Source organism: Equus przewalskii, chromosome 18 (assembly GCF_037783145.1).
Source record: "Equus przewalskii isolate Varuska chromosome 18, EquPr2, whole genome shotgun sequence".
NCBI lineage: Eukaryota > Metazoa > Chordata > Mammalia > Perissodactyla > Equidae > Equus > Equus przewalskii.
Window position 1 is genome coordinate 58,752,545 of NC_091848.1, and position 1,153,433 is coordinate 59,905,977.

Genomic DNA, 1,153,433 nt, shown 5'->3' on the forward strand with positions numbered 1-1,153,433 from the left:
CTCCGGCTCCCTGAGGAGAAGGAAGACCCGGAGGCCGCGCCCGGCCTGGCCCCGCGCTGCCCGGCTCCTCCCGCCGTCTTGCCCGCCCCCCCGAGCCCATCCCCTCCGCCCTACTCGGCTGTGCGGCTCCTCCTCCTGCCCCCACCGGCCCGCCCGCCCCGGAGGAGGAGCCGGAGGCCGCGGCCCCGCCCTCTCGTCGCCGCCGCCACGCCGGTCCCGGGCTTCCCGCCCAAAAGCGCTCGCGTCTACTGTGTCACAGACCTGCCCTCTGTCCCAGCCGAGACGCACAAAGTGTGCGGACTTTGGGGAGGTTTGTGAGCTGAAGCTGCGGAGGCACCTGCTCGCTGGCGCGCGGGGCCAGCAGGCCGGCCTCAGTTCCCGTCCAGGGCGCCCGCTGCTCAGGAACTTGCCTCACCCAGATGCACTAAACTTCTCACTCCATGTCACACACAGCTGCCAGCCCTCCTGCACGACACTGCCCAAAACAAGCAGGATTCTGTCAACTGAAATAGCGAATTTGCCTGTTTATCTCAAAACAAACTCATTCAGGAATGGCCAAAAGAACTGCAATTTAGGACGTGCACGCTACGGCAAACCTTAGGCAAATCCAGAAAACAAACCATGGGCGCTGCTTTTATAGAGAAAGGGGGAGAGGGCGGGGCTGTTCTAAAGGAAAGTCCACTAGGGGAGAGTGACAGTTCAGGGCCGCAATGGCTTCTCATTGGCTGAGCTGTGGTGTTTCTCATTGGCTGACATGTGGCCGTTTCTCATTGGCTGGGCTGTTGCCGGGTGGGAGAGAAATCTTCCTTCCTAGTAAAGCAGTTGTATTTCCCGTCCACGTGCAAGTGTCCACGTCTTCTTGTTCAGCGTAACTGACTTGTGTGATGGGGTGTGAGAGCACTTCTACAGGCCTTCTTGATCCAGGTTAGTTAGGGTTTTTTAAATTAATTGCCACCACGATTCAAACTTGTAAGTGCTGAAACATTTTGTAGTTAGACGTCACTGAAATGTGGAAATCCAGGGATCCTTAAGATTACTTTAAAACATGTCTAAATACAATAGTAGGGGTTGTTTTCGTTTTTAAAACAATTTTTTTACATACAAAAAGCCCCACATAGAGGCTGGCCCCAGCCCAGTAGCCAGTGGTGGTTCCATGCTCCGCTTGGATGACCCAGGGTTTCCCAGGTTGGATCCTGGGCACCGACAAGTCACTGCTCACCAGACCACGCTGATACCATGTCCCATATGCCACAACTAGAAGGACCCACAACTAAAATATACAACTATGTTGGCGGTGGCGGGGCACTTTGGGGAGAGAAAAGGAAAAATAAAATCTTTAAAAAAATAAAAAGCCCTACATAATTAATGTATACAATTTGATGAATCTGGAGGTAAATATACAACCATGAAACCATCATCACAATCTATAGATTCATCACCTCCAGAACTTTCCTCCTGAATTCTTACTGTTATTATATTTTGAGACAAGAACAGAACAGGAGACCTGTCCTCTCAGCAAATTTTGAAGTATAGAGTACAGTATTGTTACCTAGGGCACTAGGCTGCAGGCGGGTCTCTAGGACTTGTTTATCTCACAGAACCGAAACATCTTTTGATACCTCCCCATTTCCCACTCCCCCATTGCCTGGCAACCACCATTTGGCTCCCTGCTTCTGTAAATGACTATTTTAGTTTCATCATATAAGTGGTATCATGTAGTATTTGTTCTTCTCTGGCTTACTTCACTCACACAGCACTATGGATTTTCTTAGTGTTTTATACTCTAGTGGCTAGTAAAGAAAACTTAAGAGACCCATTCACCACAGGCCTTTTGTTTTTGTTTGTTTTAAAGCCAAACTGCCCCTGAGAGCTTGTAGAAATTAGGGAAGTGATATGGTATGCTTGTTCACTAAAAATTTTATACATACGAGTAAATGAAATAAAAACGAAACGTCCAATGCAGTTTTGACTTGGGGGAGGAAAAGGAAGGTACCTTGGGGTGGTGCCCCCTGGCTCTGGGGTGCTGGAGGAGGAGAAGGTTGCCTATGAGTAGACTAGACTTGTATAAGGCCTGGTCATTTCAGCACCAGCTGGAGACTGTTGAGCCTCCTGCCCGCCACAGCTGCCTGCTAGGAGCAAACCAGCCCCTACTCACTGCCCCAGAGCCCCAGGCACTCACCCTGATTTGTTCTGCCTCCATGTAACCCACCACAATAAAATCAGCCCAGTTTCCTCCAGCTGGGTTCATCCCAGACTGCCCCTCAGGATTGACCAGCACCTTCTCTTTTGGAAATCTTTCCTCCTTCTATGTGAGTCTGAGAAAATAGGAAAAAGCTAGAAAAATACACTTATAATAATATAAGAATAATATAATATGAGTGTATTATTATAATGCACTGATTAATAATTAATATTATAATAATATGACAAGAGAGTTCCCAGTTCTAGCTTTATCTTAGGGGAGAATCTCCATTAAAGCCCCACTTCTCAGAAAGCCCAGAGGATATGAAAGAGAGGATGAAGCAAACTATGCCCTCCAGCTGGAAGGCCTAGAAAACAATTTATCTCCCCAACGGAAGGTTAAATTACTACCAGATGTGTCCCCCACTTGGCCTGGGATCAAAGTAGGCCCTACACCCTAATGCCTACCCAGAGGGTGGATTGTTCAGGAAGTCTTCCTGGGGGTAAAAGTGGGTAGGAGCCAGTAAGATTTATTATTGAATTATGGTTTTAACTAATAATATTTCTCCGAGAATATCTCTAAAACATAATTTTCAAGGAAAATGCAGTGTCATATTTCTTCAATAGCCATTATCCTCGGTAAGTGAGAAGGCATGAGAATCATGATGTGTAAAGCCCTTCATAAAGAAATTTTCTACAGTGTTGGTGGGGATAGAGTAACAGTAGAAAAAATGCTAATATTCATCCAGCTAGAATCCCTTCTATTAATGGACAGCTTGCAAGTGTAGAAGGTATTGTAAATGTTATTAGAGGCCCCCAATGTGAACAGTTAGGCCAGTGCAGATCCATGCTATATTTTTTCCTCAAAAGCAACTACTTCCTGAAGGAAACGGTATCTAAGGACACTCTCATGTCCACACTGTGGTAGAACAAAGCACTTGAGTGAATTGTAGATACAAATGGTGCCCTGCCTCCATTAAGGCAAACTTTTTCTATGAAAAATTAGCTTAAAGCCATTAACAATGTCCTCTGGATTTTCATTTATTTATTTTTCTAATATTTATCAGTTCCTAGATGTCCTAAATCCTGGTATTCGGAACTTATGATAAATTTCTGAATACTAAGTTCTAAGATTGCATTAGGAATTCTGTAAAAATGTATTTTATTTTAGAGTTGTGAGGATTTGAGAGATGCTAATTTAGCACAGTTGTCATTCATTCATTCAGTTGTCCCGCAGACATTTAGTGAGTGCCTGCAGGGGAAGCATATTTGCTGCGAAGCTGGTGAAGCTGAAGCTTCAAGGTCCCTCACAGCATGCTCTGGCACTGGGATCACATGGTCATGTGTTTTTATGAAATTTACAGAAGTAAATGTTTTAACTGCAATTGATTAAGACCACAATCTCTTTCCACTTGGATTTCCCCCCCATCACACTTCTCCTAAGTCAGTTGGTATTGGAGTCATTGTGGGGCATTTGGGATCTGCTGGGGAATTTGACTTGGGAATACGTTTAGTTTGGATTTAGTGGGGTATATTTATGTGGTTGTCAGCCTCTCCAAAGTTTGGTTAGGTTATGCTTAAATTCCAATGTGTCCATTGTGCAGCTCACCAAGCATTACACCAAGATGCAGGACCGGAGGTCCTGTCAAGACATGGACGGTGAAGGCCCTGACACTGAAAATATGTCAGTAGTAGAGGTGAAACAAGATTTGAAAAGTACAATAGCAAAGGGGACTTGTGGAAAATTATTCCAGGCATCCCAAGACAAAATAGAAGAGGAAGAGTCACTTCTAATTAATGTAACTTCTCTCATAACAGGAGTAGGTTCAATAACACAGTGTATACAATTTTTATAACTGTAAATTCACCAAACGTTTTTTTTTTTTAGGAAGATTTGCCCTGAGCTAACATCTGTGCCCATCTTCCTCTGCTTTATATGTGGGACACCTACCACAGCATGGCTTGCCACGTGGTGCCACGTCTGCACCTGGGATGTGAACTGGCGAACCCCAGGCCACTGCAGCAGAACATGTGCACTTAACCACTGCGCCACCGGGCCAGCCCCACCAAACGTTTTTTGATGAAAATCATGTAAAATAGAACTTATCAGAATTGTTTGTAGGGCACAGACCTTTGTAGGGCAGTACTACAAACAGTGAGTGTATAAGTAGACAGTGCTGCACATTCACACAGCCCTGCTGTCAGTGATAAACACACTCGACCACACTTGAGGGCAGACTGAATTATTATTCCATTATATGTAGAGAAAATGATACTGGAACATCATCGTCACCTGAAAGGCTCTCAAAGGGTATACTACCAAAAATATGAGAAAAAAGTATTGTAGAGGTATTCCAGGCAGTTAATGGAAAAATATACGGTTATTCCAGACCTTGTGATCTTTGTAATATTAGTCAACCTTTTAAAATTGGCAATTTGCATGGTTTATTTTTTCATTCACTTTTGTATCTGATTTTTATTCTTAATTTTAAATCATTTTTCTTTAAAGAGGACCCCCAAAGTTGTAAAAATCTTCAGATACCTCAGAACCTGGATTTGTCCCTGAGCGCCAACTCTGTGTCAGATGCGTGCTCTTTCTTAGAGATACAATGATGCTTCAGACCAAGTACTTTTCCTCAGGGAAACAGATGAGCAAAGCGAGTATGACAGGGGAAATCTTTCTAGGGGCATATATACAAGATGGCCCCCCATTTTTGTCTAGAAGTTTCCAAGAAGGCTCATAGAGGAGATAACTGTCAGTTTGCTCTTCCTCTCCATCTCCTGTGACCACCGTGACTTCCACAAAAAGACTGTAATTCAGTAGCTTATTTGATATGTGAGAAAACCTGAAGTTCATCACACTGTAACTCCCAAAGCATAAGCACTATGCTCCTCAGAAGTATGAGAACAGACTCAAAGTGCTGATTCCCCAAGCATTTCAACAAGGATGCAAGTGTAGTTTAGAAAATGCTAAGCTTTTTGTTCTGAAAAGTCCACCAGAGGGATGAACTTCTGTATATATCCTAGAGCACCGTACTTACTATGTGGCAGGTGGCCCAGGAATATTAAGACAGCTGTCAACATCAAGGAAAGCATCAGCCCATGAAAAGCAAGCAGATGGATTGGGGCACTTCACTAGCTGCCTCCTAGAATAATAGCTGTGTGAGGCCAAATGAGGTATTGTCAGGCTGCCCAGGGCAGCAAAAAGCTATTACTGGATATAAGTGCTCAATTAGGAGAGGGGGTGGGGAATATCCTCCCCTTTCCTTTGTTTGTATAGTTCAAGTTTTCACTAAGAACCACAATGGTAAATAAGAAAGGGGGTAAAAATGATGTAAGCATTTCTCATTTTGTTACTTTCTGATTATCATAGTTTGTAACACGGGAAAATGCCTCAGTCTTGCTGCTTCAATGAGAGCAGATGGTGAAATTTTTAAGTAATTGGTTATTCAGACTTCTTCGGGATGCATGAAGTTTTATTGTATCATTTGTCTGGTTTTTATTTCCAGGACGTGTGGGGACTGAGATCTTTCAAACACACATCTTTTAATGCTTAAGGTAAGATGTGCTAGTTTGATCTAAATTACATTTACTCTTTTCTTCCCTTGATATGATGATGACACTTACAAAGAGAAATGAATTCTTCACCAAAATATAACAGTAACATTAACAATTCAATATTTACTTCTAAAACTGTGCCAAATTTGGTAATACTAAACCATTGTATTCTAAAAAGTGTATAAACAGAGGAAGGATTTCTTTGGCGAACATAGATTATAAAATGTATTCCAAAATAGTTATTCACATTTATTCAGTTTGTTGTATCTTTTGAGTCAAATGCTATCTAAAATAGTCATATATAGAATATGAACTTTTATTAATACAGCTTCATAAGCATGACACAGGCAATGACTCAGAATAATAATTTACTGTTGTATGAAAGACTGACTTCCTATATTCTGTTTCCCCAAAATGTTTCATCTGAGTGCATAAGCTGTGATCCATATTGTACATATCTGATATTCAATTTTAAATGGATCTCTTCTGTAAAGAACAATTATTTATAAGCTTCTGGGCTGCGCTATATCAGTGTTAATTGTAAATTTTGTGTATTTGGGTTTCGTGAAACAAAGTGTTAAAGTAAAAAGATAACTGTCTTGTGAATTGGCTTTCTTATTTTATTATTTTGAAGTTTTAGGACATACATGTCTCAGAAATATGACTTTTCTTACTATGGACACATTGTTCCCAGTTTGATTTGCTGCAAATGGTTTAAAAACAAGGCATAGAGGCAGCTGTTACTGTGAGCAAATGTTTTGATTAGAGAGAGAAAGCAGCTGGAAACCATACATGCTGTCATGGAAAATAAACCAGAGTTTTCACATGGGGACTTTACCTAATCTAAAATTGAGATTAGCATTATTTCCTTTACATAAGTTTTCTTTGTATAGAATGGAATAGAAGTCTATTCACTTTGCTTATAATTTGGGGTGATGAAGTATGGAATACAATGCTGAAGATAAACTTAACATACTTATTTATGAAATCTTACATACTCCACTATGAAATAATAGCATTAACAAACTTTCGTTAAAACTTTATTTAAAAATATGGCTAAATGTAGTAACAAAAAAATCCATATGGAGTTTATAAAACCAAGTGTTAATGTAGAGGATATAACTGATTTTTTAGAAATGTAGCAAGTACATTTATCAATGACTCCACTTTCATTTTGAAAGATTTGTAAAAATTCATCAAACTATAACTTAACTGGTTTTGCAAATAATGAACAAAAGCACCCTACATCAAATATTTCCCTCAGTCTATCCTAGCAACCAAATTCATTCCTCAGCTCTTCCAATCAACCTTTCTCTGGTAAAGAGAAAAAGGAGTTACCTATGAAAAGAGGTAAAACAGAAAACAAGAAGTCACAATAGGAATATTTTGACTCAAATATTGAAATAAAAAGATAACCTCATAATTGATTTCATGTTAACAATTATCCTTAAGTTTCATTCATTTCTGTATTCTATCTTCTATTTTCTTTTTCTTTCTTTCAGCTTCTCAAATAAGCACTTCTAGGCAGTCAGTTTCCATGATAGGTAGAAACTGGGTTACTTCTCATATAGGTAGATGTATTGGCATACTATTTTGAATTATCAAGTCTAGAAGACAATTAAATGAACAAATTGTTTTTATGAACCTCACAGTTGGTATTGTGGAAATTAATAAAGGAAACCTTAACTAAACTGGACTGGGAAGACCTGTAGGGGAAGCTGCCATACCTTGTCACACATCATCAATTACACCAAACAGAAAGAGCTGGACTCTGGCATCTGGACAGGAAGTGCAACTACCTTACTACTCAGGAAGATTTCTCTCCCACCCAGCAACAGCCCAGCCAATCAGAAATGCCACAGCCCAGCCAATCAGAAATGCTACAGCTCAGCCAATGAGAAACACCGCAGCTCAACCAATCAGAAACTCCACAGCTCAGCCAATGAGAAACACTGCAGCTCAGCCAATGAGAAGCTGTTGCCACCCTGAACTGGCACCTTCCCCCATTGGGCTTTCCTTTAGAACAGCCCCTCCCTCTCCCCCTTTCTCTATAAAAGCATCTGCCCTGGTTTGTTTTCTGGATTTGCCTAGGGTTTGCCATAGCACGCATATCCCAAATTGCAGTTCTTTTGACTTTTCCTGAATAAACTCGTTTTGAGATAAAGTATCAGGCAAATTTGCTTTTTAAGTTGACAGTATTAAATAACTCAAAAAAGCGATGATTCCACTTACATCTAGTTCAACATGAACTCCACTTCAAATGATCAGTCATTTACATTATCAAATGAAGTAGCTGACCACACCACAGTATACAATATGTCTCTAGGGGCCAGCCCAGTGGTGTAGTGGTTAAGTTTGCAGACCGTGCTTCAGTGGCCTGGGGTTCACCAGTTAGGATCCTGCGCGCGGACCTGCACACCCTTCATCAAGCCACGCTGAGGAGGAGTCCCACACAGAAGAACTAGAGACATACAACTAGGATATAGAACTATGTACTGGGGTTTTGCGGAGGAAAAAAAAAAACAGAGGAAGATTGGCAGCAGATGTTAGCTCAGGTCCAATCTTCCTTGCCAAAAACAAAACAAAATAAAAAACTTTGTATAGAATTTGTCTCTATAAAACTATCAATCACATGCAGCCTGAGAGGAATACTTATTCATTTTAAATTCTGTGATTTTCATTCTAGTTCTACCTATCACTTAAGGATATTCTGTAGATATGTTTGGTCTCTGTAGGTAAAATAAAACAAAATCTAGTTTAGAAAAAAATGTACCTTTAAATAAAATTTAACAAGTAGCTACTGGCAACACTGTTTCTTAGTAGGTCAGGAAAGTAGTCAGAGAACTTAAAAAAATTTACATATTTACTGAAAAGTCTATTAATCAGTCTACATTTCAGAAATACAAAACAAAAACCAAGAAAATGGAAAATCCTGAAATAAAGAGCTAGATAAAATCCAAAGATCATTGACCTAGTATTCATTCCTCCAGGAAATTAGGGAATTTGGTGGGAGGAATATATATTTTTTTTAAAAAAGAAAAACAAAAAACAACATCCCATCTATGAAATTATTTTATAGCCTTCCACCCATTCAATAAACAATCACTGAATACTTCCAGGCCCTGTGATTGGTGCTTGGAATACACATTGCGATCTACCCTCAAGAAGCTCAGTCTCAGAGGAGGAAACAGAACTAAACGACAGCTACAAATTTCAAGACAGTATGATAAATGTGAACAGTGGGAAGTTCGTATGGGAACAGGGTAAGAGGGAGAAGGAAGTGCCTAACTGCACCACTTGGGCAGGGATAGACTCACAAATCACAGCTCCAGAGGAGTGCATCAGAAAGTCCTGCAACCACAACCAGTTAAAACATCTATTGAAACAGACTTAGCACTATCACACTAGTGAAAAAGCAATATCAAGGCCCAATAGGATTGCACACAATACAGGGCCAACAATAGACATATAATTAACATCTGTTTGCTGTCTGGTTTGGTGAGGAAATATTGCAGTAAATGGGTGCTACTACACTGTGAATCATCAAATACTATGTGTAATATAAGGATATTCAAGGGCTTTGGTATGTTAATATGAAACTACCTTTAAGTGAACTCTTTGCTACATTCTTTAAAATAATTGCATAATTAAAAAGTAAACAACAATGATAAGGTATGAGCAATGTGCAGGTAGAGAAACTGCACTGATCCTAAGTGACCTACATAATCCGAGTTTACAGCTACCAGTTACTGCCCAAGACAAGTTAGACCAGTAAATCAGGCTGGAGAAGTCTCCTTACTAACCAAATATGTAACTTGGGACCAAAATCAGGTGTACACAAGAATCAGTTTGAAATCTGTTTGGCATTTTTATATAAATTGCCTTTCTCACAGCTATCATCTTGAGTTCACACTAAAAGTTGTCAGGTTGATGTTATTACTATTCTGAAATCCAGAATTTTGCCTGGTCCGTCTTTGTGATTAGTGGTTAAAGTGAGTTTCTTCCCCCCTAAAAATTGGCAGCAGTACTATATTTTCTAATATTATACCTTCAAATTTCAAGAATTCTGTAACTCTTATAATAAGTATATTCACATTTCCCATACTGTTTGCAATTATTACCATATGCAGGCAGTTGATTTTTATATGAATAACACAATTTCAGACTTTGTTTTTTGAAAGTAAATTACTCAGTTACTGTATTCTGTTCTGGTTCTTATATAAAATGCCATTTGCTCTATATTACTATTTCATATAAAATTATTTTTATCTAAAGATAATTCTTATTTTGAAATTATTTCATACTTAATGAAAAATTACAATAGTGCTAAGAACCTCATTTATTCTCTGAGTCATTTGAAAGTATGTTGCCAAAATGATGTTCCATCATCCCTAACACTTTGATGTGTAACTCTTAGAAACATGATCATTCTCCTAAAATCCTAAATAACAACGATACAACCCTCAAAATCAAGAAATTAATGTTAATATATCCCACTCTCTTATCCTCAGACACCATTCACGTTTTGCGAATTGTCTCATGAATGTGACAAGCAAAGTGATCCCATCCAGAATCATGTATCACATTTAGTTGTCAGGTCTCTTTAGTCTCCTTCATTCTGCAAAAGTCCTTCAGTCTATCCTTGACTTTCATGACTGACGCTTTTAAATGTTATAGGCCATTTGGGGGATGGGGGTTAGGATAGGGACATCTCTTCATTTGGGGACAATTAGTGTTTCCTTATGGTTACATTCAGGATATGCGTTTTTGGCAAAAATATCACAAAAGTAATGTTACGTTCGAGGCTGGCCCTGTGGCCAAGTGGTTAAATTCACACACTCTGCTTCGGTGGCCCAGGGTTTCGCCGGTTCAGATCCTGGGTGCAGACATGGCACCGCTCACCAGGCCATGTTGAGGTGGCATCCCACGTGCCACAACTAGAAGGACCCACAACTGGAATATACAACTATGTACTGGAGGGATTTGGGGAGAAAAAGCCAATCTTAAAAAAAACCCAAAAAATCCTGGCACAAGTAATGGTGTAATAAAGCTAAAAAAAAAAAAAAAGTAATGTTAACATTCTTCTTGTGGCTGGTGCTATATGATTTCAATTTTTCCCATTACAGATGATGTTTACTTGGATCACTCTATTTCTATTTTAATTGATTGGCTTTTTAACATACCTCTTTACATTTTTAAAATAGCTACTCTAGGGATTACAAAATACCTCCTTAATTTACTCTGTCTACTAGAATACTGTATCAATTCACATAAAATGTAGAAGTTTTGCAATTGTTTGGGTCCTCTGTGACCTCCCGTCACTTATATTGCAGTTGCATATGACATTTCCATTACATCTATATTTATTATAAACTTCATTAGAACATGCTATACTATTTGTTTTAAATATTCATATGTACTTTAAGGACATTAAAGAAAACAAGTCTTTCGTATTTACCCAAATATATACCATTTCATTGTGTTTCATTGTTTCCTGAAAGTTAGTTTCCCTTTGGTTTCATTTCCCTTCAACCTGGAGAACATTTCTTATAGGAGTGCACATTTGCTGGTGAGATTGTTCTTAGTATTCTGTCTTAGAATTCTACCTCAACTTTTTGTTTCTTTCAACACTTTAGAGCTATTGTAGTACTGTATTCTAGTACAGGTCATTTCTGATGAGAAACCCACAGTAGTTTGTGTCGCTGTTACTCTGTATATAAGGTTGATTCCCCCAACCCCAACAGATGTTTCTGAGATTTTCTTTGGTTTTCAACAATTTGTCATGCGATACCTAGGTTTTTCGTTTGTTTGTTTTGTATTAATGCTATTTGGGGTTTGCTGAGCTTTTTGAATCTATAAATTATGGCTTTCATTCAGTTTGGGAAATTTTCAGCCATTATTTCTTCAAAAATTTATTCTGCCCCTTCTGTCTTTCCTCTCCCTGTGGAACTCCAGTTACAATATATGAAAAAACTTCTGATATTATCCCACAAGATCCTGAGGCTCTGTTCATTTTTTTCAATAATTCTCTCTTTCTCTTCTCCAGATGGGAAAATTTCTGCTGATCTGTGTCTCCAAGTTCACTGCTATTTCCTCTGTCATTTTCATTCTACTATGTCTATGCAGTGATTTTTTTAATGCGATATATTTTTCATTTCTAAAGTTTCATTTAGTTTTTTCTATTTTCTATTTTTCTTCTGAAAAGTTCTATCTTTCATTTATTATAAGCATGTTTTCCTGTGCCTCACTGAGCTGAGTAATTATAGCTGCTTTAAAATCCTTATCTGATCCTTCCATTTGAGTCATCTCAGTGATGGCCTCCATTGTCTTTTCCTTTGAAAATGGGTCACCATTTTCTGGTTCTTCATATGTCAAGTAATTTTGGATTGTCTCTAGATATTTGGAATGCTATGCTGTGGAGACTATGGATTCTATTATATAATTCCAAAGAGTGTTGCCATTTTTGTTTTATAGGGACATTGAATTACTTAAACTCAAACTTCAAACTTGGCCTTGCTTGTTGTGGACATCAGATCAAATCTCAGTTAATTACTTCAGTCTTAGCTGAACGCTGCTTTGAGTCTGCCCTGTTTGTTCCCAGTCTGGGCCTCAGCCAGAGCCTCAGGAAGCTTATGCTTAGAATGTTAGACTCCCATTCTCTGGATCTCTCCTTACTGAATGCTCCTCCCCTCACACTGCAGTGATTTTAGTTGTCCCATGCACTGTCCTCTTTTCTTTGGGCCAAAAATATAGCAGGTTTTCTGCCAGTATTTTAGCCACCTGTGCTGTAACTGCAGCCTTCCTCAGGCCAAAATGTCCTCAAAATGAGGAACTCAGCCCGTGCTAGTGCCTTCTTCTAAGTTTCAGCTCCCCTCCAAAATATGCCTGCTTCTGTTCATTTTCAAGAACCCTCAGGTGGTTGGACTTTTTGATGTTGCCCACAGTTTATAGTTATCTGTAGGAGGGTTGGGCTATTAGGAATTTATCCCACCATCCCAGAGGCAGAATTCGGTCTACACTTATTCTTAAAACAATGAAAAGGAACACATACTACTACCTCATGGTTAGAAGCTTAAGAATGTCTTTAGGAATAGAAGTTGAATGAACACATAATAATAGTTAATTACTGAATAATTTAATATTTTATTTAGATTAACACAATCAAATATTAATCTTCACTAAAATTCCAATTTTATTTCTTTAATATGCCCCCAAAATCTGTGGACTGGGGCAAAAATTACATATAAGATTGGCTTACATATTCGTTCATTCATTCAACAAATATGGGCCTAATATGTACCACGCAATGTTCTAGGCACTTGGGATGCAGTGTGTGAATAAATTCCCTGCCCTCATAGGGTTTATATTCCAGTGTGAAAGAGCAACAATCAATACACAAATATACATAATATCAGGTTGTGATAAAATGCAGTAAGAAAAGTATAGCAGGAGAAGAGAACAGGGTAGGAGGGTGAGTTTGCTGGTTTGAATACGATAGTCAGAGATGATAACTCTGAGGAAATGACTTGAGTGAAATGAGGAAGTGAGACATGCAAAGATCCAGGGAAAGGCATTTTGGGTAGAGGAAAGAACAGATGCAATGGTCTTGGGATGAGCAAGGGCTTGGCTCATTTGCAGAATAGTAAGCTGGAGTGCAGTAAGTCAGGGCAATGGTGATGGGGAAGAAGGCTGCAGATGCAGCCAGAACATCTGAGGTAGTGCCTCTTGGAGGCCCTAGTAAAGTTTTGGATTTTATTCTATGTATGATGGGAAGCTAAATGAAAGTTAAGAATAGGACAGTGATATGTTTTATTTAAAAAAAAAAAAATGACACTGCTTGCTGTGTAAGGAGAACATTGCCGTTGGGGGAGAAGGGAGGCAGAGAGACTAACTAGACTAACGAGGAAGTGAGACTAGAGATCCAGACAGAAGTTTATTGTGCTTTCGACCAGAGAAATACTAGTGGAGTGGGTGTGAGGTCATACTCTGGAATTTCTTTTTTGAAATAGGATTTGCTGATGGATCGCAAGAGGGACATGAGAGAAGAAATTATATCTCCTCTTCTTATTTTGTTAGCAATTTGATTATTGATTTTTGGCCCATATGGTATCATTTTGATTATTTTACTTTGCTATCAATGAACCCATTTTTAATCAAATATCTCTTACTTTGATTGGCTAAATAAACTAATGCAAGTTGGTACATATAAAGACAGGATCTTCTTATTACATTTATTTGCAAAGTGAATGGAGTATTGACTATAATGGATAAGTTTCTTTTTTTTCAAAGATTTTATTTTTCCTTTTTCTCCCAAAGCCCCCCGGTACATAGTTGTGTATTTTTAGTTGTGGGTCCTTCTAGTTGTGGCATGTGGGATACCGCCTCAGCGTGGCTTGAAGAGCGATGCCATGTCTGGGCCCAGGATTCGAACCGGCGAAACCCTGGGCCGCCAAAGCAGAGCAGGCAAACTTAACCACTCGGCCACGGGCTGGCCCCAATGGATAAGTTCTTTTGATTTTGACATGCTTATATAACCATGAACAGTGTGATTACTCAATTCTCCCACTTTTCTTTACATGCTCTACTGTAAATATTAGGATGGGGTACAACATGATGCCTTTTGACGTTTATTTAACAGCAGGAAATGAAATTATCAGTAGTGTTGAAATATAGCCATCCCAGATTTCCAAAATGTACATCTGTGAAACAAAAAGCACAAAATTTTTAAAATTTTGGAGACCTGAATAACAGTTTATAACATATTATCTTGATATTTTCAGTGAGTGAATGTTCTATGGAATTTTAGGGTGCCACTCATAGTAAGTTATAATTTCTAAGTGGAAATCAAACATTTTTTAAAATTAATTTTGTAAAAGATCACCTATTTTTTCAGAGTCCTAAATTTGTCTTGATTCAAACACACATACATACATATGCATTTCCATAGGTATCTATACACACCAAGTTGTCAGAAACAGTAGGAGAATAAGAAATAATTCAATGCTGCTGTTTACTATCTAAATCCAGTTCTTAAGTCTAACTTCTAAATAGTTCATCTTACCATGGCCGGTCAAGGCCCTAGAATATCCCCCAATCTCCCAAATACTGATTGGATGCCTCACAAAGCTGGTTTTACAATACAGAGCGTCTTCTGTCTCCAGTAGTGATAATTATGTAATAAATCAGGATCAGGCGACAAGAGAATAAGTGAATCAGAGCAGGTCCATCCAAGGCCTAGAACCCCTTTCAAAGCTATAGCAGTTTTTCTTTTCCAAGGAACCAGCTTTTCCTTTCATTAATTTTCTCTCTTGTTTTCAATTTCATTGGTTTCTGCTCTCATCTTCATGATTCCTTTTCATCTGCTTGCTTTAGGTTTAATTTGCTCCTTTTTCTATTAACATAAAAGCATAATTGTTGACTTGAAACCTTCCTTATTTTTTGAATTTAATGTGATATATTTAATGCTATATATTTCCCTTTGAGTTGTTAGCTGCACCCCACAAGTTTTGATATGGTGTATTTCCATTTTTGTGTAATTACAAATATTTTCTAATTTCCCTTGATGCATCCTCTTTGACCTATGGATTATTTATTTTTTGAAGATCGGCCCTGAGCTAACATCTGTTGCCAATCTTTCTTTTTTTTTTTTTACCTCCCTGAAGCCCCAGTACATAGTTGTACACCCTAGTTGTAAGCTCTTCTGGTTCTTCTATATGGGGTGTCGCCGCAGCACGGCTCGATGAGCGGTGTGTAGGTCCACATGCAGGATCTGAACCAGAGGACCCTGGGCCACCAAAGTGGAGCACACAAACTTAACCACTGTGCCACCAGACTGGCCCCTGACCGATGGCTTACTTAGAAGAGGATTGTTTAATCCTAAGTGTTTGGAGAGTTTTTAATTGAGGTAACATTGGTTTATAACATTACATAAATTTCAGGTGTACATCATTATATTTTGATTTTGGTGTTATGTTAAAATTGTCTTCTTGGTGGTTTGTCTCTTTCATCTTTATGTGATGCCTATCTTTATTCCTGGTAATTTTCTTTGCTTTGAAATCTACTTGGTCTGATGTTAACATGGTCCCTCCAGCTTTCTTTTGATTAGTGTTTGCATAGTGAATCTTTTCCTACCTTTTTACTTACCTATATCATTACATTTGAAGTGAATTACTTGTAGTGAGCATATAGTTGGTAATGCTTTTATCCAATCAATTTCTTTCTTTTAATTGGTATGTTTAGGCCATTTATATTTAATAAATTATTGATATGTTTGGATGGGTCTACCATTTTGTTTTCTGTTTGTTCCCTCCAGTTTTTGTTACACTGCTTCCCCTTTTGTGCCTTCTTTTAGATCATTTGAAAATATTTCAGTATTCCATTTTAACCTATTTATTATGTTTTTGACCATATTTCTTTCTATAGTTTTTTAATTGCTTCTTTAGATATTACAAAAACACACTTTTCACAGTCTACGTAGAAAGAATATTTTTCCACTTTATGTAGAAGGCACCAAATTGGACCCTTTATTTTGTAGTTGTCTTACATATTACACCTGCATAGATTAAACCCCCATAACACAATGTCTCCAACTGTCAAACATGTTTTACAGAACACAAGATGTTCTTCAAGTTTCCTTCTGGTATCATTTCCCTTCTGTTTGAAGAACTTCCTTTAGCTTTTAAAGCAGGTTTGGTGGCAATAAATGCTCTTGCTTTTTGATTCCAAGAGTGTGTTTATTTCACCTTCATTCTTGAAGGATATTTCTGCTGGATATAGTATTTTGGGTTGACAGTTCTTTTAACGCACTTTAAAAATGGTGTACCACTTCCCTATGGCCTCAGTGATTACTGATGAGAAATCAGCAGTCATTTGAATCATTGTTTCCCTATATATACATGTTATTTTCTCTGGCTGCTTTCAAGCTGAGCTTCTGAAATCTGTATGCTATGTTCTTCACCAAATTTGGCAAGTTTCCAGCTATTATTACTTCAAATATCTGTCATGCTCCTTCCTCTCTCCTCTCCTTCTGGAACACTGATTACAGGAACGTGGACTTTCTGATATTATTCCACAGCTCCCTAAGGCTCTCTGCATCTTTCTTATTCATTCATTCTTTCTGTTATTCAGATTGGATGATTTCTATTCATCTACCTTCAAGTTCATGGAGTTTGCCCTCTGTCATTTTCATTCTTTAATTGAACCCATCCAGTGAGTTTTTATTCCAGTTATGGTATTTTTCAGTTTTACAGTGTTCATTTCTTTGTGGTACCTTCTAGTTCCATGCTGAGACTTTCTATCTCCCCATTTGTTTCAAGAGTACTCACCCTTACTTTGAGCATTTTTATAGTAGCTGTTTTAAAGTCTTCATTAAATAACTCCAATGTCTGTGTCATGTTGGCATTGTATCAGCAGCTTTTGCTTTTCCCATGTGAGTTTTTCCTGGGTTTTGTATACTTAGTAATTTTGGATTGTATCCTGGGCATTTTGAATATTATGTTATGAGAGTCTGAGTCTCATTTAAATTCTGTGAAGACTTGATAATTTTGTTTTAGCAAGCATTCAACCTGGTTGGGCTCAGGCCAAAAGTTCCAACCAGCCTTGTGGGAGTTGTAGTTTCGATGTTATTTCTGTTTTCAAAAACCTTTGCAGTTTTATTCAGATCTAGCTCATGTGTGAGCCACCATGGCCAGTCTTGGACTTGGGCCATACTCTGTCCTGTAGTTCAGTTCTCAAAGTCTGTGCACTATTTGTACTCTAACCCACCTTGAGGGTTAGGCTGAGAGTCTATAAAGAACCTTTGGGGTTGCTTTGCCAATCTCCTCCCTCTCCCAATCTCCCCCATACGTTCCAGTTCTCTGGGGCTCCGTTTTTGACCCTCCAGCTAGAAAGCTAGTGTTTTAAGTACCCTAGTCTGCCATACACTTCCTGTGACTCTGCCCCTGTCTGGGGCCAAGTGGTGGGAAGACACAGAGAACAAAATGAATGGGGGTTTACCACATCCTCTTGGGAGCACAAGTCCTCTGATTATAGAGAAAGTTTCCCTTTCCTCAGAATTTTAGCTGCTTGTAGGTTACCCACCGGTGATGCTGATGCCCTTGGATTGCTTGGGGCTGGTGCACAAACAAATATAGAAAAGAAAAATGGAGTATTTTCCTTAACTTTCACTGATCATTAGGAGACTCCTTTCTCACTCTTTGAGCCAGAATTAGAGGATTTCTCCTGGAGCCCTTTCTGCAGCGGTGCCTACTTCTGGGTTTTAAGCAACCTTAAGCCCAGGTAGAGGGGATACCAAAGGGGAAAAAATGGGCAAACTCACTGCTGGTCTGATGGCACATTCAGTTTTGGTTTTCTCCAATCTGCCTGCTACTATTTACTGCTCAGAGTCCTCCAGTAGCTGGTCCATGATTCAAACAGTCTATGCAGGTTTTAGTTGCCTTCAGTGGGGAGACAGGGTGGAACGTGCTTACATCAACTTCCCCAAAACCAGAACCCCCAAGGTAGCGTTTGATTGACTGATTATCACTATGCTTACTTGAGGTGACTTTTATGTGCTTCAAATCCCAGGGCACTGGGATGTGGATAGTGCGGGAGCCCACGTGTATGTGGGGGTAGGAGGACGTGGGAAATCTCTGTATCTTCTGCTCAATTTTGCTGTGAACTTAAATCTGCTCTAAAATCTATATTAAAAGTGAAAAAAAGGGGCCAGCCCAGTGGCACAGCAGTTAAGTTCGCACGTTCCACTTCAGCGACCTGGGGTTTGCCAGTTTGCATCCGGGGTGTGGACACTGCACTGCTCAGCAAGCCATGCTGTGGTAGGTGTCCCACATATAAAGTAGAGGAAGATGGGCATGGCCAGCAAAAAGAGGAAGATTGGCAGCAGATGTTAGCTCAGGGCTAATTTTCCTCAAAAAAAGAAAAGAATAGTGAAAAGAAAAAAATCCTAGGAGAGTGCTTCCCAAAATTTAGAGGATGTATTTTACCAGAGGTGATTCTGATAAAAATTTGAGAACAATGTTGGATACAGTTTGGGTTCCTCAGAAAGCACTGCCAAGGCAGAGGGATTGTGTGCTATTACTTTTTTAGGGAATAAAGTATAAAGCAGGTTAGAGAAAAGGCAACACAAAGAGGTGTCACTGAGCTGGCCGCTGTAAAGTATGACTAATTGATGAATTCAGAGGAATCATCCCAGAAGCTATATATAGGGAGTCTCAAGACTGTCCATGATTGATGGGAAACAGAGGGAAGAATTTATTCACTGGCTCCCGTCGCCCACTGGCCAATGGTTCCCCTGCTGAGGTGTGTGTGTTTTGGAATGGTAGTGGTGCGGGCCTGGGAACAGAAACAGGAAGCTCCAAAACAGGAAATGAGAGATGTGGGGCACTGTCAGATTGCACCTACACACAGTTGGCCAGAGCCCACAAGCAGCGGCAGCTGAAAGAAGAGAGGGTGAGACTGAGACTGAAGTGGCTCATAAAATGTGTCTGAAACAATAACTTAAAAGTTAAGAAATCTCTCAGATTTTTGGCTTAGTTTGAGGCATGGGACTATAAAGTATCGTGGCCAAATTTTTCACCACAGGTTCTTTTGGGGCCTGCTACCTAGGTATTCCCAATTAATTTCTTTGGCCCTTACTGAAGAATTAAGCCATTCATGTTTCCAGGTGATCTCAACTGAACCACATGAAAGAGCTATCATTCAGTCACTTTGGGCCCACAAAATGGCAATGTCATATGTCATATGTCAATGTAGTACATTATGTTACGACTTTCCAGAGGGAATCCTAGGAACTGATACCCCTATTTAGAAAACACTTAAAATAGAAATCAGCAGAGAATAGGATCCTGGACGATGAGTGGATATTCAAAACAAGAGTGACTAGGATGTGCAAAAAAGGAAGATGAAATACATCTGCTTCCTCCATAAAGGAGCATAGTAAAGACTCAAATGTTCAAAGTATAATTGTTGCCCCTGCAAAGCAAGCTCATGCACACCTCTCTAAAATAAATATGGAGTCCAAGTCTTGAATAATTTTGAGGAAAACAATACCATTTTTCTAAACATGATATAGCCTGGGAAGAGCTTTACATCAGTATGCAGAGCTATGTCACTCCCAATGTGTTCATTCTGGCTTCCGGCCTGTGCCCCGGGCCGACTGGAGTGAACGAAGGTACTACTAGAGCCGTCTACTCACTGACGGCTGCACAGACTTGGAAGCGACCCGGAATCGTGACTTTTCTGAAAGCTGGCCCAGATCAGAGTTTCGTCCAGGGCACCACTGCCCCCTCCCACTCCATACTGTTCTAAGAAGGAAGAGAAGGATTTGGGTTCCTTCTTTAAAATTAGAGTTTACACTTGTAGTTACACTACTGAATTATTTTTTTCTGATTGCAGTGGCTTAGAGGATTATCTTTAATGCATATACATTATTATTTTAGGCATTTTGAAGAACAATTTGAAGTAGGGTTAAAGAAAAAATGGTAAAAAAAATTTTAAAAAAAAAACCACAAGTTAACTGAATAGCCTCAGGGTTTCCTTGGAGTGAGACACTCCCAGCATTACGGCTTTTCGGCTTTTCGTTTTGTTACAAAGTGACCTTAGGATGCAGATACGCTTTCTCAGTTTGCTTCTGGGAAGTAGACAACATAAGACAGATACTTAGATAAATCTAATAAAAATAAGGATGTAATTAAGTTAAATACAGAGTACTGTATAATCTCTAAGCCTAAATAAGGTCTTCTTTGCACTGCTAGTAATTCTGCTGTTATATTAAAAAGAGATATAATTGTAGGCTTCCTAAACAGAGTTGCTGCTTGAATGTTATCCTACTGGAGGGCAAGCCCTATTCATGGAAAGACCAAGAAACTGCCAACTTAGTATGGAGTGGAAGCCTCAGGCTTGTCCTCATCTCTTTTGAGAAAGAACTGTAGTCCATTTCTTAAGTTTATACTCATTCCCACATAGACAAGTTCTGTGATGAGTATTGAATATCTCTGCTTATTCTATCTGAAGATCTAATTTAATTAACAGCAAAATACTGCCTCTTGCCTTTATAGAGACCAACACCCCCTTTTAATGAGCAAACCTATCATTAACATTTAAAAAACAGTCCTGTGTTAGATGTATCTCATATTAGAAAAACAAATTTTAACATTAACAAGATACTATATTGATATACGGTCTTGGAAATCTTTTTATTTATTCTTTTTTTATTTTTTGGGTTTTTCTTTTTTTTTTTGGTTTTTGAGGAAGATTAGCCCTGAGCTAATCTGCCACCAATCCTCCTCTTTTTGCTGAGAAAGACTGGCCCTGAGCTAACATCTGTGCCCATCTTCTACTTTATATGTGGGACACCTACCACAGCATGGCTTGCCAAGCGGTGCCATGTTGCCACCCGGGATCCGAACCAGGGAACCCCAGGCTGCTGAAGCAGAATGCGTGAACTTAACCACTGTGCCAGTGGGCCGGCCCCTATTGATTCTTAAAAAATCTTGTCCTATTATGCATAACTGAAATGAAATTATTCACAGTTTGGGGGTTTTACAACATTAAAAGGGATAAGTGATATTTTGTGAATCTACTAACTCACTGAATTAGTGGACAGTATTTAAAACATTACTAATCCAGCATCTAAAACAATGCCTTAAAAACTCTATCAAATAGATAATAAAGTTTCCAGAAATGGCAAGAGCTGATGTATCACATTTAAGAGTTACAAACAAAAACAAAATAAAAACCCCAAAACATGGTAAAATAACATATTTGCAAGGTATGTCTATAAATCTGCCCAAGAGAGCCCCGGGGAAGTTAGTGATCACTGAGTGAGCGCATCCTGACACACACACTCCACGGAGCCGACGAAGACAGGGTTTAACGTGAAGTTGGCTTCAACTCCAGGGTAATGATCTCATTTAACTGGAAGAAACATAAACCTATTTAGTGATCTTTTACTACAACACTATGGTATTTCGTAAAATTCTTGCAAGAATTTACACACTTGGCCAAGAGAGAATGAGAGAGAGGCTGATTTCTGGGCCTAGTCCTTTATGGAGGACATGCTATTCCACCAGTCAAATGGCACAAATTTAGAACACTGACACATAACCATGAAATGCGTGTAATTAAGAGAATGTTGTTAGTTATAGCTGTTACTTGTGGTCTCAACTGAAAATGCAGATCCACAAATTAAATGGTAAATATTTGCACATTTTACCACACACATTTCAAGACTATCAACACTAGTTATCATTACCTCCAAATATTGGTAAAAGTCCCCAGGAAATCGGGAAGTCCAAGCCAGGTGCTTGGGGACAGTATGTGTGTGTGGTCACACCTTAAAATATTCACATGTCTGATGTTTCAGAATCTGCCCCTCTGTTGCCACCCATTTAAAGAAAAGGAGGGAAGAAGACTTCAGAAGGCCAAGACATCAATCTCACTGGGGGAAAAAAAAGGATTTCAAAGAGCATTACTTTTCAGCCATTTGCATCTAACTTTTCATCTTTAATTATTTAAGAAATACGTAATTTCAAATTGTTCTATTCCACTTCAGAATAATCTTTAGTGTCTTGAGAAGCCTGGTAGTGGTTAAGAACACAGATTCTGGGGCCAGAGTGTCTAGACTTAAACTCGAGGGTCCTCTGCTTATTTATAATACGACCGTAGGCAAGTGATGTAACCTTTCTCTCTCCACGTCCATCGTCTACAACAGGGGTCAGCGAAGGTTTTACGTGAGGCCCTGACAGTAAATAATTTAATGCTTTGTGAGCCACATACAGTATCTGTTGCTCTTTTTCTTTTTTTTAAATAACCCTTTAAAAATGTAAAATCATTACTAGCTCAAGGGCCTTACCCAAACAGACTGGCAGTCTGCTGAGCCCTGATCTATACAATGGAGGTAAGAGCATCTTCCCCACGGCGTTGAGGAGGGCCGATGAGCTAACACAGTAAAGTGCTTAGGAGGCGGCTGCATGTGGAGAAAGCTCTAAGAATGTTTATTACTACTACTGTGTTTCTAACCAAACTTTATTTTCAAAATACCTACTATTCTTCTATGACTTCTAGCATTACTTGTGACTTGAAATTTGGAGAAGGATTTAATTTGTCCTTCCTGGTTTATTTTAAGCCACTAGAAAAAAGTTTAATACTACATGTTGGTGAAGCCTTCAGGTATGGCATCAAATTCGTGTGAGGAGAGGGAAGAGTCAGTAATGGTCCTGAGTCAGTCCTTGCAAACCCCAGCAGGAGCATCACTACGAAAACGTACTAAGTTACCTGAAACGTTCAATTAAGCACAACAACCATGTCTCAACCATTATAGTATTTCTCTCCAGCCAGAGAAATGGACAAACCTATTTTAACATTCATTTAAGTCAACTTTTAGTATCAATTTTATTTATTTTTTAAACTAAGAAGAGAAAATCATCAGAAAGCAGAAAATATGCACAAAATCAGTTAAAATACTACAGTATTTTAATGTACCAGTTACATGCAGGATGTATTTGCGTTAAGTACTCTCAAGAGTAATTGCATATATTTTTGGAAATTACAATGTAGTGTGCCAAAAATTCTAAAGGAAAAAAATAACTTAAGCAATCAGGACATAATTCATAATTTTTAGCAGACAACCTGTAAGTGAAAAATAAATATATACAACTCAGCCCTTTTGAGATTTACAAGGCACAGGCTGAATAGGACCACATGTAAATATTTAAATGCAAAACATACAACATTTTATCATGTGTTATAGTGAAAGGTAGAGCTTAATGAATTAAACTTTGTAACACAGTGATGTCTAAACATGAAAAAACACTTGCTTCAGCTTTAATGCAATAAATTCTAATTGCATAATATGTTAATTATGAATGCAATAACTTCAGCTTATACACACTTACACGGTATCATGGGACCACTATAGCCCAACTTGCTTCTACATAATCTTTATGTGAAAAGGTAGAATAGGAATGGATGTTTATAGACTGTAAACGAGACTTGGAATCATGGAAACAAAGGACAAAGTCAGTACTTTTCTCTCTTTTCTTTGCATAGGTATGAGGTACTGTGGTCAATTAGCAGAATACTAGTTAACTTAGTATCAACATAGCTGTAAGAATTATTGTTATCATAGTCATTTATGCCCAGAGTTTAAAGCTTGAAGTGTTAATAGACTTAAAAGAAGCCAAACGACACAAGCAGTAGCCCCGTCTCTGACCTCCTCCCGCCGCCGTCTGGTCGCCCACCAGCGAGAGCCTCTTCTGTCCTTTCAGCCACTCTTACGGCAGACAGCCCCGTGGTTCTACCTGTAATACTCTGGTCTCGTCAACCATCCGTTTTCAACAGGTCGTCTGATTCTGAATCCCAGCACCACGTTTTACTAGCTCTGTGACCTTCAGCAAATAACTTCTTTAGCCTCAGTTTCCTTGTCTATAAACACCAATAGTAGAACCTACCACATAGGGTTACCCTAAGGATTAAATGATGCAAAATCCCCTATGTGTAATAATATCCTGCTTAAAATACAGTGATCATAGATGACAGCTATTATTATTATGTTCCCAATGGTAGATGAGGATTTGAATTCTCTTAAAACACCCCTTTCTCCATCCTCCTAAAATACAGTATATCAGTTCTTTAAGTTACATTCAGTGCTTTCATCATCATGTTCTTTTTATATCTGAGGCAACTCTGGATTAATGGGCCTCACTTTGTATCCACATCAAAACAATGTATGAGAAGCTGGCAAACTAGCTAAAATGCTGCATCACTGGAATATTCTGGATAACTTTCAATTTGCTAAATTCTAGGGATTTCTGGACTAAGAGAAACTGGATTATATCGAACTTTTACTGTAGTTTTAAAATTATTTTATTCAAATCTCTGTGAAACATTCCACTACTGCAGTTACTATAACACATCTGTATTACTCACTTACCTTTTGCCTTCTGTTTTTATCATTTTCACAGCTAAGGATGTTTAAGATGTTACAGATTGTATATTCCAGGTTTTCTTCATATACAGTGTTTTTCAGCATTGACACCATTGCTCTATACACTGCTTCCCAGTGATTAATTTAAAATGAAAGCTTCTGCTTAGAGTTCACAATTAGAAGTGGTCTCTAAGTTGTGGGAAGTAAGATTTGTGTACCGTAAATGCCTGATACATGTCTAAAATTCTAACAGATATTTTTGGAGCAGTTTATGCTCAGGGAAAACACAATTTGGTGAGTCACAACCTATTTTAACAAAGCACTGGAGTTTAGCAAACTTTTGTTAACTTCCACTTAGCAAAACTGGAAATTTCAGTTTACTGGAGGCATTTTAAAGAAGAAAAAAGAAGTTGGTTATAATAATTATTGAAGAATCACACATTAATTCATTTTTATACTTCTTAATCTTAAAATGCGATGTTTTCATTCAGCCAATGAAATAAAATTAGATACTATGTATGAAAATGTTCTAAAATTCTCCCTCATTAACATTTAAGTTCTCTGAGGATGAGGAATATGTCTTATTTACCTTGTGTCACCACTGCCTAGGACAATGCCAGACTAGTACCAGTATAGAGATGTGCAAGAGTCACTGGGTAAATAAATACAGCTTAACTTGGTGTCAGATAATTTACAAATGCTGGACAGTAAAACACCAAATGCCATATTAACACAGCATTATTCTTTTCAGCATAAATAAAGCACACTAGTTGGTACATTACATTTTATGTTTCATTGATGGTGACACACAGTAAAAATTTAATATATATTAATTACCCATGGTCCCTTATAAATATTTAAGGTTCTTTTTCACAAGCACAATCATACTGCAAGGTCATACCATAAATTTTTAGAAGATAGACAATTTACAAAATAAAACGCATTAAAGATATCACAAGTCATGATGAGACTGAGGTGGCTTATAACTCTAACCTTTAAACATTCTAATTACAAACAAATGTAGACTTTTACCAAGAAGCTGATAATTCTGGGAGCCCTTCTGAGAAAAGATTTAGTCTTCATAAAATTAATGGCCACATTAGCATACCTGAAGTCCTATGTTCTTAAAAAAGCTCATTGAGTCCATAAATGCAAGAAGATGATTATACAGTATTCTTAGATGCACAGATATCTTTTAAAAAGTTTAAAGTATTTAGTTTGCCTTAAGATATATTCTTTGAATTGAAAATTGCTGAGGTTTCCAAATACTATCTTTTCATGTCTTCACAGCCTGGATCTGATCTGATAACAAAAAACAAACAAACAAAAAGTTATCAGTCTCTACACAGTAAAATCTACGTTCTAAAGTAATCCGAGACAAATCCTAAGAACATGGTAGAAACCTATGCATACACCTGTTTCTTTAAAAGCACAATTCATACTACAGTTTTTACTTTCATCAAGTTGTACATGCACAGTGTTGAGTCAACTAATTCTTGTATGAAAAACAGCAGTCCCTAGCCTCGTCTCCTCTTTCTCCTTTCAGAGGCAACTACTTCCAACTTCCTGTTGGGTGACTACCTCTTTATCTCTAAATAATATACTTTTATTATTACTTTTTTGTTTTTTTGAGGAAGATTAGTCCTGAGCTAACTACTGCCAATCCTCCTCTTTTTGCCAAGGAAGACTGGCCCCGAGCCAACATCCATGCCCATCTTCCTTTACTTTATACGTGGGACGCCCACCACAGCACGGCTTGCCAAGCGGTGCCACATCCGTACCTGGGATCCGAATCGGCAAACCGTGGGCTGTTGAAGCGGAATGTGCGAACTTAACCACTGGGCCCCCAGGCCGGCCCCCGATTATTACTTCTTGAAATAGCAGTTCCTTCACTGTAATAGGAGCCTCCAGCTCTCACACTCTCCGCTGCCCATCTGCACCCGCAGAGTGCTCCCACGCTCCCTTTGACAGTTGTCTAGTCATCTGCAACGTGATGGCTCGAGAGCTCTTCACAGCCGAGACAGGTGGGCCGCCCCAGCCACTCCTCCTTCCCTCTACCACATTCTGTTTTCCCTGGAGTTAATAATCGCTCCTCATCCTCAATGCTGCCTCTCTGCTTAGTTTTTTTAATGTACTTAACACTAATTCAACCCCACAACTCCCACATTGTTTAAACCTTTATTATTATGAAGCACATCACATAGTCTTATCAACTTCACTTTCTCCTTGGTCTTCCAAATCCGGACCAGTTGTTCTCTGTGCTTGCCCAGTTATTCATGTGAGAACTTCCACGATCATTCCAGGATCTCCATTATCATCCTGGGGATTTCTCCCCCCACTCTCTTGGGCTGGTTTTCGTGTTCCATGCTCCCCTATTTTTTCTTCTTGGTTTATTCTCTTGTTTTTGAGGAGTACGCCTCTCAGTGGCTACCTTAGTAAAAGGTATAGGAAGTAAATTCTTGAGACTTTACATGGTTGAAGGCGTCTTAATTCTGTAGTCACAATACACTGAAACTGCCTAAGAACATAATCCCATTATTTTCTCCTTAGACTTTTCCAGGCATTGCCCAATTATCTTACAGCTTCCAAGTGCTGCCCTTGAGAAGTTTGACACTATTCTGTTTCCTTATCCTCTGCATGAAACCTCTTATTTTCTTCTCAGGAAGCTTGTAGAATCTTCCATTGTCTTCTGTGGTGAATTGTAATAATGATGCCCCTTGGTGTGGCAATATTTTCATCCAATGCATTGGGCCCTCAAGAGGTCTTTCAGCTAAAAGCTCATCATGCAGCTCTGGAAAATACCGTTTGATGATTTATTTGATGATTTTCTCCCCTCTGTTTTCTCTTTCTGAAATTCCTATTCTTGGAAATTAAGCCTCCTAAACATGACCCTTTTCTTATTTTTTCTTTCCAATTTTCTATTCTTTGTGTTTTTGCTCCACTTTCTGAGAAACTGCATCTATTTTATCATCTTTCTATTGAGTTTTCTATTTCTACTATTCTCTTAATATTTTCCAAGAACTCATTTTTTTATTCTTTGATTGTTCCTTCTCAAGCAGTACCCTGGTCATACTCATGAAAGTAATGTCTTCTCTTATCTGTTTGAGGATTCTCCAATAGTTGTTTTGAAATGTTACCCTAAATAAATTCTACTTCCTCTAACCTGTTTTTGTTTATGTTCCATAATTCATAATGTTTTTGTCCTCAAACGGCTGGTGATCCTTTGCCATCTTCTCATATGTGGTCTTCATTCTAGAGTATCTAGTTAAGCCATTTCCTTGGGAATCTTGGATGTTAATACCTTTAGGTCTTTTCTTAGGTTGAGATCTTGTTCCTCAAAGACGCCTTTCTGTGTCCTGCCTACTGCCAGGGTCTTCTGGGAGAAGTAGAAGAAGGCAGAAGAGGTTACGATATTCAGCATGGAAACTTCCAGTTGTTCCTCATTTTCACTTCAGCACTACCACACACAGCGGTGCCTGGTGTTCTCCAGTCCAGAGAGCACACTGTTTGACTTTCTGCAGAGAAAGAACCTTGAGTCTTCTTTAGGGGCAAGGATGTGTATGTGTCTTCTCTTAAGCCCCACCTCATTTTTATGTCCAATTTCCATCCATATCTGAGGCTTTGAGAGCATCTGCAGTGTGAATGAGGATGATTACCAGCTTTCCACAGCACTAGCTTCGAATTCAGCTTTCTTGGGTCTGTTAAGTCATTTGACATTCATGAGATATCCAGCTTCCAAAATTTGGTTGCCATTTTTGTCACTCCCATTCTTTGCCTTCGTGGGTTAAGGTCTTTAAACAAAAGTCCCTTTAACGTTAGTGAGATTTGAGGAGAGGATGAAACTAAACCTGTGTTCAATTCTCTATCTTTCATTGGAACATCCATTTGTATAATTTATAAGTCTTATATTAAAACCTGGAAGCATTATTAACTTTTTCCATACAGATGAAGTGATGAAATGAATATTTCATTAGCCATGTGGGAGGATTTCTTTTTATAAATATCTCATTTGAAAGTTTCAGAGCTAGATGACAGCTTATACCTCTGTGACGGTTTCTGTATATTCTCTGGTGTTTTAAAGAATACTTCATAGTCTACTCAAGGGTTTTTTCTTGTCTTTGGGCTGTAATACATAGGTAATTGTTGGGAATCCTTCCAAAAGAGAATGGAATCATGGCACAAAATGTGACATTTAATATTTTACCCCAAATTTTTCAACCTTAAAATAATAAGATTAAATTGGTCCGAAAATTTATATAAATAAATAAATGTATTTAAATAAATATTTATATAAATAAAATTGATTTATAGGACTTGTCTCCTATATTTACTGCTACTTATTTTGCAAAATAGGTTTTTACCTCTTTTCAAATCCAGAGACACAGTTAGGAGCATCAAAATGTAAACTATTTACTATTACACAGGACATACAAAAAAAGGACTTCATATTCAAAACCAAATTGACACATTTTTTAATCTATGTACTAAGTTTTCTCCTTTGCCAAATAGAGCAGTTAGGTAAAAGGGTAAATTTAACATTTACTGAGTATTTTCTTATACTAGGCACTTTACCACATACAGTGTTTTATTTAATCTGTACAACAATTTTTGATATTTTATTTAATTAACAAATTAAGAAAATTATCTGCACAAGCTAAGAATAGATGTTGGTTAATGATTAATAAGTAGTGGAATAAATCTGCTGGACTCAAAAGCCCAAGTGCTTTAAACTACCATCCCGTGTTGCCTACATGAAATGGGGTAGTACCACTCACCCTGCAGAGAGCTGCCGTAAAGTTTATGTAAAACAATATGGTAACACAAGGACACAAAAATACTTCCAGTAATGTATCTCCTTACAAAGACTTGGGAAGTAAGATGCGAAGATAATAGATCAGAAAAGTCAGACACAAAAATTAGGTAACACCAGCGTGGGCAATGGCACTGAGATGCTGGATCATTCCTGACACCTAGTGGCCTCACTGTTACAGACAAAATATAGCCAGAAAAGAAAAAAGGGAAGAGCTACAATTTAAAATCTGGATTAGAAACCTACATCCATGCTGTATCTTCACTGTGAGCAATAACAGGCACTTGTAAAATAGAAAATCAAGGCTGAAAATATGCTTCTAGTGTCTTTCTGGAATGTTCCTTTGTAATCTGTTTTATGTGAAAACCAATCTCATAACTTTGACCACTTCTTCACCAGTCTAAGAAACTAAGTTGGTGTGTTCACACAAAAATCCCAGCACTAGAGGTTTTCAACTAAGTTTCATTTAATTGTAAAATATGACTAGAATGCTCTTTTCAGTTTAATGATAAATGTCATGATGACTACATAAATACACAGAGAAAGAAATACAATAGTCTGTGCAGTTAACTAAAATACCATATTTTACCAATAACACATACAAATATTTATCAGATGTACATTTAGTGCTTTGAGCCAAAGAAATACTATGTCTCTCTATGTGTGGGCAAGCAGGCTACTCTTAGATCCACTGTGACATGAGGAAGATAAAAAAATCACACATAACTCGCATTAAAAGGTTAGTGTAGGAGAAATTAAATTTATAGCCACAAGACTACAACTAGAATTTATAATATTTTGTTATTCACTCTTGTTCAGGGCAGGGAGATTCCTAATAGGAATAATTCTCAATTGTTCTGCTCACAAATGAAAATTTTTTGGCCTGACCATCAGGGTCCTCTAATAAGAAGGACCTGCGGAACTTGGGTTCATTCACATCTATTGCTCTTTGTGGGTCATTGTGCTTTAAGCTGTTCCTGTGGCTAGTAGACAATGCATTTAGAGAAAATGACATATCTTAATTTATTCCCTGATATACTAAGCCTGTACCAAGCTAGGATGGCTATTTTGATGAATAACAAAGAGAACTGCAATATACAAAACACCAACAGAATACCAGTATTGATCATACTAGGCTTGAGTGTTAAAAGTTGTGTGAGCATGCTATGTATAAATGGAGCTCGATATGAGTACGGCATGAGTCTTAAAAGAGACATGCCATGCAGACTTATTTTCAGTTATTGATAGTAAGGCCAAAAATTAGTGCAAACTTCAAATGTGCTTCTATTACTAGATCTGATAGAAATTTGTTGCCATAAATAAAAATTATTTTCTAGAGTTGTCATATATATTGATTGTAAAGATGCAAACACTTTATTTAAATAAATCCTTTAGAAAAATGTAATAGAAGTAAATGGAGCAAAGTATGGAATACTTACTGTATTGTTTTTTCTGACAGCAGAAATAAACGGAAACAAGAGGAAAAAAGGCAATGATATAACAAAAATAAAATGTTAAAGAGGAAAGGAAAATGTGAACGGAAAGCAAATCAAGGCTGCAGATGCACAGTATTTTGGGATGTACCTTGAAGCCAGTCTACACCTTCTTGCAATCCTTCTCCTTTTAGGGCATCACTAGCACTGAAATAAAATCCATAAGAAATACATCCATTTCATTACATTATAGAACTATAAGAATACATAATTACAATTTTGCCATATGGCAAATTAATATATTCTAGTAACATATCTGAGCAAAACTGGTTACGCACTGAAACTGAATATACACAGGAAATAAAAGTCTGAGTGCTCAGGAGCAAGACTTGAGAAAATTATTCACCGTTTGTATTGACGTTTGTATGGACATAATTTGTAGAACATTTGGAAAAGTCTATCACTAAAAAGTTATTGTTCTAGGAATATTACACAGACTGACATTAAGGAAACATATACTCTGAGTCATCTTCCCAGTGGGGACGTTTTATTGAGTCCACCACCCTACTTTGCCCAGCCCCAATGACTCAATAGCATTTATTTATTAGAAATGGTTGACTTAGGTTGTAATTTAGCCATAGGATGGAGTGACCTTATTTGAAATGGAATTTGATATCGATAGGGTATAAACTGTTAGAATAAAAAATCCCAGTAGATTTCAATTGTAATTTTATATTTATTGGCTTCAGGAACCTGGATAGGTTATTTACCTGTTTTGTCTCTACTTTTAGCAACTGTAAAATGGGGGAATAATACCATTGGTCTCATATGGTTATGTTGAGAATTAAATATTTGAGATATGTATATAAAACACCTAAAACAGGGTTTTTTCATTGTCTTTCCATTCTTAAGAGAGTAAACTTAACTCCTTATTTTATATTGGTGATATTATTTTATAAATAATCACAACTAAGTTATATAAACTAAAATAATAAAATGCAGAGGATTTCTAGAGTAGCAAATAATCTTTTTCAAAGGTGCAGACTAATAATTTCTTACATGTTACTGATCTAGTCATTTCCTTTCAAAATATACTCACATAATATCAATTAGTACACACACTTAGATTTTTCTGAATGATTAGGTTCCTTTTAGTGTGCTCACGCGTGATTTTAAAATGTAGGGAATTATCTAAAAGGGTTAATGTGATTCTAACCCAAACAGAAATTACTTCCAAGGAATTACTTATTAGACTAAGAATATGACTTACCACAGTAATTTAAAATAGTAAGACAGAAACAAACAGGATGAGATATACAATTATTCAAAGCAAACTATGGATTATCCTTATCAATAGCAAAACATCAGTAACTGAAATACTTAAATCAGGAAAGTTCAATGTATTGATTTGATCACACACCTATAATCCCAAGCAAGTACCACAATGAAGGAATCCTTGCCCTTTGGTGGAGGTGTCACTACCCTACTCAAAACCCTTTACCTTTTCCTAATAATTCCCAAGCGTTTGTGTCCTACCTTTCCTTTCATAAGACCTGTAACTAGAATAAAAGCCTATGTGATAATAGCCCCTGTTATTCCTCAGTGGCCTCCTCTCCTGCAATTTCCCCCTACGTGTCTCTGCTCCGGCCAGCCTGGACTGCTCGCTCTTCCTGGAACACAACCAGGCACTTGCTGGTCTGTCTATCCGGAAAGCTATCCCTCCAAACCTTAGCCTGAATGGCTCCCTGACTTCAGCCAGAGCTCAGAGAGGAAGCACCTCTCCTTATTCTTTCTCTTATTACCCTACTTTATTTTCTTCATCCTCCCAGTTGACATTTTATACATCTATTTACCTGTTTTATTATGTGTCTCCCTCACAAGACAGTAAATAAGCAATAAACAGATATACTTATCACGCCAGAGACTGAGTCAAAAAACACACAGGAGGAACAAGAACACAGACCCTGAAAATCAGAGTTGACTATATGTTTAGTACAATGGTCAAAGACAAACCACAAAAATTTTCCTTTAATTTTCCAGACTATACTTCTCTATGATCTTTTCCTTATTGCCCAGTAAATTTACTTGTACCTAAGGCAAGAGAGATGCAGTATTTTATCTCTGTATCACTGAGCACTACGTTTATCTCTAACACAGGAAAAGAAGGATAATGTATTTTCAATTTTATAGACGCTTTAAAGAACATTGTGAAAAATAAAGAACAAATGTAACAAATGAAACACTAACTGGAACTCAGTGAGATGTCCAGTTTGAATTAAGGAGAAGTCAAAATTACAGACAAATTTAAAACAAATACTTGGTGTTCTTCTATAAGTTACACAGAAAATACAGAAACTGGCAATATAATATTCCATATCCTCATATGTCACAACTGAATAAATAAAGCTGTTAAAATTCAATTGCTAATTATTTTAAGTGGAAAGACTTTTACATTTGCAAAATTAATTTCTACTACAAAATTAAAAGCAGGACTGCTTTTACTAATTAGACCCATGTTTTGAGTGTTGTATATCCTTAGTCACGATACTTAATACAGTGCAAAAATTAAAAATTATCCTACTTTAGACATCAATTTAGATATGATTTAGAGAAATACAAAAGCACTAACTTAAGATATTTCTCTACCCAAAATCCCTCCTATCTTTACCAACCAAATACAGAACCTCAAATTTCAACTCAAGAACCATTTAGTAAACACTGACTTTTCCTCTGATTCCAAAGTCAGGAGGGTTTTACTTGACATGTGCCGTGTTTCACTCCTGAGCAGAGGTGCTGCAGGCCTTGAGGACCGAGTTTCAGGGCTTCCTCAGGCGTGCTTCTATTACTCTTTCAGCACCAAGGGGAGCTCCTAAAGTTCTTTTCTGAGCCCTACTATTTCCTTCATTCTCTGTTTCTCCGTCCAGAGACACTGGATTTCTCTGCCTGTGTTGAGCCTTTCTCCACAGATACCTTCTTATAAAAAGGGGAAAACTGGCAGGAGAAGGACATCTTGCAGCAGGGGAGGTGGGTGGGTGGATAGAAGGGAGCTTAACATGAGGTAGTGGTAGGCACTGAAATAGTGCCTAATATATAACTTCTGGTTATCCTTGCTGGAACATTTTGGTAGAAAGGAATCCTGGAGTTAAGGATATTAGTAAGAAACTGCTTTTGGAATAAACAATGTGTAATAATTTCAGACAGTAATTATTTAAGAGTTCAACCTTATTAGTATGTTCAAATAAGATTAATATTTCAATTTCTATTTATTCATATGAACAAATATTTATTGTGTACCTACTGAGGACCAGGTACTATTACTATTCCAGGGGTACAGAGTGAACAAAACCACTAAAATCCCAGCTCTCATGGCGCTAATGCACTAGTCTAGGAAGACAGACTATAAAACAAAAAACAGAAAAAAGAAGAGGGCACATGGCAACAGAAAAATAAAGCAAAGTAAGGAAAAAACAAGAGACGGGGGTAAGATACAGCGATATTTTAGAGAGCTCTCAGGAAAGGTCTCTCTCCTAAAGGAAGAGCAAGAGGAAGCCAGTAGAATTATTTTGGAGAACAATTCGGATGAAGGGAGTCAGACATGCAAATGCCCTGCGAGGGATCATGGCTGGTGATGCGATCAACACGCAGAAGGAAATCAGCGAGGCTGGAGTGAGGTGAGTGTGTACACTAAGTTACTCTTTTAAAGAGTAGCTTTAAAACTAAACTACTAAACTACAAAACTAAACTAACTTAACTTTAAAATTACTTTTTAAACTTTTTGCCCAAAAAGATTTGAGAAGGTTTTATCAGTAATATATTCATGAATACCCATATTGCCGCAATTCTATAAAACAAAATCCTTAGCTTACATCCTGCCATGTTAGGTCACTTATAAAATGAGCTTGAAAAAGAAAAACTGAAGTTTGGAGATTTTTTCCAGAATGATAAAATGAAAAGTAAATATAAAACTTTACCAAATATGCCATGGTTTATCTTTGATGTTCTCTAAACACAGCAATTGAGACACTTTTACAGATGTCACTGCATCTCTAAGATCCATTTTGTTGGCAAAGAATAAGATTGGTATTCGGCGGTGCTTAATATCTAGAAGAGAAAATAAGACTATCATCACACTTCTAGCTTTTTGGGTCATTTTCCCTTAAATCCTTAAAATTGAAATTCACTGTTTTCCAATCATTTCTTTCTATGTCACGCATACATACACATTTAAAGACATACACTGTCAGGCATGTATTTGAGCCAGAAGAGAATTTAAAAAATCCCTCTTCCTAAGACTGTCCTTTGGCTGGAGCTTTAAAGTGAAGACGAGTGAGGTGGGAGGTCCTCAGGAAGTAGTTACTGAACGGCACCTATCAAAGGGTCAAATATTCTGTTTGTTTCGCTTTTCCTGTCAAAACGAAGGAGGCAAACTTCAAACAGAAGGAGAAGGAAGATAAACTGGATCCTGAATGTACATGTTAGTCGCAGTATTGTTAGTGACAAGCTAGAAATTTTAACGGGATATTTTTACCTTGTAACAATTTTGGAAACATTTTTCACTGTTTTGAATACATAATACATTTAAATAGTTCAAAATTCAGAAGACACAACATGGCATAGAATAAAAGAATCTCCCTCCCATCTTTGTCCCAGGCCATCCACTCGTCTTCCCTAGAAGCAGCAACCCATATCATCCATTTCTTAGCATCTTTTTAGAAGTATTTTACATATTTGCAAACAATTATTACATATTATTCTTTATATAAATAGTAGCAGACTATTCTCTCTATTTTATCTTTTGCTTTTTAATTTCATATCTTGGAGATTGTCTCATATCAGTAAATATAGAGCAGTTTCTTCATTATGTCAACAGTTCTGGAAGATTCTTTTAGTACTACGTACCGTAATTTAACCTGTACCCAACTGAGTTACAACTATAAACAGTGCTATAATGAATACACTTGTACATGGGCCAGTATATCTGTAGGATAAATTTGAGAAGTGGAATTGCTAGTCAAAAGTTACATAAATTGCTATTTTGATAGACAGTGATTACCAAACTGCCTTCCCTTAAAAATTGTATCAATTTAACTCAATAACAATGCAAAAGAATGAGTGTTTCCACTGCTCTTGCCAAAAGTGTCATCAAACTTTTTGATCTTTTCTGTACGATAGGCGATAAGTAAAAAGTACTATCAGAAAGTGTTTACTTACGTTGTTTTGAGAAAGGTCAAAAATCTTTCTGTATATTCAAAAGATGCTTATATTTCTTTTTTTTCTGAACTATCTGGTCATATCCTTTCCCCATGTCTCTATTAAGTTTTTATTTTTTTATTGACTTGTAGGAACACATTAAGTAGTAAGGAAATATGTCCAGTAGCTATGATATGAACTGCAAATATTTTGCTTTGCTCGTCACTTATCTTTGACTGCTCATGGTTCGTCTGCCATTCAAAAACTTCATGTAGTTACATTCATCAGTCTTTTCTTTTAGGAATCTGGGTTTTGTGTTATAGTTAGAAAGGCCTCCTCTTGCCCCAAGATTATTTTAAAATTTTTCCCATACTTTTTTCTATTGCTCTAATGGTGTAATTTTTATATTTAAATATTTAGTCCAGCTGGAATTTATCCTGGAGCAGAGAATGTCGAGTAGATAAAAAGGCAAAACATAACTACATGATGTTTACAAAAAACACACTTTGAACATAAGGACACAAACAAGCTGAAAGTAAAAGGATGGAAAAACCTATCGGTGCATACATCAAAGTGTAAGAAAGCTGCAGGGCTACACTAACATCAGACAAGGCGTACCCAAGATGAAAGGTAATCAAAGAAAAGAAAGGCATTTAAAAACTATAAAAGGGCCAATCAAGCAAGAAAACAAAACAATTTTAAGTGTGTATGTAGCTAAAAAATAAGCTTCCAAATACATGAACCAAAACTTGACAGTATTAAAGAGAAATACAAACAATTCCACATTCACAGGTGGATACTTCAACACCCCGCTCTCAGAAATTGATAGAACAAGAAGATAAAAAATCAGTAGTAATGTGGAAGATGTGGGCAACACTATCAACTGACATTTATAGAACTCTTCACCCAAAAACAGTAAAATACACATTCTATGTAATTGCTGATGGAATATTCACCAAGCTAGACCATATATGTTGGGCCATATATTTCTAAGGATGAAATCATACAGAATACGTTCTTTGATCACACGGAATTAAATCAGAAGTCAAGAACAAAAAGATACCTAGAAAATTCCCAAATATGTGGGAAATTAAATAACACACTACTAAATAATCCAAGGGTCAAAGAAGAATTGACAAAGTAAGTCAGAAAATGCTTTGAGCCAAATAATAAAGAAAACAAACAGATCAAAATTTGTGAGATATGCTAAATCCTTAGAGAATATGTATTGCTCTAAATGCTTATATAAGAAAAGGGAGATGCAAAATCAATGATTTCCACTTCTATCTGAAAAAGATAAGAGACAATGAAATACAGTATAAGTGCAGAAAGTTCACAATAAAAACAAGAGCAGAAATTAATGAAATTAACAAAAGACAAACCAATGGAGGAAATTAACAAAGCCAGAAGTTGGTTCTTGGAAAATTAATAAAACTAATAAACTCTTTAAAAGATTGATCAGGAAAAATGCAGGAAACATAAATTACCAATATCATGAATGAAAAAACATATACAGATCTTACAGACATTACAAGGATAATGAGAGGATGCTGAACAATTTTATGCCAATAAATTTGACAACTTAGATAAATCATTAAATTTGGTTATAAATTACCAAAAGTAGCCAATAAGAAATACAAAACTTCGGGGCCGGCTCCATGGCCGAGGGGTTAAGTTCGCGCGCTCTGCTGCGGCGGCCCAGGGTTCGGATCCCAGGCGCAGACATGGCACCGCTCGTCAGGCCACGTTGAGGTGGCGTCCCACATCCCACAACTAGAAGGACCTGCAACTAAGATATACAACTGTGTACCGGGGGCGGGGGGGGGGGGGAGGGGGGCAAGGTGGTGGGGGTTTGGGAAATAAAGCAGAAAAAAAAAAAAAGATTGGCAACAGTTGTTAGCTCAGGTGCCAATCCTTAAAAAAAAAAAAAGGAAGATTGGCAACAGTTGTTAGCCTAGGTGCCAAACTTTAAAAAAAAAAAAAAAAAAAGAAATACAAAACTTCAATAGCCTTATATCGTTTAAGGAAACTGAATTCATAATTCACCACCCCACCAACACACAAAATCCCAACCCAGATGGCTCCACAGGTATGTTCTATCTAATGTTTAAGTAAGAAATAATACCAATTCTACACAAATCCAAAAAATAAAAAGAGGAGAAATAAATATTCCCCAAGTCATTTTATGAGGCCTCTATAACCCTGATACAAAATCAGATAAGGACATTACAAAAAAGAAAATAATAAATTAAAAAGGCTCATGAACACAAAAATAGAAATCTTTAACAGAACTTTTCAGCAAATCCAATTCAATAATATATGAAAAAGGTGAACATTCTGTGGTCAAATGAGGCTTAACCCAGGAATGTAAGATTGGCTTAATATATGAGATCAATAATATAATTCATATGTGAATCATATTATCATTTTAATAGATGTAGAAAAAGCATTTGACAAAATATAACATTAGTTTATGATGAAAGCTTTTGGAAAATTAGAAATAAAAGGAAATTTCCCTGACCTAATAAAGATGTATAGGAAAACCCTACAGGTAACATCATACTTAATGGTAAAATGTTAAATGTAAAGAATGGGCACAAGACAAGACTTATCACTTCTCCTCAACAATGTACTGGAGGTCCTAGCCAGTACAACAAGACAAGAAAAAGAATAAAACACATAAAGACTGAAAAGGATGCAGTAGAATGTTTTTTTGTTGTTGTTGCAGAAAATATCACTTTATACACAGAAAATTCTAAAAATCTGCAGAAAAATTATTGGAAAAATATATTTAACAATGTCACAGAATACAAAGTCAATATTTTCACATACTAACAATGAATTATTAGAATATAAAATAAAACATATGATTTACAATAGCTTAAAAAATAGAGAAGGGGCCAGGCTGGTGGCATAGTGGTTAAGTTTGCACATTCTGCTTCAGTGGCCCAGGGTTCGCTGGTTTGGATCCTGGGTGCAGACCTATGCACTGCTTACCAAGCCATGCTGTGGCAGGTGTCCCGCATATAAAATAGAGGAAGATGGGCACGGATGTTGGCTGAGGGCCAGTCTTCCTCAGCAAAAAGAGGAGGATTGGTGGCAGATGTTAACTCTGGGCTAATCTTCCTCAAAACAAATAAACAAACAAACAAATAGAAAATGTAGGAATGAGCTGAATGAAAGATGTGCAGGACCTCTACACAGAAAATTGTGAAAGGTAACTTAGAGAAATTTAGAAAGGCATAAATAAATGATGTGACATACCATGTTCATGAGCTAGAATATTCAATATTAAGTCCAATGTTAAGATGTCAATTATCCTCAAACACAATCAAAATAAAATCTCAGCAGGTGTTTTTTAAAAAATTAACAAGCTGATTTAAAAAATTATTTAAAAATATGGAGGACTAGAACTACCAAAACAATCTCGAAAAAGTGATTCAGGGTTGGAGGATTTATCCTGTCTGACTTCAAGATTTATCATAAATCCGTAGTAATCAAGACAGCATGAAAGGACATGAAAGAGATCACTGGAACAGAACACAGAGTTCAAAATGGACCCACACATATACAGTCAAGTGCTAGTCCATACAGATGAAAATCAAATGATTTTTACAAGTCATTCAGTGGAAAAGAACATTTTTTCAACAAATGAATTCTGGGACAATTAGATATCTATATGAAAAAAAGCATAAAAATTAATTCAAGAAGTATCCCAGACCTAAACATAAAAGCTAAAGCTATAAAGCTAAAGAAAACACAGGAGAATATCTTAGCAATCTTAGGTTAAGTCAAGAATTCTTAGTACATAGAAAGCTTGTATATAAAAGAAAAAATTGACGTTAGACTTCAAAATTAGATACATCTGTTCATTAAAAGATACCATGAAGAAAATAAACAGGCAAGCCACAGACTGGTAAAAGAAATCTTCAAAACACATATATTTGACAAGGCCTTGTATATATCACATAAAAAGAAATCTTACATTTTCAGTAATAAGATGACAAACAAATCAGACAAATGGGCAAAAGATTTAAGAAGGCGTTTTACAAGAGAATGTATAAGATTGGCCAATAAAACATGAAAAAGTGTTCAACATTATTAGTCATTAGGAAAATACAAATTAAAAACATAATCAGATCCCACTACATACTCAGTAGAAAGGCTTAAATGAAAAAAGCTAAAACTTCGATTGTTGGAGAGGATGTGGAGCAACTAGAACTCTGATACACTGCTGCTAAGAATGTAAAAAAAAATAGTATAGCCACTTTGGAAACTGACTGGTAGTTTCTTAAAACATTACCCATACATCTATCCTATGAACCAGCAATATCATTCCTAGACATTTTTCCAAAGAAGACATACAGATGAAATGGTGCTCAACATCACTAATCATGCAAATCAAAACCACAATGCAAATCAAAACCACGAGACATCACACCCGTTAGAATGGCTATTATCAAAAAGACAAGAAATAATACACGTTGGTGAGGATGTAGAGAAAAGGGAACCCTTGTGCACTGTTGGTGGAAATGGAAACTGGTGCAGCAGCTATGGAAAACAGTATGGAGGTTCCTCAAAAAATTAAAAATAGAAATACCATATGACCCAGCAATTCCACTTCTGGGCATTTATCTGAAGGAAACAAAAACACTAACTTGAAAAGATATCTGCAGCCCCACTTTCACTGCAGCATTATCTACAACAGCCAAGACAGGGAAGCAACACAAGTGTCCATCAGCAGATGAATGAATAAAGAAATTGTGGTGTGCATACACAATGGAATATTATTCAGCCATAAAAAAGAAGAAATCTTGCCATTTGTGGCAACATAGATGGATCTTGAGGGCATTATACTAAGTGAAATAAGTCAGACAGAGAAAGACAAATACCATTTGATCTCACTTGTTTGTGGAATCTGAATAAAATAAAAAAATAACCAAATCCACAGATACAGAGAACAGATTGTGGTTGCCAGAGGTAGGGGGTGGGGATGGGGTTTGAGGGGGTCAAAATATACAAATTTCCAGTTATAAAATAATTAAGACATGACAGGGCTGGCCCCGTGGCCAAGTGGTTGAGTCCCTGCGCTCCGCTCAGAGGCCCAGGGTTTCGCCACTGTGGCTCCTGCGTGTGGACATGGCACCACTCGTCAGGCCACACTGAGGCGGTGTCCCACATGCCACAACTAAAGGTACTCACAACTAGAATATACAACTATGTACTGGGGGGCTTTGGAGAGAAGAAGGGAAAAAAAAGAAGATGACTGGCAACAGATGTTAGCGCAGGTGCCAATCTTTCAAAAAAAGAAAAGACCTGACATGTATAGCATGGTGACTATAGTTAATATTACTGTATTATGTATTTGAAAGTTGCTAAAAGAGTAGATCTTAAAAGTTCTCATCACACACGCAAAAAATTTGCAACTGTGTGGTGAGGGATGTTAACTAGTCTTACTGTGGTGATCATTTCACAATATATACAAATATCAGATCACTTTGTTGTACACCTGAAACTGATATAATGTCAGATCAATAATATCTCAATTAAAAAAAAGAATGTTCTTAGAAGCTTTATTCATAATTGCCCTAAACTAGAAATAGCCCAGATGTCAATCAGTGGGAGAGTGGATAAACAAACTGTGGTATATTCATGTAATAGAATATTACATAGCAATTAAAAGGAGTAAATAAGTGATACATACAACACCACGGGTGACTCTGCAAAACATTACACTGAATGAAAACACCTAGGCACAAAAATGTATGTACTTTCCCCCCTATTTATATGAAACTATAGAAGAGGCAAAATGAATCTAGTGATAGAAATCAGATTAGTATTCCTGGGCAATAAGTGTGCATGCTGATTGGGAAGGGGCGTGAGAGAACTTTCTGGGGTGATGAAAATGTCCTGTTTCTTGATAGGGAGTGTAGTTACATGAGTGCATGCATTTGTCAAAATTACTGAACGACATACTTAAGATTTGAGCATTTCATTGTATACAACTTATACTTCAGTCTTAAAAACAGTTCATATACACTGCAGCTGAGAAATCCCTCCTTTGGGAATCTATTCTACAAAATAAATGCATCAGTACATAAAGATACATGGACAAGGCTTCAGTTGAGGAAACCAAAGTTCTCACTGTGTATGAAACTGATTTGATAGGAACGGTTTCATCCTGTTGGTCAATATTACAACACTTTTTGGGGAGAAAGAGGAAAGATTAACATAAAGGGAATGAAGAATCAAAAATGTATTCTCGACTAAGATAAATGACCGATAACTTTTTAAAAGGGAAAAAGTCACATAAAACATACAGGCTGGATAATTTTCCCCCACGAATATTTGAATAAGCTTGATGTTGTCCGAGAAAAATACAAAAAACACTGTGGTTAAACAGCAAGAATTGTTAGAAAGCCCAATGCTATTCCTGTTCCATTTCTAACAAATTCATATTTCTCTTAAATCACCATCTTTTTCTCAAAGTCCTAGCACAAAGACCACCTAAAATCTTTTGGGGAGCAAAATGGTGGGGTGAGTTGACCCTCCAAAATACAACAAAGGATTAGAAAAACTGAATTTCAGAGAATAAATCTAATGCCAACACGTGAGAGACCTACAATACCAAGAAGGCGGAGAACACAGACCTTGCAGACGGCCTCGGAGGCGCTGGAACGGTAGGAGAGAACATCGCTCCCTCCCCTAGAGTCTGCGATCGCTGCGGCGCGGGTCGGGAGGGAGCGGGGGAGGGGCTGCGCGACCAGGGGATCATCCAGGACTCCTGCCGCTGGTTCAGTGGAAACCCACTGATGGGGGAAAGCTTCCGTCCGTGGGGACCCTATAAATCAAGGGCCTTGGGAGACCAGAGAACAGAACTGATCTGAACCCAGACCAGCGCGTGTGTGTAACAGCCCCTCCCCCATAACAAAGCCAGTGGGCGCAGCCATCTTGCCCCAAGGCGGAGAGCTAACATGCCACTCTCGACCCCCATCTAGTGGCGACAGGCTGTAACCGCAACTGAATTCTACCACCATGCGGAAAAACACGCTCCTCTACCATCCAGCAATTTATAAAAGCCCCAGACCAGAAGGAAAACAATAAAAACACAGAATTAAGTCCTGAGGACTTGGAATTAGGTAAACTAAGTGATAATGAATTCAGAGCAGCTATAATCAAAAAACTCAATGCAGGTAGAGAGAAAGATAGAGAAACAAGCCGAGTTCTGGAGTTACTTCACAAAAGAGATTGAAATCATAAAGAAGAATCAAACAGAATTACTTGAGATGAAAAACACAGTGGACCAGATAAAACAGAATACGGATTCCCTGAATGCCCGTGTAGACACCATAGAAGAGCAAATTAACATAATTGAAGATAGGCTGAATGGCTCCAGACAGAGGAAGAAAGAGAACTAAGAATTAAAAACAAAGAGGAAAATCTCCGAGAGATAGTGGATTCAATGAGGAGTAAGAACTTAAGGATCATAGGAATTCCTGAGAACGTGGAAAAGGAAAATGGAGCAGAAAGTGTGCTTAATGAAATTATAGAAAAGAACTTACCAAATCCAGGGATTGACGGAGAAATGTGTGTTGAGGAAGCTTTCAGATTTCCTAGATTTGTCAATGTAAAAAGACCTACTGCAAGGCACATAGTAGTACAAATGGCAAGAAGGAAAGATAAAGAAAGAATACTCAGGGAAGCAAGAAAAAAGAAGAGAATAAGCTACGAAGGAGCTCCTATCAGACTTTCAGCGGATTTCTCTACAGAAACCCTACACGCTAGGAGAGAATGGAGTGACATATTCAAAGCTTTAAAAGATAAAAATCTTCAGCCAAGAATACTCTATCCAGCAAGAATTTCCTTCAGATATGAGGGAGAAATTAAATCTTTTCCAGACAAACAGAAGTTAAGGGAATTTGTAACTAAAAGCCCTTCACTACAAGAAACCCTCAAGAAGGTTCTCATACCTGAAAAAAGAAAAAAGGGAGAAAGAGGTCACAAACCACAGACTAGGGAGACCGATGGATAGAACCAGAACAGGATAGCAAATATTCAACTATAGCATTAGGGTAAAGGTAAGGAAACTACCAAAGCGAGGACGATCTTATCACTCTAACTACAAATTCATAACATGAGTTGGAATAAGAAATGAAAATAATTATTTAGGAGGGGAAGAGCAAAGGGTCTAAATCAGTATAGGCCAAGTAAGTAAGAGACCACCAGAGAATAGACTATTATACACGAGATTCTAAATGCAAACTTCAGGGTAGCCACTAACCTAAAAAACAGAACAGAGTCACAAAACATAAATAAGCAAAAATCTAAGAAACCCAGCATAAGAAATTGCAGTATTAAATGGGTAGGCTAAAGCACAGAGGAAAAGAAACACAAGAAAACAAGATAATGAGCGACAGATTGAAGCATTAAGTCCACATGCATCAATAATCACTCTCAATGTAAACGGATTGAACTCTCCAATAAAAAGACACAGAGTGGCAAAATGGATTAAAGAACAAGATCCAACAATTTGTTGCCTCCAGGAAACACACCTCAGCCCCAAGGACAAAGACAGGCTCAGAGTGAAGGGGTGGAGGACCATACTTCAAGCTAATAGCAAGCAAAAAAGGGCAGGTGTTGCAATTCTTATATCAGACAAAGTGGATTTCAAAATAAGACAGGTAAAGAAAGACACAGGGGACAATATAATGATCAAAGGGACACTTCATCAAGAAGAAATAGCGCTTATAAATATCTATGCACCCAACACAGGAGCAGCAAGATTCATAAAGCAACTATTAACAGACCTAAAGGAAGATGTTAAAAACAACACAATAATAGTAGGGGACTTCAACACCCCACTCACATCAATTGACAAATCATGCAGACAGAAAATCAACAAGGAAATAGTGGAGCTAAATGAAAAACTAAAACAATTGGGCTTAATAGACACATATAGATCACTTCATCCAAAAACAGCTGAATACACATTCTTCTCAAGTGCACATGGAACATTCTCAAGGATAGACCATATGTTGGGAAACAAGGCAAGCCTCTACAAATTTAAAAAAAAATTGAAATAATAACAAGCATCTTCTCCGATCATAATGCTATAAGGCTAGAAATTAATTACAAGAAAAAATCTGAGAAAGGCACAAAGATGTGGAGACTAAACAACACACTACTGAACAAGCAATGGATCATTGAAGAAATTAAAGAAGAAATCAAAAAGTACCTGGAAACAAATGAAAATGATAACATGCCATACCAACTCATATCGGATACAGCAAAAGCTGTATTAAGAGGAAAATTCATCGCAATACAGGCACATCTTAACAAACAAGAAAAATCCCAAATAAGCAATCTTAAACTACACTTAACTGAACTAGAGAAAAAAGAACAAATAAAGCCCAAAGTCAGCAGAAGGTGAGAAATAATAAAAATCACAGCAGAAATAAATATTATTGAAACGAAAAAGGCAGTAGAAAGGATCAATGAAACAAAGAGCTGGTTTTTTGAGAAGACAAATAAAATTGACAAACCCCTAGCCAGACTTACAAAGAAAAAAAGGGAGAAAGCTCAAATAAACAAAATCAGAAATGAAAGAGGAGAAATAACAACAGACTCTGCAGAAATACAACGGATTATAAGAGAATACTACTAAAAACTATATGCCAACAGAATGGATAACCTAGAGGAAATGGATAAATTCTTGGACTCCTACAATCTCCCAACGCTCACTCAAGAAGAGGCAGACAATTTGAACAGACAAATCACAAGGAAAGAGATTGAAACAGCAATCAAAAACATACCAAAGAATAAAACCCCAGGACCAGATGGCTTTCCTGGGGAATTCTACCAAACTTTCAGAGAGGATTTAATACCTATCCTTTTCAAGCTATTCCAAAACATCAGGGAAGATGGAACACTTCCTAACACATTCTATGAGGCCAACATCATGCTGATACCAAAACCTGACAAGGACACCACGAAAAAAGACAACTACAGGCCAATATCACTGATGAACATAGATGCAAAAATTCTAAACAAAATTTTGGCAACCAGAATTCAGCAATTCATCAAAAGGATCATACATCATGATTAGGTGGGATTCATACCAGGGACACAGGGATGGTTCAACATCCGCAAATCAATCAACGTGATACACCACATCAACAAACTGAGGAATAAAAACCACATGATCATCTCAATAGATGCAGAGAAGGCATTTGACAAGATCCAACAGCCATTTATGATAAAAACTCTGAACAAAATGGGCATAGAAGGAAACTACCTCAACATAATAAAGGCCATATACGACAAACCCATAGCCAACATCATACTTAATGGGCCAAAACTGAACCCCATCCCCCTGAAAACAGGAACGAGATAAGGATGCCCTCTATCACCACTCTTATTTAACATAGTACTGGAGGTCCTGGCCAGAGCAATCAGGCAAGAAAAAGGAATAAAAGGAATCCAAATAGGGAGGGAAGAAGCGAAACTCTCGCTGTTTGCAGACGACATGATCTTATATATAGAAAACCCCAAAGAATCCATTGGAAAACTCTTAGAAGTATTCAACAACTACAGCAAAGTTGCAGGGTATAAAATCAATTTGCATAAATTAGTAGCATTTCTATATTCTAATAATGAACTAACAGAAAAAGAACTCAAGAACACAATACCATTCACAATCGCAACAAAAAGAATAAAATACCTTGGGGTAAATTTAACTAAGGAAGTGAAGGACCCATATAATGAAAATTACAAGGCCTTTCTGAGAGAATTGGATGACGACATAAGGAGATGGAAAGACATTCCATGTACATGGATTGGAAGAATAAACATAGTTAAAATGTGCCTTCTACCTAAAGCAATCTACAGATTCAACGCCATCCCAATCAGAATCTCAGTGACATTCTTTACAGAATTAGAACAAAGAATCCTAAAATTCACACGGGGCAACAAAAGACCCCGAATTGCTAAAGCAATCCTGAGAAAAAAGAACAAAACGGGAGGCATCACAATCCTTGACTTCAAAACATACTACAAAGCTACAGTAATCAAAACAGCATGGTACTGGTACAAAAACAGGTGCACAGATCAATGGAACAGAATTGAAAGCCCAGAAATAAAACCACACATCTATGGATAGCTTATCTTTGACAAAGGAGCTGAGGGCATACAATGGAGAAAAGAAAGTCTTTTCAACAAACGGTGCTGGGAAAACTGGAAAGCCACATGTCAAAGAATGAAAATTGACCATTCTTTTTCACCATTCACCAAAATAAACTCAAAATGGATCAAAGACCTAAAGGTGAGACCTGAAACCATAAGGTTCCTAAAAGAAAACGTAGGCAGTACACTCTTTGACATCAGTATTAAAAGGATCTTTTCGGACACCATGTCTTCCCAGAGAAGGGAAACAATAGAAAGAACAAAAAAATGGGACTTCATCAGACTAAAGAGCTTCTTCAAGGCAAATGAAAACAGGATTGAAACAAAAAAACAACCCACCAACTGGGAAGAAATATTTGCAAGTCATATATCTGACAAAGGCTTAATATCCATAATATATAAAGAACTCTCACAACTCAACAACAAAAAATCAAACAACCCAATCAAAAAATGGGCTGGAGACATGAACAGACATTTCTCCAAAGAAGATATATGGATGGCCAACAGGCACATGAAAAGATGCTCATCATTGCTGATCATCAGGGAAATGCAAATCAAAACTACACTAAGATATCACCTTACACCCATTAGAATGACAAAAATATCTAAAACTAATACTAACAAATGTTGGAGAGGTTGTGGAGAAAAAGGAACCCTCATACACTGCTGGTGGGAATGCAAACTGGTGCAGCCACTATGGAAAACAGTATGGAGATTCCTCAAAAAATTAAAAATAGAACTATCATACAATCCAGCCATCCCACTACTGGGTATTTATCCAAAGAGCTTGAAGTCAACAATCCCAAAAGTCCTATGTACCCCAATGTTCATTGCAGCATTATTTACAATAGCCAAGACATGGAAGCAACCTAAGTGCCCATCAACAGACGAATGGATAAAGAAGATGTGGTACATATATACAACGGCATACTACTCAGCTGCAAAACAGAACAAAATCATTCCATTTGCAATAACATGGATGGACCTTGAGGGAATTATGTTAAGTAAAATAAGCCAGCTAGAGAAGGATAATCTGTGTATGACTCCACTCATATGAGGAATTTAAAAATGTGGACTAAGAGAACAGTTTAGTGGATACCAGGGGAAAGGTGGGGTGGGGGGTGGGCATAAAGGGTGAAGTGGTGCACCTACAACACGAATGACAAACAGTAATGTACAACTGAATTCACACAGGATTGTAACCTATCATTAACTCAATTAAAAAAAAAATCTTTTGGCTTGAGTAAGGCCAGAAATGCAGAGTTCCACAATACTTACTGGAGCATTGTTTGTAGTGTGGAAAAATAAAAAGAGTATCTATCAGTAGGTGAATGATTGAATGAATGGTGATACACTCACAGTATGGCATATCAGGCACCATTAAAAAGAATAATTACATATATGCAGTCGGACTTAAAGGATTTCATGCAGTGTTATTTGAAGGTAGGAAGATGCAGAAGAGCATATAGAATATGATCCCATTATAGTCAATAACAGTGACAGTCCTCATAGCCCCCAACCCCATATATACCTTTAGTACCTGTATATGTATGTATGCAAGGATGCACATATGTATGTATATGTGTGTGTGTGTGTGCATATATATATGTGAATGCTATGGTATATATAAAGGTATGAGAGAAAAAAACACCAAACTGTTAATACTGGTATCTTGAAAGGGGTGGGGCTGACAGTTGGAATTTAAAAACAGAAAAGATTTGTTTTAAAAGAATTCCCACAATAAATCTGTAAGAAATACTGTGATTACACATACATACATGCACATGTAAAGATGGTAACCAAAAAAACCTAATGAGAGTTGAAAGACATGGCTTTTTACTTTTTTCCTTACTCGTTTTCTGTCTGCATTTTTTGCTATTGACACATAGTCTTTATGTAATCTTAAGAAAAAGGCATTTTTATTTTTGGAAAGCATTGCAAATAGCTTTGAAATTTAAAAGATACACAGTGCTATAGGTAAAAATATTATGAATTCTGCATTATGAATATGTTTTAAAGTTCAAAAATTTTAAATAAAAGATAATTACATTGTGTAAGCAACACTTTTTGCCAACACCCAAGAACAAAACATGCTATGTAAACAGACGCCAAAGCAACAGATCTCACAGACTGAAAGACACAACATACCTGGATGGTTGAGAAGGGTATCGAGTTCCTCCTTGGCCACAACCATTCTTAGTCTATCACTACTGTCAATGACAAAAATAATGGCTTGTCCTTCTCTGTATAATACAAAGAATGAGAAAAATTAAGATAAACCTACACATTTCTCCATGTTTGCTATTCATCTGCATTTCCTAACCTGTATATTATCTCCTCATATCTTATGTCCACTTATGATTACAGGCTTTGGTGCTGTTTCTTATTAGATTATATAAGTGATTAATATAGTAACTATTAGTGATATTTCATGTAACAATTTCTTTTTATTTGGATGATAATATGATAAATTTAATGATTTATTTCATAATTTTAAAAAATTACAAGAAAAACCATAACCATATTACACAGATACAATGATTAATATTTTCGTGTAAATCAATTTTTTTTTTTTTTAAAGATTTTATTTTTTCCTTTTTCTCCCCAAAGCCCCCCGGTACATAGTTGTATATTCTTCGTTGTGGGTTCCTCTAGTTGTGGCATGTGGGACGCTGCCTCAGCGTGGTCTGACGAGCAGTGCCATGTCCGCGCCCAGGATTCGAACCGACGAAACACTGGGCTGCCTGCAGCGGAGCGCGCGAACTTAACCACTCGGCCACGGGGCCAGCCCCTCGTGTAAATCAATTTTGACATTTCCTTTGTGTACATTGACATATGAATATCTACATCTGTATTTAAATGGGACCCTGCTTTTCCACACCCTGCCTTTCTAATATACATGTACATTTCCTTGATCTTTTTGTGCAGTATAGTTTGATCTACTTTCATATGAAACATTAAAGCTCTACACCAGTGTTTCCTGAATATTTTTACCATAACCACAGTAAGAAATACCTTTTACTTTAAGATGCAGTAGACACCTAAGTATACGTAAATATATTTGAAATAAGTCTCCTGAAACAATACTTAGAAACAGCTTTTACTTTATTCTATTTGATTTTTCTAAGCTGATCACCAGCCAGTGAACCGGCTTAAGAATTCAATTATAGGGCCGGCCCCATTGCCGAGTGGTTAAGTTTGTGCACTCCACTTTGGCGGCCCAGGGTTTGCTGGTTCAGATCCTGAGGGGCGTGGACTTATACACTGCTCATCAAGCTGTGCTGTGGCAGCATCCCACATAAAAGAACTAGAATGAGACACAATTACATATCAGGGCTTTGGAGAAGGAAAAAAAAAAAGAGGAAGATTGTCAACAGATGTTAGCTCAGGACCAATCTTCCTCACCAAAAAAAAAAGCATACTTAAAAAATAAAGAATTCACTTATAGATCCCACTGGCACTTCAAAAATCACTGATTCTCTCTGTGCCTTTCTTTTAATGGTGATGAGGTATGACATTGCATGGGTGTGTCATCAAATATTGTGCCAAACTTCTATTGTTTGACTTACAGGTTATTTCCAATTTTCATTATTATGAAAAATTTGGGGATAAACATCCTCCTAAACACATTTTTAAAATTTCTTGATACTTTAAGATTTGCGCTAAGGAATAAAATTTCTAGGAATACATACAAAATTTAAAGTTTCAGATAAACACTAACAAATTGTCCTCCAGAAACACTGTATCAATTCATACTACTACCAGTGCTTTTCCCACCCCCTTGCCAGCACAGCTATCATTCTTTTCCATTTTTGCCATTCTAATAGCACATTATCTTACTTGGTTTTCATTAATTGCTAGTGAAGTTCAATATATTTTCATATATTTATTGGACATTCATACCTTTTTGTGAATCACTTATTCCGGCCATAAATTAAGACTTTGAAGTTCAATGCCATTAGTAATCAATGAATATAAAAATCAAACAACTTTTTAATACTGTTTTCTCCCATCATTTAAAAAAATGCACATCATCACAGTCATACAGTACTAGGAGATACAGAAACTGATACAGCTGGAAATATCTATTAAGAGCTTTAAAAATGTTCAATCGCTTTGAGCCAGTAACTTTTATTTCTGGAATTTATTCTAAGGAAACATGAACTATGACAAAGATTTATGCAACAAGATGTTAAACGAAGGTTTGTTTATAATGTTCAAAAACTGAGAATAGCCTTTATGTCCCAAAATAGAGAAATGATTAAGCAAATTTTGGCACAGGCACATGAAAAAATATTGGGCAGCCGTTAGACTTGTATTCTTTGCCTGTTTTTCTTGATTTACTCTTACCATAGAATGTTAATTGGAAAAGCAGGATAAAAATCTATCTATGGTACATAATTTAGAGGGTTCCTTTCTCAATTACGTAAAGTACAAAACATATATTTCAAAAAAGAGGAAACATATCAAAGAGATTAACAATGGTAAATTTATTAATAGTGAGATTTATGGAAAACAATTTTTTATATTCTTTTCTATATTTTCCAAACATTACAAAACGCGCACTCCTTATATTTTATACTTTATTTCTTTTTTAATGGTAAGACTAATATGCAAAAGTTATATAACAATTAACATCACAGAATCATATAAATGCCAAAATAAACTTCCTTTATAATATTATCATTCCAAAAACAAATGCCATTAATGGTGTGGTGCACATTCCACTGATAAATTTTCTTCTCTCTATATATACTAAGCACATATTTTTATTAAGAATATTTTTCTTTATATAATTGAGATATTAAAAATGTCAGTACAAATAATGCTCAACACATATTCTTCTTTGTATCTTTGCCCACTAGTCCTAAAGATACCGTACTTTTCACAAAGCAAAAATGATGGCTGGGGCATGAACATTTTTCATTTTAACAGATACTGATAAATTACCCTGAAGAGGATGTTACATTTCCATTGTAAGAGTGGCCTGTTTTGCCAACAGTAGACTTAATCTTTTTAACCCCTTTCAGTCTAACAGATTAAAATGTACTTGTTCTTTCATAATTGTTAAAGTATAGAGATACAGGAAATAAGTTTACTATTATGGTAGACTTCTCAATAGTAACCATATTAACCAAGCTACAATCTATCTATAATATTCCTGAATTCATTAACTTCTTCCAAAAAGATTTTGAAGAAAAAGGAGTTAAAATCAGAAAAAGTTTCCTCTTGTTGAAGTACTATTTTCTATGTTTTTGTTCCCTGTAATTAAAATAAATGTTATGTTTAAAATAGTAGCTGAAGTAAATACATTTTTAAAAAAGGGAATCATTTACCAACTAATTAGAGGAGGAATAAAAACAATTCTATACTAAAAACTCAAGTTACCTGAAAAAACACCCCAAACAAAACAAAACCAAAAAAACAGTCACATTTCCCCAGGGAATTTAATGCAGGATACCACCAACATGCCTCTTTTCCTTGTTCAAATGGATCCTCAAATCTAAAGCACTCTTTTCTCTGTACTTCAGAGCTCCTCTGCATCTCCGTGATTTAAAGAGGCCTTCAATCTATTAGTACTCACTGAAAAGAATACCTGGAACACGTCTCCTCTGGTTCACATCCGAGGAATACACTGTCCTGTGTTCCCACGTTAAAGGAAAGAATCAATCACTCAAAATTAAAATCTGATCTGGCAGTCATCACATACCATTTCAAGGCAAGAGTTACAGACAGTGACAAGAGGGCATTTCCTCAAAGGCTGCTGTTTGTAAGTTTCAGACTCCAAGAGTGAGCCACATGCTGTCTACGGAAGGGAGGAGCCTGGCAGCACTGCAGGTTAACGAATTCACGTTAACACCACGGTGAACCTCAAGAGGGTACAACACACAGGGATTCCAGCACCTTGACAGCTGCTAATATGAAGTAATTAGTGAGAGCTTGATTTGCATATGCTGAGAAATATCTTGTTTAGAATGATTGTAGAACAAATAGGTCAACCACTAGACAGCACTGTTATTTCAACTAAATTTATTCTATAAATATTTACTACCCAGCATCATACTTGGCCTTGAAAAAATAATCTGAATTAGAAATAATCCCTGGCCTTGAGTTCACAATCCCATTAGGGAGGCAGCTGTGGTACACAATGATGACAGACACGTGAATGGAGAGAGTACTGTGTGGACATGGGGGGCACCATGACTGGGCAAAACAGTGAAACTTCTGTGGAAACTGATAAAGAAACCTTAGCCAAACTGGACAGGGAAGGCCTGTGGGGGGCTCTCACACCCCAGGCAGTTACCCCAAACAGGAAGACATGGACTCTGGCATCTGGACCAGAAGCACAGCTGCCTAACTACTGAAGGAAGGTTTCTCTCCCTCCTGGCAACAGCCCAGCCAATCAGAAACGCTTCAGCTCAGCCAATCAGAAACTCCACAGCTCAGCCAATGAGAAATGCTGCATGTCAGCCAATGAGAAACCACAGTTCAGCCAATGAGAAACTCCACGGCTCAGCCAATCAGAAACACCGCAGCTCAGCCAATGGGAAGCCGTTGCTGCCCTGAACTGTCACTCTCCCCCAATGGGCTTTCCTTTAGAGCAGCCCCTCCCTCTCTCCCTTTTCCTCTACAAAAGCAGCGCCCTTGGTTGTTTTCTGGATTTGCCTAGGGTTTGCCATAGCGTGCACGTCCCAAATTGCAGTTCTTTTGGCTATTCCTGAGTGAACTCATTTTGAGGGTAAAATAGATGAATTTCCTTTTAAGTTGACACTTTACAGAGGAGGTGAATTTTGAGCTAGTCTTTAAAGCATTAAGATATGAACCTTGAGCTGCAGAGAGATAGGGTAGAACAGTGTTAAAAACAGAAACAGTACCTGCAAAGGCCCAAGGTCATGAAGGATACGAAGCATTTGAGAAATAATGTCAAGTATGACTGCACTTTTTTTAAAATTAGGAAATGTGCTTAAATTATAGGAAAAAAAATAAACATTGCAACCCAGCCCATGTAATCTTTTAGATTTCTGATCATTTCTGTTATTAAAATACAACCATATAGTTAAGTAATATTCACAAATATACTTACTTATAATAGTGTTCCCAGAGATTTCTGTATCTTCCTTGACCTGACATATCAAACACTGTAAAAGACAAACTACAAAAAAAGAAAAACAAACAACAACAAAAACAGGACATTATAAGCTACTAACTTAAAATGTAACTTTTACTTAAAATTGTAAATTGTTTTTCAATCAAAGAAACCACCCTTGAATACACAATATTCAACTTGGGCCAATCTTCAAGTGCCATAAAATGAATTTATTGAATATAAATATGATTTTTCAATGGATAACATATAAAAAGAGATGTTTTCTTTGCTAGCGACATTATCAGAGTTTGTCTAAACTCTAAATTCTGAAAAAAAACCCAGAGGCAGTGGTACAAATATTTTAATGCCTACAGGCTTCTGAAACAACAAATTTCTTTTTCTAAACGTAGGAGGAATGAGTAGGTAGATCTAATATTATCATTTTTCACCCACAACTTCTTAGTCACAAGTATAATAAAGTGAATTACCTGGATGATTTAAATTTCTCTATGCTGAATCCTATCGTTGGAACTATATCTTGAGATTGAGCCTTTAAGAGAAAAAATAAGTTTAGAAATTTGCAATTGCCAAAGAAAAATTTTTCGTCAGGTTAAAAAAAAGCATCCAGATTTCCAATTCTAAAATCTGCCACTGAGGATTAAACAAAATTACAATTTTTGCAACGGGATAACTGTGTGAATTCTTTAAAGTTTAAGATTTACTAATAAGGAATCTGCATAACATGTGTGTCTTAATTCACGTTTTGTGGCTTGCTGAAGTTACCAAGGACTTCACGTGGTTTGGTGAGTCACCCTGAGTTCGTTCACACACAGGACTTTCTAATCTTCCATCACATACTTATTGAGTTTATACACGCTATGGAGGCCAGTCCTCATGTCTAGATGGTGCATATACACGGGCCCTGCTCTCATGGAGCTGAAGATGCAGAGGAGGTGAACAGCAATAAACAACTAGGTTACGAATGAACACAACTTCTGGCAGTGATGCGGGCAATGAAAGGTGACCGGGTGGGAGGCCACCGGGCAGAGGAGGTTGGCCTGGGGCATGGAGGAAGGGTGCCCAGGAAAAGCCTCTCTGAGGAGGCAACATCTGACCCAGGAGTGAATATCAAGACAGGGAAAAGCTACCACAAGATCCTGGCAAACAACATTCCAGTCAGAGGGATTAGCCAGCACAAATGACCCCAAGACACGGAGGAACATACCCCCCAGTAAGCCTGTCTGTCTCAGGTGCCCTGAGGAAGGGACAGGGCTGTCTGCAACCAAGCAGGAGAGGCAGGGCCCCGAGGCTGTGGTGGGGAACATGTGTGGAGAAAAGACTGCTGGGGCAAGGGAACAGCAGGAGACCTGCCGCCAAGTCCCGCAGTCAGTGACAAGCCTCACACTGACCACCTACCTCATCAAACGCCTCCTTCTGAACAAAACCCTAGGAGTCATTCTTGACTCCTCCCTTCCCACGCCCCCGACAGAACACCACCCCCTCAGCTCACTCACTATTCAGGCCTCCCCGTTTCCTGCTGTGAGCAGCTACAACAGTCTCCTAATGACTCCTACCCGCTCACGTGCTCCCTTAGACAAGTTATGCAACTTCTCTAAGCCTTAGTTTTCTCAAATGTGAAACACGTTATTATTACCCTTAACTCATAAAGTTATCACGAGAATTAAATGAGTTAACTGATGCCAAACACTCAACACAGTGTCTGGCCCACAGTACATACTCCACAAATATTTGCTGTTATTATAATTATACTCCCTGATTTCAGTCTCGTCCCCAATTTTCTCCACACTCCCACAAGTGTAACTTAAAAAATAACCCCTTGAGTTCACCTTGCTGCTTTCACGTGAAAACAGGAGGAGGAGAGGGGAAACTGCTGCCCCACAGCATATGTTCACTTTGGTAGTCTACTTCTGGAAACTCAAAACTCAGATGGAAAGGCAGAAGCTGAAAGCCCTGGCACTAGTCACCTCAGCAGCGATGTGCCGGGGAGAAGGCCTCTGCAGAGCGGCCCTGGGTCACCTTCTGACGTCTGTTTATTCCGCTTTCCTCCCATCCTACGAGCTGCCTAGTGTTCTTCTGTTTATGGTAGACAGAATTTACTCCCTGCAATTCAGATTCCTGCCTCGTACCTTAGGGTTCCTTCAATACACAACAAACTTTGGAATAAAGAGTTTCCTAATTTTTGTTGTCCCAAAATGTTCCACTGTTCTGATTTTAAGGGTTTTCATGTGCCAATCATGTGATAAAATTATCCGCTATTATTATTAGGAAAACATACGAAAAATAAAAAAGTGAGGAAGTCAAAAGTTTAAAGACAGCTCAGAAAGTATGCCTCAAGATAGCAGGCTTGTCTCCCCCATTGTAATGAGAACATTCTCCTAGCCCCTCCAACATCACCCGGCTGCTTCGCAAACTCTTTGTTTCCAGAGAATCTCCCTTTAACTTGCTGTTTTGCTTAAGAGGGATAAAATTAACCAACTTTCTTTTCTTCCCCTCACTTCTAAAGTTCTAATGTAAGATAATTAGAAAGTAGAAACTGCACAAATTAATCAGGATAGGACAAGATATGTGACCTGGGACTTCCAGATTCAAGTGGGATTCATTTTCTTCTAAGGAATTGCAAAAGATAGTCTCCAACATTCATCTGTCCCTGCTCTATCCAGGAATAAAACATTTAGTCATTCTCTAAATCAGACAGTGAATGGTGCAAAGCAAGCAAAAAGTGTAGGAATTACGACCTAAGTGGAGCAAACCATCTGAGACAGCCCAGGGATAGACAAACATCAACAAAAATAGAACAAGATTCCTGAGAGAGACCCTATTTGATTAGTGTCATTAAGTGCTGAAAATGACATCCTTGGTGCCATCAGTCATCATTCCCTGCCAAAAAATGAAAATAAAGAAATCACCCATCAGTCCATTCATCCAAAAATATACTTAAGTATCAAGCAATATTCTAGGTAATCAGGACGCAGTGTTGAATAACAAAAGATCTGTGCTCTTGTGGAATTTAAATTTACTATGAGGAAAAATTTAATAAACAAGTTACCAACTGAATATACAACATAATTTCAAATTGTTTCAAACGCTGAGAATGTATAATTGGATGATGTGACAGAATGAGAGCAGTTATGTCGGGGAATGGGGGGAAAATGGGAATTTTAACAGAAAGGTGTTCATAAAGTACATCTCTAAGAAAATGACAGCTAAGACCAGATTCTTGAAAAGAGTGAACAGGTTAAAATGTTCCCCCTCTCTCCCTATTCATCAGTTTAAAAGACACCAGCAACCTCAATATATTGACAATAAACAAACATTAAGATAGCTTAATATTAAAATCCAGTTTAGGTCCAGTAAGTATCTAATTATATAGAAAATGATATTAATCTCAAAAAAATAAGAGATTACTATAAATAAGATTTGCAATTTTTTTTATAAGACATTCCCTAAGAGCATTGTAGATTTCTATAATTCACTTAATTCATTAGGAATAATGTTTCTAATAGTAGATGTAAGCTCACCAGAGGCTCTTTTTAGGTTTGAAGGCAGGGAGGAAGCGAGTGTTACATATCTACCTGAGTGACAGAGGTTTTGGGGCCTAAGTCCCATTTCAAGCGGCCTCTTGTCTATTATCACCAAGTTAAAAAAAAAAAAACAAAGACACTTACTCTGCTCTCAGGATCTAGAGATGAATCGTTACGAGGAGACAGGATATTTGCCCAAAGATTAAGGCTCAGGAAGTGGTGTCAGCAATTAGGTGATCCCCTTAAAATAGCCCAGGAGCTGTTGAGGCTGGTTCCATAACTGACCAGATGTAACAGAGAGGCAGGGATGTTGGAAGGCAGTAGAAGATTAATTAAAAAGCCTCAGTTATTAGCTCTGTACCAGGGTTTTCCTGGGGCTCTCCCTGACCAATGTGGTAAGTGAGGCAGGGTCAATACGTCCTTCACAAGACCAGTCTGAAACAGGGGTATTAAAATATTTCAAGATGACAGACTGAGCACAGGCTGTCTCCTTCCCTTTCTGCCTCAATTCCCTAGAAATGACAGAAATTATGAAAAAAATTCCATAACTAAGTTAAAAAATAAGAGCAAGAGTCTTCAAAAGACCAACCCTGTTTAGGGGAAAAACTTGTTCCCATCCATAGCAAAGATTATTCCTATGGTAATAACCATGTCTGGGACAGAAGGTCACTACACTGCTGGGGACGACAAAAGAGGAGACTATAATTTCTATTTTGTTCTTTGAAAGTTATTTCTGACAGTGCGAGTATAGTAGGCACTGAGGGGCCGGTCTATTTTGGGGCTATTAACTGTGGCTCTGGCTTCAATAACTTTGTACTTATTTGAGACTACTTTTACCGCTCCCCCCCCCAAAAAGTTACTTTTGAGACTATTCTTTGATGTGGAGAAAATGGAAAGGCCTCCTGTAGAACAGGCCCTTACCTAAGGACACTCCCTTGTAATCTTGCGCACCTACGGCTCCTGTGCAGATAGAGCTCACCAGTCACTGCAGCCCAGGTGGATCTAGTGACAGCCAGTTCACAGCATGATTACGCACCCAGGCACAGGCGGGTAGGGTCCTACTTCGCCAGACATCCGTGGTTCTCTAAATTCATTTCTGGACCCCATCCAACTGGGTAGGATGGTATATCTTCCTCTTAAGGACTGATAAAGAAATTTCTTGTAATCACCTAGGTCAGGAGACAGACTCCAATGTATCTGGGCCTTTTTCCTTATTGAGGAAGAATGTCTTTTTCCCTGTCTACCTTTAATTACTATATCGAACAGCAACATTTCCCACTCTCCAAGAGTACTTAAGAGTACCAGCTTCTTGGGGCTGGCCGGGTGGCACAGTGGTTAAGTTCATACATTCTGCTTCAGCGGCCCGGGGTTCACCAGTTCGGATCCCAGGTGCGGACTTAGCACCGATGGTCAAGCCACACTGTGGCAGGCATCCCACATATCAAGGAGAGGAAGATGGGCAGGGATGTTAGCTCAGGGACAGTCTTCCTCAGCAAAAAGAGGAGGATTGGCAGTAGATGTTAGCTCAGGGCTAATCTTCCTCAAAAATTAAAAAAATATAAAAAAATAAACAAAAACAGTACCAGCTTCCTAATTTTTGCCCTATCTGTATGCAGTCTATATTATCTTTTATTCAACAATTGTCATTAATTGATTAATGGTTTTTACCTAAATAAATGTATTTATAACTGTAAATGCTAGTTTCCTACCCAATATTCATTCTTCCCGTCTTACTTACAGGACCCCTATTATTTCTGCTCTGAAAAAAAAAATTCCAGCCTCACGGAGAGATAGGGGTGGCCAGTGAGCTGTAAGTAAGAGTCATTAGTGGGGCTTCTGGGTCAGCTCTTTCAAGAGGGCTTATTTAGCAAGAAGGCCTATTCTGTTGCCCTCTTCTTTTCTCCTTCTTGAGACTTAAGACTATCGACATGATAGTTAACCAAGGTGACCATGTAGAGATCCTGAGGGTGGAGAAGGCACTAAGGATAGCAGAGTGGAAAGACAGAAGATGCCTGGATCTCTTGGGACCACATAGCTGCTATACCAGCCCTGGAATCCCTCCTCTGGCTTATTTAGATGATAGAGAAAGAAGCCTCTCTCTTATTTAGTCCAGTGTCATGTGGGTTTTCTTTACATGAGGCAGAACCTAACTTTAACTTCTGCATCATGTATAGAATGTACTAGCTTATACACTGTCCAGCTATTAAAACAATATGTTCACCTACTTATTACTTAAATGGCTTAAAGTCACCTTGCTCACTGCTGACGGGGAGCACATCACACTCTCAGGAACCTATAAAAATGAGTCACTTTCCCTTTGTTTTGCTCCTCTTGTGAGGAAGGAGCCAAAAAGAAGGCAATGCTACCTGAAAACAAACTCAGCAAATCTGTGAAGATATTTTGAGGAAAAAAGGCATTTGGAAAATATTCAAGTTTAAATAATCAAAATGTACCTGTATACCCACATAAAGGGTATACTGCAAACTACAGCTGACCGATACTTATCGCTTTAGGCTACTACAAGGATTTCATAATATGATTACATGAAGTTATAATGGCAAACAAACTATTCTTCACAGTAACTTTCTCTAGCAGAAAACAAGAAAAGCATCTAACAAAGATACTCACATTTGAAGGTTTCAGTTTGTTAATGATTGTTGTTTTGCCACTATTATCCAGCCCAAGGCACAAAACATGAACCTCCTTCTTCTTCAGGCCAAGCAACACTGAGAGTCTGTCTAGCAATCCCATAATGTGACTCCAACATTGACAAACCAGCTGCAAGTCAGGCAAAAGAAAGATATATTACCCACAGGCACCGTGAGTCTGGAAAATATGAGCATCCATATCAAAAATTTTAATCATTTAAAGACACAATGATGTTGTGAAAACTATGTCAATGTAGCTTTGCGTTAGTAAACCGAGTTTAAGCTGATTACTGGAAAGGAGCCTTAACTGAAATGCAGTTTGGCAGCTTATAACCCCTGGCAACACAGAATAATGCCCTTGAAATACCTGTACATTTCTCATTGTAATTTATAATATTTAAGAAGAAAATGTCATTAAACTCAGTATGATGTGGAGTCTGCCATTCATGATACTTGAAAATATCTGCTGCTTTTTCTGGAAATCTGGAACAATGTCTGGGCAACGGCGTTCATGGAGAGCCTGATGCTGAAGCTTAGAAAATAGAAGGCAGACCAGAAAAATAGAGAAAAATTAGATTTTGGCTACATTATTTGAGCCACTAGCTAAATCTTTTTCTGAAGCCAGCCCATTGCTATATTTTGCAATAATATGAAGTACTAAGTATTAAAGTCACTCTTTTTGTTCGTTTGCTTGATTACATCCAGCTCAGGCTGTGTTTCTATCAGTAGAAACAAAGAATCCTAACTGATATATTTACCTTAACTTTCCCTTAGTCCTTATATACATCTTTGTGAGTCACCACAAACCCATTTAGGAAGAAGGTTATGTATAAAATACACACAATTTAATCGAACCTTAATAAATATGTGTTTTGTTAAAACTTATCTGAAATATCCTGTTAAGTATTATTTTAAAAGAACTTTAAAAGGTATACTAATAAAGAATAAGAAAGTAAGTACTAATCTTAGCTTTTACTCTAGTTTTTTCAAATACTATAAAAGTTTCTTTGTTAACTTGTCCCAGAAGTGTTTATTTATTTGTGTATTAATTCTCTCTTTGGAAAACAAAAATCCTACCAATGCCAACTTAAAAAAAAAACTCCATCAGCAACCCAAACACAGAAGTACTCTGAAGTCAGACACAATTGCTGATGACACACTGGTGCTATATGGCAATTTTCTGGCTGTTCATATTTTTCTAAGGTGCTGTTAAATTTAGACTTCAGGTCTCCATATGGAACTCTCCATAGGGCTCCCTTTGGGCCCGTCACCTCCCAGAACACTACCATGCGGTGGGAGAAGAGAGACGCCCCTTTTGACAGCCCTCAGGTGCTACAGGGACAAGTACAGCAGCAACCACCATACACCTGTGTTCCAACTACTTCCTATTACTCTCTGGACCATCATTTCCAAAGTTCTCGGAATATTAATCTCATCTCATTTATTTATTCTCATCTCCATCTAAGCTTCTGGAAGCCTGCCATCTCACAGCTCCTTCAGAACTTTTTATCCCATATCATCCCAGGCCAGGCCATACCCTGAAGGATGTGAGGCTGCAGCAACTTAGACCATAAGTCTTTCAAGACAACTCCATCTGAAAGGAGGCTGCATCGTCGACTTGCTTGGGCCCCTTGGGAGATCATTATGGATGGAAATTTCAAAACTGAATTCCAATGACGCGCAGAAAAGAGCAGGTCAGTGCCCCATCCAAGCATGGGGCCTGAGACAGAGCCACACTGTCTTACCCAACGGATGAGTTTGATCTCAGGTCCTCCATTTGGGTCACTCGAATCAACTTTTCTCCTTGTGTTGGAGATTAAAATCTCACTCAACCCATTCCTTTAAATCTCAGCTTAAGGATAGGCATTTGCGGAATCTACTTTAAGTTAGCCTTCTGATATCATGAAACAGTTCACACAGACCATTTTAATTCAAAGTAAATTTGCTGTTACTCACTTTGTTATTTACTGTACTAAATATATTGTTATAAAAGCTTCTGTTTCCCATACAATTTTGAACAGATTTTTAAAAATATGACTACTTCTCATATAATCCCCCTGTGGGCATCTACTCTAAGGCATCAACTGTCAAAAGCTTGATACCTCAATATTCATTTTTCGTAGAACCTCGAATTGTGTCCGTTCCTTTTTCATAGTTTATCAAAGACCTAATGCTTATTACTGAAAAAGTTGGGGACATACAATTTAAAAGAGAAATCAGTTGTTCTAAAAGATGTAATTACATTTACTGATTATAAACAACTATCATACAGCCTCATACGTCCTTCTATTCCTTAGTAATTATACACTCTGTAAGTTTACTTTTTGCATGTGTGAAAGAAGGAAATAAAAGATAATTCAAGCCACTCAAGATTTATTTATCATGTCCTAGGTTTACAGTGGGAGATATAATTAAAGTTTCCTGTAGCTCTACTCCTACAGCCATGATTCTCAACCCTGGGTGCACACTGGAATCAACTCTTGGATTAGTACTTCTGAAGATGGGATCAGGGCATCTGTTTTTAAAAAGCTACACAGTGTGTCTGATGTACAGTCACTATCGAGAACTACCGGCTTCCAGAATGAAGTCCAAACCCTATGCGCATCTTTTAAGGTTGTTCACCGTCTGGCTCCCCTCTATCTTCCCAATTTCTTATCTGACCGCTTTCGTCTCTCTGCACACCAGCCAATCCCAATCTCCCGGCTGTTATCTGAGAAACTGTTTTCTAAAGGATTAACTGGTCGCCAGCAAAGTCCTCAAGACGCAGGATGCTATCCAGTTAAGAGCTTGGACCCTAAGCTGCAGAGAGCGGGTGGTCGGGCCGAGAAAGCCGCCTGCAGGGCGCTCGGGAAACTTGTAAACGTTTCTAGAGTGCATTATAGCACACCCTTCCCACCCCAAATACACATGTTGACTCGGCTTCCCGTTTTGATGGTGACATTTCAATGACACTTCCCACATACCAAACACAAACGCCCACACTGGGCAGCGTTAAAACCAACCAAGCACGCACCCACCCACCCTCGGCCCGCGCCGGCTCACCGCGCACGCCCGCTGCTCCTGCCCAACCCTCGGTCTTCGGGAACCACCGCCCGGCGGAAACGCGGCGACAGCCGGGGCGCGGCGCGGGAGGGACCGCTCGCTCGGCGCGCCTCGGGGCCGGAGTCTGGTGCGAGCGTCCCGGCCCTGCTCTCGGTGCTCCCACGGGACGGAGCCCGGGTCCGAGCACAGCAGCCCCACGAGCCCCAACCGGCGGCCGGAGCATCGGGGGCGGGCCGGGCGCGCGGCGCTGCCCTGGCAACCGGAGGGCCTTCCGGTCCGAGGCCACTCCCCCCGGGGCTCCGCGAGTCGGCGCGGAGCTCCGGCTGACTGACGAAGAGCTCCCGGAAACGCCCGAGGCTCGCCAAAGGGGACCGAAGGGCGTGCGAGCCGGGTGCGGGGGACTGCTGCCTCCCGCGAGAGGCCGAGGGCCCCGCGGGGGCGCACGGCCTGTCCGGAGTGCCGCCGCCGCCTCAGGACCCGACACCGGCAAGGGCGGGACGGTCGCTGAGTCGCCCGGGGTCCCACAGCCCCGGGCCCGGAGTCGGGAGAAGCCGAGCGGCGAACGTGGTGGGGAGGAAGGGCCCGGGCGTCCGTGGGGAAGGGGGCGTGCCGGGCCGCGAGGACAAGTCCCCGAGGTGGGGTCTCCGGGGACGGAGGACGGCCGCAGAATCCCCGGCGGGGTCGGGAGGGGGTCGATGGCCGGGGGCTTCGAGCATCCTCTCGCCCCGAGGGTGCTGCGATCGCGCCTCCGCGGAGCACACTGCGACCGCGCGTTTCTCCGCCTTTTGCCCCGACGCTTTCCAGCGGACGGACGCGGCCGGAGTTGTGAACGTCCAGGAACCTTGTCCACCTTCAGTCGGCCTCGCCCGTCAGCCCCGCCCGCGGAGAGTGGCGTGCGCGGCTCGGCCGTCTTCGCAGCGGGGTTTCGTCCCCTGTCCCCTCGCCCGGCGCGGGGACCCCCTCCGCTGCCCCCTCCTTGTCCTGCTGGTTGAGGCGGCCCGTTCGGGGTGAGGGAAGCGTGGAAGGCGTGCACGGCATGGTCAGGGGGTGCCGTTCCTGTTACTTCTCCAAGTCTCAGATATGGTTAACTTGGAAAGTTGATCTTGGAAACTTAATTTTGGAAAATTTTCCAGATTTTCAAATGTGGTTACATTAGTTTTACAATGGGGAAAAGTGTGATCTGAGCCAGTGAATCTGCCGAGAGGCAAAACCTAACAAAACCAAACCCCTACAGTGGCGTGTCCAAAAGAACTGGCTTACACGTGTGCCTGTGAAAGTGGAGTCTGGAACTAGGCTCTGCCTTAGTGTGTGGCCGCGGCCAGGTGACCCATCTCTGCGCTGCGGCTTTCTCCCACCTGGTGGTTTTGAGGACTAGCTAACGGAAGTGTACACTGTGCGTGTTTGCGCCCAGTGGGTGTTAGTGAGCACTTTCCTGTCTTCCTCTTCTGAACTCCTTATTACATGGGTAGGATGTTTAAGTGCTGTCCTTGCTCTGAACTCCTTATTACATGGGTAGGATGTTTAAGTGCTGTCCTTGCTCTGAACTCCTTATTACATGGGTAGGATGTTTAAGTGCTGTCCTTGCACTTCTGACTCGGAATGCATCTACAGGGAGGTCTTGATTAATTTCTGTGTGACTCACTTTGATAAGAGATGGAAGCTAATTTGCTTATAGTCAGAACTTGACACATTTTTTTTCTTTAAATAAGCAGAAATCTTGTGTTTCGGAAAACTTTAGCAGACAGACTTAATTTTTCCTGTTTGGAGTTGCTTTTTTCTGCCCCTAGGTTGAGTTCTATATTTGCTTAGTGCAAAACATTTGATGAAAATGGAAATGTAATGGGGAGATTGGGTATCCGACTTTTCAGGAAATTTAGGCGGATACATAATTGTTTTACAAAAAAAAATCAGCTAAGTAAATAGGTAAGTGTAGATGATGTCATGGCTTATTATTGTCAGAGATGAAATAGTGGTCACGAAACTTACTCTACTTATCTACTCAATAATGTAGAAAATGCCAGTTTTGAAAATATCAATCTTAAAAAACCACAAATATTTCATATGGTTGAATCTGCTATTTTGGTGCTTTGCCAACTGAAACAGCTCTCAGGAGTACACTCAGGCTCAGCATAAAAATTGTTCCACTTGATTTAAGAAGATAGTGTGGCTCTCTTCATTTTATTATGAGAATAAGAAGCTTTAGAAATGATAGGTGATTTTCTGAAGGCTTCTTAAGATACCTGTATAAGAGAAGAAAGTTTCAGATACTTTATTACTAGGTTTGATTTCATACTGGCTTTTAGAAATGTAGTAAAAGAATTATAAAAGAAATGAGAGATATCTATTCTGATTAATTCAGGATACTTTTATGTTTTTTAAAAGAATGTCGAAAATCCCTGATTTGTGATTTATGGGAAGTTTTTGGAATGAATATTGATAGTCTAAAGCTGTTTGAACAGTTGGACATTATGTGTATCTTTTGGTCATCTGCAATTTGTGTACAATATTATCTCTGCAATGAACGATTTAATTTCCTGGAGTCTCAGAAAGTATTTTGCTGATATAAAATCACTACAAAAATATGTGCCAACTATTTATAGTGATTTATGTGAATTTATGTCTTGACCTTAATGACATTATTTTGAAAAATTAGCTATGATTTTGTATCCAGAATTACTAATGTATCTAATGAACATCTAGATTCAATAGACTGAAAAATAAATTATATTAAATACGCATCAATACAACAATACAAAAAAGTCACAAATTCAACCACCAGAACTGTAACTTTTATTTGCTAATAGATATTTTAATAAACAGGCTTACTCCATCTGTAAGACCCTGATAATGCCTCTTAGGAAATCATAGAAAAATAAAATACAATAATTAGTAATTTGTACTTTGTACAAAAATCTTATTATGTTGCTCAGCAGGTAGTTTTGCTAAACACCATATTCTTTCAGCACGTCGATAGATGACATATGTAATGCAGTTCACGAACAATCCCTCACTGAGCGCGAGCATTCTATCACACTATTAACTTGTAGGCATGCCAGCACATGAAAATTTACATGGAACATCAGAATATTACAACAGATTTTTATAAGATGAAAACTATACCACCTTCAAGTGAGTCTGGATACTTCACTGTTAGAGTAAAGCAGATAATAGGTAGGATTGCAGTTTTATTGTTAACACCCTTTTACTGTGTTTCTCTCTCTATCCTATGGTGATACAACCAGAAAAGAGGACATAGCTGTGAGGAACCTGAGTGGAAGTCCTGTGCTGAAGCTCTAAATAGTGATGGAACGCCAGAGGAAAAAATACGGTGCCACACGTCCCTCTTCTCACAAACAGATCTTCCCCCTTTGGCAAGAGTTGATAGGTACAGTCCTAAATCCATAATTGATGGTAAGTAACCTTATGACAGGTTACAAAGAGATACATTTTAAAAATCATTCATACTTAGAGGAAGGGAAAATGTTTTCAGCTGCAGTTTTTCATGAGTCAGATACTGCTCTCTGAAGGATTAAGCGTCTCAACCTAGACACGTATTCTCTGGGTATTTTATATTAATGTACCATTTAGTATTAAATTAGTAAACTTTTTAGGATTTGTGCTACAAATTTTTTTTTTTTAAAGATTTTATTTTTCCTTTTTCTCTCAAAAGCCCCCTGGTACATAGTTGTATATTTTTAGTTTGGGTCCTTCTAGTTGTGGCATGTGGGATGCCGCCTCAGCATGGCTTGATGAGCGGTGCCATGTCCGCACAGGCAAAACCCTGGGCTGCCAAAGCAGAGAGTACGAACTTAACCGCTCGGGCACGGGCCAACCCCAAGATATTTATAACTATTATTTTGAATACGCTGCAACTGTTGCCATCTACCATTTAATATTTGACATGGTCATTTAAATATTGTGTTTAATCAAATAAATATTTATACGTACATATATATTTATGTTTTTGGCTGTGCTAAAACAGCAAAAAATGGAGAGCAATCTTATTCCGTTATTCACAATCTGATTGTACATCAAATCCAAGGAATAGGTATGCGCCTATAAATGCCAGCACGTTGAATTAGATACAGCCTACCCAGAAATAAAGCTCCCAGCACAACAACAAGATCACATCCTTCCTGCGGGACAAGGAGGGCACAGTGAACAAAACCAGCATGTTGCCTGTGTATTTCTCCTAAATGATAGATGGTACTAATGTTTTTTATATGAAAACAAAACAATATAAAAGTATTGTTTTACTAAACGATTAGAGCCTGTTTGTTTATTTTTTTAATTCAGATGGGGGCTCAAAACCCTCCAAAACAGTATTTTGAAGAAGCTGACAGCTTGAGTATACAGTACACATCTTTCAGGATTAAAGTAATTTTAATTTTCATAGGCTTTGAATTAGAATAGCTGCAAAATGTTTCTGCCTTTTACACTGTAATAGACAAAAATAAGTAACAAAACATGAGAAGTATCTATGATATTGAGATTTCCTCAATCCACGCCATGGAAAAGAGGATTCTGTTATCAGAGTCATTGGAAAGCAGAGAATTCAGTTGCAGTTCTTTCAAATAAGATGTCTCAAAAATATTTAGTAAAAATGGCTTTAAAATAATATATACAATAGGTCTTTTTCCTATGGTGTATTACATACACACAAATGCCCTTTGACTGCATGTAAGTATATATACATGTATTTGTATCTATGTTCTCTTTCCCAACTATTTACACCTCTCTCCTCCAACCTATACTCCTTTCCCACTCCCCATATTGATTTTCATCTCATCTTGGTAAAATAAAACTACTCACCTGTTAACATCCTACCACAGCTTTCTACCACAAATCTACCAGCCTACCTGCATGTTGCACACTCTGCCTTCCCTCCCGTGGCAGTTCTTTGTGTTTCCTCTCATCGAAACTAACCTCCCTACTTATACTATGAATCCTAACCGTTTACCTCGCAAGGCCTTTTCTATAATTATATTCTCTTTTGGATAATCAGTTTCCCCCTTTCTACCAGATCATTCTCATCAGCATATAAATATGCTCTAGCATCCTTTCTCTAGAAACACACACACACAAAACCAAAACCTCTCTTGACCCCACGTCTCCCTCCAGCTACTGCCCTATTTCTCTTGCTTCCTTTGCAGTAAAACTTCTTGAAAGAGTTGTTTATAGATACTGACTCCACCTTCTTTCCTAAAATATCTTCTTAATCCACTTCATTCAGGCTTTGACTTCACTACTTCATAGAGACTCCTCTTGTCGAGGTCATTAATAGCTTCCATGTTGCCAAACCCTATGGCCATTTCTTAGTTCTGATCTTGACTTCTTAAAAGCATTTAATCCAGATGACCAATTGTATTTCCTTTTTCTCTACCTTACCTTATACTCCTCAGTGTTCTCTGTTGGCTTCTAATTCTCTGCCTAACTTCTAAATATTGGAATGTCCTGGACCTCAATCCAGGCCTACTTCTCTATCTTGTAGCCTTTTCCTAGGTGATTTCAAAACTTTAAATACCACGTATATATTGATGACTTCCAAATCTTGATGCTTAGCCCTGATTGCTCCTTGGAACTCTCCTATACTGCTGTCTACTCGATACCTCCATTTGAATATCTAACAGGCATCTCAGGCATTGCATGGCTAAAACTAAACTCTTGACTTTTCCCTCCAAACCCGTTTCTTCACCACCATCAACTCAGTTTCTCATTCCCCAAATGTAGAATTTAGCTTTGATTTTTCTCTTCTTCATCCCTCATACCCAATCCATTAGCAAGCCCTGTCTTCAATCATACCTCAAATCCATCCGCTTGTCTCCATCATCACTACTTCCACTTGAACAAAAGTCACCATTTCTTTGCTTGAACTATTGCAGTAGCCTCATAAATGTCCTTTGACCGTGTCTCATCTTTGTCTCTCTCTGGCTCATCTGCTGTGTACCAAGCACACTGTTGTCTCCACCCTCGAACACTCCAAACTCGCACACATTAAGCCGTTCCCTCTGCCGCAATGTGCTTCCCCCAGATCTTCTCATGACCAGTGCCTTCATGCTTTTCAGTTATCAACTTAAATATCACATCCTCAGAGAAGATTTCCCTTACCACTTAATATAAAGAAGCCACAGTCCTGCTATGTGACATTATTAATGTAATTATCAGCATAACTCGCATCACTATTTCTTTATTGTGTCTTTACCACTAGAAGGTCAAATCCATGAGACGGGGGCTTTTGCTTTTCTTGGTCACCCGTATCCTCAGTTCTTAGAACAGGACATGGTACATGATAGTGTGCAATAAACGGTTAATGGAATGAATGCACTTCTGATAAATATGTTTAAATCATTCTATATGTATACACAGTAATTTAGGAATTATATAACTTAGGACCAGCAAACAGGCACGACTTCCTTTGATTTTTGTTTGTTTGCTTGTTATATCTGGTCCCCATAGTGTAAAGAGCTTTGACTGGACAAATGATGGTTTGTTGTTGTTCTTCATATTAAACTATAGATACCCAACTATTTCATTCATCAAAGTTGTAGGGTGGGAAAGGGGAATTCTTTGCTTCCTCAAAGAGATTTTTGGAAACTCTAAAGAAAATAAGCAGTTTAAAGAAAAATGGAATGACTTTTCACTTTTGTTTGAAGCATCCCTTTTGGTGAAATTTTAAAAACTGAATAAACAGTAAGCAGTGAAAAGTAACTAAAAATATATGCTCACTATTTTGAATACACAAAGTCCAATGGAGGATTTTTGTTGTATTTCCATTCATGAGAAAGTAGCAGTTTGCCTTCTCCAGCAGACTTTATGAGATATCTGGCCAATATTAAGTAAAAGAAGAGTAACTTCAAAAATAATAACTTCTAGCCACTATGTTATGGCATTTGGCTTCAACTTTGAGAATTGGAAAGTTACAAGCATTATGAGACTGACTGGAAATATAAAATATAAAGCAGCTCATTTGTTTAATACTTAAAACAACTGAAAAGAGAGACAATCTTGAAAGAATATAAACATTTAGAGATCATAAGATATAACAGAAATTAATATATAGGTACCATATGTTTTAAACATTTAGACTATGTGTTGGATTTATGTAACTGTATAAAAGCATAAATTGATTCTAAGACTACTCTTTCCACTCCATTCTTTTTATCTACAATTGATATTGACTGTTTTTACATTTAATAATAGAAGGAAAGACTCAATTACTAATGAGAGTGATTAATATGTATAAAGTGCTTTGACAGTCCAGTATTCGATGTATTTTTTTTTTTGGCAAATTCTTTGATTATATACATCTTAGAAATCAAAAGAACTAGTAGTATGGAATGTTAATAATTGTAATCATTTGGTCTATTAATACAATTTTTTAAAATAAATTTCTATTTTTGATATTTTGGTAAGAGTTCTTTGTAATTTTATATACCAATATATATTTTAACAAATATTAGTGAACTTGTTTATTTTAGAGATTCCCATCCTCAAAATGAATTTTAGTTTCAAAATTATCAGTAAGAGTAACATGACATAATTTTCTCTCATTCCTAATAGTTTTCTTTTATTGAGGTCATAGTTTTAACATAATCCCCTTTTTATATTACCTTTTTGTCTTTTCCTCAATTTTAATGGAACTTGGTCTGTTTCCATGTTCTGCATCCATGCTCTGCCTCTGATTTTTTAAAAATAAGCTTATTATAGGAGGTATAACATGACTAACATTTTAGGAAACATAGACTGTTAATTTACAATTATTCCTTCAAAATTCGAAATTAAGTTTTCAAAGTTTGCACTACATAGAAAATTAAGCCCAAGTATAGTTTGTGAAAAATGCCAAAGACATTTATATCCTGTAGTTATTCAAATTTTCAGTGACACAATCTAAGATGGAGTGTGAGTAACAAAATGATTAATGTATCAGAAATAAAGCACGTATGGTAATCTTTAAAATCAAGCTACACATATTCATATTTGTTAAGACTGCTCAGGTATTGTGCACTACACACAAAAAAATGCTCCCATTTCACATTTTGGGTTTTTTCCCTTGGAGACCTAAAAACCTAAAATTATATCAAAACTCCATACTTGTAAGAAGAAAATGAGATTTTTGCATAGTATAGATATATTAATACAATATTCTTTGAATACATGTATATGGCATGGGAAAAAACATCACATTAAACATTAAAGCATCACATTGAAAACTTCAATGACAAACATTTGTCCACATTAAACCTTATTTTCCAAGGAGTGCTGAAATTTAAAAAAGCCCCAGTCATTGTTTATCATATTTTCCATGAAATTCTGTTTTGTTTTAAAGACTTTTGAAGATATTGCACTAATGCCTGTGGATAACATACCAATGGATATTCAAACACGTTAAATTTAACAAGGCTCCCATCAATCACACCGACAGAGGAAACAGTTGGTTAGCAAATGAGTGGCCACTGATTTTGTCATAGAGTTCTAAAGACCATAGTTTGACACAGATTTATTTTAAAGGCAAAAATAATATGTGGCAATAAAGTATGTAAAGTCAAAGAAAAACTTCATTACCACCAATGGTATTACTGGGTAGATAATTCTAAAGAGAGTAAAAGTTATTACTTTGTATGAAAAATGAGCTAATAGAATTAATTATATCCTGGCTTCTCTCTAAGGATATGTGTAAATAAAAATTTAACAAAAGCAATTTCTATCTAAATGCATACTTTAATTCTACAAATTACTAAATGTAGAAAAGAGACTTTTAATTGGTTATAAAAGCAATAGAAGAGTACATTTTAAATTAGGTAAAAATCTTGAAAGTGTATTGTTTACTCATCTTTATGATTTAGCACTATTCACATCTATCCTGGTTTCAAAAAGTTAAACGATGTTTAGTCTTTACAGAACAGAGGCGAATTAAGACTGTTAAGAATGATGGTCTGCAAATGTGGAAAAACTTGTATAGAAGCATTCACATCAATATTGCTTGTCATCTAAGCCCCTATTTAACCCATGAAAACAAGGACATCTATCTTCAAAGTTAATAATGCCTAAATATAAAATTTGAATTACATATATGAAAAATGAAGGTTCTCATGTCCTTGGAGTCTTCTTGATATTACTGTATTATTGTGGAATAAAGATGGTTCTCCCTTCAGGGAGGGCTAATGAGATGGAGACTGAGGCTAAATAGGAATCCTGGAGCAGGGTTGGCCTCACTTTGTTATCTTGTAAAACACTTTAAAGCCACATCTCAGTTTTTCTGATTCATTATTTGAATTGATAACTTAACCAAAAGTGAGTTTATTATGACAAGCTGAAGACAGCCGGAGATTACAAATATTGGAGAAATATGGACGAGAACAGAGCTTTACTTGAGAAGATTTTCACTAACTCTGACACTTTTCTAATTTACAACTCCTGGGAAATTGTGTTGTTAATCTGTACTTTATTTTCTAATCAACAGTAGAAACCACATCCTTATATTACAGTTCAGAGCTATCTTTCATCCTCATCTGTCACGTAATTTTTCTTTAACATCTTTGTTATTCTTAAGGATGAATTAGGTGTATCTAGAGGTAGTGGAATTCTTTGAGATTTTTCCCTTTAAATGAAACAAATCGAAAGTTCTCTTAATGATAGAGATTCAGTACTCTAATTAACCAAATTCAAGCAAGAACCTTCCTTTGTTTTGTTTAGAAAGAAACTTTACTTTCAATGGCAAAGTGCAAAAATATAACAAAATGGAGGTGACTTGGTATCATTAGGAGATACACAAAACTTTGTATTTGCCAGATTCTTTTTTAAAAGATGAAGTTGATTCTTTTTTAATAGTGCTTTGCTACCTTTAGTAATTGAAAAGTTTTCTTTTAATTTTTTGTTTCATTTTAAAATACAGTAATTTTGAATCAACACTCATAAGCTAAAGGTAGACTTTCAAATCTATTCTAAAATCCTAGAAAAGTAAATGCCAATTGAACAAAAAACTCTTTCGAATTAAGAGCAAAGAACCCAAGTCTTTCAATTAGATGTAAATATCCTTTATTGTACATTTTATATAAGTCCATCATTAATTTGAAATTTGAACCTAATTATTAGTCAGAAGAAAGAGAATTAGTTAAAACCACATTTTGATGACCTGTATCGTCTGGATCTTGACCTTTTCCCAGAAGACATGTATATCATGTCACATCCCCTTATAATATAAAAAATATATTTTTATCCTGAAAAATCTTTGAAATACCTGCCTAATACTTGGCTTTTTAAGGGAACAGTAAGAGAAAGATGTGGTATTTACTTTTCTGCAATATAAGATTTTTCTTTTCCTTTGTTTCACCTAGTAATACATCAGATCTAGTAACAAGTAATTGTCCCCTTCCACTGTTAAATGTACCATGTTTGAAAGAATTTTATGCAGCCATTGCAGGTTCATACTGTTATTCCTTTTACTACGACCAGTGAATTGGCTCGGGCAAGAGATTACTCCAGAATTGTTTTTGAGAAATGGCTAATGTTTTCGAATTGGAGGCACCTTTGAGATAGTGAGCTTCACAGGAACTGAAAAGCTTGCCACCTGTGACTCCTGAGGCGTCAACTGTTAACAAGGGAGATTGTCTTAGAGAATCCAGCAATCATGCTCCCCACTGTCTGGAGGAAATGTGGACTGTTCTAGGAGATCTGAGGTCCAACATAATTTCTTTCCATAGGGATTGAAAATCCGATTCCCACTGGGCAAGGTTTTATTTATTTGTTTAGCGTATGTTTGTCCTATGGAAGGAGCTGACCCTTAGGGACATGGCAATCACAGCAGCCACAGCAAATAGGCTCTGACCACTGAGCTGTAAGCTCAAGAGTCACTTGAAGGTAAGAACAGTACAGCCAAACTCATTTTTGCCATAAAATTTTATGCGTGTAGGAGACATCTCATAGATATTTGTTAAACTGAACTAAATCAAGTTTACACTCCCTTTATTGAACATAATAAAGTTTGGAAATTTGTTGAAAATGTTGATCATAAAAACCAAAAGTTAGGTGACATGAGTGCCTGGCGTCCTAATGGAAGAACACCATCAGTTTGATGCAGCGTATGCCTCTCTCTTTTGGAATCTTCATATAGAAAGCAGTAAAATCTTTTTGGATTGAACATGAAGAAATATTGAGTCTCTTCTACTTAAATGAATTTGAGCTTGGAAAAGTTAAGGTGATCCTACTAAAAGAAGTGATACATCAGCTTCTTAACTCTTTGTTACATAAAGACATGGACACCAACTGTGAACTGATAATAAAAGTTTTTGATTCTTAGAATACTAATACCTTTAAAAATAATAATAAATTTCCTTATATAAAGATACAGAAAAGGATCATCACCAACCATTTTGAAATTATTTTCCAAAGCAATTAATTTCTAGCTGATGCAAAGCCAGGACTCGTACCCTCTGCGAGTGCAAATGCTCCCATTTATGTGGGCTGACCCAAAACACAGAAGGATGACTTGTGCAGCATTCCCTGTCCCTCCACCCTCAGCCTCCTCTGAAGAGATCTGGAAGTTCTTTTCAGATTTGCTGAGACAAGAAGAGAGGTGGGATGGGGGAATAAAGAGAGAAGAGAGCGGGCTGAGAAAGGAAGTTTTAGAAAATTTAATAAAGGAAAAGAAAAAAGATATCTGGTATTAGTGACAATTTTGAGATAAGAGATTTACTTACTGCTTTACAGAGCAGAAGTTTGGTAGGGAATGATATAAATATGGATATTTTAGGAAATGTGGTTGGGAGATAGTGTAATTCACTCTTCACCACCTCTTCAGAAGAATTTCTGTCAAGACTTTGATTCTCAAGCACTGGATTTGGATTTGTTTTCCATTCATGGGTGAGACCGCCCTTAAAGCTGTAGCTGGAGGGCTGTTTTATTCAGGTGATAGTCGGATAGATTTTAAAGAGTAATACAGAGGGGAAACACGATAAATCTTTTTTGACTATGGCATGCATAACTTATTTACCAAAAGTTATGTCAGTGTAAAAGTTCTGTAATTCTTGATTCTTGTTAAGCCAACAGCTCTGCAACTTCGGACTGCCTCTTCAGTTTAATGATTTGCAGACCTAATCTCTCTTCTTGATCATGCACTTTCACATTTTTCCCAGTATGCCTTATGCTATGAAACAATGAGCTGACCATAGACTGGAGATTGACCACTCAGAAGATAAAATGAAAATGGTTTCTTCAACTCTCTGATTTTCAAAATCCGCAAAGCCCCTCAGTAGTATAAATTAAGAAATTTAAAATAAAGCAGGTACATGAATGTATATGCATAGTTTTGTTATCAAAGATTATTCCTGAAGGCTTGTGACTTATGGAAGCAACTCATTTTCTTTCTATAATTAAGTTCTCTGCTTATGCATGTTAAACAGTTTTAATTACTCAATATGTGCATTAGTAAATCTCAAATATTTCAAGTAAAATTTCCAAATGAATTTGGCAATTTAACTGTTAGTATTCCTGAACATTATAACTCCCTTGGGATCATGGAGTACATGGTTTGTAGGCAGTAAAGAAATAGAGATCTTTTGATAAAATGTTTTTGTTTAATCTTGCACACACATTTCAACCTTGCTCTAGCCATGATGAGGCTGAAAATTACACTTGAGATTATCATGCTTACAGTTCTGAAAATATAAATGTAAACTTAAAGAAATTTTAAAGAAGATTTGGGGTAAGAGACAAAGTGTAAAGGTAGTTTTGTAATACTAGAAAAAGATGTTAGGCAAGAAAAAAAAAGTACAAGTTAACCACATATAGAATAAAATCACTGGACTTCTTTAAGAAAAAAATTTTTAACAGAGAACTTTAATCTTGCAAAGCACTGAATGCCCATCCCAAAGAAGTTTAAATACTTTATAGAATTTATTTCATCAAAGTATACAGATGTTGCTGACAGAGACCTATGGAAGACCATAATTATTCTATTCCTTATTTTTCTAAATACCTTTTTTGTTATAAAAATAAATATATATGATTAATAAATTTAATCTGTTTTATATCTGTTCTTATTTAATATATATTTGAAGACAGATAAATATGGAAATTTTATATTTCCTCTAAATGTATCCAGGTTTGTGTAAATGCATCAAGCAAACTGCAGAGTCTATGAGTGAGGCATGACCATGCAGGGGACGGCTGGAAAACGTTGCTAGCTATTTCTCACACACTTACTCAAACAGTGATGGATTTCCCACTTTTTTCATTTTTAGTATACTTTAAGGAATATTTTAAAGACAGTTCCTTGTAGCTCTATACACTTTGTTTTTGAAATGGGGAAAATTTAGCTGTGGTAGGCTAAAATCAGGAGATAAATCAGCAAAAGAAAATATGTGGAAGGGTCTAGTCTAATGGGATGATTGACAAGGCGTAAAATAAGGAAAAAAGAAAAAATGAGGCTCCTTTAATAGCAAGAAAGCTACTATCACCCAAAAATATAATTTAGGTAGGAATTTGAGAATGTGGGTAGAGCACCTTTATCTCTGAGATCAAATAAAAACCGATTTAGTAAATCAGTATCTTTAGACAACCTGCTCTCTTTTTCTCTAACATATGCTCCCCACTCTTCCGCCTAGCACACCAGTCATTTTTTTAGTTTCACAGGGAACAGCTGATTTTATAATTGAATTTGTTCGTAAGATAGCACTACTTTGAGAAGCTGACTCAGCTGAACTCACTGAAAAGTATATCTGTCTTTTTTGCAGCATCTGAGAAGGTTATGACAACACATCTTAGCTGTGTTCACGTTTTTATGTTACTGTAGTAGGGACCCAGGTTGACACACATTTTATATATGCTCTTGTGTCGGATCTGTTTATAGCCTCTTTGGAGTATGCAATGGCATACTCATCTCTTGGAAGGTTTGGAAAACAGCTCAGCATGTTCATGTAACTTATTTTGACGGAAAAAATATAAAGTTCTTAAACTTGCAAAATGCACCTAAATCAGACAGTCAGCTAGCTGTGTTTATTTTCTTGGACCTCCATATAGCTATCATAAAATTCTGCTTAAATTAATTAATCTTTTTATATTAAATCTAAGGGTATAATCTTAGATCTTTTATTCAACGTAATTCTACTGAGAGTAACTAATTTTCTCAGCGCTTTGATAATTACTTTTGCAAACTTGTGAAGATGAACAAGGGAACGGCCATGGTTTTACTCCATGCTTCACTCTACGGGAGCCTTTAGAGCACTGGACTCATTCTTGGTGTTTCAGGCGTGACCTCCACAAGGTCGTGGAGAAACATACCATAGTTAGCAAAAGGTTAGAGCAGAAACCTCTCAATTACCACCTACTATGAAAGATGTAGGACACCATAAAGCTAATTTAAAAAAAAACAAACTCAGCCTTGGAAGATTTAAAAGCCCAGGGTGTTTCTCCCTCCCCGATGACCCCATTCTCACCACAGTCACACCTGACAAGAATTCACTACATGAAATCGTCAGTCATTTCTGCAAATCTATCAACATCAGGCATCAACAGTTAAACTATTATAAAATAAACCAACAAAACGACCCATAGAGTTGAATATAATTATCTAAAAAATAAATTTCATGTCAATTTGGAAGCTACTTGATCACAAAACATGAAAGAAAGACCGACTCTCTCTTTTTCATCTACCATCAAACTCTGAACACACCCTGAAGGCAGCCGCATCCGGGCGGACTCCAGGGTGAGGCGTGGGCACGTCCCCAGCACTGCTGGACCGAGCTACACACCCGTGCCGAGCATTCACCATCGCGCAGCGCGGCTCTGCAGGGGCCGCGGTTTTATCTGCAGGTTGTTCAGCAAGGACCTGTGAAGCACGATTTTAAAAGCCGGGTTGGAAGCATAAACAAAAGGTGCGCTCGTAGTCTGAACAGGAGACTGCGGTTTGTGAAGCGATGTTCGGAGAATCAGCAGAGAGGGTATCTTTCGTTTTAGAAATGCTGAGGCACGAAACGCAGGTGCTTGCAGTAGTTTCATACGTGAAACCCCTTCTCCTGTATGTGCGTCATGTGTAAACGCAAAGTCTGTATGCTGCTGACTATTCGTCTCTGGTGTCCAATGAGGATGACTCCGATTCTTCTGACGTCCCTGAGAGACAGAGAGAATGTGGCGTTTAGATCCGGTAAGGATGAGAGAGGAGAAACGAACGTTTAGATGTGGTAAATAGGCACCATGTCAGATTTGCTCTAGGAATTTGCCAAAAATTGGATAGCTGGTAAAATGAGAGTTTAAGCAGAGACATAAATGAACGTCAAGAGTCTGTTACTTTTTTCTTCTTCCTGGTGCCAGAAAATACATCAAATTAACTTCGAATTTAAGGGTACAAGGAAAAATTTCAAATTCAGGTACCTATGTATGTTTAGACACTTCACAGACCTAAAGGTTATATAATTTAGGTGATTATATAAATTTTCAACAGTGTGGGCAAAACGGTCAGTATGTAGGGTAGAGCTATAATGTGGACTCCATTTGAGTTCTCATGGTCTTTCAATAATCTGAAAAAGAACGCCATTGTATTATGTTGAACCACATGCAATTGCCACTACCATTTTAAAACAATGGGAATTTCATATGGCTTAACCTACTAGTGTTATTCCCTAGTCTTTTAAGCACATCTTGAGCATTTTTATTGCAGGCAGCAAAGGAAAATCTTTGAGACAGTGAACAAATGCCCGACCATTATAACAGAGAGAGGGAGCTCTGAAATGAGAGGATTACCGTTACTGCATTGCTGAAGATAACAGGAATTGATTGTACAAGATAGTAAATGTGCATCATAAATAATATGCTCAGGTAAGACTATGTTGACGTAAAGTCCATGAGGTGAACAAGAGTGGGATGCATTTTGGAAAGCATGTTTTTTAAAAATAGCTATTTGAATTAAACATATTCCTTCAAAGAATAGAAGTTAAAAGTGTTATGTCCAATTTTCACTAGAACGATAGTCAGAAATGGTGAGGAAAGAGGTCGAAATGCCAAAGTAGCCTTAGGAAAAATAGTTTAACTACGGGATTCTTGACATAGTATTTGAATGTATAGTCTCCTGAGTGGAGCATCTAAAGACAGTAATAACCCTAGCACCACTTACTCGATGCTCATTCTTGAAATCAGGTCAAAAGTGGTAAAGCCTGCGGCCATGAAGTTATTCTTATATTGCCCCATTTTTATAGAATCCAGCCAGTCACCGACTGTGACAAACAAAGGATATTCGGGAACTTCACCAGGGGACTCTGGCATTCTGCAAGGAAAAAAACCATGGAGATCACTTAAAAGCTGGATAAAGCAAAAAATCCCCCACGTTCTTTTTTCCTTTTACAATATTCTTACATCTGATGTTTTCATCCTCCATTTAAAAAAATCTGTAATTTTCCATCATATTCAAATCAGCCACTTTTATCTGGTGAGTTTTACTTGTCGGTTTCTTTTGTCTTTTTCTGCTTTTTGTCACTACTGGATCTTATCCTTGATATGTCTTGACAAAGCCCGCTTCTTGCTGACTTCTCTTTACTCTTTTCTCTTGCGTAAAATTGTGTTTTCACACCTGAGGAAAAGCCCCCACCTTATGGCAGGCAGTTCACTCCAGCAGTTTCTCACCTGCAACCAAGCCAGCGCCCTTTTCCCGTTGTCACAGTCACATTCGCTATGCTAGTGCCTTCTCGTTTTTATGGAGAATTCATTGATCGAGACTCCGTTTATTTGTTCTCAAACATTCAACAAGAATTTATTATTTATTATGAAGGAATTTCTGCTGTCATAGAGCTCAAGTGCATGAATAAGATTTACACACATCCTAGCAGAGGGCAATACAGCCCGAAGCACAGACATTAATAAGGCACAAAACAAGGCCAAATCCACAAGAAGAAGGAGTCCAGCACCAACGAGTCTGAGAGCAAGTGATACGGAAATCTCTATTTGTGTTCCTAAGATCTGAGGCAAAGGACATTTCAGTTGGGGATATTTTTGTAGTTTTAATATAAAAATAATAAAAAGGTATTACTTTGGAAAGGCTAGTGGATGTGTGTGTATACATACATACCTATGTATACACAAAATAGTTTTATATAAGCTAAAGTCAGAGAGAATAAAAATGGAATTAACCTTAGAAATTATAGTAAAAACACCTCAGAATTGTGTATTTAAGCCTTTCTGGCAACTAATGATATTATTCTCCTTACAGGTAGACATGAAAATTAATGTTAATAATATTTTCTCTGGTTGTAAAAAGTACTTTGCAGTAAAAGTGCATCTCTAGTAACAAGCATGTCATTAGCCCTCTGGGATGATAAATATATCATTTGAAAAATTATTAGGTCTAGGGTTCATGTTAAATAGTAAAGCAGTAACTGTCTTTTTATATGTTTGATGTTTGAGCTAAATCAGTATTTTCTAGGTAATGAAAAGCTTCCCCATTAGACATGAACAACTGAATTATTTTTATTAGAATATTGAAGGTTAATCCAACTTTCATTTACTTTGTTTTTAATTTTTAAAGAGTTAAAGAATTCAAAGAGACTTAACTAGCCATAGATTTTAACATTCATATTTGGAATATTTCATCGTAATATTCTTACCATTCACATTTGAACCATTTCAGCTTTAACCAGAAACTGGTAGTATATGAGCACATCTGATTAAACCACGTGAAATAAGCATTTCTCCACCATGAAGCAGAGTGGGATATGCACGCTATATAACCCTGGTAATGTTCTGTTAAAAACACATGGGAGTGGGAGCTAGGTTGTAAGGTCAGTGCATAGGTAAAAATTGAAAACCTCTAACAATTGAAATTACCCTTAAAAATCCTTTAAGTTACACCTAATCACCAGGACCTGGGTCTTTAGGAGCACACAAGCCAGAGACGTTATGCATGGCCATACAGGCTGTACACTGTGCGGTCCCGCAGACTTTGAAAGATGCCCCTTGGAACAGTCCAGGGCAGAATCCCTGCTAATAGCCTAGAATTCATTTCTTAGGTTTTTCTTTGATTGCTGCCTTGACTTCCCTTTTTCTAAAGTGGGGTCCAGTTGAAGGTGGGGTTGGGGGTGTCGAGAGATGATGGGGAAACCCAGGGGTTTTTGCTCTTTACATATAATTGGAATTTGAATAAACTAAATGCTTGTATCTTGTGGCTCCACTGTTGTCCATACTGAGTCTGGTTACCCTTAACAGTGACAAGGGTCCCTTTACCACTTCTCAATTCTGTTCCCATCCTTCCTATTTGGAGGCTGTGAAGCCACATTCTCTCCTCCTGTGTTACAAATTGCAATGCTATTTGATTGTGGGCTGTTTCATTCTAATTGATATCAGAATAATTTATGATTTGACCCTAAACAAAGATTAGTCATATCATAGCATCTAACAATAAATACTTTAATTGTTGCTATATTTCTTTGTTTCCTAGAAGTGTTTATATTAATCAGTATTATCAAAAAAATAAAAATTCATATGTAAATACAAAATAATAAAGGTCTCCATGGCAAACAGAGTTAAACAGGGTTTTTAATTGTGGCATTTCTCAGAGTCTTCACAATTCTAATGGGCAGTGTGAGTATATAAGAGGATTGAGAATGGCCTCTACATCATCTTCCTAAATTATCTGCCCAGTTTCTATGGAGGGCACGTTAAGGAAAAGCTGCCGTAGGAAGTGCACTAAGTCTAAATATCAAAATGACCTGGGTACCCTTATTGCTTATCAACATAAATAAAACCATACATGTTAGAAAACTGAATGTCCTATTTTAAAACAGTGTGGCTTTTCTATCTTTTAGTTACTTGTAAAAGAAGTTTGTTGAAACTGAACAAAATTAAAAGAATGTACTTGGTAAGTTCCCTCCGTGCCCCTCTGCCACTCTTGAAGCAGACACAGTCAGGCCACTCCCACCTCTCTCTCCTGAGATAACGCTGGAATAACTCTGGAGCTTTCACAATTTCCTATAATTGGTGAGTGGAAATGTAATGTGCTAATTTTATGTCCTTAGTATAGAAAGGTCATGGAAGGGCATTCTGTATAGTAAATGACTTAAATGGCCGATTTCTCTGTTGAAAAGCATCCACTGTTTGCTCCCAGAATGTTTCAATACCGCAACTCCCTTTCCCTCCGCGCATCTTTAGTGACCTAGTTACTCTTTGGCCTTTCTACTGCTGCCCTGGCAGTTGATTTAGAAAGGTCAGGGTCCCCTCATTGTTCACAGCCACTGTGCAATAACTTTTCTTTCACCTCATCTTATAACGAAGCTGAAAAATGCTGCTATTCTCTGCCTGAGGGATGAGTACCGTCACCCTCACATGAATTCTCTGGAATATCATCTAATAAACAATAAATGCCCTTTCTTATCAACCATGTACAATGATAAATTCAGCCTGCTATTTGCTGAGCATGTAGAAATTTCTGCTATTTGGTGATGAGTGGGAGCTGCCCACGTGAGAAACGTCTTTGCAGCAAGACCTGCAGCTCACACGAGACAAAGCCCATATTGTAGAACGGAAGACTGTGGGTCAGCTGGTGTCCTCGGAACAATGTGGAGGGGACAGAACTGGGGCTCCAGTAGGAATCATGGTCAGTTGAGATCAGAGAAGGGCTGGAGTCTAGCCAGAAGACAAAATGATCCAGTCTCCAAGGCAATGAATGCACACATCCAAATACGAAAAAATGCACAGCACTGATGGGTTATTCTACCGAGCCTTTGGAGTTCACAGTAGAACTAGTTTTAATTTAGAAAGTTCTTAGATAGGTTGTCAACAGGGATCAAAACTGCCGTTAAAGAGCAAGAAGGTTTTTATCCTTAAAAGTTTTCCATGTTTAATATTTATCATGTAAATATACTAGTAATAGATCTATTAAAAATGATCAGAGAAAGGTTAGAATTTGAGAAACACTAGTGCAGGTAAGATCATGTTTTAATATGAACCCTGACATGTTTGAAGCTCTTCTCCTCTTACTATCTACTCATGCTTTTACCCCAGCTCTTACATTATATATGGTCAGCGGGACTGCACAGATAGTGTCCGTTCTATTTCATATTGCCCTTATTTTACATATTTATGAATATTTTCCACGTTTCAACAGTCTTCATAACTACTATTCAATTGAGTGTATAATATTCTATATCTTGATGCTTAATAACTTGTTAATCTCCTGAAGTTAGACTCTTAGATTGCTAATAACATTCTTTTATTGTAGAAGATTATGCAGTCTTACAGCATGTATCTTTTTGCTCCAGTTGAATTACTTCCTTGGGAAAAATCCATAAGACAGAATTTTCTTCTTTTAAAGAGTAAGTTAAAACTCCCTGATGGCAGGAACCATATCTCACATATCTTTCTATTTTCTGTACGCCTTAGCACAATGCTGAAAGCATTACAGGAACTCTTTAAATAAGTGATGATTTAGACGTGAATATTCTTTACAGAAAAGTCTAGTCTATGACCTAATGGCTGATTCATGATGAATAATCTATTTTCATTTAATTCCATTAAATGGAAGAGCAAGTGCCTGCTGATGTAATGGTCAATCAATCTATCAATGAATGTGCTGTTTACTTAACTTACTCCTTGTATTGTGAAAACGCCTTCTTCTCTCTGTCTTTAAAGGTTTCAGCATGGAGGAAGAGGCAGTTATGGAGGAGTGGGGGAGCATGGGGCTAGAGGACCCAGGAGCACGACAGCAGCACTCGCCTTAGTCACAGTCACTGCTTGTACAGGAGTTTCTCCTCACATGACCCAGGGACTCCACGTCACACTAGTTAAGCCATAAAATAATCTCCTAATACACACACTACCTATCTAAACTTTGAAGGAAGAATTTATTTAATCAGATAAAAAAGAAAACATTGCCCCTCCTACAATTAGGCCTAATGGTCAACTTGAACACAAATTTAATTAAAGTATTTTGATATTCTTTTAAAATTTTAAAGTGTAATTTTACTCAAAATGTTATAAAATCCAAAATGCATAGAACTATCCTATATATCTTGTGACCGTTTCATGCTTGTGGGCAGTAACAGTCTGACTCTCCACAGGGTTGAATAGGGAGCATAAATTATTTTTTGTCAGCCTTTTATTTTCAGTAAGTCTCCAGGTGCTTTATTGATATGATTATTTAATTCTCATAATAAGGCTGACAACTGGTAGGAAGTAGGCAGGCATAAAACTCAAAGCAAATTTTAGAATTATAGATGTGACAACATCAGGAGGGATAGAAGCAGAGGAGAAATAATCCTGTTTTAAAGTCTCCCACAATTGCGAGCCCCCAGCACAGGGTCCCTACAGCCAGACTAATGGATCAGCGAACCTCAAGGAGAGCCTGTTTTTGTGAGGAAATAATGCAGGGACAGAAATAGATTTCACATCACATGCCAACTACGATTCACTGGGAGTGGCTGTCACATGTCTTGAAAGGGAGACGGAGGCAGCAGTGGGCTCAGTGGGAGAGTGTGATGGTTAGTGACATCTGCCACAACAAGGAGAAGCAGCAGAGCACGTATTTGCCAACACTGGAAAAATCCAGTCTACAAAGATGCCTGAGGATGTGATTCTGGAAGGACGTTGCTGCCATATTTCCCCATATCTCCGTTTTGTTGTAGTTGCTACTTTCTTTTCCCAAGCACTGTTCTTCAAGGGGCGAGCACTGTAGTGGATGTTGGGCAGACGTACGGACTATGTGTTTGCTACTTACTCCCAGGGATGAGGACGCATCTCCACCTCCTTGTCTGTGCTTAGCGGAACATAAAATCACAGGCTGTGCCCCACTTCAAATTCTTTTTGGGATCTTAATATACCCCAGCTGTGAAGTCTGATTAGTCCAGAGAAAATCTATCTGGAAATGTAAACATGTACCGTCTTCTCCTATAATCATATTTCTGAAACAGTGCCGTACTGGGAAAATTCTTGCCCTTTGCGTGATTGTGTACTGTGTAGTGGAAAGAACAAGGGCTTTGCAGCCAGTGAACTTCGCTCCAATGCCTGGTCTTCTAATTACCTGCTGGGTGCCCAGGAGACATCAGCCTCTGTGATTCTCCATATCCCTGTCTGAGGGGTGGAGATAAAGGACCTCAAAGACAAATTTGCCTACTACAACAATGGGTACATGGTAGGCTCTGTACAAATGGCAGGAACAGTTCCTGTTGGTACTGTACACCAGAATTTGAGTCAGCATCAGTATTGGTATTAACATTAGCATTAGCATTATCTTGTACCAACAGTTCACATGAATTGAATTTAGATTTCCTAAAGGTAGAAGTTTCACACTTCCTGATTAATATTTAATATTCTGTCTTCCTTCCACAAAGCTTTGCTAATCTCTCAATTACAATGCTGGTTTTGGCCAGTCCGTTATTTCTCAGTCATGAAAAACATCATTAAGAGTGCTAGTTACAAAAATCAAACAAAACAATTTGACCGTGACTAGGTCTATGCAGACAAACAACTTAGCATATGCTGATTCTGTGCAGCTCAGGTAGTGGTAAGTAAGAGCTTTTCAAAATGAACGGGAGGATGTTTATCAAACTGTTGAAAGCCACTGCCCTCAGAAGACAGCATCCTAGCTGCTCTACTAACTGAGGAAGCGAGGTGGCACCATTTAGTCCTGTAATGTTCACTCAGTTCTCCAAAGCAGAGGTTCCTAATTACGGGACTGGTTTGAGCTTTTCCCTACCTTCCTGATTCTCCGGTTACTGGAAGCCAAGTGCTCGAAAGTTCAACAGTAGGTTTATATGGACTAAGGAACGTGGTGGCTCAGTTCCTAAGAGCTAAAGTATTACAAGATCTCCACCTATGGCACAGTGGGCAGCGAGAACACTCCTAAGAGCCTTGGCCTGAGCTGAATGTGATTTCCGAGGCAGAAGACTAGCGTGGACTGGTCCATCTGGTCAACTGCTGCCCATCCCCGGATGCCACCTTTTAGCTGATGTTGTCAAGAAGCCCATAATCTGTAAAACTCTTTGTCAGTGACATGCTGGGCACCTGGAGCAGGGACTGGAGGAGAGTGTTATTTTCCAGTACGCTGGAGCGCTGTCCCAAAGGGAACTGGCCAGCTGACTTCAACCTAGTGCACTTGGTCGGCCTCAGTGTCTGAGGAAACAGGGGTTGGGTTGAGGCAGCTGGAGAAGGAATATGTGGGACAGTGTAGGTGGGGTGGGGAAGGGAGGGCTGGGTGAAGGGACACCCATGCAGTCATCAGTCCGCTTTGTGCTGCTGAACTACCCGACCCCAGATGTCACCCTGCGCTCCACGGGAGAAGGCGTGACTTGGGGTTGAGAGTAGCCACAGGACTGATGTGAGGCTCAGGGACAGGGAGCGAGAGTGGCTGAAAGGCCACAGCCAGGCACTGCTCCTGACACGTTCTTCAGGCAGCTGGGGCCTCAGCAGGGCCTTCTCCCCAGGGCCTGTGCCCCAGGGGACAGCTACAGACAATTCTCTGAAAGGAGGCGATAAGGCGTCATTGCAGAACGAAGGAAATTGAAGGTAGTTGGAAACTCACATTTATGAAAGGATGACTGACTGTATTAATAGGTCCCTGTGCAAATTATTTTTTACAACCAATTGGATTTAAGTTGTACTTATAATATCATTTTATATAACAAAACTCATATATCCATCTACTTTCTTGAGGAAGAGAGAGAGCAAGAAGGTTGGGAGCTGCACAGAGCTCTGAGTCCTCCCCGGGAGCGTGTCAGGCACAAGAGGACTAGCCATCCAATAATGAAAGCCTTCTCTGGCCGACGTGTTTTCTGTTGGTGTTCTGTTTTGTGGAAGGAAAGATTACAGGTGTAAGGTTATGAAATTTCAATATGCTAGTATAAAAAGACTAAGCTCTGGGCTTCACTTCATCCTTCTTTGTAGCCTTAATTTCTTCCCCTCTTACTATGCCAAGAAAAAGGACGAAAGCTTCTCAAGTGAATTCTTGAGAAAAAGCCAATTACAGTGGAATAAAAACCACATGGTCGGGGCCAGCCTGGTGGCCCAGCAGTTAAGTTCACACGTTCTGCTTCAGCGGCCCAGGGTTTGCTGGTTCAGATCCCGGGTGCAGACATGGCACTGCTTGGCAGGCCATGCTGTGGCAGGCATCCCACATATAAAGTAGAGGAAGATGGGCACGGATGTTAGCTCAGGGACAGTCTTCCTCAGAAAAAAAACAAGGGGCACACATGGCCTAGTGGATGAGAGAGTTTCGTCAGTTCAGCCAGGTGAGGGAGCCTGCCGCTCTGGGGAGAGGAGAGTAAAGGGGAGTTAACAGGAGTTGCTGTGGGTTCTACCCTTGGACCCCTTGACCTGTGTGAGAGGTACCTGGAGGACGGACTGGAATTCTACACCGTGCGTGTTTCCTTCATTCAGCATCATGCTGGGATGGACAGCTGGGCTTTGGGACTTGGGGGTAGAGGGGCAGTGCCACAGTCTTACAAGCATACCACAAACCAGGCATTCTTCAGCTAACATTGCTGGCCTCAGTCTACCATGTCTCTTCTCCCTAAACAGTCTCGGCTCTCTGGGATCAAGGACAGGGTGGGTGGGTGGCACTGGGAGTCAAGGGTGGACAAGGGAACCCACTCAGGCTGCTGTGGAAACAAGAAAGCTGACAAACGTTCAGACACGATACCCTTAGAACCCTGCTTTCTTTTGTTCCTCAAACAAGTACATCAAGGGCAAAAGCAGCAGCACATGTCTTTATCAGAAACAGGGGAAGCTGGTCAGTCACAAAGAGTTCCACTTGGTCTCCAACGTTAGACTTTAGATGGAATCTCACTGCCGCTCCCTAAGAAACACGGCCGCCTGGGCTGCTGTGTGGCGGTGCTGTCACAGAGCCTACCGCTCCCTGGCCTGCCCACTGGACCAGTGCCCACCCATTAAACCCCGTGAAACCCCACTGAACCTTAAATCTCTGCCTCAGACACGAGCTCTCATCTTGACTTTACCTCTGGATCGTTCTCACTTTTTGGTATTTTCTCATCTTAGATCCTCCATCAGTGTTTTCCAAATATGACAAACATTCATAATCTTGAAAAAGCAGGGAAGAAATGGTTTTATCTGCTTTTCTTCAAAGAATAGGCTCTTACCTGCCTGCCTCTACACTCCTAGAAAGTTATAGAGCTCTGCAGACGGGCACTGGCCGAGGTCTGGTACCCCGCACCACAATACGAGGCCCAGATGAGGGGACCTCAGTTTAGAGATGCCAGGGTTCTCTTCCATTAATGCACACCCACTCCACAGTCCACTTCTACTAGCTCTTTCTCCTCACTGTTAGAGCATGCCCGTCTCTTCACCAAAACATATAAAAACAAAACCAAGAAACTTTTTCTCTAACTACTTCCCTTCCCCTTCAGAGACAGGTTTCTTGAAAAAACAAATTAGTGCTTTGTATTGCTCTTCTCTCTGACCTCAGATTCACTCTTCCTCCGTTTCAATCTGTCTTACACAACTTTACTGGAAATGCTCTTGCAATGGCCGCCCGTGAACACCTGAGCACCTGGTTGCTAAACACAGGGACACACTTCACTTCTTCTGCTGGAGCTTCGTGGAGCCTGGACATCACTCCGTGGAACTCTCTCCCTTGCTGGCTTCCGTGGTTCTGCTCCTGCCCCGCTGTCCCCATTGCCTGTCTGGCTCTTCCTTCTCAGTATCCTCGGGGTGTCTCCTTCTGTTCATTTTCAAATCTTGGTGTTCCAAAAGGTTGCATTCTTCATGTTCTCCATGGGTCATCTTACCTATGCTGAGAGCTTCAGCTACAACCTGTATGCTGTGGCTCTCCAAACCGACATCTGTAGCCCAGATCTTCTCACCTGAGGTTCAACCTGTCAATACAACTGCCTATTGCACCTCTCCACTTAGATGCCCCACATGTGTCTTCAACTGGCCTGCTCAAAATGGTCTCATTTCTATTCCAAAAACGTGTCCTTCTTCCTCTCTTCCTTAGTAGTAACACCATCAGCCAGCTTGTCTAAGAAACTTGACAAATACCCTTGATTCTTTTCTCTCCTCTTCCTTCCATAGTCAACAATGACCAAGACAAATTTTTCTCCTCAGCTAACAATAAATCCATCTCTTAACCCCTGACCCAAGCTTCTTCCCATTTCATAAGCCAGGCTCTGATCTTTGCTAGTTTGGACTGCTGCAAACATGACTGACTGTCTCCAGGCTTATTCCTGATTCGTACTCTCGATCTAAATCAGCCCTAGGGGGATTTTTCAGAAACGCAAATGTGATCACTCCATTCTCTTGCTTAAAACCCTTCGATGACTGCCCATGCTTTTATGATAAACCCCAAGTGCCTTCCCCTCCCCCTTCCTGCGTTAGGGAAGATGGGGAGAGTAACAGTTTAATCTCTGGCTATTTCATGCTTGGCTTCACTTTACTGAGGCTGCCAATTAGTGATTTAGAGGTGAACTCTTCTGTGCTCTGCTGAGAGCTGAGGCCTGGCCTGAGCAGTCCTTGAAGAGCCCTCAGCCTATTGTCATTAAAACCTGCCCTGACTTGAACCTGTGACCTCAGGTTGAGCATCTGTGTATCCTGTTGGCCATCTTGAGTCAGGAAAGGGATCTTTGGAAATGCTTTGGTTGTTTCTAAGTACAATTTGGCCTAAATAAGGAAATATATTTTCAACTTAGTAATATTTTAAATGTGATATTTTCAGACACAGACGAGAATGTTTTTTTTCTCCTCTCCCTCTTCTCATCACTGCCTTTCAGAGACAGGTGAGTAGATCTCCTCAACTCTCCTGACCTTGACGGAATGGCAGACGAGTGCCTTCATTTTCTTGTCTTGTCACCTTTTTCTGGTTTTAGGAGTGGAAAGTAACAACAGCTGCGTGTGATCATATCTGCAGGAAGCATCCTTGGTCCTGGCTGACTCACACACTGCCCCTGCCTGGCCTGCCAGTTCAAATACAGGGACCGAACATGGACTGGATGAGAACCTTACAGGGCTGCTGACACACAAACTCCAGTTATCAAGGTGGGGAAGGATCAGTAAATAAAGGAGGGATCTATAAATACCGAAGACCCACACGGGAAAAAACAGAAAGAAAGTGATCCAGAAAGATTCAGTGTGGAGAAAAGAAAAGGGGAACCTGTTTTCTTGTGAAAAAAACACGTTTTTTAAAAATGTTAATAAATCATTTTTTCAGCTGATAAAATACAGTTTATAAACAATATTCTAAAAGGTTAACAATTAGACGGTTATCAAGGCAAACCTTCTCCTCTCTACCTGTTAGTCTTGTCTACAGCCTGAAAGAAATCAGGGTTGTCAAGAGGGAAAATCAACATTCTGCATCTTACACCAGGACGTCCTCCACCAGGGTGTGAAGGGCACTGGGACTGCGGATCAGCTTGTCAAGGAAGCTGACGATGTCGGTAAATTTGGGTCTGTGATTTCTCTCCTTCTGCCAGCAATGGAGCATCAGCTGGTGCAGAGATGCCGGACAGCCCATAGGAGCCGGGAGTCTGTAACCTTCTTCAATGGACAGGATGACCTAAATGCAAACATACACAGGTTATTCCCTCACTTTTCGGGATAAGTAATACTCATGCTAAATTATAACTCCTTTGTATACAGGAAGTAGAAGCCAGAGTATGGGAAGCATGGAACTACCTGTGAGCATAAGTGTCCAAACAGGGATAAATACAAAGTTGAGAACAAGAATTGCAAGTATCTCTCTAGCATCTGCTGACCCCTCTGTGAGGAAAATACGTTTCTTAAACATGTGGTATACAGAAGGGAGATTAAGTTCCATCACTATGTCGAGAAACAGTTCTTGTGTGATTTATCTGAAATGTCTCAAAACCCAGCTAGGGCGTAAGACAGCCAGCCTGAGGTGGACGCATTCAGTGCAAACCACATGCGACAAACGCTTTCCGTAAAACTGTACTTGTGCCAAAGCACGGAATTACTGAATCAATTTTTATCCTTTACAATAATGTGAGTGTGCATTCTTTTTCCAGCCATCATCCCTTCTTCCTTCTTTATTGCCTATTTAATCCCTCTTACTTATTCAGGCTTTCCCTTAGTCTGACACTGACGTAACTGTGAAGTCCTCTCGTGACTTCCAGGGTCATTTAATCTTTGAAACGCTATCAGTGGCCAGCAGCAGGAGTGTTCAGCCTGAGCATCCTCCGGCCAGCGCTCTCCAAAACCCTCGGTGCTGACGAGATGTTTTCTGTCCAGCACGGAAGCAGGGGGTCACAGGTGGCTGTCGCGCACTTGAAATGTGGCTGGCAGGACTGAGAAACTGAATTTTTAGTTTTAGTTAATTTTAATTGATTGAAGTTAAATTTTAAACAGCCACATGCGGCAAGTGGCTACCCTGCGGGACGCTAGGGAAAGGAATCTCTATAAGGAGTCCAAGTTAAGAGTAACAAGATGACAGCAAGCACTTTTTTTTAGGCTCAGGACATCACATACAAGATAAGGCAGGATACTCATCTGTTTAATATATGACTCACCTGGGAATTTCCTGACAATGCGATAAAACTGACCCTGAGTTTATGGAGCTTATTTTTTTAATGAGGTATTCAGAGGTATTCATGTCAGCCTTTATTCTCACACCATCTCTGGGAGAAAGACAAAGGAAAGGGTTTATTTTCCCGGTTTTTGAGGTGGGAAAACTGAGGAAGAGACTAATATTTAATTACAGGTACAATTTGACCTAACCCCTGCCCTCCATCAACCACAGAAACATCAAAATGCAGGTGTTAATGTTGTTGACAGAAAAACTCTCTTTATTGTAGCATCGTCTGCATGCTTTCTGTAATTTAAAAAAATGCATCTTATTTTAATCTCTTTTTTAACTGACACTTCTTGACATGACTCTGAAATATCCATAATTCATGCAGAGGCACGGTGTGAAGGGAGCAGTAACGTGGCTTCCGGAAGCTCTTAGCCATCGCGTTAGCTCCATCAGAGGCAGCACTTTCTCACAGTCCGGTCGCTGGCTCTGCGACCAGAACACTTTAACCTGTCGAGACTCCAGCATTTTCCCCTCATTTTATATTCCATTACTGAACAGGAACTTTTCTCGTCTGTTTTCTGACTACTTTTGCTACCAACTAGGCTTGGATTTTAAGACATTTTGCAACACATTTTAGTCAATGTGTGTGAAAACGCTTGTAATGCACCGGAACTACTATAAGTAGTTTTCAAGAGCAACCGAGAAGGACTCTAACATCCCGTCCTAGGAGAGCTCACTAGTCAATCTGCCACAGTTACTAATTCTACATGCCCAGAATATAGATGACAAGCGAGGTTATTTTCTGAGAAAAAAATTAGCTGCCTTTGTGGAGTATCCCTCATGTGCTACGTGCTTTGCATATTTTTCTTCATTTACTGCTTAAAATAACCCAATGTGGTAGTTACTATTATGCTCATTCTTAAGTGAGAAAATCTAGACTCAGAGAGGTTATGAAACTTGCCTAAATTCACACAGCATAGGTGGCAGAGCCGGAATTTGAACTTAGTTTCTTTTAGCTTCCAAACTTTCCCTCTGGCCAGCCTCCAGAAATGCTTTTTGGATTTCATGATACAACACCTTCCTCTCCAATTTTATACCATTTACATAATTTTTGGAGTGATTACCATGTTATCTTTTGTCATAGAATCTGATAAATGGACTTCGATATGGTTTATTTTGCTTCAGGAAGATTAGCCCTGAGCTAACATCTGTGCCAATCTTCCTCCACTTTATAGGTGGGTCACTGCCACAGCACAGCTGAGGAATGGTGTAGGTCTGTGCCCAGGATCCGAATCCATGAACTCAGGCTGCTGAAGCAGAGTGCACCGAACTTAACCACTAGGCCACAGGGCCAGCCCCTTCAATGTTTTATTTGGATCCTATGTTTAATATTCTGGGTAAATCAAAAACATATTTACTTCCCAGTTTGCAAAATGTAACCTCTGATTAAATACAGTCATTTCTGAATGCCTCCGAGTCTTGGACACTCTTCTATTGCTGTATCTGTTACCTTGTATCGTAATTTTTTCATCGTCCTTTCCCCTAAGGCTATACATACTTGAAAGCAGAAGTTATTTCTCTAGATTTTGCATTCTCATCATTTAGTACAGCGCGTGACACATGAATAAACACTGATGACCTAAAGAAGAGCTATTAGAAGAAATTTTTGGATTTTCCTTGATAGAGGGGCAGATCCTTAGGATGCTTGGAGCCTGAAGGCACCCCACATGGATTCAAGGCACCACTGTGAACATCTGAAGTCCCCTCTGAAGGAAACACTAATAAAAACTTGGTGCAACAAGCAGCGCTGTCCAAAACGATCTCGTGACCTCACGCTGGTCGCCTGGCTGCAGGGACTTGCTCTTCTCTGAGACTGGACCAAACTCAGCTTCCTGTGGGACTAGTGGCTTCCTCCTCTTGTCCAAGGGGTTGCCGTTTCCTAGTGCCCGAGGTCCTTAGCTGCAGGGGAGCTGACTTTCCCAGTCAACTCCTGTAAACTTGATGCCCAAATCCACACTGCCTGGTGCCAGGCAGGCTGCTTATTTTCTTTTGACAAAGTTGCCCTCATGATCATCCTGTAAGAGGAGAGTGTGACAAGACAGCGTGGCCCCTCGCCTGCAACCTTTAACCACCATGTGTGGAGCAGTGTGTCTGGTCTCAGCAGGCCTTTCTGTGGGGACAGGAGAGGATGAGGGCTCTTGACTTTTCTTCTTGTGACCTTGGGCTTTTGAGTTCCCTCAGTTCTTTAACTTGTGACCTTGTGAAACGTGTCTTGAGCCGCCTGGTTCATGACAGGTGTCAAACATGAAGGGTCCTGCTTTATAGGCTAATAGTACTAACAAAAATAACAACAGTGACAATAATAATAACAGCTCACAATTCCTGAGAGCTCGTGGGTACTTCCAGGTGCCAGTTCTAAATGGGTTACATGCATCGTCTTTTTTTTTTTTTTTTCCTAGGAAGATTAGCCCTGAGCTAACATCTGCTGCCAATCCTCCTCTTTTTGCTGAGGAAGACTGGCCCTGAGCTAACATCCGTGCCCATCTTCCTCTATTTTATATGTGGGACGCCTACCACAGCATGGCCTGCCAAGCAGTGCCATGTCTGCACCCAGGATCCAAACAGGCAAACCCCGGGCCCCTGAAGCGGAACGTGCGAACTTAACTGTTGCACCACCGAACCAGCCCCCAGATCAACTCTTTTAATGCTCAGAATAACCCTACGAGGCAGGTGTTACTGTCATCTCCATTTTATAGACAAGAACTTAAACACAGAGAGGTTTAACTTGCCCAAGATCACACGTCTGAAAAGCCTGCTTCGAAGATAGCCAGAGAGAGATGTAAGCGATATGATTCACAAAAATGGTTAAAAGATGGAGCATCTTTCTAATGGATTTTTTATTTACTCATCCAAACAGATATATACTAAGCACTTTAAATGTACTTTTTTTTTTTTCCTTTTTCTCCCCCAAAGCCCTCCGGTACATAGTTGTATATTCTTCGTTGTGGGTCCTTCTAGTTGTGGCATGTGGGACGCCACCTCAGCGTGGTCTGATGAGCAGTGCCGTGTCCGCGCCCAGGATCCGAACCAACAAAACACTGGGCCGCCTGCAGTGGAGTGCACGAACCCAACCACTCGGCCATGGGGCCAGCCCCACTTTAAATGTACTCTTGAGCACACTATGTATAAGGAGAACATAATGAGTAGAAATACCTCTGTCTTTAGGGAATGCACAGGCTGGTGAAGGAGACTGAGGAGTATGAACGTGCTAAGTGCCACCTGGAACAGGGATCATGTGCAAGGAACACGTAACCCAGCCTGGAAGGCTTCTCAGAGGAGGTGAGCTGAATTGTGAAGGACGTGCAGAAGGCTGGGTTGAAGACGAGATATGACCTGATCAGGAAATGAAAGTAGATTCCTGCGGCTAGAATAGAGTCTTCAAAGAGAGGAATGGTGAGATTTGAGGCTGAAAGCTTAAGTAACAATTATATTCCTTGAGATCGTGAAGGAGTTTGCATGCTACGAACAGACTGTTTGCAAAGGGGACGAGGATTTTAGTAAGTGAACTGCTCCTCTGGCTGCGATGTGGAGAGCATCGGAGGGCGGGCAAGCCAGCAGGAGGCCCACGGTGACCCGGAGAGAGAGGAGGGCGGCCTCAGGGGAGGCAGTGGCCGTGGAGTACAGAAGGGGACGGGTGGGACAGGAATACAGGATGGGGTGAGATTAGATGTGGCAGCAGAGGGAGGAGACACGAAGACCTTCTGGGTTTTCGACTTAGTCAACTGGTAAAGAGAGAGGACCCAGGAGGAGAAGCAGTTTGGGGGCGGGAGTGATGGTGAGTTCAATTTTCTCTGAGCTTTCTGATTTCAGATTCAAGTAACAGGTACAACTTTGAGAGCGTATTAAACACCAAGTTCTGGGCTAGGTTTTTCACATAGCTTACTTTATTTAGGTCTCAAAATACCTTATGATGTGAGTATGGTTATACATATTTTATAGGTAAGAAAACTGAAGCTCAAACTGATGAAGAGATTGGGCCGACACCACACAGCTAGCAATTCCTTGAAGAATGGAGGACTATTATCCTCCTGGTAGCCTCTGAATCACGGCGGTGGACGGGAAAACCTGTCCCATCCCTGATGGTTCCCAGAGTTGGATCTTGAGGCCTCTGTCAATGCCCTCACACCCCCAGCTCTGCCGTGACCGCCGCTGCTGCAGCGCCAGCTCCGCTTCCTCTCAGATCTCTGGACCCATCACCTGGAGGACACTCCACTTCATCAGGGGTCCCACAGCGGCCTTGGGTTTATTTTGTTCAAAACTCACCCTGATCCTCCTGCGGGATTTCTGTCCTTTGCAAAGGGTACCACTCTTCTTCCAGTGACTCAAGTCAGAGATCAGGGAGTCTTTGGGGCCTCCACCTTCCCTGATGTTTAAAATTAAGTCACGTGGTTCTATCACCTTGCTCCTATTTTAAATCTGCTCCTTTTTTTTTTTTTTTTTGAGGAAGATTAGCCCTGAGCTAACATCTGCTGCCAATCCTCCTCTTTTTGCTGAGGAAGACTGGCCCTGAGCTAACATCCACGCCCATCTTCCTCTACTTTATATGCGGGACACCTACCACAGAACAGCTTGCCAAGTGGTGATCCAAACCGGTGAACCCTGGGCCACCGGAGAGGAACATGCGAACTTAACCGCTGCACCACCGGGCCAGCCCCTAAATCTGCTCCATTTTAATCCTCTCTTCAAATGATTATTTCTCATTTTGATCATGGCACCAGCCTCCTAACCAGACTCCTTATCTCCACTTCCCTGCTCCGATCCTCTCCCACACTGCACCCACAGCAATCCTGCCGATGTGGACCGGGCTCATGTTCCTCTCACGTCTGAAATTCCACCGTGGCCCACCAGAAGCCTGGCCTCAGTCCTCACTCCGGGCCACCGCCCATCTCACCCTTTGCACTGGCCTCTACAGGACACTTGCGGCCTCTCAGCTGGGCGACCTGAGCTCCCCAACAGCAGCAGCTGCTTCTTCTTTCCATGCGTCCCCAGCATCTAGCACAGCACCTTGTCGAGTCAAAGGATGGAGCTCAGCTGTCATACATGTGATCTACCAAAGCAGTATCTTAGGGGCAGCTTGAGAAAACCTTTATCTCCATAAACACATCTTCTGTGAGAAGTTTTGTTTTACTCCTTAGTTAAGGGCTGACAGGGAGCCAGGAGCACGTGGGGTGCTTTGTCTAAAAGACTAACTGAGGTTGTTATTTTAGGATGTGAAGTGGTGATAATTAACTGGAGAGAATTCTGTACCAGTTCAGCTTTATGACAGTTGTAGGCTGTCATCCTTTGGAGAAGAGTTATATAAGGTTGTACCCTTATTTAAAAAAGTAAGGAGAAAATTAAAATGAAGTGAAAAATATGAAAATGACTGCAGTGATGATTTCCATGCAGAGATGCAAGAAATTCGATTCTGTCAGAAATTATTCTCTATAACCTGTCCTGCTTCCTTGTCATTGAGCAGCCTAGAATCAACAGTGGGCTCAGCTGGGGCGCACGGCAGACTGTTCTGCTCTTGCTGAATCTGATGAGTTTCCACTTGTGTTGACAGTTCCAGGATCAAAGCAGGCCATGTGCACCTTTCATTAAAACAAGCAGACAAGGAACAGACAGTCCACACGAAGACGCCGAGACATCCCTGAATGGTACCTGAAACAAGGGCTGCTGGGCTGTGCGGGTAAGCACGTTTTACAAGCCTGCTAACTATCTCCAAAAAGGCAGCGCATTGAATTTGGTTATTCCTACTTTCTTTTAAAGGAACGTGTCTTAAAATTTTAGCAAGGACTGAAATGTACATTAATAAATGGAATGTGAAATAATTTTTTTAAATCTTCTCCCTACACATTCCTTATGACTTTGTGGAAAAGCTATAATTTCAGGGAGAAGGGGGCTGGGGAGGCAAAGGGTCCCAGTACACACTTACTTGCTGTGATAACGATTACTTCTACATATCAGGGTATTTGGATTCATGATACAATAATACTGAAAACACTGGTAATGTATTTTCCTGATAAGCAATGGAAAGGTTGTGTCTACATGGGGGAAAGGAAGGAAAGAAGTGGGATATAAGTTAGTAACATTTCTAATCCTATCCTTGTTTCCTTATTCAATATTTTCAACATCCAGGATTAAAAATTCAGTGAAAGGCAACCAAGACCCCAACGACATTCAGTGCACATTGAGAAAGAAGGGGACAGAACGGAGAAAGAATAAGAAACAGACAGAAAACACTTTTTCAGAGGCATATTTGTGATTTGTAAATCCTTAGGGCATGGACACCTATGATTTCCTTTTTAACTTTAAGATAAAGAATTTCTTAAAACTCTGCACTTACAACAGCTCTCAAACCTCATGTTTTGGAAGTCACGATAGAATGTCAAGAACCCATGAAAAATGGAGAGTGCTGGTCCTGGCAGGTCACCACCTTTCGGACTGTTGAGGGAGTGGACGGTACACGGAACAAAGGAAGTGTGGGACTGTCACGGGTCACAGATTGCTCTTGACACGATTCATCATTTGGGAAATCTTTACCCCTGACAGGAGGCACACCTCCCGAGACTGAGAAGACGAACACCTTCTACATAGCTGAGCTTCAGTGTAAGTTGTCGAGAGAGCCTTAGTGACAGAGCCCGGATTGCATCAAAGTCATAAGCTGTCACCAACAAGTTCTGGGTGGGCAAGTCTCTGTCTCCACATTAATAAAGGAAGAACAGGATTCAGTGCCAGCAGTAGGACCTTTCAGCTCAAAAAGCTGCATTTCTAGAGCTATTGAAATGGAAGGCTCACTCTGCAGGGCCTTTGCTAACATCCCCGGAGCTCAAGGCTCCACAACCTCCAGATCCAGATCTGGCCTCTGTTGAAAGGACTGTTTTCCACAGAGCTCTGCCAGCAGAGAGATGAGGATCCAGACGCGCCAGAGCGCAGCCCGGGAACCGCGACCGGCAGGAGGGGAACCCAGGTGCTCTTTCCTGTGCCAGTTCCCCTCTAACAAGCTGTGCTGGTTTGGAAATATAAACACAGACTCCAAATATACATTTTTGAAACTATTCTTTCCTTAAGAAGCCAATGTTCTTAAAACTCAGAGCCATTTTCCCAAGCACTCTTAGGGAAAAAACCAAATGTTTCTTCGCTGGTGCATCATTTTGATTTTAGAAAGATACTAGGCAACGTTCAATAATATATTTCCTGGGCCCACTAAAAGAATCTAAACGTTACGGGAAAACAGTTCATGGATACAAAAGAAAAGGGGATTTTAAAATGCCCTCTTTGTAAATGCTCCAAAGAGAACAAAAGATGGAATAAAAATTATAAGAGCTAAGGATTACAAACATATTTCTTCCAAACAGAACTTGAAGGTATGATTAATTTTTCATGAAAACGATGTTGGCATGTATACATTTTCTAGCTTTGTGGTCATTTAGTGAAAACACTTCCCTTGAAAATTATGCTGTGGTTAGCATATTGGTTCCTGGTTTCCTCTACTTGGAACTTCATGATCTGAATTATTTACAGTGGTGAGGGATTGCATCCCATAATACCCTCTATTACTCTTGCCTCTGTGCTGACATGCATCACACTAGTGTAATTAGTATGCATTTAATTAAAATGCTGCTATTGCTTATGTACCAACAGTAGGAATTACTGAAAAAATGAGAAAAGGAAGGCCATTTTGAAAATTACTTTGGTAGAATATATATTCAAATAGATGCAAAAATTCCCTCTGTAATATAGAAGGTTGAAATCATGGGAATGGGCCTTTAGCAATTTACTGTATCTTACACAGATCATTACGCAAGGACCATTACATAATAAAGTGGAGTTTGGAAAATCTAATCAGAGACAAAAATTGGAAATGACTGGACTCTCTGAGTCATAAAATCATACTGCATTTCTAGGTAAGTGGATTCTACACATCCACCATTCTTGGCTGAAGTACTGACCTATAATTGAGAAAGGTTATAGAATTATGAGGACAAACAAGCATATGGGAAAAAGTTATTTTTTTCCTTTTTAAATTTTGAAAAAAATCAATTCAGACCAGGTCAAAAGGTTGTTTCCAACCACGTCACCTATAAAAAGAAAATCTTAAATATAAAGTTTAATTTTTTTCCTTGGGTAAGCTTCAGAAAGCAATAAAAAGCAAAACCCATTATTATATAAAAGCTTTTGAAAAGTAAAGAGGAAAAAAATCCCCAAACCCTGAGGCAGCGCCCTGAGTGCGGCCCTGAAGGCCAGAAGGGATGTCCCCCAGTGCTGCTTCTCCAGGAAACCGGACCAGCTCTGCAGCTCGGGCCTAAATGAGACCATACCCGGAGGCCTCTGGCTTTCAAACTGCCTCAAGAAGAACAGATTTTGTTTTTCACTTTTCAAAAAGCCAGTATCATGTCAGGGAAAAACAAAACAGAACAGAACCTGAGACTCCAGCCTTGCGTTCGGGTCATTAGCTGGCGCCCCGTGCCCTCCCGCTCACGCCGCGCTCGGGTTTTCCCCACTCGGCTCTGTAACGTCGCCTCTGCTCCTGCTCCGCGCCCGTCTCCTCTGTCAGCACGCCTCGCCGAGCAAGCGCTGCAGGGCGGGCAGTGCCCCGCGTCATCGCCGGAGCCTGGGCCGCGCCCAGCATCACCATGTGCTCCCTTCAGCAATTATTTTGAACTTGTATGAAAATAACATAAAACATAATCCTGCAATACCTGGGAAAAAAAAATGCTGGAAAGCAACAAGGAGCTGACACCTTCAGTGTGCCTGTGGTGTGTTTCTGGTGATAGGCTAACAATTACAATTTGATTTTAAGCTACTGCCTTAAATACTTTTAATAAATACAATAAATATGGTACATTTTATAAATTTTTAATATCAAGACACAAAATACTGCAGAAAAGACTGATGGTTCCAAACAGCAGTGAGTGAGTCTACATTCTTTTGCTAACAGCCACCAATGGGAACACCTCTCTGTGACAGAGTGCCACATCATTAAGATGCTTTGATCTCGTTGTGTAGAGCTTTTGCGGTTTGGAGACCCCCTTTGAAAATCAGACTCATGGGGCTGGCCCCGTGGCCGAGTGGTTAAGTTCACGCGCTGTGCTGCAGGCGGCCCAGTGTTTCGTTAGTTCGAATCCTGGGCGCGGACATGGCACTGCTCGTCAGACCACGCTGAGGCAGCGTCCCACATGCCACAACTAGAGGAACCCACAACGAAGAATACACAACTATGTACCGGGAGGCTTTGGAGAGAAAAAGGAAAAAAATAATAAAAAAAAAAAAGAAAATCAGACTCATACAGTACGGCCGGGGGGTACAAGTGTGCACTTGGGAGGAGCAGGGGCCTTAAATGTCAGGTCCTCCCTTAACCAGCTAAGTAACCTTGGGAAAATTACCTAAACTTTCTAGGCCTCAGTTCTCTTACTTAGAAATGGGAGCAACAATAGTGTCTAACTTAGAGAATTATTTTGAAGATTAGATGAGCTAATAATCTAAAATACTTAGCTCATGAGCTCAAAGGGTGCAAACTATGATTGTTCGCATTAAGTAACTAAACCAAGTGCTTTACATACATCCTTTCTAATTCTTTCAAATCCTGCAGTTATTTTGAACCTCATTATAGACAGTTTCTCAGAAGCTTAACCCACTTGCCTGAGATTACATAGTCAGTGAGTTGCAGATTAGGGATTTGAACCCAGGTCTTTCTGTCTCTAAAGCAGTGGCTCTTAACTGGGCATGATTTTTTGTACCCCATCTCTGACTGGGCGATATCTGGGGACATTTTTGGTAGTCACAATGGGAGGGTGGTACTGGCATCTAGTGGGTAGAGGCCAAGGATGCTGCTACATATCCTACAACGCACAGGACAGCCCCACATAAAGAATCATTCAGCCCAACAGGTCAGTAGGTCACTAGTTCAGAGGTTAAGAAACCCTGCTCTAGAGCTCTCGTGATCTTTCCAATACGTCTGCCGCCACACTAGAATACAGGGATACACATGATAATACTTGGTGGTATTTGGTGTTGCAATAAATACAGCTGCTCTTGAGAACAATGTATGCCACAAAAGGACAATATAGTGTCTCTGGCAGCACGTCTGCCTTCCTTTGGGGTCTTCTTCCGCGCTCCATGTGATTACAGGGAAATTGCCAGGCACAGTGCTCCGCCCGCCTCTGAATGCACAGGCTGGCAGGTACTGCAATCAGCTGTGACAATCACAGTATCTGTTTCCTGGCATGGTTTTGGTCCAGGGTTGGGCAGGACCCTAACAGAGCCAGCCAGAGTCTTCTCTGGGATTGGTATATGAATTTTCAGAGAGAAGGTCTCATTCTGCTGAAGCTGCTAAGCTGGCATGCTGAGCCCTGCAGCCTAAAGAAAATAGCACAGAAGGCCTTTGCAGTAGGAAAAAATGAGGTCAGTGGACCTAGGGAAGCATTAAAGATCCTGCAAGAACCCTGGGATCCAGAATCACTAAACTACCTTCTTAGTCTCATGAACAAAAAAGTTGATTTTTACTTAAGTTAGTTTGGGTTGAGTTTCTGCCATTTATAATCAAAAGAACCCTGAACAATAGAGTATACACGTCTTTTTGGCATACATTTTAAAAAATAACTATTTTGCATTCACACCATGTTGTTTCAGTTAAAAAAAGATAGAAGCCAACACTTGAGGAGTGCACAGTCTATGCGTCCACGTCGGGGCAGGGAGCAGACTTCATCTCCTCCCCTGCACAGCGGGCTCTCTGAGAGTGACGACTGGGTTTTCCAGCTCTCCGTGCCCACCCGCATGCACACCTGGTCCAGCCACTGTGTCAGTAAGAACTGCGGGATGGCTGTTATCTTGTGAGGGCTTTCATGGTGTGTCCCACACACTCTGGCTTCTCTCATTTCCTTTCCCTAATGTACGAGACCATTGACTTTTGGGAAATTCATTATATTACTCACTAAAATAGATTCTGCAAACTCACAACTGTAATAAAAATATGCCACAGTCTGAAGAATGGAGGGGCTATTTAATAAAAACTATCTGAAATTTCCCAAACTCATTTAAAATATAAGACATGTTAACATGCCATATTTAGCAAGGCCCACAGCTTAGTTAAATTCACCAAAATGTAGTAAAAATAGAAAATATTGAAACAGAACATAGTTGAATTTTTATGGCCCAAAACATTCCTTTCCTTATTTAAATGCACTTGGGTTGCAGAAAGTCAAACCTAAGACTATACTCTGACCAAACAGATGAGAAATGCAGGACAAATGGGGACTAACCAGTGCTGGAGAGGGGCAGCTGAGAAAGCTTCGATTAAGCTATTTCTGCTTCCAAACAGAGGTTCTGGTTACAGGATCTGTCACAGATATGCTGACTTCCAATATGTTAAGCTAAACAGAATTCCAACTTTCTTTACTGCAGCAGCAAAAAAATATTCACAAGATACACAAAAGATTTTAGCTCCTACTACTTTCCCCTAGTCTCCTACTGATCGATGACCTCAAAGATCTGTTTTTTTTGTTTTTTCCCCACAGAACTTTTTATTTTCCTCTTATTTCAGATTCTCGCTTGAATATTGTTTGGTAACCACTCAAAGCCCATGGAAATCACCAGCTTGGCTCCCACCTGGCCCTCCAGGGCCATCCAAGCTCTCGGGGGAGGGAGCGTTCAGCCTGTGCTGTGGGCGCTGGCAATCCTGAGCGAATGAGAATGGGCTTAAGGCGGAGTCTACTCCTGGCCGCAGCAGCCCCTTCTGGTTCCAGATATAGCCTTCATGGCCAAATGAGGTTTAATAGACAGAATGGCTCTCTAAGTGGTCATCTTGGACACAGATCATCAATACACAGGGCCAAGATGGCTGGGCAAACTGCTGGACAAGATCCAGGAAGGGAGGGGTTGACAATAGGGCTTGGACCACTCCAGGCAACAGTTAGGAATGATTCACATGGTGGTCTACGCTGGAAACTACACATTTGGGCTTTTTCCCTTCGAGGCCGCGCTCCTGAAAAATCTGTCCTGTGCTCTGGTATCTCTGCTTGTCCCCTCTCTGCTCTGTGGAAGTCCCATCTATTCCCGCACCTCCATGGATTCAGTAATGTCCTAAACTTCAGAAAACAACATCTGCATCATTCCTTTGCTGAGACAAGGATGATAACCGTTCCTCCAGAGATTATAAAACCATAGCATGTTACTGTTAAAAGGGATATTAAAAATCACCTAAGCCATCCTTTTATTGTATTTATTGGTCACGAAACTGAGGTCTTAGTTAAGAGACTTTCATGGTTGAATTATAGTCTACATAACAGCAGCCAGAGCCACTAACTTGGTGGCATGATGTGACCCAGGCAGTAAAGTGCTATTCCAGGGGCAGCAAAAATGATGGAACTTCTCCGTGTTTATTTGTGTCATCCTATCATAAGACAGACTACACATGAATATCTAATAGGAATGACAAATTAGGACTTTTATGACCATAAACGTATGACTTTCATGAATGTGTTTGGCAGTGCATATGACATTTAAAATCAAACCTCTAGCACTTCTCATCTTCTTCTCTTGCTTTTTTCCCCTGAAGAAGCAGTGATTATCATGTTACAACCCATATCTTTTACTTATTTACTTTGTTTACTCTGCCTCCCTCTCGCTAGAATGTAGGCTCCATGAGGACAAGACACCACCGGCCCCAGGTGGGGGCTACTCGGGCTGTCAGCCAAACCAGCAGCCCCTCCCCCTTCCCTCCTGGCTCCCGTCAGCCTTACTTCCACCATCACTCACTACCGATTCTAGCGAGATCACGTCGCTTCCCCATGCCTCAGTTTCATGCCCAACTTGGACTGGGGGTGGACTAGACAACCTTTACGGTCCCTTCCAGGTGTAACATTTGTTTTCTGTTGCAGCTCTAGTTCCTGGCACAGAGAAGGGATCCAGTGAATATTTTTTTTTTTTTTAAAGATTTTATTTTTTCCTTTTTCTCCCCAAAGCCCCCCCGGTACATAGTTGTGTATTCTTCGTTGTGGGTTCTTCTAGTTGTGGCATGTGGGACGCTGCCTCAGCGTGGTCTGATGAGCAGTGCCATGTCCGCACCCAGGATTCGAACTAACGAAACACTGGGCCGCCTGCAGTGGAGCGCGCGAACTCAACCACTCGGCCACGGGGCCAGCCCCTCCAGTGAATATTTTTAAGTGAATAAACGACTATATTAGTACAGTAGTACTTGTACAGACGTGCAAGGAAATGCACTCGTCAGCTGTGAATGCTCAAGAACCTTCTGCTGGTAAGGCTATATTATTAGTAAAGTTTGGAGCCTTCTGAGTTGGGCAATTTTTAATTATAAATCTGAAAGGGAATTGGTTAAGACAAGGACTAAATGGTGCACCCATCGAGGAGGGTGCTTGACGGGAGGGCTCTTCCGTACCGTGAAGACTTGAAACCATCAGGAAGACAACTTTGTCTTCTGCAGATTTGCTTGAATGGCCCATTTTAGCCGTGTCGAAGAAGACAAGTAGGTAAGCGCTGTCCTAGGGTTGGACTAGAGCAGGAACTATGGTACGTGAATCCAAGGCTACTGTCATCTCAGATAACTGGTTAAAAAAATCAAGATGAGGGGCCAGCCTGGTGGTGTAGTGGTTAAGTTCATGTGCTCCACTTCAGTGGCCTGGGTTTCACAGGTTCAGATCCCGGGCATGGGCATAGCACCACTTGTCAAGCCAGGCTGTGACGGCATCCCACATAAAATAGAAGAAGATTGGCACAGATGTTAGCTCAGGGCCAATCTTCCACACACACACAAAAAAACAAAAAACAAAAAAAGAGATGAGTTTCTTCTAGGAGAGAGGGGACAAATTTCTGCTTCTGAGATTCAATTTTAAGAAGAGCTGGAGAGGCAGTCACAAGTTGCCCCAAACAAGGCCGGGTGGCAGGGAAGAGGCCCTTCAAATAAAATTGCCTGAAGAATAGTGGAACCCAGGCCTGCAGGCAGACGGCCTGGATCGAAGTCTCGGCGCCGGGAGTGGAGTGGAGGTTGCTGGCTACGCTTGCTCTGCACTGAAGGGCAGCTTCTTTGCGGGACCCAGCCCCGCTGGCTGTGCACTTGGCTGAGGTGCTTTGAGAGCGATGGCTGAGCATGTGCATGACTCAAACCTGCTGCACGTGGGTGTCTGGACCCCACATTCTCCACGGAGACAGCAGCACCCTCAGGACTGAGCAGCACCCAGCTTCGAAAGCCATGTCTTGTGGTAGGGAGGAACAAGAGCCATGGTGAGCTAACCCAAAGCCAGACTCTGTGCCTGGCAGTAGAAAAGGAGGACCTGCCTCTGTGACTGAACAAGTCCTTGCGATACGTGGACAACTTGAGGTCGGGATGGGGTAGAGAGGTGGGAGGCGTGGAGGTGCCGCTCAAGCAACTGACTGGAACAAAGGGAAAAGATGTGGCAATAGTTGCGTTCTGAGTGTGTTTGGGGATTTTCTATAGTGACGTGGTCTCTGTTTTCACCTGTGAACATTCAGAATTGCGTTGGAGGCAATTTCCCTTTGCCATTGTCTCAGAAACCGTGAGAGCCCTTGAGGGAGGCAAGTGAGTGGACAGAGTCTGAACTCTGCAGTGAAGAAGGGGGAAATTAAATATATTTTCCGTTCTGATGGTACACTTTGCATTGTCAGTGTGCTTGCATTTTCTGACTTCTGTCTATCACTTTGGACAGGTCATAGAGGTCAGAGGTGTGTTAACCATCCTGTTCCATAACATTAACCACCAGGTAATTTTTACAGAGAAAAGAGCAGATTGCATAGAGGATCACATATCTGAAAAGTAGATGACATATATTGATAGCACATTGCCTGAAAGCATTCGCTCTTTTTCTTCTAAGTGATGTCTAGTCTAAATTAATTTGCTCCCTACCGTGGTGCATTAAATTGCCCCAAGGAAGAAATGAAAGGCAAACAGTACTCTTTCTTTTTTGTTCCTTATAGGTGAAGGCTGCTGCAGAAGCACAGTCATGATGCATTAGAACAACATGTGGGAATCTCAGCTGTAAGATGCAGACCAGGTACTGATGTGGCCAGGCCAGTCCGCGGGCCCTTACAACACCAAACACAGCTCAAGCGAAAGGTTACTCAGCTTCTCAAACTCAGCCACAGACCCTGAGCAACTCTGGCGAAGATAAGGGTTAATCTGAGTGAGGGCAAAAGGCACATTTCCCCCTCAGCACTAATGTGTTTACACTCACAAAATGGCAGTGTAACTGTGGGAGGCACTTACATCTTGGTTAGACATTTCCCAGTAAGGTCTCTCTCCATAGGACATGACCTCCCACATGACAATCCCGTAGCTCCACGCGTCACTTGCCGAGGAGAATTTTCTGTAGGCAATTGCTTCTGGGGCTGTCCACCTTATGGGGATCTTCCCACCCTGCAAAACAAATTGGAGATTTCTCAGCTGGCTCACAAGTGTATTAAAAAACGAAGTGGTATTCCAATTAAATATCTTTTGTTAGAAGGATCTAAGTGCTGCATGATAGCATTGGCATTTTAAATAAAAAAAAAAAGTTAAAATGTCAGAAATATTTTCCTGTAATAGTTATTCAGTGAAAAGAGCTTTAATGGGAAATAAGTCACACTTCAGAAATATTTTATTTCATTCATTAGAGAAATTTATTTTCACTTGAGATCCACACAATTAAACCCACTATCATGCCACTTGAAGAAAGTTCCAGATTATAGGACATTAAAACTAAATATCATTCAACACTCATTAAACATTGTATTGCATGTATAAATAATAATGATAATAAGTTCTAACTTGATTCAAGACAAACGGTTAAATACAGAACTGAGACGTTCTCTCCCAAGTCAGTGTTTATCAGAACTGTATTTCCTTTCCCTCTGCTGTGATTACAGTTATTTTAAATAAAACGATCCTTGAACATTATGCAAGTGCACCTGAGAAGGCTAATGTTTCTTTAGAACACTTTAGGCTAGTTTATATTTTTTGTTCTTCAGCGTTGAAGTTATCGTTTGAACATATTACAGAGATTAAATTGCACGAATTTAATCTATACTGTTCAGGTATTAAAGTCTGCTATTGTGCTATACTTTTTATCAGCATTTATTACATTTTATCTCTTGAGACACTCTATAAATCCCTTTCTGCTGTAACGACAAGAATAAAACAATTCCTCCCTGTGACGTGCAGTTTCCGCTGAGCGGAGGAGGGCGCCGCCGCCGCTAGATGGCGGCAGAGAGCGGGAGCTGCGCCCTGAGCGCCCGCCCCGGCCGCCCGGTCCTCGCCGAGGGTGCTCGGCAGTCGGACCCGCGTGAAGGCCCTCTCGTGGGCACACACCTCTCACCGTCTGGTCTCCCGCCGGGCTCAGTGCGCTGAATCCAGCGCCCTGATTTTACAGGTGAGCAGACTGAGTCCAGGGGCCAGAGGTTTCGAGGTCCCGCCCGCATTCTGAAGCCCTTCGTATCTGCGACTGTTAGGGTATCATGTGGCCCTGATGCTCAGAAGTCAATACTGCAGCGGGGGGAGAGCTTGGCTAACGAACTTCAGTGTTTCAACCCTGAGCATCCACAACCAAACATAAGAGCTGCCTGATGCAGGAGGCCTGGAGTCGGGGGCTTTCAGCTTTGGGGCAGAAGTTAAAGGAAGCACCAATTAAGACCAGGAAGTTCAATTTACCCAGCTGGCGAGAGCAGTGTAAGAGGGTGGCCAGCTGGGGAAGGGAGATGCACGGGGAGGATTTATCCTTGAACCCAAAGTGGAGTTGCCAGGTAAAATATACGACCCACAGTTAAACTTGAATTTCAGAGAAATAAGAAATACTATTTTTAGTATGTTTCATGAAGGAATGTATTTTTTTGTATATGTCCCAAATATTGCATGAGACATATTTATACTGAAAACATATTCATTGTTTATCTGCAATTCAAATTTAACTGGGCATCCTATATTTTATTTACTAAATCTGGCAACCCTAACCCAGAGCATTAAAAGAATTCAGGAATGGGAACACTGTAAATGATCCAACAGAACAAAAAGCAGTGTTATGAAAAAACTAGTGTGGTCTGTCCTTGGGGAGGGGACAAGGACGCTCCGACTGTGCACCAGCACCACACCAGCCTGTGTTTCATCGAGTGTTTGTGCTGGAACGGCTCCGTCTTGGGCTCTGCACTTTGAAGCCACTTAAGTCACGCTCAGGCTTGTTTAAAACATGGAAGCCAAACTTCCAGAGAATAAAGACTAAATCTATAGGTCTGACCTCAGAACAGAAGCAAGAACCACAGTCTCATCTGGTATTTCTGATTCTGGATCTTTCTTTGCCTCTTCTGGCAAACAGTATGTGAAAGTATGAATTGCTAGTCTTTTGAGCTGTTCCTTTGCTAAATCTTTGAATTCTATTAAGACAGGCTAAAAAGCGGAGTTAAGGGTTATTTTATGTGCATGCACTGATAAATGATATCTCATAAATGGTTCACATATAAATTTATATTTCATATAACTTGATATCACGTTAAATGATACTTTTGTCACTTTCCTTCCTAAGATTTTATTTTTTTCCTCAAGAGGTCGATATTACAGAATGTTTGATTAATAGCATCGCTACCTGTTATGGACTGAATTCATATGTTGAACCCCAACTCCCAATGTGACTGTGTTTGGAGACAGGGCCTTTAAAGAGTTAATTAAGGTTAAATGAGGTCATAAGGGTGGGGCCTAATCCAATAGGACTGGTGTCCTTATGAGAAGATGAAGAGACACCAGAAGTTTGTATGCACAGAGGAAAGGCCACCTGCAAGCTGGGAAGAGAGCCTCAGGAGAAGCCAAACCTGCCGACACCTTGATTTCGGATGTTCAGCTTCCAGAACTGTGAAAAATACATTTTTGTTGTTTGAGCCATCTGGTCTGTGGTATTTTGCTATGGAAGCCTTAACAGACTAACAGACTACCCCTATAAAAAGTCAAAATATATTTTCCAAAGATGAGCAACATTGCAAAATGGACAGTACATCTTTATTTTAAATTCTGTTCCAAGTGTCATCTTGTAATGGAAAGTGTGAGGTAGAATAAATCTTAAAATAAAGTATGAAAAATTGGCACAGAAGTTTTAATATAGGAGATACAATTCTAATTAACAAAAGTACATGGTGACATGAACCTGAGAGTATGTACAAATGGGAATAATTCTGAGCGTATATGGGATGCAGATAAGGAAGCATTCAAATCGTTTATTCTAATAGGAGGATATATACTGGATACAGTTTATATATCAGTGCAAGATGAGACAGAAAGGAAGAACTCTTAGATCACCACAAGCAGGTCTCTGACTCTTCCCTACTCAAGAGGAAACACAGAAGCCTGGTCCTTTTTTTCCTTTTTTTAATTGAATGGACCAACAAACTTTTTTGGCTTAATCTCATCTACTCATTTTTGCCCATGATCTTGAGTCACAGACGGAGGAAACGCACTAAGGTATTTTTTCTGAGAGCATGAACCACCAGATGTTTGTTTCAGGTTTCAGGATTGAACAAATAGTACTTTAGATTTGAAATCACAATCATTGGAACATTACATGTTGCTTTACCATATGTTTATGAGAAAACAAAAGTAGCCAAACATGCTAATCAAAATGAGTGAATGTACCTCAAACGGCTTCTCGTTTACTAATCCTTGCCTTGTGCAGCAAGCTTAATCACTTAAGAGGACAAGAAGGAACAGGAAGGAAGCAATGGATCGCTACTGGAAAGACTGTCAGCAAATCTTTTTCCTGTTTTGCAAGTCATCCTCAGAGCTGGTTGTGTAGGAAGTAGGAAGTGGAGTTGTAGGAGAAAAAGTGCGGAAGAGGAGCCAGGAGCCCTGTATTTCTGTAAACCCTACGCCTCCCGAGTGGGGCTGTAGTACAGGTGTGTTTAACACACATCTGAGTTTTAGACTCGAATCCTCTCATTTTCAGCAGAGGGAACCATCCACTGAAATACTGTAAAGTTAGAGAGGCTTAATTCTGAAATCAAACAGAAAAATTCCATTGAGAAACAAGAACCCTTAAAAAAAAGTGTCCATTTCTCATTCACTGGATTTGATGGTTATCTTAAATGCATGTGGTTTGAATAGACAACAATCTATGTGCAGAATTTCCTTTTCATATTTCCTCAATCTATCTTTGTAGTGCCCAAACCTCAATGAATGTAAGAATTACAGTACAGAAAATGTAGATGCTTTGCTTACAGATTAACTTAAGGAATTTCTAATGGCAATTTTGACTAAACAGTATTTTTCTTTATGAGCTGAAAATTCTAAGTGAGATGCAACTCTACTCCAATCCATTGTGTGACCTTGGGCAAGTCTTAACTCTGAGTCTTACACTTCAGATCAGCAAAATGAGGGGATTTGAATTAATGATCATAAAATGGTAAGCTATAATGAGTTTCAATATTTGCCCACAGTTTCTCAGCTTCCACTACATTGTAAGGAGACAGACCATGTGAGCTGGTACCTAGAGTGTGTGACAGATGGTCTGATGATAGATAGTAAAGGAGACAAGCACACTCTGGTTTTACATCCCAGGCCAATAATTAATGGTCATGGTGATGAGCCTGAGTGGTAAGGAAGAGTTAAAATAACCCGAACACTCTTTGTTTAAGAAGGCAACAGCATGGATAACATATCTTAGAAAGATATGCAACCAGGACATTGACTTTTTTTTCCCTTTGGTTTTTTAATTCTTAATGCATAACCACTGTTTATTTGGAAAACTCATATGGTGACTTACTGATGCCAGACGAAAGAAGAATTAATGTGTTTACTGGAAGATCACTTTACATTATAATTTCTTATCAGTGGGACTGTCTGTGGCAGAGGTGGTCTGGTTTGGGGAGCATTGGTGGAGGAATCAGCATTCTGGGATCTTCTGCCTTAATTCACTATGGTGTCCTGGGAAGTCAAAACAAATCACAGAAAGATCTCTCACACTAATTATACAGACAACTACACTAGGGGGATTTTCTTCTTTCTCTTGAGAATTACTGATCTTGAGAAAAAAGTCTATCTCTGAGCATCTCTTTCTAGTTTGTAGAAATGTAGTATTATGTATTTAGTATTACCAAATTTAGTATTATGGTGCACAATTGTATTATAATGTAAGCCTTTTAAAACCACATCCCCCTATCCTGCTCTTAGAGGGGTGTGGACCACCCTTCTTCACTGAGCCTTATTGCTCTAGGGCAACTGTGTGAATTTTCATCCATTTCTTAAATAAAGGGATAATATCTGTCCTTCCTTGAAGACAGACTGAGAACTATGATAGAATGAATTCATTCGTGGATGCAAAGGAGAAAGCTTCTCATATTTTGCTTCTAGATAACATAATCATTACATGGATTAAATGAGATAGTACATACGAAGCTCCTCTTCGCTGCCAGCACATGGCAGACACTCAGTGAATGCTATCTGTTCTCTTAACTTATGTATTTAAAATTTGTCCTTTCTTTGGACCTGCCTGGCTTCCAGCCCAGACCAGCATCCCAGTTCCCTCATCTCTAGAGTCACTGAGCCCACCCTGTAGTGGCCAGGCTCAGGGTTAGCTCCTCCCACAAAGGCTTTCAGGAGCCAGAGGCACCAAGTCAGTTCTGCTGATGGACAAGGTCTGACTCAGTTCTGGTAACTTAGACCTGGTCTGGTCCAGTGTGAGGAGATCTGTGCATCTTGGTCCAGGGAGTTGGTCCCAAGCCTGCATTCCTGCCATCGCCCCTCCAGTGCCCTTCCAAGAATGAAGACATATCTCATTCAACTTATTCTTTCACAAGTAGGATTCTGTCCTCAAAGAGCATTATCTGTGGTTGAATGTTGGCAGCCAGATTTCTGCCTACAGTTAGACTTGCCAGATAATGACTGTCTCTGGATTTCTTGCCTTTTCCTGAGTGTTTCCCTTTTCTTTGTGGGGTTGTGACACACTGGATAAGTTACAAACCTTCATCCCTCAAAAATGCACATGTAGACTCACACACACACACACACACACCATTTTGCATCAGTATCATGGGATTCACAGTTGTCAGATTGAGACACTCTTACTGTAAGCAAAAGACCCTATTTTTGGCATAGTATTTTAACAATACAAGTCATTGGTTCTTAATAATCATTTTTTATAGGATAATAAGCACTGTAGAAATCTATGGTAAATAGCATTGTTTTAGGCCACAAACGTATGAAATAAACCATTTTTGTACTTTTACGTAAGACAGACTTCCTTACAGTTGCTCCCCAGGCTTTCACTGCCTGTGCCGGGACCTTTGGGTGGGTGTTCACTGAGGTCTCAGGGTCTTGGATTTCATGCATCCAGAGCCCACCAACTGTTTGCCTTGGGCTGAAACAGGCCTGCAGTTAGGTCTTTCACGGCTAAGTTTGTTTCTTTAGTGACTCTAAATGCCTTTAGATGGGCGGGGCCCCCCCAGAGCACCACCACTCCACTCTGCTCTCTCAGTCCTTCATCAGACACACGTGACCTGTTTCCGTTTTCCTCCCGGCTCCAGAAGGTATTGCTGTTCCCCCCTCACTGGAGCTTTAACCCAACTTCACTGCCTGATTACGAAACACTCATCTACTTTTGAAATTATTTAGGCCATTTTTTCCATAAAGAATAGGGACAGATAAGGAACGACTTCAAATAAACATGAACGGCTAACTTGCCAGCATTGTTCTCCATTCTCTGAAAAAAATTCTTACATGTGGAAAGACTGCCTCATTCTCCTCTCCTCACCCTATCTACCTGGAATGACACTACATTTTTATTCATTGTCTAAATGTACAAACGGCTCAGTGAATGATAATTTTTTGTTCCTGTAATAAAACTGTGCATATTGTGCTACCCAAAGCCTCAAGAATTAGAGTCTTTTTCACCTGCTTCCTCCTGAATTGCTCCTGCAAATAATTCATTTCCACCTGGTTCTCAGTACTCTCTTCTGATGAGAACAAAGGTGATGCATCATTAAGGGAATAACACGATTCTGGGGGACATCTGTTAAACTGGATTTTCTATGCCATCCTATAGGGTAGATAAAGCAGGACCCAATGTTACTGTAATGTGCGAGAATTAAACATACACGTTATTATGAGGATTGCCATTGTATCTGTGTGTAGTAACTTAAACACCACTGACAGGGTAGGCAGTTTTTCCAAAACCACCTGTCATTCATTATGGTTTTACAAATGGATTGTCTGGTGAGGACCCAATGGCAAGGCTGATCCCCACAGAGACAAACGCTCTTCCCCAATGGTAGCGCTCTTCCCTGTATCATCTCTCCCCAGTTACTCTCTCTCTCTCCTTTTTGTCTTTTTAATTCACTCTACAGAAGACTAGCTACCCTCTACTCCCTCCCCAGAGTATTTCAATGAAGTTTTCTCAGCTTCCTATCTATTTTTTTTAATGGCAAAGATCTATGAAAATTAGCACAGAAGTCATAGTTTTAAAAAATGCACATAAATCATAAAAGGGGAGTAAAGGACTAATGCTTTTGACCCATTAGTATTGGGACACTTGATACATTAAATGCTGATATATTATATAAAATGACGACATTATTCTTCATGTATACAAGGCTAGAGCGTTTAGGAAGCATTTTTATTTGAATGGCCTCACGTGGATGTACACCACCAAAGAGTGACTACTTCGCCTTCTTATCATGTTGCCCTGTGAGAATAACACTGACAATAAGCAGAGATTAACATGTACACCATCTACCTCCATCCATGGTTGGATGCTATTTACTTGGGAAAAGTTCAGATCCCGTCATTAGGAAGAGAGCTGGTACAATGAGGCTCATCCATATTTATATGAGGATTATCTGCAAGCTTTCTTGGAAAACAAATATTCAAAAAGGATGGAGAGAGTGTGTAGGACTCCGGGACATACACAGGTGATTCTCATAGACCCTGGGTGCTTACTCTGGAGGGATCGTGTGCAACACGGTGAGAGGAGCCCAGAGCCTGGCTCCTCATCCCTCTTTTCCCAGTACTCTGCTTTGTGGTCTTGGGCAAGTTACAGATGCTCTGTAAGTCGAGGGGGTTGGGCTGTGTGATCTTGTGGTTCATGTGAAGTTTTAATCTATGATTTGTAAATACACATAATACCCAGCAGTGAAAACAGAAGAAAAAACAGCCTCCTTTTCTGTGTGAGAACAGCTTCCTGGCACTGATGTGCCCTCGGGCACTGTGCACACTGAATGAGACTCTCCTGACAGCTCCACGGGGCTCCCACCGAGCACACCTGAGAAGGAGATCTTCTCTGGCGGCCGTCGCAGGCAGTGCTGTGAGACATCAGTTCAGAGTGGAGCTGTGGCCTCAAATTACCCACTGTCAGAAAGGCTGGCTCCGAGGGTAAGCGAGGAGAGACAAGACGGCACAGTTCCATCTCCAGGGACAGTCTACTTGGGTCCAGCTCTTTAGACTCATGAGCACTCAAGAGGGGAGGGTGCACGATCTTCTCAAAGACTGAGGAAGCCTCTCTCTATGGGGAGGACAGGACCCAGGGGCTCACATCCAAAGGTAGGCGAGAACTTGAGAAAAGTCTGGAAGGACCTGGAGCTGCAAATACCAAAAAAGGTTTAATACAAATAAATCTATTTTCAAGGTAGACTATGGCTGAGAGAATTATTAAAATGCTAGCATTCTGAGTAAGTTTTTAGTTGGGATAAACTGATTAAAATATGGAGGACAGTGTTCTGACATCCTCAGGGTCTTAGTTGAGAAAATTTACACAGTCAAACCTTTGTTCATCCATTATTGCAGCACGGCACGCTGTCCTGTCAGCTCTCCCTTCAGCTCCTATTCTGCTCATGATGTGACGTGCTCATCTGGCGCCTGCCTGTGACACCCGTTGTCCGCCTTGCTCATCTGGCACTCAGCGCCATGCACCTTCCGTGGATTAGTATTTGATTTTTTAAAATGTGGATGTACTGTCTTCCCAGAAAGGTTATAAAGATCTTGGAGGGTCTTTCATTCTTCTTTGTAATCTACCTTACAGTCTTCAGTATGGTGCTGTGATTATAATAGGAATTTAATGATTATTTGCTGAGGGGATGACTCGACGGCATGAATTAGGCAAGCGACATAAGAGGAGAGGCACAGCCTCAGAACCACACCACAGAAGTGGAGTTCACACTTCGCCATTTAGTTCCTTCTTAGTGATCACTGTGAGCTTGGTTCGTGATAAGCACAGGAGGAGAGGGAAATTTCTCCACGTGAATTTCCAGTTTATAAAGGGCATCCCCCAGAGAGGCACCAAAGGTCACTGGCGGCATTCATTCATTCATTCTCTTAATCTTTTTCTGATCAGACCTTTTTTTTTTTTTTTTTTAACACATCTCACGCCAGATGGTTGTCACAGAGACGTGCTCCTTGTCCTCAGGGAGATCACGTAGCAGGGAGGTTGATGCAAACCAACATTGGTGGTGCAGAGGGTAAAGGCTCCACAGAGGTCCGTACAAGGGTCATTTGCTGGCAGAAAGGGGCTCAGCTGCTGGGGATGGCTGTGGGTAGGCATAAAGGTGGCACAATAGAGGTAATGTTTCAGGTAGAGTTTAAAAGAAAAGGAGTTTGACTAGTAAGACAAAGAGGCCAGGCACCCCTTTCCAGAGAACAGCGAGCTCAAGGGCATAGAGGGGCGGAACAGCATAATGTGTCCAGGGAATTGCAAGCTGCCTAAAATTGCTGCGATTAGAGTCCGAAGAGGCAATCAGTGGCTGTGAAGTTGGAGACGCCAGCACTAGCCACGTCACCAAAGGCCCAGTTAGACATTTAGAGTGGTAGGCAATAGGGTTTCAGAGTGTCATCGAAACTTGAAACGTATTCCTAGAACATAGAATTTTATAATTGGGGATACATCTGTCACTATTTCTGTATGCAAAATTATACACAATTTGTTCTTATTTCTCTTGTTTGTTTGTTTGTTTTCACCCTAATTTTGCTGTGGCTTAAAGATCTGTATCATGTGGTAAAAAGTGGTGTGGATTAGTTCTTTTTATTTTTTAAGTATATGATGATGACAGGGATCCTAAACCTCTCTTTTGACCTTTTGCACTAAGTGTCCATTCAACAAAGTAAAATTACTTTTAATTTTGGCAGAACTCCTGCAGTAAGGGTGTGCAATCACACATCAGACCCAGCAGGCTGAAAGGTCTAATTTTACCTGTGTAACATATTCATTGTTTTATGGCAGATTTTCCCAGTGAATAAATTTTGGAAAAGCAATACTTCCAAAATAAGCTTCCAGCTTGTTTTGCTCAGGCTTAAGGATAGCATTGGGTGCTGAAGCCTTGCTCACTGCGGACAGCAGGTGGCTCTTGAGGACGTTGCTGGACTGCTGAGTGGCGTAACGTGACTGAACTTGGAGGTACCTGGCTGCAGGTAGAATGAAGCAAGGGATGATCTCTGTCACCTTCAAATGATATCACAAGCCAATGGTAAGGTTTTAAATAAAAGAAGGCCTATCCAGTGGTGTGGTGGAGTCTTTCAAGCGATCAGGCTGGATTTCTGTGAGCCCTGTCCATCTTTACCTTGAATGTCTCCGGCCCTTTCATATTTCACTCTGTGTGCTCTTCTCCACCTGTTCTCTCTCTGTTTTCTCCTGTCCTGTTTTCTTTCACTCTGTTCTTGCCAACAAATATTCCTCGTGTGCAGAATACAAGTTCCCTGGAGGAGGAGCTTTGTTTGCTTGGTTCTTTGCTGTTTTCTCAGTGCTTAGAAGTGAGTCTGAGCATAATAGGTACTCAGTTAATATTAGTTAAAGGAATGCTGGAGATGTAGCATAAGATCCTGATGCTGCTTATCATCTATGGGGCCTAATGACACACAATAGACAGCGCTATGAAATGTGATAGGTGCCACAACAGGGAGATGCAGGAAGACTTCCGAGAGAAAGTGATGTCTAGGCTCAGACTCTGTGGAAGACTGGGGTTAGATGAACAAAAGAGGTGTGGGAGAGGAGGGGACCAGGGATGGCGGGGAAGAATGGTCCAGGCGGGCACAAGAGTGAGAGCACCATAGATTCCGAGGTACTAAGAGAACCTGAGTGCAGCTGGAGAGCAGAGTATGGGATCGGGGGAGACAGAGGCAACAGAAGGAACAGAGTAGAGGCCTTGAAGGGCTTAAAAGATCACAAAGGGCTTCCTGAGGCATTTAAAAGATTTGGACCTTTTCTTGTGGCAACGGAAAGCCACTGAAAGGCTTCAAGCAACTTAAGGGTTTTGTTTTGTTATTTTTTAGCTTCCTTTGGCTGCACTGTGGACTGCTTGTGGAGAACAGGTGACAAATAGAGGGAAGAAGCAGCAGGCATTCTTGCCATGTCTAGGAAGTCAGTGACGTTATTCAATAATTCTGTAACAGTCACAAATGACACCAAATTTTTATACATTGGAGACATCTATTTCAATTCCTCTTATTAGATATTTACCGTATTCCAGAGAAGGCTGGGATGACATTTACTCTGCTTAACACATCTAAATGGAGAGTCCACATCAATCCTGTAAACAAAGCTGAGGGAGGAATATTCAAACACTAATCTTGGAAAATTCTCTTCTCAAGAACCATCATACACTAGAGAAGCATCACTTACATACACTTTAAATGTATGTGTTAGAGCAAATCCTCTAAGGATGTGCTAATTAGACTAGAAAGATTTCTTATAATACTCAAAATTAATAATGCCATGTTTGAAAAACAATCTACTTTTAACTTTTCCCGTTTAATTCATAATAATTTTTGTGCAATTTAGTTCATAGTAAATTCACAGTTTAAGCATTTTACCTGAAGGGGAAGAAGGACCAGTGTCCAACTTTTTGTCTTTTTTTGCTTTTTCACATATATAGTGGACTGGATAAAAGAAAGAAATAACTCAGCAAGGTTGTTTTTCAGTGTTTCATTTATGAAATTCTATAGGATCAATTTTTAGTTATTTTTCCCCCTCTGACAACAAATTTGCTCAAGGAAAAGAACTTCACATGGGCTCAATGTTATGCTCCTGAGAAACAAGCCCAAGGTCAAGTTTCTGAAGCAATTCAAGGCATCAAAAACAGCAGTTATGGTTACCCTAAGCTTCATCCATTATTTAAGTACAAAAGAAGATTATTTGACTATTTTCGACATGGTGGTTTTTATCTATACACCTCAATCTGATTTTTGTATTTTGTTTTGTTTTTTAAAATCATTGGTGATTTTAATGCAGGTGTTGGCTGGAAAGCTGGATGTGATGGGCCGGTTGCTATGTGTTCAGTTCTGCTTATCATACCATTGCCCTAAGTAAACATCTTTCACAGCATTAAACTTATTCTCATATCTTTATGGCAAACGAAACTGAACTTAAAGCAGAGCCCTGAGAATTTAGGAAGAAAAAAATGTCTGCTGGTAGAAAAATACCTGAGATGTTAAACCCAATATTCTATTTAAAAAATAACATCCTAATTTGCAGGAAAGCTCATTTCATTCGAGAATGGCTATGATCGTATTTTTCATTTGAAACATGAGCTTGGTCATCTCCAATTAGGCTTGGGTAGACAGTTGCTAGCAGTCCACAACCAGAACCATTTGGCCCAGTTTTAGATTATTGACAGGCTCTTCCCAAATGGCTTCTTTCTGGAATCCAGAGGAAGTTTCATGAAGCACTGTAGTGCATTAGCGTGGCTGTCAGCAAGCCTTCCCCAGGGCTGACTGCTTTCTGCCTGACTTCAGCCGCTGCTGTCAATCTTTCAGTTTCATGAGCCCTAAAATGATCCCACCCTCTCTCTTACAAGTATCTCTTAAAAAGGGAAGATTAACTTTTATAATTTAAGGAAAAAGAGACATCTTCCATTTAGTACAGTGAATGCTCACATTGTTGATGATAAAATGGGGATGGGAACCTAAATGTATTAAACTTGGATTTCTTTATTTAGAATTTTTTTATTTGAAGAGAAAGTCCAAGACATTTTAATAGTTCACACTGTTAAATGGTGGAGTTCAAGATCTAACCTGTAAAAAACGTGATTCAATCCCCCATGGGAATTGAAGCCAGAGTGACTTGTATGCTACCTCCTAAAAGTATAACCAGTGGGATGACAATGATACGGGAAACAGTGACGAGCTTGCTGTACACACTGTATGACAGACAAAGGCTAAAAATTCATCATCATTAGGCATTATAAGAACCATATTACATTTAAAATAAATGGAAAAATCTACTTCTAAGTTTCTGTCTTGCTTAGATTTATAAATCAGGGTTCTTGCGGTTTACATTTTTCTGAAACACACTGCAACTCTTCTTGGAAGCATGATGTTTCTAAGAAAATTCAAAACTCTACACTTTATCTCTTTCCTAAATGCTCATCTATTTTGAACAGATGCTTAGTTTCCAAAAGCATTATGGAATTTAAACATTGTATCCATCTTTTTATAAAACTTTCTCATTTTGTCCAATGGGAACTTTCAATAAGTAATAAAAATCCTCATTAGTATTTCCCTTGTACCAGATCACTTCAGCATTAAAGGAGAAAACGTTCTTCCTCTATTCTAATACACCGGTCTTCACAAAGGTTGAAAGATAATAAAATATCTGATAAAAATGCATAGCTTTGACCCTCAAAATCTGTGTAAGTGAAAGGGAAGTGAATATTTCTGAATGCTAAAATCTGTACTACAATCACATTTTCTTGGCAGGCTGATTTAAAGAGCTTTATATGACAGTCAAGTTATACCAGCCTTGACAGTGCAACTGGGTGAAAAAGACTCAAATCTGTTTTTATATTTAATTGGCGTGTGAGGCTCAGATTGTCGGAGCAGGATACTCCCGCAGGTTGTCAAGAAGGGCTGCCTTTGAGGCCACTGAATCAGGAATGCTGATACCCGACACATTTTTCAGCTTGGCACTCAATTTATAAATTTGGGGAAATGGCTAGGTATCTCTATACATTATTTCTATCACCTATGATTTGAGGAATTGACTGCATTACACTTGATGGGTGATGGAAAGGAAGAAGGAAGGGATTACAGGAGAATGGATGTCAAATAACTATAAATTATACTGTGCAAAGTCAAGAAGGTAGGAATCATTACTGGACAAATTCAAATAGTAACAATATTAAATTTTAGTATTTTAAATGAAATTATATATATATATATATTCCATGACCATGAGAAATATGTTAACGTAGATGATCAAAACACGCAACAGATTATAGAATTTTTGTATTTGTTGCTAGTTTGAAATATGTATTAAATATCAGATAGAAAAAAATGCTTTATAAAACTTTTGCTTCAAGAATATAGTAAACTGTCAATGTACTCTAATTCAGGTAAGTTAGTAATGAAATGACTTGTCTGGCCTTAACTCTGACTTCCTGCCCCCACAGCCCTCTGATCTCCCCAAGAAGGAATCTTCAGCCGGTGCCAGCATCCTAAGCAATTTGTTAGGCCCTGGGGCCACGACCACCCGGGATAGGGAGCCCCTAAGCTGTGTGACTGAGCATGGAATCAGCTTGCAGTGTCCTCCTGGCCCATTAACTCCTGTCTGGGCCTTGAGATCAATCCCTGTCTGGTTCTCATGCCTCCATTCCTGTTCTGCCCCATCTTGTGTGTAGATCTCATGAGAATAAAGTGATAGCGGAATCCTGGACCCTAAAATCCATAAACTATGCTTTGCACAGATTGTATGCCTTCCTGCTGCCAGATGCTCTGGGTGCTATGCTTCGCTCACCAACAGAGACACCCTCTTCTTCAGCCTCAGACACACAGGTCTACCTGCTGGCCAGTACCCTGTGGGAGGTGGCCTAACATTCCACTTCTTCCTTCCACTCTTCTCCCTGCTGTGTCAGGGCTGGCCCGCCCTGGCCTACCACTGATGGAATGCTGGCTCTGAAAACCCACATCTTCTCAGAATTATGTTTCTGAAAATTCATTGGTTGTGAATGGATTATAATATGCAGGACCAAATATTTTGAGATATTGAAGGAAATTGTATAAATATATATATAAAATATACATCCATGTACACATATATTATATATGTGTATTGTGTATGGGTATGTGTATATTTCTTTTTCCTCTATACCCCACAACCTAGATGTTGTCATACCTTAAAGGAAAGAGTTCTTTCTTAGTGGCCTTGACATTCAAAATTCTGTTCAGCTGAGCTGAAGAAGTTGATTTCCTAAAAGTTACACCAATATTAGGGAATGTGCCAGCTTCTCTCAGCATCATCTGCCCCTTGGAGGACGCTGCCACCCCAGGGGCTGACCGGGCACTTGCCTTGGGAATGCCAAGTCCACTTCCACTCTTTGAGGTCCGTCAGCTATAGGCTCAGAATTTGTGACTTCCACCGTTTCTGGACTTGAGTGATACACCGCACTGAAGAACGTGAAACCTGGCATCTCATGTGGTCATTGAAGGTGCTGTTCACTCCACACAGAATCCTGGGGGAATTAACTCAATATGGCCCACACTGGCCAATGGGAGACGGGAAGGAGTTGCACAGAGAAGCCCTTCCTTCCTCCTTCTTCCATGGATGATTTCAGAGCACGGTTTCTCCCTAGAGCCCATTTGGAGAAGTTCTGCACGGTGAGTGGACGCTTCTCTTAGCCGCTGTGTCTCTTTACTGTCCGTGTGAAGAAGCAGAGGTGCATACACCACGGTACTGCCTCCCATTCTTCCTCCCTCACTCCATTTTCCCTCAGTCTAGCTGTCCTGCTTCTGCACCTCCCAAATGGAGCCTCGCCATTCTAAGTTCTTTTCTGAGGCTCTGCTTTCTAGGGAACTAAGACAGTTGCCACAGAATCCATATTGTGCCATCTCTTGAAATTCAGGGTATTCTAGTTATATGCAACTTCAGAGAAAATGTATTTTGTTACATGTCTATCTGAACATGTGCTACAGCAAATCGTGGCTAAAGAAAAGGAGGTAATTTCGTCTGTTTTCTAGACATTTCTTGGTCTTTCTGTGAGGCCTAGTTTACTCTTCCAGGCCTTGTGTTCCTGCCGAGTTAGGAGTTAACTTCTGTGTTGGACAGGGAATTGTATGTCCGGTTCCTTTGTGTGTTTTATATTCTTTATTTACAACCCGGGAGCGAGGTGCAAAGAACTCAGGCCCTCAGGCCACACTGCTTAGATGTGCATTCTGCCTTGGCTACTTAGGGGCTTTTCGTGTTTTGGCAAATTTCCTTACTTCTCCATACCTCAATTTTCTCATCTCACTTCCTGGAAAGTGAAGATAATGAGAGTACCTTATAGGGTGGCTTTGTGGATTAAAGAAGAGAATGCATCTAAAATACTTGCAATAGTGCTTAGCTCATGGAAGAGCAATTACTAGTATTATTTCTTTTTTTTAATTTTTGCATATTTTTAAGCTTTGTTTTTTGCTTTTTGGTGAGGAAGATTGGCCCTGAGCTAACATTTATTGCCAATCTTCCTCTTTTTTTCTTTCCTCCGCAAAGCTCAAGTACATCGTTGTATATCCTAGTTGTACATCCTTCTAGTTCTTCTGTGTGGGATGCTGCCACAGCATGGCTTGATGAGCAGTGTGTAGGTCCATGCCCAGGATCCAAACAAGTGAACCCTGGGCTGCTGAACCGGAGTGCATGAACTTGACCAGTATGCCACCAGGTCAACCCCAGTATTCTTTCTTCTGTCAAAATCCAGTAAAGGTCTATGAATAAAATATTCCATAAACACAAAGAGCTTTACACATTAACTTTACTGTTGTTACCTTGAAATTTGTTTCACATTTTTAAGCACTAGAATTTCTTTTTTCAACTTTGAGAGGCAAAAGACGAGTTGAGGTAAATTTCTCATATGGAAGAGACATTTGTAGGTGACAAAACACAGTTTTACAAAAAACTTTTATGTTGAGTATTACGTTGTGAAGCAGCTTGCTCATCACTGTACTTTTTTCTTCTTAAGACAATGGCTATTTCTCTATTAGTAAATAGATGAATAAAACAAACATACTCTGGCTATTTTTAATGCTTTACTTTTATCTTAAAAATTCATTAATAATTTGCTTCGTTTAACATGCCAATAAAACTAAGGCCAGGCACAATGTGTGGAGGAGAACACCCCTTCAACCTGGTTTGGGAGGGTTCTTGGGGGGTTTTAAACGGAAGCAGTTTGGGGAGAGGCTGGCACGGGACACACTGACATAAAGGTTGTGAGGATGCGGAGCGCCCCACTTCCTGCTGGCTACGTTGAGGACTTTAGATGCTCTGGAAATTGATAACACACCTCCAAGCCAAATAGCTCACTGACAGGTTGATACCACCTTCATCATGATCTAACCGGCGGGTCCCTGGAAGCACTCTAGAACAGACGCCCTACCGAAATTGCACACATAAATCAGCTCAGTATAAACTCCTTTCAGGACCCTGAAACATTTCTTGAGGTCTGGAACACATTTATCTTTTAAGATTTTTATTACTGACGAAGAGACATACCCACTTGTTCCTAGAAGCCGTACACTCTCGTATCTTCAACTCTTAGGTTGCAGAAAATGGGCTTTATTTTTGTGAAGGGATGTTGAAATAGGCTCTTTTGTCTCAATTGTAGCTGAGGCCCAAAAAGGCCAAGCAGAAAAAAATAATACATAGTAAGGATCCTACATTATAAACCTGTCCTATGTTATCCGAAGGCTCAAGAGGGAGATTTAAAAACAAAAGAACAAAAATACTGGTTTTGTGACCTGCTGCTCAGTACCCAGATCACTGAGGTAGAAGAGGCTGAGATGGAAATAATTATTTTTGGAGAATGTAGTTGTAGGACACCTCATGTCAAATCTAAAGAGTGCCCTTGGTAGGAACACTGGGAGAATTTTTATTTGCCATTGGGATTTGGATAAATGATTTGCAAATATTTTCTCCCAGTTGCTGGGTTGACTTTTTGTTTTGTTCATGGTTTCCTTTGCTTTGCAGAAGCTTTTTAGTCTGATGTAGTCCCATTGGTTAACTTCTTCTTTATCATGCCTGAGTAGACATGATATTTGAAAAAAATGCTGTTAAGACCAATGTCAAAAAGTGTACTGCTTATATTTTCACCTAGGAGTTTTATGGTTTTAGGTCTTACATTCAAGTCTTTGGCCCATTTTGAGTTAATTTTTGTGCATGGTGTAAGATGATGGTCTCCCTTCATTCTTCTGCATGTGGCTGTCCAGTTCTCCCAACACCGTTTATTTATTGAAGAGACTTTCTTTTCTCCATTGTATGTTCTTGGCTCCTTTGTCAAAGATGAACTGTCCATAGACGTGTGATTTTATTTCTGGGCTTTCAATTCTGTTCCATTGATCCATGTGTCTGTTTTTGTACCAGTACCATGCTATTTTGATCACTACAGCTTTGTAGTATATTTTGAAATCAGGGATTGTGATGCCTCCAGCTTTGTTCTTTTTTCTTGGGATTGCTTTGACTATTCAGGGGGTTGTTCCACATAAATTTTAGGATTCTTTGTTCTATTTCTGTGAAGAATGTCATTGGGATTCTGATTGGGATTGCACTGAATCTGTAGATTGCTTTAGGTAGTTTGGACATTTTAACTTGGGGGAATACAAGGCGGTTGCTTGGAATCCATGCTCGGAAAAGCTTAAAAAATTCCTGAGACCCGCATTGGTTGGACCTGTTCTAATGAGAACACTGGTATGTGTTGTAAAACTGAATACAGTATGTAGTGCTCACACTAAACCCACAATTTGGTGTCGTAGTTAAGAGCATGCACAGTGAAGCTATTGACCACCAAGGCTCAAGTCTTGGCTTTTTCGTCTCTGGGTCTTGACATTGGGTGAATTAATCTATGCTTCAGTTTCTTCTCCTGTAAAATGAGGAGAATAATGCCACCCTTTTCTTTTTGGGGAAGTTTAATAAGTTGATACATGTAACAATGCCTGGACTATAGTATGCACTCAGTAAGTTATTGTAATTGTTATTACCTTAGTATCCAGCTGTGCTTTCACTGAAAACAGGGCAGAGGAGGATATTCCCTGTGGATCAGGTGTGGGCCTTGTGGGATGGGGCCAGCTTGGGTTTTTTTTCAAAGGGACTCTTTCCAAAAGTGTAAGATGCCAATAGAGAGGTAGATGACTGGAAAGTAGAGATTAATGAAATGATCATAAGCTCTAAAAAGCACAGAGACTGTGAGGAAATCTTCCAGAAAGAGATGTGCATTGATTGGAAGCAGGTCTCCAAAGAACCTATGGAAGGATTCCATGAGAGAGAAAGTTACTTCTAATTACCCAGCAAGCTCAGATCGTAAGTTCCTGATCAACACATTATCAATCAAGTAAGACCTGTCCTCTGCTGACCTATTCCTCTCTCTAGCCTCTCTGACTACGAACAGCTCAGAGAGTTTAGCTAGAAAGCCGTGAGGAATAAGAGGAAGTACTTGCTTCCTCGATCAGGAGAGAACAGCAGTGCCGGGAAAAATGCAGTGTTTTCTATTTGCAATCCATGGTGTCTGGCTCTTTTAAACTAACAGTTTGGTGTCAGCTGTGATTTTGTGGTTTTGAATATAGAAAGTTAATGAGAAAAAAATCATTAATTCACTTCAGCAAGTGTCTTTTGAGTGCCTGATGTGTGCAAGGTTCTGTGGAAAAGAAGATGCTGTGACAAGAATGATCAGCCTATGTCCTGAATAGACTAGTTGTCACTCAACAACAGTATTGTGATACATCTGATTGGGTCAGTGATTTGGGGCATAATGCATATATCATTACAAAATGTCACCTGCAGACTGTAGATATCTAGGATAGTCAGCGCTCTTGCAACAGACAGCTTCTTATAAGAAGTTCCCAGATTTCTTAAAGATAATTAAGTAGAACTAAATCTCTGTCAAATGTTTGAACAAAGGACAAAGGATGACTTTTGGTTTATACTTAACTCTCCACTCTGTCTACGGTAATAGTATTTAAATTGACAGTGCTTTTACAACCTCACCTCGTGGACTCATCTTTCTTTAACTTGTTTTCAGTTTTAAAGGACATTTTAATATACCACTATACATAAGTTCTGGCACTGGAATATCACCAACCCTATTAATCAACTGAATCTGCTGGTGGTTTTCCATGATGGTGTCATTTTTTGAGTAATATGGAATCAGATAATCTCTCACTGATGATGTATCTCCCTAAATCACTCTCTGAGTGCTGATAAGATAATGACAATGACATATTAGCATAATTCATCATCACATGTACCTTTGCTCTGGGATGTTTTATTGTAACGTATAACATACGGGCTGTCACTCTGATGATGTATTACAGCAAGACTTCCTCAGGAAAAAACGCCTTTTGATGGAATACTATTCATATCAAATGGTACTGCCCAGGGATAAACAGCTGAAAAAAGTGTGACTTCATTTGCTATAGAATTCACATGAAGGTCGCAGGCACTACAAATAGTAAAAGACAGTTTGAAGACAACAGGTATCCATCTGTCTGTGATGGAATAGTTTCTTTAAAAGTTCAATTTTTGGTTCCAAGTAGGTGAAGGCAGGTTTTTATCCCTAGTAAATATTTAATATCCACAGCCCTGGCATTGTGCAATGGACGTTTCTGCAGCCTGCAGTATGCTCAGCGAAATGACACTCTTAAACAAGATGTGGAGCTTGCCTGGGGCAGAAGTGAGGTGACTTCCAAGGGCAGCTTAAAAGTGAATGCAATATATTATAATATCTTTGCTGCAATTTTGCCCCTTGAACTACCCCACAGAATATTAGCTACGAAAGGGACTCATAGATATCATCTACTCTGTGGCCTAGAGAGAATAAGACTTACTCCAGGTCACACAAGAGCGAGAGGGAGAGTCACACTAGAAGCTAGGTTTTTTGATAACTGTTTCAGTGCTTGATACAAAATGATCAAAGTTAAATGTGAACCATTTGCAATTTAAATAGCTAAAAGAGGGTACAAGTATGGGGATAATATTCCGAGTACAAAGGAGGTCTTTATTTCTGCTACGTTTGATGAAGACCTTCATGCATATCAGTGTCTACTTGACTGAGCATAACCACAGCCATCTGCTAGAAGAAAACAACGATGACGACGATAATAATAATCACGATGAGAATGGCTAACAACTACTGAGTGCTTGCTGGATACTTTGATAGACATTTTGCAAATATTACTTTATTTTGCCTTTTCAATTTACCTAAACACTTGCTCTGAGACCCGGATTCTGGGAAACAACGGTCTTAAATCAGCACACACAATCTTACCAACATCATTTCCTCTTCCACACAAATCCTGTTCAACAGTGAAACACACAGGTTCATATGTCCTCAATGCAATCACTTTTGCTGGTAATTCCATCCATGAAATCATCCTGATATAGTCTTCAAAGAGTAGGAACAACTGTTCCTCAGAAGAAGACTAGACATGATTTTGTTTTATTTATTCCAGGTTTCTGATAATCAAACAGTTTTATTGAGACATATACTGGTGTTACTGATCCAGACATCTGAACTCCTCTGCTTGATTGATGGTGTTTGGCTGATGTTTTCAGCATTTTCCCTGGCTGACTCATTTAAATGACAAGGCCCCACTTGTGGGTCCTCTACATCTCCTCATGTTCTGTGCAGGGCAGAGCCTTCAAATGTGCTCAATCTTCTTTACAAACACCCATCTCACTAAACCAGACAGTATTTTCCTCATTTACCTTCTTTATTATTATCAGGCGATCATGAAGCCTTGACAAGGGCCACTTACCAACCACATGTGTCACTCTCTGAGTCACCTTCATAGTTGCAATGTAAACATCCCAGTGGACTCTAAGAAGCATTAATAATATTACAGCTTTTAATATCTCAGTAGATGCTCATAATGCTCCCCTCATTTCTAGAGGTCCAGTAACCACGGGCAATGGCAGGGTGCGCACAGGATAATGATCTACTGAGTGATGCTATTTAATGTGTGACTTTGTGAAGAGACTGCCCACATGTATTTTTTAATTTAAAAAACAACAGGGCAGAAAATTGAGGTCACTGATAACTGAGCCACAGTCATCTGAGTTTGAATGGGAAAACATAATGTTGCAGAGAAGTTTTCAGCAACTTTCCACTACTCTGAAAAGCTGTCACGGTAAATCAAAAGCAAACAAGTCACACGCAGAGATGCTTCAGTGCTTTCTACGAGGCACTGCAAATCACGTAAATTATTCAGAGAGTGGCAGTGAGGTCCAGCAGAACGCCTGAGCTGGCTGAGGATGCAGCACTGAGGGGTCAATCGGTTTAAGGCAAGAATGGCCTTTTTGAGATTTATGGCATTTCTGGAAACTCTACCATGAAAAGGCCTGAGTTGGAAAATCAACAACAAAACCTTGTTTTTGAAATGCCCTCCAAGCATCTCCTTTAAGAATTCTAATCAAATACTGATTATTTGCAAAAGGTTTACTACATATGCCAGAAGTACTTCTTAATAATCTATCATTGAAAAAGAGATATAAGGAATAAGACAGTCGACTATACTCAGCCAGAAAATTCTGCATAACTACTAAGAACAGGAAGAGGAAGGCGAGATGAAAACAACCTGTTTTAACACACTTCGCAGTACGATACAATCTAAATTTAAAAAGTCGCATGCAATAAAAAAGGTGGTGACAATGAAGTTCATGTTTTACAGTACAAATTCTCCACCCTTGAGAATGGAGAGGTGAGTCTATTGAAATCTTAGGCCATGCCCACTACGGAAGCCTCTCCATAATACCTTTGCCACTAAAGCAAATTCAGATTCGAGGAAAGACCACAGTTGTTGGGGAGAGCATGAAACCAGCAACAATTGTCCCAGTTCTACAAACCATTTCCCTGACTGCTCTTCTCTAGTTTTAAGAAATGGTCATTTTTCTTCACAAAATAGGTTTGTATAGTTAAAGGTTCAAAGTAAGCATATCGGAAGAAGCTAGAGTGATTTTTCTCTTTTGCTGCTCAGGATGTCATGTGGTTTTTGCCCTCCTAAACCTAATCACTTTCACGTCAGTGTTACTTTGCAACTATTGCTTCAGTGGATATTTTAGTGCAAGGAGATAAATAAGCTGCTGTATGAATTGAGTGTTAAGATTATTAGATTATGATATTCAAATATATCCTTTTCTTTAAGCAAGAACTTTATGATAATATCTAAAGCTTAGAGATGTTTTAGTATGTGAAAACATGTATATTCATAAAAGTCAACAAACCTTCCCTCAATCCACCCATATCATCCATTTTATGAGATAATTTACTAGGCTTACTATGTGTAATACAGGCAAAAAGCAAACAAACAAACAAAAAAAGAAAATGGGCTAAAAAGAGCTTTGTATTTTGACTTTAAAAGTCAAGCCGAATTGCAAGGGACCCAATAGCCATAACAATCTTGAAAAAGGACAAAGTTAGTGAACTCACACTACTGGATTTTAAAACTTACTACAAAGCTATAATAATAGAGACAATGTGGTACTGTCATTAAAATAGACATACAGGTCAATGGAATAGAACTGAGAATCCAAAAATAAATTGTCATAAATAAAAATTCATGGTCAACTGATTTTAGACAAAGGGGTTAAGACAATTCAATGGAGGAAAACAGTCTTTCAACAAATGGTGTAGGACAATCTACCTGACACTACACACAAAAATTAACTCAAAATGGGGGCCAGCCCTGTGGCTGAGTGATTAAGTTCGTGTGCCCTGCTGCAGGCGGCCCAGTGTTTCGTCGGTTCGAATCCTGGGCACGGACATGGCACCCCTCATTGAGCCATGCTGAGGCAGCATCCCACATGCCACAACTAGAAGGACCCACAACTAAGAATATACAACTGTGTACCAGGGGGCTTTGGGAAGAAAAAGGAAAAAAATAAAATCTTACCAAAAAAAATTAACTCAAAGTGGATCACAGATCTAAATGTAAGAGCCAAAATTATAAAAACCTTAGACGAAAACACAATAGTGAATCTTTGTGATCTTGGGTTAGGCAATGATTTCTTAAACATGTCACCAAAAGCACAAGTGATCAAAGAAAAAATAGCTGGATTTGACTTCATAATAATGAAAACTTTTGTGTTTCAAACGACACCATCAAGAAAGTGATAAGACAACCAATAGAATGTAAGATAATATTTGCAAATCATATATCTGATAAGGGAATTGTATCCAGAATATATAAAGAACTCTTACAACTCAATAATGAAGACAACTTCATTCTAAAAATGGTTAAAGGACCTGAGTAGACAGTGTTCTAAAGAAGATGTTTGAATGGCTAATAAGCACATGAAAAGATGTTCAACGTCATTAGTAGTTAGGGAAATGCAAGCCGAAGTCATGTCAGACACCACTTCACACCCATTAGAATGGCTATAATCAAAAGGACAGACAATAACAATGATGGTGAGGATGTATTGAAATTAGAACCCTCATTCACTGGTGGAATGGTAAAATGGTACAGCCACTTTGTCGGAAAACAATTTGGCAGCTCCTCAAAAAGTTAAACATAGAGTTACCATGTTTGAGTCTACCATGACCCAGTAACTTCGCTTCTAGGTCTGCGTCCAAGAGAGATGGAAGCAAATGTGCACAGAAGTCTACAGCAGCATTATCCATGATAGCCAAAAAGTGGAAACAACTCAAATGTCCATCACTGATGAATAGATAAACAAAATGTGGTATATCCATAAAATGGAATATTACAGTCAGCTCTCCTCTTCCTTGGACCAAAAGGCCTACGATGGTTGTGTCTGTACTAAACATGTAAACATTGTATTAGGTATTATAAAGTAATCTAGAGATGATTTAAAATATACGAGGGGATGTGTGTAGGTTATGTGCAAATACTACCGCCATGTTATGTAAGGAACTTGAGCATACGTGGATTTTGGTATCCGCGGGGGTCCTGATATGAATCCCTTGCTGATATCAAGGGCTGACTGTAATTGGCAATAAAAAGGAATGAAGTATTGATATGCGTTGCAACACAGAAGAACTTCGAAAACATTATGCTTAGTGAAAAAAGCCAGTCACAAAAGACCACATATTGCATGATTCCATTTGTATGAAATGTCCAGAACTGGCAAATACATAGAGATAGAAAGTAGATTGATGGCTGACGAGGGCTGTGGGAAAGTGGGAAGTGACTGCTAATGAGTAGGGGGCTTTCTTTTGGGGATGATGAAAATGTTCTAAAATTAAATTATGGTAATAGTTGCACAACTCTGTAAATACACGAAAAATCATTGAATTGTCCATTTTGAATAGTGGTATTTGTGGTATATAAATTACATCTCAATAAAGCTGTTAAAAATAAAACACAGAAAGACGACTGGCTCACTCAGCAACTTGAGCCAGGCTCCAAGATTCCAGCCGCTCAGTCGCAGCCCAGGGAGGGCTGCCAGGAGGGGCCACTGAGGTTTCACCTTCACTTGAAGTCATTAATGACGGAGACACCTGCCTACCCTCCTCACAGGTCCCATCTCTCAAATCTGGAAGGAAAGATCCAAACCAAAAAGAAAAACAAAAATCCCTAGCCTCTAGAAGAAAGTTAATTTTTGTATGCTTAACCAAAACCAGACAACATGTTTTTCAGCCTATCATTGACTTTAATGGAATTGGACATATGTCTTACCATGACACTGGAAGGAAAAACTGTCCTCTATGCCATTTCCTGGGACTTGCGAATAAGCAGAACACCACTGATGTTCAAATGAACACAAACCTTTTGGCCAAACTCTAATAAACATCGAAGCTTACTGTTTATTCTGTGAACTTTCATATGACTTTATAAGACCCCATTATCTGCAGATGTTACTCTGGTGTAAAATGCATTTACTTGAAGTCTTATCTGTTGTTATGAGTTTAATGTGTGCAAAACTCAATCAAAGATTTTTAAATCTCTTGATTGTTTCAAGTTATGAAATATTGCAGTAAATACAGGCCATGTCAAGATTCACAGAGAAGGAGAACTTTGAAGATATAAAGGTAAAACTATGTTGAACAATTAAAACACTGGTATAATCTACATATTTGTTTTACTGAATGAATAATAACAAATTTAAATATATAGAAAATATTTTGATGTCTTCATATGGGATAGAAGGCATGGCTCCATTATGGATAGAAAGAGCTTTACCCTTTTAATGAAATAATTATTTCTTTCTTAAATTTAGAAGTGGGCCAAAGCTAAGTTAGTTTTTGTTGTTGGTGTTGAGGAAGATTCCCCTGAGCTAACATCTGTTGCCAATCTTCTTTTTTTTCCGCTTGAGGAAGATTAGGCTTGAGCTAACATCTATGCCAATCTTCCTCTATTTTATATGTGGGTCGCCACCATGGCATCGCTGACGAGTGGTGCAGGTCCACACCTGGGAACTGAACCTGGGCCGCTGAAGCAGAGCATGCTGAACTTAATCACTGGGCCACAGGGTGGGCATTCCAGTTATTTTTTAAAAAAGTTATAATCTCCATTAGAAAATAAGTGGGTAGAAATACGTGTTACCTTAAAAAGGAAAGGTGATAATCTCATTTGGAAAAGAACCACTTTACTAGGTTCCTTTATATTAATCCTAATAAATTACGGTAAAAACATATATTATTCTGTGACCTAAACTGAAGGTATCAAAGACAAATAGAAGTAGAAAGCTGCATAACAATTAAGAGAAGAAATATACTTCGAGAAATAAAAGTGGCTGTTCTTAAAGTACACTGAAATATATTACTAGAGATTTCCACTGGCAATTACCATATCTGACATGGGAAGACAGAGAGTCATAATTGACACTTATGGTAGATTGTAGTATTTGGCCACAAGTCTTCCTTTCCTCCTGGCCCCGGCCATTAATCACTGTGAGGGAAGCATAATTCCTGCCTCCCTGGCTTTGGCTTGGCAGGAGACTTGCTGGGCCAATGTAATATAAGGTCACATATGTCCCTCCAGCCAGGGCTTTAATATGCCTGCATTGTTAGGCTTTCCCTCTGGCGCTCCTGCCCTACACCAGGAGAAGGGCATGCCCCAGAGAGCCGCTGCTCCTTCACCCTAGCTCCAGAGGAGAAATGCGGAGCAAGCCTGACCTTAAACGATGTTGTAAGCAAGGCTGCCGCAGCTGGTCTGCAAACTCAGGAGTGAGAAATAAAAGCAGCTGTATGCCATCAGGATTTTTTTTGGGGGGGTGGGGGCGTTCTTATCATGCAGCATTACTATGGAAATAGCTCTTTCTTTTTCTGTTTTGTTTTCTCAAACTTTCTGTAATGCTAAAAATGTTAATGGTTTCAACAAAATTATACAGCATCTGCTGTAAAAGAAGCTATGTGGCAAAGTGTACCTCACGTCCAGAAAGGAAAATAGTGGAAAATAACTTAATTCAGGATCCTCCCTCACAACTCCTCAGAGTCGCATTCTGGAATAGGGAGTGTGCTGATTACACTGCATTATGTTACAATCTCTGACAAGATGAAACAAAATACTTGCTTCCAGTTTGAACTTCTTGAAAACACCAGCATTTTTGAATACTTCATTATAGCCAGTTTGTCCAATAATATTTTAAGAAATGTACAACCACCTGTACTTCTCTACAGAAAATTGAAGACATAGATTGAGTTCTAACACTAGATAGTTGTAACATAGTCCATGTGTTATCTTTGTTCTTTACAGCGAAGGATGGATGGCAGACTAAAACACATAAAGCACTTGAAAAAGATGTAATTGGAAAAGAAAGCAGAGTAAGACCTCTGACATTAAGAATGGAGGCAGGTCATCATGCAGTAATTAAAGTTTGGAAAAGTAACTTTTATGAGCAGGAGAGATATTGCGGGGGAAAGGACTTTCATTTGTCCTCGTCACGCACCATGAGAGACAAAAAGCCTGACACGCAAATCATCGCAGGTGATGTACAAGTCAGACTTTTCGCCAGATGGTTGTAAACAACCCTCAGAACCCTGAGAGTCACACAGAATTTTCTCCACAAAATATGGGAGACAGTTTTTGCTGTGCCACAGGTGATCAGTGTATACCCTAAAGCCAGGGAACGTAGTGAGATATTTACTAACAGATGCCAAAGAACACAAAACCCAAGATCCAGGGCTCCCTGATGGTTATAAATGCATCTCTTTACTATAATTCTGAATTATTTCAGTGAAAACACTTGAAATCTTACCTAGGCATAAAGCTACAGCACCATGTGTCAGTATAAACAAATGAGGGTACAAAAGCCAGGAAAGATAGAGCATGTCAGCTATAAACGTATCAGTGAACGAAACCAAAAGGTCTTATGCATTAGAGAGGATGCTAACAAATTCACAGGCTGAGGGCTGTAATAAACGTATTCTGGCAAAGTGTAGCCTTGTCCTGCCCCTATAAGACCAGGCATATGTGTAGGGCTTGAATTTCAGAAGACTTTCGGCTTGTCTCACTGAATCTTATACTGCAATTATGCATCTCATTTGTGGCTGTGATTCTGAGTTCCTTGGGGACAGAGGATAGACCTTATTCCTGTTTATCTCTCCAATTCCTAACACCTGCCATCTACTGGGAATGCAATACATTTTTTGCAGAAGAGGAGATGGAAAGAAGTATGGGGAAAGGGGGAGAAAGAAGGAAGGGCAGGCTATCGATCATTGGCAATGCATCATCATAGCTGTTAGAATTCCAACAGACAGCCCTTTAACCTCCAGATAATTCCTCCTCCAGTCATTTAGGGGGTTTCCTCCTCTTACCTTTCCCATAAATGAATAACTACATTCATTATAACTTCTGAATGTGCTTTAGAAATGATTGTTGAATGAATATAATGATTGAGAGCTTAAGCTATCTTGCTCATTAAACTAGAGAATGTGTGGATCTTACTTGTATTACTTGTCATAATTTTTCTGCAAGAACATAATGCTTGGGGTAATGCCATTTGCTATTCCAGGGCTTACGGATTCAGCAGAGAATGTGCAGCTGGGGAGGCAGAAGCATAGCAGCTAAGCTTGTACACTCTGGAGGATGTATTTGAATCTTACCTTGCATTTTATTGTTTGTGTAATCTTTGGCTAGTCAATTTTCTCCATGATTCAGTTTTCCTAAATGTCAACTGGCGATAATAGTACCTGTGGTCATCGTTATTGCTTGTTTACAACTATCTGTTCTTCTCCTTCTGCGTAAATGGAGGGATTGCTTTTGCCCACTTCTTTGAAGTTAGGCATGGCCATGTGACTTGCTCTGGTCAACCAAATGTAAGTAGAAATGAGGGGTGTCACTTCCAGTCAAAGATTTTAAGAGTCAATGAGCTATTTGTCGTTCCTTTTCTCCTTGTTACAGTGGCTGGAGTTATTCCAGATGGTGGAGGTGCTGTCACACCAAGGCTCTGTGTGACAACCACATAGGGCACAATTTCTAGCTACAGGACATGAAGAGTGAGCAAGATATAAATCTTTATTGTATTAAGTCACTGAGGTTTGGGGGTTACTGCTGGATAGTAGTCCCCCTTATCTGCAGGGGATGTGTTCCAAGACCCCCAGTGGATGCCTGAAACTCCAGGTAGAACTGAGCCCTATATATACTATAGTTTTTCCTATACATACAGACCTATGATAAGTTTAATTTATAAATGAGGCACAGTAAGATTAACAATAACTAACAATAAAATAGAATAATAAAAAATAAGATGAAAAGATGTTCAACATCACTAATTATTAGGGAAATGCAAATCAAAACTATGAGACATCACCTCACACCCGTCAGAATGGGTACAATTAACAAGAGGAAAAGAGGTATGGTGCTTTAAAAATTGTATACACTGCATTATCAAATATATTTTTGACAGGGGAGGCCTTCCATTTCGATTGGACCTTGATAAGAACTGCATCCTCTACCCATAATTTTACATACCTGACAATTGAAAAAATTTTGAGCAGACTAGTTTGTGGCTCCCTCCCTTTCAATCCCTGTTTTTCCTTTGCTACACACTCTCTCAGGACCGGTACGGTAAGTCATGTCCAATCATGATGATGTTTCTGGCCCCGCATCCTTGTATCACCTTCAGTGGCTCAGCATGGCGGGCAGAGGGGCATTTCTGTAATGCATTCTTATACCAGGTGGCTAGCAATAACATTACTGTACGTGGAAATGATTGAGAAACACAGGACTATGTCCCACTGAACTAAAAATAAATGTGTCCCCAACTCAACTGTCTGATAACTGAATTCCCAAAATGCCTGCGGTGACTCCAACACTGGGAGAAATGTGACGGGGCTAAGTCAGGCAGAGTGGAGTCAGCGATTTTAACCAACTGCAGTTAAAATATCTTACTTTTGCAAATTTTATAATCCTAGATGATCATAGGAACACATTTCTATAGTTCTTAGGTTCTTACAAGGGACTTCTAAAACTTAAGTTTTGTTAACTTCACAGTAAATTTTTTCTATTCTTACGAATTAAATATTTGTTCTTAAATTCATCCATTCATTCACTGAGATTTACTGAACATAGGACATGCATTGAACATACAAATGTGCATATAAACCAGCGCCCCTTCTCAGGGAGCATGTTTTCATGGAGAGTTGGGCATACACATAACAGCAGTAAATCCAGGGAGCAGCAGGTGCTGTGTAATGGCCATCCAGCAAACTTTCACCCACCTATTACTTCTTCTCGAGCAGAACTATGATTGTGTTGGGTAACCCACCCTCTTCCACATGATCACCTTCAGGGAGCCACTGCTGGTTAATCCAGTTGTCTCTGCTGTGACTGATTTAGGAACACACACTGGCCAATGTCGTACGAGAGGACGTCAGCTAGGGGCTTCTGGGAACACTTAGCGAGCAATTCCTTTCCTTCTTCTGGAAATAAGTCTGGATGGGATGACCAGCACTGCAGCAGCTATCTTGCAACCAGAAACAGCTGGCTGAGCAGGGAGGGGCAGAGCAGTAATATGGAAAGACTACATAGGGCCTTTTGTTGTGGGGCTCGTGAGCGGCCGAAAGACTCAACCCTTGAGCTACCCTGCCCTTGACTGACAAGGCTTCAGGGAATTTAGAACTCCAAAAGGAAATTTTTAATAAGCTAGAAAACTTCACATTAAACTGTGACAAGCTATTTTTGCCAGCTACTCTCCTCTCTGTAAAATTGTAAAGTTTCATTTTTCATTACTTTGATTCTGGTCCAAATATGAAAAGAGACTGAACACCTCAGAGGGTGACCTGATTATCTTTTTTGTAGTTATTACAGCTGCACTGATGTATTGGGGGTTATTATGCTGTTTATTTTCTATAATTTTTCCCAATTAACACATTTCCGGGAGCTATCTTGGCTGAATGAATGTCGCTGCGCCATCAGAGGACCTGTGGTGACACAGGCAGAGAGCTACACGGAAGGCAGTGGTCAGGAACCAAAACACCACCTTAGTGCAATTAAAACTGTGCATAGCCACAAGAGCATGGTGTCAATAAGGGCTGAGTAATCTGACATTAGGAGAATTCAGTTTAATTAAAAATTATAATTTGAAAATATTCTAAGGCCTCATTTTTTCTTAAAGGTGAAACAATTTCTAAAGATTTCTGACTGAAAAATGCAGAAATATCCTATAGAAACGATCTGTGGAGAAGCACCACAAAAAGTTTCTATAAATCTTATAAAGATGCACTCAGAATGGAAGGGAGATCTTGTTGTTTGTTATTAAGATGTGGTCAGGTCACAGCCAGTTGCTGACATTTGTTACACTTCAGCTGTAATCAGGTGGGCAACCTCTGTGTTTATAAATTCTTACAGTCCAATGTGGGAGAGTGCATTTTGTTTTGAACCATTGAATAGTGACAGACAAGCTGTCCATGGAGGAAAATGAGCTCTCAGGTGGTTTTCCAGTGTCCTTCACTGGAGAAACAGCCGTGTGACGTGTGCGCTGTGCACAGTGGGCTGCTTCCGTGTTGGTGTTCGCACTGCTGGAAAATGTACTGCTTGAACTAAATGCACCCTCTATTGAGCACAAATGATTCAACCACAATTTATCAGGAAGATCATTACTTCTACAAAAGGGTTTTCAAGATGAGCAGTGAGGAATCATTGTCTGTGGAGGAAATTGAGACGTTGCTTGCTCAGCACCGTAAAATTGTGTGGTGGTATAGATAGACGCCGTCTGTCCTTTACATCAATTAGCAGAAGGGTCAATGAAGAAAAGGGCATGCTTCAGGTGGGATGTAAACACTGACACCTCCAGATAGCCTCATTAATCCCTGGGGATTATTGACTTCCCTTAAATCATCCTATTTGTAGCTTCCGAGGGTGCTCTGAAAGATGCACTATTGAGGGGTCAGAGTTGAGACATTTTACCACCGTCTCCACGCCTTTGACCTGTTTAAAGTCACGGCGGCTTTCACGACATCGTTCACCTTCCTTTGGTGAGCAGAGTCGTCTATGAGGGTTGGCTGCTGCCTCGTAACCCACCAGGGGACCTGAGAAGTAGTCTCAGTAAGAAGGAGAGGAAGAGACTTAATTTAAATCACTCGGTTAGAGGGGCTGACAGTGATTAAGGAACAATTTGGCTCTTTGCTCCTAGAGTCAGTGTGTGATGCTGTTCACATCTCTGTAATCAGTTATTATAAACTTTCAGCTGCCTGGCATGTATTAAGTGGGACGGGCTTTATCTGACGGCTGTAACAAACCTTAGGGTTACTAGAGGCCAAGTACGTTTTTAAAATTACATGTGTACTGCATTTTTGTACAAATGATTCAAATATACAGAACCATCTAGAGTAAAATGCGTTAGCTCCTCCTCATCCCTTTCCCAGGCAGTAACAAGTGTCCAGCTTGGTGAGCATCACACCAACTACGTTTCAGCATATTTTCCTTCTTCATTTATAAACAGCATTTAATTCGAAACAGATCAGTGCACCAGATATCGGAGTAGCTTAAAGAGCCTTTGCAAGTCACACAGTCATTCATTCAATAAACACACAAATTTATATAAATACTATTATGCTCAAATTTTAAATTTCCAATACGTTTTTAATTTTTTCATTTAACTTTACGTTTTGGAGATCTTTCTGAATGAGTCCATGAAACTCTGCTTCATTATTCTTAATGTCTGCATTAAAATAGTATGAATGTATAATTATTAATTTAAAATTCCTGTATTGGAGGATATTCAATTTGCTTTCAATTTTCCTCTGTCATAAACAATGCTGATATCAATATCCTGTGCATAAGTCTCTATTCTTATGTGAAATTATTTCTGTAGACGAGAGTCCTGGTCAGCTGAAAGTTGCAAGCTGAAATTTTGAGACACTGCCAAATGCTCTTCAAAACAGGTTTATCAATTTACACGCCCACCAACAGTGTATGAAAGTGCCTATTTCCATTTATCACTGCTGGTGCTGGATATTAGAAATCTTTTTAATTTCTGCCAGCCCGATGTTTGAAAATACCATCTTGTAGCTTCACTTTGCATTTTTCTGATTACTAGTGAGGTGGACACCTTTCCTGTTCACTGTCACTGGTATTTCATCCTTGGGGAACTGCTTTCTTTTCCCACGTTTTCTGTTAGCTATTTACTTTTTCCTTATTGATCCAGAAACCTAATGTCTTATCATTTGTGTCTTTACCTACTCACCTTTGCCTTTTATTAATCCTGACGCTGATTCTGTATATTTTCCTACATGTGTGTGTTACAGCAGTTATTAAAAAACGCTTAATGGATTTTCAGTACAAAAGTAAAAATACAAAGACTTTTTACTTCTTCACTTTTATAGGAAGTACTTTTAATTTCATGTCTCCTTTCATTTAAAACACTTCAGTGTGCCAAATATTTAGACATTGACATGTAAACAAACCATGACAATATAGTTAAAGTCACGTCTTGGCATTTTTAGGTTGAACGTCTCTATCTGAAGTTACTGAGAAGTTGGGGAACCCAACCATTTTTCACTTTTCATGTTTGTTGCATGACTCACTCATTCAGCAATGCTCAAGCACTTGTATTTTAAACAGTAGCAGTATAAAAATAGATACGTTATCAGATGGCTACCTTAAGGAATTGAGAGCCTAAGAGAGAGACAGACATGCCTGCCAGAAGTCTGTTTCCACAGGGAACTCTCCCAGGGAAAAGCACAGTGAGGGAAAAGGGAGTGGCCATTGCGAGCCTGACTGCTACCAATCCTTAGACATCAGAGACTGAAATGAGTCTGAGTCTACATGCTTGTGACTGTGATTTCTCGGTCCATTCCCACTATTGGATTATATTTGAGTGGTTTGCAGACCTGAGCAGGGAAGGAGAAAGGGGAAGCTGAAAGTCAAAACTGTCAGGTATTTCACTTAAACTGTAAAAGACATCAAAGATACAAGGAGCTCTGTGGGAGCTCTGTGACCAAGATAACTCTGAAGAAGTGAAAGTGACTCCTCTAACCATTTCTCAACAGTTCATCATGCAGCATCTCCTGGAATAAGTTTCATTAGAAGTAAATTGCCAATGGCAGGTAAGCAAAAGATCATCTGGTCAGATAACTTTGGGTTACAAAAGGTTTTAAAAGAGTCTTAATGTTGAGCCTCCTGAGAGCCTTTAGTCAGTTAATGTGCTCTGGTGAATCAGCAACAGAGATATACAGAACTAAAAATAACTTAAAAACACACCCTCTTTGGGTGTCCCAGGGAAGCGTTTCTCAAAGAAAAACGCTTTGGCATATTGGGGGGTCTGGTGGCTCTACGTACTTGCCACAGACTCCCCTCTATTCATGCTGAAGATGAGATGAGGTAAAGACCAAAGTCGCTGAGGTTATTTTCTCTTAGGTGTATTTAAAAGCAAATGATTGACTAGGGACTGAATTAAACATCTAATTATATTCCAGTTAATGATTCCTTCATTAAGCATGTATCATATTATAGTACATTAATCAGGCATGAGATACTTAGTGTTGCTTTTAAACAGCTTCCTGCAAGTTTGTTTACCATGCTCACCAGTACCGCAGAACGGATTTCACACAGTAGAAGCAGTGATTTATCGGTGTAGCACTTTGGGGAATCAATACGCTTTGTGTACTACTACACATGGAGTTCCATGATCATCCTGTAGTTCAGGGAAACTACCTAACTGTATGTCTGATGGAGCCCTCCACGGTCCAAATTCCCACTGAAATGAGGAAAGGGATTAAATACATCCCAGATTAATCGCTAAAACCCTGGAAGAGGTGGGACGAGAGAAGTAAAAGCTAGGCAAATTCCTGTCTGAGAGTTGGTAGGGACACAAAATATGCTTTAAAAGCAATTTAAAGGTAGCTACTGGTAGAAAACTTCTAAATCACTAATGAATAAGAAATAAGCAGAGTTATTTTGATTAATAGAGCAAAACTTGGAACGTAGAAAAAGATAACTTGGAAAACTAAGATGGCAGAAGTAACCCTAAGCACATCAGTTACCACAATAAATAGTGATGGCTTAAATTCTTTACTAAAAGATAGAGACTCTCAGATTGAGTCTCATGCAAACACATATGTACCCTCACCTACCTATATGTTATTTGCAAGGCATATACCCAAAACAAAATGACCTATTAAGGTTAAATATGAAAAAACGTGTAAAAATATTTCAATTCACCCAAAACAAAAGTGAAACCAGGGTTTGTACTATTCATATCAAAAAGAAGAAAATAATAGTTTAAAAAATTTTGTATATCAAATAGCCAATTTTAAAACATGTAAAGCAAAACTTTGAGAGTCCTGGGAGAAACGGACAAGAATATAACCATATGGAAGATTTTATTTCTCTCAGTTTGATTGCCAAGCTTTCAGGTCAAATGCTAGTAAAGGAACAATTAAATCACCTTCCTGGGATTCTTTACCTCCAGAGCAGGAGTGAAGGGAGGCTCCAGACAGTCCCAATAGTCACAGCATTGCCTCCACAATCTGCCTCGAGAACCACAGGGCCATCTCACTGGCACTTTAACCCCACTGAGTCATTCACCATAGGAAACACCAGTCTCCCTGATCAATCCTATCTCCTACGCTCTGGTCTTCAACTCTGAAAGCATTCCACTGCGCCCTCTGTGCCTCATGGCCCATCATCAATCTCTTCTCTGATGTTTCACCCATTTCTTGTTAATTAAAAACTGAATTTTCCTTGGGAACACATTACCTCTGTATGACTTTCATGTCATGGCTGGTTTTCTAGTCCTATATGCCGTACATCACTGGGCCAAAACAGGTACTTCCTTCCTCCTACCTCAAAACTTCCAACTTGGAACCTCAAGTCACCAGTCTTTCCACTTGTCTCCCACTTTGTTGTAGTAATCTATCAATACCCCAAATCATTCCCCCTCATTTCTTGAAGACTTTTGCTTCTAAATTCCAGTCCCTCTCTCCAGTACTATTCCTTTTTAAATTATTGTTGATTTTAATTATCCACTCAATTCCTGGCCTCTCAGTTCTTTTAATTTCCCTTCTTCTCCACCTTGTATCAGGCATTCACTCACTCCCATGATCATACCCTAGATCTTGTCGTCACCTAAACTGCACCACATACATAATCTCAATTTCAAGCAGCCTATTCTCTAACCACCCTGTCTTATCTTTCTAGTTCCTCTGGTACCTTGTCTCCAATAATTCATCAAACCCACCAAGTCCAGGAATCCATTGGTCCTACTATTTTTCATTTCTCTTAACCCTTTCATGTCCTCACTTCACCACTTAGCTTAAATTTCACAGTCAATCATTTTAATAATTTCCTTGAAATCACCTGCAACTCCTTTGACCCTTTTTTGCTTTGTTGTACTCAACAAAAGCCCAACCCTGCTTAAATCCAACTGTGTGCCTACTCCACGCCAAGACACATGTACCATTGACCACAGTTGGAGAAAATCATACAACCTTGATGACTGGTTTCACTTTAAATTCATGACCACTAACCTCAGGTGAGCCTTCAAGAATTCCCTACAACCATATTCCATTTTCCTCAGCCCATATTTTCCAATAGAAATACAATGTGAGCCATATGTGTAATTTATAACTTTTTAGCAGGCACATTAAAAATAGAACAAAAAGGTTAAATTAGCATAAATATATTTTACTTAGTGCAATATATTTAAATATTGTCATTTGAATATATAGTCAATGTAAAATAATGAGTTATTTTACTTGTTTTCATTCTATGAAATCTGGCGTGTATTTTGCACATACAGCACTTCTCAATTTGGATGCTAAACTTTCATCAAAAATGCTTGATCTATATTTAAATTTCATAAAATTTATGGTTGAAATAATAGTTATATAATCAAACTTTTTCAAACATTCTTCAAAGTTTTCAAAAGAATGGAATGAGCATAAATTTTTAAATCAAAATTAAAATTAAATATAATTAAAATTCAGTTTCTCAGTAATATAAGTCACATTTCAGTGTTCAACAGATACATGTGGCTAGTGGTTGCCACAGTGGGTGGCAAAACTCTAGACAGTTTATTTTCGTACTATCCTAGATGACTATTCCATCTTATTCCTTCTTCTTACACTGCTCACACCTCCTCCCTCATCCTCAATTTTAGTTGATTACATTTCCAACATGACTGAGAAAATAGCTATTTGAAGAGACCTTCAACAAACTGGCAAGACCACGTCCGGACCCAGGTACTCTGTTTTCTTTCCGGTACTAGAGATGAACAGTCAGTATTGCCATCTAAAGCCAATCATTCACCTCATGCACCACATTCTACTTCCTCTTATCCACTCAAGGACATAATTTCAGCAAAGCTACCCTTTCTCTCCCGCATCATCTATTCTTCCTTCCCATAAGCATACAAGCATCTTAAAAATGTTCTATTGACCTCACTTCTCCTTCCAGCCAATGCCCCATTTGTCTGCTTCCCTCTATAGCAAAACACCTTGTTTTTCTTTAAATCCATTCCAATCAAACCTTTGCCTCTATCACGTCACTGAAACTACTCTTTCAGAGACACCACTGACCTCCTTGTTACTAAATCAAGTGGCTAGTTTTTAATCCCCATCTTCCTCGATGACTCCTTCCTCCTTAAAACAATTTTTCCACTTGGATCTCGGGACACACTCATTCACTTTTCTTCTACCTTGATGATTATTTCCATTCAGAATCCTCCTTATCCTCTTCTCAGCCCCTCCACTCAGAGTGTACCAGGACTCTTCTCATTTCTTGACAATCCCATCCATTCTCATGGCTTTAAGTACCATTGATATGCCAGTGACTCCAAAACCTTTGTCTCCAGCCTGGACCTCTTCCCTGAACTCTAGCCTGATGCATACTTTCTACTCAACATCTTCTCTTGGATATCTAATTGGCACATCAAACTTAACATACACAAAATCAAGCAAATTTTTTTCCTCTGTAACTGTTCCTCCACGTAATTTTCCCTTCTAGGTTGTCAGGAAGCCTTGGAATTTTCCTTTACTCCTTTCTTTATTTTTTCTCACATCCAGTGCTGTAGGAGTGCTATTGGCTCTACCGTAAGAATACATCCAGAATCAGATCACTTTTAATCACCTCCAATCTTTTTTTTTACTCCTGCTTACATTTTAGAATTTGGAGAAGGCAGTCATTCCTTTTGCCTATCAAGTTAAAAGACTACAGGCTCACATCCACTGTGACAATAGTCTATTTTTGATGTAAGATTCAATTTATGTATGTAAGCATTCCTGAAGTTCAGTGAAAAGATCTGATGGAATAAATTAGTTTTTGTTATAAAGTATATAAATACGTATTCATAGATTATAGAGAACAAGTGTTTCAGACAAGTTAATCACCCTATGTATCATAAAAGGAATTCCAAAATTGTGCTGACGAAGTGAGGTTTTGGTCTGCTAGGGTCCAAAACAAGGGTTATGCTCTGGAGATTCTTTGGAAAGTCACTTTCTGTTGGTTCTTAGTTGCTTTTTAAACTTCTGACCCAAGGCCTGCAGGTTTTATCTAATCATAAAGCCAGATTTGAAGCAGGTGTCTGATTGCGTTCTCCTATTCTTGTTGTGAATTAAATGAATAACAGTGCACTGCTATTTCCCGTTTTGTCTCCTGCAAAGCACAGGCCCCAGAGATGTGATCTTCATCTAATTGGGAACAAACATCTCCATATGGCTGTGTATCTTGATATATTAGAGTCTTGCAAGGTTCCAATTGCTCATGTAACCTCCCTCCAAATTCCAATGCACACCCCACCTCCTGGCTGAGAATTTCTGATAAAGCAAGTAAAAAATGGGTTGTGCCAAACCCATCAAGTAGACTAGGATGGGAAAAGATGGAGAACCATTGGCTTCCAAGGTTGAGGTTTCAGAGATGTGCTTTAGAAGGCAGCAGTGAATCATGAACACAGTGCCTGCTTCAGCAAATGGTTTCTCTGTCTCCTTTTAATTGAATCAGTCAGTTATTAGACTCAAATAACCATTTCCTAAAGTGGTTGCAATAAGCAGAAGCCATTGCACTGTACTTTTCAAGGACTTGATTCAAACTCAGTAATTGAATTTTCCTGATTCCTCTAAGTCACAAGGGCTACAACACTAGCAGAAACCAGCAGAAGCTGGTCCTGTCTAGAGAAAATTTGTTTTCATCTTCTTTAGGTTGAAAATGGGTCTACTAATTAATAAAAGGAAAATTATTTTGTATAGCAAGAAGTACCCAAATATTCCTAAAAACTGCACGCTCAAATGGATAAAACTGAATTGCTGAAAAGAAGTACATTGCAACTGTGCTTGCCTAAGTGTGTTATGAAGCATTAGTAAGCGAGCTGGTGTGGATCAGTGTAGCCTTATGAAATCCTTAGGTGGGTAGTAGAATTGAGACAATGTATACACTCGGTTAGAAGGCAGTTCCAGGTACTTAGAAAGAAACACAATGTTGTTAATATGCTTTCATCACATAGACATTATTTCTTGGGCAATGAATCACTACCTAACCATCTAGGTTTTTCTTTTGCTCAGTACAATGTTGTGCTTAGCTTGCAGGTTTCTTTGTGTTTTTCTGCATTCACATCACTTAAGCGCAGCTCTTTCTTACAAAATGCCGCTTTTTCCTTTGGAATATTTTTAAAAGATTTTTCTGGAAAAGCTTTTACACCATACTACTAGGTAAGTTATATCATTAAATCAGGGTAAAATGTATTCTTGTTAATAGTAGACAAAGTAATTAAAAATGATTGCAGGAAGCAGGAGGCAATTTTTCTTACACGGGTCAGATATTCGTCAGGCTAGCACTGACTGAGGCGGCCTGGCTGCCATGCTGGGATGTGAGCCCTTTGCTCCTCAGTGCACTCAGAAATACAAGACCTAAGCAAACAGATTCTGAAACAGACAGACGTGGTGAACAGGCCCAGTTTATAGAGGCCCATGAACACAGTTCACTCTGTTTTGGGGGCCTTTTCTTAGGAAAGCTTGTTTCAAGGGCCTCAGATTATGGTAACCTGTCCTTACAATGACCTAACGTGGAGCTGGCAGCCTCAACCTGATCCTAACCCATCTTCCACCAGCTCAGGTCAGGCCACTGGACAACATCCCAACACTGGGATGGATAATCGCAGAGGACATTCATGTTCCAATAAGTACTAACTCAGCTCAAATTCCATCAGTGAAAAGCGGATGGGGATATTATCCATCCAAACTAATAGTTTAATCTCCTCTTCTCCCCATCCTGTGTCTGGAATTTGCTGGAATATTCATGCCACTCCCCTGCCTGGGTAACACCAGTTGTCTCTCCCTCTTCCTTCTCTTTCTTCCTCTTCCTGTCTCTATTTTTCTCTTCTTCCCTTAAGCTTTTTCACATCGAGGTTATTGTGATGTTATCTCGGAAATGGGTTTTTGCAAACCAAATACATGCAACTGTGACTTTAAAGAAAGGAAACAGAAACTAGTGATGGGGAAGTGGTGGGAGGATAATTAATCTTTAAAGAGGCCTCTTCACCTAAAGAGAGTTCTCCAGGGTTCTGCTAATAGCCTCTCTCCCTAGGGACTTTATTTACAGTCAGATGCACAGGCATTTGATGACGAGACTCAGCCCTGCGCACTTCTACTATGAGGTATGGGGACGTTCTAACTGGTGGACTTTCCACTTCCTTCCCTCTACCCAGATCATTTCCACTTTGGAAAGTGAACCATCAAAGCCGAGGTTTCAATATGAAAAATCTGTTTCAGCAAAATCAATTTTAAGGAAAAATATAAAGTTTAGTTTTTTAGAGTAAGGAATAAGTTTCTGCTCTCACATGACCTTGGGAGTAGCTGCTCGTGCAAAATGGTAACAGTAAAATCAATCTTAGCAGGATTTAAGGAAGACTCATTCCAACACATTCAAAGGTATTTTTTCCCCTCCCTTCCTTCCTCCCTCCTATAGAGGCTGCCTTCCCCTCCCCTTCCTCCTTCCTCCCTCTTTTTTTTTCTTTCCTTCTTTCTCCTTCCTTCCTTTTTGCCTTTCTTTTAAAACTGAAGAATGGCAGGCTAGGAACACAGCAGGATCCTTCCACTCTCCTCCATGCATTCAGCTCTTTGCCTCCCTGTGATCTGCACTGTTTTCACTGGTAACGCAACACTTCTTTTCTACCTAAATTTCCCCTAACTATCCCCGTACCCCGACTCACCATATGTAGGAAGAACGACAGTAAATAAACCTCTGATCTTGAAAGCCAAAAAATCCCACCTAATTTGCAGAAATAAATGTAGTTTTGTCATAGCACAACACTGTTCAGAGGAGACGCAAGGAGAAAAGCATGGGATTATCACTACAAAGGCCAGAAGAAGTATGTGGCAGAAAATAGCATGCTGTAGGCCTGTAAAAGCACTTTGGGTGATTTAATAGGTAAGAACCAGAACTTGAAACTGGAACTGAAAAAGACTTATTATATAATTTAGTCCCTTTGGCCGGGAAAGGAACAATATAATTTTGGATCTAAATTTAATTGGGATTTAACTAGATTCTTTGAAATTTTCCCATTTTTCATCTGAGAGGCACAGAGTACTCGTCCTTTCAGGAACAGTGATGGACTGCACAGTCCAGCAGTGCCCAGGGCACCCTAAATCAAGTTCTCAGCACCCACGCTGGGCCGGTCAAAGGTGTTCCGACCGAAATGAGAATCTCACAGTTTTGCAGTGTGTAGGGAAGGAGGTTAAACCTTCTGAACAGAAGATGATCAAAATCATAACGTCTATTCATACTTTTTTTTTCTTTTTGACATTGAAAATCTATGCTAGGATTTCATCTTTTGCCATCAGACTCCTGCAGCAGTTTCTTAACAATTCCTGCTTACATCGGGCGCTTTTTTTTTTTAAATAAAAAAAGTGTTAAATCATTTTGGCCAGAATCTATCTACCCGAAGTCAGAGGTATTTTAAAGTACTATCTCCCATGCAAACAATGCCAAGATTACAGCGAGGAGACTCGATATTAAAGAATAATAAGGGAATGTGTGAATTAAGCATATTACATTTGACTTCCATCAAGGACTATGCCACTGGCATAATCCAACTGAATATGCTCTCCTAAACCCATCCTTCCCAACACGGAGCTGCAATCCAGCAGCAACAGACCGAAGCAGGCTTTTTCAGAAAGCCTTACAGTGACTGGATAAGAATTTATCTCACCTGCTTCAGCCTTAAGAATGTATTAAAGAAGCCCACACACCCTCTGTCATTATTCCCACCCTAACTTGCCCAGCCTTCTGGACTGATAGAATTGAGAGAGAGGAGCAGGTGATGATTGAATAGAATGGCTGTTTGTGAACTTGTTCTTAAACTCCACGTCTCCTGGTTCTAGCCGAAGGTCTGTTCACAGGAAGCCATTTGCGAGAGAGACGGGCCAAGTTCAGAAGGCACCACATAAGCGGCATCACTTACACTTTTACAGATGGGAAACCAAGGCTGTGGGCGATTACCAAAAAATATATGGTCAGTGACTGCGTTAACACCACATAAGGGCCACTAAGGAGCCTGAAAGAAATGAACGCAGACTGTTTAGAAGATCCTCTATGATAATTTAAACTTAGGTGTCCTTAGAGTCCTCCGCCATCCCACAGCTCCTAGGTCTGATGAGTGAAATCCTCCTTTGTGGAAGGCCCAGGAATCCTGAGCAGATGGATCACAGCAGTCTAGTGAAAAAATTAGAGAAGCCTTCACAATATCTGTTTTGAACAAAGAAATAGGAGTGTGTGTTGTGGTGGTGGTGGTGATTTACAAAGGACCTCTGTGGATAGTGAATACACTGGAGTTGAGTGACTATGAGCATGCTAAAACTTCATTAAGATATGAGACATTGTTCACATCAAAAGGAGTTTTTTCTGTTTAAAGGCATTGTGAATCCAGGCCATGTATGCTGCATGAGCAGACAGTTGCAGATATACAAGAATCTACCATTGAGTAAGAAAGGTCCTAGAACTTGATACACCTGTAATCATATCACACAGCAATAACATCCCAGGAGACCTGAGAAAACCCTATGGAAAGAGAGATGGCATAAGAGACAGAAAGAGTGTGAAGTAGGTAGGTCTTTTTCACCCAGGTACTAGAGATGGCCAAATAGTCTGTTTTCTACCATATCTGTGTGGATGTATCTGAGAAGAAAGGGTTCCTTTGCCCTGTTTTGTCTAATTTCTTCTCATTTTGGCTAAGGACACCAGTAAATGGTATTTTCAAACCCTTGTGGGAAGCATTTTTTTATCCTGTGTTTAATTACCCAATAATCTAGCTGTATTTATGGTGTTTTATGTGGATATTTAGCAATATGTATTGTAACTTGGAAAGCTAATTATGAAATATTTTATTTCTGAACAAATGAGTATGGTCAGTCTTTTCTACCCTTGTTGGATTGGTAGATATTACAGCTAACTCTTCATTATCTGCAGAAGGGATGGTTCTTTGGGTAGGATATTTATTACACAGAAAATACCCCAACTACATTTCAATATGCCCAGAAACTGGGCCTTTCATCAAAACTTGCTAACAAAGTTGGAACAGATGAGTGATTTGTTCCCTAGAGAAATAGCCAAACGCATTAAGGAGAAAGCAGAAGAAGCAGAGAGCCTGGATAATCCATCAGCTAGTTAATTCACACCTGAATAATTGAGAGTTTGCTTTACAGTTATTGAATATTTATGAAGGTTCCACAATGTGCTGAAAAGTAGATGCACCAAGTAAAAATACCAGACAAAACCCACCTGCACACAGTTTATGTTTAATATGGATCTTACTACTTAACTGGAACATGCAAAACACAAAGTGTTTTCAAACTTCGGTGTGATAGGAATCATGAGGAGGGGTGTGGGTGCTAAAATTGCAGATTTCTAGATGAGCCTCAGAGGTGCTCCTCAGGAATCTGCATTTTGAACAATTTACCCCAGATGATTCTGAAGCAGGTGGTCTAGAGACTTCTCTGGGAAAAGATATCAGTGTAGGTAGTGACAGGAAAAGCTTATTTCCTAGGAGGCACAAGATAAGAAATCACTGACATATGTACTGAAGAAAGAGGAGAAGCCAAAGAGAATGCTTATTAGCATCAAGGAGAGTGTGGGCATAAAGAAAAGGAAAGGAGGAGAGATAATAGAATTATAGTATTACAAAGATCTCAGTATCTTAGAGATTGGCTCTCGTGCTATGATGTCTGTGAGTTACTTACAATTAGTGTAAGTTACACTTTCCAGGTGAGCAGTTATTGGGATCTCACAGCTCTATGATGACTCCCTAGCATTCTAAAAGGAAGTCCAGATTGCAGAGAGGGCTAATAGAATTGAGTCGGCTATTTACACTGGATCAATACCCAATACCCGGAGCTTTAATAATTAGCATAATGAACATCAGAAGAGGAATTCTATTGGTTAAATTGATGGGTTGTTAACCAGCATAATGGGTGTTAGAAGTGGGCCCTCATGGGTGGCATCGGTGGCATTCAAGATGTGTGGATCGGCTGAATTATTTTAGGGATAACTTCTTCCTGTTGCCTAATCCCGACAGGGGAATGCAGACAGGCCTACAGCTAACCTGCCACCTGAGGGATGGATTCTCATCTCTCAATAATCCCTGAATGGCTCAGACAGTGAGTCTGAAGATGTCTGACTGCCTGGCCTATATGGCTACAGATTCTTGGCCCTGGGATCCTGTTCAGGTTTTGTAGGGGATGAGAATTGGCCACCTCAAAATGTCTCTTGTTGGCTTGATTCTTTTTAAGAACAAAAGACTCTGAAAGAGACTTTGACCTTCCCCCTAACTGCCTAAAACAATTTAAGATAGAAGGCCTGTTCCAGGAAGGACCTAATACCATAAGACAACATTGTCCATAGCTGGCCCAGCAAACAATTGTTTAACAAACATATGCATTTTCATCTCCACGTGAATTGCCTTCCTCCTCTTTGATGTCCCAAACCACTACCTCCAACATCCTCCTTTGTCTTTAGCTGCAAATGGTATTTAAGGTGGTAGCTTCAGCCATTTTGGTGAGTTGCTCAGTTTTCCTGGGTTTCCTCCATGTACACATTTTATAAAGCTTTGTTTGATTTTTCTCCTGTTATTCTGTCTCATGTCAATTTAATTCTTAGACCAGCCAGAAGGACCTAGAGGGTAGAGAAATTATCTTCCTCCCCAACATCTTCTTTGAATGATTATTTTTTCAGACAAGATATTTAGAGAAACCCCATAAGAATGGAGACTTGGGACTTCATTGATCTTACAGAACAAAGTGTAAGAATGTTTTCTAAATGTTTGTTAATAAATGTCTCTATGATCAGTGTCAATACATGAGGCAGAATTGGTCTGATTTGCTCTAATTTTAATGTGAAGCAAGTTTGTGAGGGTGGCTGCTCACTCTCTGCCACCTCAAGCGTTTTGGTTGATACAGCTACCTACTAAAAAGACTATGATTGTCAGGACACAATTGTCACAGATCAGTTCTCAACATAAACGTAAAAAAAAATTCAATTGGGAAAGAAATATGGTGAGCCTTTCTTGGTGATCTCTCTTGTGAGAAAAACTGGTTAAGCAGCCCATAGCTTTAGTGCTGTCTCTGTAAGGCAAGTGGGGTCACTGTCCTGCTCTTTTGGTCCCAAAAAGATATGAAAGCATCAACAGAGGCTTGAAGAGAAGCAGCTTCCAAAGGCATACAGCTTCTATTGGGTCATTCGTGTCTCTAATTTGCTCAAAAAAAGAGCAAATATGAGAAATGGGGATAGAATTTTGACCTTTCAGACACTGGTGCACTGAGTTCTCCAGTGGGCTGAGATAATAATGTAATAATAAAGATCTCCATGTTATTTAAGATCTTGCCCAGGCTGTTCTCTACAAAAGAGACGTTTTTTCTTATTTCAACTGCTTCATTCCCTCCCTCTCTGAAAGTAACTGCTTGTTAAAAAAGAAAAGAATTAAAAGCTAATCAGAAAGCTCTAGCTGTAGGTTCCCCAGTTTTCCCTGCTTAAATCTTTTGAAGCAACCAGACGCTTTCAGCATATCTGCCTAGATGAGAAGTCATATCAGTTAATACCTTTCACATTTATTTATATATACACACTTAAATATGAAAATGCTCAAATGTGGGCACAATAATTCGTTCTTTTACAGTGTGAGTGAAATTGTAAATGGGAAAACTGAAATGTATCTATATCTATACATCTACAGCAACATCTTTTCTGAGATGATATTGTGTAAAATAAATTCAGAACACGTAATCCAACACCCATCCATGTTGGATGGTAAAAATATCTCTGAGGCCATTTCAAAATATTAGAGTCAAAGTATGGAGCAACAGATTAATTAAATCATAGACATTGTGAATGTTTAAGAATGTAACTCTAAAATGTCAAACTTTAAATAAAAGTAGGAGCTTTAGTCTGGGTATTCTGTCTCTTTTACAGTTATATGATTTATTAGACAATGTTAACATGCAGAGAGAAAGTGGGAGATATCTATAAATAACTGTATACGTTTTCCACAACTTGCCAGCTAATTATCATTTTGAGATATGATGTTTCTGATTAATAAATCAAAAAGGAAAGTCAATTATGAATGCATGCAATCAACTTCATGTGCAAGCCAAAATAAACTCAGCATTTGTAAGTCAGAAGAACCCATTAGAGAAACTAATATTGTAGTGTTCCCGACTACCCCATGTGGAAAATAATGTTCTCCATGTAGTGGAAAGAGGCAAGTGAGAGAATATTTAGAAGACAAACTCTTGGAATATTGCACATGACAACACGACACTGACTTAAGTAAAGGGTCAAGTCAAAAGAAAAGTGACAATGGCTTCATTTTTTTTCCGTTGAATTCAAGGAATATTTGGAATATTTAGTGGGTAACAAACCAGAGCCTCTTTTCCAGAGGGCTGTTTTTGGTTCAAGGAAAGACAACCTCTCGTTGCTTCTGATCTCAGACAGAGGGGACTGTTATGGATTGAATTGTGTCTCCCCAAATTCCTATGTTGTTGCCCTAACCCCCAGTACCTCAGAATATGAACTTTCTTGAAAATAAGGTTGTTGCAGATGTAATTAGTTAAGATGAGGTCATATTGGCTAGGACGGGCCCCTCAACCAACATGACTGATGTCCTTTATAAAAGGGGAATGTGCACACAAGGAGAACACGATATAAACATGAAGGCAGAGACAGGGACAATGCTTCTACAAGCCAAGGAGCATCAAAGACTGCCAGCAAACACCAGTAGCTAGGAGAAAGGCACGAAACGGATTCTCTCCCAGCCCTAGAAGGAACCAACCCTGCAGAGTCCTTGATCTCAGACTTCTAGCCTCCAGAACCGTGAGGCAGTAAATTCTGTTGTTTAAGGCGCTCACTTTGTGGTGTTTTATTATGGCAGCCCCAGCAAAGTGATACAGGGATAGAAAGAACAATGAAGACACAGCTCTGTCTCAAAGTGCCTACAAACAGCTGTTCCATTGTACCAGTTTGTAGGGAATCCTGTGGGCAGAGTTCTGTCACTTCAATAGAAACATTCAGGAGCCTGGAAACAGAAGTAGGTAAAAGGGAGCTTTGAGGAAGTTGAAGATGAAGGGAACAGACGACTCAAGGCATTAATGTGCATTCTTGAAATGGCCGACCATGAGATGGAGGCTGGGAAGACAAGCGAGGGAAACGACGTGGAAAAGCGTGCAGGATGAGCTACGTCAAGGACAGGAAAGGTGGGGTCAGTGGCAGAAGTGGAAGATTAGTGGTTATAGATTTTATTTTAAGGACTTCTACTCTTTTAGCTCTGGATTTGGGTAGATGTGCCCTATTTGAACAACAAATGTGAGGATGCTGGATCTTTTTAACATTTTTAATATGACAATGTATGTCTTAATTCTAATAAAAAGCATGTAGTCATTATCTTGTCAATCTTCCTAAAAATTCTTTTAAAATATTATAAAACATTTCAGAGACATAAAAGTCACATAAACACTGATGACCACCTGTATATTCAGCACCTGACGTTAGAAATACAGTGTTCCTAACACAGTTGAAGCCCCAGGAGCTCCTCTCCCAGATGTCTTTCCCCTCCCCGTGACTCCCACCCCGGTACCTCCTACTCTGAACTTGCTGTTTATCACCCTCACGCATTTCTTTTTGTATTTCTCCCCCAGAGTCATCCAGGTCAGAGGCAAGAGGGTGAAGTCTTTATACCCCTGCCTCTTCACGTTATTGGTCCAAGGCTGTCCCTGCAGGATATAAATTCCAAGTTGCTGCCCTGCTCTTTTTGCCTGCAGACTGAGAGGGTGACAGCAGAGCTGAGGGCAGCCTTCAAAAAGGCCCCAGGTGCTGACTGGTGGAGTAAATGCATCTTGGGAGCCTGTGTACATAAAAATGGATAAGGGAGATGAGAAATATGGGCAACACACTGTCAGTGTCTGCTGCCTGCCCCGTCACATGGATACACCACACTTGTTCTATTTTCTTGTTGGTGGGCATTTAAAGCAAGTGAGTATTTATTCCAGTTTTTAACAATAGATGCTAAAAGAATACCATAAAAAAATTAGGCAGCTTTAAGCGTTCCCTGAAGATTTAATTTATTTTATTTTGCAATTTAAGAAATAATACAAGTCCCTCATAAAATCCTTCTTTATGAGAAATCAGCTGAAGGGCGGAAGACTGTTTATTCTGACTGTCAGAGATAGAGGGAGCTGGCAGATGAGCTAGCCCCCTTCTTTCGGCAGCAGCTGGCTCTCATGCCTTCTGTCTGGATGCTGCAGAGGCCTCCTGGCTGCAGTGGGGGCGGGCCTGTGTCCTGGCCACCAAGGACGCCCTCAGGAAGCTTCTGTTTCCAAGGGCCTTTCAAACACTTTCTAACCTTCCAATTCATGCCTTGCTTAATCCTTGGTTATTTTCTTTAATGTTTTGAAACATATTTCATCTTTACTGCCTTTTTTTCTCACTTGATTAATTAATATTTATTTTTATAAAGCTTTTCCTTTCTTCTTTTAAGTGGAAAACAGGAGATGTTTGCAAAAAGGGACAGGCTGATTGCCCAAGCCCAAAGCCAAAGGGGTTTGATTCCAGTTCCTCCTTCCTCATCTCCCCTTCCCCGTTCCTTCAGCTCTTAGATTTTGAGATATTAAAAAGACCTGTCTCCTATCTGAGCTCCAGATGGTCTCCAGGACACAAAAGGAGCCCTGTGCAATAAGACAGCAGCCTAAGTCATACACAAACAAGGCTTCTCATGTCTCCACATAGACTGAGGGGGGATGTGTAGTTTTCCACCCAAAAAGCAAAGCCCTTTTCACAAGTTTGCCGAGGAGCAGTCTCAGAGCAGCACGGATCTGTCCAGGCAGCTGGCGCACTGTGGACACCAAGACCACAGGGCATCCATGAGAGGAACCCAACCATGCAAACCTCCCACTCGTGCGCACGTGTGAAGCCCAGGGAGAAATCCTGAGAGATGTGATGGGTAGTAGTGCTTAAGGAGGACCCTGGAAATGAAAGCAGCTCATTAGAACTTGAGTGTTAGGATTCTTTTACTCAAGTACAAGAATTTCTCTTTTAATAGCCTGGTTTAAGAATAACCAACCAACATCCAACAACCATCACAGAAAAAATGGATATTTCAAAGGAGCATTTCACACTTCTCCCAGTTTTCAGCTCTTAAGGAGTTGGTTAGTGTGATGGACTGAACGTCTGTGTCCAGCCAAAAATCATACTCTGAAGCCTTAACCCCATGATGTGATGGTGTTCAGAGGAGATTTGGGGATGGTGTTCAGAGGAGACTAGGTTTAGATGAGGTCATGAGGGTGGGCCCCACGATGGGATCAGGGTCCTTAGAGGCAGAAGAAGAAGAGGCCAGAGTTCTCTCCTTCCACTATGTGAGGTCAGTGCAAGGGCGGCTGTCTACAAGCCAGGGAACTGAGTGAGCTGGCATCGACAGTAGACTCCCAGCCTTCAGAACTGCGAGAAATAAATGGTGTTCAAGCCACCAGGTCTACAATGTCTTGCTATGGCAGCCCAAAGTGACTGAGAGGGTTAAGGTGAGAAAATTTCTAATAGGTATTTTAGTCTGGGTGTCTGCAAACTCGATTATACTACTTAAAAATTATAGAATTCACAGCTTGAAAACCAAAGTTTTATGAACTATAAAATGTCTCAGCAATAGTGTCCCACCCATCGTAAACTCCAGTGCTCTGCAAAGTTTCTTCAGCGCTGAAGCCAGTGGAGGCTCTTGAACCATGTGAATACCTTCCTTAAGAAGGACGTGGGCATTTAAAACAACTCTGCGCAAGCCGACCAACACTGGGGAGTCCAGGCTTAACTACAGTTCTTTTCACTCCGAGCTGCTTTAGATAATCTTATTTCAAAAAATATCTATTTATCAATATTTTCCCATTTATATGAAAAATTCAGTGCAGAGAATGAAGACTCAGAAAGAGACTGCCAGTGCCGTAGCACCACACAAAGAGATGTTATTTCTGGATTGACAGACAGTAGGGAACTAGTGTTTTCCACTTTATTATAGGAAGTAACTCACCTTAGAAACACAGTGAAAAAGACCACTCAAAATGAACTTTGAGCAAATGTATTGATAGAAATGACAAGATACAGAAAGGAGTCACTGAAAACTGGAAGAAGAATTCAGATTAGAGCAAAAGAGAACTTGTCTTGGACAATTTTTTACCAATTTTTACTAAGAAGAAATTGGGAATTAATATTAAGATGTTGTTTTCTTGGATGTGAGTAGACCTATGGTTAATTTAATATATGGTAAAACGTATTTTGTTTTATTTTCATACTATAGGTTCAGGCCATTTTCACTAATCCTTTTGTCATCCCAACCCATCCAGCATTGAAGAATTCTCTCCAGATATTGTCATCTGTGGATACCTTCACTGGCAGGCCCTCTCTGCCTGTGACAGCTAAGATTCTGGGCCAGTGCAGGCAAAGTGAGACAAGGAGTACACCTCACAGAGTGCTGTTTGAATGGGGCATATTTCTGCCACATTCATATTTCACTTTGTTTTTCTTGTTCTTGCTTGTCTATCTCTTGTACATTGTGGCCTACTTTACTCATCTTCTCTTCCATCCTGCATGGGCATGGAAGCTAAATTCAAGCTACGTACGTGAGGGACAAGGGACTCTACAGTCTGGTCCCAACACTTTTCAAATTATGAAGTTCGGACTCATCTGTACCGCATTTGCTGCAATTTAGAGAGTAGAGGGACATGAGGAGTTTTTAAAAACTTTTATTAGAAACCACACTGGTGGAAATATGACCTAGATTAACCTCAAAAATTCAAAGTTAGAAAATTAGTAAAAATGAGTCTATAGCATATTTTAAAAAATCAAGAGAACAGTGTAAAATACCAATGGGAGTATAATGAATGGTATTATAACTTAAGATTGTTATTATAATGCTCTCTCTTTCAATGTTTTATAAGTTTTCAAGAATAGGAATCTTTTAAAAAAAGAATATTTAGGCAGAAACAGAATTCAAAATATCACAGAAAATTTTCTGCTTTGTTCTCAAGACTTCCTTATGTTCCCTCATTTCGGAACAAGGAAAATGACCAATGATTTTTGCTTTGCTGTTAGTGCTGTGGAGTGGATTCCAACTCCTAGTGGCCCTGTGGACAGCAGAGTGGACCCCTGCCTCACCATTGTGCGCCATCCTAGCCCTTTCTGGCACTCTATCAGATACTCTACTGATGTTCATAGCATTTCATGACCAGTGTTTTCTTAAGTGGGTGGCCAGGTCCTTCTTCCTGGTCTGTCTGAGTCTGGAAGCTCCACTGAAATTTGTCCACCATGGGTGACTCTGCTGGTGTTTGAAATCCCAGTGGCATAGCTTTCAGCATCACAGCAACATGCGGCCTCTACAGTATGACCACCAACAGATGGGGGGTGTGGTTCCCTGACCAGGACACTAACGCTGGTGGGGCAGCAAGAGGGCCAGATCTTAACCACTGGACCACCAGGGCTGGCTTCGTATGATCTTAAGAGGTGCTAAAATTGCTTATATTTTTCTGGGCTATTGCCAATACTTGAATAAATTGTAATTATTTTGGCAGGATGGGGGAATTCTTACTGGAGCAAATGTAGTCTACAATCTGTGATTATTTAACCTAAGGTATAATCTGTGGTAATGCAGGAAAATAATTTAGAATTACTTTATTCAAAATTAATTTATGTATTACTATCCTCATCTCCACAGTAAATTTTGGAAAACATATCCATAAAATAAGTGCCATTTATTTTTCAAATAGTGCCTACAATTGCTATTATTATTTCTAGCAATTTTCCTGATACAACAGAAAATCCACTGGGATAGTTTATATTTTAATATTCTTTCCAGGTTTAACCCTTGACTCTCCCTCTCTTCATTAATGAGGGTTTAAGCAGGTTGTTGGGTTTTTATCCTCCACACTTTTCCCCTTGTCTCCCAGTCTGTAGGCTCTCTCCGTGCCCTGTGCCCTCTGAGACACCTTCACAGTCTGTTAAATGTTCTCAGAACTATGGGTTTCATTCATATGCAAGAAAGCTTAGCATTGGCATTTAAAAATGTCAATGAGGGGCGCTTCCAGGAGGAGGAGGCCCAGTGGTTAAATTTGCATGCTCTGCTTCCTGGCCCACGGTTTCCCTGGTTCAGATCCTGGGTGAGCATCTAGCACCACTCATCAAGCCATGCTGAGGTGGCGTCCACATAGCAGAGCCAGAAGGACCTACAACTAGAATACACAACTATGTCCTGGGGGCTTCTCAGATCCTTCCTTCCTTCTTATGGGCGAATAGTTCAGAGTTATTAAGCTTTAATAAACAACACATAAGTAAAATCCCTTTAGACCAGGGCTCATTAAAATGTATATCTTCTGTCTCAGACAATATTAAACTAAGAAAAACAAGGTTGCTCTTCCCTGATTTCCAGAAACCTTTTCAAATGTCCTGTGTCCCAGTCATTCACCACAAGAGGGCGTATCTGCACACACGCATCACGACCCTTGGGTGGCATCATTTGATGAGGTTTTCGTGAAGTGTTTGTTTTTCTTTATCTTGCTTTCACGTCTTTTTTTCTTTCTCAGCATGTGCAGTTTTTATAAAGCGATCCTAAGACTACTGCAGTTTCTAGTGTTGAGTGTGGAGAATGAGTCTCACTTTAGAACCAGAAGAGAGATTCTAGGTCAACACTAGAAACTGCAATTCCAGTGGTTTCTTCCTATTTCCTATACGGCATTCTGGAGTTCCAGCATACCTAATCATTTGCAAGGACCCTGAAACCCTGTCAACTTTAGAGACAGGAAACATTCACTGGCATAATTGGAACTATACATAATTGTTTTAAGACTCTGAGATAAAATTCAGCACCTTTGCTATCTGAGGAAAATTGTTTATGTTCTAGCCACAGGTTATAGTTATATCATAGTTTAAAGTATTTTCACAAAATTTTAGAGGTTTTCAGTAAGTGCCCAGAAAGAGGTATACATTTCTACATCAGTCAATATTGGAGAAAAATGATCATCACAGATATTTTAAACAGAAGAAACTGCAAGTAGTGACAAACAAATAGCAACCAATAGGATATATTGGAGTCTATGAGGAAGCCATTTGGTGTAAACCTAATTCAGCCTGACCTTGTTTTTCCAAAAGAGCCTGATGTGACCACTGAGCATGCATTGTCTATCTGCTTTAAGCATTCGCTGTGTCCCAACGGCAAGAACAAATGCCATTAAGACAAAGGTGCAACTTCCCTCACATTAGCATTTCCTTAAGGATAAGCATCTCTCCTTAGGCTAGGAATTGATTGCTGTGCTCACCTGTGACCACACAGCTCACGTGTGGCCATGCATCTCTAGACAACAGACCTCCCACCCTGCTGTGCCTACTGAGACAGCAGACCTACTGTCTGCTGTGTCCATTAATTGCTGTGCGGACAGAACAGTATCATGACTATTGGAAAAGAGACATTTCAATCTTATGTGAAACATGCTCTTTGAGGGTATATAACCACTCTGTACACCCCACTTGTTTGGTGCCTTTCCTTCCTTGGGGAAGGAAGGCCTCCGGCTCAGCTAGTCCTCAGATCTGGCTCAGAATAAAGTCACCCCAATTTTCATTTATAGATTGGTTATGGATTATTTTCATTGACAGTGGCAAAGTGAAGAATACGGAATCCATCAAAACAAGTTAACACCAGAAAAAAAATAACATAGGGACTAACAATTTCATTCTTTACTATTAAGCATGTTTTACCCTGAAAACTACCTTCTATGAGAAGCCAAAAACAAAATACTTGGGCTACATGGAGTACATATTTGAGAACAATGTCAAAGAAGCTATTAATTTTTATTGTTTGGTGTTCTTATTAGAGTAACCACAACTAACTCCCCATCGTCCACGCACTTCCCTCCCGTCGTCTCCCTCCCACTTCCCACTGTACGGACCAATCTGTCACCTGCTTGTGACTTCTGTCTTATTTATGATGTGTGAGGCTGGAAGAGGGCATAGCTGGATGTGTCTAGACTGTATTGGAGCAGTTAATCCAGATGGGCCCTCAGATAACAGACGTTTCACAGTTACTTGCCTGGTTGCTAAAACCCAGATTTGCAGATCAGACCTTGCTCCTCTTCCTCCAGACCTAGTGAGGAAAATTAACCCTCAGGGCTAGAAACTGGGAATCTGCATTTTAAGTAAGTGCCTTAGGATTCTTCTGTGTTCATCTCAAGAGTGGCTATGACCCATGCTGTAGCTTACTGATGATCTTGTTATTTGTCATAACATTTCTGTACAGAGTGGACAGTTTTATTAATTCTATTCAAGATGTGGAAATTGAGGCACAAGGATTTTAAAGATTTCATTTTTTTCCTTTTTCTCCCCAAAGCCCCCCAGTACATAGTTGTATATTCTTCGTTGTGGGTAATTCTATTTGTGGCATGTGGGACGCTGCCTCAGCGTGGCTTGATGAGCAGTGCCATGTCCGCGCCCAGGATTCGAACCAACGAAACCCTGGGCCGCCTGCAGCGGAGCGCGCGAACTTAACCACTCGGCCACGGGGCCAGCCCCGGCACAAGGATTTTAAATTAACGATCCGTGTTTGTCTATTGAATTAGGGCCAAACTGAAAGAGAAATCAGAGCTGCAAGTTTATAACTCACTGTTTTCTCTCTCATTTTATGTCTTGAGTGTTTTCTCCATTATTTAGTGATTCCATACACACGCTGGTCTATGAAATGCCCTGATTATGAAGTTCTACCAAGGGTGGGTGAAGATGAGGGTATGACAGCTTGCTCTTTGCCTTCCTTAGTTATTACTTTATTTAATAGTATGGCTTGGTTCTACTGAATTTATGCTTTTCTTTTAGCAGAAATTACTTTTAAGGGCAAATGTATTTGCGACTTAACTAGGAACAGCCAGAAAACTTTCCCGAAAAAAAAAAGAAATCTGAGCCTTTAGAAAAATATATGCTATAAACACTTAAATTAAAAATGTTGCCTTCCCTTGAAGAGATTTTACTTTTATAGCATATATGAAAAGCAAACTTTTGAGCCACTAAAAAGAACAAGGTAATGATTCAGTTTCTATAAAAAGAAGAGAATTAAGGATCAGAATGTGTTAGGACCTAAATTATGCAATATATACAGGCAGGAGTAATCTAGAAAACATTATCTACATGTATAATTCATTTAGCAGCTGCCTATTTGTGACACATTTTATACACTGATTAAGAGCATGGTTCAACAACTGAATAATGCACGTGCCTCATATAATAACACCCTGTTCTTACTGTGAATGTAAAGAAGTAAACTTGGGACACCGAAACCTTGTGTGTTTACCTTAATTTGAACAGGGCATGATCCGAATATACTGATGGGTCGTGCATGCATTCAGGGCTGTTCCTTGCAGAGAGAGGCCCTAGGGAGAGTTTGGGGAAAAGTCTTTGCTGCCACCTTTTCAGTGGCCCTTTGCTTTCCTGTAACGAACCATGTCCGCTCTATGAAAACCTGGTTGGTAAGTACCTAGCATAAACCAACCAAAGGATAGCCACCTGAAAAAACAGAGTAAATGGGGAAAAAAGTATTTATTTTTTAATAAGGATGCTGATACATTTTTATAATGTTTGAAATTCAGTTTTATGTCTTTCAAAAGCATACTTCAAGATTCTGTAGTGCTGTTTCTAGCTTTCGCTCTCCTAATGATTGCTGATAGGCTTGGAAAAGTTGATGATTGTGGGGCTTAATGGTGGGCCCTGTGGTGACAATGAGGGATATGTATTGAATTTGAAATTGTGTGGAAGAACCTGAGGTTTCTTGGAATATTGCCCAGAATTCCATTAAAAAAAAATCAGTAATGGTAATGTTCATTTCCTAATCTCCTTACCTTTCTTTAAAAATAAATGTTGCCCAGTAAAATGAACTCCAGTCATCTTTTGGATGAAAGTTGCATTAAAACAATCAAACAAACATGCTGTTTAGTCACTGACTAATACTAGGAAGAAGAAATTCTTGATACACTGGTCAGAAAGGCATCTTGGAACTCTGCCAGGAACTATTGCTCTCTCTGTTTTTATAACATATATTGTTTTCTTTCTCTTATCATAAAAAGAAAATATTCCTTGCAGAATAATTTAAAAAGTTCAACAAGCAAAAGACAAAGAAGCCTTTAGAGATTTGTTTGCATTTGTAATATATGCCACCAAAGACTAGGAAACAATTTTCCTTATTTCTCAGCCTTCAAGGCTTTCAACTACTGCTGTCCATGGCCTTCTGCAGGGGCGTCAGAGGTGAGAGATGGAGAGAGCTTGCCATGACGGAAGAGAATTTGCAGTGGGAAGTATTGAAAGAGGAGAGAAGGGACAGACACCTTCCCTTAACACTGTCATTGTTGCAACGGTTAATTGACATATTTCCAATGTAACAGCCATGTGACTTATGCATGTCGCTTTATTTCTTTGGGCATCAATTTCCTTATCTGTTAAAAAAAATACACACACACACATCTAGGTGGAGCTATTGACACAAAATATCCCGTCTCTCCTCCACTCTTCATTTTTTCTATTACCAGTTGACACCACCTTACCATCATTTCTGTCTAGGCTGGTGCAATGAATCTTTTTGCTATCTCTCTCTTTGACCCTCTACAATTCATTCTCAACATATCAGCCAGAGTGAGCTCTTAAAAACACAAATTGTGTTACATCATCATCTGCTTAAATCTTCCAAAGTTTCCCTTTGTAGTTAGATGAAATGTTTACTCCTTCCCATGACCTAGAGATTCGGCCCTTCTGTCCTCATTTCCCACACTCTCCTCTACCCCTCAATGTGCCACCTCCTTAAAGGAGTATTTCCTGGCCATGGCTTCCAAGGTAGCTACTTACTTTCATTTTTTTTTATTATATCCACTATTTGTTACTATCTGAGATTGAGATTCTTTTATTTTTTTTAACTTTTTCTGTTATCTTGATTCCCACCATACTCAAGACTGTAAGCCCATGACAAAGTTTGTTTACTGGAGCGTCACCAATGCCCAGAACAGTGTCTGGCACACAGTAGGCACTCAATACATGTGCTGTATACAATCTCAGACTGTAACTAAGCATTTAAAGGCATGATCATTTAATGTTTGTCTTTTCCCCAGATTCTAAGCACTTTTATCTCCATTGTCCAACTTGTTGCCTAATAATAGTAAGAAATACATATTAAATGAATAATTTATGATTATTGGATCTTCAAATTAACTGTATACTTATAGTCTGCTTAGATAACCTAGTCAGTTTGTATGACTGAGGTGATGTTTTACTTAAACTCTTCATTTTGTCATTTTTCTGCTCACATTATCTATTAATATGGAGGTTTTCTATGTGTTGATCTGTATCAGAATGTCTTCAGATGGAAGCCCGTAGGTCATGGAATGCCCAATTCTTAGGAGCTCAAGCAAATAAGACATTTAACTAAATTATAAACAAATAACTGGAGTAAGTGGTTTCTGGACTGGCGCAGGAGCTCAACAGTTTGACCAGAGAAGCAGCCTCTTTGATCTTCCTACTTGGCCATCCTCAGCAGAGGGTTTGTCACCTTAGGCCTGTTGCCTCATGACTGAAAGATGGCTGTCCCACTCCAAGCGTTATGTCTTTCCAAAAACTATACTCAAGCCACAAAAAATAGAAAAGGCCAGGACTAGACAGCTCTCCTTCAAGCCTATTTCTGTTAGACTTCAACCAGAAATCTTTCTGGAAGCCACCCGTCTCACTTCCTTTTACATTTAAGTGACCAAATTGTAAAATTTAAGTGTCAAAGGAGAATGGTATAAATATAACTGGCTTATATAAATCATAATATATTTCCTGGGCCTGAGCTCATTACCAACATCCAAGTTTAAAGACTTTATTAGTAAGGAAGAGATGATAAGAGGGGTTGGGTAAGCAGCTAATAGGGTCTGCCACAAACAGCAGAAATAACTGATAATCTTTTCCCATTTGTTTGCCATTGATGTAAAACTCTTTCCACTGGGAATAAGTAAGCTTTTCCATAGAGCTTTCATGTGATTTATTCTGCATTTATGTTTTTCTTTCTAGTATTTTTATTGTCAATGGAATAAAGCATTCTTTCAACATCAGAGATAAAACTCACAATTAAGTATTATTAACGACTTTATTTCTTCAGGTGGTATCTTTGAAACTCTAGGTCTAAAGTTAGCAGCTTGGTGTTCACTGTCGTACTTTGTCTTTTTTCTACACAAGCACGATGGGCCAATGAGCATTGTACTTTCTGCTTGCTGAACATCTGCTGATTGATCTTTCCCAGTAAATCAGTTTAGCCTGGGTTTGTGCTAAAATCACCGGGAGCAGGGAGAGGAACTCTGAGTTAGACAGTGTTGGCTGTTGCTAACACAAAACCCCAGCACTTGGTATTTCCGGCAGGTCCTGGGTAATCGTCAAGGTGTATGCCGAGTATCTTGACAACTGTGACTGGCATTTGATTATTGCCCACTGATTAGCATTTAGGTTAGAAGGACTGGATGCATTTCAGATGTTTGCGGGTGTTCAAATATTATATATTATGTAATTTTATGATCCATTTGTCTTGGATCTCATCCATGTTGTAGGCATCCTTTTGTGCTCAAAGCACTTGCTGGAATGTTTTCAGAGACTTTAAAGCAGAATTTTCCCCTCTGTGAACATCCTGACCCGTTGTTATAAGTGCTTCAATGTTTGTTACATTTGCTGCTTCTGATTGTAAATTTTTCATCTCTTACAATGCATTAAGAATTGTTTTAGGCTTACTCATTTGGTGGGTTATGATTAAATGATGATATCAGAGAAGAAATAAATGTAATTCTACTGAAAACAATGTCTTATAGTCTCAATCACTTTCTTTCTACCTTTTTCCTATTGTTTAATTATCAACAATTAGTTAAGTAGTCATTAAGTAGTTTATTATTCTAGGTGCTGGAAAACTTTCAAAAATGTAAAAGATAAGTCTCATGCTCTCCAGGGTTTTATACAAAACTAAAGGGATTCATTACTTTAGAGAAAAAAAAAGGCTTGTAAGTTACACACTAAACCCTGAGTGCTGAACAGAGAGCTTCTTAGTGGTTGCTCCTCGGTAATGCCTTCCCAGGTCCAAGGCCTTAGGGTCCTTTCTTTAAAGTGCATACTGGAAAGACACAGGGCTTACACCCACAAAGGGCTTGTTCTTGTACATGTTTTGCACAAATGACAAACAGAGGTGTTCCCGGAGCACAGATTCTCGCTAGAATGTATGACTGAGCTGCTTGGTCCTCTCTATCTTCAAGGTTTCCCATAAAGCCATCCACATATTCAGTCCTTTTCTTCTCTATGTATGATAATCTTCAAATCTTTTTCATTTGTTTTATTACAAAGAGCTCTGTAATGATCACAAAACATTGCTTCCTAAGCTTCAGAGATGATCTTTTCAGGAAATGATTCTTTAGATATTAATTTCCTTTGGTATTGTTGATTCCCATTTCCATCTTACACTCAAGATCTGCCATTGTAATTCTCCCAAGTAGTACATTTCAAGGAAGTTTTGTGCCTTCTGGTACCACCATCAGGCAACTACTATCAAGATTTGGGGTCTCTCAGCCTGTGATCCAAGCTGGTGTACCTGGCATTCACCTCTTGAACGGTCATTGAAAAAACTCTTGCTTTGCATTCAACACACTTCCTCTCTGCCTTTGTATAAAGCCGTGTTGCCCTTTCATCTCCATTGTTGTGGATTTGCTTGCTGGCATTTGGGTTCAAAGTGTGGAGACACTAACTTCTGAGAATATAGCTTTTATACATTAGATCATTATAATTTCCTTTACAAAAAGTTTATATTGACAAAGGTAAATAAAAACTGTCAGATTTTCTTCTCATGAATTAGCCCCTTAAACATTTGCTGGTTCAAGGGCACATTTTCCTTTGAAATTAAGAAACGTAATATTGGCACACTGACTCCTTCCTCTTGAGCTAATTATAACGGTCTATAGATTGGACTGATCTTGACTGACTGCTATCATCGTATCTGTCAACTGAGAACTGTTTTTTTTGTGAAGAATCATTTTGTTGTTTTCCCCAAATGGTATAGCTCCTTTCTTAGTGATAAATTGTTCATCCAGCTAGGATTTTATTGTTTTTCATTCTCCCAAGGTTTATTTCTTTGCCATCTTTTTATTGAAAAAGAAGTTATTTAAATCTTCACATTACAGCATTCTGATAACATTGCTATTTTCTCACCTTTTTTCTTTAGACTCCGGTGCTGAATTTACATTTGCCTGGAAGAAACTGTCATTTCCTTTACTGGAATTTTTCAGTGAATTCTGTGCAGGAGCCTGTCCTTAGACTTTATTGATGCTGCGACATGTAGCTTTTGGGGAGCTAGCAGGTTTCATGGTCCTCTTCCTGAGGGTCTGCCTTTGTGCCCCAAACTGTCGCATGCCTTCCATATATAGCTTGGCTAAACCTTGAGGAACAATCGAAGTAAAAGTCGTTCTACGGTTTGGCCCTGGTTCACCCAGGGTAGACTTAGTGTAAGATGCATTTTACCAAATATTGTATCTTAGCACAGTGTCACCTCCACCATCAATGACTTAATGGACAGAGAATCCTGTGGTAGGATTTCAAAGGATACAGTTTTATTTTTCAAAATCCAAGAAATTGGAGACATTTCTCAGTACAAGCCCTTTTATTCAGTGCAGTGGATATTATATGATTTTAAGCAAAAGCATTTTTTAAAAAAATTCTAACTGCATAACTTTTTATAGTAAGTCTTTTATTTAAAAGAGACACAAATGAGTGAAAATTCTGAGTATGTTTTAGTAGCAGGTTAAGCTTGGTTTCCAGGCAAATCTCAATTACGCATGTTAAATGAAAGTACTTAAAGGCAGAGAATAGTGAATGATCTAAAATAATTTTATCTCACTTTTATTAAAAATATTTACTCTTGGGCTGGCCCAGTGGTATAGTGGTTAAGTGCGCACGTTCCACTTTGGCGGCCCGGGGTTTGCCAGTTCAGATCCCGAGTACCGACATGGCACCTCTTGGCAAGCCATGCTGTTGTAGGCATCCCACATATAAAAAGTAGAGGAAGATGGGCACGGATGTTAGCTCAGGGCTAATCTTCCTCAAAGAAAAAAAATTTACTCAAAGTAGGGCATGTGTCAAGATTTAAAAATTCACATAAAAAGTCACGCCAATTTATGAACATTTGAATTAGGTAAAGGAAGAAGGCTGCTCAGATCTCCTCCAACTTCAGAATACACATGTGAATATATCCCTTCCTGCTGCTCCATAATTTGCCATAATTATCTCCTTGTTGGGTATGGACAATGCCTTCTTAGACTGATAGGAGATTTGATTTCTCTCCTATCTTATGTAAAATAGGGGACGTTAAGAGTTGGAGCTTGGAAAAGGTCTTACGAATGCAAAGTAAATAGAATTAAGATGTTAACAGAACTGTGATTATGCAGATCATGTATGTGTTGTCAATAATGAGGCTCTGTATTCAACGGAAAGAAACCACTTATATGCAATTGCTGCTAACTGTCAAAGAAAAAAGCAAAATTTGCCTTGGATAACATGGTTATCCATGGTTGAAAGTTAGAATCAAGGAACCTTAGAATTTTTAGCAGATGCTGTGATAAAATGATTCTCCCATTTTGTTTTGATCCTTAAAATATAAGAAAAGGAGTTACTCATAATTTTAAAAAATCTGAACAGTAACTGCCGTTATATTTTAAATAAAACTTATCTCTCAAAACAGATAAGTGTTAGCCATAATATATCTTTTAATGCTCTTTTTTAGGTAAAAGGACCTCATTTCCATAACTGAGAGCAAAGAGGCTTAACATTTTCAGTTTAAGCCTGGTTGCTTAGCAATATTCAAATGCGAGAGAGTCCCTCCTGTGGAACTGGATCTGCAACTGTCGTCCATGTGAAAGTGTGTCGGAAAAGGAAGAGATTTCTTAGCGCCAAAATTATAACCAGAGAGGGGACCATGTAACCAAATGAGAACAATCCAAGCTCAGTAAACTTCATGCAGATCGAGTCCACCACATGCCACTAATTGCACATGTGTCCTTCCATGTGGTTCATGAGCATTCACCCATCTCCCGCACGAAGCGCTGGGTAAGCTCTTCATCGAACTGCACCTACAGGCAGGGCCTCAGTCCTCGTCTAGGGCCTGTTTTGGTGCATTTTTCTCCTTCTATCTTTAGCTTACAAGGCACATTTCTTGGTTTTCATGCCATTAGCAGTTCTTAGGTTCCTTTGCAAAGGCTTGATGTATTTCAGGACAGGGCTTTCCAGGAAAACCTGCTACCATTGTTGCTGCCTCTCGCGCTGCACGGCCCACTCTTGGCGTCTGCACTTCTATTGCTTTTAGTATGTTTTACTGTGTTTGGGTACTCTTGGTCCTCCCTGTGTAGTCATTTACCTGTTCTCAAGAATCCTTTGATTTTGGTTATTGGCCCTCCAGGGAATAGGGCCTTAAACATGGTAGCTCCACAATAAAACTGTGTTGAGTACATGTTCAATGACTGGGCCTGGACCTGAACAGGGCGTGCAAGCTTTCTGAATTTGCAGGAAGAAATACTGAATTTCCACTGTTTAGGTATAAATCTCACCCTTTTATTTGCTTTAGTGTATTTTATAATGTAGATAATACATTCTTATATATTACACACATATGTCTTCTAAATAGGGTGCTAAAGGACTCACTAACTGTTGGCAGCATAATCTCTCTTGTCACATCTCTTTCTGGTCTGGCCACTCTGGCTCCGGTGGCTGTCCTGCTGGTCTGCCACACGCTGACCAGTCCAGTACCACAGCCAGTGCTGGAGTCAGACTGTTGCTCTATCTTTCCAGCCTGTCTTTTTACCAGTTCTTACTGCTCTTTGCTGTGATCTGTGGCTCTCTAAAGTGGCAAAGTCATTTTAATGGAAAATGCCTATTTAATCTGCCCCTATTTTGATTAGGAAGGGATAGTTTCCATGTACCATACTGTTCTAAGGATTATTTTCTTGAAGATTACAAAAAAAAGATCTTTATCCATGATGTCTTCCTGTTTTTAAAACTTTCCCCATCTTCTCTTTCCTCCAAACTCTTCCTGATGCAGATTATAAAAACATTTACAAGTAATGAGGAAATAGCAATTATACTTACACAAAAGGAAAAAAATCAAAATCATTTAAGGTAAAAGATATGTTCCAAGAAAGTTATATACAGATAAAACTTTAAAAAATCAAATCATACTTTTAAAAAACATATCAAGGGAGTTTGCTCTTTAAAGTTATTTTCATAAAACAGAGAATCCTTTCACATAAATGACAATTTGTCTTCTGCACTTTATTCTAAGGCTTTGCTCGAGTTGAGGTACGTCTTCATTAGGCAGTGAAGTTTTCTAACCATCTCGTCCCTTTTAACAGGAAATACAAAAAGTATTTGTGGTCTAAGTACATTTACGTAAAGTCCTAAAAATTTTACACAAAATTTGTGTAACAAATTGGCATAAAAAACAATGCCAAAGAATGTGGTATAGTCTTGATGATTTGGGACAGAGTCCCTGTGACCTTTTCTTAAAACTTTGCTTTGCAATCACTGCCCTCAGCCAGGCCATCTCTAACAGGGCTTCTCTGTCGAGATTAACAGCATCTCCATTCAACTAGTTGTTCGATCTAGAAATATTGGTGTCATCTTTGAGTTTTTCTTCTTCCTTATAATTCATACCTAATTAGTTACTGAGTCTTGCAAATTGTACAGTCATAATAATTTTCTTTTCTTTTTTTTTAAAGATTGGCACCTGAGCTAACATCTGTTGCCAATCTTTTTTTGTCTTCTTCTTCTCCTCAAAGCCCCCCTAGTACATAGTTGTATATTCTAATTGTAGGTCCTTCTGGTTGTGCTGTGTGGGACACCGCCTCAGCATGGCCTGATAAGCGCCATGTCCGCGCCAAGGATCCGAACCAGCGAAACCGTGGGCCCTGGAAGCGGAGCGCAAGAACTTAACCGCTCAGCCACAGGGCCGGCCCCTCATAATAATTTTCAATTCTCTCCCCTCTTATTCCAGCCACCACTGCCCTAATTAAAGTATGGCCTTTCTGGTCTACAGCAATAAAGCCCCACCTAGTCTCCCTGTGGCCAGTCCTCCTATTGTTCAATCCTCCTTCCTTCAGACTGTTGTCAACAACATCTTCTAAGACAGGCATGTATTTTGTTACATGCATGTAGCTGTTATTTAAATCAATCACTGTCTGTTTCTTAATTTCTATAGAAAAACTTTAGAATTTCTTGAAGTGCCACCTGACTGCCTTCACAATGATTCCCAAGACACCTGCCCCATCCCCTGGCCCTGGCCCCATTCTCAACGCCCACATTTCCATCAACATGCCCATTCACTTCCTCAAACTTCCATCACTTTTCTTCTTTCTGGTTCTTCTATCTGAACCTTTTTCCCAACTGTTTGCCTAATGAGATCTTTTACTATTTGGTTCAAATTTTACCTTTCTGTGAAGTCTTCTCTAGACCTCCTTGTTTTGGGGCTTCCATATTTCTTTTTCAGACCTTTATGACCACACTGAATAGCAAGGAAGGGTGAGTCAGTCTGCTCTGTCGGGGGGTGGGCTCTTCGAAGGCAAGAGCTCTGCTATTTTAAGCACTGAATGTCCTTGCTTATTGTAAGTCAAGCACTCAGCGTGCGATATTTTGTGATCCAGGATTCTCTGAGCAGTTAGGTATTTCTGAGATTTTTGAAAAAATATTTGATTACATTATTTGCCATTTAATTGATACCTCAAATTTAGGGACTTATTTTTAATTTCTTAATTTCTTAATTGAGACATAATCTATAGCTTTTAAGAGGCACACTTTGGAGTGTTAACACCTAATTCGATGTTTAATTCTGTAGTCAGATTTAAGTTTCAAACAGCACTGTTGTTGGCCTCTCCGTCTTTATAATCATGTGAGACAGAAGAACACTCCTGGAATCCTGATGTCAAATCTGACCCAACAAACCTATATTTGCTTCAAAATTTGGGTTACCCTGACAGTTTTACTAGTATCTTAAATTTAGTTGTGAGCTTCCCCTGTAGAAAAGCAGTCCAAACACTATTTATTAAGGGATCTCAAGCGTGTCTCTACAGGCACACAGTCAGACTCTAGTGGTATTTCCTATCTTATTTTATTATTTTAGTAGATTATATTTGCTGCAATTTTTATTATATTTTATAATATTTTTATAATAATTTTAAACACTATTTTCCAAGGTTGGGAATAATATATATAAGAGAATCTTATGCATTGTTTTATAACTTGAAAAGTTGCTTAAAGTTATGCATTTGTAAAAACAGAAGAAAATAAAGGCCTTGAAAAAAATGAAAATAATTATGACATTTTCCAATTAGAAAATGGAGTTGAAAATACTGCTTTTCTTAAAATGGACAATTTATTTTTGGACTTGATAGACTTTTATTTTTATGAAGTTTTTGGTCAAATTAAAAGATCAATAGATACTGCTACCTTATATATCAGGCTTTGAGGGATTATTTTCCTTAGAACTGTACTTCTTTGTTGCAGAAATTAGTGAAAATATCATTGATACATTAATACAGTGCATTTCTACAAAGCAAACATGGTAAGAGCATACCACGTTTCATTCATGATATTAAACTGCACGCATGCTGGAGTAAGTGAACACAGCGAAGTTTCAAAAAAATCTCACAGAAAATGAAATAAAACGGAACTAAATGGCAGATTTGCCTCTTTTAAAATAATGTATAAAGTTAGAAAAAGAGAAGAGAAGAAAAACATCTTGAATAGTTTTACTGACGTTTTTCATTGAAGTTGACTGTCAAATGAGTCAATGGTAAGGGTTTTGTTAAAAAAAATAACAGAATATAGTATAATTTTACAAAACTATAAGATAGCTGAAGAGAGACTTTGAGGCTGAGCTCCTTGAAACAAGAACCAAATAGATCAGTGGACTGAACTGGTTTTGGGGCATTCAGAAACGCTGAAACTATTCATGAGTTAAGTTGAGATCATATAATTTGCACGTGATGGTTTGGTCCTCAAGTCTTAGCCTTTTATTCCTGCTCACATTTTTCCCAAGTATCATTTAGAAAAAGGTTTATAGAGTACTTATATATCTGCAGAGAAACCTATATTGTTCATTTTTAAGTGTGATCAGATCATTCCATAACATTTGCTGTGAGAAAAACAACGTCATTTCATAACCCCTGGCTCTTCACCATCACTGACTCATAAAGTGGCTGCACCATTGGCCTGTACAGAACTCCACTCAAAGGAGATAGTTCCTGAAGCATCAAAAATGCCTCAGGCAGAGGCCGATTCCTGGGGAAGGTAGTCATGACGTGGACTGTGAGCATGATGTGAAGACAGAGCCGCAGTACAGCGGAAGGAAGACAGCAGTCCAGTTTAAGAATGTCTCTTTTTTTTTTTTTCACTAGGCGCTCAAATAAAGCGAATGCTTCTCAATTAAATAATGATGTAAAATTGGGAAAATGAGAATTGACAGCAGAAAATTAGGAAAACAAAAACAGAATTACTCTAATAACATTAAAAACAATAAGTACATAGGAAAGAGTATGCAAACTTACAGTTGTTGTATAAGCGGCTTCTGGATCGTCTTCCAGCACCCGGGAGAGACCAAAATCAGAGACTTTGCATACTAAGTTGCTGTTGACCAATATATTCCTAGCTGCCAGGTCGCGATGAACGTAACCCATATCAGAAAGGTACTTCATTCCTGACGCGATGCCTCGGAGCATACCGACCAACTGGATGACTGTGAAGTGGCCATCGTGTTTCTGAAAGAGAATCACAGTTGCTTACATTGATTTTCTTTAATGCACCGTGCATGTGTGCGTGTGTGCATGTGTGCGCGTGCATGTGTGCATGTGTGCGCGCGCATGCACACAGGTATAGTATTAAACAAAACTCTTGAATTTATTTTGTGGGGTCCAATGAATGTAAGTGTCAAGTTTGCTGGCCATTGACTATGTTCATAATGGAACGCAAGAATTTGTTTGACATTTAAAGAAAAGGGAAATATGGCTGGAAGTCATGAAGGAGAACAAACAAAGGATAGAAGGGAACCAACCAAATCAACTTCTAGAAAAAACGACTTCAAAACTTTAAGAAAGGGGGAACTTAAGTCAAATAAGGTAATAGCAATGACGACCAAGAAAACAGAATTCCCTTTCCAAAGCTGTGAGCCCTGGACCCGCCGTGCAGGTGGGCAGAAGGGCAGGGAACCCAGGACCTGAGGAAAGGTGTGGTCACTGGAGATGCGGCGGAAATGATGGCTCAGGAGAAAGGAAAACTTATTGCATAAAAGAGAAGCAAGTTTAGGAAAGCTACAGGGGAAAGAAAACTCACATGAAACAGAAAGTAACTAGATTTTCCCATTCCTTCATTGTACAGAGCAAACAGAAAGGCAGTTGTTGGAAATGACTGGAAACAGGACTATTTTAGCTCCCGGCTGGGAAGATTAAGTGAAGCTATGGGAATAAGAAGCCAGGCAGAGCACTGGTATGTAGTCATCAGCCCCTGGACTACTTAGTCCTCTCACCTGGATTGAAAAGTGTTTTTTTTTTTTAAGGTATCCTTTTTTTTTGGTGAAGAAGATTGGCCCTGAGCTAACATCTGTTGCCAATCTTCCTCTTTTTTTTACTCCCCAAAGCCCTAGTACATAGCTGTGTATCCTAGCTGCAGTACAAGTTCTTCTATTCTTCTACGTGGGATGCCACCACAGCATGGCTTGATGAGTGGTGTGTAGGTCCATGCCCGGGATCCAAACAAGCGAATCCTGGGCCACTGAAGTGGAGTGTGTGAACTTAACCACTACACAACCAGGCCGGCCCCTGTTTTTTTTTTAAAAAGGAAAAAAAATCCAATTGTCCTCCAGGCAAGATATGTGCACCAATAAGACTGGATAAAAATAGTACCCCAGAAATTAGAGAAAATGAAAATAAAAATATTTTCAGTTTGGAAAATAACAATATCGTTGTATTTAGTTATTTGGAAATTGCTGTCTTTAAAGGAGTTACAGAGAAAAGGGGAAGGTTCTCAAGTTGGTTGTACACATCAAGTAACATTTATTTACGATTGACATTAAAAATGAATATCTAGGACGAGACTACAGGCTGTATTATCTTATACAGTGTGGCAGAGGCATAAATAAGAGCATCTTAAAAATTTGCCAAGTTAAAGCAGTTTTCAGGGATATCTGATTTAGAACTAGAGAGTAGTTTAACACAGGGATGACCTGCCCATATCACGGTGACACAGTCTCCCATTTGATGATGATCCATTGGTCAGTTAAATGAAAAAGCTTATGCTACAAATGGAATAAACTTTGTCTTAGTCTATCAGCTTATCTCCATGATTGCTCTCTGATAATATCTCTCAACTCAGGTGCAGAGTAAGGAAAAGAATGCGCTCTTAAAATGAAACATCCCACAGCAGGAGCGTCCATTTAGGCAGGTTCTTCTGTATAATTAATGTATAAAAGCTAACCCAGCAAAGAAAATCTTTGGTGTTATTAGCTCTGTATGTTTCCAATCCATCTTCTTAGACAGTGCACTATTACGTGAAAGGTGGCTCTTCCATCATGTACGCTGCCAACCTCTCCTCTATCGGGAACCTGGAAACCTTTGAGTAGAACGGAAAGCACAGACTCTTTTGTCCTAGAAAACATTACACTAAATTTAAAGAGGTAGTTCTTTTACCCATTAGAAAATGAAGTTGCCTCGCGTCACAGTTCTTGTCAATGCAGAATTTCTGAATAGTAGGAAATGTTAATGGACCATCTGGAAACTAAGGAGTGCCTCAGTTTCCTTATCTGTACAATGAGGATAGAAAAATCTGACTCAGAGTTGTAGTGGGAGTCACACACCAAACAAACAGCACAGTTCCTGACTTATTATAATAATTCAGTTAAGAGACGCTTAGTGACGGGACATGTTCTGAGAAACGGGTTGTTAGGTGATTTTGTTGTCATGTAAACATCATAGAATGTACCCACACAAACCTAGATGGCATAGCCTTCTGTACACTGAGGCTACGTGGTACCAAATCTAATGAGACCACCGTCATACACATGGTCCATCGTTGACCGAAATGTTGTTATGTGGTACATGACTATAGTTATTATTTAATAAAACCTTGTTATTATAATTATATACAGTTTTTATAATTTTATCATGAATCAGAAAATTCTCTCACTTTCCTGAAAAATCAATTGGTAACATAAACTCCTACATCATAAAGAGAAACAGTTGCTTAACACCAAGTTGAAATTTAATTTCCTATCTATTCTGAGGGTGGCACGAAGCACCAAGTTATTTCTTTTTTAAAAAGAGAACTTTTTCTTCTTTAGAGTAGTTTTAGGTTCACAGCAAAATTAAGAGGAAGGTACAGGGATTTCCCATATAGCCTCTGCGCCTACCATGCATGGCCTCTCCCCTACTGTCAACAGCCCCCCAGAGTAGTACATTTGTTACCATCAATGAACCTACATGGACACATCATAATCACCCAAAGTCCACAGTTTACAGTAGGTTCACTGTTGGTGTTGTACATGCTGTGGGTTTAGACAAATGTATAAGGACACGTACCCACCATTATAGTGTCATACAGAGGATTTTCACTGCCCGAAAAATTCTCTGTGTTCCACCTATTCATCCCCCTCCCCAACCACTGATCTTTTTCCTGTCTCCATAGTTTTGTCTTTTGTAGAATGTCGTATAGTTGGAATCATACAGTATGTAGCCTTCAGATTGGCTTCTTTAACTTAATAATATGCATTTAAGCTTCTTCCATGATTTTTCGTGGCTTTATAGCTCATTTCTTTCTAGTGCTGAATCATATTCCATTGTCTGGCTGTACCACAGTTTATTTATCTATTCACCTAAAGGACATCTTGGTTGCGTCCATGTCTTGCAATTATAAATAAAGTTGCTATAAACATCTGTGCTTATAGCGTGTTTATAGGAGTTTACAGCTGTCGGCTTTTATGTGGACCTAAGTTTTCACCTCCTTTGGGTAAATAGCAAGGAAGGTGACAGCTGAATTTTATGGTAAAATTATCTTAAGCTTTGTGAGAAACTGCCAAACTATCTTTCAAAGTTGCTGTACCATTCTGCATTCTCACCAGCAATGAATGAGAGTTCCTGTTGCTCCACATCCTCGTCAGCGTTTGGTGTTGTCAATGTTACTACTTTCAGCCATTTTAATAGGTGCACAATGGTATCTCATTGTCTTAATTTATATTTCCCTGATGACATATGATGTGGAGCATCTTTTCATGTGCTTATTTTCCATCTTCTTTTGTGAAGTGTCTGTTAAGGTCTTTTTTTCTTTAGGAAGATTATCCCTGAGCTAACATCCACTGCCAATCCTCCTCTTTTTTTGCTGAGGAAGACTGGTCCTGAGCTAACATTTGTGCCCATCTTCCTCTACTTTATATGTAGGACGCCTGCCACAGCATGGCTTGATAAGCAGTGCATAGGTCTGCACCCAGGATCTGAATTGGCCAACCCCAGGCTGCCGAAGTGGAATGTGTGAACTCAACCACTGCACCTCAGGGCTGGCCCCTCTTTGGCCCATTTTTTAATTAATTAATTTTATTTTATTTTTTATTTTTTGAGGAAGATCAGCCCTGAGCTAACTACTGCCAATCCTCCTGTTTTTGCTGAGGAAGACTGGCCCTGAGCTAATATCCATGCCCATCTTCCTCTACTTTATACATGGGATGCCTACCACAGCATGGCTTTTTGCCAAGCAGTGCCATGTCCCCACCCGGGATCTGAACCTGTGAACCCTGGGCCGCCAAGAAGCAGAACGTGCAAACTTAACCACTGCACCACCAGGCCGGCCCCATGGCCCATTTTTTAAGTGGGTTGTTTTCTTATTGTTGAATTCTAAGAGTTCTTTGTATATTTTGGATAAGAGTGTTTTACCAGATGTGTCTTTTGCAAATATTTTCTCCTACTCTGTGGTTTGTCTTCTCATTCTCTTGACACTGTCTTTTGTAGAGCAGAAGTTTTTAGTTTTAATAAGTCCAGCTTATCAATTATTTCTCTCATGGATTGTGCCTTTGTTATTGTATCTAAAAAGTCATTGCTGTACAGTATTTGGTCTTTTGTGACTGTCTTCTTTCACTTAGTATAATGGTTTCAAGGTTCATTTGCGTTGTAGCACGTGTCAGTATTTTATTATTTTTACTGATGACTAATATTCTACTCATTTTGTTTATCCATCCTTCAGTTGACAGACATTACAGTTACTTCCACTTTTTGGCTATCATGCGTGATATTTTTTTTTGGTTATATATTTACCTTTTATTTGGAGAGAACATTTAAGTTCTACTCTCTTAACAAATTTCAACTATACAATACAGTGTTATCAACCATAGTCACCATGTTATACATTAGATACACAGAACTTATTCATCTTATAACTGAAAGTTTGTACCTTTTTACCAGCCTCTCCCTATCTCTCCCCTCCCTTGCAACTACTTTTCTACTCTGTTTCTATGACTTTGACTTTTCTTTTAGACTCCACATGTAACTGATACCGTGCAGTGTCTGTCCTCTGATTTATTTCACTTAGCATAATGCCCTCCAGGTTTATCCATGTTGTGGCAAATGGCAGGGTTTCCTTCTTTTTTAAGGATGAATAATATTCCATTATATATATGCTGCATTTTCTTAATCCATTCATGCACTGACAGACACTTAGGTTGTCCACTGTTGTAAACATGGGAGTAAAGATATCTCTTCTAGATAATGATTTAGTTTCCTCTGGCTATATACCCAGAAGTGGGACTGTTGGATCATATGGTAGTTCTATTTTTAATTTCCTGAGGAACCTACATAGTGTTTTCCATAGTGGCTGTATCAGTACACCCTCCCACCAACAGTGCGTAAGAGTTTCCTATTCTCCACATCCTTGCCAGCATTTTACTCACCTGTTTGAGAATAGCCATCCTTATTCATGTCAGGTGATATCTCACTGTGGTTTTGATTTTCATTTCTCTGACAACTAGTGGTGTCTAGTATCTTTTCATCTATCTGTTGGACATCTGTTGTGTCTTCAGGTGTTCTCCCCTTTTTGTTGTTGGCTGAGGAAGATTCACCATGAACTAACATTAGTTGCCAATGTTCCTCATTTTTGCTTAGGAAGATTAGCTGTGAGCTAACGTCAGTTGCCAATCTTCCTCTTTTTCTATGTGAGCTTCTGCCACAGCACGGCTGCTGACAGATGAGGGTGTAGGTCCATGCCCGGGAACCAAAGCTGGGCCACTGAAGCCTAGTGCGCTGAACTTAACCACCACCCCACTGGGACAGGCCGGGGAACCAAAGCCGGGCCACTGAAGCCTAGTGCGCTGAACTTAACCACTACCCAACTGGGACAGGCCCGGGAACCAAAGCCGGGCCACTGACGCCTAGTGCGCTGAACTTAACCACTACCCCACTGGGACAGGCCCGGGAACCAAAGCCGGGCCACTGAAGCCTAGTGCGCTGAACTTAACCACTACCCCACTGGGACAGGCCCCTTTGCCCATTTTTTAATTGGGTTATTTGTTTTTTTGGTATTGAGTTATATGAGTTCTTTGTATATTTTGGATATTAACCCTTTATCAAATATGTGGTTTGCAAGTGTTTTCTCCCAATCCATAGGTTGCCTCTTCATTTTGTTGATGGTTTACTTTGCTGTGCAGAAGCTTTTCAGTTTGACGTAGTCCCACTTGTTTATTTTTGCTTTTGTTGCCTTTGCTTTTAGTGTCAGACCCAAAAAATCACTGCCAGGACCAATGTCAAGGGGCTTATCCCCTATGTTTTCTCACAGGAATTTTAGAGTCAGGTCTTATGGTCAAGTTTTTAATACATTTTGGGTTAATTTTTGTGTATGGTGTAAGATAGGTGTCCAGGATCATTCTTTTGCATGTTACTGTCCAGTTTTCCTAGCATAATTTATTGAAGAGACTATCCTTTTCCCTTTGTATATTCTTGGCCTTTTTATAAATTGACTATATACGTGTGGGTTTATTTCTGTGTTCTTTATTCTGTTCCGTTCATCTATGTGTTTATTTTTATGCCAATACCGTACTGTTTTGATCACTATAGCTTTGCAATATACTGTGAAATCAGGAAGTGTGATGCCTGCAGCTTTGTTCTTTTCTCTCAAGATTGCTTTGGCTATTTGGGGCCTCTTGTGGTTCCATACAAATTTTAGGATTGCTTTTTCTATTCCTGTGAAAAATGCCTTTGGAATTTTGATAGGGATTGCATTGAATCTGTAGATTGCTTTGGGCAGTGTGGACATTTTAATGGCATTATTTCTTCCAATCCATGAGCACAGAAGATCTTTTCATTATTTGTATCCTCTTCAATTTTTTTCATCAATGTCTTCTAGTTTTCAGTGTACAGATCTTTCACTATCCTGGGTAAATTTGTTACTAAGTATTTTATTTTATTTTTTGATAAAATTACAAATGGTATTGCTGTCTTCGTTTCTTTTTCTGACAGTTCATTGTTAGGGTATAGAAATGCAACTGTTTTTGTATATTGATTTTGTATGCTGCAACTTTGCTGAATTCATGTATTAGTTCTAATAGTTTTTTGGTGGTGTCTTTAGGGTTTTCTACATATAATATCATGTTATCCAGAAATAGAGATAGTTTTACTTGTTCCTTTCTGCTTTGGATGCCTTTTATTTATTTTTCTTGCCTAATTCCCATGGCTAGAACTTCCAATACTATGCTGAATAAAAGTGACAAGAGTGGGAATTCTTTTCTTATTCTTAATCTTAGAGAAAAAATTTTCAGATTTTCACTGTTTAGTATGATGTTAGCTGTGGGCTTGTCATATATGGCCTTTATCATGTTGAGGTACATTTATTCTATACCCATTTTGTAGAGAGTTTTTATCATAAATGCATATTGAATTTTGTCAAATCCTTTTTCTGCATCTATTGAGATGATCATATGATTCTTACTCTGCATTTTATTAATGTGATGTATCACATTGATTGATTTGTGGATGTAGAACCGACCTCGCATTCCTGGAATAACTTCCACTTGATCATCTTGCATGATCCTTTTATTGTACTGTGGAATTTGGTTTGTTAATATTCTTGGAGGGACTTTTGCATCTATGCTTATCAGGGATATTGGTCTGTAGTTTTCTTTTCTTATAGTGTCCTTTTCTGGCTTTGTTATCAGGGTAATGCTGGCCTTGTAAAATGAGTTTGGGAGTGTTCCCTCCTCCTCTATTTCATACAAGTTATTTTTAAATGATTTTAACTTTTCTTGTTACCAACATTTGAAGAGATTTGAATTAATTCCTTCATATCAGCAACATAGCAATCCAGGTTCTAATAATGATAAGTGGCATCATTTAAAAATGAGATTTTGTTCTTTGAAAAGAATATAAACCACTTTCTCCATGTTCTTCATGGCACTACACAATGTAGTACACTTATTCTTATTCACATGGCGAAGGCCTTTTCAGGAGTCCTTGAGATCAAAGCTTTTTTTATAGGAGCCAGCCCTATGGCCAAGTGATTAAGTTCACTCACTCCACTTTGGCAGCCCAGCATTTGCTGGTTTGGATCCTGAGCATGGACCTACGCACCCCTCATTAAGCCATGCTGTGGTGGCATCCCATATAGAAGAGTCAGAATGACTTACAACTAGGATGTACAATTATATGCTGGGGCTTTAGGCAGAAAAAAATAGCAATAAGACATGCACTTGCCTTTTTCCATTATGTTGACATGTGGACTAATGGTTCAAAATTCCGCAGGGTGAAACTGCAGAAGCCTTAGTACAAATCAAGGTAATAGCATCAAAACAAACTGTACTAGTATTTTCACATTCTTCTCTGTGACATGAACTCAAAAAGAAAAAAGGATAGTTTCATGTAAGAATGTACGTGGTGAAGCAGTAAAATGTTAATTTCGTTAGATGTTAATCATTGACGAAACACTCTCAGGATCAACATCTGTGGGGGATAGAAAAAAGGATTGGCCAGCAGGAAAAATTAAAGTGTAGATTCACAACAAAGGCCTTCGCATATCCCACGGAATGTTCTGGATCTGAGATAACTCTTCAGAGTTGGTCCAAAGTGAGAAGGGGCCGGGTCCTTGAACTCCCACATCAGTCAATCATTGGATGCATGCTGCCCCTCTAAAGGTGTCATGGTCTTGCGTGAGATGGCTTACTCCAGCCAAGGACATTTCCCAGAGAGGGACTCAGCTAAGAAATACCAGCTTCCAAAACTCCAGAAGCCACAGGAGTAAGGGAGTTGATCCTGAGAATTCTCCCCAGTTAAGTCCCTTCACGCACATCTCTTTTCAAGAATCTGTTTCCCAGGGAGCCTAATCTGTGATAATCTCTATAACTATCTATCCATCAGCTACCTATCTGCTGTGTATAAAATGTGGGCTTGATGAAAAAGAAGTTCCAGAAATAGTTCTGTATTCTTTTGGGAACTCATACCTCAATTGTTGCCACATTATTCTAGGGGAAAAGATAACTAACATTCCTTAACCATTACAAACCAGTCACAAGTGGAAGCTCTTTACAGGTATCATCTCATTTAATCCTTGCAACTACTCTGTGACACAAGTGTGGTATTATCTCCATCTTATAGATGGTCAAACTGAAGGGCACAGATTTAACAACCCAGCAAATGGTGGAGGCAGGGTTGGGATCCAGGCTCTTTAACTCCAGAGGCTGTACTCTTACTAAGTGGAGCTGTCTGAAAAAGAGTTGGTTCAAATTTTGCCATAATGATCCAGTCTGGGCTAGTTCGGGCAGCGTAATTTGGCTTAATACAGCCAGGTACAGAAGAGCTCTGAGACCGTAAAACCAAAACCAAACAAACAAGAACCCTCCAGACAAACCAACAAATGAGGATCTATTTATCTATGTCTGGTTGAGAGGAACTGCCCTATTTATTCACACATGAGGTATGGCACAAATATATTTCTCTATAAATGATGCAACTCTCTCCTTCAAATAAAACCTACATCTCTTTTACTAGTCCTAGTCAACATAGCCTCCTCAATGTGGTTGAGGATATACTGGTTTTCTTAAAATGGTGGCCGGCTAATAAACAGTGACGATTAAATCACCTTTGACAGTATCTTGTAGTGCACTGGTTCCTATTGCTCTGTTACTCCTGTTTCTTGTATAATAAACACTGTTTTCTTTTCTTAGTAGCACACGGGTTTTCTCCTTTTCATGTAGCACCTCTATCGCGGCATCCGCGATCCTGCCATGCTTGTGTCAGCACTCGATAAATATTAACTCAAATTGAATTGTTTATGAGGGGAGGAGAAAAATGTGAGAGCACTGAGATTTAATATCTTTGGGCTTCCTACTAGAGATTAATCAAACAGAAACTACGAATTTTTTTTATGACATATGGTTTTTTCTCAGGAAGGCAGATTCAAATAAAAGAGAGCGAGTGTGGCATATTTACACACTGCATCTTAGAGCTTAGTAGCTAGAATTCAGTTTGTCTTCATTCTTCTTTTCTGTCTCAACCTGACTGCTGAGAAGCATGCAGCTTAGCCTCTCAATGACAGGGAGGGTGAGGTGACTGGAAGGAGGCTTCCGAAAGCTACACACAATGCTGTCTGCTCTGAGCGCCAACAGCCCCTCTCTCAGACCCCAGAGTACATCCACTGGATGGGCAGTCACTGGCCCGGCACGCTGTCTCCATGCTAACACACTCTCTTGACGATGGTTCTCAAGGCCCTGCCTTCTGGGTTGTACCCCACGGATGCTTTATGCCTCTTACTTTAAGCTGTCTGTTCGTCTGAGGTTGAGCTCAAGTACTGAGCCTGTGCTTAGGACAAATGTAGGATTTGAGTGCTAGGCTGTCCTGAACTCAGCACATTATTGTCTAACATTTTTTTTAAGTAAATACATTCAAATTCTATTAAAACACAAACATCACCCTGTTACTTATTTGCTTAAAGCCCTTCAATGACAGAATACACTGCAGTGTTCAACACAAAGCCGTGACCCTTGCTTCTACCTCTGTCTCACATCCTTATTCTGTTTCAATTTTTTGACGTTTAATTTATCACTACAACATGTTATTTTACATCTAATGTGCTTTGCTTATGCAGTTTCCTCTTCTAGGAATGCCCTTCTAGCTTTTTGTCACCTGAGTTTTTCATGAAAAGGATCATCTCTTCTAGGAGGTCCTCACTGAATCCCCAAGTTCATTCTTCCAAACAATACTCATTGAGCATCTACTATAGGCCAGTCATTGCTCTAATTGCTGGAGTCAAAGTGGGAAGCACAAGAGAAAGGTGCCTGCTCCAGTTGTACCTACATTTAATTAGAGACAGAGAGACAGAAAATAAACAGGTAAAAAATAAATGAGATACTTTTAAATAACAAGGAAGCATAACATAAATAAAATGGAGTGATGTGAAAGAGAGTGACGTGACAGAGCCTGTGAACAGTTTCCAGCATGTGCAAATGGCTTGAGTCAGGAATGAGTTTGGCACGCCTGAGGAATGAAAGCCAGAGAGGCTGTAGCTTGCTGAGTGAGAGGGAGACCGGAGAGGCAGGCAGAGGCAAAATCAGGTAGGGCCTTGTACACCATGGGGAAGAGTTTGAAATCCATTCTGAAAGTAATGAGAAGTTAGGGAAGTATTTTAACCGAGGAGTGATATTCTCTGACGTGTGCATAGAGAATGGAAGTGGAGAGACTGGGGGCTATTAGAGTAACACGGGAGAGAGAAACTGGTGGCTTGAGTCAGGTTTGAGATCTATTTTAGAGGCATAGCCAGCATGACCTGCAATAGATTGAGAGGAGGGGGGACCGACCGGGAAAGTGGAGGAATAAAGTTGGACCGAATTTCTCTCTTTCTTGCTTTAAAAGCATCCTGTCTACACTAACACTGGCTAAAACGATAGGTGAATGTGTCTTCTCTTCTGCTGGCTTGACCATGGTCTCACTAGGGCCATGAGCATACCTTACCTTGCTTATCTTTGCAATCTCAGGGCTTGGCACTGTGCCTGGCACACAGTAGATATTCAACAGATATTCGCTGGATTGAACTTAGCTGTGTTTATCTGTTTTCCTCTTAATGGAGTGAAGTGCTTCAAGCTTTTAGTCAGTAGTAGCATGTTTTCTTGAAGTAGTTTTCATGGAAAGTTAGATTTATGATAAGAGATTCCCCGAGAAAATCATGAGTAAATGAGAAGTATGAATGACATCATGCAAAAGTTAATTTATAATAAATGATTTAAATCTAGAACTCGATGTAGCCTATTTAAATGCCATCAGAAAAGAATGTCTCACCAGCAAAAGGAGTCTAGGGATCCCTTCTCCATACATCCCACCACAACCATTACTGGCCCACGATACAAACCAGTGTTCTCACATGTTCTTGTTGGAGAAGCTGCAGCCCTCCTTTGTGTGGAGTAAATAGTTATAGTGATGCGGCGCTCTGAGAATGTTGAACACGTGTGATAAACAATACCACAGCCGAAGACGATAAGCCGCTACTCTTGGGTAGAATTAATAAAAATTGCACATCATCGTTTAACAAACCTTTACAAAGAATCCAATTCACTATGCAGTTTCAGGTTTACCTAAAATAAATAATATCAACTTCCTTCCAAAGATTCTTCACAAATCTGGTGCAAGGAACACTATTGCATAAGGACAGTTTATGCTTCAAAATGAAGTAATGAGATTTTGGTTCGTATGTATGTCAAAAGACTTTTTTGGTTCACTAACCATGAGTCATAAGAAATGGCACCAGCCTTTCCAAACAGAATGACAAAAATAGAAGGGTTAGCTGAAGCCTTGTAAAATGATTGCTTCCGAAATGCTGACTTGGGCTATAAGATGGCGATGTAGGAAACGCAGCTTACTAAGCGGTTTACAGGAGATGGAGGTGTATGGCGGTGGAAACTTTGTAAGCCTCTTGTTCCCCTACTTCGGGGTTGCTGAAGGCCGTCCTGAGAAAGCTGGATGTGGTCAGAAATGCGATGGTTTCATAAGGGACGAAAGACGAGAATCTATGAAGAGTCACGACAACAGGGAAGAGCTGATCTCTGGGTTCCTGACTGTCCCTCGGTCCAAAAATATTCTCACCCATACTTTTGGCATGTTTTCACCTCTTTTTGTTTTGCTACCTGAAATTCCACTACTAAAATTCTATTTAGGCCAAATTCATAGAATCAAAGGGTGGAACGGTGGTTTCTAGGGGCTGGGGGAAGGGGATTTGGGGAGTTACTAATCCGCTTGTTTCAGTTAAGCAAGATGAACAAGCTCCAGAGATCTGCTGTGCAGCACTGTACCTACGTCAACAGTAACGTGTTGTACATTTAAAAATTTGTCAGGAGAGTAGATTTTAAGTTGTGTTATTACCACAATAAAATAAAAATTTAAAAATTCTATTTGGGTTTACAAATTCATATAAAAATGCAAAATCAACTGGAGGAATTAAAATAGTATTTGAGAATCACATACTAGCATGAATTAGCCTAAGCCCATATCCAGCTAGAGTCTGTGGCAATGAGAGAATGAGAGCTTAGACTATGGTGGGGTGAGGTCCAGGTTACAGGTGATTCTAGGAGGTGGAGAAAGGCCTAGCCTGGGGATAAGCGGGGCTGGGGAGGGTGTGCCATCACACGGGCCTTAAAACAGTAAAAGTGGAATGTTTGAGGGCCTGGGGAGAGAACATGAAGAAAGAAGTGGATGCTACAGAGAATGGCATTTAAAAAAATGTTGCCCGAAGCAAGTCATGTAGCAGGAGGAAAACACACTCTTCTTCTTTTGAAGGAAACTCCTGGCTCCCTTCCGTATTGGCAGTTACATCCGTTAGCTGTAGTCTGCGTTAAAGAGGCTTTTATGGATCTGCCTAGGGACTTAAGCAATATCTTTAAAAGAAATATTTATGGGAAAATGCATCCTGAGTTCCGAACAATTGATTTATAAGTGACTTTACAGAAAACAGTCCTTGGAGGATTACTTCTCCAAGTTTAGGTTAAAGTTAAAATTCAGTATTTATATGTTTCTAAATAGGAAAGTTGACCTAAGCTGTGACTTTTAACAATGGTCCTGAACTTGAAAAAGAAATGGCTAAGGTTATGTATAGATTTGAAAAGACCAAATCATTCTGTTTTAAAATAACCACCGAACAAATAGGAGTCAATATCTCCTTTTTACTGGTCTTGGTTCTTGTGGCCTCCCCAGTTGAAAATATTATTATAATATCCCATAGAATATTTACTAAATCCTTCAAGGCTTTTTCTTTTATAGTCATCATGGATTTGAACTTAAGCTAGGCAGTTATATTTTTAGTTACAGAAGGGAGAGGTCACCAAGAGAGGAATCAGAAATTTCAATCATAAGGAAACTAAAAATGTCATTGCTAATATACCTAAAAATCTAGGAAGAAAAGCAGATATGGATTTGTGAAACATGGCAGTTGGATTTCAGACTTAAGAACTTAAAATGAATCCGAGTATAATATATTTTTAGCTAACAAAGCTTACCACTTAATTTGATGTTTTTTTGCTTAGGTTTGTGTGAAGGTAACCTATACTTGCTCCCGTGTCTGCACTTCAATAAAGCCAAGAAAATTTAAACTGTTTTTGGTCATCTTCTGGGCTGGAGTGTCACAGGTGCCAATCCTTGATGAAGTATCGTTGGAGTGCATCAGAATTACCATATATATCTGCTCAGGTATGCAGGTGTATTTTGCAAAATCTCTCTAGGAAGGAGATTCTGATTTGCAGGTGTGGTTGAGAACCACAAGATTAGAGTCTAATATTTAGTTCTGTGAATCCAAAATCTCTTGCATCGTCCAAATGGGAGAGTAGGAATGACCACAGAGGAGTTCAGGAAAATGCATGGGATTTCTCTATATATCACTATAATTATAAATTACAAGCCATTTAAAAAATCAATATAAAGTCCTGTATGCAAAAGGAGAATTATTAAGGAAAATTATAAAATACTATCATGATACCAGGTACTACAAATGAAACTACACGTTTACAGTACTAAAATGTTTAAAGAGAGAAATTCAAGCTATTGGAAGCTGATTCTCTAATTCCTAATTTAAAGATACGAAGTTCAGTCTTCCATATGCTTGGCTGAAAGCACACTATGCTTTCATATACCTGGATGTTTACTGTCACATTACTTTTACAATAGTATTCGGCATTAAGCAGGCACAGGCATGATAAATAATAGCATTTGTCTACATGAAATTTCACATATTTTTTTCTGAAAAAATGTAATTAAGGGGATGTAATTCAACAATAACTTTCATGGCTTAAAAACAGGTATTGGTAGATAAATGCACCTTCAATTTTTTTCACTGCTGAATATAAAATGAATGTGGTGTAGATTAATTTCGCTCTTATACCCCAGCACAAATATAACTCCTCACAACACAATTTACAAGAAAAATGTGCTAATAAAATACAGCTCTCATTATTAATATATAACCGGCATAAGGTAAAATGCCATCTTTACTAGATTTATAATTTGAGTACATAAATATTTAAAAGAGCCCTTTAATTTTTTAAATTAATATTTGCTTTGCATTTGTTCAAGGAAACTCTTCAAATGACTCACATGGCTTCTGAAATGCTGATATGCACTTATATATATTATTTAAATACTCACATTCATGAGCTATAGCTAGATTTTTTTTAAATGGTGAAAATTAAAACTATTTTTAGCCTCTAGAAAAAACAGACTAGGAAGTAACAGAAAAACAACTTTAAACTCTTACTGACATCTTCTGAAATATATTACAATAATAATAAATAACATTATGGAAACCTTGATACGTACTGGATACTATTCTCGGAGTTTTAGGTCTGTTGGCCATTTAATACTATAACACCTGCAGTAACTGTAGGAAGTAGTTTTTGCCTATTATTGACCTTATTTGGTAGATGACAGTTGTCCTTGAATCTTCCCTTTCACTTAGACATTTTATCCAACTCACCAGCACATCCTATTGGCTCTACTTTCAAAATACAGCCCAGCATCTACCATTTTCCATCAACTCAACTTCAACTATCCTCATCTAAACCACCGTCATCTCCTCACCTGGATTATTGCAGAAGCCTCTGGAGTCCCTGCATCCATCTGTACTTCACTGTAGTCTCTCCTCAGTACAGCAACCAGAATGACCCTTTTAAAACATAGATTATGTCTTGCCTCTATTTCAAACCTGCAGTGGCTTCCCATTTCACATAGAGGAAGCTCAAAGTCATTACCATGGTCTCAAGGTCCCACTTCAGGGGTTTTACAACATGGGTGCATATTAGACTCAACTGGGGCACCGTGGACAAATACCGATGCTTGTGTTCCACCCAAGAGATTCTGATTTAATTTGTCTGGGGTGCAGCCTGGAATGTGGGATTGTTAAAAGCTCTCTAAATTAAGTGATTACCTTGTGCAGCTAAGGCTGAGAACAATTTCCCTCCAAGATCTGAGCCCCTTTCTGCCTCCATCAACTCAACTTCATCTTTTATTCCTCTCCACCTACCCTTCTCTAGCCATAATGATAGGGTAACTCTCGATGTTATTATCCTAACTGCAAAGGAAAAGCATCCCTACTAATAATTATGAAGAGACAACAGGCATGAATCAGCTCTGTCCTAGGAAAAACAGGCATAAAGACTTAATTTGCAGTTCCGCAGGTGTAAAATGCTCCCACCTCGGGATGCTGGCACTCGCTGTTCTTACTCTTGATTTTCACCTTGCGTATCCACCTGTTTGCTCCCTCACCTTCCTCCATCCTAACATGCCACTCTTCAGTGAGACCTTCCCTGTCCACTCCATTTAATACTGGAACCTGAGCTCACCCACCTCCACTTCTCCTGCTTGGTTTTGCTCCCCTATCTGATGTACCAGATATTTTGCTGAATCCCTTATTCCTCCTCCCATTAGATGTTTTAAATTTGTTTTGTTCACTTCTGTACTGCAAACTCCACAGCAGTACCTGGTCTACTATAGTCTGTCAACACATACTTGTGCAAAAACATGAAAGAATGAGTTATCAGCTGTTTGACATGGGGCAAATCACCTCATTTGCTTTGCCTCCGTTTCCTCATTGGTAAAATGGGGCTAATAGTAACACCTACTCACAACGTTGTGAGTACTAGGTGAGTTAATGCATGGGACTGGAACAATGCCTGACTCATAAAAGCACACATAAATGTTATCTGCATTAGTTAATTCAAGATACTCATCTTCATTTTTACTTTAGCCGCTGACTCCTGGGTCCACACCTGGAAACTGTCATCCCTAAAACAACCCCACTTCAGAAATCTTAAAGATCAATCTGCTGTGTTGGTAATCTGCTTCTCTGAAGGAAAACAAACGAGCCTTGATTTGTAGCACTTGCCAATTTCGGTGGTGTAAATACTCCCATTATGGCCATTTTCAAGGTATTAACAGTTTAACAATCGGCTAGCTCCCCAATTCCTGACTATTACTAACCCTCTCCTGCAAGCCGGAATGATCTGGCTCTGTCAAACCACTGCCAATCTCCTAGTTTCTGGCCACAGTCTTCTCCTCCAGCTCTCACCCTCACTCACAACTATGCTTCCTCTTTCACATAATGGAGACTCCCGGCCCATAGAATTTCTAGTTATTTCTAGCCTATCAGCCTCTGTTTCCTTCTTCATCCAGCCTGGAGTCACTGGCTGCTTACCTGGGAGTCTCCTCCACAGCCACCCAACTCCCCTTCAGAACCCCTGTTTTTCTGTCGTGCTTGCTCTACATACGATAGCCTCCATTTTCTCCATTCTCACATTTTGGGGGTCAAGCGTTCCTGCAGAAAATTGTGGAAGCTTGCACACCGCTGCCAAAACACATCACGTTCTCCACATCAGCTGGATGTCAGCATGACTAGTTAACTGCTTTACTTTCCCCAGGACCAAAGACAGGGTCTGGCAGGAGTGGAGGAAGAGTGCATGTAACTAATAAAAATTATTGGGCCAGCAGTCCAGAAGATTCTCCTCCTGGCCACTTAGGTTGCATATCATTAAAAACCTTGGGAAATATTTTTAGCTGGTTGCCCTTGCGGGCACCCAGACGAAACTGTTCCTGGAGTAGAAGCTGCTCCTGAGGGTCTTGCTGTTTTCTCTCATCAGCTTCTTGTCTTTTTAATTTGAGCGAGTATTCTAAACATTCATCTTAAATGAAGGTTTGTCCTCAAACTCCCACATAAACTCTCCTCCTACTTCACATAGAAATGCAACAACATCAGGTATCTTGTTCTTCAATTTAATGCATGTTCCACATGAATCTCTCTAGACCCAGGATGCACAGTCCTTCGGTCTTAGAAGATGTGGGGGCTTCTGCTGCTGAAAGTCCATCCTCCACCAAAGTCCTTGAATTTGTCCCTCCCCGTCTCCTGAGACAGCCTGCCTTACCGATTTAATTTTTTAAATTCCCTATCCCTCAGCGTATAAATTGTCTGAATCATACTCCTATCTTAAAAATTCCTTTCATTTTTCTTTTTGTCTACTAGCATCTGATTTATCTCTGGCCTTGCCATCTCACTCACTTCTCCCTAAAAAATAGTCCCCACCTAGATAATAGTTCCCGTCTATCTCTCATTCTCATTTTGCCCTCTGCATCTGGCTTCTACCTGGGATCAACCCATTGAAAGTGCTCCTGTTGAGATCATGGAACACTTCTTAAGTGCTAACTGCCATTGATGCTTTCCAGTCTGTCTTTCAGAATTTCTCCCCTGCACTTCATACAATTGCTTATCTGCTCCTGCCTGAAACGCTCTCTTCTTTTGGGTTAGGGAAGCCACGTTCGCCTCCCTGTCCTCGCTCCTCTTGGACCACTCATTCCTGGTTACCTTTGGAGACACCATCTGCGCTGCTTCCTCAGGTTGGGATGGCACAGAGCTACAACCTTGCTCAACTCCTCCTCTTTTTCTAGAACTTCTTCCTAGGAAATGTCATAGTTTGGGTTTAATTACCACCTTTATGCTAAGGACTCCAAGATCTTTAATTTAAGCCAAGATTTTTCTGCTGAGCTTCAGATTTATATTTTTAATTGCCATTTGGATATTTTCACTGCAGGTTCCATAGGTATGTACAATGTAACACGACCCAAATTAAACTCCTCATCTTCTCCCAACTACCAGCCATCCTGTTCCTCCTCTGTACCTTCATTTCAGTCTGAGGTACCCCCTTGCATACATTCTTTTTGCTCCCAACCATCCTTTCCTGAGCATGTTTTGGGCTATGGTTGCCTTACTCAATCCAATTTTGTTTGCTTTTTGTCTTTATTAATTTTTCCCATTTTTGTGTTATTTTGTTTATGGATGACACTCCTTTTTTCTTGCTCATGTGCTTTGTAAATAATGTACCTATATCTTTTCTCTTATGTCAAAGAATTTGAGGTGAGAACAGGAGGCTGCAGCATGAACACAGTGTACCATCTTGAACTGAAACCAATGGTATTATATTTTTGTATAACTGAATTTTGTGATACAATAAACAAATCCACATTAAAGAAATGTTATAAAATAAAGAAATAATCTTTTTTTGTGATTGACATGTGATATTTTGAAGTTTTAAAGTATTATTTAACTATTTTTATTTGGATTGCTAGTTAATATTGTTATAAAAATGGAGGTCCAAAAATTTATGGACAAGCAGTTGCCAGGTAACTGCTAAAAAAAAGTGTTTATAAAATCCATATCTGTAGTTGAAGAGAGACCATACAGCGATGGTGGTGAATATTATACTTAATTCACACTCATGAATTTCCTTGGACAAGTTAGGAAAGTTTGCACACGAGTGAGGTCATGCCTTCCAGACAGCCAGGCAGCTGCTCTCCTTGCTAAGTTAGAATGCATTTTATTTTAAAATTAAAGCACACATATAGTTAAAGACACACCTACACCCCTTTTCCATACACATGTGTACACACACATGTACACCCAAACATTCTCACTTAACCACACCACCCCCGCCAATATATATCTGGGGGAATGTCCACAGGGATCTCAAACAGAGGAGGATTTATGAATCTGGTGATCTCTCACAGCCAGCCAGCCACCACCACTGGCACTGGATTGTAATCTTGTACTTGGTTTGCTACCACTCCTTCATACAACAGTAAATAGTGATTTTCAAACAGTGTGGGAGACCAAAGGGAAACCTTTTCTGCCTCCCGTTGGCACAGAACGCTATTAATGGGCCGTGGAGGGTCCCCACTACGCAAGGCACTCAGCCACTTCCTCCTCTCTGTGCTCACAGACACTGAGATTATCAAATTCTAAAGGAGCAGTTTGAAAAATGACTTCACTTTTGAGAATTTGTGGGCTGTATATATTTATATGTTTTATTTCTGCTTGCCATGGGGAGTTGAGTGTCTGCTATTGACATAAAGTTTATAAAGCACTTTGAGCTTCTGGGATACACGAGATGTGATTACAAAGGAGGATAAGAATCTCAAAGAAGGGTAAAGAGGGAGTACTGGCCCTCTGTTTTTTTTCCCATTCCCATGATTTTTATTTTAATAGAAATTCCATGTGCAGAGGGGACATAAGACCATATGGGGAGATGGCAGTAGACTTCTAAGAAGTAATGAGTAATTTGATAAAAAGATAGAATTCCTAGTGTACGAGAACATGGCTTCTTCAGTCAGAGACTTGAGTGTGAATCCTTACTCTATCACTTACAATGTGTCAGGCTTTATCCTATAAGCTTTGCAATAATCAGCTCTATTAATACTTATAACAATTGTGTGAGGTAGATACTATTAATATTCACATTTTATAGATGAGTAAACAGAGGTACAGAGAAGTCAGTCACTTGCCCAAGTCACAAGGTCACACAGCTGGTCAGTGGCAGAGCCAAGTTGAGCTGGGATGACACGTATTAAGGCTCTCATGGGGGTGGTGGCTGGCAGAGGCCACTGTCACTGAACATCTATTCTTCCCCACACTCTATGGTGTCTCATCTACATGGTGCATAACAGCTGAAAAATATTAGTTTTCAAATTTTAAATCATGAAACATACCACTTATAAACATGTAGTAGGATGTTTATAAGTAAATTTTTTATTTATAACATATTATCTTTTCTTTATAACATATTTTAGTTAATTCATGATTCAGCAGGATAAAAAGTATATCCGAAGCTGACATTTCTCTCCTAGTTTGCTTGTGGCAGTCATTTGATCCAATTTTCAGCAGCAATTTAGATTATCTGTTCCATTATTTGCCATTATATTCAGCTCCAGGATATAGTTGATACAAAAAAACAAACCTATCCCAGGCATCGATATTAAGTCATTTTGATATGTATCTGATAAAAATGAACTTTTGAATAAACATAATTGAAGGGCATAAGTATATATGCATTTCAAGTACCATAGATGTTCCTGATAAATTTTTCTAAAGTAATTTAGCATACTTACAGGAGAAATGAACACAAGCTATAAAATAACATTCTGAGAACAGCTACAGAAAAGAAGAAATAGTTTGCGTCCCAAACACCTATGAATTTCATTTTGCCTTAAAGTGAGCGTACTTAGTTGAGAGCATGCATTGTGCGAGGAGTATTGCCCCATAATAGCTCGGCGATTTTGCTGAATCCAGCTCCTGGCATTGAATCTGGACATCAAGTCCAGCCACAGTGTAAATACATCATCACTGCTAATATTGAGAGCAGTTGGAGGAAGAGGGCAAGGAATCAAGAAAAATAAATGAAAATGAGATCAAGAGAAAAGGGTGAGGTGCACAGAACTTGTCCAAATAACGTGGAGCAACAAATGAAGCAAAGAAAGAACACTTGAGACTGCTTATTTGCATGAAAATGAAGAAGAAAAACAATAGAACACATTCCAAATAGTAAAAGTCCAGTCATTTTCTAAGTAAGAAAAATGGCTACGTCTCTGAATAGATAGACAATAAAGAATATGGTGACATGTAACTATGTGACCTCTGCTGGGGATGAAAAATACTTACTCCAGCGATTATTTTTTATATTTCTGTTTTTTTCACTATCAATGAATGTTTTTGTAGCATGGGATGGCTTTTTAAATGTTAAGATATTATAAGTGCATTTTGAGATAACTTCACGGTGCCTTCTCGGCTCTGCTTTCTATGTACCACTATATCAAACAAATGATGTTTGTATACACCACACTTTCAAGCATAAGTCACTTTCAAAAGAGTGCTTTAAAAAGTTTTGTTCCACAACAAATCGCTGCTAGAGTTTTATTCTTTCTCCTTTTGTTTTATGAATAGTCAGCCAAATTAACTAAAGAGGGACAAAGCTGATAAGTTTTCTGATATGAACTTGAGTTATTATTGGTAAATATACATCAATTTAAGAGGTTCAGCTTTATAGATAATGCACAAAATATCACACTAGATAGTTCAAATTGTTAAGACCAGGTGAATGGCTATGCAAAGCAACCGAGTTTCATTTAATCTTTCTTTATAACATCATTTGAAAAATATATATATATTAACATGGCAACTGAATTTACAGGAGAAATCAATTATATTATTATCTGTACATACTCCCCCCTTAGTAACACTGCAATGGGTCACAGTACTAGAGAAATGCTGCTATCCTTCATGGAAAAATCCATGAGTAACATTATGAAAAAATTAATTTATGATAAATGATTTAAATATAAAACTCAAAATAGCTCAACTAAGCACCATCAGAAAGGAACACCTCACCCGCAAAAAGGAGTCTAGGGAGCCATTCTCCATGTATTCCACCACGATCATTACTGGTCTGCCTGCAAAGAGAGCAAGAGAACACATAAGGATTACAGCAATTGCGGGAATATGTGCTGCAGCTGGAGATGTCCATCTGTGGCAGCTAAATTATCTGATTTTATTAATAGGAACTTCATTTTCCAACACGCTTCTATAAAAGTACTATTATATACACAGGCACCTCTCCATTTCTTAATAGTATTTTTTCTTTGAGTTCATAAAAAGAACATAAATTCCTATATGGATTACAAAGGAATTAAGCATTTCCTTTTCTAAAGCCCTGCAATCACTTGTGTACATTGTTTCTTTTGTCCCGAGCTTTTCCCTAAAAGACAGTCACCAGCTGAGGGCAGGGTGGAAGCAGTGACTGCGGCTGCTTTGGCAGCTCTGGGACAGCTTCTCCTAAGAGACGCAGTAATTATGGCTGAATTACATTAGACCAGACATTTCTGAAATATTCCTAAGGCAAAGCAGAAAGGAGAAATTCATAAATTCTCTTTAAGAAATTATAAGCCATCGGTCATAGTCTGCTTTTAAGGGCTTTTAAGTAGAAAAATGTCAGTAGATTGATGAACCCACAGAGTTGGTGGGATTTGTAATAGTTCTTGATCATCTCTTTATTGGACATAGATTAGATCAACAGAACAACGAGGGCATGGGTGACAAATAAGGAACTCTGATTTCGTAGTCTTGTAAAGAAGCTAAAATCAGAAACTGAGCATGATTTATTTCTTTTTTACCATATCTATTCGCAATTGCTACAGTTCCCAATAGACCTCTATTAGGTAGAATATTTGACATAAATAATTTTGATTTGTTTCAAAGAAAAGAATCTATTTGTTCTGCCCAGTTGCTCAAGTTTAAAAGATACTCTTCAGATGAAGGGAAAATGATATTTACTTCAAATAAACATGTATGACATACTTTTTACGTCTATATTTCTTGCTTCTCATTGGAATTTTTAGCGATTCAGTCTGCACTGTGCACAGATTTTCCCTCATGAGCACAAAGAAGATGTAGAAAGAAATTATGTGTACCAATGATGGAATATTAGATCTCGTATTATAATTCATGTTCCTTTTATGAATTCGAAGCCTTGTGGGTTAGAAAGGGTAACTGTAGCAAATTAGCACCATGGCTGCAAACGCTAGATTTTAGACTGGAATCTATATTTTAACAAAAGAAGTGCTAAAGGTTAAATGTAGTAATAAAGCTCTCAATTTATCATGCATAGAATTAGAACCCAAAGAAGTTTTCCATTTTGGTGGATTTCTCCAATGTTCCTCAGCCATTAACTTCACCAAAATATAGACGAAGAACTTAATCAGAAAATACTGAGGTCAAAAGAACTGTCAGCACTATTGTAGGCAGGGATCTAGAAGATGCAGGTCTTAAATCTGAAAGTTTGTCATGAAATCTTTTATTTGGCCACTGTTTTCAGAGAGCTTGGAGAAAGGAGCCTGGTGCAAACACTGGGTTAGCAAGGTACAGAAAATAAAAGGTCATTTTTATATTTACACATAAAAATTCTGAGACCAAGATTCCAGTTTGAATGATAACGGATTCTGGCTGTTAGGGGAAGCTGGCTGTTACAATGACTGCCCAAGCTCTTCCCCTGCTCGCGGTCTCACCCTCTCAATCTGTCTTGACCACGGCTGCCAGAGAAACATATTTAGTTTTTCAAAAATGTATTTTAAAAAACATTTACCCTTTCCCTAAGAATGCCAGTTGTATTAGTACAAAAACAGCTTACAAGCATTTTTACTTCTATTGATACACATAGCACTGTCCCTACTGCACAGGTGAGGAAAAGAGGGACGGACAACTAGCCTACCTGCCCAAAGTCAAACAGCTAGCAGGGGCAGTATCAGGCAGTTTGTCTCAGAGCTTCAGCTCTTCCCCTTCTGCCATCGGCGCCTCTCAGACTTGGTTCATAGATCAAAGCTGGAAGGCCCACCCGGGCCTCTCCAGCGATGGACCGCATCTCTCCCAACCAGCCTTATCTGCTGCTCCACCACTGTCATTGTCACCTGTGCTTGTTCCATCCTGTCTCCTGCCTTTCCCTTTTGGTATTTCCCTGCCAGGGTTATCTCCCAACTTGCTCCTCTCCTTCACAACACCCTACAGGTCCCCAGAGTTTACACACGGCACCTCCTTCTTGAAAGTCTCCCACAGTGATGCTTCCTACAGTTGCATTCCCATCACATCTACTGTATTGTACACCGTTGCACACAGAACATTTCGTGTTCTGTGCCACGAAATACTGTGCCTGGTTTTATATTAGGTTGTTTTCCTTTGTCATCTTCCCATAGATGCTTTGTATCCCCATTCACTGGGTTTCTCAAGGTCACCGCCCACAGAGCAGAGCAGAGTAGGTACCTCATCGAAACAAGCTGATTTTTCTCATCAATTTCACAATTCCTCAGAGAGCAACACTGAAGCATTCCAGCAAGATTCTGATCTATTTGAATACAAAGTACTTTGAAATTAGTTCTACCTATAACTCCTTGAGAGATACTGTATGCAATCTTAAAATTCATCAGTGACAAGTTTTATCTTCTCATTAAAGATAATAAAATGTCACGAGAAGGCTCCCGTGGTTTCCTGTGAATTGCCAGTTTCACACCTGAGCGCTGCATCTTTTGTATTTTGTGCAGTAGCTTCAAGTGAGAGCAGCTGTTCTTAAACTACGGCACTGTTTTTTCAGAACACTGCTGGCATCTAACCTGTAATTTGTTTCCTAGTGGTTTTCCGTAGGGAAGTTAGTTACTCTGTGAAGATTACAAGGAACTTTACAGTCCGTGATTAGAGGAACTTGATGGTCCATGATTACACTGTATAATCAAGGAACTAGATAAGCATAAGGGAAATTATACAAGTTAGGATGGTGAGGTGAGAGAAGTCTAGTGGAAACAGTACTTTTTCTGTCTTATTTTTAAATATGTAAAAATTATATAACGCTTTGTTGCTCTCGGAAAATATATTTGGAGGTGATTCTTTTTATATTTTCAAAAGATTTCAGCTTATTTCATTTTTTACAATTTTAGCCAGTTACTCCAAGTGTCTCATGTCACAGAATTACGTTAGTATTTGCATTGTACTGAAGTCAACAGACAAAATCCAGCATTCTTGAATGTTAGTCAAGTCTCGAAATTCTCAGCTCTGTTTTTTGGAGGAAGATTTACCCTGAGCTAACATCTGTTGCCAATCTTCCTCTTTTTGCTTGAGGAAGATTTGCCCAGAGCTAATATTTTTGTGCCAATCTTCCTCTATTTTGTTTGTGGGGCGAGCCACAGCATGGCCACCAATGAGTAGTGTAGGTCTGTGCCCAGGAACTGAACCTGGCTGCCAAAGAGGAGCAAGTGGAACTTAACCACTAGGCAATGGGGCCAGCTCCACCCAGAGGAGGATCTTTTTTAGAAGCCTCATCAGTTTGACTTAAGAGAGCTTCAAAAATACTTCTACAAGTCACATAAAGTGAATTTCTTTTGTTTTCCTTCATAAATAGCCCAGAAATAGTTATGGATATTTTAAACTGCATTGGAATCAAGATCCTGCAAGAAATCTCTTATTTATATTCTGAACATAAAGAATCATAAAATCCAATATCATCTTTTCGTAACAGAGAAGAACCATTATTTCCTTTAATTGGGACTTTTCTGGACTATTGACTAATGAATCTTTTTTCAAATTTGCAGCTTCCCAACATTTATGATGATTGTGATACAGGTGGTGTTGAGAAACCTTCTGACCATAAGATTCTACTTTTCTTGTGCTGTTAAAGAAAACAAAGGAAAGACATTGTTTAAATGTTCTCGGGAAATCTTGGGAAAAAATACTTGCGGGTGAAATAGTGGTTTTTTTTGGTCTCAGAGAAGTTTTTTGAAAGAAAGGAATTACAGAGATTTAACATTTTCGTAAAAGTAATGAGTTTGTGCTGGATGTAGTATTTTGTATCAGTTTGGCAATTTAATGTGCAGTCAGTAACATGAAGAATCTAAACAGATCTCAATAACTCTGAAACTCTATTACAGATTTAAATCAATTCTAGTTTATTTAACATTATATTGCATCTATATTTTGCCTACCAGGTAATAAAATTTGTGGCGATAACTTGGATTGACAGTTAGGTCGCTTGTATTTTTCCCCCAGTTACAATTCAGGACTTTTTGAGCCAATTATTTAATCTATTTCTACCTCCTCTGTTTCTGCTGTTGAGATAGTGAATTATAATTATAATCTCAAATGGAGTTGATAATAAAGGAAATAATTTTCTTATCCCTCTAAGGCATTCAAAAGATACAGATGATATAAAGTTGAGCAAAGTTATAATATATTAAATAATTATTTTTATTCACAAGATAAGAACTAAAATTGAGGAATTGTTTTCCTCTTACTCTGCTGCCTAGCAAGTATCAGATCATGTCCCACATGAGTCTTATCCTCAGTGAGTTTGAATGCAAACTTTAACATTTCCCCTGAATTTTCTTTTCCTCCTATATTCCCGTCTTGATTAAAACATCACCATCCATCTAGTTGCCTGGGTTTCAACCCGTTTCCATATGGGACTTCTCACCTTATCAAAGGCCTGTTAGTCCATTGGTTACTAAGTTGTGCTGCTTCTATAGAAAATCTATTATCACCGCCCACCTTCTGCTTGTATTTTCTCTTGCTTGAGGTACTACAGTAATTGTTTCCTGTTTTTCTTACTCCTATTGTTTTCCCCATCACAAGCCAACACTTGTACAACCATTAATTTTGAACACTGAGGGATCCATCAAATATACTTTTTAAATGCCTACTATGTATCAAGTGCTCTTCTGGTTTCTGGAGACACAGCCTCCATCACTACAAGCTACCACCTTCATGGGGTTTCCGGTGGAGAGCAGACTAAAAATCAGTGAATCACTACAAAGGGCTTAATGTCTGTCCCCGCCGTTTAAAGACTGCTTTACTCACTGTACTGTTTGCTTCAGGGCCACAGGCTCAATGCCTTGGCAATTCACTGCCTTCATCATCTCTCCTCTGCTTTGCTTCTAGTGCCATCTTTGACCTCCCTCTCTTCCCTTTGCTCCTGCTTCACATGCTCTAGGGGACTCACGATTCCCTAATATGCCTTGAGTTGTACCTTCCTCTCTTCTTTGGAAGGATGGCTTCTCACTGTCTCCACTTGGTAAAATCCCATACTTAAATAGAAAGCACAGCTTAAATCCAGGGTCCATTCTCCCACAGATCACTTCCTTCGTTAGGAAGATTTGATTGTTTACTTTCTCCTGCCTTGAGATCTTAACCAAATAACTACATCACACTTACGGTGTGCTATGACGTCAACACAGAGGCGTCTGCCTTTCACTCTAAAATGCCCACGAGGGCAGGACTTGCACTTGATTCTTCTCTGTAAGTCCACCGCCGTGCACAGAGCGAGGCACAGAGCAGGTGCTTTTATTTTTTTGAATGGAATGCCAGAAAGAACACACACATAAAGATGTTCTCTGAGAATAATTCTAGATCAAGATAAGAGTTACTGAAATAACCAAATAGCAAATCAAAACTTCTAAATTATTTGCATTGTAAAATATATGGTTTCGAAGAAAAACCAGAATTCAAATTTCAGCTCTGCTCCCTATTAGCTGCATAATCTTGGACAAGTTATAGTAGCTTTCTCAGCTTTTGGATCTATAAAATGGGGATAATATTACATACCATATAGGATTTTTCAAAGGATTAGATGAGAAAACATATCATCATCACAGTGCCTGGCAACAGCTGGCACTCACACATGCTGGCGTACCCTTCCTTTCTTTCCCTTTGTGCAGTTATCTTAAAAATGGATCATTTCTATATTGTATTGTAGTTTGGAACTGACAGGAAAGTTCTTTTATGTGCTATGGCAAAGTAAAAATGACTGCTAGTTACATGTTTTATATGACAAAGTAAATTCCAAGTTTAGTACTAAATTCTCGTGTCCAGGGCAAATTGGGATGGTTGGTCATCCTATGCCTTGTGTGCAGAGCACCTTGCAGTTAGAAGTTATGGGTTAGTGTCAGAGAGCACAAGGCTGAAGGCTTTTCCACTTTGGGCATGTGAGCTTTCACAACTCACTCACCACCATCTCTCACTGCCTTGGTCTCCTCATTTGTGTTCTATATATTCCTCATTTGTATATTTGCATATTTATATCACATAATAACAACACCTCCTCCATCACATGAGATGGATTAAATCTCATGAGATGTGAGAGTAAATGAGATAATGTGTTTAAAACACAGAGCATAGTACCTGATACTAAATATTGAGTCACTCAATAAGAGCTTAAAGAATGAATGGACAAATGCAAGTGTTATAGCTTACCTTACTGACTAGATGTTGAATCCTGAGCTAAGAAGTTGTTTTCAGAGTTAAGAATGAGTTAAATTGGTTAATGAAAATGACTAAGGTCAGTATAGTTAGGAGCTTTCTTGACAGTGTCAAAGGTCCTTTTAAATCCTATATACCTGAAAATGACAGCTTTAAAGCTGCTTAAAGAACAAGATAGCTTCTCCTAGAGTAAAACAATCAAAATGGGCATTTTCTTACTTTAAATAACACATTATAATATGTTGTTTCTTAGGAAGAGCTTCTGTAGGAAGTAGATTCTTGCTCCTAGCTAACAAGCTATGTTGTGTCTTCTGTACTCTATAGATTTGTACTGGTGACAAGATGTCTACGGTTAATCTGGAATTGATTTTAACTTTAGAGATATTGGAAACCCCTAAATCTATATAATAACTATGTTGATTTGGTTGCGTGCTTTCTCTTAATTTCTTTATTTTGCTTTTAAACTTAGAAGTTATTCAAATGCCCTTGGAGAAATGCTGAAGAATAAATTATTTTATCCTGTGATAAAACAGCTGAGCAGAAATTAGGAAGGGTGATCTGCATTTCTGAAAACAGTAGCATTTCTTAATCTAGATTTGTTTCAGAGTATATGAAAGGTGTGAGACTAGAGAAATTAAACATAATTTTCTTCCCACCAGTTCCAGAGAGCACTGGCGTACCATCCGCACCAATTAAGTTCACCGATCTTCTGCACTGTCCTTCTTTCTACTGGAAATTACCATGTGGGTAAAAGATTTCTCCTTAACTACAAGTGTCTGGTTGACACGAAAGTTACTGCCAAAGATGCCTAATGTTAGACTGTGTTTCCACTAGGAGACACTGACTAGATTGCAAAATTTTAATAAAAATATGAGTTTTTAAGAATGGCTTTCTTGATTTTGTATTACATCTATGTTTTAAAAGTAATATAATGATAATGATCAAATTAAAAGCACATTTTGAAATTATTTGATTTACGACTTTTTGCTTTCTAACTATTACAAAAGAAATAATCGATTACACAACAATCAATAGTTTAATTACCACTAGGTAGTCAAAGAACAAAACACAACAGAGAATTCTCATGACTTGAAATACTGTATAAAGTCTAAGTTCAAAACCAAATTAAACCGCAAGTCAAATAATTTTATGCTGCCTTTGTTCTTGGTCTATTTTTGTGAAAACCCGTTGTGTAGACAATTTTAAAATAGATACGACATCTAAATCAGCACATATGAAATGATAACTAACTTCTAAAAGTAAGTTCTTCAATGTGCCAAGCACTGTTCTAAGGGCGTTATGTGTGTTAACTCATCTAATCCTTGTACCAACCCCTGTGGTGAGTATAATTACTAGTTCCATTTAGCAGATAAGATTACTGGTGCATGAAAGTTTAAGCAGCTTGTCCAAGGATACACACTGAGCAACTGGCAGAGCCAGGGCTTGAAGCCAGGCCCTCTGGCCCTGAGTGTGAGTGCCTGACCACCTTATCACATCCCAAATGGCTCTTGGGTCTACATTAGTCATCTGGAGAACACAAAGCATCACCCTAAACCTCTGTGCCTCATCTTAGAAACACATCCTGGAAAGCCATTATGGACCAGTCACTGTGTTGCTTCCGAAGATGTTATGTCCTTGAGAAGTTCTAGGATTATAAAGCCCCATTAAGCCTTATAGGGTTCTATATAAACAGGAAATATGTGCTAAGGAAACTTTTGGGAAAACTTAGATTTTGCTTTCCCTGTCTCCCAAACATCAGTTTATGATAATGATTTTAAGCTTCCTTTACAACAGAATGTTTTAAGAAAGGGACCTGCAACTTTTGGGAGAAGGTCTCTTATTTTCCAGTAATGTTTCAAATGCTATGCTTCACTTCTGGTTTCAGAAGGGTCTTATGGTTATATAAGTGATGGAATATTCAGCTTTTTGGTCTTTCGTATCATTCACTAATCAAAAGAAAATCAACAGAAAATTTAAAAATAAAACAAATCACTAGACAGGATATATTTAATCCTAACTACGTAGGTTATTTATGGTGAAATCTTAATATAATGGAGAAAACATTTGTTAAATGAATCATACTTATGATATAAATTAAACTACTAACTACTTTCCTTTTTTTCCTCTTAGGAAAGTTACTATTTATTTTTGAATCTTTTCTGCAACTCTTACAAAAGGTTTAATTTTTTGTTAAAAAAGTTCAACTTTGCTAAATACACTTTCTGTAAGACTTTTGTGAACAGAACTAAGAAAAGCCAACACTATGCCACAGGCAACTTCCACGGTGCCGTGTCGCACAAGGGAAAGGACAAACACTGAGATGAGGCCTGTTTATAATGTCCCGACTCAAGCTCCCCAGGGGCCCACAGGACACATGCGCCCGGTGCAGGAGCAGGGGCACTGGAGCAGCTCAGTTTCCTACTAAATTTCCAATTAAGGTGAAAACACACTGACGTGGCCATCCCAACCAACACACAGATTAAACACTGATTCAAATGGAGACTCGGCTAATTTAGCAAGCTGTGTAAAGTTTTCCAAAATTTGATTTTGTAAGAAGAAAATGATTCTTGGATGAACTTTTTGAAAATGTTGATATTTCTTTGAAGAGAACCAAAATAGATGGCACAATAGATATTGTAATAATAAAATATGATACTCTCTAGAGGGTAGATATATGTTCTCAACTGAGAATTTAAAGTTATATATATAAGGTCTAGATTTTTGATTCAAACTTATTCAAATGATACTGAGATAAAAGAAGCATTTATCCTAATAAGAAGGCATAGCTAAGGTCAAAGGCTAAAACAATTTAAAGAATCTGAAAACAGAGAGGTAAAAAGAACTAGTAAAAAAATCTGGAGATTACTTAAAGGCTCTTTTAAGATGTTTCATGTCTTTCTTGCGGGGAAAAAAAGAAATTCTCTTTGTAAATGTTCGAGAGCTTGACATCAAACGCATCCTGCTGCTCTGGTTTTCTTCTTTTAACTATAGTCAGTCTTACATAAATATGGCGGTGCTCACTTATGTCAGTTAAACATAACTTTATATATAGAACATTGAGGTTTTCGGAACCTGGGATTCTTCATTTATGGGTTCTAGAGTGTCCAGAGACCTCCTGGAATTGTCTGCAAACATTCACATACACGAACCCACGTCCATTTTCTTGTGGAGGAGAGTCTACATTATTTTTGGCCAAGAAAGTATACTCCATAAGGAATCTGAGTCCACGACCTGTACCACTGTCCACAGGAGTCCTTAAACTCACAAACCCTGCAACAAAGTTTTCATAAACAATGTGATTTGAAGGTTTGAATTATACCTTCAATTTTGTATATGTTCCCATCCTGACTTTTCTTATTCCAAGTGATATCATCAACTTATCTTCCTCAAGTTTTAAGTCATATTCTAAGCTTTTGTATATTTCTCCTCAAGGAAGCCAAAGAACCGAAGGATGACGTCCGTGCCCTTTGGAACGCACTGACTGGAAGCAATAGAGGAAGCAGAGTGAGCTCAATGACATTATCCGGCCAGCCCTCTTGCACTGGTTTTAGAAGCTATCAATATATCCCAAAAGGTGTTTTAAAATAACCCTCTCACCTAGCAATAACAGTGTTGCAAATATTTTAAAGGGGTTGTTATTGGTGTATGACTAAAAATACATCACTCATGTCACCTTCCTGTGCTTTTGTTGGTTGGGTGTGCTCTCTTTGTCATTCACTCAGTGACCTCTCTTCGCTATGCCTCTCCTCAGTCCTGAAATAGAGCGATCTTGGTCTCCTGCCCGGTCCTGCCCCAGGGTCCCCATCCTAGATTTAAACAGTTGCAGTTCTGCATGGCTTCCTTCTGAAGTCTGCAGCGGCACAGGCTTCCCAGGAGGAGAGCTCTCTGGGGGGAACTGTGCAGATGGGCACGGAATAGGCCCATGGGGGCCTGAAGTCACACGAAGGACCAGGAATAGAGAAACCAGGAGGCAGGACTCCAGGTGAAGGCTTTCCTTTTTACCACAGTTTACATTTTGAATCACGTATTGAGGATTTTACTTTGCACAGTGAATCCAGTGTTCCTATTCCTTTATAATTGGCTTTTGGTTTAAGTAGGTACACATACTCACTCCCGCCTGCCCACATGCCTTGCTCAGGGCAACGGACAACATTCTCATACACAGAAATGTGTAAAATATACACCTTCAATTGGACAAGAGCTGTTCTTTTCCCTGCAGCCCTCTTACTTAAAAAGTAAACCACCGTCTCTTATCTTTTGTGTATATTTATTACAATAATATTTCATTAAAAGATAAAATAAGGCAAATTGTCATATATACTACTGAAAAATATAAAAAAGAATAATCATCCTCAGAAGAACTATAGCCAATAGAAATTGTTTTGTCGAAAGCGATTAACTTTGAAATATCAAATTGAGGATCTAAAACAAAGTTACTGACTTTTTCAGAATGCATCAAAACCCAGTAACATTACATTCACCAGATCTGCGAGCCTCTGCACTTTCAACCTTTTTATAATTCCTGGCTTATTCCTAAACATCTAAACTACATGCCTTCTGAATAAAGAAAAAAATTCTTTCGGCTGGATAATAGTGCATGCAATATTTGCCCTGACTCCATAAAAGATAGGATTGCACATAAAGTATGGAAGGGAGAATGTTGATACTCATTGTTAGTGGACCTTAAGGACATTTTATCTTGGCTCAGCACTGTGAGACCTTTGTTATGGGAATGATCTAGTTGGATCTGTTGTTGGCCTACAGAAGATGGGCTTGTGAATTCATCTCCTAATGTCACTAGTCAGGGGATGGCAATGAGGATATGAAGAGGTCTGGCTATCTGGGTATAAGGCTCCTTTGAGTCTCTTTCTAAAGTGTAAAAACATAGATAACATTCAACAGGATTATTAATTATATACTGTGTAATTGCAAATCTGGTTTTTGAGTCCTCGAGTGTTCATATTTCTCCTGATATTTGATTCAGAGTAAGCAGAGATGGAGTCCACGGGACTGACAAAGCAAGAAGGTGAAGACAGCTGCTCGTCCATCTTTGCCATTTCCTTTGGACCTGACACATGGCATTCAATGAAGAGAGGCTCAGATAAAAATGTCAAAAGAGGTGTTAGATACTCAGGATTGTATTTAAAGCTCAGGCAGACAAAGCGAGATGGTGTTTCAGAAGAGCATTCCCTCAGACAACCAGGGAGCTCCCAGGAACCACCACAAAGCAAGGACTGGGGAGACCTCCAACGTGGACCTTCTTTAGAATTTGTCTGTTTCTAAATCCCACAGGCTGCCTGTTTCCTGTTTTCTCTTTCACAGACTTGGCTTGTACTCAACAGAGCTTGTTAGTGTAAAGCATGCATGTGAGTTTGGTCTAGAATCTAATCTATTCATATGAGTTACTTCGTTAGTGAAAAATGTGATCAAGTCTCCCACAGCAACAGAAAACTGCCGGAAAAATGTAAGTGGGAATTTTATTGATCTAATCATACCCAACTTAAGATATCATTTTCTGAGTAATTGCCAGATAATGAATATACCTTTATATTTTATAAATAAGCCTAGTTTTTAAGACACATTGTAATGTTTGGATCTAAAGTAAGTTTAAGATTTCTCATGATATCAGAGAGCTGTTGCAGTGAAGCGACAGAGAAGACTGATTCAGTGAAACTTCCACGTATTACACCATCATTGCCATTGCATAATTTCACTTCTCAATGACTTTATTACTCTGCTTTTATTTGTATATGGTGAGCATATGAAACAACCAAAAATATAAAGGATTTGGGCAGAGGCAAAGTCTGTTGTAAGCTGAACCACCAGTCTAAGACCCTATGTATAATCAATACTGTATGGCATATAATATGTTCTATCTCACTTTCAAATACACTTGACTACAGAATTAAATCAAAGAAATAACTAGACAGAGCAAAGAGAACAAGCTTATTATCATTTTAGAATATACACTTGATAACATATTTTGAAGGGGGATATTAATCCTTTTCGAGGAGGCAGAATTTGATTTCAATAGGGAGGAATACAGTGGGGAAGACTGATTTAAAAAATACAACTTCAGTTATGTCATTCTAATTTCTCCTCTCTTCCCCATCCTCTTCTCTTTTCAGCTCCCCTCCCCTCTCTTCCCACCTTTTCTCTCTTCTCTCCTTTCTCCTGTCATTTTCTTACTCTATGGGGCATCTGCTATGTGAAAGGTCCTGCATTAAATATATGAATACACTTGGTATTCAGTGTTCAGCCAATTACTTCCTGGTGTTTTTCTGATTTGAAACTAAGAATAATAACCTGTTATTATGACCTTTCTAGAAATGAGAAAGGTCATAACAACAGTTGACAACTGTTACATAAATACTGATTTGAGGCTTGTCTGCTTTCTGGGTCTCATAATTCGACAATTCTCTTATTATTGCAGTTAGTGCAAAAATAAGTACTGTAAAAATATTGTTCCTTGATAGCACAGTGTGACGTGAATGCAAAGAAACTGTTTTATACAAGACATCATCATGTATCTCATTTGAATTTGATTAAGATAAGTAACTGGAAACTAAATTAGCACCATCATTAGAACAGGTTTTGTGATTCCTTGAAAGACACAGCAAATGTCTTAAGAGACCCTCAAAGTACTGTAACATTTAATCGATTGCTAGGAAGCAAATTAACTGCTGCCTGTGGGCATCAACCTGCAGCCAACTGTTGAAAGCGCCACGGCGCCGGGCGAGGCAGGAAGGCTCTCTGCGCTCAAACTGCCGTCCGAACCCTGAAGCGTCACCACTTCAGCTACTAGATGGCAAAGGAGGTTCACGGCTTTTTTAAAATCATGAAACAATAAAAACTTCTCATGACTGATGTTTCATTCCTCTTTACATAAAATTATAAGGGAAATTCTTGGGAAATAAGCTATGGTTGAATGGAAGAGGATAAGAATTACATTTGAAATAGTAGCCGTCATTACTGGAAAGAACCAGAGAGAGTGCCCAGGGACCACTTACCAACGTGAGAGAAGCTGGGAAAAGGGACCGAGTTAATTTCAGGGTGAGGGCACAGGAACACGTTGAGACCTATAAATTTTTTATGAAGCAATTTTGTTACACCTGATTTGTATGTAAGTCATGAAAACTGAACTGAGTTTTCTCTCCTATGAAAGCTGGAGGCAAATTTGGCTTGAAGCCTAGAAGAACAGAGTGCTAGAGCGTTCCTTCAGATCCCCCTCTGGAAAGTTGCTTCTGTAAGTGTTACAGAAACAGCATCTTGCTTCTATCACTCTCAGTGGCTAAATGACAAGGGTTATTTTTTTTTTCACCAGTGATGTTAAATAATTCAAGTCACTACCAAACTGTGTAATGTCATTTCTGCCAAACATACCTAAATCTACCAAGATTTCTCATTAAGAGTTAAAGATTAAGCCATTAAACTACAAATCATCCATTTATCTCCTCAATTCCAATCACTAGGATATTAATGATATATATGAAAGCTACATTTTTATATTTGCAGTCAACTCTGAGAGCTTAGCTTATACAGATTATTTCCAATCTTTTGCAACACCACCACGACGACAACCACCACCACCACCAACGACAACAAGATTCCTGCGCAATTGATATCATTTTTGTTTCTAGGGAGAAAAAATGTGGCATAACACTCATTAGAATTAAAATCACTAATTTTGAATTCACACAAGTTTGGTTTCTCCTCTGTCAGTTGGCATTGTTGGCCACAAAGCCACTGACCGCGTCAGTAATTATCCAACGATAAAACCAAACGACACTGGAACATATGTATGGTTTGTTACTTTTTTGTGTTTTAATTAAGGAGGCAAGGGTAATTGAAAGGAAAAGGAAAAATGTCAGTGCAATAATTTTAGGCTTTGATGGTATAATTTGATAAGAAGAGTAAGAAATGTGCATGATGGGATTTTGCTTTTATTGGATTTCCCAGGCTTTTCAAATGTTCTCATTTTATTGCTGGCTGCGTCAGCCCTCCTGAAAATATTGGTGTCATCAACATAATTTGCAGCATAATTACTAATTGTGATAAAACACAAGAATTATGATTTAAAAATTCCAAGAATCAGTATCCTAACTCCATTTTCCTAAGATACATATAAAATATAAAGTGGATTTGCATGCTTCAGGTCTAAGGGAGGAAGCCGGCTGAATATTCACAAAATGACAAGGAGAAAACAATTTGTGATTATAATAATGCCACGGATAATCCACACAGTGACTTACTAAATTGTGAAATTGTATTTTTAAATGCTCAATATCCAATATTTTGTTTCTCTCATAAAATATGGCTGTGATCAGATTGATATTTTTAGAGAAAACTGTATTAATTTTCTTTCTCACAAATTTCTTCCAAATTTGCTACTTTCTGGCTTTTCTTCAAATCATGTTTCTTTAGTGAAATGGAACTTTAATTAAATCTCTATAAACTCATCCAGATATGGAATTACTCTTTCTGTTAATAACCCTCAGTTTTTAATTCTCTTTTCTAGCACATTCTAAGTGGCAAAGTGGCTTTACTTCAACCTTGTTTTATCCTTGAGTTAAACTCTGGGGCCTGAAGTGCTAGTTGTATTTACATAAAATCTTTCCTGGAAGAGGCAGCACTGTGCTAACTGAGTGATCAGATTACAGATCCTTCTTCCACTTCCTTTAAACAATTTTCACAGCATTAGGCATCATAAATGTGGTTCCTGCATTTAAAAAAAGTCACTGGGATTTCTTTCCAACAACACACTTTAGAAATGTTTATTTTCACATTGTGGGTCCATCAACTGTGAGCACAGTCCTGTTGTACGTGGCGGCAGAAAACTTCACCTGAAATACCTACCAGCAGGAATCCTGGGGGGCAAAGATCCTCCCCCTGGCACTGGATGCGGGGCCTGGATGCTATTTAAAAACCCTGCCCTCAGGAAGCTGGGGCAAAACGCCTCCACCCCAATGGCTGGGAAGGATCCTTTTAAGAGATAAAAATTGACATTAATCATAAAATCTTCTTTGTGGAAAAATTGTTGATCATTTAATTGGAACAAAACATAATCAACAAAGACATCAACCCTTACAAGGAAGCTATGAAATTAAAAGGAATGGAACACATTTTTATTCATAAATTGAAAAAATCAACCTAGTTTTTTGGAAAGAAATCTACCCTTACCTAGCTACATTTAATAAAGAAGGTTCAGAAGCATCAGAATGTTAAGATAAAATTTCTAAACCTACATTTGACACAGGGGATATAATGGAAGTCACTGATGTTGTCTATTTGCAGAATTCCCTTCTACATAAGCTATAATGTGCGATGACAACATGATAGGATGTGAGATTTTGGCCACACTGGGAGGGCAGTGCTTCACCACAGGTGGATCACTATTCGTGCGGAAAATGAACACTTTTATACCATATGGAAATTACATGTTTTTGAAATAATAGTAGGCATATCAACATACACAATTCTTAATTTGTTTTACTTTTCTATTAGGGACAAGACATGAGAGTTTGCAAAGGTAGAACCACATGCTTTATCATTTTTAAAAAGGCTATTGTGAAGCAAAGATAAAAAACAGTAAACTACTCAGAAATTTATCCATAAAATTATATAATGAATCATAGAATAAAAGAATATCTGTGCTGGAAAGGACTTGAGAGATCATCCAGTCAAAACGTCCTCATTTTACAAGCCAGCAAACTGAGGCGTGGCGTGGGGAAGGGACACCACATAAATGGCAGACTCCCAGGACAAAATCTTCCTACTATAGGTTAAAAATAAATAATGAGCCACTTCCTGTTTGGGAGATTGCTATCCTCTGAATATAAATTAGAAACCCTGCACTTTGGACAAGCAGCATTACAATTTGGAGTCTCAATGACCTGAAAGACACTACAACCATTTGGAAGGAAATTCAATACACAGGCACGATCAGTGTGTGGGCAGCACAGGTAATTGATGTGGCATCTCTAAGTTTAAATCACAAGAACATCCTAAGAGCCAGGTACCCTGATGGTGTAAGGAACACATCTCACTCGGGCCCTCTGAAGCCGCCATCGGACCCAGCGTGTTTCGTGTGTACAGACCTGGGATCTCTCCTCCTACCCTCAGATTTAGCAAGTCCTGCAGTTTTGAAGAGACTTCACTCTGTTCCTTGACAAATTTTGCACCTAAAATAGGTTAAAATTTGAAGCTTCTTTGAATGTTGGCCAGGATTAAAGGGATCTGGTGCACCATACTCTCTATCTTGATTCTACGGAGAAAGTTGTTGATAAAGAAAAGCCAGCATTTCTAAGATCTTTGGAGGTGTCTTTATGACAGAATAAAGCTACAATGAATGTTTTAATGGGTGAGGCCCATACACCGTGCATTAGATTCAGGAAAGCACAGAAAGAAAATCATATACTGTGAACAGACTGGTTTTGTTGTTGATTTTACTGGGCTTAGGATGATTGTCCAGCAGAGCTGGAGTCCCTTAAACATTAAGAAGTCTGGCAAAAGTCCCAAGTGCTAGGCCAGAAAGTGCTCCGAGGTAACTTTCCAGGAATGGGGAAACTCATTTCTCCTTTGTTCCTGCACAGGAGATTTATCACTGAGCACAGGGTGGTGTGTGCCCACGGGCAACGTTTCCCACACACGCGTTTTCCACACTGCAATCTTTCCTCACTGTCGAGAAAATACTCATAACAAAGGAGCGTCAGCAAATACCAGGTGGGGATAATGATATCAAATATTTACAGGGCATTCTTATTTAAAGTCACAAAAGAAATGGCGATTTTACAACAGGGAAGGTAATCACAAGAATGTAAATTTTTTTATTTGCTATGAAAAACAAAAATAATCTGATTTTAGCAGATTATGGATTTACTGAAGCCAAATAATAGGAAGCCTGGTTCAAGAATACTAAATCATGAGGAAAAAGAATAACATAGACATGCATAGGAAAGAAAAAGGATATAAATGTAACTATCTTAAAGGAAATCTGAAGAAAACAAAAGCAGGTCGAGCAATGACTTTAAATAGCGTTAACATGCTTCACATTTAGAGATTTTTGTCTGAGTTTTGGCTATCTTTGCCAACATTATTCAAAACTTTAACTTAGAAGAGATGTCCATTATTTTAACTCCTTGAAAGAAACTAAATACAAGTATTATTTTATCGCTACGATTACAGTGATTACTATCTTTGTTGTTGTGACAGCCAGTCATATTTAATAGCAGCTTTCTTTTCCCCAAACTTGCTGCATCATTCATGATGGGTTTGTTATGTTTCTTCACCATGGATTAAAAGGTCTTTCATCTCTTGTGGCATCTCCTCGTTAAGGAAGTGTCATTTTTGAACCTGAAGCAAACAGAAAAGCTGGTGTACACGAATACCCATTCAGCTGAGATATCATGTTATGCTATAATTATGCCTCATCATCCTTCCCCTTAAGGTCAGTCACGTCCATGAGATTGCACAAAACACCACGGCTCTAAATTTTCACAATTCAATCAGGAAAACTGAAATTACTCCTGCTTATAATTCCCTTATCTCTTAATCCACAAGAAATTAAGTTCATGAACATTTTGAGATTTGATATTAAATAATTTTAGTCTGCTTTGCCCTATTGCTTAAGTTGCTGATTCTCTCTGACTTTTTTTTTTAAGTAATTGTGGAATTTATTAATTATATTGTAGCTGAAGAAGAAATAACGTCTAATATCTGTAGCAGGAGAAATACAAATTTCCGCAAGTATTTTGTTTTAGTTACATTCAGTAGACTAAGTATTTGTTAATAAAAATTAGATTTTTATGTGAGGAGAGCATCCCTCCAGCCATTACAAGCTTGAAATGTAAGATGTGTCACTTACACACTCTTCTAAATCTCAAATACCTGAGATTCCAGTTTATTAACGATCCTGAGTTGGTGAGTTAAAGAGAGACCAGAATGTGACTTTAGCATTATATTGCCTCCAATACTGAGTTGCCAGATCACTGGGCGTCCTGTATTTTTATTTGCTAAATCTGGCAACCCTACCCTAATATAATTTCAAACACTTATGGAAATCAAGCAGACGACAGACGCTCTTGACTGCTGGTCTAAGGTAAATTAACCTAAGTCACTGGCTGCAGAGTTGGAGATCCATCTGTCTTTCCTCAGCTCAGTGGTTCTAATGCCCTTAGGAGCATTCAAATTATGACTGGGGAAAGACTCTACTGGTGTTTAGTGGCAGGGGGTCGGAATGGACGCCAAAGGCATTGCAATAAGTGGTGTTCTCCCTGAACAAAGGAGAATTCTCTCTCCAGATGCTAGTAGCACCCACTGAGAAACACGGTACTAGAGGTAAGGAATCTTTAAAAAATGGTTGCTGGTCAAGGGGTCATATAATGAGACCACAATGTGAAAAAGCAGAAGTGGACATGCCTGCATTTTGACATCTGGTTTGATCAGTTGTTGGAGGGTTCTGATTACTCAGATTATCTGCAAGTAATCTGGTCTGTAGAGTAACCAGATTTTAAATAATTGTAATAAAATAGATTTAACACAAACTCTATGAAACAACTGAAATAACTCTATAATGATGTACCTGAAGGATAACTTTTTATGAGACTTGAAATAACTTTACATTGGAAATTAGGTATCATTAAGAATTTGTGTAAAAGATGACAAACTACGACTTTAAACTCTTTGTATCTGAATTTCCTCATCAATAAAATGAAAATAACAACCTGCCCTACCTCATGGGCTGTTTGTGAGGATTAAACAAAAATAAATGATCACAAATATAAGACAATATTATTAAACAGTCCTAATGCTTTAACAAAAGAAACATCTTTAGATGAGAAAGTGAAATAAAGATTGATTAAATTTTCTAACGCAGACCTAACCCCCACACACATACCCAAAACCCTAATAGAAGAAACCCCTTCTTTGAAGATTACATATCAGTCATTTAATTTTGCCCAAAAGGTTTACTAGGGGCATCATCCCCACAGTATGAACTTTTGAGACATGACTCATTCACACTGTTTCCGTTGGGGTGTATTTCTGCAGACATCCACTCTGATCTATGTGAGGACAAAGAATATACAGGCCTCAACAAACATACACAAGTTAGAACTGGAAACTTAAAATACATGCACACTCGTGTGTGTGTGTTAAATAAACTGTAAATAAAATATAATTTTCCCCGTGGAAGGTGCTCAAACATTTTTGTTGTTCGAGATGTGTGATCAGAGAATTTTGGAAATCAGTTGTTTAAACAATAAAACAGTGAGAAAAATGCTAAAGTATTCATGAAGTAAATAATTACTTCAAGAGCTTGAACAATTGGGGAAGGGCCTTGCTTTCACCTGGTCCAAGGCAATGATCCCAGAAGACCACTCTGCTCCTTACACGGAGATTCTCAGCCTCAGACGTAAAGTATGTAACAAGGCCCAAGTGAACACATAGAATATGGAAAATCCATGTCTTCCGCTCCTAAAATGAGTTCTTTGTCGATTACAATATGAATGCAAGGATGATCTAAGCTGATCTAAAAAGAGATGACAAAATCTCAGGGCAGAGTATTAAAAATATGGATTTACACTTGTATCATAGCAAATCTGGCCCTAAAAAATACACTGAACTTACAATCAGACATTAAATTGATAAATTTTGTGCTATTAATATATAAAATGAATATTCAAATTTGTTTTGTCTTGTTTTGTTTTTTGCTGTAGAAGATTCACCCTGAGCTAACATCTGTGTCAGTCTTCCTCTGTTTTGCATGTGGGTTGCTGCCACAACATGGCTGATGAGTGGTCTAGGTCTGCGCCTGGGATCTGAACCTGGGAACCCCAGCTGCCGAAGTGGAGCATGCTGAACTTAACCACTAGGCCATGGCGCCAGCCCCTATTTCAAAATATTTTAATTTCATTCCTTTTATTTTACATTTTGTGTGTTTTACAATAAATATAAAAACATAATACAGTAAAACAGGAGATATATATGATGTACATAAATTAGTATTCATATAGTAGAAAGTTTTGGCTCAAACACATTTACTGACAGGAATGTGACTAAAAATTTGGAGAGCTGAGGATTGAGTACGTATGCATTCAGAGCAGGGATCATTTCTTCATCCTTAAGGATCCAGCATCGGGTTCTGTAACTGGCACATGGTAGCCACTCCATAACTCTGTGGTTGTGATTAATGATGGCACCTCTGAACTACAGTATGAATAAATTCAAAGTTCAGTGACAACAGTCTGTTAAACCAAATGCTCTGCCAAGGGCTTTTTTCCCTGACAAATGCTCACTTCTGAACCTTCAAAGATCCTCTCCTTCACTATCTATTTATACATATGCCTATCTGTCTGTCTGTCTATCTATCTAATTTTACTTATCCTTTCTCTGTTGGACTGCGTGGGTTTCCCTCCACTCGTGTTTTCTCTCCTATGTGCCTCTCCCTCCTTTCTCTGTTATAGTAGTTTATAGTATTACACACGCTGTCCTCCACTGAGAGAAGTAAAATAAACCATAGGCCCATTATGTTTGTTTGAGCATACGCTGCCTAGTTTTCTGCGAAGGTAGATAAAGCCTCAGACTCTAACAGTTACATCACCATTGAAGGAAGACCAGCAACAATAAGAGGAGCTGCTCACATGTAAGGTATCGGAAGAATGCATCTTTTATCCCAGGGACCATTATTTTGGGTCTCTTTACATAATAACATGCAGTCTAGGAAAGACTAAGCCTCTCTGCCTCGTTCAGTAGAGAAAAGATTCCCGCCTCATTTTGATGCATGCGGTGGGCCAGCAGGGAGCCCAGCACGGTCTCGTCTCCTCTGACTTGATCAGAAAATGCATGGAGAAGGGTTTCAATAAATGCAAGTTGAGTAGGTGAATAAATAAATGATCAAATGAAAAGTGACAAATTGCTCCTTAGGCAAATATCTTGCTAGGATCTAAGGAAGTACTCTGCCTGCTCAATTGCTTCCTAGGCCAATAGCAGCTTTCTAATGGCTCTATGAGAGCTAATTTTCAATTAGGCCTACAATGTGAAAGAGAACTATTCCATTCATGAATAACTCATTCATTTATCCTTTCATACATTCATAAACGTATTCATTTATTCAGTAAGTATTTATTGAAGCACCTATTTTTTTTCCTGGCACTATGACACACATTCCTAGCACAGAAGTAGGAAATCAGATAATTTTTGATAGGACACTATTATTTTCAGCAAGTAATTCTAGCTAAGCCAAGCCAAAGACGCAATTACAGAATTTTGCCCATTTCCTAAATTCTTAAAAATGGAAATATGCCTACAATTAAATTAGTATTTTCCTCTTTAGCTACATGTACAGCTAATCTCCATGCAGATTCTTCAACACCAAATACAATTAAAGCTCACGCAACAATTACTGTTTTGTTTTCGACTTTTTTTTATCCTTCAGGTCACTGCAATATGAATTTTATGGATTTCTCATCTTTTCGTTGTTCAATAGGTCACAATAAAAGTAATGAAGCAAAAATGGCAGTTTCATGGCTAGATTTTTATGAGTTATTTCTTCAGTGCTTTTAAAAGGAAATTTTTAGCTTTCCCTGAGTTATTTTTAAACTTGTAGGATATATATGATAAAATTATGGTTGCTACAAATTATTTTTTAAAGCAAAGATAATTTAAATATTTTGCAAATATTTATCTCTTTAGCAAAGAGAATTTAAATATTTTGAAGCTGGTTAAGAAGATATTTATTGAAAAATAAATGTTAATTTGTATTTAAAATAGAAGTTCCTTGACTTTTGAAAGTTCCTTGACTTTCTTCATCTGTAAAATGATGGACTCGAACTTCCCTCCGTTGTCTTTAAGCTCTAAAAGTCTCTTTACGTAATTTTTTATTTCATTTGTCACATTAAATTAAGCTTATATTTTCCCCAAATGTGGGTTATATCCAGTGGTCTCACCTATGTTTATATTCGCTGGGACTTGGAATCTCAATTACCAAAAAAGTGTCCTGAACAATTCAGCCACTGCTCATGGGTCCATCGGCTTTAGTGGTGAAAACGCCCAGGCCCAAGGTCGGGCAGGACTGTGAATTCTGACTCTATCGTTTGCTAACTGGTGATTGTTGGATAAGTTATTTACCTTCTCTGATACTTAGTTTCTTCATTTGAAAAATGGAGCTAATAATAAACATGTCACTTATATTGGTTTATTGTGGATGACATGGGAAGTGCCTAGGAGTGGCTGACAGTATGTGTTCAATAAATGAGGGAGAAATATTTCTCCTCCTTGATTCCCTACCCTGGACCCACCTGTCCTATCTGCACACTTACATGACGTTTTCTCCACCTGGAAGGCCCTTCTTGCCTTCGGGCCTCTGTCAAAAGACGCCCGACACACCGGGGAGGAACTCCAGCCCCCGCTCCTCTGCGTCCCCGTAAAACCTCAGTTGCTATAATGAGGGCAGAACACTATCCGGGACAGTATTTACTTGTTTACTATTTCACGGTACCAAATTCACATGCCTTTAGGAGCCCGGGAGGTTCAATAAATAAGCATAGCAGCTTGGTGACAAAGGCATTGAGCCAAACTGAAGGGCCAAAGTTCTGGTTAAGGACAGGGAATTCAAATGTTTTAAAGAACACTGTCGAAATCAAATAAAACACTCCTCTTAGCTGAATTCAGCCTGTGGGTGCCACCTGGTGACTTCTGGCTTATGGGTGTGTCTCCCCCACCAGACGAGGCCCCTCAGAGCAGGGGTGAGCCAGGTGCAGTTTACTCTCCTTGCGTGCCCCATCCCAGAGCCTGCCCGTGGTAAGGGCTCCATGTGATATTTATCGAGTTGAATTAAAGTCATCTTCATATGAATAGTTCGAAGGTAATTTGACTTTATCTGCACAAATAATTTTTTCTCAATATCAGAGCTTTTAAAACCATGTACACTCTAATAATATCAATATCCTCAAAACTGTGCACAATTATAAAATTCAATGAGATTTATATTTTTCCACTTTAAATGCTTATGAAGTGTCAGTGTTTAGGAATCACAGACTAAAATTCTAAAAATTCTAAGATTCTAGAGTTCTTTTGTCTAAGAAGTGGGAAGGGGGCGCTGAACTTGAAAAGCATGCCCTCCTGACGGAGCACCACACGGGGTCTTGGTTGGCGGACCTCTGCCCAGCCTTTTCATTCTGGGGTCAGACTTTTAAACTATATGATCTTTAAAAAATGCTTTTACACCTCAGGTGCCAAGGAGTCAGCCAAGGAGTCAGCCAAGGAGCTGTTAAGCAGCACTTATCAATGTGTATGAGAGCTAGATCTACTTAGCTTCACAGCCGGTGTGCTGTGTATTGAATATTTATGAACTCTGGGTAGATCGGCCACATTATTAGAGGGAGGTTTGCACCTTTAGCACACTGGAGAAAGAGGTCATGAAGCAGGCTGCACCTGCCTCTTCGTAATTTTCTGAGGTTGCCTACAGACCAGACTGACCATTCATTGCTAGAATGTCCTGCTGTCAGGCACATCACACTGTTGCTGTCTCACAGACAACGTATGAAAGAAGATATTCTGGATTTAGTTTCACTTCCGGATATTGATGATAACAACCTTGGCAGTGCTATCTACAAACAAATGTGTTAATACATACCAAGCATTTCTCATTCGAGGATAAGATATTTAAATTTCTTTCAAAGTTTTGTTAGCTTTTTTCAGGTAAGAATGGTACCCATTTGGCATCTCTATGGTGTGGATTGGATGGCAGGATAGTTTGATTTAGTAATTATCATTTTGAAGTTTTGGTCTTGAAAATAATCAGGGAACACAATTAGTCTTGAAAATAATTGACAGCAGCCAACAGAGAACACAACTAGTCAAGACCCCAATGACTTTACACCAATTCTGGTACCATAAATGTCTGATGGGGTGGCACCGTAATGATAGTGGTGGTGGCAAAGACATGTCCACTTGTCCAGGTAGCCATCTTCTGCCTGAGGCAAGCATGTGGGGTTTGCTTCCATGCCCCTACTGCAACCAGGCATGGCACGCACACTTAGGTGGACACCTCCCTGAGTCCTTCCAGTTCAGATCACGTCACTCCTCAGTTAAAAGATTTCAGAATCTCCCTACTGATGAGCACAAACCCAAGACAGAATGGCTTCAAAATCCCTCACTTTTTGCTCTGAACACACTAGAACATTCATTGTCATTCGCATGTGTTGCTCATTCCTTCCAGCACAAAGTGAGATGTCTATCTCGGCCTGACCCACTCGAAATGCCCTGCTCAAGTACCACCTCTTCTAAGAGGCTTTCCATTTCGCCACTGCTGGAAGAATCCTGCCCTCATCTCTGCTCCGTCAGGAGGCAGCAAGTTGGTGCTGGAGTCAAAAGGATCCAGTTTCAGGACCTAGCTGTGCCATCACTTGCTGAATGACTGTTCACAAGTCACTTCAACTCCCTGAGGCTCAGTTCCCATTTTGGTGACATGTGGAAAATAGTGTGTTATGAGGACAGTTATACAGGAGTGTCTACAGATGCCCGGCATTCAAGTAGGTCCTCCCTACCACCTTTCTTGTCTCCTCCCCCCTCACGTGTAACACAGTTACCTTTTGCCTGGTAATGTAAATCTTTCTGCTCATAATGCACCTTACAAGTTCCTTGAAGAGTTTCTTTTTTATTTATTTAGAACAGAAATCAGCATGGTATGTTGCATATGGGGTCAATTGTGAAGGTAACTTTTCAAAACAGGAACTACAAAGCATATCCATGTCTTCTTGTTGGTGACAATGTTACTAATGGTTTGGACAGCGACTTCTAAGGGTGAAACGACAAAATCCATGCAACTTGTTTAGCAAGTTAGTCAAAATATCATTAGAGTCATATAAATGTTATGACATGTAAAGCCACTTTCCTTAGCTCATGTGTTCTCTCATTCCTAGACAGACAGACAGACACTGAATGGCACTAATGGCCAGACATGGGGCCTCCACACGTCTGCTTCTTCATTTCTTTCAGTTTGGCATCTGTGCCTCTCATTTACATATTTAAGGAACAAAGAGAGAGATCTTGAGGGCAGAGCAATCTGAACAGTTTAAGACCAAAACAAAAGTGAGCACAGAGCTGAGACGAAGTTCTGTGAGGGGAGAGACTGACTCAGCATTCCTTCTCTGTGGGCCTAACTCTCTTAAACATGAGCCAGCAAGTTCCATGTCAACTGTGGCCTGGAGCCAACTAATAACAGCTTGCTGGGTTCTAGTTTCAAAGACATTCATGAGTGTGAAATGGGTTTGAAAAGAGTCAGGCATTATCCAGTTTAATGTATGTTTTAATTTTTATTGAGGTAATTCCTTTTTTTAAGCTTGATGCCTTTGAGGACTATATTAATTGAACTCTCAGGTCTGATCTGAGGTAACACTCTTCCTGACAATAAGGGAGAAAATGGGAACAGAGTCACATAAGCCTGATTTTACTACTCTTAAGCCACAGAAACTAGGCGTGTCAAGATTGCCTGAAATAATGTCTCCATTGCAATCTTCCAGCCCCTTGCTCTGCCCCCACTTTCGCTACTGTTTACCACCAGGCTGTTCTTGGAAGGCCATTAGACCAAGTTCAAAATGAGGAACCAGGCACATTCTGTTCTGTGAGAACTGTTGAAGGAGATTCATAGATTTTATAAGGAGAAAAAGTGAGAAAAAGAGAGCTAGCAGGCGGTGTTCACTGTTGAAAATGTCCCTATTAATGTATTCTTCAGAGGTAGTTCCAAGACAATTTCAGACGCTTATGTCATTAGATCACTGGTTCACTTAACGTACATGCTTTTTATTACATTTTAAATACTGGCTTGGATGTAGATTTGGGTAGTGTGCTAAAATGTTCTGCTAGTAGTGGTGAATGATTATAGCTTCTTGGATATAGCGACAGTGAGAGAAACGGCAGCTCCTGACATGATCTATGTGGAGGGGAGAACATTTGGAAGCAGTGTGAGTGCATTTATTTCTGCGTGGGCTCTTTGGGCACCCAGCCACTTTCAAAGCATTATTTAACAAATTATGGCACCACAAAAAGGATTTTATGCTCTGGATCTTAGTTTTCAAAAGAGGAACCAATAAATGTCTGCAGTTAATATCTAAGAGAAGAACAGGACTGAGTTAAATTAAAAGGACGTTTATATTTGCCAGCTAAAAATAAAAACTTACTGCTTTCAAAGCATTACATTCAATTTTATTGCTATTTAAATTGAGTCATTTTGTGTACACATTGTTGCATTAATATGCAAAGAGAAAGATGCTTGTTTACTGATACTTTTAAGGGGCCACATCATCTTACTACACAGTGATGAGTTTATCGCCACATTTTACAGTTTCAGAGTTTAGGGAACAATCATGCACTTTCATTTATATTCAATTTATAAAAAAATCCCCACAAAACAGCCCTCTCATTTACCCTTTAAATACTGGCACAGGTGCTCTTAGATGAAACTAATGACTGTGCAGTCTTATCGTCTGAGGCTGTGGGTAAACACCGTGTCACATGAATCACCCTGAGCATCAATGAGGTTGGGCCAGTGGAGATCTGGGGTGATGAAACTACTCCCTGGAAGAAAGCTGTTTGCCCATGTGAGGCAAATTTAGTGCGTGGGACGAGGTAATTTACTAAACGGGACCCTGGAAGAATTGATTCACTTCAGCTGAGAGAGCAGTTGGCTCCGACTCCATCACTGAGAGCTGCTCATTCACACTCAAAGGCATATAAATCTCAAATGGAATGTTCTTTAATTGGGTGCATATAACTCTGGGGTAACTGGATACGGGGTGGGGAAGATAGAAACGAGTGAGGACTAATTAGGGAGCCCCATTTAAACTTCCTTTCCAAATCACATTTTCACAGCACTGAATGACCGTGACCTAAGGAGACGAAGTATTTTCAGGAAACAAAAAAACAAGTATCATTGCTTAACTGTAACCGCAAAGTCTGAGTGGAGAGCGTCCCCAAAAGTTTGTATTTAAGTGTAGATTTAACTATAATCTAGCAAAATGTATTTATAGGAAAGAATTGCTGGCAAAGATAAACACTGGATAGTGGAATAGGCTTGTCAAGAAATAACAATGAAGGGGAGATAGATTTTTGGGTAAATGAGACATATAGATCAAAGAAAAATGGTTGCGAAAAGATAAAGCTTTATGTTTGTGTGCATATATGTGAGTGTGTTTATAAAGTATTGATTTACCAAACTTTTAGCACAATCTCAAACAATGAACAAATGTATGACTTTTTCATTCTGTCTTAAATGAAAGAAAAAGTTTTCCTGAGATTTTTTCCTTTGATTTATAATGTGTATCTTATGAAAAAACTTAATAATCTCCACTATGTGAAAATACCCCATATTAAACAACTTTTAAAGACTATCATGCTTACAGCACAAGCTGGGTATCCCACAGAAGGAACCACCTCAGTTCACACTTGATGACAATGCAGGTCCTGCCTCTCTAGTCGTGATCTGACTTCATGGTGGCAGAGACTGACTGTGGCCCACCAGTAGCTACTTCCTTCTTCCTAGTTTCAGAACCCCTGATTTTGAGCTGGCACATGCTGGCCAGAATAAAAATGATATTTTACTAGCCTCTTACGTATCCGGATAAGGCTGTGTGACCAAGTTCTGACCAGGCAGTGTAGGGGGAAGTGACCCCAATGGAGGAAAGATGACCATGTTTACTCTTTCCTCCTTGAAGCATGGAGCTTAAGCAGCCATCCTGGGCAGTGCTCCGAAGATAGCCACTCAAGGAAGGAGCCTGGGTCTTCGAGAATCATGAAGGTATCCTACCAGGCATAGATAGCTTACCCCTGGATGTTGTTTTTTTGGGAGAAATCCATTGCTTTTTGGGCTTTTCTGTCACTTCCAATAGAATCTAACCATAAAGTGATAGTTTGATTTGTCCCTCTTAACATGCCTGGTCCCAGAATTAACTGCATCTATACCTTATGCTAACTTCATCTCACACTTTGAGTTTGAAATAGCATTCATAGTTATCATTTTGGCTATTCTAGACTGCTCTTCCATATCTCTACCATTAGATGTAATTTCTTTGAGGCCAATATCATGGGATCTTGTTCGCTGTTTCCCCAGCCCTTAAAAACTGATGAATGACGGAATGAATCTTTCTTAACAGATATTTTCTACCATTATTTCAAAATAAACCTTTTTCTTTTGACAAGGATGAATTCTGATTAACAAATGCAAATATCCCATGGGTCGTTTCTAACCTAATTTTAATTCTAAACCTAGTTTTATACATGAGTGATTTTTTATTTTCATCTTTCAACAGTAAAGCTAAGTATATAGATTAAAGATGGTATAATTTGAACTTAGAAAAACAAGTAGTCTGCATGAATTGAATTATTTTTCCACTTAAGTTCTATAACTTTGGGATAACTTGAGGGCAAAAAATACTATTGACCCGAAGAATCCAAGCTAGTCAAGATGTACATGTCATCTTGTACTTAGATGTACTCAGTCGCATAAGATGTACTTAGAGCATTCTGACAAAAGGCCAAAGTTCGGGATTCCACCTGAACATTAGCTGGTCAGGGTGGCTGGTGAGAGAGACGGAGGGAAGGTGGGAGGGCTACAACTCCTTAGTGGATGAGCTTGACAAACTTTCTCCCACATCGATAGCATACCTGCCACAGGTAGATGTGGCTGTTCCCTGGATTACTCAAGGGAAAAATCCACCGAACAACTTTTTGTGGAATCTAGAAATTTCTTGAAACTTTATAGAAACTTTACAGAAATTTCCTACCTACTTTTTCTGCTAATAACGTATCCTTTCCTCATCTTTTTAACCAAGTTAACTCCTAGTCATTCTTCAAGACTCTTGCAGGTTACGTCCTCTAGGAAACCTTCTTTTATCCTTATTGTTCTTTCGATAGTGCCAGTGTGCTTACTGTGAGTTTCATTCACTTATTTATCACATATTACTGCACTCAAGTATTAATCAGCTACTTCTTTGTCACTTCTACTAGACTTATATTTCTTGGAAGTAGAGACTGTGACTTGTATTAGTATCCTATTAGCTGCTCAATACATGCTTGTTGATTGAATGACTCTATAAGTTCAGTCTTTAGGATAGATATTAAAACCATTCCTCTAGGGGCTGGCCTGGTGGTGTAGTGGTTGGGTTTGCGCACTCTGCTTTGGTGGGCTGGGGTTCACGGGTTCAGACCCTGGGTGTGGACCTACACACGGCTCTTCAAGCCATGCTGTGGCAGCATTCCACATACAAAATGGAGGACGACTGGCACAGAGGTTAGCTCAGAGACAATATTTCTCACACACACACAAAAACAACCAAAAAACCACTCCTCTATTTGATGATAAAATTTGGATTTCTCCAAGAGGAACCTGCAATTCTTTGTCAAATTAATTAAACAAATACTTTCTTTTAAGCTGCTTAAAAAGAAAGAGAGTGGGGGCTGGCCTGGTGGCGTAGTGGTTAAGTTTGCATGCTCCACTTTGGCGGCTCGGGGTTTGCAGGTTCAGATCTCAGGTGTGGACCTATATACTACTCATCAACCCATGCTGTGGTACTGTCCACATATAAAACAGAGGACTATTGGCACAGATGTTAGCTCAGGGACAATATTCTTCACCAAAAAAAGAGAAAGAGGGTGAAGCGGTCTTGGTCCACATTACATGATAGGTTAATAAATAAAATGAAAGAAAAATATTATGGCTGTCATTCAGGCATGGGATCTTAGAACTGAAGAGAGCCTGTACATGCTGGACATTCTTTTACTATTCTACTTGCATCTCTGCGACTATGCTATGTGTCAGTCTGTTTCATTTTTGGGCTTTCCTAGTCAATAAAAAAATCAGTAAAAAACTTGTCTGCATGCAGCTTCCATACAATGGTCTTAAATAGTTGCATGTGACAACACAAATGGTATCTGGAGAGACAGATTATTTTCCCTTCCATTTTCTCCTTACATTTTTGAGTGCAGGATAAAAATATCTTGATCTATCAGACACATTTAAAAGTCTCACCATCCTGGTTACCCGACTGTTGGAAAAAATATGCTTTGCTATTGTTACTTTTAAAATGCGTCATCTGGAACTGGTCACAGTACACAAGACACAGACTATAAAAGGACTCTTTCATTCCTTAAATATGGTCCTTTTCTCATATCAATGGAACCTAAAATGGAGTCGGCTTTTATGTAATAGCCATGTCATGGTGCTATCTATTATTGAACTTGTGGCCAACCAAAATCCCTTGGTGTTTTTCAGTTGACCTGCATCAAAGCCTGACTCTATTTAATACAATCTAAAAGCACACTGCTTTATATTTATTCTTTTCAATTCCTCTTGCTTGTTTCGGCCCTTGTCAAGCATATTGAATTCCTTGTACACAAGTAAGAAAAAGATTAAGATCCTCATCAACACTCTCCATCCTTTAAGTAGTCCCACAATTTACAAACCAAGTCATTGGGAGGCACAGTTATTCAACAGAGACACCGATGCTACCGAAAAGCTACAGTAAGAGTTTGATATTATTCTTTACTCAGAAACTTGACTGTTTTCTTGCCTCATACTTAGCTCAGCAGTGTCACACACACAGCAGTGCAGTGTAATCTATCTGTATTTTGTTATGAAGATGTGGGAAGAAAGTAGATTTAACCTGACATAATTAAAGAGCATGAGCTTCGGGGTCAGACAGACATGGATTCACATCTTGACTTTGCTGCCTATACTGTGTGATAGACCTACAGTTATCACTGTGTGATAGTGAATAAGTTGCTTAACAACTCTGAATTGAACTCCATTGTGAAATGGGGAAAATAATAATAATTAGCTTTGTGGTGTTTGTGAGAATTAGTAAAGCTACACATGAAATTGTACAGCATTGTGTCTGGCACAGAGCAGGCCTACAACAGGCAAATAAGATCACATCAGGAAAGTTGGTCTCTCCTGAGCCAGCTATACAACAACATAGAGGAATCCTAAAATAAAAAATATTTCATACCTTTATACTTTCCTAAGTCTTAAAATCTGAGGACCAGAAGGCCAAGAACCACAGGGCTATCATTAACTGTGATTACACTCGACTGCGTGGTTAATGTCTTAGACTACCATGAGCGCCTTATAATCCAATAAGCATATACCAGCCTAAAACAAAATCAGAAAACAGGAAAAAGAGCAACTAAGGGATTAGAGTTTAAGCTGACACAGGCATTAATTAGAACCAGGTAGACTTTTGGTCCAAGAAAGCTTCTACTTTAGATAAATTGCCCAGATTAAAAGGAAAGCTTGCATATAATATGCATAAAATGCTGACTGAAGGAAAAAAGTAAAACTGGATCAAAATAACTTTATGATTTCATGGATAGAAAGTGGCCATAGAGGTGTCCTGAAGGGCTATAGGGCGCTCTCCATTGCAATGGTGGGTCTGCATCCAGAGCTCTTTTGCGAGCAAGTTTCATTGACCTTCCACATTTGACACTGACCTTGACGCTTATAAATGCTGCAGGGCTTGGCAATTAGTCCTTAGTGAACTGAGAATTCACTTCTTTGTAGGTTCTTAATGTTTCATCTCAATTAAAAACTATTTAACAGCAAATTTATGGTGAGTCAAAGTAACAGAAAAATTGGGGTCTAATGTGTGTCTGTTGTGTAGTGTAAAATAGAAGTAAGAGTTTTATTATAAGTTTCAAGATGTACTTTCTTTTGGTCTTAGGGAAATAAGATTTATGACTTACATGTAATTTTTGTCCTTTGAAGGTTACATCATAATGAAATAATAAGAAAAAATGGCATTTGAGATGATAATGCAATAGCCAGGTCACTGAGAGAGTGACTTTTCTAAAAGAATTTAGCTTGCAAGTCAGCTTCAGAATCCATTAATTAGCACTTAAGTTTTGGAGAAATTACCTGACATATGCAATTGCTTCAAAAGGCTTTTAACTTTAGAACCTTTTTAAAAAGGAGTGTTTTCCTCTTGAGGCTTCTTTGAGCCGACCCCTACAATCTCGTTTCTGCCATGTTACCCCGGGCCCTCACTTCTCTGAATTTTGACTCTGCAGTAGGAGGCTAATTGGTCCCTCTGCTCTCCTCCTTCCTATTAGGGTTTATTGAGTTCCTGGGCCACCCTGGCAGCAGTATTTTGTAACAAGCAAGATGGCTACCCCAAATGACATGTCCCTACTGTGACACATGTGAGATGTTTATATATGATGACATAATTTGACCTGGGTTCTGCCCACCACATGCCGATTTGGTCCATCCCAGACTCTACTCTTGAATTTAGACTTTTAGTTTCAAACTTTTTCCTGATTCTATATATGAACTATTTTCATTTGATCTTTCTCTTGCTGACCCTTCAGCTCTTAACAGAATCTGAAGATGACTTCTCTGCTGCCACATTCTGGCTTCTAGACTCTACAATTGCTGGTGGAAGGAGATTATTTCCTTGAAGTCTGGCCTGAATTTAAGCTCTAGTTTATTCTGGCAGTTTTGCACAATATCCCTTTCAGGAAGAATTGCCATCTTTCTGTTCTTCAAAACTTTCTAATCTTCAAAAGTTTTTCTAATCTTAACCACTTTCTATAACATTTTGGGTAGGGTTAAAACAGCACCGTTGAGCATTTAAGGCTCTCTATAGTGCGATCTAACACATCTTTCCAGTTTATATCCTGATTCCTCCCCACAGAAACCTAAGGCTTAAGGTAGACTGAGTGCACCCATCTCCAAAACACAGGTGTGCTCTGGTCCTGTCCCTCTGCCCACACTGCTCCCCACCTAGGATGCCTTCCATTCCACCTCCTTGCCTGTTCAAATCCCAGGTACCCTCTCACTCCCAAATCATGCCTCTTTTTCTCCGTAAAGTTTTCCTGACCACTCACTTCTACGAGCCCCTCACATTCGTATTTGTATCACAAATTTGTTTTAATTTATTTATTCTTCTACTTACTACAGACTTAAACCATCAAGTAGCTGGTGGCAGCTGAGGTAAAATGAAAATCCGCAGTGTGGCCCAGGAGCAGCGCCAGCGGATTCTGCACATTAAAGGAATCTCTTTTTTTCACGTAGGATTCGACCAGGTTTGATACAACAGGAGTCAGGGTGACTCCCACAATCCCTCTCGGGTCCTGCATCCCAGTGCAGTGCGGAGAAAAGCCATCAGGGAGTACAAACAGATTACAGCACACATTTGTCAACACTCACTGGGAGTGAAAGAACCCTGTCATAAACAGGTGTATTTTCACGTGTAGATCAGAAAGTATCAGGAGCTACAGAAATGCTGTTTATAATAATTTGCATTCAGGTTTTCAATATATGCAGACAGAAAGAATAAGAATTCTTTCCAATGAAAACAAAAGTCTTGCCTCTAATCTGTGTCACTGAAAGTATTGCTAACATCTGCTTCCAATCTTCCTCTTTTTGCTGAGGAAGACTGGGCCTGAGCTCACATCCGTGTCCATCTTCCTCTACTTTATATGTGGGACGCCAGCCACAGCATGGCTTGAATGGTGCCATGTCTGCACCTGGATCCGAACCAGCGAACCCCAGGCTACCCAAAGCAGAACATGCAAACTTAACTGATGCACCACCAGGCAGGCCCCAACACATTCTTAATCATATAAATATATATTCAGTTAATTTTCCTAACAACTCAATGAAGGAAGAATTATTCCATCCCAATTTTTGCAGAGAAATGTCTGCAAAATTCACCTTAAAGTCAAAATTCACCCCAAGTCGCCTAAATAAGTGACCAAGCAGGGGATCCAAGCTACTGGACTCCAGATTCTGCGCTTTCACCTACTGCTGATGTAGACGGAGTCCAGTGTGCATCTAGTCACAAGTGAAATGCTTCCCTAGGGGGCTGTTGGCTTGTTCAGCATTTATCTCACATTGTTCACCCATTTGTTTATTTTTTCATTTCTGTTCATTAATTTAGCAGACATTCACTGGGCACTTCTTATGTGCCATATGTGGAGACACATCATGGAGAATCCCGCCTTCATGAGGTGCTTGGGGAGAAAAACGAGTATAAAATAACAAGGGTGACACTGTGTTTTAGGTGCCCTGTTAGATATTTGAGTAGGAAAGAAAAGGAATTAAAAAAAATTAAAAAATCATAAAATAAATGTGAGTAGGGATAAAAAGGAAGTCACAATTCTATACAGAGGAGGAAAGTCTGGATTTGAATGTAAAGAGGAAAAGTGTTTGGCACTGGGACAGAGGACAGGGACACCATGGGCAGAAGGAGCTGCTTGGGGACGTGGTGCTCTCTGGGGCTCTGAGTGGTTAAATAGAGCTGGAGAACACACAGCAACTAGCAAAAATGGTCCTAGAGAGGAGGCAAGTGCCAGATCAATGCGGGCCTTGAATACTCTGCCCAAGAACCTGGATTCCATCCATCAGTCTGTGGGAAAACTTGAAGATTTTTAAGTAGGGAGTAATTTTATCTGTTTTGCCTTTTATAAAGATCACGCCTGCAGCAGTGGGTAGGAGGAACTGGGAGACAGCAAAAATGGAGGCAGGGATGCACATTATGTGATTCTCTATAATTCAGGAAAGAAATGATGAGAGATTTAACTAAGTTAGTAATGGAGATGAAAAGGAGGAGATAAACACGAGAGAGTAGAAGGGAGAAATTAACGTAGCTTGGCTCTGGATTAGATGTGAAAGATAAGGGAAAGGAACAATCTGTGATAACTCCTGAGTTTATGCTGGGGGAGAATCATACTTGGGAAAAAGATTATGACTTCTGTTTTGAACATACTCTGTTTAAGCTGTGCATTTGATATCTAGAAGGAGAAGAGCAACTGGCCAATGCATATTTGGAGCTCAGGAGAGTGATGTTGGCTGTAACTATGAATTTGGTAAACCATGAATAGTCATTGATGCCCACAGTAAAAGGAGAAGAGGGTTGATGTCTGAATATTGGACTCCACCAACACTGAAGGGAAGAGGAAAAGGAGGACACGATAAAGACAGAGAACAGTTAGAGGGATAGGAGGAGAGCTGGGAGAGAAGGGTATCGAGTCAGACAGGAGAGGCTTTCTAGAGTGGAATAGGAATTTCTAAAATGTCAACAGACTTAAAATATGTGAGTAATACTTCATTTAGAAAACATTAAAGCATTTTCAAATTTAACTAACCATGACTGACTCCAGTGTGGCTGTATTAGTTTCCTAGAGATGCTGTAACAAAGTACCACAAAATGGGTGGCTGAAACCACAGAAATTTATTCCCTCAGAGTTCTGGAGACTAGAAGCCTGAAATCGAGATGTTGCTAGTGTTAATTCCTCCTGAGAACTCCCAGGGAGAATCTGGCTCCACGCCTCTCAGCCTCTGGAGATGGCCAGCAATCCTTGGTGTTCCTTGGCTTGTAAATGCATCACTCCAATCTTGGCTTCCATCTTCACATGGTTGTCTTCTCCCTATGTGTCTCTGGGTCTTCACATGGCATTCTCCTCCCTTTGCGTCTCTCTCTCCTCTTCTTATAAGGAGACCAGTGATATTAGATTAAGGGTCTACCCTCCTCCAGTATGACCTCATCTTAACTAATTACACCTGCAACCACTCTATTTCCAAATGTCACATTCTGAGGTACTGGCAGAGAGGACACCAACATATCTTTTTTAGGGGCACAATTCAATCCACATTAGTGGCCAACACTATGCTGGATGCTTTCACATGTTATCATATTAAATCTTCATAGAGCTCTTTAAAGAAGGCATTGGCCCCATCTCATAGATAACATTGCTGGATTTCTTCTATTGTATTCTGTGTGAATGATGTCCTCTGAAGTTGTGTGATACAGCAGGCCTGGATTTATTTTTGGCACACAGCCTTTATTTACCAGGTTCTTTTTTCTTCATCAAATTATTCATGGAACTGTAACGATGAATGTACCTTTAAAATGATTTACATATGAAGAAAGTAGGCTAAGAAAGCCTTGGCAACTTACTCAAGGTCATACAATTAGCTCTTCCTGCCTCCATTCCCAATGTTCTTCCTACAATCCTACAATATTAAGCATACCAGGTGTGATATCATCTTAAGAATAAAAAATAAACCCAATTAAAAATAGTGGAGATCTCTTGCTTTTGCTCGCCTGCAATTCATGTTCCTTTGGTCTTGGGAGAGCACATTGATTTTCCTTAAAACCAACTTTTCCTTCTCTCATTTCATGCAGTTTCTATTTGGTAGTCGTGGGGTTTAAATCCATCCCTCTATCCCCTTTGAGCTCCAGGGGTGAGCCTACAGCATGTCAGGCCAACAAAGCTCAATTCCAGGACTTTGTCTCTACTGTTAGGGAATAAAGGCTATTACTCACTGGAGTTGAAGTAGGTAGGTGATAAATCTCAACTCACTGGAGTTGAAGTAGGTAGGTGATAAATCTCAAGATACAGTAGGCTGCCTTATAGCAACAGCTCACCCTGAGAGTGAGGCCACTACAGAATAAAGCATCGGCAAGAGACCAAAAGCAACTATTTTTGTTTATAAATACTAGATCCAGCCACACCTGCAGCTAACTGATCCTGGATCTAGTTACAACAGTCTTTGGATTAAAACAATGACTTGGATTTCTGTGACTTCTCACCAAACGGGCCCTGACAAATACATTTTGCAAATAAACCTGGACAATCAATATATAAAATTGACTTCAAGTCGTCATTGTCCAAAATTGGATTTCGAATCAGTGCTAGTTATATAATTCTCACTTTAGCAAAAATTAAGTACACAATTTTTAGCAGAGTGATTCTTTAGACTCTTAGGTTTCTCATTGAAATTGAGGGCGCTTGGTTAGATGGTTTTACTACTGACCTTCTCTTCCAGTGTTTACTTGGTAAATCCTATAAAGACTCTTCCTTTCTTTATGATTTCTTGCAGTGGCAAGAACTTGAAAATTTAAAGATCTTAATAAATATGTGGGAATATATATTTGTATTCATAATTTGTAAATTCTGATATTTTATTACATTATTATCTAATCTATTCAAGGTACATTCTGAGATTTAATTACTATCAGTGCTCAGTGATTATGACTTGTTGAAGTTAGAATTATTTAGAAAGCAGACTTTAAAAACTTTCTCTTCAGAATTTGAAAATCATACACAGATAGTCCACACAGATTCCTGTTTCTTTAAAACCTGTAATCGTAGGCCATAATAATCACCTGTAATAATAAGACTATTACTACAAATGTACAATTAGTTTATTTTTTTTTCTTTAAGCTCATTTTCCTTGAATATTTATTATGTGCTTTATAAATCATGGCATCTGGTTAACATAGGGGCTTCAAGGAGCTGTGCTTGACAGCTCAGATTCCTTTTGATATTTATTCAATTGATTTCTTTATGTGCTTGTGAAACAAAATTGTCTTTTTTTTTTTTCCTAAGAATTTTGGCAGAAGACTGCTTAGCTCGCTTCTGGTCTCCAGCGCGCTCTGTAAACCACTTCTCCCTTGGCGTGTGGATTGCATATCATGGATATCACCTCCATGCTGATGAAAGTCACCTCTATCCTTCATTTTCTACTCTCTTTTCTGACATTGGGAATAGTGCTTTTCAAGTTTTTTCTGCCTCTAAGGTGCTGTGTATGCCAGACATTTACTTGGAACATGTCTAAGCTTTCGTTCTCTATGACCTCTGATTATGCAGCAACTGGTCTTACAGGGTGTAAAAGCTGCTGACAACTTTTTCAAGCTCGACATTAGCATCAGAGATCTTTACGCATTTAATAGTAAATCTCTATACTGATCAAATACAACAAAATGTTACTATTCTTTTCTTCTGTTTTCTTCCTTGGACATGATCCATTACGTATGGCTAACTTATCTTTTGGGGAAAGAAAATGTTGCATGGGAATTTTTGTCATGACCTATGTATCAAGGATTTTTAATGCTCAGTATGACTTCCAATTTTTATCTATTTATTCTTTCTTTAAATTGCAACCATGCAAGTTTTGCCAATGTCCTTGGCCTGGAGCTGCTGAGAACAGTTTGAAAAATATGCCTTTATTGTACCTGAACCAGCTCTATGGCCCATTTTTGCGAATATATTGTTTTTGATGTTTGTTGTGGTTACTTAGAGTGAACAAAGTGCACATTAAAAAAAAAAAAGTGGACCATTCACTCAGCATCTAAAATGCGTAATTTTGCCAATCAGTTTTAAATTTTATTGTGAGAAAAAAATTGAGTACTATTTTGTAATACAGTATCAGTAATATAATATTTTTAAGTCCTATGTAATAGAATTATTGTTATTATTATAAAGCATGACAAGCAAATAGTTAAAAACACAAGTACTTCAAAATAGTATTAAACACCAAGAAAAAGTCTACTGGATCTTGTAAACCTTCTCAGAGGTAAGTATTTTTTATACATTTCTGATTTATTCTTCTAGGGATTATAATAATTATAAGTAATGTGTTTTTACTGGTATTACTTGATTGATCCGATTTAAACAGAATCAATTGAGTCCCTCTTAAAATATTGACTTCTTTCTGAGTTTTGTTAGTATTTTAGCTTTTATCCCTACTAAGTAACTCAATGCTTTTAAATAACATTTCAACTACTATTAATTGTTCCATCAACATTTCACTACGTGAGATGAAAAAATTTCATGTCCCTATATCAGCCTCCACTTTCTGAATTGTCAGTTACCTAATTATTTTTAAATTTGTATAACCTCATATCTGTAATTATTAATATGATTTTATTTCAGTCTTTGCTTGTAGATTGATTCTAAACATTTGATACTAATAAATAGGATTTATAATAGTTTGCTTAAATATTATTCTCTGCAAAACCCACTATTGCGATGAATTTGTAGAAAAGGAAGCACAATTCGCTCACTAAGCCTGTCCTTTGAAGGAGAATGTTTAAGGCCTCAAGGTTAAATGAAGGCTTAATTCCCACACTCCATTACGGATCATTCCACATGTCAGTTTGCTTCACATTTGAACCAGGAACTTTCTGGTAAATAATTTACTTTTTCTGAAGTTTTTAGATAAATTTTGCTTCTATGCTTGCAGTTTTATAATTAATTTGACACCCAAACAGCTAAAGTGATGGTTTTAAAATATAAATTTGATCATGTCACACACCCCCCCCCCCAACTCAAACATTTCCCATTCTCCCAGAAGAAAGCCCACTGCTGACTCTCGCCTGCGAGTTCCTGCGTGGTCTGCCTCCTGCTCTCTCCTCTGACTTTGCCTCCGGCCACATCCCTGCTTGTCTGCTCTTTTAGCCACAATGGCCTTCTTGCTGTTCTTTGTATGCTCAAAGTTTTTCATGCCAGGGTCATTTTACTTGGTTTTCTCTTTCCCTAGAACACGCTTCCTACAGACTTCCTGTGGCGGTTTACCTCACTTCCCTCAACCCTCACGTTCTCGGGGAAGCCTTTACTCACACCCAACTTCAGAAGGCCCTTCCTCTATCCCTTTACGCTGCTTTAGTTTTCCTTCTGGCCACTGTCAAGCCCTTCTATGATACGATGCATTATTTGTTTATTGTCTCTCTGCCTGGTGGGCTCTACAGACACAGGAGGACATGGCCTTTGCTAGCTTGTCATAGATGTTTTATTTTCAGCCTATTCTGTTCTTCAAAGAGAAGCCATTCGACAGGTGTTTGCTGAAGAATGAATGAAAGAAATATGCTCACCATATCAGTAAGATCAAAGCTGTTCAACAGAATTTTCAGCAATGATGAAAATGTTCTATATCTGTGCCATCCAATCTAGGGGCTGCCAGCCACATGTGGCTATGGAGCACTGGAAATTCAGTTAGTGTGACTAAGAAGACAGATTTTAAATTTCATTTAATCTTAATTAATATAAATTTATATGCAAATAGGCACATGTGACTAGTCGCTAGCCACTAGTGAGTGGATGCTCTAGCTCCACTCGCCGTTCCGTAATTTGAAGACATCCTTTGGGAGACCTAGCACGACTCTGATTTAGTCCACTTGCTCTCAGGGCATTTCGCGTAGCTATCCTCTTGGGATTTCTTTTCTTTGTGCTCATGTACCACTTGTTTTGGAATTCGAATCTTTTTATTTCATGGATTCTTTTATTTTTATTTCGATAAGGATTTCAGAAAGGAGTTGTTTCTCATTCTTTGGATATCTAAACAATTATTCTTTGTTTTTGATCCTTATTCTAGATAGTTTGGCTGGATTTTATTTTTTCAATGGCAGCTTGTTCTTATCTTATGGCTGCAATATCTTTTCTAGTGTGAGAAGATCAAATAGACTTTTTTTTTGGGAAAAAAAGGGTTTCCTTATGTTTCCTGAATAAGTTTTATGGTCATTAGCTGTGTATTTTACCTCTTGTTGCTTCTCTTTTGTGCCCTTGGTTTTCCTTAAAATCTGTTCACCTTGTTGTCTGTTCTCCATTCAACAGCTGCTTCCCTGGCAGAGAAAGCTGACTCACAGCTGTTGGCCGGCAGGTCTCCTTCCAGGATGCACGGATGGAGGATGAGCAGACAAGTCTCCCTACGCCTGGTCCCTTGCAGAGAGTAAGGAAGCTTCGCTCCGGGGTGGCAGCACCACGTTAGAGCTCTACTGCTCTGCAGGCAACTTCTTTGCTTCTTTAGAAAGTAAACAGCCCCTTTTAGCCTGGCTCTGAGCTAAGTCCAGTGGCTCTGAGACAAGGAAGTGGGGAAAGGGACTGAGCAGAGGGCAACAGTGGTGTGGTAGAAATTTATTTAAGGAGTCACCCTGATTTCTGAGTACCTTCCCACCTCCACTCTCTCTGCTGCTTTGGAACTTCTTTGTTCCTAAAAGAATGCTCCCAACAGTTTTTCTTGCAGATTTTCTGAGCTGTATGTCCCATCTTTGTGATTCATCTATCTATTCAAAACTATCTACCTTCCATTTGTACATATTCATCAACAACTCTAGAGGTCTCTCCCATTATTCTCAACACTAATTAAGATTTGTTCTGTTTTTGCATTGTTACTATCATTTCATTGGAATTTGGGGAGTTAATTCAAGTTTTCATCTTGCTCTTATTAACAGCTATGTGTATTGTGCAATACTGTTGATACTGGTTATGTGTACTGTGAAATACTGGTAATACTGGTAGTTTGTTTTTATTTTGCTTGTTCTGGAATAATCTCTTTAGTCAACCTTCTAAAGTGTTTACTCCAAAGTGTTCAAAGCTTACTATTCATCTTACGCATGCCATGCATCTATTATTTCCAATATTTTTGAGATTATAACATATATTTTGTCCCTAAACCAACTCTGAGAATGTCTCACACATATTGGTTAGTTTATTACCAATTTCTGCAAGTTATCAATAAATACTATAGTAAGTAACTCTGTAAAACAAATATTTTAATGTGCATAAATTATTGTATTTTGTCTCATTAGCATGTGTAGAAAGGGTTAAAGCTAACACAGATATTCATATTCTAACTTTTGCTATTCTTTGTAAGTCAAGGACAAAATGGATAAAAAAAGAAATATTTTTAATTAGCATGTATTAACACGGACGGTCCTTGAGGGTATTACACTGAGTGAAATAAGTCAGAGGGAGAAAGTTAAATACCATATGATCTCACTCATAAGTAGAAGATAAGAACAACAACATACAAACACATAGCAATGGAGATTGGATTGGTGGTTACCATAGGGGAAGGGTGGAGGGCAAAAGGGGTGATTAGGCTCACGTGTGAGGGGATGGACTATAATTAGTTTTTGGGTGGCGAACATGATGTAATCGACACAGAATTCGAAATATATTATGATGTACATCTGAAAGCTATATAATGTTATAATCCAATGTTACTGCAATTAAAAAGAAAGAAAGAAAGAAAGAAAGAAAGAAAGAAAATAACACAGGAATAAGAAAAAAAATTAGCATGTATCAAATATTACATGTATATTGCCCATGAGTATTAAAAACTTGTACTGCTTCTTAAAAGCATTCAAGATTAAAGGCTTAGACATATTTTATCAAAGCCTTTAAAGTATCATTTTACTCCCATTTTTGTTTTCTAAGATGCATTAATATTGCCTTATACATGGGTACGTTTGTAAATCCATACTTACACACGTAGAAGATGAATGTGCAGCAGAAAGCTCAGGAAAGGGGAGAGAGGACCTAAGACAAACAGCCATGCATTGGGAGAGGGAAGAAACAAAGAAACATGAGGGGAAATGTCTGAGATCCGCTTGCTGCTGGACGGAAGGCAGCCAGTGGCCCAGGGAAAGGCTCACCTTGCAGAACCCGAGGTGAAGGCCGACAATCCTGAAACTGTCTTTGGAGCCCAGTAGCTAAGTGGGTGCTCCCTTCCTCACTAGAGAGGAAGTCCTGCTGCAGCCAGCTGCCTGTGGCTACGGGAAAAGCTTGCCATTCCTGCCAGAGATGAATACGCCTTGGAACCGCTGGAAAAGGACCTCCCACCCCAGCTGCAGAGCCCAGGGAATCAAGGGCCGCTCTTCCTTCACCCACTCCTGGCTTCAGTAGAGAAGCCCTACACTGGGAAAGAAAATCTGATCAATCTCTTATTGATTGCCAAACCTACTATGACTCAACCTGCACCTTTGCTAATGGAACCAACCCTCTGACATGAATCGGTAAAGAAGAGTTAAGTGGAGTTGAGTGAAGGAGACCAGGCTGAAGCACCAGAGCAGATGGCCCCTCTAAAGCAGATACAGTTGATGAAACAGAAGAGTAACCAAAAACGTGTGCTGAAAATTCTTCTTGTGATACAATAAGATATTGTGAAGGAAAAAGGAAAATGTGCTGAAGAAATTTAAAAAAAGAAGGACATTACTGAACACTCAATGCTCATTTTGAAAAATATGGAAGAATTACCTTAAAATCACATGAGAATGGAAAATCTTGAATAAAGATATGAAATATAAAGGAGGATAGATTTGGGATATCAAGTGTGCATATTCTGAGTTCTAGCAGGAGTGAAAAAATTGAGGAGAAATAATTTTCAAAGAAACAACTGAAGAAAACCACCCTGAAGTGAAGAAAAAATGAGTTTTCAAGTGGACGCTGAGTAGTAGTCAGGCTTAATGTAAAGAAGACATATTCTTGGATGTATCTTGGGGTCACAGAAGATGAAGAGACTATCTTATACATTTCCAGACATAGACAGCAGGTTACTATTGATGTCCTTGGTTAATAATGAGTCGTATACTCCAGGATAATAAAGGGTTAGGGACATGAACAGGCAACTGTCACAGAAAGAAAGGAAAATGGCCAATAAAAATAAAAAATAACATTAAATTACACATATAGTCAAAGATATGCAAATTAAAACAATAATGAGGTGCTTTTACAACCAACTGGATTGGTAAAAAAAGATAAATAGCAGGTAGAATTAAGTATAATCAAAGGGGTCTCAATCTTTTAAGAGGATCCTAAACTGACATAATATTTTGGAAAGTAATTTGCAGTATTTATTTTTAAAAGACTATGACACACCCTTTGACATAACAATTACACTTCTAGGAATCTATCCTATGATAATAAAAGTATGATGTGGATGTAAATTACAGCATAGTTTATAACATGACAAAAGGGAAGCAATCTAAATGTCTACTGTTAAGTGAAAGCTTGAATAAAATATAATATATCCATGTAACATTGGGCAGACACGAAAGAGGATAACTGCATGTACTAATCTGGAGCATGACACTGTCCAGCATGGCCATCATCCCCCAATAGCCATTATTTCATTTTTCTACTGTAACAAAACCCATTGTTTTACTTTTCTATTGAGATACAATTCACATGCCATAAAATTCACCCTTTTAAAAGTCTTTAATTCTATGATTTTAGTACATTCAGAAAGTGATGTACAACCTTCACCACTATCAGGCAATGTGTGAAAATGTACCCAGGACTTGTTTTGATCAGGTATGGTAAGACACACAGCCTGGGAATGACGGTTATAAAGGAAGAAGTTTTATACTCAAAGATGCCTAGAAACAGGAGTCATGGTGCACCACAGGGCCACAGGGGGAAGTACCATAGTGGGTCAGGAGGAAGAGGGAGTGAGGGAAGATGTGGACAAGAGCCAATGTTGGGGTTTTAGCAGAAGGAATGAGTGAAGCAGTGTAAGCAGGCCAAGCAAGTCTAGGATTGGGCCGTTTAAATAATCTCAATGGACTTCAGGGTATAGGGGCTGCCCTCAGTCGTCTGATACATGGCTCTCAGGTGATTAGAACAGGGGGATAATAGCTGGGGAGTGATGTCCCAGTGAGGGAGGTGGCTGGGGAGTGAGGGTGATTAGGAGAGCGGGATAACAGCTGGGGAGTGAGGGCCCAGTGAAGGAGGTGGTTGGGGCGTGTGGGTGATTAGGACAGGGGGTGATAGCTGGGGAGTGAGGGCCCAGTGAAGCAGGTGGTTGGGGAGTGTGGGCTCTGGACTGGCTGCTGTGCACAGGAAAGGCCCATTGCAGCTGAGCTGTCTACTTCCTCTAGGAACTGGTTAGCCCAGGAGGGAAGTCTCCTCAGGATCAGCAAGGCCCAGATGTCAGAACATTAGAAAATACAGAACCTGGGAAGGCATGACAAATACAGATAACAGGACCCCAAGACAAGGACTAACCACCCCCCCCCCCCGCCCCCACCAGCCTCCCTTGCAGCAGCTCTCAGTGCAGCTTTCACGGAATGTTCTCAAGGTGACCAGGAAGCAGCCTTCTCCCTCCTGCAGGTACAGGGTGACAGGACAGGGGGAGCTCGGACAGCGTCTTGGATCCTAAGGTTGAGTCCTATGTTGACGAGAGCTGAAAGATGATATAGAAGGAACCTGGCTCCCTAATGATACTGGGGCCATCAAAAACTGTACTACCTATTTAGACTTTTAAGTGAGGAAGAAGTAAATTTCTATCTTATTTTAAGCCACCGCGATTCTAGTTGTTCAGTTACTCACAGTCAAACCTAATCCTAAATGATATAATTGCCAAATTTGAAAAAAAAAATTGCAACTAACTTGTATAGCATGATTCCAGTTCTGTTTATAAAACAGCACAGAGAGAGGTATAGATATAGATGCATTTATACAGGCTTACGGAAGATTTAGGGAGCCCATGCCCGGATTATTAACAGGGTCAACTCCAGGGGATGGGATTACACGGCAGAAGGATAACCACATTTTATATTTAACAATATTTTAGATGGTAGGTTTGTGATTTATTTTTACTCTTTAAATTTTCGGTTTTGTTCAAATATAAATTTAAAAAAGAAAAAAGTCCATCCATGTTTTCCTTAGCTCTTTTTATAAGCAGCTATTGAAAGAAAACATAAATTGTAGTTAATGAACAACTCAACCATGGCTGGGAGAAGTTGTTGGGTTTACGAATAGTATTTGTTTTCCTAAAATATTTGACTCTCTTCCCAGCCTGTTATTTCATGAATCACTCTCCCAATCTGATAGTGCATATTATTGTTATATATAGATTACATATGCAAACATAGAAAGAGTTATGCTTGTAACTAGCAAAACCAAACAAATTACTTTTATGGAGATTTTTTTAAAGCCCATACAGTGGACATCGATTACTTGTTTGTTGTCTTTCCTTTTGAGAAGTGCTCCTTATGGGTTCCAAGCTATTCCTGTCAATCACTTCTTCTGGAGGGGGAGGTATGTGACACAGTCTTGCCAGAGCATTCCATCCATCTAGACAAAATTATACCAAAGACGGGCGCGTGGCCCAACTAAGGACAACTTAGTCGCTGGATCCGCAGGGAGCCAAGCTTCCGAAAGAGTGGGAACAATCTGACTGAAAAGGAATCCAAAGGGAGCGTGCAGAGACAAGCAGAGGTCTTGTCTGTGTGCACGTGACCTCACTGTCATTTGAGCCCCTGCATCTAGCTCTTCTTGGATTTCTGTTGGACTTTTCAGTTAAGTGATCCAATAAATTACTTTTGTTTTTCCTTAAATTAGCATGAGCTGGATTTACGTGACTAACTAATTTACTATTTTATTTGGCAAGATGTTTCCCTCAATTGTTTCAAGGGTTCAGTTATAAAAAAATATTATGCGTACACATAACATTCCATTTATAAGTTGGCCAACTCACTTCCAAATTGAGTTTATTAGAAATGAAACCTAACCCTTAGGTGAAATCACATAAATTTCCTACATTCAACAATTTTTGACCTACAAAAGTGGCAATTTCATAAGGTTGTTCATTTAATATGAATAAATTTTTCATCTTAGCTTAGAAACAAAATACCAACACAGTATTTGTCTACTGTAGAAAACACAGGAATTTGCAAAAGTACAAAAACAGAAACAAAATTATTCCAAATCTGTAATCCAAAGATAAAGACTATTACAGTTTTGGTTTGTTCTCTCCTAAACAATAAACTTGGTTTAGAAAATAATTTTATTGAGCTAAAAAACTATTCAGTTAATGACGAGTTTGTTGTTTTCGGAATCCATTTAACCAGAAAAAGTTTACCTTGCTTTCCAATAAACATGGTTTGTAAAATTAACTTACTTTTTAAAAATATCCTGCTTTAAGCTTTTTTTAAGGCTCATTTTATTAACTAATTTGCAAACAGGCTAATCCACCTAAACTGAAAAGACTTCTCTAAATAATTCTCAACATACGCAGTGTTTGATAATTCCATTATTTACTACATAATTCCACTTTCAGAGTATTTGTGGTTTATAAACAATTATAAAAAGGTAAGAATCCTATCATATCCAATTTGATATACGATAAAAATATTTTACAGAAACATACATAGTTCTGCTCTGGTCTATATTTTATTTCAAATTTTAAACCGAATAATTTATTTGCCCTAAATAATCTGTATTTAGTAACGTGCCAAAATAAAGGCATGAGTAAAACTGGAAACTCCAGAAATGCTAGTATGACACCGTTTTAATGATGTCGCTGTTTAAAATGATTAATTCATTCATGATGCAACTCTCTGTTGTTTATAGATGCTAGAATCTCCCTTGGCCCAGAATATTCTGAGCATGTCTGAACGAAGCCTACATGGTTTCATAGAATTCTATGCACAAGGTGGGGAGACAGAGCAGGCATCCAGGACAGAGAGTCAGGCGAGGAGGAGCTCTACTCTAGACTTCAGTGGGTTCCAGGTTCTCAGGCGCCAGCCTTGCGGGCTGTTTAGGAGGGTTGGGGCAGGAGGTAAGGACACATGGGAGCCCTGGGGAGAGTGAGCTTGGGGTGCACAAGGCCCACCTCTGCCTGGAGCACAGGCGCCAGGAGAAGGATGCAGAAGACAACAGCTGAGAGGCAGCAGGGTCCAGCTCGTCAGAGGCCTTGGAGGCCAAAGCAGAGACTGGAGGGTTCTTTTCCTAAGTACAGTTGGCAAACGTTTTTCTACAAAGATCGGTCTGGCTGAGTGTGAAGAGTGGGCAAGGGCAGGAACGGAGGCAGGAGGAGCAGTTAGGAGAAAATTGCCTCAGTCCATGGAGATTTCTCTAATTGAAAGCACCAGAAGTCCCTAGCGTCCTCCTTTAACTGTCCCGAACCTGACAGTCCTGAGCAACGTTTTGTACAACAAGGTTCATTTCAGGAAAGAACAAGGGTTATGAGACATCAAAAACAAAAAACAAAGTTACAGATTTTTAAAATCAGAATATACAGTATTTATAACTAGATAATCATTGTTTTACTATTTTTGCATCAATGAAGAGGAGCTTTTCGGACAAAATTTAGAAACCACAAAACTAGCATTTACTGCAGTTCCTACCTCTCATATTACCCACTGAGGCTAATGGTGGAAATAGGTTTATTTTGTCTTCGATGACGGACTTATCAAGATTCTAAGTTGTAGTATGGCTTTTCTCATATGACTCTGAATAATGTCCTATTTTTTAAATGAGAGGTTTTACTTTCCTATTGTAAGGGAGACATCTTTAACACAAGCAAAAATATATCCCCCATTCCATTAAATTTACAACTAGCTTCTTCATAAGCCATTGAACGGACTCAAACTTGATTTAGAAAGGGGTTTTCTTCATTTTTACCAGCTTCTCTACCAGTCTTGTTTTCTTTCTGCTTTCCTGGCCAGTTCTCAATTTCTTCAGTGGTAGAAGAGCAGGCCTCTGTAATTAGACTGAATGGTGGGCCTCCTTAGCAGCCAAGACTTGCCCTGTTAAATCTTTGCAGCTAAAATCTGGGGAATACCGAAAGACTGGTAGCATTATTTTAGTTATAGGAACTCCTTCATTTGTTCCATCTTATGCAAAATAGTAATTTTAAGCTTTAAATGTTGTATAATTAGAACTTTCATCATTTGATCAATGTGGTCTTCCAAATTCTTTACATGGAGGTAGTTAGTGTGAAATATTCTCTGAGTCTATGACACTCAACCCCGTGACCCAGGATCGCAGTTTCATTCGGGAAGAAAAATGTGGAACAGGAGAGTTGACATAAGGGAAGCTTCGGTTTTTGTTTTAGTACATTTAGTAGCTACTGTGTAAGAAGCAATTATATTAATTATAAATCCTCTTTTAGGGAAATAACTAGCTGCGCTGTTTTCTGGAACAAACTAGGAAGCCCCTCGGCTCACCCATGCTTCTCCTCTCCGTAAGCAGCCCCTCTCTTTTTGGAGTTTCCCCAGCAGCCTCTCCTTCCCATCAAGACCTGTTTCCCCAAGGAATATTCTGGAACTCTTGCAGTGAGATATAACCTACATTAAAGAAACCATTACATCACAGAAGCCCCAGAGAAGGGAAGGCATTTTTGTGTACTTCCATCTCAGCGTAATGGATACTTCAGTGATTAGGACACGAGAAGGTGACAGTTACAGAGGTGCTACAGCGTTTTGTATTTATGGATTCCAGTACCAAATACAATAGCATGTCCCACACAATATATGGCTATGCCAAAATGAAAACTGAACTTATTTCAATAGAATCATGCCATTAATGTTTAGGGGAAAGGTCAGTGCATTATTTTCAGGGCTGAAACAGCCAGTGCATCTGAATGAAAGGGAGAAAAAAAATCACCGATGTTTTTGGTTGACATTTGTGATGAGTGAAAATGAATAAATTCTCTCACAGTGATTGATGTATCCTAATAAAAACATCAATCAACTCACATCATGCAGTTGCTGTATCTCAATCACGAGTGGACTAAGTTGTGCCTACTTTTATTTCTCTGGCCCAGGAAACACACCACTGTGTTCCTTTATCCATTTGGAAGCTGGGATTGAGTGCTATCCCGTGCAAAACACAGATCAGGTGATGTGGAGTATATAAAGGTGAATCAGTCGTGGTCCTACTTTCTAGCTGATTCTGGTCTACAGCAGAAAAGACATGTAGCTAAATAAGCATAATGTTGTAGCCAGTTAAGATTTCAGAGGAGAAAAACAGCTAAAATATGATTGCTCTTCAGACGAAGGAGAAATTTCAAAAGTACAGAGAGGCACAATTATGAGAAAAGCTGCCAATTTCATACAAATGTGACTGATGTTAGAGAGAATTCGAATTTAGAATCGGGCTTGAAGTCCTTGAAAATTAGTCTCCTTCTTTCTTTTCCTTTCTTCCCTCTTTCTGTTCTACCCCACACTTTCCTTCTTTTGCCTGGTTTCTTGCCACTCTCCTTCAAAGTACTCAGGGATAACTGCATGCTCACCACGAGGCTGGGCGCCACAGTAAACAAGATGAACACTGTCCTCAACAGAGCGTGGCCTCCCCAAACCCCCATTTGGACACACCACAGGCTTTCTCCGTCTCTTCAAAAGCAAGTGAGATAAATATATACCAGGGGTATATATTGGAGATCTGGGAGGAGGGAGGTTGAGGGAAGAGAGACGTGGAGCTAGAATAGAAAAGAAAATTAAGACCGAGCGGAGAAAATGGAGTGGCCGGGTTAGCCCTTTATTATCAGGAAATTAAGGGTCATCATAAAAACAAGCAACATTGTTCCAGAGGGATTGGCTTCTTAGAGTACAGGAGAGCAGCCTGTATCTAAATGTAAAATAGAGGCACCAAGTGGCCAGAGAAAGCCTATCTTCTTGCTTCACTCAGCACAAGACCCAGCAAAATTTGGGGGTTTTGGAGGCCATGGATAAATGCATAAACGGCAAGATAGTTTTGCTCTATGGATGGGCAGTGGCTGGACCGGTGGTGCCTCCACAAGGGCTGTGGAGGCAGTGTGCAGGTGAGACGGAGCCCATCAGTGGCAGGAGACGGTGTACCTGCTGCATGGCTGCAGCGACAAACTGGTGGGCTTGTCCCAGAAAAAACTCAGGGGCACTGGAAAAGAGTACTGAGGTCCTGACATTACAGGTAAGGACTAAGAAAACAATAGGCTTTTGGGTCGTGCATATAACATTCCACACCTAGGTAGTTGCCTAACATAAATATAATATATGTTTACATAAAAACCTATACCTGATATTCATAGAAGTTTTATTAATAATCAGCCAAATTGGCAGCAACCCAGATGTCCTTCAACTACTGAATGCATAAGCAAACCATGGGCCATCCATACTGAGGAACACTGCTCAAGAATACCAACGCCAAAGATGCAGCTCAGGTGATTCTGCTAAGAGAAAGGAGCCAGAGTCGAAAGGCTTCCTATTGTATAATTCCTTTTATAGAACACCCTAAAATATAGCTCTTCCTTAAAGAATATTCTGACTAATAAATATAGAAGGAAACAGAGAAATAGAATAATCACCATTAGAATATACAGTAATAATTGTTGCAGGCAAGATCTACTATGGATGATACAATTAGAGGGGAAAAGTTTGAGGAGAAACAGGAGATTTGCATAGTCTAAATTATCTCCCCCCAAATACATATTAATTTCAAAAGGGGAAAAGTAACTTTACAGTGAAGTAATCTAGAAGACTCAAGTGACCCATGTAACAAGGCATGTGGACATGATGTCCCCAGTACAATGTACTGAGCAAGGTACATAACTGCTGTGATATTCCTGCCAAAGACACATAGCCACAAACTGAATCATGAGAAAGCAAAAGACTTTCTTTCCAAGAGTCCCAAACTGAGGGACACCCTACAAAATAACTAGTACTCTTGCAAAGTGTCAACGTCATAAAACACCAAGAAAGACTGAGGAATTGTCATGGGTTGGAGGAGACTAAGGAGATGTGACAACTACATGCAAAGCGGGGTCCTGGATGGGATCCTGGAACAGAAAAACACACCAGAGGAGAAACTGATAAAATCGGGATGAAAGTCTGCGGTTGAGTAAATAGTACTGTACTGATGTTTATTTCTTGGCTTTGATAATAGTCCTCTGGTTATGTAAAATAGTAACATCAGAGAAACTGAGTGAAGTTTATATGGGAACTATGTTATTTTCACAACTTTTTCTATAAGTCTGGAATTACATTGAAATGAAAATTTAAGGAAAGTCATAGTAATATGTTCCAACAACAAAATAAGCATTAAAGTAATCACCATGGAATTAAATAAGGAGATTGCTGGACTTCCATTCATTAATTTTATGGATAATTTTTTTATTAGAAATGATATATACTGGGGGTCCATATCATTTTCAGTGAGTAAGACTTCTTCTGGTCTTTATCCAGCCCTGCATCAGACCGTCAGGAACCTGGCGAAAGTTCCTGAGTGAGGATTGATTATCTTACTTTGCAGCCTGGCAGGATGGTTCTCATTTCCCTGAGGTCAAGGATGCAAATTCATGTCTATAATATAGAACCTATCTATAGCCCTTCTCAAATTCAGAGCCATCAAACTCTTTACCAGAACAAACCACATCGTAAATGATTTGGAATGAATTTTTATTTTTTGAAAAGGAGTAAGATTTCACCCTCCAGGTGTCTCTATTCAATTCTATTTAGAAGTATTAAAAGGCAACATTATGTATGCATAAAGTTGTATTCATATTCCCTTTTCTCTCCGGGTTCTTACATTTACAATGTTATGTTCACACTGACCAACTTGTTACTAGACTTTTTAGCCTGTTACTTCTTATGACAGTCTCCCCAGTAATTAGCAGGCAGAAGGGAGAGACCAGGGGCAGACAGCGAGTGAGAGGAAGATCCAGTCAGGTGATTAGACCTTGAGAAAACCCAGACACTTAAACACTGACGGGACAGGAACAGATTCCTCCTGAATACAGAAGCAGCGTATTCTCTCTTGTAATGAGGGACGTACACTCGCGCTGTGATCCCAATTAGCTCCAGTTCCGCTTGAACAGAGTGAGAGACTGGGCCCCCAGACTACGTCATCTGGTTACTGTTTGTTACAGCCACACTTGGTTCATTTTCTATTTATCAATATGTATACGTTATAATTCCAAATGGCAAATCCTTTGCAGTAAATACCCTGAGAATCCATTGAGATTCCAGAAACTGCACTAGAGTTATTCATCACTATTTTCAGTAACAGCAAATAGTAAATTTTAAGGATGGCGGGAGGAGAGAGAAAATATAGAAAATCACTTCTTCTCTTGTGTTGCCTCTCACCCTTCCCTCACCGGATGCATGTTTTCCCACTGCTTGCTCTGCTCTCTCCCTCATTTATCCACAGCGCTCTGGGGGGCAGCAGCTTCGGTCATGATCTCCAGGTCCTCTTGTGTCCTCAGTGATGCGCACAACCCTTCTAATCTTTCCTGATCAGTTTTCTTTTCCAGTTTCCTCAGGAGCTACTTCAAAGACTCACCAACACCCCAAGCCTCTACCCACCACCTCAGCAAATGATCTAGCCTAGTATGTCACTGCAAAAAGGGAGGCTGTAACCGCAGAGGCAGCGGGACCTTCCAGGTCTCGACATTCCTTTCATATCATCATTATCTATGTACCCATTCAGGTTCAACCTGGTACATTTTATTCCAGTTCCTTGGGATTTAGGGAAAAGAAGACAGATGGGAGAAATGAGGGTCAGTTTTGAGATGCTTTTTTCATTTAGCCTGAATGCAATCTGGGATTCAAGAAGAATGGCGGAGAATGAAAGCAGGGGAGGTCACACCCAGGGCCCTGACCCAGAGGGCAGGCATGCTGGCCTTCTTATTCACTGCCCAGGACCTAATGCTTAGAGAAGTGCTTGCATTCAGTAGTTAGGCACATGGTAAATATTCCTAGAAGGAATGAATAACCTAAAGAATGCTATGCATTTGGAATTTAAGAAATCAACACAATCTGTTTTTTTTTAACCTATCAGTCTGATTGTGTGCGCACATGCCTCACTCACTCTACGGTCCACCGCAATCTGGCCTCCACCCTCACAGCATCTGTAATGGACGGCACCCTCCTTCCTGCTCCATCCAGCAGAGGCTTCTCAATCCTTATCTTCCTGGCTTCCCAGTTCATCTTATTCTGCTAACCTTGCCCTCATTCTTAGACATCTGTCCGTCCTCCTTCAGGTTGTTCCTTCTGCCTCTTTTATAAGCTTTCCTTCAACAGTCTGCCTGTTAAGACAAGCTCCTCTCTGCCTTCTGGGTAATCTCATCCTCCCTAAGCCTTCACCAGCCCGTCACCACCAGCCCGGCACTCACCGTCCGGCGAGCGTGCCTTCATGTGCCCTGCAGCCCAGACTCCACCTCAGCTCCAGAGGCTTCCTGGAAGTCTTCAACTGTCTCAGGCACTTCAAACTTATCATGTCGAAATCACAATTCATTATTTTCCCTCCAAATCTGTTATTTCTCCAGAATTCCTCTCCATCTCCCTACTATGTAAACCAGAAACCCGGAAGTCACCCAAAACTGTCTCCATTCCCTCATTCCTCACAAATAATCAGTCAGTCAAGTCTCTTAATTTAATCTTGGAAAGAGCTCTTGAATCGATCCCTTCTTCTTTTTTTTTTTTTTTTTTTTTTTAAAGATTTTATTTTTTCCTTTTTTCTCCCCAAAGCCCTCCGGTACATAGTTGTGTATTCTTCGTTGTGGGTCCTTCTAGTTGTGGCATGTGGGACGCTGCCTCAGCGTGGTTTGATGAGCAGTGCCATGTCCGCGCCCAGGATTCGAACTAACGAAACACTGGGCCGCCTGCAGCGGAGCGCGCGAACTTAACCACTCGGCCACAGGGCCAGCCCCCGATCCCTTCTTCTTATCTTTACTTAATCTGTGTTCTCATCATTTTTCACGTGGATTACTACACAGGCCTCTTCGCTGTTCTGCCTGCCTCCAGTCCGTTCTTTTCTCTCAATATGTAATCCCTCCTGTGGTTACTTTGCTCCAGTCATCTCTGATGCTCCCCTAGAACTTGCCAAATTCTCTCTGAGTACAGGGTTTAGAGCTGCTTCCTCTGCCTGGTAGCCTCCCTGCCAATCCCTGGCATGGCTTTCTCCTTCACTTCATTCAGCTTTTTTCTCTTCACCTAAAATTATATTCCTATGTTTACATTTCTTTCTGTTTCTTCCAGTAGGCAGAAGTTCTGCCTTTTTCACTATGATATCACCAGTGACTAGAAGAGTGGGCACGCCATAAATATTCACTAAACAAATGGATGAATGAGTAGCTGTATCCAAACCATCAGCCGGCACACCACACTGGGAAACCGCAGCCTCCATGTTTGCTGCTCCCAGTGGACTGGAGCCACAAAGGAGCTTCTCAAGAGCACTGAGCACTTCTTCTCTGGCTCTCGCTTTTGGTCAGCAACAGTGTCTGACACCTGGTGGTGCTCAGTAATTGTTTCTTGGAAAACAAAACAAAACAAAACTCTTAGCCTACTTAAGCTAGCAGAATAGCTGAATTCCAGAAAAAACAATCATCTAATTTTATTAGGCTCAGTTTTGCAGAATATTTCACACCTACCACAGGTAGTCCATGGACCCAAACCCTGATTGTGTTTGAGGACAATTTTAACTATCCTTTCCTACTTTACAGACTGTAAGATGAACTTTAGCAAAGGCATTTTTGTGTCTCCCCAAACCCACCTTCTTGGATCACCGATATGAACCTGAACTAAAAATAAAGTCAGAGGTGGGGTGCTAAGTTAGCACTGGCACACATTTTCCTCGCCACCATCTCATCACTGCTTTCTTTTGGCAAAACAATAAAATACAAAAATATTGGGATGAGATGTGACTTCACTGTTTTCTAGTCCAATCTGCACTTTTCAATCTGTTGTGCAGATGGAAAAACCAAGGCCTAAAGATGTTGAGTGACTTGCCCAAGACCCTGTGGCTGGTGGCAAGATACACAGCCAGGTGGAGAGGTGACGTCATACTCGTGGCAACAGTGATGGTGGCAATCTTGGGGAATGCATCACTGGACAAGTAGAAGGCTACTTAGGGGCAGAGAGGCAGTTCCTGTGCATTTACTGTATGACATATTTCACTGCCTTGAAGCTACTCTCCTCCAATTTAGATCCCACGTGGACCCATCAAAACCATCTGGAAGGAATCCACAATGTCCTGCAGTATTTAAAGAGGGTTTGAGAAGGCCGGGCACTTTCTTGTACAGCTTCTAGACTGTCCCACAGGGACTTTAGGAATGTCCTGTGAGGAAATGAAGTTATGTTTGGGGATTTGTTTGTTATCCTGATTGGCTCTGTTACTCCTTACTGGACTTAGGATTTACTTGAGATATGGTCAGTGTATCTAAATTCAGCTCTTACCTACTGAGCTGAGAGAGAGGCACCTCATTATTTCTCCTTTTGGTTCTTCCATCACCAGGCATTGAAACTGGAGTGTGGTTACTGCCCTGTATTTCCTCATTATTTAACCACAATTCTCATCTTTTTATAGAAGGGTAGCACTTTCTCTTTTGGTTACACAGCTAACGACACTGGGTGGATACATTACCTGTTACACATTGCTACTGCCCGAGCTACTAATGGATACCAGTTTGTCTTCTAAGTGATGGCTTCTGTTTGCTTCTTGGAGAAAAACTTTGTGCTAAGCATATGGTTGAGCTTTTTATATCAGTTGTATCTTAACAGGTTAATGAAATTGTGATGTGTACCAAATAAATTGGGTCAACTTTTATCAGACACACTTTTTACATAACACAGCTTTTAATCATTTAACTTTCAAGTTTAAAATAAAAGTAGTTATGTGCCCAAATATGAAAGAGCAAAAGTGTTCTCTCAGAGATAAAACCTATATAATAGATTAAAAAGGATGCATAATAAGAACTTATAAAAGGATCTGACGAAGATTTTGATCTATAGTCCTGCATTACCTTCAACAGAGAGTCTGTGCATTTATTTCTCAGAACCCAGGATGCTCTACTAACATGACCAGATAAACCCATACTGCATCTTCATCTTTGTCAGCATTATCTTTTATGCAATAGGGTAGTCCTTAGGGAGCATTAATTGCTGGCTATCTCTTAGCTACTTAAGGGCAATCTTGGAACAATTACCATGTATTTATGGGAATGAGGCATTCACTTATTTATTGCCTTTCTCCTAAAAATCCCATAGCACTTGAGCAAGAAGATAGCAGTGTAAATACGTCCACTTATCTTTGCGGGAATTATTCCTTTCTGCATCTCCATCACCCACACAGCAGCACCACGACAGCTGCTATGGGACTCTCTTCCAAGTTAACACTGTAACGGCTATTGCTACTCAAAAGCATATGGAATCTATCCTTTCTCTTCTTTTCTCCCCCCCCCCCCTTTTTCTTGAAATAGAACAAGGACCTTGACTTAGGGATCATACAAATTTGGCTACATAAAGGTCTCTGGTCTCATTTTTAGACAAGATTGCTAGAGATATTAAGGATTCACTGTGTTTGTTGGTTAAATGTTTATGTGAAATATGCTGAGTATTTCAAATAGGCAGACAAGTGCCACAGACTATCTTATTAAACCTATTCAATTGATTTAGGATAAAAAATCCCTATTACTTCATAGGGCTATAAGTTCTTTCCCTTTTCATATAATTTAATTTACATATATATAAATTTATATATATTTGATATATAGGTGATAGTATGTGAATAAAACACATAGGAATAAGTGAAAAACACACATAATGTGATTTATCAAAGGGAGAAAATAAAGATCTGATCCTTTTCAATCCTTGTATTTACTGTTGGACGCTTATTTCCATATGTTTCATGCATAAATACACATAAGAGGACTTACATACTTAAATTGTTATTTAAAATGCTTTGCAAAGATTCATAAGCCAACTTTAAAATTATCATTTTCCTTCCAGGGAGATATAGCACAGAAGGAATAACTTGAAATGTTCATGCTAAATTAGTGACAAGGAAGTCAGAAACTATGAAAGAAATAATTACCATGTTATTTCTTCTCTCTCTCTTTCAGATTATAATCTTTACTAGGTATTGTGGCATAGCTGGATCTTTCCAAATTTTATATTTTAGGGTATTTATTTCACTCTCCTAAATATTTTCCTTATTTTAAAAAGTAATATTATGTTATTGCAATCAGATTGCAGTTTATTTACTGTTATTTAATTCAGATAAAATAATTAAAGTGTAAACTAAACTATGATGTATTCACTGTGAAATAGCAAAGGCAAGCAAACCAACCAGCCATGGGTTTTAGAGTCAGACAGACTCAGTTTGAACATCAGTCATGCCACTTACTACGGGTTAGAGGACCCATGCAGGTGAATTAACCTGAGTGTCAGTGGACAATGATACTGGTAAGAGTTGCTGTGGAGTGAAATGGTAAACTGCCTGGCACACAGCACCAATGATGGCTACCACTTAATGGGACTTTCTATGAGCTACACACTGTGCTAAATGCTTTATACATTTAGAAATGTAATCCTAACTGAGTAGGAATTGTTTTGGCGCCATTTTACAGACATGGAAATAAAGGATAGAGATGTTAAACAATTTACCCAAAGCTGCACAAGTCTTAACCGGCAGGAGCAGAATTCTAACTGGGGTCCATCTTGTTTGTTTATCTACTGCTGTGTAATAAACTATCCCAAACTTAGTGACTTACACAACAACCGTTTCATACTACTCTTAGTATTTTATAAGTTGACAGGATGGAGCTGGACAGTTCCTTCACTCCACAAGACGTTGACTGCAGCTGCAGCCATCTGGTTGGGAGTTGGGTCCTAATGTCTGAGACGGTTCATCGCAAGGCTGGCATTCAAAGCTGATTGTCTACTGGGAGCTCAGATAGAGAGACGGACAGGAGAGCCTCAGTTCTCTTCTTCGCAGTGCTGCGTGTGGCCTCACCACATGGATTGGCTTCACTCAGCACCAGAGGCCAGGGACAGGAAGGAGTGTTGCAAGAGGACAAGCTCGAATGTGCAAACATGTAAGACGCCTCCACTCGCATCACACTTGCTAATGTCCCATTGGCCAAGGCTGGTCACATGGACAAGCCCAGAGTCAGCGAGGGAGAGAATAACAGGAGGGCATGAACGCTGGAGGCCCCATTAAGGCCACTAAAGCAACAGCTGTCATCAAAAACACTCTTTTGTGTCCTCCAAACTATATTGAGCATCAGTAATTTTCTGCTCCTCTTGGGCAGTATGTTGGCCCAGGCCTCGTGGGAAGGACTTAGGAATTTCCAGCATGTGTTTTGTAAGCTTTTATACTTTCCCGTTTCCAAATATGACATAAAATTTCAATTTCATTTAAATGGTTTTAAAAGAAATTTAAGTTTTATGAAAGAAAACTACTTCTCAAAGATTTACATTATTTTTTGAGGTTTTTAATGCCATTTTGAATTGGATTTTACACATTATAATTCATTAGAGAATAAAGTAAGGAGAAATACAGTTAAGCTTTATGCCCTATCATTATTCTAATAAAAGGGAATATATAGCAATCTACTTCTTAGAGTATAGGATTAATTTTGGACTTCTAAGAAACTTTTCAAAGAAATGGCTTTGATCTCACTATTTCTCTAAAAACAGGATTTTTATTTCAAAAACTGTAATTCTTTTCTTCATTTTATACAAATTAAAATAATTTAGTTCTAATGGCATTTATGTAGATGGGTTCCACACAGAACTTTTTGTTTACAAGTTTTACTTCAGATAAAGCATTCTATATTTGTATATGAAATTTAGTTCCAAACGGAAGTATTTTACTTTAACGATCCAAAATATTTAAATTATTTCTTCAATTAACATTGACATTTAGGAGTGAATAGCTAATGGAAATGAGAAAAAAATAGATAACCTTTACTCTTGATTCATTACTTCAAGTTAAATTAGCAAATGATTTACAGGCAATAAATACCATTTCAAAGCTGTTTGGTGACCAATGCAAACTCTGATAATGTCATAGCCTAATATCAGGACTCTGAGGGTGATATCAGAAGATGACATGGGACGAAGTTATCCCCAGGGTGGCTGTGCTATTGCTATTAAGCTTTTTTTCCAGGAACTGAGATAGATACGTAAAATAAGTACAGAAGAGAATCAGTGACTTACTTTTTGTGACAACACCCTCTAGGCGAATGATATTTGGGTGGTCAAACTGACCCATGATACTAGCTTCTCTTAGAAAATCTCTTCTTTGCCGGTCCATGTGGCCACCTTTCAAAGTTTTGATGGCAACTGGGATCTCTCTTTTCCCTGGTGTCTTCAGACGCCCACTGCAGACTTCTCCAAATTCACCTTAAAATATGAACAGAAGCAGTTATTTGTTTAAACAGAATACTTATATTCCTGAAGAACTGAATTGTCCCACAGTACTATCTTCTTGTTTTTTAACATAGTGACACTCAAGTGCGTCATCTCCACATGGAGATTTCTTTCTTAAAACTTAAATTTGGAATGACAATTTGCTCGATCAGCGTTATGTATAATGAATAACAGGAGGCATTTTCACACACTGTACCACAGGAACTACCATTGACAGATGTCCCTGATCTGCTGAGAAATTACAACCAGCAGCATGGGCGATGCTAATGGAGTTCTACAGAAAGGCACTCACTGCCCGTTTCCTGTTCCTGTTCTCAACGCTGACATATGGGCCGAGCGGCGGCTCCATTCAGGCAGCCATCAGGCACGTGTAGCTGATTGGATTCCAAAGGCCACAAGCCTGGGCTTTACCACCAATGGAAATCAGTGCTCAGGTCAACTGGTATATTAAAACATATTGAAAAGCCCACGCTAAACTCAACCATAGAAAGTGATTACACAGGCTAAATTACAAGCCACATGGTTGGAATATAAATACAGTAAGAAAATCTACGGTTCGGCAATGGCTCCACTGGCCAGATTAAATAATATCCAAATATTTATCATGAATTTACTACAAATACACCCAGTGCTAGAGGGCTACGAGTTTCAAGGAAGTAAAGACTTGGTTCTCAGGAGCTTGCTGTCTAGTAGGAGAATTCAGACATAAATGAAACACTTAAGAAGGTAAGAACCAATTCTTGCAAATGCTGTATTAGTTAAGCAAGAACAGTGGGAGCAGGGAGACTTCCTGGAGGAGAGGGAACTTTTGCTGGACCTTGAACGAAGCATAGGATTTGGATGTTCCAGAAAAACAAGGACATACCAAGCAGGGGTGCATGAAGGAGTGAGGGAAGTGAAGACAAAGATTCAAAGGTCAGAAACAGTGACGAGAATGACATGGACGTGGCGCACTAGGGAGATGAGGCTGACTGGGGGGTGATTGTGGACAGAAGGCTGGAGGCTTTCTCTGTGCAATGCAGTAAGGTTAGGACAGCTGGAACAGCAGACTTGAGTTTTCTAGGGCCAAGTACCTGCATTTACTTAAGAGCATGATGCTTGATCCCCAATTCATTCATCTATAGAGTGAAGATAATAATAAAATCTTCTATAAGCCAACAACATCCCTTCCCCACAAGGATACTGGGAAGATCAAAAGTGATAATATATGTGAAAGTGTTTATAAACTGTAAAGTGTTATTCATGTGCTTTAATTTATATAGATGTTTATAAAGGTGAAAAGAATGAAAATTCAAATATCTTTAGTTGGTGTATTGGCTGGCGGGTCTGGCCAATAGTTGGATGCAATGTAAGTTTAAGTATAGAGGATCAAATTCAATTTTTATAGTACCGTAGATTTCAGTTATCCATATTTTCTTTGGACCAGCTCATTACAGTTAACTAAACGTTGACTATACATGAATACTAACTGCCTTTTCGTGTAGATGCTAAGATTTTTTTTTTAAGTAAAAAAACCCAAAATGAAACTAGATAGGAAACAAGTCAAAACTTGCTTCCTAAATTATGCATAAACATGTCTGCTATAAAAAGAAGGCAGTCTAATAAGAGAGTTTGTTCTTTGTGCTACAGAAGCAAACAAAACACTGGCTACAGAACGTATTCTCTAAATTCAGTGCATATGATATTGGGGTTTTACTAATCTTGCATAAATCTGACATCAAAATAAGAACAATCTTTTTTTACTTATTGACACTCTCAACATTTTGGGGTTAAACGCTCTTATGCTCACAGGAAAAAGAAGCCACAGTTTTCAGTTTTGCTTGTAATAATGTTTTTGATTTTTTAAAGATTTCTCTTGGACAAAAAAAAATGGCAAGTGATAGAAATTTTCAACATTTTTCTATTGAGGTTCTGAACCTTGAGAGAAAAGGGATGCACTGTGTTTAAATTAATGTCTGATACATCCAGGCCTACTAACATACTTGAAATCCGTTCTCAGATCATTTTAGTTTGAGGTAATGAATATCCAGCACAAAACAAATATTTTTTTTCTTTTGTTTTGCCTCAATAAATCTGCCAGTAAATATAAAGATGTAGCAATATTTTAAAACCCCTCACCTACCATAAGCTCATAATCTAGTGATTTTCTGTTAACATTTCATAGTAATTCAAATAAACTTCTGAATATAGGGAAATGAATAGAGAATTCTGTGGGTACTTTATTAAGGCAGGCATGCTGGTAATTTTCTTTGCTTTTCTGTTGTCTGAAACTCATGTATCTTATTAACACCATGCAGGTGTTTTCTTCGTGTCAAGCTCTGCAGGATCAAGTTTATCACACTTATTTCAGTAACACTAAATACCGTCACCTCAATGAAAGATCTGAGGCTCCTACCACATTCTTCAGCTAAGTCCAAAAATTCAGTCATACAATGTATTAAAACCCTTACCCGCAGTATGCCTGGATGTATCAGACATACCCGGCAGAGAGGAAGAAATATTTTAAATTACACGCATGCTTTCAGATATTGCCAAAGACTGGTCCACTAGACGATGCCATGTAGCAAGTGCAGGGGCCCGCCTATAACCGTAAACAAGAGAAAGCTTTCCTCAGTAAGATCTGTGCATGTTTACATATATTGGGTAGTCCATTGTTAACTCATTGACTAGAAGAATATGGTGTTAACTACTGTTTTTTTCTTTTCTGATACATTGTTACCATCATTATTACAAAGGTAGCACTTACATAGTGCTTATCATGAGCCAGGTCTGAAAACTAAATATCTATTTTAATCTCGACAAACTTTCAAGGTGGGTACCACTATCATCCCCACTTTACAGATAAGGAAACTGAGGCACACACGCTACGTAACTTGTCCACGGTGACATAACTAGAAAGTGGTAGAGCTGTAATTTGGACCCAGGCAGTCTGGCTCCGGAGTCCATGCTTATAAGCATTGTTCTCTGCTGTCTGGGGTGTTTGTCATAGTAAATATTTTCTTGTGTTAGTATGCTAAATTACCAACTGGTGACAATGGTGTCTTCAAACCAACTAGCATTCAAATACAGCAACTGGATGCCCATAGGCGGATGGAATGATGAAACCATGTACTAGTTTTCCTGCACGACAAAATGGAAATGGGGACCTACCTCCAAGATGCCGCATGTTAGAGGGTCTGCAAAAAATCACTACAGTCTATCCAGCTTCAAGAGAGCAAAGAAAATTCCATCTAGGATAACGGATCTTCTGCCACCGAGAGGCCATTCACTGGCTAACAACCCCACCTACCTCCATGGATGGTGGTAAAACCTTTCTGGACAAGCAGTTGTGCCGTATAATACATAGGGCCATATTAAAATACCAATTAGTACTGGCCTTTCCACAAGAAGCCTATAAAATAGAACTAAACCTGTGAGAGGGCCGCGGAGGCATGAGGGACAATCCGTCCTGCAGGACTCTCACACCATGATCCCCTGGAGGCTTCCCAGGATTTTACTCCTTCTGTTTCGAGATTCCGGTCCTCCCCTTCCTCCAGACCCCGAGGGTCACTGCCACAAAGAGCCACACTCCTGATGGTTTTTAAACACAGCCCTCGGGTGTAATAAGGCGCTTCTTTCTTCACACTTGCTGTTTCCCTCTGACGGGACTCTGCACAAGCCGCCCCTCTTCCTCCCTTGTCCCCGTCCCCCTCAGTCCTTCTCTATGTGGATGGCTTCTTCGCAGTAGTAAAGGCCAAGAATTGAGGTCCCTCCTTCAGAAAACTTTTTCTCTGATCAACCCATCTATTTTAGTCTCCAACTACCATCAGTTCCTTCCAAACGAAAAAGAAAAAAAGAGCCATCAGAAGCTGACCTTGCGCTCAGAGTGGGTTATGTGATTCTCCTATCAGACATTATACCAGCCCTTTACAAGGTTACTTTTGTGACCATGATAAAATGAGAAAGAGCAAGGCCACTGCATAATTCTGCCTGAGCACAGACAAAGGCAAGGTCAGAGTGCAAAAATACTAAACATCCCCTCCTCTCTTGGCTAAAATGAGTGACGGCTACTTCTGTACCAGTTATAACCTTATCCTTGCTCTAATCTCCACTCCCTGTAGATAAGATTCGTTAAGATACTGTGGTGTAAGACCTGAAATTAGGGCCCAACAGTGTGTGCTGCTTTGATATCTGGGGGAAACGGGGAGGGCCTCAAATGGCCTTACCACGGTTCTCCTCCCCACTCTGCTCCCACAGATAAACACCCCTCCTTATCAAATGGATCAGATACAGCTCCTTGTCCCCGAGGAACAGGTTTCACTTTCCGGCTAGCCTGTGGCACGACTCAAAGAAACCCATCACATCTTCCTGAGGGAACCAGGGGGCAGGCACCCCACCCTCTTGGTACCTCAAAGCCTGTCTCCCACAGCCCCTGGGGGTTCACTCGGTTCCCAAGTGCCACCCCCCATGTGGCGTGTGATGTCCTCCTCCCCCCAGCTGTGAGCGTAATTAATGAATATCTGTCAATCTCATCTGTCCAATATAGGGCACTCAATCATCCCATAACCCTAGGGTGGGAATCTGTAGCTCACCGACAGGGCGAACAGGAGGCAATTAAAACAGACAGCCACAGAATCGCCGGTGCTTTCTGATCGCTTCTAATCTAGGGCGGACTCCTGCTTCCTTAGACCCTCTCCCAAATCACCCAACCAGGGCGCCAAACCTATAATTGGTTCTTCTTAAAACCCTCCTACTGACACACACTGCAGTCCCCATGCTGTGTGTTTTCTTTGCTGAAATGAGGAATAAACCCAACTTTCTGAACTATAGTGTGTTGCTGGGGTCTTTGACTTGAGAGCACTGACGTAACATATTTATTGTGTAGCACTTTCCACTATTTGAAATTATCTTTCAAACTCATTTTTAACTAGTTTACTCACTTAATAACTATTGCTCCATTTCAACTCCTCCCCTGATCCTGTCCTGTCCACTTAAACTCACGCAGGCGTGGGCCTTGACTGTCCCTATCTGCTGTTGTATCCACAGCGCCTGGAACAGAAGACACCTCTTTAATATTTGGTGCATGAATGAAATGAATGAATGAGGGGAAAAGATCACTCTAGACTCCAAGTTGGGATATCTTAGAGTAGAGCCAGAAGACAGAGAACTTTCTAGCATGCTAGTTTTTTTATTGGCCTAGTCTCTTCTGCTTTCCTTTCATTGTGTGCAGTCGAGAGATGCCTCAATATTTTCTGTAGTCAGCTTGTTTTTTTAACTTAACTGTACACAGTCCACTTTCCTTCCAGAGTATACAGACAACAGGAAGAATATTTTTAAGTGTCATATAAAGAGTTAAAAAAGAAGAGCCATAGACGAAAAACATAGAACAGATTTTTAATTCAGTTCTAGATGAATCTATTAGTCTCTTAAGGTCTTAAGGTAAATTCCATTATTATTAATGCTACAGGAGGGTCACTACCCAATTGCATTTCCTGTCTGTCATTCAAGGATGAAATATCAGAATCCCTATGACTAATTCTTTCTGGTTTCTTCCCAACACACAGCACACCTTCTACGTAGGAAAAAGAACAACCCTTTTTAGAAAATTTATAATCTCACACCAGTTGAGATCATATTTGAATACTTCTGATTCAACTTGACAGAAAGTTTTCTCATGTTTAACAAGGCTTGTCAAAAGGAGGAGTCGACGAAGACTTGGGAGAAGACGGGTTCTCAGAAGGCAGGGCTTCTATTTCTGGCTCCACCACTAACTTGTTTCCTGGCGTTAGAGGAAGTCATAGTACTTCTTCTGCCTCACTACCATTGTGGGTGGGTCGAATACCTACCACCTATCTACTTCTGGAGAGACAGTGATCAACATGTAAATATTTGCAAAGCTTTCCGAGTCTTAGAAAGGTTCCATGCAACTACTGAGTCTTTTGAAATTGTGCTGATACCACAGAGGAAACGCTAGACATGCTGCTCTAGCACCTTCATTGCTCAGTTCTTAAGGTCTAGGCCAGGAAGCAGGATTTCTTTCAGACCTGAAAGTGAGGTTTTTAACTTCCTTATCAAAAAATAGGTAGAGATTTCTTTAGTGAGTGAGTTAAGTAACAAATTTTCCATTTTTTCCCACGTAACCTTCCAGCCTCTTTGTCTTTTTGGGTAAGTTTTTATTACTTTCTGCTAAAACATCCTCCTGAATACAACACTGTCTTCAAGGAGATTACAATTTTCTCTACCTCTGGTATCCTGATGTCCAGATACTACCTATCGAGTACTCTTATTCAAGTCATTTTGACTTTTCAAACTTGCTGACACCTCTACCCCTAGAATAGCGTTTTAATCCAGTACATCAGCCGCCGCCAGATGGCCTCTCACATCACCTGCTACTCTTTAGAATAAAAAATACTTGCATTTCAAAACTCTGCTTGATGCTGTATCAAAATTAATTATCCATTCTGCCATCAGAAGAATCACGTTAGAAATAAAATCTAATTAAAAAATCTCCATGACTCAGAGAAAGTTACTCCACATTTTTGCGTCTCAGTTTCCTTATCAATAAGACGTGACTGTCTGTTGTGCAGAAGTGAAGGTACCCAGCCCTACCCCTGGCAGCTCCTAGTTTTGTTACCACACTTTTCCACTTGCCCTCCGGCCATGTCCTCCCTGCAAATGAAACCTAGGACCAATTCACCTACCTGCTGGGCTCTTCGCCCACAGTCAGGCTGCTGAGCCCTCTGCCTGGGACAGCAGCACCACTAGAAACCATGGCTCTTGCTCAGCTATGTTCCCTTCTCAGTGTACATCCCATCTCAGGGCAATGTCTCTCACCAGCACCAACTACTGCCTTTAGGCTGTTCAGATCCCAATGCACACTTGTAGCTCATATTTCTCTCTTGAACTCTAGACTCGTATAACCCCCCCAGGAGTCTCCTAGGGGCCATCTTATCATCTCTTGTATATTAGTCAGCATTGGCTCCTATAAGAAAATACCACAGACCGGGTGGCAGAAATAACAGAGGTTTATTTTCTCACAGTTCTGGAGGCTGAGAAGTCCAAGATCAAGGCACAGGCTGATTCAGTTCCTGGTGAGGGCTCTCTTCCTGGCTTGCAGATAGCTGCCTTCTCACCATGTCCTCACATGGCTTTCCCTTGCTGAGGCCATAAAGAAAGAAAGAGATCTCGCTCTCTTCCTCTTCTTATAAAGCCACCAATCCTATCAGATTAGGACCTCACCCTTATGACCTCCTTTAACCTTAATTAAAACCCAGAAGCACTATTTCCAAATATAGTCATATTAGGGGTTGGGGCTTTAACATAGGAATTTTGGAGGGGGGACACAATTCAGTCCACAGCATCTCTTAAAACCCACTTTACCATCTTCATCCCTTAGTTCATTTTGTAGCTGTGTGTGGTTTAATATTGGCTCTCTGAAGATATCCATGTTCTAATCCACAGAATCTGTGAATATGTTACCTTATGTAGAAAAAGGGACTTTACAGATGTAGTCAGTTAATGATCTTGAGACGTGAGTATCCTGGATGACCCAGGCGGGCCTAATGTAATCACAAGGGTTCTTATAAAAGGGAGGCGGGTGGGACCATCAGGGAAGGAGATGGAATGATGGAAGCAGAGGTAAGAGAGTCAGAAAGAGACTTGAGGATGCTATGCTGCTGGCTTTGAAGATGGAGAAAGGGACACAAGCCAAGGACTGCAGGAGACCTTGGGAAGCTGAGAAAGCCAAGGAGAGAGATCTCCCCTGAGTGCCCAGAATGAATCAGTACTGTCAATGCTCTGACTCTAACACACTGAGACTTTTGGCCTTCTGACTTTATCATTAATTTTTGTTTTTTTAAGCCGCTAATCTGTGATAATACACATATGGCTCAAGCACAGTCTTGGCAGGAAGTGAGTTCTCAAACATGAGTTTCCATTTTAGGCTGGATAATACCCCCCTTTTAAGCACAATTTCTGGCTGCTCTGCAATGTGCCCTTTTACGTTCTCCTGTTAACAGCGCTTCGCCCACAGGTGTAAGTTTCTGTTCCTTTGTCTCTCTCACTGTGCTGTGAAAGTTTGTTTTCATTGTCATCCCAGTGTCTATCACAGCGACTACCATGGGTAACTAATGAGTACTGAATACATGCTTGGCCAGACATCCTCAGGACAGACGCCTTCATCAGGATGTAAGTCTCTATGTGAACATTTTCAGGTGTTATCTGAGGCGGCAACCATGAGAGAATATCATTTGCTCGTGTGTGTGAATTCCTGCGCTAGCACAAATAAGACATTTTGGAATTCAGTCAGGCAATAAAAATTATCAGTATTCGTGGTGGAGGGCTTGTGTGTGGACAAGCATGACTAAGAGGAGCCAGTAGCCAGTCAGTTACAGTGGTCAAATGTTTTCAAAAACGGGAGAAAAAGCATCTTCCCCAAAATACATAGATAATTATTTTGATTTAAAAAGCCAATGAGTGTCTTGAATTACTATTAAAAATGATATTATCTGGGACTTTAATAGCAGTAAAGACTTTGCTTAGCTTTAATATACTAAAGGTTTATAAATAAAACTATAATATTAGATCATTTTATCTTAAACTAAAGAAAATATGCACAGATAAGCACTAATACCTCTGTAAATTAAACCATGATTCAGAATTGGAGACATTTTAATGAGATTTTATTTATTCTCAAGGGATAATAACAGGCAGATATTCTAATAAAATAATAAACATTAAAAAATTTGTTTTCATGTTAAGGCACTATTTTCACTAACGTAAACCTTATTATTTTAGGTAAAATCTTCTTCAGTCAGTTTTGTCTTTCAGAAGACATTCATTATATTTTATCTTTTTAAAAAGTTTATGCTTCATTACATTATTTATTCAAAAAATACTGTTTTTCACCAAGTCCTAGTCCTAGATTGCAATATATACCATTTATTAAATGTACCTCTAGGAAGAAAATACTTGCACCAGTTAAACTCTGAATGTTATCAATTGTAAGACACAACCTAAATTGAGTCATATTAAAATGTGAACATTTACTAGAGCAAAACTTGAAAGAAGAGAAGAAATCACCCATAGACCAAATAACTGGAATCAATCTCATTTTGGTGTATATCCTTCTAATCTATTTCCTAAGCATAAATTTTACGTTTTCTTTTCCTAAAGCTGTAACCATCCTGTATAGTATTCTTCTGTACGTACTTTATATTCACTTATGTTCCAGCATATGCAGTTTCCATGCTATTACACATAACATAACTAATTTTAACAAATCCCCTTTTAAAGAGTTTGACGTCGGTCTCAATTTTTTCCATTATTTTTTAAAAACCAGCGTTTACCATCAAATGTCATATGAGTTATTATTATAAGCATTATAGAGCAATATTTTTGCAATTTAAAATTTGTTGTAATTTAACTCCATTACATTAACGGAACAATAAGCACTTACAATATTCTTTTTGAAACAAAGCCAAAAGAAGTGATGAAACAATTTTCGTTTAGGGAGACACCCCAACCTAAGAAAAATGCCCAGCACCACGTCATTAATCCAAGATACAAGTCAAACAAGTGTTTTTCCAGCTCATACTTTTCTCTGGGGAGTAAAATGTTAACATTCTGTAAAAGAGTTTGTGTAAAATTGGATTTATCTGTTTTTTCTATTTATGTGTTGGGTAAAATTTGGCAAAAACCCTCAAAATTTGAATCTGAAATTTCCTTTGTGGAAAAAACACCTGTTAAATACTGATGGGGTTTATGTAACGGATACAGGAGAGTACAGGTTCCTATTCCTCCTGAGTTTTTGTAAAACACAGCTTTCTAGATACTTGTCTCCTTTATCCAGTTTTTACATTTATTGTCATAAAGTTGTTTATAATATTGATTTTTAAGTATTTGTTTTATGAGTAGTTATACATTTTTCTTTGTCCTCTGTAATATTGTTGACATGCATTATGCTTTTATTAGCCTATTTTGCCAGAGTTTTAGAATTTTATAATATTTCTAAGGAAATAACTTGATTTTGTTGCTATTTTGTTTTCTATTTTACTGTTTTTGATATTTCTTTCCTACTTTCCTATTTCTAATTTCTTTGCAATTATTCTATTTCTCTTTTTCTAAATTAAGTTGGACCCTTACCTAATTAATTTTTAGGAGTTTTTCATTTCTAAAATAAGTATTTTAAGGCTATACAGTCACCTCTAAAGTACAGGCATTCGTTGTGCCCATAGTTTTAAGATGCAGTTTTTCATTATCATTTACTTCCGGGGATATTCCAATTTATGTTAAAATAACCCATGAGTTGTTTAATTACATTAAAAATAATCAGCAAGTTCTTTGAAAATGTTTTAAACTTTCTAATTTTTTAAGTTACCTTTCTATTTATTAGCTTCTAACTTAATTGTAGTTTGGTTAGAAATGTATCCCGTAAAAATGTGATTTGTTGCAAACTTCTTTATGGCCTAGTACACGGTCAATTTCATAAATACTTCGTGTGCTTGAAGAGAATGTGATTCTGCTAATTTGGCTTTATTATCCTTTCTATAGAATTTGTTAACTGTATTGCTCACATCCTCCAGCCTCATTGATTTTTTTCCTCCTTGAGCTAGAAGTTAAAGGAAGTGTATCAAAAATTCCACCATATTGGCAGATTTATTAACTTCTGGCTGTACTACGACTGTTAAGTTTTGCTTTCCACTTTTGGGACACGTCTTTATCCATCTCATTGTTGAGAGACGTAGGAAGCTAAAGCCCAGAACTGTTGTTTCTAATACTGAATGCTGCCTCAGAAATTATGAAACTGTTGCTTACAAAGTGCTACAATAGGCCACCCTTTGAGCTTGAGCACGTCCATTTTAAAACTTGGAAAAACTGCTATTTCTTAATATACCTATACTCATTGCTTCCCACTGTATGAAATAATAAAAATAATAGTTAAGTAGGTAATAGGCATCATTTTAAATGCTTTATATAAATTAATTCATTTAAAATATATATTACTGAACTAACAGATTATGAAAATTTAAAAAATACTATGTCCTTCCAGCTTGTTTAAATGAGCCACGGATAATAATAGAATTAACTAATTTGGGACGTCCAGAGAGATCCACATACTTTGGAATCTCAAGGGGAGACAAACATACCCTTCTCCACGGTGTCTGCTAACATGCTCTCATTGCTGGAGCGCCTCACTGCTCTCATCCAGGGTGATAATCCTGTTGTCCTTAAGGATAGGAACAGTATGTGGAAGGAATTAAATTTTTAATGAACTAAAAATCTATACTTTTCGTATGGTAACTGCAACCTCAAATTTAAGCCTATATTGCTTTCAGTGTCCCCAAATTAGTCATGGAAAGCAGTAGCCACCCAAGACTAGATGGCACTGTTCATCACTTCTGAAAGGGGAATTAATGGGTTCAGTTCCACTCCTTGAGCTCTGCAGAAGGATCTGCTGCAATTACATGAACAACATCTAGTCCTATTGATTAGATTAAAATGCAAGAAATGGCCGACAGCTGCAACATTATCAGAAGTTTCAAGTCTGTTCTAAGTTTAGCCCTGTATTTTTAAATCAAAAGAGTTAAAGAAAAAAGTGTAGAATTTAAAAAACAATAGGCCAATGGAAGTAAAGAGACATGCATTTGTAATAATGTGAATATTTATCATAGAACTCATCGAAATTGAGATTAATAAACAGAATTTTCAGAAACTTTTGAAAAGCACTTTGTGCCGGCATATAAGACTGCAGCAGAGCAGAGAAAGATGCTAAACACTTGTTGTTTCTTTCTCTTTTGTACATATGGAAGGCCAGATAATTGCTTTGTATTTCACTGCACAGAAAATCTAGAATCAGGGAAAGTACGAGCATGTTCCTGTTCGTGTCAGTGGAATAAATGAAAGCTGTGTGCCACCTGTCATGGATGCTATGTTTCCTTTAGATTAGAAAAGAACAACTGTCAGAAAAAAAAAAACCCACAGCTAAAGAGTAAAATATATTCCATTTAGTCTGCATATATGGAGACATTTTTATTTGAGATACTATAAAACTGGTATTTCCACACACTAGTGCTATCTTGAGATAAAAATAGATCAGCCTATTTCTCCATCCATCACTTGCTTTTATGTTTTATTTAATCAAATAAATTTTGAGAGTCAGAGAGTCAGAAATCAATATATATTAGAAGACATTAGAAGAGTATATTTATTTTTGAGGTATGAGCATTGAAAACACAGTAGGCCTGGCTTCTGGTTAAAGATGTAGCATAAAGCATGCTTATTTCATCCCCTCTCTGATGCCCCTCTAGTAACAGAAAAAAGAAAACACCAGGTGTAGCCCTGTAGGACAGAGGACAAAGGATGAGACTCAGTGGATGAGAGCTCAGCAAGTTTTTGAAGACGGAGAGTGATCAGGGAGGACTAACGGGTATAGTGGGGAATACAAAGCAAGGCAACGGATTGCTTTTGTTGAAAGGAGAGAAATTCACGTGGCGGAACCACAGATGGACTCCTGGCTTAGATGCACCCACTACGGCCAAGGGCAGGAGAGAGGCGTGGGCCCCAAACGGGGCAAGAGTGTAGTCTGAAAGTTTTACAAGGAAGAGTTGACCACTAATTCCCACAAAATGGCAAAAGATTCCTTTCTAGAAAAAAATGAATATTCCCAGGGAAAATACAAACTGCATATTGGCATTCGAGTATCTCCAAGAAACAGCCCCCTAACCACTCAAGGTTAACATGCCTGCATTCTCACCCAGAGCCCCCAGCAGCACCTCAGTGAAACGATGGAAAGCCAGGATCACCCCACATGTGAGAAGAGTCCCTAACGTGAAAGAGAGGCAAAGACAATAAAACAGAAACAAGGACACCAGGAGGAACAGTGATGATGTGTGACAAGACAGTTCATCTGTCAAGAAAGACCTGTATGCTAAAAGAAAGAAAGAATAAGAAAGTTAGAGAGATACCTGGAACAAATCTACATTTACAAAGAACAAACCCAAACACCGAAAATTGAGTTTAATGATTAAGATGGTAAAAACTCAATCCAGGGGTTTCATAAATGACCAACAGGAATTCCACAGAGAATAAAGAGAACTCAAGTGACGAAAATCACATAGAAATAATACTGAAGATTTTCAAAGTGCTCACGTCCCACAGTGAAGGAGCCTCAGTGTGCGCAGCTCCTCAATACGGAACGCCAAGGCAGAGCCCCCAGGCCTGGAGGGGCCAGCAGCAGGGCTGCCCGCTACAAGACCGCGGAGCAATGACTTTAAAATTCAGAGGGAAAAGTGTCTTCAACTTACAAGTCTACGCCCTGACTAATTATTTATTGTATTTATTGAAAAAACATTTTCAGAGATAAAAGAACTCAGAAAATGTAATTGCTCTGCAAACTCTCCACTCTTAGTGAGGAAACCAATGGAGGATTTGTTCTGGCAAAATGAAGATGGTAAACAGAAAGACCACAGGATACAGGAAACAGAGGCTCCAACTTAGATAAGTGACCAGGAGAAAGGATGAGACCCATGCTTCAGTGCAAATGGAAGCAGAGAGCAGGCTTCGTGAAGGCAGTCGCTCACGTGGCAGAGTCTGGATACACTGAATGATGCTCTGGTCTGGAGTGGCCTGGAGCAGAGGGTGGCAAACTTTTCCTATCAAGGGCCAGATGATGACAGTTTTAGGCTTGCAGAAAATTCCAACTTTTTTGCAACTCGTTAATTCTGCAGTCGCAGGGAGGGCAGTTGTAGACAATAAGTAGACAGATGGGTGTGGCCGCGTCCCAGCAAAACAGGCAGTCTGGGCGGTGCACCATGGTTTGCTGAGCCCTGCTCTAGAGAAGCTCAGCCGTGAATGAATTTCAGGAGCAACCTCAAGAGGACGCAGAAGAGCAAGCCCACTCTGGAGAAGGTGGCCTCATCAGAAAGCACCTGTACAATTCAGCAGTCAAGTTCAGAGAGGCCACACCATTCTCGCCTCCCAGCTCAGCAGAAAACGACGTCTGACTACGCAGAGCTCCCACATCAGAAATCTTAGCAGAAAGGGCACAAACATTTTACAAACATTAGTACAGTACTTGGGAAACAACTTACATTTCCATTTTGATTATAGGTAAGAAACTACCATAAGTATTAAGAATAGTCCCTGTAGTTGTTCAAATAATATATAGAGACGAGTATGATATTTAATGTTGTAAACATAGCATCGATTACCAAGGTGGCAGCCATATTGAGAGGAGAGGTGGGTGTCGTAAGGAAGCTAAATCTATGGATGATGTCTGACCTTGAGGTGGACGTGGAAGCAACCATCCGAATGGAAACGCAGGGTCGGCTAAGAAGGACTGCCCGAGGAGCAGGACCAGGAGCTGGATGGGGCAGGGCAGGAGTGGTGGCTTGTGCTTTTCATTACAAGACCTTCTATTTTGTTTAATTCAAGTCACTTGGTTTTAAAAGTTAAAATTTTGACTATTGCTTTTGCAGAGAGTGCTGACACACTCCACAGAGTAAAGTACAAGGTGTCACTGTTCTCCAGCCCTGTGGACGTTTGTCCTATCAACCAACAAGCGGACCCTGAGAGGCTACACGTTGAATGTAAGACAACAACCACATTTATTGTTTTTTCAAATTTACTTTTTAACAAATGAAGTTTAACTCTCTTCCCTACCTCCTCGTTTTTCTATCCTTAGCCAGGTATTGGCCTCTGCAGTGACTGGGCCAGCCCCCAGCGTGGAGCTGGGGAGAGCCCTCTGAACTTTACTCACAGCTTCCTCCAGCAGGACACTCCCGCCCACTCTGGCAAGAATTCACTTTCCACTTCCCTCTCGCTGACCTGGTCCCGCGTGTTTAGAAAACAGGCACTGCGTTGTGTGGATTCGCTTCCCACCGGCCGGGCTCTGCACTGGAACTAATCTCTATAGCGTCTCAGGCATTTCCTTTCTGCACAGGAGTACAGGTGATGGGTAATGAAGTGTCATCTACTATATCAAGAGAATAGTGCTTTTCACCTTTTTGTAGAAGTCATTGTCATAACATCTAAACATAAAGTACATACTTAGAACTGAAAACTCGCTAAAATTGAGGATTCAGAATATAGTCACAAACAAAAACAACAACAAAATAGCCTAGACTCAGAAGCTACTGGATTCTTCCACATAGATCTCAACATGTCAAATCTTCTCCTGAAGATCCCTGTGTTCTTCCTCTCAGTCACTCTGGTCAGAAAACCAAGACTTGTTCTGTGTGTGCAGCTCTCACAAGTTCCTGAATTCTTGCTGGTTTCTCTGCTGCCAGCCACTGCTTATTGAAAGCTTCCTCCAGAAGACATTCGAGAGGTCATTTTAATTACAAATCTGACTGTGTAATTCTCCTAACATTCTTCACTGCTCTCCAGTATCTGCAGGATGAAGCCGTCTCTGGGCTGGCCTTCCCTCATCCCTCAATTTTACTCGCCTGCCTTGCCTCTGAGGGGCTGGTGCATCCTTATCCTGCCTCCCTGCCAACACTTACCCTGGGAATGTATAAGGAGAATTTCTACCTTGTTCCCCTCACCCAATCCTCCCCAAGGCTACAACCCTTTTGAGGATAAAAGTCATTTAATGGATGACTTTCATCATTTTTGTAAACTGCAAATTCTGTCCACTCATTAAAGTTTTGTAGCACCTACGACATGCCAAGTATTGTTGAAAGGGCTGAGGGTATAGCACTGAAGAAGAGACACAAAGAGGGAGACAGACAATTGAACAATGAAACAAAACAAATACAAGTCAGCTGGTGATAACTGAGCAGGGAAAATCCAGGTGTGGGGGAAGGAGCGTGGGGAGAAGGCTGCTTCTTCACAGGTGTCCTCACAGGTGTCTCTGAGGAGTCCCATGTCCCCTGAGGCTGGAGGAGTAGGGAGTGAGGCAGGAGCTGCGGCATTACCAGAGCTAAGAGCCTTGCAGTCAGATGGACATCAGGTACAAAGGTCTCGCGATGGGGGTGCGTGAGGCATGTTTGAAGACGAGCGAGGAATGCTCCTTCCCAGAGCTGAGCGAGTTAGCGGTGGTGGGCTGTGAAGCTGAAGAGGCAGCTAGGGAGGAGAGCAGCCTTTACTCTGAATGAGTCAAGAAGTGACTGGAGGATTTTGAGGCAAGAGAAACAGAACCTGGCTCACATTTCAACGGGTCTTCCATGCTATGTGTGGAGAACATACCACAGAGGGGAAGGTAGGAGAAGGAGCCGGGAGCGATGTTGGTGGGTAGGGCTAGGGCTGTAGCTGTGAAGAAGTAAAAAATGGTTAGATTCTGGGAGACGTTTTGAAGGCATAGATGACAGAGTTTGCTGATGTGGCTTATAAGAGCACGTGAACCATACCTCAAAAGAGGGAAATTTGTGATCTCGCCCTGAAGAATGACCTCATGACACAGTCAACATCCACATTAATGCTGGTCCTGCCAAGGCACTTGGTTTCTCAGTGGATCTGTACACGCACAGCTAGGAGGTGGTGGCAGTGGTGATCCACTCTACCCCTGCAAATCATGGAGCTGGGAAGTGACTGTTGACAGACAGACCGACACATGACTGGAATGAAAGCAAAGAACATAGCCAAATTCACCGAGGATAGGTCGAGATTGTGGTAATGAAGGATGGTTTAAGAAATAGCAATTGTACAAGTCCCAGAAGAAGATTGCTTCATGGAGGAAATTCCTTCATGGAACTGAGATTAGATTCACAAATATAAAAGGCTATGTGTGATAAAGTCGTGGTTAATAAGACTGTGGGCTCTGAACTCTGACTACTGTGGGGTTGAAGCTGGCTTTATTAATTATAAGCTGGTTCACTTTGACCAAGTACCTTAATCTCTCTAAGCCTTAGTTTCCTTGTCTGCAAAATATACATATATGACTCTCGTGATTCTTAGTGTTGTGAGGACTGAAGGAGATGATCATACGTGCAAAGCTTGCTTCAAACATGCAAACATCTAGTGACTCTTGCTGACTACTAATATCAAAGAGAGACTACCTTTCCTGATAGGATGAAGCAAGGCAGAGAAACATAGGAGAGATTCTGGCAGGAACAGAATATCAAAGGTTTCCACGTACACAAAGAGCCGAATTAGACAACATGGAAAGCCCACGTGCTCCAAGTCTAAGCAGTCCTCACGTGACACACTTTCCCATCCTGTGAGTTTATTTTCTCCCCTGTGAAAGCAATAAGGAAATACCTGCCTCGCTGCTGTTTCCATCTTTCAAAAAGTCAACAGGAACTGTTATCCGGACTTAGTTCTGAATAAAGACCCATGAAGTACAAGGCTTGGCAATTTGGGGAAAACTGACCATTTTCACTTTAAATACCTAACATTCCAGGAAAAAAGCCCTGGCCACATTGCAGATATTAAACTTTAGGGTGGGAGTTTAAAAAATGTACATGGATTGGGTACTATTTCATGATCAGAGATTCTATAACAAGTGAGAGATAGGTATCTATAAAATACAGAATTCCAACAATGCAAACACAGTTACCCCAGTGAAGAAGAAACTGGAGAGGGCAGGGAATGCTGAGCTCAGTTATGACAGACAGACACAGCCAGCCTACAAGGCAGAACAACTCACGGATGATACCGGAAATTGAACCGGCTGATCTAACTGAGCTGGAGAAGGACAGGAACAGTGTAGGAAAATTCACCTGTAGAACCATGAGGAAACTTAACAGGAATATTTACAAAGTGGGAATATGAAAAGGCACATATAAATTTGGATAGATAGAGAATATATGTGGTTTATATAGAGATATGGTATGGGTGTATAAATAGAATAGAGCCTTGCACTGAGCATCATAATGTCAGTCAGACAAGCACAGAAACAGGCCTGGCTTAATATCCACTCATCTGGGAAAGACCCCCAGGGACTGGCCAGTAGTGAGCTCTCCCTGTGCCAACAGTGTGTGGCAGCTGTTCGCAAAGGAAATGCAAACTCAGGCTGCAATAACCGAGGCACAGCAGGAAAGGGGCTGGCCCAGTGTTTTCTGCATTGATTCGAAACTATTTGGAACATTGGGTTCAAATCTGAAAAGACTGAGAAAAACTGTCATTCTCCAGAGGAAGGTTACCAGAATGATGAAGTATCCAGAAATCAGAGCAGATGGAAATGGTTGAAAGGTTTAGACATTTAGACTGGAAAAGAAAGATTAATGAGGTTCACACGTTGTCTTCAACTATTGGAAGGGTGATGGTCTATGGTCGAAGGATTAGGTTTACTCTGTATAAGATCAATTCTGCAGAACAAGTACCAGTGGGTAGTGCTATAAGATTACACACAGTGTTTGAGGAAGCACATTTTCACTCACAAAGATTCTCCATCTATTGGGACTTTTTGGAAGTGAATGGGCTGCTGGGTGAGGTAATGAACACTTTCTGATAAAGCTTGGATGGTCGGATAGAATCCACTTCACCTCATTTGCTTCTCACGACAATCGTGAAGTAGCAAAGGCATTTTATTTTTATTACTTGCCCAGTAAAAGAAAAAATCATTCTTCTTGTCTTTGATTATTTTAAACTTTATATGTCATTAAAAACTAAAAAGCCACTAAACTAAAAAGGCACTAACCATTACTAATAGCCAAGAAGCAGGGATAGAGTTACATTTGTGTCAAGAAAAGGGAAAAGCCTAGTCTTTGAAGAGAAATTAGGTACAATAAATAGCCAGTGTTGTCAAACTCTAAAACTCCTGAAATTGCCCAGAATTCCTCTTCACGCGTCTTATTCTACCACTTCCGTCTCTCTTCCTCTGTCCAAACTGCCCTTGCCTCATCTTGGCATTCCTTACCTGTAAGAATGTGTCCAAACGCCAGGTCCCCCTGTGATCTGATGGCTTAGTCTGCAGTGATCTCTACATTCTTTCGTTTTTAATGGTGATTTATATATATGATTTGTTCACTTATGACGCTTCTTCTTTCCACCTTGGCCTTTCTTCTTCTCTGCTCTACCTTATGTCTTACACTTTCCACAGCTTCCCTCCTGAGCCTGAGCTCCTTTATTTTTCATTGTTGCAAACCTCATAGTTCCTATCCCAGGCAGATAAATAAGTGGTCACTAAACAACGAAAACATGAACATCGTTCATTAGGAGCAAAAGCAAAAATGGCATAAGAGACAAAAATGGGAAATAAATTTGCAATCTGTTATCCATACCAGGCTTGAAAAATAACGATTCACTTTGTTTTTTTAAACTACCAGCTATGTGTTGTAAAACATGACCACAAATTCCTCCCGACTCTGTATGCACGCCCCAGTGCACTGTGGCTCTGCTGCTCCTCTCCTCAAGAGGCAGAACCTGTGTCTCACTCCACCTTGTTAAATCTGGCCTGGCCTTGTGACTTGCTTTGACCAACACGAAGTGTCAGAATTATGTTGTAGGAACTCAGAGCCAAGGCCCACAAGGCCTTACATCTGTCTCTCATGTGCTTAGAACAGTGCCTTGAGACTGTCGCATCTAGCCTGTTGCTGGCAGAGAAGCCACATGGAGCAGGGATGAGTCATTCCTGCTCAGATTCCCCAAGACCAACCACCTCACAGCAACCCCGTCCAGCTGAGCCACAGCTCAGGAGTGACCCCAGCTGAGATCGGAGGACAAAACCCCCAGCTCCAGCTGAGACCAGCCCAAAATCGCTGACCCACAGAATTATGAGCAAATGAAATCATTATTATTTGAAGACATTTAGTTTTGGGATGGTTTGTTACACAGCAATAGATAACGGGGATGGTCTACAAAGACAAAAGTCATTAGCTAAGACACACAGACAACTACATTGAGAACACAAGTGTCACTCTGGGAACAATCGACTAATTACCTGATGCTGGATGGACTTAGTATGACATAGACAAATCACACAAGCATACTCATGGCCTTAATTCACGTCTTACTGTTCACCCACGTGGAGCACACGTGGTCTCTCAGGCAGCGTTATGAGTGTGTGGTGGTGCTAAACAATAGCAGAGCATAAACAGCTTTTACTTTTTAACAGGAGAGAAATTCAGAACTGCATCCAATTTTTATCCAAACTCACTCCCTAGATTGTTTTCTGAATAAGAGCCCGCCATCTTTAACATATTCATATCCAACTTAAAACTCCAAGTGAGGTTTGAGTTTGGAAAATTGCTCTATGTGGTAGGCAGACTTCTAAGGTGACTTGCAATGACCCCTGCATCCGGGTATTCAAGACCTTGGGTGACCCCCAACTCCCTCAGTGTGGGCTGGACCTAGTATCATACCCAGAATCAACAGATTATGGCAAAGGTGATGTGGTGATGTCACTTCCATGAGCAGGTTGCAAAAGATTGCAACTTCTATCTTGCTGGCAGACCCTCTTGTTGGCTCTAAGGAAATAAGCTACCATGTTGGAGAGGCCCCGATGGCAGGAATCTGAGAGTGCTCTCCAGCCAAGAGGCAGTTCAGAATTAAGGCCCTCAGGGCAACAGCCCTCAAGGAAGTGTGTCCTGACGGCAGCCACACAAATGAGCTTGGGAGTGGATCCTGGCCCAGGGGGGCCCCAGGTGAGACCTGGACTGCGACCCTGTGAGCACACCTGCAGAGCCAAGCGGAGCCGGAATTCCTCACCCATAGGACCCGTGAGACAGCAAGTGTTCTTGTTTTAAGTTTTAGGGTAATTTGTTTTGTAGCAAGTGATAACTCACATGCTATAAGCAATACAGAGTAAAAATTGTCAATGTACGAGTCTTCTTTTCCGTCCTCTGCCTCTGCCTGAAGAGACTGTAGCATTATTTTTATTTTTTTCTTTCTATAAAAGATGTACCCAGTCTTCTCCTGTCTCCTTGGAGTACTTTTTGAAAATAGATATCAAGTTTCCTTTATTTCACCAAATATTTTAGCAATATACAAATTAGAAGAAAAAGACAAAGGACAAAAGTTTGAAAAATTAATAAGTTCTTTGTAAGTTATAAAAAAACTCATCAACATTACCTTGTCTGTTATACAAACTCAATAGAAAAATAAAATCTCAATGTAAGCTTTTCTGTAAGATTCTGTATTTTACTATATAAATAAGGTATATAATAAGTTCTATACTTTTAGTTTAATTTATCAAGCAAATTATTGATATAAAGTATTGCAATATAATTCACAATTGTCTTCTATAGATTTGCTCTTCTGTCATTTTTATTTTGTATAAATTATGCATTGGATTTCATATTCTTTTAATTGAGTTGTACTTTAACTTATACTCCACAGAAGATTTCTGTTGATAACCAGACAGTCATTTAAAATAATTACTTATAAATAATTCTATATGCTTTCAGTTATTCATTTATTTACTCATTTATTAAATAAGTATTTATCAAATAACTAAATGATGAGGCAGCTTGTAAGATTGAGAAATGCATACGTGAGATAATTTACAATAACTTTATATTAAGATATTGAAATGAATTTTCTAGTTTTAAATTGATTTCATCACACGGCTTGTTAAGTTTAAAGAAAAAATAAACACATATATAATAAATCAAACCTCATAAGACATAGGGGAAAGTAAGTTTTGACTTTGTTTAAAAATAAAAAAGAAAAGAATTTGTTGATATGGGTATAGCTCAATGTACTGACAAAAATGAAACAATTTTTAATTACTAACTTTGAACTAACTCTGAAAACCATAGATATCCCTAAGTTACTGAAGGCATTGACTTTTTAATTCTACATGGGCAGATATTCATGTCATAAAGTATTTTGAGGGCTGGACATGGAGAGTCATTCTTCTCAGCCATCTCAACTAAATATAAAAACTGTTTTTACTTTCAGCCTGACAGTCGCGTCCCCACCCTCTCACTGAATGCCTGTGGTATGGCAGACCCTCAGTATGCGTCATGTCTAATCCTTACAGTAATCTTGCAAGACAGTCAGCTGATAAAATCATCTGTAGGAGAGGAACCGAAATAATAAAGGGGGTGAGACAGTTTCTCTAAGACAACGAAAAGTAATGGATCCTGGAGTAGAGAGGAGAAGCTGGCTGGGGGATGGGGAAGTCAGGAGAGGAGCACAGAGTGAGCGTTTTTCCCTGCACAGCTTCGTGTGTAACCAGGAGCTAAACGACCTAAATGGGGGTGCAAGAATGGAGCCAAATAACCTGCATAAATTGCTAGTTTGACACGCACTTTTTATAACCTTTTTGTGGTCCTTCTGACGTTCTTCTACCTGCCGATGACTGCTGAGAAACCAACAGTTAAAACTTCCTGACTATTCTCTGAAGAGAAGAAATGCAGTGACACTAACCTAACAGAAGAGCAGGCTGACAGTGGAGGCAATAATGAGTTTTGTAAAGATAAAGGGATCGAATATAAGCGACGGGGAGACGCTGTGAATTTCCATGAGACTAGGGAAAGAGGGAAGGTCGGGCATAAGAAGGTGCCCTTGGATTTAGAGACACAAGAATGATTTTTTTCAATGGAATAATATTTCAAAATTATAGATACGCTGCTGGGCAAGTTTTTCTGATAACGGTTTCGGTTCAGCACCGCCCTGAAACAAGGGTAGTCTTTCAGTGACCTTTCCTAGCCCAGGATTAAAACGCAGTTTACCAGTTTGCTCATTATCTCTCAAGATACATGTGAAATAATGATTCTACCCTAATCTGACTTGGCTCTTTTCGCCTGAGAATTTCTTTTCCACAGTCCTCTGGCCATGGGATTTCATTTTATGATGCAAAAAGCCAAAGGAGATGGATGATCTTGATAGTCTCCTATGCAAGAGAGCTGCTCACTTCATTTAAATGGAAATGTGCATTTTCATGGAAATTCAGGCCTGTATTGATGAACAAAGATGAGCTGCCACTATTAAACAGAATAGGGATATACAAAAAAACGTGTCCTAGAAAACTCATTTAAAAAACAGTAAAATTTACAGTGAAAAATAGAGAATTTTAAGAGTATATATAAAATATACATTTTAAGAGATATATTAAATTTTCTAAGGATCTGTCATGTAATATTTGGATGGTTATAAAGTTGAAAATCCCAGGACAAAGGTTGTGGAAGACAGGTTGAATATGTATGTCTTTAATAAGCAGAGTGACTTAATACGAAAAAACGAAATAGCATGGTACCTTTCTATAAGTAGATAGCAGCCATGTAATAAACATTTTTCAGTGAATGTATTAAGAAATGTCCTGGGTTAGGCGTGATATCATTTTCTATGCTCTTTTCTTTCTTAAAATTTTAATGTGGCTATTTTGGGGTTCATTTTTTAATAACACATTTAAGAAATATTTACTGATTACATATTGTTTTTCCCAACTAGAAACCTGGAAGCCATTCTTAACTATTTCCTCACCAAAAATCATGCAGGTCTGTGGATTTTTCCTCAGCAATGAATTGAGAATTTAGGTACCCCTCTCTATCGTGACTCTCAACATCTTAATCAGACCTGACAAGGATTGAAGCCTCATATATTGTCTCTCTCTCCCATTGCCCCAACTCCACCCCACCTCTGTCCAGCATCTACACCGCCACTGGGCCAATTACTTTACACTTCACCTAATGTACACAGCTGATGAGGAAACGGAGTCTGAGAAGAAACAATCAAACAGGTGGGGAAAAAGTAAAGGATATGAGACAACCTAAGGAAAGTATTTACACTAACAAGTTGGGCAAGTAACCAGTTGTGCAAGGATGCCATAGATACTACACAACTCTATTAATTCTTTAGTTTGACTGAAAAATGCTTTCTCCACACTGCTGCTGTGGGAAATGTCCACACAGTCACCAGTTTTTTCCTACATGCAAACAGAATTTTAGGAACCTGACCTAATGGAGCTAACCAACTCAGCAGTACTGGCCAGGGCACAAGGAGGAAAGTTATATCACAATAGCTTTGTCTCATAAGCATTTCTATTTCTGTGATTTTTCTGAAAACAGACAGTAGAAGGACATTCAGCATATTTGAAAGTTGAAATAGTCAAAGAGAATAAATATAAAAAAAAAGACACTGAGGTACAGCTTGACTACATAGTTTAGATATTTTGTATTTGCCAAATGAGAGGAATCCCATTATGACTTGCTAGAATTTAGACAAAGCAGGAGGAATAGGATATTAAAATAGTCTCCTTAATAGCTATGGTTTGCTTTGGCAATATCTGTTATATATTTTTCAGGCAAAATTTATATTTTGGTTAAAAAAATACAAAAACTACAGAAAAATTGGATTTCTTTTTTTCTTTGTTTACATGTCAGATACTTGATTTTATCTCTCAACATTATGATTTCATATATTGGCATTTAATTTATGCACAAAGTGGTGAGACAGAAAATGCTTCTGTTGCATCTACGTGAGTATCGAGCACTGCAGTGTCAGAGGACGCCCGACCGTTTCTCACGGCCAGAGGAAGAAAGCCAAATACAGGGGCAATGGAATTATCCAGCCTCCTCTCTTCTCTATTCTTCTGCTGTCTTAACAAAACGAACCCCTAAACTAAATGGATATAACACCATCGCTCTTTCAGTCTGCCTTCACTGCTGTTGGTGTGCTTCCTGCTCAGCAGAGGAGGACGGAGAGTCTGGTTTCACCCTAGGTTCTTACTCTTTCTGATCAAACAGCTCTTCGGCCACGAGCATTAGGATCAGGCGTTCCGGACTCTTGCGTCAGCTTTCAGAGGGAGGCCTGGCCTGGCGGGAGCTGAAATGATCCGCTGGGGAGAGGGAATGAGGAGCTGGAAGGAAGGACTGTCTCCAGAGGTCCCTGGAATTCCTGAAATAGTGCTAGTTCTCTGTGTACCTGGGAGACAGAGTCAGCTTCCTGGGTGGCAGCTTCACACAGAACCTTGGGTTCAGACGGCCCTGCGTTTGTTTAACGCTCTGTGGTCACTGTCCTGAAATTCTCTATAATGTTTTAACAAGGGACTCTACATTTCTATTTTTGCACCGGTCCCTGCAAATTATGTACCTGGTCCTTCGGGCGAAGAAGGGCTTTGAAACGGACGAAGGAGAATCAGGTACTTTCTTTGGCCTTGGCAAAGACACACCACCTGGCTGGAACTGTCATGCTTTGCCGTGTTCTACTCTCTCCAAAGGATTACACAGGTATCCAGCGCCTAGAGGAGATCAATGCTCCTTCAGGCTGCAGTCTCCCTTCTCTGTTTACTAATACCTCCCTTCCCCTTGTCAGCTGCCTGCACAGCTGCCTGGTCAGAGATTATATTTCCAAACTCTCCTGCATTTAAGTGTGTCCACATGATTATATTTGGACCACTGAGGCGCAAATAGATATGTTTGTAATTTCCAGGTTAATTTTGACTTGAGATTGAACTCTTTCCTTCGTCTCACAGGCTGGAAGGTAGATGTGCTGGTGACCCAGCTTTGACCATCCTGAGGATGACACGCTAGGGGAAGGCAGAGCAAAGAGTCAAAGGAGCTCAGCTCCTTGCAAGGCCTCCTGAATGACAGCTACTCTGCCCGCGTGGACCATTCGCCTGGGGTCAAAGATGGGAAAGAGGAATCAACACTCAGGGGCCTCCTTGTTACATCCGCTTAGCCTCTGCTCTTAGTAATGCAGAATAAACTCTTGAGGGCTGATTCACAATAAATTTGAATTTACCCAGAATAGTTGAATAATATAATGTTCTGAGTGTTTAAACATTCTACATAGGGAAAATTATAATTTTCATTACAATTATATAAAGTCATATGGAAACTAACTTTATCCTCAATGATTCTCAGAACACTACTGAATCTGGCAGAGCCTCAATGTCATCAATACGAATACTAATTATAGTATATGTCTATAAATGCTGGTCTTGAGTAAATCTGTAATAATCAAGGACAGATTCCTGAAAGTGTATTTTCAAAATAATTTCCTAAATCTCTAGTTTCATTGTAATTTATCTTCATACCAAAAGAAGACTATAGGATGTTAAAAATAACTTTTGTGGCTTTTTGCCATTGTTTAGAAACTGAATATGGGTGCTTAGAACGCTTCCTAAAAAATAAAACATACATATGATAATTCTACTTCTCATTTCTTATATGTTTTCAACGACTAAAACCGGTAAGATTTAAAAACATCATGTCAATAAACCAGTTACAAAACCATTAAGGAATTATATCTTCAAAAGTGTAGGTTTTCCGTTACCTGCCCCAATGACTCTCTCAATGCGAATCCTTGAGGGATCAATCTCCTTGGCAAATTCATGGACTGCGAGGGATGGGTCTTCGTATGTATCTGGATCTATGTAAGTTTTAACTCCTGGGAAGCGTACTGCAACAACAGAAAAGGCTGAATTAGCTGGAGTATTTTAGTAATCACATGTCTTATGAATATTTAAAATGAGGAGTGATGATGTACTGAAGTAGTCATTCCTGGTAATTACTTAAATTCAATTCTCTCTTCTCTTCTTGTCCCATCCCCCTGCCCCTGCCCCATTAAAGATTTGAATACTTGGAATCAAAATTTTATTACCTAGCTTTTGATGTAAAATGAACTGGCAGTTTCCTAAAGAGTGAGCTGACAGGTTCCAGAACACACACTGTTATTATATTTCTGTAAAAAGTTTAATCAGCTCACTTAGCCACCACCACCCACGTATTCCATGTCTGATCTAGCTCAGGGAGTGGTCGGGGCGTGGTCAGGGCAGGGGGCAAACGAGCAGAAGCCTTTCCCCAGAACAAGCTCCTAGATTCCTTCCTGGATCCTTCAGACTCTAGGGCACTGGGTTTTCCTGAACCTCCGCCCCAGTCCTGTGGTCTCTCCCTTTCCAGAAACTCTGGCAGTAAAGGACAGTTGCCACACAATGACAGGGAGCAACACTAAGGATCATGGCCATTTCCTGTGTTCCTGTAGCTGCTTCCACTGCCAGTCTGCACCTGCTCCTGGAGAGGACCCCTTGTCTATCCTGAAGGGAAGGGTGGCATTCAAAGGCCCATATCTGTCCTTGGCTGTGTAGATGCTCCTCTTTCTTGGTTGGGGGTGGTGCTCACAGACCTCTGGCAGTTAGGATGAGGAACAGGGGCGGCTGAAAACCGGGAAGGTGTGGTTGCCTGTTCATTTGCACTTCCTCAGTTTCTGAAGAAGTCACCGACTGCCACGGCAGTCCCCTGTTCTACTCACCGGTTTCTGCTTTCCACCTTAGATTGCTAGCTCCTGGAGGACAGGAGACCATTTCTTATGCATCTTTGCATTTTTCCAAATACCTTAGCTATGGTTTTACAGGTAATAAGAACACAGCAAACCTTTATTGAATATAAATTAGCAGGAATTAAAAGATCAATGCAAATTTGTGGCAATATGGATGATACTTAGTTTGTTGCTTCCTAGATTTTGAAAGCCGTACAACATCCTGAGTTAAGTGTGGTCTAGATCTCTTAGAAACATGCTCTTGCAAGAAAATCTCAAAAGCAAGCAAACAAAAGATGGTAAGGCAAGTTTAGAGGAGGAGCTGAAAGGCCCATTATTAGCAGTTGCTTGCTTCGTGAGGACTCTGTCTGCCACCCTCTCTTATTACTGTTTGCCTGCTGCCTTCTAGGATGGGGTACTCACCCACGAGAAGATAGGACTTCTCAGAACAGCAGCAATAAAGCCTATTTCTAGGCAAACTTAGACCTGACAATGATTCTGAAATGCTCTGCTTTTCTTGACTTCCTTAAATTTAGACTGGAGGAAAGGAGAAGAGAGAATTGGTGCCTCTAGTTCATACTCTATATCATATTTTGTAACTTTGTAGGAATTGTGATTTCGGATTGAATAAGATAAACTCAAATCTAGTGATTAAGGCTAGGTGACTAGTGGTATCTAATAGGACATATGGTCACATTGACAACGTTCCTGTAGGCACAGATAACAGGTTTCATTTATTAAATCATACATGGTCTTAACAATTCAACCACTCAATCACTTAAGGTGATACACATTTCTGCAGAATAAATCAATCAGTTAATGTCACTTTCTTTTCCTCATAAACAAATATGTAGTAGGGGAAAAACAACTGAGACCTAGTTCCAGTCTTGAACACCTGGCTCCTTATTTAACTTATCCCTGCCTTCTTCAGCACTGGTTTGTTATCTTCTTCCACTTCCTTGGCTGCCTCCGGTTATTTTCATTGCTTCTTGCTGGGCCCATCTGGTTTAGTTTATGCTAAAGTGCTAGCTGGAAGACAGACAATAAATACCTCAGGAGCATCTTTTTCCTCTGCATTTCAGTACTAAACGCCCCATAGTGAATCTTAAGGTTGCCCAGCATAAGCCATCTGTCCAGCTGTCTGGATCCAGGTCTCTGCATCTGTTTACAGCTTTTCCAGGTCCTCCCATCCTGGTGCCGGCTGTCTCAGCTCTCCCTCTTCTGCCAGCACAGGGAGCCTCAGACTGACTGTGCAGCAACAGCCTGGGAGAGCTTGTGAAGAACGCCAAGTCCTGGCCTGCCTTCGACCTTCTGAGTCAGAACTCTGGTGAGCAAGGGCGCAACATTCTGATGCAGAGGGTCCTTGGACCATTCTTTGAGACATCATGTGAGCCTTAGAAACAGCCCTAAACCCTCCTTCTAGTTTATAATCTCCTCAGTTAAATTCTTTCCCTCCCCTGGAGGGTGCTATAGATCAAAAAGTCTCTTATTCCTTTCCTTAAGTTGAAGTGGAAGATGAGTTTAAACAGTTAAACACTTGCCTCACATATGATCTCCGTGCTTTGGTTAATCAGAGAACACCCCTTTCTTGTTAGTTCAGCGTCTCAGGACAGAGAAACTGTCTTGACAAAGTCATCTGCCATTTGGAGGTAGAGGTGGAGGTGGGCGTGGGGAGGAGAGGGTGGCAATTATCAAACCAACTATAGTGGTAATTATAGCTTGCTTGGGAAGAGATCCTTCAAACGAATATAACCTTGTAGTCAGCTCAAGGGTTTCATACATATTCTAAGAGTTAAAGAGCTGATTTTCTTTTTTAGTGTTAATGAATTGTAAATTGATTTGTTATATGTTTAAATGACAGTCCCCATGAGAAGGAATAAAGATTGCTTAATATTTCTATGGCTAATGCTCCACTAAATAAAACCAACTCACGTTTGGAGCCATTGTGAGAGGTAAATAACTAGACATGATCAGTCATCTTGTATTTTTAGCATATTCAGTCTGTCCTGTTTTCCAGCAAGTAGAATTAGGAAAAAGGTAATATCATTTAATGAGAAGCAGGTGCAATTTCCACCAACAAACCTGGAAACCAGATGAAAAGTCTTAATGCTGAAAGGTTGGAAGTGACTCTTTTGGAGTTTCTCAACTCAACGAATACAATTTTAAAATGAACTCCTGAAGTGCTGGAACAACATAAAACAAGGGAAGGGAGCCACCATCTTACTTACAATGCCCATTCTGTAAGTGGTTTCTTCTCTTCTCTTCTGACTTCATTTTGGCCTTTATGTACCATTGGCACCTTTTAAAAAGGAAAATAGAATCTTATTTTAAGAATGATGCTAGATAAGAACCAAAATCAATTAAAATACATAGACCCATGGGCAAAGTTTTTATCATGAAGACCACTTTTAAGAACACCTTTATAACATGTGAAAATACTCCATACAAGGTTTTTTTTTTTTTTCCTTTTTCTCCCCAAGGCCCCTCCGGTACATAGTTGTATATTCTTCGTTGTGGGTCCTTCTAGTTGTGGCATGTGGGACGCTGCCTCAGCGTGGTTTGATGAGCAGTGCCGTGTCCGTGCCCAGGATTTGAACCAATGGAACACTGGGCCGCCTGCAGCGGAGCGCGCGAACCACTCGGCCACGGGGCCAGCCCCATACAAGGTTTTTTGTACAATCAAAATTAGCCCCAGATAAAATACTCTCAAGTGGGTTATTTGATCCAAATGATAGGAATCTTAGAAAATATTTTATAATTTGCAATAACCATCATGGCTGGTTCCTTATATGGCTTCTAATAGCTAGAATTGGAGAAATGCATTAAAAGCCAAAAAGAAAAAATATTTTTGAGTCAGAATCTCAGAAATTTAGACAACTGTCTTTCAGTTGCAGTGCTAAGCAGCATGATTTTTTTAATATCAGAAATGCGGTAGCGGCATATTCTGTTCCCGGGATAATGGTGCTCTAAAGAACAGAGGCAGGTGCTTATCTCCCACGACTTCTTCAACATGAATAAATCCATCAACATCCATACGATTTGACAGTCCATCAAACTGCTAATTCCAAATAGTTAAATAGAGTACATCTGTGGTACTCAGTTCAATCTTCCAATGTGAATTTTGCCTCAAAACCTACGGCAAATTGAGTATTCATTCAGAAATCTCTTAGAGTTTTCATAGAATAATTTCCAAGAATGCTTCCCTACCAAAAAGCTTAAGAAATATTTCAGAATGAAAGTTTTGTTATCTTATGTAATTGAAATTGTTTTCTCTAGTGCGTAGGATGTTAAAGCAGTTTCTGCTGTTATATAAATTGGCAAACATGGAAATTGAAAGCTGAAAATAATTTAGTACAAATTTTTCTTCATCATTAAATTCTCTTTTTAAGTGATATTCAAAATCTGCTTCAGGAATTCCAAGTAAGGATAACATTTGAGCCCATCTCTCAAGTTTATTTGGCCAAACTTATTTAGCCTACAACGACTGTAATTCCTTCTTTTAAGTTTGCCATATTTATGTGCTGAGGCAATATTTTCTCTTTTAATGAAATGCTTTTCCCATGTGTATGTGCTCTGTGTTGCTCAATTTTGCTCTGTAGAGAAGAATCACTAAAATAAAATATCATTTAAGTCAATTTCTATTATGAAATTACAGGCATTTTTGAAAATTGGGGATAAATATGATACTGCTACTTAAATAAAATCATACTTAAGAAAGTACCCCAAACTTCTTCAAAGGAACTTTCATAGGAAAATAAGAACCTTTCTGAATCAAATTAGCCATCCTATCTAATTATCAAGGTCTACTTCACATGATACCATTTGCGTCTTTGGAGTTAAGATCAGCCTATAGGAGCCCATCACATTTGAATAACTGAATAATCTTCTGGGCTCCAAACTGATTGTCTTTAACTTGTGCACTCCATGATAAACAGAGTGTTATCCAGACGTCGGAGCCCCAAATGCACAATGCATGGGCAGCACTTACATTAGAAATGGCAATGAAAATATAGTGGAGATTATTCTTCTGCTCAACACTTTTCTAATAAGCATTGCTAAACATGTAGCAGCCCATGAAGTATGGCATTTTGACTTTAACTTAACCAAATTGTCAATGTGACTTTATTCCCTTCTTTCCTTCTTTTTTCCAGGCTTGTATGTTTAACCCTCCACTGAGATTTTCTTTTTCTCCCTTTCCTAGACATAATCGTCTTCCAATCCTTCTTCTCGCAAGAGAGTCCTAATAGGTTAAGAACTTTAACCTTTTTTTTTTTTTTTTTTTTTTTTAGCAAACAAGCTTACACCTCCAGCACATATGAGATTTTTTGTTCTTTTTTCATTAACCAGTTGTCCCTGCTAGTGATTAAGGACTTTGTAGGCCGTGTTTGGTATCTGTAGGCTATGGCATTGAATATTTTGTTTTCAGACTAATGGTTAGTTGGGTTGGAGTCTCCAGAATTTTTCTGTCTGCTATAAAAGATGGTTGTACCAAAGCTGTGAGGATGGCAAAGAGCTGTCCAAGGCTAGCTCGAGGCATACAGGGAGAGAGGAGAGTGCTGGGTGACCACATCTGATGGTGGTGCTGTGGTCTGCCCTGACTCCCACTTTTTATTAGGATGAATTTATCATTATTTTCTGCATTCTTTCGTATCTTTTTTTTTCCTTATTATTGTAGCTAGTTTCTTCTATTAGCTAATCAGCCTCCCCAGAGAGGAGACTCTGAGACACTCTATTAATTACAAGGGCAATACTATATCTGTTTACATACATGGAAATTTTAAGTAAACATGTGCCCCTTCTACAATTAGTTTCATGAAGAAGTCACCATTTCAACTTGACCATACTAGGATATTCACGTGTTTCTTTGATCCTTGATAAGTTCTGTAAAAGTGGGTTTGCTCCAATTAAATACGATACACACTTCATAGGGAGCTGTTACATTTTGTCAGGGACCCACACTTGATACGTGTCTTCCAATGAGTTGTCAATTTATTGATCTATACATTTGATCTGCTGTCAGAATTGTAGATAATTTTTCATAATGCATATCCTCTGTAATTCTATAATGAGTTTAAATAAAATATTAGTATGGAAGTAGAGTTTTAAAATAAATCAAACAAAGGATGTCCATAGTTCACTGAACCCCTGCCTCTGGCGGTGGCTGTTTGCTCCTGCTCCTTGTTGACTGTCAGCGTTCCCAGCAGAGGCGGCGCACTTCAGGAAGCGAGCATGGGTGTGCACTATTTGGCTGGCACTTTTACTACAGTTTAAATCACGACACTGGTATTTTACGGAATGTGTGTGTTTCAGATTATCAAGAAAACTCTCGATGTATTCTTTTGTGCCCCTATTAATAACCTAGAAGGAATATTTTTTCCTCTTGCAGGAATGAAAATATGATTTGAGGATATTCATGATTTCCCACCAAAGCCTGGGTCAAACATCAAGCTTTAAATAAGAAATACTCTTGGAAATAATTTCATACATATTATCTTCATTCACACCTTTCTATATTGTGAGTACCTGGCTCATGGTAACAATCCGATATATTTAAAAATCAATACATTATTTCAATGCATTGTCATACCAAACCCGTGTAAAAACTGCAGTCTAAGGTTTGGAGGGTGAAGCACTTTGACTAGCCGGTCAGGATCCAAGTCGAGGTCTTTTGCTACATTAAATTTATTGCTACTCTAAATTTTCATCCACATTACTCTAATGTAGAGAAATACTGGATTTATAAAACCAATTAATATAATTCTAATGTAGATGCCTTCAATATTTAATGAATAAAAATAACACATTTCTGTAACACTAAGTTTATAAAGAACTTTTATATAAATTGCTCAGTCTCTCTTGAATTATTTTTTTTCCAGGAAAAATCCCTTTCATGGTGTAACATGACGGTAGTAAAGGGAAAGCGCGGCAGGCACTTATTCAGTAGGAATGTATCATTCGCAGCTTTCCGAGTGTTTTATGGAGTGTTTGGTTGCCGCAGAGCAGCCACGCTCCGCGGCCCAGAGAGGCGGCCTGGAGTTTCTGGTGCCGCCTGAAGCTCACTGTCAGAGCGGAAGCCGCCCGGTGCTTCTCGCAGGTGTGCCTTGTGACACGTGAACGCGTTTGAACAGAGTGCATAAAAGAACAGCTATTCACAAGTCTCGGCAGCAAGCCGGGATGCTTCAGTTACCTCCCGGTGATCAAGAAGAACAAAGTGAGAATGACGAGCAGCGTGAATCCGCCGACCGCGGCCGTGGCTATCACGAGAATCTGCCCCTGCTCGGCCGCCAGGTCAGAAGCTGAAACAGACACAACGTGAAAACTCCCTGGGTGACGTGTCAGCACGACATTATCTTACAACGCAGCACCTGACTGAAAATATGGTAAAGGACACCAGAAGAACACACTGTACGTGCCCTTTATTCGGCACGTACGCAAACCCAAAATAAGGAGTTGAAGTCATAACCCATAGCATAACCCTTTCCTGTTTTTTACAAAAAATACTAATAAAGTAGATGGATTCTTAGTAACCCACATTTTAAGAATAAGTACGTCTTGCAAAATTAAATCAGCAGAAGGACTAAAGGAGGAATTTTGTTTACATAATTGCTAATTTACTTCCTTGAACACTTAGGCCCTCAGACCAGGTTCACATGCTGCTTTGGTGTCTATTTCCACAAAGTGGAAAGACTATTGTATAATTTATTTTAAGAATGACCTTCTTTATATTTCACAGAGCTTAATTAACACACGAAAGCTATACATTCCCATCTCCACAGCACAAGTGTGTACATAGTAGGTGCTTAGATGTCTGACTGACAGTAATTAAAAAATGATAGCTAAAACCTTCCTTTTTTGAAGAAAAGACTAGATAACGTATGGTAATAACATATTACGTCTCTCATTGACATAATCATTTTTTAAAACCACATTAGTTGCATGTTTTACCAACTGTTTAGGAATCTTTAAAAATACATTAGTTCAATTAATTCATTAGCACTTATTCTCTATATTAATGAGGTTTTTTTTTCACTTTTGCCGTATTCTATTTACTAGAAGTGAATACCTAGGTCCAGCCCACTCAAGAGGAGGGCATCATGCAAGGGCATCGATACCAGGGGTGGGCATCATCTGGGTATTAGAGGCTGCCTACCACAAAGGCACAGAACAACGTGGGCCAACTTTACAGTATAGAAGAATATGGCAGGTTTCCTCGGTTGAATAGTTCTTTTTAAATATTCTTTAATGATTTTTTTCTTTTCTTAAATGGCTAAAAGATTTTTTTCATTTTTTAAACATTTTTTTTATTTCAGTAACATTGAATTGAAGTTTTAATCAGATATAATTTTTATTGGGTGGGATATAAGCAATTGCTTAATAACAGAGGTAAGAAAACTGAAGCCCAGAGAAGTTAAACAACTTGCCCAAGCTCACACAGGACTATCACCAGAATTCAGGCGTCTAGATTTTTGTTTCATTTCTCCTTCCTATGCTATAACTCAGAGTAAATAATTACCAATATTCTAAAATATTAAATCAATCAGTCCCTTTAACATCCCTTAAGTTCAGTAAAGCTTGAGTGTTATTTTGATCACTATAAAAATAATATCTATTAATCTAATCAGTTGTAAGCAGCAAACTGAATCAAAGAAAGAATACACTGAAAAGCAAATCACTTACTTCTCTACCTTAATAATTTATTAAACTTGAGAATTTTAAGGCTTCCACAGAAGTAGATCTTTTTCTGGGAATCAAGTATGCAGTATACTATGTGCAAATTTATATCCAGAATAACAACTTCCTCATAAAAACGACATATCTACTGAGAATATCTGAACCCAAAATGCTGTTGTTGAGTCAGAAAGAAACCAGCCACAGCACTAAAGAGGCTTTTTAAGAAAACTAAATGTAGATAAAAACAAATAGTTATGATGTTCAGTTTTCAGTAAGAAATTTATTAAACTTTGGAGTTAGATTTTAGTCACTATGATTTAATCAAGATATTTTCAGGCAATCTATTTCAACATTGAGTTTTAGCTCATAATATGTGCAGAGATGAGTTAAATAGTAGCATCTTATCCAATGAATAATGTACCAAAGATTTTTCATTAGGTCCTCACCAAATTTCCTAATCTTCAAAATAGGACTGATATCATGGGAATTAATGTGTGCTCTAAAATGTCATATTTTCTCGTTGAAAATTATTCAATAACAAATTGTAAGGAATGGATGTTATAGAAAACATTAGCTTTTTGAAGATAAAGAAGACGGCATTTAAAAAGAAAACACTGTTTACTTAGCAACTGCTGTATTTGGAAAATATATAGTATAATTTTAAAACCAGAGCATATATTTTCCCAGTTGCCAGGTTGCAAGTAACTTATCAAGATCACGTATTCAAAGTCCAGATGGGGGAGATTAGGTAGTTGGGTGCTTTCTGAAAATCAGAAACCTTGTTATAGAAAACTGTGTTGTTGGACTTAAATAATTGCTTAGTAAACTGCCAGTTTAACTAATATATCTTTTTCACACTGTGATTATATATTTATGAATTTTGCCTGAATTAAAATCTTAATTGGATAGCAGAATATTAAATTGTGACACTTTGAAAAATGCATATTCCTGTGTAATTGTTTCTTAAACCCGTGTACTAGGAATCCTAAATAGTCCTCTGTGATATATAATAAATATCAATATATAAGTCATTTGAAAATAAGAGTGTATAATGTGATGCTCTATTGTACTGGGAGTGAAATGCTGTGAGTGATGGGCTGGGATGATTATGAACCTCCTCCTCATCATCACCAGTCACTATTTATTTAATAGGAAACTATCCTCCAGCAGTATGCTCAGTGCTACAAATTCATCACCAAGTTTATCTGCACAATAGCCTTAATAGGTCAGTACTGTTATTGTTCCTAGTTTAGGTGGTTGCACTACTTGCCTTAAGCCCACACATCGTGTACACAGTAGAACTGGCAATCCGGCCCCGACTTGTCAGGCTCCAGACCCACACTACTGCTAGTATTTCACACCACCACTGTCACTAACAGAACAACTGGCTAGACCCAGCTCTTCTGTGCAGCCTAGAACAATCACAGCCTTGCTTGACTACTTTGGTTTCATGTCTGTAAAAATGAGAATGATGAATTACATATCCTTATTACAATATTTCAGAGCAATTTTACTATGATATTGTGTTATCCATAAAGGCTACAATGAAATATTGGGAAGAACAAGATTTGCCATGTGGAAAAAAGAGGAACACTTAAGACCTATGCCCCAGGCCTTGGTCTGGACAGAGTAACTCCTGCCTTCTTATCATATTAGTGCCAGTCAATCACAGAGCTCTGACTTGATCTCAGGGTAAAGCCCAAAGCCAGTAATTTTGTCAACAAGAGGCTCTACAAATGGCTCCAGCATCCGTCTCCAGATCCATCTCTTACCAGTCTCTAACCACGCTGAGTTTCTTCAGTTCCTTCAATGCACCAAACTCTCTCTCATGGTCAAGTCCTATTCAATCCTCCTATGTAAACATCACATCATTTGGGAAGCTTTTTTCTGGATTTCTAGATTTGGTTAGGTCCACAGACATGTTTCCATAGATGCTTGTACTACCACTACTTACAAATTTCCAGCATGTTTTACTGAAGTTACTTTTTTCGCAATCTGTCTTTTGGTTAGACTGCAAATTCCATGAGGGCAGGGACTTTATTCACTACAGTTTTTACAGTGAATTAAATGATGACATCCCATCTACCTCCTCCCCTCACTCCCAAACAAAAAAAGAATTTGCAGATATAATTAAGTTAAGGATCTCACTCATCCTCGATTAACCAGGTGGGCCCAAATCCAATGACAAGCATCCTTATAAGAGACAGAAGAGAAGACAAAGAGGAGAAGGCCATGGGAAGACAGAGGCAGAGGCTGGAGTGATGCAGCCACAAGCCAGGGGATGCCTGGCCTGGAGCCACCAGAATCTGGAAGGGGCGAGGAAGGATTTTCCCAGAGCCTTAGGGGATGGTGTGCTTCTGGCCTCCATAACCGTGAGAGAACAAATTTCTGTTGTTTTAAGCACCTAGTGTATGATAATTTGTTATAGCAGCCTTAGGAAACTAACGTAGTAGTAGACCAATAAATACCCGTTTGACTGAATGGATTGAACGACTGTGTGCTTTGGATTATTCTGGTGAGAAAAGGTCAGAATAACCCAGAAGTAGTCTACATCCTCACCTTTACTAGATAAGTGAAGAAGATTTACCCTGAAGGTCACTGTACTATATGTGTGAAATCAGTTTGCCCAACACTGTTTTATCAGAAGAATCCAATTATTCTGTATTCTTGGAGATAACGCTTCCTGAAAGGCGGGGGCTCCAGGAAAGTGCAGACTTCTACATTTAACCAAGTTCAGTAAATTAAGCTTAGAAGTTTGAAGCTGCAGTTAAGAACTTACTGGTTCATTCAAAAAAGCATTTATTGAACATATATTACATGGCAGGCAAGTGACAGACACCGGGGATACAGTGGTGAACAGCAAAAACAGCTCCTGTCCTCCTGTATGTACAGAACAGTGAGGAAGATGGACATGGAGCAAATAATTACAAGTGGAGGAACTGTTACAAAAGGGAGACTGTTGGGCATCTGGAAGAGAAGAAACAGTTCCTGGCAGAGTCAGCTGAGTGGGAGTTTGGAAACATGGTGTGTTGGAAGGAGGAGGAGCTGTTCCTTGGTTAGAGGCCTCAAAGACTTGATTAACTGAAACAGACACTTAGACAAACAAATAAACCATAAAATCATCTACCAAACGGATTCCATAAAATACAGCTACAAATTCCTCTGTTATGAAAGCTTGTCTAGAGTACCATCTATTCACTTTTTCAATCCTGTGAAGAAGCTTATTTCTAGTTAGTTCTGTAGGAGAAAATGTATACATGTATATGATTTACTCACCTAAGTGACACCATGGAGAGCAAACCTGTCCTTAAAAAGAAACAATGAAATCCATGGTAAGAAACGAAGTTTACTTGTGACCACCTGATTGGAAATGTTCTTTTGCTTAATGGAATGAAGTTATAGTCTCAGAAAAAGATATATATATTAAAATGATAAATTTTCATTCTGTGGTTTGGCAAGAAGCGTACTTCCTTAAGAGGAGGCAATTATCCAAAAAGAGTTGCAAAATTGTTACCAAGGAAGGATTTAGCACCTAGCCAATGCTTGGCATAACTCCAGGGGACATTATTAAGTGAGGTTTGCTTTAGCTGTTTTTATTTAAAGAGAAAAAACTGAAGTTCTTTACTTGGAATCCAAATACTTTTAAAAACTAGATTGCAAAAAAAAATAGATTTCATGTTTTTAGGAAAGTATGAGAGAAAAGCAATTTGGCTATTTTTAACCAAAGAATTTTCTTCTATAGAGGCATATGATTTTGTCTCTCTGTAATCAAGATTATTCTAGTTTATATTTACATTTCAAAGTAAAATCTGTTATTTGTATTCTATGGTATTTACTGTGGAATAGCTTTTTAAAGTTAACTCTTCTCTGTTATGATCATCTTTTTAAAGTTATTGAAGACAGCAGTTACATGATTTTTTTGGGGGGGGATAAAATATTTCTCAAAATGCTGCTCAGTGAAATAAATGGTGGTATATACTTGTTTCATATCCAAGTTTTATTTATAACTCCCAATTCTTCATGAAATCTCAAATGATATTATCTCATCATTTCACCAAAATGATCTTTTTTTAAGCACAGCAGAAATCTCAACACTGTAATGGATTGATAGTACCCAGTAAATTAATCTGAAGGTTTATTGACAACCAATACAGGAAATCCTTGGGTTTTTTTTTTTTTTTTTCAGGAAAAAAAAAATTTCCCTCTCAGGTCCTATCTTGCAGGCAGGGTTGGTCTAACCTTATGAAATGAGGCACTTCTACAACGACCTAGCAGTGTACAACAGAGACCAGGCGCTGTAGAGTCTCAGCACTGCAGGGTCATGTGCAGGCGAGAGCTGAGACGTGAATGACAGCTGAGGAAATGCTTTCCCAGATGGACACAGTCTCGCAAGTTTGTAGATGACGTTGTTCTCTTGGCCACCTGGACTTAGCACATGAGGTCAGATTTATCTTTCCCCATAACACAGGTCCAGAGTCAAACCTTTATCATGTCTTAGATTATTTTGTCTTTATTACCACTGGCACAGCCTCATTTCTGGCTTCAGCCTCCCACGATTAGCTAATTTTATAGTTTTCTATTAGGTTGCCTTTCCACAGTGTCTCTTCCTGATCCATCCCACATCATGTAACCAGATAACTACTCTTCAAAATAATAATTAAACATACTCAGAGTCTCCCCCATGGCCTACAGGGTAAAATCAGCCCCTCCCAGTGGGTACAGCACCCCCAGAGACCCAGCCCAACCCTCTGAATCAGCCCTCACACCACGGTCTCCTTTGCTTTCCAGGTGCTCATCAACCTGTCATTCCCACATTTTAAGTATTTCTTAGATTCCTCCCCATTTTCTTCTTTCCCAACAGCTATTTTCTTAGTTCAGATAATCATCTTATCATATGTATTTGAATTTGGCGAGATGGCAACTTCAATTATGTGGAATGCAGTGGAGCAACGGCTAAAGGAGGAGAACAGAGCGTCAAGGAGACATCTGACAGAGGTTCCCGTCCTGAAGAAAGCACAGTTTACTCCATAGAACAGCTTCGAGGCCTTGCATTCTTACCTCAGACCTGTTTTTTGATTTCCACGTTCACAAAACAATATGTACAGCAGAAGTAAATTAAGCAAGTTAAGGCTAGGGGTGAGATCTCTAAACAGAGAGAGTTGACTGGAAGCACACACTGACAGAAGAACTGGGAAAACTAAGAATCTGACGTAAAATTCCAAAATGCACACTACTAGGAGCCAGGAATCTAGGATCAAACAGCCCTATGAAATTCAAGGAGCACCGAAGGACCCACCATGTTATAACTCAACACTGACATGATCGTCCAATGTAAATGAAAAAATGCTGCAATATGTCCAAGACATTTTACTTAAAAGGACAGGAGTTTGTAGATGCATAATTAGAAAATATTTCTCTTCAAAATATTTAAAAATTATAAAAATAATACTTATAAGGCAAAACCTCTGAATACTTCAACTATCAAAACTGATTCATTTTCGAGGATTTCAGTTTTTTGGCACATTTCAACTATGCTATAAGCTTCCTGAGGGCATAAGTAATAGCTTTCAACTTTCTCTATCACATGGCATTAGCACAGTGCATTCTACAGTATGGAGATGAATAACTGTATATTTTCACGAAGAAGAGAGAGAGAACACATTCTAGATATAAGCATTAAACGCCCCGGCTAAAGAAGAGTTCTCATGTATGAGTACGGCAATGATAATGCTTCAAAACGTTCTAGTTACATAAATGATCCCTTACACATTTGTATTTGGGTATTTAATATGTTCAGAGACAAATGAATAGAAAATAGTGTGAGTTAAACTTCTTTATTCAAATGTCTCTGCTGAGGCTTTGAATGGAGCAGACACCCACAGGTAGAAATGCTGGCATGGTATTGCGTTAACGTGTTTCTTTCACATTCATTCAATATTTCATGCCATCTATGAAGAGGAAAAATACCTCTTAAGATTGGAAAAAAACAAATGAGAGAAAGTCAAGAGACTGTGTTCCGCTCACTTAGGCAAATCACTGAGTTCTCAGTGGATGGAAACAAGCCCCATGGGTCACTTCTGCTGAAGTGGAGACCCTTAGCTGGAATTGCGCTTTTTCAGAAAGTGATTTCACAGCTGCCTCTCCTCCACTGCTCTGCCACTTCTCCGGAAAGAGAGCAACACAGTACATCAAACTGTGGCTACATTGGGACACAGAAGATTTCAAGATTCACTCTTCTTGATAACCTTAATTTACTTGTCAGATAAAAATGCCACATGACACAGGAATAATTGGAAAATGTGAGTTTGGTACAACTTGATGGAGAGGCAGAGCAGACACAGGTAGTGCGGCAGGATAAAACACCGTCTTCTTTTTTCCTTTAAGAGATTCTTGGGTGTGTTAATAACAGTCAGGATGCCTTGCTGCACGAAGGCTTCATGTGACAAATACCAAAGAACAAAGAAAAGAGAGTGAGCATTTAAACACCTGGAACTACTGTTTACATTCTAAATGTCAAAGATTTAATTTGTAATTGTCTATATTTCATATTGTTACTGGCAGTTGAGAAAGGTCTTTGATAATATTTTTTGCAATTGAAATACTTATGTTTTCATACATACATATTTCATCCTCTTTTTTTTCTTTCTGGATCTAGTGTAGAATAGAATTTCCTTACAAATTTCACAAATTCCCTAGATCACTCATCTGGAACCAATAGTGTTCTATTTCAAATACTATTCAACACGTACCATAATATTAATAGTGAGTATTTGCATATTGGGAAGTATGTATATGCACTTGAGGTTATAGCTTCTTAATATAACAATTAGTGTGGTTTGAGGTAAACAGCTTTATAATATATAGCCATTGGAGATCACAAATTTCATAGGCTTATAAACTCAAAGATGCATTTAGAATCTATTTTTCAGAGAAAAAAAATTGAAGAAAATAATTCTGATAAAAAAACACACATTGATTATTCAGAAAAAGTTGTGGAAAGTTTCTTGAGGAAATTCTCATTCTTTGATTCATTACAGTAGTCCCCTCATCTAGACCCCTGGTGGATGCCCAAAATCACGGATAGTATCGAATCCTATATATACTATGTTTTTTCCTGTACATATATATTTGAGTTGCAACAGCAAAACTAGCACAAATTTCTTTTTCCTTCTTCAAAATTTCATGGATAGAAGATTTGTTCTTATCATAGATCTTAGCAACCTCAGCATAAGATTTTTTTTCTTTCCCCATTAAGTCGAGAACTTATACCTTTTCACTTAAAGGAAGCACTTTACAGCTTCTCTTTGGCGTATCTGAATTGCCAGCATCACTATTCTTGCGCTTTGGGCCATTATGAAGTACAAGGATGACTTGAACACAAGCACTGCGATACCGCGAGAGCCGATCTGATAACCAAGAGGCTACCAAGTGACTAATGGGTGGGTGGCGTCTACAGCGTGGATCCGCTGGACAAGGGATGAGTCATGTCCCAAGCAGGATGGAGCAGGATGGTGTGAGATTTCATAATGCTACTCAGAACGGAGCACAACTTGAAACTCATGAATTGTTTATTTTTGGAATTTTACATTTAATATTTTCGGACTTCGGTTAACTGTGGGTAACTGAAACCATGGAAAGTGAAATGGTGGATAAGGGAGGACTCATGTATTCATTCAAAAACAACAAAAACATTAACCATTTAGAATGTGCTATACACTGTGATGTAGGGATTGGGGAGACAAAGCAAACTCCCGCTTGGTTTCCTGTCCTCCAGTAGATTCTCTTTAGTGAGGGCAGTAAGTAGTGAACCTTAATTGTAATAAAGTAAATTGTTGCTAAAGTGGAGGTATGTTCAGGGGTCAGGAGGGAAGAGGAGGAGAGTGATAACCTCTGAAGGCAGAAGTGGAGGACGTTTATAAAGGAGGTGATTCCTGAAGCTAAGTCTGGAATGGTTGGGAGTTCACAGGTCACTGAGGTGACCATTGGATATTGGGACATTCTAGTTTGAAGAAGCAACATGACAAATATGCACACATAAAACAGCTCAACATCTTCAGTCGTTTCTATGTACTTTGAGATGTCAGAGACACAGGTCAAGAGGCAGAACAGGAAGCTGGAGAGAGGTGAGGGATGGATTACGACAAATTAAGATGACATCAGTCAGGATGCTTGTGCTTTTCTCGAGTTACCATTCACACTCAGGTTTATGAGTAGAGGAGATGGAAATGTGATTTTGCACTGAATTACAATTTTTACTGAAGATATAAACTCTTTCAAATATGTGGGAAGAAACTGCCTGAAGATAAACCCAACAGAGAAGAAAGCAGAACTGAGACTGAGGCAGCATCGAGGACACCGCTGGAGAGCCTGGATTGGCCTGAATGCCACACCACTCCTTGACTTTTCAATAAAGGCAATAAAGCTTTTCATTACCCAGCTGGGTTTTTGTCACTTGATATTGAGAGTTCTATTTCATATAATGAACCAAAGAGGAAAGAATTTGACTATGTTTATCCATATGCATATCCTAATATGAGGGGAGGGGAGAGCAAGTGGGTTTTTATATTTCTAAATGCATAATTTCTCATTGTTTATTATGTTGCCTGAGCAGGATGTTTTCTATTACCATTTCGTATTTAAAAAAAAATGATATTGAACACAGCCTTCTGAGTCTGTCTGCCCCCACAATTGGATGGATAAGATTGGAAGAATAAGGTGAAAAGGGGTGGGGGGTTACTTTTATAAAATTGTGAGTAGAGATTCTTTTTTCTTTCTTCTTTTTGGTGGGGCGGGGGGTGAGGAAGATTTGCCCTGGGCCAACATCTGTTGCCAATCCTCCTCTTTTTACTTGAGGAAGATTCGCCCTGATCCAACATCCCTACCAATCCTCTGCCATCTGCATGTGGGACGCTGCCACAGCACTGCTCAATGAGAAGTATGTAGGTCAGCGCCAGGATCCGAACCTGCGAACTCTGGGCCGCCAAAGTAGAGTGCTCCAACCCAACCACCACGCCACTGGGCTAGCCCCTCCATTTGTTTTTCTTTAATAGACTGATATGTTAGGGGGAAATCAGGCCTGTCTATCCTATATTTAATGGCTCTCATATTGATTTAATAAAAACTGCATGGATGTAAAAGCAAACAAACAAACAAACCAAAAATAAAAACATGGACAGACATTTTTGGCTAGTTTAGCAAGACAACCTATTAAAATCAGATAGTAGAAGAATCTGCCCAATTTAAATCCATCTAATTATAAACTCATTACCACCAAATCTAGAGCTAAACAAATTCCCGTGGAAGACTGTTACTTAATTTTCTCAGTTAATAACAGAGCAGACTCGATGGCACAGGTGTCCCCCACATGGCTTCAGTACAAGTATTTACGGAAGCGTGGAATCCACCGATGTTGGGTGGGGGTGCAATTTCTCTTAGCTTCCTGGACCCAAGCACAGTAATTTAGACATTAGGCATCTGACAGGGACCTGCTACTCTTTATGCCAAAACTTAATTAATCATACTCTGGAGGTGAGTAAGTTGTAGGGGATGTTTTTGGATCACTGTTTGAAACTGTTTGAAGTCTGTTCTGAGTCACACCAAACTGTTTACCTCAGCCTCTAACCAATCACTACAATGGGTTCTGGAAAGATTCAGAGAGAGCCTACTCTATTTTCAAAAGGGCCAACCTTACAGTCTTACAAAACTATGGCTGGATCAACTTTCTCAGGGTCCCCTCAGATATTTATGTTATGCTTTCCCTTAAACCACGTGTGAGGTCTCCAAGTTAAATATTTTGTATCGGAAACAAGACGGCTTTAGACAAGATTACTCTACTATTTACTACTATTGTTTTCAAGAAAATAAGATTGTTTGCTTCGCCCATTGATCTTTCACTAAATTTTGACTTCATAACCTAGGGAATCAAGTTAACTAAAAACTGAGGCTCAGTATTACGATTCCGAAAACGTGGGAGCAAACACTACTCAAGGTGAACTAAGGGGGAAGTCTCCTGACACACCCATTCACTATTTCATGCAATATAAATCAGTACTGTACTCATTTATTCGTCTTTTGAACTGATGTCTTCACACCACGATCCTGACTATAGACAAGCTGGGTACGCTTCTCTGTGGCTGCTACAAAGAGAAGCTTCTTCCCACACGGCGGTGATATGGGCTTAACTCTCAACGACTGTAAGTGATTTCTGGACACGAGTAATTATGCCATCCTACTGCCGGAAAGAACTGCTGGTCGTCAACTTTATCAAAACTAAAAAATCAGACAAAGGGCAGACAAAAAGGCAGTTGATCAAAACCCTACCAACAAGATCACCCATTCCATCTTGCACAAGCACACTTTTTCCACAGCTCCTCCTGGAAAGCAGGTGGCAGAACCAGGCAGCTGAATATAGACCTTCTTCCCTGGGCGCACTGCTCCTCGGGTTTCTGTTTGATGACTTGGAACACCTGCCCTAAAAATTTTCCAGGCCAGAACCATCTTTTTTTCAGTCTCCTGTGGTGTGAAACTCTGGGCTTTCCACCTAGAAGAGGCTTACTTGTAGGAGCAAATTCAAACCTGCTTCCTAAGGACAATCTTTCCTTTGCCTGAAGCCCAGTTCAGCGCAAATGTGGGAGGTTTTATTTCGCATGGGCAAAAATGTTGGTTGGGCGCCTCAGCTTCAATAGCAGAAAGATTCCTGTATCTTTTCTCCTCATTTTTAAAGCATTTGCACCATCCCCTGATACAAAAATAGAGAATTCACATTCTAATCCCTCATTAAAGACTAACCTTAAAATTCTCAGGAAGCATCTTTGGGGTATCTCTTCAGCGCTGTCTCTGAAAACTGCCTCCATTCCTAGGGAGGGGCCTCGAAGATGTTCTCTCTGTCTCTAGCTCCCAGTCTCAGGAAACGGATGAGGGATGGAGATCTGGCTCTAACTGGGCCAGCCACATTCTCTCTTCCAGGAATTTGCAATTAGGATTCAGCGTAGTTTGGCGATTTTGATGCATGGTAGAAATGAAGGGGAAATGTGAATTTGCAAGCCATGGGGCAGATAGATAGCCTCTTCTAAATGAACGCAGATGCAGGTAGGACTCTTTGCAGAAACAGAGATGAGAGGCTGTGTGCACCAAGCAAAAGGCTGGCTGCCTTTCAATTCCAGAGCTTTCTGATTTTTTGGTTCAGTCCTTCTGAAGGCCAGGTTTACTCCCCATGTTTCCTCTGTGGTCCCGTCTGGGAGATTCTTCTCTCTCTTTGTGCTTAACCTAGCTCGTGGTATATTTGATACCTGCAATCCAAGGGTCTTGGGCTATTCTAATTTTCAGTTCCTCAAAGGACAAAGGACAAAAGATGAAATATTTAGAAAAGAAATTTGGAGGGCGATTCTTTTCCTTTGCTTCCTGAGACCACTTTCTCTTTGGAAGTCCGTATGCATGGAATGTATTAAGTAACTCTCCTGTCCCCCTTCTCTCCCTCCCACCATGGAAACATCACCTTCAATCAGTGACATTTTACCCTGGGTCTGCTTGTATCAAAGGCTGCGGTCAGAAAACACTGTACCAAACAAACAAACTTCTGCATTTGTTGGACAAACTCCGCTTGAGGCCGTTAACCTCACTGCCCTCTGTATCTCTCTCCTACAGTGCTTGTGCTTCCCGTCACGAGAGGGTGACCACTTCCCTGGTGTCCGGCTGCTGCCAGAAGTCTCCGGGGCAGACATGGCGCACACATGGTGCATCTCTACGAACAATGATCAAAAGGAGACTTTGCTCCCTCTTGTTTTTATGGATCTAATTTTCTACTTCTAGATCTAATTTATTAAACATTTCATATATACTTTTTCAACTGCCTCAAATGTTTTTAGGGAGAAGAGAAATGCAAGTAAAAAATCAACATTCCTCTGTTTAGTTAATCAAGTTTTCTGAGAAAGCATTCCTATAAAAATTAAGGGTAATTTAGATGTTAGCATATATGTGGGAAAAGTCATGCTACTTACTGCTTGAAGCATTCAGCTTTCTTCCTAGAACATGAAATATAACTATCCTTGTAATTTTCTCTCATCTCTATAATGACACTAATCACTTAGATTAGTTATATATATGTTTGGGCATTTTCTGTTAAACAAAATTCTTGATTAAATAGTTCTGGATGACTAGCAAAAAAGAGTATAGAGGTCACTTTTAAAACACACGAGAAGAATTTCTAAATTCTACATACTTATTGCTTGATTAATTCACGTGTTAAGTTCCTTCTTTTTCCCCAGTAATGGAAAATGGTGATATAGACAGTTTCAGATGCAGAAGATTTTTTGTTTTTAAAACTCATTACATTTCTCATATCTGCTTCTATTAATGATCTCAAGGGTAGGGTAGAGTCTGATCATGAATGATATACTTTTACAGTCCTTAAAAATATTGCGAAATTCAAAGAAATAGCAATTGTGAAGGTATGTAACTTAAAAAAAAATCCCCATGGGTGTTACTTGGGTGCCTGGACTGCAAGGTTTTGCTTAACATACGTTGAAATCTTTCATCCCAGCAGACCTTTAAGCAGGATGAGAGAGAGAAAATGACAAAAAGACAGCTAGGTAGTTATAAAAAGGTGCAGCTCCTAGGATGGATAAATACAAACACTGAGAAGTGGGTCTCCAATGGGCGGGAATTAGCTGTCGACGATTCAGAGGAATTCAAAAGGCATTTCGAGCTGTTACACAGGACATGACAGAAGAAAGGAGATGTTGCTAAAGGCAATTAGACGCCCAAGTCTCCGTGGGATGTCCCCGCTCACTCTGTCTGCCAGCAGCTTGGATTAATTTGGAAAAGAACGGAGCAGCCCTCTTCCCAGTCATGATGCAAGATAAAAATGTGGTTTTAGAAAGCTCAGATTTTCTCAAACCTGTATCTATTCCATAATTTGAAAAAGTAAAATCCTTCCTCAAACAAGATATTCTGTATTTCTTACTTACAGAAGCAACAGCATAACGAACACCTATTCTGAGACAAAACACAGTTCTCAATGTACAGCTAAGTTTGATCTTCTTTGGGTTGCTTACTCCTGTCCAAGGAAATCAGTCAGATACCCATTTATTTAATTTTTAAAAAATGTATAGTGGGGTGGGTGCCTATGGGTACATAAGTCTGATCATTTCTACTTGAAATCTGAAGAGGAGTCCATAAAGGGTACCCTAAGGGAGGTTTCCTGCCAGAATTACATTCTTTTTCTTCCTTTTTTTTTTTTTTCTTCTTCTTTATGGAGATGAGTGGCAGCTGACTCACAGCACAGGCTCATCAAAAAATCACATTGGCCCCATCGAAGGAGTCTCCGTCAGAAGAAGAGCAGTGAGTATTACCACAACACACGCTTTCAGAGAGCTGACACATGCCCTCCGCAATTCTGAATCCTCACGTGCAATCTTCACAACAGCCATAGGAGACAGTAGTATTATCAGCTCCACTTTACAGATGGAGAAACTGAGGCACAGAGCAGTTAATCAACTTGCCCATAGTCATGCAGAGAGAAGTGGCAGAACCTGAATTGAAGTACAGACGGTCTAGTTCCAGCCAGCCCTGGTGGTCTAGTGGTTAAGGTCTGGCACTCTCACTGCCGTGACCTGGGTTCATTTCCCAATCAGGGAACCACATAACCCATTTGTCGGTTGTCATACTCTGGTGGCTGCAATGGCTGCATGTGGCTGTGATGCTGAAAGCTATGTCACCAGGATTTCAAATACTAGCAGGGTCACCCATGGTAGACGGGTTTCAGTGGAGCTTCCAGACTCAGACAGATTAGGAAGAAGGACCTGGCCACCCACTTCCGAAAAAATCAGCCATGAAAACCCTGTGAACAGGAGCAGAGCATGTCTGATTCAGTGCCAGAGGGTGAGAGGATGGTGCAGAAAGACCGGGCAGGGCTCCATTCCACTGTCCACAGAGGTGCCAGGAGTCAGAATCTACTCGGCACTAACGACAAAGTCCAGTTCCAGAGTCTGAGCTTCTAACCACTATGCTCTATAGTCTCTTGGCACTGAGACCTTTTATGATTTAAGTAGTTAAAAGAAAAGTGGTCCTACCTGTAAATAATTTGATTACCATGGCCTCTGGAGGGAGGGGCAGTGGTTCTGGGGCCACAAGGCGATGTTGTTGAACGGGACTGACCCAGGCCCTGACTTGCCCGCTGCGCTGGCTAAGACCTGCTGTCTCCGAAGTTCCAGTGTGGAGGAGCTTCCTCACCTCAGTCTGCTTCCCTAGTGCCCACGCCCTGGGAGGGCAACACATCTTGGGGAATCACACTTATCTTTACACGTCACCTATAAAAATTAAATAAAAACTAACACCAAGACCAGCCAACTAATCTCAAGGCTCAGCTAATGGGCATGAAAAATAAATGTCAAATGGAAGAACCAGAGAATGACTTGATTGCTATAGTGGGGTGTCTGTATGTAAGAAGATAATACAGAATATGGTTTTGTTTTTTAAATACAAATTTGAGGTTGTTAGAATGGACTCTCAGGGTTGAAAATTAATACCAACAATATCAATATTAGTAATCACCTTTTATTGAGCTCTCGGCGCAGGAGGACTAGCTGACCTTCTAAGTACTTCACACGGAATCACTGCTACTCAGGAGAACAGTGGAAAGTGGCTGCTATTCATAGCCTCATTTTCCAGATGTGGAAACCGAGGCACAGAGAGATTAAGTGACCTGCTCCAACTCTGTATCTAGAAGTGATAGAGCCAAGATCCAAAGCCAGGGTTCAGTCCAAAGCTTGAGCTTTTAAGCAAAATTCTTCTGCACTAGTTCTCTTTAGCTATTTATCTGTGAAATACCTGCCAAAGTGAATTGCCTGAATCAGTTGCCAGCATGAAAAATTTCCTTGTCCTTCCTGATTATGTGCTTCCCTTTCTTCAGGCGAAGGTGAGGGCCCTCCTCCAGGCAGCTTTAGCCAGCAGCTAGCTCGGGGTAGTAATTAGGATTACAGCCATAGCTAACATTTAATGATCATGGCAGGAGGCAGGCACTCCCTCCCCTCCTCCTCGGGTTTACTCTTCTCCAGAGCACCTCTCATCTGACTCAGATAGGGTTTCCTGGGCACAGGTTCTGCAGTGGAGCTCCCCATGCGGCAGGCTTCCTGAGAAGCCACCTCAGCATGGACGCGTGCGGCACAGGGGGAAACGGAGCAGGCGCCCTGCGTGGCCTACAGACACCTAGCCACCTCAGGGAGTTCTGCAGCAGAGCTGGCCCTTCAGACCCGCCCTGAACACCAGCAGTGGGGGGAAGCTTTGTACCGCTCACTGACCAGTGTGGATCCTGCTCGCCCCGGGAGAGGGAACGACTCTGGGGGCGCAGCTTCTTTTGGACGGAGGCAACGTCTGGGGAGGAATTCCGTGAGGAGCCTCAGCAGGCAGCACCCCCGTGAGCTGAGGGAAAAGCGCTGCTCCTGATGGCGCGATCCGGGCAGCACCCACGCCCCGCGGCACCTGGCATCCCAAACATCTTACTTACTGCTTGTCTACCGTCTCTGTTCTGGGGAACATCAGCTCTAGGACACAAGGTCTCGTCTGTCTGCTGTGTCCGGGGCTGTGCAACGGCACTCGGCACAGAGTACAGAGCGCGCTCTCACAAGCCTCTGTGGAATGAATCGGTGGACAAACAGATGAACGCATTTCAGTTTTCCAAAGAGGAAATGAAAGCTTAAATGGGCTAAATTGCCTTCCTCACCTCCTAAGACCTAGGCAGTGGCAGAGCTTGGTCTGGCCCAAGTCCTTAATCACCTCACTAGGAAGTTTCCCATTTTTAGAGCAAGGGAAGATAATTTAGCCCATTCTCTTTATTTAATTGGGGAGGAATTAATGTCTAGAGTGGAGAACCCTCCTAGGCCAACATACCAAGTCCTACGGGCCTTAATTGAACGTATCATTTTGCCTGTACCATTTGGAACACAACCGAATAGCCTCGCCCGAGATGAGTCGGCGACCTCTTGGCGTCTAACTCTGCTTTGCGGCTGTACCACCTTTACTCTAACGTATCTAGATTCATGAAGTTTCCCAGATAACTTAATTTCCAGGACTTCCGCACCAACCAATTTTCGTGGAGGTCTGGTGTGGGATGGCTCTGTGCCAGCTTCGTCAGGACACCCTGGTGAGCAGTCGTAACTCACTGTGTTCTGAAAGTCCAGAGACCGAATAAGAGCTGTCAAGAAGAAATATGCAGGCTTACCGGCGGGCAGAGAGCAAGCAGTGTCAGAATTTAAACTGATAATTCCCCAGGTTCCAGCACCTTGGTAGGGGAATTCTTAAGGCTAAAATAGTGTCTTGGGAATTCGGAAGTTATGACAGCTATAGGTGTGACAATGAAAAAGATATTTGGAACGTTTTATTTTTAGTGTGAGAAAAATGAAGGTGAGGAAATAATGAGATGTCTTAGCAACGGTTCCAGAGAAGTCAGTTATGGGAAGCTCACTCTGACTGGCTTGCCTGTCTTCAAAACTACAGAAGACTGCAAGAAAAATAAAAAGGCTCCGGGAGGTTTTAGCCTCAGGGGCAAGATAAGGGACAGCACTGCACGCCCCCGCCTACGAGCCAGCCCCTCGCCTGGTATGTCCTGTACCAAGATCGTGGCCCCCATCATTCCTTACCCCCCGTTCTCTGATGAAGCTGCTGGGTCTGTCGCTGGAGTGGGCATCAGACCCAGTGGACAGCTTGTTGAAGCAGAATTTCTGATTACAGTAGCTCTAGGGTGGGTCTGAAAATGCGCATTTCTAACGTGCTCCCAGGTGTTGCTGGTGCTGCTGGTGCAGGGCCCACGTGTTGTGAGCCATGGTTCTAGCCACACTGAAATTCCTTCAGTTACTAGAAAGTTCCATGCTCTTTCATCTCTACACCTGCACACAGGAGAGAACAGAAACTCCGCAGCCCTGTCACCCTACCCTCCTCGAGCTCCACCCCCATCTTCATGGCCAGGTTTTACTGAACGCTAAAGTCTCCTCTCAGGTACCACTTCTTTCTGGAAGCTCTCCTTGATACAAGTTTTTTCGGGGTTTTCCTTGTGCTCCCAGAGCCCCACACATGGCCCTGTGCTGTGCTCCCGCCTGCTTTTCAGAATCTCTCACTGGCTTCTGTGAAGCACGGATCGAGTTTACTCTTTTCACCTTCGAACCCCCATGCCTACCTCTGTCCATTAATATTTTTGGATCTAGTGAATGAATAAATGAGACAATTAAATATTCTTCTGCTTGCTTCCTTTCAAGTACCCTTCACTTTCTCTCTCATTATGTCACATTTAAGAACAAACTTTATATCAAATTTAGAAATAAACTTTGACTTCAAGGGATAACGGTATATGCAACAATATTGAAAACATTGCCAATTTCATTCCTTCATTTCAGAATGAGACTAGGAAGTGTGTATAAATGCAGAATGCATGTATGTATATATGCACACATAGGTACACTAACGTCAGTAAGTAAGGGGCAGTTTATTGTTGACAGAAATGCTGAAACTGTTGAAAAAATTGTTTAGTCTGCTCTTTGGTTCTGTATCCAGCAAATATAAGATAGTTATTTAATTTGAAAATAACTTTAGTGTAAAGCATTTTTTAAAGGATACTCAGTTTTCCAAAAGCATAAGAGAATATGAAATTCAGTTTGCTGTGAATCAGCTGTTTTCTCTCTGGCAGTAGGAGGCTGCCAGACTCCGCTACTCTGCCCATTTCTACAGGACAGGAATGTGCTCACCCAGGTCATGCTCAGTTTGTGCACACACAGCTAAATCCTTTAAAGGGCTCCTGCTATTTTGCCAAGAATTCTTGTTACTCAGTATAAATTCACTGATCTACTGTTTCCCTTGAAAAGGTAAAGTGTAATGAAAATACTTAAGCTGCTTCTTAACTCTCCCCACAGGCCCAGGTGGAGTTGGCTGGTTCACTTTATAGATGTCTGTCCCCTCAGTACTGTGACTTCACACTGAGATACAGCAGAAACACACACCTTGCACTGGGTTAACACAAATTTAAAAGACATCACCTCAGATAATTTTTAGTTATTTTGATTGCCTACTGGTTCTGTGCAAATAAAAAAATTCAAACCATGTCTTTACATTTTGACACAGACAGATAATATTTAGTATTTATATATTTTATATAAACTACTTTTCACCTGACTTGGACATTTGGACAACTGTTTCATTCAACTCTCAAACTTTTCCAGCTGAAAATGATGGACAACCATGAGGACAGAATTCAGTCAGGAAATAGGAAATAAACCCATAAAAGGCGCCCAGGCCCTGTGCCATTCATCCTGGCAGCCCACGACTTCCCAACAGCAGCTCCGGCCCAGCACTGGGGGCTGCCACCTTGCTCCTGTAAGAAGCCCGCTTGTGTGTCCCCACTATGCACACTCCACGGTTAGTTGGAAGGCCCCTAGGGCGTCACAACACCCTTCCAGCTCTACACTCCGTCTTGGGCGGAGTACAGGCCCCTGCGCAGACGGGGCTGAGCGAGCAACCACAACTAAGAATGACAAAGGCAGTTCTGATTATCCGCTAACTCATCATCCCATCGCCACTGTCCCTGACGCCTCCTAACAACTGAAAGGTGACATTAAAAAAAGCCACTTCAAAACATAAGGCAATAAGGCTGATTTGTGTCATCTGAAGAGTGGCTCTAAATCTCCAAGCATTACACAGGGAATATATTTTTCACTAAATTTAGAGTAATTTGAAATGTCTGAGGAACATTTTTGCTCTCTAGAAGAATTCAAAGTTGTAAAGTCAAATAGCTTGACAGAAAAATTCAGGCAATTTATATGATGGCTGATGGGAAAAAAATCCATCTCATCTCAAATCAAGTCAAATTAAAATTAGAGTTTGGGAATGACATAAACAAGGAAGTCTGCTGGAAGAGTCTCTAGTGAGTTCAGTGGTGAGCTTCCTGAAGACAGAGAACATATATTATTTATCTTTATTTCTTTTTTATCCAGCTTTATTGAGGTGTAATTGACAAAAATTCTATATATTTATAGTGCACAACGTGGTGTTTTGATATAAGTATACTTTGTGAAATGATTACCACAATCAACCTAATTAACATATCCATTGTAGTTACCGTCTGTGTGTGTATGTGTGTGTGTGTGTGTGTGTATGTGTGTGTGTGTGTGTGTGGTGAAAAATTTAAGATCTACTCTCCAAGCTAATTTCCAATATACAATACGGTATTAACTACAGTCACCGTGCTGTACATTATGTCTCCAGAACTTACTCATCCTCCATATCTGAGACTTTTACCCTGTGGCCAGCATCCAGCATGCTGTCTGTTATTAACATATCTGACCAAAATAAACCAGCAAAAGTAAGATACTGAAAATATATGGGTAGAATAATAAAATACATGTAATCTGTTTGAAACAACAGATGTACACCCATTGAGTGTTTACTGGATAAGATCAATTCATTTGATTTTCATAGAATGCCTTCTGTCAGGTATATGCAGAGCAACATCGGAGGTATAAACGAGTGAGAAATGGTTCCTGATCTTCCAGTCAGTGGATGATGGCTTCTATCCCAAAGAAATCATATTTTTGTATATGTTGCTATAAGTTATTGACTTAAACTAATATTCTGCTTTAAGAAATAAATCCGCTGCTAATATAAACAAATACATGGACAAAGAAAACAGTTCAGTGGTTACCAGGGGAAGGGGGGTGGAGGGTGGGCACAGGGGGTGAAGGGGAGAACTTACGTTTTTTTTTTAAAGATTTTTTTTTTCCTTTTTCTCCCCAAAGCCCCCCGGTACATAGTTGTATATTCTTTGTTGTGGGTCCTTCTAGTTGTGGTATGTGGGACGCTGCCTCAGCGTGGTTTGATGAGCAGTGCCATGTCCGCGCCCAGGATTTGAACCAATGAAACACTGGGCCGCCTGCAGCGGAGTGCGCGAACTTAACCACTCGGCCACGGGGCCAGCCCTAGAGCACTTATGTTTTGACAGTCAAGAAACAATGTTACAACTGAAATCTCACATTGATGTAAACTATTATGAACTCAATAAAAACATAAAAATAAAAAAAATTAAAAAAAGAAAGAAATCCACTGCTGTTTGTTAGTTTCCTTTTAGATATGAGTCAAATTTTAACACTGCACGTGGATATGCACATTTTACAACTTCTAAGTACCTGTTAATAGTTAACAATTTTCTTTCCAGTCCATTTAGCAAAGTTGTGATCTTTAATATTTTTCATATTAAGACCTTCAATCTGTCTTACGGGACATAAGCCTGGTTCCCATTGTTTAAAATCTTTATTTGATCCAGGCAAAACTGAAGCAAAATATCTTTCTGTCAATGCAGTCTTCTTTAAAGTAAACTTCCATTTTCTATGCAAATAGTTACTCTTCATGAGGTCCTTGTCCACTCAAGGCAGTCCGACTGACTGCATTATTTTGCCCCTTTAGAGTCTTATACTTGGTCTATTGTGTGCGTATTAATCCAGAAATCTGTATTAAAACAGGCTTAGCTCTCTGAACTTGATGCACAGTCATTTATAACTAATTATAGTCTCCTGACAATCTGTGTTTATATTCAAACATGCATTATGCTAAGGAGGAAGATAACTATTTAAGGGACAGTGAAGAACTGGAGGTAAGAAGAAAAAATAATCATGTAGAAAATTAGAAGTAATGACTGAGCTGAACAAGGAAAGCAAAAATATTGAATAGGTAGAAAGGGAATTGAGTCTGGGTTCTGAGCACTAGGATGAAACGGCCTGATGCCGTAGCAGCCCATTTCAACACTTACCAGCTGCGGGAACCTAGTGAGTTGCTAAACTTCTTTGTGCTTCAGTTTTCTGATCCATACAATGGGCAAGATAATAGTACCCACTTCAAAGGTTGTAAGTGTCTTATGAGTCAGGAAGAACAGAGTGGTGCTAGCAGGGCCATTAGGACTCAATACATATTACCTGGTGTCATGGAATCTCAATGATGGAAGTTACATGAAACTTCTGTCACAACCTCCTAAAGGAAGCAGGGATTTCCTTCATGCATGCTGAGTAAGTATCCAGCTAGATTCAGCACAAATTCTCATTATGAGGGCCCTTCATTACCTCTTAAGGTAGGCCAATTTATATTCAACAACCTAACTGCTAAAAAACTCTTCTTTCCTACTGATGTTTGCATTTAGATAGCAATGGCTGCCAACAATGAAAGTGTGCTATTGATTGGAGATTATTTCAAATTAAAGTCTTATATACTGGAATTCGTCCTCCTCTGGGTAGACTCATAAATATGAAATCTGCCTCCTGCTTGATTAGTTAACTTTTTATTACTCCACCAGGGTCAGCTGGTCCTCCTTCTGCTTCATGCTTCACCATTAATAATCATCCCCAAATTCCTGGCTACTGTTTAATAATGATGAGCTAATTTCATCCTAAGTAATTGAAGCTGTACAGATTGTGTTTCAATCAATAGACTGGATCAAACATAATGAAGAGTTTTTAAAAAAGAGTTTAAGGAAGAAAATATTTTAAACAACAAAAATGTCATTTTACTCTACCTAAAATGCCCCTAAATTTTAGAATTAACAATTAATTTGTAATTAAAATTGCACATATCGTTTCCACATGACTCAAGCCAGTTACAGTTCGTTACCCAAAATAAGGCACGCAATATTGCTTATCTGTGACAAATGAAAATATCGGATCCTTTCTTTTCACACTGGTAGGCAGCATGCCATTCTTCCACATTTTATTTAGACTTTTGAAAATTGCTAATTCCAGTATATGTAATTTCAGTGTAGTTCTTCATTTATTTGATTAAATGTGTATTGGAAACTACGTGCAAGACATTTTATGAGACCAAAGATATATAGACTATAGTTCTTGATCTCAAAGAACTAACAACTTAGCAAAGAATGAAGCCCATGCACAATTAAGTGTTATAGAAAGTCCGAGGAAAGTGATGATTTCTCACTGGACTGATCAAGAACATTTCAGGAGGGGTAGCTTGTGAGCTGTACTGACTATTCGTAATGTGATAGGTTTCTGAATATTCTAGCTGGAAATCATAGAATAAGCTTAGAAACGACAATGATTCAGAAAACTTTATGTATGACGCATCCATCCATTTTCTCAGAGAAGATACTAACTAAGGCAGAGAGGACAGGAATGATGTCAATCTGGGTTAGATTGGAGGGGGACTTGAATACTTGTTGAGAAATTCATATTTTATTCAGTAGGAGATACCCAATGTTTTGGGGTTTTTAAGCATACAAAGTGGAGTAGAGAAAAATTAGTCAAATGAGGATATAAAGAATAGATTAGGGAAGAAGGAACTAGACACACAATCTTGCTCCTTAATTTCCAGGATTATTTCTTATCTATAAATTGTTAAAATTAATCAAATTGCTTAAATATGAAACCATACTAAAAACAGCTAAATCTTATGAATGTTTTCAAAATAATTAAGTGATTAAATTCATTCATTTGTATTTACACAAAACTTTTTGTATAAATGGTAAGATGTGACATAAGATTCTATTCTGAAATACCCAGTGTGATTCAATAATTTATAGTTTGGTTAGTTAAGCTTGATCCTGAAGACTTTTGTGTGGTTATTTTACATGACATAAATCTGCTTCATTGTTACTACTTTTGGTAAACAATACATTTACAAATGTCAACAGATGTGGCTTTTGTGCTACAAAAGTGCTTTCTATAGCCTGGAGGTGGAAAGCTAAATTCACGCATTGTTAAAATTTAAGGTTTAATTAATCTTTTCAGGGAAAAGGAACGCACTGCTTGTAAGCTGGCAATGTATTAATTCTCCCGGGTCATGTGAATAACCACTAAGGCACTGGAAAAGGTAAACTGCAAATTATGACGTGCGAAATTCCAGTTTTTGTTAAAAAGGCCTTCGAAGTATGAATTCTACTCCCTTTTGATAGCTTCACAGGATCTTTTCAAATATTTAAGGAAAATGTTCAAACTGGCTGCAATCTAGCCAGATTTATTTTGCTTTTAAAAATGCATACATAAAATTATTTTCTGTTACTCTAAAATACATTTGAATATTGGATAAAATTTTGGTGATGTTTTAAATAAAAATAAATGTTTGATTTCCTTATCTTTAAATTATTTTTATTTCTTTTTAAAAAACATAGGTGTAATTTTAATAGAGTATTGTGAAAATTGAATCAAATATGTTTTTTCAAGCAGTTTGTAAGGATATGGATAACATTATTGGATAAATAATAGAAAAGTAGATAACATTTTAATTTTAATTCTCATCTTTTTCTCCATTGAAAAGAAGCACATCTTCTCCAGAAAATTAACTGAGAAGTAATAACAAATATGAGGTGGTTGAAATTTCTTGTTGTTCAACCAAATAAGCCGAAAAGGCCTGTACTTAACGTGTGTGTGTGTGTGTGTGTGTGTGTGTGTGTGTTTGATACTTTGGGGCATAATATGAATTTTGTTTTAATTTTGAGAAAATTGTTATATTAGGCAGCTTCTACCTAATGCCTATGTATCTTCCTTCTATCTTTCAAGAAGATCCACATGGAATATTTATGTATTTTTATTTTCTTAACACTGACTCTGTAGTTTACTGTAATTTTGTTAAATCCATTCTAAAAAGGTGGGGGGATCAAGTACAGTGCCTAATGAAAAGGCTGGTACACAACAGGCACTCAGGAATGCCATTTGTGGACACAATATTTAGCTATATACGCAGTCCAGGGAGAGATCAGCGGACATACAAAATGTCAGCATTAGAACACAAAAGGAAAGTCTTCTGTGACTATACATGAGTGAGCATCCATCTACCTATTTATCTGCATATCTATCAATCAGTTATCTAGATCTACCAATCCATGTATCCATCCATCTGTCTATCTCTATCTCCATACACACATATGTAACTTGTTCTATGGACTTAGGGAGAGAGGCACCAGTAGCTCTAGTTAAAATCGGTTCTTTTACAGTGCTGGCAGTCATAACCAGCAAACTTTACGTTTGTTAGCCAGTTTCCACTAGCATATTCTGCCTCTGGAAAAAAACCAACCAGTGGCCTTCAGACGCCACCACGTTTGTAGAGCACAGTGGTTGGTTAAGAACATTATGATTCTGAAAAGGAATTAAGTCATATTTTATATTATTGTCTTATTGGTTGTTAGCAAACCAAAAGTTGAACAAAGAAAATAGGTATGGCTAAAGAGAATTAATTGTAAACCACCTCATTTCACTTACCTTAAAAAATGTCAACCAGACTATCAAATGAGTGTGTACATAATCCCCCCCGCGCACACCCATCTCTGTGTCCCTATTATAAAGTTAGTTAAACAGAATCCACAAGAGGTGACTTGATAACAAAGTTCACATTACAATAGTTCAGACACTGCTCGAGAAACAAAAGCTGTAAAAACTTAAAGATGAGCTAGGAGTGAATGAAGAGGAAAAGACGGAGGCTGTGGACTGAGATTCATACCATTATATTCCTAAATTTATAGCCAGCCTACCCATATCCTACTATGACATTATTCATAGAAATTCTCTTCTGGATATAAACAGCATGCTTTGAAAATGCAATTGAAAGCCAACCAGATAAAAAATGACCCTTTAAATGATTTCCCCTTAGGCTGTAAACTGACTTGAGAGGCAGTCTATGTACCCAAACTCCAGGTTTAGACAAAGAAATTTTTCAAATTCTTCTCAGACATTTTGTCTCCTCAAGAGTCTAATGAAAGTCACTGTCATGGGATTTACAAACTGTAATTCAGAACATGATTTTCGCTGCCTGCTGCTGCCATTGTCACAGGCTTCTAGGGTTCTAATCCCGCTCCTCCATTCAGTGGTTATCAGATTTGGGGGAAGCTACTTAAGCTTCTAAAAACAGATGTATAACCCTGGCAGAATTAAAAAGACGATCAGTGTAAACTGCTCAGCGTGGAGTCTTGCACACGTTACGGGTCACGCTACTCCCTAATTAAAATGCTCCCGTGGACCCTCAGCGTCTGCCTGCGCCCCAGTACCCCAACAGTCCAGAAGAGTGCTCCGCTGGGTCCCTGTGGGAGTCCCCGCCTGTGGCTCCCACCATTTTACCTTTCAAGTCTCTTCACTGTGGAAACAACAAACTATTTGCTCTTCTCTAAACTGTTCGCGCGTCTCAGGCCTCAGTGCCTTTGCTATTCCTTAACTCCTCCCCTTTCAAGAACTAGCCCCAGCCTCACCCTCCAGAAGCTTTCTGTGATCCATTCGTGTTGAATTAGGGCCTCTTCTCCACGCTCCCATGGCACCCTTGGCATGTCTTTATGCCAGGACATGTCATCCAATCTTATATTTTTTATTTAAATTTTCATTTTTTCCCATGAACGTAGACTATATATTTTGTGAAAGCAAAGGCTGTAGGTATTATTGTTACGTTTTCATTCCCAGAGCCTCACACGGGATACCGCATATATTAAGTGTCCTGTACTTTTTGTTGAATGAATAAACATTGCACTGGGTCATTGTGAGCATGGACCTTTCTGTTAAGGAATGTCAAAGAACTTATCTTCTATATAACATATGAAGAATTCTAGTCCTGAAAGCATAGTGAGTTGAACTTTAGAGTTAAAACCAAATCAGATTTTTAACATTTAGAGCAGAACTTGTTTTTAATTAAACCAGATCGCTTCGTCTATAGGTTCCAGGTGAGCACCTATGGCTCAGATTTAGCCCCATGGGTTTGTCTGAGGGCATTTCTAGACTTAATGCTGTAATACTCAAAAATGTCATACTTTTAAAAAATCTGGTGGATTTCTTCATCTGTGAAATCAAGAAAGAGACCTGAGACACAGGGATGCAACACACAGAGCCCGGAGGAGACAGCGACGTGACTCTTTCCTGGACCGCTCTCTAACTGCACTGCATCCTTCGGCTTTGCACCTGTGCTAAGGCTTGATGTGAGGGCGGGTGGAAATACAGTCAACAGGACACAGAAGGGACACTTGTTTGGATATTTTTATACTGTTTTTGATTATGGAATTATGTTTTGTGATAATCACAGTTTACTCTGAATAATTTCATCTCTAGCTTGAGAAGTCAACAGTCTCCACAGGGTTATAAATGACTATCACTGATTCTAACATCCAGGTTACGAGTGTTCTTTTTAGTTTACTCTCTCTCCCTAAGCTGTGTTCCTTCCTCATTAAATGTCAGTGCTCTTCCACTTTTTAGTTAGATATACTTTAACGGAGAAGTTCTTATGGATCGATATTGTTCATCAACGTCAAAATAACAACAAAACACCCCTTCTGTCACAGAATTTGAAGCCCGAGTAGTTTCAATTTGAGGGAGTGATAATGGAGGAGCTGTGGCCTAGTGAGTGGCCTCACTATCAGCATATTGTAATAATCCAAACGAAAGGAAGCGGCAGGACAGTGGAGCAGTTAAGGAGCACAGGCCCTGGAAGACGACAGCCCGCAGTTTCAAATCTTCGCTTACCTCCTTACCAGCTGCATGAATCTCGACAAACCGCTCAACTTCTCTAGGCTTCTGATTTCTCATAAGTAAAATTGGGAAAATAATACTTGTCTCATTGGATGTGGAAAGTTTTAAATACATGTAAAATACTTCCCATGATGTCTGGACTTATTAGAGGCTCATAAATGGTAGGTATTATTGTCATTATTCATAAAGAATTTTTATAATAAATTTGCTGTTCTTGAATTATTATATGAGTATAGGTATTTTAGCAATGATGGGAACAGATTTTTAGTATAATTAGATACTGGGGCATTTTTCCATAGAGGTATATACCAAAAGCCACGCATATTATTCTTACAAAGATAGTAGTAAGATGAATGTAAGAGCCAAAAAGAATTCAGCGGTATGGTTGGGTTTAGAACAAATAAGACATTTCAAAGCCTATGTTACATGATGTTGGAACACCTCACTCCCTTCATTTCCCATTTTGGTTTTTAATATATTGAGGCTAAAGAATAAATCTGAGTTTAAAATCAAGCCCATGCATCATATGTAAGCTTACAAGGTGTATTTCAGTGGAGTTTGTCTCCTGACCACTGCTTTAATGATCTAACTGAGATACCAAGCCAAAGCTGCACAGTTTTGAACTAATTGCTAAAATCATTTGCCCATGGCTTTATTCTCTTCCAAGTTTTCATTAGTATCATATTACGATGCCAAGACTGGTGAGCAGTTAGGCTAGCACTACCCACTGAGACTCTGTGCCACAGTGTAAGTGATGAATTCTGCATAATTCATTCAGAGATATATTTGGGCCACATTACACTTGTGGTAGTGGAAGGTATTTCATGGAAGTATTTAATGTTAACACCAAAACATTAACTGAAATGAGTGTATGGGTATTTACAGGAACAGAATCCTGTTTGATGAGACTACTGGAATTTTGGGACATGAGATTTTTAACCATCAGGTCAGACTGAAACAGCACTAAATTAACATCTTGCTTTATGTCCTGTGTGAAACTTACTTTCATCTCCAGTCTCAAACTCAAACTTCTGGCTGTAGCCACTGTATCCGGCAGCTGTCCTCACTCTGATGTGGAATACGTACTTGGTGGCCGGCTTGAGGCCTGTGATGATGACACTGGGGGCCTTGGACCTCGTGGAGGAGTAGGTGAGCTGCTCATGCTCCTGGGGACAGAAGAGAGGAGAAAGGAAATGAAGCAGCGTTATTCTACTTTTTCTAGAGACATTCCAAACTTAAGCTGAGGAAGTATGCTCTAAATATCAAAAGTATTGATTAAAAGGAAGTGTAAGCATGGTTTTCCATAATTTAGCACTTCATTATTTTTCATTATGATGTATATGATATGGTCTTGACTTGGAAATTTATTCAGAGAGATGATTAATCTTATATAAACTGCCTCGTATTTTTGGTGATTTGGATTTCTGACCCAGTTCTAAGGAATGGTGGTGGCGCGAGAGCGTGTCGACACAGAATGGCGGCTGCATCTTGAGCAGAATGGGCACATCAGATCAGACCACACCAGCCGAGTGCAAGGAGCAAGGTGGGAGGATTCAAGTACCCGCTACTCACTTCTACCCGCAGGTAGTGCCAAAATGCCGGCGCTATCCGGGGGTAGACCTGTGGGTGAAAGGAAAAATAAATTAATTGTTTTTTAAAGTTTGAAATCTTTTATCCCGAATCAATTGCTTTGTTCTGAAACTCAGTGATTTCCCAGTAGCAACAACGGAAACTGAGTCAACTTAAGACACAAAACGATGAAAATTTTCTCTTGAGGGAGAAGTGACTCCTCCCCCAGATACCACAGTTTATTTTTAAAGATGTACAAGTTACACAGTGATTGTGAAGTGGGTTTTAAAATAGTCTACCCAAGAAGGCGCATCAGAGACACAGAAAGGTATGAGAGACTCACCACACCTGGGGAACCCGAGGCAGGACTGGAGGCTTGGTTCCCAGTCACCTACTCTTAACGACCCAGCTACTCCCCACTAACCACCTCCCACTGACAGGACACGGACTTGCCTCAGATAACAGAATGACCCAGTCAGCCAGCGTCTTCTGAGAGGGCTCTCCTGCCCCCGCGCCAGAACAGCATTGTTCATTTTACCCGTGCATGTAAGACACATGCTGAGGTGGGGACAAATTAAACTTACACTGTATGTGTACAGCAGTACTGTCCACTAACTTTGTAATGGTATTTTAATAGAGTATCTGAAAAAAAACCCAACTGTATTTGTGTGAACAACTCTTTTAAATTCATAGGTCAAATGAGGTCACCAGGTCCTTAAGTTAATTCTTCACTATTCTCATTATAAATCTAAAGATAGAGATTCTCAGGGATGGAAGTGCCTTTCAAGGTCATTAACTGAATCACTCACTTAATGCTTAAATTCTATCTATAATATTCCCATCAATATTTCATCTAGCCTTTGCCTAAAATCTCTGTTGTTCAGGAGATCTTATTAACTAACAAATGAAGTTATAAAAATCTGCACATATGGAGAATGTGTCAAATGGCATTTATTCGCTGGTGATGCTTTAAGATTCAAGACTATGAAAATCATTTCCCTTAAGCTACTTTTGAGAAAGAAATATTTATCTTAAAGATCATTTTAAAACTCTATGGCCTTATTTGTCAGAACTTTATATGCTACATGGTTATTGTGTCTAGCTGAGGAATTGAGCTTGCCATCTATACCCCAAATAATGGAACTATTTATTAAACAGGAAGTAAAAAGAAAAAATGAGTTAATAACAGCAACATTTTAAATAAAAAAGACAAAACAGACAGACTGCAACTTATATTTTTCTCCAGGTAATTTCAAGATTAGAAAGTAAATATCCACCTAGCTAAAATCCAAGGAAATAAAGTATATAAAATCATTGGTGGTAGTAATCATCTGCCAAGGCCTAAAAGAAGGAGCTTTCTTAGATCAAGGCCTTTACAATCCGGGGACTTAACACTCATACTGTTGAGAGAGAGAAAAAAGACGTTTGTGTACTATAGAAGAAATGATATTATTTCCCGTAGAAATTTGCAAAGACATTTTGGCTTGTTCAATCTCACATACAAGAGGAGAATATTCTACCTTTCAGAGAATTTTTTGCAAATAAGAGTTATGGTATATTTTGAGTGGTGTTTCACAGCATGAAAAGATAACTGAAAGAATTTTAAAGCTCTGAAGAAAAGTATTTAGTCTTATCCTCAAGTGGAGAAGATACAGACTCAAAATTTACTCTTAGAAGGCCCCATAATAATTATATAGTATGTCTTTGTTTCTTCACCAAAACATAGCTAAATAGTAATTTCTTACTCAGTAAATTACAGGGAGTAAAGGATCCCCCATGTGAATAACAGCATTTCTGCTGTTACATACACAAGTGTATCTGTAGCACAGCCCTGGAATGAAAATCCTTGAGTAGGAAGTGAGCAGACATGGCTCCTCAGCCTCAATCCCAGCCCCGCGGAGGCCGCTGCCTTGTCTTACGTCCTCTTGCCACCTCTGAGCCTGCCCAGGAGGAGGGCTCAGAAAGCAGCAGCCAGGAGAGCTCCTCCTCCCAGCGTCCTGCTCCCTCTCTCCTCCTGGTGTTTCCAAGCTCTTGGAAACCACTGAGAGCTCACCCATGACAAGCGTTGGGCACTATTGTCCCAGAACTTTGGCTAAGTGCCTTTCTGCTGACACATCAACCCCAGGTAGAGACGTGCTTTGCTACAGAGCTATCCATGTCTTTAGTCATCCTGGCAGGCTCAACTCTGAACACACCTGGGTAGCGTGTGTATGAAAGTTTTTCTGGAGTTTGTACTACAATGGAATTGCTGGTCGTGTGACATGCACATCTTCCACTTCATCCCGTGGTTCATAAGACTCTCCTATATGTTTTTCTTCTTTGCTAAATCCACAGTAAAATCATCTTCTTTTTCTTAATATCGTTTATTTTTGCATTTTCTTTTTTTCTTGATCAAGCTTTCCAGAGGTCTGAACCAACATTTGGCTTTGTTCACCTCTCTATTGTTTCTTTGTTTTCTGTTATATTTAATATCTGCTCTTACTATAAATTATTTTATTTCCTCTTTGTGTTGTGCTGTCTTCTAACTTCTTACATTTCATGCTTAACTCATTAATTGTCAGAATAGCTTTTCAAATATAATTTGTCTACAGTTTCACTCTAAGTACTGTACTACTTATATTCCATAAGTTTTCCTACATTATCAGTTTACTAATTTCCAAAAACAGATGATGTTTTTATTCTTTGTGGGAGATCCAGGATTATTATTGTACTCTTTCATGGGTTGAGAACAGGTTGTCAGGCGGTAGATAAATGGCACGGAGTGAAGCTCCCAGGGCATCATGCCGTGGGCTGGGAGTGCACTGGACTGTGGAGAGTATAGCAATGCTTCCTGCGAGAGCCCTGCGTCTTCTGCACTAATGCTGGGTGAAGGTGACCCTGCTTGTTGTACGACCTCTCCTCGGATGAGTACGATGATGGCACCCATTGTGGGGAAACATCCAGTAACAATGTACTTTAATAGATCGTTACGTATATCATTTTCTAAAATAAAAATATACGTAATTTCTATTTTGTGTATTTGTATCCTCATGTATTAAAAAAAATAGTTTGGAACCAGGTAGTGTGAACACAGGGCACTGCCAAACAGAACATGCATGCTTTATCCTCTAGAGCTGCTGACCTTTATGGCTCTCTTCCCACGGGCAGACCCGGCAGCTTAGACCCAGACATCGCTCCTTCCCAGCTGCTGAACCTAACCTTATTGTCACGTCGAGCCTTTCATTTACCTAAAATACTGCGTCTAGCTTTATCTCTTCAAGTGACAACTCTTCATGGTAACTAAAAGGGATGTTCTGCCTAGAGCTGGACCCTGTTAGCATTCAATCTGGAAACTATAACTTAGTGAGAAGAAGTAGGCTCCGTTCCCATCCCTGTGGCTGCATCTTTGTACAATCAGAGCTAACCTGGCCGGATCCACAGAAGGCAGCACACAGGGAATTCTGGGTTGGAATTCTCCTGTCTTGTGCTTGACCTTGGTTCTACTTCTATTATGTGCCTCGATAAGTCACTTCCAAGACTTGGACTGACTCACGGAGAAATTCATGCATTCCACAGACTTCCACTGAACGCTCCTTATGTGCAAGGTTCTAGGACACTCCAACAGATTTAGCTCACAGAATCACCAAAGCTCTCCCTAAGCAATTAAATTCCACAATTATTTTTATGTCAGAAATACAAGTCCCCTCTCTTCTACTGTGACTCATTCTCATCACTCCTCACCTCCCTCTCGTGGGTTTAGTATTGCCACTGATGGAAGGAGAGTCACAAAGTGGTCATCTTTCAGCTGGTTTGCTTTCTCTTAAAGTCTTAGGGTCTAATGGGATTTCTATAAGATGTTACCTCTTTGTTTTATTTTTTAAGTTTTAAATTAACTGGATTATGTATGTGATTAAAAACTCTGCTGTAGACTTTTTTTCTTCAGACATACAGATGTAAAGATGTATCAGCAATCACAAGATAACAACCATGATTTATGCAATATTTTACAATTTTGAAGGTGTTTTCACACACATTCTTTATGTAATACTCAAAATAATTTTGTGAAGCAAGAACAACTGGTAATATTTTTATTCTCACTTAGCATGTGATGAAACTGCTCAGAAAGAATAAGAAACTTACCAAAGCCAGTCACATAACTAGTCAGTGGCTTCCATGCAAGTTCTGCTGTTTCACTATAGCCAATCTGGGCTGATATGTCCAGGCCAAATATGCTCATACATTAGACTCTGAGCCAAAGTCATTTCTTTCACACTTTATGTTCTTGATCATCTAATCACTAGAAGTAACTTTAAACGTAAGACAGCCTATGAACGAGACAGTAATGTCGTGATGGCGCTAGAAGACTTTCAAGGAAATAGTTCAAGGGCAGAAAACAATTCTCAACACCACAGATTTTAATAACTTATTTCAAAGATAAGATTATTTTCTACTAATGTTAACACATCTAATCATTCTGCCTTTATTTTTATTCAATTTTGATATTTTGTCATATAGACATATTCGAGGAAATACAGGGGGCTTGTAACTCACCCAGTTTTGAATGGAACATAAAATATTCTTGTTTAGGGAGGGAATAGAATTTGTTTGATAAAGGGGATTCTTCTAGAATTTTTGATGTGTGAAGGTACCCTGCATGGCTTCATTTACAGAACAGAACTAGAGGACAGATGAAAGGATGGCTGGATTTTCCTTTACCCTTTCAAGTCATATCAAGTTAAAATTATCAGGAAGAGGTGAAAGAGCTCTTAGAAATTAGCACTCTACTACTACCATGATTATTTTTTTTTTAGGAGTGTCCTAATTAAGCCAATGGTAAAGCTCTTGTTCTGCTGGCTAGGAGACTGAAGCTATAAATTCCTGAGAAAATGAAACAATATTAAAAGTGGATATAACTGTCTCTGACAGGAGACATCCAAGCCATTTTTTAATCCTGTCTCTCTCCGTTTCTGTGTCTGTCTTTCTCACTCTGCCTCTCTGTCACACACACAAACACACACCCTCATTCATCAAACAATAGATGACAGAAGACTGTGGAGATGTCTCCACAATAATCCTCTCAAAACCAAGCAAATTAAAACCACATTTAAAACATCATTCATCATCTGCAGTATATTTTTCCTGACAAATCAAGAATTGCGTGGCCCAGATACATCAAGTTTGAAGTTATCAAAGAATCTTGTTGCCTAAACAATCATATTAGCAAATCTGAAAATATTTTAGTTGAATGAAAGGAAGTTATTTCACATGACCCCAGGGAAATGAAAGCTTGAGTCAGGGTTTAACAATTGCTTCCCAAAGGAGAGCGACACCGAATCTGGATTTTATTTTATTGGTCACTACAAGAAGAAGCCCTGTCTGGAGGCAGGTACTGATCTTGCCCTGGCTGAAGGATTCCTTAGATTTTTCATATCTTTACTCTGACGCTAGAATCTTCCTAATGCTAATGTGGATTCCCAGGTGCTGTAGAAGCAGACATATGCAGATTTGTTCCTGCAAAGGATGGGCTTCTCTAAAGTTAACACATGGACATTCTGGTTGGTTCTCCAGTTTCTTTTCGGATTTAATTAGAATGGATCAGTCTCTGAGAGACTTAACTCCTGGAGCACTCCAGTTGCAGGGTTTGCAAAACAGTGCACCAGAATGAGCTGTGTGGGCCCATCAACTGAAGTTCCAGCAAGTCTATAAAACAGGCATAATCATAAAACAGCTTACAGCCCTAAACAGTGATCCATTTCCATTCTTGTATCAGTTGCCTTGATTCATCGCACTGAAGTGTGAATCTATTCCATTTTTAGAGCTCTTTAGAGAGACAGAATCTTATTCTACTTTAGCCAAACCATAAGGTATACAAAGAGGTTTGTCTTAAAGCTGACTTAATTATCTGCCATAGTTTTTTAAAAATATGTGGAAAATGTCTCTCCTAATGATTGAGCTGTAATAAACCATCATTTTCTCTCTGCTAATTATGATTGTCTCCCTAGAAATTCCTAGAGATTTAACAGAAAAGATTTAGAAGTAATAAGAGAAGTCAGTTAGACATAGCCAACATACAATGATCAGTAGTCTTCCTATACACTAGCAACGACCAGTTAAAATTATACTTTAAAATATTCCATTTACCACAGCAACAGAAATCATTTTAAGACTTCAGTATATGACAAAAAATATGCAACACCTCTAGGAGTACATCTATAACGTTTTACTGTAAAAACCAAAAAGAAAATCTCTTATTTTTCTTGTCTTACTGCAATGCAAAGATCTTTAATAGACTATTGTATAGTAGCAATAAAGGCAGGAATATTATTTTGCTTTGTTCTTTAATGGAATGGCTATTCATGTGTAACTGTTAAATATAATTATATCTGACAGGTTTTTGGGAGATAGCGAATTAAGAAGTTTTCTTCTTTTTCTTACAGTGTAACTTGGTTTGTGTTTCATTTTTCAAAATGTGAAATGGATTCTGAATGTTATAAAACAATTTATCTGTATTTGCCAAGTTAATTGCATATTTTTCCCCTTGATGTAGTATATGCTTATGAAGAACTACCGCTGCATTCCTAAGAGAAGCCCTACTGTTCATGACCTAGCATTATAACTCTTATTGCAATTTTGGATTAAATTTGATAATATTTCAACTAGAATCTTTAAACCTACGTTTATAAGTGATTTTGGCCTAGAGTTTTCCTGTTTTTTCCCTTTTTTATCATCAATCTCTGATTATGATATTTGCGTTAGGCTACATTTAGAAAAAGTATTGTGAAAGTTTCCATTTTTTAATGTTTTGGAATAACTGATATAACATGGGAATTATCTGTTTCTTGAAAGCTGAATTGAAATATCTCCCAGGGGTAGGTGTTTGAGCATCTTCTAAAATTATTTTACCCTATGTTTAGATCTTCTTCTTTTTCAGTTTTGGTAGTTAACAGAAAATTGTCCATTAAATTTATATTATATATTTATTTAAAATTGTTTTTAATTTTTATTTTTTGAGGAAGATCAGCCCTGAGCTAACATCTGCCGCCAATCCTCCTCTTTTTGCTGAGGAACATTGGCTCTGAGCTAACATCCATGCCCATCTTTCTCTACTTTATATGTGGGATGCCTGCCACAGAATGACCTTATAAGTGGTGGGTAGGTTTGCACCCGGGATCTGAACCAGTGAACCCCAGGCCACAGAAGCAGAGCACACAAAGTCAACCCCTACACCACCAGGCTGGCTCCTGTATTTTATATTTATTGATACAAATGTACATCTAGTCTTGCCCTATCATTGAAAATCTCATCCATAAATAACATTTTCCTTCTACGAGGTAAGCTTTGTTGCCTACTAGGCAAGTTGATTCTATCAGTCTTTTAAAAAACTCAATTTTAATTTTTTAAAATATACTTTTCTTGACTCAATTTCATTAATTTTGATTTTATATGTGTTCATTCCTTCTTTCTACCTCCCTTTTCTACATTGGTCATATTACATGGGTTTGGATGTGCGTGTATCTTGATGTCTTTCGTTTTTAAACAGTTAATTTTAGATATTATTTAAGATAATATTTAAAATTTTCATATTAACAGATTTTGCAGATCACATGGAGGAGTTTATTTTTTAAAAATTCTTTGATTTTGTTGCATGATTTTCAATGAACGATTCAAAGAATGATGGAATAATTTTAAACCATCTGGTCTCTTCATCTAGTTATTTCAATGTGTATCAATATATATCCCCAAGTAGACTGTAATTTCTCAAAAATGTGGTCTATATTTCCCTCAACAAACAACACAGAATAAAACAAAAAAGCAAAGGAGTGCTGGATGCATAGTTAGTGTTTACTCAAGGTTCAGTGCCTGATATCCGTAAAGGAACGCTGGACCATTTAACTCAGGGGATCTGGTGCGGCTTTGGCCCTGTATCTGGGGAACTGGACTGCTAAGACTGCTGCTCCAGTGGACAGGCACACAGTGGGATATCTTCCAGCTGTTCTGCAGTGACCAGATGTAAATTAATCCCACCATCAGGGGAAGACGAGGCTGATGTCTAACACAGCTGACTGCCCCAGGGATAAAAGCAAGCTGGAACGATTACAGACTTCTTCTCCCACGAGACTGACTCCACGATGAGGAGGCACGGAAGGAGAAACTGCGCCAAAGGCGAATAACCTCAGCTTTCCTGGTTGCTGCCTTCCGAGGCTGGAAGCTGCCGCTTGGCCTTGAAGTGTACATGTTGACATCCTTAAATAACCATCAGAGTGAGGTTCTAACCAAGAGCTGCTTTCTTTTCCCATACTCATTTAAGTAGACAAGATGAAGTTTCTAATTTGGGGAGAAGACAGGCTAAGACGCTAGTGGGTAGGGTGTTCTAAACTAGGGGTAGGGTGTTCTGAAAAATTTTTCTTAGGTAAAAATTGGCCACTGCTATGACAAAATTACAAATTACGCATAAGTAAGAAAAATATAGAAATAGATATACTAAGTACACGACTACTTTCTGACTGCACTTTTGGAGAAGTATCATTTAGTATGCCATGACTATAATTTACTACAATCAACTCTTGATTATCCCCTGTAATCCAAAGTAGGAGATAACCCTAAATCGCTTTGAAATGCATCAATGACTTTTTTCCTTATATTCCTTCCAAATATATCTGTGTATTTGTGTATCTTGTTTCACGTAAAATGAAAAATAAATACATTCCTTGAACATCAGATGTTGAGCAATAGTATGGATAGTGCCAAAATACACCTGATGGTAGAAGAATATTGATCTGGAAATAAAAATTCATACTTGATTTTCAGAAAACAGATACCTTATATGTAGATAATTAACTGCTTGAAATAGTGCTTAAATTTACTGTTAGGGAAAACGGGTGAATTATTATAGTGCGACCTTTAGAAAATACTGGCACAAGGATGAGACCAATGGAGTGATAGCTGTAGTCAGCTCATCTTTGAAAACAGAGGAGGCGATACCACCGCCAAGGGTCAGGCTTGTTGTAAGGAAAATGCAAAATAACGTGCAAAACCCTTTGACAGGCTCCAGCAGATGTTTCATCATTGCTTTCTTTCAGGAGCCATTATCAATAGGTGGTGCATTTAATCCAGGGCAATGATAAGCTTGTGCCTTAAGGTACTTCTGCAGATGCTGTGAGAGGTCTTTTCAAAAATTCTGTGTGTGTTCTGCTTGCCCGCCAACCTCTATAGTCCATTGCTTAATATGGTACCTAGCATGTTGCCGGCTCTCATGATATCTTAGCCAAATGATCGAATAAAGAAATTAATGAATTAATTGCTCTGTAAGTTTAGCTTTTAAATTCTATATATTGTTATAGCAATTTAAAATTAGTTTGCATAAATTAATGACAATTCAAATGAGAGATGGAAAAAACTGGTTTGCTGGCGTACAGTGCTTCTGTAATCAAAATGCAATAATGTGCCAGTAGAGCTGGCTGGTTTGCTTAGGAACGTTGTGGAGAACATCCAAGATTTTACTTGCCAAAAAATATTTTACAAAACAGTATCCTTTAAAAAAACTGAGATTTGTGCTGAAATATCTTTTAGTACATATTTCTTAGTATTTATTAACTTTTAACTTTCCCATCTGTTTTTGTATAACCTACTTTTGAATAGATGAGATATAGATTTTTCTTCTGAACTCTATTACTCCATAAATATTTATAATGGTGTTCCAGTAAAAATTAAATGTTTAAAGCTTGAGATGCCTGCCCCTGAACACTGTGCCTCCACCCCAAAATCCTTAAATGATTTTCCTAAAAGTATATCATAGACAAACAACAACTTTAAATTTGTCATTCATTCTTAAAGTTTTTGATGATTTTAAAACCACGTGTAAACTTGGTGATAAGAATAATAACATACAGATAGATAAAGGAAGAGAAGCACAGCAGAGAGTGAACCAGTTAGAGAATCCACACTTAGTGGAGTATTGAGGATGGATAAGATTACTTTACCTGAAGGGGGAAAGGAAAGGGAAAAATCTTAATCATAAGAGTATTTGAGGATTACACTTCACTTAAACTAAACATTTAAAAAAGCTAGAAGAAATAATATGTTTTTAAGAAACAAAAATATAGAGCAGTTAAATTTTTTCACAATGGTGCTAATTGAATTATATGATAGATAAGAAAAATAGAGGCTAGCAGAGAAAATCTTTGAAGAGGAAATAACTAGAAAGTAAATGCAGGTGACTGGCCTCCACCACTGTCTGCTGGGTGCTGGATTTTCCAACAGAATTGAAGTGAATAATAGGGAAGTTGAGGTGGGGAGGATTTCACTGGATGAGAATGCCAAGAGAATATGAGAAAAGGTTTTGTAGAAAAGTGTCCCCTGAAACACAGTATCAGTTGTGAATATCAGGTAAAGTCCTACATTGGTCCAAATCAGCCACAAAACATGGTGATGTAAGAGCTGTTTCTTGCATTGAAAAGGAAGCAGAAATTCACTTAGATATACAAGCATGAGAATGCCTAAGCATCATTTAGAACAGGAAGAAAACACTTTGTGAAGATTCATTTTCATTTTTATCTTTCCCACTTAAGTGTATTTTGTCACCATGGTGGAACTTAACTTTTTTTATATGTGTTTGTAGGTCGTAATTGTGATCTGAAGACAGATGTATTTGTTTTGTTCAAAACTGAAATAAAGATATCTGCTAAGATTGATCTACAAGGCTGCAAAACATAATTCAAGTTTCAAAGAATGCAGTCACACCTCCCCAAAGGAGAGACTTTAAACCTTCTTTGTACGTGACACTGTCTTGACTTGAACAGCGTCCTATTACATTCTAAATAACCCAATATTTCCGGTTAATGACCTAACACAGTCATTGATTTTGAATTTCCTCAGAGGACTGGTAATATTAAAACGTGCATCAAATGAATACCTCAAGATTTATAATAAAATACAGGTTTATCAAGATACTGTGACTGGAAACTGAGTAATATCTCATCACAGAGAGATATAATAGTAATAAACAGATTGTAGCAATTGAAAGCTTCCTGGAGGCCACACACACACGTACACACACAGTTCCTCTACCTCTAATGTGGGCGTCCGAATCCCAAGGAACTATTAAATGTGTAAATGACTACAGACAGCATTAAATGAAAGTAGAGGAATGCAAGGCAAAGCAAGCTCATTTTCCAGAAATATTATTTTTACCTGTATCATTATCAAACAGTTGCTATATATTATTTATTTACTCATATGTATATAAGCTAGTTTTGAAATCAAATTAAAAAGAGAGAAAATTACCTATGATGAAGTAGTAAGTTAAATTTAGGGTAAAAAGAAAGAAAATCCCGCCACTGTGAAGAGGTCTCTGCTCTTTGGCGTTGGTCACAAATGCTGCCCGTTTCAAATATCCATGCAGTTTGTGCTTGGGGGCTGGGGAGCTGGGAGTGGGTGGTTTTCCTTGGACATTCAGAAACCACCTCATTTTCAAGTCTGGGTAACTTGACCTGCATAATTTTATTTTATCTATAGTGAATACATTGGCATAAACCATTGTACAGTCCACATTCAAAGAACTGAAAAAACTTCTTTGAGGAAGTTTTCTTTTCCTTCTTTCTTTTTTTGCTTTATGTTTATAAATTAACTATTTTTTACCCTAGAATATTTCCAGATATAATTATCTAAATGGACTTTGAGATTTAGAATGTCATACATATTCAAAATTAATACATTTGCTTTGGCTCAGTACTGAAAAATATTTATTTTTAAAGTAGTACAAATTACAAGCAAAGCAGATAATGTAAAACTATGCAGGTGTAAGGCAAGTAGCGCAGCAAACTAAAGCTGGTTGCAAACTCTTTTACACTCCTCTCGTTGAAAAGTCACATATGCGCCCCTCCTGAGATGGATCTGACCAAAAAAGTAGAGCAGCCTGATGAGCTGCCAGCTACGGGCCCTGCCTCTAAGAAAACTGGCAGTTTCCACTTTCGTCTTGGAGCTCAGCCTTACAATCTAAGAAGTATCTAAGAAGTATGACTAGCCTGGGACTGTCAAGCTAGGTGGAAGCCCAAGATGGCCATGTGGCTGAGCCTCAGAGAGAGAGGTTGTGAGGTGGCGGAGGAGACGGGAAGGAGGAGGGACAGGGGGAGGTGATGAGATGAGGATGCACGGCCAGTCCCCAGGTGTTCCAGCCCCTAGCCGATTTTCCCTCATCCCAGAAACTGGGAGCTGAGAGGAGCTGCCCCTGCTCTGTCCGGTTCAAATATCTGACCTGTGGACTCATGAGATATAATACTTATAAATCATTATTTTTAAACCACCACCTTTTGGGGGCAGTTTGTTATGCAGTAATAGGTAACTGGAACAAGCAGATGGAACATTAATCTGCATTTCAAGTCCCCAGTCTAATGTGGAACAGTTAATTGATCCTATTTTTTGTCACCAGGTTGGTTGACGGAATTTTGAAGATTCTGTCTTAACACATAAAACTTAATCAACTTAAACATCCCAATTATCTGATTCTTTGGAAGGATTATGACTTTTTAGCCTGAAATGACAAGTTAGTCCAAACAAATCTACTGAAAGTATAAACAGGACATAATACAGTTAAAAATATTTTTTAATCTTAATACTTTGATAGTACTTAACTATGTTGCAGGCTCCGTAAGCACTCCCAATACCCAGAAATTCCTCAAAGCTACTCTGTGAAGTAGGTCTTACAGGTGTCAAAATTGAGGTACAGAGAGGCCATGTAGGCTGCCCAAGGTCACTAAATGGCAGTGGTAGAGCTGGGATTTGAGTACAGGGAGTCTAGGTCAGGATTCTGTGCTGCCATTTATTATACTACGTAGCTTCCAACAGCAAATATTGCGATACAGCCGTACATCACCAAGAACTTTATATATTAGGTATGTTAGATTTCATATTCCCCTTTTATTAATATATTGACAGAGGTGTAAAAAGAAGTTATAGAGATTCTATATATAATAAATAATCCACAATCCTAATCATAGTATAAGAATCTCTGAAATTCAAAGTACTTAGTCTAGCAAAGGTTTACATAGATTATATTTTGTTACTATTTCATGGGATTTTGAGTCCTCATCAAATACCACTGGTATCAAGAAACATATTCACCTCTTGTTTTTTCAATGTAAGGAAAGAGTCTCATTAGGAAGAATGAAATAGTTATTTTTTTTATTGTAACAATTAAATTATGTATCTAAGCTCTTCTATAAAGGCAAACCAGAAAGAATGAGCCAAGCCGATTTTCTTTACTTGCACTTTCATTTCTATTTTTCCATCATTATGAGTTTAGGAGGATGCTGCAGATCAAGACTAGCAGCTTTTCAAGACTTTCAACTGAGATTTCTAATTCTGTTACAGTTTTGACAGGATCTTCTGTATTTACTGATAAAATGAGTGACCTCACTAATTAAAGCACTGGACTGGAATTTGGAGAAACAAGGCTGTCTTTCTGTGACACACAAGACAGATGAATTTAGCACGTTCTAGCATCACTGAGCCACAGCATACTCAGATGAAAAATGAGCGTTGAAACCTCAGCATCACCCATACACCTCACAATATTGTTGTGATGGGTCAAATACAAATGCGTATGAAAGTGATTTCTAAACTGGAACATCCTCTTCAAATGTCAGACGAACGATTACTGTTGCTGTTGATGTGATTAAACAGACATCCATGCAGTTGCTGGAAATATCTCACTCACAGTAAGACACAGTATTTTAATAATAAACTATATTCTGAGTTAGTGGATGGGAATCGCATTGGTTATACAGTAAACTAATCACCCAGAACCACAGGAGCTTTCTTCCTGTAATTCCACGTCAAGAAAGTTCATGGACAAATCAGCCAAACGCCCAGGAGTCTGCTGCCTTAGTGATGAGGTGTGCTGCTGAGATCCATGCGTGAGCACCACACCAATGTCTAGAGATTGCTTCAGACGACAGGTCCTCCTTTAGAGTCACTTACTTGGGCCTCAGATCAGTTTCTTCTACCAGTGGGCATGACCAGTTGACTAGTTGTTAACACAGCCTTCACTGGTACAACATGACCATTCTGAGATTAAAAATAGTGATTTATAATAATCCTTGAATCCCATGTTTCAGGAGGTAAGAGGGACTGTTCTTCTGTCAGCTACCTCCATCATTTTAAATATGCTAAAATAAACTGTTATCATGCATAATTCACTAAATAGTGAGGAGAATTACCAGGAGTTGTCGATAACAGCAGTTGTAACAGCTATACACATTCGGGCACAACTAAATTAGATAAGAGAAAGATTTCATGCCTCCACCTGCTGTGATTTACCCACAAAAATCACAAGAATCCAGAGCCATATGGAAATAATAATTGCACTGACTGCCTTCTTTAAGTGCCCTTTTGTGAAATAGAAGGACCAAACACAGGTTCTGGGAGCAATTTGCCTTTGCCAACTGAAACCTAGCCAAAACCAATTAATTTATATTGCATTCGACCACAAAGAACTGCAGAATACTTCCTCCACTAAGATTTTACTTTTCTCAGAATGGACTTATGATTTTCTATTACTAAACATTTAAGGTGGATCTAAATTAATTCTAACATTTTTACTTTTTCAATCATTCTGTGGAAGTGTTGATAGTTCTAACAGTATTTGTCATCATTTCTAATTAAAATATACAGATATATATAGGAATATAAACCTATCTTTTTCAACATATATAAATTAAGACAAAATTTCAAAAACAGAAATCTAAACAAACACAAATAGTATAAGATATTACCCAGAAAGCTAAAACCATTAAAGAAGAAAATCTTTTGAAATATTAGAATCCTTGTAATAATCAAATTATTTTCTAATTTCTATTGATATACTCAAGTAAATAGACAGCTGTATATTCTTGTTTTTTTTTCCCCTAAAAAAATAAGACCAGTATGGATTCTTCAAGGTCACTGAAAACACTGATATTTAAACACAGCCAAATTCTGCAGCAACATAAATGTTTTTATGAGCAGCAGGTGTATTCGTTGAAAGACTATAAAGCTATTAACAGCTCAGGAAGGAGTACATAATAGTAGGCTGTTAAGTCAGCCCCCCTTGCAGGAGTACTGAGGAAGGACATTTTGAAACCATTAAGAATAATGCACTTCACAAAAGTATCCAATATGGATGCTTCATGAAGAGAGGTTCATTTAAACTTTACCTCATTAAAGTAATGAATTTAGTCTTCTTGATTTGAATATGCCCATCCAAAGGAATTATTTAATTACTCCGAATAAAAATCAAATCATAATTTTGAAACCAAATGTGTTCTAGTCATAAGCACCTGAAAATGAATTGTAAGTTAGATTATTTTTTGCAAGTTCTAGGATTTGAGGCTTGTTCCAACAAAAATCTACATTACCTAGAAGAGGTGTCTGCCATCTAAGAGTTTAATAAGCATATTTAAAGAATAATGAACAAATGAATGATTTCCTGAGATATTTTGTATATTGTTGACATTTTAGTTGCTCATCTTGGAAAAATTATTTGTGATTTGATTCCATGAGGTCACCTCTAGGTATATGATTCAAAGTCAGAGAGATTTTGGTTTTGCTAGTTTATTGGAACTATCTTCTTCCATAGTTGCCATGGTCATTAAATCATTTAAAATTTTCTTTAAATTTAAAATGAATGAGGCTGTTAAAATGTTTTTGGTTATAGGTTAATTGCATAGAATATGTTGTGATGCCCAATGAGCAACAACTACTTTGTCGATTTTTTCATCAGTTTGAATAAAAATGTTATATTGAATTATTTAATTTTATTTAAATATAAAATTAGTTCTATTTAAAAATTAATAAAATAGCTCAAAACATATTTACTTTTGCTTTTTCTTCCTTAGAGCTCTTGCTTCAAATTCTCACTTCAGTGAAATAAACCAAGTGGCAAACAGAACGGCAAAGTTCCTTAATAAAAGTACTGGAGTGATCTACCGTGGTGCTGAGGACGATTTTTCCAGAGCCCTCATTTTGACAGTGAAGAACAAAGGCTTCAGAGTAAAAAAGGACACATACATCATTAAAAAAAAATATTTTCCTACTATAAAAGTATGAATGAGCTAAAACAAATAGCTATACATTTGTATTTTTATAATTTCTTCACTTGGCAGCAGCAAGGTTTGGTTTAAAATAGCATATCCCAGAGTTTTCCACGGAACATTATTTCCAAGGAATATGTGTTGTTATGTTAACAAAAACCCAAAACCAAACAACTTATAATTGCGTAAATTTGGGTCTTCTGGGGAGCAGATTCCAAAACAATGTTGAAAGTGAAGATACTTATGGAGGGAAAGACCTGTGCAGGTAAGACAGGAAAGGATGAAGCAGGCAGGGAGAACCCTGGGACCACAACCCACGAGGCAGGTCAGATTCCTCTGAAGAAACAATGAAGGACAGAGGCGTGGAAAAGGCTCAGAGGGCAGAGCCACTCGGAGTTGCCCCAGGGAGGCTCTGATGCCTGAGGCCCAAGGACCAGCCCTGACCCAACGTGCGGGGTCCTAGGGGGCGGCAGCCAGAGCCCTTTTGCAGTGGGATCTCTCCTGAAGAAAGACCCCAGCAGTGTGCTCTCATGGCTACCACAAGGTCACGTACATTTGGAAAACACTAGGCTAAATAAAGCTAAGTTACTTTGCTGCAGGTTTTCTGTGAGCATTTAATATGCCCGGGTGATTCGTGAAACTCCAGAGACGGAAAACATATGCTGCATTTTCCAAATTGATTTGACCATGCAACCCGTGGTGATAAAAAACATCCACTGAGACTATCACTGCAGTCCATACTTTGGGAAACATTAGTTTAAGATACACTAAATTAACATCAATTCTGGGATCTCAGGAGCAATACTCTACAAATTGTCTTCTGTCTCAGTGGTTCCATTAACTTAGATGCAGCTCTATGTGCCTTCCTTCCCCAGTCTCCCACCTCTTTCAGAAAGGTAGTTACTATTCTGAATTTTGTGTTGATCGTATTCTTGCTGAAAACATCAGTGTTATCACGTTTGTATGAGTGCATAAATAATACAGTTATTAGTTCTGTGTGTCTTGGAGCTTTCTACAAATATTGTTATACTGTATGGAGTCTTGTGCGACTATATTGTTTCTAAGGTTTATCATATTGTGGCATTACGTTTGTTCACAATGTTCCTTCATTTTTGCTAACACACATTGCTCAGGTTTCAATATACCACAATTTATTTAGCTACTTTGCTCATGATGACAATTTGGATTTTTTTTTTGAATAATGCTTCCTTAAACATTCTAGGATATTGGCTTGATTCCTCACGTAAGATTTTTAAGGTATATACATAGCAGTGAAATTGCTGGCTCATTGGAGATGAAAATGTAGAAATTTATAAAATTATTTTCCAAAATGATTTATCAGTTTACGCCCATTCTCGCAATGTAAGAGTTCCTATTGCCCCACGTCATCTCCAACTCTTAGATGTCAGATTTAATTTGTGCCAATCTAGGATGTGTAAAATGTTACCCTATTGTGGTCTGAATTCACATTTTCCTTATTACTAATGAAATTGAGCATTTTTTCTTACATAGGTCAACATTTTCTATTGGATTATACTTTTTCATATTGTTTTACAGAGTTTCCTTAAGTATTTTGGATAATAATCCTTTGCTAGTTGTATACATAGCAAATACCTTCTCTCACTTTGTGGTTTGCCTTTTTACAATCTTAATAGGGTCTTTTGAAAGAAAGAGTTTTTAAATTAAATGTAATTAAAGTTATCAATTTTTCTTTTACGGTAAGGACTTGCATTTTATTTATTAAATCTTTACCTTACTCAAAGTGAGAAAGATATTCTTCCATATTTTTCTTCTAAAATTTTTTGTTTTTCCTGTCACATTTATGTCCTTAGAATATTTGGACTTAATTTTATAAATGGTTTGAAGCAGGGATCTGGTTTCTGTTTCTGTGTCTCCCAGACAGATCACCTGGCACCATGTCGTGAGTAAGCCATAATTTTCCTGACGATCTGCAGCATCCCCTGTCTTATGTTTACGGTGCGTGTACGTGTAGCTCCGTCTTATGTTTAAGGTGCGTATATGTGTAGCTCTGTCTTATGTTTAAGGTGCGTGTACGTGTAGCTCTGTCTTATGTTTACGGTGCGTGTACGTGTAGCTCTGTCTTATGTTTACGGTGCGTGTACGTGTAGCTCTGTCTTATGTTTAAGGTGCGTGTACGTGTAGCTCTGTCTTATGTTTAAGGTGCGTGTACGTGTAGCTCTGTCTTATGTTTAAGGTGCGTGTACGTGTAGCTCTGTCTTATGTTTAAGGTGCGTGTACGTGTAGCTCTGTCTTATGTTTAAGGTGCGTGTACGTGTAGCTCTGTCTTATGTTTAAGGTGCGTGTATGTGTAGCTCTGTCTTATGTTTAAGGTGCGTGTATGTGTAGCTCTGTCTTATGTTTAAGGTGCGTGTATGTGTAGCTCTGTTTCTGGGTTCTCTGTTGTGATACATTCATCAGTTTGTCTCTTTCTGTGACCTCCTATCACTTAGCCTTAATCACTATATTTTAGAGTAACACTTTGTATTTGTCAAGGCATGTAACTCTGACTTATTTTTGTCAGAAATATCTTTGTCTTTCATGACCACCCCTTCTCTTCCCTGCCATATCGATTTTAGAATGTTTGTCAATTTCTATAAAAAGACGTGCTGGAATTTTTGTTAGAATGCATTGAGTCTACTTATCATTAGGGGGAAAATGATCTCTTTATGATAGTCTCTCTTATCCATGAATGTGGACTCTCCATTTATTTGAGTGTTTCATGTTTTTTCCCAATTTTTTTTTTTTTTTTTTTTACTTTTCTTCTGCTTTATCTCCTCAAATCCCCCCTGGTACATAGTTGTATAGCTTAGTTGCAGGTCCTTCTAGTTGTGGCATATGGGATGCCGCCTCAACGTGGCCTGACCAGCGGTGCCATGTCCGCACCCAGGGCCACCGCAGCGGAGCGCGCGAACTTAACCACTCGGCCACGGGGCCGGCCCCCAGTTTGCGTGTTTCTAAATGTCTTTCTATAAAGTTTTATAATTGTTTTGCACATATTGAAATATATTTTAGATTTATTCCCAAATACTTTACGGATTATGTTGCTATTATAAATGCAATTTGTTTGAAAAATGTGTTTTCTTTTTGCTGCTGATGTGTAGAAACGCAATTGAATTTTTATAGCCAGCCATCCTGCTACAATCTACTTATTGAAACCACTTGTATGTAAATTTGGTGAGAATTTCTATGTATAGAGTCATATCGTCTGGGATAATGTTTGTTTTCTTTTTACAACTATTTCACAATTTTATTTTAAATCTAATTGAAATGGCTATGTCCTAAAATATTTAGTAGAAGAAATGGTAACAGGCATTTTCATGTACTTCCTGTTTTTAGGAGATTTGGTTTAATATTTCCTTGCTAAGTAGAATATTTGCTTGGTTTTATTTACCTGAAGCAAGTTATCTGATGTTCCTAGTTTTCTAAGAATTATACTCAAGGATAGGTGTTAGATATCAAATAGCTTTTCTGCATCTATTGGCAGGTTTCTTCTTTAATCTGCCAACATGGTAAATTACATTTAGAAATCATGTACTGTTAAAACCCCCATGCATTCCTGAAATAAACCTAATTTAGTCATTTTTCTTTCCTTTTTATAATTTGCTGGATCAGTTGGATAATATTTAGTTTAGGAATTTGTATCTGTGTTTCTGAGTTATTGTTTCTCCTGCTGTCCTATTTTAGTTAGGAGCTTATTCTGGTCAGATGGAATGCATTTTGAAGAATTCCCTCTTCTTTTCTGTTCTTAGCAAGAGTTTGTATATGTTTGGAAGGACATATTCCTTGAAAGTTTAACAAAATGACTCCTAAAGCCAATTAAGCCAGAGGCTCTTACTTTTAGAACAACTTTCATTCACTAATTCAAATTATTAGTTAACTATTAGTTAAACAAGTAGTTAAATAACTATTCAAGTTGTCTATTTGTTCCTCAGTCATATTTAGTAAATAATATTTTTATTTGTTTAGTTCATCCATGGTTTCACATTTATTTGCACAAAGTTGATCTGGGTAAGCTTATTATCTTTTCAGTCCCTACACTATTTGTTATTATACCTCCATTATTAGTCTCATTCATCATTAGCCTTTTCTTTCTTTTATTTTATTTGGTCTATCTGAAGTCTCGTATAACTGATTCATCTTTTACAACACGTGGTTTTGTCCATCTTCTGAAGCATATCTCTGTTTTCTATTTTTCTAGTTCTTCCCTTGTTGTAAGTATTTCCATCCTTCTACTTTTCCTGGATTTATTCTTTATTTTTTCCTTCTGTTAAATTAATAAGTAGGATATTTGGCTTATTAAGTTTTTGACTTTATCATTTTATAATATGAGAACGTATTATGCATTTCCATTTATGATCTGCTTAAACTGCATGGCATGCTTTTTGCTATGTAATTTTTTTCACTATCCTTCCATTAGAATACTTCAATTTCCTTTATGATTTCTCTTTGACCCACACATGCTATTTTTATACAGTGTTAGAGTTCTCTTCCTCAAATACAGTTATTCTACACAAGTAATATTTCTCCAGATTTACTTTATGTTTATTATTTGATTTGTCCATTTCCTGTTTCTTATATTATCCTTTTGGACTCGCTTTTCTTCTTACTGAAGCCCATCCTTTTGGAGTTCCTTTATGGTAGGTCTTTTGGTGACAAACTCTCTCTCTTCTTTTATCTCTAAATGTCTTTATTTACCGCTATTCATAGATTATTCTGGATTCACAAATGTTTTCTATCAAAAATTTGAAGGTAATATCCTTTGATTTTCTGCTTTCTGTTGTGCTAAGAAATCTGCTTTAATTCTAATTTCCATTCCTTTGTCAATGGTCTCTTCTATATGTCTAACTAATTTTAGAATTGTCCTCTTTGGAAATCCCATAAGGCTATCAGGTGACTTCTCAGCAGAAACTTTATAGGTTAGAATGGAGTGGAATGATATATTTAAAGTGCTGAAAGGGAAAAACCTACAAGCAAGAATACTCTATTAATACTCATCCAAAAACTGCAGAATGCAATAATAGTAGGGAACTTTAACACTCCACTTACACCAATGGATATCTCATTCAAACAGAAGATCAATGAGGAAACAATGGCCTTAAATTACACATTAGACCAGGTGGACAAATCAGCCTTATAAGAAATGCTAAAGGGACTTATTTAATTGTGAAAGAGAAGACCATAAATAGGAATAAGAAAATTATCAAAAAAAAAAAAGCAATAAAATCATTGGTAAAGGCAAATATAGAGTAAAGGTAGCAGATCAACCACCCATGAAGATAATATGAAGGTCAGAAGACCTTTCTCACTTAAGTAAGTCCCTTTAGCATTCAGAATGGAAGGAGAAAGGAACCCAAACATAATACTAAAGAAAGCCATCAAACCACAAGGGAAGAGAACAAGAGGAGAAGAAAGGAAGAGAGAAGAACTACTAAAACACCCAGAAAAAATCCCCCCAAAATGGCAATAAGTACATACTTATCAATAGCTACTTTAAATATCAATGGAGTAAATGCTCCAAGAAAAATGTATAGGGTGACTGATGGGATAAAAAAACCAAGACCCAGGGGCCGGCCAGGTGGCATAAGCAGTTACATTTGTGTCCTCTGCTTTAGCAGCCCAGGTTTCGCCAGTTTGGACCCTGGGAGCAGACCTATGCACTACTTATCAAACTATGCTGTGGCAGGCGTCCCACATATAAAATAGAGAAAGATGGGCACAGATGTTAGCTCAGAATCAATCTTCCTCAGCAAAAGGAGGAGGATTGGCAGCAGATGTTAGCTCAGGGCTAATCTGCCTCAAAAAACAAAACAAAACAAGACCCATATATATGCTACATACAAGAGACACACTTCAAACCTAAAGACACTCACAAACTGAAAGTGAAGGGTTGGAAAAAGATACTACATGCAAATGGCCATAAAAAGAAAGCTAGGGTAACAATACTTAGATCCGACAAAATAGATATTAAAACAAAAACTGTAACGAGATAAAGAAGGGTATTTCATAATCAAAAGTGAACAATCCAACAAGAGGATATAACATTTGTAAATATCTATGTACGTAACATAGGAGGACAAAAATATATAAAGAAATTATTAATAGATAAAAGAAGAAATAGACAGTAACACAGTAATAGTAGGAGATTTTAACACTCCACTTAAACCAATGGATAGATCATCCAAACAGAAGACCAATGAGGAAACAATGGCCTTAAATGACACATTAGACCAGGTGGACTTAGTAGATATATACAGAACATTCCATCCAAAAACTGCAGAATACAAATTTTTTTTAAATGCACATGGCACATCCCCCAGGACTGATCACATGTTAGGCCACAAAACAAGTCTCAATAAATTTAGGAAGACTGAAATAGTACCAAGCATCCTTTCTGATTACAAAGGTAAGAAACCAGAAATCAACTACAGGGAAAAAATGAGAAAAGTCACAAATATCTACTGAACAATGATTGGTTCAATGAAGAAATCAAGGAGAAATAAAAAAAAAAATACCTGGAGACAAACGAAAATATGACATGCTAAAATTTATGGTATCCAGCAAAAGCAGTTCTAAGAGGGAAGTTTATAGCAAGACAGGCCTACCTCAACAAACAAGAAAAATCAAACATCTAACAGTGCAACTAAAGGACTGGATGAAGAAGAACAAACAAAGCCCAAAATCAGTAGAAAGAACAAATAATAAAAATCAGAGCAGAGATAAATGAAATAGGGACTAAAGAAAAAATAGAAAAAAATCAATGAAACCAAGAGCTGGTTCTTTGAAAAGATAAACAAAACTGACAAAGCTTTAGCTAGATTCATGAAGGAAAAAGAGAGGGGGCTCAAATAAAGAAACTCAGAAATGAAAGAGAAAATACAATGGACACCTCAGAAATACAAAAGATTATAGGAGAATACTATGAAAAGTGATAGTCCAACAAATTGGATAATCTAGAAGAAATGGATAAATTCTTAGAATCCTGAAACCTTTCAAAACTGAATCAAAAAGAAACTGAGAATTTGAATAGACCAATCACCAGTAAGGAGACTGAAAAAGTAATTGAAAACCTCCCAAAAAATAACCCAGGACCAAAGGGCTTCCCTGGTGAATTCTACTAAACATTCAAAGAAGATTTAATACCTATCCTTCTCAACTCTTCCAAAAATTGAAGAAGAGGGAAAGCTTCCTAACACATTCCATTAAGCCAACATTATCCTGATACCAAAACCAGATGAGGACAACACAAAAAAAGAAAATTACAAGCCAATATCACTGATGAACATTGATGCAGAAATCCTCAACAAAATACTATCAAATCAAATACAACAATACATGAAAAAGATCATACACCATGATCAAGTGGGATTTATTCCAGAAATGCAGGGATGGTTCAACATCTGCAAATCAATCAAAATGATACACCTCATTAAGAAAATGAAGAACAAAAATCACACGATCATCTCAATAGATGCAGAGAAAGTATTTCACAAGATACAGCATCCATTTATGATAAAAACTCTGAATAAAATGGGTATAGAAAGAAAGTAACTCAACATAACACAGGCTATCTATGGCAAACCCACAGCCAATATCATTCTCAATGGAGAATAACTGAAAACTATCCCTCTAAGAACAGGAACCAGACAAGGATGCCCACATTCACCACTCTTATTTAACATAGTAGTGGGAGTCCTAACTAGAACAATTAGGCAAGAAAAAGAAATAAAAGGGATCCAAATTGGAAAGGAAGAAGTGAAACTGTCACTATTTGTAGATGACATGATTTGACATATAGAAAACCCTAAAGAATCAACCAAAAAACTTTTAGAAATAAGAAATGAATACAGTAAAGTTTCAGGATACAATATCAACATACAAAAATCAGTTGCATTTGTATACACTAACAATGAAGTAGCAGAAAGAGAATGAGAATACATCCCCATTTACAACCGCAACAAAAAGAGCAAAATACCTAGGAATAAACTTAACCAAAGAAGTGAAAGATCTGTACACTAAAAACTATAAAACATTGTTGAAAGAAATTGAAGAAGACACAAAGAAATGGAAAGATATTCCATGCTCTTGGACTGGAAGAACTAACATAGTTAAAATGTCCATACTTCCTAAAGCAATCTAAAAATTCAACGCAATCCCTATCAAACTTCCAAAAACATTTTTCACAAAAATAGAACTAAGAATCCTAAAATTTATATGGAACAACAAAAGATCCCCAAAAGCCAAACTCACTCTGAGAAAAAAGAACAAGAGGTATCACATTCCCCGATTTCAAAATACACCAGAAAGCCATAGTAACCAAAACAGCATGGTACTGGCACAAAAACAGACACACAGATCAACAGAACAGAATCAAGACCCCAGAAATAAACCCACACATCTCTGAACAGCTAATTTTTGACAAGGGAGCAAAGAGCAGACAATGGAGAAAGGAAAGTCTCTTCAATAAATGGTGCTGGGAAAACTGGACAGCCACATGCAAAAGAATGAAAGTAAACCATTATCTTACACCATGCACAAAAATCAACTCAAAGTGGATTAAAGGCTTGAATGTAAGACCTGAAGCCATGAAACTTCTCCCCTCTTCAACATTTGTCTTAGCAACATATTTTCAAGTACCTTATCTGATGGGGCCAGGGAAACAATAGAAAAAAGAAACAAGTGGGACTACATCAAACTAAAAAGCTTCTGCACAGCAAAGGAAACCATCAACAAAATGAAAAGAGAACCTAACAATTGGAAGAAGATATTTGCAAACTATATATCTGACAATGGGTCAATATCCAAAATAACATTAACACACATAAAATAACAACCCAATTAAAAAATGGGCAAAAGATTCCAACAGGCATTTATCCAAAGAAGATATACAGATTGCCAACAGGCAAGTGAAAAGATATTCAACATCACTAACTATCAGAGAAATGCAAACCAAAACTACAATGAGATATCACCTCACTCCTGTCACGATGGCTGTGATTAATAAGACAGGAAATAACACGTGTTGGAGAAGATGTGGAGAAAAGGGAACCATCATACACTGCTGGTGGGAGTGCAAACTAGTACAGCAACTATGCTAAACAGTATGGGAATTCTTCCAAAACTTAAGAATAGAACCACCTTTCAATCCAGCTATTCCACCGCTGGGTATTTGTCCAAAGAACAGAAAAACGCTGAAGTGTAAAGATATGCACCCCTATTCATTGCAGCATTATTCACAATAGCCAAGACTTGGAAGCAGCCTAGGTGCCCATCAAGGGACAAATGGATAAAGAAGACATGGTATATATACACAATGGAATACTACTTAGCTATAAAAAAATGATGAAATCTGGCCATTGGTGACAACATGGATGGATCTTGAGGGCATTTTACTAAGTGAAATAAGTCAGAGGGAGAGAGTCAAATACCATATGATCACTCATAAATAGAAGATAAAAACAACAATGAACCATCCCATAACCACAGAGAATGGATTGATGGTTAGCATGGGGGAAGTGGCGAGGGAGGCGGGTGAAAGGGGTAGGTACATGTTTGTGGTGATGGATTGTAATTAGTCTTTTGGTGGTGAACATGATGGAATCCACACAGAAATCAAAATATAATGATGCACACCTGAAACTTTATAATGTTATAAACCATTGTTACTTCAATTAAAAAAAGGAAAAAAACCCCACATGTATTAGTTAAAAAAAAAAAAGAATTGTCTCGTTTCTCTGCTGCTTTTATATTCTGCAATTCTTTAAATTTTCTAGACATGAATCCTTTTTACTTTTCCTGTTTTGGATATGTTATACTTTCTGGATTCATTGCTTCTAGAAATTCATAGCCATTATTCATGTATTACATCCTGTCTATTTCTTCTGTTTTTTTCTTTCTCAGAATCCAGCTCAGTGTACATTAATCTATTCTCTACACCTCTTTACTCCTCTATTATATTTTCTTTTTACCTGTCTCTTTGTGCTGAATTCTGGGCAATATTGTCACATACATCTTTAAGTTTATTAAATGCTTCTTTTATTATTATTTGTCATATATATAATGAAAGTATCTATCTCCTTATCTATCTATCTGTCTATGTACAGATATAAATACACAATGTATGACTCTAATCCATTGCTTAAGGGTTTTTTTGCAATAATTATATTTTTTCATTTTAGAAGTTTCATTTCCCCCCAATCTGCCTATTCTTTTTGTCTTTTTCTCACTTTTGTGACTGAATTTGTTATTTTTTTACTGTTCCGTATACAGCTGTTGTATGTATGCTTCTTTAACACACGCAGTCCTTGGGATTCTAAATCAGTTGCTGATTGTTTCTGCTGACTCATTCATGTCTTGCTTTTTCCTGTGCTTGGTGTTCTCTGATTGTGATATTATTGCCCGATCATAATCTGTGGGGTCTTTGGGTCCTGAATTTTGAAAGCTTTCTCCTGAGAGGACTTCTGCGTCTGTAAGAAGCTAGGGGTTGCTGCCGACATGGTACCGCTTCAGGGTTGCTTGAGTGTCTTGGGCCAGAACAGGAGCCGCAGGGTCAGGACCCCTGCTGGCTGGCAGCCAAACACTGATTCTGACAGTGGTGCATTCAAAGCACTGAGAAACCGACTCAGAGAAAGCCCACAGACCAGAATGACAGCTGTGTTTCTCCTTCACGCTCAGGTCTTTTTTTCCTTTTGCACAGGGAAAGGCATTGAAATTCTCCTTTCACTTTTGTGAGACCAAAATTAACAGCAAGAGTATGCCTTATTCATAGCTATTTATTTTGCAAAGGAAGAACCTTTCAGAATACCTACTTTGGCATCACTCTTAAAAGCCAATAAGCCACTTTCTACCAATACTAAGTGACACAGCACTTTTTTCAACTAAAAAAAAAATACAGGAGAGGGCCAGCCAGCCCCAGTGGCCTAGTGGTTAAGTCTGGCATGCTCTGCTTGGTGGCCTGGGCTTGGTTCCCAGGCATGGACCTACACCTGGTCGGTGGCCGCACTGTGGTGGCAACCCACATGCAAAATAAAGGAAGATTGGCACAGATGTTAGCTCAAGGCTATCTTCCTCAGCAAATAACCCCACAAAAAATAGAAACACAGGAGAAAAGACAGTGGAAGTTTAAGGGTAATAAATCATGCATTCTTATAGTCACTTATTTCTCAATTTTTATTGAATTATCTGTCCGGCAGTGCTAGTTGGAGGAGACCCAAAGACGCAGCAGCTGTGACCCCAAGGGAACTCACAGTCCAGCACTGGGGCACGGGCAGAGCCACAGAAAGACGCAGCAGCTGTGACCCCAGGGGAACTCACAGTCCAGCACTGGGGCACCGGCAGAGCCCCAGAAAGACGCAGCAGCTGTGGCCCCAGGGGAACTCACAGTCCAGCACTGGGGACGGGCAGAGCCCCAGAAAGACGCAGCAGCTGTGGCCCCAGGGGAACTCACAGTCCAGCACTGGGGCACGGGCAGAGCCACAGAAAGACGCAGCAGCTGTGACCCCAGGGGAACTCACAGTCCAGCACTGGGGCACGGGCAGAGCCACAGAAAGACGCAGCAGCTGTGACCCCAGGGGAACTCACAGTCCAGCACTGGGGCACGGGCAGAGCCACAGAAAGACGCAGCAGCTGTGACCCCAGGGGAACTCACAGTCCAGCACTGGGGACGGGCAGAGCCCCAGAAAGGGCTGCGGAAACCTGAAATTCCTTTTTGTCCCTGCAAAATTTTCTTTATTTAGTAAATGACATATATGTTTAGAATAAAATAAAGTTGCAATTAAAGACATGGAGATTATCATTGTTTTTAATAAACATTTGATCATGGATATAAATTTACTGAAATGTTTTCTATTTTGAAATATTGTAATATTTTGTTTTGGATTCATTCCAAACTAAATATTTTGGGAAATTAAACTTATGAATCAAATGTACTATTATGATTGCAAACATTTTAAAGAAAGACATTTATAAACACCTATCCTGATTTGTACATTTCTAAAGGAAAATAAGTGAATGGGAGGTATAAAATTGATTAGTTTCCTGAGTAATGGATTGGGTAAAAATAATTGAAAGTTAAAATAGTACTAATGAAAGATATGAAGATATTCTATAGTCAATGATAGGGAAAAAATTTTTAATGAGCGTTAATTTATCTTAAGAATATTTAACCAAATATAATAAAGCACTATTTAAAATTTTAAATATCATCCTTAACATGAATCTGCAGTGCTAAACAGCATACATGTTGATATTCAATAGATATTCCTTAACTGAGGGAAGGAAAGCAGGAAGGAAGGGTGGAAGGACGGAAGGAAGAATGAATACAGGAAGGAAAGAAGGATGGAAGGAAGGAAGGGTGGAAGGACGGGAGGAAGGAAAGGTGGATGGAAGGGTGGAGGGAAGGTGGATGCCTGGGAGGGAGGAAGTGTGTACTTGGCTTTCTTCTCCAGGCTCTTTCAGCCTCATCTCCTCTTCCTCCCCTACTGTACTCAAGCCAGAGTAAACCGTCCCTTCCTTGAGCTTCGTGTCTGTCTTGGGTTTTTGCGCAACTGTTCGCTTTGCTGGAACACTCCTGTCTTCCTGTTTTGCCACAACTGTTAATATTAAATATCTTCCCATTGTGGGTTAGTATCTAAGCCAAAAATGAAAATGTTTTATCTTTTTAATTATTTAAAGTGGTATACATAAAGGATTTTTACTACAGAAATTCATTTAACTAATTCTAATGTAACTTTAGATTATAAGTCTTGGATTTAATTTTCAGGGGACAACAAAGTATGAAGGAAAGAATTCTGGATTTGCTGTCAGACGGGTAGCAAAAATGCGTAGCTCAGGACTTGGCTCATAATAGATATTTAATAAATTTTAATTTCTTCCTTCTTTCCTTTCCTGTCTTTTCCTATATCTTCACTTTTTCCTTTTTTCCTTTTTTCTTTTTTCCTAATCTTCACTTTTTCCTATATTATAACAAAATATTAACTCATGTTAAAATGTTCATTTTTCAGAATAAAAAGAAGTATATATTTTAGATTTCTGTATTCCACAGATTATAGTACTTGGGTCAAAAATTGGGTTTAAAATTCCTAGCAATTAAGTGAAACTCAGAAACATATATTTTTTTACAACAAACTATATAATACTAAAGTTAGAAAATTAGATTTTTCCTCAAACAGCACTCAAGTAGGAAAATACAAGTGCTTCTTAAAATAAAGACTATGAATAAATCAGCAGACAGTAACTTCAACCGATGTTTTGAAGGCAGAGTACAGGCATGTTATTGGATTTCAATTGACTGAAGTAATCTTTTCTCAAGAGGCTTAGATAATGTGCCGCAGGCACTTTGCTTCTGATCATCTAATTTAACAAAGAGACAGAAATCAGAGAGTGTACATGAAAGTGTTTGAAATGTCCATTTTGTGGGCTGATACAAATAAATCCTTGAATACATTTCCTACAAGTCCCAGATCTCATTCAGTTCAAAGACCACTTCCTTAATAAGTTCCTCTAATAAAACCAAGAAAAATCCTTCAATCTATGAACTTGGTCAAAAATCTGGTAAGATCTTTTAATCAAAGGACATATATGATCAAGTTGAGGAACCTATGCAGGGCCAGTTTAAGTCTGCTTGGCCTTTCACAAGTTCACATCCCAACCTCAGAGGTGCTGTGCCCGCGATAGTTCATACCACTCTGTACGTTTGTCTTCATCTCAAATTTTCCCTTCAGCTGTATTTTCTTCCAGAAAATTTTCCGAGATTCAAGGTGTCAAAGGAATAGATAAGACAGAATTACAAACACCACTCACATCTGGAGACTAATTAATATTGGATGATCTTAATGGGACACTCATGGACTAATGTTAAGAGAAGTGGAATGTGACAAAACAAGGGTTGATAAACGCAGATGCTCAAACCAGGCTCGCCTCAGATACCGATAACTATTCCTAATGACTATCTTGACTCTTATTTTTTCCTGTAATTTTTCAGACGGCAATGCCATCATATATTGTTTGCTTCATTTTACGAGAATCAATGTCTGCATAACAAAAGGTGCTAATTGGAGAGGATCCTGAGTCACCTTTTCAGAGCAAAGCCACCTGGATTACTGTTTTCCTCAGACTGACCTTTCTGTTCTGCAGGAAAGACAATCAGGAAATGCTCTCCAGGCCATTTTAGTACGAAACACAAAAGCTTAGAAATCCCCTGTGAATAACTGAAGGCAACCATTAGGAGTACAGCCAACCAGTCTCTTAATGGAGAGGTCAGGAGGAGCAGTAGGCACAGAACCTCTCTGAGAGCCCAAGGAACATTGGTGGTTTATAATTGATTTTTCTGTGCAGATTTCCTTTTTTTCAAATTATAATTATATCAGTGTCATTAATAATGGCTGTTGCAAGGGGCCTTGCCTTACTCTCCAAGGCAAAAATTAAATCTGGTCAGAGGAGCCTCATAATTATTTCTACTTATTTGAAGCAGAACACAGACAGGTTTCTTCCCCCTCATCTGGGAGTCTAAGATACTTAAGTCTCCCCCTGAGCAGTCAGGATAATAATAGCAGAGCCGGGAAATGAAGCCCCTTACTACACATCGCCCACCAAGTGGGAATATGCGAAGAGAGTTCTGTTGTGATAGTTTAACTCAGAGCGCTTCTGTAGTAATTATTTTTTTTCTAAATTTTAAAGGTCTGATGCATTTCTTGAGGATGTTAACTATCTTTCTAAATTAAGAAAGTAATGCATTTTCTTAAAGAAATTTCTTTTTAAAGAGATGTGCTGATTAACAATTAGAAAAGCTGAGCCAAATAGCAGAGCTCGGAGGATTGGTGGAAGCCGGGAGATGCCTTGGTTCTAGCAAGGCCTTTGTTAAAACACTTACTTGAATATACTAGGTAATACAAATCCAGATACAGATTTCTTGGGAAATGGCCTTTCTTGATTTAATTTTCTACTTACACACACACACACACACATACACGTACATGTGCGTGCACGGATTCATACTACTACTTTGGCTAATCTTTTCATACTTTGAGTTGATCTATTAATCTTCCCACGACTTCTTATACAACCCTGCAGCAGGATACTTACTTGCTTTTTTTTTTCGTTTTTTTTGTTCTCTTTTTGGCAGGGAAGACTGGCGGCCCTGAGCTAACATCCATTGCCAATCTTCCTCTTTTTGCTTGAGGAAGATTGTCGCTGAGCTAACATCTGTGCCTGTATTCCTCTACTTTATATGTGGGACGCTGCCACAGCATGGCCTGAGGAGCAGTGTGTAGGTCCATGCCAGGGATATGAACCCATGAGCCAGGGCTGCTGAAGCTAAGGGCATGAACTTAACCATTACGCCCCTGGGCTGGCCCCAATACTTACATATTTTGATACTTCAATTAATATTGATTTGGGAAAAGTCCAAATATTTCATTTATTAATAACCTGAGAAGGCACTGTGTCAGTTCATATTATCAAGTTTAGAAATCTGTTTCATAAATTAAATTTTAATTACACAATATTAACTACTTTCCTATATTTCTTTACTAGCTAGGAGTGATCAGTTAGGGAGAGAAGACCTCTGTTGTTTCCGAGGTGGCTTTATCCTTTTGTAAAGCCAGGGAATTGTGCGCTCATGGGATCTGGTCTACTTTGTCAAAATTTGTTAAGGTCTTGCAAGAGTCAGAGCAACATAAATCCTTAGTTGTGGCTGAATATAAGGTCGAAGGTGTAAGTTTTTCTTTTTAATCTTCATAATGAGGAGTAAGCATGAGATTGCTTGGAAATGTAGTTAGGTTGTTTATTTTACTTTTATTTTAGAGACAGAAAAATAGCTACATGGGCTACTTAAATGACATGACTGAATTATTTGGAAAAAAAGAGATCCATTGTATGTATTAAGGTTTATATGTTGAACTTTGGACAGCATTATCCATTCTTCCAGGGAAATTCTAAAAATTGAAATGGCTTTATTACTGAGCTATTTTTTAAAAACCATGGGCATTTCAGAATAGGTACATAGCATTTCCTGACAGATCATTTTTCTGTTGAAGCCAAACTGAAACACCATAGATTCTTCCAAGAAGCCTGATATGGCAGCCAGTCCCAAGATTGACCCCAATGATCCCCACCTTCTAGTATTTACAGTTATGCAACGCCTCCCATAATTTACTAGGGTTGGTCTGTGTGTGATTAGGTGATAAAAGACACTGCCTCTTTGGTCTTGAATGTGCATTCCTTTTAGAGGCCATCAGGCCCATGTGACAAAACAGCCAAAGCTTTCCAGAGTCACATGGGTGAGGTTGAAGAAGATTCCACAGCCTCAGCTGAGCCTCCAGCTGACAGCTTGCGTGCAACCCCTGGGAGACCCTGAGTCACAGCCAGCCAGCTGAGCCACTCCTGCATTTCTGATTCTCAGACACCTTGAGAGATGACATACTTTCATTGTTTTAAGCTGCTAAGTTTTTGGGTAATTTGTTATGCAGCAATAGAAAACTATTGCTGCATCTGTAGATGAGCTTACTGTTTATCATCTTTTCATGTGAGGGTAGCCTATGAAACATCTCCTAATTGGTGGTGCTTTCTAAGAAGAGAACACGGAATATTAGAAGACGACTGGCTTTGCATTCAGCACATCTGTAATGTGGTCTTGGCCAATGTCACGCAAGCCACAGTTATTCTGGGTCTAGCTTTCTAAGATATATAAGACAGTTAGATTAAATTAACTCTAATGACCATTCATATTTTAAATTCTATAATTATGAGAGGGCTCTCACGCTCTCAGTTTTGGAATCTCTTTGTAAATGAAATCTTTATATATTTACCACAATATTGCCCACTTTTCAATATATCTCAACTTCCGTGAATGATCAATAATCAGGGAGGGAAGAGTGCTATTGCAAAGATGGTAAACAAGGGAAAGAGAACGTGGGCTGTCATAGAGCATCTGCATAATCTACTCTAGCCTTTAAGGATATGAAGGCATAGAAGAAATGAAAACTATGAGGGAAGAGATGAAAAAGCAGGCACAGCAAAGTAATTTACTCCAACTAGGGAGTAAGGAAATAATAAAATCTGCCAAAATAAGTAGAACACCATGCTTCATGAGCTGTTCTCATACAGTATAAAGAACATGTTTTAAATAGAAGGGTGAGAATCGTGTATCAAAGCAAAATATATCCTTGCTATCCTCTATATGTCTAATATGTACTTGGAAACTACAGTAATAATGATACATTTTCCATAATTAGGCCATACTACTGTCCATTTATATCTAAGTTATAAGAATAATTTTTCTGTCTTTATTTAAAGTCAAATGATTTATATTTCCTAAAAGATGTACATTTATATTTTAAAAAATAAATTTTGTAATTTCCAAATTAGAATATTATCACATGCTTATACTAAAACTTATTCAGAGACAATAAAATAATGTTATGGGATGGTATCAGTTGGTTAGTAATGATGCAGAAGTTAGTTTTTAAATGTAGGTCCTGGTTCTGCTCTGTACTTTACATATGAGCTACTGTATTTACATGTGTCTGACTTATTACCATATCATCTATAGAAGAGAATAAGCCTTTTGATGCTCATGCTTGCGGTTTGGGTAACAAAAATTTAAGTTTGGGTAACAAAAATTTAAAGGACCTTCTATGCAGGGACTGGACCACAGTAAAACCAGCACTGGTAGTGTACAGAAACTAACAGCAATTTTAGCAGGTTGTATGCATTGAGTACTTACTCTTTCCAAGCAGTAAGTGAAATGATTTACATTTAAAAGTCTCATTTAATTTATTATTCATAATTGCTTATGTGGTTGTTATCATTTCTCTCCTAACAGATGAGGAAATTAAGGCTTAGGGAAATACAACTAGTTGCCTGTGGTCCCATAGCTAATTAGCGTCAAAGCCTGAATTTCAACTCAGGTCTGTCAAAATCCATGACTAGACAGAGTACTACTTCCTTTGGTTCTTGAGGAGCTGAAAAAGAGCTGAAAATGTAATAAGGCCGTTGTCAATCTGGTTGACAGAAACTAAGCAAAGGGAAGTTTAACGGCTTGCGCAAGGTCCACAACTAGTCAGAGACAGAGGTGACAGCAGAACTACCCAGTTCACTTTCATTTCAATTGCTTTGTGATTTTAAATTATAGTACATTTTTGTTCTTAAGTGTCAAATACTTTATTTCATAAATATCAATGTGAATTAACTAAAGAGCCACCAAAAATTAAATAAGGGACAGAAGAAAAAAGAAATAAGCAATAGTCCAGTCACTTTTAATGTTCCATCAATACGTAAATATATTTTATTACAGTTTCTCATTAAGTTGCCAGTTGGAGGTTAAAATCTAAGTGGGAATCGTGAAGTAGCTAGGTGTCTCTCAATTAGCTAGTAGCTAATTAACTTATCTTAAAATGAGTTAACACAGGTAAAGGGCACTGAGTAAATGCTAGAATTGCTTTTGCTTTTTCATAATCCACCTTAGGTATTAATACCAAGATTTTGTTCTCTACCTTACTCAAGACTGGAAAAAGTAGTTTTTACGATTAGAATTGCAAGCATTTTAACTTCTGACTCATTTTAATTTTTCTAATTTATACAACAAAATCAAATTGTGGCCTTCAGTAAATAAGGGTTCCCTGCTCCAACAGGGCAGGTTTCCCAACTCTGGATACACTAGAAACCTTCCATGTCAGACCTCCCCTCTGGCAGTAAAAAATCTGCAGATAAAGTCAGGAAGCAGAGGCACAGAGATGCTCATATATTTATTAAGGAAAATTTGTATAAAAGGTTGGATTTTCTTTATAGTATTACAATGTTTTGAAGTCTATGGGGACTAATAAAACCCATGCTTAAAAATGCACGGTTTAAAAACACGTACACACCTTTCACAAAAGCATTTACTCGAGTGAACTATTTCCAGGGAGGAAACCACACCAAATTCCTGATTGGCTACCAAGAAAAGTTGCTCCTCTGCCAGGTGGTCCATATTCCCTCCATTAGCATTTCCTAATAAATCCCTGAAGGAAAACGGAGCCAAACAATGCACCTGTGAACAGTCACCTCATCTGTTTTAGAAAATCTCTCAAGGTAACTTCACAAGGTTTTTCATACAATTACAGGCTTCAAAATCCTTGGAAGAAATAAATGCATTTTTACTCAATTTATAAATTTTTTTATTGAGTGCCAGATGGAAGAGAGTGGCAGCAGAGTATCAGAAGAGAAAAGGTAAATTTATGGATTGGTAATTATGTTTGTACTTCTGGCCCCAAATGGTAATTGTTTAAGGAATAGGGAAAAATATCGCTGTAGTTTTCACTGCATTTGAAATGAGCAAAACTTGCATTTCTCCCCTGGGAGTATGTCTCAGTGGACATTTTAATAAGGCTGTGACCAGGGGAGACCTGTGAAGGCTTAGAGACATAATCTAATTGCAACTCTTAGTGTGAAATTTCTATTAGAAAATCTGGCAAGATTTACCCACAGGCATCATATAGTAGGATGCACTCTTTCATCTTTTTAGGATAGAAAGTTAGATGTCTGACTTGTATGTTTGGCTTTCAAAGGTAACAACATGATGTTTACGTTTTCTGTTAATGGAAGGGTAGTCCTTTGAAGGCTGACTGAAGGCAGCCTGAATTCAAGGCAATGTTACAGTCAAATAACACCTCTCTGTGGGACTCCTGTTCCTCTGATTTTCACCAAACCAGATCAGAAATTTAGAGGAAGTTTGAATTTGTGTCCTTGTTAGTCCCCAGAAGGAATTTTATGAAGGAATGAAAATATAATAGAAAAATACTAATTTTTCATATTCCATGGCTACACTGATTCTTGGTGGGCATCAGCCCAGACACTTCATCGAGGGTATTTTTTAAGAGGAGGTGGAAATTTATGTGAGTAATTAATCACTTAAAACTAGCCTTATATTTTTCTCTTTTCTTAGAAGGACAAAACTTGGTTGTGAAATATGTAGATTTCCAAATAGTAGAAGAAACTGAATTACTCTTTCATTCTTAAGGTTTTTATATACTTTTCTGTAATTTTTCCATATTTCATATTTTCATCGGAAACATAAAATCTCTCACTCCTACTTTACTCTTACTTGGTTATTTCTTATCACCTTGCACAGCAAAGCAAGACACATTAAAATAATAAGCTTATGCAATCATGGAGTTTCAGAATTGAAAAACAACTTAGTTTACTTTACCCCCATTAAGAAAGAGATAAAGACATGGAATTCAGGAAAGTGATGAAATAGCAATTTAAGAAAAGCATGACCAGGAATTTCAAAGCAACTGATTATGACTTTAGGATGTGAAATTGAAAGAAAATGTTGTGGAGTTTAGAGCCAAGTGAGATATAGCAAGTTGGCAGGAGTGGCAATTACTGTGCAGCCTTACCCGGTGTTAGTACTGTGCAGCCTTACCTGGTGTTACTACTGTGCAGCCTTACCTGGTGTTACTACTGTACAGCCTTACCTGGTGTTACCACTGCACTGCCCTACCTGGTGTTACTACTGTGCAGCCCTACCTGGTGTTACAAAAGAGCATCAGGGCCCAGGTTGCATTTCTGGAGACTATGTAAGAATCCTAGCCCTCTGAGCATGTGGAGAGAGTATTGTTTTATTCTTGGAAAGCAGATTATAGACTTATAATACTCATTACGTTTATAACCTTCATTTCAGTCTATAAATTTAGGTTTATTCTAAAGGTTTGAATGAAATATATTTAGAATACTTAGTTCTATCAACTTTATTTTCTCCTTTTCCAGATGTATCAAATCTTTGACATACTAAATCCAGCTTCTATAATTTTAAACAAACCCATCTTTCAAATCAAACAAAAGATAGTATAACTCTTATGAAATAGTAGACAATTTAACACTAGAGGAGTCAGTAGACACTTGTAATTTTCAAATGCGTGCAGACTCTATGCTGATGCAATGGTGTAAATATCTCATCTCTTCCTATTCCGACATGTTCAAACCATCCGGATGCTGCTGTTGGTGCAGCACTGGCACCGATCCCAGGCTTGCTACCACGAGAATCTCTGCTCCCGACACCAGGGACTCTCTGGGCTCACTAAACCAGACAGGCTTCTGCATTGTGTGGTGTCTGCTGCACAACGTGGAAACTGGCCACGAAATCTCCACAGAGAGTGTGTGTACCAGTGAATTCCCTTGCTGTCCATTTTCTCTCAGGTAATGTTGTTTTAATTAACTTTATTCACCATCTCAGGTGAACTGCATCTGAAACACTCAACTGCATCTGAAACGGACTTGGTCCTTTCTTTACCGCATTTTGCTTCCCTCGAATAGTTTAGGTTCTAAAATCATACAAACCACGTGACATCTACGAGGTCCTGCCAGTTATAAAGAGGTGTGGCACTTAAGGTCATGAGTATGTTTGGAGGGTTGTGATTATTTCCCCTCTGTCCACACTTGAGAAAGTGGGGTAATGAGAAAAGACCCTAGAGACTCGCAATTCAAAGCGTGGGCCTTGGAGTAGCAGTGCGAGCAACCCCCCGGGAGCTTGTTCCAATTACACATCCTCATCTCAACCCCCTTAACCCACCTCCAGTCAACAAGATCCTCAGGTGATCCAGGTGGCCCAGATGCCCTTTGCTCAATCACCCCTTTCTTAGTTCCTGTGTAATAACGCGTTTAGCTTTACATTTAGGTTACAAAATGCACAGGTTGGTTGGGCACGGGGGAAGGAGGACGCAGAGGATGAAGGAGAGATGTTCCTGTGCCTAGATGGTGGATGGAGGCAAGAGTAGCACTCGTGCAGGTGAAGAGAAATTCTCTTCTTCCCTTGAACAAATGTGTAAGTGGAGGAACTACAACAAAAAAATAAAGCTGCATGTTGACCATTCCACGAGGAAGGATTTTTTTCTGTCTTCAGTTGATTATTTCTATAATAATTGCTTCATAGATTTTTAATCAAATAAAAATGAAGGTTTACTGATTATGTATCTTTAGAAAAATGAGTGAAAGGTATTGAATTCTTATCTAGGGAAAAGCTATCTTGAGAAAGTAGAACAGGAGGGGAGCAGAGGAGCAAGGACATTGTGCAAAGCTTGATATTGAGAAGCATGTGACTTTCATAAATGACCCCAGCGAAGCTACCTTAAATCATCCGAGTGATGAAAATAGTTCCCATAATAAAAAGCTTCCCATAAATCTCCTCAGCTTTTTGTTAAACATTAGTCTCGTGACCTGAAATTATATATTTTTACATAAAGCTCATAGATATCTTACTCTATAATTGGTGGACAAGGCAAAACAATGGCAAGCTACTTTAATTCAGTATTTTATGTAGATAATTAGTTACCCTCTGGATATAAGTAATGTTTCCTTTCTTATGATGAGTTTTCTTGAACAAAATCTAAAAACTGCTGACTGTGGTAAAAATTAACAAGAGAACTTTAAGGAGAAGACTTTAGCAGTCAGTGTCTTAAAATGCTGGGTGTAAGAATAATGAACTGCTATGGGGGACTCATGTTTGCAAAATGAGCTGCCAGTTGGTAATTAGTGGAGCTGTACAGCGCCCTGGTGAGACAGGTATGTTTTATTGCTGCCATTTTACAGATGCAAGATGGGCATCAGAGAGTAATGAAGTATTTGGCTTCAGGGAGCCTAGAAAATCAGCATCAGCAGAAAGCACTGACGTTTCTGAGACATCCAGTTGTGATGCAAGTATCACAGCCAGCGTTCACAACCACTGACTGGCTGTGCAATTTTGGTGAAGTTTCTTAGTTTCCTCATCTGTAAAATGGGAAGAGTAATAGTATTTATCTGAAAGAGTTGTATTAGAATTGAATTATTGAATCCATGCAAAACACTTTAAAAAGTACCTGGCATAAAATTAGTCATCTATTATTGTGTAGGAATTATTAGCTATATGCCTTTCTGAGCACAGGGATCTTAAAGTGGACAAAAGAAATCCCTGCCCTCGTGATTTACATTCTAGTGATTAACAGAACATTCTCTCAGCTGATGGACATCTGTGTGTGCGTCTTTCTTAGAAAGAAACAGGAAGAAATAGGTAGAAATAGGACGTCTTGCAGGCTGTCTTTTTTTTAATTGCTATGTGTAATTTCACAGCGGCTAGGTGACCTTTTTCAACTTCCTGTATATGAGTCCTGAACAAAGAGAGGATTTTACTAATTTATGTAGAATTTGATTGAAAGCAAACACATTGGGGGTTGGGTGACAAAGACAAACAAGAAATGACCTCCTTTCTTCAGGGGCTTACAAACCAGTGAGGGAGTCAGATACACACACATGACTCTAATCAAGACTAACTCTAGTAAACATAATTTAAAAACACAGATGCAAGAGAAATAAGAGAAAAAGGAGAGAAAAAATTAAGAATGTGACTAGAAAGGATAAAGAGAGAAGGGAAGAGTATAGATAAGGGAAAGGTATGTTGATATTCAACAGGATTTTTGATATTTTGTGACTGCAAGACAGTTTGCACCATTTTGAAGGTGGAGACCGAGTGCTTAGGAGCAGATGATGTCTCGATTCTGTTGAAGTAACTTCCTAGGCCCCAGATGGAGCTGCTCCCGCCCAGGTGCCACATCAGCAAATGAAACTTAGGTCACTTTCGTGTCCCTGTAAGTGTTCCACTCTACCAGAAGCACAGTGCATCCAGTAGCCAGCCCCCAAATGCCAAGACGACTCTGGGCTCTACTTATTTCTGTGTTCCTTCTCATGCCAAACAAGGTGGACTATGTGGCCCCAACCAACTAGATATTTTCTGTTTTTCTTTCCATGTTCTTTATACTTTATCCCATAAACCCTTCCTGCCTTTGCCTCATTTTGCAGTTCTCTGAATGGAGACTATCCACTTCATAAAGTGTTAGAGAAAGTTTGTCTGTATCACCTAAATTGTCTTCATTTTTTTAAAACAGTTCCCTCATTATGAGTAGGGCTTGTTTTTGAAGAAAAGCACTGCTGGTGAGTAAATAAAAAATAGAAATTTTTTGGTGACTTATACTTGATGTTCTTCATTATTTTAAGTACCTTTTCATATTCAAACAGTATTCATTTGAGTTCAAAGAAAATGAAGGGCTTTTTGAGCATGAAAAGAGAAAAGTAACTAAGAATTGGGCAAGCATGATGAATTGAATAGGGACTCTCTAAGTAGTTTGCTTCCTCCTCCAGGCCTCTCTCCACGCGCAAGACAACAGAGCAGGGCCTTGATTACAGTGTGGAGAACACTGCTCCTTGTGGTGAAGCATTTTTTAAAATGTATGCACATATTTAACTTCAGTAGCTGTAAACAAAAAACTACAGCCTTTGGGGGTTCAGATAACGTATCTATTAACTGTGTAGGCACAAATGTAGCATTTGGACATAGCTAGAGCTGTAAGAGATTATCTTCCTAGACTCTTATTTTACAGATGAGGAAACAGGACAAAGAAAGCTGAGGTCTGAGTCAAACTCGAATCTTTGAACACCCAGCCCAGGGCCTATTTCTAATCTACCTCATTCTCTGAGCACAGGTCACTGGTAACAACAGCATGCTGTTTCACCTCAGACATGTGTAGACACTTCACATCCCAAGCAGCTTAACTTCTTTTGTGAGTTACAGAATAATGCTCCTAACGCAATGAGAACTTAATAAAACAGCATGAATTCCTCAGAGAATAGTGTAAATATTGATCGTTCGTGGATTTATTATGAGTTAGCGATACAGAGTAACTTTGATTAAAAGGAAAGGTAAGGTTTAAACGCTATAAATTAAAGACTGAGGAGAATGTGAATATTACAGCGAGCTGAGGATTGAAACGCTGTCCGCTCTCTGAGACAAGTGCCTCGGTTAACAGTGGGTGTGCCGCCTGCGATCACCCTCACCTGTTCCTACCCCCATCCCCCAGCTTCCGTGTTTTGCTTTTATAGGCTTGTACCCGCACCTTCTTTAGAGACGTAAACTTGGGCTACTGGAGCCGCTACAGAGCACCAGAGTGCCTATGACTCTTTTCTGCAAACTACATGTACATCTCCATTAAGGCTTGTAACCAATGACCCACTGGAGCCAGAATATGGAAGCTCAGCTTCTTTGTCTCCGTAGGATGAACTCAGAGATGTAGTTTAGGTTCCAGGGCTCGCCTTGGTCATTCTGAGTTTAGTTGGCATCTTCCTTCATAGTCCTGCTTACTTCATTCTCTTACCATTTCTCCTGGGAGCTTTCTTAATAATCATTTGCCCATGAATTCCTGTCTCAGGGTCTACTTTTGGGCAACTCGATCTAAGACAACTACCAAAGCTACTTAGGATCCATCCATCCATCCATATACCCAACCATATTTGTCTGTGCTTGCTACCTCCCTCTCTCTTCTTTGCCTCTTTCTATGTACCTCTGTCCCCCACCCCACTCCAACCCAATAGGAAACACTTGAAACAGCATGGGGTACACTGTATTCCAGTCTATATTTCTCTACACTTATATAATCGTACACAAATATACACATATTGGGGGGAATATTTGTGTTCCAAAAACAGGATCATTTGTACATCTAGTCCTTTGTATCTTACTTTTATTACTGTACAATATTTAGGTTCCTAATAAAGAAGGAAATTAGCACTTTCAACTAAATGTTCTGTTGTAAGTTGCCCTAGTTATAAATTTTATAAAAATAGTTGCTTGGAAGGAGAAACCATGTTATAGATGTAGATATGGAAAATGTACAGTTAGAATCTGAAGTCATAGTTGGGAAAAAGTTTTAATGCTGTCAATCATCTTATGCTCTCTCTGAAAGGTTTGATATTCTAATACCTTTGATTGGTCGACTATGCCTTGTGTATTTATGTACAAAAAGATAGTCATTTTTATTTAGTTTGTACGCTATTCCCATGCTATTGTGTTCTGATTGTATATTATATTATATTATATTATATGCCAAATATTTTCCTGTTGTTTTCTTAAATGATGTTTAATAGTGATTTAGTGTGCTTTTCATCTTTAGGTCTGTTTATAATTAATATTTACAACCCACTAGAAGGGTTGATATCTTTATTTCCATTTTGTAAATGTGAATCCGAGACATAGGGAGATTAATTGACTTTTTCCTGGCCACAAGCACAACGAGAGTCAGAGGCAGAACATGAATTAGGAATCCTTGGCTTCCAAGGCCAGTGTAATCTATTAGCTCTGGATCGTTGCCATTTTCTTACAAGATAAACTCCTGCATAACATCGTTTATCTTACCACTAAAACATGGATATTATGTCAATTACCATATTTCAGAACCTTATTGAATTCTAAAATCTTGATTGGATGAATGTGGTTCCCTTTTTAGGGAACGTATGATTTGTCCGTAATTGGAGATATTGCACTGAACTTCAGTTTATAAAATAAAACAGCAGATCTAAATGTAAATAAAATTTTTAATCAGCTATTTCCATTTATCCCTTAAATTATCCTTTCGAAATTATAGTGGGCTGTAACCTTAAACTCTTTGGCAAAGTATATGGCCTACACAAACTCACTGTAGGTTACATTAATTCCATTTTACCATTTCTTTCCAAGTAGATTTTGGAAACAATGTCAACTAAGCGTAACTAGTTGCAGGAGTTGCCACTTCTTACTATATTGTAAAACTCTCTAGAGTAAGTCATGACAGAGATGAACATCTGTATCTTCTACTCTAATCTGACATAAGACGAGACAAATTAATCAAGAAGTTATAAGCAGAAAAGTAAATTAGAGAGTATTCAAAGACACGGGAGGTATGAGGTTATGCCAAAGAAGAACAAGTTTTAAAGTAAAATAATATAGCATAACAACATGCTTAATATATACATATATATATATATATCTATATATGTATATGTAGTATTTTAGAAAGCTCCAAATAAGACCTACTTTCTCATAGTACTTGATCTCGTAGTCCAGTATGGCTCCATTGGAAAAAGCAGGTGCTTGCCATGATAGGGCAATGCTATTTTGGGATGCCCAGTCCTTCCTTACCATACCTATCAGGGAAGGTGCTGAAAGGAAAGAAAACAACTAAGAATTAATTGGCAGGAATCATTCTCCAGAATCCTTTCTTTAATATTTTGTCTTCCAAAGAAAATGTAATTCTTATTGAACAGGACATCAATTGTTGATGTCAGATTAAGAAGATAGACTTAAGATCTACTCATTCAATCCAAATAAAGTATTAAAACATATTTAGAAATACTACTAGGGAACATAGGAAAAACTCCATTAGTCCAGAAATAAGGGCCAGAGCTCATCATCTTCGGTTTTGTTAGAGGAGGACATTTTTCTTTAAACTGGCTTTGGTTTTGAGCTATGACATGAAGAACAATACACTTAGCTCCTATGTTTTATCAAACCTTAATCTGCTATAGAAAAATCCTCTGCAATTACAAGATATTCAAGACTAGGTTCTTTATAAAGTCTCAGTACTTTAAGGAAGTTTATATCACAAACTTCTTAACTACAGTAAATTATTGCTTATTAATGTGAGGATTCTTTCTTTTGCAAGCTTTCTGTGATATCTGCATAAAATTGAAATATATAACTTCTGAATTTTATTTTAAGAATCATGTCTTTTTTTCTATGTAACATTGTTTTAACAATCCAATCATAACCTAAAGTAATCTTGCGTTAAACTTCCAAAATTTACCCACAATGCATACAGTGTAGATTCTTTTCTCTAATAACATATTTCTCATCTTTAAGTATTCTCCTTTTTAAAAACAGTAATTTGTGTGTTTTTTTTTTTTTTGAGGAAGATTGGCCCTGAGCTAACATCCATGCCCATCTTCCTCTACTTTATATGTGGGACACCTGCCACAGCATGGCTTGATAAGCGGTGCATAGGTCCACACCTGGGATTTGAACCAGCAAACCCCAGGCCACAGAAGTGGAGCATGAGAACTTAACTACTACACCACTGGGCCAGCCCCTAACAACAGTAGTTTTTTATATAGAAGTTAAACGTCACTCATAAAAAGAGAAATACAAATTAAATCTATTGAGATACCTTTTCTCATCTATCAGATTGGCAAAAAATCCAAAAGTTGGACACTGGCTCTGTTGGATAGGCTGTGGGGGAAAAGCACTTTAATACATTGTTGGTGGGAATACCAAATGGAACAACTCTTAGGAAGGGAAATTCAACAATTTAAGGCCAATTATATGTTCACTTACACTTTGGCTTTTTGGAATCTATTCCAAAAAGACATTGCACAGATAGGAAGTGACATATTTACAAGACTACTCACTAAGATTTATTTGTAAAGATTGGAGACAATTTAAATGTCCATCCATAAAAGACTGGTTGAAAAAGCTATGCTACATCCACTGGTGAATTGTGAAGTTGTAAAAAGGAATTGTGACTATCTATAAATACCACCGTGGGATCACTTCAGGATGTGTTTTTAAGTGAAAAAGTAAGGTGGAAAAAATGTATAAAAAACTATACAGTAAGAATAAGGATAAACCTAAGAATAAAAAATAATAAAAATGCTCGCCTTTACGGGGTGAGAAGCAACAGGATGGACACTACAGTGTTAAAAGCTAGACATCTCAGAATATACTTTCCCTGAAGATTTACTTTGGAACCATGTAAATATCTTAAATGATTAGGAACAAATTAACATTTAAAAAAGCAAACTAAAAAAATTTTTTAAATAAACAAAAGAAAGAAACCTGTTTATTGAGTTGGAGGTATAGCCTCCAAGAGGAACTACTTAAAGTGACTTAAAACATGGTAACTTAGCATCCAGCCCAGTGGGGTATATTTTAAGGACTGGAAAAAAATGCAAAATTATTAAACTATTTTTAATAATGATATTGTTGGTGGTAGTACTGGTATTGTAATTCTGAATCTGTGTGTATATATTGAGGGATAAAGTGAATGAGTAATTATGTTGGTGCTACTGACAACTAGGATTTTTCTTTCCTGGGGAGAAACGAGATATGGATGTCAGATCAATGAAGATAAGCAATAACTCTATAGAAGTAAACTCATGATAATAAAAATTAGAAATGTAAATATCATTATGAACTCATGATATCTTTCCAATTCATTTTAAGAAATCTATTCAGGGGGCTGGCGTGGTGGCACAGTGGTTAAGTGTGCATGTTCCACTTTGGTGGCCCAGGGTTCACCGGTTCAGATCCCGGGTGCTGACATGGCACTGCTTGGCAAGCCATGCTGTGGTAGGCGCCCCACATATAAAGTAGAGGAAGATGGGCATGGATGTCAGCTCAGGGCCAGTCTTCCTCAGCAAAAAGAGGAGGATTGGCAGCAGATGTTAGCTCAGGGCTAATCTTCCTCAAAAAAAAAAAAAAAAAAGAAAGAAAGAAAAAAAAGAAATAAAAGAAATCTATTCAAACGTACGAATCACAGGTGAGAACAGGATTTGAAAAAATTGATTCTCTATGATTAAGATCAATATACTTTAAACTCCAAAGAAAGACAAGTATTAAGTTTGTATTTTACTTCTGAATGTTGCCTTTGTAGCTTAAGGATAAAATATTTTCTTAAATTTATGAGAATGACAAGTTTGTTTCTCCTAAGGAAATAAGTACTTTAGAAACTATATTTAAAACTCATTCCAGCTATTCGATGAAAGCATTATTGTGGGACTAAAATATATTCTTAAACATGAGTGATAATTACAGAAATTGCTAAGCAATAGAAGAGCTTTTGCTATAGTCTAAAAGAGAAATGGAGAATGTGGTAAATAAGAAAAAGTGCTCAGATAATTCATATTTAAATTGAGTCATATTCACTACTAATAAACTATTATTAATAAATTTATCCCTGTTGGAAACATTAATATTTCCGAATTATAGTGTATTAAATGGTGCCTTATGGAAAAACTATAACTTTAAAGTGAATCATACAAATTAGAAGTTGATTTAAATATATCAATTCATTACAATTTTTGAAAATGTCCTTTTCACGTACACAATTTTATGGTTAATTTTCAGTTTAATGTGCAATGTCATAGAACAGTGTTACCAGTGTATTACATTTTGCCTCATAATTATTTAGCACTCAAGGTCAAATGATAAAATCTTTGCGAAGCTTCGATTCAGTTTTGGCAGCAGCACCTCAGAACTAGTGACTGACCAGAGGCACGCCCTCTTCTATGTCCAAGCCTTCGACGGCTACCTCACTGTATGGGCGCATCATCTAAATTTTGTGAGTCCTCTCCCATACTTCTATAAAATAGAAACAAGGAAAATCTGTTCCCTGACTGCACAGATTCTTCACTTCGACATGGACTTCAGGTCTAAGAACTATGTGAACCCTAAAATCTCTCCACTTTTGCACATTCCTTTCATAGGTAAATATCTGAATTTTACATAGCTGTAAAACATACATAATTTTTTATAATTCTATTTTTAAATCATATGGTCTAATCCCCATTCTATTTTGATATAGTCTCCATAATTATTACTTGAATGGCTAAAATATTCAATTATAAAAGGAATGATATAATAGCCAGTAGAGGTGTGTGGTATAAATTACTGAAAACAGCAGCCTAAAGGCAAGCTTAACAGTGAGCACATTAAATCAGCCAGTCATAAGACTAATAAAGTAGGAATTAAACAGGCACAGATTATGCTGGAAAGACTTTAAAGATAATGCTTCAGGTCCTCCTCAGTGTAACCAAGTGCTGACACTGCTGTGTCATTTGGACTCATCAGTAATAAAGTGATTTTTCACTGTGGCCTCCACAGGTAGTGAGAGTTTTCTGTGTAAATATTTCCGCACATTTTTCACTAACGTCTTGTCAAGCTACCTGCCATATTGGCATGTCAGAAAGAAGTAGAAAGAGTGAGCAAGTTTTGTGTTACATGATGATATTTCCTTGGGAAAGACCCTTGAAATTCAAAGCTAAAGGCTTTAACAAAAATAGAACAACATTAACTCTGAGGACAAACTGGAAAAAAAATTAGTCCTATATTATCTATAACTTAAGGTGATATCATCAGAAACAGGAAAATCTCTCTCTTTTCTAATAACAAAGGCAGAGAATAGAGAAACCTGACAGATTGTGAATTAAATAGGGAAAATCTGTAGGACCATAGTGTCCAAAATATTTTTTAAGGAAACAGATTGAGTACTTTTTAAATGTAAAGAATATATAAAATAACAGGTAGTTAAATAGATGTCTTTTTATAACTGCTTTAGAAATCTATTCTTTAACACTTACCAATTTCCCTATGAACCACAAATATATCCAAAATTAAGGTCTTGAAAGAGAACTGAGTTGAACTGTTGTAAGTTTCCTATTGCTACTGTAACAAATTACCAAAAAATGAGTGTCTCAAAAACCACGCATATTTATTATTTTACAGTTCTGGATGTCAGAAGTCCAAAATGAGTCTTACAAGGTGTCAGGAGAGCTGGTTCCTTCTGGAAGCTCCAGGGAGAAGCCATTCCCACCCTCTTCCTGCTTCCACAGGCTGCCTGCATTCCTTGGCTCACAGCTTTTTCTTCTGTAGATGTCTCCTCCTACCTCCCTTTTATGGGGACACTTGTGATTACATTGGGCCGACCTGGATAATCCAGGATACTCTCCCCATCTCAAAATCCTTAACTTAATCAAAACTGCAAAGTCCCTTTTGCCATAGAGAACATCCACAGGATCTGGATTATGATATGAACATATCTGAGTGCCATTATTAGCCTATCACAGCTGTGACATGGCTTAACATACCACATTGTTATTCTCAGGTATAGAAAAGAGATAGAAAGCAGAAAGAAAGTAAAGCACCAATACTGCTGAATTTAAGTATCACATGTATATTTCAACTCATAACCAGGTCTCAACCACATGGGGAAAATAGATAACAACGTATATTACCACTAAACTCTTATTACGTTGGAAGAAAAGCACGTGAGGCAGATATTGTTATATTGTTCTTATAAATATTTAATAAAATATTTAATAAACATTTTCAAAACAAGATATAGATCAGAAATATTTCGAAGTATGCTCTCAGGTTTTAAAAATGTCAATTCACGTGATAAATACTGCATTTACAAAATTTCACAAGTAATATTATGGTATTGAGTGTAACGTGTCTCTTTCCTGAGCATACACTGGGAGAAACACTATCATGTGTTCGTGCTTTGCAATTATACTCACTGGTGCTTGAGCAAAAAAATGAGGAAAATCATATAGAATTAAAAGTCTGTTCTGAGTTGTGCTTTCTGGTCTATATTATTTATTATATTATTGTTCTTTATTTACATTTCATTGTGTCATCGATTGTATTTCCTTTAACACACACACACATCTTTCTGGGAAGAGACATGGGGAGGAAAAGGATAAAGAAACGAGACAGTGAAAAGCACTAAAAAAGGAAATGATGGAGGAGAAGAAGGAAGGAAGAGAAAGAAAAGGGAAGAAGAAGAGAGAAGAAAGAGGATGGCAGATGAGCAAAAGTGGAAAGTTAATTCTATTTTTGCCCAAGGTAAGAACTAAGACCGAGGGGGAGGGTTCAGGAAGAAGACAACGACTCCATATGAGAGCTTTCTAACAAGTCGAAATTTTCAGCAGAATGGACGGCCTGGTGAGGCAGTGTACTCTTAGCACAACTGCTGAGGCGAGAAGTGGGTAAGTAGTGAGCAGGGGTGTGGGGAGGGATTTTCTGCATTGCTGAAAAAATGTATTAAATGGCTTACAAGGGCCATCCTAACACTAAGATTCTATTACTTAATATTCACTGTTAAGATTTTCATTGTCACAAACACATGTGCGTAAAACTGTGCTCTTGCTGTCTCTCTCACCTAAACACACACACACGAACACTCTCACGCGTGCACGCACACACACACACACACATATCCCTAAATATAAACTTAATATGCTCAGTAGATGACTAAGAATTAGCAATAGTTGATAGAGTTTTAGAAAAATACATCGCTTCATGACATATCATTAATCTCAATTACATGCTCAAAATAAGAAATATTTGCAATAATCTGAAGCGTGATTTTGAATAGCAGTGATAATGTTTGATAGTTAAAAATTTCAAGAACTAATAGATTTGAAGGCAAGAAGGATATTGTGTCACTGTCTCCTTCCTTGCTTCCAGTTTTGAGCAGAGATTTTAATTTTGAACATATTACAATACTAAAGTAGGATTAATTTTAAGAGGAAATGCAGCAAAAATGTTAATTTTCCACTTCTTTCTTGACATTTTGAGATAACATCAAAATTCACCTTCACGTCTCATCATTAAACAATTGCTCACTCCTTTGAGCTTCAGCTTTGTCATCTTTAAAATGGAAACAGTCTCCACCCTGAGGATTTATGGGAATGAAATAAGATACACGGTATAAAGCAAATGTTTAAGAAAATTGATTCAATCTTAATTAGGAGCATGAGAAAACAACACTTTTCTAAATATGAATAAGATCTCTTTTGTTAACTAACTTCGCTGTGCACTTTTCAATTTTTGTTACATCGTTTTTGGTAAACTATTTGAGATTCAGAAAACGTAGTAATCAGACAGGTTTGTATTAAAACTATTTTCAAGAATGTGGTAATCTATTCAACAACCATTTATGTTGAAGGTCAAAGCTAAGATACTGTAGGCTTAAGAAGAAATGTAGATCAGAAACACAACTCTACTGAAAACTATTCTGAATGCATAATTCTGACGCAGGAAACATCGCCGAGTCTTCCACTCAGCTGCTGATCTGACAAACCCCACAACATCTTATTTCCTGCCTATTTCTTTCCTTCTCTGACTTTTCAGAATCAGAAGTAAAAATCAATAGCTGCCCTTTTGTGTCCTAAAATCAGTTTTTCTCACGTGGAGGAATAAATGTATTTTCTGCCTTATATTTGTTGGTAACTACAGTGTTGTCACAATATACCAAATTCAGATGTTATATAAATGTGGATTACTAAGAAAACAATTTATTAAATATATTCAAAACAAATGCCTGAATTGAAGCGTTATTTTAAAGTGAAATTCCATATGGTGTTGGCCTTCTCTGAAATAGAAAATGCAGCATTTAGGGTGTATATGGACCTCTATTGCTTCCTACAGCCTCTGCTTTAACTCATAACTGTTTAAAATGTGTGCCCTCTGTATGTTGATACAGCTCTTTACAAAAGCAGTACGTTAATACACAGTATGGTTCAGAAAATCCAAATTATATGAAGCAATTTTCTCTATAAAATTATTTAGCACAATGAAAAATTTGTGCATAAAATATGAGAACTCCAGTGGACGATATTGGAAACTTCAATATGTAGCATTAGAGGAATGACTACAGCGGCCCGGGGTTCGCTGGTTCAGATCCCAGGTGCCGACATGGCAACGCTTGGCATGCCATGCTGTGGTAGGCATCCCACATATAAAGTAGAAGAAGATGGGCATGGATGTTAGCTCAGGGCCAGTCTTCCTCAGTGAAAAGAGGAGGATCGGCAGTAGTTAGCTCAGGGCTAATCTTCCTCAAAAAAAGAGAAAAAAAAAAGAGGAATGACTTGACACCATACATCTCTACTGACTCTTACATTATTCCAGAGGTTTTTGAGAAACTTTTTATATGACAGATGCTATAAAATGAAGTTTCTTTTGAAATATAAGGGAAAAAAAATTATTCTCAAATTAGACCAGTTTGAGCTTCTGCTGACCTTATTATACCTGTCAAATTTCAGTAAAAATATAGATGTTGTACCAGTATTTTCTATGAATTTAGCATATGCCATTCACCAAAATTTCACGGAGTGGGCCTGGACACAGAGAGAAATTAAGAATTTGTCCCTTCTCATTTTAACTTCAAACAATTTCCTTATTCATAACATCCCATTATATTAAAATCAGAACATTGGTTTCTAATAATTCTTATAAGTAAAAGTACTATTATTTGAACTGTACAATTATAGAAATTACAATAGAAGATTATATAAATAGATTTAAAATATAATATCCTAGTTATATTTGAAGATAGTTTGTAACTTCTGGGCCTGAGTTGATTCACCAAAAAGTTTGCATCATGTTCCAGGTATAGGAAAAAATGAGCCAACTTAAATAACATCAAAATAGAGAGAAAATTCAATTAAAATGACTAGGAAAGTTCTTTATAAGTAAATGACTAAAATCATCTTAACTAATATTGCGGAAAGGAAGCAGCTATCTGATAAAGCTTGCAAAAACACACATCTTTAAGATAATATGATGAATGGATAAAGTTTACAGACAAATTTTACTGCTGCTTTAAACTTTTATTTAAAAAAAAGTTTAGACATTTAAAAGAATCCATACAACAGATTTCAATGAGGCTGTTTTAAAAATGATGTAGATACACAGGAATGCAAAAATAAGTGTAATACTTACAGTGACAAAAATAAGTTGCAAAACAGCATGCATACCATGATTCAAAATGCTTTTGTAAATAGCAAATACCCCCGAATTGTATAACTAAATTGCATAACTATTGTATGACAAAATTGCATGACTAACAAGACCATGTCGGAAGATTTGGGAATGGATGATGGAGATGATGGCCCACTTCCTCTACCGCATGTCAATTCAGTGATATTAACAAAGGTCAGTCGGTGGTGCTCCCACCACCAGCATGACCCTCCTCCCGAGGACAATGAGAACAAAGAAAGAGGAACAGATGATGTCCTCTTTGGGACTAAGAATTCCTGGAAGTTGACCAAGGAACACGTTTTGAACTTATTCTGGCTGCAAACTCCTTAGACACCAAAGATTTGCTTGGCGTTACATGCAAGACTGTTTCCAATACAGTTGAGCAGAAAACTCATGAGATTCGTGAGACTTTCAAAATCGAGAATGACTTTCCGAAGAAGAGGGAGCCGAGGTGCAAGGACAACGAGTGGTGTGAAGAGACGTGAGGTGCTGTCCTGACACTGCGGTGCCGTGCGGACTCTTCCAAACACGGGCCGCACGGCTGTGTATAACTGTTCACAGCAGACAGACAACGGCAGCAGATAATCCACAGCACAGGAGAATGTTGTCCTCATTGCCTGTAGTTTGAGTAGGTTCCAAACTCATGGCTGAGTTTCTTCTAGTGGGACCTAAACTTTCTTGTTTCTTTGCTCTGAATAAAACTGAAGAAGGTTTTCAGTTCTCTATTCTCTACCGGGTTCTCTATTAAAAAAGATATATATATATGTATGTATGAATGGAATGGCATCAAACCCTTACTAGTGGTCTACGATGCCAGCCTAGTAAAACCAGATGTAACGAGAGCAGAACACAAATCAATCTAACAATTGTCCAATAGTTAACAACTGTCTGATTTTAAAGTTACATTAACAAATTACAATATTGTCCATAATTTTTGAAACTGCTTTAAAAGGAACAGAATTTTATTTCAAAGAGCTTAATTAATCTTAATCTTAGCTCATGTGATATTCTGAAGATTTTTCAAAAATATAATTCAAAATGTTAATAAATTTCAAAAAGTTAAGCCTAAATATGAATATATTTATAAGCTGTGACCATAAAGTAATACATGCGGCTTATGGAGGAGTCATTTAAATTTTAGTCTTCCCCTGTATTTTTGTCATCCCTGAGTTTATATGATGATGCAAAATTGCACAGAAAGCTAGCCGAAAGACCATTGGCTTAAAAAGTGTTTTAAACCAAGAAGCTTGATGAAAATTAGTCTCATAAGTGTTATAGATTTGCTTATTGGACGTCTCAAAAGAAAAAAAGAATCTTTTTATGTGCTGTTGTATCCCTAAGGTGCATAAATAGACAAGAAAATTTCAGTCACATCTCAGGGCTGTGAAATAGCCCATGGATAACCCTAGGGATTTTAGAAGAGAGCTTCACATTTAAGGGCTTCCATTCAAACGATAAAATAAAATAGCAACAATTACCTTTCTTCCCTTAAGATAGTACCCCGGACTAGCTTAAAACTTCTTTGATCACTTCAGATGGAACTGATTTTGATGTCTGAACCCCTAAGACAGTTATTGTCTATTCCTTATGACATAGCAATTGACTGCCTTTATCTTAAGCTTCTGCTATTTCTTTTTATAGAATACATAATAATACATTGTACTTCACATTTCAACTTCCCATGGTCTTTCACACACATTAAATCACCTAATACACACTGTAACTTCGTAGGTTACAGTCCTTCTCATTTTAAAGATGAGGAAATAAGATCAGATTGGAAACAACTTATTCACAGTCACATAAGAGGAAAGAAAGGAGCAGACTCCAGACAGAGTCTAGCACTTAGGGACTGTATCCCAACGACTGCGGCACATGTCAAGATCTGAGTCCCCAGGGGACCTAGGCACAGTGCCACACGAGCACATTAGGTACCTTTCACGTGAATATCTTTTATTCAAAACTGCTTTAAAGCTTGTTTCAAGGCTTCTCAGACAACTGTCTTGCCCTCTGTGGTTTTGTTCTATAAATCCTCTACGGCACCATATGACTACTGTCCAACTGACAATATACTCCATGCATATGACCATCATTTTATGAGAGTAGAATTAACGCAAGAAAATAGTAATAATCTATAATAGTAATAATAATACTAGAAAATAAGGAAAGATTATTACAAAGCGATAAGAGTTTGAATATATGGTGTTGATGAAAAAGGACATTATGGTATAATTTAACTGTATAATATTAAAGTCCATCCTGGGTTAGTTTCTTGAATTTTCAATACTTTCCATTATTTAACTGTCTCACTTGAAAAAGTATTTGGACTCAGAAATAAAAGCAAAACCAAAAATATTCTGTTAGTTGAATATTGATTGAGAGTATTCCAAATATCAATTGCCTTTTCACTAATTCTAAACCCATTTTCATCGTCCCATACTAGCTCCACCTCACAAGCTGTGCTCTCACTTTCCCTAGCCACAGTTTGACACCTCTTGATGAGTAAAAATCTGCTGGATTCCATAGATTTTGTAGGATAGAATCCTAAGATTCTATATGTTTTCTATATAATCTAGCTGTAAAATATTTAAAAAGCTATGCTTTTGTCTCTATTACTTTTTGGGAATGAAAGCTATATTCACAATTTTATACAGGGATATATGTGTGTATATATGTGTGTGTGTGTGTGTGTGTGTGTGTATTTCCAGAAAATACAGAAAGGAAGCACTCGCTGCCGGCCACTCTAGGGAATGTTGAATGGTGCTGTCACACTGATTCAGAGGATGCAGAAGTGTTCCTGCTAATTCACCAGAAATGAGATGGTAAAACTGCTTTTGTTCTCTCATTAAAGAAATAATGCAATGCAACAGGAGATTCACTGGCACTGTTTCTGGTTCAAGGCGAGAGGAATACATCTTGATTCTTCCATGATGGAAGTAGTCTTCGTGTAGGACAAGTAGCCAGATGCTCCCACAGCTGCCATGAAACATTTGTGGCTTCCTGAGGATATGGGTGATTTTGTTCTCATCATTGATAAATAGCAGAGTAAATCACTGACATAAAATAATACCTCGCTGAGCCCTGTGTTTTTCCTCTCATTTTCTCTAGTTAGTAATTGTTGTTTACAAATCACTGCATGTGGAGAAAAAGCTTGAGTCTTCTCACACTGGCTGCTAGCTCATAATTCTACTTCGCGTTTTCACAGTAGCTTCAAAGGCATTCAGTGCATATGTTACACTTTTTCCCCTTGATTTTTGTGACTACTTTTTTAATAAGCCAAATGGTACTGCTCCATATTTACTGCAGAAGTTAACAAAATTACAAAGATTTTTAAAAATGAAAATGATCTAATTATTATTAATAATGAATAATGCAAATCTGCCACATTTTTACACTTCACTTAAAGTGCAATATGATGTGCTATATATTCTTGGTTTTTTTTCTAAATTATATTTCTAGGGGAAAAAGTATGTGGATAAAACTCAATTTAATTTTTTTAGTCTACACATTTGCAAGATGAGTTTATGCAACTAAGTAATACTCGTTTCCTTAGCATTAGGTTATAATAAATTAACTGTACAGTATACATGAAAAATACATAAAATGTAATATTAATTTCAAAAACTAAGTATTGGAATTCAGTAACATACAATTTCTGAATACTCAAACTACATTAGTCTGTACTAAGGTGATAGGAGGTGAGGAAATGGAAAGACCTGGCATTGCAATGGTGACACTCAGCTGGCACACACAATCCACACCATCGTGGCCGTACCACTGGTGTGCAGCCTGCACTCTTCTATCTGGCTAATGCCTACGCCATAGAATTTTAAGTATTTTCAATATCACCCCGAATGTATGTAGTACTGTCCTTAATAATTTTAGGATTATATCATTTACTGTAATTCTTATCATGGTCTTCTGCTTTGATTTACGAGGTCAATTTCAATTGATAGGCAGTTTTTTTACTACATATATTAATTTGTATATACTTGTCTTTGATTTGTATTTGTAGGATGTTTCCTTCCCTCACACTGCTTCAGAAAAACCTGGGAATAATTTGCTCAGATCGCTTTCCATACTTCACTCACCATCTTCCCACATTTCAAGTTGTTCTGCTGCCCTCTTCACTTTCTATATGTCATTGTCCATTTGAGTTTTGAAGGGAACCAGAATACACCACTGTGAAGACTTATGATTTTTTCCCCTAAACCCTACTTATCTGTCTAAAAGCAGGGCTTCCACAAATAATTCAACTTTCATAAATTCCCCCCCAATACACAGCCCAAGGAGTTTTGAAACCAGGGAGGACTGACTCACCATCAGAAAGAAGTCAGAATCAGGCTAAGAAACCAAGAACCCTCATTCCCCCACATTCCACTGTCAAGATGTTACCTAAGTCTCCAGTTCTAACCATCTCCTTGTATGTGAATGAAAATCTGTCTTTTCTCTTGGTAATCTGTCTTTTGTCAATTTAATTTGCATGCCTCCAGACAGTAAACATAAGAGGGCCGAGGAAAAGCCTTTCCTCCCAGACAGTTTCAGGGCAACAGCGCGGCTTCAATGTAGTGATGTGACTGTGGATGGTACTGTTGGCTCAGAAGCACTGTAAAGCGTCTCAAGCCCCTGAAGCAAGATTTCCTCTTCCCTGAGCATCCTAGTAGCCACTGGGAAGCTGAAGCTACAACTGAGGGGGATGAGAGAAGATCGGGGAGTCTCAGCACATGCTCTCATGGTGAGTGGCAGTGTGGCACTGGGTTTACGCACCAGGCCTCTGGAGCCAGGCTGTTTCGAGTTTGAATCTCAGCTCTGCTACTCACTGGCCACGTGACCGTGATCAATTTACTTAGCTTCTCTGTGTCCTCAAGCTTTTCTTCTAAAAAAATGGAAAACATCCACCACTCTGTGTTTTTGTGAGGATTAAGTTTACTATTTCATTTAAAGCACTTAAAATAATTCCTGAGACATTGCAAGCACTCAAGTGTTCACTACTATTACTGAGGTGGACAAAAGACAGCACTGAATAAACGTTGTGTGGCGATAAAAGAGCCATTTCATTAATAAATCCTATAGAAAATTGCGCAATAGTCAACATCACAAATCTAGGAAAACTTTCCATATTCCACATGCTAGAGAGCCTTGCAGGAAAAATTTGTTTCTTCACGTATGAGAGAGTTTGGGCAAATATTTCCCAAAGGATATTTATTAAATTTGAATATCTCTGGTAAGTGCTACCTTAGGAATCATTTTCCAGAAAATTAGATGTTTAGAATTTTAATGTGTTGCACAGGAAAAGGATTTTTTAGTTAAGTATACTTTGGGGAATACTAGATTGAAAAAAGTCAAACAATTTTCCTTACTGAAGGAGTTATCAGAGCTTTTAATGTCTTACTCTGCTTTGTCAGTGGTGGAGACGGCCATAGAGCACACACATTCCCTTAACTTAATTGACCTAGGAAGCACTTTTTTGAAAAGCATGTCACAGAACTAATCTTCTGTAGAAATACTTAGGGGACTGCTGATCTAGAGGCCAAGTCTAGAAAACTCAAACGTTTATTCCAATTAATATACTTTCTTGGATTTCTCCAGGTCACATTAATTGTATATCAGTGAACACACATAAATCTCATGTCATCCACAGGTACTTGATCACCTGAAGGACAGTAGGCTAGAACCAATGCCCATATGCTCGAATCTAATTTTCAGGGCAAGTGTTTTCAATGAACAATATCAATAATATGAACTTGGCATTTTACTTGTTTTAATTCTGCAAGCACTTGTTAACCAAATATGGGTCATGCCCTTCTTGCAATGTTTCTGGATGTGTCCAGTATATGTCAGAGTTTTGGCAGAAGATAGACATATTTCTCATAACAGGGCATAATTACTCCCTGCCCAGGGACATGTCATGTCAATTTCTTTATTAAAATCAAATTTTCACATGACTTTACAGAGAGAGATCATTATAAAAAATATTAACGAGTCCACACTCTATTCTCTACATCTACACACTGAGGTTCTAATTAATCTTTCAATACCATAGAATAAACTCTGACCTCTGGGTCAGGCCATTAAGTAAATTACTGACTAAATGCATCAATGGTGTCCTATTACCACAAAAACTAATGTGGCACTTTCCTTTGGACCAGAAAATACCTTATTTGCTAAAAGGGTGTGGTGGAAAAGATGGTTGTTTCAGCGAACTTTTAAATCTTCAGGACATGAGTAGATGACTTCTTGTTGACCTTAACTGCTATTGTTTCCTGAATACATCTCAGAAGAAAATAATGCTCTCTTTCCTCTCAAGGAACACAAACACTAAAGCAAGAAGCACAAACACTAAAATGGAACCTGGATTGAATCTATAGTACATCTAGTTGAAAATTTTCCAATTCATGTTTTCCTGCTTGTTTTGTTTTCCTGATATTTAAAAACTGTAGTACATTCAACTGATTTTATCCTCATAAAGTGTCTTTCGTACGTAACTGTCAGTGATCCATCTTTGTAGGAACCATCAGGTGGCTGACTGCATGACCAGCGCAGATCACTAAAGGTAGCAACGCTGTAGTTATTTGACAGAGCATGTCAGCTGAGCACGACTGCACTTGCTCAATCAGGGTGGATCCTAATTGCTTAGACAAATTTCCTGCTGGGAAATTGATCTTCAAAGCTTTCTTAATGCCTTTTTTTTTTAACCCATTTACTTCATTTCAAAACTTCAAAGTCTTCCTTTCTGTTAATTATCACATATGCTAGAAAACACAAAGAACAAGATGCTATGTTTTACCCATCTAAGCAGGGCATCTAAACCTAACTCACAGCAAAGATGGGAGCTCGTTAACACAAAGGTCATCCTCTGTCAAACAAGACCATGAGAGGCTTTTCTCTTAGTAGAGAACTCATGAATATTTTATCCGAACATTTCCATGAACTTGCTGTAAGAACCATGTTTCTTGGCATTTACTGAAATTGTCAGAATCAGTTACTGTAATTTCAGTCTTTTGTTAATATGCTTATCAGACTTTCATTTAGGACATACTCATCACCCATACAATAGTTCACCTAAATAGACATTTCAAAATAGTTAACATTATAGACATTTATATTATGTAAAATCAAATTCTGCTTTATTTGTAAACACATACTTTTTTTCCTAGTATAAATATGAAAATCTACTGGAAAAATAACAATAAAGCAATGACTGACTTAATTCTCTTTAAACACATGACAACAGAACGCCTTTATAAACGCCTCCAATGTTTAGGTTAAGTGCTGAGCAGTCTCTTGGGCCCCACCAAATGGTGAAGGGATCTTAAATTGACCAAACAAAAAATGACCACAGCTCACAACCTACTGAAGTTTCAATAATTAGGCATGATTATTTGATGTTCCAAAATACTTCTAACATTCCTAAGTCTTAACAAAATGTTGTATTTGCATACAATATACACACCAGGAAAATTTCTAAGCCTGCTAGCATTCTTACTCGCTGAAAACAAAAAACGTTTACACAAGATTGTACTCTGAAGACAACATGGGAATTGAGTGAAAGTGGGATGTTTGTCTCTCTCTCTCTTTTTTTTGTGAGGAAGATTGGCCCTGAGCTAACATCTGTTGCCAATCTTCCTCTTTTTTTTTTTTTTTTCTCTCCCCAAAGCCCCAGTACCTAGTTGTATACCCTGGTTGTAAGTCCTTCTAGTTCTACGTGGGACACCCCCACAGTATGGCTTGATGAGCAGTGTGTAGGTCATGCCCAGGATTCGAACTGCCCAACCTCAGCTGCCGAAGTAGAGCGCAGAAACTTAACCATTACACCACCAGCTGGCTCTTGTTTGTCTCTTCAACTTGACTTTTCCTAAGTGTGATGTGGCCTACTTAACATAGGTGTATAATGTAGGATTTTAAAAAGCCAAGTCTGGAGTTAGACTTCCTTGATTTTGAATTCTGGCTTAGCAGCTTAACTCTTGGCAATTCATTTATTTTCTCTGTACCTCATTTTCTCATCTATAAACTGGGGATACTAATAGCATCTGCTTAGTAAAGTTGTTGTGGGGAATTTAGGGCGAAAATCTGTACAAAGTAATAGCTTAGCACTTGGGATAAAACAGGCATCAGTAATAAGTAAACAGGCTATTCTCAATATTAAGCTAACTAATCTTTTCAGGAACTTTATATAGTAGCTATATTTCGAGAAAATTTTTTAATCCTATGTATTTCATTTACCTTAAATGCTTTCAGGTATTTTCCATTAGAAAATTTGCTCTGTTTTATTTGTTTATTTTGACTTGGCAGTTATAAGCTAACTAAAATATCTGTATTACAGGAGAATTGGGAAGAGTTGAAGCAACTCTTTCAAGCAAATGCAGTCTAAAATTAATAACAGAGGTCATGAAGAAAATGCCACAGTCTTGAAAGGACAATTGACTAGATTAAAGAGAAAAGGCATCTATAGGAAGGAGAGGTCTTTATAATCATGAATAAAATAAAACTACACTAAAGTAAACTAACACATCATAGGGAGTAATCTTTGAAATTGTGGTAAGTTCTGAAGGAGATGCTGCTTTAATGATGGGAGATTTCAGAAAGCATATTTAAAAAGGAAATTTAAAGATTTCCACTATTATAACATTATCAAGATAGAGTTGAAATGTGTCAGTAAGCACTTTTTTCCTGTAAGTATATGAGTGGCCATTGCATTTCTCAAATTCTTTTCATTCCCTTCACATAAGAAATGCAACTTGTCTGGGCATAAAATTTTGGTCGTGATGCTTGCCCTCCACACCTAGTGTACTTTGAGGGCTAAGCAGTTCCACGGGTGTGCTTTGGCAGACTGTGAGTTCCCTTAACTTGTGAGCTCAATTTTGTGCACCTCAGTACATGTGCATGTGTATTTCTCAAAGCAGTCAGTGACAGCAGAAGGTGAAGAAGTTCATATCTAGGGAGCACCTTCTAGGGTTTATTCTGAGTACAAGTCTGATGATCTTTTTGTTGATAACTTTCTTCTATTATGAAACCTGCAAGATACGTTTTTTAAAAATCCTTATGTTGAAAAAAATCTATAACAAAACATGTTTCCTGATGGTGTCTAGGCAATATAAATGCAGAAATTCTTTTTGGATGACTTCCAGATTTGCCTTCAATTACAGGTTCTTCTCTACTCTTCTGGATACTTCCTAAGGAGCACCGACATGCTGGAGTTGCTCTCTGTTCTCCCATGAACTTCTGTCTCACTGCTTTAATCACTTTCCTATTCCTAAAAAATGCTAAATGAGCTTTGTAAAGCTCTCTTCCACATTATTAATTTAGTCATTTCTACATTTTTTTCTGTCGTCAACTTTTATTATTCTTTATCATTTATTGTTTTTCTGATGTCTCTAGCAATCATATCTCTCACTTTGCAGTCAACTTCTTTTTCCACCTTATACTTTTTTTCCCCATGAGATCAAAGCACATCCTTTTGAAAATCATAAATACTTTTCTGTTTCTAGTTCCTACAGTAAAAAGTTTTTCAGAGGTCTGAACTTTCTCCTAATCATCTGTATTATGTTCTTTTCTTTGGTTCTGAAGTGTTTCTAACTGGTCACATGATGGCTTTTGTTGTTGTTAATCTTTCAAATGAAAGAAATCTCTCGATTTCCTTCTCTGAGCTTTGGCAACACAACACAGGAGCATCACCTCTGTTCCACTGCTGTCCGCGTGGGGCTGGTTTCATCTGCTTAGGTCTAGATCTGAACGACAGGTGGATGTAACTGCATTTTCAGATTCTAGGTGATTTCTATCAAATGAAGTTCTACTAAATGTTTTCTTCTTCCCATTATCTGAGTCTTTGGCAGCTTGAAAATATAGAATATGCATCACAAACCGTTACTTATATTCTTTTTGTTTCCTCCAACCCGCCTTTGATGTAATGCATCATTTCGTCACATTGTTCTCCTTATCTTACAGTGTTCTCATGAATATGAATCCCTCAACGGATGTGGAAAGTAATAGTGCCAGCAAGAAGTCTCACTTCTCAAAAGAGCAGCACCTACGGGTGCAGAAATGATTCTTCAACATTCTGGTTCAGATCTTGCATTTGTGAATCAACGTAAAGACAGTGGGCCTGGGTCTGCATGTAAGGACCTTGAAAGGCACCACTTCATGCTAACAACAAACAAAAATCTCAGCAAACTAAAAAATCAACAACTCTTCTTGGATCCATAAAAGAAGTGAGGTCACAGGGTGAACCTCTGTCCCCAAACTGGAGAGACACAGGTGAAGACAGGGAGCCATGGCTTCTTAGGCAGAGACTCAGGAGCAGAAACTGCACAGGAACCAGTGCCAGGTTAGGAAAAGCCGAACTGTAATTGACAAACTGTGGGAAGTTCGGTGTGGATGAGGCTGAGAGTTAAAAACACAGCTGGTTCTTTCAAAAGATAAACAAAATTGACAAATCCTTAGCTAGACTCATCGAGAAAAAAAGAGAGAAGACACAAATAAAATCAGAAATGAAAGAGGAGAAATTACAATGGACACTGCAGAAAAACAAAGGATTATAAGAGAATACTACAAGCTATATGCCAACAAATTGGATGATGTAGAAGAAATGAACAAATTCTTAGAATCATATAACCTTCCAAAGCTGAAAAAAGAAGAAATAGAGAATCTGAATAAACTGATGACTACTAGTAAGGAGATTGAAACAGTAATAAAAAAAACCTGCCAAAAAACAAAAGTCCAGGACCAGATGGCTTCTCCGGTGAATTCTGCCAAACATTCAAAGAAGATTTAATGCCTATCCTTCTCAAACTCTTCTGAAAAATTGAAGAGGAGAGGAAGCTTTGTAATTCATTCTATGAGGCCAACATTATCCTGATACCGGAATCAAACAAGGACAACAGAACAAGAAAATTTCAGGCCAATATCACAGATGAACACAGATGCAAAAATCCTCAACAAAATACTAGCAAATCAAATACAGTATATTAAAAGGATCATATACCATGATCAAGTGGGATTTATTTCATGGATGCAAGGAAGGTTCAACATCTGCAAATCAATCAATGTGATACATCACATTAACAGAATGAGGAATAAAAATCATGCTTGTCTCAACAGATGCAGAGAAAGCATTTGACAAGACACAGCATCCATTTATGATAAAAATTGAATAAAATGGGTATAGAAGGAAAGTACCTCAACATAATAAAAGCCATATATGACAAACCCACAGCCAACATCATACTCAATGCGAAAAAACTGAACACCATCCCTCTGAGAACAGGAACAAGACGAGGGTGCCCACTTCCATCACTGCTATTTGACATAGTATTGGAAGTCCTAACCAGAGCAATCAGGCAAGAAAAAGAAATAAAAGGGATCCAGATTGGAAAGGAAGAAGTGAAACTGTCACTATTTGCAGACGACATGATTTTATATATAGAAAACCCTAAAAAATCCACCCAAAAACTATTAGAAATAATAAGCAAATATAGCAATGTTGCAAGGTACAAAATCAACATTCAAAAATCAGTCACATTTCTATACAGTGAGAACAAAATAGCAGAAAGAGAAATCAAGAATACAATCCCATTTACAATCACAATAAAAAGAATAAAATACCTAGGAATAAATTTAACCAAAGAGGTGAAAGACCTGTATACTGAAAACTATAAAATATTGTTGAAAGAAATTGAAGAAGACACAAAGAAATGGAAAGATATTCTGTGCTCTTAGATTGGAAGAATTAACATAGTTAAAATGTCCATACATCCTAAAGCAATCTACAGATTCAATGCAATCCTTATTAAAGTCCCAATGACATTTTTCATGGAAATAGAACAAAGAATCCTAAAATTTATGTGGAATAACAGAAGACCCTGAATAGCCAAAGGAATCTGAGAAAAAAAAAAAAAGCTGGAGATATCACACTCCCTAATTTCAAAATATACTATAAAGTTGTAGTAATCAAAACAGCATGGTACTGGCACAAAAACAGACACACAGATCAATGGAACAGAATTGAGATCCCAGAAATAAACCCCTACATCTATGGACAGCTAATTTTTGACAAAGGAGCCAAGAAAATACAATCGAGAGCAGAAAGTCTCTAGAATAAATGATGTTGGGGGAAAAGATGACAGTAAACCAAAATCTTGCACCATACACAAAAATTAACTCAAAATGGCTTAAAGACTTGAATGTAGGGGCTGGCTCCATGGCTGAGTGGTTAAGTTCGAGTGCTCCACTTCAGCGGCCCAGGGTTTCACTGGTTTGCATCCTGGGCGTGGTCATGGCACTACTCATCAGGCCATGTTGGGGCAGCGTCCCACATGCCACAACTAGAAGGACCCACAACTAAAATATACAACTATGTACTGGAGAGATTTGGGGAGAAAAAAAAAAAGAAGATTGGCAACAGTTGTTAGCTCAGGTGCCAATCTTTAAAAAAAAAAAAAGACTTGAATGTAAGACCAGAAAGCATAAAACTACTAGAAGAAAACATAAGTAGAATGCTCTTCAACATTGGTTTAGCAGTATCTTTTTGAATACCATGTCTCCCCATAAAAAATAAAAAATAAATAAAAAGAGAAAAAATAAACAAATGGGACTACATCCAACTAAAAAGCTTCTGCACACAAAGGAAACCATCAACAAAACAAAAAGACAACCTAACAATTGGGAGAAGATTTTTGCAAATCATATATTTGATAAGAGGTCAAAATCCAAAATATATAAGCAACTCATACAACAAAGTGTTAATATCCAAAATATACAAAGAACTCATACAACTCAACAACAAAAACACAAACAACCCAATTAAAAAATGGGCAGTGATGTGAATAGACATTTTTCCAAAGAAGATGTACAGACTGCCAACAGGCACACGAAACACATGAAAAGATGTTCAACATCACTATCTGTTAGGGAAACGCAACTCAAAACTACAATGAGATATCACCTCATGCCCATTAGAATGGCTAGAATTAACAAGTCAAGAAATAACAAGTGTTGGAGAGCATGTGGAAAAAAAGGAACCCTCATACACTGCTGGTGGGAATGTAAATTGGTGCAGCCATTATGGAAAACAGTATGGAGATTAAGAATAAAACTACCATATGATCCAGCTATTCCACTTCTGGGTATTTACCCAAAGAACACAAAAACAGGAATCTGAAAAGATACATGTACTCCTATATTCATTACTGCATTATTCACAATATCCAAGACATGGAAACAACTTAAGCGCCCATCAATGGATATATACGGATAAAGAATATGTGGTATATATACATGATGGAATACCACTCAGCCATAAAAGAAGATAAAATTTTGCCATTTGAAACATCATAGATGGACCTTTAGGATATTATGCTAATTGAAATAAGTCAGCCGGAGAAAGCTAAACACTGTATGATTCACTCATATGTGGAAGATAACAACAACCACCAAATGCATAGACATAGAGATTAGATTGGTGGGTTATCAGAGGGGAAGGAGAGCGGGTGAAAGGAGAAAAAGGGCACATATGCATGGTAATGGATGGTAATTAGTCTTCCGGTGGTCAACATGATGTAGTCTACACAGAAATACAAATATAATGATGTACATCTGAGATTTATGTACTGCTATAAACCAATGTTAACTCAATAAAAAAATAAACTTTAAAAAATGAATAAATAAGTAAAAACTCTGGGGGGACCTAGTAATGGGAGGAAGGCAGGACAGTGAAGTGGTATAATATTATTTGAAAATAGATCTGGATCAGGCTTAAATGTATATTGCAAACTCTAATGCAACCATTAAAAACAGTATTAAAAAGTAGTGAAAAAAGAAGTATAACAAATATGCTAAGAAAGAAGAGAAAATGGAATTGTATAAAATGCTTAATTAAAATGGCAAAAGCCAGAAAAAGAGTGGAAGACAAAAATAGGAACAAAGAGCAAGATACATAAATAGAAAACACTAACAAATATGGTAGATATTAATGCAAATATATCAATAAGCACTTGGAATGGCGATTGGCTAAATGCATCAATTAAAAGAGATTGTCAGAGTGCAACAAAGACAGCAAGAAAGGCTGAAAGCGCTCTTTACCTTCAGAAAAGTAAACCAGTGATAAACTTATTCAGTCCAGTGCTTTCTGCCTTGACGATTTAGAGAATCTTTTCCGATTCTGCCAACACTGTTAGTCCTAATCAACTGCATTCCTATGAATATTTCTTTTTCACTTTGTTGTTATATGTGCTCTACAGACATTTTGAAGAGAAATTGGAACACACGATCAACCAGTTCTACTAGCCAGATGATCTTCCAATCAGACGCCTGCTTATTTAATTTTGAATACTTCCACATGTAGATCAATTTACCTTTTTAAAACAATTCTATGCTTTAGTTTTACTAAAATCAGTACCATTTCGGGAAAAAAATCTGGATTGTATTTATCTTGGTATTTCTCTCCATTATTATTATTATAGTGAATTATTAAAATTTAATATTTCCCCTTATTACTGAAATACACCTTATATATAATTAACTTTATATATTTAAATTGTACAATTTGATGAGTTTTGACATATGTATACACCTTGGAAACCATCAGCATAATCGAGCTACTGGATATTTTTATTACCAGCAAAAGATTCCCCTTGCATCATTTGCAATCCAGTCCTCCTCCCCCACTGTCCCCAGACAACAGCTGATCGGCCTTTTCTCACTACAGGTTACTTTTCATCTCCTATAATTTTACATAAATGAATCAAACAGCATTTAATCTTTTTTTTGTATGGGATCTTTCTTTCAGCATAATAAATTAGCATTCATCCATTTTGGTACATGTATTACCAGTTTGTTCTTTTCAGCTGCTGAGTAGTATTCCATTATTAATTTTTTAAAGCATTAATTTTATATCTGTAGTAAGAGTTCAAACATTCAAAAACAATTTTATTCATTAACATAATACGTTAATTACCTCAGGAAATTAAGCAGAAAAATATTACCTACGATATGCACTGATCATCTTTTTTTCATAAACTATGTCCTTAAATCTTTTTTTATTGAAGTATAATTGACATATAAAATTATATTAGTTTCAGGTGAACAACATAATAATTTGATATTTGTATTTACTGTGAAATGATCACTACAATAAGACTACTTAACATCTGTCACCATAAATCTCTTCTTTACAGTTAGAAAAAAACTGATTAATTTTCTTTGTGGCTTAAATAAATGAAAGAGAAGAAAATGTATATTCAATAAACTTTACTCAATAGCTTTTGCCACCTCAGTCTCTCCCTCCTTCTCAGCCTGTCCTAGGAGCCTATGGGACAAGAATGTGGTTAAACTGTCATTTAGCTACACAGTTTAACACGGTAATAATTTTGGAATTCACTCAATTTTTCTCCCTGGTATTTTCTCAGTGATGTGAAAGCAGTTAATCTTAAATCAAAAACAACAGAAGTGGGGGGAGGGGTAGTTGAACGAGTAAGACAACTCCCCCTTTTACTATGCAAGGAGAAAAACACAGGCATGTGTAACAGGATGACCAGTGTATGTAGAAATCGTAGTAAGTGTTTTCCTAACTTCATGAACTGTCAGGTTTTGTTAGTTGGGAAATGAGAGATACTCTTCACTTTGCGGAGAAACAGAAAAATAGACACTAAAGAAGGTGGTCCAGTAAGAATCACTTTTGCCCTGTTCACTGTTGTGTACCCTGTCCCTACATGGGCTTAAGACACAGTAGGTGCTCAATAAACATCTGTCCTATAAGAGCGTTAGGTCTCATGAGTGTTGACCAAGACTGCAGAAAGTCTCAAGAGCTAGAAAACAAGAAGCTGTAAATATCATTAGAGAGCAGGGTAAATATTTAAATCTGCAGTAAAAAGTGTGGAAAGAGTAGTGACGTGGATGGGCTGTCAAGATGAGCAGAGGATGGCATCCAGGAGAACATCAGAAGATGTTGCAGGAATCCCGGCTGCAGGCTCTAGGAGACTGGGAAAGAGCGGCAGTGAGAGATCCCAAACAGTTTGGTAACTGATCCTAGATTGGTCAGTGAGTGTGAGGATGTTAAAGGTGAAAGCGATGAAAGACAGGGAGAGTGAAGGTTCTGAGTCTGGTGATTGGAGAATTCTGACAGCACCTGTGAATGTGGGAAGCAGGAATTACAGTCACGCATTGCTAAACAATGGGGATGCATTCTGAGAAATGTGTCATAGGTGATTTCATAGTCGTGCGAACATCACAGTGTCCTTACACAAACCTGGGTGATACAGCCCGCTACACACTTAGGCTATATGGTCTAGCCTACTGCTCCTGGTCTACAAACTGCACAGCATTTACTGTACTGAATACTGCAGGCAACTGTGACACAATGGTATTTGTGTACCTAAATATAGAAAACGTATGGTAAAAATACAGTATGAAAGATAAAAAATGGTACACTTGTATAGGGCACCTACCATGAATGGACCTGCAGGACTGGACGCTGCTCTGGGTGAGCCCATGACTGAGTGGAGAGTGAGTGAAGTCCTAGGGCATCACCGTGCACTGCTGCAGACTTCGTAAACACTGCACACTTAGGCTACACTAAATTTATAAAAAAAAAATATTTTTCTTTCTTCAATAATACATTATCCTTAGCTTACTGCAACTTTTTTACTTTATAAACCTTTTTCTTTGCAGGGAAAGATTCGCCCTGAGCTAACACCTGTTGCCAATCTTACTCTTTCTTTTCCCCTCCCCAAAGCCCCAGTGCATGGTTGTATAAGCCGGTTGGAAGTGGTTCTAGTTCTTCTGCGTGAGCTGCCTCCACAGCATGGCCACTGACACACAGGTGGTTGGTTCTGCACCCAGGAAGTGAACCTGAGCTGCCAAAGTGGTGAGTGCCAAACTGTAAGCACTGCGCCATCAGGGCTGGCTCATACTTAACAAACTTTTAATTTTGTTTTTAACTTTTTGAGCTTTGTAATAACACTTAGCTTAAGACACACATTGTACAACTGTACAAAAATATTTTCTTTCTTCATATCCATATATAAGCTTTTTTCTATTTAAAAATATTTTATTTTATTTTACTTCTTAAACTTTTTGTTAAAAACTGAGACATAAACACACGCATTAGCCTAGGCCTACACAGGGTCAGCATCATCAATATCACTGTGTTCCACTCCACATCTTGTCTCACTGGGAGGTCTTCACTGGCAATAACACGCATGGAGCTGTCATCTCCTATGATAACAATGCCTTCTTCTGGAACACCTCCTGAAGGACCTGCCTGAGGCTCTTCTTGAGGAGGGGTCACTCTTCAGAAATATGCCCATGTGGTTTGCTTGGTTTGTTTCTTTTTTCACCACAGATTTGTCTGTAAGCAGATAACGCACCACAAACATTCCTCTCTACTAATGAAAACCTTTCGCTGCTGGGGTACATGTTTTCAGACTTTTTAAGGGGCTTGTGGAGGTCTGCCAAAGCTTCTGCTAAATCCTTCACTGTGAATTGTCCTGGGGGTTCTTCCTTTTCTTCTCCTGCAGTTTCCTTTTCTCTTGCCTCTTCTCCGGCTGTGTGTTCCTGTTCCAGGTCCAACAACTCCTCATGAGTCAGCTCCTCAGGAGCCGCCTCTAGGAGCCCCTCAGTGTCATCCTCATCCTCACCCAGGTTAGAGTTGTTTGCCATCTCAACTACAGCCTTGTTGATTTTTGCAACCTCCTCACCCTCAGCAAATCCTCTGAAGTCATGGACGAAACTCTTGAGTGTCTTCTTCCAGATGTCATTCACACACTCCTTGCCAACATCACCCCAAGCACAAGCAAGGTTCCTGATGCAGTCACAGACATTGTAATCCTTCCAGAGTTGCATCAGTATCTTCCTTATTTTCAGCAATAGCCTGGGCAAAGGTCCTCCTCAGGTAGTAGGCCTTAAAGCTGCTATAACTCCTTGATCCATTGGTTGAAACAAAGAGGTGGTGTGTGGAGGGAGAAACACTGCTTTGATATTGAGATGAAGATCACCAATAAAGGGAGGATGTCTGGGAGCGTTATCAACAATAAGCAAAATCTTGAATGGCATGTTATATTCTCCATTCTCCACAGTACTTCCCCATTTTGCTGGCATAGCAATTCAGGAGGGCATCTTGGAAGAGAAGTGGGGTCATCCATGACTTCTCATTGCTGTTGTACACTGGGTGTGTGTGCTCACTGATACACTTGAAGGCCCTGGGGCTCTCATGGTGCCAGATCACAAAGGGTTTCAGTTTGTAGCCTGCTGCATTGCCCCCAAGCAAGATTGCTATCCTGACCTTAAAAGCCTTGAAACCTGGCATTGACTTGGCCTCCTTGTGGACGAAAGTCCTTTCAGGCATCTGTTTCCAGAATAGGGAGATTTCATCCATATTGAATATTTGCTCTGGCAAGTCATTTTCCTCCACTATCAGCTTATCTAGAGTTTCCAAAAATTCTTCAACTGCTTTCACACCAGCACTCGCAGACTCACCTCTCACTTTCACAATATGTAATGAGTAATGATTCTTAAATCATTTAAACCACCCAGAGCTGGCAGTAAATTCAACTTTGTGGTTGGGCAGGCCTTCTCTTTCAACATCACAAACAAACTTTCTGCTTTGGCTATGATCATCATGGTGCTGTGAGGGATACGCTTCTGTGTCTGGTCTTCAATCCAGGCCATTAGAAGTTTCTCTATATGTGATATGGGCCCTTCTCCAATTTCTGTTAGTCTAGTTGCCTTCAATGAATCAGATCCTCTAACAGCTTCCATCATGTTGTTCTTCTTCTTCAAGATCTTAGCTATGGTAGAATGGGGCATGCCTGGCTGGTGGGCATAACCATCACTGATTTTCCACCTCTGTAGTCCCAAGTCACTTTTTATTTACAAGGTCAATCAGTCAAAATGGCTTCTTACTGGCAACATTAGCAACAGATTTTGTATGCTTAGAGGCCATGATGAATAACACAACACAAGATTAAATCAAGCACAAGAGAAAATGATGCAATCAAGAGATGTGGTAAACACGAGATATACGAGGCTGCTGCTGGTATAACACTGCATACTGTTTCACAGCGAAATTCTTTTTTTGTGAGGAAGATTTGCCCTGAGTTAACATCCCTTGTGAACCCTGCCTTTTTTTTTTGCTTGAGGACGATTATCCCTGAGCTAACATCTGTGCCAGTCTTCCTCCACTTTGTATGTGGGATGCCTCCACAGCATGGCTGATGAGTGGAGCAGGTCCAAGCCCAGGATCTGAACCTACGAACCTGGGCCTCCAAAGCGGAGTGCATGGAACTTTAACCACTTAGCCACAGGGCTGGCCCCTAAACGTTTTTTTTTCTTAGTAGAAAGAGTATACTTTAAAATAAAAACAAAAAGTATGGGATAGTAAACACATAAACCAGTAACACTGCCATTCATTATCAAGTATTATGTACTGTACATGGTTGTATGTGCTGTACTTTTATACAACTGGTAGTGCAGTAGGTTTATTTACACCAGCATCACCACAAACACGTGAGTGATGTGTTGTGCTACAATGTTACAACAGCTACAATTTCACTAGGCAAGAGGAATTTTTAAGCTCCATTATAATTTTATGGGACCACCATTGTATATGTAAATCTGTCATTGACCAAAACGTTGTTACGCGGCACAGGACTTTAAATTGGAAATGGGAATGGGAAATTATATGAGGTTTGGAACTGTGCCTTAACTTTTACTTTAGTCTTTTAAAATATATAATGAGCCTAGAATGTAAGAAGTATTGAAACAAAAGGAGTTCAAATAGCTATTATTTCCCCACGTAAAGAAAAATAAAATTGGAGAACATAGTTTGGCTTCTGAAAAAGCTCTGAAAAGTTTTGCCTCCAGTGAAAAACAAAAGCCATGGATCTAACAGAGAAACACCTTTTTTTAAAAAGAAAAAACAACAAAAATTTTTCTTCTGTTTTAAGAATTATATATCAAGTGCTTGATATAAATTATTTTTCAATAATTTTACATAGCAAACACAACTGATTTATTTTTTAAAAAACAGGTAAAATTTTTTGAAGAGAGGTAAAAGTTTTGTTATATAAGGATATAGAATGAGATTGCTATATGGCTTTTTAAATCGACTATAATATATGAAGTCTTACTGATATAAAGGAAAATAGTGATACAAGGTAAGTTCAAAATCAAATGCCATTTTCTTTTAAAAATGATCATCTTTATCTTTCAAATCACATTATGATATCTCAAAAGCACTATTTCTTATTATTGGTACTATTTCCTAAAAGGCTGAATAGCTACTAACTGTGGCTGATGAATTCAAATAACAGGTCATTCTTGGGTAAATTTTCTGACTTCAAAAGTAAATGACTTGTGAAATAACATTCTAATTTTACCTTATCTTTTAAAATGACTTACTTTCCTTATTAACAAAGAAATGGATGTGATCACAGTAGCTGGGAACTTACAAATTTTTCAACTACTTGACTCATCGGAAAAGAGGAATGTCACCAGCTGATTCCCACAGCCTGTGTTGTGATTGATATTTTATGACTAAGCTGCCATCAAAAGGTTGAATTTTAGAAATGGGAGATCACAGACATGGTGCATTTTTAAAATTGCAAAAAGGATGAAAAGCTATATTTCAACCAAAATGTTTGTTCTCAATTTTGTTATAGCCATTTAATATAAAAACATATATTTCAAAGAGGGATTAGAAACATACTTTTCATTGCAAAATTACATTCCATAAATAGGAATTACTAACAAAAAATGGAGAAACAAATCTCTTTTATAATGTAAATCACAAAAATGTTCTCAAGAAGAGAATTTCAAGTGCAAGCCTTCTGTTTACTATGAAATTTTATACACGCAAACAGAAAAGTGCAATAGTGTAATGGATATCCAGTTATCACCACCTAGTTTTAACAAACAGGAACATTTGAAGGATTTGGTTTCCATCTGCTTTTGTGTAATTAAAAAAAAAAACACTTTCCAGATAAATAAGAGTTCCTTTCATAACCTCCTTAATCAAATTCTCTTGTTTTTACCCCAAAAGTAACCATTAACCTAGAGTTGGTATGTATCTTTTTCGTCAATGTTTTCATCTGTTTACTATAAACATATATATAAATTTAAAAATGCATAACATGTTACAGGTGATATAAGAATATAATATATATTGTACTATATATTAAATAGAATAGTATGAAATGCAGTATCGGGCAATGTAGTATTGTTTGGAGTGTTTTTAAACTTTACTTAAAAGGAATTATTTTATGTGCATTATGCCTTTAATTCAATGTTTCATAGTCTATATTTCTAAATTTATCTATGTTAATGCATGGACATCTGGTTCATTCATTTTAACTGATGTATAATATTTCATTACATGACTATACCAAAAGTTATTTACTTATTCCTTCATGGATAAAAATGTATGTTGTTTTTCAAACTACTGCTATAAACCCAAGGCTGCATTGCACATCTCTGTACATCTCCTTGGGCACATGTGAGAATGTGTTTAAAACAGGGATCTGAAAGGAGAACTGCTGCCTTGCAGGAAGTACATGGACCTCTTCACACCATCCTGCTCTCCAAAGCGAAGGAATCAAGTGATGCGCTCCCCAGCAACGTATGAGTTCCCCTTTCCCTGTATTTGTCTACACGCTTACTTTTAAGAAGTGAATTTAAAAATTGACGTGAAGTTTGAACTTACTGTACCTTCAACATAAAACATATTAGCTAAAATGCTATGCTAAAATTGATATTTATAATGAAAAGGCTTTAGGACCCATGGATCCTTCTTGCATGGATTAAACATATTTAGCTACAGTAAAACTCAGCTCTAGACAGGACCAGGTTCTCCATCTCCCACTCTCCCTCATAATCCCAGAAATAGAAAGAATTAGAATTCTCCAGTACCTAAAGAAATAAATCAGATGGCTGCCTTACATCCCAGCTCCATCTCTCGTCAGCTACGTGATCTTGTGTAACTCGTTTAAACTCTCTGGACTTCAGACTCTTTTCTGAAAAATGTTGATTGTAATTGCAGCCATACAATATTGCTTCAAAGATGTGAATCAGATGTTTCTAATACTCAAAGCACAATGCTTAGCACAGAGCAAACGCTGGAAAATGTTCATTTGTCATCCTGTATGGCGTTAGGTAAACTGTCATGTTACAGCCAATAAGATAAAGTAAAATAAAATAAAATAAAGACTGTTTAACATACAACAGGCACCATGTATGTCCTCCTTTCCTTTAGCTTCCACGACATTTAAACTAATACCGTGATACTGGCGAGCACTTAACAAATATTGTATAACAAGAATCTTGAAGTTCACTTTTGTATAATCTTTGGCCTTACATGGTATGCAAATTACAAAGTACAGCTAATATGCTGGATACGTCCATAATACAGCGCACAACGGCGACGCTGTTTACAGGAGTGGCAGACAGACGTGGCAGGACAATACTTTTTCCCTGTTCTACAGTGAACTGTTTGGGATCAGGAACTTTCTCTTATTCATATTTATAGTCTTAAGATTGGCATATATTCAGCATTCTTATTGCTAGACGAATTAATGAATGAAGAAATGATTATTAATATTTCTTGTGCTAATTTTCAGGAAAATTGAGAGTTTCGAAATGAAAAGTACTCTTTGGCAGAATCAAGTCACTTTCCTCATAAATAGAAGCTTTAAAGTCTCTATTTGTGCACCAGTCAGTTATCGCAAGTAACTTATAAGTTCCAAACCTCTTTCATCTGAGTTTGCTGCCATCACAACTGCAGACACCATGCAGCCAGAGGTGGCGGGCGGTACCTGGGGAGGGTGAAGGGATCGCTCTAACGCTTTGCTTTCAACTTTAAATCAATAGTTACTTTTTTCTTATTATTAGGCAATGTGGGGACTAGAATGGTATATATGGTTTCTACTTTCATAAAACTACCATCTTTATGGAGAGAATAGAAGATTAAAAAATTTGATTTTTTTCTCTTAGTAGCTTCTTGTTATATATTAGCAGCCTGACAATAAAAGTAACATGCTCGAAATATGGTAAACAAGTGGACCTGTAACTGTAGATATGATTTACAACATACAAAATATAGGAAGGACACCCTGATTATCAGTATATAAATGTTATAAAGAAGACAGAGAAATTAAATTATATCCATGAAACGTGTCACTGAGTCAATCAGTAGGACTCATGGATCACATAAAACAAGGGAGTGAAAGGAGCCAAGAATGAAAGCCCAGAGGAGACCCACATCAGACCTAGGGCAAGAAGCTGAGGCCAGACTCCTAGGCCAGGCTGGTCACTACTGGATGATCCCTTGGTCTTGCCAATATCAGTCACTGGAATCAGCATTTAAATAGTTGGTAAAGCCAGAAACTTGGGGGTCAACCACGACTCCCCCATTTTCTTTGACACTACATATCCAAACCATAGTCAGCAAGTCCCGTCAGTTCTACTTTCAGAACATATGTTGACTCCATTCACTTCTCTTCGTCACCACTGCCACCACACCAGTCCAAGCCACCTTTATCTCTTGACGGAACTAATGAAAAAGTCTTCTAATTTCTTTCCTTTCACGCTTGACCCCATCCAATCCCCTCCCCAAAGGGCAGTCAGACTCACCTTTTAAAGAGGTAATTCAGTTAATGTCACTTGTTTGAAAACTTTCAATGTCTTCCAAGAAGAATAAATATAATCCACACTTCTTACCTGCATTCTCTGGCTCCTCGGACCCAAAATTCCATCATTATTCCATGATACTTCGCTCCCTCGTTTACTACAGTCCAGCTACAAATGTCCTCTGTCAAGATAGGAAAACTCTTTTCTCAGCTCAGGGCCATATGCCTTTTCTTGTTTCAGGAATGCCACTCACGTGGCTGGCTTATTCTCATCCTTCAGATATCAGTTCAAGTGTCAATTCTTTAAAGACACTTCCTTTGACCTCTGTATCCAAAATAGGTCAACATATCTTTCATAGCAACTAGGTTATTTCTCTCACAGTAGTAATCATAATGGTAAGTACTTTAATCATTTATTTACTTGTTTATCTGTGTTTTTACCACTCGAACATAGTGTTGATCAGTGTCCCAAGCACCTGGGACTGTGCCTGGCATATAATAAGCACCTGATACATGGATGTTCAAAGAATGAATGAATGAAAGCTTACCTGCACGCCTCTCTCGAGATTTTTAAAGAGGTTAACTGACAAGTGAAGTTGGAATTTGGAAAATGTGTTTTTTTCCAAATGCGTCTCTTTTATGTATCATTTCATTAATTCATTCATTCTGAAAACATAACACAACTGAAACAGGCTGAATTCTTCAATAAATAAAAATGTAGCAAATTTAAATCCAATAAATACATTTTATTAGCTTTGACTAGTATATGTGGTTTACAAGATAAAGAAAATCCATTAGTTACGCAATATAGTTCATGAAAATAAAAACGCTACTTATCTTTGCATAGGCATTTATATTTTCAAATTTAGTAAATTTATACATGATGAAATACTACTGACTTCTTTTGCTATCTTGATAAATATTTATATATATTATAGTAGAAGCATAAATGATATAGTCTCTCATTTTAATCTGTCAATGTATATTAGTCTGTTTTCCATTTTCAAATAAAATATAATCAAGACCATAGAAAAATTAAAATATGTCTTCAGGTTGAGATTAACTAACATTTGTCTCAGAAAAACAGTTTCTGGCACTTGGTTCTTTACAATATTATTAGGGAAAGGCTTAAAATATTCCAGATGGGTTCAGTGTTTATCAACATATGGCAATGTCGTCAAACAAAGAACATGTAAATTTTGAGCTTTGAAGTCAGCACGTTGAACTTGCGAACTTATGCATGAATTATTTAGGAAGTGTGAAAGTAATGCCACGTTATATAAGAAAGGAGGCAGAAAGAAACCACAGTCAGGATCTGGGTACCCGTGAGCATGCTCCAGAGCTCTTTCTGTATTTTAAATGTGCGCATTATTTAAGAGACTCTAGCTAGAGAGGAGACAGACTTTTCACTGGAATATTTTTATTTTTATTCTTCTTTAACGCAGATGTTTTAGTTAGTTGTATTAACCTGCCAATGTTACTTGAAACCCCCCAAAATGCCTCCTAAGAGCAAGTATTCCATACCAATGAGGTTACCAACAGGAAGCAGATGGTACATCCAAAGTGGGATAATTTAGGAAGAGTTTACAAAAGGGAATATGGGCCTGCATGACAGGTGTGAGCGGGATGTAGGGGAAGCACAGGGATAATGCAGAGCCGGAAACAGAATAAAAAAGAACGCAAAAAACAAACAACTCTTTACCGTCTCTGGGGCCAATGGAAGGAAGTCAGCAGGTAACCAGAAAACCAAAGGAAAGAGTCAGAAAAAGAAGGGGCCTGGAAGGGAGCAGTGACCTGCTATCCCGGGGCACAGCCAGCTGGAAATAACCCTGCAGGAAGGGAGCCAGAAGGGAAGTGCCAGGCCTCACTCCCCCCTGCTCCCCTTCAGTGTCTCAGTGGGCCAGGTCTGAGCACGGGACCTGGTTTTAGCTGATTTGGGGGTTAACTTACCCTCTGTTTACTTTAAAGAGGAGTTCACTAAGAACAGAAGAAGTGTTAACCATTCACACTTTAATAGTGGTATTACCATACTTCAGCGTATGAACACAATGGGCTACAAAGTTCTTCCATTTTTATTTTCTCACTGTAGCCTCATCAAAGCACTCGCAGGTTAAGAGCACGGTTCTGGAATAAGACTCACTGGGTTCACCTCTCAGTCCTCACTCACCAGCCGTGTGAGTCTGGACAAGCTTCTGATTTCCGAACTGTCATTTCTTCTGCTGTGCAAAGGGAAGAGTACTACTCTCTCCCCTGCGGAGTTGGGAGGACTCAGTGGATCAGCACATTTAAGGCCCTGAGCGTGGTTCTAGCACAGGGTAAGTGCTCAGTAAACGCCAGCTCTTCCTGTTTTCATTTCACAGGGAGTGGAATGAAGTTCAGTGAACTCAAGGGATTTAAGGCTATATATATATATATATATATATATATATATATATATATATATATTTTTTTTTTTGGTAAAGATTGGCACCTGAGCTAACAACTGTTGCCAATCTTCTTTTTTTTCTTGTTTTTCTCCCCAAAGCCTCCCAGTACATAGTTGTCTATTCTAGTTGTGGGTCCTTCTAGTTGTGGGATGTGGGACGCTGCCTCAGCTTGGCCTGATGAGCGGTGCCATGTCCACACCTAGGATCCGAACCAGTGAAACCCTGGGCCGCCAAAGAGGAGTGTGCAAATTTAACCACTGGGCCATGGGGCCAGCCCCTAAGGTGACATTTTTTAAACAGTGGTGAGAGGTGGCACATGACACAAGTCCTCTAACTTACAATACAATGCTTTTTATAAGTTACACAATCACATAATCACAGAATACTGTTTTCTTTACGTTAGTTTTCCAAACATAGACTGTTTGTTGGCTTGCTCACTATCATGTCCAGATACTGCTTACCCTTACTCTTTGTTTCCAGAGTAATGAGAAAACAGTAATGGCATGTTCCATGGTGGGGTGCTATTAATTCCAGTCTGAGATTAGTTACTCTACTGACAAAAAACCTGCACAGAAAGAGCATTTCCACGCACGCACATATGACCACAGTGCATCTCCATTAGTTATCTAAATGATGCCATCTAATTATTAATGAGTTTACAAGAGGACTCTACCACTTTAAACATCCCATAACTGGAAAATTTTAAGCTGTTGCTTACTGCATTTATTCAGTGCATTGATGTCAGCACCACAAATGCTGCCTGGTACACAGTAGATGGTGAATAAATATCTGCTGGATTAATTAACTAATTACTAAAAGTGTTCTACCTAACATATTGCTTCTATTAATATATGAGAGAACAAACTGCCTAGAACACTAAAGGCAAGGAAAGCAGTTTACACGGACATGCAGAAGATCAGTAAATCCCAGTGTGGAGTTTCTATAGTTAGAGAGGTCTTAAATCAATACGGCCTTTCAATACAATGCCATACCAAATTTTCTTAGGCCCATTTAGAGACAGCTTGCTGAATTTTCAGTGTTTTTCCACAACTAATGTGGGAGAGAAATGTTGACGGTGCAGCGGTAGGTTTTGAATCCAGATTGTAGTAATTAAGAGTTTTACTCCATTGAGTGAATGAGTCTTACTCCCCACAAAGAGTTTTGTTTTTTCCTTACAAAACATAGTTGTTGAAAAACAAAACAAAATAAAACTCCTCACCTAAGGATGATTAAAATAGAAGAGATCTTACTGGGGGGGGGGGAGGCAGTACTAAAACCAACAAACCCCAAACAACCTTTTATTCAAATTCAGCCATGGACTCTTCACATGAAAACCAGAGGAACATAGGAGGGAACCTGTGATCACTGCTAGAAATAGAGGAGTGAAAAATATAATCTATTGAAATGTCTTTGTAATTTTTCTGTCATAACATTTTATCTGTTTTGATGAATGGTGGCTAGGGCAATGTTTAGAAGAAATAAGGTAGAATATTATAGGACCCGAGGCTCACCTATTCCTGAGCCTTCAATCGTTTGGGAATATCTTTAGTTCAAATAAAGGAATGTCTTTAAAATGTCTCTAAGTAAACTCCATATCATATGGTAGCAGTTTAAATATATACTAAACAAATTTTGATTATATATATACAACTTAGCTTATGGTTTTTAAGCAAGAATCTCTTTTCTGTTCCTTTACTGTCTCCCTGGCTTATTAGTTTTTATAATAGCTGAGCCTGAATCATTTTTTTAAAGTTTACGCTTAGATTTCACCCTTTGGGAAAGTTTGTGGACCTCACTAGTCTGGATTAGGTCTCCCTTCTATCAGTTCCCACAGAGTCTCATGTTACCCCAAACACATCACTCTTGTTAACCACGCGCACCCTTCCGTGGCGTCTAAGACAGTGTCTCCTTATGCAGATCTGGACCCCTAGAATCAGCTAATTGCTTGATAAATAACAAGTGCTCAATGAATATTTGGTGACATAAAGTACTGACATTTTCTTTTATTATTTTTAACACAAAATGTTAAGAAATATTTTTAAATATTAAGAAATACTGAAAAGAAATAGTCATTTGCCTTTCAAATCACTATAAAATGAATATGTCTACATCTTTAATTTTCCACGAATGCATTCTATATATCAAGGTTTTAGTAAAGTGTATCTAGTTCTCAAGATATTGATGATCTCTTGTTTGTTAACCACAGTTTTCTTTTTTCCCTCATATTCAGTGGAGTCCTTTGAAACCCAAACACGTTAGCTTCACCTTCTGTTTAAAGTCTACGTCAATCTGAGAAACTGGATTCTCTTGGAATGGAAAGTTCATGATAGTTGACTTGAAGATGGATATATACCAAATTCAAGTCTTAACTTGTGCCCCATTGATCGTTTGAAGTGATTTCCGAGAAAATCAGGCCCATTTACTTTTCAAAGTAAACACTGAGCAAATTCCAAAATAAATTATACATTATTTGAAAGGGAAATTTTTTTTGAGGAATCAGTGCTTTTGACTCTGCTAAGGGCAAATAATGATCAGTTTCTGGTTTAAACTATTATTCATATAAATCCAAGGCACCAAGTTTGCATGAAAATAAATTATGTTTTTATAGGTAACTTTTGCATATTCTTTTAAGACATGATCTTAATCATGAAGATTAGGTTCTTTCTTTGAAATTTTGCTATTGGTGGCATAATTCAAGGCCCTCTTATCACATGGAAGTCGTCCTGCACCCTGCTCTTGCCCACATCTCTAATTCACCCTGCCTCCTCGATGCCTCCGCAAATACCTGTGACAGGTGGGGAGAGAACCACTGTGCAGGTTAATGTGAAAGAAAAAAGACTAAAACTTCAAAAAATTGGTTCAGGTAACACTAGCAGGGTCCATCAAAATACAACCCCTCCAGGGAATGATGCTGGATATTAGATCCCTTCATAATTGTCCTCGTAATTTTTCTCAAAATTTTCCTATTAATTCAGGACTTTTTTTATTGTGGTAAAATATATGTAACATACCATTTACTGTTTTAACCACTTTTAAATGTACAGTTCAGTGACATTAAGTACATTTATGTTGCTGTGCAAGCATTAGCACCATCCATCTCCAGAACACGTTCACCTGGAACCGAGTGTCCCCATTAAACAATAACTCCCCACTCTCCCCTCCCCCAGCCCCTAGAAGCCATCACTCCACTTTCTGTCTCTATGAATTTGACGAATCTAGGGGCCTCAGATAGGTGGAATCATGCAGTATCTGTCCTTTACTGACTGGCTTATTTCATTTAATGTAATGTCCTCAAGGTTCATCCATGTTGTCACATGTGTCAGAATTTCCTTCCTTTTTAAAGGCTGAGTAATATTCCACTGTATGCATAAACCACAGTTTGTTTATCTATTCATCCATTGATGGACAATTGGGTTACTTCCACCTTTTGGCTATTGTGAATAATGCTGTGATGAACACAGGTGTACAAATATCTTGATGCGTCTCTGCTTTCAATTTTTTTGGGTATAGGTCTAGAAGTAGAATTGCTGGATCATATGGGAATTCTATTTTTAATTTTTTGAAAACTGCCACACTGTTTACCAAAGATAATTCAGGTTTTTTTTTTTTTAAAAGTAAAATGTATAAAAATCAAAAAAAGAAAAAATAAGTTTATATGCCCACTGTAGACTGTAGAACTTCATGCTAAAAGAGCCTTGAGGTTAATTATTAACCTACCCCATCACTTTACAATGAAATACAAACCCTGGTACCCCAAAGCCAGGAAGTTTGTAAGATGTACAAAGTCTGGTGTCCTGGTTCCCAGGCCAATGGTTGTCTCACAAACCCACACTTCAATTTGGTGCTTAAAACTTATAATTTTAGAAAAAAATATGAGCTTAGATAACCTAGAGAAATAATTCATTTCTGTCAGCGTAGCCCCTGAGACTCTCCTGACTTCACTGCAGGGGCATTAGGGTATTTGAGTCCCCCGACATCTTCTCCTGAAATACCTGGCTCCAGTTTAAGGACTGATGATGTCTGCAGAGAATTCTTAATTTTAAGATCAACACCTTCAAATTACTTCCTAAACTCCATAAATTACACTCACAAAAAAAGTAAAATCTGCAAAGTATAACCACAGTGAATTTTCCTTGAATCCTATAAGTAATTAAATTACTTCCATTTCAAACATAGGATTTGTTCTTTTTTCAGAAGCATGACAGCAATTTTAATGAACTTCCACATATGCCTCTACCATAAGTACCTTCAGAATGGATGATCTGATTAAAATAAAAGAGAAATTGACACCTTGACTCTGTGGTTTGCATACTAGAATAGACTTTCCTTCAAGTTAGTTAATGTGTGAATGCTTGACTGTGGATTCAATTAACCCACAGGGTTCTTACTGACGTATTTTTCATAAAATAGAATGAAACAAGGTACACCAACATTTTCAAAATGCCCAGATACACAACTCCTTTAAATGAACTTAACACAATATATCATGGACAAAATTAAAGAAAGAATCAGAAATAGTAAAAATGAAATCTTATCTTATTAGCCCATAAACATAGCCCATAAACATAATATACAAATTACATTCTTAAATTACTATTTGGCCTAAAAATGTGTAAATAAATAATAAATATGAACTAATAATTAGATATTATGAAAACTTTCACTTTCTCATTTTCTGAATTTTAATTGTAAATTTTGCATGTGAAGGGTTTTCCCTGTAATAAGAAAGACTTTCGGCTATAAGGTACTGTGATTTTTATCATAGATATATGGTTTAAAGTAATTCTTTTAAAAATACATGTGGGCATGCTCAAAAATAGATATGCTGCTTGGCAATACTGCACAACAAAATTATACACATCAATCTCTATCAAACTCAATCATACTTTATTCAGAACCATTAATTCCTGTGAAAATGAGACATCTAAATCTCCAAGTTATCTACTCTTATTGCACATTGTATTCTACTGTATTACAGCTCCTATCAAACTGTAATCAAATGATGAATTTTGCATGTATTTGTTTCTCTCCTTTACCAAAATGTACACTCCATGCAAACAATGACCATGTCAGCCTCATTTACTGCTTTGTCTTCAGCACTTAGCACAGTCTGGCACACTGTAGATGTTTAAGAATATTTTCTGAATGAATGAAAACATATTTTTAGATCAACTGCCTCATTCCTTTAGTCCCACCATCTCATTTTGCTCAGACATGGTGTAACAACTTTAAAACAATCTGCTAGTGGATACCCATGCTAAACTGCATGACTCACATTAAATTTCTGCTGCTGTTCGTGGCAAGTGTTTCTGCACCTGGCATTCTGCACAGCACTGAAGTTTACCCCTTAGTGTTAAGAAGAATTGATCATTTGATCGCTTTTGCAAAAAACTCAAGCTGTTAGACCAAGATTACTTTGGGGAAGCTATTAGAGCCTAGCAGGTGAAAAAACAAAGCCATTTATTTAACACAGTTTCTTACTGATAGTTACAGCAACTCTAGGTGTGCACATTAATGAGGCAGACTGCCTAGTCTGTGCCAAAAATGATGCATACCAATGAAATTTTTGTGCTGTTCACACAAAAAAGAATGAGGTTCCTACCAGATGTATAACAACAAAGCAATGCTTGCTTCTCATTGGATGGAAGACTCAGCATGGGGCACCACAATCACAGTATTGGGAAAACACTCCAAAGGGCACATCTCGAGAGGGTGCTGAGTAACATCCCCACAGAGACACCTTCCTCAGGGAGCTTCAGTGAGCTCACAGGGCCAACAGAAGCCTATGGAGAAGCTTTCCGCGTGGACACCAGCTAAGCAATCCGAGCACGCCCAAGGGGAGACAGCAAAGACTGGCAAGCTAATTAACTGTTTGTTTGTTTACATATTTTTCTCCTCATACTATAAATTATATGATCTGAGATTATGTCCTATATAGCTGATTCTTCTGATCGCATTTAGAGTTACATACATTATTTTTAAAATAAATTTTATTTTCTCAGGTTACACTAACCAAATGCAGTTTGAGTTAAATAATGCAGAGCAAAATTCATGCCGTCATAATCTTATTAGATTCACAATGTGAAACGAAGACATATGACCTCATTCCTTCTTCCAAACATACACACGAAAGAATTTGTTCTGAAAATGTTGCAACATGTCTGATCAAGTTCATTGACAGTATTTGAAAAAAATTAATGTTTAAATTCTGTCATCAAATCTGTAAAAAGATATTTAAAAATTTATTAATATTTTCCAGTAGTATTGTTTAATGTGTGTAAATAAAGTTGATTAAAGATTTCACACAAATTTGTAAAGCACTTACATTTTAGAAAATTTTTTTCTCTCTTAAAAATTTTCCTACTTACAAACTATAAAATTGAAAGACAAGCCTAATACAACAACTAGCCAATATGGAAAATTTTACAAAACTAGCGTTAGCGCTCTGAAAATGGACTATCGTGGTCTGAAAAATCATCTCACTTTATTATTCAAACACCACAATGACTTATTTTTGAGAACTAGTTGCTGAATTCTATCAAGACCCCAATAATTCACAACCTCTATAACCGTCCTACCCCTAAGTGTGGCAGAACCTTGCCTCCTGTCACCGAACCATGGCAAACGGGATGGATGTCACTGCTGTGATTACATCGTGTTAGAGAAGGTTCCTTGGCTGACTGGAGCAGAGCCTTCCATCGGTTTGGAAGATGTAAGTGGCCAGGAGGTGACAGAGCCTATGAGAAGGCTAAGTGTCAAGGAGCTGCAGGGGCCCCTAGGACCAAAGAGCAGCCCCTCAAGGAAGTGAGTACGTTAGTCCTACAACCACAAGGAACTGAATTCTGCCAAAGACCATGTGAGTTTGGAAGAGGACTCTGAGCTCCAAAAAGGAACACAGCCCAGGCAACACCTTGACATAAGCCTTGGGGGCCCCAAAGCAGAGGACCCACTTAAGCTATGCCTGAGAAAATAAATATGCGTTGTTTTAAGCTGCTAAATAGGTGGTAATTTTTTATACAACTTAGAAAACTAAGAGAATTATAGAAAATAACATCTTATAGCCAGAAATAATTGCAGAACTTTGTAGAATTGGTCATTATATAGAATGAAGTACTACTTTCACAGCTTCTTAATAGTAAAATAAAATATTCTTTGGGTTTTTTTTTTTTGTTTTTGAGGAAGTTTTATTTCTGGTAGTTTTCCTTTTTTAACGCAATGAAATTCAGTCAAATCAGATCAGAGTCACATAATCAAGATTCTTATGTAACTGAAGGACAGTCACACACTTGGGGTGACAGGAACTCTCTACTTTCCGAGAGAGTTTTCCTCAAGACAGCTCCCTCTTTTCCGTTTATATCTCTAGATTCTACCAGCAAGAATTAAGTTAATTCTCTTGCATACAGAAAATAGCTAATAACGCTTTAGCTTTTCTCCTGCTCTCACCTTTGCTGCTGAGATTTTTTTCTTCTCTTTTCTGTGTTTTCTGCACCTGGTCATTTGAACATCTGTGTTGCCGTCCTTCTTTGACATCTGCACACCCAGTCCCCTGCTACCTGCCTGAGGTTTCATACATCACTTCTCTTCATCGATGCTGTGGAATGTTGTTGGCATAACGCTGCTCGCTGTTCGTAGTCTTCCCTTGTTATCTCTTTGTGCCTGCTGGATGAGTGAGCGGCACGCCTCCTCCATCCAGGACACTGGTAATCTGTGTCTCTCACTGGCTCTCCAGTGCGCTGTCTAGTTAGTGCTGTGTCCATTTTGTTGACCTTCTCAAAGACCCAGCTTTGGCGTTGTTAATTTTCTGTCTTGTGAGTGTGTCCTCTATTTCACTGATTTCTGCTCTCAACTTCATCGTTCCTTCTTTGTACTTGCATTGCCTTTATTTTGGTCATCTGTTTCCAGCTTCTCAACTTTAAGCTATTGATTTAGACATTTTGTCTTTTAGACTATAAGCATTTAAAACTGCACATTTCCCTGTAAGCACTCCTTTAGTTGCAACTCACAAATTTTGGTTTGATATGTTTCAATTATTCACTTCCAAACATTTTATAATTCCCTTGATATTTCTTCTGTGGATTATTAAACCATATGGCATAATTTCCACATAATTGGTTTTTTTCTGAGTATCTTACTGTTATTGATTTTTAATTTAGCCCATTTTAGTCAGAGAATATCTGCAACATTATTTGAATCCACTTAGATGTATTGACTGTTTAAAAGCCCAGAATATGAACTATTTCTACCCGTGGTTCCAAGATTTTCTTTTTGTTACATAGTTTGAGTGTAATGTGCCAGGGTTTGGCTCCTTGTATATATTCTGTTTGATATTTGTGGATCATTTTGAATCTACCTGTAACTTTATGTGTTTTTATCCAATTTGGGGAATTTTTTGCCTTTATTTTTTCACTATTTTTTGTCCCATTTTCTTTCTCTTCACTGCCCGAAATTCAAATATACTTTTGATATTGTCCCATGGGTCCTGAGGCACCAGTCTTTTTCTTTTTTAAAATCTTTTTTTTCCTTTTCTTCAGATTGTAATAACACCTACTCATCTATTTTTGAGTTCACTGACTCTTGTCATCTTCAATTGACAGGTAAGTTCATCCAGAGAATTTTTAAATTCATATATTTTAGTTTTCTGTCCTATAATTTCTACTGGGATATTTTTACAACCTTAGACGTGGTTATAATAATAGCTTTAAAATGCTTATCTGGGGCCAGCCTGATGACATAGTGGTTCAGTTCAGGGTGCTCCACTTCAGCAGCCCAGGTTCATGGGTTCGGATCCCAGGGGCAGACCTACACCACTCATTAAGTCATGCTGTGGCAGGCGTCCCACATATAAAATAGAGGAAGATGGGCATAGGTGTTAGCTCAGGGCCGCTCTTCCTCAGAAAAAGAGGAAGACTGGCAACATGTGTCAGGCTCGGGGCCAATCTTCCTCACCACCACCAACAAAAAAGCTTACCTCTTAATTTCAAAATCTGGGTCATTTGAGATGTCTCCATTAATTGTATTTCCTCTTAAGTTTGAGCTACACTGAGCTATTTCTTCTTATGTTCAAGTAATTTTGGATTGTTTCCTGGGCATTGTGAATGGTACTATTGTAAGGTTCTGTATTCTGTTATATTCCTCTAAATTTATTGATTTTTTTTTTCTTTTTGGAAGTAGATAACTTGTCTGAATTCAAACTACAAATGCTGTCCTTTGCGGTGGGTATCATCTGAAACCTGAGAAAGGTGCTTCTAGCCTTAGCATGGGTGTTTGGAATCTGCCCCACACATGTGCACTTCCAGGATCAGCCAGGACAAGGGTGGAGTTTTCACATAGAACTTAGGGCTCCCCTCGGTGGTTCCCTCTTTTCATGTATTTCTCTCCTCTCACTTTCCACTTGTACGGTCACTCCACACTCCGGCTTCTGGTCTGTGTACTGGCAGACTGAGGTTTTCTCTCCCAGTTTGGGTACGTACAGCATGGCATGGACTAGGGGATGATGTCAAGAAAGACTGTGAAACGGGGACTCGTCTTGTCGCTCCTCGTCCTCCAGGCGTCGGCGTTCGCTGTGCCCGTCTGGGCTTAGCAGATCCCCAGGGCCTTCAGGGAGTAGCCTTTCTAATTAATATTTTTTCCAGGGTTTATAGTTATCTGTAGAATGGTTCACCAAATAGAAGCTACTCAGCTTTTAAAGACAGGCAGAAGTTCTTGCTGCTAAATTAAAATTCACACTCTTGATGTGCATTTTTTCTCATTCATTCACTGATTTGTTCATTCATTTCTTTCTTCATAAACACAGAGTGTTTTTAAGGGAAATAACTATTCTAGTAAATGTGTGAAATATTGAATTAGACAGACACTATCTGTACAAACTTGTAGTGCATTAAAAATTTAGAGCAGTTAAATTGACCTGCTCAGTATCTTATCAGTGGACTCCTGATCATTTTCTTGATTAAGCGTAGCATAGAATTCTAGAACTTTGTATTGGTCTATGTGTTTTTTATCTTGTCAATCTTGTTTTCACGACCAATGCTACACACAGTTCCAGTAACTGGGGGTCATGTTTGTTACTAAATATTTCTTTCAAATGTGATAATCTGTTTTTAACTGTAATTATAAACCAATATAAGAGATAACAGTCATATTATATTAGTAATGGTTAATATTTCCTCCTATCTTCCATCCTCATAGCCCCACACACAGACATCTTGAAGGAAAAGACGGTTTCTTTCTCCTACTTACAGGCTAACATTCTTTTCAGTAAAAACTAAGCCAACTTGGATCATATATAATCATCTTCTAATGATTTTGAGTTATTTTCTAATCCCAAATAGCTTCTTCAATTACTTCAAGTTAAAGATCCACTTCTACTTTTAATTTTAAACTCATCAGAGTAAGTTGTAGCCCCTATTTGTCATTCAAAACGGAATCATTTCAGGAAGGGAAGAAATGGTTTTAACATATTTGTTTTTATTAATAATTCCCTTCAATGTACATCTTTCCAAAAATTTGAACATGATAAAACTTAAAACCTCAATTTTTTCCCAATTGACAAGAGTTAAAGTATATGATTGCTAATAATTTTCTAATGTAAAAGACAAAAGAAATCACAACAAAAACAATAGTCTCTTTCAGTTGAAAACCAAATGGACATCGCTCAGGATTTAGGATTTGTCTGATGATATGTTTAGTTGCTGTTTTGTGAGCATTAAATAACCTAATCCAGGTCACCTCTGCGTTGAAAGCTGGCCAAAGTCTATTTTTAAAATTTGAAATCATTGTATAAGAGCTCTGTTGGCATGCCAAATGAGTTTTTCCAGCCCATTCCCACTGTATCAACTAACATCTTTCAATCGACAAATTGCACTTTGGCACAAACAGAAGGATGGACTTCTGCCACTTTTTTGGTCCCTAGTAAAGTAGCAATGAACATATGCAGTGTGTTGTTCATTTTTAGAGCTTGAGAATGGCAGGTTTAATGGTACTAAAAGGACAATGAAGGGATGGTGAGTTGAAGACCAAATAAGCTTAGCAGGAGATGTACAAGGTCATTTAGCAAGGCCTCGATACGCCAGGTTGGACTTCTCTGACAACTCATATTTCAGTTTCACTCCACAGGTTACCACTGCCTTCCTATTGTTAACCTTGCCTAATTAGAACCTGTTAGCAAGAAAGAGAGATTAAATTTTTTCTATAGGACTTTAAGCATGGAACCAACGTACGGGAAACAATAGGGAGCCTGATTTGGAATGGACTGAGGCACATTTTCTAATGATGACAGCTGTCCAAAAATGGAATGGGACGCCTTGGAGGTTATTAAGTTCTACATCATGGATGTGTTCAGGCTGCAGCTGTACCATTTGAAGAGCCATTATAACAAAAAATGAAACAAATGATGAGGACTGGACTGCTGAGGTGTCCTCTAAGGCATCCTTTAAGGTATACTTGCTGTATACAAAAATACTATTTTCATAAAAACTTAAATAGTTTTAATTTACTTCCTTTTCATTGTGGCCTTTCTACAATATCTTTCTTGGGGTCACTATATTTGTAAAATAATATAAAAACAAAATTGTAAGAAAATATCCAATACAACAAATTTGTTAGATGGGGCTTTTCAACCATTCTGCACTGTGTTAATCCATAATTGATTACAGGGCTAATTAAGCCTTAAACAAAAACCTTTACACATCTTCCTAGTGTGTTTCAGCAGTTTGACGATGTCTTCAAGGGCCTAGGGCTTTTTATCATTTTGCCCCATCATTCTCAGTGTGACGACTTTTCATGGTCAGGCTTTTTGCTTCAGAGTAAGAGACCACTGCCACCATCCCACATAGTCCATCCTCTTCAATAGCATCCAAAACGGGAAGGGTGGAAGAATAAGGCAAAGCTCTTTCCCAGTGCTAATGTCTTTTGTCAGGATGTGAAAACTTGCCCAGAAGCAATTCATAAGAATCACCTGGACATAACATCAGTGAGCACCAGATCACACGGCTGCTCTTACACCAAAAACTAACAGAGGAGGACATGATTAATTTAGACTCTTGTTTCTCAACTAGGAGTGGAACTACTCCCTAAGGGGTATTTGAAAACCTTGAGAGCAATTTTGTTTGTTTTGTTTTTATTGTCACCTTGACTGGGACATAAAGCTGAACTTGAATCGTGGCGGCCACATACGGGAAACATGATGCCAACGGCAGAAAGTCATACTCAAATAAGACTTTCTGCCTCAAAAGGCTCATTGAAAGCACTGGTTTAGAAGAAAATGATACTTTCCCTTGGGGGTGGGCACATTACTGCCTGAACAAAATCGTCTTTATGATGGTAAGAAAAAAAGATGCTTTGTGGTAGGCAAGCAATTGTGTCTACCACAATGTTTATGCCTTCTCTCCATGACTCATTCCTTTAGTTTTACAAAGCTCTGGAACCACACAGGGAAGGCATATATAAAACTGAAAATATCTTGTGGAAGTTCTCATGTATCACTTTAACTTGCTATCGTTTTATACAGTGCTGTACACGTTTGCCTCAATACATACTGCTTGATGATGATGACAAACGCATGTGTGAGGGCCTGAAGATCAGCCTGAAGAGAAAGATAAGTACATCTGGTGATTATAATTGTCAAAGTATTACTCACATACTTGAAGTCAGCTTTACCCCAGAGATTTATCATGGGCCTGAACTTTGATTTCTTTCATTTCATGTAATACACCTTTGATGCTTTTAAAAACTAAAATCCTGATCAAAGATAAGTCTTAAGGTAATATTCCTCACTTTTATTAGAAATTTTTATAAGAGTAAAATGGAATTTTGATATAAAATAAATTGAAAGGGGAATTTAATAATGCAAGGAAACTTATACTAAGATCAGTTTTAAGGCCACATGAAGCAGTGATGGGATATATGCTTCAATATTCAGGTAAGTACTAAATAAATGTCAGGATATGTAAACTATTTTTATAGGCAGTATAAAGGCACAATAGTTAGGAAGGCACCACAAAAAGCTATTGAAATGTTTAACTCATTTGTTACATATTTGAATTATTTCTGATAGTTGTCCATTTGGTAAAATTCTACTACCATGGTAACCAAACCTGAAAAGGACTGCTGAGTTCACTCCATCACTTCCATAAATACTACTCCCTCATCCACCACAGAAGAGCACTATGAGGACTCATCTGAGTCCCATGGAAGTGCATATGCTCCCAGACTCTTCCGCTCCATGAACGAACTTACAATAAACCTCATGGATAGATCTGTGACCAGTGCATGGTGAAAAACCCCTTTGATGTTAATGTATTTAATATTTTATCTGAGCCTTTAGTTTCCTGTATTTACATAATTTCATGAATTACATTTATGTAACTGTCTGCGTGCTCACCTAGCCTAGTCAGGCACAGTTAGTTGCTTAAGAAATGCCTTTTGAGTCTGATCATGATAAATTACCTTTTCAAGTATGGTAACGATTCTCAAGTGACCTGAAAAAGTTACTACACAGTCAAAAAATTATCTACTCTACTTCACATGTGGAACAAGTCTGTTTTTAAATAACTTGGAAGAAAGTAAGGTTAAACCTAGAAAGATCTGCTGTTTATTTCTATCAAGTTTTAATACGCATGCACACTCACTTGGTCTTAAACTCTGAAGTTAAATAAGAAAAAATTCATAAAATCAAATAATTAGATGATAATCAATATTTAGATATCATAGTTAACTGAATTTGCAATACAATAACAGGATAATCTTTATTATCAGATTTATATTTTTCAAGGATAAATGTAGAATTTTAGAAAAAATGTTTGGTCTATGGCATTCCATTCTTTATAAGGAATCATGTACTATCCTACTCTACATTGTCATTTTCATACTATTTTACTTTTTAGTATTAGCACAGAAAGAATGTATATAAAATAATTTTCTCTCACATACAAACACAAAAATATGAGTGCTCAAAAATCAAGTTTGAAACGTTTATCCAGCATTAAACAAAGGACAGCAGTGTTGTTGGTACCACAAAATTTTAGAAAATCAGTTAAGTCTGTAGAGTGATTAACTGTAGATGTTTGTAACTTGATGCTTCTTTAATTAAAAATATCTCACCTCGGGGCCAGACCCATGGCCTAGTAGTTAAATTTGGTGTGCTCCACTTCAGCATCTGAGTTCAGTGACCAGGCATAGACCTATACCACTCATTGGCAGCCATGATGTGGTGGTGACACACACACAAAATAGAGGAAGACTGGCATAGATGTTAGCTCAGGGAAAATCTTCCTCAAGCAAACAAGAGACAGACTGGCAATGGATGTTAGCTCAGGGCGAATCTTCCTCAGGAAAAAAAAAAATCTTGATATATGGCTCTCAAAAAGATTCACTTTTGAAAAATTCAATTCTTAAATGTAAAAAATTTACTTGATACAGAAGCTCATTTCTGAAATACTGAAATTTATGGAAAGAGTCTTTTAAATTGATAAAATACTTCAAAAAAGCATGCAAAGTTTTAGCAAGGAAGCTGCCATACCACTGAAGCTTGCCAAAGGCAATAACTCATTACTGCACTTTCTGTAAGAAGTACTACTCTAGTATCTATAAACTTGACTCATTTAACCACAACCTTTTCCCCTCCAAATATTTGCTTCTGGAATGGGAGCTTAGTAGGCAGTCTCAAATTCATTTCCATTGGTACCTTTGAGTCAGTTTCATATACTGTATTAACCTTCTCAGAATTACTGTGTGAGTACATTGTTCTTTCCTGCACCCAAAGTAAAAAATCAAAATATTCTTTGAATGATTTTATTAAATTCATTTAGTAAATAGTGTTTGTACATTTACTCCATTATTGGCACTGGAGATGTAAAAATGAGCAAAACAAATACAGTTCTTACCTTAGGGAAGCTTATACACTTTATCTTATCTAAGACTCATTAGTACCAATTGATAACGAACGTACCCATATGCCCATGTCTCCTTACTTTCTCTCGTTTTTCTATTTGACTTCCCTGGAATAAACAATCCAGAATTTATATTCTTGCTCAGGCTTCAGACATTTACTCCAGACTTACCATTTGGCTGGCAAAACCCAATCCTTTTCCTTCCCTTACTCTCTCTTTCTCCCTCCCTCCTCTTCTCTCTCTCTTGCATGCTCTCTCTACTATATAATCCATGACGTTCTTTCCAAGCTAAAAAAGGCCTGCATAACATCATTAGCCATTAGGGAACGCAAATTAAAACCACACCACTATACACCTTCTAGAATAGTTAAAATTTAAAATGAAAACAATAACAAGTGCTGAGAATGATATGGAGAAAGTGGAACTTTCATAGACCACTGACGAGAATGCAAAATGATAAAGCCATTCTGTAAAGTAATTTGGCAGTTTCTTATAAAGTTAAACACACACTTATCATATGATCCAGCAATTCCACTTACAGGTATTTATCCAAGTGAATTGAGAACTTATGTACAAACACTGTATTTGAATGTTTTATTATTCATACTATTTTTTACAGTATGAATAATATTATTTAAAATAGCCCTGTATTAGGAAAAAAATCCAAATGCCCACTAACTGGAGAACAAATAACCAAACTGTAGGAAATCCCTTCAATGGAATACTACTCAGGAATAAAAGAAACAAACTACTGATACATGCAAAACACGGACAAATAGTGAAGGTGTTACAGCCAGACTTGAGAGGCTACAGACAATGTGACTCCATTTGTATGACATTCTGGAAAAGGCAAAACCACAGAGACAGAAATCAAGACTGGCTGCCAGGGCTGGGTGAGGATCGAAGGTTGACGGCAAAGGGAATGAGGGAATTGTCAGGTTGATAGCCGTGTTCTGTATCTCACTGTGGCAGTGGTTACACAGTTGTATACGTGTGTCAAGACTCGCTAAACTGTAAAACTAAAAGGATAAATTTTGCTGTATGTAAATTATACCTCAACTAAAAAAATCAGGATCAGAGAGAAGATTTATTAAAATAAAACACACATAAACTACATTTGCTCTGCGTTCTGATTCTGCAAACACAAAATTATATGGATTAGAAAGTAGAAGGAAACAAGCTGTCTCTGCTCTTCGCCTGAGACTGATCACAGGCAAATTTTTGGAAAGAACCACAGTTGCCTTTGTAGCCATTTTTCTTCTTTTCTTTCTCTCTCTCTCTATTCTGTTGCTCCCCTCTCTGAGAGCTTCTAAAACTCTCAGAACGTTTTAGCTCCAACATGCATCCTCTCTGTGTGTCTACATCTTCTGTCCGGCAAGCTTCACTCTTCTCAGTCGCCCGCTGTCTCACCCGTTCCTCAAATGGAAATCTCTACTGGTCAGTGCATTTTTTTCTCAGTAATGTTTCTGGGGAAATTTATTTTATTGAATTAATACAAATATATGAAGATGTGGAACACAGGAAGATACTTTGCAAAAGAGAATATATGTCTTTTAAAAATTAATTTTTAAGTGCTATATTTTCAAGGCAAGTCAAAGCAATTGAAATACATATACATATATATATATATTATTTTTTTTAAAGATTGGCACCTGAGCTAACAACTGTTGCCAATCTTCTTTTTTTTTTCTGCTTTATCTCCTCAAACCCCCCTGTACATAGTTGTATATCTTAGTTGCAGGTCCTTCTAGTTGTGGGAATTTTTTTTTTAAGATTGAAATACATATATATTTTTTAATGTTAAATAAATATACATTAAACTTAATATATATTAAAATCAGGCAGTGAGGGAGAAAATACTAGTATTTTTGGCTGAAAGCACACCACCACAGCGTGACAGAGGCCCCAGCTGTTGGGCCAGCTCTTCTAAGTTGTTCTCTTTTCTCTCAGGCTCTTCTTTCCCTTTAAATTTAAATGCACAGAACCTCTTAAAGTTCCGATTTGTTTTTATGACAGCCACTGTGCCCAGCGCTGGTGGTCGCCTCCAAGCTGGCATTTTCTCCTTCTCCCTTGCTAGCAAAGTCAGATTCCATTCACTCCGTGGGTGTTCAGGTGCTTAAGGGGAGGCTGGGCCCACTCTGGCTCTGTCCAGTAAACAGCCAGGTCATTTTGTTCCTCTCGACAGTGGGTGACTTAACTGAGAGGCTGAGTTGGAGCCTCTAGGAAAGACTTTTCTCATCCTTTAAAAGGGACATGAGTAAGATGTTATGGACTGAGGTGTAACCCCCTCAAACTCATATCTGTCCCCGACATGGCTGTACTTGGAGACAGGACCTATGAGGAGGTGATAAAGGTTAAGGGAAGTCATAAGGGTAGGGCCCTCACCCAACAGGCCCACTGTCCTCACAAGAAGGGGGAGAGACACCAGGTTCTCTCTCCACTCGAAAGCACAGGAAATGCCTTGTGAGAAGCAGCTGATGACAAGCTGGGGAGAGAGCTCTCTCGGGAAATTGAATTTGCCGGCACTTTGACCGTGGATTTCCAGCCTCCAGAACTGTGAGAAAGCAAATGTCTGCTGTTTAAGTTGCCCAGTCTGTGGTGTTTTGTTATGGGGGCCCAGCAGACTAACAGAGAAGGGAAACACCCACTTTCTCTTCCCAGGCTTTGGGCATGGCTGTGTGAAAGTGTGACACTGGAGCTTCTGCAGTTATCTTGACTTCACAAGGAAAAAGCCTGAGGGCAAAGCTGACAGGCTGAGGATATCAGCTGGAGAGAAAGAATTCAGGTCCTTGATGATTTCACTGAACTCCTGCATAAACCAAACCTGCCTCTCCCCACCCACCCAGCTTGTCATTTAGTTGGATTCCTACCTGCTCTTATCCCAATGGACAGGGCTCCAACAATGGTGACAGTGACACCTCCAACTGGGGTGGGGGTGGGAGTGCAAAAGCCACAGGGACCTTCTATATACATATACACACACAAAAGCCTTTGGTCAGAAACTGCCTGACTAACAATTTTTACCCTTGGAAAACTCAATATTTAACCCAAATCCTTCATGCTACCTTGTTTGGAACAAGTCTTATCTTTTGTAGCACTTGTCCTTAATAGACTATAAATGTCCATCTCATAAATTTTTTATCTCTTTAAAATTTCATTTGGAAAAAATATTTAGGTTATCGCTGTTTTGCACAGATCCCAGGCACTGTGACAAGCCAGCTGGCCCTGGCCCAGCATGTGACTTCTCTTGGCACAAATGGGGTTTAGTTTTCAAACAGCTCAATGGGAGCTAAGCTGCCAGAGCTCCATTCTGTTTCACGTCCTTCCGTGGCATCAGTGAAGGCCACTTGTCCACCTCATACCTGTCACTCTATTCAGGATGTGGGCTGCCTCTGCCAGGACAGGGTCATGAGCCACAGGATGCACAGGAGCTGGCTGTGGACTGCTATCTGCCTCTGCAATATGTGTGGTTTCTTCCTCTGTTTTGTGGCTTGCCTCATAGCATTGTAAGTTTGATTTTTGTCCCAGGTCCTGTGAAAGGCCCTTCTTATACCTTAATCTCAACAATTTCCTAAGGTTGGTACTGGCATCCCTGTTTCATGGAGATATGAGGTAACTTGTCTGAGGTCAAGAGGGTAAGTGGCAGAGTCAAGATATAGACTCAGATCAGCCTGACCCCAAGGCCTATGTTGTTAAACACTTCAATCAGCTGTCACTGTGAAATACACGATGGAGGAGATGCTCAGGTACTATTAATTCTCTTCTCTCCAGGATAAGTAGAAACAACTTTAAAGGAGGGAATAGGAAGGAGTAAAGAAGAGGTGGAGGTCTGGGGTGTCAGAGTGAGCATCAGGCTGAAGTCATCTTCGATGATCTAAGTGCTGGACCTTGTGGGGTCCAGTTGTGAAGCATGCTGGGACGTTGGAGAGGTATCTGCTGTTTGCATCTGCCCAGTACCCCTGTTCCCGTGCCTCCTATTATAGAGCCTCTGGCTTCCTCCACTCTCCATGTGATGCCGGTAGGAGTGCCCATCACATTATTCTTTGACTAAGTGAATGGTTTAGGAGTGGATGGGTTACCCAAGTCAGGCCAATCACACACTGTTAATTCACTGAAGAAAGTGAGAAGTCAGCCTTCTCCTTTCTCTGAGATTATTAAGCAGAGATGATTTCAGGCTGGATCAGTAGATAGCCATATTTCCAACTTCTTGGAAAGAGCCTGCATGCAGCAGTGGAGAATGGGTACAGAAGGAGAGGCAGAGACTGAGAGCTAACCATGGTGGTAGTTGAGCTCCTGGTCCCAGTCACCGAGGTCCCTAGGAAGACTTGTTTCCTATGGCAAGCCTTTTGATTATGTGAAATGCCCAGGGCCCTTCCATTACATCTCACCTGCCCTTTTTTGCATTTCTGTCACTTGCAGCCAAAATAAGACTGACTACAACAGACTTCAGGGGCTGAGTAACACAGTTAACACCCTGACCTCAAACCACGGTTTCCAAAGTTATGATACAGTTACAACCTGGATGACACAGTCTCAGGTATTTGCTATGATGTGTGTTTGCAAGGCTTCTAGAATTTCTTGGTTGTGGTGATACTTGGAGTCAGCTATAACAGAGTTGGCAGCATCTTGTTTTCTGAAATTCAGAGAATGATTCACTTGAGTTGAAATAGGAGACTAGTGTCCTTAGGACAAGGCCACAATACAAAAATAGACAAAAATTTAGCCATGTGATCTAGGTAGATATCCAGAGAGATGTCAGGGTGAAGATGCATTTCAGAGACCCCACAGACACCTAGGAGTTCATCTTAGGCACAAGAAATACCTGATTTGTGACAGGAAGGATAGGGTATATCGCCTAATTCTTCAAGCTTTAACTGCACACTTCCTGTGATCAGACATTGTGACTGTGACCCAGGATTGGTTCTGACTGGCATGAGATCCAGCCTGAGGTAAACAAGAAGAATAGTATACCATGGCAGGGCTATTGGGCAGAGGATCCTAGCCTATGAAACCTGTTTCGAAGGCTAACAGGTTTTACGTATCTGTGGGGAAAAAAATCACAACCAACTATTAACTGAGATCCGCTCCACTGAGCTCCAAACTCCCAAATCCTCTTCACCTGGAAAACTGAGAGTTATCTCAAATTTAGGATGGCTAAAATAAAGTCATTCCTCTGTTGGTGTTCCTTATCTCAGTGAATGGCTACAACATCCACCCACTGAGTTGCTCAAGTCAAATATCTGTGAGTCATCCTTGATTCCTCCTTTAGTCTGACCCCACATCCCTTATCCAATTCATCAAGTCGTCTTAGTTCTTAGATGGTTACGCTCTCCCAAGCAGAGGAGTACATGTATACACAAGAAACCAAGCCCTCCTCAAAGGTCCAAGAGGGTCTTGATAAATTCTCATGCTATAAACATGACTACTGTGATATACCTATTGGCTTGTTAACTAAACCTTTTCAATTTTATTTTAACAAAACTTACCTTTATGAACACTGTGCTTCTTGAGCTTATTAGAGTGAAACTGGTATGGCTTTCTGGGCTGATAGACTGATTTTCCTAATTATAGGTCAAGCGTAGTAGATATGTGGCATTCCTGAAAGTTAGCTTCACTCCTTTCTACCTTGCGTGTGAAAAGTTTATAGCACAAATGCTGAACAGATGCCAATAAAGTGTTTGCGGCAATAAATGTTTTGTCACATGTCCTTTTTTGTTGTGCTTCTTGAAAATATCTCCTGGATAAACCCTGGCATGGTAAAAGTAGAATTCACTTTATTTCTTTTTATTCTTTTAGCCAAGTGAAATGGGGAGAAAGAGAAAAAGTGAGAATATTAAGGAGAGAAATAGAATGACTTAGGAAATAGGCCAAGTCAGATAAAGTCTACCACTACTCAAAATAATGAGCATCTGGGACTAATGAAAATAACTTTTAAGGTCACTTAGGTCTTTAATGTGTAATTTACTATTTGAAAATCTTCCTTTGAAACGAGCGGTGACTTGGAAGAAGCTGTAAATTTGCTTCATAATAAGCCAGAGATCAGGTACGTCACCTCCAGGTGAAAGCAGAGTATTACAATTTGCCTATTTCGTCCTCAGCATTGCCAATAAAATCCATCAATTTGCAATTCAAAACCTATGCAGGATATGGGTCTCTCTTTATGTCTTACAAAAGTTTTTGAAATGTTGAGACATTCTGGTGTTTTTAAAGTATTACATGAGATGAGGAGAGAACACTGTATAAGGAGAAGTCTTGTTAGGTATCTATTTTTACTAATCTTATTCGTCCTATAGTCCTGTTGGCGTATTACAACACCTGTTCCACTTAGTTGCATCCTAGATAATCTGGGCAAAAAATGCACCACCTTATTTCCTAGACCCGAATTAAGCATGTGGGCCTTGCCTCTTGAACATGTGACATTGAGCAATGTGATTATTCTTCGTGTATTAATTTCTCTGCCTATAAATGGCTATTATTCCATGTAGGTCATGTGGTAAGAGACACCTGAGACGCTGAGCTCTCTTCGATGAGTTGTCATAAAAATTAAGAGAATATAATTTCTGCATCTCTTTTTCTCTAAAAATTAAAATAAAACTTTCTAAGCACTTCAGGAAGAATAGAAAGAAGAAATGAAAATAATCACCCAAACAGGGAATGTGCTGGTTGGTTTGCATCTGTTAGAATGAAAAAAAATATATTAGCATATAATTTTATATAATAGCAGGACTAAATCAAATACAGGAATAAAGTCCAACAGGGATAAGAAGTAAGACACAGTTCTTGGTTAGCTCTGCCATTTTCCTTCATAGAAACCAGTGATTAAAAACAAACATGGGAAACACACACTCCACCTAACAGCAGCAGACACTCTTTATTCCAGCACTCTGCTGTGGACGGCTTTGTGTTCCCCAAATTCATATGTTGAGAGCTTAACTCTCAATGTGATGGTATTTGGGGGTGGGGTCTTTGGAGGTAATTAGGTTTAGATGAGGTCATGGGGGTGAGGTCTCCACCATGTGATTAGTGCCCTTGATAAGAAGAGATCAGAGAGCTTGCTCTCTCTCTACCATGGGAAGACATACGAAGACGGCAGCCATCTTCAAACCAGGAAGGGGCCTCTCACCAAGAACTGAACCTGTTGGCACCTTGATCTTGGACTTCCCAACTTCCAGTACTGTGAGAAATAAATGTCGCTGTTTAAACCATCCAGTCTATGGTATTTTGTTATAGCAATCTGAGCTGACTAATACACACCCATAGACTGTTCATGAAGATAGACTATTACCACTGGCTATAAAACAGACCCCTACAAATATAAAGGTATTGAAATCATTTAGAGTGGGTTCTCTAACCATACTGGAATCACATGAGAAATCAATAAAAGAAAGACAATAAAAAATCTCAAAATACATGGAAATTAAACAATGACATCTAAATAAACTATCAGTCAAAGAGAAAGTCTAAAAGGAAATTAAAATACATGCAGACCTGAATGGAAACAAAAGCATGTCAAAATATGTGGGATACAGGTAAAGCAGTGATGAGAGAAAAATCTATAGCACTAAAATATTTTAGAAATGAGTAAAGTTTTCAATCAATAATGGAAGTATCAATCTCAGGAAACCAGAAAAGAAGAGCAAAATAAACACAAAGCAAGCAGAAGGAAATAAGAAAGATAAGAGCAGAAATCAATTAAATTGAAAGAAGGAAAATAATACAGAAAATCACTTAAGCAAAAATCTGGTTCTTTGAAGAAAGGCAATAAAATTATAAATGTGACAACTTAGAAGAAATAGACTGGAAATTGCCAAAACTCAACCAAGATGATACAGACAATCTGAATAGCCTTTTAACAATTAAAAGGGTTGAATTCATAATATAAAATCTTCCTAAAAGAATTGTTCAGGCCCAGATGGTTTCACTGAGGAATTCCACCAAAAATTTAAAAACTAACAACAATTTTACATGATATCTTTCAGAAGAGAAGAGAACACTTCCCAACTCATTTTATGTGGCCAATATTAGCCTAACACCAAAACCAGACAAATACAATACCAAAACAAAACCAAAACATGAAACAAAACTCAGTCTCTCTCACAAACTTAAATGCAAAAATCTTCACATAGTACTAGCGAAATGAATTTGACAATGTATAAAAAGAATTATACACCATGACCAAATGGGATTTATTCCATATATGTAAGACTGGTTCAACATTTGAAAATTAATCAATGCAATCCACTACATCAACAATCTAAAGAATAAAAATCATGTGATCAACAGTCACAAAAAGAGGATTTAACAAAATCCAATATCCACTCATGATAAAAACACTCAGCAAGATAGGAATTAAAGGAGAATTACCTCTACATGAGAAAGAGTACCTATAAAAACATACAGATAACATCATACTTAATGGCGAAAAACTGAATGTTTTCCTCCCAAAATCAGAAACAACGCAAGGATGTCTACTTTGACCACACTTATTTAACACAGCACTGGGAGTTCTAGTAACTGCAAAAAGGAACAAAAAGATATAAAAAACATACAGAATGGAAAAGAATAAATAATTTATCTCTGGTTGCAGATGACGTGATTGTCTACCTAGAAAATCGCAAAGAATATACAAAAACCCTCCCATAATTAATAAGTGAGCTCATCAAGATTGTAGGTTACAAGATCAACTCATAAAAATCAATTTCATATCTATATACTAACAATAAACAAGTGGAAAATGAGATTAAACAATCAATACCATTGATAATTGCTCCAAATAAAATGAAATACTAACATGTACACCTAATAATACATTTACAGGATTTGTATGTTGAACATTATAGAATGTTGAGAAAAGAATTCAAATAAGAGATAAATAAATGGAGACGTACACTTTGTTCATGGACAGGAAGACTCAACAAGGTAAAAATGTCAATTCTCCCCTAGTAGAACTATAGGATTAGTGCAGTTCCTATCAACATCTCAGCAAATTCTTTTGTAGACGCAGACAAGCTTATTCTTGAATTCATATGGACAGTTAATAACCCTAGAATAGATATAACGGCCTTGACAAAGCAGAATAGAGAGGAGGAAATTCTACCTGATCGTAAGGCTTACTTTCTAGCTATAGTAGTCAAGACAGTGTGGTACTGGAGAAAATATAGATATATAAATCAATGAAACAGAATAGGGATCCAGAAATAGACCCACACAAATGTGCTCAAGTGAATTTTGACAAAGATTCAAAAGCAATTCAGTGGATGAAGAATATAGCCTTTCCAACAAATTATTCTGGAACAAGTAGACAACTAAAGGCAAAAAAATGAACCTCAACCTAAACCTAATACCAACTCAAAGTGAATCACAGACAAGGGACATGTAAATTTACTTAAATGTAAAACATAAAACTTTTAGGGAAAAAGCATGGGAGAAAATATTTAGGATCTAGGGCTCAGCAATGATTCTCAGACTTGATACAAAAGCATGATTCAGAAAAGAAAAATTGATAAATTAGACCTGAACAAAATTAAAAACTTCTGCTCTGTGAAAGCCCATGGCATAGGGATGAAAAGACAAGCTACAGACTGGGAGAAAATATTTGCAAACTACACATCTGCCAAAGGAGTAGTATTTAGAATATATAAAGAACTCTCAAAAACAATAGTAAAAAAACCAAACAATACCATTAGAAAATGTGAAAAGAACATGAAAAGACATTTCACCACAGAGGATGTACAGATGGTAAATGAGCACATGAAACCATGCTCAACATCACCAGCCATTAGGAGAAAGCAAATTAAAACCTTAATGAGATACAGCTATATAGCTAATGTAATGGCTAAAATGAAAAATGGCGATGGCACCATATACAAGGATGTAGGGAAACTGGGCCACTCATATTTTCCTTGTGGTAGTGGGAGATGGTACAAGCACCCTGGAAATCAGCCTGGCAGTTTCTTATATACCTAAACACGCAATTACCACTGGGCCCCACAATTCCACTCTGGGCATTTATCCCTGACTTATGAAAACTTATGTTCACACAAAAACCTGTACAGGAATGTACACAGCAGTTTTACGTGCAACAGCTAAAAAAAGGAATCAACAAAGATGTTCTTCAACAGATAAATGATTAAACAAACTGGGGCACACACATACCATGGAACACTGCTCAGCAACAACAAGAAATATGGTACGGACACAACTTAGACGAGTCTCCAGGGGGAATTAGGCTGAGGGAAAAAGCCAGTCTCAAAAAGTGACATTCTGTATGATTCCATTTACATATTTTTAAATCATAAAATTTAAGAACCGAAAGAGAGATTAATGTTTGCTGGAATAAAGAGGACAGAGAGAGGTAAATGTGATTATGACAGGGCAACACAAGGGATCCTTGTGGGGCTAGTATATTCAGCATCTCAATACACACACCTACACAGGTGATGAAATTTTATACAACTTACAGACGCACGCACACACACACACACTCTCCACATGAGGAGAGTAAAAGAGGGGAAAGCTGAACGAAACTGCAGATGACATCAGTGCCAATATCCCGGTTGTGACATTATTCTATAGTTTTGTAGAATGCTTCCATTGAGCAGGAAACTGGACCACGTATGTAAGGAATACACAAGAATCTGTATCATTTCTTACAACTGCATGTGCGTCTACAATCATTTCAACAAAAATATCAATTAAAAATATAAACCAGAACTATTCTTCTCAGTAAATTTTTTTGCTTTAGAAAATGTAGTTATGTTTTTATAAAGATGTTATTTATGTCAGCAGGTAATTAGTTTACTGCTATTATTAAATGGACAAATTAATATTAAAAGATAAACTTGAAAATTCTTAGTCATCATTGACTTCCTTCTCTGTTTATATTATGGCATACTGCATGTAAACAGTAAAGTAATTCATATGTATTCTCATTTTCACTTCATGTTCACAAAAGGAAAATATCTTTTATTAAAAATGGAATCTTTACTTATGTGAATATGTGCAAAGTGAACCTGGAAATGCATTTCAAAGAAGGCATTTGCTGAATTAGTTTTCTAGGAAAGTATCACAGAATTGCACTTAAGGAAATTTAATATGCTAACTTACAGTTAGTCAATAAATAAAATAGAGGAGGGTTCGTTGCATTAAAAAGTATTTTTATATTTTATAATGTAAGTTACTGCTTACTACTTTTAACAGTGAACTTTCCTGGTTCATTCAAAATGTAGCTAAATTTAAAAGTGACAATAAGAAGTGTTCTAGGCTTAACTGTCCTCGTAAAACAAAGTCTGATAGTCTCCATGGCAAGAGTGTTATTCACAGGATTTGGAAGATTAAACTCTCCACTTGCCACTGAGAAGCCACTCTATACCAGGGAAATTATTGATGGGAGTTCTTGTTTGAATTCATAAAACTTCGATACACAACATTGTGCTAAGGAGCATCAGTGGATTGGTTAGGCAGTTTTAATGCAAATTAAGACATTTCTCACATCGAATTTCAGAGAATCTGCAATGAGGCAAATCATATTTCTTAGAAATCTCATCAGATTTCCAGTGCTTTCTTCTCAAATTGCAGCAGTTCAACATTTTGTGTAAAATTATTTTGTCCTTTGCTGTGGGAAAGGTTTTGCTGTTTCATGATGTGTGCTTCCAATTTCTACCAATACTGTTTGCTTGACTGAAGACCAAAAAAACTGGAAGCTTCTGTAAAGAGCACATATTTCTGCCTCAAGTTATAAAAGTTTAAGCTTCTTAAATTCTAAGTGGTTTCCAAGGGAGTATCCTTAATTCAGTTTTCCTCAAAAATGGGCTGTGGGCACTTACATCTCTGCAGATGGGGTCATTTTCACCTCCCGGTCAGATTATTTTCTTCATTAATTCTTGTTTCCCCTTGCTTGATCACTAGTAAGCTAGTTAGAACCATTTACTCAGAATAAAAATATGAGATATATGTTGTTTAATGTGATCTGCTGAAAGCAAGAAGAAAGAGTGGCTGGTGCACAGTGTCAAAGCCAGAGTTCTCTGGGGACTGGACAGGATCCCGCGGACGCCGCGAGCCGCAGCGCCTGCCCGTCTGCACAGTAGCTACAACCCAGTCGTTGCACAGTCACAACTGAAGGAAGCTCCATGGGAATATTTCTAGACTGCAGTATGTATATGACTTGGTGTTTTTCAGTTTTTGTGCCATCTGGAGTTCCCTAAGAGTGACAAATTATTCTGAATATAGTGACTGCCAGGGAAGATGACTTTCAGTATTTCACTGATAGCTCAGATCAGTAAGTCTTTGTCGTACAATAGTATAACGTGCATGCAATATATATGATATTTTATACACGTTCCTATCAAACTGCTCAAATTTCTTACATTTCAGTTAGTCCTATCTCTTGAATTATTCTGTGGTAATGGAAAATGCTTTGCAACTTAACACACAGTAAAGTTTTTAATAAGCAGAGTTGAGAAAATAGGAGATTCCTGGAAGCTTAAACTTTCAGTTAAATATGATGGGATAATGAAATATAGTTGTTAGCTTAGCAGAGAGCAAACAGTTTTTAAGGTAAACAGGCATAGAGAAGGTGGCCACGGGAATCCAAATTTGAAATTATTTTTAGATTATAAGACAAAGATACCAGAAAGATCAGAAGCCAGAGGGAACAAGGCTGACGAGAGAGAAAGAGCACACCACACCACCAAGCTCTAAGCACCATGCGCCAGAGACTGCTTCACAAGCTTTAGGTGGGCGCCACAGCCTGAATTGCGCCCCTTCATATGTTGAAGCCCTAAATTCCAACACCTCAGAACGTGACTGTATCCGGAAAAGGCCTTTGCAGAGGGGACGAGGTTAACATGAGGCCCTTAGGGTGGGCCTGACCCAATGTGACTGGTGGTCTTGTAAGAAGAGGAGATCTGGACACACTGAGAGGCACCTGGGCTGTGCACGCACAAAGGAATGCCCAGGGGAGAACACAGGGAGAGGGCGGCCTCTGCAAGCCAAGGACAGGCCTCGGAAGAAACCAACCGTGCCCACACCTTCATCCTGGACGCCCAGCCTCCAGACCACGTGAAATAAATTTCTGTTCGTAAAGCTAGCCAGTCTGTGGTGCTTTGTTATCACAGCACTAGCAAACTGACATAATGAACTAACCTATTTCCTCACACAGTTCCTGTATTATTATCCCCATTTTACAGGCAAAGAAATTGAAGCAGAGAGGTGTTAAGTGACTTGCCTCAAATCACACAGCAGTGAGTACGAAAGCCTGGAGTTACAGCCAGCCAGCCTCTAGAGCAACATGGTTGATCAGGATTACACCATTCGGAATGGGGTGGCTCAGATTAGAAACCAGTGGAAAATTAAAACTCATCTGTTCATATTTAATTTATTTATTAAGCATTTACTGAATGTGTATGTGCAAAAGACACATTTACAGAGCAGTGTAAATCCATACTATATTTTTCCTTCAAAAACTCAGAATCTGGCAGCATAGAAAAAAACAAGCATAAAGAAACAAGACAGAAGAAACAATGAAATATGTCCCTAAACTGTGAAGGACGACTATGGATACCTGGAGGAGGGGCCACCCTTTGCTCTGCGAGGTTCGGGGAAGTCTTGGAGATGGGGGAGGCATTTGAGTGGCCCCTCAACACACGGTAGCTGGAATCTGTAAAGGTGGGAGAGACGGCATCTGTCTGAGCAGAGAGGGAGGAAGGACAGAGGGAGCAGGAGCAGGGTCTGTGAGGGCCAGAGTGGAAAGCGAGGTTGGAACTGTGCGGGGACGAGATGGAACCTTCTTAGGGCTCCGGAGACCTTCTGCGGGCTACCGAGAACCACGGAACAGAAGGCGCACTTTCCTTTTCCATCTGAGGAGAGAAACTGCTTCAGTTCATAGACTGAGTACATGGAGAGCAACTTCAGGTTTACATTTCCAACAGTATCTTTCTCAATCCGATAATTTAAGAGGTAATTTTCCATTGCTACACTGTTTCTCAGTTTTAGTTCAGTTTTTTACATTTCCACTAAAATATTTCTATCTGTAATTTCTCTTGTGCTTCGAAACTGTAGTTCTTTCTCGTTGTGGTACTATTGGGAGAAAGATTTTATTTTCTTTCCAGTTTTATTCTGCTTAAAGGCAGTAGATACCATTTGCATTTCGCAATTTTATCTGACCTCCTCTTAAAGTATTTCTTATGTGGTGATTTGAATGTAGAATTAAATACATGCTTTGGAGGACAAATTTCTAGAGCTTTCTTTTCTACAGAGCATAAAAGATTTTAAATATTTCCTCAGTTTCATGGACACAGTATTTTTTTCTTAAGTCCCATTATTTAGGAACAGACCTGGGTACTGATTTATGTAAATATGACCATTTGACACACTAACTAAATCAATGAGTTCTTTCCTCTCAACATTCCTCCCTCATCCTGAAGTATATATACTTTATTCCAAACAATTCACATCGTTTGTTAATAAGTGTTTTTAGCTATATTTTATTTTTTCTTTCATATATGCATATACCTTTTTGTACCTTGTATTTCCTTCTTTTTTTAGAATAAAATTTTTCTCAACAAAATTAATGAACATAATAAAATATTTTCCTTATAATTTTATACTCAAAATTACATTTTACAAGTTTTTTTTTTTTTTAAAGATTTTATTTTTTCCTTTTTCTCCCCAAAGCCCCCCGGTACATAGTTGTATATTCTTCGTTGTGGGTTCCTCTAGTTGTGGCATGTGGGACGCTGCCTCAGCGTGGTCTGACGAACAGTGCCATGTCCGCGCCCAGGATTCGAACCGACGAAACACTGGGCCGCCTGCAGCGGAGCGCGCGAACTTAACCACTCAGCCACGGGGCCAGCCCCGCATTTTACAAGTTTTGTAGAATTTCTTTTTATAAACCCATTTTATTATTTGAACTCTTTTTATGAGGTGTATATCTTGTCAGAGACATTCTCTGTTGCATGATCAAATGCTTAGAAAATCTACAGTGGCATGTGGAGTAGAGTCCTTTGTTCAAATTAATATACACAGCTCTTGAGAGCCTTTTTTAAACTGCAAGGGAAGATGATACCCTGAGGGGTCTAATTTTCTTTCTCATCCACCTGAATAACTTCAATTAACATTAATACACATGCTAGCATAAGAGCATCTGCTTTCAATATGTATAAGAAAGCAATAAGTGCTGGGACTGAAGGAAAAATCTGATTAGTTAAATAATACACTGAGCAATGTCATTATGTAGGCCAGCTCTCATTAGGAGAATTGCTCTTCACTGAATCAAATACCATAATTAAAACATTAAAGATTAAAAAAAAAACTTAGTTTTTCCATTCAATTAAAAGAAAAAAAAATATGCCACTAATGTAATTGCATTTTAGTACAGTGACTTGGTTTTAAATCATTATAAACACTTAAGATTCAAGAATCATATGGAATAAATCTCCCAATGTATTTTATAGCATGATATTTCTTCCATTAATGTTGTTTTCTGGCCAGTAGAAAAATGTTTCATTAATAAATGAGATATGGTCAGATTGTAGTGCTTTCTTTCCTTTTAAATCAATTATTACTGCTTTGATAGCACATGACTGAGAACATGAACCCAGATAATAGTTTCTCACTTGCTGTGGAAAGCAGTGTCATTTTGAGAACACTGGCTAACTTCTAAAGGTCACCTTGTGTGAACTGCCCTTTTCATCAACAGTGCTCTTCTCTGCAGATCCGCTGACAGATGGAGAGATGCTTGAAGCTTCTGGATCTGCCTTCCATAAACAGGAAATGTTGGCATAAGAATGATTAAGTGGAATTTACTTGCATTTTATTTTTATTTTGTTTCTACTTTAGCTAGTAATACGAAATTAAAGACAAATCTCTAATTCAGAGACCTTAAGAAAACAAATAGTCAAGGATGTGATACATTATCATGTAAAAAAATTTTTAACTTTAGTTAGCTAATGGTATTTTAGTTAATCTGTATACGGATTACCTCAGTTTGAGGTAGCTTTCTTTAGGAAAGCAAACCATAGTGTAAGGAAGTCAAGTTCTTCACTAGCAAATGGAATTAGAACGTTATCTTTTCACAGAGAGGACCTGCAAACAGGGCAGCTTCAGGGGTCCGCACCCTGAGTGGCCACAGAGGGCTCAACGCCTGAAAAGGCCTTGCACTTAGTTTAATGTTTGTTATTGTTGTTGAAAGTCTTAATAGTTTTGAACAAAGGGCCCCACCTTTTCACTTTGCACTGAGCTTTGCAAATTATGTAGCTGGTTCTGCCTGGAAATATGATTTTTACATGCTGTTGGTTGGTTTGAAACTAGTCTATAGTAACACAAATAATTTGTTGACTTTTCTTCCAATTTTTATACTAATAAAAGTCAGTCTATTTACACATAAATTATTCATTGTTCATTTGAAGTCCTTGTTTTATTTTTTAACACACTGCCAAGGTGGTTTTAGAATAGCTAGCCAAGCAAAAGAGAGACATATATTTTCACATATTTTGGTCACAGACCTCATTCAAGATCTTTAAAACGTCATTTATTTCCCATGGGGGAGGGGAGGCAACATAAAGAATCTAGATTGAAAATTTGGGCAAGACAAACATTTATCTGATAAGACTGTGTTAAAATATTGATTTCTTCCTGTCGTGAGCATTGGCATTTGGGAACGTATTAGTGACCCCATCGACTTCCCAGCAGAAGCTGTAGTGAGCGAACAGCTGTGTCACTCACCCCTGGAAGTCCTCAAACTAAAAATATTCACGGGGTTAGTATTTCAAAGCCAGTTAAGAAATTACTGACATCTCAAACCCAGACAACCCAATTCAGCTCTCAGGAGGGAACAAGAGAGCAGTCTGGAAACCTCTGGAAAAGTAAGTGTGATAACTTAATGTTGATCCCTTTCCACGTTGATGCAGCCAGCCGACTGCCTCTAACAGATAAGCAGAAACCCGTTTCTAAGGTTGCTTTCCCCAAACTATAAACGCACACCCTCAACCTGACATTTCTACAGTGAGGAATCTTAGATGAAATCATATGAAATGTCAGAATAAAGACAGAAAAAAATCAATACTTGTACAGATGAAGTTATGTAAGGTCAATAGTTTCATAATGTTTGTGACAGGTCACCTAGGTTTTTTGTGTGACAATATTTTTTAATGTGTAATAACTCCAAAGCACCAAAAATTAATTTTTGAAATGGAATTACCGCTTGACAAGGATATAATTAAATTCATACTTTTTTCCCCCTGAGAACAGAGAATGATGTGGCAAATAAGCTGCCCCTTCAAGGTCAGAATTAGGTTAGGTTTTAAGCCCAGGAAAAGGGAAGCAGCCCTTGGGTCCAAAGGAGTGTCACCCCTCTCTCTCTTTCCCATCCTCAGCTACCCGTCAGCGGAGTCACAGACTGTGCTGGGTCCTCCCCCACACATGGCCTTGGGGGGCCCATGAGCTGAAGAGGAATATGAGCTTTGGGCGAGGAGACCTCTAGCTATCATTTTGCTCATTGTCTCTCTTAAGGAAAAGATTCAGCCAGCAGAAGATTAGTAATTCAGATGCCCCATTGTATTTCCCCATGATTTGCCTTCTAATTTGTAAAAATAAGTTAAGGTTTTATGACAGAGAAAGAAAAGAAAACTACAAGTATACCTCTTTTTTATTACTTAAAATGCATCTGTTTATATATCATAGCAGGATGTCAAGGAGGACAGTAATCATTAAAAATGCGTCATTCTTAGTTAAGATGGAGATTTGATTTACCAACAAAATGTATTTGTTTCACTAAATATTTCTGTGTTCTCTGGTCTGAAATATGATAGAATTTTATTTCCTGAAAGTGAGTGGTAAGATTACACACCCAGGCCAATTTTGAAACAACACATCGATGGCAGAGAAGAAGAAATGGAGAAGCAAAGGTGGTGTGGCACTAAGCAGATCTTTAGTTCTTGATTTTAGTGAAAGTTTTGAAAATGAGATTTTGTGAAAATGGATTGATGTCCCATAGTCATCAGAGGTTTTCAAGTAATTCATTGCTTGTGCGAATATCTCAACAACCCCTAAAATCATCACATAACTAGCAGAGTCACAATTCGTATTTTCTGTTTACAAGTTTTAATTGTCCCATTAATTTTACTTAATAAATGTCATTTGTTTTGAGACTGGTTCAGAATATACAAATACTTTAAATAATACTAAGAAAAAGTTTATAGCCTTTATATATACAATAAATTATTTTCCTCTTTTAAAAAAGTGAAATACATATACATTTTTTATTCCATATTTGAAAGAAAGTATCACAGAAATGCTGAGAGAGGCTAGATACTGAAGTGGTTAAATAATGAAAAAGCATGGCTGACAAGTGGTGTAGGTCCACACCCAGGATCCAAACCCAAGAACCTGGGCTGCCAAAGTGGAGCATGCAAACTTAACCAATACACCGTGGGGCTGGCACCTAGAAGTTATTTTTTAATTTTATAATATAAAGATTAAAATTTGATTTAAATTTAAGAGTGCCTTTTAACAGAAGTTCTACTGTGAAGAAAGTATTAAGAGCCATTCTTTTTCACAGAGGATGCAACTAGTTAATGATTTTAAATTGAAGCAAAAAGTTGGATAAGCTCTACATAAAAAAAGTCTCTGCAATGAGAACTGTGCACATGACACTGTAAGAGAGCTTCTCTATGAAGAACGCTAAGCATAAAAGGATAGACTACCATCAACCTTCATTTAGTTCCGTCAAGTTTGAAGTCACAGAACTTAGTTAAATCAGTTCCTTTTTCTGCTTGTTACTCTAGAAAGACAAGTTCTATTACTCGAAAATTGCTCAGTTTTTACATAAATAACTTACTTAAATAGAAAGAATCACTTAATATTTTGTTCACTTGAAAAAAAAAACCTTACCAAGCATGTAGTGATACATTATCAAATGATTACAGAAACTCAATTTTGTTGGATAACTTTAAGTAAAGTCATCCGTTGACTGTGGTATTTACCTAATACCATGGGCAGCTCATGCCCTGGTCATCAATCCACCTAAGAGTCACTGAGTGAGCTCAGGGAGTGAAGGAGAAGGCAAGAAGTCTGCACTCTGCTTTCCATCATTCCTATCAGGATGCTAAATCGTTTGTTATTTCATGCAGTATGGTGAAGTAAAACAGGAACTGAAAAATACCCGTTGAATTAGCAAACTAATGGTTATAGAAGAGTTTTTACCAATAAGAGTTTCAGTTGCCTGAGAACGGAAGGGGCCAGAATACAGTCAAGAAAAAGTAACAGTGACTAAAATCTATTTGTTCAAGAACACTGAAGGTGAAAACAAGCACAGAGATTGGATGGATGGGCACCAGAAGCTGAGTTCCAACTAGAACTGAGGTGTTAAGATAATATCTTATTTTCAATTGATTAAAGATGTGGGAAGTTTTAGTTATAGAGCTGGAATTCCACCTCTAAATTGCTACCTAATTTTAAGCAAGTCCTTCAAGCAGTCTAAGCCTAAATTTCCTTGTTACTGAAACGGAATAATAATGCCTTCCAGTTAGTTTGTTAGGATCCTTTCAATTTCATATCCCTGTCCTCTTACATTTGTCTTCTTTACATTCAGAGTTTTAAAACTATTCTGGACTTCAACATTATAATGCCCCATGATGGTGTTATTTTGCTTCAGTTGGAACCTATGATTCCCCTACACATTCACATATTTTCTCTGAACAGCCCTTAGCTCCTGGTGATTCTAAACTCCCAATTTTATCCATATACTGAGACCTAGAACTCTGGCTCTTGAGTCCTTTGTGTGCAAGAGGAGATAATTTTCAGAACTGCCTACAAGACTTGAATTTAAAAGCCAAACCAAACCAAATGTGCCCTTCTGGTCCCCTTTCCACTTGGGTTATAACCAATGGTTCTCTTCCAGCTTCTGCGTAATTGCTCCTTGTGGTCCCTTTGTTTTGTGCCCTATCACCACCCCGCCTGTGCACTGCAGGCCATCTCCATGCAGCTCTAGGCACCATCACAGAACCGGCACCTCCTATGCCTAATTACCTCGTCTCCCACAACCACCACTTGCTTCTGTTTGTCCTGAAGGATTCTGTGGATGAATGTCAGACACTGCACATTAGGAATAGATAGGATTATTAGAGAATTTAGTTTCATGGAAGGCATACATTATAAAAAAATAACTCATGTATAAGGATGAGTATAAAAAGGAGCCCAAAGGTATGAGTTTGTAAAATAATCTAGTATCAGTTCAAACCAAGGGGTGTATCTAAGAAAAGTAACTGGAAAGAAACTTTTAAACTTTAAGATAACTTTCGGGAAAATTTTGTTACTTTATTATCATGATTACTATAATTTTAGACGAGTGTCAAAATAGCTTTTGTCATGGAATTAAAAGTAAAAACATTTCTTTTTGTAGTACGGTAAAACATCTGTGTGGTTGGGTTACACAGAAGGGCAAAATAGAATGGGCTTGTAGTTCTGTAGTATTTCTTTTAACTGAACTTTCAGAAGAATTGGGTGACAGTGCTGTAAAACTGGTCGTCTCCAGGAGTTCCAACAAGCAGCATCAGGTCTTTTTTGGAGATAACCTCCCCCTTCAAAAAACCACCACAAGGGTGACAGTGCCACCATGGTCTGACTTTGATCACTGTTTCTTTTTGTCTGTCCTAAGAGGGCAACTCTAAGTACTGTTTGAATTGATGACATACATACACATTGTTGTTTTAGGTATTACAACTATGTATGATATGGAATTAATTAAAAATATATTAATGAGTCAAAAAGTTTGGATCTACAGGTGAAAACAGTGTTTTGAGAGTTTATCTAGTACAGCTCTTTCATTTTATAGATAAGAAAATTGAGGGCTGGAAAGTTTATTCCAGTTTTCCAGGATCACACAACTAAATAATAACAGCATCTGTGCTGTTATTTTGACATCCTTAAAGAATCTGCTTGTTTAGATTATAAACATTTTAAAATACATTGAAGCCTTCCTGAAAACCTCCCAAACATGTGTGGCGCTCCCAGTTCTCCTGTCTTTCTCCAGTTCTGAATAGACCACTACCTGTGAAACGGAACTAGAAACAAAGTTGACTCCATGGTAGAGTGGCATTTTAGCTGAAGAATGTGAATAATTCTAATGCGATTAAAGAAATATGAATCTAAAGATAAATGGCATAAATTCATGAGGCTATTCCGATATCTACATTCCTGAATCTGAATGATAAAATATATTTTATAGTGTCAAAGTTTGGATTATAACACCATGCTCTTACGGGGACCACCAGAACAAATAACACACGACACTTTAGAAAACACAGCAATCTCTGTCCAGATGCCTCACTGGTGAGTTTTTCCTTCTGCCTAGAACACCATGCATTACTTATTTCCTCTTGATTGGCGGTCCTGGGGCAGGGAGCCCAACGCAATGTATAGGGTGTTTTCATTTTAAGACTTTTTCAGTGTAGAAAATGAAACTTGTCAGCTGTCAATATTGATTTTTTAAAAAGTTCAGCAAGCCTATAATGACTTTGGCCCAATAATTATGGAACTCTTCATCTGTCTGTTTTGGTTTATGTCCAGCAGTTAGCTAGGAAGACAGCTGAATATTTTCCCACATCTGGAGGGAAATGCATTAAATGGAACTTAGTCAATCATTATAATACTAAATCATTTGTAAAGTAATTATAGCATATGACTCAATAATTTAAAATTCTAAAAGATGTTTGAAAATCATTAATTATATACAACCAATTAACTATTTATCTAAGCAACGAAATTTCCATAAGCATTCTTAATGTAGAGTCAGTTCTAATATGTCTGAGTTTGATGAAACATAGCTTCATGTACTAGCATTATGATTGTAGTTTGTTTTGTTTTGAAATTTTATACAGACTAACAGAAAGATACAAATAAAGGTGGAGAAACAAATGATGTGAAATAGGAAGGCTTGGGTCCAATACTGGCTCTGTCACTTTTCAGTATGTGAACCTCAGTTTTCTAACCTGTGAAATGGGAATAACAAACATCTTACAAGGTTGTTAAAGGACAAACGATATAACGTCTTCTAAATCCTTCTTATGCTCTAACCACTCTGTGCATAGGACTTTATACCAATAATAAAATCTCACTAATGGTACCCTCTTCTCCTCACTTTTAAGAAATATTACACACACATGAAGTTCACTGTCTGATTTCTATGCTACATAGCTCCTATGTTGTACCTTCTTTGATTCCATTTCTTCCCTTTCTCTATGACTCTTTCTCTCCATAGACAAGTTTTTGGACAGAGTGGACCATGCTTAACTGTTCATACTTCTTTTACAGAGACCAGTGAAGATATACAAATATATAAATATATAAGATACATATATATTCTTGCCCACTTTTGAGGGGAAAGAAATTTAGGTATGTAGTTGTTGCTTACATTATAATGCCATGACTGAATGCCAGGCAATTAATACATTCAATAGGCATATGGTTGTGCATTTTTATTCTGTTCCTTATTTTGCTTACATAAACTTTGCATCCTGTGGCCCCTACTTTGATGATCTGCAAAAAATGAAGTGGAAAGGGGATGGTGTGCTATATCTTGGTGTTAATTGCTTAGATGACAACATGTATTATTTTTTTAAAAACCTGAATTCATAGGTTTCATTCACAACATCTGTAGAAGATCATAGGAATTGTAGTTAATCCATTGTATCTGCCATCTCCTCCGGAGAGAACTTTTTCCTCCTCAGAAGAATAGAATCAGTTTGATCCACACTGGTTTATATATTTCTACCATGGTAGGTATGCAACCAGGAGTCACACATACTCTGGCTTTCAAAGTAATGATTCCAGTCATTATAGGATGGTTTGGATCCTATAATGCATCCAATGAAACAGCTCTTGATAAAGACATAGCTAGTGATAATGATGTAAAGAGTTTTTGTGTGTGTGATATTGATTACCAGTATATGCTAGAAAGTTTGAGTAGGGTTCCAAACTTGTCACATCAATTTTCATCACCTACTTTTGACCATCTTCCAAGTTAACTTCTGTTTTCCCTCCTACTTCCAGCGCCTACTTAATTTCTTTATTCTACTCAATTTCTTTTTATCCTCCAACATTTTAGAAACACTTTAGAATTTATTACTCTCTTACTTAAAAAAATAACTTATCTTTGTCTCATATCTGAGCTTGTGACTCAGCAAGAAGTTTTTCAGTGTGTGTGGGTGGTCTCAGCTATTCAGCTTCCGTATACTGCACCAAGCAGCCCAACCCAGCATGAATTAAAGATCCACTGCTGGAAGACATAAGTCATTAGCTGTAACCCCTACCATAGTTTCCAGTGAATCAAGATCCACTATTGAACTGTTCTTCTCAATTACTGAATTCTAACATTCTCCAACTTCTATGCACACTACTGGTTAGATAAAAGTAGAAATGATACTATGGAATAAAATCAGTCACTATATTTTTATTGTTCTTGTGCTGTTTAAGTGACTGAGTATTAGAAGAAACAAATTATTGGATATCAAAGAATGTTATCATACACAAATATACACTAAATTGGGAGCTTTCACTGTACACCACACAGGATATTTGGAATATCATAATGATGAATATTAAAAGTGTAAAGGAAGAGAAGTTCATGCAACTGTACGTGTGTACAGTTTTAGATATCCCTTTGTTTCAATTTGCATGTGGAAAATTCTAAAATAAACTATACCGTTCAGCAGGAGAGGAGAATGGTTAGCAAGGCATTACATTCAACTAGAAACCTGCAATTGGTTATTATAGGTATTGAAATAAAGGAAATTAAAATCACAATGAAGATAATGACTTGGAAAACAAAAAGGGGAATTCACGTAAAGTACAAAGCATCTTGAAAATAAAGAGAAACTATGACACTTCGAACCACATCAAATCATGCTTTTGAAAGCACATTACAGATCTCCCAATACCAGTTAGATATAGAAAGTCATAAAAGACCATCACTTTCACTGTAACAATGAGAAAACACAAGCTAAAAACATATTTTTAATATATGTATTTAAGGTCATTGAAATTTCACAGGGTACAAAGAAGTCCAAATAAACTAAATTCCAAAAGGAACCAAGCCCTTCCAAGGTGAGCAGGAACCAATGGCCATCTCCATCCTGAGAGTAACTTAGCCAGTTTGCATGGTCAAGAAACAAGCTGGCTACAGAGGGAGGAACTTTTTTTGACAATGGGGAAATTTTTTGTTTTCCAATGGACAAAACAGGCAAATTTCAACAGCCATCTATGAGCTGGCATGATTTAAACTGGAATTTGGGAGAGCCCTGTAAACCAAGCTAGACCTGCTTGCTTGTCAGCTCTCCCATGGGACTCTGTGCTGAGCAGGTGGCACTGTAAGTAAGAGCAGAGCTGGAAACAGAGGTTTCCTAACCTTCCGGCACTCAGAGGCCAAAATCCTGATGAGGGAGCACTCAATCCCTCTTCAAACTTATGAAGCCACAGATGCACTAAAATTAACTAAAAGTGAAACCCAGCCCCTAGAGTTTGAATATTAAAAAAATCAATGAATTAGTCCCTCACATTGGCTGCTAGACAGAGAAAAGAAATAGTCCATTCCAGAATAATAAATTTGAAACACAATATTTTGCCTACAACTAAAAAAAGACAAGATATGGAAAGCAGGAAAAAGTTACCCATAATAAAGAGAAAAAATAATCAATATAAGCAAACCACAGATGCTCCAGACATTCAAGTTTTCAGAAAAATGTTTAAAAAGAACTATTAGACATATGTAAAAAATTTAGGAAGAAAATGGAAAACAGGTAAAAAATATTTAGATGGAAATACTAAGAGAGAATGAGAGAGAGAACCAAATGGAAATTCTAGAGCTAAAAAGATGACATATGAAATGAAGATTTATTGGGTCTAAAAGTTGACTGGACACAGGAAAAGAAAGGATTGTGAAATTAAAGGCAGATCATGGAAATTATCAAAACCAAAACCACAACACAAAGTGAAGATGATGATCATATTCTGAACACAGCCTTTGAGATCTGTGGAACAGCAACATCTACTCCAACATAAGTGCAATTGAAGATCAGTAGGAGAAAAGAGAATTGAGTAAAAGAAATATCAGGGGTAACAGTAACACATTTTTCAAAACTTGTAAAGTCATAATCCTTACACAGGACAATACAAAGGACTCCCACATCTAAACATAATTTTAGTCAAATTGCTGAAAACCAGTGACAAAAGAAAATTCTGAGAACAGCTGACACATCGCCTACAGGGGAAACATCAACAATTTGATGGCTGACTTCACATCAGAAAATACTGAAGTTAGAAAACAACAAAATGGTATCTTTGAAGTATTGAAAGAAAACAGTTAACGTAGAACCATATTACTAGGAAATTATCTTTTCCAAATGAAGATGAAACAAAACATTTTGAGATTAAAAAAAGCTGAGTTTGTGAGCAACAGACATGCACTATGAGAACTGCTCAAGGAGACGCTCAAACTGAAGGGAAATAACCCAGATGGAATCCAGATCTAGATCCTCAGGGAGAAATCAAGGCTGTATCCAAAATAAATACATGGATAAATATAAAACCATTAAACATTCTTCTTCAAAATACTAATGGCTATTTAAAATAAAATATAACAATTCATTGTAGGGCCTATAAAACATATACAAGTAAAATACATACGGCAACAATACTACAATGGATAGTTAGTCCAATATGGCATGAAAAAGAAATAAAAGGCATAAAAATTACAAAGGAAGTGTAAACCTATCTTTATTTCCAAGTTGATATGATTGTGTACATGGCAGAAAAACGGGATCTTATGGGTCTTATAACTTTTAGAAATTATAAGCATATCTAGCAAAGTTGTGGGATACAAGGTCCGTGTACAAAAATCAATTGCATTTCTACATAATAGCAACAAAAAATTGGAAAATGAAATAAATAGGAATAAATTAGATAGGAATAAATTAGATATGAATAAATTAAATGAAAGATGTCTTTCATCTCAACATTGAATCAATAAAATATTGCTGAAATAAATTCAAGTCTAAACATATGGAGAGAGACCATAGTCACTGAAATTCTCATGTGATGGCTAATCATATGTATCAACTTAACCGGGCTAGAGGATGCTCAGAGAGTGGGTAAAATATTAATTCTGGGTGTGTCAGTGGGTGTGTTTCTGGAAGAGATTAGCATTTGAGTGACTAGACCAAGGAAAGAGATTGGCGCTCATCACTGTGGGCAGGCATCATCCAGTCCATCGAGGGCCCAAATAGGGCAAAAAGTTGAAAGAAGTTGGAATGCTCTCCCTCTTCTGAGCTGGGATGGCATCTGTCACCTTTTCCTCCCCTCACACACTGGAGCTCCTGGTTCTCAGGCCATCTGACTCTGGGACTTACACTAGTGGCCCCTGTGCTCAGGCCTTTCGCCTTGTCCTGACTTACACCACTGGCTCTCCTGGGTCTCCAGCTTGCACACAGCAGACTGTGGGACTGCTCAGCCCCCATAAGCAGGGGCCAAGTCCTACAATAAATCTCCTCTTCATGTCTCTCTATATCCTATTGGTTTCTGTTTCTCTGAAGAACCCTGACTGATATAAGTCAATATTATTAAAACATTAATTCTCCCCAAATTGATGTATACGCCCAATGCATTCCTATTCAAAACCTTACTGAGTTTTTTTGGTAAAAATTGATAAGCTTATTTTAAAACAGATACAAAAATGCAAAGGACCTCGACTAGGCAAGCCAATCTTGAAAAAGAATAAAGGCTGTAGAAATATTCCATCAGATTTCAAAACTTATAGTAAAGCTACAGCAATAAAGTCAGTGTGGTACTGGCACAAGAAGGACAAATCAATGAAACAGAGTCTGAATACAATCTAGCCGTTTGAATTTTTTAATTTCTTTGAAGTTGTCAATGCAATTCAAAAAGGAATGGAAGCTCTCTTCACTAAATGATGTTGGAGCAACTTGATATCTATATCGGAAAAAACCCAAAAAGAAGAAAACATCGACCCAAAATAGACAGCAGTTTTATTTGGTGAAAGCATCATCCAAACGAGAATTCAGAGTACAAGGGGCTGTGTATGGTCAGGTCTTCAGAGAAATCAGGGCAGCCAGAGACAATTCCTGGAGCTCGAGGAAGACGCACAAGGCTGGGGAGGGAAATTAGGATAATGAGAGCACTTCAGTTAGATTTAAAACTTTGCTTAGAATCATCCATTTTTAACTCCTTCATCCCAGAGAAAAGTGTTTTTGGCTGCTAGAGTTCCTATCTTCAAGAAATGGGGGCCGTGTGCTGTCAATACTTCCATGTTTCAGCATGGAGAATAGGACCAGAAGAAATCTTTTTCTAGTTTTGGTACTTCAGCATCCAGCCTTGCAAAGGCATCCACCTCCCCAGAGCTGGGGGGCCGCTGGTGGGCACCTGATAACACCTCTCTCTCCTCTAGATTGTTCATCGGGTTGATCGAGCTGTCTCCAGGGGCAAAAGGAGAGTGAGATGCGTACTCGCTGTGTATGTGTTTGTGAGAGAGAGAGAGAGGAAGTAGACACTTTACACAAAAAGTAACAGGGTTAGCTACACATACAACAAAAATTTTTGTAATGATTACAGGATTGTACATATGGATTTTAGAGAGAGAATGATGGAGTCACTACTTTGATATTTCAAGGAGAAACAAATCATCAATAAATATTTATGGAAGAATTTCTATGTTTGAAAAACTTCATGAACATTTTGGAAGCCCAAAAAGGAGCACAGTGAATTAAGTTATTATCTCGTTGGTAGAGAATAAATAAAAAACACTCCGCTGAGGACCAGCATTTCTTGAGGACTTACTGTTTAAGCTAGAAGGGCACCTTTGAGATACTGACTTCAAATTTACCAACACCAGCATTAACAACCAGGGCAGTGTGATCAGACACGTTTCCAACTGAGTATCAACTTTGCAACAATGATCATCAAACCTTACACACAGATTTCCACAGGAAGTAATCAGCCTCGCTCACACTAAGCCCAAGTTACCCTAGACTCGGGTGTATTTCATAAAGCTCATTTTCATCTCAGTGCCCTCTTTCTTGAACTTTTCAACGGTTCTCTTGTAAATCCTACCACATGTGAGATCAGGCTGTCAGCTGTGGCTTGCTTTTCCAGGCTGAGAGGGCTTGTCCTTTCCAAGTTGATGTGCATTTACCAACAACCTTTAGAACACCACTTTCTGCCAACAAACCCACTGTGAGAAAGTATTCTCTGTGCAGAACAAAATTCTGTGAGTTGGGTTTTCTGATATTTACAACATAAACACTTCCGATATAGTATTGAAAAGGAAGGAAGGAATAGATTTTACGGAGTCCTCAGAGTGGGGTGGGGTGGGGGTTAAGAAGTTTGGCTTTACCCTAAAAGAAAGAGCCACTGAAGTCTTTTGGCCAAAAAAGTTATGTGATTAACCTGCTTTCTGAAGATTTATACTAGCTCTTTGGAATAAATAATGGTTTTCAAAAATACATTGTGAAGTTATTATTTGATAGTTCAATGACTTATGGTGGTTACTGTAAACAGTTAAACCAATGACTTTTTAAAAATGCTCAACTTTTTATTTTGTTATATTGCTTCTAAATTACAAAGGTGGGTCCTAGAAGCATTTTCATTGTTCATCGTCTTTTTTTTTTTTTTTTTTTTTGCTGAGGAAGATTCACTCTGAGCCAACATCTGTTGCTAATCTTCCTTTTCTTTTCTTGAGGAAAATTCACCCTGAGTATCTTGCGTCAATCTTCTTCTATTTTGTATGTGGGTTGCTGCCATGGGATAGCTGCTGATGGGTGGTGTAGTTCTGTACCTGGGAACTGAACCCAGGCTGCTGAAGCAGAACACACAGAACTTAACGAATAGGCCACGGGGCTGACCCCCATCATAAGTTTTATTAGGTATTTCCTCCAAGGGTTTCATTGCATCAAAATGTGTTTGCTCATTCTACTTTTTCCAGGGTACATACATATACGATTATTTGAAATTACAGTAAAATTTGTCATCTAATTAGTGAAGTAGTTCTGGGAATAAGTAAATTAAAAAAGACAATTAAATACATAAGAAGTACCTGAATATGTTTCCAACAACACAGTAATTCTTAAATTAATTCAGTACTTATTTTTAGTGTATAGATAACAGACATTTGATCTTTGTTATAAAAAGTATTTTCTAAGTATAATAAGCAATTTTCATATTAGAGTTTTGTACTCATTTAGATTTAAACACAATACTTATTACTAAATATTTTGTATTTAGTTTTGCAGTTATTAAATTTTAGTGACTATTAATACATTTGAATCTTTAAAAAAATCTCCTGTACAATATTTAACCTCACAGATTTGGAAACTAATAGTGTCTTGATCAAAGTTTTGTGGACAAGTAAACAGCAATATTACTAAATTGTTCAGTATTATTTCCAATAAATTGTAATAGTGTTGGGTGAAAATAAATCTTTAAATATTATTTTTATGTCTATAGCACACAAAATAATCAGACTGTGGTGCTGGCCCTGTGGCCTAGTGGCTAAGGCAAGCTCCACTTCAGTAGCCTGAGTTCACAGGCCTGGATCCCAGGTGCAGACCTACACCACTTGTCAGCCATGCTGTGATGGCAACTCACATACAAAATAGCAGAAGACTGGCACAGATGTTAGCTCAGGGAGAATCTTCCTCACCAAAAAAAAAAAAAAAAAAAAAGACTGTGTTTTTGTTAGAAATAATATTAGGTGTATTTTTATAATACATTTTATACATTAACTCAAATTTTTACCTAGCTTCCTTCATAATTTCTGAACTGTCCAAAAATTTATATACAAAATAAAAATCACCCATAAACCAACCACTCAGGGACAATATTGCCTTTGTTATCATGTCGCAGTTCTGTTTTGAATTCTCCACACAAAATAACAAAGCAAATGTCAAAAGGATAAGTGAGAGAGATATCTGGCATACTGGTTTAAGCTCACACATATTGAAACACATCACAAAGTTAATTTCTGCTTCCATGGAACTTCTCTCTGACCTCAGGGGTCTGACACAGTGAAACTACGGGGCTTCAGAGCTCAGTTTAGATTAAGCCTCACCCACTGAGTGCACAGGATGGGCCACACTCTGGACAAGGTCATAGAGCTCAAATAACTAGTAACTGTAATTATAAATCGCTGATATTGTACGAGTGGGTCAGACACTCAAGCTAATAATTATACAATAGTGAAACAAGTTCTGCAGCCGAGGTTTGGGTATAACACAGCAGAGCGCACGGAGCAAGTGTTCGTTTTATTCTTCCGTGTGGATCAATGCAGATACCACAGAAGTCAAGCTCCAGAGGAGTTGTGGGAGATAAGTAGGAGTCAACTCAGAGATTAGATGATGGAGACAGGGATTCTGTGCGGAGGACAGATGTGTGAAGCAGCAAGGGCACAGAGTCTGAAGTAACACCGAGTTTACTCTGTGTCCCTGGTTTGTGAAGCACGCGGGATGGAAGCGCATAGGACTTGACTGGAGAGGTGGGCAGGTGGCAGGTGTCAAGTGCCCTGCCGCTGTGCCAAGAACTCGGATGTTTCCTCTAGAGGCGGGGGTTTCTACTGAGATCTGAAAGAACCGAGTCCAAGCGCTAGTTCACGTTGGCAGTTTGGGGAGGGATAAGTTTGAGGGGAACAAGAATGGAAAAAGGGATCATAGTTGACTATTATAATCAGACAGAAGAGAATTGAACTAAGGTAACGAGGGGCTCAAAAGAGAGAAGCCAGGGACGGATCTGAAGAGCGCAATTTGTAAAACCATCAAAATATTGGTAGCAAGAATAAATATAAGGAGCTATGTCATCTGACTGTTGCTTGTAAATGTGAACGCTATTCATTTCTGTACCTCAGCTTTGCACCTGGCCACCTTACTGAATGTTCTCATGGTTTGTGCCATATTAATGATCCTAATTCAGAATGAATGTTAAATTTCATCAAATGCCTTTTCGCCCTCTGAGGAGCCAGAAAGTCTTCTTCTGCTGAGATTTATGACTTGGAAGAACAACAGCAGAGGTCAGAACGGAAGCTCACAGAAGAGAGTTATTCCATAGGCCCGGCTTGTCAGGGTCCTCCACACCCTTGGAGAGGAGAGGCTCAAACGGGCGGCTGCAAAGAAACAGTTCACTTTTCAAGTTTAATCTTCAAGTACACACAGGCTTGCAGACTGCCGGCAGCAACAATTAAGCTCCCTTGGTTAAAGCTCTTAACTCTGATTCAGTAAGTGCCACGGCCCTTTCCCATACGCTGAGAGGGAGCTCTTTCAGTGTAAACTAATAGTCGTTTAATTAACAAATGTGTTTACATGAGCACACTGATGTTCCTATTTGCTCGTTAGGTGCTTGTGACCTTGGCTGAGCTGGACAGTCTGCTGCACTCTTCTATTGTTAGCTTCTTTGAGAAGCGTTGTTGGTTGACGTAGAGAGAGACAGCACAAAGTCACACTAACTGGTGAGGGCTGTCTGAGTGGCGGGCAGTGACAGGACTTCATGCCACTAAAACTGCAGGAGTGACCCGAAATCAATAAGATTGTTCCTAAGACTCTTTTATTAATAATGAGGTGGGGGACATCCTGGACCATGACATTTCCCCCCATGCTTCAATTATTTCTTTAGAGACAAGTTATTTAAAGTTGTTATCTAATAGGTATTATTGTTCAAAAAACTTGAACCCTGAATAGCTTTCAGTAAATAATACCAAATAATCTACCTGCCGATTTACACTAATTTTCGCTTTGATCAAGTATGCGCAAGAGTGGGTGTTCTGCCTGACGTTCGTCAACATTAGATGTGCACGGCTGTGTAAATATATATATTATGGATAAAAATACACCTTTATTTCCTAATTTGAAAGCTGCTAGGGATACTGTAGTCATTTTTATTTGCATATCTGATTATTCGTGGGAGTAAGTATATTTCCTTTTTTATGTTTTTCTTCCTCAAGGGCTGAGATTTAAAAATTAATTTTTAGAGTGCCATCAAGGGTTTTTTCTCAGTAAGTATTTATTTTTGTTTCAGTAACATTGGTACATAACATTCTATAAGTTTCTAGTGTACATCATTATATTTCTATTCCTGTGCAGATTACATCGTGTTCACCACCCAAAAACTAATTACCATCCATCACTGCGCACGTGTGCCTCATCATCCCTTTTGCCCTCCTCCCTCCCCGCTTCCCCTCTGGTGATCATTCATCCAATCTCCGTCACTATGTGATTGTTATTGTTTTTATCTTCTACTTATGAGTACATCATATGGCATTTGACTTTCTCTCTCTGTCTTATTTCACTGAGCGTAATGCCCTCAAGTTCCATTTATGCTGTCACAAATGGCCGGATTTCATCATTTCTTATGGCTGAGTAGTATCCATTGTGTATATATACCACATCTTCTTTATCCATTCATCCCTCTATGGGCACTTAGGTTGCTTCCAAGTCTTGGCTATGGTGAATAACGCTGCTATGAACAAGGGGTGCAAGCATCTTTACGCATTTGTGTTTTCATGTTATTTGGATAAATACCCAGCAGTGGAATAGCTGGATCGTATGGTAGTTCTATTCTTAATTTTTTCAAGGATCCCCATACTGTTTTCCATTGTTGCTGTACCAGTTTGCAATCCCACCAGCAGTGTATGAGAGTTTCTGTCTCTCCACATCCTCTCCAACACTTATTGTCTCCTGCTTTGTTAATTATAGCCATTTTGACATGAGTGAGGTCATATGTCATTGCAGTTTTGATTTGCATTTCCCTCATAGTTAGTGATGTTGAACATCTTTTCATATGCCTGTTGGCCATCTGTATATCTTCTTTGGAGACAAGTCTGTTGAGATCTTTTGCCCATTTTTTAATTGGGTTGTTAGTTTTGTTGTTGAGATGTATATTAACATCCAACATATTTTAGATATTAACCCCTTATCAGATATATGTTTTGCAAATATCTTCTGGCAATTGTTAGGTTGTCTTTTCATTTCGTTGATGGTTTCCTTTGCTGTACAGAAGCATTTTAGTCTGATGTAGTCCCATTTGTTAACTTTTTCCTTTATTTTCCTTGCCCAAGTAGACATGGTATTTGAAAAGATGCTGCTAAGACTGATGATAAAGAGCATATTGCCCACATTTTCTCCAGAAGTTTCATGGTTTCAGGTTTACCTTCAAGTTTTTAATCCATTTTGAGTTAATTTTTGTGTATTTTGTAAGCTAACGGTCTTTTGATTTTTTTGCATGTGGCTGTCCAGTTTCCCCAATACCATTTATTGAAGAGACTTCTCTTTCTCTATTGTATATTCTTCGCTCCCTTGTCGAAAATTAGCTATCCATAGATGTGTGGGTTTATTTCTGGGTTCTTGATCTGTTCCATTGATCAGTGTGTCTGTTTGTGTGCCAGTAGCACGCTATTTTGGTTATTACAGCTTTGTAGCATATTTTGAAATCAGGGAGTGTGATACCACCAATTTTGTTCTTTTTTCTCAGGGTTCCTTGGCTATTTGAGGTCTTTTGTTGTTCCATATAAATTTTAGAATTCTTTGTTCTATTTCTATGAAAAATGTTGCTGGATCTTTGATAAGGATTGCATTGAATCTGTAGATTGCTCTAGGAAACATGGACATTTTAACTATGTTAATTCTTCTAATCCAAGAGCATGGAATATCTTTCTATTTCTTTCCGTCTTCTTCAATTTCTTTCAACAATGTTTTATAGTTTTTGGTGTACAGATCTTTCACCTCTTTGGTTAAGTTTATTGCTAGGTATTTTATTCTTTTTGTTGCAATTGTAAATGTGATCGTATTCTTAATTTCTCTTTCTGCTACTTCGTTGTTAGTGTATAGAAACACAGCAATTTTAGTATGCTGATTTTGTATCTTGCAACTTGACTGTATTCATTTAGTTCTAAAAGTTTCCTGGTGGATTCTTTAGGATTTTCTATGTATTATATCATGTCACCTGCAAGTAGTAACAATTTCACTTCCTTTCCAGTTTGGATCCTTTTTATGTCTTTTTCTTGCCTGATTGCTCTTCTTAGGACTTCCACTACTATGTTAAAAAAGAGTGGTGAACGTGGGCATCCTTGTCTGGCTCCTGCTCTTGGAGGGATAGCTTTCAGTTCTCCTCTATTGAGAATATTAGCTGTGGGTTTGTCATATATGGCCTTTATTATGTTGAGGTATTTTCCTTCTATACCCATGTTATTTGGTTTTTATCATAAATGGATGCTGTATCTTGTCAAATGCTTTCTCTGCATCTGTTAAAATGATGATGTGATTTTCATTCTTCATTTTGATAATGAGGTGTATGACATTGATTGATTTTTCAGATGTTGAACCATCCCTGCATCCCTGGAATAAATCCCACTTGATCATGGTATATGATTTTTTAAATTTATTGCTATATTTGATTTGCTAGTATTCTGTTGAGGACTTTTGCATCAATGTTCATCAGCGATAGTGGCCTGTAATTTTCCTTTTTTTGTGTTGTCCTTGTCTGGTTTTGGTATCAGGATAATGTTGGCTTCATAGAATGAGTTAGGAAGACTTCCCTCCTCTTCAACTTTTTGGAAGAGCTGGAGAACGATAGGTATAAAGTCTTCCTTGAATGTTTGGTAGAATTCTCCAGGGAAGCCATCTGGCCCTGGACTTTTGTTTTTTGGGAGGTTTATGATTACTGTTTCGATCTCCTAACTGGTGATTGGTGTATTCAAATTGTTTATTTATTCTTGATTCAGTTTTGCAAAGTTGTAGGATTCTAAGAACTTAACCATTTCTTCTAGATTATCCAATTTGTTGGCGTATAGTTTTTCATAGTATTCTCTTATATCCTTTGTATTTCTGAAGCATCTGCAGTAATTTTCCTCTTTCATTTTTGATTTTATTTATTTGAGCCTTCTCTGTTTTTTTCTTGGTGAGTCTAGCTAAAGGTCTGTCAATTTTGTTTACCTTTTCAAAGAACCAGCTCTTGTTTCATTATTTTTTTCTATTGGTTTTTTAGTCTCTATTTTGTTTATTTATGCTCTGATTTTTATTATTTCCTTCCTTCTACTGATTTTGGACTTTGTTCTTCTTTTGCCATTCCTTTAGGTGCACTGTTAGATTGTTTATGAGAGATTTTTCTTGTTTGTGGAGGTAGGCCTGTATTGCTATAAACTTCCCTCTTAGAACTGCTTTTGCTGTGTTCCATAGATTTTGGCATATTGTCTTTTCATTTTCATTTGTCTCCAGGTATTTTTTGATTTCTCTTTTGATTTCTTCATGGACCCCATCATTGGTCAGTAGTATTTTGTTTAATCTACACATATTTTTGGCTTTTCTGATTTTCTTCCTGTGGTTGATTTCTAGTTTCATACCTTTGTGGTCATAAAAGATGCTTGGTATTAATTCAGTCTTCTTAAGTATATTGAGACTTGTTTTGTGGCCTAACATGTGATCAATTCTGGAGAATGTTCCATGCGCATTTGAAAAAAATGTTTATTCTGCCATTTTGGGATGGAATGTTCTGTATCTACTAAGTTCATTTGGTCTAATGTGTCCCTTAAGGTCACTGTTTCCTCATTGATCTTCTGTCTGGATGATCTCTCCATTGGTGTAAGTGGAGTGTTAAAGTTCCCTTCTATTATTGTTTTACTGTCTATTTCTCCTCTTATGTCTGATAATAATTGCTTAATACATTTAGGTGCTCCTATGTTGGGCACACAGACATTTGCAAGTGTTATATCCTCTTGTTGGATTGTTCCCTGTATCATTATGTAGTGCCCTTCTTTGTCTCCTGTTAAAGTTTTGAAGTCTGTTTTGTCTGATATAAGTATTGCTACCCCAGCTTTCTTTTTATTGCCATTAGCATGGAGTATCTTTTTCCATCCCCTTACTTTCAGTTTGTGAGTGTCTTTAGGTCTGGAGTGTGTCTCTTGTAAAGAGCATATATATGGGTCTTGTTTTTTATCCAATCTGCCACCCTTTCCCTTTTGATTAGAGCATTTAGTCCACTGACATTTAAAATAGCTACTGATAAGTATGTACTTAGTGCCATTTTGTTACTTTTTTTCTGGGTGTTTTAGTAGTTCTCCGTTCCTTTCTTCTTCTCTTGCTCACTTCCCTTGTGGTTTGATGGCTTTCCTTAGCATTATGTTTGTGTTCCTTTCTCTTAATTTTTGTGTATTTATTATAGGTTTCTGGTTTTTGATTACCATGAAGTTCATATATAATAACCTATGTATATGGCAATTTATCTTAAGTTGGTGGTCACTTTAGTTTGACTTATTCCTAAACCTCTGCTGTTTGACTCCCCTCCTCCTATGTTTTATGTTTCTGATATCATATCTATCCTCTTTCATGGTGCATGTGTATCCATTACTCTCTTATCACGGAAATAGATAATTTTAGTACTTTTGTCTTTTGACCTTCATATTATCTTCATAGGTGGTTGATCTGCTAACTTTACTGTATTTTTGCCTTTACCAGTGATTTTATTGCCTTTTTTAAAAATAATTTTCTCATTTCTATTTGTGTTCTTCTCTTTCTCACCTAAATAAGCACTTTATTATTTCTTGTAAAACTGGTGTTGTGGTGATAAATTCCTTTAATTTTTGCTTGTCTGGGAAAATCTCTTTCTTCTTCCATTCTGAATGATAACCTTGCCACGTAGAGCATTCTTGGCTGTAGGTTTTTTCCTTTCATCACTTTAAATATATCATGCCACTCCCTTCTAGCCTGTAAGTTTTCTGGTGAGAAGTCAGCTGAAGCCTTATAGGGTTTCCTGTGTATGTCACTTGTTGCCTTTCTCTTGCGGCTTTTAGGATTCTTTCTTTATCTTTAGTCCTTGACATTTTCATTATAATGTGTCTTGGTGTGGGCCTCTTTGGGTTTACCTTGTTTGCTGTTCTCTGTGCTTTCTGTACCTGGATGTCTGCTGCCTTCCTTAAGTTAGGAAAGGTTTCAGCTACTATTTCTTCAAATAGATTCTCTGCACCTTTGTCTCTTGTCTCCTTCGGTACACCTATAATACGAATGTTAGTGTGCTAGATGCTGTCCCAGAGTTCCCTTAGACTGCTCTTGTTCTTCTTAATTCTTTTTTTTTTTATCTGTTCAGCTTGGGTGATTTCCTCTAGTCTTTCGTCCAGCTCACTGATCCGTTCTTCTGTATCATCTACTCTGCTATTGAGTCCCTCTAGTGAATTTTTCATTTCCAGTATTGTATTCTTCATTTCTGATTGGTTCTTTTTCATATTTTCCAATTCTTTGTTGATGTTCTCACTGAGTTCATCCATTCTTCTCTCAAGATCAGTGAGCATCCTTATGAGTTTTTCTTTGAACTCTTTGTCAGGTAGATTGTTAATCTCTTTCATGTAGTTCTTTTTCTGGGGTTTGTGTTGTTCCCTTGTTTGGGACTATTCCTTTGCCTCCTCATTTTGCCTCCTCATTCTCTGTGCTTATACCTATGTATTAGGTGGCTCAGCTACATCTCCTGATCCTGGAGAAGTGGCCTTATGTAAGAGATGCTTCATGATGCCCAGCAGTGTGCTTCCCTCTAGTCACCAGTCCAAATTTCCAGGAGTGACCCCTATGTGGGTTACCTGTGTCCTTCTGCTGTGGCAGGGTTGCTCTTGCTGCAGGTGCCCAGGGAGGCAAGCTCTCTCCTTGGCCAGCTGGTTGTAATGCTCAGCTCTATGTGGCTGCTATGGACCCTTCAATCACTTTGTTGGGCATGGGAAGCCCAAACACAGTTTGCTGCAGTGTCTAAGAGCACATTCCTGTTGCAGTTTTTATCTTTAGTATGTAGGCTCCCAGCACCGCTGGCTGCCCTGCAAGGCTGTTGTCAGCTCTCTCAGGATGGCAGCTGATGGGGGGCTGACCCCAGGCATGGGTGCAGCCAACTGTTTCAGGCTTTGGAAGGTGGCACCAATGCCCTATGTGGCTGTTTGAGAAGCATACGTCTTCTGTAGCTGACAAGCCCCACCATCCACAGGGCAACACACAACATCAATACAGTCCTGACCCACGTGTGTGCCCTGACCCCCTGAAGCAGACCCAATCATCCCACTGCAGAGGCCCCACACACTCCACCCACTCCTCGTACACACCCTGGCCCACAGAGGTGGACCCACTCATCTGGCTGCAGAGGATCCAGGCCCACAAGTTGCCTAAAGGTTTGCTGTTGGGTGGGTCCAGTCCCTAAGGTGGGCTGCCTGCCTTGGCTGAGCTGGATTAAATCAGTGCCCTAGTGGGTGGGACAGACCCCTGTGCTAACAGCCCAGGGGAAGAACTACAATGGCATCTGCCAGCATCTGGATCAGCACATCTGTACTAGGTCACTATAATGGCTGCCGCCAATGTCTCAGTCCCTGGAGAGGTCTCACCAAGATGCTCCCAGAGCCTATCAGGGGAGTCTCTTTTCACCAAAGGACTATGCACCTTTCTTTCTGGTGATTTTAGGTTGCTTTCTGAAATCGGTGAATTTGTGTTTAAGAGGAGGCTTTTTTCCCCCTTTATGTCTGATAGAACTTCTAGGGGTATTAGCCATTGTAGTTAATATCCAGCAAAGACAGGTATTATGACACTTGTCTTTGTTGTGCTGAAAACAAAGGATCTTACGGTGGTAATGCCCCCCTACCCCATTCCCCCGCTCCTCCAGGGAAGGCTGCCTACCTTAGGATTGCACCTGGCTGGCCGTGAAACACCATGGCTCAGAAGGCAGCTTCCTTCTCTTCCACATCAGTCAGCACTATCCCTTGTTTCTGGGGTTCTTTTTATGCGGTTTTCAGTTCTCTCTCAGGGGTAATTGTTCCAAGAGTAGTTGTAAGTTTGTTGTGTCCACAGGGATAGGTGAGTTATAGTCCACCTACGCTGCCATCTTCCAAGATCTCCTCCCTTTTTGTTTTAAAGTTACATTTTTTCCCCAAGCTCCTTAAGGTAACTTATAACTGCCAAAAACAACTTAGTTCTTGAATATTTCTCCTCTTCCTCAACTTCTCTTCTCTCTCATCTCTCATCCTCACTTTTTATGCTCTAGCCATGCTGGTCTCCCTTTTCTTCTGTTTCTAAAACACATAAATGTTGCTCTAAACTGAAGAGTAGCTTACTTGTCCTTCTCTCTATTTGGAATTCTGTAGCCACACCCCTTTAGGCATGGCTGGTTCCTTCCAGGATTTGTGGTGTCAGCCTTCCTAACCAACCATTCTAGTTCTCACCCCCTCTTATCACAGATTCAAATGCAGATTCAGAATCCTTCAGATCACTTATTTGTAATCTGTACTATTCATTTGTCTGTTTTTTATTGCTTATCCCTCCACCCATGAATGCATGAGAATGTAAGTCAAATGAGAATAAAGACTTTGCCATCTTTATTCACCAGTGTTTCCCTACCGCCAAAAATAAGTGTTCAGTAAATGGTAAATAAATTAGTACATGGAAATTATCTTTGAAATTGTTGTCCCAAATGCAAGATTGCCCCCCTTTTTTTGTTGTTTCTGGTATTATTTTTTTTAAGTATTGAAATATAATTGACATATAACATTAGATTAGTTTCAGGTGCACAACATAATGATTTGATATTTGTGTATGGGGAAATGATCACCACAATAAGTCTAGTTAACATGCTTTACCATACATAGTTACACATTTTTTTGCCTTGTGATGAGAACTGTTAAGATCTACTCTCTTAGTAAGAGAAAATTACATTTTCTCTTTAATAACCTGTCAGCACATTTCTTCCATTTTTCAAATTTGGGTTATTTAGAAACTGTCTTATTAAATATTTGAGCTTTTATGATAAAATTACCAGAATCAATACATGACCCAAATAATTTTCTTTATTTTTACTTTAATATTTTACATACAGAAGGTTTAAATTTTTATGGTCACCCCTATCTATTTGTTTTTTTGGGAACCATAGACATTTCATCCACCTCGAGAAGTCTGACAAGTACTTAACTTTATTTTCTATAATTTAATATATATATGTAATTACTTTAGTCAGAGTTCTCCAGAGAAAGAGAAGCAATAGGATATATATTAGTTACATCTCCAATAGGAGAATGAGACTTATCTTAAGGAATTGTCTCACATGATTTTGGGGCTAGCAAGTATGAAACCGGCAGGGCAGGCTGGCAGGTGGGCAATCCAGGGGAGAGTTGATGCTGGTCTTGAGAAGTCCTCCTTCAGGATACTTCAGCCTCTGGTCTTATGGCCTTCTCCTGATTGGATCAGGCCCATCAACATTATGGAGGGAAATCTGCTTTATTTAAAGTCTACTGACTTAAATGCTTATCACATGTTAAAAATATCTTCACAGCACCATCTGGGGTGGTGTTTGACCAAACAGCTGACTACAACAGCCCCCCTAAATGGACACACAGAATTACCCATCACAGTTATACAGCTGTGTTTTATTTAGGGAAAATTATGATGTGATAATCTGACATGACTATTATTATCTTATAAATAACGAGGACTGTAGATTTTGTTTTCATTGATCAATATATTTTCTAATCACTTAACACCTTATATGAATTTCTCCATTTTGTGATATGTATCTTAGTATGTATCTGAAATAGTGAGATCTTCTGTATTTCCTTTCCTCTTAAACATTCTTTTACAGAGAAATTTCATAACTTTTTTTATATTTTAAATAATGTTCTCTTTGGATTTGTATTGAGATTGCATCAAAAGTCTAAATTAATTTAGAATTATTATCTTTATAATATTTAGCTTTCCAACATCAAAATCTTTTAATTATTTAATTATTTTTGATAAGTGCTTCAGTACAGAATGATTCTACTTCTTTAAAGATGTCGAACATCTTTTTTTCTTCCCCCTGAGGAAGAGTGGCCCTCAGCTAACATCTGTGCCAACCTTCCTCTACTGTGTACATGGGTCACCACAACAGCATGGCCGCCAATGAATTGTGTAGGTCCACACCTGAGAACCAAACCCAGGCCGCCAAAGTGGAACACGCTGAATGTAACCACTAGGCCATGGGGCTGGCCCTGAAAGATGTCTAACACCTTTTAATATTCTAGAGGAATTGTCTTTAATGTTCTATAGGTAATTTCATTAACAAGCGTCCATCTGTCTCTTTCTGTCTCTCTTCATTTCTTGGTTTTGTTATTTTGAGTGAAGAGTCCATTCACAGCAACATTAAGCTTTTTATTACACAAAAAAGCATAACATTTTTGCCATGTGTAATCATTTCCTAGAAAAGCTGACTATACAATACTGAGCACATAGCTAATGAAAAGACTCAGGCACAGAACTTGGTGAATGTTTACTTTGTCTGAGTCCACAATGTGGCTTAGGCCAAAATGAACAATATTTCCAATGAGTATAGAAAATTCTAAAATGTTATAAGGAAGCAACTTCCTCTCTTACATGAGAAAGATAACATATTCTCTGAAAAAAATTTAAAAGGCAATAGGATTTGCTGACTGAGTCTTTAATTTTGCAGGCAAAGATCAAACTATGTGTAGAGGTAAGTGATATAATATCATTCTTGACATTTCATTTTTAAAATGGTGCCTATAATTAATGTCATAAGCCACCAGATATGATGCTTTCCTATGAAAAGACAATATATATTACTTAAAGTTAGCTGTCATTTTGACAATTACTAAAAAGAATTGCCTGTGATTAAAAATATCATTACTTAAGAAAATTTCTATGAAAACATGAACGCTTAGAAAAATCTGTGGACAAAATGATTTACAGCAGTTTAGGAAAAAGTGTTACGTTTTATTTTTAATATTGTATTATGACAAGAGCTCTTCAGTTTTTTGTACTTTCTGACAGGTTTTGCAGAATAATACTGTGCATATGTATTACTAGCTATTTATTTCTACCACAAGGATTTGTTATAATGCCTGTGCTCTTTCTCTGCTAGGTGACATGATCCAAACAAACAGCCACGTTGCTCAGCATATAGGTGAGTGACCCATAAGCACTGCTGGACAAATATCAGGGTTATAGTATAATTATGAGTTAAACATTGATCAGCCTGTAGGGTGATTTTTTTGCCAGTGGTTTGAAGCATACTATTAGGTCATCTAAAGAAAGATACGCATATCACAGCATTCATTTGTTTAATGAATATTGATTGATCTTGTCAATATTACCAGGGAGAAAGATGTGAGCAAATCGTCAGAAGACAGTGTGATAAGATCACAGATAACAAGATTCCATCCAGATAACAGATCAAAATGACTGACGTGCAGACTCTGGAACCAGTGCTTGAGTTGAAACCTGGTTCCAATACTTACACTATCTGTTTGACCAAGACGGACAAGGTATTTATTCTTTCTCTGCCTCAGCTCCCTTAACTATAATATGAGAAAAATAATAAGTATTTCATAGTGCTGTTGTGAGAAATATATGCGCTTATATTTGAAAAGCAATTTGCACACTGACACACAGTGAGGGCTGTGTGTTTGTTAAACGAATTGATTAATATTAAATAATCAATATTCAAGGAGGTAATAGTTAAGTTGGGTTAGTCAGCATGCTGAATTCATGGTGATTCTTAAACTAAGTTCTAGAAGACAAGTAGGCATTTGACAAATAGCAGGGGAAAACATTCTGGATTGACGAATACGTAGGGGAAATAGAAAATACTTAAATTTAAAAGTTGCTTCCTACCTAGCACTTGTCATTCTCTTTTCTTAAACACCTTACCAAGACAAGATTATGTAAAGGTAGAGAGAGAAGATGGACAAGTGGTCACTGCCGGTGCTGGAAGCTCCTCCTAGGATGGCTATCTGGATCCACAGAAGCTGGAAGGTAGCATCTCAAGGGCTGGGCAGAGTAGTTTAACTTGAAGACAGTGATTCTGGATGCCTGAGGTCACACACAAGAAGCACTGTTTTCAGTGGGACTTGAGGAAAGTGAACACATGATTTCAGGGCTCTGACAGGATGAAATCTCACTGAAGCACATTCTAAATGCCAGGGTAAATTTGCAGAGATGGTACGTGTTTGTTTTTGCCCCTTTTGTCATGCCTTGAGCGCGCAAGGTCATGCTGCAAGCCTACTATCACGCAGCTCTCAATTCCAGCGAGTTTCAAGCATACTGCCCTCCTTGCCCTGAACCCTGTCCCTCTGGGAGGCCCCGCTAATCCAAATTCACTGCAGAGTGCGCCTCACAGAATAGTTCTGACTTTGGGAAGTCTCCTGGTATTCAGACTGCAAAATGAGGACTCAGAAGCTCTGGTCACATCCTACCACGTGCTTGACAGATCCTCACAAACACGGCCATGACTTACCAAGGCTGATCCGCTGCCTACTACATGTGTGTGCAAGTGTGATCATGTTTTGTGGGAGGAAAGTGAACATGATCATCTGGATAGTGGGTACACGTCACCCGAGGGCCTGGGGTGCGGTGTGAGCACCGTCTTACATGAAGGTCAAGAGTGATGTCTGACAATGTTACTGTATTTTATCCGGGTTACCCAGAAACTTTCAGTCTTCATTCAAGCTATTTCTGGAATCCACGTGGTTTTTACTCCAGGCAGATACAATGAAGCTTCGAGTACTGCATTAACTGTTTTTGTCTTGGTTGCGTTGGTGTTAAGCCAATCCAAGATTGAAGGAATTCTTGGTGTGATTTTTCTCCATTTATTTTAGATCTTTAGAATAAAAGGCTATTATGATAAATGGAATAATAAAGGAAAATGATAAATATGGAATTTATACCAATCTTCTTGAAAGTTATGAATGTTTGTTATCCTTAATTTCACTCTTGAGGTTTCACCTGATTTGAAACATTCCTCTGAATGTTCAGAATGCAAAATGTTGCATATGTAGTGATGGCATCCTAATTTTTCTCTTATACTGTAAGAATGAAACAGGTGGCTAATAAATTAACCAAGGGTATGCAATCTATTATTGAATAGGTTCAGCTCAACCTGCTGTTCCGTACAGGCTATGTGTTCCTCATGAAATATGCTGAATAAAAGACTTCTTTTCTAACCTAGGAACAACCTTAGAAAAGTCAAAGGATAATTGCTTCTCTGGATTTCAAGGAACCTATATGTGATTTGGCAATTTATTAAGAAGAGAAAAAATTCCACAAAATAAATTTCCCTTTTAAGTAGAAAGAATATAAAACCATATACATAGTTTTGTAACAAAATTATCAAATCCTACAAGTCTGTCCTTCATCATGGGCTCCGTCTCCTCTGATCGTCCTGTAATGTCTCTAATGCCGTTGGACGGTGCTCTTAAAACTTCTTTCAGATAAAAATAAACAACAACAACAAAAATACTCATGTATTCTTCTCAAAGGGCTGCTTTGGGGCTCCTAGGAAGCTTTGTAATATGAAAAGCTCCTTCCAACTTAAAGGTAAACAAAGTCTCTCTCATTTAGTTCTTCTTTGTGCTGGTTCCAGGTGAAACAATGCTTTTCACTCCTTGGGGCATCTGCCTCCACCTAAATCAGTTTGTGTTGCTGCTCTTTCATGAGTTTGGAAGGGACAGCTCACCTAAATAAGAAAAGGATGCGCTTGCATAGCCATAGATTCGTTAACCGGAAAACTATGGGGTCTCAGACACACACACACACACACACACACACACACACACAGACCAGCCGTGGAAAACTATCCAGTCAAAGGACAGTTAGGAGGATTTTAAGAGAAACTAAAGTTTGGTAGACTATACAATAAGTTTCTGTGTTAATAATAATAATAAAACCAAATTCTGTAAACTTTTGTTCCAAGAAATATTCTATTCTGCAAGCATTGAGAAAAATTTCATAAGATCATCAACTGGCAGTGTTTTAAAAATACATGTTAAATAAATGAATGTAACCACTTTGAAATCAGACAACTGGGTAGAACGAAATGCAATGAGTGATTTTCCCAAGTTAATCAGGAAGCCTGCAATAAAGTTTGAATTTAAATTTCAAATTCCTAATCTGATTTTATATATTTATTAGAAGTACACGCATGATTTTTTTTATCTTTCTTGACTTTCAGAAAAAAATTGTAATGGTTACATTTGTATTTACTGAGCTTTGGTGGAGAGTAGAATGGTTTAGAAGGAAATCAATCCAAAAATATTACAATGTATATGTGTGGACTATTGTAATTGGGTTACAATTATTACTAACAAATACTAACTAATCTTTATTTTATCTATAATTAACGGAAAATTTGCTTCTGTTTTATATTTTTGGTAACTAGGACTAAATCATGCCTTCCCACTACATTATAGGCAATTTAGATGTGTGTCAAGGTTAGGGGCCAGACCGGTGGTGCAGCGGTTAAGTGTGCACGTTCCACTTCGGTGGCCCAGGGTTTGGCGGCCCAGATTCCAGGTGCAGACGTGGCACCGCTTGGCAAGCCATGCTGTGGTAGGCATCCCACATATAAAGTAGAGGAAGATGGACATGGATGTTAGCTCAAGGCCAGTCTTCCTTAGCAAAATAAGGAGGATTAGCAGCAGTTAGCTCAGGGCTAATCTTCCTCAAAAAAAAAAAAAAAGAAAAAATGTGTGTCAAGGTTAAAAAAATTATTTAAAGAAAGACTCAAGAGTATAGTTCATTTTTAAAAGGAGTTGTCAAGTGAGGTAGTAGCCTTCACACTCTAATTAATTACTTACTGAGTTCTTCCCACTGCTTGGAAAGAAGCAAGGAGGAATGAGACAAAAAGAGCTGATACTATTTTGGCACCGAGATAACTGCTAATGAACGCTGTGCTCATGAGAAAGCAGTCACAGCCACCAGAAGACTGATCTGTGCACATCACAACCTCATCATTCCTTATAGGAATTAGCCATAAAACCTGATCAAAACCCATCTCTAGGTTTGAAATTCCCATTACTAGGGCAAATTCAGGAGACAATGACAGGAATGGAAATAAAATGCTTCGGTAAACTGAGCTATCAGATAAGGCAAATCTGGTACTATGTTTGATACATGATTGGTCAAGGGATTTGGAAAAGGAATGAAAACAAAATATAGCTGTCTTTAAAACTCCTTTAGAGTAATTACGTAAACCATTTATTAAGATGTCAAAAAGGATGCAAGAATGTTGAAATATAAATACGTTGTCAAGACGATGTTTTCATGGCGAGATACAGTATGCTGAGTATGCTGCTAACTTAGAGTTCATCCATCCAAGACAGGGACGTGCAAAGCGAACTGGACTGCCATTTGCTACATTCTCTCGGTGCCCTCACTTTGGTATTATGTGAACTGCTGCTTTTAAATTGCATTTATTTTATACAATTACAATAAGAAAAATGGTATTTTCATTTTTAAATCTAGAGCTAGACAAAACATTCACTTAAAAAATTGGCATCAAAAGTAAAAACCAACTTTAGTAGAAAGAAAAAGTAGTTGATGATACTAGTGCTGGTTAGAGAGTGATCACAAATATTAGCTAGAAAGGATGGATTTTTCAAGTATTTTTGTCAAAAATTTAGCATGTACATATTATTGAAATATATTTTGGAATATGTTTTATTCCATATAAATGTATATCTATATAAATATGAATATATTTTTGGAATATTTTTAGATATGTAACAATTGGAATATGTTGTTTAATGGTCATATTTTAGCAGACAAATGAAACAGGGTCATTTAAGTGAGTAATTTGTTGACCTATGAGAAAGAATCTGGTATTTTTATTTGGACAAGCTTATCTCATACTCTTGCAGATTTTTCCAAATAATTTTCTTAAATTTTATAATTTATTAATAAGATTTCTACTTTAAAAATAAAGTTACAACCTATCTCACGACTTACCATTATGTTAATTTATTGTATGTTAGGTCCTTCTTAAAGGCTACTCTCTAAGTGTTCGCTTTATTTTTTGGAATTATCATATCAAAATGTGCTGATTGTAGAAATCTAACCATATCTAATTTTCTACTTTCCCTGGTTTTGCAAATTAGTTAGATATTGTATAACTGTATAATGAACACTTAGAGAGTCACATTTATCATACTGCTCCTGTAAATAATGACAAAAAGAAGAAAAAAACCTGAAGACCCTGGACAAAATATCCTACATAGGCAATAGCCTACATTTATTTAATTACAGTCATGCTTTTGTGTAATTAAATAATATTTGGCAAAATAGAGATACTTAACCATCACTGACGTCTCTGAAGTTTACCTTTAAAAGATGAATAGCGGTTGTGTTTTACACTTGAACTGAGTGACCAGACCAATGACCACCAGCAGTGTTTACTGGATGGGAATATCCCATACATAGCTCAAACAAGCTTTGGACAGACACGTGGTCAAAAATTCCTCTAAACTACCACACCTAATACCATTTAAACACTAGGCATGTAACCATAAGCATGTTAAAATAAAAGAGGGCAATTATACAATTAATGTATACCTATCACTCTAATTATTGCATTGGTATGCAAATTAAGGATTTGATATATCTGTATTCTTTGGGACTGGAAAGAAATGCCCTTGGGGATTTGTTTCTTCCCAACTTAACAGCAAGTGCAATGAATCAGTTTTATAAAATAGGGTGAAATATGGGATAGTCCACTCTCTTTTTCACATCATATCATTCACTACTTTCACCCCATGGCGCTGAATTAGCACTTCAGAAATGAGTCCCCCCTCAGAGAATGGAATCAGCAGTCACATACTTGGAAAACGTTATTTTTAGAAAACCCGATTCAGCAGAGGAGTAGAGGTAAGAACTGAAGCATACAATTAAAATTTATAAACAAAAGAAATGGGAGAGGAAAGGCAAAATAAGACTCATGGGTAAAAAAGTAAAATAAGTAAGTGTAAAGATTTAAAGGGAGAAGATGTTCTCATAATAAGATTAAAGATTACAAGAGAAACAAGAGCTCTTAAACTAACAAGGCTGTTTCTCCCTGCAAAACACGGAAAAAATTTTAAAGTGAAACTTGCAGAGGCTTTTTTAAAGTAACAAAAGGGCACAGATTTTAAAAGCTTGTAAAACAATAAAGATTAAATATATATTCTGGAAAGAAGTATTGCTTCTAATTCTATGCAAAGTAGGTGTACAAGGTCACGAAGAGTGAACATTACATAGGTTTCTTAAAGAAATGCAGGGCTATATGATTTTGATACAGGGACTTAGTCAATCAAACATGCATGTCCATTAGATGCCATTCAGTGAGTTAAGCAACAGGGAACGCAGACGTGTAATGCAGAATTCTTGGAAGAACTTTTTTTTTAAGACTAGAAGAACAGGATTCTGAGGTCACAGAATTTACTACATTTCTACGTATAGATTACAGTTTGGAATATAACACTAAACTAGAGACAACTAAACTCGCTTTAGCTCGTGTCACCAGTTGACCACCTGGATTGAAACCTGAGACTCTGCCATTTTTAGAACTTAAGTTTCATAACATAAAACAAATTATTTATCACAAATAATGTGTCCAAATGTTATCACTTAATAGTAATTTTAATTATTATTACTATTATTAATTTTTAATTTAGGAAGATTAGCTCTGAGCTAACATCTGCCAATCCTCCTCGTTTTCAGCCCTGCTGGCATCCATGCTGCTCTTCCCCTGTTTTATACGTGGGGCGCCTGCCACGAGAGGGCTTGACAAGCAGTGCTAGGTTCACACCCGGGATCCGAACTGGCAAACCCCGGGCTGCCAAAGTAGAATGTGCAAACTTAACTGCTGTGCCACTGGGCTGGCCCCCATTAATTATTATTTTTTAATATATGAAGCTTAGATTGCTTAAGCATGCTGAACATAAGACAGGCTATTTGAGAAAACTACATCCTATCATTTTCTTTGCCAATTTAATCACAAATCAAAGTAAAAAGAAAAGTAGTGAATGTAAGATAAAGATTAGCATAATTATAGTATCAGTGAATATGTGTCATAATTTATGAGATATTTATTCCTATTTGCTTAATGTTCACAAAATAATATCCTATATTTCAAATATTAATTTATAAAATAAGACTAAAAAATTTCCAAAAATAATTTGTCATTTTTTTACATAATGTAGACGCATCTACAAGTATGCTTTTTTCTTTTTAATATTGTTGGTGATTAACCTGAAAATTCATATTCCAAGTCAAGAATAGGGAATAACAGAGAAAATATCTAACAAAGAATTTTGGTTGTGGTAGTATATCTTAGTCTATTTTTTACTAAAAGTTAATCTTCCAGTATCACCCTTTGTTTATATAATGGCTGACATTCAAGGTCTGAGTATTTGCTGAAACTGTCAGTCTTTCAATATAACTGTTAGGAAATGCCTGATAAGAAAACAAAACTATGTGGATACGGTAAATACTGTAAGAAATCTAATTTTAATGGGAAATGTGTTCAATTTTTGAACTGCTATGTGTATAAACACTCCTTGGCTATCACAGTGTAGAATCACATACTGTCCTGAAACTCCGAATCAGCCACACACAGCTCTTATTGTGTACGCCACATTATACAAAAGTTTGGTGACATTTTCTAAGTTTTTCTGCTTTATTCACAATATCTTTTAAATAGTTTTTGAAAGAGAATTAATCCACAAGCATTGCAAAAAATTCAAATCTAATTTAAAGATATAAAATTAAAAATGTTACCTCCTTTTACTTGACTGCTTGATTCACTAGAGCATTATGCTGTTTCTGGGGGGTTTTGCATATTAAATGTTGTAAATAATTTGCCAAAGAGTTTCCACTTCTGCTTTTTAAAGCCATTGAATTTTGTCTGCAGATTTGGAGGCATCCTTTAAAATGGTCATTTTTTGCTTCTTTATTCATAGATTAACATTGGATAATTTCACATTTCTGGGATGAAGCCAACATTTTATTTATGCTATCAGCACTGATAGTCATAAGAATAATTCGTCTAAATATTTCTTTTTATGCCATTTTTGTAAGGTTTTGTGTAATTCTGGCTTGTCTCAGGTAGTCTGGAAGATTTTCTTTCTTCCCTAGGCTCTACATAGGCTCTACAAATGACATAAATTATCTTTCTCTTAAACGTGAAAGGATCCAACTCTGACACTGCTCAGGCCTCTGATAAAACTTTGACTTTCATCCAAGTTTGCCTATTTTTAATTTCTCTCTCCTTTAAAAGGATATTTGATTTTCCTAGAAAATCATAAATTTCATCCAGGTTTTCAAATTTGATATATTAATTATTATGATGTACTTTGTTAATGATAATTTATAATAACTCTTTCTGTGCTTATTTCTTCAATTTTATTTTTAATTTTCAATTTTTAGTGTTCTCTTTTATTGAAGAGAATACTCACTTGCAAGTTACCGGTGTATTTTTTTTTTCAAAAATCAGTCATTGAGTTGATTTATACATGTCAGCATTTCTTCTGTTTTCAAATGTATTAATTGTTTTCTGTCCATATTGCTTCCTTCCTTACGTGTTTTTCTTGTTCTTTTCTTCCTAGCTTTTTGGTGTAATGTTCTCATCTTTTACTTGCTCACTCTCTCAGGATCTGCATCTCATTTATGCATGTTTGTTGGAGATAACGCACAAGTGATACTGAATTCTTACATGTGAGGCACATGATATCCATGTACCCCTGATGGTGACGACAATTGTGATCACTTTGTTGAGGTGGTGTCTGTTTTATCCATCTCATAGTTACAACTTTCCCTTTTTAATTAATGAGTAATTGGGCAATATTCTTTGAGAACATGTAAATATCCTGCTCCTTATCAAATCCCTCCCAGCCTCCAGATTTAGTATTCATTGATAATTCATGCCTGAACATACTTTTGCTATGATGATTGCAAAATGCTGGTTATCTAAGTCCTTCAGGTCTCCTATATTTATCAGAAAACATTCTACTGTAAGAAAGTTTCCCTTTCCCCTTATTTATTTTTTTAATTACTTATTTGCTTGTTTCTTTACTTTTATTGTCAGTATAAATTCATTGATTCTTATTTTATGCAATAGGTAATCATCTCTTACTGACCTTATCTATTTTGATGTTCAAATTGGTTCTGTAATTGGCCAGTGCAGTATGCACTTGTACCTTATTCTGTTCTTTGCTAGGAAAAGTATAATACAGTAGTTAAGAACTGTCAAAGTTGGAGATACAATTAACAAAGGCTATTTATTCATACACTTTCAGTAGGTGAACCTATTTGCTCTATTTCCATAAGCCTTCAGCGGTTAAAAGAGAAAGTGTCACAGAATAAAAGGAGGAAATCCTGAGACAGTATCTGATGGGCAAGCATTCTGTTAAGGTGAGATTTTTGGAAGTGGTCGTTGGTCTTTAGGTTCATTTGGTAGTCTTTGGCTGCAAGGGTACAAACAAGCAAGGCCGAGAAGGCTTCAAAAGAGGAAGCATTGCTCTATATTAGAGTGAAGGTTTCTGTGGCTGGCCATTTCCTAGAGCAGGTGGGAGCTGAGGGGATGCGTTCTTGTGAAAACTGTCACAAAGGTCCTTATGGGGGTGACTGCTAAGGCAGACAGCTTCTCCAAAGACAGACTTAATCCAGCTTCTGCACTCGCCAGCCGTGTGATCAGGTCAGGGAACTAAGACGTGCTGGTTAGGCTGATTTCCGCATACCCTCTCTTCCCCCAGAAAGCTGACCCCTATGAACTACAACACCTGAGCTACCTTGCCCTCTGGATGCCAGGTGGGTCTGACCCACGGGAGGATGGGTCCAGAGGAAGAGGAAGTCCAGTAAGGTATCTGTTCCCCTTTGCTCCCTTCTTGCCCCTCCAATGACTTCCAAGGGCTGCCTTTCTCCATGGCTCCCGCTCCCGTGTTGCAGCTTCGGGCCGCAGAGCAGAAGGCCTTCCCCTCTCTCCTTTGGACTCCTGAAGGCAGTGTTCCCTGCTATGCTAGAGCCTCAGACCTCTCCATCTCGGTCGGCTCGCTTCACCTTGCATATCCTTCTATAAACAGTTCCTTAGTTAAATTCCTTTTAGCTAACCCCCTTTGCGTGTGACCTGGTTCTTGCCAGAACCCTTACTGATTAAGAACTCCCTTGTGCCTCAATTTGTTCACCTGTGAAATTAGGTTAATAAACCGTTACTACACTTAGGCAGATGGTAAGGATTACATGTGTTAATATCTGGAAAGCCCTCAGAACAGGCCTGGCCCATTGGAAGCACTGGGTAAACCTCATTCATAATGATGATGATGTTGAGAATACTGTTCCCATTACAACCTCAGTTTATTTCATTTGCCTTATAATTTGAGTCCTCTCAGGCTTCTTTTTGGGGATTCCATGCAATGTCCTGTCATGTGGGTGAAGATGACTCGAGTCAGTGAGAGACTGATTGGGGCAGTACGGATACTGATGAAGGAGACTGAGAATTCACTCCCCTCAGCAGTATGCAAAAATGTCTCCATTTACTCAGAGAGAGAGAAATGCAAATAAAAGTTAAAATAAAATGACTGTAAATTAAAATACAAATTAAAATGGGATCCATCCTTCTCTTTGGCATATATGCTGCGTTTTCCCCAAGAGAAGTTATTGTATTTAAATGGATAATTCTAATAAAGCAGTGACCTTAAAACACACACTCACCCACAAACACACACACATTTTCTGAATTAATGACTACAATTTAGATCATAACTTTACAAACTGAAAAAACCTCTTCTCCTTTTTTTTTATGACACCTCCCTAGGGTTATGTGATAACACCTAACTTTTCTTGCCCATCTCTCATTTTTCCTCGGGAGACTTCTTTCTAGAAATGTCAGGGTCTTTATTTTGTTTATTTGAGCCCTGACAGTACTGACAAAGTACAAAAACAGTTGGAGCTTAGTCATCTCAACCTCAATGCTCTAAATACCTCGTTTCCTACATCCCAGACGCCTTAGTCCCTACCCTTTCCTAGATCTGTAGTTCAATTTGTCTTAATTTCTGTGAGATACCTATGTAGCTTAAGTTAAAGTCAATTTCTTTTGTTTACAAACAACTCAGATAAAAAAGTTTACTTAATTTTAAAATAGTGCAGCAATTACCAAGAGACTGAATTATGTAGACAAAAATATATCGATTAAAGACAAAATGTCCCTAGTAATCACAGAGTAATTCCAAGATCTGGACTATGCCATCTGTTGGGTTTACTGTTTGAGACAGAGAAGTGGAGTGAAATTGCTGTCATGTGGGACATGTTCTAATACACTCACAGTTACATATCAAAGGGCAACAGAGATTTAACACAAGACTAGCTTCAAGAGTGAATCCCAGAAATATTTTGTTATTGGAACTTGCCCTCATGTTTGTACAATGTATGAAATTCACAACCTTATGAAGAGACAAAGAAAATATAAATGCTAAAATGGTTTAAGAATGTGTATATCTGATAGACCTCAACTCTATAAAAATGTTAAGATTATTGACGCATGTCCTAAAAATCATAGACGTGCTAGAAGAGACCACTGAGATAATCTAATTCAATTTCTTGACTTTATAAAGAGTAAAAGCGCAGAAAAATGAAGTGCTTTAGAAAGGTCATCCAGAGGGCAGAATCAAGGCTGTGATCCAGATATTAGTGAGCCTTATCACATTATTGTTTTGCAACCTTTGTTTCCTTGCTGACCTTCTATCTATAGTCAAGATTCACATGGCTTGCTGAATAACAAAAATCATAATTTTATGTGAGCACTTACAACCTGCCAGGAACTGTTCTGAGAATTTCGTCTATATCACTACTTTTGATCTCCACAACAATCTTTCAAGGGGGACACAATTATCAACCCTTACTTTACAGATTAGGAAATCCAGCAGTTAAGCTACTTTCCCCATATTTAGACTAATGCTTCTACAATTTTATCTTTATTTCAAAATGCTTGGGAGCATAAAATTTATTCCCGGTTATTTCTACTCTTTAACAGGATTAACACCACCTGTGAATTGGATACTGTTTGATCTACTATCTCTGACCTTCCTTCTCGTTAAGAAAATTTGGAAGTGAAAATGTCACTGGTGTCTTCAGTAAAAATCAACGTTAAACACATACTTTTTGCTCTTTTCTTCCATCCTTGAATCCACCTTGATCATAAGCAGTTGTCATTGATTCTCTGCCTGGCTTCCTGTCCATGATGTATTGTGTAACTAGATTTGGAGTTTCTTGTAAAGTGCTTTCATTTCGTTCAAGCCTGACCTGATCTGAATTTACACTTCCCTCTTCCGACGTGCTTTGCTTTCTAGGTTTCCCTGTTCTTCTCATTTGAGCAATCTGAGGGAGCTCAAAAGATGCTGACGATGGCTGTCTGTTTTTTACTTAGTCACACTTGTTAGATGACATTTCCTCTTTATAAAATTGCACACTTTTGGTAGGGGAGTTCTAATAAGATGAGGTTTTTAAAATACATTTTCTAACATTCACAGTGAGAACACTGTTAATAAATTGTAAACAATATCAACAGATTAAAAATAACATGTTTATCTTTCCAAACAAATATTTTTAGAATATACTGATGATAACAACAAAACCAGGAATGGATGTTCTGGTCCTTTACGTACTCTATGATTTGTGTGTTCTCACTTTGTGACGTGAGTATTTAAGAAACATTCTAAAATGTCTGGAAAGACCCACTGAGAAGTTATGTAGATATAATATACATTATTATAGTGCTTTAAAACTCAACCTCTTTGGATTCATTCAAATTTCCCTATCAAAGAAAAAATGGCTTATTGGTAATATGTTTGTGGAGAATAAATAGCAAACTAGCAAACTGTGCTTACCTTAATATTTCTGTTCCCAAACTGTTTCATTAGTGATTGTAATCTTTTCTAGGGTTAGAATGAAACAAATTTAACCTGGTAGTGACTCCTATTTTCAACTTTTTAGGATACCTAATTAGCAACAGAAACAAGCATAGTTCAACTAATTGTCTGTCTCTGATTATTTGATGATGTCTAATTCCCACTTCCCATGGTTGTTGCTGGGACCAAGGAGTGGGTGGTCACCCAGGCAGAGGAGAGGGGTATTTTTAGGCCTGACTGCACAAGTTAGCAGCTGTTGATAATGCCTAGTAAAACATCATCCCCTTGGCCCCAAGCAAGCTGGAGATTCCCTCTTGCTTTTCCCAACTCTCCAATTTCGAATTTTCCCCATCAGGAGTCTCCAGTGCTCAGGAACTGGGAAATCTACAATTGCGAGACCTCTAGTGGGTCCCCTTTCCTCACTTCTTTGCCTTCCTTCCCCAACCACCCATCCTCATTCATTACTTGTAGACAGTGGCCGAGTGCCCTCCGTGCTTTTAGGCATGAAGTAAGACTACTCTGAAAATCATGTGGAGGCCCTTCTGGTGGGAGAAAGGATGTAGACCTCTCTCCACCCCTACCTCATGAACTTAGCGAGTGCTGGAACCCTCTATTTGAAGACTAGGATCTGGGCTGCCTGACTAGCCATTTGGCCATTCCACCCACCTGCTTGGATTTGACCGGGCTAGAGGAAACCATGTCTGCAGAAAAGCAGTTCGATATTTTATAACATATGTAGCTAGCAGGGAATCCCTTTATTAACTTTAAAGTTCAATTTATTAACTTTAAAGCAGATTTTCAGGCATCCTTTTTGTAAAAATTAAAGAACTGCCTGTATACACTAAATTATCAATTAAAGGGTCACCTTTTATCTTGGACACATCTTTATGTCTAATGTTGCAGCATGAAATTACTAGTCCTAAATTCAAAGTCATGTTATTCTTTCACACAGATAGAAATAATATTTAATAGGATAAAAGAAACTAGCAGCCACTAGGTCTAAACTCTGATTTTAATTTTCACTATATTTGCTTTAAAGAAACTTATGAGAAATCAAAATAAGAGAGGGAATGAAATGAATGCTTAATGAAGGTCCTTTAAGAAGAGGCCATTGATTTTGTTATTCTTGAAAATACATATGACATTAATAGGCTTAATTTAAACTGCACAAAAACCTAAATATTGTATAAATTATAAGAGAAACTCTGGATGACTTTTTTATCTTTAAAAACTTTTAAAGGAATTTAAAGACAGTAGGTACATCAAAGGCAGTAAAAATATTTAGTATGTAATAATATTTATTTATTTGAATAAAGTTAGGAGAGAATTTACAGATTTGGTGAGTAAGGTTGCACAATCAGAAATGTGTCACTCCAGAAGCTCATTCATTCCACCAGCGCATTAATCTGTTTATATCTAGAATTGCTGGGGACCATCCAGATAAATTCCTGGTGTGCCAGTATGATTATAAATAGCTTCTTCCTTCATTTCAGAAATGTCCCAGTTTGGATGTAAATTTTATTAGTCAATTTAGTCCTTGATTACCCATCATCTGGTCATTACTGTCTAATTAGCACAGGTGAGTGGGTTAATGAGTACCTGCATTCCCAAATATGAGACATGGTCTGGAAAGGCTTTATATACAACTTTTGAATTCTCAATGGCCCGCATACTTAGGCCCTGATAGGGTTTGGGAAAATTACACCATTAGCCACAGACTACTTTTTGGCTCTGGGAATTCAGGGACTGACCTGCAGGCTCTCTGTTGTGCAATAATACTAACTGTATATGTTCTTAATATTGCGCAGTTGTCTATGAGTGAAGAAGTTAAAATAAAGAAGAAAAGGCAGCCTGAGTGTGCACTGGAGACGCTCTTCATAGGTGCGACACTGGAGAGTATCGTGAAGACTCTCTAAACTTGGCAACACTGCTACTGAGTTTAAATGGTGAGGACGAGTGAGCAACAGCAGTCAAACGAGGCATTTCTGCCTTGTCTTGGTTGTAGCAAGATGACCTAATTCAGTTATGCCATGAAGCTTTGAATGCATATCTGTCAAAAAGGCAGAATGGTGTTGCTCAGAGAATCGTGTTGTCTAAGGCAAATCTGAATTGCTTAATACAAAAAAGCATATTCTCTTCTATCACGAAAAATTACAAATACAATAATATACCCTATAGAAAGCCAACATTACATCTATCATTAATTTTTGGCAAGACATGCTTTAAGGACAGAAAGAGGTCTTTGCAGGATAAAAGGATTTCTTAACCTGCAGGAAAAAAATGATGAAAGTATTCCCCTGAAGGAGATTCTTTACCAACATATTCTCTTTTATATTCTAGAATTACAGAAGTAGAAACCCTGGTGGCAGTATTTGTAGGAGAATCAATAGGAATAAAGATTTTTTCAAAACGTTTTCAAATTATTCTTTAGAATAGTTTTACTTTCTCTAATTGTGAAGTCAATCTAAATATTGACACCTTTTAATTATACCATTATTTTTAGGCTTTTCTGAAAATTACACTCCTATTGACAATGCCTAGGCAATCAAAACTCAAAGTATAAATGCATAAAGTATATGCTACGTGCATGCAATACTGGATTGTGAAATTAGCAATAACTACCAATAAATTTGAATATCTACAAATGTTAATACCCAAGTATCTTAATTAATAAAGACAATTACAGAAGTAATAAAAATCCAAAATTATATTATCATAAGAATAAACTGGTTGTCAGGTAAATCTGTGATTTAACACCCTTGGTTTATTTAGTTTCCTCTGTTATTTGAACCACATGAATAAATATCTGCCATTTCTTTCCTGTATATTTTGTTTTATTTATCCAAGGGATGTGTGAAGGATACAGTGATACAAAGTACATTGTTTCTACCTTTGGTAAGTTTAGTCTTTGGTGTAAAGGGGAGCAGAATATGTCACCCCAAAATATGCCAGTTTGGCATATTTACTATTTTGAATTAAAGGTACTTGAGAAACAGCCAGTTCAAGAAGGACACTCTGACCCTCGTTTGACCCCTGAAAGCAAAAGATAAATCTCCCATGGGAAAGGTACCCTCCCTGTACTAAGAGGGTAGAAGGCATCCTTATCAAGAGAGAGAGGGCATTTAGGGCTGAGAAGTCTGTATAAACAAACCTTGTTACTTCTTTACCAATATAATACCCCGTGCCCAAATCCCTTTGTCTTGTCAATTCTTCACACATTTCTTTCTTTGTCTAAAAGGTAGAAAACTCTCTGCTTTGGTCACTTGGAGTCTCATATTTTTATGGGGTTCCTGTATATACCAAATTAATTGTTTTCTCCTGTTAACCTGTTTCATGTCAATTTAATTAGTAGGCCAGTCAAAGAACCTAGAAGAGAAGAAGGGAAAATTTTTCTTCCCCTACATAACAATTTATTTTGAAAGTATTCATAATTTACTAAATCATTCTTCTTTTGTTAAATATTTGTTTTTAATCTACTTTTCTACCTTTTTGTGATTTTCTTATTAGTAGTAAAATTACTGAGTGAAAGGGTAAGACCATTTAAAGTGTCCTAATAGTGCTAACATGACAGTTCAAACACATTTAAACTCCCACCAACAGTATGTAAGAGTTTTATGTTGTAATGCCCTCACCAGTATCAAATATATGTATTTCTTAATCACTACTAACTTGATAGGTAAAAATTCCCATTTATAATGTTTGCATTCCTTTAGCTTACTAATGAAAACAATTACTTTAATAACTTATAAGTAACTTTTATTGATTCTTATTACAATTGTTTAATTATATTTTGACTTAAAATGATGCTTTTAGTGCTTTTCACATTGACTGATTTATATTTATAGTTATGAAAATTACAATAAAATTCTGCCTTATTTATCTGTTTTATTTTAGATATATTGAGAATTTAAATCTTTGTGTGTATGTGTGTGTATGCAACATCTGATCTTTGCTTTTGGTATTTTTCTACTGCTTTTTGGATTACTAAAACTTTACTAACTCTAGATCAGACAAAACTTTCCTACATGTTCTTCAAAATTACTTAATGGTGGGGTCGGCCCCATGGCCGAGTGGTTAAGTTTGCGCGCTCCACTTTGGCGGCCCAGGGTTTCGCTGGTTCAGATCCTGAGTGCGGACATGTCACTGCTCATCAGGCCATGCTGAGGCGGCATCCCACATACCATAATTAGAAGGACCCACCACTAAAAATATACAACTATGTACCGGAGGGCTTTGGGGAGAAAAAGGAAAAATAAAATCTTTAAAAAAAATTACTTAATGGTTTCATGTAAACATTTAAGTATGATACATACATACATATATATATATATGTATATACATGTATATATCATAGAGAGAGAGAGTTTTTAATCCCATGGACTCTAGCTTAAAACAAGATCATGAAGAGGAAATGGTTAGCCACAAGGCTAAAGTGCCATAAAAATAAGTATGATTGCCCAATGTGATGGAGACGTAAATTCCTGAATTTCTATCTAAAAATAAAGCAAATTCAAATACTTATGCCTTGCCTTTTGTGAATGTGAGAAAGTTTTCTTATCATCAGGCCCAACAATATAGGGATTTAACTCAACTGTGTATTGCAGATAAAAAAATGTAAAGCTCTCCCCCACCCGAGTACTACTTTTGAGGTTGGCCACCATGCCTTACCATTTTCATTCCTATACTATTTCATGGTAAGTAGTACTAATCACACAGTACGGTTTAACAAATCTCCAATATTTTATAAGGTATAACTATTTACTTAATGAACACTAACGTATAAATAACTTACTAATTTCTCTATTATCATTTTCCTAGAAAGTCTATTCTTCATTCTTTTAACAAAATAAAAGATGTTATGGTAAAGTATTTTTAAAATACTAATAGTAAAAACAAAAAGCTATCATTCCACATCCCAAAATAACCACCCCTAAGCTTTTAGGATTTAGCCTCCCAGCTGCTTTCTCGAATCCTACAAAGAGAATTATAATCTAAATACTGTTTATAACTCATTTAAGTATTCGTGTTGGTTAATTTTCTCAGACTCTTTCTTTTATGAGGTTCAATTAACAAACTTGCTAAAGGTTGTGGTGACAGACACTATAGGTTAGTCTGCTCAACATCCATTTTCAAGTGAGTTCTTTGATGTCCTTTTCCCCTATAGACTTTGAAATGCACCAGACTTGATTTTCCAGCCTGTGTGCAGTTAGGAATATCTAAGAGGCCGAGTTCTGACCAAGGAAATCTAAACAAGTTTACAGTTTGCTAAAGTTCCTTCTTTACCAACGAAAAGGGATAGATGGCTCTTGCTGCCATTCTGCTGTGCGTTCATCCTTTTTTCTGCCTGGAAAACAGAAATGCTTTCTGGACGGGCAGCCACCATCTTCGCAATGAGGAGGGAAGAAGCCAATACATTTTCTTTGATAGAACGGAAATACAGAAGCATCCTAAAGTCATGAATTATCATGAAATAGTTCAACCACCTCCAGCAAGATTCTAGCTCTGTTCTTGTGATAAGAGAAAAATAAATTCTTCTTAATTTAAGGAACACAATCAGATTTCCTGTTATTTGTAGCCAGATGCATTCCTAAATGGTGGAATTGTTTACTCATCTTTCTTCTCTCCACTTTCAGACATAATTTCCTGGGAAGCTCTCTATTGCTCAGAAAACAAAGTCACGTAGTGAATATTTGTCTTGGTTAGAAGAGCAAAGAGGAACCCTTATACAACTCCTTCTTGGGCCTATAATTCCCTCAAATTAGCCTTACCTCTTTGTGATCATATATCGGTGATTTTCAGATTTAAATGTGTATCTTTTTCCATTTGGATCAAGAGAGGAAAATAAAAACTAAACTTCCTAAACCAAAGTAAATAAACTTCAAATTTAAAATATGAAATGAAAAGATAGTAAATATTAAACACAAGGTTTTTTTATCATTTATTCATTCACTTATTTAGTCAGTCGACCAACATTTATTTGCAGGTCTATTACATGACAGGTACTGTATCTCAGGAAAGATGTGGTGAACAATATTTCTGTGTTATTTCCTTCCTTCCTGTCTATTGATCTTAAACTCCTATTCTAGTAGGGCTTGGACTCTGACAGGCATTATGAAAGCAGATCTAAATTGGATTACAGTTTTCTATTTAAGTGGGTGCAAGAAAGTGTCTTAGACCACAGAGGACCAACCATCTGTGTTCAGAAGAAACATTAAGTGATTTCCGACCAATACAGAGCCATAGAAAAATAATAAGAGGAAAAAGAGAGAGAATATTCTACATTTGTTTAAACTGAAGTCATTTGTTATTTACTTTTTCAAATCAATGGAATGTTCACTGGTAGAGGAATGCACATTCACGAGTTGAACAAGCAAACGAATCCAACAACAAAAAATGTAGTCAGCTAATTTTCACTAACAAGATGATTAAACTCATATTTCAACATTAAAATAAATTGCTGTGGTTACAAAACATTAACTACAGATCTTAATAGTTCTGCCTCCCGTTCTATTTCATGACGACACCTCTTTATTCCTATTTATTTTTAATGAAGAGTGGAGCACCAGCTGACCTGATATACAAATGACTTTATCTACATGAATCATATTCTGGAAAGCTCTGGTGAAAGATTTATGTACAGGCCCATCTTTAAAAAAAATAAAGCCAAATACCAAATTTAAAATTCTTACTCTTCTTCGTATAATATTCGTACCACATATTCAGCTCATTCTTACCAGTTTTCTAGGGGTTTGTGTGGTTCATCAAGGCAAGATTAAGACAAATGTTATGTTTCTGCCTTGACAGCTCAAATCAGCTCAGTGTTGCAGTCCTCTCATCTTGCACCAATCCACTCAGTCCTCTGCCCACAGCTCTTGTACTGGATTTACAAACTTCTTAAGCAACAAAGTGAAAGATAAACAGCTGGAATAAGTTTTATTCATTAGTGGTAGTGAAAGCCTCATAAAAGCCTCAAAAGCTTTAAAACATGGAACCTCTGTAAATAATACTCATGCAGAAATAATTCCTGTTAATTTGAAATAATTAGCATTTTACTTATCTCTATTAAATTTAGTTTTGTGTTGCTCATCCTCAAATGGAATTTGGAATTGGAAGAACTGGAGAAACATAAAATTTGACCATTCCTCATGCTGGTTGAGAGAATTTTGTTTAGGTAATACTAAAATTTCTTTAATATACATTATTTTAACTTATGTGTATGCATTTATATAAAAATAGATCATAATTTCATTTTCTCAGTTAAGATTAACAACGCCTCACACTATTTTATGAAGACTAAAAGCCTTAAATAAATATCTTTCTTCATGTCCCTTTAAAATTTTTAAAAATAAAATTACCAGCTATGTACATCAAAATGACTATTTCTAAATGAGAAAAACCATTCCAGGTCTTCAGAGAATCTTTCCTTTTCCTTTCTTCAGATTTCAAGTTACATGTATACGGCAAAAGCATCCAATTACTTTAAGAAAAAGATTAACCATCTAGGGCAGAGGGTGGCAAACTGTGGCCCGTGGGCCAAATCTAGCCCAGTGCCTGTTTTTGTAAATACAGTTTGATTAGCACAGAGACATGTTCTTTCATTCATGTATTGTCCAGGGCTGATTTCATGCTGCAAGGGCAGAGTTGAGCAGTCTGACAGAGAATATATGACCCACACAGTTGAAAATATTTACTATCTGGCCTTTTACAGAAAAAAAGCTAGATTGTAGGGGAATACATGAACAGATCTGGAACCTATCTACATAGAATCTTCACATTTTTTATTTGGAATAAATATTGGAAACTTTCCTGTTCATATCATGAAAAACCTCTGGTATAGAAAACTACAATGATGTTTCAAATTTCACCCAAATTTGTGCCCAGAATCAGAGTGAGAACCAGGAACGGTGGAGCCTCGGTCTCATGTCTGTCTACCACATAATTCTCTTCTCTTTAGCAACACACATCTCTTCATTTTTCTTCTCTCAATTCTGTGTGTCACAATTATGCTAAAAGATGGTATAACTTAGAAAATAGCTTTGATATAATCATCCAAAATTCTATAACGTAAAGATATTTTTATCCTACATCTTTTACAAACATATTAATAAATAAATTCAAATTGTTAAATTCCTTATGAAATTATTTCCAAAGTATAACAACATGTTTTATATCTTTATAGATTTTAGTACGTTATTATAAATGAAGAAAAGTAGTTGTACTGTGAATATGTCACATTGCAAACCTTATTTGCCTAGGTATACAAAGCAGAAGGCATGTAGTAAAGCATCATGAAAATTTATCATAAAAATGCATTCCTTTATTTAATCATGTCTTCCTTAATTCAGCAAATGTTTATGAATATCTCCTGGGTGCTAGGCACTTCACTAGGCCCTGAGGACACAGTAATGAATTCAATTTATTTCCAATTACAAAGCAGCAACCATTTAGACTGGCTATATAACAACACTTTTAAACATTTGTTCTTCTTTTTTTTTTTTTGCTTTTTCTCCCCAAATCCCCCCAGTACATAGTTGTATATATTTTTTTAGTTGTGGCATGTGGGACGCCACCTGAACATGGCCTGGTGAGCTGTGCCATGTCCGCGCCCAGGATCTGAACTGGCGAAACCCTGGGCCACCGAAGCAGAGTGCGCGAACTTAACCACTCGGCCACAGGGCCGACCCCTAAACATTTGTTCTTTAAAGTAATTTTGACACATCTATAAGCCATGCTCATAGTGTAGGTATGGTCATTAATAAATATAAATTGATTCTGCTCAGTAGCTAACATTGTCTTTTAAAACAAAATGCTGATTATAGAGAGTATTTTAATAACTGACTAGCATGAAAATGTCAAAAGAGATATTTGAACTGTAAATATTCACTAGTTTTGCTATGGAACTTTATATCAATTCTAATTTATAGATATATTTAGGTTAATTATAAAGTGGTTAATAAATTGTCATGAAATTGTAACTTTTAAAGATTCTTCATTTATTCTCTTATTCATCCATTCAATAAGCTCATGCTGGGTGCCCAATATGAGCCAGGTTCAATTCTAGGCACTGGGAATACAGCAAATAAACAGGACAGAAGTCTGTGCCTACACATAGCTCACAGTAAAGTTGCTGAGAGACAGAAAATAAACATTTGGGTAAAATGGGAATGGTGGTAAGTGTTCTGAAGAAAAGGCAGGCGGAGAATGGAGTTAGGAGTGGTGGACATGAAGAACCATAATTTTCAATAGTGGCCATGGAATGTTTCAGTGACAAAGCACCATTTGAGCAAAGACCTGAAGGAGGTGACAAAAAGCAGAGAGGCCATGAGGCAGGAATGTCGCTGGGTGTGAACCCAACAGCAAAAAGACTAGCATGGCTGGGCAGAGTGGGTGGAGTTTTATCAAATATGTTTCCTTTGGAATTGACTAATCACATGAATCTGTAGAGGTATACCAGAGAATACACGCATTTTAAATTTGAACTCTTCCTTTATTACATACATCTTTTAATTTTGTTTTTCTCTAAAATTTATCAATTGTGCCATACTATAAACATATGAATAAAATAAACAGCAAAAATACTTGTTTCAGGATCAAGATCGATTTCTGTTTAAGTGGAGAAGGATAATTTTGAATTTCAGTGTCCTCCTTTGACTCACAGTCTCCTTCAATTTAGGCAAGACACTGTGGTGACAGGCTAGGTTCACGCACTCCAAGGACGGCTCAAGAGCCACCAGAGTCTATACCTTCACTGCGATGGCTCACCATGCCTTCTATAGAGTACGATACGGAGCTATCTTCATTTTTGTGTTTAATCTTTATTTGTTGATGAAGATATGATTCTGACTTGCAATAGGGAGAGAAACAAGAAGGCTGGTGTGAATAAGTTGTAAGTAAATAGAGTTTTATAACTACCACATAAAAGGCAGTGTGTCCTGATGGTTAGGAGCTCAGACTTCCGAAGTCAGCCTGCCAGTTTACAAATTCTGGTTTGTCCCTGTCTTAGCTGGGTGATGGTGACATTTTACTTAATCTCTCTGTGTCAGTTCCCTCACCTGGATAACGCCCATAATAATACCTTATTGAGTTGGTTTATTTTATGATTTAATATAAGTGCTAGGAACAGTGTCTGACACAGTAAGCTATTTGTAACTTTATCACATTAAATGAAGGTTGAACTATATCTTTCCTAACGTCCATTTGGATTCCAAAGAACAGATTCTTACTTGAGACATTTCCTCAAACACTATTAAAAATCATTAAGTCAAAGAGGAAGTCACTTAAAGAAGCAGCGGTTGTCCAAGAAATGTCTAAAGACAATAAGGGCCATCAGAAAAATAAACACAGAGCTAGTTAGGAACTTTGCGATTTATAGCATCTCCAGGTTTTTAAGGTCACATTCATTTTAAGTTTGATTGTCCATTTAGCACTTCTGGCACGAGAGGGGTTGACAGGCCTTCCGATGTCTGGTCAGCTGTGGCAGAGATCAATGTTTGGGGCCTCCTCTCTCATCTGCCATGTAGGTACCAAGATGCTGATGCATCTGTGGATTCACTTCCTGTTTTTAGACAAGTAAAGCTGTTCTCAGAGGAGATCTCCTTCTCAGACACCTGGACTCATCTAACCAGATGTGTAATAACTGACACCACCACCCCATTTTTTTTTTACCTGAACTAATCATTATTTGTACATCTTTATTTTCTAGTATTTCCTCTGGCTATTCTGTTAAGGTAACGCACAGCTTTATGATGCCCTTTCCAATCAACATCAGACTATTTATTTCAAGATAGCAATTAACTTCCTGCTTAATTTGTCACATTTAATTTTAAATTAGGCATGCAAGGCTATTAGAAACTGTGGTTGTGGTGTTTGCATCTGGCTGAGACAGTAGCCACTGGCAGCCTTGATTTATCACTCTTCATTTAAATTCCCGTGCCAATGATTTTACTTCCTAAATGCTGTGACTGGCATTTATGGATTTCAAAATCAAAGTGAAAATAAGCTACAGTTAGGGACTCAACAGCTCAGATCAATGAAAACCTGTTTTATAACTGAATGCTCTGCAGTGAAATCCTAGGGGCTTGACCAGAAAGTGCTTAGTGGTCAGAGACATTGCTATGGGAAGGCTATGGGTATCTCACTCAAATGGCTGTTTATAAATCACTATCAAAACTGCATCTTGTAACAGGCCATGGAAATTTGATCCCAGATGGAAACTATTTTTGCTGAGCCTGCCTCCTTAAAAGAAAATCCTTCAATAGTAAGCTTCTCCCTCTGGCAAATCTCATCTTTGATACTCAAATCTTTTTATCCAGCATTGCTCATAGTTGAGGAAGCAGAATATAATATTGCTACTAAGACCTAGTCCATAACACCCTGTGCAATAGTGTTTCCTAAATTTAATGATCATGCTTCTATAACTTTCTTATCAAAGACTGATTGCGGTGTAAATCCTGACTCAGTGAAGGCTTCTTCAGATACACACATGAAGAATTAGGCTTTTCTACAACCCTGCCAGAAACAAATTGTGAAAATTTGTTCCTCCTGCATGGCTTCCTAATCTCAAGGCTCACCACCCCTTGTATGGCCCCTCCAAATACTATTCTTCCTTTAGGGCAAAGCTCCTCCAGAAAGTAATCCAGCTCAATTAAGCTTTCCTCTCCGAACTAAGGCATTCACAATCTGTATGTTATAACTTAAGCACTTAACTTAAAAAGTTTGCTTCCCTTAATTCTTTGAAAGCCTTTTTCAGTCTCCTAACCCTTAATTAGAGTAATTAGATGCCTCTCTTAATTAGAGTAGGGGAGACATTTGAGGAAGCCACATCGGCTTCTTCCTTTCTTACTTATACTATATGATGGACCAAAGTGCTGACCATGTATTATGACTTAATAAATGTTTGTTCATTCATTTATAAACAAATAGTTACTGCGCAGCTATTTTGCACCTAGTACTGTTCAAGGCTCTGGGGATAGAGTGAACCAACCAATAAAATACAGTGAAAAAGCCCAGCTCTCATGAAGATTAAATTCTATTGTTGGAAGACCAAATTATATTAGAAATCTATTACATAATGGAATTAAGAGATGGAATAAAGAACACACACAAATCACTTTGAAGAAAGTGACTTAGGTACAATCTTGGAAAATAAGAATACGATCAAAACAAGCAGTAAACCAAAAAGAAAGAAAGAAAAGAAAAAGGTAAAGTTGAAAGTGACAGACAGCAGTGTGAAAAAAAAAAGAAGAGGAGGAAGAGACATGCTTGTTATATTCAAACTGTGAAAATTGTTTCTACGTACATAGTCAGGTTTCTAATGCGACATATATTTTTATTTTCCAAAAGCTATAAGGATTTTTATTTCTTCTCACTGATAATAAAGTGATATGGACTTGAACGTGGGAGGAAATATTACTGAGACTCTCTTCCTTACCTTCTAAAAACAACTGCACAAGTTGAAGTCACCATGACAAACTTTCAAGAACTCTGTGAAATATTACAGTGTAAGACCCAGAGAAGGAGCCATGCGCATGGAAAGTTACAACACATTTTTAGGAGGAGGTGTCTTTTTAGGGATGGTGTCAAAAAGAGTTCTGCATATTTATTAACTATGGTATTTTCTTATTTTTATTATATCAAGTCTTTGGAATTATATAGAAAACTGATTTCAAATATAAAAATACTGTGTGCATAGAATGCTCATCATGCTATTCAATGCAATTACTGAATATTAGAACGCTCATCATGTGATATACTCATCTTGCAGATGAACTCTCTGAGGTCCAGAAAGATTAAATAACTTTCACGAATTTACACAGCTGGATAGTAGCAGTTCAGGGACTAGAACTCAGAGTTGATCAGATTCTGACCAGCTGTTTCCTGTCTCTATACATGACTAAACTACTGGACATTTCAAGAGAAAAAAAGAAGGATATTATGAGGTATAAATTCATGGGTATACAGACGGTAAATAGCAGACTATACTATGTACACAGGTCATGAAATTTCAGGCCCTAGAGATCCATAAAACCAAATGGAAAATAATCTCTCCTGTATATTTTCAGGGCATTCCTGCTTAGGTTTACACAATTGAACATTATGCCTTCTGTAGGTCTATTCCAGGACGATGGGTCTATGAATAGAATGCTTGATGTTGATGTCCTCAGTGAGCACTTTACCACTAAGGGTCAAAATTATCATGGTATTAAAGCTTTAAAAGTTTCACTTCTAGTATAGTTGAAAATCACATTTGCACGCACGTGTGTGTGTGTGTGGGTATGCATGGACTAATGTATGTATACATAACCACACACTTAATTTGCTAATTTATTTAGTAAATATTTAATGCACAGATTTTATGTGAAAGGTCCTCTGTTAGGCCTTGGGGATATAAAACGTTTGTTGACAATCCAATAGAAAAAATTGACATGTAATTGAAATGCAGAGCATGGTAAGTACTGTGACAGGGTAAATATAAGGAGCCATAAAAGTATAATCAGGGCCAGATCATGAAGGACTTTACAAATCACTTAAGAGAAATGATCAACTGTAATCCCACACACACAAAGTGCCCACATTAGACAATTTTGCCATTCATTTTCTTATGACTATACGTGTACAGCAATGGCTGACATGATTGGGTGATGATGTATATAGTGCTTCCAATCCTGTGACACTCACAATATTGCTAGCGTTGTTTTCTTCAATAAATTTAACATTCTGTCTTATAGAGATAATACATTTTACTTATTTATTCTTGTTCATTTAGGATATTTATACATTTTCTTATTATACATAATGCTTGTTAGTCCACATATATAGTTTGTCTACATGTCTTATCTTTCCTAGATACTAATATTTAGTAGTGGATTTAAAGAGGATAATAATTTTAAGGTGCTAGAAACCACTGCCATATAATTTTGTAGTTACTCCTGTAGTGGTATGACAGTTTTGACAAAATCACACCCTAGGCACACATAAGCATTATCATTTACCAAAGAAAACTTCACAAAATACAAAGAACAATTCCAATTTAATTATAAGAAAATTACCTATCACTGTCTTAATTTTCATTTCTTTGATTTTTAGCAAGAGTGGAGTCTTTTATTAATGCATATTAGGCAATTACATTTCTTCTGAGAATTGACAGCTCTTGTCCTTTGCCCATTTTTACCACAGTCTATTTATCACAGATATTTTACCCAGCTCATCATTTATTTTCATTTTTTTATAACGACTTTGATGTATAAAATTTACCAGTCTTTTGCTTTGTAATTAATTTTTTGTGTTGTTCTCCATTCACTACTTACTCATATACTTACCTGTATTTACTTTTTCAAAGATTTTATGTTTAACATTTATCTGTTTAATCATTTAGAACTTGTTTGAGGGTATTTTCTTAGTTAAGCATTAACTTTAAATATTTAAATAATAAATTTCCCTCAACACATTTTACTCAGTGATATATACTTTCCCCATTGATTTCAGATGTATTCTTTATCCTATATTAAATCCAACACATTTTACTCAGTGATATATACTTTCCCCATTGATTTCAGATGTATTCTTTATCCTATATTAAATCTTTTTGTAGATTAAGAATTTTTTTCAAGGCTCTCTCTTTTGTTCCTTTGATCAGAAACTGTTCTTTTCATCTCCTTAGAAAAACAAATTAATTCCTGAAATGTGAGCTAATTACTCACTATTGAATTTTGATTAAATTGATTGATCATTGACTTTTTGATTAAATATACTCTTCATGTTTTAAGAGGATATTCTTGGGCAAAAATCCATTAAAAACGCCATATCCAAATGGAGCAGGGATATATTTTGCATTTATTGAACACCTTCATTGTCCTAGCAATAGATGACATTTTCAATATACAAACACAATACACGGAATTTTTGGAAAATATAATGGAAACCTGCTGTATACTTTCTAAGACAACTTTTATAATTAAAATTAAGCAAAATTTCAGTGAAGAAATGGAATCATGAAAAAAATGATTAGTTCTTGAAAAGTAAGAATTTGAAAATAAAGAAAAGGCTTTTTATGCAAAATCCAGTACAGCAATACCACCTGTTTGCCATGTTTATGTGTTAAGTTTAGACAGCGAAGAATTGAGTTTTTGCTTGGTTGTTTTAAATCCCAAATATATTAACTCTTCTTAGCTATCTAAAGAATAGGCAACAGTGATTTTAGCATCTTTTGATTCTAAAATTATAGTTTCCCTACAAAATTAAGTCCATTTAGCTAAATTTATGTCAAAGAAAGGGTAACTCTTCCATCTTCTGTTTATGGTGCTGCTGACGACCGAAAAGCACACTGGGTTTAAAAGTCACATGAAGGCAGGTATATGACTTCATTCCCTCCTCTGAGACTGAGAGCCACCACAGGGGGAAAAATTATGAAAGTAGAAAATGAAATTAAAATTAATAAGAGAAATGAAAAAAGTGGGAACATTGTAGAAAACTGTCTAGAGAAACATATTCAGTTCTAGATCATAGTGCAAGAACGATGATTTCTGTCTTGAAAAATCATTAAAACTTTATCTGATTCTTCATGAGTGAAGAAGATGGACCAAGGATGTATCATAATAAAAGACCAGTCAGAAAGCTAATGCAATTTGGTGACTTTTTGCATTTCATCTATTATTATGGATACTTTTTATTGAGAAAATTGAGATAAAAATTACATATTATATTAACAATTTATTTCTAAAATTTTATTTCTAACAAATGAGTTATTTTTTCATAAGTTAGCTACATCTAATATTTATTTTTCAAATTATAAAATTATATGGCATGGCATTTATAAGAAACTATTCTTATAGTTTTATTAGATCAATAATTTAAGGCACTATTGTTTAAAGAGATTTGAATATAAACCTCTAAGACTTTTTCCCATTATATTTTGATTAAATTTGACATGAACAAGTAATTGATCTATTTTAATTTATGCTATATTTAAAATGCTTATTATTTGAATATTCAAAATGTGTTACATATTTTTAGTATGAGTGCATTAGATTCAGCTTAGTGATATCAAAGAATCCTCAGGCACCCTGAAATATTTTAACATGGAATTTCATTTTGTGGATTCCACAAAAACGAATTTTTAAAAACTGGATAATTTTTACAGAACACTTTCCTGTTTTAAGGATCTGAGTTGCAAAAGTTAAGAGTCTCCGCTATAAGAGTGAATTTAAATGCACTGTTTGGTCATCATGAGTTAAGTGCACACTATTTAGAGTAGGTTTCTGGTTTTTCCTTTGCTCAAATGTTCCTTGGAGACACCATGTGACCTGGTGACAACAGAAGCACATGGTGGAAGCATTGGGACTTTGAGCAGCCTTCTTGACTCTGGCTCTCATTCTCCTTTTGGAGAGGAGTCTCCTCCGGAGTGTAACACCGCCACGGCAGTCACTTCAGAGAACGACTGAGAGGCGCTCAGATTACCCTGACAATGCACCCAAGAGGCACCTCTTGAAGAATCCTCAGTCTAATACGTCACTCCTCCTGTGGCTCCTTTAAGTTTATAACCATTAATGCATAACACTTCTCCACAAGACCAGAAACACAGAACTGGAGAACAGGGGCAGAAGTTGGGCTGGCGATGACACACTAGTCAGCGTTAAATGAAGTAAGCAGGGATAACCTAACTGGAAAGTCCTGCTGAGGTTCTCCCTGCCCACATGGAGCGACGAAGCGGAGAGCAGACCTTTCAACTCCTGAGCACGATGTATCTTCATATTTCGTCTTAAATAGGCTAACAGGCAGAAGGAAGATTTTAGGCAAAATACGTGGAAGGCCACCCTAAAAGAGCCTGTTAAATGCTACAAGAGGAATGGAAATTTTTTTGAGAGACATTTGAAATGTGATTAAAAAACCCCATTTATTTGTAATATAAACATATTTACTTATATAACGTTACTTATGACATTTATATGTGCCTCCTGCCTGATGGCTTGGAGCTGAAGTTACATTCTCCTGAGACTCTTTAAGGCACGTGAAAATCATCACCTTACGATAAAATTATAAAACTAACATGAGGTGGCAGCAACTAGGTTAATAAAATTCAAATGTTGGAAAATAGTTTATTTTAGGAAATAATTTTGCATGTCAGTTATAGTTTAAATTTAAATATGTAATTAAGCAGCATTTCAAATAGAGTTTAATTTTTCTCTTATTACAAGTATCTCATGTTTTGTAAAATGGCTAAATAAAAACAGCAGTTGAACATTTTAAATATTCAAAACTGTTCTGCACATTAAACATTTATTCTCATAAAAATATAATGGGGAACCTATTCCCAATTTCTAGGAATCTGAATGTGCAATTCATATCAACAATTGACCAACACATTTAATTTTATGAAAATTAATTTAAAAACTTTAAAAATATAAAATTATGAGATAGGACATAATTATCAAATAAACTTACCAAAACATAATCTAAACTCATAGATAGAAAACAGTCAATCATTCACTATTTATACGAAAAAGCGCTGAAAAAGGAAGTCAAAAAGAGAGGACATCAATTTACGTGAGCCTTACAAAGTAAAAGGGAATACATATGTTAGACAGTTGGTGATTCAGCAGAAGAGTAAAGTAAGTTTTTAAAATACTAAATGAAATGGAAAGAAAAGTACATTTATAGCCACATATTATAGATATATTTATCTTCCTTAGAATATTATTTACTTGCTTTAATGAAAGTTTAATTAAGAAATATGTAAGCTGGGTACCAATTTAAAAGGAGGAATATAAATAATTCAATGAGTCATGTCAATTATATTCTGAGGAAAAACTCCTAGGGTACACCTTGCAAGTGACCTAGCAGAACAATACAGAGCAGGGCACAGGGGTCCATAGCTATGAAATCCACCCTTAGGCCCATTCGAATGTTAAAATAATTAGAATACCATTAGGCAAATTATGGAATTACTTTTCAATTTTTTTTTGTTTTTGTTTTTAATCTTTCTTTAGTAAAAGCTTTGCTCAGAATAACAGAATAAATGTGTGGCCAAAAAACTCGGCTCTCTTTCATAAAAACAGATAAGTGAAATGTCAACATTCACTGCCTGTCATTTCACTATTTCATCATTTATTACTTTATATATATTTTGTGGACTTGTGTATTAAGTCATATTTCAGGCACTCAGTTCTTGAAAATGTATATTGAATCAGATATCATATATTTAATTTAGTCTTTTTTACTCAGGCAAGCTCTCTCTTCCAAATCATAGAGAATGAAAGACTGACTGTTGACTGCTCCACAGTAGACACCACATCTCAAACACAAACACATGCATCTTTTTTCACTACACGGCACACAGCACAGTACTTGGCACAGCATAGTCACTGACTGTGTTTGTCTGCTGACTAACACATAGAGGTAAATGGGAAAAACAATGCATCACTACTTTGTAAAATGTTTCCAGGACCAGCCTCACGAGGGTGTGACTTAAGCAGTTGCACAGCTGCCGACACTGCTTAGGGTTTGATGCTCAGCTAATGCCATCCTGAAATTCCTAACAATTTTATCTTTAACTCATATTTTCTAAGTGATGTCTGATGGGACAATGGAGGATGTGTTGGAAACCTGAAGCCCCAGCTCTGGGCAAGGTCCAGCTTCTGATCAGGTGCCCACATACAGGTTCTGCCTCTGGCCACCTCCCCACAGCCAGGTCCTGCCTCTGGCCACCTCCCCTCATCCAGGTGCCTCTGGCCACCTCCCCACAGCCAGGTCCTGCCTCTGGCCACCTCCCCTCATCCAGGTCCTGCCTCTGGCCACCTTCCCACAGCCAGGTCCTGCCTCTGGCCACCTCCCCACAGCCAGGTCCTGCCTCTGGCCACGTGTCCCCACAGCCAGGTCCTGCCTCTGGCCACGTGTCCCCATCTCCAGGGATGTGTTTTCCCAGGCACACTCCCCTACTGTCTGCCATGCAGTCTTCCAAACCCTGCCCCCCTCTTGATTGCTGCCACCCTCCACCTGGGTTAAGAGACTGTGTTGACCTCTGAGCAGGGAGGACCGCATTCTTGGGTTGTCCTCTGTCTCCAGTGGGGGTCTGGACATGTACACAGGAAGGGTCTAGTTTGGGTCCGCTAGCCCTGGGAGAAGCCATGTCTTAGTCTGGGACAAATTTCTCTCCCACCCCACCCAGGTAGCTAACAGTTTCTGGGAGGAGGTTTAAAGACCTTGGGGTTCTCCTGTCCACTGTTGTGTTGGGAAGGCCCCAGGAACCTGGGGGTGTCTTCATTCTCCCTGCAAGTATCCCCCTGAAGAGGAGTGCTCTCTGGGACATCTCAAGGCTAGGGACACCCTCTCTTCCTCCTTCCAACCTTTCTGATTTTGGGTTGTATTTTTCTGTTCTGCTCTACTGGAGACACCCTGAGAACTGGGGATGTGGCGGGGGTGGGAGCAGGTGGGGACTACAGGAAAAGAATTGTGCGATTTTGATGATTGCCCTAGCAGTTAAATGCTCCTATATTTGCATTTAAAAGTGGTGTTGAGCAACATAAAGATGAATGGTAAAGTTTGTGCTAATAATTTGAAATTTTACTTTTTCTTACTTAGAAGGACATTAAATGACAATTAAAAAGCATCATGACAAGTTGAGAGAGAGAAATTGCAGAAGGAAAAAGCTTTATATTTTAGTACCTTTAAGGGCCCTTTCCCCCTGATTTTTGAACAAAAGGTCCTGAAGTTTCATTTTTCACTGGGCATCACAAATTATGTAGCTGGAACTGACTCTTTTAGAATCCAAACCAAAAAGAAAAGTGCTGAGGAATACATGGAAGAAAAGAAAGGATATTTAATCTAAAGATGCTATATGGAATTTCAGTCTGATTAAAAGGTCAGTAATTACTTTTCAATTTTTACAGTGAAGAGTATTTATTAAGTAGGAAGCCATTTCACATTTTAAATAATGATCAGAATAATCTATCAACCTTGAAAATATTTTAGTTTAATTCTTATACATTCATGTTTTTACAGAGCTTATTAATATTCACTTTAAAATGAAAAAGGTTTTTAGAAAATATTAGAAAATAAAACCCTAATGTTTAATAGTGACTGCATATGAATCAGTTATCCAAATCAATTTGTTCTGCAGATAGAAGTTAGTTAGTGAAACTAAATTAGCTTCCATTTTCAAAACAAAGAACTGCACTGAAAATGGGCAGACAATTTTCTGGACGTACGCCTAAACATAAAGTAGAGACTTATATCCTCTGATGGATACAGATTATGCAAACTATTCATAAGCATATCATAAGCACTTATCCTCACTGCTAACCAGGTTATTTTTACAGGATTTAAAATATTTTACTATACAACCTCTACCACTACTTTTCAATTTGTAGGGACAAATGCCATTAAAATTGTTAATGTAGTAGTAGGGGGCATCATAATAGCAATAAGATCTTATTATTTTAGACTAAAGAAAATACTTAGTCATCTTTCCTGCAAAATGTGCAAATCAGAATTCCTCAGAGACGATGACTCTAAAATCCACCTGCTTAAAATCAAGTTTAGGATTAAACACATTTCTCTAGCAATGTGTGATCACCAAGAAAAACCATGATTGCTATTGTTGAAAATTCTGTTAAATATAGCACCAGAAGATTTAGTGAGCATGAAATTTAGTATATGCTAAAGAATGTATATGCAACAATATTTTCTTATTACTTTCTAGACAAATTCCTACTTAAATTTAAGGCTTTGCCCTTTTTATTCCCACTGCTTGGAAGTCTCTATATTCACAAGGTTTTCTCTTCAGCTCATGATCTGCTCAAGTGTCATGTTATCAAGAAAGGTAGTTTTGTGCTCCCTCTGCAGGATGCCCCAACCCCATTACTTGCAAATCTCTTACTGGGCTCAGCTCTCCTTCGTGGGACGCATCATCACTACACTGCTGATACTGAAAGATAAGATCCATAAAGACAGGGACAGTGATAACTGTTTTCTTGTTTGTTTTTCTCCTTTATTTGATACATCTCTGGCACACAGAACAGTTCTTGGCAGGTAGTAAACATTCAATAAATATTTTTGATTAATAATTGGATAGATTAATGAATAAAAGATCATCAAATCATCTCCAATTCCTGTTAATGCAGCCAAAAGAGATTTACTAAGTTACAGACAATGTAGGTTGAGGATATTTTTAGTCTAATAACACAACATCTTTGCTCTCAAGAAGCTTACATATTCGTCAGGAAATCAAAATATTAAAAAATATGATTATGATCCAGTGAGACAGAAGTGTGTACTATTGTACATAACTGGGAGCAGTTCAATTTCTGCACTTGCTGACTGAGAGCTAAGCCACTGACCAAACGCAGTGAATTAATTGCTAAGTGCTAAGGGCCTTTTCTGTATCATTCACTTACTCAAAGATGCATGCCACAAAAAGACATGAGACTTGGAAGTAATATGATGTATCTCAGTTGTAAAAATAAAGTTTACAATCATCTAGATGTCATTATAATTTAATATTTGGCTGGACCATAAAGTTATTTATTTTTTTATTTTTTAAAAGATTTTACTTTTTCCTTTTTCTCCCAAAGTCCCTTGGTACATAGTTGTGTATTTTTAGTTGTGGGTCCTTCTACTTCTGGCATGTGGGATGTTGCCTCAGCATGGCTTGATGAGCGGTGCCATGTCCGTGCCCAGTATCCAAACCGGCGAAACCCTGGGCCGCTGAAGCAGAGCGCGTGAACTTAACCACTCGGCCACGGGGCCGGCCCCTGGACCATATAAGTTATTTAGTTATGATTAACTAGACTGACATTTCAATTATTTTCCATAAATAAAATATTCAGTGCACTTTTCAGAAGAGAAACACATTTCTTGAGGAGGTAGGAAAATTTTATCCTTCAATATAAGGTCTGTAGCTTTTCAATACGCAATTTTCTTATGTTTAAGAAATATAAAGATATAAATAGTACAGCATCTCTCACTTTAAGTTACAGTTATTGCCTTTTTTTTTAACTTACGCCACTGGCTTGTATTCAGTGTATTTTTAGTAAGCATTTAAAACTTTTATACTGATTTTTTTTTTTTACTTTGAACAGACTTGCACAGAATTTTAGCAAAAAGAATATTTGCTATCAAGAATTTTGAAAATACAGTCAGGACTGTGAGCAATATCCAGACATAAAACACATTAAAATATAGATGTAAAGGCAAAAGAATGTTCACGATGTCCCTAATTACCTACGCCAGCAATGTATGAAAGGTTGGCATTTGAAATAGACTGCATTTCCACAACGCAGTGAACTGGAAATCAAGTTTATAAATACATGGAGATTTCCTTTGATTTAAATCTATTTTCAGTGTCAGTTCAATTAATTATTGTTGCCTGAGCAAATATATGAAATCTGCAATCACAGTGTGAGCCTAAGGCGAGACCTATACAGAACAGTCACCCAATGGCAGAGACAGGCATGCTGAATGTATATCTTAAGAAGCCAACGAATTGGACAACCAGCTCCTGACAATATCGGCTTTAAAGACCCGTTAGCAGATATCAGAAGAATTGGTTTGTAATTTGGCACGTCTTTCACTTTGAACACGGTCCCTAAAGGCTTTTGCACATGTCAGGATACCTGCAAACACAATTTGTTTCAGGTCGACTATCCATGATTAACATTTTCCTCTACTGTCTGTGACCTGAATAATTACTTTTACTGAACTACACACTTAGTTTTTCTATCATGCACTGAGGATTAAAATCAAATATGTTCTAGGTGTTGCCTTTCTAGTTTTGCTCTCCAAATGAGACACCTTTAAAGACTATTTAAATAAACTGTGAAAATAGAAGGCTGCAAATATAGCTCTTAGGGATTATAGAAGTCAGTTAATTAAGGTTTATTGCAAAGATTCCTAATTATGAGAGTCATAGTCTTAAACCTATAATCTTATTTATCCAACTAGAATCAGAATCATCAAGGAATGTTTCTCTTAACTACAGCTAAGAGGTTCTAAGTGATTTGGAAAAAAAATTTTCTTTAACTTTTGTTTAATTGTAAACAGAGAGCAAACAATTAAGTCAGGGTTGTTTAATGTGGTTTCTTTAATATTTCTTGAATATGAGAAAAGACATATACATATAGTCGACTACATTAAAGAAAAAGCAATTCAATGCTAACTTCCTCTTTATCCTCATTTCCACACTTTTTGTACAGAGTAGTAAAAACACAATTAATATAATTGTCTATAGTTTTTGGTCTTTAATATTTTATTTCCTTACTCATTCAACTGTCACCCCATGTACAATATTATTATTCTGCTGATTTTCTTTTTTCCTTACTTGTGACCCTGATAACGCATCAGCATCTTCTGATAAATGGCTGACTCCCTAAGTTGTCTTGGTTGCTTTGCAGATACGCACTCATTTCTCCAAATTTTAGGTTAAACCTTTATTTCCTTCCTCAAATCCTGCTGTACCTCTGCAATATATCAGTCTCTTAGATGCTCTTGGTACGTTAGTCAGCAGCAGCTAATCCCTCAATTGCTTAACCTTTGCTTAGTTCCTTCTGCTCAGAATTCTTACCTTTCTCTAAGCCTCATTTTGCTTGGTCACGTTCTATTCATCTCTCAGAAAAGAGCTTAATTTAAATGCCAATTCCTGAGGAAGACCAGACCTCATCCTCCAGATCTGAGGAATATATGTGCTTAGCACCCTGGGCTTCCTCTGGGTGGGACTTATCACAGTACTAATGACATATTTGTCAAATGCTTTGTTTATTATCTGCCTCCCCACCAGAGTATAAGGTTCATAAGGGCTCACTCACCATTGTGTAAATGTTGAATAAATTAAAGATTTATGAATAGCACATATCATTTTTCCATTTTAGTATAAAAACAATGATATGTAACCTACAGATAATGAGTCAAATAATCTACTGTGGTCCCCTCAGTCCAAGAAAATTATAATGTGTTATCAGATAATTCTGTACAGTGCCTCTCAAGTTGCTTCAAAGAGAATTTCCAAAGATACCCAAGTGGAATGAAGGGAAATCTCTTCCTCTACTTGCAACAGTAAACTGTTATCTTCTGAAGGCTGCCACACAATGATGACAGCTGAAGTTTGGTTCTGGGACACTCTAGTTTGTATAAGATCCTTTTTTACCCAATACTATGATCTGACCCTTTCTGATATGAAGAGTAACTGATACCTCCACATATTGAATTATTTCATAATGTTACCCTTGTCTGGAGTATTTGCATTTTTAAAGATGTGATTTTCTAACATGAGAATTTCAGGCACAAGGAAGAGGACCTTCTTGGTGACTCTCAAAATTATGACGTGGAGACAGTGGCTCATAAAGTGTCAGGCTGCTCATAACATTTTATTATGTATATATGTGGCAATATTTTAGTTCAGTTTAGGCCTTTATGTACTTTTCAAATAAAATTTAAATATATTTTGATTTATCACTATTTATATCTAAAACAAAGTTGAATTAAAGTAACAATAATTGTTTTATAATATTCTTAAACAAAGATAAATTGGGGAAGATTGCTTAATAATATTACTCTTCAGGGGCTGGCCTGGTGGCACAACGTTTAAGTTCCCATGTTCGGATTCTCTGCGGCCCAGGGTTCGCAGGTTTGGATCCCAGGTGCGGACATGGCACCGCTTGGCAAAAGCCATGCTGTGGTAGGCGTCCCACGTATAAAGTAGAGGAAGATGGGTATGGATGCTAGCTCAGGGCCAGTCTTCCTCAGCAAAAAGAGGAGGATTGGCAGTAGTTAGCTCAGGGCTAATCTTCCTCAAAAAAAAAAAATATTATTATTTCAGAAAGTATAATCTCAATATATGGACACTATATTTGATTTTGTGCTTAATATATCTTCTGTCCTTATAGCAATACACTTTTCATGAATTCCTTCATTTTAAAAGTGAAAAACAATTCACAATCTATCCTTCTGATAAGCAGAAAACTAAATTAAATGAACTCTATTCTAATCCTAGAATGAAAGGCTGCTGTATTATATGAAATTATGTAAACATATTTGCATATCTATTTTATTTAAAGTGATATATTGTCTTTATCACCAAACACCAAACAATTGTTTATACCCTATAGGTAAGAATGATTGTACTGGATTGTTTTGTTTGTTTTTTGTGAGGAAGTTTGCCCTGAGCTAAAATGTGTGTCCATATTGCTCTATTTTGTATATGGGATGCCATCACAGCATGGCTTGATGAGCGGTGCACAGATCCATGCCTGGGATCCGAACCAGTGAACCCCAGGCCTCCAAAGTGGAGCACACGAACTTAACGACTACACCAGGTTGGCCCTGGATTGTATTTTTTACATTTTTATTTATTTTCTTATTTATTTTAGGAAGATTAGTCCTGAGCTAACATCTGCCACCAATCCTCCTCTTTTTGCTGAGGAAGACTGGCCCTGAGCTAACATCTGTGCTCATCTTCCTCTACTTTATATGTGGGACACCTGCCAGAGCATGGCTTGACACATGGTGTGTAGGTCCCCACCCAGGATCAAAATGGTAAACCCAGGGCCGCCGAAGCAGAACGTAAGAACTTAACCTCTGTGCCACTGGGCCAGCCCCTGGATTGTAATTTTTTATCAGGTGGCAGCAAAAAAGCCTTAGAAATAATCTGCTAATGCAGAGAGGAGCAGAAGATCCTGAAGATATATTTGACAAGATTTTGTTGACACTATGGGAAGGAAGAAAAAAAAAAGAGGAGACAGGAATTCCATTTTGAACAACTATAAAGCAAATTCTGTGATGTGGAGCTACCTGCTAAATGAAAGGGAAAGCTGCAAAGAAATATAAAGATGGTGATTGTACAGTACTATCTGGCTTTCCTTTATTTATTAGATGCATTTCTGAAGATTATCTGCAAAGTGAACTTATATGTAATATTTTGAATAAAATGGTCACATTCATTTCAACTACGTTTTCAGTAGAATATTAAACTTTCTGCACGTTTTACAGGTTCAGCAATTTTTTAAAACCTTTGTTTTGGAATAATTATTCCAAATTCCCAAAATTTTGAAAAATAATGTATAGTGAGGTCCCACACACCCTTTCCTGAGCCTCATCCAGTGGTAACTACTTGCATAACTGTAGTACAGTATCAAAACCAGGAAACTAACATTGGTAAAATCCACAAGGCTCGTGTGTGTGTGTACCTCTATGCAATTTATCACATATGTAGCTTCGTGTAACTGCCACCACAATCAAGAGGGATAATTGTATTATCACCACAAGGCTCCCTCCTGCTCCTCCTTCATAGCCACATCCTTCTCTCCCTAATCCCTACTCTGGCCACCGCTAATCTATTCTCCATATCTATAATTAGGTTATTTTAAGAATGTTCTATAAGCGAATCATAGAGCATGCATCCTTTGGAGACTGAAATTTAAGGGCACTATGCTGACTGGAAAAGCCATTCAAGTTGTGTGTATCAACAGTTTGCTCCTTGTTATTGCTGAGTAGTATTCCAAGACTTTCGACACACTTATATTTTAAATGTCACCGTATACTGCCTTAATGTATGGTACAGGCTGAACTGCATCTCCTCAAAATTCATATGTTGAAGTCCTAACTCAGTACCTCAGAACGTGACTGTATTTGGAGACAGGGCCTTTAAAGAGGTGATTCAGTAGAATGAGGTCATGCAGGTGGGCTTTAACCCAATGCCATGGTACCCTTCCAAGAAGAGATTAGGACAGTCATGCACAGAAAAAAGACCATGTGAAGACAAAGCGCAAAAATGGCTATCTACAAGCCAAGGAGAGAGGCTTCAGAATGAGACCAACCCTGCTGACATCCTAATCTTGGACTTCCAGCCTCCAGAACTGTGAGAAAATAAACTTTTATTGTTTAAGCCACCCAGTCTGTGGTGTCTGTCATAGCAGACCTCGTAAACAAATGCAGTGTATAAGAATAGTTTTATCTGTATAAATTTGTCTCACCTCTATGTGTTCACATACAACAATACTTCCTGCTATAAGACAATCACTTGTGTATCCACATAATTTATGAATGCTTCTCAAAGGGAGTTTTTAAAATCTCTGAAGGTTTTTCTGTATCATGCTCTACAATAAATTATGTTATCGGGGAATTAAAGAAAATATATACTTATAAAAATGATACGAGTATTCGTGCCTAACTACATTGCAGTAAAAATCTATAGTGTGATAAAGGGAACATTTAACTGAAAGCAAGTAGATATTTTAAGAAGACAGTTTAACTACTTTTTACAAACTGCACCTAAACAACAGAATTTGGGCACATTGCTGGATACTTTTTGCTGTTTTTTTTCAGAGTGGATCGTGGTTAAGCATGTTAGCTGCAAGGTTTTTACAACATAGAGAGGAATTATAATTAACATGAATTCTTACTATATGCTTTGAAATGGAAAAGGGATGGTAGCATAAGTGGGACAGCTCAATTTCAATTCATTTAGCAACATTTTATCTATGTCTGACATTTGCTGGCAAGTAATGTGGACTGGCTCATTAAGATACTGGTATAGGATTATACCAAAAACATAAGTGCATAGACATTAGAGAGAAGTATTGTATCTAATTAACCATACCACTAAGAAGTAATCCCAGAAGTATCTTTCTGCACCTGGGGAAACAATAAGAACAACCAGAAAGTCACCTCTGCAGTGTACAGAGTACACACCTGTACCTCTGCAGTGTATAGAGTACACACCTGTACCTCGGCAAGTGTACAGAGTACACACCTGTACCTCTGCAGTGTACAGAGTACACACCTGTACCTCGGCAAGTGTGGGTCCACCAGTGATATTACGCATCAAAAGGGAATGATGGGTCTGTGCTGAGAGAACAGCAGTGGAACTTACCGTCTTGATCCGTGGTCACTGTAATAGCTGTGAATGGCTTGGGAGAAAAACTCAACTCAGAAACTCCATTCATGGCTTCTATTTCAAAGGTGTAATTCACGTGAGACACAAAGTCAAGAACTATCACAGAATTGTTGATCAGGCCAGTATGTCTTGGGATGAAGCGGAGTCCTCCACCACAGTCCTCACACTGGCTGGTGTCTAAGCCACATTTCTTACAGATTACACTGTATGTGAGATCTTTTCTCCCTCCTGTGTCACTTGGTGGACTCCATTCCAAAATAAGGGCTGTTTCATTGATGTTAAAAATCACATTCCTAGGAGCTGAAGGTGGCCCTAGAGAAAAGCAATTAGAAAACAAATGTACATGTATAGGACAATGAATTTTGGTGTTAACTTGAAAACTTCATCAATAAACACTTGTTGGTCTTTTATATTAGTTCGAGGTCTTTCTTCTGATGAGATGTGATGGTTTTAATTACATGTTAATAATCATATCATAATTTTCAAAATTTGAAAAAAAATAGTAACATACTTATATAAAATGCATTGTATTCAGTCTTTCAGTCTTCATACTAAGCTTGATGTGTAACTAAACCTCCCTTTCATTACCTTTGACAATCTCTAAGTATCTGTTTCTCACAGACTGAGAATAAATGACCACAAATTTAGGGCTGACAGACAGTTTGGAAGAAGAGGGAGAGAAAGGACATTGGAGGCAGCACAAAGGCTGTCACTCGGGCTTTGCCAATTTCGTGGGCTAAAAGAACTCTGCAGAAAGGAGAGAACTGGGTGTATATAAGAAACGGTAACTCAATTTATCTAGGTTAATTTCACCCCACACAAAGAAGTGTGCTCCTAAAAGCTAATAAAGAGACCCGCATAATCCTCTAAATTTGTCATCAAGACTGCATAAACCAAGCTGCTCATGGGTGAGAGAGAAGCATCTTCCCTCAGCCTTCTTTCCCACTATCTTCCCCTACGAATCACAATGCACAAAGCACTTAATATCCTTGAACTACTCCAGCCTTTTCTTAAAATTGTGTCAACAATCTTTTACACTTAGATCTGGGTCCTTGAGGCTCGAGTTTCATGTCACTCACTGAACAGATGGTCTACAAGGTGCCAGGCAGTGCCCTATGTGCCGTACGTGAAATGTCACAGAACCCTTTCTGTAAGAGACTATGCTTATGACAGACATGTTGAAAAATAATTCATTGCATAAATAACTAATGAAATAACATTCCTGCTTAGTTTTAAGAAATCTATAGCTATTCTTTACATTTCTGCTATCAAAAAGATTTGCTTAGAAGATAGGCAGGAATTCTCTGTGACATTTTCTTCATAGAAAGAAATTCAAGCTCTGATATAGACTCCTCTGGGATTTCAAGATACAATCATTCATTCATTAAATAAAGATTTTTTTTTAGCAATTACTATGTGTGCCAGATACTCTGCTAGATTTTCGGCTTATAGCGTGAATGTGACAGACATTAGTCCTACTTTCCTGTTACTTACATTTTAGTTGCATGGCTAAACACACATACATATAAACAGAAGAACAGAATTCAAATGATAATAAGTGTGATTATGAAAATCAAAAGGAGAGGAGCTGAAATAAAAACTCTGAGAAGGACCAGTCTGAGAAACATTCTGAGGAAGCCTCATGGAGGTGCTGAAGAGGACGTGCAGAGAGGTAGGAAGAATATTAGGCAGGTGTGTAGTTATTTAGTCAAGAAAGATCTTAAAATAGTCATGGAACTGGCAGAAAGTCACTGTGGCTAGAATGCAAAAGGAGGAAGCAAGAAGTGAGTTATAAGGAAAAGGAAGGGGCTAGATGATGCAAGAATTCTGGCTCATTGGAACCAGTCTCCATATGTTTCTACGTAGAGCAGGAAGTAACCCACATTTTACGTATGGAAGTGAAGTGTTTTAAAGAGCTTTCTGACTGCAGAGTGGAATGATCCGAACGAGTCCAGGGACTTAGCAGTGAGATCTGTCACATGGTGCTAGAGTAGCAAAGCACTTCGTCGACCATCTAATGACTGTATTGGGAGTGAGATATTAAGAAGTGTTATTATATGTTTTCCTCTTTCTTTTTGCAGGATCCTGCTATCAGCAACCTGATGAGTAGGGACCTCAGCAACCTATATGTACACCACCTAAAGCGAGACCCAGAAATGGGACAGTTTTTCTAAAAGGGTTCTGCACACCTTGCTTTATGCCAATGGTTTATACCCTTTCAGGTTCTATAGAGTTACAGAAATGCCTGCGTTCGCTAAGGAAGACATGAAAGGAATTTATAAACGAGAGCAGAGGGACAAGTGTGGCTTTCTTCTTCCAACCTAGATGTATGCCTGGGAGATAAAGATTCATTATCGTTACCATGATAACATCTTCCTACAGAACGACACATTCATGTTGTTGCTCTTTTATTTATAATGGAAAATAGGATTATTCACTTATAGTTCCATGAACAGGAAAAATGTTATCAATTATGTCATGAGCATCTGCAGGTATACAACTGTCCACCTAGAGATACTTTAAAAAAACAAAAAAAGGCAGACACACTTCTCCCTCAAGGGCCCTCATACTAATTTGCATGACGATTAAATAGGTTTTTAATTGCTGCTAAATTATGCCGGCTAAACTGTGATTTCATGCAAATATTAAGCTGTAATGACATGCAGTGAATCATTTACTAAGATTTAGAACTTGGAACAAAGAGAGACAATTAATTGTAATCCTCAGATTCAACTAAATTATGTGTCACTGGGCTTTTATGAATGTAGCATGATTGCTTTGTTATCATTTATTAATTATACAAAGATTATGAGCCACACTTGGAAAAAATTGTGGCAGCAATAACTCTTTTGGACACCTCTGTATTGCGAACTCCAAGGGATTTCCTTACATTGATTTTTTTTCTTTTAAGGAAACAAGCAATTCACACAGAAGAAAAGCGATCTCCACACTTCACCCCCCCAGACTGGCTTCAGAAGAAAAGGGCAATTATTCTGATTTGCAGCTAGCTGTTTTTCAAGCCCATCAGATAATAAACCTTACATAAAAACTACAATTTTACTTCTACTAGTTTGTCTGGAAAACACATTTTTAATCTTCTTCCTTTTTTTTTTTTTTTGCTTCGATTTGGATTCGGCCTTTGCACTTTTAAAGAATAAAGAAACAGTGCTCTCACAGTGAGCTTACGGGAACCTTGTGGCAGTGCTGTCTCTTCCCCACCCGGGAAAGCACTGGGCCTGCAGCCCCTGTCTTCCTCTCCGAGTAGCAGAGGCCAGGTGGGCCTCTGTTTTGTTTTGTTTTTTTATGCTTGTTTTGTTTTAAGTTTTTTTTATGGAAAATGTTTTTAAGCAGAACTGTATTTCCCACAACACATCCGAGGCAGCTGCTCTAGCCCTACGAGATACCACATGGAGGATGAGTTCAGTGCCCACAGCAAGACTCCGCTGGCCGACTGACCCAAAACATTCTGCAGAACACCCTTAAAGAAAGGCTACACAGGAGGAGAAAACTGAGGGGTCATATTTCACTTACTGCACTGATTGCTGTAGGCTTCTATTTCATGTTTCTGATTAGAACTGTATTGACTCATAAACAAACAGGGGTCTTTTTCATATCGCCTGGAGAGTGACTATTCACCCAGAGACTCTATAGCTAATGGTGGCTTGCAGATGAATTTTTTAACATTAAGAACAATGAAACTTTTATCCAAATAATGGAGGATATCAAGTCATCAAAGGCTATTGATTACTACACTATATTTCACCAATTCTTAAGTTACCACCTGCCAATAATTTAAATGTTTGTTAATTTAATGGCAACCAAGACTGTAGTAGTACAGTTTCCTAATAAAAAGCAAATTCCTTCATATCTATGAGTTTAGAAATGAGAGAAAAATTTTTCTGTGTTAATATATGTCAAAGAGAACACTGAAAAATATACTGAACCATCTAGAGATGTTGAGCTATACACTTTTGTAAATGAGTAAATTGTAGAATTTGCTAAAGAAAAATAAATACATATAAACAAATGAAAAAGTATATCTGCAGATTTTAATAGTATACTAAAATTTTAAGTTGTCAGATTTGCATATACATAATTTAAAACTCTAAAAGTCATTTCATTCTTTGCATTATCACTATTAATTTTTATTTTTTAGAATTTTTTTTGAGGAAGATTAGCCCTGAGCTAACATCTGCCACTAATCCTCCTCTTTTCTGCTGAGGAAGACTGGCCCTGAGCTAACATCCGTGCCCATCTTCCTCTACTTTATATGTGGGATGGCTGTCACAGCATGGCTTGACAAGCGATGCATAGGTGTGCACCTGGGATCTGAACCGGGGAACACTGGGCCACCAAAGTGGAACATGCACACTTAACCGCTGAGCCACCAGGCCGGCCACTCTCACTATTAATTTTAACTTATATCCATATCTATATCGTTAATCTAATATCCTTCCTATATAATCTTTGAAAACTGTATTTAATAGGAGTAGCTGTAAACAAAATTTTGTATGCTTCTCTAAACAACTTTGTGCTTTATAAGTTTTGTTCCTAAAATGTGTGTATATTTGGAAATGGATGACGAGTGATCACAAACTGGGGCTTCAACCTCACCATAGCGCAGGTTCTAAACTGATTTATTCACACAAAGAAATGAGGCCCAGGAAAGCACTGTAATTATGTTGAGGTCACGCGGGGCAACAGAGGTAGGATGATACCTAGGTCTTTCATGTTTAGATTTTCTTTTTTTACTCTACCATACTGTAATCATCCTAGAGAGGGAAAAAGTCTGGTAAATCAATTTAAATATTAAAAGTATTTTACAGAGCTTTGCTTAAAGAGAATCATCAAACATAAATTTTCAAGACACACAAATCAGTGAGCAATTTGTTGCCTTCCTACAACAGATTCCTTTTAATAATGTTATCTTAGAGCATTTAAAAATAATTTTACATACAGAAGAGAAATTCAAAATTGGATTGTCAAGGTAAATATTGCTCAAAATACAGCACATGTGCACTTCAAATCCTTTTCATTCCACATCCTCTCATTTTCTTCAATATTATTGCATCTACTTGAGTAACTAAATTTATGTCTAAAATTAAGACTTGTCATCCATTAATGTTTTCAGAGTACTGTGAATGAGGACTTAGATAATTCTTTTTAGATTCTCCACAAATTCTTAGTCATCCTCATGTTCCAATTTAGGTGTTATTCCTTTGTGACACTTTCCTATTGTCCTCAGGCAGAACTGATCACTTTTTATACCTCATAGGAATATACTAAAAAAATATAGCCAACATTTTTGAATACTCATTTTGTTCTAAGGCATATACTTAATATTTCACACGATTTATTTCATTCTCTTATCACAATAAATCTATAAGGTAGTTATTGATATCTCCATTTTATAGAAGAGGTGGGTTGATGCTTACCAAATGTACATATTACACTGGAATATTTGTATTCATGTACACAAGTCTATCCTGGTCCAGCCTGATCCCAAGGTGATATGTGCTTTAACTAAGGGAATGAATAGAATGCATGGCTTTGTGCAGTCTTCCAAGAGTTATTTTTTCACACCGTGCAAATTTTGACAAATACTGGAGAGTAGAGAGTTCAAGGTTATAATCTTTGCAAGAGCCTGGTATTATTGATTAAGGAGAGATCCACATGATTTGAAAATCACTTGAGAAGTGGAAGAGGATGTTCATATTACGAAAATGAGATGAACTAATTAAGAACTATAGCAAAATGGGCAGCCACCCACGTCACACCCATTTAGAAGGAATAGAAGCTTCTCAAAATACAGTTCTGGGGACACTCTAAAACCTGTAAAGCAAACATTTGTGGCTAAAAATTTCTATGCTACAGAGCACGGACAAAATTTTACCTTGGGAAAATTCCAAAAAATAGTTAACTATCCTCATCAATCCAGAAAAAGAACTCATTATAATCTCACAGAATAACTAACTGTAACAATTGCAGAATTGTGTTATAGCTGTGTAGGCCAAGAGGTAAAGGGCAAAACCACAAGCAGGATAAAAGCACCCTAAAATACAAATGAAATGATGAGCAGTCTGGCCTTGGGTCTTTTGAGTCAAATATCATCCAGTTTCTCTAATACTATGAAAAAAAAAAATCACAGATACCTACATACCACACTTTCTGTGTTTGAGTTAATTATTTTTAATTAAACACTCATTAGAAATGAAAAGAGTAATATGAAGAGCCTAAGCACTATCATAATTTGGGAGAGAAAAGCAAAACAATAAATGAATATATTAAAGCGAATTAGTAAACCTTTCTCAAAATGCATCACATTGTAGGGTAATTATGAATGCTCTCTTTCCAAATATGGATGCTTCTTGGTAATTGGTCTGTCGTGTACAAGTAGATGATACTGAATGGGACGATTCCCTCTGAATTCCAACTGTGAAAGCCAGGAACAGCACTCTGGCAGCAAGCAGTAACTCAATTCTTCAGCATCAGCACAATGACACTTAATACCTCTTCCTATAGAGGAGCCTCTCCCAGGTGATTTGGTAAAAGAACCTTGGCTGAAATAAAAATTGAAGTATTTGTATTTAGCAAACTCTATGAAGCTCGAGTGACTTTTTACATCAGTGATTCATAGTGGGGAAACTGGGATTCATTACATACAGGTGACTATTCTGTAAAGGGCCGTTTTAATTTTAAAATATACCATTGCAATACACAGAATGAATATTTAGAGTTATTTTCTATGATAGGACAAGCCTGCTAGAAGTAATAAAATCCATCTTTGTAGTTTCTTCCTTTCTGGCCTCTGAAAAATCGTGGCTGCTACCGTGGGTTTACAATGCACCACCTAAGCAATTAGTTGCACTTTCCTATTTCAGTTGTGAGATGGAAAAGGAAGGAATCAGAATGGTTTTCTCCATGCAAAATGAGCCTAAAAAGACAAAGAGAAAAAGAACCACAGAAAGGGGGGAAAACAAAGGACAGAGAGCAAACAGAGCAGTGGACCTGGATGTGAGCATGATGTACCACCCAGAGCAGGGAAACCTGAGTGGGGCAGCTTAAATGAGGAACATCTCTCCTGCTGCATCTCAATGCACTGTTTGTTCTACTCAAAATAAGAGTGAGAGAGGAGTCACCCCCCGATGGCCTAGTGGTTAAAGTTCTGTGTGCTCTGCTTCAGTGGCCTGTGTTTGGTTCCCAGGAGCAAAATTACACCATTTGTCTGTCATTTGCCATGCTGTGGCGGCTCACTTAGAAGAACTCGGACCTACTACTAGAATATACAACTATGTACTGGGGCCTTGGGGAGCAGAAAAAAAAAAAGAGCGGAAGTTTGGCAACAGATGTTAGCTCAAGGCAAATCTTTCCCAGCAGGAAAAAAAAAATCTCAAGAAAAAAAAAATAAGTAAGAGTGAGAAGATAATGACTTTCTCAAGTGGTCCATTATTCCAGCAATGAAGAAGGCATGTTTTACAATGTTAGCCTTACAGCAAAAATAACTTCAACTTTTACACCTTCATCCCAATCACTGTCACTGTGCATCAAATACAAAGACACAGAGACATATTTGCCTGTGTGTTAAGAATGAAGTTGGAAGAGACTGTTTTACCCACAAGATACTTAATTACATATCTAGATGAAAAAAAAAAGTGAAATCCTTAATGATGTGCATTAGAATTACCCACATATGATTTACATTTTATGTTTTGAACTTTTCTAAGTAGATAAGACAAGTTTGCTGAATGTATTAATCTTCCAGCACCTGTTCAGTAGCTTAAAAAAAACAATCCTCCGATTGATTTAAACACATGAGAAACAGAGTAAAAATGCCATGGCCGCTGAGCTACATTTTGCCTGTCTTTTCACACATCCATATGTTAGACTCTCACTTCAATTCTCTCGCTCCTTTCATGTTCTCTGCCTTCTCTGCTTGACAAGTACTTTCTTAGTAACTCTATCTTCCTCTTTTGTCAACCTCGGTGATGTTTTTCTCCTCTGGCCTGGAAAAGCCTTAAACAGTTATGATGATAACAGATGTCCTGGCAGGCAGCAGGGTCTCCTGTGCTCTGAACTGCTCTCAGAGGCAGCCCGAACTGACCAAGACCTGACATTGTGGAGTGTCCCCCCAGCTCATCCTTTAAAGCATGGAACACACATTAATGAGTCATCTGAGAAATGAAATAAAGAGTTTATGAATTAGATTAAAATACTAGAGAAAACATTTCAGTGCTTCATTTTATATTTCTAACACCCAATTTTTTTAATAAATTTTGCAGTTTACGCAAAAGGATCAGAATCAATTTTAAAAAAATCAAGAAGGCCCAAACTTACAAGTATATTGCTGCCATAACTGGATATTAGAACTGCTCGAGAGACTCTAAAACAATTAAAATTGGAGAGGGAGATAAGGAAATGAGCCGAGGTGGATGAGGAGACTGGGGTAGAAAACAATAAAGTTGGCTTTTGCAGGTTGAGCTAAAATTATTAATTTATTCATTCATCCTATATTTACTTATTAACTAGTATCTGCCAGGTACTATTAATGTTGGAGATGATGGCAAAGAAAGAACACCTCTGATCCCATGGCTGTTGTAGTCTGGTGTGGCTAGAATGAAGTGCGTATACAAATAAGTCAGACATTTTCAAAGAGTGACACAGTCCATAAGAAATAAAATGTGTTATTAAAAAGAGTAACTGGGATGGATTATATTTTTGAATAAGTGGCTAGGAAATGCCTGTCCTAAAAGCTGACATTTGAGCCTGAATGGCAAAAAGAAATCAGCCATAAGAAGACATGGTGGAAGAGCATTTTAAGTAGAGGAAACCACTGGCACCAAGGACGAGGACAAGTTGAGCGTCTTGGAAGTCCATGAGTTTAACAACCAAGGAGAGCAAGATGTAAGGTCAGAGAGGTGCAGGTTTCCATAGGACACACAGGTTGTCAGATCCCAGAGTTAACTGGCTAGACTTAGGAGAGAAGCCAGAATATGAAGAAAAATATGGGCACCATCTATTTACAAATGATATTTGAAGCCATGAGAAAGAGAACCTATGAAAATACAAGAAGGAGAAGAAAGAAAGATGAGGAAAATTAATGTTTAATGGGTGAGCAAAAGAAGAGAAACCATCAGTGGTGACAAACACAATAGTCAGAAAATTAAGAAGGTGAAGGGGAGATTGCAATGTCTTAGAAAAAAGGGAACAGGTGTTTCAAGAAAAAGGGAGTGATCAACAGAGTTATGTATCATGAATAACAGGATAAAAATGTTTCTAACACAAAATGGCAAAGATCATTGGTGAGTTTTCCTTATACAGCTGATTTGAAGTGATGGAAGAAAAATCTGATTGCAGTAGAATGAAGAGCAAAAATCTGAACGCAGTAGAGTAAAAAGTAAAAGTGAAGAAGTAGCCACAACCAATGAAGACTGTTTTTCCAAGGCGTTTGTTTTGGAGGACTATACTCAAAGATTGTGAGAAAGGAGTTAGTGAAACAAAATGTCAGATAAGAAAATTAACAATTACAGCCAGGCGCAATAGAAGACTGAAGGATCACAGCACCCCCACAAGTAGCTTTGAATATGAGGCATCTTTTTTGTTTTTTAACTGTAGCCAATTGAAACACTTAAAAAAATTTATGTGGAGACGTCACTAAAGACGACATACAGATGGCAAAAAAGCATATGAAAAGATGCTCTACATCACATGTCATCAGGGAAAGGAAAATTAAAACATCAGTGAGATATCACTACACACATCAGAATGGCCAAAATCCAGAACACTGACAACAGCAAATGCTGGAAAGCACGTGGAGCAACAGGAACTCTCATTCATTGCTGGCGGGAATGCAAAATGGTAGTTTGGTGGTTTCTTACAAAATTAAACATACTCTTACTATGTGATCCAGGAATCTTAATCCTTTGTATTTACCCAAATAAGTGTGAAAACTTATGTCCACACAAAACCTGCACATACATGTTTACAGTAGCTTTATTCATCACTGCCAAAACTGGGAAGCAACCAAGATGTCCTTCAGTAGGTGAGTGGATAAATAAATTGTGTCATGTCCAGAGAATGGAATATTATTCAGCACTAAAAAGAAATGAGCTCTTCAGCTGTGAAAAGACGTGAAGAAATCTTAAATGCATATTACTCAGTGAAAGAGGCCAATCTGAAAGGCTGCATATTGTATGATTGCAACTATATGACATTCTGGAAACAGCAAAACTATGGAGACAGGAAAAAGATCAGTGGTCACCTGGGGCTGATGGAAGGAGGAAGGGATGAACAGGTGGACCACAAAGGACTTTTAGGGCAGTGAAAATCCTCTGTATGATACTATAATGGGAGGTACATGTGATTATACATTTGTCCAAACCACAGAAGGTATAACACCAAGAGTGAACCCAACTGTAAACCATGGACTTTGGGTGATTATGATGTGTCCATGTAGGTTCACAGACTAACAAATGTAGCACTCTGGGGGGGGGGAGATGTTGATAACAGGGAAGAAAGGTATATGGGAAATCTCTATACTTTCTCTTAATTTTGTTGTGAATCTAAAACAGCTCCAAAAGAATAAAATCTTAATAAAAAAATCTTTATGTGAATAAATCATATATTTCATATGTCTCAAGATTATGAAACTAAGAAAGACACCGGGCCAGCCTGGTTCACACATTCCACTTTGGCAGCCCGGGGTTCACAGATTCAGATCCTGGGTGCGGACATGGCACCACTTGACAAGCCATGCTGTGGCAGGCGTCCCACATATAAAGTAGAGGAAGATGGGCACGGATGTTAGCTCAGGGCCAGTCTTCCTCAGCAAAAAGAGGAGGATTGGCAGCAGATGTTAGCTCAGGGTTAATCTACCCCCTCCCCCCCCCCCAAAAGACACCTACCTCTACAGTGAAAACCCAAAGAAATTATAAAACTCTTAATGGTGCAATCACATTTTCAAGGGTTGTTGTTATTGTTTTGATGATGGTGCTAAGGAGCAGGGGCAGACTCTCTGAAGTCATTAAAATCATATCATTTATATGATCATGGACTACACTTATCTATGAAATCTTTCTCTACTAGGCAACCTACTGGCCAAATGCCTTGGTTTATCATTTCCAACATTTTAGTCCTTCATTTTCTTTTAAACTCATACTTTCAAAATCTCCCCGTCTCTGATACTAAGGGAAAAAAAGCCTCCTTTTAAATCCCCAGGAGATTCTCTAAAAGCATAGTTTGAAATTCTAAGACTGAAGAAACACCCAAAAGTGATGGGATTCATTGTTTACCTCACTCAAATCCTCAGTGTTAGATAATACACTACTGGAATAACGGTAATAAAGAATGGCTGATTCATAGATGCATAATCTAGAAGGTGAGGGAGTTGTATCTATCCAAATTTGGCTATTGTCAGCAGTTAATGTAAGACTAGAAAGATTGACTGCTTGCTTTTTGGCCTCAAAAGTTCAAATCTTGGTAAACTTACCCTGGGTCCTCTTAAGACTAATTGTTCAATGACCTCATACTTGTCATTTTTCTGATTTTTCTTCCCCAAAAATCTAACCTTCTCATTTTTAGGAGCCATGATACATTGGAGTTTAGTTTACAGCTCTTACTTTTTCTGCATATAATGTGATAACTGCTAGGGTCTCTCATCTATTTAGAGCGTAATTCAAAAAACTTTACTGATATCAGATAGGCATAGAGGTACAGGACAAAATATTTTGTGAAAAGTTCTTAAAAATTCAGTACATTATTTTTTTTTCAGTTTATATAAATGCAAATAATGGAAGCTGTGAGCCCAATATAAAAGTACCAACATAAAGTATTTAATAGTTTGAATACTAGCTTATCAGAAACTATTTCAAAATGAGTCATAAGAAAACAGCTTTACGTATTAAATAACCATTTACGTAGCACCTAGTATGTGCTAGGTATTGTTCTTAGCACTTTTCAAATATTAACTTATTTAATCATTGTAACAACAGAATGTGGTAGGTACTGTTATTACCTACCAGTGCAATGGAAGCTAAGGGAGGTTAAATAATTTTCCCAAAGTTAAACAGCTAGTAAGCACCAAAACCAAGATATACACTCAGATAATTAGGCTCTAAAAGATGGTGAACTTACCAGCACGCCATGCTGAGTCTTTGCCAAACCATGGCATAGCAGTCCTCAAGGAAGCAGAGAGAAGCCTTGAGTGGGGAGCCGCCTGAGGCTGCACTGGGAGACCTGACTGAAAATTTCACCTTTTTGGGGGGTTCTGTCTTTTAATCCCTGCTGGCCACACAGCATGCTGGTCCCTGTCTATAGCTCTGCCCACTTAGTGTAGCTGCTTCCACTTAGTGTAGCCACAGCAGGCTGCCATTTTACAAACATAATTTACCATACCAAGAGTAAGAATAAGAAAATTTTTTAAAAAAGAAAGAAAATCCAAGAAACATAAAACATTTAGCTGATAAATGCGCATATTTGATTCAACCATGACTGACTAGTTTACCAGGTTCATAGACCTTGTTCATCCCATATTTATTTCCTTAACTAGTCTCTCACTCCAAAGATCTGTATGCTTTTCCAACTATCTATTCTGCGACTTCACTGAAGGTTTATACTGATGGGAACCAGTTTATCCCTTCAGCTTGTTAATCATCTATTTACGCTCTCCTAACAAAATGAAAACAGGAGATTCTCTTCTGTCACTCAGCTCGGGAGCTCCACTCGGTTTCTGAGCCACGCTGTGAGGGGTACTGGCTTGGCAGGACTGCAACCATCTGAACCACCACCAGCTGCTCAAGCCGCAGCATGCTGTCCACAGTGTAACAGAATCATGTACAGCAAGCGTGCAGGGATTACAACATATAGTAAGAGCAAGCTTTTCCAACTCAAAACGATTTCCACAATACCTAAGAAATTACATTTAGAATTTTCTTTTTCCTATTTATAAATTTAAAATATGTTCCTAGAGAAAAAAATATCGAGGCAGTAATTTCCCAGGCTACAATTTTCTGAAGAAAGTAGTCACTCAGCATTTACAATCAGAAAGTAAAAGTTACATCTACTAATGAACGTGTTCCATTTCTACTAAACGTGTTCTATAAAAATATTTTATATCAAAGTCTGTAATAATATGAACTGCATCAGTTAAAAGAAATGGGACATCTCCATTGTCTTTAAGGAATATGTGGCATTTCACAATTCTCAACCTATTTTTGCCTCTATGGAATTACATAAGATAAGTTATATTTTGGCACCAATTCATCAAAAATAAGGGGAAATTTTCACTATATCATTTATGAATTTAACAAGACTTTATAACTATTGAGGTGACACTTTACTTTTTGCATTACTTAACAATATATTAATATATTCACTTTTATTTTAAAAACTGTACAGATATTTCACAATTGTTTAATAATAGAATACAAATAATTTAAAACTCTCAGTGCATGCATTAAAATGACCTTCACTAGATTTAATATTCTATTTGTTCCAACCCAAAAATTGGAGAGAAGGTGAGAAGTGAAATATGGACAAACTCAAAAATACTTTCCTTTAAAGACAAACTCAACCTTTTCTGCATAACAACAGCACAATGACTTTTAAAGCTCCCTCTGGAAGCCACCCACACAGTAAACTTGATGGGCCTAAACTGATGTGCCTTAAAATGGTCAAGGGATGAAGCAAAGAACAGAAGTTTTGCCTATAAATTCTCAGGTAGCCTTAAACTGCTGTAGCTTCCTAAGGACAGATCATGGCTAGGGAAAATGCACAGGGCCTCAAACCAGTGCTGGCACTTGCATGTCAAGGATCAATGTGAATTCTGAGGGATAAACACATTCTTCGCAAGCAGATGAAAAGCAACTATGCTGAGAACAAAGAGAAACTTTTTCCTTGACTGTTATCAAAGACAAATAGCACCAACAGTACAGGATTTTACATATCTATATTAAAAAAATTTAGGATGAAGAGACCAAAAGCGCTGGAAACAGGATTCCCAAATGCAAAATGTATCCACTTACTGGTACACGCCATGGAAGCTGGGTCTTTTTCAGCTCGGAAGTAACCCTTCTCACACTGACAGACAGAAGTTGCTTCCATGTACGTTAAACTGTGCGGAGGGCACTTAGAACACTTTGTGTTCCCGGCAAATGCTTTATAGAATCCTGGTCTGCAAGCTGTAAAAACAGGAGAAACAATTTTTTGTTATTACTGCTAGAGTTCTTTTATTTGTACATGTACGACATATTTTAATTTATACTCACTTTGGATCTCAGAGTTCAGTGTCACACACAGAAAAGTCAATAGTATATGTTAATATTAATTAATGAAATTAGTCATTCACAATTAGTAATACACTGTGACTTCACATGTTAGCTGAGGTTGTTAATTTTAAAAAGCACACCTGAAACACACACACAAAATTACAGTGCTTAGCAAAGTGTGGGGGTGCCCATACCTGGCAGTAAGAAGATGACTTTGTGTATTTCTGGGAGACGATATTAAATTACATCGAATCACACTGTTTAAAATGCATTTATGTTCCATTTCTCCCTCAGTTCTTCCGCATACCAAGGAGAAAGCCCCAGTGTGGTGCTGGTATATCTTTAACACCCTTCTTACTGGTGGAATTTTCTTTTAACAAAATGAGAGCTGACCTTAGGCTCAGAGACTTTCGCAAGGTCTAGCTATAGTTTGATCACATTGTTTTATTTTTATGGCTTTTTTTCTGTTTATTATATTGAAATAAATTAATTTAAAAATTTTGAATTAAGTAAAAAAGTGGGTAGATAAAATATTAAGTAAATAAGGTATGCATATATGCTATAAACATATGGCAAAAATCATGAAAATTGTATGCAAATGATTAAATTTTCACAAAAAATCATGAAAATGAAGTGTAAATGACTAACGTTACGTGATGGAATATTTTATTGAAACTCATTTTCTCTTTGATAAATCCATGTTGTCATTTTCACAGGAATGGAAGATTTAGAAAAAAGGCTCCTGTGTACATATGCATCCACGGTCCTGAACGGTGGGGCTTAGCTGCTCTCGTCTCAAAGAAAAACCACTGCTGGTCACTTTCTAAATTAATGCTGTTCTACAGCACAAAGGAAGAGCAATTTTCCAGTGACATATTATTTTAAAAAATGTTTTAACAAACTGTTATAACCCAACGTGTTTTTACAAAATGCTTTATTTAAAAACATACAAGAATCCTAATTCAACAATAACGAACCTATTGATAAGACTTCTTCTATATATCCAGGAAGAAAAGAGAAAAAAATGCCATTTAATTTTTTTGAGGTAAATTTAATTCCTACTTAAATGAGTCCCAATAAAATTCCTTTTAGACCTGAGAGGATGAACGTTGTGTAGATCTGAATGACGGCAGCTCCATTACCAGTGTGTGCCGTGCACCACTGACTCTCACCCTCCAGCAGGCACAAAGCATGAGAGGAGGGACACACAGGCACACGTCTGTATGCAATAACTGTATCATGTTTGATAGTTTGTGTTTGCTTTTATAACAATACTTTTTATAAATAATCAAACAATTCAAGAGAAGTAAAATGATCCATTCTGTACAGTCAAATTACTATTAAAAAGTTGGTTTCAATATAAATGAACTGATGAGCGGTAACACATAAATATCAAGAACACTCCCTTCTCTAATTTGCTGATAAATTAATTAATACTATATGGCTAATCAACAAAAACACTCTGTCATCAAAATATTTCTCTAAGCCTGTCAAAAATTCACAGTATGTAAATAATATATAATTAAACCCACTAATATTTTCAGAAAATATTCTTTAAAAAATATTTAATTTCTAAATTTAATCTTATGACATAGAGTTACAAGATACAAAATATATATAAGATGGCAATAAAGCCATCTTATATATATTTTGTCAATAAAATCATTATTTCCTACTTAATTATGCATTTTAAAAAAACTGAAAATATTCCCTAGAATACATTTGTAATACTTTGCCAAATAATTTTAAATGTTGAACCCAACTAGAAATTTAAATATCTTTATGTGATTTATTATAATATTTATAAATCTAATAAACCAATCAATCTACAGAGAATGTACAAATTTAAGTGGAGAGCTTGCATTCTGTGTATTCCAATGTTAATTTAAATACTATTATAAAGGGCTTTTAAGTCACCTTTTGAAATAAGACTATTTTGAAATTAACTAGGAATGTGTATACTATAGGACTACACTAAAAGTTTACTACACGTACCTATAGATACAAAATATAAAACCTATAGATATATACCTATAGATATAAGACACAAAACCTACAAGACACATAGACAAGACCCATAAATATTTTGCTTTCTTTCTGTTATCAGCCATTCAAATCTCAGCCATAAACATTGTTTAGCATATAAAGTACCCTGCTTATAATTTAATTTTGTGCAGCAAAACACTGTTACCTTTTATTTATTTTCTTTGGTAACCAGAAAACAATAATTTAAATAATTTCATATCTGAAGTGTTTTCAGCTAATTTGTCACCTTCCTTTAGAATCTTCTTAGAATGCCTATAAATCTCTTAAAATACTTTGAATAGCTTAGTGATATTCAAAGTGCTGCTAACTAGTCTCTCAACACCCATTCTTGCCCACTTTAATCTCTTCTGTAGACAGCATGTTCTTTTAAACCTGCTCTGCCCAACAGTGATATAAAGTGAGCCATACATACATAATTTTACATTTTGTAGGAGCCACATTAAAAAACTAAAAAGAAACAGATGAAATTAATTTTAATAACATATTTTATTTAACCCAATATGTTCAAAATATTATTTTTGGGCCAGCCCAGTGGCGTAGAGGTTAAGTTCACACGTCCCACTTTGGCTGCCCAGGGTTTGCCAGTTTGGATCCCGGGTGTGGACATGGCACCACTTGTCAAGCCATGCTGTGGCAGGCATCCCACATACAAAGTAGACTAAGATGGGCACGGATGTTAGCTCAGGGACAGTCTTCCTCAGCAAAAAGAGGATTGGTGGCAGATGTTAGCTCAGGGCTAATCTTCACACACACACACACACACACACACACACACACACAAACATAAAACAAGAAAAACTACAAAAAATATTATTTCAACACACAATCTAGCTATTGAAACATTTTTCATTTTTTGAGGTTTTTTTTTTTTGTACTAAGTATTTGAGATTTGATATGCGTTTTACACGTACAGCACATCTCAATTCAAACTAGCATTTCAAGTGCCCTCTCACCTCATGGGGCTAGTGGATAGTGCAGGTTTGAACACAGAAATCTGTTCATCATATCCCTTGTTTAAAAAACTGTAATGAGGGGCTGGCCCCATGGCCTAGTGGTTAAGTGTGGCATGCTCCACTTCGGTGGCCCAAGTCCATGGGTTTGGATCCCGGGCACGGACCTACACCACTTGAGAGCCATGACGTGGCAATGACCTACATACAAAATAGAGGAAGACTCGCACAGAGGTTAGCTCAGGGTGAATCTTCCAAAAACAACAACAAAAACACTGTGATGACTTCCACCATCTTTATGTTAAACTTTACAATATTTACCTTGGATTACAAGTTCACCACGGTTTGGTCCTCCCTACCACTGCAACCATATCAGATGAACTGACTCCCCTCTCACACACCCTTAACTTATTCTTAACCCGACAGGCAAAGGTCTCTCTGGAACACATGAGACCATGGCACCCGGGCTGGAGCTCCCAGCGGCCTTTCATTTCTGCTAGCAAAGCCTTTGCCCTATTGAGGGCTCACCAGGCACTGCATGATTTCACTCCCTATCTGCTCCCTGGGACCCAGATTTTCAAGTTCTCCGTTCACGTGAGGCAATCTCTCCAGCCACACCGGCTCCCTCGGAATTCTGGGCAGCTGAAGCTCCTGCCTTGACCTTTACCTCCCTCTCTTACCCAGCCATCTGCAGGGTCTGCTCCCTCCCTTGCATCAGGTCTTTGTTTAAATGTTACCCTGTAAAATGGTAACATTAACATGTAAAGGAAGACTTCCCAGATTCCCTCTGTAAAATTGCAGTTCCAGCTACCTAGCACTGCAGAATTCTATATCACCCTCCACTCTTTTCTCTGTATTACCCTCCACTCTTTTTTTCTGTCTCCAAAGAACAGAACATCTGACACATGGTACGTTTAATTTTTTAAGCCATTCCCCTCTAAAATGTGCGCCACATTAGGGCAGAGACTTTCGTCTGATTGTTTACTGAAGTGTCTCTCCGGGGTCTAGAACAGGGCCAGGTATTATCTGGCTTTCCATAAGCATCTGGCGAATGAATGAATGAACTGCTGAGGGAGCCCTTTAATTTCTAGGAGCTTACCATGCTCTTTCTTCTGCCTTGAGCCTTGTCCTCTGTTGGAAAATCTCTTCTCTCCATCTCCACCCCATGACCCACTCACCTTGCTAACTCCTAGTCATCTTTCAAGTCTCACTTCTTTAAGAAAGCCATTCCTGACTTCCTAGACTAGCTTAGTTTCTCCAGGCACCTGTGTCTTTTCCACACTAGTGTACCTGTTGTTCGCAAACCAGCCCTGTACACAGAGGGCAAGGAGAGATCAAAGAAAGAGGTAGACCACTCCAGACTGGTAGGCAACAAGTTTAATAAGTAATGGGGCATACGTACGAGGCTTGTCTTGGGAGGCCGCAAGATGAGTAGATCTCTGCACCTGCCCACCAGGATCTTAAACGTTTATACAGAGGCCTTCCGTGGGTTCAGTCACGTACACCATCCAGATGGTCTCAACACCACTTTACTGTTCTCAAGGCTGTGCCCTTGAAAATGGCTCCCACTCTGGGAACAGCAGGCACAACACACATTCCAAGGACGGGGGTGGGTGAGGAGGCTCTGATTGCCGGGGTCCTCCTGGGTCAACTAGTGGTCACATCCTCTTGATGACCTCCTGCAACATCACCTTGGCAGTTACACATTTAATGGCTCTAAGCTCCACAACGGCAGGTTGATACAGCTTGTCATATGGTAGCTGCTCAATACACACCTGTTTCATTGAACTGGACAGAGTGTAAGTGCCCTGCTATTTAATTCCTGCAGAAGATCATATTTATACTCAATGCATGTTATGGTCACAGCATAATTCGTCTTACTATAAATTTATGGGTATTTTTTTTTTTTTGCTGAATTACTATAAGGGATGAAACAGTAAATATTTTGAAAGTAATTCAATTGCAGCTCAAAAATGATTATCCTCATATTGCAAGGTGAGCTGGCTGTTAAAAAAATTTCCTGAGTGAAATTACTATCCATGTGAATTTGAACTTTTTGCCTACTGCAAAAAATACAAAAACAAATTGGATATTGGTACAGCAACTCAACCCTATCCTTGATTTCAAATGTTTGTGTAAATCAAAATAGCCTTTGAAAACCTTAAAATGTTGAACTTTTTATAAAATATATTTGGATTGTTAAAATATTACTGTATTTTAACGTTAAGGTTTAGTATAATATTTCATTTGAAAACACAGGATGATGCTGTTAAAAGTGACAGAAACCCTCTGCTCTAGGCAGTTGCAGTCTCCTTATGTAGTGCATGCTAACGGTATACAGCATACACCTCTCTTTTAGCTTGTATCCTATTACATTGTAACTACTTCATCACATCTATCACCTCAACTTCTTGTAACTGCCACAAGCCAGACCTGGGCATTACCATTCTCATATTCACAATGCTGAGCATACTTTGAGTACGTATTTAGTTTTTACAAATGCTTGAAAAATTTAATGAGTGAATGAATAAATAATTCAATAATGCCTAGTATGAGAGAACTAGGACTCTGTAAATGGAAAAAGCATTCTATGTATCTATTCAGTTAGTGATTTTACATTTTGTTTGTATTTCTGTTAACAATGGGATATCAGTACCTATGTCTTGAGACCTTTTTTTTGGTGAGGAAGATTGGCCCTGAGCTCACGTCTCTTGCCAATCTTCCTATTTTTTTCCTTTCTCCCCAAAGCCCCTGTACATATTTGTATATCCTAGTTGTAAGTCATTCTAGTTCTTCTATTTGGGATGTCGCCACAGCATGGTTTTATGAGCAGTGTGTAGGTCCTTACCTGGGATATGATCTGGTGAACCCTGAGTTGTAGAAGTGAAACACACGAACTTAACCACTTGGCCATGGGAGACCACTTGAGAACTTTTAAACTGTTTGCTTATACATCCCTTCTTGTTTCTCTACCACTTCCTTATTTGTCTAATTATAGGAAATGTAAACTTCATTTCCAGAAACCACTCAAGATAAGAATGTTTTCCAACATATGTCAATACTGCACAAACACTGTCAGGGAGTAAAAGATTATCTGATGCAGTCCTTTCTGATTTCTTCTTTTAGAGAATGCTGTTCAGATACAGATGTTCAGTTCACACTTTCACTTTCTACGATCCCTTTTTTTAAGAACCTCTTTATTTGAATATTCAAAGACATTTATGCTTATATAAACGAGATCATAACATGTACACTCTGTTTGTATCGGTATTTACTGTACAATGTCATTTAAAAATCTGTCTTATTCCACCCTTTTTTCTCCTTTCCTCTTCAAATATCACTTTCCTCAAGTGCCAACACATTGCTGGATACGTACGATCACTAGGATTGATTATTGTTAATTTTACAACATTGGGACAATATCGATATAATTTGGATTGTTTTTCTCAATTATCAACAATATTATGAAAATATCTCCAGGTCAAAAGTTATGGGTTAATTCTTTGTAATGTGTCTGCAGTATTTCTATCAACCGTCTCCAGTGGAGAGAAACACTATCTAAACTGCGCTGCAATCAACATCCTTGTGACTATGCTTTATTTCAGTTGCTAAGAGTGAGAGCTCTGGGTCAGGGTATGTTTATTTTTTGCCTTAACACACATTTCCATGTTTCCTTCTTAAACATTTCTAACAACTCACAATAATGTAAGAGAGCACCCTAAACTTGCACCCCTCTAATCCCTGTAATTAATGTTATTCATTCTTCCACTTTTTGTTGTTGTTGTTGTTGCTGAGGAAGATTCACCCTAAACTAACATCTGCTGCCAATCTTCCTCTTTCTGTATGTGGGCCACTGCCGCAGCATGGCTGACGAGCAGTGTAGGTCTGCACCTAGGATCCAAACCCACGAACCCGGGCAGCTGAAGTGGAGCTGGCAGAACTTAACCCCTAGGCCACCAGCGCTGGCCCTATTCTTTCATTCTTTGATAACAGGTGGAGTTAGATATCATTGTTACGTTAATTGAAGTTTCTTGACTGCCAGTCATGTTGTGCTCATTAGTTCACATTTTCAGTGGCTGTTTAGTTATGCTTGTCTATGCCTTTTACATCCTTTGATCCTTTTCTACTGGCTGCAAGTCTTTTCTATGAATACATAAGAGCTTTTTCTTAGAGATCTCGTCAAGATGGCAGTGTAGGTAGACTCTGAACTCACCTCCTCTCAGGAACACAACCAGGTTACAACTATTTTTGGAAAAATTACCATGGAGAGGGAACCGAAAACTGGATAAAAAGAACCCCTACGACAAGGTACAGTCCTAACTGAGGTGGAAGAGGCAGAAATTCCTTCTGGAGTGAAAAAAGCCACCTTTGTGAGCCGTGGAGTTTCACAGCCAGCTGGGTGGGAGCCACCCTAAGGTACGCAGCCCTCCCTGGATAAGTGGGGACCTTAGCGGGGGCACATTGCTGCTATAAGCATCTTTCAGACTTAGCACAACTGAGACAACTGTCCTACTATTTGGTTTCGCTGGCTATTAACTGCAGCAGGGATACCCCCAAAAAAGCTATCAGATGAAAGCTGAAAAAAATCTGGCTCTTAAGGGCCCATGCACAAATTCACCTGTCTCAAAGAGCAACCGAAAATCACCAAAAAGACAGATGCGCAGTCCTTTGGTGAAAAGAGACTCACCTGATAGGTTCTGGGTGCATCTCAGTGAGAGGTGAGATGTCTCCAGGGACTAAGACATTGGTGGAAGCCATTGCTGTGACCTAGTACAGGTGTGCTGACACAGACGCTGGCAGATGCCATTGAAGTTCTTCCCCTGGCTTGTTATCCCAGGGGTCCACCACACTCACTAAGCACAGATTTAATCCAGTTCACCCAGGGCAGGAAGCCTGTCCTAGCGACTGGCCCTACCCAACAGCAAGCCCTCAGGCTACTTATTGGCCTGCATAGACTGGGTGCCTAGATCCTCTACAGGCAGGTGAGTGTGCCCAGCTCTGTGGGGGAGGGCCTATGTGAGGACCAGGTGAACTGTGGGGGGTGGTGGTGGAGGTGGGGGCCTCTGCAGTGGGGTGACTGAGTACACTCCAGGGCTTTGGGAAGTGTGCACGGACCAGGGCTGTGTTGATGGTGTGTGTGGACCTGTGGGGGGTGGGGCTCATCAGTGGCAGAAGACCTATGCTTCACAAATGGCCATAAAAAGGATCAGCGCCACCTTCCAAAGCCTGAAACAACAGAGTGCTCCCATGCCTAGGGCCAGCCCCACTCAGCAGCACTCCTAAGAGAGCTGACAATAGCCTTGCAGGCCTGAGGCCTACAGCAACCCTAAGCCCCTGAGTCTAGCAACCAGCTACACTGGGTACCTACCCAATTCACAGGAAAACTGCAAAAGGAGTGTGCTATTAGACCTTCTAGCCAATGGTGCTGAGGCTCCCCAAACCCAATTTACAAACAGTCAGCCAGGGAGTGAAAGAATAGACTCCCTGGGTACCTGCAGTAAGATCAACCCTGCCACAGCAGAAGGACACAAGTAGTCCACAAAGGGGTCACTCCTGGATCATTTGGACTGGTAACCAGAGGGAAGCACACTGGTGAGCCTCAAAATGCATCTCTTACAGGAATTTAAAATTATGGACTAAGAGCAGTTTAGTGGATACCAGGGGAAAGGTGGGGTGGGGGGTGGGCACAAAGGGTGAAGTGGTGTACCTACAACATGACTGACAAACATTAATGTACAATTGAAATTTCACAAGATTGTAACCTATCAATAACTCAATAAAAAAAAAAAATGCATCTCTTACATAAGGCCACGTCTCCCAGCTCAGGAGACATAGCTGACTCACCTAATATTTAGATATAAGCTCAGAGAAAGAGGCATAAGGAGGAGGCAAAGGAATACATTCCAAGCAAGAGAAAAGGACAAAACCCAAGAAGAAGAACGAAATGAAACAGAAATAAGCAATTTACCTGACAAAGAGTTCAAACGAAAACTCATTAGGATGCTCACAGATATTGGGAGAAGACTGGATGAACACAATTAGAACGCCAACAAAGAATTGGAAAATATGAAAAAGAACCAATCAGAAATGCATAATACAATATTGGAAATGAAAAATTCATTAGAGGGACTCGATAGCAGAGTAGATGATACAGAAGAACGGATCAGTGAGCTGGAAGAAAGACTAGAAAAAATCATCCAAGTTGAACAGATAAAAGAAAAAAGAATTAGACAGAATGAGAACAGTCTAAGGTAACTCTGGGACAATACCAAGCACACTAACATTTGTATGATAGATGTCCCAAAAGGAGAAGAGAAAGACAAAGGGGCAGAGAATCTATCTGAAGACATAATAGCTGAGAAGTTTGCTATCATAAGGAAGGAAACAGACATCCAACTACAGGAAACACAGAGAGCACCAAACAAGAAGAACACCAAGAGGCCCACACCAAGACACATTATAATTAAAATGTCCAAAATTAAAGATAAAGAGAGAATCCTAAAAGTGGCAAGAGAAAGGCAACAAGTGACATACAAAGGAAAGTCCATAAGGCTATTGGCAGACTTCTCAGCCAAAACCCTACAGGCTAGAAGAGCACTGTGACATGACATAATTAAAGTGCTGAAAGGAAAAAACCTACAGCCAAGAATACTCTATCCAGCAAGGTTAACACTCAGAATGGAAGGAGAGATAAAGAGCTTCCCAGACAAGCAAAAATTAAAGGAGTTTATCACCAAGAAACCAGTTCTACAAGAAATGCTGAAGGGACTTATTTAAGCGGGAAAGAGAAGACCACAAATAGGGATAAGAAAATTATCATACACACACACACACAAACCAGGCAATAAAATCACCGGTAAAGGGAAAAAACCAGTAAAGATAGCAGATCAACCACCTATGAAGATGATATATAGGTTAAAAGACAAAAGTACTACAATTACCTATTACAATGATAAGAGGGTAATGGATAGACACAAACAAAACGAGACTAGATACAATTTCAAAAACAAAATGTGGAAGGAGGGGAGTAAAACAGTAGAGCTTTTAGAAAGAGGTCCAGCTAAAGAGAATATCAACTCAATATAGATCACTATATATGTAGAATATTATATAGAAACCTCATGGTAATCACAAACCAGAAACCTATAATAAGTAAACAAATAAGTAAGAGGAAATAAATCAAGCATATTACTAAAGAAAGCAATCAAACCACAGGGGAAGAGAGCAAGAGAACAAGAAAGGAACAGAGAACTAGTAAAACACCCAGAAAAAAAAAAAAGTAACAAAATGGCAATAAAAACGTTGTTATCAATAGCTACTTTGAATGTCAATGAACTAAATGCTACAATCAAAAGACGTAGGGTAGCCAACTGGATAAAAAAAAAACAAGACCCATAAATATGCTGCATACTAGAGACAAACTTCAGAACTAAAGATACTCACAACTAAAAGTGAAAGGATGGGAAAAGATACTCCATGCAAATGGCAAAGAAAAGAAAGTGAGGGTAGCAATACTTATGTTAGACAAAACAGACTTTAAAACACAAACTTTAACAAGAGATAAAGAATGGCACTACATAATGATAAAGGGAACAATCCAATAAGAGGATGTAACACTTGTAAATATCTATGCCCCCAACATAGGAGCACTTAAATATATAAAGCAACTACTGACAGACATAAAAGGAGAAATAGACAGTAACACAATAATAGTAGGGACTTTAACACTCCACTTACACCAAAGGATGGATCATCCAAACAGAAAATCAATAAGGAAACATTGGCCTTAAAAGACACATTAGATCAGATGGACTTAGTAGATATATATAGAACATTCCAACCAAAAACCGCAGAATATACATTCTTTTCAAATGCACATGGAACATTCTCCAGGATTGATCACATATTAGGACACAAAATAAGTCTCAATAAATTTAAGAAGATCTAAATAATGCCAAGCACCTTTTCTGACCAAAAAGGTATGAAACTAGAAACCAACTAGAGGAAGAAAATCAGAAAAGCCACAAAAACATGGAGATTAAACAAAATGCCACTGAACAATGATTGGGTCAATGAAGAAATCAAAGGAAAAATCAAAAAATACCTAGAGAGAAACGAAAATGAAAATATGACATGCCAAAATCTATGGGATACAGCAAAAGTGGTTCTAAGAGGGAAGTTTATAGCAATTCAGGCCTATCTCAGCAAACAAGAAAAATCCCAAATTAACAATCTAACAGCACACCTAACGGAACTGGAAAAAGAAGAACAAAGAAAGCCCCAAATCAGCAGATGGAAGGAAATAATAAAAATCAGAGGGGCCAGTCCCATGGCCTAGTTGTTAAGTTTGTGCACTCTGCTATGATGGCCCAGGGTGTCTCTGGTCCGGATCCTGGGCATGCACATGGCACCACTCATCAGGCCACACTGATGCAGAGTCCCACGTACTACAACTAGAGGGACCCACAACTAGAATATACAACTGTGTGCTGGGGGTATTTAGGGAGAAAAAACAGAAAGAAAAAAAGGATTGGCAACAGTTGTTAGTTCAGGTGCCAATCTTTAAAAATAAAAAATCAGAGCAGAAATAAATGAAATAGAGACTTAAAAAAATAGTAAAAATTAATGAAACCAAGAGCTGGTTCTTTGAAAAGATAAACAAAATTGACAAATCCTTAGCTAGACTCACCAAGAAAAAGAGAAGGCTCAAATAAATAAAATCAGAAATAAAAGAGGAGAAATTACAACAGACACCTCAGAAATACAAAAGATTATAAGGAAATACTATGAAAAGCTATACGCCAACAAATTGGATAATCTAGAAGCAATGGATAAATTTTTCAAATCATACAACCTTCCAAAACTAGATCAAGAAGAAGTAGAGAATTTGAATAGACCAACCACCAGTAAGGAGATTGAAACAGTAACCCAAAGCCTCCCAACAAATAAAACTCCAGAACCAGATAGCTTCCCTGGTGAATTCTACCAAACATTCAAAGAAGACTTAATACCTATCCTTCTTAAAGTCTTCCAAAAAATTGAAGAGGAGGGGAGGCTTCCTAACTCATTATATGGAGCAAAACATTATCCTGATACCAAAACCAGACAAGGACAACACAAAAAAAGAAAGTTACAGGCCAATATCACTGATGAACATCGATGCAAAAGTCCTCAACAAAATACCAGCAAATCGAATACAATAATACATTAAAAAGATCATACATCATGATCAAGTGGATTTTATTCCACGTATGCAGGGATGGTTCAACACCTGAAAATCTATCAATGTGATACACCACATTAACAAAATGAGGAATACAAATCACATGGTCATCTCAATAGATGCAGAGAAAGCATTTGACAAGATACAGCATCCATTTATGATAAAAACTCTAAATGAAATGGGTATAGAAGGAAAAATACCTCAACAAAATAAAGGCCATATATGACAAACCCACAGCTAATATCATTCTCAATGGAGAAAAACTGAAAGCTATCCCTCTAAGAACAGGAACCAGGCAAGGATGCCCACTTTCACCACTCTTATTTAAGATAGTATTGTAAGTCCTAGCCAGAGCAATCAGGCATGAAAAAGCAATAAAAGGGATCCAAATTGGAAAAGAAGACGTGAAACTGTCACTATTTGCAGATGACATGATTTTATATATAGAAAACCCTAATGAATCTAATGAAAAACTTTTAGAAATAATAAATGAATAGAGTCAAGTTGCAGGAAACAAAATCAACACACAAAAATCAGTTGTGTTTCTATACACTAACAACAAAGTAGCAGAAAGAGAAATTAAGACTACAATTCCATTTACAATTGCTACAAAAAGAATAAAACACCTAGGAATAAACTTAACCAAAGAGGTGAACAATCTGTACACTGAAAACTATAAAACATTCTTGAAAGAAATTGAAGAAGACACAAAGAAATGGAAAGATAGTCTGTGTTCTTGGATTGGAAGAATTAACATAATTAAAATGTCTGTACTTCCTAAAGCAATCTATAGATTCAATGCAATCCCTATCAAAGTTCCAACAACATTTTTCATAGAAATAGAACAAAGAATCCTAAAATTTATACGGAACAACAGAAGACCCCGAATAGCAAAAGGAATCCTGAGAAAAAAGAACAAAGCTGAAGTTATCAAACTCCCTGATTTCAAAATATACTACCAAGCTATAGTAACCAAAACAGCACAGTACCGGCACAAAAACAGACACACAGATCAATGGAACAGAATCAAGAGCCCAGAAATAAACCCGCATATCTATGGACAGCTGATTTTCAACAAGAGAACCAGGAGCATTCAATGGAGAAAGGAGAGTCTCTTCAATAAATGTTGCTGGGAAAACTGGACGGCCACATGTGAAACAATGAGAGTAGACCATCATCTTACACCATGCACAGTAATGAACTCGAAATGGATGAAAGACTTGAATGTAGGACCTGAAACCATGAAACTTCTAGAAGAAAACATAGGCATCATGCTCTTTGACATGAGTCTTAGCAGCATATTTTCAAGTACCATGTCTGACCGGGCAAGGGAAACAAAAGAAAAAAATAAACAAATAGGATTTTATCAGACTAAAGAGCTTCTGCAAGGCAAAGGAAACCAGGAACAAAATGAAAAGACAACACACCAACTGGGAGAAAACATTTGCAAATCATATATCCCACAAGGGGTTTATCTCCAAAATATATAAAGAACTCATATACCTCAACAACAACAAGAAAAACATCCTGAACAAAAAATGGGTAGAGGATATGAACAGACATTTTTCCAAAGAAGATACACAGATGGCCAATAGGCACATGAAAAGATGTTCAACATCACTAATTATTCTGGAAATGCAAATCAAAACTACAATGAGATATCACCTTACAGCCATTAGAATGGCTATAATTACCAAGACAAAAAACAACAAACGTTGGAGAGGATGTGGAGAGAAGGGGACCTTCCTACACTGCTGGTGGGAATGCAAACTAGTGTAGCCACTATGGAAAACAGTATGGAGATTTCTCAAAAAAGTAAAAATAGAAATACCATACAACCCAACTATCCCACTACTGGGTATTTAACCAAAGAACTTGAAATCAACAATTCAAAGAGGCTTACGCACCTGTATTTTCACTTCAGCATTATTTACAACAGCCAAGATATGGAAACAATCCAAGTGTTTGCCAACCGATGAATGGATAAAGCATATCAACAATGATTCTATTTTTTAGTTTCCATCCATCATACTACAGCCTTATTATGTAAAGCCATATTTCTTGGACTACTGTACTCATCTCAGATCTGCCTGCTCCTGCTTTCTCCTTGCTGAGATCTACTTTACAGGTACTGCCAGTTACATTTCTAAATGGGAGAGATGACCAAGCATCTCTCTATTGTCTGTAGTAGGAGTTGGCAAATTATTGCCCTTTGGCCAAATCTGGCTCAATACCTGGTTTTGTATTGCTTGTGAGCTAGAATAGTTTTTACATTTTTAAATGATTATATAGGTACCCGATATCCTCAACTTTGCCTCATCCTGCAAAGACTGAAATATATACTATCTGGCCCTTTAAAGAAATAGCTGCTAACACGTGGTCTCTAAACACAAAGTCCAAACTCAGTTGAGGATTTAAATTCCTTCACAGTTGAACTCACATCTATTTTTCCAAATTCACCTTCCATTGTTAAGAGAAATTTTAGACTTCTTACCACTCCCCACATATACCATACTATTTTTAACAGTTTTATCGAGAAGTAATTGGTATGCAAAAATGGCATGTAAAGTGCATAATTTAATAAGTTGTGACTCCACAATCAAGATACTGAACATACTCATCAACCCTGGAGTTTTCTTTGTGCCCCTTTATTTGCATCTATTTGTGTTTTTATATGTAAAGCATGTTTCCTGCAGGCAGCACCTACCTGGGTCTTGCTTTCTTTTAAAATCCAATCTGACCACCTCTGTCTTTTAACTGGGATGTTTAGACTATTTACATTTAATGTGGTTACTGATATGTTTGGGTTAAAGTCTATCTTGTTATTTGTTTTTCATTTGTTCTTTGTTCCATTTTCTTCTTTTTCTGCCTTTTTAAAGAATAATTGCATGCTTTTTATGATCTCATTTTGTTGGTTTATTTGCTTAAATACAGGTGAATACTTGGGGAGTTCTGCAGCTCTCTGGAGCTCTTTCAGGGAAGTGCTCTCCTCTTTCATACTCTCATGAATCTTGTGGAATCTGGCTCTCTTGGTCTATGGGACTCTCAGATCTGTCTTCTCAATCCACAGAGGGAATCTACTGGATTCTGTCAGGGTCCCTGTTCCCTGCACTATGGCCTGGAAACTCTCTCAAGACACTAATAAGTTGGGACAATTGCAGGGCCCTCCTCCTTTATTTACCATCTCTCCGGGGTCACTGTCCTTCACTATCTGATGTTTTATGTTTTAAAATTATTTTTCATATATATCATATGGATTTTCTAGGTTTATTTCAGGCAACAGATGTTACCACATCTTGGCTCCAAGTAAAAATCAGCCTGTTTTAACCACCTTGTGTTCTTATTTTTCTGTCTTCATATTTCACTCCCTTTTATAATGTCCTTCTCCTATCTACAATACCTAGTTTCTCAAAGACATACTTTAAAAACTTATTTCAAAGTACAATGCAATACTACTACCATCTACCAGAATGCCTATGGTGAAAAAGACACACAATACTAAGTGTTGGTGAGGATACAGGACAACATGAGCTCTCCAACATTGCTTGAGGAGTTTAAATTGTGCTGTCACTTTTGGGAACTGTTTGGTGGTAGTTAATACAGATGAATACAGATGTATCTTCTGACTTAAGAATTCCACTCCTTGGTATACACCCAACAGAACAGCACAAAGTGAAAGAAGCTTCTCTCCCTGTAGGCAGTCATAGCAAGTTCCACTGCTACGTGAGTTATCATTCCTCCATTCAATTTTCACTTTCTGCAATTTTGTTGACATGTTGACCGTTCTCACCTGATGTATTTTCTCCTCCCTTCACCCCTTGCTTTGTCCTTGTTAGTGTAAACCTTCTATATTCCTTTACTCATTTTGGTGAAGTGTCCTGGGGGAATTTGGGTAAATTGATATGTTCAATCAACTATCTTTAACAAAAGTTTCCACTTTACTAAATTTTTAATCATATAAATGGAGTACATTTAGTTGAAAACAATAAAATTACAATCAAACCATTATTTATGAAATATTTATGAAATGATTTCTTGATTTTTCTGTTGCCATGTACCTACTGATAACAGTAGCAAGAATCCTGGAAGAATAAGCATAATGTAATTTGGTAATGGTGGGTCTACCAAATATAAAATATAAAAATAGTCTTATAAAATGATATAAATAATCTAAAAATTTTCTACTTCAAAAATATGTTTATGATTTGAGGAACTTTAAATGATTTCCTAAAATAACAACAAAAGATGTGATTCATATTATAAAGGTCAAATTAATTTTTATAGAAAAGTCATGTATTAAAAGCACATTCACTATGATTATAGTTACTGAAATACTACTAAAACTAATGAATCCATACCTTGCAATACAATTTCCCTTATAATTTTTGAAATTTCATTGTCCTCAGAAAACTGAAGTCTCTGGGTATTGATCGATATACAGTGGAAAGTACTTTCACTCACACACACATGCACACACACACACACTTATGTCTCTGCTAAAACAAAATCAAGAAATGATTCTACACACACTTTATTTTAAAAATTGAATGGTTAGGCTATACATTGCTGGGAATGTTTTTTAGGTTTGTCTTTATTATCAGAGAACTCTGAGACAAAGGACCATGAGAAATTCTAGTTGGAATATCATGCTGTGCAGTTCTCACCATTTGATGAAACATGGAATTGTCTTGTGTGACAGGAACTGATATTAATATAATTGACTGCCTTTCCCTCATTGGTGTTCAATAGTCTGTAAGTTTAGACAAACCTGAATGACTTATCAGTAAAATATGTGATCTGCATCATTTCTCAAAACATTAGAATTCATGAAATTTAAAAAATTGGGATAGGCAGTATCTTTACTGTTTTCCTAGATGCTGTTCTGCAATTACAAAAATTAAATTTTGCTGTCATGTAAGAGAAGGCAGAGAAGATTAGGAAATTGAAAAATAAAAAGAAAAGAATAAGAACCCCTGAAACCTAAGGGTAAATAAGCATTAATATTCTTTTGTGTGTGTGTGTGAAGAAACTTGGCTCTGAGCTAACATCTGTTGCCCCCTTCCTCTTTTTGTATGAGGAAGATTGTCCCTGAGCCAACATCTGTGCCAATCTTCCTCTGTTTTGTACGTGGGTCACTGCCACAGCATAACTTGATGAGCAGTGGTGTGTAAGTCCACACTTGGGATCCAAACCTGCAAACCCCAGGCCACAGAAGTGGAGCACATGAACTTAACCACTATGCCACTGGCCAGCCCCAAGCATAAGTATTTTGTTTCTTCAGAATCAACTATTAATGACAACCCAAGGAAAATCTCAAGACCAAATACAAGTTTATTAATAATAAACTTGTGGATTGTGCTTCAAAATATTCAACTTCCTTGCAGGGGGTTTACTATAAAGTCAATCTGAGATAATGTACACAAGTGTCCTGTTACTAATTCTAATTTTTTGCTGCCACCAAAGAATGTTTAAAGTGGATTTTCTCTTGAATAAGCAAATAGGAAAGCATTAGATATACAAAAATATACTGTAAGTTACAAGATTTTCATCCTGAAGAATCAAGGGAAGGGGCTCTGGTTCTGGAAAGGGTGGAGGAAGCACACTGCATCCTCTTTCTCCTGCTTATCCATAAAATCGGAGCACACTATACTCAGCACATACTTCAAAACTCAGAAAAGTAAGTAGAGGCAGGTATACTGGAGAAGACCGAAATATGAAGTACTACCAGGCTGGTAAGGAGTTTACCATCCTTCTCTCCTTCCCACCTCCCGCCTCCTCCAATGCTTGGGCTGGAGCCTGGACTGAAGGGACTGGAAACCGGGAACTGGGTACCAGGACCCAGACAGAGCTCAAGGACAAGCCTGCTCATCTTGGCTCTGGAAGTGGGAAACGGACCTTCTAATGCTCCGGAGAGAATGCAGAAATGCCTTCCCTGTTTCCTTCTCTTTCTTGAATCTGTTCTCTCCTGCTCAGCCCTCAAGCAATGAGATGGTGGTGGAGGTGGGGCGGGTGGTGGTGATGGTGGTGGCCAGTAATGGGAGACCCCAGGAGGCAAGATTCTTAAGAAGAAGACTTCTTCTGCACTCACTGAAGCTGTGGTTCCGAGAGGGTACAACCCCAGTGCAATTCTCTTTTTCTCTGTCCTCCTCTCGCTTGGCCCTGGATGCAGATCTAGTTGAAGAAGTGGAGGAAATAAATCTCCAGTCAGCCTTCTAGCCAAGAGACCTTAAAGAGGAGCCACAGGGAACCAGAAAGTACTGGGAAGAACATGGCAAAGGAGGAGCTTGAGACATAAATTCTATACACTTGTTCATGAAGTCCTGGGCTTACTTCCAAGCTGCACATAAATGGATTTGATTCTACGTAACATACCAAAGACTTTGAGAACTGAAACAAAAGACCACCACCCAGGTCTCAGACTAGAAGTGAGGTTTTAAACTTTTGGTTAACTAAAGAAGAGGACACCAACCTAGAAACTATATATTATTATTTTTTAAAATATGTGACATAACAAAATAAACAGGGATTTATAATGGTAAACTCATGTAAGCTGTTAGTAACAAGCATAAAGTGGATATACTAGATCTTAGTTTTAACTTCCACCATACTTTCTCTTTCATAGATTCATAATTTATATGTTAAAGATGATTTGAAAAAGGCATATTCATTCAAGAGATGGACAACTGTGAAGAACAGGGCATTAATTGGAATCCAAAGTCAGAAATACTTTAGTAGTCTGAGGCTGGTGACATGCAAAGTCAAAATTCTAAAGCTACTTCTAGTGTGAGAGTAAGGCAGGTGGTTTTATTCTGGAAGCTAAAATAAGGTATGGAGACCAAAAGGTTTATCGTAGTAGTTTTTAGGATTAGACCCCATTTTTACTTTTATTACCATTTTATTTTTATTTTTTATTAATGTTATGATAGATTACAACCTTGTGAGATTTCAGTTGTACATTTTTGTTAGTCATGTTTTGGGTACACCACTTCCCCCTTTGTGCCCTCCCCCCACCCCCCCTTTTCCCTGGTAACCACCGATCAGATCTCCTTATCAATATACTAACTTCCACCTATGAGTGTAGTCATATAGAGTTCATCTTTCTCTGACTGGCTTATTTCGCTTAACATAATACCCTCGAGGTCCATCCACGTTGCTGTGAATGGGCCAATTTTGTCTTTTTTTACGGCTGAGTAGTATTCCATTGTGTATATATATACCACATCTTCTTTATCCAATCATCAGTTTCTGGGCATGTAGGTTGGTTCCACGTCTTGGCTATTGTAAATAATGCTGCGATGAACATAGGGGTGCAAGGGACTCTTGGGATTTCTGATTTCAGGTTCTTAGGATAGATACCCAGTAATGGGATGGCTGGGTCATAGGGTATTTCTATTTTTAACTTTTTGAGAAATCTCCATACTGTTTTCCATAGTGGCTGTACCAGTTTGCATTCCCACCAACAGTGTATGAGGGTTCCTTTTTCTCCACAACATCTCCAACATTTGTCGCTCTTGGTTTTGGATGTTTTTGCCAATCTAACGGGTGTAAGGTGATATCTTAGTGTAGTTTTGATTTGCATTTCCCTGATGATTAGCGATGATGAACATCTTTTCATGTGTCTATTGGCCATATTCATATCTTCTTTTGAGAAATGTCTGTTCATGTCCTCTGCCCATTTTTTGATCAGGTTGTTTGTTTTTTTGTTGTTAAGCTGTGTGAGTTCTTTGTATATTATGGAGATTAACCCTTTGTTGGATAAGTGGCTTGTAAATATTTTTTCCCAATTAGTGAGCTGTTTTTTTGTTTCAATCCTGTTTTCCCTTGCCTTACAGAAGCTCTTTAGTCTGATGAAGTCCCATTTGTTTATTCTTTCTATTGTTTCCCTCAACTGAGGAGTTATAGTGTCCGAAAAGATTATTTTGAAACTGATGTCAAAGAGTGTACTGCCTATATTCTCTTCCAGAAGACTTATTGTTTCAGGCCTAATCTTTAGGTCTTTGATCCATTTTGAGTTTATTTTGGTGTGTGGTGAAAAAGAATGGTCAATTTTCAATCTTTTGCATGTCGCTGTCCAGTTTTCCCAGCACCATTTGTTGAAGAGACTTTCTTTTCTCCATTGTAGGTCCTCTGCTCCTTTGTCGAAGATTAGCTGTCCATAGATGTGTGGTTTTATCTCTGGGCTTTCAATTCTGTTCCATTGATCTTTGGACCTGTTTTTGTACCAGTACCATGCTGTTTTGATCACTGTAGCTTTGTAGTATGTTTTGAAGTCGGGGATTGTGATTCCGCCAGCTTTGTTTTTCTTGCTCAGGATTGCTTTAGCAATTCGGGGTCTTTTGTTGCCCCATATGAATTTTAGGATTCTTTGTTCAATTTCTGTGAAGAATGTGCTTGGGATTCTGATTGGGATAGCATTGAATCTGTAGATTGCTTTAGGTAGTATGGACATTTTAACTATGTTTATTCTTCCAATCCATGTCCATGGAATGTCTTCCCATCTCTTTATGTCGTCGTCAATTTCTTTCAAGAAAGTCTTGTAATTTTCATTGTATAGATCCTTCACTTCCTTGGTTAAGTTTATCCCAAGGTATTTTATTCTTTTTGTTGCGATTGTGAATGGGATTGAGTTCTTGAGTTCTTTTTCTGTTAGTTCATTGTTAGTGTATAGAAATGCTACTGATTTATGCACGTTAATCTTATACCCTGCTACTTTGCTGTAGTTGTTGATTATTTCTAATAGTTTTTCTATGGATTCTTTGGGGTTTTCTATATATAAGATCATGTCGTCTGCAAACAGCAAGAGTTTTACTTCTTCATTACCTATTTGGATTCCTTTTATTTCTTTTTCCTGCCGAATTGCTCTGGCCAACACCTCCAGTACTATGTTGAATAAGAGTGGTGAAAGTGGGCACCCTTGTCTTGTTCCTGTCCTCAGAGGGATGGCTTTCAGTTTTTGTCCGTTGAGTATGATGTTGGCTGTGGGTCTGTCATATATGGCCTTTATTATGTCGAGGTACTTTCCTTCTATACCCATTTTATTGAGGGTTTTTATCATAAATGGGTGTTGGATCTTGTCGAATGCTTTCTCTGCATCTATTGAGATGATCATGTGGTTTTTGTTTTTCATTTTGTTGATGTAGTGTATCACGTTGATTGACTTGCGGATGTTGAACCATCCCTGTGTCCCTGGTATAAATCCCACTTGATCATGGTGTATAATCTTTTTGATGTATTGCTGTATTCGGTTTGCCAAAATTTTGTTGAGGATTTTTGCATCTATGTTCATCAGTGATATCGGCCTGTAGTTCTCCTTCTTTGTGTTGTCCTTGTCAGGTTTGGGGATCAGAGTGATGTTGGCTTCATAAAATGTGTTAGGGAGTACTCCATCTTTCTCAATTTTCTGGAACAGTTTGGGAAGAATAGGTATTAAGTCTTCTTTGAATGTTTGGTAGAATTCTCCAGAGAAGCCGTCTGGTCCTGGACTCTTATTTTTGGGGAGGTTTTTGATTACCGTTTCTATTTCCTTACTTGTGATTGGCCTATTCAGATTCTCCATTTCTTCCTGATTCAGTTTGGGGAGATTGTAGGAGTCTAGGAATTTGTCCATTTCTTCCAGGTTGTTCAATTTGTTGGCATATAGTTTTTCATAGCATTCTCTTATGATCTCTTGTATTTCATTGGTATCTGTCGTGATTTCTCCTCTCTCATTCCTAATTTTATTTATTTGCGATTTCTCTCTTCTTTTCTTGGTGAGTCTGGCTAAAGGTTTGTCGATTTTGTTAATTTTTTCGAAGAACCAACTCTTTGTTTCATTGATCCTTTCTATTGTCTTTTTTGTTTCAATATCATTTATTTCTGCTCTTATTTTTATTATTTCCCTCCTTCTACTGACTCTGGGCTTTGTTTGTTCTTCTTTTTCTGGTTCTGTTAGGTGTCGTTTGAGGTTGCTTATGTGAGCTTTTTCTTGTTTAGTGAGGTGAGCCTTATTGCGATGAATTTCTCTCTTAGGACTGCTTTTGCTGCATTCCAAATGATTTAGTATGTCGTGTTCTCATTTTCATTTGTCTCCAGATAATATTTGATTTCTTCTTTAATTTCTTCAATGATCCATTGTTTGTTCAGAAGCGTGTTGTTTAGTCTCCTTTCTCTGCTTTTTTCTTGTAGTTGATTTCTAGTTTCATAGCATTATGATCAGAAAAGATGCTTGATATTATTTCAACTCTCTTGTATTTATTGATGTTTGCTTTGTTTCCCAAAATATGGTCAATCCTTGAGAATGTTCCATGTGCACTTGAGAAGAATGTGTAACCTGCTGTTTTTGGATGAAGTGTTCTATATATATATCTATTAAGTCCATCTGGTCTAATTTTTCATTTAATTCTATCATTTCCTTGTTGATTTTCTGTCTGGATGTTCTGTCCGTTGGTGTTAATGGTGTGTTGAGGTCCCCTACTATTATTGTATTGTTGTTGATGTCTTCTTTTAGTTCTATTAAGAGTTGCTTTACAAATTTTGGTGCTCCTGTGTTGGGTGCGTATATTTTATAAGTGTTATGTCTTCTTGGTGGAGAGTCCCTTTTATCATTATGTATTGTCCCTCTTTGTCTTTCTTTATCTGTTTTGCTTTGAAATCTACCTTGTCTGATATTAGTATAGCGACACCTGCTTTCTTTTGTTCATTATTAGCTTGGAGTATTGTTCTCCATCACTTCACTCTGAGTCTGTGTTTGTCTTTGGGGCTGAGGTGTGTTTCCTGGAGGCAGCATATTGTTGGGTCTTGTTCTTTGATCCATCCTGCCACTCTGTCTTTTGATTGGGGAGTTCAATCCATTTACATTTAGAGTGATTATTGAGATGCGGGGGCCTACCACTACCATTTTGTGTCTTGTTTTCCGGTTTTCTTCAATTTCCTTTGTTTCTCGTCCCATGGTTTAATCTGTTCTGATGTAGAGCTGCTACTGTCTGTTGTTGTCCTTCTACTTATCTCCTCTGCTCATGGTTTTGTAGCCCCTTTCCTTTTTTGGATTTTTCAGGAATGAGGGTTTTCCTGAGGATTTCCTGAAGAGGAGGTTTTGTGGCAATGAATTCCCTTAATTTTTGTTTATCTGGGAAAGTTTTTATTTCTCCATCGTGTTTGAAGGATATTTTCGCTGGGTAGAGAATTCTCGGCTGTAGATTTTTGTCCTTCAGATTTTTGAATATATCATTCCACTCTCTTCTAGCCTGTAAAGTTTCTGCTGATAGCCTGATGGGGGTTCCTTTGTAGGTTAGTTTCTTTTGCCTGGCTGTCCTTAGTATTTTCTCCTTGTCGTTGACTTTTGCTAGCTTCACTACTATATGCCGTGGGGTTGGTCGTCTTGGATTGATAAAGTTTGGAGATCTATTGGCTTCTGTCACCTGAAGATCCATCTCTCTCACCAGATTTGGGAAGTTCTCAGCCATTATTTCTTTGAATAGGCTTTCTGCCCCTTTCTCCTTCTCTTCTCCCTCTGGTATACCTATAATCCTTACGTTGCATCTCCTAATTGTGTCTGATAATTCTCGGAGAGTTTCTTCATTTCTTTTTAGTCTTACTTCTCTCTCCTCCTCTGCCTGCAGCATTTCTATATTGCCATCTTCCAAATTGCTAATTCTTTCCTCCATATTATAGGCCCTACTGTTCAGTGCATCTAGATTTTTCTTAATCTCCTCTATTGTGTTGTTCATTTCCAATATTTCTGTTTGGTTCTTCTTTATCGTATCAAACTCTTTTGTGACATAGCTCCTGAACTCGTTGAGTTGTCGGTCAGAATTCTCTCTTAACTCATTGAGTATTTTAATGATGGCTGTTTTGAAGTCATCATCATTTAGGTTATGTATCTCATTTTCTTTGGGATTGTTTTCTGTGTATTTGTTATTTTCCTTCTGTTCTGGAGATTCAATGTATTTTTTCATATTGCTTGATGTTGTTGATTTGGCCTCCACATGGAGATAGAGATTAGTTGCTCCTTTCACTTGTTTCTGCTGCTGCGGTGGGGGTGCAGCTGTTTATACTGCACCAACCAGGAACCCTATCCGCAGTTGCTAACTGGGCCTGGGCCCCTCCTCTTAGTCACAGTGGTCCTTTGGATTCCCTCCTCTGCCGTGGGGGCCGTCACAGGGGGGCTTCAGGCTGCTGGTGCCTACTGTTGCAGCCCACCTAGACGTGCTCCCTCCTTGGGGTCTACAACGGTGTTATGGGCTTTTCCAGCGGCCAGGGGTAGGATCACTTATATTTGTCAGTCTGTCACTGTCAGCACCCACAAAATCTCACTTTTCCACTATGGGTCGCAGCAGAGCTATTGGCATCTTCTACAGTCTGTGGTTAGTTCACCTAGCTATGCTACTTTTGTCCCGGGGTCTTCCAGCCTTGTGGCTGCCGGATGGGTGCTTTCTACTGGTGCTGTGCAGAGGCTTTCCCTGAGGCTGCTGTGAGCCTGTAGGGTTTCCCCCTAGGCTACGGAGCTGGGTCGCTGGAACTCCACCCAGCCCCAGTCCTGTTCCCCAGGAACTCGGGGAGCCCTTTGCCCTGTTTCGGGGGATAGCCGGAGATCCTGATTTCAGTGGTAGCTGGTCAGCTGCTGCCCTGCCTGATATTCTCCTCTCCGGGACCCTCCCGGTGTTGTGGATGCTGGGCGTAGCCCCTCCGCTAATAGCAGACAGAGAGTTTTGTCTGCTGCCCAGGCAGACTCTGGAGCTTCCCCTCTGGGCCGCAGGGCCAGCCTCTGGAGCTCCCCCTAGCCCCAGTCCTCTCCGAGATCTCCAGCAATCCCTTACCCCACGGGGCGGGCAACGGCAGCTGGGGGTCACCTCGCCCTCTGGGGTTCTCTCCGGGACTTTCCTGGAGTTGTGAATGCTGGGCGTGGCCCCTCCGCTAATGGCAGACAGAGAGTTTTGTCTGCTGCCCGGGCGGAACTCTGGAGCTTCCCCTCCAGGGCATGGAGCCGGCCTCTGCAGCTTCACCCAGCCCCAGTCCTCTCCGAGATCTCCGGCAATCCCTAGCCCCACCGTGTACGCAGTGGCAGCCGGGGGACCTCCGTACCCTCAGTGATTCTCTCTGGGACCCTCCGGGCGCTGTGAACACTAGGCGGGATCTCCCCGCCAATGGCGGGGAGAGACTCTCCCCGGCGCTCAGGTGTGTAACTCTAGAGTTTCCCTCTGCGTTTAGGAGTAATTGCAGGGGGTTTAGGTAGGGTTCTGGTCACCTGTTTCCACCATCACTCCTCTGTTGTGTGCTCGCTCCTGCCCTAGATGTGTGTTGATCTTCTGGGGGCATCTGTTGGAAGAAAGCCGCTTGCAGGTACTAGGCTGTTCGGTCGGGGTCGGAGAGTTTTCACCTATTTCTGCATCCTCCCGGAGGAAAGTCCGTCCACTTTCCGATGCATAGTCGCGTGGGTCTCTCAGACGTCCTGAGTTGCTGTCTGGATATCCTTTGTTAAGCGATAAGTGTCCAAATAATTGTAGACTCGAAGGGGGAGAGACAAAGAGGACTACTCACGGTGCCATCTTGGATCCTCCTCATACTTTTATTACCATTTTGAATGCAATCTGGTAATAATACAGGCACAACATTAAAAGCTAACCATATTTTTCTGTGGATACGATCACCTTTTAAGTATTCCAACATTCATCTCCTGATGTGATTTTTATTTCCTTTGGTGCTCCCAGGTATAGTTTAGTCAGCCCTACTTAAGTCTGCATTAATCATACTTCCTTCGTATTTAGCAGTGCTTTTTAAAAGTGCACTTCTTGAATCTATCACCATATTCCAAAATACCTGAAATGAGATGCTATTTAACTTCTTATCCCCTAATCAGAGATTCTTATTCTTATCTCACTATTTTTTCTAGACATCTAGTAATGGCAGTTTCTAACTTTTTCTTTCAATATTCCTTTCTTGCATACTTCTTATGCCAGACTAAATTTACTTCTATAAGTAAAACCATTCCCAACGAGAAAACACCCGGTGATTCACTGAAAGATATATTAGTAATAATAGCTACAGCAAAACCATTTATAATTATTGAGCATTCAGCCTGAGGCAGACACTATGCAAAGCACCTGGTGTACAATTTTTTGGTATACAAATGCAACTTCCTAGGGTAGGTCATAAAAAGTGACAGAGCTTCTGCATGTTTCTTTTGGCATGCTTCCTTTTAGAAGCTAGCCCATGCCAACAGGAAGGCCAACCAGCCATGGAGAGGCCCATGAGAACTTAGTCCCTTGGCCCACAGCTCTAGCTGAGCTCCCAGCTGACAGCCAGCACTAACTTCCAGCCAGGTAAGTGAGCCACCTGGAATGTAGATCCTCCTGGCCCCAAGGCAGCCACCCCAGCTGAAGCTGCATGAAGAAGGGGTGAGCTGCCCTTGCTAAACATTGCCCAAATTACAGATTTATAAGCAAAATAAATGACCGTTGTTGCTTTAAGTCACTAAATTTTGCGGGTGTCTCCTTCTGCAGCACTGGGTAACTGGAACACTTGCTCAAGGTCATATGTTAGTAGGGCCAAATTTAAGTCATCGCTCCATTCTAATTCATAATCCGAGTTCTCATCATAGAGCACACTGGTTACCCATTATATTTGGAACAGCATTTCTACTGTCTCATCTACGGCAGTGAAGGAGTGAACCACAACTTTTAAAGGACAATTGATGATGGTATTTAGATTATAAACTGTAGTGATAAAAAACACTTTTCTGGGATTTGATTGACAGACATGGTTTAACCAGTAGTTTTATATTCTTTTAGACACTTCTTTTTGTTAGGAGCAAAACAAATACAGCTTTATTCAGACCATTAGAAATAAAAACATATTCAACAACTTTTATTTCATAAAAAATGCTTTATGTGACCACCTCATTTTATGGAAAAAGTAAGAAAGACATTTTACCTTTCAGCCTAGAACTGAAGAATATACTTATCATAAGATGGCTTCTATGCATGATTTGAACATTTTGACCAAACTGACTCATCACTGCTCAAAGTCTCATGTACTCTGACGCCTTGGGAAAGTTTGACAACCCTATCTTCTGCTGGCTTAGCAACAAACTTACAGTCCATTCTTCAATCTGACAATTGTGAATGTCCTGCTGTCATGTATTTGTGGCATGCATTTCGGTAGCTGAACAGTGCAGAAAATGCATGTGAAAATTATTGAATTACACACAAAAATTTTTACTGACAAGAAGAGCATATATTTTCTTTTTGTAGCATTAACAAGCATTTTTATAATTGATATCATAATCACAGCTTATTGTCCACTTTACAAATATTATTCTATTTAAGTCAAAAAAAAACAATGATGTAGGTGCTAATACTCACATTTCACACATGAGGAGACAAAGGCTTTAACAGGTGCTCATGGTCACAGAGATGACATATGAGCAAGCCAGTTCTCGCTGATTCTTTAGCCCAAACTTTGTTTGGGACAATACCTTATCATTGTATGAATACACATGTATATACATAAACATGCACACACACAAAATATGTATATAGGTACATATATATAAATATGTTAAATATATGAAGATATTCCAGGCAATCCTTATGCATAGTTCTCTCTTCCTTCATAACCTACTATTGCAATTATCATCTGCATCCCATATTTTGACATCTGCTCTTACTTCTTATAAAGAGGCGTGCCTGTTCAACTACATTGTAAATTACTTAAAAGTAAGTTTTTTGTATATGTCATTGCACTGGGACAATACTGCAGACATAGCAGAGACTCAGATATAAGCTGGATGGATTACCTGTATACACAGTTAACCAATATACATATTAGTCAAAATTAGTTAAAAATTAGTCCAAAAAACCCCCTATAGAATAAAACTTAGCAAAGCAGGTATTCAAAATAGTCACCATATGTTTTTCTTAAAAATTGCAAAGATACAACACTACAATATGACTTAAAATTTCTAAACTTTTTCATTGACTCCATCTTTCCCAAAGGAAGTATTCAGATATTATCCACTTCTATTTTCAATAGAAGCTTGAAATGGTTACTTATAGCTTTGGTTGAAATGCGAATGGATGTTTCCAATGTATTTCCACCATAAGCAGTTCTCTATTTCACAGTAAAACTGTTGTGCTTCAATTTCATAATGATACCTTGAGTTTTACTTTGCATTCAATAACACAATTAATGTTTGTATGTTGAATAAAAGCTAACAATGTTATTAGTTTATTTACCTATTAATATTTTAAAATAGCTTACCAAGATATTGGTTTACATTTGAATGGAATGTTCTGTAAATATTGAGTTGAAGAAAATGAGAACAGCATCTTCTATCCAATACAAGTAGAGTACTATACTGAGCCAGCATGGTTTGGATATGAGAGATGCTCATGGATCACAAGGCACATTCAAGGGTGAAATGCTGTATTTGGCAAGAACAGACACTCAAGATTCAGAAGTTCCAAAGCATTGCTTGCACTCGCTCTATAAGGCTGTGGGATCAGCAGAAATTAGGATATGCAGGTTTTACAGATGTGATGTGTTTGATCAGAATACGGTCTCTTGATTTGTCTCATATCTAGTTCCACACATGTAGAGCCATTCCATATATTGAATTTTTTGGCCTGAGCCTGAATTTCCCAATGATTGTTTTATACCCACGCAGATCAGCTGTAACCTGGTGCTTCGATAATCCAATTTTCATGGTAAGCAGGAGATCTTGCACAAAACCAGTTATAGCATTTCATGAACCCATAATAAGTGGAAAACCTGGAACCATAGAGGTAGTTTTCTATTATAGAGCTATAAATCCCATTAATCAGAAGCTCTCTCTATACAAAATTTTGCGTAAATCTTTTATATCCATGCATGTGTAAATATTCTTAAGAAGGAGCAATTCTTAGCAAACTTTTCTTTATGCAACTGAAAACTCTCTGATTAATTTATTTTATACATTTGCATATCAGATTTCCTTAAATTGGGACATACTCTAGATAGTTAAGGTAAAATTAGCTATTGGACCAAAACAATTGCATTATCAACACAGATCAATTTGTCTGTCTCTCCTCTCTGTTCCAAGTGCATATTGCATGTGCCTCCATAGCAGGTACTTGATTGTTTGCAGGGGTCTGATTCCATGACACCGTAACACCAGTGTGTGAACACTTGCAGGAAGTAACTCTTTGCATTAAAATTCTCATTCTCTAATACAGTGCTTACTACATATTAGGTGCTAAATAAATATTTGTTAAATGAATAACTAAATAAATTGGTGGTCTTTGATATTCTTTGATGTACAAAACCAAATTTTTTTATATTCAGTAAATATTACTAAATTATAAATATTCTGATACAGCTTCTTTAAGGGATCAGGAACACTTGCAAAAGACACCTGGAACTAATATAACATTTTACTGTATCCGTTACCAAAGAAATATCATATTCAAGCACTATTTAGAAAATTAACCCTAAATTGTAATACATGCTTTTACTCTGAAGCCTACAGTTTTAGAACTTTTGTCTCAAATTGCCATACTGATGAATATATTCAGCTCCCATGTTTTACTGCATATTTTAATTTGAATGCATATGTAATTTTCCTTTTTTGCACCTTTACAAATTGGAGAATTAATATAAAAAAACTGCTATTGCAAAAACTGTTTAGCTAATACCGCATTTTCAAGTACAGTAACTTTTTATTATTCTCAAGTGGAACAATTTTGGTAAATGGATACTTCACTGCAGTTACTATTCACTTAGCATGAAATAGAGAAGTTGGGGTACAGGTCACATAAGACTCAGTCCCTGAAGAGGTAAGGAACATATATCTCAAGCTATATGACAATATTAGATGTTATGTGATTACTTCACAAATTGTACAGACAATAAATGCTCGGAGTTTCAAGAAAAAATACATTAATATGGGGTGGAGCAGCTAAAATTGGCCTGGAGATGTGGCATTTTAACCAGACATTTTCTATGGAAAGGTAGAATGGGAAGAAGAATGAGGGAAAAAAAGAGGTGGAAATGAAAATGAGTTTCACAAGTTTCTGAATACCAGAGGAAACCAACTTGGATAAAAAGAGGAAAAGGTGGCACTGTGAAGAGAAACAATTTTAAAAATAAGTGTGGACAAAGAACAAGATATAGATTAAGAGCAGTTTAAACATAATTATTAAATATATTTAATATACTTGATGATGGTGACTGTTTCATTGTGGATGAGATTTGGGGCTTTTGACACAGAAATCTTAGATTCAAATCCCATAGGTCGAAATACGTTGCCCTAGGTAAGCTATTTAACCCCTGAAGTCTGAATTTACTCATCTGTAAAATGGAGATGAGAACAGACCCACCAGTTGGAGTGATCCATAATATAATTTATGTAATGTGTTTAGCTGGTGCCTAGCTTATTATAAGCAATGGATAAAAGCTGGGTCCATAAGTTTTAAGGTGAATCAGCCCATAGAAATTCATAATGCCAAGAAAGAACTCCCCCATGCTCAAAACAGTCAGGAAAACAGCTGTAATGGCTAAGAAAATATCCCAGTCATGTATATCATAAATAAATTGCCATTTTCCAATAAACAGAATTTAAGATACGTAGTATAATACCATAACTATACTTAATAGAATATATTCTATCTTATATAATCAAAAAATCACTTTAGGATTTAGCAAACTAATGTTAAAGTTTTGTGATGTCTGATTTTATCCAAATACTCATATCCAATATTAGTAACTTTTATATCCCCTCAAAGTAAATCAAAGCAAATGAAACCAAATAAAAAAACAATAGATTAAGTTTGCTTTATGGTAGAAAGGTAATCTGGGAGAAAGAAGTCTTTCCACATCTTCCAACTCAGTGGAATAAAAATTCTTGTTTGAGACAAGAGAATGTGATTTTGTGGTAATCTAATTTGTTGACTGAAATAAGTCCAAGATTTACAACAGAGTTACATACATACAACTGCCCAATTTTGACGTGAAGTTTTAAGAAACTTAAAGCCTTGTGGATAGCTCTACAACATGCCCGATGGGAATTTTCCCTCTCCTCTTATCCGTTAGGAAGAGCATGTCTTCTAAACCACTCTAATCCACTCACCCTGGAGATCAGCAGGGAAACTCCGCTGGGTGTAGAGAATCCACTTGAATCCTGTTCTAGTGTGGGTCCACTCACCAGCCACATACTGTGTGCTCATTGATTCAGTCAGCTCTGCTGAGTGCATGAAAAGTCTTTGCTTTGTAAATTCTTTTTATTTTTTCACAATTCCTTTCTACGGAATTTGAGTCTTTGATCTTTTCCTCATCATGAAGAAGGTAATTTATTACAGGAATCCAGGAACTGTGTTAAGTTCTCATAGAAAGAATACAGTCCTTCCTTTATCAACCTCAGATATAATGTGGCACTTAGAGCAAGAGACTCTAGATTGAAATCTTGGCCCACCCACTTATTAACCCTGTGACCTTAGGAAATTTACTTAATTTCTCTGTGTTTCATCTTCTCATCTATGAAGTAGGTGTAAAAACAGCACTTATCTTATACGGGTATCCTAAGAATTAACTGAGTTAATGTTTCTAAAGCACTTAAGTACCTCCTGGCACACAGTAAGTGCTATGTAATGATTCTCTTACTATGATTTTATCAAACCTTGTAAAGAATCTTTTTATTTTTGGAAACTAGTACATAAGAAATCAATTACTATTTGGAGAATGGATAGCTATGTCAATACATAAGGCAAATATTTCATAATTTCACTGTTCCTTAAATAGTACTGTCTTTCATATGGGTAAAACTTACTCTTTACAAAGTTAAAGACTGTTCCTCAAGTTAAAAATATTCTGTCAGTTAGTGGGAAAAAACTGTCTAGAACACATAACTGTATACACTTTTATCCTGCATCTCTCACCCATCATTTTTCCAAAGCAAAACACTAACAGGGCTTAGGAAATGTTTAAGCTATTAGTGATGACAGAAATCATCTTCTTCCACATCACTCCTCTTTTACAAAGGAGAAGGCCAAACTTTAGAAACGTAAAGCTCATTCCTCAAAATTATACCCTGGGATAGCAGCAGAGCTGGACTTAGAACTCAAGCCTCCTGACGCCATGGACTGGCTTTTTTTCATTTGGTTTTTGGGCTGGTTTTTTTGTTCTCCACACACATCATTCTACAGACTCTATTCCCTAAACATTGTATTAGCTTTTTCTGAACCTTTCCCTAATTTTTTTCCTTCTCCTTGAAGTATCTTAATCAGAGCTACCTGTAGTATGTCTAGAGCAGACACTATGGTTTTGTTCAAAATTGGGTACACTTCATTTTGCAGCAACTTCTTCACCCTTACAAACAACATGTATAAACATCAAAAAGTCTCATGTGGTCTCCTAACTTGGCCTCCAGCAGGCAAATCACTGTATCAGTTCCTGTGGCACTAACTCTAACATAGATGCTAAATCTGTCCCTTTATCTCCATCTCCACTGCCAATACCCAAGTCCACATCACCTTCATCTCTTGCCTGAAATATTCCAATGACTCTTCCCACTTTTGCCCTACCACCTTACAACAGAGTCTGATACACAGTCAGAAGGATCTTTAAAAATGTACATTAGCACTGAAGGACAGAATCTAGAGTAACTTATCTTTAACTTTACTTCTTAAATTCTCTAATGGCTACCCTCACATTGCGGATAAAATTCAAATTCCTTACACAGCCTAACAGACGGGTCCATAAGATCCAGCCCCTACTGACCTCTCCAATCCCTCTCTTCCACTTCCATTTTGTTCCAGTCATATTGGCCTTCTTAGTCCTTCTGGAAAACACCAAAGATATTTGTGCTTCAGGAGTGACCCCTTCACCAGCCTTTCTATATCAAATCATGTGTTCTTTTTTCTGCATAACATTACTACAATTTGAAATTCCTTTGATCATTTATTAGTTTACTTTTTATTGCTAGTCCTGCCAGCAAGAAATATCATTCTTGTTTATGACTCATCCCTTGTGCCTAGAACAGTATTTGGCAATAGGAGTTTGTTCAATAAGTATTTGCTGAATGAGTGAATATGACTGGTACAGTCAATATAGGTTCAACTATCTTTCAGTTCAATTATCAGTAAATTGTTATCACTGCTCACTGGAGAAGATATATTCCTTAATATCTTTTCTTCAAGATACCCTCAGGATGCCCCTACCAGAGCTTAAACCTCAAATTTCTTCAGAATGTTTTCAATCAATGTCAACAGTTCTCTCTTAGTTCTACAGTAAACATGATCTTCGCTCACAGAAAGAGCCTAATTTTGAGTATCATAAAGGAGTTTCTTACATGAAGAGTATATAAGAGTTCTATCTGAGGGGCAATATTCATTTATATCTCTAGCCTTTCAGTGGTTTTCCTTACTTCATAAAATGCAATTCTCTCTAATACTCTGTCATGTCCTTGAGCTTCCTCTTTTGCGTGTGCAGACCCCTCAGATGTAAAAGCAACATCGTCAGCATGTTTGGTTATATGTGTACCCATCAGAGAGCCTAGTTAGAGTACCTTGCCAACGATGAGCAATCAAAAATTATGAGCTAGTGATGAAAATTCTGGTCCTTATGTGCCTCTGTGCCAGTGTTAATTCAGGCAGTGAGGAATTTATGTCTTCACTGGGTACTGGGGATTGGGAAATGTAAAGCGTATGTGTTGCTGCATATAATGGCAATTTCTTAATTAAGACTGGAAGCCAGATTTAGCTTTACTCAATACATATTTCTGCCTTACAGATGAGAACACTGAGGCAGTGCAATGTGATGAGAGATGGAAGCAGTTTAATTAAAATATCTTAGTGTTATATCAAAAAGATATAATTCTGTTCCTTTAACTTGAGAAAAAGGTTATTAAATGACTGAAAAGAACTTAATATTTGCTTTCTGGCGGTTTTCCATTCAAGTGTATTTCCTGATTAAATAATACTATTTTTAGACATGTTTACTTTTCTTTAACAATGAATAATGCCCGAATGGTTGTATGTTTTATTTTCTCTAGGAGATAAGCTAACATGAATCAGGTGACTTTCATAAACTGTAGAGAGGATAAGAGCATCCCAATTATGAATTTAAGTTTTTGTAAAAACTATTCATAGATTTTAGGTTTCCAATATCTTTTAATTTTTCCATATTGACTGTAAGTATGAAAAAGAACCTAAACATTTAATAAAATATATAAGATTTAAGAAACCAGCAAAACCAATGCTAATGAAGAGACTTCTCGAGACAATTTTTCAGTGTTGTCATTTTTATAGACATGTTTAATGAGTAAACTACTTCAGTGATTTGAGTTAAGAGACTTTAGAGAAACTTACAAGGGTTACTGCTTGATAAGTTATTAGAGGAAATGAAATTTTCATTTACCAAACTCTATAAAATATATCTTGATATCTTGGACACACTCATGTTGAAATGCAGTATAACTGTCCAACTGATAAATTAGCTTTTTTTTGCTTGGTTATTGAAAAATAGATAAAATTCACAAACTGAGCAATTAGACATGTTTTCCTCTATTTCCTAAGATGCAATTTGATTATCATTCATGTGTAATTTCTGAATCAAAGTACCTTAGGCTTTTTGCCAAATGTTTCCAACATAAACCAGACATTATACTCAGGCCTAACTAAAAAGTAAACTACACAGAAGTATCGGATTTCCAGATGTGCCTTTTCTCTACCTCCAGCTGGCAATCAAAGCTATGCCCACACTGGCCTTGTATTAGATATTTACACACATGTCTACTTCAACCATTGGATTGCAGGCTCCTGGAGTGCAAAGAGTATGCCACATTCATCTTGCTATCCACTTACACCTAACATAGGGACTCCTATATGGTCTGCTGAACACTACTAAGCTTTCAGTAAATATCTATTGAATTAAAGTGGATGAGAGGACTAAGAAATTATACAAAGACTCCGGGTAATGGAGATTGTCAGTCAGTGTGTAACTAAGCAATACAAGTAAAAATGCTGAGTGTGCATGCTTGCATTGCTGGAGGCACCACAGGCACAGAGGCTGCCAGACTGAAAGCACCATCTAGGACAGAAATAAATAGTTTACTGAGCACTTAATATGGATCAGGTATGCAGTGAAACATCATACATGCACCATCTCATTCAATCAATCACAGCCAATTTATAAGGTAGGAAGGATGTATCTCACTACAATATATGAGAAGCCTGAGGCAATAAGGTGTGATGGTAGTCTATCAATGTAGTCACTTTAAACTACTTTTGTTCCCCAGACATGTTCTGTACTCTCCAGAGCCTTTACAAACGCTGCTCTTTAACCTAGAATACTCGTGTTTGAAGGTGAGATCAAATCATCATTTCCTCATGAGATTAAGATTTCTACTTAAAAGGCAATTGCTTGTTGCCATTGTTCTCCATGATTTATTTATAGCAATTCAGCTCTTTACTAAAGTTAACTTGTGGTCATCTCTAGACCCTCACACTAGCTAATGAATTCCCTGACATCAGAGACAATTATCAAATTAATATTTATATTTGTTAAAGATTTTTCTTTAATTTGAAATTAAGCATTAGTTGCTTAAAGAACTAAGGTACCTTCACAAAGGTTAGGACAGCCTAAAGTGGCAAAGCCAGGATTAGAACTCAAGTTGTCTTGCTCCAAATCCAGTTCTCTAGCAGGTGGTTCTCAATCCCAGGGTTCGATAAGAATCACCTAAGGAACTATGGAAACTGCTGATGCCCTTGTCATACCCCAGGCCAATTAAATCAGAATCTGAGAGGGCGTCCCCAATGTTCCCAAGGTTAGTCTAACATACTGCCAGTGTTGACAAGTGCCATGACATGATGTGTGTTTCCCATAAGCGCATTCCTACATTTATGGATGAAATTAAGAAAAATAAGACCCCAGATAATTGCCTTAATTTCACACCCCCGCCCCCGTCCATTCTATGAAAAGACAGACACAGCTTTCATCAAGGGTTTAACAATAATCAAAATAAAATTCATTGTTATGTTACTCATTTCAGAGGAGATGCCTGCAATCGCTAAGGTGGAAGGGGAGCTGGGAGAACGCTCCTTTAGCTCTGACTGTCTCCTTGTCTCGTCTATGCCTGCACCAACAATGCCACTGCCCCAGGGCTCTGGGGTTCTGCTTGGCCAGCGACCTCTGGTCAACTGCAATTAAGCCAATTCCTTCAGGAGACAGGAGCACTGGATTTGTTTGGTCAGCTGGGGACAGAGTGAGCAGTGAGAGCAGGTTGAATAAATGCAGACGCTTCTGAACCACAGCCATCATCCAAGTAGAAGGAAATTACATATATGTGAATATCAACTTTCAAGCCAGTGAAAACTACTTTGTTTCCCTGATTTAGATTTTATTCTTAGATAAAAAGTGGTCAGCCACTGGTACTTTTAATGTTAAGTCTGCTTTAAAAACTTTTCCTTTCAAGTGGCTTTGTTACTTCAAGAACATCATTGGACAAAGGAAAGAAATAACAGTAAGAGAATCTCCATTTTATTAACTTTGGTTTTTAACCCCATGTAAACTTTGGTTTGGGTTCCTTCAGCTAAATAAAATCTCAAGAATTAGAAGGGCCAAAGCAAAGTGCCCACAAGTTTCACCTTGTCCCTTTTGGTCCTCTTACATGCTGCTGAGCAATCCAGAGGGCTATTTATGTCATATCTTGTGCAGACTGGCAAAAGTGGAGCCAGGATAGGCGGTTCTGTAGTTACTGGGCTAGAATTCAGAAGTTGGAAGTTGCAATAGCAAGCAGATGAGACGTGGCAGCTAAAATAAATCCAGAATCTAAGGTAAGTCAGATAGAAATGACAATGCCAGGGGAATTTAAACAGTCACAGGCAGATTTTTGGGTAGGGTCCTTCAGCTCCAGCACTGTTTTCAGACACTAGGATACTTTAAATGTGCGTTTTAACTGAAGAGTTCTCCTGTTTCCTTTTGAACTGAAATCAAATCCTTTACAAACTCTTCTAAGAAACTGAGCTAGAATAAATAAGACAACAATGTTATCTTAGTTTGGGTTCTTTCTTATGACAACTCTGAAACAAGAATCCAGGATAAGCTGTTTATTTGGAAAGTGAAAGGGATAGGGTCTGGATGAAATAAGGAGGTGAAGGCAGCACATAAAGAAGATGTTTTCAAGCCATGTACCAGTATGGGTGATTGGAGTTTTAATCCATCTGGGGAAACCATGAGAGCAAGAGTAGAATGCATGCTTCAGGATGATTCCACCTATGGGGTGAGAGAATTGGGGCATTTATACTCCAATTCTCATGAGTCAGTCAGAGAGGACTGCTGCTGGGGCACATTAATTCCACACAAAGTGAAATCCAGCCTCAAGGGGCCAGAGTATTCTGAAGTGATAGGAGTGAAAGGGTGGGACCTGAGAGCATCTGCTACAAGTACAGATTAGGAGGTTGTATGCTGTTCCTTTCAGTGGTTACTATGTCTCACTGAGACCTCACGGACTTTGAGATTACCCAAACTCTCACAGGCAGTCTCTACTGACCCTGCTCACTGCCTCACCCAATCATCCGGGGTCAATTTATGAGAGATTCTGGGATTTCCACTCAAGTGTAATCCACGTCCTCATCCATCACAAGGCACTGTCGCAAATAGTTAAGGAAGCTCTGCTAAAATGCGAAATTGTGAACTCTTAGAAGAGCACATGAAATTTTCAGCAAATTCACATGCATTTTTCAAATGCTGATTTTTTTTTCTGGATTGCAAAAGTAGAAATGGTTTATCTGGTAGAAACTAAAGTTTCTGAACTAGGTAGAGGGCACACAATGACCTAAACTTGAAATGGAGAAAGTGGACCTAAAATAGTTGTAACCTCTTGGATCAAACCCAATGATTTCCCTTCTCCAAAACAGAGCGGGCATAAAAGGTAAAATTAAAGGACTCTGTGCTGAAAAGAGGGGGAGAACAACAGGACATTTCTGAGGCTACATTCATCTTTGTAAAGAGATATAACTAGAATTCTGTTCTACTTTACTTTACCAGTTTCTAGCCTAAATCATAACATGGAATTGTCCAAAACATTTTAAAAGCATTATAATTTTGTTTGGAGAAAATGACTTACAAAATTCCAGTAGGATTATTTTTAATCTCACTGATCGCTGTCTTACCTATGTAACAATAATATTATTTTAGGCAGTAACCCTCACCTGACCTAACTTTCCTAGGACCTGCATGATTCTGCATCCTGAAAGCATGCTTGTGTTTTCCAAGGCATATTTCTTAAACAATTTTAAACAAGTATTTAAAGAGTATTTTTGGATATGTTCTCAGGTGTACATGCAGGAAAATTTTATTGGAAAAATATGGAACTTCTGGATCATAGACTATATACTCTTCAGCTTTACTAGATGTTACCAAATTTTTCTCTAAAGTGATTAAAACAATTTACAGTTTCAAGAGCCATAAATGAGAATTCATACTTTCCCACATCTTCAAACATACTTGGCATAATCAATATTTTTGATTTTTGCTAATCAGATATGTGTGAAATGGTATCTCACTCTTATTTTAAGTTGCATTCTCCTGATTTCTAGGGAGAGTATAGAAGATTGTATATTTATTTATAATCATTTGCTGCCCTAACTATGAGAGGGCTGCACCTCCCCACCCTATCCACCCACTGACATTAGGCTTGATCCTGTGTCTTGCAAATATAATGGGGACAGAAACAATATGTGTCGTTTCTAAGCAGAAGCTTCAAGAGCCATCACATCATTCTACCATTTCTCTTTTTCCTCTGCCTCAGAACAACAAATGCCAGAAAAGAGCTGTGTTCCTTCAACCTGTATTACAGAATGAAGAAGAACCATCGGGCTAACACCCACAGTCAACAAATAGTGTAAACAAGAGGTAATACTTTGTTATTTTAAGCCACCACTGAGATTTTGGGTCATTTGTTATCACAGCATAACCGACTTAAGGTAAAAGACGTATTACATAAATCGGCTATAAAAATATGGTGTTGCTATAACAAACAAACAAAACCCTAAAATGTGCAGTACTGTCTCCTAGACCAGACCAGGGAAGAGTTCCTGAGCTAAAGAAGGTAACCCATATTATACAGTGGTGAAACATTTGGTCAGCTGATAACATACCAGCTTGCAGTTTTAGATGAAAAGATTGGGAAGTTGAACGTTACTAGTGTGTCTCAAGTGCTATTGGCTGTATTTGACAAAGTTACAAAAAAAAAATTAGCTTTCACACACACACACACACACAAAATGGCTGTCTTACAAAGAGCAATGGAAGTGAATAGAGAGATTTTCAAGATTCATGTCTTACACAGTTGAAGGAATCAACTGTTCCTCATCTCCACCCACTGAGAAATGTTTTGAGTGGCAAAGGCTGAATAAACTAACCCAAGGGCTAGGCTACCATACACTTCTATTAAAACCTTTGAATTGATTAATTTGGCACTCAGTAAATCCTTTCAGTTGGACAAAATGGCTCACGGAGAAGATACTAAAGGCCTGGCCCTCCTAAGAAACCTGATCCGGTCTAGGTACTGGCAGTTGAGAAACAGCCATTACCTCAACAAGATTTGTGAGTTAGACACATGGAACAGTGTCCAAAAGATAAAAAGACAAAGAAGTTGTTGAGAGTCGTGAGCTGTACTGCCATGAGAGCTACTAGTCTGGATTAGAAGAGTTAAAAACTTAAAAAGAACCATTGGGCCCAAATTCTATAAACAGGAAGCAGGTTGAGAGGTCTCCTTAGGTCCTGAGGAAACCATATTGTCAAACATCTACTTGCAGATATGGCCAAGGAACATCTTGGGAAAGGAAGGACCTCCCAAAGGGTAAAACCATGGGCCATGGAAACAGTAGACTGGGGAGTTATTTCCAGGGTGTAGAACCTAAGAGACAAGACCAATCCCCTATTTTTGAAAAACATACCACATTTTACTAATTGCCATTGCTTTAAAACAAACCTTGATAACCACTCCTTTTTCTTAGAAGGACACTCAATCTCAACATGTTAAAAAAACAAAAGCTATTATGGGTGGCTTGTAAAGTAAAATATCATGGCAAAGGCATACCTCTACTACTCCAAAACAATGATACAGAAATTATTTCACATATACATTTTTGTCTGTAAAACTATATCTCTATATGACATATATTTTTTAAAGATTTTATTTTTTTCCTTTTTCTCCTCAAAGCCCCCCAGTACATAGTTGTATATTCTTAGTTGTGGGTCCTTCTAGTTGTGGCATGTAGGACACCACCTCAACGTGGCTTGATGAGTGGTGCCATGTCCGCGCCCAGGATTCGAACTGATGAAACACTGGGCCACCTGCAGTGGAGTACAGGAACTTAACCACTCGGCCACGGGGCTGGCCCCTATATGACATATTTTTTTAATGATGATTTTAAAATCTTCAAACAGTGGGGCCATTATATTATTTTGAGAAAAACAGCTGATTCAATTTAAACTATAACATAGAGAATGAGCAAATCCACTGAACTGCTGCTGAAGGTACGTCAGCTGTTGTAGAATCCACTGATCACCTTAGACATCGATTGGTTAATTTAATGAAAAAAGGTTTGGAGTCTGAACAAATTTACAACATTGACGTGACAGGATCTTACCTGAAGTTATGGTCAGGAAAACACACACGTCCAGGAGTGTGCACACACACACAATCAACACTGCCAATAATCACTAGCATCTTTAATATTATAAAGTAAGGCCATCACTTTTAATTTAATTAAAGAAGATAAAAGATGTTACAAGGTAAAATCCTACCTAAAATTACCTACCTGTTTTTACATAAATTCATAAAGAATATGAATAATTTTTATGAGATACTCCTCTCCTTTAGCCTCAAAATATGCAGCTGAAAGGCTCTGAATTAGATTTATGACAATACTCCGTTTTAACTCATAAAATATAGCCAGAACATAAAATACAGCTGTACAATAGTATAATTCAGTGTAATCTCATTTTTTTCTAATCTGTGACAATGTAATAATTATAAATAAAGTCATACTAATTGCTGATGCTAAGACTTTTACTCCAGTTCTAGGTATTCAGAAATGCTCTGTATCATTAACTCATCACTCATAGCATTCAAAGGAAAACGGTAAATAAAAATGCCTATATTTAAACATAAGTGAAATATTAAAATAAATTTTATGGTTGTAATAACAAAGGAGATTCATGTTCACTGCAGATAAGCAAAATATTGTTCTCAATCAAACTAATAAAACATTTTCTACTAATATTATGATATATATCCTTGATATGTTTTGTTTCATACATAGAAAATGAATTTTATTTGTGAACATGTACCTGTGTGTGTGTGTATATGCACTCTATTACAAACCATTATTTTCATCTAATAAAATATGAACATCTTTCTGTATTCGTGTTTTTCTTTTTTTTGAGGAAGATTAGCCTGAGCTAACATCTGCTGCCAATCTTCCTCTTTTTGCTGAGGAAGACTGGCCCTGAGCTAACATCTGTGCTCATCTTCCTCCACTTTATATGTGGGATATCTACCACAGCATGGCTTGCCAAAGGGTGCCATGTCCTCACCCAGGATCTTATTACACATTAAGTGGTTTCTATTTTCTTATAGTTTTCACACACAAAATATAACGTTTTTGAAAAACAGCTAATTCTCATTCAGGATTATTCTTAGGATAAATTCCTAATGGGACTGTTGAGTAATAATAAACAATTACATATATTGTTTTTCAATACCTTGCTCAGTTGCTAGCAGAAAGGTGTTACTGATTCTAATAGTTTTATATAAAAGGAATGATTTTCCTCTCAATTACTATCCCTGAGTATTAACATCTTCATTTTACTTAATAATTTTTAATTTAAAATTGTCTATCATTGATTTAAATTGTATTTATTTGATTTCTTCTGATAACCAACATTCTTCCAAGGTTATGGAACTCTATTTAGTTCTAGGTAAGCCTGAGTCAGAGAGTGTCATATTTGTAAAATTACCCTGACTCTGTTTGGTTACACCTTCTCATCTGAAAAGCAGATATGTATGTGACAGCCCTGTATGGATTTCAACTGCAAAGTGTTACTAAAATGAAATTAAGCTAAACAAGCAAATGAGTTTCATGAACACTACCACTTTTGGTTGAGCTTTAAAATAAGCATTTTCAAATAATGTTGAAAACAATGTAAATCTTAAGTGAAGGAAAACAAAAGATTGAACATCCATGCATTCTTCCTCCATAAGAAACAAAGGGGAAAATTGTCCATGTTTAGACATTTTTATTATAAATTTTTGTCTTTAATTTCCCTAGTTATAGGGCCTCAGGCAGCCACCTTCTTTTCAGGAAAAAATGGTTATGGCCTTATGTTTATCATTCACATAATTCAAGCTATGAGGGAAGTCATAGGTTTTGGAAATATCAGTGAAAACAATGTCAACTCTCTTAAAGGAACTTTCCTGTGGAATAGACTTTCTGGACCACTTTCTTCTGCACAAAACCATCAGGGCTGGTTGAAACTAGGCTGATTTCTCGATGTTTCCAACAAGATGAAGCAGCAGTTACAAGAGCGTGTAAAGATGGCGGCACAGGGGGACTCTGAACTCACCCCCTCCCATGGACACGACGAATTTACATCTACTCTTGTAACAATTACCCCTGAGAGAGAACTGAAAACTGGATAAAAAGAGCCACGACAACCGGGGACAGTGCTGACTGAGGTGGAAGAGGCAGAAATTGCCTTCCGGAGATAAAAAAGCCACCTTGAAGCCACAAACCCTTCACAGCTGGCTGGGAGCAATCCATGGAGGAGTGAGGGACCTGAGGGGGGGAGCGTGACCACCGTAAGCAGCTTTTGGACTCAATACAACCAAGATGAGTGTCATAAATCTGGCTTTGCTGGCTATTAACTACAAGGGGGAACATCCCCAGGAAAGCTATTGGAAGTAAGGGGGAAAAAGCCTGTTCTTAAGGGCCCATGCACAAATTCACCCCTTTTGGGAAGCAACCTAAACTCACCAGAAAGAAAGGTGCACAGTCCTTTGGTGAGAAGAGACTCACTTGATAGCCTCTGGGAGCATCTTGGTGAGAGATGAGACCTCTCCAGGGACTGAGACATAGATGGCAGCCATTACTGTGATCTAATAGAGGCATGCTGACACAGACACTGGTAGAGGTCATTGGATTTCTTCCCCTGGCCTGTTAGCCAGGGGTCTGTCTCACCCACTAGAGTGCCAGTTTAATCCATCTCAGCCAGGGCATGCAGCCCGCCTTAGGGACTGGCCCCAGCCAACGGCAAGGCCTCAGGCAACTTGGGGGCCTGCAAAGGTGGGATGCCTGGTACCTGTGCAATGTGGCCAGTGGGTCCACTGTGTGGGGCAGAGCATGTATGAGGGGTGGGCGTGCATTGACAGGATGTGTGGGGGACCTTTGCAGTGGGGTAACTGAATCTGTTTCAGTGGGTTGGGGTGCATGCATGTGGCAGGACTGTGTTGACAGGTTGTTTGGCTCTGCAGGCACTAGGCCCTGTCAGTGGTAGCAGACTTGTGTTTCCAAAACAGTCACATAGGGGATTGGTTCCCCTTTGCAAAGCCTGAAACAATTGGGTGCACCAATGCCTGGGGTTAGCCCCATCAGCTGCTGTCCTGAGAGAGCTGACAACAGCCTTGCAGGCTGGAGGCCAACAGCAACTGTAAGCCCCTGAGCCTAGAAATGAGTCACGCTGGGGGCCTGCTCACTTAAGAGAAAAACTACAACAGGAATGTGTTATTAGACCTTGCAGCCAACTGTGATGGGGCTTCCTAAATCTGATAAAGTAACTGAAGAGTACATAGCAGCCACATGCAGCTGAGCATTATAACCTTCTGGCCAGGGGAGAGCCCAGCCTTGCTAGGCACCTGCAGCAAGAGCAACCCTGCCACAACACAAAGACACATGGAGACCAAACAGGGGACGCTCTTGGAACATTCTGAACTAGTGACAAGAAAGAAGCACCCTTCTGGGCATCATGAGGCATATCTTGCATAAGGCCCCTTCTCCAAAATTGGGAGATGTAGCTGACACACCTAATACACAGATATAATCACAGAGAAAGAGGCCAAATGAGGATACAAAGGAATACATTCCAAGTAAGGGAAGAGGACAAAACCCCAGAAAAAGGACAGAGATAAACAATCTACCTGACAAAGAGTTCAAACAAAGAGTCATAAGGATGCTCACTTATCTTGGGAGAAGAGTGGATGAACTCAGTGAAAACTTCAACAAAGAATTGGAAAATATGAAAAAGAACCAATCAGAAATGAAGAATACAATACTGGAAATGAAAAATTTACTAGAAGGACTCAATAGCAGAGTAGATGATACAGAAGAACAGATCAATGAACTGGATGAAAGATTAGAGGAAATCACCCAAGCTGAACAGATAAAAGAAAAAATAATTAAAAAGAACGAGAATAGTCTAAGGGACACCCAGGACAACATCTAGCACACTAACATTCGTATTATAGGTGTCCCAGAAGGAGAATAGAGAGACAAAAGGGCAGAGAATCTATCTGAAGAAATAATAACTGAAACCTTTCCTAACCTAAGGAAGGAAACAAACATCCAGGTACAGGAAGCACAGAGAGCACCAAACAAGATAAACTCAAAGAGGCCCACACCAGACACATTACAACTAAAATGTCAAGAATTAAAGAGAGAATCTAAAAGTAACAAGAGAAAGGCAACAAGTTACACACAAAGGAAACACCATAATGCTATCAGCTGACTTCTCAGCAGAAACCTTACAGGCTAGAAGGGAGTGGCATGATATATGTAAAGTGCTGAAAGGAAGAAACCTACAGCCAAGAATACTCTACTTGGCAAGTTTATCATTCAGAATGGAAGGAGAGATAAAGAGTTTCCCAGACAAGCAAAAATTAAAGGAGTTTATCACCAAGAAACCAGCTTTACAAGAAATGCTAAGGGGACTTATTTAAGTGGAAAAGAGAAGAACATAAATAGGAATAAGAAAATGATCAAAAAAAAAAAAAACCAATAAAGATGTAGTTAGCTTAACTTCATTAATTCTCCATAATGGTAAAATGCTGCTTATGTCCCAGTAGAGAAACCATGATATGCTAACAATAGAAAATGTATCGCTTCTGAATAGCTAATTGGTAAAAAACAATTCATAAAAAGTGTCAATCTGAAATTTACAGTTCTGTGTATTTCTTAAAATTATTTTCAATATTGCTTCCCTTTACATAAGAAAGTCAATAATGTGGAATTATAATGATACATCAGGAAAAAAAATATTCTGAGAGAAATTCACTGGGAACAGTTCTCTCAAGAAAATTTTAAATTGTTGTCTTAAGAGAATATATTAGAAAGATATCTTAATGTTATTTTAGCTGTAGGCAATATAAGCCAAACTAGCAAAATGGAAGAAATAAACATGGGGTGCAGTTTATCTAAAAACTCCTGTACACCCGATGCAGTCTCCAGAAGGGAAGGGGCCTGGCACCTCCTGGGACCCTGATGGCAGAGGCTTGTCGGCTTTTCTCTGGAGTTTGGTCACCAGCTTGGCTCACTTTCCAAACGCTGGGCTGTCACATTTGTCCACTCCAAGGGTCAATTTACAGTGGGGGGGGGGTTCTAATTTCTCCAGCTGTGCCTGCTGCTGGATGAATCACCATGTTCAGAGGTCAGAATCCAAAGCACAGCCACAGCCTCTGGGACAGCCACTGTGCACTGGAGCCATCCAAATCGAGCATACTCTCAGGAAAGAGAGCTTCAGGAGCTCAAATAGATGTCCGTGCCATACTCTAGCTTCCCTACTTGTTTATCTAGAAAGAGTCATCAATCACTGTGTGTCTGCTACAGATACTTCAAAATCAGTTTACCAGATATTCTAAGGATTATGAATAGGCTAATGATTTTAGATAAATTCAAATTTATTAAATAGAATTTAAAACAGCAATTATTGTGCATGGTACTTGCATGATTTATTTTCATACTGGAGAGTGTCCATGCACAAAGAAAAGTAAAAGGCTTGGAAAATACACATATTACATGCTTGCATTTGAATGCATCGTATGTGACTTTGGCAGGATAGTTAATACTTAGAAATCTACACATTTAATGAACTTATATTTTAACCTCCTCTTTGAACTACAGACTATATTTACTTGAATAAGAAGTAGACCAATCATTTCATAATGATAAATATAAGAGGAAACTTGCTGGGAATACTTGTAGAATTGAGATACTAGCCAATGTTCTGTTTCCTGATACAACAGTAATTCAATTTAATTTTCCAAAAATCTTCCCACTCTGATATCCTGGAATACTTGGGGACTAGAATCCAAATGTATGGTTATAAGTATAATCCTTTAATCACTACAATGCAGTGGACTCTTTATTTACTGTCCACAAAGGACTTACTAGATATGTGTTTCATAATATTTTTCCACATTTGTCTGAACCATGAGAAATTTTTTGAACGAACAGAAATTTCTACTAATACTTTAGCTCACTGTTATGGACTGAATTGAGTTTCCCCAAAATTCATATGCTGAAGGCCTAACCCACTGCACCTCAGAATGTAACTATATTTGGAGACAGGCCCTTTAAAGAGATGATTAAATTAAAATGAGGCTCTTAGGGTGGCCTAATCCAATCTGACTGACGTCTTTATACTTGATAAAGCAAAAGCATAAAGATACCTGCACCCTTATGTTCATTGCAGCATTACACACAATAGCCAAGACTTGGAAGCAACCTAGGTGCCCATCAAGGGACGAATGGATAAAGAAGACATGGTATATATACACAATGGAATACTACTCAGCCATAAGAAATGATGAAATCCGGCCATTTGTGACAACATGGATGGACCTTGAGGGTGTTATGCTGAGTGAAATAAGTCAGAGGGACAAAGTCAAATACTGTAGGATCTCACTCATAAGTAGAAGATAAAAACAACGACAAACAAACACATAGCAACAGAGAATGGATTGGTGGTTACCATGGGATGGGGGAAGGAAAAAGGGGTGATTAGGCTCACATGTGAGGGGATGGACTATAATTAGTTTTTGGGTGGCGAACATGATGTAATCTACACAGAATTTGGAATATATTATGATGTACATCCGAAAGCTATATAATGTTATAATCCAATGTTACTGCAATTAAAAAATAAGTAAATAAAGAAAGAAAGAAAGAAAGAAGAGATTAGGACACAGATAGACAGAGGTGGCACACAGAAGAAAGGTCATGTGAAGACGCGGGGAGGAGGTGGTTCCCACAAACCACGGAGAGAGGCCTCGGAAGAAATGAACCCTGCTGACACCTTGATCTTGGACTACTAGCCTCCAGAACCTGATCAAATCAACCTCTCTTATTTAAACCACTCAGTCTGTGGTACTTTGCTATGGCAGCCCTACCAAACGACTATGCTCATGTTTGTTTAAATATCTTGAGTATTTTAAAATATTTAATATAAATCGTATTTCCAGAATCTGCTAGCATGCCACTTTTGACATTTTGGTTTTAATATATTTCATAAGTATTTTATGGCATTTTACATTTATATTTATTACCACTAGTAAATTTTTTAACTTCTCAAAATTTAAGTCTAGGTCTACTCAAAATCTCTAAGACATTTGAAAACATCTCGATATGTTTATATAGTATATGGCATGAGAAGTAATAGAAAATGACAAAATCTAGCAAGTTAGACTAAAATATCAAATCATGTTTTATGGAACTCTGTAAGTTTATGAAATAGTTTTATTGTTGCTGACCATGAATCACTTTTCAGATCATCAGTTACCGAAGGTCAAGGCCATGAATAGCATGCTATTTGCTCAATAAAAATGTAGATAGATTATTCTTGATTCCCTGAAACTCCAACAGTTTGCTGGTGTTAAGGAACTGGCCATGTGGGTAACAGGGCAGTGGACTGACAATGCCACTGTCGGAGAAAGCCAGTTGGTCTATTGACAAATAGTACAACGGTAAGTACATCTCTAAGTTTCAGAGCAATTCCTTTAAGACAGGACACTTTTGGAATGCTATGATTAAAGCAGATGTACATAAACCTACAGTGACAAATATTCATGGGTCAGACGCAATACTTAAAAACGAAGTATTCATTCAGTCCAATAATAAAAAAAAAAAACTATTTGGCATTGTGTCTAACCATACGACTGATTTTTATTTGCTTAAAATTGTGTCTCAGAAATTCATGTTTCCTTGATGTATAAGTATTAGTCAGGGATTTTAAAATGAATAAGAATTGCAATGCAATTAGATAGTTCTGCTTTAGCTATCTATTCTGGAAATAGTTGCAAGGATGAGAGTGTCAGGATTATGGACAGGAAAGTAAACAGCATTCCAGTGGCTCTTATTGCTCATTTATTCTTTAATTCAACAATTATTAAGAGACTTCTCTGTGCCAAGAACTGTGCAAAGCTCCATAGGAAATAGAAAACAGCTAAGACAGTTGCACTCCTGCATATTTCACATTTCTTGAACCTTATATCCCATTTAGCTTGCTACACACTTCTTTAAATCAACCATTGTCTCACAGCCAACTTTCAAAAGGGCAATCTATCCATGCATGTTCATGCCAGCACCCACCACCTCCTTGGCCCACTATAACCTGGACTCCACTCCTACCATTTCACGAAAACCACACTCCTAAAGGTTGCCAGTAAACGAGATATCAAGTGCCTTTCTCAGTTCTCCAACTTAATATTGCACTGGGTGATACTGAATGTGCTTCCTTCTTGATATTTCTGCTCTGGCTTGTATGATAGTATGGACTTTTTGTTCTCTTGTAAACACTCCTTAATTTTAATCTATAGGCCTTAAAGTTTCTTTTTGTTACTATATTCTTTCTCCTCCAGGGTTGCTTCTTGGTGATTTCCATGGTTTTGACCTTTCACAGGTTACACAAACTTATTACAAATCATCTTCTGGTCATCTTTCTTGATGGGTATTTAAATTCATTATGTCCTGAACTGAATGGATCATTTTCCCTCTCTGCACTAACTACATCCCATCTAGCTAAATCTGCTCCTTCTCCAGTTTGCTGTAATTATGGTAATAGAGCTGCCATTCTCAGAGTCACTAACACTTGGATCTTGGAGTTAGCTATGGGTCCAAGTTCACCCAGACACGATATCAAACCAGTTCCAAGACCCTCTGGCTCTGCCTCTGTAATACCTGCTGCATGTGCGTCTCCCTCTCCACTTTTACTGTTTCCTTCTTCATTTCCTCTTCCTTTTTGGGAACATAGCTGACTGGATTCCTCGCCATCTTGTTCTCCCCAAGATTCTTCCCACTGATATCACACTTCTACACTTTAATCTTGCTACTTATTTCTTCCATGATTGAAAAAAATCCAACCTTTATCTACTTCTCTCACCTTTCATTCCTTAGATGGTAGATAATCTCTTTCTACGCCTTTGGAAGAAATGTTTGTACTTAGTTTTTTGACATTCACTCATTCCTCCACCCCACAAACATTGATTTAACATTTTTTGTCTCCACACCATGTGAAATCAATGTCTCCGTCTCTCATAAACCTGCAGCTGGTACTAACATCTTGTGTTCTAGTACTGATTTCTCTAGAGAAGACAGAATTCTTTCCTGGTTAGTTTCTACACCTAATAGTGAGTTTATAATTTAATCTGCATTATAATCAAGAAAAAAGAAAAGGATATTAGGCCCTCCAATCAGCAATATGTAGAGGGCCTAGGTATGATTCCTAGGAACTTATTTTTCTCACCTGCTCTCAGACCTGGTCCCATTTCTCCTACTCTTTCCAGCGCAAGCCTTTATGTTACAACTTTATCCATGATTATAGCTTCATTTAGAGCTCATTCATGGAGATTTATACCTAAGGTGTTAAGAGAAGCTTCATAAGAGTGGCCTGTCAGTGTACATAATGTGGATTTCTTGACTCCATTGTGCATATAAATGAACTTGCATTAATGGTAATGATTTTCACTTGCTCATTGCCTTCACCTATAAAATTGTTCCCCTCCCCAACCCCATCCCATACAAAGCTCTCACCTATTCTTGAAGTTGTTGAGAGAATTCAGTAAGTGGACACAAACAATATCTTCATTTTTATTCTACTTTGGCTCTTTTATGGCCTCCTTGTTCAAGTTCACATTCTGCATTGCACATGAAATCTACTGTAGGTAAATAAGGGTTAAAATCTCTATAAACTATTTTTAGTAGGGGAAAGTCAATTCATTTATTCTAATTGAAGGTCTAGGGTGAGGTTAAATGAGAGAAAAAGGGAAGATGAGAATTAATATACAAATGGCTTCACTGTATGAAGCACTAGTGTCTGAATGTATATCTGTGCACTTACATTAATTTGACAGTGATTCCACCTGCAAATGAAACAAGATGATGTGTCAGAGAATAAGTCTGTCAAAGAGAGGCCATAACAAGCATCTAAAGAGGTGTACAGTGGACTCATACTACACATACAAGATACTTGTGATATTTAAACTAGATGGGGAGAGGAAGAGGGTAGGGGATAGAGGGTTGGGGAAGAGAAGAATGCAGATTATTCAAACACTGAGGGTAATTCTACCAGCCGTTGCACTGAATGAATGTATATTCTAGATGGAACATGAAATAAGAGAAGAGAACCTGCTAGTGAATCCGTGTGTCTTATTAGCTAAGCTACCACGTGTCTCCTGTACTTCTAGCCTCAGACACGGAATTCCACACTGAATATGAATTGAGCGCTTGAAGATGTGCATGTTTCACCTCACGCTGGTCACTAAACACCAGCAAACAACTTCATCTGGAGCTCAAATGAAGAAACAACACTGTGTTTCAGTGCAAGAGGAAAACCTAGCTGTGTTGGACATTTTTAGAGAGTATAAAGAATTTGGCACTCAAATGTTGCTATCTATAACAAGCTGACACCAATGTAAGAAGCCACTTCATGTATACTTTACATGGAGTGCTTTAGAATAAAGAACAGCACAGTCAGAATCTTTGGTGAGAATGAAAAGGTAGATGTCAGAATTTACAAACAATATTTTGAGTCACAGTAAAGAGAATACAATTATTTTATAATGTTATATCAACTGATATTTCCAATTCTACCAGCAACACTGTAAACAGAACTATTTTAAGAGTATATGTCACCACATAAAATAGATGGAATAGTCTTTATTTACTTTAAAAGTGAAATCTAAAGTAGATTCTCATGACAAAAATCTATCTAAGATGGAATTCTATTATAACCTCCAACTATTATTTAAATATTCCTATTTTTGAAATCAAGGAGAGAAAGTCTAAAATCTTACTTTGTGTAGTAATGAAATAAGTAATTAAAGCTTAATAGAATTAAAATTGATGCTATGGAACTAATAATGAAAGTTGTGAGTTGTCTCTTTCCTTTTTAAAGAGCTTCTGGCCTCAATATATGGTAGATTTCAAAACATTATCCATTAGAATTCATTATTAATAAATAATACTGCTGATTTTAAAGAGATTATATATTAATATGACGGATAAATTAGGCTGTTCGTGAAAAGCATCTCAATGAACACTATTTGTTCTTTAAAGTCTGATAACATAAAAAAGAAAAAAGTAATAATTTATGATACCTTATACTTTAAAGCACAGAGAGGTATAGCTGGCTAGTTTCACCATTAATATTCAGGGTTTTGAACTTCAAATTTAATGACATGTATAAGTCAATTCTCTAGTTAATTTGGATACAGATTACTTTTAAATAAAATTTAAAAAATCTGAATATCCATACCTCAACAGATAGTTGAGTTTTTAAGAAATTAAACTAAAATGAAGGTACAGGGAGACTCCAAACATAAAAATTCAGAGTCTAAGTGAAATAAAAAACATAAAGGCCTCATAATTCATTCATAGGAGTGGTGCTTCTGGTAGATTATATTATTGTTCTCCAAAATTCCCTGCCCTTTCTTATGAGAGGACTATGCATCCATGCCTTGGTGAACTGTGGTTATTTGAATCACTCTGTCCAATAAAATATAAACTGAAGTTCCTCTACTATTCTGAGTGGAAGCTTAAGCTGCCTAGGTGCGCTTCACTATGCTTTCTTTCCCCCCTTTCATCATGATGAGAAATTCATAATAAAAGATATATCTCCAGCCTAGGACATGGCATGAAGGTGACACGCAGCAAAGGATCAGCAGTGATCATGTAACATGAGCAGGAATAAAAAAAACACTTCGTTATGATAATCCATTCTGATTTAGGGGCCATTTGTTACTGCAAAATTACAATAACCCATTCTAACGTATATGGGGCCCATAGAGTTACGCAGTCTGCAGCCTGAATAACTGTATATGGCAGCCCTGGCACTGCAATCTAATTCAACATTCTTCCAAAGATTCTTTAAAAACAATGATTCTAAAATATCTGCCAAATCTGAAAAAATATGGATTATTTTTAATCATGAGAGAACACTTTTAATTTCTATTCTAATTTGATTTTCCAACCTAATATGATAAACAATCTACTCAGGATACATAAAATCATAGGTAGAGTTTTTTCCACCTACAGAAACCAATATCCACAAGCTTGTTGCTTTGTTAAAAGGACGAAAGTACATGCCTTCCACTTTTCTACCCTAACGACAAACGGTGAAAACACAGATGTTTTGTTAATTTATTATCAGGCATCTTTTTTTAACTATAACCGTATCTTCTCAAGTAAAACTAAGTGTTTAGAATGTGTTAAGTATTCAGGACTAAGAGCCACATGTACTGTCCTTCATAGTAGCACTTAAATATTTGCACATAACAACAGATAGTATCACCAAATGCTTGTTCCATTAAATTTAAAACTTCCTTTAGGAGAGTAACTGCTTTCTACAATAAAACAATCACCCAAATTCAATATTAAAGAAACACAGAGGTCCCTTAGAAGGCAAGCCTGATCTAAACGGAAGAAATAATTTCTCATATTTTCACAGGTATGCAGAAATCTAGTCATATACTTGTTTTTTACATCGAAACTAAAGGTGTATTTGTCAGCCTTCATAGCTAACTTGCTTTGCATAGACACACTGCACTTTGTTTTGAATACTTAAAAATACACTTTCAAAGAAATCATTAATCACCAAAAGATAATACCATTTCAACTTCCAATATGAAGCTTTTTACCTACTACTTTCTAGATAATTTGTTACACACAATGGTTCTCATTGATGCTAGTGAAGCTTCACTCCCTCCTACAGAACACTTAACTGGCAGAGTCATAACGATCCCCGGCAATAACAATCACTTCTAGTCTTTCTCACTTCAGTCCACACACTCTGACTTTTCTCTGCTCGTTACCAACCTCAGACATTTTCTATTCCTCCTTAGAGCCAGACAATGTAAATTTATTTGCTCTGATTTCCATTGCCCCATGATCATTTTGCAACCTGCAATTCACCAAACGCCTGTATGAACGAACTAAATTTAAGAAATGCTTATTATATATCTTGTAAGTTTAAAGCAATATGTATACCCTGCAGAAGATTCACTATTGGGGACAATTTATAAAAAAATCATGTAATCTGATGTTGGAAATATAGCACAGTATCAACCCCTGAAGCGGACTTTAGGCAAACTCTTGTGAGATTTCAGAGAACAGGAAGGTTATGTTTCCTTGGGGAGTCAGGAAACAGTTAAGGAGATCTTGGTGTACCGATGGTGTCTCCAAGGAAGCGATTATAGCTCAGGAATAAGGAAGTAACAGCCAGTGATACCATCACAAACAAAGAGATGCAAATGCAAAAAGTCAGACATCGTTTATTTAGCAATAGAATGGCCAGTTTTGCTGTAGTTCTGGAGTTGGAGGAGAGCAGTAACAAGTGTGTTTGAGAAGGTAGGCTGAGGCCATAGTGTGGAGGATCTTACATGTTAAGCTGTGGATTTCACATTCAACTTAGCTGGCAGTAGTGAGAAATAAAGATTATTGTAACAGTTCTGCTCTTGTAACATTAAATTGGCCTCAAAGTGAATTGAAGGCAGAAGTGATTGAAGAAAGGGAGATTCATTAAATAAAAGTTCCAGAAAGAGTTAGTAGGGTCCTTTCCTTGAATAGAATGGTGGTAGTAGGAACGAGGATATGTAATGGCATCATGAAGGCAGAGCCAATGGGATCTGACAACTAATTAGGTGTGAGAGGAAAGAAAGTAAGCGTAAATTACGTAATCATGAAGAAAAGACTCCCAAATAGCATTTGACTGCTGGGAACCATATATGCCACATGAATCCAATATGTCCTTAACACTAAGTACTCAGTATTTCCAATTCTAAATTTTAAGTAATATTTAAACCAAGCCTGTATTTGTTTTGTAATTTTAAAGGAAACAGTAACACTAAAAAGTAACAGAGGAGAAAAAAATAAGGAACACAAGAAAAGTAGTTTAAACTTACGGAAATCCAACAGTCTGCATAAAACACATAAAAAAGAAAATCATCCAAAATAAAGGTCAACAATGATAATATTTATATAGGTTTTTTTAAGACAGTGTGCAAATCAGTGTGCAAAATGGCCTTAGTCACTGCTGTAAGAACATTTGGTTTATACAGGCAGGCTAGTAATTTAATTAAAAGAATATCGGGTAGCTCACAGAACCTTCGGGAGAGTGTGAGAACTGGATCAGAGGCTACATTCAAAACCAGGGCACAGAACCTCTTCCAAGCTTCCAGCTAGATCTGGATACCAGCTGCCACAGTGTGAACCACCAGCACCACCAACATGGGTCACCGCACACTGCCACTAGAACTGCTGCTCTGCTGTCTCTGGAAATCAGATCGATCTGCCACAGTTTCCATGACTTCTCAGCAGATAGAGTACTGATACTTCCCACTAGTGAGACTCATTTGCAGACCCTGCATCATGCCATGCCCTAGCTGAAAGGGAGCCTTGGGAAGCAGCAACCTGGCACTTTCAACTTCTATATGGAAGCAAGTTCTAACACCTAAGAAGAGACCTCTGTGCTGGTAGGCCCAAAAGGATGCTAGACAAAATACTGTTAATAGACACATTTCAATGTCTAAAAAGAAGTGTATGAAATTATATTATTCTTGTTGATGTTCTAAGTGGCAAAAATTCAGATCAAATGGCAAACATTTTAACTTGTGTAAATCTATTTGTTTATTAATATAAAAGTGACTATATGGGGATTTCAGTGATGTTTGGTCAAAAGAGATATTTCACTTGATTTGTTGTTTATCAGTGTCAGGTTAGAGCTGCCATGAAAATAAGGCATATCTAGGGAAATAAATTTTAACAGAAACATGTTTAATTCATAAATAGGATAGCTATCTATTATTGTGTTATATTCAAAGTTTGGATTAAACTGAATGATATACTGTTTATAGAGAAAAAAATAAAATGAAAAGGTTGGATTAATATACATAAAATGTATAGCTCCAGGAAGGAGACGTGCAAGAGGTACTAGTTATCTGAGCCACTAAATAACGCCTGAATTTATGTCTGAATGGCCATCTGTGGGTACATATAGGTACAAAAAATGATCTACCTAGATTTAAAGATGCTAATGACTCTACTTCCAGCAGTAGAGAGAGCACTGATTACCTACGGTATGATCTGACAATGAAAATATGCAAAATATCTCAACTGGATACTCTTAATCCACCACTTCTAAGAAGCAAAGATCCAAGAGACTGTGTATATGATACTTCAATATTGAGATTGCTGAAAATCAAATGCAGAATCTCCTCTTGTGACTGGCTGAATTACAATGCAAGTGGAACTCCTCATCTTGATGGGTGTCTACTCTTAAAGTGAGGGCACTAACTGGGAAGAAATGGAATACTATAAGTTTGAGTGGGATGTGTAGGAAGACCCTGATGAAGCTGAGGACATCAGCCCTCTAAATGCTGATGAATCTTCTTTGCCAGTAGAAGAGTTCTCCCCACCCCCACTGGGAGTATGCTCTGCACCCCTAACTGAGGGGTCTGACCCCACCCTGCCTGAGGAAAGAATAACAGCCTCCCCTGAGGCAGCTGCTGTGCAAGACAATGCTGAGTTTCCTCAGGACTCACCCTCACCACCCCTATTTGCTTCTAGACCTATAACTCTACTCAAGTCTCAGCAGGACACTAAAGGTGAGGTACAAGATGTGACCCATGAGGACATGTACTATACTCCTGAAGAACTACTTAAGTGTTCTAATTTATACAGACAGGTATCCGGGGAACATGAGTAAGAAGGAATATTAAGAATGTGGGATAGGAAGTGGTTCAAGATGGTGGTGTGAGAAAATACTAAACTCACCTCCTCCCATGGACACAATAAATATACAGCTACGTGTGGAACAAATCCCTCTGAAAAGAGCCTGAGAACTAGCTGAATGTCTCCTCCACAATAAAAGATAAAAGGGCCACATCAAAACTAATAGGAGAGGCAGAGACATGCTCTTGCCAAAACCCCACCTGTGGCACAACAATCCACAATCAGGAAGGATATCAAGAAAAAAAAGAAGGACTAGATAAATAAACAGAGCTTCTCCCTGAGGAGCAAGAGATTTGTACCCCATGCTAGGCAGCCCAACTCTTGGGCCATGAACCAAAGAGATGAGCCCCCAAAGCATCTAGCTTTGAAAACCAACAGGGCTTACATTTAGGAGAAACACCCGGCAGTAGGGAACAAACATTCTGCTCTTAAAGGGCTCATATGCAGACCCAATCACCCTGGTACCCAGTGCAAGGAGCATCAGTTAGAAAGAGCCTAGACCGTATGTGAAGGAGGTTCATTTGCTAATCTTAAAGTACCTGCCAGATGGGCAGAAGTCTGCTAGGACTCTCTCTGAGGAAGGAATGCTGGCAGACTCCATTTTCACAGGCTCCTTCTACCTTGCTGATGCTGGTACCAGTGGGTGCCAATTTTGTACTCTGACTCAAAACTGCTAACAGGAGTGGATGAACAGCTCTCTGCCCCGCTCATGGACAGCACTACTTGATGCAGTGGGGAATCAGCCTTGCCCACCAGCCCCATGCTCCATGTGGCCCTGATGCAGAGCAGCCCTATCTGCTGGCCCTGTGCTGCTCATGCAGATACCACCCACTAATGCAGCAGGCAAGCAGCCCTGCCCCCACATGCCACTCCTGCGACCCCATGAGAGCCAACAAGTACATGCAGCCCACACAAGGGACACCCTTTGACTGCCAGCACTGCTGGTCAGGGAGAATTGTGCTTCTGGGCCCCAAGTAACATCCATACAAGGCTGCTCCTTCAAGACTGCGAGAGGGAGTTGATTTCCCTAATACATAAAACAAATATGGAGAATCAGGCAAAATGAGGAGACAGAGGAGTATGTTCCAAATGAAAGAACAAGACAAAATATCAGAAAAAGACATTAATCAAATGGAGATAAATAATCTACCTGACAAAAAGCTCTAAGTAATAGTTATAGAGATACTTATGGAACTTGGGTTAAGAATGGATGAGCACAGTGAGATCTTCAACAAAGAGACAGAAAATGTAAGAAAGCTCCAAACAGAATTGCAGAGTTGAAAAATACAATAACTGAACTGAAAAGTACACTAGAGGGGTTCACCAGCAGACTGCATGAAGGACGAGACAGAACGAGTGAGTTGGAAGACAAAGCGACAGAACTCACCCAGACAGAGCAGCAAAAAGAAAAAAAGAATAAAAAAAAATGAAGATAACTTAAGGGACCTTTGGGACAATATCAAGTGGAATAACATTTGCATTATAAGCGTCCCAGAAGGAGGAGAGGGAGAGAAAGGGCCAGAAGACTTATTTGAAGACTTAAAAGCTTAAAACTTCCCTAATTGGGGGAAGAAAATATACATACAGGTCCAGAAAGCCCAGAGAATTCCAAATAAGATGAACCCAAGAGATCCACACCAAGACCCATTACAATTAAAATGGTAAAGTTAAAGACAAAGAGAGAATCTTAAAAGCAGCAAGAGAAAAACAACTTACCACATACAAGGAAAACCCCATAAGGCTTTTGGCAGATATCTCATTAGAAACTTTGCAAGCCAGAAGAGAGTGGCCTGGCATATTCAGAGTGCTAAAAGGAAAAAACTTCCAACCAAGAATTCTCCACCGGTAGGGTTATCATTTAGAATTGAAGGACAGATTAAGAGTATTCCAGACAAGCAAAAGCTGAAGGAGTTCATCACCATTATACCAGCCTTACAAGAACAGTTAAGCGGCTTTCTTTAAACTGAAAAGAGAGGGCACTAATTAGTCAAAAGAAAACATACGAAAATATAAATCTCACTGGAAAAGGTAAATATATAGTCAAGGTAGTAGATCACATATAAAGCAAGTATGAAGGTTAAAAAACAAAAATAGTAAAATTAATTAAAACTACAATAATTAGTTATGGGATGCACAAAATAAAAAGATGTATAATGTGACATTAAAAATATAGGGGACAGCCCAGTAGCGCAGCAGTTAAGTTCACATGTTCTGCCTCAGCAGCCTGGGGTTCACAGGTTTGGATCCCAGGTACAGACCTAGGCACTACTTGTCAAGCCATGCTGTGGCAGGCATCCCACATATAAAGTAGAGGAAGATGGGCACGGATGTTAGCTCAGGGCCAGGCTTCCTCAGTAAAAAGAGGAGGACTGGTGGCAGATGTTAGCTCAGGGTTAATCTTCCTCAAAAAATATATATATATATAAAATGTGAAGAGGAAGAAAAATGTCAAGTTTTGAAATGTGTTCAAATTTAAGTTGCCACTCATTTAAAACAGACTGATATATATACATAGGAAGTTATATATGAACTTCATGGTAACCACAAAGCAAAAGCTTACAGCAAATACACAAACAAAATGGAAAAAGGAATCTAAACACAACACTAAAGAAACCCATCAAACCACAAGGGAATAGATAAAGAGAAGAAGAAAGGAACAGAGAAGAACTAAAAAATCAGCCAGAAAACAATTAACAAAATGGCAATAAGTAATACCTATCAATAACTACTTTAAATGTAAATGGACTAAATTTGCAAATCAAAAGACATAGAGCAGCTAAATGAATGAAAAAACAAGATCCATCTAAACGCTGCCTACAAGAGACTCACTTCAGTGTGGACACACACAGACTGAAAGTGAAGGGATGGAGAAAGATAGTCTTTGTAAACAGAAACAAAGGAAGCTGGTGTAGCTATACTTAGAAAAATAGACTTTAAACAAAGTCTGTAATAAAAGACTGTAACAAAAGACAAAGAAGAGCATTACAGAATGATAAGGGGATCAATCCAGCAAGAAGACATAACATTTATAAATATATATGCACCCAACATAGGAGTACTAAGGTACATAAAGTAAATATTAATGGGCCTAAAGGGAGAAACTGACAGCAATCCAATAATAGTAGGGGACTTTAACACCCCACTTACATCAATGGATAGATCATCCATACATAAAATTAATAAGGAAAAAAATCAGGCTTAAACAATATATTAGATCAGATGAATTTAATAAACATATACAGGACATTCCATCCCAAAGCAACAGAATACACATTCTTCTCAAGTGCATATGGAACATTCTCCAGGACAGATCACATGTTAGGCCACAAAATAATCTCAATAAATTCAAGAAGATTGAAATCATATCAAGTGTCTTCTCCAACCACAATGGTATGAAACTAGAAATCAACAACAAGAAAAATACTGGAAAAAACACAAAAACGTGGAGATTAAACAGCATGTTAGTGAACAAGCAATGGATCACTGAAGAAATAAAGAAGAATTTTAAAAATACCTAGAGACAAATGAAAACAGAAATATGACATACCAAAATCTTTAGGATGCAGCAAAAGTGATTCTAAGATGGAGTTGATAGCAATACAGGCCATCTCAAAAAACAAGAAAAATCTCAAATAAACAATCTAACTTTAACCTTAAAGGAGCTAGAAAAAAAGAACAAATGAAGCCCAAAGTCAGTAAAGGAAAGAAATAATAAACAGAGACTAAAAAGACAGTCAAAGAGATCAATGAAACTAAAAGCTGGTTCTTTGAAAAGATAAACAAAGTTGACAAACATTAGGTAGATTAACCAAGAAAAAAAAGAGAGGGATAAAATACACAAAATTAAAACTGAAAGAGAAGTTACAACTGATACCACAAATACAGAAGATCACAAGAGATTACTATGAACAATTATATGCCGACAAATAGGAAAACCTAAAAGAAACAGATAAATTCCTAGAAACATACAATCTTCTAGGACTGAATTACAAAGAAACAGAAAATCTGAATAGACTGATTACTAGTCTATAAGTCTAGTAATGAGACTGAATCAATAATTAAAACCCACCCAAAAAACCGAAGTACAGGACCAGACAGCTTAACTAGTGATTTCTACCAAAAATTCAAAGATTTAATCCCTATCCTCAAACTCTTCAAAAAACATTGAAGGAATGCTTCCAAACTCATTTTCCAAGCCCAGCATTACCCTAGTACCAAAACCTGACAAGAACATCACAGGAAAAGAAAATTACAGGCCAATATTGTTGATAAACACAGATGTAAAAATTCTCAACAAAATATTAGCAAACCAAACTCAACAATACATTACAAGGAACATACACCATGATAAAGTGGGATTTATTCCAGGGATGCAAGGATGGTTTGACACCTACAAATCAATCAATGTGATATACCACATTAACAAAATGAAGAATAAAAATCACCATAATTTTGGGCTGGCCTGGTGGCATAGTGGTTAAGTTTCCACACTCCGCTTCAGCAGCCCGGTGTTTGGCGGTTTGGATCCAGGATGCAGATCTGCACACTGCTCATCAAGCCATGCTTTGGAGGTGTCACACATACGAAGTAGAAGAAGACTGCCACGGATGTTGACTCAGTGACAGTCCTCCTCAAGCGAAAAAGAGGAAGATTGGCAACAGATATCAGATTAGGGCCAATCTTTCTCACACATACAAAAACAATGACAACAACAACAAAAATATGATAACCTTAATCGATGCAGGAAAAGCATTTGAAAAAAGTCAACATCCACTTATGACAAAAACTCTCAACAAAGTAGGTACAGAGGGAACTCACTTAAACATAATAAAGGACATATATGACGAACCCATAGCTAACATCATATTCATGGTAAAAAGCTGAAAACTTTTCCCTTAAGATCAGGAACAAGACAAGGACACCCTCTCTTGCCACTTGTTTTCAATGCAGTATTAGAAGTCCTAGCTACAGTAATCAGGCAAGAAAAAGAAATAACAGGTATCCAAACTGGAAAGGAGGAAGTAAAACTGTCACTATTTGCAGATGACATGATGCTATATATAGAACACCCAAACCACCAAAAAAACTGTTAGAATAAATGAATTCAGTGAATTAGCAGGATACAAAATCAATATACAGAAATCTGTGGTGTTTCTACAGACAGATAATGAACCACCAGAAAGAGAAATTAAGAAAAGAATTACATTTACAATTGCATCAAAAAAATGAATAAAACACCTAAGAATAAATTTAACCAAGGAGGTGAAAGACCAGTACACTAAAACTATAAGACACCAATGAAAGAAACTGAACACATGAATAAATGAAAAGATATGCTCATGCTCATGGACTGGAAGAATTAATATTATTAAAATGTCCATACTACCCAAAGGGATCTACAGATTCAATGCAATCCCTATCAAAATTCCAATGGCATTTTTCACAGAACTAGAACAAATAATTCTAAAATTTATAAATTTTATAAAAAAGATCACAAAAAGCCAAAGCAATCTTGAGAAAGAAGAACCAAGCTGAAAGTATCATGCTCCCTGATTTGAAACTATACTACAAAGCTATAGGAACCAAAACTGTATTGTAGTGGCATAAAAACAGACACATAGATCAAAGGTACAGAATTGAAAGCCCAGAACTAAACCCACACACAAGACCTGAAATCATAAAATGCCTAGGAGAAAACATAGGCGGTAAGATCCTTGACATTGGTCCTAGCAATATCTTTGTGGATCTGACTCCAAAGACAAGGGAGACAAAAGCAAAATTAAACAAATGGTACTACATCAAGCTACAAAGCTTCTACATAGCTAAGGAAACCATCAGCAAAACAAAAAGGCAACCTACTCAATGGGAGAAGATATTCGCAGATCATATATCCAACAAGGGGTTAATATCTAAAATATATAAAGAACTTATACAACTTAGCAACAACAAAAAGAAATAACCCAATTAAATAATGGGCAGAGGACCTGAATAAACATTTTTCCAAAGAAGACTACAGATGGTCAACACACACATGAAAAGATGTTCAATATCACTAATTATTAGGGAAATGCACCTCAAAACCACAATGAGATATCACCTCACACCTCTTAGAATGGCTATTACTAAAAAGACAAAAAATAAGTGTTGGGGAGGATATGGATAAAAGGAAACCTTCGTACACTGTTGGTGGGAATGTAAATTGGTGCAGCCCCTATAGACAACAATATTTTTTTAAAATTAAGAATAGAAGTATGATACAATCCAGCTATTCCAGTTCTGAGTCGTTTTCCAAAGAATACAAAAACACTAATTCGAAAAGATATATGCGCCCTTATGTTCATTGCAGGATTATTTACAACTTTACAACAGCGAAGATATGGAAACAACCTAAGTGTCCACTGGTGGTTGAATAGATAAAGAAGATGTGGTGTATATATATAGAATGGAATACTATTCAGCCATAAAAATGAATGAAATCTTGATATTTGGGACACACAGATGGACCTTGAGGGTATCATGCTAAGTGAAATAAGTCAGACAGAGAAGGATAAATACCATATGATTTCATTCCTATGTGGAATCTAAAAAACAAACAAACAAAATAAATGAAGAAACAAAACAAAAACAAAAACAAACTCATAGATACAGAGAACAGATTGGTGGTTACCATAGAAGAAGGTTGGGGGGTGGGCAAAATGGGTGAGGGGAGTCAACTGTATAGTGGTGGACGGTAACTAGACTTTTGATGGTGATCACTTTGTTGTGTATACAGATGTCAAATTATAACACTGTACACCTGAAATTTACACAATGTCATGTACTAATTTTATCTCAATAAGAAAAAAAAGGAATGTGGTATAATGGTGGAACATAAAGCTAAATCAGGCTAACTTTCCTGATATGGCTTACTAAGCAGAAATTATAAATTTAATGTTATGGCTCAGGAAGTTTCAAAGGGCTCTAACATTTTAGTTGGTTGGTTGGTTGGTTGGTTGGTGGGCTGAAACATGGATCAACAGGTGGCCCACGGTGAGCAAATTGGAAAAGCCAGACCTGCCCTGGTTTAATGTAGAGGAAAGGATTCAAAGGCAGCGAGAGACTGAAACTTTAGAGTGGATTTGTCATTTAAGACCTACTCACCCACCCTGGGAGGGTCTGGAAAACACACTCTAACGATGACTATGAGAAAAAAATTTGTGAGAGGAGACCCCACGTTCTTTAGAATGCTTTATGATTACTCTGCTCTGTAAGCCAACCCTTACAGTGGGAACTCCAGTCACTGGATTGGGAAATGTACATGCAATGGGAGTAATTGGATCCTGGGGTGGCAAAGGCCAAGTGGCAGCACTCAACTGCCAAGGCAAGGTGGGTATCATTGCTGTGATGGACAGTAGTCAAGGCAGCAATTAGAACAGTCTGACCACACAGACCTATGTTGTTGTCTAGTTAATCACGGTGTTCCTAGAAGGCAAATAGATAGGAAGCATACTAAATTCTTGTTTGATCTCTATTAACAGAAAAGAAGCTTTTCCCTTCCATAAGACACCACACTGGTCCATCACACTGATGACACTATGCTGACTGGATTTAAAGAATAAGAAGTTTCAACTACTCTAGACTTATGAATAAGGCATTTGCATGTCACAAGGTGGGACGTAAATCTGACAAAAGTTCAGGGGGCTTCTACCTCAGGAAATTTCTAGAGGTCCAGTGGTGGTATGGGGCATGTTGAGATATTCCCTTCTAAGGTAAAGGGTAAGTTCTTGCATCTGGTCCCACTTATGACCTAAAAAGGGGCACAATGTCTAGTGGACTGCTTTCATTTCTGAAGGCAACACATACCTCATTTGCATGTGTTACTCCAGCCCATAAACTGAGTGACCCAAAAGCTGCTAGTTTTGAGTGGGGCCCCGACAAGAACAGGCTCTGCAACAGTTCCAGGCTGATGTGCAAGTTGCTCTGCCACTTGGGCCGTATGATCTAGCAGTTCCAACAGTGCTTGACGTGTCAGTGGAAGACAGGGATGCCGTTCGGAAGTAAAATGCAGTGCAGGCCCTTAGGATTTTGAAGCAAAGTCCTACCATCCTCTGTGGTCACATGTGACATCATGTTACCATGTGGTCTCAGCTGATCATCATGAAATGGGTGTTATATGACCTCCAAGTGATAAAGTTGGGCGTGCAAGGCAGTACTCCATGATCAAATGGAAGTGCTACATATGTAATTGGCCCTGAGCAGGCTGTGAAGGCACAAGTAAGTTATATGACGAAGTGGCCCAAATGCCCCTGGTTCCTGTTCATGCTGCACTGCCTTCTGTCTCCTAGCCTGCACCTCTGGCCCAGTGGAGAGTTCCCCACAATCAGTTGACAGAGGAACATTTGACAGAACTTTAAGCAGTGTGTCTGGTTTTTCACTGTGCTTGGAAGGAGAAATGGCCAGATATGTGATTCACAGGCTATGGCCAACTTTTTGGCTGGATGGTCACAGACTTGGAAGGTATATGACTAGAAAACTGGGGACAAGGAAATTTAGGGAACAGTTATGTGGATAGACCTCCCTGAATGGCTTGACAGAACATTGGAATGGCCTCTTGAAAACTCAGTTACAGCACGAGCTAGAGGGCAATACATTGCAAGGACAGGTAAGGCCCTCCAGAAGGGTGTTTATGCTCTGAATCAGCATCCGATACATGGTGCTGTTTCTCTTAGCCAGAATTCAAGAGCCTAGGAACCAAACGGTGGAAATGGAACTGACACCACTCATTATTACCCCTAGTACCCCAAAGCAAAACGTTTGTTTTCTGTTCCCACGACCTGATGTTCTGCTAGCCTGGAAGTCTTAGTTCCAAAGGAAAGAATGCTTCTACCAGGAGACACACAATGATTCCATTGAACGGGAAGTTAACACAATGGCCCAGACACTTTGGGCTCCTCATGCCTCTGCATCAACTGGAAAAAAGGGAGTGACTCTGCTGGCTGGGGTGATTGATGCTCACTACCAAGGGGAAATTGGACCAGTATTCTATAATGTAGATAAGGAAGAGTATGTTTGGAATACAGGAGATCCTTTAGGGTATCTATGCCCTGTAATGAAGGTCAATGGAAAACTACAACAACCCAATCCAGGCAGGACTACCAATGGCCCAGACCCTTCAGGAATGAAGGTTTGGGTCATCACAACAGGTAAAGAACCAAAACCAGTTGAAGTACTTGCTGGAGGCAAAGGGAATACAGAATCGGCAGTCGAAGAAGGTAGTTACACATACTAGCTATGACCATGTGAGTAGTTACAGAAATGAGGACTGTAATTGACCTGAGCATTTCCTCATTAATTAGTTATGAATATGTGTGTGTATAACAAATATCTTTGTTTTCTTCCAAAAAGTACATTTCAAATGTATGTGAGAATAGGGCTATATTTTAAAACACGGGAATGTCAACATGGAAACGGCCCTACTTAGTCCCTTCCTCACACAGAAAAGTATTAAATTGACATTAAAAACACGTAAGAGTTGGGGTAGGCTTCCGCAGCCTGGATTTGCGAGTTCAGATACCATGCACAGACCTATACTACTCCTCAAGCCACGCTGTGGTGGCATCCCACATACAAAACAGACAAAGACTGGCACAGCTGTTGGCTGAGGGACAATTTTACTCAAGCAAAAAGAGGAAGATTGGCAACAGATATTAGCTCAGGGCCAATTTTCCTCACCCCCCAAAAAAATAAAAAACAGGTAAGATTAAAACAGGCAATGTTCTTAAAATTATAAGAAGTGCAGATGACCTTCTCTCTATCATATAACTTAAAATATCAAGAATAAAGCATTTATGTTAATGACAGATAACTAAAAATTATATGGAGGCAAATTAGCCTGCATATAAGCGCATATATGTAGTTTCAGCTAGGATTTACATTTGCTAATAAATTTTCTTAATATTTTCATTTCACTATACCTGTGATATGCAGTTCTAACATCTTTGATCTCACATTAATCAAGGTTGTTTTAAATTGGGATCAATAGCTCTGTTAATCAAAGTAAATCACTGCAGACAATATATGCCATGTTCATATTCATCTGCTTAATTAATATGATTTATTAAATTACATTTTTGTGGAAATTTTTGTTAAGCATATCCATTTATATTTAAAATGTTAAGAATTAGTGTCTATTATGGAATCTGCTTCAGCTGTGGCCATTAACCCACAAAGCCCCCTTTCCTTCCAGCATTCTGATTGGGTGTTTATCAAACTTATGTCTGATTAAAAGATGTTTAGTCACTCCAGTCTTAACATTAATAGGTCCTTGACTTTGATGAGTATTATTTAAATTTATCAAGCTCATTTCCTATTCCCACTCACAGAGCTAATAAAATAACATCACATTTGTATTACAGTATGTGGTAGGCAGAAAAATAGCATCCAAAAGATGCTGATCCCCTGATCCTTGGAACCTGTGAATCTGTTGCCATGGTATAAGGAATGTTGCAAATATAATTAAGGTTACAGACCTTAAGATAAGAAGATTGTCCTGGATTATCCACCTATCCTGGTAGCCCTAATCTCATCAGATGAACCCTTCAAAGTAGAGCATTTTCTCTAGCTGGAAGCAGAAGAGAGATGGAGAGGCAAAAGCAGAGGAGAGAGATGGCAGAAGGGGCAGTAAAAGAGCTCCCAAGCATGAGAAGGACTTGACATGCTGTTGCTGGGTCTGAAAGGCAGGGAGCTACATGCAAGGACCTGAGAGTCCTCTGGGAACTAAGGGCAGCTGACAGCTGGCAGGTTAATGGGATCTCAGTCCTACCACCACAAGGAACTGGACTCTGCCAACAATCTGAATGAGCTTGGAAGCATTCCAGCTCTTCCTAAAGCTTTCCAGTAAGACCCAAGCCAGCCAATACCTTGCTTTCAGCCTTAGGAAACCCAGAACTGAGAAACCAGTTGAATCAATGTGGACTTCTGACATAAAAACACTATGGGATAAAAAAGTTTGTGTTGTTTTAAGCTGCTAAATTTGTGATAATTTGTTATGGCAGCAAGAGAAATAATACACAGTATTAAAGTATTTTTGTATTCAGTAATTTAAATATTTATTATGATGTTTATTTACAATCATCCAGATACTTGGGAAGGGCATTATTATGCTCCTTTTTCAATGAAAAAGATGGGTCTCAGAGAAATGAAATGACTTCTAGAATATTCTTTACAGCATACTACAGAGGAACAGAGCCCACCCAGGTCTTTTAGATTTCTTTTTAAGGTCTTCCACTATAACAACAAAAAAAACCTTGACAGTATTGTTAATGCAGAGCAACATCAGAAGCTGGAATTTTCTTTCGTTTCTCAATACTACTTTTGATATTTTAAAGGAATCTTTACTTATTCTATCTTTAAGGTAAGAAAAAATTTAATCTTCTAATTTTCCCTCAGGTATTATAAAAAGTTAACCATAATATTGAAGCCTCAAAGTGTTGAAATTCCCTAGAAAATATACAGAACAGTGCAATACAGTATAATCCTTATATCAATTACATCACATATAGAACCAGGGTGGTTTCCTTGTATAGCCACCTAATTTATATTTTCAAATGTCTAATAATGTGAGTAAATTATATATATTTTAGTTCCATCACCTGAACTAACTCAGATGGCTGTGGCATCTTTTGTCCCATGTGATATCAGGAATATGTCTCTTGAACTGCCAGTCGAGAGGGAACCCAATAGAGATTGATCTTTAAGGTGCAGAGAGCCTTTGCAAAAAAATAGAGTGAGTTAAATGTTCATAAAATTTGATCAAACAGGTACATAATAGTAGTCAATGTATTACTATAAATGTTATAGGTTTATTTTACTGGAGATAGGAAATTTTAAAGTGTACAAGGAAATATTCAACAGAAGAGAAAAATGAAGATAAAAACTTCATTTTACTATGTTTATGGAAAAAGACTAAACATATCCCAGTGTGTGATAATTTAGATGTATCAGTATCCTGATAAGTTTCCATTGAAGCCTGAATAATTTTTTCATATATTGGTATATTTCATTTTAACTGTAGCTTGATCAATTTAATGAAATAATAAATATTATAAACCAAAAAATACTTTGTTAAAAATGTATATTATTCTTCTAAAAACAAACAAACAACGCTTCTATAGGAGAATGCAGTCATTATATTTTTAATCTTTTCACAATAAAATATTCCAATTACATTTCATTCTTTTTCTGTGTTTGATAACTGAAGTAAATAAATTTAAATCATGGTTTATATAATTTTTCATTCTGTATTTAAGTTAGTTTTATAAGTTGTATTAGAAGAAAAAACAATTGTATAACTTTCTGAGATACCACATTAAAATTCACTAGGTTAATTTTGCAAACACTTTCAGGGACCATCAGTGTTCGCCAGACTTGACCATGCTGGAATTTCAGATGCGGCCTGAAGTAGAAATTGAATTCTGGTCACGTGCAGCATAGCTTCCAGGACCAGAGCTGTTGTCATGGTTGGAAGAGTCCACATAACCTGACAAAATTCTACATGGCACAATTAATCAAAATTCAGGTATAAATGACTACCACTAGCATTTTATTAGATATCAGTTCTTCCTAGCAATTTCAAGAAAAAAATTCCTTAGGCAACTGTTTTCTTTTCCCCTTTGAACTCTATTACTTAGATTTGTATTCAATAAACATTCATCAAATACCAACTATGCTTGGAAGTTGGGTCCCATTTAGGTTACTTATTTAAAATGTGCTTTTTAAATCTTTTTGAAAGTGATTCATATTGTGTTCAGAAAACTTTTCACTGGCACCACTTTGCTTTTAAATTAATAATAACCATTTTGAAAATACAAGGTTGAATGATGACAAGGAGTAATTTCATTACACTAAGTGAAATGGAAGGAATGGATCATCTTATTTTTGTGGTTAAACTATTCATGCAATCATAATTTGACTGTCTAGAGTTATATTTCTGATCTGTTATTTAAAACAAGTCAAGCACTTTGAAGAAAAACTATGTTGTATGAAAGCTACATGTTGATTCTGATCTTACCAGAAATTACATGCCTTGACTCTTTATGGTGAAAAGTGTACATAATGGATATTTAAAATAGCTATCAAATTGGCAAGGTTATACCTATACAATATATTAATTAAATTCAATCTTTCTCTTTGTATGCTAGAGTTCACTGGTTTAAAATTTTACTTGATATTTAACACAGGTGACGCTTTGATATCTGTGCCTATTTAGCACTCTGAGGATGATCGTTAGGTGAGAATGTACTCTTTTTACCAGTACAGTCTCTAAAAATCTTGATAGCATTATTTATGAAATACAAGGCAGGTGAAAGAATAATAGAAGAGAGTTCATAGGAGGCACTGAAGAAAGTGCTGCCCCAGCATGGCTTTGATCTCAATCCCAGTACGCCCACCTTGGTCTCACCTGAGGAGAAAAAGGCATTAAGTCAGTTTCCTTTCTTATTTTTCTTACTGGAGACAGAGCGACGGAAGTGGGCAATGAAGTAATTATACAGGTAGAAAAGAACTAATCATTAAAATCATTTTCTTCGTTAGCTTTAAGAAACCATTAGTTGTGAAGCCGAACTGAAGTAAAGGAGAAGTATTGAGCGAACGTTGACTCATGGTCAAGGCAATGTGAAAAGTCTAATTCTATATACTATTCAACACATATAGTCTTTCCTTAGTCAAACCAGAGACGACATCATCTACACTTTGCTCCTCTACACATGTTAATGTTAGTTCTGTAATATTTTTACTTTTTGTTCAAGTATTCAAAATTACTTATACAAAATATTTTATACACATTGTTCTTCAAGAATGAATGAATTAGTTTATGATTTGGGGAAATGGTTTTACTATAACCATTTTACAGAATTCATTTTTACTATAAAATACTAAAGAGAGAGCTGTTGCAGCAGTGAATTTCATCTCCACTTGCTACTACAAACTCTACTATTATTTTCCTTCCCTGATTTTAAAAACCTTGGGACAAACACTCCTAAACAGTCTGCTAGGATAACTTTTCTCTGCTTCTCTTGTCCAGGACCACACTGTAAAGTGAAACAACTTTCGTAAGGAGCATAAGCCTCAAACAAAGCTTGATGTTTGCTATCTTGTCTCTCAATTATTATGGCCATTAATGCTCAAGGTTACTTAAGTCCCAAGGCAAATTACTCAATCTTTCTAGACTTTAATTTCTCTTCCCACATTACATACAGAAATGATAATAGAATCTATCTGTTGGTAGGGGCTGGCCCGGTGGCTCAGTGGTTAAGTGCGCACGTTCCACTTTTCAGCGGCCCAAGTTTCTCCAGTTCGGATCCTGGGTGCGGACATGGCACGGCCCGTCAAGCCATGCTGTGGTAGGCGTCCCATATATAAAGTAGAGGAAGATGGGCATGGATGTTAGCTCAGGGTCAGTCTTCCTCAGCAAAAAGAGGAGGATTGGCAGGAGTTAGCTCAGGGCTAATCTTCCTCAAAAAAAAAAAAAGTATCTATTGGAGTTACTGTATGAAAAGCATTTAACATAATACTTACAGTAAGAATGCAATAAATTTTATTTATTATTATTAAAAATACTAAATACGATTATATAACAGTGTTATATAATTCTATTACGAAAAAAGTGTTGATTAATAACAAATTAATTATAGAATAGTATTAATATAGATTATAGTAATTTTAATAACGATGTCAGAGAGTTATGTTTATTTTATTCATTAAAATAGAACTAAATTACTTATTTCATTTGTAGCATGAAACTTTGCATGCAATGATTGTCAAGGATTTTTTTTCAGGTTATTTATTACTTACAAGGAGCTCTGAAGCTTCTAAGTAAGGTGCAAAATCTAATTATAATATTTATCTAGTTCTTAAAAATGAGGCTTATAAGGCCCAGACAGTGCTAAACTCAGACTAGCAGGCCTATGATTTGTGTGTGCTGGTGCTCAAACGGCAGCCAGATCAGAAGGAAGAAAGTCAGTCTAACAATTCCATCTGGCTGGTAGATGATGGTGATGAAAGAAAACTTTGGCTTGGCTTGTGAAGCTTATGGTGTTCCACATGTCTGTATTTAGTCTTTTATTCATTCCAATTTTATTGAGCACCTACCTAGTAAGGATAATGCACTAAGACATAAAAGGCACACAGGATATTTTAAATTTTATCAAGTAGCCATCATCTGGTACAAGGTAAAGAAATGGATTTAATGATTACAAGTGAGAGTCATATGAAAGGAGACGAATGAAAAGATCGATCACTTCTAAGTGGAGTTAAAACGGAAGAACTTATAAAGAAATTGTAGTTAAAAAGGGCTGTAGAGCATATAGTTTTGGGGGTTTTGTTGTTCTTGTCTTTTTTTGGTGAAGAAGATTGGTCCTGAGCTAACATCCATTGCCAATGTTCCTCTTTTTGCCCAAGGAAGATTGTCTCTAAGCTTACATGAGTGCCAATCTTCCTCTATTTTGTATGTGGGACACCACCACAGCATGGCTTGGTGAGCAATGTGTAGGTCCATGCCCAGGATCCGAACCTGAGAACCCCGGGATGCCAAAGTGGAACATGTGAACTTAACCACTATGCCACTGGGCCAGCCCTTAGAGTGGTTTTTAACAGGTGCAGATCCAGAAGCATGGCATTTTAGGTATAGGAATGAATAGAGGCAGATGTTAGACAATCATAGGACCTACTGTGGGACTCAATCTAGGTTGACAGATCATAGGTTCTCTGAAGAGAATAGTGTAAAATAAGACAAGGAAGGTACATTAAGCCAATGCTGGAGAGTTCCAGCTTAAAGCATTGCACTTGTCCTCCAGCTTATGAGGGCCAGTTGCATGACTAACTTGTCCATCATTTATCTCAGGTGCCTAAAAAGTAGGTAGTAAATGCCTTAAAATTTTTGATAAATGAATTAGTTAGTGAATTAATTAAAGTTTGCACTTTAATCAATAAGAAATGGGTAGCCATGAGATTTTGGTTAGAGGTGGACATTAGAATGAATGATCAGACAGTGGCTTATTATGATGAATTAGAAAGGTTGGAAATTAAAAGGAGAGACTAAAAGGAAACACTTTTTATGACTGAGGGAAGAGGAAGTGAGTGTCAAGAACTGTGAAAGGGCTGAGATTTATCCTACTTGCAAGCTTACATATTAATCTGCCACAATTTCATGGATCCTGGCACAGGACAAGACACTCCTGGATCAGAGACAAAAACTTTATTACTCACAGCTGCAGGGGTAACCAGATATCAGCATTTGTGTTGGTTCCCCAAGCCCCAATTCCCACAGAAATGGGTGACATATGCATACTCAGTGGGCTGCATTATAGGAGAGGAAACTGAATCTTTTATATAAAGCAGTAAGGCTGCCAAAATTTTGCCCCAGACTGAGACATTAACTTTATTACACTGGACAGCAAACAAACCTTTTGCTCCAGAGAGAGACAGTGTCTCTTTTGTCCAAGGGCATTAACTATATTTGAAAAGGTAGTCCAAAACAAAGGCAGCTTAAAAGATGCGCAGAAACACGAGAGACCCATAGAGAACTGTCTCGCAATAGTGAAGCCCTGAATTAGGAGGTGGTGGTGAAAATTTCATTCAAATTATCACTGTATTCATGAAGGTTTCTGTGCTTTTATTTAGTCTTAAGATTAACTTTTAACTAGAGAAGGAGACTGTTCCTTGTTCTATTGCTTTTACTCAAGACAAGTAGAAAAGATAATTACTTCACTGCTTCTAGACCAAAGTTAACCATAATCTACGAGGGAAATGTTGGCCTCTTACAAGAATACATTATAAGGCAAACTCTAAAACTTCTGATACTTTGAAGATGGGAGTTAAATTCACAAAACTCAGTAAGGCTAAGGAAACTTTCCACCACCTTGGCAAAATCTAGTTGATATACATATATATTGATATATGCATACATTCATATATATATATATATATGTACACACACACACACACACAAACAGAATCATGCATTGCTTAACAGCGATACGTTCTGAGAAATGAGCCGTTAGGTGATTTTGTCATTGTGCGAACATCGTAGAGTGTGCTTACACAAACCTATGCAGCCCATCATTGAGTGAAATGTAGTTATGTGGCTCATGACTATATGCACGTGTGTGCTTGTGTCTATGTGAGCGTATATATATATAAACTCCATGAGCTGGAATTAATTAAAAACATTTATGTCGTAAGGAAAAGGATGAATCAATTCTATGGATAAACCAGAATAACAGTGTCTATGTGCTGTGTTCTGAGCTGGGAATATAGCAGCGGCTTTAAAAAGTAAAGTGGAAGCAACATGGACACACACTTATTAGGTCCTATGGTAAAGAACTAAACCTTACCCAAAATGAGATCTGGCTCTTACCCTTGGCTTCTGAGAGGTAATCTCTAGCCCTTAGGATGTATCTTTGCTTGGGGCCCTTGGGCCAACCAGACAGTTACAAAGGGGCTCAGGGTGGGGGCTGTGAGTCACACCAACAATGTGATTTATGGTGGGCTCTGGGTCACCTGGTATCAGTTGAGATCTGGACAGGGTGGAGACTAAGATCAGTCAGATGAGGAAGCAATCATCCTACGTAATGGAGCCCCGAGGAAGAAAACTCTGGACATCAACACTTGGGTGGGCATTCTTGGTTGGCAATGCTCTGTGTGCACTGTACACAGTGACACTGGGAGGGTAACACTGTCTTGACTCCACAGAGAAAGGACAAGTAGAAGCTCCGTGTTTCGAATTCCGCTGGACTCTACTATGCCCTCCCTCTCTTGTCTGATTTTAATCTGTACCCTTTAGCTGAAAGAAACTGTGACCATGAACAGAGCAGGTTTCAGTGAATTCTGTTAATCCTTCCATTGAATTTTTGAATCTGAGTGGTTTTGGAAATCTCTGAATTTCCAACTGATGTCAGAACTGCAAGTGGTCTTGTGTGGACTGTGTTCTAAATTTGCACAGGTCCCAACTCTAAAAAAATATATTCAGGATACAATATTTCATCTTTTTGTGGAACATATTTCACATTTTGCAATTTCAAAATTTTTATTTGCATATTTTAATGTGTAAAGGACAACATTCCACTTTATTTTTTATAATATACATTTAAATATATATATGAATGTGTGTGAATGTAATTTCATGAAATTCTAGAATCTATTTTCTAAATACATTTTAAAGTTTTCTTAAGAAATTAACAAGGTTAACTACATTTAGTTAAAAGAAAGCAAATTTAATCTTAAATAAATATCATTCTTTAGACCAAACATTTAAAAAATTTGGCATATCTTATTTTTTTTAAAAAAGTATGTATTTAAAATGATAAATTTCACCACTTTATAACCATCAGAGGCTAATTCTTTCTCATTTCTATTCTAAGTGAATTTACTCTTATACCTTCTCAAGATTTATTGTAAACTTAAGAAATTTCACCTTTTGAAGTCTTTTCACAGGCAATTCTTGAGTTTCCCAATGGGAAATATTATTAGCTATTGCATAGCCTCAAGAATCCTCATTACTAGAAAGGCAATCCCTTGTTGGCTAACAAAGAGTTGGAGACACCTTTGCACAGAAAAATGGGGTCAAACCCACCATACTGATTTCATCATTTCTTTTTAAGAATACATTAGATACAGTAGAGACAGACAAACTGACTGATTATAGACTCTTGCTGGTACAATGGTGTGAAAAGCAAATTTGCATGCTATTATCACTAATAAATGATTCTTATATGACTACTGTGTGAAACCTGTACACAGATGACTGTCAAGCCTCTTTCCTAGTAATGTGGTTTTGGATCCAGCCACAGCAATTTTTAGCCTCAGAGTTTCAGATTGATGTGGGCGGGCCATGAGCATCAAAGTCCTGTAGGTAGCCTGCATGAGAAAATATGTTCTCATTACTTCCCCTTAGCACTGTAACCTGGTGACAGTTCTTCTTTTAGTCATGGGCCAGAGGAAGCAAGCCAAAAAACCCTGTCATCTTCTAAATTCACAGAATGAGGCTATAACATTTCTTTAAGGCTTCTCCTTTTATTTCTCTCTCCTACTGCCAGTCTGACTGTCAAAGTTACAGCAGGGGATAAAAATGAAAAGAATCATCAAAGAAATGCATGTGCAAAATTTCCCTACAGGAGCTTTCAACAAGAGGGGTAAAAAAATGAAAGTGGCTACATTGACATCTGCCCTCCAGCAAAACATTAATGAAAGGGAAAAACAAATGTATGCTTGCCCACCCCTCAAATATGTCCCCTGATATCAGAAAAAGGTATGCTTTATTTTTGTAATAGATGAAAAGACCAATTGCTAAAATGTATTTTGCTGTGAGAGATTTTAAAAACATAAAAATTGAAAATGATACATAATATTCAGGTAGATAAAAATCAGCGTAAAGTTCCATTGATTTCAAGGTCAGATTTTACACAAAAATTTTGACAGAAACATTTAAAAAATAACGTCTTCAAATTTTGATATGAAACAGATCATTAGCACTGTAGTGTGTGATCATGAAAGCATTTAGATTACCTCAATTTAAAATCAATCTTATAGCAAGTAGCATATAATAAAAAGAATATTTGCATTTTTAACAATTATAACTTTTCAGTGAATATTTGGAAAAGATATTCACTTTTAAAATTCAAAGTATGCTTTTATTGCAAGTGTTCTCTGAGTGCACATACTGATTGGAAAATCTGTATGTTGTACTATGTTAACGATTAAATCACTTGTTAAGTTACAATTGAGTTTTTGAAAATAAACCTTTTATTTTGGAATAATTTTAGATATACAGAAAAGTTGCAAAGTTAGTGCAGAGAGTTAGTTCCCACATAGCCCTCACTCAGTTCCCATATATTACCGTAGTACCTCTGTCAAAACTAAAATACTGACATTAGCACGCTGCTGTTACCTAAATTCCAGACTTTATCTGGATTCTACCAGGTTTCCAGTTTTTTTCCAGGATCCAATCTCAGCTGCCACATTGTATTTGTTTGTCACGTCACCCCTGGTCTGTGAAGGTTTCTCAGACCTTTCTTGATTTTCATGACCTTGACACAGTCTCAGGGAGTACTGGTCAGAGATCCTGTGGAATGCACTCAATCTAGGCCTGCACAATTGTTTTCTTTTTTTTTTTTTTTTGAGGAAGATTAGCCCTGAGCTAACATCTGCCACCAATCCTCCTCTTTTTGCTGAGGAAGACTGGCCCTGAGCTAACATCCGTGCCCACCTTCCTCTACTTTATATGTGGGATGGCTACCACAGCATGGCTTGATGAGCAGTGCCATGTCTGCACCCGGGATCTGAACCAGCAAACCCCGGGCCGCCAAAGTGGAACATGCGAATTTAACTGCTGCGCCACCAGGCTGGCCCCTGCACAACTGCTTTTTAATCCCATCAATTTGATGCATGTTTGTATAGTTTTGTCTATGTATAACTGTTATATAACTAATCAGTTAAATAAATGAATGAATGAATGAATAAATAAATAAAATATTTCATTTCATTACTACTAAGGAGGAAGTTGTACTTCCAGAAAGACTTGGTAGAACTTTTTCTACTAGTCAAAAAGCTTTATAACAAGAAAATGTAATCAGGATGAGATTAATTCATTAAATCTACAGGGAATTATTGAATGTCTACCTTGTGCCTGGCATTGTGTTCTGCAGAGGGGAGAAAGAAATAAAAGATGCAATTTCTTTTCACAAGGAAGATAAAGTCAGCAAACGGGAAAAGTCAAATAAGTATAAAATTATTCCAGAGAGCATGGGGGACTTGGTGGGAGTTAATATTAGAGACACCTAGACCATAACGCACACAAAGGCAGATATCCATGTCTGTAAAATAACTCTGTGTTCAAATATATCTCATTACCTTTATAAATATTATCTGCACTTCACTCTATCAGAAAGAGATGGAAAAAAATCTGCTCAGTCAGAAGAGGTAACATCCATGATAAGTTTTGTAGAATGAGTTGGGTTTCGCCAGGGAAGAAGTGGGCAAAATGAGATTTATGTACGGAAGCAAATGGTTTCGTGTGACTGGAGCCTACTATGCTACAGGCTTTGACAATGTCTTTTGTATTTTGTTGAAATGAGGGTGGGAAGTTAAGAGAAGATTATTTTCCCTATTGATTTTAAGTAAGAGCATGACAAATAAGATTTGCATTTTTAAATTTACTGAATTATTTTTATTAAAGGAGAAACTGACATCACTCCAACACATTGTAAATGTTTTTCTTTTCATTTCCTTTTTAAACTTCTTTGAATTTTATAAAGAATATTCTGGAAGTATTGTGGAGAGTGAACTAGAGGTGGAAGGAATCAGACGGAGGAAATAATCAGAAAACTGTTAGTATAGTCGAGACAAAATCATGAAGTTATGAACCAGGGATGGAGAAAAAGTTTTAAAGAGAGGTAGAATTTATGGGACATGCATAAAATTGAATATGGGAAATACAAGAATAAGAGGAGAGGAGGTATCATTTTTTAATTTCTCCTTAGTTGATAAGGTAACTACTCCTGTGAGTTGCCTAAGATAAGGAATATGAGGCAAGGAGTGAGGGAGTAGGGAAATATGGAAACATTTCAGTTTTGGACAGATTAGTTTAAGATGCCGGAGTTTGAGGATATAGCATAGAGATGCTCAACAGGCTGGTGATTATTGGAAATGGATCTAAGGGAAGAGATGGGCTGGGGAAACAGTTTGGGAGACATTACCATATAGATAGTATTGGAAATAATAAAACTAGATAACATCCTCCAGCAGCATACAGAATGAGAAGACAAGGCTGCTGCGGAACTCTCAGCAGCCACGGTTAATGCAAGGGTGAAAGGAGACCCCCAGCAAAGGATACTAACGAAGGACGGCAAGAACAGAGTTCAAGCTAGAAACGTTGTCACAGAAACCAGGACTGAGGTTCAACGTTCAAGGACAGAGATCCAAAAAGCAGAGATGGGTCAACAGTGCCAAAGCTACAGCTGGTCACTTAATATGGATACATTATTCTAAAATTCTTTTCAGAGGATATACTGGTCTATATTAGTTAATTTTAAAGGAGCAATCAAAGCATACACTAAACATTACATTTTAAACTAAACGTTTTGGGATGAATTTGCTAATATATGAGAATGAACCAATTTAAAAATCTTTAAGCAGCATAAAATTGTCAGGAAAAAAATTGAGACCTCAGCAGTTTAATACTATGTTTTATTCTGTACTCTATAACAATGCTTCAAATCACCAAAGTAAAGTATTTCCATTAAAAGTAGATCACAATGCTAGAAAATTCACCAAAGCACACTAGAAACCTTCCCCTCGGTCAAAGCAGATTACAAAGAATTTTTACATTCCGGAGAGAATTCTTTTGATGGCATTTTATCACAGATAATCAGGAGTGAGATGGAGATTTGGATATTTTTATGTTATTTTCTTTTAGGACATCCTTTCCAATATGACTTATCTTCTTGAAGAACACCATCACAAATTCCATTAGTGAATTAATACTGGTGAAGAAATACTGGTGTTAAAATCTGTATTTTTTTCATCTGAAAGCATCTTTATATAACCATCACACTTCAAAAATAGTTTTGCTGGATAATTAATACTGGACTGATGGTTATTTTTGTTTAGCACTTTGAATATACCATTCTATGTATGTCTGGCTTGCATTAAAGCTTTCAGAAGTTTTCTATCTGTCAATAGTCATTCTTTCATAGAAGGTATGTCCCATTTCTCTCAGGATCCTTTTAAGATCTTCTTTCTCTGGTGTGAAATTTCGTCTCAGTGTGTCTATATGTATACTTATTATACATGGGGCTTCCTGAATCTGTTGACGTGTAACTTCTATCAATTATGGAAAATATTTAGTCATTACGTCTTTAAGTACTTTTAATTACTTCATTCTCTACTTCTGGGACACTACATAGCTATATAGTGTAACTTCTCATTCCACGCCATATGTCTTTATATTTTTCACCTACTTATTTGTCTGTGTCGCATTTTGAGAAATTTATTCAAATTTATCTCCATTTCCCTCCTCTATTCACCTTTTTCTGCTATTTAACCTATCTACTGAGTTTTCATTTTAGTCATATTTTTTATTTTTAAAAGTTTTTTATATTGTCTCATTTTGATGGTTTCTTCCTCTTTCTATCATTTAGTTCTTTAGATGTTTTATATGGTGTCCAAGCCCTTATACATCGAGGTGTGCTTGAGTTTTGTTTCTGCTGATTCATAGGAGCTTGGCTCCATGAGCAGAGTTCCTTTAGTCCAGGAGCTGACATTTCATTGAATGTTGTGTGTGGGATCCTAAAGGCAAAATTGGGAATGCTCTTCTAGAAAGAAAATGCAAAGGACGACTCTTCAAGCAGTCTCTGAGTACCACCAAACAGGGATCACTTTAATCCCCTTCTGGGGTTCCTGATCTAGTATAGGAATCTCAGGTCCAGACTGGCTACCTTGCGAGGAGGCCAAGGCTCTGTTTATATGTGCAGCACTGACAGCAGTTTTGACCTCAGGACAACCCCATTTTATGCTTACCACTCAAGACTTCTGCCTATAGTTTCAGCTTGCTGGGGTGAGGTGTGTGTGTGTGTGTGTTTTGAGGCTTCTTTTACCCTCCAGCAAACCCAGAAATGCAATAAAACTTACTTTTTTTTTGTACTTAATCCAAGATCTAGTTTTATCCAAAGGTCCCCCAGAGTATCTACTTGTCCATACAGCCATAAGTGTGAGTCCTTTTATATCCTACTACTCAAGCTAATGTATAAGAATCAAGAGCACTGGCATCACCTGGGGGACAGATCGCACTGTAGAATCTCAGATGGCAGCTGAGACCTTCCGAATCAGAATCTGCATTTTTAACAAGATTCCTGGGTGACTTGAAGGCACTTTAAAATTTGAGAGACATGGCTCTAACAACCCTTAAAATACTTATTAAATATTTTAAGAATTAATGAATAAAATGTGTCAGCAAATTGTTTTGAAGTAGAAATGGTTTTTCAAGTTTCCAGTGGAGATGGTTCGAAGAGAAATGACTGGGGATGGATGCCAGGATCTAACCAACAAGGTTGAGGCTCTAGGATTAGAAAGTTCCAGGTTCTGAAATTTACAGGCTTGCACAGATTAAGTGATTTTTCCCAGCTTCATGCAGCTCCTCAGTGAAAAAGCCAAGTTTTGAATGCAAGTGTTCTTTTAAAGTCAACATTGTGCCACCACGTCATATCCTCCTGCATGTTGGGCACCAGCTCAATAACTCAAATATGTTTTCAAGTGTCATCTGGGTATTCCCTTCCTGCTTGCACTCTCTCCTGACTTTAGGGAAATAGGAGGAGTGCTTATTTTACACCTATTTTCTTATGAAATAAAAAAAAGTCAACACATTTTTTCCCATGTCTTTTCATTTTTTTGGTATATAGTTCAAAAATGTATTATTGGACAAACTAAACAATCCATATGAGATTAAAATGGAATGGTCATTTGTATTTTGTAAACATAAGTTAAAAGCTATAAAGACTGATGTGTTTTTATCTCAAACACGATGCTATCATGCTGAGCTCTGTGAAAAGTAAGTAAGCAATGCCATTCAAATTTTTTTCTTAAGCATTTAAAATTGACATTTTATAAAATAATAAATCTAAGTATTTAAAATTTTGATTCATGTGCTCAGTTATGTTGAAAACACTTTAAGATATATATTTATAAATTAAAATAAATGGGCCATAGTTATTTATTTGGTACTATTATTTGAAATTTCTTTCTTCTACTTGTTGAGTTTACTAATAATAGTCTACTTCTTGATTTCTTTTTCTTTAATTGAATATATGGAAAAATAAGTAAATTTGAAATTTTATTTTTTCATTATATTAATATATTTATCTTATAATGCAGTGACTTTCCCCTAACTTGAGATGTATTTATTGATTCTTCAGTTTTTAATCATAAAACATATGCATCAAAGTATTACTAGGGGGAATCATTTTAATAATCAATAATTTACTTGGTTAATTGCTTTGAAATCAAATCCAATATTAAAATCTTGGAAATATTTTCTCGTATTTCAGAACAGATGATACTTGATTTCTCTCAATTGTTCACAACTCTGTCAGCACTCAAGAATCACTGGGTATATCTGCAAACACATCAGTGTCCAAGACTCTCACAGAATCAACTACCTCAGAAGTTCTTGAGTGTGGGACGTAGATATCAGTATTTTTTAAAGGCTCCCTGTATGCTTCTAACATTTGTCTAGAGTTAGGAACCACTGATCTATCTTCCTCATTAAAGTTTCAAACAGCAATTCTGTCTGAAAAAAATATCAAAAATTTACTTATTTTTCCATATATTCAGTCTAAATATATAGCTTTAGAAATAATGTCCTGAAAGAGCTGCTGTTTCCTTATGTCAATAAAACATCTTATCCAGTGGGAGAACCCCATTTGGATAAGTAAGTATAATGCATACAAAATATGAACCTTATATCAAATAACTCCTCAATTGTTTGTAACTGATATTTGACTCTAGTCATTTTCTGCAATGTGTTATATGTATGTAGGTTTAAAAAAAATTTTTAATTTCATGAAGACAAACACAAAAGCAATTTTCTTTAGTTCAAATATAAGGTTACTTTTCTAAGGTCACCCTCTGAGCTGCTAATAGAATTTTACATACCATAATCAGTATCATTAATCCACTATACAATTAACAGCATGAGTTATGTTGATATGCTTAAAGGGATAAAATTTAGAATTCCCTCTTGGGAACAAATTAAACCCATTATTACAGAAGACACTTCTGACCTCTTTGAGCTCCTAAGGGGTATAGACATTCATATAGTATTCTCATCACTTCTACTCTTAAAATATCAATTAACATTAAAATTTTAATACAAGTTCCAAAAGGGAATACCATTATTCCATTTCAAGAATAGAAAACATTCAGAATATCATTTCTGATTTCCCATCTGTATATTCAGACATATTTTACAAAACATTATGATTTTATGTTTGCAAACTACCATTAGACATAGGAGTATTTCCTGATAATTGTAATTCTAGCTCCTAACACTTGAATGTAAACATTTATAGTCTTCAGAGTCAATGTGAATGTTTTTGTCAAGTGTAGATATTTTCTAACAAATATTTAATAAGGATTCTGATAAATTAATTTTTTCTGGGAAAATAGAAGACAGAGATATGAACAAATAACATTTGAAAAATCTGGTCATAACCACCTTACACCAATTTACTCATTCAATTTGAAAATGCTTTAAATGTCTGAAACAACTCACTTAAGATTTCAGCAACTTTGTTTGTCAAAAGTTGACCGCACCACACGTACACGGCTTAATCCAGTACTCCACGCCCACATAAGTCACTTTCCTACATTATCTGCCTTTATTTCAGTCCCAGTAGGCTGGCCACACACTTCCACTGGATGTCATGCCTCTACAGTCTAGGTTCACCATCTTTTAAGAGAAATCTCAACTCTTACCAATCCCTGGAAGCTTTTAACACCAGTTAATCTTCTATTCTTGATCCTATCACTATTTATGGACTCACTATTTAATATTCCATTTTAAAACTTTATATATATGCTGTTTTATATAATGCTATTATGCTGTAATAGGAGTGAGTAGAAGAGTGCAATATCCTCAAGGGCAGGTAATATTTTCTCCATTTTATTAGTTTGTATCTACTGAGTTTGGTAGCCAGCTTGGCCCTGGGAGAAGGCAGACTGATTATTCTCTGTACATTTACTTTGTGCACCTATCCATCTACCTCTCTACATGACAACGCTCCTCTCAGTCCCACACTCTGCAGGGGATGTTCCATATTCTATAACTGTCCCTTTGCTCAGCCTTGTATCCTCAATTGGCTAAGAGTAAAGTAATCTGATAAACTAACATCTTAGGGATTGTAGAATAAAACTGATAATAGATTAATGTGTTAAACCCTGCAAGATGTGCTGTGATTTAGAGGATATTTATTCATTATACTATCTGAGGCAGGGAAATAAGCAGGTGAAAATAGTTTTGAGCAAGAAAACATGTCAGTAACTCTTTAAATATCATCCTGAAATGGAACCATCTATGTTGCCAAATACAGGGGTAAAGTAAGATATTACTAAAGACAATAGGTTGAGTGAATAATGTAACAGGTTTTCACTTCCCATAATTTGGGATTTCTCCAAAATCAAGCAATCAAAATGTGAAAAGAACTTTAAAGATAACATTTGATAGCACTTTAACAAATCCTGAGTACCTCTCTTGGAAAGCACTGTCTCTCAAGACCCTGGAACAATCCCCGACATAAGGCAAGTGCTCATCAACTGTTTTATGAATTAATATATATATATGCATTGATTTCAAAATGGATACTAAATGCTCTGTAAAGCAAAGGCTCTGATTAGTTTGTGAACTTTATAACTAATTAAAATACATTTCCATATATCTTTTGTTTTCATTATCACCAAACTAATTTGAGGGCTAGCTTCTTTGTACAATGGATTTCACAGATTTTTGACACGTGTAATATGACACTGTTCTAGCACCATGTAACTTATGGGTTTATGGGTTTTACACACTTTAAATTTGCCTAATCTTTTTTTTTAATTTTTGGTGGAAGACATACCTGTTTGCTTTTAACATGGCAGATCATTTAGATTATGATTGAAACCCCCAGAGCTGATTTGCTGACACATTGCCTGTATACTAACGTAGAAGCAGACAGCCACACACTTTGAACAAAATATAATAATATTTGAACAAAAAATAATAAGCAAGCATCGCTCTTGCTTATTATTTACAGGAATGACAGTACAATAAGAGGAGACTGTTCATTACTCCACATACCTTGACTGAGATGAGAATATTTCTGAGCCATTACTTGTTTGCTGGCAGGTTGCCTCGATAATACCAGGCATCTGGTTGGGTCATTTTTAGCTTTCCAATTGCAAGTAAGGTCACGTGTACATGATTTTCCTCTCTTGGAGAAAGAAAGGAACTACATTTCTGTGACAAATATTGTGCAAAACAAAACTATTAAGAAAATTCACAGATTTTTCCTATATTTCATCTTTATTTGATTATCATTTTACCCAGACTCTGGCACCAAGAACTTAGTATTACAATTATTTTATATTTCCCTTGCTACAATTCAATTTAATCATTATTATGGCTAAGAAATATTCTAAGTAGGCTTGATGTATTTCTGTTTTTTCTACAGTTCTTTAGTGATATTGACAAGTGTTATCTACCTTCTCTTTTTCATCTATCTCTCCATCCATTTCAATATAAACCTACATATATATTACTGCTTTCATGTACAGTTTTAAAATTCCCACACGTACCAATATTATATTCATATAATAGAGACTTTTGTATATTTTACTTGATATATGTGCAAAAATTCAGCAAAGCACACATTTGGGAATTAACTTACATAATATCACTTTTCTAAATCCTGGTTCTCTTTCTCTTCTGCTATGGTAATTTTAATCTGCCACTACAGTATACGGTTTTCGCAGGTGTAAATCAACTGCCCTATTGATTTTCCCCCATGGGATGATGGAAGAATTAACTACTGAATGATTAAAGAGCACTTTGTATAACTTAAGTGGCATATAAATGGTTGCAATAAAATAATCATAGTAATAATAAACTGCAGCAACATATCCTCTCAGAAACAAATTTAGCCCTTCTCACTAGAAAAAAAGATAGTTTGGCTATAACCAAGGGCAAATGGCAGGGAGAATAACTAAAATATTCTTCACTTTTGACAGATCTAGGAAAGTACACATTGCCTAGAAAAGACATAGTTTTATTAGAAGCTTTATGTAGTCATAGCATTATTCATGTCTATATTCCTTAATGTTCCCCTCATGTCAGATGAATTAATGAGCATATTGTCATGAGAATAGCTAAAGAATTTGTCAAACTGGAATGATATATGAATACAAAAGGAAACTGGTAACTTAGCATATGTACGAGTGGAAATTCTGTAATTCACATTGTAAAGTCTGTTTAAATTAATGGGTATATTTTAACTGATATAGAAAGATGACAAAAATAGCATTTAAAATAAGAGTCAGAAAATCTGAGTCAATTAGAAATACCTGTATAATCAAATAGGGCATAGATGTTAACAACAAAAAAGTTAACAGGATTCTATAAAAATTATAGTACACCTGAATTATGGCAAACCAATTTACAACAAAAGCAAATTGGACATAATGATCCATACGTAGAAGAATTGTGAATCTGGTTTGACAGATGGCAACTAGGGAACAAATAAAGGAAACGAGAAAGAGCTTGAGATATCAGGGGAATGTAGGAGGGGAACACAGAATCCCACAGACACGCATACCCCAAGAGAGAAATAACAAAGGCTGGTTCAAGAAATCAGTGATCATCTCCAAACGCCACCACTCAGGAAAAAGCAAAACATCTCACTAACAAAATCCACTTTGACAGACACCAAATAGTATTTATTTTGATCAAACAACAAACTCTGAAGTTCCATTATAGTTTTACTGCACACAATTAACACATAAGTTACCATGGTACCTTTGCACACAATAGACACTCAGGAAATGATTTCTGAATGATTACAGCTGGGTGATTCCCAAGGGGATATAAAAATTCAGGTAGTAATAGAAAGGAAAATGTAAAAATATCTAAATAAAAATATACACTTTTCAGGGTCTGGGATTTACACTGTTTCTAATCCCAACAAGCTAATTACCAAGTAATATAATCCAACAGAAAGGCAGATGAAATTATAGAAGTCACATCCCTTTCATCAAGATCATTATGGAATGGTACTTCCCTATGACTATTTTATGCCTGTCATTGTCGTACTTGACTTATTCTTTCCTGTGCCTCCTCCTAATGGCCCATCCTCTTCTTTATGCTCTACCGATGTGATTTTCAGTAAACTAATTCCGATTATTTAAACATCAGCAGAACTGAATTTACAAACTAGTTTCAGTTCTGATGCATGTAATTTGATATCCTGTATTATTTCAAATACTTTTTTGACCCAGGTAAGGGCTCTGAATTTCCACTGTTCCTTAGTACAGAGTACAAGAAAACAGATGTAATATTGTCAAAACCTTGTACCAGTTATTTGAGTGTGATGTTACGTACTGCAGTCTACCATGTTTTGTGTGACAAATTGACAAAGATTCTCTATCTCACCGAAATCTGCTCAGGGTTCTCCGAATTCTCTCCACAACTTGGCCGTCACTTTTGGGGTTTTGTGGTCATCTCTGCACTGTCCCGCTTAAGCAAGAATCCAGCTAATTCAGTTTAATCAGAATCTCCCACCCACCATATCTGATCACCTTCAATATCTGATCATGCTCCTCATCCTCCACCATGCCCCAGGTGACATCTGATCACCTTGGCCTGTCTTTACTGGAGTCCTGTTAGGTCAGTTTAGCCAAAGTCCTCCCTGATGTTTCCTCTTGGCAATTTTCCACCCACTGAAACCAGGATCCTGCTTCTGGGCTTTCAATCCCCACTTTTCTTTGTAGTACTTGGAGTTGAGCCTGATTCTCTCCTGTTACAAATCCCCACTGTAGTAACCCTGGTACTCCCATCACAATAGTGTGCCTTGAATTAAGTCTGCTTTACCTTCTTGAACAACTGTCATATATAATTTTCTCTTTAGCAATATCTAAATTCCCAGGAGAAAGTTGTTCAGTAGTGATGTGTTAATAAATCATTTCTTACTTGCCTCTTTATGTAATTATTTGGAGTAGTTTTGTGAACTTTATTGTCATCTGTGCTAAATCTTGAATGAATTTTATATTTTTATTTTGCTTGTTTTTGGACTGAAACAGCTGTTCAGAAAAACAGGAAAATGACTGTTTTCTTCTGCACTCAGGGAATGCTGCCTAAAGCCTCACACCTCGAGTCAGTATTCCTGGGCTGCGCTCCAAGCTGCCAGAGTGTGTGGCGGATTCAGAGACAACAGAACTACAATCCCCTGGCTACCAGAATCAAGTGGGTGTAATAACTTGTTAACGTGGCCGCCAGGTCTAAATCAATAAATCTCAAGCCTGAGTCAAGGAAAGGAAGCACAGACCTCTTCAAAAGTTTGAGACCAGCAACACTGTGAAGGCTAAAAAAGTTGTCTTCTAAAGTAGTAGGAAATCCCATACCCGCACCAAGATAGGCTTTTGTCATATAATTACAGCCTTAGGACGCAAGCCTGCTTGCCATTTGATCTTGAATAAGTCTCATTTTGTAATCCATTCACTAAACCAAAGCACAGTGGGATGTGTGACTCTGATTGAAGCCACTTCTCAGTCTTCTACAAAGATGAATTACATCAATAGGCTATACTTATGTCCTTATTACAACTGAAATGAATACTCTAAAACAATCTGAAAGCTCTTTTAACTGGGTTTGAAAGAGGTGCATGTCAAAGAGTGAAAGAGGTGCGTGTGCACGTGTGTGTCTGTGTGACTATCTCCTGGGGTATCTGATCAGCAGCCTGTGATTCCAATAATAATTAAAACTTTACCACTTATGTGTTTAAGTAATACTGTCTAAAAATATTTATTTAACTTTCATCATTTGTTTATTCACATAATTATAAGGGCTTTATAGTCATTTTTCTATTCCTCTTGGGAGAAGGAGAGAATAATATGGTACCTATTTTAAATTTAGAGTAATTAAGACAGCAAAAAGTAACCTGCCTTAAATTTTTACTCACAATGCCAAAGACAAATTATACAGCTGTACGTTGCTTTCCAATGAATACCTACCCATACTCTTGCATTAATGGGGAAAAGTAACCCAAAATGTATACAGTGATAACAGATGTGATCTTAAATATTCTAGAAATGTTGTCATTTCAATCAATAGAAGCAATCAATAGAAGCATGTATCAATATATAGCCAAATTAAATATCTTCTCAGCTAAAGATTAACACTTGCCCTAAAATATCATTAGACATTAAGTCGAAAGAGGAAAATAATGGTCTCTTTTGGTGTCATTTTATAAATAAACACAAAACAAGCAGGACACTGGTTTCTTCTGTCTTTACATCTGATGGCCCAAAGGCATGTCCTTTTCCAAGAGTCTTTTATGACATCCTAGATTTCTCTAAGCAATACAGCTGGCCTTCTTCTAATGAGGTAAAATCCCTCCTTTGGCACTTGGGAGGTGGAGCTCCTCCCAATTAAGATCTGGAAAGCCTTAAAAAAGTCAGTCACTGTATTTTGGTAAAGATGCTTTTAGCAAGTCAAAAGATGGATCTGTAACTGTTCATGCTCCTTGCTGGCATTTGATATCTAACATTAAGATGTCTAAGGTCAATAAAGACATGACCTGCAGTGGTTACAGGGTTTTAGTAACTCTTAGGATGAAGTATATAATTTTGGATATGTCTTGCCAAGATCAATGGGATTGTCACAGCATCACTGAATTTTACACTTTATCTGTATCCAGAAGTTCAACTGGAGTGAGAAAGAACATGGAGAAGGGGGAGTGGTAACCTTCTCTCAAAATAATGTCGAAGAATGAGTCTTTTTAAGGTAATCTGTGACAAGATATTCATTAATCTTCCTGTAAAAGACATTAGAGGAAGCGGCATGAAAGCAATACTAGGAAAGATCCAGAAAGGTAATCCAGGTTAGCATCATTCTTTTTCTTTTTTCCGTTTTTTAATCAGGCTGAATTTCCAACCAATCAAATCTAACTTCTCCTTTTTCCTGTGATGGCAGAAATTGGCCACATGGCAGAAATTGGCCACAGCTCCATATTAAAAAAAAAACCCCACAGAATCCTTAATAAAATATTCAAATATCTTTTAAAACACTTCATTAATTCTCTTTCTTCCTCCCTCCCTAAATTTTCTCTTGGTGATGATCAGATTTGCACTAAAATGCATATGGAAAAATGTCTCCCCATGGTGCCAACATAGTTGCCATTCAGTGTTAGTTGGGACTGAATCTAAACTATATGGGGTCAATAAAGAAGCACAGAGACACAAACACGTGTACACGTCAGCATTTGATGTAAATATGATACATTACATCCTCAGTTCCTTATCTTCTACTTATATTGATTAGAATTGTGGCAATTAGTTCATTATTTGGGATGCTCCTTTTCTAAAGCTATCTTGGTCAAGATGTACTTTTCTTTGTGGCAACTAGGTAAAGTGAGCATAATATAAATGTGGGGTTTATTACAAGGCTATGAAAGCATTTCACAGAAATAAAGCAAGCATTTAGAGCTGGGAACTGGTAAGCTGTCAGTGATCTAGGGAACTACTGTCCTGTTCTCTCTCTGTCTCTCTGGCAGTGTATGCAGCTCTCAGGGACAGGACAGCTCTGATTTGGAATGTTTGCCAGGTTCCATGGTGGAAATACACCATCACGGCTGGCTGCTTTCAAACCAATTGTAGTCAACCTGCAAGCAAAAATTCCGCAAAATTCAGCAATTTGTTCCCGTGAAATGGACACGGTGACTTCAGTACATTATTGCCTATACCACAGTGGTCTATTGATGCTTTCTCTCTCTGCGTTCAGCCTAGCTTTCTGACGCTCCTTGAGACTGCTTTCTCCACTGACTTACCATTGTGCACATGTCTGAAAATGGGTGAACGCTTCAATGACACACATATCTTACCATAGTTTCTATGCTCCTAATTTCAATTTTTTGAGGGTTTGTCTGATTGGCTTAGCCTCTACTCACATATTGCTAAATTTAAGGAAAGGGGAGGTATTGACGGCAATAAACCTGAGCATTACATAGCCAAAACCTGAATGCTGCTTAAGGCCAACTGAACTTCTTTCCTGGAATACAATTATACAAGGAGGAAAAAAAAGATGATAAGCTAGGGTATCATATACATGAATAATTAACCATGGAAATATATTAAAGCAGCTCACGTGAATTTTTAAATACATTACTGGATTTTTTTTCTTTTTTGAGGAAGACTGGCCCTGAGCTAACATCCGTGCCCATCTTCCTTTACTTAACATGTGGGACGCCTGCTACAGCATGGCTTGACAAGCCGTACATAGATCCTCACCCGGGATCTGAACCGGCAAACCCCAGGCCGCTGAAGCGGAATGTGTGAACTTAACCACTGCTCAACCGGGCTGGCCCTCAATACTGAATTTTTAAAGAGAAGAACGCCTCCAATGCAACCCATAAGTGTTGGCACAATTAATGGTACTGGATATATGTGTTATTATTTTACATTTTTAAACTATTACAAATATTGTGAATTTGTACCTAATTTGTGATTTTCATCTTCCCTTGGATAAATGATGAAATGAAAATAAAAAACATTAGCATTCTTTTTGATATCAAACTTAAAAGCAGCATGGGTTATAGCTATTTCTAAAACAGATTCAACAGATTAATCTAAAACAGATTAAAGAAGAATATTCCAGGTAAAATCTACATATACATAAGAATAATGGTTTGTATACAAAGAGATATAAATAAGATAGTGTTATAAATACTTTCTCAAACATTACAACGTCAAATAACATTATCATCCCTTTTATTTTTACAAATATCAGGATTTGCTTTCTCAATATGTCATATATATATTTTATAGATATACACATTTATATTTTAACCATATGATTTTGTTACGGATTTTCCACCTTCACAGGCTAGTATATAAAGAACTTCATACAATTAACACTGTTAATAAATGGCTTTTAAGGCTACTAGTAACAAAACACATATCCTCTACCTGGATGATACAATCTCTTAGAAATAATCTTTCAGCTTTTTATCACTGCTGGTTGTCCACAATGAGATGTTGCATACAAACTAATAATAAATCACTCAATTTCTATGATGCCAGGAGATTTTTGTCACCCTAAAGATATTTTTACTGTTCTTTTTCTTCCCACTGAAATACATTTTGTTTTATAAAAGGATTAACCACTCAGTAGAAAATTGGAACACATAAAATCAATAGATTTCCATGCTTACCAAACCAACATGAGGTATTAACAGCAGGTAATTCTAAAATCCATTAAAAAAATCTGATTCTTAAAAACTATGTGTAAATTCAATTGAAGGTCATTGCCATTTTATTTTGTGACCAAGTGTCAGAGAGATGATATTGTCAAGTATAGAGACATGCAAAATTCAAGCTGATTCCTCCAGCAAGCACACAGCTCGGTGACATCAGAAGAAACTGAGACCAGCTCAAACAAGAGAGGACCAAAATGAAGTGTCTATTCATAGTTTTCCTATTTTCAACGAGACATATGACGTCACATGAATTTTATAAAAATTTCTAGACTATAACCTAAGTCTAGTCTTATCACCTATGCTAATTACTCTTCTTGTTATGGAAGACATATCTGTAAACAGGTTTAGTTCCTGGGACATAAGAAGTTCTCATTGAAAAACTAACTAATGAAGAAGTACATAGCAACATCTATAAGCATCGAGTGGTTACAAACTCCCTGGAAATGTATAGAAAATATTTAATGTATGTGCAGGCCAGACCAAAATACCTACGTAGGCCAGACAGTTTGAAAAGCAGAGTGGGCTGATGATTTGTTCTCCTTCAATATATTCTCAATATATCTGTTCAGCATTATTTTAGAGCTCGCGCAGATCACTCTGCTTAGGGGAAGTACAGAAATGGGCACTAGCAGCAACAGTCCTTTATCTTCTGTCCTGGAAGGGCAGCCCTATCCTAGCATAATCCTTTTAGTAAAAATTGAATCTTGCTGTTAACTGGACCCAACCTCTTGAGAAGGTAGCTATATAGCCTTCTTTTGCTCCCTGAGCCTCTGCCTTTGAGCAAGGTCCCTGTGATTGGTCACAGTGGCACCCAGCCAAGAGGACAAGTAGAGGAGGAAAACTAGTTTGTATTTGGATTCCTGAAGCTGTCCAGTGTATCCAACTGGACCCACCTGGAGGCAGGAATGTACACCAAAGTGCCATGTGGGCTAGAGGTGGGCCAAATCTTTAAGTTCACATCTCTCTCCTCAGGAGACTTGTGAAAATAAACCTTCCAGCTAAGAAGGTTTCTTGTAAAGCAATCTTCTTTACCTCAATATAGCACCTTGGATAACGATTCAGCAGGCCACTTCTTAAATCCAGCTCATGAATGTGCATTTGTGAATTTTTCTGGAGCAAAGGTACCTATAGTTTTTTATCATGTTCGCTGAGGTTTTAAGATCTCAAAATAAATGAAAATGACTTCCTTAGAGTATTGGGAGGTTGGGAGACATCATCAAACCTCACTCTTTAAAGTGGTAAGAGGGAAAGGGGTGTATCTTCCATCTGAAGTTGCTTATATTGAAAAGAATACGAACTTTGGTTTAATTCCCGTTTCTCTCAACAATTGTGTGATCTTGGCAGGACGTAACATTTCTGAATCTGTTTTGTCATTTGTAAAATTCCAAACTAATAAGCATTTAAGAAGAGGTATTTATCATCTCAATTTAGATTAATTCTGTCTTCTACATATTATATATTACTTAGAATCCAGTGTTTATTTTCATTTAACTATAAAATTATTTTGGGCCAACATAATATGAAATGTTTACACTTCCTTTTTAATGTACCATGGATGCTGAAAACTCTATTTGGTCCGTGACAGAAAACCCTAGTTAACTTTATTCAAATATCCCATAAGACCAGGGTTGTGGTTTTATGATCTAGAAAATAACATTCTTTTAAACACATTTGAATTTTTGAGGTCAGTTTAATGATAAGTTATGAGACAAAACTCAAGTAAGAGCCAGGAATTATTTTTAACAAAAACATGGCAATAAATAATACTCTTTTAGTAAACAACCATGGTTTTCAACCATGGGTTTTAAACCCATTCCTCACGTTAGCAGTTGCCTAGTAGCAGATTTGAGTCAGTTCATTATCATCTTACTGTTCTAATTTGCCAGGGCAGTTACTAATTTTTATGCTTCTCCACTTCCCTAATCATGCAAATTTGAGTGACTAAACTCAAAAACTGAGTTTATATCACACAAAGTTTTATAAAACTTTTTTACAAAAACATATAACATCTGCACACCAAGTTTTATAAAACTCATCTGTACCCAGTTTCTAAGAAGAATTATGATTTCTAGGAAAAGAAAAATTATGTACATTTAAAAAATATACACATTACAAACTAAAAATAGGATGTCTACTTCATCAAAGTACTAATTTTAATAAAATGCAAAAGAATAATTTTTGAAGCAAAAAGAAATATCAGATATGTTGACAAAAAAGGAATCTGAACTCCAGATGGCTTTGGGATCTCAAGCTGATATCTGCTCTAATTTAGCTCAAGTTTCCTTACACAGAATAATTGGATCCCTGTGTTACGAGGAGGCTTGCATTTGAGTTGACGACTTTACCAGTGACTTTAGCGGACAGTGAGACTGGGACAAGAAGGCTGCAACACTGGAAGTAAGGAAATGAGTCTCAGCTTCAAAAGAAAGACGGCGGTCCATTTACCAGACTGGTTTTATGTTGCTCTTGATTTAATTACACACAATAAATGGAATAGTTAAGAGCTTCTGCAGAGGAAGGTGGCAAAAAGGGAAATAATATGGTGGGCTTCCCAAAAACCGTTCCACAGATTGAAACACTCCTCTCCCCACCCCCGCTTAAAAGTAGAGTTAATAACTAAAATAACAAAATGGGAAACTATGTATATTGGTTCGTTCTGTTTCTGCCCTTTACATAAGTTCAGACAACTCCACTTGCACAGGCAAACCATAAACACTTCCTTTCCTCCATTCATAATCACTAGGAATTCTCCTGTTTTCTCTCCCAATCTTTTCCTATTCCATTTCATTTCTTTGCAGCTACTGGATTTCTCTTTGGATTTTAGCTCTGCTCTTACAGTTGGTACGGTTTCTGTGGCTTGATTTTTGATACCTCATAGACTCTGGTCTGGACTCAGCATTTCACTGAGCCTGTTCCTGGTCTTCTTGGAGACACTAGCCCCTAGTTGATGGCCCTGACTGACCTGTGCCCAGAGGGATGAACATGTATAATCATCCTACGTGTTTCAGCAAGGCATTTTCAGGTTTTCCCTCATGATAACTTTGTAGGCATCATGCAGCTAGAGAAATGTGTTAGATCCTGTACAGTAAGATGGACTGGAAGTGGGTGCAAGACTGAACAGTACAGAGTAATGGGTCAGTGCATAGTTTCCTAGTAGCCTGGCTTGGGTCTGCTCCCTTCCTAGTTGCAGTGTTTCATCACCGATTCAGAAGGAACAATTATCAAATTCACAAATGACAAATTTGGGTCAACACACTGGTTGACTGAATAAAGTTCAAAAGATTGCTTAACAAGCTAGAGCCAGAGGCAGATTCTAACATGAAGCATTATCCCATTGATAATGTAATAAAGAGAAAAAAAAGTATATGTATGTGGGTGATATAAAGGCCAGCAGCTCTTGTATAAAAATGACTTGAAATTTTCCTTGACAGTTCCTTGTGAGTAAACAGCACAATGAGACTGCCAAAAGGTAACGCAATCTTTGTATTACTAGTAGTATCTAGAATACTTGAGGTGATAGTATTGATCTACCAGTAACTACAGCAACTCAGAAAAGGAAATGAAAATGTGCTAAAACTACTAAGGTATTGTATGGGAATATTTCAGACACTTTTTAGTTTAATTCTCACCACAACCACTATGAAATATATGCTGCTAATACCATCTGACAGATAAGAAAATTGAACATTAGAGAAGTCAAATAATTTTGCCAAGATCAGAGGTACTAAAGTTTGGAAAAAGTACTTTAAGCCGTGTTTGTGTGAATCTAAAACATATGGGTTTTACACTGTACAAATGGATCCAGGTATTCAAATTCAAATGAATTTGGTAAGGAAACTAGAAGCCACTTCCCAAGAGAAACGGAAAAGGAACTATTGTGTTAAGACTAGGCAAGAGAAGATTTACGTTAGACAAGATCTTTATGTTGAGACGCTTCAAAAGATAGTGAATTACCAATCTTCAGGAGGTTTAGCAAAGGCTGAATGAACATTTGCCAAATGTACTGTACACAATAGGCAAGTTATTGGATTAGGTAGTTTTCAAGATGTTTTTCAACTAAAATAATCTCTGATTCTAGAATATTTATGATTGGAAGGATTCCAGAACTGAACTAGAAAGCTTAAGTATGAGAAAAGAATATTCCGGTGCATGTCTTAATAATATGCACACTGAACCTATATAACCTTCTGACTCAGAAGTTGACAGGTACTCTGAAATAGGTACAAAAGACCCAGAGGACTTTTAAATAATCCTCTGTATATAAAATTGCTCTGGACCAGTGATTTAAAATTTAATCTAAATCCAGTATAATCATTTAATGATTTTATTCAAATTAATAAATTTGAACTCTTGGCATCCCAATTATTTGATAAAGTATTTGAAGATTGAAATGAAGTTTAAAAATACATAATATTCCTTTCACTGGAAATTTTTAAATGGATATTCATTGTGTTCTAACATTGTGCCAAACATTAAAGAAGATGAACATAACATTAAATAATACATAGTTCTTTGTATACAAAGTAACTACCAAATGTAGGGACTACATTTTTGTGCCTTTTTTAAGAATAAAATAATTATACTGTAGCATTCATCTAATACTTTGTTTCTCCTTGTGACCAAATTAATCTCTAGCATAAGGAATCTTTTGAGATTCAGGTGCATAGTTGACTGCAAATGAACATAGCCAAGCCTCCAACCTTGACTAAAGAGCATGATAATCTAAAATAAAATATTTAAAATTAGCAAACGTTTTTAAATTGGATGCATGCAAATAATTTGCCTCCTAGTTTTTTTCCTTTCTCTCTTTGACTGCAGAGGAAAACCTTCTGTAGGAAAGGAAGTTAAGAAGAAAAGTTCGAGTGCTGACTCATCTTCTGTTCACCTTTGGGCCAAAACTCAAAAACTCTTTACATGATTGATCATCTTTTGAAACTAGACCATTAGGTACTGTGATTCTGTTTTAGGCAGTTAGGTAATGTAAGGATGATCCTGTTTAAAAGTCCCTTTTATATGCAGTTATTTGATATGTTTAGATAAAATGCAATGACAGTGCCCCTAAAATACATTTAACTACAGCATCCTAAAAGGTCTTTCATTCTAAAACAAAATGAGAAAGTACTTCAGGCACAATGTTAAATGAAAATATACAATGACTGCAGCTACACAAAGGATTTGTGCCCACAGAGAATATGATTTATGTTGTAGAATCACAGGGACATAGCTTAAAGTTTTATTTCCACACTTCAGTCCTCAACGGTGCTTCTCTCTCATTCTCTCCCTCCCTCTCTCTCCCCCTCCCAGCATTCTCTCAGCATGCTTATTCATTTCAGTAATTTCAGCTGCTGCATACACACTCCTGATGCTGAATTACAAATTTACAACTTCCTATGGAACAGACAGATCTGGTTGTGCCAAAATCACATGGAAGATGACAAGACATTCAAAGTGAATTACTATTTCCTGTCACTCTCAGTTCCTTTTCCCACATACCTTATATTAACTACTCTATCACCATTCACTCAGTCATTCAAGCTAAAACTCCGAGAATTCTCCACCCCCTCTCCTTCATTCATAGTTCAATAATTTCATCCCTGGATTATTTAAACTGCTTTCCGTTTAGGCTTCCACTGATAACCTGTGCTATATACACAACTAAAACTTCCTTTCTGAAACAAAGATATAATTAAGTCATTCTCTTTCTCAAAACAAAAAATCCTTAAATAGCTATCCATTAAATACAAAGTACAATAATTTAAGGCCCTTTAATATCCGACTTTAATTTTGGTTCTTGTCACGAACCACTACGACTCCCATGGCTTATTTTACAGCTATCCTGGAAGTATTTTTCATGCACACTCAAGATGCAGAACAGAAATGAGGCTTATCAGTCAAGGATCAGCTCCAATATGACCTCCTTCACTCACTTTATTTCTCAGTAAATTTTCTGTCAAGAATTAGTTCTGTTCTCAGTGTTCCTGATAGCATTGCTCACAGCACCAGAGAAAACTTATCCAATTGTATTAGATCAGCTTATACATAAGTATCTTTCACTACACTTGGGAGGATTTTGAGAGAAAAAAAAAATGCCTCTTATTCATCTTTGAATCCCCAAGTACAAAAAGGAGTTCCAAAATGGTTTTTGAATGAATGAGTGGATTCACAGCTAAAAAAGAGATTTTTTTTTCATATGATCTTAATCAAATGAAGGAAATTATGATAAGCTATAGAGTTATAAGCAAGAATATTATTAAATATATCTTAAATGGGAAGATATAGCAGTGTAGTGATTATCATTTATTTATATTTACTGAGAGAAGAGACAATTTGAAATAAAATTATAGCAAACCTACAACCATTACAGTAAAACTCTGAAATTGTGAAATAATAAAAGAGCACTGATGATAATCTAAGCAGATGCTTTTACATGTGATAAGATTTTGTTGTGGTGTAACAAGAGACATTTAAAATTAATCCAGTAGTTCTAATGTATACTGAACTCAGTTATATTTGCTGGTAAAATTAAAAATCTTTAAAATATAAGGAATTGTTCATATGAATTTACAAAATAGTCATCTGTTATTACTTGAAGATCTGTATCAGAATTTTCAGATTCCTTTTGATGTAACCTAAGGTTAATCATTATGAAAAGTTGCTGATGTGGCAAGCTCTCCTTCAGGTTTTATAAAAAGTCTGATTGGAGGCATAGAGAGGAAAGGGCCTTGTTCATCAAGGAGCTCCTCTGTGATAATATTGCTGTTACTACATCCAATTTTTGCTTTTATATTCTAAACGAAGATTACAACTGCAGCAGATGTTACGTTAGAGGTAGTAATCACCTCCTCATAGTGATCAGGAACTGGCCATCTGTCCCAAGATACCCCAAGCAAAACCAGCACTATTTCTGTAGTCTAATATGCTAGGGCAGAGAATGCCTAGACTTAATCTATAAATGAAATAAAAAATGATTCAATCTCCCATCATATCTCTCATGACTCTAGACATGCATAAAATATTTTCTTTTTTATTTTTCTTTATGGTGAATTATGAAGAAGTCTATAGGACACTTTTTCCATTAAATATTTTTAAAAAGATTAAATTCTGTGTGCATGACAGTAAGAAATATAATTAGAAAAACCTCTAGAACAAACTCCTTCAAATACCCACAGCTTGTAGTTATGAATCTAACTCACACACATTAGAAAAAGTAAAATAAAAGACAAAAAATGCCACAACAGAAAGACAAATGACATGCTATGAGAGTTAGGGGAGGGCAGGGGGAGATGGGGATACAGAAAGACATTGACACTGATTGGTATTACTTCTGGGTGGAAAAAGAAAAAAAGCTAGGGGAGATGTTTTTTGCACGTACTATGGTATGGCACTCAGATCCCCTTGTGTGGACTAAGGCTTCATTATGTCAATTGCAGTGTGTTGGCTGCTGAGGGAACACAAATCGGGCCTCCTTGGGACCTGCCCTGGACCAAAGGGCAAGCCACTCACACAAGGTGGGGCCTGCAGCTCACACTGATGAGTTGTCGATGAAGGGGACCACCGGGATATTCTCACTCAAACAGAGATATCACTGAATAGCCATTTAAGCTTCAGAGCAACCTTTGAGGTTGGGTAAAGCCCCTTTTCAACTGCATCTCAACTGAACTGATCCCACTGCCCATCGCACTACCCTCATCCCTCACAGGTATCATTCCCTAGAGGATGTCCCAGTAAATGCCCTGAACGCAAATGCTGCTTCACGGTCAGTTTCCAGGAAATCTGACCTAAAACAAGATAAATAAAAATCAAAACAATGGTTACAGGTAACTGTTAGAGTACAACAACTTAGAAATATAACATTCTGGACAATCATTGTCTATAGGACACTGCTGAGCCTGAGGGAAGCAGAGGTAGTTGAGACGAGGCTCTCACACATAGTAGAGATGCCAAGTGATAGCTGTTTTTGGAATATGTAACTAAAAGCATGTCAAGTATGTTAGAACATAAGGACAGTAGGCTAGAAAAACCAGGCTGTTGAACCCTGAGGTTCACAAACATGACTGGACAGAGAGAAAACAATGATTCTCACGTGAACCACTGAGGAAAGACGAAGGCTGTCCTGTCAATTATTGGTAATGATGACTGGGGGTAGACAGTGTTTAACTCTGTGGGAAAACTTCAAAAGGAGGAAAAAACTAAAGTGGCATGCATTAAGAAGCCCATATTAAGGGACACAGATCCATATTTGAATATTCTGAACAAAGATCTGTGAAATATTGCTTGGGCAAAAAAAGGTTCAAAATGTATACTAATGCATCAAGGGAGGTTCGAAGAAACTCCCCTATGCTGTATCATCTCAGCCAGAAGGTTAGACTATGTTGACTAAGCTTCATGGACAAAGTTAACTTCTTCATGCACTTAGGGGACAATAGAAGCTATCATCAACTTTGAACCAATAAAATCCTCAAATCCTAAATAAACTCTGGAGAAATAGGACTTAACTTTTCTCCCCCTTTCCGATGTCCCTAAATGTGATTAGTGTCCCCAGATGTGATTAGTCTGATAGGCTTAAATATTGCAGAAATGATCACCAGAGTTAACAGGCTTATTCTATAATACTGTTTTAATTGCAAATGACATCACTGGAGTCCACAGTGGAATCAAACTTAGTAATAGTATCAAAGAACTCATGCACAGTTGTGCTGTTTCAACAGGCGACAGCTTTCACAGAAGTTATTATCGCAGGCTAACCTTTTGGAAGTTTCAAAATGAAGACGTCAGCACATAAAATACCAAAATATCACTTATAAACTCAAGGAAATTGCACGTAGGGAAAAATAGAAGTTAAAATTTCCTCTTTGCTATCCATGCAAATCATCAAATGAACACCATATCTTTACAAACCACATAATATAAAATGAAACGCAGGTGAAGGAATTTTAAGCTTCAGGCAGCAACACTAAAACACAATTTGGAAATACATTTAAGGCACTCATGCCTTCTTGAAGATGGGCAAACATATTACAATTAGTGATAAAACATAAATTATATGGGGCTGGCCCCGTGGTCAAGGGGTTAAAGTTCCACTTGCTCCACTGTGGCGGCCCAGGTTCATGGGTTCAGGATCCTGGGCACAGACCTACTCCCCTCATCAGACACGCTGTGGAAGCATCCCACATACAAAGTAGAGGAAGACTGGCACAGATGTTAGCTCAGGGCTAATCTTCCTCAAGCGAAAAAAAAAAAGAAACAGATTGGCAATGGATGTTAGCTCTGGGCAAATCTTCCTCACACGTAGACAATAATAATAATAATAAGGAAAATATGAAATTATAAAATGGAAACAATAAACAAATAATTATTATTTATTATTTAACTTTGAAACTGAGTTAAAATATAGCACATGTAAAATACTGAGCCAGTATTTTCCTGTCACTTTCCTCAGTCAGGGTGAGACTAAGAACCTTCCTTAAGTGGCAGTTGACTTAGAGCTTCAGTTCCCTTGCTTGCCAATAACATGAATGTGGAAGACAAAGTCTCACAATGCCATGTACTGAGCAGTTCTGTCCTTCAGGGATAAATTTATGCAAATATCATGGAGCTTTACTAAGAAATAAGTGCATATTGCTCGAATGGAGAAGAGTAACAAAAACTAAAAGATCCAAAGATTCTTGGGAAAGTTGTAAATTGAGAGAAAATGTTACAATAATATAAATAAGGCCTTTCGGTGAGCATCTAACCAGAAAAGCAATTACACTTTTGTTTCTAGGGAAAATATAATTTTAACGATTCATTTAAATGATGGTGACCTGCCCACCCAGAGGCTGTTTTTCCTTCCTTCCAATTTATCTGTAGATGAAAATATGCATTACATATTGCCACACAGCTGTCGCTCTCTACTTGGCAGGAAAATTGAAGCTACGATAGCACATATTGCTTATTATGCTAAAAGCTGAAAACAAGTACTTAACTAGGTACATGTCAAATAAAATTTTAAAAAATTCACTCACAACAAATGAACAACACAATAACAGATCTTAAAAACTCAATTCAAAGGATATATTTTATAACATGGAAAGAAGAAATTCATGAATAACAATTAAACTTTTTCACATGACAATTCTGCATTTGTAAATGGATTATTGTTGCTGCTGAACATAATCTCGAAGCCTGTACTGATGAAAACCTCCAGGAATATCACTGAGCCATTAATCCCTGGCTCAGTGTGGGGGAGTCGTCACTAACAGTTGCAAAAGCTCAATAGGTGGTATCATTTTCACATTAAAGCTCTTGCCAGTTTTCTAAAGATCCCCAATAATAAAATTTACAGGAAAAACACTATCTTCTCACTAGCATGTCAATTATTTGTTTAAACATAAATATATGTAATAATATATTTTGCAGTACTTCCTGCAAATTATGAAAATTCTGATCTAATCTTAGTAAGATTCTGAGCTAGTCACCTTTTCTCTCTGAATTCCAGTTTCCTCTTCTGTGAAATGAAGGACTTACATTGGTGTTTAACATTTCTTGGTTTCAAAATTAAATCTACAACAACGATAATAAAGGAAATCAGGAACAATGTGGTTTAACATGGAAAATAATTTTTGAAAAGAAAGTGAATCAGATGCAACAATCAAACGGAGCTGAGTTTGATTTCTGGCTGCCATTTAGCTGTGTAACTGTGGGCAGTTACCAGAAGTTTCTCCTGAGAGAGATGTGTAAGTGGCAAATCCCCACCACTGCGGTGCTACCATGACCACGTCTAAGCAGTTTGTGCCCATCACCTACCCCCACCTGCAAATATTTTAGTCACTTTAATCCCTATGTATGAAGATAATTTCACCTTTTTCACAGGAGGGTGTTAACATAAAATGCAGTGAGTATGTAAAGTATCTATCCCTATAGATAAAGACTGAAATAAAAAGTTAGTTTACCCTTTTATTTCCCCAAGAAGAAATATAGTAAAGAATATTTCAATGTCCCTTAATATGTCCTAGAATTTCATTTCCTATTGATCTAAAATATGTTTCTCGACATGATGCCTCCTCTACACCAGCCCTTCTAGCGCAATGCTTATTATGGTTGAAATTGTTAGGCTAGTATATGATCACTTCCATACTTATCACAACTCTCATTAATGATTTGAATAACTGTAACCTTTTGTCTGTCCTCCACTAGGCCATAAGCTTCATAAGGTCAGAGCATCGTCCATCTAGTTTACTTCTGTCAGCATCTGTCACAGTGCCTTGTTCAATAAATATTCTGCAGTTAATGACTAAGTGAATGCTACACATCTTCTTGACATCCCCATCTCCAAGGTCTCTGCTTCTCATGATTTTGCTCCCAGCTTCCTTCTCCGAGCATTAAGAAACCTCTATACTTTATAAAAGCTGAAAAAGTAGCAGCTGTTAGCTTCTTCACTTTTTCACTACAAGTAATGGGGTTACTGAGAGCTATTTTTCTAAGTCTTTAAAATTTAACTTGAGAGTGGTCTTGAAGCTGCATATTTGAGGCCCTAACATCGCTCTCCCTCCTCTGTAGAGGTAGAAGTTTTATTCTGTTTTGCTCCACTGGGCTGAACTAGGCCCATGGGAGACAGTTTTGTTTTATACCAAAACTAACTTTGCAAAACTACCTTGGATTCTGCCTTCAGCCTAAACAGACTTCACCCTGAATTTGAGCCACGCATGTCTACAAGGAGCTAGACTGCAAGAGGTTCATTTATATGTTTGATCAGGCAGCCTTTCCTGAAAAAAGAACTCACCCAAAGAAAAGCGAAAAATGCATAATTTGGGTTGAGGACATAAGCTTAGAATTGCTCATTCATTCAACAAATATTTGTGATCTAAATCAATCATAGTTCTTATTCTCAATCATCCTATACTCTAATAGGAAAAACTTGACAATAAATCAATACTTCTTTGTAACTATTGTACCAAGTGCAATAGGACAAAGAGCTGGTTATGAGGATGCTCTGTCATCTGTCACTCTGGTTGCCCTATTCACAGTTCCAGGAATGTTTTACTTGCCACTGGAATGGCTCCTGTGTTTGGTGCCCAGCAGAGCCTTGGACATCAACACTGGAAGCCAGAGAAAGAAAGGAGAATGTTGACTGGAATATTGTATACACAATAAAGAGTCCTTAGAGCACATTCATATTAAGCCTTGGAAATTTCCAGAAATAACTAGGAGTATTTGGAGGAGAAGTCAAGGTCTTAAAGAGGGTGAGTGCAACACCAGAAATCCACTAGTTGTTAATGTTTACCTTGCCCACTCATTCCTGGGATAGCTTGGGGAATATAGACTGTGGAACAAAGCTATTCAAAAATGGGACAGGCTCCCTTATAAGATGGTAAATTCTCTGCCTGGAACCTCTCAAGCAGTGAATGTTGCCAGAAGTATGCAGAACGGGAAGGTAGGTTTATTGAAAAATACTCCTTTATCTCTTAGATCTCATGAGTCTACAATGTCGTATCAGTAGCATCACATATTGTATTTGAGCCAAGCATCCTGTTCTTTTCTTCTGTACTGTCATTCTTTCCTGGTACTGTGGACATATTTTGAAGAAACAGTCATATAGGGTCTAAAAATGCAATAAAAGTTGTGTGTTTCCTGAAGCCCCTTCAGTGTCATTTCCTGTCCAATCCGTTACCAGAGTTAGAATGAACAGGATCTGCAAATATCAATAGTTCATGCTGACTAAGCTATTTTGGCATGCATCGATTGATTCTAAATGGGAACACTTGCTATCCAGTTGGTTTTAACTATTGATAATAACCAGCATATTGTTTTCATGTGTTCCTTTTCCTACTGCGCTCTCCACTGACTTTCTACTAACACTCTTTTCCTACTACTTCCTGTGGTGGGTAACACCATGGCAGCTTTTACCTAGCATGCAATTTACCGAGGTTTGCACCACATGATAACGGGAAGTACCAGCTAGAATTATAAAGGCTTCAGAGACAAGAAAAGGTATCCTGCTATGTTTTGAATGAGGCCAAACTTAGAAAGGGAAACTTAGGTCTCTTATGTACAATAACACTTCTGACACTCAGAAAAATATCAAGTCATTTTATTTGAAAACCCTAGAATATAAGCTTTAAAATAAAGATGTTTAAAATACACAACACATAATTTCACTTGAAAAGGAATGACCTGCTAGCAACTAAAATGAGATCCCTAGACTGGAACAACTCACAATCTATTTGAGGAAATAAAACAGAGAAAGACAATGAGGAATACCAAAAGATAACATTCATTAAATAATAAATAATGTAGTACACACTTTATTTACTCTCTAGAGATTCAGCCTTCCTAATCTGTCAGAATGAAGGAAGTCCTTATGGAAGACATGGGCATGAAATGGACTCTGAATAAGATTGGAGATACACACTCCAGAACAGAAACAGCATGATCAAAAGCATGCAAACAAGGGTTGAAACAATTTGTATAGGGAACAGACATGAGGTTCAGCCAGTTACAAAGAACCATCCTTACACGAGCTGGAGAAAGAAAATAGGCCTAGTTTATAAAAGGGCTTTTAGGAAAAGTAGAGAAGTATAGACTTGATTCAGTAGGCAACAAGAAAACAATATATGGTCTTGAACAAAGGTGTCAAATGAAGAAAGTGGGGCAAAACAAATATATAAACAGACAGGTTGTCCAAGATGACTTGGTTATGGGAAGGAAGAGGAATGGAAGCAGGGACCCCAGGTAGAGAACCAGCTTAAGAAGGACAGATGAAACTGTAAGCAGCTCTTCTCATCACTGTTAACTTCGTAGATCTTCAGGCAGATTTTCCCCCCATATAAAATACATTTCAATGAAAATGTCATTTAATGAACTTATATGAAATGTAGTATTAATAAATACAGAATCCTGAAAAACAGTGTGGTATGCAACTAGTGCCTTCCGTCATTCATCCATTCATTGAACCTTGGAGTACCTAGGATGAGCAAGGCATTGACTAGATGTGAAGTTGCAAGGATGGTGAATTTTCTGTCCCCATTTTCTTTGGTAACCCCACCTTTATCCACCTAGTCAAACTGCAGTACTCACCCCTTTCCCTAGTCACACCTGTGGTGAGTTATCGAGTCTTGAAATATCTAAATCTAACTGCTGCATCCCTTTTGCATTATCCTGAGCAGATCCTTATCATTCCTCCTCAGTGCACAAAACAGTATCTTCCTCTGCGGTCTCCATACCTTTAACCTCACTTCTTTCCAATCTAGTATTCACACTGCCACAAAAAGACTTGTAAAACAAACACAGAATTCCTTCTCAAAATTACCCACGATTCCTTACTTCATACAAAATAAAGCTTTAATTCCTCAGCAAAGCACAGAAGGCCCTTCACAATCTGGCTCCCATTTGCCACTGTGGCCTCATCCACCACTTTTTCTGACTGTCATGCCTTTGTGACCTTGCCTTGAATTTCCTCACCATTGTTCAGTACCTGGAGACACTTTTCTGATATTTAAGGAAAGTTCAAATGTTATCTCCTTTTCTGAAGCCCTCCCCAGCTTCTCTAGGAAGTTTTACCTACTCTCTGCTTCCAAGTATCCTGTATGTTCCTTTACTACAGAACTTCTTACGTAGCTTTACATTATGTAGGTATCTGCTCTTCTCCCTATTTTGGGAATTACTTCTTTCAGGACAAAAGACCACATCTCAGTTATTGTGTATCCGAAAGGATTAACACAGTGCTTACAACAGAAGTCCTAAAATACTTTTTGAATGAACAAATGACTTTATCCTGTAAACAATGTGGAAGTTATACATCTATTTTTAATAGTTCTATTCAGATATAATTTACCTACCATAAAGTTCACACAATTAATTGTGTAATTTAATATTCAGTGGTTTTTAGTATATTTACAGAGTTGTGGAACCATCACCATAATCCAATTTTAGAACATTACCGTCATCCAAAATAGAAATCTCACATCCATTAGCAATCTCTCCTCATTCCCCTCTCCCTCCAGCCCTAAACAACCACTAATCTACTTTCTGTGTCTATTGATTTGACTATTCTGGACGTTTCCTATAAATGGTATCATACAATAAATAGTCTTTTATGATGGCCTTCTTTCACTAAGCTTATTGATTTTGAGGTTCATCCATGTTTTTTGTATATATTTGTTCTTCATTCCTTTTTTACCAAATAATATGCCATAGTATGGACATACCACATTTTGTTTATTTGTGCATCAGTGGCTGGGCATTTCATGTGTTTCCACTTTCTGGCTATTACAGATAATGTTGCTATAAACATTAGTGTACAAGTTTGTGTATGGATGTATGTTTTAATGTCTCTTGGGTAGATACCTAGGAGGGCAACTATTTTGGTAACCCTATTTTCACAAAATACCAAACTGTTTCTTACTTTATTTTTGGAATAAGAAATAAATTCATATCATTCAAAATTCAAAATGAATGAAAGGATCTATAATGAAAATGCCCCCTCTCATCCATGCTTGTTTTTCACCCAATTCCTACTCCATGAGCCAACCAATGTTAGCAAGTCCTTGTTGGATATTCTTTATCACTATAAAAGTATATACATATGTGAAAACTCTTTTAATATTTCTACAGAAACTGTAGAAGCCTATGTACTGTTACGCTTCTTACATTCCCTGTAAATAATATATCTTAGAGATTGCTTCATATCAGGGCACATCATCTTTCTCATTTTTATAGTCATGCTTTATTTATTGTATGGATACACTAATTTCTTATTGACGGAATTCTCATTTTATTTTGCAATATTTAGGTATTATAAGCAAAGCTGCAATTAATCTCGTCCATGTTTTATTTCATATCTTTATGAGAAAATATAAGGAATAATTTCCTGACAGTGAAATTGCTGTATGTAAAAATATTCATTTCTTATCTCAAAATATATTGCCAAATAGCCCTCATTGAAGCTATACCACTTTATACCTCCACTAACAATGTGGGATGGTACCAGTTTCTCTGCATTCTTACAAACTCAGTGTGTTGCCAAACATTTTGTTTTCTGCCAAAATAATAGGTAAAAATTATATTTGGATATAGATATTATGTATATATTTACCTGATTATGAATATCAATTTGTCTTTAATAGTCAATTGGATTTCATTTCCTATGAGTTATATGTTCATATTTCCTGCCTATTTTTCTATTGGATTTCTAATCCTTTCCTTATTGATTTACAGAAACTGTGTGCATTTGGGAAATTGGTCTTTTGTTTATGAAATGAGCTTCAGATATTTTCCCAGTTTTTTGCTTGTTTTTGCTTATAGTGGTCTTAGACTTGAAGATTTTTAAAAAATTTGCATGTCACTAAATTTATCTTTCATTTTGTAGATTCTGGGTGTTATATCAACGTCAGAAAGCCTTCCATAGGCTGAGATTACCGAAAAATAAAGTTTTCCTTTGATTTCTTTTACATCTTTTGAGATTTAATGTTTCACACATTTATTTTTATTTTACTGTTTATTCCATCTGGAATTTTCCCTAGTGTAAGGTGTGACATGCAAGCAAAATTTTATTTTAGGTGGCTAGCTAGTAGTTTCTAAACATTTACTTAAAAAATCACCTCTTCCTTACTTTATGAAATGCTATGCTTTTCATATACTAAAGTCAGGTGCACGTGTAAAGTTTTGAATAGAACAGTAATGTACTGTTTTAGCAAAATGAATCTGCTGACAGATTGCAAAGGAGATAAAAGACAGGCAAACGTGCATTTCTCTGGATATTTTACTTAGAGGAAACTTTTTAGGAGGTGGCATTTATATTTTGAAGCTGGCAAAATTACAGAGAGAATTATAAGTAATAATGTCTAAAATATATAGATATTTCAATCCAAACAGAAAAGTGAAAAATAGTAATACCTGACACGTTGCTTTGAGAATTTTAACAGTAATAAGTTATAATTTATTAAAATAAAGGTGAAATATTTGGAACCTGTGCCTTTGGTTATTTTAGTTGCCTTCTCTGGTTCCTTCTTACTTGCTCCATTCTCTCCCAGAGCAAGGGAACGATGTGCTGTCTCTGGAATAGGTTAGGCTTGGAGGTGAATCTCAGCCTTATCACTTAAGAGCTATGTGATCTGGGCAAGTTAACCAGCCTCTCTGACTTTGTTTCCCACCACTAAAGTCAGTTTGTGGGCATAAACAGGAAAATGTATAAATAGGAAATGCACGACAATGTAGACAACCTTGGCACCTGCGAAACACTTAAAGAATGATTATTGTCATTATTATTTCTCTTTGTCATTTGTCTGGGTGATAATGAGAAAGAAACCTGCAGTATCCCATAAAAAACTGATCTCTCTACTGTTCTATGTGTTCATCAAAATTGCATAGAGAATGTTAAGCTCTACTGTGTTACTGATTATATATACATAGTGTGCTTTGATCACTATATGACTGCCTGTTTGCATCTTTTATTCTATTATGACTGGAGATATAGGATTGAATTTTAAAGTAAAAGATGGCTTCTATTTAATAACTTTTTGTTTTGCCAGTTCTCACTATATCCATAGTACAGTTGCTTTGACCAATATGATAGTATCCCCGTAAACTATGGCATCCTCTAGTGAATTTTAATCTGTCGCCTACAAATATACGCATATACACTGTGGGGAGACTCCTTTGTTCTTAATTTTCTCCAACTTCCACTATTTTGCTAATCTCAGATACATTAGTCAAGACAGACCAACAGCTGCAATAAAGAACCCCCAAATTTCATTAGTTTAATACAGGTTTATTTCTCAGGCACTTCACAGTTCAAGTAGTCAGCAGAGGGACTCTGCTCTATATGATCACTCAAGGGTCTAGGCTTCTTCCATCTTACGCTTCTCCATACCCTAGGGGACTTGGAGTTCTCCAGTGGAATTTCATCATTAGGGTATGAGAAGAAAGATGGGAGAGAGTTTGGCAACTACATGAGAGGTCATTTAATGGCCCAGGCCTGGAAGTGGCATATATCACTTTAATCTACAATCTTGGTGGCCAAAACTAACTTATGTGACCTCACCCAGCTACAGCTACAAGGGATGCTCAGAAATTTCATCCAAATGGGTGACAAAGAGGAAAAAAAGGGGGATTAGATGCACAAATAGTATTGTTTCCGACATAATACACTATCTAAAAGAGATTCTTATTAAGAAATATCTAATACTTTAATAAATGAACATGCTTACTGAAAGAAATTGTGAAAATATCTATGAATACCAAAACACAAATTATATGCTATATTGAACAGATTTCTGACAAAAATCCATTCTTAATTTTAGAGACAAACAAGTGTTTAAGATTTTCAATGATCAAAAAAGCATTTCCTAGTTAGAAATTAGAAAGTTGACAGGAAAGGATGTTTAAATTTTATGGTCGGCAAAGCATGATGTGAAAGTCATGGATCAGTTTGCTGAAAATAGATATCCCAACTGTGATTAACAATATGGAAGCTTAAACTAAATTAATGAATATACATGTTGACTTTCAGCTTCAACTCACTGAAATAACTACTTCACATTAACATATCAACAACCCAGCATGCAACAGTCCAAAGTCTCAGGTCCCTGACTACTTCTACAAATATTTTAAAATTTTTATTATTATACAGCCGTCTGCAATATTTCTGTCCACATTGTTACATGCTTAATTGTACAGAATCTTATAAATTCTTGCTGAAAGTGTTTTCTTAATGTTAATTCTATCATGATGTTAATGAGAATATAATAGAACTGCACTCTGATAGTAAAGCTGACTGCAGAAGCCACCAATTTGTTAGCAATCATCAAACAGCAGCAAACACATTCATCAATGGTGGAAAGAACACACAGCAATTAGATCTCTATTCTTCTCATAGATATAGCAGATTGTACTGCTATAAATTATGATGTGGCCTCCAAAGTGTTCCAGATACCTCCTTTCTTTTGTAGATTTATAACAAAAAGTATTGTCTTTTCCCACCTTACTGACTTCTTTATCATAAGGTCCTAGAAATGGTCTTAGAGGCCCAACTACTTTTTCACCATAATTTAGGCTAAGATATTTCACATAATATACCATAACCACATGACATAACTGATTCACATTTAAAATGTACTCAGACCCCTCTGTTTAATTTATCATGTTATACTTTGCTCGGAATTGTTTTGTTTCTCCCATAAATTAGATCTGGGTAGGTGTTGCCTACCCAGATCTAATGCATAAGAAAGGTGATGTAAAAAAGCAGAAAGATTTAAATAATCCTACAAATCAACAGTTAAGCCAACAATTTATATTTGTTACTCCCAACAGTTCTAGAAATTGCATAATATCTAAATAATTTGAAATAATCAAATACAAAAAATAAAGTGAATTGCTTAGATGTTCTAGAGGTCTGGAATAAAAGGCCGCTTAGAGCATACACCCAGGAATCAGACTTGATTCAACCCTTGGCTCTACCACTTGCCAGTTATGTGACCTTGAGCTCCCTCTACCTCACTCAGTGGCCGTATCCACAAAATGAGGACAGTAAGGATGCCATCTCAAAAGGTTTTTGTGAGAAGTTCGTTAGCTTTCTCTATGACGCACTTAGAAAAGTTCTTAATATATTGTAAATATTATATATATGAGTGTTTTTATTGTCCCCTAATCTCATGACTTGAGTTGTCTACATTCAAATTCCTAAACTTAAGATTTATTTTACACTGTTATTGCAATATTTTAATTTGACAGGAGGGGAAATGCGACATTTTTAATGATATTGTGTTACTCACATCCACATCATTATTCACATCCACAAAAGTGATTTAATCACCGCTGCCTAATTTGAATTCTCCTTTTAGACATATTAGCTGCACGTATTCTTCTGATGTATCTTCTGTGTGATTAAAATACTGGGAAGTATTTCTTAGCACAAACTTAGATAATTCATCAATTACTAAAAAAACATTTATTTTACTATTATAGACACAGGATTGACATATGACACATGTGTCACAAAATATGGGACATATTTCAGTACTCAGGATCTTCCAATCTGGCAGTGAAGTTATAAATTTTAATCAAATAACCATTACATAAAGTAATGTATTAAAAGTGTCACATGATGATTTCATTATAAATAAGGAACCAATGTGAGTTTATTTTCATTGAGATGGTCATTCAGGTATAATTAACATTTTAACATTTTCTGTTTTTCAAATTCAATGCTTTTAATTTAAAAGTTTTTTCCTTTTTAAAGAGCTGGTATATCTCCTTCCGTCAGAAAAATGCAATGTTGATTACGTAACTGGTTATGACTTTGTTCTATACTTACATTTAAAAAATTCTTGTAGCTTCTTAAATTATATTTTGTCTTCATTCTCATAATGTCAAAATATAACTGTTCTAATGAGAAATGGAATTTTTCTGTTGGAATTTGAATTGCCATTTAAGCGATTATTTAAAATTGTATATTTTCTCAGGGAATTACAATGAAGAAAAACATTAAGAAATGTGGGAATTTAACCTTGTGTTACTTATGATTTAAAAAGTTGGTTAAGAGATGACAAAGGCTTTATTTGACTTGTGTATTTTTCTCAATACAGGTCTAAATATTAATACAAAAGCAAAAACTTATCCTGTAACTCTTATATAGAATTAAGTATTAACTTTCAGTTTTCCATTTTCAATTGAAATTGACACTTCCATCATTAAAACCACTCCTAATTATTCAAGCCTTAAAAAAAATACAAGAATGGAGTAAAAAATGCCAGAGTTTACCAATGATTTTAGCTTTCAGTAAAAAATACGTGAATTTTTTCATACATGTCTATTCTTACATGTCTCACTGATAATTTAAACGCCCTGATCAACACAACCCATGACAGGTTATAGATGCCTTTTGAGTTACCCTCAGTGGTTCAGAAAAATCGTAAGGCATGAGGCTGAAGGCCAAGCACTCTCAACACTTATGACCCTCAGCAAATCTCATTATTAATCATTACCCTTGAAAGTGTTTATGTACTGCTATGAAATGCTCATAGATTTAAAATATCTATATACAACACACTTTTAAACCACTCTAAATATAGCTTTGCTATAAAAACTCAATACTCAAGTATAGGATATATTTGTATCTACTTAGGTTAAGTAAGCACATACAAACACACATTTTACAAATATGACCTCCTCCATATAGTCAGATACATATAAAATCACTTTGTCAGACCAAAGTCAGAAATAGGAAGTAAAGCAAAACGCATTTTTCAGCTCAAAAATGTCTTCATCACTATACAATGAATTTCTTACTGGGTCAGTCCTCAATTTTGTTTTTTTTTTTTTGAGGAAGATTAGCCCTGAGCTAACATCTGCCACCAATCCTCCTCCTTTTGCTGAGGAAGACTGGTCCTGAGCTAATATCCATGCCCATCTTCTTCTACTTTATTTGTGGGACACCTACCACAGCATGGCTTGATAAGAGGTGTGTATGTCCGCGCCAGGATCTGCACGGGTGAACAGGGCCGCTGAAGCGGAGCGTGCAAATTTAACCACTACGCCACTGGGCCAGCACCTCCAGTCCTCAGTTTTTGATAGGATATTAGGCTTAAAATTTGCTGGTGTTTGGGTGAAAGGCTACCACAGACCACTGTCAGAACCGAGGGACAGAGGTGTCCGACAGGGAAGTAGGGAGAGTGCTGCTTCAATTCTAACACGCTTTATTTCTAGGAATGAGGTTTGGCTGACTTTGACAGAAAATACAAGTTAACAGGACTTACACAATTCAGAAGTTTATTTCTCTCTCACAGAAGAACATAGGTTGATGTAGGCAGTCCACAGCTGATGTAGTAGCTCTGCAGTATCCTGCGGGCAGGCTTCCAGCTTTCTCATCTACTGTCCTAGGATGGGACCCTCCAGTCTGTGGCTCCAGATGCAGCGCTACTCACCACATTCACGTGCTGAGCATTAGGCTGGACTAGAGGAAAAGGAGGCAGAAGTGCTCAAAGTGTAGCCTCGGAAGTGCAGCATCACTCTAAGAGCTTGTGAGAAATGCAGATCCTCTGCTCCCTCCAGCCCAGCTGAATTTGTGAACTCTAGCCTGGAACCAGCTCTGGTTTTTAACAAGCCCTTCAAGTGATGCTGACACACACTGACGTTTGAAGGCCACTGCTCTTAGCATGTATCCCAGAAGCTATGCACATCACTTTTTCCCACATGCTGTTGGCCAGAACTTAGTGCCATGGCCACACACAGCTGTAAAGGAGGTGAGGAAATGTAGTCATTATTTTAAGTAGCCAGAAGCCTAGCTAAAAATCAGGGATTTCATTAATCTAAGGAGGATTGCAATAATGGGAAACACTATCGCCTGTGCTATATAATTTTATAAAGGATGGTCAGGGAGACCCCAACTACAGAAAACAGGAACTTTTTTCCATTAAAAATTCTACTTTTCTGGGTATTTATTGGTTTCAATGGCAGCCCTTTGTCTTACTATACTCAGTTTTTAAATCATACACTAATCATAGGGAATGGGGATCATTTTTATCCTCATTTTAAAGATAAGAAAACTAAGACTTCCAAATTACAGATGTCTTACTCAAGAACTTACACACCCTGTACTAGGAAGAATCAGACCTAGAATCAAGTTCCTTTGCCCTGAGTCCTTTATTCTTTAATGATATCACATTTATTTAGTGAGGGCCACACTCTTTAGTCTTAACATTTCAATGTCTTAGCTTTCCACTTTTCTTTTCATGTCCCTCCAAATATTTTTTTCCTGCAAGTCTTCCCCATGGAAACACTGAAGCCTTTTAAAATGTACAGGCTAAAATAATAGTTTATGTAGCGAGACTAAAAGAACTTTACAATTATACTGCTAATCAGAATGCAACACACTTGACATTTTCCGCTATTTCTTATTTGTACTTCAATCACTGAAACATTAAAGAAGTAACCGGATTTTAATAACTGAGAAATATTAATAACTCAAGATAAATAGCTGCCTAGCACTACTATTTCTAAACTTTGAAGGTAAATGAATACGACAATGCAATCTTTAAGAGACTGGGGCAATTGATGTTAAATTGTTGCTCGCTTGTTCTTCCATTTAAAAAACAGAAAACAGTTGTTATGATAGGAACTATAATGAGAATGGAAAGTGATTAAAAGTTACTGTTTACTTTTGATATCATGATCAGAATATTCAATTCTATTCAGTCACAGACTCTTTTCTCTAACGTTTCAGAATTATTTATTGCCAGAGTTCTAATAACAGAAACTGTCTGATGATTTGCTCTAGTGTTTTAGAATTTCCATATGAAAATTTTAAGATGATATGTAGTTTACAAATATGAAGATAAAAACAACATAATCAATAGAGCACAGAGTTAAAAGTAAGCACATATTTTAGAACACAGAATAAAAGAAACTTTACTGAAAGGCCACATCAGTCTGATGCTACATAGCAGTCCTTATATTCGGATTGGCATAGGTTTTCTTTTCTTTCTTTTTTTTTTTTTTGAGGAAGATTAGCCCTGAGCTAACTACTGCCAATCTTAAATCTTCCTCTTTTTGCCGAGGAAGACTGGCCCTAAGCTAACATCCATACCCATCTTCCTCTACTTTATATGTGAGATGCCTACCACAGCATGGCTTTTACCAAGCAGTGCCATGTCCACACCCAAACTTAATCGCTGCGCCACTGGGCTGGCCCCTGGCATAGGTTTTCCAATGAAGCAAGTCAGCAGCTTGGGGGTGATCTGGCTGTGACTGCGGCAAGCCCAGAGGAAACTCCTTTGGTCATACCATATCCTGTCTGAAGCTGCATAGTTACTGACCAAAAAGAGCAATTTTCAATCCCAGAAAAGCAGTTGTATTTTCCTGACAGAGCTGTTAGCCATAAAAAGGAAGCATTTAGCATTACTAGTCCTGTAGGAAAGAATGCTCATAAAAGAAGGGCATAAACAAATAGTTGTAATTTTATAAATTTATGAGATTTACCCATCATTCACAATAAATGGGACAGAAATATTACATCACTCTACTAAAGAGAGGAGGAGTAAGTGATCACCGTATGTACATGGAGCACAGAGCATATATGAGGAAGATGATGATAGCATGCACCATATATTGAGAATTCATATTATGCCTGACTATACATCAAATTCTTTACGTACATTGTCTCATTTAATCTTCATTACCTATCTTCCAGATATATTATGCCTTTTTCAATAAGGAATCATAATTATGGAAATTTTTATTATTTGAAGGCACACAGCTTGGTAAGATGGCTCAATAGCCACTAGAAATTTGTATTCTCTTTTTCAAAATGTAGAGTTACAGCTGGTAAGTTGCTGCACAACCAGAGATTATATTTCTCAGCCCCCCTTTTTATGTAGGCACGGCTGTTGACTGATCCTTGCAAATGAGTAAAGATGACTGTGACACTTCCAGGTCAAGATATTTAATAAGCTTGTGGGCCTTCTCCATGTTCTCTTACCATGTACACAAACTGGATGAGGAAGAATTTGAGGTCCTACAAGGAGTGTAGAGCTATGAGCTGGCAGGGGCCTAGATCCCTGAATCACTTTGTGGAGGACAGCTCCATGACATTTCTATAGTGTTAGACCATAGACACTTGGGGAAGGGTCATAGCATAACTCTAACTAATGTAACTAGTTAGTGGTGAAACAGGAAAAGAACCTAAGTTTGTCTGACTCTAAGACCCATGTTGGCCCTTGCATGTCCTCTTGAAGTTCCTAGACAGGTCTGAAAAGAATTGCTCATATTATATATATGGTTTTTTCCATCAAGGAGTCACACTTCAAATTGAGCAGAGCACCAATCACGTTAGAAACCAGCTTTTTATATAAGCTGAGAAGAGAATGTTGGTAACTCATCAGTGTATAATAATGACGAGGATGACAACAATAATAATAGTAGACATACTGACTAAACTGTCTCAGACAACTCTGTAGACATACTTTTGTCTACCAAATTCAGCGAAAAAAACAGGCCCCCAAATCTGTATTCAAGGAGAGACTCAAGCACATCATTTTTCCCGAGGTCTAAACTTGGTCCTCGAAGACAATTTACAGAAGCCATGCCTTTGCAGGTTAGGGAATGCTATCCAGATATTGATGGAGCTGCATGTGGAACTTAAATATGGATATTTTGTCCATAACCTTATCTGCTGTCATCACTCCCATTCCAGCAATGGCATCCCCGTTGCTTAGCACAAGAATAAGATCTGGGTTTATACACACTTTGTTATATTAAAGAAAGAGTAAATGTGGCAAGGATTTGCAAAATCAAAGCTATGCCTTTCCAGGGAACAGGTTCTATTTGTTATTTATTTAGTTACATGTAGTGCTGATGATGTTTTAAAGTAAAAGAAAACAAGCAAACAAAACATTGTTAACCAAATAATACATTAAAAAGAAAAAACCTTTTTAACTGAGAATTCTCAACCCATCAGAATCAAGTAGGTCTTTTTTTTTCCACCAAGTGCACCACACCACTAAATGACATGCTACAGAGAAGAACCTGAGCATTTCTTTTTTTAAAGGTTTCACATTTCTTTTTCTCGAAGTACCACAAGTGATGCCAAGACAACCAGACTGAAAGCCATCTTGACAGAAACAGTAACATACGGCCCATACGACTAAAAGACGGATGTAATAATAAGTAGCTAACACTCAATGAGTGAGTAATGGGTCTACACTAAGCAAACCATGGCCATTACTTTTCCTTTAATCTTCACAATAGTTCTTTAACACAGATAATAGCCTGATCTTACAGAATTAAAAACTGAAGCTTAGAGAGACTATTTCCCAAGGCCACAGTCATTAAATGGTGGCTCCTACATTTGGCTTTTTTCTCTTGATTACAGAGCCTATGCTTTAAAGGTCTGCATGGACTCCCTATGCAACAGAATACAGAGTTGTGCCCTTGCTCTGCGTAATCTAGTTTGCTTTAGATTCTTATAGCAACATTGGCTCTGACTGGGCCCATCCTAAAAATATGATCCAGTGTGCACAGATTTCTATAGGTTTTTGTCTGTTTTTATGGTTACTGATACTCTGGATCCATAGTAGAAAAGGTCTTAACATTGTTGGTTTCCATTAGTTTGGGTAGCTCCTTTTGGAAACAGTGTACAGAGTGGAAAATGACAAAGACTTCTGAGACTATTTTCCACATTTTGTGGGGAACATCAAGGGGAAACCTACTTTGCAAATCATTCTACTGTCTGAAAACTGGCCAAGATAGGAAACTATATAGGTCAATTTTCTTGGGACAGTGTTGTTTACACGCATTGCCCCACTTAAATGAGAGAAGAGTAATATTTTAATCACAGGGCTGTTGTGAAGATTAACTATAATAATACACAAAGTTTTTGGCTAACGACTGCACCTGCTAAGGACACTACAAATGTTTGTTTATAAGAGATTATTATAATCTCTAGTGGCTATAGCCACCTGTTATAAACATCTAGTTCTTTTATTTTCTACAACATACAATTTTACATTTTTTTTGGTTCTTAAAGTACAATCTTTATAATTTCCTCAAGTTCTTTTCCCCATACTAAGAAAGCAACTTAAAAGTAAATCTCAAGTCCCTAAGTTTCTAGAAATTGTTTTGACTTGAGTAATTTTGTTTAGTCAATGAGTCTGTCATGAATGCCAACTTCAGGTACAGAATGTTTGAAATTGAGGTAGCGACTCCATTATTCAAGCTGAAACACAATATTTCAGCTTTATATGTACCATATCAAAGAGAACATGGTAAATAGGTGTTTCCCTTGTGAAATGTAAACAAATTAAATTTGGGTCATTTAAGGCAAGAAGTTAGAATTTGTTTTTTAGTTACTGTAGATTGCCTTTTTCCTTCCATTTCTTGAATTTTAAAATCTTCTATGTCCTGTAATTTATACACTTACTGAGTTGAATATATAGCCACACATTATAAATTGAGATTAAATAAAACATTTCATAAGGTCTACCAACCTCTTTCTTTATACTGTAACACCCAATACAAGAAAAAAGATGTGAATTTATACTGTCATCTACGAGTAAATATATACAATGTTCAAAACCATAACTCACATACAAAGAATTCACATTATTTCTTTTTTTTTTAATTTCAAAGAGTTTCATAGTATTTGTTATAAAATATTCTGGTCAAAATATCTAACCAAGAAGGCAAAAGAAGTAGTAACTTATTTCATTCTGAAATAAATGAAGTAGCAAACAGCTTATTTCAACTAAACTAAGCTAAATTCCCTATCTGTTTTCTAGCATGTGGGGAACATAAATTTTGTGAAAAAGGCCCTTGGTGTCTCTTTATTAGGACATAAGATCTGAATAGTAATTACAATAATTGAATATAATTACATTAAAATAATTAGTACTTAAACTATCAACTGCAGAGCTCTACTCAGCAATTAGACACACAGACAAAATTTCAATATATTTATATCGCTCTGGTCCTTACTCAGGAAGTGGTGAAAATAATCTTTCAATGCGTTTTTAATTAAAATAGCACTACATCAGTTTTACATCAGTTTTTGAAGCTGGATAGGTCATAAAACTTATGAACTGCTCAACTTTCTAAGTGTTGTAGTTTGATGGGTTTACCAAATGCTCTGGACAAGTCACTTTTCCACTTCTAGAGATTCCTAGGGTGGAAGCTGGCCATACTGTGGAGCCTGTGAACAGTCACAAAAGATTTTATTACTGTTTACATATCATAGGGTTCAAAGCTGCTGACACTCAGATACAAAGAATAGGTCCGGAGAGTTTTGATCACAATTTGTTTGGGTGGCTCCCTTTGAAAACAATGTAGAGACGTAGAAAATGAAAGACTTCTGAGATTCTAGAATTCTCCCCATTTTGTGGGGATCATCAAAGGGAAATCTATTTTGTATGAGTTTCAGATTGTGACATCCCATTATCAGAAACATCACTGGATAAAAACTATTAGAGAAAAATAATCCCATAGACTATTGACTCAGGTACTATTTTAATTTGTAAATAATTGTCATCAATAGTTAGAAAAGTGGGCTGTGAAAACATCATGTAATATTTAGCATCTCAATAATAGATTTGATAGTAATTATTTTTAATAATTTTAAAATTATTTGTTTTTCAGACATGTAAGAGTCAGAGCTTATTCAGCCAGTACTCACCAATACAACCTTTCACGTTGTTAAAGTATGAAATACTTCTCTACGAACTGATAAATGCCTGGTACCCAACTTCTTGAGTGAGCACTTGGCCACACTGGTTTTGACCCTGGTTTCCTTTGTCCTGTCCTCTTCAAGATCCGGTAAATAGCCCTGACAGAGAAGAAGGTGCTAAGACCTTCCTCTTGTCCTAGGCTAGCATCTATTCAGTGCCTTACTGGTTATCAAACATAACCAATACACCCTCAGAAAGAGGCTGTGCTAGGTCATCCGCATTTCTTTTCCCAAACGTCCTTAGCGTCAGGAGTGTTACACCTAGATGCTGCCTTTAGCTAGGACTCTTTCCATGAAGAATGCTGAGCAGACCATGCCTTGGTGGACTGGGCTTGTGTTTCATATCTGGAGGAAGCCAAGAACACAGACACTGGGAGGAGGTGTTAGGAACTGACAAAGCAAAAAGTGATGGAAAAGACCAGAGCCCTCCCAGGCAGGTATGGAGATCGCAGGTGGGGAATAATCCTGAAGACCAAGAGGGGCAAAGGAAGTTGGAGTGAAGTAGAAGCAGAAGGAACAAAAACATCAAACACACAGTGTGTTCCAGGAAATCTGTATCATCAGATGTTGGGAAACATGAGAAACGAGACTGACAGAGGTGAAGCAAGAAAGCCCATGCTACCCAGACAGCTGGAGTTCAGGCATCCTTCTCCAGAGACCTAACAGACCTGGTGGACATAAGAGCTCGAGGTATCAAAGATTAGAGATAGAGTGAGTCCCAGGGAAGGTCAACTGACCTCATGTGGATAATCCTAGCTCAGTACCTGCCAAAAAGCTGATAAGATCAATTGTCCCAAAATTTATAGTGACTGAAATTCCTGCATGAACTTTAGAGTCATATAACTTCAACTCCAATCCCAGGGCTTCCACTTACCAATTCCATGACCTTAACAGGTGACAACATCTCTGAACATGTTTCCTCAACTAAAAAATGTCTTAAGGGAAAATGAGGGTCAAAATATCTTTAAATTGTTTTGGACTGCTCAGCACTCAATAAATAAAAGCTGTGCTGATAATGATCGCATCGAACAGCAGGGAGACTTCAGCAGCCGAGTCCCTGATCAATTGCCAGGCAAAAAAACTCCTCTTTGGTCTGAGGAATGAACAGAGTGAGTGTCTACTCACTCCTATTATCTGAGATGAAGCTCTAATTGAGGAAGCAATTAACACATTCCACTTTAATAGGGAAACCCTTGCAATTGAGTATAAATCTGCTCCATATTACTCAAGTGAGAAATAACTCTAATCATTTAATTTTCCATTTTCTAAATCAATTAAATGTGGCTCTGAAACCACCTGCCTAGCTAGCAGGCCCTTTACCCTTTGTTGGCGTTATAAAGTGTCTCTGGCTTCTTACGGAGTGAAGAAATCTTGGGAGAAGAGGTAAGTTTTCAGATCAACTGAGATTCTCATCATCCAAGTCTTTGGTCTGATCATCATGGCCACTTTCCCATGCTAGATTTAGTTGGTGGGACTTTCGTTGGCATTCCCAAATTAATGAACTCGAAGCTCAGTCTTCAGAAATACACTGCCATCAGAAATATCTCCCTCAAGCTCCTCCAGGGCCTGCTGCAGCATGGGAACAGGGGGGAGACTCCAGGTACAGAAGCTGCTGCACCATTGTCTTCTCAGATTCCAAGAACCCACCTCACTGAGGATGAGCACAATTCTTGCTCTTTAAGCCATCTAGGTCTTTTCTTACCACAGGTCAGGCATTCCTAAAAAGAGCCACTTAACTTTTCTCTGGCAAGGGCAGTGCCTGGACAGACATCAAGGCTCCTCTATGATTTATCCATAGGAAAACAACACACAAATCTGTTTTTCTACTGGACTATATTCAACATATTTTACAGAGATCTCAAAAACCATGAGCCCTATTTCTCTACTAACAATTCCAAAGTATTTAATTGCTCTTAAAGTAATTTTAATAGTATGCAATTTGATATAGGCTAAAATTGAAACTTTTTAAAAAGCTATAAATTATACATTAGCATATTCTTTAGATATGAAAATTAATAATTCATTAAAATTTATTCATCAGAATAACAAAAAATCCTCCATGTACAAAATCTCTTGATTTTTCTTTATGATATAAATTTATTGGATGAATCTAATTGAAGTGGATATTTAAATCTTTAGGAAGTTTGAAATGTTAAATAGTAAAATAAAACAAATGAATGTTAAAAAATAACTGCCAATGTGTGTACAGATGTCTACGTGTACTGGCATACCTCATTTTATTTTGCTCACAGATAATGCATTTTTTACTAAGATCCTCCATCAGCAAAAAGATTACAACTTGCTGAAGGCTCAGATGATGGGAAGCAATTTTTTTAGCAATTAATTATTTTTTAATTAAGGTATGTAGATTTTTTTAGACAAAATGTTACTGCACACTTAAAAGACTACAGTAATAGGGCCAGCCCCAGTGGCCTAGTAGTTAAGTTTGGTGTGCTCTGCTTTGGCAGCCCAGGTTCAGTTCCCAGGCACAGACCTACACCACTATCTGTCAGAGGCCATGCTGTTGAGATGGCTCACATACAAAATAAAAAAGAGGAAGACTAGCAACAGATGTTAGCTCAGGGTGAATCTTCCTCAGCAAAAACAAAAATAGAAAAAAAGACTATAGTGCGAACATAGCTTTTATACACACTAGGAAACCAAAAAGTTAATGTGACTTGCTTTATTGTGATATTTGCTTTATTGCAATAGTCAGGAACTGAACCTGCAATATCTCCAAGGTACACCTGTATGTGTGTATATTTATATTTATATTTATCGGCAAGCACATGTAACTTAATACTTTTCCATTTTCTAAGTGTATCACTGAAGAGAATAGGACAATAATAACTTTAATATTGTAAAACTACATTAAGAACAATATACAATCAATAACAGTATTTCATAACTGTGTTCCTTTAAATTGAATATTTTTTAAAATCAATTAATTTTGAAATCGTTGTTTAGTAAGTACAATAAGGTGAAGCATAATTTGAGGAATGCCTGCTTGGCACATATCTAAATTATAACCGAATATAAATACTGGAGGAGATGAGGCCTTTGTTACATACAAAAGTTTAAACTTCAGCATGTAGAAGACAATATTATAGCTCAAGACTTTAAGATAGTTATTACATACTGATTTTGCATAATCCAATAACTTCCAGAGCATATTAAAATAATTTTAATTTATAATGTCATCATATAAATAAATAGATCTCAAGTGGGAACTTTAAATTTTATCTCATCAATTTCAAAGAAAGTACTTCCTGATTTATTTCATTGATATGAGAAATATACTCAGTCTGGCTAACTAAAAAGAGATGAAAAGTATTTTAAGAATAAAAATAAAATCAAAGCTCTCTTTTGTTCCTGAGGCCTGTTAATAAATAGTACAGTGTAAATGAAACAGAAACAACAAATCTAATCACACGGTAACATTTAGCTCAGACTATCACTCTATCTTAACTGAGTTGGCATTAAGTTATTTTTGATAACACTCTGATAACTGAAATGTAAACCTGTGAAATGTACGCTACTAGGCTATAAACAAGCTACTGTGGTGCCTGTCTCACAGAAAGCATGTGTCACCGAGCACTGGATACTCTTCGGGACCTTCAGAGGAACTGGCTTAAGGTCATATGCAGCCATTTTATCAGAGAATCACAGTGCATAAATATGCTGGCCATGTGCTATGACACTTTATGTTTACAGCAGCATTACTTCAAGTTTGACATAAATTTTATGACTCAATTTGACAAAGTTCTTAACTCCATCATTCAAACTATGATTTTCTGAGGGCAAAAGGGAGAGCTGACAAGTAAAGGCCACATATTTCCTAAGGTTGAGTTTATGGAATGATGTTTAAAAATAGAACTAAGTTTTTGTATGTTGACCATACATATAACTTGTGTAAACTGTTTTCTGGGGACAGAAACATTTCTTTATAAAATTTTAGTTTACTTGGTCATTTTATCCTAAGATCAGGAGCCAGCTATAAATTATTGGAAGTCATTTCATAGTAGAATATTTTGAAATGATCATGTATCTTGTGATCTTAAAATATTTTAACATTTGGGGCCCGCCCCACGGCCAAGTGGTTAGAGTTCCGTGTGCTCCACTTTGGTGGTCTGAGTTAGCAAGTTTGGATCCCAGATGCAGACCTACTCTACTCATCAGCCATGCTGTGGAGGCATCCCACATACAAAAAATATAGGAAGATTGGCACAGATGGTAGCTCAGGGTGAATCTTCCTCACACATACACACACAAAAATATTTTAATGGTAAATTGGTACTATTCATAGAACTTAGAAGTGCTGAAACTATTTCTATGTAATTACTCAAACCACAAAATATACTATTTTGCTAATGATTCTAGGATCTCTCTTTTTGTGTATGTGAGACAAAGTCTGCCCCTGAGCTAACATCTGTTGCCAATCTTCCTCTCCTTTTTTTTTTTTTGCTTGAGGAAGACTGCCCCTGAGATAACATCTGTGCCAATCTTCCTCAATTTTGTATGTGGGATGCACCCACAGCATGGCCCAATGATTAGTGTGGATAGGTCCATGCCCAGGATCCGAGCCAGCGAACCCGGGGCCACTGAAATGAAGCATGAAAACTCAACCACTACACCACCGGGCAGGCCCCCCTAGGATCTTTCTTAAATATTATCTTTAGACTTACAAGTGATCTTTGTAATATTTAAGGTTTTAAAATAATGAGTGCCAAGGAAGTGTGATATGTAAATTATTTTCACATTTATCATATCATTATCACATATTTATCCCACAACTACTGAGTACACAAAACTATGCCAGACACTATAGGGTTACCACGTTTATTTCACAAAGTCCATGACCCTAGAGCTTATTATGAACTAATGAAAGAAAAATTTTTTTAAACCCTGAAATCAACATTGTCTATAAATACAACAATTACATAAATACATTAAGAAATGAGCCTTTAAATTAGACTGAAAGAATTTACAATCCAAAAAGAAGACAGGACAAGATCACTTGGAAAACTAAATATAAAATACAACATTCTCAAAATACACATATACAAAGACAAAAAGAGTAGTGCAAATCACATAACTGGAACTAAGGGGTTAGTTGGGAAAGTTTTTTGAGTGGATGAGCACTGAGTTGGATTTACAAAAGGTAAATGACTGGGAAATAGAAATTGAGAGGAATTCCAGACACCAAGAATGGTAACTGCAAAGAATGTGGGACATCTGGATACATTTAAAGTCCTGCCTGTGGCTGCATTAGACTCAGTGAGCAAGGACTTTGCACAGCACACCAGAAGCAGAGAACGCTCCACAGAATAGCGTTTCTGGTATAATAATGAAAGTTGGAGGAGTCTGTGTTATTTTTGTGACCAGACTCAGCAAGGAAAGGGTGACTGAAAATCTGATCCATAACTGAACATAGTCTGTCAAATGTTTTCCACACAAGGAGGAAACTAAATGTCTTTTTGTGCTGCCAAAGCAGAGCGCGGGAACTTCACCACCGCAGCACTGGGCCGACCCCAAGAAACCCTATTCTTCACCCGCTTCAGACTTGGTTGTGTTTTTCGGCTCCACACTCACCAAGAGACGGACCCACTGAGTTCCGTTACAATTCCAGGGTAGTGGAAGTGAATATGTAAGTGAGTGAGTGAGTGTGTGTGTGCACATGCATGTGCGTTGTATAAGGACTACACAGGGAATGAAAGCCTGGAAAAAGTTAAGGATATTTGGCTCTATCTGTCATTTTTGTTGTGACTGATGCAAATAAATTTAGGAATTGATGTTTTGCAAAGGAAAGTAGGCTAAAATTGCTTCCATAGGGACACTGTAGATGAAATAAAAAGAAAGAGACCTTACTATAATCGATCATTTAATTTTTTTCTCAATACTATAAATATAATAGCATCTCTTCTATGTTAATGTACATACATTTTTAAAAATATATAGGAATATACATATATAAAGTATATATGTGTGTGTAAATATATATTTTTAAAACTCAGAAATGAAAAGCACTTCTATCTAAATCCCTGAAGAAGCATTTTAACAGTTTGGCATGCATCTGTCAAACATTTTTATATGCATTTATACCCACTCACAAACACATAACACATACATACAATTTCTATTTTAAATAAAGCTAGATTCATATTACTTATACTGTTATATTACTTGTTTTTTTCACTTTGCTCCATATCATGGCCAGCTTTCCACCTCTGATTTACCTTGTTCTTTTTACTGGCTGAATACAATTCGATGTGTGTATAGACAATAATCTAATTTACTCATTTTTGTATTGAGGAATACTTAGAATTTTTTCATCATTTAACTATCTCAAATAATGACTCAGTGATTATCTTTGTGCATTTATGTTTGCAAACTTTTGTGAACATGATTGTTGAATAAACTTCTATAAATAGAAATGCTGAAAATTTATATCTGTAAGAAAGACTTAAAGTGGTGGTAAACATTCATTTATGAGTAGTACTGAATATAAGTAGTATAGATTTTGGTTGAAAGAAGAGTTTAGGAAAAGAAAGATGACCTGGGAATTATGAACATGAACAGGGCTTGATAATAGCAGTACAGAGAAAGGTGGCAGGTAGAAACAGAAAGGGGAGAAGCTAAGGATGACTCTCATGCTGTATGTGAGAGCTCTGGAGAAGTGGTGTGAACACCGAGCATAACAAGATGTGATATGAAAACAGAGACAATTGTCCAGGAAACGAATTCCAAACAGAGTCAAAACTAACAACTGGTTGATAATCTTCCATTATTAAAAGTTAATAGTCTCTATTTTTTTAAAAAAAAAGGAATACTGAAATGAGTATAAGATCATTGTCACACTAAGGAATGGTTTTGTAAGACTCATGACGAAGATATAAATTAGGAATGGCCAGGCAGAGTCAGAGGAGTGAAATTAGAACCACGTTTCCAAAAAAGGATGGCAATGGCAGAGAAAGTGGCTGTGAGACAGCACCGTCTTCATAAAGGACACCTGCTCAAACAGACTGAAGCAGGTTGAGCACAAAACAACTGTTAATCCTTACAACAAATGAATTAGCTGGTGTTCAAATGGATAGCTCTCATGGGGTAGATCTGAGTTATAGAACGGAATATTAAATTAGAATGGACAGACTTAGGGATTCAAAGATATTTTACTATATATCATAAAGCCAAAGCGTTTTCTAACTCAAATATTTGTAACATGAGAAGGAAAGCGAGGCTATAAGAAGTACTGAGGGATGTTAAATTTCACCAGACTGCTCTCGACATACAGTTACAGGAGTCTATGAACATTAACAGTTATTACATTTTAAAACGTGTGAAAAAAAGTTGTCAGTCAATGCGGAATAAATTTAATCATATATAGCAGCAGTTCTGACAGAAGATAAAAGAAAAAATAAATATGCTTACTGCTTGTGCCATAGGCCAAAGATGAGAGTAAGTTTTCATAAGTATTTTTATCTTATAGGTGTTACATGCATGTAGCACTGGCAGATTCTGAACAAAATTAATAGCATAAATAGGAGAATTTTATACTAATGTGAAAAGCAGTAAATTCATGGCACTGAAATTGAATACAGGTTTTCTAAATATAAGTTTTAAAAGGATTGTATGCATGGCCAATATCCTAACAGTACACAATACTGATAAATGAAAGCAGGAAAAAAATTGAACATAGCTGACAAATTGATGCTGGAAATGGTATAAAAATGGTAAAGAAAAAAAAAGTAATTTACATTTAGTAAGTATCATTACTTTAGTACTAGATATTTTTGAAAAAGCATTATATGATTATACATAATACATAAATGATATTAAAAATCTAATGAAATAAACATTAGGTTATTTAATACATTTTTCTCCTTTGTACATGTGTGAATACCATATCTAATTCATGAATTTTTATAATACTGTTTTTGTATTTTTCAAATATTAAAAGTACTATGTGCTAATTTTTGAAAACTGGAAATAAGTAATGTATAAAATATGACATAAATCACATGACCTTCCAATGCACAAAGATAAACACCTAATATTTTTGATAGATTTTCTTTCAGAATTTTATAAATTATTTTATTGAGGTCATATTGGTTTATTATATTGTGTAAATTTCAGATGTACATTATTATCTTTCAGTTTCTGTATTTACTGCATCATGTTCACCATCAACAGGCTAGTTTTGGGGCTGGCCCTGTGGTGCAGCGATTAGGTGCACACGTTCCGCTTCGGTGGCCCGGGGTTCACCGTTTCTGATCCAGGTGAGGACATGGCACCACCTGGCAAGCCATGCTGTGGCAGGCGTCTCACATATAAAGTAGAGGAAGATGGGCACAGATGTTAGCTCAGGGCCAGTCTTATTCAGCAAAAAGAGGAGGACTGGCAGCAGATGTTAGCTCAGGGCTAATCTTCCACAAAAAAAAATAAATAAATAATAGGCTAGTTTTTATCTGGAAGAAATTTTGATGCAAAAATTTAAATACTGTTCTAAGTTGATATACAAATTTTGATGCTTAAAATTTTATTTTATCACGATGCAGTTGGCATTTTCTCAAGTTGTTTTTAAAACATGATGTTAATGGATGCATTAGAATTTCATTGTCATTATATCATAATGTTGATAAACAATCTCTTATATTTAGACATCTAAATAATTTTTCTCTTTTTAAATATTATAGTAAACATACGTTCTAATCTCTGCTGTGTATATCCTTAGAATAGAAGTGGAATGGCATGGTCAGAGTGTTTGAACTACTAAAAGTCTCTTGCTCTTTAGGCAAAGACAGGACTATACTGTCCTGAAATGGTTATTTTAATGTGTACTCACATCAGAAGTCCATTAGTATGTCAGTTTCAATCTACTCTGGCCAGAAAAAAAGTAGAATAATTTTTAAAATAAGCATTAGCTTGATAGGGCAAAATAAGTATCTCACTGAGTATTAATTTATATTTCATTACAATGAATTCAAACCTTGTTCTACATATTAGCTGTCTGTATTTTTTTATGTTTGTTTAAACTGCCTGTTTTTGTGCTTTGTCTGACTTTTGATTGGGAGAGTTTTAAAAATAATTTACAAAAGCTCTTTATAGGTTAACATCTTTAACCCTTGATCTGTAAAGTTATAATTTGTTTTATTTTTTCTTGTAAGTTTTGGAAGATATTTTCCAATATCTTTGGAAGAAAAAATTATCAGTTTGTGCCTTATTTCAATAGACACATTCATTCTCTATTAATATCTCTGTTTAACTCCTGAGTAGACCAAGAGTATTCTGAGTTCTGCTTCTTATGCCTTCTCCTTAGTCACAATTTGACATAAATATTTTCTTTCTATATATGATAGTGGCATTTTATTCAGGAAAAAAAAAACTACAGCAAAACACCTCCAGTTAAAAAAGAATAGGTCATCATTTTTTAAAGTCTGTTACTCATGTCATAGTGCAAATATAACTATGAAAGTATACAATGCATATGTGTATGTTTTTGTCACAAATGATCTAATTAAGCCTATAAATATGCACACGTATGCTTTGTATATAAGCACTGTATATTCTTAAATTGAAAGTTTGGAAGAATGTCCATTTCTCAGCATGAACTGCTTTTCTGTTGTTCAATTTGTGAAATGTCAAGAGGTCATCAATTGTATTTTTATAGACCCAGTATTTCTATACTTATTACTATTACACATTTTTACACAATCCTAAGTTTAGGTTCATCATATACCCTCATGGAATATTCTCTTCCAAAGGCCTCTTGCAAAAATAGCAAGGGAGGCAATTTTAGAGGTTCTCTGGCTTTAGATGAGGAAAACTACTTTCTGAGCTAAGTTTTGTTTGGAGAAATGAGTCACTGCAAAGAAAACACCAATATATGAAATGTCTTCCATATCCGGCCATTGATCTCCCCCCATTGCATACAGACTGAACTGCGGCAGCCGTAGCTACAAAGTTATCACTTCTGGCACCAGAGAGTTTTACAATCCATTTTATGACCTTGTCTCAGAACTACTGCAATGTTATCGTGCATATACATGGAAGACTGTATTATCTTTAAAATGTGGCAAATGATAAGCATTGGTAAATTAATTAATTTGCCCACTGTAATAAAAGTAAAAGGGGAGAAATACAATCTATCTCTACTATACACAATGTTATGTAAAGTATGTTTTTCATAATGATACATATTAAACTGAAAATCTTTGATATTCACTCAGGAATAGAAAAATACAAGCTAAAGTGCTAAAGATTTTCTAAAAGCTAAACATACCATTATTGCCATGAAAAGTGTGGCACAGTATCTAGAAACCCCATAAAAATTCAAATTATTGTGGTAGTAAAAATACGACCTACAAAAGTCAACGTTCAAATGAAAAATTGGAAAAACAATATTGTGAACATGTGACATCGAATTACCGAGTTTTCCAAACGTACATATCAACATGAATATATTTATTTTTAAATAAGCAAAAAATTCAAACCAGCAAAAACGACACAAATGTAAAACATCTTACATCATACTCCATATGCTAAAATTCTCTTCTGCTCTTTCTGATTATGTATAATTTAACTCCCTCAGAATTGCCTTCATTTCCCCATCTCTATACTAATATAATTCCCATGTTTTGCCTTGAATCTGAAGGCTGTCCTAATTGCTGGAGAAAAAAATACCAGAAAATTAAGGGAAAAAGTTCCTTTTTTTTGCTCCCTACAGCTGCTGAAAAGCAGACACTATTCTACACCAGAAACCACATTCTGATAACAGGGTATATGGAGAACATTCTCAAAGGCGTCAGTGGGACCCTCCAATCTATTACGGAGACGTGCAGGAGCACGCAGAGCCCTGTTCTGTGAGTGGATCATTAGACAGATCATTTTCCAGAAGAAAGCGGAAATATCTACCAAAATCTGAAATGCATGTTCCCATTGACATACCAATTACAATTTTATCAACATTCTACATACGTAATCAAATAATAGAGACACACACACACAAAGAAAAGGAAACAATCTAAATGCCCATCAAGAGGGAGACTGGCAAAATAAATGTTGGAACCTTCATAAAATGCAACATGTGATATATTGTACATATATGGAAAGGTATCCAAGTTTAAAATGTATGTATTTATGGTACTCTTCAATTTGCATAGAAACAGCATATATTTTTCACATATCAATAAGAAAATTTTAATCAGTAATAGGCAGATAAATGAAGGGCATGAACAGGAAACTCATAAAAGAAAAAATATAGAGCCAGCCCTGATGGCCTAGTGGTTAAAGTTCAGCACTCTCTCCACTTTGGCAGCCCAGGTTCGTTTCCCAGTAGCAGAACCACACCACCCATTTGTCAGTTGTCATGCTGTGGCAGCGGCTCACACAGAAGAACTGGAAGGACTTACAACTCGGATGTACAACTAAGCTTGGGGCTTTAGGGAGAAGGGAAAAAAAAGAGGAAAGATTGGCAACAGACGTTAGGTCAGGGCGAATCCTTCCCTGAAAAAAAAAAAAAGAAAAGAAAAGAAACAATATAAATGTTCAATAAACATGCTAAAAATGCACAATTTTAATGGGATTCAAATAAATGTAATTAACCCAATAGTGAGATACTGATTTTCGTTTTTTGAATCTGGCATACATTTTATTTTAAAACAATTTACACTTCCACCAAAGGAGAGGCAACTATGCTTAATAATAAATGGGTTATAAATAGCAATAATCTTTCATATATACACTTAGATGTGCAGAGACTATTTTCCAAAGAATGTTAAAGAAAATCTTAGCAATTTTTATCTCTGTGAGACACATTTAGGGTCATATGAAGATGGGAGAGAAACTTTTTGTTTTACAATATACTCTTCCTTCTGAATTGTTTGGATTTTGTTTTATAAAGAGGATGCATTACTAACATCTTAAAAAGTTGCTTTTAAAAAGTTTAACTGGGGCTGGTGCAGTAGAATAGTGGTTAAGTGGGTGCGCTCCACTTCAGCACCCCGGGGTGTGTGGGTTTGGATCCCAGGCTTGGACCTACAACACTACTCATCAAGCCATGCTGTGGCAGTGTCCCACATATAAAATAGAAGACGACTGGCGCAGATGTTAGCTCAGGTGCAATCTTCCTCATCTAAAAATTAAATTAAATTAAATTTAAATTTAAAAAAAAGTAAAAAGTTTAACTGATTGCATGATATAAACAGAAATCATTAGATGTATCTCCCCCTGTGCAAAGTAAAGCAGCACCTTCCCAACACAATAAGATCAGCTGTGTAAATGTTCTTAAAGCAAAATTCATGGTGGAGCAAAATCTCTGAAGTTTCTTTTCAGAATAAGAAGAGGATACTGTGTCTTTCTTGGTTGCCATGCTGTCTTAGTTCCAGCTGCTCTAACAGAACATTATAGACTAGTCAGCTGAAACAACAAATGTCTATTTCTCACAGTTCTGGAAGCTGGAGTCTGAGGTCAAGGTGTCAGCGTGGTCTGGTTGTGGTCAGGGCCCTCTTCTTGCTTTACCGACAGCCACCTTCTTGCTGTATCCTCACTTAATGGAGGGAGAGAGATCATCTCTCCCCTATCTCTTCTTATAATTATGGCACTAATCCCATTCATGAGGGATCCACCATCAGAAGCTAATTACTTCCCAAAGGCCCACCTCCAAAGACCATCACATCGGGGATTTAGGCTTCAACATATGAATTTTGAGGAAACTTTGGTGGCTTAAATAATTTAAACTGGGTGTCTTGAACAACAGACATATATTGTCTCACAGTAATGGAGAGTAGAAGTCCAAGATTACGCTGTCTACGGGATTGGTTCCTTCCAAGGGCTGGAGGGAGAACCTGTTCCATGCCTCCCTCCCAGCTCCTCAGCTTATATATGGTGTTCTTCCTGTGTCTTCACGTTGTCTTCTGTCTATGCATGTCTGTCGCCACGTCCAAATCTCTTTTGTATAAGTACACAGGGCATATTGGATGAGGGCCCACTCTAACAACCTCATCTTAGCTTGATCATTTGCAAAGACCCTACTTACACGTAAGGCCACATTCACAGGTACTGGGGATTAGGACTTCACCATCTTTATGGGGGCATAATTCAACTCTTAACAGTCTCTAAAGGCCAGAGGAAAAAGATAATCCCCTATAAATAACACTGTTTACTTCAATTATTTTTACGGTAGGAGTCAAGAACGGTAGCGAGGTGAAGAGGGAACAGTGATGTCTATGTGGAGTCTGGAAAGAATGACCTAGGCTATTACAAACCCAACACCCACGTAGGACAGTCTCCCCATCTTGCTGGAATCAGTGACAAATAGTGGATCTAATCCATTCTTTCTAGTAGGATATGCCTGAATTAATGATGGGATACTTTGGGGAAAATAATCACTGTAATCACCCTTTAAAAGTCTAGACTACCAAAGTTAATTCTATTGATTGATGGCAAACATCTCATAAAGTCTTCCCATAACAGTTAAATTATAACAACATCAATTTCCTTAATTAATTCTATTATTTGACAGACAATTTTGAGACCATCTTCAGTGTATCACTGATAAAGTTCTGTGGATACAAAGACACACTGATCATCTTCTCTCCCCTCAGGGAAATCAGGGCTGAGGTTAAGCAGCCTGCTCAGAATACCTGTTTTCCTACAAACAAAGATAACTTTGAGCAGGAGCTCTCAAACTATTTTCTACTTTGACACACACACAAGATACTCCTAGCAGGCACAAAACATTCTCAAGGACATATAAAAATTATTTTCCAATTGCTAAAAAAGTTTTAGGGTAAAAACACTATAGTAATTAAAAATGATCACCCTATTAACACGCCCTAAGAAACAGTCACTGACACTATATTGATTCTTTGTAATGTTTCTTCTTCTCCCACACAGGAATATGTGAATGACATTACAGAGCTAATGTTGTAAGCTCTACAATATTTCATAAGAAAATTACTCCTAAACCTCAATCACTTATTATCAGCACTATATTGTTTTTAATGTACCTCCCGACTGATGTGGGCAAACCAATGTATCAAGAGATTAAGGCTGAGTTCCTCCGGTTCAGAGAATGTAATCCTGTTGGTAGCCCCCATGGCCTCCCATCTCCAGTTTCCTCAATTCCAAGTTCTCTTCCCTGACACAGCAGTCCCATTTTACGGAAATGCTGTGTGTTATGAATGTGCTTAGTCAATGACATTGCCAAATATAAAAGACAGAATACACGTTATTTAATTTTCTCATCATTAATTAAGCAATATTTATTTAGTGCTATGTTCCAGGCACTCAGTATCTGCCCTCCTAGAATTACATGGTAATCAAGGGATACACACAATAAACAAACAGGCAAGCAAATGAACGACAAGATAATCTTGACCAATGATAAAGCTCCAAAGAAAACCCAGAGTCACAACAGACTGAGCAGCGGGTGGGAGGGAAGCTTTTAGATAGACAGTCAAGGGAGGTTTTGCTGACACGCAGTCTGAGACACGAACGACACAACCAGTCATGCTACATCCCTGGCAGAGCCTTCCAGGACGAAAAAAGAGCAAGAGCAGGATCACAATGCCTGAAAGAGCCAGCGACGCTGGAGAAACAGAGAGGTCGCACTCCTAAGAAACAGCATCATTCTTCTTATAGAGAGAAAATACATTATTACTACACATTGTCTTTTCTTTACTGGTCCTATTATTTAATTATATATTGAATTATAATATTTAATAACGATAAAGCACATCCTATGAGTAACTGCTTTAAAATGCTCAATCTCTAAAAATGAGCAATTAAAAAAGCATATTTTTTAAAACCCGGTTTTGATTTTTCTAACATATTTAATACAAAATAGATGTTTACTTTGCCAGAAACACTTTAATGTACTTACAGCTGTTACACACTCCATCATTAGACTACCAAATAGATACTATTTGGGGAAATCTTTAAATGTATTATCTTCTAATAAATGGTTAGAACTCCTTTCCCAAGCAAGGTAGCAAAGTTTATAGAAGTAAATTTCTCCTAACCCTAGTAAAGCGCTCACTTTTTCTGACTTTTAATGACATCAGAATAACTACATGGAAATATCTGCCTTAGAATTTTAGAAAAGAATGAGCCTGTTTGTTTGTCTGTCCGTCTCTCTCCCCCTCTCTAATACACATCAATAATATATTAATAATATACATTGCATATTATATATATTTAATTATATACGCATGTATATGTGCATATATATATATCTACATATATGCCTGTGTAAAAATATGTATATGTATATATAGTCACAGACATACACTCCTGAAAATTCTGATTCCTTTAGTCTCAGGCAAGGAATATTTCTTTTTACATGGCAACTGTTAATGGTGGGAATGCACACACCCATGTCGTTAGGTGCTTCTGGAAAAGGCATTTATTCATCTCTAGCTGGCTGACTATTCTCTTTCACAGCTGAAGTTCAGCTCCTTTCTGTTAAGTCTGTGTTTCATCGTCCTCCTCTCTGGCCCCAACAGATCTCCTTTAGTGCCCTGCCTTACCTCCAAAGTTACCCACAACACCATACCTTCAAAGTTTCCTCCTGTTTCAGAGGAAGAGGTGCTCAAGCTTCCTCTCACACTGAACACCTGTGCTTAGACTCTCGATCCTGTTCCAACCCTCTCCTGTAGCTTGTTCTGTCCTTTTCTTTTCAGGTTTTAAATGTCTCTTTTTCCATTGGCTTTTACCCATCACTCATAAAAATATTTGAGTAGAATTTTTCCACCATTAAGCAAACTTTCTTTTAACCGTGACTTCTTATTGAGCTAGCACCACTCTCTCTCTCACCACATTTCAGAAATCAGCCTTCTTGACTCTCCTAACCCGTTCCCCTTGCTGTAGAATGGGTGTCTCAAAGATGAATGTAATTGGCTGGAGTTGTCAATGGCTTATTCTCAGTCCTCAGGGTACCGTCTCTCTCACAGCAACTGAGAAGGTCAATCCTCTCTGCTTCTTGAAAACCTCTGCTCCTGTATGTCCCACTACACACTGCTCTCTCTTGATTTGCTTATGCCAATTGGCTTGGTTGTTCTTATATTCTTTCTTTGGCTCTCTTTCCTCTCCCACCATTGCTTCTCTTCTGTATGTATTTCCTGGACAATTTCAGTCGTCATCATTTCTTCAACAATCAGATGGATCTTACTGACTTCAAACTTTATTTAAAGACTTCTCTTTTTAGCATCAGATCCAAATGCCCAGCTATAGTTTATTAATTACAATCTTTATATTTCTTACTTTGAAATTAAAATGTACAAGATAGAAAACATTAGTGCCCTCCTCCTGAATTTGAAGCTTCTTAGTCCATGGATTGTGTCTTATTCATATTTGTATTCCTGACGCAACACAACCTAGTATACAGCAAACACTGAATAAATATTTGAACAAATTTAATACTCAAGAGATTACATGATGTAAATTTATGATGTCCAGTATGCCAATTAGATTTTTGCCTAAGTCAGATGGATACCGGTAAGCAGCATAAACTAAATAATAAACCCTTTTGAAGTTTACCATTACTTACTGAAAGTAACTGAGGAAAAAGAGAAAAATAATTCCAAAATTGAAGGTATACTATGAAGAACAAAAAACTCTTCAGTCTGGAGAAGTGCATAGTGTTAAATATCATTCTGAGAGGCTCTGAGACAAAAGATAAAGGCACACTTTCCCTCTTGGTCTATTAAACTGCTAAACTAATAAGTCTCTGCTCCATATCCTATCTGCCCTTTCAGATCAATTTGCATTATCTGGTGATGATTCTTTTCTTTTTAATCCCTGGATGAGTCCCACCTGCTATTGCACTGACTTGGGTATACTTCAGAACACATTTAGAGCTCAGACATGTAGAAATTTGGCTTTTGAATTAGCTTCATTAAAACAAAAAGTGCAAACACATACTTGTAAGTAATCTGTGTCCTTAATCACTACAGTCCCTAAATAGCTGACTGGATATTCGGAGTTCTGAGAAGGCCCCAGCAAGGCAGCTTACCACAAAATGTAGGAAAAGGTGGTAGCCATGGACATCTGTTTTGATAAGATAAACCTACCTACTTCTCTTGAATCTGATCAAGATAAACTCATCCCATTTGGAAGCTATCTTCTTAGAACTCGCCTGGAAATATTTTATGACAACTTTCTGTTCCCTAAGGTTCCTAAAACCCAGAAATCCCAGTACATATAGTCTGTTTTATAACTGAAGTCAACAGCATAAATGGCTTTTTGATATTTAAATATATAAAAAGTACAGCTAATTAATATGTTGAGCAATTCCTACATGTAGTTTTTATTATAAAATTTGCACCTTTGGGATTACTTTGTAAATGTTGTTTTTCTTCAGTCTTTCTTCTGTGTAGGTTATGTAAAGGAGATCCTGTTGGCAGAAGAGATGTCATAGATGTTCCTGGAAAATGAGGCACAGTCAAATACTACATTGGTAGTGGCAGGTGTAAAAACACTCTGAAACAAATTACAAAGAACTAAGTGGAAAAATAAATATACTAGATGTATGCCCTCTTTGATTCTATTTATTAAAACTACAAAGTTCTAAGAGAACATAGTATCGTTCATTAATCATTCATTCAACATATATTTATTGAACACCTACCATGAGAGTTTTGAGAGTTATCTCTCAATCATCAATCATTAGAGTATCATTTTATGATTGTGAACATCTGTGTTCCATATATATCATTATTTACATAATATTTTTTAAAAAACAAGTTACTTTACAGCCAACATCATACTCAATGGACAAAAACTGAAACCCATCCCTCTCAGAACAGGAACAAGACAAGGGTGCCCACTTTCACCACTCTTACTCAACATAGTACTGGAGGTTTTGGCCAGAGCAATTTGGCAGGAAAAAGAAAAAAAAAGGAATCCAAATAGGCAATGAAGAAGTAAAACTCTCGCTCTTTGCAGATGACATGATCTTATATATAGAAAACCCCAAAGAATCCATAGAAAAACTATTAGAAACAATCAACAACTACAGCAAAGTTGCAGGGTATAAAATCAACATACATAAATCAGTAGCATTTCTATATGCTAACAATGAACTAACAGAAAAAGATCTCAAGAACTCAATCCCATTCATGATCGCAACAAAAAGAATAAAATACCTTCGGATAAATTTAACCAAGGAAGTGAAAGATCTATACAACGAAAACTACAAGAGCTTCTTGAAAGAAATCGATGACGACATAAAGAGATGGAAAGACATTCCATTCACATGGATTGGAAGAATAAACATAGTTAAAATGTCCATACTACCTAAAGCAATCTACAGATTCAACACTATCCCAATCAGAATTCCAATGTCATTCTTTACAGAAATTGAACAAAGAATCCTAAAATTCATATGGGGCAACAAAAGACTCCGAATTGCTAAAGCAATCCTGAGAAAGAAGAACAAAGCTGGAGGCATCACAATCCCTGACTTCAAAACATACTACAAAGCTACAGTAATCAAAACAGCATGGTACTGGTACAAAAACAGGTGCACAGATCAATAGAACAGAATTGAAAGCCCAGAAATAAAACCACACATCTATGGACAGCTAATCTTTGAGGGCCTACAATGGAGGAAAGAAAGTCTCTTCAACAAATGGTGCTGGGAAAACTGGACAGCCACGTGTAAAAGAATGAAAATCAACCATTCTTTTTCACCATTTACTAAAATAAACTCAAAATGGATCAAAGACCTAAAGATTAGGCCTGAAACAATAAGTCTTGTAGAAGAGAATATCAGCAGTACACTCTTTGACATCAGCTTCAAAAGAATCTTTTTGGACACCATAACCCCTCACATGAGGGAAACAACAGAAAGAATAAACAAATGGGACTTCATCACACTAAAGAGCTTCTTCAAGGCAAGGGAAAACAGGATTGAAACAAAAAAAACAGCGCACTAATTGGGAAAAAATATTCACAAGTTATTTATCTGACAAAGGGTTAATCTCCATAATATACAAAGAACTCACACAACTCAACAATAAAAAAATCAAACAACCCAATTACAAAATGGGCAGGGGACATGAACAGACATTTCTCCAAAGAAGATATATGGATGGCCAATAGACACATGAAAAGATGCTCATCATCACTAATCATCAGGGAAATGGAAATCAAAACTACACTAAGATATCACCTTACACCTGTTAGAATGGCAAAAATATCCAAAACCAAGAATGACAAATGTTAGAGAGGCTGTGGAGAAAAGGGAACCCTCATACACTGTTGGTGGGAATGCAAACTGGTGCAGCCACTATGGAAAACAGTATGGGGATTCCTCAAAAAGTTAGGAATAGAAATACCTTATGACCCAGCCATCCCACAACTGGGTATCTATCCTAAGAACCTGAAATCAGCAATTCCAAAAGTTCCATGCACCCCTATGTTCATCGCATCATTATTCACAATAGCCAAGTCATGGAACCAACCTCAGTGCCCAGCAACTGATGATTGGATAAAGAAGATGTGGTATATATATACAATGGAATACTACTCAGCCATAAAAAAGAACAAAGTCGTCCCATTCACAACAACACGGATAGACCTTGAGGGTATTATGTTGAGTGAAATAAGCCAGACAGAGAAAGACGAACTCTGTGTGACTCCACTCATAGGTGGTAGTTAGTATATTGATAAGGAGATCTGATCGGTGGTTGCCAGGGGAAAGGGGGGTGGGGGGAGGGCACTAGGGGTGAAGTGGTGTACCTACAACATGACTAATAATGATATACAACTGTAATTTCAAAAGGATATTAACTTTCATAACCTTAATAAAAAAAAACTATTCTAAAAAAAAACAAGTTGCTTTAACAAAGTTAGATTTATTTAAAAAGTAAACTTTATATGGTTAGCAAAAAATAAACAATTAGTATCACATTCTCTGAATAGAGTAGAAGGAAGGCAGGCATACAAAATTAAGAATGAAATGAAATTATAAAATGTTCATACATGTACCACGTAAACTTATTTAACGTGACATCGAAGGTAACATAACACACTTTGAGAAATTTGGTCTTGGGAAATATTACTGATACGTAACACTGCCTTGAAATAGTGTACTTCCCCAATGTTAACCATCAGAGTCTGATTATTTTGAAATCAGAAACTGAGTTTTATGTTTTTAAATTCACTTCCTTGCAAACAATGGATACACAATAAGTAAACTATAGAATAAACACTGCATAAACCCCTTGAGTTCCAACCTAGAATTTTCTTTGAAGAGCAAGTGCATCTTACTCTTAAGGGATTTTATTTCTAAATAAAAGGGATCTAACATTTTATACAGATAAAAATCACGCATTTAGAAGAAAGTCCCTTCGCCTTGATTTGGTAACATGCACATTTCATGGGCTCTACTTTGAACATTTAACCAAGAGATCTTATATGATTATTTCAGTAACGATTCAATTTGAAATGTCAACTATGTTCAGAATTTAAAAATTAATAGGTAAATCCCTTTAGAGATCAGGGAAATTTTGTTCTGGCTTAGAATAATTTTATAGCTATATGAATCTCTTTGTGCATTGTTTGCATATTTTAAACTATTCTGAATTATGTACTTCCTGTAAAGGCCCATTAGTTCAAAGAATTTTGACAGTCACAGCTCAAGGTATTAATTTTCCTACCAGATATGTATTTTCAATTGGCAGTAAATTTTTAAACTCAAATATACTTTACCTAAATTGTGAGCATATATATTTTGCATAGATTTTAGCAGTAAATCACCATGAAAAAAATTGAGAACTTAATCAAGCCTTTTCTCTTTCCCATTTATTTGCTTTCTGGGAAGAGAACAATCATTAAAGGAGGAACCCTGAAGCAGCCGTCAGGGTGAAACAACTGTGGCTGGAGGACGGGAGCTGTGCAGCACTGAAGCTTCCCTGAGAGTAGAAATCACAGCAGCTCTGAGAATGAGAAGGGGAATAAGTGGGATATGTAATTGTAAAGACAACTGTAACTGTTCTTGACCAGCACCACTTGCTGGCATCAGAAGCACTCCAGACTTAAATGAGATTAATGAAGACATCATTGTCTCTGAATGGCACTGAAAATAGGAACTTATCTGTCCATCTTTTCAAGAACTTCCTAGCAAAATCTAAAATAATTTGTTTAGCAACATTTATTATTGATGTCCTCCTACATGCCAGGAATTATGCAAGATATCCAGAATAAAAATAGTCTCTGTTCTCTTGAAGCTTACAGTTTAGCAGGGAATACAGGTTTAATCAAATACTGTGCATTAATATATAATTATCCAGCCCTGGTCTAGTGGTTAAGATCCACCACCCTCACTACCATGGCCCAGGTTCATTGTTCGGTCAGGGAACCACACCACCTGTCCGTTGGTTGTCATACTGTGGCAGCTGTATGTTGCTGTGATGCTGAAAGCTATGTCATGGGGATTTCAAATACCAGCAGGATCACCCAGGGTGGGCAGGTTTCAGTGGAGCCTCCAGACTAAGACAGACCAGGAAGAAGGACCTGGCCACCCAATTCTGAAAAATTGGCCATGAAAACCCAATGAATAGCAGAGGAATACCGTCTGACATAGCGCAGGAAGGTGAGAGGATGGAGCAGAAAGACTGGGCAGGGTTCTGCTCTGTCCCACAGGGGTGCTAGGAATCAGAATCCACTTGATGGCACTAACAACGACAACACAGAATTACAAATTAAGATAAATGCTAGTAGGGAAAGGCAGTTGGCTCTTTGAGAAAATTTTGCAAGAAAGGAATCTGTTTAGGATTGTTGGGCAAGGGTGAGAGTCTCTGAAAATTTGGCAGGAGCAAATCTTTAATTATTGCTCATTTTATTTATATTTGGCTCAATCTGATATTCATATTACGCCACACATGGTTCTAAGAAACTGAGGCTTCTATATGAATTGACAGTTAATAAAAATAGAGCCAACTGTATGACAAATTTAGCCCACAAGTTTTCTTCCTTAGATTTCTCTCCACAGTCTCAAAGCATAAGCAGATATTTAGCACTTGGATACCTATAGTCCATAAGGTGCTGGATTCCGAGCCAAGATTCTTCCACACATTCTAGAAAGTGGACTACAGGATCCCCTAAGCCCTTACTCCTTTCACAATCATCTGACCTTGGCTTCCTGGTCCAACACCATTCACAATTACTCCAAGCACTCTGTAATCTATTGTGCCAACTACTAATTTATTGTCCCTCAGCTCCAAATTCATTCTTCACGGCTTGCTTTGCGAAAATGGAACTGGACCATTTAAATATTTTTTCCTTAACAGCTGTGACAATGCTAAACTTTGTCAGCAGAGGGCGATAGAGAGGCACTAGAGGAGGAAGTGGTTTTCATTGCTGGTTCTGGTGCGTGCACTCAACTGCTCCTGCAAGGTAAGTGGCTTGTCCAGCACCTGCTCCACCATTAGGCTCTTACAGTGTCGGCATCTTCCTTGTCCAGCACCAGGTTCCTAGGGCAAAGACAGTTTGTCCGGCACCTGGCTCCTGCAGTACACAGAGGTTAGGTTCCCGCAGCACGGAGAGCTTGTCCAGCACCATGGAGAACTTGTCCAGCACTTGGCTCCTGCAGTGTAGAGGCCAGGAGCAGCCAGTGGCTTCCCTCATGTTCCCCTGGGCAGTTTTGTAGCCTCTGGTCAGAAGTCTCTCTGAACATCTTTCTTCCACATCTTGGGGGGCCAATTTCTGGCAAGTTTCAGGGGGCAAATTTCTAGCAAGTTCTACCAGCTCAGCATCCCAGCAACTTGTGTGTCACACAGTGATTGAACCACACCCACACCTTCTCCAGCAAGGTATGGATCTTGGCCCTCGGGTTATGGGGTGCAGGTGGGGAGAGGGATCTTATTAGGAGCTCTATCTCAGCCTGGAGGAGGTCACTACTCTTGGTATCTGCTATTCCTTTGTTCTTTATAGTTTTCATTACTTCTTACTAGACACTGCCCCCTTACTCAAACCCTGTTATAGTCAATGATTCTCCATATTAAACTTTTCCTGTCCAATTTACTGTGTGGTTTCTGTCTCCTGATTGGACACTGCCTGATACATCAATGCCACATTTTGTTCTTAAACACAAGGCTACATCACAACTACAGAATGTTTAAGGTGTCACTCTGTTTTCCCGGAATACTCACGCTCCATTACATACCTGTGTAATTCCTATTCAACCGTCAAGACACAACCAAGAATAAATTCTCTGGGAATCTTCACCTCCTTTCTCCTCTTTGCTCCCAAGGACTAAGTCTGAACTAGTGTCCTTCCACTCTTTCATTCATCCGATGAATCCTTACTCACCTCTAGATAATTTCTGCTTCACTTCTCCATCTCCCCAACTAGACGTGGAGCCTCTTGAAGGTGTACAATATGCCTTCCCATGTCTGCATTTCCAGCACCCAGCACAGTACATAGTACACATTGTAGGCATTTGAAAGGTTGTTAAATGAATGAATGACCACTTTTTACTTTCCTATTTACTGACTAATCTCCACTCCTTCCCAGGAAGTATTAAGTGACTTCCAGAGATGGGATATCCAAAGCTCAGCCTTATTTCTTTTCACCTTCTCATCTCCCTGTACTTTCCCCATCTTCCCTTACTACAAACCTATAGTGGTATTATCATTTGATCATATATTGTTTTCTGGGCATGCATTCTAACTCCATCAGCATCCAGAAACACAGGACTGACGCTTCCTTGCAGCTTATCGGCTGCTCAGGCTTTCTTTGAGGTGAAGAACAAAAGGAAGTTGCCTCTGGGTCCAAGGTACAAAACTGCTTTTTGCACGCTGGGATACTACTATTTACTGTGGCAGTGTCACTTTCATTTGGCTCTCCCATTCAATGTTGTTCCTCTTCTCTACTCTGAATCTCTTTCTCAACTGCATTCTGATAGTCCTATTGCTGAAAAGGGAACTTACATAGTTCTCATTCCTGTCCAATTCCTGTTTCACATCTGTGATATTGTGATTTATCATAAGAAATATATATTTGGTCTTCAGCCCCGTTTCTAGCACAGGAGCACAGGGCTCCTAAAACCCTTGGAATTTCCTAAGAGATGAGAGCAATCAAAGAGTCTTTTGTTACGTTAATGAGGCAACTTTTGGAATGTCCCTAAAGGAGGACTGGCTGCCAGGAGAACCAACTGTATGATTAGAGGGTTGGAACTTCAGTCCCACCCTGACCCTGGGGACCCATGGGGGATGGAGATTGAGTTCAACCACATCCTGTAATGAAGCCTTGGTAAAAACCCAAAAGGATGGAGTTTGGAGAGCTTCCCGGTTGGTGAACACACTGAGATTTTAAGACTGGCGAGCTCAGAGGGCCTGGAAGCTCCTCGCCCTTTCCGTACACCCTGCCCTCTGCAGCTCTTCCATCTGGCTTCTCTTGAGTTAGATCCTTTGATAATAAACCAGTGATCTAGTAAGTAAAATGTTTCTCTGAGTTCTGTTCTAGATTTGCTCAAGCAAATTAACAGAATCCCCAAAGTGAGTTGTTTCTCCCATCTTTAGCATGTCTGTCAGAAGCACAGGTAACAACCCCGACTTGCGATTGGCGTCTGAAGGTGGGGGGAGGTCAGTCTTGTGGGACTGAGCCTGTAACCTGTGGAATCTGATGCTATCTCTAGGTAGAAGTGTCAGAATGGAAGTGAATTGTAGGACATCCAGGTTGGTGTCTGAGAAATGCCTGGCAGTGTGGAAACCACTGCACACACACACTGGAATATTAGGTACTAGAACCGTTTAACATCTAATTCCTGTCCATCTTCAGGTCCACCTCCACCTGTTCTGGAATCCACATTCCACATCCATTTCCTTGGTGTTTGTGTCTCAGGAGAAAACTTTTACAGACTTCTTCACCTAATTTTCTACTGTTTGTTACCAGGATTCTGCAAGTTTTCATTCCATTGGAATCTCTAATCCACCCAAGCCACTATTATCTGCTTCTCTATTCCAGGATTTCAGCTCTCGAGTTTGCTAGCTGGGTTCTTGGGCTGAGTGTTAACTGACTTTCTTTATAATGCAGGATATTAATTAAATCTTGAATACGTAATCCTTTGTTAAGAGAAAATTTGTGAACAAAAGAAGAAGTTCACTGAACTTTTTTCTCCTGATATCTGGGTCATCCAAATTATTCACAAGATAGCTTTACTTAATTCTAGAGGCCAGCACAATTGTTAATTAAATATAAGTTCTTATTACATGTGTATGCTCATTTGATGAAATTACTTTAAGTTCTGTATATATACCTTGTAATGCATTAGTTTCCCTAAATTATAAGGCACAGAGTATAATAAGGTGCCTCAGATCACTAATTTAGTTATTGATTCCATATTGGTTATTTAGTCTCAGTTTTCTTATCTATAATAAGAGGATAACATCTAATAGAGGATAAGGTGATATAATGAAAGTATATAATTTGATGTTTTGAACACAAGAAGTGTTCAATAAATAGTAGCTCTTTTATTTTATGTATATGCGTAACACATTTGTCTATTTTATGGTACTTGAGAAATGAATTTCAATAGTTATGAATATTTATTACAATCTAATTAGCCTAGTAATTATTTTTAGTTATGTTTATAATGAAGCTGGTGCTAAATTCTTGATCAGGAATAAAAACTCTAATCAGTCAAATTATTAGGGTGAAAATATGAGCCAATTTATGATGACCTAATTTGTTTCATAGTTTTCAGAAATGCATATAGGTGAAAAGTGAGATCTTCCTGTGACCCCACATAGCAACACTCTTGATGAGGAGATATCTGAAATAATTTGTTCATTTTAATAACTGAAAAGAGAAAACCCTATACTAGTCAAATTTCTTGCAGGAATTGCGATGTGTGTTACACTTATCAAACCCTAAAATGATTATCTTCCCCAAGAGACAGGATTGCCCTAAGCTACCAGAGGTTTGCTTTCAAATGAAAGTATTTGTAATGCAAGAGAAAGAAAGGTGCTTTCCTTCGAGACAGGTGGTTTTATTTTGCATAGGCTATTATTATAAAGTCATTTGAGAGGGAAAATTGGATTCTCGGATATTGGGTTCAATGACTCTGAAGATCAGATGCTCAGGGGTGTTGATGTGCTTGCCTCTCTTCTGGGATCCCTCTCTTTGCTCTTACGGCCATGAAAACACTAGTTTTCTTACATTCCTCTTGCTTTATTTTTGTATATTTTACTTAAGGCTTGTCTTATTCTTTATCTCCTATTCTTAGGGTTTGAACTAAAGATTTCACTGTTCAGGCAGAGAAACCCTCCCTACTCACCCCACACTCCCAAGTTTTAGAATGACAAATCCAACCTCTTAAGGTTAGATTTCAGTTGGGATTAGAAAGACATTTTCTCTCCAGCATTATTCTGAGGTTTTTGAGTTTTTGAGAAATCATTTCAAACATGAAAATATAAAAATAATCTTACTGACATAATTCACTAAGAAGATTTCCTCAAGCTACCTCTGTTAGTTTACCCTTTAAATCAGCGGAACTGATTCACAGATCTTTAAATATTTTTTAAAAGTCCAGTTGCAGGCTAAAAATGATTAAGGAGAAGTTCACTACATGATTTGTTTGGTCCTTTATATAAGAAAAGATAAGCTATTGATTTATTTAAGGACTTCAAAAATTATTTCTTGATCATTTGAATACTTATAGTAAAAAACAATGATAAAAGGACTTAGTAAAAATTCCCTACTCTTAATCAGATTATACTAAAGCTTTATGTTCCCAGTAAAAGGCATATATGAGTTTATATTCATATATACTATTTAGAGACATACCTACCTTTGTACATGTAGACATGTATGGTAATATTTTTAAGAACAAATGCAGATTATTGAATTTTAGAATGACTGTTAAAAGCATTACCAATTTTTCTGCTGCAGTGCATTTTAATACTATAAATTATTCTAATTTTCTTACAACTAAAAGATGTGGTAAAAATACTGTTTAAATTAAAATAGGAAATCCATAGGAAAATCAATATCATTATTTAGGAAAAATGAGAGTACAATATATAATAAGCATAAGAAGAGAAAAAACTAGACAATCGATCTTGTCTTTTCTACAGAGATAGAAATGTTTGTGCTTACCAATGTTAAAGGATCAGGGTATAAAGTAAGGCTACATTACAAGAGTGCTCAATTCTCCCTTCCAATCTGAGAAATAAGAAGTTCTTTCATCCCTGAAGTAGAAAAGATACTCACACCTAGCTCAGCTATAGCAGTGGCCAAAAGTATCCTAGTCCTGTGCATATTAGGGGTGTTTCCCTTCTATTAAAAAACAACCACCATGACTGATGGTTGAGATAAGCGCTTACGTTAAGGACTCTCAAAATACCAACTCCCCTGATCTTTCACAGCTTATAGTCTCCTCCACAATGACTCTGGGCTTGGTCATGTCATTTGCTTTGGCCCATGTGACATCATTAGACGTGACCCAAGCAGACGTTTAAAATGTCCTTTCACCTTGGGGCCTGTCCTTCTGGAGCACTGCATTGCCACACAAGGCCTTCTTGAGGAGGAAAGAGCACAGGAGGAGGAAGATGCGGCTCTCCCAGCCTCCTCTGCTGAGCCCAGTCCCCATGTGGCCTGCCAGCTGTACGCAGCTGGCTGAGTGAGCCCAGGTGAGGCCAGCACTATATGACTGCTACCTGGCACTACCCCTAATGCCTCCTCCATAGGGCAGGATGGGATAAGATGTAGTTATCGAAGTTTTCAATTTTAAATGTTGATATATATGTGGAAAGAAAAAGGCAGGAGGGCAGTTGAAAATAATTGTGATGAAGTATCCTGGGCATCCTGCTGACAGGTAGGGTGTTTAAACTCAAGTCATACTTAGGCTACTCTTCTTTTCCTTCTTACTGTTTCTGGCTCAGATCAGTATGTATTTGTTGACTGAATGCAAGAACGGGTTACATAACTGCCTGCAATTTCTTATCTCTGGACAAAGCAGCAGACAGGGATAGTAATCACATATAACTCTTCATCCTCCAAATACTTCCTCACATTTTCCTGTTAGAAGTCACTAATTTATCTAGAAGAGGCAAGAGTATTGGTAGTGGTGGCTGTGGTGGTGGTAGCAGCAGTCAAGATAACAGGCATTATGTGTAAAGCTCTGTGATAAATGTCTTATCTCAGCCACAGCTCCCAATAAATCTCTGAGGAAAGGAAGAAAGGACCTTCAATATCCCCAGTTTACAAAGACACTGATGCACAGAGAGGTTGAACGAGTAGTCCAACGTCACATGGCAAGTGAATGAGGATGCCGGGTTGCAAACCCAGGTCTGTTTAACTCCAGAGGCTAAGATTTCAAACACTGTGCTCAAACTCTTCCACTCTGTTCATATTCACCTGCACTGTTGGACAGGGCTCTGTAAAGGCTGAGTCCATATCCAAGCAATTCTCCTTTTACCAAAAGAGCAGCGGCACAGATCTATGTAGACATTCTTCCACTCCGGGAAGGTGCTATACAACACGAGCCAGGCACCAACAAGAAGTAATGAGACTTGTGAGCACAAACACCTCCAAGTTGAGGCAGCAGGTTAAACTGGAAGGCCCATTCCTCTCATCTCCCGTGGCAATGGTTCTGCTCCTATCATGGGATAGTGATCAGAGAAAACATCTGTGAAAACGCTTACACGGGAGAAGGGGCTCTCACCTATCACTACACAAGAAGGTTCAATTCAGGGCAGCACATACTTTGTTAATCTAACCAGGTTGACTGAGAGTGAAGGGGCACCACTGAGAAGCAGGCTGAGATAACAGGTGTAGACTATGACTCTTCCAGGCACACAGGATTATCAGTAGCTAAAATGGATTTAAGGTAGTTTCTGGATGTTGTACTGTCTACTCCAGTGATGATATCAGTCATCAAGAGATGAAGAGCATTTCCAAATATTTGTGTGAAGTATTGATTTTGATTTTTTCTAAATAACTGAGGTACTGGAAGGGTGATATTCTGGTTCCAGTAATATTAAACATATTTTATAGAAGAAAGTACTAATAATACTAGGAAAATCATACTGTAAGTATAGAATATGTTTTATGTTGCACAGGAAATTAAATAAATTTGCAAATTAAAATGCCATAATTTATTATGTCATATCAAAACTTTCCCAAGTTAAAGATGCAAAGCTGACTCTTCTAGGGTGATCTATTCTTAACCTTTGCTATATTTTTAAGTATTACACTTCTCATTATTGTCATCCCTTAGGAAATATATTGTTTTTATTTAAAAATAGAGAAATCCGGGGCCTGCCCGGTGGCACAGTGGTTAAGCGCACACGCTTCGCTTCTCGGCGGCCCCGGATTCGCTGGTTTGGATCCTGGGAGCGTTCATGGCACCGCTTGGCAAAGCCACGCTATGGTAGGCATCCCACATAAAAAAAGTAGAGGAAGATGGGCACGGATGTTAGCTCAGGGCCAGGCATCCTCAGCAAAAAGAGGAGGACTGGCAATAGTTAGCTCAGGGCTAATCTTCCTAAAAAAAAAATATATAGAAATCAAAGGAGTGCTAAAGAAAAAATAGGATAATGCTGTTTAATACAATAACAGTCTTGAAAAAAATGCATATATGATCTGTTATTAGAAAAAATCATTTTCAAATGCTTTACGAGGAAATAGATGCCTGGAGGACAGTTTTTCCCCATTACATTTTATCTAACAACTTACTCTGTTTTCTTAACTTCTCCTACCACACTCAAGCACTTAGCTGTTCATTTTAGTATCAGCTGGCGAACCCTTGTGTGTTTCCGATAAATCTAATTCCTGAAAGATGATAAACCTACCCAAAAATTAATGACCCAGGCAAAAGTCTTTCTATCAACAAACCATTTCTACTCATGAATCTTAATTAGAAGCGGTTTTTAAGCTAAGATTTCCCAAGTTTCCTCTATGGAGAAGAATATCCTTTTATTCTTAGCAACTACATCATAATACACTTGCAACACTCCTCGGACTTCAATAAAGGAGGCTATATATATAAGCCCATGTTCTCAAACCTTAATGTGAATACAAATCACTTGGGAAGTGTGTTAAAAATGCATATCCCCAGTCTCCATCCTCAGAGCTTCAGGTTCAGTGGGTTTTAGCCAGGACACAAGCACTTGCACTTTTAATAAGCAACCCAGGTCATTCTGATGAAGGTTGCCCTAGTGTGTAGCTCTGATTTGGTGCTTTGTAAGAGTCAGTCTGCAATACTTTGTAGGAAGAAAGTAAATTAAATGTGTTGGCCCAGTTCCCATTCAACTTCCTAAAATCATGTAAAGTATACACAATCTAGATTCAGTTTTTCAAAAATACAGCTAAGCAGAATCATCCTCATTATTTCCCCAAGAGGGAAATAAAAAAAAATAGTGAGAATGAAAAATGGCGGAGAGGGTGATGGGAGGCGGGGGTAAAAACACACACACACAGACATGTGAACAGATTCTTACGGAGAATGAAGTATTCTTCTTGAACAAATCACAAAGAAACTAAAATGAAGATGTGTCATATAAAATAGGCTAAATAAAATGATAAGTATTAGGTAAAAAGCAGAGAAGGATTTAATTTTTCTGAGAATAGTACCTTTTCGAAGTACCAATTAGAAGGAATAATTCTTTCTTATTGTTGATAATTGTTGTTACATTCTAGATGTTTTTCAAAATAAATGCACACGTCACTCTCATTTTGGTGCATAATGATGTAACTATTTGTAAAGTGACATTTATTCCTTTTTAAAGTAGTTACTTAAGTCAGTTTAGTGACTACTTTGTCATATTTTATACCATTCTGTAGTGATATACTTACTAAGTTGTTTAAAAGGGAAAATAAAAGAAAGTTGAATAGAAATACTGAGTTTTGTAAGCTAAACAGTCTTTTCTCTATAGTGATATTTATTTTCAGTAGCTTCACAAGGATGACGTATTTTGAATAACAGGGCATCTAGAGGCCCAGTTTTAGCCATTCATGTAACAAACCATTCTAAACGAATACTAAATTTGCAGGCCTTGGTGCAGTGTCTCTTTTTAGGGATTCAGGTAGTTCTCTTCACCTGCTTTCGGTTGTCAAAACGTCATGTCAGAAACTGCTGCTTTCCCTGTCTACATGCTTTCTTCCATCTGCTGGTTGCTTAGAATGTAGTCCATTCATCAGTAGGGTGAGCCCCATAGGAACTGGTTCCCACCTAGCCATGAAAGCTAGGAAAGGCAGCCAGCAGGCAGCAAGGTGCAATAGAAAGAGCTCTGGATCCAATGTTCCAGCCCTGACCAATTCCATCTGCGTTGGGTGAAACACAAGGGCAGATCAAGGTTTTATTGGTCCCGCAATTACATAATTTGAGGTTTCCTTTAAGACAAAGACACCGGGGCCTGGAGAGGGTCCCATGAAATTGAGGACCCTGAAGCTTAAGTTTTGTTAGCTACATGGTAAATCTGCCTCTGGAGTGCTACTCACGAGTCTCCTTTCTGATAAATGTAAAATGGAAGGCGTTACCAGATTAGCGTAAGGGGTCTCAATAAAACAACATGCGGAAGTGCACTGAGTGTCTTGCAAATGCACGTTGTGCAGGAAATAGTAGCTCAGTGTTCAGGCTGACTGCTGGGAGTACCCTGCAGCCAGCTGCCCAGCCCTTGCCCACTCTTTACAGCCTTTCCAGGGTCTCGGTTCCTTATTCTCCACGGTCTCCTTGGATTTCAAAGTTGCTCGACTGCCCTATCACTTCTAGTTTACTCAATTCAGTTATCCTTTATTAAGTGCCCTCTGTGCTCAAGAAACTAATGCTGATCCTTCTCCTTTCAGTCCAACTCTGGCTCATTCATTGGTTCTATATTAGGACTGGCACATGCTCCCATTCCACAGCACTCTCTTCTTCTTGGGCCCACAGCTCTGCTCCAGTTCAGCTTCCTAGTCCTTCTCCAGACCAGACTTAACTCATGTCTGCTCTATACAGAACCCCTGCCCTTTAACATACCACTCTTAACTCCTCTTGTGCCCTACACCCCTTGTCACTTATTCCCTGAGATGACATTAATTTTGACAGATTCAACTTATGAAAGCTACATGATAAAATGTCTTTATTACTTTATTCAGAGGCTATTGTAATACCCAAAGTAAGGCTCCTAATTGATCTCTGCCTTTAACTTTTCCAGTCTCATCAAACTTTTTCTGTAAAGGGACAGATAAAATTTTATGCTTTGTGGGCTGTTATGTGTCTCTGTTGCAACTTTCATCTCTGCTATTGTAGTGCAATTGAAAGGACCATAAACAATTGAACAATAATGGCTGTATCCCGCAACTAACCATATTTATGGTCACTTAAATTGGAATTTTGTATAATTTTCACGTCATGAAATATTCTTTAAAAATTTTTTTCCAACCATTTAAAAATGTAAAAAAAAATCATCCTTAGTTCTCCAGGTTGCCAACCATTGCTCTAGGCTATCTTGCACACGGCTGCCAGGTTCACCTTCAGAAAACACTCCTGTCACTATTCCCTGGAACTCTGAGTTCCTAACCCTCCAGGCTCTCCCCCTTACATTCACCCAGCATCAACTAGAAACAGAGCTTTCTCCTGGACAGCTGTCCTCGCTTCTGTTCTTCATTACTCTTATTTCTCTTGCAACATGTGCCTCCCTTCCCACCTGCTGCACGTCCAACTCCTACATTTGATGGCCTTACCTCACCCCTTGGATATGGGCTAGCACCACTCCTTTATCCTCACATTTTCCCCACTTCTACCTCCCACCCAACCCCCCCCCCCCCCCCCCACTGCCACAAGCCACTGTGTGTCTTTGGTTGGATGGAGGCAGGCCTCCCTGGACAGAGACACAATTGTATCCAGGATGATTTGAATGTTAAGACTTGTTTAAAGAGTTTCCCAGGTGGTCCCCCTGGGTGTACTTAAGTCCTCTTGGTGAAAACGATGTATCATGTGACTTCCTACTTAAAATCTTCAAGAATCCCCCACTATCTCCAAATGAAATCTAAACTCCACAGTCAGGAATTCAAGCAGCTTTATCTAGTTTCTGATATATTTTTGGTTTTTCCTCTTAATCAATTCAATTAACTTAATTCACTTAGGAGACCAAAATACACTTTTGCTTTCCCATACCTTCAGTGATACATTCCTCCATTTAATCATTCACTTAGTCAACAAGTACTGAATAGTTATTATATCCAGACATGGTTAAGGCAACTACATGTTTGTATACAGCACATTCTCTTCCTCATGGAGCTCACACACTAATGTGGACAGACCAATAAAACAAAAACAAAATTAAAAGACTTACAATTGCTACAAGAATTTTCATTCTCAGGGTAGGGAGGTAGGGAAAATGTCCTTCAGGAGGTGGCATTTGAGCTGTGCACTGAAAATGGTAAAATTTATCATATGAGAGGTTGGAGGAAGGTATTTCCAAGCAGTATAAACACTATGACACAGTCCAAGGACAGGAGAGAGGTCTGGGGCCACAGCACATGCGTGGGTGATGTAGTACTAAGAGCACACTCTAGGGCCAGACTGCTCGGGTTCAAAACCCAATTGTGTCATTTATTAGCTGTGTGGCTTTAGGCAAGTCACTTTAGCTGTTTCTCATCTATAAAATGAGAATAAGAACAGCATTTTACTTCAAGGGTTTTCACGAAGGTTAAACAAATTAATATTTGGCACATAATAATAACCAAATAAATGATGACTGTCACAATTGTTTTTATCATCATCATTCTGGAGTCCGAACGTAGTTCACTGTGGCTGGCGGATAGTGTATAAGATGTATGCTATCCAATGGCCATAACATTTGGAATATATCACCTGCTATGTTTGGCTATATAATCCCAGGGCCCAGGCTGCAAACTGGAACAGTATCAGAATCTCTGGGAGTGAGATCTAAGCATCAGTGAAGCTTCCCAACTAACTCCATTGTGAAGCCAAGATTGAGCACCACTAACTGGATTAGTGAACTTGACTGGATTGAGAATAACTGGAAGTGATCTTCGTCCAGGTAACAACTGCAGCACTTGCCGAATAATTTTGGGATACCATATCTAACATCCAGTGAGCTTTCAAAACACAGATTCCTAAGTCTCACCCCAGAGTTTTTGTTTTATGGCTTTAGATTGGGTAGGGCCAAGGGATCTCTATCCTCAAAAAGCATTCTCGTTATTCTGACGTAGGTGATTTCATATCAGACTTTGTATAACATTGCATGTCACTCATATGGCACACAGCATATAGTACCTTGCATTAAAATTATTATATACATTTTTGCCTCTTTTACAAAACAGCAATTCCTGGAGAGCAGAGGCCAGGCCTTAAGCAACAGAAACCCTGGGCCACACATAAACACATATATTGTAGTTCTTTAAAGAGGAGACTGAGTAAGTATTTCTTTGTTCAATTTATCAGACAACAAAGACAGCTCTGTAGTTACACTTTCCAAACTGTACACGTGCCAGTGATCGTTTTTCAGATATTCTGGGAGCAGAAATATATTCAGGCTCTTTAGTGATAAAGGAATGAGTGGCACATAGTTATTAATTGTCTCACAGAGTGCCTACAGTAGGGTATTGGTATCCCCAATTTCCCTAATTTTCTGAGGGTCCTGATAAGCCTGTCTGAAACAGTATCGTAGAACACATTTCCTGGATAAACTTATTCTTTCTGACAAGATCCATATTTTCAATCAATAGAAGCCTCACTTAAAAGGATTCTTCATACCAGGGCTAAGTAAATTCAAGTTCTTTATTACTATATAAATTTATTGAGTGAACTCCAAGGTTAGGCTGAGAATCGCATTTTTAAGTCTACTTTATTCCTAAAAAGTGAGGGTGAAATACAGAATGCTGATGCCTTCATGGTAAAGTTCTCTGCATGGGTAGTACCCAACAAATGAGCAGGTATCTTTCAGTTTCTCCTGTCTGAGGCTGCAAGAAGTTACAAATAAATAAAGGGAAAATCGTAAATAGCAGCAGCTATCATAGGCAATCTTTGTGCTCAAAACGATAAGTATCAGTCTCAAAGTCACATATTTTTAGAACTGGAGAAAAATACAGAGATCACTAGCACTATTTCCTCACATCTGCTAGAATTTCCACTTATAAAAATCTCTCTGACTTGGGGCCCTCCATTTTAGCTTAGCAGTAATTTTTAATGCTTCTCAAATCAACACACTCCATTTTGGGAAACATAGCCTTCAGTATGCAACTGAATCTTATAATAACCCACATATTTTGGCTTTTACACTCTCCTCTAGGATTACTACTGGCTGTGCCTTTTAAACTCTGACACACATCTCAGCCTAGTCACATACAGCCCAAGAGCAGATAAAAAGTCACTGAATCCACCCACTAATTGAGAGGTGAATTATTTCTGGTATGTCTGCTTTTCACCTTTGGCTTGAAAGCTTCACATTAATCAAGATCTCTTAGACACAATATCTGCTTTTGTAACCAGTCTCTTCCTAGTCTCATTTGGATTTAACACTTATTTGGAAGACTGTCATCCAAACCTCTCAGTGATGCCATGACCCGAACCTTACATAGGCTGAGTACGGTGCCCCAGATCAGTTGTCAAGGAGAGGGGGTTAGCAGAAGAAAATATCAGATTTGTCTTCTGTCTGGCAGTTTTCAAAAGACTTAAAGATAGTTATCCTTACTTACCCTAATGCTCCTCTTTTAAGTCCTTTGAAATTTCAATGCTTTTTTACTCAGCACATTTTCCAAGTAATTTCTATACTGACCATTAAGCTCTGGGTGCACACGGCTTCTAAATTTAGATTAATAAATCCACTTGAAAGCACTATCTACACTTAAAATTCAACCTGATTCCACACCAGCATGATTATCTTTACCAGAAATCTGGTATTCTTCCTAACTGCTCTGTTGGATTCACCCTTAACGGTCATACTTTCTCCAACTCAAATTGCTAGGACAATGTTTCACTGCTCTCAGATGTTTATTCTAGTAACCTAACTGGTCTTCCTGCTTCCAATTTGTTCCCTTCATTCTATTTTCAGCATAGTAGCCAGAGCGATCCTGTTAACATACAAGTCAGACCATGACCCTTCTCTGATCAAAGCTGTCCAGGAGCTCCTGTGTCCCACTGAGGAAAACCCAGCCCTTATGCTGGCCTTACACAGGAGGTGGCTCTCCAGTACCTCCCTGATCTTGTCTCCCATTCATTCAATCCTCCCAGGCCCACTGGCCCCTATGTTCTTCCCCTCCGACATCTGCCTCAGGGCATTTTTTCTTTCCGTTCCTTCTACCAGAAAAAGTTGTGCCCAAAATACCCCTAGGGCTGCTTCCCTCATCTCCTTCTTGTCTTCACTCAAACATCACCTACACAGTGAGGCCTTTTCTGATCACCTTATATAAAATTACACACTCACCTGTCCCCAGCACACTTCCTATTCCCTCTTTATGCCTTTGTGTCTCTCCATAGCATTTATTTTCTAAGTTATACATTATATGTGCAGTTTTTGTTCATTACCTGTCTCTCCCCACTAGAAATAAGCTCTTTGAGAGTATGGATTTTTGGCTGATTTTGTTCACTATTTTATCTTCACTACCTGCCAATCAATAAATATTTGTCAAATGAATGAGTTTCCTATATACAAATATTAGAGGTCTAATGACTTGACACTACAGTTTTTCTCCCATCAATCCCATCCATCACTGATGGCACAGCTCAGAATGACATCACATTTTACAGAATTGTCTTTTTCACAAGTCTCTTACTAATCCAATACATCCCACATCCTGCTGCAAGAATAATCTTTATGTTCAATCACCTTCAATGCCATCGTTTAACAAATAAAGACCCAACTCCATAACATGGCACTCAAGATTCTTTAACTGGATCCCTAGATGTCATAGTTGAGCCACGTGTGAACATGTCCCACGATTTCTCACCTCCACGCCTCTGCTGCTATGCAGACGCTTCCCCCTGCAACAACTCTCTCATCAGTCCCTGCTTCTGAAACCTGACCTGTCCATCAAGTCACTACTTAGTTACCACATTCTTAGTGTCTTATTCTCCCAGCCAAAGATAATTTTCTCCTTTCAATAGATTTGGCCATAGCACAACTAAATCATCATCTTAGCTTTCTTATTAATTTATAAGCTCTTTACCTAGAGTGCAAAATAAATCCTCATCTTAGGCAGTCATTATGTTTGTTTTATTGATTTGTTTATATGTTCCATATTTGCATTCTTTTTGGTGTTAACAAAAACACATTTTATATCTTTATCAACCATACTGATCAAGCTAAAACACTATATTTCTTTGAGTAGAGCTGCATAACATAACTCAAGAATTCTCTTAAAGTAGACATTGATCCATTAGTCAAGAGTCCTGGAGCTTGATTATTTCTTCATTTGTCTATAAGGCTACTGTGAGTGACTGTCAAATGTCTTGCTGAAATTGACATCAACCTCAGCATTTCTCCAGTTATTCCTTCAGAAGGAAAATTAAGTTATCTTGATAAGCTTTGTTTTTAGTGAACCTATATTCCCAACGATCTCTGCTTCTTTTCTTCCAACTTAAGTTATGCAAACCAATTATTTAATAACCCATCCTACATTTTACAAATAGCTAGATTCAAGCACACTGCACTGAAGATTTAATTTTTTTTAATAATCTGTACAAAGTTTTCCTATCTCTAGACTTCAGGCACATGATATGAACTACTAATCCCTTCAATCAGAATGTGGATAGTATTTTCACCTTTTTGATAGTTTCTTATATTCTTAGAGAATTTCGGATATTGATTAAATCAATAAGGTCAATATCCTTCTTTATAGTTTGTCTTGATAGGTCTTGTTTAAGAAATTCTATGTATCCTATCATCATACCATATGCAATTCAAAATCCAGATTGATAGAAACTTAAAATGGAAAGCAAATATGTCAAAACATTTAAAAGAATATATAGAGTATCTATGATGATAGAGTACATGTGGATTTCTTAAACAAGATCAAGCAAGACAAACTTTAAATAAAAAATTGAACTGAATTTCTCATTGAGACTAATTATATACCAGTTTGTCAACATTCATGATATCCATTTATATATTTTGAGTATCAAAGGTTCTCATCCATGAATATAGTTATATTTACCTACTTAAGTTTTTCTTTTTTCCTTCAACAGAGTTTTATAATTATTTTCTCAAGATTTTGCAGGATTTGTCTTATCTTTTCTAGGACCCCTATAGTTTTTGATCATAGCATAAATGGAATCTTCCTTTCAATTATAATTTCTAATTGTTTCTTATAGGTAGCTAGAAATACTACTGACTTCTGTAATTTGATTCTGTTCAGTGATACTGCTGACCTCTCTCATTGATTTGTATACATTATTGCCCTATTATCTTGGACTTTCTACATAGATAATAATATCTCTGTATAATAGCTATCTTATTTCCTCCTTTCTACTCTTAAATGTTTTCTATCCTTAGACTGAAGGCATCTATCAAAATGCTGAACAAAATAATGACAGTGGGTATCTTGACAAGTCCCCCACTTCATCTAGAGAGTCACAATAAAGTATGTTTTGATTAAAAAATGCTTTACTGTGTTAAGAACATTCCATTCTATTCCTTTTACATCAACAGTCTTTATCATGAAAAGGTGGTGAATCTTATCAAAGTATTTTCCCACTTCCTCTGAGATGATCATATTTCTCCTTTAATTTGCTAAGGCAATGAATTACATTAAAAGATATTATGTTAAAATAAATATCTATGATAAAACCAATTAGGTCCTGCTGTATTACTCTTTAAACATTGTTGCACTCAGTGTTCTGTTTTCTTTAGGATGGTGATGTCTTTGTTTAAATATGAAAATGGCTTGATTTCTCTTTTTTTACGTTAACTTTGTGTAGATTTGGTATTAAGGTTATACTAGATTCATAAGTTAGGAAGAACCTCTTTTTTTAAATCAATGGAGGAATTTGCATAAAATAGGAATTTTCTGTTTCTTGAAGAATTTAATGCTTCCCTAAAATCACACTATGCTTCCATAGTCCATTCACTTCCAGACTCCTGGATGTCTACTTCACACTCTGTTTTTAAATCTCCAACATCTCTGCATCCGATCACTCTCAGATAGGTACCTTGCTTCTTATTTTATTGTGAAAATGAAGTCAATAAAAAGAGATGGTCCACAAACTTCCACCATTACAAGTACCCACATATCTACATCTGTACCCAACTTGTTTCAAGAAAGGGAGTGGTTAATACTGCTGACAAACACCTAGCCATTCTACCATTACAATTATTCAAAAAATATATGGACAAAGCATATAGTCTTTGTGTAATGGGACTATGGGTAATTATTCTTTATTCAAAATATTTCTAAAAAGCTTATGTATTCCTTTTTAATCAGAAAACAATGAAATTGGGCATCTTAGAATTTCAGACTTAGATTTATCTATACTTTTCTGTTACTTATGATAATATTGAGTATTCTTTTTATTGAGAAGAAGAAAAATGAAAGAAAGCGAAGAAAATGAAATAGATAAAGGAGACAAGTGCTGAGATTGTGTCAGATAAATGGTGACTACATGATTTTTGCTCTGTCCTACTTATGGTAATTTATCATTTTGTGACATTCCAACCCTTCTTAATCATACTACAATTAGCTTTGCATGTAGCCATCTGCCAGGGAAATAATCTTGACTGAACTCTACACGGTATGAAATATCAGGATCAGATATTTCTTTAAAATGGTACATTTGAAAAAGAGAATCTACATTTTTTTAACTATACACTACTGAATTTCAACTTCACTACATGATGTTTTAGATATCACTTTAGATATCATATTAAATCTTAAAAATAGCATAACATTAAAATATTTGCATCCAAATTTAGCTATGAATAAATTAAATGTCATTCATATAATATTAGATATTGGAATATATCTATAACTACATATTTAAACTTCAACATATTCAAATTGGACAAATGCTTTACAATAAAGCTTTCTCCACAAGTGCATCCACATGCAAAAAGTTATTTTCTTAAGGATTTCTAAAGACTTACTCATTTTTATTTGAGTTAGACAAAGTTCTTGGTGTTTACCTTAATACATACACTATAACTTAAAAAAAGTTGGGGTCACCAAATTTTTGTAGTTTACTCGATTTTTTTCAGTAAATTTACTGTATCCATAAGCTCCAAGGTATACAGTCCAATACTTATTTGAAAGTCAAAGGCTGACTAAGTCTGTGTATCACATACAAGCCCAGAGATTTCTGTTTGGTAGTTTGCAGTTTGTTGGGTGTATTGATCACTTTCTTTCTCTTTTCCTTCTTTTATTTATTCTATCCTCCCTTTCCTCCTTTCTTTATTCATTAAGCATTTTAAAGGCACCTTCCTGCTAAGTTGGGTTTTAAAGAACTGTGCTGGTGAGAGGGACATTGCCAGTGGAGTCTGAGAACATCAAAAGAAATCCACTCTTTATTGTTTGCAGATATTTTAACTTAGGAAAACTGTAGAATGACTCTAAATATCTGTTTTCTCACGCGAAAACGGTTTTGAGACAACCAACCTTACAGAATTTAAGGGCTTAAATTCAGTGTTCTATATGAAAGCACGATGCAGCATACCCGGCATAAAGAAGTTGATTGACTGAAAGTTCATTTTCTTGCTCAGAGTTGTTGATTAATAAAGAAATAATTACATTCAATGTGAAAGATTTTAAGGTTGTGATACAAGCAAAATGCTAAAGAATACAGAAGGAATGATTAAATCTTTCTGCAAAAGATAGATTATAAATATTTGGCTGAATCCTAAAGGACAAGTAGGACTTTGCCAGATGAAGAAAAACTGGGCAGATATTACATGTGCAGAAAGCAACATCTGCAAATGTATGGAGCTTAAAACTATACTGAAAGTACAGAGACTGTGCGTGGCTGGAGGGTAGGATGCCTTGGAGAAGCAGGAAGAGATGATGTAGGGGAATAGTCTGTGAAAAAGCATGAATGTTAGGCTAACAAACTGAATGTTGTATGCAGACCAGGGATTTCAAGCCAGTGTAGATACTGACCCCTCCAGCCAGTGTGGATACTGAGCCACTCAACCATCAAGGCTTTTGGCCAGGCCTGGGGCAGCACTCGGGGTCAGTCACCTCTAGCAACAAACAGGCACGTTGACCCCAGTATGCTGAAGAGATATATTTTCTTCCTGTTCCAGGATGTTAAAAATGCTTGGAAACATCTATATAAACCTTATAATAAAGATATTGGGTTTTATACTTGCTAAATTTTAGATGTTTCTTATCTTGACTGGATGTTGGGAAAAGCAGTGGCCTTGAGGAGTCAGACAAGTGCAAGTCATAACGCAAGGGTGAGGGTAGAGGTGAAGTGTTCCAGCGGAAGAGCCTGCCTTGAAAAGGAGCGTTACCCTGGAGCCCCTGCAGGTGGGTACAGGTTCAGTCAGTGCTGTCTTAGTTTGTGCTGAAGACTATCAGCACGGAAAACGATTCTACTCTTTGAAAGGTCTTCCAGGGTTCCCAATACATGGCGTATACTTCAAAAGTGTCTATTACATTCCTGCTCAGAGGATTAGGGTATCCCTCTGGGACACGTGGCTAAACAAAGTTCCAAAAGGGGAATGCAAACGGCCCTGGTCTGGGCAGACACAGCTGACTGGCTGCCCCTGCCAAGGGAGAGCCGGCCTGTCTGTGGAGCTGCTGCTGAGACATTACGCCTCCCTCTGCTCAACATACCACGGAGGCCTGAGCGGTCTTGCCTCTGGCCCATGATTTCTAGAAGATAAGACTCTTGGGTCACTTACACATATTTAGGAATTTCAAAAACAAAGAATGAAAGTCCAGTCTGCTTTACGTACAAAACCTATGTTACAGGATTAGACAGAAAAGGATGACCTGCAAGATCAAAGCAGTACTCCTGTGAGTCAGTGGCTGCAGCAGGGAGGGGCTGAACTTTGCCTCTCTGCTACCAGAGCTGCCCTCCACTACCTACTGTCTGCAATGAGGGCTCACCTGCTGAGAGCGACTGGCAGGAAGCTACACCATAGGGCACGTCATCACACCCGGCCCTCCACTGCCTGTAGAGAGAACGTGAGCGGTAAGGGGTGCCACAATTTTAGTTTGATCTGATTGTACACAGGGCAGAACGTCTCATCTTACTGCTCGTATTTGGATGTACACAAGTTCACGCTTTTCTACTCAGAGCCTAGTCTGAGATTCAAAAAGTCCACAGTCCCTCCTGCCAAGTAACCTTGCCTGCTTGAAAGCCTGGGAGTTCTCTAATGGCTGGAACCAAGGATGGATCTACAGGGAAGCATACACCTAATGTTGAGTTTCTAGTCTAACAGAAAGTTCTGAGACGTGGAGAGACAGATAAAAATGTGCAGGTTTGGGAACAGGCAGTCATAAAAAAGGGCATCCCTTCCTAGGTGGTTTGTACCCAGGTTTTAAAATGTTGAATCCATGGGCATACATAAAATACAGGTAAGACTCAGAGAACAAATGGCTAATTTAATTTCCCTACTCCATAGTAAACAGCTGCATCACTTCTTTGGTGTTACTGATTATAAAATAAACTATCTCTGCCGGATTTGACATAGCCAAAGAATTAAATGATTTTATTTCAGGAATCATCTCCAGAGAGAATAAGAATCTTTGGATCGTTACAGCTTTGTTAAAATCAATTAGGATTGATTGGGGAAAGTGAGTCAAAATAATAATACAGAAAACACTCCAAGGATCTCAAGTTCCCATAACATGAAGGATTCATAATAAGCTTTTCTATCCTTAAGAGCAAAGGCCATGATAGACTGAAAATGGATTGCACACCTTAATCAAGATCTATTATCTTATGTTTCCTACTTTAACAACCTATTTGGTATAAAATCTCAGAGATCATAAAGTTGTTTTATGTTATGAAATAGGATCCATATTTAGGATATTAATTCAAAGTCCTTATGAGAATTCCCATCATATAATATTAGCTCATTTGTATGATACATATGTCTTTGTGTGTGTGTGTGTGTGTGTGAGGAAGACTGGCCCTGAGCTAATATGTGTTGCCAATCTCCCTCTTCTTGCTGAGGAAGATCAGCCCTGAGCTAACTTCTGTGCCCAACCTCCTCTATTTTTTGTATGTGGGATGCCGCCACAGCATAGCTTGATGAGTGCAGCTTAGGTCCATTCCCAGGATCCGAACCTGTGAACCCTGGGTTGTGGAAGCAGCATGCACAAACTTAACCACTGAACTACCGGGCCGGCCCCTATGATGAATATATCTTAATTCCAAGGTGATCTTAAATAGGACCACCTCACACATTTTGAGCCTTGAGACCCAAATTAATATTTGAAAATTATCTAAAATAAAGGCACTAAGAGTTGAGAATGCCTAAATCCACTATTTCCAAATGGACATCAGAATTTCATTCTGACAAATGTATATATTCGTAGTAATAGTATCATTAATATTTTTAGAATTACTCAATGTGGCTCTCATTTTAACGCTGTCCTAAGGCCCACTGGAATCTACAGTATGTCTCAAACAATAGGCTGATATACCAAGTTTTGGGTTGTTCTGTTGTCTTTCTCTTTTCTGAGTCTTGTTTCCTCTTCATTGTCTTCTGCAGTTTTATTGAACTCTGTAGTGTAAAGGTTACAAGGGCTCACTCTGAGGCTGTAATTTGCTCAATATCCAATTATACTACAAGGACTTACTGTCAAACAGCTTACTTCAAAATGTCCCCTGGCTGCAACAAAACAGCCAGGATCAAAAGCTGTAAACTGTAGCAAACAGCTGCCACTTTTTCTCTTAACTCTTGACTAACTGCTGCATGTAAGTTTTACATTAAATGTCCATTTTAAACCATTCTATTTCTACAGGCTATTTGAAACTAAAATCTAAAAATAAAACGCTCAAATTTGATAAGTTTCTGAAATCAAATGAAAATATACACACACACAATATTCTACTATCTCCCAGTTTAAAAAACAAAAGTTTCCACGACTCTCATAATCCATTTCAACTAATCATTTCTCTTCTTCTCCCTGATTTTTCTACTGATGGTAACTTTACTCTCTCAACTCCCATTCATTCTTTAATCTATTCCAACCTGCCCGAGTCTCTACCACTCCCCAAATTTTAAGGTCATCTGATTGAATCCTGTAAGTTTCAAGTTCCAATGGACCATTCATTCCCAAATTTCATTTTAATTGACCTTTTTGCAGCATTCAACACAGTTAAACATGTTTGAATTTTTCTCCCTTTACACTTCAGTGGTACCATCTCTATGGTTTTCTCTACTTCTTTCCTAACTCCTCCTTTCCAGTCTTCTTCCCAAGTCCTTCTAATTGCCAACTTAAGTACTGAGTCTCAGGCCACCTTATCTTTATATTCTCTCCCTAACTGGGCTCATCCATTTCAAAGCTTTAAAGATGTTGCTATGTCATTGACTATTAGATAAATATTTCCAGTGCATCTAGGCTGCTACATACAACTCAGTATCTCCCTTTTAATGCCTCATTTCAGTTTCACATTTAACACGCCCAAAATTGGGCTCTTTTTCCTCCTAAAATGTTTTTTCACCACCTTTTGGCATCATATCCTTGATTTCTCCCATTTTGTCTTCTTACCTAATATTCAATCCACCTGCCAACTCTCCTTTGCAGGCCCTGAACTACCACATTTACCAATCTGCAAATACGCTCTCAGAATACCTCCTCTCTTCTCTACTGCAGCCACCCTGTCCTATCCAATGTGATCTCGCATCCATCTAACTGGTCTCCCTGCTTCCTTTCTTGCCTCTTATAATCCACTATCCCATTACCAAATCATGTCACTCCCCACCTTCCACCATTTACAGTCCTTCAGTGGTTTCCCACCACGTACAGACAGAAGTCCAGACTCCCTGGCATGGCAGAAGAGTCTATGTGATCTCAGTCTTTCCCATCTGCTCAACTTTATCTCGTCACTCTCGCCATCACTCACTACACTCCTGACACATGGGTATCCTCTTGCAAAAGTCAAATCCACCCTGCCTAGAGGCCTCTTCACCTGATGATGTTCTCTCTGCAAACATACTCTGTTAGAAGCTCCTCATATTCTTCAGGTTTCAGAAAAACTACCATCTGCTCAAAGACATCTTCTCTGACTAACTTTACACTTCTAGTTCTTCTCTATTTCATGTTTTTGTACTTCATGGAAATTTTCAAGTGTTACTGTGGTTTTCAAGTAGGAGTGTGTGTGTGTGTGTGTGTGTGTGTGTGTAACTCCTCCGTGGTCCTTGAGGGTAGGGACTGTGTCTGTCTTATTTATCGTTTTGTTCTTAGTAACTAGCACAGATCTCGCAATACCAAGTTCTTTAATAAATCTGGTTAAGAAATCCACCATTCAGTTTGTTTAAATACAGTTTTTAATTCTATTGGAGTTTTAATTTTTTTAATGAAGAAACTTAAATGTTTTGCCTATTAAAGAAATCTTAGGGGCTGGCTTATGGCATAGCGGCTGAGCTCAGCACGCTCCAACTTGGTGGCCTGGGTCCACGGTTTCAGATCCTGGGCATGGACCTACACCACTCCTCAGCCACGCTGGGATGGCAACCCATATATAAAGTGGAGGAAGACTGGCACAAATGTTAGCTCAGGGCTAATCTTCCTTAAGCAAAAAAAGAGGAAGCTGGGCAACAGATGTTAGCTCAGGGCTAATCCACCTAAGGAAAAAGGAAAAAAAAAAAAAGGAATCTCAGTATTGAAGATATTCTTAAAAACCTTCTAATGGAGGTTATCTTTTATGATGGAGTTTGTTTATTGTGTTATCTTACAAAAAAACTGTTTACCATGGCATTATAGCAAAGTATTTCACATATATTTGGTTAGATCTGTTTTCCAGAAACAAAGCCTAAGACAAGGATTCAGACACAGGTAATGTATTGTGAATGTCTCTTCAAGGGAGTGAAAGAACCAGGACAGGACAGGGGAAGGAGATATGCGAGGAGGCGGTCTCAGAGCCTAGGTCTAGCTGAATCCCACAAGGAACTACAGAACATGGATTACACCATGCAGCTTTTCTTACACTAAAGGAAGGGGTCTGGCCTTTTGAAACTCCATGTCAATCCATCAATGGCTATGTGCTTCTCCAGGGGTTGGCAGGGGACATAACTTCTCTGGCCAGGCAGCTCCCAGCCAAAGGTAATTCCTGGAGAAGGGGGCAGCTGTGAGCAATTAGCAGCCAACAGTTGAGGGACGGGTGCATTTGCTCAGTAAACAAGACTTGGGTAGGGTATCTAGAGTGCCATTACATATACGTTTTCATTTAAACAATCAGCTAACAAGATTATTATTCCTATTTTATGATGATGAAATTAAATGTAAAAGATTAAAGAATTTATTCAAGAGAAAACTCCAGCATAGGGTACTGCCCAGAATGGAAACCAGGACTTTCACTCTAAAACCAAGCCTTTTCTCCATTGAATCCTGCTTTGTATATGTAAAGGGGATCCTATAGAAGTGAAAAATCTCCAAGTTGGGGGACAGAAACAATGACTTAGTTGCCAGTGACATTCTTTTAAGTTAGGGAAGAAAATCACAAGAAATTAAAATGTAAAAACAGTTATTACTCAGTTTTTAATGATTCTTTTCTTCTGGTCATGAAGAGAATCACTATATTAATAAAGGAGATAGTACTGACTAGCATCTGTTTCGTGTTTACTACAATGCCTATAATCATGCTGCAATCTTTGAAGGCATTGTTACATTTAATACTCAGACCTATTGTTATTCCTATGAAATAGAAGAAAAAGTTAAGCCACAGAATCTTTATCTTGCTCAACATCATAAATCAGGAAGCAGCATATTGGGACTTGAACCCAGGTCAGCTTGATACTAGATTCTGTGTTATTAATCAATGTCACTGGCAAAATTAATTGATATGTCTAATTCTGTACATAACAAAATTACTTTATTTCTAGGACAAAACTCTTATGAGAGAAATAGAGCAAAAATATCTCAGAAAGTGATAAAAACCTAAATGACATAATTCACACTTTTCAAATCACCCTAATTACTGAAAATACAATAAAGATTAATCACAGCACTATCATATATTTTGTCACATCACATGAAGAAAAATTCAGATACACAACAAGTGACTAAAGAGGAGAAGAAGAGATGTAACTCTAAAAGTAGAAATCTCTGACAACAAATGAAGAAACATCCATCTTTACAGAGAAGTTGAAAATATAAAGAAAATTATTTTGGAACACGGAATATGCTACAAAAATACTGTAATTTTGAAGGCCAAATGAAATCTTAAGAGCTGTTACCACAGATTTATAGATACATGAATCAAACACTAAATACCAAAGAATCAAGGAACAAGTAATACAGCCCTAGAAGAGTCTTCTCACTATTTCAAAATACACTTGGGGAGATATTAAATAGAGGATGCTAGAAGGACAACGTGGAGTAAGTCCTAGTGGCTGCAGAAGTTATGTGCCACTGGAAGTCACCTCTCAACTGTGTATTCTATACAAGAGAGAAATTTTATCTGAAAAGCATCCTGCTGAGGGACTTGAACTGCCGCAAAGGTAAGGTGCTTGCTCTAGCACAAGAAAAAAGAAGACGGCAGAAAGGTAGGGGAAAGCAGTTTGGGAGGGATAAGCCAAAATATCAGTGAAAAGCTTCTTAGAGGGAAAACGGGGGTGATTTTGACCTATAAGTATTATCCTATATAAAGAATTTCTTCTCGTTTCTAAACGGATTTTGTAGACACAAAATCTTAATTGAGAGCAAAACAAAGAACAGGGCATTAAAAAGAAAGAACAGGATTTACATTTACTCAAATTACTCTTGGAAGTCTTGCATTATATTCTGGAAATATAATTGCATGTGAAAATACGGCTATAGCTTTATTTCTTTCAAAAGAATTTTTAACACTCACACAGTACAACAACGGTCAAGGAAGTCTTCAAACTGCATTCTGAGGAACCTTCTTGATCTGAGGTCCTATACAAGTTCAAAGTGAAGTACAAGAGGACTTCTGCATCGAACTGTTTCATATATTGCAGTTCCATGAACAATTTGGTTTGGAACCTAAAATCAGTGCTTGTGTGTATGTGTGTGTGTATTATTTTTGGTAGACTGCTTATGCTATTTTGAAACAACTACTAGTGTAGGTAATCTACTGAAAATAATAGCTAATCCTGGAATATTTTAAGCAATCAGGTAAAGGAAAGGTCAAAAAAGCCACCTGCTCAGATACAACTGAATTCTAAGTGTTTTAAACCACAATTTATTGCTGGAGGTGACCTGAAGCAAGGAATAATGGCTTTAAAAGAATACATTTGCTGATGCAGAAATTAAAAGAGATTCTGATAGAAACCAAAACTTCTTTTAGAAAATTGAATGAACTATTCATATTACAGTAAATGGTGTTTTCATGGGCAACAAATAATTTTATATATTAAGTCTATAAAAAATGAAAATATTGAGGTTGTGACAATATACAGCCATGGCACTGATAACTCTATAGATTGTAAAGCTATCCCCAAGGAACAGAGCAGAGTTAGTCTGCTGTATCCGTTTTACATTAAAATTTCATTGGAGGTCAGGAAGTGCAAAACTCAGGACCAGGACCAGATCATTTTTTTGGACAAACATGAAATTATAATTCAGAAGTAGATTATATTTTCTTTTTTAACCGTTAGAGTAATCTGATTACGTCAGTTGAGAAAAGAATGCTCATTAAAACTTGTCAAGGAAGTGTTTTTCATTTTTCAAGTGCCAATGTAGAGGGATAAGACTACATGTAGACAGAATACTATCCTGTGTGAGATAAAGGGGCAAACTGTAGTCAATAATAAGTTTAAAGTGTATTAGACAACAACTAAGGTAAACCCCATGAAATCCAAGGTCAGAGGGTTTTTTTTTAGTTCACAATAATTTTTAGAAAATGTTGTTTGATTTGTAAAACCACAATATACACTTGTATATATATTTTTTTATCATCAAGATTTCATTACTTCAAAAAGTATGTATTATGATTTTGGAGGGTGACTAGGCACAATGGCATTGTTTTCGGACATTCTTGGAACTATGCAGCTGTGATGTGGGGCTCTTTTCTAGCACAGTCTTATCAAACCTCAATGCCATTTCCACGAAGAATGAACTTGGATTTTCCATCTGTCTGACTGGAAGGGGCTACTGAAGTAGTGAGGATATAAGCCCTGCCCAACAGCTCCACCTCTGGATGATGGCAAGATGTCAAAGGCGTGGCCATGCAGGGTGCCAAACAGGCTGGCTTCTAGGCAGAGGGTGCCTTGTTCTCTCCAAAGACGGCCTTGCACAGAGAGTGGCAGGAAAACAGGAGACTCCTGAATGGTACAGTCGGGATGCAGTCCAGTGCAGACCAACAGGAGATGATTTGAGGGGTGTCCCCAATTCACAGGTATTGAGTCAGGATCCAGCAACTTGGCACAATTGGGTGAAGTCAGGAATAACGACTCAGGTTGAATTCCTGTCTCTTCAGTAGAAAGGTGGATCAAGAATAGATTTAGATTGATTTCAGGAAAAGAGGAGATGTTTATTGTATGGCTGAATATTGGGACTAAGATTCAAAACTACTAAATAATCTACTCTGAAAAGAAGGTCTTTTTGCATGTCCCTTATCTTTCTGGATTACCCCAAGGACAATTTCACGGTAGTGGAATTGATGTGTCAAAGGGCAGGGACATTTTTTTCTTTTTTTTCTATTGCAGTAACATTGGATTATAACATTATATAGCTTTCAGATGTATATCGTAATAGATTTCGAATTCTGTGTAGATTATATCACGTTCACCACCCAGAAACTAATTATAATCCATCACCACACATGTGAGCCTAATCAGCCCTTTGGGCAGGGACATTTTTAGTGACCCTGGAAATGTATCACCAAACTGCTTATCCAAAAGTCTGACCAATTACTACTGCCACAGTCATCACACCCTCACTAGATTTAAATGATACCATTATAGTTGGTTTGGGGTTTATTATTTTTTTTAATCCATTGGTTAAGAAAAATAATGCCTTGATATTTTCTTAAATTTATTTACTTTAAAACTAGTGAAGTGAAACCACTGTCCTTGTTCTTTTTTTAAAAATCAACTTTTTTTTCATTTTTATTTATTTATTTATTTTTTGAGGAAGATCAGCCCTGAGCTAACATCTGCTGCCAATCCTCCTCTTTTTGCTGAGGAAGGCTGGCCCTGAGCTAAAATCCGTGCCCATCTTCCTCTACTTTATATGTGGGATGCCTATCACAGCATGGCTTGCCAAGCAGTGCCATGTCCTCACTAGGGACCTGAACAGGCGAACCCTGGGACTCGGAAGTGGAATGTGCGTACTTAAACACTGCGTCACCAGGCCAGCCCCTAAAATATCGACTTTAATGAGATTTTATTTCCGTAAAGTGAACTTCATCCAATTAAAGTGTACAATTTGATGCATTTTGATGAAACCACCACCATAACAGAATCACAAAATATTACCATCCCCCTGCCAGTTTCTGCCTCTTCGCAATTCATGCCTTCCAGCCCTAGTTAACACTGGTCTGCTTCTGTCAGAACAGAGTAGCTCACATTTTCTAAAAATTTATATGTCATTATGCATTCTTTTGCACTTCAGTATGTACTCTTCTCCAACTTCATTCAGCACGATTTCTGAGAATTCTGAGAATCAGTATTTCTCATGTATAAATTATTTTGAAACTTTTTCTCATCTTCAAATCAGTTTTAAAAGTGTCTTTATTAAAATAAATTATTATTAAAGATATCACATGGAATTTTAATTTTTTTTAAATAACAAGATATTTTTCCTCTTATAATAACTAAATCCTAAGTTAGAAGCCATATAAGAATGGAATTTGAAAACACTTTAATCAAATTCTCTATCATATTTATGTTAATTCCATATTTTAAAGTAAGTAAACACATACTCATTCTCCTGTCTGCACTCAATCAAAAAGTGAAGTAGGATGTTCCATGCATACTGGAGTTTTATCATTATTTTGCAAGAAGTGTAATGTACCTGCAATTGTGATATATATTTTCTAACCTTTCTTTTAGTTTTTACTTTATTTTAAATGTCTGGGTCTATAATACTTGGTAATTAAAGGGAAAAATAATACTGACAGAGGTTAATGCTTATACTTAAGGAAAAGGCCTTTATCAGTCCGACAATTCAACAAAATTATCAAATGACAAAGTTTACATTTAATTATGATTCATAAGAACATAAATATTTTACTAGTTGGTTGTTTTCAGCTATATGAGAAATCACATTTAATTGTTTTCAGTTGCACCATCTTTTTCAAGAAACTGAAATCAAATAATATCTGTAAACATATTAAAAATCATCACTTTATAAGCTTTTTTGGAAATAACATTTAATTGTGAAGAGCACTGTATCTGTTCCAGAAAAAAAATCATTTTTTTCTTTGAAAAGATAGAAATACAGTGATAGAATGAGTGAGGGGGAGAGAGAGACTACTCCACAGGTAACCACTGCAGCATGTTTGATAACCCTTCTGAACATTTCAGGTAATCACAACTATAAGGTCCCATTCTGATATTCATGGTGATCACACCATCTATAAAGAAGACAGAAAAAGGACATTTTTATTTAGCTCCTATTATTACTAGATACTATATTCAACATTTAATCTACACCATCTCATTTAATTCTTCCAACGGTCACAAGGCAGGAGTATTATTTTCATCTTGCAAATTAGGAATCTTTTTAAAAGTGGTTAAATAAGTTCCACAAATTCACCCAGGGACTAAAAGCTGCAACTTAGTTTTTCCCCCTATATACCTAGTTACTAAGTCAGTCTTCAGGTTTTTCCCCTCGATACAAAATAAACCAGTTCCTTCAATCATTCCTTAATGCACCAATCAAGCATTGTTAATCCTACCCTCCATATCCTCTCTAAATTCTTTTTTGCTTTTCATTTTTGGAATATTGAAATAAAACATCAAATTTCTGAAATGATGCCAAATATGTTTAAGAAACAAGATAGTAACAAAGAAAATTTGGCCACTGACAGTTTTGACCAGAATTTTAGACCTCCAACTCCACTTTGGGGACCAGGATATGGGAATTAGGAGTAAGAATGAAGGAAAGAAATTTGTGTCTGCATTGCATATCATTCTTGATTAAGAACTACTAGAAACAGAAACGAGTCATCAGCAACATATTTTACTCTAACCAGATAATAGTAGTTATGGACACAAAGGATGTCAATAAAAATAGACTTTCTGTAAAAACAGTACACCTCTGGGACAGAAGCTATTTCCTCAGTTTTAAGAAGAACTGATACCATTACAAAGTATTAGAAGGTTGGGTTTTGGTACATTAAACAAGCAACTGGATTCACTTAGATGCTTTCAGATGGAGGTTTCATTGACTGTTAATGTTTATTCATGCCAATTCTTAACAGACTAAAAATAGCTGAAATTCCACTGAGACCAGCATTCTTCAGGCAGCATCAACACCTTCACTTGTAAGGAGCAGATACAAAGTTACTCCGCCCAGGATCAAACCACTAATGTCAGAGCCTTTTTTTTTTTTTAATCAATGCTCTCTTTAGTCCCAACTCACTCACTTAGTATCTTTCTCTCTCTCCCTCCTCCCTAGTAGGATTCTGAATTATTTTTTATTAAAATTCTTTTTGAAATTCTGCATAACAATTACAGCTAACAGGATGAATGCTTATAAGGTCACAGGTGCTATGCTAAGTCCTCCATGTACATTATCTCATTTAATACTCACAAAACCTCATGACCCAGGTACTGCTTTCTCCAGTTTTGTATGGTTGAACAGCTTACTCTGTGAGTGGCAGAACTGAGCTCTGAACTCAGCCAGTCTGACTCCAGAGCCTGCATCGCTAAACTCATCGCTAAACTATACTGGCTCCTCTTAAAATTGCACCTATGAAGGCAACATTTCTGTTAAATCATAACCAACTTCGGGGCTGGCCCCGTGGCCGAGTGGTTAAGCTCGCGCGCTCCGCTGCAGGCGGCCCAGTGTTTCGTTAGTTCGAATCCTGGGCGCAGACATGGCACTGCTCATCAGACCACGCTGAGGCAGCGTCCCACATGCCACAACTAGAAGAACCCACAACGAAGAACAACGAAGAATACACAACTATGTACTGGGGGGGCTTTGGGGAGAAAAAGGAAAAAATAAAATCTTTAAAAAAAAAAATCATAACCAACTTCTTACAAAGGCTTATTGTTATACAAAAGATATTTCCATTTTTCAGCAACTTCAAAAACCAGAAAGCTTGTCATTAAGCAGTGGTTTGTTTGGGGGTTTTTTTTAGATAATTTTTCAAATAAATGAGACTCAAAGAGTCACTTAAGCTAACACTAAAACGGGAAGAAAAGAAAGGAAACAATTAGTGAGCAGCTTTGCAAATATTAACTCCTTGCTAGCAGAGCATGTGTTTATTCAATATAGTATCTTTGAATGCACTACTTGGCTCACAGAAGATGTGAGTTAAATGAATCATGTAAACAATTTCTTGAATTTTGAAAATTTGGACTAGATTTTCCTGTGAGTTTTATATTCTAAGTTTTAGATCTGAAAGAAAAAAACATTTCTGTGTTCATTTCATGTTTTGTTGAAGTTCTTCATGTTTGAGAATATAAAATGTTTATTTTTAGAATTTCTCCTAGATCAATTAGAAATAAAATGTGTCAGGATATGTGTGCTAACTCTAAAGCTTAAAAACTGATTTACTCATAATGCTTACAGTTTATAATCATAAAAATGACAATGTTCTTTATATGAAATCATAGCAAACAGCAATAGCAACCTGCTAATCACACCTTACCACCCCTTCTCATGATTGGGGCTAATACTTTATTTTGGCTTTAAGAGTTTCAAAGAAATAAAAATGTAAACATATGGAAAAGATTTGTGTATCTTGCCATTTCAAAGAAACCAGCCTATAGCTGAAAAATTAGACTGTCTTCTCCAATCTACCGCCTTTTTCCTACACTAGGTCTCAGTAGAATGAGAATACCAGATGGGACCATGATAGAGTATGTTTATTTGTATCAGGACTTTGATATGCAAATTTCTGTTCTAAAAGAATGAGAAATGAACTGACCACCAGATATCCTCATAAGAGAATTCCTCTAAGGAAAACACACATACATAGAGAGAGAGGGGGAGCAAGTGAGGGAGGGAGAGAGAGGTAGAGGGGAAGGAAGGGAGAGAGAGAGAGAGACTGAATTCTGAGAGGGAAAAGCTTTGCTATTTGACTTTCCTTTGTAATGTACTCAAATGCAAAATATTGCCTCTATTTAAATGCATAAAAAGTCAATTTCAGAGTATGACATGTAAATGTTGCCACAGAGTCATTCTGCTAATCTTACAGATGACTCCTTACTCAGGCTGATATTTGTCTTTATGAGTAATTGAATTTTATAACTCCTTGGCAAAAATGAGATTATTTCTCTATTTGAAGATTTTTCTCTAAATGCACATAAATAGAAAATAATTTAAAAGAAACACTATAAGAAATAGTTAAAAAAAATCTTAAGAACTTATTTCTAAGGTTATATAATACAAAATTTGAAAAATGCATTTTCCCTGAGACTATTTTTTCTTCTCATTCGCTTGTATAATACTTGAAGTTTTATGAGGTTAATATATATACATAGCAGTAAAATGACATGAAAAACAGCTTTTAGAAAGCAAATTATAAAAATAAGTACTATAAAAATAAAGTCCTTGAAATCTAAATAGGGTTCTGGTTGTGAGAAATCTCTTGTGGAGAAGAAATCAAAATTTTAAAAAATAAAGGGAAAACAAAATTATAGTGTAAACTAAAACACTTAAAATATTTAACATATGAATTAGAAATTTAAAAGTTCAGAAAAGTATGAAAATATTTTATATAGCCTAATCTTACAAAACTTGCGAGTATGAATGACTAACTACAAGTAAAATAAAAATAGGAAATGAGAAAAAGTAGAAAACGTTTTCATATAAAATCCTCATTTTAGGTAAGATACATTCTGTAAAGCATGTTATGCTGTAAAATCCTACTGTAACTGAATATTAACTGGGACTTTTCCCACAGCCAGAAATTTCAGTGAAGGCCCACATTGAATTTAATCACTGTTAGCAATCTACACCACACTCCTAATCCACAAATTGTTACAGCTGGAGCAGCTAACTCAAGGAAGGGTTCCTCAGGATTCACCAGTTTCAATGGCCAGTCGTCACAGCAATAACCAGTGATGAAAGGGAATGGTCTTTTGGGGAAATGTGAAGTGAGGCAGTCCAAAGAATCCCTCACAAATCTAAGGTTGCATAAAATGTCCCCTCAAATTTCTAAATCAGACCTATTCTCTCTTCTAAAAAGTTGGTGAGACATTGTATCCATAGATAGTTTCATGTTGCCGAGGCATGAAAATAAGGACCAAAATAGAGAGATGGAGGTGCTGAGATAAGAAGCTCTAGTGAGTAACCTGTCCTCCTGTTTTTTTTTGTGGGTTTTTTTGAGGAAGATTAGCCCTGAGCTAACATCCACTGCCAATCCTCCTCTTTTTTGCTGAGGAAGATTGGCCCTGAGCTAACATCCATGCCCACCTTCCTCCACTTTATACGTGGGATGCCTGCCACAGCATGGCTTGATAAGTGGTGTGTAGGTCCATGCCCAGGATCCAAACCTGCAAACCCCAAGCCGCCAAAGCAGAGGACACGAACTTAACCACTATGCCACCAGGCTGGTCCCTGTTCTTTGATGAGGCAAGGACAGGAACTTTCCTTGGGTGGGACGCATCTGAATAAGGCTCCTGGGCTTCAGCAGACCTGCTAACACTCTCTCAAGCAAGTCACCACAAGGAAAAGGCACCCTAACAAAGAGTCCTTTTTGGCTTTTAACGAAGAATAAAGAGATGGAAAGAAATGAAGCTGAATCTTGATTTGCCTCTTCAATGATCCAAGAAATGAAACAACAAGTAAATAATCTCAGAGCAAAGCACATGGATACTCTACAGGACAAGTACAAGCATTGGGAGGCCAGCTACAGAGAAGACAACTGGAGCGAGTGTCAACCTAAGAGGCAGGAACAACCAACAGCAAGAAGACTGCAGTCTCACTGAGTCCTGCAAGGAGACATACGTCTGCTCTTGCCACATCACAGATGGAGCAGGAATCTGGAAGTGGGAGAGAGAAGAGGTGTCTGGAAGCCCACCCACACCCACAACTCTTGAAGCACAAGAGCTGTCAGCACAGACCGTATGTGTAGAAAAGCTTCGAGTGGAATGTGAGATTGACATTTTAAAATGAATAACTAATAGAATAATAATAATAATAATAACCTAAGTGGCTGAAAAGTTAGTGCATGTGTGCAACAGAGTCAATGAAGATGGCCCCAAGTGAGAGAAAAGACAAGTTCCATTATAACATAGCTGGGGAAAATTATGGAAAAAATTAAAACAATACCTTATTTAAATAACAATGGGTTGTGACTCCTCAGAAAGCAGTTCCTCTATTCAGTGGTGTACTTCGAATAACGCTGTTGTGTTCTCTCTGAATAGTACCATGGATCGTGAACATCAGGATCATGAAGGTCTGAGAAACGGCACAATAAATGTACTGTTATAAAGTGTGTGTCCCATCCAGAAATAACTGTGCCCCATAACCAGAGCAGTGGAAGAATGCGCTCATTCAGCAAATGTTTTTTCAGTGCCTCATATGTGCCAAGCACAGTTCTAGGTACAGTGATCTTCGTAATGAGTCAACAGAGTCACACACATCCTTGGTCCTGCAGAGTTACAATAAACCAGGAATAATCTAAAGTCAAGGAGGAACTCTCCGAAGCAGTGATAGTGGAAATAAGACATGAATAATGAAAAGTCATCAGTCATGTGATGATCTAAGTGGGAGGGGAGGGAGAGAAGGTGTTGTAGACGAAATTGTGTCCCCAGAATTCATATATTAAACCCTTAACCTCCAATGCGACTATTCAGAGATAGGGCCTTTAAGGAGGTAACTAAGGTTAAATGAAATCATAAGGGCAGGGACCTAATACGATAATACTAGTATCCTTAAAAGAAGAAGAAGAGACACCAGAAGTGTGCATGCACAGAGGAAAGGCCATGTGAGAACACAGCAAGAAGATGGCCAGGGGCTGGCCCGATGGCACAGCAGTTAAGTGTGCATGTTCCACTTTGGTGGCCTAGGGTTCACTGGTTAGGATCCCAGGTGCGGATATGGTACCACTTCGCAAGCCATGCTGTGGTAGGCGTCCCACACATAAAAAGTTGAGGGAGATGGGCACGGATGTTAGCTCAGGGCCAGTCTTCCTCAGCAAAAAGAGGAGGATTGGCGGCAGATGTTAGCTCAGGGCTAATCTTCCTCAAAAAAAAAAAAAAAAGAAGATGACAGCCATCTGCAAGCAGGAAGAGAGGCCTCATCAGAAGCCAACTCTGCTGGCACCTTGATCTTGGACTTCTAGCTTCTAAAACTGTGAGAAAATAAATTTCTATTGTTTTCAGCCACCCAGTCTGTGCCATTTTGTGATGGCAGCCCTAGCAGCCTATTACAGAAGGAGAAATACTGAAGACAGAGGAAACAATTAATGCAAAGGCCCTCAAAAAGGAAGAAGCTTGGAGAGTTCTGAAAACTGAGTTATGGGAGGAGGAGCATAGTCACATGAAGTGTGGCAAATGTGGGAGATGAAGTTGCTGAGGCAGGCAAGGGCCAGACCACTGGGGCAGGGCAGCTGCTGGGTTATGACCAGGAGCTGGGATTTTATTTTAAATATAACATGAAGCCAATGGAAAATAAAAGACAAGACCAGCCGCTCCTAGCAGAATGGATTGTTGGAGTGCAAATGTGGAAGCGTTAGGCTCTTCCTGTGCAGGTCTGACTTATCATGCTAACAGTGATGAAAAGAAGGGAACAGATTTGGTGTAAACTTTGAAGATAGGGTCTACAGAACCTGCTGATGAATTAATGAGGAAAAAGTGCCATTTACCTGGCTTTGCTCACTCTTCATTCTTCAAGTCTCTTCATTCTAATAGTCACACAGGGACCACAAGATCCAGATATACACACTAAAGGTTTTTTATAACTGGTGATTCATCAAAATGAAGAAAAGCTTCGTTGACAATGATTTAAGCACAAACTTGTATGGAGAGTACATTCAAATTACAAAAAGATAATTAAAAAAAAATAAACCCTTAAGGTGGAGTCTTAACACTTTGGTCAGATCCGCTTCAGCGAGTAAGATCTCACTCACAGGTCTAGGAACAGTTACCGGACTGGAGCAGCGTCAACTCTTCTTGCGAAACCTCTCCTGTGGACTGAACAGAGCTTTTACTCCATGAGTCTAGATAACAGAATACGTACTTCTCACTTCATGACTGCTCTGGCCGATCATCATAATATAATTCCCAAGTTTCTATCCTTGTTAGCACTGATTGTTACAGCTTTGTCTCTCCAGCCTTCATTTTCTTGATCCTTGATCCATGTTCCAATAGACTTTGGGACTGTGCAGACTTATTTCAGGTTTTTGTAAACTGGGCTGCCCTAGAAATGATGTATTTTTCTAGTTTGATCAGGGTTCCATGATGTATTATCCCATCATTTTGATATAATGACCAGATCTGTTAGCATTTTGTATACATTATTCATATCTTATTATTGTCAGATGATTCAGCTGTCTCTATCTAAATACTCTCTATAGCATTTATTCTGGGGAGTTGCTTGGGTCAGCTGATCTAGCCTGGACTTGGCAGGGTGACTCTGCTTCAATCTCTGTGTCTGGATGGGCTTGCTTCCTTATTATAGTCTAAGCTCAGTCTGCTCCAGCAAATACCAGTAAAGCTCTTCTCATGGTATTGGCAGAAGTGAAAGAGAACAAACAAAAATCAAGACAGGCCTCCTGAGATGCCGGCTGAGAACTGGCAACATAACTTAGGTTCTTATTCTGTTGGCCAGAATACGTCATAAAGCTGAGGCCAAAGGCAACGAGTCTGGAAAAACACTTGCCCTTTAGTGGAAAGAACTGCAAAGTTATAAGGGAAAGAACTTGAACACAAGGAGGAGTGAAGAACGGGGGCCAATAATTCCATTTGCTACACCTATATTCAAATATCATACCTGTATTCATCCTCCTCTTATTACACAGATTAAAACACGTGCATAATTAATCCTGAGAGACACACATGTAGGAAAAATAAAAATGTAATAAATATGTATATATCTACATACATATGCATAATCTATATATACAATGTATATATTTTTATACATTACTGGGGAGGAGATGGATGACAGAAGAGAACACTCAGATCTGCAGAGGGGCTCCTTGGCATACTGAGTGAGGATCAGCACATACACGTGAAGAAACAATCCAACGCCCAGGCATAGACAGCTTCAATAGTGAACTCTACCAAACATTTAAAAGGTAAATAATACCTATTCTGAACAAAAACTTCCAAAATACTGAAAAGTAGGAAATACCACCCAATGCATTCTATGAGGTTGGTATTATATGATAACAAAACCAGAAAGAAGTATTACAAGAAAGGAGAATTACAGGTGAATAGCCCTCATGTACATAGATGGAAAAATTCCTTTAAAAATTTTAAGAAGTGAAATGTAAAATATTTATAAAGAATATTAAACCATGACAATGCGGGAGCTTATCCCAGGAATGCAACTAACATCATATTTAATGGTGAAAGATTGAATGCTTCCAGCCTAGGATCAGGAATAAGGCAAAAATGTCTCTTCTCACTATTTTTGTTCAACATTGTACTGGAAGATCTAGACAACAAAACAAGGAGATAAAAAGAAATACCTAGTTTGAAAAGAAAAAAAACTTTATGCATAGATGACATGAAAATATGAACAAAAAAGTCTATGACAAATATGAAAACATTCTAGAGTGAATGAGTTGAGGATGGTTGCAAGATACAAAATACAAATATACAAAGATTATTTGTATTTCTAAACATGAGCAAGAGTTGGAAATCAAAATTAGCAAAACTATATTTACAATGATATCAAAATATGAAATACTTAGACACAAATCTTCTAAAAGGTGTGGAAGACCAAGACGAAAAACTAAATATCGCTGAGAGAAGTTAAGAAGGTATGTGGAGAGATATAATACGTTCATGAGTCAGGAGACTTAGTATTGATAAGACGTCATTTTTCCCCAAAGTGACATACAGATTTAACTCAATCCCAATCAAAATCCAAGTAGTTTTATTTAGTAGGAATTGAAAATTTGATTCTAAAATTCATACAAAAAGTACAGAAGACCTAGAACAACAAAAACAATGTTGAAAAAGAAGAACAAAGTTGAACGAAGAACGAAGTTGAAGTTCCTGACTTCAAGATTGATTGCACATTTACATTAATCAATATTGTTGTATGGGTATAAAAATAGACAAACAGATCAATGGAATATAATAGTCTAAAACTAAACCCAAACATATATGTTAAATTTATTACCAACAAACGTGCAAAGATAAAAGAAAGCTTTCCAACCAACAGTGCTGAAACAATTGGATATCCATAATGAATAAAATGAACAAAAAATAAACTTCTATCAATACCTCCCACCATAGACGAAATTTTTACTCAAAATAAATCCTGGACCTAAATATAAAATCTAAAGTTATAAAACTTCCAGAATAAAGCATAGGGAAACAGCTTGTGATTTCTGGGATAAGCAAAACAAACAAACAAAAAACCTGTTCCATTAAAAAAAAGAACCAATAAATTGGACTTCATCAAAATTAGGAACTTCTGTTCTTTTAGAGACCCTGTTAAGAGAATGAAAAGGCAAGACACAGATGAGGGGGAAATTACGTTCAAGTCACATATTTGATAAAGGACTTGTTTTGAGAATGTCTAAAAAACTCTCAAGTCTCAATCATAGGTAACAAACAACCCAATTGAAAATGGGCACAAGATGTAAACAGACATTTCACCAAAGATGAGAAATAAGCACAGGAGATGATGCTCAACACTATTAATCACTAGGGAAATGAGAATTAAAACCACAATGAGATACCACTACACACCTTCGGAATGTCTAAAATTAAAAAGAATGACCACATCAAGTGTTGGCAAGGATGTGGAGCCACTGAAACTCTTATATAATGCTGCAGGGAACAACCCCTTTGGAAAACAGTTTGGCATTTTCTTTAAAATTTAAGTATGCATCCATTATATGACCTGGAAATTCTACTCATAGTGTTTACCTGAGGGAAATAAAAGTATACATCCAATTAAAGAACTGTACATAAATGTTCTTAGCAAATTTATCCATAACAGACAAAAACAGGAAATGATCAAAATGTCTATCAGCAAACAAATGGATAAACAATTTGCAATATATCCAAACAGTGTTCTACTACTCAGCAAAAAAAGTAATGAACTATTGATACACGCAAGTACATGGATAAATGTCAAAATAATTATGCTGAATTAAAGAAGCCAGGCAAAAGAGTGCATACTATATGATCCCCATGATAATTTTAAATTCTAGGAAATGTGAACAAAAGTATACAGACTAACATACAAAGCGACAGTGACTAGCTGCAGGAAAGACAAGGAGAGAGGAATTATAAACCAGGTTAATAAATAATTACTATAATAAGTAATATATACTAATAATTAATAAAGGTTATATTCATATTTTTAAATTTATATTTTGTATTATATTTAAATGAAATAATAAAATAATAATAATATAATGTTAATTATATATGTTTACTTTTTGACATTATAATTGTTCCACCTCGGACATGGGAACAGTTTTCATGATTTTTGTCCCTACAACACTTATACTTTTATTCTAAAAACATTTTATTGACATTTATGGTGGTCCAGGTAGATCCTGATAGTGCTCCTATATTAAAAAACGTAATCAGCTGTAATCCAAGCCCTCCTGGATCTTTTGGGAAAGAATACAGGTGTATATAACATTTCTGGGGAAAGGGTCCACTGCTGTTTCTAGGCCTGTTTAGTGACAGAGCTGGAAAAAGCATTAAGTTTTTATCTTTGCACTAGGTTTTCCAGGTTAACATAAGTTACTCTTGGTTTTCTCACAACATGAGTTTTCATCAACTAGTAAGCCTTTCTTCTACAATACTTTGGATGTATAATGTTACTTTCTTTGTTTAACTCCTAACTTTAACTCATAATTTTCTATGAAATGGAGTGAAAACGTACACCAACAAAACTCAGTGATTTGGAAATTATATTTTTCTCCACTGATAAAACTTTTGTCAATAATCTTCAGCTTAATTTACCTATCCTTGGAGGATTCATTAGACCCACTAATGAACTAGGAATCATTCTAATCAGAATTAACACTTTCATCCTGCTTATGAATTATATAAGACAACTTGGAAATGCTGGCCATCTGGGAGAAAAGTCAAGCTGTCATATCAAAATTAAGACATTTCTCATGAAATATCACTACTCCACCGCCACCAGACTGTAAATAAGCAAACATTCATTGTTATCACATTGAGGGAAATTCTCTCAAAAAAGCATTGCTATATCCTTTAGGAATTCTTACATACTTTGATCATCCCTTTGAAGTAATGTTCATTGAAAGATACTTTGTACATGCAATGCTAGTCTCCCTTAAAGTTTGATTAGTAGGCATAAGAACTGCACGATGTTTTCCATTTAGCAGTCAGACCATCAAATTGTGTAAGCATCACCAATATCTACGGTTCAAAGATCACAGTCCCTTCTTAAGGATGTCAGGTATACACACAGAAAAGAATCTTAATAAAAGAGATGTATTAAACAATTATTTCTCCATTTCCTCCAAACAAATTTTTGTGTATTTATTCCAGGACATCATTAAAAGGAGGGAGGGAGGGACAGGAAGAGGGAGGAAAGAACTCTTCTATCTGAAGAGCAAGACTCTCTTCAAACAGTGAACAGCATGAGGTAGACTGACAATTCCTTGGGAAGGAGATAACATTTGCTGTAAAAAAATTCTGAAAATACATCTTAACATCAAACATCAAATGATTTTTCCAAATCCTTAGTTGTGATGAATTATAATAAATGACTTGACTATCCAACTATACACATATTATAAGAATGCCATAATATGATCCATATTTTACAGGAAAGCTTAATCAGATACATAGTATAAGAAACTTCAACTATAAATGAACATAATGATAAAATATTCACCATGCAGCTTAAGTTGATTTCTTCAAAGGACATAAATAAGAGAGGTGGGGGGAGACAGCAAGAAACAAACATAAAAATAAATAAACGACAAAATATACTAACGATAAATTTGACAGGGGGCACTATAGAAGACATTTATTCCAAAAAACTCCTATGCATACAGAGAGCGTTACACAAAACATCCTTTATAATTTGCAACTATTATTTAAGCTAAAAATAAAGTTTCTTATACCTTAAACAGGCATAATATATTGCTTATTTTAGAAACATCTTCGTAAAAAGACACTTGTTCAAGATTTTATCAACAACTTGGGAAGAATTTTTTTAAATATTCATTCTAAATATATTTTATAGTATAACAAAGTACGTATATAAAATCGTGGGCTCCATGTGAATGCATGTCCCTTCATAAAAGCAACAGCACAATTATTTAAAGTGTATTGTGTGGCAAGGTCTGCATGTATTGTGCAGCAGGATTCATAGCAATTCACAGCTTTCCAGGATGTAATAGGTAGGCGATAAATGTTTGCTAAGCTTATGGCATACATTAATAAACACATAGCTAGCATTTCTGGAAGTTCAATATGACCTGAATGTAGGGAGAAAAAATCGGGAACCTACTGGAAATTGAGTCTTATGGTTCACATAAAATCTGGTTTCTTGTAATTTCTAAGTAGAAGACAATTGAAATTTTACTTAAGATTTGCTCCTGTGTACACAAAGAATATAAACTATTAACTAACCAATTTTTAACAAATAGTTTTTCAGTGTCCAGCAAGGCAACTAGCCCAGATGTGGCAGACGAGAGAACTACCAGGCTGGTACCAAGGAGAGTCATCAAGAAGGTCTCAGCAGCACACAGCCAGCACTGAACTAACGCTCCTCTAATGAAAACACACCCCCCAACATTTTCACTAACATGATCTTTTCTCTCAGATATGTCTGCATTTTAATAAAAATCTAACTCTGTTTCCCAAAATAGATCAATATGAAATCCTCTATCAAACGCTTTTGAAATTATATTCCTTAGCACAGATACTTTAATAAATGACTGGATAAAAAGACGGCTAACTTCTGAGGAAAACAGTTCCACTAGAGGTTTTATGCTATATTTATAATTCTAAACATGTGACACACTAACAACTGGCTCAAAAGAACAAGTTTGATAATTTTATTTCTATTTCCCAGATATACTTTAATTTGTCTATAAAGAAGAGGCCTGCAAGCACTGTCTGTAAAGGACAAGCTAGCAAATATTTTTGGTTTATGGGCCCTATAGCCTGTGAAGCAACAACTCAAATCTGTTACTGTAGCTTGAAAGCACTGACAGACAACACGTAAATGAATGGACTTGGCTGTGCTTCAAAACACTTTATCTACAAAAGAGGCTGCAATGGCAGGCAGGCTGCGGTTTGCCAACCCTGCTACAGGGCGTTAACATGATACTGACAAAGTCCCTCCTGGACCAAACTTTTGGTCAGGCTCCTCTGAGACCCCTGCTCAAAGAGGTCCACCATGGGATTTTGTCTCTGTTCCTGTAGGATCCAGTTGAGAGAGAATCCTCACCCTCAATATCTGATGAATTCTTCATCCTCCACCATGCCCCAGGTGATGTCTGATCACCTTGGTCGGCCTTCACCAAGAATCCTGTCAAGTTAGTTTACCCAGAAGCCCCCTGACCCCTGATACTTCCTCGGAGTAATTTTCCATCCACTGACCCCACCCTGCTCCTTAGCTGTAACTTCTCACCTTTCCTTGTATTCAGTTGAGCTCAATTTCTCGCCCCTACTGCAAAACTCCACTGTAGTAGTCCCCTCCAAATAAGCCTGCCCTACAGTTCTTTAACAAGGGTCAGAATAATTTTTTAACAGTATCAAAAATAATGTAGGGTTTTCCTTAGATTGACCAAAATCCATTTTTAATACCTAGATGATGCCTGCTTCATGAAACAAACACAAACCAAAAACATATTTGGCCAAAAGTTTCATCCTTTAATACTTTAGTAATGTTTCTCTTTCACCTTTTCTTTTATTATTCAAAAATTACTGTTCCATTATAGTTGTAAATTTCCATGAAAATCCTAATTTATATTCTACAAATCAGCATCTTTTTGTTATAACTCTGCCTTAGCCTTCATTTTATTGCAACAAGAAACTTCTCTGTGGGACTTTTCTTGCCCTAAATAGATCCCTAAACAAAGGCACCATGGAGGCTCATCACATGCCTTCTAAAGACAGAGGACTTCAGCAGCCAAGCTGACTCCTGGGGCCTTGGCAGAGTGCAGCGCTGGTCCCACACCTGAATCCTCACTGCTCCGCCCTCCCCACCTCACTCCCTGTGGAGTAAGAACCACTGTATTAAACAATCCATCTATTCTCCCCATTAATGAGTGATCTCTATTTTACCACAGATTAAATTATTTCATTTAATTTAGTCTATTTTTTCCCTTCCTACCTGGTACCACGGATAAATTATTTCTCTTTGGGAATTAATACTACAAGTTTTAAATATTTTCCCTTGAATATATTTTAATATTTGACAGGGATCTTGCTCTTCTTTATTGCTCTTTTGAAATAATCTGTATGTCATTCCATTTATTATTTCATATAAATTTATAATTTTTTTGCTGAGTTCAAGTTGGCAAAAACAATAGAAATTTTGAGCGTGATTTATTTACAATTCTAAATTAACATTTATATCTTGCAAATATTTAAACTTCTTATCCAAGAACATAGTGTGTATATATAATTATTTTATTCTTCTTTACATCACTCAAAACAAATATTATGAATAAATTTAACTTATTAATTTCTCTGTCTGCTATTTCGTTGTTAGCACATAAAAGCAACTGATTTTTGTATGTTGATTTTTCACCCTGCAACCTTACTGTATTCATTTAACATTTCTAATACTTTTTTGGTGGATTCTTTAGGGTTTTCCTTTTTTTTTTTTTGAGGAAGATTAGCCCTGAGCTAACTACTGCCAATCCTCCTCTTTTTGCTGAGGGAGACTGGCCCTGAGCTAACATCCATGCCCAGCTTCCTCTGCTTAATATGTGGGATGCCTGCCACAGAATGGCTTTTGCCAAGCGGTGCCATGTCCACACCCGGGACTTGAACCAATCACACAAAGAAGGGGAATGTGCAAACTTAACTGCAGTGCCACTGGGCTGGCCCCAGGGTTCTCTATATATAAAATCATGTCATCTGCAAAAAGTGACAGTTTGACTTCTTCCTTTTTACTTTGGATCCCATCTATTTCTTTTTCTTGCCTGATTGCTCTGGCTAGGACTTCCAAATACTATGGTAAATAAGATCAGGAAAAAGTGAGTACCCTTGTCTGGTTCCTGTTCTTAAAGGGATAGCTTTGAAATTCTCTCCATTGAGAATGATATTTGCTGTGGGTTTGTCATATATGGCCTTTATTATGTTGAAGTGCTTTCCTTCTAAACCCATTTTATTCAGAGTTTTTATCATAAACGGATGTTGCATCTTGTTGAATGCTTTCTCTGCATCTACTGAGATGATGTGATTATTCTTCATTTGTTAACGTGGTGTATCACATTGATTGGAAACATATTATTATAACACGTGTCATCAATAGGTATACAGAGAAATTTTATGGTAACCTAAATAGAAGCCAGAAAACTTTTGAAAAACTTTAGCAACCATCATGAATAAAAATATTTACCTTCGGGGCTGGTCCCATGGCCTAGTGGTTAAGTTCGCCGCTCGGCTGCCGGCGGCCCAGTGTTTCATTGGTTCAAATCCTGGGCGGGACATGGCACTGCTCATCAAACCACGCTGAGGCAGCGTGCCACATCTCACAACTAGAAGGACCCACAACAAAGAATATACAACTATGTACTGGGGGGCTTTGTTGGGGAGAAAAAGGAAAAAAATAAAATCTTTAAAAAAAAAAAAATTTACCTAACATATGCTATTTATTTTATAGAATAATTTTGAAAATTACATAATTAAGCATAGTATTTCATATGCATGGCAAATTACTTCACAATTAACAATCTGCAATTACATGTGAATATACTCACATACAAGTAGACTTTAAGAAGAAAATGCCCTTGGTCATAATGTAATTAGTAAATTATAGAGAATCTTTAGAAAAGCTCTCAAATAATCCATATTTATTGCCATTTTAAAGTTACACCAATTATAATTTTTATAGTTTAATTTTATTTAAAATACTGGTTATCACAGAGATAAAGAATATAACCTTTTTCAGTGTGGTAGGGTGAAAAATAACCCATCCTGAATAGTAGTTAACTTTAAAACAAGAATAGAAATAAAGCAAAGAAATGAAAATATTAGTCATTTTAAGAAAAAGACAAAAAAAAAATACAGTAACTCTGTTTAAAGAATTCTATCCAAGACAGTGTTTATCTCTGTCAAAGGAACAGAGTTTGCATCTTTCAAGGGGTTTTCATGACTTTTTATAGCAGTCAATTTTGAGGCTGTCAAATAATGGGAATAAATCATGCTCTTTCCTTGTCCTCTGTTGAAGACAAAGCAAAGCTATTTTGTGCTCCCAAAGTTCCCATCAATTTTGGTACTGCATCCTTCCTTTTCTATGGTGATAGTCCTTGTATAGAGCAATTGCCAACCGGAAATCTCTATCCCTTTAAATTTATCACCACTCTAGAGTTCCCTGTAAAACTAGGACTACCACTTTCCATAATACTGTATTCCTTATTTACTGGAACTCATTCTAAAAACAGGTGGTTTATCTTAGGCTCAGACCGAAAATAGTAACTGGCTATTAAAGTTTATTTTTCACAGAGAATCATGATGGGGAACTACTTATAATACTAAAATTGCTTGTTGTGTTGTATCGTGTATGCCAAAAGGAAGACATTCAGGCACAAAAAGGAGCTACTTCTTAAAAAGGCCACATGCATAATTGAGGACACCAGTGACTTCTTTAATTCTTATTATAAGTCATTATTTCAAAGGACTCAAAAGTATAAAGAATGTCTCCCAATATCATCATCATGAGTATCTGAGTTTAACACTACCTCCCAGGTAATCATACTAATTGTTAATATAAATGAAATCAAGAATGCTTTTTTCACAAAGGATAACAAGATATCTTAAACCTAAATAAACATTTTAAGTATATTTATATCAGATACCTATTCTTCAACTCTTCAACCCTGTCCCACCCACTCCTTTTTCCATATCAAGTTTTTCCTTTGGTGCCTCTTTTCCTTAGAACTATGTTTCTTTGAAACATACTTCCCTAGAGCTTAGATATGAGAATATTCTAAAAATGCAATTTATTACATTTTTGTTCATATGGAGGATACACAGTCAATCACACTTCTGTAGTTCCAATGCTAGTTCTGGATATATAATGAAAAAACTTATAACACGAAATTATCCCCAAATTTTAAGATATGTGATATTATAATTTTACTATTTATAGTTGTTCTGATGATTAGAATATGATTTAATCTGAATTACACAGAGATTTATTAAATACAGTATTTTATTATTATATTGTATTTCTATATAACAAAAATGAGATCTCTTTCTTCTCTGGTAAAATTTTGCCATTATATATTCAATATACTGCATAATATTCCAAAGGAAGGTTTATCGTGAATATTCTCTGTTGCTATTTGTGGATGCTACATGGAAATAATCACCCCTTCTGCAAAACAGTTGAATCTTATTTATTTCTATGCACAGAAGATAAGGTTTGAACTTATAGAAGTAACTTTTCTTTTACTTGTTTAATTTAGCATAATTAATTCAGTTTATACTTGGTTTGATGGAATAGTAATACATAGCTTACTGCTTGTAGATGAAAAGGAAAAATCCTGATTATTTTGTACTGGACATAGTTTAATATTATAGATTACACTAAGAAAACCTTGAATCTAGTGATTGTATAACTTTTACAAGTATGGCAATTGTGTGCAAAAGTCATATGTCACTTCTGTGCCAGCCTTTTAAGAAGAAGGTGTGTATTCTATATGCTCTCCTTCTTCTTCCACTAATTGGATACATATGACTATAAGTGGCATAGGTGACAATGGAGCTACAGATAGAAAATGTCTAATTCTCTTATTCTGTGTGCGAAGGAAAGCCCTCAACAAGTAGGAAAACCTTGGACTGTAATGGAAACGGAAAATGAACTTCTACCTGTTAAGGCCCTAGAATTTGGAATTTACTTATCTCAGCTTTCAAATATCACCCTAACTTAAACATATATATCTCTACACCCTTCAAGCGGGATATACCCAAAACAAAAGCCTAAAACATGTGGCATCAGCTTAGCGATCTGGGTGAAGGTGATGTGTAAAAGTGCAATAGGAGTCCACACTGATGGGAACATATTGTACAGTAGGAACATCTTTGGAAAATTTATCTGCAATAACTTGGAAGGCAGGTTAGGAATTGATTTCTTTGTGCTGACTGCTATTTGATGCATCTAAGAAGAGACTTCCGGGAAAATGAGCTCAGGTAAGAACTGGTTGGGTTGAAATTTGAAAGGAAAAGGAACACAAAAATATAGAACTTTAGTCCTTTTAGGAATGGAAAAAGTGATTTCTTCTCCATCAAACAGAGACAAAACGAAGAAAAACCATTTTCAGCATCAAAGATACATTAAGACAGCCTAGTTAAACAAAGAGACTCAGCCGTATGTCTGAGATCTACTCAACTCTATGATTTAAAATGATCTCAACTTAGTTGCCATTAAGTTGAGAGAGGCATGCGTATAAAGAGGTAAGCAGACAAATTAATAAATAAAACACACTGGAAAACTACGTCAAAGAAAGAACTTCGCATGTAGGCTTTTGCGTGTAGTTTCTGGAACATGGAGTTAACAAATACATTAACAGGATACTATGATTTTTAGGAAATCTTATTGCCAACAAATCATGAGTTGGGTCTACAAAAGCCCAAAGCTATAAAATGACCCTTAAGCCTCCAAAATAGATGAGCATGAAACAGGTATGAAAGCTGTTCAGTCACTAATGGCGACTTCAGAAATCATCAGGATGATAAAAGCAGCTCTCAGATAGTGGAGCCGAGGGCCACTGAGAACAGTGGTGTCACCAAGAACAGTGGATATGAATGTCCCACTGAATAGGTGTCCAGAGCTGTTGGGGTTCCTCACAGCGCCTGCCCATCATTGCGATGGAGCACTCACAGCTGTGTGGCTCCCACTGCTCTCCTTTCTTAATGGGAGTTTTCTATTCATTTCAATCACTGCTTATTTTGTGTTGTGGTCAATGGCTTGTCATTTAATTTGTGGGTCACCAGCTGACAAGAAGACATATTTGAACCTGATAGAGAAAACTTTGTATTATCAAATATATAAGGATGAGCACAAACACTGTATGGGTGAAGTGGAAGACTACTGCAGAGATGACCAAGTACCTACAAAAATTTGGACTTCCTCTTCCATGACAGAGAATTATTTCTGGGAAGTGACTAGTGAGCTGGAACAACATTTAACAACATCCCACCCCTATTTGCAGCTAACTGTGGCTGTTTAAGTAGTTCTCCCTGCTCCTATGTGAAAGGAAATGATGTGCCTCTTCAGATCTGAGTTGGCTGAAAAGCATATGTGCCTTCTCCAAATCTCCTTTTACAATCTCTGAGCTGGACACAGATAACTAGGAGGCTCTACAAGATGGCTGGTCCACTAAAGGCAAGAAGCCTGGATCCCTGAATCACTCGATGGAGTGGAACTCCTGTCAACCAGGAATACTAACATAAATTATTTAGCAAATCTTTAAGAGCTCTTTAATCTGTCTCCACATAAGACCTCAGGGAGCAGGATTAGTAAAACTACAAAATCTCCGAAAAAAAACAAAAAAAGGCACACACAAAGAAACAGAAAACAAGTTAGCCTATAAATTACAATTCCAAAGTACACAATCTGCATTAGAACTTAAAAATATAGCCAATGTATACCAAGATGTAGAGATTAACTTAGACCCAATTTCTCTCAAAATTAATTTGAATGTGACTTGGAAGTTCCACAAAGATAAAATAACATCCATACAAGAGAAAAAGAAATTATGAAACAAAGCAGGCAGAAATGAAACAATAACAAGCGAGAAATTTTAAAAAATGAATAATAAAAACTAGTAAAGCTAAAAACAACTCAATAGATGAGATAAACTCTTAACTAAGTGTAATCAAAATGAAAATTCAGGGGCAAGCCTGGTGGCTTAGTGGTTAAGTTCATGCATTCTGCTTCAGCAGCCTGGGGTTCGCAGCTTTGGATCCCGGGCACAGACCTACACACTGCTCATCAAGCCATGCTGTGGCAGCATCCCACATACAAAATAGAGGAAAACTGGCACAGATGTCAGCTCAGGAACAATCTTCCTCAAGCAAAAAGAGGAAGATTGGCAACAGATGTTGGCTCAGGGCCAATCTTCCTCACACCCCCCCCAAAAAAAAGAAGGAAAGAAAAGAAAATTCGTTATCTAGAAATTAGTGTGGAGGCTGAAATATTAAAAAAATATATCAGAGACAAAGACAACAATATTTAAAGTCTCCAACAAACATCTAACAGGCAATCTAGAAATAGAGAACAGAAGAAAGTAACACACGAACACACTTTCCTCAGAATGCGAAGGAAGAAAAAATAAGTTCATACCAGCTACATCTCAGAGTAACAGAAGACCAAAAATATGGAATCTACAGATAATCTCCCAAGTATTGACAATTAGACAGTCAGAAGAACATTAGCAACGACAGATTCTTATGGAGAGGGAAATAATAGTGTTGAGGAAAAATAACAGTCCACCTAGTATTCTAAACTCAAGTAATCACTAAAGAGGGAGGGCAAAATAAAGATATTTTTAGATATTCACAAAATAAAGAGCTTAAACATTTATAGAACCTTGACAAAAGATCTACCAAAGGATATACTTCAGCAAATAGAATATTGAACCCAGAAGAAAGGAGATAATAGAAAAAATAACATATACAAAAACTGTTAACATATCTTGGTGTATCTAAGTGTTGACTTTATAAACCTATTAATTCAGTTTCTTTAAAAGATAGAACTAAAATTCTAGAAAATATTCACGAGAAAGGTGGCAATTTCAGTGGGTGGCATGGTGCATCCTGTTTGGAAATAGAATAGAGATGCTGAATAATTTTATCCCCTCTTCGAAATATATGTGTTAAGAGAGGATTTTTTTTTAAATTAAGGATAGCCCCTATAGAAATACAATTTATAGCTTTCGAGTCAGCAGAGAGTAAAACAGGGACTAAAATTGAAGTTGAAATGATTTACTAAAAATTATCATTTCAACTCAGTTTATATTTTAACCTCTTTTTAAAATTGTGACAAAGAACAAACTACAATATAATTCTTTAATGTTACTCCATTTTGCTTGGAAATAATACCTTCTACTCTTAGACTCCTTTGAGCCTCTAGATTTCACCTTCTTCTCAAAGTGGACAAAAGTCTGGAATTGCTTCATGAAAAAGCAGCTTTATTTGGAATTGAAGGTTGTATTGTAAGAGTTTATATTTAGTTTGTGAGAACCTGTAGAAAGTGAAAACACTATTTGGGCCAAAAAGGCAGCCCTTTTTTCCTGATTGCAATCTCACCTATCAGCTTTTCCTCATATCCCCAAACACCCTTATTTAATGTCAGCAAATCCTGGTGTCTCAAAATTTCTTTACGCTCTCTGCTTCCACAATCACCTCTGATAACATGATTAGACAGAGATCATAAACACAGAGCATAAACGTTTCTGAACCGCAGTAGAGGACGGCCATGAAGCCTTGATAACAACACCCTTCAGGAGATCAAATCAATAGCTGTGTCACCAAAGGCCTGCACATCCCATTTGACTCTCTGAACAATAATGCAATGGTCCAAGAACTGCCACCAAACTCTCCTCCTGAAGTTTAAAGCAGCAGTACAGGAAAACTAAATAAAAGCATGTTTCTATAAAGAGAAAAAGTTTTAAAAACATTCTCAAAGTTTTAGAACTTTAACTTCCATAGCCAAATGTTATTTTGTTAAATTGTATCATGTGATGCTTAAAGAAGGTGTCGTTGCACAGCAATATATATATATATATATATATATATATATATGTATATATACAGACACATACACACACTGCCAGGATATATATGTGTATATTCCCAGGACGTCTAAAATATGAGACCCTACTAATATTGCAAAGTATAAGTGCCACTACCTTAATAAGATTTATTCTATATTCATATCCAAGAGGAGTTCATTAGGGATTCACATCACTTCAGACCTCACAATTGAACAAAAATTACATTCAATTTTGCATGTTAATTGTTTCCAATTATTTCTTCCATGGTGTTAAAATATTCCTAGATATATGAAGTGAAAGACCATTTGATGTAAATTTATGCTTTATGAATCAACATTATTTTTTAATTCAAACCTTTAGTGGAATAAATTAAGACAATTTAAAAAATGAAATTTGGGGCCCAGCCTGGTGGCATAGTGGTTAAGTTCACATGCTCCACTTCAGCGGCCCAGGGTTCACAGGTTCAGATCCTGTGTGTGGATCTAGCGCCACCTGTCAAACCACGCTGTGGCAGCATCCCAGATAAAACAGGAAGATTGGCACAGGTATTAGCTCAGTGACAATATATATTTTGTCATATATTCCTCAATATATTCCTCAAGCAAAAAGCAGAAGATCAGCAACAGGTGTTAGCTCAGGGCCAACCTTCCTCACACGCAAAAAAATTAAAAATTGAAATCTGTAACGTCAACATGCCCAAGGATGAGAGTTTTAATTATGAACCTATGAAATAAAATAAAAATAGTTGTGAAAAATACGTTGAGATTTGACCCAAGGATAAAAAACTGTATATTATGTGTAACAGGGTAACCTAAACTACTGTGTTTGCTTTTAACTTTAGCAGATCTGCTTAATATAACATTTATGTCTATTTAAACCTGACTGATAATAGCATAGTTATAACAGCCTCTCTCTTTTGTGTTTCTAGAATTTGGATCTAGATATACCTTAACAATATTATAGAGAAAGGAATCACAAGTTCAAATATTCAATAGTACAACTTTTAGGATAAAATATCATAATAAATTACTCAGATACAAATAAATATACATCACTCATTAGATATTCATAGCATGGATAGATACAGATTTATTCTAAAGTAGCTTGCTGTGTTTTTGTTATACAGCAGACCAAGAGTTTTCAAACCCTTTCATGTAAATTATGAAAATCCCTAAAGCCTCGTTGGAATTTTTTCTATTTATCATCTCTGACAGCAAAGTTCCAGATAAATCTATCTATTTTTCTATCATTCTCGGTAGCCTGAATTTCAGAAAGGAAGAATAGCTACTGTTCTAATAGTGCCCATATCAGACTTCAGAAAATAAACACAGGGCAAAAAGGGCCTAGTTAATGAGGAGGCACTTGCGCTTCTCTGCACTCTATCTGGCAGGCAAGAAATAACTATCCAGGTTAGGACTTGGATGCCTGGAGTGAGGAAAGGAAAGAGAAAGGAAAGGAAAGGGAGGAAGTAAGACAGGGGAGGAGGGAGTGAAACACACCAGGACCAGACTGAGAAATATCTCGGCTTTAGTTCTCAGTCTAGTATTAGTTATTGAGTGGCCCCAGGTAATAAATTCTGTTCTCCATAACTTAGCATCCTGATTCATAAAATGAATAAAAGCATTTTCCAAGTATTTCCAGATCTAAAATACTGCAACCTTCCTGAAGAAAATTCTGTTTCACAGAAACAAGAAGAAACAGAGCACTCCCTAGGTATACCGACAACTTCTACGTTTACTCAGTAGAGACCAGTGCTAGTGCCTGATGATCACTCACATCAAATTTCTTACTCTTCATTACACAGATGATTTTTTAAATAAAGCTTTTTTATCTGACAGCCCTGGTGAAACAGACACGTAAGTAAATGATTAATACAAATTACAGCACAGAGGATAGAGGGATTAACTTTGTGACCACCCAGATATATGACATTTGTGCTAGTCCTTGAAAGATGAATCAAATTCCATCACAGAAAAAGACAGAAGAAAGGGACACCAAGCAGCTAGATAAAATATGAAAAACAGCAAGAGATATGAAAAGTAAATGGATTGTTCAAAAGTAAAAAAAACAGAATGGGGGACAGAATTTGCAAAAGTTAGAACAGAATAGGCCAGAATAGACCAAATTGTGAAGTCACTTGAATATACAGTGAATAACTACTTTTAATGGATATAACAGAAAGAAAGAAAAAACCAGAATAATTTCCTAAAACGAAACACATCTAAATTGCCATCAGGATTTACACAGTCAGCCTCAAAAGTCCCAGCAGCAGCATCACACATATGAGTGAAGCCATCTTACATGTCCCACCTGTTAAACCGCCAAATGACGCAGCGCATGAGTGAGCCCAGAAAGGACCAGCGGAAGAACCTCTCTGCTGAGCCTGGTCCAGGTCTGCAGAGTGTAAGCAAATAATTTGCATAAGACAAGGGCTGCTGCTATAGCAAAGAGGCACACCCACAGCATTTGCTCCGGCACTGAACTCACTGTAGAGGTCTGCAGAGCCACAAGGCAGCTGCTGGTGGAGGCAATAAGAGGCCAGCCCAGGTTACACAATGGGACAACTGGTGAGAACGGCGTCCGTGATAACTCGGAAGACAGAAAAAGTACTTCAGAACATGCTGGTCAAACAAGAATGTTTCCCAGATGCTCACACTGGCAGCTGGCATATGGGATATCCTTCTAAATAAAGAGGATGACTCAGAGGGCATAGAAAGAGGTAATATGAAGCATCAAGCACATACAAATAAATGCTTTAAAATGGAGACTGCTGGTAGTGTAAGATACCTCTTCTCTAAAAATGAGGTCTCTACATCCACTCTGACTTTCCTTGTGTTTGTAAACAGTAATTTATTGTATTCAATTTGAACCAGGCATATATGCTTGTTTTTAATAGTTTTCCATATACTTCACCATTAGTTGATAATAACCACTACTTTATTTATGGATGAGGGAACTGTGATTTCAAAGTTAGTAAGCCAGGGATTTAGAATTCAAGCTTAATTCTTCCAATTTCTTTCACCCACTATAAGAAAGTGATGAATATTTGTACTGTACCCACTCTCTCATGCTTCTGCCATCAAATAAATTATAATAAAGACAACAAGCCACAAAAACAGATGAATCTAGCAGTACCTCCAGATAAGTTGATAAAATTACCAGTTGTCCAAAATCATCTTTGCCCAACAACTGAAAGATTTTAAGGCATACAAATAAGAATGAAATTTACGGAGTAAACATATTAAGTAAAAAAAGTCTACATCTAGCCATCAATGATTGTCACTGCCTCTAATTCTGTGGTCAATGCAATAAAAAATACAATATTTACTAATAGCTAATCACATAAATTCTTAGATAATTATTCTTTAAACATTTTTAAAACTTTAATTTACCAATTAATGCCCATCTTCATACTAATTTAAAATGTGATAAAACTACATGGTTAGTATATGTAATATGTTTTATTGTCAGCTATTATTGCCTTCTTAATCTTATTGAATAATTATTCATATGCATGAAATTTTCAATAGTGCATTTTCCAATGTAAACTATTTTATAGAGCCCCCTCAAAGCATCATTTATGACTTATTTTTGTTTCATTCTAAATCCTTGTTATAAATGAATTAAAATTTTCAATTCAATGTACAGTGACAAACTTCAATGAAACATATTTTAATAATTAAATGAAAGAAAGCTAGTTTATGTTTTATAAAAATATACCACAGACTTTTCATGCAAAGATTAATATTTTCCACTGATCAAACATATTCATCATTGGAGGTTTTCCTGAATTTCTCAACATTCAAGAACCCAAGTGTTTTATAAGTAGATAAAACCTTTAAAAATTCATTTATTACTCATGACCCTTATATGCATAAAAGTATGTTTTTTCTCATTTATTCTCCGTCCTTTTAGCAAAGGATAAATTAATCTCTGATATGGTCAGTATTCAATCACCAAACACATAATACCTGTATAAACTATCCTATATGTTTTTGCCAATACACGATTCATATGCATATATAAGAATTCCTCACTTATTTAAATATAATTTCAGCTTATCTGGGTACTATTCAATTATTACAATTCAACATCCAAGAAAGAATTATTTTCAAACTGTCTTTAAATGTCACATTCTCTATAAACCACCAAAACATGAGAGTCAGGAAAAAGCCCACTCTGAATCTCTTTTGCTCTTGGTTGCTGCTACTGATGCTGCTTTCCGTTATAAAAATTAGATGAAAACAGCAATTTATACGACTTAACTACTTTACTGAAGGCAATATGGAGAAGCACTTGTTACGGTGTATAATTTATTTTACATTTTCATACACCATCCCAGGAGGAAAAAAATCCAAAATTATCTTAGAGTTAATATGAGTGCATTTCCCCCACCATTAATTTTGCGAGTAATAAATAGCATTTGAAAATTTATTATTTGAAAATAAACATACAACAAATTTACCTTTAAAAATCATCATTTAAATGCATGATATATTATTTGAATGTTTGTTTCTTACCTTGGCAAGAACCCTCAATTTCTTCATATCCTGTACTGCAGATACACCTTCCAAGAGGAACCAGCCAATCGCCATCAGCTCCACAATACAGTTTCGGAGTGTCACGCTCTTCTGCACTCTTCACACAAGAGCCCCTTACTTCAACCAAAGAGGAAGAATCAACCCTCGGGATGGTGTCTGGAAACATGGCTAAGTTACGAACAGTGAAGGGGCACTTTTTGTAGAAAACACGTACGGAGACCAGGGCAATGCATGCCCCAATGTCTTGAAAAGCCAGATAAAATCCTTTTCTTTCTATAGGCCCCACCTCGCGAATTTCCGTGTTCAGTTTGAGAATGCGATCACCCAAATCCATCTGGGTAAAACTTTCATCAGCAGCAATTGTGTCGATCTTTGTATACTGGCTTGGCTTAAATTTAATTCCATGGGACTCATCTGATTCCACATAATACAGATTAAATGTTTCTTTGCAAGTCCCCAAGACCCATGGGATGCTGTTACAGTCCCTCAGGGTGAACTTCATTTCCACATAAATTTTCTGAGCTGCATCACGGGAGATCCAGTTTGTACGAAGCCAGTTGTTTTGGTTTGGCTCCATCACATTGCATACCTGGTATGTGTGAATGGGCCTGTTGTGTTCATCCATTTCAGTGATGGCATCCCACTGTAAAAAGAAAAGAAATTAAATGATTATAAAACCACAGTGGTTAAAGAGATATAACTTCCAAAATTTTCCATTTTAGCAAAAGAAAAAGGAATAAAAAGGATAAAAATGAAACTACACAAAGCAACAATACAGGAGGATTTTAATCACGAGCCTTTGGTTAAGAGTATGGGTTCTGGACATACCAGCTGTCCTGATATGAATCTTACCTTCCTACACATTAGCTGCATGAACTAGGGCTACTTAATTTAACCTATAGTTTCCTCAACTGTAAAATGGAGTGGATAATAGCCCCTGTGTCACAGGGCTGTTGGAGGCATAAATTAGTTAATATATGTAAAGCACCTCAAATACTTCCTGGTACACTATAAGAACAGAAAATATATCCATTATCTGATCAAATAATGAGATGGATGACAAATGTACTCTGGTTACCTATCTGTCCTCATATTCAATTATTAAATATTCATGTCTATTTTGATAGAAAACAGACATAGATAAATGCCTTAGGTTTATTTAAGAAATGTTTATCAGCCACTATTTAGGACACAGGGAATATAGCAGTGAACTAGCTGAACCCTGTCTTTTTGGAGCTTACTTAGAGTGAGGGGAGACACAAAAATCATAAATTAGTAAATTGAATAATATGGTAGTAACTACACTGGGAAAAAATAAGGTAGGGGGATGTAGAAGAGCATTACGATTTTAAATACAGTGGCCAGATAACGCCTTACTGAAGCAGTGACACTTCAACCATGTCACGGAGGTGAGAGAGTGAACCTCGTCAAGAGGAACAGTAAATACAAATACCCTGAGGCAGGAACGTACAGGTGTATTTTAGGAACAGCATGCGTGGACACTGGACAGAGAGCAGAGAAGGGGCAAAAAATAGCCTTTACAAGCATTTTAAGCACTCAGGCTTTTACTCTGAGCTAGATCCTTGCATTATCTTCACTCCTGCTTGTTTACATTACAAACATTCTGCCACTTATTTGAACAGAAAAGCCTTATTTATCCTTTTAAAAAAATTTAATTAAAATCTTTGAGTGCTTTGAAATTAATTGACATTATCAGTGTTTATACATCTAATATTGCATAATTCTATATTATAAATTTAGACTGTAATTGTATTTGATTTGTGTAGTTATAGTTATAATTATTTTCAATAAACAAAAAACATTCTGGTAACTTTATAGCCTTTTTGGGAAAACAGCTAGTCATCATAGTTTCTCATTCTATTAAAATATACTGGAAACGATAAACTGTTTTGTATAGTGAATAAGTGTTCTATTTCTTGATAGTATACTTCAGCGATTTATAACAAGATTATTTAATGCATCCTGTTTGCAGTTTCTCATCTTAATTGGCTGTAGAGAGTCACTTAATCAAGGCTGGCTGAATTTCAATTAGCATAGCCTCTAATAGAATGGCTACTTTCTTCAGCCTACAGGACTGTTATGACACTAAGTACTTTCAATTATCTACTGTAAATTTCCACAAATAAAGAATTTATATTATCCCTCAAGCAAACTTAAAAACAATCTGTATCTAAAAATTTCATTTGTAAGTTACTTACTTGAAATTCAGAGGGTATTTTCCAGAAGAAACAATGAGTTCCTTTAGAACTGTGGGTATAATTTTGCAAAACACACCCACTGTTTATCAGGGGTGATCCAATAATCTCATGGGGACACATGAAACTACTCATCTAAATGCTTTTTATCCTAGTGCATCATGAGTCTTCTGACTCCTACACTTAAAGGCAAATCAGCAATGTCATAGCTCATTTAAATGGCAAACTAACCATTCTGAACATAACTACAGAAATAAGATGCAAATAATAAAATCTGAGAACCGTAAAAATCAGTGCCCCAAATTCTAGCTTTTTATCCATTGGAGAGTCTCTAAGGTACTCAATCCAGTGATTACTCTTATTTCAGATAAATTTCTAAACAGAATTGCTTTTGTTTCTCAGAGAATACACATAATTATTATTGTCTACCCTGCATCTTCTACTCTCTCATATAGGAGTATACAGCTATACTCTCAATAAACTGTTTGAATAATTACATTTTAGCACCTTCAGATTATATCTGTTCAAATTAAAAGTATTAGCCATACCCCTCAACCAATCAAATCTCATAACATAAAATATGAGATTAATTTAAAATGTGAAAATTTGCCACTTGTGACAAAAAAACTCTAAAATCATTATATATCTATTTAAAAATATGTTGAGTTTGAGGGAAAAAATATTTAGATGGAAACAAAGGTCAGGAATGCGAAGAATATAATATGCAGTCACTGAATCAGGAATGATCTGAACCAAGGGATACGGAAATGACAAAATATGTGCAGATAATGAGAAATGTGGTTCTTCTCAAAGACATTGCATAAGGAGGCTTAACAGAATGGTGCATCATTTTCTGTGTTAAATTTGATGAACAAAAGTGTTTTTTCTCTCTCTAGGAACCAAAATTAGATTCAGGTACCAAAATAGTCAAAAAAGATCGACTACTAAATTTCATCTTATCCAAGAATACTGAAAGCCATTTAAATTAGATTTTTAAATTTGAATCTGATTAACTAAAACATGAATATAAACTCAAGATTGGTATAAGATCTAAAAGCCTATGAAATTTACTAAAAAATATTAACATCACTAGATGTAAAATGGTATCATATTTTAGGCATAATGTATCCTTTGGAAATATTTCATCTACATATAGTTATATTTGTATTCATGTAGTTACATAACCTTTTAGTTATAATTTTCAAGTATTAAAATAAATAAGGCCTTTACACATCATGGGCCTGAGGTAAGATTGGGAGTGTGAGGGCTCACATACCATATGTCTAAATACTGAAAATGATAAATCATTCTTTAAATAACATCAAACAAGAAGTATGTTTTATTTGCCTACTTTGCAAAGATACCTCCGTAACAACATGGAAGACCAGGTTCAAATTTAAAATACTTGGACTCCTCTGTATTCCATGCCAGCATGTATAGTCCACAGAAAGCCAGCTGTTAACTTTAGTCAATCTCACTTCTATTCCCTTCCCAGTGTCAAGTGCTACCCCATTATATGAAGTGCCTCACATATGCACATATATAAGCATCCCAGCCCTCATGTCCAATCTGTGCCCCTCTCCTGCTGGAAAAAGCTGCCAACTTTGGCCCTCCATTCAACCTAGGTTGAGCATACGAGTGGCACAGTACACCCAGTGGAGGATGGGCCCCAACAAGAAGGCGTTAAGTTCTTGAAAGAATACTTGAAGCTATTTGAGCAAAGAATTCTGGGGTCTTAGCTACAGTATGGTACAGAAGGAAAGCATGGCATATCTCCTTATCCTATCTAAGTGGCATATCTCCTTATCCTTCAAGATCATAGCTTTACAAAGAGGGGTACAGCCAGAGAAGGGAATGGGCAAGACCATCTGAAAATCAAGGAACAGAGCAGGGTCTTCCCTTCCCAAGTCGAAAGATGGTAATGATAAAAAAATGATTAAAAAAATCCAATTTGGAATATAAGATATTGTAATTACTCTTTAATATCAAAGAGAGTTAAATATAATATTCTAAAAACCTCTGTGTTCTACTTCATTATTAGGCAATCAGTGTAAACATTTAATTCAAAAATCTTTCACCTTATAAAGTAGTCTGTGAATCTTATAGAATATGTGTTAATAAGCAATCAACAATACTTAGCGAATTTATAGTATGTGTTAAGTTTCAAAAGGGCAATGAAGAAAGAAGAAAAGGCTAGCTCTTACTAGACTTTTTATGTTTAAGGTAATAAATTATGAAAACACAACTGATAGCATAGATTTGAGTGCAAGAAACAAACAGTATATTTAATAAATATGCTAAGTGTTCAAACGATAGCAACACTCATGAACTGGGGTGGTTTGGGAGGTTTGGTCAAGAAGGAGGGACTTGACTCGAACCTTAAAGAACTGTAAGATTCAATAAGGTAGAGGGAGAAGAGAGAATAGAAATTAATGTATAACACTATTATATATCCATATACTTTTTGACAACTTTAGTCCTGTTGCACGTGTATTCAGTGGGTAAAAGTTTTTGCCTCTATTTAAAACAAACACATAACCCATTCTCCAGCTGTGAACCATGTATATGTACATAAACCTGGTAACTGTAGAAATTACGGGATGAAAATATGTATTAAACCTGTCATTAATTCTGCTAAGTTGCTCAACTCTGTCAGCTGCTTTCTTTTGCACAATAGGCACTGAACCCAAAATACTCAAGACTCCTCAATTTCATGTTTTTCTAAAATATTTTTTTATGTAGGACTTAAAATAAAATATCAATATATAAAACAATTTACCAATATATAATATAGAAAAGAGCTCAGTAAAGTAAAAATGAAATCATACATACTTCTGCAGAGTAGAATATCTTACAAACTATATCTGCTCGTATGGGCTGAATGAGTAGAACAGAGAGCTTCTTCTGCCTCATGGTCATTTTATAAGCCCTCTCTTTGGATCAAGGAGTGGATAGATGAATTACAAAAGGATGAATGGAAAAGTCTTGTAACTTGGGGTATCCTGCTCACTGAGAGGTTTTGCTTAAGCAAGAATCAGTTATATACCAAAGAGTTCTTTCTTTCACAAACTTCAGGAGTACCTTGGATATAAGGACTCCTTAAGTCAACTATTTCTATACTGAATTTATCCTTGTCAAAGCATCTTCACAAATGTTAACTCATTTGTTCCTCATCAATCCAATAAAGCAAGACAGATATTTTCATTTTCACATTACTGACAAGGACTCTAATATCTAGGAATTAACGTAAATGCCCAGTGTTGCATGGAACAAGGACTGGAAGCAGGCCTTCTAACTTTATTTTCTGTATCTTATGATGTTTTGCTGGTGGACTTCCTGGCCTGGGAGAGACTGCCCTTCCCAGGGCTAGCCAGTTCTTAAGAGATAGCAAAGGGCTCTGGGCCTAGAGCATGTCTATCAAATGCAAATCAACCAAACCTGAGTCTGTAGCCCCAACCACTTCCTTACGTACCTCTCACACACCTAGCCAATCCAATATTTCCCCTGCCCTAAATCATCCAGAGTCAGGTATCAGGCAACTAGAAACCACCTCTTTAGCCTGCAGGAATTATTCAAACTAGCCAATCCTAAACTGTGCACTCTGCCTGCCTTTCCTTTGCCACAGAAACCCCAATAAGGGCTCTGGCTCAGGCTTTCCCCTCACTCCTATCTTCTGTCACTTGACCAAAACCCATCGCTTCCTCTGTGGCCCTACATGGCATGTGGTGACCCCCTCTCTGGGACCTGTGAGTACAATAAACTTCCTTTTTCCAAGTCTAGTTCTTGGTCCTCCTGTGGCCACACTGGCTTTACCATACCATACCCAACATTTACATTCTTAGAACAAATGTGTCATTAGACATTCTTCCTGGCAAGTCTGTGGAGGACAACCAATTCTTCTTAACCAAAAGCTTCACTAAGCAAGACACTCCAAGTGACAAAGTTTTTCTCTTTATCACAAGTAATTTATCTCTCCACTCCCTGACCCAAAGAAAAGGACTCATGAAATGACGACAGACAGAAGCAGCTCTCTGTTCTACTCATCTGGGCCATACAAGCAGATACAGTTTGCAAGATACTCTGTTCTGCAGAAGCATGTATTAAAGTAATTAAACAAACAGGCCATTAGACTGATGTGGCTCCAATGCCGTGGTGGCCTACAAAAGCAAAGGAAACCTAAGCTATAGTAAATTCTGTAAATGCCCCAAGGTTAGGAAAGCAAAACCTAAGGACAACCAATCACAAACAGCCAACTAGGTGTTTCCAAATAAAGCACCTGCTTAAGCTGTAGCCACTCAAATAGTTCCTCGCTTCGCTTCCACGTCTGATCCATAAAAGCCTTTCCCTGGGCTTGTGTTGGTGAGGTGACCCTAACCACTTTTGGTCTGATGCTGCCTGATTCAAATCAATGTTTGCTCAAATAAACTTAGAAATTTTAATATGCCTCATTTTATCCTTTAATACATGTATGACTTGAGTTTTGCTTTACAGAGCTCTGCTGTACATTATATATTGGTGAATTGTTTTACATATTATTGGTGCTTCAAATCTTATAAGAAAATATAAAAAATTAAACAACATGAGATGGAGGAGTTGGAATATTTTGGGTTATGTTCCTATTGTATAAAAGCAAGTAGCTGACAGAATTGACTAACTTAATAGCAGAAGTAATGACAGGTTTGATTATTTCATCATGCGATTTCTATAGTTATCAGGTGTATGACATCTAAATATTTCACACTGGAGAACATTACATGTGTGCTTATTTTAAACAGGGGCAGAAATTTTCACCCACTAGAAAACACTTGGTACAGGACTAAAGTTAAAAGTTTGTGCATACAGCTAGTGCTTTACAGCTCCTAGGAATATTTCTCCACTGCTGGATCTCTTGGGCAGATCATTTAAAGTGAATGTTTGTTAGAAGTGATAGGAAGTGTGAAGAGCTATGAACAGTACTCATTCCATTTACGCCTAAGGGTTCTCTAAAAGCCCATCCCCGCCCACACACAATGCATTTTTGTTTTCACAGCAAGCTAAATAAACTAGGCCAAAAAGCTAGATTCCTGTTGGGCATTGAAAGCTGGAACAAGGAAATTAATTCCTAAAGCAACTGGCAGGCATTATGGAATCAGACTGCTTTTTTTTCTCAGAGAACAAAATAAGGCAATCAAATCACCTTTCCAGGCAGGAATATTCAGATAGTTTGCTGGTAAATTGACCCAAACATCCAAAGTTCTAACCTAAATCTCTCAAATGCATATGTTTTCCTCTGAAAATCTTTAGAATTCAACAGGAATATAAATGTTTATTGAAAAAATAAACTTAGAAGTTTTAAAATAAAACAGGTATCTATTTCTCAGCATAGAAAACGCTGTGGAAAAGCTAATTATAATTTCAAATGTCGGGGGTAAGTCCTGACAGCTTCCTCAAAAGCTCTGGCTCAAGAAAACTTGTAGCTCAAGAAAAGAGAACTACCCTTAGACCAGCATGCTCACCTCTGCATCTCCAAACAGAGACGGGAGGGAAAATGCCACACCCCAACACCTCAGGACCAGAAACAGCTGCAGGGGTGGTCTGACTCCAGGAACAACAGAAAAATCAGAGAAAACCAGTAAATATGCTGCTAGGAGGGGCTAGCGAAGGAAGCACACTAAAGAATGAGCCAGCTATAGAACACTACTTTGGTTTTCACCCCTACCTGTGCTTCCTAAATGAGTAAGTACTTTTGTCTGTGTGTGTGGAATCACTTTCTTCTCTTCCCTTTCCTCTGCCTCCCTTTTAAAAAGTCACATGCAATACTACTAGACACTCTAATATTAAAATTAGTAAGACTTAAATTTATTTCCGCCTCCATTTGTAACAGATCCCAGCTATAAACTGAGAGGGAGATAAATATGCGGTGGAAAAATATTTTTTCTTGATTTATTTATTTGAAATAGGGTTATGATAAATATGTAAAGAAGCGATATATAAAGGAAATAGAATATAACAAAAGATCATTTTGGAGATATAGAATCCAGAGGACCAAATGCCCTTTTACATTAGGCAGCATTACACTGGTAGATGGTTGATTAACAAAGCAATGAGATAGCCTATTATATTTCAAATTTTTCCTAAAAGTTCAAGATAATCTAAAGATAGATTAAAATAAAACAAAGAAACAACAAACTCATGATAAATCTGTAATTCATAGTTAGGCTCCGTGTTTAATTTGTTACCAGGTGTTTTATAGTATGTGGCTGTAACTAATCATCCCTGAAGATTAAACTAACTTTAAATGAGAAGGGAGTAAGGCTAGGGGAGAAAATCTTCAACTGCATTCTAAGAATGATAAAACAGAATAGCTAAGAATGAAGAGAGGCCTTCCTTTGGTAAAATGGCACATATCTGATGTATTCCAAACATTCTACCTCTTACCTTGCAAAATTCAAATAAATGAAAGTTGTTGAATGCACACGGGCATCTCATTATGCATCGCTGTAGTGGCTTAATTTTTAAATCCTAAGCATCTAATATTCTCTACCAAAGAAAAGCTTGTTAAGGGGACCTTCTTATTCTAATGTGATATTTTCCTCAGAATCACTTAAATATTCACTTTGAGTCAATATACTGCCATAAACTTAGAAAATTAGTGCCCCGAATTCTGCTGCTAGGCATATAGTTAATAACATAAATCTGTTTTTGCAGCAGAAAAGTGAAGGCTCTGCATTTAAATGATAACTAGTTTCAGAGAATAAAACAAGCAGCAAAATGCATCATGTACAGATACATTTCCATTTCACTCTGGGCAAACATAAAACTTTTTTATTAGCACTACAAAGATATTTAATAAAAACAAGTATGAACTCACTGGCATGTGTGGAAGACAACTGCTGAGACTAAGTAAGTTTTATAGACAAATTTATGACTTTTGGTGCATTTGTCCTATTAACAGGATCAAAATATTATAGCAAGAAGGATAATTTTCATTAAGAAGGAATGATTCTTCCTATAAAAAAGTTACATATTCATGAAGATTAAAAATTCTTAAATAGAATCCATCTTCTGAACGTCTGAAAGCCTTAACTAGCATAAAAAGTTCAGATTTTCACTTAACCAAAGAATAGGATGCTGCAAATATCATCTTTAAATAGGAGTTTTACAATACAGATATGGTAAATATTCATCTTAATTATTTGTCTTATGTTCAACAATACATGACTACCATCCTAGTTTCCACAGGACTTCACAAATATAGAAAGCATATAATCTCACAAACTTAGCTAAAAAGAGAAATATCAGGGGACTTAACATGAGATGACTCAGCAGTATTATGCCAGCGTGCAAGATTTTAAGTTAATATGAAGACTCAGGTTTAGAAGTGAGAGGTGCACAGCATCCATGTGTGTGCGTGTTTTCAAGATGGAGGGAGGAGAAGGAGAGGAAAATGGTATCAAAAATACGTGCCTGCATCAGGAGAGAGAGTGGACTGAGGAGGTGGTATATTACCCAAGCTACCTGAAAGGTTTCCTTCAATAGAGGACTAATTACTGATCCAGTCAGATAATCTATCTTTGCTCTAATTACTAATAAAGTCTACAGCTCTGCCTCTGATTAGCTTTCTATTTTAACTAAAAGGTATAATATTTAAGTATATTAAATTATAAATCATAATTCTTGCAAACACAAAGTATGAAATAAATGAATATTTAAACTGTACATGTTGATGCAAACTGGGAGAAGAAACCCCCAAGACTGTGACGTTCTGTACAGATCACTAGAAGAAAATGATTAATGAAGGAGGAAATATTTGAGCATATCCAATGCTGCCGAAAGGTCCAGTAAAATAAAGACAGTGCGATACCTACTGGGTTTGTTAACAGGGGTTTGGTGGAGTGTCGACATGGGCAGAAGCACCATCTTCATGCAGGAATCTGGAGAAGACTGCATTCTTATTACAGACATGCAGTGTGTGAAATAAGTGTGGAGAGATCCTTTCAAGATAAGAGGAGTCTGTACGTATCTTCTTAGTTTGTGTTCTGGCCCATTTATGCTGTTTAGCATTTCACAAGGATATCTATTTTGACTTGGCTTTTCAAAATATATTAGACCTTCACAATTCAATTACAATTGTAACTCTACCCAGGACAACAGTTCCATGGGAATGGTTCCTGGTAGGTCAAAACTTGCTTGATATCAGAATGCCACATGCGAAAGCATATCTAATGATCATCAGCCACTAGAAAGGTCAAATTGAGATTTGTCTGCATTAATTGACTTAAAGATATAAATTATATGGGCCATAAATGAATGTCTGACTTGAATAAAATTGTAATAGGTTACAGTAATTAATTTTGTGTGGCATATTTATATTTAATGATTCTTAAACAGCATGTAAGTGGGAAAATTGTAAAAGTACAGACACTATTCTTTTCAAATAACTCTGTGGTACTTATTTCCAACTATTAAAAAATTATTTTAGGCGCCTGGCCTGGTGGCATAGTGGTTAAGTTTTCACATTCTGATTTGGCGGCCAGGGGTTTGCAAATTTGGATCCCAGGCATGGGCCTACTCGCTGCTCATCAAGCCATGCTGTGGTGGCTTTCCACATACAAAGTGGAGGAAGATAGGCACAGATGCTAGCTCAGGGCTAGTCTTTTTCAAGCACAGAAAGAGGAGGATTGGCTACAGATGTTAGCTCAGGGCTGATCTTCCTCACACACACACATATAAATTATTTTAGAATATCAAATTAGTAGTAGTTAGAAAGAAAGTTTTACACTGCTGACCTAAGCTGGGAATTTTCCCCTGCCCATTTCTAATCTTACAAATTCTTACTTACCTAGACTATAGCTTAGATGTATTATATTCTTTCTATAAGACTGTTTAAAAGAACTGCATGCCTTTAAATAGGATGTGACACAATCATTATTGTGCAATAAGCCTGACAGTGTAATAAACTGACTCTGTTACTTCAAACAAGCTTTACAAAAAGTTTCATTAATCTTTCTCAGGAAAAAAAAAAGCAAGATAATATTTGAAGCTAACTAAACAGCAATACTTAACAAGCATTTACCTTGCAAACCTGAAGGAAAAAAACTATCCCTGGATATTACATATGATATTCCACAGAATAATAAACTAAAATCGCTGTTAGCATAGTAATAAAAAACCTTATGATGCATCACACAGAGTTTTAAGGTCATGTTGGGAACATAAATCTTTCAGCTCAGAAACATATTATATGGAACCAATAAACTTAGGTACTTTTATATTTAGGTGCTTTGTAACAAACGACAATGATTAGAGTTAATATAATGTATACTTCCAATTAATTCAATATTTTTAAGAGATGAACATGAAGGTTTCAGAAGAACATGAGGGTGTTATCAACAAATATTTATTAGATACTTTTTATACGAATATACACTTGAAATACATGGAAAATATATATGTCTGTGTGTGTGTGTTTGCTTATATTACATTTTTTCTATGAAAGCTTACAATTCATAAATCTGATAAGTAAAACAGTGCACATTTCCTAAGTAGCTAAAAATTAAAAGGACGTGGAATTAAGCTAAGACCCACCTATATATTTACATAGATATGGTTCCCACAGTCAGGAAGCTTACATTCAAAGTTAGCATCATCTCTAACATATTCTTAATGGATCTAACATACATTAAAAATAGTCAATATTTAGGGCAATAATTTAAACTAAATGCAACAGTTTACAAGTTAATAGAAAAAAGTCACTGAATATATACACGTCTGAGAAAGTGGAAATACAGTAAACTAGAACATTCCAGAAAAATGAGTCATAGTGAGAAGAAAAAACTGTAAACATTAAGTAGAAAATATATAACAGCTCATGACAGAAGACAAAATATTCATGTCAGTTATCTAACAGTAATTGTTAAATATCCACTTTTCAAGGTCAAGATGCCCAGATTTTCTAACAAACCAAAGGCAACTGCACCCCACATACTAGCTGTGGATCCACTCTCCTTGTCCCGTTTTCTTCAAACATGCCAAGTTCACTTCATTTACTATTCACTGTTTAGCACCACTCTGCTTCCTGTTTCCACACTTGAATACAAAAATCTATCAAAGTGCTTGGCAAAACAAAGGATCTTGCAATAATTAAAACACACCCATCTGCACACAAAAGAACAGTTGTTACACAACTGCACGTTGTTAATAAGGTTAACAACTAAAACAAAATATTCCAAAAACGTTAAGAGGAAAAGGACTTCCTAGAAAAAACATTGGCATATGATGGATACCAATCACAAAAAACTTGGTAATATATTTAAGAATTCTAAGAAGATACTTAACGCACTGATCCAGTAATTTCACTTCTAGAATTTTATCATAATAAGGTTTAAAAAATAACTGTGGAATAGTGAAATGACAGAATGTCGTTCAGTCATTAAAATTCATTTTGAAAAGAACATTTAATGACTCAGAAAAATATCCAAAATATATTAAGTGGAAAATTGAATTATAAAACAATGAGCTAACTATATTTCCCATTAAAAAGAATATATGCATATATTATATAACATTATATAATAATTATACATAATTTATTATATATTATATAACCCATGTGTTATAAAATATTATATAATAATAATGCATTTGTGTTTAGATAATTTTATATATACATGTATTCACAGAGAAAGTATAGAAGCACACACATAGCTGAGGAAAGAGCTCTTACAAAACTGAAATAACAGTGGTTATTTCTCAAAGAAGAGATTATCAGTGAATTTTACTTTCTTCCTCATGATTTATGAATTTTTAAATTTTCATTTTATGATTATACAAGAAATAGAATCTATATTCCATGTGTAAGCATAAAATTCTTCTTAAAAACACAGTTTCTAAGCACAGAAAACTGAAGTCTTCCCAATCAATTCTAGGAAATTCATATACTTCTGATAATAAAAATGTAACAATATTATTTACTACAAAAAAAATCAACAAATCACTCCCCTATAAAAAGTAATAGCAACATCAACAAAAAAAAAAAACATGGCTCACCAGAAATAAACCCACACATATATGGGCAGCTACTTTTTGATAAGGGAGCCAAGAGCATACAATGGAGAAAAGAGAGTCTCTTCAATAAACGGCGCTGGGAAAACTGGACAGCCACATGCAAAAGAATGAATGTAGACCACTACCTTACACCATGCACAAAAATCAACTCAAAATGGATTAAAGACTTAAATGTAAGACCTTAAATCATGAAACTTCTAGATGAACACATAGGCAGTACATTCTTTGCCATCGGTCTTAGCAGCATATTTTCAAGTACCATGTCTGACCAGGCAAGGGAAATAAAAGAAAAAATAAACAAATGGGACTACATCAAACTAAAAAGCTTCTGCACAGCAAAGGAAATCATCAACAAAATGAAACGACAACCTAACAACTGGGAGTAGATGTTTGCAATCCATATATCAGATAAGGGGTTAGTATCCAAAATATACAAAGAACTCATACGTCTCAACAGCAAAACAACCAACAACCCAATTAAAAAATGGGCAAAAGATCTGAACAGAGATTTCTCCAAAGAAGATATATGGATGGCCAACAGGCACATGAAAACATGTTCAACATCATTAACTATCAGGGAAACGCAAATCAAAACTACAATGAGATATCACCTCACTCCAGTCAGAATGGCTATAATTAACAAGACAGGAAACAAGTGTTGGAGAGGATGTGGAGAGAAGGGAACCCTTGTACACTCCTGGTGGGAGTACAAACTGGTGCAGCCACTATGGAAAACAGTATGGAGATTCCTCAGAAAATTAAGTACAGATCTACCATATGATCCAGCTATTCCACTGCTGGGTATTGATCCAAAGAACTTGAAAACACAAATGCATAAAGATACATGCACCTTTAATGTTCACTACAGCCTTATTCACAATAGACAAGACTTGGAAGCAACCTAGGTGCCCATCAAAGGAAGATGTGGTATATAGACACAATGAAATACTACTCAGCCATAAGAAATGATGATATCCAGACATTTGTGACAACATGAATGGACCTTGAGGTATTATGCTAAGTGAAATAAGTCAGAGGGAGAAAGTCAAATACTATATGATCTCACTCACAAGTAGAAGATAAAAACAATGACAAACAAGCACACAGCAACAGAGATTGGATTGGTGGTTACCAGAGGGGAAGGGGAGAGGGAGGAGGGCGAAAGGGGTGATTAGGCACACGTGCATGGTGATGGATTATAATTAGTCTTTGGGTGTTGAACGTGATGCAATCTACACAGAATTCAAAATACATTACAATGTACACCTGAAAGTTATACAATGTTATAATTCAATGTTTCTACAATAAATAATAAAGTAAAATAAAATAAAAATATAGTCACCACTAAAAAACAAAAACAAAAAAACATGGCTCAAACTAACTTGGGAGCAGAAATATAAATGCCCCAAACCCTAGTTTAGTGAACTTATGTAAACTCAGACAAACTTGTAAGGAACAGTTAATTCTTATCTGAGCCATTATTAAGCTCTTGTCTCTCAGCTTCAGAGGCATCCTTCTGTTCTCTGCTTGGTGGTGCTAAGACTGGACGCTGTGAACCACATTTCTGCTTTGCCACGTGGCTCCCTGTAAGAGTCTCAAAAGACGTTCTGAATAAATGGAAGCACATCTGATGCTCTTGGATGGGACACTGTAATCTGTAACACTGATGGGATACTTCAATATGGTAAAGATGTCCGGTTTCCCCACATTTATCTACAAATTCAATTCAATTCAATTCTAATATAAATGCCTATTTTTTTGAAACTCAGTAAACTTATTCTAAAGTGTATAAGAAAAGATAACATTTCAAGAATACTTAAATAATTTTTTTAGAAAAGGTTCCAGAGTGATGACTTGTCCTATTGATATTATAATATACCATAATCTCACAGTAATAAAATCTTGCATATTAGCAGAGTAACAGGCGCATGGATCAGGAAATGGGATATAGAGTTCAAAGACAGGCCATGTTTACATGAGAAGCAAACATCAAATAATGGGTGTATACAAAATAACAGTGGAACTGATGGGCTGTTCAGCAGAAAATGTGGCTGATTACATGAAGAAAAATAAAACTGATCTCTACATAATCCCTTATAGAAAGGTTGATCCTCAAAGGCAACTGATATAAATGTGAAAGGTAAAACCATAAAGTTAACATATAATGTAAACAAATGTCTTTGGGGAAAGACTTCTTAAACAATAACCTTAAGTAAAAAATATAAAATGAAAATTTGGTGAATTTGACTATGTAAAAATAAGGATTTCTACTCAAAAAAGAACACCATGGACAAAACTGATAGTTGAAAGATTTGGATATGTTTTTGCCATATTAATACCTATAAAGGAAAAAATCTAAACTATATAAAGAATTCTTGCAAATCACTAATTTAAAAAAGACAGCAACTTCAATTAAAAAAATACCCAAGGATACAGGATAATACCAAATACATGAAAAGATTCACAAACTCATTGAAACTTAAACTGAAACAGACCTGGAACAAAATTTCAGGCTCGTTAAGATTGACAAAAGTGAAAAAGCTCTAACTTCTCAAGTATTGCAGGATGTAGATAAGTTAGAGCTTCATGCACTGTTGATGAGAAAACTTGCAGCCATTGCAGAGGGCATTCCTCTAGCACTTATGTTTTCATGGACCCTAGGACATGTACATGCATACACACACTCACAAATATCTAAACTCGAGAGAAATATTCAGCAGGTCTATAACTGGAAGTGGATAAGTATGTTCATCACAGCATGATTTATGGTAACTAGAAGCTGGAGGTCATCACCAGAGTTAAGTAAAATGTTATGGAACAAGAGAGTGAAATACTACATTCACAGCAGTTAGTACTGAAACAGTCAATGTACACCCAGCAAGAAAGATCTTAAAACTTAGGGCTGATGAAAAAATAGTGACAATGAAAACGAGATCTATAGTACAATATCATTTATGAAAACCAAATTAATCTACTTAGAAGACAATTTACATTTTCTAAGAACATATATGAACTAAAGGTTTTCACCTCAAACACAAGGGAATAGATGTCTATAGTGAAAGAAGAGGAATATGGAGTACAAAGTAGAATTAAATAAATAAAGTAAGAGATATGCAAGTTTAAATACTTGTTTGAATGGCACTCCATGCTCTCCATGGTCTGACAAAATAACTTTAATTTCACTTCTTCCCTGCAGCAGAGGCTGTCAGTGCTCTATCCATTTCCTTCAACCTTTCAGGATGCTCTAACAACTCAGTGCATGAGGGCTGGGTTTTTATTCCCCAAAACTGCAGAAGTCTCCTCGTACACACCAGGTCAGAAGTGCTGAGGAATTAAGATCCCTAGGAGAAAAGCCCTCAACAAATAACTCACAGAATTTAGTGTATGAGATGCATGTTTTACACCGTTTCCCTGAATGTCCTGGGGGGATTAAGCTCCAGTTATCCATGGTATCACACAGCTTAATAAAGCACCTCTGTTGCTGCCGTCGTTTTTCTGCATTACATTTCCTCCCCGACGCATGAGGCCTGCATCTCCCAAATAAACCAGCTGCACTCAAATTCTTGTCTCAGCATCAGCTTGCAGAGAACTGCAACAAGACAGCTGGTACAAAAAAACTATTCTAGGAAGCAGGAACCCCAGCAAGTGGACTGCTCACTGGCCAAAGGGCAAAAGGACTCCACAGCTGGGAGTAAGTGGGACAGTGATGACCCCTACGTTCTCAAGTATCTCAGTTACTAGCATTCCTCCCTGTGGTGGACCAGGATATCATCAGTGGGAAGGGTGGCATTGGTCTGTGTATCTCCAGGATTTAAGAGAGCTCACCGCAGTAGCAAAGGTAATTTATTATAAGAACAGTGATTACTGTTAAATACCGTCAATGCACCAGAGGAAGAAAAACAACATACTCAACTCAGCAACACCCAAGTTAAGGCATAGTGTGAAACAGAAGGATTTTTTACATGTATATATAACAGCATTTACAGAGATGCTAGTCTCCTGCAGCTGAAAGGCAGTTAGGGATGCAAATCAAGCTCAGGACCTGACCTGACCTGACCTGCAGAAGGAACCAAACTACAGAGAAGGATGAATTCACAGCCTTGTTGGATCTCTTATGTGAAGTCAGACATGGAGAGGAAAGGATCTAAGCTCTAGAATGGAAAGGATGGATATATTTAAGAACTTGAATCCCTAGGGTTCTGTAAAAGCTGTGGGCCTGCAGAACTGGCACATTCATCCTTGCTGGAGGACAACAGCCTCCCCATTGCCTGGGGGACACGCACTGGCCTTGCCACAAGTAGATACCTGGCAAGGTGAAGCCTGACCGCTTCAGATTTCCCTCTCCACCTCCTTCAAGGATTCTAGGCCAACAGCTATAGTCAACCCTCAGTGTAACCCAACAATGGAAGCACTCTCCCTTCATTGGGAGGGAGGTATTATGGATCTAAAGAGCTGCAGGCTCTGGCCTCTACAGCTGCAGGCCCTGTAGAAGCAGGAACTGTGAAAACATGCTTGTGAATGGATTTCAAGAGTATCGGACAAGAGACAGCAGAATATAAGGCCAGATAAAAGAGAACTGAATGATATGGGACCACTCACCTATGACCCAGAACTTAAAGATACTTGGAGCCAGTCCTCATATGCTGTTAGGATGTTAGAAGCAGGAATTGGGTGGGGTGGGGGAGTGATAATGACCTAGAGTAAAAGTGGTAAAAATACCTGTGAAAGGCTCAAAAGTTCAGAGATGAGCATGCTAGACTGGATTTATTAAATAACACTAGAGATTCCACCAGCTGACTATATTCTTGGGATGGTTCTGAAGACAAACTCTTCCCTGGAGCTAAAAGGAATGTGCTAATGAGAACAGCCCATCCTGAGAAACTCCCCTGTGGTTGTCCTCTATAGCCCAGATTTAAAGGTGGAGTTGGGGGTCTGCTTATGAAACTGGTTCCCTGGTTTCAATAGGAATGATGGAATTTTGGACTGGCAGAGGCCAGATGGCAACAATTAATTGTAAGAGGGGAGGTGGATGTAATTGTTCCAAGTGCCAAAATGGGCAGCCAAGCCTGAACGGCAACCAGAGGTACTGCCACACAGGGATCAGTGACATTGGCTAACAGATCACGATGTCCCCAGAAATGAGATAAATGAGAAACCAATGAAGGTCCTGCTGGAACCTACAAAACCGAAGAATTTCTAGACCAGGTGACATCAAAGCTGATGTCAGCTCTGACAGTGACATCATTATCCGAGACTACTTTCTGCACTCACTAGTTCTTGCACTCCAAGCCCATCAACTGAAGAGAGGGCCAAGTTCCTTTGATAAAGGTATCCATAATGCCAGTTCTGGGGTATTAACACACGTCCCCAAGCAGTCCTTAACCACAGGACTCCAGAAAACTGGTTTACAAATACAACAGCTCACTTGCCTCCAAGGGGGATAACTCCTGGGCACTCCTCAAAGACATTTCTTGCAGTTGAATCATTTTCTCAGGGTCTGTTTATACTTACAGTCCAGCTTCTCTGCAAACCATGCTGTAGCCAAAGTGAAACAATTATTTTACCTTTTTTGCTCCTTTCTCTTTTCCACCTACACCTATCTTTCTCTTCCCTGGTGCCTCTCTACCCATCCAAATTCTATTTACACTTCAGGAAACTCTCAAATGCTACATTTTAAATAAAGCTTCCCTAATCTCCCCAAGTAGAGGCCCATCCACCCTACCCCACTTCATGAGCAATGTATTTATCACTGAACAAAAACCATAATATTCAGGACAACTGGATACCTACAGGCAAAAAAATGAAGCTGGATCTCTTTCTTACACCATACACAAAAATTAATGCAAAATTGTTTATAGATTTAAATGTAAGAGCCTTGGCTATAAAAATCTTAAACACAGGAGTAAAATCTTTGTACCTTTAGATTAATCAATGGTTTCTTAGATATGCAACCAAAGGAACAAGCTACAAAAGAAAAAAATAGATTACCTAGACTTCAAAATTAAAATTTTGTGTGCTGAAAATGATATCATGAAGCAAGTAATAACCCACAGAGTGGAAGAAACTATTTGCAAATCATATATCTGTTAAGGGACTTGTATCCAGTGGAAAGAGCTCTTCCAACTAGACAACAAAAAGACAACACAATTAAAAAATGGGTAAAGGATGTGAATAGAAATCTCCCCAAAGAAAATAGAAAATTAGCTAATAAGCACATGAAAATCTCTCAAATTATTAACTATTAAGGAAACATAAATCAAAATTAAAATGTGAAACCACTAGGATAGCTACAAACAAAACGACATAATAATTAATGTTGGTGAAAATATGGAGAAATCGGAACCCTCGTACATTGCTGGTGGGAATGCAAAGTGGTATAGCCACTTTATAAAATAGTTTGGCAATTTCTCAAAATATTTGACACAGAGTTACCAAGTCACAGAGTAATGTGATTCCTAGTTATATACTCAAGAGAAATAAAAACATACTTGTACACAAAAACTTATAAATAAATGTTCATAGCAGCATTATTATACTAGCCTAAAGTGGAACAGATAAACAAAATGTGGTATATCCATATAACTGAACAGTATTTGACAATAAAAGAGAATAAATAAATGCTAAGTGAATGAAAAGAAATTCATGCTACAATGCAAATTAACCTTGAAAACATTATGCTAAGTGAAAGAAGTCAGTCACAAAACACCACATATATGATATGATTCTATTTATACGAAATGTCCAGAATAGGCAAATCTATAGAGGTAGAAAGTAACTTGATCTTAGCCCAAAGGCTGAGAAGCAACAGAGGTAGAGAGTAGACTGTATGCCTAGTGTTGGAGCCTGGGCGGGGTGAGGTGGGGCAGGATGGTGAGAGACTGCTAATGGGTACAGAATTTCCTCTTGAGGTGATGAACACATTCTAAACATTGTGATAATGGTTGCACAACTCTGTGAACATATCAAAATCACTGAATTGTACACTTTAAATGGGTGAATTTTATAATATGTGAATTATACCCTTGTTAATTTAATAACATTAATAAATATGTTAAATAATAATATTCACCCCTTTCTCTGTTGTACATCATGTCTCTATTATTTAAGACAGTTTCACTGCAAGTTGAACAATCATAAGGAAATAGGTGGAACTGACTGCTTTCCACAGTACCTCAGAAAAGGAAAGGATACAGCTAGTTTCAGGGAAGAATGGATTCCAAAACTCAAACGTTGTTAGAATATTCAGCCCTATTCTCTAGTGTCTTTTTATTGGCTTTTGTCTGCTTTGTAGTATATGGAGTTTGTTCATATACAGGTAAACATGGCTATAAGTAACTCAGGGCTAAAATTTTTTTTTTTTTTTTGAGGAAGATTAGCCCTAGCTAACTACTGCCAATCTCCCTCTTTTTGCTGAGGAAGACTGGCCCTGAGCTAACATCTGTGACCATCTTCCTCCACTTTATATGTGGGACGCCTACCACAGCATGGTGCTTGCCAAGTGGTGCCATGTCCACACCCGGGATTGGAACCAGTGAACCCTGGGCCGCCGAGAAGCGGAACGTGGGCACTTAACCTCTGCGCCACTGGGCCAGCCCCAGGTCTAAAATTCTTATAAGTTTTTCTTCTTAAATTTAGACTTTGGAGATACATAGGCTTGTTTTCAAATACCAACTCCATAATTTACAAGCTATGTGATCTGGGAGATTTATTTTGAGCCTTAATTCTTAATCAAAGAAATAAAATTAAACATACCTATCTCAAAGCTTATTTCAATCATTTAATGAGATAACACGTACGATGTATAGCAGAATATCTAATATGCAGTATATATTGAAAATATTGGTTCCTAATCTGGAGGAATGTCATTCAGGTTAGTGAAGGGAGGTAAGACCCTAACTTAATGGTCAGGAACTATTAGGTTGATGAAGGTCAACCAGATATTCTTTTCTAGAAATTTGAACTAAGAAACACAGGATGCGGGGTAGGGTGTGGGTGGCAAAACTAGTTAGCACTTGGAAGTAAATCTGAAAGTTTATTATATACAGTGATTATGAAGACCATGACAGCAATGTGGAAGTTTAGCTTACACAGAACTAGATACTGAGGTGTCTAAAACCACGAGTTACCCCCACTACTTTTTAAAGTCTATGTTCTGTCACCAGTTGATCTCAGTCAGTCTGATGATTTAAACATTATCCTCATGCCAATAATTTCCAAATTTATGTCTAGACCCCTGACCTCTCCACTGAACTCCAAACTCATATATACAACAGCCTTTTTGACATATTTACTTTGCTGTTTAATAGGCATCACAAAACACTGCTGAAACAGAACTCTTGATTCTATCCTTGCACCCTCGCTCTTCTGCCAGCCTTACCCATCTTAGGAAATGCAACCACAATCTACCAGGTCATCAAGGCAAAAGTACAAGAGTGATCTGTGTTGCCAACATCATCACCTCTTCCTAGTACTATTGCAACTGCCATCGAACTAGGCTCCCTACTTTCACTCTTGCTCCCTCATGATCCATTTACTAATGCTAGAGGAGCAAAAGTGACTCTTTAAAAATATGAGACAGTATTGCCAGAGACTCACCTATGTGAATATGAAGACTGTGAATTTTGGCAACAGAAATAAAAAAATGTGTACTTCATGAATGGTCCATTATCATCCATCTCTCCCTCCAACAAACATATACAGTAAGAATGCCACGCAAAAATCCAGTATGAGACTGGGGGCCAGCCTAGTGGTGTAGTGGTTAAGTTCGTGTGCTCTTCTTCGGCAGCCAAGGGTTCACAGGTTCAGATCCTGGGCGTGGACCTGCACAGGGCTTGGCAAGCCACGCTGGGGCAGCATCCCACATACAAAATAGAGGAAGACAGGCACAGATGTTAGCTCAGGGGCAATCTTCCTCAAGCAAAAAGAGGAGGATTGGCAACAGATGTTAGCTCAGGGCCAATCTTCCTCAGAAAAAATAGCCAGTACAAGAAAATCTAATCTAAATCATTTAATAAATATCATTACCAATATTATAAAGTATTGATCAATATTATTAATAGTATTTATTAAATGAGTACAACCACTGTGTTAAGACTTTACATGCAATATCACCTTTAGTCCTCACAAAAATCCTATAAGGTAGGTAATATAATTATTTACATTTTACATATAAGGAGACTAAGTCTTACGGAAGTTAAGTAACATATTCTAAAGTCAGAGAACTAGTAAAAAGCAGAACTGAAAATCAAAATCTTAAAGGAAGCATGATAGTAGAGCATGGAGAAAGAATCCAATTTTCAATGAATAGTTGAGTTACATTTTTGGAGAACAAGAGAGTACAGGCCCACCAACTCCCACTGCTGAGGTTTCAGGCTCTCTTGAACTAGATGCTATGAGGCATAGCTGTCCTACGTTTCCTCTCCTTCTTGTGGTCTAATAGTTCAGTTCCAGGGGGAGATCCCATGCATGTGCACCATTAGAAGTCTCTTTAAGTTAAACAAAAATTAACATAACTAAATTATGACTCTTTCCAACCCCGTTGTTTTACTTAACGAGAATTCCAACATAACTTGGTTATTCACTCCCAAAGATTCCATGATTTTCACACCGCCATTCAGTGCTACATTGATAGAATTAACAAGTGATTGAAAATTAATAACTTCTATTATTGTTTTAGTTACAAGGTTCTCTGAGTCTCTGATATATTCCTAATTACATATTTTTTACACTGTGAAACAGGAGACTTCCATTAAATGTAAGTAAAGCATGTTTCTGCATATATGAAAAGATTTCCAGATATTAGAGGCTCAGTTTTCTATCTTTATTTGGTTCAAATTTTCAAAATTAAATTGAGAACCTGTGTGTGTAATATGATAATGTCCTTAGCCACCCAACATAGTCAACATTTGTTTTTTCTCCCTTTTATGTTCTCCAAATACTCTGCAACTTCAGAGATTTCCCTCCTTTTTTGGATCTTACATTTTGATCCACCAATCTGTGCATTACTGTTATCCAAATTCCTTTCAATGACTCCTTGTCAGCATTCACTTATTTTCCAAATCACTTTGCACAGTAGTCCTGCTGTATTCAATACAGTTACAGGTAAGTCCATAAGTATTTTACTTCATTACTTTTCTCATCACTCATTGGATTTTCTATACCTTTTGTTTTCGCTCCTGTACCAGGTGTCGAGGCAAATAATCCATAAACAACCTATAAATGAAAATTTGGGTCAGTTTATTCTGAGCCCAAATGTGAGGACCATGGCACGGGGCCTTCCTTCCCCAAGGATGGAAGGGCACCAAAGAAGTGGGGTGTACAGAGTGGTTATATACCCTCAAAGAGGATGTTTCACATATGATTGAAATGTCCCTTTTACAATAGTCAGGAGCCTGCTCTGTCGGCACAGTGATTAATGGACACAGCAGGTATTAGGTCTGCTGTCCTGGTGGACACAGTAGGCTGGTAGGTCTGTTGTCTCAAGCTGGGTGGTCACAGTAATCAGTTCCTAGCCTAGGGAGACTTTTCCTTAAGGAAATGCCAATGGGAGGGTAAGTTGCATCTTTATCTTAAGGGCATTTGTTCTTGCCTTTGGGACATAGCAAATGCTTAAGCAGATATGCAATGCATGCTCAACAGCCATGTCAGGCCCTTTTGGAAAAACAAAGTCAGGCCAAATTAGGTTTACACCAAATGGCTTCCTCATATACTCCAATATACCCTATTGCTTGCCATTTCTATTTGTCACAGGTTTGTGGAATTATCTGGACAAATTCTTCTCCCTTTTTATTAAGCTTTATTTTAATGCCTCCTAATCATAAGGACAATCCTGCCAAATTAATCCATTCAAGTCTTTGTGAAATGTGTCGTCTAGCTTGCCAGGAAGCCCTCTTTATGGAATTCTATGTTCTGTAATTTGCTGTCTGCATCACATATCTTCTTTTCATTCCAAAGTCATAATATTCAAATAGAGGGAACGAAAATGCCAACAGAGTCCATCAGATTTCTTCCCAGAACCTCAAAAACCTGATAGTTGTTTTCCAGCTTTGGGATAAATGCATTATCTGTATCATTTGAATTATGCTGGTGAGCAGCAGTTCAGTCAGTCCAACGGGTCAGAGCTGTCTGGATGTGCTTAAATTGTCTGATTCACTCATCAGGAATAGTTACTATCACCCATGTGCCTCTTACTAGCAGTTTCTCACTAACATTCCTAGAGAGGGGAGAATGCAAAGGGAGAACTTCCTTCTAACTACCAATTTCTAAGCCACTTCTCTATGTGCATGGATTGTCACTTCTTCAGAAGACTTATTAGGAAGATACCTGTAAAGAGATTCACATGTATTAAATAATGTTCTAAAATTTACTTTCATATTCTTTTTACAACATGGAACATTTTCTAGTTAGCAACCTTTTGACACCAACCTGCTGAAACATTAGCCCAGGAATGCAGAGGGCATGTTTCTTCATTTCCTACTGAATACTGATGCACTTAACTATGAAAAAGGCATGTTTTAAACATTTTTATCCCTCAGAGCTACCAGCAAATGATTCTTCAAAACATTTTTGATATCACACAAACCGGTTTGTATTTGCTCCTAACCTAACACTTTTCAAGTGACTCCTATTTTTTTAATTAAAACGCATTCATCTGAAAAGTCATTAGCATAATGTGTGAGAAGGTGGCAGATATTAGATTTACTGACATGGATAACAAAATGACTATTTCATTATGTATCTTTTTAAATCATTAAATTCTGTCTGTGAAGGTTAAAATAAAAAATATTCAATAAAAAGTACCAAACTCGACCCTTATTTATAAAATTTCTGCCTGCTTCCGCAGATTCATTACCATATCTTTTCATTTTAGCTCATACATTTATTTTTGCCATTAACCTTGAAATTTACCAAAAATGAGTTAAGAAAAGACTGGGAGTGCTAATGCAAGTACTGAACAGAACCAACCCTAACTTCCACGACTTCAGTGGAAATTCTTCATATACCAAACACTGTTTTCCTTCTGCCTCCTTCGAAAATATGCATTACTGAATACCTTAAATAGTTATTGCATAGACACTGAAAACTCATGCATAGTATAAATATCCAGTCTATTCCCATGTACGAATTAAACTCACTAAAATACATGGAAATTTGAACAAATGTAAGAGATATAGCATGCCCATGGATAAAAACACTCAGTATTACAAAGATACACATGATCCATCTTTTTGAAGGGCACCTTGTCAGCACATATTAAGTTTTTGTACCCTTTGATACAGCATTTCTACTATTAGAAATATGCCCTATGGAAATATATCGTAAAAACGTTCACTAAGCAGTACTTGTAATAGTGAAAAATTAGAGACAAATGAAGTATTTATAATAGGTCAATGGAAAAATTATGGTTGATCTATAGTTCAGAATATATACAGATGTTAATATAGCTCATTAATCATTCAAATCACTCAACAATTTATTCAATAAATATTTACTAACAACCTGTTATGTGCCAGACAGTGAAGGTAATGGTTCTAGATATATTTTAAGGTCGGCCTGATGGCACTTGCTAACAGTTTGGATACAGGGTATAAGAGAACGAGGAAACGGCAAATATGAGATCAGCACGAGCTGATGTAGAAAGTTGCCCACGATAGACTGTGAAGTGAGATAACATAAATCTGCATAAAAATGTGTAGACTTGGACCATTTCTATTTTAAAAGGAAGGCTTGCAAGAGAGAGATCAAGTTTTAACAGCAGTTAATTCCACGAAAGAAAGCATGAGCTAGAAGCTTTCACATTTTACTTCATGGACTTTGGAATTATTTGAGTTTTTTATTGCTGGCATGTATAGTTTTGCAACTTTTAAAACAATTTTGAAACTGCTTCACTACTGGAAAAAAGAGATGATAACATGCATGATAAGTCTTTAAATTAGAAGTAAATGTAGTTCTGATAACTGACTGGCAATTTTCAATTAATGTTAAAGGAGTTTCCAGATAAAAGTTCTCAACAGATAGTGATTTAATAATTAGAACTGTAAATCTTATACTTCATTTTTCCATGATTATAAATACTAAATTGAACATCCAAATGCTATTTCTCATTTTAAAAAATAAAATACTTGATTAGCATACAACAATGCATGGTAAACCTAACTTACATGGTATGATGGAAAAACATAGGCTATGGAAAATCTGGAAAATCCTGAACTCAAATCCTAACCCTGACACTGAATGATAGAAAGTAAGTTTAGTAACATCCCTACCATGTACTATTGAATGCGCTCAGTGGTGCTTATCAGGCCATTCAACACAAGGCTCAGACCACAACTAGCTCACTCTCTTGTCTGGATGTGTATATCTGGGGATGCTAAATGACTATGGTGTAGCATCCTGGTATAGCATAGAGCAATGGGACAAGTACCCAGCTTGGGTGAAGAGAAGGATTAACTTCTCCAAGAACCCTAGGTGTCAGGATTATGCCTATCCACCTTCTCTGCCCTCAACTTGAACCAAGTAAACCACAGTTTCTAGGTGGCTGAGAAACAGTAAGTTGACTCTTCTCTCTAACTCTTATATTTCTTCCTCCTCAGAGACTACACTACTTTTCATGACCACCAAGGTCATAGAGATCTTTTCTTTTTCTGAATTGCCGTAAACGTATGGACTATGCATTTACTATAATAGACTCAGTGAATTGTTTTCCATTTTTGTAAGTAAAGAAACGAGTTGCATGATACAACCTGGAAATTTCAATCAAAAGATGTGATGTTAACCATGGCTTCAACACTTTGATTTGAGTAAATTTAAGTTATTTACTTAAACTTATCTAATCTTCAAATTCTATATCTGTACAATAAAGAACATTGAATGACTTGACAGAACTGATATGAGGATATCTCCAAAAGCAAAGATATTTGATAAACTACAAAATAAGACATTATATAAAACCGAATTATGATGATCTGTAGAGTTTACAGTCTATTAGATGACAGGCATCTTAATGTCAGGGATTGTCTCTTAAATACTTGAATTCTCTCAGCAAAGAATGCTGTGCCTTTTTACTAGCAGGTATCAATAACTGAGTAGCTAGTAATGAGTACTTTGTAATATTACTGATTTATCAAATAAGCTTATCTTCATTAAAAATAAAAGATAAAACTAAAGAGGGCACACTTTGATTTCTTTATTTCACAAATATGAGATAAAGTATATTAGAACAGGGAATTAAATCAAGTGATACATAAAACGCAATGCAGGATAGAAAAATAGATGTTATGGGACTAGTATCTGGCTGTAAGACAAATATTGACCATGCTGGAGAAAATCTGCCTTCTACCAGAGAATTTCTCAGTTAATTTTTTTCTCAAAAATGAGATCTGAGGGGCTGGCCCCGTGGCCCAGTGGTTAAGTTCCTGCGCTCTGCTGCAGGCGGCCCAGTGTTTTGTTGGTTGGAATCCTGGGCGCGGACATGGCACTGCTCATCAAGCCACGCTGAGGCAGCGTCCCACATGCCACAACTAGAAGGACCCACAATGAAGAATATACAGCTCTGTACTGGGGGGCTTTGGGGAGAAAAAGGAAAAAAATAAAATCTTTAAAAAAAAATGAGATCTGAAACAGTGAAGCAATTAAAGAATAAGAAATGAACTTTTTTCACTATCATGATGCCACTTCCAACACTGAATATCAGTTCTTAACTAAATAAAAAGCCAAGAAGTCAACACTAAAATATACTTTATAACCAAGGAACAGTAAAAGAATAAAAAATAAATGTGGTATAAATTATAACAAAATTATAGTTAAGTACCACCACCTCTCTTAAATCACTAATTCCAATGTAAAATACGTCAACGTGTAATAGTGAAGAACTAGCTAGACATCATAGACATTGGCAGAAAATTAATATATCACCATGTCCTAGAGAGAGTAAGTTTAAGAGTAGAGGAAAAACAGAGGATAAAGTGGTGAAAACACAGACATTTGAATAGCAGGGAGAGAACAAAAAAAAATACAGTTTAAAATCCTATTTGCATTAAGTTAAACATTTCAGGAATAAAATTAATTCCAAATATTCTTTGTTCCTCCCCTTTTAATGTTTTTTAGTCACTAAAATTGTTACCTATTTTAACTTTATATCATTCTCTTGCAATTTCTATTAATTATAGAGGTTTAATTTCATGTACTAATAGATAACATTATTTAGCATATTATACGCCCTTTTCATAAAATCTCATTTAATTCTCAAAATAATCCCATGAAGTCATTAATTATTATTAACCTAACTTTATAAATAAAGAAACTGACGCACAGAGTGGTTAGGTTCCGAAGTTCCACAGCCAATAAATGACAGAGAAGAGATTTGAACCATGCCATAGCCCATCTTGTCATCAGGTATATTATACTCCCTTTCTAGATACTTCAGACCTTTTAGTTCTAGTAGCTACTTTTGTTTTATGTTATCATTTTCATTTTAATAATTTCAATTAAATCCTATATTAGAATTAAATTTAAAAGAAGTGAAAAACTACCTACAACTCCTTCTTTATCAATGAGTAACCTGGCCAGACTCTCACTTACCTTCGACCTGGAATATGCCTATGAATAAGCTGCAGTGTTCTTCGTTTTGAATTAACAATCAAGTGCAACAGACACAATAACACCAAGGCTTCATCTAAAACCACACTTGTTTAGTGTTATGAAAGGATAGGGTACACAACAAAAGCCATACACTGCAACAGGCAAGAGCAGAGCAGAAGACTCCAAGACAGGGCTTCCAAATGTCCCCTCCACTCAGAATTTATGATACACAGAGTCGAAAGGGCAATGGAGGCTGGGTGCAGAGAGCCTCATTTCAGGAAACACCTCAGCTCTGGGGCCCCTTAAGCCTTTGTATCTTGCTCCAATTCTCTGGTGTATCAATACTGGTTAATTATTACCCAGTAAGCCATCTTGACAATTAGGTATAGGTGTTTGGTTTAATAAAAACCTGGCCAGATTCTCATCAATATTGGATCAAGTATACATCTATAAATTCCTTGAATTTGTGGTGCAAGGAAGCATGTCTGAAAACAGAGAAAAAAAAATCACTAACTAGATATTAATACTTTCCTTCCACCATGAATCTATATTATAATATGAAATGTCTTTAATTAATTTTTATTAAAATGTAATTACATTTTAAATACTTGTTGGCATTTTTTCTTAAAATTGATTTTAAATATCTAATATCTCTTCTCCTAACTTTAAGGGAAAGAAAGTAACATCAATAAGATTTGCTCTATCTTCCTAGAGCTTAAAGAATGCACTGATCCATAAGTTTTGAAATATATTTTAAAATATATAAAATTACACAAAGGTCAGACATGAACTGTAACAGAAAAGAGATTGAGTAGTCACAAAGAATTTCAGTTTCTTTTATGTGGTAGTTGATAAGCAATAACAGAAGGTTTCCTTGGTGACTTATAGGACAGACAAAGCATATAAAGTGTAGATGAAAACAGTGGATCTTTTAAGCAGTCCAATTTTTAAATGCGGATATCTATTTTAAGAAACAAAGAAAGTACACTTTACCAAAGTGAAAACAAAAATCACAATTTTTGCTCTTGTACTTATTTAAAAGTGTGAGGGGAAAATAATCCATCAAAAACATGTACAGATTTCCATTTTTTAAAATCACATGGAGAATTTTACTGAGAAAATGCTGATTTACTATAGTTTTGCCATAATTTGGGGGTCTGATATTATTTCCTGTGCATCAGAACCGTAATGGTTTTAACTATAGCAAATTTGCTCTCCTTCACTTTTCTGTGGCCTTTAAGATATATTTAAAGTTTTTGGGGCCGGCCTGGTGTCACAGCAGTTAAGTGCGCACATCCCACTTTGGCGGCCCAAGGTTCACGGGTTCGGATCCTGGGTGCAGACATGGCACCACTCATCAAGCCATGCTGTAGTGGGCGTCCAACATATAGAAAGTAGAGGAAGATGGGCACAGATGTTAGCTCAGGGCCAGTCTTCCTCAGAAAAAGAGGAAGATCGGTAGCAGTTAGCTCAGGGCTAATCTTCCTCAAAAAAAAGAAAAAAAGATATATTTAAAGTTTTCAACTTCACTCTATCAATTTTACTGGTAATTATAGATTCATATAATAGTCACCACTTTATTATGGATCTAAATCCATAATTACTGTTTTGCACTGCATTAAATGCTTTACGCTTATTTTTTTACTTAACACTAAAAAAATCTATAAAGGTAAGTAATATAATTTTAGTTCTTTTACAGATAAGGAAAGTACATAGGGAACTGTTAAATGTTCTGACCAAAGTCATACAGGTCTGTATTTTTATTTTTTCAGGCTAGGAATATATGCTCCTTATTAGAACATAAATTGGGAACCTTTCCTAACTCCAATATCTGGCTTACACAACTTTTGTTAGTCTTGGTCATATACAAGTGAGATGCTCATTCAATTTGTTCAGATATGCAATTCAGACAAGAAAGGGTGAATGAAAATGACTTCATTTCAGGGAACTCATCAGCTCTGGGGCTCCATACTGGACAGCATAGGTCTACAAAAGTAAATAGACTATTGGAGGGATGGTAATTATGGAATCATAAATCTACGTGGGAAATTATTTCATTAATCCAGGGAAAGATGATGGTATTATGGACCAGAGTGGAAACAATAATGGTGTTAAAAGGCAATCAAATTCTGAATACATGTTTAAGCCACAGAAATTTGCTGTAGAATCGATTATAAAATTTGAGAAACGGTGAAATCAAGTATAACTCTAAATTTTTGTCTGGAGTTACTGGAATGCTAGAACTTCTCCTTTGCAAAACGGTGATGACTGTGGAGGGAGCAGGTTGAGGTGGTGGACAAAGAGTTCAGATCTGGATATGTGACGTAAGATTCCTGACAGATATCCATTCTGGATAGACAAGTCTGAGTTCAGAGAAGTCCACGCTGAAATGTAAATTGAGGATTCATTAACATATTTAAAGTCTTGAGATTGAATAAGACCATATGGATCAAATGGCAATGTAAGAGTCAAATTACTGATCTCTGGAGGAGAAACTAGCCAAGGAAATGGAAAAGGAAAAAGAACAAACAAAATAAAGTGATGTTATGGAAGCCAAGCGATACAACTGTTTCAAAGAACAGGTAGCTATTATATGTGATAAATGCTCATAATTCAAGTGAGATGAAGGCTGAAAATGAACTTCTAAATTTGACACTGTAAGTGTTATAGGTGATCTTGAGTTGTTTGGGCAGAGCAGTTGGACAAAAGTCTAATTGGAGTGATTCTGTGAGATAAGATGGGAAGTACAGACAGCTCTTTCACAGTGAGGTAATAGAGACAACAGAGAGATAATTTTTCAACGGATTTTATAGAAAAACGTGTAGTAGTTGGAAAGAGATAAACATATTGCAGCATATTTATATGCTGATATATAAAATACAATTGATTATGCATTAGGGTAAAACTCAATATCAGAGAAAAAACATATATCACTAATTGCATAATTAATCTTTCTTACATTTCAATGACAATTTCCAAAATCTTATATTCATTTTCTTTATCACCTTTATTTTCAGTTAATAGATAATATTTACAGTTTCTTCTCCAGGAAAATATAGGCTGCTAGCTTGTCTTTCACGTACAATTTTTAATATGATTGCACGTGTCTGTATATATGTGTTTATATATACATGCAAACAGATACATACACATCTGTTTACACGTGTACATGTGCACACATACACATATCTGTGTGTGTGTATATACATGTATACATACATACACATATATAGACATAGATATAGTCCCTATCATGAGACAAAATGAGAGGGCTGAACTAAATTATCTCTCAGTCCCCAGACTGCTTCTAAGGGACTATCATCCTTTCTTACAGCCTCTTTGAGACTGGCTTCATCCATTGGGAGCAGTTGTTTGGAGAGCTATTAGCTTATCTGCACTTGCTACTATGAACTACTGAAGGTGATCTCTTTATGATCCTTCTCACTGAAAAAAAAAAAATTGTTTAACACAATAATTCAAATTATTTACTGATTAACAACATAAAGAAGTTCCTTTTTCTCAATCTCAACCTGTTAGAAAATTTTGTTCCTTAGTCTATTTTTCCCTTAACAATTGCTGCCTTGTCTTTTTTCAGTTTTGCTGATCCATACCATACCTACTGAACTTGCAGCAGACAGATTTGTCTCATAAAAAGCAAAGAACCCTACATTATTATTTATTTTATGTTTAAATAAAGCTGATAACTGGAAATTCAGTCTCATTGACTATATACTGAATGGAAGATGAAAACGTTAGGATTTTACAATACAATTTGGACCACCATTCTAATTCTATTCAAATGAGCATTGTCTTAGGCCACTAAGAAAAGAGACTAGCAACATAAACCAAATTTGCTTTACAGTTTCCAGGCAGATGTACTCATAAATGCTTTTGAATTAACACAAAATGTTAGGAATCTATGGCCTATTTTCAAATAAGTCAATAAAGCACTTCTTTAAAGGCCAAGTATTTGTTTGTTTTTAACACCTGATTTTCTATACTGAATTCTATCAACAAACTTTCTAAGTAATTAATATGTGAAAATTAATTTATTAGATCTTGTAGGAGACAGAAGCATAAGTGGTCGATTGAGATATGATCATGTCTCTCAAGGAGCTTACAATTTAATGCTAAGGAAAGAAAAAGAAGAATAAAAAAACACATTCCCTAGAAACAATAATTATAATACAAGGAAAATGTGTAAGGGTATAAATCAAGTATAGACTACTGTATATATTTCTGTTGAAAAGTTACCAAGAGAATTATAAGCAGAGGGCTGTCCTAAACTTTAGAGGACCCGCACTTTTATTAAGTGAACATCTGGATATATGTTAGTTAACGTCAGCTCTTCTACACATGCAAAGATAATTCCTACTTCTTGTGCACCTATTATTTTAGAATTAAAAATGTCAGGGATATTATTTATTGCTTTTCTTAGATCTTTTATTTAAAAATTAACTTCACTTATTTCTTCTTTAATTATGTTCCTATAGTCAAAGTTAAATTATTTTTTTAATTCTTCATGGTTATATATTGATTATAGCTAGGCAATTATATCTTAAAAAGTCTTGACTGCGTTTTTTTTAAATACATTATTTATACTCATAATTATTATGTGCAACTTCTATTCACAGAATTACTATCACCCCTCTTTATTGCAACGCATTTCAATATTCTGAGTGGAGATTCATTGTACTTTCAAATTATACAAAATCTGAAATTTAAGTTTTGAGATTAGTCTTAGGAAGAAAAAAGGCCCTTTTAAGGTTATTTAGCTAAGTACTGATCCGTTTCTCCAGAGCCCTCCCAGGTATAGAGAAATAACAACATTGGATAAATGTTTATTACCTTCACTTAAAATCAATAGCAATAATAGATGTTTTCTTGAGCTTGAGGTATAGGAAAAAAGAGCACTACAGAAACTACCAGCTGCCATTTATGTAGTATACACAGAAGAGCTTGACAAAGTTGATAAAATTTTTATAATAATATAACTTCATACTCTATCATTATAATGGATTAATAGCAGCTTAAGTTTGTATAAAATAGAACCGTGACATTTCTTAATTAGCTAACTTTGTATGCTTTAAAGCCATTACATTTCAAAAATATTTTTGAGAGTCCAGATGTTTGTCATTGATATTTTAAAAAAAATAACAAGAAATAAATGTTATCTTCAAGCTGAAAACACAGACTTTTTAACATACTTAACTCTGGTGTCTAAAAAGACAAAATGTCATAGAAAAATAATCTTTCTACTTAAAAATATATACTATTAATGAAAATGTTGTTTTCCTAGAAACTTTTCCAACCTGGCTCCTATGGAGCTGCAGCATGCACATCCAGAGGAGAGGGAACATCAGGGTCTGGTGAGGCGGCCTCTTCGGTGCCTTCTTGAATTTTCCCCCCTTTTTAGCAGTGTTGAAAATAGGTCTGGAAAAGCATAGGAAAGCTATATCAAATTTTCCTTAGGAGGTTTTTTCCATACTGTTTTAGCAACGTTGCCTAGTGAAGGCATTATATGATATGACACTACGTATTCATTTTTACTGAGTCCTCCTATGTAAAATTAACAATATACTTGAGATACATATAATTACATTGTATCATTGTATTAACTCAAATCAGGCTATATTTGAAAATATACATGTGTGAGTCAGATCAGAAGCATCTTACAACTACACATATGCAAAAATGATTTCTAAGGAACACTGAACTATTTAGGATGGTACTGTTTCCATAAAATAAAATATGATGCTTCAGAATAATCTAAGACTTTTGAAGTGCTATCTTTGTAAGCTGGAAATCAAAAATATTTGAATATTATATGCTGTTATATAGTCTAGAAAAAATGAAATGCATTGTTTAATAAGGATAAATAAAAATTATTTCCATGTGCACTTCACAGTATAGTTTTATATATATATGTCATATAATTATATGTCAGTGTTTACCAAAAATGAAAATATCACTACTTACATTTCTAATTTTGAATGGAAAAGCAAGACTGTATGTTGGCAGATATATATCATCCTTAATTTTCTCAAATGATCAGTGTAATTAGTTACAATATAAAAAATATATTTTTACTTGATTTTTCCCCAGTATCGACTATCTAACATGCAGTAAAATTATTAATAATTTAGTTACAATTGTTTTATAAAATCCATAAAAATGCTATTAATGTGAGTATTGCCTTCAGGTTTAGTGAAAATGAACATAGTAACAAATACTTCAAGAAGAGAGGTTGCTAAAACAGTAAGCACTAATGGAAATGCTCTCAATGTTACCGGATTGTTTAAACTCATACAGACTTGGTTGGACATTACAGAACCAATATTATCTGAATACCTACATTACAACTGAAAGTAGATATAAAAGATACATGGTATCATTATTATTTACAGTGCTATTACATAAAAAACAGGTAATGAAGACTAAGTTTTATAATACTAGGGGCAAAGACAATATTAAAGCTATCGTTTTTACAGGACTTTTTTTAACCTATGTTTTCATGGATTGATGGTCCTTCAGGAAAAGACATTTGAATTTTGTGAATCCCTTATAGTACTTAATTTGTTAATACTTATTTCAATTTCATGTGTCTATCTAATTACTCATTCTTAAATTTATACCTTTATCTAAACTTCACTAATACTTGAAACACTGTAAAATAATATAAATACTATAAACTCATTTTTACAAATATTCCTATACTCACAATATGACTACAAGAGTTATACATACAGACAGTAAAATTATAGTTACTCAACATGTAGTTTGCTTAATAAAACATAAAATCAGTAGAAATATCTATTTCTGCTTGACATATTTTACATAATTATTCTAGAAATCTATATTTGGTCTTTTCAAAGCCACATTAAAACAGGAAAATATATTTCACATTTTGGAAGGGAAACTATTAATAACTTATTTTAGCATGAACAGTACAATATTCTGAGAAAAAATTAATCTGGGATTTAACAACAGAAACTTTTAAGGTGAAGGTGTTCACCAACATGATATTGCAGACATTTAAAGAAAATAATTTAACGCTGAACAATCAGAAAACCTGCTGAATTGAAAGTATGCTCAGAGACAGCTGGTTGTGACAAAAAGCCTACAAAATAGAAGTTGGGATGTCTTAAAGATCAGTTGTAACATAAGCAAATGAAATCCTTCCAATTTATCTACAAAACTAAGTTGACAAGAGTTCATGAAGGATTCAATGTTAAAATATATCTTTTAAGTTTGAAGATGTCAAAGTTAAAACATGCAATTACAGTAAAATTAGTTTGATTTTCATAAGTTTCTGGCCAACAGGTTGTCACTTTGCACAAGCAAGCAGAATTCCAAAGACTGAAAAGAGCAGACTGTGAAAGAAAAAAAAAAAACAGGGAAAGGTTTGCTGCTGAACAAAAGCACAGTCCAAGAGAAACCTTTTCAAAGATGACAGACAAATCAGGCATATTATACAGGTGAAATCAGCAAAACCTCATTTTCCACAATTTAGCAGTTAAATATAGCGTTCACAAGCCGCAGGTGCTATAACAGGAGAAAAACGGTAAATTCCTTTTTCTCTTTGGAAGAGTATATCAAATGATTAGACAGATGTACATATATATATGTACTAGTTGATACTAGCAAAATTTTAAATATCAAATTATTTTAGCCAATTTAAGGCAGTATCTTATAAGAAACGGACTATAAAACTTCAGTTGAAAGGAAGGAAGGTGGAATTTTCTAAGGCTATTGGATACTTGGGTATTAAGATGAGTAAGCAAATTAAGAGAATGCTAGCAAGCTCATAAACACTGTTGATTAAAAACTTCACTACAGAATAAAATAAAGACTAATACAATTAGCTGGTTATTATAAGTGTTTTAAAGTTCCTAGTGAGTGTCTAGTTAGCTCACACGGTAATAGAGAACCAACAGAAGACAATGGGTAATGTTACACTGAGGAACCGAGACCACCCTGAACTTAACAGGGGCACACAGAATAATTCTGCATAGCAACAGGAAGAGAGGAAAACAAGACAATAACCAAAAAAGGATTCTTTGGTGAAATAAATTTTGGAAAATCTGAGATAACGAACTTTAAATTTTGTGTGTGTATTTGTGTTGGATTGTTTATTTTTATAATTGAAAAATATTTCAGAGTCTTTAAATAAAATTCCACTTTAACTTAGGAATTCCTATCAAGAGTGGTATGCTATGTGACCCTATTTTTGGTGAAAAACGCCATGGGACATCTCCCTCCAGTGTACATTTTAAGGAACATTAGCCTGCAGTGAAAAATTCAATGTGTGACAACGGGAGTGGCTATGGTAGAAAAATGACAGAGTTTTCAGTTGAGTTGCCATTAAAAACACAAGGAGTCTCAGGGTAAATTTCCAAATCCAACTCAGTGCACATATTCTAAGTGCAGGGGAAAGAGGTGATCAAAGTGCCTGCTGATTTTGAGATGCTTTCAGGTGTAAATTGAACTAGGTCCTTAAGTCTGGGAGATGAAAGGACACTAATCCACATCTCCTCCTCCTGTCCCCATTAGCAGTCTACAGGTAGGGTGCAACACTACTACTGGAACACTGGGACTTTCCTACTCCAGATGCTCCATCCTAGATAGATAACTCCAGCGCACTCTTGGTGAAGTAATGGCTTTTCTGACCTAAAAATAAAGCAAAACAAGCTCTAAGATTAAATTTCATTTAGTTGTATGGCATGATATTAAAGATATGCAAAACTTCCCAGAAAAGAAGAAATTAAATAAAAATATCTACATATCATTTTGGCAGAAGGTCAAAGTAACATGAAGCCATGATAGGATGACAAGCAGGAGGAAGGAGATGTTACTATCAGATGTTAGTTATTTTAAAAGACTGTTGAAAAAACTAACTAGGATATTTTCAGCTTCTGATAATGGCAGAATAGCTTACGTTGCACTAAGTCTTCTGCTAATAATAGGAGAAAACTCTGGAGAGGGAGGATGAAGAAACTGGAAGAGGCGAAGACTGGTAGAAGCTAAAGGAGATAAGAACCTTGAAAGAAAAGTGATCAGCCTGGCGGAGTCCCTCATTCTGGAAGACCTATCCACAGTGAGGACACTCTTCTGACTATAACGTAGGGTGTGGGGTGGCTGGAGGGGGAGAGGAAGAGCTGCAGTGTATTGCCCTCCTACTGAGGAACCAGAGGGTGGACTTTTCAGCTTTCAGAGCAGCTGGAAAGTGGGTTGGGGTGCGGCTGTGGAGAGCCAGAGAAGGAGAAGTCCAAAAGCTGCATGTACACACCCCTCAACACTTAGCTGACTCTAAAAGTGGTCCTGTGCTGGGCAAGACTAAAAACAGTCAGAGGGAAATAGCTGAAAGCCTGGAAGAGCTTAGTGGGGATTTGAGCAGCTGCGTGCCTCCAGGGAGGTAAGTTGGCAGTCAAGTCCCAACAAATTCGGAGCTTTGTAAAAACTGGCTTTCCATGGAAATACCAGTAAAGCTATGCATTGGGAACAAGGACCTTGCCTCCAGACTAAAAGACTGTCTCCACAACTAAATACAAAACCATAAGAGACTGAAATATCCCGAACAGAGCCTAAAAACAAGCCTCCAAAAAATGAAGGAGATCTATGAGTAATTTAACTGCCTGCTAGAAGAAAACTAAAGTTTTTAGAGAAAAATTACAATATCCTGTTTCTAAAATACATCATCAATAATATCCAGTATACAATAAAAATTTACTGAACACATGAATAAACAGGAAAATGTGACCAGTATCAAGAGGAAAATCTGTGAATCAAACACAAATAGACAAACCAGATGTTGAACTTAGTGGAGAGGACAAATAGTTATGATAAATCTGTTAAAGAATCTACAAGAAAAGATGACTATAATGAATGAGGATATAAAGAATTTCAGGAAAGACATAAAAACTGCAAAACAAAGCAAAGCAACCAAGAAGAAATTCTGGAACTGAACAATACAACAGCTGAAATAAAAAAGCCATTGGATGATATTAAAAGCACACTGGACAAAACAGAAAAAAGAATCAGTGAACCTCAAACACAGGTTAATAGAAATCACCCACACTGAAGTATAAAGAGAAAAAAAAAGATTGAAAAAAAAATGGAATAGAACCTCAGTAACCTGAGGCCAGTAAGAAGACGACTTGCACATGGTTTTGGAGCCCCAGATAGAAAGGAGAGAGAGACTGGGGCAGAAATATTATTTGAAAAAGACGACAAAAATTTTTCTAAATTTCACCACAGAGAAACCCACAGATTCAGAAAGCTCAGCAAATTCCAGGAAAAACAAATAAAAAGAAAACTATTGCTTCTTTTTTAAATTATGAACTTAGGAGATTTTAATTATAGACATCATGTGTTTGTTATGAAACCAAACTGAAAACAAATATATAAAGTATTTTATAAATGGTCACAAAAGCAGTAAAGTTGTTGGAAAAGTAGCTTGTTCCTGAATTAACAAGAGCATTAAATTCTGGAAAATATTAGAAATCTGAGTTATTTCAAAGTCAAGGGCATCAAATTAAAAATATAATAACAACATTAAAGTACTCCTTGAAAAGTTTAAATATTACAACTGACCAAAGGATGTTCATGAGGTGTCTTCTGTTTCCTTTTTGCTTTGTACATTTTATAAATACACTACTAAAATGTCATTGTTGGCATTATGCTATTCCTCTTTTAGGGTTGGTTATAAATACTGCATTTTTTTTCTTAGTGTGACAGAGTAGGATGAAGAAATAGGATCTAACTCATAGGATGAAATATTTAGCTAATGATCATTAAAATTGTATCAAGGACTGAAGTTCAAAGACACACATGGGAAACATCTAGAAAGCAAGGGCCACAGAAAAAGCAAGGGCCATAGTAAAAAGCAAGATCAGACAATTTACACAAAAGACATGCCAATGGTCAATTCCAATGACCAACTTGCACACAAAGTACTACAAATCAAAACACTTTTAGCCTTTTAAATTGGCTAATATAATAAAACCCAATATTAAAGCTACACATTAAGTTCCAAAAAAATCAACTGAGTAAAATGCAGGGTTGCATCACTGACAAGTTTATAAAATGACAAGGGTGAGCTTGCTGTATAAATGGGAACCATGTGGCAAGTACATAATATACACATTTGCATTATTTCAAGCAATCTTACTTGCAGAATTTTACACTATTAAAAAAATTACTAGATTTGCTGAAGCAGATTCTTATATGGTGCTGACAGAAGTGTAACTATTAATTTCATGCTCACTATTTGCCAAGTAATTTTTGGATACTTAGCATAGTCATAAGCAAAGCACATAAAAATCTCTTCCCTTGTACAACTTACTCCTAGCAACGATTGGTATCAAAAACCTTAGAATTTTGCAGATTACTTGATGTAAATAAAATTTACTTTTAAGGCTTATTGAGGGGAATATTTTAAATTATTATTGATCCTTACGGAGTTCATGTGGTTGGCTGTAGATCCTTATTTTGCAGAAGTTCTTTCCTCGAAAAAAATCACTTACATAAATTCAGCTAACTGCTTCAATACCAAACTATCAGCAAGGTCGCATGTTTGTGTGAATGTTGACGTGGTATGTATGGGAAAGGAAAATACTATAATATTCAGATATTTGTAAAAGTATTAGTAAGTAATATGATTTTTTATGTAAGAAACTTGTTTTCTAAGTTTTTAAAATATGATGTCACTTTCAGAGGCTTTTTCATCAACTGTTATAAAAAATTTTGTCATAAATCGTTATAGGAAGAAACATAGGAACAAAGTCATTCTTACAAATAATGACAACTGTTGTCTGGCCGCTTCCTGTTTCATGACAGGATGATCATCAAAGTACTGTTACGGAAGCCCAAAATGGAAACAGATATCCACATTCTGTCCCTTCTCTTTGACTCCTCCATCCAGAACTAATTGTTTCACACACAACTTTCCTTCAATTTCAAACTTCATCATAAACTTTCTCTGTACTCCTTTAATTTCATATTACATTCTGTTCCAAAAAACTTTCATATGTTCTAAATTGCTTTGTACTTTCATAATGATCTGCAACTTGATCCTAACTCTTTCCTGTTTTTCCCACTTCTTGCAAGGTGCTAATGAAACCATAGAATTACAAGGCAATTCTATTATAACACACAAATTTCATTTGGGGACATTTGGAAATAAAGTAGAGCGAGAGAAATCCTAAGAAGCTGGACTATTTGCTATCTAGATATTTGTGGCAAAGTCTACATTTTAAAAGTAAGAAAATATTTAAGTTTTCACAAACATTTTTAGTTAAATTTACTAATACATGAACAACAAAGGAAGGTCTGTAACTTTTGAAACTAGGAGATTCAAGAATTACATATATCATTAGTAGAAGGGAGATGTACTAAGGCAATTTAATTTCCTCCTCAATACCAGAGATTAATTCTTTTGAATATCTATCACTTTTTTCATTATTTCTAATTTGTGTGGTTAAGTAATATGAAATATGTTAAATACTAGGAAGAAAGTTATCCCTTTATAGGCTTTCAATAAAGTAGTAAAATGCAAAAGAAAGGCTGGATAATTGAAGTGTATTCTCTAACAGTTTTTTAACTATTTTATTTTGAAAATTTTCCTTCAAAATAGGAAAGGCTACAAAAAGATATAAAGTTGGCTGGGCTGCATCATTTAGATTTAATTACAAATACCGTATTATATTTTTTTATCATCTTAATTATTTTAATAGTAAATTTTAGATATCATATTTTAATTATAAAGTGTCCTACATAATCATAATACCATATCATACCTAATAAAATTGAAACTGATTCTTTAATGTTACCTAAAAATGTAGTCCATTTTCAAATTTGCCTACATAGCTCAACAAGGCCTACATTATGCATTTGGTTGTCTCTCTTTTTTTAACCTGAACAATTCTTTTCCCCAAATATCTCACTTAGTGATTTTAACATACTTTGACAATCTTTGCTGAATTAATTATTCCATTACATTTTTAAAAATGGTGATTTTCTAATTCTATCATTCCTTCTTTATTTAGTAGGAGGCATTTTTCTGTTACACAAAGCTGTCTCACATAAAAGGAGACCATCTGGTGACCCAAGATGGAGGTCCTATCAGACATGAGTATAAATGCCTAATTCTTCTCTTTAATTGCAAATTTTCTGAGTAAGGATTTGTTAGTAACAGCTATCATCAAATATAAGGCTTTTTTATTTAAGCTTTCTCTCTCTTTCTCTCTCCCCCTCTTTTTTGAACATCAAGGTAGACCAATGGATTTTAATACACTTAATATACTTCAGTCAACGTCAGTCATTATTCTTTCTGATGCTTAAATTTTCACAATTTTGGCCAATAGAAGCTCCATCAAACTGGCTTCTATGTTATCACAAATACACGCATAGTGCATTAAAAGTTATGACTTTTTTATGAATTTCAAAACCATCTCTGGAATTTAATTTATTTAGTTTTATTTAGTTATTCTAATTGAAGAGATTTATGGGGGCACTGAGAGATTAGCCGTTGCCAATTGACAATCATGAATATTTTAACAACCTATATGAGAAAAACAACCATGATAAAAATGCATGATTTTAAAAATACGTTTAATTTTTCTGGATATTTTTTAAGTTTTAAAAAATTTAACCAAACATAAATGTACTTGAAAAGATAATATAATAATAAATACAAAGAGTAAACATGTAAAATGATTTATGTACTTAACTAATATGTTCCTCTATTTGTGTATGATCCGGAAAAGAAAAACAAGTGCCTACTGATTTTTAATTATCACATGATTTTAATCACTTTTAGAAAGTAACATGTTCTCATTGTAGTGCTACTCATGAAGAAAATAAAAATCACATATAACAATGTCACCACTGAGTTTTTATTACATGTATTTTGCTAACTATTTTTCTAGATAAAGTTATATGTATAATCTTTAGTCTTAAAGCAAAACATAATTAGTCTAGACAAAGACAGTATTGTTGAACATCTGCACTAGAATTAACTTACTTTTCTTACATAGTTAATTAATGGCCTTAAAGAATTATGGGCAGAAGATGGCTTAAATTTAATGCCTTTTGGTAATCCATAAAGTTCTGGATTAAATAAAACTTTCTTCCTCTTAAAGGCTACATAAACTACTGTCTCAAATTCTACTCAAAACTGGAACAAATTATTTTTCTACAATGTCTGTAAGTTTTCATTATTTAAATTTTCATTGGAGAGAACAAGAAATTTTATTTAAGTTGAAACTATTTTATGGTGCTATTTTTATTTTTGAAAAATGGGGGTCTTGGGGCTTGCCCGGTGGCACAGTGGTTAAGTTTGCACGTTTCACCTTCACGGCCTGGGGTTCGCTGGTTTGGATCCCAGGTGCGGACATGGCACTGCCTGGCAAGCCATGTTGTGGCAGGCGTCCCACATATAAAGTAGAGGAAGATGGGCACAGATGTTGACTCAGAGCCAGTCTTCCTCAGCAAAAAGAGGAGGATGGGCAGCAGATGTTAGCTCAGGGCTAATCTTTCTCAAAAAAGAAAAATGGGGTTCTTCCAGAAGACATATGGAAGTACACACACACATAAATATACATCCTAAAATTTATATACAAACTAAAATATAACATATTAAAAATATACACCCATATAGAAAGTTCTCCTAAAAGGTTTCTGGAATAATTAAATTGCAAAAGAAATGTATACATATCAACACAAGGATAGTTTATCTAAGTGGCAATATGTCTGCAGTTGGTTGGCTGGTTTGTATAAACACAACTTATTTGACCAGGAGCTCAACTGACTCTAGCTTTTAAGAACTCCTGCAGAGCAGGTCTTTGGCACTACACAAGCATTCAGTAATTATAGTGTTTATTGAATAAATGAATAAACAAGGGCATGTTTTCATTTTCTTCAATATTTTCTGCTACTGTCTTTACACTGTAGTGTAATGAACAGGGATTTTTCTAATTCATCTTAAAGGTAGATGAGAATTATACCCTTAAATTCTTCACACTTTCCCATCACTTAATCACTTTTCCCATGAACTAATTTGGTTTTACTTTAAAGTTCAAATTTAAACATCTTTTGTTGTAGGAAGACAAGCTATGTCACTGATAAAGAAAATTCATATAAACACAAACTGTTTTGGTAAATTTTTAAAATATTTTCCTCCCCCACCATTTATCCTGATGAGAAGCACAAGATAAAATCAACTTCTGTTGCTTTTTCCCTTGTTTCCCTAATTTTTAATGCACATTTTTTTCTTTTTTTTTTGAGGGAGATTAGCCCTGAGCTAACATCCGTGTCCATCTTCCTCCACTTTGTATGTGGGATGCCTACCATAGCATGGCTTGCCAAGCAGTGCCATGTCCGCACCCAGGATCAGAACTGGCAAACTCCGGGCTGCTGAAGCGGAATGTGGGAACTTAACCACTGCGCCACTGGGCCGGCTCCTGTAATGCAAGTATTTTGAATAATCTTCAGGAAATCTTTGCCTACTTCTACGTCACATGGTCTCCTGTTGTTTCTGTTTCCTAGAAGCTTTATGGTTTTAGTTTTTACATATGCCACTACTTAAAAAATTATATTTTAATGATTACTTGAGTCAAATAATGGGGGAATTGGCAAAGAAGAACTTCACAAATTACAGATCTACACTCAGAAATCCACTATGATTTCATGTACTCCTTTTCTTCTTCTATGAAGTAGGATACTATTTGGACAAAACAGTATGGAAAATGAAAAAAATATTCACAATGCACTTATTAGCACAAAGAGCTTGCAGCACAGTGATTTGTCAAATGAAGAAATATTAAGAAAAGTATTTTTAGAGATGGACACCCATTTCTATTTTGGCCAAAGGCATATAGGCTTTTACATCTATGAAACTTTAAATAGTATCCTATATCTAAAAGTTATTACAGCCAATTATAATCCTTCTCTCACTAGACTGGAAAAAGATAGTTTCTCTTATAGAGATAGACATAAATTTAAAAAAGAAATTCCCTCAAGCCAAATTAAAGTGCCTAAATGAGTCATTTTTAAGCAAGAGACAACATTCCTTTGTATATAATATTAATGCAGTTTTATGAATTTCTATGGAATCTATTATCCTGTCACAAACTTTAATTGAATTCTTCCTAAAACTTCTGCTATTAAGCATTTTATGTATAGATATGTAAACTTAATCCTTGCTCACAAATCTGCATCTATGGGCTTTTGTCCTTCCCCAAAAGATTCTCTAATTGTAAAGTTCATGATGTACTTCTTCATATCATCCCTGGTTTGCAGATTCTAATGTGTTATCTAACTATCTACTGTTGATATTGTAGGGGAGCAGAATTTGTCACCTCAAAATGTGTCTTTTTGGCTTGATTATATTTAAGAACAAAGGGCTCAGGAAAAAACTGTGATCTTTCCCTTAACTGCCTAAAAGAATTTAAGATAGAAGGCCTGTTCCAAGAAGGAGCTATCACCATAGATAACTATGCAATATGAACTAGGTGTGGTAGACAGGGAGGAACCTAGCAGACCCATTTGATCAAAGACTTCTCCATGTCCCATTGTCCCTGAAAGGCATAGCAAATGTGTTTACCAAGCACTTGCTTTTCCATCTCCCTAGGAACTGTTTTCCTCCCCTCTCAGGACCCAAACAATCTCCAACATCTTCTTTTGTCTTTAGCTGAAGATTGTATTTAAGGGCGTAGCTTTGGCCAATTTGGTGAATTACTCAGTTTTCCTGCGTTTCTCCCACATATACATGTTATTAAACTTTGTTTGATTTTCTCCTGTTATTTTGTCTCATGCCAATTTAATTCTTGGACCAGCCAGAAGAACCCAAAAGGGTAGAGAAAAATTTCTTCCTCACCTACAATATTAATGTAAAAACATACAACATATCCTTAAACCTTGCAAAGAGTAGGCCTTTATTTCAATTACACACTTATTAAATATGGCTATATTCTACTGTTGCCCATATTTTATTTATGAACAATGTAGCATAGTGAATGAGGGATAACTTAGATTTGGTTTTACGTTAACTATAAAATTTGCCTGCTTATATTAAGAAATTGTGACATAGATATTTTATTAAAGTAATATTTCCTCATTTATTTACTTTAAAAATTAATTCAGGAACACATTAAATTCATTATGTAGTATTATAAAAAAGAAATCCCTCTCTCCACCATAGAAACCTGTTTATTAGTTAGAAACTTAAGTATACAAGAATGTTAAATAAAATAATAAATCAAAACTCAGATATTATGCTTTCAAATGACCACAATTGCTTTTTGGTGATCCCTCCTATATAAGCTGGAATCTAAACACCTTTTAAAGACAAATAAGAAACACTACTAAGTAACTGACTATACAATTAGAATAAAGAATGGTAAAATAGACTGAGGTAAACTATCTCCGAAAATGTTAATTCTGGAAGCACCATTTCATAAAAATCAAGACAACTTATGCTTAACTCTATAAAATACTCAATTATTTAAGATTTCAAAATACGAACTTTCTACTTTCCCTGGTACAGACTGTATAAATTATCACAGTTTCAGTGACACAATAATAAGCAATTTAAAAGTTTTAGGCCGTGAACGTTTTTTCCTAGAAGGGTAGAACTGAAATCACACGGTAGGATTCTCTGGACATTTGCTTTATAAGCTCAAACATCAACCTTCTTGATAGGAGCCTGTACAAAACACTCTGTTTCAAAAGCTCTTTGAAAAGAGGTGCTAGCACATGTTCTAAGTTGTTTCTAGATTCCATGAACATCTTAATCCTCTCATTTCTTTAAAAGATTAGAGTGATATCTTCTTCCTCCATGTTTTATACACACTTCAAACCTGTTTGAAATGTGAAATATGCATATTTATTTTCACTAAAAGAACATTAAAGCCAACCATATAAATTGTTTAAAATACTATTAAAACCCTATTCAGAAAGCATTATAAGATTCCAAAGTATAAAACTGTACACTACATGATTTTTAATGTATTTCCTATTCATCTTTTTGCTGCCTTCCATCACTGAAAGAACTTCACAACATGCAAAAATTCTGGCCATCAGGCAATGCCTTTACATATTAACTATCACTGATAGTAATACTTCTTGCAATTTATCACAGCATAACTCTTAAAATCTTAAAGCTAAGGATTTAAAAGGATATTTTTTCATGTTTTAATAATATTAGACTATAAAAATTTAATATGTAAATTTACAATGTAATTTTATCCAGTTGGAAAAGGATAGCATTAGCTGCTTTTTCTTTTCAAAACCTATTTTAACCTCTAGCATACTTGCAAATTTAGTAATAATTATCTACAAATCATAATCTTTTTTTTGCTCCAATCTCTATGCACTGCAAATCTCAACCAGAATTGAGTCATCAACATAATTCAGTGGGTCATGACTGTAGAGACAGACATGGGGAAGAGACAGAAGGGGGGAGGGAAAGGAAAAAGAGGAGGGTATGGAGACTAGAAAAAAGTAGAATAGGAAATAGTAAGGATAAGTAGTATTTTCACGATTTTTTAAAAATAAGTTTGTATGTGTAGTGGGTTGCAATGTAAAAATTATTCTGCATATGGCAAAAAAATTTTGAAAGATGCTATGTAGGAGAATTAAAGGAGTTCTGTTGGAAAAAAGGTCTTTAGCTGTGATTATAAAACTGAAAACTATTAATGGCACTGTAATGATTCACAAATACTAAATCTTCCACACTTTTGGAGTTTACTAAAGTTTACACAAGTCAATTAATAAAGCATACTGATTTTTCATTTTGCAAATTTTATTAAGTTATTCAAACTGGGTCTTTGCAATTTCGGGGGCTTTTTGTATTTCTTGGTTGCCCAGTCTTTCAAACTCACTGATTCTCTGTTGTGGAGACCTACAATTATAATAATGGTCTCCTCAAGTAACAATAAGTTCTTTAATCAAAAGGACAGTCTTCTATGCATTCTGCCATACTAGGCCCAACTTACTCGCTACCATTTCAGCACAGCTCTTTCCATCTCCTTCTCATTACTCATCTATACTGGAGTCCTTCTCTTCTGTCCTTCTTCCTGGGGTTCATTGTTTTCTCTACAGTTCCTTCAAGACTACTACATACATTTTGTTCAGTTAAGTACAGCAGGATCTTTATTAACCTATCAAGTAATGCCAACAATACTACTACTATTACCAAAAGTGGTAAAGATGATACAAAAAAAAAGGAAAATTCTAAAAGAGAGATGGATAATTATGAGAATTATCAATTAGGTTTTTATTTCTTTCTTCTCTACAGAGATCAAAATCACAATTTCTATCTCCAGTTAGATCCCTGTTTACAGACAACTGATGTGGATTGGTTCCCTAAAGCTCTATTCTCAAACTCAGAAGTCAAAAAGTAAATTTAATTAAGACTTTTAGATAACCCTGGAACCAAGTTCAAATATGTCCACATCATTCTTTCTCCATCCACAAATATGAATAGGTCTATTCTCCAACTTCTCTTTCTTTAGGACTTGAATTCCTTTTCACCTTTCCAGGACTCAATTAACAGAATTTTAATAATAAATTATTAAAAGGATAACGTATATTTAAAACCACATTGAAATCCGAAGCATCTATAAAAACTTCAATTTATCAAAGGCCTGCATTTCACTATGTGCATCTCTAGAACTACATGAACCTACAAACCCTCAAATAATAGTGGTTTCTCCTAATTCCCAATTTCTTTCTCACCTGTAAAACTAGGACAAAGAGCTCATATTTCATAGGTTTCCTTTTCATATTAAATAGAATTAATGTATATAAAGTGCTGGGGACAGTGTCTGGAACACAATAAGCACGGAAAGTGTGTGCTATCACTATTTTTATGACTACTGCTGCAGTGTCAGCATCATGGGAAGGGGCAGGGGTGGTACAAAACGCAAGAAGAGGCAGCGACACACGTTTCCCTTTAAGTCTTGATTCCCTGAACGAAAAAGGCTGGTACCATGTAAGATATTTTCTTATCCTTTGTAAGCTTCAGTCTCCTTATCTACAAAATGAGAATAAATGATAGAATTTTTCTCAGAATTAAATCTCAAAATATATGTGAAGTAGTTGGCACACAGTAGGTATTCCTGGAATTCACTCCCTGTCACTTCCCATTCTAGCCAAACAACAACAATTTAACCATTCCTACGCATTAAAACAGTAATTCCATAGCTTCTACCAGGAAACAATGATTTTCTCCAGGTATAGATGAATCAAATTAGCCTAAATAACAGAAAAGCTGCCTCTCATTAACATTAAAATATAAATAATTAATATACATGAATAAAAGAACGCACGATTTCAAAACAAGAGAAAGAAAAATATTTGAATTTATGTGACATATCGTTACATTAAATTTTTACTGTTAGCTGCCATGGTTTACTTTAAGTTCTTTTCCCTTATTTCTCTCTAAAGACATCTTATTTCTTCACAGCGCTTTTTAGTTTTCAAAAAGTCCATGCCTTGATATGCCCATAATTTCATAAACTTTTAGATTCAATCCATAGTACCCATATTTAATATTTAAATACTACTAACAAAAAATATTTAATTGAATTACCTATCTTAAAGTTTTGTTTTTTCTTAACATTGTTTTCCACAATTTGCATATGTAATTTTGCTGAAGTGAAATCTGATTTTTTCACCTCACAACTTTCTCACAATCTCACAAAAGAAATTTAGATGATCTTCAACATATTTTTAATTTCTATTTGAATAAAAGAAAGAGTGTGGGGGAAAAATTGAAGAACTAGGTAACTTTACTCCAGAATGTGCATGTCTTCCTATTTCCCTGGCAAACAAGAAGATTCTCAGCTTCCTTTTCTTTCTTTCTAATATCTGTATCCTTTGATAGGAGTTTCTCTACTAAACTCTGCGTGTTGACATTCAGCTCTGCCAAAGATCATGAAGTAGTTTCTTCACACACTGCATAAATTTAACTGATCTGGCTTCTCTAGAACTCCTGTTCTTTTTAAATCATACGCAATAACTTTAAAAGCTGAAACTAATTTTGTCAGATATTTTTCAATGTAATATTCACTTTGGAAGCCAAAATTCTAAACAGATCTTTTTGAATTCAGGTACTTCCATCAGTACATTTGAGGCAGCTGTTTATAAATAGAACGGCTTGTTTAAAAACACGAGTACTAAGGGTGTCTAAAATCACACTCACTTTTCCAGTTAAAAAACGTTTTATTTTTAACTTAAATACTCAAATACATAAAACTTTCCTAAATAGAGAAGCATACACTCATCAAGACAGTTAAGTAGATTTTTAAGAACATCAAAGAAGGCAGCTATCTCAGATTCATCCACATCTCTTGATCTTTAGGACAGTGTTTTATCTTTGTTAAGAAACTAGTAACAGCAAGTCTGTAATTATCCTTTATAAGAAGTTCTACTTGGGGCAATTCTTTCTGTACTGGGATAAAACATCATTTGAAAGTTGACACGCAGCTTCAGGAATAGAAGAGATCCAAATATATAAAACTTTTTCTAAAGTTGTAATAAGAGGAAGAAATCTGTATCTTCAGTTGCATATTTGATATTGCTGATTGTATCTCTACAATACACCTTGCTTGAACTGCAGCTATTAACTTTAAAATATTTATTATTCGCACACTATATCACTTATCTTCCTTAGTTTCTATTACAATACTCAGCACAGGAAGGCACTCAATAATTGTTTGTTAAATGCATTCAGGGAGATAAGAATGAGAAAGAAAAGAGGTTAAAATCAATACATATTTTTAGGTATCTTTAGCTAAGTTATTAATCTTAAAAACTATCTTATTTTGGGTACTTAGATCCCTATAGGTCATTCCTTCAATACTATTTATTGAGCCCCTACCATAGAAAAGGCACTGAGACACATGCTGAGCACAGAGTGATAAACCACACAGTCTACTCTCCACCTACTCTACTCTCAGAGATCATGACCCAGACGCAGAAGAACGACTGAATGTCCAGTCTCATAATTTACTTTTTTATTGTGATCATAACCTGCACTCTGAAGGTGAAGTGCATGGTGCTAGAAGAGCATACGCAAGAGAGATGTGATCAGGTGGGCAAGTTAGGGAATTCTCCCCTAATAACAATTTTAAGGTGAACATACATAGTAAAATGGAGCTGCAGCCACAGTGAGCTTCCACAAGTGTGAACTGGATTATGTAATCCTTTTAGAATAAAATCCATATTCTTGAGTGTGGCAGACACAGGCCTTTCAAAACTCCTCTTGGGTGCTTCTCCAGTTCCGTCTCACACTGCTTTCCCTCTCTCAGAACTCCCCTGCGGAGTCAACCTATTTCCTTTCTTCAAGTCGCCGCGCCCTCTCTTAAGGGCTTGTGATTACGTCTCAAAAACCTTTGTCTTTCCATTTTTTGCCTGGCTAAATCCTACCCAACCGTCAGGTCTCCAATCAGATCTACCTCCCCTAAGGAGCGTTTCTTACCCTCTGTGACTAGGTAGGTACTTCCTTTGATTTCACAGCACCCAGTATTTGCTGCACCAACACACTTATCTCAAGACACTGGAATTTCATGCTTGCTTTTCTCTGTTTCCTGCTAGGCTATAAATTTCATGAGGGCACATCTGTTGTTTTCACTGCTGATCCTGATTTACTCAGAAGGCTCACCCTACCCATTTTATTCACTTCAACATGACACGATACTCTATTAGGGCAAACAAATTTTAGACCATATGTATACCATTATAGGAGGGTTTTATTATGCATATTTAATGACTGGCTGAATGGGGTCAGAAATAAAAACCTGAAAAAAAGAGAGATGATACCACTGACAGTAACGGTGAAATTAAAAAGAACAGAAACTTGTGGAAGGTGAATCATAACTTCTTCTTTTTAAGTGTATTTCATTTATGTATGCTTCATCCCTATCCAAAATTACTTAAATTTATTTAAGATGGCTACTTCGTGTCATAATTTGTTGTCTTCCAATTCTTAGGCATCTAAATTGAGACAGGCTAGCTTCAGTATGGGAAAGGTAATAGAAGGGAGAAAAACAAATGACTTTAGAAGAAATAATGTCAAAAATGTGAAAAGGTCATTTAAATCTATACACTGAAATAGATTCAAATTCGTTAAAAAGTTAAAAAAAAACAAAACTACACTAGCTTTAAGAGCAAACTTACTCAAACTAGACATAGAGCTAACTGCTACCAGTTGTAGATTCACTTATATGACACAGTACGATCAATTTTCTTATTTTTAATTGTTTAGCTTTTTTATTAAAAGCATTTAAATCATATCAAAAGTTATAAGCAATAATATGAAACAGACAAGAATTTGCCCAGCACCACTTCTGAACAAATGTTAAAGCTTGATTTTATTAATTCCATATCTTTTGCTTCAAAAAAATAAATTTTTACAAATACCATGAAAGGTCACATCCTCTGCTCTATTTCATGGGTATGCTCAAAGGAAACTGCCCTCTTAAAGTTGGCATGCATTTTTCATATTTTACTACATAAATCCATAATTTTTCTACTAAAATAAGTGTTCTTAAGAAGTGAAAGCCTTCCATATTTAAAAAAGGACCATACTTTTTATTAAACTAAGATTAACTTAAAAAAGAATAAGATGAAGCTTTAGTGTCTTCAAATAAAAATAATTGAATTTGAATGAATAGAAATAGTATCCACTTTCTGACCTATTATCACAAAACATGAGTTTTAAATAAAATATTTAACTCAGTCCTGATATACATATATATATATTTTTTTGGTGAGGAACATTGGCCAAGCTAACATCTGTTGCCAATCTTCCTATTTTTGCTTGAGTAACATTGTCGCTAAGCTAACATCTGTTCCAATCTTCCTCTATTGTGTATGAGGGATGGGATGCCACCACAGAGTGGCTTGATGAGCAGTGCGTAGGTCCATGCTCGTGATCTGAACCCACAAATCTTGGGCTGCTGAAGCGGAGCACACAAACTTAACCACTATGCCACCAGGCGAGCCCCCTGATATTTTCTTTTTAAACAGCTTTACTGACATATAATTGATATTAAAAAAAGCACAAATTTAATTTATACAATTTGATGACTTCAGACATATGCATACACCCATAAAACCATCACCACAATCAAGGTAACGGACAATGATATTTTAATTTTTATGATTATAATATACACTCATTAGATTTAATACAAAATTTCTAAAATTGTAGCTAAATAAATAATATTTCTAAGTATATGTGTTGAGTGTTTATAAGGCTGGCATTTTAATTTAATAGCCAAATAGCATTTTGTCCCATAAATACAGCAGCTTGATTTTCAGGAAAAAAGTTGAAACGTCATCATCATATTTTAAGCAAATATATCAAAGTAAAATGATTCAGAAGGCATTTACAAGCACAAACTATTGTAAATGCAATGGAAATGAGTTATCATTTAAGAGGAAAACAATGGTTTTTCAGTCGACAATAATTATTGTGCTCCTACCATGGGCCAGGAAGTCCACATAGAGAGGGAAACAAAATAGACTTCAAAGAGCTTGCATTGTTATGGGAAAAGACACTAAAGGAGTGTTAGGGAGAAAAGAATGAAGGGAAGGGGATAGAGAATGATGAATTCAGAAAGTTATTTCAGACAGGTTTGGTGACATTTGAGCAGATGACTGAAGGATGTGGGAAGGAGTCATGTGAAAACTTTATCAAGGAGCATTTAAGACAGAAAAGAACAAATCTGTAAAGGCAAGTTTGAGGAAAAGAGCAAGAAGGCCAAAATGGCTGAAGCACAATGAAAGACAGAGGGAGTGACAAATGTGGGGCTGGAGAGGGAGACTGGGCCTGGACCCCTGGAACCTTGCAGGATATATTAAGTCCTTTGAATTGTGCTCTAAGAGTGAAAAGATGCTATTGGGGGTTTAGAACAAAGCAGAGATAGGATCTAACTTTCAAGAATCTCCACGGGAGTTGTGGGGAGAATCAGGCAAGAAGTAGAAAGAAGAGAGATCAGTTACTAGGCTGTTGCCAGCTCAGGACTATGATGGTGGTGGTGAATCTGCCAGCAAGTGGTCAAGTTGAAGCTGTATTTGATGGCAGAGAGAGAGCAAGGCTGATTCCCACGTCTGTTGCCCAAGCAACTGGAGAGATTATGGCTTGGATTTACAGAGACCAGGAGAATGGGGGAGGGGGATTTGTTTTGCTTTGTTTTTGGTGGGTGACAGGAATCTACAATTCCCTCTTGGAGAGAGCTTTGAGATTCCCATTAGACATCTAAGCGGTGATGTCAAATAGAGAGTTAGATACAAAAGCCTGGAGTTCACAGGTAACACTAGAGAAAAACACACAATTTTAGGACACACTGCTAAATTAATGTTATTTAAGCCACCAACCAGATGGGATCACTTGTCACTATTGATGAGACAAGGCCAATAAAATAGAAGGAAAACACACAGAATACAAAAACCTGGAAGTCAGGTGAACACAGTATTTACAAACGAGAGAGGAGGGGCAGTGATCAATGCTGCCAAATCTTTGTGAGAGGGCGAATACAATGCAAACTGACCAAAATATTTGGAAATATGAAGTTAACGATTTTAAGAGTTACTAAGACCAGTTTTAGTGGAAAAATTGTGAGAATGTGAGCCAAAAAAAATGGACACTGGCTAAAGGAGGATTATTTCAAACATGGGAGATATTATAGCACATTTGGTGGAAATGGAAAAATTGATGATGTAGAGGAAATGGCATTTGCAAAGGCAAAATTCATGAGTATAAAGAACCCTATGGATTCTCTAACAGTAAGTCTTACTCATATAAATTAATTTCTTCCTTCTTTCCTCTCTCCCTTCCTCCCTTCTGACATTCCTTCTCTTCCTTTCTCCTTTCCTCCTTCCTTCCTTCCTTTCCTCCTTTGTTCCCTACTAGAAAATGCATTCATCAAAATGGATCATGACTTTGCAAGGCATCTGTCAAGTTTCTGTGATGTCCCTCCATGCACAATGGAGAAATGTTGGCTGAAACCACAAGGACAATTAATCAATTACTACTAATTGAATGGCCATGTCCAAACGTACTTATTTAAAAGTGGGTTAACAGATTTTTTGGTTGTTAAAAAACATAACCCAAACACAATGCCCTGACCAGTCCTGTATACTACTTTCATCAGTTATTTCTATGAATATACCGAGGGCACACACAGCACATTTATGAACAACACAAAACTTTGAAAGACAGATTTTAGCTCAATATGAGAAAGACTTTACTGGCATTTAGAATTATCCAGAGATGGATTGGACAGCCTCAGTAATTAATAATTAAGCTAAATATTTATGGGAGTGTGCAAGCACAAATGGGCTATTCACAGACACATGATGGAAGAGTGAAAGCTTAGATTATATCTAGATCAACTCCCATATTGTTTATAATTGAAGAAATATACACCCAGAGACACAGAGGACCTTGCTCAAGGTCAGGCAGCAGAATTCAGCAGCAGCATCAACATTCACAACTCCCATCCCAAGTGGCCCATTAAGAAAGTGGAGGATTGAGACCACAATATTACAGTTACTCACACAACACAACTGTTGAGTTATGCAACTTACTGAGATTTGTCATGTCTTTCAACTTCGTTCCTTTATATAAAAAACATATTGAGCACTTTCAACATAAAAAGTACTGTGAAAGCTTCTTAAGATCAAATATTTAGAATATATTAAAGTGATTCCCTCTTTAATTTCAAAGTTAGAAATTAATTTACAGAGAAAGTACAGTGTTATAACAGTTGCCTCATATCCTTTCTGGAAAGAGGTAAAACAAATAAATTTAGTAAGTGAAACCAGAGATATATACTGCTAGTTTTATTACAAACATACATTTGTTTAATCTCTCATAGGTGAATATTAGCCATTCCCCAAATGCCAATGAGAGGTGAGCCAGCAGAAAAGAATAAAACTCAGTCAAACAAGCATTGAAAGATATTTGTGAAACAAAATTCATATATATTTTTTATGCCAGAATTTTTCCCTGGTACTTATTTTTGAAAATGAGTCCAAAGATTATGAATCTGGTGGACTAGTTTAAGAAATTAAAATAAATTATTCTTTCCTTCTTAATTATCTGAAAGCTGGGCCCAAATCATCCTCATCTAAACTAACTATATTAGTTTAAAAACCAATTCTTTAGAAAGTTAATATGCCACTTAGCTGTCATGAAAAAGCTCTGCAAACTATTTATTTTTTAAGATAAGGACAGAACAAAAACAACCAGATAAATGAACACAAAAAAAATCATACCTATCATCAAAAGTCTGTCTACACCTCTCTATATCTCTCGCTGACACCTTATAGACTATATCACTAACTAATTGAATCAATACAAAGTTAAAGAAACCTTTGGCTCCTGTTCTTTATCCTTCCCAGCTGCTTCAATTATTTTACCAATCTCTGAAGACTTTATTTCTGGCTCATAGTAGATTAACGTCAACAAAGCCATCCCCTTAAAACCAGATTAAGATGATCCTTTCATCTCACAGAGCCTCCAAGTAAACGCAAATAGCTTTGCTTTCAAAGTCATCAACATTTATAACAATAAGAACACAGAAAAAATTTTCTTTACTGTAAAACTTTAAAAACAACTCAAAACTTATTTCTCTTTCTCTAAAAAAAATCCTCTCATACCAGCCAACCCTCCCACCCAGTTGTCCCTAGATTCCACTGCACTCAGTCAATAATAGATATTATCTCAGAATATGAAATGAAAATTGGCAAAATTTGAATTAAAATAATTAAGAAATATAATATTTACTCTACCTACTGACTTCAGATAAGAACTAATAGTAAGTTATCCAAGTACACAAAATACGAGAAACATGCAATATAAAATTCAATCTTACAAAAAAAGCTATACAAGTCAGTATTCATTTTGCCATACTCTATCATTGGTGGTAGGACATGGCAAATTTCTGGTGAAATATCTGAAACATTTTTCAAATTGTTATTCAGTTTTATTCCTGTATTAATAGAATAAAAGAAGAATTGTTAATTAAATAAATAAATAAGACTAAATTGTCCTTTGGAACAGAATTATATATAAACATGTAATATGGACTTATAGAAGCAAAAAAAAGACTTTTTATCTTAATCTATTTGTTTAAATGGTACTGAACTTTGACATTTTCCCAAGTTTCTCAGAATACATTATAAATTATTTTGTTATATTATACCATATATATGACTTCGAGGAAATACTGTTGGATATCTTAAAATCAATAATAAATCAATCATTAATTAAGAAAATCAAAAATAGGAAATACCCCTGTATCTTCTCAAGAACCTGATGTCTTTTACCAAACATTAAAGATACTAAAATTAAGAATATCAAGGTAAACAAAGGATGAAAAAAGTAAGGCAATTATAAAACAATAGGAGAGAAATATCAAAATAATTTTTCCCTTGTTATCAACAATAGGTAAAGATGCAGAAATAGCTGCAAGACACCAGAAACTGATAAATCTTATTTGTAACTTTTCCATCATCATAATCAACAGACAATTGGAACAATCAATTTTTTCAGTGGGGTGTATAATACTTACGTCTATAACAGTCCTTGAACATTATAGGTGCACAATAAACAATAATAAGGAAACAAGGTAAAGTATTTTAGTGCTCAATCAAAATATTTGCATTCAAGGTTTCTATAGCAAAATTTTCAAGAAAGTGCTAAACACATTTTAATGAATGACAGATAACAGAAATTTTATACTTTTTAAAAAACTTCTGCAGATCCTCTAATTAGCACCTTCCATGAGATCTCATCAAGAGTAGGACGAGTGGCAGGAAGTCATCATTTATAAATTCAACCCAGGGACCTACTTTTGTCTACTACTATCTCCAGTTCCTTAGTACCCAATTCCTCCTCCTTCACAGCCTACCACTCCTACCAGAATTCCAGGGGTCATTTATGAGGAACTCACTGTCTTGGAAACCTAGACCTGATCATCTTATCCTTGCAGAACCTTGTGTCCTTTCTCACATCTTGATTCTCCCCCACATCCTGGTTTCTCCTACTTACTTCTAGTGGTGCAAATCCTGCAGCACCTTTCTACTCTAGCCTAAACTTTCTAGAGTAAAAAATTCTTTATGTCCTAACTCCATGGTTGCCCCAAGCCAACTACTGTTAAGATTCTGCTGCCGCAATGTAATTGTATGGACCACAAGAAGCAACATAAAAAATTAAGACAAAAAATGATGAAATAACTTGAAACTGTAGACAAAGGTGCAAAGACACAAAGGTATTCTAATAAAAGGTAGAACAGGGTACAAGTGTACATGGCACGTCAGGATGTCTGAAGGGGAACACCTATGAGATGAGTTCCTCTGCTGGTGGAGTGCTCAAGATGCTCAGTGGGGCCAGCCCCAGTGGCTAGTGGTTAAGCTGAGCACACTCCACTTTGGCAGCCCTAGTTTGGTTCCTAGGCACCAACCTATATCGCTCTGTTAGAGGCCATGCTGGCAGCCCACATACTAAAACATACAGGCAGGTTGGCACAGACATTAGCTCAGGGCAAATCTTTCTCAGCAATAAAAAAGGAAAAAGATAAAAAGAAAGATGCTCATAAGAGAGTCTGATGCACTGCTCAGCAGGTGTAAGAGCAGTAGGAATGGAGTTCCAAGAGCAAAGAGACAGAGAACCAGGGAGGACAAAGGCCTGGGCTCAAGTGAAACTTACCAAAGATGGCTGACACTGACCCACTTCACATACAGTGCTGGTCTCAGAACAGAGTGGAAATCTGAGACTGCAGGATCTGCAGAAATAAAAGTAAAAACAGACAAAGAGAGAGAGAGAGAGAAAGTAGGGGATGGAAATTATCTTGCCTAGCACCTCTCTCTCTTACAGCTATGCTTAGCAATTTCTTGGTAAACGAATCTGAATAGTTTTTTTTTTTAAAAAAGGAACAAGAAAAGAAAGAAAAAACATTTTCAGTAATTCACTAGGTTTCTCAACGATTTTTCAACATGATCTGTACTCAGTAGACCTATCATATTCTGATTTTTTAAGATGTAATTTTGAGTTTTGAACTCCTAATCCATTTATATGTGTGTATGCACACATGCACATACACACACACTCCTACATAATAGGTTAGGTATGTACTTGCATTACTTACAAAGTTATCCTAATTAAAAAAATCTTAAAACATGAGATCCTACAATGTGTAGATAATCTATGAAAAAATTCATTACTCTTGTAGCCTAAAAATTTACTATATTTAAAAGATCCATATATGGTCAATTAAAACCAGTTTCTCTTCTTGAGCATCTATAGAGATTGTGACTCTTGGTGAGCCTAATAATAGTAAGAAAAACCTGATGAGAATAATTAATAGTCTTCTTTCCTACACGCTGCAAGCTATTTTTATAAGCTATAAGTTTTTCTACATGTGACAAAAAACATAAGATATTTAAATTCAGATGCATTTACCATTCCAGAATCCAGCGTCAGAGAATTGTGAAATAGTTTGGTTTAGATAACCTTCATAACTTTTAATTTAATTTTGTATTTATTTCCTTTGCAGAAGGATACAACAATATTCTACGTGATTTTTTTAATCTGTATTTTCACACTTAATTAGATGAATTCAGGATGCTGGATGATTAAGCCAAGTGTCATGGAGGGAGTAACTGCGTGCTCAGACAAATAATTCTGAACATTAAAATCACCATTAAAAAAAGCCAAACACAGGCACAACATTCTATATCCTATTTAGAATAATTTTCAAAGAATATTGAAACAAAATATTCCAATAAAATTATTCACAGAACAGGAAAGATTTTAAGATATTGGAGTTCTTAATACACCCAAGTCACCATAAAACACATTCCTACTAGGTTAGGTATGTACTCACATTACTTACAAAGTTATTCTAATTAAAAAATCTTAAAATATGAGATTCTACAATGTGTAGGTATTCTATGATTGAGTGAAACTCTATTTATAGCATCATAAATATGTTCAATTAATGTACTTCAAGTTCTAAAGCTATTTTTCTTTGTTCTCTCAGAAATGTTACGCACCTAGGTGGTTAACACCTTCAAGTACCTATCAGATGTACTTTTGCTTTCTCCAGGCAAGATTCTCATAAACGGTAATACTAGGAAAGAAGGTTTTTGGTTTTATGGTTTGTGGTATGTATTTGCTTTCCAGTATATACAGTGCTATCAGCATGAACAAGAACACCTACTTTTAACGCTCTTTTATTGGTCTTATTGTCTGTTTGCAATTTTAATTTAACAACTAAAATGTTATAGTTTTCATTTCTTTGAGAGCTAATTTTATTTGGCAGGAGCTTCACGCATATCATCACCCTGTAACATATTTAGAAATACTGCCACTACTGGAATCCTGACAAATACCTACAAATTTCTGTTGCATCTTTCGAACAGAGTCTCTCAAAGAGGGTTCCACAGAATATCTGAGTCAAATGAGCTCACTGATGATAACGCAGGAGAGGGAGTGATATCATATCCCTTGGTCCTCAACTTGGCAGCACCCATGCTGGCTCGCATGAGCTTCCTCAGTTTGACAATCACCCACCTTGGAAGGCTGTGCACTAGATGTCACCTCTCCCGAGATCCCTCTTCCCTGACACCCACATGGCCCAACACCCATTCTCAAATATCACTTTGTCAGTGAGATCTCCTCCAACGCCAGTACCATTTCACTATCAGTCTGTCTCTCTTCTCTCATTACTTATTTCTTCTTAGTGCTTATCATCATTTACATCAATAGTAACTGATACATGTAATTATTTTCTCTCTCTGCATGATGGAGGCAGAAGCTTTCTCTGTTGTGTTCACTTTCAAGTCCCCAGTGTTTAAAATATACCTGCACACAGCAGATGCTCAATGTATACTTGTTAACACATACAATTAGTACACGTGGCGACGATTCCTAGAATCCATTGCTGCCTGACTTCCAGTTGGGGCCTGTCGATGAGAGACACTGGGGGGATATTAAATGTAGGAGGATAAATGGCATTTTTCCCCTCCACTGCTTCTGGCTCTGGCAGCAGACGCACGGGTAGTTCAGCCGTCTCAGCAGCACAGCCTCACCGGCTCTGGCACCGGGCAATGCTGCAGCAGCAACTGAGATGTGGACTCCAGCCATGGCACAGATGAATCCAAGAGCTTCAGCTGCATTGTGTGCCCCAACATTCCTGCAGCATCAGTGTAGGTGTGTGACTCCTGGCTTGCTGAAAAATGGGGAGTCAGTAGTTTCAACAGCAGCAGTGGCCACAGCAGCTCCCCTCCAGGGGGGCTCTAGAAAATCACTTTCCTTTTGCCCCTCCAGCCTCAGGCATAACATTAGTTTCCTGCAGTTAATGATCTTGATGTATATTTGCTCCCCTTTTACTCCTCCAGTCCTTCTAACATGTTTGTAAACAATTTCCTGCTATAATTCCCCCTCAGAAGACATGTTTTTCTGCTAGACAAGACAAATTCATTGCCTTAAAATAACTTTCTGGTGCCAGCCTGGTGGCACAGTGGTTAAGTTCATGCGCTCTGCTTTGGTGGCCTGGGGTTTGCAGGCTTGGATCCTGGGTGCGGACCTACATCCCACTCATCAAGCCATGCCACGGTGGCACCCCACATAAAAAATAGAGGAAGACTGGCAACAGATGTTAGCTCATGGACAATCTTCCTCACCAAAAAAAATAATAACTTTCTGCCAAATATCTGCTCAATCTCACAGCAAGTGTGCCCATTCTTCCCAATGTAGCAATCCCATGAGGTACTAAGGAATGCCACAAAGTCTCCATTGCCCCAAATCTTCCCATGGTTCTGCTCCACCTCTTCATTGTCTTTCTTATTGGAAATAACACATTGATAAATTAGCAGCAAGTTTTGTGACACTGCATAATCATCCCACTCTCTGTAGTAAATCATAGTGATGTCTTTAAGTCCCTGTACTTTATTTGTAACTACAATAGATAAAAAATACTTTCTAGGACAATTTTCAACCTTTCTTTTGGTTCTATGTAGACTGTATATTTTACAGATGTTTGGCAGAATTGACACAGTAATACAAAATTAGTAGACATAACTGCATATCCAAATAGTTTATAATAACACTATTTCTACAACTTGTTGGAAGGTGACCAATGGTCACTTGAAAACTCTTTAAAATCATAATTATCCATGTAGACTCTCTGCCAGAAAATGAAGCGTGTTCCCTCCTTGCTCTCCTTGGTAAGATGGATTTCGTAACAAATCCCCCTCTACTTTTTCCCTAAGGACTAAGACACTTTTCTCATCCATTAGGTAACATAGGAGGAGTGTTGTTGTTCCTTCAATGTGAGTTTAAGTCATAAATCATTTGGTTTTATTTCTATTCTATCTAACATGACACCAAAATTTTAATAATTCTATCCCTTTTTAGAGGTCCAAGCATTTCTTTGCTTATAATAAAAGCATAAAAATGAATGTGAAGGCGCCGGCCCGGCAGTGAAGCAGTTAAGTTCGCACGTTCTGCTTCGGCAGCCTGGGGTTCACCGGTTCAGATCCTGGGTGCTGACATGGCACCACTTGGCAAGCCATGCTGTGGTAGGCATCCCGCATATAAAGTGGAGGAAGATGGGCACAGATGTTAGCTCAGGGCCACGCTTCCTCAGCGAAAAAGGAAAAAAAAAGAGAGGGGGATTGGCAGCAGATGTTAGCTCAAGGCTAATCTTCCTCAAAAAAAAAATATCCATGGTATGGAAAAATGAACGTGAACATCATCTATAATTCCATTTTCTTTTTTTTAAGGATATAAAGTAAAAAGGTAAGAGTCATCTTCTCCAAGTCCTCTAAGTCCAAGCCTGAATCCAGAAGGCAATAAGATTACCACAGTATAACCAATTGGAAGACACTCACCAAATATTTTTCTGATTGTATGTCTATTGTGCATACATATATAGTGCCAATAACTCTTGCAGGTATTGTTCTAAGGTTAAATATAAGGTTACGTTATACATATAGTCCTGAAATAGCTTTTGTCACTTAAGCATACATACAACATGAGGCAATCCTCTGAAGCGTGCACATACACATCTATGTATGTTTCTTCTTCTGTGATAGCCAGCACATGTGCTATTTCCTCATTAACAAACTCAAATGGCTGGGCCTGCTGCAAGTCACATAAATACACTTGGGTTAACCACCTAAGGTGCCCACCGCAGAGAGCTTCAGAATCCCCTGGCTGATGAGAGTCTCATCAACTGACTGACAAGCGCTGCCTTGTCTTACTGAAGGCCTCATTCTCCACGAGTTTTAGCCTCTCTCCTAACATGCTGCCTCTAGGCATCAAATGTCATAATTCATAAAACAGAAATGATATTAGTTCTTTTCTACTCCCAGCCAAAAGTGTAGTCAGAATCAACACTGATCATCACTTCCTATCTAGCCAGACAGTCAAGTTTATCTTCTGTTATATTAATACATTTGGGGTCAAAGATTCAGAACGTGGAAATCCATGGATACTCCAGACTTCTCCATCTTTTTCAAAGAAAGACTGTAGGTTTTGCATAACAGCTATAGGACTCAGTAATGATGCCATTAATCACTTGTTCTTTCAAATGTTTCCTCACGTCCTCCCTCTCATAAAGAGCAATTCTTTGAAATCAGTCTTTGAGGGGGCATGACTGACAGAGACAAAGAGGATGCTTAATTGCAGCGGCACATGCCAGAGTGCAAAAGCACTCCATGTAAACCTTCTTATTCAGTAACATTCTGCAGATAATAAAGAACTTCCAAAACCAACATCTCTTTCCATGCTTCCTATCACAGCCATATTCTCTGTTCCTCAAAAGCAAGTGGCTTTCTTCCCTCAACTCCTTTATTTTTATGTTCACTGTATTCACTTTCTTCCTTCTTCCTCTATTTTGATTTTTTGCTTTTTTCTTATAACTGAAGACTGAAAAATATATCCCTGAAACATATATCTTTCTACATATCCTCTATTATAAATGAGACTCAACAGATGAACTTATATAACTGAATTTGCAGCTATTTAAAATTGAAGATCCTAAAAAGAAAGTTCTGATCCTTTCCCCCTAGGAAGCATCATCAACATTAATGGAGTTTTTTTAAAAAAGATTTAGTCTCCTTTCAGAATATTTTCAATGATATTCTTATGATATTCAATACCATTTAATTTCATTTGCAGTTATCCAAGCACTTGAGATAGAGAAGACATGTATACAAGAATATTTAATTTTTTACATGTGAAATTTTAAACAGACAGTAGCTTTTACTTTTTCCTCAAAATTACATATGTAGTTTCTCCCCTTTGTGGGATTACACAAAACATATAACACCAATCTGCACTGTCATCTCACCAAATTCACACCCACTTACTCCTTAGTTCAATGACCGTGAAACATTATTCGTAACTGAGAGAAGCTATGTCTGGTCATCACTTTTCTTCTATGTTGATGCACGTAAGAGAGAATTATTCCAAGTATCAATAAAAAGATTAGTAGATTAATAAATAGCCAGCAGGACTGAATACCCTGTCTACATCTCTTGTCCCAGAGTCATCCACTTCATTTTCAAAAGGAACTAGTTTGGATAATAATTTACTTTAATTGCCCATGATTCCCGGTGTATAACAGGCCAAAGCCTGACAGTGGGAAGCACCCCTAAGAGTTCACAGAAAATGATTATACATTTCATCATTTCAAAACTTCAAGATCTATATAAGAGCTGTTGGAGACCATATCTAAATTGTGAAGTAAGATTATTTCCTGAAATTAGGGGAAAAAATGCAAATTCACAAATCCCTTTGTTTCCATTATTCTCTGTGTTGTATTTAACAGCATTTCTTCCAATTTCACTAAAGACAGCATCCTCCATGACACAGGACTACTACTTACAATGAAATACTAAAAGACAGATGACAGAGAGCACTAATTATTTTACCAGCACATAACTAACAAATATTTTTTATTAATGCTTATGTGTTTAACTCTCCTTAGCTTTCCAACTACTCCTTAATGAGAATGAGTTTACACAGAATGTCAGATGTTAATCTCAAAGAGACATAAACCGAACCACAGTATTGACTTCATAATGAATCAGCCTACATATTTGACTGTCACAGTGCTCTACTTTAAATCATAAGTATACATCTTATATCACTATGAAAATTCATATGCTGACATTTAGTGAGTTGAATAGCATCCCCCAAAGCTTCATGTCCATCTGGAACCTGTAAATGTGACCTCATTTTGAAATAGGATCTTTGCAGATATAATCAAGTAAGATAAGGTCATACTGAATTAGGGTAGACCTTAAATCCAATGACTGGTATCCTTGTAAGAAAGCCATGTGAAGACACAGACACACACAGAGACAGCCATGTGAATATGGAGGCAGAGTAGAACGATGCAGCTACAAGCCAAGAGAAGCCATGGATTCTTGGAAAACACCAGGAGCTTGGAAGAGGCAAGGAAGGATTCTTTCCTAAGGTCTTCAGAGGGAGCTTGGCTTTGCCAATATCTTGATTTCATACTTCTGGCCTCCAGAACTCTGAGAAAATAAATTCTTCTTGTTTTTTTTTTTTTTTTTCCTTTTTTCTCCTCAAAGCCCCCCGGTACATAGTTGTGTATTCTTCGTTGTGGGTTCCTCTAGTTGTGGCATGTGGGACGCTGCCTCAGCGTGGTCTGACGAGCAGTGCCATGTCCGCGCCCAGGATTCGAACCGACGAAACACTGGGCCGCCTGAGGCGGAGCGTGCGAACTTAACCACTCGGCCATGGGGCCAGCCCCCTAAATTCTTCTTGTTTTAAGCCAACCAGTTTGGGAAAATCATGGCAGCTCTAGGAAACTAATACATGATATAATGTATAATATTATATATAATAATACCTGATTAGGTTATACATTTAACTAGTAATGATTGGTTATCGAAATTCTCTAAAAATTACATTTCTTACATGTATACAAAAAAAGTCATTGGTCATACATATTATTTAAGTAACTTATGAATCGGAAAAAACTGGGAATCAAAGAATCCTTTGAAATTTTGAGTAATTGCTCTGACTCCCCAAAGGAGATCAGTGTAGTGAGAGTGAGGGGATGAAGGTAGGAAGGTACTGATGAGGCTATAAAACTATCCTCTATTGTTCTTGCTGCGATGGATTTCTTCTATAAGCTATGTTTTTCCTATTTCAACATAAATCTATGTCTTACCTTTTGCATGGCTCCCAATACCAATATTTAAGTCATATTACAAATATTAAGTAATTATGGAGAGTTCATTGCTTTAATATTAAAACTAGTTTGGATAATGAATATAATATGGTAACATACGTAAAGGCTGAGGTTCGTTTCTAGGCACTGTGCCAGTTGAGAGTTAAATTCCAACTAGGTATCACTAGTTTCAATACAGGTTTTCATTTTTAAGCAATATTTATTTCAAAAATTTCTTAAAATTCAAGTAATGTAAAACATTATAAAGTCAACAATTTTCATTTTCATTTATTTTTTAAGTGAAGTCTTAAGAGTTTAGGATTAAAAAAATTCTGAACTAAGGAATGAAACATTTTGCCTTGAGAACTGTCCAGCACTAAGTGGCAGCACTGGCTAGTTCACCAATGAGGACTAGTTCATTACCCTATATTATACTTTCCATGGGCAAAGGGAGAAATTACCAAATCTTATATAATGAGATGCCAAAATTTTTTTTTGTTTTGCGGAAGATTATCCCTGAGCTAACTACCGCCAATCCCCCTCTTTTTGCTGAGGAAGACTGGCCCTGAGCTAACATCCGTGCCCATCTTCCTCCATTTTATATGTGGGACACCTACCACAGCATGGTGCTTGCCAAGAGGTGCCATGTCCGCACCTGGGATCCGAACCGGCGAACCCCGGGCCAAAGAGAAGTGGAACGTGCAAACTTAACCGCTGCGCCCTGAAATGCCAAAATTTGTTGGGAAGATTTCTGTTACGTTATTCATATTGTCAATCAGCACACTCACAGAATATTTATGAATTTTGGAATCTATTTGGAAAAATTCTTACATAAAGTCACTGAACTACACTTTAATTTTAGTTAGCCCCCTCCCCTCTTTATTTTGCTGTTCTCTATATAGGTAGCTACATTAGAATTTCTGATTATATTTGTTAACATCTGCTCAGGCACAAATGACACATTTAGTTTTATATAGAAGGAATAGACTGCAGAAGAGCATATTTTGAAGACATTGGGTACAGACTGCTTTTCTAAACAGAGAGCAAGTCTCTGAACAGAACAGCCAGGCTAGAGCTGGGAAAACATAAGATGCATTCATGATTGAGTGTAAACTTCAAGGACAAAAAGCAAAGGGTACCTTGCCCTCTGCCTTATCCAGTGTGGTGTGGTGAGAGCACCTGCCAAAATCTGGTTGAAAGCAAATGAGAGGATGAGCAAAAATAGCTGCTGTAAGCAGAAATTCAGTCTGCTAATACACACACAGCAAGATCACTACTGGGCATTAAGAACACTGAAAAACAGAGACAGAGTGTGTGTGTGTGCGTACGTGTGCATCTCCCTGAAGCTGAGTATAAAACACATAAAATAAAACGGGCAATTGGCATTGGATGGCAATTGGTGTTTGTACAAAAACTTTGTTACCAAGGTACTGGTATTTGTAGAGACCTTAGCAGGCAATGACAATAAAATACAATTCTAAAAAATCTTACTGCTTTCTTGATTACAATAAAACTGTAACAACTATTTGTATATGATTTTTTTCCTGAAATACTATGAACGATATTGGGGAAAATAGCAGTTTTAGTTTTGTGGTAGTTTTCTTTTTTTTTTTTTTAAAGATTTTATTTTTTTCCTTTTTCTCCCCAAAGCCCCCCAGTACCTAGTTGTATATTTAGTTGTGGGTCCTTCTAGCTGTGGCATGTGGGATGCCACCTCAGCACAGCTTGATGAGCAGCGCCATGTCCTCGCCCACATTCGAAGTGACGAAACACTGGGCCACTTGCAGCGGAGTGCACTAACTCAACCACTCGGCCACAGGGCCAGCGCTGTGGTAGTTTTTTAATGACTAACAGTATAAAGGACAGAAACATTGTTCACGCTTTTAAAAATATAAAATCTTGAAAGCCTTTTTGCAAAAGGGCTGGTTCTAAAATTTTAAATAAATTGATTGCACTTAAAAACTATGCAACCTTAATTGACAAATGAAAAATTTACAAAAACTAACATATTTAAAAGATCCTCTATCCAACAGGTGAGTGAACAGGCAATTTTTATGCTGAATTTCTATTCAAGGTGATGTCAAAGTCCCTTGTTTTGATGACCCTTCTCTGTTCAACAGAGAGAAATGATAAATAAAACGTAAAATGATAAAATCAAAACCACACAGCCAGAACAAAAAAAGACAAGAACTTCTCGGAAGAAAAACTGAACCCTTTGCAATGAGGAGACCCGAAGCCAAAGGTCTGCTGAGACTTCAGTCTGAAAGCAAGTACCAGTGGCTGGTAATCTGAACTCCTCAGGAGAAGCAGAGAACCAAAAACCATTCACATGAGACAAGTCAGAGGCCAAGCTTACTGCTTGAAACCTGACTTTTTACACCATTTCACTGCCCACCTCAACACATGGACTGAAGCTAAAAACAAACAAACGTGGTTGCTGAGTAATCTGCAGACCTAGTTTGGCAAGAAAGAACTGAACCAAGCTGAGGAAATCTAACACTAGGGAAGAGAGCCAATAAAATCAATAATGACACAAAGTACATATGGATGAAAATAATTTCACAACACAGCCTGAAAAGATTGATAAGTATATTTAAGATGTCAATGATATAAATGATGGAATAACTTCCACTATAAAAAGAGTAAAAATAATGGTGGAGGAGGCAAAATCAGAGTGAAATGAAGCAAAAGGAGAGGAAAGCAAGAAGAAACAATCAGAAATATTATATATATATATATATATATATATATATGTATAGACTCACACACATATTGGTATGAAATAAACACTAGACTGCACAAAAAATGATTAATACATTGGAATATACACTGAAATATATTACTGATAATTTATCCTGATTCACCTACAAGGAGAGAAAGAATTTAAAATTATCCAAGAGCTGCTAAGAAATATATAGGGAATTGACTGAATGGTTCCAATATTTGTCTTATGATGAGGAAGAAATCCCTTCTAATGTGTATCAGAAAGCACTGCATTTACGGTAAGCATATAATTTGATTAAGTGAATAAGATTATTAAATTGAGCTATCTAAATCAGCAATATAGATTTAATTTTACCTCTCCAAATATCGTCTACAGAATGTATGAACATTCAAAGGATAAAATATATGTGTCTCTATGTTTATATATACATATATATACATGCACATATATATATAAATATATATATTTATGTATATTATACTTATAAATATATATACACACATATATAAAATATATATATGTTTTTAAAATCCTATCTTCCTGCTTTTAGTTGAATGACTTTTTTCATTTCATTGAAATATTTTGGTACATATATTGCTACCTAATTATGGGGGGAGAAAACTAAGTTAAGTATTACATTTATGCACACAGATTTTGCTTTACTAAAATAAAAGTCAAACCATTTTAAGAACTTATTTTGCTTACTATGGTACATTAAAAAATACTAATTGCATGGAAAACAGATTACAAAAACCTATTTAACATTTAATGCTGACCTATGCTTTTTGAAAGCTTGACTGATTAGTATAAATTCTCTAAAATTTGCAGCCCATCTATCAACCATTAAAAATCCATATGTTCTATTTTTTATTTACATCTTAATAACAAGGTACAGGATTAATAACCATCTGGGTTGAATATTTCCCAGATGTGATTCAGCTCATCAACTGTTCTAAACTGGTCATTAATTCTTTGGAGGGATATTATGTGTTGATTAGTGCTGTTTAAATAGCTTATAAGCTCTTTTATAGACTTTATTTCATAGGTAAATATTTCCCCTCCCATCTTTCAACTTCAATTTTAGTGAGAAAATAAACTGGACTGTGTAAAATACAAAAATGAGAGTAAATGTATAAACTTTTCTACCTGTACTCAAGACCAATAATGAATAAGAACATGGTTCAATTTTCACAATAATTTAGTCTTTTTTTCACAGCTAATTCTGCCCAAAGTTAGTACCAAGCTGTTCCAGCTCCAATGAGTTACAAAATACAGCATTTAACCAATATCTTACCTAAAATAATGTGTTACTTGTACATCTATTTAATTATTCAACTTTCATTGAACATCTGTCATATGGAAGGCACTAAGCTGCCTAACTCAGATACAGATGAGACACTGAACCCATTTCTCTAAGAGTTCACAATCTAGTAAGAAACAGATATTCAAATACTGTGAGACAAATGCTGTGAAATTCAGAGTCCCAGGTGTCCCAAAAAGGAGTTGCCTGATTCAACCTTCAGCAGTATAAGTCTTCCCAAAAAAGTTGGAGAATCTTCTGTGCCTTAAAAGACCAAATGAAAAAAGCCAGAGAAGGTGGGAGTTGGCAAGAGAACTTTCCAGATAAACTCAACAGCACAGTCTTGTATCCAGAGATAAGAGAAAGAAGTTGCATGGAAGAAAATACAAAAGTCTCTTTTGTAAAATATGGAAGGTGAGAGTGGCCGAAGCTCATGGAATATCAGAAGATGACAATGAGTCAGAGCTTAGACAGAAGGTAAAGGAAGCAGCAGCGTAGGGTAAGTAAGCAGTAGGTAGGGTAGGGTATGACTTAGAAGATCTGTTCTAGGAATGGCACCAAGGATGGGCTGTAAGGTTGATGCAAAGGGCTGGAGAAAGACCCAAAGCAAGCGGATAATTCAAAAAACAACCATGGTAATTTGGAGAGAAATGAGCAGAGCCAAACTGACAAAGTGAAGATAGACTGATATGAAAGAGCTTTAGGAAGCAGAATCAACAGGATTTGGCGGTTGATTGTAGAGCTTAAGAGTAAGTCAATCACTTGAACTACAATTAAATTTATAAAAATACGTGGTCTACTATGTTTCACCTAGTTGTTAAATATTTCACTACTAGTCCCTTAGGGTTTCATAAGAGAATTTAACAGGTGTATGTGCTTGCTTTGGATTTACATGTAGACTCATTTATAAATGAAATAGTTTATAAATATTTTGAATAACTCTAGTTAAAACAATTAGAACTTCCTGATAAAACCAGAATCTTAGTTTGTTAGATTATACAATAAGGGAGGGTTTTTAAAATTTTTTTATTGAGGTAACACTGGTTTACAACATTACATAAATTTCAGGTGTACATCATTATATTTTTATTTCTGTATGGATGACATCATGTTCACCACCCAAAGACTAACTACCATACTGTACACATGTTCTCTTTTACTCCTTTCGCCCAACCCTCTATGTCCCCCAGGGTAACAACCAATGTGTTCTCTGTATCAGTTTATTTGTTTGTTAGTTGTTGTTATCTTCCACTTATGATAAAATCATTCTTTATTTGACTTTCTCCATCTGAATTAATACACTTACTGTAACACCCTCAAGGTCCATCCTTGTCCCAAATGGCAAGATTTCATCTTGGCTTGACACCATCAAGACTATACACTAAGAAACAGCAGAGACACTGGAAAACGAATTGCATACATACTTATTTTTCAGCTGCCTAAAGAACATGAAGCTAATTATATATTCACAGATATCAATAAATACTTCACATCTGATTTCCTAAGTTGTTGTTACTTGCTTTTCTCTTACTTCTCTTCCTCACCACAGAATTAATTTCATCATTATCCAATACATGTTCTTTCAACTGGTGAAAAATAAGGCAGAAATCCTTTTTTTTTTTTTCAGATGATGCCATATAGCTAGGAATATTCTGAGATAATAGAGAGCGAGGCATCACAAATCACAGTTGCTCAGGTATTAAATAGTTAAGAGGTATTAAGGTTTTAACAGCCCCTGGGAGTGTCACAATCTACTACTCAACCTGCACACCACAGGAAAGCTCTAAAGTCTTCCTTTATGGATTAGTAAAGAGTAATAGCAATAACACAAATGTACACAAAGGAACAAAAGCTTGATTTATTTTCAAGACTAAATGGACTTACAAACTCACCTGCTATTAATAGTGAGTGAAGTGAAGAGAAAGTGAAAAATTCTGACAGTTCAATGCATGAAAGTAGAAGGTTAGGGAAAATTGAGTAAAATCATAATTATGAAACTGTTAACAAATGCTTCACTCAACTATATAATATCTGTGACAGCTGAAAGTGGAAAGGAACCATTGAGAAATATGCCACAGCATTTGATTCTTTTTAACAAGGTCTGCCCTCAGAAGAAACTACTTTAACAAAGCCTAACCTGCTGGGGTTTTATCAGAACCATACCAAATTGAGGGAAGGAAAACACCACCTCCACCTCCCTCTAACCTTTCATACGGGGGAGGGAAATACCAAATCCATCTCCCTCTAGTCTATCTTGTAGGGGGAAGAAACACTCAGCTCCATCTACCTCTAGCCTTCCATGTAGGAGGAGGGAAATACCAACTCCATCCCCCTCTATACCATGTAGGGGAAAGAAATACCAACTCCATCCCCCTCTATACCATGTAGGGGAAAGAAATACCAACTCCATCTCCCTCTAGTCTACTGCGCAGGGGGAGGAAATCACCAATTCCATCTCCCTCTAGTCTACAGTGTAAAGGTAGGAAAATACCAACTCCATCTCCCTCTAGTCTTCCAGCTGGCGGGAAGGAAATATCAACTCCATCGCCCTCTAGTCTACCATATAAGGGGAAGGAAATACCAACTTCATCTCCCTCTAGTCTTCCTTGTAGGGGGAGGGAAACACCCAAGTACAGCTCCCTCTAGTCCTCCACGTAGAGGAAGGAAAATACCAACTCCAGCTGCCTCTTGCCTTCATGTAGGGGGTGGGAAATACCAACTCCAGCTCCCTCCAGTCTTCCCTAAAGGGGGAAGGAAATACCCAACTCCAGCTCCCTCTAGTCATGCAGGTAGGGGAGGAAATCACCAACTCCAGCTCCCTCTAGCAATCCTGTTCCACCTAATGGGGGAAAATAAAACTGAGAGGCACTGGTGAAATTTACCATCCAGGACACAGGCTCACTGAAAGACTAAGACTTAATCATAGGATTCTACAACACTTTCCCTCCCCTCATGCCTTACCACTACATTACTAAAGGCCTATTTAGCACAGTTCCTTTTACCCAGACATCATATCTATCTTTCAATCAAAATTACAAGGTGTACTTACTAAAAGGCAAAAACACTGTTTGAAGAGACAGAAGCAGCATCCAAACTAGAGTCAGAAATGTTATAATTATCAGATCAAGAAGTTTAAAAAACTATGATTAATATGCTAAGGGCTTTAAAGGATAAAATAGACCATGTAAGAACAGGTGGATAACGTAAGCAGAGAGATGGAAGTCCTAAGAAAGAATGAAAATGAAATGCTACAGATCAAGAACACTATAGCAGAAATGGAGAATGCCCTTGATGGGCTCATTTGTAGACTGGGCATGACTGAATCTCTGAGTTTGAGGATATGATAATAGAAACTTCCAAAACTGAAAAGCAATTTCTTTGAAATATGAAATAACATGATTGAAATTAACATAATGGATATTTAGAAAACTACCACATATTTTGTGAAGTTTCTCAGGAAAAAACTTATTTTGATATCAGTTTTGAAAACAATAACTAAACAATCCATTTTTAACAGAAATTATCACTAAAGTTTATATTTTCAGAATTCAAACATATACATGTAGTTATGGATAATTTCAATGTACTATAAAATGAATCAAAATGCAATACTGGAGTCTGCTTCTATGATAAATTGTTCTTACTATATGAAATACAGAAATTACAATACAAAATCAGAGATGAATTATTAGTAGATATTCCATTCTCTATCACAAACACATTCTATCTTTGATTTTCAACATTGGAACAATGATATTAGAAAGTGATGGGCTCTGATTTACGGAATAAAGTATCTTTCTACGAAGTTTATTTAAAATATTGGCCCCTTTTAACACAGAAATCATTAGTTTTGTTCATTATAAACACATTAGTAACTGAATTACTAAGTCCAGCTTATATTTAGACAGGAATACGTTGTGTCCTTATTTTTCCTAAATATCTCAGGATAAATTTCCTAATTTCAATTCATTATATTTAACAGATAAGATCACATATCTTGTATGATCTTCCATTATTCAAACCCTAATGATCACCTGAGTCACAGAATACAAAAAATACACATAGGATACGTTATTTAAAACCAATATTTGGAATGTGAGAAACACAAAGTTTTCTAATCTCTAATCTAATTTCTAATCTAATTAGTTTTCTAATCTCTAATTTAATTTCTAATCTAATTAGTTTTCAACTAATATAAAATGTAGCTTAATATCCAACAGCACTTTTTTCCTACTAACATTCAGTTTTCTCTTAATTTTTTATTAAAATGTACTTCATTACTGAAAAGGAAGTTTGATTTTGAATACTGGCATGCCTGTAACTATGTCCACTAGAACTTTGTAACAAAGATCTATCACATTTACATTAAAAATGAGCTTTTAAAACTTAACTACCTCTTAGTTGACAAAAGAGGAGAGTAAAAGAAAAATATCTGGGATAAGCAAATTTTTCATCTTCTTGCTAAAAAATACTACTATGAATAAAAATAAATAGTGAAAATCTTTCAGGTGAGTTGATGGAGTGTTTAAAAATCAAGTTACTTCTATCAACATCAAATATACATAATTTTAGGTATAAATCAAATAATATCTTATGGAATTATTATTACTATGAAATGCTATGTTTTAATTGTCAGGCTTTATTCAGGTATAAGTACATTTAATAAGCAGTATGTGGCTACCCAAACAAGTCACTTACCTTTTCAATTACAATATCAAAATTAAAAAGCCCCATAGCTATTAAATTTTAAGAAATTCAAATATAATTACTAAAGCTCAAAGGGAACAATCTAAGTTTTAATCATGAAATCCCTTTTTAATCTTACGAAAGTCTTTTATTTTTCTGGTTAGTAGCAGGTACTTTTTATTAGTCAAAGTCAATATTGAGCCAGATGCCCCAAAATGCCACACCTACCGCTGTGTGGCATTGAATGGGACTCCATCTGTAATGGGTTTTAAGGATTTTAAATATCACATTTAACCACAGGCCCTCTTAGTGTAATTGCATTTTTCTCTTTCATCTACAATGTTATATACTGCCTAAAAATAAACTGAATAAATAAAAATATCAAAAGGAAAGGAGTAAACAGGAGACAACATTTCAAGAAAATATATATAATATTCTTCATATATTGTCAGGTTACAAGAATAAACTCAGGAGATACACATTTTTTAATTTCTTCCTTCTACAAAGTTACTGCATGAGCAGTCTCTTTCATGTTTTTTTCTTATTAGCACTAAAATGGCATGACTTCTTAAAGATCAGCTGTCTCCTTCCCCTGGGATTTTCAAAACTGAAACAGGTCCTTCAGTTTTTCACAGAGTAAGACTTAGCATTAACTAGTTAATAGTTATTCAGAGCAAACAGAAAATCCACAGCATACTCTTACACTTAATGTTTGTGAAAACACTTCTTCAGTATTCACCTATAATTTCTATAGTGCTATGCAAAAATGTTCATTCATGCAGCATTCTTTCATTGATTATCATGGCACTCTGTTAGCTACTCTGTTAGATCATCATAATTTTATTATCTTAATAGAGTACAGATAAAGGATGGATGAGACACTTACAAGGATTTTAAGAGTTTTGAACTATGTAGATATAAAATTCTTGACATTAGACAGTAAGAGCACAATGTTAAGAGTTATGACCACTGGGTCCCAAATTCTCTGGTGTATTCATTCTTTTCAAATCCAAGCTTCAACCTCTATACAAATCTAATTATTTAATTTCACTTTGATCTCAATATATCAATAATGTCACATCACCTATATTTTCAACATCCTTTCCTTACAATTTTCCAAGACATCTTTCATTTCCAAGAGTCTATACTACTGTCTTAAAAAAAAAAGCTTCAATATTTTTGTTTGTTTAAGTGAATCTAGAAAGTTTTTACTTTCACTTTTACTTACTGGGGCTGAGATATATACTATCTAGATCAATCAAGACACTGAAATTCCAAGTCTCCCACAATTCAGCTTAGCCCATGAGCACAGTCTTATATCCACCACATCCCTCCACTCTAGACACACAAACGATTGTCAACTTCCTAAAACCCCATGCACACATTTATGAATTCTGTGCCTTTCCTCAAGACATTCCCTTTGCCCAAAAGGTGGTTTCTACCTTCTCTTCCAGCCCACGTGCAATTCCTTCACAATTTATCAGAAAGAGTCGATATGTCACATTCTACTACCAATTTTCCCTAATCAGAGTTAATCCCTCCCTTTATTACTCTTTCACAAAATATTACTCAAAACTATCGAAGACAATCTCTTTGGCCTTATGATTGTGTAGAATTATCTCTACACTGCAAGACTCCTTGAGGGTAGAAAAAAAACTTTCAAGCACTCTAGCAGCGTATTTGGCACAAAGAGTATAAAACAGAAGTTTCTTAAATTGAATTCTGGGCACTGCTTAAAAGAAAATAAAGGACATTTTAAATGCTGGTGCAAACGAGTTGACAAGCAAACATTTTAGAAAATATCTTCTTTTCATGTTTGCAAGCCTAAAAAGTCATTTGCTCAAGACTACTCATCTCTTTTCCAAATTCACTAACCAGAGATGCTCACCTTGTACTCACATAACCAGTAATGGTTTTAATCACAGGTACATCATAGATGCCTAGACTTGTAACACATCAGCATGACTCTACTGGTGGAGCAGGTTTTCTAAGTAAAAAAAGAAAATCTTGAAATCTTTTATTAAATGACATATTTTATATACTACATTATATGATTTCAAAAATATCTTAGTTCAGGGGCCAGCCCAGGGGTGCAGCGAAGTTTGCACGTTCTGCTTCTCAGCGGCCCAGGGTTCGCCGGTTCGAATCCCCGGGTGCGGACATGGCACCGCTTGGCAAGCCATGCTGTGGTAGGCGTCCCACATATAAAGTAGAGGAAGATGGGCATGGATGTTAGCTCAGGGCCAGTCTTCCTCAGCAAAAAGAGGAGGGTTGGCAGATGTCAGCTGAGGGCTAATCTTCCTCAAAAAAAAAAAAATCTTAGTTCAACTCTTTATAGAAAAACATTTATCAATTAAAAAGTTACTCCTAGGAAATATTTTATTCAGAGACATACCAAATATACTTTTTGTCATCAAATTGACAAATGTATCATCTAGTTGTCTTTCCTACCCATGACATATTTGTAAAACTAACTGAATTAGTGTCTGAAAAAAGGGCAACTTTACTTAAAATGACCATCCAAACTACCATGACTCAATAAACCTGAGAACCTGAAAAACTACGCCCATTTCAAATAGATATAATTACAATTTTAATATACAGACATAAATGCTGGTTTAAATGTTATAAACTGATTAACAGTTTCCATAGATTTTAAATTATTTAACCAGTATTGACGTCTTAATGATTTTCATTCTTGCCATTTTTAGTAGACTTTTTTTCAAAGTTCTTCATCCTTATTGATTATTTCCTTACTTGTTTTAACCTATAAACAGCATTAAGTAAAACTCCATTCTTGTTAGTAATCTATCCCCTTCATAACAAGGAAATTTAAGCTGTATATTTTCTTTAAAACTTACTTATCTGATCTTCTTTAAAATATGTCCATGCGTTCTTATTTTCAAGTATTCCTACTGCTGACACTTGGCATATATGCATTATTATCTGGTGCATAATCTAAAAGTGATACAGACTATTCTAACAGTGACAGTTCAGGGTAACTGATCATCAGATTTACTTTTTAATGTCTGAATCACGTGTTATTTTTCCCTCTGTAGTCTACACATTGGTCACTGGCCCTTATCTTTCTATGTTAGAATCTTAGAAGAAATAAAAAGCACTTAGCTGAGAAATGACCACCATGTTTCAAGATCAGGATATGTTTGGCTTAGAATCTTTGCTGTCTTACTTCCTAGCTCTGTGACCTTGCAGAAGTTATTTAATGTACCTCAGACTCAATTTCCACATCTTTCATGGGATAAATTGTGCTTGATTTATAGAAGTGATGAGAGTAAATAATTTTAACCATCAATAAATTTTAAACATCTTTTCCGTTTCCACCTTATTCTACCATATTTCTTTCTACTATACTCTCTTTCCCCTTCTATTTCTCTCTTTCCTCTTGCTACACCTTGGCTAGTGTCCAAAATGTACATCTCGGTCCAGCACTTGGTTTATCAAGGGCAGAAAAGAAATCTAAATCAATTCTGCAAATATCACACACAAGAAACTGGACTTTCACGAAGTTTCTAGCGCTCCTCTCTAACGACAGAGACAAAGGTCCTAGAGTGAAAATACCTGAGTTTGAAGAAGAGTCCACCAGTCACTATTTGGCCTATAACTTCTTGGTATTTTTATTCCTTATGACTAGGTTCCTCCAATCGGGAAACAAAACTAAGACATATCTCACAGAGACATTGTGAAAATAAAATATAAAATTTAGCGTGGCATCTGGCAAATAGAAAAACTATGGGGCTGGCCTGATGGCATAGCGGTCAAGTGCACACACTCTGCTTTGGTGGCCTGGGGTTCACCGGTTCGGATCCTGGGCACGGACCTACACACTGCTTATTAAGCCATGCTGAGGCAGGCGTCCCATATATAAAGTAGACGAAGACGGGCACAGATGTTAGCTCAGGACCAGTCTTCCTCAGCAAAAAGAGGAGGATTTGCAGTGGGTGTTAGCCCAGGGGTAATCTTCCTCAAAAGAAAAATAAAAAAGAAAGGAAGGAAAAAAAACTATGAGGTGAGTTCCTTGTTAGACAATTCTGCCCTTCCTCTCTGTAACCAATAAACAGGAAGTCGCAGAAAAATTCTCCATTTCAAAAACCTAGACAAAAATCATCTCAAGACCCAGAGCAGGAAGTTTACTGGTAACTCTGCAAGCCCTGTGTGTCCTGGAGACTAGTTTGCTCTGCAATGCACCCTGATCAACCAAAGACGATCACCAGCGCGGGGCGTAACTCCTGCTCCTCAAATGACTTTTTGGCTATGACTACATGAGACCAGTGACAATATCTCCCATATATTTTTGTCACTTTTTTCAGAAAAATGGAAAAGTAGGACTTACAAACCGTTTAATTATTTGTAAGTTACTCTGTCTACTGAGAAAAGGAGATATGCATATATCTTAGAAGGGTATTCTAGGAAAAAAGTTTCACTCACTTCTTGAAAGTAACTGTGATAAATGTGACATACTTAACATACTCAACAAATACTGATGTTTAATCATTTTAAAGGAAATAAGATAAAGAGAGTAAAAGCATAACCTTAACTTAAAAGAAATATTCCTCAGAAATGGTGCGATGAGAGCTCTATTAGAATAAAGTGAAAACTTCAGAAAAAATAAAACCAGTCTATAAAACAAACAAATCTAAAGAAACAGTCTGTTAACAAAGACAAGAAGACTTAACTCTTCATAGGAATTTTTACTTGAAAATGCACAAATTTAACGAATAATTGTTGATATAAAAGGTCAAATTTAAACAGCAATACCTGGATGATTCTAAAAAAATAAAATCTGTTTGGGTCAACTTCTCCTTTCAGATTTAAAGTTGTAAATGTAATGGAAGAAGCAATGTAAAAATATCAAGTAAATATATGATGAATGAGAAAAAAAACAATTTTTAGAAAAAGAAAGAAAAGCTAACCCAAGCGTATCTGAAAACAGTTGACTATCTCTATTATTGAAGATTTTGCTTAAACAGACAAAAACCAAAGTAAAAACCTTCACAAACCACCCTTTTATTTTAGCTTGAAATGAAAAAGAAAGTAGAAATGCACTGCAATGTGAAAATTATGCAAAATATAACAAAACATATAAAAAGTCAAATACAACCATAGCTAAAACAATGTTAGTACCTGAAAAAACTGTCCTTTGTAAATTACACATCCTTGTAAGCCTTTCAAAAGCAACTACTCCCAGCTAACAAAAACCTAATCATAATGCATCTTTTCTCCAAGTTCAAAAACATATTTTCTAATAAAAACAAAATTGCTAATATCTGTAATATCCACTTATGTAAGATAACCTAAAGTTTGTTTATGCACAAATACTCATTAAGGTCACCAAATTTAATGAACGTATAAACAGAAAAGTTTCTTGAACTTACACACAGAAATTGATTTCTAAAGAAAATATTTATATGGGTGATATTCTAATATTTCTACTTATAAACACTACATGAAAGAACAATTGCCAATTTAGAAGAAGGCAAAGATGTTTTACACATCATTCCATTGATTACCAGTCCTAACTGTATTTTAATCTTTTCTATGGGATTTAAGTTATATGCCAAAATTCATACTAAATAGAGCAAAAGATCCACTGTTCCTTTAATTATCATAACAGCCCCTAAAATCCTAACAAGGATGACATTTTTAAAAATATGTTTAAACTTACCCCATTTAATGGATATGTTTTCCATCCTAGCTCTCCAAGAACAGTAGTTGTATCAAGCAACACAACTGGAATTAAATAAAGAAACCTTGTATGAATTTCTCAATTGATGCAAAAATATATCAAAGTATTTAAATCATTAATGTTAACTACCCTATTATTCATTGCATTAGCTTTAATAAGTTGCATTACTTACTGTAAAATTATTTGTATATACCAAATATTAACATTTAATACTTAATAATATTAAGAAATGATAAAATGTATGAGGTGGTTGTAAGTTAAGTTTAAAATATGTAATTTGTTTTTAATAATACAAAATGAAATAAATAACTGAATAACAGAATTAACAAAGTCATTTTTAATAGCTCTTAAAATTAATGAAATAACCACCTTCACTGTTCCAGAACCCCACTTTCATATATAGTCTTTTTATACCACATTAAAGGAAGGAAAAACTATATTAAAATAGGCTTCTGTATTTCCTTTCTCTGTTATTAAATGCCCTTAAATATGATTGACAAAGTATGAAAACAACTCATTTTGACTACACCTAATTTCTTCAAAGCATACATTATATAATTATTGTTATGTGCTAGGTTGTATATTTACTGCTAAGTTTGGCAAAAACAAAAATAAAAATTATGCATCTTTTTCCCTGACAGAAGGAATTCATAATCTGATCAAAATGCAGACATGTAAACAAATAATTACAACATATTCTGTTAAATTCTAAAATAGAAGAGACGATATAGTAGCCTAGCAATTAAGCTGGGCTAAGGCTGGTAGGGCAGGCTGAGAGGATTTCACAAAGGAGATGCAATTTAAGCTGGGCTAGGATGAGGGAGTCTTCAATCAGATGTGATAAGAAACAAATACTGTTTTTTCTTTTCTTCGAATACCTTCTATAAAGTAACTGAGACATGACTAAATCAGTTCAGAGTTGCTGTAATGAGAACTAGGAGTAGGAATTATTTTGGGAAAGTAGGAGAACAGAAACAAGGCTGGAAAGATAAATGGAGATCAACTGGGGAGGTGTTTTGTAGTGTTTCCAGCATGTAAATGTGTAGGGCCCATTATTCAGCAGATCTTTATTTTTAACTGCTACTTCCAAGTCCCACAGATGCCAGTAGGCCGTGGACCACACTGAGAAACAATGCTTTGTTATCTCATCAAGAGTTCTGATTCTTTATCTAGGTAAGAAAATGGGTATTTTTATGTGTAGTTTAAAAGAATGCCATTGGGAGTACGTTTCTTGGCATCTGCTGTTGAGTGTCTATAGTAAGGATCCTGTGGTTTTTCTTATTTGCATCACTGTAATAGATTTTTTTTTATTTTTAAATATAAAACCATGCTTAAATTTCTGGGATAAACTCTACTTACTCGTTGCAGAATATTCTTTCAGTATTGTTAAAATGTATTTACTAAAGTACATCTGCAAAACTGAGCTATAATACTATAATTTTTATTGTGAAAACTCTCAAACATTTTTAAAATGTAGAGAAAACAGCACAATGAACCCTCATGTGCTAATCACCCAGTTTCAGTAATTACCAACTTACAGCTTATCTTATTTCATTTATACACGTTTACCTACTCTCCCACTCCAAGATTTCTTTAAAGTAAAATCCAGTAGTTGTATCATTTCATCTGTAAAAATATCAGTAGGTATTTCTAAAATAAAGACTCTTTTTAATATAACTAGAATATTTTAATTCATAATAGTAATTCCTTAATGTCATCAAATATCCAGTTAGTGTTTAATATTGCTATTGTCTCAACTTAACAGGAAATCAAGATCTAAATAAGTGCCATACATCACAGTGAGCTGACATACCTCTTTAAGTGTTTTTTTATTCTGTAGCTTCCCACACCATCTTTTTCAGTTGTTAGACTCATTGATATGATCTACTTAGAATAAAATTCACCCTTTTTAAATGTACATTTCTATGAATTGTGACAAACCCCTATATTCATGTAACCATCGCTACAATCAAGCCATAGAATATTTCCATCACCCCCAAAATTTGCTCTGTGATTGTTTATAGTGAATCCCTTCCCTACCCAGTTCCTGGCAACAACTAATCTGATTTCTGTCCCTATGGTTTCGCCTTTCCCAAAATGTCAAATGAATGAAATCACAGAGCATGTAGCCCTTTGAGCCTGGTTTCTTTCCCATAGCATAACACATTTGAGATTCATCTATTTTGTTGTGTGCATCAATAGCCTGCTCCTTTTTCTTGCAAGAAAGTATTCTTCTACCTTATGGAATCCCATAGTCAACAGACATGTGGGCTATTTCCAGTTGGAGACCTTATAAGTAATGTCACTATAAATTTTCACATACAGATTTTTGTGTAAATCTGTGCTTTCATTTCTCCCTGGTAAGTAACTAGAAGTGGGATTACCAGGTTATATGGAGAATGCTTACTTTTTTTTCTGGTGGAGAAGATTGTCCCTGAGCTAACATCTGTGCCAATCTTCCTCTATTTCATACGCAGGATGCCGCCACAGCATGGCTTGATGAGCGGCGTGGAGGTCCGCACCCAGGATCCAAACCAGTAAAGCCCGGGCCACTGGAGCAGAGCGCGCACACTTAACCACTACACTACCTGGCCAGCCCCAAGAATGCTTACTTTTTATAAAACTGTGAAGCTGTATTCTAAAAAGGCTACAAAGTTTTACATCCCCATTAGCAGAATGTTTGATTTTCCAACTGCTCCACATCCTCATGAGGACTTGGTGCTGTCTAGTTTTTAAAGCATTTTAACAAGTGTGCTACAGTATCTCACTGTCATTTTAATACATGTTTCCCTAATGACTAGCCAGTTATCTCTTTTACTAATTGACATCAAATTTACTGAAAAAAACTACGTTGTTTTGGGCCCAGCCCTGTGGCCAAGTGGTTAAAATTCCACACGCTCCACTTTGGTGGCCAGGGTTCATGGGTCTGGATCCCAGGCATAGACCTACTCCACTCACTAGCCATGCGGTGGCAGTGTCCCACATACAAAATAGAGGAAGACTGGCATAGATCTTAGCTCAGCTATGATCTTCCTCAAGCAAAACAAGAGGAGGACTGGCAATGGATGTTAGCTCAGGGTGAACCGTCCTCAGCAAAAAAAAAAAAAGAAAAAAATGTAGGTTGTTTTGTCCCACATTCTAGATTTTTCCAGTATAAAGATATCATTGAACATACGCCTCCATTCCTCATATTTTCTTTAAATTGGTAGATATATTTAGTAGGTTGATCAGATTAAGGCTCCATTTATTTATTTATTTATTCATTTATTTATTGTCAGATTACTTCATTGGTGGTGTTTTATGGTCCTTTTAGCAGAAAACACGGAAGATATCAATATCTGCTAGGGTCATGTCAAAAGGACTGGGAATCAACCTGCACAGGCTTCCTCTGGCCAAAAATGGATTATTTGATCATATATAAGGTTAATGACTAGAAGGGACTGCAACACTTCAAATATGCTTAAATCCACTCATTCATAATGATAAAATATACCTACTGATAACTTTGGCAGAAAATTAGAAAACCAATATTTTAAAAACTGTAAATAATCTGAAAAGAATAAAGTATTTATTTCACTTTTTCTATACAAACTACCTCTGAATAAAGAAATAGCTAACGAAGGGATGTTTCTCTTACTGATATATTTTAGTTAATAAATGGAGAAGGAATGACTGAATCAAGCTACACCATTTTCTACTCCTAATGAATTAATATATTTAGCTAATGGTTTCCAATGGCTGCTAACCCCACAAAAAGAATGGCTACAGCTTTTTAAAATACTTTTTTCATAGTTTAATTTACTCCATATTAACATACAATTCCAATAAGACTGGAAGTAACAGAAAGTACAGTGAGGACAATATATATATACACACACAAAAAATATATATATACACATATACTGTATATATGCATACATACAAATATACAAAATGATATTTGATGGCATCTAGTTTCATTCAGTGTAACAAAAATAATTTCATATATTTAGAGAAAAAAGTTGAAAGTAACATTATAATGAATATTCAAACCTATAAGTTTATCTCATTCTCAAATAAAAGTTATTTTTATTTTTGGTATATACTATTGAAAAGAATTCAGAAGTATGTAATACCAGTGTCTACTTTTGGGCACTGAATAGACTGTTATTCATGTAGCACATTTATATTTTGTAATACATCATTATTTCCCTTGCAGGCTGGTAAAATAACGATATTAATTCATAGTCACTACAGGAAGGATTTTTTAAATACTTTCTTCTTCAAGTAATCTCCACATGGTCCTACAAGTTGTTTCTTTTTTAATACCAATTTACAGATGAGAAAACTGAGGCTCAGAAAGGTTAAGTAATTTTCCTTGGGATCACCAAGTGATAGATCTGGATTCCACCCAAGGAAGACTGATGCTAGAATGTCCTTTAAAACATTTAAAACCTTTAAACCTTTTAACAGTGTTTTCTTCCTATCTCTTTAAGCTTGAATATAAAATTTCATTATTTTCTGTCTCTTTTATTTTTGTAGACTAGAGAAACATCACTATTTCTTTTGCGGATTCCAAATCTTCCTAAGTTTGTATCCAGTTTTCTCATCAATGGTTTCTACAGAAAATTTACCAGTACTACTTACAAATCATGCTATTTAAATCAATGGGTTTACTGGAGTAGAATGTTCAAAAATCTCTAACATGAACTGTAGTCTACAAGAGAGATTTATTTTTCATAGATTATATATAGAAATTATAGCTAATTAATTAATTAGTTGATATAATTATTTTTTCTAAAACATATTTAGGCTGCTCTGTTCTCAATATTCATAATTTGTAAACTGTGAAGTATATTCATTTCAAAACAAACAAAAAAGAAAAACATATATATCTACAAAAGCGTAGATCCTTAGGAAGAATTTGTTTCTTAGTAGCTTCAAGAGACAAGATTTACATAATTGCTTTATTTTCCTCATTAAACTGGAATCAGACCTTTTAAAAACCTGTAAGAACAGTAAAATTTTAAATCTGCATTCTAGACAAGTGAATGAACACTGGTATTAAAATAAAACTGAGGATTTTTGAAATTTTTGATACCATTACATGTGATAAATGTTGAAATTTTATCATTTGTTTCATACATAAAATCCCCAGATTCAGGTTTTTCAGGTACACTAATTGCAATGGGCCCAGCAAGGTGAGAGCTCCTCCTGCTGGCTTTCAGCAAAAGTTATCTGTCCCACCAGAGTACACAAGTGCTGTAGAGCAAAGAAGGGAAATAACACCACATTGACAGCCACTTCAACAAGGAGCCAATACTTTTTAATTTACTATTAATGGCAAGGTTTTAAATACAGCAAAATTAACACCTATTGTTTATTTCAAGAGTATACATGAAAATATAATTATTTATTCATATCGTAATAAATGAGAATTTGGATAACAAAAAGTAAACAGAAGTAGCAGTAGGCTCGTGGTATCAAAATAAAGTTTTGAAATGTTTATTTTGTTTAATAAGCAACATAACACATAGAATATGCTTGTAAAACTACATAAAATTTTCCTACTTTTAGAAATAAATTTCCAGCATATTATATTTCTCTCTAAAAATATCTCTTAATTTATTAGTGCTTCCTTTACTCATTCTTTCGGAAAAAGAAAGTTTTACTGTGTTCTAAAAGAAGATATCAAATGATAAAGTTAAGGTTGATAACAGCAGATTAAATATGAGAGCAATGAGTACCTAAGATTAGAAAGCTCAGTGTTAATTTCTTGCCCTTGAATAATTTATCAAGTCTTTGTCTACATCCCTTTTAGTAAATTTAAGGGATACTAGTTTTAAAACAATTAGCCTATAGGTTCATAGTATATAATAGAAGATCATCTTTATTTCAACTGCACAGTAAGAAAGGATGAGATTTTATTTAAATATCATTTTGAAAAATTAAACAAGGAAGAGATCAATCAACCCATTAAGAAAGTAGCTATTCTTTTAGGATAATTTGTTGTAAAAATTCAAGTTAATGACGTGAATTGAGTTCAAAGGTTTATCAATACCTTTAAAAGTTCAGACAACAGGAAATACAGGTTTGGGAACTTTCTCCAATAGACTTCATGTAAAAAGCGCTAAGGCATTCCTTCTAAGAATCATTCAATTTAGAGTCTTTATTTTACAATTAAGGTCTAGAAAGGTAAAGTAAGTTACTAAGTCACTTAGTAACAACACAGCAGTGGAGCCGTTTATAGTTCCACAGTCCACCAACTGTATACACCTCCCACTGCTCTAAATAAACAGGTAAATAAACAAAAGGAATAGTTTTGACATCATGACCAGAGAAGACTTCAAATTACAGATATATAAACAATGCACATATATATTTATAAATTTTAGCAGTAGTCTATTTGAATGTCACCCTGTTTAGATCCTGCTTTAAACTGACATTCAGATTACCACATTATCTAATCTAGCCTTGACATAATTGCATTCATTTTTGAGGAAGACTAGCCCTGAGAACATCAGCTGCCAATCCTCCTCTCTTTTCTGAGGAAGTCTGGCCCTGAGCTAATATCTGTGCCCACCTTCCTCTACTTTATATGTGGTACACCTGCCACAGCATGGCTTGCCAAGTGGTGTGTAGGTCTGCACCCGGGATCCGAACCAGCAAACCCCAGGCCACTGAAGCAGAACGTGTGAACTTAATCGCTGCACCACCGGGCTGGCCCCTCTAACGGCATATTTTTGATTGACAAAAACCAAAGCTTTTACTTCTAGATCTGTGCACTCTGGGTATCAACCCTCATAGAGTTAGGATCAATATTTAATTCCTAAAAAATCAAACACAGATTACTTTAAATAAACATAGGATTATTGTGTTTACCACTGGTATGTCCTTCTGTGTATTGGTACTATTTTTAAGGCAATATTTTCCAAAGAGGATCACTCCTTTTTAAAAATAATGAAACTACTTTTATCAAGAAGCTGAGATCAATATTTGTTCATTAGGTGTACTTATAGCATTTGTTTTGTTGTGGCTTTCTTATTTCTGTTGTTGCTTGTTTGTTTCTAAAGTAGATGTTGTTCATGATTAATTTTTATATCCCAGCTGAGTTTGGAAATCCTATTTGAAAGATGAGGTAATATATGAACATAGTGATGTTAAACACCTTTCTCAAAATCAGAGAACACAATCAAGTCAAGAACTTCAAACTCATACGCTTCAGTTCTCTACTCTGCTAGAAAACGGTATCTTTTTCAGAAAGCATGTCCAAACCTCTGTCTCTGTCTCCCTTCTGGAAAACAGATCAGATCACTCCTTTAGTTCTGATGGAAAAATAAGCTATAACAACCAGAGATTATTTTTCTTCACATCACCTTAGAGAAAAAGGACACGAAAAGATTTAAGCTAGTTCACTATTTAGAAGGCAAGTTATACCGTAGAGTAAGAACTGCCACTGAAAACCTTACCCAAATAATGAATAGTTAGTAGTTGATTAAAATATAACTAGTTATGTTCATCCTCACTTCCACACCTTCCCATTTTGCTCTAAAAACCTCTATCATTATCCTGCTTGACACAGCTTTATTTGCTGAAGCCTCATAATCATTTGTAAAGCCTGCCATTGGACAGGAAGACTTCCTACAGAGACACAAGGAGAACCCAGGTCTGGATCTGATCCGTCATGAGGTCACTAAATGACAGGTTCACTCCTGGGCTCCTGAGCAAGGTCATTAAGACTTATCAATGAGTCACCTCACAAGTCCAGCTTTGAACATCAAATTGCTCAGTTATCTCTATGGTTAAAAAAAGAGAAAGGAGGGGCCACCTGGTGGTGTAGTGGTTAAGTGTGCATGCCCCACTTCGGTGCCCTGGGTTCACAGGTTCGGATCCCGGACATGGACATACCACTGCTCCTCAAGCCACACTGTGGTGGCATCCCACATAAAATAAAGGATTTATTGGCACAGATATTAAGTGAGCAACAATCTTCCTCACAAAACAAAAAAAAGAGAAAGGAAATTTGGCATGTTCCTAATTAACCATAATATTTAATTCTTCCATTTTGACATCTTCAGCACTTTGATCTATAAACTAAGTAGCTTCATTTAGGATCTGTATTATTTCCATTCATTTCAATTACACAGAGTTTAGGCAAAAAAGACTATTTGGTTTTAGTCTTAGATTTGCTAGTCTTGTAATACATTTAATAAATGTTGTGAGTTTCTCATCTCTCACAGAAACTCACAACGTTTATTAAATATACCCCACCTAGCCCAAACCATTGAACTTGCTCCCTATTGCTTACATAGAATCAGAGAAGCTTCTTGCCTTTCTAGTTCTTTCATTTCTTACATTTATCATTTGTCTTTCATGGGCTTTGGACATTTTCCTCTTTTTTTTTACGGAAGAATATTATGAAACTCACAATTTGATATGCACTTAAATCATCATTTTTATAGCTCTAATAGAAGAGATTATGATTACTAATTTGAAAGTCTTATCTACAGTATAATACAATCTCAATGCAAAACCACTATAATAGACGAACAGTCTTAAAACTATTGAAACATTTACTTTAAAAAGAAACAATACTGTCTTTACATCAAGAAGAAGAAAATTACTTTTACTAGAATATAAGAAAAAATTATATGAGTAAATGAGAGACTATTTTTTCCTGAAAATGAAAGCGAAATTTTTTTTCCTTCAATGTTGTTTTTTACCTCCATTACACTTACATGGACATAACGGAAACTGTTTTTAACTTCCTTCATTAGACATATGGAAATAAGTAACAAAAATGTTACTTGATTTTAAATTAAGATATTTCAATGTTATTTCAATAATCATTTACCGAGTGTCTGTTATATTTAAGACTCTACATTAGCTACTGCACAGCACACAAAGGTTTTAAAACAATACGTCTACTCTCAAAGAGAGTACCTGGTGTCATTTTTTCACTCTGACATTAGAATTTTTGTGTCAACCCACATGCCATAGTTTATTCAAACATGTAAATAACACAACAGATTAAAACGCCCTTATTCAGCAGGTGCGGACAAGGAAAGGCTGCGGCTGTTTAGTAGACTGTGCAGAATTAAACTGCCATTCTAAAAGGGCAGACAGCCAGCAGCACATCAACATCACCATCAAAACTGTCAGTAACTGGACCACTTATCTTAGTTTCTATAGAAATGCCAAGGAATCAATAGACTGTAGAAATGCATCCCAGTAGTCAACAGGAAGGGAAATAATTTTCTACCTGAAAGATACTCTCCAAAATAATCCTAAATACAAGAAATACCTGCTAAACTTGTCAGGGTCGAGACAGAGTGTTTTACCTAGAGTGAAAGACTAAAAAAATTGAAGTAAACATTATCAAAAATAAACATTTTTCTAATCCAAGCTTTAGTCATCAGAAATAAAAAACTATCAGGTAAAAATCTTAGTTGTATCATGAAAATTTTGAAAAATATACACATTAAACAATTTTGAAAGGACGATATTCTCAAGGGCAAGGTCTGTGTGTGTCTGTGTGTATGTGTTGAATAAAATAATGAATGAATGAATGAATAAACGGAGTGAATGGAAGGGAGCCTGGGCAAGAAACTCATATCTTGGGAAAAACCATTCCTAACCAACTATTTAAAATGTAGTGCAGGATTAGTAGAAAGGTAGGCACTGGACAAAATTTAAATGGCCATTGTGCTCAGTTTGTAATAGACAACGTCAAAGGCTATTCACATATAATCTCTCGAAGATACGATTACAGGACAAAGTGGTCTTCGGGGTAAAAATAAAATCAAAGTAGGCATTTGTTTTGAGCACAGAATGGATTGTGAGAAGACAAACATTTTCAGTAACTTTTGGAATCCTTTGCTCTGCTCTACCTTGGCCCCAACCCTTTCATCAGAGAGTGCCCTCAGGCTACTCGCTCTCAGTCTAAACCCTGTGCATCTATCCCCACCTCCGACAGCACACTGTGTTCAACTTATCCCCCTCTTATCCTGCCCCACTGAAAGCACTCATCATATCAAGAAAAGATCTTAACTAAGATAGCACACAAATGTGCTTATGAACAGTTATTTCCCCTTATCCCTTCCTGCGTCATTTATTTATTTATCCAAGTTACACGTGAATTGCTTACAGCACCCTCCAGGCAACAGTGACTTGGGACTCTTTCACAGCCTACCTAAAATCACACCACATAAGCAATTCCTCATAGAAACACAGTGAAAGAGAATTGCTAAAACTCCAACTTCTGTCGCGTCCAAGGAAATTACCCTCTGTTTAGATTATATCTTCTATTTACTTCGTGGGTTCTATACTTTGATGTAGTATTGTGTGCCTGTGTAAATTTGGCCAAGTCATAATTCTTATTCTACCAATTGTTGAGAGTTGCTCTGCCTTAAACCAAGTAATTCTCTAAGCCTTAGTATCCACCCCAACCTGGTTCTCAACAGACTCTGATCTTGTTAGCCACTCTTCAGGGCAGCACGGCTTAGTACGGAAAACTAAAAGTAGCAAACACAAGTTTGCCTATTCAGTCATGGGTCATGACTGTTTCTTCTTCGCCCTTTGAGCTTCCCTTGTTAAATGATCCACTAGAAGAATCCTCAAGAGATATCTAAAGACAATGCTATTTTTTTCGTGACTCCTCCATCCTCTCTTTCCAGCTGATTCCAGAAATATCCACACTCTAGCTCCTTTTAGAGCTCCTTTAGGCTCTAAAAAAGGTGAAGCAAAATTGCCAATGTTGAAGATTCCTCTCTAATGCAGCTAACTAAACTGTTCACGAACACTTAGATTTCACAGTCAGATGCTTATATAACATGCTTGTCAGGCCATGATACATGATACTTGTTCATACAATAATATACATTCTATAGAGATGCTGCAAAAGAATAATTTAAATAAAAAAGTAATTTTCTAACCCTTTTTTCCATAATTTCAACATCCTTGACTGCCTAAAGAATGTGTGTTGTCTTCTGAATTGCTAAACTGAACTGTACTGAGGATTTTAGTAAGTAATACGGCCTGTGGAACAGAATTGTCTATAAGGAGAGAAATGGGCAGGAAAAATATGAAGACAAATTAAATACTAAGACAATGAGTTGTCATATCACTTAGCCATTAAACAGCTTTTAGCATAATTATTTGATAAATAAAGTCATGAGAATTATGTAGGACAACTTCCTAGTGGAAACTATTGGGGAAGTGACAGAGCAAATGCAATGCCAGATTTAGATACACATAAACTGCAAGACAGCTGATCTTTTGTGAGACATTTCTGTACTATAGAGGAGTCAGAAGGAGGAATGGTTCATAAATGAAGCATTTACAAATGTGACCCACGCCAGGAGCAGCATGGCTTCAGTATAAAGAAAAGAATGACAGATGGGAAGCCTTATTGTTGGCAGAAAAAAAACAAAAGAAAAAAAAGCAAAACAAAAAGAAATAGGCATTTTCCTCATTACCCTGTAGGAAAGGAAAGTCATTAAGTGCTGTGTGTCAAAGTGTTTACCACCAGGATCTTGTGCAATAAAGTAAGTGTAATAGAAATGATAATGCCATTTTAACATTTTGGCAAATGGAGAATATTTTATCCAATGCAGGTTTCCCAAGTATAATTAAGCACAAGAAAGCAGATGCTACTTTTATAAGACACTGATCAGTTTTCTTAATTTACTGATTGCCCAAGACACAGTTTATGGTGAGAAATGTAAAATTTTGAGAAACTCTTTTGGTGAAGTCGTCAGGATCCAAATCTGTCCTCAGCTCTCATGGCTGAGAAACTCAAGTTTTATCCTTCCAAGGAGGAGTGATCATATTTTAGGAGACTGATTCTTGATAATCAGGGATACAGGAGACCAATTATAAGTGAGAAAGACGATTTATTCACTGATGATTTGTCTCCCCAGAGAATCTCCTTCCCTGTAGGTAAACACATTCAAGAGACCAAATTACAGATCAAAGATTTCTTGGAAAGTACCAAATTACCGGAAAGGAGTAACTCTGTTTTACTTTTTTAAATCCCTTAGGTCTATTTATATTTAAGGAACAAAGAATTTTATCTATCTATTTTAAAGCTCTTAACTTTGAATAGTGCTGAAGAAACACTGAGAAGTTTTCTACTTAAATTGTTTTTCAAATATACATACTGCCAACTTCAACTATGGCATTTCAAACACTATTTAGAAGACACATTATAGTTTCCATAGTAATAGCCTATCCATTATTGGCTAAATTTTGGAAGGCCTAATTTCTATTTTTTGGAAGGAAAATCAGCTCTACCTATAGAATCTCTTTAATTACAAAGCAGTATTTTTTTCCAAGAAAGATTCTTACATGTGAGTAAAATAATCCCAGTGACTATGAGTTGATTTTATACAGTTTCAAATAAGGACAGAGACTAGCATTTGCTGACCATGACCCACAATTTTGGGAGGAATCTAAACTTTTACCCATGGAGTCTGTGATTGGTTGGCCAGATTGTTTGCATTAGGTTGCCCTTTAGAGAGGTAGACATACTGTAGCCTTTATTTTTATTGACCAAGAATAAGAAGAGTTTAAAAAATTTAAACCATTGATTTCTCAATGCAAATAGCTTCTGAGAAATTTATCTTAATATTAATAGTTTTCTCTTGCCTCATGACTTTATTTCATCATACAATCTAAAACTACCATATTTTGAATAATGCACAATTGAATGTTATTCAGGAAACCGTTTTTTCTTGTTTTGTCTGTCTTCACATTTTTCAGAGAAAATTTAACAGTCTGGGAGTTTCAATTATTTTTTCAATGTTGTCAATATCCAAAACATATCTCCAGCATAAATCTCTTATGCTTCAGACACAATTCAGAGACCCTCCTCAAACTTAGCATGTCTGCATTTGAGCTCATTATTTTCCCACGAATGGGTACCACCTCCTGATTTCCCTGTCTCAGTTACTGGCACCCAGCATCTGCCCAAGTGCTCAAATTAGGAACCTGTCTCTGATCGTTGACTCATCCCTCACTCCTTATCTATCAGCTTGCAAAATGGATGCTGCATGTAGAATAATGCCCCCCCCCCCAAGTTGTTCATGTCTTGATTCCAGGAACCTGTGCATATGCTATGCTACTTGTAAAGGAAAACTATTGTTGCAGATAAAATTAAGGTTTACAATCATCTGACCTTAAATTAGGGAGACTATCCTAGATTATTTGGTGAAGAAGGTCCTTAAAAGTGGAAGACAGAATCAGAGAAAGTTGTGTCTAGAGAAGAAAGGCACAGAGAGATGCAACACGGTTGGCTTGAAGATGAAGGAAAGCAGCCAATAGTCAAGGAATGTGGGCTGCCTCCGAAGGCTGGAAAGGACAGGGAAATGGATTCTCCCCTATAGCCTCTAGCAAGGAACACAGTCCCATGGACACCTAGAGTTTAGCCTAGGGAGACCCATATCAGATTTCTAACCTATAAAACTGTAAGAATAAACTTGTGATGTTTAGGCAGCTAAATCTGTGGTAATTTGTTACAACAACAATACAGAATTAACACACTGAACTTTCTAAATCATCTTCAAATCTATCAGTTTTTCTATTCCCTGTGTATTCCATCTCTCAACTGGACTAGGGTCTGTTGGTCTTGTTCCTTTCATTTAACTCCTACAATGCAGCCTCAGTGATCTGCCTAAAATACAAGTCCAATTTTTCCATTATCTGTTCAAAATAAGGGGAACCTCAGTGTTCTCCCTTATCACTTACAGAATTCTCCATAAATGTGCACTTATTTCTTCATAATGTATATATCGAGCCTTCTACCAGGTTCTGAATATAAAGGTGAATCAAAATAAACATAGTCCTTACCTTCAGGGTGATTATAATTAATGTGAAAAACAGAAACTATAAAATAAATGTATAACCACATATTATGAGAATTGGTATGATTAGATTTCAGGCTCATGGAAAGCCTCTAGAAAGGAAGTCACAATTAGAGTTCAACTAGTCTCTATTTTCCTTTCAGATTCATGATGTGAACTATATAATAATGAATCGAAGAAGACATGAAATAAGATATTGTTTTTAAGCCAGTATTTTTTATTTTTAAGCCAGTATTCCTCACTTTTTTGGCACTAAAACCTCTTTCCCATTGAATATGTACTGACATCCTATGGTAAAATGCCACGTATGGAACCTGTTGAATTCCATTCCATTACATGCAAAACACTTCCTGGCTTGGTCCCATCTACCTGTCCTATTTCTTCTGCAGTACCCCATCCTACATTACTCTGATATACTGGTAATCCTCAGACTCACCTTGTCCTCTCACCTCTCCACATTTCATGCTATTCCCTTCTGCTTGGAATACTCTCACTCTGTTGGTCCTGCAAGAAAACTCCTAGTCATCACTTAGGGCTTACGCTAAATGTGATTTCTTACAGAACCTTACCTAACGTACCCCTGAAAGATTTAGATGCTCTTACTCTTATGCCCCATTGAAATGTGTACATAATTCACTAAGTAATTATCTTATTCTACCACAATGTATGTATTTCTTTGTATTTCCTCGTAACTGTTCTTCTATAGACTCCTGAGGGCCAGAACTGTATATTTTAATCCCCAGAGTCTTCTCTAAGATTGAATATTTTAAAAATGAATAACTGAATTGAATAGCAAAATGAAAATGAACAGGTTGAGGAGCTTAGAATAACTAGATACATCTAATTCTGCAGTTAGTAAATGGCTCAAAATGTTGATAAAAATGGGTAATTCAGAGTACACAAACAAAAATACAGTATACTTTCAGTAGCTGCAAAGCACTGAGAAGAGTACTTTGGAGAGGGAGTAGTTATGGCCCTGTGATTATCAATCTAATGTTTCAAAAGCAATAACTTTGTGGCCTTCTATCAGATTGTGTCAAAATAAATTACTAGAGCAGAGTTAAAACACTGACAAAGCTTCAATAATAATCCTCAAATCCTGATCATACAGGAAGAAAAAAAAAGAAAACTACTGAAATGAAATCACAATGATTCAGTATCTTCAACAACTTAAATAAAAGAAATTTCAACGAGAACATAGTGGGGAGATTTTATATATAAAAACTACAGTATATTTGAAATAGTCTTGGGCATAATCTTTCAGATTAGTAATATATACATATATACAAATTATCTGGAAGAACATGCTCAAATATAATTAATGTGAAAGATTACACTCAAATATAAGGAAAAAAATACCTAGAAGAAGAACCAATTACTCAGAACAAAATAAATCAGTTAGTGCTCTTGACAAAGAATATACTCAATGTATTATGGCCACTGAAGCTGGAGAATGGCTAAGGAAAGGAACATCAAATAGTATTAAAAGCATTTTAAAAGAGCTATAGAAGTGGCTACAATATCTTTGAAGTTAAATACAGGAATCTTACTGAATTCACACTTTCATCTTGAAGTGGTCAGAATGATACCTTTTATAGAGCCCCTATTTGGTTGGGTTTTCATACAAATTCAAACTTTACGGTACTTTTATAAAGACTAGATGTATTAAAATCTAAAAATATAAGACATAATATTAATAAATCTCCATACCTATTATTGCTCTGAGACATAGTTATAAATTTTGATGACATGCCTTTGTACCTTAGAGGAGCAAATTGTGAATATAGGGAAGCATGGAAGCCCCTAGAGAGTCAAGATTTCACATTATTACTGGGGAAAGGGTCATCTCTTTTCTAAGCAGGGGAGCCAGACAGACAATAATCAGCAAGAGCTACCAGCAGTAATCTTAATCAGCAATAATTTGCAAGAGGTAGGTAACTCTGACCATGGGGTCAGTGGCAAATATCTCGTATACTTTTTATTATAAGGGCAATGATATCCTAGTCATCTTGTTTATAGAGAAATGGATGACATACTAAAACAGTTTTAACTCAAAGCAATTCTACAGAAAGCAACTGTAAGAGTAACCTATTAAATGAATAGTTCTAAGGCCCCAATCCCAAGTAAGGAAGTTACTGATATGAAAAACACGGACAACACAGTCATTTGCCTCCTCTTTATCACCTTTGTCAATCATCTGTTGAGCACTGTGTAAACCCAAGAACTGTGCAGGGTACTCAAGTAACTATAGAATGGAGGGGGAACAAGTTGGTGGAGAGCAAACCATGTTGCATTAGGAAGTACTTTTTGAGATGAACAAGATACTCCAAAAACAAACTAATTTATGTACCATATAAAATCCTTAAAAGTAGAGAGGCTGACAGCATTTAGTAAACGGACTCAAACCTGTGAAATTGAGTGACTTAGGGAGACATCTTTGAATTCATCCTGTCCAGAAGATTAAACTTCTTGATACAGTATTAAACTCATGTTGATAAGAACTAGAATTTCTATTTTTTCTAGAAGATTAATACTCCACTTGTTTCAGGTCAACTCCAAAAATGTCACACATTATCATGAAATGTTTTTACCATGCCACCATAAATAACGATGAAACTAAGCTAAAATATTTGGTCAATTTAAAAAACAAAACATGACTTGCAAGTATGTATTTATTCACTAAGCCTTTCCTTACTTACATTCTCTTTGTTATTTTCTCCAGTATTACATAAATTCAACAAAATCTCTTTTTTTCTAATGGTTGCCCCAAAAACATGACTCAACCCCACTAATGATGGACCACTGGCTAGGAAGACACAGTAAAACGTGTTATCACATGTTGTTTTTATTCCATAAACTGGTTTTAGTCTCAATTAATTATCTTCTTGTCTTTATGATGACTCTGTAGTATAAGCCCCGACAGCTGGATTTTCTCTTTTTTGTAAGACAAGTGCCTGAGAAGTTTTGAATGCTGAAGCATCCACTTCAAACAGCCCCAGACTAGATAAAGAGTCAGGCAGCTTCCGGGCACTGAGGCTCCCTTGTTTTAGAAAAATTGCTTGATTTCAGTAACTGACCATTTGAGCTACCTTTTTCTCTTCCTGCATTTCAAATTCTGGCTCTTCTGTTTTAAAGTCACCAATGAAGAGCAAGCCCATGAAATCCTAGGCCCTACCCTCGACCCAAATAAAAGCAGAACCCCAGGCCCACGTGCTCTCTGGTTACCTGCAATCTCACTGCATGGCCCCAGGTGTGTTGTGTAATTTCCAGGTCTTGTAAGTAATAAACCTTTATTTTCTCAAAGTTTCCTGATGGTTATTGCTGAAGGGCATCTTGCAATCACAATAAAAACCACGAGGGCCGGTCCAACCACAACACTGGTTTTTGATAGGCTGAGACTGACACAAAACAGACTCCTAAACAATAAACCAAAGAAATGTACACTTTCAGAGATTAATTTGAGAATTGAGATAATAGTAAATAACAACCATAGTCAATGTTCTAGTGCCTCCAATGAGCAGAACCTCTTGAAGTATTCTAGACTAATATCTTTTCCCCAGTGTGTACTACACATTACATATTCATAAGAGCACCTATCAGCTTATAGGAAAACAACAGAAAGACAATGTTTAAATCACTACTATGACCAAGTCAAACAATTTTAGCTGGTTTTTTTTCATAAGTATTTGGACTAGTGATGATTAGCTAACTCAACAAAAATTCCAAGCAATTTTCAAGTGACCAACATTATGCCTCTGTGTCCCTGCAGGATCTGGACATTCATCTCTCAAGCCTCTTTTCTCAGCACTCCAGCCCCCAAACTCAGTGATTCAGGCCTTACTGACTTTATTTCACGTTTTCAAAAACATCAAACTCTTTGGGCCTTCTCAGAAACTAATATTCTCTCATCTTGGTGCCTACCTACCCTTGGTCTCAGTTCAATGACAGTTCCTGTCGGAAGTCTCTTGTGGTATCTTTTACCTAATGGTAGGGAAGTATCACTTTTAATGGGCTTCCTCATACTAATGCATGTACCCTATACCCTAGCAAAAAAGCATGACTTTACTGTGACTATTTAATCATTCATCTCTCAGGAGACGAAGGTTCCTAAGTTTAGGGACCTTAGTCACTTTGGTCACCAACTTTTTTCTAGGACCTAGCACGCACAATGACTTATCTGAAGGCTATTGTAAGAGTCCAGATGAGAAATGACAGCAGCCTTGGCATAAAAAAACTGTTCCAACTGATCAAGGCCACAGTGAACTCTCTTCCCTCCAAATACATGTAGTATGTCCGCCAATTTATGCTTCCCATTGGAAACACCATACATCAGTTTATATTATTTATCTTTATATTTGTTCATCATCACAGTTTACACTCACTCAGATCTGTACTGTACTGTTACTCTCTAAGTACATAAGATCACTTCCTATTACAGATGAGGAATATGGGACTGAGGAATACGGGACTCAGAAATACTAGAAAACCTACTAAAGATCACACAGGTGGTGTTAGCACGAGATTTTAATTTCCTATATTGATCTTCCTACTATGCCATAAAATTCTATTTCCATAACTAGCATTCATGCTTCCAGAGGGCAGCAAGATATCTATCTCCTGCAAGTAGGCTACATAGTCATTAAGGGCACATTTGATTATATTAAGTCATGATTCTACTGAAAGAGTTGGACTTTACTTTTATTTATATTTTAGTTTATATAGTCATTCATCTTATTTATTTTACGTATATTTCTATTTGGTTTTATTGTTCTGCCACGCTCCCTTCCAAAAAAACCTCTGTGAGCTAGTTTTATTCCATCCTCCAATGAAATCTCAGGTAGGTAACATTACTTTGCCACGCCTTTTTAGTCAAAATATGTCATACGTCAGAAATTTAAAACATTTAGTGCAAGAAAAGAACTAAAACCCAAAATTCAAATAACTTTGCACTTCATCTATTTGATTTGGCTTAAGGCCTGGAAGCATGTGGTGATGAAGGGGTACGGGATTGACTCCCTTCATCCTCTGCCACCCACTGGCTGCTATTTCTAACTCACTGGGGTCAAAATGAGTGATTAAGTAGAGAGGGGTACAGTTTTTCATGAGGGTTTACTCTTCATCTGGCTTTGGTGCTCTCTGGGCCTGGAAGATGATCAAAGCTGACTGTACCTTATGTGACCATTTTCAGAAAATTCTCCTGCTGGGAAACTCCAATTCTGAAGAAAATAGTGCCTCTTCCAGTTAGTTATTTTCAACTTCTTCCTCAGCTCCTAGATTACATTATCCAACCAGGAAGCCATTTTAGCACTCGAGGCAGTACCTTTTCCAAAGGGTTCCAGAACAGTTCCTTTCTGAAAGGCCCACATTTAGGATACAGAAATGCACCCATTTGACCCCTGGGCACTGGTTTATGGAGTTCCCTCCTGATGCAGCTCTGTCTCTGCCTCTGCTCTCCTGTCCTGGGCCACCTAGTCACAGACTCCCCTGCCATCCTATGCTCATAAAATTACAGCAAACACAAATTAACCTTTGAGTTGTCCCTTTAATGTCCCCTGCACTAAAGCATTCCTTCTCCACCCCCGAATGCAATTCCTTCCAGTCCCCCAAAACCCAATCACTTACAATAGCTGAAACTGGTCATCTCTAATGCTGGAAACACAGGTTTTTAAAAAGCTTTAACTATGAGCCACACAGGGGATGGTCTAGTACTTCACTTTAGGATATGCAGGTATCAGTACTGTTATTTAAACAAGGAGGCCATTAAACTGAGGTGGTTCTAATGCTTTAGCAGGTATGTAAGCAAACCAAAACGTAAGCCTGTGAATGCCTCAAGGTTAAGAAATCAAAATTTAAGGACAATCAATCACAAACATCCAACTAGGTGTTCCCAAATAAGGTGCCAGGTAAGCTGTAACCAATCAAATAACCCCTTGCTTTGCTTCCGCGTCTTCTCTATGAAAGTCTTTCCCCAGCTCCTGTTGGTGGAGGGCTCCTAACCACTTTCAGTTTGGTGCCGCCCAATTAAATCAATTTTTGCTCAGATAAACTCTTAAAATTTTTAAGATGCCTCAGTTTATCTTTTAACAGTTCCTACATATTGTTCTTGGTTTTGAAATTTCAGCTGAGTTTACGAGTCTCATTTTTAAAACCTGAATTGTAATATAATAATTTTGGCTAATATCTGTTGAATGATTCCTTGTGTCAAGCACTTAGCTAAGTGTGCTCTACATGCATCACCTTCTTTGCTATTTACTTCAAACATTTTTTAAAAAGTTCCCATTCCTACTTCCACTTCACCAGTTAACAAAGCAAAGTCCTGAAGAGGGAAAGAAACAAAGGTACCCCAGGAAGCAAAGCTAATAAGAGGCACAAGCATCTGAATTTATAGCCAGCTGGACTTGCCCAAGTACCCAACTACTATGCTGAGGCCTCCTGATCTTGTGAAGGAAAAGAGGACAGGGCAGGTTAAGAGACAAGGAAATCCAACAGCCTGTAGTGCAAGAAGAGTGAAAGAGAGTGATTTCTAGGACGTGAGATTTTAGAGGATCCCACACATTCTTGGTTTTCTGATTAAAGGATTCTGATAAGCAGCTATAAAAAATTAACACAGTGAAATGTAAAAGTTTACATGATTTTATATGGAGCTTTTCTTAACATAAAACCAACAAAAGGCTGCTCCAGAAGACACCTCTAGCTTTTGATAAGCAAATATTTTCCCCTAGGAAATTTCCATTTTTTCAAATTCTTCTTGGAAAAGCAGTTACTGTGTTTTGTGTAGACCAGAAAGCAAAATTATAGTTACATCATTCAAGAATGTTTGAATCCCAATTATTTCCATATGTGTCTAAACTGAATTACTAATCTCAGAAATTTTTATAAGAAATATAAACATAAAGTTATTCAGATGATCTAAGAACAAGAAAAACAAATGCAATCTAGTCTGGCATAAGATACATCTTATTTTTTAAGGATAGAAACATGGTCAATTTACTCCATCTCAAGAAATTCTTGAATACTTTTGAAAAACCATTTAGCATTATATAGCACGGTAAGGTGTGTCAATAGAGTTTTCAAATGAAACTTTTAAAATATGAAAGTTTATATATTTTTATAACAGTGTGGTCACTAAGAGTCTTCACAAATCTTTATTTTAACATATTTTCTCGGGTATTCTTAGGAAAAAAATTTGGATGTGAATAAACTATTAAAGTAGAAATATTCAAAATAATTTAAAACAATCTAGGATCATCATCACCTGTTTAGAATTTTAATACATATTAGTATAATTTTATTACGGGAAAAAAGCATATTAAAAACAGAGTAAAATCTGAATTGCAACATGAATTTAATGAAATATATGTATACATAAGAATGTTCACCCACACACATGCAAACATAAAGCCATCTGGAAAAGTGATTTTTTTTTTTAATTGCAAGCGCCTGTGGAATGGATACTTTTTCTACTGCTAACAGTACTCCAAGTGATTACTTTTTGCTATGTCCAAGAAAACTGTGAGTGTTATAAAATATACCTGAAAAAAATTTTCCATGTTCTTTTATTTTTTAAAATTAAATAAATAAACAAATGCTTACATTTTATTAGTGTTACAGAAGCCAATGAATGACTTGCGGTTTTCTGGAATATCAGGGAAAGAATTAGGTCACTAAATTTAGTAATGACTGTATCAAAAAAAGAAACAAAAATTTTAAACAAACAGAAAATATGGGCAGATCCCAGAGAGTTGTATGTAGCTACTTTAGACTAAGTCAGGTGGTAATGAAGTATATGGGTTACCTCTGGGACTGTATATTGAACATTAAAGGTGGGTCATTCTAGACATTGAACTTGAACTTTCACATCATGAATACTTCTCCTGTGATATTGAATACAATGCAGAATATCATCCTTTTAAGTGTATTTGACATCATATATGTAATTAAAAATAAGATTTAACATATTCTCCTTTCTTCTTCCAGTCCATCTTATTTACTATGCTTCCCAATCCACCAAAGCTCATTTACAAGTCAGAATACTGCTGACACTTTTTTAAAGTGAGTAAATACAAGGTGGCTTATGTGAGATGCTTCCTATGCTGACATAATCACACAGCAACTATTTAATAGGGTGAATTGATCTGCCATATTCTTTCCATTTATTAGGGATTTCCATTGAAAGCATAAAAACAGTTTATAACTCAACCAAATAACCTAAGAAAGTTAATCATTTTCCCATATCATTTTGTGTTTTGATCATATCTGTAGGGCTTTATTAGAGCTTTTTTCCCCCAGTTTTAGTGAGAAATAACTGATATACATGATAAGTTTAAGGTGTACAGCATGATGGCTTGATTTACATATTTTGTGAAATGGTTACAATAGGTTTAGTTAACATATCATTTCATATAGTTACAATGTCCTATCTTAACATTGACTTGGTACAGTGACTAGCTAACAAGCAATCAATAATGTGAACTAAATGAATAAACACGACTTTTTTTACTATATTTACCCTATATTACCTGACCAAACTGAATTGTGAGTGACTTGAAATGATTTTTTGTATATCTTTTGAGGTAAAATTGTATTTTGGCTTCCGATGATATTACACAGTTCCTAGATGTCCAAAAACACAAAAATATTTCATTTTTTCATATAATTTACCCCCTAATCTAGCAAGAAGAATTTCTTATATAATTCTCTTCTTAAAGATTATAATCCTAGAATCTCAAGAACCTTTTGTTTGTTTCATCACTTCATGGATTATAATTCACACTCATATATATATCTATTAATGTAAGCATGACATGTCCATTAAAAGTGTATGTTTCTTTAAGAGAAATGTTACTTTATTTTGCACAACAGCAATAAAAAAAAATCAAAATGTGAAAGGATTGTAGGGGATTCCAAAGAGGTTTGTTTGTGTCATCTCACCATCTTAGAAGAGAAAAAAACTAAAATGTCAATCTACGTTTTAATAAATATCCAACATTATTTTATAATTATATCCCTTTAGGAGCAGGGATGAGAGGGTCAGTAAATGCAAAAAATTACTGAATATTTAGAATTAGTTTCTAAGAATATTTTTGGTTAATAATTTATCAAGAATCAGATATAAATTTTATTCACTAATGAGACCTGCTAGAATTATATTTTTATTTACAAGCAGTACCAAGCACTGTTTTCTTACACAAGACAAAGTAGTTGAGGCAAAAATAAATAGTCCCTCACTCTACGGTTTGAGGTTTTTGGAGAAAAATGAAAGATAAATCAGGCTTCTGAGAGATATCAGTTAGCATGTTTTGATGGAAAGAAGTCAGAGAGTGGGGTCCACCCTAAAAGAGTTGCATCAGAACCAAGGAAGAGATATCGCTACAGTACAGAAGAGACATAAAACCCAACACACTCCCACTGACACTCGCCTAAGTAGATGGCCCCAGGAACAGTATGGACATGGTCTAAGAACAGTCATTAAGACTGTGTCACTTTCCAGCTGCATCTATGGAAAGGATCAATAACGGCCTTACAATCAGAGATGTGAGATGGGATAACAGGTGACTGAAAGGAATTTAAAGAGAAATTTAGTTTCTTGCTTGTATACCACATCCAATAAATAGTCTTCTCTTAGTTTGGTCTGATCTTTTGGTTGAACCAACCGGGAAATCTAGTTTGATTACATTTAATTTCTCAAGGTACTAAAGGAGTTATTGTACATCACTTCCACATATCAAATCTACAAAATTATTCAAATGATTTAATTCTATTTCACTTTTTTCCAAGTATGTTTGGCTCAGTATAACAAGTGGAATAGAGAATGTTTTCCTTTACCTCCATAAAAGAAAGCTCTAGGCTCACAGTCTCTTTCCTTTATTTTCACAAGAGCACTGATTTTCAAAATGTGACATAAAGACCACTGGTATTAGTCATCTGGGACGTCTGTTAAATAGAGCATAGTCCTTGGCCTCCCTCAGCTCTACTGGGTCAGAATTCCATAGGGTGGAGATAGGCAATTAGCAACTCTCTTTCCCTTTCTCTCTATTTATTTATTTTTAAACAAGCTCCTTGTGAAATTCTTCTGTGCACTAAATTTTGAGAATCACTGCCTCAGGCCAAAGGCTTTCAACCTTATTGGCTACCCACAATCCAAATGTAGTTTACAGTAGGAAACAGTAAATATAAAAATGAAGCAAATTTTCATTTAAAAAATTGCCTCTGATATAATTTTAGATATTCGATTCACTTTTATCTTATTTTTTTGTGTGAGGAAGATTGGCCCTCAGCTAACACCTGTTGCAAATATTTCTCTTTTTGCCTGAGGAAGAGTGGCCCTGAGCTAACATCTGTATCTACCTTCCTCTATTTTGTATGGGGGACACCACCAGAGCATGGCTTGATGAGTGGTACAGGTCTGCGCCCAGGATCCAAACCCACAAACCCCAGCTGCCACAGCGGAGTGTGCTGAACCTAACCACTATGACACTGGGCCATCCCCACACCTTTTATTTTTAAATTTATTTTATTTACTAACCTACTGGGTCTCAACACACAGTCGGAAAAACTATTTTACAGATCTAAGCTTTCTTATTTTTGTCTTATTCAAGTACTCATTGACCATAACTTTCTAATTCTATAATTTTACTCTCAAATATTAAGAAATCTTTGGGATCTATCACTCACGTTTCAAATAGACATTCAAATACATGATCACTGCTTAGGACAAGTTTAGCTAATCAACCCTGGATTTTGCAGTATATCCTGTAACTGCAAACTAGAGCCAGTTCTGAATCAGGAGAACAGAACAGATTCTATAAGAATTGTGCGTCCACTGGAACTTACTCTTTATAATAACAAATTCCTTAACCTATGATCTATAAGGATATATAGAAATGTGCTAGGTTCCCCTTTCCTAGTAACTCAAATCAAGTAAGACCTGATAAAGTGATAAAATAATTAATTAGCTTTCATTGTGGGTAAACATTAGAAATTTACTACTAGAATTCATTGATGGCTGTCAGGAAGTTAAGGCAGGCAAAAAAAACAAGGAAGTAAGACAAAAAAAATCTTTAGTAATCTATGGAGAGCAATTGCCAAGACAGTTGGACTGATATCAGCAGAAAAGCATCATCAAAGTCACAGAAGTGAGGAGTATATTTTCTTTTCCAGTCGGACAGTAAGCCTTTGTATTATAGCACAGGAGCTAACGCTGCTGACCAAAAGTTAACTGGGCACAGCATAAGACTAACCCTAATACTCTGCTCACCAAATTAACGAGTCTCCTTTAAGACCCCACTTTGAATTCTTACGTAGTGATTATATTTGGAGAAATATAAGTTACATATTTTACATGCTACCATTTAATTATACTATCTAAAGAGGAGAAATCCATTAAAATTTGGAAATCAATTTTCTTCTTTGATCATAAAAGCTACTTTCTTAAAGTCATTCTTTCTTCACTTTTAAAATTTCACTAATTCAAAAATATTTGTCTTGTTTTTGTACTAGTTTCTGTGCTAAGGGCTGGGGAAACAGTAGTGAACATGACAAACGCAGCTTCAGGAAATATACAGAATAATAATAATAAATAAAATAATAAAATAAAATGCATTTTATTTCTTTTATCCTCACATGGTCAAAAATGGCCTTAATTAGTCTATGATTTATCTCTCAATTATTTGGTGTCACATTGACTGGATGAGTTGGTGATCAGCATCCCTTAGAACATAATTACGCATGCTAGAATCATCTTGGCTGACTTTTTAAAATTTTTATTTCAGCTAGTATTGCCCTTCTCAATACCTATCTTGATCTCTCTCATGCTCTTCACTTCTTCCCTCCCAGTACTATCTTATACTTGTCTCTCACTCCTTCACAAGTCAAATTCTATTAGAATTATCATCAGATACATCCCACACTTACACAAATTATTAATTTTTATTTATTCCTCGTGGGATGATTTGGCACTCTTACATTTCATCAGACTTTTATTATACTCTGATAAAACTTGTTCCACAATTCTGAAATGGCTAATCACAACTCAGATATTTCATAAATTTAACCTTAAAAAAGAAAACAAACCAATAATAGCAAATTGGTTTTTAATATAGAAATAATTCAGGCTTTATACAAATATGTTTTAGGATCACTCAGAATCAGTAGACAAACAAAAAAATTTGATTAATAGTCAACTTATTTAAACAAAAAAAAAAAAACAAAAATAGTTCACCCATTCTCCCACCCCCCATGCCCTGCCTCTGGCAATCACCAAACTGTTCTCTGTATCTATGAACTTGACTTCTGTTTTTTGCTTTTAGATTTCACATACAAAAGAGATCATATGCTATTTGTCTTTCTCTGACTTATTTCATTCAGCATAATGCCCTCGAGGTCCATCTGTGTTGTTGCAAATGGCAATATTTCATTCTTTTTTATGGCTGAATAACATCCCACTGTATATATATATATACCACATTTCTTTATCCATTCATCCTCTGATGGACACTTAGGTTGTTTCCATATCTTGGCTATTGTAAATAATGCTGCAATGAACATGACGGTCCATATATCTTTCTGAGCTAGTTTTTGTTTTCTTTGGATAAACAGCCAGAAGTGGAATTGCTGGATCATACGGTAGCTCTATTTTCAATTTTTTGAGGAAACTCTATATTGTTTTCCATAGTGGTTGCACCAATTTACATTCCCAACAGTGTATAAGGGCTCTATTTTCTCCACATCCTCGCCAACACTTGTTATTTCTTGTCTTTTGGATAATAGGCATTCTAACAGGAGTGAGATGATATCTCATCGTGGTTTTGATTAGCATTTCCCTGATGATTAATGATGTTGAACATCTTTTCATGTATCTGTTGGCCATCTGTGTGTCTTCTTGGAAAAATGTCTACTGAGATCTTCTGCCTATTTCTTTATCAGAATTTTTTTTGCTATTAAGTTGTATGAGTTCTTTGTATATGTTAGATATTAGCCCCTTATCAGATATATGATATACAAATTTTCTCCCATTCAGTAGGTTGCCTTTTCATTTGTTGGTTTCCATCGCCTCATGGAAGCTTTTTAGTTTGATGTAGTCCCATTTCTCTTTTATTTTGTTGCTTTTGCTTTGGTGTCAGATTAAAAGAATCATCTCCAAGATCTAGGTCAAGGAGCTTACCATCTCTGTTTTCTTCTAGGAGTTTTATGGTTTCAGGTTTTATGTTCAAACCTTTCATGCATTTTGAGTTACTTTTTGTTTATGGTGTAAGATAGTGATCCAGTTTTATTCTTTTGCATATGGCTGTCCAGTTTTCCCAGTACCATTTATTGAAGATACTGTCCTTTTCCCATAGTATATTTTGGCTCCTTTGTCATAAATTAATTGACCACATATATGTGGGTTTATTTGTGGGTTCTCTATCCTGTTTCACTGATGTACGTACCTGTATTTTGTTTTAATCCTTTAAATAAAAATTATTTTCCAAGATTTTTCCGAGATTTTTCTAGACACATTTTTCATTATACCTATGTAAATGCAATTTGTATAATCTCATAAATGCTTCATCATATTCCTGTTTCTAAAAGATAAACCAGATACAGCAATAGCTTTATCTTTGGGAGGTAAAAACAATGAATGTCAGAGCATGACTAGAGAAACTAGCAAATATCCAGAGGCTAGTCTCAATTTAAATATGGATAACTGAGAAAGGCAAAGGAATAATGCATGACATATATTTTTATATTTAGTCACAGAGTCAGTCAGGGTAAGTTTAACTATAGGTATTCATGGCAGACCACAAACACTGACTGAGGAAGTCTATAGATACAAGCAAGGACTCAAGCACAGAGCTGCCAACACTAGACCAAATCATGATTTGATCTTAGGAAAAAGACAGAGAAACCTAGAGTTTAGAATGAATATACAAGATTAACCTAACACCAGAATCTTTGCTGCAGTGTTAAAGACTGCTGAAACTTCTTTTAAGTCAGGGCTACTCCTACCCTTCAGCCCGGATAGGAAATGTGCCTACATGTGGGACTCAAATGGGTCCAGGTTTAAGCAAAGAAGGATTTAGTGGGAAATATTGACAGGGCCCCAACACACTTTGAGTATTTTACATAAATATAAATACATTCAAATAAAGCATACCTATTGAGGAATACTGGTTTTTTCTTTAAAAAAACAATGAAAAGTACAAGTTAGAGAAATGGTCAATAAAAGGAAAAGATTTATTATTTTTAAGTATTGTTGTTGTTAAAATAAATATCCCTATCAAGGTGTCATATAAACAAAAGCTGTTCCAAGGGTCTATTCAAAGTGATAATTCATATGACCTCAAGACAGCCCATGTTTGGCTGGCTGGTAATAACTGTACTCAAAGCATCCCTTGTTCCTCATTCCAAAGCAATTCCTTTAGTCTGAACACTCACAACCAAATTTCCTTTGCTAGAAAAAGAAGTTCATGATTTCTGTAGGTTAAAATCCAACTTCATGATCCTTTCTATCTGTTCACTGCCACCTCACTGATAGAACTGTCTCACAATTGACAAATATCCCTCTCTTTCTAACCTAAACTAAATCTGATTTCATTAAAGAAAGAGCTCTATAAATATTCTCGTCTATAACTTAAGAGTATTATGTAATGAACACGTGTTTCAAACATACATTATACAGATATTCATCTATCTTCACATACTCTCAGCTATCAAGTCACAAAATATTTTCATTAATGTTCATTTCTAGCAGAAAACTAAGTCCTGAATTCTTATTCTTGCAAGATTAAAATAAATAAATAAGCCAAAAAAACCTAGGGTTAATACGTAAAATAATGGTAACAGCTTGATCAAGAATATTTCGTCCAATTCAACCTCTCTGGGCTATATTTTCATTAACAAAAATATGAGAACAGTGGTAATCCTGAGTGCTGACAGCTCTACTCTGACAAGTTGAAAATGACAAAAGATGTGCATCGATTTGCACAAAAGAAATCCTACATATAAAGAGAGATGCTTAGTGGAAGCTAAGTATGAATTCTGCTATGATGAAGGCACTTTTATGTTTTCTAAATTGAGGTTCTAATAGAAAAGAGCACTTTAAACATACCGATTACACCAATTTTAAAGACATTGAGTTGAAAACTATAGCTGGTAGAAAAGCCGACATAAATATTTTAAAATATATATCAAGAGTAAATAGCTATTACATGCAAACCAACCACCCTCAACCCAAGATGTTAGATAAATAAAGATGTTTGAGCTGTAACATTGCAACCTGGGCAAAGCAATGCTGCTGGTTTTATTTTCTGGGGAATTCTCTCTGCTCATATTAAAAGAGGGTAAGACATTAGAAAAGTATGTCTTGAATAAAATTAAGGATTTTCTAAGAGGGAAAGTAAAACCAGTTAAGGTGCAATAAACCCTTAAAGGTCTTAATATTCATTACCATATGTAATGGATTAATTAATGAGAGCATGTTAGCATAAAGTTGAAACTAACAATGTTTTAAAGGATTAAAATAATAACCTAAGCCTGTTTATAAGATTAGAGTTAAAATGTAGCACTAAAGAAACAATTAGGGGCCGGCTCCGTGGCCGAGTGGTTAAGTTCGCGCTCTGCTGCAGCGGCCCAGGGTTCTGATCCTGGGCGCGGACACGGCACTGCTTGTCAGGCCACGGTGAGGCGGCGTCCCACATCCCACAACTAGCAGGACCTGCAACTAAGATATACAACTGTGTACGGGGGCTGGTTTGGGGAGATAAAGCAGAAAAGAAAAAAAAAAGACATTGGCAACAGTTGTTACCCCAGGTGCCAATCCTTAAAAAAAAAAAGGAAGATTGGCAACAGTTGTTAGCCCAGGTGCCAATCTTTAAAAAAAAAAAAGAAACAATTAGAGGTTGGGGAGCGAAGTGATACTTTGGAGGAAGCCTAACCTCTCAGATATAATCATCTGGAGAGCAGCTATGTCACCTTTTTCTTTTCTCTCTTCATAAAAAACAGCTCCAACCCTTGTCCGCACGTGCTGATAACCAGATATAAAAGACCAGGGAAAACGCAGCTCACACCTATTCTTGGTTTCGTAGTCACAATCTTATTTCTTGCCAGTGTAAACCTTATTAATTCATGCTGAGGCCTGGGATGCAGTTCCCCATTTTCCCGTATGAGACTGACAACACTTCTGGTTCTCTCATGCTCTGACGAAGATTTTCAGAGATGGGGCCCACCCGGTGGCACAGCTGTTAAGTTCGCACGTTCTGCTTCTCAGCGGCCCGGGGTTCGCTGGTTTGGATCCCGGGTGTGGACATGGCACCGCTTGGCACACCATGCTGCGGTAGGTGTCCCACATATAAAGTAGAGGAAGATGGGCACGATGTTAGCTCAGGGCCAGGCTTCCTCAGCAAAAAGAGGAGGACTGGCAGTAGTTAGCTCAGGGCTAATCTTCCTCGGAAAAAAAAAAAAAGATTTTCAGAGATGACATTTTCTTGCCTATGACCTCAGACCCGGAGTCATGCCCTTACCTGCATCCTATCTTCCTGTCAGGGAGAAAACTCAAGATAGATTGGAGGCTGCCTCTTACCAGAGAATCTGAAGGCGGGCAGACACTTGGCTTCCTGGCAGCTGTATCACAGGGAACTCGACCTAAGAGTACTCAACAGAATGTCCACACCGAGGACTTTTAACCTCGAGTGGGTATGGTAAGAAGCACAGGCAGAATTAGCTTCAGTCATGGCGGCAAAAGCAGCAGCTTCAGTGTTCTCACAGCACATCTGATACTAACCCTTCCTCATAAAGAAATGCAAATTGATACACTGTAATATTAACTTTTACCTCACATATTAGGAAGATCACAAAGTTTGCCAATATATACTGTTGTTAGGTATATCAAAATAGGCTAGGTGGGTTGTAGAAAAACAAAACTCCAAAAGTTCAGTGGGCTCCACAGTGGTCTTGGAGGGAGGCTCTGCTCATGGTAGTTCCTGAGAACCCAAGGCTAAAGGAGAAGCCACCAGCAGATCACTGCTGGTTGCCATGGAAGAGGGAAAATGAGCCGCTAGAGAGTGTTACACTGGCACTTAATGTAACACTCACATCATTTCTGATCTAAACTCATTACACAGAAGTAGCCACACAGCCTCACCCAACCCAAAGGTAGCTAAGAGATGTAATCCTACTCATGTGCTTGGAAAACAGTAAACCAGAAATATTGTACAAACAGTGCTAATTACTACATAATCTTTGTTTTACTGTTATGGCTCTGATAGGTTTCCTGAAAACTTTGGGGGAAAAAAGTTGATTTTTTAAAAAAAATTCAGTATTGTTAACTCACTTGACTGACACAATGAGGTGAAGGGACTATATCTCCTTCTTTCACTCTAATGACTCAACTTTAACAAATTTTTCTTTCTGTCCCACTCCAAGACACTGTCTAGTAATCAGCGTTCAGTATCTCCTTTGAATTTGTGCTTTTTCTCTTTGCTTTGAATTGGTGCTTTTTCTGCCCTTCCCAATACCCCACCTTCTCCATATGAAAGGGTCAAGTCTGAGTTAAGGAGAGAAATCACACCACAGTCCCATACACAAGCAACAGTATCCAGCAAGAAACTCATGTCCCTAGTCTTACCTCTACCATCAATCCTCTTATCATCCGCTCAATCTGTAAAACTGCTATCACTCTTTCTCACAACATGGGTCCAAAGTCCAGAACAAAAGCATTTTAAACTTCCTGCAAGAGTGGTTTGGACCAGTGACACACTAGTTAATAAAGATGAAAATAATAGCACCTTTGTGGAATGTCCCTTGACTCTATAGGTCAAGAGAAAAGAAATAATTCTGAATAGATCAAGAGTAGAGAAATACTAGATTTCCACCACGAAGTGAGTGTGTATTTTGCCAGCAAGAGGCAGAATAAGTTGGGTATTTGGTTACCACAAGGGCAAACTAAGGAAGTCACCACTCCTGCTCACAAGTAGATTCAGATCTCTAACTTCTGGGCACACGGTACGATAGCACTTCTTCTCCCCTTGTGGATGAATCCAGACATGAGATGAGCTCTGGCCAATGAGTTGAGTGCTAAGTTACACATTACTTCTGAATTGGATCACTCGATGGTTGGTGTAAGAGCCTCTCAAATCCACCCACTCCTTTAATTCTCATTGCCACTGTTCAAGTCCAAATCACCATAACCTTTTCCCTGAATAAAGCAATAGTGTCCTAACTGGTCGTCCATTAATAACTCTTGCCCTCTCCAACCACTATTCATCCTGGGGCCAGAATAACCATTTGTAAAAAGACATTGGATTATTTAATCCTCCTCCCCCTTAACACTCACCAATATGTAGTTTCACTGCTATGCCAACAAATGCCTGGTAAGTACCTACAACACCAACAACCCACCCCATTAGGACCAAGATACCAAATCTTTATCAAGCTGACAAGGCTCTTAGAAATCACTGTTTCCTCTTTCCTAGTCTACTACAACTATTTTTTAACTGATACCACTGACTCTAGTCTCCACAACATTTCAGTCACTTCTGGAGAGAGCATTCCAAAATACTAATTCCATTATATACTTATTTCTTAAAACCTACTAATGGTATCTAACCAATTATAACATTTCCTAACTAGTGTCTTCCAAAACCCTTGGGTATCTGATACAAAGTATTAAATGTACAAATGACAACTTTTCATTTTGGCTTTCCAGTTTCTTTTTTTTTTAAATCGATAGGTTTAAACACTTAAATTTTTTTCCCTTTAAAATGGAAGCCATAGGAATGTGAACTAATGGCAGTTTATGGAAATAAACCAAGCATTCCATCAGCCTTCCTCTCAGTCAGGCTCAACTAGCTATGTGAAATTGCTCATTCTCAGTCACACAGATATTTAAAATCTGTAAGTGACCACCAAGTAAAGTAGGAACAATGAACAATACTGATGTAGAGTTACACTAAAAAGATAAAAAATAGTATAGATTGTATGTAGTTAACCATTATTTTATTTGGGGGAGGCCTTCAACACACAAAATGTGTTATTTGCAGATAAGTACTTGAAACTGCAGTTTGACTTCTTATTTATTTCATCACGTAGAACTAGAAGATAAACATAAAAGTGAACCACTGAGAATGTTAGTGCCAATTTGATAAATTTCAAATATCAAAATATTAAAGAGATTTTTATGCCATATAAAGTAGATGCATTTTAATTGGTATACTAAAATATACTTTTAATTATAGAAAAAATATAAATATTCCCTAAATAACTCCTTAATTTTAAAGTATGTATTAATTACCAAATAAAAAGGTGAAATTCTGCCTTATGTTTTGATTTAATTTTAAGTTAAATTTATTATACTTTAATAACATAATATCAAAATAAAATGCCTTTTCTCAAAATTCTCATATTACACCTGATTACATGAGCTATTATTTAAAGACATTCTATCATAGTGAAAAAGGTATAAAAGTAAAATATTGAAACATGCTGATCTGAAAAACGCTTCAGGATCACCTCATTTTTCAATTTCTCCTCTGTCTCCAATCCCTTCTGGCACCCCTAAAAGACACTTATACCAAGTTAGTTGCTCTTTCACAGAAATGGCAAGCTCTTTAGCTCTCTGTGTGTCTTGGAATGGCCTCTTCAATCTTTTGGAAAAGCCCTTCGCTGCTGACTCTCCATCATAAATAATGTCATTCAAGACTCTGTCCATAAAAACCGACACACAGATCAATGGAAAAGAATAGAGAGCCTACAAATAAACCCACGCATACACAGAAAATCAACTGATTTTCAACAAAAGTGCCAAGAATACGCAATGGAGAAAGAATAGTCCCTTCAGTAAATGGTGTTGGAAAAATTGGATATCCACATGCCAAAGAATGAAAGTGGACTCCTATCTTACACCATACACAGAAATCAATTCAAAGACTAAAGACTTAAATGTAAGACCTGAAAATGTAAAACTCCTAGAAGAAAATATAGGGGGAAAAGCTCCTTGACATTCGTCTTGGCAACAACTTTTTGGATTTGACGCCAAAAGCAAAGGCAACAAAAGTAAAATAAACAACTGGGACTACATCAAACTAAAAAGCTTCTGCACAACAAAAGAACTATCAACAAAATGAAATTCTCTATGGAATCAGAGAAAACATTTGCAAACCACATGTTCAATAAAGGGTTAAAATCCAAAATATGTAAGAAACTCAGAACTCAATAGCAAAAAAAGTCAAATTACCCAATTAAAAAATAGGCAAATGACCTGAATAGACATTTTTCAAAAAAAAGATACACAAATGGCTAGCAGTCATGAAAATATGCTCAACATCACTAATTATCAGGAAACGCAAATCAAAACCACAATGAGATATCATCTCACACCTGTTAGGATGGCTATTATCAGAAAGTCCAAAGACAGTAAGTGCTGGTGAGGATGTGGAGAAAGGTAACCTTTGCACATCACCAGCATGAATGTAAACTGGTACAGCTACTACAGAATACAGTAAGGAAGTTTCTCAAAAAATTAAAAACAGAACTACCACATGATCCAGTAATTCCACTTCTGGGCATACATCCCAACGAAATAAAATCACTATGTTGAATATACACAGCACTCCCTTGTTCACTGCAGCATTATTCACGATGGCTGAGATATGAAACAAGCTAAATTTCCATCAATGGATGAATGGATAAAGACGACGTTGGTATAGATATGTATATACAACGGAATGTTATTCAACATTAAAGAAGGACATTCTGCCAACTGCAACAACACAGATGAACTTGGAGGACATTATGCTAAGCAAAATAAGCCAGAAGAGAAAGGCAAATATTACATGATCTCACTTATGCTCAGGGAAAAAAAGCTGAACTCACAGCAACAAGAGAGTAAAATAGTGGTTACCTAAGTCTGGGATATGGAGGAAAAGGGAAGATTTGGGGAAAAAAAAAAAAAAGATAGGTAGTAGAATGGTGGTTGTCAGGGGCTGCTCGGCCATGGGGAGCTCTTGCTTAATGGTGCAGAGTTTCCATAGTGCAAGAAAAGTTCTGGAAATAGATGGTGGTGAAAGTTTCACAACAATATGAATGCATTTAATACCACTGAACTGTACACTTACAAAGGTTAATATACTAAGTTTTGTGTTATGTATATTTTACCACACAAAAAAAGACTGCGCAAGCATTATTTTTTGGGAAAAGCCTCTGTTGATTCCCCCATGCAGAGTAAGTCACACCACCCTTTTTCACTCTCCAGGAAACCCCATGCACGTTCCATCCAGAGAATGTTTACCGCATTGAATTATAGTTACAAGTTTAACATTTTTCCATTCTGTCCCAAGAAATGCTACCTTCTTAGTTAGAGAAGCTATTTCCATCAGTTTCTAGAATACAACTTGAAGATGCAAAGCATACTTATATCTCCTGTACAACAGCAGATATGAAAAGCCATCACTATCTCCTAATCTTTGTATCCATGAATTCTTCTTGGCCTCCCCATCTTACATTGCCCAGTCTAGATGCCCTCACACATTATTTTCTTTTTATGTTCTCATCCTGAGTAGTCTTTGGTAAATTACTGAACCTCTCTGTACCTCAGTTTCCTCATTTATAAAAAGTGCATAATAATGGCACCCACCTCTCAAGATTGATAGGAGAAATAATCTACAGAGAACAACAGACTTCTTTTCCCCTTTTGCCTTATTTCACTTTGATAACCCAGGACCAGACCATTTATCTTGGCAGCATAGACAAGGCACACTGTCACAAGCCACATTGGGCAGATTTGTGCGCAGGCACAATCACAGGGTTACCTGAACACAATGGGCTCACCCACCCTTCCCTCTCCCATTCTTCTTCTTGACTTGAGAGGGAGGTAGGATAGTTTATCTTTTTAATGCCGACATGAATCACAGTTTCTGGAATTCAATTAATGTTTGTTCAGTAAACGTGAAATGAATGATTAAATGACTCGACTGACAACGTTTAAAGGTGTTCTAGCATTTCTGAGAAACAGTAATGAAATAATACAATTGGGTAGCACTTCACAATTTTCAAAACATTTTGACAAACAACATTCTATTGCAACAACTCTATAAATAGAAACTTCAAGGATTATGGGCACTTTACCAAGGAGAAAACTGTGGCTCAAAGAAATTGAAATATTTGCCCAAGGCCACAAAAAGACCTGTGTCAGGCAGCCAACCTAATCAGACTAATTAGTCTGAGTGCTCAGGAAAAGACAGGCAGACTTTCTTACTTCCTTAAGCTTCCTCATATTTTTTCCCATGATTTCAATAAATTAGCAAAAATTGGGTTAAATGGAAAGTGCCTAAATGTTTTTGCCTGATAGTTACCCAAGCACATGAACCATGATTGAGACAAGTGATTTTGTAATTTGAAGGCATGAGAGAGGAAATATATGACTATCCTGTTTGTGGAAAAAGTCAGAGATTAAAGCTACCTGTCAAGTGCTGCAGACCTGATATAGCACAAAGTTTCCTTAAAAATAATATGCAGTCTCCAGATCATATCTGACTTTTTTCCTATAGAATTTACCTCTATCATATAGAACATGATATAGATTTCATACAAACACTTCCCCTTAACACTGCGAAATTCTTGGCAATAATTTTTGTGTAATTTTCATTGCCAAAGTTGTATATCTCCACTTAGAAATGACAAGGTATGTCTCATCACACTTGTTTGGAAAATCAATGAAAATCCATTTTCTATCCTACATGGAAGTTTCAGTGTATTGTAGAGGTTCTAATATTCATTTTGTCAATAACTGCTAAGTGATCGTGGACAAGTCAAATCAAATCAAACTCAAACCAAAATTACAGAGATTTGTTAGTAATCTCAAGCTTTCCATTCACCTCTTTCTATTTTATACACCCAAATGCCCAAGTAAATCAATACAAATATAAATAATACAAAGAAAGGGCAGCATTACATTAAGAAATAAAAACATCAGTTACTGCCATCTTTCCAGGGTTACAGTATCAACATATTCCAATTAAAATTTTATTTATTACAATTTAATTTTAAAATCTGAATAAAAATACTCTTAGAAAACTTTTAAACTTTTTCCCACTGAGTATTTTTCTATCATAGAGGATAAAACACATCTCAGAAATAATATATAAATATATCACATTTGGGAATATAGAGGCAAAGATATGACATTATGATACTTGAATGAAAGTAGTCTGTCATTAGGTCTATGGAAGGTCAACAGATAATTTATGCCATAGGTCAATTACCCTGCCTTCAGTTTGTCTTTCTCTTTGTGTGTTTTCTCCTTTTTCCTCAGCTTTATTGAGGTATAACTGACAAATAAAATTGCAAGATATTTAAAATGTACATTGTGATGATCTGATATATGAATACATCATAAAAGGATTTGTCCCATCTAGTAAAGTAACACATCCATGACCTCACATATTTTCTTTTCTTTTTTTATTGGTGAGAACATCCAAATTTAAATTATACTCTCTTGGCAAATTTCAATTATACAATTCACTGTTATCCACTATACTCACCAAGTTATACACTAGATCCTCAGACCTAATTCACCTTACAGCTAACAGTTTGAACCCTTTTACCAACCTCTCCCTATTTCCCCCACCTTCCTGCCTCTGGCAATCACTTGTATTCACTCTATTTATATGAGTTTGGCTTTTATTTAGATTCCACATATAAGGAATACCATGCAGTATTTGTCTTTCTCTGTGTGATTTATTCCACTTAACATAATGCCCTCAATGTCTATCCATGTTGCTGCAAACAGCAGGATTTCTTTCTCTCTCACTGTTGGATAATATTACATTTTATATGTATACCACATCTTCTTTACCTATTCATCCACTGACATCACAGGTTGTTTCCATATCTTGGCTATTGTGAAAAATGTTGCAATGAACAAGGCAGTGTAGGTATCTCTTTGATATCCTGGTTTCATTTCCTTTGGATATAAACCCAGACGAGGGATTGGTGGATCATATGGTAGTTCTATTTCAATTGTTTGAGGAATCTCTATATTGTTTTCCACAGTCACTACACCAATGCGCAAAGGGTTCCCTTGTCTCCATATCCTTTCCAATAATTATCTCCTATCTTTTTGATGATAGCCATTCCAACAGATGTGAGGTGATAGCTCACTGTGGTTTTGATTTGCACTAAGCTGATGATTACTGTTCTAGGGTGCCTTGTCATACACTTGCTGGCCATCTGTTTGTCTTCTTTGGAAAAACATCTATTCAGTTCATCTCCCATTTTTTAATTGGATTGTTCAGTTTTTTGCTATTGAGTTGTGTGAGGTCTTCAAAAATTTTGGATCTTAATGCTTTATTAGATACATGATTTGCAAATATTCTCTCCCATTACATAGACTGCCTTTTCATTTTGTTGACGGTATCCTTTGCTGTGCAGAAGCTTTTCAGTTTGATGTAGTCCACTTGTTTATTTTTGCCTCAATGTCTTTGCCTTTACTATTGATGTCAAATCCAAAAATCACTGCCAAAACTGACATTAAGGAGTTTATCCTCTAACTTTGCTTCCAGGAGTTTTATGGTTTCAGGTTTTACATCCAAGTCTTTAATCTTTTTGGAGCTTATTTTTGTGTATGGTGTAAGATAGAGCTCCACTTTCACTCTTTTGCATCTGGTTGTCCAGTTTTTCCAGCTTTTATTGAAGAGTTTATCTCTTCCTCATTGTATATTCTTGGCTCCTTTATCATAAATTAACTGACCACACATCCATGGGTTTATTTCTAGGCTCTCAATTCTGTTCCATTGAGCTACGTGTCTCTTTTTGTGCCAATACCATACTGGTTTCAATGACTATAGCTTAGTAATAGAGTTTAAGATGAGGAAAAGTGAATGCTTCCAGATTTTTTCTTCTTTCTCAAGATTGCTTTGGCTATTCCAAGTCTTTTGTGGTTCTATACAAACTTTGGGATGGCTTTTTCTTTCTATGAAAAATGTCATTGAAATTTTAATAGGGATTACAGTGAAGCTGTAAATTGCTTTCAGTAGTATGGACATTTTAACAATATTAATTTTTCTAATCCACGAACACGGGATATCCTTCCACTTCTGTCTACCTCAATTTTATTCATCAGTCTTATAGCATTCAGTGTATTCAGATCTTTCACCTCCTTGGTTAAATATATTCCTAGATATTTTATTCTTTTTGATGCAATTGTAAATAGAATTGCTTTCTTAATTTCTCTGAGAGTTTGTTAGTATATAGAAACACAACTGATTTTGGTATATTGATTTTGTATCCTGAAACTTTACTGAATTCATTTATCAGTTCTAACAGTTTTTTGGTTTTCTATACATAATATCATGTCATCTGCAAATAGAGACAATTTCTTCCTTCTTGATTTGGATGTCTTTTATTTCTTCTTCTTGCCTAATTGCTCTGGCTAGGACATCCCCTACTATGTTGAATAAAAGTGGCAAGAGTAGACTTCCTTGTCTTGTTTCTGATCATAGAGGAAAAGTGTTTAGCTTCTCTCCATTCACTGTGATATTACCTGTAGGTTTGTCACATATGGCCTTCACTATGTTGAAGTATGTTCCCTCTATATCCAGTTTGCTGTGAGTTTTTATCATGAATGGATGTTAAATTTTATCAGATACTTTTCCTGCTTCTATTAAAGATGATATGATTTTTATGCTTCATTTTGTTAATGTGGTATATCACACCGACTGATTTCTAGATGGTGAACCATCCTTGCATCCCTAGAATAAATCCCACTGAATCATGGTGTATGATCCTTTTAATGTATGGTTGAATTTGGTTTGCTAAGATTGTGTTGAGAATTTTGTCATCTATGTTCATCAGGGATATTGGCCTATAATTTTATTTTCTTGTAATGTTCTTGTCTGGTTTTGGCATCAGGGTGATGCTGGCCCCATAAAATGAATTCACAAGTGTTCCTTTCTCTTTTATTTTTTGGAAGAGTTTGAGAAGGATTGGTATTATTCTTCTTTACATGTTTGGTAGAATTCACCAGTGAAGCCAAATTGTCCTGGACTTTTCTTTGTTGGGAAGTTCTTGATTACTGATTCAATCTACTTATAGTGACTGACCTGTTCAGATTTTTTATTTCTTCATGATTCAGTTTTGGTTATTAGTGTATCATTTATATCCATATATTTTGGGATTTTCCAGTTATCTTCCTGTTGTTGATTTCTGGTTTAATTCCACTGTGTTCTAAGCAGACAGTGTATGATTTCTATTCTTTTTTTTTAATATTGCAGTAACATTAGTTAAAAACATTATATAAGTTTCAGGTGTACATCATTTTATTTCAATTTCTGTGTGGATTACATCATGTTTATCACCCAAAGACTAATTACAATCAATCACCACAAACATGTGCCTAATCAACCCTTTTGCCCTCCTCCCTCCCCTATTTCCCTCTGGTGACCACCAATCCAATCTCTGTTTTGATGTGTTTGAATGTCACTTTTTATCTTCTACTTATGAGTGAGACCACACGGTATTGACTTTCTCCCTCTGACATTTCACTTAGCATAATATCTTCAAGGTGCATTCATCTTGTCACAAATGGCCAGATTTCATGATTTCTTATGGCTGAGTAGTATTCCATTGTGTATATATTACATCTTCTTTACCCATTCATCCCCTGATGGGCACTTAGGATGCTTCCAAGTTTGGGATATTATGAATAAGGCTGTGATGAACACAGGGATGCATGCATCTTTAACCATTCATGTTTTCACATTCTTTGGATAAATACCCAGCCGTGGAATAGCTGGGTCATAAAGCAGTTCTATTCTTAATTTTTTGAGGAATCTCCATACTGTTTTCCATAGTGGTTGCACCAGTTTGCACACCCACCAGCAGTGTTTGTGTTTCCTGGTCTCCACATCCTCTCCAACACTTGTCGTTTCCTGTCTTGTTAATTTATAGCCATTCTCACTGGAGTGAGGTGATATCTCATTGTAGTTTTGATTTGCATTTCTCTGATAGTTAATGATGTTGAACAAATTTTCACATGCCTGTTGGCCATCTGCATATCTTCTCTGGAGAAACGTGTTCAGATGTTTTGCCCACTTTTTAATTGGGTTATTAGCTTTTTTGTCATTGAGATGTATGTGTCCTTTGTATAGTTTGGATATTAACCCCTAATCAGATATATGGTTTGCAAATATCTTCTCCCAACTGTTGGGTTGTCTTTTCATCTTATTGATGGTTTCCTTTGCTGTGCAGAAGCTTTTTAGTTTGATGTAGTCCCATTTGTTTATTTTTTTCTATCGTTTTCTTTGGCAGTGAGACATGGTACTTGAAAATATGCTAAGACCGAAGTCAAAGAGCATAGTGCCTATGTTTTCTTCTAGAAGTTTAACGGTTTCAGGTCTTACATTCAAGTTTTTAATCTATTCTGAGTTAATTTTTGTGCATGATGTAAGCTAAGGTCTACTTTCATTCTTTTGCATGTGGCTATCCAGTTTCCCCAACACCATTTATTGAAGAGACTTCCCTTTTTCTGTTGTATGCTCTTGGCACCTTTGTCGAAAATTAGCTGTGCATAGTTGTGGGGATTTATTTCTGGGCTCTCAATTTGGTTCCAATGATCTGTGTGCTTGTTTTTATGCCAGTACCATGCTGTTTTGGTTACTATGGCAATGTTGTATATTTTGAAATCAGGGAGTGTGATACCTCCAGATTTATTCTTTTTTCTCAGGATTCCTTTAGCAATTTGAGGTCTTTTGTTGTTCCCCACAAATTTTAGGATTCTTTGTTCTATTTCTGTGAAAAATGTTGTTGGAATTTTGATAGGGATTGCATTGAATCTGTAGATTTCTTTAGGGAGTATGAACACTTTAACTATGTTAACTTTTCCAATCCAACAGCACAAAATAGCTTTCCATTTCTTTGTGTGTTCTTCAATTTCTTTCAACAATGTTTTATAGTTTTCACTGTACAGATCTTTCACCTCTTTGGTTAAGTTTATTCCTACGTATTTTATTCATTTCCTTGCAATTGTAAATGGGATTGTATTCTTAATTTCTTTCTGCTACTTCATTGTTAGTGTACAGAAATGCAACTGATTTTTGTATGTTGATTTTTTATCCTGCAACTTTACCATATTCACTTAATTATTTCTAAAAGATTTTTAGTGGATTCTTGAGGGTTTTCTATATACAAAATCATATCATCTGCAAAGAGTGACAATTTCACTTCTTCCTTTCCAATCTGGATCCCTTTTATTTCTTTTTCTTGCCAGATTGCTCTGGCTAAGACTTCCAATACTATGTTAAATAAAAATGGTGAAAGTGGGCATCCTTGTTTGGTTCTTATTCTTAGAGGGATAGCCTTCAGTTTTTCTCCATTGAGAATATTTGCTGTGGGTTTGTCATATATGGCCTTTATTATGTTGAGGTATTTTCCTTCTATACGCATTTTACTCAGAGTTTTTATCATAAATGGACACTGTATCTTGTCAAATGCTTTCTCTGCATCTATTGAGATGATCACGTGATTTTTATTCTTCATTTTGTGAATGTGGTGTATCATGTTGATCGATTTTCAGATGTTGAACCATCCCAGCATCTCTGGAATAAATCCCTCATGATCATGGTGTATGAGCTTTTTTTAATGTTGTATTCATTTTGCTAGTATTTTTTCTGCATCAATGCTCATCAATGATACTGACCTGTAATTTTCTTTTTTTGTGTTGTTCTTGTCTGGTTTTGGTATGAGGGTGATGTTGGCTTCAGAATGAGTTAGGAAGCTTCTGCTCCTCTTCAACTTTTTGGAAGACTTTGAGAACGATAGGTATTAAGTCTTCTCCGAATGTTTGGTAGAATTCACCAGGGAAGCCATCTGATCCTGGACTTTGGTTTGGTTTTTTTCTTAGACTTTATTTTTCCTTTTTCTCCCCAAAGCCCCCCCGGTACGTAGTTGTGTATTTTCAGTTGTGGGTCCTTCTTGTTGTGGCATGTGGGATGATGCCTCAGCATGGCTTGATGAGTGGTGCCATGTCCATGCCCAGGATCCAAAGTGGCAAAACCCTGGCCCACCAAAGAGTAGCACATGAACTTAACCACTCGGCCACAGGGCCAGGCCCCTGTACTTTGGTTTTCTGGTAGGTTTTTGATTACTGTTTCAATCTCTTTACTAGTGATCTATTTATTCAGATTCTCTATTTCTTCTTGATTCAGGTTTGGAAGGTTATATGATACTAAGAATTTCTCCACGTCTTCTACCAGGTTATCCAATATCATTTATGTATAGCTTTTCATAGCATTCTCTTATAATCTTTTGTATTTCTGAGGTGTCTACTGTAATTTCTTCTATTTCTGATTTTATTTATTAGCGCCTTTTCTTTTTCTTGGTGAGTCTGGCTAAAAGTTTGTCAATTCTCTTTATCTTTTCAAAGAACCAGCTCTTGGTTTCATTGATATTTTTCCTTTCATTTTTTAGTCTCTATTTCATTTATTTCTGCTCTGATTTTAATTATTTCCTTCCTGCTGATGATTTAGGGCTTTGTTTGTTCTTTTTCCAGTTCCTTTAGGTGCACTGATAGATTATTTGGGATTCTTTTTGTTTCTTGGGGTAGGCCTAAATTGCTATAAACTTCCCTTTTAGAACCACCTCTGCTGCATCCTATAGATTTTGGTATGTGGTATTTTCATTTCCATTTGTCTCCAGGTATTTTTTGATTTCTCCTTTGACTTCTACATTGACCCAATCATTGTTCAGTAGCATTTTGTTTAATCTCCACATATTTGTGGCTTTTCTGATTTTATTCCTGCAGTTGATTCTAGTTTCACACCTTTGTGGTCAGAAAAGATGCATGGTATTATTTTGACCTTCTTAAATTTATTGAGACTTGTTTTGTGGCCTAATATGGGATCTCTCCTGGAGAATGTTCCACGTGCATTTGAAAAGAATTTGTATTCTGTGGTTTTTGGATGGAAGGTCTACTAAGTCTATCTGGTGTAATGTGTCGTTGAAGGCCAATGTCTCCTTATTGATCTTCTCTTTGGATGATATATCCATTGGTGTAAGTGGAGTGTTAAAGTCCCCTATATTATTCTGTTATTGTCTATCTCTCCTTTTATATCTGTTAGTAATTGCTTTATACATTTTGGTGCTCCTATGATGTGTGCATAGATATTTACAAGTGTTATAGCCTCTTCTTGGATTGTTCACTTTATCATTATGTAGTACTCTTGTCTCTTGTTACAGTTTTTATTTCAAAGTCTGTTTAGTCTGATGTAAGTATTGCTACCCCAGCTTTCTTTTCATTGCCATTTGCATGGAGTATCTTTTTCCATCCCTTCACTTTCAGTTTATGAGTGTTTTTAAGTCTGAAGTGTGTCTCTTGTATGAAGCATAAATGGGTCTTGTTTTTTTTATCCAATCAGCCAACTTATGCCTTTTAATTAGAAGATTTAGCCCATTGGCATTTAAGGTAGCTATTGATAAGTATGTACTTATTGTCATTTTGTTACTTTTTTCCTGGATGTTTTAGTAGTTCTTCTCTGTTCCTTCCTTCTTCTCTTTCTCTCTTCCCTTGTGGTTTCATCGCTTTCTTTAGTATTATGTTTGGATTCCCTTCTCTTAATTATTTCAGTATTTAATACAGGTTTCTAGTTTGTGATTACCATGAGGTTTATATATAATAACCTATTTATATAGCAATCTATATTGAGTTAATGGTCTCTTTAGTTTGACCTTTTTCTAACAGTTCTACTCTTTTACTCCTCTCCTCCCATATTTTATGTTTCTGATATCATATTTAACCTCTTTTTTTGTGTGTATCCATTACCCTCATCTCACTGAAATAGTTAACTTTAGTACTTTTATCTCTTGACCTTCATATTATCTTCATAGATAGCTGATCTGCTACTTTCACTGTATGCCTTTACTAGTGATTTTATTGCCTTTTAAAAAAATAATTTTTTCATTCCCATTTGTGGTCTTCTCTTTCCCACTTAAATAAGTCCCTTCAGCATTTCCCATAAAACTCATTTTTTGGTGAGGATCTCCTTTAATTTTTGCTTTTTCTGGGCAACTCTTTATCTACCCTTCCACTCTGAATGACAACCTTGCTGGGTAGAGTATTCTTGGCCGTAGGTTTTTTCCTTTCAGTGCTTTAAATATATCATGCCACTCCCTTCTAGCCTGTATGGTTTCTGCTGAGAAGTCAACTGAGAGCCTTATAGGCCTTCTTTTGTATGTCACTTGTTGCCTTTCTCTTGTGGCTTTTAGCATTCCCTCTCTTGTAATTTTAATTATAATGTTTCTTGGTGTGAACCTCTTTAGGTTTATCTTGTTTGCTGTTCTCTGTGCTTCCTGTACCTGGATGTTTGTCTCCTTCCTTAGGTTAGGAAAGTTTTCAGCTGTTATTTCTTCAAGTAGATTCTCTGCCCCTTTGTTTCTCTCTTTTCCTTCTGGGACACCTAAAGTACAAATGCTAGTGTGGTAGATGTTGTCCCAGAGTTCCCTTAGACTGTTCTTGTTCTCTTTAATTCTTTTTTATCTGTTCAACTTGGGTTACTTCCTGTAGTCTTTTGTCCAGCTCACTGATCCATTCTTCTGTATCATCTACTCTGCTATTGACTCCCTCTGATGAATTTTTCATTTCCAGTATTACATGCTTCATTTATGATTGGTTCATTTTTACGTTTTCCAATTCTTTGTTGATGTTCTCACTGAGTTGATCCATTCTTCTCCCAAGATCAGTGAGCTTCCTTACACCTTTTTGTTTGAACTCTTTTTCAGGTAGGTTGTGTATTTCTGTTTCATTTAGTTCTTCGTCTGGGGTTTTATTCTGTTCCTTTGTTTGAAGTGTATTCCTTTGCCACCTCATTGTGCCTCTTTTTCTTTGCTTATCTCTATGTATTAGGTAGATCAGATACATCTCTGATCCTCGAGAGATGGCTTTACATAAGATATGCCTTATGAGGCCCAGCTGTGCGCTTCACTCCCGTCACCAGTTCCAAATGTTCCAGGAGTAGCCTCTGTGTGGGCTATGTGTGTCCTTCTTTGTGGCAGGGTTGCTCTTGTAGGTGCCCAGGGGGGCTGTGCTGTACCCCTGGCCAGCTGATTGTAATTCTCAGCTGCGTGTGGGTACTACAGACCCTTCAGTCACTTTGTCAGGTTCGGCATGCTCCAGCACAGTTGGCTACAAGGTCTAATAGCACATTCCTGTTGCAGTTTTTCTATTAAGTGAGTAGGCCCCCAGTGTGGCTGGTTGCTAGGCTCAAGGGCTTACAATTGCTGTAAGCCTCTGGCCTGCAAGGCTGTTGTTAGCTCCCTTAGGATTACAGCTGAGTGGGGCTGGCCCCAGACAACCAATTGTTTCAGGCTTTGGAAGGTGGGGCCAATCCCCTATGTAGCTGTTGGAGAAGCACAAGCCTTCTGCCCCATGGCCCACAGGTCCACACACACCATCAACACAGTCCTGGCCCATGTGCACGTCCTGACTCCCTGAAGCAAACCCAGTCACCTGAGTGCAGAGGTCCCCACACACTCCACCTACTCCTTGCTCATGCCCTGCCCCACAGATGTGACCCACTGGCCTGCCTGAAACATATCCAGGCACCCCACATTTGCCCCAGCTGGTTGTGAAGCTCTGCAGCTTATAAACATGGCTTTTTTTTCTCTCCAGAAAGGAATTTCTGCCTCTTCCACCTCAGTCATGACTGTCCCTTGTTGCTGGGGTTCTTTTTATCCAGCTTTCAGTTCTCTCTCAGGGCTAATTGCTCCATGAACTGTTGTAAGTTGGTTGTGTCCATGGGAGGAGGTGAGTTCAGAGTCTGTCTACACCATCATCTTGACACCAATCTTGATTTCTATTCCTTTAAATATGTTAAGGTGTGTTTTATGGTCCAAAATCAGTTCTATCTTGGTGACTGTTTCATGTGAGCTTGAGAAGAACATATACTCTGCTATTGTAGGATGAAGTAGTCTATGAATGTCAATTATATCCAGCTGATTGATAGTTTTGTTGAGTTCAACTATGTCCTTACTGATTTTCTGTCTACTGGATCTGACCATTTCTGATAAAGGAAGGTTGAAGTCTCCAACTATGGTATTGTGTTCATCTATTTCTCCTGACAGGTGCATCAGTTTTTGCCTTACAAAGTTTGACGCTTTCTTGTTAGGCACATATACTTTAAGGATTGTTATGTTTCTTACAGAATTGATTCCTTTATCATCATGTGATGCCCTTCTTTATCCTTAATACCTTGCCTTGCTGTGAAGTCTATTCTGACTGAAATTAATACAGCTACTCATGTGTTCTTTCGACTAGTGTTAGAATGGTATATTATTTTTCCCATCCATTTACTTTTAATCCATATGTTTCTTTATATAAGTGGGTTTCCATAGAGAACATATAGTCAGGTCTTATTTTTTGATCCACTCCAGCAATCTCTATCTTTTAGGTGGTCCATTTAGATCACTGACTTTCAATGCAATTATTGATATAACTGGATTAATAGCTAACATATTCATTACTGTTTTCTATTTGTTGGCCTTGTCTTTGTTCCTAGTTTTGTCTTTACTCTTTTTCTGCCTGTGCAGTTTTACTTAAGCTTTTACATCATTCCATTTTCTCTCCTTTATTAACATATGAGTTACACTTCTTTTTTCATTTTTTAGTGGTTGCCCATGAGTTTTCAAGACACATTTACAAGTAATGCATGCCCACTTTCAAAGGTAAGTGTGATACCTTGTAATAACAAAATAATCCTACTTCCTGCCCTGTCCCTAGTATCACTGGGTCATTCATTTCACATATATCTATCTATAAAATACAATATATTGTTGCTATGATTATTTTGAAAAAGGGTTACCTGCTAGATTAAGTATAAGTAAAATAAAACTTTTTATCTTACTTTCACTTATTCTTTGATGCTCTTTTTTGTTTTATGTAGATCGAAATTTCTGTACAATATTTTCCTTCCCTCTAAAGAACTTTTAAAATTTCTTGCAAGGCAGGTCTGCAATTCCCTCCAATTTTGTCTGAAAATGCCTTTATTTCTCCTTCACTGTTGAAGAATAATTTCGTAGAGTACAGGATTCCAGGTTGGTAGAGTTTTTCTCTAAACACTTTAAATATTTCTCTCCACTCTCTTCCTGCTTCATGGTTCTGACAAGAAAATGGATATAATTCTTATTTGTTCCTCTACAGGTAAGGAATTTTTTTCCTCTGGCTTCTTTCAGGATATTTTTTTTATCTTTGATTTTCTGTGGTTTGAAAATGTCCCTAAGTGTTATTTTTTGGCGTCTATCCTTCTTGGTGTTCTTTGAGCTTCCTGGATCTATGGTTTGGTGTCTGACACTAATTTGGGGGAAATTCTCAAACATTATCATCTCACATATTCTCTTTATTCCTTTCTCTCTTTCTTCTCCTTCTGATATAACCAATAACTGTATGTTGCACCTTTTGTAGTTATCCTATAGTCCTTAGAAATTCTGTTCCGACTTTTTTTGTCTTTGTTCTTTTTTTTTTTTTTTTGAGGATTCTATTGACATACCCTCCAGTTCAGACAATTTTCCCTTATCCATGTCTAGTCTAACAATGAGCCCATCAAAGGCATTCTTCATTTCTGTTACAGTGCTTTTTATCTCTAGCATTTATTTCTGTTTCATTCTTAGGATGTCCATAGCTCTGTTTACACTGCCCATCTGTTCTTTCCTGCTAATGAATCCATTAGAGCCCTAAGTACAGTAATCACAGTTGTTTTAAACTCCAAAACCACTAATTCCAACATCCTTGCCATTTCTGTTTCTGATGCTTACTCTGTCTCTTCAAATCCTGTTTTTTGACTTTTGGTATATCTTGTCATTTTCTTGATGCAGGACAGGATGGATCCAACACTGTTCCTGCGGCTGTTTCTGCTTGTCTCTGCTCTGAGAAGCACTGACTCCCTGTATTTGCCTGTCTGTCTCCCCAGTCTTGGGGTCAGCAGTTCCCCGTGCCCTACCCTCTCTTACGGATCCAAGAAGAGCTGGTTTTTCAGTCTGTTGAGCTTTTTACTTGTTGTAGGACTGAGCGGTGACATACATCTCCTTATATGTGAAACTGAATGCTTTTTCTTTTTATCCCAGATAATTTTTTTAGTTTCTTTCTTTTCTGCCTTTGAAGCACTAATGAAAACTTTCAACCTGCATGTAGCATAATTTTAAAAAAACAAAGGTAGGGAAATGACTATAAGCTTCAAGATCATAGAAAAATGCAGTCAGTGTGCCTTACATTAACGCTAACATGGTGTGGGTAGGGGAGGAATGTGTGTATGTGCTGCTTACCAAATAATGCATCCTTGGGCTATTTATCAGTAAATCATCAATAAATATATCAGCATATCACAGTGATAGCTACTGGGTCATCATTAACAGTATCTTTTTCGTTATTCTAGAATACCCTTATGAAAATCTAACTTTCCAATAATGAAAAATAAATTTTCTTTCACATCACTCACTGAAATAACTAAAAATGATTCTGAAGTGGCTGCAACAGCTAACAAAAGCTAACTATAACTACACTAAGATCAATAAATATTTATTGAGGGCCTATTACATGCTTAATAGAGTCTTACCAAAATAGAGTCTGATCCAAATTCATTTTAAAAAATGTGTTTATAAAGGTAAATCTGGGTTGGCCCAAGTATGGATTTTTTTTTAAATCTCCAATAGGATTTTGATGTGTAGCCAGGGTTAAAGACCTCTGGCTTCTCCCCCAAAATGCTATCACATGTGTTCTCCACGTCCTCATACTTGTTACTCCCTCTGTCTGGAATGATTTGTAATCACTAGTCACCTGATGAATGGCAACTAACATTTCAACACTATGTTATGCTCTGAGATATATGTAAACAGTCATCAATCAAACAGGAGCGGCAGAGATCTTCCTTAAGAGTTTTATCTTTCTCTAGAGTGTAATTAAGGGAGATGCTATTTTTTTGATATTTAAAATAAACTTAATTTATACAAATTTGTAATTTATGGTTGGATTCTCAGATCATGATCTTTTCCAATTGTATTTAGTCATAGTTATTCTGTTTCTTTTTCATTGTCAGTTTTGAAACAAATACTTTAGGCTCCTTTCTAATACAATGCCCTTGCAAAGAGGCTCTTCAAGCTCCAGAAAAACGTTACTAGCTCCCAGTCTGGATTAGCTTTCTTAGTCTAGATCTCTTTCATAGTCTAAGAGATAATGTATCTATTCAATTGTCTTACCTTTAGGAAGACAATATAGTATGTTGGTTAAGAATGTAAGCTTTGGAGCCACAATGTCTAAATCCAATCCCTACTCTGTGTGTTAGTTTTCTAAGGCTGACATAACAAAGTACCACAAACTGTAGGGCTCAGAACAACTCTGGGGGCTAGAAGTCTGAGATCAAGATGTCATCAGAATTGGTTTCTTCTGAGAACTGTGAGGAAAAATTTGTTTCATGCCTCTTTCCCAGCTTCTGGTGGTTTGATGGCAATCTGTGGTGCTCCCTGGCTAGTAGGTGCATAAGTCCAACATCTGCCTTCATCTTCACGTGCATTCTCCCTGTGAGTATGTCTACGTCCAAATGTCCCCTTTTTGTCAGGACATCAGTCATACTAGATCAGGAGTCCACCCTACTCCAGTATAATCTCATCTTAACTAATTACATTTGCAAAAATCCTATTTCCAAAAAGGTCATATTCTGAGGCACTGGATGGTTAGGACTTAAACATATGAATTTGGGGGAGACACAACTGAACCCATAACACTCTGTAACTAATAGCCTTTAACACTGTGCCAAGTTACTTAACCTATTTTGTGTCCTGATTTCCTCACCTATAAAATGGAGATAATGATATTATTTACTTTATGGGTTGTTGTGAGGATGACATAATTGAATAAATGCATTGAAGTACTTAGAATGGTGCTGACCAAGGAGTAAGCACTCAAAAACTCAGAGTTTATACCACTGCATTTGGGCAGCTATTTCTGGGGAAACAGCCCACAGAAAAGTAATTATTTTAAAACAAAACACTGGTTATCTTAAAATTCAAGCCCCTTAAAATGTCAGTTACTGGATGTTTTAAAAATATAAGGTTTAGAAGCATATCGATTTTGCTGTATAAATTAGGAATCAGTTTATTTTTAAAAAGCACAATAATTGTCTTTGGAAGTTGAATCAATATTAGATACAATATTTTGTGTCACAAATTTTGACATGTTATTCAGGCAAACAGCAATGACCAGAACAACATACAGTATTTTGAATGCACTGAAATTTTGAACATAGCATGATCCATTGGCGAAACACCAAATTTCTCGTAAAGAAACGGTAAGTTCAGGCCACCTATCTTACCTTGTCTTATAAACTGCAGGATAATAATTTTGTCATGACTAGGGATGTTTCAAATTGTATTGAGTAAAAGCAAATATATGCTCCCCTTTGGGGAGTTTGGTTTCATGATTCTATTATAATATGCCTCCTAAATTGCTAATACTCTATTGAGGGCAGTAGCAAAATGATGCCTAAATCCCCTGGGCTGAACCGGGAAACTCTATAGACTCTAATTATACAAAGTCATATTCACTTTATAATTGGATTTTTAGTGGAAGAGCTAAAATTCTAAAAGAAGTTATTTGGATGATTCTATTACATGACCAGTGATTAGACATGTGCTAGGTTTTGGCCACCCAGTATCTATTCTGCTTGTTTTACTCAGCATTTTTAAGATATTACTTACCCCACATCGTGTCCAGTCATGGCAAGGTTGTCGATCAAGGGGTCCTGCTCTTCCTACGATGCAGGGGCCAATCTAGGGCAATCAGACTCACCCTTGCAGGATTATTTTTAGCTGAGTAATACAATTACAGGAAGAGAAGGGCTGAAATCAACTCAGCCCAATGAGACTGATAATGAATCCTGATCCCTTGGTCCCGGTGCTGCCCTCTCCCATCCTATTTTAAAGTTGCCTGTCTAGGATTATCTGATTCTGTGGATTATCCAACATCTTATAAATCTATTTTCTGTTTATTTTAGCTACCTTTAATTCCTACTGAATACAAACAAAAAACTAGAGTGGCTACAGTTGGTAATCTCTAAGACAGGGCTTCTCACACCATCTGCATCTAAATTTTGTAGAGTGCTTATTAAAAATGAATAGTCCTAAACACTATCTCCAACACACTCAACCCAACTTGTTGGTAGTGGGGCTCAGCAATCTGTCATTTGAACAAGTTCTGCTGCAATTCTTACAGACACTAAGACTTGAAAGTTCTATGCTCAATCCGAATTGAGGGAAAATCAAAAATAGCCCACGTGGAGGGTCACAGTCTGAAGACTCAAACTGCCTGGCCTCTCATTAAGTATCTAAGTTGTCATCATTGCTCATTAATCAAGACTGCCAGGAAATAGCTAGCAGACACTTTAAACATATCAGGACAAATGACTCAACAGGTGATAAACAGAGAAGAAAAGAACACAGCAAAGGGTTTTAGAACCACAAAAAAAACTATAAAGAAAATGAGAGTAAAATGACAATATTACTTAAAGTCATAACTATCAACTGCTAATAAAAAAAGAAAATTGTATAATGCATGGAAAGAAATTCATCTTTACAAATTCTTTTTTTCCAAATAATTCTTCTATTCTTTTAAAACAGATTATCATTATTTATAGGGGATACAGGTTCAGTGTTTTTAAAAGTTTTCAAGATATTTACACAGAGGAACAACATTTAAATTTCATATCTTTACATTTTTAATATTCTAGGAATTGCTTGAAATCCTCCTTCCCATTTAGAAAGTACACTGATCTGACAGACTTAAGACCTGCTTTCTTTTTCCTTTGTGGTTACTAATTTGTTCTATCAGCTTTGCCAAGGAACTTAACATCCATATAAATTCCATTAGTAAAATAAGGCCAGTAATTTACTCTGCTTACTTAGCTTATAGAGGTGGAATAATAAAAATAAAGTGGTAGAATTAAATCAATATACACAGTTGAAAAGTAGTTGGTCTTTTTCTCTATTTTTCCTAGTATCTCAAATCCCCCATCAGTTGGGGATACACACATTTTTATATGTGCACTAATGGGAGAGACTACTGAGTGGTAAAACATGTTTGAATTTTTTAGAGAAATATCCTCTTTAAGCACAAAGATACTACTCATTTATTTTGGATTTAAATTAGAACTGATTTTCCTAATAATTACAGGCTCAAGCAAGTTATATCTGGAATACTTAATGTAATAGGACCTAAGATACAGTAGAAAAATTAAAACGTACACACACTTTAAATTTATAGTTCTTTTCATTATAGCACTAAAACAAGATACTTGGAATTATGTAAACCACTGTACTCCAGTGAAAAAAACTTGAATTTATAGAGCAAATAGCATAAGTGGGTCAGATTGTGTGTGTGTGTGTGTGTGTGTGTGTGTGAAAACAGATAGTAAGTATTAGGTCAGAGTGGAAAGAACTGCTAAAAGGTTATAAGAGCTACAGTAATAGCTAAGTAAACTATTTTTAAAATTTTGAACAAAATCCCATAACTCAAGCCTAACATATAATATTTATTTCAAATATACTCCATTTCCTATGTGTGATAATCATAAGCATGTGATACAAGGTTTCAATCACCAAATCAGAAAGTTGAAAAGAACCAGGGGACAGGAAGCAGATGCTCCTCTATTTCCCCACGGGTTGGAAGACAGCTCTATACTGTCACCAACTGCCATATACTTCGGGTTAAGAAGAAATATGCACACATTAATTGTCGAATACCAAAACACTAAAGAATTATCAGGTATTTCCAAGAACAGCAGAGCAAGCAAGTGACAAAGCTTCTCTGAGAACTTCTGAAGAGCAGAGATTCCTCCTAATCCAGCTATTTCTAGTACAATTTTATTGGAAAGGGAAATCATACTGTGTTTGGGAGCACAGATTACTGACAGGAACTACACTGCCTGGAGTAAAAGGAGATGACTGTATTTGTATTCTTTCCTCTCTGTACTATGAGGGTTTATTTTTTCTCCTTTATAAGTTTGCCAAAAGTGAAAGCAATAATCCCACCCCCATCAAATAAAATATAAAAGGAACTTTCATAACTTTTAAGCAAAAGCATTCTTGATAAACAAGCCTAAGAAAAAGCAGTGCGCATGCCACAGGGTACCCTCTTTTACAACCATTATAGAGTTGGGATGGGATAGCTTCCAACCTCCAAAACACAGCCAACAAATATAATCCAAGTCTGAAGGCTTGCTTACAAGATGCTGTAGGGATCTATTTCCTGACCCTGGTTACCCCAACCAGTCTGTATGAGTCACTACTTTTTTTTACAATTTCTCCAAATCCGGAAATGTTGCCATTCAAAGTATAACCTTGCTAGAGATTCATTTGTTAGTGACAGTATGCAATCAAAATTAATCCTCTGGTTGCTAAAAATCGGGGAGGTTGTAAAATCAGCTCTTGGCTGGCTATCAGGCTGCAAGGAGAATCTAGGACTGGTGGTTGTCAATGCAAAATGTGCCAGAAAGCTCAGCATGATGGAGCTATGGATGTGCTGGGGAATTAGATCGTGTTTATCATCGAGGAAACAGGAGATGGAGGTAGACAGAGCCTCGTGTCTTCACTTCTGCTAAGACATTCTCTTATTTTCACTTTGGCTGGAAATTATGGCCAAATCCCTGACTTCAAGGCTCATTTCCAAGAGCAAAGGACAGATGGCCAAGCCATTCTATGCAGTCATACAAATGAAAGTGGAGTGAGCGTGTTTAAAGCATATGAAATAGGATTCCATATTGTTAAAGTTACCACTTCCCCTTCTGCATCTCTGAAATCCATCTCTCATACATTTCACCTGTGTTTCCAGATAAAGGAACATACATAATAGGTGGCTTTGTCACTTTTTTTTCTTCTCTATTTTAGTTCTTTGCCCTCTGGAAATTTTGTGTGGGAATGCTGTCATATTAGATAGATCCATGTTTCCTCCTCTGAAGGGATTAGGGACTCACTTTAGGACCTGATGAGAATAAAATTCCTGATGCAGCTGCTGCTCTGAACAGCCTACAAGGGCAGGACAAAGTCTCTGTAGAAACCCATTCAGGGTACAGTTAAACTCTGATATCTCCAGGAATTTTTTAGGTTGGATAGGGGGTGACTTAACTGGTCTTCCTTCCTTGGAGAATATTTATTCCTACTTTGTATGTTCTTATTTTTCTAGAGAATAACAGACTTTGATGAAATTTTGGAGTTGAAGATGGTGGCGGGGATGGTTAATATCCCAGTCATGCGAACAACTTCATAGAACAACAATCCCAGAATCTCCATCAGACCACTCCTCTTGCAAGCCTTCCTTCCAGTTCTCCTATCATCTCTCTTATGCTCTCTCTCTGTAGAAACACAAGTTTTCCCACTATCTCACACAGAGGAATGTGGGACTCCTGTTGATGCTCATGCCGTCATTCAAGAGATTTTTCCATATAAAGGAAGTTATCTTTCTATGAAGATTTTCCTACTTGAGGGCATTTACTTTTATTCTAATTCTTCAGTTTTACAAACAAGGCTGAGATAAAAATCCCTGTATATAAATCTTGGCCTGTCTTTAATCATTTTCCTAGAATTTAAATTCATGAAAGCGGAATTAATGGATCCAAGTGTACCAATATTTTTCAACACATTGCTTAATTCCTTTCTAGAACACTTTACATCTTCAAAAGCAATGTTTGTTGTCACAGCATCCTATGAGGTATGATATATTAACCCAAAGCCATAACTTATCTAGAAAATACTGTTAAATAGGATGTGCAAAGATTCTCTACACATAAAAAAAAAAAAACTCAGAAAATTAACTGAGAAAAAGATCAAGACACCACGCCACAAAACTATAAACTCCTCCCAAAATATTAACTGTTGAGAAATGAGAACTGGGGAAGGAAACTTCCTTGCTTTCAGCTAAACATTCAGCCTAAGTTCTTACTCAAATTCTTAACCTCCTCCCAACTTCTTTCTAGCTTTTTCCACCAGAGGAGAAGCTTTTCAGAGCTAGACAATATGAGAATACTGTGTATGTGTGTAAAGTCACACCTGGAGCAAAGCTGCACGCATCTGCTTTTGTGTTGGCCTCGGTGGTCCATGCAGTAAACATTCCCATGCTGAAGCCTGCCTGTCCCTCCCCATCTCTTCCACCTATAACTAGGTAGGTAGCCATTCCTGTTCATGCAGATATCAGGAAAGTGGACTTGAGATGATTTACATTTCAATTGGGAGATAAGAAACCCCACTTCAGAATAAGTTCCATTAGCTGTAACTCTACAACTGACCTTTTTCCAGGGATCCTATCACTGGTACATAAAGTACTATTAGGATACTGGTAAATGGGCACTTCATTTCCCAACTGCCTATTGATCAATGTGTGCATGAGTCTTCAGAAGAAAATTTTAAATGGGAAAGAATAATGAGTGGGAAAATTTGGAGAGTGAAGCCAATCTTAAGACCTAAACAGTAATAAACATAATTAAAAGACAAGTTGGAGGAAATACTTGCAATTAACACGACATATGTAAGCCGTATATAAAGAGGTTAGACATAACAAAAGCAAAAATCTTAATCATTCCAACTTAAGAAGAGCTCAAGGAGATAAATTAAAAATAGCCAATTCACATGAAATATTCCCAACTTTTGCACTGGAATAGAATTAAATGCAAATTCTTTCTTTCTTTATTTGGTGGGGAAGATTGTCGCTGAGCTAATATCTATGCCAATCTCCCTCTATTTTGTACATGGGACACCATCACACCACGGTTTGATGAGCAGTGTGTAGGTTCATTCCCAGGATGTGAGCCTGCGAACCCAGGGCCACCGGATTGGAGTGCACAAACTTAACTACTACGCCACTGGGCCAGCACCAAGTACAAACGTTTAAATGGGAAGTTGAAAGCAACTGCACTGAACATGATAATCTTAGACAATAAATGTTTCAGGGACAAATATTTTACAGAGGATATCAGTGGTTTTTCCTTAGTTTTATAGGAACCATATAAGCTTCCTGGATTCTGGTGCCACATCAGGAGCAGGACTTCCAACCAAGCTAATGGTGCTTCTAGAGAATGGGCTCAATATCATAAGTACTGTGTGTGTGTGTGTGTGTGTGTGTATGTGTTTGATGGAGTGTAGACAAAATCTTAAACTTTACAATTAAGATATCAAACCCAGGAAATATCATCAATCTAGTAAAGTCTGGCTACAAGTCAGATTCTGACAGCCTACGTAAACCATCTGCTGTGGGAGAAAATACTTAAAGACTTATCATATACATTCTGGGATATAATTAAAATAATCTTTATCACATAGCAACAAATAACCATATTCTAGTATTGTGTAATGATTAAAGGAAGAGAAATACATTAATTCAATCATGATATACCTCATAAAGATATTTATTTTCATAAGTTAGATATAACGCCTACACTAGGGTATTGTAATGATAATAAGAAACCTAGATGCATGCAAACAGATGAGTAATCCATTAGGTTATCATCAGATCTGTAATTTTTTCAGTTAATCAATTATTTAAAGTCCAGCTTATGAAAAGATCTGTAATTATTTCAATTAATTGTTCTTTTTTAAAAGAACATCTTTATATTGGAGGGAGGATGAGGATCATAAAATGTGGAATTTAAAAATAAGAATATTATTGTAATTTAGAAACTAAACTGATAGTTTTGAGTGCTTTTTGACATTTTAAATGTACAAATCTAAATGTCAACAGCTAATCATGGATAATCTGCTATTGATTTTTCTCTGTTTAAAAATACCAAGTTCTGGCAGTAATTTCTAAGTCTATGTGCTTTTACAAGCACATTTCCCAGATATAAAATACAGGATCTACTATACAGTAATTTACCTAATTTCTTAAAATAAATATTAAAGAATACCAGGAATTTCAAAGTTATGCAACATTGCTAAAAACAAATACTTAATATTTGTTTTTATGAAAGTTATGAAAGAATTAGAATAAAACAAGAAATTAACATGGTAGGAAACAGCAAGAAATTATAGAAATATTTTTAATCTTTAAATTGTATATATTGTAAATCATACAGGTACTGCCAATTTTAAATTCACCAAATGGTAAAATATCAGTAGACAAAACCACACATAATCCATTAAAATTCAGATTTTGTGTTACATTTTTAAAAGCAGCCACCATCAGTAAATATATTATTTCTTAAAGGAATAATAAAATTTTCAATGCAAAAAACAAGTTTTACCATGTACTTAAAAGTTCTTTGTTCAATCTAAGATATTATTTACTCGGATATTTATTTTTTTACTTATATGCAGAGTAAGTTTTAATCTTTAAGTAGAAAATAATTCAAAGTAACTCAAAAATGGAGGTCTCTGGAGGGGCCTTCATTTTAATTCTCTAATTATTTTCATATATTCATGATGACGAATGCTGATAAATGTGAGATTCATTCATCTCCCATGTATAACTCAAACATCTAATTTGTTTGTAAAATTTTATATTATTTCCCTTTTTTAAAATCTTTTCTATATTGCTAGTATTTAACTCGCAGGTATATCTCTTTAATTTTATAACACTGTCCTTAGGGTGGGGGAGGGTAGATCTTATTTCATTTCCAGCAGTTGCACAAAGTCATGGCCAATATATGATCATGCTCAATATAATGAATATTTATTCTCAGTGTCTCCATATATTCACTCACAGATCCTTGAGAGTAGTAATTTTATGTTTTCTTCCCTGTAAACAATAGTTCGCAGATGTGAACTTATCTAAGGAACAGCTAAATCCATATTACTTTGATATATAAATTAATGTTTTAATTATTCACCGACATAAAAATAGCCTCATTAGTTAAATCTTAAGCTCTCAGAAGTTTGGGTTGGTGGCTTGCCTTTACATTTCCTGTGCCCAGCACAGTGAAAAAACATAACAGGTATCAATATATTTCATTTAAAAATTGGATGAATATACACATTGTTGAACTAGTTTGAGAATTTTAGGAAAATATACATGACTAAACCATATAAATTAAGAACTGAAGTGTTTATATCAAAGTAATAAAAATAAAAATGAAAAAACCCAAAGATAACTATAGCTTTATTTCAACAAAAAAGTATTCAAGAACTTTATAATAGAAACAAGCGAACAATTTCATCTGATTATAACGCTTGGTAACATTTTTAGGAAAAAAATTATTCATTTCACTTTAACAAGCATATTAAAACTTTAGAACACTAATCTTTAAAATAAATTCTTAAATTTTAATTCCACGTTACTGGGTAATAGAGTTCTTGAAAAATCTAAAAAACAATGTGTATATATATATATATATTTATGATCATAAACTAGTGACTATTATAAAGGTTCTTACACATATAATTTTTATTAAACAAACTACCAATGTGTTATTTTAATAACATGAGTGAATACAGTTTTTCTAATCTATAAAATGAAGTTATTACACTATAATACCATAAGACAATAAGTTATTGTGCCAGAGGCAACTTTTTGCTCTAATATAGTGTCATAAAAATCACAATAAAATTGGAGCATGTTAGTTTTTACTTATTTTAAACCATGCTAAGCAGTATGCTATACCAACAATATACTTCTGAAATTTGGTGTTTCTTTTCCAGAGAAAAATTGAGATCTCTTCCTGACTGCCCCCTCACTAAATTGAGACAAGGCAACATCGGACTGTCCTCATTAAATGTTCTAGTATTCTAAAATTTTCCTGGCTATTACACTCTTTATTTTTTGTTGATGCATCATACTCACTGTTAACAAGTGAACCAATGTATAGATTTTAATTTTTAGAAAGTGACAAACTCATGATTTTGTGCAATGCTATCTACTAGTTTGCTCAGCTATTTTCTCTCAGGCTTAATGACAACGAGGAATTATTTTTACTTGGATTCACAAGACAACTATTATCTGAGTATACTTTAAATCCAGAGGGAGAGTGGAAAGAAATTTTCAGTATTTTTTCTGTTGTTGTTGTTGTTGTTTTTGATGAAGCTAACTTCCGTGAGCTAACATCCGTGCCCATCTTCCTCCACTTTACATGTGGGATGCCTACCACAGCATGGCTTGCCAAGCAGTGCCATGTCCGCACCCAGGATCTGAACCAGGATTTTTAAATATAAATTTCAGTCGCCCAAGACGTCAATTTTTAGAATAATTTATTTATTGATAACTATATAAGATTAACTATATTTTAATTCTCTAACTAGATATTTAATTTCTATTATCTTCAGCAATATTAAAGTATCATCTTATAGCAACATAAGGAACAAATTTCTGCCTTAGAAAGTAAAAATTAAAGGTGATATTCGGATATAATTCAATTCAAATTTGAGGGCAATTGTTTTAATTAGTTTTAGATAATTCTTACTTGAAATACATACTAATGTGATACCTTTTTATTTCCTAGTATACAAAATATTTCTCTTTATTAACTTGCTTAAAATATACCTAATTATAATCATCAGGTAGGCAAACTTCATATATCGATTTTTTTAATTGTCGGCAAGTGCTGTTCCTTATTCTAGATATTACACTCTATGTACTATTTAAGCACGTGTTTCTCTTTGCACTGCTCATGTACCAAAAACATAAGTATCATAATACAGAACAGTCAACCTGAAAGAAGACATAATTACTTTACTGTCATTTTATTAGTAAAATAACATAGTAAACGGATAAATTATATATATTTACATATAGTGCTTAATTTTTATTAGTTCCAGATATCCACAAAGATACTTAACATTACAAGGGCAAAATAAATTGACTACTTCTACCTCCTGAACATTCAGTTTCTAAGGAGTCGTTATCTTGGATCTCCTATGATCATAAAGTAAGTATGACTTTTACACTTGAAGTTATGAAATGAATGGGAGGAAGAGTGATGAGTTTCGATTATGTCTCCCAAGTACAGATCATCAAACAGGCCAACAGCCAGAGGACTCCGCAGTACCCTCAGAAAGTAGCTCAATGTATATCTCAGGACATGGACCGAAAACATACACTTTCATCCCAATTCTCACTCCAAGCTCAACTAAAAGGTAGGCTTGCTCCTATCTGAAACTGGAAAACTACATCTTCAACATGAATTACGGTTTTTAACAATTAACCCACCTTAAATACACACAGCAGAATAAGCCAGTCTAATATCCTTTGACCAAAAGCTCACTCTACATGTCAGTCCACAGAAAGCCATTAGATATGTGAAATATTTATTTTTGCACCCATGAATGTTTTTAAAATGCATTTTTATATGTTTCCTTTTCAAGTAATTAAAGAGAATATATACCCATCCATAAAACTAACATGAGAAAATTCTTGTGAAGCAATTTTACAAATAAAACACATTAAAAGGTTGGTAGTATTTCCTTACTCCCTTCCCTCTCTCCTACACAATTTCATATACTGTAAAAGTCCTCTTATAAGAGTCATCAAGTGAGCCAGCCCTGATGGCCTAGTGGTTAAAGTTTGGACTCTCACCACTTAGGTGGCCCCGGTTCGTTTCCCAGTCGTGGAACCATACCACTCATCTGTCAGCTGCCAGCCATGCCCTGGCGGCAGCTCACATAGAAGAACTAGAAAGAACTATAACTAGGATATACAACCACACGCTGGGGCTTTGGGGAGGAAAAAGAAAGAGGAAGATCGGCAACAGATGTTAGCTCAGGGAGAATCTTTCCCTGCAAAAAAAAAAAAGAATCATCAAGTAATTAAAGAGTAAATATCAATTACTCATGGATATATAACATCAACAGAGCAGATTCAGTTTCTTAAAGAAACAGAGACTGTATCACAAATATCGTAGTAGCCTCACAACCTAGCATAATGCCTGACACAAGGGAGATGCTTAACATGTGGTTGTTGAGTGACTTATTCTCTTAACTTTGAGATAAAACGTAATGAAATAATACATTACTTTCACAAAAATGGTACATAAATATTTTACATTATGAGGACTGATCACCACTACTATTATATATTATAAGAAACTTTCTTTGAAGTTTTCTAATTGATTCTGGATCTAATTTTAAGAAAACAGGAATTTTTCTTGCCAGATCTAGAAACAGACTGGACACTCTTCACTGGATCATCTTTTCTGGGAGGAGGCGCCCTCCGTAAGCCCTCACACATGGTGAGCACGCCACCTCCCAAACAGCAGACCCTCAAGAAATATCTGCTTAAGGAATGAGTGTTTTCTTTCCGTTGTAGAATATTTATCATTGACAACTGAAATTGTATATCCCATAAGATGTCATAATGTTTACCAGAAGGGAATAACTATAAAAATAGTATTTCCCAGAATATTCTAAGCACTATAGTGTAGGATTTATATGTTAGAATATATATTTAAGAATATTTGGAAATGTTTAAATGAAGCATATCCAGAGTATGAATTTTCTAAGTACAAACTAAGTATATAGGACTGTCATTTAAGTTAGGACTTTTAATACTTCTGTATATTTAATAATTGCATTCATATAGTACTATTAAAGGGCAACTCAAAGTAATGGGTAATTAACTGATGTGGGAAATTTAAATCACATGTAATTTACTGTTGTTCAGTGAAAAGCCTAAGTTTCTTCCCTTGTTCCCACCCCCAAGAATATGATATATCCTGAAGTCTTATTTCTAGGTCTCTAACAAACTTTCTAAACATTTATTTTTTTCTCTTCATTTAAATAAAATCCAGAGAGAAAAGAACACTAATGGAAAATATCTGAAAACACACTTACATCTAGTAGCACTTAGATTTTTTGTTTTCATAACAGTAAACTGATCATAACAGAGATGAATAAACCCGGTACATAAGCCAAACTTCCAAATATTGCTCTTTATTAGCTAAAAACTAGACTCTGTAGATTACTATATTGCTCTGTGAAGATGTCACCACCCATTTGTGCCATTATTCCTTCTAACAAAAAATAACTATATATGGAAAGTTATTACATCAGAAATGCATCAATAAATTGCATTTTTTGATCCAAGTGTACATTATCTACAATGGTTTGAAATAACAAGACTGTACCATGAAGATTATATTTTAAATCATAGTTTGAGCTCAATGAAGTGGAAAATAGGCATCTCACCCTTGCTATATCTTTTCGTTCTACCCGATCCCTCTTATCCCGTCAATTATCAATAATTATATAGCAAGGTCATTTTTACAGGGAGTAAGTGAAAATTTATTTGGAGTCCTTGAAAGAAATGATACAAATGTTGAATCCCTACATTTATTTCTCTGTAAGAATAAGATGGTCTCATAAATTCTAACTCCAAAATATACCTCTAATCCATCTTCTCTCCATGTTCACTACCACCACTCTAAGACGGACCACCAGAACTCCTCTCCTGGACACTGCAACAGACTCCTAATTCTACTCTTCTAATCATCTCTTTCCTGACTAGCCGTAATACTCTTAAAAGGCAAACTGTGGGGCCAGCTCAGTGGCGTAGTGGCTAAGTTCATGTGCTCTGCTTCAGTGGCCCCAGGTTAGCTCAGCGACAATCTTCCTTAAGCAAAAAGAGGAAGACTGGCAACAGATGTTAGCTCAAGGCCAATCTTCCTCACACAGACACAGACAAAATTGATTAAAATTTCCAACAGTTTCCCATTTTACCTCAAATAATATTAAAACTCACCTCCTTTCCATGGCTCCTTTTCTACTCTGTGTATCTGCTTCCTGTCTTTCAAACCTCACTTTATGCTACCCTTTTCCTTCCTCATATTGGACTCAGTTCTTCAAATGTGTCAAGCTCCTATCTGTTCAAGGTCACTGCCCAGGCAGTTCCCTCTACAAAGAATGCACTTATTCCCACTCTGTATGACTAGCTCTTTCTCTTCCCAAAGAATGTGGCTTAAATGTCATCTTCCCTGACAGCCCTTTCCAACCATCACGTTTAAAATATAATTCTCTATCTCAATGCCTTTGCTGCTTCCTCCATAGCATTTCTAACAACTTTTATCATTTTATTTACTCATCCTATTTTGTTTTTTGTCAGTTTCCCTTACTAGAAAATAAGTTCCACGAAGGCATAGACAATATCTGCCTTATTTATCCTTTTATCTCCATTATCTAAATATGAATTCTAGAAAACAATACTCAATAAAATAAGGCAAAAGCAGAAGTAATATAATTCCCAATTTTGGAGAAATAATGTCAGTCTAATTACATTGCAAGTTGATCAGAATGCTAAAGACGCAATATATCAAATTATGTTGCACACCTTAATTATATACATTTTTTACTGTTAAAAAGAACACTGTAGATGTATAAACAATTTAATCCTTCTGTATAAGTTTAATTTGATTACAGTTGACAATGTTTGCATTTTGATTACTTAACTCTATGTATTGATCTCCATCATCTTTGTATTCCCAAGAAGTGTTGAGTCAAGAACACAATGAAGAAAACTTCTATTACTTGGGGTTTGGTTGAGGTACAGTGTAAAATAGGATCTATTCTTCCACCATTTAGGACAAACGGAGTATATTGTCAAAAGTACTCTTGTAGTGAGGAGATAAAGAGAGATCGATCGAGATATGGTGCCTGTGACAGGGAAAGAGTTTACAGAAGGAAAAACAAGAAATCTATGATGCCTTTTGTACTTACAGCTATACTAGTAATGATTAGCTAAGAAACATAAGAATTTCTACTCTAATTTTTTTTAATATTTAATTTTGTAACATAAAAGAACCACAAATTCCTTATAGAAAAGTTTGAAAATATAAAAAAAGTAAAAAGCTGAAATTTAACCATTAATTTTGTCTTGTGCCACTAGACACATACTTTTCCCCTTAGGAAAATCCAAATAATATTGCTTTATTCATGTTACTTCTAGGCTGAAGAAGAGATCCTTAAAGATCACCGTATAATTTTGGGGGAAGAAAAAGCTTTTAGACATAGTTAAGACTATATCTAAGACTAAACCTTAAGACTATGTGAAACTCAACAAACATCATTTAGACAACCAAAGTGTATCAATGACATTTTATCTTTCTAATTTGAATACTAAACATAATGACTAACTACATAATGATTTATTTCAATTTGTAAACGTAGAATAAAATTACTTTCCAGGTTGTTTTTATACTTAACAATAAGGCACGAGATCACCATCTCTTGCACCTTTACAACTATGAATATTTTATCCCCAAAAATGAAATTCATCTAAATGAAAGGTTTTCCAGAAATATTCTTTGTAAACCATCTAATTTTCCTTATTTAACAAAATATTTAACATTTTCAGTAAAGTTCACTCTTCAACTTTCTAAAAAGATTTCACTCCTCTCCTTTCTATAAATATAAAAACAACTTTCAGTTTTATGAACAATTATTATGGATGTTCAACTAATTTTAGGCTATGAATTTTCTTAAGCAGATATTTTTCTGCTTAGGTATGCTCACCTGTATTTACATACAACTCAGTGGATTTTATACTCAAGTCATTCAAATTAACAAATTCAATAAAAATAATGTATCAAACTACCAGTTTGCTTGTTTATTTCATTTGTCACTGAATTCCCTGGAGAAAAAATAAGAGCAATTCACACAATCTGGGTCATAAAATGAGCTCACCAGACTCTTGTATCCAAACCATATTTTAATTTAATGAATTGAGTATCTGACGATTTTTGGAAACATGAAGTCACACCCTGAGAGATGCATCAACTCTTTTAGGCTCTACAGTACTGTGTGCTAAAGTGGATAATCTTGGAGTTAACGGACCCCTGGTGGCTACTAACCCATGTAGTTTATATATATGGTTACTTATATAAAACTAGACTGTTTTATATTCAACTGTGTCTCCAATACAGAAACAAAAGTTTAGGTATATTGAGAAGGTAAAATGTGCTTTTCCTAAAATAAAAATTTCCAACACCTAACAAATACTGTGGTTTCAAGTAGAGGGAAAATTAATGGAATAAGAAAGACTTGAATACAAATCATGTTTTCACTTACTTAATCAGATGAAGTGATCTAGGAAGCACCACTACTTTCTGATCGATTCAAGGAGGTTTAGGTAATAGGAAGAGAGAGTCAAATTGATTTATTTTGTCTTTATAGTGCAAAGCTTCACAGCCAGTTAAAACATAAGCGATGCTTCTTATAGTCAAGTGACTTAGTACCATGTTAAGCACCATGTTAAAAATGAGATAGTTCACTTTTTTGTCATCACCATCATTTTACCCTGCCTAAGTATAGAGAACTAAGGGGGCAAGAGGAAGAGGGTGAATCCACTCATTTCAACCATGAAAGATTTTATATAATTTGGTAAAAATAGATAAATAACATTAAAAATTTACTTCGTGAATATCCTTCATCAGAAGGCAAGTTATATAAATATGAAATTTTACCCTCCATAAAATAACCAATTTTAAAAATAAAACATGAATTCCATTAGCTCTTAAAAAGTTACTAGGAAAATAAATACCATCTACTTGAAATTAAATACTAATATTACTGATATTTACTATGTGTATAAGATATCTAATTTGTTTTACGTTAATATTTCTACATTGTATACATAGTATAATAATGCTGTAACATCTCATGTTTTACGTGTTTAAAAAATGGTAACATATGTTTTGATTCATGCTACCTATTTATGAAACTACAAATTAAGAAAATATCGCCAAAATGTTTATAAGAATAAAATTTTGAAGTTTCACATTTTATTAACCATCATTGTTATGATTCCCGTATTCACACGTTATCCCAAGGTATTATGGAGCATAATTTCTATTCACTATAACTTTAGGCTGTAAAAAGCATTTTATAAGCAAACATTTGTGTCGGATCAAAAAATCTTAGGACACTTTCTCTATAATCTTCTTTTGAAGAATTCCTCTAAATTTTACACAATTTAGCCCTTAGGTTGTATTTTATCCAAGTGTAATCTCATGCACAGCCCATGTTTTTAGCGTATTAATACAAATTCAAATTAAGAGTTTTAGCAGACTATCTTTAAAGATCCTATTTAACTTATGAGTAAATTGAGTAACACTCATTCACTAACATGAAGTTAAGAAAACTGGGGGCCGGCTCCGTGGCCGAGTGGTTAAGTTCGCGCTCCGCTGCGGCGGCCCAGGGTTCGGATCCTGGGTGTGGACATGGCACCGCTCGTCAGGCCACGTTGAGGCGGCGTCCCACATCCCACAACTAGAAGGACATGCAACTAAGATATACAACTGTGTACAGGGAGGAGTTGGGGAGATAAAGCAGAGAAAAGAAAAAAAAAAAAAGATTGCAAAAGTTGTTAGCCCAGGTGCCAATCTTTAAAAGAAAAAAAAATTTCTTAGAAAACTGATAAAAATACACACAAATCACACATGCTTGGTAAATATTTTAGGTAAAATGTCTTTTAAAAGTAATGGAAAGTCATTAAAATAAACAAGAATTACTACAAAAACTTAACACCTACTCTACGCTCTTGAATTTAATACGAACATCTGAAGGGTCAGGTGTAACGGGACACGTTCCGGTGGAAGGGCCCCGGCCCCGCGGCGGTCCGGACTCGCGCCGGCGGCCCAGGCCCGGGCGGGCACAGGCGCATCCCGGGCTCCCAGCGAACAGCAGACGCGGAACCGGGAAGCTACCGCATGGAAACACTAACTGTTCGAGTCTGCCGGTAAACTTGCTCTGGACGTCCACCCCTCTTCGGAGCCCTAGACACCGACACAAACCACGCCATCAACGTCTGCCTTTCCCACTATCCACAACGGCTTTCCTCTCCGCGCCACAAAAAGGCGGCCAAGTGAGGGGACACGCGCTCCCCCTCCACAGAGGCGCAGGGACGCGCGCGTCTGACCCCAACGCCGGCCGCCCGGAAGCCCGAGGGCGAGCGCACCCGGCGGGCGGCATCGCAAGGGCAGGACGGCGGGGGCGACCCAGAGCTTCCCTGGGTCTGCGACCGCAATCCGGCGGAAAACGGTAATCATCGGAAACGCACGCACAGCACCCCCCGCGCAAACGGGAGCCGCACGCCGACCCTGAATGTCCTAGCGCTGAATGAAGTCAAACGGCACGCACGCTCACGGGCAAGGAGGCGGCTGTCGTCGCCTCGGCCGTTTTCCCAACCTCCTCACCCGCCCAGAAACGGCACTCTGTCCCCTGACCTCCGTCTTCCACCCGCCCGTTCTCCCGAGGACGGACATGTTAAACGCTAACTACAGCCCAAGTTCGACGCTCGCAGTCCGGGACGCGTGACAGAACAGGTGACACCCGGTGGTCATCCCAGCGCCAACGAGCGCGCCCAGCCAGGGACATGCGGAAACTTTCCGGGAGCCAGCCGCGCGGCCTGAGAGGACCGGGCGCGGGGCAGGCGCTCCCACAGCGCGAGCCGCGGCTCTCGGCGCCGGCAGAGGCGCGGGGCGGCCACCTCCCCGCGCGCCCGGCCGGCGGACCCCGCTCGCTGCCCGCGGCCGGGCGGTCTGCGCGCCCCGGAGCCGCGCGCTCGGCCAGGAGGGGACCGCCGCGCCGGCCGGCCGCGGGCGTGCTCTCGGGAGGCGGGGAGGCCCGCGGCGCCGAGGGGCAGTCCGCACGAAGTTCCCGGCGGGGCACCGCGCGTCCCCCTTACCTTGGTTGCTGGGGGCGCGGGCGCCGGCGCCCGGCCCGGCCGTCAGCAGCGGCAGCAGGAGCCCGAGCGGCAGCAGCAGCCCGTGGACCGCGCGGCCGCCCATGGCTCCCCGCGGCGCGCTCCTCCGCCCGCGGCGCGAGAGGCGGCGGCGGCGCGGCCAGGTGCGCGGGTCCCGGTCCACGTCCTCGTCCTCCGCCTCCTCCTCCTCCGCCCGGCCCGCGGGCGCTGTCCCTGGGCGGCCGCCACGCGAGGACCCGGCGCCGGGGCGCGGAGGTCCGGGCGGCCCGGGCGCGGGCGCCGCGGCTTCAGAGGCGGACGCCGCCTGCGGCGCCAGGGAGCGGCGGGCGGCTGGCGGCGAGCGGCTCTGCATCCAGCGCCGCGTCCCGCTCGCGCGCGGACTCTCCACTGGGGCCGGGGCGCGCGCGCGCAGGAGCGAGCCCGGCGTGGGGCGGGGCGGGGCGGAGGCGGGCACCTCCCGGCGGGCAGGGGACGCCAGGTGCGGCGGGGGCGGCTGCCGGCCGCCTGTCCTGACCGGCGGACGCTCGCGGAGCCGGCGGTGGGGAGGCGCCTCCCCGCGAGGGGGCGCGGGGGCCGCGGGAACTCTGCTCCCGCCGAGCGAGTGAGGCGGCCGCTCCGGGGGCCGCGAGGGTCCGAGCGAGCGGGCTCGGGCCTCAGCCCCGCGCTGGTGTGGCGCTGGCCGCGGCCCGCCCTACGCGCTCCTCCACCTCGGCGGCCGCTCCCCCGGCGACCCTGAGGCGGCGCGGAGCCCCCGAGCACTTTGCTCCTCACTCCGCGGCGGCGGCGGGCGCTGGCGGGCTCGTCAGCCTGCCGCCGGCTCCCCGCTCCGCGCGGGCGGGCCGAGCCCTAGGCGAGCTCCGGCCCGACGCCCCTCAGCGCCGCTCGCCCAAACTTGCCGGCCGGGCGAGCGCCTCAGGCTGCGGCAGCCGACGCTGCGCCCGGTCCCAGGAAGGCCGAGCGGGAGCCGGCCGCCGGGGCTCACGAGGGCTGCGCGTCACCGTGTGGCGCGGACTTCGCGGCGGAGGTCACAGGCTGTCGCAGCCGTGGGGCCCGCGGGGTGCGGCGGCGGGGCCAGGGTCGCCTTCGCTGCCCCGACGCCGCGCTGGGGGCCGGCCGGGCGGCACGCAGGGCTGACAGGGCGGGCGGGCGCGGGTGCCGCGAGACGGGCGCTAGGGGGGGACAGTCGACCAGAAAACGCCGCCGCCGCGCGGCCCGCAGTGAGGGACGCGCCGCCGCACGCGGGCGCGGGTCAGGGCGCGGGGCCGCGGCGGCGGCGGGGCCTGCGGGCGCGCGTTCGCCGCTGGCACTGGCCCTGGCGGCCCCGTTGTCGTCGGTGAAGGGACCCGGGCTCGCGGTGGAGTGAGGCTGCGCGCCGCCTCGGAGCTCTCCCGAGGAGACGCTGATGGCAACGGAGCAAGGGACCGGGAGCGAGGCCGGGCGAACCCCGCGGCCCGTGCTGTCCCCGACGGCGCGCGCGGCCTGACCCGGGTTCCCCCGCGGCGGAGAGCGCGGCGGGCGTGCGGCCCGGGGCGCGGGGCGCTGTGCCGCCGCCCGGGTGACGGAGGGCGCGGGCGGCCGGTCGGTGGCTAGGGCGCCGCGGGTGTAGGCCGCATGGTAGCGCCAGTCGTCGTTGAGGAGGGATCGCGTGCTTAGACGTGTGTGATGGCTGCACCGAGATTTTCCTTCAGAATCCTGTCTTTTTCGGTACTGCCAAAGAATGCGTTGCCATGACCTTTCTGTAACTAAGTCTGGAGTTTTAAATGTTGCCTGACCGCGAATCGTTCTACAGACTTCATTAACAACTAAGAGAAAAACTGCGTCCGAAGAGGACGCTGCTTACAAATGCCCACCGTATGCCCTGTGCTGATGACCCCAGGAACGTCTGGTAACTTGTCTCAGAATGCCGCCCGTGTGGCTCTGTTTCTGAACTTCCGGTTTAGAAGAAAGGGCAGAGCGCCGAGGTCCTGCTCGAGGGCTCGCCCGACGGCGGCCGCGGGCCGTGCGAGGCGGGAACTGGCGGTCCCCGCACCGGGTCTGGGCCGGGGGAAGCGCGTTCTGTCGGCGCCCCGCCCGCGGTGCACCTGCAACCCCCAGTTTGTTTGTTTAAATGAGTCACAGTCATGCGTGACGTAACGTTACTAGCTGGTCAGATAGCTGATAGTCATATTCTGGTTGTGGACTTTAAGAAAAGAAATAATTACAAAATCTTTCTCAATATTGAAATGAAACACACCGGACATGTTTAGATACTGCCCATTGCGTGTCTCGAAGATAATGACCTTGCATGTCTGAAGATAACGAGCTTAGGTAAAAACTCATCCCAAAGAAGAGGAATTTAAATGTAATTATCTTGACCTTCATAGTGGGATTCCATGGGTTTGACATGATTATCAATTTCAAAACATGATAAAAAGAATTGTTATAATAATTTGGCCATTTGTGTTATCCATTATATATACATATAAATATATGTATTTGTATCCACACATATACATACACTCAGTGTGTACGTGTATATTCACTCTAAGATGTTTGTTGAGCTCTTTTTATGTGCTCAGTTCTCTTCGCTCAGAGAAGACAATAGTAATAAGTAAAAATAATTTGTTTTTAAAAGCTAACTTCTCGTTTTAAATATAGTCATGGTTATCTTATGAGAGCGAGAAGCAATTGCACTTAGAAATATACTTCCTTTTTGATTTTCTACCACTGTTGATATATTTGCTGACATGTCACAGTTTCAAAATTATAAGCCACTCAATGAACCAGACACAATATTCCTGTAGATTTATCTGCACTTGTCCGTTTGAATCATACCCATATTCAGAAAAGCGTTCCTGTCTCATTTTTCAGTACTATCTTGTTCAGAATTCTTTTGTATTCTCTCAGACCATTGTTCTTCATGATAAACATGGTCTGAGTTCAGGGAAGAATGATTAAATTTTTGTTAAATAAAGAATATATGACACTAAACACTAGTCTGTTTTAATTTATAGTAGAAATAATAGTATTCACAAATATTATTTGCTTTTTAAAATGATGAAAGGAGGAGAGACTTAACCTGCAATTAATTCCTTTGAGAAAAAACAGAGAAGGATTATAATGTTTAATACTCAGCATGTTTCAAGGCTTGAGAAAGTCTTAAGTATTCTGGTAGAAAAGTAAATCCATTTATATCTGTAATTTACCTTCTCTAAGGTCAAAGAAGAAGCAACATAAAAAGTGTGATCCTCAAGTGTGTCGAAACATCAGGTCTTAAAATATTAGCTTAGTACTTTGAATAGGTACAACTGTGTAAGTCTTTTTGTTCATATAAAATTTAGAGATGCTGCCAACAGTTTTGTTGTTATCATGCCATCAACTTTAAAATATAAAGTAATTAAAAGATTGAATTGTACAGTTTAACATGTGGACAGCTAAAGTAAAAAAAAAAAAAACCACAAAGTCAATGTAGTTAATTTGAGGCCCTTTGCTTTAAGAAAATATGTAATTGGGGGAAAACATACACATTATTCAGAAATTTTTCTTTGATATTAGGAGGTAGGTAATATTTTTCTGAAAAAAAGACCTTCAAAACTGTGCTGGGTATTTTAGTGTATTGTTAGCATATCAAATCTTAAAAACCTCACAGGAAAAAGTGAACTTGAGGCTACAAAAAATGGACTATGGTTTATTCTGCTTTTTGTTCTTGTATGGTATTTTATATTAAAAGAAAAATATATGTATATATCATATGCATATATAAACTATATATATGTGAATGTGTGTGTTTGTAATTCAATGAAAACATCCTCTCTAGTACTTTTCTAAATCAGTAGTCATTTACCACGTGAGATTTTCCTGTGCGTTTGTGCTGAGCATTATACAGGAAGGCACAAAGATTATTTGGATTTAGTTCCTAACCATCAGAAGTTTATATTATATTAAGGGCACAGATATATGAATTATTCCAGTACAAATCATCTATGTAATCTCATAATGGAGTGACTATTATAGATTATTTTATTTATGTTATATTATTATTTTAGATATGTAAGAGGAAAGGAGTCATACCCTCACCCTCTAAGGCATGGGTCTCTACCGTTACTACTTCTGCTTCAGTTAAACTTACTCTTGGTATGGATTGGTTCATCCTCTGAAAGCCAGTGCGTGGACTTTTACTACAATTACAAATACTAATGGGTATGCACAATGGCCAAATAATTCAACTAGATTCAGCTAACTTGAATTTTTTAATAAAAATTTACTTAATAGTCTGTGAGGCATCAAGTATCCACAAAAAGTAATTTTAGCTAAATTATGTAGAGAATTTTTTAAATGTTATGTTTAAATTTATTTCAGTTTTGCTGGTAACATATTATTTAGTTTATCATTCTTGCCCCAGAATGATCAGCTGTGCTAAAACAACTTTGCTTTCATTGAAATGTAATAAATACCATTAAAGAGCATATTCTAAACATCAAACAGGGAACAACTAATGACAGAAGTAAAACTACCTTTAAGAAAAGCTTTCTGTATTGAAATATGCCTGCTTATTTCCATCGTAACAAGTAAGGTAGAAACACAGGAATACTGCTGTCAACTTCTATTCAAGTAGTCAAATTAGTCCATCAAAATCAACTTAGTGTTTTGTCTTGGACTATTCCTGCCTTAAGACACTTTATGCTCTGCTTCAGGAAAAGGCAAAGCTAGGTTTTGCCATAAAAATACTTGGGTATGTCAAACAGTTAAATATTAAATTTATTAATAATATCGATATGAACAACCATTAGCAGCTAAACATTTTAATTATTTTAATATGAATAATGCAAAGCGTGTTCTTTTACTACAATCGAATTACAGATTGATTAAAAATCAGTTGAAGAGAAATGATTCCTTCATGCATCACTTAAGCTGGATTGTGTGGGTAAATTCTTTCTATAAAATTGTTTCTTATAATATTTCAGTTTAGTTTGAAATCAGGTATCATGTTTGCAATTTTTAAATTCTGTTGTGTATGTGTGTGTGTGTTAAACTTAATAGAAAAATAAAAGAAAAAATCTTGAGTGACATCTTGTTATATTCCCAAGTGAGCTATAACAACCCAGTAAAAACTGAATATGCCTAATATTTACCTTTTCTGTCAGGGGTCTTATCTCATTTTAATCTGAGTGAGTTTCTTTACTATGACTGTTAAAATGTTTACATGGAATATAGACATTGCTGAATCTAATTAGATGATTAAAAATTCTGTATAACTCGCTCATGCCAATCATTTGACAATTAGCATATAGTTCTTCATATTGTTGCCTAACGTTGATACACATATCCTATCTTCCCAAGGACCTTGAAAAAAATCTTTAAAGACCAAAGAATGTTTCTTACATCTCTACAAAAAGTGTGTGCTAAATACTATATGTTTAACTACTAATTATCTTTTCAGTCAAATATGCTATCTTTATTAAGATATTATTTTAATATTTATTAATTATTTTTTTATAAAAGATAATTTAATACATATTTCAACTGTAAATAAGTATATAGTTGCCTTTTTTCTCTTTATTAAATATCATTGTAGACTTGAGTCATCATAACTTTATAAATTATTATGTATAAATAATATATATCACTTACATGTGCCTATTCTGAGTTGTTATGAAAATGGCGTTTTCTGCTTGGGGAACTGAACCCCACTGCAGAACCCAGGTGAGACTTCCTAGTATTTCATTTATGCTCCATCCTGTTAGAAGTAGACAGACATTCCAAATGGAATTCAATTGTAATATCTTTGCCATTTTTATAGGTAAAAAAAAAATTCTAACAGTAAAGAAAAGCAAACATAAACACTAGATTGACTTAGTATTAATATGTAGTCAGAGGCTATTCTTAATTTATTTGCTCATGATTTTTTATGCATCGTGGTTTGAAATATATAAGAAATGGGAAGTCTATTCATGTTTGTTTTTGACTATTTTTATCCAATGGAAAAAAATAAAGTTACTCATTGAGAATATGTGCAATTTTCAAATAAAGTATGAAGATTATATGTTATTTATCTAAAACAAATGCTATATATTAATACAGCCTAGTAGAACTTATTGCAATGTTAGCGATGCTTTCCTGTCCAATAGAGAAGCCACTAGCCACATCCACATGTAGGGTTTGAGTGTTTGAATGTGTCTGTTGTGACTGAGGAACTGATTTTTACTTTTCATCAATTTTAATAAATTTAAAATTAAATAGCTACATATGGCAGTGGCTAATGCATTGGATAGCACATATGTAGAGAGAGAGCACATATACATTCTCTATATATATATATTCTAGTTTTATTTTCAATACTTCCACTTCCATGTTGATAATGGGGGAAAATAAGAAAGGGATTTGAAAACCTTGGAAACATGGACTACATACAGTACAACTTTCTACAAAAACAGCTTGTCCTTACTATAGAAATTCTGTCACACACAGTCATGTTTATCATGATAAAAAATGAAGCTCACTTTGAACAATAACTCTGCTACTGTGTGTGTTTACACTGTCTTCAAAGCTAGCCTGATATGATGTGCTTTTTGCATATTATATTGAATTGGTCAGAAGAAATTAAAAGTAGTCACTTTGAGAGAAATTCATAATATTATTAAAAATAATTTCAATTCTGAATAGAATTACTTGCCTAATGTGCCTAATCTCAGATGCTGCAATTTTAAAAATGGTTCAGGAGCTCTCATCACCCGCACTATGCCCACTGTGTCTGGTCCACTGCCCTGGGTTCCAAAATTACAGTGACCGGAGGGACCCGGTAACAGTAGTGGAGCTTCCAAAACTAAGATTCTTACTCAGAGATCTGTCAAAGCAGCAGCGAGATTTTTCCATTGAGATGCTAATGTTTGTCTTTTTGTTTTGTTTTGCTTCCTTTTTTGACTTTTCAATTTACGTGTAAAAACATTGTCAGGATTGCATTTTTATGATAGCAGATTTTTTAAAGTATGAGGATTCGCAGGAAAACCAGAGACTCCATTAACCACTGTTTCATTTATATCATCCTAAAGTTTGTCACTTGATGATATCGTTCTATAACTTGAATTTGTCATAAGCCCAAGCTAAGGAAAAAAAAGAAAATCCAATAAAAATGTCATCTAAGGAAATCTTGAAATATGATAAAATAAAAAGTATTAATTTTTATATTACTTAGCAAGCAGTTATATAGTATTCACTATGTGCCAGACACTGTTCCAAGTGCAAATTTTAATTACAAATAGGAGTTCAATCAATCCTCGAAACAGCACTCTGAAGTAGTTGCTATTATTATCCTTGTGTTAGAGATTAGAAAGCTGACACAGAGACTGGCCCAGGGTCACCCAGCCAGTAAGTGCAAAAGCGGGAGTGTGAACCAGGCGGTCTAGCTCCAAAAGCTGTGCCTTTAGTTGCTATCCTGCCTCTCTGTATGCTTGAATGTTGACCCAACTATACACAAACATACAAATATAGTTTGCATATATCTGTGTGTCTATCTATGTAAAATTTATCTAATTCTATGAAATTAAGCTCAGGTCACAGAATACATTCAGTGAATCTTCTTCCCAATTGTGATTAAATTCCCAAATGACCTCATTCTTCTTTCTCATGGTGCAGTGTTTACACATTTGTGACTCTTGCAGCATATTCTTTCTCTTTTTTCTTAAAATCTTTGTCTTAAATGGCACCCATCTCCCAATCCTACTAGCTCAGATTTATTCAGTTATTATATTTTGCATTCCATGCAGATCATTTTGTCAAGACACTGAGTACTAAAGTGATGAACAAAACAGACAAAAAAGCTCGCTTGCATAGATCTTACTTTCTAGAGTCGATATGTATTGGGTGCTTGCCATGCCTCACACTAGCCTTGTACCTGCCAGCTCATTTCCTATTCCCAGCCCTATGAGGTAGGTGCTCTTATGGTACCCATTTACAAGTGATGAAGCCAAAACACATGGATGACTTGCTAATGAGAAGCAGAGTGCTGATTCTTACCTTTTGGAGAGTACTCCGTCTGCTCTTTGTAATGCAGGTGGGAATATAAGCAGACAGAAGAAAGAGGAGGTCTGGGCAGTAATTCTGGAGTAAGATAATGATGGTTTGTCTCAGGGTGGTGACCAAGAGGAAGGAGTGGATGAATTTCCCATATATTTTGAAGGTAGGAAGGATAGGACTGCCTAATGATTTGGATGGTGATTCATGCTTATCTTCTTAGTGACTAGAAATGGCTCAGGTGCCTAATTATACGGATGAAAAATTTACTTTTTTGAAAAAGCCTATTCAAACCATAAATTGAGCTATTGAAGAAGACTTTGAAGCAATGTTTCTAACTTTTGAACTATATGTTTTCAGAAGGGGAAGTCATTTTTTCTATTCTCAATCATGACTAGAGTTTTGCCTCCATTCTTCTTCCACAATATCAGCTCAGATCATTCAGAATCTTTATTTTTTTATTTTTATTTTTTTGAGGAAGATTAGCCCTGAGCTAACTACTTCCAATCCTCCTCTTTTTGTTGAGGAAGACTGGCCCTGAGCTAGCATCCGTGCCCATCTTCCTCTACTTTATATGTGGGACGCCTGCTACAGCATGGCCCGCCAAGTGGTGCCATGTCTGCACCCATGATCCGAACCAGTGAACCCTGGGCTGCTGAAGCAGAACATGCGCACTTAACCACTGCGCCACCAGGCTGGCCCCTCATTGGCTATTTCTAGCTCAACTTTGGTCATATGGACAGACTTTAACAAATCACCATTACCAGAAGGATACAGAATTCTCATGGTTCAGGACTGGTTCACATTTCTACCCCTAATACCAAGGAACAGGTTAATCACTATGAGAACCATGCACATTGAAAGCAGTAGAGGGATGGTTCTCAAAAAGAAAAAAAGTAAATGTTCGGCAGGCAAAGAAAAGTTTATAGGGACAACTATTATACTATTTAAAAATATCTCTGTTCTCCAAGATCAGCTTTTTGTTTATTCTTATTATTTATTATTTTGCTAAGGAAGATTGGCCCTGAGCTAACATCTGTACCAATCTTCTTCTGTTTTTTATGTGGGTCACCTCCACAGCATGGTTGACGAGTGGTGTAGGTCCATACTTGGGATCTGAACCTGTGAACCCAGGCCTCTGAAGTGGAGTGTGCCAAACAACCACTATGTCACAGGGATGGCCCCTTAACTTATTATTTTAGGGGGGAGAGTGTGGAAGTGAAGATTCATTTTCCACAAAAGACTGGTTATCTTTGCTTTCCATTCATGTTTCTAAATGAAGGACTGAACTAATAAATTAGTGTGGATGTTCTCTGTTATAGCATAATTCTCTTTGCAGGTCAGGCCTCTCTTCTGCACTGGAGAGGTGACTGAAAGTTTACTTCCAGCTACCCTGGCTAGGAGCACTCAGGCTCCTTATGCTCCAATCCATCCTCATGCCAGAATAATGATTTCTTTACTCTGAGGGAAACAAAACCCATTTTAGGAAGCCCTGTCCTCTCCAGAAATGCAGTTCTATTTCTTTAGAGGTGGGCCCTTGAGTTTGTCCTGGGTCATGTATTGTTGTTGGTTATTCTGTGGGTATGGTAAAGCCTGTCTCTGGAGCCCCACAGGAAAAACAGCTCTCATGTCTGCTCAAAACTTATATGGATGCTTTTTTTTTTTAAAGATTGGCACCTCAGCTAACAACTGTTGCCAATCTTCCTTTTTTTTTTTCTTCTTTATCTCCCCAAACCCCCGCTGTACATAGTTGTATATCTTAGTTGCAGGTCCTTCTAGTTGTGGGATGTGGGACGCCGCCTCAATTTGGCCTGACGAGCAGTGCCATGTCCATGCCCAGGATCCGAACCCTGGGCTACCGCAGCAGAGCGCATGAATTTAACCACTCGGCCACGGAGCCGACCCTCTATGGATGCTTTATACTGTGTATGACAAATGTTAAAATTGATGTTTTGATGCTGGGCAGATACTAAGGTACAACAAAGCCAGATTATTGTGTGCATGTACAAAGGAACTTAACATGAGTCTATTCCATGTCCCCTTGCCTCATCTTTTGGGAGAAGGATTGGAGTTTACAGGGGAAGGATTCTGAAGAAACTTCTGTGAAAAAATCTATCTTGCTGCAGAGGTAAAGTGGTGGTACAGAGGTAAAGTGGTACAAATTGAGAGAGATGCATCAGACCCCTTCAGGCTCAAAATGTGTTTGCTGCCTGTGGGAGACTTGGAGTGCTGGTGCATGATTCACTCCTGACATTCCAGTCTCTCGTGTCCTGTAACTTAGCGGCATAAAACAATCATTTTATTATACTCATGGACTCAGTGGGCAGGAATTCAGCAGGGCACAGTAGGGAACAGGACTCATCTCTGTTTCACAATGTCTGAGGCCTCAGCTCAGATGACTCAAAGGATGTGGGTGACTCAAGGCATCTTCCCTCACATGTCCGGCAGTTGATGCTGGCTGGTACCTCAGCTGGGACTGTCAGTCAGAACTTCTACACTTGGCCTCTTTATGTGGTCCAGGCTTTTTCCAAGAATGTATGCCCCACATCTCAATGGGAGGAATATGAACATCACATTGTAAGAAGAGCTTGAATGCTGGAAGATCTTGTTGTGGCCATTTTGGAAAATATAACCTATTATTCCTGTGAAAGCGTAAGTAGTCTGCGAAAATAAGATAGAAATGGCTGCAACGGGAGCAACCTGAACCTCAATTTGTTGGGCAAGGAATGAGTGGAACATATGAGAATGAATATTCCATCAGGTAATTTTTAATTCAGTCTCACAGGGACAGTAAAATGCTGAGGAACTCCAGCAATAAAAAAAAAACAGGGTGTATGTCATCAGGGAAACGCAGATTAAAACAACAAGATACCACTACACACCTATCAGAATGGCCAAAATCTGGAACATTGACAACCAAATGCTCTTGAGGATATGAAGCAACAGGAACTCTCATTATGGTGGGAATGCAGAATGGTGCAGGTACTTTGGGAGACAGTTTGGCGGTTTCTTACAAAACTAAATATGCTCTTACCATACGATCCAGCAGTCATGCTCCTTGGTATTTACTCAAAGGAGTTGAAAACTCATGTCCACACAAAACCTGCACGCTGATGTTTATAGCAGCTTTATTCATAACTGCCAAAACTAGAAGGCAACCAAGACGTCCTTAAGTAGATGAATGGATAAAGTGTGGTACATCCAGACAATGCAATATTACTCAGTGCTAAAAATAAATGATCTATGAAGCCATGGAGGAATCTTAAATGCACATCACTAAGTGAAAAAACCAATCTGAAAAGGCTACATACTGTGTGATTTCAACCATATGACATTCTCAAAAAGGGAAAACTGTGGAGACCATAAAAAGATCAGTGGCTGCCAGAGATTAGGGGCCAGGGAGGAATGAATAGGTACACACCGAGGATTTTTTAGGGAAGTGAAACTACTTTGTATGACACTATAATGATGGGTACATGCCATACATTTGTCATGTACAACAGCAAGAGTGAACCACAAGGTAAACTATGGACTTAGGTGGCAATGATGTGTCAATATAGGTCCATCAATTGTAACAAATGTACCACTCTGATGGAGGATGTTGATAATGGGGGAGGCTTTGTCTGTGTGGGGCAGGGGTATATGGGAAATTTCTATACCTTCCCCTCAATTTTGTTGCAAACCTAAAACTGTCCTTAAAAAGTCCTAAAAAATAGGAGATAAACACTAGGTTTGCAGAAAATGTGGAATGAGTCATAAGGTTAATTTGGAGTAGAGGTGCATCTTCTCACTTCAAAGGAACTGCATGATAAGGATTGCCAGAGATGAAAATATCTGAAAAATTTACAACAGCAGCTCATAAGAAAGAAGAAAAGTCAGTGTTAAAGCCCTGCAAGACCCATAAACAGAGAAATCACCCAATCCAAGTAAAAATCCTCCTATCCCCTTAAATCTTTTCCCTCTGCTGGTGGAGCAAACCACAGCCAGAGTGAAAAGCCTTAACTGAGAAGACAGCGTAGAGATCAACTCTATCGCTGAACCGAGAAGCAGGTGGCCTGCTTCAGGGCTTAGCAGAGGAGGAGAGACATGTTTTCAGAAACCAGACTCTGGAATTAATTCGAGTTTAATTAGTATTTTGATCGATGTTCTATATTCTGAATTGAGTCTATGATTATGAGGTTAACTAACTATCCGTTGTCTAAAACAGAATGCTCATGGGATATGTCCAAATTTATCTCGGTGAGGGGAAGATTTCCTTCCTCAAAGATAAAAGTGTAAGGCGGCAGGAGGAAATCAAATTAGATTTTCATTTAAACGCCATCCCATGAGTCATAAGTTAACACCCCAGGGACACGTAGCTTACTTTGTCCTGCTCTATCTGTCAGTCTTCTAGAAATCCATCTGTAGTTCCATCCAGTTAGTGGCCTGTTAGCAGCACTGCTGTGAGGTCGCACACTTTTATTCTGTATACTAGCAAGGACAGAGAGCAGGTGTGCTCAGGGGAGTCTCAGGCCCAGGCAGAGAAATACCCAGGGTCAGACTGGCAGGGAATATTGAGCTGGCCAACCATTTCTGTTTCAAGTTGTTGTAACTTCTCTTTCAGAAATGGGATTTCTTTTCTCATCTTGCTGATTTTCTGTTGAAATCTTTGCCTCTTCATCTCCTTCCAGGTTAGGTAACACCTTGTAGGACAATAGTAATGCTCCAGGCAGTAATTGGTTCACATGTCTTCAAGACATCACTTTATACCAGAGTAGATTTAGGAAATATGGAATGGGGCTTGATAAATCCCTGACACTGCAAATGAGGTTATATGACCTGTGCACTGTTGCTCCGAGTTACAGGAGTGACATTACCCTGTTGAAGAACTGGAACAGTGTTCTTCAGGTGGTAACTTGACAACAACAGAAGCATTAGAAGCCCATCCAAAGCAATCTACAAGTTATCACTTCTGGGGGTTCATTCAACCGGTTTGCAAACTGAAACTGACTGCTGAAGTGCGTCGTTTAGCATTTCTGGGACTGCTTTGAATTTAATAGAAAAAAACAACAGTAACTCTATTAATATTATACCAATAAAATAATGACAAAATATTAACTAAATAGTCCCACAAAATAATAGTAATTGCAGTGCTAATATGCCTTTCAAGGGTAGATAAATTTGTTGATAATTAATAAGAGGGAAGATATCAGCATGAACAGGTGAGAATATTTGTAGGTGTATGAGATGGTAAGCATGTTGAAAACATTCCTGAAGGAGAATTCTAATAGGATGCTTATCAAAAGACATTTTCTTGTAGAGAGACTTATGCTGTGCTTAATAATAACTGATAAGACCCTTGGACCCAAATAATGTGAACCATAAGATATTGTGATTTTTCCATCAATGTTTGGAAGGTAAAAACATTAATATGGACAGCAGATCTTTAAGATAACTAAGCAAGGGCAGTATTGATATGGCTGAAGGCATTACCGCTCGCTGGGGAGCTGTGTGAACCATGGTGGGGTTGTTCCTAATACACTACTGTAACAAAAGCTCTCTGGGATACACAACACAATTATACTCTTTGTTATTTCTAGCTTTATACTAGGGAAAGAACGCAGATAAACTTAGCAGAATATGGTAAATAAAAACCATATGGGCAAAAAGGATATTCATCTGTTTTTGATGTCTGTGTATATAGAACACATGCTTAATATATCTTTTGTCAATGACAGTTTTATGTCCACTAATTATCTTGACAGTCTTGTTCTAATTGGAAATAACCATTCAATAGTGAAAATGCGAAGGTAGTTAAGAAAAATATAACAAAGAAAAAATATAATGATTAATTAATTTCTCTTTCATTTCCGTTGAATAAAAAAGCAATATTGAGATTCTTTAAAGTGAGAGTAAACAGCATTAATCATTTATTTTTAAAATATGAAGGGTAAATTCATATTTACTGGGTTCTTTAGAGTGAAACTTGTGGGGAGGTATGCATCAAAATCATAATTTTATTTACACGCTTGAACAGATCCAAAATTATTTATTGAAGAATGTTTTGGTGTGATGTGTTCCCTGTAGGACACTCTCATGTAGTCATGGGATGCGTTTACATCTCTGGTGGAATACTGGTGGGACCTCTTTTGGTACATAATATCTGAAGATGGCTGCTATCAATTCCTTTCTCTTGGAATACAGATGCTCTTCCTCACATGAAAAGGTGGAGTTTAATTCCCCATCCCCTTAGAATCTAGACTGGCCATAGTAACTTGTTTACACTATTAGAATGCAGTGGAAGTGATATTCTAGAACATCTGAGCCCAGGTCATAAGAAGCCTTTCAATTTCTGCCTGAGCCTCTTGGAATGCTTGGGATTCTACCTCTTGGAACATGGCCCACCATGCTGTAAGAAGCTTGAGCCACATGGGGAAGCTGCTGCAGGCGCACTGCTTGACAGCTCCAGCTGAGCTCCCAGCTCAGTTAGCATCAGCTGCCAGTCATGTGAGTGAGCCATCTTGATTGATCTGTCAGAAGATTCCAGCCCCAGCTGCATGAGAGACCCTGAGAAAAAATTGCCCAGCTGAGGCCAGTCAACCCAGAGAACCATAGATAATGATAGATAAGAACCATCGGTAAACTTGTTGTCTCAGTAAATTGAAGGATAATAATAAATTGCTGTTTCAAGTCACTAGTTTTTTGGCAGTTTGTTATGCAACAATAGAAAACTGGAACAATTCTGAGGGAGCATTGTTTGGTATCCAAGGCATGTGATTTTTTTCTCTGAACACTAACAAACTGATATAAAATTGAGGCAGTTTTCTGGTCAAACAAACATGACATACGTGGCTGGTTTAGCGCTGTTCAGTTGTAAGCAGATGCTGCTGCTTCCTTAACTTTACATATCACAGGAACAAACACATAACAGATGTTTATAAGTATTTTAGGAAGAAATTAAAATAAGATTCATTAGTAAATTGTTTCTTCTCATGAATCAAGAACCTGTACTGAACTAGATCTCAGCCGCATTGCTAAGGTGGAGGCCTGAGCTGTTGCTGTTAGCAGTTAGGTCTTAAAACGGCAATCTATTTTAGGAAACAGCAAAAGAGGCAAGAGTGATTCTCATTGTTCTTCAAGCATCTGGACAAATATTCTTGTTCATGCTTACAACTTAAAATACACCTATGCCACTGACCCTGAGGAAAGGGACAAATTCTGCTGCATTTAAACACCTTATTTGAGTTTGGGGCTGTGTTTTTTTATCTCAGAAAAATTGCCAAGAGAATAATATTTTCACCTTATGGTAAGATTTTTGACCGTTGCATTCTTTAAAATTTTATATCAAAATCTTGAGAAAATACATTTTAAACCCCTTCCAATTTCTTACCTTCTGTTTTCCTTCTTTGTTTTCTTCTCTTCCTTCCTCCTTTCCTCATTTTGTGATTTGTCACAATCTATTCTATTTTATATTTTAGAAAGATGACATAACTAAAGTAAAGTTCCAGGATTCAGGTGACCTGGTTTCTAATCTAAATTCTGCAGGTAACTAGATATGTAATCTTGGTCAGATACCTACAATCTCAAGGCCTAAATTAATCATTAATCATCGAAACGTTAGAGGATTAAAACAGATTATCTTCTAACCCTGGCCAATTGAAAAATTACAAAATCAAAAACATGTAAAACTAGGCAATTACAAGGTAAACATCAAAAGCTAATGGAAAAGATATTAAAAAAAAGTATCAGGCACTTAGGATGAGTTACTGCAATGAACTAAAGTTAGAATGAAAAGGCAAATTACTTTAGGCTATCCAGTTCTCATAATACAATAAAAGAAAGCATAACATTTCTCTATGGAAATAAACTTAGTTCTCTTCATTGACTTCTTGGAGAAATAAATGTGATTCCCATGTTATATAAGGGATATTGAATAACATAATTGAAACTGTATTCGGTCACTGTATTAAGTGAACCATCACTGTATTCCCAGAGCACCATGGATGTATCTCAACCCAGGCATATACCAACTCATATACAGTCCATCCTCCGGATCCATGGGTTCCACATCCATGGATTCAAATAACCTATGGAAACGCCTATGATGGTTGGATCTACACTGAACATGTGCAGATTGTTGTTTCTTGTCATTATTTCCTGAACAATACAGTCTAACAACTATTCACATAGCATTTACATTGTATTAGGTACTATAAGTACTCTAGAGATGCTTTAAAGTATGCGGGAGGATGTGTGTAGGCTATACGCAAATACTGTGCTATTTTATATAAGGGGCTTGGGCATCTGCAGACTTTGGTATCCATGGGCAGGCCTGGAAACAATGCCCCTGCAGATACCAAAGGACAACTATGTTTATATATTTTAATAATTTATGTGTTCATTTGTCTAATTAAACTGAAATTTCTTAGGGGCATCTGACCTTGACTTATTTGATATTTTATTCCCAGCCTCTACACAATTTATGGGGCATTCAATAGGCCTTCAATAAGTTTTTGTAGAATAAAGAGGTACAGAATCAATCTTTAAATGGATACTTCTTGTGTCGTCACATAAAGATACCACAACCACATAATTAAATTATAATTTAGGAAATGTATGTCTGTATAACTCTGATAATACAGTTAGGTAATCAGCTTTGTGTTGACCTAATAATATACTTATAAAGATCCTAGCATAATACAAAGAAAAAAGTGCCCTGACAGAGCATTTTCCTCGTAATGAATATTTCATGTGATTTTATGATAAGTACCACTTTTCAGTCAGTCCAATATTATAACTGACACTAGTAATTGGAATACCATATTTTACATTATTGACTATAAATATGAATCAGAATAGGATTCAAATGTTGGAGTTAACTTCTTATCATGTCAATTCAGGAGTCTGACGTATATTATCTCTCAACAGAGGCATGTCCTATTTTTTATCTGGTTGGATCAGAAGGGTTCTTGAAGTAGAATTTTTCCCAGAAAATAGTTTAAAACATTCCATAACACTTAAACAAATAGTGAAGTAAGATAACTCTGTATCAGAAGCAGAAAATTAAGAGTAGATACTATCAATTGGCCAGAGCTTGTTAAACTGTGACTTCTGTAAAAAACCTAATTGTGATAAGGCCAACAAAGACATGAGCTTCCTGTCCTTCTCTCCCACCTGCAGCCACCAAAAAAGCTGATAGGTGAAATCAGTCAATATTTTAAGGTTGGGAATGTTGGCAAAATTTAAAGATATTAACTCTGATATTGATAATGCTATGTGAATATAAGAGTGCTTAACCAATTCTTTCAGCTGATTTTCAGGGAGAAACATTGTATAGCAATGTGATCTTCGAATTCTAGGTTTCCTATGGCTGTAGCATTGGCAGAATTATGACATTTAAGTTTCTAAAAATTATTTGCCACTAATGGATTCTTGGAATAGGGATATAAAGTTTAGAAGCTGCCAAATTGGTTCTAGACATCTGCTGGCTCTCTGTGCTCATTAGTGGAGTAAACAACCCTCTTATAGATAATGGGTATAGAATATATAATCAGGCAGACTTGTTAGCAAGTTTCTTCAGGCATGGGAAGAATATGTTGTTATTTAAACCAAGTACTTCAGAATTTGACTTTTAATAACAACTGAAATTGGTATAATTGTCTTTGCTCAAAGGTTGGATATAAATAAGATGTGAACATTTTACACATGGAAAAGTTCACATTATAATGCTTTAGATATTGTAGACAGAGCTTGCAAAAGCATGAATGGAAGTTTAGAAGGTCAGACTTTTTGCTCTGTGTTCATCATTGTTCTGCATCCCAGGAAAAGAGCTTAAGTGTTGGTAAGTTTAGTTTAAAAAGAAAAATCCTCAGGAGTGTGAAATGCCATATTTTGCTTTTGAATCTTTCAATTGTGTGGTCCCACAGTGATTTCTTATTAATATTACTGGGGTAGGACAGTCTTAACTCACAGAGATGATGATTTAGAGTATTTGTTGCCAGGGTGGAGGAACATATGAAGTCTTCTTGGTGCACTTGAAAAAGAGTTAACTGAACACCACAGAGATGAAGACAATGACAATAATTCATGAATGGTGAGGCTAGGGTTGGGTGAGGTGAACATCAACAACAGACTGCTGTGCCACAGGGAGAAGGTTTTTAGGTAAACCCCAAGGAGTTAGGAAAGTGAATCCTGCCAATGATGTTAGTTCTCCAGCGTTCATAGAGAACTAAGCATTTGGCATTGTCTAGGTGATCAAGTGAAAGTGGGACAGAAAGGTCACATAAATTATGAAGTCTGTATGGTTAAAATGTTGTCAATAAAATTCAAAATTCTCAAAGTTAAAGTTGAGATCTATCAAGCTATTCAGTTTTTTCCCCCAAAGTTTGTCCCAGTCAAGTGCCATCTTGTTTATCCTTACAGAGCTGTATAGAATAGTCTTGGCTGTTATGCTCAGCTGTATCTCAATTTTAGATACGCCTTTTTGGGTGGTAGAAATGTAAGTTAAGCAGAGTCATTTCCAAGAGGCTCTGGGATTCTTTTCATGGCCTGGATATTAAAGGTGGCTATGATATCTGTGATAAGTTAGCAAGTAACGTATCTTATTCCACAAATTCAGGTGCAAAAAATATAACTTTTTCTTACAACTCAACTTAATTTTAATCTCAGATTTCTATTTTGTCAGAAATACCATCTCATTATTTCTTTCAGGGATCTTCACACTCCTTTCTCCAGCATTATTACTCTATCTGTAAAGAGATTCTGTTATTTTTGGTGGTGGTGGTGGTAAGGACATCAAATCTCGGTGGGGTTAGGAACGTCTAGTCTCACAGTTTTCTGTTCACACCTGCTTCTGCTGAAGCACACTTAATCTTGTGTTTTCCTTGTTTGTTCTGATTTCGGCTTATTAATTTATTATAGTCTTCCTCAAGACCATATATGTTGGTGGCTCTCTGGACTACATCCATGTTACTCCTGGGTGCATGGAACACATTCTTCTACTCCATGTCCACTCTGGGACATGGAAAACTCTATGAAGATATCTAAAGCACTGTCTGAATTAACATTCCATAGCATGGAATGCATACCATGCAAAGCATACCTCTGTTGCTCTGGTTGAGTCCTTCCATATGTTTAGGTCTCTACCTAGACTACAGGCATGATAGCTTTATAGCTTTGCACAGCTTTTGCGGTGCCCAAAGGTGCTCAGCCCAGAGAGAGGATGAAGGCTGAGATTCTGAGCAGTCTACATCTTAGGCTGAAATCCTAGATTTTCTTCCCAACACAGAGGAAGAGGTAACTTTTACTACACAGAGTGTTTTTATCATGAAATGGTGTAGGATTTTGCCAAATGTTTTTGTGTGTGTGTCTATTGAAATGATCACGTTTTGTTCCCTCTATGAAAATGGTGGATTAGATTAATTGATTTTCAGATTTTAAACCAAACTGGCATTCCTGGAATAAATCCCTCTATTCATGGTATATAATTCTTTCTATATGTTGCTAGATTTGGTCTGCAAAAATTTGTTGAGGAATTTTACATCTATATACATAAGAGATATTGATTTGCAGGTTTCTTGTGATGTCTTTGTCTGTTTTAGGGCTCAGGGAAATATTGGTGTCATACTGTAAGTTGGGAAGTGTCCCATCTTATATTTATTGGAAGAGTTTGTGAAGGATTATTCTTAATTCTTTTTAAAAGTTTAGTAGAATTCACCAGTGAAGCCACCTGTACTTAGGCTTGTCTTGTGAGAAGTTTTAAAGTTACTTATTCAATCTCTTCACTTGTATAGGTCTATTCAGATATTTATTTCTTCTTGATCAGTAGCTCTAATTTGGGTCTTCTAGGAATTTGCATATTTTATCTAAGTTATCTAATTTGCTGGCATAAAGTAGTTCATATTATTCCCACATAATCTTTTTTATTTCTGTAAAATTGGTACTCATGTCCTCTATTTTATTCATACTTTTAGGAATTGAGTTTTCTCCATCTTTTTCTTGATCAGTTTAGCTAGAGATTTGTCAATTTTATTGTTCTTTTCAAAGAAGAAACTTTTGGTTTTATTGCTTTTATCTATTGTTTTTCTATTATCTATTTCATTAATATCTGCTCTAATCTTTATTATTTCCTTCCATCTGCCTGCTTTAGGTTTAGTTTGCCCTTCTTTTTCGGTATGTTGAGATGGAACACTTTTTTTGGAGTTATTTAATATGAGTATTTCATCTGTAAATTTCCCTCTAAGCACTACTTTAGTTGCATCCCATAAATTTTGATGTGTTGTCTTCGTTTTCATTCATCTCCATGTGTTTTCTAATTTACCTTTTTATTTTTTCCTTTGACATATTTGTTATTTAGGCATGTGTTTAATTTCCACATATTTGAAATTTCCTCAATGTTTTCTGTTATTGTTTTGATCCCATTGTTTTTGGAAAACGTGCTTTATATGCTTTCAATTATTTTAAATTTATTGAGGCTTGTTTTATGGCCTAGCATGTGGTCTATGCTGGAAAATGTTCCATGTTTACTTGAGAAGAATGTGTATTCTGCTGTTGTTTTTATTAGACATCTGTTAGTCTAATTGGTTCATAGAGTTGTTCAAATATTCTATTTCCTTATTGATCTTCCGCATAATTTTTATAGCCATTATTAAAAGGAGGGTACTAATGTCTCCAGTTGCTATTTTTCAACTGTCTATTTCTTCCTACAATTCTGTCAGTTTTTGCTTCATGTATTTTTGAGCTATGTTATTTGGCACATATATATTTTTTATTGTTATATTTTCCTGACAGATTGACACTTTTATTGTTATAGAATATCCCATTTTATTGCTAGTAACATTTTTTGACATAAACTTCATGTTGTCTGATATTGGTGTAGCCACCCCAGCTTTGTTATGGTTGTTGTTTGCAGGATATCTTTTTATAACCTTTCACATTCAACTATTTGTGACTTTGAATCTAAAGAATCTCCCTTATAAACAGCATATGGTTGGATCTTTCTTTTCTATCCAGTTTGACCATCTGTGTCTTTTGACTGGATTGTTTAATCCTTTCACATAAAGTTTGTTAATCTTCTCATTTACCATTTCTGGATCTCTTTATTCATTCCTGTGGGTTCAGATAATAATCTGGTGTCACCTCCTTACTCTAATATAGCTTTGCTCACACCTGCCTCCTTTGTGCTGTTATTGTCAGATTTCTTATATTTCTATGTGTTATAGGCTCGACACTACATATTATTTTACACAATTGCTTTTTAAACCAGTTTAGAGAAGAAAGTAAAAGAAATATACATTAATGTTGTCTTTTATAATTATTTAATTACCTTTTGAGGGGCTTTTTGTTTTTTTGTGTGTGGATTCAAATTCTGTCTGGTGTCACTTTCTTTCAGTCTGAAGAACTTTGGTATTTCATGTAAGAAAGGTTGTTGGCACTCAATCATCTATGGTTTTATTTATATGGAAATATCTTTATTTCAGCTACATTTTTTAAAAGATATTTTTGCTGGATATAAGATTCTTGGGGGACAGTTTTTCTTTTAGCACTTTAAATATGTCATCCCATTGTCTCTGACCTCTACAGTGTGTGATAAGAAGTCAACTGTTAATCTTATTGGAGTTCTCTTGTATGTAATGAGCCATTATTCTCTTGTTGCTTGCAAGGTTTTTTCCATGTCTTTTAAAAACATTTTTACTATGATGTGTCTGAGTGTAGCTCTCTTTGTGTTTATCCCACTCAGAGTTTGTTGAGCTTCTTGGATATGTAGATTAATATTTTTCATCAAATTTGGGATGTGCCATTCTTATTCCTGTGAGTATTTTTTTCTGCTCTCTCCTCTCTTCTGATATTCCCATTAGGGCTTTGGTGGTGCACTTAACAGTGTCCACATTTATCTGTGGCTCTGTTTGTTTTTCTTCATTCTTTTTTTCTCTGTTCTTAATCTTTGTTAATCTATCTGCATATTTGGTGGTTCTTCTTCAAACAATTCACATCATTGACTCTTCTAGTGAATTTTTCATTTAAATTATTTTATTTTTCAACTCCAGAATTTTTATTCGGTTCTTTTTTTTTTTAATATTTTCTATCTTTTTATTGTTATTCTCTGTTTGATGAGATGGTGTCATCATATCCTCTTTTCTTCTTTAAGCATGGTTTCTTTTAGTTCTTTGAACATAATTTTAATAGCTGTTTTGAAGTCTTTGTGTCCTACTCCAACATCTTGTCTCTCTCCTAGGCAGTTTCTGTGACCTGCATTTTTCCTCAGCAAATGGGCCACATTTTTCTGTGTCTTTTCTTGTCTTAAAATTTTTGGTTGACAACTGAACATTTTAGATAATATATTTTAGCAGCTCTGGTTACTGATTCTCCTACTTTGGGGCATTGTTTGTTTATTTTTTTTTTTTAGCAACTTAGCTGGACTATTGTTATAAGGTTCATTTTCCCTTCAGTGTGAAGCTTCTGACGTCACTCCTCAGAGGGCCCACCCGTGGCATGTCCCCAGTGACCCTGAGATGACAGTGTTTTGGGCAGAGCTGTCTTTGACTATCCATTTTCCTGATCCTTCAGTTAAGCTGTGTGCCTCAGTTGGCATCACACTCAGCTGTTAGGCTATACTAGTCATTGCTGATTGATTTATTATTTATTGCAATATTCTGGTGCATACATTGTTCTACAGTGTGATCTGATTTAATGTAGGCTTTTTTCCTGGGGCAGTTCTAGAAGCAAGACTTTGAGGTTTGTTCTAACATGAGGAAGGATTTTTTTTTAGCTGTCTCTTCCTCTAGTTCTTTCTGGTAAAGTAACTGGATTGTAGTTTAGCTTGCTGGTCTCATGTATCTACTAGACTCCTTTTAATTAATTACCACCAAAATATCCACTGATTTTGAGAGTGACCTTAGGGTTGAATTTCCCCATTTTCTGTTCCAAATAAAGTCAGTTTCCATGGCAAGAGATTTAAACTCTGTTCTTATGGTCTGTCTTTCTCATCGGGCAAATCTCTGTGCCACTACTCTGGAGTCTTGGTTAGGGACAGTGGCCCATTCCTAAAAGACTGACTTTAAGACCTACTATAAATCAAGAGGATGTATATTGACATAAACAGAAATTAATGGAATAAAATATAGGGTCTCAAAATAGATCCATCCATATATGATCAATTGGATTTTGACAAAAGTAATTCGATGGAGAAAGATAGTTTTATTCTTTTCATAAAATAGTGCTGGAACAACTAAATACTCCTATGGAAATAAATTAATCTTGTTTCTGACTTTATATACAAAAAATTACTCTTAATAGGTCATAGATATGAAAATAAAGTCTAAACGTATAAAACTTCTAGATAACATCCTAAAGTTTTTTTTTTTTTTAAATATTTTATTTTTTCCTTTTTCTCCCCAAAGCACCCCGGTACATAGTTGTATATTCTTCGTTGTGGGTCCTTCTAGTTGTGGCATGTGGGATGCTGCCTCAGCATGGCTTGATGAGCAGTGCCATGTCTGCACCCAGGATTCGAACCAACGAAACACTGGGGCACCTGCAGCAGAGTGCGCGAGCCCAACCACTCGGCCACGGGGCCAGCCCCAACATCCTAAAGTTTTGATGTCTAGGGACATCATAAAGATTTGAAAAGGTAAAGTGTTTATAGAGAATACAAAAAGCATTTACCATGAAAGAGAAAAAACCTGATAAGTTGGATGTCATCAAAGAAATCTCTGTTCTTTGAAAAACATCCTTAAAGGATAAAAAGACAAGCCACAAACTGGGAGAAAATATTTAGTCAATATATATGATAAAGGAGCTGACTCCAGTATATATTATACATCCAGTAATAAGACAATCCAATAATAAAATGTGAATAAACATTGAATAGATTCTTCTCAAAAGACATAAGACTGAATAATAAGCTCAAATGATTCTCAGAATCTTCAAAATTCATCTCGAGTTAAAGTACCTCTTCTTTTCAGCATGGGCTTGTTTCAGTTGGAAGCTAATAGCCTTTATTTTTCCAGCTTACACAGTCCCTGGCCATCACTAGCCATCCAAGTAATAGCTTTTAACACATGCAGTTTTGAGAATATGGGGGAAAAAATAGAGAACAGGAGGTAATCATCACTGTATTCTGTCAAAATCTGCTTTCCTTCCTTTTCACGCAAAGGAGTGTGAGCTTCAAAAATGGAGAGATCTATTGATGTTGGAAACAATATCCTGATGTCTAAAGGTTGGGAGACCTGCTGAAGCAGCCTGGGTCAGAAGAATAAAAGCTGAGGTGGGGAACTGTCTGCACTCCAGAGGGAGCAGACTAAATGTGAGCATTTCCCACATATCAAATTTGCGCCAAAGGGGAAAGAAACAACCTGATTTTGTCTTAGATCATGTTTAAAATGACCACCTGGACAGTTTGGGAGATGACTGTTGAAGGAGGTTTGATTTTAATGCTGAAAGTCCAGAGAAGATAGGAATTATCTGCAAACAGCCATAGAAGATGCATATCCCAAGGACATTTTAGGGGAAAATCCCCAGCAACAGAGGATGGCTATGCCCTACATTCTCTATGCCTGCGAAAACACCCTCAAGGAGAAAAGTCATTTTCAGAAATCCAAGGTCAATCTACATCTCATGTGTCCCAATCAAATGAGAATGATTTTGTGAATAACAGCTAACTCTGGCTCTTGGTTGAGATTTCATCCTCAGCAGAGAAAGAACACATTGCAAAGATAGTATTTAATTAGGTAACAATATGGAAATACTAAAGTTATTTTTTCACTACCTGAAAGGAGTATCATTTGGGGGGCATACTGGTAACAATTGGTAATGGGCAAATATTAAATTTGCTTTTAAAATCGCATGATATTAAAATATTAACCAGATATAGACACATGAATACTAAAAGAATAGCATGCTTATAGTTCAGAGATTACACTTTAATGAAAATAGAAATAAAGTAGAATTGGCAACATTTTGATATTCTGTAGTTCTTTCTGGGAAAATTGGGGGAAAATATTCTAAAATTTTTTCCCTCCATCTCCCGTGCAACTATGCTTATTTGTGTTGGATTCTGAGAATAAAAATCAAGATTATGGTAAGAAATCCTATCACATAAATTTTTTGTATTTTATTTTCTATCTTTACATGGACTGATACTACTTACTATGAGGTATCCCTTACATTATTTCAACAGAAATCAGAGCATAAATAATCATCATAAATACAATAAGCTAAATGGTCAATTTTAAAACTTCATTTAAACGTGAAGCAAAATACTTATCAATTTGCCTTTCAGTAAGACATTATCTGGTTAAAAAGAAAAATGTGGGAGACAATGAGAGAGAACCAATTTAATTATATCAGAATTCCAGAGATTTAGAAACCTCTTTTTGACCCATTCACCTTCTCACAGCTTAGTATTGCCCTTTTCCTTGTCAGTTTAGAATTAGCTGTCAAAATTTTCCGGTTACATGTCAGTCTTTCTCTTCATTTCAAACAGTTTTATTTTAAGTGGAATGTGTAGTAAAAAAAATGTTTTAGATAAACCTATGTTTGAACCCTTTACTCTGTCATTAATTAGACATGTGACATTATTTTCTGGTTTTATTTTATTTTAAGTGGAAATGATAAAATCTATTTTATGAGCTCATTGTTGATCAAATTAAATGAATTAATGGATAAAACACCTAGCACAGATTAGGTGCTCAAGGAATATATTCCCCCTGCCTCATGTCAAACTATCCCTTTCAAATTCGAAAATGTGATCTTATTTATCAATTTTAAAATTAATTTAAGACAAAGACTAAATACATATCATATGTCAACAAGAATAAATATTACAACAAATAAATGACTGAAGATAACATTGTTTCTAAATATGAATTTTATTAATGAATTCTTAAATATCTTAATGTATTCTATAAGCACTAAGAAAAATAACTTTTTATTTATATTACAAATTTCACATCAGATGCCACTAGAGGGACTTGTATTATCAGAGGTGTCTTTCAGAAGCATCAGCAGAAAATATACTAAAGTGAAAATGTCAGGTAATGATTTCTAGATTTAGAATTTCAACAATTTTATGAAAAATAAAAAGTATTTTTCTGCGTTGATTCATCTCGCTTCTACAGACTTTATTTCACATTAATTGTTATTTAGTGTACTATTAAGAATTACTGTATCTCATACTTAATTTTAAGTAGTTAAAAATAATATATTAAGAAACAGTCCTTCAATAGTTTGTATTGTGTGAGACCTATTGTTAAGAAGAGGACTCTTTAAAGTGTTTTAGGTAGCTTTGCCTTATTTTGTCAGTTTGGAGGCAGTGTATTGTCAATAAACTCGTCACATATTTCCACAGTTGGTTAACTGAAGACTATAAATCAGTGGTTCTGTTAAGATTATATGTAATGCATGAAATTTTCAGTAATACGTTCATCTCATGGTGATATCCAATACAACTGATTTCATGTTTATTAAGCACGTGGTACATTGACAGAACTCTGCCCCGGATGGATACAAAGATAAAGGGGTGCACAAGGCATGGTCTGTATCATCAACAGAAGTTACAATTTCCTACGTAATTTTATAACTCAGGATATCAAGAAAAAAGAGATGACATACTCAAATCAGGATAAACTGATGTTTAAGTCACAAAGTTGCTTTATAAAAAGTAGCAGGTTTGATAGAGGAAACGTCAGGGTGAGAGCCCCAGGACTGCTGTGAGGAAGGGAGGAAGCAGGTACAGGAGGGAGAGAGGCAAGGGGACTCTGCACTGGTCAAGGATTACAGCCAGCCTAAAACGACCTCCCATGGAGGGAATGGAGGGAACCTGGGGGATACGTACTTCTCTTCTCTTTCTTTCCTCTCCTTGTCTGCCAGGGTTCCCCATTCTGCAGCTCACTGATGGAACAGGCTTCAAGGCAGAGCTCAGGGTAGACAAGGGTGGAGAGTGAACCTACAGGGATGAAGGGAAAGTATTCAGCAAGGGGATAAAGACTAAATTGCAGAAAGAAACAATATGTTGAATTCTAAGTATGGGTGTAAGTAACTTTCTATGGGAGTTTACAGAAAAAGTGATTAATCATGTATTTGGAAGATCCAGGAAAGCTTGAAGGAAGGAGATGGCATGGCATGGCACGTGAGATAGCTGAATGGTTAAAGGGTAAAGCGTAAATCATTAGAAATAAGCAAAAGTGATGCAAAACGTATAGTTTGCTTGGCTAGAAAAATATTTTGAAGTGTAAAAACAGTTGGGCTTATCTACATGTTTTATGCAAAAAAAGGTATATGTGTGTATGTTAATTTTTCAACATAGTTAAAAATGGAAAATTTAAAATAATCTTACTATGTGAACCTGCCTTTTACATAACTAACTTATTTTTCACTTCTTATATTTAAGTAGCCAGTTAAATAGAGAAAAGACATTAAAACAAGACACAGGACCCACATGGGGAGCTTTTGATTTTCCTTTTAAACCTTATTTTGTATTAATTAATTTTATCAAAATAATAGATGTATCTAGTTTAAAATGTCAAGTGGCACTAAAGGCTAACATAAAACAAACAGTAGTTAGTAACAGAGTAGATTTTAAAAATGAAAAAATTTATAACTAGGTATGGTGGTGGATGTTAACTAAACTTATTTGGTGATCATTTCACAATATATACAAATATCAAATCATTATGTTGTACACCCAAAACTTCTATGATATTATATGCCAATTATATATCAATTTTAAAAAAAGGTATCCTGAAAGTTAGATCAAGGAATTTCCTAAGTTTATGCTTGTTGTGCTTGTGAATTTTGGGAGTTTGACATTTAATTTTAAAGTCCAAAATGAAACTCTTAGAGAAGTAAAAATAAATAAAAACTCTCTCTATTCCCAGGTTCATGGACAGCCTTTGGGTGTGTCGTCCCCTCTGGGAACACTGTTCAGGGCCTTCTGAGGAGGGAGTAACTCAAAATAAGTTTGTGTGAAGTTGAGGCATGAGCAGCTGTCTTATCCCTGGCTCAGGTCAACTCTCCCCTAAGACTTTTTTGATTCCCAAAGAATCTGGTCCCTTATTATTTCCCCAGGTTCTGCTTTCCATTCAAATCCAACCACATTCTTAGAAAACAGGTCTTTGGCTTCTCTGGGAGAACACAACTCTCTCATTTCTACAAAACACAGGAACAAAAAAACCAAAAACCCCAAAAACAACCAGCACCACCAGTGATTCCCTGGTGGCCCTGCCCTACTTTGCTCCATTTCCCCAAGGCACATGCCCTCTGCTTCGAGGAGCTGTTCACCTTCATGTGTTGATGTTATGAAGAAATTGTATCTTCTGTTTTCAACCTAATATCTTGGTGCATGCAGGTACCTAAGAGGAGTAATATCACTCATGAGCATTATGGTTTGATATTAGCTTTCATTTGTTTTTGTGTTATCTGAATCTCTATTTCTTTTCCTTTTTAAAAACCTTGTCCCCCTTGACATCTCCAAGTGTGGGTTGTACGCTAAGCACAACCCACACCCATTGATCCCACTCTGTTCCGTGAGTGAGCTCTAACTCATGCTGAGAACCAAGTGTTCATTCTTTTATCTTCTTCTTTTGACTCATGTAACCATGTGCACATAAGTTTATGCGCGTATATATATATATATATATATCTCAAATATATATAAGTGGAATATGTTTGTTGTGCTTTGATTTTCAAAAAACTGAGATTATATATTTATTATTTTATTATTATTTTTTTTTTTGAGGAAGATCAGCCCTGAGCTAACTGCTGCCAATCCTCCTAAAAAACTGAGATTATATTATATACTTTAACCTGTATCTTTCTCTTTTCACTCAACAGCTGATGGAATCATTTCCAGTCAACTAGAATTTGTTCTTTTTAATAGCTTCATGACATTACATGTCCGAGATATACCATCATTTACATAGCCATTCTCATACTGAGGGACATTCACTTTGTTTGCAACTTTTTACCACTATGAAAAATGCTATAGTATCTATCTTTACGCATATATCCCTATGTACTGTTGGTTTTATATCTGTAAGATATTGTCCCTGGACCTCATTGTCATCAAATTTTGCTAAAAAGTCTACTTATATTTTGCTTAGGTTTTTTTGAACATATCTTCAGTATAATCAAATGTGATTTTGACACAATTTGTGTAATCATATGTTTTGTGTTTTAATTTGTTGAGGAAATTAGTCTACTGGTAGATTGCCTGCAATTATATGATAGCTGACTTACTGTTACAAAGTGCTTGTGTCAGTCACAATTCTCCTTTCAAATAGCACTTCTAAATAGTTTGGAACCACTTTTAAATAAACAGAAAATGAATTTATTGTAGTATATCAGCAATTCAGTATATTTCCAGTAGAGTTCAGAGCTTTCAGACTGAAAATGCATGTCTCGTAAACCAATGCAGCTGGGCACAGACACGGAAGAAAAAAACAACGTTCTCATCACACTGAATGGAGGAACTCATTGCAGAACTTCAGCCACTTTAAACTCTAGAACTTGCAATCTGTCTCCCCTTCTCCCTGGAGCAAAATGGACTCTGTATGCTTACCCCTTCTCTTGTGAATCAAAGACTCCCGGTGTGGAAGCAAGGGAAGCTGCTAGGTAAGTTCTGCTTTCTAAACACAGATCTGGGATGGGTAATGTGGGAAATTACCAAAGTGGAAGAGACACGATCCAGAGGAGCTGGCTGCTATTAATATGACAACTGTCCACGAGGGTCTTAGGAGAGTATGCTCTTGAAAAGTTGCTGTATTCAACTGCCTAATGTTTTACTTCACATTATTTACTTAGAATGACTGGTGAGATTGGTTTTATTTTTGTACTATTTTAATTTGGTTTTGGAATTAAGGTTTTGTCGGCTTCTTAAAATGGTATTTAAAATAATATTGAGATTATTTGTTATAGAAGGTTAGAGAGAGAGCAAATAAAACTCTCTCTGTTTAAAAAGAAATTGGAAATTTGCGTGTGTGTGTTATACTTGAAATTCCTTAAGAATTATTATTACATTTTTGTTCAAATTATTCTCTCTCTTCAACATTTGATTTTATGGTGGATATATTCTGGTCTTTCATATTGTCTTTTCTCTGGACATTGGACCTTCTTGGGTATGGTGCTGTTTCCCAGGAATTTTTTACTATGTTTTTCTATCAAACTTTTAGGCTAAAATTTTCAGCGCACTATCTTAAGGCAATAATTTTGACAGTTTTGAGTACTTCTTTAACTCTTTCAGCCACTAGAGAATATTTATTAGAGACTGCCATATTTTAAGTTTTGTATAAAACTATTTTAACAGATTGTCATGTTTCTCCATCAATGTCCGTGTTTTCAAAGATATTTCCATAGTGACTTTTTATGCCAGCCATCAATATTTAAGTCCTTCATCTTGATATCTTCCCTGCAGCACAAATTCTATGAAAAGCAAATTCTTGAATGGCCTTTAACTTTCACTCAGTTTTCATTTCTAAGAACTGAAACAGATTCAATAGGATACTATTATGTATTTATTTATACTAGGGTTCTAATACAAGTTCCAGTGTATTGTAATAAAATGTTGTATCTATGCTCATGGATTATTTAGAAACAAATTCTATATTATTCCTTCAGCAGACACAGTAAATTTTCCAAGAGAAATTATTTGCTTAAACAGTATCTAAACTAGGCTGAATTAAAAGGTAAGAATATTAACTAATTCTCAGTGGCACAGGTGTTTGTTTGAAGAATACTTTAGTACAAAATATATTTGAGATTTCATTGGTAGGTAATTAAAGACAAGGTCAGTTTAGAGTGGGGTCCACCAATACTCCTAAGAACACTAATGTATGTGTACTAATATAAAGTTTAACATTCTAAAAGGGAAAAGTAATTTAAAGAGCAAAATTTTTAAAAATCAGGTGATTAGAATATCAGTTGAAATATTAAATATAAATTGTCACAGTCAAGAGGGACCTAAAGAGATAAGATTAAATGTGGTATGGCATCCTGGATGGGATCCTAGAATTAAAAAAAGACATTAGGTATAAAGTAAGGGAATCTGATCAATGTATAGACTTTAGTTAACAATATCATATCAATATTGGTTTCTTAATTGTAATAAATGTACCATGTTATTGTAAGATGTTAATAGTAGGGAAAACTGGGTGTGAGATATATGCAAACTATGTGTATTTCTTCACAATTTGTCTGTAAATCTAAAATCATTCTAAATAAAATGTTTATTTAAAAAGTGGCCAGCTGTGTAACTTCAATAATATAAATTTTTCCCAACACTCACTGTGACCTTAAGTTAAGAACTTTTGGAAATTGAATTCATTTTTTTAGGGTTTAGAATCCTTCAAGACAAATTGGTAAGTTACAATATCAGTGTACTGACCAAATCTGAGAACTCTAGTGGAAAAAAATCATTTTAACATTGCTTTTCTACAGGTAAATCCATGAGAATGATTAAAATTTATTCTAAGATTATTGTTATGGGAGACATTCTTATGAGAGGATTAACAACAGATTTATAGAAATATACTTGAATTTACAGGGATTCCTTAGAAAATAAACCTGAATATAAGAATCTCTTTAAATATTTGAGCTTTTAGCAAGTTAAATGTAAAGAAATCTTCTATATATTCATTCTTGTTTTATTTTCAGTTCATTATAAAATGTTGTTATTGGGAAATGAAAAATTATTCACTTAAAAAGTTGTAATAGGACAATAAAACAAGATAAACTTTTGAGTATAAATTTTAAGAAAAGTCCTATTTCGTCAATGAATGCTGAGTTGCTGATGCTACTTCTATGTTTGATAGAGCATCTCCAAGATTTACAAGAAGTAGCACAGCCCGTTTGGACAAAGCACAACTCTATCTGTCCATCAATCATCTCTCTATGGGTTTACACATGTTTACTCCTTGTTTCAATTAGGTATATTTTTCACATCATTACACTAGATAATGAAATTTCCAATATCTAGTAACCTCAGGAAATAGACAAACAGCTGAATCCATTCTTAGGTATTAAATAGAAAATTAAATTGTTCAGTATATAATATCTATCATTATTAATATCTATCATTAAGTTAATATGTGATATGATATTGTGCTTTATATATATGACTTATTTAATCTTTAAAATTCCCCCATGAAATAGTAACTATTATTAACTCCATTTTAGAGATAAGGAAACCTGCAGCTTTTCAGGTCACAGTAATGAGAAGTCATCCACTAAGGGAGAGATCCCTGAAGGAGAACAGAATGGATCCACTCCTCAGACCATGAATGTTTGTAAGAACTAATAGTTACATCTGAGTTTACTGCAGGGACAGACTTTTGACAAATACATTCCAATGTATGCATGTTGTGATTGACAGCTATATGTTGCTCTCTCAGTTGTTATTTCATTCAACTTAATATGCATTAGGATATCTGAGGAATGAGAGGTTTCAACATTTTGCACTGAATTACAAATGAATAAACAAGGTATTTTAAATATATAAGTAAATGTTAACATCTGCTAAAAAGCCGTATATTATATACAGATGATTTGCTAGAAACTGATTTTGGCTTTTTTGACACAATCAGTTGATATATTAGTTGAAAAGTACAAATATCTATCAGCTTATCTCAACCTGCAATCCGTCAGCGAGTTTCAGCACGGCCTTCTCACCCCTCCTCTTCCTCTTCTGTCTCCCCTGCTTCTCTCCCCTTCTCCGTTTCCTTCTTTTTCCTCTTCTTCTTCTTCACAAATTTGTTCCACTGTTTGGTTGTTTTATTTCAATACTCAGTAGTAAGGTGTTATGTAATTAATTGTTTAAACTGGTTTCTAAAATTCTGTAAAAGATTCTAATAATTTTAATAAAAATTGTCATGTTGATCTAAGCTTAAGGAGTAGACTCAAGAATAATGATTCAAATTTCAGTAGAAAAATTAATGCAAGAATATATTTTTAAGAACACTCCTGAATCATATGACCAAGAGAAAATTGTTTTCCTCCTCATTGTGTCTTATGACAACAAATAGGCGGAATTGGTTATTTAACTAACAAATTTAATCACAATCAGTTACTTTATAAGGAATTTATTTCTACTAAAGGATCTTTTCAAAGTCTCGAGATTTTGGACTGTATCAAACAATGTAACAAATAAAATTACCACAAGTATACAATCAATTCATCACTTTTGGTAGATAATATATTCATGAGGGATTGAAATTTGTTTTGAATGGATCAGATGCTTTTGTTTGCACAAAAGTATCATAACCAACTTTATATTGTTTAATTTAATTTAATTACTGAATCTACTTTTCAGTTACATGTATTGAGCATATATTGTTTGACATTCCCCAAAAGAATATAAATATAATGCTAAAGTTATCCATTATGAGAATATTTTATTTACAAAATTATCTTTCAGTTGGTTTTGGATTACATCAAGGGGGAGAAAGAGAGAAAGCAGACGAGTCACATATCCCAGCCCAGTCAGCAACCATTTAGCAGTCTTCCAGACATCACACCAAATCCTCCATGTATATCTAGTGCCCAGCACTTGGTCACACAGCTCTTCCATCTTCATGGTGTGGCAGAAAACGTCAGGTTTTGTTTGGACACACTGTTGCCATGAATAAAATTGAATTTCTATTAGTAAGAAAGAAACAAATGGGCATTGACTAGTTATTAAGAGTTTCTGCTGCATATCATTCTTCTAGATATGACAGTTAAAATGCTTTTATTCCTTTTCCATTCTCTATAGCTTCAAGGGTCTGGATTTTGTTGAAATCTGCTTTCAGGGTTTCTCTCACAATTTGTCTCATTTCTTTTAAGAAACCTTGTTTTACATGGTTTACTATTACAATTTTCCAATCATAATGACGTTATCCATTTAAAATCAATTATGTAAATTTCAAGTCATTCCTTACCACTCTTTCCCCAATATGATCCTCATCTTTTGCAATATCTTAGTTCTGATTTAACTGGCATTTGTTTATTTTATTTTCATGGTTATTTTCCTTAGAACACATGGGTAATATATACTCTGAATCTATTTATATCTGAAAATGTCATTCTTTTTCTCTGACAAGTGAATAGTAACTTGAATCTAACTCATTTGGTTTCAGTAGATTATATTTCATTGACTGCTAAGTTTTAATATTCTAAATAAGCCATAAATTAGTCAGATTGTTTTTTCTTTGAAGGTTATTTGCTCTTCTAGAAGCCTATAAGCTTTTATATTTACTGTTGGAATTCAAAATTTTCACTAGGATATATATAAGTATCTGACCTTTTTTATTAATCCTCCCTGCGACCTTGGGAATCTTGTCAATCTTCAGGCACAAATCTTTCTTCAAATAAAGGAAAGTTTCTTGATTTGTTTAAATATTACTTTTTGTCTATCACTTCCTTTTTTTAAAAGTTCAGGACTTCTTTTACACTCATGAAAATTCTCTTACTATGCCCTCAATAACTCATCTTTTGATTAGAGATTTCCATTATCTCTGCTCTTTCTACATATTTTGCATTTCTTTCAGTAAATCTTCCTAGTCAACCTAACTTTCATCTGTGACTATTTTTTTTTAGTTTAAGTATTGAAAAATTTAAATTAAAAATCTATTTTGTTTTGTTTTTCCACAAATTGTTTTATATTTGATGTCCTTGACAGATCTTTTTACTTTATTTATCTCAATAGACATTTCCATTAGTTCCACTTCTTGTGAGATGGCTATTTGTTTCCTCCTCTGTTTTTGATTTTCTTTGCTTGCTCATGCTTTCAAACAGTGACGTCGCAGGCAATAATCGTCCCTGCCAGCAGACATCAGTCACCACAAGAACTGGGAGCAACTCAGCCCAGTAGTGGGCCATATTCATGGTCCTCCCGGTTTCTTTAAGCATCTCACTCAAGAAAGCAGGGCAGATGAAACTTTCCCTTAGGACACTCAGAACAATGGTGTTTGATCTAGCCCTCAGAGTCAAACCAAATCTCCTCTGTATTGTTAGAGAGTTATCTCGACCTCTGACACACAGCATCCATTCACTCTATTTCTGGTAAGAAGCTTGTTTTTTAATTGTTTATTTGTTTGTTTTTATAAATAGAAAATCTTCTTTCCTAGTTTTCAGTCCAAGTTGTAGTTGGTCCACACCAACCTTCAGAGGAGGGTGTTTGACTGAAACCATAGTCATCAGCACATTCTCTTCCAGGTGGCTCTATTGATTGACTCACAGAATGGTCACAGAGCTGACTAAAGTCTGCTTAGGCACAAGGCAGCTATGAAATGAGAAATTTATTTCTCCGTTGAGTTTATATTTGAAAGGAAAGGTCTGGAATGGCTGGATGTACTTTTCACACTGTGCATAGCCTTGTGAGTCAATACAGATGAGAAAAGAGCTGAGAAATGGGCACACACAGTTTGTGTACCTGAGAAACAGGTTGTGTGAAGCCTGTGTTACATCTGAAGTTTTCAGTTATGTGAGACAATAAATGCCTCTTTGTTGAAGTAGGTCATTGAGAGGACATGGCCACCTGTTAAATCTCGAGCTGGACTTGGGCAATTGGAGGCTCCCTTACCCCTCTCTCCTTGGAATGTATGTTCTGCCCACCATTCCCACAGTGGGAGCCATCTTTAAGGGGGCAGACTTGAAAGAGTAAGGTGTTGTTGAGACCATCTGGGTGGTATCTGTGACTGAACCCAGGTAAGGCCTCTGTATAAACTTTTAAGATTCTGGTGAGTGGGTGCCGTGATCTACTTGTCTTACAGCCTCCCAAGACAAGCCTCGTATGTAACTTCTCCTGCCTATTAAACTTGCCACCTACCAATCCGGGGTAGTCTGCCTCTTTCTTCCGTCTCTCTTTGCGCTCTGTGTATGGGGGCCAGTTTGTGAACCAACATTCTTTTACTAATGAGTTTAAAAAATAATTTTTGAAATATCACAAATATTGAATTTGCACAATCTGAACAAACTTGTGTAACTCAAACCTAGGTCAGGAAACAGAACGTGACCATCAGCCCAGAAGCTCCGCTTAAGCTCCCTTCCAGTCAGTTAGTAACGTCCCCGGGTAACCACGGGCCTAAGTCTAACAGTGTAGATTAGTTTTGCCATTTTTGAATGTTATATGAATTGAGTGTGTATGATTTTTTTGGTCTAGACTCTTTGGCTCAGTATTTTCTTTGTGAGATGTGCTAATATTGTCATGTGTAGTTGCAGTTTGTTTATTCGTATTGATATTCTGGATTCCATTATGTGAATATGTCAACATTTATTTATACATTTTTCTGCTGATAAGCATTTGGGTAGTTTCTGTTGAAGGCTATTATTTATAGCAATGTTCTGAACATACTGGAATTTGTCTTTCAGTGGACATATGCACGCATTTCTGTTGGGTGCATACCTAGGCATCTAATTACCAGGTCAAAGGATAGGCATGTATTCAGCTTTAGTAGAAGCTGACAATTTTCCATAATGGTTACAATAATCTACACTCTTATCAGCAGTATGTGAGAGTTCTGTTTCTTCTACAGTTTTTCTAATGGTGTTTTTTTCATTAAAGCCTTTTTAAATGTTAAATTTTCTGTCACTTGCAAATATTTTTTTTTTTATTAAAAGCCTTCCTGTTTTATTGGCTTTCTCTGGCTACTGTTTTATGTTATGGAAGAAATTGGGAGGGAAGATTGCTTGTTCATGTCGAACCCAAGCTTCCATCATTCTGGAAAACTTGAAGCACTCCATTCCTTTCAATATATGAATATATATTCTGTATTGTATACTCTCCTGTCATTTCCAAGTAACAATAACTATTGTTGACCTTAAACAAATAGACAGTCCATTATTTCTCCAGCATAAATGGGTTTATTTGAGATCAGGAAAGAACTTTAATTTGGAATGTGAATGCTAAGGCGAGCCATAGGCAAATCTGGAGGACAAAGGAGGAGAGCTGCTTTTATAGAGAAAAAGGAAGAGTAGGGAGGGGCCGTTCTAAATGAAAGTCCATTGGGGAAAAGTGACAGTTCAGGGTGGCAACAGTTCTTCAGTGGCTGGGCTGTTGCCAGGTGGCGAGAGAAATCTTCCTTTAGTCATAAGGTAGTTTTACCTCCTACCGGAGACCCAAGTGTCTATGTCTCCTACTTTTTGGTGTAACTGACAATGGGCCAGGGCATGAGAGGTCCCCTGATAGGCCTTCTTGACTCCAATTTAGTTGAGGTTTATCTTATTAATTTCCACGCTATGTAGAGTCACTCTTCCTATCTTTTGCTTTAATTCTTTCTTAACTCAATGGAATTAATCTAGCTTTGGAGTTATGGTCAATGATGGTCAATTATGGTGTTATGGAGTTATGGCCAATTGATGAAGGGAGGTTGTTTCACCAAACATTGGCCCAGTTCTATCTTTGATTAGGGATAAATTTAGACCATATATTTATTCTATTTTTAAAAAATAAGTAAGAAGGAAAATAATTGTGTCTTCTAGAAAATTGGGAGAGGAAAAATATATTTTCTTTAAGTGTGGATACTAATAATAAAATTAAAGATGTTGTTAGAGAGTAACTTTTATTCTTTGAATTTGTGACATTATAGATATACCTATTATAAAATAACATAGGTAATTTCATTGTTGTTGAATATATAAATTCACAAGTAGATTTTAAATGTGTTGCCTATAACTGAAGTTAATGGAATTTTCAGTGACTCCATCCCAAAATCACTTTGGGATTCAAATGAATGTTTTTAAAGAAATTCTCAGTAAACAATGAATATGAAATTAAAATGGAAATCTCTAGCTAAGAGCTTCTTATCTACTTGCTGCAGGCCAAATTAGAGAACTGTGGAACTGTGTCAGGAGAAATACCTCCTTGATCGTGGTTGTTGCTGAGTGTGTATTTGAGACCAACAGATAGAAGAGGGAACTCTTCTCCTGTGAAACTCAGAGGCCAAGGAATTCGGAGAGCGCGGCCACTTTTGATCCTGACCTAATGCTTGTTAATGTTTCTCCGTTTTGATAATAAACCAAATATCTTTACTGTGTCTTAGAGTTAACAGAATTAATCTGCAGTATTGACGCCTCCCCAGAGATGTTCTAATAAAAGATTAAATAAATTTTATCAGATATCATAGTCTCAAAGGTCTTGAAGGGAAACTCTTGTAAGAAATAAGAGAACTGTGAAAGAGACTATACAAACAAACATTGAATCAGAGGAGATTAAGGGTGGAAAAGTCTTTGCAAATTTCTAAGGAATAGTGGTTACAGTCTAGACTGCTAAGCTCACCCCTTCATGACAAATTATGATATTTTCAGTACAGTACTACTTACTCATGTTTATTTTAATCATATTTAACATGTACTTTTAAAATAATGATCTTTTTATTGTAATGCATAAAACATTGCATTTTCATTTGAGAGTATAAACAATTTCATTTCCACTTTTTCTTTTTTAAGATTTTATTTTTTCTCTCCAAAGCCCCCTGGTACATAGTTGTATATTCTTCTTTGTGGGTCCTTCTAGTTGTAACGTGTGGGACGCTGCCTCAGCGTGGTATGATAAGCAGTGCCATGTCCGCCCCCAGAATTCGAACCAACGAAACACTGGGCCGCCTGCAGCGGAGCGTGCGAACCTAACCACTCGGCCACGGGGCCAGCCCCTCATTTCCACTTTTTAACGTATGGTAGGTGTTACGTGGTGCTTGAAACTACCCCATTCTGCTTTCTTTCTGTGGCACAAGGGAGACTGAATTTCCTAGTTACCTTGCTGTTAGGTAGGATCACGTGCCCAGTTATGGGCAACACAATGAAAGCAGAAGTGACATTTCCCAGTTTTTCTTTTTCCTTACTGTAAGTAGCGTGTCAGCCTTTTGTTGAAATTCTGGAGCTGTGAGATCAAAACAAACTAATTTGCGGAGTCACGTTTTAGAGGACAGTTGGCCTAGAGAGTTGTCTGGGCCAATAAACACTTGTTGAAAATTCAAGAATCTAACTTTTGGTTGCTTTAGCCTGTGATATATTGGGGTTGTTGACCACTGCAACATACGCTAGCCTGCCCTTTATTAAGACATAAATCAATGCAATGCAGAATCACTAATAACTTTTCAGTAATTCGCTTCTTCCTTATATTGACACGTTTATGTGTGCAACCCAGTGAAGTTCACCATTTCCTCCAAGTTCCTGTTAACGTATCACTGTATTGTTGATGATGCAGTGCTCATGCTAAGAAAGCTTTATTAAATTCCCTTGGTGGCTCACTGAACCTTTATAGTTGAAACTTTGGTATATTTGGACTATGTATTTTAGCATTTTATCTGATTGAAAGGGAGTATGTTAAGCTCATGTTGTGTAGAAGTGCAATTAAAGAATTCTCAATGTGGATGGTATCAAAATTTCCTAATTAATTAAAAGCAATGATAATCATAATAGGTGACATTTGTTTCGTATGCTAGCTGCCAGGTCCTGTTGGTTCTTTACATATGCTAGCTTACTTCACTCTACCCTGTGAAGTAGGTACTATTATCTCTATCATATGCATAGGGAAACTGAGGCACATAGGTGCTAATTTACTTACTGTTATGTATTAAATGTTTGTGTCCCCACCAATTCATATGTTGACTCTAATCCCCAATGTAGTAGTATTTGGAGGTGGATCCTTTGGGAAGTAATCAGGTCATAAGGGTAAAGCTCTCATGAATGGGATTAATGCCCTTGTAAGAAGAGGCCAGAGACCTAGCTCGCTCTCTTTCCACCCTACGAGCATTCAACCAGAAGTTAGCACTCTGCAATCAGGAAGAGGCCTTCACCTGAGCCTGACCATGCTAGAACCCTGATCTTGACTTCCAGCCTCTAGAAGTGTGAGAAATAATTTTTTCTTGTTTCTAAACCACTCAGTCTATGTACTCTGTTATAGCACCTCTAATTGAGACACCCAAGGTCAACCACTAAACTGCAAAGGCAGAATTCACACACAGACAGATTCTGGAGCTTATGATCGTATATGATATGTTGTCTCTAAAAATTACTAAAGTAATTTAATTATTTACTTAATGTGGCACAAGGGAGACTGAATTTCCTAGTTACCTTGCTGTTAGGTAGGATCACGTGCCCAGTTATGGGCAACACAATGAAAGCAGAAGTGACATTTCCCAGTTTTTCTTTTTCCTTACTGTAAGTAGCGTGTCAGCCTTTTGTTGAAATTCTGGAGCTGTGAGATCAAAACAAACTAATTTGCGGAGTCACGTTTTAGAGGACAGTTGGCCTAGAGAGTTGTCTGGGCCTACTTAATTATTCAAAAATTATGTAAGTTGTTTCTTGCCTCTTTTCTTTATTTAACAAGTTAGTATGCTTTACATGGCAAGTTACAGGTAACAAGACTCAGATTTATTGGCTCAGATAACTTAAATTTCCAGGGAGACTTCTGACTTCAGGTAAGGCTTGACTCAGGCTCAAAAGACGATACTAGGCTTAGTTTCTCTCTCAAGTTCTTGGCTCTGCTTTCTCTGGTTGGTTCCATTTTCAGGCAAGTTTTTCCTGGGATCAAAAAGGGACACTCCAGACTACATCCTCTTTCCCACACAGCTAGAGTCTATTTCAATGACTTCCTCAAAGGAAGGAACTTTTCTCGCCTGGAAGCTTCAGTTAAGAATCTGCTTGGTTGTGTTGGTAGCATGATCTGCTGATAGGCTGAGGCCACTCAGGAGCCTCACTCCCACGCGCCTCTGGAGCTGAGGGCGGAGGCAGTCTTTCCGACCTGGTGGCTGAGAACCAACAAGTGAATTTGTCAACAGGAATTTCAAATATCAGTGGTGGAGCAGAGAGAAGTGAATGTCAGGGAAGAACCAACAACTTTCTATCCAAGCATCTTGCTTGTATTTTAAATTTTATTATATTTTCAACACTTAAAAAATTGAAATTAATGGATAACCACTTTTAAAATGTGCTTTCAGATTCCTGGCTAGAGTTTCCATTTCAATTTTATATCCATTGTTTCTCAAAATATCTTTTAAAACATTCAAGATGAATTAAGATTTCACAGTATAAAGTGCCAGAAAAACTCAGCACTTCAAAATAAACATCCTGTGTGCACTTCTAGAATGACTGTCACATTGGCATTCAAATACAGGCATGATTTCCTCACAAGTTTCTTAGGAATCTTGATTTCCCAAATCATTCATACATATAAGATAAACCAGCATAATCATATAAAAAATATATCTGGACAAGTCTAACAAAAATTAAGCTACATATCAAAATGGTTAGATATGTTCTGCCTCTTCTCATACGATCAAAAGTTATAGAGATAGTCATGAAACAAATGCTAAAGTCTAGTGTTGTTCTCCTTTAAATATAATGATAGGAGGGACAGGAGAAGGGGTAAAACCCCAGTGGTGATTGAATGCCTATTGTCCCCCAGGTCCTGTGATATGATATGCAAATTCGCATGTATCCCACTATATCTTCACACCAGGTCTTTGGATGTTGGTATGATTATTCCTTTTTTTACAGTTGGAAAACTATATCTCAGTGAGTTACACAGTCTGCTAAAATGAACAAAAGGATAGCTGTATATCAAACATTTAAAAACAAGTCTGTGGAAAACCAAAGTTCTTTTAAATTCTATTCAATCGTTCATTCATTCATTCATTTATTTATTAATTTGGGGGTTGGTTAGTTATTTGGTCACAATCTAAAATAAGTTAGGAAAAATGGTTGCTGAACTCTCAGTCCTTTGTAATATATGCTAGCTGAAAAATGCTTTCTTTGGGAATAGCATTTCTTGTAAACAATGAACATGGATGCTGTGTTCAAGATTTACAGACACATTAGTTTGGCAAATATTAAAATAAGAAGATCACCAGACTCTTGGGAGAAAGTGTGAAATCATATATGAGAATTTAATGTCTTAGTTTCTGAGGTGGATGCTATTCTGTAATAGTCAGCTGTTGCAATAGTATTGCTGTATGACAAGCCTTCCCAAACTCAGGGATTTGAATAATAATATTTAATTTTACACACTTGGTCTGTGAGTTGGTTGCAACTCATCTGATCTAGGCTTGACCAGGTCAGCTCCAAGCTGTGAGTCGGGTTTGGGTATGTTCCACGTGTATCTAATCCCCCTGGGACCAATACCACCTGGGATATATACAAGAGTGGGAAATGGAAATACTTCATGCCTCTTAAGGTGCAGGATCACAGATCTCTGCTCATTAGAGAAAATCTGCTCATTAATTGGAGATCAAGCAAAGGCTCCACATGAGGTGGACACCTTGTGTGATGATGCTTGTGTTCCTCGTGCATTGCCTCCAACTGTCTTCATTGCTTCTAGTGCAATAACTGGGTTGCATCTTTGTAAAGCTTAAAGAGAGGAGTACTCTCCAGCTGCTGAAAGAAAATGATCATCCAATGAAGGAGCTGCTGCATCTGGCTCATACACGGGTAGTAACTAACATAACATATTTGGGAATATATCTTATGGGTACTGGACGAAGTAGGAAAGAATATTCAGCTAGATAAGAGAGATTTTTTTCTAAATGAAAGTTCTCTCCCTTAACTTTGACAAATCCTGACTAAAATGATAAGGAATGTGTGACTGGAGGGGGACACCTGCATTGTTGAGGAGCTCAGTGATGTATTTCTTCCGTAGGCCAGAGTTGGTAGTAGGAAATATTGTTATGCAACTGATCTCTCCATTGTCACTGTGGGTTACAGGGTTACAGAATAGCAGAGGCCAGGTGGCAGCGTTTAATTCAGAGGCAGGGTGAACGTAATTGTTAATGAGCCGTAAGGTCAGGGAGGCCTCGTCCGTAGCTAATAGACCTACGACAGGAGCTAGTAGACTGTAGTGTTCCTAAGGACAAGATAGATGAGCAGTCAGGAAGTATATTGCCTGACTGATGTAGCCCAAAGTGATCAAGAGCAGGCAAGCAGAAGGCTGATGTCAGGCATCACAATGGAAAAGCACAATCTCTCTCTGAGTTCCCAGACCTGAGTCAGCTTTTGTATATAAAGCCCATCGTTTGAAAGGGAAGCCGTGACCAGTGAGGTAGAAGCCTGAAATACCATACAAATATGTTCAGCCAATACTCTGACAAATGGGCCTAAATATATTTATAAGAAAATCTATACAGTGGGGAAAGGAGAATACTAATATCTTTTTAGGGCCTTTGGATTCTGGATGTTAGCTGACATTGACACCAAAGAATGCAAAATGCCATCATAGCCCCTTGTTAAAGTGAAGTTGTAGAAAGGCCAGATGGAAAACGACAACCTGGCCCTGGTTCATCTCCTGGTGGGTCTCGTAGGCCACAGATCCATATTGCAGTCATTTCCCTGATTCCTGAGGACAAAATCAGGCTGGATATAATTATTGGTTGGCAGGATGCTCATATTCGTTCCCCTCCTGGTAGAATGAGGCACCATATAGAAGGAAAGTCCAAGAGGAAGCACCTGACTCTGTTCTCAGCTGGAATCGGGACTAAAGCTCTGCCCTATTCCCAGAAGAGGAGAAGAGCTGACACAAGGCTCTGCTATCACTGCTCAGAATTTGAGACTTAGCCTCTTAAGTCAGCTAGAACATGATTCAGTTCAGATCTATGAGGAAGGCTAGTTACTCCAGATCAAAATGTGGATGAGGAAGCATTGGTAGTAGCCATTAATAATAATGCCAATAAGAATGACTTACTAGTAGTATCTAGGCATGGCGACAAGAGCACCACCTGCAATGTAGAATTTGCTAAGTGGAGGAAGCAGGCATGTAAATATAGTTGAGTACTTGCTGCCTCACCAGCTGTGCATTCCCTCCAGGGCAAGTTGCTTACTGCTTCTGAGTCTCGGTTTCCCTTTTTGTCAGAAAAGGAAGGAAAAAGTTCTAATTCCCTTGTCATTTCTTTTATATTTTTTTGGTGAGGAAGATTGGCCCTGAGCTAACATCTGTTGCCAATCTTCTTCTTTTTGCTTGAGGAAGATTGTCGCTGAGCTAACATCCATTCCAATCTTCCTCTATTTCATGTGGGATGCCACCACAGCATGGCTGAATGAGCAGTGCTAGGTCTGTGCTGGGGATCTGAACCTGTGAACACTGGGCCGCCAAAACAGAGTGTGTGAACTTAACAATTATGCCAATTGGTGGCCCCAATCTTGTGATTATTTTGAGGATTAAATGAACTAGTGCTTGTAAAGTACTTAGCACAGTGCCTGCCATACAATAGGCATTCAGTATATTTCTGTCTCTGTATGTGTGTATATATCCATATATATACATATACAGTATAGATCTATTTCTGTATGTACATATGTATGAATGTATGTATTATCATCATCATCATTTTTGCTTTTTTAGAACAGTGTTGTATTTGCCTTATTAAATGATATTGATATAATTTTGAAAAAAGAGACGAGGGTAATAAAGTGTTTTATAGAATTCCATTACTTGTTACTAAAGATTTGGCTATATATAACTTGAAATTTTAGCTTAAAAAATTTCATAAACTATTTCTCCTTACTATGAGTTAAGTATCTTTTATATCACCTTTTAAATGTAAACTAACTATATCACAAGTATGTCTGCATGATTACTCTTAAATATTTTTGCTCTCCTAATGAGCCAGTATAAAATCATTAAAAAGTAATTGTGGTCATGTTTTACAGACAAGTTTCTGTACTTGGATAAGGCAATTCCAATTCAAAAAACTTTTTGAGGCAAGTCTGCCCTCTCCTTCCTTCTTACTTAATGACCTACAGATATTTTGATCCAGGAGTTAGGTTGCCAAGCAATATACAAGCTCTAGAAGTTTTGACTTCGTGTTCTACTTTATTCTGCATAATGTTCAGAGTTAAAATCATTCACAAGTTAATGTGGAACTTTGATCTAATAAGTGTTTTAATATAGGGTAGAATTTTGGACATCATTTGTGTGTTATTGTAGTTAAACCATGAGTTATAAATTAATGGCAAATAATGGTATTTGGTGGTTGGTTGGAAAATGGATTATTTGCTCCAATCATGCTTGTATAAATTACACTACATTCATGAAAATCAAAAGAATTTCTTGAGTAAAAATATACAGAATAGTACATTGGTACGTGTTATAATTTTAAACATGCCATGCTTTAGTGTAGCTGAATTCACAATAGGAATATAGTTAGGCTTCTAAGATTGAAGAGGCAGAACCTTGGAGAAATCTCTCAGGATTTCAGGAAATGTTGACCATTAACAATTTTCCCAAGCTGAAAATTTCATTATGACTATTAAAGACATTTTTATAGAGCTACGTAGTTATTATAGCAACACTGTGAGTGAAACGCCCCAGAAGACAAAAGTCTCTCTGATACACCCCTAATTCCTTCGACGTGCTTGTGTCACTCAAGAGTTCTTGGTTGAGAACAATAAAAACCAATTCAATCTGAATGAAGCAAAAAATAAACTTATTGAAGGGATGTCTAGTAGCTCAAGGAATCAATGGAAAGGTGGGAGAATTAGGCTCAGAAAACGACCAGGTTCTGAGAATCAAGTTTGCACAAACAGCCAAGGAATAGTGTGTTTCGGATTCCTGGCTGGGCCGTCAGTATTGCTGAACGCCTGACTCTACTCTGGTCAGTCTCTGGCCGTGGCCACCATATTGAGTCATTCTTTGACTAACGCTTTAGTCTTATGCATCATTCCTTCAGTGGGCAAATTCCTGAGAGGTTTATGTAAGTGGCCTAGTCATGCTCCGGCTGCCACAAAGTGGGACTAAGGAGTATGTGGCTAAATAAATTTATAGAGCTATCAGATTTTTTCGAAACATCAGCTAAGATTGAACACAAATGACAGAGGTACCCTTGATTTTAGATGGATCGGAAAAGAGGATTCTGCTGCCTAGATAATTCAAGATAGTTGACATCATGTTCTGAATGACACCACATTATGTATGTATAGAATTGTCTTCTTGATACTAAATGCCGTTTGTGTTGGTGGCACACAGCAGCTGATTATCTTGATGAGGTCTGACATTGTGACTGGATCACTTATCTGGATATTGAGTCAAACAAAGGGACAATTTCTTATATTAAAATTTAGACCAATATAATATAAGTTAGCATACCTGGTTGATGTCATTTATCATTTTATCATATTTCTATTTTTGTAGACCCTATGAATTTTTGCCTTAATAACTAATAGCACTATTATGGGGCTCACACTAATCTTATGAGTCAATATTAAATCATTAAGATATTCATATAATTCTTTTAATGAGAGATAAGTATTGTAGTGATAGTTTGCATCTAGATTTATACTAATGAAATTTCTTATAAAGAGAATGACATAAGCAAAATTTGTCATGACGTTTAAAGCTTATCTATATAGGAATACAGACTACGTATTCTGTACCTAATTAATAAGGATAAGTATTCCACAACCCTGAGGTACAGCAGGCCAGATAAAACACAAAGCAATTACTCCATCAGCACAGTGATGCACAAAGCTGCTGATTGAGCCCCAGCCTGGCACATATGGTTGTGCAGTTAGTTAATAGCACAAAAGCACCTAGCTGTGGGAACTGGCAAAGACTGACCACCATCTAGCCCACTGCTTGCCAAGCCATGTCTCTCTGGGGAACATCCATTTGCTCCAAGGTGGAAGGTGTTGAAGTAATTCCAGGGTGCTAGTTGTACCAGCGGTGGACTGATAGCTTAGGCCCCTTCTCAAGGTACCAAATAATTTCGTGGGGGTTGTGGCTGGGCATATCAGCATGTCCGATTTCTTCCCTCTTTGCATGGCATTGAAGTTTGACAGATAATCCAGGGTAGAAATTTCATCCTAAGTGACTCTTTTGACATTTAGCAAAAGAGTTCTCCTACAGTTGATCCTTTCCAAATGAGACATTGATAGAATGATATTGATTTATGTAAATGAAAACAGTTGTGTGATCCCTAGAGAGTTACTTTATTTGACTTACCACCTCTGCTCCAGGACATGGGGACTAGTATTTCCCCTTTCATGGATTTCCTAAAAGCAAAGTAACAATTCCAAACCTGTCAAACAGGAGAAAATTGTTATTTATTGTTGGAAAAGACCTTGTTTCAGCAGGAATAAAGTTACATATCAGTGAATATACAGTCTCAGCTTTTTTCAGCCTTTGCAGACCACAAGTATAGAGTCTGTCCTCTTAGCATTGCTGCACAGCTTTCTGTGATCTGATTTCTGGCCTCCATAGTGGAATCAGGCAATGCATAGTTCTTTCGTTGTAAGTGGAAACCCAAATCCAGAGTCTCAGGTCCCGGTGACTCCAATACTCTGAAAACAGAAAAGCTACCGTTCAAATGATTTCCAAAATGAGTTATATTTCCACCTCCAAATGTTAGCTAGCAAGGAGGGGAGCAGTGGCGTAGTCATCTGTGGGCTGACTTTCGTGAAGAGGGAAAATATTGATATTACACACAATTCTGGAGATAATTAAAGACTGAGGAAAAAGTGCTTAGGAAACAATTGATTTTCATCTTCTGCTGAGACATCTGACAAGTGTTAGTTTGTTCTTTTTGTCATGGGGGAGAGTTTTAAACATTTGAAATATGACATAGATCACTCCCAGAAACCAACTTTTTCTAAAAAAACTTTCTCCTCTTTGCTGGACTGGCAATCATGCTAATAAATGTCTTAATTTTAGCAGTAACATGAGGTGAAGAAGTCAATTTGGAATTTCAAATGCCTAACTCAGAGAGATGCATACATGGAGGTATTTACATACACATACAAATCAACGTATGTGGGGGACATGTCCTCCACAATAGCAAGTTGTGGGGTGAGTATCTCTAACTAAAAATGAACATCTTAGCTCATGCAATTGTCACAGGTTTTCAAAATTCTAGTGCACATTGAACTAACTTGGAGAATTCAAAGAACTCAAAATCAAAGATTTTGACCTCTTAGAACTTGCAATCTAAAAAGACTGCTGAGATACGTAATAGAAATGTAAAAATAATTCAAACTGTAGAAAAATATTAACATATTAGTAGAATATGTTTTCTATTTATGTCACACATAGTTGGTGTTTCACATTCACTATTTTTACTGTATAATATTAGCATAGTTACATGAAAGTGTAATCACTTGATGTGTACCTACCCATTTCTTTTGAAAAAAATCTGGAAAAATAATTATCCTCTATAATTTTTCCTTTGTTTTGCTTGGCAAATCTGTTTTATTTTTTTGTTTTGTTTATTATGGAATTTTTCATACCAAAGCTTTCTTTAAACAAAGATTAGATTTCTCTTTTTAGGAAAGGTCAAAAGTAGATGGTTAAGTCATAAAGAGATGCTGATAGAAGGTTCGGGACATATTTCTTGATACGGCTTGAGGTTCTTCACATTTCTCATTTTTCTCCCAACAAATTAATCCTAAATCTTCATCTTTATTTTCTTCCTACCTCTCTGGCAATATGTTAGGTCCAATCTTGAAAGCCAATACCACAAACATGAGCTATTACCAAGCTTGTTACTATTGCGGCCATCACAGAAGAATACAGGGCCCCTATTTAGGGACTGTGGGCCCTTGATTTTCATTCATCCTCTTTTTACCTCCCCATGTCATTATCCCACACATTTTTACAAAAATGAAATTGGTTTAAATAAATACCAGGGAAGATTGGAGTGGAAAAGGAAAGAAGCAGGATATTGTGGATGCAGAAGTGAAAAGGGATGGAGGATCCGTGCTTTGTCTTTGCTGCAAAAAGATGCATGAATATGTCCAAATAGTCAATAATTATCTTTGTAGTGTCGTCATGCCATCTCCTCTCCCTTTTCTGCAGGCTTGAGCCATTGCCCCTCCTGCTTCTTGTTCTAAGATTGCAGTTTATAGGGAAAATAAGGACAGGGAATCACAAATATTAAAGAATTAGGTTGAACAAATCAAAAATGGAGACAGAGCATTCTTTAGTTGATTTCTGTTTCTCCTATCTCTGGAACTAAAGCTTGGTGGTCTAAGATTCTTACTTGAAATCTAATGAAAGAAGAGGAAATTTTACACATAATCACATTTAATCAATTCCAAAAATTCACTCTCCCCCATTTTTTTCCCATAAAAAAACAATCAAGTGTTACTTTTCAAAACCCACATATTTTCAGAAGGCCTTGAAAAATTGTAGAAAATTCAGAGTTAGTGTTTAAACATTAAAGTTCTGATTTTCACCTTCCAAAGGATGGTAACAAAATTAGTGAAGGTAACCATGGATGTCACCAGGTTGGACTCATCTGTTCATATATATTACTACGTTATATCCTCTTGACCAGTCAGTGTAGTCATGATTTAGATACGTCTGCAACTAAAATGATTCTTTGCAGGTATATGAACACATAAAAGGGCTTGTAAGGTGCTGTATGCTGACTCTCCAAATATCACCAACACAATCTATTGATAAGACAGATTTGAGTTTATTGCTCACCCTGACAAGAGAGAAGACCTTATCAAGAGAACTTTGTTAAGTGTCTCACGGGGGGTGGAAAAGAGTCAGTTTTATTGAGTATTTGCAGTTTGACTTAATGTGTATATACCAGTATGGAGAGTGAGCGGGGTTAACTAGGACTGGGTGGGAATCAGGATATAACACTTTAGGATTTGTAGAAACAGCAAAGCAAGCCTTTTGGGTCTGAGAGTTCAAAGGGTCTTAGGACATAAACTATTGATGCTTTTTGTATTGAAGAGTTGATGGTCTTTCATTAAGTTCATCTAATGAACAGTAAATTTATTTTCCTGAGCAAGAATCTTCTGAAAGATTAAAGTTATGCCAATGAAAGTAATGGATAATAAAATCATGTTATTTTAGAAAATAAGGTGTGTGAGAGAGTAGGTAGTTTCAATCATCAGTGTCCAAGCTATAATTTTCCCCATCATTTCATTACAAATGTTTTATTGTTTTCGTAACATGACTGGATCATTCTTATTGTTACAGTTGAAGCTAGCATTGATCCACATTTTATGGGGCCTGAAGCTTATATAATTTTTCCAGCTTTCTCAGAAAAAGAACACAAAATTACAGAAAATAATTAGGTACATGATCTTGAAAGGTGCTTTTACCAATGATAATTATACTTCATTTCTGTCAGGGTAAATCCACTTCTGAGTAGAATTATGTTATAACACAACAGTTAGAATTGTTCCCCTGGGTTACAACCACACAGATGTAGAGTCAAGAGCTCAGGCTGGGGAGAGTGGTGTTTGAAAACATAGGACCTGTATTAGCCTTGGGAGAAGATTAACCCAAGGTTGTGCAAAGATGTAGAGAAAATTATGGGAAAGCTAGAGTTTAGGGGCAATTTGGAGTGCATTAGTCCCACGGTCAGAGTTGAAGGAGGACAAAAACCAATTGACCATCAAAATGTCCACTGGCTCGTACGTCCAACGGAGCAGGCGATCAAGATGAGAAAATCTTAGGACAGAAGAAGACAGTAAGTTTATTATTTGACAAGCATGTGAGCTGCGGAGATTGAAGCAGGGCATTTAGAAATTCCCTCTAGGACAGTCTCTCCGTCTCTCTGTCTTCATACACTATTATGAAGAGGACCTTGATCCTAAGGTCGGGCAAAGCTCTAGTCTTGATATCTCCATTATGCTTAATGACAGATAATGAACCAATTTTATCTCCTTGGACTTTAATTAGTGTTTCCCAAATTTCATTCTTTTTCATATCACCTTTATAATTTTAACCATGTCCAAGTATTTTCTGTCAGATTGTTTAGTTTTGATTAAATCAACTGATTTTTTTAAACATAAATATTTTTTAAAACTTTGCATCATTTTTAAAAACACTACCACTTACCATAATAATAGAAAACTATGCAAAATAAATTTAAACCAAACTAGACCTTAAAATTCCAGCCAATTATTGTTGCCTAACAAAGTCTCTATTAACAAAACCTGCTTTGTCTTCCCTAAAAGGAGATTAGCAAGTATAAGTGATGTTTAAAAGGCATACTAAGAGCACACTGGCATTATCTTTGATGAATCAGAAGACTGATAGATGACTGAATGAATGGCTTTTGTCTGTATTTCTCAGTATTAATTAATGCATACCAATCTCATGCACATGCCCCTCACCACAGAAAACACTTTTGTAATGGGTAACCCTCATTATCAAGCAATAATGACATGGTAAAATTTTAACCTCTCCACAAAATGGTGTATTTCCTTTCATGCTTGTAGCCCACATGGCTACCAGAGACATGATAATTTTTTGTGGGGCTAACAAAGTAAGCGATGTCAACTCACAGACATTAATTCTGGTTTTACCCTGCAAAGATGCATTTCTCCGAATATAACATTGTCAGAGGGTAAGAAAAATATGATAATAGAGGCCCATTCCTGCTCTTACATGACATAGTAATCAACAAATAGTTATTGTGAACCTATTATGTTGCAAGCATTTAGAATATAATAAAGAATAAAACTGAAAATATTCCTGTCCTCTATACGACACTGGAAAACATATAACCACAACACAAGTTGATGACAAGAAATATAAATAAAATACATAATAAAATATAATACATATAAATATAAATATTTTACACGTATAATTATATAAATATATACATAATAAATAAATAAACACAAAGTAAGTATAAATATAAATACAATGATGGATGTCACCCCTCATCCTACCCAATGTCATTACCATCCACTGCCATTGTCAAGATCAATTTTGCATGATCTACAGTATTCTGAACACTATTTTCCATTAGCCCCATATCTAATATCTTACATGCTAATTGACACCATTTGCAAAAAGTTTGCCTGTATGGGGCTAGGAGTATTTACCAATTTCTACTCTAGTTACCTCTCTAGAAAGATAATAAATGCTTGAGTCAATACCTTAATACACTCAAAATTTGGTGTTGGAATCTTCTGCTTCCACCTCCCTCCATCTCTCAAGATTCTCTGAAATCTAAGCTCTTAAATATAGGAACTCTTTCTTATTTATGTTTGTATTCTTAATAAACAGCAAATAAAGCTCTTGCCACATTGTAGGTCATTAATAATTGTCTTTGAATAGAGAGTGAAGGAAGAATAAAGATCCATATCACTTGAGTGAAGTGAAAACGTCTCCATGGCCAAATAGAGTAAATGACTAAGGTCTTTTTAAGCTCTTAATGCCCAGGAATGTTAGGAAACTGGATGATTTTCAGATCCAAATGTCCACCTTAGAGCCTCTGAACTCCCAGAGGCATTGTCCTTTAAAACTAAATATTGCACTGCCCAAGGTCAGAGTGTTTCCAAAGCAGTTGGTAATCAGAGCATGTTTTATTTTATATGGTTTATTTTATAGCATGATTTTAATTTGGTAGAGAAGGAAGAGAGGGAAACACTATGAATCCTAGGTCTTTAGAAGAGACTTGCCATGGACAGATGCATGCTCTGGACTTCTAACACTAGCTTAGTCTTGTTGCTTGATAACTGAGCCTTGGTCAACATGTTTTGCTTACTTATCCCATGATTTTATAGTTCAGCATACGAACTGAGAATTCTTCACTTCAGTTGAGTCACTTGATTCTGAAATGTGCCCGTTGCTGGCTGTGACACAGATATGACTCTTCCCCCTGATCTCCTTGAAGGTAGTGCTCTGGTGCACTTGCTGATTCTTGCCTCTCAAGTCCAGTTGCTTCTCTCCCAACTCCACATCCTAGTGCTCGTCTTTGCTAATCTTCCACACTTCCATGTTACAACACCCATAGTGAGGCAGTGTCTCCTAAGGGTTTCTAGTTGAAGATTGCAACACAGGCAGAGGGTTAGGTCTTCAGGGTATTCATAGAAGTCTAATTACTTCTTGTGGCTGATCTTTATTAGTGAGTATCAATTACTGTGATTTTTCCTTGATGCTAATCTCATTGATGTTTTGCTGGATAGAGTATGGAGAAATAATTTGAGGTTAACAGTTAACTTCAGGATGTGTTTGCTTCCTAATCCCATCCTTGGAGACATCCTTTGTAGATTTGATTGCTGACATTTACAACAATCTTTAACTTTGGTAACGTCAGATCAAAGAATTTACCATTAGGTCCTCACTACTGAAAATAGTATTTTTAGGGCTTTCTTTTCCTGTAGATCTTAACCACAGAGTTTTAGTCTGCCTCGACAAACAAATTTCCTTGTTTCTATAGAAAAAAAAAAACATTTAAAGGATCCATAGTTCTGGGGAAAGATGGCTTTTATCTTCTCCTGTTAAAACTTGTTTTTTTTTGCTAAGAACTTTCTTTCAGCCTTTGCAAATTCTCAGCTTATATACAATATTATATATATATTTAAAGATAAAATATATTGTTTCTATAAATATAATAAAAAATGTGTTTTTTATTTTCTTAAGTTATTTATTCTTTTCTCCATGGAAAGAGAATTAATTAATAGAAGAAATGCACATAACTGTAGTTGTATATAATGTGGACATAATATTCACAATTTGGGAAATTCCACAGTATTTTAGAGTAGAGAACTCATGTGGCAGAATATTAAACGATTAGACAGGTAAGAATGTGTTCTGAGTTGGAGGAAAGGGTGTGATCTCTACAACACCAAAAGTGCAATGTGGTGTGATGGAATTAACTGTTGTGCCAAGTTTAACAATTAGGGACAATGACAACATTAATGGACATGAGCTGGTAGACTCAGAGACCAATAGTTTTGTGGAGAGAAAGCAGAAGCTCTCTTTGGTTAATACTCATTCGGAGACTAATGTTTTCAAAGTTCCAGTTGAATGCTGGTCTCCATAAAGTTATTTTTCCTCTGTTAGGCTCTCTTGCTGATGACAACACTTGATATAGAGGCTGAGAAGTGGTGGGGACTCTAGAATTTCCATATAAGAGAGGATTATATGTGTCCATATGGTTGAGGCAACCAGAGTACTGTCTCGAATCTGGGTTTCCATGATAAGCTATTTTACTTACATTCTATATTTGCTTGGGTACTTGTGCATTTAGGGGTTCTTGTCAAGTCTATGGGAAAAGCTAAATCCTCTGTAAGGTACCATTTTCTTGTTAACCCTGCTGAGCCACCTGATCAGTCAATGAAGGAAGCGCTCACTGCCAACTAAATTTAACATCCAGCCTCATTCTGGTTGCAAAAAATACACAGTTCTAGCTTTGCAGTTTTGATATGAACAAATTTCATTTACCATGGTTTAGTCAACTAACCCACCACCCTAAAAACACAGTTCAAATCTCAGTTACTGCAGCGTATTAACTGTGGGTAATCAGGTAAAGTACAAACTTCGCTGCTACCACTTCACTCCATGATCTCTATGTAAACAGGAGATGCACATCATGATCACTGACCAGTCACGTCCCTTCTTTCAAGATCTGTCAGTAATTGGTCACCATGCTTTTGTTATTCAGTTCACACAGATAACTCAGGTGACATTTTACAGAGATGGATAATCAAAAGACGGAATTGGCCAACAGATGAAAATGCAGCAAGGAAACAAAAAGTAATGAGGCTGGAAATAGAATAGAATCTGGTGTAAAAGGAATTCTAGGATAACTTGAGAGACGCTAGAGGAACTCAGTGAAGGCAAACTTACTGATGCAACTCAGAAAGTGGTTCTGATGAAATGGATGAAGATGCCTCAGAGGAGTGATGCTGGCAAAAACTTCACATTAAAGGAATGTTGGAGATATTTCATGACGTTGAAAGTGGAAAGGATGAAATGTTGGAAGCTCATCAAAACTTAGAAGGGAGTATAACAATGTTCCAAAGCCTAGAGAAGATGCTTGCCCCATCTCGTGAGTTACATAGTGAGGAGGCAGACGTGTTCAAACTGCTTTTGACATGTTCTTTTTTTTTTTTTTTAAAGATTTTATTTTTTTCCTTTTTCGCCCCAAAGCCCCTCCGGTACATAGTTGTATGTTCTTCGTTGTGGGTCCTTCTAGTTGTGGCATGTGGGACGCTGCCTCAGCGTGGTTTGATGAGCAGTGCCATGTCCGCGCCCAGGATTCGAACTAACGAAACACTGGGCCGCCTGCAGCGGAGCGCGCGAACTTAACCACTCAGCCACGGGGCCAGCCCCCTTTTGACATGTTCTTTTACAAAGAAATAAAGCACCTTAATTCTTAATGTTTCTAATGTTTTAAATTACAGTGTACAAAAGAAATATTAGTTTTACTATTATTTTTCATTTATGTATACATTTATAGCCAAGATTAAGAGAGTTTTAACGTCTTGATAAACATTTTTAAAGGTCATAGAATTGTGTATCGTAGGTTTTCCGATTTTTGGTAAGATCTCTTTGCACAGTTCAGCTTGCACAGTCGTTTTTATGGTATTGCACTGTTACGTACAGTGAGGACTGCTTATACTTTTAACAATGTATAAATATCGGCTAATATCTGGTTTATATTATATTACAAATTAAGGTTTTACTTCCAAATCAAATATTAATAACCAACACTAATGAGTTGGAGACTGACAGATAAATATCTGAAAGAAAACCTATTAGAAATACTCATATGGATTACAAGTCATGAAACAAATTACCATGCTTACCTTGGAGAATACATTAAACAAAACATAATTATGATCTTTTTCTTCTTTGCTATTTCCCAACACAATTTGGTTAAATAATTTACTTTTATTTATGCACAGTTAGAAAATGTTGATGCTCTTTCATAAACTAGGGCAACAAATGCACACACTTAGTAATTTTTTTCCATTTGTACTGTAACACTAGTGGCAAAATATAATTGAGGGATAAATACAAAAGATAGCAACTTTTCTTGCCCTCTTAAAATTATCCTATTCTACCACTTTTACTAAAACCACTATTCTCTATGCCTTTGCTACAGCTGTTCTTGCTATCTTTCTGAAATGCTAGATAATTCTATTTTTGTCTCTCTCTTTGTGTATGATTCAAGTAGGAAAACCAAAACAATCAAACGAAAAATTCCAAACAGAAAAAAAATCAATGAAAAACTCCTTCAGAAACAAGCACCTGGATTATGTTCATTCTTTTCCTAAATTTCCGTGTGGATAGCCAATGAATCAAGGGCTTCCTGGTTATGAAACTTTCCCCATTATGAAACCCTGGACCCCTCTCTCTACAGAGGAAAGGGACTAAGCTCAGCTACTTAGCCCGCTGTTTTTCAGTGCTGGACTGTGCTTTTCTTTCTCCCTAATTCCAAGCCTGATTCCCATGATGGAAATACAGGAAAATGTAGAATTAGGGTAATGATTCTGTAGGCAATAAAAGAAACCTGCGTACAGCCTCTCATCATCTTCCCGACCTTGGCCCTAGTCTTAAAAAGCACATGAGCAGTAACAGGGGCCCTGCGTGGAGGTGACCCATGCTTCTTGGGTCAGAGTGGGCTTTGACGGAGCCATGTTGAAACTCTCAGGTATTTATGAGTTTACAGCAATAAAACATAATTGAACTTCCATGCATATATTCATTAGAATTTGATTAAGCCCCATGTTTGTGTAAAACCTTTGAATTTTATTCCATGCTCCTAGGCGTGGGTGAAATGTCACCTTATTTTCTAAATAACTTATTAAGTCTGATCCAGTCCTATCCCACTAGGATAGGACTATCACATAAAATACTGAAAACCTAGTTAAATTTGAGTTTCAGATAAGCAACAATTTTTAGTATAAAGGTGTCTTATGAAATATTTGGGATCTTCTTATACTAAGGCTTCAGATTTCTTTTCACCAAGTCCTACATTATTTGAATAAAATAGATTCATAGACTGTATAGCCAACTTATTCTGATTCTTTGGCTTGCTCATTTGAAAACACAAACATACAAACTATAGATGGTGAATTTGAGAGGAAATAGATGTATAGAATCTCTCTCTGTTGTGCATATATATATTCATATATAGTATATTATATACAGTATTATATAAATAAGAATTAAAAGTATAAAGTTTCTTAAAGTAAAATCAAGTGAACATTTCAGGATATTTTTAATTTGATTGACCGTATAAGGAATATCCCATTGTTATATTTAATATCTATTTCTAAAACTACAATGCATATTACTTCAAAAAGTTGTTGAACTCTCTTTATTCTCAGGTGAACTTTAATTAAATTTTAATGGGAGTTAAATTATTACAGAACACAAAACCATAAAAAAAAAAACATACAACACAACTGTATCTGTCTTTATTTTTTTAATCTCTGCTTTGACATTTCCTCAAATTCTGTCGCACTTGAAGTGAAGGTTCCACCTAGTTCTCAAAATAGTCTAAGTGAGAGTAAGGAAAGCTCAAGATTTGTTTGTTTATTTGTGTCCTACCATCTCGAAGAGCATTTGGATGATTTAAACAGAAGACAGATATATTAAATAAAAGGGAAATACAAATAACACTAGCATTATACAGCTGTAAGAGAAAAGACAATGTAGGTATACAGATAACATGTACATATCAAAACTGGCCATAGTGTGATATAAGTAGGAAAACAAGAAGGTGCATTTTACCCTTGGAATATAGTACCCAGAAGAGAAGCACGTTACAGTTGTGTGTAACCTTTTAGAGATCGAGGTAGCAGGCTAATGAATGCAACTCTAATTTCTATAGGTACATTCTCTTAGAAGCTACATGTGGAGAGCGGGTAGAAAGAAAAGGGCAGGATCAGGTAGCAGCAATGCGAGGAAGTGACATTTCTATGAGTGCATCATTTTGTGTAGCTCTGACTTTTAGAACCACATAAGTGTCTCATAACTCTCCACCTCCCCAAATAAACAAACAATTAGAACCAACCAGAATGCTGGGGAAACGAGAGCAGAATATGAACACTAAAAAATAAACCTAACAATTAAAAATTAAAAACATAACCACATTGATGTGGGTGGGGAAGAAAAGAAATAACCTAATTAACTTGGAAAAAAAATATCTTGTCTGGGAACCTAAATTCAAAAAACTGTGCACAGATGCTGTTATCTGGTTAGTAAATATGTTTCTCACAAATAGATGGATAGGTAGGCAGGTAGGTAGAGAGACAAAGAAATACAGATGTGTGCTTATGCATGGATTAGTACATACACATACATTTCCTGAAAGGCTGTGTCCACTGAAAGGCCACAGAAGCAATGGCATCCTGGCAACAACACCCAGCACTCAGATCTTGGTTTTCAACCCCATTTTCCAATGAAAGGAACCACAGATGCTTTAAGAACTAGTTGATTCCAGGCCTGGGGCAGGAAAAATATAGTTTGAGTTTGTAATACTTGGCCAGAAAGTATGCAAGTGCTCAATAAAAGATGGCCAATCCTGAGGAACTCCTAGTGTTCAAAGCTGGAACAATTTGAGCAATGAAACACAGAATGATGGAATTTGATTTTACCCACAGAATGAAATGAATATATATGAGTGTATTAATAAAATATAATGAATACACATTTATTTATAATGATCTAAATAAGTTCTGAATTTAATATCTGGACTGGGTGTCTCAGCCAGCCAATTAAGTTTTCCTAGTTTTCTGTTTTTGGGGAGAGACTTTGTTGATTATTGTCTCCAATGGTCACATCTGAGCAGAATAGCAGTGTCTTAGAAATAACACTCTGTGTCTGGTGTGGAATGTTTGGTGTTTAATATACATCTAGTCATATTTTCTTTAACATGGATGATTACTTGAATGAATACGAACACACATATCGGTAACTCCGGAACCAAATTATCTACTGCTGTCCAATCAGTGAGACATATGACACTTATTTTTCCAGAAGCTTCCAATACAATTCTGTAATAAATTAATATAATTTTAGAAGAGTTACATTTTACATATTGCATGATTTGAACATTGCTTTTCTAAAGGACGCTCTATGTAATTTAGCCAGCTGCCACTGGACAGGGAGGAGATTTATGGGCATAGAGATGGAGTAACCAGAATTATCTTAAGTTTTCCTTAATGAAACAAACTACTATCAATAGATTTTTAAAAACAAAAAATAAATTCAAGCCTATAATAATAAGCCTTAGGAAATATGATCATTTAAAACTAAATTTCAAGAAAAATAAATACTTTAAAAAAACTGGATCTGTATTGCAACTTTTATATTCATCTGCTTTTGCCATAAGCCTTATGGGCAGGTCAAATCTTATTATACATTTTCTACTATTATTTTCTGCTATTCTTCAGAGTCAAAAGAAACTTGAGACATTTTTAGGTTCATGCTGGGAACCTGAGTTTCAACAAACACTTGAAATCTCTGTTGTAACGTGAGGGCTCTGTTTTTGGAAAATCTCAAGCCACTTTGTTTATTTGAGAATTAGAAGTTTTCATGCTTCTGGTCTTGCCATGTCCCTGTTACATTTCCCATTCTTAATTTATTTTGCTGGCCTCATTTCTCAGCTTCTTAAAAGCTTTGTGACAGATTGCTTGTTGTCATTGATGCCCAGGCCTCCATTTTTCCATAGTAACGGTTATAACAGGCCACACGGTTGACCCAGTTAGACACCATGTTTTCAGCTTCTCATGCATATGAGTGTGAACATTGACTAAGTTGTGATCAGCAGAAATGAACAGGAGTGCTCTGGATCATCATCAGGTCTTTTCCTTAAAAGGAATGAGCATGTGCTTCTTAATTCCTTTCTCCCTTCTCTCTGCTTAGCAGGTGATTTGATTAAGAAAAGGAGTAGCTTGTTGGACCCAGACCTGGAAGTCCCATGTGAGGATGACAGTGCCACTTAGCTATGCCTGAGTCACTTACTGCTGCACTCTAACCTTAATAAACTTCTACCTAATTGAAAATGCTAGAATATCACCTTTGCTTAAAGCAGCCTAACTGATACTCTTATATATATACCCAATATTTAACCACGACTTTATTTCAGCACTTGAGTAGAACCTCGTGTGCATACATTCTGGCAATACATGGGATCTAAGGTACAGAGAGGAGATTATTTTTCTGTATACCCGTCTTTTCTTGTTCTTGCTCTAGGTCTGAAGATGGTGAAGTTGATCAGTTGATTGAACATTGCCAGCTCTATGGTAACTGCTATTTAGGATAGCTTCTTGGAATTTAGCAATTCCCTCTTCTTCCTTTGGTAAATACTCATGGTGCTTCTGGCTGCTACATCTGTGTTAATACGATCTACCCACTGAGTTATAACAGAATGATCCAGTAGAGAACTCCTGCCACAACCTTCTTCAGTCTCTTTCCTGGAAATTTGAAATTTTGGATATATATCTGAAATAAGGAGGTGTTGAAGCTTTGTCTGTGCAATATTCCCTTGGATTCGTGAGCTACCTGTGTCACCTCCCACTAAGTTTCTTGGTTTCAGTGACTTGCAACCAATAAAAATGAACATTTTCAAGATCTAATTCTATGCTTTGTGGTGCTTAGGAAATCCTAGTCTTTGGGTGGTGTGTGTTTTCTGTAACAATGACATCCACCTCTAGCATACTCTCAGATTGCATCTCCCAAGAGGGGAAGGCTGTCCAAACCAGCGTCCAGCTGTGCTTACCTTCTGCGGCGTGCCTGCATCCGAAGAGGACTGCCCTGTTGTTCTTGTTCCTTCTTTGACCCCCTCACTCCCTTTTTAGGGGTCTTTTATTTTAGCCATCTTACAAGGTTTTAAATAAATAGATGTTCAAGTTTTGTTGAAAAATAGTATGAATGGATAAATTTTTTAACCTTCAGAACAATAGTTTCACGACATCAAACACAACATGTTTTTAATCGTAGGCTATAAATCACTATGTGTAAGTAAACACATGTGAAGGAATAGAAACAAACTCAAATATATTCACCTTATGTCAGTAAAAAAAGGAAATCAGATACCTGGCACATAAATGGGACCAGTTTAAACATCATTCTTATAACAAAAAGATGGGGAAAATGTTTTGTGACTTCATATGTAATTTTTCTTTCGACTGTGGGACCACCTAAGCTTTGAGCATCATTATAAGATCGGTGTCTATGACAAGGAGTGTGATGTGAAAGGATTCTGAAGCTGCAGACATTAAGGAGCAACGTTAGCAGAGATACCTCCTGCTATCCTGGAGGAGAAAGGGTTTCTTTTTTTCATAAAGTCTAATGTTTCACACATAAAAATTTGTTAATTTTTCAATTAGTTTCTCTCTCTTTTTTTCTTCTTCTCCCCAAAAGCCCCCAGTACATAGTTGTATATTCTAGTTGTGAGTGCCTCTGGTTGTGGTATGTGGGACGCAACCCCAGCATGGCCCGACCAGCAGTGCCATATCTGTGCCTGGGATCCGAACCAGTGAAACCCCAGGCCGGCGAAGTGGAGTGTGCGAACTTAACCACTCGGTCACGAGGAAGCCCCCTTGAATTTAAGTTTGAGTGTCTATCAATCTTTTATTTTTTTTTGTGGTACAGGAATTGAAACAATAAAGTAGCAGTAAATGCGTCTATTTTTATTCTATGATAATGGTGGCATAGATGATCAGAAACATCGCTCTACTTGAATTGGTCACTGTACTTCTGGGCTCTTACTTTGTATAAATTATTAAAAACATAACTATTAGAATAGTATTAGTATAGTTACATATATTATTTCATCTAATCCTTACAGTCCTTACCTAATATTATTATGATGTTTCAAAAGCAGAGGAAACTCCTCTGATAGAACAGCGACCTAAAGTTTAAGAAAGTCAAGTAATTTAACCAGAGCCACACAATTAGGAAATGGCTGAGTCAGAATTTGAACACAAGAGGTTTTGCTCCACTGACCGTAGGTTGGTGAGAAATGACAGCCCACAGAATTTCAACCAGAGTGCTGTTTCTCTGTCTTCCACACTGAGTTCAGAAGAACAATTACTGTCTACTGTTCACCATTTTTATCAGGACAATAAAGTACATGGTACTTTATCTGCTCAACAAGTATTTGTTAAATGAATGTATGCCTGAGAAGTTGAATGCACAGGTGAATGAATGAATTTATTTGTGCCTAAATCAGAATGGGTCATTCTTTTCAGATTATGGAAATATTTCTTATATTATATATTTTGCCATATTTTAAAAGTGATATCTATTGAGCTCACTTATCTTACGTTTAAGACATTTTCTACTATGGTAGCTAAAATAATATTTGCCAAACTCATTATAAACTAACATTTGTGATCTGGTTCTGAGAGCTAACAAGACTGCAAAACTCTCAACTCTTTATGTGCAAATTCTGTTGGGTGTAAAATATAAATATAATATGATTATTAAATTTCTATCAATTACACAGAATTAAAAACATATGAATTCAATACAGGGATCTATTCAAGATTATTTCATGGTGTTGGTACAGATAAAATGCTTGTTATAAAATGAAACACATTTCCAGTTATTGTAATACTAGAAAGTGAAGAAGTAGTGTGAATAATATTTTGTATTTAGGAAAACCATACTCTCCTCAAAATATTCAGATGATTTAGATAAGCAGTTTAAATTTCTGAAGTCGTACACATTTTTAATGATTAAAAGCGTTTTTTAGATAAAACTGTCTTTCTGAAAATGAACTTACTGGCTGCCAAGCTTCTCAACTGCTTGGGATTATAAAAAATGGATTTATAAATTGCACTTGATAAATATTGCAGGCTTTATATTTTAGCTACACGAGTGCTGTAAAAATGTCACTGCAGTGTCCCTCACTAGAATACGTTAATGAATACTTAGCAGATGCTTCCATGGCCACCAGCCCTAGAGTTATACCAGAGGTGGTTGTAGGTATGTTCTGGCTTCTCCCTCTCATGTTGTTGCTGTCAGCACTGGTGCTTTGATTATGGCCAAACTCCTACTAAGATGAAGAGCCTCGTAGCCTGGTTTCAGTCCCACTCAGCATCAATTATGCTGGAGACAATTTGCTTTTGCCCTTGTGCCAAGCATGAAATGGGCATCATAATATTCATTTCCCTTTCCCCAGTTTCCAGCTCTCTAAGGTCTGGCCAGGGCTGGGAGCACTCCTATTTGTTCCTGTGAGTAAAGGGAAACATTTAGGGATTTTCGCGTCAATCACAGTTGCTTCTTGCTTTTCTTCTATTTGCGTCTGCATCAATCAGGGATACAGTTCAATCCTTACCACATCAACATTACGCTCTTGCTCTGCTATAACATCTTTGCAGGTTTAAAATCTTTTCCCCTAATATATAGCGAATCTTTGGGGAATGATGAAGAATTGAGTAGTGTTTTAACCGAAGATGTATACTATCTCTTTAATGTGGAGGGTTTGTGGCTGTGCATGTTGAAAATCTTCCCCAGAAATATTTGAGGCATTGTCAGGGAATTCAGAGGTAGGATGGCTTTCTTATTTCCTCCTCGTTTGCGCTTCCCACTCTCAGGGGACTTGGCTCTGGGAACAGGCTTCAGGGAGAGAGGAGAATTTTTCATTATGTCACAATCTCTTATATCTGAAGGGAGTAAGAGTAAAATCTCAGTCTCTTGAGATTTGGAGTTCTAGGGAATTTTCTGGAAACAAAGGGATGGTTGAAGGCATTTGGGCATGGGACTGATATTTGGCAATTTCCCTCACCACAGATTCTTGTTCCAACTGATCAGAAAAATGTCCTTCTTCCTATCTGGGTGTATGCCTCTGAGTCCTTACTTGGTGTTTACCGAGTAGACTCAAGGGTGGAGGGACAGAAGTTTTCCAATAGTTGTACAAACAGTAGAATATCTTAGAGATGCAACTTCTCTGCCTAGGTCACCAATATATTTCAAGTTCATATGACAGTGCCTGGTTATAATAGGCACTGAATAGTAAATTAATGAATAAACCAATTGGTGGAATCAGAGCTAAGAGAAGGAATTACGTGATTCAAATATTTATTGGATGTTGTTGTGGTAACCTAGCGTTATACTCCATTAAGGAGACATATGGCAGGTAGGGCGCCAAAGCCATGAGATCCGCCCCACTGGGAAACTCTGAGGACTAGTCATACGATATTCACTCTGACTATCCCCTCACCCCTCACCTCTTACTCACCAGCCTCCCCTTGGTTGACAAAGCCTTTGTTTAGGTCTATTATCACTCTAGCTTAGACCACTTTCACTCCCATGTTCCTTGAGCAAGTCTCTCTCTCTTCTATCTATTTCATCTCCCTCCCTAGTTTATTTGTGTTTCAATAATCTATTTAATCTATCTGCCACCTAAGGCTAGAGAGGCAGCATAGGATAGGAATAAAGAGCAGATTTCCTGGAGCCCAGCTGCTGCTCGTTCAATTCCTGTCTCTGCCCTTTACTAGCTGTTTGGAATTTGGTAGTACTGTACCCTTGTGCTTCAGTTTTCTTATAGGTAAAATGGAGATAACAATAGTATGTCATAACTAAGTGAGTTAATATGCATCAATCTCTTAGAATAGAGTATAAAACTCTAAGTCAATAATGTTAGCCACATCTATTTTCGGTTGTCTGATATCATTCACTGTAAATTGGATTTCTAATTTAGTTTCAGAGATTTAGGAAGATTGCTTGAGACTCTAGGTACTGCTTGAACATTTCTTAGAAATGCTAGTAACAGTCATAATAATATTAAATGTGAGTGTCAGACCTTATGTAAAGTTCTGCACCTCGTGAAGTTTGCCATTTAATCCTCCAAAACACCTTATGAACTACACACCGTTATTTAAATTTTAGTAAAGAAACCGATGCCTATATAACTAAGTTCATGTATCTGAGATTTAAGCTAAGATCTGTCTTATTAAAAATACATACACTTGAACATGTTAATATATGCTTAGTGTAATATATTGTTATGACAAAGATGAATAACAATTTGTTAGGGACAGTATAAAGATCATTTCCTCACTGTAAGGAAGATTGGAATTTAACCTGTAACTCTTTCAAACATTAAAATTCTATTGTTGAAACTCACTTTATGTAGAGGCTCTTGTACACTGTAGATCAAGTTATGTACTGTTTTCAAAATATAAATACGCAGAATAAATTTTCTTTAATAAGTTAAGATATGGTCCTTTTTAATTATCTGAAACCAATAGCTATGATCAAACCCCATTGTTTTAACAATCAGTATATCTGAATGTCTGTCTCTATATTTATCTACTTGTATACTTATCTACCTATATCTTGTCTCTTTACTTACTATAGTTGAGTATTAGTATAGTCCATAGATAAATATCTTTAAAAATAACTTCCTCTCATTCATTGGTTTTTGGAATTTTGCTTTAGTAATCTGCTTACAAAAATACACATAATCACCATTATGCATCTAGAGAAGTTTTCCTCTCTAAAGTGTGTCCTAAAAATAACATCCAAATAAATCTCAGAAACTTTTCAGACTCACAAAGAACATTACCATTTTGAAGGCTTTGAGACGTGCTGCCAAAAGAAATATTCTTTCCGTTTATTTTCAACACTGCTTGACCTAAGGACTGTTTCGGAGTTTCACAATCAGTAACCTATGGAACCTTAGGGAATTTTGGTTCAGATATTTGTTACCAAGGATGTATTGTCCGCATGAATTGACTTGAATATTATTGATTTATTAAGTATCTTAAGTTGGTTAAAATTGTAATTTTGAGTTTTAGTTACGTAATTAAATTTTCAGTTTTATTTTTGCTATTTCGTATATGAAAACATAATAAAGTGAGAGGTATTTGGACCAAGTAAAAATATCACAGAAGGATCATAGTTCTCAGGGAACAAAACAAAAAATCATTAAAGCACAGGTAAAAATTATGTTAATATAATAGCATGAATTATTGATATTTTGTCCGCTCTAAAAACAGTCACTGTGTTTTGAACTTATAAACAGAGTATAGAAGCATTTTAAGGTAAGATCAATGTTTTATTGAAGCTCAGTTTATGAAAGATATTATGTATTAAAGACATCTTAGAACCACTAATTTTCGTAGATCTGCTGTTTCCGAGGCACTGATTTTCTTTTATTTCAGAGATAATTTATAAATTCACCAGAAATTTTTATAGCAGTGTTCTAAGGACACTAAGCTTCCCTTCTTGAAGACCTCACAGTAACCTCACTGGGCACTCTCTTGGCCAGGAGAACACATGTTTTTCTTAATGGCAATCACCTTTTGTGGCCATCTGACCAATAGCTGGGGTCAGATCTCAGCATGCATCAGGATAACAAGTATAAATTTTGACTCAGGAGGACAAGGCTTAACCTCCAAAATAATAGTGAATATCATCACAGTTCTATGACTTTAAATATCATCTATAAACATATTATTTTCAAATTTTTGTTTCTACCCTGAGCATCTCTCCTCAGATCCACTTGGATATGCATCAGATGTCTCCAACTTAACATGTCCAGAATAGCACTCTTCATTTCACCCATCAAACCTGTTTCTCCTGTAATCTTTCTCATCTCAGTGTATGGGAGCTCTTTTCTTCCAGTCGGCAAGTTGGGGAGCCCCACTGTATCCCTCCTTGGCTCCTTGCTTTCATACCTCACCATTGATCCATCAGCATGCCCTGTCCACATCACCTGCAGAATAAATGCTGCATCGCACCACTTAGCACTGTTAACACTCCTATAATTTTACTGCGTCACCAGCTCTTACTACCTGAATTATTCTGCTAATTTGTCTCCCTCCTTCCATCATTTCTCCCTTTCAGCTTATTTTCCCAAATATAGCCAGAAAATTTCTTTAAAATGTAAGACAGATCATGTCTTTCCTTATATTAAAACTATCCATTGTTTTTTCATCCCACTTAAAGACTAAAACCTTGTAATGGTTATAATATTCCACACGATATGCCCTTCCGATACCCCTGCCTCCCCAGGATTAACAAATTAGCAAAAACAAAACAAAACAACAAGGAAAACAGACTCTTAGTTAAAGTTGAGTTTCAGATAACAAGGATTTAAAAAATATGTAAGTATGTCATATGTAATATTTGGTATAACAGTACTAAAACTTTTCATTTATCTGAATTTAAAATTTAACTGGACGTCTTTTATTTATTTGACAACCCTGCTCCACCTCATCCTCCCCCAAAAACATTTATGTGGCCTCATCTCTTAAAACTGTCTCCTTTGACCACTGTACTACGTCACTGTAGCCACAACAGCTATGGTGGGATTTTCCTCCATAACCTGTGGGCTCTATTGGGTCATATAACCGTATATTGAGCAGGACTCTCAGAAAAATTCAGAATATTAGGGTTTGGAGCAACTTTCTTTAGGCCTCAGTGAAGTCTAAATGAAGAGATATATTTAGGCTCGCGAAGCTGTATTTTCTAACATCGCTAAGGGAGCACCTTCTGCCCGGGGACCGTAATCACCAAATGGCCGCCTGCCCAGGACTCTGGAGTTGAGTAGGTTTGGACTGGCCTGTCTCTGCCCCAAACAAGACAGATGGCAGCAAAAGCATGGAGACAATGGAGAAAGCGGAATTTATGATTTAGGGCAAGGGAAGTATGATCTTCTACTCCTATCCCACTATTTTATTTTCTCTTAAATTTTTCCATAAATGTTAAAATGAGCATAGGAGAGCTTGTCAGAACACTGAAATTACTTACTAGTAGATTCAGAGACAATAGCTCAGCATGAGCTTTAGCTTTGGTTAGGGTATCATGGGATGGAATGGATACGGAATCAATCCCAAATTTTGAAGTAAATATTTTAGTCAGCTTTATCTAAAATCGTGTGGTGTATCTGACAGCCACAGATTTCAGTGGCATACAAAAATAAGCCCAATTCCTTGCCTTGAAGAGAGACAAACTTTGAAATGCTGGTTTATGCATAGAGTTCCCCAAGATTTCAGGCTGAGTCTGAGACTTAAAAATTGCACCCTGCTTGGTTTGGTCCGTTTCCACGTCCTACTTCTTACACTTCCTTGACACTTTCTCCTGGAAGCACATCTTTGATAAATTACTTGCAGCTGAAGCTTGACTCATTGTCTGCTCTGGAAGAACTAGATCTAAGAAGCACCACGTAATTCTTTCTGAAGAGATGGCCGACACCACCCTTGATTTGAGCTATACCTCTAGCTGCGTTTATTGGACTGACTTAGCTCCCAATATTTATATTAAATTGAGTTTTTTATTGGAGTTGGGAAATGCTTTTATTTTCCAACATGCTAAGTTCCAGATTTTCTTGGCTTTCTATATACTCTCTCAATTTTGTTTGCAAAGTGGCCATTTTTCCCCTGAGCTTGTCCCTTTTTCTTTTTTTAATTTACCATATGCAGCTAATAGGAGCAGCTCATGCTTTTAACATTCTTCCTAGTAACCCAAGATCATTAGGTATATTTCCTATTTTTCAAATTTATTGCAAGTGATAGTTGTCACAAATGTTTGGCCATTACGTAACACGTCTCTATTTTTCCTGTCTCTTTTAAAAGCTTTTTAATCTAAGTTTTCAGTCTTCTACAACCTATACTCTCCCCCCACCCCCTACTGGCCCACAGACAATGCTACATATTTAAAAATTTTGGTGTGACAGTACCCCACTTCCAGGTACCAAATCTGTCACTGCCATCCGTATTCTTAATAATGCTTTGTAAGAAAACACTCCCAAACTCAGTAGCATACAATAAAAAGCCTTTACTTCTCACTCACATCTCTGTGGTTCGGCTGGGATAAGGCAGATGGAAGTTATACTCAGCTGGGTTGTCTCCAAGCTATGAGTTTCTGTCTTGGTTATCCTTCTGTGGATAGTGAACAAGGGCTATTCCCCGGAAAGTGAAACTGGAAGCTGCCAGACTGACCAAAGAATTCACCAGCCTGCTAGGGCAGAGTCTTTGCATTGCTGTCTAGTTACAATATGTGCTATGGCCAGTGGACTCTGTATTCTACTCAACCCTTCTCATTTCGAAAGGGAGCTATTAGTCATCAAATTATGACCATGGGATCAGGCAAATGTTGTAGGAAGATAAATTGTCATTTAACCATATATCACGAGAGCATAAAGAGGCTCATGAAGAGGGCCTGACAAAGAAAATAGAATGTCTCTGGAGAATCTGGACTTGAGTATATAGGCATAGGCATTTGAAATTTTGGGTTGTCTCTTTTTGGGGAGAAAATGGATTGGTTTTATAATAGCTCAGGCATTTCTAAATGCTAATATATCTTCCTATGAATTCTGTATATCTTAATACCTTCATAAACCTTCGTAGGTTTATGAGGTATGTATAGATGTCCAACATTTTACCCTACACTAATCAATTAGGCAAGTGATTTGGGTAGAGTTAATCCCACCCTCAACTTCAGAGTTGGGTCCTTACTGGTATAAGTCAATTAGGCTAATCCTACCCGATGTGCCACTGTGCTAAACTCAGAACAGGCATTATTCTGAATTTAAGGTGGATCTCAGATCAAACTGTGCTTGAAACTGAACTACATCCAATTTTTTCAGTTTGAAAAACCAGTAAACACATTTATTGTTTAGGGCATTTTATCTTTTTTTTTCTTCGAAAAACTTAAAACATCTAAAAAATTAATGAAAATTACTAAATGCTTATGTTTTTATGAATTATAAAATAAAATTTTCTCTATTTGTGAACTGAGCAGTTTGGGGCAATGTGAGAACAACACCAAGAACAGGAAAAATTGATCTGTCCCGAGTAGTCATACAAAATATAGAAAGAAAGTCCCACTCTGTTTAAGATCATGGGTTGGCTAAAATCTCAAGTGGAAAGCTTGATGCATAGATGTGGCCGTTTGCATCCTGAGACATGTAGCTTCTGAGTGATGTTAGTAATTATGATGAACTTTGATATGAAATGGGGAAGTGAACAGCAAATTCAGTCAGCACAGCAGGTGACCAGGAATTGAGAGACATAAGGAAATGTCAGGGAAGGTCTGGAGAGGCCTCATATCTCCATTATACACAAGCCAAACTCCCTACTGGGTCACGAAGTCAGGGCCAAATGGCAGCTGGCTAGCGACATACACTGTTGAGTGTAATTTGTTGTAGGAAAGACTGTCGAGTCTGTGTGGGATGACTAGGAAATACTCTTTGTGATATCCTTAGATGTGGCACTAGGTATTCAGTCCTTGAGGCAGCATATTATTTCCCTTACTATTGGTTGGTGAAGTCTAAGTCTCAACTGAGTCAACTCTTTAAATGTATGCCATGTAATGTGCCTTCACTAGAAGACATCTCTGCTTCAAATTTTCCTATTGAGAATACATTTGTTTAGTTCACAAATCATTAACACGGAAATCAAATGTAGTACTTACAGCTTATATAACACCTTTAGGCAAAGGAGATAATTATAGAATTTATTTATTTTAATAGTTTATGTACTATCTTAAAGTTTTTTCATTTTATTAGATTTGTCTAGTTATTGAACGACTTACACAAAGGGAAACATGAAATAATTTAAATAAATTAACTCTAACCACAGATCTTTTCAAGTTAACTAATTTTAGCATATCAGAAGCTGTGGCTATGTCATGGTATAAGCCTTCTTAGGTTTGCCGTGACATGATCTACAGCGCAATTTTCCAGTCCTGACACTTAATCCGTGGGTGTGTGTTACTCCAGGGACTGAGCAGTGCTTTGTCACAAATCTCAGGGCTAGCTGTAAAGTTAAATTGCATTCATGCTACAGGATCCTGTCCACTGCTTTTAAATCGGCTTCTATCATGCCAGAGTTCATAGGAAGCTGACAGACTAATAAGATTAATAATTTTTTAATGTAAGGAAAATATCTTCTTGATAGCCATGTTGATCTATCTAAATAAGATAATTCTAAAAATCTGTGCTTCTTCACCTTTTGAAAAAGCTTTGTTGGATTTCTGACATGACTATTAATTATTAATAAGAATAATAACTATTATTTAGTGTCCTAGATTAAAAGTCACAGGCCACAATTTCACATGTGTAAAAATGTGACAATGCTTTTAGGGAAAAATATCTAATTTTGGTCAATTCTAGATAAACTTAGTCATTTTATATTTATACTGTCCATTCAGTATTTTTTCCTTTAGTTCCTATAACCAGATTGGCTTTTAAGATCTGCTGGTCTAAGGTAGCTTTATGGCATTATGTTGGTGAGAAGTTAATTAACAGCCATGCTTACAACTCTAGCTAGCATGCACAGAGATGCCTCTTGCTGGATAGATGGCCCAGGTGGGCCACACTTGGTCCTTTTTCTTGTCATAATTGTGAGATCCTCAAGGTCTGTAGGCACTTTATTCCTTTCAACTCACATCCGCACATTCCTCCAGAAATCGGGGACATTGGACTGCTCTGTGCTCCCAGGATGTTCACTAGGACAGCCTCTCCCTGTTCCTGCCTCAGCATCCTAAACAGCTTGTCCATGAGAAGCTCTATTTTGTGCCTCTGTGATGGCAGGGGGACTACGGTGAAACTGCTGCCTCCCAAGGGTCCAGTTGGGAAGCAGGCACTGGCTCCCTTTCATCTCAGGTTCCCAAAGGCTTGACTGACCTCTGAAACTTTGCTCGGCCTCTAGCTTCTTTCCCTATCCAGTCTCAATGTGAGCCTTCACTTTCTTTCAGGTGAGAAACACTGGTAAGGTAAGCATTCTTCCACACCTTTCTGTCCTCCATCTGGGCCTTGGTGTACAATAATCATTAAAGTACAATAATTTGATGCCCTTGCTTTGGTCTACTAAGCCAAGCCCTCTTTAGGACACAGATATCATGGCCTGAATGGAGGAGGTATCAGTGGACAGAGGATTATTAGAGATAAAGCCATACATACATCACAAAAATATCTGGTCTGGAGTGCTTCCTGTGCACTAGCCACTGTGCTAAGCATTTTGTATTCATTGCCTCACTTACTCTTCACAACCACACTCTGCATGTTGGAGGAGGTCATCAAGAGGATGTGACCGCCTTTTGACCCCCAAGCTGGACGCAGGCAATCCAATGTTTCTCACCCCTCCCCAGTCCTTGGAACGTACATCTACCTATTGTTCCCACACTAAGAGCCATTTCAAGACACAGCCATGAGAGAGTAAGGTGTTGGTGAGACCATCTGGACTGTGTAGGTGACCGAACCTCATTAAGGCCTCTGTATAAACTGTAAGATTCTGGTGGGTGGGCACAGAGATCTGCCTGTCTCATGGCCTCCCGAGACAAGGCTCATATGTAAGTTCCCTTGCTTATTAAACCTCCCAATCTGGAGTGGTCTGCCTCTTTCTTTAGACTCTCCTTGTCCTCTGCTTACAGGGGCTGGTTTTGAATTCACCCTGGGAACTCCCAACAATTGGTAAGCCAGCCAGGAGGCTGAAGAAATGAGTCTTGGGAAAGAGGCAGACGTGGGGGACATCCTGAATTGGCCATCAACCCTTATGTGGAAAGGGATGTCCTTACGTCAGATGCTTGTGGACTGCCGTGTGAGTATGGGGACACCCGGAAAACACCAGCTGGTCTAATGTGCTTGTTTGAGGAACTTCAGAAAAAAAGGGAAATGGATGGTTGCTGCAGTGGGCTGGACTCTACTGTGGCCACCAATGCCCAACTAGAGGCTGAAGCTCAAGTTAGGAAGTTGGAGGAAGCCGAGGTTAGAAAAAGACGTGTGCTTTCCCACTCCTATGCTTGCTTCAGGGCTGGCAGGCAAGATGGGAGAGCAGGATAGTAAGTTAGAGACCCAAGCATGCCATTTTGCAGATCTAGGAGGGCACAAACAAGGTGGGTTAAGGTTTGGGCACTTGTGACAAAGCCTGATAGGGACGCTGAGTGGTAGAATCCTGGGGAAAGTGAGGAAAGTAAAGAGAAGGATGTTGTGGTGACTGACAGTAAAACAGACAGAGCATCCTGTGCCCTCTGACCCCTAATACAAAGGAAAACAAAAGCACAGCAACAGCAGCCCCAGCCAGAAAGACAGCCCTCAGTTCAGGAAACATTCGTGATGAGGGAAATACTCCTGCTGAGCTTTTTGGTATAGCTGCCCCTTCATGAGACACAGCAGATTGGGTGCAGAGGAAGAGTGGTCACTGTAACACCTGGGTGGGATGGCGCATTGCCAGGGATGCCAGATTGCCCTTGAAATATAGTGACTTGGTTAATGCAGTCACAGCATTTCCTGTGTGTTCGCAACAGTGCCCAAGGCAACTGCCAAAGGAGTCTGGGGTCATCCATGGGAGTTCCCAGCTGGTGAGGGATTGGCAAATTGATTATATCGGCCCCCTCTCTGTGGCAAGAGAGGATTTTAAATATGCCCTGGTTTGTGTAGACACTGCTTCTGGCCTAACCCAAGCTTTCCCCTGTCACTATGCAAACCAGGCTGCCACCATTAGGGGATCAGAGAAGCTGAGTACAGTGTACCGATGACCTTGTTGACTAGACAGTGACTGGGGGTCACATTTCAAAAGCCATGATATGCAAGACTTGGAAAAGGAACATAACATTGACTGGAGCTTCCATCTCCCTTAGAATCCATAAGCAGCAGGGTTGGTAGAAAGTAGGAAGGGAATATGAAAGCAGCAGACTAAATTACTAACAGATAAGACCACCTAGTCTGGTTGGACTAACATACTATCCTAGGCTTTAATACATTGAATGACAAACTAGTAGGGCCTGTTGCCCCACGTGCCAGACTCGAGACCCCAGCCGAGACACCCAATACCATAAAGGTGTGGAAGTCACAGGGAACAGCCATTGCCCCAAGTCACACCTTGGGTCAATGTGCTACGCTGCTGAGAACACCAAGCCCTGTTAACCCTGGGAGACACGTTACCTGCTGGAATTAGCATGAGATGTCCTACTGGGATAGGTGAATTACTTCACACCCCTGGGTGAGGGGAACCACTCAGTCTCCACTGGGATCCCATTGTCCTGCTGCAAGCTGTACCTGTGGAAATGCACCATACCTGGGATGGAACATGCACCATTGAAAGAAGGGAGAAGATGGGGTCCTGGTGTGGCATACCCAGCCCCAAGTCCATCTCCTTACACCTGAATGTGTTGCCTCCCCTGGTCAACATGCAGGGTGTGCACAACCAGGTCAGGTTCTTAAAACTGCAGCCCCATGAGCATCTAAGGACGAGGCCACAAGTGTAATTCTTCCGGAAGGGAAGAGTTTCCCATACAGGTTCCTACTAAATATCTATCTGGTCAGCTTCACACTTCTGCTGCTCCTGTGGTGTCTGGTCACAGGATGGACATCTAAAAGAAATACCTTTAAACAGTGGGCTCACTCATATGCCCAGCAAAGGAATCAATCCCAATGTTGGATATGTGGGCATCTGACCCCCTCTAGCTCCTCAGGATTGCCATGGTGGGTGCCACCACTCCAGAAAGGCCCTAAAGTAGTACATTAAGTAGGAACAAGATAGGACTAGTATTCTTAATTCATCTGATTCATCTGACCTTACCAATACTGGCCTGTGGCACATGCTATCAATAATGCTGGGTATGGGTATTCTTTTCCTGTCAATCAAACTATGCAGGCAGCCCATCAAACTGCTGACTGGAAGGGTCCTAAAAAGATCACCTTCTGTGCCATGAGTGGCTACACTCAGATTTGGGATGGGTTCATGTAGCTCACCCGGATTATGGACCTCTGAGCACTCGTGCACCCCTATGTTGGGAATAGAAAGATCGCTCTAAAGAGAACCAACCCAGTTGTACCAGGGATATGGGATAGACAGCTCCAGAACTGCGCAGTCATTTGGTCACATTGAAGGAAAGCGACTGAAGAACTTCTGAAAAGTCACATTTTGAAAACTACTCTTTACTAGGGTGATTCTTTATGAGAGAGAATAAAATGGCCAGTAAATAAAATTCACTGGAACAAATTGGTAACATAAGCCAAATTAACTATTGCCTTCAATATTAGTCACAAAATATATTTTAGGAATATATTGGCAGGAAGAAATGAATGTAATAAAGACAAAAACATTCCCTTAATTTCCATTAGTGATATAACGAAGAAAGGAGTTCATTATCAGCAAATTAGCAATTCTCAAGAAAAAATATTTTCTGCAAATTCTTTGAGTCCCTCCTGTGATTGCTTTAATCACGGGATATGGCAGTATTTACACTGTGGTGGTTTCAATTCATCAGTGAGAATTATTTTTAGCATTTATGAAAACCACCTCTATTCTAAGCATTCAGAAACTCACAATTCCTCCTGAAAGAATGTAATATTGTATGTAGTGTTGTGCGTGTGTGTGTGTATGTTTTACACACAAATACTACAAATAATATTCGGTGGTGCTACTTCTTGGAATAGTGGTGAGTGGGGTTATCAGATTAATCTAAGGCATGGGATTATTTATTTGGCTTTAAGCCCAGTTTTAATCATAATCATAGATTTCTTCACTAAATGAATATTGATTATAATATTAATGATAACAGTGATAGAAAAGAAATTTCTGAAATTAGGCGCCCTTATGGGTAAGCTTGTCCTTCTTTCTCCTTCACTCTCTCTTGCCATAAGCTTTAGCATGAAGCTGATGTCGGGGCAGAAACTTACCCCTCCTATTTCTAACGGGTTAAGAAGAAAGGAAAGATGTGAGAGAAAAGACAAAAAGGCATATGTGCACAGTAATTTGAGGGGAGCGATGGCAGATGCATTTTGCCTTTATTCACATTTTGGACTTTTGGGAGTTGTGACATTTGAGTCTCCTGCCAATACCTCCTACCCCAATTCAACCTGAGGAGTGCCTGCACCAAAATTTTGGCTTTGAACCCTGGGTAGGGATGGGGAGAGAAGGAGTTTAACTTGACCAGATTTCTGGAGTGTGGCTGAGCCTAGGAAGGCAGCTGAGGTAAATGCCAGCAGCCTTCCGGCAGGTCTGACCCCGTGAGCAGCGCGGTGACCGCAGCAGAGTCTACGAGAAGTTCCCATGGGGAGCCTTGGTCCACTGCTGAAGTGAACCTGAGTCAGGAGGGGATCGCCTTCAGGCCCCGGACAAGTTTCAGAAGAGCACATCTTTAATTAAAGAAGCTTCCAGCTTGGGCCACGGACATCAGCAGAGCAAGCCGAGCCAAAAGGTGATAGGACCCCTGCTAACTTATGAAGAGCTCTGTATTATCTGCTGTATTTCATTTAGTGCTTGTGACAGTCCTGAGATATGGCTACTATTATTATTTCCATTTGATTGATGAGAGGCGTGAGCCTTAGAAAGGTTGATTGAAGTAAAGTGATCAACTTCACACAGGTAGTATGAGGCCAAGGGATGAACTCACGTGAGTAATGTAAGTCAACTTAAAGTCTCCTTAAATTCAGTCAAATGAGAGGGTTGCAGTGGGGAGGAGAGGATGTGACAGACACAAAGGGGAGATTAGCATTACTTTATTTATACTTGTAGAACTGAAGATTGTTTTTAGTTTAAGAAAGAATTTATAAAAAATGATTATTGTATTATGTTTAAGTAACGTATTCTACTAAACATAATTCAAATTTGCTAATTGTGTGCTAAATTTTAAAATATCGTAAGTTACAAATTGACCTAAAACCTGCTGAATCATAAGGTATCCAGAGACTCTTAAGCTTTAAAAACAAGGCATATATAAACTTTGGTATCAAAGAATCTATCTGCACTATATTTAAATAAAATCAGCCAAAATACTTTCTTGAATTTTGGAAAATAAAGGGAAAATATATCATTGAAGAATACTTTAACCAACTGAGTTTTTTGTAATATGTCTCAGTTTAATTATTACAGTTTCTGCTTCTTATGCTTCTTGAAAGCTGTGTCAAGACCTATTTTCCTCAGCGTTTTGAATGAGAAATTCAATATGCTCCTTATTTTAACGTTAGATAGTCAACCCTCTCAAAGTCTGACTGTGTTCCTGATTTTTGAAACCCATTTTGAATCTTAGTGGCAGATCTATCAACTTTTAGCTCACTAGTCCCTAGCTGGGAGCAATGTCTTTCTGTATCTGGAACGCCAGCCACATACTCCACACTAATGACGGAGATTCGCAAAAAAGAGAGATGTAAGGCAGACAGTGAGACACTCACCACACTCTGTGCTTATTTAATTTACAAGCAGCCCTACTGCTCCATGATTAAAGATTTTAAAAATGAAAGTCGATTTTCCTTAGAAAACAGCTCTCTGGCTTCTGCTTCTTATCAAAATTCTGAAAAATAAATTAAAAAAAATCCCCAAAGCAAAAGCAGTGCTAGATCTCCTGATACATGACAAGGAGAGCCCTGGAAATGCACTTTCTCGTCCACCTGAAAGATACATTCAAGTTTCTATCACCAAGGAATGAACCATGCGAATACCTCTGTCTGACATGTGTTTAATTTAAATGTAAGCATCAAGGTTTTTACTTTTGGTTCAGTTTTTCTGAAAATTATTTGTTTACTTTTCTTTTGTTCCTCATAATATACTTTTAAAAATAAGCAAAACGTCCTTATTCTCTCTGTGGTGAATATTACACAGATATATCTATTAGATGTATATAAATATTTTAATTAATTCCATTGTGATTGGAGCCATGACTATTTCTCAGTCAACCACAAATCTCATTTTGATTGAAAGCATCTAATTTAAGCATGGGTTGGGCATGTGTATCTACGTAGAGAAGTTTTCCAACCTAATTTGGGGTCAGATAATTCTTTGCTCTGGGGGGCTGTCTTGTGTGTCGTAGGATGTTTAGCAGCATACCTGTCCTCTGCACCCTGGAGGCCAGTAGCACCCCTGAACCAGTTCTGATAACCCCAAATGTCTCCAGACATTGCCAGTGTTCCCTGGGAGGCAAAATCTCTCTTAATTGAGAATCACTGATCAAGTGATAGATGACAAGAGTGGACCATGTCTGTTACACTTTGGGAGCTCTCCAGGTTCTCTCCCATGACCCTCCCCTGTGACATATAGTTTACAGGGAGGTCTCAGCAGACCTCTGGGAGTGATTGGTGTTCTGGAGTATGCCATTATGCACACTACTTTCAAATTCTAATTGTTCATTGCTGGTATATAAGAAAGCAATTGACTTTTGTACATTAAACTTGTATCCTCCAATATTGCTATAATCACTTCGTAGTTCTAGGATGTTTTTTGTTGATCTTTGGGGATTTTTTTTATGGACAAACATGCCATCTGTGAACAAAGACAGTTTTATTTTTTCTTTCCCAGTCTGTATACCTTACATTATATTTTCTCGTCTTATTGCACTAGCTAGGGCTTCCAGGACAATGTTTAAAAGTAATAGTGAGAGGAGTTATCCTTGGCTTGTCCTTCCTAATTTGTGAGGAAAGCATCCAGTTTTTTGCCATTAAATATGCCGTTAGCTGTAGGATATTTGTATGTGTGCTTTATTAAGTTGAAGAAGTTTCCCTCTCGTTCTAGTTTGCTGAGAGTTTTTATTATGAGTAGGTGTTGGATTTTGTCAAATGCTTTTTCTGCATGTGATCATATAACAGTTTTTCTTAAACTGTTGATATAGTGAATTACCTTAGTCAATCCTCAAATGATGAACTAGCTTTGCATAATTGGAATAATTACCCCTTGGTCATGATATAATATTCTTTTTATATATTGTTGGATTCAATTTTCTAATATTTTCTTTAGCATCTATGTTCATGAGAGATATTGGTCTGTAGTTTTCCTCTCTTGTAATGTCTTTATCTGTTTTTGATATTTGGGTAATAGTGGCCTCAGATTGAGTTAAGAAGTGTTCGTTCTGCTTCTATTTACTTGAAGAGATTGTAGGGAATTGCACCTAAGTATTTGGCAGTATTCACCAATGAATCCATATGGGCTTTTTTTAAATAAAAAGGTTATTAATTATTGATTTAACTTTGTTAATAGGTAGAGGCCTATTCAGATTATCTATTTGTCCTTGTGTGAGTTTTGGTAGTTTGTTTCTTTCAGCAATTTTCAAATTACAAAATTTACAGTCATAGGGTTGTTCATAATATTCCTTCATTATATTTTGATGTCCATGAATCAATGGTAACAATGGGTATCTTTATTTTTAATATTGATAATTTATGTCTTCTCTCTTTTTTTTTCTTGGTTAGCCTGGCTATGGGTTTGTCAATTTTATTTTTCTTTTCCAAGAACCAGCTTTTGGTTTTGCTGATTTTTCCCTACTGCTTTCTTCCTTTCAATTTCATTCATTACTGCTCTTTATTTTATTAGTTTTTTGTGATTTATTTAGGGTTAAATTGCTTTTCTTCCTCTAGTTTCCTAAGGCAGAAGCTAAGATTATTGATTTTATATCTTTCTTCATTTTGAATGTACACATTTAATGCTATAAATTTCCCTGTAAGCACTGCTTTCAAGGCATCCTACAAATTATGATAAATTTTTGTTTTGAATTAATTAAAAATATTTTTTAAACTTCTCATGAGACTTCTTTGGTTAATATGCTATTTAGTAGTGTTTTGTTTAATCTCCAAATGTTTGGGGGAATTCAAGCTGTCTTTCTGTTTTTGATTTCTAATTTAATTCCATGTGGTCTGAGAACACACTCTGCATGATTTCTAATCTTTTAAATTTGTTAGATGCGTTTTATGGCCCCAAGTGTGGTCTATAGTAGAGAATGTTGTATGCGACCTTGAGAATAATGTGTATTCTGCTGTTTTGTCATGAAGCATTCTATAAAAGTTAATTAGGTCTAGTTGATAGATGGTTCTGTTCTATTGATCATATCCTTAGTGATTTTCTTAGTGATCTATTAATTACTGGAAGAAGAGTTGAAGTCTTTAGCTGTAACAATGGATTTGTCTATTTCTCCTTGCAGATTTTGACACTGTTGTTTGGTGCATACACATTGAGAACTGTTATGTTTTCTTGGAGAATTGACCTCCTTATCATTATGTAATACCTCTCTTTATCCCTGATGACTTTTCCCTATTCTGAATTCTGCTTTTTAAGAAATTAGTATAGCTACTCCAGCTTCCTTTTGTAGTGTTAGCATGCTATGTTGTTCTCCATCCCATTACTCTTAGCCTATCTGAGTTAGATTTAAAGTGAGTTTCTTATAGACAACATTTAGTTGAGTCTGTTTTCTTTTAAATCCACTTTGTCAATATCTCTCTTTTAACTGAAATTTTTAGACCATTCACATTTAAAGTGATTATAGAAATAGTTGATTTATATCCTCCATGTGACTGTTTTCTATTTGTTGTATTCATTCTTAGTTTTTATCTTTTCCCGTTTTTCTGCGTTTTTGCTTTTAATGGAGCATTTTATACAATTCCATTTTCTTTCCCCTCTTAGCATATCAATTATACTTCATTTCAAAATTCCTTTGGTGGTCACCCTAGAATTTGCAACGTACATTTATAACTAATCTAAGTCCACTCTCAAATAATAGTATACTGCTTTATGGGTAGTGCAAGTACCCTGTAACAGGATATTACTAATTCCTCCTTCCTGTCCCTTATAGCATTGTTTTCATTCATTTCACCTATAGGTATGCTGTAATCGCTCACTATATTCTTACTATTATTACTCTAAACAAATATTTATCTATTAGATCAACTTGAAATAAGAAAATTAAAATATTTTATTTTGCCTTTATTTATTCCTTCTCTGATGCTCTTCCTTTCTTTATGTCAATCTGAGTTTCTGACCTATATCACTTTCCTTCACCCTAAGGAACATTTTTTAGCATTTTTTACAGGGTAGGTCTACTGGCAGTGAATTCTCTGTTTTTATTTGTCTGAGAAAGTATTTTTTTCCCCTTCTCTTTTGAATGATAATGTTACTACATGTAGTATTCCAGGTTGGTGTTTTTTTCTTTCAACGTTTTAAGTATTTTACTAGTGTCTTCTAACTTCCACTGTTTCTAATGAGAAGTCAATGTATTTCTTATCATTGTTCCTCTGTAGGTAAGATGTTTTATTTCTCTGATTGCTTTCCAGGTTTTTCTTTATTTTTGGCTTTCTATGATTGGAATATGAAACATCTACATTCAGATTTTTTGATATTTATCATGTTTGGTGTTCTCTGAGGTACTTTATGTTTTGTGGTTTGACATTTGCAATTAGTTTTGGAAAATTTTCTTCCATTATTTCTTCAAATATTCTTCAACTCCATTGTCTCTTTCTTCTCCTTCTGGTATTCCAATAGCATGTATTTACACATTTTGAAGTTGTTCCAAAGTTCTTGGATCTTTTTCATTGTTTCTCTTTACATTTCAGTTTGGAAAGTTTCTGTTCGCCTGTCTTCAAGCTTACTGATACTTCCCTGGTGAGCTCAAAAGAGTTCGCCAACTCTGTCACACTGTTTTTGATTTCTAGTATTTTCTTTTGATTCTTTCTTTGACTTTCCTTTTCTCAGCTTACACTACCTACCTGTTCTTTATGTTCTCATATGTTCTCCACTTTCATTAACCATAATACTGTTCTTTAAAAGTTATCTGCTTTTTCCTAGAGCCCTTAGCCTATTAATCATAGTTATTTAAATTCCAGTTTTCATAGATCCAATATCTTCATTATGTCTGAATCAGGTTTTGATTCTTGTTTTGTCTCTTTAGACTGTAAGTGTGTTTGTTTCTTGTCTTAGTAGTTTTTGTTGAAACCCAAGCGTGATATATCAGATAATAGGAACAGTTAAATAGGATTTGGTGTGAAGTTTTATGATAATCTTTCTGGGAGTTGGGCTGTGTTTAATGTTTGCTGTAACTTTAGGTGCCAGAAGCTTCAAATTCCTCTAGGGTCCCTGTTTTGTTTTTAAATCTCACCTGTGGTTTTTGGGTTTCCCTAAACACTCCTTGTTAAATAGATTCTGAACTTTGCGGCTCTTTCAGCTGTAACCCAGCATTATTATACTGAATCCCTGTTGATGTGGAGGTAAGACGTGGTGGGAAGAGAGACATTCTGTAGTCCTCTGATTGTCTCATTCTTTTAGTGCATCTGTATCCCTGGTCTTTGATCTCACGAATGTTTCTCAGCTTTCCTTTCTCTCCCATAGGTGAAACAGAGAGGGTCAAGGGGCTATAGTTGGGTAATTTCCCTGCCCCCTATGTCATATAAGCCTCTGGTAAAGTTTTTTTCTTGCTGGTCATCGTTTGTTATGAAGAATACTCTGGACATATATCAAAATGATTTTCTTTCCTCACCCTCACCAGAAACACAACAGTGTTTCCTGCCTCTTCAGCATGAGAACCTGGTCAGGTTTCTGAATGTTAAAACTATAAAAATTTGGGGACTTCCTAAGATCATGGAACCCAGGGGTTTCTCATTCTCACACTAGTCTACACTCTGCCTCTAGAAATTTGTCAAAGTTATCATTTAAGCATTTCTTCCAGTTTATAGCTCTAGTAGCTTCTGACCCTGGTGAGCTGATGTAGGCTGTGCTTCTCTGTATTTCCTGTCTCTACAGATTTTGGGTTGGGCTTTATCTTGTGACCTCAATTCTCAGATGAGCCTAATTAAAGTCATCGATTTTCAGTTTGTTCAGCTTTTGCTTGCTGTAAAAGGGAGTAATGACTTCCAAGGTCTTTACATGTCAGAACTAAAACCAGGAGTCAATACTATTTGTTTTTGCAAAAAAAAAAAAAAAAAAAAAAAAAATTGTACTCTGCTGAGGCATGTAGTCTGGTATTATAATTTAATATGACTCTAAAATAGAATTCCTCCTTGAAAGAGACCAAAGAACAAAAGTGCAGCTGGGTCTGTGTAAATCTAATGCCTCGTCTGAAAAAGCTTTGGTCATAGATTGCTCAAAAGAATTATGACAAAATGCCCGTAAACCAAGTCATTCAAGGTTTACATATATTTTTAGATTGAATTTAAATTTGGTGTCCAATATATTTTAAAAATTGTAACAATGCCTACCTTTAACTGAATCACTCGTGAATGAGGTTACATTACTTTTTAGTAAACATATCGAAATGCCAAACTCATTCATTTTGTTTTATTTTAAAAGAAAACAAGTGATTAAGAACATAGATTAAACTGAATTTGGAAGTCAACATATCAAATTATTTTTAATACTATAAAATAATTTTATTTGTTATTAATATCATTATACAAACACCTGTGTATAATCACACTATTATGCTTATTCATCCAATTAGTTACAATCCTTTAACAAAGCCTCTCTTCAAGAGTTCATTTTTTCTTATTTATTACGAAATCATTCATTTAATTTTATTGATGTTTACATAGTTCTCTCTGATAATCATTATGCCTATAAATACCCTACCATTATATGGTGTTTTTGACATAAGCCATTTGAAAAAGCAGCTTTGGTAAATATGTAGGAAAAATAACTGAAATAAATTGAATTTAAAGTGCTTAGTAAATCACTCGAAATTATGCTTCTTTAAACTTTGACATTCAAGATCTATAATTGGATTGCATTTCCAAATAATAAAATATATCACTATTTTGTCAGAGAAAGAATTCAGCTTGATGTATTTTCATTGTATAACTGATATATCCAAGTTATTTGGTTGTCCAAAGTTAATTGTTTGTGTGAGGTAGATGTGACCATACTGTGTTTTTCTGGCTTAGATTGTCTCATGGAGCAGATAGGGTACAGTACAGTGTAAATTTATGTTTTCATGCTTACGATTTATAATACATTGAAATTCTCCTGCTGCTTTTGTGTAAGCTCTCTTGAAACAGAGTTTCTTTTATTATTGTTGCACAAATATAAGCAGTGAAATTCATTGCAGTATTGTCTATATTAAGGTCTCAAAAGTTTCTTTTCAAAGTTAAGACAGATCATAACAGCGAGCATAACATAAGAAAGGGGTTTTTGCTTATGATATTCATTTGAGTGAAATCTACAATAAGAGAGTGACTAGTGTGACAAAATGTTTAAAAATAAGACATAAAAGTCTACTTTATTATAATATGAAAGGCACTGTAGCAAAGGATTCTAGACTGATTGAAGGGAAACAGGCTTCATAGGAGATTCAGGATGCCTCACGGTTTTGATTAAGTCAAAAGCAGGAGGAGATGGAGAGAAACAGCAAGAGAGATTTACGTCTAACACATGAGATATACATTTATCTTCATCTTGTAATAATGTGACCATGAAAGTCACATGAAGGAAGAAAGCCAGCACATGGCTGTGACTTCATGAGCTTCTCAGTCTGGTCCATGGATTGTAGAATTCTGGTAGGGTTACAGCTTCAGAATCAGTACAGGAGGACACAGATGGAAGAATGCTCCTGTCGTCCATCATCAGAGACTGTGCCAGAGGCGGAACTATGAGGGTCTCCTTTTATCACACACACACACACACACACACACACATTCATTTATATATGTATATATAAGGAATTTTATAAGCTTACTAACCGTTAAATTCTTGTTGTTCTTGTTAATTGAATAAAGTTTATTTAACAAATAATTATTGAGTGTTAACTATATTCTAGGTCATGTTCTTCCCTCATGGTGCTTACATTTTAGTGGGAGAAGAGTTAATATACAAGTAAACACAAAAATACACAAAGTTTATTTCGATGCTGTAAGGGAAATATAAAAGACCATGGATTGGGGAGTTGGATTCCTTCCAATTTCCTATTTTCTCCCTCTTAAAGAAAGGAGAGACATGATATACCCAGGTTAAAGGCAGGAAATTTTTGCTTCAGTGCCACAATCTCCCTGTCTTCTGTGGATTTCAACCATTTTGTATGCTTTCATTTTTGTGCTTTGGAAGGGTCTAAATAAGCCTGGCTTGTTTCTGTTCACAGGCTTCTCCTGATGGGGAAAGAAGTGGTTGTGCAAATTTGGCTACTTACGCTCCAGGTTTTAGAGATAGATTCTTTCTTTTTTTCTTCTTGCTTTCCCTTTTCTCATACTTCTTTTCCTTTCACTCACGTAACTTTGTCATTTTGTGCAGAAAGGAACGTGGGCCTGGAAGGAAAAGACAGGCTATGCTCAGTTCTGTCTAATCTTGGCAAAAGATGTTCTACACTTTCTCTAGAAAAGAATACCAGTGACTTTGGGAAAAAATAGCCTCAGCTAGGCAACGATACGTTGTCATATGGGCATGTATTTTTCTACCTGGAGTCTCTGGAGGTGGTAGATGTCTGGACTACTTGAGTGTCCTGGGTATCTTAGATACCAAATACTATCTCAATTCCAGATATTTGACAAACAAAATGTAGCAACACATTTTAAGCCATTCAATATTTTCTTTGCAAAATTTTATGCTATATTAGAGGTTAAATAATGGTTCCCCTTTTAACTTATTAGAGCATATATTTTTTTTCTTATTGAATAAGGCAATATTTGCCCCTTGTATAAACTACAAAAAGTACTACTAAACCAAAAAACAAAATAAATCAATCTAACTCATGATTCTAACATCCAATATTAAACCTTGGCTGATTTAGCAAACAACCATATCCATTTATCTCTCTCTTCATCAGGTTGAGTTGGAATGTTATCAGATTTTTTTAAAATGCTCTTTTGCAAGGAAAAACCATGGAGTCCCAAGAGTCCTCTTGGTCACCCAGGATTGTCCTGAGTTTCTTCTTGGCCTAACCACCCATGCTACATGCAAGTTTCCTAAGGAAAATAATTGTTCATTACTTAATGAAATATTTATCAAGAATCTAGTATGTGCAGAAACTCTGTCAGAAGTGTTCGGGATACAACAATGATCAACAAGTTTGCTCTTGTGGAATGTGCGTTATATTGGAGGAAGACATACACCGAAACAATAAATCTATACATATGGAAAGGATTAGGATACTAACTTGGGCTTCAGCTAGTCAGCACATTTTCACTGAACATATGTAACTCAGAGTTAACAAAGGATTGGTCAAAACAGTCCAATAAATAAATGTCTAGATACGTCAATTGTTCAAACATATTCCTGCTAAGACGGCTAATATAAATTTTCTGGTTGGATTTTGGAGGGTAATGAACCAATGGGTGGAGATCCCCATGTTTCTGATGCAAAAACATTTGTGGAGGAGGGCGTAGCAGCATGAAATTAGCCATACTGTAATGGGGAGGGGGTGTGCTGTCAAGTAGAGACACCATGAAACCTCCGTTCTCTGATGTTGTGACTGGACTGTTATTGTTGCTAACACATTTATCTAGTGAGAATGAACCCTATTTCTCTGACTTTCTACCAGGATGAAAGATTAGGTTCTTGATGTTGAATTTAAGGAGACATTATCCCCATGGAATTTTAGCTAGAACATTTCCCTTGGGAGAATATTAACTAGATAAGCCTGGAGCCTGTGTTCTTAGGGTCATATCTAGAAATTCTTTTTTCTTTATGGTCTGCAGAAAAATGTCTGTCTTCTATTTTACGTGTTTAAGGGTTTAACAATGTTGAAAAATATGTGTGAATTTTAACGGATGTGTAAAAATCACTCATTGCCTAAGAAGTTGTCCAACACAGATGAAACGAACGATCTGGCATGGGTTTTTAAAAGCCTAAAATGACTTTAATTTACTCATATTTAGCCTCACTCAAAAATTGAGTTAGTATACCTGTGATATTGTGATTTATCCTAAAAAATTTACATTTGGTCTTTATCTCCATTTCTGGCACAAAGCCCCCAAAACCCTTGGAATTCCCTAAATGATGACAGTGACAAAGGTGTCTTTTGTTACGGTAATGAGAAGACTTTTGGACCACACCTGAGGGTGGGGGCTGGTTGCCAGGAGAACCAATCATGTGACTATAGAATTGGAACTTTCAGCGCCACCCTCTGACCTCCAGGGCGGGAAGGGCTGGAGGTTGAACCAATCACCAGCAGCTGAGGATTTAATCAGTCCTGCCTATGTAATGAAGCCTGTGCAAATACCCAAAAGGACGAGTTGAGAGCTTCCAGGTTGGCGAACACGTGGAGATGCTGGGAGAGTGGCTGCTCAGAGAAGGCATGGAAGTGCCTCAGCCTTCCAACACACCTTGCCTTGTGCATCTCTTCTGTCTGGCTGTTCCTGAGATATATCCTTTGATAATAAACCCGTAATCTAGTAAGTAAACTCTCTGAGTTCTGGGAGCCTGTCTAGCAAATTAATTGAACTAAAGGAGGGGTTGTTGGAATACCCATTCTATAGCCTGTCGGACAGAAGCACCGATGACAACGTGGACTTGTAATTGACCTCCGCAGTGTGTGTGTGAGTGGTGGGGTGGCAGTCTTGCAGGACTCAGACCTTAACCTGTGTGATGTGGGGCTATCTCTAGGTAGGTAGTGTCAGAATTGAGTTGAATTGTAGGACACCTAGCAGGGGTCAGAGAACTGCTTAGTGTGGGAAATGGGAAAGACCCCTTCCATACACTGGAATTGCATGCAGAACTCTTAATACTCCAGGTATCTTTAGATCTTGGAATATTTCAGCAAGAGAGAAAATACACACACACTCACACAAAGACCACTGTAATCTGAACACAGGGTCTAGAATTTTTAAAAAGGAAAATACCTCAAAATTTATTTGTGCAATCCTCTCCCCTAATTTTAACATTGTGAAAAGAGATTCACATGTAAGGGCTACCCAGGGCTGCTTTCCTGGCCCCCGAGTCATTGCTTTTCCTCCACCGCAGGCCCTTATTGCGAGTGATTTTTTTCCTCTTGGTCCCTGCATGAACAACATGTGCTGCTTGCATCTGTTTTCACCACTTCCCCTTCTTCCACGTTCCTTTGTTTCTCTTTTCTACAATTTGTTATTACATCCTTCAGGAGGAAAAGCCAGGATATTCTGGCAGTTCTCTGGCCACTGCACTCAGACTAAATAGATGTAAGGAAAAAGAAAACCGTTTCTGTAATCATCTCTAGAGAGCAGAGATGATGACGGTCCAGTGTGCGTGAGCGACGGCTCCAGCTCTGCTCCATCTTTTCTATTTCTTGCTGCTGTAAACTGTGTGCGGCTGTTTCAGCAGGACTTCCTCTCCAGGGAAAGATATGTGAGGACGTGCTAACGCAAGCCTAGGTAATTGACCTCGTTTATTTAAAAAGTCTGTTTTATACATGAAGGAATACCAAAGAATTCTGTTGTTCATTCATTTACAACTAATGCTAAAATTCATTAAATTATACTGACTTACCATAAATCATTATTTTTATTCCTTTTCCTACTATTTTCTCAAGTGTGCTTTTTCACTTTTACTTTATTTATCTACACAACTATACCAATATTCAATGTTAGTTCTCAAAACTAACAGCACTGTGTTTCGCGGCAAGAGCTTTTTCACTCCAGGGTAATTTTAAACCATACTTCTCGCTATAGCACAGTTCGTCTAAATGCGGTATGCTCTTATGGTGGAGGTAGTCAATTATCTTCCCAGAAACTTAAACACAGTTCTCAAAGATTATAGGAAACGCCTCCTGAATCCATTATGAGGACCTAAGCATTTCTTATACTTAGGCAACTTCAGAATGAGTGATTCAGTCATGTTTGATATCCATCTCCGTGTCGGTAAAACAGCTCTGTCTAGGATTGGAATCCCATTGAAGCTACCTAAGCCCATGCCTGTGTACATTTTGTGTCATTACTGTATAGTGCCAATACTGAAGTAAATTTTTGCAGAAACATTCAAGCTGAGAAAAGACTTAATCATCTGGTTGAATGGCTTCTCACAATTTCTTAGACACTTATTATGGAAGTGGATGTTCCATTTCTTTATGACCGCTTGTCATCTATGAACACCAAAACATTGAGTGTACTTTAGGGGTTACGTAATGTAGGAATACTCTAAATATCCCAGAGCGAACCGTTCAGCTGCTGTTTGAAAAAAGGTTCAGGAAGAGAGAACTCTCTTTCTCAGTGTGGTCTTTTCCGTTGTTCCAGTTGGTGGAAAGTTCTTCATACTTCATCTTATTTCTCTCTAAGTTCAAATTAAGTTTAGGCCAGAAAAATAATGATAATATTCAGTTGATTGAAAGAGATAAAATGCTCCCTTAAAAAAAATGTTAGATTGAGTGGAAGCTGTTGTTTTTAGATTGAGTGAAAGCTGAAATACAACATTTTCCATAAATATCTTACTGTGTATAAAGGCCAATTATTTGATAATTTCTTAAATTTTAAAAAATATTTGGCACGTTTATTCACGTCCACACCCAGCTAGAAGTAAGCTTTGTTAAGACAAAATTGAGATGTTAATAGGGAGTTAATAAAAATAAAACGTTTCATTATCAAATAAGTTTGGGAAGCACACAACAGCTTGCTAACGTACCCCACACCCAATAATTCATCAGGCACATTAGCATAGAAAAGGCTTTGAGAATTCATACGGACAGAGCTTATCTAACTTTGTTTAACCCAAGTTTCCTTTCCAAAAACCTTTCTAAAGTTATGAGTAATTATTAGCAGCTGGAAGGGCACTCATCGCAATTTGGGAAATGCTGCTTTAACATCAACGCTTACTTGCTCTGTTCACCCTGGACACCAGCATCTTGACTTCAGTCGTCAGTCCTAATTGACTAGTTCAGATGTCTCTAAAAATAATATGGAAAGAGATTGCTTAAATTGGAAACTTTTAAGGATTAAAAACAATTAGTTGAGAATGACTGTTTCTGCACAGTAGATAGAGAACAATGTATAATTTTCTATTTTGTTAATGTAACAGTGAGACAGGGTACCAAGGATGTAATCAAATTAAAAATGAGCCTCACTGAGGAATTGATGCAATCCATAGCTAGCTATAACTAAAGGGACTATCTCTGTTCTATCCAGTCTATTTTCATTTTTTTCTTTCATAGTCTCTAGACTATTTGGCCCAGAAGGTGCAAGCAAGTGTCCAACACACACCTTTGCTGTCATTTTTGATTTCCTAAATCCATCCAGTTAGATGAAACTATCCCGTATTCTTGTAACTGTAATAATCCATACTCTATTTACCATATATTCTTTATCCATTTACATTTTTGAATTCTCCCATTCCTCTGTCCTCATTGGATCATAAACTCCTTTATTATTTTGAACTACACAATTATAGGATTTTTGTTTTCCACACAATTTTTAATAATTTAATGAGAAACATGAGAGTGTTTGATTTTCAACAATTATGCCTCTTCACAGACAAGTTTTTATTCTTTTAGTTTATATACGCTATAAGATAATTACATTTTAAATTTAAGTATGGATTATTTATCACCCAGAAATGTGCTCATTATTTTTCTTAATAATACAATTTTCAAATATGTTCTAACCCTTCTGTTACCCCTTCTGAACACATTTCCTTCTCTCCCACCCAGAGAAAGCTAAGATCACAGATTTGGTGTTTATAATTCACATGCATTTCTTTGCAATTTTCTATATATGTATGGATCCCTAAGAATTCTGCAAAATCGCATTTTTTCATATAAATAGGATATACTAGATAAATTTTTGTTCAGCTTGCTGCTAGCATAATGTTATGTTTGTGAGCTTTATTTGTGTTCATACGTGTAGCTCTCCATCATTTGCTTTTACTACTGCACAGCCTTAAGTTGCACGCAGAAACTAAAACATTCTATGTTCCTCTTGATAAACAGTAAGTTTTATCAAGCTTCTTTACCTTCTCCTTTTATTTTTTCATTTGTTTATATATATACTTTTGCTATTTATAAAAATGCTGCTCTAAAACTCTTGTGCCTATCTCCTTGTGTACGTGTGAGAGTTCTCTTGTTCCTAGAGTGAAATTATGGGATGGTAGGAAGGTATTCAAATTTATGATATAGGTTCAAATTGGCAACGTTATTGTTAAATTGTTTTCTATGTGATGTTATTTTCTATTCCAAATCCACAATCCTCCTGGAGGGAGGAAGAAGAGACTGAGAGCGGGATATGAGAATAAAATGTAAGAAATAATAAATTTAAAAAGAACGGTGCGCGGAGGTAGAAAACTGATGAGGAGCTTCCCAGGGAAGCAACGTGTGCAAGAGCGTGCAAGTGTCGATGGAGCTGTGGAATTCTGTGTTGTCAATGCCGAACACAAGACTGCAGACTTCAGATCCCTTTGTGCTGTCAGTTGATGGACACAGTGGAGTTTGGGACCATGGCGGATGCAAAGGCACGCACAGTGGGAGGGGAACCGCGCCCTTCATCCCAGCAGCTCCTCACTTTAGGAGCAGAGCAGCTGCCTGTCGTACTGAGCCAAGATCTTTCCCAGAATATTTTTCAAACCTACCCTTAGCCCTTAAGATGAAATCTGTTTGCTCTAGGATGTATTAACTGTTTCAATTCCATATCATTCAATACCCATAACACGATTTTGCCACCATTTTAATTTAGCAATCCACTTTTCTGTTTGAATACAATTTAGACTTTCTCAGCCTGTCTTATTTTCTGTCAAATGAGGATATCAATGCTGTGAAAATAAATGAGAAGGCACATGTTAAGAGTTCAAACTCAATAAATGTTAATTCTCTCCCTGTATTTCTCTTCAAATTGAGAGCATTCTCAGAATGGTGAGCATTATTTTAAAAAAATTCTAAAGTATCATTGTGAAATTTAACATACAAAAATCAGTTGTATGTCTAGACACTAACAACAAATTACCTGAAAAAAAAATTAAAGAAAATGATCCCATTTACAACTGCATCAAAAACAATAAAATACTTAAGAATAAATTTAACTAAGGAGGTAAAGCTCTGTACATTGAAAACTATAAGACACTGATGAAAGAAATTGAAGAAGACACAAATACATGGAAAGAAGTCCCATGTTCGTGGATTGGAAGAGTTAAGGTTGTTAAAATGTCTATATTACCTAGATTCCACGCACTCTCTATCAAGATCTCAATAGCATTTTCTACAGAAAGAGAAAAAAAAAAATTCTAAAATTTGTATGGAACCACAAAAGACTCCAAATAGCCAAAGCGATCCTGACAAAGAACAAAGCCGGAGGCATCACACTCCCTGACTTCAAACTATTTACAACACTACAGTCATCAAAATAGTGTGGCACTAGCATCAAAACAGACACATAGACCAATGGAACTGACTCAGGAGGCCAGAAACAAACCCATGCATATATGGTCAACTAACACTTGACAAGGGAGCCAAGGAGACTCAGCGGAGAAAAGAAAGACTCTTCAATAAATGGTGCTTGGGAAACTGGATAGCCATATGCAAAAGAATGAAGCTGGACCCCTATCTTACTCCACTCATAAAAATTAACTTGAAAAGTAATCAAGACTTAAACATAAGACCTGAAACCATAAAACTCCTCTAAGAAAATATAGGCTGTAAGTTCTCTTGACATCAGTGTAGCAGTGATCTCTTGGATGTGATTCCCAAAGCGCAAGTGACAAAAGCAAGAATAAACAGGTGGGGCCACATCAAACTGAAAAGCTTCCATGCAACGAAGGAAACAACTGACAAAATGAAAACGCAACCTACTGAATGGAAGAAAATATTTACAAACCACAGATCTGATAAGGGGTCAATATCCAAAATATATGAAGAACTCTTATAACTCAATAGAAAAAAGACCCAAAACAAAAAAGAAAACAAATAATCCAATCAAAAAATGGGCAAAGCTCCCAAACAGTTTTCCAAAGAAGATATTCAAATGGCTAACAGGTACATGAAAAGGTGCTCAACATCGCTAATCATCAGGCAAATGCAAGTCAAAACCACAATCAGATATCACTGCACACCTGTTACAAGGGCTATTACTAAAAAGAGAAGAAATAAGTGCTGGGAAGGATATGGAGAGAAGGGAACCCTTGTGCCCTGTTGGTGGGAATATAAATTGGTATGGCCACTATGAAAAATATTATGGAGATTCCTTAAAAAATTAAAAATGGAACTACCATGTGATACGGCAATTTCACTTCTGAGTATTTACGCGAAGGAAATGAGATCACTATCTGGAAGAAATATCTGCACCCCTGTGTTCACTGCAGCATTATTTACAATAGCCAAGACATGAACACAGCCTAAGTGTTTATTGATGTAGGAATGGATAAAAAGATGTGGTATATGTGTGTGTTATATATATATATATACATACATACATGTATATGTGTGTATATATACACATATACATACATACATATATATATGGAATGGAATATTTTCAGCCTTAAAAAAGAAGGAAATCCTGCTACTTGCAACAACATGGATGGATCTTGAGGGCGTTATGCTAAGTGAAATAAGTTAGACAGAGAAAGACAAATAACATATAATCTCACTTTATGTGGAATCTAGAAAAACTGAGCTCATAGGAACAGAGAACAGATTGGTGGTTGCCACGGATGGGAGTGGGGGCAGTGGGAGTGGTCAGGGGAGAGGGGTGAAGGTGGCCACAGCATACAAACTTCCTTGTAACTTATAACTCTAAGAGGAATAAGTTCTGAGGATATCATATGCAGTGGGAGATTATAGGTAGCAACGCTCTATTGTATATTTGAAAGTTGCTAAGATAGTAGATCTTGAAAGTTCTTACCACATACAAGAAAATTGTAACTACGTGAGATGATGGATGTGTTATAAACCTTATTGTGGTAATTGTTTTGCAATATATTTGTATATCTAATGACTATGTTGTACAATTTAAACTTATACAATATTATATATCAATTATATATAAAGTTGGTAAAAACAAATTCTAGACTACTTATATAACCAATTATGAATAATTTAAAATGTGTGGGTAAACATATACAAATGCATTTCAAGATAAAATTATGTTATGTTACTTTGTGTACATGATTTCTATGGTAATATAATTATAGATTTGCTTCCACAGATTTAATTTGTTTTGTGTACTAAGAATGTTCAGAATTCAAAGAAGAACATGCATGGCTTGTTTATAAAATGTGATTAAAATCTTAATTGGCTTAAGAAAAGATAAAAAGTAAAGCTATGGCTAAAATTTTGCCTATTCCTAGTTATAATGTGGGAAAATTAAAATTCACATGAATATCTTAGGGGAGAATAGCCATTAGAAAAATCTTCTTGTGGTCAAAGAAACTCATCTTTTAAATATAATCTTTGCTTTTTCTTGTGCTGGGAACAAAGCTATCATCTGATATGTCTACAGCCTTACTATTGACTAGAGTCCAGTAGACTAATATTTCATACCTCAATATTTGAAAAAAACCTTCCATTGCTATTATATATGCATATATTCAGTGCATTTTTGCTATTGTTATGTGTTTGCAGTTTTTATCTGACAAACATATGGAAAAGGAGAAAAATAAGTTATCTCATTTTTGAATGTTACTTTGTAAGTAAACTCCTAAATAACTTCCAAAGAAGTATTTTCAGTTTTTAGTTTGCTTATCAAATTTTAGCATAGACTACAATTATCATTATTATATTTTTGATTAAAAACTCTTCATTTATTCAAAATTTTTATTAGTAGACTGTTTTTATAACAGTTTTAGATTGATAAAAAATAGAGATGATGCTAGAGAGAGTCCACGTATGCCTTCTCCCTCTACGCAGTTTCCCCTATTATTAGCATCTTACATTAGTGTGGTACGTTTGCTACAATTAATGAACCAATATTGATATACTAATATCGTTAGCTAAAATCCATAGTTTATGTCCTTACTTTTCATCTGATGTTCTTTCTGTTCCAGGATCCCATCCAGGTCACCAGGTTACATGTAGTTGTCATGTCTCCTTAGGGTCCTCTTGGCTTGACAATTTCTCTAACTTTCCTGGCTGTTGATGACCTTGACAGTTTTGAGGAGACTAGTCAGGTACATTGTAAGATGCCCTCTATTCGAATTTTTTTGATGTCTTTCTCATGATTAGACTGGGGTTATGGGGCTTTGGGAGGAAGAGAACAGACATAAGGTGTCATTTTCATCACATCATATCAACAGTATGTAGTATGAAGATGATTGATCACTGTTGATGTTGACCTTGATCACCTGGTTGAAGTGGTGTCTGTCAGGTGTTTCACCTGTAAATTACTCTATTTTCCCCTTTCTACACTGTCTTCTTTGGAAGAAAGTCACTAGGCACAGACCACACTTAAGGAGTGGGGAGTTATGCTCACACTCCTTTGGGTAGAAACATTATTTTTAAAGCATTTATTAAAAACTTACAACACACAAGGTTTTCCCATGTGCTTCAGAAAACCATATAAATTAGGATTTAAGATAAGATGAACAAGAGCCAAAAGGAACAACAGTTCTTTTGAGCCCTTTAATTGCGTTCTCTCTGTGCTTTGGCCTCTCAGATCACTTCCTGTCTCGATTTTCATCTACAGCCCCAGACTAAACCCCAGACCAGATTTTCTCAGTTTCAGCGGTATTGATATTTTGGGCCAGATAATTATTTGTTGTGGGGGAATGCCCTCTAAATTGTAGGGTGTTTCTCAGCATCCTACTCTCTAGATGCCAGTAGCACCTCCCCTGTACTCTCCCCCCAGCCGTGACAACCAAAAATGCCTCCAGACATTGCCAAATGTCCATGGATGGCCACATCGATCCAGTTGAGAACTACTGCTATAGGCTATCAGGCATCTTCTGAATTAGTGTATAATTCTTTCACTTATACATTTAACAAATATATTGAATTGTCAATAAATATCCCAACATACCAAAACTTTTCTTAGATTATGTATGCTCTCCGGCGATTTATCTTATTTAGAGCTCTCACCACCCTCTAGAAATGGAGGATTCCACCCTATGTCTCCATATCCTGAAGAAAACATATTAAAAAGATTCTTTTGGTCCTTTACAACAATTTCCAATCAGTTTTTATCTCTCCTTTATTTAAAAATCCCTCCAATTGAGATCAAATTGCCTCACTATATTACTATTGTTCTACCTTCTAATAGCTACTAATTTCCAAATCACTTCTTGGATTCATTAAGGTGTTTGGCACCTGGCTCTCCACCTCCTCTCCTGCTTGTTCTAATGGAACATCAACAGCACAGGTTACATCTGACCAAGAACCAAAAATGCAGTGACCGAATTTCTGACTGGGCAGCTGCCTCCTCATGTCACCACATCCATTCACTCCCTTTCTCTTGTGAAACTCCTCTCTGTATTTCTTTAGCTTTATCTCCCCACATCCTCATGCTTCAGTTCATCATCTCCAACTCTCTTACCGAAGACTTTCAACAGCATCATTCTCAACCTTTGCCCCTAGCCTCTATCCTCTCTAATTTATCCACTGCTGCTCTGTCAGCATAATCTTTTAAGATTAGGTTGGCTTTTAACAACAGTATGTAAAAGTCTTCTATTGCTTCCCAATGCCTGAAAAGTGAGGCATAAAACCTTGGGGTGGCCATTCAAAGGCCCTTCTGATCTGGTCCCCACGTAGCTGTGAGCTCATCTTCTGTGTGTGTTCTCCTTACACATAGAAACTCAGCACTGCAGGTTTGTTTTCCCTGAGCTGCTTCCCAGGGAATTGTGCTGCAATAGTACAGCTTTGTTGCATAAGATAAAACCTCATACTTTAGTATCCTACAACTTAAACACTTATTTCCCACATATGAATTTGTGGGTTGACTAGGCAGCCCTCCTCTAGGCTGCAGCTTTTTCAGGTCTGGGGCTGCTCTGCATGTCTCCACCTTCTTTCAACCCATAGGCAGCCAAGGTATGCTCTTCTCATGGAAAGGTTGAAAGCATATGGGAGTGATTAAAAATATATGATGCTTCTAAAGACATAAGCAGTGTTGTTTCATCCCATATTTCGTTAGTCAAAGCAGGTCATGTGGTCGATTCCATAGCCAAAGACTGATGAGTCTGTAGTCAGTGTATTCGTCAGAAGCGGTGAAGAATTAGATCAAGAAAGTGCTGTACACTTTCCTACGTCCGTTCCTCGCAGATGTTGCTCTCTCTGCTTCAGTTATCTCCCATCTCTACCTTTGTAATCTGGTGAACCCCTAATCATCATTCAACATGCACTTAAATATCTCATCTATGGAGCTTTTCCTTTTCCAAGCAGGCAGACTAAATGCCCCCTTTTTCTTTGCTACCATAGTACTTTATACATTCTTCTTCTACAGCTGTTTTATTAAATCATTGATGTGTAGAAAGACTTTTTATCCATGTTCCTGACTCCTCTGCTGAGCTCATAAAGGATCCTTTAGGTTAGGAGACGGAGGTTCCCTTTGCTGGGCCCCTGGTATGTGCCCCCCAGACTGTTGACGGACTAGATGAATTTAATGCCATCTGAATCCTGGACAAGATCTCTAGTCAAACCTATGAGGTGTAAAAATTATTACAGATAAGGAGGAAAAATAGAGAGGAGCTATTTTGTTTTCCTACTACAAGAAGCAAATTGATTGTAGTGTCACCTGAAACTATTAAGAATACAGAGTGGCTATAGCCTTGTTTCCAAACTGATCACCAGTCTCTGAGTAGAGGACACATTGTACCATTGCAAAGAGGGGGTCTTATAGCTGTGGAAGCTGCTCAGGTGTAGACAGGATACTGCACAGGGAGACGTGTTAAAACACAGGAGAGGTGACCGCTGGAGCTCATGTTGAAAGCTCATCCCTATCCTCATTACTCAATAAGATAATTTCAACTTTTCTTACTTATCTTTAATCTTTGTTTGACCTCCAAATAAAGTCAGAAAATGACCAAACAAAATCAGGGAGAAGCATTGAAAAAATGGCATTTAACAACTTTATTCCACGTTTGTTAAAATAGGGCTCTGCATCTAGGCTGGTTTCCTTTGGAAAGATGATGGTGTCTGTGGTACCAGGGGTGAGGGGTGGAAGTGAGACATGTGGTGCAAACACGTTTACTGCTGAGATAATCAACTAGCCTGTAACTAAGGCGAGTACTAGTTAGATTCATGCAAAAAAAAACCCAAACCAAAAACTAAACTACCAAATTAGTGTACCATAGATACATACATTGGTTTCCACTTTTATTTTTAGACATAATTTAGTCTCATGCCTTAACAACTCTACACTCAAATGAAAGTTATTTAAAAAGAATAACCAAGCTTCCAGAGCTCCTCATTAGCTGTAATGGTATTAAGGACTATATAAGGTATTTTAAGTGGATTCATTATTTTTACATCATTTTGCACTATTGCTTTTCCTAATAAGACAACAAAAATTTCTCTCTATTTTCACTTTTTAAGTAATAAGCAAGACAATATTTGCATCATATTAGCTGTTTTACTTGAATATTGAATCAGTGACTATGACTAAATAGATTACAGTCAGGCTACAAATCTCTCAGTAAGTAAAATCAATAAGAACCATGCAGTTACTGCATTTGTGGTTCTAACTAATTTATAATGGGGCACAGAAGACTAGTTGCTATTGTAAAGTATTATAATCACTCATTATAAGATAAATACATCACAATTAGTTATTGATTTAGTCAAACTTTCATAAATTATTTTCTTTTTGTTACAAATGAGACCTGTTATGATCTTTCTCTCTTCCCTAAACCCTAATATTTTATTCTTAATATTCAACTTATGGTTTCCTAGACAAATTTTAGAATAAATGGAGAGCAAAGATTTTTTCAGAATAAAATGCTGAATAAAAGTTGCAACTCATCATAACTACCAAAAAATCTTATTTCCTCAGGCAAGTGGAGGATTGATACAAACCAGCAGCATCTCATTTAACGCAACTCTGAGGTGAGACATTTGCTATCATAGTTACTTTATGATCATCATTATGCTTCCTTAGCCAAAATCATCTAATTCAGTGAGAACGGGCAGCAGAGTCTCAGGCATCGACATTCAACTGTAAATGAAAAACAAGAGAGACACGTGGGGAATAGACCATTACATTGATCAACATCCGTGACGTTTTACTGAACCTCACCAACTATTACTTTCTTATGAAATAAAAGATGTTACTTTAAAGGAATTACGTAGCTTTCTATACATGACTTCAAATTTGTTACGGTTGAATGGCTTGAGAGGAAAAATGTCCCTGCAATAGAAAAAACAATGCTGGCTATTTCTTCCTGATACATGTGATTTCTGTAACAATACTTGCTACTTTGGGTAGAGTATTTTTATTCAAGCTTTCTATAACTATACTTGCTACACAAACTTAGCCAAGATTTTACACAGCATATCTCTGTCAAATACATGTGGTTTATTTGAGCATGTTACATGCATCTGATGAATTCATCAAAAAGGAAAAAAATAAAGATTTTGTCATTACCGTTGCTTCAAATCGTCTGTTTGTTCTTTTCCTTTTTCCTTTCAGTGTTCTTATAAATATTTAGATTTATTTTTAAAAATGTTTACAACTGTTTTTTAAAAATATCCCAGCATATATAGTTTAATCTTAGTATTTATCAACAATAGTAATGAATTAATACAACTGCCTAAGGAATAGTTAAATATAATTTGCCGAGGAGTTTATAAATATATTCCCAAGAAATAAAGTAATATGTTCTAATAATTTAGAAGCCCATCATTCCAGATGTTCTTAAATTATATAGAACTAAGCATTGAGAATGTGAGGTAGTTTGAAAGTACAGACTTCAGTAAATCAAAATAGTTCAATGTATTTAGTTATGTATGAGACCTCCTGATACAGGCTCCTGCTTCTAAATAAGCCTTCATTTTAAGAACGCAAGGTAATATTTGTAAAGCATCTTTAATCCTAGGATTTCTGTCAGTGCCTCAGTTGGGATCATGATGCCTCTGAGGGTAACGACATATACTATGACCTAGAATGACTCAGCTCTCTCTTGGCCTCCATCAGGGCCATAGAGAGGACAAGCTACCAGTTGGAGCAAGACTTCCCGTCATGAGGATGGGTGGGAGAAACACTTCATAAGACTAGCTGCCCCAGAATTATCATCTTGAACAGTCAGTCCCTGGACTCAATGACTTCCCTTCACCGCCCTCTCCCCCCGAACTGAGAGAGTCTCCATCCATCCTGACCAAATGCCCCTGAGAAGGGAGCTGGGGTGATGTCTTTGTGGTCCTGTTGGCCATTGATCTTGTATATTCTACCTGTACAGAACACCTAAATATATTTCCCAGAGTTCAATGGGATGGGGATGCCTCCCCACAGGACACAGTGTAGTCAAGTGATAATTAGTGACTGTTTATAAGAATCACATGTGGTTTTAAGCATTTATTTATTTAATATGTAAGAAGTTATCTAAAAATTTTCTGATGATATAAGTACATAAACTAATTTATATTTCATGTATTTATCCAGAGAAATAAAAAGAGAAGTAGGCCAGTTTATGTGATGACTCCTATTACTTCTGATCAGGTGTTGAATCCATCACTTCCAATCACTTTCCATTGGTAAAAACTAACATGCACAGGCCCCACTTCACTGGGGCTGGGGAGAATTCTCCTCCCATGACAAGTCATGTAGCAATGGGTCAAAAAATGTCCCCGTGGTTATGCTTGAGTTCAAATGGGTGGAAAAGTGAAAATATTCTTGGAATAAGAGAACTGGGTATTTGTGAACAGACAAAAAATGTTTATATAGTCTTTGAGTTGGTGGCAGAAACTTTTTGTTAGGGACAATGGTTGAGACTTCTGTTTGGAAACAATAGAAAAGAATTTAAATCACATATTATTCGTAGATTAGCACCAAATTCAGACTTTACTTTTTTTGTGAAAACACAATTATTATTGGAAAATAATGATAACTTAGAAGGGAGTTTCATACATAAATTAGCTGTAGATTGAAAAATGTGCCCAAAGATTATCTCATTCATTGGAATATTTGAAACTCATTCAATATTCATGAATGAATTGTATATATACATATATGCTTTGAAATTATCCAATAGTTTCTTCTTTCATAGTACTTTTGCTAGACATTGTTGGTTAGATAATCCAAAAGCTAGCTATTCTCAACATCTTCTCAAATGCAATTCTTTAAATATTAAGACAAAAACATAAGACTAGATATATTCTTGTCTGAGTTGCAGCTAAGGTTGGCCATGGTTCCAGTCATGGCAGATTAGATGCATATGGAAGGAGAAGTCAGTTTGAGAGGCTTATAGATATTTTTCTTACTCTCATTGATAAGTGAGGTAAAAGTCCCATTTGCTTCTGGCCCCACCTCATTCCTGCTTCTTAATGTCTTTATCAGTCATCATACTAGGATTTGGAGAAGTCTATTTGCAACCATGGAAAAAAGAAAATGGAGAAAAAGACAGAAAAACGTACAATCTTGATGATATTGTTAAGAGGCTGCATGAGCACTTGAAACAACCTACCTCCAAATTTCTTTTTTCTTTTCTTTTCTTTTCTTTTTCTTAGGAAGATTGTTGCCCAGCTAACGTTTGTTGCCAATCTTCCTCATTTTGCTTGAGGAAGATTGTCACTGAGCTAACACCTATGCCATTCTTCCTCTATTTTGTATGTGAGGCACTGCCACAGCATGGCTTGATGAGTGGGGTGTAAGTCTGCACCTGGGATCCGAACTGGTGAATCCTGGGCTGCCGAGGCAGAGCACGTGAACTTAAGCACTACACTACTTGGCTGTCCCCCAAATTTCTTTTTACATGAGGAAAAATCCTACCCCTCGACCTTGTTGAAATCCCTGTTACTTTTATTCACAGGCGCTGCTATCTGTACTCTGTTTTTATGACCTATCAAAATTAAGACTATCTTTGTGTCTGTCAAAATTAAAACCATCTCAGTAAGCATTTGGCTGTTTTGCTGAAACAGAATCATGATTTCCACCAATTTCTAAGAAAATATAACCTAGATCATTTCCATGAATCAGTGTCTTCCTTGTGTATTTCACTTCTACCACAAATTTATATATATATATACACACACATAAAATGTAGGGCATAGCAAGTCATTATTATATAGATAATAGCAAGTTAATATCAAAGTATTATCAATATAAATTATATTTATTCAAAATACTATTTCTTTTTCTAATTTTATATAAAAAAAAGAAATAGATACATGCTTCTCTTCTAAAGGAATTGATAAACATGAATATAAGCACAACTTTTTAGAATCCCCTAGCATATTTTATAATTACATGGTAATATTAAAATACTCAATAAATCCTCAAATGCTTGATTTAGAGCTTTTTGATCTAGTGCTTATTCAACTATCACTAATGTGTTTTCTTGGCATGTATTGATGTACAAATTGTGTCTTTTTAAAAAGAATAATAGTTTTTACAATACAGAAACGACCTCCTTCGTCTCTGCCAGTTGTTGTGTGGGTTAGGCAGACAACACTATGGTGAAGCAGCTCCAAAGGGTGAACTAGAATAATCTGGATGCTTAGTTTAAGCTCCCAAAACATTTTCACTCAAAGTATTTTTTTAAAAAAGCATTTTACATTGTTTAGGACCTTTTTTCTTTTCAAAAGGCTTTCGTATATATTGCCTCATTGACTCTAAGAACAGTTTTAAGTGTGCTTAAAATATTAACTCTGTTTCGTAGGTGAGGAAATTGGGACTGGGGGATGCTGAGCAATTGCCAGAGCTCATTTCAGACTTGAGTTCAGATCTTTGGGCTCCTAGCCCTGGGATCTTTTGAAGGCAAAAAGAGTCTTGTGAAGAAATTATCTGTAAAGTGTTCAAGATTTTCTCCTTGTCTGTGACTTGGACCATTTTTGCTATGATGCATCAGTTTGTGGGTCTCTTTGTGCTTGTCCTATCTGGAGTTTGTTGAGCTCCCTAGACGTGTAAGTTAAAAATTTTCACTAAATTTGGAAACTTTTCAACCATTATTTCCTTGAGTTTTCTTCCCCCCTGCTCTCTTCTTTCCTTCTGGTAGTCTCATTAAGTGTATGTTGGTGTTCTTAACTGTGCCCCAAGTTTCTCTGAGACTCTCTCTCTTCCTTGGCTTGCATAATTTCTATTAATCTATCTTGAAGTGCATTTGTTCTGACAAGAGATTTTCACATATGGAGGTGTGTAGGGTAACTATTCAGGTTTAAAACTTATTTGACTTGAAATAAAAAGCCTGACTTATGGCCTATCAAATACGTTGTACACCTGCTTAACCATTAAAGTAAAGAATGCCCCCTCTTAGGATAAGAGAGCAGACTTCCCTTCCTAGCCCTACTGGTAAAGCCAGGGTTAGTCCGTTTCCTGACATCAGGGTCATGCTGACCTGCTAATTTGCAACTAAAATCCTCTTTGAAACTTTGATGAAAATGTATCCTGGGTGTGTTTAATGTGTGTTCTTTGTTCTAAAAAGATATAAGACTGTACTGAAAACCATGCTTCTCCAGAACACCTTCTAAGGCCTTCCTGGGTTATAATCCTCACTCTGGCTCAGAATAAACTCACCTGATTTTTCTTCTCTATAGAGCTGTTATTGGTCACTTTGTGTTGACAGTTCAAATTTACTCTTTAGCCTCTCAAGTGAAATTTTTATTTGTAGATGAAAATAATCCATAACCAATCTATAAGTGAACATTTGGGTGAGTTTATTCTAAGCTGAAATCTGAGGACCATGGCCCGGGACCTTTCTTCCTGAAGGAAGAAAGGGCACCAAAGAAGTGAGGTATACAGAGTGGTTATATACCCCCAAACAGGCTGTTTCACATATCATTGAAATGTCCCTCCCACAGTAGTCACAAGATTGCCCTGTCAGCACAGCGCTTGACTGACACAGAAGGTAGTGGGTCTGCTCTCTCGGAGGGCGTAGCAGGAGGCAAGTCTATTGTCTTGAGCTGGGTGGTCACAGGTGAGAGCAGCAATCAGTTTCTAGCCTAAGGAAATATGCTTAATCCTTAAAGAAATGCCAACGTTGGGAGGGAGAGGGAAGTTGCACCTTTATCTCAAGGGCCTTTGTTCTTGCCATAGGGAATATCTAAAGCAGATATACAATGCATGCTCAATGGCCTCGGTCAGGTCCTTTTGGAAAGATAAGGTCAGGCCGAATTAGGTTTACACAAAATGGCTTCCTCATATACTCCAATATATCCTATTACTTGCCATTTTTATTTGTCAACTCACCCAAATTTTCATTTGTAGATTGGTTATGGATTATTTTTGTCGACATATTTCAGTTACTATAATTTTCCAACTCCATACTTTGTGTTTTTTTTTTTTAAATAATTCTTACTCTTTGTTGATATTCTCTATTTAATGCAGCATTGTCAGCAGGACTTCTTTTCTTTCATTGATCAGTTTCATTTAGTTCGGTGAACATATTTATAATGGTAACTTTAAAATCTTTCTTTAATAAATCTGACACCTGGTCTCTCACAAGCAATTTCTGTTGGCTGCTGTTGTTTTCAGTGTATGGGTCATACTTGGTACGTCTTGTAATATTTTTATGAGAAATTGAACATTTTAAATAGTATATTGTCACATCTCTAGGTGCTGCTGTCTCTCCCCTCTGGGGTTATTATTTTTATTTGTTTGTTTATTTTTGTTTAGTGACTGACTGGATTATTTTAGTGAAATCAATTCCAGCCCCTCCCGGCCCACCACACAGTGTCCAGCCTCTGACACAGCTCCTCCGGGAGCTGCACGTTTGGGTCTGTCAGCAGGCATCCTGGTAGGAACGTGGCTTTGGTAGGACCCTCTCTCTGTCTTCCTCGGGCCACACCCAGGCATTAAACTCCCCTAACTGCAGATGGTTTGTTTTCTTCAATGCCTTGGGGCATAAATTGCTCTACAAAGGAATCCAATCAAATTCTGGCTTTTCAAGGAACAGTTTCTGAGGTCAAAGTTTGGTTTTTGTCCTGACCCTAGGAGGGCTCCTCCCATCTGTCTTATTCCCTGAAATACATTCTGAAGCCTGGCCCACCTACAGTTCAGCCTGTATCTTGACTCTCCCCTCAATTACCTTTCAACATAACCTCCACCTTTCTTAAGAGTACCTTTAGGATCCAACTTCTTCACTTTCTGTTACAGTTGAAGTCAGTTATTTTGGGAAGAGATCAGGAGATTTTTTGTTTTATGGTCTGTTTCTCCCCTCAGGGAAAATCTCTGAGCCAGAGCTCCTTAGCTGGGGATGGGGACAATGGCAACTTCTCTGAGCAGCATCCTGCTCTAGGAGCTGAGGGATGGAGTTGAGTGGAGCAGCACCCTGAGTCCTCTCAGCTCGCCTCTCCTGGATGAAAAAACCACCTCAGGAGCCATGGCACTGATCAGTGCCCCGGTGCTCTCAGCACGACACCCACAAGTAGAGCCTCTGATCCGCAAGGGGACCCCCTCAACTGTACTCCTCCAGGACGTAGCTTCAGTAACGGATGCTGAGGGTGGATGGCAAATGCTGACACCCTGCTTCTCCCTGGAAGAGAGCCCTCTGTGTGGGTGCAGGGGGCAGAGGGGCCCTGTGCTCTCAGCTCAGCCCCTGGACTGGTGTTTCCAACTCTCTGAGTCGGTTGGAGGGTGAGAGGGAGCACTCTTGGTTCAAACACCACAGAGTCATGCCTTTCTTACCAAATTGTCACAGATGCCCTTGAACAGATATTCCCTCATTTGTGGATCACCCTTAGGATCATTGCCAGAGGCTTTCAGTGGTTGTATTTTTTTTCAGTTGTCACCAGTTTCATTGGGAAGTGGCTCAAGGGCACTCCTTATACTTTAATGCCTGAAGTTAATCCTTTCTTGATAATTTTGATATTTATTTGTAGATAAGACTAAAATAAGATGAGAATTACTAATTTGATTAGAGGTTAAAGAAAAGCACTGTAATGAGTCCGAGTTTTGCATATAGTTCTGGTGTGAATGATGTAATTTGTTAACTTAGATATGCTTCTATGCTTTTAGTGTAAGTGAAAATATGTGAAAATATAAATAGAGTTTGAATCTCTGATCATAAATATAAACATGCAAATTTCAAGCTATTTGTGGAAACTTAAATATCCTGTAATGTTTTTTTGACAGAGAATGATGACTAAGCTAGGACAAACCGACTTCAATAAAAGAAATGATCCCAAATGATAATAGATGTAAAAATCAGGGTTTTTATTTATAAATTTGATATTTTTCTCTCTTTCTCTAAACTTCTGCCAATTTTTTATCTTTAACTATAATAACTACAATACTGAAGTGCAAGCATCAGAATAAATTATTTTAAGGTCAGAGTCACATTTTTGGAAAAAGATACTTTTGTATAGATATTAAATCTATTCTTTTAAATGTCTAAAAGAGGCTTCTTTTTGAATAAATAAAAGCAACAATACTCAGAGTAATTCTTAAAAATTTTTCAAGAGAACAATAGGATCTGATTTTCTTACAATTTTCTAGTGACAAATCTGTCTGTATAGATCAGTGTCTCAGCCATATTTTAGACTGCTAATGTAAACATGTTCTAAACAATTTCAATGTAAGAGTTGTTAAAAAAGAAACCACAGGCCCAGGCCCAAAATGGAGTCCTTTGTGCTAAGCCCATGTCACCAAACCAAGACTTCATGCCTAACCTCAGTGTCAGCCTCTGCGGGCTTGTGAACTTTAACCGCTCAACCTGGAATGGCCTGGTCAGCACCAGTGAGGTCCTCTGCCTGATGGACCCCTGCCTTCCTGCCGAGGAAGGTGACCTTGCCTGAGGCAATCCGCTCTTTGCCAGAATAGCTTCCCTGCCCTGTGTCCTTCTGCCTTTAAACATCTTCCATTTTGTACAGCTCCTTGGAGCGCCTTTCTGTTTTTGAGATGGGATGTTGTCCGATTTATGAATCATTAAATAAAGCCAATTAGGTCTTCAAATTTACCCAGTTGAATTTCATTTTTTAACAAAGTGTAAAAATAATTTTTCTGTAAGTTAGTTTTTCTATTCTAGTTAACTTTTTATTTGAAAACCAATTGGAAATATTGCAAAAGAAATTAATTATACAAATAAATAATAAGCATGTAGATTTTACTATTCATGAAGCATTGTATTTGTATAATCTTATTTAAGCTTACCAACAAACACAGGAGTGATTTATTATGACGTTATTTATTTACTTAGTCCCCACGAGATGCTGACTATCATTCATGCAACTCCACGTAACCGAGCAGGTTTTTCTGAAAGAGGCAGGATGCTAGATTCCTGGGAAAAAACATTTTGGAATATTTCCCCCCAAAAGGAGCTATTAGTAACTGGAAGGGATAGAGATATACACACAAGTACCAAATAGTCTTCTAACTATCTTCTGAAAGGTAATCTGACGTGTTGCTTTACTGCTCAGAGAATGGAAAATAAGTAACAATTGAGATAAAAATACAAATTCCATGCTTGTGGGAACATAGCACTTAGAAACTGAACTACTCCATATAGAATTTAAACAGATATTTCCCCACTTCAGTTATAGCTCATTGTCATTATGCAGCGAAAGATAAGTCAGCATGAACCAAGTGTTTCCAACATCCAGTAAGGAATTTTATTTCCAATTCTCTAATACTAAATTCCCACTTTCCTACCAGAGTAAATAAACACATTAAAAAAATTTATTCTTTTTGAAATCCAGTACAAATACTATGTCAGTCACACTTTTTGAGACTATATTAAATCAGTAGTTTTTTTTATTTGATCGAATTGCCTTCCACAGTTATAAATTTTAAGGGAAAAAAACTATAATTGATCATTTGTTTGAGAATCTAAAAGAGAGCAGAATGAGTCTTTATACCAAATCAATGGCTAATGCAGGTATGTATAAAATAAAATACATAAATAAAAAACATAATTCATTGAACACGTACACTGAGTGTCTACATGTGTAAGGCGCTAGGCTACTCTGCCGACTTTCATTAATTGTTACCCTCATATCCATATATTTTGGAAATTTTTATGTAACTTGGTGCTGTAGTTTGCTCCAATGAGATCTCTTAGTTCAAGCAATATTTGACCTCTGGTCCTGATCTCCTCCTTTGCTACATCAGCTTATGCTTCAGGGATGGTGTTCTCCTGGGGTCTAACGTAGGCTGAATTTGGGAAGAAATTGATGAATTAAACCATGAGGCTATTCTCTTTAGCCTCAGGAAGGATAAAATGCTGGCTACCATTTAAGTGGCTGTTTCCATGTTCCAGACATTGTTCTAATAGTCTCTCATACTCACGTTTAACAGGCACAACCAGCCCTGTGCTTTGGCGTCACAATTACCCGCTTTCAGAGATATTGCGTACTTTCCAGGCTACACGGCAGATCGTGGAGCCCATCAGCACGCTGCAGAGTCCTGCTTTTCCTTCTTCAGCTCACAGCCTGTGACTGTGATCCATGATTCTGTGATTCTGGGGGCCTTCACTGCTTATCACTTTGGAAGCCAGGCTGATCTTTTCATGACTCGACTTCCCGTTTTGTATTTGGCAGCTACTTAAACAAGGAGGGGTGAAGAGCTTCTCTTGTCTCACCGACTGCAGCCTCGCTCCTCCTGTGCACTTTCTAACTAGGAGGCAGAGCAAATGCTTTAGACTGCTCTCGTGGAAAGTGACGCGGGAATCACGACTAATTCTCTGAACTCATCAGTATGGCCACGTCATTGGATTTGGGACTTCCTTTATGCCTCAAGTTGGCCACCCCTGGTGATGGGAAGAACCTTTCTGACCACCTGCACTTCTTTCACCTCAGTCCAAGCCACCTCCCCCTCTGGCTGTGCTCAAATTGTAAGGGCCTCCTACTTCTCTCAGCTTCTGCGCTAGTCCCTCTTTGTTTCTAGCCACACACTCACCAAAGTCACCCTGTCGAGGACAATGATGTCATTCCTGCTCAAAACTCCACAGTGAGTTTGCACATGATTTACGGTTAGAATAGGCCCCTCCTCCACCCTGTTCCTCTCCTCTACCCGCCACCCCCCCCCCCCCCCCACACACACACATTGGCCTCATTACTGTTCCCTCTTGCTTGCCAGGCCAGCTCAGGATTCAGGGCATTTGCTCCTGGCTCTTCCATCTGCCCGGTCGGCGCTTCTCCCCGGTATCCAAGTATCTCACTCCCTCTTTTCCTTCAGGTTTTAAGTATCTCGTCAGCAGTGCCTTCCCTCTCCACTTCTGTCTAAAATATGACATCCTCATGACTGCAATTTGTGTCTCCCTTCTTGCTTCATTTTTTTCTTTGGGAAACATCAATATATATTTTGTTTATTTATCTTGCTTCCTTATATATGACGTCCATTTTACCCATAGCTGGAGACTCAGCATGAAAAACAAAGACCATCATATAGTAAAAGCTTAAAAAAGATTTGCTGTGTGAACAGTGAATGAACCATCAGAGAGCACGAATCGAGGGGATACATTCTATGGCAACGTATTTCTTTTCTTTTTTTTTTTTTTAAAGATTGGCACCTGGGCTAACAACTGTTGCCAATCTTCCTTTTTTTTTTTTTTAAGGATTGGCATCTGGTCTAACAACTGTTGCCAATCTTTTTTTCCTGCTTTATCTCCCCAAACCCCCCCGTACACAGTTGTATATCTTAGTTGCATGTCCTTCTAGTTGTGGGATGTGGGACACCGCCTCAACGTGGCCTGACGAGTGGTGCCATGTCCGCACCCAGGATCCGAACCCTGGGCCACTGCAGCGGAGCGTGTGAACTTAACCACTCGGCCACGGAGCCAGCCGCTGGTAATGTATTTCAAGTGAGTTTGAAAAAGATCAGTTTTACCCATTCAGGCACAAAAAGTTGGACTAAGTGTTTAATTCTTAACTTTTTCTTTTAATCATTTAGCTGTTATACTGACGCTGAAGGTGGTTGGTCCCAGGGGGCACATAGGAACTGTGAGATGTAGTCATAGGGCAACTTCATGGTCCCATCTTGGCCTGTGATCCCATCTCTCTAACTGCGTATCGAGCTTGCACAAGTGCTCCAAATCACAGGCTGTGTGTAAGAAAGAAACGGTTACTTCCTTCATCCTACAGAAACCCCTTTAAGAACAGTCTCCTCGACAACTCTCTAATTACTTCTCTTTACCCTACATCTAGTGTTCCCGTCGTAGTCTAAGCCCCCCACCACCCAAAAAGAACAAAGACAAAACAGCCTGGAGCACAGCAGATCTTTCTGTTTTCTGTGTATACCAGACTGTCTCCTGGCTTCACAGCTCTGGGTGTGTCCTTCCTCTCTCATCTCCCATCCCTCCTGCTAACTCTTCCCTCTCAACCTTGGAGAGTGTGTTGGTTTTGTTGACCATTGGACGCTGGACACCTTAACACCTAGTCTGGGGTCTGGAAAGTGGTAGAAGATTAACATTCGGTGACTGACAGCCTTCAAAGCGTATTTCAGGCCTCAGGAAGACTCAAGTTATGAGGTCATTTTTTTTTTTGTGCTCATCATGTTTGTAGTAAATATTTGCAGACATGGATTTTGACATCCTAAACTTGAAATTTTTTTTTAAAGGTGTGCTTTTTTTGGTGAAGAAGATTGGTTCTGAGCTAACATCTGTTGCCAATCTTTCTTTTTTTTCCTCCTCAAAACCCCAGTGCATACTTGTATATCCTAGTTATAAGTCCTTCTGGTTCTTCCATGTGGGATGCCGCCACAGCACGGCTTGATGAGCGGTGTATAGGTCCACACGTGAGACCTCAACCGGCGAACCCTGGGCCACCAAAGTGGAGTGCGCAAACCTAACCTCTTGGCCACGGGGTTGGCCCCAACTTGAAACTTTTGAGAACAGTCATTTTTTTTTGAACAACACTCCTGGCTAACACTTCATGATCAGTAAATATCAACTAAACGAAAGAACAGATGTTAGAATCACATGCAAAACCCAGAAATGACTAATGTGGAAGAGAATATATTTTCCTATATGATACAGCTATTTCAGATTGTGACAGGAAATGGCTTATTGGCTTGCCTAAAAAAAGCTGTTCCAATAACACAAGCATTTTTACATAAAAATATCACCTTGTATAAGTGAATGTGACTTTCCATAATCTGACTAATCATCTGTAGATTGAGCACAAGAGAGGAAAGAAAAAGTGGAATAAATAGAGCAAAACAGAGAGGTGGGGATAGAAAAAATTAAAATAAAGTAAGAAAATTAGAATATGTTAAAATCTTAAAATGAAAGAAAAAAATTGTGAGGTTCAAGACCAAGAACCTAATGCACAGGGTTTGACATAAGAGAGGTGTGACAATGATTCGTTTAAGGAGGAATTAAAAAAAAAAATCCTGTCCACATTTCTTTGGTTTAAAAACTAAAAGTAGAGCTGATTACATTTTCTTTTAGCATAATTCTTGGTTTTACATTAAACCAAATGTTTGTCAAAATTACTTTATATTTTTGAGACTGAAAGTTACAATTTTAATTAGTTTACCCACAAAATAAGAAAAGCACTATTCTTTTACACAAAGACTAAGCTTTATTAATATTATGCTTTATTTCAGCAATATTCATGGCGTGAATGTGTAAAACTCAATCCTCAGTCATTTTCCATGGAGTACTACATGCAGGAATTCTTTAGAGCATAGAGGAAGCGTTTCTTGTTGTGTAGCTTTTCAATTATATCAATTCATAGGAACGTCAGAACTATAATTTCATATAACAATCTTTGAGCAAAACTGAATTCAAGTTCAGATATGCTTCCCACAAACAATTTAAGCATCACAATCAGGTGTTCCTCCCTACTCCTGTCATCTTTATGTTCAACACATTACCAAACACGACATTTAATTCACTTTTATGATGAAATCTAAGAAAAAGAATCATTAGGAATATAGGGTTTTTATTAAATATCTTTTACGTGCTAAGCCCTGGGTTAGGAACTAGGGATATTGACAAAAATGTGATTCAGCCCTTTCAGCCCAAAGCTCAATCATTATTAAAAGAAGAAATATGTAGACATAGAAATTGTGCTATAACCAGGTGTATGTAAAACTGTGGTAAAGCTCTTACAAGATGGAGGAGTCTGAAGGCAGCCAGGTGTAAGTGAGGTGGGAAGATCTTCGGAGAGGAAGTCATGTTTACATCGCTCTTCAGGGATATTAGTTAGTTTTCTATTATTCAGTGGCAGGGGGAAAGGGAGGGTTCTAGTAAGAACGGATAAACGTGGAGACTGGAGCAGGTGCAGTGGGGCTGAATCCGAGGTGTGGGGGAAGTTGCGGAGGGAGGAAAATGATGCCCTGAAGGTAAGGAGGAAACTGACAGGGCTGAGTGCCAGGGGCTCAGCTGAGGAAGGAGCCTGGGAGCTGAGCTGTCAGGTGTCTGAGTAGCTGGTTAAAGGATTAAAGCAACAAGCCCCAAATGGAAGAGTTAAGCCTTAAATCACTTGCTGAGATGGTGTAAGCAATAGCTAACCCCAGAGAAAGCATGGGCTCCCTCGAGTTCTGTTTTTCCCCTGGAACCATGCACGGGTCAAAGGTCAGGAGGGTCAGGGCAGACATGGGTTGGAGGGGAGGGGGTTCTCTCACTGTTGAGGAAGCCCCCAACGAAAGCCTCTAGCGGTTTCATGGACCCTAAAGTCAGGGGAAAGGTGAGGGGAGGGGCTTTGAGTGGAAAAGTACTGGGTGTTGAGTCAGAATCGGCAAATGCCTCAGGGTCCCTCTCTGCCCCCCATAAGGAGGCTTCCTCAGAGGTGCCCCAAGAAGACCTGGCCCAGGCCTGAGGTGAAGGGATCTAGGACGAAGGCTCCTGGGTTGGGAATGCAACCCTGCAAAGAGCAGGGTGAGCCAGGGACCTGAGTCCTTGACTATAACTCTGGAGGGACTGCAATGCTTTGGCTGTGCCCCAGCCTGGGGGGTGTGCATGTGTGTGAGTGTGTGCATGTATGTGTGTGAGTGTGTGTGTTTGTGCATGTGTGGTGGGGGCTAGCAGCTTTCTCCTGTGAGGCCTGCCAGGTAGGGCCTCTGTAATTGCCTACGTGGATCTGAAATGTCCCACAGAGGTTTGTAACCAGGAGAGGAGCTCCTCACCAGGGTAACGGCAGTGTCCACAATAGGATGCAGACAGTGGGGAAGCGGGAGCAATTTTTAAGCATAGGAGTTGCATGATTAGATAAAACTTTCAGGAAAACATCCCTTATGACCATGTGAGAATGGACTAGTTGGAGTGTTGTGGACAAGGACTATCTCAATAGTTCAAGATGCACTTTTAAATCTCGGGAAGACCCTTTGTCTAACTAAGAAAGCCCATCCCCGCCCCCAAGCAATTTTGAAGGCACTTCACAGACATTAAGTCTAAACCTGAGGCTTCTAAGCCAGCATCCTTTTAACTCCTTTTCCTGAAGTAACAGGATGCTCAGAATTACAGTACTGGGTTTGCTTCTTTGCCTACATCCATGCTTGTTGCTGCCTCTTCTTTTCCAATAATTGATGGTTGAGAAGTGGGAATTAGGGTCCAGAGTTCTCCTGTATTTGTTAAGGATTTCTGTTTGGTATTCTTTCTTGGACCTCCCCAAGCTGCTTTCAATATCTGACATAGAGATAGTAGGATCAGTGGAGTTTTGTATAATTTTAGGGCTCTGAGATCCATTGCACAGCCATTTGTTTCTCCAGTTGAAATGATTAAAAGTATTTGGATCAGGATTTTGTATTTATTTTAACAAGTAGCAATCTTACAACCTAATTGAGGCTGAATCAATGTGTTTAATCACGAGTTGATATATTTATACATGTATTCATATTTAAAGAAATATTAGTGACTAGTAGTAGTCTAAAAGCATATCATATGATGTTGGAGTTGCTATGGTAACTTGTTTTCTTGGAAAATCCAATAGATGTGTGGAAACCTGCAGTTGCTTATCAGCTACTGGAGAAATAGCACTGCATCCTATTTTTTAAAGGTTTGTTTATTCATTGACTCTATTGTAAATTGTCACACATCTTCAGTATGAAGTATTTTCAATTAGCACCAATTGAAAGGAAAATGCAAAGCATTAATAATTAATGTCAGTAAAAAGTAATAGTAGAAAATCATATTTCTCTCAGCTATCTAAAATATTTGTTAAAATGTTTTTACATGAATAAGTCTGAAAAAATAGAAACTATGCTCTATCCAGTTTTTTTTTTCACAAAGACAGAAAGTTATTCTCTGACTACAGTTATTGACAGGGTTACGCTGTGGACTAGCAAGGTGAAGGATAGGGTTTGGGGTCCAACAGTTAGCTTATGCAGCATAATGAAGTATCCCAAAATTTAGTGGCTTAAAACAGCAGTCATTTCTCAGCTCATGGTTCTTTGGTTTGGGAATTTGGTCTGAGCTTATCTGGGTCATTCCTCTGCTGGTCTTGCCTGGCTCATTCGTGTGGCTGTAGTTAGCTGTGGGTCTGCTAGGGGCTTATTGGTGTTGGATGACCTCACTCATGTGTCTTATAGTTGCCTTGAGCCAATTCACATGGTGATCACATTTCAAAAGCCCTATGAGCAAACGCTCTTGAAGTGTGTCCCTGCATCACATTTGATATGGTCTCATTGGCCGAAGCAAGTCACATGGTCAGTCTCAGAGTCTGTGGGGAGAAATGCCCGGTTCAAAGATGCCAGAAGGGGGAATATGATCTCCATGTTGCAAACAATTTGTCTCATTTCACTCTCCAGCTGTACTAATTTCCATCCCTTTCTTGAGGAAAATAAACTCACCCTCCTCCAAAAGTTGAGTCTCCTGATTTCATCATCTAAATCAAGTCTAGATGTAGACAAGATTTCTTGGATGAGACTCTTCAGTGAGCTTTCCTGGTGTGGCTGCATTTCATGTAGTGGCTACTTTCAAACAGTTTCAACACAGGGCAAACCCCAATGGACAAGAACTTTCAAACTTCTGCTTATGTTATGTTTGCTAAAGTCTCATTGCCCAAAGCAATCACGTGACCAAACCCAGAGTCAGTGTAGGACATGACTCTCCAAAAAATGAGGATGAAGGGGTAAGTCATGGTGACAATTTTATAGCCTGCTTGCCCTGGTGAAGGAGGAGGAAGTAGGGGAAATCAACTAAGTAAACCATGATCTTGGGAGAATGCGCTGTGTGAATCTTATATGTGTCATTGTTTTAATGCATTTGAGATATTTTTCTACAGTTTATTTTCTATGAGTGGCATTAAAAAATAAGGAAGTAAAATATATGTTTTCTAAGAGGAATTTGCAGATGGGAACCTAATAACCTTTTTCTTGTTTTACGTGATGAGACATTTACATTCTTTGAATATTCTTTCTTCTTTTACTTGCTGGCTTCTTGTATTATTGCAAAGCATCAGTGATACCAAGTAATCCATATTTTAGGACCCATGAAAATTCCCCAAATAGCTTTATCTGGAGTGCCCATCTGGTTTCAGTCCCAGCACAGACCTTGAGTTTCTTTACTGATATTCTAGCAGAGGCAGCAAAATCAGTGCAGCATTTGCCTAAGTAAAATGAAAAGACAACCTAAGAAATTGGAGAAAATATTTGCAAACCATATATCAGATAAGGAGTTAATATTCAAAATATATAAGGAACTCTTACAAATCAGTTGCAAAAATACACAAGCAATCCATTTAAAAAATGGGCAGAGAACCTGAATAGACATTTTTCCAAAGAAGACATTCATATGGCCAACAGATACATGAAATGATGCTCAACACCACTAATCATCAGGGAAATGCAAATTAAAACCACAATGAGATATCACTTCACACCTGACAAAATGGATATTATAAAAAAGACAGCATATAACAAGTGTTGGTGAGAACGTAGAGAAAAGGGAACACTAATGCACCATTGGTGGACATGTAGATTGGTGCAGCCACTGTGGAAAACAGTATGGTGACTCCTCAAAAACTTAAAAATAGAGCTATCGTATGATCCAGCAATTCTATGTCTGAGTGCATATCTGAAGGAAATAAAATCACTACCTTAAAGAGCTATCTGCAACTCCATGTTCATAGAGGCATTATTTACAATAGAGAAAACATGGAAACAACCTATGTCTCTATCAATGGAGAAAAGGACAAAGAGGTAGATGTACAAATACTGTATGATCTTCCTTATACGTGGAATCTAAAAAAAACCAAACTCATAGATATGAAGAACAGATTGGTGGTTACCAGAGGCAGGGGTTGGGGGTGGGGGAAATGGGTGAAGGTGGTCAAAATGTACATACTTCCAGTTATAAAACAAACAAGCCCTGGGGATCAAATGTACAGCATGGTGACTATAGTTGTTAAGTACTGGATTGTATATTTGAAAGTTGCTGAGAGAGTAGATCCGAACAGTTCTCATCACAAGAAAAAAAATGTAACTGTGTGGTAACAGATGTTAACTAGACATCGTGGTGATCATTTTGCAATATGCCCATGTATTGAATCATCATGATATACACCTGAAACTCATATAATGTATGTCAGTTATATCTCAAAAAAAAGAAGATACAAGAATGGTCAAGAAGCATATGAAAAGGTGTTCAACAGTATTAGTCATCAGGAAACTGCAAATTAAAACCACAACGGCATACTATTTTACACCCACCAGAATGACAAGAAAGAAAGGAAGAAAGGAAGAAAAGGAAGGACAGGAAGGAAGGAAGGAAGAAAGAAAGAAACAATAATTATAAATAAACTTACAGAATACTGAGAAAATGTATAGAAGAAATTTACATCAAATGTTATATTTATCAAATAGTAGAATCACTCTGATTAAAGTCAAGAATAAGAAAAAGATGCCACTCTTTTTACTAATATTCACGATGATGGCGGAGGTCCTAATAGGTATATTAAGGAAGGGAAAAGAAAAGTGAAGTATAAGTATTGGAAAGAGAGAGTTAAACGTCTCATTATTTTCAGATGATGTGCTTTCCGTAGAAAACTCAATACAACCAACTAAAAACAATGAGATTTAAGACTGTCTAGCAGGGTGGCCAGAAACAAGATCAAAATAAGAAAATCAAGTGTTCCTATACAACAAGAGCAACCAATTAGAAAATGTAATAGAATAGAGATCCCAAACCACTTCAGAAAAAAATTATATAAAATCTAGTAATATGCCTAATAAGAAATGCATAAGACTTCTATGCGAAAAATTTAAAAATGCTATTGAAGGGAATAAAAGTAGTCCTGAACATAAACCTAACATAAACCCACTTAGTAGATACCCAACTCTATATTGTAAAGCTATCAATTATATTCCATGTTAGTCTACACAGTTATTACTATCCCAATCAAAACTGCAACAGTTTCTTTCTTTGACATTGAATGGAGTCTTGAATACTTACATTCATAAATAGAAGTGAGATTGTGCAAGCTCAGGCTGGATGAATTTTGGAGGAAAAAATGCAGAGCTGGGAGGAGGGAAAAGGAAGACTTGAACTTGTCCTCTCAGCTATCAAAACTTGTTTTTAAAGTATTGTAATGAAAATAATATAATATTGGGACTCAGCTATCAAAACTTGTTTTTAAAGTATTGTAATGAAAATAATATAATATTGGGACTGAGGGACAAATCAAGCAGTGCAACAGTGTGGAAAATCAAGAAATACATACAAGTAGATGAACATTTAGTGTGCAGTGAAGGTGGCTTTGAAATTGAGGGAAATGATGGAATATCTAATTAATAAAGTTAGGACAATTCATAACCCATTTAGAGAAAATCAAAATGAGATTTCAACTTCAACAAGTATTAAAACCTAGGTTAAAAAAACTCTAAAGTATTGAGGAAAAAATTTAGAATCTGGTTAGAAGCCTTATATTTTCTTTTATAATTTTAAAGATTGAAGAATAGATTCTTACTCGTGATAGGAAAGGCCTTCTTATATAAGACAAAATATGTATAGAAACCAATTGAAAATGCAACACAACCTGGAGAACAGTTCATTTTGGGAATTTGATCAGTCATGACTTTAGACAAGAGGCAACGTTTGAAGTAAGCTTAATTTGGACTTTGGACAGAAGATGCTCTGGAATGACTTACGTAGAAGAATAGAGGTATAAAATTGTATGTCAGGTTTAAAAAATTGTCCAGAGTGGCTGGAGGTCAAAATGTGTAGTAAGAATCTGCATGCTAGGAATTCAGTAATGGAAGAAATTCCATTCAATTCCCCGTCTGATTTCTCTACTAAAATTTTAAGACCATATAGATTCAATTTATCTTAATAATACTATTTAGTAATATGCTAAGTTATTTATTCTAAAATGGATCCATTCATTCAGATTGTAGGTTTAGATAGTTAACGTGCATAACAATGAGAACCAAACCAATGAGAGCCATGAGATGGCGTCTGATTTTCCGTGGCTTTGGTATCAGCTCCAGGATGCCCCACTCATCAGTTTCCAGAGCTGTTGCTGGATGAGTTGCAGCCTGGGTGTTGGACACGAAGGGCTCAGATCACCTCGCCTTCGGAAATGGCAAACCAGAACCAGCTTTGCCTGGGTTCCATCGACCCTTGCTCCCTTCCTGGTGATCGCAACCCCACTCAATTTCAGGTTTTAGTATGAAGCTGACAAAATATTGTTCGTGTCAGCCCTAATTTGACAGTGGATGAAAGCGAGGTACTCTAAGACCTGACGTGAGTATCTTAAAGTGATATTTTCTGCTGTTGAAATGAGTATATGAGTGTTACATCAATTGGATCAATGCTTGATTATGACAAATCTCAAATTATTTAGAAATTAGCATAATTAGGCAAAAACTTTAGTGCTAAGTCAAGATTGGACTGGTTTATATTTTAATATCATCACACGCAACACGTGTCAGCATTGTTACTCTTATGGCTCAGCTTTCTTTCTGTGCCTCTTTGGCATTCTGATTCCCTATATCACATATATTTAGGTAATTGATTTAAATTTGAATTTACTTTTTGCGGTGTAGCAAAGCATATTTAATTCACACGTTGCAACCTAAATTGTGCGTCTAGGCAGAATCTAAAATTCTACAGGACACTTTACAATGCAGTAAGTTCACAAATATAAAATTCTGTCATCACCAGAAATAGTATCTGAATGCCATTTGCTTGTAGGCTTATCAGTTTTTGGAGTCATTTATATCCACCTATTTATGATTGTATGTTTAGGCATAACAAGGAGTATCAATACGATAAAGTATAATAATCTTAAATTTTATGTACCCAGACACATCTAGCAAATATTACATGCCTGTCATTGTTTTACACCCTTCACAAATGTTACCTTAGATAATTACTGTAACACACCTATGAGGTTAGTTCTAGCATCCTCATTTCCTGATGGGGAAGCTGAGGCGCAGGGAGTTGCGTACGTTGCGTTATTGGCACTGCCCTGAAAGAGATGGAGCTTGGATTACAGCCTCACCGGGCTGGCTGTCAGAATCCGCCCTCACACGGTGCCATGCTCTGCTGTCCTTTATGTTGCGACAGAAAATTCAGCTGTTAAACTATTTGCCAAAAAATCCATACATTCCAAGGAAATATCATTTATACTTTATTTTGTTTTACTCAACAGGAAATTTTTTACTTTTTAAATAAAAAAATGTTACAGAAGTTTATTTCACTGCTTCTTTAGGGCTAACTGCATTAGCTACTTGATACTTTAGAAGTCTCTAAATTTTTAAATTTAATATAAATTAAATATAAAATTTAATATAAATTTATATTAACATAAATTTAATATCAATTTATTACATTAGAATTTTAAATTTAATATAATTGATAAATACACAAATTTCATATACTAATTTAATCTTTTGGGTAATAAGTGATGCAAAATGCTTTAAAAAATTTTGTTCCATTTAATATATTTTCCTTTCTTATGAATTTATTTTATGTATCCACAGCGTACAACATGTTAAGCTAAATTTTAAACAGACGTTTCAAATGTCATTCTAAAATAAGTACAAAAACATAACCAGCAGATCGCAGATATTGTTGAAAAAACTTTCAAAAGATGCAGCAAGTGTCATGTCAAATGCTGAAACTAAAATGGAAGTACAGTGGGACAAATTAATTTTATTTTAAAAGTAATGTTCCACCGACAAGACATACTATGTGGACCTCTCCAGGATCAGGAGGGCAAAGTAGAGGCCGCCAGATAAGAAGTCCAGTCCAGAACCTAATTTTTATCTAAATCTTGACGTATCTGTAAGGTTATTCACATAGCTAGAGGAAACGACAGCTACAAACACTTGGGGAGAAATAGCAGAAAAATATATATTAGGATATTTTTTACTTTATCCCATTGAGTATAGGAAGGGTACAGAGAGTCAGCATGTTGTGTGTGTAACAACAGTGATACCACACCTGGATAAACAATCGCTTTGTCCTTTGTGCTCTCTAAGGATGAGATACTAAATGAAGAAAAATAGCAGAACAGAAGCATCAATGTGTTTAAGTCCCCGGGGGCCAGAGTCTGCTACAGAAAATATTAGAAAAGAGAGACACCTCATTGATCAAGGAGAAACACTGCTAAGTTTTATATAAGACTTTACTGGTGGTGGTTGGAAGAGGAGATAAAATAAAAGAGAGGATAAAACCAACATGTATGTTTCTGTCAGCTATGGACACCCCCCGAGAGGAAATGGGGTAAACTTACTCTTGTTATCAATACACTGTGACCACTAAAAATGCAACGAGATTAATCAGCTAATGATATTCAAACATGTTATTAAGGACCAGGACCAGCTCCATAATTCAAGAGATTTGGTGCAAAGTGAAAACACAGGGCATTTGTTGAAAAAGCAGAAAAAAAAGTGCCAGTAAAAGTACTAAAACATGAAACTTTAAAATTTCTTCCACAATCTCCCTCTTGACCTATATTGGTGTTTTTATTTAATTTCTAAGTAAAAAGCATATAAATTATTAGCATGAATTTTACCATTGATTTTTATAATGCTCATTTCAAATTTTAAATGCAAATAATAGAACATTGAACTTGTATGCAGAATTACTGAAATTATACAATTTGTATTCCATACTTTTACATGCCTATGTATTTCGTTCTTACCAGAACAGTGGAAATGCTGCACCAGACTAACTGAACTGTTTTCATTTAACTTCTTGATATACGTACACAGATTTTACTAAAAATCCTTTCCCTTCAGCTCACTGATGAGGAAGGCAGGGCTGAAGGAAAGGAGCTGTGTGGGCTCTTTCTTCCCCTTTCCTTCTATGTGATCATTTTCAGCGGAAGTGATTGGCTAACAGAGAGAAATAACACAAGTAAGGAAGTATGTGAAAGGATTCCTTTGTCATTCATGTTCCTTAACATGCTGTTGCTTTTCTGTATGAAGCAAATTCTGGTTCTAATGGAAAGTGTGGCCTCGCCGGGTAGTCAAGGCCTCTACTTACTCAGCCATAGACAAAACAAACCTATATTGTCCTCACTTTGAGTCTCTCTGAGCTCCCATGCATCATGAGACCAGCAGAATTCTGTGCTATGGGGACCTCAAATACTATATGGGAAAAGGGTGACAAAGGATAGAGGACAAGCATATTGCAGGTAACTTCTCCACTCATGTGCATGCTCCACTGTTCCATCGGAATTCACTCCAAAACACAAGTGCAAAGATGAAATTATTAAGAACTTCAAGATGGTGACAGCAGAGCATTAAACCAAGCATGGAATCCTTCTCATGGTGGGGCTCTGTGCACGTCCATGAATCTAGCTGGGTTAAAGATAGTATCACCTTTTATGTAAGTGTATGAGATTGGGTCACATTACTTTTTAGGGTAAGTATTGTATTCTAACATACATTCTTCAGGAAAATAATTTAAAATATTAAGTAAAGACAATTGCAATATCTGTGCAAAGCAAAATAAATGCAAGTATAAATCACAGATCAGATAGACTTTCTCTCGAAGCTAAAGCGAAAGGAGGTGGCACAGGCATGGAGCATCGTCAGCAGCCCCAGATAATAGGGAGGGAAAAGCCAGCAGCGGTAGGAAGGCCTGAGGAGATGGAGCAGACAATCTAAGGCACAGAGAAGATAGGGCTGTCCCTGGAAGTGGGACAGACACCTGAAATGAGGCAGGACAGAGTAGGGGTGTATCTAGATGATCATCACTAGGAGCAACATGGAGGGAATTTGATTTCTGATGGGTCCATCTGTTAAAAACAGATCCAGAGGCAAAAGTGGGGACATCGACACAAAAGTGAGGCAGTGAGAGAGAAGGGCTAGTGGGAAGTAATTGGGACACATTAGCCCATATCTGGAGAGTGATTCAGCCACTAGCAGAATAACCAGATTGTCATCAGGGTTGGGGAAGCAGTATACAATTTCAATTCACAAGAATGAGTGATGTGATAAAGGGTGCATGGGGTGCAGCAGCTGGGACATTGAACCTGGGATGAGAGCTCACTGAATGAAGCGCATACTGGATGTGGCTGGAGCCAAATCCATAGGGCGGTGTGAGGTCAATTGTGAAGCCACTCAGGAGCCTTGCAGTCACAGCTAACTTCCTGGCTCTCAGTTTGGGGAAGCATCCTTAAATTATACAGCACAGCTTGGTGCGTCTGAGGCTGCCTTTTGCATCCTGCTTAAAAAGAGTTGCCTTAAGACTGGATATTGCTGTATCCACTGGGCTGTGTTCCATGCGGACACTGCTAAGAGGATCGAAGAGGACAGAGATGATGGAAAAAAGGTAGGAGACGTTATTGAATATTGCAGCCAAATTCTTCTGGGACTAAATTATCCAGATAAATGATTTTATGTTTCTCTTCTCTTTTAGGAGTAGACCTTGATGCAAGTTCAGGAGTAGATAATCAATTGAATAAATGATAAGAAGGAACAACCAGTTCATTACTGACTCTACCAAACATTAATGTTTTAGAAAATGCACATAAAATGTGTTAGAAATTTTATAACACACTTAAAAATTTCTGGCGGAAAATCATTATGTAAAAATAAGCAGAGGAATTTGGTAAAGGAAAATGTTTACTATACACAGACACATTTTCTGGCTTTCTGCTGAGCTCCTGTAACAGATCAAATTACAGATACAGCAAATTAAGTGACAGGACAGGAGGCAGTCCTTACTTTCTTAAAGGTTCTGGTTATTCAAATAAAGACATTTGCACATTGTTATAAATGTTCCCTAAATTTTCATCAAAGGAAGCAGTTGGAATACAGATGGTTGGTCCCCGACTTAAGATGGTTGACTTCCGCTTTTGAAAGTTTACAATGATGTGAAAGTCATAGGCATTCAGTAGAAACCATGCTTCAAAGTTTGAATCTCGGGCCAGCGATATGCCGTGGACCCTCTCTCGACACTGGGCAGTGGCAGTGAGCCACAGCCCCCAGTCAGCCCCACCACCACCAGGGTAAACAAGGATACACTTAGAACCCTTCTGGACCCGTCCAACCATTGTTTCTTACTTTCAGTACAGTGTTCAATCACTTACATGAGATATTCAGTATACATGATATATGTATAATATACATGAGTTTATTATGAAATAGGCTTTATGTTAGATGATTTTGCTCATGTAATCTAATGCCAGTGTTCTGAACACATTTAAGGCAGGCTAGGCTAAGCTATGATGTTCAGTAGGTTAGGGATATTAAATGCACTTTTGACTTACAATATTTTCAACTTGCGATGGATTTATATCAGAACGTAACCCTATCATAAGTCAAGGAAGATCTGTGTATAAATTGATTGATATGTAAACTCTGTTGTAATATCTGCAACTAACATAATGTACCAAGTTAAACATTCATTTATATCTTATTATATGTGAATATTGCAATTTACTAATAAGAAAACTGAAGATAAGTTACATAATTATTGAAAAACAGAAACAGGATTTATGTCTGCTGATTCTAGAACCTAATAACTCTTCATAATATGATACTTTGCCTATTTTATGATAATATATAAGGTTTTTGAGGTTAAATTTACCTTATTTTTTTTGTGTGTGAAGAAGATTGGCCCTGAGCTAACATCTGTTGCCAATCTGCCTTTTTGTGGGATGCCACCACAGCATGGCTTGACGAGAGGTGCTGGGTCCCTGCCTGGGATCTGAACCTGTGAACCCCCAGCCTCCAAGGCAGAGTGTGTGAATTTAACCAATATGCCACTGGGCCAGCCCCTTACCTGATATTTTAACGGCTATAAAATGTGCACCCAGTGATGTGAGATTCTGTAAGGAATTTCTCCATCTGCCTTGTCCGTGCTGGACAGTGTTGTAGTCTCACTGGGACAGAGCTCTGTGTTACACCAGTAAAAAGTCCAGGTTTCCTGCCCTCTGCCCTGCTAGCCCAGAAGACGCTTCTGCTCAAATGCTTAGGCTGCATCCTGACAGTCTCGTCTCTGGTGAGGACAGCGAGGACGGCTGTTTCCACTATTGTGGATAGATACTACGGGACTGTGCTCGGAATGCTGCCTTTGGACAGCAGCCGGGGCATTTCCTGAGTCACCTTCTGATCCCAATTCACCACGTGCTCTTTTCAAGCCTCCTGCCGTGCACTTGAGGGAAAGGCAGGCCATTCTAATTCTTTAGATTTGAGAAAAAACAATATTTTGGTGAGGAAAACTCTATTCACATAATCAAAGAGAACGGTTTGGAAGAAGCGTGTCCCTGACTTATTTCTCTAGGGGACATGTTCCATTTCTGAGCCACCGCTGCTCAGCTTCATACACTCTCTCAAAACGTGTTCCCTTCTAAAGCGTTTTCTAATATGTGCCACAGCCAGAGAAATGTTCGGATACTCAAAATCTTATCCGTATTTAAGGAAGTGGGATTTTAATTCAGTATCTTACAACTTCATTTTTAGAATAATAGGTTATGTGCCTCACAGATAAACAAGAGGAAATTTTCAATTTCCCTGGAAGTTAGACAAATTAACTGAAAGAAATCGCAGTTTCTTGGTTCTAGAATATGAATATGTGTGATGAAAAGTAATCTATTTGACAAATTTTATACGCTGTTCCGAAGACATATTTTACACTGTAATGAGGTAATTGATTTTCTAGACTATTTTGAGAGGTTTAGAGAATCAGTAAAACATTCTAGAAAAGGTTCACTAGATAATTAGAAAATATTTTACTAAAAGCATATAAATGATTAATATCCTGATTATCTAGGTTATGTATAAGAAAAATCCTATTTCCAAAACAGTGATATGGGAAAGGAAATGATAGACAGGAAATACCAAAATCTTATGAGTTATGTTGTGAGTTCATGAGCATTATGATGAAAATGTTTGCCTTTGTGGTACACTGCAAGCATTAAAGTATCTGATCAAATTCTTAAAAACTATCCACGCATTCCTACTCTCTGGGTGCATCAGTCTGAATCTTAAAAACACGAACAATTTTAAACTATGAGTTTACAAGTACATTTCCCAGAATATGTTTACAACTATAAAATCCTTGAGGCAATTCTAAATTCCTCAAGCTTGTTCTGAAAATAATTGACATTTTCATAGACCATTGAATCAGATTAGGTATGCATTTTAATACACAGTAAACTCTTGTTCACATGGAATGGTAAATTGGAATTAGTTTGGTTAACTGAGAGTTATAGTATAATCCACATATACATTATGAATTTTCAAAGAATTAGAACACAGTGAAATATACTTGACACAAAATCTATACTAATGTAATCTGCCATTTTTTTTGAGGAAGGTTAGCCCTGAGTTAACATCCATGCCCATCTTCCTCTACTTCTTTTTAATATGTGGGATGCCTGACACAGCATGGCTTGATAAGTGGTGCACAAGTCCGCTACCAGGATCTGAACCTGTGAACCCCAGGCTGCTGAGGTAGAGTGCATGGACTCAACCACTACACCACCAGGCTGGCCCTTGTAATCTGCCATTTTTGACTGTCATTTTGTTTCTCTGATGATACAACATGTACGATATTTGGCAGAAGACTAATAATATACAGTAGAGTACAAATTTCTTTAAAAACAAAATCATGATATCTTCTTAGCTACAATTTATTTTTACTTACAAATGTCCATTGCAAAGTTATGTTTTGCAGTTTTGTTTAGGCCATCAAAATGTTGAGCTTTTCCTATTCTGCTCTTTTTATACTCTTTCTCGTCTATTCCTCAAGCCTCAAATACCGCCAAGAATCTAACTCTGAGCTGCATCTTCACTTCCTACGTTATACGTCTGTATGCATATATGCATGTATATTTGTGTGCATATGTTCGTATATTTCCACTCATCTTACTTCCTTTTTTTGTCTTCTCCACATCTAACACTTCTACCCATTATCTCAAATCTACCAATTTTGCATTATCCAACTCATTACTTCATCAATTTTATCCTTTTTTCTCACATACCATTACTTCCTCCCACATATTTGTCCATTTCCATGACCTATAAATGCCTTCAAACCATCTTCATTCTAAAAATAAATCAGAGTTTTTCATTATTCTTGTCTTCCTGTATGCTTAAATTCTTAGCTATCTTTCTAGACTACAGAACTTTTTGAAAAAACACCTCTTTGCACCTGACACCAATCTTCACATCCTGGACTCTCTGTTATGATTCATCCTTACTCTACTAAAACTGCTTTCTTATAGTTCACCCATGACTACCTGATGGTCAAATCCAGTGGCCCATTTTCAAAGAAGAAGAGGACTGAGTAAAATCAGATGAAGCATCCCACTTCCGTGAACAACTTTGTTATTAGACAGGTGGCCATTGCTGCAGTAGTAGACAAACTTGAAAATACATAAAGGCTTAAACACCACAGAAGTTAATCTGTCATCTTGTAAAGCTCAAAGTAAGTACTTTGGTGTTTGGCTCTTCTCCAAATCATGAGGCGGCAAATCAGTCGTTTCCGTCTTGTGTGTCTACTATTTTCAGCAATTAGACCCAATGCCACTCTGTTCATCTGTAAAGCCATTGGAAACGGAAAGAGCATGGGATATTGTATATGAGAGATTTTTATGGTCTGAGCTGTAAGTCATATTGACCACTTCCACTCATACTCCATTGACTAGGACTTAGCCCTTTAGACACGTTTTATTGAAAAGGAAGGTGGGAAATGTAATCTAGCCATGTCCAGAAAGAACAGAAAGTGGATTGGATGAGCAGGTACCCTGTACCTAACACAATATTTTCCTTTTGCATTTTTCGTTTCTTTCATCCTTAATTTTTGAATCATCTCATTAAGTATGAAGATTTCAAATGGGACCTTACCTATGGATGACACAAGCAGTCCCATACTTTGACTCTCACATTGAATGATAAGACAGAACATCCTGTTACAAAGAGCAACCAAAAATATTAATGTCAGCTGACCACCACACAGAAGGTAATAAAAATTTTTCAAAATAGAGGTGAATTTTCATCCTAAATTATCCTATACAGCCCAGTGTTGATTGAGGAATCCACAGGCTCCTGCATCCTCTTCAGTTCTACTCACCAGCCACTAAATGGGCAGGAAGAGACTTTATTCTCAAATCCAGGTACTTCCAGACTGACAGTCTGTCCTTTAAGGAGGCCCACTTTGCCCACCCCTCTTCTTCCGACCCCTTCATTCTCAGTTCTCTTACATAAATTTTTATGGTTGACATGCTTAGAGATTAATATGCATTCAGTACATTTTAGAATTACTGCTTCCTAATAGCCAGAGAAAACACAATTGTCTTTTCTACATATATACTAAAAGTTTTACTGTGGTATGAGTTCATTCTGAGCCACTCCTCTATGGACAGGTAATTCCATTTAACATGTATTTGTTATAAACTCTTTGCCTCAATGTAGGAGAGAGGCATGCATCATATGGCTGTTCTTTTAGGGTTGGAAGACTGTAAATATATATCTGTTGAATAAATTTCCTGTTTAAATCTTTATTTGCATTGTTTGAGGAGCAAAATATATTGTTTAATTTTATTTCACTTAAATTTAAACAAAATAAGTGATATATCTCTATTCTGGGGAAGTGGAATCCATACAAAAATTAATTTGCTGTCTAAAGTTTCTTTAAAAATCCATAAACTTGAAATATCCATTTTATTTAGCACTTCAAGTTTGAAGAGTTAGAGAACATAAAATAAAGCCCATTCTCAAGGATTAGTTCTATTGAAAATGATTCTGAATAGTTTCATTCGAACAGGATGGTAACTATTTTTTTCAACAGGTTTTTAATTCACCCTCTGTTGCATCTGATATTGCTTCCAAATCAGCACTAAACGGGAATGAGTCCAAGCTAATAGAACAGTTCTTAAAGTATAAGAATACAATATGAATTTGTGAAAGGTGTTACCACTGAGTTAAAGAATCCTAAAGAATTTTAGCAGAACTGGAATTATGTAGACATAGCATTATACTTTTTGAATGCAAAAAATATATAAATTATTACCTCTTTATTGAATTCAGTTTAGCAGCAGATTTAGATATGACACCAGTGGGGTATGCTCATCTATTTCAGAGGTACCAATTTCTATGTGATTATATGATTCAATTTAACAGTGTGAAATTCATGATTGAAAACCAATTTTATCATGGGTAGAACGATCATACAAATTGCTTGACTTTGGAAAATGCAGAATTATACCATGATGGTATTGGTATAATCATTAATAAATCTCTCCTTTACTCTCAGAAGTTCCTAATTTGAAAAAATTATATACTTATTATTGGATGATACCTTATATAGCTACCTGAACTATAAAAAAGCAAATTTTAAAAAGTTATAAATGTTATACTTAATGTATAATTCATGAGTACTAAATGTTAATGAATATACTTTATTTTTATAGATAAATTTAATATCTCATTTTAAAATGAATTGTTAATGTTCCTTATGAAATTTTGTTGACAATGATACTGTGCCACATATATAATTTTCTATGAATATCCCCATTTTACAGTTGATGCAGCTGAGGCCGTGAGAGTTTAAGTGATAGTCTCATGGCTACCCAGTTGGTAAATGGTAGAGAAGGGATGTGAGTCTCTTCTATTGACACCAGAAGCAGAGAGCTTAACCATGTATATAGTGGCTTCCCTGAGAGACTACCTGAATCTAATTATTATTATTACATAGTAGTTAATAATGCTATGAAGATTTTAACCACTAATGTCATTACATTTGAAAGTGTTCTTGTTTATTTTTTCTTGTTAAAGAAAAGTCTTTTTTCAACCATATCCAACTTTTAGACTAAAGTGGATTTGTTTTAATCCTATTTAGAACATTAGTGCTTTTTAAATATGAGAATCATATATTTTTCAATTCTGGAAAATTGTGTTATTGTTTCTTCAAGCATTTACTTTCGTTCGTTCTCTCCATTCTTTCATTCTGAAATTCTATTAGTCAGTCATAGTCTACGTTCCAGCGTTTCTTCTCATCTATTTTTCATCTCTTTGTATTCTCTGTATTTCTTTCTTCATGGTTCATTACTTTTTGTAATTCTCTCTTTAACTGTCTTTTTTACTGTGTTACCTGTACATTTTACTTTCTGTATTTTGTTCTCTGTAATAATGTTCAATTATTTTGTGTATTCTATTCTCTCTTTGATCTCTTTGAACCTGGTTTTGGCTTAGGTTTCTGAATTTGCAATTTGGCCTGTATTCCTTAAGAAACGGAGGTGCTCCTTTTGGTACTAAATGCCAGGTCAATGCCTGGAGATAGTCAGAGATTTAATAGGATTACTCAGGCTCAAAAGGAGAATCAATTTTCCACTACTCTAAACATTACATTAAGACTCTAGTCTTGAAACATATTTCTCATCCTGATAAGCCTTCGAGCGGTACAGCTTCAACTTCCAATTACATAGGGCAAGGAATTTCTCCATCCATTCCTGAGATGGACAGAGGTTCTTTCTTTGCTTTCAAACTCAACTATATATTTTTTGAAAAAGTTTTTTAACTACTAATTTATGTGATATATATGGTTGAAATGTGTGTATGTAGAGTGTGTAAATATGTGGTGTGTATATTTGATGTGTGTGTGGTTCTATTTCCCATGCCTGCTTCATCTTCCATTTCATCTGGAAGTGTCAAGAAAGTTAAGTTGAATATTTTGAGTTTAAATGCAAGGTGTTTAGGTTGATAAGTCTAGTGAGTCATTGGAATGATCATCAGTTCAAGGTACAGTTCAATCTGGGTGCTTACAGCAATGACCATAATAGTCAAAGCAGGTAAATGAAGCACCACTATGAAAGAGATTATCAATGAGAGAGAGAGTTTAGCAGAATGTTTGCAGCTTGATGTCAAGCAGAGGAAAAGAAACTATTAAAAATTTCCAAGAACAGAGTCAAAATCGAAAGGATAAAAAAGAGGCTAAAGAGGGAGAGGGAGAGAAACAGAATTTATGTCACAGAAGCAAACAGATAAGAATAAGGATAGAGATGAGGGAACGGGGAAAGGAGGTGGCTGGTTTGATGCAGACGAAGCAGGCTGAGGACTGAGGGGAAGTTTCTCTTTTTTTTGATGGTTGATTATCTGCTTTTATATAAAGAATGTTCTGATTTATCTTTGAGAATATAGTTTGAACAAATTGCTGGCATGGAAGCCATTTTGTAGTAGATTGATTCTTTCAGAGTTTTTCTTCATCCATTCATTCAATAAATATGCATTGGATGCCTATTTTTCAGATATTGTTCAAAGTGATTGAGAATCAAAGAGAATGTCTTCCCTCAATGACTTGAACTCTAGGTGGAGAGGCAGGTATATCAAAAGTGTATAATGTATTGTCCCTTTGAAAAGTATTATTAATATATAATATGATCACACTTCATAAAATACTGTAATGGTATAAAGAAGGCACAAAAAAGTGAGATAACAATTGCAACTTTCAAAAGGTAAGTTAACATAAGGTTTATCTTCTGAGGAGGTGACATTTGAGCAATGCTTTAAATGAAGTAAGGAAGCGAATGTGATATGATTACCATAAACAATTTTCAAATAATAATGTCTAGTTACTTTCTTTCTACTTAATTAATACATTTCTGATGTTTCAATCTTGCCCTAAACCAAATGTGATATTGACAGAGTTGTTTGTTTGCATGTTTGCTTTTTAAAAATTTTTCCATTTTTTATTTGTGTCTTCATTTCCCAGGGCCTGAAACTGTAGCCAAGGAGGCCATCCAGATCTGCATATCCATAAAATACCTCAACTTTTGACTTTATCTCCAAATTTGCTGTTGAGGTTAAGAGAAGAAATTTTTTACCATGCAACTTATGGTTGATTTTGTGAGTGCTCACTTGTGTCCAGTTTTCCTTTTCTTCTTGGTTCAGAGAACTATACTTCCTGGTCACTGCAATAGGCAGGGACATGGAACCAGTTCTAGATTATGGACCATGAGCAGAGGTGAAACACGTCACATCTTCCCCAAAGCATAGGAGAGAAATGAGATGTCTCCAGGAGTACTCTTCCTCCATTGCAGCAGCCAGGGAAGACACGTGTTTCAGATTTGGGAGGCACAAATTTTGGGGAATTTTTCTGTTAGCTTGCGTCCTTGAGTAACAGATTGGGACAGATATTGTGAGTGAGAAATAAACCTTTATTGTGTCAAATCACTGAGATATCCTTTGTCACAAAAGCCAGTGTTGCGTATAGAAGTCCCATGGGTGAAATCCAGCAGGCTGCCTGCATGAACCATTGAGGAACAACCAGTAGGAATGAAAGAAGGGAAAGGGAAAGGACATGAGAAAGTTTCCTGGATGTTGCTCATCTTGTTTGAAAAAGTTTGCTGAAGGAAAAGAACAACAACCTAATCTTCAGGAGATGGAGATGTCAAAGGAGCAGTCACTAGGCATGATCAGATAGATGAGAGAACGTCTCCCTCAGCTCCACTTAGATAGGATCAAGTGGGAGCCAGTCAGGCAGGTGTTTTGCGGTAAGGGAGATCAAATATTGGACAGCTCAGAGAAAGGAGAAATCTGTTCCCTCCTACTACTGTGGGAGTGATATTTACTTCTATCTTCAAAAGGCCAAGAAGTGGGCCCCTCTGGACATTCAGGGATAGTGACTTACTCTTCCTTAATGGTTGGTTATTTTTGTGAGCTCACCTAGCGGTAAAAAGTGGGTCCCAAATCTATGGGGCAGAATGTTGCCACCACAGATAAGTTGTAGGCTTGCTTCCAGAGGGAGGTATATCAATTCTGGAAGTCTCTTTACACATGGCTCATAAAGACAAAGGGATTGAAAAGTACCCATCATAGAGACATGCAGTCTAAGACAGTGCAACAAACCACTGCTATAAAATCTACGACTTTTTGTCATGTCTCAGCGTGATCTCCCTAGATTCCTCTTGGTTTAAATATACCAAACATGACCCAATGATGCCTTAAAAAAAATCCAAAAGTTTCTCACTGGGATAGGGGTGGGGGTAAGGAACTTACGGAAAAGCTGAGCATCGCAGCCTGAGTTTACCTAACATATTCACCCCTCTTGCTGGGTCTGGGTCTCTTGCTTCCTGATGCTCCAAATCTTGGTCTCATTTTGTAAGTGCTAAGAACCACCTAGGTAATGACTGTGGAGTTTCAATCAGGAAGGATTCGTTGTGGTAGATTAAAGGTGGCTGTAAGTTTTCTTTTTTTTACACTACTCCAATGAAGAGGTGGGATGAATGGTCCCTCACCTTTAATCAGGCTTTGACAATGCTTAGAATATGTTGGAAGTGATGCTCTGCTCATTCTGGTCCCAAGCCTTCAGAGACTTATAGCTTTACTTCCTGTTTCTTAACGCTCACGTTTGGAGTCCTGAGCTACCACCTGAGAAGCCTGGAGGCCTCAACGGAGAGACAACATGGAGAGGGCCTGAGGCTACATGTGGAGGGATGGGGGCCCAGTTGAACCCAGTCTTCCAGCCATACCATCAAAGCGTCAGCTCACCTGAACTCACCAGGTGAGTCTATTCAATACCACATGAAGCTCCTGAATAATCCAGCCAAGTTCTACTTGAATTCCTGGCCCAAAATGTTGTGAAATAAGATTAAATGGTTGTTGTTTTAAGCCATTAATTTGTGAAGTAGTTTGTCACACAGCAATAGGTAACTGGAAGAGCAAGAGTTCCAAAAGGGGCTCTAGTGGGACATTTGTAGGATTAAGAGCGGTTGTGAAGGTAGGGAATAAACCCTGAATTATTAGCAGGGAATACAGCATCACACACAGAAAAAAGAAGCTTCTAATACAAAGGACCAATGGGTCAGGTTAAATCACAAGAGCTCTGATTAGGAACTATTCATAAAAACTGAAGAAATAAAAGACCAGCCTAAGGGCACCACCTTAAAACCTACTGCTATCCTCAGAGTGTTAGGGTGGGATAAACTGGCAGTTTTTCAGGGACATTCAGACTACAGCGGTCAAATTATAATTCTCCTTTTTAGCTTTCAATAAGATGACCAAAGTATGCCAATTCAGGAGTATTTACATGTGATTTTGCCCAGGGGCATGGAGTAAACTAGAAACCAAATTTGGGCTAAAATTACTGTGGCTTCACAGTTAGAAGAGCAAAGAATATTATGACTCAGGCCATAAATTTAAAGGTTAGGAAAATGTTAGTTGAAAGAGCATATCGGAAGCCACAGAGTTTCCCTAATTCCAGATAATACTGCATTTGAGGGGGTGTGATAAAAAATATCTTTGTTAATCATGGCGATGTGAGAATTAGGATCCTAGTGAACATCACATACTCTTACAAAACCCTGGTTTTCTTCACAAAACACTGATGTATCTTAAATTAAAGAAACCTTGAAGATAGGCAGTGGGCTATAGAAGTCTAAAAAAGATGATGTCTCAGGTTGCTATGTCTTTGAAATGACCATTACAGTAGAGTCAGTGTCTCACTCACCAAGCATTGACATATGGCGATTGATTTGATCAATGACTTTATCTCCATTTCTCCATCAGAAGTCAGTCAATTCCATTTCATTATTTACCTACAATGCTGCCATCAGATATTACAGTCCCCTGGCTTTCTACCATAATATAGTACGGAGAGCTCACTTTAACAGCATAGGGCCTGGGCCTTGCTTGCTCAGCAAGATCCTGCAAGCCCACTTTGCAGCCATGTGTCCTTCTCGCTCCCTTCTGGGCAAGGTGCCCAGAAGCCGGGATTTGTAACAATCAGGGCCTGGCCAGCCGGATCCTACCTTCTCTTCCTCAAAGAACATTAGGTCTTACGGGAATGCAGAGCCCGTTTGAATGAGCTGCTGTTCCAGGGAATGCTGGTCGTCCCAGGGACAGCCCTTCTTGGCCAGCACATAGCGTTTGTGCCACCTGCCTATGTAAGCACCCCCTCCCCACCCCTGGTTGCGGGTGCACACTTCCATCGAGCCGGCCGCCACTGAACTTTCTCCATGAGTAGCTCCCAGTAAACATATATGTCTCATTTGCTGTCTCGGATCTTTTCTTTGGTCTCCCCGCGTCCTATCCCGCACTGCTCAGCCAGCTGCGCGTGCAGCCAGACAAACAGGATTTCCTGACAGAAGGAAAGGAGGCTGTCACTGAACTCGTGGGGGAATGGCAGTAGAAAAGAAGCCTTCGAGTGCCCGAAGTCCAGGTAAGTCATTAAAACTCCAGAGACTCTCTGGTATAGATGCTCCCCCAATCCTAGTGCAGTCAAATTGCTGTACTAGTGGATAAAGTCAGCTCAATACTTAATTGAAATATTTGAACTTTGGAGCCTTTGTATATAAAGTGATGTAGAAATTATATCAGTATAAGAAGACAGTACAACCCACTGTCCTAAAGGAGATTTTGAAAAGGCATCTCAAAATGCCTTACCTTGCCCATGGAACCCATGAGCCTGAGAGATACCCAACTTTGAAGGCGTCTGCTGTCAGAACTCAGACCCTTTAGCGTCTGCCGCAGACTCTGTGAAGGGACCGTATTACGGACTCAGGTTTTGGAGTAGACGCGTCCTCAGAGCAGGGTTGTGTTAGACACAGAACTCACATTTGGCTGGTGTACACTTGTGCAACCATAACGACTGGGAAAACATTGAGGGATTTCAGTATTAACTCCAGGTCGTGGGGCCCCGCTCATAGAGCTGCCTCTTACCCAGCAGTGAAGGACTAGACGCCGGGACCCTCTGTTTTGTCTCTATGCCTTGCCTCCCTTTCCTTTGGTCAGCACCTAAGCTGTTCTTGAATACTGTTATTGTCTACAGAATCCAATGTCCCTGGAAATCTGTGGAGGTAATTCTAGCAAACTCCCCGGAGCGATCCTAATTTAGAGAGATGAAAGTTGGAATCTATCAAATACGGGGGAGATGTAATTTGACCAATTTTGAGTCGACTTTTTTTTGCCACAGAACATCACCATTTTGAGTTCATAAGTGATGGCAAGGTTGGTATTATGTATAAGTTCAGTTTTTATCTTTGAAAGAATAATTTGCATGTTGCTTATTTCTTTTAATTTTAATGTTGCTATTATTGACATGTTTTACTTTTACAACTAGTCACATTAAATGTCAATTCAGATTAGTAGAGAAGAAAAAAAATTTACTGCATTTAGCCCTGTTTTTACTCTGTCATCCTGGAATGCTATAATTTGAATTACAGCAAAAATATATTGAATACCTATAGGTCAATCTTTATTGGATTAATAGTTGTACATTGAGATTGACTTATGCTGGATTCTGATTGAAAAATTAATAATAAGCAAAATGTGTGCTTACATTATGCCTTCACTTTAATTTTTATGGAATACACAGCAAGTTGTAAAAGAATCATTGTAACTTTGTAGTGAGTGATTCATATTTAAATATAAATATCCATTTAATTGAAACCAATGACAAAAACATTAATTCATTGAAATTAGGTTTATTCCAAGGCAAAAAACCCCCTAACAATTGCTTGTTCTAAAGAGTAGGACACCCACAAATAATGAATAGAAAGAATAATGAAAAAACACTGATTTCTTAAAAGAAGGAAAAATACGCTAGTATCTCTGCAGACAATCTTTAATAAAAACTGACTTTCCTAGGAGACAGATGTGCCTATTCTTGCTTTTGATGTATTTTTATAGTTGGTTCACATCATCATTCCCAAGTCTTATATTTTCAATTTTGTTCATAACGCTGACCTTAAGTGAATAACACGTTTTAACCACAGGAGAGGGTTAGGAAGTTATGATATTCTGAACTGAGAATATATTAGGTTTTTCTTTGAAATTCCAGTCAGGGAACCATGTCAGACGAGCAAACACTAGAGAGATCTTGTAATAAAAACAATCACTAGAAAACTAATCTTTAATAAAATTCAGTCAGGAACTATTCTTCAGGGCCCGTTTATTCAAATTCCACACAAAAAGAAGTGCTGACTTGACTTTTGTTTGACTATAATAGAACCTTTGCTCAATATAGATACAAACATAGAATGCACGGTCAGATTTTATCTGTTTTCCAGTACAGGCTACTAAAACTTTAAGTATGCACTGGAAGGGAGATAAAAAGAATGATCGCTTGTCTACAATTTGTTATATCTAGAAAAACACTGCTAACTTTTAAACAAATCACCCTAAATATACAAATACAAATCATAGCTATTGGAAACACTGCTTGTTATAAGGTAATTTTATTACGTATTCCTGATATTTTGTTCTTGCAGTTTTATTTATTTTAGATCGTCTTTCAGAGTTACATCTTTTAGAAGGATTTTGTCTCTCCATTTCTGCCTCTCTGTCCCCTGATGGAGATACAGGCTCTCTAACCTCAGGTATGCCTTCCTTCTAATTTGAAATGTTTTCAGCAAGCAGCCACTCTATTCGCCCTAATCTTGTTGAACTGTGTGATGTACCTGCTGGAAGCTGGAGATATTAAATGGCCTCTACACATGTACTAATAAGTTTGATCCTCGTTTTTTCCTCTTGATAACTTAAAGCACAATTTGATATTTATCTGATTTTTATTTTCTCTTGTCCACTTTGTATTAGTTAAGTATGTAACACTGTAGAATGTAGAATCATCTTCACAGTTTTAATCATCACTTTTACACCGATTCAGAAGTAAGTGATATTTTCTATGTTAGGCTATTTTTGCATAAGAGCTAATGATTTAAGGTAAATCTACATTTGTCATTTGCTTATACTTTTTAAGGAAAATAAGCCCTTATTGTAGTAAACTGTAGAACAACCAAACCACAACAAAAGTTACACTGGAACTAATAAATCATACTAACTTCAAAACCTCTCTGACCAATGTGTAATTGATTACTCTGTATCTGCACCATTCAAAATCTAATAGCTGTATGTGACAACTTACTTTCATATCAATAAAGCTAAACCCAATAACAAATTAAATTTCTCAGTCACTTTAGCCATCTTTCAAATGGTTCATAGTCACATCTGGCCACTGGCTACCACATCAGATAGTGCAGAGTTAGGGCATTTTTATCATCTCAGAAAGTTCTATTGGAAATCAATACTGTAAATCATTGTTATATGAACTTTGGATGCAGTGTCAAGTTCAGAGTAGATAATTTCTTAACAGATTGACAATATTAATAAGTAAAAATTATAATTTGTTATAAATTTTTAATATTATTTTTATTTTAGGATAGTTTTAGATTTACAGAAAAGTTGCAAAGATAGTACCAAGAGCTCCCATATACCCCATACTTAATTTCCCCTATTATTAACGTCGTGTATTAGTCTGGTACATTTGTCACAATTAATGAACTAATATTGATACATTGTTATTTAATAATATTTCATAATGAACCAAAGTTCCTCATTTTCTCAGATTTCCTTGGTTTGACCTAATGTCTTTTTTCTGTTCCAGGATCCACGGTACATTTAGTCCTCGTGTCTTCTTAGGTTCCTCTCGACTGTGACAGTTTCTCAAGCTTTCCAGATTTTTGATGGCCTTGACAATTTTGAGGTGTACTGGTCAGGTATTTTGTAGAATGTCCCTTAATTGTCATTTGTCTGCTGTTTTCCTCATGATTAGTCTAGGGTAATGGGTTTTTTAAAAGAAGATCACAGAAGTAAAGTGCCATTTTCATCATATCACACCCAGGGTACATTCTATTACATTGTCTAATATTGTTGGCGTTAATCTTGATCACCTGGCTGAAGTCGTGCGTGAGAAGTTTCCCCACTATAAAATTGTCCCCCTTCATACTGTACTCCTTGGCAGGAACTTACTATGCACAGCCAACATAAGGAGGGGGTTATGCTCTACCTGCCTGAGAGCAGAGTAGCTACACAAGTGATTTATATCCCTTCGGCCAGAGATTTTTCTAGACTATCATAATGATTTAACATTTTCTAAATAAAATCAAAAACATCAACTTTGACTTTCATTGGCTATATGCTTTTTTGAGAAGAATTTGCCGACTAGACTCTGAGCATTTATAAAGCATACATCTGACTTCATGAATATCAAACACATTGAATATGGAAATATTTTCACAACTTTCTTCCATTTTTCTTGGATCAAATTTCTATTGAGATTCATTTATTTATTAAATTATTTAACAAATATTTATTGAGTTCCTAATATTTACCAGATACTCTTCTAGGTTTTGGAAATATATTACCTAAGAAAAGATAGTCATGCCCCCTCTCATAGAATTTACGTAATAGTTGGGGGCACAGAAAATAAATAATTAAGTGTAATATAACCTGCCAGATGGTGTTCAGTGTTATGAAGAACATGAATCAGAACAGAGGTAGGGAGTTTTGGGGTGCCATTTTAAATAGCGTGTGTTGAGGTAAGATTTGTGCAGAAAATATACAAAAGTGATGGAGGAACCAGGGAATATCTGGAGAAAGCATTTCAAGCGGAAAGAACAGCAAATGCAATGACCCAGCATGTTCTATCATTAGTTAGGTGAAAGTATGGTTACAAGGGTATAAAACAAGCAGAGAAAATGAGGCCAAAGAGGTGGTGGGAGACTGGTGGTGGCGAGATCCTCTGGGCCTTCAAGCGATTGTGAGAATGTGGGATTTAAATCTGATGGAGATGGGAAATCATTGAATGGTAGTGAGCAGAGGAGAGATGTGACCTGGCTTACAGGTTATGAGTGCTGGTTGCTAATTAAATGTAGGAGTAGCAGAGATATCAGTTAGAAGGCTATTGCAACCATGTAGGCTAGAGTTTGATGGTGGCTTTGATCTAGAGTGACAGCTTTTAACCAAAGTGACCTTTTTTGGTAGAAGAGTCCCAGTGTGTACTTGTTTTTCTGGTGAATTAATCCTAGTGTCTTATTCCTGAAAGTGTACCAGTTGGGACAATGACCTATGGTGACCTTATGTAGACTAGGGTAGTAGTGTTGGAGGTGATCAGACCTGGTCATAATCTATATGTATTTGGAAGATGATACCAAAAGGATAGGCTAATGGCTTGGGTACAGGCTGTGAGAGAAAGAAAAGAGTCAAAAATAACCTCTGGATTTTTGCCTTGAGCAACTGAAAGTATAAATTTGCCATTTACTGAGATGTGACAGCCATGTGAAGAAGCGGGAGGGTAAGAATTTCAGTCATGGTAAGTTTGAGGTGTCCAGAAAGGTGCCAGGTAATCAGGTGTACATATTCATTAAATTCAAGAGTAAAGGGTCTAGTTGGAGATAAACATTTGTCAACATAGTGCTGACAAAGGAAAACTTTTGTCAATCAGGAAAACCTGTTAGGATTGATATGATGGAGAAGTGAAGGAAAATTATTGGAAACTCAGAATAAATGCTGCTTTCAGGGAGTTCTCTGTAATAGGGTATTAATATTTACCTCCTAGGTTTTTGTGAGTATTAAATATTCTTGGAAGAGTGTCAGAGAATTGGAAGAGTCTTTTATGTAGACATTTGGTATCACTAAATATTATGACTGAGGTAAACATTTTGAAGTGTAATTTGAAATTGGAATTTTAGGGAGGGGGGAGGAAGAATGATTTAGACAGGGATGAGGTACAATCTTTGAAGATAATTTAACTTGAGAGGGTCCCTGGGGTTTATAAGACAGACCTAGTTCTTGGTTAAAAACAAGAAGAGTGAAGATGATATCAAAGAAGTTGAGAATGGAAGTGATTCTGGCGATGAAGGACTGTTGAGTTACAGAAGGAAGAGGGTGACACGGGAAAGTTTGGGAGAGGTGAGAGTGAGAGTGAGAGTTAGAGCTGTGTGGACCAGTTCTCTTTGGGGCCACTGACTAGACTAATGGGTATAAAGAGAAAAGTTCCCATGAACACAAAATGAGTGGTGGATATGAGGCTGTAATAGTGGTTGTTGGGGGGAGGGGTGAAGAGGTTGCCAGGTGAAAGCAGATCTCTCATGTGCCTCTTCACTTCTGCTGTGTACGAATGGAGCCAGGCAATGGCAGTCTTACTCAAAGTAAACGGAATCCTGGTACCCTGCCTTCCCTCTTGCTTTTGGATATATGGAAGTCAGAGTAAGTACGGTGCATCAGAACTGGTTTCTTCTTCACCTAGTAGCACGTAGAATTGTGGAGTGGACTCTTTATTAATGCCAATAAAGGAGCAGAGGCCAGTCACATCCATAGGAGGTGATGGGAGCTCATGTTTGCTATATAGAGCATATCAACATTGAATATGCTAACCGTCCCATCGAATGTCACAAGATACATTTTTATTATATGGATAATTTTATTTCCCAGATTTTGTGGGTAATGGGGATATTATAATGGTAGAAGTGTCTTAGTCTCACAAGAAAATCGGTAGAGTGGAAGGAAATTCATATTTCCCAGAGAGCCGTCCATGGCAGGTACTATTTGTCAGGTTTTGGATATATATATACCAAGAGAGAAGAGGAAGGAGGGTTTGGATCTGTAGCAATGTGGCAATGAGTGAACTGTGCTGGTATTAGAGAGAAACAGCAATTTTAGTGCTTGCTGTAAGTTGGAAATACTGGAAAGAGAGAAAGATTTAGAAAAAAGATTTTTAAGAACGTTTGATATGTAATGAACCATGTAAATTCTACTGTCTTTTAATGAAAATCATAGTAAAGATCTATATTATTCAAAACTTTAACATATTGCTTTTTAATGATGACACCCAGCTCTATGTGAATGATACTGGAAAACTTATTTAGATACATCCAACATATCCACTTCAAGGGAGAAAGTCCTGTTTGTCTCTGTCATCTCTCCATAGAAACAATGTGCCTATCAGAGTGTGGTGGCATACAGAAGAATTCTATTTATATTTTTGAATGAATAGATAAATGGTTAAATGGCTCTCTCCTGTGATCTATCCCCCATTTCAAATACACGATCCCTGAACAGAAATCACTATTTACAATAAAGCTTTAGGGTTTTTGCTCAAAGTAAAGATATGAAACTATACATTCACAAAAAACGTGGAACACTCAGATAAACTTTTGGGTCAAATAGTAGTGTCAAAATTTCACTGAGAAGAGAAGAATACTTAGAATTCTAAAGTGAGTTGATGATTCTATCTCACAGTCTTACATTTTGCTTATTTAAAAATAATTTATCATCAGTTAATAATAAGATATTCCATTCAAAGACATCTTGGAAATAGCATTTGCATAGGATAAAGAGAGCCGGGTTCTAAACCTTTATGGCATCTTTTGCATCCATGGGTTTTGGGTTATTATTTATGAAGGTGAGACTCTTAGCACACTGTAACTGTGGTATTTGCCTGGGGATCCACATTTGCTTCTCCAGTGTAGAGTTGTAATGGGCTCCTTCTTGCTCATTATGAGCCAGATGACTTAAAAATGTTTGCATCATAACTTGATTTGAAATACTTAGCAATCATAACTTCTGAAGAGCCACTAAATTGTAATTCAATGCTTTGTGGTTTTTAAAAAAAATCTTTTGGAAGCAGAACATAAAACCAGCAGCATCAGTCAATGTTCCACTTTGAAGTTGTTTGTTAGACATTCTCAATCAAAGTGTATACACGATGATTCAGCAAGGTTCTTGACAAAGAAGGTCCTTTTGAAGCATTAATTTCTAGGCAGTACATTTGACAAGTACTCTCTACATGTGAATGCTAATAAGAAAGTGCAAATTACATTCACAACTCTTAATTGGTGCTAGTAGCAAGAGACACAGAAGCTTAAAATATCTAAATAGCTAATAAGGCATTAAAGCAGAAATTTCATGCAATTTTATAGAGTCTTAGGAATCAACCTAGACTTTTTCGTAAGTTAAATTAAAAGTAAAAAGAAATTTACATTGGATAAGCTAATGAGCAAATAATAAAGAGATTATTCTCTACTAAATGTATATTTTTGGCTACTGTTTATTGATGAGGATTTTTAGGCTGCTTAATTTTAAAACGGTTTATGATGAGGATTTTTAGGCTGGTTACTTTTAAAACTACAGATGAGAAGCAGGCTCCAAGGAGTGGAATTTGCTTGTCCCTTTGTTGGGAAAGATTTACATTTCTAAGGAAAACCTCTATCTGTGAAGATGCCTCCCTCTCTGTGCCAGGAAGAAGGGGGATGGCCTTATCTCTAGAAACTCTTAATCAATGCCAGAGGCAAGAACTTAAGTTGTTTACTGTCTGGCAACTTCATGTAACTGACCCCCCCCCCCCCCCCCCCCCCCCCCCGCCAAATCCTCCTTTGTCTTTAGCTGAGGATAATATTCAAGCGGTGACCTGCCATTTACTCAATCCGGTTTGATTCTTATCTAAAAGTTGTGGGACCGCCAAATGGCCGGATCCCAGGGGCACTGACACCATTTTAACTTTTTTACATATTCCTTGGTCTTGTAAAGAGATAACTCACATACCTATGCCTTAAATTTAGCCTTACTCTCCACCCAACTTTGCAGCAGAAGGGCAGCAGCAACAGCAACATGCCAGCAGCAGCTCTGCCTGCCCATGGGTCATGTCCCCATGCCAGCGGCTGCAGCAGCAGCTCCCCATTCCAGCAGCATCTCTGACTGCCCGTGGGTCCTGTCACCACGCAGCAGAAGCTCTGACTGCTCATAGGTCCTGTCCCCATGCTATTCTATTTTCTAAATAAAAGAGCACTACTGCCAGATCTTAAGAGTCTAAGAAATCTTTCTTTCGACTCCTTGGCTCACCGACCCCGCATCATTTATCACTGGAGATGTGCCAGTTTTTTTTACTGCTTTCACTACATTTTTCTAAGTGAATATTTAGCTTTGGATTAGAGAATTCTTTGCCAGAGACTAATTTAAATAAAACTATACATTCATACTTAATTAATTATCAGATATTCTTTTAAAACCTTTGAATAATTCCAGAGATCCTCCTCATTTACATAAAGAATTCTTGTCACAACAAACCTTAACCTAGACATTTCAAAAGGTTGTGCCATTTCCACAAAAAGAAAAATAATGAGGGCAATAGATAAATGTGAGTCGTGGAGAGGACTATGTGTCACTTACACTGCCTTTTTGTGCTTATTTGTATTTTTCAGAATTTTAAACCTTATGAGTTCTTTTAATACTAAGGGAAGATTTAGTTTGTAAATAAATAAATACTTGTTATTCAAGAAAGAAGACAAATGTTCATTTTGCAGTCCAACTAAAAGTATCAGGTTCCTTTCCACTGCATGAAATCAGTGTTACCAGTTTTTTTCAACAGAGCATGACAAAATCCATTTAATTTCCTTTTTCTTCTAGCATTCTTCTCCAGATAACAACGGATAGTTTTGGCCGCGGACCTTGGGAACAAAGCTGACTGGAAGAGCCTTAGGGCCAGATCGGGCTGTTGCTGTGGTGCTTTGACTATCCCTGCAGGCACTAAGTCTTGCCAGCAACTGTTGCATCCTATAGTCTTAGAAAGGCCGGATCGTAAGGATCACTCGTGTGTGGAAGGCAGGGAAGTCAGGTTTAGCACAGCAGTATTCAGAAGGCTGCCTAATGTACCTGGGCTAAGGACGAGTTTGGCAACTATTTTAATTTCTCTAAACCTCCTAGGAGAGGTGGCTTCTGATTTAAGAGAAAGAATGTACGTTTTCCTTTGCATGTCTATAACACACAGGGGAAAAAAGATTCTGCGTGCTTGAAGGAAACTTGGAAAATATTCAGTAAATTGAAGAAATTGAGTCATAGGTACTTAAATGAACAGTTTGAACTCAAGCAGATGTGCTCATTAAAATTCTCTGGGTCACAGTGATGATAACTCAGACCATCAAAAACATAAATAACAATGTATTAGGAGGATACTGGAGAGTCACAGAAGTAAAAGGAGCATTGAATAATGAGGGCAGCATGAAATACATTTCTGGAGTGCTGAGAATTAATTTGACACATTCTAAAAAACTCGTTTCTTTTTCAATAATTTTAGTATCAAAATTTCAAATTCTCCAGAGATATTAGCAGTAACAGAAGTTAAAGATTCATTTTGGAGACACGTTACTTTTACGACAGTGAGTCTCTCTGCGTGAGTGCAGTTTCTCACTCCACTTATTGACCTAGCCTTCTTAATGCGCATCAGCAATTTTATAAAAATAAATTCACTTAAAGATCTTGAACACATTTCTTCCTATATACCACATGGGTTACTGTTTCTGTGAATGGAGTTTTTAAAATCTCATTTAGAAATTAGTTTTGCTAAGCATAAAAACTATTGATTTTCATATTGATTTTATATATTTTAATTTTGCTTATTCATCTTATTATCGTGTCTGTAGATTCTATTGAGTTTTCCATATGGACAATAATTACAGAAAATAATGACAACATTTAAAATGATTCCTTTCCGATTTCTGTATGCTTCATTTCTTTTTCTACTTTTATTGGCTCGGATGGGACTTTTAGCAAATATTCTGTTGAACAGAATCCATAATAGTAGGCAATTTTGTATTGTTTTTGCTTTAAGATAATATTTTTACAATTCTTTTATCACACTAATATTTGCTGCAGATTTTTGATTGGTAGCTTTTATTAAGTTAAAATTTTTTTCTTATAATTCTGTTTTACTAAAATACTTGTCATAGATGAAATTTTACCTAATGCTTTTTCTTACAGCTACTGCTAAAATCATGATTTTTTTCTTTAATTGATTCATGTGGCAATATTCATAAAAAGATGTTCTTTACATTCCTGGTAATAATCCCACTTGATCATGGTGTGTGTGTGTGTGTGTGTGTCTGTGTGTCTGTGTCAATAAACACATGTGCATCCATGTTACTGGTGTTCTATTATTTCATTTATATTTTTTGCATTTCTTTTCACAAAGAGAATTGTCTAATGCTTTTCTTTTCTTTCAGTGCTGTATTACTCAGAGTTCTCCAGAGAAACAGAAACAATAGCAGATATATATAGAGGCAGAGAGAGAGAGACAGAGAGACAGACAGACAGACACAGAAAGAGAGAGACAGAGAGAAAGAGATTTATCCTAAGGATTGGCTCACAGGATTATGGACGCGTACCGGTCCTTAGACGTGCAGAGGGTGTCAGCAAGCTGGAGGCCCTGGAGAGCCAGTGGTGTGGTTCTAGTCTGAAGGCCAACAGGCATGAGACCCAGGAAGAGCTGATGTTTCAGCTTGAGTTTGCAGGCAGAAAAAAGCTGATGTCCCAGTTCAGAGGCAGTCTGGCAGGCGGAACCTTCCTTCCTTGGGGGAGGGTCCGCCATTTTGTTCCATTGAGGCCTTCAAAGGATTGGATGAAGGCCCATCCACATTGGGGAGGGCAATCTGCCTTACTCAGTCTCCTGATTTAAATGTTCATCTCATCCAGAAACACCCTCACAGGCACACCCAGAATAATGTTTGACCAAATGTCTGGGCATCCTGTGGCCCAGTCAAACTGCTATATAAAATTCTCCACCAAAATACCCTTCTGCATTATTGCTATTACATTAAACTAGATACACAAAAATACCTGTAATTTTCTTGCCTTTTAAAATAAGTCAATATTTTGCATAAGTTAATATTTATCTGTTTCTTAAACTTTCAGTATCACCTCTAAAATATGGTATGCAGTCATGGTGTTATCTTTGTGAATATATTTTGTACTAATGTTCCATTTTCTAGAAGTTTTTTGTCTCTTCAGATTTTCTTTCTTGATTAAGAGTCAGTAAATTTATTAGTTTTCTCAAAGAACTAGCATTTGAGTTTGTTGATAGTATCTATTATTCCTTTGCTTCCCATTTCATTAGTTTCCGCTTTTATCATTATTTCCCTCCTTCTCCTCTCTTTGATTTTCCGTGTTCTTAAATTCATACGTAGCTTATTAATTTTACATCTTTCTTATTTTTCTAACCTAAATTTTAAAGTTATTATATGCTAAGTATCTCTTGCTGCATTTGTCACATTTCTATAACTTTTCATTTTCATTCAGATTTGAATATTAAATGGTTTACATTATGATATTTCTGTGACTTTTAATTATTTAGAAGTGTAGTTTTAAATTGCAAACCATTAAGTCCTGTTTCCTGGTATTTGTATTAGAGAAGGCTAAATGGCTGTAACAGTGAAGTCAAAATTTAATGTTTCCACCCTTTCTGCACAGGGGTCCCTGGACTCTCCTCCACATGGTGATCATCTCAGAAATTCTTCTCCTTCCTTTTTCTGCCAAGGCTGTGCTTTACGGCCTGCTCCTAATCTACGCTCAGCCAGCAGCAGCGACAGGAGCATGAAGCATTCCTAGAAATGGCATTTGTCACTTGTGCTCACATTTCACTGCAGTCTACTCAGGGGCCTGGCTGTACCCTACGACAAGGGAGGCTGGGAATGTAGTTCAGCGGGTGGCCAAAGAAGGGAAAATATTTAAAGGGTAGGCTAGCTGGCAGTCTCCACCTGTTTATGGCTTTTTGTATTTTCTTTTTCTCCAGAGCACATGGTCTGTATGATTTATGTAATTTGGTACTTGTTAAGAATTGTTTTGTAGTATAATGAAGTTCAAAGTTTGTAAATGTTCCACATATGGTTCTTGCAAAGAGTTCTATCTTGTTATGCAAGGTTATTTATGCATCTGTGAGGTGCAGTTATTGTGTTAGCTGAGTCTTCTGTGTACTTAGTTTGGTTCCTTCTAGTTCATATATCATTTTGAGAACGATGCTTTCTAATCTCCCACAGTGAATGTGAGTTTATCAATTTCTCCACCATATTCTCTCAATATATACTTTCCCTGTCTAATGAGGTTATGTTGCTAAGAACAAGCATTTTTTTTTTAATTTTGTTATTCTGGAAAAAATTTTCCTCTTAATCTTATTGGCCTCTTTCTCTTTATTGTTCTTTGCTTAAATTTGCTTCTATCCACTATTGACAACGCTGTCCCAGTTTTTTTGGAGTTAGCATTTGCATGCTTTATATTTTCTACCCTTTGCTTTCAAAATATCAGTTTCATTGTGATTGTATATTGAATAAAAAACAGCTAGATTTTTCTTTCAATACAATTTAAGAATCTGTTTTTTTCAAGTGTGTTTTATGAATTTAGGAAAAGATTTTAATTAATATTTCATATGGACTATTGCCCACCATCTTATTATAACTGCAGGTGCTTGAGGACCAGTTCAATTGACCCCTTCTTATCAACAGAGTATTAAGAGTGGCTTTCCAGGAACTGAGAAACAACTCCGTGTCCAGTTCAGGCTGGTTAAGACACCAACTCATCAACTGGGCTTGTGCGGATTGACCTCAAGGAGCTAAGAACTCCACCCTCAGATCATGCTAACAGCACCATTTTGTGAACATGAGTCTATGAAGAGCCATGGAGCTTGACTACACTTACGCAGACCATCAACTACCTCACCTCTCTTTACCTCCACTCATCTATCCCCACGCTTCAGACCGCCGTCCCCTTCATCAGGTCAGTTTTCCCCCGAGCCCTGGATCTGGGAGACAGATCTGAGAGCTTATGTCTCCTGTCTCCTTGCAGGTGGATCTCGCAATAAAGCTGTTTTCTTTTCCCAAAAGCTGATACTGTAATAATTGGCTTTTTTTATGGGCATTGAGTAGGAGAACCCAACTTTGTGCTGTAACATTATCACGTGCTCATTTTGTGTTTTCAAATACTATGCTTTTTTTGGTTACTTCCTTTTTTGTTTTTCATTATAATGGTTGTATTTTTTTATTTCTCTCTCCTAATTTGGATTTTGTATTATTCCCGTTATATTTCTGCTATTTTACTCTATATACTTACATTCCAAACATGTTTACTTGACTTAAAAATATAAAATAAATCAATTTCATGATCTCTCTCTTCAGACAATAAAAGTGCCTTAGAAAACATGAAACTGGATTGTGTTCCTCCCACCTTACATGAAAAAGGGTCTACTGTTTGGTTTTAAAATTCGCAACATTCCCGTTTTATTTCATTATACAGTTACTGCTTATTTTATTTAATAGCATGTTTACAAATTTTCTGCTAACTATGCTGTTAGGATTTTACTCCTTCCTTCTGGGGATGATTTCCTTCCCATTGAATATATCCTCTCGCAAGAGCTGTTCTTTTTATTTTGTTTGATTTCTCTCAAGGTATGTCAACACTCCTGGATTTTGAAAGTGATCCTAAACTTTGGTTTTCCTTGTGTTTCTTTTAGGCCTCTAAGGGCTCCTGGCTCCAGTTCTGTTTTTGTATTAATTTCCTATGTCATGATTCTGACACCAGGCAGGTCACAGATTTCTCACTTCTCTGATGTCACATTTCTTGTTTTTTTCCTTATCGTTTACCTAGGCTGGTGGGTGGAGAGGCTCTTACTACTTTTCCTAGAAAGCATAGCCCATCCAGATTTCCATCTCCAGGCACAGCTGTTAATTCCAGCTCCCTCATTCACACAGACCCAAATCCATGTCGTCTTTCTCCACACGGAGGTCAGAGCCCCTGTCCTTGCGCCCCACAGGTTATAGCTAGGATTGAAACTCTTTACTGATTTGTCTTTGAATTTCCCCTTCATTTCTGGCATAAAGGAAATTCATTTCTTCCTTTTCATATCAGGTATGTGTTTTTGAACGTTGTGTATATCCAGGCTTTTAAGCGTTTCATCGGGAGGAAAATTAGACTTAGCTCTATCCAGCACATCTCTTCAAGTTCTACATTGATTTCAAAGGTAAAATAAAACTTTTTTGTGCTTTGATGTGGTAAGCATTTCATTCTTTGGACCTCCTTTATTTAACCTCATCTATGTGTAGACCTTTTTATCAAGTCACTTAACCCAATAGTTCTAAAACTAGCTAAACATTAGAGCCTTTACATAAGACAGATTTAAAAAAATAACTACCTAGGCATCACTCCCTCCCCCATTCTCATTTAATTGTCTACTGTGAAATGTGGAAACTGGTGTTTTTAAAAGCTCCTCATGAATTTCTAATGTGAAACAGGTTTTGGAGTCCCTAATTTTACCATTTTCAACCTTATATTGCTTGTGTATTGTTTTTACAATGGAGACAATATCTGATTCTTCGTGTTATCACAAATAAAATTATGTAGCAAAATTTGTTTGAAACTATAAAGGGCCATGTTCCAATCTATTATATATCATACACAGTAAGAGATAAAAAATTATACTCTGAGGAGAAAGAAAAACCAAATTATTTGTCACCGGGTTCTTTCTTTTGCATATTTCACTGATATCTGTTTCTCTAAGCTGTGTGTTATAAAGTGCTCTATTTTCAGTTAAATATTTTCCAACTTTTTCTCTTGTAACCAGTGGTATAATAAATATCATTGTACTTATATCCTTTAGTAGTTATGTCTTCATTTTTGTAAGATTCTTAAAGACGTGACTGCTGTGTCAATGGATGTTTCTCGTTGAAATTTGAATAGATAGTGCTGATCAGATTTTTACCAACAACCAATGGGAGTGTTCCTTTTCTTCAACCTCCACAGCACTGGTTGTAATGAGATTTCAGAGACTAGAAATTCTGGAAGGTGCGTTTCAGTTGTGGGCTTTTCTGTTTCAGGTTAGTGTTCTGGCAGAGAAGACAGAAATTGGGGTAATGAATATACATTCTTCTTTATCAATGAACCTGGCAAACTGTCTTGCAGGCAAAAATGTTATTTGCCCTCTGCCAACTCCTTGGATCTAATTTTCCTGTACTCGTCTGTTTTGCTCAATCTACTTCAGCTGCAAAGATGTCTAGTTGTCCTGTCTCAGAGCCATTGAAGTTTGCTTTCTGCTAAAATGTTATCTCCCCAGAGAGCCCTTCCCAGACCGTCCGTATGGTTTGCCAGGGCTCCCATAGGAAAGTACCGTAGACTGAGGGGTTTAAAGAACAGAAATTTATTTTCCCACAGTTCTGGAGACTAGAAGTCCGGCATCAAGGTGTTGGCAGGGTCAGTTCCTCCTGAGGCCTTTCTCCTTGATTTGCAGATGGCCATCTTCCCTCTGTGTCTTCACGTCCTCTTTTCTCTATGTGTGGCTGTATCCAAATTTACTTTTCTTATAAAGATATCAGTCATATTGGATTAGAGCCCACCTTAATGACCTCATTTTAACTTAAATATCCCTTTAAAGACCCCATATCTGGATACAGTCACATTCTGAAGTACTGGGGATTAGGACTTCAACATAGGAATTTTGGGAAACACAATTCAGCTCACAACATGACTCTTTAAAAATACAGTACCCCTGCCATGCCCACATCCTCCATTTTCATTACGTTTAATCACTCCTTGACCTTCATGGGCTTCTTTACTAATCATCACTCCCACCAGAACATACGCTTTCTGAGGACACCAGCTTTGTCTCTTTTAGTTGCTGTTGTATAACCAAGGCCTAGAAATATGCCTTGTGCACAGTATGCCCTCAGTACTTATGTGTCAAATGATGACTATACAGGTTACGGATGGTTTGAGAGTACACAAGACACAGTGTTGTTATGAGTTAACACTCTCGTTATCCAACTGACTTTTCCAACTTTGTACTTGGAATTTAACTCAAAGTGCGTTGCCAAGTGATCAACTAGCCTTAATTTGGTACATTGCACAAATATTTAAAATCAATTTAATTATTTTCTCTATTGTTATTTCCTTTGTATCTGTTGTAAATTTGATCTATTACAATGAGTTTATCTCAACTCATTTCACAAATCCTATCTCAGGATTACTAATAATTAGACACTTGGATTGGCCATGCAGTTGATTTGGATATGGAAGGTGCCATGTGTGTAAGAGATGCTTCTCCAGGTTGCACTAACGATGGCCCTTTGCCTACCTAGGAGCTCTATAGGACTCTGCTCTCTTAAATTTTATTTTTCACAATGTTCTCTTTATCTCTCTGGTTTATTTGGATTTTCTGAAGTATACTAACTCATTAAATACTGACATTTTCATTGTTTCTTATGTTACTTTACTACCTCTATGTTTATCTATCTATCTAATCTCTCTTTATGTACCTGTATTGGTCAACTAGGGCTGCCTTAACAAAGTACCTCAGGCTGGGTACCTGAAACAGCAGAAAATTATCTGCTCACAGTTCTGGAGGCTAGAGGTCGAAGGTCAAGTGTCAGCAGGTTTAGTTTCTTCTGAGGGCTCTCTCCTTGATTTACAGATGGCTACCTTCTCCCTGTGTCCTCACATGGTCTTTTCTCCGTCTGCAGGTATTCCTGGTGCCTCTCTGTGTGTCCAGATGCCCTCTTCTTATAAGGACCCCAGTCAGATTGGGTTAAGGCCCACCCTAAAGGCCTCCTTTGAACTTAATCACCTCGTTAAAGGCTCTATCTTCAAATACAGTCACATTCTAAGGTCCTGGGGGTTAGGGCCTCAGCATATGAATTTTGAGGGAGACATAATTCAGTCTATAACAATATCTAACTGTTTCTACCTCTGAGTCACTTTTTTGGGGGTAAAATAGGGATGGCACATTTAATACTCATTGTCAGAGTTAATTGCTCAGTGTTTTGTAGCTGGGAGTGGACTACATCCATTTTTGTTTATAGGCATGTGTACCTGTCATATTTATTTGGATTCTGAATAATGACCATGGTGTTAAATGTATTCACTACTTTTAAAATAAAGAAAAATTCGCTCAATTCAACGTATATTTACATATTGTATGACTAAGATTTGCAAGTCATAATTCTATATCAGCACTTTAAAAAATTCAATTTTATATATTCATGCTCTGACTGGCTGGAAAGATAAGGTCCCCTGTTAATGCAGGTCCGTAAACAAGCTTGTTAAATGCTTGTTGGAAATATGGATGAAACTTTGAATTTGGAATTGTATTTGAAGTTTCAGAGGTTCCTTCTGTGTTGCAAAAATGATAGTTTTATTCATACTTCTATTCCTATATTCCTAAGCTCAAATGTGCATGAAGTAACTGTTTTCCTTTTTACAAAGATGAGCTAAATTCCGGGGTAAAGTCTGTAATATCCATCCATCATAAAATCATCCACAGAAATTAAGTTCTCAAAACATTTTGGAACTATTCATCAAAACACACACATACATTACACACACACACAGACACACACAGAGATACACAGACAAACACACACACAATCATTTGGGTAAGTTTGCTTGATACTTAAAGTGTATTTGAGCTCCTGGTCATATCATAGGTCATGTGTTATTCTTAGATATGAAACATGTTTTTATGATTTTAATATGCTGCATGATTTGTTATACTAACTGAAAATACGAAGTGCCATGTTGCTAACTTTATACTTGTGAGGAAAACATCTAGTGCATATGTGAGTGGAATTATGATGGAACAGATGGCCACTACAGGTGAAGACTAAATAATGAAAAAACATTTTCCCATGTTATTGAAGTGGTTTATGCTACGATATTTGATTAGACTCCTTCCAGGAAGCAGAAAATACTCAGAAATGTATACCTTTAGAAGTCTGCCGAAGCAGCTTTATACATAAAAAAATATACTAATCTCTTCATCACTCATTCATTCAATTGTTTACTGGCAAAATTCCGTAGTCAATTAACATAGCTTAAATTAAATACTCACCTCTCAGCAATCATTACATTACAAATTAAATTTTTGTACAATTCAGTTTGTGAAAGTGCCATTGAAGACTGAAGTCTTATTATCTAAAGTATCATTGTCTCAATTATGTTTTTCCCTTTGGTGATGTGAATTTGCTTCTTTTTATGATGTTACAGATAAGAGAAAGATAGATTATGGAATGGTTCATTTTCTTGCTCTTTTGAGTAGTTCACTTTAAATAAATTTGATCTTAAATATAATCTTACATTGATGTCTGGATAGTCATAAATATGTAATAACCATCGAACCCTTTTATGGTGAATCTAATATACAAATAAAGAGAATATATATCATAATTTACATCTTAAACTTGAGGGAGCCTTATGAATATATGCTGCATTGAACAAAGATCATACTGATGCATTTAAATCACTTAATCTTACTGTTTTATAGTCAAATTCTGAATTATGATCATTTCGAAATTGTAATTTGTGGGAAGAACAGATGTGTAAGGCTTAGTTGGAAATGAAATGTCCATGAAAGTAATTTCAGTTGTCAAGTGACTGGTCACATACTAAAGGAGCAGTGGATTTAAAATCAAGTTAAATACTACTTGAAGACACACTTTAAGTCCATGTTCTTAAAGCATGCGCGCAAAGTCAGGTGATTTACTAAGAATGGATCTATTCTTTCACAAGTGGTGTTCATTATTGACATAAGAGTTGAATCTTCTCTTGCTCAAATAATGACGTTTTAAAACTTGACCAAATAGGAAATAAAATTTAAACATCTTTGAAAGTTATCTTTATTCAGTCCTATGCTCTTTGAAAAACTTAATTAAACAATTGATATTAGCTTTAATATCTACAAATTTTTCAATTGCCACATTGTCAATTAAATTATTTTAGTAGGCCAAAATAACTAGATTTAAAAAAACATTATCCAATTAATTTTACTTGAACAATCCGTGCAATTATTTAGTGATTAGGTCTGCTGAGCGTTGTACATTTAACTCTTTAAGGTATGTAAGGAATTTGGAAGGAGAGGACACCATTTACTGGGTACTTTTCCTGAGTATTAGATAGTTTACCTATTATTTAACTTATCTTCAAAACATCATGTGAAGAAAATAAAGATCCTAAATTATTATTATCGTCAGAGTTCAAACTCAGGACTCTGACTCCAAAGCCTCCAATTTTTCTAAATACATATTTTATAAAGTAAGACAGATGAGGGAAGCATATTTTGTCAAGAAAGCGGTAATCCTGAATGAATTGAGGCTTCCAAAATAAATGTCTGAAATGTCTCAGTAAAGTCAAATGACCATTTAGGGATTTATTTAAGGCAGAGAAAATAAATAAGGAGGAAAAGTTCTACACACTGATCAGAATATGTGTTATCATATTAGCAGATGAAAAGAGAAAGCACCTGTAGTTAATAACTAGTTTGCTCTTATCTTTTGTATAGAAAACTATGATTATTAATTACTTATGCTTAAGTGAGGAGAAGATAACCTATTTCTGTTTGCATTCCCTAATCTTCCTACCCAGTTTCTACTCACACCTTACAGGTGATCAATTTAATTGACTTCTTCATGTCACTTTTTTTATTGCATTAGCGAGTGGATGAACATGTATTTTCTTATTTCTCCCCTTCTTTTTTTACATGAAAGCTATTATATATATGAATTTGTACTTTGCTTTTCCATTTAACAATATATCCTGGATATCACTCCGTATTTGTCCATAGAGATCTTCCTCATTCTGTTCACAGATGCATCATGCTGCATTGTGGGGGCACCATAGTTGCCTCAACCATTCTTATAGGTATGGACATTTGGATTTTTTCCAAAATTTTGCACCTACAAATAATGCTGCAATTAAAAGCCTTGTACATATGCATTTTTGTCTTGTTGGAGGTGTGTATCATCAGAGTAAATCCCTGGAGATGGGAATTCTAGCTCAAAAGGTAAGTGTACATGTAATTGTGTGAGTTTATTGGAAATTTCCCTCCAGAAGGGCTCTAGTGTTTACCTTCCCAGCAACAATGTAGAAGAGTGCCAGGTTTCCCATAGTTTTGCCAACAGGGTGGGATGCCATTCTTTTTCATTTTCTCTAGCCTCACAAATGAGAAATGCTACCTTAATGAGATTTTAATTTATATTTCTTTAATTATGAGTGAGGATGAGTATCTTTACACATACTTAAGAGCTATTTTTATCCCTTAATGTGAACTGTTTTCTGCGTCCTTTTCCTAATTTCCTATTGTCTTTTTGGCCTAGTATCCTTAAATTGTAAGAGTTCTTTACATATGAGGAATACTAACCCTTCACTTGTAGTATATACTACAAACTTGTGATACATACTTTCAAGTTTGTCAGTTGTCTTTTGACTTTGTTTATGTGAGTTTTTTGTTTTGCTATAAAATTTGCTGCCATTTCTAGGTAAAGTCATCCATAGTAATTTATTGTCTCTGGCTTTTGAATTATAGTTAGGGAGTGTTTCCCTGACACCAAAATTTAAGAGGAATTCATACGTTTTCTTCTAGTGCTTTTTTGACTCCATTTTTTTTTGCATTTAAATAGATGATCCATTTGGAATTAAGTCCTTGGGTATGGTGGTGAAGTATGAATCTAATTTTATCTTTTTCCAAATGGCTAACCAATTATCCCTGCATCATGTATTAAAATGTCCTTCTTTGTCTTATTGATTTGAAATGCCGCATTTATCATACAAGATCTGACAAATTTCTAAGTGTACTTGGATCTGTTTCCGGACTTTTATTCTATTCCAATGGTCTGCTTGTCTAATCATGTGCCAGCACCACACAGTTTTAGCTATTACAGCACTCAGCACATTATTTTTTCATATTGGTTCAATTTGTTGCATGTATCAATAGTTTCTTCTACTTCCTGATAATATTTCATTCTAGGAATACATCACAATTGTTTGGCCATTTTCCTCTTGATGCACACCTGTAGTGTTTCTGGGTTTGATTATTTTAAATAAAGCTGTTAGGAACATTATTGTAAAAATCTTTTTGAGGACATATATTTCAATTTCTTTGAGTAAATACCTAGGAGTGGAATTATTGTGATATGGGATAACAGTTTTCGTTTGTTTAATTGTTTTTCTTTAGTTAGAGTTTTTAAGTTTTAAAAGAAACTGCCAGACTTTTTCCAAGCATGTGGTGGCATTTTACTATTCCATCAATGATGTATGAGCGTTCCGATCTCTCCATATCTTTGCTGATATTTGGCAATGCTAGTCTGTTTTTACTTTTTGCCTTTCTGATGGGTGTAGAATGAGATCTCATTGTGGATTTATTTTTCTCATAACAAATGATGTTGAGCATTTTTTAGATGTGTATGACAATTTGTATGTCCTTCTTTGTGAGGTATCTATTAAATATATATATTTTTAAATAATAAATATGTGTATATATTTTACTATGGAGGTGTATAGACCTCTGTAGATATCCTGGATACCAACCCTTTATCAGCTATATATTCTGTGAATGTTTTTCTTAGTGTTTGGATTGTCTTTCACTTTCTTGATGTTATCTTTTGATGCCACCACTTTGAGTCCTCTCTCATAAACCTTTGCCTATACACAATAAGTAAGACATTCTCATATGATTTCTTCTAAGAGCTTTACAGATTTAATTTTTAGGTCAAATTATTTGTTGTTTATGATCTTAGTTAGGAGTCAAGGTTCATTTTTATCTTACAGATCTTCAATGGTTCCAGCACTATTTGTTGTAAGCTCTTTCTTTAACTATTAGGTTGCATTGGCATCTTTATTAAAAAACAAATAATTGGGGAGATGGGGAGATGTTGGTCAAAGACTACAAACGTCCAGCTACAGGTGAATAAATTCTGGGGATCTGATGTACAACTTGGTGATTATAATTAATTATACCAAATTAAACAATTCAAACTAGTTAGGAGAGTAGATCTTAAATGCTCATCACAAAAAAGAAATGGTAATTATGGTAATTATGTGATGAGATGGATGTCTTAGCTAATACTGGGGTGGTGATCATTTTGCAATACATGTGTATCAAATCAATGCATATGCTTTTCTTTGTTTTATTTACTATTCTTTCCCTACTATGTTGAGAAGTGAAATGCGCCTAGTAGGTACTCAATCAACAATGATATGGTAGGGAATGAATGGCTCGTATAACTCTCTTTGATGCTAGTTCTTCATTCTGGGATCCTGCCCACTGCTTGTGACAGAGTCCCTGCCAGTGTAGGCTTCATACACCATCTTTTTCCATAAAGAAAGATAAAATTATCTCCCTTAATCTCACCTCAACTTCAGGTAATATTTACTTATAATTAGATCTATTTTACCACTTTATCTATCATGGCTATGTAAGAATGACTCAATAGTGAATTTTTATGTATATACAAACTATCAATTATAACATTCTTTAATTATAGTGTCTTAAAGTGGTTAAGATCGTGGACCCAGAAAAAAGGAATTTTTCCAGATTTTATTTTTTTATAAACTAAAAACTTTGGTGATTTAGGCTTTTATGTTTTATATTGTTATAATAATCTCATAAAATTTTAAATATGTTTGGAGAGAATGAAGTCTCTTACTTTAATGAATGAGCCTACTTTCTGCCAAAAAGACACGATATAATACCATACAATCATAATTTTATTGTTTCTAGTATTAGACATTTTCCCTTGAAATATAATCTGTAGTCTGAATAATAAACCAAGTACTCCCCTGAAATACTCAAAATATACTTCTCTACTAATCATAAGATGTTTTGACAGGTCTATGTTTTATGAGCTGAACTGAGGCCACAGTGCACCAGGATCTATGAAGGAGAGTGTTCTCTCTGGGGGTCCATATATTTCACGGAATGGTGTCATAATTTATTCTTCTCCGTTGTGAAAAGATACCCTGGCACAGCTACTAACCAATGTATAAAACACTGAAACAGGCAAGTTGACATTTTTACTAGAGTTCTATGATCCCGTAATTTTTTTCCTTGGCAGTACTTCCACTCGAGATCTTTAAAAGGTCTATTTTTTTTCTTAAATAGTTCCCTCCCCTTAACCTGTTACTAATATTGGAGCATAAAAAATGTATAAATAATTTGAACCTATTTCTGCAAGGTCTGGTGTGACTTGGTAAGCAGTCCTAGAGTTAATAATGTTACAACACTTCTTTGTTACAAACTGGTAAATAGGAACACTTTTTCTATGTCTAAAACTTCTATATTTTGGGGGGCCAGAAGAAACTGTTGGATCTTAGCAGCAAAATTTTCTTTCTGGAAACCAAGTCTATCATTATTTTAGTAAATTGTATTATTACAAAGCATTGCCAATGAGAAATAATTTAAAATTAGAAATATACCACCGATACAATCAATTCTCTAATTATCATTGTTTAAATTGTACAGTATAGAATATTGAAGAGACTATTTAAAAAGCATTTCAGCATCTCTTCCTGATGACCTCACATTTTCTCTTTTAATATCAAGTAGCGTGGTTTAGAGAGTTCATTTCAGCTCAAAATGTTAGTGAAGTACCTAATAAGTGCAAGATATTGTCAACCACATTTCCTGCCTTTGAGCAGATGATTATGTAGTGGGGCTATTAATACAACAAGTAAGCAAAAGTGTGTAATAGTGGATAGGATAAAAAGTCATAAGCCAAATAGATTCTGAACAGTTGAACATTCCTTTTGATTCAGAGAAGATAGAGCATTCAATGCAGGAATGAGGGATGCGCCAGGAGTCGGGCATCAAGAGGGGACTGAAGAGCAGAGAGGGTAAGATTACAGCAAGGTACAGCAGGGAGACAAAGCTCTGTGTTGACAAGGCAGAGTGTGGACAGTGGGAAGTGAATTTCAGCTGATCGAATGTGAAAAATTATACATAATGGAAAATCCACAAAAACAAATAGATTTTAAGCCTGGAAAAACTGTGGTCCCAGTAGTCAGGAAGAGGGAGAAAGATGAGTCTAGATGTGTTCCACCGGAAGGCGGAAATTATAATCTGGGGTTTGAGAAAGACCAGGAATTGACTTGTTATTTCCCACAAAGTTCATGTTTACATCCATGAGATACATCGGGATGGAAATTTAAAGAGAAGATATATATTCTTTTTAGAAGACTGGTTTTCAGGTTTTCTTTATTCCCAAACTAGATGTGTTCTCTTTTGTTCATTTCCTACAGCACTTTGCACCCCATTTACTGCAATTATTGTTTGTTTTCTCCCATAATTATTTGTGAATTTAACTCACCATTCTATTTGTCTGAAGTTTCCCTGGGGCAAGAAACATTTATTCAATTTTCTATTTCCTTCAGTGCCATTAGTAATGCTTCACACATAAAAAGGAGCAACAAATATTTACAGAACATAATAGAATGGAACGGAACAAGAACACTCCAAGCTGGAAGTTCAAAGACCAACTGCTTAAATTCTGCTCACCTTAAGGTCACCGATAAAAACTTCAGGATGTCAACAGTAATTTTATTTTACTGCACCAGCCTGAGAATTAAAAGCAAGACCACTTAAATATTGAACAAAAGTGGAAATAAGAGGAAGCATAAAATAAACATGTGTATCCTTAGTTTCTCCATCCCTCATGAGCGTAGTTTCATTATCAAGTCTCCGTGTGCTGGTTGGCATGGATCTGAGTCCAGGCATCACCTGCTAACCCAGTACCCTCTCTCTGCCTTCTGGGAAACGCTGCTCATACCCTGAACACCTCACGCTGAAAGTAGAGATTAATCTGCATCAAAGTGACAGGTTGGTGTGAGGCTGGATTTCACCAAATCCTGTTTTATTTCCTTTTTTCTGGGCTAGTGGGAACATGTGATTTCCCAGCTTCCTCTGCAGTTGGGTGAGACACGCGGATTGAACTACGGGATTGAGTTAGGAGAGGAAGTGACTCCAGGCCCTTCTTGGCCAAGGCACTTAAGAGCTGGTATGCCTTCTTCAGGTGTCTTCTCTTCCCTAACATTGTGACCCCAGAGATCACGTGATCCAGATGGTCTAGCTATAAGTTGAAGAAAGACTTCTCAACTCACATTAGAGTGATTTCTGCATTTGTGTTACGAAGCACAGCCTAGCTTATCTCGAAAGATATGTGTAGAAGCATTCTTTTTCCTATTTTTATTACATTATTAGGAAGATCTCAAAAAAGTTCTCAGTTTACCCGAAGGTTTTAAAGAGTTGTCCACAGTCTTTTTCAGCTGTTCATTCCTGTTCTCTGAGTGCCATAGGACTGAGAGATAAATTCATAGAGGGCTAAGCCAAGTGTTAAATCTGTATGATGGTTACCGTATCGTACGCTGAATTGCTCTGTAACTCAGAAGATGAAGGCATGATATTGGGCCAAGTTTGTCATGTCTGTCTCCTCTTGCCCTAAGACCTCTGTATAAATAGAACTTTCCTGAAAGTTAATTAGACATGCCCAGAAGTGCCTGAAGTTTAGCAGCAAGCAGAGCCGGGGGCACGGTTCATCATCCTAGTGTCACAGAGAAGCTGATTTACAGACATGAAGGGTGGTAAATGAAAAGTTTGAATAAACTGCATAATGGCTAGATTTTGAAGGTCTTCTTAGTACACATGAAATTAGAAATTATGTGTTAAGGTATTCATGATTTCTTCTCTGGGATAACTTGAAAAATATTTTTCCACAATTCTGTGAAAAACACAGTAGACGGAAGAAAATACTACAAATAAAGAGTGACGTATATGTCCTAGAATTATATGGATTATTTTACAAGTAGTTTTTATGGTATATTTTAGCATTTAAGTGTGAGTTAAATTTATTTTCCCAGATTTAAATCTTATAATTTTCTTTATTCACTGGGAGGATATGAGAATACATTGAATTTAATATTTTAAGTTTTTTGTGTTAAGGCGCCACATTGCTCCTTGTTAATAATCATTTGAATATATTAATCAGAGAAGTTCCAGTAATTTTCCTGATTAGGATAGTTTTCAGATAGTCGAAGCATTTCTTTTCTCTTTGATTAGAGGATTATGGGTTTAATCTTAATTGGTAGTTTTAAAATCTATCGTTGAAAAGATTTCTCTGGAGTAAAGCATCAATTTTCCTTCCTCCCGTTGCTCCAGTTGCTTTGGAGAATGGAGCTCTCCTCTGCTTTCCCTTTCCCACCTTCTACTCTTCCATCTTTCTTGCTCTGTGTCTTGTCTTCTTCCATAACAATACCCATAATACACCTTGCGTTCTTTAAGACAGACTATGTCATATTATTCTTTATATCCCTCATCTATATAACAATGCCTGGAAAAGAAAGGTTCTTAATACATTTTTTGAAAGAATGAGTGAGTGAGTTATCACATAATGAATGAAACGTTAAACACTGGTCAAGGACCCTTGTGTCATCTACAGTTCTGCATTTCTAAATCTATTCCTGGAAAACAGAACTTGGGGAATCTGGGGCTAGGTCCAATTCTTCCGACCAACACCCTAGAACCATTCTGTTACAACATTGGTTAAACTTGGACTATCCTAGAGAAGAAATTAAAACTTTCATGCATTCCCATTAAATTTGAATGAACTTCATTCAGATGTCACTTTAGCAACCTCATTCCCATGGTCACAACTGAAACTTTATTTCCTGAGATCTCTTCAGCTCTGAAATCGGGTTGCATTCTTTGAGCATAGTCTCCTATTTTTGCTGCTCTACCACTCTCTCCATAGCAGTAGCCATCTTTGCAGTTTCATCAACATCTCCCATTCCTTCTCTATGCATTTTTTCACTTCAAACCTCTTTTGCCTTTCCCTCCAGCCCAGATCCCCATCTCTACGACATCAGTTAATCTCTTGCCGTAAGTCTCAGTTTCACTGCCCTTTTTATCCTTTTATTGCAGCTGTTCTGCAAACCCCAGTCAAACAAACATACCACATGTCCACTCCAGCAGTAACTTTAAATTACTTTGGATAAAATGATATAATTGTGTGCCTAGATGCAACTAAAACTTTTGTTTTCCAATTTCAAGAGGACTGTCACTGCCATCTTCTATTAACCTGGTTTTTCAGTACTTTTTACGGTTTCTTCAAGGTTTTTACCTCATCATTTCATCTTTATTTTCATCGTGTAATCTTTTTTCCTGATTCTCTGTGATACCAACCATCAGCTTTTTCCCATATATACCCACTGCTCTACCAGTAGAAGAATTGTCCTTTGCCTTTCGTCAAAACAAATATATCCACCTTCATTTTAGATGCCATTTCTTCCTGCATTACATCACGCAGTTTTACAACCTTCTCTCTATGAAAGAAATTCAGCCTTGCTGTTATTTAACAATTAAATAATAAAACTACACTTGAAAATTAGAATGTGCTAATTTGAAAGCTAGACATGTATGTACTATTTATAGAGATGGAAATTATTTTAGGCAACAGCCATATGGGGGAATACTTAAATAATTTGTGTGACTTCTTGAGTGCGGCCCCACCTCCAAACTCCATATATAGAGCAACTGCATCTATGGAGCAGGCTTCAGTCAGTTAGCACGTTGACTGGTTTCAGCATTGCCATTTGATCAAAAAGACATACTAAGATTTTTGCTAAATATTCTGGGAAAGATATTCTTGCGATTTTCCCACCGAACTTAAATGTGAAAGGATATAGGATGTCATGCTACAACATTTATCTTGAAAGAAAGCATGGAAAGCTGGCTGAAAATGGAGACATTTGGGAGGAGAAAGGAAATAAAAGAGAGAGAGCAAATCTATTCCTGGTGTCACGAGTATAATCTAAGCACCTTTCAAACCCTTCCTTAAGACATCCTTAAATTTTCCTTGAGGAATTTTGTACATTGTTTTGAACTGAAAAAGAATTTACTAATATGGTATTTAGTATGTAACAAATACTTATTTATACTTTAGATTAGTCACTGATTGTTGTTTCAGTTAAATCTGTCTAATCATGAAACATTACCACTAAATTTTTTTTTTCCTTCTTCTTCTTCTCCTCAAAGCCCCCCAGTACTCAGTTGTATATTATAGTTGTAAGTCCTTCTGGTCGCACCCACGTGGGGCGCTGCCTCAGCATGGCTTGATGAGTGGTGCCATGTCCAGCCCAGGATCTAAAACAGCAAAACCCTGGACTCTCAAAGCAGAGCACGAGAACTTAGCCATTCAGCCACAGGGCCGGCCCATTACCACTAAATTTAATTACTGTAATTTCATAATACTTTTAGTGTCTGATATAGTATCAGATTTTCAAAACATCTTAAAAATCAACTTAATGGCTATTTACAAATATTTATTTTACCAGGTAAGATTAATACTCATTTATTAAGTTTCCAAAATTAACAAAAGAATAACAAAAGTTAAGGTAAACTAAGCAAAACAAGAAAATAACCAAACTAGATTTTGATAAGGATCACAATGGATTTCCATATTAATTTGTTAAGAATTTGTGTGTCTCCACCTTTGAAATTGTATACTTATTTTAGCCTCCTTTGGGTCAACGAGTGGATTTTTATGATATCTCTCCATGTAAGTATTCACATTTCTGGTTAATTTTGTTCTTACATTTTTTATGTTGCTGTTCTAATTGAAGTGAATTTATTTATTTTTTCATTAAACTGCTGAATTTAGGAAGCTGAGATGGTTGGAGGATATCTGGAAATACGTCAGAGTGAGCAGAGGAGCTGCAGTGTTTTCGTGGTTGAAAGCCTGTGGGTGAGAGAACACCATACGGCTGCAGGTTTCAAAGCAGAGTCGGGGGCTTCCACTAGAAGAGACTGTCATGAGTTCCCTCCTCATGCTAATGATATTATATTGAGCAGAACTGCTCATTACTCAAAGAAAGTAAGCAGGAACTGGTGGAGGCTGACTCTATAGTGGGCGGGGTTGGGATGGGTGAAGTGTACCACTGGTTTTTCATTGGAAAAGGATGAGATCAAATGGGAATGGATGTGAGCTGTAGATAATGGGATCTGACCAATTCGTGGGCTTGGAGATGTGGGGGCACAGCAGAACTCTTATTTCTCTCATTGATGTTTTTTGTGTTTCTGCAAATACGTTAGGTTCTCACAATTTCACTTTTCCTTTTCTGCCCTCTGTTGCTGTCATATGAAAGGAGAGAAGTGTTGGAGATGGTAGAGGTGGGGCTGGAGATCAAGAACTTCTTATAAATTTTCAATTCGTTTTTAAGGTATTTCATGTGTGTCAAAATAAATAGTCTTTCCACAGCTATACAGGTAATAGAAATTTTAAAAATCTCGGAAACATAAATGTGACCATGATATATTTCTAAAGAATGTGATCAACATAAATTTTACACGTGTCGTCCTAATTCTCATCCCCATGTATTTTGTTGGCTGCTTTATCTAGTTTGCTAAATAGTAAAGGAAATAAACTAAAAGTTAATGTAAAAATGATGTCTATTCCTTAAGGAAACTCAAATTCACATTGATTAAATATCAATGATCTATGAAGCAATGATATTTTGAATAAAATGAATAAGATTACACAGTTCATATTGATTTAAGCCTGACCATATTGATACAGATTTGTAAAAACATATTCACCTTATTGATGGAAACATTAAATCTAATAAATTATAGACAAATTATTTTATTTTTATTTATACTTATTGAAGTTTAAACATACAATAATATCTTATGGAGTTAAAGCCTTTTTAAAGACTACTAGTCGTTAAGAAAATGATTTTAAAATATTTTTTACAGTAATTTATAAAAGGAAATGTATAATAATGTTACAATTTCTTGAGGAGACACAAGGACATAATATACTAATTTGAATTATCTCTTGGCTTGCAATAGAAATAACCTTTAGCATGATGATATTTATTGTGAGAAGTATTGTAATATGATAATTTTATATGTGAATAGGTTAAAAAGGTTTTTTTAAAAAAATTTGACTTTGTTATCTTTTTCCATGACTTCTGCATTCAGATAATTTCTTTCCTTGAGTTTTGAGCACAGGAAATATCTTGCTGCAAGTGGGAAACATTTTTTACTCTTTCACTTATAATAGCCAATTTTGCTCCAAATTTTCAGTATTTTACCTCTTATTTTCTCTGAATGAGTAAGCCTCAGGCATTTTTCTTAGCAAATTTACAAGAACACGAAAGAGAGAATACCTGGGGAAACAAACATTTCATAATGAAATCCAACCTTTAGAATTGCAGCATCATGTAGAAACATCTTATAGAGGTAATTTGTTGATTTCGAGGTAGAGTATATAAAAGTAATTCTGGTAAATAGAAAGCATGAAACTAAGATTGTAATGTCTTTATATTTCTGATTTCTTGAGCTTTTCTCATAAATATAACTGTCCAAAATAAATTGAATTTATACTTTGTGTGATGTCAATATAACCACTTCTACTTTTTAAAAATTAATGTTTGCATGGTATCTTTCCCCATCTTTTTATTTCTTTTAAACAGACACTTTTTAGGACAGTTTTAGATTTACAGAAAAATTAACAAGGCAGTACAAAGAGTTTTTATATATCCCACATCTAATTTTCCCTATTATTAACATTTTGCATTAATATGGTATATTTGTTACAATTAGTGAACCAATTTTGATATGTTATCATTAATTATAGTTGATACTTTATTTGTGTTTCTTTAGTTTTTACCTTATTCCCCCTTTTCTGTTCCAGGACCCCATTTAGGATACCATATAGCTTGTACTTTTCATAAATTATTTGGAATTCTTCTGCAAGTGAGATTTTGTCTTTTCTATTCCATTTATTTATTTATTCAACCATTTATTTATGTCAGTTCAGTATGGACTTACAGATGTTTATTTTATACTTTCAGTTATGGCTCAATGTTGCTTTATTTTGTTTCTCAAATGTTCCACCTTTGGCCATTGGGAGATGTTTCTGTTGACTCCTCTGTCTTTTTCACATCCCATCAATGTAGGCTCTGTTGATTTATTTTTCTATCTGACTCAACAGTATGCTCCATTCTCACCATGTATATTTCCTGCTCAAGTCCTAGAATCAGTCATTTTCCAAGGAGTCTGGTTTCTTTTATTGGGAAATGGTATTAGAAACAAAGATATTGCTACTAGGTGTACTCTTTGCTACTGGGGGTCATTGCTTCTAGGCCAGCTCACCAGACAGAATAAGGAAATACATGTGTATGCTAACACGTGTATATACACTTACCTATAAATATTTCTTTTTGTAGCCATCTGCATCTATATTAAGCTATGAGTTCATACCGATGGCTACAACTATAATCTATTACCATATGGATTGTTCGATTCTCCTTTTGCTTGTCTGTAAGCTCCCACTTCAACAGTGAGAACCTGGCTTCCTTTATCTACTATACATTTGCTTATTGGTTCAATTCCAACATGCGTGTTTAGCAGTATAAGAATTGCTTCCCTTTTGGAAAAACTTTATCAATTAGAGTACAGTGCTTATTCACAGTTCCTTTTTCCTTTAGTCTTATATTACCCACTTGTTATCAAAGTTACTTACATCAGCACGTCTCCCCCACCAGGCTCCCAACCTCTTCAGTGACTTGTTTCACGCATGTGCAATACACTTAGATTGTTGTGTCACATTCTGCATTCCATCCCGGGATCCCTCAACTTCCTAAATAATTGTATACATTTAGCTTCACTCTTCATGCTGTAAAGTTCTTTGGGTTTTGACAAATGCCTAACCTCATGCATTCACCATTGCAGGATCATACACAACAGTTTCACATCAGAGAGTCCCTTGTATTTCACCTATTCAACTTTCCCCCACCCCCACTCTCAAATCCCTGGCAACTGCTTATATATTTATTTATTTTTTACCTGTATCTAAAGTTTGCCCTTTCCAGAAATGAACATATTTGGGATCATATAGTGAATCATATAGTATGTTATCTTTTCTGTCTGGCTCTTTTCAGTTAACAATACGCATTTAAGACTCACCTATGCTTCTCATGTGTTGACAGCTCATTTCTTTTTATCACTGAATAAAATTACATTATATGAATATATTATAATTCATTTATCCATTTACCTAATGAAGGACAAGTTGGTTGCTTCCAGCCTTTGGCAATTATGAATAATGTTGCTACAAACATTCCTATTTAGGTTTGTGTGGACGTAAGTTTTCAATTTAATTGATGAAATATCTGGAAGGGTTGTTGCCGAGTCACTTGGTAAGACCATGTTTAGCATTATAAGAAGCCGTCTTGCACTTTGGCTCTACCACTTTGCACATCAGCAGTGAAGGAGAGCTCTGTTGACGCACATCCTCAAAAACATTTGATGTTGTCAATTGTTTTGTTGGATTTTAGCCATTCTAATAAGTGTGTTGTGATCTTATTTGTTTTAATTTCCCATTCTTTATTAACAAATAAGGTTCAATCCACTTTCATATACATATTTGCCATGAAGTATATGATCTTTTTTGAGGCATCTGTCAGGCATTTTGACCATTAAAACAACGGATTGTTCTCTTTCTTACTGTTGAGATTTGAGAGTTCTTTTCATATTTTAGATACAAGTGCTTTACGGGAGATGTGTTTTACAAATATTTTCTCCCAGTCATTGACTTGTCTTTTCATTCTCTTAACAGTGTCTTGGCAGAGCAGAAGATTTTACTTTTAATAAAGTCCAACTTGTCAGTTTTTAAAAATAGATTGTGCTTTTGATGTTGCATCTAAAAACTCATCACCAAAACTAAGGTCATCTATGTTATCTTCTAAAAGAATATATTTTGCATCTTACGTTTAGGTCTTTGATCCATTTTGAGTTAGCCTTTGAGAAAGTTGTAAAGTCTATGTTTAGCCTTTTTTGCATGTTCCAGCACCATTCATTGAAAGGACTGTCTTTTCTTCATTAGATTGCCTTATTCCTTTGTCAAAGATCAGGTGGCTCTGTTTGTGTGGGTCTACTTCTGGGCTCTATTCTGTTCCATTGATCTACGTGCTTATCTTTTCACCAATACCATGCTGTGTTGATTACTATAGCTGCATAATAGGATTGAAGTTATATAGTGTCAGTCTTTTAACGTTGTTATTTTTTAGTATTTTGTTGGATATTCTGGGTCTTTTCCTTTTCCATATAAACTTTAGAAATGCTAATTCAATATATACAAATACTTTGCTTGGATTTTAATTGAAACTGAGTTAAGTCAATTGATCAGGTTGGCAAGAATGATAATCTTAACAACATTGTGTTCCCACCTATGGTCACGCTTTTTCTCTCCACTTATATAGATCCTCTGTGGATCCTTTCATCTAAGTTTTGTAATTCTCTGAATATAGTTCCTGTACATATTTTGTTTAATTTCTCTCTAAGAGTTTTATTTTTTGGAGCTCTTGTAAATTGTAGTTTTTTAAAAAAACCTTGAAATACAGTTTTCATTGGTGGCATGTAAGAATGCAATTGACGGGGCTGGCCCAGTGACATAGTGGTTAGGTTTGCATGCTCTGCTTTGGTCGCCTAGGGGTCGCTGGTCATATTCCAGGTGCAGACTTGCACACAGCTCATCAAGCTATGCTGAGGCAGCATCCCACATAGAAGAACTAGAAGGATCTACAACTAGGATATACAACTATGTACTGGGTTTTGGGGAGAAAAAAAAAAAGAGGAAGATTGGCAACAAATGTTAGCTCAAGGCCAACCTTCCTCACCAAGAGTAAAAAAAGCAACTGACAATTGTATATTATCCTCACATGCTGCAATCTTGCTATAATCACCTATTAGTTCCAGGAGTTCTGTCATTGATTCTTTGGGGTTTTCTACATAGACAATCAAGTCATTTGAGAACACAAACAGTTTTATTACCTCTTTCCAAATTTGTGTAATTTTATATACTTTCTTGCCTTATTGCAGTATCTAGGACTTCCAGTATGGTGGTGAATAAGAGTAATGAGAAGAGAAATCCTTGCCTTGTTCCAGATTTTAAGGGGAAAGTACCTAGTTTCTCACTATTAAATATGCTGTTAGCTTTAGGTTTATTATAGATGTTCTTTATCAAGTTATTGAAGTTCCCCCCATTCCTAGTTTTCTGAATTTTATCATGAATTGACATTGTATATTTCAAATGATTTTTCCTGTATCAATTGATAGGATGAAATAATTTTTCTTCTTTAGTCTGTTGATGTGGTGATTACATTAATTGACTTTTGATTGGTGAACCAACATTGCATATGTTGAATACATTTTACTTTTTGTGATATATAATTCTTTTTATACATTGTTGGATGTGATTTGCTAATATTTTCTTGTAGAGTTTTGCATGTGTGTTCATGAGAGATATTGGGCTTCAGTTTTCCTTTCTTGCAATGTCTTTATCTGGTTTGGATTGGGTTAATGTGGCTCTCATAGAATGAGTTGGAAATGTTCCCTCTACTTCCATTCTCTGGAAGAGGCTGTGGAAAATTGGCATCATTCTTTTCTTAAATATTTGGTAGAGCTCATCAGTGAAATCGTCTGGGCCTTGTGCTTACTCTTTTGGAAGGTCATTAATATCAATTCAATTTCTTTAATAAGTGTAGGCCTATACAGTTCTGGTGTGTTCTGAAAATCCATTCTAATTCATTTTTTGCATTTTGTGCTTTTGACCTGCCCATTATACATTGGAGGTTCCAACGACCCCATTTTTGGGTTCAATTAATTTGTCAGAGCAGCTCACAGAACTCAGAGAAACATTTTTCTTCCTAGTTCACTTTATTATAAAAGGATATAACTCATGAACAGCCAGGTGAAAGAGATGCACAGGACAAGGTACAAGGAAAGGGCATGGAGCTTCCTTGCCCTCTCCAAGCACGCTGCTCTCCTTGAATCTCCATGTGTTCACCAACCTGGAAGCTCTCTGAAGCCTGTCCTTTTGGGTTTTTGTGGAGGCTTCATTACAAAGGCATGAGTGATCAAATCATTGATTGTTGGTGATTCAACTCAATCTCCAGGCCCTCTGCCCTCCCTTGAGGTCCAGGGGTGAGACTGAAATTCCAACCCTCCAATTACATGGTTAGCTCCACTGGAAACCAGCCTCCATCTTTAGGGACTCTCCAAAAGTCACTTCATTAACATAGCAAGAGACGCTTTTATCACTCTCAACACTTAGGAAATTCCAAGGGTTTTAGGAGCCTTGTGCCAGAGAGGGGACAAAGACCAAATATATATTTCTTATGACAACTCCCAATATCACTTTCCACAGTCTCATTAAAGTTACACCTCTTTTCAGAGACAGAGTGTTCTCAGTTTCAGGCTTTCTCTAACCCCAGGAAGACCCGTCTAAGCTGTCTTTTCCATGGATGTCTCTATCACTTCTCTCACTGCTACTAATACCTTGGAACTTGCAATGACCTCTTAATCTCTCACCTCTGATTTCCATTTTTTTCAACAATTCAATTCCCCTAAGGTATGAATTTCACCAACCTCCGAATTGGTTCAGAACTTTTGGATAGAGCTGTGGATCTCTCTGTTCTTAAAATCTGCCTTTCCCCATTGGCAGAATCTCTGTCGAGATTCCCTCAGCTGATAACTATAATCTACATGCCAGATATGGAGTTTAGCCTCCTGATTTCGGCTTGCCCTTCCCGGCAAAGAATCTCTGTCTATAGGGAGTTGAAGTGGGAGTGATTGGGGACCAGAACCCTTATCCTGTCTGCTTGGGGTAGAGCTTCTGTCCTATCAATGGAGGCTGGCTTGAGAAAGGAACTCTAGTCCTTTTGGCTGCACATGACCATGATAGAGATTCCACCACACAGAGATGGGAGGGTGTGTGAGAGATGTTGGTGGCCTTCCTCTCCAGGGTGGAACCACAGTCCTTTATTGGGACTTGGAAAGCTGCCTTCTTGGCCTCACCCACCTGGAGTGAAGTTTCTATACACTAGGCTGCGAAGGCGTAGTGTGGGGAGGTGGGGGAGAGTATATAGGAGTGTATTGTAGCTCAAGGGACACTGACTTTCATTCTTCTGAGATTTAGTTGATTTTCTTGAATAAATATTTCTTTAATTGCTGTATTCCCTTTACAAAATTTGGTGTTTATAGTTATCACCAGTTGACTGGATGCTACTCTGGAAAGAGTCCACCAAGCTCTTCACTCCACTATTCTGGAAGTCTCCAGTTCTTAGGATTTTCCATGGACACAAACATGTCATCTATGGATAAGATAACATTACTTTTTTTGTTTCTAATTTTCCTTGGGCACAAACAAATCATCTATGGATAAAGATAACATTACATTTTTTGTTTCCAATTCTGTATGCCTTTTATTTCTTTTTTTATTGCTTAATTACACTGAGACCTACAAACAACATTGAATAGACTTCATGAGAGGTCACAGCTTTTCTTTGGTTCCAGTCTTAGGGAAAAGGCACTTAGTCTTTCACAGTCGAGTATGTTGTTACCTGCAGGTTTTTGTATATGTGCCTTTTATCAGGTTGGGAACTTTCCTTCTCTTCCTAGTACACTGAAAGCTTTTAACTTAAATGAGTGTTTGGTCAAATGCTTTTTCTCTATCTCTTGATATTATCATGTGGTTTTCCTTCCTTATTCTATTAATATGATGGATTACATTTTTTGATAGTTTAACATCCTGGGGAAATGCCCACTTGTTGAAATGTATTATCCTTTTTACATGTTGGATTTTATATGGACCGTTTCATTAAGGATTTTTGCATCTTGTTCTAGATGGGTATTGAATTGCAGTTTTCTTTTTCCTTGTGAAATTTTGTTGGTTGTGTGTTACTTCGGATTATATATTTTCATATTTTTAGTCTCTGATATCAACTTGCTCAACTTTGATATGAATCAGGGTAAGTTAATATATTCTCAATAACATTAAACTCAAATCTTCGTGGGTTAAATAATAAAATTTCCTTCCCCATGCATGCACAGTCGTTGCGTAAGTTCTCTTGGGTTGTCTTAACCTAGTGGGGGCTGAGTGATCCTGGCTCTTCCCATCTAATGACTCCTTAAAGCCTCATTGGATCCTACACATACATGTGAGTGGTAAGGGAATAGGGAAAGCAATGGAGAAAACATGGGCTCTTTAGGAGCATACATCAATTTCTTTCCACTTTCTATGGGTATCATTAGTCATTTGGCCAAAATATTTCAAACTGAATAAACATTTTTGTTGCAAGGAATTCAAGCAAATTGGCAGATAAATAAGATAGTTGAATGGGTCTTTATATCACTCCTAACAGCATATTAAACGGATCTTCAAAAGTAGTCCAGAGGTAGCTCTGCGTCAGTTGAATAAAATTAAAGTATATCCAGAAAATAACTCAGGAAGATGAAAGAATTAAACAGGGATCCACACAGGATATCAGTATGTCCTAAGGCAAGGCAGTCACATTTAAAGCAATGAGCTGAATACATATTTCCACAAGAGGTAGACCACTGTGCAACCATAAGCAATAACGTTATTCCTAATACATAAATGAGGATTATGTATTTCTTTAATACGTAATATGCTGTGTTAGGTTGAGCAAGCTTTTGTGAAGAAAGATCAAAGCAATAGTTCCAATTTCTAAATAGCTGAACCTCTCCCAGTGTCATATAAATCTGCTAACAACAGATTTGTAAAACAAAATTAATATACAGTGAAATACAAATTATGAAGAATGTTCAAAAACACCATATTACAAAATTCTAAAAAATGAAATAAAATTTAATAAAAGCCACATTAAAATTACTAGCATATCAAAATGCAATCACCTCCCCTCAAGAAAAGAACTCCAAAGATAAAGATTTTATACTGAGAAATAGTATTTTAACATGTTATAGCTTATTTCAGTTGCTTATTATCTATGAACTTCTTTTTTGTATAATGTTCCAAATAAGGTTATAATTTCACTTTGTATGGATCAAAATTATTCCTCATTAGTTAACTACATTATTCAAGTGCACAGTATGCATCATATTAAATAATAAATACTAAATAATAAATAGATGGAAGACCTTAGTAAATTTGCACTTGAATTAAAGATGGAAATGAGTTGCTAATGGAATGAAGCAGCTCATATTTTCACAGTAATATTAAAACAGTCTATTTTTGGTTGAATATTTACAATATGAAATTGAATTCCTGTTACCTCAGACATATTAATATACAATGTAATAAAATAGTATAAATGACAATGAAGTACATAAGAAAAGGGTCCAATGGAGAGGCAATACAGTATGATGCTATAAAGCAAAACGACATAGCCAAGCTCTCTGCTGGTCCCTATGCTTCTCAGCTGTGTGATAGATATTTAACCTAAATGTGCCTTAGGATTAGTTAATATTTGTGCTTTTAAAGTACCTAGTAGTGTACAGTAAAGACTGCATTTATGTGTGTTAAATTTAAAAAATAGAGAGAGGAGGAGAGCGAGAGAGAGAGCTGGAGTCAGGTTTGCAGGCAGGTTTGCTGCTCACTTATGTCACAGTCAGAAGGTGAGCAGACATGGAAGGGGTTCTCTGCCGTACACTGGAGGCTTTGCCGTCCCCGGCAACATCCTCTGGAACTGGCTGCAGTCATGAGAAGAAAGACAGAAAGGAGCAGGAAACAGAATTTTAAAAGCTAGGCCAGGAGTTGGTATTGATTATTTCCAGCCACATTCCACAGGCCAAACTCTTTTGGGCAAAATTTAGACAATAAGAATCAAAACATTTCAGCAAAAAAAAGATACTAAGAAAATGATTCAATACAAAGGAAAACTGCATTACAATTCTGAAACCTGAATCAAATATCTTTAAGCAAGCATTTGCACTCATAAAAAGAAAAAATACTTCAAATAAAAAACTCACCACAGGATTGGATAAAAAAACAGGAGATATGAAATGATGGTTGACTGAAATTAACTGAAAGAAGTAGTTGAAAAAGACAAAATCATTTAAAGTTGAATACTAAATTTCAATGTGATCAAATGTGAATAGATTGAAGTGAAACTGTAATTAAGAGAGTTTAGGAAACGAATAAATATCATCAATAGAGTGGAAATGAAAAAATAACTTGAGTGGTAAATGGATGAGAGAGAAAATTATAGATATTGTGACAACGTAAGAATATTCAGCATAGTATCTTGGAGTCTGTGAAACATTAAAACAAAAGACTTGAAAAAAGCACTAATTTCAAGGTAAAGTATAAGAAGATTTTCTAAAACAATAGAAGATCTGAATCTACATTTTTGAAGTGATCCTCCTTGTCTCTGGGAAGTTTGACCTGAGATGGTCCAGTTCAAGATGTGCAAGTAAAACTTCTGGGACTTAAAGGGAAGGATTTAATTCCATGGGTGTCAAGATGAAAAGTTGCATTAATTAACAAAGGAGAGAAAATCAGGTTGTCATCAGAATTTTGACAGCAATATATAAGGCTGGACAAAAATGGAGATGCTATTTTCAAGAAACTCAAGGAGACAAAAATGTAAGCCAAGAATGTAATAACCATCCGAGATGTCCTCATTTAACAAGGCTCCAGAAGATCAGGGTTTTTTTCTACAGGCAAGAATTCAACAGTTACTGTACATTCTTATCCTTTCAGAGGAATCTTGCAGAAGAAGAGCTTTATTCAACTGAGAAATAATTGGAAAAGAATAGCAAAAGAATAGCTATAGTAGGATCCTCAACTTTTATTTTGGTGCTTGTCCATATAGACTACAGGCTACATCTCTTAGCTTTCTTTATGCATAATTGTGGCCCTGTTTAAGTCAGTGGAATATGGACAGAGGTAGTGTGTGCCAATTCTATAATCTGTTAAGTGATGGGCTGTGTCCTTTATTTCTTCTTCCTTTTGTCTGTAACGCTGATATAGTAGCTAGAACTGGAAGAGATTTTTGGACAAGGTGGGCAAATGGCCATGCACTGTGGAAAAACAGGCAGAAGGAGCCCAGCTATCTGACAGTACAGGACTTTACACAGAGACCCTGGAGTGTCTACATGGATGAGGAAGTTAAATACATTTCTAATTTTTTAAAAGACACTGTTACTTTGGGTTTATGAGATTAGAAGTCAAATCTAATCCTAATTAGTACAGAACCAGTCCATATAATCCTTGCAGGTCATTTATACGATGTTCAAAATTATCCTAAGTGTAAGCAGAAACTTGCATGGATTTGATGGAAGGAGGAGCCACTTGCTAGGTCAGGGAACGATGGCAGTGGATCAGAACAGGTGTAGTCGAAATCACGTTGTTACTTTGGGTTTGCCTGAGGGCGCTCTCCATTGAGCTTCTTTGCCAGACTGCAAGGGCTGAGATTTGCCTCGGTGGCTGCAACTGACAGTTTGCTCCTGTATTATTTTTATGCCTGTTGTATTATAATGCTTGGAAAACGTTCCCATTAATAACCATTTGAAACTCATGCTCTGCAATTATAATTGTAGACTTCTGTTTGTTCAAAGAGGTTAGGCCTGGCATACACTGAATTATATCAAACAAAAGAAAGTTTTACAAATATTATATGTTCTATTATGTTGTCATAACTGAATGTGATGGAACACAAAAACCCCAGTACTTCTTTCCCGGCAAGGTTCTGACTTATGGGCACTTGAAGTTGAAGAGTTAATTACAGTACATAGGATGTGGGGGTTTTTTGAGAAGATGGATTGATTTGGAGTTGTTGAAATTTTAACAAAATTTAGAAATTTCAAATCTTTGACGTGGTGATCCAAAATAAAGTTTTACCTGTTTGTAAAACAAAACAGTAAAACACAAAGAAAAAGACATAAACAGAAGACAATTTTGGTGTTCTCTGCAGGGGTGGAGTATTTTAATGTTGAACAATAGACATGGTTTTGCTTCTTTTGTATTGAAAGGAGCCTCACGCACCAGCATGCTACGGCGCTTTCTAAACTGGTGTTAGCAGCAAGATCTTAAAAAATTCTCAAAAAAATCGTGCATTTTGTCCTACTCCTTTCCACTCTCCAAATTTTCAACGTCACGCTGCCTCTTCCAGAGCCTTTGTCAGGAAATGGGAACTAAATGTACTATTATTGCATAAAAGCTGTGCGATCAATACTTTGGTGAGGAGTTTCTTTGTTATTGTTTCCTCTTATTGTGCATAGTTGAGCTCTTAGACATTTAGACAATGCCATTTAGACATTGAAATAAAGTACATTTTCTTCTTTCTTTTTCATTTGGTGAGGAAGACTGGCCCTGAGCTAACGTCTGTGCCCATCTTCCTCCACTTTATATGTAGGACGCCTGCCACAGCATGGCTTGATAAGTGGTGCATAGGTCCGCACCTGGGGTCTAAAAGGGTGAACCCTGGGCTGACGAAGTGGAACACATGAACTTAACCACTGTGCCACCAAGCCAGCCCCTAGGTATTCTTCTTTTAAAACACAATTTGACCCTGGAAAATGACACTGTATATTAGGGGCTAAAACATTGATGCATGTTCAAGGTCAATTATTAAATTATACATTAATAGGAAAATTGCAAGAATTATCATTTTCCTCTTATTTTCATAATAGCTGGAGTGCACACAACTGATTATGCAATGTGTCTCCTTTGATTTTTATATGTGTATACACCTACAATATAGTATTGAGTATTTTCCAAAATCCATGGGCCATCTCTAAAATGGAAGGCCTCACTTGACAGTGGAAATCTCTTTCACATAGTAAGATGAATCTTTCTCAAAGATCATACTCATAAAAGAGCTAACTTTCTGGTATGTACAAGGTGTGTTTATAGCAAGTCCAAATATATATATATATATTTTTTTCTTTTTGCTGAGGAAGACTGGCCCTGAGCTAACATCTGTGTCCATCTTCCTCTATTTTAGATGTGGGACACCTGCCACAGCATAAATTGATAAGCAGTGCGTAGGTTCACACCCGGATCCGAACGGGCGAAACCCTGGGTTGCCAAAGCAGTGTACGCAAACTTAACCACTGTGCCACCGGGCCAGTTCCCATATATTTGAAAATACAAGAAATACACTAAAATACTTGTAGAAAGGAAGCTTTCCTAATCTCCTGCTATATTGGCATTCCCTAAAATGCTCTATAGTTTTGGAACTTGAAACAAAACAGATAGCGCTATGTTATATACATTGAGGAAAAACTTACCACAAGAATTGTTTCTAACAGGTTATTTTAATCTACTTTGAAAGTATTTGAGTTCCTAAAACCATTAGGGGTAAAGAGAAAATAAAAACAAGAAATCCCATTTATTCTTTATGCTTTTAAGTAATTCCATTATTTATTACAGTAGACTATCTGAAATTATTAACTGAAGAAATATTTTGGAGAAAACCATGTTGTTCAACTTGCACAAGATTAACAAAGAAAAACGTTATACAATTTTGAAGAATTTTTACTAAAGTTATTTCTAAAATTCACAGGGAGCATACAAAATTTTCTCTCCCCTTTGCACATACTGGCAGCTGACCGTCTTAAAACATAGATGAGATCCTTATGTTACTCTGCTACATAGGGAAAAATAACTTATATCTTGTTTTTGGCATAATATCATTGTCAGTGGGTCAATGTATGAGTTGTTGAACCATTACTGTGAAGAATAAACCACTACATAAGTAAAACAATTGGAAAGGAAATAATATTGAAAATCCAAATTGAGTGTTAAATGAGTGAAAACACACACAAAAACTGAAAAAAACTCTGATTCATGAATAATTGCTATTTAATTCATTTTTATTCTAAAAATATTCTTCAATTAGAAAACATTAACTTTATGTTAGAAAGTCCATTATCTGATGAGTATAAACACACTGAAGTCTTGGATAAAGCATGTAGACTGTTAGAACTGAAAGAGATCCGAACGTATCTGCTTTAATCACTGCTGTCAGACAATTGAGAGCTGCTTCTACGGCTGCTACGCGTGACAGAGGATGGAGGACCTGATGACGACAATGTAGAAGTATGATTGATGAGGCAAAAATCTGAAAGAAACTTTAAGAATGCAAATTTTTAAGCTTTCTGGAGCAGAAAGAATCAAAATTTCATAAGGCATAGAGGGAGTCTATCTATGAGAAGGAATGCTCTTAGCATGTAATTTTCCGAAATTTTTAGTTGCAGAAATCTGTCAGTAAAGGCAAAGACAATGGAGGGAAACAATATGTGTGAAATCAAAGGACCACTGGACAAATTCACTGCAGGAATCCAGCGGCCCTCATAATTTCGCCTGACCAGCCCTTCTCTGAGCGGGAATGTGCTCTGGGAAAATAGCTGAGTGAGTGAGGACAAAGGGTTAAAACTTCTAAAGTCTAAGCAAATTTTATTACAGAACACTCTTGTTTACGTTGAGCTGTAATGAGATCTGAATAGGACATTGACGGTCACGAAGGCACCTTCTCACTGCTTGCAACCATCATAGGGTAGAACAGAAAATCTTATCCAAATATCCTGTTTTTAGCAATGACTGTCTTGGTAACAGCTCCAGCTGCAGGGGGAGTTACTGGTAGCTGAAGAGTCTACCAGCCGCAAAGGGGCAGAGCTGAACTCCCGCTCCAGTGTCAGAACAGAAACAGTCAGTGCTGTTGAGTGGGAGCTGCTGGCGTGGTCTTCACCCCACCACAGTGATGACAAGAACAGCACTGGAGAGGATATTCTCTAGACAGTCAACATCCTGGGTGCCTCCAGCTTGTGACTATCCCAACAAGGCAGAAGGTCACTCTGAGTCACCTGTTTCCAGTAGTAGTCGTGAACTTACAGATTTTCAGGAGGTGACTATGGTAAATCCCTGCTCAAACAATGAGACAGAGCAAATGACATTTGCCATTTGGATAAACACCTCGATGACTTTTGCCAAATAAGGAGCCTGAAGAGAGAGGAGCCTGAATTCTCTGTAATTTGGGCACATAAAGGATCTAATTATATTCTTTGGATCACGGGTGAAGGTGGAGGTTGAGGTTTTTTGACCTAAAACTATAAATCAGAACATCATATTATGAGGATAAGAAATTAAATACCAGTAAGTGCTTAAGAATTCAAAGCCATTTCTCTTTATTCTAAAGTCTCTGATCTTCCCACCATTTCATCCTGTCTTTGAAATGAGAGAAGAGAAAGAAAAATGACTTCTTCAACTGAGATAGCTTGAATCTTCAGAAAACGTTAATACTTTAGATGAAATAAAAAGGGGCGTAGAAGAAAGATTGAAAGTCACAGTGGTTGGCAGATGCTAAAGAGGACAAAATAGTAACAATAAAGATTTCAACTTTTCAAATTGTTTTTATAATCAGATGCTGATTTCAAACTGATAAATGTTAAGGTATATTATTCCACAGCAATAGATTAACAGATTACCCGATACAATAATCATAATTTCTCTTTTCAATTCCTTGTTTAGGAAACACACTCAAATTCCAATATTAAATGTGCATATATATACTTTTCTTTTTTACTGAGGATGCCAGTTTCTGATGTAAGGCCGTCTGTCAAACTTTTAATGCTTCTTCCCTTCCCTTTCTTTCCCCCGGGATGGGATGCTCCCTGTAGCCATTTCTGCAAGTCTTGAAGTGAACAGAGTCACTGATTTTCTCCCCTCACTCAGGGTGATAACCCGTGTTTCACCAAGTCTCTCCCTGACACCTTCTTAGTTGATGCTAGCTCATTATTTTCCTTTATTCATTTTCATGTGTTTATGGACACCTACTAAATGAGGGCATTGTGTTGGTTTCGCAGATGAAAAGGACGACTTATTCCTGACCTTAGGAATATTATGGTTTAGTGAGAAAGAAAGATATACCCACAAAACTATGCTAGAATAAATATAATAATAATAGTAATAATAATAATAAAATAGCTAGGTTTACACAGTTCTTAGTTCCAGACACTGTAATGTTTACATATATTACACACATTCCTTCAGAGAGGGGAACTCAAGTCATAGAGACTGAATAACTTGACCAAGGCCGTTCACGCCACTGTATCACATGGCGGTGGAAACAAGTCTGTCCTGGCATCAGAGGAGGTTCATAGTGGGAAGTGACGCCTGAACTGGACTTGAAGCTATTCCGTGTTAAAATGGGAGAACACTGGGCAGAAGAATGTTATGTGATTTTGAAAATGCACGTTTCATCCTGGGATCTGAAAATCAGCCAAAAGGTAGTTTGAAATAAAGGATAGAAATTTTTCATAATGATTACTCCAATATTATGGAGAGAATTACTATAAAAATATCAGAGAAATAAATGATTTAGAATAATATTAAAATCGTCCTTATGAAGAATCAATGTAAGACTGGATCAAGGCAGGAGCAGTGGAGCTGGAGAGAGGAGGGTGGGTTGTAGAGAAAATCACGAAGCTGCCGATTGGACGGAATCAGAGAGGAAGAGCGTGGAAGGCCTAAGAAATAAACACAACCCATTTGAAATAGACACAGAGACAGTGCCTGACAGGAATTGGCATACAATGGATCTGAGATCTAAGAAAACCTTTCTGTGAGGAAGAGCCAATGTTCGTGACCTAAATTATTGGCACCGATGTGTCTCACAGCTGCCAGTTTTGTAGGTTCTGTGGTAGGATGCATGTCAAATGAGTGAACAGGGTGTCGATGGTTTACTTTGGGATCCTGGAGATGGATTTCCATTGATTGTGAAACTATTTTAAACAGCATATAATGAAAGAAATTTCTCATTCGAACATATAACTGACACTAAGGTGACGGTTTGAAATGTCACGGCTTTGATATTTCCTCAGTATTAGAATGAACTTAAAAACGACAACTTTTCAACTCTAGTGAACACTATATAAAAACTAAAATAATTGTCTGAAGGTTCTAGTTAGCAGAGTCAGGAAAAAGAGAAGCATAAGAGGTTTACCCAAGTTCTGCTCAAGGAGTTGGAGCACCTGGGAAGTTAGTTCCAAATCCACAGTTGAAGTTGACATAAGGATGCACAACCCACCTATTTTTATTGATTCTAAGCTCAACATTCAACCTTCTGATTAAGATTTCCCTTCTCATCAATGTGCATTTTTCCGTAGTTCTGGTGTAATATTTATGTTTCTCATAACATATTAGAATTTTGCTTAATTGGCAAGATTTTGTGTCATTCTATTGTTTTGTCTCTTGTATCTGATGACAAAAATGAATGATTTAATAAAGCTGAATTTAGGGGCTGGATACCAGATGAAAGTTAATCTTATGGAATTTCAGCCAATCCTCTTTGAGGCTAGCAGAGAGTGGGCAGTTTTCCTCCTTTTAGTAGAAAACCATCCCTCCCAAATGCAAACAGCTATGGTGGAAGTAAGCATCATGTACTGCCTCCAAAGAGGGAAAGAGGGGTGAGTCCTATGGTATATTGAGCACCTGCTATGCACCAGATACTTTACTCACAACCAAAGCATAAAGCAAATGGTGCTATTCCTTTTAACAGTGCAGACCAAGGATGCTTCCAGGTTTAATAAAAATTTGTTCGAGGTTACTGAAACAGCCAGAGGCAGAGCCAAGATTTTAAATCAAGTGTAAAGGCAACAAAACCAATATTCTTCCCAATGCACTTTGGGAGTTTTCCATACAATATTCTGGCTAAATAACCACTTCCACCAATAACATGCAAAACAGGTTGAAAGTTGAGAGAAGGACCCAAGGAAGACACCAAAGTCAACTCATAAAAATTTTATCTAAGGGATGGAAATTTACTCCATTTTGAGACTGTGAGAGTAATCTAAATGAAAAACCTATATTACTTCATACAAGAAGTTCAAAATAAGGTAAATAAATAGGCAGTCTATGATCTGCTGCCATTTCTATATCATGAAAAATTGGTAGATCCAGCTCAGGAAGGACAATATTTTTCTCCATTAATTTATACATTACCTGTAGACCTTTGGTAATTATTAATAAAATCACAAATATATTTAGAAATAACATTTAAAATGTTGCTTTAGCTAAATGTAGTTAAAATAATAAATCTCCAATTAAGCGTTTGACTTAATTTTTCCACAAGACAACACATGATTTTAACTCCCTTGATATTCTTACATAATTGTCAAAAAATGGAATTTAAATAGGCTTCTTTGTTTTAAAGAACTCGTCTATATTTTCATGAAAGTAAAAGTATCTTTTTGAAGTGTTCAGTTTTCATTTACTAATTCATTCTGCAAATACATTAAAAAAAATCTACTGCGTTTCTTCAGCATGCATTTTCAAGGCGTGGGATGCTCGTGTGTAAAGAAGAGAGGCAGCACCAGTGTTTTCCGGCACATTTCCACTCCAGTCCAGTGGAATAAGGAGGCAGTAATTAAGTGATAAAGATAAATTGTGTTACTTCTGCTTTCTGCTTCAATACGTAAAGAGCTTAGAAGTTGTCATGCCCATCCCTACAACAATAGAAAGGTGGGCAAGCAAAAAAATCAGTGATTTTTCTTGGAAACATCAGCGAACTGAGTTTGCAGAGCAAACCACCACATCCAAAATCTGGAGAGTCAGGCAAATCTAGAGAGTCACAGCCCATAGCTGGTTACCTGGAACAGAAGCCAGTGAGTCCATATACTGGGGATTTTGATCAATCGCTGGATCCTCAATATGGACTCGCCCGAGAGGGAGAAAATCCTGGAGACCACATCTGAAAGGGGGACCCAAACTTTCATGTGTTTTACTTCCAGGTTCTTTTTTTTTTAATTGAGGTAACATTGGTTTATAACATTATATAAATTTCAGGTTTACATCATTATATTTCAATTTCTGTGTAGACGACGTCATGCTCACCAACTGAAGACTAATTACCATCCATCACTGTGCACATGTGCCCTGTCACCCCCTTTGCGCTCCTCCCTCAGCCCTTTACCTCTGGTGACCACCAATCCTATCTCTCCTTCTGTTTGTTGTTGTTTTTATCATCTATTTATGAGATGAGATCATACAGTATTTGATTTTTTCCCTCTGACTTATTTCACTTAGCATAATACCCTCAAGGTCCATCCATGTTGTCACTAAAGGCAAGATTTCATCTTTTTTTATAGCTGAGTAGTATTCCATTGTTCTACTCATTCTTTTGCATGTGGTTGCTCTGGTTTCCCAACACCGTTTATTGGACAGACTTTCCTTTCTCCATTGTAGGTTTTTGGCTCCCTTGTCAAAAATCAGCTGTCCACAGATGTGTGGGTTTATTTCTGGGCTCTGGATTCTATTCCATTGATCTGTGTGTCTATCTTTGTGCCAGTACCATGCTGTTTTGATTACTTTAGCTTTATAGTATATTTTTAAATCAGGAAGTGTGATACCTCCAGATTTGTTCTTTTTTCTGAGGATTTATTTGGCTATTTGGGGTATTTTGTTGCCCCATATAAATTTTAAGATTCTTTGTTCTATTTCTGTGGAAAATGGTATTAGAATGTTGAAAGGGATTGCACTGAACCTGTAGATTGCTTTAGGAAGTATGGACATTTTAACTATGTTAATTCTTCCAATCCAAGAGCACAGAATATCTTTCCATTTCTTTGTGTCTTCTTCAATTTATTTCAACAATGTTTTATAGTTTTTAGTGTACAGGTCTTTCACCTGTTTGGTTAAGTTTATTCCTACGTACTTTATTCTTGTTGAAATTGGAAATAAGATTATATTCTTAATTTCTCTTTCTGCTACTTCATTGCTAGTGTATAGAAACACGACTGATTTTTGTATGTTGATTTTGTATCTTGTAACTATTTATTTATTATTTCTAATAGTTTTTTTGTGCATTCTTTAGTGTTTTCTGTATATAAAATCATGTCATCTGGAAATAGTGACAGTTTTACTTCTTCCTTTTCAATTTGGATCCCTTCTGTTTCTTTTTCCTGCCTGATTGTTCTGGCTAGAACTTCCAAATCTATGTTAAATAGAGTGGCAAAAGTGGGCATCCTTGTCTGGTTCCTGTTCTTAGAGGGAATAGCTTTCAGTTTTTTCCTATGATAGCAAATGTGGGTCTGTTACATACACCTTTATTATGTTGAGGTATTTTCCTTCTATACTCATTTTATTCAGAGTTGTTATCATTACTGGGTGCTGTATCTGGTCAAATGCTTTGTCTGAATCTATTGAGATGATCTTATGATTTTCATTCTTCATTTTGTTAATGTGGTGTATCACATCGATTGATTTGTGGATGTGGAACCATCTCTGCATCCCTGGAATAAATCCCACTTAATCATGGTGTATGATCTTTTTAATGTATTGTTGTATTCAATTTGCTAAAATTTTGTTGATGATTTTGCAGTGATGTACATCAGTGATATTGGCTTATAATTTTCTTTTTTGGTGTTGTCCTTGTCTGGTTTTGGTATCAAGGTAATGCTGGACTTGTAGAATGAGTTAGGAAGCTTCCTCTCCTTTTAAATGTTTTGGAGGAGTTTGAGAAGGATAAGTATTAGATCTTCTGTGAATGTTTGATAGAATTCATCAGGGAAGCTGTCTGGTCCTGAACTTTTATGCTTTTGGAGGTTTTTGATTACTGTTTTGATCTTCTTGCTAGTGATTGTTCTATGCAAATTCTCTGTTTCTTCTTGATTCAGTTTTAGAAGGTTGTATGATTCTAAGAATTTATCCATTTCTTCTAGATTATCCAATTTGTTGGTCTACATTTCATAGCATTTGTATGGTGTATTTTCTAGTGTTCTCTTATCATCTTTTGTATTTGTAAGGTGTCCATTGTAATTTCTCTTCTTTTGTTTCTGATTTTATTTATTTGAGCCTTCTCTCTTTTTTTCTTGGTGAGTCTACCTAAAGGTTTGTTAATTTTGTTTATCTTTTCAAAGAACCAGCTCTTAGTTTCATTAATTTTTTTCTCTTGTTTTTTTAGACTCCATTTCATTTATTTCTGCTCTGATTTTTCTGTGTGTGTGTGTGTGTGTGAGGAAGATTGGCCCTGAGCTAATATCTGTGCCAATCTTCCTCTACTTTGTATATGGGATGCTGCCATAGTGTGGCTTGATGAGCAGTGTGTAGGTCTGCACCTGGGATCTGAACCTGTGAACCCCATGGCCAGCAAAGAGGAGTGTGTGAACAAAACCACTATGCCCCCCATCTGGCCCCTTGGCTGTGATTTTTATATTTCCTTCCTCTTCTTACTGATTTTGAGCTTTGTTTGTTTTTCTAGTTCCTTTAGGTGCACTGCTACATTGTTTACTTGAGAGTTTTCTTATTTGCTGAGGTAGGCCTGTATCACTATTTGCTGTATCTCATAGATTTTGGCATGTTGTATTTTCATTTTCTTTTGTCTCCAGGTATCTTTTCATTTCTCCTTTGATTTCTTCATTGACCCATAGTTGTTCAGTAGCGTTTTGTTTAATCTCCACATATTTGTGTCTTTTCCTCTGCTCTTCTTGTGGTTGACTTCTAGTTTCATACTATTGCGGTCAGAAAAGATTCTTGGTGTTATTTCAATCTTCTTAAATTTCTTACAACTTGTTTGGTGACCTAATATGTGATCAATCCTCGAGAATATTCCATGTGCCTTTGAAAAGAATGTGTGCTCTGTAGTTTTTGGATGGAATGTTCTGTCTATATTGACTATGTCCATCTAGTCTAATGTGTCTTTTAAGGCCAATGTTTCCTTATTGATCTTCTGTTTGGATGATCTATCCGTTGGTCTAAGTGGAGTGTTAAAGTCACCTACTGTTATTGTATTACTGTCTATTTTTCCTTTTATGCCTGTTAATAATTGCTTTATATATTTAGGTGTCCCTGTGTTGGGTGCATAGATATTTACAAGTATTATAGCCTTTTCTTGGATTGTTACCTCTATCATTATGTAATTCCTTTCTTTGTCTCTTGTTACAGTTTTTGTTTTAAAGTCTATTGTGTCTCATATAAGTATTAACACCCCAGCTTTCTTTTCATTGCCATTTGCATGGAGTATCTTTTTCCATCCCTTTACTTTTAGTTTGTGAGTGTCTTTAGGTCTGAAGTGTGTCCCTTGTATGCAGCATATATGTGGGTCTTGTTTTTTTCTCCAATCAGCCACTCTGTCTTTTTATTTTTATTTTTTTTAAGTGAGGAAGATTGGCTAACATCTATTGCCAATTCTCCTCTTTCTGTTTGGGGAAAATTGTCCCTGAGGTGACTTCCATGCCAATTTTCCTCTATTTTTGTGCATTGGACCCTACCACAGCATGACTTGAGGAGCAGTGTGTAGGTCCATGTCTGGGATTCAAACCCACAAACCCCAGGTCGGCAAAGTGGAGCATATGAAATTAACCACTATACCACTGAGTCGGCACCCACCCTGTCTTTTGGTTGGAGCATTTAGTCCATTGACATTGAAAGTAGCTATTGATAAGTATGCACCTATGGTCATTTTGTTACTCTTTTTCAGGGTGTTTTAGTAGTTCTTTGTTCCTTTCTTGCTCTCTTCCCTTGTAGTTTGATGGCTTTCTTTAGTATTATGTTTGGGTTCCTTTCTCTTAACTTTTTGTGTATTTACAATATGTTTCAGGTTTGTGATTGGCATGAGGTTCATATACAATAACCTATATAAATAGCAATCTATATTAAGTTGATGGTTTCCTAAGTTTGACCTTTTGCTAAAAGCTCTACTTTTAGCTCCCCCCGAGATTTTATGTTTTTGATATCATATTTAACCTCATTTTGTGTGTGTATCTGTTAGCCTCTTATCATTGAAATAGAAAATTTCAGTATTATTGTCTTTTTACCTTCATATTAGCCTTCATATACCATTATTGTATATTTGCCTTTACCAGTGATTTTATTTTATTTATTTTTTGATAATTTTATTATTCCTATTTGTGGTCTTTTCCACTTAAATAAGTTCCTTTAACATTTCTTGTAAAACTGGTTTATTGGTGATAAACTCGTTTAGTTTTTGCTTGTCTGGGAAACTCTTTATCTCTCCTTCCGTTCTGAATGATAACCTTTCTGCGTAGAGTATTCTTGGCTGTAGGTTTTTTCCTTTCAATACTTTGTGTATATCATGCCACTCCCTTCTAGCCTGTAAGGTTTTTGCCGAAAAGTCAGCTGACAGCTTTGTGGAATTTCCTTTGTATGTAACTTGTTGCTTTTCTCTTGTAGCTTTTAGGATTCTCTTTATCTTTAATTGTTGACATTTTAATTATAACATGTCTTGGTGTGGGCCTCTTTGGGTTTATCTTCTTTGGTGCTCTCTTTGCTTCCTGTACCTGGATGTCTGTTTCCTTCTTTAGGTTAGGAAAATTTTCAACTATTATTTCTTCAAATATATTCTCTGTCTCTTTGTCTCTCTCTTTTCCTTCCAGGACACCTATAATATGGATGTTAGTATGATTGATATTGTCCCAGAGTTCCCTTCGACTGTCCTCTTTCTTTTTATTTCTTTTTTCTTTTATCTATTCAGCTTGGGTGAGTTCCTCTAGCCTTTGTCTAGCTCACCAATCCATTCTTCTGTATCATCTACTCTGCTACTGATTTCTTCTAGTGAATTTTTCATTTCCATTATTGTGTTATTCATTTCTGCTTGGTTCTTTTTTAGATTTTCCAATTCTTTGTTGATGTTCTGAGTTCATCCATTCTCCTCCCAAGATCAGTGAGCATCCTTATGACTACCAATTTGTACTACTTGTCAAGTAGATTGTTTATCTCTGTTTTGTTTCATTCTTTTTGTGAGGATATGTCCTGTTCCCTTATTTGGAACATATTCCTTTGTCTCCTCATGTTGCCTATTTCTCTGTACCTATGTCTACATATTAGGTAGATCAGCTATGTCTCCTAATCTTGGGCAGTGGCCTTATGTAAGAGATGTCTTGTGAGGCCAAGCAATGTGCTTCCTTCTTGTCACCAGTTCCAAATATTCCTGGAGTGTCCCCTGTGTGGCCTATGTGAGTCCTTCTTTGGTGGTGGGGTTGCTCTTACTGCAGGTGCATGGGAAGCTAAGCTGTCACCCTGGCTGGCTGGTTGTAAGGCTCCAGTGCATGTGGCTGCTATGGTCCCCTTAGTTACTTTACTGGGTAGGGGAGCCCCAGCACAGTTGGCTGCATGGTATAATAGCACACACCTGCTGCTGTTTTGCTGTTAAGTGAAGAGGCCACCAGTGTGGCTGGTTTCTAGGCTCAGGTTTGGGCTCAGGTTCAGGAAATTGCTGTAGGCCTCTAGTCTGTGTGGCTGTTGTCAGCTCTCTCAAGATCACCAGGTTCTCAGAGTGCAGATCCCCTCATAGCTCTGGTAATGGGAAGAGTAATGGTTGTGGAAAGGGTAATTATTATTAAATAAGCTCTCCTTAAGGCCTATTCTCCAGAATATAAGACTTCACTAGACCTTTATCCCAGTTGGAGAAGGGCATTCCTCTCACTCTAAGATCCTGTAGTCTTTCTGTAACATCTAATGAGGGAAGGAGCTACACTACAGGAGAAACACTTGTGAATGTCACAGCCCTGAGATATAAGCCTCTTGAAAGACTTAGCTTTAATTAGAAGACTACAGAACTATAGTTCACATAGTACAGAGCTATGTTCACCCTCCCACTACATCAACAGGGCTCCAGTGTAATAGTAGCGGGTTACAGCTGAATGGGCTGTAAGACACCCTGTTTTTGAGGAGGCGTTCTAGGGAAGTGTAAAGACAACAGGGGAGGAAAGAGAAGGACATTAAAGGTTTTTGAAGTCTCTGGTACCTACAGATACAGTAAATAATAAAAATTAAAAATAGCCCAACTTCTAGCCAGATTAACATAAATCCTCTCACTAAAAGCCTATTTACCTCAGTTTCTATTACCTGATCCAATATGTCCAGCTTTCAACAAAACTCAAGGCATCAAAAAAGGCAAAAGTTAGCACAGTGTGAGGAGACAAAGTAAGCAGCAGAACCAGACTCAGATCCAGCACCAGTGCTGGAACTATCCATCAGGGAATCATAAAATGACCGTAGTGATGTGGTGAGGGCTCTAAAGGAAAAGCGTGAGAGAACAGATGGGTAATGTAAGCAGAGTTGGAAAGTCTAAGAAAGTATCAAAAGGAGATGCTAGAAATCAAAACCACAGTGACACAAATGATGAAAGCCTTTGGTGTGCTCATCAGTAAACTAGACATGGTCAAGGAAAGAATTAGTGAGGTTGAAGATAGCTCAGTAGAAACTTCCAAAACTGAAATGCGTAGAGAGAAGAGTTAAAGACAGATTAGAACATCCAAAGACTGTGAGGCTATTTTGAGAAGTATAATATATATGTAATTGAAATTGCAAAGGAGAAGAAAGAGGGAGTAGAGTAGAGGAAGTATTTGAAGTGATAATGGCCAAAAACTTTCCAAAATAAATGACAGACACTAAACTACAAATTCAGGAAGCTCGGAAAACACAGAACATGATGAATACAAAAACGTCAACAACAACAAAACGAAAACTCAAAACAAACAAAAAAACTACACCTAGGCATATCATATACACACTTCAGAAAACCGAAGACAAAGAGAAAATTTGAAAAAAGTTGCAGGCAAGAGAGGGGGAAACACCTATTTGAAGGTAGATTTAGATTAGTTAAATATATATATTGGAAACTCTATGGCTACCATTTAACAAATTAAAAAGAATTATTGCTATGCTAAGAGATAAAATGTAATAAAATGCCTTATTAAATCATAAAAGGCAGAAAAAGAGGAGAAAAAGAAAGAAAGAATAAAGGCAGAGAATAGAAAACAGTTACAAACCTAGTAGATATTACACAAACTGCATCAATCGTCACTTTAATTGTGAATGGTCTGAATACACCACTTAAAACATACAGATTTTCAGAGTGGATAAAAATCAATACCTAACTATATGTTGTCTATAAGAAACTCCACTTTAAATATAAAGATTCAGACAGGTTAAAAGTAAAGGAACAGGGAAAGATATACCATGCTAACACTAACCAGAAGAAAAGTGCCCTCACTACATTAGTTCCAGACAAAGCAAACTTAAGAAGAAGGAAAATTATTAGGGATAAAGCAGGATATTACATAATAATAAAGGTGTTCATTTTACCAGAAGACATAATAATCCTAAATTTGTACTCTTCTAATAACAGAGCATCAAAATACATGATAGAACTACAAAGAAAACAGATGAATCCATTGCTATAGTTGGATACTTCAACACCTCTCAGTAAGTCAGTAAGGGTATAGTTCACCTGACCAGGATTATCAATCCACTTAATCCTTTTGACATTTATGAATATTCCTACAAACATATTCTTATCATCTCACAAAAAGCATTCACCAGGATAGACCACATTCCAGGCCATCAAACACACCTGACAAAATTTAAAAGTATAGACCCAGCCCTGATGGCCTAGTGGTTGAAGTTCTGTGCACTCTGCTTTGGCTGCCTGGGTTCAATTCCTGGGTGTGGAACCACATCACTTGTCTGTCAGTAGCCATGCTGTGGTGGCAGCTCACATAGAAGAGCTGGAAAGACCTACAACAAGAATATACAATTATGTACTGGGGCTTTGGGCAGGGAAAAAAAAGAAAAAGAAAAAAGAGAAGAAGATTGTCAATAGATGTTAGCTCAGGGCAAATCTCTCCTGGTCAAAAAACCAAAACACAACAAAAAAAGCCAACATTTTAAAAGTCTAGAAATCATACAAAGTACATTGTCAGACAATCGTGGAATTAACTAGAAATCAATATAGTAGTCCCCCCCAATCCTCAGTTTTGCTTTCCATGGTTTCAGTTACTTATGGTCAACCGTCCAAAAATATTAAATGGAAAATTTCAAAATTAAACAATTCATAAGTTTTAAATTGACCACTGTTCTGGGTAGTTTGATGACATCTCAGGCCATCTCGCTCCTCCTGCCTGGGACATGAGTCATCCTTTGTCTAGCAGATCTGCACTGCATACGCTACCCACCCATCCGTCACTTAGTGGTCATCTGGGATATAAGACTGACTGTCATGGTATTGCGGTGCTTTTGTTCAAGTAACCCTTATTTTACTTAATAATGGCCCAAAGCGCAGGAGTAGTGATGCTGGCAGTTTTGGCTATTCTGTCACTGTGCCTAATTTATAAATTCAACTTTATCATAGGTATGTATGTATAAGAAAAAACATAGTATATATATGGTTTGGTACTATCTGTGGTTTCAGGCATCCATTTGGGGTCTTGGAATGTATGCCCCGTGGATAAGGGGACACTACTATAATAGAAAAATAGCTCTTAAATTCCCAAATATCTCAAAATTAGATAACATACTTCAAAGTAGGACGTGGGTCAAAAAAGATCAATTGTTTTATGATTAAGGAGGCAATGTGTGCTATATGTATGGCACATATATATACACAGCAGAGCCTCTTAACCTAATCAAAGAGAAAGAAAGATGTCACTGAAAAGTCCACGTAGGAAGGAAGATTGCTCTATAGTACATAGAACCTCAGGTGGCAAGAGAGAGGGGCTCCTAAGGAAATATTATTGGATTGGATGCAGATGGGCACAAAACCTTCTAGGTACAATTTGAAAACATCATATATAAACATGTAAAATCATTTTTAGGAGTAAATTCTGAACTTAAGTCAATGAATAACCATAGATCCGATTGTTTAAAAAGTCCAGAAGGGCTGGGAAATCTATTTTTCTTGATTGCCAATGGTTATCTTGGAAAAGCCGACTTTCTCTCTTAATTGAGAAATGTTGGCCTTAAAATAAATACACATCTGAGCTACAGCAATGTACTTCACATCCATGATTTGTGATCAGGGCTCTAATAATAGAGAAGGCATCTTATGGAGAGAGTTTATCGTTGAGGTATTTGTCTACTAGGATTCCCAAAGATACATTTATCTCTATACAGCAGCATTTTACTCGAGCACCATATTTCTTGCTACTAAATATATTGTTAAGGTAATACAACAAAATAATACACTTTTCATCCTCCCTCATGTAATAAAAGTATATTCAAAACCGATACCTTGGATAGTCAATATGGATAGTCAGTGTTATCAATTCATCCAATAAATAACTTGAGCATTACTATTTTTCAAATTTAATAATGTAGAAGTGACAGAGGAGCCAAAAAAAATTCATTCAATATGGAAGAGAAAGGCAATAACTGAAAAAATAATTTTTACTTGTATGGTATAGTATAATTTATAAATTATATGAAGAATTTTAAAGCTGAGTAAAGGAGAGGAATAGGCCTGAGGGGTAAATTTAAATAGATGATCAGCTCTGTGTCACGGAACAGGTGACATTTAGGACTTGAAGGAAGTGAGAGAGCAAGTCAGGCTTACATCTGCAGAAAGAGAATCCCAGGCGGATGGCACAGAGAATGCAAAGTCCTGTAAGTGGAAGGGTAACCGACTTGTTCAAACAGCATAAGGGGGCCAAGAGCACAAGAGTGGAGTGAGCAAGGTGGTGAATTACAGGAGACAAAACCAGAGACGCTCCAAAGGCCAGATCCTGCAGTGCTCTGGGCATCAGGATGAGCAACGGCTTTTACTAAGAATGAAATGAGAACTCTTTGGGGGTTTTAAGCACATGAACGCTTGATCCAAGTTTGATTTTAAAAAAACTTATTGGAAGCTGTGTTGAGAATAAATTGTAAGGTTGGGAGAGTAGAACCAGGAAGAACAAAGAGGTTATCGCTGTAATCCAAGCAAGAGATGATGGTAGTTTAATTAAGATGATTAGCAGGGGAACTGATTTGAGCAATTGGATTCAGGATATATTTTGAAGATTGAGGCAATATGATAGCCTGATAGATGGGATGCAGAATACGGGAGCAAGAAACAAGTCAAGGATGATTCAAAGATGTTCGTCATGAATACTTGGAAGATGGAGCTGTTATTAGGTGACAATGTGAAGATTGTGGATGGAGCGTCTTATGGAGGACTCTAAAGACTCAAAATGAACATTTTAAATTGGAGATGAGATCTGTTAGACATCCAAGTGGAGTAGGGGAGTACACAGTGATATATGTGAGTTCAAAGAATGAAGGTAAGTGTGCTGCATCAGGAGTTAAATATTTGAGAGCTCTCAGATTATAGACACATTTAAATTCCTGAGATCTGTAATGTAGGGTGTATAACAGGGAAGAGAAAAGTTCTAGGATCTGAGTGCTTTAAGAGGTTAGGGAGGGGAGGAAAATTTAACACAGGAGAATATCAATAAGAAATTTCTGTTGGAGGAGCTAAATGAAGATAGTATTTCAAAGAGGAAAGAGTGACACGTTTTCTCAAATTCCGTTGGTATTTCAAATGAGATAATGATTGTGAATTGACCATTGGATTTAGCAATCAAGAGGTCATTGGTGACATTGATAAGAGTAATTTCAGTGGAATTCTAGGAGTAAAATCTTGATTGGAAGGAGTCTGAGAGAGAATGGGAAAAGTAGTATTGGAGAGAAATATAAACCAATATTTTTCAAACTTTAATGTGCATACAAATAATCTGGGAATCTTGTTAAAATATAGATCCTGATTTAGTTGGTCTGGAGTGGAGTCCAAGATTCTGCATTTCTAACAATTTCACAAATAATGTTGATGGTGCTGGTCCAAGGACCACTGTTTGAGTAGCAAGGGTATAAAGCACTCATTTAAGGAGTGTTCACGTAAAAGGGCTAGGAAGATGGTAGACCACTGAAGAATAAATTCTAGAGATAGAGATGGATTTTCTTTAAGATAAGAGAAATATCATCATATTTACATGCCTATGTGTATGGGATGATGTAGTAGAGATGCAAGAATTCCAGGAATGCTGTCTCAGTGTGAAAGAGAGGATGACATCTAAGGTAGACGGAGATATGTTAGCGTCAGTCACCAGTGAGCAGTTCAATTTGAGCAACGGGAGAGAATTCAGAAATCTGGATACAGATGCAGGAAAATGGTGGGTATGGAGGTAGGACTTTGTGTGTTCTTTTCTTATCACTTTGATTTTCTCAGTGTATTCAGAAGTTTAGACTGAGGGTAGGGAGGAGACAACTGAGCTTTGAAGAGAAAGACAGTATGAAGTAATGGGTAATGGTCTAAGATAGGAAGAACATAGATGGACCGGAAAAATGTAGTCTAATTGCCAAGCAGCACTGAGTGTCCATTTGAAGTTTGTATCATGGGTCTAAAGTGTGATGTGTCAACGTGGCTGTGTTTTCTCCAGCTATTTTCAGCTGTGTGTGTTAGAGGTAGAAACCCAGAGGAGAACGAGTTAAATCAGGATGGAATTTTATTCTATGATTATGAGCAAATAACCAACTTAAATAGATATACAAAATAATGCTTATAAAGTTTTCCGTGAAATGTAAGCTAGAAAAGGAGAGGAGAGGATATAAGGAGGGGTGAAGGATAGTGAAAGGTTGAGAGGATCAACAGACCTTACCAGTGGAGTGAAAGTTGTGTTGAAGTCAGGGCACCAGAAAGAGTGAGTGGGACAGATAGGCGAAAGTGCTCAAAAGTTGAGGCGTTTGAAACTGAGATTACAGAGAGGTTGCACTTAGCAGTAGTCATGCAGTCTAGTGCAGAACCATGGAGGTGAATGGCAAATGAAGGCCAGAGGAAAAATAAAATGGGATGAAAGAGCTCATGGTACTAAACAGCCAAAATGTTAGAAGAATCATTTAGGTGCATGCCTCTATCACTAATAATAAGACAACCGAGGCAAAATTAGTGAAAGAATAAGGAATGTGACTAGACTCCTACAGATAAAGTAGGACATATGGGTAAGCAAGGTCCTATCTGAATACGAAGGGCTAGATCTTGATCCTTCCTGGGAAAAGAATAGTCTTATTTCAAGCGTGGGGGGTCTTTCTGTTAACCCTTGAACCTGGAGGATAGCAGACCTAGAGCAGAGAGAACTCAGTGCCTGAAATTATCCTTCTCGATAAGTTTTGTTTAGATCAAGAGGACTGGAGATGTGGTTGTATTCACCTGCTGTAACTTCATCAGAACACAGTGGAAATTAGAAGGTTGACCACATTTACTTAAGTATAATGATAGTACGTTAGCTAACACTTTTTTTTTTTAAAGATTGACACCTGAGCTAACCTCTGCTGCCAATCTTGTGTTGTTTTTCTTCTTCTTCTTTTTCTCCCCAAAGACCCCCCAGTGCCTAGTTGCATATTCTGGTTGTAGGTCCTTCTCGTTCTGCTGTGTGGGACGCCGTCTCAGCATGGCCTGATGAGCAGTGCCATGTCCGCGCCCAGGATCCGAACTGGAAGAACCTTGGGCCACTGAAGCAGAGCGCCTGACCTTAACCACTCAGCCATGGGCCTGACCCCTACCTAACACCTCTAAAACACTTACATTTCAGGCAAGGTTGTAAGTGCTTTATACGCAATAACTTCTTTAACTTTCATAACGTTCCTTTTAGGTAACTAATATTATTATCCCCATTTTATAGACAAAGAAAATGGAGACACAGGAAATTAAAGAAAGTGGCCAAAGTCATACAGCTATTAACTCATGGGGCTAACATTCAAACCCATAGAATTTTGCCCATTAGTATGTGCTTATAATACTTAGCAAATACTGTCTTGGTTTCTGCAAATTGCTTTTCAGGGAAAAATATATGAATAGACAACTAAACATATATATGATACTATAAATATATATATACATAAATAAGATTGATTTTCTCCATCTGGCCACACTAGGTATTCAAAGCTTTACTTGGAACACAGAAACTCTTCCAGTTTAGGAGGTAGAAGAGTCCTTAGTGATTCTTTCATTTAAACTCTCATTTTATAAATGGGCCTGAACCTTCTTCAGAGTCTGTTCTTAACCATTTCTTTCCAGAGCATCGCACAAGGGCTAGAACATGCAGGCCCTGAAGAAGTGCTGGTCAAGTAAAATATGAAGTAAAAATAAAAACTTCATATCACCAGACTCATAGCCACTCCCTCAACCTGACGTTCTCAAGAGCTTTTCTCTTTCTATGTTTTAAATTTGTCATATCCGCAAATAAAACTTGGCTGTAGCAGTATGTGAACAAACCAAATTGGACAAGAAAACCAGACAGACTGGTTTGATAGCTGGAGACGACTGTTTCTTTTTCATTTTTCATTTTATTTATTTATTTTTAATTGCAGTAATGTTGGATTATAACATTATATAGCTTTTGGAGGTACATCACAATATATTTTGAATTCTGTGTAGTTACATCATGTTCACCACCCAAAAGCTAATTATAGTCCATCCCCTCACATGTGAGCCTAATCAGCCCTTTTGCCCTCCCTCCTTCCCCCATGGTAACCACCAATCCAATTTCCAATGCTATGTGTTTGATTGTTTTTATCTTCTACTTATGAGTGAGACGATATGGTATTTGACTTTCTCCCTCTGACTTATTTCACTTAGCATAGTACCCTCAAGGTCCATCCATATTATTGCAAATGGCTGGATTTCATCATTTCTTATGGCTGAGTAGTAGAGTAGTATTCCATTGCATGTAAATACCACATCTTCTTTATCCATTCGCCCCTTGATGGGCACCTAGGTTGCTTCCAAGTCTTGGCTATTGTGTATAATGCTGCAATGAACATAGGAGTGCAGGTATCTTTATGACTTTGTGTTATCAAGGTCTTTGGATAAATACCCAGCAGTTGGATAGCTGGATCATACGGTAGATCTATTCTTAATTTTCTGAAGATACTCCATACTACTTTCCATAGTGGCTGCACCAGTTTGCACTCCCACCAGCAGTGAACAAGGGTTACCTTCTCTCCACATCCTCTCCCAACATTTGCTGTTTCTTGTCTTGTTAATTATAGCCATTCTGACCAGAGTGAAGTGATACCTCATTGTAGTTTTGATTTGCATTTCTCTGATAGCTAATGATGTTGAGCATCCTTTCATATGCCTGTTGGCCATCCGTATATCTTCTTTGAAGAAATCTCTGTTCAGATCTTTTGCCCATTTTTTAACTGGGTTCTTGGTCTTTTTGTTGTTGAGATGAATGAGTTCTTTGTATATTTTGGATATTAACCCCTTATCTGATACACGGTTTGCAAATATCTTCTCCCAATTGTTAGGTTGTCTTTTCCTTTTGTTGGTGATTTCCTTTCTGTGCAGAAGCTTTTTAGTTTGATGTAGTCCCATTTGTTCATTTTTTCTTTTGTTTCCCTTGCCCAGTCAGATATGGGACTTGAAAATATGCTGCTAAGACCAATGCCAAAGAGTGTACTGCCCATGTTTTCTTGAAGTTTCATGGTTTGGGGACTTACATTCAAATCTTTAATCCATTTTGAGTTTATTTTTGCACATGGTATAAGGTAATGGTCTACTTTCATTCTTTTGCATGTGGCTGTCCAGTTTTCCCAGCACCATTTGTTGAAGAGACTCTCCTTTCTCCGTCGTATGCTCTTGGCTCCCTTGTAGAATATCATCTCTCCATAAATGTGTGGGTTTACTTCTGGGCTCTCAATTTTGTTCCATTGATCTGTATGTCTGTTTTTGTGCCAGTACGATGCTGTTTTGGTTACTATGGCTTTGCAGTATAATTTGAAATCAGGGAGTGTGCTACCTCCAGCTTTTTTCATTTTTCTCAGGAATCCTTTGGCTATTCAGGGTCTTTTGTTGTTCTGTATAAATTTTAGGATTCTTTGTTCTATTTCTGTGAAAAATGTTGTTGGAACTTTGATAGAGATTGCATTGAATCTGTAGATTGCTTTAGGAAGTGTGGACATTTTAACGATGCTAATTCTTCTGATCCGAGAGCATGGAATATCTTTCCATTTCTTTGTGTCTTCTTCGATTTCTTTCAACGATGTTTTATAGTTTTTCGTGTACAGATCTTTCACCCCTTTGGTTAAGTTTATCCCTAGGCATTTTATTCTTTTTGTTGCAATTGTAAATCGGGTTGTATTCTTAATTTCTCTTTCTGCCACTTCATTGTTAGTGTATAGAAATGCAACCGATTTTTGTACATCGATTTTGTATCCCACGAATTGACTGTATTCCTTTATCGTTTCTAAAAGTTTTTTTAGTGGAACCTTCAGGGTTTTCTAGATATAAAATCATGTCATCTGCAAAGAGTGATAGTTTCACTTCTTCTTTTCCAATGTGGATCCCTTTTATTTCTTTTTCTTGCCTGATTGCTCTGGCTAGGACTTCCAATACTATGTTAAATAAGAGTTGTGACAGTGGGCATCCTTGTCTGGTTCTTGTTCTTAGAGGGATAGCTTTCAGGTTTTCTCCATTGAGAATGATATTTGCTGTGGTTTTGTCATATATGGCCTTTATTATGTTGAGGTATTTTCCTTCTATACCCATTTTATTGAGAGTTTTTATCATAAATGGATGCTGTATCTTGTCAAATGTTTTCTCTGCATCTATTGAGATGATCATGTGGCTTTATTTTTCATTTTGTTAATGTGGTGCATCACATTGGTAGATTTGTGGATGTTGAACCATCCCTGCATCCCTGGAATGAAACCCACTTGATCATGATGTATGACCTTTTTAATGTATTGTTGTATTTGACTTGCTAGTATTTTGTTGAGGATTTTTGCATCAATGTTCATCAGTGATTTTGGCCTGTAATTTTCTTTTCTTTTGTTTGTCCTTGTCTGGTTTTGGTATCAGGATAATGTTGGCTTCATAGAAAGAGTTAGGAAGCCTCCCCTCCTCTTCAATTTTTTGGAAGAGTTTGAGAAGGATAGGTATTAAGTCTTCTTTGAATGTTTGGTAGGATTAACCAGGGAAGCCATCTGGTCTTGGACTTTTATTTTTCAGGAGGTTTTTTATTGCTGTTTTGATCTCCTTACTGGTGATCAGTCTATTCAAATTTTCTGCTTCTTCTTGGTCCAGTTTTGGAAGGTTGTATGTTTCTAAGAATTTATCCATTTCTTCTAGATTATCCAATTTGTTGGCATATAGCCTTTCATAGCATTCTCTTATTATCTTTTGTATTTCTGAGGTGTCTGTTGTAATCACTCCTCTTTCATTTCTGATTTTATTTATTTGAGCCTTCTCTGTTTTTTTCTTGGTGAGTCTAGCTAAGGGTTTGTCAATTTTGTTTATCTTTTCAAAGAACCAGCTCTTGGTTTCATTAATTTTTTCCATTTTTTTTAAGTCTCTGTTTCATTTATTTCTGCTCTGATTTTTATTATTTCCTTCCTTCTGCTGATTTTGGGCTTTGTTTGTTGTTCTTTTTCCAGTACCTTTAGATGCACTTTTAGATTGTCTATTTGGGATTTTTCTTCTTTGTTGAGGTAGGCCTGAATTGCTATAAACTTCCCTCTTAGAACCACTTTTGCTGTATCCCACAGATTTTCACATATCATGTTTTCATTTTCGTTTGTTTCCAGGAATTTTTTGATTTATTCTTTGATTTCTTCTTTGATTTCTTCATTGACCCAATCATTGTTTAGTAGCATTTTGTTTAATCTCCAGATTTTTGCGGCTTTTCTGGTTTTCTTCCTGTAGTTGAATTCTAGTTTCATACCTTTGTTGTCAGAAAAGTTGCGTGGCATTATTTCGATCTTCTTAAATTTATTGAGACTTGTTTTGTGGCCTAATATGTGATCAACCCTCAAAAATGTTCCATGGGCATTTGAAAAGAATGTGTATGCTGTGGTTTTTGGATGGAATGTTCTCTATATATCTACTAAGTCCATCTGGTCTAATGTGTCCTTTAAGGCAAGTGTTTCCTTATTGATCTTTTGTTTGGATGATCCATCCATTGGTGTAAGTGGAGTGTTAAAGTCCCCTACTATTATTGTGTTACTGTCTATTTCCCCTTTTATGTCTGCTAATAATTGCTTTATGTATTAGGTGCCCCTATTTTGGGTGCATAGATATTTACAAGTGTTATATTTTCTTGTTGGATTGTTCCCTTTATCATTATGTAGTGCCCATCTTTGTCTCGTTACAGTTTTTGTTTTAAAGTCTATTTTGTCTGATATAAGTATTGTTACCCCTACTTTCTTTTCTTTGCCATTTGCATGGAATATCTTTTTCCATCCTTTCACTTTCAGTTTGTGAGTGTCTTCAGGACTGAAGTGTGCCTCTTGTATGCAGCATATACATGAGTCTTGTTTTTTTATCCAATTGGCCACCCTATGGCATTTGATTGGAGCAGTTAGTCCATTGATGTTTAAAGTAGCTATTGATAAATATGTATTTATTGCCATTTTGTTACTTTTTTTTCTGGGTGTTTTAGTAGTTCTTCTCTGTTCCTGTCTTTTTCTCTTGCTCTCTTCCCTTGTGGTTTGATGTCTATCTTTAGTAATATGTTTGATTTCTTTTGTCTTACTTTTTTGCTTATTATATGTTTCTGATTTGTGATTACCATGAGGATCCTATTTAATATTCTATGTATATGACAGTCTGTATCGAGTTGACAGACTCTTTAGCTTGACCTCTTTCTAAAAGCTCTAGTTTTAGTAGCACTTTTAGAAAGCTCACTCCCCTCCTCCCACATTTTATGTTTTTCAAATCAGATATAGTCTCTTGTTCAGTGTGTGTCCATCCATTACCCTCTTATCATTGAAATAGGTGATTTTAGTACATCTGTCTTTTAACCTTCATATTATCTTCACAGGTAGTTGATCTGCTAGGTTTACTATATTTTTACCTTTACAAGTGATTTTATTGCCTGTTTTTTGTTGTTGTGTTGTTGTTTTGTTTTTTTGATAATCTTTTTTTTAAATCTCGATTTGTGGTTATTGCTTTCCCACTTAAATAAATCCCTTCAGCATTTCTTGTAGAACAGGTTTGTTTGTGATAAACTCCTTTAATTTTTGCTTGTCTGGGAAGCTCTTTATCTCTTCTTCCAATCTGAATGGCAGCCTTGATGGATAGAGTATTCTTGGCTGTAGTTTTTTTCCTTTTAGCACTTTAGCACTTCTCGCCTGTAGGGTCTCGGCTGAGAAGTCTGCTGACAGCCTGATGGGCTTCCCTTTATATGTCACTTGTGGTCTTTCTCTTCCTGCTTTTGGGATTCTCTTTTCATCTTTAATTTTGGACATTTTAATTATAATATGTCTTGGTGTGGACCTCCTTGGGCTTATCTTCTTTGGAGCTCTCTGTGCTTCCTGAACTTGGATGTCTGTTTCCTTCCTCAGATTAGGAAAATTTTCATCTATTATTTCTTCAAAAAAATTTCCTGCCCCTTTGTCTCTCTCTTCTCTTTCTGGGACACCTATAATCTGAATGTTAGCACACTTTATATTGTCCTAGAGTTCCCTTAGACTGTTCTCATTCTAACTCTTTTTTCTTTTTTCTGTTCTGCTTGGGTGATTTCCTCTAGTCTTTCATCTAGCTCGCTGATAGATTCTTCTGCATCTTCTACTCTGCTATTGAGTCCTTCTAGTGAATTTCTCATTTCCAGTATTATATACTTCACTTCTGATTTTTTTTAATATCTTCCAGTCCTTTGCTGATGAGCTCACTGTGTTCATCCAGTCTTCTCCCCATATCTGTGAGCATCCTCATGATATTTTGTTTGAACTTTTTATCAAGTAGGTCACTAGTTTCTGTTTCATTTAGTCCTTTTTCTGGGGTTTTGCCCTGTTCCCTTGCTTGGAAAGTATTCCTTTGTCTCCTCATTATGCCTCTTCCTCTGTGCTTATTTCTATGTATTAGGTGAGTTGGCTATGTCTCCTGATCTTGGAGAAGTGGCCTTATGTATGAGATGCCTTATGGGGCCCAGCAGTGTGCTTCCCTCTTGTCACCAGTTCAGAAGATCCAGGAGTGACCCCTTTGTGGGTTGCTTGTGTCCTTCTGCTGTGGCAGGGATGCTCCCACTGTAGGAACCCAGGGAGTCTAGTCTTTCCTTCCCTGGCCAGCTGTTTGTAAATCCAGTTTGGGAGCCTCAGCACCGTCAGCTACAAAGTCTATCAGCACAATCCTATTGCAGTTTTCCTCTTAATTGGGTTGGTGCCCAGTGTAGCTGGTTGCTAGGCTCGGAGGATTACAGTTGCTACAGGCCTCAGGCCTAAGTCTGTTGTCAGTTCTCTTAGGAGCAGCTGAGTGGGGCTTGCCCTAGGCATTGGAGCACACAATTGTTTCAGGCTCTGGAAGGTGGGGCTGATCCTTTTTATGGCTATTTGTGAAGCACAGGTCTTGTGCCACTGATAAGCCTCACACCCCACAGGACCACACACACCTTCAACACAGTCCTGGTCTGTTCAAACTTCTCAACCCCCTGGAGTGTACCCTGACGCCACACTACAGAGGCCCCCACCTCTCCACCAATGCCACCCACAGTTCTCCTGGTCCTCACACAGGCACTGCCCCACAGAGGCAGACACCCTTGCCTGCCTGTAGAGGATCAAGGCACCTTCAATGTAGGATGAAAAGTAGCCTGAGGGCTTGCTGTTGGGTGGGGCCGGTCCCTAGGGGGGGTTGCCTGCCCTGGCTGAACTGGATTAAATCTGTGCTCTAGTGGGTGTGGCAGACCCCTGGGCTAACAGGCCAAGGGACGAACCTCAATGGCACCCACCAGGGTCTGTGTCAGCATGCCTAGACCAGTTCAGAACAATGGTCCCCACCAATGTCTCAGTCTCTGGAGAGGTCCCTCCTCTCACCAAGATGCCCCCATAACACACAAAGGACTGTCAGCCTTCTCTCTGGTGGTTTTAGGTGCCGCAGTGAGTGAGTTTGTGCGTGGGCCCTTTAAGACCTGGGTCTTTTCGGCTTTCAGCCCATAGCTTTTCTGGGGTGTCCTTGCTGCAGTTAATAGCCAGCAAAGCCAGACAGTAAGACCCTCGTCTCAGTTGGGCTGAGTCTGAAGGATGGTTATAGGAGTCTTGCCCCTGCTCCGGACCTCACTCCTCCAGGGGGGGCTGCGTACCTTAGGGTGGCTCCCACCTGGCCAGCTGGGAAGCTCTGCTGCTCCCAAAGGTGGCTTTTTTCCCCTCCATCAGGAATTTCTGCCTCTTCCGCCTTAGTCAGGACTGTCCCTTGCTGTGGGGGTTCTTTTTATCCAGTTTTCAGTTTTCTCTCCAGGGTAATTTTTCCAAAAATAGTTGTAACCTGGTTGTGTTCGTGGGAGGAGATGAGTCCAGAGTCTGCTTACACCGCCATCTTGATGAGATCTGCTGAGATGACTGTTTCTTGACAGCACAGGTGTAAATTGTTCTGCCTGTGTCCACATGTGTTTGTAAGAGCTATTCAAAATTGTCCAAGTCATGAAAAAGCAATTATGATAACTAACATACTGGCACTCCTATAAGCAACTTACCTGTGTTACCTCGTTTAACCCCCAGAACAAACTTGTGAATTTGGTAAGAAAACTGAAGACAGCAAGTGTTCCTAATTGCCCAGGGCCAGCGGCTTTTAACCAGAGGAGACCTAACTAGAGGCCATTCCAGCTCCAGACCTCAACCACCCACAAATGGATGGTTTTTGATCTTTACATAATTTTGACTTTAATTTTATATCTTACAAATTCTCTTATTGATATAAATTTAAACCGTAATGATATGAAACATTCAATAATCCAGAAATCTACTCTTTTCATACAAAGGAACTCTAGAAAACTTAAATTTAATTGATTAAATATTTTCTGAGTCACAAAAACAGATAATTCACAAGATGCGATTATGAAACTAAGAAAAATCTGGACTTGATTAGAATAGAAACTCTTCAGAAGCCTTGTCAGGTTTTAAGATTTTCACCAGTTTTTTAGTGAGGAGGAAATGAAAATTTTTATTAAAATCTTGCAGATAACTTCAGATACTAGGCCTAGAGTTTCAAGAGGATATTTGGCTATGAAATTAGATTATTGAAGTATAAAAACATTGCTTACTGGATAACTATTCCAATTCTTTATCCAAGAGAGATTTAGGGAGAGTTGAAAGAAATATAAAGTTATTTCAATCAACACTGATCTGAGTTTGCTCTAATGATCTGACAAATATTTGACTCAAATACCATGTTATAAGGCAGAAATCGTGAATGAAATAACTTTAGCCAATTGTTAGCCTACCTATTAAAATAACATTAGTTTAATCCCATAAAATATCTGAGACCAGAAGCCCTTCTTTGTGGGAATTCTAAGTTGAGTTACCAGTGAATGCTTATCTACTTTCTACAAATTCCAGGGCACTCGATTTATGTGCTGACCTGTGCATTCGTAAGCAAAAGGGATGATTTTTATTTTGCCATCATTGAATCATTCATCATCACATTTCAGACCAACGGTTTCTTGGGTGAACAATTGCTTGCATCTTGAGAAAATTCCTGATACATAATATTTGAAACGAGGTAATTCCCATTGAACAGGGATGAGCTGCCCCCTGACTTTGGTGGTTTCCGGGAGCTGTCCCAAGATAGGGATGTGTGATGGAATTTGGAAACATAGGCTCTAAGATCTTCACTTATAGTAGCGGCAGCCATTTACATAGTATCTAGAAGTTCCAAATAAATGAAGTCTATAAATGTCCTTAGGCAGAAAGACAATAAAATTATGACTATTTCTTGGATTACTATATGATAAATTTAATTTTCTTTCAAATGTAATGACAATAATGTCTTCTTTTACATTTGGATAGACTATTAAATTCTATTGATGGAGAAATATCTAATAAGATGTAATAACATAATGAAAAAGTTGAATAGTGTGGGATGCTTGCCAGATGTTACATATTGCAGTAAATATTGCCTAATCAAAATGTGAAGATAGTGCATTATGGAAAAACAAAATAGATCAAGAATAGAGACATGAGTCCACTATTTGATCTGGTGATATGTGGCAACTTAATATATGACCAAGATTGTGTTTCAGTTGAGTGGGGAAAAGTAGGTTTACTTAATTAATTGATTATAATATTGGTTATTTACCAGGAAGAAAAAATTTCACCCCTACAGGAAACCACAAATAAAACAAAATTTCAGATCATTTCAACTGTCAAATTTAATTAGTAATCATAAAATAAAATTCTTAAAATTTTAGCAGTGATGGATAATTTTAACTGATACATGTAACTCATGTAACGTGTAATATATGGAAGATAAGTCTGATAATTTAAAATTATTTGAAAATACATGCTAAAAGTAATTCAGAAACTTATGAAAATTGAAATATTTTCAGATAATGCAGCAGATAAGGGGATAACATCTATGCTTTACAGCAGAAACTTACAGATTAATTAGGAAAAGACAATAAGCAGTGGAAAAGTGGGCAAGTGAATAAAAAGTGCCTCAGTAAAAAGAACATCCAAATGTTTAGTAAGTATGTAAATAGACACTCGAATTCACCAGTAATAGGAAATTGCACATTAAAGATACAAGGAGAGAGCCAGCCGTGATGGCCTGGCAGTTCAAGTTCGGCACGCTCCTCTTCAGCAGCCTGGGTGCGAACCTGCAAGCCCCCGGCTGCAAAGATGGAGCATTGGGAACTGAACCATTCTGTCACCGGGCCAGCCTCTAAATGCACATATTTTTGACTCAACACAGAGTCATGAAATGTTTCATACCTACATAAGGACAAAACATAAGAATATATGCAAAACAATGATTATCACAGCATTATTGGTAGAGGCAAAATCTGGAAGCATAATGAATATCCCTCCATTGACAGATAGATGATTAATTCTGGTTCATCCACTTAGTGAAATATCACATAACCACTAATGGCTACATAATGCCAAGATACAAAAATAATACCACTTTTGTAAAGTACAAAGTGACAAAAATATATATGGTTATATGTATACATGTACTATAAGTAGAGTTGCTTCAGATTTAAATATTTAAATGCACACTCACACACATGCACACATGCACACACATAAAAATATGCGAAAAGTTTACCCCAGAATGTTAACTGTGAATATTTTAGTAGGGTGGTATTGCAGGAAACGTTAACTTTTTTTCTTAAACTTTTTGTAATAGCTGAGCTCATTTAATATGAATAGATTATATATGGAAAATTAGAAAAAAATGTTATTCATTGCAAAATAATGAAGAAAATATAGTAGTGAAATCTAGTTTGTGTGGAGCTTTGAGTGACTGTGAGGCCTCCCTTTGCGTTGTCCAGAAAGGTGAGTCGTGGAAGGGCAATGAGAGAGACACCTGCAGACAAACGAGCTCTATAAACGAGTGGGATTAAAGCAACACGTGATAACCGATTCTTAATTTTGAAGGGTTCATTTTATAATGTTACGTAAACTGCCTCTAGTCTTAAAGATTAACGTTTAAATTGCATAGTTGAAGTTAAAGGGAATGAAGAGAATAGATTTTTTAAAAAACACAGAGCTAAAATAAACTGTTTTCCATATAAGAAAACAGGCTGTTTTTATAATCTCTGCCTCCCCTGGTCCCGGCAGTCAGGCCGTGATGGATCAGTCAGCCACGCAATCAATCAGCTGGAACGCTACCGGCTCAGCCACTGCCGCGGCAAACGCTCATCACATAGAGGAGCGTTCTTCCTTCCAGTTTAAACAGAGAACGAAGTTCTCGTCGCACATCGAGAGTCTAAGGTAACACGTAAAGTAAAACAAACAGGGAAAGTTGACACGAAACAGTCCAAACAGATGTGGAAAAGAATCAAGAATTACTCTCAATGATTTATGCCCCAAAGTCCCGCTTTTAAAGTTTTTATTAGAAAATAGTGAAAACTCTCCTGCATAACAAGTGGCTTCTGCTGCTCTAAGATATTTATAGCAATATCTGTAAGAAGTGAAGTTTACGATTATTTTTGGAATACAGTAAGCAACTTTATCAGAAGCAACATTTGAACATTATTTATGATTTCATTCATTCATTCATAATAATCTTATAAATATGCAAACGTTTTCACACATTGGAGGCTAATAAAAGATAATGCCATTACCAAAAACATATTTAACATCCTTTTAACTGAAGACATCTTAAAATACGTATGTAAACAAATAGTTTTGTTTGCTTCCAAACTATATATCAAAGAAAAACCTCACAGAGGAGAAAAGAGTATGGTTTAAGTGGTTAAAAAAATCCTGGACTATTTACTAGGTAAACTCAGGTACTGGAAAACTCTCTGGGGGTGTTTCACCTTTCTAGAATTGGGTGCAGCAATAATATTCTATTTCTAGTTTTATGGGTTATTTTTCACATACTGAAACTCTGCAAAGTGATGTACAAATGCATTAGTATGCTTAAGATAGCACAGAATTGTGGTCGTAGACCCCGACTTTAGAGTTGGAAAGATCTTACTTGACAAGTCACTTTCGTGAGTTATTCATCTTGGCCATTTTCCTTGTATGTAACATTACAAAAGAATAAAAGGGATAGTATGTGCATAGCACAGAATCAGACCCAATAAATGAGCCTTTCTTCCTCCTTCCCTTTATTTAACATCTTACTTAGAATAGTTTTGAAATAATCTTAAAATGGAGAGCTATGTTTGTCCATGAAATTAAAATATGCTTATTAATCATAACTTTTATTCTGTTTGAAGGATTATTTTTGTTACCTATGTATTATCCATTTCATTTTTATTTTTATGAGATCTCACCATTCTTTCCCCACTGCTTTGAGTACATTTTCACACAAGCAGTTGGAGATGTATTCCCCTTTCATTTCATTATTTTTTCTCTTCATTGTAACAGGGAAGTTCAAAATATCACGTGATGCCTGGTTTATCTTCACTCTCAATAACTCCCAAACTTTGGAAAAAAGAAGTTCACATGTTATCAGGTAAACAAGGTTGAAACTTGGGTTGACTCTGATACACCACTGTGTAGAATTCAACTAAAAATTGACATAGCCTTCAACTGGTTTCTTAACTCCCTCAAAATATGAAAATTGAGGAGGAGGAGTAAAAATTAAAGAAGTGATAGATTTTTAATTTTGTTAAATATTTAAAATAACATTTCTTATACAATTGCAAAGAATATATATGAATATATTTTGCTAATTTTTATTATGAGCACATATAATCAATATGTACTTGTGTCCTTAAGAAGAATGTCCTTTTACTTAAGAAGAATCTTTAATGCTTGAATTTGAATGTAAAAGTCAGCAGCTAGTTTAACAGTTTAGTATCCATATAAAATTGAGGGTAAGAAGAAAATATTTCCAAATGTCAAGTTCTAGAATCAACCTATGGAAAGAGAAAATGGATATTGATGGACAACTAGAATATTTATTAGTATATTTTAAGAGGCTATAATCAATAGGTGGAAAATTGTAATTTCCCAAAGTTGATAGAATCAGAAAATGGTGGAACGCATCAAATGCAGAATATTTATCTGCAAATATGATTTTGCCTTCAAAAAATATTTTTTACTTTAGAAATTCTGATGACTTCACATTGGATTTATCTTTATACTATGTGTCTGTGGGTACCAGGATTATAATGGGAAAGAATGTGGATTGTAAAAGGTGAAACACAGAAAAACCTCTCAAAGAAACATCAACACCTTAATCCTACCCATCAGCAAGGACAATGGCTATTGATTTTGGGCGCATCACCTTTGAGTCTGTGCCTTTGTGCTCTGTATGTTCTTTATGGCCTCTCAGGAGTAGAAAGAAATTAAAGCTTTAGAGAAGCGAGTCATGTGACTTGTGTAATTAATTTATGGCATATATCTATATTATGTATACAGACCTCTCAACATACTCTATTTGTATTGCTTAAATAATCCATAAAGACATATAAACTATAGATAACAGGGGACAGTAAATAACAGACGATGTGGAGGACAAGGGGTTCAATTAAGTAGTGCTGAGTTCTAAAGATTCAATTTATTCTGAGAATCCAAGCATTTTATTACTTTTGCTATATTTAGTAAAAATGATTTGGCATATATTTCAATTCAGAATATTTTTTCTAATTCTCAGGAAAATCTGAGTACCTGCGTTGCTCACCAAGTCTGAATAAACGAGTCTTACAGCTTCTCGACAATCAAAGTGCTTACGTAATCTCAAGGGGATTGTGTCAAGATCTGCTGGTTCCAATAGCATCTCTTTGAAAGAAGTCTGTGGACAGTAAACAAGAAATCTGATTTATTTTATAACTGTATTTCAAGGTGTGTAATTTAAACCAATTGCTTTAATTCATTATAGTGAAGATGATGTAATATTTATGGTTTTCACCTTAAAATTTGATAATTGAATTATAGTCCTTAGTAATTCAGCATATGTATTAGATGTTATGAATGCTTATGACTATCCAGATTTACTCTTCTTCCTGAGCACACGAAATATGAAAATTCTAAGCTTTCTTGTAACATGGTGGGAAGATATGACTATTTCTGGCCATTGGGCTGTAAACAAAGCAGTAGGTGTCATTTCTAGGATGAAATACAGAACAATAGTCAGGAGTTTGCCAAATTCTCTCTTCCTTAGTTGCAGCAAATGCAATCACATTGCTGACCCCAGTCAACCTGGATTTATGAGCAGCTGCTTAGAACATTGTCCACACCTGCTGTCCAGCTTTCTTGCGTTGGACGTTCAGTGTGGATGTAGATGAGGACGAAAAATAAGACAACCTTTGTTGATTTAAGACACTGAGATTTTGGATTGTTAATTTTTCTGGCAGCAGAACTAGCATATCATGATTAATACGACCTGGAATAATTGAAGCTTTTAGCTTTAATTTTTCTTTTTATTTAGTCTCTGAAATCAAAGGATAAAAGGAGTTTTGAATATAATGCTATCTCATGTCTGGTTTGTTTCTGGTGTTAATCCAATAAGTTTATAAAATATAATCAAATTTGAATTGTGAATAAATATGTTGCTCATACATACTATTTTTCGACATGTAGCTACTAGTGTCTTTGATGTAGCATTTTGGCAAGATGCTTAAATAACTATCATGGAATCAGATAGACAGAGAGAAAGCATTCACTTGTTGACTCGCCATAATAGGTTGCAAATTTAGTCAGGGGTATCTTCAATATTCATGCCTAAAATTGAAATTCTTTTAACAATAACAATGGCATTCTGTTGTTCTTCATTCAAAGTTTCTGCTTAGCCAATTTATATAGACACTTAGAAAAGCAGAAACCAAACAGAAAACCAAATTTCTCATGTGTTGCATAATTAAGAGAATAAAAAATCCCAACTTTCAATTCACAGCCAAAAATTTGATGTTTTTTTTTCTTTGCTGAGGAAGATTTGCCCTGAACTAACATCTGTTGCCAATATTTCTCTTTTTGTTTCTTTTTTGCTTGAGGAAGCTTAGCCCTGAGCTAACATCTGTACCAATCTTCCTCCACTTTATAAGTGGGTCACCGCCACAGCATGGCTGATGAATGGTGTAGGTTCGCACCTGGGATCTGAACCTGTGAACATGAGCTGCCAAAGTGGAGCGTGCCAAACTTAACCACTAGGCCATAGGGCTAGTGCCCCAAAATTTGATTTTAAAGTACTGAATTTGAACATAATTTACGAAGCTGTGTTTTGTGTTTGAGTTGTTTTGAAGGTTAGATGCAGAATTAAAAAGGAATAGCAGAGATAAACTCTTTCTCCATTATTTCAGGCAGTACAGTTATCTTTCATGAGATAGTGAGATATTTTTGTTAAGAAATATGATATTTTGTCTCAGGTAGTCTGGTTTCATTCTCTTTGTGAACATGAGGGAAGGATAAGTATATTGTCCCGTTCAATTTGATTTTAATTTTAAAGAATGAAAGTATAAGTAAAGAGCGGTATATTTGAAATAAGGCTATAGTAATCTCCGTTATAAAATCCTGAGCTTTTCTCAAATAGGTTTCTGCAAGAAGTAAATCCTAAAGTCCTTAGGCATCCATTAAATATAATGAATTAACTGCTCTCCTATGCATCTTAATGGTACTAGCTATGCACTATCCTTGAAAAAAATTAAGAAAATAGTCAAATCATTTTCTGTGTTTGGTAGAGTTGAGAATGCCTGCAAGAATCATTTCTTATCACCTCTAGGATAAAGTCCAAGTTTCTTGAAATGGCTATAAAAGCCTCATTGACCTGGCCTTGGACGCTTTGCCCAGCCCCTGACTCTAGCTTACAAGGAATTGCTTATAGTTCTTCCCACACACAGTGATGCTTCTCACTTCTACTACTTGAAATGTTTGTTTTTGTCACTTCAATTTGATAGCTTATTGCATATTCATCTTCTCCAAGAAATCATCAATGATCTTCCCCAAGAGGAGGCTAGCTTAGTGCCTTCTGTTATTCCTGTTAAGACTTGTCCAGCAAAGGCCAGTCAGTTCCACGATCCATGCTTTTGGTTTATATTGTCTCATGTTTTTCAAGTACAGGAGAATTTGTTTAAGCCGGTGCATGTCCACGCATACTTCATCCCTGTCTACCATGGGGAGGATCTTAGTAATTGGGAAGCTACACCACACCAGAGGTTAACACTGTGCCTAGGATTGTCAGCATCCCATTTACCACCAATAATGTGGTCCTTGTTGACATGACCAGCAAGTGACACAATTCCTAAAGCTCGTTCTGAAGACTGTTCTCTAATGCCACCTCTGGTTCCAACTTTTCTACTTTGTAGTCCATTCATGCCCCACCCCCACCCAAAGAAAATAGGATGGTGAAACAAAGACTTATGTGCAGCTTATTAATTTGGGAAGTGTTCTTAGGAAGCACAAGTGAATGAATAAGGAAAATGAGACAATGAAATTAGGCAGAGTGTCAACAAACATTTTACCACTGTAGGAAACAGGGACTCAATAACACTGGGGACCCTCTGTGAGAATCATATGGAACACACATCATAATGGTCCCAAAGGAAACAGGACCACCAATTCCAGCCCCTGTCGGTTGACAGCTTCTTCTAGTGTCAATGTGTTAATTTCCTCAGTTTTCACCTTCAACCTACTGTGGTGGGTGGGGCAAACTCCCAAAGTGCTGAAAAGTCTTCAGGTAAAGAGTTTCTGGTGAAGCCATCAGCCTCCTGGACACCTTGGACCGTAGCTGCAGGTGAATTCAGTTGGGTTGAGCTGACACAAGGCATGGCATTAGCAGTGTCTGCTATAGTGTCTCAGGACTTCTTTGCATAGTGCCACATATTTAAAACTATCTGTGTTTATATTTTCCATACTAGACAGAGAAATTTGAGAGAGAAAATTATGTTTGACAGTCCCTGGCACATATTGTTCAGTGTGATAAATGTCAAGTATTATTGATTTAGTTTCCCAGTGGGTTCTTAAATTTGCCTTTCAACCTCTCCCCAGAACTCTACACATTTCCCCATTTTTGTCCCGCCCAAGTGCCAGAATATCTTCATCACTGACTTTCTTATTGCTTGTCTTGCTTACCCCTTATCCAACTTCCTCGTTGCTGCAATGGTGCTCTTTCCTAAGATTCCACTACTTACAGTTCTTAAAATAACATGCAGGCTCCTCATGTTGCATATGAATAGCTACCATTTATTAAGTTTATACATATAAATCCAATTCAAAGCACTTTAAAAAAGTCATCTTATAATCTTACCAACTGAAAAAAATGTTCTCTTAAGAAAATATCTTTTGGGGAAAAAAAGTTATTAGGGCTATTACTCTTTGAAATGTTTATATGTAACATGAACCCCACAAGCCTTTAGTACAAATTGAGCTTCTCTGGCATATGTTACTCTATGTCTCTGGGCCTAACCCCTACTGGTTACTTTAGGACCTCATCAATGTGGCACCCGACAAAATTTCCTCAATGTTTCTGAGCGTTCTTTAGGAGAGAGTCATGTGAGTGTCTGAAACTTACGTGTCAGCAGCCATGGGACACAACAGCACCTGTAGATGCTGCTGATGAATTAAAGTCTTCAAATTGTCCACTAAATATGCCAATACATGCAGAAATAGCATATTTCTTGTTTTTGTTTTATTTTACTGAGAAAATAGGATTACTTTGTACCTGGGGATTTTGCAACATGTTTATCTGAAAATATAATCATTCAAGTTTTATTAACAGGCCTCTCTCTCTAGAAAATGCCTTAGTCTTTGAGAGTTTGAGCTGGAAGCAAATGTGAGAGGCAGAGCTGTGCCTTCTCAGAGACAATCTTCCTTTCTCATGCTGAGGACATCCTGACAGCCACTTCCTTCCATGTCCATCAAGAGGCTCACCCGTTTACTTGATGTGGCCACGTCTGCCCCTATGGGGCAATGTGGCTCGATTTCAATTGTATTTTCCACTGAAAATATATGCTCTTTATAATTTTTATTATATAATAAGACAAGAAAAGATATCAAAAGTACAATATCTTATCTAATCTAAAAATTTTCATATTGCCTTACAATCCACATTTGAACATATGAAAATATTTGTTAATTTTTTTAAAGCTAAAAGGAATAGAAATTTTATGAGAACAAACTGATTTATTCCCATAGATTTAAAAGTCTGTCCTGAATGGGTACTTTTCTTACAATGCTTAATATCATATGTGAAAGATACGCTACTCTGTGCTGCTGTGCACCCTGGGAAGGCCATGCACTTTTTAAGGTGGAAGAGACTAGGGCGCATGACTGACAATTGGTCAATTCAGAAGCAGGCGTTCCTTTGGAGACGATTTAGAGTCATGGTTGAACAATGGCTTAACCTGTTCAATAAAAGCTGTTCACAGACAACAACAAAGCCATATTTGCCACATTTCTACTGCGAGAAGCATAGAATTTAGAGAGCTGGGATTTTATCTTTTAGAAGTCAGGCTCTCTAGCACAGTTAATAGATTGTTACTTTTTGAAATTGCCTCATCCTTCTGTGGAATAAAAAGGTAGCCTTCAAAAAGAAAACCTACAATGGTCCCTTGTCAGGGAGGTCACGGAGGAGATTTCTGTTTTAGAATACATAATCCCCCGAAACCCTGTCCTCCCTAAGTTTCCATGAATTAATGCTATTTTAGTTCCTGTCCATAACTCAGGTCTCTAACATGATTTATTTTCAATTTACCTCCACGTTTGCTATAGCACTTGCTCTGGGTTACCTTCAACAATAGAAAGTTCAGCGGATAAATAATGAGATTAACATTGCAATGAGGTTTTAACACAACACTGAACCCACCAAGAGAAGAGCATCTTACTGAAGCTACTGAAGAGTATTACAGAGATGCAACAGTATAACAGAGTCTGCAAGATGGGTAATCCACAGCCAGGTGATTAAAGCATTGCTGGACTGAATCGTTGGATTTGAGCACAAAGATAATAGAATTTAGTTTGTGTAAATGCTTTTATGTGGTTTTATGACATGTCCCAGCAGCATGAATGTGAGGCACCGGAAAACTGATGTTATCAGGGTGGGCCTGCTGGTGAGACAGAGTAAGGGACCTGCAGAATCATCTGGAGTCTGTGTTAGGTCTGTCAGATCCAAATTTCCACCAAAATTGGTAGGGGCATTTCAATACTAATAGAAAACGTCCTCACAGCTGGGGATACTTAAGGGAACGTTGGATTTTGAGTAACTAGTCTTGGTTCAGTCGCTTTTTAAAATGCATTACATTGAGCAACTGATGTTTCTTCCTAATCTGCAAAGTAGGGTTATTAATACCAACTTATAGGGCCACGATGAGGATTTCAGTAATTAAATCTGAAACGCCTGGTACATGGCAGGAAACTCAGCAAGTCTTAAGTGAGCCTGAAACTGTTAGCTAAAGAAGAAGAAAAGTATTACTGCCTTGTAAATAACGACTTTTGAATCATTCTTGACATGCTTGCTTTAATATAAGCACCAGGACATTTTGACTCCTTAAAAGAAAATGGTTTTTATTTGCATGAAGATTGCTCAGCAACACCTTTATTTCAGCTGTGAATCTTGTAGAATCATTGACATTATCGCATCTTGTCCCTGATCTTTACCATAATCCTCATCTAAGACTCATGCCCTATCCGATTGTTTTGTTATTTCTTTGGGATATGTCCTACAGTTAACCATCTCTTCACTTATCCATAAACCTGACCACAATTTTCCCTGATCCAGCACATCTGTGGAAACTAAAAGCAGGATATAGAGAATTATGTGAGGCATAGATACAGGTTTGAGTAGGGGCTCAAGTTTAAACAAGCATTTCTCATGCATTGCTTGTTTTAACAAAAAACGAAAAAAAAACAAAGCAACCCCCCATCCCCCAGCATTCTTATATTTGACCCTGCTCATTAGACATATCAAAATTTCCTCTGTTATTATAAATAGATCTCTTAGATGTTGGGCTGAAAACTGTTGACAATGAGGCTATTAAGTATCCATAACATCTTACTTTCTTCCTCTACCATCTTCTTTTTCTCCCATTTTGCAGCCAATAGATTGTGCCTGTCAGTGCCACTTACTGGAACAAGTCAATACTAATGAGCTCAAGACACTTGGGGTCCCTGGAGCTAAGGCAGCCTTTCCCCAAGTTCACTTGTGCATTTTGAGTTTATGTTCAGGAAAACAGTACCATTCTTTTAAAAAGGTGACTCCATGTCGAAGGGGACATATTTTGGGAAGAGATGATTCTTTTTGTATACAGATGCATGCACATGGACTTTCATAAAGTATGAGTGATGCTTGACTGATGGCTGGATGTCAAAGTCTTAACATTTATCTTCAGTAGGTTGTATATGACACATTTACTGCCGCTGTGATTAATAATGTAGTGAGACAGAAGTGGGCATCTCACGACTTTTCACTTCAAAATCAGAGACAGGAATTCAAACCTAGGTTCTGAGGTTTATTGGTTGTGCTCTTGGACAAACTGCTTATTACTCTGAGTCTAATTTCTTTCATCCCAAAATATGTAATAATATAGTATACCAAACAAACTTTCTAAACATTGATGTAGAGAAAAACTAAAAGGGCCTAAGAAATAAGAGGTACTGGACATATATTAGATTCCAACAAACTGAGACTAGTTGTTTTTTAATGATAATGCTTTGTATAAATATATTAAATTAGGGTTAATTAACATGTTTTAAAAAGTGGAATGTTAGAGGCTGGCCCCATGGCTGAGTGGTTAAGTTGGTGTGCTCCACTTCAGAGGCCCAGGGTTTCACTGGTTCAGATCCTGGGTGCAGACCCAGCACCGCTCACCAGGCCATGCTGAGGCAGCATCCCACATAGCAGAACCAGAAGGATCTACAACTAGAATATACAACTATGTACTCGGGGGCTTTGGGGAGAAAAAGAGGGGAAAAAAAAGATTGGCAACTGATGTTAGCACAGGTACCAATCTTTAAGAAAAATAAAAGTGGAATGTTATAATTTTTATAATATTACACATGTAATGAGTAATTTTATTAGAGAGCTTTATTGTATACAAAGTAATTTTATGTACATTGTTTCATTTGATTCCCAAACAAAGCTTGTGAGGTTAATTAGTAAAGTAAAAATAATTACACAGTTTTGTAAATGAAAAAACTAAAGCTCATAAAGTGACTTGATGGAAATCACAAGCATAGTGACAGAGTTAGGACAAGAACCCCGGCATTTTTGTCCTCAAATTTCAATATTTCCACCAAAATATACTGTAAGCTGTAATAATTTTTTAAGTTTTGGGGAAATAGTTCCTATAAACTATTTTTCTCTCTCTACATAAAGACAGCAAAACAGCAGAATGTCCAGGCACAATCAAGAAGTTTCCATCAGCCATTAATTACAGAGAAACGACGCAGGTATAACTAAAGATAATCCTTCTCTTCCTGTTGCTATTCTACACTAAGTAAGAAATCTGTTAATATTTTTCCAGTTCTACATTCCGAAATGAATTTGTCACATAGACCACCTAAGAATCCTGGATTACTTTCTAATAAATGGCACAATATTTGTGCTTGAATTGGTATTTACTTTACAAGTCGACTGTTTATGTTGACGTAGTAGGTCGGTTTGGTAATCGTGGATCAGAGCTCATGACCTGAAATGGGTGAAGTGATTTGGAATAAGATGTTTAATTTGCAAGACAGAAAAATTGAAGTGTGAGTGTATGTTGAATGCTTCTACCATAGAAGAGTCAACGCGTGTGCATACAACCAACCAGGTCCCAGTTCCCTGTACAATATTCTGCTACTGCATCTATTGCTGTAAGAAAACGGAGAGAGGGGGGCTGGCCCCGTGGCCGAGTGGTTAAGTTCTTGCGCTCCGCTGCAGGCGGCCCAGTGTTTCGTTGGTTCGAATCCTGGGCGCGGACATGGCGCTGCTCATCAAACCACGCTGAGGCAGCATCCCACATGCCACAACTAGAAGGACCCACAACGAAGAATATACAACTATGTATTGGGGGACTTGGGGAGAAAAAGGAAAAAAATAAAATCTTTAAAGAAAGAAAGAAAACGGAGAGAGGAACAGCTGCTTCACACACTTTGAAATAAAAGTGGATCTGAAAGACAAAAAACTGAATATTAAAATTTTTCTGAACTTCCTTATCCCCAGGAGAGGTTTCTATAAAATGTGAATGCCATTCTTCTTTTGTACCTTGTATACATTTGATATTTTACATCTAGCCTTATTATTAGAACTCCCAACTAAATATCTATTAAAAGTTCAATCATACAACTTGACAGTGGCCGAGGGAATCCTTAATAACTTAAAAAGCAAGAGGAACACCAGCATAATACAATGTGTGAAGCGTTTCATGAGGTAAATAAAAACAAGAGAGAGTGAATATTATACTTGTCTGTATGTAATAGGCATGTTCATGTTGCTAGATTGTCATTTGTGCTGGATAATCACTATGATTCCACTTCATTTAAGGTTATCTTAATAACCGAAATGAATGAAAAGTTATGAAAACAGATTTGCCTGGATGAATTCCCCAAGTATATTTACTGCTTTCCATCAACTTTGAGATTTTCTAAAGTATGCCTATTTAGGGGACTATCTCAGCACAAATAGAGCAAATGAGTGAGAATTCTTCCCCAGAGCAACACATCACTCCACAGAAAGTTAACATTAATATTTATTGAGTACTTACCATGTGCCAGGCACTGTGCTAAAGGATTTGCTTGCATTGTTTTTTCCCATTTAGTTCTTATTTTGCCCCTAAGTGTAAATATAATGCTTTTTGTCTGTTATTTAAGGCTTGTGAATAGCTTGACATAAATTTGCTCCGCTTTCTTTCTCTTTGACGTATCTCTGCTTACATTCTGTGGGCATCTGTACCTCCTTCTGTATCTCCCTTCCTAGGGTGGGAGAGGGAGAGGTGTGGTAGTGGTGGATGTCGAGATAAATTACGTTATGCCAATGGTTTAATTCTGAAAGGATAAAGCTTGGGTGATAGTGCCTATCTGTGGCAACCAGGGATGAAAAGAGAAAAGCTCTGAAACAAAAGCCTTGAGGAACACCAAAAATCAGGTCTGGAAAACTGTGATTAGTATGCAAATCTAACAGGAAAAGGAAGACAAAATCAGGGAAATAATAAACAAGGGTTGGCTGATGATAGGTAAAACTGGGTTGAGTTAGAGGTGGGTCAAAATCAAAAGGAAAAAGTAAGGAACATTTAAGAATTGCTGTAAATGGCAGCAGTTCCAGAGACATTCGTTTATTTGTTGCTGGGCAGGAATTAATGAAAGCCGATTAAGTCTGCTTATATGACCAGTTCAGGGAGGAGAATCGCTGCCTTTTAGTTTTAATGAGTAGAGGCTGTAGGACGGGATTGTAGTTTTCCTCCATTTGTTAGAGAGAGAATCAACTTGATTCCCTTAGAGATGACTCATGGATGCTATGATGGCTGGTGACAAGGAATAATATTTAATGATGTTGCACAAGCTCTGAGTGTTATTGGTTAGCCTTTTTGTTTTTTGTTTTTTTTTTTGCAGAAGATTAGCCCTGAGCTAACATCCATGCCCATCTTCCTCTACTTTATATGTGGGACACCTACCACACCATGGCTTGCCAAGCGGTGCCATGTCCACACCCGGGATCCCAACCGGCAAACCCTGGGCCACTGAAGCAGAACATGCACACTTAACCACTGCGCCACCGGGCCAGCCCCAAAGCCATTTTATGGTCATATAAAATTTGTGGGTTACAAAGGTAAGCAGCAAAAAACACTATGACAAATACTAGGCAATCAATAAATACTTGCTTCATTTGATTCCTTTCTGTGACTGGCATTTTATCTCAAAGAATACTCTAACACAAGCTGTTCCCAAGTTGCCATATTTCAATACCTCCTTTACTCTTCCTCTCTCCGTGATGTCCGTTTTCTACACCGAGTAGGAAAAGATCTATACTCAAATGTAATCAGCAGGGAAAACGAGAGAAACCAGTGATTGGTGTTATCTACATACTAAATAGATCTAACCTGAATAATAGTTTTGTAAACTTGTAACCATGTGCCCTCTAGGACCAGTCCAAACTGACCCCAACTTATCAACAGAGTAATTGAAATTGTTTTTCAGAGAATTTGCAAAGTCACATAACCAGAGCATGTGCAGAAGAGAAAATCTTGATCTGGAGGGACACAGGAACCAAGGATTCTACCCCGATGGAACCAAAGAACCAGGACATGACTGGACCCTGAAAGTCAGACTCTCAGCAGAGGCAACAGGCCATCGTCTAAGAAGAGCCAGTGTTAAAGCCCCCTCCACACCTACCATAACTGTTTAAAGCCCCCCAATCAAAACTTGCCCAACCAGATTGTCCGAGTACCAGCCTGCTCTCCCTAACCTCTTAAATTTGCCCCGAATCCTGAATCAGCGAGACAGAGTTGAGAGCATCGCCTCCTGTCTCCTTGCAGGTTGACCTTGCAATAAAACTACTGTTTTTCAAAAGCTGATTCCATAATAAGTGACCTTTATGTGCATCAGACAACAGAAGCCCAATTTTGTGCAGTAACAAACTTAGCATTTTATCCGTTCTGAAATTGCAATTTATTTAGTGACGTGGGTGAAGCATCATCCCTCTTGTTATCCAAAACAGGTTCTTATATTTCTTAATGTATGTGACTTCTTATAAAACTTTATTAATTTACTCTGTCTTGGCTCTAATTTAGTAGCAGGAGTTCTCTTTAAAAAGGAATTTTACTATTAGAATATCTTTCTCTCTTCCAGAAAAAATACATTTATTTCTGAATACAGATAAGTCATTAGTTGTGAACATAATTGTAGCTTATTAAAACAGAATAGAAGGTAATGGTATCCTCAGATCTGTGGAACACTGCTCTCTGTGGTGGTCAGAATTGTAAGATAGTCTCCAAGATCCCCACCCTGGTGCAAACAGTGGATGACCCCTTCCCCTTGAGTGTGTCAGACCCTGCGACCAGGATGGAGTCTCAGAAGGAGAAGAGAGAGAATGCGATGAATACACAATAAAATATACAATAAAATAAATTCTTTCACTAAAATATTTTCAAAATTCAGAACTTTGTTTTCTGCTAAAACACCACTTGATGAAATTTCTAAATGAATAGAAACATGGAATAATGAAAATATTCAATACAACTAAAATAAGGTAAAAAAAGAGTAAAGATAACATAAAGCTGGCTGCCAAAATAGCAAAAAAATTGTAGGCTGGTAGATATAAATACAAATATACAAATAATGGGATTAAATGTAATGGACTAAATATTCCAATAAAAAGACTAAGACTATCAGAAGGGGAAAAGAACAACCCAGTGAGCAATCTGCAAAGACTATGATCTGTCAAAAGACAAAAATAATACCATTTAGTCACAGGCTTTATTCAGGAGAAAACAATCCATGGACTGGGGAGTGTGGTCCTCACCAGCAGTGGTGCACCCTTCCCAAGGGGTTTTGGGCGAGAGCCAGTGTTACAGAGCATTAGAAGAGGCTATGTGGACAGCGGGCCTGACTGGCCAGGAGGCAGGGGGTTTCCTTATAAGGCCAGCAGGGTCTGTCCTCTAGGGTCAGGTGAGTTGGAGGTTTGTGATTGTGTGTGTTAGGTTTTCCCTAAGTGCAGGCTGACAGAGGTTACGTTTTGCAATGTAGGCAGCCTCCATTTTGTGGCTCCCATCATATGAATTAATTAGATTAGAATTTTTAGATTTATTCACATTACTTAATTCAAGTTGCTGGAAAGACTTTCAGTAAAATACTTGAACTTGTAAACAGCAATATAAATAATTGAGTTAATCTAGTGGCAGTAGCTTGTAAAAATGGCCACAGAATCTTGCCACCCTGCATTTGCACCTTTGCAAAATTGATAATCGCAGATTCTCTCGTCAAGAAGGGAGTCTATTTTCCCACTCCTTGGATTTGGCCTTGGGACTTGTTTCGGGCAATGGACATGGACAACCTTGACGTAAGCAGAGCCTTGAAAAGCTCTGTGTTGAGGTTTGCTCTCTTTTTGTTCTTGGGAGCCCTGTGAACGGGTATGAATGAGGAAGCCCAAGTTAGCTTGCTGGAAGACGGGGGCCCCACAGAGAATAGATGTGTCCTAAAGGTCAATCAACTAGGACTTCCATGAAACTAGAAATTGATTGCAGGTGCAAAGTAAGCCCAGCTGAGAGCATGAGCCCAGACTGGAAGCAGACTAGAAGCTTCTAAGCAAAGACCAGAAGCACAACGATCTACGGAGCTTGAGCCAAATTGCTAACCCCAGAATGATTAGCTAATAAATAAACATGTGATGTTTAAGGCTACTAGCTTTTAGAGTAGTTTATTATGAAACTAAAGCTAACTGATCGAGTAACTAATAATACTTCCTATAAACGCATTTAGAATCATTATTCTAATAGAAAAAGTAAAGAAAATTCAATAGCTTTTGGGAAGCCAAAAGTGATTTCTGCATTGAAAATATTTTCTGAGTAGATTGCAGGTTAAATTTATTGTATAAGATTAAGCCTGTGCTTCCCTGAGAAAATCTCTACATCTAATTTTTTTTGTCCTTAAAATAAAGAGGGTGAAGCAGGATGATCATCATCTCTAACACTCCGTGGCAGTTTTACGGCAGCAGAATCACCATCGCTGTTGGTTTTTATGATGAACTTCTAAGTCACAGTCGATAAGTGAGAAAGCACTGAGAAAGGAGCAGTATTTCTGTGCCTCCACTCTCTATCTACAACGTAAGTGGTGTCATACCAAAATTTATGTCAGAATAATTCTGCATTACTTCTGTCTTTCTGCTAATAAAATAAGATTCTAACTCTTAAAAATTTGTACCAGTTTCTCAATTCCAAATTCTTAGACTTCTGGGGCCTTGTTAAGATGGAGGGATGGCAAAGGAAAAGAAGATAGGGAAAGAGAAAGTAGGAAGATACTGGGTACTTCTCAGCGTTTACAGAAATCTTTGTTGCACGAAATCAACCTCATGGACAAAGTGTATCCCATTGATTACCCATATTAGAAGCGCCAGGTGTTAGAAGTGTAGAGCTCTAGAGTCTTTAATTTTCTGAACTGGCATCTCTCAGTTTTTGGGATTACTACGGTTTTTGAAACTTTCATACACCTTTGAATCACATGTATTCTTGGGATTCTAAAACCAAAATACAGACATACTAGGTGTAATACGTGACTTTAGTTTATGTTTTACCAGTGGTCAAAAAAAATACTATGAGGCATATTGCTTCAAAGAACTTTTTATTAGTTTTATTAGTTGATGGATCCTTGATAATATGCTTAGTGCAGTGAGTGCCTCATTACAGAAAGTGCTTAATTGACATTTGTCATTGAATAGGTGACTCATTTAGGTCTATTCTCTTTCAGAATGGGCAAGATATTATTTTTAATTTTTAATATGGAATAATTTTATAATAGATATTGTATCAACTATACATGAATAGTTAAAGATGGTAAAGATGTAAAGGCAGATTTTATTCTAGGCCATTGCAAGAGGTATAGGGACCCACCGCAATGGGATTTTACAGTGGGAGAGAGAGATTGGGCTCAACCCCAAACACAGCATGGGCAAGTGGGAATTTATAGCCAAGGAGCGGGGTGGGGTTGGCCAGTGGTTGGAAAATTATTAAGAAGAAACGTCAGGGATGAGGAGGTTTCTGGCTAGACTGACCTCAGAGGATTCTTGCTGAGGGCTGGCCAGGGTGATCTGACGAAGGTGGAGGATGAGGGACCTGATCGGATATCAGGGGTGATCGCACGCGGAGGGTGCGGTGTTCTGGTGAGACTGACTTAGCAGGCTCCTTGCTTAAACTAGATTTCACTGGGAAGTGAACAGATGTTCCCAGGAGAAGGCTCAGGGGCATGACGAAAGTTTGGTCAAGGAAAGAATCTTTGTTATATTCATATATACATATGAAGTGGAGGGGAACATTAAATTTTGTTTTATCTAGTTGTCATGTAAAGTGAACTAAAAGATTATATTCCAGTCTTTCTGAATGATTAAGATTGCCAAAACCAAGGATTTCTAAGAAATTCAAAATAAGAATTGATTTAGGAGGACTGTTAAATTGTGTCTACAGTGATAGAGGGAATATTTCTCTCTCACTCTTTCCACATCACAGGCTTGTGTCGCTTAACGACAGGCACCGGTTCTGATAAATGCATCATTAGGTGATTTTGTCGTTGTGCGAGTTTACTTAAATAAACCTGGATGGCACACCTACTGCTCACTTACGACCTACGGTGCTAATCTTATGGGAGCACCATTGTATACGTGGTCCGTCTTGACCAAAATGTTGTTATGCAGCACATCACTGTACAGTGCAACATCTCTACTTAATGTTCACTCAGCGGGTTATGTGTTCCTTGCTGACAAGAATGAGTAGGGGCAGCTACATTAGATACAACCCCTTCCCTGGGAAATCTTAAAATATTACATAAATCTGTAAATAGATATACTATTTTCAAATTGTTAGACTCTCAAACTCATGATTAAAACAAATGTAACACAGCCTGGCTTTTGTTAAGAAATGTAATATCTTATTTTGCTAGGAAAAAATTCCTTTAATAAATTCTTTCTTCTTGGCTTTAGAATTTTAATCTGCTTAAGATAAAAAAATATCACAGGGATCAACTGGTTATTTACAAAAATGTGTAAGAGGTCATCTCTTAAATAAGTAGTGCCAAAGGCATTGATATAATCTCAGCTCACAAACTGCAAATCATATTTAATATGTAATTAAAAAATCTAAGTTTTGAAAAAAGAAGTCTCTATGGAATTAATAATAAATTATATCAGTGTGCTTACCACTATATCTTTAAACATTTCTGCCTTTAAGAAACAGATTTGACCTTTACCTATGTAGAGTTCTCATTTACTGCTATAATATTACTTTTTTATGTTTCATAGAATTTAGTAAATCTTATAATTTTCTTCATCATAGTGTTCTATTAGCAAAGTACTATTATAGTATATATGAAAAAGCTAAGTATATTGAGAAACACATGATTAAATCTCCAATTCTCTTAAAAGCTATCTATAATATTTGGGGCATTCTTCTAAATTCCAAGCAGACTGTGAGGTGGAAGTGACATTAACAATGACTAAGATAGCCTTTCCTTAAAAACTTAACATGGTTATTTCAAATTTTTACTATAGGAGAGACAGGGTCGATGGAATAAATGAATAAGGTACATAACTGAGAATTGGGTTTGAAGTCATCATCTGAAGTTTCCCTGATCCCTCAAACAGAAATTTAAGTCAAATTAACATATTATCGTGTTCTCAAGACCATATAAGTAATAAATCAGAGTTTTATAGTGTTCTTTAATTTATGTGTTTTATTTTGAAACGTATTAAACAGTTATTTCATTGCATACTGTAAGTATTTTACATACTTCAAAACTAAATAATTATTTCAAAACTAAACCCAAAGATTCACTAGACTTTTAAAAATCTCAGTCGGTGATTTTCACGACGATCCTTGAGAGTCTCTGCTAGGAGGCGGCTTGCGTTACTCCACATGCAGATGAAGAAAATGTTCACTTAGGTTAAAAAGTTACACGTCTTCTTCAAGGACCTTCAGATGCTAAATGCTGGGGTTGGGTCTATGAGGTCTTGCCGTGACATGCTACAAAATAACAACCTAAAATTCTTGGTGACTTACATCAAATGAGTCTTCCTTTTTGTCACTTTGTCTACTGTGACTTTGCTTTGGGACGCAGTCCAGGTTCAGGACTGCACAATATGTTTTCCTGTTTTGCTACCTCAGTGGACAGAAATTTCTGGGGCATGCCCTTCTCTAGCACAGGGCACAGGAATGAAAGAGCAGTGGAAACTGAGAATGCCTCTAAAATGTCTTCCTGGATGCAGCATACATCCCATTCACTCACATCCCATTGGCCAAAGCAGAGTAATCATGCGAAAGCAAAGGGAATTAATGATCGAAGTCAGTGGGGGTAGGATGGTATAATCTATAGAGAAGGAAGAGTGAATAATTGAGGACAATAATGTCAGCTGCTGTCCAGAGTTTCATAAACATAGTTTCCTCCTCTTCTTCATATACTCATCATCTGCTCTGTCCACTGTGAAGTACATAAAAGAAAAAGATTTGGAAATCATACGGGAGGTTTTGATTTAGTTTTACAAGTAAGTATCCATAAGGGAATTATCTAAGAAAAATGAAAAGGCAGGCCAAGCAACTTTCAGAGCGTGGTGAAGGGTAAATTCCTTAGGAATTCAGAAAAAGAAAAATTAGTTTGTCTGCAGATGAAGAAGATGCTACACTGAGAAAGTGGGGATTGAAATAAATCTTTAAGAAACAATATTTTTCTTAGCAGAGAAGAAATAAGAGGAATTTCTCCAAAAATTTTTTTCTGTCCACATTTCTCTCCTTTTGTTACTCCAGTTACGTGTATGCTAGGCAGCTTAATATTGTCCCCTAGGCCACTGGGACTGCTTTTGTCCTCAGTCTTTTTCTCTGGATGCTTCCATATTATTTCTATTGCCATGTCTTCCCAGTTAACACATATTCTATTCTGTAATATGTAACCTGCTCTTAAGTCACCCAATAATTTTTTTTATTTGAAATGTTATATCTTTAGGTGTAAAACTTCTATATGATTCCTTTTATATCTTTTATTTCTCCTCACAATAAATTCTTTTTTCCTTTAAAATTTTGAGGTATAATAGCTGCTTTAAAGTCCGTGTCTACAAATTCTATCATTGCTGCCATTGTTGAGCTCGTTTCTAACGGTTGAACTTCTCCTGGTTATGGGCCATGTTTTCTCACTTCTTTAGGTATCCAGTAATTGTTTTTTTATTGCGTCCTGGTATTGTACAAGGTAGGTTTCCTGGTGTCTGGACTTTTTCTTTTCATCTCACGTTAAGGAGTGTTGAGGTTCACTTTGGGAAGCATGTGAGTTCCTTGCACATCCACTTGACTCTTTGGGGACTTGTGATCCAGATTTTCCACAGCAGGTTCAGAGGAGCCTGGATCCTGGGATTTCTATCACATTTGCCCTCCAGGTATCGCTGTCGAATGTTCTGAGTTGTCAGTGGAGTTTCTTTACTCTAGTTGGCGGGAACACAAATGTTTCATGGGTGTGGGCTCTAAGATAATTCCAGCTTACAGCTCCCAGTAGTTCCTTGACTGGTTGCATGGACTTTCACCCTGTGAATTTGCACTTTACACTCATGGTGATGTCAAGGGGACCCCGGGAAATTTTCCGAAACTCGTTTTCTGCATTATTCCCTTCTCTCTGTTATTCTGTCTCACAAACTCTAGCTACCACACTTAATCTGAACTTGATTTCCATCTCTTCAGTTCAGGGTCTACTGTGCCCTGCTTAGTACTCCCTCCTTGATCTTCATTCTGGAAAATATCTCCAGCCAGAGAGCGTGGGCAAACCTGTGTTTCTGCTTGTTTCTCTTTTCTCCGGGATCACAGTTCTCTGTTGTCCGCTGTTGGAAAAACTTTATTTCATGTATTTTGCTCTGTTTTCTATTTGTTACATCTAGAAAGAAAGTCTGGTAACAGTTAATCCAGCATGGCTGGTAGCAAAAGTCCTAATTAGTTTTTCCTCAACATTTTATTACTAAAATTTTAAAACATACAGAAAAATTTAAGGAATTTTAGAGTTAATGTTCACATACCATCTAGTTTCTACCATTCATGTTTTTATTCTCACATCTATCTCTGTACCCATCCTGGTGTCCATCCATTGATATATTTTATTTTGATATACTTTAAAATAAATTGCAGACAACTGTACACTTCCTGTGTCATACTTTGGCATGCATATTATTAATTAGAATTCTATATTTGTTTACAGATTTAATATATGCAGATTTCTGTTTACAATGAAATGCACAAGTCTTAAGTATATATTCGTTGAGCTTTGATAAATGCATACATGCGTGTATTTAATCCCATCTTGCTATAGAATATTACCATCAAATTGGAGAACTCATTCATACATTTTCCCAGTTAATTCCCAGCCCTATCCTCCCAGAGGTCATCACTGTTTTGATTGTTCCATCATAGATTAGTTTAACATGTTCTAGAATGCAAGTAAATGGAATTATATATTATGGATTTTTGTACCTAAGGCTTCTTTCACCCAGCATAGTGATTTCTTAAGATTTATCCATGCCATTGCATGTATTAGTAGTTTATTCCATTTTATTTAGTAGTATTATTCCATTGTATAAATACATGATAGTTGTTTATTCATCCCACTATTGATAAGCACTTGGTTTATTTGCAGATTTTGGCTTTTGTAAATAAAGCTGATATGAACAATTTTGTACAAGTCACCTACGGACATATATTTTTATTTCTATTAGGTAAACCTAAAATTGGAATTGCTGGGTGATGGGGTAGGTGTGTGTTATTTTTATAAGAAACTGCCTGAACTTTATCCAAGTAGTTGTACCATTTTATATGACCACAAAAAATGGATGAGCATTTTTATCCCTCCACATCTCGCCTATGCTCAGTAAAATCAAACTTCAAATTTTAGTTATTTATGAAGGGATAAATCTTGTAGTGATATCTCATTATGGTTCTAATTTGAACTTCCCTGATGATTTAATGATGTTAAGCAATTTTTTTCACCTGTTTTTGACCATTCTTGTATGTTTTCTGTGAAGGGTCTGTTTAAAATTTTGTCTATTTTTACTAAGTTGCTTGTCTTTTTATCATTGAGTTACAAGAGTTGACAATATATTCTAGAGGAGCAGATGTTTTTAAATTTGATGATATCCAGTTTATCAATTTTTCTTTTGTAGTTATTTCTTTATGTGATTTGTCTAAAAAAACCTTTTCATTCCCGTAAGTCAAAAAAATATTCTCCTATGTTTTCTTTTACAAGCTCATGGTTTTAGCTTTTATGTGCAGATATGGCTCACCTTAAGTTAAATTCGATATAGGTGTGGGGAAGATGTCAAGGTTAATTTTTTTCAAATGAACAGTCAGTTATTCTGGCACTTTTTTGAGAACAATTTCTTTTGCCATTGGATAATTTTACACCGTTATCAAATAGTTGTATAAGTCTGGGTCCAATTCTGTGGATCCTCGTGTCAGTTATACACTGTCCTGATTATAGCGGCTTCACGTTACATCTTGGTCGGGTAATGTAAGGCCTCCAGATTTGTTCTTTTTCAAGAAGTCTGTTTATATTCTATGTTCTTTGCATTTCATATACATTTTAGATTAAAATTAGAAATTTCCAAAACAATAAGTCCTGCTGAGATTATTTTTGGGATTGCTTTTAATATATAGAGAAATCCAAGGAGAATTGATGGCTTAATAATATTAACTTTCCCAATTTATGAACATGTATATCTCTCTATTTTCTAGGTTGTCTTTAATTTCCTTTAGTAATATTTTGTAGTTCAGTGCAGATTTTGCACATCTTTGAAAATATTCATTCCTAATTATTTTGGCTTTAACGTTATTAGAAGTAGATTTTTAAAAATACTATTCAGTTTTTTGTTGCTAGTACAGAGAAATGCAATAGGTTTACATATTTTATCTTTGTATACTGCAGTTTTTCTAAATTCATTTAATACTCCTATGTATATACATGAGAGTAATATATACAAATGTCCACTAAATTCATGTGCGAGAACGTTCATAGCAGCACACTTTTATAATAGCCAAAAGTGAACCCTTCATATGTTCATCTACAGAAGAATGGATAAACAAATTGTTATATAGTCAATGGGCTGTGATACAGCAGTAAACATGAATGAACTACTGTATACAAAAATGTAAATGAAGCTCCCAAACTGTTGAGTGAAAGTACCCAGTAACACCCAAGTAGTTGCATTTAAACAAAATTCAAAAGCAGATAAAACAAATCTGTGATGTTGGAAGTCAGAATATGATTCAACTCTGAAGACGTAGGAGGGAGGTAATTGGAGGGTGCAGGAGAGGCCTCTGAGACTCAGGGAATGGTCTATTTTCTACCATGTTTGGGGGTTAAATGGGTGTATGAATTCTGAGATAATTTACATGTATGGACATGCTATTTGTGTACTTTTTGTGTGTTATAGTTCAATACAAAAGTAAACCTTTGTAATGAAAAGTCACCCTACTTATTCTTGTATAGATTTTGTAAAGCAAAGTGTTAGAATTCAGTATTGCTTTGGGGAAGCCGTATTCAGTCACTTATTGATGAAGAGTAAAACCGTAGTGAGGAAAAGATGAATGCCTGATATAACAACCACTGAACCAGATTTAACAATGCTCTAAACACAGGGAGGAACTCACCTTACGGTCACTTCAGCTAGTTCATATTTAATATAGATTTTTTGCCTGTATAAATAAAAGTCTTTATGTTTACTGGATCACTAATAAACTTCTGGGTAATTTATATTTTTTAAATGATTCACACTTTTTTAATAAAAAATTCAACAACGGGAAACATTTATGAAAATAATTGGGCTGGACATATGAACAAACTGTACGGTAAAGAAATATTGCCTCTTAGAGTTTTCATTTCCTTTCGCATCTTTTCTAAGCCATTTAATCCAGAGCCTGCTGATTGGGTAGAACGGACAGGTAACTGCCTAAGGTGATGATATACAAAGGTTTCTAAAACACCAAGAGAATGGATTAAAATACAGTGTCATTTAACTGTAGTTTTTAGAAGTTGTTCTTTATCCAACTAGCAAAAAAGAAAATAAAAAATACTTCAGCTGCAATGTATACACACATCTATATACACGAAAAAGAGAATAATCAGGTATTACAGAAAAGTGTAAAATGTTTTACTAAGTTTTTCAAGACATTTTCTATGAATCAATCAAGAGTTAATAATTGGATGTTTTATAAATGTAATTTTTATTTATAGATATTTAGTTTTTTCCATTATTATTATATAATATTGAATATATTCAATATCATATGGAAAAATTAAAGACCATATGTTAATTCATAGGCGGCCCATGGCACCTACCTACAGGTTTCCATGTCACACTTTTATGCTGTTTCTTATATACTCTCTCCAGGAACTTGGCTCTGGGTAAAGCACGCAGAGGGAAGGAATGGAGCATTAACTAACTTCCAAACCATGAATAACTCTTCAAACTCGTGATAGTGGCTGACCCTTTGCTTGGAGAGCTATTGTCATTGCCTGAACAAGAAGAAACGTCTCTTAACAATATTGTTTATAATTAGGATCCAGAGACATCAGGTGGTCTAGCGGAGGCACAGCCTGAGTAAAGCATAGAGGACAATCATTCTCCAGCAGAGGGTGACAAACGGATCACATGAGAGTGACCATGTCCATGTCAGCAGTGGTCCCTGATCCCCTGGGGTCTGCCAAGCTGGATCTGAAGCAAACTAGGGAACCCATAGCAGCTGTGGATGTCAGACCATTGGCAGCCCTTCTGCGACGATGTTAGGATGCCTGGCCCATGAGTATAAATGATGCATTCATTTCTACTACATTAAAGCCAGCATTCTTGCTAATAGAAGAGAGATATACAGACCAGGACACTGCTGATTCAGGAACGCGACAGGTATGCCTGAGGCAAAACAGGTCACAGAGATGGCATATTAAACTTGGGGAGATCAAAGCAGAGACCTAGCTCTGAGGCGTTACAGGGTTTCACGGATTCAAATTGTAGGTAATGAAGTGCAAGGTGAATTTCTCAAAAATCAAAACATGTGCATTCCAGGAACTTGAATCTGGGGGCTCTTGCCAGGGTGTTAAATTCTGTGCCAAAGAAGAAGATCCTCATGTTGATAAACTCTCATAGATCCAGTTTTATATCATGCCACCTTCGTTCCAGAAGCCTCATGATCCACTCCTAGGCATGTACTCCTGTTTCCTGTTGGTACGAACCAGCCGGAACCTGCAGCTTACAGAGTTTATAATATCTCTCCTTCCCCGCCGGGCCTACTCCTTACACAGTCAGGCCACGCTCGTGATTGGTTTGTGTTTTATGCTAGTCTCAGCCTATCAATAACCAATGCTGTGTTTGAACCAGCCCTTATGGTCCTTATCATGATTGCAAGATGCCCTTCAGCAGTAACCATCAGGAAACTTTGACAAATAAAAGTTTATTACTCACAGGACCTGGAAATTACACAGCACACCTGGGGCCACACCGTGAGGTCATGGGTAGAGAGAGAGAGGGCATGCACGGGCCTGGGGTTCTGCTTTTATTGGGGTTCAGTGTCGGGGCATAGGGTTTCGCTGGCTCACTCTGCATTGATAAATTTAAAACCAAACAGCAGGAATTTAAAGAACAAGAAGAGGAAAAAAAAAAACGCAACCCAGTGGCCCAAATTGTCAGTTATTGAAATCAACCAAAATCTGTAAAAGAAAGGAGCCTCAGTGGGGGAGGCGGCCTCGCCCTTTATCTAGTCCTGTGGCTGGCAGCGTGCTTATTCCAGAGAGCCTTCCTTCAAGTGGATGCCCCTTTGAAGTGGCTGCCTAGGCAATCACAGCCTACCTCAGGCACTTGCATTACAAAAATGAAAAAAACTTGTAGGGCTTGCACTACAGTTCGGTGGCCAGGAGGACAGGTGGGAGCAGACCCAGAGCAGGCAAGCATCTGGTAGGACACTTGCCCCATTTGAAGTTGTACAATAATCCTCAAGAAGCAGAGGGCTCTTTTTCTGATAAGGATTTGACCATTTCTGCACCTAGAAGGCTCAGGAAAATCTCCAGAGCATCTACCCAAATATTCCAGTCCCAAGGCTCCCTTTCCTGCCTTATCACGGTCCTGATATTGGACACGTGCTAAAACTGTGATTTCAACATTTTCTGAGTTTCTGCTACTCTAGGATTGGGTCCTGATCCTGGTCTGTGCTTTGGCTCCCTTGAAGCTTGCTTAAATGCTTCCGTGGAGCCCCTCTGGCTCTCACACTTTTCTTTTACTTGGTATTTAATTGCTTAAACTGGTAATTTTCTTTGTTTAGAGCATCAGTAGTATTCAATAATAGGTACTTGACTCATGGTCCTTAGAATTGGATTCGCCCTACACCTCTCCAACGTCGGAGATGAGCCAGTCCATCTTCTTCTCCCCCCGTTCACTGCAGGCAAAAATCTTAGAACTGAGTTCCACAGGATGTTAAGAAACATCAAATCCCACTACGGAGACATGGGATTCTCATTGTTCACTAGCTGGTGAATGATCAAACTCCAGAATCCTTAGAATCTGCTTCTTAGGGCTGTTCCTGGTACCAATTTCTTAGTCTTCCCTAGAAGCAGGGACCGAGACAAAGATGTGGGAGCAAGAAGTTTATCAGGATTTGCTCTTAGGAGAAAAGGTTTACATAAAGAAAGCAGGATGACACCGTGGAGATCTACACAAGGATGTGGTCTCAGCTGAGTCAAAATTGCGTGAATTGTAACGCAAAGTTGATTCCATCTTGAGGGGAGGGGACCAGGATTTTGTGCTCCCCTCTGAGTCTGTCGTTGGCTGTGGGCTGCCCCTGGGTGGGCAGAGCCTCTCAGATGAGGCAGCTTCTATTTTGCGAATGGCAATTTTCCAAAGAAGGAGGAATCTATGAGCTAGTAACAGTCAAGTCTCACAGCAGCCGGGGAATGGGCGCACTTGCTCAGAAAAGGGACCACGCTGTGCTGCAGCAAGCCACGGCGAGAGTGAACTGTTGATGTTGAGACTGACGCACAGTTCCATAACTTACAACCTACCTGGTAGTTGGTATTTCATTTTATCAGAAAGTAATAAAAATATTTATACTGGATATGTTTTCTTATCTCCCTATTAACAACTGACTAGAAAGTAAAGATACTTGAAAATGGTATTACATAATTGTTTTTCCTTATTTTTATAATCCAAGGTTATTTATTAGCTGCATTGTAATTAGCAATAAGAGAATATTTAATTAACTTTAGTAAGTGGCTAAGTCATTGTTTATATCAACACTTGAAATTGCCTATCTTGGGTACAAAACCAAATATTCAACATAACGAACAAAAAATTTAACATGGATGCAAGGGGGGAGTATTCTTGATTATCATGTCACATTTGTACAATTTCTGTTAATGATCTTATTTGAAAATGATATTCCCTTATGTCTGAGGTTTATGCTAAGATAAGCCACCTATAAAACATAATATATAATGAGGTTAAATATAAATTCTTTGGAAAATCTTCTGGAATAACTAATCAAGAAGTGGTGCAGAGGCCGAGCTTTTATGAGCTCGGCTCCGCTGTCTAGAGGCAGGAGTCCCTGCCAGCTGCTTTTGTCAGTATCCTGATGGACTTCACCGGATTTTATTGGTAATGAGAGACTGACAAGATGCTCTGGTGTGAATGAAGGTCCTTCTTCTTCATAAATTTATCGAGTAGGCACTCATTACCAAAATCACACTCTCATTATTTCATCCGTACACTACTTGCTGATTTGTGCTCTCGGAAGAGAACGAGCAGTTTCTAACAATAAAAGAAATCTCATGAATTGGTGATAAAAATGTGCATTTTCATAGCACTGTACAGTCTTTCCACTACTGTCACATTTTTCCTCTCATTGGATTTTTGCAACTGCACTATGAAGTTGGCAAGGCATGCAAGTCTGGATTTTTGGTTTGTTTGTTTTATGGGTTGTTATGGGTTTTACTGTTTTTGATAAACAGACATTCAAGCACATCCAAGGTAATGTAGAAGGATGTGTTAGATCCCAAACCAGACTCGGGCCCATTTCCTGGTATCTCCAAAGCCTTTTAACATTTATAATGCTCCACTGTTTTCTCTCAATAGATAATAAAGCATTTTATAAATACATTTGTAAAAAATAGCATTATTTTCACTTTATTAATGAAATATATCAGTCACATAATCCTGGAGGTTTAATAACACTTGCAAAGTCAAGTTGGCCCCATTTGACACTGCCCTGTATCTGGAGAATGCCAATTTTGCTGATTACTGCCTTTTCAATTGTTAGCAGCAGGACTTAAACTTGGCTGAGGGTTTTGGCGATAGAATAATACTTAGTGAAGTGGCCCAAATTCAGGAAGCAGGCTGAAAGAGTGTGGCAGCACAATTCAAAATACCTTCCCAACAGGAAACAGTTTAACTCAGCCGCTCTGTTCAATTTGCTGCCCGGTGCCGTCATGTCAGCTGCTTATGTCAAAAACCGCCGAGCGCTTCTCCCTCCCTGCAACGAGGAGGCAGCAGGTGCAAAGATCAAGCTGCTCTCCTGATGTGGAAACATGGCGTTCAGCGAGGAGGCAGGGACTCAGATCAAACAATAGTTATCAAGAGCATCAGCTCCATGGAACAACTGCCAACCTCCTGCCCTCCAGCGCACTCCATCCTCCTGCTCCATCTGATCTTTAGGGGTGATTCCAGCAGTGGAGGATAAACAGAAGTTCAAGAAAATAAAGAACACGAGGCAGTCAGATGTTTGCACTGCCCATTTAGAAATCTGTATGCTCCTAGAAGTGTTATTTCCGGGTAGAGTACCACCAGACAGTAAGGAGCAATGTGAAGGGTTAACACAATCCTCGCTCCGTGGCAGGGGGTTTATATCTGCGGCTTGTGCTCATGCCAGACTCAGGCCGAGGTGATTTATAATAGCCTAAAGTTCTAATATAAAAAGCACATAGCTGCAGGGAGACATGCCAGCCCCCCTTACACAGCCTGTCATTTCCTTGGAAACATAATAATTAAGATGTCTGGTATAACTGCTTCTGCCAGAAATATTTTTAGATTTCAGCCCGTTTCAAGAAACTCTAAATTCAAGGGGAGAATTATTAAATACTGCATGACAAACCGAGGAAAGTATTCTTACAGGTTTGTTCTGTCAAAAGGAACACATACTTCATCTAAATCTCTTGACAGTAACTAGAAAAGTATCTAGAGTCGAATTAAAAATAAAAGGCTTGGCACCAGTTTGATTAGCGCAAAAGCATATGAAATGGGAGATAAATATTCACTCTTAATCAGAAGAAGTTTTTCAGTCCAAAAGACTGACACAATTTTAAAGGTAGAATGACATCTCCCCCACCCTCAAATTAATGCAATTGCCTTTTCTGATTACCCGTGTTATTCACAAACTACTTATCATACTGTGGGGGCGCTGCTGAGTGAGGACGTTACTCAGTATCCTTCTTCTTGCAACTGTCAGAGGAGGCAATGCGGGATGTGTACGGTGGATTAATTTCCTGCAGGTGTGATGAAACCACGTCTACATTAAAGTAACTTACCTTGTAACATGTTTAACTTAAGGAGGGATACCTTTAGATAGTTAAAAGGAAGATTTGAATTTGATAGTTTAAATAATTAAAAAGAGAGGCTGAATAGTAGCCTTTAACAATAGATGCCATTTTTCTGATCTCTTTCAGGAGTTCTTAATGAAAACTCTTATTATGGACTGAGGTGAGGCCATAAACTCAATTCAATTACAATAAAACAGTCAATAGCTATATGATGATAGCAAAGATTATGTTACATTTTTTATCATGAATATTGAGAGAAAGAGTAATTAAAGAGGCGTTTAGATTCAACTAACATTTGCTTAAATCCCTGTATGTTCCGGATAATGTGCTGGGTTACCACCCCCACGTCTGCTATCTCATTTAACCTTCACACTGTCCACTGAAAGATCTGTTCTGTCCCTATTTTTAAGTGAGGTAACTGAATCTCAACATCACAGTTCTGGAAGACAAATCTGTGATTTTTCTCTGCCACATTTAGTCAGTGACTCTTTTCTTTTTGAATTACATTTCATTAAAAAATGCACATCTGGGGCCTGGCCCCGTGGCTGAGTGATTAAAGTTCTCAGTGCTCCGCTTTGGCAGCCTGGGTTCGCAGGTTCAGATCCCGGGTGCAGACCTACTCCACTCATCAGCCATACTGTGGAGGTGACCCACATACAAAGTAGAGGAGGATTGGCATGGATGTTAGCTCAGGGCTAATCTTCCTCAAGCAAAAAAAAAAAAAGTATATCTTTGTTTTCATGAAAGACCATTAAAAATGCCTTCTTTCTGTTTTCAAAAATTAGTGTTAAAAGTTATAATTTGATAAAATATCTACTATAATTTGCTGCACAAAAAAGTCCTCTGAGAATGAGAGGAATTCATTTTGAGGAGCCATTTAAGTTACAATAATACTAGCTAAATAAACTCCTATTCAAAATGTGACTTAAAGGTTTACACAGATGTTGCTGACACAAATCAAAGGAGCACAACCTTGATGCTGTAATGTTCGTTCTCCTCATCTTGCTCTATTTTCTTCTTTGCACTCATCACCTCTCCATCTCTAGCTCTACTTCTCTCTATATATCTATTTCTACTTGTGTACCTTCATATATAGGTATCCATTCTTCTTTCTCTGTCACTTGTCTATTGATATTTACTATTTTCCTCGCCCCCTGCAACCAAAAGTGAGCAGTACCTTGAGAGCAAAGGATCTGTCTGGTTCACTGGTGTTCTCATTCACTTGATTTATGGTAGGCTCAATAAATATTTGTGGATGAAGAAATGATGCACTTATTGACTGACTAATAGGCGTGTCTAATTTATAGGCATAGTGGGATAAATAGTGTCCTCCTAAAATTCATGTCCACCTGGAACCTCGGAATGTGAACTTACCTGGAAATAGAGACGTTATAGATGTAATTACTTAAGGATCAGGAGATTAAGTCATCTTGGACCTGGAGTAACTTTAACTCCAATGACTGGTATTCTTATAAGAAGAGGAAAGGACACAGACACACCAAGAAGAAGGCATGTGAGGTGGAGGCTGAGGGTGGAGTTGTGCCGCCGTGAGTAAGGGATGCCTGGAGCCACTAGGACCTGGAAGAGGGAAGCAAGGATTCTGCCTTAGAGCCTTCAAGGGAGCACGGGCCTGCTGACGCCTGGATTTCAGACTCCTGGCCTCCAGAGAGAATAACGTTCTGTGTTTTAAGCTAACTAGTTTGTGGTTCTTTGTTATGGCTGGCCTTGGAAATTAATACAACAGGAAGTGTCAGCATATTTGTGCGCTGCGTTTCAGCATATTTGACCAACTTTGGCTGCAAGAAGACTTTGCCAAAGCCCACCCTTCTCAAAGAATTAAGTCAGGTGTGTGGGATGCAGAGTTGAATAAGATTAAATGGACCTGAGGAATTTACCATTTTCTAGGGGCGATAGAAAAAGGCTGAAGACAATTGCAAATCACAAAAATAAGCAAGTTTGCTAAATGACAGAAAAACAGTCAAGTCAGGAGACATGAGAAAATCAATATTTTGTTGGTTGTGAGGATCTGAGAAAACAATTTCATTCCACTTTAATATGTATTCTGATTGCTCTGACCTTAAATTAAGACAGTATGGCTACCATGAGTACACACAAATACGTGTATATATACGTGTGTGTATACATATATGTGTCACAAGATTATTGCACTTAGTTGTCTATTCTATTTGTGTTTATGTGTGTGTATATGCACACACAGCCATATGTGTGTGATAAATATATGTTTACATAGATAGAGCCAGCCCTCGTGCTCCAGTGGTTAAGATCTGGTGCTCACCACTGCGGCTAGATGTTTCCTGGTCAGAGAACCCCACCACCCATCTGTTGGTGGTCGTGCTGTGGTGGCTGTGTGTTGCTGTGATGCTGAAAGCTCTGCCACCAGGATTTCTCATGCCAGCAGGGTCACCCATGGTGGACAGGTTTCAGCAGAGCTTCCCAACTCAGACAGAGCAGGAAGAAGGACCTGGCCCCCCACTGCCGAAAAACTGGCCTTGAAAACCCCGTGAATAGCAGCGGAGCACTGTCTGATATGGCACCGGAAAGTGAAAGGATGGGGCAGAAAGACCAGCGGGGGCTCCCTCCGCTGCCCACAGGGGTGCTAAGACACAGAATCCACTTGACGGCGCTAATGACAACAACATAGATGGAGACAGGTGACTGGAATGTCTGTCCTAAAGTAGAGGTTTAAAGTGGAGAGTTGTTTGTTCCCACTCACTTTTTAATTGTCCTAATGTTGAAATACTCTGTTTTTGTATGAATTATTGACTTCCAGGTCCCCACCTGGATTGATCACTTGCCGACGTGTGTGTCAAAGACTGTTTTGTCTGTCTGTCTCTAACGTGCAAGGATCAGTCCTAAAATCATGGCACGGGCACGCAACAATTCTCTTCTTTTCCACTCTGTTTTTATTCCCTACGTTCTGCTGGACAAATGTGTGCGTGGCCCCAGCACTCTCGTCGACCGCACGACTCTGCAGCTGGGGGCAGGCCCGGCCGCGGTCGGGACCGAGGGTGCTCTCTCGACTTGTGTGGCCTCCAGCAGGGAGGTTATCACCTTCTGACTCAGCTGCTGCTTTGGAGACTATTTTCCGAAACATCAGCCCTTCCTGGCGTTTACCTCTCCCGGCTGGCTGCACCGCGCTGCCCGTCTTTGGCCTGAGTTTAGATTCTCATGCTCTCATGTGGCTTCTTTTGCCAGATACATCTGCTCCCTTTGCACAGAGGCGTGTGGCAGTCGTGCTCAGTTTGAACAGGCAAAAGCAGGGAGCCGATTCCACAAGGCTGAACCCCTCAGGACACCCTCATGGACGTCTTTTCATTCTCTTGTCAAAGATTATTTCAAAAGTACACTTGACAGGAGAGGCACTAAATGACGATGAAGAGATAAACTACTTAGCTGGAATCAGAATGCTTTCCTTCCTTCGGAGCCTTGAGAATGTGATTCTGATGAGGATCCTTGGTGCTTCAGCTCAAGTTACAACGTTTTCCATCAAGAGAAAGAGTCGCTGCCTCTTGGAACATTGGGATGACTGTCTATCAGTATTTCCAAGCAGGGAAAAGTCAAAGCGATTTTCCTGTGAATACTGCTGACGCTAGTACCTAATGTTAGCATGTTCCACCGTTTTCACCACATCAAACTAAAACCTACCACAATGTTAATTATTTACATTTAAATTTGTTTTTGGAGCTGGTGATGCTGGGAAGAAAGTACAACTGTTGTTAGGACATCTTGAGTCAATGAGGCCTTGAAATATGATATTTGATATATGGTTGTGTATTTGCATTCTGGGGCATAATTTTAAATTACAGCTACAATACATATTCTGGCTGAATTATAATTTATTAAATTATTTCTATGGGGGCATCATGTCAATTTCAAAGATTTACGAATATAATTCCTTGCCTGCCACTGGTCCGGTGCACAAGCCTCACTTTTCTGTGTGTGCCCTCACTGAGGCCGCTGCGCGTCCCAACTCCTTTTAGGATCACCTTTTCCTTCCCTCAAGTTCAAACCATGCCCGCCATTTAAGAACGGATTTAGCTGTCATTCTTTTTTGATAGTTCTTCTTTTTTTTTAAATTTGTGACATATAAACACATCTTCTCTATTTTTAAAACTGGGAATACTTGACGAAACCCAGATTCTTTACCACAGTAATGAAGTCTTTAATGAACTAGTTGTGTAACGGTTTAACTCTCCCTAATTGTTAAATGTTTACTAAGACAAGACTAATGAAGTCTTTGATAGATAGTACTATCACACATACACTACACCTAGAAAGATAGAGCATGATGGTCATATCCAGAATGTTAGTGTGGATAACTGAGAGGACCACTGCTGACAAGAGCTGTTCACATTTTCATTGCACAGGTTTTGGAATTTGTAGACAACTGGTGAACAAATTGGTAAGCATCACCAATCCTCTGTTACGCGGAAGCACTCAGGCCACACTCTCACATTACCATGCTTCTTTGCTCCCACACTCTTTGCTCATGCTTTTTTTTTTTTTTTTTGATGAGGAAGATTGTCTCTGAGCTAACATCTGTGCCAATCCTCCTCTATTTTATGTGGGATGCCAACACAGCATGGCTTGACAAGTGGCGCTAGGTCTGTGCCTGGGATCCAGACCTGTGAACCCTGGGCCACCAAAGCTGAGCGTGCAAACTTAGCCGCTTCACCATTGGGCCAGCTCTGCTCACACTAGCTTACACTACACACTGGACTGCAGTTCTTAGTTTACATCTCCACCATTCTTTAGTCTGTGGCTAGCGTAGGGAAAAATCTGATTTATTTATCTTGGAGTCTTTAGTAACTGGCACAGGTGTAGAGTTCAGCGAGATGACCCTTGCATTTTATAAGGGTGTTTGAGTTTAAAGAGTTTAAGTGATTTGTTTTAGAAAATAAAACTACCTCTTGACAACAAGCTAGACCTTTGCTTTTTTCTAAACTAAGCATTGATAACAAAGACATTGACAGAAAACTATGAATTATTTTTCAGTTACTAAAGTTGATCTTTTGCCTTAGGACACCAACATCACTCAACAGTGTTTAATAAAATTGGTATCTGGCACTGTAATACTCACACTGCAGATTATCCAGAATGCATTACTCTCCTGACAACCACGATATTCCAACTGAGCTCATCCTGCCATCAATTGCGATATTAGAAGAGGAATGGACTAATTGTGATTATAGGATTGACTAAACGTAATTAGGAAGCTAAATTCCCCTCCTAAACTCCAGGCATCGGTGGGGACAAATGCTGAAGGGAGTTGTCTCCAGTTCTGAATAGGGGATCATCATTTGATAGTTTTCTTTGAAACGTCTCTGAGAGGTAATAGTATTCTGTTGCCTGGCTGAGATGTTTAAATCTGATTAACTCATGGTTATTTCATGCAGATTTTCAATTTAGACAATTTCACAGGCCCTGAGTATTCTTTTTTCCTAACTGGCATCATCCAGTTCACCAAGTGCTCCTTATATCATTTATCTGTAAAACCTTAGATACTACGCTTTCATTATACTTCCCTAGTGCCACCAAGCAAGGAAATCCAGAGATGGGTAAATTTCATTTTGCAAAGTGCGGGTATGACTGCTCACCAAGTTTTCCTGTGCCAGTTCTTAAAAGGCTTCCAGCGCCGGTGAAGGAATCGTGGAGGTATGGCTCATCTTAGAATTCAGTTCACTTTGTAACCCATCTCTTGTCTACTTAGATCAGTAAGGATGGTATTGTATGCCATTAAGGGAAAGACACTTTATTCCCCTTTTTCACATTGCCATTTTCACAATCTCCTCCTTTCCAGCCCCTTACGGTCATCTCTGGAGCTGGACGCTGGACCATCTGCTATGGGGTGTCTCTTGTTCTGTCCTTCTCCTCTGACTTTCACAAACTGAGGGGAGACGCTGATTATCTCCCTTCGAATAGACATCAAACGCTGTCATTAAAAACCCATCAGTGAAACAGTTTTCAAAATTGCGTTTGTTTCCCATGATTTGCCTGTGGGGCTTTTCAATAAAAAGGAAAGATTCCCATTTTAAAAGGTTGCAAATTGTCTCAAGCTTCCCCCGCCTGCAAGTTTAATCTAAACCAAGGTGACTGCTGCCCTATTACACTAAGATTGCTGAGAAGGACCGCGAGAGCAACATTGGCAGCAGGATTTCTGGTCATAAATAAATTCATGAAACCTTATTCCTTCAATTGGAAACCGAGGATGTTACTGTTTCAGCCGTGCAATAACAATGGGAATCTGAACTGGCTTAGACCTATCTTTGCATTGTCAGTATCTGGCAAGACATGAACTTTGGAGCTTTCTCAAGAACTGCCACAGGGCGATAATAACAATAAATAAATAGATATTTCTGAAAAACCAAGGCTAAGAGCATGTGCACTAGGAAAGTTACCAGGAAATTTCAATAGGACCAGGCATCTCTTCTAATGATTATGTCCTTTAGAAAGAGCCATTTTCTTTTTTTTTAGGATGATTAGCCCTGCGCTACCATCTGCCACCAATCCTCCTCCTTTTGCTGAGGAAGACTGGCCCTGAGCTAACATCCGTGCCCATCTTCCTCTACTTTATATGTAGGACACTGCCACAGCATGGCTTGACAAGCAGTGCGTGGATCTGCGCCTTGGGTCCAAACTGGCAGACCCCGGGCCGCCGGAGCAGAATGTGCGAACTTAGCTGCTGCGCCGCTGGGCTGGCCCTGGAAGGAGCTAGATTTTGACATTGCTTTGCAATGTTGCAAAATGAATTGTGCTTTAATAATTAATACTCTCAAAGATAAGAAAGTAAGTTCTGAAGGAAAACAAATGTTAATGCACCCTTCCTTATTTATCTTAGATTCCTATGAAATTGTGGAATAGGTTTACAGCAGGCTAATCAGTTTTATCCATTTGGTTCTGGCTAGCAGTGTGAAAGGTCCTGGGTGTGGTAAAAACTGCACACTATGGGATCAGTTCTGACTCTTGGAACTCCACAGGGTGTGTTGAGAAAGTGAAGTCTCAAGATAAGTTCTTTCATTAACATAGAATATGTCCTTCATTATGTTTCCTATTCACTTGTGTTAATTAGTACTTCAAAACCCTATGTCTATATTAACCATGATTGTCTATCTTTACTATATATTGCGGGACAAATTGCTATCTTGATGTGGATTCTTTTATAAACAATACATAGAGTCAAATGTTCATTACATTTTTGTGCCTTTTTAAAGAAACAGAAAACTTTGCTTTACTTTCAATTACAAGTGTTGAATCTGCATCTGTGTTTCCTCTTCCTGACATTCATACTCTCACAAGATGCCATCATCTGAGCTATGTCATGTGAATGATTCATTTCAGAGGGAAACACATGTAAGAAAGCAAGTTTGATGGTGATCTGGCAAACATTCCTTCACTCCTTTTTTAAATCAGGGAGTGGAGTAACTGTTAAGTATCTGAAAGATTTTCCTCTAAGCACCAAATTTAGCATTTATTTTAACATAGGCATTTTTCTAAAACTGATTGCGCTTATTTTATGCCTTGATGGAAAGAATTTCCTAAGGAAAACTTTTTCTTGATGCTTGAGAATTATAATTATGGATGTTATTGTATTCTTTTAAAAAAATCTTAAAATTACTGAGGCATACAAAATTGTCTACTCCTACACGTAAAGGCCCTTAACTTCTATGATTACAAATTATGCACCAGCTTTTCAGAATCTCTGGCATCTTCTTCAATGAGGAAATGCCAAACTAATTTCCTTCTTGTAACTGAGAGTTTGTACCCAGCAGCCATTAATACAGCAGGAGCTTTGGTTCAGAAGAATCTGGGCTCCAGGACAGGGTATACACCATGGTACTTGGTTAAGTTAATAGCCTAATGAAGCCTCAGTTTCATCGTCAATACAATGGTGACAATAAGAGAATTTAACCTATAGTGTTGAACTGAGATTTAATTAAAATATAGCATGTAGAGTTACTACAGGAATAATAAGCAGTGAATAAATGTCATCTATTGCTAAGAACAGCGCTTGGTAGAATGGATATTTGCCCTGAAACCTGAGAGTTGAAAAGTCAGCCATGAAAAAACTGGAGTAAAAATATTCCCAAGTTGCAACTGAGAAATCCTTGAGTTAGCAAGAGCATTTTTGAGTCACAGAGATGAAGTCAATAGGCTTTTAGTAGAAATCTGAGATAAAGTGGGAGATGTAGTATAAAGACCATTGTAAAGGGCAGACATGGCAAGAAACCTGTTTTTCTCCCTTGCATGAGTTTAGGTAGTAGAATGGTCATGAAAGGGGTTTCTTGAGATGGAATCTACTCCTGGTGAAAATGCTGTGAAGAGAGTTGAAATGACAACACAGGATTTAGAATATGACATAAACTCAGTTGATAAAGCAGCAACAGGGTTTGAGAGGACTGACTCCAATTTTGAAAGAAGTTCTGCTGTGGGTAAGATGCTATCAAATAGCATCGCATGCTGCAGAGACAACGTTCATGAAAGGAAGAGTCAATCAATGCAGCAAACTTCATTCTTGTCTTATTTTAGGAAATTGCCACAGCCACCCCAACCCTCAGTGACCACCACCCTGATCAGTCAGCAGCCATCCACATGGAGGTAGGACCCTCCACCAGCGAAAAAAAAAAGATTATGACTCTCTGAAGGCTCAGATGATGGTTAGCAATTTTAGCAATAAAGCATTCTTTAATTAAGATATGTGCGTTGCTGGTTTTATACATGATGCTGTTGCACACAATACACCACAGTATTGTGTAAACATAACTTCTATACGCACTGGGAAATAAAAATGTGTGGCATTTATTGCGATATTCACTTTATTGTGTTGGTCTGGAACTGAACCTGCAATATCTCTGAGGTGTGCCTGTGCTTTGTTACAGTGGCCCTCCCACACTCATCCAGAGTAACATGATGTTGCTCATCCTGAGAAAACCAAGGGAGAGATGTTATACAATTAAGATCACATAGTAGTAACAGTAGAGGTGAGACTTAACCTAACAATCTGACTGCAGATTCTGAACTCTTAACAATGATGCAAAACTGCCTGACATGTGGCATTAAGATATCATTCAGGTGTAATGAATTATCTTCTGTTTCTATTTCTTTAACTGATACATGGAAATTAACACCGTTCCTATAACAATGGAAATATTTACAAGAAACTTTTACTGGATTTGGTGAATTTAGCTTTAAATATAACAATAAAATTTCACTAGTTGGCATTTATAATAATCTTTACACTTAGGATAATTTTTACGTTTTATGAAAAAGCGTATGATAAGTAAGTTTTGCTTAGAAAATATTTCAAGGTAGACTATTTATCATTAATTAATGTTAGATACTCTTAATAACTTGAGAAGTTGGTCAGTATCCAGTAATCTATTTTTAAAGGTTTTTGACAAACTGAAATTTAGAAGAAAGCCATTGTTGAGTTTTTTACCTCCTAACATAATTGTCCAACTATTCTTTAACATAGCATGTAGAGATGTGAGGTACCAAGTACATGGAGATTGGGACCTATTTTTTAGTCATACTCTTTGTTTTTTTGCTGAGGGAGATTAGCCCTGAGCTAACATCTGTGCCAATCTTCCTCCACTTTGTATGTGGGTTGCTGCCACAGCACAGCTAATGAGTAGTGGATGTCCATGCCCGGGATCTGAACCCATGAACTCAGGCCGCCAAAGCGGAGTGCGTTGAACTTAACCACACATCACAAGGCTGGCCCCCATACTCTTCCGTTATTATGATTATTGAAAATTTGAACACAAAATACTTATCTCTCCATCAGTATTGCTTATAAGAGGGAGGATCTAAACTGAATTTAAGAGATTAAAGGAAAATTACAGTGGCCCTGTGCAAACTGTGCTTGTTTTCAGGGCTGTCTTGATTCCTAATTTTCTCCTCGTACTGTAGTGTTGGGCCATAGACCTTGAAGATCACCTTATATTAACTGTTGAGTTGTATCTTATAATGACCCAGCTTTAAAAGTATTCTTATCTAAAGAATTCAAAAGTAATCTTAATACCAGCTTAATCAGAGAAAAGAATGTTCTTATTTTAGTGACAAAAACAGGCATCCATAAAGAAACTAATCTCGGAGGTCATGAAGTTATCTACTCCCACCATCTTACATTGTAGAGGAAGAATTTGAGGCTCACAAAGATGAACTTCGGGGCTGGCTTTCCAGAATGTTAGTGGCACAGCTTAGAATAATGGCCTGCTAGTTTCCTAACATTCAGATTCTGCACTTCCCACTACATGATGCTGCCTGTCAGGACTTCACAGTGTGGGGAAATAATTGTTTGAGTCTTCTCATTCCCTGTCCTGTCTACTTACTCGCACCACATACTCAGCACTGTTTGAAGACGTTTCAATCGTCAGCATTGCTGTTTAAAAAGACTCAATTCCTTAAACATTGTTCCTGCATCTACATTGCAATTTTATAGCTTTGTTTTTCTTAATGCATTTTTCTCATGTGATAAATTTACCTTTAAACAGGAAAAATCACCTCTCCTCTGTTCCCATTTCTATATCTCTTGCCCTCGAGATATGCTCCCTAATTAGTCAAATGATTGTCACCTAATTAACTGAACTCTAATTTTGATCTGTCTGCTCACTACCTTCTCCTTGAGTGAGACAAGCCCTCGGGAAATGAAAGCTTGTCATCTTAGTATCTGACTGTGAAGGGTTATAGTTCACATATTCACGAACGTTTTGTCACTCAGCCTTTTCTTCGCCTCATGCTAGAAAAGTACTACTTGCCACAAAAATATATTTATCTGTCTTAACTTATGTGACTCAAGCCAGCTCATAATTGCCCAAACTAAATTATAGTCATAGGTGCGCAGTGTCTGTGTTGAAGGCAAAAACAGATACTGTAATTTTATCTGTTCCATACTAACTGTACTTTTTTTTTAAGGAATAAAGGATAAAGGAGAGTTTTGGGGCATCCTCTCTTCCAACTTACACTTCCTTGGATGATTCCAGCCCTGTTGGAAAAATATCTGCAATGAGGTTGGAAAATTGTGTTGGGCTAGCTAGATTTGGATGGTTGGCCATAAATAGAGTGAGGGGCACCTCAATTTCAATCCTGCTGTCCATTGTCTGGACATAGTTCTCATTATTTGGCTTGAGAAGCGTAATCACTTTAGGCATGGTGTCTCTCAGCAGCAACACGGTTTCCCATTCCTCGTCAGGTTGTGCAAGATCCTAACCAGAAGCAGAGCAACTGCACTTTCAGGTTCTCGCCTGCAAAGCCCAGTCATCCGAATGTGGGCAGCGGCACTGGAAAAGCAAATTGCATTTAAATAGATAAGTATATACTTTTGTAAATACTTGTTTTTTCCTTTATTGTGACCAATATGCTTGGCTGAGTGGGTGTCGTCTCTCTTTTCAGGACTTGCCTGGACTCATCTCAGGAAAAAGAGATAATATATTTGAATAAACGTCCCTTAGACATCATGGTTCTTCTGTAAGAATACTGCATTGTTCTAAGTGACACCTAAAATCATAGAGATTATTTTAGTAGTTGACAGAAATTGTATTGTTTAATGTACACCAATGTGCAACTTGGGGAAATAATCGTTGCAGGGCCTTTCACCTTTAAAACACAGTGCTCATCAGGGAGGCACAGTCGTTTGACATCTTTTCCCATTGTGTTCTGCCAAACACTTAGCAACACAAGTAATTTTCAGCAACCTTGGGGCATGCTTCCTTTCAAATTTCAGAAAAACAATGTTTTCACGGCAAAGTAATGAACACCTAATAAACACTCAGAAAGCTGCTCCTGGTTGGTGAGCTGACCTGTCTTCACGAGCCGTTCTTCTATTCGTTAATGTATTTGATGGCTGTGCTCCTAGGAGATGAAGGAAACTAGTTTTTGCCAATTAAGGCACTAGCTAATCATGTGATTAAATCAGCCTCAAAGCAGAGTCAAATTAAGGTTTTCAGTGAGTACAGAAGGAGCTACTAAAAACATCTCCAAAATTCTTGTTCTTACATCCTCTCCTCAGCTGCCTAGGATTCACAAGATTGAGGAGACAAGATGCCAAAATCGCTTGAATATTTACTCATCTGTTCACCTTACATATTTATTACCCAAGACATACTCATTAATTATACTAAAAAGCAAATCAGGGGCTGGCCTGGTGGTGGAGTGATTAGGTTCAGGTGCTCTGCTTTGGCGACCCGGGGTTTGTGGGTTCAGATCCCAGGCACAGACCTGTGTACTGCTCTTTGGACCGTGCTGTGGCAGCATCCCACATACAAGATAGAGGGAGATTGGCATGGATATTAGCTCAGTGACAATCTTCCTTGTGAAAGAGGAGGAAGGTGGGCAACAGATGTTAGCTCAGGGCCAGTCTTCCTCACCAAAAAAAAAAAAGAAGAAAAGTAAATCAGGAAATACAAATAAGAAAAACACAAGGAAAAATAAAAACAAAAAAAATCACCCTAAATCCAACCACACAAGTTTAAGCACTCCTACCATTTTGTGTGAATTCTTTCAGATATTTTCCCCATTATTGTATGTAGATAATTGGCATCACAACACATTCTGTTCTATAATCTGCATTTGTTACTACACAGTTTTATCACTCTTTCTCTATCAAAGAACCTCTAACTATATTTCCATTTTATAGGGCTGCATATATTTTGGTAGTCTTAATATTCCATATTTTTGATAAGCAGACTCCTAATGTGGGTCGCAAATTGTTTCCAAATTTATGCTACTACAAAAATATTTACAAATAGCCTTCTTACATATTGTCATATTTTAATATGCTATTTCCTCAAATATCCAAATCTGAATAAGCAGTTTGTCTGTCAGTCATTTCAAGAGCAATGATGTTACAAGAAAGAGTTTATGTATTTTATGCATTCTCCTCAAATCATCACATTGACTGTCTAAAAAGATGCTCACTCAGAGTCTAAATTTAATAAAATTGATGGCAGCGTTATTTCATCAAGGACGTTTGTAAAGGGAGGCCAGCATTTTACTTTCCCCTGAGTACATGGCTGTGAGCGATCCAGTGACTACGTGTCCAGTTTGGTGCCACTGCCAGGACTTCCACCCACCGTTACTTTTGGGCCACCGGTGCAAACGTTCGCACAGTGAAAAAAGGCAAATAATGACTGAGCATTGTTATGAGAACAGTCTCCACGTTGGCTCTCCCCAGAAGAAAGTGAGAGTCATCCACCAGTCAGCAAACCACACCCTGTGCCACTGACCTGATGGGAGTGACTTGGTCATGGAGCCACCGAGTTTGCACAGTTGCTCTCTCACTAAGCACTTGTGGACCACATTTCTAGTCTGTGGAGATGCGTCACTGAACACAACGGTGGGTCAAACTCATTGCTGTCTTTTAAAATGTATGAATAGTCATCATATATGAGACTCTTGTAAAAGTATTAGGTAGAAGCTGATCAGGAGTGTGTAGATGTGATACCCAATACATTGATTTCTCTGGACACCTCAAATTTAGGTGTGGATTTTTAAAGAAACTTGGCAGTTGGCTCTTTACTGATGTACTTTTTCTAGACGAATAAAGTCTCTGGTATAAACTTTGTTTAAATAGAGCCTTCAATTTTTGATCTCATCACATGATGGGGCTGCCTAATTTTCAGAAAGTTCATATCAACGAAATTTTCTCGGCTGGTACAAAACAATGAAAATGGCTTTGATTAAATACATTGAAAGATCTAGTCAGTGAAATTTTCAGAAAATTAAGCTTAATCAGCAGACTGCAATCTATTCTTATACATTTTTATGTGTTCTCTTTTGATATTCCAATAATATATGTTTTTGGCAGGGAAACTAGAACACGACTGAAAATCATACAATTAAGTCATTGAAAACTAAGACTTACGACCAACCTATTTCCAGAATCTGAGATTATTCATATGAGGTAAAAACAATTGGAGGCGTGTCATCCACTTGAAACATCGTGGGTCGTTTGTACCTGTCACACTCATTTGTTGGGGAAGCACGGTTTGCCTGGTAGGAGCGAAAAAGCCTACCTTCCCAACAGATTTGTGCTTGTTGGTTTAGAGATGTTTTATTTTACCAACTATAAGACCTGGGCAACTAGAAATAAGTTACACTTTAGTCCTTATCAGTTTATACCTTTCCAAAAACTTTCTGAGACTTCCTCACTGATATTCAATCTATCAGGATGCTGAGTACGGACTGCTGGCCATAGTTTTCATCTGGCAGTTATAGCTCCAGCACGAAGGATTTATAGGCAAAAGCAAAACCAGAAGGAAACATAGGGCAATATATTTCCAAATTAAAATATCTAAGAGGTGGGTCATAGTGAAGCAACAGCCCCCAAATCCGGGAGAGTCGTCCTGTATAAAGGCACTAAAGATGTCAGGCTTCCTGTGAAGAGATGGAGCCATCCGTCTCAGTCTGTAGACTGGAGAGTAGGATGCTGCACGCACCCAGATGAATAGTGGCAACAGCAAAGGAATAGTCTCATATTTTCTTCCTTGGCACGTATTGGGTCTGTTTGGAGGTATATTTTATCAAAGATAAGTAAGCAGAAAAAAAATAAAAAGTCCAAAATGTGGAATATATTTTGAAAAATAAGAGAAAAGAAGAATCATAGGCTTGTAGGAGAGGTGCCCAAAATTAATCAAAGAAAGAATATTTGTAAAGATGAGATTTATGTTCTTAATAAGGTGCAAGAAATATCACCTCTATAAAATGAAAGTGAGAGGTCACAGAGCAACATCCAGAAGAAGGATAGCAGAGTGACGACTCATAACATCCTATCGGGATACAAGCACACGGATGAAAGTGGAGAAACTGAAGGTTAATGGAACACATAACCGCAAAATCATGAGCCACTCACTCAGGAGGCTGGAAAGAAGACACAGAGCGGAATTGTAATAGTGATTCGCAGGACATTGTGAGGAGTTCTCCTAGAATACTAAGTGTGAGACCAGTAACAGAAACCTTCTTGGCGTTGGGGATAAAGAAAAAAAGATACAAACTTTTAGTATTAGTTTATCGGCATAAAGGAAAAAAACAATAATAAGACTTATAATACAAAAGAGAGAATTTCCTGATTAGACAAATTGCCTGGGTAGCTATCCTCACAGTGCTTGCTGAATCCAGACAAAACTAGTGAAAGAGAGTCCTGTGTATCTTTTGAGTTATAATGATAAAGGAAAAGATAACCAACATACATCCATGCGAAAACACCAGGTTATTTACAAAACAAAAAGCAAGCAAAAAAGTTATCAGATTACATTCAGACTTCGTCTCTGAAAGACTAAATGTCAGGAAATGTTGATCAGTCTTTAGAGATTTTTAGAAGATTTATATTGATCTTTTTTCACCCAATAATTCTGATTCCAGATCAGCATTTGGTGCACAGAATGATCTCAACATCCTACTCAACAACTACAGAAGAAAGAAGACCAAGTTTGTCAACACAAAACGTGCCAAGAATACTGTGTCCTGGCCCAAGGACTTGACCTTTTGCTTACTGTGGCAGATATATTCAGATTTTCCAGATGGATGACTCAGAATTTGTAAGCCTGACGTAATTAAAATTGCAGATGATTTTACTAACTCCATTTACTCAGATTCTATTCTCTCCAAACAAATTTTTGTTTGCAAATTGGCTGCCCACGTAAGTTACCTACAAAGAGAAGGTTTTCCAGCTGGAAAACTTGTGTCCAGGTTTCCTTTAAAGTTGTAACTTTGCAGTACTTGAATGTGGATAATTTGGCATAAGACTTATATATCAATCCAGAACATTTTTTGAAAAGTGAGTCCATCCCTGTGGAACAGAAATAGTCTTGGTTTGCGAGAAAAGTGTGTGTCTCAAAGACTTCCTGTACACCTGTGCACTGCGAGGTACTTACTGATGGATATAAAGCCCTTGTGGACCCAAGCATCTGGTTTTACCTTTGGTATTTAAAATTTTATTTTAGACATTAGATTAAAAGCACTGGTTTCTTTAATTTTCACAGTAACTACAGGAGAAGATTCTGCTTTTTAAAAATGTTTTATGTGAGATAATTGAGCCTCTTAAAAGATAGGAACATTGACAATATCCATTGTTGTTTTGGAATCCTCCTTAATTAGCATATTTTATAGACATTGTGCAATATGCAGACAATAGAAATTCATTTTCTATAAATTCCACCACTACCTTTAAAATCCTGCTTTGATAAATTGAAATTCATTGTACTCATTCTAATCGCTGGCATTCGCCTACAAAGCAAACAATATAAACATGTTATAAGTGTTTAAAAAACGTTATATCTTGAAGTAAATAATACAGAGGTGCCTGAAATTTGATGTGCAATGAAATCTCATAAATCCTAGATCATTCCAGCAACACGTTGATTGTTCAGCTTCTCCTAGATATGCTCAATGGATAAAATTGAAAATAATAGAAGTTGCAGTTTTCTTTCTAGTACCATCAGTGAAGCATCTACCACGTGTTAAAAACCTGAAAAGCTCGGGTTCTTAAGTGGGACAGTACAGTTCATTTTAGGCGTACTGTGATGATAAAACAGGCAAGCTGGGAAAGCTTCTCTGAAAGCAGCATTTTAAACATGCCAGCTCCTTGATTAGGGCTCAAAGTCTGGGAATGATACACGGTGGCTCTTGTATCTGACCTCTGAGTAGTTTCTCATTTTTCAAGAAATAGACCTGTGTTTTCAGCTGAGTGGCTTGCTTCTTTCTGCTTTTGTTTGATAGATGTTTGAGGAGTGGAGGCTGGTTATCTCCTGGCTAGAGAAGCGTACTACGAACACTCATTGAGTCACTTGTTGGAGGATGTGGTTACTAGAATTGTTATATTTCATTTGGATGGAAGAAAATAGAACTGAAGTTGGATATACATCAGAAACAAATGTTTTCTGAAATTGAAGCTTTCTATAAACCAAGGAAGTGAAACTGGCCATCACATCTCCTTATATGTTTGAAATAAGTGGCTTTCATGGTGGGACTGCTGAAGTCAGAGAAGATTGTTCTGTCATATATAATAGTTTTCCGATATGAGTTATATTTCTTTTATGTGGGGAATAGGATGGAATAGTTTACTTGTATGTGCATATAAGGATGCCTTGGTGAAAACCATAATGGAAAATAAAATTACCCTTTTTCTTCTTGAGACAAACTGCATGCATCAGTTATTTATAGCTGCATAACAAGTTATCCCAAAACCAGTGACTTAAGATAATGGTAAATATTTATTACCCCTCATAAATTTTGAGGGTCCAAAGCATCTTGGCCAGGCAGTTCTTGAACTGGGCTGGGTCTGTTGCTCACAGACATTAGCCAGAGCTGCAGGCTTCTGAAGGGCTGACTGGGGCTGGAGGAGCCACTGAAGAGTTTACTCGCAGACTTGGCAGGCAAGTTGGTATTGGTTATCGGTGAGAGATCCTACTGTCTCTACAAGTGGGCCTCTGTACAGGGACCTCTGCTTCAACGTCCATGTGGCATGTTGGATGGCTTTGCCCAGAGTGAGTGATACAAGAGATGAAGGCAGAAATTTTAATGTCTTTTTGATTTAGTCTTAGAAGACACGTAGCATCATGTCCACAATATCTAATTGGTTTACAAATCAGCCTTGTTTAATGCGGGAGGCAACTACACAAGCATGTAAATACAAGGAGGTGAGAATCATTGGAGAATGGTTAGCTCAGTCCATCTTCTGGCCTCCAGTGATTCATGCCTTCATGCCCACCCCCTCATGAAAAATCTACCTCTTCTCTCCAAATGTTCTCCAAACTCTCCTCCATTTCCAACATCAGCTCAAATATAGTATCTTGTCTTTTTTTTGTGTGTGAGGAAGATTAGCCCTGAGCTTACATCTGTGCCAGTCTTACTCCACTTTATATGTGGGTTGCTGCCACAGCATGGCTGATGAATGGCGTAGGTCTGCACCTGGGATCCAAACCCCCAACCCTGGACCACTGAAGTAGAACTTGCTGAACTTAACCACTACACCATGGGCCAGCCCCCAGGATCTCGTCTTTGAAATTGGGTTCAGGTGTGGGCGAGACACTTCAGGTGTGGTGTCTAGAGTGCAGGTCCTCTTGATCTGAGAACTGTGACCTACAGACACAAGTTATTTGCCTGACCTCTCTACCTTCCATAAAGTCAACACAATAGTGGGACAGATGCAGAATTACCAGCATGGACCTTCTTACTAATAAAGAGGAAAATGGGAACTACGCAGCAGTCACTATTCTACAACATTTCTGAAACCCAGAATGACACATATTACTAGTTCCCAGATTAGGGCTCAAAGTCTGAGGACGATATTCTGTGGCTCTTGGAACTTGCCTCTGAGCAATTTCTCCTTTTGCACAAAATATAGCCCATGTTTGCTGTTGAGTGTCTTTCTTCAGCCTGCTTACTGCTACAGAAGTGTCAATGTCCAATAGACTTTTTTCTTTCCCTTTTTTTAAATTGAGATAAAATTGACATATTGTGTAAGTTTGAGGTGGATGGCATGTTGATTTGATACACTTATATATTGCAATGTGATTACCACCATAGCGTTAGCTAACACCTCTTTCATGTCACTTGATTATCACACTTAGCGTAATGCTCTCAAGGTCCATCCGTGTCACTGAAAATGGCAGGATTTCATTCTTTCTCGTGGCTGAATAGTATTCCATTGTATATATATACCACATGTTCTTTATCCGTCCATCATCTATTGACAGACACTTAGGTTGTTTCCATATGTTGACTATTGCTGCAATAAACATGGGAGTTCAGATATCTTGTTTTCATTTCCTTTGAATATATACCCAGAAGTGGGATTGATGGATCATGTGGTAGTTACTTTTTTAATATTATGAGGAATGTTCATGCTTTTTGTAAAACTCCTAGAAGAATACATGGGGAGGAAGCTCCTTGACATTCATCAATGATTCTTTTGGATATGACTCCAAAAAAACAATCAACAAGAGCAAAAATCAACAAACAAGACTATATAAAACTAAAATGCTTTTGCACAGCAAAGGAAAGCATCAATAAAATGAAAAATCAACCTACAGAAGTGGAGAAAATATTGGCAAACCTTATATTGGATAAGGGGTTAGTATATAAAATATATAAAGAACACACGTAACTCAATATCCAAGCACAAATAATCTGATTGAAAAATGGGCAGATGAAGTGAATAGACATTTTCCCAAAGAAGACACCCAAATGGCTAAAAGGTACAGGAAAAGATACTGAATATCACCAATCAGGGAAATGCAAGTCAAAACCACAGTAAAATATTACTTTACACCTTTTAGAGTGACTATCTTTAAGAAGACAAGAGATATCAAGTGTTGACAAAGATGTGGAGAAAAGGAAGCCTTTGTGTACCATCGGAGGGACTTTTTTCATTGAGTTCTATCATTGTCTCTTTCAGTGCAAATTGACCATGGAGTGCAATTCTCTTAATACTTTTTTGGGTCCCCTATGAACGTTATTGGGTTAAATTCACTAGACAAAAGGCACAGCTGTAAATCACCTTTCTACATGTGCTTCTGCTTAGGCTGCTGAGCAACACTGCCTTGCATTCTTAGAAGCTACTATTTGTCATATCAGTTCTCTGAGGCATGGCCCTGGGTACATCCCTAGATACAAGGTTTTAACAATGGATTTTACTGTCACATCCTTGGTTCTATTATTAGACTTTTGTGATTTAATAGTAGACCACTGAATGATATCCTGCAAAGATGTCATTGCCCTAATCCCCGACACCTGTGAATATGTTACCTTACGTGGCAAAAAGCTCTTGGCAGAGTGATTAAGTGTTAGGTCTTGAAGATGGGGAGATCATCCCGGATTACACAGGTGGGCCCAGGGTAATGGCAAGGGTCCTTATAAGATATCCAGGAGAGTCTGAGTCAGAGAAGGTGGTGTGATAACATAACCAGAGGTCACAGGGATATGTCTGTGAGCCAAGGACTGTGGACAGCTATAAATGCTGAAAAAGGCACAGAGCAGATTCTCCTCTGGAGCCTCCAGAAGGAGTGGGGTTCTGGTGGCATCTTGATTTCAGCCCTGTAGGGCCCATTTTGGACTTCTGATCTGCAAACTGCTAGATAGTAAATTTGTGTTGTTTATAAACTGTAGGTTTTTGGTAATTTGTTATAGTAGCAGTAGAAACTGGTATGACTATTTTCCTGAATATGCTTTGGATTTGCCCAGACGGCATTGCTCAATTTTAACATGCTTTGCCACCTCGAGAGGCTGGGAATTTCCAGAAGGTCGTTCCTCTCTTACGTTCAAAAAGTTTTTTGTTGAGCCTTCTCTTGCATTTTACTGTAAGCATCAAGCAGAAATTGGCTGGTACCTTCAATACTCGCTAGAAACATCCTTATCTAGATTATACGGTACATTAAGTACGTTATCTCCTTTCCAAATTGTAACAGCACACTTTCTGCCATTACACAAGCTTCTGCTTTCTCATGTTTTTTGCCGTTTATTATGAATAGATCACTGAGACATGTAAATGCTTTTCTGAATAAGTTAAATTTTGTACAGAACAACATTTTGTTAGTTTCCAAAACACTGAGACTAAATATGGGCTGTAGTTTTACATTTTGTAAAGCCAGTGAAATAATAAAGAATTCAAACTAATTGTTTGGGCAATTCAGTTTCAACACAAATTATTAGGATATAAAAATAAGAATTCTATTGATAAATAAAGGACTAATTCATATAATAGTTATGTTGATTTTCTCATCATAGTTTATCAAATATTCAATTTATATCTATTCTATTTTGCTACAGTTAATGAAAATTTTATTTAGTTATTTAAATAATATTTGATTTCTTCAATACTATATTGAGTTACATATACAATGCATTTTGAAGATATTTTGATTTACACAGTAATAGTATTTACAGTATTTCTCAGTATAACATAATGTGCTATTCTGTAAAGCACTGACATACAATTTTATTTTATTCATTCAATTATATGCATGTCTCTCAGTGCTGGTTTATGATGTTGTAAAGTTTGGAAAAAATAAACTTGGAATTATATGCTGGGTTGGTAAAAACATGTCATTAAATAAACAGTTTCAGTTTAAAATACGATTTTTACTAAAATGATACACTTGAATTAGCACAAATGAGGCTTTTCTTAAAATTTCTGTACATATTCTATTTCTTTAGGAAAATTTCTACTAGTCCTTTTTATTGCTATGTTTCTTATATAATTCATCTCACTGCTGACAGACTATCTACTCAAAAAGTAGAACTTATCAATTACACTTTTTCCTCAAATTGTTCTTAACGGGACAGACAACAATGGAGCAGGATGATATTTTATGGGCTACTGTTGTGTGTGTTTACTCAGCAGACACGTACCTGAAACAATTTCTCAAAAAGCCAGCCTGCTACCTGTCAGACCCACATTCTGTCCTCATTTCCTACTCTAATCATCCTTCTTTAAGACGAGATATTTTGTCTCTGGATATGTGAAGTGAGATACAAACATGACGTTTAGATGGCCAACACATCCAGCTGTTAGCAGCAATGAGAGCACTTTCCTGAATTGGTTGGTCATGAAGGGGTCAGGGCCTGAATGAACGTAATCCAGGTAAATACACTGTATCACTTGTGGAGTGTTGGCCAGAAATTGCTGACTTGCATGGATGCCAGGCAGGGACAGCACCGACATCAGGAGGTCAGGGCGAGGACACTGAGTGCTTCAGGTGGTACCCGGGGGTGCTGGAGGGGAGGTGAGAGGGCACTGAAGACACTCGGCCCATGTCCACGTTTGCCTGCAGCTGGAAGGCACCTCCGTGAATACCTGCATTACTGATGTGTGTCTGTCACACCTGTCATTCTGACACATCATCATTAGAGCTGCATCATTTTTCTGTGTGCAATCTGGTTGCTGCTACCTGCCCGTTCCTGTGTTCTTTAAAATTCTCCTCACTTTCCTTCCTCACCTCTGATTCGGCCTCTAATTTCTCCTCTGTCTCCTCTGCTTAAATGCATTACACTTGAACTTGATAATTCACTTCTGTTCTTTCTCCAACTAGCAGCTCTCATTTCTCCCTTGTGATTCCCCACAAAAGTAAATAACTTTTGGCACCTGGGATTTTTCCCTATTTGAAAACAAGAAAAAATAACAATCTAAAGGCAAATGAGAATATCTCAGAGTAATACAAACACCAGTGATAAATGGAAAGGGCCACATGACTGCTGGGTGCCAAGTATAAAATAATCTAATGTGACTGAAAAAACTAGACAAATTTACATCATTTGTATAGAGGTAAGTTTACTTGTTTTGTAGCTAACTCACATGTGCTAATTCAGAAATGAAAATTCTATCAGAATGAACCAACCCTATGCTGATAATTCAATCTGAATATCATATCAGATCATGTTGTTCTAGTTCCGATCATTTTAGAATATAAAAAAATAAAATAAATTATGTGATTTGTTCCCCCAAACTTATATTTCCTCCGTTGTATTTTTATTTAAAGAAATGTCAAGTAAAATGTATTTCTTTTTTTAACAGAGCTAATTTTGAGCAGGACTCAGAATGTATGGAAAGAATACCTCGTAAGTGTCACCACACAACTGCTGACAACAAAAGCCCATGAGTCAGCCTCCGTGTTTTCCTCATCTCCACATTCAACCCACTGGCAAGTCCTTTGGCATTACTTCTGAAATATATTTTAAATCTAATCATTTGTATTCATTTCTAGTGCCACCGTCATAGGCCAAACCATCCTTATCTCATTTCTGATGTACTGTAGTAGTCTTTTAGTTCTTTTTTTTTTTCTATTTCCACGTTTGCTGTTTCTCCAACCTCCTAATTCATCCAGGTGGTCTTAACATTTTTCTTGAAGTCTGATGAAAACTTTGGGTCATTTCCCAGAATAATTGTTTCTAAAATAAAATATTTTGAATTACAGGAAAAATAATTACATTTAAATATCCCCTAAATTATTTGTGAAATGTAAATCAATTCATGTCACTATTGTGTTCAAAAGATTCTCATTGAATTAAAAGGAAAATTAAACTACTAATCATGACCTACAAGATTCAGCTGACATCTATCTCTGGCATCTACCTTGCTTACCAGTCTCTAGCTAAACATATTTTATTTTCCATTAATACCCAAACTCAGTCTGTCCTATGGTGTTTGAATTTGATGTTCCCTATTTCAGTTTCTCATGTCACATTACATCTTCTGCCAGTCTGTACTCTTTTTCATCCTACGCTCAGTTTCCGTTAAATAAAAGTGCAGAAAGTGTTGGTTCTAGTCTTATTGATCAAAGTAGTAACAGTAAGTAAAAGACGGTCATTGCTTTCACAGGCCACTTGTTGAAAGCTTCTTTTCAAGGATCTTTAGATTTTTTAGTGATATTTGCATTGTGCAAAAATTTTGACATTTCCAACATCGTGTGTCATAATATTGAATTTGGACTTGATAAAAATGTTTTCTTGATAAAATTTATTGATAGATTTAAATGGAGTTTTTTATTAATCTTTTGAAATTGTTTTTTCCATACTCCTGCAAGATATAAAAGGATAAACAAACTAATAGCCATCTTTTTACTACATATAGGAAAATCTCAAACTTAAATGTTAAAACAGATTACTTTGCGGTCTAACAAAGTATATAAAAAATAAGGCTATCCTTTAGTGTATGCTCTGATTGAAATTAGTGATTCATCACAATATATCATGGCTTAATTGGCTAAGCCCAGCGGTACATACTTATTGTCAATGACGGCAAAAAAGTTAAAACCACCAATTGCCTGCAAATTATTGAAGAATAGTTCAAGAAAGGGGATTAAGCTGGACAAGAGTCATTTATGAAAAGAGTCAACTGAGACAACATGCTGGAGCTTTCATTAAACTAATGAGGGGAGGCTCCCACACTCACAGGTTAAGGGCTTTCCCTTAGGGTTGGAATTGAAACTAACGCCATCTTGTTTTGAGGTGGTTCGCTGAAAGTTAGTCTGGCGTTTAAAACACTGGGCACAATATAATCGGGAATAGAACATGATTATGAGTCTCCTGTGAGAGAATTTAAAAAGTACCATCATAATATAGTTCAAATGTCTGATCAAGTTTGTTCAGCTATTTTTATCTAAAATGATGAAGTTTTGTCAATGTTGGACAAGTTCCTTTGTGATTTTATTGCATTTGATCTTAGAGAATAAAGAGCAAACTTTCTCATCTTTACTTGCAAATAGTATATGAGTAAAAAGATTAACACTTTATACATGAAATAATGCACAATTTATAAAGTTTTTCCAGATATGCTTGCTAATTTATCTTTTCCCAAAAATAATTTATGACAATAAAACCAATGCACGTGTTTTCATCATATATATGTTATTTGTACACCCACATAAAGAGGAATAATTCTGTTTCACATAACTCCAAAACTTTATGACTCTATTTTGGAAGAAAAATGAATAAATGCTTTAATTTTCTAAGCTATTTTATTATTTCACCAACGTGATATAGGGAAAATAAGTATGAATCAACACAAACAATAATGTGAGTAGCAGAGATGTTGGAAATAATGAAACTTGGAAGATATGATTAATAATTTAGCTCAGGTGAAAATGATATGAATATATGCAGTTCAACATCTTCTTGTCTTCATCAGTCCAGCATTAGTCATTTACAAACATCTTTAAGAAAATACCTGATTGCTAAATAGACATTGGAGAGGATATTTAACAACAATAGACTGCGTTGTACATATGTGCTAAATTGGGGGTGAGTAGGGTGGAAGCCAGTTTTATTCTTAAAGGTCATGGTCATAACACATAGTCCTTTCTTGTGTTAACAAAATAGAGTTGATAATCATAATTGAAAGATATTGGAAACCAATGATACATTTCAGAGCTCTGTCTGTGCACTGCTAAACAGATTTTGAAAACCCTTACCACACATGTTTAAAAAGAGGACATTATTGAAAATATCTCTAAATATACTCTGTCATTAGCATTTTATTTTGTGATTATATCATCGGGATTCTAAAACTTAGCTGGTCTCACACAATTTGTTTTCCTCAAAAAAAAAAAAAGAGCATTTCTTGACTGGGTAACAACATTGACTATGACAATATCACAATGATAGACTCATTTGGATATGATTTTATTTGAGCTAAGGCTCCTCTGTGGTTAGCTTGACCACTTGGTGATTCCTATGCATTGCAGTTGTTTTCTGATATTTAAGTACAGTTTGGGTAGCACAGACATGCTTTTTTGTTGGCTGCTCAAGAAGAAAACATAGGACTTTTTTCTCAAAGTAAAGTTGTTAATTGTTGCTCTTATTAAATAAACAGGTAACAAATTCAGACAAAACCTCTCTAGTGTAGAGAGTGGAAACTCACGATGGTGGGTCCAAGGTCTCTGCAGCTTTTCACCACCGTGCTCCCCTGTTATGACCCTGAATCCTCTGTTCCCAGGATAACAATGCAAACTGTTCCTAGACTCTTGTGGCTATGCCTCCCCTGTGCTTCACAGTCTAGTTTTCTCACCTGCCATATTGTATCTGTCACTTTTTGTGTCTCCTGTTTGAGGCCATTGGGGCATAACAACTCTTTTATGCTGTTACTGTGGATGTTATAATGACAGCAGGGCCCTGAATATCCATTTAAGGCAGAAATGCGGCTGTTTCCTCTTGGTGTTGAGGACGCCAGTGCCTGAGTTTAGATGTCTTTCACACGTGGTGAACACATTACTACCCATAGTGCTGATGCATCCACAGTCAAGGTGTCAAATCTCTGTTTTCCCTCTGCTTTAAAAAATTTCCATTTATATGGATTTTTTTACATTGTGACTAAAGTATGAGCCTGTGAGAACTTATCTAGAGGACAATCTTGGGGATAGCAAACACTGTTTTCTGTTTAGAATCAACCTTCTCTCCAACTTTGGCTTAATGACCGTGAATCTATTTGTGGGACTCTTCTACTTTTTCCTGAGGGTGAATTCCTTCATAGGAGGTGCCTCATCTCCTTGCCCAGGGAAGCTTAGTTTCTAGGCTGTGCACAATGCGGTTTCAAATTTGAGTCCCTGCTGCCCTGAGCTATGCCAGCCAATTCCTTTGACCATGGCATGGAAAAAGACATACAAAACACTTTGAAACAGGAAAACTTGGGTATCTCCTGTTAAATGTTACAGGAATGGCACAAAAAGCATGTTACTACTCTCTTTTTCCCCTTTTATAACCAGAAGCAATATTCCCAGGCACTCACTTTAAAGATACACTACCGTTTAGTTTTAAGCACTAGATACAGTTTTCTTTCCATACTTTGCTATGCTGAAAAAGAGAGGAAAGGGAAGGAAAATATTGCAGCAACTGCATTGTTTAATAAATTAATCTATTAATGTGTGTATGTATACACGTATGTATGTGTTTAAGGCAACACTAGATATTGTCGAATGGAAAATCAGTGAAAAGAACAGACAGATAATACCATGGCAAGAAAATTCCTTATTCATTTTGCTATATCGTTTAAACAGTGTTAAATAAAAGTTACGTTCAGAGCTATTCTCTCATTGAATGCATTCTCTCATTACCATTGCAACAACAAATATAAGATAGGAAAATGTCGTTTGCCCTGGTACATCTATTCTATGCTTTTTGGCTTAGATTTGCTATGTTAATTACCAACTGTGGTTAGTTCTTAGACTAAGCATTTGCTTTGGGCTTCAGTGTAATCTCAAGTTTTCTTCATTAATTTTGGCTCCCGAGACAAATGACAAGGTCAGGATAAACTAAGTTTGACCTTCATATGTCTCTTGTTTCCTTAGGACATGACATTTATCTCCAACTGATAGGTTTTTGTTTTTCTAATAACTGAATAACAATTAATTCTCTTTGTGATCTTAATAGCCTTACATTCTTTGCTTTTGTTTGCCAAGGGTAAATGTCATAGTAATTTTTCAACATACCTATTTCCTTTTCAGTATTCAAATTTACATTATTTCTGACAAATAAGCAAGCACTTAATTGTTTACAAAGTACAAGATAACTTATTGTTTATTTGCAATACTAATTTTCATATTTAAAAAGAAATCATAAAATATTTACACTCCATACTACTTTAGGTTAATGGTCTTTAAAAATTGCAATTTTAAGAAGGCTAATTTCTGAGTGAATTCATTGTTCTCGTGTGGTTGAACCTATATTTTTGTTTATTTTAAAACATTTAATAAAATACAACTGCTTATTGTTCAGGCACAGATGCTGAAAATACGTGTTGAAAATCCCATGCCCTCCTGATTCCTGATCATTGACCCAGGAACATTTTCTCCTTTTTGTGGAAGAATTTAGGATTGTCCCTTTATTCTATTGTTCTGCATTTCACCCTGCTGTGCCTAGTGCTGATATTTTTACATTCACTGTCCAAGTTACTCAGAGGTTTTTAAAATTCTACATATTTCCTCCTACACAGTAAACTTGTCTCGATTATTTATTTGAATAACTGTCTTCTCCCTGGTCTGTGTCCTCTCACCGAAACATTCATTAGTTAGCTTTTCTCTTCCAGCGCTTGAAAGATCTCTTTCTCTGATAATGCTTTCTTCATGGTTCTGAAGAGGCATCTGTTGCTCCTTGAACTGCTGCACCTCTACAAGATAAGGTGTCATTGTCATCTTGTTGTTTTCAAGCGTTTTGATTTTAGTTTTTGGTAGTTTGACTACAACGTCTCTTGGACTATGATGGATTTCTTTGGGTTTATCCTGTTTGGGGTTTGCTCACTTCTTGAATCTGTAGGCTTATATTTCTTCTCCACTTTAGCAAGTTTTCAGCAATGAATTACTTGGGACTTTTGCAGCCCTGCTCTCTTTCTCCTCTCCTGGGATCCAATGGCACGAAGGTTAGATCTTTGCTATGGCTCCACAGATTCCTGTGTCTCTATTCATTTTTCACTGTATTTTTCTCTCTGTTGCTCAGACTGGTCAATTTTGTTTGCTATGGTTTCCAATTTACTTCTTATTTATTCAGTTCTCTCCATTCTGCTGTTGAGCCCATCTTTTGAAGTTTTTATGTCACTTTCCCGTTCTCTTTTTTTCACTTGGCTCCTCTTTATATTACCTTCTTTTGTGCTGAGACTTCTTATTTTCTCATTTGCTTCAAGATTGTTCATAATTGCTCATGGAAGCATTTCTGTCATGGCTGCTTTAAAATCTTTGTCAGATAATTCTAGTCTTACTGCCATCTTAGTGTTTGCATATGATTGTGTTCTTTTTCATATAGTTTGAGATCTTTCTGGTTCTTAGTATGATAAATAATTATTAATTGGAATGTGGGCATTTGAGTTTTCTATTAGGAGACTCTGGATCTTATTTAAATTTTCTGGTTTAGCTGGCTTCCTCTGACACCTCTCTGGCAGGGGAATGACCACCTCATTACTGACAAGTAGGGGCAGAAGTCCAGCTTACCCACTTTGCCTCCACTGAGACCCTAGGAAGTGGGCTCCTCATTATTGCTCAGTGCGATGGGAGTTCTGGCTCACACAAAGCCTCTTCTAAGAGCTCCCTGACTGGCAGGGGTAGGAGTGCCTCCTTACTTCGGGATGAGAAGTGTCCTCCTTTTCTCCGGGTAATGGTGAGGGGGCCTTCTCTAGGCTCCTCTGACATGACCCCAGATGGAGAGGGAAGTACCTCTCGTTACTGCCAGATGTGGGTGGAAATCCAGGTTCCCCACATGGTCTCTTCTGGTTTCTTGGGGGCTTGTTACAGCCCCTTGGGCATGAAAGTCCCAGCTCTCTCCTCCACCTTCACTGGTACCACACCTGGAAGTGGGAGATTGGGGCTCCTCATTACAGCCTGGCAGGTGTGAAAGTCTAGGCCGCCTCCTTGGAATCTGCTGGCATGGCTAAGAGTAGAGACACAGTTTTCCATTCCTGTGGTGTTGAGCCAGGTAGAGCAGCTGTCCCTGAAAATTCCTGTCTTCCTATGCTGTGCTGCCTTTTCCCAGGTACGTCGGCTTTTGTTTGGGTCCTTGAGGTTTTGCTTATTCAGTTTCTGCCCAATTCTGTGTCTTCATTTTGTCAGCATCAAATCTGGAGTATAGGAGACAAAAAGAAATCCCGGGAAAGTCACTACCATCTTGTTCTTTGGGACATGAGATTCCCAGCTGGCTGCTGCCTTCTCTCCACCTGCTGGTATCTTCTTGTATTTGTCTTGTGCGTAATATCCAGGGTTTTATTTTTACTTAGAAGAGAAAATAGGGAAAAGTACGTCAGCTCCTTCTTTTTGGAAGTGGAAGTCCTTATTCTATTAATTTTTGACTTTTGCTACCTTGGGCTTACTTTCTATATCTAATTTTTGAGTCTCTATATGTTGCCTTATTAGAACATCACTGATCTTGTATAAGGGGTCAATATATTCTCTTCTCAATAGAATGATACTAGTTATACATTTATTCATTATTTTCTTTTCCATATTAACTCTTTACTTAGAATTCCATTGCTTCTACTTGTTTGCTTTGTTCTCTTTCTTTTATAGTAAAACTATTCCTCAAATGTTGATTACCCATGTCTGTCCACTTTTATTTATATTTCCATGAGAAGCTAATCAGAAGTTCTAGTTGAGTGCACAGGCTTGTTAAACAGTTAGACTAATCTAGTGTAATTGGGCAGGGAGTCATCCATTCCACTAGAGTCCTGTGAACACAATGATTTGTAATTTTCCTGTTTGGACAGATGACACAGAAGTACTTAGGCTGCTGTCATAGGGAACTGACAGTTAAGAAGATGAAAGAAGGAGAAAGCAAGCAAGCAAGCAAGCAAGAAGATTTGGAGAACAACTTGAATATACTTGAATTCAGATTGCAGAGGAAAAAACAAAATGCTGGAAATGATGTGCAAGGAGGAAATGGTGGCAAGCACTCATGCACGAGAGAGTCAAATAAGAACTACTTTTTGTTGGCAAAATGGACAAATAACTCTAAACACAGGTCTAGTGGAAGCATGTAGATAAAACAGTGCTAACCACATTCCAGGGGAAAATTCGGAAAATAGACCAAATCCACACACAAATTATGAATAAACATCTTATTACAGAAAAAAGCAATCTGCCGTCAATCCATGAAAACTCAGATAATAACAGTTTGGTTCTCTATTTGTCTTCATCAGAATTAAAATATGTGACTCATTGATATTATTACTTTATTTTATTTTCATGGAGAATAGTTATTTGGGACATTGTATGTCTAAAATGCACTGACATTTTGTTCACACTCATCAGTTGCTATTTGGTTGGGCAGAAATCATATATTGAATACCTTAGCGGTTATAGATTTCTTATGAAGAGTCCATGTATGTGAAGAAAAATCACATTAGAGAGTTAGGTATGTGGAGATAGTAACTCATTTAGTTTGGATCTAATTTTTTTAGTAGACTTTATTGTTAGAAGAGTTTTAGGTTCACAGCAAATTTAAGCAGAATGTACACAGAGCTTCCATGTGCCCCACTGCCCCCACGCAGGCATGGCCTCCCCCACTGTCAACATCCCCACCAGAGGGATGCATTTCTTACAACTGAGGAACCTGCACTGACACATTGTAATCCCCAAAAGTCCATAGGTCACATTAGGGTTCACTCTTGGTGTTGTACATCCTATGGGTTTGGACAAATGTATAATAACATGTATACACCTATATAGTATCACACGGGGTATTTTCACTACTCTGAAAATCCTATGGGCTCTGCCTATTCATCTCACCCTTGCCCTAAGCCCTGGAAACCACTGATCTTTTTACTGTCTCCATAGTTTTGCCTTTTCCAGAAAGTCATATAGCTGGAACCATATAGTATGTAGCCTTTTCAAATTGGCTTCTTTCACCAAGTAATATGCATTCAAAGTTTCTCCATGTCTTTTCATGGATTGGTAACTAGTTTCTTTTTAACATTGAATGGTATTCTGTTGTCTGGATGGACCACAGTTTGTTTATCCATTCACCTGCTGAAGGACAGCTTGGGGGGTTTTCAAGTTTTACCAGTTATGAAAAAAGCTACTATAAACATCCCTGTGCAGGTTTTTGTGTGGACATGAGTTTCCAACCCACTGGAATAAATACTAAGGAGTATGATTTATGGATCATATGGCAAGAATATGTTTCATTTTGTAAGAAACTGCGTGTTGTCCAAAGTGGCTGTACCATGTGGCATTCCCACCAGCAATGAATGAGCGTTCCTATTACTCCTCGTCCTTACCAGAACTTGGTGTTGTGAAAGCCTCAGTTTTTGGCCATTCTAATAGGTGTGTAATGGTGTCTCAGTGTTCTTTTAATTTGCATTTCCCTGATGACGTGTGACATTGAGCATCTTTTCATATGATTGCTTGCCATCTGTATATCTTCTTTGGTCAGGTGTCTGTTCAGATCTTTTACCCATTTTTTAATAGGGGTTTTCATTTTCCGATTGTTGATATTTAATAATTCTTTTTATACTTTGGATAGTAGGTTTTTTTTTTTATCAGATATGTCTTTTGTAAATATTTTCTCCCAGTCTGTGGCTCTTCTTCTCATTCTCTTGATAATATCTTTCACAGAGCAGAAACTTTTAATTTTAATGAAGTCCAACTTGATTATTTCTTTCATGGATTGTGCCTTTTGTGTTGTGCTTAAAAATTCATCACCAAACTCAAGATCATCTTTATTTTTTTAACATATTTGAAAGGCAAATTCACAATATGTAGCAACAGTGAATGTTTCAATTGGTTTCCAGTAGCCCAATCAAAGGTAAACTCACAGTAGTGATATTTTATAGAAAGTGAATGGTTAGATAATAATTTTTAGACTAGATGCAAAACTAAAAGGATGCTTGGTGACATGCCACTTAGCTATTCGGTGCTGGGAGAAGGGTACTTGGGCATGTAAGCAAGTGCCAGTTACTCTTTAGCTCTGTGCATTTGCATATGCCCTCCCACCAACCCCCCCCCCCGGAAACACACACTCACTTTCTTCCTTATTTACAAACAAACTCTTTCCTTTAGTGAATCCAAAGCTTCTTTTTCTTTTGGAGAAAGGAGGAGACAATTGTTGTCTCCTTTTTTGAACTCTTTTGAACATCTTTAGGGCATACAGGCTTCACTCTGTCTGTCAGTCACTTTTCTATTACTTTAAAATTGCTTTCGTATTGCGTATGTGTGGTTATTTTTTCACCTTCGAGATGCTTCCGAGTGGTATGAGAAGACTCTCTTTTCCAATTTTCACCGTTTATTGCAGCCATTACCTGGTTAGGATATAGACTCTGAGCATGGTGTAGTCAGTAGGGGTCAGGTCCTCTGCAGCAAAGGAAAGGGTGGAGAGGAGGCTGGTGATGGCGTGTCTTGCCAAGGCCCGTTGCTCTGCACTGGGTGTGGAGACACAGGACGAGCAAAAGTGAGGTGGAAACAGAGCAAATAGAACCAGAAGGATTATTTCCCAGTATACAGATCACCAAAAATTAGTACTTATTGTATGGGAATTGTGGAGCAATGGATGCTCCCTGCTAAGACTTGATTTTAAGATTTCCATGAATCCAGAGAGGTAGCCGACATGGCAAGTATTCAAATAAACCTCAAAGGATTTGCTTGGGAAAATAGTCTTCACATCAATAAGAAAGTAAAAGCTTAATTAAATATTTCTTATTAGTCGAGGAATGAAAAATTCTGATTAATATTAATATATTTAATTAACAATCAGATTTGCTAATATGAAACAATTTCACTCAATTGTCAGAAAAATAGATGTTCCAATCGCATTGGTCTCTCATAAAATATTCTATAAAAATTTTGCAGGGAGTCTCTAATGCAATTGAAATTACCTAAAATTATTAAAAGTTATTTTCAACAATATTGTAATTGAACAAAGAGCAAATTATTTCTCTTCAAATATTAATAGATTTGGTTAGACTTAACTCCGGATTTCTATCCTAAGACTTTCACATTTGAGGAGTGTTTAAGCCTTTTACATAAGCAGAGGTATTTATAAAACTACAACTATTCTGCTGCCCATCTGGACTTAGATTTCTCTAGTGAACAATTTAAGCTGGAAAACATTAAGCCTCAAAGATGATATTGCACTTCCAAGTGAGCTCATTTTGGGTGATAATTATGAATCTCCAGGTTTGCTACAGAATCTCCTTCACAAAGAGCCTTCCTATCGGAGCTCTGGGGGGCTGTCTGTCAACTGTGAGAAGCATCCTCGATATTCAGTGTTTATAGGTAACATCGAGTCAAATCGGTTTTCTGCATCCCAGGCTCCTTAGACAGTTTTGTTTGCAAAATTGCTTTTCTGAACAAGCCTAGTGACTTCTTCTTGATGCAAGTTAAATTCTAGCAAAGCTGGAGTTTTGATCATTGACAGGAGCTTTCTAGGAAGCAAACCCTGCCACTTTTCTTCACTGTCTTCTAACTCACACTCTACATTTAATTAATATGTAGTAGTTATTTGTTGCTTGTAATTTTTTTGACAAAGCTTATTAAAAGAGTAATTTTTCTATTTTAACTATATTTGAATCATTTTAAGACAAATAATTTAGATATGGTAGCTTTACCATGTTTCAATTTTATTTATAGATATTTATTTAAATAAAGCAATAATATCATAAAATGACACTTAAGATGTTACAAGTCTTTGTATGATGTATGAACTTACCAATTTATTAGGTAAATGTATGCTATTTTTCTCAGCATTCACTCAATAATCTATAAAACAGTTGTCTTGATAAGACAATTTATAAGCTGAGGAATAGACTGTTTTGAAAAAAGAGGAGAAACTGTTCAAAAAGTGTCATCTTAACCCAAAATACACAAAATCCTCCTTTAGAAGCAAGGAACAATGACGGAAAGGACAATGAATGCATACATGTATACCTGACTCACCAAAGGGAATAATTGGGAAGAGAAGTAAAAATAATGTTTATACATGTATTTACAAATTCTGGGCCATTTTAAAAAAGATGAACTGATTGTAGTAAATATAGATTTTAGGGGTAGTTAGAACATAAGGAATAGAAATTACCCCTTCCAAAAGGATACCTGTTCCATCAGTGAAGATCCATCCAGCTCTCTGTCTACAAAAAAAGAATTAAATCAGGTAATTATTTTTTTCATGTGAAGGAAGACCTGAGAATACAAAGAACATGTAGTGAGGCCACCCAGAAACTAGCAACTACAGTGCGATGGTTAATTTTTGGGTCTACTTGGCTGGCCACAGGGTGCCCAGGTGTTTGATCAAACAGCATTCTGGTGTGTCTGTGAGATTAATGTTGAAATTGGTAGACTGAGTGAAGCAGATTGCCCTGCCTAACATGGTGGGCCTCACTCAATCAGTGGCAAGCCTGAATAGACCAGAAAGGCTGACTCTCCCTTGAGTAAAAGAGAATTCTTGCCTGACAGCCTTTGACTAGGGCATTATTCTTTTTGTGTCTTTGGCTCAAATGGAAACATCAGCTCTTTCTGAGTTACAAGCCTGCTGGCCTCCACTGGAACAACACCATTGGCTCTCCTGGTTCTGAGTTCATGTGACTCAAACTGGAACTACACCATTGGTTCTACTGGGTCTCCAGCTTGCCAACTCACCCTGCAGATCTTGGGTCAGCCACCATAAGGATATATATATATATCTCTACGCTTGTATATACATGCCCTCATATTCACACCTCATATACATATATAATATGTATGTATATGTGGTACGTATATATGCCTCAGATATATCTCTTTATCTATACATATATTGTGTGGTGTGTATATCTGCATCCTATTCATTTTGTTTCTCTGGGGAACCCTGACACATACAATCAGTAAGAAAGCTATCTTCATCTTTATGGCTGGAGGAGTAAAGGGAGCATATAGTGTTAACAGAGGTCAGGAACAAGGGCCACACAACTGAAGAGGGAAACCCGGCCGACAGAGGCTGGGGCTACGATGGAGGTGCTGACTGTCAGAAACTAGAGAAGACGTGGAGAAGACTCGGTCTCTGCCAAACATGCTCCCCGACGCCATGAGTGAGATGAACATCTGAGCTTCTGCCTTCCTCCTGTCCTCCAGTCATCCAGCAGGACCTCCCATTGCTGAATAGAGTGGGAAGGTGGTTTGCAAAGGAGCCAGGAGAGTTATTTCCTAGCACCATAGGATGCAGAAAGTGAGGGGTGGAGAATGAACCTGAAAGCAAGTGCAGATGAACTGCCCGTCCATGAAGATGGCAAAGTCCTGCTGCAGAAGACGCACGTTTGCATTGCAATTCATGAACCTAAAGGAAGAGAAGCACTGAAAATATTTGGAGCTCTGTTTGAAGTACTGGAAGTTACAAGTATAAATCTCCTGGATAATATGGACCTTGTCATCTTATGTTATTTTACGTTATAGATGTTGTAATACCAAACGGCATTATAAAGAGCCAGGGGAAGGCTCTCAGAGTAAAAGCACTTGCAAAGACATATAATGAATGGCTAAACGGGAGGGCAGGTCTCTGTTGTGTGGTAACTAAGTGAGCAGAAGCATCAGATGAAGCACAGGATTTTATGCAGGAGTGAGATTATGCAGGGCCACATTAAAGACATAAAATTAATCCTAAAGCAAAGATAAGCTATTAAAATGTTTTAAGCAGGGAGATATGATAATATTTTTCTTTACTGAGACCAATCATGCTCACTAAGTGGGAAACGTCCTGGAAGAATGCATAGTGGCGATCGGAAATCAGTTGGGAAGTTATTCCAGGAAAGGGTGATGGTATATTGGGGTGGCAGGGTAAGGAAGAAGGAAAGAAGAGGAGACATTCAAGAAACTTTCTGAGGGACACTGTGGGAGGATGAACAGGACGTCTACATCCTTATTCCTGGTGCCTATCACAGTTGACAGAGTCACAGAGACTTTGTAGAACCTTGCGATGTGGAGACTATCTAAGATTATTTGGGTTGCCCAAGGTAATCACAAGCATCCTTACAAGAAAAAGAGGGAGTCAGGAGGGTCAGAGTCAGAGGAGATGGGATGATGAAAGCAGAGGTGAGAGAGAATGAGACCTGAAATGACATACTGCCCACAGGAAGGGGCCACACGCCAAGGAATGCAAGCAGCCTCTAGAATCTGGAGAGCATGGGGATGAATGATCCCACGGAGTCTTCAGGAGGAGCACAGCCATGCCAGTATCCTGATTTTAGACTTCTGGCCTCCAGAACTGTAACAGAATAAATTTGTTTTGTTTTAAGCCATTGAATTTGTGGTCATTTGTTATTGCAGCAGTAGGGAACTAATAGAAAATCAGAGGCAGTTGGCGTTGGTTTGAGTGTGGGGGATGATGGACAGGAATGGTGTCAAAAAAGTGTCTCACTGGCTCATAAATGAAGCATCTGTTTGAGGTGTGGGAGACTGGAGGAGAAGCATTTTTAGTGCTTCTAATGAGATACACAATGAGGTGACCAAGGTGACAGCAAGAATGCTGTTGTCTTTGTGAGTATGGAGCACAGAAGCAAAAACAATTCTGGCGATATTAATGTTAGAATTACCCTATAGATGGAATTTAAAATCCTGGCAACAGGTGAGATTCCTTGTGAAGGAAGCGATGTGTGAGAAGAGGAGGCCCACAAATGAGCTCTGAGACGCTTCAACCTTTAGAAGCACTAAGAAGAGGAGACATCGAAATGGTCATCGAACTCTGTAATCCTTTGTTTCAAATTGCCGTTAAAAAAGGAATAAAGTAGTCACTATGTAACGTGAAAACCGCTGTGGTAAAAATAAAACATGCCTGGAATAGTTGCTGATGGAGTGAGGACTGGACCTCAGGTATTTCTCATTCTACTGGGTTTGTTGAGATCCCACCCGCACATTTGTTTATTCTGGAATAAATGTTTTTCTCTAACAGAGTCAGCATGATAAATAGAATTATACTGGATTATATACTAGTTTTGTTTTCTTTTTTACAGCTGTTGTTTTGAATTTCTATTAGGTTTGCCAACTTAATTCAAGATTGAAAATTTAAGTAGTTCTTCTCTAATTTACATCTTAACCAAAATTTATTTAATATATTAGTTCAATCTATAGGGAAAATTAATGTACTCTTTAGGTAATGCTTGTATTTCGTATCACTGTCATTTGTGACAACCTCTGGTAAATCTGAATATGACATTTCCCTAAAGAAATGATACTCAGTGACAGACTTTTTTCCAATAATATTTGTTGGCTATCTGATGTGACTTTTTTTGTGTGTATCTGTTTAATATTGTTTTTCTGTTTTACCCACTTCTGTCAGATCTCTTAGGAGCTATTCAGCTTCTGAATTTAAGAGAAGTTGACATTTGAATGGCTCTTTCTAAATGCCAACATAATGAATTCTTGAAATTGGAAATGTACTCAAATTGATGACTTGCTTAAGAGGATGCACTATACTTGGCCCTCTCAATGCTCACAAGTATATATTATTCTGTGTTTTCTCCAGTGTTCATATATTGATTTTGAAAAGCTTGTTTCCACCATAAAGTGGACAATAATTTATGAAACAAAAACAAAGCTATTTAATATAAAATTTCAATATATGAAATAGATGAGCTTTAGCAAATATATATGATGCAGGAAACAGAACAGAGGTCTACCAATGAATCATATAATTTTTTAATCAAACATTAGAATTTAAGTAGTTAATGAGAAGGTGATGACAATTAGGCATATAATAATGTGTTAGAGGGTCAAAAATAAATGGGAGCTTATTCTTTTATAAATATGTCATATCCATGAATGTAGAATTAAAATTTGAATTATAAATGTTGTAATTACCAAATTAATATCTAAGATTAAAATTCACATTGTCATTAAAGGTATAAAATCTCCACATTAAAAAATATTATGCAAACGTGAAGATTGAAGTATATTCTACTATGTTTTCAGTTTATGATATATGCAATTTTAGATATTACAGATACTTTTCAATACCTCTTGATCAGATCAGTTGTATTGTAAGTGTGGCTGCTTTAAATTAATCTAGACAAAGTGATATCTTGATAAAAAATGGTTTTTCGTTTGAATTTCAAATGCTTGATCTCTCATCTGAACTATCCCAATGTGTTTTTTGACATTTTGCTCTGAATTTCAGTGTGTGCCATTTTTAGTGTGAGTGATAGTACGTATTCTCCCACTTTATGGATGTTTATGAAAACCAAACAAGATAACATACATGAATATGAAATAAACATGTTACAGAAATAAATGAGAGTGTCACTTAAATTTTAAAAATTCTCATTACAAAAGAAAAAACATTTTATAACTATGTACAGTGACAGATGTTAACTAGACTCATTGTGGTGATCATTTTGCAATACATACAAATATCAAACCATGTTGTACACCTAAAACTAATATAATGTTATATGTCAACTATACCTCAATAAAAAATAGAATAAAATAATTATGTATAATTTTACCTGCTATGTTTTTATAAAAAACAAATGAAGCACTAGTATTTTGTTCAGGAATATTATGCCTTATTAGAAAACCTTAGCTTTCTGAAAACATGCTTTCCCTCTCTTTTACATATTGTAGCATCCAGAAAAATAAAATCTAAAAACACCCGAGAGTGTTATTTAAAGAAATCTAGCTGAAAATTCATAAAATAACTGCTTTCCCTGTTAACATTACCCTTTCATTTTTACTTATGATTACTGCTGACTTAATTATTGTATTTAGATAATGTGTTTTCCTAATTTGCATATAGCCTAAGCTGGAACAAATTCTGAAGAACTTGCTCTACCCTCATTGTTCTCTCTCTATTATAGGAAAGCATGGCCATAATAACACTTCCATCTTTAAGATTCAAAGTAAACATTCAGGTATTATAAAGTCTGTAACGTTGAATAAATATTTTATTTTAATTGGATACATTTTATAAAACTTACTTATCTAGACATTTTTTAATAGAAAATGTATTGACATCTCATGAAATTATAGAATTCCCAGGATGATATGAAATATAAAGCTGCAGAGATTACTTGATTTCTGATTTGTAATAGCCTATATTTCCTTCTCAGTCTATAAGCTAAGTTCTTTATTTGTGGTATCTGAAGGTCACAGTGGAGAAAGTATACACTATAATCATCAAATATGTGATATAAGTCAATTTAATACTAAATGCATTTCTTTAAATCTAGCTTTTGGTGAGTTTAAAACAATATTAAAAAAGCTAAAAGATTTAAGTCTAGCTTTAATTAGCATTGTTAATCATTAAAAATTTAACATTATTAGAGATGACATTTTAAATGACATTAATATGTTCCTATGCCTGAATTATGTCTCCCAAAATGTATATGTTGAAACCCTAAACACCAATACTTGAGAATATGACAGTATTTGGAGATAAGGCCTTTAAAGAGGTAATTAAACTAAAATAAGGTCATTAAGAAGAGGGAATTAGAATACATGGAGAGACACTGTGGGGTGGATGTGCACGGAGGGATGACCATATGAAACGTCAGCAAGAAGGTGGCCATCTGCAAGCCAAGGAAAGAGGCCCCAGAGGAAACCAACTCTGCTGCCACATTGATCTTGGACTCCAGCCTCCAGAACTGTGGAAACGGAATGTAAATTTCTGTTGTTGAAGGCACCCAGTCTGTGGTATTTTGTTATGGAAGCCCTGGAAAACTATTAAATAGGTGATTCTTCAAAGTGTCTTGGCAAGAAAGGAAGCGTAGAAGAAAGGAAAGAAAGCAGCCAGCCTTCACCGACATCTTTCATCACTTTAGTTTCATAACAGTAAGGTCATCTTTAAGAGAGAGCATGAGAATAGAGGTTTAATAAAAAGTTATCTGGTCTTTCTTTGAGATGGAAATAATGGGGGAATGACCCTTCTTTGGGATAGAAGCAATGAGGATGAAGTTACAGCAGGTGCAGTTTAGGGATTCTGCTAGTTAACAATGTCTTTGGGGAAAAAGTGTTAATGTGACTCAGAAAACTAAGTCAGTATCATCTCCTTGCTGGAAGGTTTAAAAAAATTCCTGTGAGAGCAAGGATGTAAACCAAATTATTCTCAATCATCTGCAGAACAGATTCGTAATTTCCCTCTGCCTTTTAATATAAAGACTGTTAAGTTTCAGTTGGGCACCTGGTCACCCCACCACACTGTCCAACCTCCCTGGTGGCTATTTTCTAGTTTGTGACATCCAATCATAAATGATGTGTCCAACTTCCAGTGATTTCCTTAAAGACAAAGCTGCTATACTACAACTTTCAATTAAGATATAGAAACTTGCCAGAGATTATTTCTCCCAGCCTACACACAAGAGCAAACTGGATAAGTTAAAACAACATAATTTTTCAAGCCTATCAGATAGCTGAGTGTGCAAAGAAAGTTGAATGAACCAAATTCCAGAATGTAAGTTATCATTTCTAGGAAAGAAGTTATCCATCTCTGCCTTCATTCTTGATGGAGCGCTCGGGCAAAGAGGAATACTCTATAGAGGGGATTAAGGAGCACCGAGCCATATTTTAATCATATTTAACTGTCGTCAAATGGCCCGGCACAAAAGATTAAAATCTGCAGGAACCTCAGCCACAGAGCGCATCTGTAGCTACTGGCCAGCACTTTCCATGGACCTTTAGCAAGTGCCCAGAGATAACAGGTGAAAGCTGGGAGAGGCCCCCAGTGTCCGAACACACCCTCTGTAAGTGAGAGGCAATGTCCTGCTACAAGCTGCAGTGAGGAAAAGAGAGCCATGGGCAATCCCATAAGAAGGTTCGGGCCCTCACTGCCTGAGGCGGGCTATGGAGGGGGCAGTGCCCCTGTATTCCTCTGAGGAGTAGGAAGCTGCTGGTGAGATGGAAGACCAAAGCCAACCAGAGTAGCCCCCCAATCTGGTGTCCACATGCAGAGCAGAGGCTCTCCATAGGTAAGCATGTCGGCATCTTGGAGGCAGATCTTGTGATGAACACCAGAATCCCCGCTGTGCTCAGACCCAGTGCTTCATTGAAGGCTAAGTCCTGACGCTGCCTCCCAGACACTGGGAGTGAGTGGTGAGCTGATCGACGAAGGCAGTAACAAAGCCGAGCTCAGCTGTAGCACAGATGTGACTGACTCACCTACCCACACCAGCTACCTGAAAGAGACAGGAGGTTGACTTTTCCTGGGAGCGAGTAATATTTCCTGCAGTCTCCAGTTTTTAAAGCAAAATATATATCGTATGACCAAAAATCAAGAAGCAAAGCAAGAGAATTTGACCCATTGTTAAGAAAGCAAAATAGATGGTGCCGGCCCCGTGGCGGAGTGGTTAATTCATGTGCTCCGTTTCAGCGGCCTAGGGTTTTACGAGTTCAGATTCTGGGTGCAGACACGGCATGCTCATCAGGCCACGCTGAGGCCATGTCCGACAAGCCACAACTAGAAGGACCCACAACTAAAAAATATACAACTATGTACTGGGGGGATTTGGGGAGAAAAAGCAGAAAAAAAAAGAAAGAAAAAAAAAGTTAACAGAGGCATACTGAGAGATGACCTAGATATATGAATTACGAGTGACAGAAGTAGACAAAAAAAATTAAAGAAAGAACCTCTGCTCTTCCCTTGAATCATACAAAAATGAGCTTATGATGGATCTTATGGGTCTTCCAGTCAGTATTACTTCTTTAAGAAGTCATCCGTCATTCCCATCTATGTTTATCTGTGTATCACATGTGTGCACTTTGCATACTTACAAGGTGCTTGCTCTATCACCGATTGTCAGTAGTTTTACTGTGTTGTGCCTAACATGAAGCCACTTTTATAGCAGATACGTTATTCAAACATGGCCAGAAGCCAACTCGTTGTAATACATCTTAGCTCTGAAACTTGTTTTCAAATGGATCAACCTATCTATATGAAAATATAAACCTGACAGTCATTGCATGTATATGTCTACATGTAATATATCAGTTGATCTTTGTATCAGTCCTTAAACTTTCGTATGTGTTTGAATTTTTTTCCATAATAAGTGTTAAGCAATGGTAGAATGTGACAAATTCTTTTCTTCAAGGAACTTTGACTTGTTACAACACTAAGCTTGAGATAAATAAAAACAGTGACAAAACAGTGCAACACAGCCTTGTGAAAATTACATTTAATCTTGTACTTGATGGAATACCAATATAAAAATGGTTAAAAAGATGTAATCTGTTAACTTTTTGTCTCCATGGTGTATTATATGTATGTATCACTAACTTAGAATTCATAGAAAATGTGTGTAAGTTCTGTAGTTAAGATAATTCTTGTTTTGTAGTGAAATACTTCAAATCTTATTTCAGTTGTGCATATAATTTACATTATTTGTAAACACACTTTGTGTCTTTCTGAATGATATAAAGCACGTGAGACAAACTTCATGTTATGAATGATGCCCAGAGCTGTGTTTAGGGACTAGAGGGATGTGACAAACCCAAATGCTGATTTCAGAGAGATTCTGTATGCCTAGTTGGAAATTTTCAGAATACACATGGAAAAACAAATGTATTGCAATAAACAATTATTAAATAGAATGACTATCCTGGATGATAAATGAAAGAATCGCAGAAAATGACAAGTGTAGATACAATACAGTGCATCATTGCGGAAGCCCTCAGTTAAGATTTTCATAAAACTCACTACACCAGAAAAATGAAACAGAACCATTGAAAAGTTGTTTAAGTAAAAGAAAGTCCCTTAATCTAAATTTTTTTTCCATTCCCATCTTTCTCTGTAGTCAGAGCTGGTGTACAATGTTTTAAAAAGAAAGCAAGTCTTGAGAGATCACATGCAACCAATTTCACACTACAAGCAGTCGTAAATAGAGCTAAATTCCCTTTAGTAATACACTATTTATCTTTGTGCTTCATTGAGTTCAAAGAAAAGCATTTTTCAGAGTTTAAGCAATTAACTTCTCATTTTTTTCTATTCTAGAAAGGACGTTATCAGAAAAGCAGGGGATTAGGAAGCCACAGAGCTATTCTTAGGGTATGAAATTTCAATTTAGCGAAACATGTAAAGCCCTAAAGGCAGTAAAGAGCCAATACGGGGAAGCCATTTTGTTTTCACAGTATACTTATTTTGCATCCTCACTGACCCAACTGATTTTCTGCTGAATTGAAATGAGTAGGTATTAGTTTCAGAAATTATTCTGTGCTGTATATTCGTTACCAAATCAATGCTGTAGTTTACCTAGAAAATTCCCTGAAAAACCCTGTCAAGCTACGTGTTTAAAACAAAGCTCACAATGTGGACATTTTATACATCTGAACCATAGATTTTATTTACAAAGAAGCTGAAATGCAATAAGTTTATTGAATATGTATCTCATATCTGTAAGGAAGATTAGAAATTGATCCGTAATGACTACCTGTTGGAATAATTATAATTTTTTGCCCTATGCTTATTGAAATCTATATCTATTTTAATATTTATAGCTTATAAGGTAATGCATAAAATAAGTCATAGACGCATAAAAGTCAGTTATATAAAATGGGGATAAAAAGAGTTTCCAAAAGAGAGGGTTTGGAGAAGATGGTGATGAGCTGGTCATAGATACTGTTCTTTTTTATCTTCCCAAACTTTCCAGAAAACAGACAAACCTACTAGAATAGTAAAACTGAAGATTCTTAGACAATATCTGTGACAAAATTTGGTGGCAGAATATCCCCACTGACCCATAAATACAGGCGAGTGGGGACACACCACTGGCAGTACAAGACAGATGGTGTCAGTATCTGTGTGGGAAGAAGCACAAAGAAATAAACTTGGCTTCTGCTGAAATTGCCAGTTACTGGAAAACATGTTGGGCCAGTCTGAAAGAGCAATGGAAACCAGAGAGTTATTCAGATCACCTTTATGAGTAACGTGAAACTTACAGTGCTGGAGCAGTTAGAACCCTAGAAATACTCTAAACTAACACTACTCAACACCCTGCCAAGACAAAGCTCAACATGACGGAGACATTGTGTGGGGTAGAATCCAAACTGAGCAGGACAGGGCCAAGGGGGCAAAGGAAAGATCAGTTCTCTATGAAAAGCAGGAAGAGAAGCAGAGGTGATAGATTTCATAGCGCAAAGCTATGTATATAATAGTTTCATTAATAAAAGTAGGAGCTGGTATGAGAATGGAATTACAACGTACAAAAATTTGTTAGGATGTAGCTGAAATAGGGTGTAGAGGAAAAGTCATAGTTATAAATGCTTATATTAGAGGAAAGAGTGTTCTAAAGTCAATGAGCTAAGGTTCTACTTTAAGACACAGAAGAAGAACATTTCCAATTAGTGTTTTCATGTTCTTTGGATAAATACCCAGTAGTGGAATAGCTGGATCATATGGTATTTCTATTTTTAGTTTTTTGAGGAATCTCCATACTGTTTTTCATACTCACTGCACCAATTTACTGTCCCACCAGCAGTGTAAGAGAGTTCCTTTTTCTCCACATTCTCTCCAACACTTGCTATTTCTCTTCTTATTATTTAATAATTGTTGAACATGGATGGACCTTGAGGGTGTAATGCTAAGTGAAATAAGTCATATGGAGAAAGACAACTACCATCTGGTTTCATTTATACATGGAACATAAACAAATACATAGATAAGGAGAATATATTGGTGGTTACCAGAGGGAGAAGGGGTGGGGGTAGCATGAAAGGGGTGAAGGGGCACAAGTGTATAGCGATGATGGAAAATAGACTTGGTGGTGAACACAATGCAGTCTATACAGAAGTTTAAATATAATGATGTACACCTGAAATTTATATGATATTGTAAACAAATGTGACCTCAATAAAAATTTTAAAAAAGGTACAATAAAAGAGAAAGAAAAGTAATACAAAACAGGTAGAAGAAAGAAAATAATAAAGTTTAGAGCAGAAACCAATGAAATAGATAAAACTGAAAATAAAGAAAATTCACCATGTCAAAGCCTGGTTTTTCTAAAATATCAACCAAATCAACAATCTCTCCCCTCCACCTCATGAAAACCAGAGAGGAAAAATCAGCAATAAAAAAAATAAAGAGATTTTCAGCAAAGAGCCTACAGACATGAAAATAATTAGAGAATACTACAAACAACTTCATGCCAACAACTTGATAACTTAGATATGTTTAAATTTGTTGAAAATCTAATTTAGAAATGTTATATAAGAAAATAAAATCTGAATAGATCCATATGCATTGAATAAATTTAATTTATTATTTAAAATATTTTCAAAAGAAAACCTCAGGCCCAGAGGCTTTCAGTGATGAATTCCATCAAACACTCAAGTAAGAAATGGCATTAAACTGACAATTTTTTTTCCTGCAAGTAGAAAAGGAAGCAATATTTCCTAACTCAATTTATGAAGCTAGTGTAACTCTAATAGAAAAACTTAACAAAGCCATTACAAAAATAAAATTACAGACCAATAATCCTATGACTTTTGGCATAATAGTCTTTAGAAAATATTAGCAAATCAAAAAAGCTGGAAAAACGACAATATACCATGCCTGATAAGGTTTATCCCAGAAACTGAAGCTCGGCATAAAAATAAAAGACAAAAGTTATTGAACGTTATGTTTTCAGGAAATGTTATGAGTGCTTTACACCTATTAAATCCCACAATAAATCTTGAGAAAATTAAGACATAATTAGTATGTGTCAGAAGAGAAACAGAAATGGAGAGTATTTGGCTCCGGGATCCATACTCTTACTCCCTATTTTATGTTGTGACCAAATGGTTATTGAACAAAATATATCAGATTTTACCTAAAATTCTTCCTCAGTTGTTTAATATTCAGTTTTATACAATCACTGTAGATTTAGGCTCACAATGTTCATATATCCATGTGATAGGAGTATTTGGTTTGTTTTATTGACATTTCGAATAATTCAGACAATATATACTATAATCATCCCAATAAGGGAAATTAAAAAAATATATATCATTTATATAAAGGAATAAAAATCAGATCGAATAGCTATCTTTCTGAAATTCTTAATAACAGAGATGATGAAATAATATCTCAATTTTAGAGGTAGATACAATTTTCCTAGAAATGCATATTCTGCCAAAATGAGAAACCAGAAGGATAATCCCAAGTATTCAGCAAAACAGAATATTGATGTTAAACTTTTCTTGGAAAAATTTTTTACAGTTGTAATCTTGATGACTGAGAGAAACAAAAATAAGAATGTAAGGGCAATGAAGTTAGAATAAAATTGAATAAAACTTCTAGTCTGAAAAATATAGTGACTCTGCTTTCTTCCATTTTGCCATTTGACAATTTTTGCTTAAGATAGCACATTGCTTTTATGCATGTGCTCACTCTTATCACTTGATAATTGTTTCCTGGGTGCTGCTTCAAGAGGGATTCGGAGACACTATCTGAGCTATACAGGAAGGAGGAGTATCATGATGAATTCAGGATGCTTCCATTTCTGTCACTACTGCTAAATACAGCCTAAAAACTGAACATGCCCAGTCTTCTTTGATTACACTCATGCAACCTATAGAAAACTGAATGATATCACTGCAATTAAATATCTTTTAGTTGAAACAAAAAAGAAAATCTCCTGTCTTAAAAACTCCTATTATCGTGTTAAGTTATAGATGGTGCATCCGCTATTATATGTTAGTGCTTCTCCAACAGAGATACCAGGCTAAACAAAATATTTCCTGTAACCTGAAGCAGTGATTGTAGTAACAATGTATTAGCTTCCTATGGCTACACTAATAAATTACCACAAAATTGGCAGCTTAAAATAAAAGCAATGTGTTCTTTCCCAGTTCTAGAGGCCAGAGTCTGAAGTCAGTATCACTGGGCCAAATCAAGGTGTCACTAGGGCTGTGATCCCTCCCGAGGTTCTTGGGGGAAAACCTGTCCCTTGCATCTTGCAGCTCCTGGTGCTGCCATGGTTCCTCGACTAATGACCACGTCATTCTAATCTCCGCCTCCATCATCACGTCGTCTTCTTCTCTCCTGTCTGTGTGAAATCTCCTTCTGCCTCTCTCTTATTATGACAGGTGATTGCATTTTGGGCCCACCCAAACAATCCAGGCTAATCTCCCTTCTCAAGATCCTTAATTTAATAGTCTTTTGCTGTATAAGGTAATGGTCACAGATTCTGGAGATTGGTGCCTGAAATTTTAGGAGGACATTTTCAGCCTAGCACAAATGATAACAGTAAAAACAAAAGTAATAGTAATATCTAACGTTTATTGAGTGCTTGAGTTTGCACCATGTTCTGAGCTACGTGCCGTAAATATATTACTTCATTTAAATATGTTATATCATTTACCTTCACATAATCCCAGTGAGACTGCATTTTCTTTGGGTCACTATACTGGACCAGCAATTAGAGAATTTAACAAACTTAGAAATAAGAGATTAAATGCAATTGTGGTGATACCCATTGATGGTAGAATAGATCCTTTGAACAAAATTAGGAAATATGTAAAAAGCGGTGGAATTTAATAAAATATAACAAGTAAAATGTAACAGAAGCCTATCAGAAAATGAGAAAACATACCTTGAGAAATTTTAGATAAGAATATTTGAATGTAAAAATAGATCTCTAGACAAAATGAAATTATTTTTTTAACAACTGCAATATAATCTAAAATATTAAAAGGCTCAAACATATATCACTGAGATATATTTGTTTTCTATTCAGTTCAAAATTTTACATCAAAATTTAACACCCAAAGAAAGTGCCAAGTATAGGAAATTAAGAATTAAAAGAAAAGCTGTAGGAGTCATATCTTTGATTATAAAACAAATAGTGCATATTATATATCGTAATTTTTCAAACAAGGAAACCAACTTAAACGTAAGATTTAATAATGGATGAAGAACTAATGCCATTCAATAAAAAATATTGAGATTTGAAGTAAAAACTAAAAAATGATGATACAGAAGAAAGTAACATTGCATATATTTTGTATCATTAAAAAGACAAATAAAAGTTACGGCACTGTTCTTGGATTTGATAGTCAAATATGTGGTCTTTACTATAACATATAGTTCAACAGAAGTACAATAAGCCAGGAGGGAGAGCAAGCACAATGTGCTACATTACCAAGTTCAGCCTCAAATGAAACTTAGTTGCCTTCTTGTTCACGTTTGTCATCCCTGGTGAGACCTCGGACCCATCCTTCTGGCCTGAGAAATGAGCAAGTAATCTGCTGGCTCCTTCTCATCTCCTGTCTCTCATCTCACTGTGAAATGTTTACCACATGGTACTTTAACTTCACCACATCTGGTTTAGTTATCCAAGCCCTCTTGGCAGCCAAAGTCTCTCTGAATTAGGATTATATTATTCACTTCTGTAAGATTCCAGTCTCTGTGAGTTTGATTGGTCACACCTTGAGGCTGGAGAGTCTGTAACTTCCAACTCAGTTAGGGCAGTGAGTTATACTGAAGACTGACTCTTGTCATAGAAAGAGTATGAGAGAGGCAGTGATGTTAGATGCAGAGACAGTGATAGAAGTGACATGGATTTCAACTGTGGAATTGACCACCAGCCAAAAAACACACCAAGTGGCAAGGGCCAGTGGGAAAGAAGGACTGACCAAACCTTGAGAGGGCATAGGCTGCTCCTGCACAGCCCAATCTGTTAGCCTCTTCTTATTAGACCTGAATCTTGCATGAGAACATCCTGCCATCGTTTTCTCAAGTGTGGAGGTGCAACTCAAACTCTTAAAGAGTGACCTGTTGGAATTCTGAGAAGGTGTTTAAAGGAGATAACCAAAACAAGTTACCATATCTGCCGGAAGCTACAGTTGGCCCTATGGCCTTAAATAGTATCCATACTCTTCCTTCTCCATCACCCATTTTAGATTTTCCTATACTCAGCTAGCAAGACAAATAGATTATATTGCTGCCTGGTGTAGTAACTCAGGTAGCCATCAGTTCATTGCTTCAGAATACTTCTCAACATAGCATTCCATGAAACCACAAGCAAATGACCGGAGTCATATACCACATGAAATAATTTCTTATTAGTAATATCAAGCATATACAAAGATGACAAAACAAAAGAGAGTCTATGTGCTGACATGGCAGAATATCAAACATATAAGTCAAGAGAATATCTATAATTAATGTAATTAGTAACTCTATTAAATCAATGACTGTCATTTGAGTTAAAAATTTTTATCCATATGCACTTTGTGAGAGAACGCATTATAAAAGGAAAGGCCAAATATGACAATACAGACAAAGATTTATCAGGCAAATCCACCATCAAGATATAATATTACAGTGATTCCACAATACAGAGCAATAATCATCAACAGAAACAGATGGTCAATTTATTTTGAGAAAAAGGTCAATTACATAAGTATTATTTCTTTTGTTTAGGACCACCTATCATAGTAAAATATATAAATCAAAACCAAGTAGAAACAAAAGAGAGAGTGTTGGAAATTTAAATATGACATTAATCTTTTTTGACAGATTGAAGAGAGCAAATACCTTTGTATATAGAAATCTTGAGTGTTATTGTACAATTGAATTAGTAGTTATGTATTGAATTTATTAATGTAAAATAAAGAATCTATCCTATTTCATACATCAAAATATGTTTACAAAATTGATCATACATATCTCTCATAAATTGTATAGGATGAAATGGATGCCTGGGAAGAAAAGGTTTATTTACAAATTGAATTTAAAAAGGAGAAAAGAATAATAAAATAATAATAGTGCATTATTTCGTATTTCAAGGTTCATAGATATTTCATTCTATATTATTTTCCAAATTACAGAAAAACAAAGCTCCTGGATATATTTTATAAATGTAGGATTTCTCTGACTTTAGAAAACATCAGACATAGAAAACATGTAGTTCAGTACTGCTTATTATATAAAAATCCTAACTAAAACAGAAAACAGTAGTTAAAAAATAATTTCTAAGTGATGTCAGTAACGTGGCAGTGTGGGCTGTTCCCTTTATCTCTCCCCCTCTGAGTTACAACTGAAAAGACATTCTTTGACCAACAGAGGATACCCACACAGCACAACAGGATACCTGAGAGACCGGCACAGCTGTACATCTGAAGGTGGGTGGACTGGGACCCCAGGAAGTAAGGGATGTAAGTGAGCACTCATCTCCTCTTTCCCAGGAGCAGGAAGCCAGGGCAAAAGTCATCACACAGTGACCAGCACTACTCTAGAAGGAGGCGGGGTCAGCCCAGGCTGAGGGTGAACAGTACCCTGGTTGGCAGGAGTACCCACTGTGGTGCCGCGGCCCTGCCAGGGGGAATGTGCATTGGCACGACTGTGAGAAGAGGTGATAGCAGCCCTGTGTGCATACTTTCTTGGCTGGCAGGAGTGCCAATGTGCTGCTTTGGCCCCTCCAGTGGGAAAGTCTATCACTGCAAAGTAAGAAGAGGTGGAAGGAGCCATGTGCAAGCGTGTGCATGCTGTCCCAGCCAGTGAGAGTGCCCACCATGCTGTTGTGGCCCTAACAAGTGGCCCCAGCTCAGACCCCACAAAGAAACCCTGCCTACTAAGCACAGCAGCTGCTACAACTGTAAGTAGAATCAGTGGTAATCCAGTGGGTGCACGAATCTTATGCTGGCCTACAAGAGCACACACCATACCCATGAAACTTCCAGCCAATAGGGTGGCATCAGAAACACACTCCTGATCCCCCCACCTGTAGCAGGTAGAGTCTGCGACCTGCTACTATCACAAATGTGCCAGCAAAGGATTAGTTCTTCAGACATTATGAGAAACTACAGTGACAATTCAGAGCAGAAGGAAAATGACAAGTCTCCAGAAACCAACAGTGAAGTCACAGAAATTTACAATCTAAATGATGGAGAATTCAAAATAGCTGTCATAAAGAAACTTAATGAGTTACAAGAAAACTCAGAAAGACAGTTCAATGAGCCCAGGAATAAAATTAATAAGCAGAAGGACTATTTCACAAAAGAGATTAGAACTAAAAAAAAAAAAAAAAAAAAACCCAGAAATTCTGCATATGAAGAAGGACAGAATTAGTGATTTAGAAGAGAAAAATATAGAAATCTTTCCAGTGGAGGAGAGAGAATTAAGATTTTAGAAAAATGAAGAAATTCTTTGAGACATATCCTACTCAATTAGGAAAAGCAACATTAGGATTAGAGATATTCAAGAGGGAGAAGAGAGAGAGAAAGGAGCAGAGAGCTTGTTCAAAGAAATAATAGCTGAGAACTTCTCAAACCTGGGGAAAGTACTGGACTTACAAATACATGAAGACAACAGAATTCCTAATTACATCAATGCAAAAAGACCTTCTCCAAGGCATATAATAGTATAACTGGCAAAAGTCAATGACAAAAAAAAAAAAAAAAAAAAAAAAAAATACTAAGGGCTGCAAGGCAGAAGAAAGCAGTCTACAAAAGAACCCATATCAGGCTTTTCACAGATTTTTTGGCAGAAACCTTACATGTGAGGAAAGAATGGAATGATATATTCAAAAATCTGAAGAGAAAAACTTTCAACCAAGAATACTCTATCCAGTGAAACTATCATTCAGATACAATGGAGAAGTAAAAGCTTCCACAGATAAACAAAAGCTGAGAGAGTTCATCGCCACTAGACCTCCCTTACTAGAAGTGATGAAGGAAGCCCTCATACCTGAAACGAAAAGGAAAGGTCTACAAAGCTTTGAGCAAGGAGACAAATAGACAGGCAAAGTCAGAAAACTGCAGCTCTCTATCAGAACAAGTTAGCAATCACTTAATTATAACATAAAAGGTAAAGTAAAGGAAAACATCAAAACAAAAACTATGAACACTTCAATTTAGTCACAAACTCACAACACAAAACAGAATAATTTTTGGCAACAATAACGCAGAAGGGGAAGATAGGGCTGGAACCTGCTTAGGCTAACGGAGATAAGAGGCTATCATAAAATGGACTATCTCATCTGCCAGATCTTTTATACAAACCTCACGGTAATCACAAAACAGAAAATCAGAGAAGAACCAGAAACAATACATAAATAGACAACTGAGAAAGTATCACAGAAAACCACCAAACTGAAAGGGCAGTCAGAAATACAATGGAAGAGAAACAATGGAAGTTTAGAACAATTGGAAAACAAGAGATAAAATGAAAGTATTAAGCCCTCATATATCAATAATCACTCTGAATATAAATGGATTGCATTCTCCAGTCAAAAAACACAGAGTGGCTGGATGTATTAAAAAACAATACCCAACGTTATGCTGCCTCCAAGAAACACATCTCAGCTCTAAAGACTAAAACAGACTCAGAGTGAAGGGATGGAAGACAATACTCAAGGAAATAGCAAACAAAAGAAAGAAGATGTTGACACTTATGTCAGACAAAGCAGGTTTCAAGATAAAAAACACAATGAGAGACAAAGAGGGGCAGTATATAATGATAAAGTGGACATTCCACCAAGAGGACGTAACACTTATGAATACATATGCACCTAACACAGGAGCACCAAAGTATATAAAGCAATTATTAACAGACTTAAGGGAAAAATTAACAGCAACACAATAATGGTAGAGGACCTCAACACTCCACTGACATCAATGGGTAGATCATCCAGACAGAAAGTCAACAAGGAAATAGTGGATGCAAATGAAACACTTGAGCAGATGGACCCAATAGATATATATAGAACATTCCATCCTAAAACAGCAGAATATGCATTCTTCTCAAGTGCACATGGAATATTCTCAAACGTAGACTGTATGCTGGGAAACAAGGCAAACCTTCATAAATTTAAGAAGATTGAAATCATATCAAGCATCTTTTCTGATCACAATGCTATGAAACTAAAAATAATCCACAAGAAAAATGCTGGGAAAGTCACAAAGGTGGAGACTAAGCAACATGCTACTAAACAACATTTGAATCAAGGAGAAATTTAAAAAATACCAGGAGAAAAATGAAAATGAAAACACAACATACCAACTCTTATGGGATGCAGCAATATTGGTACTAAGAGGGAAATTTATAGCAATAGAAACTCACCTCAACAAACAAGAAAAATCTCAAATAGATAATCTTAAATTACACCTAACAGAACTAGAAAAAGAAGAAAAAACAAAGCCCAAAGTCAGCAGAAGGAGGGAAATTATAAAATTTAGAACATAAATAAATGAAGTAGAGACAAAAAAGGAGTAGAGAGGATCAATCAAACTAAGATCTGATTCTTGGAGAAGATAAACAAAATTGACAAACCCTTAGCCAGACTCACTAAGAAAGAAAGAGAGAAGGCTCAAATAAATAAATTTAGAGATGAAAGAGGAGAAATTACAATGGATACTGCAAAAAACAAAGGACTATAAAAGAATACTATGAAAAACCATATGCCAACAAATTGGACAACCTAGAAGAAATGGATAAATTCTTAGACTCATACAACCTCCCAAAACTGAATCAAGAAGAAATAGAGAATCTAAATAAACTCATCACAAGAGATTGAAACAGTAATCAAGAACCTCCCACAAAACAAAAGTCCAGGACCAGAAGCTTTCTCTGGAGAATTCTACCAAATATTGAAAGGAGTTTTAATACCTATGCTTCTCAAACTATTCCAAAAACTTGAAGAAGATGGAATGCTTCCTAACTCATTCTACAAAGGCAACATCACCCTGATACAAAAACCGGATGAGGAAAATGCAAAGAATGAAAATTATAGGCCAATAATGCTGATGAACATAGATGTCAAAATCATCAACAAAATATTGGCAAACCAAATACATCAATACTTTAAAAGGATCGTACACCATGATTAAGTGGACTTTATACCAGGGATGCAGAGATGGTTCAACATCCACAAATCAATCAATATGATACACCACAGTAACAAAATGAGGTATAAAAATCACATGATCATGTCAATAGATGCAGAGAAAGCATCTGACAAGATCCAACATCCATTTATGATAAAAACTCTGAATAAAATGGGTATAGAAGGAAAGCATCTCAACATACTAAAGGCCATATATGACAAACCCACAGCCAACATCATATTCAGTGGGGGAAAATTGAAAGCCATCTCTCTGAGGACAGGAACAAGACCAGTGTGCCCACTCTTGCTACTCCTGTTCAACATAGTTCGGGAAGTTTTGGCCAGAGCAATAAGCAAGAAAAAGAAAAAAAAGTATCCAAATTTGGAATGGAAGAAGTGAAACTCTTGTTGTTTGGAGGACATGATTCTCTATATAGAGAACCCTAAAGAATCCATGAGAAAATTATTAGAAATAATCAACAAGTATGGAAAAGTTGCAGGATACAAAATCAACTTACAAAAACATTTGGATTTTATACACTAATAATTATCTAACAGAAAGAGAAGTCAAGAATACAATCCCATTTACAATCACAACAAAAAGAATAAAATATCTAGCAGTAAATTTAGCCAAAGAGGTGAAAGACCTATACACTGAAAACTATGAGTCAATATTGAAATAAATTGAAGAAGATATAAAGAAATGGAAATATATTACATGCTCATGGATTGGAAGAATAAACATAGTAAAAACGTCCATATTACCTAAAGCAATCTACAGATTCAATGCAATCCCAACCAGAATCCCAGTGATATTCTTCACAAAAATAGAACAAAGAATCCTCAGATTTATGTGGAACAGCAGAAAACCCAAAACAGCCAAAGCAATCCTGAGACAAAAGAACAAAGCTGGAGGCATCACAATCCCTGACTTCAAAATATGCTACAAAGCTGTAGTAATCAAAACAGCATGGTACTGGCACAAAAACAGAAACGCAGATCAATGGAACAGAATTGAAAGCCCAGAAATAAAACGATATATCTAAGGACAGCTAATCTTCAATAATGAAATCAAAAACATACAATGGAGAAAAGAAAGTCTCTTCAATAAATGGTGTTGGGAAAACTGGATAGCCACACTCAAAAGAGTGCAAGTAGACCATTATCTTTCCCCATATACAAAAATTAACTCAAAATAGATTAAAGACCTGAATGCAAGACCTGAAACCATAAAACTCCTAGAAGGAAATATAGGCAGTACACTCTGACATCGGCCTTAGTGTAACCGAAAGTTCAGTCTCTGAACCTGATGCCAATCCAAATAATGAGAACAGAGTCTTGAGTGGAAGAGGAAAGGTTTTTACTATGCCAGGCACAGGGAGCAAAGCAAGGGCTCATGCCTCAAAAATTGCTAGCTCCCCGATGAGGAATGGGTAGGGATTTTTATTTGGGGTTTTGGGTAGGGGAGGGGGGCGCATGTAGCTTGTGCAGGTAGGTGTTTTCCCACCAGCCTGTGTTTGGCCTTGAGAGCCTGCTTGCAGTAAGGTGGTGGGAGGGGAGGGTGAGATAGGAGGATGGCAGGTGGGCATCCTTCGCCATTGTCTCTTGTCTCGTCTTCCTGTTTGAGGCTGGTTCAAGCGCCGGGAGTCGAGGAGCTGAGGTCTGGGAAGCCTCCGCTCCTTGATATTCTTGAGACAGAGGCTTTCCTGGCAAACTTCAAGGACACATGATTAGCTAAACTTTAGTGTGCCTCCAACATCAGGCCACCTGGGCTTTTAACAATTTGTAACTCCCATTTAGTTGTAAAGCTCAACGAGTCCAAGTTTAAAGAAACAGGTATTTACATATGAGTGGAGCTAGAGAAGCAGGAAAGGGGGTGGTGGGTTTTAGTTTTAACCCATATACGCTGGGTTCAATGTGGGGGAACTGATATCAGGGCTGATGTTAAGAGCCTGTAACGTTAGCAGTATGTTTTTGAATATCATGTCTACTCAGCCAAGGGAAACAAGAAAAAATGAACTACTAAAAAAGCTTCTGCAAAGCAAAGGAAAGCATCAACAAAACAAAAAGTCAACCCAGCAACTAGGAGAAAATATTTGCAAATCATTTATCTGACAAGGGGTTAATTTCCAAAATATATAAAGAACCCATACTACTCAACAACAACAAAATACAACCCAATCAAAAAATGGGCAGAGGATATGACCAGACAATTTTCCAGAGAAGATATATAGATGGCCAACAGGCACATGAAAAGATGTTCAACATCATTAATTATCAGGAAAATGCAAATCAAAATTACAATGAGATGTCACCTTATACTCATTAGAATTGCTATAATCAACAAGTAAAAAAAATAACAAAATTTGGAGAGAATGTGGAGAAAAGGGAAACTTCATACGCTCTTGGAGGGAATGTAAACTGGAGCAGCCACTATGAAAAACAGTATGGAAATTTCTCAAAAAATTAAAAATAGAAATACCATGTGATCCAGCTATCCAATTGCTGGGTATTTATCCAAAGAACTTGAATTCAACAATATATGCACCCCTATGTTCATTGCAGCATTATTCGTAATAGCCAAGACATGGCAGCAACCCAAGTGCCCATCAACTTATGATTTGATAAAGAAGATGTGGTATATATGTGCAATGGAATACTACCCAGCCATTAAAAAAGACTAAAGTGTTCCATTTGTGACAACATGGATGGACCTTGAGGGTATGATGTTAAGTGAAATAAGTGAGACAGAGAAAAACAAACACTGTGTGATTTCACGCATATGTGGAAGATAAACAAATGCATAGGTAAATAGAACACATTAGTTGTTACCAAAGGGGAAGTGGGTTGGGGGATGGGTGAAATGGATAAAGGGCATAGATATACGGTGATGGATAAAATTAGTCTACTGTTGGTGAGCATGATGCAGTCTATACAGAAACCGATAAACAATAATGTACACCTGAAATTACATGTTATAAATCTTTATGACCTCAATAAAAAAATAGTAATTTCCCACTATAACTGAATAAAACATTTCAGTAATTCAAGGAAAGCACAAAATTATAAATGTATTGATATAGTATTTCACATCTTTGAGTCAGTTAGAAAATGTGATGAGCTTGTTAATAGATGTCAAAAATGATCTTGATGTAATCTATTACTGTTTATGATAAAACATTTGGAAAAGTTGGAATAAAATCACTATGACAAACTAAGAGCCAATATGATGCTTTAATGGTTTAAATATATTTATGAAATATTTGTGATCACAAATGTGCAAAAATAACATAATGAACATCTGTATAATCAAAACTCAGCTCAATAAATAATACCAATTCAAATAACCTATGTCATGGATTGGGATTTATGCATGATGAATATATTCTGACATTTAATGTCTTTTTGTTCCACTTCAGTATTGTCTAGATGAGCAGGTGTTTTAAGTTCATAAATTCATATCTATTAATCTTTTCCTTAAACATTTGCACTTTTATATATTTTTTAAAAATGCATTCCTACACAGTTATCAAATGGTTTCTTTTAAATATTTTAGAGTTTTTCTTTCCACATTTGGTCTTTAACATATTTGGTAATGATTTTATGGTGTGATTCACAATAGGAGTCCAATTTAATTTTTCCTATAAAAATTAATTGATGTGGAACCATCCACACACCTGCAACATCATACATCATTGAACTGCGTATGCTGAGTTATAGTTCTGGAATCTCTCCTCTGGTCTGTTGATATTTACATGTTCTTCCCAATAGTGTATTACCTTAATTACTAGAGGTTTACACTAATCTTGATATCTAGCACTGCAAGTCATGCAAAATCGTTATATTTCTCCAAAAACTATTTTTTCTTAGTTTTTATTTTTTTAGTTTTATGTTAGTTTCTTTTATATTCTTAGTTTTTATATAAAAATTATAGCATCAGTTTTCCTAAGTTCAATGTATGAAACAAACAAAACTCTGTAGGACTCCACGCTGGATCTGCACTGAATTTTCAGATTGATGTGAAGTGACTGTAAACTCTAAAATTGAATGTTCATTTCCATGTTCAAGGTATATCCTTTCCTTTATTCCAGTCTTCATTAATATTGCTCAATAAAGTGTTATATTCTCCATAAACTATATTCTATATTTTATCACATTCACTTTTATTGGGATTGGAAATTCTATCTTTCTAAAGGTATATACTCAAAGGGCACCATGAGGAATCCTTGTGCTGACGTAACTGTTCTGTGTCTTGACTGCAATAATGGGTGCTTGATTATGAATCCCCGTGCTAACATGCCATCTTAAATGTCCATCAAGAGCTGTATTTTAGGGGGCTGGCCCCGTGGCCGAGTGGTTAAGTTCGCGCGCTCCGCTGCAGGCGGCTCAGTGTTTCATTGGTTCGAATCCTGGGCGCGGACATGGCACTGCTCATCAAACCACGCTGAGGCAGCGTCCCACATGCCACAATTAGAAGGACCCACAACGAAGAATATACAACTATGTACTGGGGGGCTTTGGGGAGAAAAAGGAAAAAAAATAAAATCTTTTAAAAAAAAAAAGAGCTGTATTTTATCTCGCACATCAAACCATGGTGTTGACCACGCCAAAAGCGCTGATCATCAAATGTGTGTGGTATGTGTGAGTTTGAGTTGAGCAAGAGTTGAGGCACAAGATGCCTGGGCACATTGCCCAGAAGCCCATGGCTCATATTCTGGCTACATCACCTATTCCATCTCAACTGCCTCTATGGACTCATGGGGAGCAATGGTTCTGGATGATTTATTGGTATTATACGAGAGTGGACAGCTAAAGCGCCACAGACCTGCACTGAGCTGGCCCTGATGAAGCAAAAGCTTCTCAGTGGGTAGAACATCAAGTAGTCCAAGTTGTTGTTTATTTCCCATGGAAGATGAGACAGTGAGAGGTACAGATTTACACTGACTCGTATACAGTGGCTAATGGTTTGGCTGAATAGTCAGGTATGTGGAAAGAAGACAATTAGAAAACTTGGGAAAGAGCTTTGTGGATAGAACTCTCTACACGGGCACAGAGGATGCATGTATTTGTGTCTAATGTGACTATTCATCAAAGACAAATCTCAGTAGACCAGGATCTTAATAATCAGGTGTACAAGATAACCTGTTATGTAGATATCAGTAAGCTTTCTTCCTCAGCCAACCATGTCTATATTCAATGTTTATGAATAAAGTTGCCCTGGCAACAGTGGTAGAGTGCATACAAGGGTTCAACAGCATGGACTTTCAATCTTTCAGCTCTCTCTGTGTAGAACCACTGCTGATTGTCCAACCTGTCGACCGCAGAGGCCAACAGTGACTTCCTAATATGGCACAATTCTGGCGCAACCTGGTGCAGACTAATTACATATGAACACTTCCATCATGATCCTATGTGACATGGATTTGCCTTCTTTACACTCAATGCTTCTGCCCGAACGACCACCTGAGGATCTCTAGAACGTCTCCCTCATTTAAGACGTAGAAAAATAATGAACAAAACCAAATTCAGTTAGAACTGTCTATAAGAAAATTCACAATCACTTTATATGACAATTATTCGTTGTGAATATAAGTATTTGAAATAAGAAATGCAATTAAAGGTCTAAAATATATTGTTGACTCACATAGTTTTTTTAGAATGGTGAAAGCAGAAAAGGCAGGATTGTCATTTGCACAATAGAGATAGGAATGATTATTTCCTATCAACTATACACAAATGTGTGGACCAATCAGAGATTGATTTCATTTGGGGAAAAGCCTGTAAAGTCGTAGCTACTTTGAGATGTTCTGGATGACCTTGAAGTCACTTTCTTACCTTCTAATGCTATCATCATTATTTTATCCTAGAAATCGGTTATGTTCTACAAAAGTTTTGCCTGAAAAATCATCTGCGTTTGAAATAATAAAGCTTTAGGTTGGCTAATGGAGACATAAAAATTATTTCTTCCAAAAAACTGTAAATTATATTGGGATAATATATTTCTCCTAAAAAGTAATAAACTCAGTTGAAAAAAGTGTCCAAAATATCAATTTTATTTTATAAAAATGAATTAAAGTGAAATTATATAAAGTCCCAGGGGTGTTTTGCATATGGCTTATGTCAAAATCTTTCAGGTTTTCCACTAAGACACCTGTGATATATAATTTTTGGTAAAATTGCCCAAATGATAAAACAGGACATCCTGCATTTAGCTACCGTTCACAGCTTTTACCTCACATGCTTTCAAAAAGTAGTTAGGAAATAAAAGCATATTCGTTTAGAATGCTTTTGAGTACAGGAAAAACGCTAATTCTAGAATCTCTCCAGAAATGGAATCCAAACAAATCTAAAATTCCCCTAAAATTAATTTTGCATTTACTAATGACCATTTTCCATCAAAGTTTATGTTTAGGGATATATAACTTTAAATAAATTAATTTATTTCCTTTGGGGACCTTTTATTATTCAAGGAAGCATTTAAGAGGCAATATCTATGTAATACTAATGATTCACTTTTTAAAAGATAGTAAATTACACTTCTACTTGCACACTGAAGTAGAGACTTTGATATCCTATGCAAATTGTTGCTGTGCAAAATGCTATCAGTTTATTGAGCCAAATTAATCTAATTTTAGTTTGAAAAGAATAAGTGTGACATTTAGAAAGACCTTTCCACATTTGTTTCATATCAACTTCCAACATTCAGCAAGTTGTCTGTTTCTGAAATTCAAATTAGACATAAACCGATTTCATTTCAAGTCTTTTATAATAGCATATTATGATGATATTTACAACAAAACAAAATAATGTTGAATAACAATGTATTTTCCTTCCTTCTATCCACTTTCAAGTCTTCAAATTTCATTTATAGTTTAAGGATTGCAAAATTCTTTCTATTTGTTTCATACTTACTCCAAAAATAATTTGAGGTGGTCTATCATTAAACTTCTTTAGAAATTTACTAGGCATAAGATTGACCTAGTAATATGGATAAAATAAAAGATCACTTGATAAAAGAGAATACTGGAAAATGTTTTTGAGATTCACTTATTCTTTAGAATATAAAAGAATACCTCCCTTACAGATTATTGTGATAATTAGTTAAATCTATTGAATAAGAAGTATAAATATGACACTATATATGTTTCTCATAAATCTTTCAAACAAAAAAAGACACACACATATGTGTTAAACATCTACAGGAGGAAAAGCCACAGCTCAAGCTGAAGTGGTCTGTAACAACTTATCCTTATGTTTCACTTCAAACTTCCTACTAGAAAAGGCAAAAATGAAAGTTTCTCTAACTTTAATGGTATGCAAAAGACCCAAAAGGGAAGCCAAGTAACACATTGATTAAGACAGGGGAATTTTTTGTCCAGGTCAACTCTGAAAAGAATGAACAACGGAGGACCTTTTACACAGGGTGCACTGAAAAATAATGCCAAGTCTGTAATTGATAAAGAAAATTTTAACAAAAAACTAAAGCACCTCCATTTCTGTATGTTTCCTCCAAAGAATCTTTGTGAAAACTCTGCCAGTATAGCAAAGAAGAACGAGACCATGGGTGGAGTTAGTGTTACAAGGATCTAGATTAGTCCCACTATCAATTTAGAGACAATGACCAAATTAATTAATCCCCTAATCATCTGCTTTTATTCTGATTTATATTTTGCTTTCTTTTATTTTAACTATGAAACAGGTAAAATTGAACTTGTTCTTGCATCCTGTCTTTCAATAAAATTTTATTGTAATGACATATTTTATGCTTAATATTGTCGTTTATCACAATAGCTTACCTTTCTAATGATATAGTGACAATACTATTAGTATTTATATATTAATATATCACAAATTTGAAAAGAATATGATATAGTGATAAGTCATATCTTTTAAATTATATATTTTATATCAGTATATATCAATATATATCTAATATATATTGTATATCAATATATAATATGGCATATTATTTAACTATTGCCATATTATTCATCATATATCATTAATTATACATAAGCTTATTTTTAAAGAACTCAAATACAAAATAATTTCTTTTGCATCATTGATGTTAATATACTAATTCACATTGTTAATGTATTACTTTTTAATAGATAAACATTACATGTGAATAAACTTTCTTTGAAAATACATTTATTACTGAAATGAGTGAAGTAAAATTGTATGCTTCACAATTAATTCATGCATCCATGACTAATTATCACTTACTGCTAGAATGAGATAGATTTTGGCAAAATTCTATTGCTATGCTTCATTTTTATAACGTGAGCACTTGGAAATGTCTAAATAAATAAGCAGATGGAAATGAAAGGGATTTCATTATAACAGCATCACATAATTCTTTGAATTCCTCCCAAGACTTTTGCCAAAATCACAGATTAGTGTATCAATGAAAGTTATATTTTCAGTTGAGGTATAATTTACAGATTGCAAAATTTCACTGGTTTTAGTGTACAATTCTTTGAGTTTTGAAAAATCACCTACTGTCATGTAACCACCACTACCAGATGCAGAACTACTCCACCCCCCACTAAATTTCCCTGTGCACTTTTGTAGGTAAAACCTCTCCTGTCACAGCCTCCGACAATCACTGAGCTGTTTCTCTATGTAAAGTTTTGCCTTTTCCTAAATGCCATAAAAATGGACTATACTGTAGACAGCCATTTTTAGTGTGACTTCAGTCATTCAGCATAATATATCTGAGATTAAATTATGTTGCATTTATCAGTAGTCTGTATTTCCTATTTTTGAATAATGCCCGCCATTTTACGGCTGTACTTTAGTAGTTTATCCACTAGCCAGTTGAAAGATATTTGGTGTTTCAGTTTTTGGAAATTATTACTAAATCTGCTATAAAGATTCTCACACAGGTTTTTGTGTGATCATAAAGTTTCATTTCACTTGGTGAATGTTTAGAGAGGAATTGTTGAGTCATACATCAGGTGGATGTTTAACTTTATAATTAACATTCAATATTTTTCCAAAGTGGCTGTATTATTTTGCATTCCCACTTGCAATGTATGAGAGTTTCAGTTACTCTGTATCCTTGCCAGAATTTGGCAAAATTGTTGAAAAGCAATTGACCATATGTATGGATTTATTTCTAGACTCTTTATTCTGTTCTATTGATCTATCTGTCTATCCTTTTGCCAATACAAACTGTCTTGTCTATTACTGCTTTACATTATGTCTTGAAATCTTGTAGTTTAAGCCCTACAACTTTGTTCTTTTCCAACATATTTTGGCTATTTTAATTCCCTTTGAAGGAGCTGTGGATTTCTATAAAAAGAAATCCAGCCTAGATTTTTATTGGGATTGCAATATATCTGTAGTTCAGATTGGTGACGTTGACATCTTCACACTATGGAGTCTTCCAATCCATGAACATAGCACATATCTCCATTTATTTGGATCTCCTTTGATTTCTTTCATCAGTGTTATGTAGTTTTCAGCATATAGATCTTTACACGTATCTTGATAGATTTGTAACTATTTCATATTTTTGTGTTATGGAACGTGGTACATTAAAATGTTTGATTTTTCAATTAGTCTTTGTTAGTGTTTAAAATTTAATTGATTTTTGCTTATTGACTTTGCATGTTGTGACATTATTAAACTTATTAGTTCAAATAACTTTTTTTGTAGATTCTGTGGCATTTTCTACATAAACAAACATATTATCTGTGAATAGAGAATTTTAACTTTTTCTTTCCAGTGTGTAAACCTTGTGTTTATGTTTCTTGCCTCATTGCACTGGCTAAGACCTCCAGTATGATATGTAATAGAAGTATTTATCTAGCAGTGAGAGTAGATATCCTTAACTTGTTCCAAGTTTCGGGAAAGACCAATTAGTCTTTCACCATTAATTATGATGTTAGCAGTCGCTTTTTGTGTGTGTTATAGCTTTTAATGCTGTTTATCAGGTTGAGGATGTTCTCTTCTATTCTTAATTTGCTTAGACCTTTTATCATGGGTAAATGTTACAGTTTTGTTGAAGACTTTCCTGCATCTATTAAGATAGGGGTTTTCACCTTTTGTCTGTTAATATGATGAATTACATTGTTTGATTTTCAAATGTTGAACCAGCCCTGCATTCCTGGGATAAACCAAAATTAGTTATGATGCCTTATATTGTACTTTTTACATATTGCTGAATTCTATGTTTTATATATTGCTGTATTTTACTGAAGAATTTTGTGTATGTTCATGAGGGACATCAGCCTATAAATTTTTCTTTAGGTCTTTCATTTTTGAATTAAGGAAATGATAGCCTTTTGAAAAAATTCAAAAAAGTTCCCTTGTCTTTCATTTTTGGAAGACTTTGCATGGAATTAGTACTTTTTCTTCTTGAAATGTTTGGTAGAATTCACCAGGAAGGCCATCAGGACCTGTGGTTTTCTTAGGTTCAATATTTTTTGACTAGAGTCAAAATCTTTAATAGAAGTAGAACTAGTCACACAATTATTTCTTCTTGAATGATGATTACTAGTTAGGATCTTGCAAAAATTATGCCATCTCATCTAAATTGTCAAATTTATGTGCATAAATTTTTAATATTCCCTTATTATCCTTTTAATTGATAAGGTATGATATGATTTCTCTTCTTCCTTTCTAATATTTGTAATTTGTGTGTATGTGTTTTATGTTCACTATGGTGAGAATTGTATTGATTTTAGTGATATTTTCAAGGAACCAGTTTTTGGTTTTATTGATTCTCTTCTTTATTTTTTTGGTGTTTTTTTTTGTTTGTTTATTTTCAATTCCATTAAGAGGATGGTCTTTAATATTTCTTTCCTTCTGCTTGTTTTGAGTTTAATTTGTTCTCCTTTCCTTCTAGATTTTAAAATGAAGCTTAAATCATTGATATGAGGCCTGTCTTCTAAGTAAATGTTCAG

General features: G+C 37.4%; 2 protein-coding genes and 1 long non-coding RNA gene across 13 annotated transcripts; 1 reads left to right on the top strand and 2 right to left on the bottom strand.

Moving 5' to 3' along the window:
- Window positions 1-23,108: 23,108 nt before the first annotated feature.
- Window positions 23,109-63,854, bottom strand: ARL6 (ARF like GTPase 6). Its single transcript, XM_070582918.1, has 8 exons — window positions 63,595-63,854; window positions 60,533-60,682; window positions 54,851-54,912; window positions 54,360-54,428; window positions 49,424-49,518; window positions 34,876-35,005; window positions 31,056-31,111; window positions 23,109-25,963 (listed from the first exon to the last, which is right to left on the bottom strand). Exons 2-8 carry the CDS (start codon window positions 60,653-60,655, stop codon window positions 25,938-25,940), a joined length of 561 nt encoding a protein of 186 aa, XP_070439019.1. The 5' UTR covers window positions 60,656-60,682; window positions 63,595-63,854; the 3' UTR covers window positions 23,109-25,937.
- A 12,292-nt stretch (window positions 63,855-76,146) lies between these two features.
- Window positions 76,147-855,526, bottom strand: EPHA6 (EPH receptor A6). 11 transcript variants are annotated; one of them, XM_070582910.1, is made up of 20 exons: window positions 854,840-854,998; window positions 786,386-786,450; window positions 740,078-740,198; window positions 705,904-706,567; window positions 508,187-508,342; window positions 494,145-494,480; window positions 362,170-362,294; window positions 319,258-319,305; window positions 318,689-318,851; window positions 289,731-289,839; window positions 285,772-285,842; window positions 282,563-282,688; window positions 256,268-256,453; window positions 211,866-211,991; window positions 196,611-196,672; window positions 174,467-174,676; window positions 107,328-107,477; window positions 90,879-91,072; window positions 79,700-79,849; window positions 76,147-78,699 (listed from the first exon to the last, which is right to left on the bottom strand). In XM_070582910.1, the coding sequence occupies exons 2-20, from the start codon at window positions 786,388-786,390 to the stop codon at window positions 78,585-78,587; spliced, it is 3,117 nt and encodes a 1,038-aa protein (XP_070439011.1). In that variant the 5' UTR covers window positions 786,391-786,450; window positions 854,840-854,998; the 3' UTR covers window positions 76,147-78,584. The 11 variants fall into 11 exon arrangements, with proteins under 11 accessions (XP_070439011.1, XP_070439010.1, XP_070439015.1 ...); XM_070582909.1 differs by lacking the exon at window positions 740,078-740,198 and having other exon boundaries at window positions 854,840-855,526; XM_070582914.1 differs by lacking the exon at window positions 319,258-319,305.
- Window positions 206,127-206,681, top strand: LOC139076961 (uncharacterized). Its single transcript, XR_011529048.1, has 2 exons — window positions 206,127-206,315; window positions 206,442-206,681. It is a non-coding gene; the product is annotated as an uncharacterized lncRNA (long non-coding RNA).
- Window positions 855,527-1,153,433: the final 297,907 nt, after the last annotated feature.

Bases quoted from the DNA above. Each gene is read 5' to 3' on its own strand.
- ARL6 (XM_070582918.1), bottom strand. From the start codon at position 60,655: ATGGGATTGCTAGACAGACTCTCAGTGTTGCTTGGCCTGAAGAAGAAG. The intron at 49,519-54,359 runs GTAAGTATATTT...TGTATTATACAG, and splicing joins CTCTGGGAACACTATTATAA to AGAAGGACAAGCCATTATTT. The intron at 35,006-49,423 runs GTATGTTGTGTC...TTTCTCTTCTAG, and splicing joins TACCCTTCTCAACCATCCAG to ATATTAAGCACCGCCGAATA.
- EPHA6 (XM_070582909.1), bottom strand. From the start codon at position 855,209: ATGCAGAGCCGCTCGCCGCCAGCCGCCCGCCGCTCCCTGGCGCCGCAG. The intron at 786,451-854,839 runs GTAAGGGGGACG...ATTTAATTCCAG, and splicing joins CCGCGCCCCCAGCAACCAAG to TTGTGTTGCTTGATACAACT. The intron at 78,700-79,699 runs GTAAGTGGTGCT...TCTGTCTCTCAG, and splicing joins ATTTCAAGAATGAGCATCGA to GGACGTCAGAAGAATCGGAG.